Source organism: Pyricularia oryzae, chromosome 3, assembly GCF_000002495.2.
Source record: "Pyricularia oryzae 70-15 chromosome 3, whole genome shotgun sequence".
NCBI lineage: Eukaryota > Fungi > Ascomycota > Sordariomycetes > Magnaporthales > Pyriculariaceae > Pyricularia > Pyricularia oryzae.
The window spans coordinates 1,670,716-2,663,172 of NC_017849.1; the positions used below are offsets into that span (position 1 = coordinate 1,670,716).

Consider the following 992,457-nt stretch of genomic DNA (forward strand, 5'->3'; position numbering starts at 1 on the left):
TTTTGCGCGTTATAATTAACTTTTTAAAGGCGCCGATTTTTCGGTAATTCGTAATATAACCCCGAATATTAACAAAATTGGTATAAAGCCGTTTAAATTTACGATATCGTTTACCGTTTTTACCGCCGCCTGTAATACCGCCGGCGGTATTATATTTTTGCATTCGATTTTAATAATTTCGTACGTTTTCCGTAACGGTTTATAATAACGCTTAATTTTGCCCAATAACCAATATTTTTTAATCGGTATTTGGTTTTACATTATACCGAAAAAATATATTTTTGTTTTAAAGTTTAAAATACCAAAATTGATATTTAAATTGTAAATTATAACATTTGGTAATCCCAAATACGTGTTTATTTAATATTTTTTTAATACCTCCTATATTTTTCTGGCCAATATATTATTTAAAAAACGCGTTATTAAAAATGCAATATTCGCGTCGATTATATGCAGAACCGGTTTGGAATTTAAATATATAATATCGATAATAATTTCGTAATTAAAATTTATATCGTTTTTTAAAATAAATCTAAAACGGTATAAAATATTCCTTTTAATTTGGCAATAATGGTAAAAACGGTTTATTAATTCCAATATATTCCGGTTTATTTTATAATTTGTTTTTTGCAATATTTTCCATAAATATTTTATTAATGGGTGGCCGAATTTACAATGCACCGTTCGTAATTTTTTTTCCATTAAACAAATTATTTTTATATTTGCGTTTTTTATAAAATACGTCACGGTTTTTTTTGGTTCCGTTCCAGGTAAATAAAGCTATAAATGTCCCTATTTGCGTAAAATTGGTATTTTAATACCATCGGTTCTTATAAATTCGTTGCTCGTATTATTTAAATATATACCGAATTTATTTAAATTTTAAATATATAATAAAAATAATATATTTATTAATATTACGTGGAATGTAATTTCGCCGACCTGGGTATTTAGCGTTATTTTTCCCATTACCGTAATATTTTTTTTATTCCAAAACGCACCGTAGTTTTATTTGGGTTTGTTTTGCTAATATAAATATTCGGTTTTCGGCGTTGCAATATTTTAATTTACCTTATACCGGCCGTGGAAATTATAATTACCCTTATATTAAAAATAATCCCATATTAAATTTTATTTATATCCCGTTAGTGCAAAATCTGGTATATATTTTTCTTCGTTTATTTGTTTATAATTTGGAATATCTTTTAAATCTATTTTAATTGGTACCGGAATAATTCGTCGATTAAAAATTCGGCCGTTTCGTAATTTATAAAATACGTAAACAAATATCCATTTTTAAAAAAAAAATTATTTTTTCCGCATTTGTAATATTATTAAAATTATTATCCTGCTTTTTAACGTTTCTTTTATTTTCGCCGGTTATTACGAATTGGTTATTTCCGCGTTTGTTTTTTTTTCCTAACAATTCCGGATTTGTCGCTCGCGGAAACGTTGTTTTTTTTCGGTATAGTTAAAAAACCTGCATCCTGGTTTCCCGTATATATAATATTTTTTATTTGTAGAAATTGTCACAGACCTGAAGGACAGCCACTGGGCTGTCGCTTAGTTATGACCCCTGTCACGTGAAGGCGCGAGGGCCGAGCGCCTCGCGCGCGTATATCTACGCGAAATCTCTGCAGTCTCCGATATGTAGCTCCTCGAGCTACGTCTTCGTCAACAACCACCTGCTACCCTGTACCTGGAAGACTAGATAGCCAATATACTCTGTCCTGTTACCTGATCGCCCGCACCTACCTGTCCGCCCTGCCTGCCCGTGACATTACGTAGCTCCTTCATTAGGTGCCCGCGATGCCTGCGTCACTGCAACCCCCGATTTTAACCGATTCGACCGAGGAACTGATCGAACACCTACAAGGACACCCTGAACAATGGGTGTCTTACATCTCCGATTCCTACCAAAAGCTGCAACTATTGCACGATAGCAACGTCCGCCTGAACTCCTGCCTAGAAATGCAGGAAGCCGAGACCCAACGCGCCCGCGCCGAGACCCAAGGCGCCCGCGCCGAAACGGACCGTGTCCGCGACAAGGCGCAGGCCGACATTCTGGCCATGGCCATGGAAAAGGCCTCCGCCATAACCTCCCGGGATGCCGCTTTCGCCGAATTAGAGAAAACACGGTCCGAACTGAAGGAAGTTCGGACCGTAACGCTACCCACGGTACACATAACCACCCCCGCCCCAACTACCAACACGCCTGTTGAACCCCTTATGGTTACTCCTATGGGAACGACTCCGCCGCCTGCTTCCGAACATCCCGCCTCCGCCCGCCTTTCTGAACGACTTCCAGACCCCGATAAATTTACGGGCGCCCGCTCCGACCTCCGCCGCTTCGCCACCCAAATCCGGGGGAAGATGACCTCAAACAAAAACCGCTTCCCCAACCCCGAATCACGCCTGATTTATGTAGCCGGTCGACTGTCCGGTAAAGCGTATAACCTGATCCTGCCCAAAATGGTCGGAGGCACACCCCAATTCGGAGATTATACGGATCTCCTCCAATACCTAGAGGAGGCATTCGGGGACCCCGACCACGTCCAAAACGCACAAAACAAACTATATGCCCTGAAGCAGCGGAACGTAGATTTCGCCGAGTATCTGTCGGAGTTCCAACGCCTGTCTTTGGAAGGAGAAATGCCGGAGGATGCCCTCCCCCCTCTTTTATTCCAGGGAATATCGGAAGAGCTCCAGGACATGCTCCTCCACAACCCCGCCCCATCTCGCCAATACCACGAATTCACCCGACACCTGCAAAGTTTGGATAACCGCTACCGCCAGCACCAGCAGTATAAAAATAGACAGACACGTACCCCTCGGGCCGCAGCGCCCCCCGCGCGCGCGGCTCCCCGAACCCAACCCGACATACCGCGGGCCGCCCCCAAGCCAAACGCGGAGCTCCCGCTTAACGACCCTATGGACCTGAGCAGCCAACGCCGCCACAACCGCAAGGAAAACATGCTATGTTACCGTTGTGGATCCCAAGAACATTTCGTTGCCAAATGCCCGGAACCGGATACCCGCCGCACGCGGCTGCACCAGGCCGGAATCGAACGATCCAGGTCCAGGTCCAGGTCCCCGCGCCAAATACAAACCAAACTCCCTAAAAACCCCCGCCGCGGCTCGGACGCCAGCCGCTCCAGCAGCCGAAGTTCGAAAAACGGAGCCCGCCTGGGATAAGTCGCCCCCAGGCCGCCAAGGCCGCGCATAGACCGCCGGCGATCCGCATCTCTGCCGCCGCCGTTCACGGGTTCCCCGTTGAAGAGGAATATAACCAACGATCCGACCTGATGATCCTGCCTGCCGAACTGACAGTGGGGGGCCAAAACCTCCCAACCTATGCCCTCACCGATTGCGGTGCGGAAGGAAAATGCTTCCTCGACCAAGGATGGGCCGAAGAACGCCAACTACAAATGTATCCGCTGCGAAACCCATTCGACATCGAAGTATTCGACGGAAGGACCGCCGAAAGTGGGAAGTGCACCCATTATGTCCGAGGACAATTGAGAATCAAGGACCACATCCAGAAAAACGCGCTGTTCTTCGTCACACAGCTAGCCCACTACCCCATTGTGCTAGGAATGCCTTGGCTAAAGCAGCACGATCCAACGATTGGATTCGCGTCACACGTTATTACGTTTGACAGCGACTATTGCCGCCGACACTGCAATATGCCCGACAAACCGGAGAAGGTTAAAGCTTTACACGCCGTACCAAAAAAAAGCCGCCCCCAGTACCAGGCTGACCGACCGCCGTCCCTCCGCGAAATGGATATCGCCCCTATCTCCCTGCAAGCCGCGAGCATGTACGCCCGCCGCCGATCCTGCCGACTGTACGCCGTAACCTTGAAACAGATTGATGAGGTTCTAGCCGCCGACCCCCAAAATAGGAACGGGCCGACCCTGCCCGAAACAATCCGGGAATTCGCGGACGTATTTTCCCCGCAAGAAGCCGAGAAGCTGCCCCCACACCGACCGTCCGACCACCATATCCCGCTTATAGAAGGAAAAACGCCGCCGTTCGGCCCCCTGTACGCCATGTCCCGCGAAGAGCTGATAGCCCTTAAGGAATGGCTGACCGCAGAGTTGAAAAAAGGGTTTATCAGACCCAGTTCGTCATCCGTCGCCTCGCCCGTTTTGTTCGTGAAGAAGCAGGGAGGAGGGTTGAGGTTTTGCGTGGATTACCGCGCGCTGAATAACATTACCGTAAAAGACCGTTACCCGCTGCCGCTAGTCCGAGAGACCCTGAACAACCTGGCCGGCATGAAATTCTTCTCGAAAATCGATATCGTTTCCGCTTTTAACAATATTCGGATTAAAAAGGGGGAAGAATACCTGACGGCATTCCGCACGAGATTCGGCTTATACGAGAGCCTAGTCATGCCTTTCGGGCTAACGGGAGCCCCCGCGACGTTCCAGAGATATATAAACGACTCCCTGCGCGAATACTTAGACGTATTTTGTACAGCCTACCTGGACGACATTTTGATTTATAGCCGCACCCGAACAGAACACGAAGAACATTTGAAACTCGTACTGGAAGCCCTGAGGAAAGCCGGGCTATACGCCAACGCCGCGAAGTGCGAATTCTTCGTGACGGAAACCAAGTTCCTGGGCCTGCTGGTCGGCGTCGAAGGCGTAAAAATGGACCCTGAAAAAATCACCGCTGTCCTGGACTGGCAAACACCCAAAAAGCTTACTGACGTACAAGCATTTTTGGGGTTTGGCAACTTTTACCGGCGCTTTATCCGAGATTTCTCAAAGATCGTAGCCCCTTTGACGAGATTGACCAAGAAAGACGTCGCATTCGAATGGAATAGCGCCTGCGAAACCGCCTTCCGACTGCTGAAGAGAAAGTTTACCGAAGCCCCCGTACTGGCGCACTTCGATTGGGAAAAGGATGTGATCCTGGAGACCGACGCTTCCGGTTATGTTTCTGCGGGAATATTGTCACAATACGGCGACGACGGAATACTCCGCCCCGTCGCGTTCTTTTCGAAAAAACACACAGCTACCGAATGCAATTACGAGATTTACGACAAAGAATTGCTAGCCATTATCCGCTGTTTTGAAGAATGGCGCCCGGAACTCGAAGGGACGTCGTCCCCGGTCCAAGTAATTACGGACCACCGCAACCTGGAATATTTCACGACGACGAAAATGCTCAACCGCCGACAAGCCCGATGGGCCGAATTCCTGTCAAGATTTAATTTCCGTATCACCTACCGACCCGGGAAACAAGGAGCGAAGCCCGACGCACTAACCAGGAGGTCAGAGGATATGCCTGAGGAGGGGGATGAACGACTTAAGCACCAAACACAAGTCGTACTGAAAGAACACAATTTACCTGCCCGCCCCACCCGGTTACAACCCATAATCCGCCAAAACAAACCCCTATTGCCAAAACACCTGATAGAGCTACTAGACGCCGGATACGAATCCGACCCGATAACGCAATCTGCCCTAGAAGCGTTGAGGACAGGCGCCGACCGCCACCCCAAGCTGCAATTGGCCGAATGCGAAGAACGATCCGGCTATTTGTATTACCGCAATAGACTGTACGTACCCGATTCGAATAATCTGAAAGCCGAGATCCTGCGCCGCTGCCACGACTCCCCCGTCGCCGGTCACCCCGGCAAAGCAAAAACCTACGACCTGCTGTCCCGAGAATATTACTGGCCCGGAATGCTACATTACGTATTATTATGGGTAAAGAAATGCCAGACCTGCCGCCGAATCAACCCGTCCCGCGAAGGCCACCAGGGCCTCCTGCGACCCCTGCCCACTCCTGAACGCTCATGGCAACACCTGTCGATGGATTTTATCACACATTTGCCGCAAAGCAACGGCCACGACGCCATCCTAGTGGTCGTAGACCGCCTGACTAAGATGAGACACTTCGTCCCTTGTAAAGGGACCTGCAATGCCGAGGACACCGCCAACCTGTACCTACACCACGTATGGAAACTACACGGGTTGCCCCTGACGATAGTTTCGGATAGAGGCACCCAATTCGTGTCGAAGTTTTGGAAACACCTGACAACCCGTTTGAAAATCGACAGCCTGCTATCCACTGCTCACCACCCCGAGACTGACGGACAGACCGAGCGTTTTAACGCGTCCCTGGAACAATATTTGAGAGCTTATGTGGCCTACCTGCAAGATGATTGGGAAAGTTGGCTTCCCCTCGCCGAATTCACAGCCAACTCCCACAAGTCCGAGACCACCGGAACCTCCCCGTTTTACGCGACTTACGGATTCCATCCCCGCATGGGATTCGAGCCGGTACCCCTGAACCAGCCTTTGCCCGCCCAGCGGGATGCCGAAAAGCTAGCCGCCCGAATGGAAGCCATTCTGGAACAAGCCCGCGCCGAAATGACCGCCGCCCAAGCCCGTTACGAAGAACAGGCGAACCGACACCGTACCCCGGCCCGCCGGCTTACCGTCGGCCAATATGTATGGTTAGACGCACGGAACATCCAGACCGCCCGCCCGCAGAAGAAACTGGATTGGAAGAACTTGGGACCCTTCCGAATTTCTGAAGTGATTAGCCCGTACGCCTACCGTTTGGACCTGCCGTCGTCTATGAGAGTACACCCTGTTTTTAATATAAACCGACTAAAACCTGCTGACGTTGAGCCCCTGCCGGGCCAACAACCTGCACCGCCACCCCATTTGGAAGTGGAAGGTGAGAGAGAATACGAAGTCGAAGAGATCCTCGACTCCTTTTGGGAAACCCGCGGCCGAGGAGGCCGCCGGCTGAAATATATCGTCCGTTGGGCTGGATATAGCGAACCCACGACTGAACCTGCCGATTACCTGGAAAACGCTGCTCAATTGGTAAAGAATTTCCACCGTCGATACCCCCATAAGCCCGGGCCCCGGCCGTGACGGAGCTCGGCCTGGAAGGGGGGAATACTGTCACAGACCTGAAGGACAGCCACTGGGCTGTCGCTTAGTCATGACCCCTGTCACGTGAAGGCGCGAGGGCCGAGCGCCTCGCGCGCGTATATCTACGCGAAATCTCTGCAGTCTCCGATATGTAGCTCCTCGAGCTACGTCTTCGTCAACAACCACCTGCTACCCTGTACCTGGAAGACTAGATAGCCAATATACTCTGTCCTGTTACCTGATCGCCCGCACCTACCTGTCCGCCCTGCCTGCCCGTGACAGAAATACGCTATCCCTTATTATCGTTTTTTTACGCGGGTAACGGTTTTTGTTACGGTTTCCCTTTTTTTTTTATAATTCGTATTTTCGGTTAATAAAAAACGTATAATAAATTGCGTAACGTTTTTCCAATTTTATTATAATTGTAATTTGGTTCGATAATCTTGTAAAAATATTCGCTAAATTTGCAACGACCGTTTTGAATTTTCGGACGTTTTTAATAATTTTTAAAATTACCGCAATTGGGTATTATTTATATATAAATTTGGATTTCAATATTCCTTGGTATTTTTGTAATTCTTTTAATATAATTATTAAAATTTCGGAATCCCGTTTATTTTATTAATCGAATTTTGTTTTAACGGTTTTAAAACTAATAAAATTCCAATTTTTATAATATATTTATCGTATATATATATTTTTAAATTGTTTTTTAAATTTTATATATATTTTCCGGAACGTTATATAAATTTTTATATTTATTATAAAAAACGTTTCAGCGTTTTTTATTAAGATTTGTGGAAATAATATATATATTTGGGATAATTTTATTTATGATATTTCGCATATAATTATAAATTCCCTAATTATATCGTCGAAAATATTATATAATTTTTTTAAATAATTGTTAAGTTTGTTCCAAACGTTTAAAAAAAAATTTATTATATATAATTCCATTTTCTTATTCGGAATTTAAAATAGAAACAAATAATTGTAAATATTTTTTATATAATATTATTTTAATTTATTTATTATACCAATTGGATTTATTGTAAAGTTTTTTATATTTGTTTTTGGAATTTCCGGAATTTTGTTTTCGTCGGAATTTTATTTTGGTATAAATGCCGAAAAACCCCTAAACCCCTAATTTATAAAAAAAATAATTCCAATTACCCCCGTTTTTATATTTTGGTCTAATTTATTTTATTATTTGTTTTTCGCAATAATATTTATTAATTGTTTTATTATTTTTAAAATAATATTTTAATATTCCGTTCGTTTGGTATTGGAGTTACGTTTAACGTTTTTTGGGGTATAAATAAATTTTCGTATTTTAATTTTAATATTTTTACAAACCATTTATTTCGTTTCCCGTTTGTTTTATTTAATAATATAATACCGTTCGTTTCCAAATAAATTTTCAATATTTTTTGGATCAATATATTGCATAATTCGAAATATTTTTGGTTCCAACCAACAAAATCTTTTTAATATTTGTAAAAAAAAATTTCCCGTTTTCGTTATATCGGTTAATAGTTTTTAATACTTATATTTTTTTCGAATTATTATTATTTTTTCCGGACTTTTAAGGAACCCGTAAAAATTATTATAAAAAGAATTTGCTTTCATATTTTTTTTTAAAAAACGCCGGTAATTTTAGTATTAATATAGTTGTATTAAAATAAATTCGTTTTATATTTTAACGTTCGTCGTCCTTTTTAAAACCCGATTCTGCGTGTATTATATCGTATTTTATCCTTTTTAAAACGTTATTATTTCGTTTAAATTTATTATTAATTATAAAATAATCGACCTAAATAATAAAATCCAAAAACCCCTAATTGGTTATAACGGATATTATTTTTATATTCTTTACGTAACGTTTGGATAAACGTTATACGTTTAATATAAGAATTCTAATATATGATAACGGTTTTTTCAAAATTGCCCGTAAAATATCCTATTGGTTTTAAACATTTGTAAAATAACGGTATTATCGTTTTATCCTTTTATTTTGCTTTTTTATATTATTTAAATAATATTAATTAATATAAATAGGTTTTTCGTAAATCGATCGATTAATAAAACGTTATTATTGGGTAAAAGGTAATATTTTTTTATTTAACGATTAATTTGTTTACGTTCGAGCTTTTAACCGTTTTTTCCTTTTTATACCCGTGACCGAGTATTAGATGAATTACGTGTGGGTTTGCACGTAAATCATCAATTAAATTGATAACTTGAACGTTATCCCTTCTAACGTTGGGCTCCACATCTCCGACCCCCCTAAAGTCCGGCCCCTAAAAATATCTACTCAGCCACATCAACCCTTTGTTTTATTTTATAAATATCTAGACGAATTTTTCACTTTAGAACTTGATTTTTGAAGATTCTTGCTCCAAACCTTCCAATGAAACAGTACACTGAAAATCAGCTTCTTGCTGCCATTTCTGACATAAGAAATGGCAAATCAGTTCACAAAACCTCGCAAAAATGGGGTATTCCTCGGAGTACCCTTCACGATCGTTTAAAGGGGGCCCAGTCAATTCAACAAGCGAAAAGATTTTGTCAAAGGCTTTCACAGGAGCAGGAAACCTATTTGGCAGATTGGGTACTTGCGCAGGCCGCGTTAGGCCTTCCGCCAACGCATCAAGAACTACGCTATTTTGCGGAACGAATTCTTCAGGCCGCCGGAGAAAGAAAAAGCCTTGGGAAACATTGGGTTAGCCGTTTTATAGCCCGATATCCAATTTTGAAAACCCAAAGGCCCCGGCGAATAGAAAATGCCCGGGTTAATGGGGCTACAACCGAGGTAATTAAATCTTGGTGGCTTTATATTACGAACCCGGTTATTAACGCTATTAAACCGGAAAACCGTTGGAATATGGACGAAACCGGTATAATGGAAGGCAAAGGATCTAATGGCCTAGTATTAGGGCTTAACGGGATCCGGCCGTTGCAACGAAAAGAGCCCGGAACGCGTGGTTGGACGAGCATAATCGAATGTGTATCAGCTACGGGGGCTGTTATACCTCCCCTCGTTATATTTAAGGGGAAAAACGTACAGCAACAATGGTTTCCAGCTGATTTAAGTCCTTTCGATACCTGGCAATTTCATGCAACCGAAAACGGGTGGACAAATAATGAAACAGGTATCGAATGGTTAAAAAAGGTGTTTATTCCGTATACCCAACCTTTAACCCCTGAAAAGCGGTTATTAGTTCTGGATGGCCATGGATCACATATAACGGACGAATTTATGCTTCTTTGCTTGCAAAACAATATTCAACTCCTATATTTACCCCCTCATTCGTCACACGTTCTTCAACCGTTGGATTTATCGGTTTTTGGGCCGTTAAAGGAAGCTTATCGACGTCACCTGGGATTTGTAAACCAGTTTTGCTGTTCAACGGTTGTTGGGAAACGAAACTTTCTACTTTGCTATCGAAAAGCCAGATCAAAAGCATTTATAGCAAAAACCATTCAATCTGGTTGGCGTACGACGGGGTTATGGCCGGTGAACTTGGCAAAACCACTTTTAAACCCTTTTTTATTAGAAAATAGCAACGCCAACGTCGAAAAAGGTAAAAATAACGGCTTCCAAAGGGATAAAACACCGGAAAATCCAACCCAAAAAATTAACGACCAGTCTTTACTTATTTGGAAAACCCCTAAAACGACCCGAGATATTCGACTTCAACTACAGGAAATTTCCCGGTCCGAAAAAAGTAACGCCACTTCACGGCTTTTGTTTGCAAAAGTCCAAAAAAGCTTCGAAGCCAAAGATACCCTTTTGGCTAGCGCCCAGCAAAAAATCAGCTTATTGGAAGCACAACTGGAGGCAATACGGCCGGTTAAAAGGAGGAGGGTGGTTCCGGATCCAAACGAGCTTTTGGTTAACAAACAGAACATTATTGGATTGCAGGAAAATGATATAGAAAATTTGGAACCTTTAGCTGATGAAGAAGAGGTTAATGAACCGGAGAAGCGTGAAAACGATTGTATTTTTGTCCGTTGATAATTTTATATTTAAATCAGTTTATAAAAGTAGGCATTTCGTTGTTAGATTTTCAGGGTGCCGAACAAGGGGGGTGCCGAACAGGGGGTACGCAACGTTATTCCAACAAGGATAGTTGTTTTTGAACATTGGGACGAGCAAATGTGTGATGTGCTCGTCATCTCCCTGCACTGCTGGTATTTTTAAAATCTTATCATATTGGTCAATTCTGAGTGGGAGGGGCCATACCTGGAAAACACTGGGCCAAAAAACTAGTTACCCCGCGTTTTCCACAGTTATTTATATTTTTCCAACTGTCCGTGGTTTGACAACAGTGATTTGTATACCGCAACCCGAATCCTTGGGCTCCTTACCATGGTCAGTGTTGAGAAAACGGCAGATATGGCGGCGGCGGAACCACAGGCACTTGCCAGTCCCATTTGGAAAACAGCTCTGGAGCGGTATTTCGCCGAAACCCGGAAAGGTGGGATTAAAAATGCGGTTATCGAAAACCATCTCTGGACTGTACATACACCCGAAAACTTATTTAACGGAATCGAGGTTATCGTACCACCGAACACCGAACCATCCATTTCCTGGGCGAGAGTTTTGAAAAAATTGAAACCAGGCATGTTGGGGCTGAATCTCTTCGCCGCTATTATAATCAGGGCTTTTGGAATGGAAGGAAAAGTGGCCGCACTTCTTTGGGGCTCCATCCGTCTCATTTTAATAATATGTAAAAATTCCCCATTTAATATAACGTTAAACAGAAATTGACAACAGGAAAAACGCACAACCTGTCCTCGTGGAACTAATCGAAATATTGGGCGAGCTGCAGCGAATTCTGCCGCGAATTCAAAAATACGAGAAAGAACTACCAATAATAGACGCGTTAAAAAAGTTTTATTCGATATATATAACGTGGTTCATCAGGACCCCGGACATATCAGGACCCCGGACATTTTTCAACCCAGTTTCATCCTTTATTTTCCACACGTGTTCTTTCCCCCAACAGTAATGGAATCATCAAATTGCGAAGCGCGAATCATTCTTGCTCTAAATGAGCTCCGATCAAGCAAAAAGAAAAGCATACGAAAGGTTGCATTAATATATAATGTCCCAAAATCGACACTACACGACAGAATAAACGGCATCGCTTCTTTGGCCAATCGTCGGCCAGGCAACCAAAAGCTAACGGAAAGGGAAGAGGAAGTAATTGTCCAGTATATACTGGACCTGGATTCCCGAGGGTTTCCAGCCCAGATCGCTGATGTGGCCGCAATGGCCGATCATCTTCTCGCTGCGCGGGACGCGCGACCGGTCGGCAAGCAATGGGCTTATCGCTTCGTACAACGACGCACAGAATTAAAAACGCGTTTTTCTCGCGCTTACGATTTCCAAAGAGCTCTTTGCGAAGATCCTGACGCGTTAAACGCGTGGTTTCAATTGGTGGCCAATATGAGGGCCAAATATGGCATCCAAGACTGCGACATGTACAACTTCGACGAAACCGGCTTTATGATGGGCCAGATTTGCGCTGGAATGGTCGTAACTGGGTCCGAAAGACGCGGAAGAAGGAAAAAAGTACAGCCTGGCAATCGAGAATGGGCGACTGCAATTTGTTGCATCAGTGGCGACGGTTACGATATACCCCCGTATATCATCGTCAAAGGCTTTTACCATTTGTCCAATTGGTATACAGAAGGCGGTCTTCCGGACACGTGGCGCCTCAAACCCACCGTTAATGGATGGACCGACAACGAGACTGGCCTCGACTGGGTTCAGCATTTCGACAACCATACAAAATCGCGGACAAAAGGCGTATATCGGATGTTAGTGCTCGATGGGCACGGCAGTCATCGATCCCCTGAATTCGAGGGCTATTGCAAAGATCACAATATTATTCCACTTTACCTGCCTGCTCATTCATCTCATTTAACCCAGCCACTTGATGTCGGAGTGTTTAACGTCCTTAAGCGGGCGTACGGTCAAAAAATTAACGACTTTATCCGGGCCCACATCACTAACATCAGCAAAGTCGACTTCTTTTTGGCTTTTGCAGCGGCTTACAAAAAGTCAATGACAAAAGAAAATATGGCCGGGGGTTTTCGAGGGGCGGGAATTATCCCCCATAGCCCGGAAATGGTCATATCTAAGCTGGATGTTAGGCTACGGACGCCGTCACCTAAAGAGCTTGATTTTTCCAGCACCGAAACCTGGGTCTCTCAAACACCGCACAACCCGACAGAAGCCGTTAATCAATCTACCCTTGTTAAAAGTCGAATCAACTGTCATCAGGGAAGCTCGCCAACGCCTATTTTTAATGCTGTAAAGCAGCTAGCAAAAGGGTTGGAGTCGATTGCTCATCGAACCACACTTTTGGAAGCGGAGAACCACAGCCTTCGGAAGGCCAACGAAGCGCTTAGCAAGCGGCGCAGGGCTCAAAAAACACGTATCCGCGAAGGAGGGTCATTTACCATACAAGAGGGTCAGAATTTGCTTCAATCAAATGGTGCCGATGGTCTAATATACGAAAAGAAAGATGAAAATGGGGAGGGGAGTAGTGCGCAGCCGGCGACTAAACGACGTTGCGGCAACTGCGGTAAACCTGGACATAATGCACGCACCTGTCAGGAGGATGCAGAAATGTCTGATGTACATATATCCGATTGCATTGAGGTAAATTGAACAACGCTGGCGTTGCAATTGAAATTGGAAGTAGTATTGTGCAGGAAAAGTGTCCGGGGTCCTGATATGTCCGGGGTCCTGATGAACCACGTTATATAAATAAAATTGGTAAAACGGCCGATAATCCAGCCAATATAAGCGGTAAAAAAACCAAAATACCGCTAAGAACCCGAAAATCTGGCTGTATGGCGGGATTTATTTTGCATTTTTACAATATTTATTCGATTTATTATTCGATTTTTCATTCCAATAACGTTGGGCTCCACATCTCCGACCCCCCTAAAGTCCGGCCCCCTTGAAAAATGTAACGACGAAATACCCCTTTTATAAACCGATTTAAATGTAAACCTATCAACGCACAATAATACAATCATTGTCAGGCTCTCCCGGTTCGCTAACCTCTTCTCCATCGTTCAAAGCTTCTAAACAGTCCCTATTATTTTCCTGTGCTTCATAAACGTTTTTTTTGCTGACCAAAAGCTCGTTGGGATCCGGAATCACCCTTTTCCTTTTGACCGGCCGTACCGCCTCCAATTTTGCTTTTAACAAACTGATTTTTTGCTGAGCTTCAGCCAATAAGATATCCTTGGTTTCGAAGCTTTTTTGGACTTTTGCAAACAAAAGCCGTGAAGTGGCGTTACTTTTTTCGGACCGGGAAATTTCCTGTAGTTGAAGTCGAATATCTCGGGTCGTTTTAGGGGTTTTCCAAATAAGTAAAGACTGGTCGTTAATTTTTTGGGTTGGATTTTCCGGTGTTTTATCCCTTTGGAAGCCGTTATTTTTACCTTTTTCGACGTTGGCGTTGCTATTTTCTAATAAAAAAGGGTTTAAAAGTGGTTTTGCCAAGTTCACCGGCCATAACCCCGTCGTACGCCAACCAGATTGAATGGTTTTTGCTATAAATGCTTTTGATCTGGCTTTTCGATAGCAAAGTAGAAAGTTTCGTTTCCCAACAACCGTTGAACAGCAAAACTGGTTTACAAATCCCAGGTGACGTCGATAAGCTTCCTTTAACGGCCCAAAAACCGATAAATCCAACGGTTGAAGAACGTGTGACGAATGAGGGGGTAAATATAGGAGTTGAATATTGTTTTGCAAGCAAAGAAGCATAAATTCGTCCGTTATATGTGATCCATGGCCATCCAGAACTAATAACCGCTTTTCAGGGGTTAAAGGTTGGGTATACGGAATAAACACCTTTTTTAACCATTCGATACCTGTTTCATTATTTGTCCACCCGTTTTCGGTTGCATGAAATTGCCAGGTATCGAAAGGACTTAAATCAGCTGGAAACCATTGTTGCTGTACGTTTTTCCCCTTAAATATAACGAGGGGAGGTATAACAGCCCCCGTAGCTGATACACATTCGATTATGCTCGTCCAACCCCGCGTTCCAGGCTCTTTTCGCTGTAATGGCCGGATTTTATTACGCCCTAACACCAGGCCATTAGATCCTTTGCCTTCCATTATACCTGTTTCGTCCATATTCCAACGGTTGGCCGGTTTTATAGTATCGACAACGGGATTTTTCAAATAGGACCACCAAGATTTAATTACCTCGGTTGTAGCCCCATTAACCCGGGCATTTTCTATTCGCCGGGGTCTTTGGGTTTTCAAAATTGGATATCGGGCTATAAAACGGCTAACCCAATGTTTCCCAAGGCTTTTTCTTTCTCCGGCGGCCTGAAGAATTCGTTCCGCAAAATAGCGTAGTTCTTGATGCGTTGGCGGAAGGCCTAACGCGGCCTGCGCAAGTACCCAATCTGCCAAATAGGTTTCCTGCTCCTGTGAAAGCCTTTGACAAAATCTTTTCGCTTGTTGAATTGACTGGGCCCCCTTTAAACGATCGTGAAGGGTACTCCGAGGAATACCCCATTTTTGCGAGGTTTTGTGAACTGATTTGCCATTTCTTATGTCAGAAATGGCAGCAAGAAGCTGATTTTCAGTGTACTGTTTCATTGGAAGGTTTGGAGCAAGAATCTTCAAAAATCAAGTTCTAAAGTGAAAAATTCGTCTAGATATTTATAAAATAAAACAAAGGGTTGACGTGGCTGAGTAGATATTTTTAGGGGCCGGACTTTAGGGGGGTCGGAGATGTGGAGCTCAACGTTATACAAAATGTACAACAACTTAATCATATAGCCTTTTGCTTGTACGGTACGCGCAAAATGCAAACACTGTGCAGATTTGTCGGTTAACGACGAAAATCGACGAAATATCCTCAAACAAGAACTCGCGCTATCTTTTCCGCCAACGTAATTGGTGGAAAAACCCATGTGGCTGGTAAAGTACATGGAGCGCTCGGTCTACCTTGCGCAGCAAGGGTGGGCTAGTCTAAGCACTGAGACTAGATCCAGGGGACGCAGCAGTGCCAAGCCCTGATTCACCTCCCTGTTATGGAGGGCATCGTTCTTTTGTGCCCTGAATGGGAGATGATATCTATGCATGTAGTGAGCTCTTCGTATTTGTAACGCGCACCGGGCCTACCTCAGCCAAGGGATCCGCCGCCGAGCGAGCTGGACGGTCAGGTATGTTGCACCACCGCTCAGATTTTAATCTCGCCCGAGGCGCTTCTAAAGATTTGCCGAGAAAAGGGTTGCCATCTCCATTAAGACTCATCAGCAGCACTGAGAGAGATTCTCATGGCCAACCTCCATCAGAGGCAGCCGTAGTCGGCGTTTAACCAATATAAGCAGTTTGAAAGGGGTCTCACCGCCACCACTTAGTTTTTCTTGTCATTACTGGTTGTTTGGCAGTTCGGTAGAGGCGGACATCCGCTGCTGTCGTCCTTATCCTGAGTGAAAGGGCATCCAGGTCGATGCGATGTAGTAAACTTTTGACGAGGAGGGCGTAAGCTTGAATTCATGCAAAACTTATATCAACGTAGGAAAAGCCATGTGTGTAACTGGAACCGCTTGTACTCATTATCAAACCAACTCCATCCCTACCTTCAGCCCCTGATTCGAAGCCTGTTATCATCGATAAGAAGCGCACTGCCCCTCACGTCAGCGACTCAAGCCCTACAAGACAACAAGACCAGACGTACCCGACGAACTAGGCCCACAGGAGGCAAATCACCCACTCCTCCTCCTGTATCGAGATCTGCCTTTCCATGCGGCGCAGGGGCTTTCAAGATCTTGATGGGAAACCCTGTGATCAGACCGTTTGGGGAAGGACAAAGATGGAAATCCTGGGCTATTATAGTCGTGGTGGACTTCTGTCCAAAGAGGAAGTCAAAAATGGTTGATCCTACACGTATACGTGGATCCTCGTTGTATATACGAGAAAAAATGAATCTCGTCGTCTAATACTACCTTGTTCGATAATTGTGAGTAATGCAAAGTCGATGAGCATAACTAGCAGCTATTTGCTCCTCCTCACGGAGAATGCCAAACCCTTGAGATGCTCGACTCTCGGTCTATCATGAAGTGACCAGTGCAAGGAAGAATCACTCAGCCAGGCCGAATCATCACCCTCCCAGCCAATATCTTTCAAGTCGAAAAGCTCCACCTCCTCCAGATCCCAAGAGCTATCGCTGGATAAGCCAGGCAATAATCTCAAGTCAAAGCATATGGCACGGAAGCTCCACGTGTCGTGAAGGAACCTCGAGTTTCGCTCCCAGGGAGCCCGGAAAACTCCTGCCTTCCCATCAGGCACCGCAAGCGTGTATCCCACGACCCTGCCGCCGGGCTTGACGAGGTTTGCAGCGGAGGCCAGGACCTCTCGCAGCTGATCCTCCCAGCAGAAATCGGACAGGAGCATGTTGAGCACGACGACGTCGGCCCGGCTCTTCAGCTCTTCTATCAAGTTGCGAGCCGCCGGTGGAAGGTGCGGACGGTACCTGTTCCAGTCGAGGATGTCGGCAGATTCGAACTCAACGCACAATGGCGGGGGGCCAAACAGCCTGTCCCCAACATCAAAGTGTTGCGGGCGCGAGTCCAAGCCGATCAGACGCGGAGAGGGCCCACCGTTGGCAGCAGCAGACGCATCCTCTGCCAGCCGCCTCAGGTCGCCACCCACGCCGCAGCCAACGTCGGCGATGGTCCCGCCATTTGCCGCCACGGAGACGACGAGACGCACGTACCAGGGCATCTTTGCCAGCCCAGGAACGATGAACAACCACCTGCCGACCCAGGGGTCGGGGTTGAGCGCCCACAGCTCGGCGTGGATGGCCTGCAGATGGTCGGCTAGGCGGTCCGCGTCGTCGTCGCTATCGCTCGCGTCGTCGGGCTTGAGCAGTGTCGACGGCGATGTTGGTGGGATGATGAGGTGTGGTGACGAGGCCTGTCGGGCTTTTATCTTGGAGGTTGGAACGTCGGATTGATACCACACGGCGTCGACTCGCCGAGTTTCTGGGGTGGTACGCCGGTCCTGCTTTCCAGGAAATCCAAGAAATCCAAGAAGTGAGCGGGCGCGGCTCGCGATGCGGTCCCCGATTGAGGTTGCCGGTGCGTCAGATTGGCTCGAGCCACAAGTTGGCCCATAGGCGAAATAGGGAATTTGCAAGGACTGAGTGTCAATTGTTCCGGGTTGAGCAGGCATGCTCGTTATGCTATGTCTCACTACTTGACTTCAAATGGGGTTGCCGTGAAAACGGCTTGTTCGAATTGTGCTCGACTTGACAGAGCTGACTGACAGTGGTGAGGTTCTGGGCCGACATGTCACCATAGATTCTTGTCGACGCCTGTGTGTTGACTGGGGCCAAGGTGCCTGCACGTGATTTCGTGCCACTCCTTCTGGGGGAGGGACTAGGAGACGGCCTCCACGCAAGAAACTCTCGCCTTGCCGCTGAAGTTGTTACGTTGTATTCTTGAGACTCAAAATTACCAGATTGTCTATTGTCTCAGATTATCACCTGCAGAGCAAACTCTTTTTTCTATTTCTTTATTTTTATTTTTTCTTTTGGGCGAAGGGGAAATCCCCTGTCTACCCCCAGCACAAAGTTCACTGGTCAGCTGCGAAACAACCTCGGGGACGAAAGGCATGCCCTCCACTATCGCTCGGCTACGGACCCCGTAAGAGACATTATCGCGTTTCTTGGAAACGATCTCTGCCCCAAGTGCCTGGACTGTGCCGACTTTGACTACTGCTCTTTGCGTGTCATCCACGCCAAGGAAACGGCATTCCTATCATGTCTTCAGCACTATGCAGTCCGGCGAGCATCTCCTCGTGGAGGAACAGATCAAGCGGCGGCAGAAGTACAAATAAAAGACCGACTCTAATTTAATCTGCAGGCTCACCATTTCGGCTGCTGAACGTGCCGAGCGTGCCATGAAGAAGATGAGCTTGACCAGTTGAGGATCATGGGCGGCACATACCGCCACGCCCACCTGCCGATTTTCTTCATGACCGAGCAGACTCCGACACTGAACCCCGCAAAGACCTCATTCCAGTGTGCTGTCCCTCGCCCACCCAGCATCCTCACATTGGATCCGCAACAAGACCCTCCGATGACAGTGTATGTGCTCACACCACTCTTGCTGATAAAATAAAATAAGTTCAAGCCCGGCCTTTCGTCTTGCACTTGTCAGCGAGGCTGGGGTTTGCAGAAGCGTTTATCGCCGTGGTTTCTGGAATACGGTAGCTGGCCAATCTGGCGATGCAACGGAAGCCACTGCCCGCGATGGAGGCTGGTACTACGAAGAAGAATCTAGGGGCGTCGTGACGCGGATGTTCTGGCGAAGATCTGCACAACCGCTCTCAGAATTCCCCTCCCTCTCCATGGAATTACATAGTTGTTTCCAACTGAATGACTGGATGGTTCCAGAACCAATTGTTAGGGCGGGAAGGTTGTTGTTATTTATTGAGTTAGTCATTTAACATAAATATGAAAAAGATTAAAGGTTCCCGCACGGCAGCGCATATACTGGAAGCGGGTTTGAGCATTTCTACCGCCCGGAACAAAAAGAAAACAGCTTTCAGAGACCCAGGGATCTCCTCATGCCTTGTTCATCGTCGGTGAGAATAAGAAAGCTCTTACTTTCCAAAGGAAGTTCGCAGACCGAGGACTATACATGTCCGAAAATAGAGACCAAATTGAGAAAAGAGTCAATCGTGGTGTATAGCCCAGAGATAAGCCCCGATTTATTTATTGTCTGTTATGCCTCCGATTCGTCTGCCGTATTGTCTCGCGGGTGCTCCGGCACCATAAACGTGACCATATACGTCGGCGGGACGCACACGGCAAAGGCGGCAAAGGCGACGGCCAGGTTGATCATGGGCGAGATGCGCGCGGCACCAATGCCAAACGCGAGGGCGGCGCCGAGCGACTCGAAGGACCTGACGATGCCGACGCTCAGGGTGACGGTCTCGACGTCGGCGTCAAAGGTGCCCACGATCCAGTAGACAAAGATGTAGTGGCTCTCGTTCATAAACATGAAGAGGCAGTTGACCGCGAAGCCCCTGCCAAAGCCCGGAGACGCCCAGTCCAGGCTCACCGGCACCGGCGAGCTGCCGTACAGCTGCTCGTTGGCGACCTGCCAGCCGAATATGGCAAACATGACCACGCTGAAGACGGTCCAGGTGATCTTGGCGGCCTTGGGACGGGAGAAGCGCTTCTGGTCCAGGAACCAGCCCCAAAACAGGTCTGCAAAGGCCTGCACGATGGCAGAGGTCAGCGACGCGAGGGCTCGGCTCCTCACCGAGAAGTAGCGCGTCAGATAGATGCCCTGGTACGTCCGGTTCCAGTCAAACGTGATCAGGACCGGGATGAGCAGGTAGATGCGCTTCTCCCTGAGCAGCTTCCACAGCTTGCCAAACTCGAGCACCGTGGCCGTCTTTTGCCTCCCCACGCCCCTCCTCCTCGAAACCACCGTGCCGTCGGACCGGACCACCTTGTGCGGCGGCGAGCTGAGCAGCGCCAGGGGCAGGCCCAGGCACTGCAGCGCGATGAGGACGAGGTACGTCGCGTAGCCCATGCGGCCGGTCCGGTCGTTGTCGACGTTGAGGCTGAGGTTGATGGCCCCGCCGATGATCTGGCCGCACTGGCGCAGCCCGAGCCAGACGCCCGTGTACAGCCCCCTCTCGTGCACGAGCGGGTAGCCGACCGCGATGGCGCCCTCGGCCGCCCAGAGCGCCGAGGCCGAGATGCCGCACAGCGCCGCGCCGAGGAGCACGAACCACTCGACGCCGTAGCGGTTGTTCATGTACAGGGACGCGGAGTAGGGCGCGTAGCCCAGCGTGCCGACGATCAGGATGGCCTTGAGGCCGAACTTGTTGGCGAGCGCGCTGAAGACGGCGCAGCCAAACACCATCAGCCCAAACGTCAGGGAGTTGGCGCCGTTGACGAGGTACGGCTCCTGCTGGCCGCCGGCGCCGGTGTCTGGATTTTGTTTCGTCAGATGGATGGGACCTTGTTGACTCCCGAGCCGGGAGAAACTTACTGATCAGGGCGTTCCAGATGCCTGGCTGCGTAAACGAGATCATTCCAGCGACGATGACGTTGAACAGCGTGCTCCTGTACCACCGAGCAAGCTTCGAGCGGGGCTTGGGCGCATAGTCGCTGCTGTTTTGGTCGTCCGGGAGGGCATCCCCCTTGCCAGCCACGGGGGCCTGCGAAGAAGAATTTGCTATCTTGTCAGACATGGCCCCAAGTTTTGTTTCAAACACCAAGCTATTCTGCAGCAGCGATTGGGAACGCATTTTACCTGCGGCAGTGATTTTTATACTTGAGGATTATTCTTATCGCGTCTGTCCTGTCCCGAACGTCGCCGAGCGCTATGCCCAGACACCAAGACCATGGAGGTTTGTGTGGTTGGACCAGATGTTGCTAGACCCCGCAAAAAACCCCGGCTTGCAGCTTTTGTCATGACGAGACGTGACTGCTGTGGGCCATTGCGTGATCAGTGAAAATTCCAATCTGCTTATTAAGGGCTGTAATTCCAATGGCAGTAGACGGCATACCGCGTATTTAATCTGTACATTATGCTCACCTTATACTTGCTTCATGGTAGTGGCTCAAGGCTAGTTCGGTTCCTCTTTTCACCAACATGCAATTCAGACACCAAAGTTTATCAAACCCCACACATTATTTATTAATGATTAGATATCGAAGTGGCGCAAGTCTAAGATGCATTCTTGGCGCGGGCGACGTGGTCAGTGACAAGACATGTCCACTCGTCGGTATCATGGTAGATGGTAAAGGTGTCGTCATGTGTCAGGCCGGTGCTGAGCCGGGTGCCCATCTGCCAGAAGCCGTCACCAGCAATGCCCTTGGTCTCGAGTGCCCACTTTTGCCACTGGCTCTCAACCTCACAATGTCCCTTGGAAGGGGGTACTCCATCTGTAGAGCCCGTCAATAAACATGCAGAGTAGAGTAGAGGAGATGGATCTGAAGACTGAAAATTGGATGGCTTACATTCTTCCATGTAGCAGGGCTTTCCGGCATCGACACACTTGGACCCGTGTGATTTTATCCAGTTGTACGCAAAGCTCACAGGGGCGCCCCCTAAAACCAGATTAGTTTGCAAACCGAGTAGTTAAGCCCAAATAGGGGGCTAGGGGGTTGGTCAACTTACATGTAGTGGGATACATGTGAAAGGTCCCAAAGTCAATGGTCTTGATCTGCAGGTTGCGCCAAAAGTCGGTGCCAAAGACGAGCCAGTACGGGGTCCAGACATCCCCCGTCAAGCCCTGACCCTCGTCACCGATGGAGACGAGATGGTTGGGGTCGAGCGACTTGACCAGCTCGGAGGTCTTGGTGGCCCAGTTGAAGATGTCGTCGGTGCTGCACAGGAAGCAGCGGGGCTCGTTGGCCAGCTGCCAGGAGAAGATGGCGGGCGACGCGGCGTAGCGCGAGACGACGGCCTTGACGTAGGCCTGGTACTGGGCCTGGGCGGGCTCGTGCTTGAACCAGGTCGACGAGCCCCTGCCAAAGGCGGCCTCGTAGGCGGGCACGCCGCCGTAGTCCTGCCAGTTGTTGACAAAGGGGATGATGAGCTTGAGGCCGCGCTTCTCGGCGCCGGCGACGATGTAGTCGAGGCGCTGCAGGCCGTTGGGCCCCTCGTTGATGATGGATCCCGAGGCCGACAGGTACTGGAACCAGACCGTGTTGGGGTCCGTCGGGATGCTGGTCACGTCGTTGAAGCCCCACGTGCGCAGGATCTTGATGCCCGACGCCGCCATCTGGTCCAGGGCGAGGTCCACATCGGCATTGTTGGTGAGGAACGGGAGCCAGTACGCGTTGGTGCCCACCAGGTACTGCGTTTCCCCGTCGATGGTGAATCGGGTGCCGTTGGTCGTGGCGAAGCCAGCCGGCACAGATCGCGCTTGCTGCTGCTGCTGCTGCTGCTGCTGCTGTTGCTGTTGCTGCCGTGACGACTCGGCCGGGGCAGGGCTGCGAGCCTGGGGCAAGGTCAATGCTGACACCCCAGCGCCGACAAGCAAGACGGCCAACAAGTTGGAAAGATTCATCATCGTCCGATGTCTGTCTCGAGGGGGCCTGCGACTGATGCTGGGACGAGAATGTCCCAAGTTCGCAGGAGCCACGTACCTGGGGGTACTACCACGTAAAAATACGAGGTAGAGTCTTTTGCTGGGTGGCTCCGGGAGGAGGGGGACATGATCAGGTCAGGAACGTCAACACTGCCTCCATCACCCAGCAACCTCGGCTATGGGCACCCTACCTGAACGGCTACAGTGCTCTCTTTTCGTACGCGGTACGCAGCACGGAATGTGGGGCGACTTTTACCGAGATTTGCTTTAGCGGCTTTGTCCATGCATTCGTTATGGGGTCTACTTAACATACTTTGTAAACCCACCCGATTGTTCGATTGGCCATACCGATAAGTCCCCGTAACCTCCCCGTAAGGACTTGCCAGATTCCAGGAATGATCCGAACATGAACATTGCGGCCAATCTCCCGCCCCCCGCGAGTGCAACCCTCTGACCGAAACAGGAAGTCGACCGATACAGGCGGCGGAAGTTTTGCTGCATGTTTACCAGACGGCACCAATAAAATGAGACCCCTGCTTTTTTTCTTTTCTTTTGAGCGAGCGGGATGATCCTGATTGCGTAGACAACAAAAACAGCAAGGCATATGCCTGTACATTCAGACGGATCGCCATTATCACATCTCATCGCATCCGTTCTAAACTTTTTTTTTCCGAAATGAAGGGACAAGGTCCTCTTTTTTTATACTTCAGCCAAGTTGAAGTCTGTACCAAGGCAGCATCCGGCGATATAGGCGTAAATAAAAGAAGAAGTAAAAAATAATGTATGATAACCAAAAATCGAACAAGATTAATCCTAATCGTAGATTGGGTACTGCGCATCTTGGACAACTTTTTTTTTTTTTTTTTTTTTACGTTGGCGCCGAGTTTGTTTGGGGCAAATTACTGGATTCGGCGACACAAGCATCACCGGGAAATTTCCCGAAAAAGAAAATGTCGCATCCAACTGTTTGATGCTTCGGGCCAAGCTGTCCGAGCAGAGATGGCTTACTGGGAGTCTGGGACACTGGGTTTCAGTCCCAACTTGTCTTTTCTTTCCCCCCATCTCATAACCTTCTTTTTCGTTCTCTTTTCTTGTTCCTGCATCCTTTTTCTTTTTGCCATCCAGCCATACCCTTGCCCAACCACCCGAGCTACTCGGAATCGGCCGACGCCACGGGGTCTACCCAGCACCACCAGGAAAGGGTGACATGGGACCGATCACAAAACGTAACGGTCCAGAACGCCGGCAGAAATTAGACCCTCTGAAAAATAAAGAAGCCCTTTTTGTTTTCTCGGATTTACACCCCTTACAAAAGTGATCTACCCAATCTAGCTCCGATTCGCTGTTATCTCGTGACGACAGCGGAGATTGTCCAGGATGCTCTGCAATATCCCACTGTCCAGCGACAGCCGGGCTGACTGGGGGCCCCCCTCGTCCCCGACGATGCGACTCTGGACGTCCCCGTAGAGAAAAGTCCGAAGCAGTGCGGGGGCGGCCGGGGCGTTGAGCACGCCACCATCATGGGTCCCCAACCCGGGGTTCTGCAGCGCAGCGCCACCGTCCCAAGATGTGGTGGGGTGGATGCCCAGGGCCGCCTCGATCCTCTGCAGCATCTGGCAGCTGAGGGTGATGAGCATCTCGATCTGGAGGTGCGGGTGGCAGCTCGGGTCGACTCCAGCAATATTGATATCTGGAATGTCCGTCTTGTTCCCTTTTGAGCTTAGCTGGTTTGGGCTTTCCTGCATGCCTCGGTCAGGTTGATTGTTTTGCACAAGGAGTGCGTTATAAATGGCCGCAAAGACGGCCTCGTAACCGCGAAAGAGCCACATGTAGCAGCTTATGATGGTAAAGGTGGTAGGCAGGCTGAAATACTTGTTGAGGTGCGGTGAGAGCATCAACGGTGTCGAAACCCTCTTCCTGTTGGGTTGATGTGGCTCTTGTCGTTTTGATAGATCCTCCATGTCTCTTTGGTCGTCTCTTTCACCATTTTGTATGTATGGCATTGGCAGACCCTCGCATGAGCTTGACATCGTCAACGCTGGCGAGTTTATGAATGAGTAATCCGAGTCCGGGCTTGCACTTGACGAGCGAGAAGTTTGATCGTCTTTTACTTGCGCTTCTAAGCTTTTCAAGCGGTCCAGAGTGTCCAAGAATGACTGAGAGCTTTCTAACAATATCCCAACCGTGTTTCTGCCGGCTTCGGATACGCTGTTGACCTCAGCGGAGCCGGTTTCACTCCTTGGCAAGCAGCCCAGCAGATCTGCGAGCTCGACCGAGGACCCGTCTTCAGTAAAGCTAAAGCACACAATAAGCTGTGAAGTGAGCTTGGCAAGCTGCAGCAGGCATTCTTGCCTGGTTCTGGGTCGCCGAGCTGCGGCTGGGGCTTGCGTTACGTTGGCAATGTTTGGGTTCGGCATGTTTGGTCCGACCACCGGCCCGCCGCAGTCTGACCCGTGGTTGCTCGAATTTACAGCAAAAGCCTCCGAATTGGTCGGGGGGTACTCCTGCCATTGCCTGGAGGAAAACAAGGGTGAGATGCCAAAAGCGTGATCGTTGATGGCGCCGGGCATGCTGTGCCCCGAGTTTGACTGTTCACTTGCAGCGACATTGGCGGATGCTATAGATTGAAAGTTTCCATGGACTGCAGAAAGATCCGGAGTAGAAAGGCCCGTCATTGCCGGCCATTGAAAGCTATTGCTGTGCTCTATCGACCCGTGATCCAGCCCCGCATGTGGTTTGGGGACTGCTGGCACGCTCGCGTAACCTTCTCCTGGTGGTGGTGGCATGGGGGCGCCAAATTGCCATCTCATCCTGCTTTCATTATACAGCTTCCCTGCGGCTTCAGGCCCAAAGGTGGCGTCGAGGGGCAGATTGCAGCCATATGGAAACGTTGCCGAGGCCTTGAAGACCTGTCGCTCGTAGCCGCACCACCACGGAGGAGCCCGCCGCCTGCGGACCGTATAGAGACACTCGGCCCCGGCCTTGACACATCGCTCGCACGCAGGTAGACCCCCGGAACCGCCACAGCTGGTGAAAAATTCGATACTAGGCAATCTTGCGCATCTCAGCTTCCGTGCCCTGCAGCGGTCGCATGCGCTTCTCCTCGAGTTGATGGCGAGCGTGCCTCTCTCCTGGATGTAGTTGTTCTGACCACTGCCATGTGAGATTTGGTCCAGGTGGAGAACGCTAGAGTCCATGGTGCTTCTACTCTGGTAGAGGGAACAAAAACAAAAAAAAAAAACAAGAAAAAAAAAATTGCTATAATTCCGAGTGGTCTAGGCAGGCAAATGAGCTGGTTCTTCGGCGGAATTAAAGCTAAGCTTATAATGATTTCAAGTTTTCAACAAACTGACTTGAAGCCTATTATCGCCAAATCACCTACTCAGCTTGGAATTCTATCGAGTCACCAAACTTGGACAAGCAACTTGACCTTGTTGCTGCATCCTCCAAAAAAAAATGGAGTATATACAAGCTACTCGAGCGCCACATCATGTGCCGAGGGGGGGCCTAGACTGTTAGTTTTAACTTCAAATGACTTGGTTGAGATCCCTTAGCTTGAAGGCTGTGTCCCCTCGTGTGCCAGCCAGACCCCTGTACAGACATGACAGCCCCGAAAGGTTTGGCACGGCCAAGGGGAAAGCCGCTTCTGCATAGTCCAAATCGCATAGCTAGCTGCTAGTCTCGCACCTGTGGGGCGGGGATTGTATTGGGATTTCGATTCAAGGCCCAACTTTGGGCCGGTCGCCCAACTTTAGGCCGGTTCGCAGGCCAGTCATTTGTCACGGCCAGGGTAAGCATAGCACGGAAGCTAGTCTATTGGCGCCTATCGACGAAGATTCTACTCTGAGGAGAGGAAAGGAAACAAACAAAGTTCTGAGCTTGACGCGACGTCGATAAAGGTATCACCCTGGTGGGTCGTTGGTCCAGGGTCAGGGTTAGGGTCTGGTGATCTCATGGTCCAAATGTCACATCATTCACCTGCAGTAAGCATCCCTGGCTGCAGGAACTGTACCAGTCTCGTCCCATCAGACTTCAGAAACAGGTATTCTCCCGTTATAATCCAATAAGGTCTGCCACCAGTGTCATTATGCACGCAGTGATCTGATGTACAAAAAGTACTTGCACACCTATCACGTTCATTCAGGATTCAACCAGTGCTGACCGCTGCGATTATGCCATGACTCATTTCACGCAAATCACAGGCTTACCTGGCACTTGTGTAGCTACTACTGAGCTTCCAATGCCAAGCTGTTCGTTATCATGACTATATTGACGAAACCAAGCGCTGAATCGCGGCATCCGCATATCTCTTTGCCGCTCAAGTATCCTACGGGATACAATGGCTAGGCTGCCTGGAATCGATGATGATTGGTAATGGATGTCACGTAAGTTACGCATCGTGCTGGGATTGATCTACCGAATCGTGGCGGCAATGTTATCAAAGGCGGATTCCAGTCTGCCAAGTCATATTTCCCGAAAACAAAAAAAGAAATAAAAGAAAACTGCCTCTAATACCATTCAGGGAAACTGAAAAAAAGAAAATAGACACTAGGCCAGGTTCAAAAAAAAGTGTAATGGGAGGGGAATCGGAGGATACTTTGGTCAATTTCTGACAAGCCATCAAGCCGCCGCATCGGGCGAGATTCTGAGGTCTATCACCGTCGTCGAGGATTCCTGCGACGGCTTTACGTCGTGAACGTAAAACCTCGAGTCGGCCTGCTGAAATATCTGACGGAACTCGGAGAGCCTTCGCGCCTTGCCGTTGAAGAGCGTCATCATGTCAATGTCATACAGAGCAGACGCGAGAGAAGGCGAGTGGTCTTGCAGAACCTGGTCGCAGATCAAGATGCGGCTATGCGTGGCCATGACGGGGGCAATCTGGCGGAGTATCTCGACGCAGGAATCGTCAGCCCAGTGGTAAAGAGTGTGGCGAAGGAGGTACGCCGCGGCTCCTGGTGGAAAAAAAAGGATGAGTCAGTTTTTATGGAAGCCTGGTACGAGGTTGCACCAACAGAAAACAGGTTTCCCGTTTTTTTTTTTTTTTTTTTTTTTTTTTTCTTTTTGCCTATCATGGACGTACCTCTAATTGGCTGAGGGTCGAAAAAGTCATGCCGCTGTAGGCTAAGAGCTCTTCCGTTGTGCATGCCCTCAGAAGTCACCAGGTGCTTGTCCTGAACAACACAGCAGAGACCTGCATCTGGGAAGGCCTCCAAGATCTTTTCGCTGGCCTGACCCATGCCGCCGCCAAGCTCAACTATGACACCTCCGTCTGCGGCCAAGGTTTCCCACGGGTACAGGTTTGGCGTCTCGCAGAGACTGTTGACGGCAACAGCCCGCATGGCTTGTTCAAAGTTCTCGTCACGCTCCTTGTCGACGTGCTGATTGTAGTCCCAATACGTTCCGCTGTAGCCGAATGCCAGGTTGAACCCGCAGAGGTCGCCAGCCACCGGGTTTCGATAACCAGCCTCGCGGAGAGCCTCGGCTTCCCGGCTGGAGGATTGGAATCCCACGCCAAGACGATGTAGGAGAATGTTTTGTTGGGTTGGGCCCTGCATGGCCCACGAGATGGAGGTGTGGCTGTAGTAGCCTGGCTCCGGTTCGGCGAATATATAATGGGTCACGACGACGCGCATAACACGCGCCAGCAAGCTTTCTTGTATCTTGAGGCTGGTTGCCAGATGCCTTCTCGAGATTCGGCCGTGTTGGGGGATTTCATATCCAACTTTGAGGTCAAGTACAACCTTGAGGCAAGCGCAGAAGTGGACCTGAAAAGAGTATCATGTTAGGGAATCCAAGTTGTACAGCGATAGCTGAAAATCACAGTCCACAGTGAAGCAAAAGAAATGATTCTTGCCTGGAGGGAGCTCTGAAATAGGGTCATTGCGGGATCGAGAGTCGTTGCCATGATCTGCTGTGCGAGCTCTACGATTCGCGCCTTTTCTTGCAGCCCTTTACTGCTCTTCAGGTTTACGTGTGGGGGTCTGCCTGGCGAGAGCGAGGGCTTCGGAAGGCCCTCCCTCTCCAAACTTCTGCTGTATGCCGCCATGCATTGCGCGAGCTCTACTCCAAGCCCTTCGTATAGCCCGGGGACGTAAGCATTGTTTTTCGGAGCTGGCCTCGACATCGGAGAAACGGGAGAAATCTAGCTTGGAAAAGCAGCTATACGACCTTGCCTATTTGTTTTTATGTATAGCGGAACACACGTTTGATAACCGTGAATGTTGTCAAGTAATAATCCACAAGTTCCCGCACCTGTTGCAAATCTTTCCCAGAGGGGCAAGGCCACACGAATCATAAACTGTCTAGAGCTAGCAGCAAAGGACCCTCGCTTGAGGGACGTGAGAAATCCTTACTCACTATAGCCCGACTTATGTATTGGCACATGTTAGTTTGGGGTCCCCAACTTGGTCTGGTGGACCTACATGGGGACGCGGTCAAACTCGGTGAGGCAAAAAGTTTCTTTTCCTCCTGATTGACTACGTGTGAGGGTCGTGGTATTCGTACGTTGTGGGCCGGCCATCGTACCTAAGTACTAAGCAGCTACTTTGTACTTGTACGATCGTAGATTATCAAGATGATCAGCCGGGGAAATCCTGGCAGGGCTATCCCGGGCACAAAACTGCAATCGAACTGCCCCTTTGGATCTCTCAACCCAAAGGGATGAATAAGCTTTTATTGAATGAGTACGTACGCAATTAAGAATACACGGTAAATTCAAAATGTAAGCTTCATGAGCCAAGAGTAATTACAAAGAGAAGGTAAAATCTCGCATGGAGAGCTGGAAGGGCACCATTTGAACAGTTAATTGCTGGTTTGGCTGATCAATGTGCCGACTGCTGGGTAGATTGATAGTGCCATCTCAGGAATGTCAGGTTTATGGTGCTACCAACCTGCAGCCGACCTGCAGCTAACCTGCAGCCTGTCCATCTTTGGTCGGACGACCATCAGACTAACAATCACAAGAGGACACGAATCGCGACTCGGGGTCGGACACGGAAGAACCAAGCCCCATTGGCTTGAAAAGCCAGACCAGGCTATGGGGCTTATATAGTACGCCCACCCCACCCGCTCCAAGACTCCAAGTCTAGTCTGTGACTGTGACTGATTCCAATAAATCAGCCGGAAAGAAATGAAAAAGAATGCGAGTAGTAAACCCACATACGAGCTATTTTGTTCTCTGGCTTTTTCTCATTGCGTAAACTCGTATTGTAGCCCTCGAAACAATTCGACGGTCTCGAAACTAGCTAAGCCCAATAGGTGGGATGTTTTATACGAATTCCATACCTTAATCGGTGTTTTCAAATGCCTTCATCTCCAAGTGTTTGGATTGATTACCCCAACTGATAAGGTTCACTGAGGGAGATGAGAAAATCATCCGTAAACAAGGTTCAATCCCTTCAGATGGTATTACAGAATAAGACGATTCTTTTTTACTTTACCAAGTCTCGCCAGGTTGGACGAACAAGGGTCCATTGACTGTTATCCCTGCATAGGAGGCGTGTAGTTATCTACCCCGTACAAGTCGCTAAATACCTCGTAAATGGATTCTTTACAGTGCTATTATCCAAGATACAGATGTGGCAAACTACAACACGGCAACTTGCTCGACCTATATCACTGGACCGTTTGCAACGCAGAAATGAATGCGCAAGCTTGCTATGAGATGGAAATTTGACTGATTTATTTGGTGTATATATGTATATATGCACTTCCTCATCAAAATATGTGCTCGCACATGCGTTATTTTTGCCTTGCAAATCGCGCAGATGTCGACAGCGTTTGCAGGGTTATGTGGTGCCAGTAGTGAAAAATTTTGCGCCTTGGTGGAGTTTGTCTTTTGGATAGTGGCACTGTAAACATGTTCATCTACGTGCAAGATTTCAAAGATGGGGTACAAGTATAATACACGAATCGTAAAGTCTTCGGCAGTTGGCTTTTTTTTTTCTTCTCCAGCACAGCGCAGATGTCATCCCACATACTCGCTTTTCCCTTTCCATCTGGCCCTGCGTCTGCAATTTTTATCGGCCATTGCCGTTTCATCTGGAGTACTCTAACAATAGGGAAGGGAAATATGCTGAATTCCACTCATTTGCATGTATTTGGCGTTCCAGAAAACGTCGGCTTCGGTTCCACGGTGGTGATCTGGACTTGTCCCCCGAAATGGACCAGAATACGATGGTAGTCTCTTTTACATTATTCGCGAGAGTGCGAACAGCGGTTTCTGCACGAAAAATCGCCGTCATTTGATCAATCAAAGCACAGGGGTTGTACTCCGTACTTTACGTCTGGATTGTCGCGAGACCGGACACCTGACATAGAGCTTCCTCTCCGCTGGCTTCTTGACTCGGGATGTGTCCCTCAAAGAGCCGACCTTGGAGTTATACACTTTGCGTACAGGTGCAAGTTTGTCGTTGGCATGTGGTAGTCTTTTGTTCTCGGCCGGTGAAAGCATGTTCGCGAAGAAAACAAGCAGCTTCAGTTGTCCAAAGACTGTCAATCCAAATGGTAGTGTACGCTGATTGGTTTTGCCCGGTTTATCAAAGACTCAAAGTTACAAAGGGTTGATCGGCTCTTTTCTTTTCATTCTGAACAGCTCCCGAATGTCTGCGCTCATATACCTAGATTGAAATCTCTCAAAATGTCAAGTTCCAAGACCGATCCGCCCTTGCGAGTCTTGACTCCAAGGCTGGCGGAATCGCGTCCAAACATTCCCTCGTCAGTCGACCGCAAAACAGGATCAGCCGAGACGGTTGATACAGTGTCTCATGAAGGCCCACCAAGTCCCCACGGACGTGGAGCGGCCTTTTGGGTTGTCTTTGCCAGCTTATCCCTCATGGCTTTGCTGAGCGCAATGGAAGGCGGCATCATGTCCACGGCCCTCCCATCCATCTCGCGAGCTGTCAATGCCGAAGGCAACTACGTCTTGATTGTCAACGTATACGTTCTCGCTAGGTATGTCTCGCCGTGTTGATGAAAATGCACGTGTAGGGGGGCAGCCAAAGGCTGGTCCGTGATGACATCGACCGCCGCGAGGTATACGTGATCTTGCTGCTAACCCCACGCGAGTTTCCAGCGCGGCTGTCCAGCCTCTGTACGGCCAGGTGGCTGACCTATGGGGCACAAGGTGGCCAATGCTGTCTTCCATCACCATCTTCGCCACCGGATCGGCAATGTGCGGTGCCGCCAACGATATAGCTACTCTTATTGGCGGGCGGACAATTCAAGGTTTCGGCGTCGCCGGCATCAACATTCTCGCAGAGGTTATCCTCTCTGATCTTTTGCCCATGCGCCTGCGGGAACGTGACCAGTTCATGGGCTTCATTTTCCTTTTTACCGTACTCGGGTCCCTGCTTGGACCATTCCTGGGTGGGATCATTATTGGTGGAGCATCCTGGCGGTGGATATTTCTCCTGAACCTGCCGTTTTGTGGATTCTGCCTTGGTCTTCTTTTCATTTCCCTCAAGCCCGCCAAGGCCCGAAGCAACGACGATAGGACACCGCTGCAAAAGGTCAAGAGTATCAAGTACGACGTCGGCATCATCCTCCTGTGCGCATCCGTTACGTCCGTTTTATACGTCATGGCATACGGCGGCAGCGGGGCAGAATACCCGTGGTCGCATCCCATTATCATCACGGCCTTGGTGCTCGGTCTCTTGGGTCACGTCTTATTCATCGCCTTCGAGGTGTCACCCTGGTGCCATAACCCTGTGTTGCCAATGCCCCAAAACAGAACGTCCATCGCCGCCTATGTGCTCGAGGTCCTGCAAACCCTGGTGTCATGTGGCACGCTTTATTTTCTACCACTGTATTTCCAGTCTACACTTGCTGTTTCCCCACAAACCTCTGGAGTCCTACTTCTACCCTTTTCAATTTCGTTTTGCATCTCTCCCGCGTTAGGTGGTGGTCTGGCCAACAACTCGGGAAGGTTCCGATCTTTCCATGTTATCAGTTTCATCCTCATGACCATTACAATGGGCATTTTTACTTTGCTTGGCCACGACACACCCCTAAGTGCAACTGCCATTATTGGAATAATGGCCGGTATCAGTGTGGGCCTTCCCAGCGCCTCCATCCTGGCGGTGATTCGGACCGCTCTGCCCAACTCGCTCGAAACAGCAAACTCCGCATTCGCGTTGATCAGAAGCATCTCGACTGCCTTTGCTTTCTCGATCCCGGCTGCAGTCTTCAACAACCGGTTTGACCAACTACTTGCTGCATCGACTTTGGACAGCAGCGTTAGGGAAAATCTTCAGCTCGGCAAGGCGTATCAGCAAGCCTCGTCAGACATGTTCAATACCCAAGCCGAGGTAGTTGGCATTTACGAGCTGAGCCTAAAGCTTGTCTGGCAGATCCTCATTGGCGTGGCTGCTGTCGGCATTGCTGCGTCTTTGGTGGAGAAAAATCTAGAGTTCCACCCAGATGCGACAACGGATGAAGAGTTTGGGTTGGAGGAGAGTAAGGGCAGGCCATCTAATAAAAGCGAGGTAAGAATGTCTGGCATGAATACCTAGATACGAACCCAAGTCCTGTCATCCATGAGAGATGGGAGAAGAGAAGGTTTCCTACAGCGCGTAGCCTTTTTAGTTAGATAGCAATGCCCATTCAAAACGGTCTTTACATTCTTGTTCTGTGATCGAGTAGTGCTTAATCGCCAGTCAATTTACTCTTTCTAATCTTGAGCTGTTTGATTTGTATCATTTTCTATGTGATTGTCAGCCTTCCACCATGTACGCGCCTGGCCTCCATTTCTTTTATATACCCCCTCCAAATTTGACCCACTCGCAATAACCACAAGACGAGAGGACATTAATTATTCTTCGAAGCCGAAGGAGTCGGACGCGAAGGACAATTTGGGATATGGCCTTTCAAAGCCGAGTTTCCCGCAAAAGGTTCAAAGCAATGCGGGCAATTGACAATCTTGGGCTTCGGTTTGATAATTTCCTTCAAGCCCCGCGCTTTAATTGAGGACAAAATTTGCAACGGGTAGTCCAAGTCTCGGGCCGCGACCTCTGTCGCAACGGGGGCGGCGTTAGCCCCGATGACGACCAGGGCCAGAATTTGAACAAGGCCTAGAGGTTGCATCTTGATAGTATATACTAATAACTAGCGATAAAGATAGAGAGGCGGGATCAAGCTTTCTCAGGGTTGGCTGGGTGATTAGGTGCATTTAGTAAGACAGCTAGCTACCTGGCTTATTTATGGTAACAATCGCAACCTCCAAGCTTTTTATTTATCCTGTGAAATCCAAATAATATCACAATTCGCTCTGCAAGCGTACTGATATTTACTCTCTTACAAAAATAGCACTGACTTTTTTTCTATTTCTATTTTCGGCGATTGGCGCAGTCAACAAATCACTCAGGGCATAAAAAAGCTTTCTCAAATTCATATTTTTTTTCAGTGATGTAGGCAAAAATCATGCAAACGACAAACTAGTTCTAATAGTAGGAATCAAATAAGCGTGCGGGACGGTTTGGACTGGCCGGTGAAAGATACAAATCTACTGATGAAAATCTTGTTGTAACTTTATTAGCTGTACTTCAACCCGGCCTTTTTAAGCTTCGAAAAAAGGCACATCTAACATAACCCGATAAGACGAGCACTGGGCCCAGCAAAGTGCCGCAATGGGGAGCCCAGCTGAACTGGCTCGTAGCATACTGCTGAGTCAGCTGGATTGATAAAGCAAAAACTCAATCACGGCGTGTTGCAAGATTGACTCGCGGGGACGACCCGACGGGTATGCGTGAAGTGGAATTCGCAAGGAATCAGCGTGGAGAAGGTCCATGGTCATCATGACCTTGCAACCGAGCTTGGTCAAATCTTGCACAAATTAGCGAAGGACAAAAGAGAATCAGCCACCCAAGGCAGCTATGGAGCTGCCACAAGGGAGAGAGTTTTTTGTCAAAGTGCAGTTAGAAGAGGCACAGTGGTAAATCACATCTGATGTTGCAACATTCGCAATCGAAACTGTCAAATATTTCACAAGGCTTTGGCGGCAAATCCTAAATCTAGAGAGGATGAACTTTCCTCGGGCGTCTTTACAACCATACCCCTGAATGGAATTGCGGGTACTCACACCCCTCGTGAATTACGCATTACTAATAGGTATCCAGAATTATAAATCTTGGAGAAAGTTGAATTGGACTTCACAATTACATCCTGGTGCAAAGGTTGATTCAAGATTCTGCTTCATTCAAAAAAGTCAGACAAGATGTAGACATCACCAATCGGTACAGTTGCGTGAAGCAGAGAGTATTATAAACACAAACTCACGCCAGTTGTCTGGTGAACAGGGCAATGAAGGTTTGCTGACTGACCACAAGGCAAGGCTCAGATTCACCCGGGTTCCGAAGTGCTTGGCTGATCCGAGCGAGTATTTTGCTTGGCAGGGAGGCGGTCTGACTTGCAGGTCTGGCAAAAGTCATTCCAGGGTCGACCATCACGAATCAAGGTCTAGGGCCCGTGTCAAAACTTGAAGGGCGAATTGGGTTATTTATATCCCAGCTTCCACCAATGCAAGAGTCATAGGGGCGACAAACCAGGGTAGCCACGCCAAATTTCAACTTCTGGACACGTACCTACTCGGCTATTATAGCAGGAGCTGCCCGGACCTTGCAATAAACTACAATGAGCTGCATCAAATTGTACTGGATTGCATTGAACTCTCTCAATGCTAGCGGCGTTATCCATACGAATCAGTAGTACTAATTTTGAACTTTGTACACATACGTTTCTGCGACGCTATTGTCTTTCCTGGGGAAATTTTCGGCGTGTAATTCCCCTACAAGCGTTGGTCAAGCTCGCAACATGTCTGAGATGTCGATACTGCAAAGAAGGTGAGCGTTAATTGTAGATTGACTGACTTCCAGTAGAATATAGCTGCTGTGCAATGGGGGCTTCCCGGTAGATAAAGAGTAATTTAATAACTTACCACGAATCGCTTGGTAAAATCCTGTTGAAGTGAATGTACATAAACCAAGTTGACCACTTTGTTGGTTGTTGCCTTCGAGCTCCTCTTTGTTGACCATTAAGAAATATCCGAAATTCCCAATAACAGGTTTTGTACCGTCACACACTTTTTTTTTAATTGATTGTCTATCAGCTAGTAAAATGCACTCTCATCTTCTCTTCTTCTTAATTCCTGCTGCTGTACTTGGCGAAGTTTTCAGTGCTGGCGTGGCAGCGACCGGTCCACTATGCTGCACCAACGGTATCCCGGACGACAGTCAAACATGCAAAAAATTGGGGTTGAACTCTTACGCGGTAATACCCACCTTTTCTTTCACGTCAGAAACGCCAGAGAAGAATAAAGAACTGACTTTCTTTTCTATGCAGTGCGAATCTGTCAGGAGGAATGACGAAAAGGCTCACCCCGAAGATCCGGGCAGAAAAAATGGGTGTGATAACAAATTACTTGAAGGCCTGTTTCCCTTCGGACGTGACGTCAAAGCAGTTGTCCCGCGCTCTACAAATACAGTCGAGCTTGGGCCGACTTCTAAAGGAAATACCATGTTCGCATTTATTGGATGCGCAGCGTAGCTTCAAACTGTGGGGAAAAAAAAAAGCTGGGTAGAGTGTGGCGGTGTTGAATGTGTCAACCATTGTGGTTCCTGACAGGGAATAGGTGCAGTCGTGACGTGAAGGGAGATAATTGAGACTTGGCTGGGAAAGAAGCCAGGGTTGATGAAATAAAAGAGACAGGCTAGAAATTAGTAAATATAACTCCATCTCTCGTTTGGTGGGTCACTTCAAACGGTGGCGTAGAGGAGACGAGGGTCCGATCTTGTCTCCCTATGTCGACTTCAAGGAGTAGGACACGGTATTCAAGCAAACCGGATACGGCGAGATGGAAACCGCCGTCTCGCATCTCCTGAAGCGGCCTTCCCATTCAACCTTCACAGTTTGTAGATGAAGATTTGAGAAGCGAGAATCGGACAGCGAATTTCAGAATGTCAAATGAGTTTGAAAGAGCGTCAGGGAGTTGGTCAGATTATTGCTTATCATTCATTCATGTACACTAGCGGTTCTAAAGGTCTTCTCAATGGGAATTCTGATGAACCGCGGATACTCTCACAACACTGTCAAGGCCCAAGGAACTTGGCTCGACCAGAGCTCGCTTATGCAGCTTCGACATATCGCTCCGCTAATTTCCCTGTCCGTTTCTAACAGAGGCACGGTCCGTATTGTCTCGAGGAAGCCGCGCAGCCACGAAGGAGTCTATCTCCACCTTCACCGAGAGGCCGCCAGCTAGCCCGAGTGCGAATACACCGCTATTTTTTGGCTGATTCAACTGAGAAGGCTCCAGACCAAAGGCGAGCGGTCAGGAAGAGTCTCATCAACCGCTTGCGCAGGCCGGCGAATGCGACCCGAAGTTCGTCGACAACCGACATCGCCTTTTGCCACCACATCAGGGTGGCGTACTATTGCAATGAAGCATGGCCTGGTGCCGGGGCGGGATGGTTCACGGTGTGGCTTTAACAAGCTGTCTATATCCTCGGTCTCAGCCACGAGGTCATTCCCAATGCCGCGTTCGGCAGATCCATCTTGAAATGGCTGCTGCAAGATATTATCGTGCAGTGGATCATGCCCCGCTGTACGCCTCGCGAACCCGAGGACGATGTGCACCTCATGTCTGCCAAAGCTCGAAAATAGAGACACCCCGGCCCGGCCCACCAGCCCGCGGGATCTGCGCGTGGACCCGGGGTGGCCCACGGGTTTTCTTGGCGGGTTGATGGGGGCCCACGGGCCGCCAAGAAAGCCCGCGCCCAAACCGTGGGCCGGGCCCGGGCCCCTCTCACAAATGTATTAACCCACCACGGGCATCCCGCTCCACCTACTTGGGCCCACGCGGGCCCCCGTGGGTGGGTTTTGGCGTCCCTTATGTGCACCGCAGCAACTTGGTATACCGTCATGTCTGCCAAGTAACCCTTCGACTAAAATCTTCCGTGAGGCGCACGCGGTTATCTAGAATGGCACCGGCACATTCTTTTATAAGTTCGCACACCAACATGAAGCCGACTACCTTTGGAGTACTGCAGATGAATGAGTGGTTGTCAGTTTTATATCGCTACATTAGTGTGGAGAGTTATCATCGGTACATCACATTGCAAAACATCACAACGCCTTCCTCCACTCAATATCCTCAGACACGTCCTTTCCAGTCATGAATGAGATGCTCCGCGCGAGTATGACCTTGAACACCTCCATCTCCTTCTCGTCCCTCGGGCCGTAGATCATGAGGTAGGTGTCGGCCACGCCAAACTTGTTCCTGAACCAGGACGTCTTGGGGACCGACAGCCTGTGACGTTCTCCCCAGTTCTTTTGTATAACCTGGCGCGCGTCGGCTGGAGACAGGTAGAGGTGGATGGAAAGGTCGGTGTGCATGTGCCCAACCTCGCCACGAGCGACCCGCGCGGTTTCCGGGACCGACGACTCCTGGCTTTGCAGCAAGTCTGCAGACACGAAGAGAGCGTCGTGGTGGCGTTCGTACAAGGACTTTTTCATCTCCAATAGCTCCGGGTGCTGCTTGACGGCGTTGTCGAAGAGGTTTTGCATGTACTGGGGCGACCGATGTCAGTTACGACAGGCAACTACCCGATTAACCTTTTTTTTTTTTTTCTTTTTTTTTTTACTTCTCACTTACCACCCGCATTCTCTCGGGAGCATGTTGCGACATTTGTCGGTGAGGCGCGATACCTCCCAGGATGGCGCGCTCTCCGCGACGAACAGGGAGCTGTTTGACAACCTCGGGAGCTCCGTTCTCCGGGTAATCAGCCACAGAGGTTACTCTGGACTTGCTCATGGCAAACGGCCTGATAAACAATGTCACGATGGCCCATCCTTTCAGATTGTACGGGAGGCCACCCGGACCGAGAGCGAGAAAGCTCTGGTAGTCTCGGTAGCACCAGCCCAGGAGTGCCGCCAGCAGACCGGCACCTACTGTCCCCGTTACAAGACCTCGATTCCCGGGGGATTGGATGCTCGCAACCAGGGACATGACGCGTTCTTCAGCGGATGGCATGCTGTCGAGTTTGACGATAAAGCTGGGGGCTAGTCGGATAACCTTGTGTGGAATGCGACAGACGTGACAGTCACAAAATTGTGATGGGAGTGGCTTGAAACTTTACGGTTAATCGAGGGGGCGGATGACAGGGAGGATGGCGTGACAATGACAGTCGTCCGATATTCTCAGGCGGAATTGCCTGTCTGGTCAGGGCGTTGCGTAGTACGGTAGTGCATAACTTAGTGGAGATTGGCGCTGAGCAATGTACCGCCAACAGCTTCGTGGCGTAAATCCGAGCCAATCATATTGGCCCTTGCTGATCTTGGTTCGTCAGGGCCCACCTTTGTCTTTTTCCTCTCGTTTCCCCACCATGTGTCCCCGGACACCGCCTAACTTTCTCGCGGCTCCAGGTACTGACTTGCAGCGATTTTGGCCGTCAAGTACACATCGAGAGCGTCGGCCCAAAAGTGGCTTACCACGCCACACAACCAAATGATGAGAAACACGGTCCCACCACGCCTTGCGGCAGGAGCAATGCGTCATCACAACCCCACACTGCGTCGCGCGGCGGGTTGATCCGTTTCGTTTCCCAAGCCGATGGCAAGACATACTATGGTCTTGCCGACCAACACCTCCGCGAGGCCGAGACTCTATCGGCCGGCCATCCCTTTGGCAGCGATGCAAGACCCACCGGTGTCCGCCAGCCCATCTCCCAGCTGTTGAGTCCCCTCGCCCGCGATGACTGCCGAGGAATTGTCTGCATCGGTCTCAACTACAGGGATCACGCCGAGGAGGCCAAGATGGCAATTCCCACCGTGCCTGTTGTCTTGTAGAGCTTTATCCCGCCCAGTTGGACCCTGCATCGTCGATGACCAAAGTGGTGACCGTATTTGTTTGTCGAGATAGTTACAAGCCCGTGACGGCCCTGGCAGGACCTAATGATGATCTGATCATTCCCCGCGCCTCGTGGGAGAAGGGGGCTTTGGATTATGAGGCAGAGCTGGCAAGTTTTTTGCTGAACCTTCCACCCCTCGGATGGTTCGACCAAACTCAGCTGACATTTCCAACAAAAGGTCATCGTGATCGGCAAGGAAGCCTCCAGGGTCTCCGAGGCACAAGCGCTCGACTATGTCTATGGATACACTGTGCGTTCCCCATCCAGACTCTGGGTGCCTTGACATTCATGCTCACACCTTCTTCAATTACCCACAGGTCGGAAACGACTTTTCCAACCGGACCTGGCAGCTCGACAAGACGCTGAGCGGCGGGCAGTGGTGCTTTTCCAAGAGCTTCGACGCCTCGGCTCCCATCGGGCCTGCCATCGTCTCCAAGGAGGCGCTGGGCGATGCGGCAAATCTGTCCATCCGTGCCAACCTCAACGGGGAGACGATGCAGGACAGCAACACGGGCCAGATGATCTTTGGCGCCGCCAAACTCGTGTCGTTCCTCAGTCAGGCCATGACGCTGCTGCCGGGCACACTGATCTTCACGGGGACTCCGGCGGGTGTCGGACTTGGAAGGTCGCCTCAGGTGGTGGTCAAGGAGGGGGACGTAACGTTGCGTACCCCCTGTTCGGCACCCCCCCTGTTCGGCACCCTGAAAATCTAACAACGAAATGCCTACTTTTATAAACTGATTTAAATATAAAATTATCAACGGACAAAAATACAATCGTTTTCACGCTTCTCCGGTTCATTAACCTCTTCTTCATCAGCTAAAGGTTCCAAATTTTCTATATCATTTTCCTGCAATCCAATAATGTTCTGTTTGTTAACCAAAAGCTCGTTTGGATCCGGAACCACCCTCCTCCTTTTAACCGGCCGTATTGCCTCCAGTTGTGCTTCCAATAAGCTGATTTTTTGCTGGGCGCTAGCCAAAAGGGTATCTTTGGCTTCGAAGCTTTTTTGGACTTTTGCAAATAAAAGACGTGAAGTAGCGTTGGTTTTGTTGGATTGGGAAAGTTTTTGCAGTTGAAGTCGGATATCTCGGGTCGTTTTAGGGGTTTTCCAAATAAGTAAAGACGGGTCGTTAATTTTTTGGGCTGGGCTTTCCGGTGTTTTATCCCTTTGCAAACCGTTGTTTTTATCTTTTATAACGTTGGCGTTGCTATTTTCTAACAAAAAAGGGCTTAAAAGTGGTTTAACCAAGTTTACCGGCCATAACCCCGTTGTACGCCAACCAGATTGAATGGTTTTTGCTATAAATGCTTTTAATCTGGCTTTTCGATAACAAAGTAGGAAATTTCGTTTTCCAATAACTGTTGAACAGCAAAATTGGCTCACAAATCCAAGTTGACGTCGATAAGCTTCTTTTAACGGCCCAAAAACCGATAGATCCAATGGTTGAAGAACGTGTGACGAATGAGGGGGTAAATATAGGAGTTGAATATTATTTTGCAAGCAAAGAAGCATAAATTCGTCCGTTATATGTGATCCATGGCCATCCAAAACTAATAACCGCTTTTCAGGGGTTAAAGGTTGGGTATACGGAATAAACACCTTTTTTAACCATTCGATAGCCGTTTGGTTATTTGTCCACCCGTTTTCGGTTGCATGAAATTGCCAATTATCGAAAGGGCTTAAATCCGTGGGAAACCATTGTTGTTGTACGTTTTTTCCCTTAAATATAACGAGGGGAGGGAGGGCAACGCCCGTAGCCGATATACATTCGATTATAGTCGTCCAACCACGCGTTCCGGGCTCTTTTCGTTGCAACGGCCGGATCCCGTTAAGCCCTAATACTAGGCCATTAGATCCTTTGCCTTCCATTATACCGGTTTCGTCCATATTCCAACGGTTTTCCGGTTTAATAGCGTTAATAACCGGGTTCGTAATATAAAGCCACCAAGATTTAATTACCTCCGTAGTAGCGCCATTAACCCGGGCGTTATCTATTCGACGGGGCCTTTGGGTTTTAAGGATTGGATAACGAGCCAAAAAACGAGTTATCCAACGTTTTCCAAGGCCTTTTGTCTCTCCGGCGGCTTGAAGAATTCGTTCGGCAAAAAAGCGTAATTCTTGATGCGTTGGCGGAAGCCCTAAAGCTGTTTGGGTAAGTACCCAATCAGCCAAATGCTTTTCCTGTTCCGTGGAAAGCCTTTGAAAAGGGCTTTGTGCTTTTTTATAAGGTTGAGAACCTTTAAGTCGACTTTGAAGTGTAGACCTAGGTATTCCCCATTTTCGGGAGGTTTTTGCAATTGGATTGCCATTATTGACGTCGTTAATTGCAGATATAAGCTGTTTTTCAGTATATTGCTTCATTGGAAAATGGAGAATTAAAATCAGAAAAAAGTAAATCCAAAAGTGACAGATTCATCGAGATATTTATAATAGAAGTTGGAGGATAAAAATAAAAGTGTTGTTATTTTTGGGTGCCGAACAGGGGGGGTGCCGAACAGGGGGTACGCAACGTTATCAATCTTCCCTTTTCTTTTCCTTTTTTGGCAATAGAAATTTCATGCCTGCACGCGAAAGTACGTAATTACCTTGACCATCACCCCTGTAAACCTTTGTGGTTTGATTTTCATTTCGCTAGGCGCTTTATATTGTTAAACGAAATCCACTGTTAAAGGTCCAATTTCGAGGTTATTTAGTAGGTTGTGGATGCTATACAAAACGTCTCCTCGAAATACACCACGTTGGTTCTAGCATGCTTGTTTGGCCTGTCTGCCCTCTGCAGTAGCAGTTGTTCGTTGTAAGCCTTGCATCGTTCTAAATGCTCCAAATTCTGGTTTAGCACCCGCCCCTCGAATTCCATCAACATTCCAAGGCTGGAAGAAGAAGAGATTCTGATCAAGTCGATGAATCACAACTTCTATGGACGCCAGTGAACCCGTTGGCCGCGGGCGGCTGGTACACCCACATAACATGTATCGTACATGTACATCGTTTTACTCTCGAGTGACAGCGAAGGGCGTTGTTGTTTTTGTTTCGAGATCTATGATCTGATAGCGTAACTTTTTGGATGAGGCGACATTGCGGGGGTGTTTCTTGACCTGGTATTCAAGAGAACATATCAATTAAAAGATTGCAAACTGAACTACCAATATGCAGACAACTGTGTATAGGTAGCCTTATGCTTCGGCCATACAGGCTGCAAAAGGCTCGACTACATGAGCAACCCGAGGATGGCGATAGGCTTGCTGCGTGACCACAAGGGCTGGACTATCGAGCCGCCAGTTGCAGGTCCACACAGCAGGTATCTGTGCTGAATAAGGTAGGTGCTTTTTTAGTGGAATTTTCGGTCAAGTTGAACACGAGGATGACGACGTGCAAAAAAGCTGGCAAGTAACATTCAAAGAGGTCACTTGATTGGATTCAGATGAAAAGGCTTTAGGTCTCCGGTCGGCGGTCGCCTTTGTTGTGATGTGTGCGTTGCACTTTGTGCGTTATGCTTTGGGGGTTGGGAATAGCTTATTATAACGGCAGGCTAACCGACCTTTGTGCAAAACGTTTCACTTTTCGTTGCAACTTTCGGTCCACAAGTCCAACACTGAGTGAGTTGTATATGGGTGGACTTCGGCTAGGGATAATTTTCAGAACGTATTTGCGCGGTGTCGTTACTGGGTGGGGACAAACATGAGGATAAGTGCCTTATGGAAAGCGAAAAGTCTCGCTTCCATAGTATATCCCCGCCACAACATCATTCTTTGTTCTCTTTGGTGACCTCAACTTTAGACAACTTCTCCTTAAGCGCCTTCGTCTCAGCCTTCTTCAACCTCAAACTCATTTCAGCAGCCAGTTGCGCGTGATGCTCCTTGCTCATGGCCCTATCCCGCTCTGCTTCGGGGGACTGATCAAGGGTGCCGCAACAGCCGATGCAAGAGGAACAGGCTTCAAGACACCGGAGAACACACCCAGATACACCAGGGCGCAGCGGTGCTGGATTGTCTCCATGGGAATCTGCATGTGCATAAACGCAAAAAGACAAAAGGATGCGAGGTTAGAATCTCTATTCCCCAAATGTATGGTATAACAGTCAAAGCCGGTATCCAAAAGACTTACCATCCCCTTTCGAGGGGCGATTATTGGTATTGACCTGGGTATTATGGGCATGGCATAATCCAGCAAATACATTGTGTTACTGTCGCATCTAATTTGCACGCCTCTTCAGCTTTTGTCAAGGCGCGACCATGGCTCGTTTCCACGAATGCGTGAGTTGAGGGAGGTTCAACGGGGAGGATGGTCGTTGTTAAATTCGTTCCCTGGTGTCGGAAGTGCGAGGACAGCCTGTCCGACTGTGGAAATGATACAGAGGAGCTTGAGATACATCGGAGCAAGGGTTTTCTATTGAATTATTCAAAGAAGAGGAAATATAGGATTGTAATTATAGGCTAGAAAGAATAAGCAAAAGATGTACTGACAATGTACTCTAAGCTCATTGTTTAACAGGTGTAAAACACGATAATTAAAACGAGCAAGTTTGGGTGTGAGATTGTGGCATACGTGTGGTATTTCTATTTTAATGTACTAGTCTAGACCCCAGCTATATGTAAGTTATTAGAACTCAATTGTCTCCATAACATATAAAATATAGGTACCTGGGCATGTATGTTCATCCAATATAAAGCGGGATGAGGCTCAACCATAGTTAGGTGCTTGTGTGCAGCTATGCTGACCTGCGTTTTTCATCAATGTCTATTCTCAAGTCCCGGATTAATTAAACCTAGTCATTTAGGAGCACTCACATCTGACTTGACTGATGGGTATTTACTAGTATCCACTGGCAGGTCCACATAGCGATAGTCTGCACTGGGTACTTTTTGGATGCAGTGCTTGGCTAAATCAGACACGAGGTGTGGTAACAAGTAAAAGCGCCATAACAAAATAGCAAAGCAATGGTTACGCAATTGGATGTAACGAAACGACGTAGTGCGTGGTGCGGTGTGCGTTATAAATGTGGAAACTGGAAATAGTTTTATAACGCGTTTGTTTTGTGCAAAATTGGCTTATAGATTTCACACAAAGGGGGACAAATTTGCGTCGCGTTTGGCTGGGGACAAGTCCGAAAACGTGTTTCTGCGATGTTATTACTAGGTGGGTTACGGAATGGATACTAGTAAATGCCCGTCAGTCGGATGTGAGTGCTCGTTAGTGTAGCGCTTAGTTATTTATGATATGTGAGTCGTTCAGTCTGTAAAATTACCAGGTAATGTTAGGCCGACCCACGTTTTCGGCCAAAAAAGAAGGAAAAAAAACATCAAGTATTTGTGTTCTACCTAGTTATAGAGCCCATGGCGGCGCCATTGGTCTTTGTATCACACTTGGTCAATCCTGCGATTAATACTAAATCTGCACCGATTTTACACTTCACCAAGACGGCGACGCCGCTCTTCCACATTTTGGACTCAAATAGTTTCTTTCATACGTCCAGGTAGTTGGCCGTGTGCTCACGGACTTCTCCCAATTTTGAACTGTTTATAAAGTTGCCAGCCATCTGACCAGAGTCAAAGGCTCGACGGAACCCTATCATCTGAAATTTGGAAAACTCTAAGCAAAGCGCTTGGCTTGCGTCTATCTGCCGTGCCAAACATGTAATAAGACTTTCCATCAATTCCAAATGACGGAGGTCATCGCCACGGACATGAAAACTACTGTTGTTTTTCATTAGAGGAATATTTGATTGCGTCTAGACATCCAAATAATACTCTTGGAATCACGCTAGTAGCTGCACTAGAGCAGCTTTATCTCCAAGAGTATAGTTACCGATGCCGAGGTCAATCTCTGCATGTTCAGGAGCCCAAAGGGAACCGGAAGAATAAGGGATCTGGATCTACGGCTGGCGGGGTGTACCGTGTACGGGGCACAGAGAACAGGTCTTAATCCATCAGAAGTATAAATTTGCGTTTGGGAATTTGTCGAGTGACACGGCTTGACTTGTGATTTGGTTGCCGTTGCCTTTGCCTCAAGTGAGAGATGAAGATTAAGAATGAAGGAGCGACCCACATGTATGGAAGACTAAGTATACCACCACCGAGCTTCGTCCGTGGGTGGTTAGTCCTCAAATCGATCATGTCGTTGAAGAGAGTGTTTCCATAACAAGCCGGCAATGTAAACGTCGGTTAAGGGAATTTGGGTCGTCGCTTTAGCGGCATTTCCTTCTTTTTCGAGTCTTCAAGAAAATGGGCGAATGGTACTTGATCATTAAAAATACCGAGTACGGGTCTCCGCCCTGTGGGCTTGCAAGCGGAGCAAAGTGGCGGCGGACGACAGCGTCATCCGGGTCAGGCTCGTGGACGAAGACGTTAACGCCTCCCCCGAGTACCATGCCATCTCGTACGTCTGGGGCCGCTCGTGGCAAACGGCCGAGATCCTCTGCAAGGGCGCCGAGATCCAAGGAGGAGCAGATCAATCTCATGAAGGAAGCTTATGAGCACGCAGCGTCCGTCCTTGTCTGGCTCGGCAAAGACGACACAGGCCTGGATGGGATCGAGACTCCCATCAACGCCGCACATAAGATCATCCCAGAGGCCGTGGATGACCCCGCCCGGAACAGGGAGAGCGCTGCGACTGTGGCCCCCAATCTCAAAACGGCGTTGGAACTCGACTTGGCCCCGCTGTGGTCGCTGCTGCTGTGCCACAATTGGTTGGAGCGCAAGTGGGTCTTCCAGGAGGCCATCCGGGACCTGACCCCGGAGTGGCTCTCTTCCCTTTGGAAGGCCATGACGGGCGAGCGGGCCCGCCTGAGCGACCGCATCGACTTCGACTGGTCGGACCTGTTCAAACCATGGTCACCGGGATTGACACGTGGCTCAACTCGAGGACCCCGACGAGGGAGAGAGAGCGCGGTTGAGCGTCGTGGCCGCAAGCCGGACGATCGAGGGGAATCTCAACGGATTTGCGAGTATGCGCAGGCTCTCCTCCACTGCCGAGGGCAGACTTTGCATGTCACCGAGCGAGGCAAGGGTAGGCGTCGTGATCTGCGTCCTGCTCGTGTCCCAAGTTCTCCTTGTCATTGGACCCAAGAGGCATGGCATGTACGAGCTGACCGGACAGGCGTGCGTCAGTGGTATCATGGATGGCGAGGCTCGCTCTGGCCAGTACGACCAAGTGGACATCATGTTGGAATGATGTAGGGTAACGTACATCAGAGGCCAAACTACCAACTCACTCAAAGACTAGAATATCGTCAGAGACGTTCAGGGACACGGGGGGAATGGCGCAGTGGTTAAGCGCCATGGCTGTTACTTGAGTAACGTAGGTTCGAATCCTGCTCCCTCCACCTCCTCCCCGCTTACCCGTGGCAAGGATAACCCGGCTGGCTATCGACAACAACCACCCGCCTGTGCCGTCGAGCCCACACTTGTTGGGAACTTCGTCTCCATGGCTACAAACGACCGACAGCTCCGCTGTTTGGACACAGGCCCCTCTCGATGAAGAGCCGTCAACTGCCGTCAGACGAATCCTCCGTGCGCCTGAAGGCACGGGGTCGCGTCAGTGAACAAACCTGTAAGCAGGACCGGGCACGAACCCGGTCAGGCTCGATTCGCTTCTATGCCCTTGTTTTCCGCTGTGTAAATAGAGAAAATAGAAAGCGCGCCGAGATACCCCTCGGGAGGTTGCTAACGGCCGGCTAATGAGCCGGGCCGAGCCCGGCGTTAAATAATACTACTACTACTACTACTACTACTACTACGTTCAGGGACACCACGACGCAGATACCTTCCGAGACTTATGCCCTGCCAAACCCCACCCAAACCTGTCCTACCTCGTATTGGATCTGTGGAGGGTGGGCCGATTTCTGCCACCCACCCAAGGGTGGGCCGATTTCTGCCACCCACCCAACAACGGTCGGCTGTTGCATGAAGCTATCCCCAATGCAAACGCATATTATAGGCGGTCGCCGGTCCACAAATAGGGTTTAATTAGTTTAATCAGGCTATATAACCTTCTTCAATACTACTTTGCTTGTACCTTTCTATTTGTCACCACACCTTGTCTGACTTGGCCGAAAACTTGACCAAAAAAAAGCACGCAGTGCAGACACCCGCCATGTGGACCTGAAAATGGAGAGAAATGACCGCTGGGAACCAAAACTAGCCGCTTGATAATATAGCTCTAGTCAAGGCCTTGGAAGAATGCACTTTTATCGCTGTTGAACTTCGGAGATGAGACGGGGAAGTTTGCAAAATATCACATGCCCGAAAGCGCACGTGCCGCAGGCTTTGCCTATCGTATTACCCAGTGCAGACGGGTTGGTGGGACTTTCGATCTCATCCATTAACGTAGCTGATGAAAAATGCTATTTCAAACGGCGTTTCGAGAATCTACTCCCAAAAACGGCGGGAAGACTGAGGCCCGGGCCGAAGGAAAAGGGGCCGTGGCCGAGCGTATATGGTTACCACGGTCATGGAAACCCCCCCTTTCGGTACCCCGACGTGTCATCCAATAAAAGTAGCGTAAGGCACAGTTTGCCTGCCCATCCGCAAGATACAGACAGTCTACAGACTTCCATATGACGTATTCAACCACAACAAGAACAAAATAGATAATACCTTTCACTGGAAATGACGCTGCCAGTGTCATCTCAATTTGTTTCCACTGTTCGAGGTTCTGCTTCCTACATTACCACTGACTCTTAGCTTCCATTGGGTTTCAGAAAATAGGAAGGACATGAAATGACTTTCTATCAGTGATCCGAGAAGCCTTTATGCTCTACCTATGCTGGGGGTAATCCCGAAAGAAACAATGGATTGAAATCTAGAATCCTGCAAGTTGAAGTGTAACCTTTCTTCTGTTGTTAATGGCGCGATCAAGAACATACATAGTACGTAATATGCTGATTCTAGGCAAGTTCCTGCCACTTGGTGCAACCTTGATGCAACCGTGAGGGGCTTAACTGAACCTGCCAGGGGCAGGGTGTCATGCACGTGTAGAAGTCAAGCACGTGTAAAATTCATCTGAATATTTGCGACCATTTTGCATGACTGCACTTCTGCTCGGCAATTGCAGATACTTCCCAGGACAAGTCTTGATAGGCCTTTCGTAGATCGACCGATCAACAAAACGTTGTTACGGGTAAAAGTGGTATGTATTATTGTGCATGTTCTATGAAACCGTTTAAAGTCGAGCGTCTGAACGTCCTTCCGTATTATACCCGTAGGCCGTAGTTTGAGCCAGGTGATTCATCGCTCAATCGATGGATTGAACGCATAAACCTCTATCCACAGCAAAACTGTTTTTTTTTTCCTGAATATCTGCGCAGATATGCTGTCGCTTGCTGAGGTACAATAAAAGGAGAAGGGCGGGGAAAGAAAAAGAAAGCATGGAAAAAAGCTACCACGACAGGCCTCAAATCCTTGCACCATATGCTGTTGGCACAAGCATCGGAGGCGCTGCCAGTGTTGATTATGGCACAAGGATGTACCATCAAAGTTGTTTGGCTTGGTCAACGGTAGAACCCTGTGCCAACTGGACAAACAAGAGCGCAATAACATTTACTGTTTAGTAAGCAATAAACACAGCAAGCATCCATGTCAAAAGAGATTTTGATTGGCCATTAAAATCGTTATCAGGATTTCCGGGCAACCGGTCTCATAGTTGGGGGGTTCCTAAGCCTGACAAACAACAAGTTCGGGTCGGCCGGTCGGGTTCAACTTTCGTTTCGTGCTGCCGTGGCATGTGGGAATTGCGGTCATCACTTCAACGCACGTACCTTCTCAAATTTGCCTGATGCGGCTGCAACTTGAAAGGACAAAATTTTATTTCGATTCTCAAATAGGTTTGCTCCCAATTAGCTGGGAATATTGGTACATTTGATGGAAGCATACTAGTCAGATCGGTTGTCAACCCAATTGGGAACTTCAAGCTAGCCGAAGACAGCGTGACAAACATCAAACAAATTGGTCGTTCGGACGATGCCCGCACTCGATAGATTAATAATAAACGAGAACTGCGATGCTGAAAACTTACACGAGTCAATGCGAGCGTTACAAACGTAAAAGTTCTACTGTACCCTGCTAACTGCACTCTGCTCAATTGAAAGAAACAAAAATAGGAAAAAAAAAGTCAGTCCTGGATCATTTTTATTTTTTTGCCAGAGCCATGATGGTAGTTACACTCTGGGTGCAGGCCCAGAAAAAGCCAAGTAGCGTGAATTTTATACCTAATTAAGCTTATCGGGTAGCCTGTTCCTGAGGGTAAGGGTAATACGTTGAAGCAACTAAGCGTCGGACGGGTGACAGGGGGTCGCAACGGCTGGGATGAAGTTATTATTGGTCTCAAGTAAGCATTGAGGTTAACTAGAGTTTGATTGCTGCCAAAGAATATCCTGGAAGTAGGTAGATCTATTGACTTGGCGATGATCGCGTCCCTCAATATCCCATTGGTCCAAACGTAACCTTTAATCCGTTTTATCTGTATGGTCTGTAATTCTCAACTGATATTCTACAAATCACCGAAATCACTGCTCGGGACACCTTCCGAATGCAAACTTGGGTCCCCGTCGGTAGTGTTTCTCTAGGCGAGTGTCGTCACTGGTCAGTAGGGATGGGGGTCGCGGACCCCACCTGCCATCATCCCTGGCACCGGGCCCCAACCCTCGGATCGTGACAGCGAATTCTGGCAACCCCACAACGTTCGATGTCAAGCAGCAAGGCACTCGCGCAATCGACGAGCCTCCGAGGCGGTAAAGCCGATTGCGCTGAGATATCCATCGATGCCGCCGTACACGCGGCGTATGTGCGTGTCCAGTTCTCCAACGAGGCCCTGAGACGTGGTAGCAAAGCTCTGATCGAGTCCGTGGGCTTCCATGTACTTGCTGGTGTTCTCACGCTGTCCGACCAGGCCCTGGTCGGAAAAGTGATAGTCGTGGGCGATTGCGTCTCGAGGGACGTTCAAGGCCAGCAGGATAAGTATTGTGATCAAGCCCGTCCTGTCTTTACCGTGCACGCAATGTATCAATATTGGCGTCGACGTCGGAGGACCAACCAATGCCCGCAGTGCCTGGTGGTGACAAACGCTAGTTAGTGGATGTCGGGATTTTCTTTTGACATAACCTTGCCGATGGAATTAGAAATAAAAAACAATCCAGTTGTTTACCTCCAAAATCTGGGCTTTGCCATGGTCCAAAATGTCAATCAGAAACCCATTCATCCCGCGGTTTCGCAACAACTCGCGGCTTAGGATGCGTTTGGCTGCCATGTGGTTTCTCAAGACGTAGTAGAGGACAGAGAAGCGCCTACATAAATCACGCGTTAGACGGGTTAGTCAGACGACAAGTATCAACGGAACCGCGGTTGGATACATACAGCCAACTGACCCAGCCAAGCAGGTTGAGCAGATATTTCTTGGTGTCCTTGCCGATCAGGTCAACCATGTTGTAGCGAATGCCTTCGATATGAGAAGAAACATAGACTTTCCCCTCGACAAGTTGCGCCTGCTCCTGCGCAGTGGATCGCTCTGATCTAATCCAGCGACACAGGGGTGGTTTTGTTCAGCATTTGTAATGTGTTTGCTACCAACTGGACAGCGGATGCTCTACTCACTTAAGTCTCAAGTCCAGAATGGTGCGGATACCCAACTTATCCCTCAGAAGCTCGCGGTCGATTTGGGAGGCGTGTTCTGACTTGCTCAGCACATATTCAGCTTCCCCTAAATAGGAACGCTTGACACATACCGATAGCAGCGGAGCGATACAGAACGCCTTCCTTCAAGATCCTGAGTAGAAGCGTGAAAAGGTTAGAAAGACTCTCAGGAGGCTAGATTAGCGCAATTTCCATCTTACTTGCGACCGACCCAGTTGTTCACAGTTACGCCAACATCACGAAAGTTGGGTATATTGGGAACATAACTTGGTCGTTCTGGTCCCTTGGCGGGAAGCTCACGCGGGGTGGTCTGCATTCTGTGCCGGCCAGAAGCGTACAAGACAAGATTCCTTGTCGGTCCAGGAATTTCTCAAGGCTATGAAGGAAGGCTAGATTTTGCGTATTTATATTCCGGAATTGATCGTCGATTTCAGCCGGTGCGCAATACGATTTGAACACGTTCTATTGTCACAAAATGCTGGCACTTGTTTCGAGAGGGGGGTGCGGTTATAGAATTTCAACCACTGGCGCCCAAGGCAGGGTTTAAAGCCCAAAAGCAAGGTTAAAGAAGATGGTTCAAAGCATCAGTGGTTCCAAACCAGTTGTGTAGTGTTTATACTTTTTGAGGACACCGCAAACCAGGGCCTACAGCCCATATACTATATCCATTATAGAGTAGTAATACTCTAGAGGCGGTGAATCTGTGCGCCTGCTATCATTCCACCTTGCCTGGGGGTATGTGACCTGTACTGCTTATTACAAGCTTGGTAAGAAGCCTCGAGAATCCCCCATGCAGCCCCTTTTTTACATCACACATGAAGACCACTCGTAGATGCCGATAGTCGAGCTTACTTCAACAAAGTTCATTATTTATCCATGTCGCTAGTTTTAAAACATGCAGTACGTGGTAATTCTTATCATCGTCGATTTACATAGCATTTCACATGCCCTTGGAGTTGCGGCGGGGATGTAATGTTCGGCTTTTGACCCTCTCGCACGTTGCTGCAATGATGTGATGCACAAACTTTGCCGAAACTTTATTCTTTCCCCTTTTTTTCACCCGTTAGCTGCCAAACTGTTGAGAATGGGTCGATTTTCCTTCGCACGATAAGAAAATCATCGCATGATTCTGGCCAAGCATGACGGGAATAAAATAAAACTGTGTGTCTGCTATCAATGCAATTAGCCGCCGCTATCTACCAACTCTGTCGCTATTGATCAGTAGGGCTGCACTGCAGCGGAAACATTTTCTCGAGGCATCAAAGCTGCACCTCTGTGGTTTCCCTGGTTAATTCTGTCGTCTTCTTGTCTGCAGCTAAACATACCTTTACGACACCCTCAATGCAAGAAGATTCAAACACAATGATTCATTCAACAGTACATCTGGGCACCTATTGCCTTGCAGCAGCCGCCTTTGGGCTCGCATCGCATTGGACCTACTGGGTACACGGACACCGGGTCCGCCACGCCACATGGACCTTCCTATTCCACCTCGCGGCGCTTTTCATCCTTGGTTGGAAGCTCACCAGTGTGCAGGGCAACTTGCTGAGCGGCCTTGGGGCCACGGCTGCCATATTTTTGTCATACCTGGGGACTCTGTTCACCAGCATTGTCGTCTATCGTGTCTTTTTCCACCGGCTCGCCCACTTCCCTGGACCATTCTTCGCAAAGGTCACCAAGCTCTATGGGCTCTACGCCGCCCGGAATTCTCAGGTCAACGATCATCACACGTCCCTGATGCGCCAGTATGGCGACTTTGTCCGCATTGCCCCTAATGAGCTGATGGTCATGGCCCCCGAGGCTCTGTCCAAGGTACAGGGCATGACAAGCAAGTGCTCCAAGAAGAACACGGGAATCTTTGATATTCTGCATTCCAAAGGAGATCGCATGATTGTTGCGCTGCTGGAAAAAGATGAGCACATTGCCCGCCGCAAGATCTGGAATCAAGCGTTGGATACAAAGCGTACGTCCCTGTTGTTTTCATTTTCATCCTCCGAGGACTGCTGTTGATTCAACGGCCCGCTCACATATTAAAACCCCCAAGTGCAGTGCTCCCACAGTACGAGCCCAAGGTCCGCAAAGAGGTCATGCTGTGGCTGGATACGCTTTCCAAGATCCAAGGACCGATAGACATCACCCACTACATGATGCTACTTTCTTTTGACCTCACCGGTGCTGTGGGGTACTCTGCAGACTACCAGACCATAAAGACCGGCAAAGAAAACAGGACGCTCCATCTGCTGGAGGCTAGCTTCAAGCCGTTTGGAAAGCTGGGGTTTCTCGCGTGGCCGGTGCAGATTGCTCTGGAGCTCGGGCTTGCCAAGGAGCAAAAAGAGTTTGAGAAGCTCGCGGTCAAGACGGTCGACGAGCGAGTAGCTGTGAGTTTTCCCATCTATCAGTAGGGCGAAATGCGTCGATATGATTGGGACGAGAACCGGAATATCCTGGTCTTGTTTTTGAATACCAGAAACGACCCACGTAAAAGCCACCTGCTAACAGTCTCTACAGGATGACTCTGAAGAGAAGGTCGACATACTCAAATACTTCCTCCAGGACTTTAGGACCAAGCAGACATCATTCCGTTCAATGAACTCCATATATACAGAATCGCAAGCAATCCTAATCGGAGCAACGTAAGCGACAATGTCAAAAAGACTTGGGAGACATGATAATATTTTCTTACTAACAAGCACGAAAAAGAGATTCCACCTCGGGAACCATGGCATGGATCCTATGCTACCTCATCAAGCACCCCTCGGTGGCGGCGACGCTGCTGCAAGAGCTAGAGCCGGTATTCGGCAAGACCACGCCGGGCGAGTTTTCAGACGCCGACCTGCGCGGCCTGCCCTTCCTCCAAGCCGTCATCGACGAGACCCTGCGGCTGCAGCCACCGGCGGGCAACGGCAGCGCCCGCATGACGCCGCCCGAGGGCATCGAGATCGCCGGCACGCACATCCCCGGCCAGGTGAGCGTCTGGGTGCCGGTCCGCGCGCAGCAGCGCGACGAGAGGTTCTTTGCCCAGCCCGACGATTTCATCCCCGAGCGGTGGACGACGCGGCCCGAGCTGGTTCTGGACCGTCGCGTGTATGCGCCTTTCAATACTGGTGAGTTCTCTGGGGAAGAATCTCTGTTTGAGAACCTTTTTGTCGCGTTTTCTTCTTTTGCTCTTTTCGCAAAGACAACAGGGTGGTCAATGGCAGAACATGTGCTGAATCATAGTCGCGTTTTCCCTTCTAAACAGGTCGATGGAGTTGTGTCGGGAAGCAGTTGTCTTTTATGATTATGCGCATGGTGATTGCTCATACCTTGTGGCACTACGAACCAAGCTTCGCTCCTGGAGAAGATGGCAATGACATTGGTCTAAAACGCCAGGACTTGATTATTGCCAAGCCGGGGAAGCTGGAGCTCAGGTTCACCCCCCGGAAACCTCGCATTTGATGGATTCTGGGATAACGTTGCGTACCCCCTGTTCGGCACCCCCCCTGTTCGGCACCCAAAAATAACAACACTTTTATTTTTATCCTCCAACTTCTATTATAAATATCTCGATGAATCTGTCACTTTTGGATTTACTTTTTTCTGATTTTAATTCTCCATTTTCCAATGAAGCAATATACTGAAAAACAGCTTATATCTGCAATTAACGACGTCAATAATGGCAATCCAATTGCAAAAACCTCCCGAAAATGGGGAATACCTAGGTCTACACTTCAAAGTCGACTTAAAGGTTCTCAACCTTATAAAAAAGCACAAAGCCCTTTTCAAAGGCTTTCCACGGAACAGGAAAAGCATTTGGCTGATTGGGTACTTACCCAAACAGCTTTAGGGCTTCCGCCAACGCATCAAGAATTACGCTTTTTTGCCGAACGAATTCTTCAAGCCGCCGGAGAGACAAAAGGCCTTGGAAAACGTTGGATAACTCGTTTTTTGGCTCGTTATCCAATCCTTAAAACCCAAAGGCCCCGTCGAATAGATAACGCCCGGGTTAATGGCGCTACTACGGAGGTAATTAAATCTTGGTGGCTTTATATTACGAACCCGGTTATTAACGCTATTAAACCGGAAAACCGTTGGAATATGGACGAAACCGGTATAATGGAAGGCAAAGGATCTAATGGCCTAGTATTAGGGCTTAACGGGATCCGGCCGTTGCAACGAAAAGAGCCCGGAACGCGTGGTTGGACGACTATAATCGAATGTATATCGGCTACGGGCGTTGCCCTCCCTCCCCTCGTTATATTTAAGGGAAAAAACGTACAACAACAATGGTTTCCCACGGATTTAAGCCCTTTCGATAATTGGCAATTTCATGCAACCGAAAACGGGTGGACAAATAACCAAACGGCTATCGAATGGTTAAAAAAGGTGTTTATTCCGTATACCCAACCTTTAACCCCTGAAAAGCGGTTATTAGTTTTGGATGGCCATGGATCACATATAACGGACGAATTTATGCTTCTTTGCTTGCAAAATAATATTCAACTCCTATATTTACCCCCTCATTCGTCACACGTTCTTCAACCATTGGATCTATCGGTTTTTGGGCCGTTAAAAGAAGCTTATCGACGTCAACTTGGATTTGTGAGCCAATTTTGCTGTTCAACAGTTATTGGAAAACGAAATTTCCTACTTTGTTATCGAAAAGCCAGATTAAAAGCATTTATAGCAAAAACCATTCAATCTGGTTGGCGTACAACGGGGTTATGGCCGGTAAACTTGGTTAAACCACTTTTAAGCCCTTTTTTGTTAGAAAATAGCAACGCCAACGTTATAAAAGATAAAAACAACGGTTTGCAAAGGGATAAAACACCGGAAAGCCCAGCCCAAAAAATTAACGACCCGTCTTTACTTATTTGGAAAACCCCTAAAACGACCCGAGATATCCGACTTCAACTGCAAAAACTTTCCCAATCCAACAAAACCAACGCTACTTCACGTCTTTTATTTGCAAAAGTCCAAAAAAGCTTCGAAGCCAAAGATACCCTTTTGGCTAGCGCCCAGCAAAAAATCAGCTTATTGGAAGCACAACTGGAGGCAATACGGCCGGTTAAAAGGAGGAGGGTGGTTCCGGATCCAAACGAGCTTTTGGTTAACAAACAGAACATTATTGGATTGCAGGAAAATGATATAGAAAATTTGGAACCTTTAGCTGATGAAGAAGAGGTTAATGAACCGGAGAAGCGTGAAAACGATTGTATTTTTGTCCGTTGATAATTTTATATTTAAATCAGTTTATAAAAGTAGGCATTTCGTTGTTAGATTTTCAGGGTGCCGAACAGGGGGGGGTGCCGAACAGGGGGTACGCAACGTTACGGAGCACAGCAATCTGCACCAGCAAGCAATCGTTGCGAGGGGAAACCCTGGAGTCTCACTTTGGGTTCTTGACTCTTTCGTCGTTCTAATGCTTCGGACCAAGACGTTGTCAGTCATGTCAAGATTGGCCTGGACAAATTCAAATCCGGTCTGGCTACAGCAATTGTCACGACGGCACTGGCCAGCAGAAGTGTTTTGAAACAAACCAACCGAGTCAACATGCGGCAAACCGGAGTCGAGCTGCCCGAGCTTGCCTCATTTATGCTGCTCGGCTTTGATCGACTGCCCCGCGTTTTCTTTTGCTGATTATCTGCTGCGTTGTCATTGGACGGAACCCTTGATTACGGTTTTGGTGAGGCTTGTCAAGCTAGAAGCTGTCAGCTGAGGGACAACCCGGCTTGGCTGTTTTTCTTCTTCTTTTTATCTTGCTTTCGGAGACAACGTCTTAGGCGCAACTCAGCTGGGAGTTTAAGGTTGACCGCGATTCTTGACACGACGTCTTGCTCCTCGGTGGGAAACAAAAAATAAAAGATAAATACCACGCCCACCCGCGGTTGCCGGCCCCGATGTAAACGTTCGGTTCCATTTATTTTGTTTCTTCAATGCGGTGAATTTTAATTTGCGTTACTGGATCCAATCGGGCCGCAATTTGCCCACTTTTGTTCGTGCCTTGGCTACGCGAAAACCCAATTGAAAAATACGAGCCGGGATGTCGGTCGCAAAGTTTACCCAGCACCTTGGAACGGCACCCGAGGGTGCTCCCGTCGGCAGCGAGACGTCGAAGCCAAAATCCAGACGCGTCAAAGCTTACTGGGCGGGAATTGGGCTGGCTTTATTATGGTGGGTGGGTGTCAAGCAGACACATTTTATTCTTTCCGATGCGACAGCGAAGGTCAATCCGGACGATTCGTCTACTAGCCGCCAGCAACACAACATGAGCTTCCAAATTTCTTGGGCAGATGTAAGTCGAATATGCAGCAGACTTTGTAGACGAAACAAGACCACAGTCAGCAGACGCTAACCTTGTCCAAAAACAGATCCAGCCCAGCACGACGTTGCGGTGGCAGGAGTGTTACACGGGGCAGTATGACTGCGCTCGATTGGATGTACGTTCGTCTGGTACCGAGAGGGCCGGTGGGAATTACGCTACCGTCACGTCAATCTGACCGATTATAATCTTGCTTCAAGGTGCCGATGGACTGGCAGAATCCATCCAGCGACCGAGCTGTCATCGCAGTCATCCGACTAAACGCAACAAGCCACACAGACTACCGTGGACCCGTGTTTTTCAATCCAGGGGTCAGTTTTCATCTCCCCTGCGGTCACTCCCTTCGGCCGACTCCTTTTACCATGGGATGTTTGCTGTAGCCAGCCTGAATGCGTCATCTGGTGCGGGTTCGTCCGGTTTCTGTTTTTTGGTTCTCTCCGCTGACGTTGAGCAACATGCTTTTATAGGGACCTGGTGGGTCGGGTGTTTGGTCCATGTTGGATCACGGTCATCTTCTGCAGAAGGTGATAGGAGATAACCATGTAAGTTAAGTTTATTTGTGGAAATCATTGTTGGTATTACAAAGCTGGAGGAATGCTAACCTGACCGTCAAGGACATTATCACTTTCGATCCCCGTGGTGGTAAGTACCGCTCCAGGAATTACGTAGAGAAATACAATCGGATGTTGGAGTACCCGGGCTGATTTACATCGTTCCCCACCAGTCGGCGCCTCGACCCCTCTGATCAACTGCTGGCCGACCGATCAACAACGCACTTTCTGGAGTCTTGGCGAAGTCGGGGTCTCTGATTCGCACCCCGACGTGATTTACGATGAATACTACCGCGCCTACGCCACCTCTCAGGCCTGCGAGGCCAACATGGCCAAGTCAAAGATCCTTGAGCACATCAGCACGGCATCCCACGCTCGAGACATGCTTGAGATACTGCACCAGACCGGTGAGGATAAGCTCAAGTACTGGGGCTTCAGCTACGGAACCATTCTCGGCGGAACCTTTGCAGCCATGTATCCCGACAAGGTAGAGAGGCTTGTTTCTGACGGTAAGCAGCTGATTTTATTGTGTCTTTTTTTTCGACGGGATGTTATCTCCACAGTTCCTGACTAAATAAATTCACCAGGAAACGTCGACCTCCGAGAGTGGTACACGCACGTGCACACAAACTTCCCCCGCGACGCCGACAAGGTGATGCAGGCCTTTTACGACCTCTGCGCAACCGCGGGTCCGTCAAAGTGCGCCTTCCACTCCCCGTCGCCCGCCGAGATCGAGCAGCGTCTCCACGGCCTCCTGGACCGCCTGCGCAAGAACCCCATCATCATCCCGGCCAAGACGGACCAGGCAGCCGACGGGCCCGAGATTCCCCAGATCGTGGACTACTCCAAGCTCCGGCGATACATCGCCTCGGCGCTCTACTCGCCCCTGTACAAGTTCCCCGACTTTGCGCGCGTCCTGGCCGCGCTCGAGAAGGGAGACGGCCAGCCCTACTACAAGGCCACCTCGGCCGGCGTGCCGCCGCTGTCGTCCTTTTGCCAGGCCACGCCCGTCGAGCCGGGGGCGCCGCTGGCCGCAGTGACGGAGAGCACGGCCGATGCGTTCCCCGCCATCTCCTGCTCCGACTCGGAGGAGTGGACGGGCACGGTGGAGGATTTCGTCAAGGTCGGCGACGAGATTCGGAACCTCAGCTGGGCCGTCGGGGCGGTCGACACGACCCTGCGGGCGCAGTGTGTGGGGAGGAAAGTCAGGCCAAAGTTCAGATTTGCTGGTATGTGCTTTCTTTTGACATGGCTGCTTTGAGAGAGTAGCGGTTTTGAAAGCTTTTGATTCGGCTGCTCTACTTGACTCTTTTACTAATCCCTATTGCCCCACGAAAAGGACCGTTCGAGGCCAAGACGCACCATCCCATCCTCTTCATCGCCAACATGGCCGACAACATCACGCCGCTCGTCAGCGCCCGGAACAACTCCCAAGGCTTCGAAGGGTCGGTGATTCTGGTGCAAAAATCATACGGCCACACCAGCCTGTCGTCGCCGTCCACCTGCACCGCCTCGTACGTGCACCAGTACTTCCAGAACGGCACCCTCCCGGAGCCCAACACAGAGTGCGACCCTGATTACCTCCCGTTTGACAACCTTGACACGCCCAAGATTAAAAAGTATGCCAACGGAGGCATCGAAACAAAAGATTATGACCTTTCGGATTCGATAAAGCAGCTTTGTGGCAGGGCTGGTGCGAGACTTGGGTAGCGGCCTTTCTGAGCATTTGCTTATTGGTTATGATCGTTGAGGTTGAGAATTCGTTCATTTGTGCCCGAGGCAAAACCGGTACATTTATTCCGCCTGATAAAGTCACTACACTTATATACGTACATAGAAGGGTCGACTTGTAATAGATCTTAGCACTTGTTCGCAATTCTGTGCCATTGACAAATATTGTGTTGAAGCCCGAGCAGGTTTTTTTTCTATTTTACTATGGCTACGTAAAGATTGACTTTGGTCACGACTTGAGAGAAGAGAATACTGGACAAAAATGGGAAACCAACTCCTAATTCGGTCCTTGCGCAGCTCAATATCCGTTTCAGCGTTTCGGGGAAACTGAAGTGAAAGCATGTCAGCAAAGCGCAAAGCTGCGTGCCTTTAGGTGTCCGGGTTTAATAAATCAAACCTTTGGCTTGCGACTCTACGAAAAGTGTACTGCAAAATCGCCTTTGATATCCAATCCTCCATATGCATGTACGGCCATGTAAGTGGCCATCGTTATAGTCTCCATTCTTTAGCCCCAGCTGTTAGCTTGGTCAGCTTGGGCACATCCAAATCTTTGCATTTCCATTCAGTTTTGAAATAATCGCTGGCGGACCGTCGGCTACGAGCAAGTTATAAGAAACACGAGAAGGTCTAGTTAAGGTGCTAAGTTGGATTTGTTAGCGCCATGTCTGGCAAAGGATCTGCAAACAGAGTTGCAAAGTGCGAACCGGGCCGAGGATCCGATTCGTTAGTGGCCTCCAGGCTCCAGATCTGCGAACGCAGCCGATCTGCGGGGAATCAATAAAGTAAAAGTAAGCGGAGACTTTTCTCCCGTCAGGCGGGAGATTGAAGAATAGTTGGGCGGCCCGTTGCCGCCACCGCGATGCAGTCCAACCGAGACTGAGGACAGCATGGGGTAATGCTGTCCACGCGGCGAAATTCGGCATGCAAATGCCTCTGCGAGTGTGACTCTCGACTCATTCTCTGTTGCGTTATAATGATTACTCTGACGGATCTTACACGGGATTTGGGCGGGTCTTCTTTCGGCAACTACTCAATCCTTCACGTGGGGCTGGAGTATTCGAATGGCGTAGGCGTAGAAAGGGAGAGTGGTGGAGGATATTGTCTTGAAAAAGAAAACAGCATGTAAATAATGACTTTATCGCTCATCTAACCTTGATATCCCGTTTTGGACTCTAGCGGATTGCTAAAGCAACTTAATTTAATAAGTTATCGTTGTTCGTCTTACTTTTCAGTATTTTTTGAGGATCTAAATTTGGTGATAATTTATTTTCGTCGTGTTAACGTTGGGCTCCACATCTCCGACCCCCCTAAAGTCCGGCCCCCTTGAAAAATGTAACGACGAAATACCCCTTTTATAAACCGATTTAAATGTAAACCTATCAACGCACAATAATACAATCATTGTCAGGCTCTCCCGGTTCGCTAACCTCTTCTCCATCGTTCAAAGCTTCTAAACAGTCCCTATTATTTTCCTGTGCTTCATAAACGTTTTTTTTGCTGACCAAAAGCTCGTTGGGATCCGGAATCACCCTTTTCCTTTTGACCGGCCGTACCGCCTCCAATTTTGCTTTTAACAAACTGATTTTTTGCTGAGCTTCAGCCAATAAGATATCCTTGGTTTCGAAGCTTTTTTGGACTTTTGCAAACAAAAGCCGTGAAGTGGCGTTACTTTTTTCGGACCGGGAAATTTCCTGTAGTTGAAGTCGAATATCTCGGGTCGTTTTAGGGGTTTTCCAAATAAGTAAAGACTGGTCGTTAATTTTTTGGGTTGGATTTTCCGGTGTTTTATCCCTTTGGAAGCCGTTATTTTTACCTTTTTCGACGTTGGCGTTGCTATTTTCTAATAAAAAAGGGTTTAAAAGTGGTTTTGCCAAGTTCACCGGCCATAACCCCGTCGTACGCCAACCAGATTGAATGGTTTTTGCTATAAATGCTTTTGATCTGGCTTTTCGATAGCAAAGTAGAAAGTTTCGTTTCCCAACAACCGTTGAACAGCAAAACTGGTTTACAAATCCCAGGTGACGTCGATAAGCTTCCTTTAACGGCCCAAAAACCGATAAATCCAACGGTTGAAGAACGTGTGACGAATGAGGGGGTAAATATAGGAGTTGAATATTGTTTTGCAAGCAAAGAAGCATAAATTCGTCCGTTATATGTGATCCATGGCCATCCAGAACTAATAACCGCTTTTCAGGGGTTAAAGGTTGGGTATACGGAATAAACACCTTTTTTAACCATTCGATACCTGTTTCATTATTTGTCCACCCGTTTTCGGTTGCATGAAATTGCCAGGTATCGAAAGGACTTAAATCAGCTGGAAACCATTGTTGCTGTACGTTTTTCCCCTTAAATATAACGAGGGGAGGTATAACAGCCCCCGTAGCTGATACACATTCGATTATGCTCGTCCAACCCCGCGTTCCAGGCTCTTTTCGCTGTAATGGCCGGATTTTATTACGCCCTAACACCAGGCCATTAGATCCTTTGCCTTCCATTATACCTGTTTCGTCCATATTCCAACGGTTGGCCGGTTTTATAGTATCGACAACGGGATTTTTCAAATAGGACCACCAAGATTTAATTACCTCGGTTGTAGCCCCATTAACCCGGGCATTTTCTATTCGCCGGGGTCTTTGGGTTTTCAAAATTGGATATCGGGCTATAAAACGGCTAACCCAATGTTTCCCAAGGCTTTTTCTTTCTCCGGCGGCCTGAAGAATTCGTTCCGCAAAATAGCGTAGTTCTTGATGCGTTGGCGGAAGGCCTAACGCGGCCTGCGCAAGTACCCAATCTGCCAAATAGGTTTCCTGCTCCTGTGAAAGCCTTTGACAAAATCTTTTCGCTTGTTGAATTGACTGGGCCCCCTTTAAACGATCGTGAAGGGTACTCCGAGGAATACCCCATTTTTGCGAGGTTTTGTGAACTGATTTGCCATTTCTTATGTCAGAAATGGCAGCAAGAAGCTGATTTTCAGTGTACTGTTTCATTGGAAGGTTTGGAGCAAGAATCTTCAAAAATCAAGTTCTAAAGTGAAAAATTCGTCTAGATATTTATAAAATAAAACAAAGGGTTGACGTGGCTGAGTAGATATTTTTAGGGGCCGGACTTTAGGGGGGTCGGAGATGTGGAGCTCAACGTTATTTACCCAAAATACCGCAGTCGTATACCAAGCGCCCAGTCTTACCTACCTAGGCAAGTTACTGCATTTGCAACGTAGGTGCAGGTGATGCACACTCTTATGCAAAGGGAAACACTGCTATTGTTAAAGCCAGGGCAGGTTGTGAGTTGAGCTAGAAGGAAAGCATATTGCACAAGTAAAACAATATTTCTTCGTCCCCTCAATTGCAAAACATTTTTCTTCGCGTTTTGACGCACTTATCATGGAAAACAGCAACCTGAGTGACTGAGGTAGCCAGAGTCACCGGAGCTGACCTTTTGCTTTGCGACTTGATGCAAGAACGTGTTTTTTTTTTTTTTTTTTTTTTTTTTTTTTTTTTTTGTCTTTTCTTTCCCGTCGTCCACACACGCACGCATTCGGTTGACGTTATAATTAGCTACCACTCCCAATCTTTTCAAACATCAAGTCCCACAAATTTATATGCTTACCTCGGAGTCGACATGGCGGTCAGGGTTGGCCTTGTTTCTTTAATCGAATCAAAAGTCGGTTCTCCGGTTAAAACTGGTGGTGGAACAGCAGGGCATGTACCTGGGCTTATTGACTAAGATGTCCAAACCCACTCCCCGGGTTGCAATGTTACACTTGTGTTTTGCACGTCAATCAACCAGACCACATTTAGAAATCAAGACGCGTAGGTAGACAAAGGAAAGACATCGGTTTGACGTCCTTTGCATCTGACCAAAGGTTCAAAACCGATGCAATCGCTCGCACAACATTTGATTTTCTGACGCGTGATTTTCCATCAGACTTGCTTACTTCACGCTGTGCGTATGTTTTAATTCCTTGTCACTATCCTGTTCTTTTTGCCTCGTTTCCCACCACGGTTCATCGTCGACATGCGTTCAATCACGGTTTCCATCGTTCCTCTCTATCTTTTAGCTGGCCTGGCTGCGGCTGTAGCACCCGATTTTCAAGGATCTCAGACAGGAAAGATTTGCTGCGACCGGGGCACACCCCAACCAGACAAGATTTGCAAAAGCTTCAACCAAAATTCCTATTGTGTGAGTTACCCATTTGATCTTTCTTTTCGTTCTTTCTCATTCGACAGGAACCTTCTCAATTATCGGTCGGGCAAAACTAATGATTCCATCTTCTTTCTTGTTAGTGTGGCCACTTCAGGTCGGATACTAAGCGGTCCGGCAAGGGCCAAAGTGGATGCGACCCGTTGCAATCGAGCTTCCCCGTAGGACGCGATGTTACATTTGTTGATCCCATCAACGGTGATTGCACCTCCGGTGGACTACCTGGTTTTGTTGGATGCGCTGCCTAATTATAGTGGAATGGCTTCTATGAACAGGCGTAGATGTCATGATGCAAACGGAATGGGTCAGAGAAAGCTTCGCTGTTACATTTGGTCATGTTTTATACTTGATATTAAATGTGTTTTTTAGTTTTGAATCAGAGCCTGCCAGATGGGAGCACCCGGGGTGCTGGAATAGTCAGGGACCTTAATGCTGCATGCAAGAGCTTTTTTGACAAATTCTGGATTTTTTCTTCGCTGTGACTCTGTGAGATATGCGGTTAATGGAGTGTTCTGTGTGCCGAAGAAGAGAGAGATAAAGGCAGTTGTCTTTGGAAATTGGAGGTCAGGATAACTTCAGTAGACCTTTGCCCACCCAACAGCCCGAGTTGGCTGGCGTTTGAACTGTAATAGACTTGCCAAGAAGCTTCTACAACGGTGGATTCCACTATTGATTCTATTACCCTAATTTTATCGTCTATCCAAAGCTGGCAGTAGTCTGTTCTGAATGCCGCAATTATGCACAACATCCTAATCTTTTATCAGCCTTATCTACTGTGGGTACGGTAACTTATAGGTCACTTTATGTCTTTTGGCCACTGCCTTGACCATCCAAGTTGACCGGCACCAAAGATGGGGAGAATAGGATGTTCAAATATTTCAAATAGCACATGGACTGCTCTCAGTGTAGAAGGTAGTGCCTGAATACTGGTTGTTTGCTCGAGTGTTTCTCATCCCGATCATATTCGGCCCAACTCTTAATAACTCCACTCATGATTGCTTCCTCAACACAAACGTCCCATACCACAACTTCCTATTGCTCCCCCACGTCCCCTTGAGCACGGTCCCATCGCCGCTCAGCCGGCCCTTGTATAGCCACCCCAGCTCCTCATACATTTTAACCCACCAGACAAAGCCGAGGGGGTCGACGAATCCATGGTACTTGAACGGCCCCACCACGTCGCTGCCGTCTCCCGAAAAGGCAAAGCCCTCTGCCGACTTGGCAGGTATCTCGATCGAGGTGGGATCGGTCCTCCCCCTCCGCCAGGTGAGGTAGTCGTACTGACCCTCCCACGACCCAGACAGCATCCTCCGGATGTCCCGGACCGCCGAGGCAGACTGCCCGCCCGCGCCGGCCATGACGGTGGGGCGGCGCCTGATGGCGAGGCCGTGGTTGTCCATGTGCTTCTGGGCTATGCTCAGGGCCCGCGTGCCGTGCCTGACGGCCAGGTCGATGGGCGTCGAGCCGGCGTCGTCCTCGAGCGAGACGTCGGCCCCCGCGTCCACCAGCAGGTCCACGACGGCTGCATGCAGCCTGTTGGCGGCGTAGTGGAGGGCGGTGCGGCCGGTCGCGTCCCGCGCGTTGATGCGGGCCCGTCGTCGCCCGTTCAGGAGCGCTCGCACCGTCTCCAGGTGGCCCATGGCCGAGGCGGCGTGCAGAGCTTCCCCGATTGTGAGCTCGGTGCACCCGGACGCCTCGGCCAGTCGGTACCTGACTCTGTCTGCGTCGCCGCTGTATGCCAGCATGACGAGGTGGTCGTCGTCCCACTTGGTCGCTCTAGCTCTGCCGGTTCCGGGTTCGCCCCTGGGACAGATCTGAAAGACGCCCCCCGCGACCAGCTCGTGCATGACGTCTACGAACCTACGCTGAGCAGCGGTTTCAAACACGGAGCAGAGCGACTCTGTGTTTATAAACTTGAAGGATGCCCCCTGCTCCAGGATCCATTTCAAGACCCCGACGCGGTTGGACCGGACCGCAACCTCGAGGGCTGTGGCGCCCGACCGCATCTTCTTGTTCAGGTCGGCACCGTGCTCCCACAGACATTTCGCAGCGTCGAGGTGGTCACCCATTATGGCCCTTTGGAGCGGGGTCAGCGAGGTATCGCTGAGGATGCCCTCGTCTCCGTCGACCTTGGCCCCCGCTCCGATGACAAGGTTCACAATGTCCACGTTGCCCGTGTGAGCCGCTGCCTCCAGCGGGGTCCATCCTTCTTCGTCCTTCCAGGCTGCGTCTGCGCCCGAGTCGAGCAGCCTGCTGACCATTGCAGCGTCCTTGTTGTAGATGGCTGTGTGCAGCGGGGTGAGGCCGTAGCTTGCGGCGTTGGTGTTTACGTTGGCCCCTCTCTCCAGCAGCAAGGCGACAATTTCACCACATGAATTGTCCACCGCGCAGTGCAGTGCCGTTCGACCTTCAACATTGACCGAGTCGATGTCTTGTCCCTCGCTCATATTGTCCAGCAAAAGCCTTGCAGTTTCAACAGATCTCGTCGTGGTCACATAATGCAACGCAGTCTCGCCGATGTCGTCGACATCATTCGTAGAAGCACCGGCTTGGATCAGCAACTCTGCCATCTTGTGCCGCGAGGTTGCCACGGCGGCTATGAGGGCCGTGCCGCACACTCCGCCCCGCTGCGACACCTGCACACCGGGCGAATTGAGGACGTGTCGAACAGCCTTCTCGCTGCCCCCGACGACAGCGGCCTGCAGTGGGAAGCCAAAGAGGCCGCCTGGTGCAGCAAAGTCGAGACCTTGTCCTTCGAGCCAGCTCAGCATGTCCTCGAGGCCTAGGAGGGCTGCGTAGTAGACTGGGCTGGGGACTTGGCCTGGTGGGCTTGAATCTTTGGGCAACTCGTCCTCTTGGTCGTCGTTGCCGTCTCCACTATCGAGCGTGTGATTCTCCATCGTGTGTGACTCGCCCTCCGTGTCTTCGTCTTCGGCTTCGCCCTCGGTATAGTACGACTCGGATACCGTCTCGTACGTTTCGGGCTCGACGTCTCCTGCCCTGCTTTCCGTAGCGGTCAGGTTGGCCCGCAGAGCGAGGCCGTCTGCCGCGCTGTGAAAGTCGAGGACCGAGTCCATGACGGGTGTCCAAATACCCCAGCTGGGCGTCGACGGATCAAAGATTCTCCTCGCCTTTTGAATGGCATCCTGCGGGGGCGACGACTTGGCCTGGAAGCTGGGGAAATACCAGGCCCAGCCGGCATACGAAAGGAAAGGATACTGTTCCCAATCACAGTCGGTGTCTTTGAAGACTTCAAGGGTGAGATAACGCAGACAGATGCTGGCCAGGCGCCACTCCTCCACAGCCGGTTTGTCAAAGCCAAGCTGGTTCTTGTCGTGTCCTGCTAGGCTGGTGAGGTATTCCTTGACGGAAAAGTGCACAAAATGTACAGTGTGCTCAGCCAAGGGCGTATCGGCTGAGGCTGATTTCACTTGGAGCAAGGACCCGCAAGGGGCTAGAATCATATCCTGCACAAAGCTCTCGTCGACGAAACCATGCTGCCAGCAATCTGGAAGGTCGTCTTCGGGATACTCGTCCAGCTCCTCCTCTCCAGACACCACCAGCGCCTCGGCAAGCTGCTTGACCTGAAGAGGACGAATGGCAAACATGACCCAGCGGAGCAACATGACCGCATGCTTCTTTTCGTCCTCGGGGAGCTTGACTATCCTGTCGAGCTCCCGCGAGTAAGCCTGGCTGATGCCGGATGGCATCTGCGTCACCGTCTTGGCCAGTTGTTTGGCGTTTTGTCCGCCCGAGAGCTTTTGCTCCAGAAGCTTGATCCAGAGGAACATGCCCTCTGACCGTTCGGCCGCCTGTGCCGCGATCTTGTGGCGCAGGTCTGCGTTTCTGTTGAAGAGTTTGGAGTTGATAATGTGCTCCGAAAACGACTTGACGTCTTCGCCCGTGTCCTTGGCCGTGATTTGATATTCGAGCTTCAAGACGCCAGGGGATGCGACGGACTGGGACTCTACCCCTAGGAACCTCCTGATGTCTGGGGTGTCTCTGCTAACGACCAAGACCCGAGACTTTGTCTTTGCCAGGTGAATCATTAGATCCCGTAAGAAGAGCTCTCGAGGTATGTTGTCGCAGTACTGTGCCCCAATGTCGATGTTGATACACTCATCGAACCCGTCAATCACAAAAGTGCAGCCCGGAATGGCAGAGCCGACGGCCACAAACAACTCCCAAAGACCCACATGCGACAGCTTGGCGGACTGACTGCGCGACTCCGACGCACCATTGAGAATGTGCAGGGCCTTGTCGTTGTCGAGCATCTGTGTCAGCCACGATCTGAGAATCTGGTAGGGGTCGCGCGTGAGCTGATTGTCTGCAAGGCAGAAAAAGTAGCAAGGCGGCTGCGTCATGGTCTTTTTCAGATGCTTGATCATCTGCGCTGACATGAACGTCTTTCCGAATCCAGCAGGGCCGTGGACCCAAAGAACTTTTGGGCTCGACTCGTTGGTCGATGCCCAAAGTCGGAACTGGGCGAGTTGCAATGCCCATTGGAAAGTTCCAGGGTGGTGATATTGAATCAAAGCTTCGTATGTACCGCTACTCTCTGGTCCGTTCAACCACGCCGAGAGCTTGGTACGCATGCTGGCGGCTGTCACTTGTACTGCTTTGACGCTTTCCTGTATGCTTGCGAGTATGTCGTCAAGCTTGACCCCAATCAGCCCATTCTGAACAAGCTGAACCAACTTGAAAACTTCTTCTTCGTCGTGCTCGATGCGCAGCAGGGGCTCGTCAACCATTGATTTGGTGCTGTTGACTACACTTTTCAGCGCCCTCTCTGTGAAATACAAGCATCAGCGAGTGTGTGACTTTGATTAGCATTTTATGCCTGAATTCAAACAAGCCCGACGCATGGGGGGGGGCAAAGACAAGGCTCCTCACTCAGGGTGCTTTTCCGGTAATAGCGACAAGTGTTGGCAAGATACTTGAGCACTGAACCGTACAGCTTGACCAAAGCAGACGACAGTTGACTGGTGAGGTCGCAAGTCCGCAAGAGAACCGTCGACTCGAGCTTTGCGTATCGTGTGATCAAGGCTGATATTCGATCGACACCCTCGACCATGGTGCCGAACGTCTGCACATCGCTTACGGCTATCTGCGAAAAGACAAGAAAGAAAAAGAGAGTCAAACGCTGCCGACAAAGGGGCAGAAAGAAAGGGTTGCAAAAACATGTCACATCCTTACCATCAACAGCCCCCTGACCACCGCCCACGGCAGCGCCGCGTGCACGGGATCGAACTGCACGGCCGCGTCGCAGACTTCCTTGAACCGGTTCAGCCAGTTCACCACCGACGACAGCAAATCCCGGACCTTGACCTGGTCCCCCGCCTTGTTCGTGTAGAGGTTCCACTGCTTCTTTACGCACTCGTCCCGTTTTCGCTGAGCTATCCGCGCAATCTCGGACGGATCCATGTGGTTGTCGTCGGACTTGAGGCTTTCCAGCTCCTTCCTGTCGTCGTCGGCCAGTCCGCAAAAGGCTTGGTCCCAGAGACCAGGAGCCGAATCCGCATCCGAGTACTTCGGCGGGTCCCCCCTGATGCTGATGCCAAGTCGCGACATGACCCCAGATTGCGCCAGCTGGACGTGCATGGCCTCTTTGCTCCGTGGTACTCCGTAGCAAGCTACCGATTGCGCAGTCTTCAACAAGACCTTTTTTATTTCGTCTGCGACAGGGCGGGAAGCGACAAGATATCTCCCAAGCCAACAAGCGAAAACTCGAGGCAAAAGGTGGGGGACAGGGAAAGACAGTGGAGTCTAGCCTTGCCAAGGGCCATGTGGTCTCGGTAGGTCAGGCTGGCGCTTCCGTACCACCACCTGATCGCCATAGGCTCCATAGTAAGGGTGTGATCTCCTCGCTGTTGTTTGGTTATTCAACCGTCCCAAAAAGGTAAAAATCGATGGCTTTAACCGTTTTTGGTAACCAAGAAATGCCAAAGCTATACTAGCCGGGTACCTTTGGCAAAAATGGGTTAAAACAAATGTATTTTTTTAAAAATGGGTTAAAATAATGCCAAATTTTCGCTTAAATACCCTTTTTGGGCGAATTGTTAATTTGTATAAAACGCAAAACTAAATTGCGTTTTTCGTCGTTAAAATTTTAAAAGGAGTAGGCGGTTAGCAAAATGCGGCAAAATGGACAAACGTGATTTACAAATCGACTTTTTAATTTTACCCCTGCGTAAAAGGTATTTCCAAAATTATTTCCACTTTTTTTTTTTTTTACAAAGATATAATATTGCCTAATTGGGAAAACAATTAAGCAACAGCGAGGAGATCACACCCTAAGCGGGCTGTGGAAGCTGCAGGTTACACACAGCCACACCCTGAAACGGAAGGATGATGCCAAGGGCGCGATACTGCGGGGAACGTGCTGGCCGTTGGTAAATGCCCGGCTGCCAAAAGCACTGCACCGAGAACACGACAACAGCCTCAGACGATTCACTATATTATATACGGAATATGTCAGATCAACTAATGACACCTGTTAAAGGACGGATGTCAATATGTACACAATTTCCTCATTCGTATGTTGCAAGAATTAAATAATATTGTCATCGTTGGGGCGGTTGTTTCCAGTGACAAATCTTGCTCGTCAACCCCCACAAAAAGTATCTCTTGAGGTATGGAGACACTAACTGTATCAATGGTTCGAGATAGTCTATTGCGCTGTAAACTGTATTATTACTTTATTAGTCAGCTACAAGTGAAAAACAGCGCAAATCAGCGCTTCTTCTCCCTGCCGTTAATACAAGCTCAAATATAGAATGAAAGAGAAAAAAAACTTGATAATATCTTCCCTCTTGGCTTCCTTATGATCTAAGCTCCCAATTTATTGCCGACTGAGGCCAGTGGTAAAAAGAGCTGAGCTGTAGTTAAACACCTCATTTTGTATGAGTTCCGTATGAGAAGTCCTCCTAGCTCGCAACCATCAGCCGCTATCCCAAGATTGCCACCACATGACCGGAGGGGACTGGCATAAAAGCCTGAACACCCGACTGCCAATAGACAAATACGACAGCACGGGGCGCCCGTGACTAGACTAGTCTAGTTTCACAGAATTGACCAAAAATCACCGGATGCACCAGACGAGGAAAATGAAGAATTGAAATTTAAAAGCTTGCCGCCCCAAACGCCAAACAACACCCTATTCAGCACACGCAAACCATTAAGACATGTTTCTCATAGTGTATCCAGTCGAACTTCACTGCTTAGAAGCGATCTGGCAGGAGCCATAGCGACCACGCAAGGCAAAGAAAAGTTCCGACTGGGCTCTGGCCAGTCTCGGACGCTGAGTGCTTGCTGTGTGCCACTTGATCTTTCAGCCAAAATCGCCGCTTAAACGTTGACACCACCCACATGCAATCGTTTGTTACCTTTTCGATCATGCCCCACAAATCCCATTACTAAATGAATCAGCTTGAAAGTATCTGATAGGACCATGTCTACTTGAAAGTTCGACACAAGACTTGGCCTAATTATGGCTCTGCCTCCTCTGTGGCTTTTGGAGTGTCTTTAGGCTTTGGTTCTGGTTCTTTGTCACCACTCTCGGCAGCTTCCTTGTCCTTGTCACCATTGCTTTCTGTCTTGTCGGTAGTTTTGGGGGCTTCTGCTTCTTTGACCGCAGGCTCTGCTTCCTTTCCCCCACTTTCCTCGGCAGCAGGTGCAGAGGTCGCTGCCTCTGCCATCGGCTCGTCTTCGACCTTGTCCTTCTTATCCGCAGTTTCACCCTCTTTTGGCGTTGGCGGTCGCGAGGTTTCTGGCACCTCCTTCTTGATCTCAGCCTCCTTGTCCTTGCTGGAGCCGTCTGAGGCGGGCGAGGGATCCTCAGCTGCCGGAGCCTTTTCGTCCGTGTCCATCATATCCACGTCTTCGGCCTCCTTGGCTGTTTCAGCTTCGGCGTCGCCGTTTGGCTTTTCGCTGGGCTTCTCGGGTGCTTCAACTTGTTCTGGGTCGGCGTCCTCCATAACCGTGTCATCTGCATCCTTTTCAGTTTCCTTGCTTGCGTTTGTCACTGGCTTCCCTGAGTCATCTTCCATGTCTGCATGTGGGTTCTCGTGGTTCATTATCGATGGCCGGGTCCTTGGTACTGCCGCAGCACCGTTTGACCGTGCCATGTCCTCGTCGTCACTATCCTCAAATTCGTCTTGTCTTGCAACGCTCTTTTCCCATTGCCTTTGTGTGATTCGTGCGTCAGGGTTCTGATCTTCGTCCATGTCGTCAAGCATGGCTTCCTCTTCATCTGTCATGCCCATACTCGGGCGAGGTATCTCCTGCATCTGGACCGAGGGCACAGGTGCTGTCTTTCGGAGGTTCTCAATCACGGCAATCTTGATCTTCTCTAGGTACTCGTTCGAGTTTGCGTTTTCCATGTTGGATGATCTAACATCCAGTTCGTAGTCAGGTCCATAGTACTGCAGAATAAACTGTTAGCTTGGATTTTGTTGAATGAGCGAGTGATTCAGCCAACCAACCTCATAATATTCGTTATACGGGAGTGTTCTGTCCATGTCTACGCCCACTAGGCGTCCGGTTTCATATGCCCAAGTGCGAGCAACATTGCGCATAGTGTAACCGCCACCACCCAGGACGAGTGTGGGGAGGCCATATCCGCGTACAAAGTCGACGCAGTTGGCATGACCACGCATGCTCAGGTTGAAGCATCCCAGCCGATCGCCCGACAGACTGTCGCTGCCACATTGCAAAACCACCGCCTCGGGCTGGTAGTACTTCATGACTGCGTCAATGACGGGTTCGAAAATTTTCTTGTAAGAGTTGTCATCGATTCCATCCCTCAGCGGAAAGTTCACCGCGTAGTTCTTGCCAGGGCCGATGCCAATGTCTCGAAGCTCGCCGGTTCCCGGGAAGTACTCGCCGTACTTGTGGAATGAGACGGTCATGACGCGATCTGTGGTGTAAAACGCCTCCTCCACGCCGTCTCCGTGGTGAACGTCGATGTCGATGTACAGAACGCGTTTCTTGAAGCGGAGGAGTTCGATGATGGCGAGAACGATATCTGTACAGGTTTTGCTGTTAGCTGATCGAATTCCGGTACAGGCGAGTGATATCCGAGCGAATAAATACCATTGACATAGCAGAAACCACTGGCTTCGCTCTTCTTGGCGTGGTGAAGACCACCGGCCCAGTTCACCGCGATGTCGCATTTGGACCGGTTGAGTCGGGCGGCACCCTCCATACTTCCACCGGCGCTGATGCCACAAAACTCAAACAGACCGTCGAATACAGGACAGTCGTCTCCCACATTGTATTTACTCTGCTCCTTAACATAAGAGTCCATGTTGTCGGGTGTCACCCTCTGGAGGAACTCTATGTATTCGTCCGTGTGGAACTGCGTCATCTCTGTGAAGACAGCGGGTTTCGCGCGCTAATGAGATTGGAAGCGTTAGTCGCGCATTCAAAGGGCAGTTAAAGGATCACATATCGAACAACAGGAACGGCAGAGAATGCACATACGTAAACCTCGAGAAACTTGTAGATGCCATAGTTCATAACTAGGCTGTGCGCCAATCGGATTCGGTGAGGTTTCATAGGGTGGCCTGTAACATATGCATAGTTGCCAATGTCGGAGTCATAGAAGTAGGCAACGCGCTTCTTATCCGTATTGACGACCTTGTACAGCGGATCAGAGCGGTCCACGCCCGCCTTGTCCGTCATGTTTGCGATGCGCCCAAGGTTCGCGTGGGGTGTCGGGTTGTGGTTGTCTGGGATGGGTTCGATCGGCTACAAACAGCAACGTTTCTGACTATGTCAATTTGAAAGTCATATGGCTTCTCTGAATAAGCTGGGTGGTTGTCGCAAGGAATGCTTTGTGGAGTGAGGCTGAAGTGAGTAGTATATGGAATGAATGACCTCGTTAACGAATTGAAAAGGCGGCGGGATGATGGAATTGGCGGCTGCGCGTGGAGAAGCAGTTGCTATCGGAGCGAGCTTCTGATGCGATACTGCCACGCTAGCTCTGTTTGGGCAGGTGGTGAAGATCCGGCACGTGCTGATTAGAAGCTCGAGCAGATAACAGCCCACCCTTGCTCCAGCTCCCGCCTCGAAGAAGCTCAGGTTGAATTTAGGCTTTGGTCCGTGCTCCACTTCCAGGCTGCGTAGGAGCTGCGTCAACTGGACATTGCCCGCCATCTTGAATGTGCGACCTGACAAACACGATTTCAAACCACCACTTCATCCGCCACTCCCATCGCAAACAGCGCGATCGCAATTATTTACGCCCCCAACCGACAGTCCGATCTAGCGAAGAGTCCGTGAATCCAAACAACAGCTGCGTTGTGCCCTCGCAGCCAAGATGGAACGCTTCCGAAGTATGATGAACGGTATGGGCGGCCAGCTTGGCGCTGCCCCCGGAACGGTGAGTTGATACACTTGATGCTCCTCACGCTGCCCAACCAGCCATCACTAACTTGAACGATTCGCCCGACACCAGGACAACCTCCAGTTGATCGACAACGCCGAGACCGTCTATATTTCTTCCCTTGCCCTCCTAAAGATGCTGCGGCACGGCCGCGCCGGTGTGCCCATGGAAGTCATGGGACTTATGCTGGGCGAGTTTGTCGATGACTTCACAGTACGCGTCGTTGATGTTTTTGCCATGCCACAAAGCGGTACTGGAGTCAGTGTCGAGGCAGTCGACCCGGTGTTCCAGATGAAGATGATGGATATGTTGCGGCAAACAGGAAGGTGAGGCACTCCCTAGCTTAGCTTGGGACAGTTGCCATGTGCGGGGGAATGGCTGAATTTTTGCTGACATGGTTTTCTTTGCTCGCCTACAGGCCCGAGTCCGTCGTGGGCTGGTACCACTCACATCCCGGTTTCGGCTGCTGGTTGTCGTCGGTGGATATCAACACTCAGCAGAGTTTCGAGCAGCTCACACCACGTGCCGTCGCTGTGGTCGTTGACCCGATTCAGTCCGTCAAAGGAAAGGTTGTCATAGACGCTTTCCGTCTCATCAACCCGCAATCTCTCATGCTCGGACAGGAGCCCCGCCAAAGCACATCCAACCTTGGCCACCTCAACAAACCCTCGATTCAAGCATTGATCCACGGTCTGAACCGCCACTACTACTCGATAAACATCAACTACCGCAAGACAGCGCTCGAGGAGAACATGTTGATGAACCTTCACAAGCAAGTATGGACCGAGTCCCTGCAGATGGATGATTTCCGTACCCAAGGACAGAACAACAAGGAGCGCTTGGACCGGCTGGTCAGCTTGTCAGAAGGTTACGAGAAGCGCGTGAAGGAGGAGACGGAGCTTACCAAGGACCAGCTGAAGACGCGCTACGTCGGAAAGCTAGACCCGAAGAAGCATTTGGAGGATGTTGGTCAGCAGCTCATCGAGGACAACATTGTCGCCGTATCAAGGCAGATGATTGACAAGGAGGCTGCGGTGCTGGAGAAGAAGGCGTCTGCTGTTGGAGCAAGCGGCAAGGGGCGTTCAGAGGACGATCAAATGGATGTCGAGGAAGACCTATGAGTTCCCTTGGGATTACCAGCTTCTTTGACAGGCATCAAGACGTTTGCTAGGCAAATTAGAGGCGCACACAAAAGGATGCCAACCATCTCGATATGCGAGCTATCAGGGCCGCCTGAGCGGCAGATACGACGTCCAATTATGACGGCATGTACTAGTAGGGTGGGCGGCGTTTGGTTGGTTTAGACACAGCCTATTAGATAGCGCCAGCATATCGCGATGCGCACCGAACATGTTCCGGTCAGTCCCGGAAACACCTCTTTCACCTTCATGAATCATGCCCTAGGTGCACTGAAATATGCAGTGCCAGTGCTATGTCGGATTCATTGGCTTGGCAGCCACAAAGATTTACAGAAGTTCCGTCTTTGTCTGGATGTTGGCAAGTGACAACACAAAGGCGTAGTATGCGGGTTCTTTGATGACCTCGAGCCAATGTACAAGGCCATTGTCTCATTGTGGGCGGTCAAAGACGAATGGAGCATAAAATAAGGGATTTGGTCCTCTTCGCTTCAACATTTTCCTGATCTAGAGATATTTCGACATTAACAAACTCCGCAACAGCTCGACAAGTCCGGTTTGCTCATACACAAATCGGACAATAGCCGTCAACCTTGCTAATACCAACTAGTCTAGACAAGATTTCGTCAGGAAACACCAAACCGAGAACAAAAACCCGGGATCGTCAAAACATCATACCTCAGTAACCCTTTCCTAAGCACATTGCTAATACGCCGAGATGTCTCCTCAGACGAATATCAAGACGTCCTGGCTTTCCCGCATCAAGCGATACGGGGGCTGTCTGGTACTGGACTGTTGTAGGCCTTCCAAGGCCATCAAGCCATATGAAGGTGAGCTTTGGCCCAACCCCGAAAACTTTCACTGGTCACACAAAGATCGCAGGTTCGACTGCACGCCCATTGAAGCAGGGCCCGTCCAAACGCAACCCCGGCCGAGCTCTAACATGCGTGTACCTAGCCAGCTCAGCGCCCTGCCGGTCAGGGTGATGATTCCAACACACCCACGTCTCTCACAAGATCTGCCCCCTCTCCCGCTACCCGAACCACCCGTCAAGATCCGCTCGAGCATCGAGCCCTCGCAGCTTTTTGCGGAGCGCGACGGCGCCGCTTCCCGTAGCAGCAGCCGTCTGTCCTCCAGCACCGCCGGTTCAAAATCCTCCTCCCGCAGGTCGGCCAACGAGGATGAACGGTTTGAACGTCTCAATAGGAAGTTCCTCGGCGCTTCCATCATCGACGAGGTCCTCGGCATATTCGACAAGGCCAGCAACATGCCATATGCAGTCTGCGGCATGGCGGCCTTGGCGGCTTGGGGATACACTCTGGACAAGCCGCGGCACATCACCATCATGGTCCCTCCGTACTGCCGCGATACCATGACGGGCTGGGCCAAGACCGTGCCCCAGTTCGAGACCTTTGCCTCCCGCCCGGATGTCATCGGCGTCCAGACCAGCGACGGCACGATCGTCCGCATCAACATCACGTACCCGGACGCTGCCGACGGCGTGTGGGAGGACTACTTCAAGACCAACCGAGTGCAGCTCCACGGCATTGGCGCGTTCGCAGAAGTGCTGCGTCTGTCAAAGCTTCTGAACCAGACGGCCGTCAGCTACATGGATGCCCTTGAACTGGAAGATGCCGAGCTGATGGGCTTCATCAGCAGCGATATCCTTTGGATCCTGTGGCGCATTGCTAGAGGTCTCGCTCAGGGTGAGGAGAACGTCAAGCCGCTGAATCCAACCGAGATCCCATCCGTCATGGACAGGACATTTTGGGACTCGTTCGTCGGCACTCACCCCGAAGCATCCGAGAGGTTTGCCGCCGCGGGCTTGCACAGCAGGTTTCAACCGAGTGGCGACGTCCGTCCCTCGATGCATTCTGTGCCCCAGCCCTCTAATCCTTACTGGCAGCCCAGCCCACCCACCGTCGAGACGGTTGACCCGATGACGGGAAGCAGTAGGACCTCGATGCCGACGCGGACCGAATCGGCCAGTACCGTGAGGCTCACCCCTGCGGAGAAACTGAAGCAGAGGTTCCAACAGCCGCGGCGGCAAACTGCCACGAACGGCAATGGACAGCCACACACGAGCCGCGCCTCGTGTCCGGCTAGTCGCAACGGAAGCAACTCGATGGCGCAGGCCTCGGGGCCCTTTCGGCAGTCGTTGTAATTATAATAAATCTTTTTTTTTCTTGTCTGCAACATTATCATTATCTGTCAGGATGTCAAAAAAATGTGTTCATTAATTGTTCGAGCTCTATATGTAAAGCGATCAAAATCTCTTAACAAGTTTAATCAAAAATAGCCCTTGTCTACCCACGGTGGCCCTGCTTGGTCCCTGGGTTTTCTCGCCTGGATAGCGTCTGGGGCGATGAAACCACCCAGCGTCTTTTCCTCTTGTCTTGGACGCGACCTCGCATGATTTGCGGGCATCTCGTGGGGCGGAGTTATCTCATTGTTCGGCAATTCCCTGGGAACGTCGGCGGCGTGCATCTCGTGCGCCGAAGGAGGCAAGGTGGTCACCAAAGGGACTTTCCCACCCTTTCCCAGCTCGTAGGGCGAGGTTGGACTCCAGGCGCCCTCTCCAGCAACAGTCGGGAGCTCTGACGACATTGGAGACACCAGCGTGTTGCTCGAGTCGTCTGGGTCGGTGTTGTGGTTTGACATTGCCTCTTGGGACGACGCCTTGTCTTGTTTGGCTCGGCGGGAGCGTCGGAGGAGGAATATGAAGACGCCGATCGCGATCACGAGGGCCGCTATGCCGCCGAGAATGCTGCCTACCATGACGCCGATTGGGGCGGGCGGCCCGCCTTGTGGGCCGGAGTCGACTGGTTGCTGTCCAGAAGTTGATGAGGCAAACAGAGCTTCGGTATCGGGCTTGTCCCATTTGACGGATGCGCGTCCACTGCAAAATTAAGTCAGCTACAGCTCTCCCCTTGGAGTCTAAGAAAAATTTGTTTTGGCTTTTACTCACCCAGCATCATACCAAGACTTGACATCGGCAGGCGTCTCATAGGGCGGGGCGTCGGGATCGTATGTGTCGGACCACTTGAGCGTCGTCATGTCAAACACCTTGAGCCCGCTCTTCCACGGATCCGAGATGCCGCTGCCGAATTTGTTATTCCAGGACTCGATCCCCCCGACACTGAGCATCTGTCGCCTTCCCTTGCCGACGACGGCACACCCATGCTGGTACCTACCGCCCTCGGCATCGGGGACCTTGAACCATCTGAAACCGGGTACGGTGAGGATGTGCACGTCGGAAGTGGAGTTCCCGTTCCTCCCGCCAAAGACGACGATCTCGTATGACAAGTTGGAAGACGAGCTCGTGGCGACGGCACAAAGCTCGGTCCTCGGAGCGGGCAGGGCGTCCTTGGTGTGCAGCGTCGCGAATTGCGAATGGAACTTTTTCGTGACAATGTCGTAGAAATATACGGCCTCGAACAGCATATCCGAAAAGGTGGCGGGGGCGCGCAGATTGGTGGCCTGCTTGCCGCCGAGAAACACAACGAGCCCGCCGCCGTCGGTGCCAAACGTGGGCAGACACACGGCGGCGCCGCCAAAATGCGTACCGCCGACGATGGGGCCTCCGGGCCCGAAGGCCTCGGCCGACACGTTGTCCCAGCGCCTGGTGCGCATGTCAAAGGTGACGAGCCCCGGGACCGGGGCGAACTGGGCCTCGAACTGGGTAAAGGAGTTGATGGTGCCGGGCGGGCTGAGCTCGGCCGCGGTCAGGGGCGTGACGCCGCCCAGGAGGAAGCCGATGCCGTTGCAGGTGGTCCAGCTGCCGCTCCTCGTGCGCGCAATCTTTTCGCCGTCGCCGCTCCGGGGCACGGCGCTGTCGTTGGACCACCGGTTGCGCAGTTCGCGGAGGTGCGAGTCCTGCGTCAGCTGCGCCGCCTCGCCGACGCTGCCGCCCCAGCTGAACAGCGTCTGGCCGTCTTCCGTGGGCCATAGTGTCGTCTCGGTCACTCGCAGCCCGAACTCGCCGCTGTCGATGACGTGGATTCCCGGGTCTGTGGTGGTCCATTGCTTGTCGAGGGGGATGATGGCGGTTTTGTTTGCTGTGATTTTGGGTCATTGACGTCAGAGACAAACAAACGTACATGTATGTGACTCGAGCCAATTGAGTCGCGTGAATTGAATCATTTCCCCCTTTTCGCAGCAAGCCAACATGTCAAAAAAAAAAAAAAAAAAACATACATATCACAGACTGCTCCGTCTCGTTCCCCTGCCCCGACACGACCTCGCCGCCCTCAATGTACAGATTGCTGCCCGCGACGGCAACCGAGTGTCCGATGCGATATCTGTAGTGGGCTGCGTCGGGTGCGCCCGGTACGCCCGTGTCCTGGCATCGTGCGGGCCGCAGCAGGAACAGGGCGGCGGCGCAGGTCGCCGTCCAGATCGACCCCGTCCTCATTTGACTTTTTTTTTTTTTTTTTTCTATTTCCCTCTGGAGGCCGCTATATTGTGGAGGTTATTTTCCTCCCCGAGGCGCGCGACGCGGTGATGGGCCAGAGGGGCGTGAAGAAAAGAAAAAATGACTCGGAAAGCAACTGGAGGCTCTTTTTTTCTTTCTTTCTTTTTTTTTTGTCTGTTCGGAGATGCAACCAGAAACCTTGCCCAGTGGACGAGGGACTGGGAGGATACCGCGGGCCGCCCTGTCAATGCTAAGTAAAAGAGAGAAAATCCACGCAACCACGGTAGCTGCGCGTGCCTTTTGCCAGGATCATTATCCTTGTCTACTCCAATCTCCCGCCTACGAGGGGGGGGGGCATTTTCCAGGCAGCTCGCCTCCGGGGCTCAGTCCATACCAACCCGTGTGGGGAATATGATCACCAATTACGAACCGTGCTTTCTCCGCAGCTTGCTCTTGTCTTGGTATGACAGGTACGGGCCCTGGTCAACCAAAACTGTAGAGCCTGTGGCTAAGGTGGTGTTTTGAATGCTACCATCGTGAGAGGCAGTCTTGGTGTTTGGTAGGTTCATGAGGCGTGGGAGGCAAAAATAAGCATAATAAAAATTGCTGCTGATCTCGGACGTTGCACCTTGGTGACTGACTGACTGACTGTTTGCTATTTTGTTGTTGATCGCTTCCTTTTCTCTCTCTATCGATCCCCATCTTGCAGCGATCCACCACAGTATGTTGCACATTGTAAGTTTCAATTGACAGCACAAGAACAAATAGAGCCCCTTCAGGAAAAGGTGACTGGCAGTTCGTGCGTTAATATCATGGCTACCATATTAAGCTTCGATATTTCCCATCAAGGGTTTTGACCCTTGACTTTTGGGATGCGTCAAAAATGTCATCCGATGATAAAGCTGCGTCGACTGCACTGTATGTCTACATGACAAAGGAAATAACCCCAACCCACTGGTTTATATTAATGCCTCGAAGTATGCAGAGGCTTGCGCATGCAATTGCTTGTATGGACTAGGCTTTTGACTAAGCCACCCTGTCTCGCCCTCAATAAATTACCTGATTGATACTATGTAGACCCTGCTTCATTTACATACGCGTCCCTTTTAATCCAAAGTCTTTATTATTAAGGGTCCAGGGAAGAACTCGTGCGACCCAGAGGTAAAAATAGTAGCGGAACGACCGAGCGTTAATATATACTATAGTACTCACCGCGCGCGGCCCCGTTCTCCGCCGCGCGCTGCATGTTGGAATACGTTGTGCTCAAGGCCAGCCGTGGGGGTGCAATATATACAACGTAGCACAATTTCCGACCCACCCAGAGCCCTCTGCGTCATGAACCTGGGGGACGGAGAAGGAGCAAAAAAACAAAAAAAAAAAAGGTCACTGCGCCATTATTCCCGTAGATCAGCCAGCCGGACGCCGTCACCCGAAAGAACCAGGATTCACTGGACGGGTAGAGTGGATATCCACAAGCGCAAAATGTGGACTGGCTGGTGTGGGTTGGGGTCCATAGATAGCCACTATCGGTCCATTCCACCCGCCGAAAAATCAAACAGAGATAAATTGGGATGATAAGGGCAAATACCGTAGGTAGGTTGACCTGGTTGATATGGACGGACGGGGTCCGGCACCGCGTCTAGAGGTTCCTTGCTTGCGTTACCTAGGTAGGCAACTTTTCCAACCTCGCCGGAAAACGACACCATGATAACGAGCCGCTTATTTAGTCTGGATGCAAGTTACCAAAACGGCAAAAAATGTGTACTTCAGTCGACTTGATGCCAAGAGCCAGCGGGTCTCTTTTTTCCTGTAGGGCGGGATAGCGAACCATGTGTCGGACGAAAGCCAAGTTTGGTGTCCGACGACGGCGATGCTGAAATCTTGGCGATGTCGGAATCTTTGGTGTCGAGAGCTGCCAGCAACGGCGAGAAGCTTGCAGCTATGATCTGGTTATAAAAGGGGACGTTGTTCGCCTGCTTTTTTTTTCGACATGATAGCTCGACATCTCATCACCAGGCAAGCAAAGACTCCTCAACCGAGACGAGCCAGCAGCCAGCAGCCAGCCTCCGCAAGCTGAAAACGTTGAGCAGCCATGAAGCCTTCTGTCATCTCCCTCTGTCTCGCAGCGGCGGCAAACGCGCTGCTTGAGACTCGCCACCCCCGCGACCTCAGCGGCGGCCAGGGCATGAACACCGTCTCCCGCCGCACTAACAACAACAGCACGGGGAGCGGATCGACCTGCCCAGCCCCCAAGACTGTGCGCACCAAGGCAGCCAAGGCGAACCCCTTCACGGCCCTGAGCCAGGATGAGGTCGACAGCGTGATGCGCTGGGTGTCGAACCCGGCGCTGGGCTTGAACCTCACCAGCCCCACGGCTGAGAACCTCGCCCAGACCGACAACTATGTGTGGCACGTCGAGGTTCTCAAGCCCAACAAGACCGATGTGCTGGCCTACCTCGACGGCGGCGCCTCCTCTGTGCCTCGCCACGCCCGTGTCGTCATCAACGAGGGCGGAAGGGACGTGCCGCGTGTCGCCGAGTACTATGTCGGACCACTGCCCGTCGACAACACCACCACCAAGATCCAGCCCCTGGATTTTATGTACAATGGTGCCAACGGCGCCAGCATCCTGTTTAATGGACGCTTCTACGACACCCCGCGCAGGAAGGCCGTCGATCCGTTCGTGGCCAAGTTCATGGCCGAGATTGCCGACATCACCAACGACCTCGTCGGCTTTGCCTACTACGGCGGGTCTGACAACCGCACCACGGCCGAGACCTTTTACGGCAACCCCTCGTCGACCGACGGTACCACTGGAGTGCTGTGGCTGCCCTTCCGCCGCAAGGGTCTCGCATCGTACGACAAGCCGTCCAACCTGTACGTGAGCATCGACATCAGCGGCACGGACCCGAGCCTCTACAAGATGCGCATGATCGTGTACGACCTGGTCATTTACAAGTCGGTCGACGAGTTCCGCGAGGCCTGGACGGCAGGCAAGATCAAAAAGACCCCCGCCCCGCCGGCCGACGAGAGCTTCCTGCGCAAGGACCGCATCGGTGAGAAGCGCAAGCTCGAGGAGCGCATGGCACCCACCATCGTCGAGCCCGAGGGCAAGCGCTACGCGGTGGACACGGAGAACCGCTACGTCGAGTACCTGGGCTGGAGCTTCTACACGCGGTTCGACCGCGACGTGGGGGTTCAGTTCTACGACATCCGGTTCAAGGGCGAGCGCATCATGTACGAGCTCTCGCTGCAGGACGCCATCGCGCAGTACGCCGGCAACAACCCGTTCCAGGCCGGCACCGCCTACATGGACCGCTACTACGGCATCGGTGCGCAGGTGGGGCGCCTGATCCCCGGCTACGACTGCCCCTACCACGCCACCTACTGGGACAGCGACTTCACCTCTGGCACCGCCGCCACCAGGACCAACAACTCGGTCTGCATCTTCGAGACCGACATTGGCACCCCCATCACCCGCCACACCGACCCGGGCCTCTACATGCAGGCGACCAAGGGCTCCAAGCTGGTGGTGCGACAGATCGCCACCGTCGGCAACTACGACTACCTCTTCGACTACAGCTTCTGGGTCGACGGCACCATCGGCGTCGATGCCCACGCCTCCGGCTACGTGCAGGCCAACTACTACCGTCCCGAGGACAAGGGCAAGTGGGGACCCCGCATCCACGACACCATCACCGGCACGCTGCACACGCACGTCATGAACTTCAAGGCCGACTTTGACCTGGGCGGCACCGCCAACACGCTGGTGCGCACCGACATTGTCGTCGAGAACATCACCCAGCCGTGGTACCCCGAGCGTGGCGAGTTCGAGATGATGCGCTACAACATCTCCGACGTGGCCTCGGAGAAGCAGGCCCTGCTGCCGCTGCCCGCCAACGGCCAGTCCATGTACACCATCGTCAACAAGGACAAGAAGAACAAGTGGGGCGAGGACCGCGGCTACCGCATCGTGCCGGGCCTGAGCAACATCCACCTGGCCTCGCAGCGCTCGCCCTTCTTCCTCAAGTCCGCCCAGTTCGCCAAGCAGTTCCTGGCCGTGTCGCGCCAAAAGGACACCGAGCCCGGCTCCTCGGCCGCCCTCAACCAAAACGTGCCCGAGGCCCCCCTGGTCGAGTTCTGGCGCTTCTTCGACGACGACGAGAGCCTGGCCCAGCAGGACCTGGTCGCCTGGGTCAACCTGGGCATGCACCACTACACCCGCTCCGAGGACATGCCCAACACCCTCATGTCCGAGGCCCACTCGAGCCTCACCTTTGCCCCCCAGAACTGGGGCGACGCCGAGCTGACCACCGACCTGGCCAACGCCATCATCTACAACGCCAAGACGGGCGTCGACCGCGTCGTCCCCGAGACCAACGGCGTCTCCGTGCCCGACTGCTTCCCTCTGTCCGCCCAGGACGAGCTCCTCGGCGTGTTTGAGAACACTGGTGTCCCCTACGCCTATGGCAAGGATGCTTGAGTGTGTGTCCTTTTCGGAGGAAGGGTTGTTCATAGACGAGTGAATATTGGAGTAGGAAGTAGTTGGCCAGTGCGGGGAATAGCATCTGTTGGCTGAGGAACTTAATGCCTCTTGATAGTTTAATGCCGCATTGAATAATGACACTTAATTTCCCCTCATTCTCTGGAACCACTTGGTACGAAGCTCCGAGGTAGTATCGTGCAGGATTACCATGTGTGGAGAAAACGCCCAATTTAATCCCAACCTTTCTTGGCTAATACCGACGGGAACTGTTCAGGCAACCGCGGTGTCGCTTGTCGCGTAGCGATTAGCTAGATCTAAAAGTAAGCTGACGTCAGACCCCGCTGCCGGTGTTGTTCCGAAGATTTCGGCCGAGGTTCGGGGTAACACCTCGGAGTCATGACCCTCACTTGACGGGTTAAGAAATATCAAATATATGATGCCGTTAAATCGTAACAAGACGGATGCCAAAAAAAGGAGCCATATACGATAACATATAGATATAGACGATAACACAGATATCCAACCGAGATACAGCATCATCCGACGTCGCAATGGCCGCCGATCCAAAGAACTTTTACCCTGCCCTCAAGCGGAGCACAACCCCCACGGCCTCCGGCTCCGATGTCGTGGCGTACACGTCCGATGCTGGACCCGGGCGTCCCATCCTCACGCTGATCCACGGCTACCCCCAGTCATCCCTGATGTAAGCAAACATTGAACATCGAATTACGAACAAGACTTTTTGGACCTTGACTGATATTTCGTATAAAATAAAATAAAAAAATACAAAAAAAAAAAGCTGGCGCCACGTGAGTGCATTCACGGACCCCCTACCTGGAGCATAACCCCCACTGACAAGACGACATCAGATCGTTCCGGAGCTCATCGGCAAGGTCTCACTCTTCATCCCCGAGCTGCCAGGCTACGGGATCAGCACCCCGCCAAACAGCCACACCAAGCTCGACGTGGGGCGCGCGCTGCTCGAATCCCTCCGCGCCGCGTTCGCCATCGACAAGTCCAGCAGCCGCGGCCTGATCGTGGGCGGACACGACCGCGGCGCGCGGGTCGCGCACCGCCTCGCCGCGTCCCAGGACGCGCTGTTCCCCGCCGACGGCGGGCTGAGCCTCCTGGGCGCCGTGCTGCTGGACATCGTGCCGACCAAGGTGCAGTGGGAGGCGTTTGCGGACCCGGCCGTGTCGCGCGGCTACTTCCACTGGCCGCTGCTGGCCAACGTCGCGCTCGCCGTGCCCGTGCTGCAGGCGTACGGGGGCGCGCGCTGGTGCCGCGGCTCGCACGCGCTCATCGCCGGCTCCAACGAGGCCGGCCGCGCGAGGATCGCCGCCGACGGCGCCATCGACGTGCACGCGGGCTTCTTCGAGAGCGAGGAGGTGCTGCGCGCGACCTGCGAGGATTACGCGGCCGGGTCCAACGAGGACGTCGTCGAGCAGGTCCGGGACCAAAAGGCCGGCCGCAAGATCACCGTGCCGACCTTGGTCATGTTCTCGGCCGAGAAGCTAGGCGCCAGGTTGGACGTGGCTGAGATTTGGAGGGATTGGATCGCCGAAGGGGTGGATTACACCCCAGTGGCTGTCGGCGATGGGTATGGGCATTATCTGCCAGAGGAGGCCAGTGATGTTGTCGCGCAGAAGATCAACGAGTTCCTGGACAAGTTCTAAGTGCCTTTGGTGGTTGAAGACTCGATGTATAGACAAAGGCCATCTTTTCGCCAAGAGGCGGGGAATGCTTTCTTCACGTCAGTCACTGCTTGCCTAATTTTAGTTAATCAAGACTTGCTCAACATGCATGATCTCTCCACATTCCTGTGCTTTCCCGTCGCCCAGGAACCATGCATCAAATCATCATTCCACCCTTACGCAAGCCAGCGCAGTGTGTGTCCGCCAATTGATGGGGAACAAAGGAGATGGAATGAACAATAGCTCTACGCATGCGTTGAAACTAGGTTCCAGCACCTGCATTCCAGCCAACGCAGTCCATGTTTAAAGTTGAGTCGAATTACAGTATTAGGCCTCGACCGAACGATTCTGCACCTAAACAATCGACCGCGCTACCGGTAACTTCCCTTTCAGGCTTAGCAAGTCGAGCCAAGTTTGTAGAGCCATGTGGGGGGGTTGCAGCGACGAGCTACTGCTGCCTTGTGCGGCTATGATGTCGAGATCGAGGGGCACAGCTGGGAACGGCGCAGAACTTTTGCGCGCGTGCGCGCGCACTAGAAAAAAAAAACAAAAAACAAACAACAACAAACAAAACAAAGCAGCTTGCGGTGTGGCTTACTGGCTTTCGGGGGGTTGCAGTCCAAAAGCGTCGCCGGGACCGGGGAGTAGTAAACGCTAGGCGGCAGCGCCAAGAGTTCAAACTAGGAACGTGTACAGTACGGATAATATTTGGGGACAATAAGCCCGAAAAAAGTCGTTGAACGCATTGTCTGAAGGTCAGGGAGGAGATGAATTGTGAGGAGGAACGCAAGAACAGAAGAAGAGAAGCAACAGAAGAAACCTATTCGGTCATTCTTGCATGGCAAGCATGGATGATAGCTGATCGAAATTCTTTTTGGTTGTTGGCAAGATCAGATGAACTGAATTTGAACTCAATTCAGTGGGAGAAAAATGGGGCAATCAGCCTTTTACCGGCAGCCCGAAGCAAGGGAGCGAGCGCTAAAATGCAGCCACATTCCAAGCACCATGCACACCAAGCGACACTGCCTTGGCTGCCTTGACTGCCCAAGCTGCCTTTTCCTTTGTCAGACCTGAAGTGACCGTTTTTGGTCTTGAAGTTGGTGCTATTGACTTTCAGGGATTCTCCCTGTAGATTGGTCATTTCTACCCTAGCGGCGCAGTCCGAAGAGCTGCTGAAGGACATGTCGCCTTTTGGTCCAAACTTTCAATGGTTGTTAGCTCTAGCACTAGATGAGAATGTGGTCTAGTGAGCCCCTGTAGCTCGCGCCCAGTCCGCAGTACTTTTTTTCTCTATCTTCCATATTCAATGCCCAACATTAATGAGCGCAACGTCTCAATGGGTATGGCTAACTATTTGGGTTCTCGCGGTTCAAAGACAAAATGACAGCATTGATAAATTCGAAGCATCGTGTATCTAAAGATGGTCCACCACAAAAAGTCGCACGCGACAGAAGAGTGACTTGAGATGCGATGCCACATTACCAAGCGCCGCCTTCAAAGTTGCACCTTGATCGGAGGTTAAGTGATGTGAGCTAAATTTAGCAGTGGAGGTATGCTCCGGTCTGTTGCCCAACTCGGATGCGCTGCTGTTGTAACGAGCGCTTGTGCTGCTGCAACCTGACTGCGCCTGGTGGACCTCCAAAATATAGCGGTGAAGCTGATTGGTCCTAGTCGCGACTCGCAACGTTGGACCCTTTCTTGCCGTCACACAGATGGGAAGAAGGGATGGGGCGAGAGATTCAAGGTAAGCTTACCTGCTGTGGATATCATGTGGAATGGAGCTGTTGGCATTAGTGCAGATGTACGGGTTTACCCATTGACAACCTGCCGTGTCTTGCTCCATTGTCAAGATTCGTCAACCTGCGCATACCGGCGTCCGGCTTGAGCACGCTGCAGTAAACGCGCGCAGTAGATAATTTGATCCACTTACATTTCTGTAGACACACGACTTCTTGTCATTTGTCTGCAGAAACCCGGAGACGGTGCACGGTGGGGGCGAAGTGCAGGCTGCCGAGAGTTTTAATGATGGTGAGCTCACCCTGCCCACCAAGCCACCCACTGCTGTGCTCAAATAAATACCTGGGGAAAAATAACCCAGCAAGCAGGGCCCGACAGGTTGCAGGCCTGCGCAAAATTCATCCAATTTCGAGGCAGTGCATCCACAATAAATCGCCCCATAGGTAAGGTTGTTGGGCGGCAGACACTTGGCGCTGATAGCCGCGATGGATTTGGGAATCGGGATGCGACGAGCATGGAATTGCATCTCACCCCCAGCTTGGCGGCCAGAAGATATGAAAAGTATTCGGGCAGCCACCTGCCCGCAACCGGCCAAGGCAAAAAAAAAAAAATCTAACGCGTAAATTCTCTCTGTATTTTTGAGGGTTGCTTCACTCTCGGACAATTCGTCACCAGCTGTTTAGTCTGCAGTCCATTTTCAGCTCTGATACTGATCATCCTTTCGATCGTCATCCGAGTCCATTTTCCAGCCAGACTTGATCTGTACTTACTGTACCGGATCCTCAACTTCCCCACGTCAAACAGCACCCGGATTTTCTCGTCCACCACCCTGTGTGCCTCGATTACTCCACGGTACAACTCAGTTTACCCTTGGGTGCTACTAAAAAGAAACGTTATCGACATTGATATTACCCGAGGAAATCTTTTCCCCTATAACAACCAGAGACAACTCAGCATCTTGTGGCGCGGCGCCATCCTTGGTGGGTTCCACAAGCGGCCCCCAACGACAAACGGCTTGCTTGCTTGTATACCCGTTTGCACCGTGTTCCACGAGATTTCTTGCTCGTTTCTGGCATCTGCTGCAACTTTTTTTCTCTCCTACGTTTTCCCAATTGATCACCATCTCACCTTCTCTGCTGCATCTCTGGCCTTTCACGACGATCACTGGAATATCATTGCCAGTTACCAAGCCCAAAATCGCTCCCCCACCCACTCAGTCACTCTCAACCATGGTCTTAAAACTAGGGCCGTCATGTCCTGTGGACGGCTCATTCTACGTTTGCAATGACTCTCCCATCAAGTTCATCGGCTGCTGTATGACCAACCCATGCGACAATGGCGGCGTCTGTGAAAGCAAAGACCTACGACCAGCTACCTTCAACAGAGGTTCCTACGACAAAGTGCCTCCGCAGAGCTGCTCGACTTCGAATGGAAGCAAGTCATGGTTCACCTGCCAGAACAACAACATTCCATTTCTGGGCTGCTGTTCAGAAAACCCGTGCAGACCGACAGGCTGCCCACAAAACAGTCTAATCCCCGCCCGCCTCAGCGACAACGCAACAGAAGCCTCGGTCTTTATCGAGGACCAGCCGACAGCAGCACCCTTACCACCCCCGGTGTCGCCCTCCATACCAGTACCGCCGGCGCAGAGTAGCGACAAGGGTTTGCACCCGGGCATTATCGCCGGCATCGTCGTCGGTGCGCTCATCCTCATCGCCTTGATCGTTTTGCTGGTCTGCTGGAAGATGGGATGGCGGTTACGAAACAAGGAAAAAGACAGCCGGGTCATCGCAGACTTTCCTGCGACGTACGTCAACAATGCCCTGCCCGACATGGGCGAGGCTGAATCCCAATACCAAAGCAACAACCCCCATCACAGCTTCAGCCCAGACCACTTCTCACCCGAGGCTTACAACATCAAGACCATGCCCGCTCTGGGCCCCAAGACGTCAACACGATCCTCGAGGACGACGCAGACAATCGTTCAAGAAGAAGACGACGGCCGTCAACCCGAGGGAAGGGGAGACCACTACCTGTCCGGCAACACACTCGCCCCCAACATGGTCGCAGGCGGCGGTTTGTCCATGAGATCCGTCTCGCAACCCACGTCGCCAATCACGTCCAACGCCAACGCCAACAGGGTCAGCATGATGAGCGCCATTTCCGACTCGCACGGCCAGTATGCACGCGTCAACAACATGATGGTGGATTCACCCGAGCCGTCTCCGAATTTCGGCCCGATCCCAGAGATGGGAGCCGAGCGACGGGATCTGCGTCAGCAATCACCACCACCACAACCGCGACCTCGGTCCATGTCCCCACAGCCGCAGTACCAACAGCCCTACTACGCGTCGCGTCAGTCATATCAAGCTGTCCCCAGTCTGCCACCGGTAGAACTGCCAGACGCCGAGCCTGTCAACAGACCGGTGCAGGGGTCTCAACAGCAGTGGCAACCCTATCGGCCAAAATGAGAGGCCGATACTGATTGTACTCGGCGATTGTTATCTACAACGTTATAAAATTCTCCTTTCTTTTTTTTTATCATGCGGGTTGATGTGGGCTTTCCCCAAGGCTAGCAATCCGTCTTTCCTATATTCATGAACTTTGAAACTGCATTTTCTGTTATATATCCATCATGCCTCACTGCGTTTACACCCTAAAAAGATTCGTCTCTACTCAAAGGAGATCATCATACTAGTAACGTAATGCTACATTATTCATCTCTAAAAAGACGCGTCAATATCTACTTCTTTTATCTTATCCCTTGGCACCCGTGTTTTCTCGCATCTATAGTGCTCTGGTACGGCAGTGGTACCTATCTCTCTCACATACCCCGCAGACTCTTACTCGTGCTTTTAAATCTCGCCTGGTACACCGGTCAGCACGAGCGATTGCACATGACCTTGCCTCACGCGTAACCACCCTCCCTCTCTCGTATCAACACTTGGGCAATCTAGGTGTCAATCCAGGTCGAAATGTTGGATTATTGGCTGGCTGGGTACGCATCATGGAACCAACTTGGAGGTGCTTACAGGAAAAAGACGAAGCAAAAGAATTCACTCAAAACGAGCTGTTATCATTGGTGGAGCCATGATTCGGGGAGGTGTCCGCACCCCCTCCTTGATGGCTCTGGGGCATAACGGATTTTGACTTAAGACAGCTTACCTCACGAGACCAATACTATTGATGATCCTGAAGAACGACTGAACAGTTTGAGCACCTACATTATAGCCAAGTTGACTGCCTCCTATATAAGCACTCTTATTACACCCTTTCCTTGTCTTGCTACTTTATCTGGGTTGGTCCTTCCATGTTTGAACAACCAAGCACAGCACGATGTGACAACAAACTGATTAGGAAGGCGCTAACGTAAGATGTTGTAGTCACGCCTGCTGCTTTTAAAAATACCTTGAGGATAATCTCGCACCCAGCTGAGGCAGACGAGATTGCAGAAATACGACATGCCTTCTAGGACAGACCTCTGTTGTAGGGTAGCTCTACGTCTGATTCGACTCTTCCCTTTGACGAGTTCGGGATTACTGAGATTTTGCCTATGGAACACTCGCAGAACGAGGCTCGGGCCGGGAAAATAAAGATGACCGTTGTCCGGAGGAACCTCTTGCACTCTCCATCTACAAGGTAGGAGAAAGTCCTACGTTGCTACGGTTTTCTTGGCAGACAGAATTGCGGATGAGCTAACGAAATTTTTCACCAAACACAGTCCCGAGATCAAGTTCACTCCGCCCCATAAAACAGCCACAGGCCTTGTTCAAAACGGGAGAGATCATGGCGGCAAAGACACAGACGAAACCCCTGGAAAAGACGCACCACCATTAGCCAGCGACATGGCCGCGCCAAGGGACGACGGGATCCTTCGGACCTGGCACTATAGCCACCTAAAATATGATCCAACGCCGCCCTCAAACCACTGTGGCACGATACGCAGAGCCGACCACACACTGCACCTGGACGGCATCGTTGATCTAGTGGTGGCCGCGACGCCCGATATCCCCGTCATGACGTTCCGCAACCCCCACCTGGGCAAGAGCGCCGCGCACGCCGCCGCCTACCGAGCCAATACTCGCAAGCGCTACCTGAGCGACCTCCTCCAGAGGTATGTCGAGTCCGGGCACGTGCTCGTGTTTGTGCTCCCAGGCGGCAACCAAGTCGTCGGCTTGGCCGTGTGGTCATACCACAACGCCTCGGTCGATGGTGAGCTGGGCAGTGGAGACATCACAGTCACCAGAGAGGAGCTAGCTGAGTTAAAGGCGGAGGTCAAGAGACAGAAGCGGAACGGCGGCGGGGCCGAGAATGGTGACCACGACGCCGGCGACGCTTTCCGTGACGCGGCTTTTAGGATCTACAACTTGCGGTGCCAAGACAGCCTTGCAAAAGGGGGCAACGAGCCCATGATGCTGTGGCTGCGGATGTTGTGCGTGCACCCGGAGCACCGAGGCAAGGGCATCGGCGCTGCGATGGTGGAGGAGGGGATCAGGCTACAGCGGGGCGATGGGGTGACGAAGTGGGCGGCGCTATACAGCAGCAGTGAGGCGGCGGCGAAGCTGTACAGGCGGCTCGGGTTTCGGGACCACGGCGGGTTTGAGATCAAGTTAGGTGAGCTGGACAACGTGGACGGGGAGGAGAAGCTCAACGTGCGGGTCATGGCCAGGAAGATCCGACAGGGGTCGGAGGTTGAGCTGAGGGACGTCGAACTGATAAACCCATGCAAGGTGCACATTCCTACAGCTGCACAGCTTGAGAAGTGGGGGGTCACTGACTGGAACAATTTGGTGGTTGAAGGATTGCCATGGGATGGTGTTGTCAGTCAAATTGCGTTGCGTCGGTGATGACAGAGGATCTTTGGCCACGGTCAGCGAATATATCACTGAGTTGCAAGAATATTCAGTAGCTAGACTATATGCAGACAAACGAGACAGACACGTATTGAAGTTATCAAGAGTTCCTCCAGTCTCTACGTCTACGCATGTAACAGCCATATCATAAGAGCCTGTTGTAGGTATAATTCATTGTTACTTGCAGGCTTTACGCACTTGTAACTCGTGAGTCTGAATCATTTTACACGAAACTGGTGGCAGACATGAGCAATTTGAGCAATTTTTGCCAGCTCAAATCGCTCAAATCTATCTGGGCATCGAATTCTTTGATTCTGGCCTCCTTTTGATTTATTTTCACTGCCCTGCAATAATTATTTGTGCTCTGATGATAACTTTATGCTATGAGACAACTTTAATTAGGCCTTCTCCCACCTACAAGTTCCATCTACAGCATCTCATTTGCTGGCACATGCCGACAGCTCCACGGAATTTCCATGGAGATAGAAATACCTGGCACAGTATCATAACATGCTATCATCAGAAATGATACCATCAACATGCTCATCAAAATAGCCAGAAACCTCCACGGAAATAAAATGCCAAAGCACCGGTAACCAGGTTCAGTAGAGATGAAGGTCCACCTAAATCGAAACTCTGAAAAATTCTAGAGACTGCCACGTTGGAGGTGCCATATATCGGATAGCAAAAGAGTGAACCAACGGACTTGGGACTTGGGATGAGGGGTAAGCGGCAACCATTCTCATGGCAGCTTGCTTCACGCTTATTTGGAAGGCTGAACCCAGCCCCCGAGTATTAGCGAGGGCTTACCAGAAGAAAAAGCGAGGATCTTGCTTGGCGATGCTTGGATTATGAATGCCTGATGCATAATGGCAATATTCCGCATCAGGCAGCCACTGCGGTTGCTTTTTGCTCTCCTTACATAAGCTTGTTGTAGCTTTTTCTTTCGATAGTTTTTGGCTTTCGGGCCGGTAATCCTTGTTCCCAGGCAAGCCAGGTTGACGTTAATCACAAGGTTCAATGAAGGTTTCTTCCCCCGTACTCGAGCACGTGTGTCGATCCCGAAGGACTCGAATTCTTATCGAGGGAAGCGCAAGTTGAGGCACATCACATGTATTCTTGTAGTGGAAGAAAAAAAATAAAATAAAAAAGAGTTTAAGATTAACCGTAGGTCAAGGCTGACTTGGCAGGCTAATGGGGTATTAAGAAGTATACCTATATATGGACGAAGAAAGGAATTTCGAGTATGAAGCGAACAGTCTTGGGCCCCATCACTCCCAAGACAAGAGAAAAAAATGAAAGAGAGAGAGAGAGAGAGAAAACAAAACGACAAAGGAAACCTTGAACCCAATAAAACAAAAGAAATGTAAATAGAAAGAATGCCTAAAATATGCTTTCATCAAGCTCAGTAGTCATAAGTGTAGCAAAGCGTGTCTCCATATGTATCCATGACATCCTGGACCGTGACGTCGGGTTGGATCCCCCTCATGGTCAAGACGTAGTCGAGGGTGATGCGCTTGTCCCTGTTGTTGACCCTGCCGGCAAGCTCGTAGACCCTGCTGTCGCGGTCCTCGTTTTGCCACCGCCACCAGTTGCGGTCGATAAAGGCGTGGTGCAGGAAGAAGATGGGGTCGCCGGGCGCAGGGCCCACGTCGGACATGACGGCGCCGACGCCGTTGTGGCCATAGGCGTGCGGCCAGCCCTCGATCAGACCGGCGAAGCTCTCAAAGTTGTTTTGGCGGTGCACCTGGTTGATGGTGGCCTGGCTGACCTCGCTGGTCAGGGACTCGTCGACCGCGCGCGACAGGCAGTGCTCCTCAAAGGTGGTGCCGGGCCCGATGTGCACCAGCATGCCGGCAAAGACGCCGTCGGTGATGCAGCCGCCGCGGCCGTCGCGGGTGCGCACGGGGGCGGTGCCAAAGTACTCGGGCGTGAAGACGGGAGCGCCGGCAAAGTTGCCCGCGTCGCGCGTCTCGTCCCACCACGGCATGGGCCCGCGGTAGCCGCACTCGTCGCGCAGCGCCGTCTCGTAGACGTTGACGAAGCGGCGGTGCCAGGGCAGGAACTGCGCAAAGCCGTGCAGCTGGTCCGTCATCTGGTGGTGCACCCACACCAGGTCCTCGTAGCGGTTGTGCGAGCCCTTGAACCTGCCCTCGCTCGGCTTGTCCACCAGGCACTTGGCCGCCTTGACGTAGTCGCGCCGGCCCTGCTCGCTCATGTTGCGCCACTCGGGCCGGACCGCCGGCTGCGTGCAGGGCCCGCCGGCGCTCGTCTTGTCGGCGTTGTGCTCGACCTTGCCCGTCGAGTTTCGTGGCGGCGCTGCTATTGGTACTGGTGCGTCGGCCTTGTCTGCGGCCGGCGCAGGAACCCGGGAGGTGCTGTTGAACTGCGCGAGGAGCTCCGACGGTGACTTGAGCTTGAAGCGGTTCACGTCAAAGGGGGTCAGGTCTATGAGCTTTTCCAGCGAGAATTGTTTCGTCGGGTCCGTGTCCCACCGGATGGGGCCCCATGGCTTTGCGCTGGCCAACGCGGCGCTGCCGATTAAGACGTCCGAAACGCGCATGATTGCTGTGTGTATTTTTTTTGTCTTTTGCTGTGCTGCCTCTTTGCCCGCAACTCCCTTCGGCCCTTTGACTTGAGGTGTGGGTGAGGTGACCTTTTGGGGGGAAAAACCGAAAGATGGGGGCCTGTATAAACGAGAGACAAAAGAGGAAGAGAATGTGTTATGTGTAGTAGGACAACCCAGGCCACCCAGGTACCTATGCAAGGATGGTGTGGAATAAAGACTCGAATGCCGAAGCGCGGTTTTGCAGAACCATGTCCTGTTTACTTTTTTTCTTTTTTCTTTCTCCCTTCTCGGACCCCTGAAAGACCAGAAAGGTGGTGCGCGGCTTCGAGGAAATTTAGTAATAGATCTGGCCGAACCGGGGACCTGGATCTGGCTTCACGATTAGATTAGACACACGGCTTATGGCAATGATTATGGGCTTGGAGGGTCAAGATCTAAGATCAGGGCATTGATATAAGACATGTTTCTTCTCGACATGTTCCCTGGGCCAAGCCGGGGTTACCCTCACCAAGGGGCAATTCTTTCTTCTTTCTTCTTTTTTCCACACCCAGAATAGACATCTCCTAGTATTGGGAAGATCGTCATGGAATTCCGCGCATTCTGCCCTTCCCTCAAGCCATGCTCAGGTTGCTTTTGCTTTTTTTGACCGAATTTTTCTCGTCGGGCAGCCGGGTTGTCCGCAGTTGTGCAAAGGATTCCGGCGCCTCGTCGGGCTCGTCCTGTGTGTGTTGCGGATTGTACGGATTTGTCAATCGATGTTAATGGATCATGGTGTGCACTCCATCAACCAAACTGCTTCACCTCTACGCATTTGATGGGCAGAAAGGTATGGCTTACACACTCGTATTCGTCTCAACTAGGCTTCCCTCCGCAGATGATCCCTGGCTCCCGAGGGCGCCCAAAATTGTGGATGGGATGAAGTTATGATCGTCATCAGCCCTGGTGTTAGTGGCAGCAGCGCTCCCCACTCCACTCCGATGAAGTGAGTGAGACCTCAGACCCAATGCAGTCATTCCCCCTCCCCTTTTTTTTGGCTACGAATACGCCTTGAAAACAAATTCCCATGTGCAAAAAAAGACCGAAAGCCACAACATGGCAAAAAAAGCCGCGAGCCACGACTTGCAAGATGCAGTTCTGGAGCGGAGGTCATGTAACAACAAGGTACGCGCGCCGTTGTATCTACTAAGACAAAGTGACAGCGCCGATCAACCGCCAAAAATAACAAGCAGAATGGCATAATGATCATCGACCGGCAAGCGTTCCGTGAGTCTAGGCCTAGTTCTGGAATCGAACCTGGTCCTATGAAAAGACATAACCAGAAAGAAAGAAAAAGAATAGGGGAAAACGGCACAAAGACGGGAGAGCTAAAGCATTCGAGGACGCGTACTACTCCCAGCCTTCCTTTTTTGTCGCACTACACAATAAATTTCCGGAAAGCAATGCGAAGGAGGCAACAGTGCAAGTCGACCAGCCACACCGAGACTTCGGCACCGCGGAGAATTGAAATCTCCATTGGAGGTCACCGAATATTCCCAAGCCTGTCGTTCTTTTTTTTTTGTCTGTTCCGTTCTCAACACGTGCAAAGGCCAAATGACAAATGACATCTTGATGCCTCCACGAATAGTAATGATCCCGGGGGAAAGAATTTACGCCACAAAACTTCACAGGACGAGGTACGTCTGTGGCAAACGGGTGAATGGATGATTCGCATGTCTTTTTTGGGCGTACTTCTTTTCCTGCACTCCTTTTCTTGCGGCGCCGACACAGCCTTTTTTGGCGCAACGGCAAGGCAGACATGCTGTCTTCAGGAGAGCCCTGCTATTTTAGGAAGCGGGCCGAGATCCAGGCTCCAGGGAGAGGAGGAAGCAATATCCAAAGAAAGCAAAAGAAAGGCCATGCAAAATAAACAAAACAGATCAAGCCGGGTAAAAGCCGGGAACGCTAGACTTGGAGGAGACAAAAACGGCGCACTGACTTCATCACTTTTTGACATTTGAAAGACCGTTTGTCGTCCCATCTACATCCGCCAACGGGGTGTCAAGGCATCGATTTTGACAGCAAGCGAGATGGGACAACTGCTGGCATGGGTGGGCACCCCAAAGCCAATCTCGCATAGAGTTATGGCAGTCATCCAGTGAAAAGTGTTATCGAGATGACACCCATGTTCAGACTTAGAAACAACCCAACTTGCAAAAATATCACAGTGATGTCATAGTATTGCCTGGTAGTACACTGACAGATTTGTAAGTATAGTCCGATACTAGGACACGGCACCCTCATCAAGAGTCATAAAGATAATCATACCAGAAAAAGAATACATGGGAAAAAAAGCGCGCGAGCAACAACAAATGATGACTAAACATACACCCTCGGCTCGTCCCTGCCCACCTGCCTCGGCTTGATCCACCGACTCAGGTCTCCCCGCGGAATGGTGATGGGGAACTCCATCGTGTCCAGCATGGCGGCCAGCAGCAGCCACCACACGGCCATGCTCGCGACAAAGGCGCACACGCCGCCCGCCAGCACAAAGCTGCTCGCCGTCCGGGCCGCCGCCAGCCCCGCCGCCCCGGAGGCCTGCACGACGGTGCCCGTCGCGGCCGAGGTGCGCGACGCGACGGCGGCGACGGCGGCGGCGGCGTTGCGGGAGGCCGCGCTGGCGAGCATAAAGTACGCGCCCGTCAGGCTCGTAAAGGTGCCGACCAGGGCGCCAAAGAGGACCACGAGCACGACGTTGGTTCGGAGCGAGCACACCAGGAAGAGCACGGACAGCACCCCCATCCACAGCGTGAACCAGCCGAAGCCGGCGTTGAAGGCCTGCGTGTCCATGCCGGCGGAGGATGGCGCGCCGTCCGGGGCATATGTGGCAAATGCGGCGAAGGAGGGCGTCAGGGTCGCCGCGAAGGAGAGGAAGAAGGCGCCAAAGGTGGTGAAGAAGATGGAGGGAAACGTGTTCCCGAGGAACCACTCGCCCAGCCCGGCAAGAATCTGGAGAAGACCGCCGAAGAAGTAGTATGAGTCGCTGGCCGGGTGGTCACGTCAGCCCGTGGTTCTTGTGGCGAGTGGCGGGCATTGAAATGTAGTGGTTCTACAAACTACTCTCTATACTTACATGCCTGCTGCGCTTCCACCAGCACCGAGAAGGCCCATCAAATCGCACGACAGTGGCGTGAGGCCAATGACGATACCGATATATCCTCTTTTTTTCGCTCAGTCGTCAGTATCTTATACGCACGAAGGCCACCCGCAAAGATAATCAGGGGCAACTCACATTGGGGTCGGGTCCCCAAATTTTCTTGGTTGGACTCTTTGTTGTTGATGATTATCTTTGAGTCCTGTGTGCCTTGCCTCCCGCAGATAGAGCTTCTCAAACAGCTCGGCCGACATGTTGACCGTATTCGCGCTACGCAGTTTTTGCATCGGGTCTTCATTCTGCTTCTGCGGCGGAAGATACTTTTCCACCGGTGGCTTGGGAGGCACCCCCGGATTCGAGTAGAACTTGGGTGTTAATGTGTAGTTCGACATGATAACTGGCGTCAATTATTCGCTACCTTTGTTGGTACGGATGGTGCCAGAATTTTGTTTCAAGAGTTGACGACAACATCGAGGACCAGCCCGAGATGAGGTTGTATGCAACCGCAAGGGCCAACGCGCGCTTTATCATCTTTCAATCATCTTCAGGCCCCGTTGACGAACTGTCTCTTCTACAACACATTTGTTCCTGAGCCGCAACGTCACGGCTATAGGCGCGGGAAAATCTACTGCACGGTCAATCAGGGGCTCGCGTGCAGTCGCGGTCGGGTTTGAGGTTCCCGCGCAGAGCTGTCAGGGGTTGCACACGGGGTTTTGTTCCCGTTGTTGGGCGCGCACACATGCATATGCAAGGTATGCAACAATTCGAGATCACTCTGCCGTCGCAATCGACTGATCGACTATCTCTACGGATTCGCCCGATTGATAGACGCATGGGCTTAATGTATTTCCCTGGAACACAGAACTCTGGTTGCAAATAAATAGCATAGCCGAAAATGCCGTATTATTTGGGGGCCATGCAAGGAATTGTTTAAGTGCTTGCATGGGCTTTTCCCCGCCACTGCTTCGAATCGTGATCTTGGATGTAGTTGCAGCGATTTGCAACAATGGTCGAGGAGAAGCACTCAGGTGACGCTGCCAACTTGGCCAAGTCGGTCAGTCAATAAGCCGATTGGATTTCCCTCCATCGGTATTTGCATCGGCCAACGAAAAGTCTGCGGTTTCCTGAGATGTGATCAGGACATAAACGAGATGGTGTCTTCGTCTGAAGCTGTGCCGGGTTTCAGACTGGCCAACAAGCATTTTCCCTTGTCTCCCCGCAGCAAGCAGACGGGCAAGCGGGGTAGCTGAGCATCAATCCAAGGGCTGGCTGGGCTTTGGGTAGGTGCAGAGTTGAGAGGCACTAATGAGCGCAATGACACCTGCCAAGCTGGTCCGAGTCCCTGGACCCTTCGAGAAATAGACGCATTGATCATTTCGGATGGTAACCCAAGCACTGAATTTGAAGATCCATTTTAGCCGGTTTGTGAGAATGCACGTTCTGTCCAAGTGATGAGCATGTCGGAAGCTGTCCACAACATACGATAGAAAAACAACAACAATGGGGTAGCAACGGCATTTGGTGTTACGTTGTATGAGAGAGTGGAGAACCCCGACCTGAGAGTACCGGTAGATTGCCGCCAAGAACATGGGTCTCCGGATATAGACTAACAAGACGCGGAGCTTGACACGATGTCCCATTTTGCTCTTGGCGGATTAACACAGCTGAGATATCCTGTTTCCCACGTTTTCCTTTCCTTTAGCTTTGAAAAATAAAGACAAGAGGGAGAATTATCGGTACAAGCTTAGAAATAGTGGTGATGGCTCATTTCAGCCTTGTAACTCATTGGAGCGGGATAAATTACGCGGGTTTAAAGCGCAAAGGAGAGCACATCATACATATGCAGGTACGTGGCTGGAGCTACAGAATTTCTGACATTGATCAATCTTGGCCATCAGCATCAGACGAAAACCTTCAAGATTGTTATACCCTACACAGGAAGATATTATGCCGTCCCTGCCTGTCACATTACTACCATCGAGGGAACTCACGTGATATTCACGTGCCCCATTAGCCCGAGATGCAGCCGGTAAGTGTCCCTAGGCGCAGCGAGCTTGCCCCAATTCGTTTAGCGGGGGAACCTGAGCCGACTCTCGCTCCTTCCGAGCAATTTCGATGTCTTGCAACCGTCCCAAGACTAAAGTAACGCAAAAAGCTCTTGCTGCGGGCCCGACCGCGACCATCCGTAACATCACAAAATCGAGCCGTCAGTACGACAGTCGAAATGGGTACCTTTTGCAGATGGTGTCGGCTCACGCCGGCCTCCCGTCACTTCTTAATTAGCTGGCTGCTCGTCGCTGAACCTTGAAAGAAAAAATCTTCCTCAGACACTCATCATCATCGTTATACTCACCCTTCGTCGCTCCTTCCCTTTTTTCCATTCCTTGCGCTATCCCCTGTGCTGCCTCTATAGGCTTCACTCGGTTCCTGAACCCCGCCCATTTACTTGGCAAAGTTTAGATCGGCGCCCGCCACAGATTGCTAGGCGAGGGGCTCACTTCGAATTAAAAAAAAAGTAAAGACTCGGGGTGAACATTATCGCTTTCCTGAGGTATCGCTCTTCCAGGCACCTTTCTGACCTTCTCTGCCGCTTTGCAGGGACCGTGTGGCTGGCTGTTCGCATTGTCGCAGCGGCCTGAATTCTCAAGGCGGGTCTCAGCACCACCGGCCCGACTGGAACCACTACGGTCTGGTCTCTGGTCCAGTGTCTTGGAAAGCACAAAGAAAAGAAACGTGACATTCAGGTGCCTCGTGCAACTAGGCGCGCCGCCATGGAGCGGGGAAGCGATCATGACACGCCAGATACAAAGGCGGAGGAGGTTCCTCCCGTCAGCTCCGAAGCAGTCCTCCCCGATGCCAGCCACGCCACATTTCGTGCAAAGTTGGCCCATCACAAGTGGGTTATCACTGCAATGGTTTTAGTCCTCACAGCTGCGCTGGTCACCGGCTTGGCCGTCGGGCTGACCAGGGGCCATGGGTACGGGTATGGGTCGGCAAATATGATCGGAACCGCTATGGGCCTTGCCGCTCCAGTGCCTGCTTGGCGCATTCAGTCGACAGCCCAAGCCGGCAATGACCTCTCGGTCTTGTCCAAGTCTGGGGCAGACGTATCTTCGTGGTACCAGATTGACGTGTCGAAATGCACGCTCATGGCTTGTCTCATCCAGGCCGGCGTCTACAATGATACTGACCTGTTTTTCTCCGACAATCTCAAGAAGGTCGACGCAAGTCGCTTTTCCGTGCCCTGGATCTACCGCCAAGAGTTCTCCCTTGATGCTGCAGCCGTCGCGTCAGGCAGCGGTAATCACTTTTTCCTGCAGACAGAAGGCATCACCCCCAAAGGAGATGTTTGGTTCAATGGCAACCAGCTGGCCGACAAGACGGAGCACGCCGGCTCGTATGTTGGGAAGCGATTCGACATTACAAACCTCGTCGGTACCAACAACGTGCTCGCCATCCGGGTGTACCCCACCAACTACAACTACGATTTTGCCCTGGGCTTTGTCGACTGGAATCCTTACCCTGCCGACAACGGCACGGGCGTATGGCGCGATGTAACGGTCCACCAAACACGCGGTGCCTCAGTGACCGACTACCGCGTCGTCACTGGCATGGCTTCACCATCTGGTCAAGGCGGCGGTAATGTCACATTGAAGGCGGTTGTCACAAACCTTGAGAACCAGCGAGCTACCATTGACGTTCAAGGACTCGTGACATGCAACTCCTCCACTAGCAACAAGTACGAAGGTCAACAAAGCCTCGATATCGGCCCTCTCGAGTCGCGCGAATTTTCTTTGACCATTCCCGTTCAAGATGCGCGGATATGGTGGCCCAAGACCTGGGGCGCACAGCCTCTGTATTCGGCCCACCTGAGCGTGTCCGTCAAGGGCGAACTCGCAGATTCATCCGAACGGACATTCGGCTTCCGCACCGTCACCTCGCAGGTCAACAAATTCAACGACACCATCTTTTACGTCAACGGCCAGCCGTTCCAGGTGGTTGGTGGAGGATACAGCGCCGACATGTTCCTGCGCTGGGACCCAGCAAAGTTTGAGGCTCAGGCGCGGTACATGCTCGATCTTGGCCACAATACCGTCCGACTCGAGGGCAAGCAGGAGCACCCAGAGTTGTACGACATTGCCGACCGCCTAGGCCTCATGGTGATGGCAGGCTGGGAGTGCTGCGACAAATGGGAGGCATGGAGCTACAATCAAGACCTTGCAATCCAACCGCCCCCAGTTTATAGCGATGCCGACTACAACATAGCCGCAGCCAGCATGCGTCACGAGGCCATGATGATGCAGAGCCATCCAAGCATGCTAACCTTCTTGGTTGGTAGTGACTACTGGCCTGATGACAGAGCAACCAAACTCTACGTCGATGCTTTCAAGGCGGCAGACTGGCAACTGCCCATCATTGCTTCTGCATCGAAACGTGGATACCCCAAGCTGCTGGGGCCGTCGGGCATGAAGATGGAAGGTCCGTATGATTGGGTTCCACCAAACTACTGGTACGACACGGACGACTCCAAAAACCGTAAGGGCGCTGCTTTTGGCTTCGGCTCAGAGCTTGGAGCCGGTGTCGGCACACCAGAGAAAGGCAGCCTACGCAAGTTTCTGTCTCCAAAGGACATGGACGATCTCTGGAAGCAACCCAAAAAGGGACTCTACCATATGTCCAACGAGGGATCACAATTCTTCACACGCGAAATTTACAACGAGGCCTTGGTCAATAGACAAGGTGGTGGCAGTGGCCAGGGTTCTGCCATGGCCGACTCACTGGACGATTACCTCCTGAAAGCCCAGATGATGGACTACGAGGCGACGCGAGCCGAGTTTGAGGGCTTTGCTGCTCGCTGGAACGCCGAGCGACCAGCTACAGGTCTTATATACTGGATGCTCAACAATGCCTGGCCTAGTTTGCATTGGAACTTGTTCGACTACTACCTCCACCCTGCGGGATCCTACTTTGGCGCCAAGGTCGGAGCGAGAACGGAGCATGTCGCCTACGACTATGTCAAGGGATCCGTATACGTAATCAACAAATCGTTGGACAAGCGCGGAACACGCAATGTCGCGGTTCAAATCATTTCCCTCGATGGCAAGCTGATCTCATCGGCGGGGGGCAAGGTTGACACCGAGCCAAACAAGAGCAAGGTTGTCGCGTCTCTCGCGAGCGCCATCCGAGGAATTAAGGATGTCGTGTTGGTGCGACTAACATTGGCGGATGACAAGAATACGACCTTGAGCCGGAACGTCTACTGGCTTGCCAATGGAACCGATACTCTTGACTGGAGCGACTCCACATGGTATCACACTCCGGTCACCAAGTATGCCGACTTTACCGCGCTGAATAAGATGCAGGAGGCGGAAGTGCAAGTATCTACCAAGGCCTCTGCCAAGGGTAACGGCGCCCGCACTGTTATAGTCGAAAACAAAGCAACTGTGCCTGCAGTATTTGTGAGGCTTAACCTCGTCGACGCCACGGGGGCTGATGTGAACCCGGTAATATGGTCCGACAACTACGTCACCCTCTGGCCGGGGGAGACTCTCGAGTTGGAAGTCACAGAAGGCGCAGATAAGGGGAAGAGTATTGAGGTCAGCGGCAAGAATGTGGCGTCTATAACGGTTGCATTCGATTGATCCGGGTATTACATTGAAGAACACGACGTTCGGATCCGAAAGGGGCCCAGCCCGCTCGGTCCACCAGCGCAAGAGCAACCGGCCATGAAATTCTTTTTTTGGGGCATTGGACATAAAACAGTTCTTGGACACAGACCATAAACTTTAGCGTTTTTTCTTTTTCTATATTTATACCATCTTTTACCGTTCACAGCAACTTCCAGCGCCTGTCCACCACCCTTTTTGAACATTCTCGTGTAGCCGTGGCGCGGGCAACATGGTCTGATCCCCGTGGAATGGCGCCTGCCAAACGGAAATAGCGGGTCACAAATGCCATGCGTGCCGAAGCAGGCGAGCCAGCTGGTACAAAATCACAAGTGAAACGTGTCGACGGTGTGATCTTGACACAGCAGCACGAAGGAACTAAGCCGGCAAGGCAAGCCATATACCGTCGGGTTCGGTTTCTTCTCCTGGCAGGGAATCGCCACGAGTATATGCCGACGGGATGAATAGTTCGTTTCTAAAACTCTTCACACCAGGGGAATTCAGCAGCTAGGTGTTAGCCACTCGCTTACAGATCCTTCGGCCTAAAACAGTAAGCAAAACCGACACCAATGTGCAGCCCTCAAGATTCTCGGCAGTTGTGAACCACTGCCAGTTTGACCAGTTATTGGGGCTACATGATAGGGGTAAGCACTCGTAGCTGAAGATGGCTGAGGTTAGGTCTGGGGTTAGCACTTTGGTGCTGCCAAGTTGGCACTCGAATGCGTACGGCTGGGCTGTCGCGACCTGAGCTGTTTACCTACCTTGCCTAAGGCAGGTTGCGTGTCTTAGGGGTCTTGGAAGCTCAGCTTTGGGTGGTTTAGACCCCCGCTGCCAACTCCACTGGTGTCAAGAAAGAATTACGAGGATACTGGCCTCATGCAGCCTTGTCTACCGTCTGGTAAGCCCTACGAGTAGCCCTACGTGCACAAGGGGATCTGCCACCTCGTGTTCATCCCAAAGTTTGTTTTTCCGCATCTGAACCCACCAGAAGCCTCTGGTAGAAGGAATTGGCATTTGACACCTCCGCACCGAGAAAAAAAAATCCCTCTCCTCTTCTTTGCCCCTAATTTCCGCTTAGACTCATTTTCTGCAGCTTGGGGCAGTTCAAACCACGCGCTAGTCTGAGCGACTAAAGTAGCGAGCATGCATCTGCTAAAATTGTCGCATGGTATACCAGCGTTACGAGGCTAGAGGCTGGATAGCCCCTGACTACCATGGTGCAAGCGCGCTACTTTGGGTTAAACGGCAAAGCTTGGTAACGCCCATCCTTAGCCATTGGGTTTCTGGCAAGCTGGGGATGCTGGTTTCGAATCCATGAGGCAGTAGGAATAAGGCGGATCAGGGGTCTATTACCGTTGACTTGTACATCACGCCATTCCAAGACTGCAGCCTTTTGCCCGCACCCCGCTCGCTGAAGAAGTACCTTGCGGAGATAGTCGACCCTGGCGGCGCCGGTGGGCGACAAGAGCTTTACGCGTCTTTTGTCAGTACGTACCCTGTTTAATCTCCCGCTCGTGGTTGCTCGGATTGCAAGCCGCTCTGCGCAACTCCTCGGCATGTCTCCGGTGCCATCACACGCGCCGCTCCGATCCTATTAAATCTCCCAATAACTCCCTTCTGTTCATCACTGGGTTGTACAGGACACCAGGCTCTTGGCTTCAGCTCCCGGTTCATTAGCGCTCTTTACAATTTTTTTTTAATCTGCCCAGAGAAACGAAACCATCGTCAGGTCCGTTACTCTTGGCATGCCACTCATTTGACAAACGCACGGTAATCTGGCTCTGCGTGAATAGTCACTCGTTTTCTTTTTTTTTTCTAAATCCTTTGTTTATATATAATTTTGAGAGCTCCAACTCTCACCTTGCCCAGTTTTCGCTGTTGATTGATCTCGTGTCGATCTTTCGCCGATCCCAGGGACTGAGGCTTGCTCTCTACACCATGTTGCGCCTGGCTTACCTTCTAACCGCGGCGGCCTCGCTCGCGTCGGCCAACATCAACTTCACTTGGGTGCAGCCCAGCTGCAGCCCTACCGACACCTACAACAAGTGTCTCCGCGGCCAGCACTGCGAGGGTACGAAATGCTACGCCAACATCGAAATGCCGGCCGAGCACAACTGGAACCATGAGGCACTGGAGAAGAGGGAGTACCTTGCGGCCGGCTTCAGGCTGGCACCGGCACAACACGCGCACTTCCGCCTCGGCAAGAGACAAGGCCTTGTCACCACTGACGGTTCTTGCGGAACCCAGCACGGCGGCAAAGTCTGTGGCAACTGGGCCAGTGGTTCCTGTGAGTTGGCAGCCCAGTGGGGACCGTTAGCTCAACTGTTGCAAAAGTATGCCTGGCTAAACAGTATATTAGGCTGCTCCAAGTACGGATACTGCGGAAAGACCAGCGCCTACTGCGGCGATGGCTGCCAGAGCGGCCCCTGCCTGACCGCCCAGGGTGCCAGCTCCAAGTCGACGACCTCTTCTTCGAGCTCTACGGTCCGCGCTTTGTCGTTGACCTCGAGCACCATCAGCTCGGTCTCGGCCGTGCAGACCGGCGTGCCGACAAAGGACGGAAGCTGCGGTAAGCAGAATGGCAACACCATCTGCGGCAGCTGGCCCAGCGGAAACTGCTGCTCCGAGTGGGGCTACTGCGGCAAGACTGATGTCTACTGCGGTACCGGCTGCCAGAGCGGCAACTGCCTGAACGCCCAGTCGGCCTCTTATGCGGGGGCCTCGTCAACTTCGTCGGCATCCACTCTTTCATCTTCGTCGGCCCCGTCCAACTCGGCGGCTGGCGCTTCTTCATCTTCGACTACATCGTCCTCCAGGTCGTCATCCAGCTCCTCGTCGTCAAGCTCGTCTTCCTCTAGCTCGTCGTCTTCCTCTAGCTCGTCGTCTTCCTCTAGCTCGTCGTCTTCCAGCTCTTCATCGCCCAGCTCTTCCTCGTCCAGCTCCTCGTCGCCTGCTGCCACAGGACTCCCGGGAACTCAAAAGGTAACCACTGACGGAAAGTGCGGTGCCGCCAACGGCGGAACTGTCTGTGGCAACTGGGCTCTGGGCAACTGCTGCTCCAGCTACGGATATTGCGGAAACACGGCTGCTCACTGCGGTTCTGGTTGCCAAAGCGGAAACTGCGTCAACCCACCCGCTGGACAGTCTTCTTCCTCCGCCAACGGCGCTGCCGCCACCAGCAGCAGCTCTGCCATTGGCGGCAACACTGCTGTTGTTGCTACTTCTTCCAGCAGCATGGCTTCTTCTAGCAGCATGGCTACTTCTAGCAGCATGGCTACTTCTAGCAGCATGGCTTCTTCCAGCAGTTCCTCTTCCAGCAGCTCTGCCATCGGCGGCAACACTGCTATTGTTGCTACTTCGTCCAGCAGCACGGCTTCTTCCAGCAGCTCCTCTTCTTCCAGCAGCGCCGCCGCTTCTACTCCCAGTGCCAAGTCAACTGTTGATGGCTCTTGTGGCAAGCAGAACGGCAACACTGTTTGCGGCAATTGGCCCAGTGGAAACTGCTGTTCCGCGTACGGATACTGTGGTACTGGAGCAACATACTGTGGCGATGGCTGCCAGAGTGGAAACTGCGCCTACCCCCCTCTGTCGGCTGCTTCTGCTTCTTCTTCTTCTTCTTCTTCCTCTTCATCATCCATGAGCAGCTCTCAGGCTACCACCATGTCTACCGCATCTCGCTCTTCTAGCAGCAGCACCAGCAGCATCGCCTCATCAACCCCCAGCCCCTCTGTCCAGGTCACTAAGGACGGCTCCTGCGGTCAACAGTACGGCGAGACGGTATGTGGAAACTGGGCAGCGGGCAACTGCTGCTCCATGTACGGATATTGCGGCAACGGCGCTGCCCACTGTGGAGATGGCTGCCAGAGCGGTAACTGCACTGGACCTCCCCATCTCCCTGCTCCTGGACCCAAGGCTGCTCCCGCCAACGCCAACCCTGGCTCCTTCAAGATTGTGGGCGAGTCGGGTGTTCCTGCTATGCACTGTGGTCTGCTGCCCAACGGAAAGGTCTTCTTCTTGGACAAGGTCGAGTCGTTCACCCAGCTCAAGCTGCCCAACGGAGATTGGGCCTACTCTTCCGAGTATGATCCCGAGACAAACACGGCCGTACCGCTGTCGTACAAGACCAACTCCTTCTGCTCTGGCGGTGCCCCTCTCGCCAATGGTCGCTTCATGTCGATTGGTGGCAACGCGCCGCTGCCTTGGCTGGCGCCAGACGTTGGTGATGGTTTCGACGGCATCCGCTACCTCACCCGCCCGCTGGACAACTCGTCAATGGATGGCCAAGGCTGGGATGAGCCGGGCAACAAGCTGTCGTCTCCCCGTTGGTACCCCAGCGCCCAGACCCTGCCTGATGGTCGCGTCTTTGTCGCTTCCGGTAGCTTGAACGGTCTCGCCCCCGAGAATGCGTCCAACAACAACCCCACTTACGAGATGCTCGACCGCAACGGAGTCTCGTCTGGTCAGTTCGTCAAGATGGACCTCCTCGAGAGGGCGCAGCCATACTACATGTACCCGTTCATCCATCTCCTCAACGACGGCAACCTGTTCATCTTCGCCGCCCAGATCTCGCAGATCTTCAGCGTCGGCAGCGGCGCCACCACTGGCACCGTTGTCAAGGAGATGCCCGAGCTTCCCGGTGACTACCGCACCTACCCCAACACCGGCGGCTCCGTCATGCTGCCTCTTTCCAAGGCCAACGGCTACACCCCAGACATCCTGATCTGCGGAGGCGGTCCCTACCAGGACGTTACCGCGCCCACCGAGCCTTCCTGCGGCCGCATCAAGCCACTGGACGCGAACCCCAAGTGGGAGATGGACGCCATGCCCGACGGACGCGTCATGACTGAGGGTGTGCTCATGCTGGACGGCACCGTCTTCTTTGTCAACGGCGCCCACCAGGGAGCCCAGGGCTTTGGCGTGGCCGACAAGCCCGCTTTCACCTCGCTCCTCTACGACCCCGCCCAGCCCCTCGGCCAGCGCTTCACCACGGCTGCGACCAGCACCATCCCCCGCATGTACCACTCCGTGTCGATCATGCTCGAGGACGCCACCGTCCTCATCGCCGGCAGCAACCCCGTCCAGCAGCCCATTCTGGAGGTGAGCGCCGACACGCCCTTTGCGACCGAGTTCCGCGTCGAGCGCTACACGCCCCCTTACCTGAGCAACGGCAAGCAGAACCTGCGGCCACTCAACATGACCCTGTCCGGCACCAACATGACCCCCGGCCCCGCCGGCAGCAGCGTCCTCAACGTCCGCTTTGGCCTCCCCAGCGCCACTGTCAAGGACGTCAAGGTCGCGCTGTACTACAACGGCTACGTCACCCACAGCGTGCACATGGGTCACCGCATGGTCTACCTCGAGCACACGGGCTTCGCCGTCGGCAAGACGGCCCAGAACCTCATGGTCCAGCCGCCCCCGAGCAACAACATCACGCCGCCCGGCTACTACATCCTGTTTGTGATTGCTGACGGCATTCCCAGCGTCGGCCAACAGATCATGATCAACTAGGTCTAGGCAATTTTAACGCATGATTGTATGGGAGGGGATAGTTTTTTTTTTTTTTTGTGCTAGGTGGCTTTCTTGGGCTTTATCAAGGGGCGGGGGGGATTTCTTTTTTTCTTCAAAGACTGGAAAGGCAAATTCTTTTTTTTTCCGGAGCTCATCATGCAAAATTGATGGACGATAACTTGTTAATAATTCTTTTCTTTTGTATAACCTTGGTTATATCTAATGCTACTTGCTTTGTCTGCCGATTGTACCAGCGTCAGGCGGGCGGCTGCTAAAAGTTCTCCTGGAAAAAAAAATGGTCAACGAAATAGTTTACAATTTCTTTTTTTTAAAAAAAAGTAGCGATCCATAGATCTCCAACCAAATAATAAAAGACTATAATAATGTCATTCATCGGCAACACGCCAGTCCCTTCCGACCTTGTCGATCCACACAGGATCAGAATCTTCTACAAAAGCCGGATCAACGTCGCGAGCCATCCGCATCCTAACGGCCTTTTTCGTGGTGGGATTCGTGATTATCCTCTTCCTGCCCCAAGCCTCTGGCAACCGAGAGGCGACATCGTATTGAACCCCCTCCTCCTCGGCCTGCACCAACCGCAGGCTGTATTTTCCCTCCCACGTCTCATCGGGCTGCATTTCCCGGAGGAAGCCCTGGATGATCTTGGTCAGCATCTTGAAAACGTAATTAAAGTCTCCGTCCTCTTGGTGCCGGCAGCGCATAAACTCCAGCTTCGTCAGGCCAGAGAGCGCGCGGCCCGTCTCAAACAGGTCGTCCCGGTCGGGCGCGAACTCGAGCCACCGCAGCTCCGGCAGGTTCAGGGCCAGGGTGAGGACCGAAGCCGTCTTGAGCACGGGTATGTAGAACTGGGGGCCTCCCTCCGAGTCCCTCTCCCTGTCGCGGTGGGAAAAGATGAGCTTGCGCAGGCCCTGGTGCCCGACTATGGACGGCAGGGCTCGCGAGAAGTCGAGGGCGGGAGCCTGCGGCGCCCACCGGTCCAGCCTCAGGGACTTGAGCGTGGTGAAGGAGCGGAGCCAGCGGCGCTGCGCGTCAAACATTGCCTGGTCGCTGGTGGCGTTGAGGTCGAGCTCCAACAACCTCAGCGTGGGCTGCTGGACCGCGCCAAACCTGGCTTGCAGGGTCACAAAAAAGGCGGAGAGTTCGTCGGGGGGCTGGTAGATGTGCAGCTCGGCGAGGGACGGGAAGTCGACCACTTGGAGCATGGCCTTGGCCTCTCGGAGGCAGAACCTGCACATGATGAGGAACTCGAGCGCCGTGAGCTGAAAGTCGATGCCGTCCATCTGGACCTCAACTTCTTCGCTGCACTGTTCGTGATAGTGGAACAGCTCCAGGCTGCGCAGGGTCGTGGCTGAACCGCCCAGCATTCTCAAGGTCACGCCGTTGTCCTCTCCAAACCTTGCGCACTCTACATTGTAAATGCAGAGATGCACAAGCCCGGTGACTTGGACCATCTCGACCGGAATCGTGTCGCGGCCATACAAGTTGATCAGAGCTAGTGCATGTAATTGCTTCAAGTTTGCTATTCGGCTTGCGATGTGTCTATAAAAAGAAGAAGAAACCAAAAAATATATTGGCGGTTAGCACAACAAGCATAATTATATGTCAAGTGGTGACTTTTGCCAGGTGGCCAGGGACGAAAGCCAAAGTGGGAAAAGAGGCAAGACAAGACTCACTTATCCAGACAGCAAGTCTCCAAAACCCTGAGATTTTCAAAATTATTGAGCGTGACCCCTACCCATTGTCTGCATGTACGCTCTTCGTACAAAGCTTGATCATCACTGCCGTTGATGATGTACTGACGGACATAGCTGGCGCAGCACGGTATGTCGTCGTTATCAACAAAGTCGTGCTCAGGGTAGGCGCCATTTTCGGTGAGCATCTTCTTTTGCTTGCCGGTCACGCAGGCCTCAAGCCGCCAGATCAACTTTTCCTGGTCGCTCAAGTTTGTGCAGGCGACTTCGACCTTGTGCCAGGTCCGAGACCCCACCAAGTTCTGCAACGTCCTGCTAGTCTGCGTGAGCCTGTCGACGCTGTCGTCATCCAGGTGATCAACTACCATGTCGAGCATCTCTCGGGGGAGGCGCACTAATCTATCCATCGAGTTGATACTGGCCCTGCGGACTGGGGCAAGGTTGGCCCTGGCCCGCATGTTTCTGGTACTAGCCATCTTGTTTTATTCGTTGCCAAGGTTTATAGGTTTCTTTTTTTGGTGTGATTTGAACCGATTTTTGTTTATATATTGTGATACAAACTGAAAATGCCATGATGGCTAGGGAGTCGAGAGAATGGTTTTGTTGACGTGATGTTGGGGACTTAAAAAAATAAATAAAACAAAAGCTCGGAAAGACTGGACCTTGAAAACAACAAAGGGAGGAAGGAATGACGAGTCCCTGGATTGGGACGATAGAGATGCTGTTGCTGTTGCATTCCAATTGGGGTTAGTTGCACCGCAACCGTGTATGCCGGCGATTTTCCTGGCTGCCGAAACAAAGAATTCCAAATGACCCCAGTGTGCCGTGTTCCCGAGGGACAAAAGCGAATCTGCTTGGCCCAGCTCTGGCCAGGCGTTCTGTTGCCGGGACTGGCACGGGAACAAGGAAAGTCTGACCAGATGACATTGAAATGTCGACGAACGGTGGCGTGAAGGGCCAATCGTCTTGGTCGCAAAATTCCACCTCCAAACCCCTAAAAAAAAAAAAAAGAAATCCCTACCCCCAATCTACCATCTTCTCAGTAGACCTAAAAGCTTCTAGTCTCGACATCCAATGCCCTCAGCACTCTATTCCTCCTCTTCAGCACCACCTTGCCCGCTCACGCAATCCCAAACGTGGCCACGCTGAACGCCGCGCTCGCCGCCATGACGGGTATGTACCCGGGCCTGCCGACTTCTTCTCGCGCATCTGGCCGCACACGCTGCCGCATCGACCCAGCATGAGCGAGTTGACGCCGTACGTGCCATTGCAGAAGATGATCATGCCCGCGTACCGGCCCGCCGTGTTCTCCACCGACGTTGCCACGATGAAGCCCGCCACTGCCACCAGCGTGCTGATGGTCATGTGCCAGGTGCGCTCCTTGAGGCGCCCCGAACTCCACGAGACCAGCATGGTGGCTATGCAGGCGAGGCGGTGGGACGGGCAGACGAGGATGTGGCCGACCATCTTGTCGAGCGCTGGTGTGTTGACGACCGAGGGGAGAATTCCACACCATGGGATCCTCGACGGCCTGCTTTAGACCCTCCTGAGTGCTCGTGTTTCCCCTTTTTGGTGATGGAGGCGTCTATCCGATTGTGGGCGAGCTGCCGCTCCTCCGGGGTCAACCATCTTGTCTCGAGCGGGGAGTCTGGCAAGACAAAATAGCTCAAAACAGCCACCGCAAATGCCTCAACTGCCTGAAGCATGACAAAAACCACAGTTGAAAGGCGTTGAGATCAACATACCATGTAACGTCCCGGTCTCACTCTGTTGATATACATGTTCGACAAGACAGTCTCCAGAATTTACCCGACGAACAAAATGCTGACAAGACTGTATGCTCAGGACGAGCGGCTACTTGTGTCTGTCACTCAACCCATGTCCTTTTCAATCTTGTTGATCTTTGCCACGGCGATGGCATTGCGCTCCAAGTAGTTGAGGAAGTACATGGTCCAAAGCATTGGCTGAGCGTACAGTATGGTGTCAGCAAAAGCTAGCCACATCTACTTTTGGCAAGTTGCCTGACAAGCACATACCATTATCCATCTACCGAGCTTTTGGAGTGCTATCTCCTTGGGGTCAGTCTTCTCCTATCCTCCAAATCGTGAAGAGCTTTAGGAATTATACTGTCAAGAGTAGTGCTCGATAGCAGAAGACAGGCATGAGACCACGGCGAAGGTATATAGCTTGATAGGGAGCGTTATGTTCCGATGTGTGCGGTCATACTTTACACATCAAGAATAAGGCAAGCTGGAACGTAGTGAGACGTCGACCCAAGCCATGCAGATGTTTTAGACACACCTTGGCTCACCTGTATATTGATCATGCAGCATTCTCAATTAAAGCAAAGAAACCACAAGTAAGGATAAACCAATCACTTTGTCTGTTTCGACGAGTACGGACCAACCCACCCCAAGGAGGAATGGTTATGTTCTGCCCACAGGTTCGGGTTGGTAGGACCAATTGCCAGTAAATGTTGGGGCGGACGACAGCTCAAATACCCCGCTGCGCCCCACGTGCACAGCGGTTGAAATTCTCCCTCTGCGTCTATCTTTGGTGCCGAAATCAGCTCGGGACATGCAACAAGTACTTTGTGTGCCAAACCAATAAGGGCGAGTAAAACAAAGACAGACAAACATCGAAATTTAAATGCCAGCCTCCACAGTATTACCTTGTTTTTATCTCTTTCTAGTCTAGCTCATGCGCCTTTTTGATGGCCTTGGATTTTCCTGCGTCCAGAACCACTGCTGGGTCATCCTTGGTGCCCTTTCGACTGACTTGATTGCCGTTTTTGGTTGTTATAGACGTGCTGTGTGGGGGAGCGTTTGTCAAATGTCAGCAACCATGAAAACATAAAAAAAAAAAAAAAAAAAAACTAAACCAAAAAAAGAGACGTTCAGAATGACAGAATGGCGAAACTTACTCTTCCTCTTTGACATCCAAAACTTTCCCTTCCGGATGATTGTTGCCCCATTTCCAACTGACCGTGTCTCCCTTGCTGGGTCCGTTTTTGGCGTCGCCCTTGCCGCTAGACTCGTCTTCTGCTTCTTCTTCTTCTTCTTCCTCTGGTTCTTCTTTGTCTTCTTGTTCACCCGCTTCCGTCTCGCCATCCTTGTCGCTGGCCTGCTCTTCTCCACCCTCCTCGTCCTCGTCGCCATCAGCCATCTGTTCGTCCTCTTCTTCATCGCCATCTTCATCATTGTCGACATCCTCGGCCTCGTCTTCGGTCGATTGCTTCTTCCCGCCTGCACCCTTGCTCGTCTGCTGCTTCTTGTGCGCCCCGTTTTGTTCGCCGTCGGCCGCCTTGCGCTTCTGGCCAGACTTGGCAGTGCTTTCATCCTCGTCGCCAGCCTCATCCTCATCCTCCTCCTTGTATTCTTCATCCTCCTCTTCCTCGGCGTTCTCCTTGGACTCTTCCTCTTCCTCCTCATTTGCCTCGGCATCCTTCGCAGCGGACCGAGTCTGGCGTTTTGGGGTTTGAGAGGGTGACTTGGATTTGGACTTGCCGTTGCTGGCTGAACCCTTCTTCTCGTCGCTGGCGTCCTCATTCTCGTCAGTTGAATCCGAGTTGCCATTTGCAGACGATTTTCCTTGCGTAGCCTTGAGGATATCATGGCCCCAGTTCTTGAGCGACGCATATGACTTTGTCTTCTTCAACTCCTCCTCGGACTTTTCACTGTTGCCCTTGGACTCCTGTGCCAAATGTCGCTTGCTGCAGGTTCAATAGTGTTAGCATCCCGACCCACAAAAGCCCTTGCCGCTTGGTATCGAATGCGCAAAACCGGCAGCCAAACAACAACCAGTATATTCATATCCTAGCTACACAGGACGGGCTTACCAATAAGACACGACCTTGCGCATGTGCTCGACCTGCTCATCCGTGTATTCGTCCTCCTTTTTGTCCGGGTTCGCCTCGAGGATCTCCACAATCTTGCGCCCGCTGTCGTGCCCAACGGTCTCGCCATTCTTGTCCTCGCCGCCGTCCTTGGGCCACCCGGCCGAGTTGGAGTCGTCCGACTTGAGCCACGACTCCAGGTCAGAGGCCGTCATGTTGACGAGCGAGTTGAACTCGGTGATGACATCCTTGCGGTCCTTCATTGTTGCTGCGTTGGTTCTTTTGCCAAGTCCAAGTTTTGGGCTGTGATTAGATTACGTTTACAAACGAGAAGAAAAAAAGTAGTTTATTTCAGGACAGGCCGTCAATATTCCAGTGAACGCCGACCGCGGGCTTTTAATGGTGAGCAGTACGATTTGCGCGTTCTGCTCCTACGTCCAGGCTACTACGTTTCTCAAAAGGCCACCCAGCCCTTTGGGAGCTGCTTTGACGTCTCTCATGAGTGGTGTCGTCATTGGCATGTAGCGTTAGTGGGCCTCTCAAATCCCAGGTGTTGACTTCTCTCCTCTTTTGAGACCGTTGCAAAGTGCATTTTATCGCCAAAAGCAACATCCTGCTAGATCGACGACGTAATAATTGGTACTCCGTCAATAGCCCCTTGCATAAGGTTGGCTCTGCGATCTCGGCAAACCTTATCCCGATCGATGGATTCGGCCCTCGATCTCATCTCAGAATTTGTGGACCTAGGTATGGTGTTGGCACTAAATGACGCAGTGTGAACCATGTCAAATTGAACTATGGCGATTGGCGTACAACCTGCTCGTTCAGTTTTTCAAGATTACCAATTTTGAAATGCAGAGCCTTGTTTCCTGAAATTTGCCAATCTGCCTGCAGGATCTCGAAATTGACCACGCATGTTCAACTTTCCAGCAAAGAGTTGGAAAAAAAGATTCAATATAGAAAAATCAACATTGAAAAAGTCTATGGTCATTATGAGGTGTAAAATGGGGAATCGCTTTTTTTTTTGTCATGCATCGCGTAATGGGTCCCGAGACAAATATATCCTGAGCACCATGTATGTAGAGAGATTATGTGCAAAGAAACCAACAAGGCAACCTATACCAATTAGCCGGCATGGGCAAGAGCCAAAACACCTTGGTGTGCCTGGAAAAGATCAGGCTTGGCTTGGTACAATTGCTGCACAATCTTCTGTACAAGAACCCGAGTCTCAGCAGTGAGCTGCTCATTCGGCGGGCTCAGAACCTTTTCGAACACAGGAATGAGCTGTGGCGTCAAGCTCATGACCGTAGGCTCGCTGTGGTCATCTGCGTAGGTAACAAAAATGTTAGCCAGGGTAATTCTGTCTAGTGTCAGGCGAACCAAGGAATGTACTTACAGAGCTTGTAAATGCACTCGTAAATTGGCGCGTTCTCCTCGAAACCATCCTTGTCATCCGTCAGAGGGAGCTTCGAGACCATGTTAGGCAGGAAGTCACCAATCGGAACGCGATCGGGGTGCTTCATCATGAGGCGGGACAAGCAGCCGCACGCATTGTCAAGTATCCTGTTCTCCTGCGACTGGGCGTAAAGCATCGGCTCGACCTTGCTGAGAATCTCCTGCAGACTCGGGAGGTATTTGTCAGAGGCGTTGGACTGCAGGACCAACTGACCAGCGCCGTAGGCTGCGTTGCTCTTGGTCTCGGGGTCCTCATCGCTCAAGCGGTGCACAAGGACCTTGAGGAGGCGCTCGGTGTAGGGGGTGACAGTCGAACCCATGTGGCGGATGCACTCAGCGATAACACCAACGGCAGTAGACCGTTCAGTGGAGTCATTAGAGCTAGCAAACTTCACGATGGGCTTCTCGAAAATCTTCCACAACTCCTGGAAGGCCGGGCCAAGGGACAGGGCGAGGCTGATGACAACGTCAAGCGCAGTATCAATGACGAGCCAGTCGTACTCTGAGCTTTCCTCGACGTTGTTGTCCTCGTCTTCATCTCCAAGGTCCATCTGGCAAGGGTGCGAGCGGGTCATGATCGATGTCAAGGCAGTGATCACCTGAGACAAAGTGTCCTGGCCGACGAGAATGGCAGGGCCGCAGCTCTTGAGGATCATCGCGACCATGCGGTTGATCTCAGTGACAACATCCCTAGACTCACAAGGCATGTTAGCAAAGTTCGAAAAAGCTGACTGTGTCCACGAGTAAACATTTGATGTAGATTGTGATCAGAAAGTAGAAACGCTTTCTCAGCACCCGCAATTTTTGCGTCTGAGTGAGCTGGGTATAACGCATTGTATTCATCACTTCACAGAGGGGGTGGAATAAGGTGGAAATGACTTGCCTGTCGCTCTCTTCGCCCCACAGGCTCAGTGTTGACGTTGCAACAATCTCACCAAGCTTTTGGAGGGTGACGCTAGGAGTCTGCTTGGGAGGGAAGCCAGGCTCCCACTTAACGCCCGTCTCTTCCTCTGTCAGTTGCCAGACACGGCCATATGCTCTCCACAGGGTTGAGACGCTAGCCTTGCGGCAGCCCTCGTATCCGTGCTGGACGAGAGGAGCAATGAGCTCAAGGGCCTTCTCCAGGTGTTTGGAGATCTCGGCTGTGCCGCAGCTGTGGGCGATGATGTCACCCAAAACCTCAATGGCAACCTCCTTCTCCATAGCAGCGGCCGAATCAAGGAAGTCCTCAAACAGGTCTTCATCGTCTGAGTCTTCCATAAGACCGTCATCCTCCTCGGGCGACTTAATCTTGATCCTCTTGCCGGCGGTGATGAGTTCCTTGGCATCGCCGACAATGGCCTGATCCTCCTCAGTTAGATCGAGAGTGACCTCCTCCTCCTCGAGTTCGAGAGCCTCGAGCAGTGCCTTGAAGACACCATCAAGGAAAGGAGCAAAGTCGAGCTCGTAGACCTTAGCAAGCTGCGACCACAGGATGAAGGTGCTTTCGCGAAGTTCGAAGCTGTCAAGGTGAAGGCTCTCTTCGGTAGAGTGCATGAGGTCTTGGACATAAGGCTTCAAGGCTTCGGGGCCGACGGCTGCTGCGATGCGACCGATAGCATCGCTAATTCCGCCCCTAAGGGTGAGATCTTCCTCGGTCTCCTTTGCACTCATGTACGGGCCCAGAGCAGCCATAGTCTTCTGGAAGAATGGCACAAAGTCCTGCTCCATGGCCGTGGCGATGGCTCCAACGGCGCCAGCAGCGGCGACCTTGACACGAGCGTCATCGTGCGAAAGCAACTTGCCGATAGGCTCAAGCAGCTCAGGACCGAACTTCTTCATGACCTCGGGCTTGATGCCATCGCACATGGCGTCAAAGGCGCCACAGACGGAGCGGATAATGTTGGTGTTCTTCTTCTTGGTCGCCTCGTCAGTGCTCGAATTCTCAGCGGCTTCAAGGTTCTTCAGAAGGGCCTGAATCAGGGGCACGTGCTCGGCAGCGACGTCCTCGGACATCTCTTCGGCCAAACGAGTAAGTCCAACCAATGCAGCGTGGCGGACCTCGATGTCGGAGTCGTTGAGCAGGCTGATGACGATGGGGAGAATTTGCTTGAAGTGGCTGTTGACAAAGTCGGGTGCACCCTCGCAGCTGATGCCCAGTGCAATAACACCGGCCTTGCGCTGCGCAGGGTCGGGTGAGGATGAGAGCTTGGCGAACTGCTCGAGAATGGGGAGCATTACCAGACGAGGGGGAAGGTCGCTGGAAAGCTGGGCAATCAAGGTAAGAGACAAGCGAGCCGGTGTGGTGTCGTCATCATCATCATCGTCCAACTCGGTCAGGATCTGCAAGGCCTGCTCAACGAGTCCCTTGACCAAGTCGCCCATTCCCATCAGCTTCATGCGGCGGTAACGAACCGCCTGGGCCAAAAAGGCCAAGGACTGGGTCCGGGCATCTTCGCTCGCCTCCTTGTTCGCAGCAATGGTGGCGGTGAACTCCAACAAGTCCTTGAGGTAGTTGCCCAGCAAGGATGAGTCGTACGCAAGGAAGGACTGCAGGACTTCGAAAGCCTGCTTGATCTTCTCGTCATCGCCAGCCTCGACTGCACTACGGAGCACTCCGGCCATGGCGGGCACAAGCGACTGCACCATCTTGACCTTGTCTGCGTCTTCCTCATCCTCGGTATCAATAAGCATGAGGGCGCTTCCTATGGCCATGAGAGAGTTGACTCGAACTTCGAGGCTCTGTCCATCCTGGATGCACTTCTCCAGGGTCTTGAATAGTTGCGGCAGATGCTCGTTGAAGTGGCGCGGGTCCGACTCCACTGCACTGTAGATAAGGTACGTGCCAACCTCGCGCTGAGCAACATTGTCACTCTCAGAGAGTTGGAAGATTCCGTCAAACAGCTCCTTCCACTCTCCCTTGGCAAAGTCTAGGCTGGCGATGTTTGCAATCAGGCGAGATTCAGAGTGTCTGCACTTGGCGTTCTGCTCCTTCATGACGGCTTGAACCAGGTGCTCGCGCACACTGCCCTTGGCACCGGCATCGACCTTGGGCCAGTGCTTGTTGACAAGGCGGCTAGCCTGCACAGCGGCGAGCTGTCTGATGGCCGCATCTTCGTCGACACAAACGGTCTCGAGAAGGAGAAGAAGGGATTGAGGGTGAGGGTAGTAGTTTTTCTGGAGGTCTGCCGTGGCGGATTTGACCTGTTCAGTGTCGGCTGTGTGTTTTCAGAATGTTTGTTAGCGACGAAAATTTTTATTTGCGAGATCATGTCCAAATTCTTTTTGTGCCAGGACGCCGACTAGGGTCGATGCGCCATGACCTCACTGCGAACAGGGCGCTAGTTGAGGACATAGGGCCTGCATTAAACGATGATCAGCAGAGGATAATCACTCACGAAGTTGACACTGCTTTAGCAGCGCAGCCAGCTTGAGGCGGTCCATCTTGATCCTGTAGAACAACCGTCACGAGAATGGTTGATGGGTTGGGCTGCAGGAGGGGAGCAAACAGGCAAAAAAAAAAAAAAATCCGAAAATTATAAGGCCGCGCCTGTCCATGCACAAAAAAGTGTGGAAAATCTGGGCCAATGCGGGGTGTTTTTTTCTTCTGATAAGATAAGCTCATTAATGCGAGGGTCCACCTGTCGAATTCTTGGAGGGGTAAGTCCTGTCAGTGTTTAGTTGCTGCTGTGGTAACGACAAACAGTCAATTTGATTGTTTGACGCGACTACGCCCTCTTGGGCTGGTCAAACACTTGACGCGTTTTGCTAGAGGGCTGTGACATCACGCTAAGCTGAGAACAGTTATTCAGTTTCAGCTGCCTTTCTCGTTTTCCTCGAACCCTACGAAGAAAGTAGGTACATTCTCCTTCGGTCTCAATAATCTCTTTGATCCTATTCAAATTCGTCCAACCCACTACATTGGTCCCTTGCCCCACCGTTTTGTTCGCGCTTGTCAATCGTCGCCCCTGTCGCCACTCGGATCACGACGGGAGTCCTCAGAAGAGGTAGCATCCTACGGGGAAATAATGGAAACCGCCGCCGTGCTCGGAATAACTGTGTCGCCTTCTATGCTAGGGAGCTCTCAGAATCGACCATCTTTTTTGATCCGAGAAGAACGCACGGCGACTCTCAAAGGGTCGTTATGTGGGGCAGGAGCCTGGATGACGATCGCTCTCATTCAGCAGCTTTCCGTTTGGCCTTCATGGCAGCCCATGTTTCCTTCTTGGCGGCGACATCCTCGCTCCAGCGGTCAAACTCGATTTGCGTCCTGTCACGAACGAGACAGTTTTCTGATCCTGTTGAAATTTGCGTGTGAGCCTTTCCTGCTTGGTCTTGAGCTTTTGGTACTTCTTCAGTGGCTCCCATCCTTTGGGCACCTCGTTTGCCGGAGGATAGCAGCTGAAGTTGGTGAAATTACAGAACGGTATCCCACACCGACTGCCCTGATACCAAATGGTCTTGTATATTGCTTCTGATCTCGACACTCGATGCAACAGCGCGGATGGCACCCAAACTTCCGTACAGCTTCTCAGCCAATGCATATTGACGGAGCAGCTTGTCCTGGGCTAGTTTCATGTTGCTGATCATCTGCACAAGGGTGCCAGAGAAGCGGGTTTGTTTCCCCGTCAGAGCCCAAATCAGCTCGTCTTCGTCGAGTTTTCCCTCTCGATTCATCCGCCAGTCATGTAGCCAGCGGACGACATGGTAGCTCTCCAACCCCTGCGGTGCAGTGCAATCATCCTTGTAACCGGTGAAAGCCCGACCGGCCTCGTCTAACAGCACCAACAATCGCCGCCCCGGTGTCACGAGCCTGCTGCACTCGACAGTCTTTGCTAAGGCATCTTCCGAATATTGCCAAGAGCCTGCTTCCGTTGCTGTCGATACGCGAGGCGGCCGGCAGAGGACTGTTAATTTTGATCAACGGGATTTTGAGGATTTTGAGCAAGCCATTACCCTCGTCATTCTCCTCGTCAGCTGCCTTCTCGGCAGAGTCGCTTGCGGAAGAAGATGTAAGTCAGAGCCATGAACGCAAACTTCAGGGTAATCTTGTTTTCTCTGTACTGCCCTTCCGGTCTGGCCGGGAAAACTCTTGGAAGCGGCATAAAGGTGAGGGCTCTTGCCGTCGCAGACCATTTCGCAGACATCCTGGCAGGCCTGAAACCACAGGTCCAGCATCTCGGCGCTCGCAACAGCTGGTGAAGCCGATGTTGTCCAGTTAGGCCATATTCAGTCGTTGAATTCGATGGAAATCCTGTCGATCGGAGCTTTGCGTTGGTAAGGCTTACTCATCATAACTTGTCTTGAGACTTTCGAGTGGAAGTCACAGCAAGCTATTCCTGTTCATTGTGTAGTTCACCAACACAGGTCAAAACTTAATGTCATTCAACATGTTCAATAGACATGAGCTCTTTACATTTTGTTTCGTACCCTGTTTGCCACATGTTTCTTTGCGTTGGCCAGCCAGCCATGTTTTCGTTTGCCTTTGCAGTACACCAGTCACCTCTTGTATATTGGACTCCTTGATGGTTGGGAAAGCTTCGATTTGGCCTCAGTCCAGCCACGTCAACTCTTTCCTATGCATCTGGCCCGGTTGCAATTCCCGGGCTACCAGGCAACCTACTAGAAATATATTTATGCACATGCCCTTTTTATCTTTAGGGCCGTGGTGCGGACAATATATACTTTTCCGTCTCGCCACCACGATGCCTTTCTCGCTGCAAGCTGCATGTAAGAGCTAGAGATAGCGCAGATCTCCAAGATTTGGAGACATTTGGCAAAAGACGCCGTCCATTGTCACAAACCCATGTTAGTCCCTGGCTTGGTTGACTGACTTGCAAGTGCTCCCCATAGTTACAGCCCTCTGGCTAGGATGAAGTACCTTGATGTATTTTCCTGATTTATGGCAGCTGAAGGAGTCTCGGTTATAATTTTGCGGGTGCATTCACACGTCCCAGCCCGATTGAGCGATTCAAAAAAGAAATCTGTCTTCAGCTTGACATGATTTGTAATTCCATATGCATGTCACAACAAGGAACCGAGGCGGCAGTATCTTATATCTAGCCTAGAAGATGTTCAACGTCGCATCGGCCAGGGAATGGGGGTGGGAGGCGTGCTCTAATTCTCAACCTCGTAAGGAACTAGCCACTATTGACTGTACCCTGTTCTTTTCATCACATCTGAGCAAGTCCGCCTAGAACCATTAGCATCTCTGGGCAGTCATTACCCCGTATGATCTAATCGTTATTCAGTTGGATGGTTATTTGCGAGCCTGACTGGACCTGAAGCGCTGTTGGACGTGATAGCAAAGACTAGAGCTAGACTAGATCTAGTCTAATACGGGCCCCTGAACCCAAACGCCGGCCATTTCGACCAGGAACCTGGACGCACAGCATTAAACTTTTTACGGCTTAGCGCTTCTGCAGCAACCGCTTCGCTTCACACAAATGAGTGATGGGAGCTACAAAGAAGGGTGGATTTGATATTGGTCGGGGCGATAATATCACCCGAGTGCACATCTAGCTCGATCAAACCCCTGCTGCCCATCTAAGCCCCGGATCATGTCACGACGTGGACGTGCTGGTTCTTTTTCGTTGTGGCGGCACTTCGGAAGTAAATGGTTGCTTCTTTGGTATCTCCACACCTCCAGGGCTCCTTTGGGTGTAATGTTTAGCAAGTCGGACCGAAGGGATCAACCAAAGTGCCAACCTTCCGTTCCCGAGATTTCCATCGCCGCGCAAGCGCTCGAGCCAGTTATATGAGGGGCGAAATCGGGTTGGCGTACATCACTCACGATGGCGGATGAAGCGGCCCCCCCTTAGCTTTTGGTTCTTGACGGTTGCCCCCAGAACGTTTATGATGGCTGCCCCGTGCTCTTTCCGCCACACCCTTTTCTACTTGTCATTCTTTCTTAGGTCATTTTTTCAGCTCCAGTCTTTCTACACTCGTTTGTTGGACGGTGGCATCATCTTTGTTGTTTCTTCTTTTTTTTCTTCTTAAGCCTATCACAACGGCGGCTGTATGTTTCTTGTTTGCTTGGTTTGTCCAACATCGTACCCGACCTGGAGCTGGTATCCAAAGACGAGCCATCAACAAACAAAACCAAGCGGCCAGTGAGGGGCTGGGACGCTCCTTCAGGAGCGCGAGGATTTTTTCGAGGCCATCATTTTACTAATATCACATTTGAACGGCATCTCGAAAATGGTTGCATTCACCCGGTTGCTGCTTGCCACCGCGGCGCTGATATGCGGAGCGGCTTCAGTCATAGTCGATCAACAAACATTAATCGACATTGTCACAAAGACACCAGCATGTGCGGTACGTTCTCTGCCGAGGCGATCTTCACACGCCAAACCCCCTGATGTTCTAGTTGTGGTGATGGGCTTGCTGACTTTGTTACTTGCTTCACACATACTGCAGATGCCATGTTTTACCAACGCAGTCATATCAAGAAACTGTAGCCTTGCGAGCGCACAACTAGTTGCAGATTGCATCTGCGTCTCCAATCCGACTCTTTCAGTAGCGGCAACTTGCGTGCAGAAGAGTTGCAAGTGGAAGGAGCAGCTGAGTGAGTATCAGATCGCTCCGGAACTGGGCTGCAAGAAATACTGGACCGCCACTGACTCCCACGATGCATCCATCAGTCGCACGGAACTTGACGTTATTTTCTCTGTGCAAGGGCTACCCCATTGAGAATCGCAGTGCCGACGTCATCAACATTGCCATTATCGGATTCGCTGTCACGGTACCAGTTGTGATCTTAAGGATATTGTCGAGGCTATACAGCTCAGGCCGACTCTGGTGGGACGATTACACATGTCTTGTTGCATCTGTGTTTTTGTTCGGAATGCTTGGAATGCAGTTGGAAAGTGAGCTGCCCCCTAGCAAAGGGTTCATTCGCCTTGTGTTTTCTTTCAGGACACTGACAAATCCCTACAGGCGCGCGACTTGGATTCGGCAAACATATCTGGGTCATCGATGAAATGCCAGGCCTGTCACTACTAAAGGTATTGTTCTTGATTGACATACAAATAAAGATGTGGAGGAAATTAATGCTGACATTTTGACCATTCCTGTCGTACAGTACTTCTGGTTCGGTCAGATGATGTACATTGTGGTCCAGGTCTTTGCCAAAATCTCCATTCTAATTCTTTACATTCGACTGTTTACCACACCATGGTTCCAGATGTTTTGCAAGCTCAGTATGGTTTTTATGGCCTTGCACGGTGTGGGGTACATGGTCCTCGTCATTGTGCAGTGCCTGCCGGTTGCCGCAGTTTACGATCGAAGCATCGAAGGCAAATGCATGGAGTTCAACCCAATCGTCTACTCGGGTGCTGCATTGAGCGTTTTTGAAGATGTGGTCCTGGTGGTGATACCAATCCCCGAGCTCTGGAGTCTGCGGTTGAACTTTAAGAAAAAGATGGGGCTGATGCTAATGTTTGCCATTGGTCTTGTGTAAGTGGTCTCGACAAGTGCAGGCGTGGGTCTTCCGGACAACCCATAAGGATAAAAGGCTAACATGGTCCCCCCAGCGCCACGGTCACGAGCATTGTCCGGATCAACTACCTGGTCAAGATCGGGTTTACATATGATCAGCCGTGTAAGTCACTGGTATCATCATCAGTAGGAATAGGGTAGCCCGAGGCACTTGCTAAAACATCTCTCAGGGGACAACGTGGACCCAATAACGTGGTCCGTAATAGAAGAGTTCTGCGCCATCATCTGCGGCAGCCTCCCTTCATGTCGAGCAATAGTGAACGCGTGGATCCCACGGATATGGTCCTCGATCGATCACTCAGACGTAGGCAACAGCCTGGACGTACAGAGAGACAACGCCTTTGCACGATCCGAAAAGGCCCTCGGAGGTGCCCCGCAAGCGGCCAGACGAAAACGATTCTCGCTCTATCGATTGACGACCGAGATCGATCCATTAGATCTGGACTTTCGCCAGTCGGGCGGAAAGTGGAAGAGCTGCCCGTCCATCAACGAGCGGGATAGCGAGGATGGAATGGGCAATCTAGAAGAGATCACCATCTGCTCGGACACGAAGCGCGCTTCCGAGACGCTGAAGCGGAGGACAGAGATCGGTGCGAGTCCAGACGACCCGGACATGGTGAGCGTGCCGATACACAGCCCGGGCGAGGTGGTTGAGATGTCGCGGCGCGCCAGCACCAGCGTCCTGCACCAATCCGTCGTCGAGAGTCTGGTCCGGTACTCGATGGCGCCGTCGTCGCGTTCGAACCGGTCCTTTTCCGTCATTGGCAACGCGTGGGTAGCCCCTGACGCCACTGTCGAAGGTGGCGCCAGCCACACGGCAGTGGCGTCCGACGTTCCCGACGTTCCCGCCGTGCCAGATTTGCCAATCGACAGGCTTGTGTGGCCGCTGCCGTCGAGGTCGGTGACGTCCATACAGGCTGATGCCGAGTTCAGCGGCCCGATAAGAGACCGTCTCGCCAGCGACGGCAGCATCAACACGGAGCTGGGGATGGAGGCGGAGGAAAAAAGCGGGTTCATGGGCAGTGCACGTAATTCACGTCAAGGACTGCCCGGTGGTCTCATCTAAAAGCCGGACCATGGTTGTATTGAAAGAAAACGCTCGTTGACCGACTCAAAATACAAACATAATATCTATTTTCTTGCTTTCACCCCTTTTCGCCCCCTGAAGAACCCCACCCCTCGATGCTGACTCATGAGGCCAAGTGTGTTTTGGGCTCTTTGCAATCCCAACCATGATCATTTGTCATCAATTCATGGACAGCATCGTGCAGTATCTTAGGTAATATAAGGCTGGTACACGGTCCCCTCCTGGTGCGCCCTCCGGTAGAGCTTCCTATTGGAGCGGGACAGGTAGAACTTGAGCCCCATGGCGCTCGAGCAGGCAATCAGGGCCATGACCATCATCAGGATAAAGGCCATGCGGTAGCGCGGCTCGTCGGCGTCGTCAAAGAAGTAGGGGGCGATCAGGTTGCCGACCTGGCCGAGCACGTTGACAAAGGCGACCGAGATGGCGCGCTTCTCGGGCGTGCGGCCCATGGTGTTGCTGGTCCAGGTGCTGATGAGCGGGTTGGACGTGTACATGCCGCCGACGTAGATGAAGCTGGCGGCATAGCGGGCGTTGGTGTTGGAGGTGGCCAGGCAGATGATGTAGCCGGCGCAGCCAAAGGCGATGGGGCCTGCAAAGTGGTAGCCCCGCTCCTTGGTCTTGTCCGAGTGCCACGCGTTGACGAGGGATCCGATGGCGGCAAAGATGTAGGGCGGGGCGGTCAGCACGAGGGTCAGGGTGTTGTTGTAGCCGAAGCCGCGCACGATGCTGGGGAAGAAGTTGCTGAAGCCGTAGGCGGCGCTGATGCCAATGTTCATGCCCACCAGCATCCACATCTTGTAGTCGAGGACCGACATCTTGAGGCCCTGCCAGACGCCGCTCTTGGCCTCGGACGTGGACACGCGGTCGGCCAGGATGCGGGCGGCGGCCACGCGGCGCATGTCGGTGGTCATGGACCACATGGCGCTGCCCGTCTCCGAGTCGGGGTAGTCGGGGAGGATGAAGTAGCAGATCATGGCCAGGCCGGCGCCCGTGGACGCCAGCACGATGAAGAGCCACTGCCAGCCGGCCAGGCCGTAGGAGCCCTCGAGCGTGCCAAAGACGGCGGCGGCGATGAGGCCCGCCACGCAAAAGGCCAGGGTCTGGCCGGTGTAGAGGATGGCGCAGCGCAGGGCGAGCTCCTTGCGCGTGTACCAGCACGACATGACGTAGATGGCTCCGGGGAACAGGGGCGCCTCGACCACGCCCAGGAAGAAGCGGACGGCGATGAGGCCTTGGTAGTTGCGCACGCCGCAGGTGGCGGCCGAGACCCCGGACCAGATCCAGGCCATGCAGCAGAGGTAGAGGCTCGGGCGGACCTTGCCGATGATCATGTTGCTGGGGATCTGGCCGAGGACGTAGCCCAGGGAAAGGATGGAGACGGCGGTTCCAAACTGGTAGCCCTTTAGGTTCAGGTCTTCATCAAGGGAACTAAGTCGAGCTTGACTGTTTTTTTTTGTTCCGTTGGTGTCAATTAAATTGTGTACTTGGGCTTGGAAGATGGATGGTTTTTGAGGGAGGAGTCACGGCTTACGCAATCGATGCTCGGTCTAGGTAGTTGAACAAGTAGAGAACCCAGAGACACGGGAGCAGCGTCATGTCTAGTCGCTTGACGACTTTCCTCTCAAGCTCGCGCCAGTTGGGGATTCCCAGGGCATCTATTTGCTCCTCTGCGCTGGGAAGGTGCTTCTCCTTGCCATCGATCGCATCGTTTGCCTCCACAAGGCCAGGCTCAACATGGCTGACCTCCTCGCCCTGTTTGTCGTTGGCGGTGGGCTGGAGGGCATTGCCGCCCGACTGCGGCTGAGCAGCCATCCTTTCCTCGAGTACTTTTGATCGCGGGAGGGTCAAAAGTTCTGAAAAGGGACCTTCAGGGCTTCGTGGGGAAATAGGGATGAGGAAGCAGGACGACCACGAGGAATGCTTTGAAGCTGCACTGCCATGTGCAGACATCCTTATATACCCATCTCAGACTGTGGATCTGTTCCCCCAGATTATAGAGTCCGGAGCAGGCGCGGGGAAGCAGACCGACTACGCATGCTCAACCCGGGGTTTCTCCGCCTTCTGCGCCGTCGGTGTGGCAAGCAAGCTGCTCCCCGCCATTTCTTTTCCATTTCTCTGGGTCGCGTTACCACGAGATGGAGCGTCATCACCAACTTCATTTGCCTGATTGGGTCGCTGAGCCAGGTACAAATCCTGTTTCTCCACGCTCCAACATCTAGACTTCCGACATCCGACCTCTGCAAGGACTCAATTTCTTTTCTTCCCCAGAGCTTGGTTGCCTCTCTTATTTCCCCGCCTGATTGTAATCTTTCTGTGAGGGGATGCTAAGACTGATGATGGTGGCCAGTATCCGATATTTTCTCGTCAGTATCCACAGCGTGCGCCTCTGTCGGCTGTCAATCTACACTTATTTCAGGTTGGCCGACGCACCAAGTGTTCTTGGCCTGCTTGCCGACGGCACGCATGGCCTGATAAGAGTGTGTCGTCGATTAGGTAAATCGTCACCAGAACCGGAGCATGAACCTTGAACAAGGCAGGGCTGCTGACAAAAAGCCCTCGTCTCGAGACCCTTCTGCGGCCCGTTCCAGGGCACCATTGGTTCCCATATGCCGTATAGCCGCACCTTGCGGCTCCGAAGGGCGTGGGCGCCGAGCATGCCCAGCCAGCGCCGAGCCCGAATGTCCCCATATCGATACCCCACTATAAGAGCCTGCCCTCGGACAGCACGCCGACGTAGGTATAAGATTAGCCAGAAATCTCTACGAGAGGCAATATTTATAAGTCGGCCCGACCAAAGATTGTGCCTCTGACGCTGGCAGCTCGTTGTGAAGTATCGAGTCGCCCGTAACGTTGCAGCCTGGTGTTGGGCGTGTACAGATTGATTGGCTCACGACAGATTCTTCATCCTTTCAGCGGATGCATGCTCAGCAATACCTATACTGGACGGATGGAAAAGCTTGCTTCAAGCTTCAATATTGGTTGTCCGTGTCGGTAAATTGACAGTCAGCTCTCTTGTTACCTTGAAACTCGCAGGCAATCGATAAAACACTAGCTGGACAGCATTCCCTGTGGCGTCGGCACTTTTGGCAGCAGGAAACGCCTTGTATCATTCTGTGTTCCAACACAAAGTCTGGCTTCTTTTTGACATATCGAAGACGATAAACTGATGCGAATTCCAAGTTGGGCCTGTTCCAGTCAGTCATCTCTTTATCCGCTGGATAACCAAGAAAAGATGGGGGTTAGTATACGCTGTCATGCTAAGCTCACCGAGGTGTAATTGTTTTCGTACACCCACACCGAGGACAGCCTCCGTAAATAGGCGGGGCAGGCAAGTGCAAAGAGGCAACCGATGACCTTTCCGATTGCGGATGAGAGGATATAGCAGCCTTGGCATGATCCATCAACTCATGACGTTGTTGTTTTGTCCCAAGACAAAGATCAAGGCCGATTATCCAAGGTTAACCCAAGACCTTGGCATCGCTCCCTGAATAGCAGCAATTTGGTACAACACCGCTTCAAAACATTTCAAGTCAAGGAGAAACCGAAAGCTCAGTTTGATCACTGATCGTACAACAGACATAACCTGCATCAAATCACAGCTAGGCAAGCGATCTATAGTGTTTGTAGTTGATTTGTTTTAAAAGCGGCCATTAACAGATCCGCTCCTCAAGAGGAGCATAGTCATGCCATGCTAAGCTCGGGGGCTGTATTTGCGAGTAGCAGACATTTAATAGCAAGGCAGACCGAGAATCGACCGTCACGATATTGACGTATTATCACTGACTTAGGGATACCATTTCATGCTCGGCCACATCGTGGACTTGTCGCCCGAAGCTGTCAAGATCTTTTTGACTTTGAACGAGATTGTATTGAGATTTCTATCGACAAAAACATTATGGCCCGGAGATTTAAATCTTCTTGGTTCCGGGGAGAGGCTGCAGCTCACCAGCCGCGGCGCCAGCATCCTCGGTTCCAGGCAGCGGTGCCAGGCCGGGGACGGCATCACCAGCAGGTGCAGCTGCGTCCGGAGCAGGCGCGGCAGCGGGGTCTGCAGCAGGGTCAGCAGCCGGGTCAGCGGCGGGATCCGCAGCCTCGACGGGTGCCGGGGTGGCAGTGGGCAAGGCGCTCTCAACCGGCGCGGGCGTGCCAGCAGCGGGGTCGGCCGACGCAACAGGGCTAGCCGAAGAGACGGGGTCGGCCGAGGCGACAGGTGCGGGGGAAGCAACGGGGCTGGCCGACGCAACAGGGGCAGCCACTGGCGCAGCAGGCGGGGCCGCATCGCCGCCGAAACCGGGCTGGAAGCACAGGTACTTGAGCGGGGAGCTGGCGACCTGGAAGCCGAGGATGCTGCAGCCGCCGAGATCGGCAGGGGCCTGGCTGGGCTGGTTGACGGCGGGAGCGGCGTCGATGGCACCTGCGACGGGAGCCGGGGGAGCAGCGACGGCGCCGGCTGCGGTGGCGACCATCTGGGCGCGCACCACACCGGGAACCGACACGGCTGTGTGGGAGTCGGTGAAGAAGCCGGCAGGGTTGGCCTCGATCTGACGGAGGGTGAAACCCGTGCCGGTGTCCTGGCCGTTGGCTTGGATGCCGGTGGTGAAGGGGCCGGTCAGACAGCCGGACGAGCGCTTGACGACCTCGGGGCCAGAGTCGGCAGGCTCCGGGTTGGGGAAGGAGATGCGGGGTGGGCCGGCGGCACCCTCAGCTGCCTCGTGGATGTGGGTTGCCGTCGTGGCTGGGGACTGGTAAGGACCTGTGACGCCCATCAAGGTGATGTTCTGTAGATAAAAGCTCAGTCAGTAAACGTTGTATTGCAGATCCGGTTCGTAAGCAAGATGTTCACATACGTAGCAGATGATGTCAAGGTCGACGTTGATTCCGTAGTTGTAAAACCCAATAGCACCAGCCTCGCCAGGAGCAACCTGCCCGTCGTTGTTGATGACCTTGTCGGGCGTGGCAACCAGGTTGTATGTCGACGTGAAAGCAAAGGGGCCGTTGGGAAGCGGCTGGCCAACCTGCTCCTGGCGCCTAAGAACGGGACCCGCAGCGGCGAGGCTGCTCAGGGCCATGATTATCGAGATAGACTGCATGTTGTCTGTTTGTATATGTGTTGTATCTGGTCCTTGACCTGATGTTCCTTTCTCCTGCAATTACTGCTTATTTCTGCCAAGTGCCCTGCACAAAACGTACTCAAAGTCGACTGTTTTCTTGAAAATGAACGATATTAGATCAGCACTGCTGAGATTGTAATAAGAAAGGTAAGATAAAACGAATGTGCCACGTCAACGTGGATAGTAACCAAAAACAAACAGGTATGGAGAAGAGGATGGGGGAGAAGAGGAAGGAGAAAACAACAAACTGGAAGCAGTGCGACGAAAGGACGATGAAGACCTTTACATCTAGACATTCTGCGATCAGGCCTCTCAATAGTGGCACCCAGTTAAGGCGTGCCCAGGTGAGATTTGATCCACATCCTCACACGCAACCCTGCACGGGAAGTCTTCAGCTGCACGGCTGCCGACTGGGCGAAACAGCAGCACCCTCGCACGTGCAGCCAGAACCAGCTCTTGAGGTTGTTGCCAATATTCCTGCCCCGACAAGCCCGACTGTCCCCCCCAAGCCCCCCCTAAGAAATCGTACAGCACGAACAAAGGTCAGGGGCGGGCATTGTGGTTGTGGGCACGGATGTATTGGGCCAAGCAAGCCAAGGTGCTCCAGGCTCGACGATCAGGAACCTCCGTGGTGGAAGGGATAGCGGTACGGGTCACAGCTGCTCCGGCCAATGGGATTTCTCGTCGTCCTTGATTTGCGGGGTCGGGAATTTCTTGGCTTGGGATGGCAGCGAGATGAGGATCCAGAATGCCAAGGTCTCGGCCGTTTCTGTTTGGGATCTTTCAACGAGCTCCATCTTGTTTTTGACAAAGAACAAAAGAGCGGCTGCTTGATGAAATGTGGAAAGATTGAGAGAAAAAAAGAGAAAACTTGAAGATCTCAGGGATCAATCGTTTTGCGTGATGAAAGAAATCTCCATTTTTGCTTCAAACTTGACTTTGAATGACGTTTATTTTTCGTGGGTTTTTGTTTGGGGCCTGACCGCCGTCGAGGGCCAAGAGTGAAAGGTAGGATCAAAAATTTGACATTGGCTGGCTCGCGGCTTTCCATCAATCAGCCTCCGGGAGCTAAAAAAGGAGAGCGTGTTTGACGCTACAATCAGGGAGTAAAAATCCAAGGTGTTTTGTGTTAGATGATCACTGAATATGTGTAAATATATAGAAAGTGAAAAAAAAAATATAACGGTCATCCCATGTCAAAGCCTGGCCAAACAATCATCCCATCACAAAGCCATCACCTCAAAAGCTTCGGTCAGACCAAAATGCGAAAAGGTTAAAGGTGAGTTAAGGTTAAAAATGGCCGGTCTATGGATTTCTGGACCGTCTCTTCTGAAAATCCCCTTCTGGTTGCAGTGGACCACCGCCCCCACCCGCCCGCCACCTTATGACATTTGTGGGGCTCGATATTCCTGGCGAAAAGCCAAACATCGACCGAGGTGCCCAAGCTGCACTGCCCTACAGGGGAAATTTTAGAAGAGAAGAAGAAAGAAACAAAGTCAACTTTGACCCACCAATTCCGCCCACATGCTGCTGCAACACTTTGTCTAGCAGTTACTCCTGACGCTGGTAGTAACGCACGACTTGCCATCGGGACCGCTTCCGAGTTTCTTCGGCTCGCTGCCGTTGCTGTTGCCCTCGTCTAAAGGTTTGGTGTTATGATTGTCAGCCAAATTCTATTAGAATACGGCCGTACCGCACAGGGAGTCGACTTACAGCGGTCGCAGTACTTGCTCGAGTTCTGGCAAGTGCTGGTGATCTTGCAGGTGTCGCCATAGTTTGAGTTGATGCCGCACAGCACGCCACCCTTTACAGCCACGGAGTTTTGAATAACGACGTCTACAGAGGTAGGAACAGACCCGCAGAGGTTAGCGAAAAAAAGAATTCCGAGTCAAAATCTTTTTGCATCCTGTCCTGTTGAATCGAGCTCTGAAACAAACACAAACAAAGAAGAAAGGCGCAAAAAGGCAAATGAAACGAAACAAGGGGTAAAAAAGAAGAAGGAAAAAAACTCACTCCTTGGTCCGCCATTGTCCTTGCAGTTGCCACAGCTCCTGACCAGCTTGCCGTAGTCGTTGGCGTAAAAGTTGTCAATGACGATGGTGCCGCGCCCGTTGAACTGGAAGATCTTGTCCGAGGCCTTAAAGGCACCTCCGCCCCGGACGTAGCTCGTCCCGGAGCCCTGCTTGAAGGTCGCCGCGTCCTCGCACACGTCTGCCCACCAGACGTTGTTGAGCGTGCAGGTGCCCTTGCAGTGCACGCCCTCGGCCTGCGACTTGCCGATGATGACGTTGGACAGCGTCGCGCCGTTCTCGAGGATGAACATGGCATCCTTCTCCCCGGTCTCGGTTTGGCCCTGGCAGACGGCGGCTGTGGGATGAGGGGTTTTTTTTGGGAGGTGATTAGTTGAGGGAGTCAAAGGTAGGTTGCCTTTTGGGACTTGGTTTGTAGGCGGTTAGGACTCACGGTTGCGCTCGAAGCGCTTCATGCCGCCATCGAAGCTGCCCTTGACGGGAATCGCCGTCGGCACGGAGCTGGTGCCGGCCGATGCGGGGAGAGTCGTCGTCACGGCGGAGACGCCCGTGAAGGCGGCGAGCAGGAGGTAGGCTGCGTGCATCTTGGACAGGATTTTCGGCGGTGATGGATAAGGACCTAGATCGAAGATGGGGTTCTGGATTGCGAGTCTCAGATGGCCTGGTGAGATGAGGTTTCCTTGGATCAAAGCAATGAGGATACCATTGTCGTTTTATACAAAACCGCCAGAGCGATCGACTAGAACTAGACCCCAAGGGCCGGTTCCCCCTTGCACGGTACAAACTGCCCTCTCCACGGCAAGTCCCAAGACATTTGCTTCTAATCGGCAGTGCATTCTGCAAGATATCGAATTTCCCCACAGGAGGTATCTACTTTCGCCAAATTCATCCGTCAAATCTGCACTGAAACGACCAAATCCTCGTTTCTTAGTGGAGGCAAAATCTTTGCTTTCGTATTTTTTTTCTTGTCCTTGACCTCATGCGGAAAATGCAGGTACGATTAAACTGCTCATTTATTCGGGACAACCAGGTGGGAGGTTTTGGTAGCGAATATGGCTTATCATTCGAGGAAAAACACCAAGACATTCCCCCCCGGACTGGGGTGCAGGTTGGGGGCGATGCTTAAAGCAGTGAGCAGGGGTATCTAGCACAAAACCGTTCCGTCGTCGAGAATGGGAAATGGGAACAAGCTCTTGTGCTTCTAGAAAACATGGTCACATGGAGGACTGCACTTGCAAGAGAAGATTTCTGGGCAAGTCAAGCAATTAGTCAAGCACTTTATTGTCCGTGTATACCAAGGTATGGACTTGGGCCTAGAATATGCGAAGATTTTGCTTTGCGATGGCTCACTGGTGGGTTTTTAGCACTACTGAATGCAGAAGGTAAATGATGACTACACCTTATCTATAGTAGAACTCTCGCCAAGTATCCTTATTGAGGCGAAGCTGCTATGCTGGTCGTTTGGTTTTCCCCATCGTCAGTTGTGACTACCTGCGAGGTTATCGTGGTGTAAAGTCCCCGATTGATGGCTTAATGGGCTTCCGGGGAGAGGAGTGGTTCGCTCGTGGGAGGGTGTATGGTAGAATACCGAATGGGAAAGAGAGCAAACACCAGAAAGCCTGCTATATACATGCATTTTGCAGCAATGAAGAGAGAGCAATGCCAGAAGCAGAGCACCAGATTCAAAATGTTGATAGACAGCGGGGTAGCATGAAATGCGCGCTTGGCAAAATGAACGCGGAGTCGCAATCGGGAGTCGAGTACCGCATCGACCGAGATTCGGGCTACCTTGGTCTGTTCAAGCTAGGCAGTCTTGGTCTACACTAAATCAATTGGGCACAATTCCCCATTCTCAATGTGTTTCATGTATTAGACTACCTAGTCCAGTCTCTACTGGTGGTCACATGATGCTTTTCCTTCAATAGGCATAAAAGTCGAATTCAGGATAGGTCACCATCACAGCAGTTCTTACGTTTTGACAAGTATATTTAAGCCAAGGAAGAGGGTTTGCGGGGTATCCCGAAACCATGTACAAATCCGGTGCGGCTGAAGCGATGACGAGGATTAAATGAGGCAACCCGTGGGTGGCCTAGGACAGGAGTTTGCCTTGTTGCCAGACAGTGATGGACTGAACACAGCGTCAAAATATTCATAATGCAAATGTAGCAATTATATTAGCGTCACTTCAATATAGATACGTAACCTCTCGCCCTCTCAGAACACCACTGTCGGATCTCAAATGCCCCGATCAAATATAGAAATCGGACTACAGCGTGGTGCCAGGGCCTCGTTGCTGCTCTGTGCCGCCAGCAGCTTGACGACCCGGCTGCTGGGGCCATCATGGAAAACCCTCGCTGCGACGACAGTGGCCACGCTATCGGTTGGCTTTGCGCTGTCTAGGCCGCAATGCCGCACCGTGGACTCGATAGCAGCAGCACATGCCCTCTTCGTTTTCCTCGTCACGTCCGTCGTTTTATCCAGATGGGACGCTCTCACCACGCTCTTTGCAATCTTCACCGCGACGCATGTTCTCTTGTCTATAGGAGAGTACTTTCAGGGAAACCAAGTGCTGTCGAGATGGAATCAGGGACTCTTTCGGTACATTGGAGGCTTCATCACCTTTTTCGGCACAAAGTTGAAAAGTGCCAAGCAAGTCCGGCAGTGGTGGCTCAGAACACCCGCAGTGATCCTGGCTGGTGTGCCGTTCTTCATGGCAATTTCTGCCCTGGCGACTTGGAACATGATGCAGGAGTTGCCATACGCGGACTGGCCTTGGTTCCGTGGAGTGGTTCGAGAGCAGCGCTTGCGCGCGAGATCCTGGACAAGCTGGCGTTATAGAGCGCCAGCCTATGTCCACTCACCCATCACAAAAGGGTTTCAAGGGAGGATCAGGCTATTGAAGCTGCGGCCACGCTGGCCACTGGGCGAGATACGATGCGAGCTTGTCGAAGCAGATATGGGCACCACGTCATGTCCAGATTACGAGGCGATTTCGTATCACTGGGGACCAGGCAAACCTACCGAGCCAATTTACATCGACGGTAAAGTTTTCCATGTATCACCCACCGTTCTGGCTGCTCTCTATCAGCTTAGCAGCTACCACCAAACGCGCCATCTCTGGATCGACTCCATCTGCATCAACCAGCGCGACACGGATGAGAAGGGTTCTCAGATCACCCTAATGCGGGACATATATCGCCACGCCCGGGGTGTGACTGTCTGGCTGGATGGGATACCAGAGCCCTGGGAGGCTCGCAAGATGCTTGCCGGTTTGTGGCACGAAATCAAGTTTGGAACGACCCAGAGCGTGACAGCTATGTTGCGCATGTACTCGGAGCAGTGGCGCGACTCAGGCTGGGACCAGCTGTGTGCCGTCTTCTGTCATCCCTGGTTCTTCCGGATCTGGGTGATCCAGGAAGTATCTTCGGCTGTTGACCCGGAGGCCGTCACCATTCTCACATCAACGACGACGCTTAACTGGTCCAATATGGTGTTTGTCGCCGATAGTTTGAACTCTTTGCCTTTGAACATTGCTATGCAGACCACGGTTGTGGCACCCGAGGCTCTGAAGCTCCCGTTGGGGCTGCTGCATGCTGTCTTTATGGGCTACCTCGGGACCGCGGACCCACAAAGCGCCTCGAGGCGGCTCCCGGCTCTGCTGGGCATGGTGGAAAGCTACGGTGCCACGGAGCCGCTGGATTTTGTATATGCCTTGCTGGGGCTCTTGGATCCTGAAGACCCCGTTCACGGCTGGCTGAAGCCAGATTATAGCAAGAGTGTGGAAGACGTATTCGCTACGGTCGCGCGGGGCCTGATTATGACTTTGGACCAAGGCAAGAGCTGCAACGAAGTATTGTCGTACGCCGGAATCGGGTACACGAACAAGCTTGGGGCTGGGTTGCCGAGCTGGGCTCCAGACTTGACAAGCCAGGGCACGCGGGCGGGGACTTGGACGTACCAGCAACACTTTAACCGCCCCTCACATGCATGTCAGTTCAACGCGTCAGGCGGATCGGCTCTTGATGTATTCTTCCCGAGCCCCAAGGTGATGCGCATGCGAGGCATCCGGTTCGACCGCATCGCCCACGTCGGACCAATGCTGAAATATATTGAGCACTACGGCCCAGAGGTAGACGAGGTGACTTCGACAGCCGATATGCTCATAAACCACTTCCGGTGCCGCATCTTGGTACTATCCAAGGCACAAAGGCCGTATCCCACTGGCCAGAATCTGCAAGACGTCTTCTGGCGTTCCTGCGTCGGGGACACGCAGTTTGTGCGTCCCGCGCCGGATTCTCTCGGGACAGCATGCCGGGTTTGGGAGGTGATGATGATGCGCTACTTGTCCACCGAGGCAGCTCAGGGCAACAGGATCGCCGTGGAGGCGCTGGAGAAGCTTCAGGATGTAATGCAGGGATTGCATGGTGACGAAGAGGAGACTGGGGTAGGTGTTGTGCTGCAGCTGCTCGAGCTGATAACTTCAAACATGGCGGTTACGAAGGATGAACTAATGCGGACGGCAATGGAGTGGAATGGGGCGAGGATGATGTGCTGTGCTGGACGGGTATTATGCGTGACTGAGGACGGGTGGGTAACTTTCTGCCCGCCGGAGACGCTTGTCGGCGACGTGGTTTGCGTTTTCCATGGTGTCGGGACGCCTTTCCTGCTGCGACAGAGCTCAGATACCGATTCAGTAACGATGGAGCTGGTGGGCGAAGCGTACGTCCACGGGGCTATGGATGGAGAGGGTGCTTGCCGCAGCGAACCTGAAGTTTTCACTATTGTCTGACCCCGGTCAGAATAGAAAATCGCGCATCTCGTGGGGATTAGAGTTCAGGAACAGTCCAGTTGAGCAGGAGAAAAGAGCGAGTAACTTGAACTGCCGAAAATCCAAACTTGTCTTGCGAAAAAGTCACTGCCTTGGAGCGTGTATATTTGCTGCTCATCTGAATGCCTGCGTGGATTAATTCGAATCAGTATGGGGAGAGTTTTAACGGTTTTCACGGGCGTCAAGCTGTCAAGCCTGTCGGTAGCATGGATTGATTGGGTGAACAGAGCAAGTTTTATCGTGTGCTGAACGCGATTGCCGAATCGCTCCTGTTCCGAGGCCCGCATGTGTCAAACCTCGGACGAAGAAACCAACCGATAAGGGCCGTCCTCCAAGCAAGCGGGGCTCGAGCTGAAAGACCTTAGCTTTGACGCCTACAAAGCCCAAGTCATGTCTCGATTCTGCCTTTGTTTTCCCTTTCATTGTATTTCACTAGGTATGCTTCAAGCAGTCCATTGTTGAGTTTTTTTGTAGAAGACGCCTATGAACCCAGGACCGCATCAACAATGTTGGCGACAACCAGAACCAAAGCCGCCGGTGGCCCAACGTCTGCAAGCGCGACACCCGGGCATTTTCAACCTAGATTGCCGCTTGTAAAACGGATGCTTTGCTGGTTGCAGGCAGCGATTTTCACCGGCTTGATGGGCGCTTTGAAGACCTTGAAGCCGGTCGTTGACAAGATTTTCCCCCAGTCGTTCCACCCGACCTTGATAAAGAACTATAAATCACGGCCAGGGCTTCCGATTCGGTAAGCATTTCCTATGCGGGAAATAGCCTAGAATCCCTCCCATACCTGCGTAATCCTGACTAGGAAGCGCATCTGCCTTGCCTCAAGTACCGACCCAGTCATGGCAGCGGCGCGTTGCTGACACTTGCTTGGGAGGTCCAGGGTCTTCTTCCCCAAGGGTTACGACCACAAAAATCCACAAGGAAACCCCCTGCCATGCCTCTTCTCCATACACGGTGGTGGGTTCGTCGTTGGAATCCCAGACCTCAACGATGATTGGAACCACCACTTCTGCAATACCCACTCGGCTATCGTGATCGCCCTCAACTACCGAAAAGCCCCCAGGCACCCCTTCCCCACCCCGATCCACGACGTCACAGCCCTCATCACCACGGTTCTGGACGACCACAAAGACCTGGCTCGCCACATCGACCCCAACCGCGTCGCCGTCGCCGGCTTCTCCGCCGGCGGCAGTCTCACCCTGGCCGTCGCGCAGCAACCCCAAATCCGATCCAGGATCCAGGCCATTGTGCCCGTATACCCAGCGTGCGACTTTGCAACACCGACGGACGTCAAGGTACGGCTGAGAAGATACAAAGAGGGGCTGAAAGGGTTCAGGGCCCGCAAGAGCGACTTCCTGGTATACATGATGGCCTGCTTCAACTGGAGCTACATCCCCGTCGGCCATGATCTGACAGACCCACTCCTCAGCGGAGAGGTCCTCCCCGCCTCGGCCCTGCCGAAACGTGTGTTTATAATCGCGGCCGAGATGGACCTGCTGGCGCACGGAGCATGGAGGTTGGCGTGCAGACTGGCCGGCAAGCCGGTACCCGGATATGATCAGGAGGTTGGCCGGCCCGAGCTACAGCCACCACACCGGCTCAACCTTGACGACGAGGCATACCACTGGCTACAGAAGACAAAAGACGGACGTGAGGTCAGGTGGTTGCTCGCGCCCGATGCGGTGCATGCTTTCGACATGGAGGCCAAGCTTTTGGCACCTTTCGACAAGGTCATGAAGGCGGATTGTAGGGCGAAGAGAGATGAAGAGATAGAGATAATTGGGAAGTGGCTTTGGGGCTAGTACCCGCTTAGCCTCGACCCTGCATATGCCGTTAGTCTAAGGGGTGCGCTACTGTGGCTTGGCCTTGCACGCGTGAAGCTTGTGTTGAAATTTTGGGAAAACCAACAAGAGACTTCAAGTGTACATTAGAATGCAAATGCAAAATTCTGTCTTTGTAGCTACCTGGAAAAGTGATTATCAATCTTTCTTTTTCGTAAATAAGCACGGGGCCACCGGTTTGGATCCAAATGTTTTCTTGAATTTGCCCACTCTATTGTACATATTTGTTGTTATTCATGGTACACGAAAACGCGCCATTGTCCAAACACCTGGCAAGGTTTGGAAGACAAAGAACAAAGCCTACCCCATTGATGACCATAAAAGTGTGCATTATCTTCCTTGTTTAGCTCTTGAAAGAGTCTGGACTTAAATATTTGATCATCGCCGCCAATATTGATGGTGCGGCGACCAAGATTCACCATGCGAAAATCAAACTCGCCCAGTTTGTCTCGAGCTTCAGACGCCAGAACGCCCCGCCTGCGACCAACACATCCCCCGGAAAGCTCGATAGAACCGCTGGACCTTGCAGTCCTGCCCAAGAAGCCCATAATACAGCCCTTGCACCTGGATTATGGCGAAATTCCAGAATTAGACATTGGCGAGCCCATCATGGACTTGCCAGCTGACACGCCAGGCCGTCTTTCTGCCATCCAGCCAACTGGCAAGTAGAAGTTTCACCATACAGGACACTGGACGTCATGATCCCACGATCTGGGAGTGCGCGAGCCAGCTGTTCCTGCCGACGTTCAGAAGATATCCTAGGAGCGCGGACTGCTAGCTTGCATCACAAGACTACACTACAGGAACTACAAATGAAGACAATGGACCAATCTTGACGGAATGATCATGTCTGCCTGCCTTAAACAGTACGCTCTTTCCATCTGCCGTCATGGATAGGCCTTCACGAGATGTCTCGATGCAAATGTGACTGACTTGACGATCATCAGAATCAGGAAAGAGCTGCAGTATCTCAAGCAGGGGACAGTGTATACAACGTGTGGACTCTTTTGGGGGAGATCCAGTCGAGGGAGTTTGGGAGCAAGGTGGGGCCCAGGCTATGCCCAATGCGTGGGCAGCATGAAGTGAGTTGAGGGTGAGCTGGCCGAGGAGAGATATCCATGGGTGATGGAGACAAGGACATATCATCTGGGTGTACTTGAAGATAATATCGGCCATTATGTTTACCTGTAATGGAGATTAATGGCAAACTTGGAGCTGAGGCGATAGTGAAATAAAGGCAGCCATGCACAGCACTGGTCCCTCCGGCCATCCAGGCTGACCGGTACCTCAGTACCTCAGTTCCTTGCAAGCAAGCAGAGTTCCCATGCAGCGAGTAGCTGCCGTGGTGTCTCTTTGAGCTACCCGACTGGCACAGAATCCGTTTAGGAAGCTACGGAGCGCCTTCCCAAATTGCAAGTCTGGCTCTCTGCCATTATCAAAATCATCAAAATCTGCCACTTCTTCTCCGCCTCGTCCCACCACTTCTGTCTCTTTGTTTTCAAAAAAATCATCCTACAGTTACCACATCTGCACAATCATCACCTATCCAAAGTCCTGTCGTAACCTTCCATCACCACCTATCAGACTGTCATCTAAAGAACTCAAACCCTACAAAGGCAATCATGTGTCGCTCTTTCAGCCTCACAGAGATTGTCATCACCAACGTCTCGGGCAGCGCGAGCTTTAACGAAGAGACTCGTATGGCTGCTCGCAGGGCTCTCGGACAGAACCGAGACCCTCACATCTGCCACCCAACTCCTTATGAGATCCGGCGACGATCTAATCCCTCTCTCCCGGAGCCTTCGGGCACCATCTATCCCCATCCTCTCGTCAATCCCATCAAGGAAGCCCCTCTGATGACCGAGATCCGCGCCTTCTACAGGCTCGAATTCAAGTTTAAGGGCGAGAACCTCGACATAGTGTGGCAGGAGGGCACAAACATCTGCAACAAGGGTCAGGGAAGAATCATGGGAGACATTCTCGTCGACCCCGGAAACTCTATCGAGATCGTCACTCATCTGATCCAGCACTACATCAGCCAAGCTTATGCTCCTCTCGACCCTGTCGGCGAATCCGGCTGCCTTTCCGAGCACTTTGGCGACGTGATGGGCGTGATGGCCAAGATGTGGCAGGACCGCCAAACTGCTCGCGAGGGCGACTGGGGTATCGGTCGCAGATGCTTCATGCCTGGCAACGACGAGATTGTCATCAGAGATGTGAGAACACCGGGGAGTGCATACAATGACCCTCGCTTGGTAAGTTCAGCTCGTCCTTCTTTGGTATTTTGCTCTTTCTCTTTTTCCTCCTGCCCGTGATTTTGTCTTTTATCATGATCTCAGATCCTGATCAGCGCTGACAACCTGACAGGGCAAGGACCCTCAGCCCATGCACATGCGAGACTACATTCACGATAGCACCCCTCCTGGCATCATTGACCATCGCAAGGGCAATCACGTCAATACCGGCATCCCCAACCGTGCCTTTGCCATTGTCGCTCTGGCCTACGGCGGCTATGCATGGGAGAAGGCCGGCCAGATCTGGTGGGCTGCAATGACTTCCAGGGCCGTGCCCGCGAAGTGCTCTCTCTCAAAGTTTGCCCTTGTCACTTGCTCCATTGCCGAGCAGTTCTATGGTCCCACTGATGCCCGAACTGTTCGCTTTGCCTGGCAGGAGGTTGGTGTCCTGAGCGCTTCTCTGTGGGAGCATATGAGTATTTTCACAGTTTTGATGAGAGAAGAGCTCGAGGATGAGTACGTGGCAGAGGCGGCTCTGGCAGCTCAACAACAGACCGATGAGCAGACACAGCAGCAAGTCGAGCAAGAGTCTGAGCAAAGCACTTCTGCATCTTCGCCGGCTAACAATGACACCGGACTCACGACCACGCGTCCTGCCTCCCCTGCGTCTTGGACCACGGATGACGAGAACGCTACGACGGCTCAGGGAACCCCTGCCCCTCCTACTCCCGAGCTTTCTCCCACTTATGATGTTGATGACGATGAGGAGCAGGTGATGTTCACACCCCCTACCACCAGGATGCCATCGCCCGCCGGCCGTGACCCCAGGCTCCATCCCACTCCCATCAATCCTCATGGCTACTCGGAGAATGTGATCAACGGCGCTATTGCCGCTGCCAACTTCATCATGGAGAAGGCGGTTGAAGTGGACCTCAGAAGGCAGCACCGCGAGGCCTGCGAGAGAGAAGCTGCCTTTATGGCGGCTTGCGGACTTTCGCCTTTGGCCGGACCATCTTACACCTTTGAGCAGCGTTCCCGAGGTCGGTCTTCGACTAGAGGCTCGAATGTGGTTGGAAGACTCACCTTTGTTGGCACGTCGTCTTCTGGTGTACAGACGTCCCCTGTTGGAGAGTCGACCTCGACAGCTTCATCCACTGCTAAGGAGCAGTCGACTGTGTCTTCCACTGCCAGTGTGGAGTCCACAAGCATCAACGAGCCCGGCGCCCTTGATATGTCTGCTTTCACTGACGACGATACGCAGGATGTGGTCGACCGTGACCTTGTCATCCGCAATGCTGGTACTGCGGTTGGACGCAGGGCACAGGGTGGTCACGGCAACTGCAAGACTACTTTCTGAAGAAGTTGGCCACAAACCGACACACTTCAGCATTTCATCTTTTCTTTTGTGTTTCCGTGAATTGTAAACGATGAGCATGGTTACTGCGAAGACTTTTGAAGCTGTATTTTCTGACATTGACCAGAGCAATCTCATGGAACGATCGTGTTTGTTCTTTTACATCATATTCACAGGCTGGCTTGCGAAGTCAATTTGATGGAGGATTGCGCATCTTGTTTACAGCCTATTTTCAAGCTGGCTTTGCGATACGGAGATCAAAGTATTCATCTTCTAACTGAGCCCAATCGGCCTACACTGCCCTGATTTGTATGCTTTATCAACATCGAAATGGGCTTGCACTGCCATGATTTGTATTGTTATCAACCACAGAAGGACAAAGGTTCGGATCATCGTTAATTAGCTATTTTAAGAGAACAATCTCCAATCCTACACTGATATTTACATAAAAAAGCCATGATGCATTCATTCAGGGGGAGTGAGCCTGTCCATATTGCTGAGGATGGCATCATGCCAAACGTCAGCCATCTTTGCGAACCCTTCCTCGCTCGGGTGGAGGTTGTCACCGGGGGCCAGGTCGTCGACCGTGATGAAGCCCGTGTTCATGTCGGCCAGCCCCAGCCGTGCGCTCATGGGGTGGGTCTGTACCAGATCCCGAACCACCTCGTTGAAGGTTGTCGTGCAGTTCTGCAGCCCCGCGTCCTGCTCCCGGCGCGGCAGCAGCGTGGACGCGATCAAGAACCGATTCTCCTGCCCCGCGGGCGCAAAGACTGCGTCGATCATGGCAGTGTAGATGCGACGGGCCTCGGTGGCGTTGACGCGCTGCGAGCAGTCATTGGTGCCGACGTTGAGCAGCAGGAGGTTCGGGAGGAACTCCTCCACGACGCCCTTTTCGCGCGTCTGTTTGGCCAGCGGCTCGGTGCGGATGCCTGGGTAGCCTTCGTGTTGCTGTTTGGGGGGCGGGGGAGCGTTGGTTCTTCGTGTTAGCTAGCTGAATGAGAATTTTCTTGTTCTTCTTCTTTGCTTTGTGTTCTCATCGGGGACGAAGAGATGCTTACATTGTCCTCCATGTCGCCATTGCTCCTCGTCCCCACGTAGTCTATGTCCCAGCCGTCGTTGACGAGCAGATCCGCCAGGGGCTTGCGGTAGCCGTTGCTGACGACGCCGCCGCCGGTCTGGCCGGCGGAGATGGAGGCGCCGATGACCATGATGCGCAGCTCAAAGTCGCCCGGCACCACGGTCGCGCGCGTCAGCCATCCCAGGCTGAGCAGGAAGGTGGGAAGAGCGCGTGACCAGTCCGTCCTCATGGTTGCCCCTTTTTTTGATCCTTTTCTGACGTGCGGCCTTGTTTTACTGTCGTTGGCGGGTGTTATCGAGGGAGTGTCGTGGCTGGATTAGGGGGTCTGCAGGAGTAAACGAACGTCGGACGATCTTTTGAATGTTCGGATGAAAGGACGACGATGAACTAGTTCTCAGGTTGCGGGACGAGTATAATAAATATATCGTATAACACCCTCCCCGTGACACATGTTTTTGTAGCCCCTGACCTTGGCTGAGGCTGACATTGGATGGGTTGTTAAAAAAGAAAAGGCTTGTTCCCTGCATCCCGCCATCTCTAGGCGAGATCCCAAATCTGACGGCAACCAAGAAAAAAAACGACGATCCCAAATTATCTGAGAAACGGAGCCGCAAATAAACGCATCCTCACCACCATCCATCCAATGGAGGGCAAAGATGCCGCGCCAGCCGAGAAAGCATATTGTCCGCTGGGGAAAATTAAGAAGTATAGGCGCCGAGTTGATTAGCCCTCTTGGACTGCAATCCAAGCGAGGAACAAAAAAAGAAAAAAGAAAAAAAAGGTTGCGCCGGGTTTTGCATTGGTGCATCTGCCGCCTGCGCGTCCAGAGGAGAATTCTTGCAGGGTGCGTTTCAATTGCTGCCTGGAATTTACAGTCCGAGATTGCGGGGTGTGGTTGTAAGCAAAAACGGGCCGCGGCCTGGTTGGACGGATTCAAGGATGGGATTCCTTGGGGGTTCATGACGTTGGCGGCTTGACACTGCCCAGGGTGACGGCGATTACCTGGAAGAGGTGTGCTAGTGTTATTATTTATTCTGCCTCTACTTTTCTTTACCACAGGTCAGTACTGGCAAGCACTGGCTCAAGGGTTACAGACAGGTCTCCGACTGCCGGCAAGCCGGCAACCTCTCTGGGGGTAGCAGGGGTAAATTGAATGGGCGGTGTCCGCTCGTCAGCACTAGAAGTGAGCAGCCCGACGATCAATCACTCTTTACGCGTTTGCCTGCCCGATGCGTTTTAATTCTCTGCCGTCAGCAGAGGAATCTCCCATCATTCAACGTAGGATTGGCAGGAAGAGGCCCTCCTGCAGGCCAGGCAAATGTCTTGCATTTCACATTCCACACCCCTTTATTGGTATCCTGGTTCTATCAATACTTGTTAATTGAGCTTGGGTTTTCCAAAGTTCAGCATGGAAACTTGTGAATAGTAAAAGGCTTTTTGTATTATATTCCTGAAGGTGCTTCTAATTTTAACCCTAAAACTCCGGTCACAAATGCGAGTGGTGTTGTTCTGTTCCTCCGCTTTATTAAAACCAGTATATTATAACAGTTCGAGGACGCATGAAAAAGTAATCATTAGTGTGAGCGGTGTCTTATGCCTTTATGCCCTGCTCCTCGTCAATCAACTTGGCTTTCTTGAAATATGCGTATAGTGCCGCGTCGCCGCCCTCGGCGTTGGCGTGGCCCTTGCCGACAATCATCAAACTGTCCCTAAAGGCAAACTCGTAGATTGCGGTTCCGAACAAAGTCGCAGGGATGTTGACCAGCATGCCGATGGGTGCGTAGCCGTGGTATGTAAAGGCCTCGCCGCCAAAGAGGATGCCGGCGACGATTCTGGCACCCAGGTCTCTCGCGAGGTTGGTGCTGAGCGTGATGCCTCCAAAGCCCCAAATCATGTCGGCATAGGCTATGCCGATGATGAAGGGAATGGCGGCGGGGTGGATGAATGGGTTGGACGGGTCGAGAGCGGCCCAGACGACAAGGGCGATGAAGGCGTCGGCGACGAACTCGATGGTCAGCACGAAGCCTAGGTTCTGGTCTGGGTGCGGGTAGGAGCAGAATATGGACGCCGGAGTGTGCGAGCCGACCAGCGGCAGGCCTGCAGCCCTACGAGTGGCGGCAAAGTCTTGAATCTGCTCCCAGTACAGGACCATGATGGTCAGCGCGGCGAGAAACGCGCCAAAGATCTGGCTGATGATGTAACGGGGCACTTTGCGCCATGGAAAGTGCTGCCAGATGGCAAGGCAGATGGTGATGGCCGGGTTGAAGTGACCGCCCGAAGTCGGGGCGCAGGTAATAATAGCCAGGGCCACACCCATCCCCATGCCCCAGCCAACCTGGAAGATGGAGCCGATCCCGGCGACGGAGTTCTTGTCGGTAGCATGGTGCAGGGTGAAGGTGGCGATGGAAGCAAGGCCGGCAAAGACGAAGAAGAAGACGCCGGTGGCCTCGGCGATGCACTCCCGCAGCCAGAGAGGTCGGTGACGCTCAAAAGCGAGCCGGCGGGTGGAGATGGTTGGATACGGTGGCAGTTGATTCTCCACGTGGTGGTCCAGGATGGAATGTACCACTTGGTCGACTTGGTGGTGGTCGTGGGGAGATGGATATTTGTGGGCTGCGGTAAAAGACATTGATGGAGAAGGTGTCAGGAAGACGGGGCTGTCTCCATGGAGAGTGTGGGCTTGACTGAGGAGGTGGACAGAGTCATGCGTGGGGTCATGAACAGGGTCATGTAGATGATTTGATGAAGAAAAGTATGCTGCCATGGTATAGTTTGAATGGTAGCAAACTCGATGCTAGCGATGATGAGGTTTGTTTCGTTTGAGTAGGTAGATGCTGTTGTGTCTGATGAGCAGTAGCGAGGCAAAACATCTACCTTGACGTAGGCCAACTCTGAGGGCTTTTATTTAGTTGAGATTCCAGTTAGGCTAAGGCATGGCCTCGGGCAAGCGATCCAGAGGCATGTTGCCAAGTGCAGGTGGTGGTGTGTTGCTGCTTGGCCTCACGGGAGCTACCGTATCGGCGCATCCTGCTTTCATCGTCTAGAACCAACAGCGACAGAGATAGAATGCACACAAGCTTTTTTGACCGCTCATCAATAGCTATTGCTTAGGTTATCATATCATGTTGGCACGGCCTCAGAAAATGCGACGGATCAAAGGTTCAATCACGCATGAAGGGGTGTGAAAGCCTTCCACCGGCGAGGGAAAATCACCTGTTTTGGGCTCGTGTAGGGAAGCGAAAGGAAGAACTTACAGCGGCATCGGGAGAAGTCGCGACCTGCAGGCGCCTGTCCAGTCGCCGCTAGACGCCCCCATTGGTTGTAAAAGCGGGGTGGGCCAGGTCCAGACTGCACTGCGCGGGATGGCATCTGCCCACAATTCGTCACCGTGTGCACACTCATCTCGGACTCGGGTTTAGACAGAGCCAAGGAAAGGCTGTAGGCTTTGTTCAACATCAACATGCAGCCGCTTGTTATGGAATCTTTGCTGCGCCGAATTCCATCTCGACAGATCCAACCGCAGACAACAAAACCGGATTGCAGCAAAAATTATTCGAGGTTCCTTTGAGCAAGTCGAACGAACTTGCGTCGACTGAACATGTTGCAACAAGTGTCAATTGGCAAGTCGCATTTTTATCTTGGTTTTCTCGTTTCTGACCCAAGAACCAACCAACCCTTCGTCATCATCTATTGCTTACTTTTCTATCGAGAAAAGCTACACTTATTATCATAGATTCCGTGACAGCAGCCTGCTTCAGACCAACACAATCTTGTCAATCTCCCCGAGGTCCAACGCTTGGCCATCCATCATCCCGTGGACGTAGGCTGCACCCACCAGCTGCCAAGTTTTATCAAGACCAGGACCTCCCGACCCAGCATCATCCTGTGGTCGCAGGACGTAAAAAGTCGACCCGCCGACAAGCATAGCAATCTTGTCCCCTTCCCTGGTCTCTTTTGGGACCAAACAAAACCACCCGTTGCAAGATTCGGCTAGTCTCGCATATGACAAGAAATCCATCACCACCGCGCCCATCAAGTTGTCTTTACCCAAACACCAAACGTGCCGATCGCCTTGCTTATCCAATAGTGGTGGCTGTTCGATTGGCTCGGAGCTCTGCGGAGTGTCCTCGCCTGTCATGTCCTGACGCTTGCGAACATTTGCCGTCATGGTTGCCGCCCCAGCCTCCCATGCCTTTTCTCCTGTCAAGGGATACTCGAGGTTTTGGTCTGACACTAGCTCGTCGAGCCTTGAGTTGGCAAGCTGATTAATATACGTCGTGTCATTCATTTCTTTGGTATTAGGTTCTAACGAAATATTTTTCGTCAACCGCTGGATGCTATCGATCACAATCCCGGAAAGACTCAGACGTGCCAGCTCCAAATCCACATTCCAAGGGTGCGAAGACAGAGCAAGTCCGCCTGATGCGGTATGTGCGGTTCTGCTAGGGGAACTGGGTATTTTAGTCATAATAGGTATGGGCATTTTCTTGACATCTTTGTCATTGTTCGTCCACAACGCGGGCACCCATGTCGGAATGTGCTCGTTTATCGTACTGTCGCGGAGCAGGCTGAAATTACACCCGGACAGGAGGTGCAAGGAGTCGCTCTCCTTGATCATGCTCGCGAAGGCATCCATAAATATTTGGGCTACCGGCAGGGCGTAGTTTGGGACGATTCCGCCCTCTGAAAAATCGGAGCTGAGCCCAAGGACTCCATAGATCTTGTCCCGCGGGTCAGTTGCAAGCTGCAAGGGCAACTCGAGTAGCATCCCTTCCAGACTTCCAAGAACTTGCAATCCTCGAACGTGGAAGAATAGTTCGAGACCACCCAAGTCATAATCCTGCAGGATACGTCTCCCTCGGTATTCCTCACATCCATCCCACTTCAACATCTTCGTTAACATGTAAAGAGAGCTTAGAGCCCTTCTGTCGTAGAATATCGGGAGATTCTGCTGAAGCTTATCCCAGCCCGATTCGACAATATCATCCACAAACAAGGTGAACACATGGCCCATTGCCGCAGCCCAAAGGTTTCCAACATCAGTCCGCAGAACGCCGCAGACAAAAGTCGCCTGCTGCGCCATGCTGACCTCCTGCAGAACCCATACGCGGCAGAACCAGTCTCGTGTCAGGATGTCGAACATGCCTCTCATCTCTTCCGAATCTGCGCCTCGCATGGCAACGGTCTTCCACTGGCCTGCTACAATCTCAAAGTAGTGCTCATCTGGATTGTCTTGATCCCGCATCCTGTTCATGATACGCAGGCTCTCAAAGTGCATTGTCTCAAAACAAGCAAGAGCAGCCCTTGTGTGCTCGCGCTCGGGACCCAGCCATATGAGCACCTCTTGGGCCGTCGAGTAGATGTCCTTCATCCGCATCACCTGCGCGCTGCGCTCCGCGAGGTCCGCCTGGTTTATGCACACTGCGTCCACCCAGAGGTAATACGGCAGGTCATCTTGGCCCGGCTGGCAGAACTGGCGTAGGCATTCTTCCAGGCTAGCGTTGACCTGCACCTCTTTGCCATCGACCGAGATGGGGCGCGTGACGTTCGCATCCCCCCAGACGTAGGATAGAGCCTTGTACTTTGAATGGACAGATTCTAGAGGTACCTGAACGAGCTTGCACTCGACCAGACCGCTGTCGCCCGGGTCAAGCGGGAATAGTTGTAAAAGGCGAATATCGCTCCCGACGAGGGGCTCATACTGCGGCATTTTAACCTGTTATTGGTATGGATCGGTTTCTTTGAGAGTCCTTTTTTTTACAAAAGAGTGCGGTGGTACTGTAGGCTGGACAAGGTTGATGAAGAAGAAGAAGAAGAAGAAGAAGAAGAAGAAGATTGACGATCTATTGAGGGGCAGCGAAAGCATGTTGCCGCCGTTGGCTGGAACAATTCGTCTCGCCAAGAGATGCAGGTGAGCCACGTGATGTAAGCGGAACCTATCGAGGCCAGCTAACAAAGAATGACAGAAAATGCAACTAACCACTGTCGGTTTAGGACCACAAGTAGTAGTAGTAGTAGTAGTATTAGTTAACGCCGGGCTCGGCCCGGCTTGTTAGCCGGCCGTTAGCAACCTCCCGAGGGGTATCTCGGCGCGCGTTCTATCTTCTTTATTTACACAGGGGGAAAACAAGGAGGGCAGAGGCGGATCGTGCCTGACCGGGTTCGGGCCCGGTCCTGCTTAGGGGGTTAGTTCACTGACGCGACCCCGTGCCTAAGGTGCACGGAGGGTTCGTCTGACGGCTTGTGCCGTGAAGTGTGGGTGAAAAGGCAGTAAGTCTATTCCTCGTCAGAGTTCGAGTCGTTTACGATCGGTGTCCCTAGGCGTAAAGTGCGTTCGTGGCGCGCGGGGCGCTGGCGGGCCGCTCTGGGGCGGGCGCTGAAGTAGTTGGTGGCTATCGAAAACGCCTCAAAGCTTTTCGGTTGCCCGAAGCTTGTCTGGAAGAATTTCCAGCGTTGGGCGCGATTTGGCGGCCCGGCCGGCCGGTCGTTATTAGGCCACGGCCAGTTTCTCCACACCGCCCGCGAATAGCGGCAGTGCACCGGGTGCTCAGGGGAGGTCCGCTTCCAGCACCAGGCACACGAGGTGTTTGCATCCTGGTGGTTGAAACGGTCATGGTAGGCCTTGAAATCGCCGTGGCCGGTCCTCATCGCCAAATAATGGCCCAGTAGGGGTCTTGGCAAACGCAGTTCCTCGGGCTCCTTTCTCGGTATGTATTGGAATTTCCATTCCCTATATGCGGGGGACCGTTCACAGAGTTCTTTACGCCACCAATCCTTCTCTATATTCGAAAGAATGGCTCTGAGGACCGTGCCGGCACCGCTATACGTGGTTTGCTGAGCCCTCGGGTCTGGGTCCGGCGGTCCGGCGGAGCCGGCCTTGGCCAGCTCGTCAGCCCGGTCGTTTCCCGGGATTCCCTGGTGCCCAGGGCACCAACGGACCCGAACCTCGGTACCTTGTTTTCGGAGTAGATCGACAAGGTCATGGAACTCCAGAAAGGCCCATTGGGACGAACGCGGCGCGTCGCCTCTAAGACCCCAAATAACCGAGGTGCTGTCCACACAAATCCAGATCCGGGCGCCTGGCTGGGCCTTGGCTGCCGCCTGTAGCCCTTTTAGGGCGCCAATCGCCTCGGCGTCGAAAACGTGGCTTTCCGGCGTAATAAATGCGGAGCCTGCGGCAAATTCCAGGCCCGCCCTAAAAGCGGCCCATCCGTACCCTATTTGGACGCAGTTGTTTTCGTGTTTTTCCGAACCATCCGTATATACCACGATATCGTCAGGTGATACCATGTCCAGCCATTCGATAAAGCGGCGGGCCGCTTCCTCTTTCGGGACTCCTCCGGTGGGGTCAGTGCGAGAATCCGGGGCATTGCGAGGTGCGCGCAACTCTAGTCTCCGGATCCGCGGGAGAAGTTGTGCAGCCGTTTGCAGGGTCGTGGCCGAATGGCCCGAGTTGCGGGCACGAGGTGTTTCACGCAGGCGGCTGACAAGGGGGTGCCCCTTGTCCGCGAGCCTTAGTCGGGCGCCGTATTTCAGGCGGGTGTAGGCCAGCGCGACGCGGGCCGAGGGTAGTCCTGCGTCCCTGAGAACAGTGGACGAGGGGGTGGTTTTATACGCCGGGAGGATTGCCCGTGCCGCTAAAACCAGCGGTTTGTTCAATGCTTTGAGGAGTCCTCTTTGCTTGTGCGCTGGGTTGTACCATGCCTCGGCTGCGTAGGTGGCCGAGGAACCCACGCATGCCACCGCTGCCTTGCGAAGTGCAGCCGCAGGCGGTCCGTATCTTACTGCCCCAAAGCTCTTGAGGTGGGCAGCGACCGCCATTGCTTTGGCAGCCCTTTCGGCCACGTGGCGGCGCCCGTCTAGCCGTCGGCTAAACCAAAAACCAAGCCAACGCATGCCCGGGTAGCGCTCGGCCCCGGAGGCGCTTTGTCCGCGTCGACCGCCCGGTAGTTGGACCGGGGTAACCGTTCTACCATTAATCCGGATTTCCGGGTTGCGACCGTGCCTTTTCTTAGTAATATGGATCACCTCTGTCTTTTCCGCTGCAAAATGGATCTTCTCTTCCGCCGCAATTTCGTGCATATCCCGGAGTTTATTTTCCAGCCAACGTACGTTTTCCTCCAACGAGGGTGACGATTTCCATGTAAGCACGTCGTCTGCGTATGCCAACCGCCACTTCGTACCGTTTTTGACGAGATACGCCAAATATAACATATATAGGATCGGGGAAAGGGGAGACCCTTGCGGGGTGCCGCACCCAAGCCGCCTAAAGCCCGTGGTCGTACCCTCCAGCCGGACTCGGGCCTGGCGGCCGCTTAAAAAGTTAATCACGAACCTGAGGAGCATTTTACTAAACCCGAGGCTCCGCATTTTCCGTATTAATCGCCTATGGAGGAGGGCGTCGAAGGCGCCTTGGACGTCGCATGCGACAAGGGTGACTTCCTCCCCGCGAGCTAGAGCCTGCTCGATATCGTGGGCGAGGGCACAAACCAGATCCGTCGCCGATCGTTTGGGTAGGGCACCGCCGTGGGTGCAGCTAAGGAGCCCGTTGTCGTGTATGGCCCAAGCTATCCGGCGTGCAACGAGCCTCTCGAGGCCTTTTCCGATGCAGGAGAGGAGGGCTATAGGCCGCCAGGATCGAACGCTGCTCCGGTCTTTCTTCCCCGTTTTCGGTAGCATCGCGACTTCGGCCTTCTTCCAAGGCGCTGGGAAATGTCCGAGTTCCAGGCAACGTTGGTAGAGCCTGCGCACCGGCTCGGCCAACGAAGCCCATCCGGCTTTTAGTAGCCGGACGGTCATTCCGTCGATGCCCGGGGAGGTTTAGGACCACAAAGCAGTGGAGCCGGTAGTATTTGCTCCAAGTTCTCGGCTTGATGGCCATGCTTCTTTCGAGGTAGACAGGCTTGCTGAGAAAAAACACAGGTAACCCTTTTGCACCATCACGATACTGAGAGGCCATGAAATGAAGATGAGGATTATCAAGAGGAACTTCTCAAGTGAGGTGATAACAGCCGGTGAGTAATTCAAGCAAGCGGTGTACAAGACCTTTTCTAAAAACACATTACGAAATATTGAAAATACTGACAGCAGATCAAGTTAAATTGTGCAAAAGTTCTGACCCCTTGCCTGTTACTTGCTCTGGAATAATGGGCAGGATTTCTTTTCATGTTTCCTTTGTTTGGCAATGAAATCTTCAATCTACAGAATATTGATTGGAAAGGTGCGTCAAGCTTCGCCGTTGACACATGTTTGTTGACTGGTATCACAAACAAAGGCTTTGTCACAGACGCATTACATTGAGGGCCTTAACATGGATAACTTCGGTAGCATGATGACAAAATGCTAAGAAAACGCCGCCGGTATGCTCTGCTCTCCATGATATGGACTATCGAACCCATAGTCTAAAGGTACATCAACATTCAACACGCGCCCTGCTCCTTGGGGAATGAAAGGAGGCCAGCTCAGACCGCAGCAGCCACAAATCTCGCCATGTCCTCCACTCGTCCGCCGCCACCCTGGCCTCATGCTCAACCTAACCAAGCAATGCCAGCACCACTGGCCCACGCAAATCGACCCGGACAAGCGCTCCGCATGGCTCGCCCAGCCGACGCACGAGAGCTAATCTTCAAGTTCGGCCTCGAGTTTCTCGAAGCGGGCAGCCCACCATACGAGCACGCCGTTCGCCGCGTCGAGAACGTCCTGCACCACCACGCCGGCCAAATACAAATCGGCGCCGCGGTGCGCCCTCCCGGTATGGATGGAACGACCATCTGGGAGCTACGTCGCACCGCCGGTCCCCCGTCCGTCCACCCCGACGACTTTCTCTGGTTCATCGACCTCGCGCATCACCTGGGCCCGGCACCGCGCACGGGCGGTCCCTGGACTGGCATCAAGGTCACCGGCCGGCTGTGCATAGGCGACAGGGTGTTCAGCGACTACGAGGAGCACTGCCGCCTGGTATTGGAGGCCCTGCGGGGGAGGAGCACCAGCTTGACGGGCAACTTTTCGCCGTTGAGGACGCACGTGCCGAGGAACGCGACGACGTCGTTCTGGGTCGGCCTGAGCATCGGCAGCGACGTGTGGGAGCCGACCGTCTTTCGCCGCCTCTACATGTTGATGTACCTGGTCGAGCCCACCGTGTGCTCCATGTTTGTGCCCTCGTGGCGCAGCCTCCAGAGCAACCCGCGGCTCGTCGGCCTCCGCGGCTACGTGTCCAGCCTCGCCATCCCCACGACGCCCATCGACGGCACGCTGGACAAGTTCCTCGGCACGGCGGCGGCGGGGCGGGACCTGCAGGTGATCAACTGGATGTGGACGTGCGAGTTTGGGCGGCTGCTGGAGGTGATGCGGGCGACGCGGCTGGTCTTGCGCAGCCACCTCGTCGAGCCTGGCCCGTCGTCGACGCCGTCCAGACAGAAGAACATGGTCGAGTTTCGATACCTGCCCGGGACGATGGACATGGCGCTGCTGCGGGGATACGCAGAGACGTGTCTTGCGATTGTCTACTTTGCCAAGACGTCGGACGACTTCAAGTACGCCGCCCTGCTGGATGAAATTTGCGAGTGCTTGGAGGATGGCGGCGGCATGGCGGAGGCGAGGCGCTTGCTACTCCGAGGCTTGGGGTTGGAAAGCGGGGTTGCCGATTGGTGGGAGGCGGTCATGCAGAGGCTCAATAGCAGGTATCAAGGCTGAGTCTAGAGCTGGTGCAGAGGTCTTGGGCAGAGTTGACGAGCTTGACAAGTTGATGATTGATTTTGATTTTGGGTGCTCTACTTGCCCGGGGGCCTCGGTGAACATGGGATGGGGGGTGCTCGTCTAACAGTTTAATCCTTTTCTTCCAGAGAATTCAGGCTGCTGGCTTTCTAATCACAAAGTACACAAAGACTAGGAAACAGGGATGCCAATGGGTGTTTGACGTGGACAAACGCATATATCTAAAATTTGAAAAGCATCAGGGTGCGTATGTCTCCTCCCAGTTGACTGTAGTCCTGGGCAACCAATTGCACTTGCTACGATCTTGTTTGGGAATAGATACAGATGCTCGGGACAAAGACACGAGAAACAAGAAACAAAGAAAGATAGAACAGAGGGAGAAAAGCCCAGGTTGAGCCTTGTAAGAAAGATACGTTTTGACTCATTGAGTGACTTGGAACGTGTGCGATCAAGACTAGAATAGTTAAAAAAGCAAGTTCTAGTCCATTTCAATTCTTTATATAGTTTTATGTCTAGATTCTGACATTCGGGAACCTGGCGATGAACCGTGTCCTTTCAGGATCGCTCATTTCTCTTTCAAACTTCCAGCTCGTGACACGATACTCTGGGGGGGTGTCGCACGTTGGCAGGATCACACACGTGCCGCGGACGGTTTTGCACTTGAAACCGCTGATTTCCGCCGTTTCGCCCGCTGGCACTATGTCGTGGCCGAGTGCCTGGTCAAATACTTGACCGGAAGGATACTCAATGTAAACATCGCACAACAAGGGCCTTCTTAAGTCCTGGATCCGACCATGGTAAGGACGCGACGCCCAGGCAGAGGCTGGGAAAAGCGCCGTGGCGGTGGCCAGGATGGCGAAAAGGTTCTCGGGGTGCATGGTTTTGTGGGTGGGTTGATGTCTCTGCAAAAAGGTTTAGGATGAGTGTTTTGCGGCAAGAGAAAGACGATGCTACAAAAAGAATACCTTGGCCAAGTATCCAAGAGCAAGTATTTAAATTAATAACGTCTGCTTTTATTTACAAGCACCTCACATAATTTCAAAATAGAAATTGGAAAGCAAGGTAACCATTCTTTGTTCACCTACGATTCAAGATGCCACGACCAACATTACAATAGCTCTAGGTTTCGCTTAAAATAGTATCATGCTGCACTAGGCACATCGAGTTCTTTATGCATTAACGGTAAAGCCGTTATTCGCACGGACAGCATGTCAGACAAGGTGGTTGGCCGACTTTGTCTATTCCATTCTCGAGCGCAGAATTGAGTGTAAACATTTGTTTAGCCTTTGATTGATTGCAAGTACTAGTACTAGTACAGCCCAAATTGCGGTCACACTTGGCAATACTGTGTATTTTGCAATTTGGTCGCCCAGTGCCGACTCGAATATCATGCAATCTCATGCTGTATTCTCGTGACATACAGAATACCTATCCACCCACAAAGTGCCCCCAACCAAGCTGTCTAGAGTCCAGCATAAATAGAGGCTCGGTACGCGTGGAGCCTTGTGCTTTTCAAAGGTTGCAGGTGTAGATTGCCAGTATCTATGTCACGCTAGGTAGGTAAGTATATAATTTGCATATTCAAGCCATGTTCTGTATACTTTATATAAAAGTTGGTGGAGACTCGGGAATCTCAATCCCCCAGAATCCTATGATGCTGTCTGTCGCCCTGGAATCCCCGGGTCCGGAATAACTCAATGTGTACGGGGTTATTTCTACAAGCCCCATAGGGTTTCCCCTTAATAACCCTTCCGTCTCCTGCCCACGACCGTCCAGCCTGTGGGGAAATCTCCCGACATGTCACAACCCTCATCGCTGGTTACCGGTATTTCGCCCTTGAGCCCAACGTTCATCCTTATCGTATGGCCGCTGTACATTTCTCCAGCTTCTCTCATGATCCATTGCTTTGGCCCCGTAGGCTTTTTCTTACCACTCCTGAACCATCCGCCCGATGACTTCGTTGTCGGCTGTGCATATTCGAACCAAAACCAAACGCATTCGCGGACGCGTTGGTTAAGATACGGGGAGATTGGGGGGTCTGGATAGTCTTCAGACCTGGTACCTGGAGGCCACCGGCTGCTGCTCGATTCGGTTCGGCGCTCACTAGTGCTTTCAACCTCTGGCGTACGATGGCCACCGCCGCCACCGCCGCCTCCATAGCTCGTGCTATGTCCATGGCTGCCGTCGTCGTAACCGCCCCCGCCACCTGCATAGCTCGGGCTATGTTCATAGCTGCCGTCGTCGTAACCGCCTCCGCCACCTCCGTAGCTCGGGCTATGTCCATAGCCGCCGTCGTCATAACCGCCACCGCCGCCATAACCGCTCGCGCTGTAGCCACCGTAGCCACCGCGTGGTGGACAAGAACCGCCTGGGCAATTACCGTAGCCGCCTCCGTAGCCGCCTCCATAGCCTGCATAGCCTCCTCCGTAGCCTCCTCCGTAGCCACCACGTGGTGGACAAGAGCCACCTGGGCAATTACCGTAGCCGCCTCCGTAGCCGCCGTTATACATGCGACGTTGAATAACTGGGCCCCCATCTGTTGCGCCAACGGTGGCACTATTCCCCAAAAGGGCAATAGCGAGAGCTGTCAAAGTTGTAATGCGCATCGTGTTTCATAAAAGATTAGTAGTAGTAGTAGTAGTATTAGTTAACGCCGGGCTCGGCCCGGCTTGTTAGCCGGCCGTTAGCAACCTCCCGAGGGGTATCTCGGCGCGCGTTCTATCTTCTTTATTTACACAGGGGGAAAACAAGGAGGGCAGAGGCGGATCGTGCCTGACCGGGTTCGGGCCCGGTCCTGCTTAGGGGGTTAGTTCACTGACGCGACCCCGTGCCTAAGGTGCACGGAGGGTTCGTCTGACGGCTTGTACCGTGAAGTGTGGGTGAAAAGGCAGTAAGTCTATTCCTCGTCAGAGTTCGAGTCGTTTACGATCGGTGTCCCTAGGCGTAAAGTGCGTTCGTGGCGCGCGGGGCGCTGGCGGGCCGCTCTGGGGCGGGCGCTGAAGTAGTTGGTGGCTATCGAAAACGCCTCAAAGCTTTTCGGTTGCCCGAAGCTTGTCTGGAAGAATTTCCAGCGTTGGGCGCGATTTGGCGGCCCGGCCGGCCGGTCGTTATTAGGCCACGGCCAGTTTCTCCACACCGCCCGCGAATAGCGGCAGTGCACCGGGTGCTCAGGGGAGGTCCGCTTCCAGCACCAGGCACACGAGGTGTTTGCATCCTGGTGGTTGAAACGGTCATGGTAGGCCTTGAAATCGCCGTGGCCGGTCCTCATGGCCAAATAATGGCCCAGTAAGGGTCTTGGCAAACGCAGTTCCTCGGGCTCCTTTCTCGGTGTGTATTGGAATTTCCATTCCCTATATGCGGGGGACCGTTCACAGAGTTCTTTACGCCACCAGTCCTTCTCTATATTCGAAAGAATGGCTCTGAGGACCGTGCCGGCACCGCTATACGTGGTTTGCTGAGCCCTCGGGTCTGGGTCCGGCGGTCCGGCGGAGCCGGCCTTGGCCAGCTCGTCAGCCCGGTCGTTTCCCGGGATTCCCTGGTGCCCAGGGCACCAACGGACCCGAACCTCGGTACCTTGTTTTCGGAGTAGATCGACAAGGTCATGGAACTCCAGAAAGGCCCATTGGGACGAACGCGGCGCGTCGCCTCTAAGACCCCAAATAACCGAGGTGCTGTCCACACAAATCCAGATCCGGGCGCCTGGCTGGGCCTTGGCTGCCGCCTGTAGCCCTTTTAGGGCGCCAATCGCCTCGGCGTCGAAAACGTGGTTTTCCGGCGTAATAGATGCGGAGCCTGCGGCAAATTCCAGGCCCGCCCTAAAAGCGGCCCATCCGTACCCTATTTGGACGCAGTTGTTTTCGTGTTTTTCCGAACCATCCGTATATACCACGATATCGTCAGGTGATACCATGTCCAGCCATTCGATAAAGCGGCGGGCCGCTTCCTCTTTCGGGACTCCTCCGGTGGGGTCAGTGCGAGAATCCGGGGCATTGCGAGGTGCGCGCAACTCTAGTCTCCGGATCCGCGGGAGAAGTTGTGCAGCCGTTTGCAGGGTCGTGGCCGAATGGCCCGAGTTGCGGGCACGAGGTGTTTCACGCAGGCGGCTGACAAGGGGGTGCCCCTTGTCCGCGAGCCTTAGTCGGGCGCCGTATTTCAGGCGGGTGTAGGCCAGCGCGACGCGGGCCGAGGGTAGTCCTGCGTCCCTGAGAACAGTGGACGAGGGGGTGGTTTTATACGCCGGGAGGATTGCCCGTGCCGCTAAAACCAGCGGTTTGTTCAATGCTTTGAGGAGTCCTCTTTGCTTGTGCGCTGGGTTGTACCATGCCTCGGCTGCGTAGGTGGCCGAGGAACCCACGCATGCCACCGCTGCCTTGCGAAGTGCAGCCGCAGGCGGTCCGTATCTTACTGCCCCAAAGCTCTTGAGGTGGGCAGCGACCGCCATTGCTTTGGCAGCCCTTTCTTCATAAAAGATTAAGAGAATGCCGAGGTTTCAACAAAACTGTTACAGCGACTGAAGCTTATTGAACAAATGCTTGTTTTACAGAAACAATCTTTGCCTTTGCTTCTCGAGACTCTGCACGTCTTTATATATAATTCGAGTGCGGTCTTTGTAGTACAGCGACTCCGACAAGCATGCATTCACAACCTCAAAAGTCCGAGTAATGGATCAAAGCTCCAGGGTTCAAACTTTTACTTTGGAATTACCGAGCAATGCGCCGCTAACATGAGCACAACTGCAGACTACATACATCTCTTTATGATAAAGGTCTAATTTTATTCGTGGTACAATATAAAATTATGCCAACACTGAAGTATTATTGCAAACTACGTACGGGTGCAACAACAACAGCCTAAAGTTAATGCCATGGTTAAGTAATGATTCATATGCCATTCTTTATGGCAACGAGGAAGCATGGCAATGGTCGTACGGTTCCTGGTTGCGCATTTATTGCTGCCTGCGCAGGGTTCAAGCCGGCACAACGACTGACACACCATCTATCGATCTGATTAGGTGGTGGTAAAGCCTTTTTTTGCCGCTTGTAGCTTGGCCTGGTAAAAACAAAGTATCACTGTCAGCTTCTTTTAATAACCCTTGCAAGAGACATGGGCAAGTGTGCCAAAGGCAGCGGCGGAATTTGCCGGGATAGGCTTTACAAAAAGTGAGAAAACTATCGGGCAGAAGTCCATCAATTCACAGGTGCTTGCTTGGGACTCGTGCGATCGAGTTTGGTACCTACCTACGTACTAGGCCTCAACTTCGAGCTCTCTTTGTAAAAGAGAGAAACAGAGGCATGCATCCCTATATTATGTCCCAGGGAGGCTATACAATAGTGAATCTATGGGGCACAGTTGCCCTACTCAAATCTGATAGTTAAAACCCATAATACGGCTTTTTCACACCTTTTAGAATTTCGGTGTTCGAGTCATACTTTGGTAGATTTCGACTTTAGAAAGCAATACAAGTTATTCATAGTGTGAAAGTGAATTATTTACAAGTCCAAAATAGTGTTTTACTACGCGGCTTTACCCGTACACGCGAGGGCTAAAATCGACCTGCAACCTTTAAACTTTGGTAAATTTAGCGAGCGAGGGTTAGCGATCTGTAATTCCACGTGCGATTTGTGAATAATGGGGGCTACATGATATTAGTAGGGAATACCATACAAATTATATGTAATCCTTACTTTTGGCATAATTTCTTCAAAAAGTAAGCGCAATGGGCCCTATCCTTTCTAACGAGGGCTTCCAGTGGGCCCAAACCAAAAACATCTCTTTGGATCAGGTCTGAGGACAATTTGTCGACTTCCGTCGTTCACGGAAGTAATTTTAACAATTTTGGAGTTTGGCTTGTTTATAATAAGTTAAATACAAATCGCGAAAGTCAACGGATTGGACGATGAATATAGGAATCAACGAAATATTCAACAACAATTTAATTTATATTCTTAATATTCGAATCGGCCGAATTGTGTGAGGCCGGTTTTAATTCATTTAGAAAGGTTGGGTTTTGCTAAAGAATTCTAGTTTTTCGATTTTATTTAATTATTATCTTATCGTTGAATTAAACCCCAAAATATCTATATATGGGGGTAATATTTGCTATTATTATATATTTGGAAATTTTGGTATTAATATTATCTAACACATCATATTAAATAACCGAGTAGTTAAGATACATGTAAAATTTGTAAAATAAAAATCGAAACAGATTTCTATTTTTACCACTCTGAGGGATACCAGATCCGAAGTTCTAAGGATCGGGTTATATATATATATATAAAGTCATCACTCAATAGATGAATTGAACGGATAAATCCCTATTCCAAAAGACTACGTAATGTTTAGGTTTGGCATGAATGAATGTTTTCACTCCGATCACCATTGACACTATGTGCAGTTTTCAACCCCATTGAGTGCCTAGTTTTGACTCTAGCAGCATATCCTCGTAGTGATTAGACAAGATTGATAGTCCACAGGAGATCAGACACATACCTTCCCAAACTTAACATAGCGGGCAAGGCACAGAGGATGGGTTTCAATTGGGGCAGGCTTTGGTCATGGCCAAAGGATGGTCGCATCGTTCCCCAATGGGATATTCTGTGATTTCTTTCTTGTGTTTGGGATCATGAGTGCATTTTGAGTAGATGGTCGTCTGAGTGTAGTAGCCGCACGTCTTTACAATCCAAAATGCTGGTACGGTGTGGACTTTTGTATGCTGGTTATCAGAGCGCTTGACTGCCTATGGGAGTCGATGTGGGCGTGTAAAAGAGCCCTGTAGGCAAGCTTTTCTTCTTTGGATTCTTGGCCCCTATACGCCTCATATCAGCAAAAATGCTGCTTCGAGATGATACCTAGCGTTTGTTACAGGTCGTTGAGCTTGTCTACTGCTGTTCTCAACTTCCCCGCTGTGTTGGAGTTCGTGACTGCGTGTCGATATGATGTGCGTAGTAGAGAGGATATACGCTATCACATCCTCATGCGGCACAAGGCGTAGACAATAGCTGCGGGTTAAAAACAACAATCTACAGCAGAGTAATATGGACAGGTACCAAAGGTACACAGGGAAGAAAAGCCCACCGTGTATCTTTGCAACAATATCTTAAATGTTTACTCCAACTCTCTCCCGTACACAAAATTTTCAGTATGGGCGCACGGACCATGCTGTTAACGTTTGCGCGGGACTTCCGCCTGTAGCCCTAACAGGCGCGCACACACGAAAAACTCTTCAACCTGTCGCCCTAAGCACCGTCACTACACGGAACGCCTTTCCTCGCAACACCCATGTATAATCGACAGATCTCCCCTTTGACGAGTTTTCCACTGATCGCGGTGAAGGAAGAGTCCGATCGGCGGTTCGGCGCGCCACCCGCATAGAGGCGCACAAGACAAGGCCCAATCTCGCGATGCGAGCCAGCGTGGCACAAAAAAAAAAAAACTTTGCCAGCCGGAAAGGCAGGCGTCCTTCCCCGGAAGGCTAGACAATACGGTTTAAAAGAAAGGGAAATTAGGCTGAGAACCACCCGACGGTTCTTCGAATCGACAGGGCACCCTCTCACCCCCTCACACCTTCTGGGATTGCCTGCAGCGAGGAGGTAGTGCCGTTACGGGGGTTGGTTAGTTGTACGTGGACCGGAAGCACTGTGCCGGCGCGGCAGTCTCCAAAGGGTCCCGACAGCAAGACGTGGTCGGCCCATTGCTGGAGACGGCTTTGGGTAACGGGAAGCAAGAAACGTGGGCACGGCCTTGGTTCGCACCCTTGGTACACCCCGTGGACGGTGGGCCGTGGTGGAATAGTGTGACTGAGGCGCCCCATGCTTCTCACTCGCACTGGGAATCTGCGCCGGGTCTGGAGGACGGGAAGAACTCGATTGCATTCATGTCCACATTGTGGCGCTGGGCTAGCCCAGGAACCAACGGGGGACTAAGCTGTGGATGGACATGTACGGGGTGTCGCCGGCTTTTCGAAGCTTTCTACTCGCACTAGGGACGTACACCGGGGCAGATGATGTCGTCGGCATGTTAGGCGGAAGAGACGCTATTTTAGCCGGAGAGGACGGATGCGCGCGTCGGTCTACCAAGAGGCCTTTTTGTGGATGCGGTAGGCTTAAGGTGCAAACCTTGTATTTACGTGGCAGGCTGGGTATCCAGCGACTAGGAGGGCTCTAGCTGGCCTGTCCGTTAGAGGGTCTGGTCCAACCCTGTGACTATAGTTTACTGTAGGAAATGCAAGGCGAGGAACTGCGTTTGCCAAGACCCCTACTGGGCCATTATTTGGCGATGAGGACCGGCCACGGCGATTTCAAGGCCTACCATGACCGTTTCAACCACCAGGATGCAAACACCTCGTGTGCCTGGTGCTGGAAGCGGACCTCCCCTGAGCACCCGGTGCACTGCCGCTATTCGCGGGCGGTGTGGAGAAACTGGCCGTGGCCTAATAACGACCGGCCGGCCGGGCCGCCAAATCGCGCCCAACGCTGGAAATTCTTCCAGACAAGCTTCGGGCAACCGAAAAGCTTTGAGGCGTTTTCGATAGCCACCAACTACTTCAGCGCCCGCCCCAGAGCGGCCCGCCAGCGCCCCGCGCGCCACGAACGCACTTTACGCCTAGGGACACCGATCGTAAACGACTCGAACTCTGACGAGGAATAGACTTACTGCCTTTTCACCCACACTTCACGGCACAAGCCGTCAGACGAACCCTCCGTGCACCTTAGGCACGGGGTCGCGTCAGTGAACTAACCCCCTAAGCAGGACCGGGCCCGAACCCGGTCAGGCACGATCCGCCTCTGCCCTCCTTGTTTTCCCCCTGTGTAAATAAAGAAGATAGAACGCGCGCCGAGATACCCCTCGGGAGGTTGCTAACGGCCGGCTAACAAGCCGGGCCGAGCCCGGCGTTAACTAATACTACTACTACTACTACTTAAATGTTTACTCGCAGCCATGTCCAGGTTGTACCGCTCAGGCTACTCTCCGTCGCCTCGAGGATGAACATGCTTGATGCAATCATTCCTGACTCCTTTCCTTCGGAGTCTAAAGGACAATAAAAGCCCCTACTTCTAGTCGGCATAGCTCTTGTCTAGAAAAGGTTCAAGCCCCTCCAAAAACCTCTCAACAAATATGCGGCAATTCCAAGTCCGGTGGGAAAATCTGCCTCCGCTCAAAGAATTGGCTATCGTTGCGTATCAACTGTTAGAATCGGGGTGTGTTGGTCCTGTAGGGACTTGGTATGAAACAAAAAACTTGCCTATTCCGATGAGAACTGGCGACCCTGGCACGTTTATCTCAGGGTCTACAATCACTCCTTTGAAAATCCATCTTGATTTGGAGTGTACATCCATCGGCTCGGCTTCAACTTGTGTCATGGTGCCGTCGCCGTTTTCACGATGTCTCCAGCTGCTGTCTTTGTACGCCAGCCCGAACATGTACCAGTTGGACCCGCGGCCGATAACCAGGTCGGTGTGTTTGCCGCCTATGTCCTTGGTGAGCTGCCGGAGACCGGCATGTGCAAAGCCCGGCACCTTGTTGAGATCTTTTTCCTGGTACATGTTTGTGTTGATCCGCACCCACACCTGCAACCTCTTGGTGTCGACGCCAGCCGGGGGTTTGGGAGGGTAGGGCGACAGTTTTGCGGGGCGGCTTTTGGGCGCCGCGGATCCTTCATCGTCCTGTAGATAATATTCCGGCCTCCACTTTTTGGAAAATAGCCCCGGTTGCCGCTTGAAGACCAGGGAGGATGCGTGCCGCTCTCCATGTACCAGTGCCTGACGACCGTGTACAGCAGATCCAGGCGCCGCCCACGCCGTGATCGCGTCGTTTTGGATTTCGTCACGACTTTCAAGGTCAGATCCTTGGTGAACGGGATTAATTACAGTACTGCTTGCCAACCCGGCAGCAATGGCGATAAAGAAGAGGAACTTCATGTTGAGGGAGCCTGTTGCGAACAGCTGCAGCTGTCTTTGGTTGGGAGGGTAAAGATGTAAAAGCCCAGGCTAAACCGTGAGAGCTGAACTGTGTACAAAGAAGGTATCACGACGAAAATCGTGATGCATTCCATGGGAGACCTTTCTGCTGTTTCGAAAAAAAAGCTTCTGAGCGAGCTAGCCATGATGATATTCTCTGGGCTGTGGCTCTCCCGCGTTCAAATCACTAAAACTAAAACAACATCAATAATGGGCTTTCGTCTTTCGAAAGAAAAAGAGCAGCTTCCAATTAGACTATAATAAAACACGCTATAGAATCTGTGCTTTTGGCAGTCTTCTAGACTGGCAAGCCAATAATAGTCGCGCTCCCGGGATGGACGCTATGTAATGTTACAATTTGACAGCCGCAAATGGAATTCAGGCCTGTGGCATAATACGGTCTTTCCGATGTTGCTATATATTAGGCGAGCCCCGTAAGACCTGACTAGTCTAGTAAAAACCAATTTACTGGGAAAAACTAAAAAAAAAAAAAAAAAAAAAAAAGACAATACTCGATTTAAACTCTACAGTTGTTTTTAAACTAAAGCTTCCAAGCGGGCTCCATGATTCTACAATAGAGCTGTATACGCGGACTTTTAAATCGTCGAACATTCAAGCCAAGCTCAATTTGCTCCAAGGGCAAACTGCAGCCTAAACCGGCGACCAGGGCGGCAGCGCCACCCAAATCCGGCGGTCATTCTTTCTGCTGTAAATAAAAACAGGTCCCCACTGTCTACCTAAGTACCTAAGGCAGCTACCTAGGTTTTCGGTTCATGTCTGCCTCCTAAGGTTTCTCACAGCACCCAACCCATATTTTTGCCCCTTCTTTTATCCTCGATAAATGAGATGCTAGAGCATGAACACCATATACGACCATACCCACTGGAATATACGGGATCCCGTCCGCTCTCCCCTAGTCAAACCAGTGAGGGCCGAACTAGTACTCAGGTGGGTGACCACTGGGGAATCCTCGGTGTTGTATGTTTTATCTAATTTTCATTTTGGTTTTTTTGGTCGCATTTTTTTTACTGCAACTGGTATCCTGCTGATAGACGCGATAGTTTCGTATATCGAGGCCCTTATGGATAACCTAAACATCTAGCATGACAAAAATGTGTGGCTCTGTCCACAAGGCTTATGCCGTACCACACACAATCACAATATAAGTATGGCTAGGTCGTGGCGATGATAGTTCATGCTCAAGCATCAGCAAGTCAACTTTAAGAGAGCAGCATATTGAATTAGAGTACGTGACCCAACATCAAGCACCCCCTCCTTTTCGAAATCCCCGAATAGTCTTGTACTCTTTGGGCATGCACAAGTACAAGTCCAGCAGTTGCAAGCTTAGTCAGTAAGACTGCTATCTTCAGTCAAGTCGCCTCAATGCTTTCCAAGATAGAATCCTCCAGCAGCAGCAGGGAGGATAGTATCGTGGACATACTTGATTTAGTTCTGGTACTTGCTTCAAGTGTTGAGGCAGCAATAGCAGGGCCTGGCAAACCTCCACTTTCCGCCTTTTAGAGTCTTGCCGTTTCGCACGACTGTGAAGAACCTATGCTAAGCGATTCTTGAAGATCACTTTTGCAATGGCAAACAGTCTTTGAGCCCAATGAGAAGAAAATTGATGTGCTGACCATGTACTATTCTTTCATTTGCATGCTGTCTTTATTACCTTCAAGCCCTTTTAAATCCGAGAACCACACCGAGTGGCTCTTGCCCTGTTCAATTTTGTCTTTGTTGATGGCCTTGATTACTACCCTTCGACTCGCCCGCCGCCCTGCAGATGCGGTGACTTGAGAGCATGGAAGTTGAATCCATGAAGCCCCGTCAGCATCGAGTCGCACACACCATCAGCAGCCCTGTTCCCGTTCTTGTTGAATGCACCCAACACCACGCTTCATCCTGAAAAGTAAACCAAAAGAAAAGACATGACTCATATACCCGCACCAATTTGCAGAAGAGTATTCCAGAAACAGACCCAGAAGAAAAGAAAAAGAAAACCCCAAAAGAAAAGTCTCAAACTTGTTAGCCAAGAGCTCCACATCTAAGGCTCGCCCCAGATCTCGTCGGCAATGTCGCGGACCAGCTTCAGCTTGGCCTTCTCCTCGTCGATGGACAGCGGGTATCCGCTCTCGTGCGTGCTGAATCCGCACTGCGGGCTGACCGAGATGCGCTTGAGGGCCTCCTCGCGCGTCTGGCCGCTGCCCTCGGCGACAAAGTCGGCGGCCTGGTGGATGCGGCGCTTGACCTCGTCCTTGTCCTCGAGCCCGGGGAGCTTGGTGGAGATGACCCCCACGACGACGTTCTTGTCCTTGGGCAGGTACTTGAGCGGCTCGAAGCCGCCGGCGCGCTGCGTGTCGTACTCGAGGTAAAAGGTGTTTACGTGAAGGTTCTGGAACAGCTTCTTGGCGATGATGTCGTACGACCCCTCGGAGAAGTGCCGGCCGCCGATGAAGTTGCCGCGGCACAGGTGCACGCCCGTGTGCATGTCCGAGGGGAGCTTGGCGATCGAGTCGTTGTACAGCTTGATGTAGGCGTCCAGGAGGTCGTCCACCTCGCCGATGTTGTCCTTGTCCTCGGCCCAGCCCTCCCGGAACTTTTGGGAGCAAAAGTCTGGTGGGGAGAATATGTGTGAGTTTTGGTCATGCCAGTAATGGAAGGGTTCAAAGGGGTTCAAACTCACAAGCCAAGCCGGGGTCGTCAAACTGGACGTTACGCAGACCGGCGTCGTACAGCTGCTGCAGCTCGTCCTGGTACACCTTGGCGACATCTGCAAAGTACTCGGCGTCGTTGGCGTACGCCTCGGGTGTGTAGGCACGGCCCTGCTTGTATCTCATGTGGAACCAGGCTGGGGTGATCTATCGTGACCGCAAAGGTCAGTAAAAACATGCGACTCTCCTGACGTTACTGCAGCTCCCTCGCCAGCAAAGCATCTGCCTTGGCATCGTCAGAATCCTCACCATGGTCAGCTTGATGTTGCCCCACTCCTCCTTGGGCGTGTTCTCCTGGACCAGCTTCAGCTCGTGCAGGTTGCTCTTGCACTTGTCCTTGCTGTGGGACAGCTTGGCGCCGGCGATGACGCTGTCTCCGGGCATGACCTTGCGGTCCTGCTCGATCAGCGACACGACGTCCGGGTGGTAGAGCCTAAACATGGACGCCTCGGCGTCCTGCAGGCGCTTGGTGCCCTCGAACTCGTCCCACATGAGGCCCCAGAAGCGCGTGCGCACGTACTCGCCGCTCGTCACGGGCTTGAAGCCGAGCGACCGCTGCAGGTCCACGACCTCCTTGACGGCCGCCTTCTCGACGCCTGCCAGCTTGGAGTCGTCGCCGCCGGCGGCGATGGACGCGCGCACGTCGAGGAGGTCCTGCGGGCGCAGCAGGGAGCCTACGTGCTCGGCGCGGAAGGGAGGGGCCATGATGCGCGGTTGTTTTTTTTTTTTTTTTGTACGTGTCTAGTGTTTTTGGAGGGTGTTGAGCTGAGGCTCTTGATGTTGATTGGCTGAAGGTGTTGTCGTCGGGCTATTCCTTTCTCCTCGGCACGTCGGTAGATCTTAAAAGAGTGATGGTGAGGGAGCAACTCTAAATAAATACAAGTCAACAAAGAGAGGGACACGAAGAAAGTTCCGCACGTGCAGCTCTACCGTCGCGGCACATCACCAAGGGAAATACGGCATTTAGGATATGCGGGGCAACAAAACATCTCTGCGACCCTTGCCCCGCTTCGTCGTCGTGTTGGAGGAGGCGACTTTGCTCTTGTAGCGGAGACGACATGGAGGGGCACGGCCGGCGAACGGCTCCATCAGACCGAGATGCGGCCGTAATCTTTCTGTGAGTTTATGTTGTCAAAATTAATTACAAAGATGCCCAGTGGACCGGGCCCGGATGAATGACTTAGGTTAGCATCAGGAACGTCCAATGTTTGGCCGAAGAGCAGCAAGCGGCAGAGCATTCGACCTTGTAACTTTGTTGACTGTTGGCCATCTGCTACAGGGCCAAAATAGTTAGGTAGACAGACCGTTGAACCAATCAGATTCGCATTGGGATACGGCAAAAGCAATCCAATCCAGCTTCTTAATCTCCGAGCCCGCTGCGATCTGCCATTGCCATTACTATAAGCAGGAAAAGATCGGGATACTTTGCACTGCTGGGCAGAAGCAACATGCAACCTTTCCAGGGTTATCCAGGTCAAATTGTATAAAGCAAACAGTAGTTCACGCGCAGCAGCAGAAACACCCCGCTCTTCGCCAAGATTGATATGCGGAGAAAGCTCTCCCGCTTTTGATTGGACAGTACGAATCAAATTGCGAGTTGATTGTCATCTTGAAGCCTTGATCATGGTAAGCTGAATTAAATGAATTATCTACCTAGTCAAGCTTCCAAGAATATGTATCAATGAGTTTTGTGGTAAATGACTGAGCTCGAAAGCAGCAAGAACCACAAGCTCAAACTACCTTGCATCTACCTAAACCACCGAAGCGTTAGGCCGGATTTGTCAATGCTGACTGACATGAACATCCTGCGGAGAACGCCACTATCTTGACCCACCCTAGAGCGGTTTAGGAACCTAGACAGTGGAACGCTTAGACGGACAACATCTTGTCGTTGTTGGCATTGAGTGTGTTGAGAACTGTGTGAGTGTCTCGCTTCTCCAAACTCTTCTTGACAGGGTTGGGAGCCTGGAAGACCTCCTCGAGCTCCTCGAGGGTGCGGTCCTTGGTCTCGGGCCAGAAGCTGCGCGGAGAAAACTAAATGTTAGCAATTGTACAAGTTGCATACCCCAAATTAACAAGCGACGCAGACGTCTCTTACAAGTATATAATGACACCCTCGAACAGGTCCCAAAAGACAAACACAATGTAGTAGTAGTAGCTGATGCTCTCGAAAGCAGGTCCTGCAGAGTACTGAAGAACTGTCGATGCACAGGCCGAAGCAAGGCTGCCAATCGCGGTACCCTTGGCACGGGTCTCGGTCGGAAGAGTCTCGGCGATGTACATGCTTTGCAGGGGCGTCCAACCAAAGGAGAAGACGACGCCAAAGATGAAGATGAAGGCTACGGTGGCGTTGCCAGCTGCCGTGTTGGATGGGTCCTCAGTGGCCAGCTTGGTAGTGCCAGTGATGATGGCAAAACACACCGAGGCAAACACAATTGTGGACAGCAGCAGCGGGCGACGTCCGACGACGTCGGTCATACGGGCACCAAGGACGGCACCAATGAACGAGACCATTGGGTTGGTGGCGTTGAAGGCAAGGACGCGGCCCTGCTCCGTGATGCCAGCGGTTTTCAGCATGGCCGCCATGTAGTACGAGGATAGGGAGTTGCCAGAAGCCTGGCCGAACACTCCCATGCCAAGAACACAAATCATGCGACGACGGTGGGCCCGAGTGTTGAATAGAGCGCTGTAGTCCCACCAACGCTTGTCGGAACCATCCTGGGTGATCTGCATCGTCATCTCTTTGAGCTGGAGAAGCACGAGAGGGTGTTCGGGATTTCCCTCGCCATGGTACTTGGCCAGAACCCGTTGAGCCTCCTCGTACCTATCGTTGGCCATGAGCCAGCGGGGCGACTCGGGCAGGAAAAGGGCAAAGATGAGGACGAAGCCCGAGGTGACGAGCTGGCACCAAACCGGGATTCTCCAGGCGTCCAGACTTCCTTTCATGGTCTCTGCGACGGCGTAGGTGACCCAGCTGGCGAGAATGGCACCAATGTACCAAGTGCAGTTGTAAAGTCCAGTCAATGTTCCTCTCCATACCGGATGCGCGATCTCGCTGACGTAGCATGGGGCAGACACGCAGCAGAAGGAAACGCCGAATCCAAGGACAAAACGACCTGCGAGGAATCTTTGTCCAGTCTCGGCGGGTGCCTGAACACCGGTACCAATGATGATCTGAAAGAGACAACCTCCATGTTAGCTGCGTTAAGCCAAGATCACGTGGAGATATAGTAGAGGAGTGGATAGAGACTTACAATAGCTGCGCCAATCCACATGCCCCAGCGGCGGCCAAACCAGTCGTTGACAGGCCCAGTGAAGGCAGTAGCGGCGATGCCACCGATGTTGTACATTGCAAAAGTGAGACCGGTGCTGCTCCCGTCAACTTGTGTACCAAAATAGTCCCGGTAGGAGTCCATGCCGTTCAGGCCACCCATGAGTGAGCCATCGTAGCCGTTCTGTGTTCTCAGTCAGTACAAGCAGACGATGGTGTCAGCAACATGACATGATGGCTTTGGTATCTTACCAGACATCCACAGAGGTAGGCGCAGGCCAAAACAGCATAGAGGCGCCACATCGAAGCAGTCCAGGGAGAGTATTGGGCGGCAGCGACATCTTCGGCGAGAGCGGTAGCTTGGCCCGCATCGTTGTGGTTCTCGGGCATAGAGTCTGCCTGCACTTGCTTTTGCTTCTCGTCGCCCAATGGGGTCGCCATCTTGTCGTCACCGGATGATGCCATGTTATGCTGCTTCTCTATCGCAAGAGGTAAGCTGCTAAGAGGCTGGGAATGCAGGAAGAACAAAGTGATCGGCGACGGCGACCTCCTTCTCCTTATATGCGCCAACCATCACCTTGCAGTGCAACGAAACTCGCATATTGCCTACCAAACAAGGGAAAGGCTAGACCTGATCTTCGGGTCGGGTCAAAGAAAAAAAAGAGAAATAATGGCATCAGCAGGGGATGGTGGTAGGTATCCTCCTCTGCGTCGTCCAATCGAAGACGAGATGAAGGCCCTGGGGTTTGGGGTTGGAGGCCACATCCCCCAGTTTCTCATGGTTCCCCCGCATCCATGGTGACTATGCCAAGCAACGTATCGCGTGTGTAAAATTGAACGTCGACCTCGAGGTCGGGCTGGATTGGGTGCGGCACGGTACTGAATGTTGCCGTGTTATTCGTAAATAATCGATTGCTACCGGATATCTTGCTGTGCCGTGGTTGATGATGACGGCGAAGTACCGATCGATAATATCCGACGGCAAAGAGCTTCGTACTAGTTCTAGCACTAGTCACCTACCCAAGACAGTTAGATGTAGGCAAATGTGAAAAGTTGGTGTGTTACCCAATGGCTCGGTCCGTTTTGATAACAAAAGTCGACACTACTTCGTAAAAAGTCCGGGGATGAAAACTACATGGGGTTTGTTGGTCAAGTAGAGTCGAGGCGAAGCTCTTTCTTGTCAACTTGGCTGGATGCGCTGGGCTCACATGCAATGCATGTCCAAAATCTCCAACTGCAAAAGCCCCACAGTTTACAAAATGTCTAGACCGACCCCTGTTTGACCAGCTTGACCTGGCAGGTGTGCCTCGCTAAATCGAATGCCATTTGCGCCGGCTCCGACACCCCCGAGCATCCGAAAATGAGGGGCAGCACCACCAACTAGCTGCCAAATTTTCCACTAGCAATTGTTGCCAGGGCGGAAAAAAGACCACGATCACGAAATTCGACTCCTTTCCCTGCCATAATCGGCCAACGACCCACCAGTTGAGGCACTAGGATCATCTTTTCTCGTCACGTTGAGACTCGAGTGGAGTCTCCCAGATGCTTGGAAAGGAGAGGGGGAAATGCAAACGGATAACAAAAATCAAGAAAGTTACTGGGAAACATGTGCAATGAACAAAAATCGGCAGCTTACTATACATCGAGGCGGTAAATCCTTCAAACCAATTGAGCGGATGCCCATCCTAAATTGTTCATTCCGCCGTTGTCCCCTAGTGGTTCACAGTGTCTGGGTCGGAAGTCGGTGACTGCTTCCCCCAATTGGCGCTTTCGGGGTAGTTCCCACCGGAGAACCACCACGTGCCTGTGAATTAAAATCAATCCCAACCCATCCCTGCCACTCATCTCATCCAATGTCATGCCACCAAAAGTCAAAAGGAACCAATTGCTGAGCTGGCATCCATCGCCTTGGATTGAAATCGAGAAAAAGTCGACCAGACAAGAAAGGCATCCGAAGCTTTCACGGAGGCGATAGGAAAACAGTTGGTCCCTGTAGCGACAATCCCGAAGGGGTTCTTTCTTGAATTTTATTTTACCACGTACTCCCTCCCACAACGGCAACAAGTGTCCCGTTCAGATGCATACTACGCAGAGGCTAACCCCGCCAACTGTGACGTTCCCACAAAGCTACTACGTCACACAAGGTACCTCCTGCCTACGGAATCCTAAACAACAGCCAAGGTAGCCAGTAGCTTGCTGCTCTTGACACATGCTGCGGAGCAACCAAACTTTGGCCCCGCGGGGCACCGCATCAACAGATGGAGGAGCTTGGGGCTGAGAGGCTGTCTGGGTTGGAGAAGCGGGACCTCCCCAAACGTATGCGTGATTGAAATTACCCTGAGATTATAAGAACTAGCTGTTCCAAGACAATTCCAGCGGACCGCAGAGCCTCTTTTGTCTATTCATCTCCGTCCTGTTTCTCCAATTCGCCCTTACCCACACCTTCCCTTTCTACTCGACATCGGTGAACCTCAGACATCATGGCTCCGTCGTCAATCCCCCTCCAAGAGTCGAAGGACCAGCCTGACTACAACAACGAGGCAGTCTTCCGCCGCAACTGTCTTCCCCACAGGACCTACCACATCCCCGAGACGTCACTCTGCCTCAATGGCGTCTGGGACTTCAACTACGTCTCCACGCCGCTCGAGGCTCCCGAGCCCAAGGACGAGGCCGAATGGGCCCCCATCAACGTCCCCGGCCACTGGCAGCTGCAGGGCTACGGCCGCCCTCACTACACCAACGTGCAGTACCCAATCCCCGTCTGCCCGCCGCACGTGCCTACAGAGAACCCTACGGGAAGCTACCGTCGGCAGTTCCAAGTCCCACCCTCGTGGGATGCCAGCCAGCAGCTAGTCCTGCGGTTCGAGGGTGTCGACAGCTCCTACCACGTCTTTGTCAACGGGATCCTGGTGGGCTACGCGCAGGGCGCGAGGAACGCTGCCGAGTACGACGTGACTGATCACGTCAACCGTGACGGGCCCAACGAGGTTTTCGTCAGGGTTTACCAGTGGTCTGATGGCTCTTACATTGAGGACCAGGACCAGTGGTGGCTTTCAGGTTTGTGCCCTACACCAATCTTTCGGGAAAACTAGCTGGCATCAAGCTCAGATATTCGACAGCTTGCTAACACTGACCACTACATTATAGGAATCTTCCGAGATGTACACCTGATTGCCTTCCCCACAGACTGCCGTATCCGCGACTGGTTCATCAGGACCGATCTTGATGACGAGTACAAGAACGCCAAGTTGCTGGCGAACGCAGAGGTTATCAGCAAATCCAAGGGAACGCTGAAGCTTACGTTGCAGGAGCTGGCCAAGAATGGTGGCGCAGTCATTGGCGAGACCGAGGTAGAGGTTGAATCAGATGGCAACAGCCCTGAGCTCGTTATACCTGTCTCAGACCCGAAGAAGTGGACGGCTGAGACGCCAAACCTATACCGCATCTCCCTCACACTGAGCTCGGGCTCGGCCAAACCCTACACAGTCACCCAGAACATCGGCTTCCGCAAAGTCGAGCTCAAGAAGGGCCTTATGTGCGTCAATGGCAAGCCCGTCAAGCTGCGGGGTGCCAACCGCCACGACCACCACCCGAGGCTTGGACGTGCCGTTCCCCACGAGTACCTGCGCCGCGACCTCCTCCTCATGAAAACCCACAACATCAACGCACTCCGCTGCAGCCACTACCCGCCGCACCCCAAGCTCTTCGATCTTGCCAACGAACTCGGTCTGTGGGTTATGGATGAGGCAGATCTCGAGTGCCACGGTTTCTACGACGCCATTGCCCGGCCTCAGGATATCCCCGAGGAGCAGGATTACGAAGAGCGCAAGGCGTTGGTGTTCCCCAAGGCCGCCAAGTACACCTCTGACAAAGAGTCCTGGAAGGCAGCGTACGTCGACCGCATGGAGAGCATGGTCATTCGCGACCGCAATCACCCTAGTATCATCATGTGGTCCCTTGGCAACGAGGCCTTCTACGGCCAGAACCACGTCGCCATGTACGAGTACGCCAAGAAGGTCGACCCTGGCCGCCTGGTGCACTACGAGGGTGACATTCATGCCAAGTCGGCAGACATGTACTCATACATGTACCCGGCTGTGGACAGGCTTATCGAGCTGGCCAAGACTGAGGGTGTGGACAAGGACGGCAACTTTGAGAAGCCCATTGTGCTGTGCGAGTACGCCCACGCCATGGGCAACGGCCCCGGTTGGCTAGAGGAGTACGAGGACGCCTTCAGGACGTACCCACGCCTTCAGGGAGGTTTCATCTGGGAGTGGGCCAACCATGGTATCTGGAAGGAGGAGACTGGCCAGGACGGCAAGAAGAAGGCCTTCTACGGATACGGCGGTGACTTTGATGACTTCCCCAACGATGGCAACTTCGTCATGGACGGTCTCTGCTTTTCGGACCACACCCCGACGCCTGGTCTGACGGAACTGAAGAAGGTCATCCAGCCCGTCAAGTTCAGCTTCAAGGATGGCAAGTTGGGCGTCCAGAACCTTTACAACTTTGTGGACCTGAGCCATCTGGTGGCCCATTACAAGGTTGAGGAGATTAGCAACGAGTGAGTATCCCGGTCGTGCGTACAAGGTTTTGTCACTTTTGCTAACACATTATTATCAGGACAACCCTGGTCGAGGCTGGCGAGTTCGATATCCCGGCCACTGGACCTGGCGAGACCACTGAGGTTACCCTGCCTGAGGCAGTCAAGCACAAGGGCCAAGGCGAGACTGTCCTGACGGTCACGCTTCGTCTGCGGACCAGCACACAATGGGCCGAGGCCGGCCACGAGATTGCATGGCACCAGGAGGTGCTCTCGCAGTCCAAGACCGAAGCATCTACTGCCAGCTACCAACTGGCTTCCAAGATCGACGTCAAGACTTCGGGTGCTAAGCTCACGCTTTCGGGTGCTGACTGGTCTTTTGAGTTCGACAGGGCGCGTGGTTACCTCAAGAGCTGGGTCTCGGGTACAACCACCCTGCTGTCTGCAGAGTCAAAGAGCAGTGCAGCATTGATCCCAGGCTTTTGGCGTCCGCCCACCGACAACGATCGCCCGGCCTCGTTCCCTTACTGGAAGCGTTTTGGCGTGGACGACCTGACATCGCAGCTCCGGGGCTTCGAGGTGGCCGATGGTGACAACGGTAGCGTGCGCATTACCAGCAAGACCTTCCTTTCCCCACCTGTCCTCGCTTGGGGCTGGGAGTCGACAATTACCTACGTCATCTCGGCAATCGGCAACCTCGGAGTCGATGTCAAGCTGGTGCCTACGGGCTTCTTCCCCAAGCACGTGCCGCGCGTCGGACTGGACCTGAACGCCTCGCGTGCATTCGACGATGTCCGCTGGTTTGGCCTGGGCCCCGGCGAGAGCTACCCGGACAAGCAGGCGTCGCAGCGCGTGGGTATCTGGCACCACGCGGACGACGGTGTCGCGGCCCTCCACACCGAGTACGAGCGGCCGCAAGAGGGTGGAAACCGCATGGGAACTCGCTGGCTCGAGCTGCTCCTCAAGGACGGCCAGGGCCGCGGCATCCGCGCACGCTCAACCGCCGACGCGCACTTCAGCTTTGCGGCTCGTCGCTACACTGACCACAACGTCGAGGATGCCAAGCACCCGTGCGACCTCGTCGAGGTCGACGCAACGTTGCTGCGCCTCGATTCAAAGGTTGCGGGCGTCGGTACCGCCGCTTGCGGCCCCGGCGTGCGTGAGGACCTCCTCGTCAAGACTGAGGAGGTGTCGTTTGGCTTTGAGATTGAGAGGGTGGGGGCATAATTGACGTTGCGTGGCGTTTATCTGGGTTCGAGGTAGTTACTTGTCATTTCGGGGAAAGCTTCTGGAGCGAGTTTGGAAGGAAGAAAAGTCTCGGGGTTGGCTTATCATGGGTGACTATGTGGGATTATTGGATCTTGGTCTTGGAAGGACTTCGGAGGGTTGTCCCAAATGCATCTCTGTCAATGCCAAAATTCATTCGTGCCTATGTATTTGTTGCCTGTTAGGCAGGTAGTGTGAGACGAGTCAATATGGCATGATGCCGACTCGGCCAGAAGCGACCTTTGGAGGATTTCGATTTGTTTGGTTTGAAATCATTTGCCACGAAATTGGTTTTTACAAGGGATTGTTCGTTCTTCTTGTCTGTAAACATCAAATCTCCTGAAAAAACCGCCCCCAAAAAAACCGAGTCGTTACGCATAACAGAACGGCGGACCTACTCCGGGAAATCTTGCAGAGGTGGCCTGCCAAAAGCGGACAGGGAGCCGAAATGAAACCACTGCCGAAGAAAAATCGATTGCCTGCCCAATGCATTCTGACCCGCCCTTGTCGAATTTGGCGATGCAAATCTGTTTCCCCCGCATTTAAGCCGACCTGTATCCTTGACAATTGTGAGGAATGATGCTTCCATTCCAGAGTCCCGCCGTCGCTTTTTGAACTTTTCTATCTTTCGTTGCTCTGTTTTTTCGTACTCTAAACATAAACCAAAAGTTCTGCTCTTCGTTCTCCGCCTCGGTCCGGTTCGGAACGAAATAATTTGTTTGCGACCGTGTGCGTGTGGTACCCTTTGCTTGATTGCGAGGAGACCAGTCGTGCCAATCATCCGATAAGCCTCGCATAGCTGAGTTACCACCCCAAAAGTAGCCGAACCAGCGGCAAAGGCACTTCAGCTTTACAAAAGTACCTCGCCTTGGCGCCTTGAACCGCACACAATACGACGCTTGGGTTCCCCCGGGCAACTAAGCAGTACGCCATATATACTTATCACGACCAGATTATACCATTCCAGTCCCCTCTGACAAGCCCGTCCAGCAGGTAGCCATGGCTGCGCTGCCGTCCATCGGCACCATGATGGACCGCGGGGGCGGCGGCGGTGAGGGGAGCAGCAGTGTGGAGCCGAGTCGGAAGCGGCTGCGGGTGTCTCATGCGGTACGTCTTTTCCGGGATATGCGGAGCTTTGGGAGAGGGTGGGGAGGTTGGTGGGGGTTGTATATCCTTCCGTTTCGGGTAGACAGTTTTCGAGAAGGCGGCTTGCGTGGGGCCTCGGGAAAAGATCACTTATACGGAGGAGCAATACGTGATACAGGCCTACACATACACACTCTCTACCCCCGATGCAACACACTTGCACACACTCACACACATGCCCTTGACGGACTCCCCCTCCCCGAACCAATCAGCACCACCCAGAACTGACATCTCGCATAAATCTGACAGTGCGACGTATGCAGAGCCCGCAAGATCCGATGTGACGGCAACACACCATGCGCGGCCTGCGCCGCGGCCGACTGCGACTGCACATATGGCTCCGAGGCGAACTCGTGCGTAGACTCCCCCCTGCTGACGAGGAATCAAGATGCGAATGTGACATGTGCCATGTCTTGCTCTCTGGTGACGTTATTTGATACTAACCCGGTTTTCTGTTTTCCTTAAAGGAGAGGCAAGAGCGATCTCATCTTGGAGGGTGTCCTCAGGCTTGAGCGGATGCTGCAGGAGATGAATCTCGGATTGGTCAGTCAAGCGTGTCTAGAAGAGTGCATGAATGTGCAGATAAGCACATGGGATATATTAGACCCAATAACGAGAAAGGTCTGGCTAACACAAACCCGCAAAGTCATCATCCCCAATCTCCCAGCACGCCACAGCCCAGCAGCTCCCTTTCTCCAGCCATCGCGCCGGCTCGATAGGAGGCAGCAGCAGCTTCTCGGGCTCTCCGCTCGCTGAGGTACACCTCAGCCCCTTTTTACACCATGCCGCTCCGCACTCGGCATCATCACAGCATCACCAACCCCAGCAGCAGCAACAGCAACCACCATACCACTCGACTCCACCTCATCAACGCCAGCAGCAACAGCCACAGCAGCAACAGCCCACGCCGACCGGCAGCAGCAGCACAGCCGCGGAGCCGCAAAGCATCGGAAACGGCGGCAGCAACAACAGCAACAGCCTCGAGAACGCCGTGCTGGACTCGATGCACACTTCGACGACCGAGAGCATCCTACAGTGGCCGCACTTTGACGTCTTTCCGAGCCTGCGGCGCGACTACGTCTCCATCTTCACCCTGGAGCGCGGGAGGAGGCCGCCCAGGGCCAGGTGGAGTTCGTCACAGCCGCCGCCGCCGCGCGTAGCGCCCAAGGAAGTCGACCGCATCCTCGACTCCTTCCAGAGTGCCGTCAACTTCTGGTACCCGACCGCTTCGGTCGTGCAGCTGGAGCGGTGCAGGGCCGTTGCCGTTGCCGAGGGCGTCGGGAGTCGGGAGTCGGGCTTGGGGCATGGGCATGGGGAGGAGGATGACGACGACGGAGACGATCAGCACGCCATCGACAGGTGTCTCGCGTACTTATTCATGGCGCTCGGCTGCGCCAGCCAGGTCGTTGCCGGGTTGGTGGACGGACACGTTCTGTCGGAGGAGGAGATGCGCTTCCGACGGGCGCGGAGGAGTCTGGCGGACTTGTACTTTGATCAAGTGCTGAGGGGCATCCATGTGGTGCATACGGCTGTCGGTTCGGCGGCAACGCATTGCTTGTTTCTTGTTGGGTATGTTTTCAGCAACCCCACTCCTTCAAAGTCCTGAGATCTGTTTTGCTGATCCGTGCTGGTTATGTCTCGGCGTGGGCTTCAGCTTGTACTTTGCCTTCTTGCGCAGGCCGCTGCAAGCATGGGAGTACATCAACGCGGCGTCGGCGCGCTGTCTCCTGCTGCTCTCTTACCAGGCAGAAAACGACGAGGACTACGAGGACCAAGAGCGAATACGGCGGATATTCTGGTCTTGCTACATTCTGGAGAGGCAGGTCTTCTACATCTTCACCAACCAACCCCAAGATTGTTCCAAAAAGTGATTCTAACAAGAAAGAATGCGTGAAACAGCGACTACTTGGCCGAGCTCTCGGGCCTCCCGCAGTCCGGGATCGCCCGCATCGAGTCGTCCATCCCGCTCCCCGGCAAGACCCCCTACAAAAGCCACCGCACCCCAGTCGCGGCGGAGCAGTCGTCGCTCTACTTCCTCGCCTGCATCTCGATGCGCCGGCTTCTCAACCGCGTCCACCAGCTCCTGTACGCCCGGGGCACCGGCGCCTCTCTCGACACCAACCGCTTCCCCTACGTCGTGGCCGAGCTAGACCACCAGCTCGAGGACTGGCGCGACGTGCTCCCTGCCGCCTTCGCCTTCACCCTGGACGCACGGCCCTGCAGCACCGAGCACGGTGGCTTCCTCCGCCAGCGCTACCTGACCTGCCGCAGCGTCATCTACCGGCCCTATCTCATGTGGACGCTCAGTGGCGCGCAGATCGATGATCCGTCGCTGGACGCGGGCGCCACCGCCCGCTGTCTCGACGCTTGTCTCCTACACATGCTCAACCTACGAGGGTTTGGACACACAGTCCTTGTCGACACTTGGATCTGCGCCTTGAGCATGGCTGGCGCCATGTGCCTGCTGCTAGCAGCGTGTCGCACCCCAGCGCTGCGCGACATGCTGGCGGCCAGGGACGTCCTGGCATGTGGCCGTCACCTGGGTCGGCTGTTTGAGTCTTGGACGGCGGCGATGGGCGGGCAGAGAAGTCCGAGTATCGAGCAGAGCGTTAGGATCATCGCTGAGGCAGACCGTTTTATAAGAGAGTTGTACGGTTCTGATATGAGAGTACCTGAAGGCGGCTGGAGCGCTGATCATGGGCGAAGAGATGACCTGGCACGAGGCTGAGTTAGAGGTCTTGGTTGGGTTATCCTAGTCATGCGCGAGAAAGCGGAGACTTACAAGGAATGCTATAGCTGTTGGCTAGGTACCTACACCAGACTTGGGATATAAATAGTCTGGAGCGAATTGATCCATAAACGAAACACTGATTCAGTCGAACCCGTGCCAAGTCATGAAGCCGCAAGTGCAGGTACATGGTCATTTCTCAGTGTCGCTTGTGTAGTCGTTGGTTGAACGTTTATCGTAGTGTAGGAGTTTCCGGTCGTCCTATTCAGGAGCCATATCAAGATCGATAGGCATCGGCGGCACGGGCCTAGGTTGGATCTCCTTTTCCTCTGGACCAGACGCGCTGTAGAACCACTCGATGAAGCAATGAGTATCCGGAACACGGCGCTCCTTGAGATCAAACAGGCGGGGTTTGACGGTGCTCCAGAAGAGATCCGGCCGCAGGAGCATAAAGTCGCGAGCCCAACGGATGGTGGCGAAGCGCACCGTCTGGAGCGGGACGCGCGGGTGAGCGCCTCCCTCGTCCAGCGGGACACCCTTTGTGCTGATGAGGATGGCCGAGTTGGCGGCGTCGACCATCTCGTACACGGTGACCAGGTCCGCCACGTCGAGCCGGAAGCGGAACCACTTGCGTATGGCCTCCTCCTCGCTGGCGCTGAGCAGCGAAGCATTGTCGCCCGTCACGGCGGTCCACCCGCCCTTTTCGCTGTCGAGGTGTCGCTCCCTCACGCGCCGCATGGCCGAGCTGCTCGGTATCGGCGTCGCGAGGCGCGGGTTGAGCAGCTCGCACAGCTGCTCCACGGGCGTGGCCGTCTGCTGGGGTAGCGCCCTCGGGGCAGTCGTCTGGATGACTTCCGATGCGCCGGATAGATATGACAGCACCTCGGGTCCCGGGGAGGAAGACGGCAGCATGGGTTGCCTCGCCGTCGACGACAAGGAGGTGCCCGCGCCAGGGACATGATCATCGGCCGGGCGCCTGATGCGCCGATGGTCCTCTCGTCGCAGCGCCCGGCAGAGCACCGAGTATTCGACGTTCCACTTCATGCTCAGCTCCCGACGCGTAGCCATTGTTTTCCTGCCCGTGCGGATCAATTCGTCCCATTCTTTCTTGGCGAGCGCACACCGGACGCTGAGCTTGCTAAGCTCGGGCGGCTGCTGCTGGCCAGTCCCAGATGAGACATTCGACATGGTTGGCTTCTGTGTATACTCCTGAAGGTATCGTTGTGTTGTAATGTTTTGGCCAATATTTTTTATGAGCAGCTTTTGTTTTATGGTTGTTTCTTTTTTGTTCCAAGCCAAAATTGGCGGGGGGACCACAAAAGGATTCTGAATTTTACAGCCAAATTGGCAGCAAAGCATCACGTGATGGTTCCCTCACCTGAATTACTCGCGTTTCTGGGACGCATTTAGCAATTTCCACGCTGCGGTAGGGTAGGTAGGCAGGCGCACCCCGACATTGGCTTGAGCAGGGTGATTGAAACACAAAAATAGTCAAAGTTTAATGCTAAGATTAAGTATCAATTGTTTGTACGACTCATTTCTCAATACAAACGAAATTTGTAAACAAAGCCATAGTCGCTTAGCGCTCAGGAAAAACTCATCGCACAACACTCATCGCTCTCGTGACAAAAATTAAGTCGGCTTGATCTAGCACCTCCTCCTGCCGCCCATCATCGAGCCCATCATGCCACCACCTCCGCGTCGGCCGCCCATGCCTCCGTGCATACCACCTCCGTGCATTCCACCTCCGTGCATGCCGCCTCCGTGACGGCGTCCGCCCATCATGCCGCCGCCTCCCATCATACCGCCACCACCGTGGTGGTGGTGCCGGGTCTCTTGGACAACAACAGGGCGCGCGCCGTAGCCACCGCCTCCAGTGCGTCTTCTGCTTCCGAAGCACATTGTGGTTGGTAGGTTGGTTTTATTTGAATAATCTGTTTTTTTGTGGCTTCGATTTGGGTCACTAGTTGTGACGCTTCGTTTGGCAAAAGGTGGTTGTCTTGGTTTGAAGTTGTGGGTTTTGACCTTGTAGTTTGGCGGTCAGATATTTTGATATTTGAAAAGGCTGGGCCTGTTTGAATGTTTTGTTAATGTGATTGATGTGAGATGCTTTCATTCATTTCAGGGCGATGGAGTGAAGAAATCAGGAGCACTTATAGATCTCCGTGAGCAGTGAATCCTTTCTCCAGGACGCCGCAATGACGCCAACCTCCACAGCTAGATCACTGGGCATACGTTTTCTCAAAGAAATGCCATGTCGCAAAATCGGCCGGGCCAGACCCTCGACGTCATGATGCCGTGGGGCCGGCTTGGCTTAGACCCGGCGGAAGCTGAGTGACTGAACAAAAAGCTACCAACGACTTTCGAAATCTAAGGTGTACGGTGGAATAGACAAAAGATTGCAAGCCGGCGCAAAGTAACCGGCGGCAGTTCGGTATCTGACTGCCCGATAAGACCCTTGAATGATCGTCACTTTTGGTTAGTTGCGCAAAGTAAGGGACCAGGTCCACAATGCCGTCAGTCAAGACCTGCCAAGAACGAATGCCGCGCGGTCCAGTCGCCTCACGCCGTGGATGACGCCCACGCACGACACCTTTGGTTCATTTGTGAGGATCATTTTGCATACTATTATTAGCAACACATTTCCGTGCGATTGAAGTGATTGTGGCAACCTGACGCCACAACGAGCCACTTTCTGCCTTCGCCTCCATTTCGTAACCTGCTCTGATACGGAGCACTTCCCCGCAAATTCACTTGTACCGTTGGGAAACGAGGGATCAGGTAACACGTGCCTTGGGGCACGTCAAGTACCGTACATGGTAATGGTACTTCTGAGCGAGCATCACTCATAACATTCAATGGAAACAAAAAAGAAAAAAAAAAAAAAAAAAGGGGGGGGGGGGGGGGGGGAACAAAGATACACAACACCGAGGATTCCCCAGTGGTCGCCCACCTATTAAATACTAATTCGGCCCTCACTAGTAGTAGTAGTAGTAGTATTAGTTAACGCCGGGCTCGGCCCGGCTTGTTAGCCGGCCGTTAGCAACCTCCCGAGGGGTATCTCGGCGCGCGTTCTATCTTCTTTATTTACACAGGGGGAAAACAAGGAGGGCAGAGGCGGATCGTGCCTGACCGGGTTCGGGCCCGGTCCTGCTTAGGGGGTTAGTTCACTGACGCGACCCCGTGCCTAAGGTGCACGGAGGGTTCGTCTGACGGCTTGTGCCGTGAAGTGTGGGTGAAAAGGCAGTAAGTCTATTCCTCGTCAGAGTTCGAGTCGTTTACGATCGGTGTCCCTAGGCGTAAAGTGCGTTCGTGGCGCGCGGGGCGCTGGCGGGCCGCTCTGGGGCGGGCGCTGAAGTAGTTGGTGGCTATCGAAAACGCCTCAAAGCTTTTCGGTTGCCCGAAGCTTGTCTGGAAGAATTTCCAGCGTTGGGCGCGATTTGGCGGCCCGGCCGGCCGGTCGTTATTAGGCCACGGCCAGTTTCTCCACACCGCCCGCGAATAGCGGCAGTGCACCGGGTGCTCAGGGGAGGTCCGCTTCCAGCACCAGGCACACGAGGTGTTTGCATCCTGGTGGTTGAAACGGTCATGGTAGGCCTTGAAATCGCCGTGGCCGGTCCTCATGGCCAAATAATGGCCCAGTAGGGGTCTTGGCAAACGCAGTTCCTCGGGCTCCTTTCTCGGTGTGTATTGGAATTTCCATTCCCTATATGCGGGGGACCGTTCACAGAGTTCTTTACGCCACCAGTCCTTCTCTATATTCGAAAGAATGGCTCTGAGGACCGTGCCGGCACCGCTATACGTGGTTTGCTGAGCCCTCGGGTCTGGGTCCGGCGGTCCGGCGGAGCCGGCCTTGGCCAGCTCGTCAGCCCGGTCGTTTCCCGGGATTCCCTGGTGCCCAGGGCACCAACGGACCCGAACCTCGGTACCTTGTTTTCGGAGTAGATCGACAAGGTCATGGAACTCCAGAAAGGCCCATTGGGACGAACGCGGCGCGTCGCCTCTAAGACCCCAAATAACCGAGGTGCTGTCCACACAAATCCAGATCCGGGCGCCTGGCTGGGCCTTGGCTGCCGCCTGTAGCCCTTTTAGGGCGCCAATCGCCTCGGCGTCGAAAACGTGGTTTTCCGGCGTAATAGATGCGGAGCCTGCGGCAAATTCCAGGCCCGCCCTAAAAGCGGCCCATCCGTACCCTATTTGGACGCAGTTGTTTTCGTGTTTTTCCGAACCATCCGTATATACCACGATATCGTCAGGTGATACCATGTCCAGCCATTCGATAAAGCGGCGGGCCGCTTCCTCTTTCGGGACTCCTCCGGTGGGGTCAGTGCGAGAATCCGGGGCATTGCGAGGTGCGCGCAACTCTAGTCTCCGGATCCGCGGGAGAAGTTGTGCAGCCGTTTGCAGGGTCGTGGCCGAATGGCCCGAGTTGCGGGCACGAGGTGTTTCACGCAGGCGGCTGACAAGGGGGTGCCCCTTGTCCGCGAGCCTTAGTCGGGCGCCGTATTTCAGGCGGGTGTAGGCCAGCGCGACGCGGGCCGAGGGTAGTCCTGCGTCCCTGAGAACAGTGGACGAGGGGGTGGTTTTATACGCCGGGAGGATTGCCCGTGCCGCTAAAACCAGCGGTTTGTTCAATGCTTTGAGGAGTCCTCTTTGCTTGTGCGCTGGGTTGTACCATGCCTCGGCTGCGTAGGTGGCCGAGGAACCCACGCATGCCACCGCTGCCTTGCGAAGTGCAGCCGCAGGCGGTCCGTATCTTACTGCCCCAAAGCTCTTGAGGTGGGCAGCGACCGCCATTGCTTTGGCAGCCCTTTCGGCCACGTGGCGGCGCCCGTCTAGCCGTCGGCTAAACCAAAAACCAAGCCAACGCATGCCCGGGTAGCGCTCGGCCCCGGAGGCGCTTTGTCCGCGTCGACCGCCCGGTAGTTGGACCGGGGTAACCGTTCTACCATTAATCCGGATTTCCGGGTTGCGACCGTGCCTTTTCTTAGTAATATGGATCACCTCTGTCTTTTCCGCTGCAAAATGGATCTTCTCTTCCGCCGCAATTTCGTGCATATCCCGGAGTTTATTTTCCAGCCAACGTACGTTTTCCTCCAACGAGGGTGACGATTTCCATGTAAGCACGTCGTCTGCGTATGCCAACCGCCACTTCGTACCGTTTTTGACGAGATACGCCAAATATAACATATATAGGATCGGGGAAAGGGGAGACCCTTGCGGGGTGCCGCACCCAAGCCGCCTAAAGCCCGTGGTCGTACCCTCCAGCCGGACTCGGGCCTGGCGGCCGCTTAAAAAGTTAATCACGAACCTGAGGAGCATTTTACTAAACCCGAGGCTCCGCATTTTCCGTATTAATCGCCTATGGAGGAGGGCGTCGAAGGCGCCTTGGACGTCGCATGCGACAAGGGTGACTTCCTCCCCGCGAGCTAGAGCCTGCTCGATATCGTGGGCGAGGGCACAAACCAGATCCGTCGCCGATCGTTTGGGTAGGGCACCGCCGTGGGTGCAGCTAAGGAGCCCGTTGTCGTGTATGGCCCAAGCTATCCGGCGTGCAACGAGCCTCTCGAGGCCTTTTCCGATGCAGGAGAGGAGGGCTATAGGCCGCCAGGATCGAACGCTGCTCCGGTCTTTCTTCCCCGTTTTCGGTAGCATCGCGACTTCGGCCTTCTTCCAAGGCGCTGGGAAATGTCCGAGTTCCAGGCAACGTTGGTAGAGCCTGCGCACCGGCTCGGCCAACGAAGCCCATCCGGCTTTTAGTAGCCGGACGGTCATTCCGTCGATGCCCGGGGACGTGCTCGTAACCCCAATGCAGGAGCGCTCCGCCTCTTCCGCACTAACCTGGGTGTCCCAAGGGATTTTAGCCTCGTCCGGCGACCAGGCCTCCAAGGGGTCTCCCTGCAGGTCATCCTCCGCCGAAAATCGGCCAAGCACCTCCCGTTGCAGTGCTTCCGCTTTTGCTAAAGGCTCGCTCACTTGCTCGCCGTTAATAACCAGCGGCGGGGACCGGAGGCGTGGTCCGGCTCCCAGCCAGCCCACCATGTTCCACAAATCCTTATCGTCGCGCAGTTGGTCGATCCGGTGCCTCCAGTACTCCCGCTTCGCGGCCCGCACCCCTTTCGTATAGGCTTTTTCCTCGGCAGAGGCGTCTGCCCTATTTACAGCGCTCCGTTTAACCCGCTGGAATTCGGACCAGAGCCGCTGGCAGTTTTCGGTCCACCAGGGAGCCGAGCTGTCCCTTTTTCCCGCCGGCGTACCCACGACCCACGTCACTTGCTCCCATAAAGTTGTAAATTCAGCTACCCACGCGTCCAATGCGTAGCCATCGGCCGCGGATCCCGGGTCCGGCATATCTTGCATGCCAAAAGCAAGTAGCTCCGCGAACTTTGGTAACCGGTCGTCCCTAACCGAAACGTTAATCGCCTCCGGGCGGGGGGCGCCGCGCGTCCGCAGCGTGGTATAAAGGGATTCGTGGTCGGAGCCTGTGTAAAGACTGCTGTCAACCACAGTTATTGTGCTGGGGAGGTTGGAAAAGACCATATCCAGTAAACCCCCGTCGCGGTGGGTGGGCACGCCGATATTTCCTGTAAAACTCATCCCCTGGGCTTGCGCCCATGCCGTCAGTTGGTCCCCTCCGCGTGCGTTTGCGCGGCCCGGCTGGTATGCAGCAGCCGCTACGTTAAAATCGCCGCCTAGCACCGTGGGTCCATTTGGCACGGTATTGCATACCATTTCCAGCGCGGCTTCAGTGCCCGGAGCCCTATATACGTTAACAAACAATATTCCGTTAATTTCGAGCCAGAGTATGTCCCGCGTATTTTGGCCCTGCGGTAGCCGTCGTTGTGCGGCCCTTAGGGCTGCCCCCTTCTTAACGTAGGTGAGCACCCGGGGCCGGAGCCCAGTCATGGCTTCGTAAGTGTTGGCGTGCCATTCGTCCACTGGCGCAAAAACATCATAGCCCGGGTGCGTTTGTGTAGTTGTATTTAGCCCGCACCATGGCTCTTGAACGTTAACCAGGTCCACCTTTCTCTGGTGGCACAACTCCAATAGGCTCAGATGCACACCCATCCTTTTACCTACGTTGGCCCAAACTACGTCGAGGTATTCCCGCTGCATATTGCCGAGCGAGTATTTCGTTATATTAATCGACGGGTTGCTTCCAAGTCTATCCCATCAGCGGGGCAAGGTGCGGCAGCCGCTGCGTCCTCCTCCATTTCGGCTGCCCAAACGATTTCGTCGTGCACGCGTTCCTGTTCAACCTGCAGGAAGTTACGGATGTCCGCCCCTACCGCCTCGCATGGCCGCGCTCTTTTGTTTGAAATGCTCGATCGGGAGCTCGAGGTTTGCGAATGCTGCGATGAGGTGCTTAGGACCGGGATTGCAGGTGCTGGCTCTCGGCGGGCCGTTTCGGCCCGGTCGTTGATAATCGCGGCACGGTTGGCACGTCCGATTCTGCGAATCCCCTTAAGTTTACGCTGTGAAGGTCGTTCAAACTTCCCATTTACCACCAAAGGTCGGGCAGGGCAATTCTCATGTCCGGATGGGAAATGGCCGTGGCAATTAACGCATTTGGGGGCTGCCTTGCACGGCTCTTCCTCTGTCGCATGTTTTGCTTCACCACATATGCCGCAACGCGCTTGCCGTACGCAGCGACGTATTTCGCAATATCCCTGGCAACCGTCGTGGCGGTGTGTAATTTTGCGTGATTTTTCAACCTTCCGCGCACGTCTCGACACTCCAAAAAGCTGAAAGGGCTTTACGGGTTGAAGGAAGGACACTATCCACGTGCCCTCAGCCGTATGTGGGTCGTAACTATGTTTGGAAATATGCCAGTTGACTGGCTGCTGGCCTGCTGCCACGGTAATCTCCTCCTGGATTACCTCATGTACGTCCTTTCTTCCGTCCAGGCAATTGAGCGTTCGGGGCACTCCAGAAACGGCGTATGTGTGCCAGGTTGTCGGGACAGTGACTTCCCGCGCGTCCAATGCGTCCATAATGGCCTTGACCGCGCTGGGGTTGAGGAGTTTTTGCCGTGTTTCCTCAGAGGCCACCGTAACACCCCAGCCCGTGGGGGTACGCTTGGCGTTTGGGATTTCACTGTGTGGCACCGAGACCAATTCGGCCAGTTTGGTCGTTACCGCGTATGGCTCCTTCGTCACCATCCGCAATTTGTCATTTACGCGGATCAGGATGCGGTTGGACGGCTGTTCTGTCAAACGTTTCGGGGCTTGGGAGCGGTCCCGGCCCGATTGGGAGGGAGTTGCGGAGCTGTCAGGTGCATTGCCGGGCGTCGTACGTATCGGGTACGAGCGCGTGGCCGGGGTTAAAATTCGCGTTGGGGCCGCCGCTGGTGGCGTGGCGGCTCGCTCGGCCCATGTGACCGATTTGTTAGTGGGCGTGCCTCTGCCTTTAGAGGCCGACGACGCCGTGCCCGTCCTCGTAATTAAAATGCTGCGCCTTTCGCTGGAACTGGTCGGCGAACGCGACGGGGAGCGCGAACGCTCTTTTTCAGGGAGGGTGCGACTGAGGAACCAGCCGCTGATCACGTCGTCAAGTTCAAGAACAATTCTCCTAAGCGCGGCGTCCTCCGGGGCCTGTAAACTTTCGAGCTTGGCTGCAAAGACCTCTTCGAGCCAGCTGCCGACTGTTTCCACGTTTTCCAACTCCTGCTGCAGTGTTTTGATGGCCAGGGCCGGGAGGCTGGAGTACCTTCCGCGGCCAGCCGGCTCAGGCGCGTTAGCGGTGCGCGTGTCGAGAGATACGTGTCCCGACTCGGCCTGGCCCTGCGGCAAAGCCTGCGGCGTGCTCTGCGGGCGCGCGCGGCGGTTTGAGACCTCTGGTGAGGCCATGACGACCGGCGCCCGGAGGGCGAAAATTCTTCAGCTGTTAAGCTTATTGGTGTGTTTGGGTGTGAATCGCTAACAAAGGTGGGTCTGACCCATGAATGGTGGAGGATGCTTGTTCGGCCCTCACTAAATTGGTACGAGGAGAAAAAACAACGGATTTTGGGATCCGAGGCGTCGTTCCCCTTTGCTCCCGCCAAACCTACGCCCGCCTTTTTTTAACGTTTTCCTTCAACAGACTCACGTAATTTTGACGAAATTAACAATCCATACCAGGCAGGTATGTTTCAATCGCCCGATTGCGGTTTATTTATGGCAGTATATCGGTAAGCGAACAAACAACAAATAAACCCTAGCGGCTTAACTGGCAAGTGTAGCCGTTGATAAGCTCATTTACCAGAAATGTCAAATGACAATCATCTTCGTCAGTTTTAACCTTCACCGAACCATACTTCGGACTGTGCCATTCCACGACCTTTCCGGCTTTAACCCAGGCAAACGTCTCCACCCACGTATCGAGTGGATGACGGATTTGTGCGGGTTTAACAATAACAACATGGCATAGTGCCGGTTCTTTGCGGTTGTCTAGCTTGACTTTGGTCGAGGTGCTAGCGGAAAGTGCGATCCCGATATAAGGCAGGAAACCGGTGGCGAGCTTCATTTGGGCTATGAATTTCAAACGGAAGTGTTAGGCTGAAAGTAACGCAAATGGAATAAAGAGTAAAATTAGACACACCTGGTGAAAAGAAGAACTTTTAGAGAGCGCAATATATTTCAAAGCCTGAAAGCTAATTAGTTAGTGTTGTACTGGGGCGATGTGGGCGTAAGAATTTGTCTTCGTTTATATTCTTCTACAACGAGATATGATGGTTACTGTTTCAGTTTTATAGATTTTCTGATATTTTTAAACATGGGTTACAATTAGTATTATTATTTTCCTCAGGAAACAGTATATTTAAAGTTTAAAGTCCCTAACATTTAATGGATTTATTTTTAAATTTAATTACTATGAATATGCGTCTTTTATAAAAATAGTACATTTTAATAAACATACCTGGTTTTTTTTAATTTAGAAAGTATAAACTAACTATAAATATATTAACCTATAAGCAATAATAACTTTGAAAAATGTAAATAAATAAACCCTTATATAATATTATATTTGGTACTTATAAGATTTATGTTACGATCAAGGTATCGGGGTAACCTGTTCTTAGGGTAAAGTACAGTGGGTTGAAGCAACTGAGCGTCTGACTGGGTAACTGGGGTTCTCAATGACTGGGGGTGAAGTTATGATCGTTCTCAAGTAAATATTGAGGTTAACTAGAGTTTGATTGCTGCTAAGCAATCCTAGAATCGAATCTATCTACATGGTAATAAGCGTGCCTTATATAGACTATGTTCCGAATGTGATCTCCTTGATCTCACTGGATCAGTGAGATCACTTCTGTTGATCTGTTGTGATCCCTCAATGATCACTGAGATCACTCTCTTGGCAATCACGTGAGGTCACGTGATTCCTTCTTATGTAATCCTCTTTCTGCCGGTCGGTGATTTCTCTGGGCGGGTGTCGTCAGGAGGGGTGTGACCCCACCTGGCCTCCCTGGTACCGGCCCAACTGTCTGGTCGTAACAATTTAGTATTAGAGGAATGAAAGTGACGTTAAATATGTTACAGCCGGCGACGGATACGGGCTAGGCATACGTTAACCAGCAAAATACAGGGCAATATAATAGCGTATAATAATCCACTACAGCACTATAACAATACTATATAGTATTCGGACTAGAGACTGATCTTTAAGGATTCAGGATGAACCTGCAACCCTTTGGATCTAGGAGCCCCTATTTATAGGCGGCGTTCCTACAGCGTTTACGTAGCGCGAATCTAATGGTTCAGCAGAACCCAGAACCCAGGGCTGTATGCTAATATTAGGTACTGTCAAATCTGCACGTGACAAAATATTAATTGCAAATATATGTTCCTAGGTTACGTGCGCGCGACAAAACCTTGTAATTGGGACCGACGAGGTATTTGCTAAGTGCAGGTACTGCAGGATCTTTTGTACCATTGGCCTATCTGTTTCATCGTCGGGCAGATATGTGACAAAATATTTTACTATAAATACTCCTAGTCTCAAGGCTCACCCCTAGTCGCGCGATCCATAATTAAGCCGTGGTTGAATTGTGGCTTTGCTTGTACCCTCTGGGTCAAAACCAAAGAATTCGCGCAACGTGCATTGTCCTCAGTCTAGAACGAGCGCTTTCTTTTTGCACGATTTAATTGACCAAAAGTCCATGTGGCTGGTAACGTATATGGAGCGCTCGTCTCCGTTCGCGCAGCAAGGGGGTCTAGTCTGAGCACTGAGACTAGTCCACCTTGCGAAGCAAAGGTACCTACCTAGTTTAGTTTAAGCACTAAGACTACGTCATAACATTAATTATCCCCTATCCTAATCTGACTGTGATTCCATCTATTCTGACTGTGCATCAGCCACACTAGCCACAAACAGCCACCAGCAGCACAATCAAATTGCCTATCGCAGCAAAAGGCCCACCAAACCCACCAAGCACCACCAGAATCATCATATTTTTCCACGTGCACGCGCGACCATGCATTAAAACCACTGCATTTTTGCATACACGCTCGCGATTACCACGCATTAAGACCGCTGCTCTGTATATAAATACGCTTCTGGAATTATTGGAGCTGTTATACTCGTATATAAATTTAAAATAAAAATGCAGCGCTTTTAATGCATGGTCGCGCGTGCACGTGGAAAGGTATGGTAACCTTGGTGGTGGCTTGCGCAGGTTATGTGGGGTGGGGTTGTGGCTACTGGTGCACAGTCAGAATAGGTAGATGTGATCACAGTTAGATTAGGATAGGGGTGACATCATCGCATCATGTCCCCAACCACACGACAGCTCTGCGCAGCTACCGGTACATGTTTCGCCCCAATATTCTCCAACGCACATACCACGTATTCAGCGTCGTCTGATTTACATATCGATCAGGTTGGATCTAAATTTGTGCAGCTTGGCTTTTTTTTTTGCGCATACGGTTACGGGTCCAGATCTCTTCCCATACAAGCTCCATAGGCCTGGCCATATTACCAAAAGTAGATACACCCAACGTCTGGCAAACAATCCAGCAACACTCCATCAAAGATTACTACCTAGCTATCTCTCAACCTCCTTTCGAGAAATTCCCCAAGAAGTCCCAAGAGTTACCAAGAATTCCACAAAACCAACCAAGTAGTTCCACACAAAGGGCCAGATCTGGAACGTCCACAAACCCCTCTCCCGGAAAAATAAAATGGGCTTCCCTACAGTCATCCTGTCCATCATGACGGGCGCCGTGTCCGCGGCGGCACTCTTCATTTCGGGATCCTCAATCCCTAGACTGCGCAAGTACGAAGACAAGGCCGAAAAGGCCGCCGAGTGGAGCAACATTGCCGAGGAGCGGCTTTGGAACACGCGGTATACTGTCGGCGCCGGCATCGCGGCTGTGAGTACTTTTTTTCCCCCTTATGATCGCCCCCTCCCAATCCTGGGCATCTATCTCTTCTTGGTGTGTTTGTGTCCGTTCATCTTGGAAAGTTGGCAAGAAATTGGTCTTTTACTAAGAGCTAAAGCAAATACAAAAAGGCATTCATCTCCCTCCTTTCGGCCCTCAACCTGATCTTCCTCGCCAAGGCAGGATGGTCCGTCGGCCAGCCCATCTGGGCAGTGCTCTTGGCGGTCGGGATCAGATACACTGCCGTCTACATGCACGACTTTTGGGCCAGCAAACACAAGATACCAATGATGGGCGCATACAACGATGCCATATCGGAGCAGAAGAACGTTAGCGGGATGCTGGACATGGTCGCCGCCGGCTGGCTTACTATCGCACTGGTGAGGCTGTTGACACTTTGAACGCCGGGGACACAACGAGCGCAAATGGGATTCATATCTGAAAGATGTTGACGCAAAGTTTGCAATTGAGACAACTAAATGCCAGCTTAACAAAGACGTCACCCCTGCGAGGTGCGTATAAGAGACTAAGAAAGAAGATACATCTGAAAAGGGATATGTGTAAAGAATGTTGAGAAGTAAAATGTTGGGAGGGGGAAATATTTTTTCCCCCACCTCCTTGTGCCATGTTCAAATTCCAGAATGCGAATGTTGAATCCGCTCCCAACTTCTGTCCCGGAACCAAAAGCCCCCTATCACGGGCCTGGATAGCTCCAGTGTTGCGACTGCAGCTATAACCTGCAACTATTTACTCGTTTGGCAGACTCATTAGACCTGAGCCTCGGCGGTCTGCAAAGGTGGTGCAGCGTTGGTTCTCTTTTGCAAGCCAAGGCCAAGCTTGCGCTTGATGGCTTTCCAAATCTCGACCAGGCCGATGTAGACAGTCAAGCATGCAAACACAACGCCCCACTCCCATCCGATAGAATCGTGCTTGAAGATCAGACGGTTGACGTAGGGAATGTAGATGACTGGGAACATGATGACAAAACCAGCCATGACCGACCAGAAGAGGAAGCGGTTGTGCCAAACCGTCTTGAAAACGGCCGTAGGACCGTGCCATCCGCGCTCCGGGTTCATGTTGAAGAGCGATCGGGTGAAGTGCTTCACTTCCCAAGAGGTGACAAGCAACAGGATAGTCAGGGTAGCATACGTGGTTGAGCGTGCGCGGAAAACCACACCACAGGTCTCATTGAAGCCGTCGTTGCACCCGTGTCCCAGACCGTGCTCACCCGGCATGCCGTAGGCGACCGAGGTGAAAGCGGCCAGACAGAGACCGCCCATAAGAACACCGTATATCATCTTGTCGCGGATCAAATCCCACGTGAAGACACCGACACGAAGATCATGGGGCGGTCTAGTCAAGATATCGGGCTGCTTCTCTTCAATACCCAGACCCAGGGCCAAAAACGATGAAGTAATGAGGTTGACCCAGAGAATCTCAATGGGTGATAGAGGAAAGATGGAAACACCGGATGCATCCTTGAAGGACAAGCCGATGAGCAGAAGGATGACCTGAGAGATGTTGGAAATGAGAAGATGTAGGATAAACTAGAGACCATGTTAGTTTTGCTGATTGCAAATTGGTACATATGTGAACATGACTTACCTTCTGAATATTGTCAAACAGCCTTCTACCTTCCTCGATTGCAGTAACAATGGAAGCAAAGTTGTCGTCGGTAAGGACCATGTCAGCTGCTTCCTTGGCAACGTCGCTACCGCGCTCACCCATGGCGATACCGACGTCTGCAATTTTGAGAGCGGGCGAGTCGTTGACACCGTCACCCGTCATGACGCAGAAAGCCTTGCGGCGATGCATGGCCTCCAACATACGAACTTTGGTGGTGGGGCTACAGCGGGCGAGAACAAGCGGGAGTTTGGTCAATTGGTCAACCTCTGCATCGGACAAGGCGTCAAAGTTGGCAGCAGCCATAACAGCATGGCTGGGAAGCGGGTCCATGTCGTGAGACAGAATGCCGACTTCGTACGCGATGGCGGTGGCAGTCTTAATGTGATCGCCAGTGACCATGTGAACCGAAATGCCGGCTTCGCGACACTTCTGTACCGCGCCCAGAGTCTCGACACGGGGCGGATCGTACAGTCCGGCGAGACCAAGGAAGTGCAGATTGCATTCGGCCTGAGGTCGCTCGGAAAGTTGCACATCGGGTCCAACAGCCTTGCTAGCGACGCAGAGAACACGCAGACCCTGTGATGCAAGTTCGTCGGCCTTGGCAATGATTTGCTGCTTCACGTCGTCCGAGTCCTGGAGAAGAGGCAAGAGAGTCTCAACGGCACCCTTGGTGTAAACCGAGCGAAGATTAGACTTCTTCGTCTCGTAGACGACACTCATGAGCTTGCATGAAGAGTCAAACGGGAACTCAGCTACCATCCGGCGCTGGTCCTGTTGCATGAGATCGGCCTTGCCCTTACCGAAGCGCATTGCAAAGACTTGCAGCGCGATTTCGGTGGGTTCACCAACGGCAGTCCAGTTGCCGGGGGAAGAAAGGGTAGCAGTAGCAGTTGTGACGGAACCATTGTCCGTCTCGTTAGCTTTGCCGTCTGAGACGGTAGAGTTGTTGCACAGAGCTATTGACTCGCAAAAGTGAGTAAAGGCCGAAGACTGGATTGCTTCGGCAGCCTTCTCTTGGTCGATCGTCTCCCTGACCTTGACACTGCCGCTAGTAGGATCGTGAGAGTCCGTAGTGCCCTCGACGGATGCCGTGGTTCCGTTCGGTAGCCAGATCTTACGAGTGATCATACGGCCTTGGGTCAACGTTCCAGTCTTGTCAGAGCAAATGTTGGTGACACCTCCTACGGCCTCCAGGGCAGACATCTTGCGAACAATGACGTTGCCACTAGCCATGGCCTTGGTGCCGACCGCCATTGTAATGGTCAACACCGCAATGAGCGATTCAGGAATAACGGCCACTCCAACGCAGATACCGTAGATGAGTACCTGCTCACCAACCTCCCATTTGCTGGCCGAGAAGACGATGACGACGAGCAAGAGAGCAAGACCGAAAAGCAGCAGAGCAAACTTGCTCAGCTTTACTTGTAGAGGTGTTCCTTCGAAGCCTAGAAGGCGACGAACGCCGCGCTTGAGGCGAATCAGGGTACGAGCGAAGAAAGCCTTGTCATTAGCCGTGTCCTTCTTGTTCCGCAACATGTCGGCAATTTTGCCCACTTCAGTGAACATGCCAGTGGCGACAACGATTCCGGTACCGCGACCACGTGTCACTGTGGCCGCAGAGTATACCATGTTCAAACGATCGCCCAGGGGCACGTCGGCATCGTCGAGGACAGCCTCGGGGTGCTTGCTGATCGGAACGGACTCGCCAGTGAGAAGGGCCTCGTCGGTAGATAGGTTGATACCGCTGACCAAGCGAAGGTCGGCAGGAATAACATCACCGACACTGATCATGACCAGATCGCCCTTGACGAGCATCTCGGCCTTGATCGTTTCAATCTGTCCATTACGAACCACCTTACAGGTTGGGGCAGACAGGGCATACAAAGACTGAATTGTCTGTTCCGCTTTGTAGTCTTGAACAAGTCTGCAATTAAAAAGGGGTCAGTGACTGTGAAGTACCATGGACTTGGAATGAGCAAATGTGGCTTGTGTGGCAGAATACGCTTGCGGCGTTTACTCTTGCTTGTCAACCAATGATAGCTAGGGTGCTAAGCACATGGTAAAGTCATGCTCTGCCGTTGGCGCCCAACGGCCGAACCGGAAGAGCTAGTTTCAAGGACAGAAGAAAAGTTGGGATAAAAAGGTGGGATGGAGCAGTCTACTGCGCGCATGGATTGATACGCGACTCCAACAAATGCGACAAACTTACCCTACGACAATGTTCAGCACAATGACAGCTGTGATAACACCTCCTTCGATGTAGTCGTCAATGGCGAACGAGAGGATCATGACGATAAAGAGTACAATGGTCAAGCTGTTGGAGATCTGCCTTAGGAATATCTCCCAAAGGGATACTCCCTTAGCTCCCTCGATCTTGTTGGCGCCATCTCTGTCGAAACGAAGCGCAGCCTCGGCGGCGCTGAGACCATCTTCAATGTCTGTCTGGTAGAGTTCGGTGAGCTGCGAGATGGGCACGCAGTGCGCAGCAGTCCCGTGGCTGGAGAGGGCAACGACATCGTTGCCGAGTTGGGTCGTCTCAACAGTGCCAGCGGCGGTCGCGGATGAGCGCGAGGTCGTTGCAGTGAGGGGCACGAAGGAAGACGATGCGGTTGCGGCAAGGTCGGGGCGAGAGGCTTTGGCGGCAGTCTGAGGCTGCTGGAGCTTCTCTATTGCTTTTGATGGTTGATTTGAGGGCACATTTAAACCACTACTACCATTAGGCGGCTCGTCCTGCTCGGCGACGGTCTCCGCGGAATCGAGATTTGCACCATTCCTAACAGAATCGGATTTTCCCATCGATTCTCAAGCGGCTTTCAACTGCGACGGCGACGCGGGGGAAAGAAGAGCACTTTGTTTTTAGCAAAATGCCTAGGTTGTTTTGGTTTGGTGAGTGGTGAAGAGTGGGAGACTGCGACTTGGTGAGATGGAAGGAAGTAAAGGGTTTTTTTGATTTACTGAGCTTGGCTCTGGGGAATGTGTACTGCTTTAAATCAAGACAAACTGCACCTCGAGAGGGCTGTGGCGTGGGTAGGTCTTTCCAGAAACGGGGAGGAAATCGGTAAGAGACCGGCCGGGCTTCAAGGCAGTCTCTTATACCAAAATCGCAAACACAGCGGGCCCCCGCATGTCCCGGAGACCGGAGCGTTGCGATCCATCTCAGGAACCCTTACAACGCAAGACAACTTGGTCCCGTGCTCATCCAGGGAAAGCAACAATTAACCTAGACTGGACTGCGGATTGGTGAGCCAAGACCGCCGTTTACAATGAAAGCCTGGATATGGTTTAGCGCCATGCCGGGGCACAGTACCGGACATCTCACCGAGTTGCAGCCCAATGGAGGTCGGTCTGGACTGTTTGGAGAGAGGTACTGCCAATCTGGCCCTCTCTTGAAATGCTTACAGTACTGGCTGGCTTGGACCAACCATATACCTTCCCTTGGCAAACGGAGAGGAGGAAACAGTGCGACGTTTCTTTTTGTGCCAGCCAAGACCTCCTCCACTGCGTCATCGCCTGGTACGGAGATCAACTTACTAGGAGTCAAGAACGCTTGCTACCAATAAAGTTGTCGATTCATTCGCCAAGAGCCACGCTGGTGGGGCATAAAAGTGGCGGTGCATCAGTTTGTCACTTGGCGGTGCTTGGCTGGCAAACACTGGTTGCAGGCTACCGTTTAAATCGAGTCTATGACACTGTGGCCAACAATCAGCCAGGCTCTTTATGGTACAGAGCACCGTCCCTCCGTCGCCTGTGCCCTTGGTCGCCTTGTGACATTCCTTCCCGTCAATGTCGCCCCAAGTCGCCCTAGCTAACTCAATTGATGCGCGCGCGGGTAATTTGCGCCGTGACGCGTCCGATTCTACCAATCGCCATCTCCGTTCCCGAACTTTTTATCGAGTAGACATCCATTGTCTGCTGGCGCAAGATGGTCTCTTCTCATTGTTTGAATGCATGTTAAAATCCTTACGGCTATACTGTGTACTGATTAGCATTGTCCCCATTCTTTGATCTTCCTTGCCAAGCTACTACTATACTTGGTAGTGCTTATCTCCTCAGGTTTATGAGGAAACTTCTCTCTTAATTGGCTTCTGCAGCGATGCCCAGCTTTGAGTGTTCGTTCCAATTTGGTGGGTCTCAGAAGTCGATTGTGGCCGACTTGCATGCTGTTCTAATGTACGGCGTACGAAATAGGTGTTCTAGACTTGGGTACGCCGTAGTAGGCATTGTAGGTACCTAACTACGAAATTACAATACTGGGGTACTTTGACCACATTCACAGTGGCGCACCTGCCTATCTTGCCCATCTGCTTTGGTGTCAGGTGGCAAGGCGAGCAAGGCTAGGTAAACACGTGGCGAAAACTGTCGCCTTTCCACGATGATATGATTAGCAGGGCGATATTTACGGTGTCAAGTGTCAAGGTGTTTACTGGGCAAGCTGGCGTACACACCCCAGGCTCAGCCTTCTGTGGGGAGCAAAGGGAGGTAACCGACCAACCAAAATTACAGATATTCGTGCTACGCGCTGGAGCCGCTCATTGGTCTTTTAGCTTTGCATTTCCCTCCAAGCTGCGGCCTCAGTATCATTGTTCATCCTCGCTGTTAAATAGGTAAGTACACAATATTTACTTTCATCCCAACACAGCTAGCTATATTTCCTTGGCTTCCTGGCAAACTACCACGTACCTTGTCCAACCAGTTCGGATGACATGGCCGCCATCTGACGTCTACCCGCAGGAACAAGACATGTTTCCTTGAATCGTCGAATTGACACGGTGAAGTTTTGTCCAAACGTATGATAGTGCTGCATCTTCCCCTCCCAGCCAAGTGTTTTCCCCTCATCGCACTTGATTCTGTCCCACGGGGAAATCGTGCGGACAAACTGCCAAGCGGTTGCCCACAACCAATCACCTCGTCCCGGATGTGCCACCGGCCCCGTCGGTGGATGCATCGGCGTCTATCGGAGGTCCAGACCGGGGGATCTTTTTTTTTAGACACGCCTTGTCCGATTATTGCGGGACGGGTTTCGCGGGGTCGCGGGGTTCGACCTTGGCGACGAAGGGGCCAGTCGGTAATCGAACGGAGTAGCGCTCGATCTCCGACCACAAATGTTTTCTTTTGGATTTTGGAATCCAAACATTTCGCCCGCCAAGATGGTGCCAACGTGTCGCCAGATGAGAGCGTTTCCCACGTGGACTGTGGTGGGGAGCGTGTTGTTCTAGCCTAGGTAAATCTGCTGAATCTTAGCGGCAAAGACACACCAAACCGTTTTGCTAGCCCAAAATTTCTGCATCCGTAATATAGCTCCGTTACGTTCCTTCAGTCATCAACTAGGCTGACTGCTGCTCAGCCTCTTTCTTTGCCACAACCTCGATAAGAGCCATGCCTGATGCTACCTCTCGGTCATGAATTGTTACAAAACTTGGAGGCGAATGAGGGCCTTATTAGTCAGGTTGACTCTTTCAGTGGGGCGGGGTCGCTAGAGGCATGCCAGGCGCCAGGACCCTATTACAGTGAAGAGACATCCGGTATAGGTACCTACCTAGGTAAGATAGAGCTAGATCGATTGGGAAATGTGTGGCCTATGATAGCAAAAACCTCCCCTTCAGTGATCGAACCACGGGTGAAAAGAATCTGGCTGCAGAGATGCATTGGCCCTATCTACAGTCACACGTATTAGGTGCTAAGCTTTTGTTGGCATTTTGACTTTTAGCTTCTTGGTTAGCGACAGCGCGCAATCGCGGGGGAGGGGGCTTCTGGAGCCAGGCTGGCGCTAGTGTATGGGGGAGGCAGAGGAACCGAGCGTGGGTTCATAGGATTTCGGAATACAACGTTGTTGGCTATCGACTATACTAGCCTGGACTACATGTACACTGCTTGAACAACAGGTGAGCTCCTTGAAGCCTTGCCATCAAGCCTATGATGAAAGGAGAGGTACTGCTGGCGCTGGCCAATAAAAGCAGTCGCCATCTTCACCACTGGCATCTGTTTCCTGGATCTCTGGACCTGCATATTGGTGTGGTGTGGCCAAAAGGTCGTGTGATGATCAATTTGACGGCAGCTGAACATGTTTCGATATAAAGAGAGGGTGTCCTGGTTGTAGTCAAAGCTGGGGGAAGTCACGCGACCACCAAAAAACAACAACCCAACGCACAACGGGTCGCCGAAAATGTGAGAATCTTGCTCAAAATCTTGCTACAGGGTTGCAATTAAGAATCCACTGCCGAAGCGATATGTGAGCCGCGTCTGGGTCGCGTGGACGGTGAGGCCATGGGATAATTACCGCTGATCCCTAGACGAAAGCCGCTGTGGGCCTGATGTGTACAAAAATCCAGGCCTCGCCCACAAGAAGAAAGTGATTTACAACGGTGAATGTGCGTGATCCGGGGAGCTAGCTCTACCGAGTCATCCAGCTTAAAACTTTGTTGCAGCTTTTGCTCTATTCCATGTTGACAAGGCAGCCCTGGCAGCCCAACTCAATTGGTGTCAAGAAGGTGACAAAATCCCACGAACCCTTCCCCTTTAAAATTTTGGTTTAACAAAAAAAGGGGTGAAGGGGGGCTAATCCCTGATGATCCGTCGAAGCACTTCCGCTCAGATGTGGGGTGACCTCAGCCAAGATTTTGCTTGTACCTGAATCAAAGGCCAGACTACCAGCTTGAGCTTCCCTGTACCGATCATATTTTTGACTCACAGATTTGATCTGCACGAGAGCTTGGCGAGTGGTTGGGCAGGGAGGGAGAAAAAGAATAAAAAATAAATAAAAAAATACACTTAAGGACAAGGCTGACGCTGACTTTGGCAAATATTGCAAACAGCGTATAGTCCGAGGAGAAGCTCGCATTCGGGCACTTGAATTGACGTGTTCAACCCGCGTGCCGAAGCTGTCCGCGCCAAACAAGGACGCACGGTCGGGCGCATGGATGTCAAGCAAGCAGTGCAAATCAACGGGTTTTGCAGGCTGACAGGCAGGGTCAATCCTAGATCGCTAAAACCAAAAACGTTCTAAAGCAGCCCTCCACTGCCCGAATCGAGGAACTTCAGACAAAGACCGGGGCCGCGCATGCTGCTGCACGAAAATCGAAGAAGAAACAAAAAAGCAGGAGAGTACAATTAGAGCCAGGTGGCCGGCTTTTTTTAAGTCAATTATATACACGTTTCAATCAGTTGGTATACTACAAAAAAGCAGCGTCCTTGACTGTTTCCTGGTTGGCTTGGTCCCTCGGTTGTTGTCCACGATTGATGACCTGCCTTAATTCAGGGCTGCTTCCCCGGACGCTCATTGGGACTATCTGTCAGGGGTAGGCGAGCAGTGACGTGTGGCATCTCTGGTGGACCGTGACAGCGGATTTTTTTTGGCACGGTTGGATTTGGGCAATGACAGCGCGATTTGCGCAATCCCCATTTCTGCCCGCCATTTGACAGTGGTCAGAGCCAAAGGGGAAAGAAAAAAAGTTGCTTGCACTGGCACTCACCGACTCTGCAACAACAACTTCACCGTTTAAACGCCTCAGAGACGCCTACCACAAACAGCAAACACAAGCCAGCATCTTTTGCTTTCGAAAATAGCGCGCGCCGGCGAATTGATTTATTTAGACCACCTTTGCCCCGGCTTGCCGGTCGCATTCCCATCGCTTGAACGCCTCACCACCAAAGTCGCCCAAACCGCATCAACCTCTCCAAACTGTCACCATGGTCTTACTGGAGGCGACAGCGCCCGCAATCAAGGGCCCAGCCCTTTTCGGGATGCCGATGAAGCAGGTGTCGCTAATCACGGTGAGCAACGCAGCGACTTCTGGGCCATTGGCCTTGCTCGTTTCTTGTGGCTAACCTGGTGTCTTTGCTCGAACATGCAGCTCACATTTCAAAACTCGGCCTTGATCCTCGTACGCGCTACCCCTTCCTCATGCGCTCCCAGACCGGATGTCTCTGTTCTCTTGCGATCGTCGAGAAGCTGACCGAGGCGCATCATGGCTATATAGATACTGCACTACTCGCGAATCATGCCACCAGACGGTGACCATCGCTACTTCACCTCGACCGCAGTCTTTCTCAATGAGATTATAAAACTTGCCATAAGCCTGACCTTTGCTCTCCTCGAGCACTCGCGCAGCTTGGCACCTCAGACCCCAGCTACAGTGCTGTTCGAACAGTTGTACAACTCGGTGTTTTCGGGGGATGGGTGGAAGCTCATTATCCCAGCGGCGCTGTACACGCTGCAAAACACTCTGGTCTACGTGGCTGTGGGAAACTTGGACCCGATACATTTCCAAATTCTGTACCAGCTAAAGGTACGTAAAGTATCCGGTTTACAATCCCATGAGGCCACAATTTGTTCGGGGCTTCAAGTCCGGCGCGCCTGGCTAAGGCAACGCGGCTTTCAATGCCGAGGCGGATGTCGATGCCGATGCTGACATGTTCTTGGCAGATTCTTACGACCGCCTTCTTCACGGTTGTTATGCTGGGCCGATCTTTGTCTGCAAAGAAGTGGGTCTCGTTGGTTATATTGACCATCGGCGTCTCGATCGTGTCTCTGCCGTCGTCGAGCTCCGAGGACTCGAGACTCATAATCCATGACTTTAGCGACCACTTTTTCCCTCGCTCAGTCCACGAGCTTGGCCAGATCGCCAACGGCGCGGCCGAGGTCGCGAGAGAGCTCACCAAGCGCGCCTTGGACGATTTCAACGAGGATGGTGTCATTGGTACCATTGTGAAGCGATCGGCCACGTACCAGGGAATTAAGGAGGACCTGGACACGACGCCCATCATGAACTACTCAATTGGGCTCGGCGCAGTGCTGGTCGCCGCGGCCGTGTCCGGCTTGACTGGCGTTTACTTTGAGAAGGTTCTGAAGGATTCGGCCACGCCCGTCTCGGTGTGGACTCGCAACGTGCAGCTGTCCTTCTATTCGCTTTTCCCGGCTCTGCTGCTGGTCGTTGTCAAGGATGGCGCTGACATTATCAAGCACGGCCCTCTCGACGGCTATAACTGGGTCGTGTGGACGGCCGTTGTCCTGCAGGCTGTCGGAGGCGTGCTGGCTAGTCTGTGCATCAACTATGCCGACAACATTGCTAAGAATTTTGCGACTAGTATTAGCATCGTGATCAGCTTCCTTTTCAGCGTCTGGTTCTTCAACGTCAATGTCAATCTGGCGGTAAGGCTTTATTTCACTTTTTTCAACCACCGAACTTATGCGTCAAACAAAGAGCATTCGCCTTCGACCCATTGTTCTTTTGTTGCTCCCCATCCCCGGAAAAGAGGTCACTCACTTTCAATCATCTATATATAGGATTCTAATGAGCTTCTACAGTTCTTGCTAGGGACTTTCTTCGTCATCCTGGCGACGTACCTCTACAGCGGCCCCGACCGCAAGCGTAGCCGCCCGCCACCTATCAGCATCGTCAGCTTTGAGAAGACGACTATTGATATGACGCCTCAGCCGACTTCGATCGACGAAAAGCGTCTGGACCCGCTAGATGCTGTCAAGGCCATGGGCCTGTCGACATCGCGTCCTGCTTCGCCCTTGCGGCACCATAACAGGGTTCCCTCTGCCCGAGGCAAGAACCGCGACGAATGATGAAAATGAAAAGTTTCTTTTTTCTGCATCCTGCATGCGGTGGTTTTTGTTTTCTCTTTTATTATACATCAACATCCTTCGTATATGGCGACGCGACCATCTCCATAGGATATATCGGCACATTTGGGGGGAATGATTGGCGATTCAGGCGGCAGGCGTTTAAAAACATTGGAAGTGACAAACAAAGGCTTTTTTATTTCATTAGGACGACTCTTGCTTGAGATACAACCCGGTTGTGAGTTTCTCGGGTCATTCGGCCTTGGGGGCGCAGTGTCGAGGTGGATTCATGACGAGGGCGAGGGCTTGGCCAAGACTAGACCCGATAATGGGAACGGTAGCATGGTCGTTCGTTTAGACTCAGTGGCCAATTAAGCTGTGGCCCTTAACAGACCAGCTATGCGATGGGAGGAGATACAGCTAGAAGGAGTTAGGATGCTGCATGACAGCAAGATATTTGTAGGTCTACAGGCCTGACTCTTGAGCCTAGGTTGGTAGCATCTACAGAACATCGGGCGTCTATAAACACAGAAGCTCCTCGAGCTCATTATGACTGTGAGATGGCCTAATAACGTCAAGACATCCCTCCCAATGAAAATAGATCAAGGCAAATATCAAGCTTGATGTTAGCAGAAATGAGCCAATGTGCAGGCCAAGGCGAGGAATCCGTATTTGAACAACCACAAGGCTAGAGCTACTCAACGCTTTTCTATTTAAAAAACATATTACTGTGCTATGGGAGTCCTCCTGCATGTCTATCGAGAACCAATTAGTTCCTCTGATGCCTGGAGTGGTACTAATATCCAAGGTGCCTGTCGGGATATTGGATCACGTGGTGAGCTCCTGTTTGCTCTGAGCATATACATGGCAGACACCCTTCTTCCGGAAGGAACGTTTGCCAGCCCGCACAACCACGCAAGGAAGGTACGGAAATTACGGCTGCTATCGACCGCACTGCCTAGGGCGATGCGTGCCTAAGGTAAAATACGGGATCCCCGCGTTCTTCTTTTCCGCCACCTGCCTCAACTTCCTTCTCCGACAACACCCCACCATCCACCAAGTTCGCGCCCGTCGACCACGACAACGCGGATATTTCATCAAAAATAACGCGCTCCTAGTCAATCCCTTTTCTTATCTAGTGACCAAGTCCACGTCCTGTCCCTTTACTTATGATTTTCCTCTTGTGTTGAGGCCTCTTAGCCCTCCCCCCTTCTGTACTCTTTTCTATTTAGCAAAGTTACCCCGACAATGAGTACAGGTCGGGACCGCTCAATCAACCCTTTCTCCGAGCAGGTGGGTGCTCATGACGACGCAGACCCAGAAAGAATCCATTTCTTTCCGCAGAGTCTCGCCTACGCACGAGGTATGGCTCCAACTTCCTACCACGGTGGGATTCCTCAGCACCCATCAAGGAATCATCACACACCCTACTCGGGCCCAACACACCAGCCACCGCCGATTTTCAACATCTATCAAGCACAATCAGCCCGAATGGGCCTTGATGCTTTTGGTGAGGCTTTGTGTTGGCTGAGGTAGATTCCTGGGGGGGAGTGTCATGAGATGGACAGCGGCTTACCATTTTATTCGTTACTCTAGATCTACAACTTCATAATCCCTCTCCGCCTCTTCTCGGCCGATCATCCCTGCAAGGAAACACAGTTCCACCTACCATCGAGGTGCCGGCTTCGAGTTCGAGATATCAGCTACTCAACATCTCCAACGACCGCCCCTCCCCTGATCCCAGCTCTCTGTCCAGGCATCCGAGTTTCGGTCATTCTCATCCAGAGCAACCTTTGGCTCCTCCTGCCAGCGGTCACGAATATCAAGTCACACTGTTCAATAGGCAGCTACCTACGCCGGAGACTTCGAGCTCTGGGTTGCACTTTCAGTCACTCCGACAGCGGGTACTGCAACCTCACGGCCTCAACGAGCAGCACTCCCACGCGACGTCTGTTCCACACTTTGGTAAGTCTCATCTCATCGTGTCTAATGCTATCAATACATCAATCTGACGCATTCCTTTCAAGAAAACCAATATGCGTTAAATAGCTCATCAAGCCCCGCCGTATCTAGCCCTACAACAAGGCTAAGTAAGCGCCCACACGGCCACCCTGTGATGAGTGTACATACATCCCAAGAAGTCGCCAGGCCTGCACAGCCTTCTACGCCACCCTCGCAGACGGAGCAAACCGTACGTCATCTCGACCTGGGACACGCTCCTCCAATCGCCAACGGCGTCCACCTTATCAGCCCTAGGGACGTCTTACCCGATAGACTCAGAGTTGTTTTCCCTTTCGAACTTTTCAATGCCGTACAATCCAAGTCGTTTGCATCTGTCTACAAAACAAATGATAACGTCGTCGTCTCTGCCCCTACCGGAAGTGGCAAGACAGCTATCTTCGAGCTAGCCATTTGCAAACTGCTTTCTCAGAATACCGATCAAAACTTCAAGGTTATTTACGTTGCTCCCACAAAAGCGCTATGCTCAGAGAGGGCGCGTGATTGGGAGAGCAAGTTTAGGCACTTGAACTTGACCTCTGCCGAACTCACGGGGGACACCTTCAGCACTGATATGTCTCGTGTGAGAGCGGCCCAGATAATCGTCACGACTCCGGAAAAGCTAGACTCAATCACAAGAAGATGGGAGGACTATCGCAAGCTCCTGGACCTCGTTCAGCTGGTTTTGATCGACGAGGTACACTTCCTCAAGGACACCCGCGGAGCTACTCTCGAAGTCTTGATATGCCGCATGAAGACCCAGGTATCCAACATCCGCGTTGTTGCTCTGAGCGCGACTGTGCCCAACAGTGAGGACGTCGCGAAGTGGTTGGGTCGCGGGAATACCGACAACCACCAGCCGGCCAGACTCGAGACTTTTGGTGAGGAATTCCGCCCTGTCAGGCTACAAAAGCATGTTTATGGTCTGCATTGTTCAGGAAATGCCTTTCAGTTCGAGCCTCAGCTAGATACGAAGCTGTGTGAGGTGATAACCACACACAGCCAGAAGAAACCCATCATTGTCTTTTGTTTCACGCGAAAGTCGTGCGAGCTGACCGCCAAGAAGTTGAGTCAATTGTGGATTTCTATGGCAGACGACAAGAAACCCTGGCCTGGACCTGGACAGAATATGAAAGTCACCAATGATGGCCTCCAACAAGTCATGCAGCAGGGGGTTGCTTTCCATCACGCCGGTCTGGAGCAACAAGATCGATTGGCCGTGGAAAAGGCATATCTCGAAGGAAAACTCCACGTCATTTGTTGTACTTCAACTTTGTCTGTGGGGGTCAACCTGCCCTGCCACACAGTGATCCTCAAAGGGACTATGGGGTTCCAAGATGGAAAACTGCTCGAGTATTCCGACTTGGAGGTGGTGCAGATGCTTGGGCGAGCTGGTCGACCGCAATTCGACAACAGTGCCGTGGCCATCATCCTGACCAGGTCTGAGACCAAAGCAAGATATGAGGCCATGGCGTCAGGTACACAAGTCCTCGAGAGCACTTTACATCACAACCTGATCCATCATCTGAACTCGGAGATATGTCTTGGCACCATCAGAAGCCTCGATTCGGCCAAAGAATGGCTCAAGAGCACCTTTCTCGGTGTTCGACTCCACGCCAACCCATCGCATTACAAGATTGACTCGCAGTCTCCCAATGGGGAGAAACTGCATGTTGGAAGATCCATCGACGACATGTGCGAGAGAGAAATCAATCTGTTGCAGGAGGCAAAATTGATCAGATTCGATAATAATGTTCTTGAATGCACAACTGCTGGGCGGTCAATGTCGGAATACATGATTCGCTTCGAAACAATGAAGATGATCCTCGACATGCCAACTGGAACAAAGATTCATGACATTGTAAGTCACCAACGTACCTCGCTACTAGCAGAGATGGCACAAACTGACACCCTCGTGCATCATAGCTCATGACGTTGGCGAAAGCTGAAGAGTTCAAAGATTTGCGTATCAAGTCCAACGAAAGAGCTCTTTACCGCACACTGAACGAATCGCCCTTCATACGCTACCAAGTCAGGGCGAAAGATATCACTGAGGCTTGGCACAAAGTCTTTATCATCGTCCAGCTCGATCTTGGTGGTGGTGATTTTCCGTCCCCCAAATCAGACACCAGCAGTAGTGTTTCGAAGAATCACTTCAACATCACAAAGCGGCAGGTATCCGATCGGATGAAGTGGCTTTTACGGTGCGTTATCGATTGCAAAGGTGCCGAGAGAGATTCTGAGACTGTCAATAATGCGCTGGAGCTCCTACGGTCAATCAATGCAGGCGGTTGGGAAGGTTTGCCATCGCAGCTACTCCAAGTCCCTGGCATAGGACCAGTCTCCATGCGCAAGCTTACCACCCATGGCATCACAAACATGGCATCACTGCGCGAAGCAGACTACATGGCGATTGAGAATATCCTAACCCGGAAGCCACCCTTTGGCAAGAATCTTATGGACACCATGAAGACCTTCCCCAAACTGGGCCTTGAACTGAGTCTCTCTGAAGCATCCAACTCCAGCCACGCCAGCGAAGACGACCTTTCAGTGGTTAAACTTGAAGCAAAACTGACATTCGAGGGTCTGGATAGTGGCAACCCCTCACCAGGTGGCAAGGTTGAGTATCTTACTTTCCTAGCCGAGACCTCAGAAAAGCGCCTGGTCTACTTTTGGCGTGGAAGAGACTGGAAAGGCAGAGCTGACAGAGCCAAATTGATCTTTTCGGCGACATTGAGCAGCGGAGAAACTGAAATCTCTTGCCACTTCCACTATGAAGGTTTGGTTGGGCTCGGCGTCTCGAAGACTGCCCATCGTACCGTTCCGAAACCCGCCTCTGCCAAGAGGGCGTCACAAAAGTCGCTGCAGCGTATGTCATCTGTGACAAAACCGGTCAAAAACAAGAATTCTGGCAACGATCCCACCTCGCCCATCGAGATTGACGAGGACGGCTTGGAAGATGAGGATCTCATTGAGATGTTGGAACAAGTACAGCGCACACCAGCATCTCGCCCTTCTAAAAGGACTGGTGGAGACGATGCCAGTGAGGACGACGATGATGATGAATTCCCTTCTGTCGAACACATCGCAAGATCGACCAAGACAACCTCTCCAGAGCGGACAACCCACGTGCCGGTGCAGCTCCCCAACGGAAGGTGGAAATGTAACCATACTTGTGCTGAGTTTGCTCGCACCAAGACTGGACAGCCCTGCAAACATAATTGCTGCCATGAGGGACTCGAGAAGAAGCCCAAACCAAAGACAAGGGCGAAGATCGAAGGCAACAGTAAAAAGAGAGGGTTGGAAGTTGAGGAACAAGTCATTTCCGGTGCTAGGAGTCCTGTGTCATCGACAACAAAGAGCGCGCCGATCACCTCCATGCCTCCACCGAAGAAACCGAAGATTTCCAAGGCGGTCGAGTCGCAGAGTCTGCAGAGAAACCCGACCACTGCTACTTCAGGCAAACGAGTCCAGAAGTATATGGCGCCAACTTCATATCAGATACAAAGGGCACCCGTTATTGACTTGTCTCAAGAGGAAAACGCAACCTCAGCGAACGAGGCCAAGGGAAATGATAATGGCGATGGCCCCGGAGTAGTGCCCTTGCAGTATCTACCAGGCTGGCGAGACCGTAGTCTTGAGGATTGGGGCCAGCCCGTGCATTTTGACTTTGACAATTTCGAGTATCCGGACCCCAGGAAAGCTGCCCAGGCTGCACCATCCCCTTTCAGGGAAGGCGGAATGGATGTCACCTTGACACCCGAGCCTATGCTAGGGATCACAGCCTCTGGCGGCATCTCGGAGGAAGATCAAAAGAAGCTCCTGGAGGCGTCACGGATTCTAGGTTTGCGCTCTTCTCCGGATATTGTTCGCACTGATACATCCGAGGAATCAAGCTTGCCTGGAAGTTCATACAAGGTGACTGACGAGCCTGAGAGTGAGATCTACAAGCTGGGATCCGAGCTTGATTTGGGTCAGAACTCAATTCCCACCCCTGATGGGCATTTCGAAGATGAGAATATGGAGGACACAATTGTGGTTGCCAACACTACCAATGTGACAGAGCCAGAATGGGTCAACGAGATGGACTCTGACATTATGGATTTCTTCCGGGACAGCAACATCACGTTCGTCTAGTGGCAGGTCGAAGCACCAGTCTTGGCAACGTCATGGATGGCACTGTTTTGAGGATAATCTTGTACAGCCGGTTTGTCGGCCTTTTTTTGCAAAGCAGTTGTGCGTTGGACGGCAATGACTACTTCGGCTGTCAAAAACCTCATTTGTCTATGTCGATTGGTGATTTGTAAAACTTTTTGTACTTTGGAGGTTTGCATGGCTGTATGAAGATCTGATTCTTGGGAAGAACGGGGTGTTGAAGTTGTAATTTATGAAAGTTGCTTCACAGGCTTCTGGCCCGTCTGCTTGTCAAAGTTGTTGGCGTTGCGGTTTTCTAGGTACTCTCGCCAAATGTAGATCGCTCAGATAGCATAGAAATGAGGTCGAATTCGACAAATATCTACCTGTCATTCTCGTCGCATAGCAATCGTATCTATTTCCCCACCTACTTACCTGCCTACGTGCCTGGATTTGGAGGCAATTTTTGAGTGTGCACACTCTTATGCTATATTGAAGAGAAGAGAAGATCACTACTAGTCTAGAACTAGAAATAGAAGTAGTTGTCTTCGACTGCACTACTCCCCTTGTATACAGTACTACAAGGTCGCCAAGCTTAGTCCTTCTATGTCTGCTAAATCGTGGGCCAGCCCACAGCGAACAGCGGGGCTGTGGCTCTCAACCGCCAGGCACTCAGTGGTGGGAAGAGAAAGAGACAGTGAATTCGGGTAACACAGCCACATGGATGGAGGAAGCCGTGGTTTTTGTTGTACTGCACTATACAAGGCCAAGCCCCCAGCCACGTGGTGCCTAGTGCGCCGCAATCTTGACGGTCAGCTTACCTGCTTCGCATGTACCTAGGTAGGTAGTTGCTAGGTATGCAGATCAGCGGCTGAACACATCAAGCTTTCCAGTAGGTATTTATTTGTATTGGTCATGAAAATGGGGTAGGTGGTGGGCGGTGCAATGAGAACCGCCTGCCACTGGTTCGTTTGCTGGCTCGGGCGGGCTTGTATGGCACTCGCTTGTCGCCGCCTCAATTGATCCTTTGGTTGATCCTTTTGGTTCCACACCGATTGGCGGCCACTACACGAGTACGCGTATTTCTCATTTATTTTTTCATAAGACCTGGGTGGGCGCCCTTTCGTTATTACTCATTATAGTCACAAAAATATGCGACTCACACCTGTCAATTGTTGAATTAAAAAGAAGTAACGAAATTAGAGCAGGCGGAAACTACCTACCTACGTCTGCACTGGTTAACCTACGACAAGATCAGACAACATCACTTTTTTTGGCACTCAAGCGCAGAGAGGACCCAGCATGGCCGACGAAAAAAAGTCCAGACATTCGTGGAATCCCTTCTCCAGCCACGGGCGCACAAGTCCTCAACCGCCACGACCTCTGTCGCAGGGAGAGCCATCTTCACAAGGATCCGCAGCACCAGCTTCGTCATCGTCCGACCCCACCAAGGGACCATGGCAGCCCGAGCAGCACCTACAACCGCCGCCATCGTTCCAAGAATCACAGGCGTATGCCGCACCACCACCACCGCCGACGGCCGCCGCCGCGGGGTCTTCGTCCGCGGCGCCGGTTTTCCGCTCGCAGTTCGCCTGCGTCACCCTAAACATGTTTGACCGCATCCGGCTCATCAACTTTCCGCCGGACGAGGTCAACGCGGTGCGCGACGTGGTGACCCGCGTGTGGCCAGAGGGCATCAAGGACGTGCGCCCCTACGGCGGCGCGACCGAGATCAAGTGCCGGGGGTGGCCGTTTTCGTCGGGACAGTTCAACGGAGACGACAACTCGCGGCGCATGATCCTGCGCATCGTCAATGTGCTCTTCGACATGGGGTGGGTTTTGCAGACGACGTTGGATATGAGCAACAAGGAATATGACAAAGGTCAGTCACGGGGCCTTGTATTTTATTTGCATGCTTTAACTCTATTTTTCTCTCCTAATCAAGCCACAAAAGCTACTCTCCCATACTAACTTTCAAGGGTTAAAAAACCCCCAATGCAGACGCTCTGTTCTTCAGAAGGCAATCACCGCCACCGCCACCCTGCGACTGGATAATCATGTCGTTTGACACGTACAGCAAAACCAAGGTGATTGGAGACCTGCCGCCGGAGCTGGCCTCGGGGCTGATGCAGGTCTTTCAAGCCACGGGCAACCTCAAGCGTCACGAGTTCGCGGGCGACAGGCTAAAGATACACCTCCACGGCTACCCTTGGGCGGCCGACGGCCAGGCCACCGTCGCGACGCGCATGACGATCATCAGGGTCCTCGAGTGCATGGAGGCGTTTGGGTTCAGCGTCTACACGAGCTTGGACATGACGTGCGGCCAGGAGGGGAGGGAGACGGACGTCATGATCTGCTGTCGGCAGAAGGGGTGGGTGCAAGGGCAGCCGGTCTGGCATCGGTAGAGGCGGTTCGCGTAGTAGTGATTTTCTGGTCGTGGTCACGATAGCAAAGCCCAATGTACATGTGATTGCTACCTACCCTATGCGCCAAGTTGAGATGGAGGCCTGCGTACCTACAAAGGTCCTGTCGATCGGAAGCCCTACACCCATTGTCGATACCTGACTGTCGCGCGCGGCGCTGCTGACGTTCAAACCGGCATTAAGGCTTCCAGAGTCTCTTCCCGCTATAATTATAAAACACGCCGTTTTGCTACCCATAGGTATGCTTCGAATGCTTTTAATCTGGTGTCATCCACTAAAGAGCAAGCTAAAAAGAAAACACTGACAAAAAGAGACAGATAGGTCGAGAACAAACACATGCACATACACCCACACACTCACACATCTTGGCTCAGATGGCCCTTTTTCGAGAATTTGCTGGTGGCGGTGGTGGACGGGCTTCCGGTCCTGTTCGTCTGGTCCTTCATCGGGATCATGATGGACGAGAAACAAGGGTCGATAACGGTGTTTCGCAACACCAAGGAGATCTTGACGGGGGTTTCGGCCCCTTGCGGCGATCCTTGCGGAGAGCTTAGGTTTCCTGCCAAAGGGCTTTGCAACATCATGGGGAAGCGGTCTTGGATCTATTTGAGTTTTGCTAGCGTTATGCAGCAGCAGAACAAGCTGAGATGCTTTCACAGATTCAATCAACTCAAGGTTCCGGCCCTGTTCCACGATATCGTGTATTCATTTGTTTTATCGCTTGAGACGGATCCATGGTGACCGCTGCAGGGAGAATTGTCTGTCTCGGTATTGTAGCCTATTTGTTTTTAGATTCTTTATCGACCTTGTTTCCTTGAAAGTTGAAACTGTTTGTTTCTGACCTGTCCTGGCCTATCATTTTGCCTCTTGATCATCAATATCACCCAGTTGCGCTTTAAGCCGAGGGCATCATCAAGACCCTGATTTCAAGATACAACGCGACTTGTTACATATCATCATCACGATGCTGAAAGGCCATCACATGCTCATCTAGAACAGCCATGATCTTGCATCCAAGCAGAGTTTATCTTTGGGGCATTCTCATCATCTGCCGGTGTCCATAGTCGCAGTCGTCTTTACTATGCACAGTCCGCATCCGCAAGGAGTACTTTGTAGCCGTGAAAGAGGTAGATTTGAACACGCAGTGTATGAATAGGTAGGTTGGTATACCCACACGGACATGGGTTTCCGGGTAAATAAACAGGCAGATGGGTAGGTAGATCGGCAAATGCGTAGATTGGTATGATGTCAAAATAAAAGCGCAATATCGGCGAGAGCATTAAAATGCATTACACTGCCCTGAGGATACCCTAAAGCGCATTAATAGCAATAATTATGAACAAGATGGGTTTCAAGGAAAAGCGCATATTACCGAGGTGCGCATTGTTGAGATCTGAGCTATATCTTGCGTTCTAATTATAGCATCTAAACTTCGCACCCACTTATAATAAATATGCAGGGTTAATTAATTATTAAAATAGTCTACTTTATTAAATTAAAGTGTAAGCAACAGCTACCAAGAGGAAATTGAACGCTTATACCACCCTGTATTATAGGCTTAAATGCTGCAAAATATAACCTTAGGCAAATATTAAGCTTATCGAATATCTTAATATTTCCATAATATATAAACCCGACCAAAGTGTTACGATCAAGGTATCGGGGTAACCTGTTCTTAGGGTAAAGTACAGTGGGTTGAAGCAACTGAGCGTCTGACTGGGTAACTGGGGTTCTCAATGACTGGGGGTGAAGTTATGATCGTTCTCAAGTAAGTATTGAGGTTAACTAGAGTTTGATTGCTGCTAAGCAATCCTAGAATCGAATCTATCTACATGGTAATAAGCGTGCCTTATATAGACTATGTTCCGAATGTGATCTCCTTGATCTCACTGGATCAGTGAGATCACTTCTGTTGATCTGTTGTGATCCCAAAAGATCACTGAGATCACTCTCTTGGCAGTCACGTGAGGTCACGTGATTTCTTCTTACGTAATCCTTGTTCTGCCGGTCGGTGATTTTCCTGGGCGGGTGTCGTCAGGAGGGGTGTGACCCCACCTGGCCTCCCTGGTACTGGCCCAACTGTCTGGTCGTAACACAAAGTCCCAAACTGTCAATCATTATCTGCCTACTAGACTATTATAAATATTCCAACTTTTCTTTCACCATTCTTACCCTTCCGTTACATATATTACAGCAACCTTTCTACTTGGATCCTCATCCCTATACTCTGCGCCATCATTTTCATTCATTCGAAAATATGCAGTTAAACGTCAAGAACATCCTTTTTGCTGCCATTTTGGCTGTCGGAATTACCCCTTCAGCTGCCAGGTGGACTAAATGCTATGAGAAGGAGCCTGACGTACCCTGCCCAAAAGGTTATACGGAGTTTCAGACGAGGTCGTCAAGTTTTGTGCTCTGCTGCTACTAAAGCGTCCTACGAGGACTCGAAAGGGCGCAGAGAAAACAAAATGAGGAACTTTATTATGGATCAGGGTGCCTTGGCGTTTGCCAACCGTGGCTAATTTGCCCACCTCGCGTGCAAAACTAGTTGGGGATTCGCTTGTTTTGGGTACTCAAGTTCTTGGAGGGGAAAGGATTGCCACGATATATCCTTCATCTTTGACGCTTTAGCTTGAGATTTTCAAACAAATTTGCCCCTACGTTTTGTGCTTTTTTGGGAACGTGTTCGTACTAGCTTGTGATAGTCATAATGATATTCATTAAGAGTCGGCTAGGCCGGTTCTTTGCACATGAGGCCGCACGTGGGATATCACGGCGCGTTATTTAAATTTGTTCAAGTTTGTTTAATGGATCGACCGGTACAAGCCGGGACCGGAACGATATGGGGGTGTATATTTACTGCGCCCCTGCAACTTGTGTTACTCTGAAAGTAATAATATATTGGTCAAGTTATATGCGTGCGTTATAGTAACCGAACTTAGCATATTAACATACCACAGCCTGCTTTGATGGGCTGGATCCACTTGGGAATAAAGGTCAAGCACAAGAATTAGATGCCCTTTTGGTTGAGCTTATTCTCGTTGTGGATCATGATAGTACAGGTGAAGCAAATGCCATGGATTTGTGGTTAACGTCTGTGTAAAGTCACCACCTCCGCCCTCATTTGAACAGTGCCAGGCCGCGGCAGCGACAGCAGCACGAGAAACCCCTTCAGATTCCAACTTTGGCTCCCTGGCCTTCGACTCGGTACTTGTAGAGATGCCTTCTGCCAGCCCATCGGTTCCTAGGGAGACAAAAGATCTACGTATACCGCCCAAGTATTAGTCAAAGCAGGAAATGGGTAGCATCCTGTTCGTGGCACTTTGGTGCATGAAGTTAGCGAACAATGATTAGGCTGTTTTGGAATGGGACGAGCTTGAGATTCGAGAATTCTTTCGGCTCCTCTCGGCTGAACCATGTCAGACACGTCTACGCAACTAAACAGCCACAGGAGCATCTGCATCGATTCCAAGCCAACGAGTTCATCAGGATGACACTGCACAGAGGTGTGAGAAGTCAGGGTTACCAGACAGCTGAAGGTCACTCTCAACTAGTTCTAGTCTATTCTAATAACTAGTAGTCACTTTTAGAACTTTTGGGCACCTTACTCCTCAGAAGCATCTGTCCCGCCGCGTTGTATTCACGTCCACCTACGGACGGCAAGATGTCCGGGTTCTCCTGTTTCAAAGCCGGGCAAAGTGGGGGCCGGCAAGATCTAGGCCGACGAGGTCTTCGGGCCAATATCGCATATCGTTATTGACGCAGTCCGAGTATCGTTCACGGCGTGGAAGCTCGGGTCAAGTTGCCAAGGCTCAAAGCAATGTCCTTTCCCCCGCACAATGCAAGCTTCGCGCCAACGGCAACATTAACCTGCTGCCGGTAGGATGTTCGCCATGAGTAAGGAAGCTCAGGTTTCATCTCATCCCTGCGCAGAACTCAACAAGCATTTTGCCTACAAAGGTTATTTCCTATCTTCAGACGGATTGGATTGGATGGAGGTCTTGGCGACTGCATGGCAAAGCTCTAATGGATGAATACTGGCGCCTTGACATTGGATTAAACCCCCATCATCCCTCAAGCCCCCCAAGGCAGAAACCAGACTCATGCCCTCTCTTGACGCAAACTTTCATCCCAAGCCAAAGACAAGCAAAGCAAGCTGTTCAAGGATTCCGCAAGATGGCAGACCTGGAATCCCTCTCGCAGTCGGCCGACGCCCTCGACGAGCTGGCCGCCAAGCTGAGCGCCCGGGCCGGTGAGCTCCGGGCGGCCGTCGAGGCCCGCGACGAAGCAGCCGCGCGCACGCGCCGGTACGAGGCGCTGGACGCCGCGCAGGACGTGGTGTCGCTGCTCAAGAACCCGTCGGAGCAGTGGGCCGACACGCTGCAGAACGTCGCGCTGACGGGCGTGGTGCGCCAGTTTCAGCAGTGGAAGGTCTTTGACGCCATCCCCGCGGCGCCGGGGAGCAGCATATCCTACGAGGAGCTGGCGGGAAGGACTGGGGTGCAACTGCAACTGCTGCGTGAGTTTCTTTTTTTTTTTGAGGCTAGAGGGTAGCACTAGCAACTGAAGATGCGCTGGGTGTTGGGATGGCGAGATTCAAGGCTAACAAAGCGAGCTTGTTTTCGGCTGGGGTGTAGGCAGAATGTCATGGTTGCTGGTGTCTGTAGGGATGGTCAAGCAGGAGGGCGTTGATCGCATCTCCCACACCCCGAGGTCACTAAACTACCTGGAGGGTACACATGGAGCAGACTTTCACAACACAATGTAAGCCAGCCAGGTCACCCTTTTGTCCGGAGATATATCTCACTCCAGGGGAATTAGTTGCCCTTCAGCTGACAATGAAACTTAACTTGCGTTACTTGCCCCAACGACAGGTACAGCTTGGCCGTCAAGGCTTTTGCCATGCTGGTCGAGTACTTTGACAAATACGGGCCGCGCGAGCCCGAGGAGCAGAACCACATCCCCGTCACCTTTGCCATGGGGACGCCGGAGCTCACATTTTGGGGCCACCTGGAGCGCCACCCGGAGCTCATCGCCCCCTTTATGCACAGCAGCGCACCGTCGGCGGCCAGGATGCCCGTGACGGGCGTCTACGACTTTGGCTGGGTGGCCGAGGAGGCCAAAAAGGACCCGGGAGGCGATCGCGTGCTGTTCAACGACGTCGGCGGCGGCACCGGCCACTGCATCGTCGCCATCCAGGCCGAGAACCCGGCCATACCAATGGAGAGGTTCATGCTGCAGGACCAGCCACACATTATCGATCAGCTGAAGAGGGATGCTACAGAGTCTCTCAGGGGGGTCAAGATGGCGAGCCTGGACTTCAACAAGGAGGCGCCTGAAAAAGGTAAAATATGTTTTGCTTTTTTTTCTTGCCTTTTCTTTCGCCACCAATATTTTTGAGACAAAACCCACCGTTCTCCTCCCCGCCTCCCGCATTTCTCTTCTTCTTTGTCTAGCACTATGCTTGTGGCCACAAGCACTTTGTTTACGCTTGACATGAACTAAACTAAAACTAAAACTAAAAAAAAATAACTCTCACACCCCACAAACAGGCGCCCTAATCTACTATCTCCGGCGCATCGTGCACGACTACTCGGACAAGCTGGCGGTAAACATACTCCGGAACACGGTGGCGGCCATGGCTCCCGACAGCAGGATCCTCATCGCCGAGGACGTGGCGACCAACCCGCCGCACCCCCTCACGGCCATGATGGACATGCTGATGCTGGCCGTCGGCGGCAAGGAGCGGACCCTGGAGGATTTCGAGGCCGTCATCAAGGAGGCCGGCCTGAGGATCACCAGCGTCGCGAGGAGTGCAGACTCGCCCATGGCCGTCATTGAGTGCGTCAAGGCTTGAAGAAAGAACGTTTTATTTTTCTGTGAGGTGACGAGGGGGAATAGCAAGGATATACCAAGCAAAGTTCAGCAACGAAGAATATGCCGGACATGGCTGGGAACAAGCTTGTTCGGAATTCATTCTGTATCTCTCTCTCTCTCTCTCTCTCTCTCTCTCTCTCTCTCTCTCTCTTTTTCCCCCGTCCTTGGGCGCCATGACAGGGGGCTGTCTTCCGAACGCCTGGTGAATATGCTTTCAGTCGGACAGGATGCGGGCAAGCTTTAGAGGGACGGGCCATCATGTCTCACCCGTAGAGGCAAGCCACTAGGCGGATTTCATCGGCTGCGACACCCGATTGCGCAGCTCCGAGACAAGGAAAGCTTGGAACTGTCTTGCCTTGTCACCAACGAACAACCAAGGAACGGGTGGCTGGTCTCTTTTTTCTCGCCCATGGGGTGGAAATGCCCATCGAGTGAACCCGCCTCGGACACCAAAATAGCTACAACGCTAGTTGCACAAACCTTCCTGATCCGATATGCGTTTTTTTTTTCTCCAGAGAGATGCAAGTATGCCTCCATACAGTACATACACCAGACAACTTCACTAGGTCCATGTTACGTTGCTCAAAAAACCCACACCTTTGCGGGGTTTGCCGTTTGTTAATGTATGCGTGTGTGTGTGTGTGTGTGTGTGTGTTTTGCATGTTTTGTGATCAAGAGGAGCCTTGAGCTGGCGTTTTTGTTGCAATCTCGAGGGGTGATTTGCGCCCACCCGTCCGCCTGCCGCACGTCCCCGCTTTCTTATTCCGAGACGCAATGCAGCGGGCAGATTTTCCAAGTTTATCGGAGAAAAAAAAAAAAAAAAAAAAAAAATCCAACTCCCGGGCAAGGCAGGCACCATATGTTGCATGCATGATTTCTAGGACAAAAGATCACAAGAAAGCAAAAAGAGAACCAACAAAAAAACCGCGCAGTCCGAAACAATCTCGGGCTGACCACCAAAAGTTTTGTTTGGTTTTCATAGCAAGGCACGGTCCGATCAAAAAATACCCCTCATCTCGTGATGCGTTCGTTGTCTTTTGCTGCCCCCCCCCCTCGTCGTATTTGCGCGGGGGGCGAGATTGCAGAGCAGACAAACAACATGAGAGGCACAAAGCGAGGCAAGGACCCTGCTCAAGCGAGGTAAGGCTTTCCTGGCTCAACGGGGAGGTTGGGGATGGGAACGGGGTCAAGCTTGAACTGGGCCTGACTTGTTTGCCGTTTCATCACGATTTTTTTGCGATGGAGACTTGGGTTGGTGTGGCTGGGGTTGAGAGGGAGAGATATGGGGAAAAAGAAAGGTCGACGACTCTTTGACAACACTTTCGTGTCAATCCGGGGCGGTAGGCGTTCTAAAAAAAACAAGGAACTAGTTCCCTCTGAACGAAAGCGGGAGGACTTGCGACGACGTGATTGCCATCCTTGGGAGGTGACGGTTGTAGTTTACTTCAAACGCTTACACCGAACCAAACCCCCATCCTACGGTGATACCAACACTAGATGTGTAACATTTCGTCACCACTTCACATCGCTTTGTGGTGTGTGTCTTTTTGTGCTATTCTCTTTCCTCTCCTGTAATATTCCTGCAAGGGACGCGGCAGAGATCAAGAAGCAAAATCGCCGCCGTCCAATGCCAATTGCTCGCGCAAAGGAGGTTTGTGCGCTTGCAGCTTTGTGTAGTATTCAACACTTGGCGGCGGGGTTTGGTGCTACACCACCCGAGTTGAGGTGCAGGGGTGTATCGTTTTTTTTTTTTTGCTTGTTCAGGGGGGTCGTCGTCGATTCTGCTCGCGCATCATGAGTGGGGTGCGAACCCATCAACCCATCGTCAGCTTCTCATCGCAACAAAGTACTATTAGGTACCTTGGATATGTAGATCGGTCCTTTGCGATGTGTACTACGCACGTCCTTGTTCGGTTAAAGAAACCTCCTCCACTGATCTGTTCGTCCATTGCTACAGTACATGACTTGGGGAGGTTCCCAGGATAGAGCGGATTTTCTTTTCGTTGACTGGATCTGGGCCAGACATGAGACGATCTTGGACTGGTCGCCGAATTGGGCGGAGGCTTGCAAAGACTCCTTATCTCGAGTAGGTGCTCATAGCACATGATATCCCTTGATATTACCGTATATGAGTCGCAAAGCAATGAACCTTCCCGGGACTATTGCGTGCCGGGACTGGGTATGAGGCTGCATCATTCGCATGAAACGATAAAAGCCCATGGTAAATGCATGGAGCTAGAAAGCCAAAAAGGAAAGAAAAGAAAAGAAAACGACACTCTCGGCAACATCACCTACGGAGTCATGATGCATTCCGTCGTTGTATCGCTACCACCCACTTTTATTAAGTAGTATATGCAGGACAAATTGCTGCATGATACTCTCTTTTGCTGCCCACATGTGTGCAGCAAATTTTGACGCACGCCGGCGGAGTTGGAGATGGGGTCGAAACCCGCGCTTTCTCCTACCGGCAAAATATTGATGCCGGGCGGTGGGCAGAGAGATTCAGCACGACGACGCTATAATTTCGCCTAGCCTGCAGACTGCATTCAAAGCCAGAAAAAAAAAAGACGAAGATCAAAGTGAGCAGGAAAAAAAGATTAGAGAAAGAGGATAAGAAAGCAATCCACTATGAGGACCAGCTGGCATGAATACCGGTAGGTGCATGATGGGTCTTTTTGTTGTGCTTCTTTTGTGGTCCGTCGTTGATCTTTGGGCAGGAATTGAGAGAATATACTGTATAATACTGGGATTCTTTTTTTGGTGGCTTTTGATGGGGTTTCTTCTTCGTCACAGCACCATTCGGGGTCCCCGACGATGTGGTCATTTCGGAAAAGAGTTCTCCAGTCATAAGGACCAGCCGCGCGTGGGCGGCGCGTAGTTGCTTCTTGGACTCTGGGATAGAGATCGATTATCGGCCTTATCCAGATTCTCGGTACGTGAACTGATTGGGGGCGGCACCGATCTAGCTAGCCTGAAAGGAATTCATTCACTGAGCAGTAATTAGGTAGGTAACCAGGTAGGTAGTAGGCACACCTGTACCAATTGAATGCAGTAATTACCAAGTCGCCTTTGATCGTACAGCAAAGTGTTAATTTCCAGCAATTTCATGGAAGCACCGAGAATGGCCTTGAGATCGCAGTCTGCAGGCCTAGCCCCTCCCTTGTCACGTTCCGAAAAAGTGCTGACAAAACAGAGGTGTTGGTATTTTCGATTTTCGACCAACCACCTTATCCACAAAATAATTATGACCACAAATGAGCAACAGAGTGAGTACCAAAGAGATAGACGGACACTATTGGCAAAACTATCTTGGAATCGACCTGACTAGGCCATATGCCCATTTGTGACTCGGTCAAAAGGCCTTTTTGCTATCCGGTCCGGTTATCGCACATCATTTCTGTATCTTCTTGAAGGAAAGCAAAGGAGTGGTAAAAGGAAACAACCAAAAGATTATCACACCGTTTACCAAACCCTTGTGGCCCCGTATGATAATACAGCAAATAATACGTGGCTCGTGTTCACCGGGGATTTTGCGGTAGCAACAAATATCCTTAAAAAAAAAAAAAGGAACACCTCCTTGACCGAATGCGAGCTAGTGGCAGGGCAGGCGGCCCGAGGGTTTTTACTTTATTACTTGCCGAACCAATATTCATCTACGGCCCGAGAGGTAAAGAATACTTTTGTAGGAAGGTGGCTGACTGTCTGCTCGTCTTTTTCTCTCTCTTTCGTCTTTTTGGCCCCGGGCTCCCACCCCCTGGAATGGTCAGTGTCCCATCAAAAAAGGACATTGACCTGAACCGACCCCACCGATGAAAATGGGGGTTCAAGGGTTGAATTTCTCACTGGGGGGTACGGATCAGACGGCACCTTGCTTCTTTTGTCCAGTTGACAGGCAGGCGGTGGAGAGAGGCGGACTGCTCGAGCCACCAGGTTGCTCGAGCGAACACGTTTGACAGCCCCAGGATGAGGTGATTTTGATCCCCAAAAAAAATCCGCTGCCTTTTTTTTTCTCGTCAAGAAACGCAAAGCATGACCTGCTCGCTTGTCGCCGCATGCAAAATGAACTCACATTGATTGAACGACTGTAACGGGAAACACGTTCATCCCTTCGGTTGCGAGAACGGATCTGGATCGATCGACAACCCTCTGTTGCAGACCCATCGGTACAGATGACAGAGTGCGAGAAAAAAAAAAGACGTGGTACGTGGTTGCGTGGTAACGAAAAAGAACACCGCACCTTGCACACATCAACAGGCTTCATCCTGGTTCTTTGGGATTTTGAAATTTTGAAATTTTGTCGACTTATCAGCGCATCCATATTTGGAATCATGGTATTATTACTCTACTGTTAAAAGGAGAGGGTTTTTCATAGGCAGGACATTGGTGTTTTCTAACGTACTGTGAAGTACTCCGTGCCAGCTTGTGTTAATCAAGGGTTCTTTTGTTTGTCTTCTTGCGAGTCAGGATTCCTTTCCAGGTTTGATTACGTGCAGAAAAATATCGACATGGCGACACAAGGTGGACCGGGAAAGACATGTCGGGGGGCAGGGGTGTCAACCATTAATACTGGGGCTATAATCTTTTTTGTTGTAGTTGATTTTTTGATTTTTTTTTAACCTACATGTGCACACAACAACAAACCCTGAGGGTAGTCTGCTGCTTTTGCTTCATGCAGTCCAGCTCATATGTTTATTTTCCACCACACACTCCTGTCTTTGGGATGAAGAAAAGCAAATTACGGAGTACGGCATCCAGCTTTGCAACTGCGGCTGCAGCGCTTCCCGCAAATGGCGTCTGCAGGGCTGGCCTTCCGGGAATGCCGTGCAGGGTTGACAAATACTGTAATATCTTGAATGCCGCCAGCCGTTCGGTTGTCCATGCCGATGAACGTGGCAATTGGTGGGAATGGGAAATGGCTCTCACCTCGTCTCTGACCTGAGCTGTTTCGAAATGACCTTGCGGCTCTTTTGTTTTCTTCACATCTTCCTTTCTTCCTTCTCCCACAAACAACTAATCCCCATGTCCCCCTTTGCACAGCCCCTCCGCTACCGAGAAATCATCACCAAACCAAAAAAAAAAAAAAAAAAAAAAGGCCACTCTGGCAAAATACACCGCGTCTAGACCGTGTCTCTAGCTCTTGCAGCTTCTAGCTCCGAGGTCAAGGGTTGATGGGTTTGACAGGCGGACACCACCGCGCCCGCCCGAATGACACTAGGGTGGACGCCGGTGTGAAAATTTACCGACCGGCTTTCGCGCTTGTGAAAACATAATTTCCTACCGCAAATGACCGCATGCTTTATTCAGGGGCATTAATGTGCGCACGCCGGGAGTGGCACTAATTTATGCAGTTCCAGTCACAGTGGCTCGCCGAAGTTCATTGGGGCTGGACCATTTCAATTCGAGATTGAAAATATAGCAAGCAATTAAGGGAAGGACATTTGTTTGTTGCCTACCAACCCTCAAAGTCCGATTTTTTTTTTCTCTCTTCTCCTCCTAATATCTACCTTACTCAGATTGGAAAGTGTGCTTCATACCATATTTCGCCAGTCCCTTAGCCCTCCTGGGTCGCGGCCCTGGTTGCGACAGCACGTGGCAGGTAACGCTCGGCAGCTGAGAGTTTCACGATGCGAACCTCCGCACAATGGAACAGCAACGAGCCCACCTTTGTATCGGAATCGCAGGGAAGAACAAGAAAACCCTAGGAGCATGAGGATAGGTTTCATGGCCTCCCTTGTATTTTGATTTCGTCCTGCTTCGCAAGGCGTATTTTGTTTTTGTTCGTCTCAATCTTATCACTGAATATATAATATAGCTAGGCAGAGCACCACAGTCAACGTGGAGAGCAATCGGGAAACCTGACCTTCCTGGCCTAGCCTGCGAGCAGTTTAGCCAGCCAGCCAGCCCCCTTTTCTGCGCCGACCCTGTCGCCGTCAAAATCCCCAGGTCGTGATTTCTCCAAACTACACCGAACCCGTTGGTGCCGCCGGGGTGTTAGATACAAAGAAACCTCTTTCCCAATAGACAGAGGAACCACCGGTGAGGTGGCTTGCCTGAGCGTCCAATTTTTGGAGGCGCTTACCGATGTTTTGAAATTACAATGATCACCCGGCCAGTTACCCAAACCGGGCTGGATTTTCGTTGATGATATCGTTTGGTTTTATTTTACTTTGCTCATTAACGACTCAACGTACTGCTTGCTGTAGAACATCAATAATAACCAAAAGGAAAGCCTGCTTGCGAGACCAAAAACCCGCGTGGACGAGATCCGAGGGGCGCGAGGCGCATTTTCCTTTGCTGGCGTTTGGATGACTGTAGTTTGGGACCAAGTCCAGAACTTTGCCAAGTCGATTCTTTCGAACCTTTTCGCGCTCAAGCAAACCTTCAGCTAGCCGTAGTAAAATTCATAGTGGAGGTTTTAGGGCGACAAGGCTCTTCTTAGCAGGGGCTTGCAGCGCTGGTCCTAGTAATGATCGGTGGAGCACACACCTGGACATGGGCAGAGTAGAGTACCTAGTACTGTACAGCAGAATTTACTATAGTAGCAAATTTGTACCCTGTATGACGTGGGGCAGTCCTGTGCAGTAACCCACCTGTCAAGCCGCGAAGTTCCTTCCCATCGCGTGCTGTGGCAGGGAACAGCGGCAAGGGTACCGCAGGCCGTCCTAGCTGTATGTAGACTAGCCGACACTCTATGCTACCTGCAGTTCGTTGTGCTTGCTAGCCACCTCAAAGTCGAAAGCCCGCGAGATATTGTTGTACCTGTACGAAGGACGATGATTTGCACGATAGGAAGGAGCAAAAGGAAGAGAGAGAGAAAAAAAAAGGAAGAAAAAGGAAAAGCCCCCAGCCAAACAGACACAATCGTGTCGGGCTATCCTTGCTAAGGGTCTCCGCCCACTGGTTGCGCTCATCGCACTTGCTTCTACCGGGTTATGACATCCTGATCATCGGCTGAAAACAAGAATAAAGACGAGGATGAAAAACAAAGTCAAATAAGCCATGGATGTGACTTATCAAACAAAGTGATTTGGCAGACAACAACGACACGACAACCAACGCCTTTACCAAAACTTTGGATCAAGATCGTCCAACCTTCGGATCATGGAGCAAACAACCAAGCTTGCACGTATTACTTGGTAGCACCAAATTAAGCATCCCGCGGCCTCCCCAAACAAGCTCCACATGGAAAAGTGAACAGTGCTTTATTCACCAGAGTCATTCGTGCCGTCGACATCCACTTTGAATGAATCCCACCCCTCGTGCTCCGCGAATTCGCAACGCAGACGACCCCTTTAGTTCCGAAGGAGGGTCGACGCCATAACGCACACTACTGTACGGTAAAAAGAGTCGTCGCTGCTTGCAAGCGAATCGAAGACAGACGACATGGGGAGCTTTCTCTCCAGTACTGTGCCTACCTTACCTTACACACCCCCACCCCCTCGCAGCGTGTTCCCACCACTGACCTGCACCCCACCAGAGAAAATATAGCCAAGCGTATAGGTAGTCCCACCGCTCCGTCCACCACCCAAGCCAAATAGGGAGGTACTTACGATGCAACCGAGCACGCCGCGCTCCAGGCACAACGTGCTCGGCAGAGTCCCAGCAGGCATGGAGCCGGGTTGCGCCACGGATTTGAGGGGGTGCCCAAACTACATATGATGGTTAGGTTTTCCTGCTTTCCTATTTCCCACTTCGTATTAAATAAAAGTGCCACGCCGTTTTTTATCGCCAGGGGAAGGCCCAGCTGACCAGGGGGGAAAAAACAGATAGGTTTTCCACTTTCTTCTTGGACCACCTTGTTCGTCACAAGCCAAAAGTTACCTGTCCTTCCCGGGTTCACCAAGGAACAAAAAGGAAAGCAAAGAAGGAAGAAAAAAAGAAAGCAACAAGTTGGAGCTTGGCGCCATTTTTCTACCAGCCCCAACAGCCGTCGCCGATCTCACTTCGCAGATGCCGTCTTGGACACACCGCTACATCATTAAACATTGCCCGCCGCCTGCAGCAAACTTTCCCCAGACGCCCAGGGGACCTCCCGTCTTGTTCTCTGCAACAGTTACCTGCCGCCTTGTCTTGGACCACGCACACCCTGCATTGGACAAGTCATCATAAGAAAGGATCCTCACCGTTGTTGAACCACGCAGCATTGCTGCTGCTCTCCGACCACTTTATATTCAGCCCGTTGTCGCAAAAAAACGCTTTGTTTTATTACTTAATTCTCGGTTTTGGTTCTCGTTGCTGTTCTCCAACCGTTGGAGCCTCGGAAGAAGAGAAAGATTAAGGGAATAATACGTCACTCGGGTTTTGTAGGTAGGAATTAGACGGGGGTGAGCGGCACTCGAGCAACATTCACGATATAACAACGCCGATCCCATCCATCCATGTTGGGCGCGTGTCGCATCTCGCCTGAACTGGAGTTCGTCCCAACGCGACGGTAGCCGGGTTCGCCCGTCATGCCTCGATTCACCTTTCCCATACCGGGTCGGCGCCAGAAACAACAACCAGTGCCTATTGCATCGCCGCAACAAGTCGGCGGCAACGGTGGCCCCGGTCTGACCAAGGCGCAAAGGATTCTGGGGCTTACCGATATCAGTGTGGATGCTCACAGCGGGGCAAATTGGGATGCACAGTCGAACACGGGCATTGGCACAAATGCCAGTGCAAGCGAGACACCCTACGCCGAAACCAGGTCGATTGGCGTGGGTGAGCACAATTGTCAGAACCCCGAGGTGGAGGTGGGAACGATAGAGGTTGAGCTGGACCTGGACGAGGAAGAGTCTGGTATTATGCCCATGGCCCTGGACCGGAAGCTTTCCAACGCTCGACACCAGAGCATTGCCGACTTTCACGACGCCGTCTCGGATGCCTCGAGTGTCCGCCGCCGACAATCGAGCTCGACCATTAACTCGTTTTATGACAAGTCCAAACAACCTCTCCGAATCTCGCAGCAGACCTCATCGTCGGCTATGGCCATGGGTCTGTTAAACAAACAACCACACGGTGTTCTTTTCAACGTGACAGATGCCAGCTCGCCGACTTCATCTAGGGACGATGCTTCAACGCGCAAGAAGAAGCCCGCGAGACTGGACCTCTCGCATCTGCTGCCCAAGGTCACACGCCAGTCTATGCTAACCCCCTCGCGGCCGACAGTGCTTGGGTCAGACATGATGACGAAATCACCATCACTCCTGTCCGAACCTGGCGACAGCTTGCAGTCACCACAACAACCGGACCGCCAACGCAGTTTTCGCAAGAACCTCAGGTCCCTTTCCTCGAGGAAAACAAAGGAGAACCTGCGCATGGAGTCGATTGAGCGACGCCGCTCTGACACCATCCACAGCCTTTACGATCACTATGAACAACAATCCTTGTACAAGGATTCTCTAGCTGAGGTGCAGGAGGAGGAAGTGGAGGTTCCCCTCGTCCTCAGCCCCGAAATTCAAGACACAGCCACATCACCATCGGCCCATAGTCTGCACACACCATACTCGACGTCAACTGGAATGTCAGGGGCGCACAGCAAAACCTCTTCGGCGTACACCCGAAACGAGAGCATGCCGGCCACCCCGCTGACTGCCGTGATGACACCGGATCTCCATGCGCCCGTGCCCAAGTTTGCAGGCGCGGACTGCGCCGAGAGCATTTCCAGTCGTCACACGCGCACCTCCAAAGCCTCGAGGCGAACCACGCACAGTGGATTTGACATGGATCTCAAGAAAATTAGTGTTCTGTCGCTTTCTTCTGATTCAGAGGAGGATCCTCTCGAGGACGATACTAGGAAAACTTCGGCCAACTCGTCTGTGTTTAACATAGACGACGGCCCAGGTACTCCTCCCAAGACGAAACTACCCCCAGTCCCCACCCGTGCTCGACGATCAGAAAGTACAATCCTGCAGACTGCGAAGATGGTTGAGGTGCTTGGGCAGGTAAAGCCTCGCAAAGAAACAAGGCCTTATACCGCCAGTCTTTTCCCCAAGGTCCCGCAGCAGTCAGCGCCACCAATGCAGACGAGACGCTCTAGTGAATCAGCTCCCCAGACCTTCTCCAGGGCTCCAGTCATCAACTCTCGGTCGAGCTCACTTCATCCGGGAACGGCCAAGAGGAAGCCGGCTCGTACAAACCTGCGACAGCCCTCTATGCCTAACCACACGATCGATAGTGTTGCCAGCGGAACAAGTCAAGTGGGAGAGCATATCCCGTGGACTCGGGATCAGCTTGAAGGATACAGCTCTCGGCCTGGAAGCCAAACCAAGGCCATGGTACATGCGACAGGCAGCAGCGGTAGCGGTAGCAGCAGCAATGATGTGCGCACTTCTAGCGTTGCGACAGTGAGTGGGTTCACGGTTTACGAGTCCAAGTCAACGAGACCAGTGCCTGCGGAGATGGACGCACTGGCACCGGCTCGGATGTTCCGGCCGACCCAGGAGGTGGGCTCGACAACGCACCTCTCGATATCGGTCGCATCGGTATCGGACCAGCCGACCCCACCTGTATCGCCAGCATCATCCGAGTTCAACACGCAGTCGCCCACCAGATCCACGCTCAAGGAGTCTACCGACGGGTCTTCGGTTGAAGTGACACCTATACGTGCTAGCGAGAGGGATGCTGCTTCCTCGTGCAATGGATCGTCACCACTCAGCAAATACACCACGCCGTCGCCGAATTCTACGTCGTCGCGCTTCATGGCTGTGACCCGCCAGGAGGAGATGCTTCTGGCTGCGCTCCGCCTCAAACGCGCGAGAATGCGCGAGTCCATCATTGCCGAGTTCGAAACTGAGGAGCGCGATCGTGTGATTGACGCGTTCCCAGTGCCTGGCGGCATGGAAACAACCGAGACATCGAGCCTGAACAGGCAGCAGCTCGATAAAGCACCATCTCACCGTCGCCAGCACTCGAGCATCAGCACACTGTCGGGGTTTGAGGCTTCATTGGCACCCCGGCCCCAGCCCAAGGCTGGCACACGCCACGCAGCCGGTCGGAGCTCGTCTGTCCAATCGCAACGAGTACCCAAGGCCCGCAGCGTCTCTGGGTCTCACCGCAGAGACGTCTCGCCGATGTTTTCGGCACAGGGCGGCTCGGAACTTGCACTCGATTCATTCCCGATCCCGGAGCGATCATCGATGCTGGCGCCGCAATACCACCAGGCCACCAAGCAGTGGTCTTTCGAGAGCGGCTTCACCGCCGCCTCCAGCCAGTCCCGTCTTACCGACACCCACGACGGCTCACCACCTACCGCGGGGCTGATGCCGCCGAGTCGCCAGGATAAGCCGCTGCGCGGAGAGTCATCTTACAGAGAGATGCGCGGGCGACAGCTTGCGAGATCCCAGTCAGCCATGGGCAGTTATCCCACCAACATCGCCAGCCCCTCGACTTTCATGGCGGACCCGCGCAAGAAGGCCGCGAGGATCAGTGCCGTCGGAGGACCCCCCGGCCGCGTCGGTGTCGAGATGGGCCTCTGGGGCGATGACGGTTGAGCATCACATGCCATGGCCTTTTTTTCCCTATGTTCTCACCTTTACTTATTCCTGTCCATTTGTTCTACTTCCCCATTGCCTAGCAGCCTTTTTTCATCGAGCATGCATGCTTTGTTGATTTGTCGCTGGCGGGATTTTCCCACTCACGAATAACTGTCACGAAACCCTACGATACTCAAATCTGGCGGAATATCCATCATCTATACCCCACATATCCTCGCAAAGAGGCTATTTTCTCTTCTGGAAGTGGTTTGGCGCAAATTAAAAAAAGCACACAATTACTGGACAACTCATCTCGGAAGTGGTTTCAAACCGACTTTGTTCGAGGAAGACATGTGTGATCTATGTATCACTCAACAGCAAAAAAAGGCTTGGATGGATATATGGCATCCCCAAAGTCACTTCTTTTCTCCTTCTTTGGATGTTCCCGGGTGTTTCTCTATACTACTTCTAATAACGAGGCAATCTGGATGATTTAAAGCGCGGGAGGGGAGGTTCAATATACCACATTTCTTTTTGTCACATGTTTTAATGGCTTGAGCAACGGGAGACTAGAACTAGTTATTTCCTCTATAATATGAAGCGAGCCTTTTTTTTCGAATGAGTGATCGGGCAAGATCTGGGCAACCGACTTCTGACTACTGAGTATAGACCATGTGACGTGTCGTCGTGACTAGGGCAGCGTGGTCGCTTGGTGACGCTGGATTAGTGTGGCATCGATTGTTGGGATTTGTATCTTGACACACCTTGATAGCCAGTATATACAGTGCATGTTCATGGTATGTAATGCATTAGCCAATACGACCATCAAGGTTCTTGGCGTGTCTTATGCAGGTTTTGTACGTAATATGTCCGCCCTACGGAACACAAAGACCCTGGTTTCGCTTGTCCTTGCTCGCTTGTTCAAAAATTATGGTATACGGGTTGTATTCAAGAGTAACATTGTCTGGGGAAAGGGAAACTCGGCAGACCGTTGCAACAGCAAGTTCATCCACGGCGACAAGGGTGGGCCACCGGGGGGGGGGGGACTTTTTTTTCTTGTTCTTTGGCGGGGGAGGAGAAGGGTTCGGAAGAGACCGGGCCTGGGCGGAGGCCCCGCTCCGTGGCGCAGGGCACATCAAACCAGGCCAAGGTGACTGGCTGCGAACCTTGGGGGCTGGGCGAGAATTCTCGGCTCTTTTTTTTTTTTTTTTTTTTTTTGGGGTAGGGGAAGCACAGGGATGGATGGAAAATCAATCATTAACTGGCTCTTTTTTTTCCCGCTGGACATGTGTAAACTTTGTGAGCTTGCATTTTGCATTTTGAATTTTGCACCTTTGCATTTTGCATTTTAATAAAACTTTAAGGCATTTTTCGGTGCTTTGATTGATGATCGTGTTGCTCCGACAACTTTTGCACCGTGCTTTTCCCAGCTATAAAGTTTTCTCTTTTGGTAACTCTCACTCACTGACCCTCTTTTTTGGGTCCTGATTTAATTTGAGTCAGGAACAAGGTCAAAAAGGGTACAAGAAGAAGAATTTTAAATTTCTACCGAACCAGATCGAAAAAAAAAGTCTACAAAAAGAGCAGAGTTGGCACAAAATCTAACCTGTGCGAGGCTTGCTAAAGAAGAAGAGAAGAAGAAACCACGGATACAGTATCTTGAGGATTGGACGACACAAGGCGGAAAAGTCCGACCAAAAGTCGTTCCAGAGGTTGCCATTTGAACATTTTTCGACCGATATCCCGAAAAAAAAAGTCCATCCCAACAATGAACTGCCCGTCCCGTACCGACGAGCCGCCATTGACGGACCATCCGACCTGGAATCAGAACCCGCCCTTCCTGTCGGGTGACCTGACGACCTGCCAGGACCTCAACGGCATCGCCAACGCGCGCGAGCACCGCGACGGGTCCGGAGGCGCCGCCGTGACCGACGACGAACGCGGTGGAAACGGGATGCAGAGGGACGGCTGGGCCGTGGCCGATCGAATGCCGGTCGAGGCCGAGGGGCGGAAGGGGTTGGCTTGGGGATGGGGTTCTTTTGATGGTATGGAATTTTTTTTCCTTCTTCTTCTTTCTGTTACCGCTGGAGGACATCTCGTCTCCTTTCCTCCTTTCCGAACTTTCAAATTTCACTCCCATCAAAAACGAGGGAGGCGGTGCCAAGCATCTTGGATTTTTGTCCTACGTCATGCCAAAAAAGGCAGTCCTGTGCTCAGGATGTGGGTTTGACGGCATTTGCGAGTCAATGATCGTCAGACATTTGGAAAAGCCCCGACACCCTTTCGACAACGACTGAATCGTTTACATTCACTCTGAATCGGGATTTCATCTCGCTGACATTAGATGCTACTATCAGCATCCCATTCCCAAGCCAAGGGAGTGACTGGCGGTGAAGGCCATTCACTCTCGACCGCGGCAGGCGGCGGCGGCTTCGGTGCCGTCGCTGCTGCCACTGCAGCGCCCCCTGCACCATGCTCTCTTTTCGGCTGGTTCTCCTGGGTGGCCTCGGTCCTCGTCTGCGCAGCCATCATGTCGGCCTCTCGGCTGCCAGAGTCCCTAACGGGACGTCTGTTTGGCGCCCCGCAACCTGGTTTAGCTTGTAAGACATTTGATCATTTTTTCTTTTGTTACTTTCTCTTTTCCCCCCTCCCTCTTAGCTGTATCGCACCTCAAGTCGTTACACGTTCGACGTTGCGTGTGCCACGGCAGTGGCTGCATGTCATACCCACACATTGCCGTTGGATCGCCGGCCCCACCCGATTGGACTGCACTGGCTGAAGGTGGTGTGGTGGCATAAATCGACGCTCGCTACCTCATGTACAAGTCGGGCAATTAAACATGGAAAATAAGCAACGATGACTGACTGCAACGAAACCACCATTTTCCTCTAGCAGCTCCAAACACGTCCACCATCGCCACCAACTCCCGCGACGCCGATGTTATCCCGCTCGGCAAGCGGTCGACCTGCGCGACGGGCGGCTTCCTCTCCGAGGAGGAGTACAACACGCCGCTGCACGTCGGCGCGCTGCTCATCATCCTGGGCGTGTCGTTTGGGGCATGCGCATTTCCGATTGTGGCCTCGCGCATCCCGCGCCTGCGGCTCCCCGCCCGCTTCTTCTTCGCCGTGCGCCACTTTGGCACCGGCGTCCTGCTGGCCACGGCGTTTGTGCACCTGCTGCCGACCGCCTTTACGCTGCTGGGGAACCCCTGCCTGTCGAGCTTCTGGGTCAGTGAGTACCCGGCCATGCCGGGCGCCATCGCCCTCGCCGCCGTCTTTTTTGTGACTGTCATCGAGATGGTTCTGCAGCCTGCGAGGCACATGACCGAGGCTGCCGGGTCATCTACGGGTGGCGGCTGCATGAGCGCCGCTGCCGTGTTGCAACAGCAGCAGGAGCGACCGCGGAGGACCGCGGAGCCGGCTCAGGACACCTCTTCTGAGGATGGAAACGGCGCCATGGCCGGGCGACCGATGTCACTGGAGATGCGGCCGGCAGGTGGCAACGCCAACTCTTTGGGCCGACAGCTCTCCAACCTCGGACGGACCGATGACCAGAACGCGAGCGTCGGGGCGCCATCCTCCGATGGGCAAGCCGGTGAAAGGCTTAGCGACAAGTCGGTGGTCGTCGACGAGGAGAACCGTCTCGCCGGCGGGCATCTCCAGCTCACGGCGCAGCAGCAGCACCAGAAGGACGTGCTTCAGTGCATGATGCTCGAGGTCGGCATTTTGTTCCACAGCGTCTTCATCGGTATGACGCTCAGCGTTTCGATTGGGCACGAGTTTGTCATTCTGCTCATCGCCATTGCTTTTCACCGTACGTATTCGACTTGTGCCGTTCTCTCCATATTACTCGGAGAGTTGTTGCTTGTGCCTAGGTGGACTGATGACTGACTGACAACGTCTCGCAGAAACCTTTGAAGGATTGGCCCTTGGCTCGAGGATCGCAAACATCAAGTGGGAGAAAGGTTCATGGCAGCCTTGGATGATGTCGATGGCATACGGGTGCACGTAAGTCAAATCTAGCAATCTCATCTCCTTGACCGTCAGTAATTGCTAACGTTTATCGGCCCTCGCTTTCCAGAACGCCGCTCGGCCAGGCGATCGGAATCGCTACTCACAGGCTCTACAACCCAGAGTCTGAGTTTGGTCTCGTCCTCGTCGGCACCATGAACGCCATCTCGTCTGGTCTACTGGTGTTTGCGTCGCTCGTGGAGCTGCTGTCCGAGGACTTCCTCAGCGACGAGAGCTGGCGCATCCTCCGTGGCAGGCGCAGGGTTTACGCCTGCTTCCTGGTGCTGTCTGGCGCCATCGGCATGAGTCTTGTCGGGGCCTGGGCTTAAGAGAAGCACACTGGCAGGTGAACCTGAAGTGGAGGAGACGCGGGGCGTTTAGCTTGGATCTTGCGTTGAGGCCCAGACTAAGCACTGGGGAACGAGTTTAAGGCTCGCCAATGAAGCTTTTGGCAGGCCGTTGTTTGCTGTTTTCGAGTGAGATGCTTTCTTACGACATGTTTGAGCCGTGTTTTGATGGACCCTGACTAGAGCATTGCTATTTCTTGAGCTTTGATGGGGAGGTTTGCCGAAGAAGATTGGTATTTTTGTATATGAGGTGAGCCCATCGCTAGATGCACCTTTGGTGTCAGTCAAGTCAATAAAAAGATGGTGTATCTAGGGTGGGGCCGCGCATCCTGTGTTGGTGCCTCGCGTAATAGATTGCAAGGATGAATGGACAGCTCCATGAGCAGCGCTCCTAATTGCAACTGACCGGGTCAATGCCACTCTGGCCAGGGTCAGCACGCGGAGTTGGTGAATATCAAGTCAAATCGAACGTAACCCCCAGGATCTATGATTTGTTCCATGGAACAACAGACGGTTCGGAGCATGTGAGCGTGGAGGGTAGATGCGCTTCTGTAAGGGAGAGTGAGGCCAGGGCTGGATCGAGTCTTGGGTATTTCTCCTTCTCGCACGTGGAAAAGGGGCAATACGGGCGATGTTGTCATCATATCTGCCGATAGAGGAAGCAGGTAGCTTTGCCTCTGCTTTTGGTGACACTGGTCGGAAGAAAACAAAGGTCAAACACACCTATGCGAGATGAAGCTGAGAGGTTGAAGTAAACGATCTGACTTTTTTTCCAGGGTGAGCGCTAACTCGGAAACGAACTGCCCTACAAGTGGAGAAGCGTCTGGTTTCCACGCATTTCCGTGCGTTCGTCGATCTATTGAGTTGAGGGCGATGGAGCACGTTGGCACCGTCGCATCGCTAGGGATTCTGCCCAGTCCACTGTAACTCACCTAATCTCTGTACCTGGGTCCTCCCCGCAATCCAGGCAGGCAACACAGCAAATCGGTCTACGGATGGCAGCGGAGAGTCTCATTTGAGCGGGCCGCGTTCCCCACAACGAACAACGACAGCTCAGCACCACGACCAGTATGGTTTGTTTTGTCGCCATCCCTTGTTTGTTGGTGTGAGGATGAGATGTCAATGGCACCTCACCGGGATATTTGTAAACTTTTCTTGAATTTTTTTTCCCATCCCTGCCAACTAGTCTGCTTGCTATCCTCAGACGGTATTCAATGCTGGCTTTGAACGGTAAATCAAGACAAATTGGCATAACGGCATCCAGGGACGGGAGCTCCCATGTGCTTCATCTCAGCTTGGCATGCTTTCTCATCTACCCAAGTTGGGGAATTCAACCTTGAAAATCTGTCCAGGGAACGGACCAGACTAATTTGTCACAGGAGCCGACAAGCTGAATTGGGTTCTAGTCTCGATGGCAAGTGCATGTCATCCTTCAACAGCGCACGATAATCATGCTTCCTATCAGCCTGGCCCGCTGTTGAGAGCGCAACCCGGGTTGGTGATTCCCCGGAATCCTGTCGCGTCGCGAAAATTTCCTTGACCGACTTGCATGTCCTTCGTTCCCAATGTCGATCTCTTGCGGCCCGCCCCTTTTTTTGCCCTTTTTTTCTATGTTGTTCATTTTTTTTTATCTTTGTCAAAATGCCGCCGAACCTCCTGACGTTTCCCGACCGTGAACAATACCCAGGAGACTAGTCTTACCTGGGACAGCGGGAAAGAACTCATATTCGTCGCCTTTATCAACCTGGCGCCGCACAGGCAGCCAATAACAGATACTGGGATCGATTGAGATGTCGCCACCAAGGACAGGTATAGGAAACCCCACGGGCCAGGAGGTTCTTGTAAGTAAACCCTCTACCAATATCGCAACATCAATGTTTAGCGTTTTCCCACCACATGCCCAACTTGAATCAGATGGTTTCATTGGCCTCTAGTTGACACTAACGAAACTTGTCGGCTAGGTGACAACATGGCTCCTCGCCAGTATCATCACGTTCATGATATCAGCGCGGCTGTATCTCCGCTTGAAGATTAAGCGCCTCCGTTTGCAACCTGCAGACATATCCATCTGTATGCCATACATCATGTGCTTGCTCAATACCTCTGCAGACATGGTCGTGTATAGCTCCAGCGCCATGAAAACCGGATATCACCCTGAGCATGTCAAACTTGGACGTGCCCTTGTCGGCATTCGAGCATCCTGCAAAGGTGCCGTCTTCCCTTGTAGTAACCATGTCTCTCAAACAAGCTCAAATACTGACTGGGTGTTGCCAAAAAAATAGGCCTATTCCCCCTCTTCTTGACGAAACTTTGCGCCCCCGTATGGGTCATCATCGCCTTCTGCATAGCATATGTTGTGGTCGTGATATCGCTCGTCCTGTTCCTGTGGTTCCCCACCCCGCTCCACTGGACTCTGGACAGGAGGGAGACGTACTCGCCGCGGCAGCAGCGAAGCACCTTCCATGTCAACTGTGCGCTGCACCTGCTTGGCGAGCTCTTCATATCCTCCCTGCCTTTTCTCATGCTCAGGCACGTCAGGCTGAAGACCGAGGTCAAGGCCGGCGTATACGCGACTTTTGCTGCCGGCCTGGCCACCATCGGCTTCGGCATCACCAGGGAAGTCTTGATCTTGAAGTCGCCAGGGATCTCGGGCCAGGACAATGCTAGGTCTCTAACCCAATTCAGCAAGAATCTTTGTTATTTTATTTTGCATTACCTATTGGCTCGCCCCCGGCACTGCGAACGCCGCAAGACTGATTCCACTCTTTTTATCTCATCGCCGTAGCCTGCATGCCATCGCTCCGTCTCTACCTGGGCCATATTCTCTCGCAAGATCGCTTCAATGCGCTCAGAGCCGGGCCCCAGCCAGTTCAACGAGAGCGGCCCAGTAACCAGCAACGTCACGTCATCACCTCCCTGGACTCCACAACTTTGATCCGTTTGGACACCGAGACGCGCCGAGACCGCCGCCGGACGCAGCCATGAATGGAACGAGGGACAACAGCGAGACGACAGTCGAGGTCTGGGACGGCAGGAGCATGGTAAGGGGCCAGGAGAGCGATATTAAGCTTGCGAGAACGAATTGGGGGGCGATGACGGCAATCGAACACCTCCACTGGTTATTTCTTTTTTCATTTGCACGACGTAATGACAGGAGGGATTAGCGTGGATGAAAACGAGCTTTGGGATACAGGCGATGTAATGTTTTTTGAAGGTCGTAACAGGTTGCGACCTGAGGACTTTGGACTGGCATGTGAAACCAGCTCCGCGGCTCTAGTTAGGGGTCTTGTCAGGCCCGAAGCTTAAAGACCGAAAAGGCTGCGAAATCCCACCAAACAAAGATGACGAGGATGGCATATATTTGGAAGAGATTTACTTTACGAATAAGATGTTGCGGGGAAAGCAAACCCGTCTGTCAAACACGCCAACTACTCTGCTAGGTTGCATCCGGCGTCTCGGGCCACGACTCGGGCGCCGGATCATCAGAAGTGCCGGTGCGTCCCATCCGATCGGGCGAAACTATTCCTAGAGCTATGTTGTCATATTGCAAGGAATGCGAGGAGGGGGTAAAAGGGAAGAAGAAGAAATGGGTGCGCAACAAAAAAAAAAGGAAGAAAAAAAAAAGCGACTTGTCTATATTCTATTAGGCATGCCACAGAGCAGACGATTCCTATTCACATGGGCATTAATCCCCGGTGTTGGGAGATTGCTGTCACTGACCTCTCAAATCTCGGACCTCGACCGTGACACGCTAGACGACAGATGGCGGCTTTGCGGGGAGAGTTCCGCCGGTGATTGGATGCCTCCAAAGTACCCACCGTGCATGTTCGTCGTAAAGACTAAAGAAGAAGAAAATAGGCTGAGCTGCCGCTTGGAAAGCCGTCGAGGCGCGGCAAAACAGCAGCTAGCTATCCTTACTACCAAGTCTAATATTTGTTTCAGGTTTCGTCCAAAAAGGAAACCCTGGGGAGGGGGGATTTTCCCAACGGCGAATGTGAATATCAGATTATATAAAATCCAATCAAGGTCGTACTCGTTTTCGTCGTTTGTTTTTGTATTTTATTTTATTTTTTCTGCTGGCACATGTCGAATCTATTTTCGCACCACCGTATTCTGGTGTGTCGATTTGACGTCGTATCGATTGACACTGTCTTGCTGAATCGTCTGCCATGGTAAAGATTGGAGATTTTTCGGTGGTGATAATCACACTTACATCCTTATAAGTAGATGCTTTGTACCCACGAAGACAAAGGAAGGGGTTTCTCTCCCAACATCAACAATCCAAAGCTTCTCAATAAAAAAAGCCATCTATCTACCTTTGCACCTTTGCTCCATTCCGGTCGAATAACCGACACCCTTGGCTCAAAATGGGTTGTAAGTTTAGTTTTGTATCTGGAAGCGACCTAACAAATACCCGACCTAGTCTATAGATGGACACGGGAGGAACGCCACCGCTAACTTGTGATCCCAAGTCTTGGAGACGTCGTTCCCCCTTAGCCACAAGCACGCCATCCCCGCGGGAGTGGACAAGGCGACGGCCATTGCGAAGCTGCACGACCACATCTACATCATCGACTGCGGACCCTACGTGACGTCTCGCACCCCACAGCCATCCCCGGCATGGGACTCGTACGACAAGCCCAAGGGCGTCACGTTCGCGTCGGAAAAGGTCGATGTCCACGAGGTCAGGAACAAGTACGAGAACCCCATCATGGGCTCCGACATCAAGAGCACCTACTACTTCATCGATACCACCGAGGGCGTCTTCATCCGCGTCCACAGCCCCATGGGCACGGTCATTGAGAGCATCTTCACGGTGAAGGAGAAGAGCGACGGCAGTCTGGAGCTCTGCCATGAGCTTCAGGGAAGGTGCAACAAGGCCCTGGCCGGTATCTGCAAGAAGGATGCGGACAAGAACTATGAAATGCTTGTCGGCATAATTGCGCAGAAAATGGTGGCTTGAGAAGTATAACAATGGGAAAGCGAGCTTGTGCATGAAAGTCGAATCGCTGTCTGTCAACATTGGGGGTTGTCAGGTAGTAGTATCTTCAATTATTTAGCACCGCTAGAAATTGTGCAGAGAGTATTCAAGTTGGGATTTATCTAAATTGTGCAAAACATCATGAACTGCATACCTACCCTGCCTAGCTACCTGACCGGATGACTGGTTTTGTAAATCCTTGTTCGTGTCTATTTACATGCCAGACTATTCTATCTCGTTTGCATCTTGACCTTATCTGCTTTTGACATCTATAATCTCCGTATCTGATTTCCACACCAGATTGGCACTCGAACTGAAGGCCTTGGCCTAACAGTGTGTCCGCAGCAAAAAGAAAAATAAAAGAAATATATAGAAAAAAAAGAGAGAAACTTTGCTGGTATTACACTATATAGGGCTTGGAGGGTCAAGGATCAGAATGGAAGAATAAAGTCAATGGCTATATGATTACGTCACATTGGTCACGGCAAGGTGAGGTGTGAACCTGTTGAAAGCTGCTATGATTGATAATCGCACCACAAATGAGATGACAGCAAGCCACGGACCACTACCTAGAATATTAAAGTTTCAAGCCGCCGACTGGATCGCAAGGTAAAAGTCTTGGTTGGTTATAGAGAGTTTTGAGATGCATACGGGCCTCCACATGAAAGAACTAAACGGGCACGATAGCATGGCAGCAAGTGCCGGAAGCACGGGACTGCTATTTTTGATATCCTATTCTTCATCATCATCAGATCATCTTCACAAGGAAAAGAAATGAGCAAAGTTTGATGGATGACCTCTCGGGTTCTTTATCAACTCCGCACTACCACTATCATCTTTTGAGGTGCTCCAGCCCATTGTTAAAATTCAATCATGGGTATGGACCTTTGAAGAGTTCGGCTGAAACGCTGTTTAGCCCAGGCAGAGCTCAGGGCGGAGCATGTCTTCCAAGAAATCGTCCGTTGGGAAGGAGCGGACAACCGGTGAGTAACAAGAGTGCGACGACAGTCTCTCGCTAAATATTTAGGGGAGGACGCCTGTACTGCAGTTCGGTAGCTTCAGTCAAGCACGGCAGCACCAGCAAGAAAGCAAGAAAGCAAGAAAGCAAGAAAGCAAGCAAGCCAGCAAGCCAGCAAATATTACCCTGACACTTCAACTCAAGCACAACAGCGGACCAAAATGTTCAACTTAATTTCCAGTCTCAAAGTTGGAGCGGCCCTCGTTGCAGCCGTCTGGATATGGCAGCGAATCATGCTGTACAACCACCGGCGCAAAATCAAACGGGATTCCGGATGTCTTCCTGCTGCCAAATTTCCAGACTGGGACCCGCTTTTCGGCATTGGATTCACTTACCACATGGTGACAGAGGATATATTAGACTTCCAAATCATGAAAAACACGGCAGACTGCCTTGAAAAATACGGCAATACCTTTACGTCAAAGGCCATGGGGTTCAACTTTATTTGGACTTGCGAACCCGAAAACATCAAAGCTGTCCTTTCCACTCAGTTTGACCAGTTTAACAACCAGGGCCGCTCCGTGGGCGCCGAGGACTTTTTGGGCAAGGGGATTTTCGTGTCGGACGGCGAGCATTGGCAAAAATCACGGGCTTTGGTTCGGCCGAACTTTGCTCGGGACCAAATCACCGACCTTGTATCTGTGGAGGAGCGCTTCCAAACGCTGATTTCGCTGCTCCCAAAGGATGGATCGACCGTCGACCTTCTTCCCTTCATGTTCGACTTTACCATGGACACCTCGACCCACTTTTTGTTTGGGGACTCGGTGAAATCCCTCGAGGCCAACGCCCACGAGAGGTCCATAGGTCACCACGGCCAAGAGAACCTGGATGAGTTCTCCGCCGCCTGGGACTATGCGCAAAACGACATGCTGTCCCGCTTCGTCCTCGGCCCGCTTCGGTACGTCTACAAGGAGAAGAAGGCCGCACGCTGCATCAAGCTGGTGCAGGATCACGTCGAGAAATACGTCGACGAGGCGATACGGTACAACAGCCAGGTGCGCGCTGCGGGCGGCGACGAGAAGAAGGAGCCAGAAGAGCGCTACATCTTTCTCCGCGCGCTGGCGAAGCAGACCCAGGACCGACGGATGCTGCGGGACGAGCTGCTCAACATCCTCGTGGCCGGTCGAGACACCACGGCCTCGCTGCTGAGTAATATGCTGCATACGATGGCCAATCGACCGGATATATGGACCAAGCTGAAAAACGAGGTCGCCTTTCTTCAAGGCAGGATACCTACCTACGAGGACATTCGCAATATGAAGTATATGCGGTGGTGCATCAACGAATGTAAGACTTGACCGTGCAATGAGCCATGATCTCATCCGATACCAAAAAAAGGAAAGACAAAAAAGCTAACACCAACCCGTGTCAAAAGCCCTGCGCCTCCACACCGTGCTCGCCCTGGTGGGAAAAGAAGCATCCATAGACACGACGCTGCCCCGCGGCGGCGGCCCGGACCACAAGGCGCCCATATTCGTGGCCAAGGGGACGTTTATCGCGTACAGCTTCCTCGCGCTGCACCGGCGCAAGGACCTGTTTGGAGAAGACGCCCACGAGTTCAAGCCCGAGAGGTGGGAGACGCTGCGCCCGGGCTGGAACTACCTGCCCTTCAACGGCGGGCCGAGGATCTGCGTCGGCCAGCAGTACGCCCTGACCGAGGCCCAGTACGTCTTGATCCGCTTCCTGCAGACCTTTTCCGCCATCGAGAGCCGCGACCCCGAGCCCTGGAGCATCGGGAATCGCATGACGACGTGCCCGAAGAATGGAGTGCAGGTTTCTCTCCGGTGCTAAGAAAGGGGGGTACTTTCGCCTGGGGCGGGGGACAGGGCTTGGTATGTGTGAACTTCTGAATCTGGGCTGGATGCGACTGCTTTTACTATGCGGAGCAGCTGAGCCTACGTTGATTGCACTGGGTTCACATCTGCTTGTCAAGGTGTGCACTTTGGACAGGATCACCGTAGTCTCGGGTGGAGTTGGAAGTTTCGATAACTCCCAATGCAGGACAATTTTGTGCCGCATCCACCAGCTTTAGTCCAGCTTCTACCTTTCAGCAGGCGACAGCCAAGTGGGGCGGATAGATACTTGGAAGGGAGCCTTTGTGATGTACTGTTAATATGCCACTAATGAGATTCCTGAATAAACACCGAGTATCATCGGTCATGTCATAAAAAGTCCCTATCATCTTGACCCTAGCACTGCATCACTCCATACGCCTCCATGTCCTTACTCCCCACCGCCACCACCTCCGCCGCCGCCGCCATCACCACCACTACACCCACCACCGCCACCAGAATCACCCCCTCCGGAGCCACAAGAGCTCCCACCGCCATAGTCGATGCTCGGCCCGAAAAAGAACCCTCCACCGCCGCCGTCACCGCCACCGCCTCGGCTCCGACCGCCGCCCGAGGAGCCACGGCCTCCCTTGTGCGGCCTCTGCGCCGTGGCGGCGGCGTACCTGCGGCGCGACTCGGCCGCCGCGCGCTTCTGCTCCTCCTCGCGGCGCTTCCTGCGCTCCTCGACCTGCGCCCGCAGCCCTTGCTCGTGCTGCGTGAGGCCCGCGTAGTCGGCGGGCTGGACGGAGGAGCTTGGGAATGTGATGGGGGACGTTGTTCCGGGGCTGGTCGACGCTGCCGCGGCGGTGGTGGCGTCGCGGGTGTAGGCGGGTGGCTGCTGGGACCACCGCTTCTCGACGTAGGTCGCGGTCGAGCCGCTGGATATGGTGTCGGCGGTGGCTGGCGGGTTCTGGGCTGTAGCAGCGGGTCTCTTGACGAGAGATCGCTGGCCGGTTTGTTTCTGTTTGGTTTTTTGGGTCGTAGGGGGGTCAGTTGATGGGCGATGTGAATAGGGGGTAAACTCGGGGTTAGGGTCGGTGTTATTGGTAACCCCAACCCTGGGCTGATTTGGGCTAAACTCATACCGATGTCATGCAACCCATTGCGGCAACTTTTACTGCAATTTTGGTTTGTTCTTGGGTCGAAATTTGAGATAGGATTAAGCTGACTTTCTAGTCCTGCTGGCTCATGTTGTTCTTTTCTTTCATTTTTTACAGCAATCGTCCCGAAAGCATCAGCTTGTATTTATATCAAAAAGTTGTAAATGACGTCGGTGAGCAAACTCATCTTTGGGCCCTGACGTGCGGCTGAACGAACAAACCCATAGCCAGGGGTCACGCGTTGACCTGAGTGGAAGCACTGCCACCGAACATGCTGGGGAAAGACAAACAAAACCAACAACACGTTCTTGGGAGCGGTTAGGCGTCAGCAAGAAAAACCAGCCGACTTTTCCAAACCGAGCGACCGATGGAATGCATTCTGAATGCGGGGCCGAACGAACCAACCATCCACGCTAATTTTGAGGCACAGTTTGGAGGTGATTCAACGGCCGCAGCCTTCGGCGACCCTGGAGTCATTTATCTAGGTACCTAGTTTCAACCGTCAATTGGCGTACGGTAGATCTGCACCAACTGCCATCTCGGTCAGAACTGCAGCTCAAACTACAGCCGAGGCAGAATCCAGCGATCCACTCCGCGCGTCGGCTGCTCTTTTTTTGGTATCAACTCCAACCTAGCAATACTTTGTCCCAACCTTCTCTATTCTTTCACCGAGATAACAAATATTTGGATACCCTGCCACCAAACTCGGGTCCGTCGGCATCATTTCAATAATGGATAAGCTGTACTGAACACAATTACTGCCAAACTTGATGTGTTTTCTTTTCTTGACCTAGTCTAGTCTAGTCTAGTGTAAAACGATTGGTCTTTCTTTGAAATGCCACTTTTCGAGACCATGCAGTCACAATACCTACTCTGCAAGCGACGCAACCATGTATGCCGTTGCCACAAAGAATACCGTTAATGATGTCTTTTGAACTTTCGACAAGTCAGCGCAAAAAAAGGTGCCACAGTACTCAAGCGGCCGCCTCTTCCACATCCCTCTCGAGGCGGAACATTTCCACCGAGTTCCTCCAAGCCGCCTCGGCAACCTCGTCCACACCGATGCCCTTGAGCCCCGCAACGACGTACGCCACGCGATCTATGCAGCAGCTCTCGTTGCGCCCCTTGACCATCTTGCCCATCTCGAACTTGTCCCTCTTCTTGCTCTGGACCTCGGGCGGCGGCACGTTGGCCAGGTACCTCGCGACGACCGCGTTCGTGGTCGGCAAGACCTCTCCCCAGGGCGCGTCCGTTTCGAGCTGCAGCCTCTCGAGCGGCACGTGCCGGACCATGTCCAGACACTCGTCGTCCTTGAAGCTGAACCCGTTGACGCTGACGTCGAGCCCCATCCGCCCCGTCAGCACCTCCATCTCCTCCCTGCTCCCGACGAACGAGTGCACCAGCCCCCTGCGCGGCAGCCGGGGGAGGTACGGGGTCAACACGTCGACAAAGTCCGCAAACGCGGCGCGGCAGTGCAGGAACAGCGGCAGGTCGAAGGCCTCGCGCGCGACCACGTCCAGCTGCGCCCTGAACGTGCGCAGCTGCTCGTCCCTGCCGCAGACGTCGAGGCGGTCGTAGTCCAGGCCCAGCTCGCCAAACGCGGCCAGCACGCCGGGGCTGCCGGTCTGCACCTCTCTGATGGTCGCGGCGAGCCGGTCGAAATACAACCCCGAGGAGGCGGCGGCGGCATCGGCCCATGGTTCGGCGGCGTGGTACGGGTGGATGCCGATGGTGACAAAGGTGGTGCCGGGCGGGCGGCGCCGCGCCACGTCCAGGTTGAAGGACACGTCGGACGGCGACATGCCCGTCAGCATCACCTTGGCCACGCCGGCGGACGAGGCGCGGTGCAGGACCGCGTCCACGTCGGGCGCGTGCTGCTGCTTGCCGCGGTAGATGCCGGCGAACTCCTTTGCCGTTGCCGTGACGGCCACCTGACAGGAGTGGGGAGTGATGGGGTTAGTCTCTTGGTCATGACATATGGTGGTGTGCTGGGGGAAGACAATGAGCGGGGCTTACATCGGCAAAGCGGAGCTTGCGCGACGGGCGCAGAGGTGCTTCGGCTGGGAAGTCGAACTTTTGCGCCATGCTGTCACTGGTTGTATGAAAGCATGTCTGCCTCGGTCTTGGGAACTGACTGCGACCGGTTCATGGTGGATGTGACCACATATTCCGGCACCGGAGCGATGACGGTGTTTTCGGGTTGTAAGGGAAGGCGGACCCACGTGGAGATGTGACGCGGGATGGTGTGGATGCACTGCACGCTGTGCTGCGCTCAGTGTGGCCCACCCGTTATGATCTGTGCGAGTGGACGAGTTCCCACGTGACAAAGCACATCCGCCCTTATGGCTCAGTGGTAGAGCGCATCACTAGTAATGATGAGGTCCTAGGTTCGATCCCTGGTGAGGGCAGTATCATCTGTTTCCGTTTTCTTTTGCTTTTTGGATATAGACGATTCTTGCCTGTCTTGTCAATTTTTTAAGAATTTGACCCAGTTTAATTAAGTTGTGGTGCATCAAAAGAACTTTGGGCAGAAACAATGTGGCAATGTTGCTAGATTATATGTTCGAAATGTCCAAAATAGCATACATTGTGATCCCCAATTGAGCTTTTTATAAATTCTTTGCGTTTATTGAAAAGTCGACCATAGTCCCACCGGTACAAAGATGTTTTGTTATCACTCTGCCAGTCCTCCAAAACAAAAGGAAAAAAAATGAAAACCTTATTTTCTCGTCATCACTGTCGCGAATGCGCAATCCGCAGTGTCTACCAGTGATGCTCGACTCTCATCGCCTCTAGTCTCTGTCTCAAGTTTCCAGCACCTACTCCATGGTGATGGTGGTAGGCTCAGCCGCAGCCTCGGTGGTGGCCTCGACGGTGGGGGCGGCGGTCATGATGCTGGCCTCCTGGGTGGCGGCAGCAGCATCCTGGGACGCAGCGACGACGGTGGTGGCAAAGGTGGAGGCGGCGTCCTGGGCGGAGGCGGAGGCCGGGGCGGTCAGGCAGTCGCCCGACTGGCAGCCGGGACCGCAGTGGAGCTCGCTCTTGCCGCACCAGCCATAAGAGCTGCAGCAGGATCCGGACTCCCAGGGCCCACAGAGGGCGGTGGCGTTGCAGAAGCCGTCGATGGCCCAGATCTTGCCGGCGGGGGCGGGGGTGTTCTCGCGGGTCGGGACGACGGCGGCGGCGGCGGTGTTGGCGGGCGTGGTGGCGTTGGTGGCGTCGTTGACGGGCTCGACGATCAGGGTGGGCGCCGGGGCGGTGGCGGTGGTGGGCGGCTCGACGACCGGGGCGGCGGCGTCGGGGGCGGTGGTGTTGGCAAAGGGAGGCAGGGCGCTGGCCGACTCGACGGGGGCGGTGGGGGTGGCCTCGACCACGGTGGAGATGGTGGTCTCGGTCACGGCGGCGGCGGCGCTGGCGGCGGCAGCCTCGTCGGCGGGGGCCGTGGTGTTGGCGAAGGGAGGGATGACGCTGGGGGCGGGAGCCTGGTCCTGGACGCCGGTGCTCAGGGGGCCAGCGGGAGCGGCATCGGCGACGCCGGTGCTGAGAGGGGCGGCGGACGTGGCACTGGCGCCGTCGGGGGCGTTGGTGCCCAGGCACTTGCCGTGGATGCAGCCGACGCCGCAGTAGTCGGCGGTCTTGCCACACCAGCCGGCGGCGGAGCAGCAGTCTCCGTCCTCCCAGTCGCCGCAGAGGACGGTGGCGCCGCAGGAGCCGTCCATGGTGTAGGTGAAGCCGGTCGGGGCGACCTGGGGCTTGTTGGTGCAGTCGCCGGACTGGCAGCCGAAGCCGCAGTAGGCCGTCGTCTTGCCGCAGTAGCCGTACATGGAGCAGCAGTTGCCGTCGACAAAGTCGCCACAGACGGTGCCGCCGTTCTGGCGACCGCAGGTGCCGTCGACCGTGACGGCGCCGGCGGTGACCGTCATGGTGGAGTTGTCACCCAGCTGGGCCAGGGCGAGGGCCGGGGCCAGGAACTGGAGGTAGATTGTGGAGCGCATTTTTGCGGGTTATAAAAAGATTGTGTGTGTGAGAGAGAGTGTGTGTGTATATATGCTAATGCTTAAGCGAAGGTGGGTAGCCTGTTTTGCTGTATCAGAGTCCTGATGAACGAATGTGGTTTTCTTTTTCTTTTTCTTTTCTTTTTGCAGGCTTAAAAAGACAAGCGAATGTTAGAGACAAAAGTCGTAGAGCGAAAGAGTCGAGTGAGTGACTGAAAGAGTGACTGAGCTGTTTGATACTGAGAGAACAGAAACAAGACGCTCTACTGGAACTTGATCCCATCTCCTCTTATAGAGATTCTCGATTCTATTCTACTCTACATCTTCAACAAAAAGGATACGGGCATGATTCCACCCTAGACGCTGTTGGCTCGTTCTACTCCATGACGGTTGGCGCACCAGAGGACCGGCTTGATCCGGCATGCTAGGCAACGCTCTGGTTGTGAGCATTCAAATTTGACTTCAGGGGCTCAGACTCTCTGCTAAAGTCTGGGCATTCCCATCCAATCCGTCTCTCGAATTACCTACCCGCACTTGATCAAAAAGTGCACCACTTTTACACCATTAGCCAGGGGTGGATTTGCAAATCAGTCGCGGATCTAGCTCCATCTGGCGTCGAGGCCGCCAAAGCCACCATGTGCCTTCGAAGGACGGCTTCTGTTGACCTAGGCGACCCTTAGCTCCGCCAGAGCGTCACCTTTGTTTTTGCACCGTCTCGCCGTCAATTCGGGAAATTTGTCAACAACAAAAAAATGGAACTTCAGTGCAGAAACTTACAGGGGACTGCACATGTCGAGGTCGCCGGAGCTAAGCTTCAAGGATGAGCCACCATAGGCTTGGCAGGAGGAGCTTCCTACCGACACAGTATAATGACCTGTATCAAGGACAATGCTAACTTGCAATCGGTCGGCCCCTAACCCATTTGTCCATTCCATTGCTGCTTAAGCTGACGAAATCGGTTTTTGGTGTTTTTTTTTCTGGTCAGCATCTGGAAGCGTCAATCACCCCGGCTGCCATCTCAACCAAAACAAAATCTCATCCACAGGAGATCGACGAATGACGTACAAAGCGAATGACCTGATACGTTGTTCATGATGGCGGTCAAGGGGACAGGGTCTAGTCACAGCAAAAATGGCCAGTGCGAACCTGCTATCTTTTTGACAAGCAGGGTCTATCGAAAGATTTCACGGTTGCACTGACGAAACAACATGTCAGCCCATATATTGATACGAGCAAAATGCACAGCTCTTCGCGTTCCCGTCCCGTTGCACGGATGAAGATATCTGTGCAGATAGTAAAAGCCGACATGGACAAAGCAATGCGGCTGAACCCAATTGGCACGGCACCCAAAAGTGGCGTGAGGGGTTGACTCTCGACTAGAAAGTACAGTAGATAGAAACTAGGCTAATACCTTGTGCAGAACCCATCTTTATTTTTTTTTGTGCAAATGACTGTGCCGACCGCGTACAAGCCATATTGTCATCATCATGTCGCTGGAATCGATCAAACAGAAAGCCGACGAGGTTTCGATGACGAAAAAAGAAGCGGAAGGCGAATTGGCAACTTCCGCACCTTAATCAGCCTTTAAGCGCCTGGAGCCGCTCCATGCGTCAGGTACAACCCAACGGGCGGCACGCAAGCCACCCAGGGCGGTTTGCTCCGCTGGCGTCGGCAAACAGCAAAACCCCGATCCAGTGCAGCTCCAAAGGGGGGGAGTGCGCATGTCTAGTGTAAGCAAATTTCCACAAAGCACTGCACTGCACTGGGACTGAGTAGAACGTTTGTCTATTGTTCTTGGCAAACCCCTACAGCTGCATCTTTGGAGGCAATTTTTTTTAATAATCGACATGAATCATGACGTTCCCGTCATTCTGCATTCAGGGGCTCAGCAGTAACTTTGCCAAGATTTTCCGTTGCGCTTCATTCGATGACATGTCGTGCCAGTCTGGAAGCTGCGTGGGAGCTAGCCGTCAGCTGCCTTTTGCATATCGAGACTCGTCCATTGTTGTTTTCAGCTGGATTTAAAGAAGCCTTTGTTGCTCGAATTCTGGGTTGCTACTCGCAGGGTCCGCGGTTATTTTGATCAATAACGGTGGCAGAAGGCGAGGAAGGGAAGCAACAGAAAGACAAAAACGAGCTCGGTCATCTTACAAGGTTGTACTTTGTGATGGAGTTATAGAGAATATGGGTTAAAGAACACAAGATAGAGCGTGCAGGAGGTGAAGGACATTCGGGTAATCTTTGTTTTGCAAGACGCATCACGTAGAAAGCCGTCAGGATAAGCATGGAATTAAACTGTTAGGACAGAGATTGTCCTTGCCGATAGGTGTCAACAATGAGATACAGGACAATCCTTTGGAGGAGAAAGTTGGTGGATCATACACAGCTTCCATACTGATGTCGCTTTGTTCTCTGCCTTTTATGCGATTGTTCTCTTTTAATTTGAAACAAAGCCATTATCTGATGATCAAATGCGCCCCAGGCTGCCTCATGATATCCGCCTGACAAAGGATTTCTTTGTCTAGTCATTATCCTGTAGTCCCCCAGGCCTCTGCAAAGTCGACTACTTAATAAACATGATCTCATGGAAAACTCCCCGGAATATCGTATTGTATCCCATCCAGCCATCCACATCATCACTAAACATCTACCAATCCACTTCAACACAACCCATCGAGACAAACTCACTGCACTCTACAAAATCCGAAACAATCATGGGTAGCAACCAGTTCAACGAGAAGCCTCAGCAATCCGGCCAAGATGGCGGAGAGGTCTCTGATCAGAGCAGCGAGCAGAGCTGCGACGAGTTTCACGATGCCAAAACCTACCAGGACGAGGACTTTGAGGAGTTTGACCTTTTATGCACCGACATACGGGGTGAGCTGGCCAGGATGGTCGGCCGGATCGAAAAGGACGAGGCTTCTGCCATATATGTCCCGATTAGGCGACCTGCAAACCTCGAGAAACAAAAAAGTGGGAAGCCGACTTTGGAACCGGAGACGTCAAAGAAGCTATAGTGTACTCTGGCTGTTTTGACACGTTTGGATGCGGCATTCGTCAATCATGGTCTGGATCATGCTGGGCATCTCGTGGATGCAAAGAGTCTTTAATATTTACTGCTCAGGGATGGGTTTGACAGTGATCATGCAACGCTGGGCGTTCGGTACGAGTAATAGACGTGCATAACATTACCTTTTCTCAATTGCTTTTATCAAGTCTTTCATTCTGTGCCTTTGGAAACGATCACTTTAAAACAGGGCTACATAACCGAAAGCCATGTAAATGTGGGATTCTTGATGCTTTCTCCAAGGCATACAGTGACATAGCAACCACGTAGACGTCGTAGACAGTGCCAATTCTCCACCTCTACCTGTCAGCTATCAATACTTTTGCCCGACTGTTGCTTCTGCCATCCATCTCAAATCTGCCTAATCCCGACGCCAAGCATACGACATTCCATCTTGCCCTGCCGGGGTCCCACGCGACTCCTCATCTTGGCGCGCGGAGATAATATTTCGGGGCTCATCCCGATCGTCGGAGGTTCATCAACACACCCTGTTCTCTCGGTCAATCTCCAGCATGGAGAATGTTGTCGCCATCCGAAAGCAGCAGCCTATTTCGGTCTAGCTGTATCTGTCGGACCAGAGGCCCCAGGTGCAATTGTTCAGTCGTTAGTACAACCCAAGCCACCCCAATGACGTCCCTTATCATATATCCACCAACTCTCCACATTGATAGTTGATGGAGCCCCAAGACAAAACGGCTCCTATCCCGGGAAAAGGCATATAAGCTACAAATGCCACAGCCGACTCCTCGTCCTCGACTTCCATCTCCGGTACCAACCACATCCCGACTTGCTCCAAAACCCAGACGCCCCCTCAAACACACAGGTCAACATGGTCCGCGCCCACTTCACCAGCAGAGCGCTGCTCGCCCTGCTCGTAACCGCCATCCCCATCTCGGCATGCGGCGAGGAGGAGCACTTTTCGACCCTCCCCCGCCGCCAATCCGCCGGCAACAGCACGGGCGTCGTCGGCGGGCCCACGACGTCTTCGCCTCACCTGGCCACCGTCTCGGAGCACATCGACTCCCTGGCCGAGGAGCTCTGGCCCATCAGCACCGAGATCCACGAGAACCCGGAGCTCGGGTACGAGGAGGTGCGCGCCCACGACCTGCTGACCACGTACGTGGCGTCCAAGCCCGGCTGGGAGGTGACGCGGTCGGCCTTTGGCCTCGACACGTCCTTCGTCGCCGTGTTTGACGGCGGGCACGGCGCCGGGCCCGTCGTGTCCTTCAACGCCGAGTACGACGCGCTGCAGGGGCTGGGCCACGGCTGCGGCCACAACCTGATCGCCACCGCGTCGGTCGCCGGCGCCCTGGCCGCCGCCGAGGTCATGCGCCGCGAGTCCCTGCCCGGCAAGGTCGTGCTCTTCGGCACGCCGGCCGAGGAGTCGCTGGGCGGCAAGGTGCGCATGCTCGAGGCCGGCGCCTTTGCCGAGCACGCCATCGACATCAGCATCATGGCGCACCCGGGCCCCGGCGGCGACGCCGGCGACGCCGCCTACACCTTTGCCATGGCGACGGACCGCTTCGACGTCGAGTACCACGGCCAGCCCGCGCACGCCGCCGCGTCGCCCTGGCTGGGCGTCAACGCGCAGGACGCCATCGCGCTGGCCTACGCGGCGCTGGGCCTGATGCGCCAGCAGAGCCGGCCGGCGGACCGCGTGCACGGCCGCATCGCCACGGCGCCCGGCGCCGTCAACATCATCCCGGACTCGGCGGGCGCCGTGTTCCAGATCCGCTCCGACACCACCGAGAACCTGGCGCCGCTGATTGAGCGCTTCGAAAAGGCCATGGAGGCCGGCGCCCTGGGCACCGGCGCCACCATGAACCTGACCATGCGCCCGTACGGGTACAGCGACATGCTCAACAACGACGTCCTCGCCCGGCACTACAGGGAGTGGTTCGACGGCGCCATCCCCACCGCCGACGAGGAGAAGCTCAGCGGTCCCGGCGGGTCGACCGACCAGGGCAACGTCAGCCACGACTTCCCCGCCCTGCACGCCTTCTTTGGCATCTTTGGCGACGACGGCGCGCCCGCCACCGCCAGCGTCCACAGCGAGGGTTTCAGGGAGGCGGCCAGGACGAGGAAGAGCTTCGACAAGGCCCTCAAGGCCGCCAAGGCCCTGGCCGGCACCGCCGTCGACGTGCTCACCGTCGAGGGGCTGTTGGACGAGGTCAAGGAGGACTTTGAGCAGAACAACAAAAAGGACGTCGCTCAGAGGCTTGCGAGGTTGAGGAGAAGAATGATTAAGAAATAGAGAATTACTTTGTACTTGCTTACACACTCTGTAAACTTGTCAACACGGAAGCGCAAAACCAGCAAAAGGTTTGTCAGAGACACAGAGAAAGAGAGAGATAAAAAAAAGCAAAAGAGCAATAGTCTATTAGAACCCAAAAATAACTAAAAGAATGTAATGGTAATACCAGCCGGCAGTCCCCAAAATCTCACAATGGATTACACCGTCAGATACAGGAACCCGCCGTACCCCTGGTGCCGATGCCGGGTATCTATCGATCATGACAAATTACCTCCTTTGCAAAAAAAGAAAGCCCATCTGGGATTCCTCCCCAAACTGGGTCTCTTTTCTGCATTCATTACGCCTTTTTGCAAAAAAAATCTTTTTGCCTCGTCTCTACCCCTTAAAAGAGCAGAGCAGCCATGAAGCCGGCGGCGACAAAGGTCGCGGCACCGACGCCAGTGGCAACGGAGACGGCACCGGCAGTGACGGGGGCCGGCTTGGGGGTGGTGGCGTTGTAAGCCGGGGCGGGGGCGGCCGGGGCAGCGGGGGCCGGGGCGGGAGCGGCCATGTAGGCAGACTGGGTGGGCTTGGCGGCGCCGGGCACCTTGATCATGCTGGTGGGCTTCATGTCGGCGATGAGCGACGTGATGTCGTTGAGGATGCTGGGCTTGGAGAGCGCGGCGGGCATGGTGACGGACGGCACGCTGATGACGAGCGTCTTCTCCATGGCCGGCTTGGCGGTGGGGGTGCTGCTGCTGCTCTGGGCCGCGGGGGCCACATCCGAGTTGGGCACCTTCTTGGCCGAGGGCGGAGCCGCCGCGCTGGGCGTGGCCATGGGGGCGGGGACGGGCTTGGTTTCGCAGTCCTCGTCGTCAGACTTCTTGGCCGCGCCAGAGGGCTCGCCGGCCACGGGCTTGACAGCCGAGGCCGGCGCAGGGGAGGAAACAGCTGGGGCGGGGGCAGGTACAGTGTCATCGTTGCCGTATCCGCCAGCAACGTTGCTTCCGGCAGCGGCGAGAGCGCCGAAGCTCAGGAGGATCATGGAAGTGGCCTTCATTTTGATGGTGGGTTTTGGTCTTGTTTGTTGCTTGTTGTGTTTTGGTATTAGTGGCAGCGAGGCAGCACAGCTACTTGTCGGCAAAAAAGAAAGTCAAGTAAAGACGTGAATGAATGTCTGGTCTGTCTAAATGAGTGTCTTGATGTCGTCGAGACGGAAAGAATAGTTGGTAAACCGTGAAGGAATGTGGGTTGTTGTGTTAACTTGTTGGTGGATGATGTCAAGCCAGATGAAATGAACAAGACCTGGCAGGAGGCATGGGCCATTTATAAAGAAAAAAAAATCAGTCCCCTTGCTGTAAGGGTCGAGCCAAGGAAGCCGGTCCATCTTTTCGACTAGACATCTGACCGTTGCCCATTCTACGGTACCGCCATCCTTCACTCCCTCAGTCACTCAGTCACTCAGGCAGACAGATGACCGTCTTGGACAGCACGTTTCGGCTTCGGAACAGTCCCCCAGGCTCGAGGACCGTTCGAAATTACAACACCACCTAGCCTGTTTCAATCACCCAAGCCGTCGTCCCATAGTCGCACACTAACCGTCCTGATCTTCATGACCGTTGAGTGACAATGGCTTTCTAGCGCCTAGCGCACGGTGAAATCCAGATCTCTGGGCCTTTTGCTCTAGCGCCTCTCGGTAATGGCGTCTACACACGCTAGACCCCGATTCCGAACGCTTGTTTTGTTGGCTGGAAAAAAAAAGAAAAGATCTCTGTTTTTTTCTGGTTTTTTTCTTGCATTCCTCCAGAGCGCATGGCCCGCAAACGGCGATTTCCACCGACCTCAAAAAAAAGTAACGCATTGCGGCAGCGGTAAGATGCAGCAATGACGGCCGAAAAAACAAAACATCATGGTAAAGTGCGACGATGATAGCCACCGTGTGCCTCGATACGAATGAGGCTTGACGTAATCTCGAAGATCCAGCAAGAGATCGGCGTCAAGCCATCCGGTATCTCGAGGCCTCTTGAAGCTCGGAGATTTGAGAGACTTGATTCTCTGCCACATGCCTTGTAATTTCTTGGCCCCGTACTGTGACTGCTTGCAACCCACGGGCGCTAGTGGCATTGCACATGAAGAAACTCGATGAAGCCCGTCAAAGTTTGCGACTGAAGAATTTTTTTGTGTACACGAGGCGCCGCCACCGAAGCTTAAACAGTACCACTCTGCAGCCTACCTCGCTGTGACTGCGTTGGACAGTGACTGCGAGCATCAATGTGAGTAAAAATTCATTCCTCAAGGCCACAAAGTCCACACAATTAGTCGAAAATATGCCGACACCTCGCCACATGGGTAAAAGTCGTACAATGCAACATCGCCTCTGGTCGTTTGAGTGCGGCCAATGAACGCCGTAGTCAAACCTTGAAGCAGTGTCCATGTGCCAGTTTGGCCGATAGAAAAAAGGCAGAATGAATGGTACAAGTGCAGCGGGCATTCCATAAAGTCGATTTCTGGGCGTAGCTTCTCTGTCGTTCTTGCTTGACTGTTTGCGTATTTTTTTCGCCATCAAAACTTGCAGAAACACGAGCAACTCCAAAAAAAAATGCATCTCCTTTCCCTCTTACCCATCTCACTCTTGTCATTTCTCGCAACAGCGCAGGGTTATGGCCAGTGTTCCCGCCCAATCACCCGGCGCGAATGGCGGACTCTTTCGTCCGGCGAGCAGCAAGACTACATCGAGGCTGTGCAGTGCCTGATGGAAAAGCCCCCGCGATCTTCCATCCCGGCCGCCATCAGCCGGTACGACGATTTCGTCGGAACGCACATAGTGCAGGCCGACGAGACGCACTTTGTCGGCATCTTTTATCCCTTTCACCGCCTCCTCGTGGCCTCCTTTGAGCAGACCCTGCGTCGCGACTGTGGCTACGCCGGCGCCCAGCCCTACTGGGATTGGACCTTGGATCTCGACGACCTGGAGGGCAGCCCCATCTTCGACCCGGACACGGGCTTCGGCGGTAACGGCGACTGGGTTGATGGGACCTTGGACAATCCAGAGTGGGGAGTTCCTGTGGTCGCGCACCAGGATTTCGACGACAGATCAGGAGGCGGCTGTATCCCCAACGGGCCGTTCCAGGGCATAGTTACCAGCATGGGGCCGAACAGAAATATTGAGCGGCAGCGGGCTCGCTGTATCAGGAGGGATTTTGCTCCCGAGACTTTCCGGGACAGGTGCAATGTCGAGGAGAGCATGGACCAGGACTTCTTTGTTGGTTTCCACAGAGCCAGTGAATCCATGGCGCATGCCAGCGGCCATTACGGTATTGGGGGTTTGTATGGTGCCATGACGGATAAATGGGCAAGTCGTAAGTGATGGCTCCCTCGCTCGTGTTTTGCGGCGGTTGCGAAGCAAAGGCTGACAACCAGGCTCCTGCCAATCAACAGCCGCCGACCCGATATTCTGGCTGCACCACAGCAATGTCGACAGGTTGTGGTGGTCGTGGCAGATGCGCGACATTCAAAATCGCCTCACTGACATCTCTGGCCCTCTTGTGGCCCATGATTGGACGAACTGGAAGGGCGGCAACATCTCTTTGGAGTATCGAGTCAAGCTTTCGGCGATTGGAGACGAGGCACCCATCTTCGATCTGATGGATATACAGGGATCGTATCTCTGCTATGACTTTGACGAGCTTTATGAATGACGCGACGAACTGTGACGTCAACTAATTCCTCACAATATCTCAGATCACTGAGCCAAGCACGAACAAAAGGCTGTGTCATGTCAGACCTAGATTGGGACACATCATCTCGTTAGTCACAAATTAGGCAATAACGAACCTCACCCAACAAATTACACCGGGGCAGGATCGATTCAAGTATTTCGAGGGCGCAAGAGGAAAAAAACGTTCCATCAATTCGGTGTCAATTAAACAAGTTGGGCGCCCTGGCAAAAGGGCTGGCAGGGGGGAGCCTAGTACTCTCAAAGTACCTATCTCGGGTAATTACTCGTAGTGCACCTCGTTTATTAAAGTTCCTGAAACGGCGTGTCAGATGGCAAAACTTCGGGGGGCACGAACTGGGAAAAAGAAATTCTCACCAATCTTGTCAATGTAGACACGCATATCATCGCCATCCTTGAGGCAAACCTTGGGGTTCCGCATAGCTCCGACACCCGGCGGCGTGCCCAGCATGATGACGGTTCCGCGCTCGAGAGTGGTGCCCTGCGACAGGAAGGCAAGCGTCTTGGGGATGGAGAAGATCATCTCGCTTGAAATGGGACATGGCCATTTGTTAGTCTTTTGAAGCGACCTGCTAGAAACCCGAAACAGGAACCCAGCGTGTGTGTGTGTGTGTGTGGATTGCGGAGATTGGCTTCGCAGGGCGACTACCTTGCTACTTACCGTGTGTGGGAATCCTGGACGGTCATGTCTCCAAGGGTGGCCTTGATGGCCAGGTCCTGGGGATCCTTGATGACGGAGGGTGAAACAATTACAGGCCCGATGGGGGCGGAATTGTCAAGACCTAGACAACAAAAGCCACGAAATAGTCAGCCATGAGCACAGCGGGTTCAATTAAATGCAGAGACCGAACCCCCCTCCCCGGAACCCCCACCTTTGGAGAAGCACCACTGGCTGTTCCTGAACTGCTCCGTCCTCGCGCTGACGTCGTTGCCGACCGTGTAGCCCAGCACGTAGTCCATGGCCTTGCTCTCCTGGATGTCGCGCCCATCCTTTGCCACGACGAGCGTCAGCTCGGCCTCGTAGTCGCTGCTCCCGTCCTGGACGAACTTCGGGATCGAAATCTTGGCGGGGTGCGGGCCGGCCAGGGCGGTGCGCGGCTTGATGAACAGCACCGGGTGTTCGGGCACCGGCATGTTGGCCTCCTTGGCGTGGTCGTGGTAGTTGAGCCCCAGGCACCGGATGAGGGGCACCTCGGACCGGTCGAGAGGGCACAGCAGACGCGCCACCGTCAGCGTCTTGTCCGTGACGACGCCGTCGAACGCGCTGCCCGTGATGAGCTTTGCTTGGATCTTTTGCCCGGCGTGGTGGGCTAGTCCGACGTCGGCGTCGCCGATCACCTCGCCCAGGTGCGTGAGGCCATCTTCCTCGGCGATGAAGCGAATCAATCGGGTCCAGCTGGGTGCCATTTTTGTTTGTTTGTGATTAGTGGTTGAAATGTTTTATATTTGTTTGGTTTTATTTTTATTTTGATGTAATTTTTTTTCTTTTTTTTTTCTGGATTTGGCGACGCACTGATTACCATTCAAAAGGTTAAGATGGGCCCCAGTTGGAGGGGTGGTGTCTTTTGAATGCCGATTGTTGACGCCATGCTTTGACCCCACGGAACCCCGGGAATTGTGGCATGCCATGGCCAAACGGCAGTTCGTCCCAAACGCTACGTGCCAAGCTTTGTAATTGATTACATTACACTGCGGGCTTTTGACCAAATCAAGAAGGCTTAAATTCGTAATGTCTCGATCAATACGTATTACGTGTAGGCGTTGCAATGCCGACTACCGTGGAATTGGAACAAAGATCCCCCGTTTATAAATCCCCGATATCGCCACCAAGGCGGGGTACTCTGGCGACCATTGCGCTTAAATAAGCCTAAATCAAGTTTGACGATGCAAGTTCAGGTAGGTGCCTGTACAGCACTGCAAGTTCTCGACGAGAAACGAACCACTTCTGATGTGCGTTCAGGTTAGGGTCATCAGCGTTCCTTGGTTGCATTGCCTCGAGTACCTCGACCTAGCTACCTAGGTAGCTGCAATCAATTTAAGCATAACGTTGCGTACCCCCTGTTCGGCACCCTGAAAATCTAACAACGAAATGCCTACTTTTATAAACTGATTTAAATATAAAATTATCAACGGACAAAAATACAATCGTTTTCACGCTTCTCCGGTTCATTAACCTCTTCTTCATCAGCTAAAGGTTCCAAATTTTCTATATCATTTTCCTGCAATCCAATAATGTTCTGTTTGTTAACCAAAAGCTCGTTTGGATCCGGAACCACCCTCCTCCTTTTAACCGGCCGTATTGCCTCCAGTTGTGCTTCCAATAAGCTGATTTTTTGCTGGGCGCTAGCCAAAAGGGTATCTTTGGCTTCGAAGCTTTTTTGGACTTTTGCAAATAAAAGACGTGAAGTAGCGTTGGTTTTGTTGGATTGGGAAAGTTTTTGCAGTTGAAGTCGGATATCTCGGGTCGTTTTAGGGGTTTTCCAAATAAGTAAAGACGGGTCGTTAATTTTTTGGGCTGGGCTTTCCGGTGTTTTATCCCTTTGCAAACCGTTGTTTTTATCTTTTATAACGTTGGCGTTGCTATTTTCTAACAAAAAAGGGCTTAAAAGTGGTTTAACCAAGTTTACCGGCCATAACCCCGTTGTACGCCAACCAGATTGAATGGTTTTTGCTATAAATGCTTTTAATCTGGCCTTTCGATAACAAAGTAGGAAATTTCGTTTTCCAATAACTGTTGAACAGCAAAATTGGCTAACAAATCCAAGTTGACGTCGATAAGCTTCTTTTAACGGCCCAAAAACCGATAGATCCAATGGTTGAAGAACGTGTGACGAATGAGGGGGTAAATATAGGAGTTGAATATTATTTTGCAAGCAAAGAAGCATAAATTCGTCCGTTATATGTGATCCATGGCCATCCAAAACTAATAACCGCTTTTCAGGGGTTAAAGGTTGGGTATACGGAATAAACACCTTTTTTAACCATTCGATAGCCGTTTGGTTATTTGTCCACCCGTTTTCGGTTGCATGAAATTGCCAATTATCGAAAGGGCTTAAATCCGTGGGAAACCATTGTTGTTGTACGTTTTTTCCCTTAAATATAACGAGGGGAGGGAGGGCAACGCCCTTAGCCGATATACATTCGATTATAGTCGTCCAACCACGCGTTCCGGGCTCTTTTCGTTGCAACGGCCGGATCCCGTTAAGCCCTAATACTAGGCCATTAGATCCTTTGCCTTCCATTATACCGGTTTCGTCCATATTCCAACGGTTTTCCGGTTTAATAGCGTTAATAACCGGGTTCGTAATATAAAGCCACCAAGATTTAATTACCTCCGTAGTAGCGCCATTAACCCGGGCGTTATCTATTCGACGGGGCCTTTGGGTTTTAAGGATTGGATAACGAGCCAAAAAACGAGTTATCCAACGTTTTCCAAGGCCTTTTGTCTCTCCGGCGGCTTGAAGAATTCGTTCGGCAAAAAAGCGTAATTCTTGATGCGTTGGCGGAAGCCCTAAAGCTGTTTGGGTAAGTACCCAATCAGCCAAATGCTTTTCCTGTTCCGTGGAAAGCCTTTGAAAAGGGCTTTGTGCTTTTTTATAAGGTTGAGAACCTTTAAGTCGACTTTGAAGTGTAGTAGTAGTAGTAGTAGTAGTATTAGTTAACGCCGGGCTCGGCCCGGCTTGTTAGCCGGCCGTTAGCAACCTCCCGAGGGGTATCTCGGCGCGCGTTCTATCTTCTTTATTTACACAGGGGGAAAACAAGGAGGGCAGAGGCGGATCGTGCCTGACCGGGTTCGGGCCCGGTCCTGCTTAGGGGGTTAGTTCACTGACGCGACCCCGTGCCTAAGGTGCACGGAGGGTTCGTCTGACGGCTTGTGCCGTGAAGTGTGGGTGAAAAGGCAGTAAGTCTATTCCTCGTCAGAGTTCGAGTCGTTTACGATCGGTGTCCCTAGGCGTAAAGTGCGTTCGTGGCGCGCGGGGCGCTGGCGGGCCGCTCTGGGGCGGGCGCTGAAGTAGTTGGTGGCTATCGAAAACGCCTGAAAGCTTGTCGGTTGCCCGAGGCTTGTCTGGAAGAATTTGCGGCGTTGGGCGCGGTCTGGCGGCCCGACCGGCCGGTCGTTGTCAGGCCACGGCCAGTTTCTCCACACCGCCCGCGAAAAGCGGCAGTGCACCGGGTGTTCAGGGGAGGTCCGCTTCCAGCACCAGGCACACGAGGTGTTTGCATCCTGGTGGTTGAAACGGTCATGGTAGGCTTTGAAATCGCCGTGGCCGGTCCTCATGGCCAAATAATGGCCCAGTAGGGGTCTTGGCAAACGCAGTTCCTCGGGCTCCTTTCTCGGTGTGTATTGGAATTTCCATTCCCTATATGCGGGGGACCGTTCACAGAGTTCTTTACGCCACCAGTCCTTCTCTATATTCGAAAGAATGGCTCTGAGGACCGTGCCGGCACCGCTATACGTGGTTTGCTGAGCCCTCGGGTCTGGGTCCGGCGGTCCGGCGGAGCCGGCCTTGGCCAGCTCGTCAGCCCGGTCGTTTCCCGGGATTCCCTGGTGCCCAGGGCACCAACGGACCCGAACCTCGGTACCTTGTTTTCGGAGTAGATCGACAAGGTTATGGAACTCCAGAAAGGCCCATTGGGACGAACGCGGCGCGTCGCCTCTAAGACCCCAAATAACCGAGGTGCTGTCCACACAAATCCAGATCCGGGCGCCTGGCTGGGCCTTGGCTGCCGCCTGTAGCCCTTTTAGGGCGCCAATCGCCTCGGCGTCGAAAACGTGGCTTTCCGGCGTAATAGATGCGGAGCCTGCGGCAAATTCCAGGCCCGCCCTAAAAGCGGCCCATCCGTACCCTATTTGGACGCAGTTGTTTTCGTGTTTTTCCGAACCATCCGTATATACCACGATATCGTCAGGTGATACCATGTCCAGCCATTCGATAAAGCGGCGGGCCGCTTCCTCTTTCGGGACTCCTCCGGTGGGGTCAGTGCGAGAATCCGGGGCATTGCGAGGTGCGCGCAACTCTAGTCTCCGGATCCGCGGGAGAAGTTGTGCAGCCGTTTGCAGGGTCGTGGCCGAATGGCCCGAGTTGCGGGCACGAGGTGTTTCACGCAGGCGGCTGACAAGGGGGTGCCCCTTGTCCGCGAGCCTTAGTCGGGCGCCGTATTTCAGGCGGGTGTAGGCCAGCGCGACGCGGGCCGAGGGTAGTCCTGCGTCCCTGAGAACAGTGGACGAGGGGGTGGTTTTATACGCCGGGAGGATTGCCCGTGCCGCTAAAACCAGCGGTTTGTTCAATGCTTTGAGGAGTCCTCTTTGCTTGCGCGCTGGGTTGTACCATGCCTCGGCTGCGTAGGTGGCCGAGGAACCCACGCATGCCACCGCTGCCTTGCGAAGTGCAGCCGCAGGCGGTCCGTATCTTACTGCCCCAAAGCTCTTGAGGTGGGCAGCGACCGCCATTGCTTTGGCAGCCCTTTCGGCCACGTGGCGGCGCCCGTCTAGCCGTCGGCTGAACCAAAAACCAAGCCAACGCATGCCCGGGTAGCGCTCGGCCCCGGACCTTGCATTTCCTACAGTAAACTATAGTCACAGGGTTGGACCAGACCCTCTAACGGACAGGCCAGCTAGAGCCCTCCTAGTCGCTGGATACCCAGCCTGCCACGTAAATACAAGGTTTGCACCTTAAGCCTACCGCATCCACAAAAAGGCCTCTTGGTAGACCGACGCGCGCATCCGTCCTCTCCGGCTAAAATAGCGTCTCTTCCGCCTAACATGCCGACGACATCATCTGCCCCGGTGTACGTCCCTAGTGCGAGTAGAAAGCTTCGAAAAGCCGGCGACACCCCGTACATGTCCATCCACAGCTTAGTCCCCCGTTGGTTCCTGGGCTAGCCCAGCGCCACAATGTGGACATGAATGCAATCGAGTTCTTCCCGTCCTCCAGACCCGGCGCAGATTCCCAGTGCGAGTGAGAAGCATGGGGCGCCTCAGTCACACTATTCCACCACGGCCCACCGTCCACGGGGTGTACCAAGGGTGCGAACCAAGGCCGTGCCCACGTTTCTTGCTTCCCGTTACCCAAAGCCGTCTCCAGCAATGGGCCGACCACGTCTTGCTGTCGGGACCCTTTGGAGACTGCCGCGCCGGCACAGTGCTTCCGGTCCACGTACAACTAACCAACCCCCGTAACGGCACTACCTCCTCGCTGCAGGCAATCCCAGAAGGTGTGAGGGGGTGAGAGGGTGCCCTGTCGATTCGAAGAACCGTCGGGTGGTTCTCAGCCTAATTTCCCTTTCTTTTAAACCGTATTGTCTAGCCTTCCGGGGAAGGACGCCTGCCTTTCCGGCTGGCAAAGTTTTTTGTGCCACGCTGGCTCGCATCGCGAGATTGGGCCTTGTCTTGTGCGCCTCTATGCGGGTGGCGCGCCGAGCCGCCGATCGGACTCTTCCTTCACCGCGATCAGTGGAAAACTCGTCAAAGGGGAGATCTGTCGATTATACATGGGTGTTGCGAGGAAAGGCGTTCCGTGTAGTGACGGTGCTTAGGGCGACAGGTTGAAAAGTTTTTCGTGTGTGCGCGCCTGTTAGGGCTACAGGCGGAAGTCCCGCGCAAACGTTAACAGCATGGTCCGTGCGCCCATACTGAAAATTTTGTGTACGGGAGAGAGTTGGACTTTGAAGTGTAGACCTAGGTATTCCCCATTTTCGGGAGGTTTTTGCAATTGGATTGCCATTATTGACGTCGTTAATTGCAGATATAAGCTGTTTTTCAGTATATTGCTTCATTGGAAAATGGAGAATTAAAATCAGAAAAAAGTAAATCCAAAAGTGACATGTTACGATCAAGGTATCGGGGTAACCTGTTCTTAGGGTAAAGTACAGTGGGTTGAAGCAACTGAGCGTCTGACTGGGTAACTGGGGTTCTCAATGACTGGGGGTGAAGTTATGATCGTTCTCAAGTAAGTATTGAGGTTAACTAGAGTTTGATTGCTGCTAAGCAATCCTAGAATCGAATCTATCTACACGGTAATGAGCGTGCTTTATATAGTCCGTTGTCCCTGGTAGTGATATGTTTGCTATGTCGGATATGTTGGTGAGCGGTCATATCACTCCTATCACTTGCTATGGGTGCTATGTGATTCTTGGCACCTATCAGTCATAGCACCCTCCTCTGGTCACGTGCGGTCACGTGACCCTTTCCATATGTAATCCTCTTTCTGTCGGTCGGTACCATCCTTGGTTGATTGTCGTCAGGAGGGGTGTGACCCCACCTGGCCTTTCTGGTACCGGCCCAACTGTCTGGTCGTAACATGACAGATTCATCGAGATATTTATAATAGAAGTTGGAGGATAAAAATAAAAGTGTTGTTATTTTTGGGTGCCGAACAGGGGGGGTGCCGAACAGGGGGTACGCAACGTTAACATTTTGACAATTGCACACAGTACATGACCAATTTCTTCAACGAGGTAATTATTGTTTTTCGCTTGACGGTTATATTGATCTATGCTCTAATGCCTGCAGAGAAAGATGCATTATCCACCGGACTGCCTCCAACCGATAGCAGTCGAATTGTCAAGTTTTTTTTTTTTTTTCTTTTGTTCGAATTGGCCGGTTGATCATTCTGTGCTGTCGTCTCATGTTAGCACAGCACTAAATCCCAAGTCATAATCATCCCAACCAGGCACATACCGTCAAGATCTTTTATTTGCAGCATCCGTCAAGATCGCACTCCTCGTTCTTCCTGCCAGAGCAAAAGTTCAATCTTGCGCAGGCGCCACAGTCGACGCCACGACGACCGGGCTTGTGCAGCGCAGGAGAGACGTTGGTGTCGAGCGCGACAGCAGAGACTGAGGCGGCGAAAAGAAGGGCGACGGCGAAGAACTTCATTTTGATACAGAGGTAGTAGGGACTTTGACCAGAAAGTCTGAGTTGAATATAGTACAGATGGTAATTGATGAGGAGATGAGATTATAAGTCGAGATGATGGATGGAGATGGAGAGCTACAACAACCAAGGTGCGGATGTGACCTCGATATTTATACTCCTTTTTGTTTCGATTGACGACTCCATTCTCCATCACCCCCGCGCTTGATGTTGCTGGCTCTCGGCTTCATGGCGTTTGTTTTCTTGGTCTATGGGACCATCTACACAGGGTCTCTTCGCGATGGCGCGGCAGTATACGCCACCAGCATGAGTCGTACCAACACTTATTCGCCCAAAAGGCGAGGTCTGAATAGGAATGTGGTAGTAGAGCATATAATCCAGCATATCAAGGGTCGTCTCAAAACGAGTGTCAGTCTGTTTGAGGCCAATTTTGGCGCCAAATGTGGGTGCATAAACTTGAACATGGCCAAGCACCTGACTTGGGCGATCATATAGTAAGTAGTATGCTATGTGGGCCTGACTGCTTGTTTTTTTTGATCGCGGACCCCGACACTCGGCGATCTGAATGATTCCTTCCAGAAAGAAACAGTAGACTAGACTAGTTCTAGCTGCTCCCCTTGCCATTCGCGTGTCAGGTCTGGTTCCGACGATGAGTCGCGACATGCGAACGTTGGTATTGGGTTCCAAACCTCCGGTAGATCTCGTTTGTGGATCGGATCCCTGGCCAAGTGCGTCAATGACATACGCAACCTCGCACCACACCAACCGTCGGTCCTCAGTTTGTTTCGTGGAAGATTGCCAATCCCGAGGACGGTGGTATGTCGTCCACTTAAGCGGTAATAGAATGGAGCTGATAGGAGTCATGTCCTTTTTTTTTTCTTGGGCCCCTAACTGAACAAGAGATTAGCTGTGGGTTATGGGCCGATAGCTTGAGGGTCCAGACCCGTGGGTCAGTATGAAACTTGGTCGACCTCGACCACCATGAATGAGTCGTTGCAGGCTGTTGAGGGGAGGTCACGAGGCCAATCTTGAGTCCGAAAGGGGGGAAGAGAAAGAAGAAAGAGAAAAGAAGAAGAACTGATGTAGCAGATAAAAATGGGGATATGAACAAACATTAAGACTAGTTCTAGCGGTACCTACAGCGTGGTAACAGCCTGCTTTTGGATTAGCCATCACCTTCCATCATCTCAAGATCAGACCATTAGTACGATACCGAGAAAGTTCCCTAAAATGTATTAGTCTAGTTAAATATCGTGATCACGGAAACCAACGAATGTTGGGCAAACAAGCACCGGAGTTACTAAAAAGTATGTAGCGATACACTTTTTTTTTCTTTTTTTCTTTTTGCTTTCTTTGTTTTTTGTACATACCAAAGGCCAGGGTGCCACGTCATGACTCACTTTGTATTTGCTTGGAACTCTCCTTGCACCCCAGGTCATTTGCTTTGGTTATGCCACGCGTCTCCGTCTGCTCCCGAGGACCACTGATCCCGGCCTCTTCGTCCCGCGGCTGCTGTTCCTGCTTTTGCTCCTTGTGCTCCTCGTGGTGCTCCTCCTGGCGCTGCTCCCTACCCGCCATGAGGATTTGCTCGCCGCTGTCGCGTGTGCTCCTCGTGGTGCTCCTCCTGGCGCTGCTCCCTACCCGCCATGAGGATTTGCTCGCCGCTGTCGCGGCCTGCGCGATCCCGATGGAGGCTGCTTGCCCCGATGGCGTGGTTGTCGAACGCCTCGACGTTGCCAAAACCAAACTCTAGATTCCAGAGGCTCGCCCCGGCGCCGGAGCCGCGCACCCTGGCTTCCCGCCTCATCACCCCCGACATCCTCTCGCTCCGGGCGTAGTATTTGCTCCACCATCCACAGGCGCTACCGGACCCGCCGCGCAGGCGAGGAAAGATGTTCCGGCTGAAGGGTCGCAGGGTGGGGAAGTTGCCGCCGATGATGGAAAAGTTGAGCTCCAGGACGCACAGTAGCAGGGCGGGTTTTGTATCTCCTGCTTTGCGGGGTCTGGGCGATTAGCAAACTGATGTTCGGGGTTGGGGTTGTCTGGCTTGACCCCTTTTTTGGCTGCCTCTCTTTTTACCATGTCCCAAAAAAAATAAAATAAAATAAACAACAATGAATATCAAATTGTGAAAGAAATTCGAGAGAGAAAAGGAGAAGAAAGAAAAAATTAAATGGTGACAACTCACGAGTTAGGTTATCATCGTCAGCGAGGTCAAATAGCGTCTTGAACCTGACGATGCTAATAATGCAGACAAAGGCCCCGACGGTCAGGACGAGCCCGGCGCCGACTTTTTGCCTCATGGGGAGGCGGAGGGTCTTCAACATGGGCAACGGCGTCACCACGGTCGCGATATCTGTCAAGATTCCCAACGCTGCCTGCGTGTAGTAAAAATGGCCCCTGTTGATGCATCTCGCCGTCGTGGCGTATTCGATCCGCCAACTGGCCTCGACCGGATCGCACGAAAAGACGTTGACAATGGCCGAGGCCACCGAGTACCCAACGGTGAAGCCAAACAAGATCCAGACGATATATCTCATCTTGCGCGTTGGGAATATTCGCAAGTAGAAGAGTAGAATGGATCCTTTGGCGAAACCCGTGGCCAGACAAAAGGCGACCGACGATATGAGCCGACACAGCAGAAAAGCAGGGAAGATGTTTGGTTCCAAGGGTACGTCCCAGATATCCTTTCCCATGCCCCATCTTGCATCTGATGGAGGACCATGTCAATACCCAGTGTTGGATGCGTAAAAAACGGTGAATTGGTACATGGCCTCCCAAGGTCGCCCATGCAGGCACTTTTGGTGCGCATCCAACTCGTACTTACTGTTCAATGCAGCGATCATGAACACAGTCGTCCAAGCCACCGCAACTGCCATCACATCTAACAAGGAGTTTTGTTAATAGTCGGCCTCACCAAAAGAAATTCCTATTTCTATTTCGATCGGGAAGGTCCTTACAATCATCCATTGACAATGCCCTGGTCAAACAGGCCCGAGTGTATATTCGAATAGCAAAAGTTATCACCACCAAAGCAAAAGTTGCCAAGGAGGGGACGACCAGATCGTCTAGATTGACTGTCTTGTTGGGATCCGGCCGGACGCCGGGTGGCGGGGCCGCCGCGAAGACGATCCCGGTGTCATTGTCCAACGACATTACGGCGCATCGGGAAAAAAAGGGGGGATTTTCTTTTTTGTCGCTCCAAGATTTTGGTCAATTGTTTGCTAACATGGCGACTTTCAGAGGTGGCAAGCTGCTGGTGGATCGTATTGATAAAACCCACATCTCGGACTTGGACGTGTACATGTGCAATCATCGGACGATGTGCACATGGGAGAATCGAGATTGTCGCTTCCGGGTTTCAATTTCTGGCAAAAAAAGTAGTGCAGAAATTCAATCCTTCGTTTTGTCTTTTTTGTGCTTCTTTTCCTTTTCTTTTTGGGCAAGCACATCTCCGAAAACTACCTACATGGGAGAAAAGGTTGGGATACAAGATGATCAAGAGTGATCAATAATTTAACCTCAAATCTCCCAAACGAGGACGTGCTTCCAAAGATCTTACTCACTGGGGAAAAGGGAAACTTGGCTGCTTCTAGTGTGGTGGAAAAAAACTTTCTGCATTCTTTCAGTGTCTAGAATTAAGGATTCCCATGTGGTCCATTGGGGTTGATGCTATGGCATTGCACTCATAAAATCATCTGGTCCTCTGTGGTGAATTGACTTGCGTGGAAGTCAATGCATGCTGATACTACGGTAGGTCATACCTTAGTCCTGGTAAATCTTCGAGTGTTAAAAGATCGGCCTGCTTGAGGGGGGCAAGCTCTGGATCATATTCACATTTCCTCGTCCGTTCTCTGGCGAGTCGCCCCCGCAATCTTGTCACAGGTCTGTAGCTAGCCCACTATAGCTACCACTAGCCTACTGTGGTAAGCAGCAGTGTTCTTTTCCGCGGATGATGAGCCTAAACCATCTGTTGTTTACCCAGATATATGTTACGTTCCTGCCGCTTACGACGTACGAAATAAAAATATAATCAGCTTCATCCCTATCCGTCAAACCTCATACGACAGAAGTTCATCCAACCAACCACCGACCGGTCTGCCTATACAACCGTGCTTTCTGTCCAGGGAAAGTACAGCGGTACTTCTTACTATGGAGTCGAGGTAGACTTTGGAGGGATAAATGCCGATTACAAGGACCATGCCGGGATTTTGGAATCGAGCGCTTCTTACATCGCTGACAGAAAAAGGTCGAATCATATATGCAAGGTATACATAGCTGATGCGAGCCGATAAAGTTCCTGATAGTCAGTGTGGGGCAAAACCCTATTGGTCTAACTGCTTGCCCACGAAGTACTTACGCAACATGCCATTAAATACTCACTCGACGAATGATTGGCCATATAATGGAATCGAATTGCTTTTATTGATGCTCAGTCGCCAAGTGAGCTGCCTGCAATTCTGTCTCGACGGCAAGCTCCACCTGAATGGCAAAGATACCCCTGATCAGGATTTGACCAACCAAGCAGCTGGAATGACAGTAGAGCACAGTCGTAAGTCCGCGGGGGGTTTTGTGCGTCTGCATCCTCTGGGGGAAGTACATGTCGGTGAAATTACTTGACAATCATGGAACCCTCCCATGAAATCCTCCCTGCATCTGCGCATGGGCAGGTAGAAAGAATGCAGCTGTTCGAGGTCTACCGAGTGGTTACTCTGGCATTTTTTTATATCTGTGTTAGCGTCCAAGTATTGCACTATCCCTACCTTGCTCGGATAAAGTGTGGCTTCAGCCTGTTCTCTGGTCTGCGTCGACCTTCTAAGGTGCCCAGGTTCTTCAATGGCCACGGAAAGCAGTGCATGGGCACTAGTTCGTGAATTTCTGCCTAGGAGAGTGAACTTTGGGTGCCACTTACGATGACGAGTAGGTTTTGGATTTATAGAGCTTGGTGTACGACATCCGCGGCATTGATCACATCCGGAATTTTACCCTTTTGTTCGGTCTTGTCCTCGACAATATTTAGTTACACACCAAACCAACCCAGAATCGTCTTCCTTGTAAAACAATTTAAGTTCCCCTTTTGACAAATCACCCTCCACAACCATGAATATAAAGACCATTGTCGCCATCGCCTGTGTCAGGCACGGCGCCATTGCTGCTCCTTCAAAGAAGCCGCCGCCCAGCGACCTTTACGTCGAGGGAAGACCCGAGAACGTCCAGGCTATCAAAACGAAACCTAGCTCAACATACGATACCGACAAGTTTTGCTAAAGTGCATCGAAAATTCGGCAGAGTGGAGGTACACCCGATAGGGCCAAGCAACAGTAGTCCAGCCCTCCCCGCGGAATTCTTTGGACGAAAACATGACCGATTGTCAGTTTAGAATTACGTTGCATTTGCGTATGCATTTGTTATCGATAGTCAACAGGGGGTAGGTCCTATACTATGAAGGGCCTCCTACTGGCCTGTTATCAGGGGCTATGGGCACCCCTGTTGCTATCAACTAGACCCCCGTTGCAAAGTGGACCAGCCACATGGCTTTTTGGCCAATCAAATCGGCCAAAAAGAAAGCGGCTCGCTCTAGTCTAGCACTTTTCGTCGCTTTTCGTCGTTTGCCGGTCTCGCCTAATTCAACTGTATCTAGCCACAAAAACCACAACCCCACACAGCCTGCGCAAACCACCACCAAAATCACCATACCTTTCTACGCACGCGCGGCCATGCATTAAAATTAAAACTGCTGCATTCCTCATTTTGAAATTTATATTCGAACTCAACAACTCCAATAACTGCGAGCGCGTATTTATATTAGACGCAGCAGTTTTAGTACGTTGACATCGCGTACGTATATGCAGAAATACAACGGCTGTAGTATATGGTCACGCGTGCGTGTGGAAAAATATGGTGATTTTGGTGGGTGGTGGTGGGCCTTTTACCACAATAGGCAAATGGTTGTGGCTGCTGGTGGCTGTTTGTGGCTAATATGGCTGGTGCACAGTCAGAATGGATGGAATCACAGTCCAAATCTGTACAATGTTTGCACTGTTTGCGCACTATATAGGCAAAATGCTATATAGCTTAGTCTCAGTGCTCAGCCTAGACCGCGGCTGCGCAGGGGCCCGTGCGCTCCATATACCTTACCAGCCACATGGGCTTTTCCGCCAATTATATCGGCGGAAAAGATAGCGCGCGTTCTAGAACTAGCGGTCCGGAAGTGGGCAGGGCCCTGAAGTGGTCATTTCTTTTTGCTCTTTTAACCTTTATAACAATCCAACCAAATACCCAACATAAGCCAAATTTTGTACGTATATAAAACCAGACAGTCGCTTTTTAATGGTATGATATATATATTTATAGCGCTAAAATCAGTCGAGATATTAAAGATAAAATATATTTGTTATTTTTATTATTTAAAATTCGAATTAAAATGCAATAAATATAGGGTAAAGCCTATTAAACAAATTGAGCTTCAAATAATTTTTAGGTTTTAAAGCTGGGTCTGTGGTATATTTGATTAACTTTCTACGATTTTTTAAAATAAAAACCTTAAAAACGCATATTAAATTGAAATTTAATTTATAATATTTCTGGTTAATAAATAAAAAAATAAAAGAATCGTGCAAATAGTAAAAAATAAAAACAAATTTACGAATTTTGTTGGACTTATATTTAAATTTGTATATATTTAAATATTTTTTTAAAAAGTTTCCATAGTAAAATTTTATTAGTAAAATTTTGTTACGTATTTGCCCGACAATATAACAAATACGACAAATGGATTAAAAGATCCTGCAATACCTGCACTTAGCAAATACCTCGTCGGTCCCAATTATAAGGTTTTGTTACACAAACGTGTTAATTATATGCATTATTTTGCATGTAATAAGCCCACTTTTATTTGTATATAGCCAATTTTATTTAGTGCCGAAGTGGAGTGGGGAATGGTAGAATTCCGTTACTTTGTTAATGCAGGAATGCAATTTAAAGGTCAGCGAGTGGGGTTAGCTACCCTGTACCGGGTTTAATACCCACCCTGTACCGGGTTGAAAATTTCACCAAGTTAACGTTTAAATGCAAACCCAGAGATGGTTTGTATGCAAATGAGGGTGTTTTTTCAAAAACCCATACAAATTAGTTTTTCGGAAATTCATTCGCGGCACCGGAACCTTTTCTGGCGTGCGGACCCCCACTTCGATGTCGGAGAGTATGTAAGGGAAATAAAGCAAAATCTCCCCCAACCAATTATTTATCAGTACCAAAATTATAGTGCATTTCTACCTATTATTCAGCGCTTTTAGCACTGGTTATTTACCACGCCGCACCTAGGGTTTACCCCTATATCCCCTGTTAGCACCATTGTTATTAACACATATAAATAAAATTTAGCCTAAAATTGCTTAGCAGCAATTAATTTATTACCTACCCAGGAATCGATTATAATTTTACCCCATGTCACAGACCTGAAGGACAGCCACTGGGCTGTCGCTTAGTCATGACCCCTGTCACGTGAAGGCGCGAGGGCCGAGCGCCTCGCGCGCGTATATCTACGCGAAATCTCTGCAGTCTCCGATATGTAGCTCCTCGAGCTACGTCTTCGTCAACAACCACCTGCTACCCTGTACCTGGAAGACTAGATAGCCAATATACTCTGTCCTGTTACCTGATCGCCCGCACCTACCTGTCCGCCCTGCCTGCCCGTGACATTACGTAGCTCCTTCATTAGGTGCCCGCGATGCCTGCGTCACTGCAACCCCCGATCTTAACCGATTCGACCGAGGAACTGATCGAACACCTACAAGGACACCCTGAACAATGGGTGTCTTACATCTCCGATTCCTACCAAAAGCTGCAACTATTGCACGATAGCAACGTCCGCCTGAACTCCTGCCTAGAAATGCAGGAAGCCGAGACCCAACGCGCCCGCGCCGAAACGGACCGTGTCCGCGACAAGGCGCAGGCCGACATTCTGGCCATGGCCATGGAAAAGGCCTCCGCCATAACCTCCCGGGATGCCGCTTTCGCCGAATTAGAGAAAACACGGTCCGAACTGAAGGAAGTTCGGACCGTAACGCTACCCACGGTACACATAACCACCCCCGCCCCAACTACCAACACGCCTGTTGAACCCCTTATGGTTACTCCTATGGGAACGACTCCGCCGCCTGCTTCCGAACATCCCGCCTCCGCCCGCCTTTCTGAACGACTTCCAGACCCCGATAAATTTACGGGCGCCCGCTCCGACCTCCGCCGCTTCGCCACCCAAATCCGGGGGAAGATGACCTCAAACAAAGACCGCTTCCCCAACCCCGAATCACGCCTGATTTATGTAGCCGGTCGACTGTCCGGTAAAGCGTACAACCTGATCCTGCCCAAAATGGTCGGAGGCACACCCCAATTCGGAGATTATACGGATCTCCTCCAATACCTAGAGGAGGCATTCGGGGACCCCGACCACGTCCAAAACGCACAAAACAAACTATATGCCCTGAAGCAGCGGAACGTAGATTTCGCCGAGTATCTGTCGGAGTTCCAACGCCTGTCTTTGGAAGGAGAAATGCCGGAGGATGCCCTCCCCCCTCTTTTATTCCAGGGAATATCGGAAGAGCTCCAGGACATGCTCCTCCACAACCCCGCCCCATCTCGCCAATACCACGAATTCACCCGACACCTGCAAAGCTTGGATAACCGCTACCGCCAGCACCAGCAGTATAAAAATAGACAGACACGTACCCCTCGGGCCGCAGCGCCCCCCGCGCGCGCGGCTCCCCGAACCCAACCCGACATACCGCGGGCCGCCCCCAAGCCAAACGCGGAGCTCCCGCTTAACGACCCTATGGACCTGAGCAGCCAACGCCGCCACAACCGCAAGGAAAACATGCTATGTTACCGTTGTGGATCCCAAGAACATTTCGTTGCCAAATGCCCGGAACCGGATACCCGCCGCACGCGGCTGCACCAGGCCGGGATCGAACGATCCAGGTCCAGGTCCAGGTCCCCGCGCCAGATACAAACCAAACTCCCTAAAAACCCCCGCCGCGGCTCGGACGCCAGCCGCTCCAGCAGCCGAAGTTCGAAAAACGGAGCCCGCCTGGGATAAGTCGCCCCCAGGCCGCCAAGGCCGCGCATAGACCGCCGGCGATCCGCATTTCTGCCGCCGCCGTTCACGGGTTCCCCGTTGAAGAGGAATATAACCAACGATCCGACCTGATGATCCTGCCTGCCGAACTGACAGTGGGGGGCCAAAACCTCCCAACCTATGCCCTCACCGATTGCGGTGCGGAAGGAAAATGCTTCCTCGACCAAGGATGGGCCGAAGAACGCCAACTACAAATGTATCCGCTGCGAAACCCATTCGACATCGAAGTATTCGACGGAAGGACCGCCGAAAGTGGGAAGTGCACCCATTATGTCCGAGGACAATTGAGAATCAAGGACCACATCCAGAAAAACGCGCTGTTCTTCGTCACACAGCTAGCCCACTACCCCATTGTGCTAGGAATGCCTTGGCTAAAGCAGCACGATCCAACGATTGGATTCGCGTCACACGTTATTACGTTTGACAGCGACTATTGCCGCCGACACTGCAATATGCCCGACAAACCGGAGAAGGTTAAAGCTTTACACGCCGTACCAAAAAAAAGCCGCCCCCAGTACCAGGCTGACCGACCGCCGTCCCTCCGCGAAATGGATATCGCCCCTATCTCCCTGCAAGCCGCGAGCATGTACGCCCGCCGCCGATCCTGCCGACTGTACGCCGTAACCTTGAAACAGATTGATGAGGTCCTAGCCGCCGACCCCCAAAATAGGAACGGGCCGACCCTGCCCGAAACAATCCGGGAATTCGCGGACGTATTTTCCCCGCAAGAAGCCGAGAAGCTGCCCCCACACCGACCGTCCGACCACCATATCCCGCTTATAGAAGGAAAAACGCCGCCGTTCGGCCCCCTGTACGCCATGTCCCGCGAAGAGCTGATAGCCCTTAAGGAATGGCTGACCGCAGAGTTGAAAAAAGGGTTTATCAGACCCAGTTCGTCATCCGTCGCCTCGCCCGTTTTGTTCGTGAAGAAGCAGGGAGGAGGGTTGAGGTTTTGCGTGGATTACCGCGCGCTGAATAACATTACCGTAAAAGACCGTTACCCGCTGCCGCTAGTCCGAGAGACCCTGAACAACCTGGCCGGCATGAAATTCTTCTCGAAAATCGATATCGTTTCCGCTTTTAACAATATTCGGATTAAAAAGGGGGAAGAATACCTGACGGCATTCCGCACGAGATTCGGCTTATACGAGAGCCTAGTCATGCCTTTCGGGCTAACGGGAGCCCCCGCGACGTTCCAGAGATATATAAACGACTCCCTGCGCGAATACTTAGACGTATTTTGTACAGCCTACCTGGACGACATTTTAATTTATAGCCGCACTGTCACAGACCTGAAGGACAGCCACTGGGCTGTCGCTTAGTCATGACCCCTGTCACGTGAAGGCGCGAGGGCCGAGCGCCTCGCGCGCGTATATCTACGCGAAATCTCTGCAGTCTCCGATATGTAGCTCCTCGAGCTACGTCTTCGTCAACAACCACCTGCTACCCTGTACCTGGAAGACTAGATAGCCAATATACTCTGTCCTGTTACCTGATCGCCCGCACCTACCTGTCCGCCCTGCCTGCCCGTGACATTACGTAGCTCCTTCATTAGGTGCCCGCGATGCCTGCGTCACTGCAACCCCCGATCTTAACCGATTCGACCGAGGAACTGATCGAACACCTACAAGGACACCCTGAACAATGGGTGTCTTACATCTCCGATTCCTACCAAAAGCTGCAACTATTGCACGATAGCAACGTCCGCCTGAACTCCTGCCTAGAAATGCAGGAAGCCGAGACCCAACGCGCCCGCGCCGAAACGGACCGTGTCCGCGACAAGGCGCAGGCCGACATTCTGGCCATGGCCATGGAAAAGGCCTCCGCCATAACCTCCCGGGATGCCGCTTTCGCCGAATTAGAGAAAACACGGTCCGAACTGAAGGAAGTTCGGACCGTAACGCTACCCACGGCACACATAACCACCCCCGCCCCAACTACCAACACGCCTGTTAAACCCCTTATGGTTACTCCTATGGGAACGACTCCGCCGCCTGCTTCCGAACATCCCGCCTCCGCCCGCCTTTCTGAACGACTTCCAAACCCCGATAAATTTACGGGCGCCCGCTCCGACCTCCGCCGCTTCGCCACCCAAATCCGGGGGAAGATGACCTCAAACAAAGACCGCTTCCCCAACCCCGAATCACGCCTGATTTATGTAGCCGGTCGACTGTCCGGTAAAGCGTACAACCTGATCCTGCCCAAAATGGTCGGAGGCACACCCCAATTCGGAGATTATACGGATCTCCTCCAATACCTAGAGGAGGCATTTGGGGACCCCGACCACGTCCAAAACGCACAAAACAAACTATATGCCCTGAAGCAGCGGAACGTAGATTTCGCCGAGTATCTGTCGGAGTTCCAACGCCTGTCTTTGGAAGGAGAAATGCCGGAGGATGCCCTCCCCCCTCTTTTATTCCAGGGAATATCGGAAGAGCTCCAGGACATGCTCCTCCACAACCCCGCCCCATCTCGCCAATACCACGAATTCACCCGACACCTGCAAAGTTTGGATAACCGCTACCGCCAGCACCAGCAGTATAAAAATAGACAGACACGTACCCCTCGGGCCGCAGCGCCCCCCGCGCGCGCGGCTCCCCGAACCCAACCCGACATACCGCGGGCCGCCCCCAAGCCAAACGCGGAGCTCCCGCTTAACGACCCTATGGACCTGAGCAGCCAACGCCGCCACAACCGCAAGGAAAACATGCTATGTTACCGTTGTGGATCCCAAGAACATTTCGTTGCCAAATGCCCGGAACCGGATACCCGCCGCACGCGGCTGCACCAGGCCGGGATCGAACGATCCAGGTCCAGGTCCAGGTCCCCGCGCCAGATACAAACCAAACTCCCTAAAAACCCCCGCCGCGGCTCGGACGCCAGCCGCTCCAGCAGCCGAAGTTCGAAAAACGGAGCCCGCCTGGGATAAGTCGCCCCCAGGCCGCCAAGGCCGCGCATAGACCGCCGGCGATCCGCATCTCTGCCGCCGCCGTTCACGGGTTCCCCGTTGAAGAGGAATATAACCAACGATCCGACCTGATGATCCTGCCTGCCGAACTGACAGTGGGGGGCCAAAACCTCCCAACCTATGTGTTAATTATATGCATTATTTTGCATGTAATAAGCCCACTTTTATTTGTATATAGCCAATTTTATTTAGTGCCGAAGTGGAGTGGGGAATGGTGGAATTCCGTTACTTTGTTAATGCAGGAATGCAATTTAAAGGTCAGCGAGTGGGGTTAGCTACCCTGTACCGGGTTTAATACCCACCCTGCACCTGCGAGTCAGCTACCCTGTACCGGGTTGAAAATTTCACCAAGTCAACGTTTAAATGCAAACCCAGAGATGGTTTGTATGCAAATGAGGGTGTTTTTTCAAAAACCCATACAAATTAGTTTTTCGGAAATTCATTCGCGGCACCGGAACCTTTTCTGGCGTGCGGACCCCCACTTCGATGTCGGAGAGTATGTAAGGGAAATAAAGCAAAATCTCCCCCAACCAATTATTTATCAGTACCAAAATTATAGTGCATTTCTACCTATTATTCAGCGCTTTTAGCACTGGTTATTTACCACGCCGCACCTAGGGTTTACCCCTATATCCCCTGTTAGCACCATTTTTATTAACAGGTTATGAGCCCGGAAAGGTTCTAGCTAGTGCACTAAAGCGCACTTTGCATTATTGGAAAGCCCTGTTTTCAGGCTTTAATTTGGTTATTGTCGCATATCCGCAGCACGTATATTGACGAAGATATTGCTGTTTTTGTGCAAATTGTTGGTTATAGGTGCTACGTTAGCACCTATCCCCCCTGTAATTACAGTGAGGGGTCGCTATATTAGCGTTTGACTCAGGCCCAATTTTCAGGCACTGCAGCGCTCGCTCGATTGCAAATCCCAAAATTTTTGGTGTGGTTTTTATGGGTTGTGCATCGCTATTGCGATTGGTTCAAATTTTTAGTGCGTTAATTAGGGTTTGCGCTAACGAGTCAGGGCCAAAACCCCTGTATTCGCCCGCTAATAGCCCAGTGATCCACTAACCGAACGCTGCAAATTACCCTGCAGGTTACCCTGCACCCACCTAGCGAATTGAACTTTCGATCGCTAGTGCACCTGGATCGGTACAAATAATACCAGGGCACCCATTAATTGTGGATTTAGGGATTCCAACCCTGTATTTTCAGTGGATTCGATCATTGAAAATAGCAATAAGCCCTATATTTGGCAAGTATAGGCCTGTAACCGTTAGAAGGCAAACGGCTATAGAAAATCCTAGATTGGGGTATTTACCCTTAGGCGACTAGGTTAGTTTTTAACTATAATTCAGGCCACCCTACAATGGAAGACAGCCCTATGTCGGGCCTCCCAGGCCCAATTCCACCGGATAGGGGCCCTGAATCCAGCCCGAATGAAGTTCTAACCGCTAAATTACAGGCGCAAGACCTGCAATTAAAAGCGTTAACTACGCAATTGGATCAACTTCAGCACACAATTCAACAGTTAACATCTCTGTTGACGCTGAAAAATGGTGAACCCACTAGTTTTAGTGGTATTGCGGGTATTAATACCCCCAATAGCGGTAATCTGGAGGCCAACCCACAGATTTTTAGCGCTAATACCGCTACCGCACCACCTAATCCACCCGGTAACCTAATTCTAGGTGACGGGATAGGTAAAGAACTATCAAAACGGGTATTTTCCTTCCCCGAAAATTGCAAATTAGTAGGGGCTAGCAATTACGACCTGTGGAAACAGGCACTTATAGTACAATTCAGGGCTATAAAAGCTGCGGAATTTATTTCCAACCCTGAAATTGGCTATAGCCTACCGGAACATGAGCAATCAGTCCTATTATTGCTTATTAAAGACAGCCTAACCAAGGAACCTTTAGAATCCATTGCATGGCATTCCAGCCCTGTAACGGCCTATAAGACCCTGGAAGATAGCTATTCCGTTGCACCCGAAATTAGCAGAGACTCGCTATATCGGGAATTTCACGCCCTAAATTTTTCGAAATTTAGAGGGTCAATACCAGAATTTAACAGCCGTTTTAATTCCCTGGTAGCTAGATTAGCGAATGCCAACGTGCAAATTAGCCCTATCGATGTACGAAATCAATACCTACGGGCCCTGGAGGGGACGTTCCCTACCTGGACCGAACGCCAACGCAGTACCCAACGGGCCCTGCAGGCTATAGGCCAAAATTCGGATCGATTAAATTTGCAATACCTTATGGCGGACCTTATATCCGAAAATTCGATTTCAGGCTCTACAACTGCCAAAGCCACTAATTACAGGGCTGAAGGTCGAAAATCAGGGAAAAAAGGCGCTAAAAAGGACGCTAAAAAGGAAAATAATGGGCAGGACGGCACCTCCAAATCACGAAAAAAGGGCAAATCAACCCCTAATTCGGATTCGGCTATTGCAAAAGATAATAAATCCTCCAATTCCAGCGAATCGAACGCTGGAACTTCCATGATTTCAATGGATTTCGAGTTATTTACGGGCTCGATTCCAGGTGACGTTAGCGTTTGCGCAGCGTATAACGCCCTGGAACAGGCAGGCGATTCGGGCGGTAATTTACCGTACCGGGCACTGCAACAGGAGGTTAATTCCGCTATTAGCGGGGTTATAGAATTATGTTCGGAATCGGATTCGGAACCCGATTATACCGGTAAAACGCTAAAACCACAGGTATTAGCAACTAATTCTAAGGCTAAGACGAAGCCTGGAAGCGGCGTAAATAGGGACCCTAAGCCCCGACGGCTAGGCTACCCGGTCCTGTACGATACAGGTAGCACGCACCATATCTTTGCAAATAAGCAATTTTTTACCGATTATACCCCCGGCTCAACAGTCGAAATCGGTACCGGAGGTGGCCCTGTTAGGCCTATTGGCACTGGAACTGTTAAAATACAGGTCCGGTATGGCTCCAAAATTGACGAATTTAGAGAGGTTACGTTAAATAACGTGCTATATATCCCCTCGTTTGGAATAAATATCGTTAGTGGGCTAATACACTACAATACAGGGGGCGTATTATTAAAAAATACCCTGTACGATCGGGATCGCAAGGCGTGGGGACGCCTAAATACCGCCAAAAATTCGTTCTGTTTGGAGGTAAAAGGGTGCGATATCCTTATTCGAAATACTACATCTACGGTTTCGAATTACGCCTGTGTAATTGGTGAATATAGCACCGCCTCTAGCCTAACCTTACAGGGGGTTACAAAGGGCTACGCAGCCCCGTTGGAGGTAAAACTAAATAATATAGTCCCTGAAGACCAAGACGACTATAAAATCTACACCGATTCGGAACCGGGAGAAAATACGGTAACGGAAGTGTTAAATCCCAAACAAAATAAGGATATAACCGTAGATTTACCTGTAATGCAGAAATTTAGTGCAAAAACCCCTGAAAATCCACGTGAGATTGGGCCCCGTAGGCCCGGTAAGCCGCTAGATGACCCTTTTAAGCAGCCTAATACAAAAGGGGCTAATACCGAAAAAGAGGGGGTTTCCCACACAAGAAATCCGTTGTTAGAACCTCCTTTAGTACCGGAATTAGTGCAGGCCCCTGTAAATTACCTCCCTTTAAGCCTAAATCGAACTACCGATGGTTGGGTAACAGCTGAAGGAGACGGAATTACAGGCGATTGTGACGAAATCCAGGCCCAAAAAGCCCTGTTATGGCACAGGCGCTTAGGGCATATAGGGTTGTTATTGCTTAAAAAGACCGCTAAAAACGCAGACGGTCTACCTAATTTCGACAAAATTAGGGCTATTACCTGCATTACTTGCATTAAAGCCACCTCTGTTAGGCGTACAAATAAAGGGGCACTCCCTACACCCCCTAATATCCTCGATTCCATAGAGGGTGATACAGTAACCCTTAAACCTAACCCTCACAATAAAAAACCCGTATTTTTGTTATTAGTGGATCGAAAATCACGTTTTCGGTGGTCGATCTCACTACGGAATAAAGCCGGACCTACGGTTTTAGTGGCTATTAAAGGCTTTTTTAAGGTTTTAAAAGCTACGTACGGGCGCTACCCCACTAAATTTCATTTTGATGGGGGGCACGAGGTAAATACAGAGCTTCAAGATTGGTTTGCAAGTAAAGGTGTTAATTTTAGCACCTCCAACCCCTACAACCATGGCCAAAACGGGCTAACGGAACGGTCCGTTAGGGTTATTTTGGATAGGCTAAGGTCTACCATTTTAGCGGCAGGTCTACCACTATATTTATGGTGTTATTTACTGTCAGCCGTGGTTGATTTAGTTAACCGTACAGCGGTAACTAACAGGGAGTTAACACCCTACGAGGAATTTTATTCCGAATTTCAACCTGGATTACCACACAGGCCTAATTTAGGCCATTATCGGGTTATTGGTACCGTATGCCAGGCTATTATACCGCTGGAAAAACGCCAAAAATCCAACAAATTGGCTCCCCGAACGGAAACAGTAAGGCTTTTAGCCCATTTATCCAATTCTACAGCGTTGGTTTACGCCCCCGCCAGACGGGCCGTATATAAAACCTCTACCGTAAAAATTTTAGAGGGTATACCCGCTGAAAATTTGGCTATTCCAGGGGAAACGCTACAGATTTCAGAGGGGGAAAATCCAGATTTAGAGGGGGATTCTAATTCTGAACCTGAAGACGAAATCTACAGCGCCAAAACTTTGGATCCAGTGGATAATAATCCCCTACCTCCCGCAATTACAGTTCCTCCCTGGCCTGTACAGTCTACTGTTCGCCCCCCAGAGCTTATAACGGTAGCGGTGCCTAATTCAGCACCTAAAATAACGGAAGTTCCGGTGTTTTCGGCACCTAAAATACAGAATATGGAGTTAAATTCGCAGTTCGAAAACCCAGATCCTATGGATATCGATTACGTGCATTATCTTTGTTATCAAACCCAAAAGAAAACAAAGAAAAAGCCCACTAAAGACGGCGAACCAAATAGCTACCAACAGGCCCTAAAAAGCCCTGAAAGTGCTAAATGGTTAGCAGCTTTAGCGTCTGAATTCGACCAGATCGTTACTGCAAAAACCTTCCGTTTTATCCCTAAAATTAAAATGCATACAGGCCGTAGACTAATCTCTACCCGGCCGGTGTTTAAATTAAAAAAGGATGAAAATAATAAGCCTATAAAGTATAAAGCCAGGCTTGTTGTTAGGGGGTTTTTACAGGTCGAAGGCCTAGATTATATCGAGACTTTTGCTAGCACTAGTATACCGCCCACCTGGCGTATATTATTGGCTATAGCTAATGCACAAAATTGGGAAATAGAACAAATCGATTTTATCGGTGCGTTTTTAAATAGTGACCTTACCGACGTAGATATTTATTTGCAAATTCCAGAGGGTTTTAGCGATTGGGCTAGATCTTGCAGCCCTACTACCGCTAAAATTTTAGTGCAAATGGGCTATAATCCAAAGGAAATGCAAGTTATACTGTTGGAAAAGGCGCTATACGGTCTGAAACAGGGCCCAAGAGAATGGCAAACAAAGCTAAAAAGCCTACTTTTTACAGAAGGTTTTAAGCCGCTAATCTCTGATCCAGCTGTCTTTTATAATGCTAAATCCAAGCATTTCATTGTTACTTTTGTTGACGATTGCCTGCTAATAGGTCCTAAATTGCAATATATTCAGGATTTAAAAGCCCGTTTTAACAAAATATACGCATTGGAAGACAGGGGCCCTGCAGCCTATTTTCTAGGCGTTCAGATTATAAGGGACAGGCCTAACCGCCTGCTTTGGCTCCATCAAAGTCAGTATATAGAGGAAGCATTAGCAACGTTCGGATTAGCTGATTGCAAACCTATTTCTGTTCCCTTACAGCCGGGTGTGCTAAAATATAGTGGGGGCAAACCCGTAAATGCGCTAGAAATCAAATTGTTACAGCGTATTATCGGCACCCTAATGTATTTAATGCTATTAACGCGCCCGGACATCGGTTTTGCGGTTCAATGGTTATCTCGTTTTTTAACGAAAGCCACTACAATCCACTTAACGGCAGCTAAAAACCTACTTCGCTACTTAGCAGGTACTAAATCCCTAGCAATCTGCTACGGAAATAGGGTAATTAAAGCTAATTTACCACCTAACTCTTTGATTGGGGGTTTTAAAGGCCTAAAATTACTTGGTTTTAGTGACAGCGATTTTGCCGGGGCTAGGGAAGATTCAAAATCCACTTACGGATATTTGTATACCCTATCTGGGGGCCCTATAACGTGGAAGTGCAAAAAGGCTAGTACTATAGCTTTAAGCACCCCAGAAGCCGAAACCGACGCCTTAGCGGAAGCCCTGCGTGAAGCACAGTGGCTTAAAAGCCTATTTACAGAGATTGGACTACCTGTAAAAGGCCCTATTGCAATATTTGGAGATAATACAGGCTCTATAGCTAACGCACACAACCCTACGCACCACCAACGTACTAAACATACGTTATTAAAATTTCACTACGTAAGGGAGTTAGTTACAGAAGGATTAGTGACCCTAAAATACCTGGAATCCAAACAAATGCCCGCTGACGGCCTTACAAAGCCCCTAACGCTTCCAATTCACAAGGTTTTTTTAGAGCTTATAGGGTTAAAACCCCTGTAAACTTAGTTTTTACCTATTGAATTGTAGGGCACCTAGTTAGTTCGTTAGCTAACTACCACCATTTTTCTCCTTTGTTTGCAATTATTGGATTTTTGTTAGCCCGACACCAACCGATCTACCCAAACCTACCCTGCTCAGGTTGATTATTAAGCAACTTATACCGACCTTATACCCGAAGTCGAATCCGAATTTAATTAGCTCGCGTTTTGGGCGACCTAGCGATTTTTAATCTACCCTATATATTAAACTTTTCTGGGATCCACAACAACGAACAGCCAGATTAGCTACCTGGCTTAGTAGTAAGTTCCGTTGGTTATGATCTGTAGGTCGTGGGTTCGAATCCGGGGGTTGTTACAATTCTGGGGGTCTTTTTCAATTCGGGGGTTCAGTCAATCGGGGGTTTGGTACAAAGGGCTTATTCATCCAGGGGGTTCGCACCGGGGGTTCGAGTTGGGTTGGGACACAAGGGGGAATTTCTTTTGTTTTTTTGTTTTGGGGGTTTTATTTTACGTACTTTTCTTTTCCGACTTTATTTTTGGATTAAGTAGCAAAAGAGAGGGGGTGTTAATTATATGCATTATTTTGCATGTAATAAGCCCACTTTTATTTGTATATAGCCAATTTTATTTAGTGCCGAAGTGGAGTGGGGAATGGTGGAATTCCGTTACTTTGTTAATGCAGGAATGCAATTTAAAGGTCAGCGAGTGGGGTTAGCTACCCTGTACCGGGTTTAATACCCACCCTGCACCTGCGAGTCAGCTACCCTGTACCGGGTTGAAAATTTCACCAAGTCAACGTTTAAATGCAAACCCAGAGATGGTTTGTATGCAAATGAGGGTGTTTTTTCAAAAACCCATACAAATTAGTTTTTCGGAAATTCATTCGCGGCACCGGAACCTTTTCTGGCGTGCGGACCCCCACTTCGATGTCGGAGAGTATGTAAGGGAAATAAAGCAAAATCTCCCCCAACCAATTATTTATCAGTACCAAAATTATAGTGCATTTCTACCTATTATTCAGCGCTTTTAGCACTGGTTATTTACCACGCCGCACCTAGGGTTTACCCCTATATCCCCTGTTAGCACCATTTTTATTAACACTATGCCCTCACCGATTGCGGTGCGGAAGGAAAATGCTTCCTCGACCAAGGATGGGCCGAAGAACGCCAACTACAAATGTATCCGCTGCGAAACCCATTCGACATCGAAGTATTCGACGGAAGGACCGCCGAAAGTGGGAAGTGCACCCATTATGTCCGAGGACAATTGAGAATCAAGGACCACATCCAGAAAAACGCGCTGTTCTTCGTCACACAGCTAGCCCACTACCCCATTGTGCTAGGAATGCCTTGGCTAAAGCAGCACGATCCAACGATTGGATTCGCGTCACACGTTATTACGTTTGACAGCGACTATTGCCGCCGACACTGCAATATGCCCGACAAACCGGAGAAGGTTAAAGCTTTACACGCCGTACCAAAAAAAAGCCGCCCCCAGTACCAGGCTGACCGACCGCCGTCCCTCCGCGAAATGGATATCGCCCCTATCTCCCTGCAAGCCGCGAGCATGTACGCCCGCCGCCGATCCTGCCGACTGTACGCCGTAACCTTGAAACAGATTGATGAGGTTCTAGCCGCCGACCCCCAAAATAGGAACGGGCCGACCCTGCCCGAAACAATCCGGGAATTCGCGGACGTATTTTCCCCGCAAGAAGCCGAGAAGCTGCCCCCACACCGACCGTCCGACCACCATATCCCGCTTATAGAAGGAAAAACGCCGCCGTTCGGCCCCCTGTACGCCATGTCCCGCGAAGAGCTGATAGCCCTTAAGGAATGGCTGACCGCAGAGTTGAAAAAAGGGTTTATCAGACCCAGTTCGTCATCCGTCGCCTCGCCCGTTTTGTTCGTGAAGAAGCAGGGAGGAGGGTTGAGGTTTTGCGTGGATTACCGCGCGCTGAATAATATTACCGTAAAAGACCGTTACCCGCTGCCGCTAGTCCGAGAGACCCTGAACAACCTGGCCGGCATGAAATTCTTCTCGAAAATCGATATCGTTTCCGCTTTTAACAATATTCGGATTAAAAAGGGGGAAGAATACCTGACGGCATTCCGCACGAGATTCGGCTTATACGAGAGCCTAGTCATGCCTTTCGGGCTAACGGGAGCCCCCGCGACGTTCCAGAGATATATAAACGACTCCCTGCGCGAATACTTAGACGTATTTTGTACAGCCTACCTGGACGACATTTTGATTTATAGCCGCACCCGAACAGAACACGAAGAACATTTGAAACTCGTACTGGAAGCCCTGAGGAAAGCCGGGCTATACGCCAACGCCGCGAAGTGCGAATTCTTCGTGACGGAAACCAAGTTCCTGGGCCTGCTGGTCGGCGTCGAAGGCGTAAAAATGGACCCTGAAAAAATCACCGCTGTCCTGGACTGGCAAACACCCAAAAAGCTTACTGACGTACAAGCATTTTTGGGGTTTGGCAACTTTTACCGGCGCTTTATCCGAGATTTCTCAAAGATCGTAGCCCCTTTGACGAGATTGACCAAGAAAGACGTCGCATTCGAATGGAATAGCGCCTGCGAAACCGCCTTCCGACTGCTGAAGAGAAAGTTTACCGAAGCCCCCGTACTGGCGCACTTCGATTGGGAAAAGGATGTGATCCTGGAGACCGACGCTTCCGATTATGTTTCTGCGGGAATATTGTCACAATACGGCGACGACGGAATACTCCGCCCCGTCGCGTTCTTTTCGAAAAAACACACAGCTACCGAATGCAATTACGAGATTTACGACAAAGAATTGCTAGCCATTATCCGCTGTTTTGAAGAATGGCGCCCGGAACTCGAAGGGACGTCGTCCCCGGTCCAAGTAATTACGGACCACCGCAACCTGGAATATTTCACGACGACGAAAATGCTCAACCGCCGACAAGCCCGATGGGCCGAATTCCTGTCAAGATTTAATTTCCGTATCACCTACCGACCCGGGAAACAAGGAGCGAAGCCCGACGCACTAACCAGGAGGTCAGAGGATATGCCTGAGGAGGGGGATGAACGACTTAAGCACCAAACACAAGTCGTACTGAAAGAACACAATTTACCTGCCCGCCCCACCCGGTTACAACCCATAATCCGCCAAAACAAACCCCTATTGCCAAGACACCTGATAGAGCTACTAGACGCCGGATACGAATCCGACCCGATAACGCAATCTGCCCTAGAAGCGTTGAGGACAGGCGCCGACCGCCACCCCAAGCTGCAATTGGCCGAATGCGAAGAACGATCCGGCTATTTGTATTACCGCAATAGACTGTACGTACCCGATTCGAATAATCTGAAAGCCGAGATCCTGCGCCGCTGCCACGACTCCCCCGTCGCCGGTCACCCCGGCAAAGCAAAAACCTACGACCTGCTGTCCCGAGAATATTACTGGCCCGGAATGCTACATTACGTATCATTATGGGTAAAGAAATGCCAGACCTGCCGCCGAATTAACCCGTCCCGCGAAGGCCACCAGGGCCTCCTGCGACCCCTGCCCACTCCTGAACGCTCATGGCAACACCTGTCGATGGATTTTATCACACATTTGCCGCAAAGCAACGGCCACGACGCCATCCTAGTGGTCGTAGACCGCCTGACTAAGATGAGACACTTCGTCCCTTGTAAAGGGACCTGCAATGCCGAGGACACCGCCAACCTGTACCTACACCACGTATGGAAACTACACGGGTTGCCCCTGACGATAGTTTCGGATAGAGGCACCCAATTCGTGTCGAAGTTTTGGAAACACCTGACAACCCGTTTGAAAATCGACAGCCTGCTATCCACTGCTCACCACCCCGAGACTGACGGACAGACCGAGCGTTTTAACGCGTCCCTGGAACAATATTTGAGAGCTTATGTGGCCTACCTGCAAGATGATTGGGAAAGTTGGCTTCCCCTCGCCGAATTCACAGCCAACTCCCACAAGTCCGAGACCACCGGAACCTCCCCGTTTTACGCGACTTACGGATTCCATCCCCGCATGGGATTCGAGCCGGTACCCCTGAACCAGCCTTTGCCCGCCCAGCGGGATGCCGAAAAGCTAGCCGCCCGAATGGAAGCCATTCTGGAACAAGCCCGCGCCGAAATGACCGCCGCCCAAGCCCGTTACGAAGAACAGGCGAACCGACACCGTACCCCGGCCCGCCGGCTTACCGTCGGCCAATATGTATGGTTAGACGCACGGAACATCCAGACCGCCCGCCCGCAGAAGAAACTGGATTGGAAGAACTTGGGACCCTTCCGAATTTCTGAAGTGATTAGCCCGTACGCCTACCGTTTGGACCTGCCGTCGTCTATGAGAGTACACCCTGTTTTCAATATAAACCGACTAAAACCTGCTGACGTTGAGCCCCTGCCGGGCCAACAACCTGCACCGCCACCCCATTTGGAAGTGGAAGGTGAGAGAGAATACGAAGTCGAAGAGATCCTCGACTCCTTTTGGGAAACCCGCGGCCGAGGAGGCCGCCGGCTGAAATATATCGTCCGTTGGGCTGGATATAGCGAACCCACGACTGAACCTGCCGATTACCTGGAAAACGCTGCTCAATTGGTAAAGAATTTCCACCGTCGATACCCCCATAAGCCCGGGCCCCGGCCGTGACGGAGCTCGGCCTGGAAGGGGGGAATACTGTCACAGACCTGAAGGACAGCCACTGGGCTGTCGCTTAGTCATGACCCCTGTCACGTGAAGGCGCGAGGGCCGAGCGCCTCGCGCGCGTATATCTACGCGAAATCTCTGCAGTCTCCGATATGTAGCTCCTCGAGCTACGTCTTCGTCAACAACCACCTGCTACCCTGTACCTGGAAGACTAGATAGCCAATATACTCTGTCCTGTTACCTGATCGCCCGCACCTACCTGTCCGCCCTGCCTGCCCGTGACACGCACCCGAACAGAACACGAAGAACATTTGAAACTCGTACTGGAAGCCCTGAGGAAAGCCGGGCTATACGCCAACGCCGCGAAGTGCGAATTCTTCGTGACGGAAACCAAGTTCCTGGGCCTGCTGGTCGGCGTCGAAGGCGTAAAAATGGACCCTGAAAAAATCACCGCTGTCCTGGACTGGCAAACACCCAAAAAGCTTACTGACGTACAAGCATTTTTGGGGTTTGGCAACTTTTACCGGCGCTTTATCCGAGATTTCTCAAAGATCGTAGCCCCTTTGACGAGATTGACCAAGAAAGACGTCGCATTCGAATGGAATAGCGCCTGCGAAACCGCCTTCCGACTGCTGAAGAGAAAGTTTACCGAAGCCCCCGTACTGGCGCACTTCGATTGGGAAAAGGATGTGATCCTGGAGACCGACGCTTCCGATTATGTTTCTGCGGGAATATTGTCACAATACGGCGACGACGGAATACTCCGCCCCGTCGCGTTCTTTTCGAAAAAACACACAGCTACCGAATGCAATTACGAGATTTACGACAAAGAATTGCTAGCCATTATCCGCTGTTTTGAAGAATGGCGCCCGGAACTCGAAGGGACGTCGTCCCCGGTCCAAGTAATTACGGACCACCGCAACCTGGAATATTTCACGACGACGAAAATGCTCAACCGCCGACAAGCCCGATGGGCCGAATTCCTGTCAAGATTTAATTTCCGTATCACCTACCGACCCGGGAAACAAGGAGCGAAACCCGACGCACTAACCAGGAGGTCAGAGGATATGCCTGAGGAGGGGGATGAACGACTTAAGCACCAAACACAAGTCGTACTGAAAGAACACAATTTACCTGCCCGCCCCACCCGGTTACAACCCATAATCCGCCAAAACAAACCCCTATTGCCAAGACACCTGATAGAGCTACTAGACGCCGGATACGAATCCGACCCGATAACGCAATCTGCCCTAGAAGCGTTGAGGACAGGCGCCGACCGCCACCCCAAGCTGCAATTGGCCGAATGCGAAGAACGATCCGGCTATTTGTATTACCGCAATAGACTGTACGTACCCGATTCGAATAATCTGAAAGCCGAGATCCTGCGCCGCTGCCACGACTCCCCCGTCGCCGGTCACCCCGGCAAAGCAAAAACCTACGACCTGCTGTCCCGAGAATATTACTGGCCCGGAATGCTACATTACGTATCATTATGGGTAAAGAAATGCCAGACCTGCCGCCGAATCAACCCGTCCCGCGAAGGCCACCAGGGCCTCCTGCGACCCCTGCCCACTCCTGAACGCTCATGGCAACACCTGTCGATGGATTTTATCACACATTTGCCGCAAAGCAACGGCCACGACGCCATCCTAGTGGTCGTAGACCGCCTGACTAAGATGAGACACTTCGTCCCTTGTAAAGGGACCTGCAATGCCGAGGACACCGCCAACCTGTACCTACACCACGTATGGAAACTACACGGGTTGCCCCTGACGATAGTTTCGGATAGAGGCACCCAATTCGTGTCGAAGTTTTGGAAACACCTGACAACCCGTTTGAAAATCGACAGCCTGCTATCCACTGCTCACCACCCCGAGACTGACGGACAGACCGAGCGTTTTAACGCGTCCCTGGAACAATATTTGAGAGCTTATGTGGCCTACCTGCAAGATGATTGGGAAAGTTGGCTTCCCCTCGCCGAATTCACAGCCAACTCCCACAAGTCCGAGACCACCGGAACCTCCCCGTTTTACGCGACTTACGGATTCCATCCCCGCATGGGATTCGAGCCGGTACCCCTGAACCAGCCTTTGCCCGCCCAGCGGGATGCCGAAAAGCTAGCCGCCCGAATGGAAGCCATTCTGGAACAAGCCCGCGCCGAAATGACCGCCGCCCAAGCCCGTTACGAAGAACAGGCGAACCGACACCGTACCCCGGCCCGCCGGCTTACCGTCGGCCAATATGTGTGGTTAGACGCACGGAACATCCAGACCGCCCGCCCGCAGAAGAAACTGGATTGGAAGAACTTGGGACCCTTCCGAATTTCTGAAGTGATTAGCCCGTACGCCTACCGTTTGGACCTGCCGTCGTCTATGAGAGTACACCCTGTTTTCAATATAAACCGACTAAAACCTGCTGACGTTGAGCCCCTGCCGGGCCAACAACCTGCACCGCCACCCCATTTGGAAGTGGAAGGTGAGAGAGAATACGAAGTCGAAGAGATCCTCGACTCCTTTTGGGAAACCCGCGGCCGAGGAGGCCGCCGGCTGAAATATATCGTCCGTTGGGCTGGATATAGCGAACCCACGACTGAACCTGCCGATTACCTGGAAAACGCTGCTCAATTGGTAAAGAATTTCCACCGTCGATACCCCCATAAGCCCGGGCCCCGGCCGTGACGGAGCTCGGCCTGGAAGGGGGGAATACTGTCACAGACCTGAAGGACAGCCACTGGGCTGTCGCTTAGTCATGACCCCTGTCACGTGAAGGCGCGAGGGCCGAGCGCCTCGCGCGCGTATATCTACGCGAAATCTCTGCAGTCTCCGATATGTAGCTCCTCGAGCTACGTCTTCGTCAACAACCACCTGCTACCCTGTACCTGGAAGACTAGATAGCCAATATACTCTGTCCTGTTACCTGATCGCCCGCACCTACCTGTCCGCCCTGCCTGCCCGTGACACCCCAGTTATTAAAAATTCCCAGTTACCCAGTCAGACGTTTAATTGCTTCAACCCACTGTATTTTACCATAAGAACAGGTTACCCGATACCTTGATCGTAACAACTATGGGTATAAGACGGAAGGACGTTCAGAAGCTCAACTCTAGACAGTTTTATAGAACATGCAAAATATAACACTTTTACCCGCAACAATGTTTTGTTGATCGATCGATTTACGAAAGGCCTATCAATACAGCCTAGTCGAGACTCAAACCAGTGAGGGCCGAACTAGTACTCAAGTGGCTGACCACTGGGGGAATCCTCGGTGTTGTATGTTTCTGTTGTTTCCTCTTTTTTAGTTTGCCTTGAATATTATGAGTGATCCGCTCAGATAGTACCGTTCGTGCCGCCTGAAAGCCAACCAGTGGAAAGCCACGTACGAAAGCTTGCACAGAGCAGCCACGATTACAAAGCATGAGCGCTCTGAGGATAATGCCGAGCTTGTCGAGAAAACCAGACAATAGCTGCCTACGCACTACGATGAAGAGATTGAACGTCGGGCCGGGAACGAGCAACGGCAAGCACAGCAGGTTATAGAACAAGCCTCGGATTTACATTTGAGTGTTTTTTTTTTTTTTTTTTTTTTTTTTTTTTTAGAAAGAGGTAAAAGGTTTTGACGATAATACGGTGAACATGTTACTAATTCGACGTAATTTGACTATGCCCACAAGGTTTGTTTACCTCAATGCGTAACAGCGATACGATTATATTTCGGCAAATATACCCCATAAAAAGGCAATTGCTATTTTAGTCGATTATTTTACTTCGAGCGAATGCTAGAGGAATGGGTCCGTGAAAAAAAAGAGTTTGGCACGTTAAAACCCTCGCAAAACGGATTTTAAAGCCGGATTCCACCAGCAGCCAACGCGCCAATTGAACCATATTTCCATCCCGACGTATGCGGGGTGAAATATCGGCAGGTTCCTTGCCAGGGTGACGAGATTGTGCTGCTTTTCCCAACCCCTGAACAATATCGGGACCTGAAAGAAAGGAATGGTAGCCCTTTGCTTTTCACTGTCGCCGAGAAACTCGGAGGCTGCCGCATCGAGATGGGCCAGAGTCTCTTGGAAACCGGCCACTGTACCGTAGTCCTCGACCCAAGATCATGGTTTTTTTTTTCGAAAACAAGTAGCCCTCTCCATAGAAGAGGGGCCGGAGTGTAACGGGGTCCAAAACTCCAGCGCTTTAACGGCACCTCCAAAATCATCGGCCTGCATGCAATTTAGAGCCCGTCGGATGGCGATTTGGCCAATTGCCGAATACAGTCTTCCCTCGGCACAGTCCAGTCGCTTGTTTGGCGCATATTCAAGGCGGGATCGGGCTTGCTGCAGATTCCGGGTGATCCTGTCGACAAGAGCTTGAGACACCGCAGTTTGGAGGTGTAAATGCTCACTTGTGAGGTCTCTTGAGAGAATCTATGCCTGACTAATAGCAAAGCGCTTCCAGTCTATTTTTGGGAAACGAACTCCTTCGAGCAGCGTGAGAGCAATGTCCAGCCTGGTAGATGCTGGTAAATCTTCGACTATGTCACTACTGGCATTTATAACGAATCGGATGTGAGGGACAAATGTTGCAACGTTATGCCTGCAATCTTGTTAAAAGCGAGCTTCCCAAGGACTCGGTGAAACTTACACAGGTTCAAGAAATTTCCAGGTTATCGATCTGTGCGCAACAATAAGCGCCTGAGTTTTCCAAAAGCGATGCAGCTCCGCAGGCAACGAATTGACAGTTTCGGTCACGAATGAGATTTGGGCTGCCCGATGGCAGAATGAAGGGTTCGCGCTGTGGACGCCATTGCTGCGTGCAAGGGGAAGGCCAGCAAAGGAATCGTGTTGACGAATGAAAGAGTTCCTAGGGAAGAATTAGACAATCAAAAACCGCAAGCCCAACAGGTACGAAAAGGCATGTACCTACAGCAAGGTTATTTCGGACTACAGACCTAGGGCGAACCACAATATGGGTAGCAGGTAGCAGTAATGATATTATAGAAAGACCCGTCTCTGGTTCGCTGCCCATACTGTAGCAACTTATCAGAGTTGAAATCAGCGCCAGGCCTTCTCCGAACCTTTCTCACGTCGCTGAGTACTCTAAAATCAGTGTACGATCATGCCGGTGGCGGTGACCATGATGACAGCGACGAATATGGTTTGTTTGCCCTTCAGTAGACAGAAGCAGAGAAACTCAAACGACCTTTCGACAAAGATTATCTCAACACTCGCGCTAAGCCCTCCGACCCCTCCTTTCACACTCAACAACTGGCTGGACCCTGAGTTGTTCTATTTGATTGCCACTGTCGTTGATTATGGTGTTTCAATAAGGCCAAGGAGGGAGGAAAGGTGTCCTTTCTTACCTGCCGGGGTACCAGCAAGACCTTTAGCAGGACTTGACTTTGCCAAATGGGTACGAAAATGTGATTTATTGCGCGAGGTCCAGATAATTCCAACGGGCAAAACTGGCAAGAATCCGCTTTTATCCACTCCATCCAAGGTACTCGCCGACAATGTCATTTGCCGTTTCAAAGGCTTTACGGGTGACCCTAAAGCAGCGTTTTGAAGAGCTTGATAGGTATCGCAAAAATATCCATTGGGTTGGCGACCGGCGGAATCCCATGTGACTTGCGCATTTGTCGGCTTCGCGGTCTGGTGTGCGATAACTCTTCAAAACACTGGCGCATTGTCGGAATGCTACTAGGTCTAGTTTATATTGAGCCCAAGATCTCTCCTGCACCCAGCACTGACGAATGTGGCTAGGTCAGTCAGCGCGGAAATTCGACGACGTTGGTCCCAAGAGCTGGTATACATTGGGGGGATGCGAAACCGAATAACATCCTGGATGATGGGAATGACAAAATATGGCTGATTGATTTTGGGGGCGACCATACTCCCTCCTGGTCAGTCCCGAAAACTGTGGGTCGACGGATGGTGACCTTGAGGACTTGTTGAACATCCAGCGCTGGCTTAATACCATATAATTGGGCAGACCCCAACATATATTTTTTGAAGAAGGATAGTCCTTGCTGATGCAAAGGGGCATGCCCTACACCCATGCCACCATCCAAGGTTGAATGACGATTTCTTCCTCTGGCTATAGCTTGATCATATATACCAAATTCCCAAAATGACATCAGGGTGCGGAGGAGCTTCCTAAAGTCGCGCTGCTGGATTTTGTCGGTACCCCAGGAGAGCTCAGCAGAGTGCCTCTTCTGGGCATCCTCGGCCCAGTAAAGCCTCCTGTTTAAATTAGTGTAGCAACGAATTCTGTTAAGCCGCATCTTGGCCCGCTTTGGAATTTCGCCAACGCCGTCCCAAAACGACGAATTTAAACGAACAATGCCCTTTTTAAGCTCAGACGGTACCAAGAGTTCCAGGTTGACAAACTTTTTCCGTAAACGTTGTTTGTGGTGCGCAGCGTTGGTCGTTTCGCATTGGGTCTAAATATATCCGTAGGCGATATATTCGAACCAGGTTGTAAAAACATTTTGCATTATAGGATCTTGGGTCGGATGGAATTTTGCGATAAAATAGGTTTGGAGGTTAAATGGAATTAAGGCGTTTGTACGCACAAATTCGATATAGGAGGCCAGGCTGCGGTCGCCGGCGCGAATATTTTGGATAAATTTGACGGCGGCCTAAAACGTTTTGGTTCTACTTGGGGGCTGTTCGTTGTGGGCCCCCTCAAAGAGGGGGTTACAAAACCTTGATTTTCGAAAAAACCGTGGGCCAGCAAATTTGTTAGCAGATCGCTAACAAAGTAGCTCATGAAAGTTCGATTCACGTTCGTAAACACTACACCCACGAAAAAGGTTAGAATTTGCAGATAAATTGAAGCCGTGAATTGCGCTGTAGATATCTATTTCTGGAGTTTTGGCTCAATCGCCCTTTTCCGGTCGCTCAAGCGGTCACAAGGCGACCCGGGTACTTCCAACTCATCCTTTCTACCACCCGGTATTGGCGGCGAGGAACGGTCTTCAAGCGGTCTCGTATCCTGAAGTTGACGGGGAGAGGGTGTAGCCAATGGTATATACCGTGGGAACGGTTTGGAAGGCCTGTTTGGGGCGGGAGGTGAGGCTGATTGCGAGGATCGTGATACGCATATGCTGATAGAACAGGCAGAGTCGGTATCCACGGTAATATTGATCTGGGTACTTGTATTTCCAGCTGAAATTGGCCCTTTATCGACGAACCATGACTGTGAGGGCTGTGAATCGGTCTTCTTCCTTTTTCCAGGGCGTTCCCTGACCGCCGGAACGTTCTCCGGCGTGAAGCCGAGGTCCTCCAGATATCTCTTCTGTTGTATCTTAATCCCGTTGGGCATGCCCTCTGTTTCTCGCCAGCGTTGAATAGCCTGATTCTTATCCCTATACCACGCATCTCTGACGAACTTTTCTTGTTGGTATAGGGCTGTTTCCTCGATCAACGCCTGTTTGGCTTCGTGAGCGACCCGCATATCTTCTAACGTATTAGCGGTCTGGAACTGCTTGTCTTTTGACTTCAACGTCATTTTGACTTTGTAACGTGAAGCGCGTTGAAGGCGTTTTTGCTTATTCGTCTGCTCTTGGGCAACGCGTTGCTGTAGGATGATCGCCTCGTTGGCAACGGCTTGTAAATCCGAGATAGCATCAACGGTATCTGAACTAAAGTGGTGCGCCTTGGCCGCCATACGGCTTGCCGCATATTTGGCCCGTGAAAATCGTTCAGCGGTAGGAAGGGAGTCCGGATATCGCGGTGTATTCGCTGCCGTGGCGTGGCCACGCAGTTTGGCGAGCACTTTGGTGCCGTCGACAGGAAACAAGCCTGTATCTTGGAAACCGCTTATTACGTGGCCAGTTGTGAAAGCCGTTTGCCAGCAGCGCTAAGTTAAGGGAAGATATATCAGTTTACCGCTAAATTAACCTGTAGATCGAAAACGACTTACTCGAATCGCAGCAACGAAATCTGAGCGGGTGAACACCGGAATACCGGTGTTTATATGCTCATGCAGGACCGCCTGCAACTCGTTTTTCAGGTGAGTGAACACGGATACGTCCATGGGCTGCATATAATGCGTTGAATGAGGCGGTAAAATAACGATCTCGATATTAAATCTGAGGTAATAATCAAGTATCTCCATGCCAAAGTGGCCGGTAAAGCCGTCGAGAAAAAGCCACCTCCAAATACGTGTTTTGGCCCGCTGTGAATTTGGATCGATTTTGGCCGCAGTGCGGTTCACAAAGTCGAATCTGACGTCAAAGTCATGACCAAACCACTCTTTCAACGTGGGAGATCCGATCGATTGCACGGCAGCAACTTCTGGCCACGAATACCGGTTGAAATGCTGTATCCAGGTGAGCTGGATATCTCCGTTGGAAAACCCCGTTTCTGACCGCGTAAAAACGATACCCTCAGGCAGATCCAGATCAAGCCAATCGCTCGTTGGCCACTTTGTGAAGATACAGAAGGGCGGTAGCGACTGCCCAACAGCGTTGCCACCGCCTATCAACGTACAACTCTCACGGTTAGCCGGATCCGCGGTGCGTGGCTTTTCATGCCTCTTTTTCGTCACGACCAATACCGGTATCCGGCCATCTCTCACACCGATTCTAGTACCACATTCGTCAGCGTTCCAGGCCGCTGAAGCCGTGATCCCAAGCTCTACCGCATGAGCCGCCGTGCGGCGATACCAGGCCTCCACAAGATCGATCTGTTGCTCCCAACTAAGGCGAGTAATCTCGACGGGTTGTTGTTTGGTAAGTCGCAGTTCCGGGTGTTTTTTACGCCAACGGCCGTACCAGTTCATTTGAATTGGACCACAGGGCGGTATACGTGACTGACGCATCAGATTGGCCGCAGATATTACGTGTTGTGAGTCGGGATATGCACCAAGTTTATCAAGCTGCATGATATACGCAACGAGAGCTTGATCTTCAGCATCAGTCAACAATGAAGGCCGCCCGCTGCGCTTTATCGATATCTTAGGAATGCCATTGATCAGGAGATTACGAGCATGCCGCTGAGTACTCGAATACGGGTAACCGTTCCTTTTACAGAACGATCGTAGCGATTCTGGCTTGGATCTGCCCTCCCGCGCGGTATCCGCCCTACTGCGGTGAGTTTCGACATATTGGGCATACATGCGGGCTCCTAAGATAGCTTGAGATTCTGGGGACGTCATGATATAGGTATATTTGCGGTAAGTGCAATTGTGTTGTTATGGAACGGGATTACACTCGGCATAAGTTAAATTGTTAACGATTTTCTAGGTAAAAAACTGATGCGGGGTGGCCCACGGTTTTTTCGAAAATCAAGGTTTTGTAACCCCCTCTTTGAGGGGGCCCACAACGAACAGCCCCCAAGTATATATCCGGCCGGTCCAAATATCCTTTTGCCAGGTTTGTATAAATCCCATTTTGATTTTTGCCAGGGAAAAATAGTAGGGTTTTCCCATTCGTATTCCAAAAAACAAAAAAGTAAAAAAATATCGCTGTATATCCGAGGATTTTCCCAGATTTGGTTAAGAAGTTGGATCGGGTAGGCAGGTCGTCCTCCAATACCGACCAAATCGCGGTGGTTTAAAACCTTTCCATTTTCCATATCGTCCAGGATTTCCGTAATTCGGTCCAACGACGCCGGAGAGGCTTCCCTCGGCCGTTTTTTATGTTCCGTAGCTAGCAGTTTGGTATTAACGCCGTTAAGGTCGACGACGGCGGAATGGGGTATATTATGCGAACGGACCATTTCCTTTAATTTTTCCAAAAAATTTTCGGATATATTTTCGGGATTTTGAACTATACCGCACCGCGAATTTTCCCATAAATGTTTGGCGATTTCGGCGTTATTAAAGGCCTCGATTTGCCGCGCGTTGGGGAGGTGTTCCGCCGCCTCGTCCTGGGCCTATTGCGTTGGCACCGCGTGCCCCGAACGACCAGTTTCCATTTTGCGACGACCTATCCGTAATTATTAAATTGGGCGACCGTGCGAATGGTGATTTTCTGCAAAGATAAAATCGTTGGTAATTACAAAAATCGACATGGCTTCTCCTGTACGGTATGAAGCAGACCACCACAGCAAAAGGACCTAATAAAATAATTACGTGCGCCGATGGTTTTGTGTGCTGGTTCGTGGCAAAAGGTGTGCTGCTCAACCGGCTTGCCAAGGCGACAATTGATTGGACAAGACACAACTGTGGTGGCGGATAGAATTGCCCCAAGTCGTACGACAGCACTCTGCAGGGCACGCCCAACAGCGCCTGCGCCGCAACAACTGGGATTTGTTTGTTTTCACCATCTTTAAAGCCAGCCCAAATGCACAGTACATCACCTCTACTCATGCTGTTTGATTGGTGTTCACGCACGCGTCGACAGAACATGGCTGCAAGCCCCTTTGTGTGGGCTGTGGTGTGTGGTTCCTGCACACCTCATCGCTTACGTATCGTGCGCTGATAACCAAACACTCGTAAAAAGGCTGATATGCGAATACAATGGAATCGTGGAAAACGGCGAAGAAGAGAGTATCGTCGCGATAGCCGCGAAACGACTGCTTTGTTGCGCTGTGATGAGGTCTCTCAGTCCCTTGTCTCGATGGAGCTCAAATTCAGCCGTGGTCCCAAAGCCGAGCATGGCTTCGTGTTCCATGCTTCGTGTTTGGCGCCTCTCCGAACTGCAACTTTGTCCTGAACGCTGGCAAGGGCGGATTACAAAACAGCAACCACCTGAACCGTGTCGATTTCCGTAGGTCCAACGCCCCTGAGCAGTCCTTTGAACAAAGCTCAGACCAGAGCGTACCGCTATCTGCTGTGGTGAACTGCCAGCAGCAGCCGTCCGAGGACGAATACCAGCAGGACCAAGGCCGACATAACTCCACGGACGCCGCTTATACAGTTAAACAACCAACCCTTGGGTTGAACCACAGCCCTGGCCAACATCATGAATACAACGCCAGATCTCCGGCTTCCTGGACTTCGCAGTGCTTATCCTCCCTGTGTTCTGATATTGACCCCGACATGGTCCAGGGCGGCTGGGGTATGCAAGGCAGTGGTATGTAGGGCAAATTGTTGAAAGTAGTAGTGCGTCGCAGGACTCGTCTTCCTATCACCATCCAAGAGGAACACTGCCCTTGTGAGCAAGCGGCAAAGAACCAAAGTGAACTTTGTTCGGACCCACAGGTACAAACAAAGCTACGAATTTAGCCACGGCAACGCGGCTCAATTGTGGGGTTTCGGGCTTCAGGGATGAGCCCTGAGACTAATGTCGGAAGAAATACAGCATGCATGTATTGTTAGACAGGCTGAGTAGGTGAGGTGTCAGCGTATGTAGGCATATATCACACGCGTCGGCAGGTAGGCACATACCCATTCGCCTAGTGGATATACTTTGTTGGCTTGTTCCTCCCGGGACAAAGCAACGGCAGATTGAAGTCGGCCAAGCATGCAAAGTCACCAACTACCTAATTCGAGGAGGGGCCCAGGGACCCACCGCACGCACAAAACAGGCCACATCCCAGTTTCGACCATAATTGTAATGTTGTAATGAGTACAGTAGGGGACAAACAACAACCAAACTCAGGGGAAAATGTCGGGGGCCATGGTCAAAAACAAGATTCGATATTAGTCACTATATTGTGTCCTGGCTGCCCTCGTGTGCTCCCTTGGCGATGCAGACAAGCAAACAAAAGTACCTAGCAGCTAGCTGGATACCACCTTGCGTATCTCGTCAATTAAACACCCTGCCTGATCCGTTTGGTCTACCAGCCTTGCCAACCAGGGTTCACAAAGCTAACTTGGCTAAATTTCATCGACCAAGGGCTCCGCGATAGTGCCCAGGCTCGGCTCAATATCATGGGTAGGGTAGAGCTGCGTCGCACGCGAAAGGGATACTGCTTTTGGAACTCATCTTTTTGGCCCCCGGAAATTTCAAGATCCAAAGAATGGCAAACCGTGGATAAGAAAAAAAAAAGGGTATGACTTTGAACCATATCGGTACATCACAAAGTGGACATCGTGGATATGCCTTGATGCGTATAGCGACGCACCTACCAATAGCTACCAACGCCCGTCATGGTTCCACCAAGCCCTATGTACCAAGCAGCCAAGGTAGAAATGTACTGGCAGAGCGGTCGAGGGGGCTCCACAGCCTGAATCATCAACATGGCGTTGGTGGCCATGGTACGACTCCCGAAGCGGGTCGATGGCGATATGTGAACCTGATATGGCTAATCGTCGGTACTCTTTGGTCTTATCGCCATCAGGGTCTAGTGAGATGTTTTTCCGGGTCCCCGGCCGGCATGGGTAGCCGCTGGTGGAAATAGAAAAAAAAGAAAAAGCCCATTGCCGAGTTTTGACTTCTTTCGCTCCTCCTATAACCTTTCTCCCCGACTACGACCAAAAGTCAAGCCTAGGGAAGCCATACAATCGGTTTGTTTCGGTTGTTTGTGAACGGTTCGCCATTTGACAACCCGACACGACAAAAAGCAAAAGAGAGACAAAAGAAAAATGCTCGGCTCACAAACCCTGCCCACCGTGGCGGCCGTCCTGGCGGCCGTGGTATCGGCCTCCCCCGTCTCGGGTCGCGAGGTCGCCACAGTGCCCGACGACTTGACCGGCGAGCTCGGCTGCGAGGCCCTGAAGCTCGTCTACGGCTCCGGAAGCGTCTTCCTGCCCGGGGATGCAGAGTACGCCGAGGAGGCGGCGGCGTTTTGGTCCAACACGCAGCTCATGTCGCCGACGTGCATCTTCCGCCCGACCTCGGCGGAGCAGGTGGCGTCGGCGGTGGTGGGCAACAGCGGCACGGGCACGCAGTGGGCAGTCCGCGGCGGCGGGCACATGGGCATCCGCGGCGCCAACAACATCGACAAGGGCATGCTCATCGTCATGTCGGGCATCAAGACGCTCCGCATCTCGGAGGACCGCACGGCCGTCCACGTCGGGCCCGGCAACAAGTGGGGCGACGTGTACGACTACCTGGCGCAGTTTGACGTCGCCGTCGCGGGCGGTCGGCTCGGCCCCGTCGGCGTCCCCGGTCTGCTGCTCGGCGGCGGCGTCAGCTTCTACGGCCACCAGGCCGGCTGGTCCGCCGACAACGTGCTCGAGTACGAGGTCGTGCTGGCCGACGGCCGCACCGTCGCGGCGTCGGCCGACGAGAACCAGGACCTGTTCTGGGCCCTCAAGGGCGGCAGCGCCAACTTTGGCATCGTCACCGACTTCAAGCTGCGGACTTTTCCCTCCAAAAAGGTCTGGGCCGGCGTCTACACCGTCTCGGGCGAGCACATGGCCGCGTTCGAGGAGGCCGTCGCCAGGTACTCGTCGGAGCCGCAGGATCCCCTCTCCCACGCCGTGCCCATGGTCATCCCCATGGCGGGCGGCGTGACGGTGGCGTCGGTGATCCTCTTTTACGACTCGGAGACGGTCTCGGAGCCCGAGTGCTTCAGGGACTTTTTGGCCATCCCGCCCATCTCGCCACCGACGACGGCCTTCAAGACGGTGGCCGAGTTCGCCAAGGAGAACGGTGCGCTCGTGGTGCCCGGGGTCAACGACGTCTTCCTGGCCGGCACGACGGTGGGCAAGACGCAGGCCGAGCTGCTCGAGGGCGTGCAGATCACCAACAAGGTCTTCCTCGACGCGGTGCCGGCCCTGCACGCGGCCATCGGTGGGGCCGACAAGATGGTGCTTAACAGCATCAACTGGCAGCCCATCGGCGCGGCGTGGCAGGCGGCCTCGGAGAAGATGAACCCGGCCGGCAACGCGCTCGGCATCGACACGGCGGCCAAGGGCACGTACCTCGCCTGGGCGCTGGCCATCGAGTGGGTCGACGGGCCCGGCCACGACGAGATTGTCGACAAGTGGGTCAGGGAGACCATCGCCGCCATGGAGGAGGCCACCAAGGCCGCCGGGCTCTACGATGCCTTCAACTACATGGGGGACGCCGCCGGGTTCCAAGAGGTTTATGCTGGATACGGCGAGGAGAACCAGAAGAAGCTGTTGGAGATTTCGAGAAAGTACGACCCCGAGAGGGTCACGCAGAAGCTGTGGCCTGGCGGTTTCAAGGTCGGCGTCTAATGGTGTTGGGGCGTATGACTCGTCCAAGCATAAAAGGGTTTCTGTGATGCGCAGTCGCTGTCCAACCCAGTTAATAATAATTGTAATATTTTTCTCGGTATACTTGCGTCGAATTGCGTTTACAGCAATCACACTCTATACGTTTATGCTCCGGCCGGTCATTTTTTAAACCACGTTCGGCAAAACCACGGTGCAAGGCCCGTCGTGGGAGGTGATTATTGTAGGTGAGTTGTGTCGCAGACTGCTTGTTTAGCCCAAGGGAAAGGCTGGGTTGTTTGGCACAAGGGTTTGGTTGCTAAGCACAGCCTGGGAAGGCGTCACATACTTGACTAACATTTTGGGTCATTGTACTGTTGCCACGCGGCAGTAGCTTGGCTTTTGTCGGTTGTGAATGGATCCAGCCGTGTATTGTCGACATCGCTGATCATCAGTCTTTGGAAACAAAGCATTGGCCACAATAGGAGACGGACTAAAGCAACTCTTGTGATGGAAGTCTGAATGACATGGCAGCAAAAACATGATGCAATCCTGCATGCCCAGAAACGAACAAGTAAGTACCACAGCTGCTCTGACACAGACTTTACTCCGCAACTTGGTATTACTCTCGACACAAAGTTTACGCTCCCTGCCAAGAAACTCTTTTGAAACACAAATTTCCACGAACAAAAAGTCCCGTTGACCCTTTCTTTCTTGTATCTTTGAACGCACACCAAAAAAAATGCTGCAGCAACGCATACACACTATGTACAAAGAGAATTGAACCAAACTCCCCACCTCCCCGATATTTCCCCCCAAAAAAATGTACGCTTATATAACCATGAGACTAGCGTTCAAGAGACCATGCATTTTTCTTTTCGTAGACTATTTGGGAGCAGGTGCGGGAGCTGGAGCTGGAGCAGCTTCGGGTGCCGGGGCGGGAGCAGGAGCAGGAGCAGGGTTAGCGGCGCCCTCGGCCGGAGGAGCAGCAGGTGCCGCCGCGGCCGGGGGAGCAGCCGGTGCAGCAGCTGGGGGAGTGGCTGCGGGAGGAGCGGCCGGGGTTGCTGCAGGGGGAGCCGCCGCCGGAGGAGCTGCTGCCCCGTCGCCCTTGCCCTTGCCGCCGGTCGCCTTGCCACCCTTTCCTTTGCCGGCATCGCCCTTGCCCTTGCCGCCGTCCTCGGGTGGCGCCGGGACGAATGCCGCGAGGCCGAGAGGGATCTGTCCGACGCTGCCGCCGTTGACCTTGAGGCCGTCGACGTTCTTGGTCGCCAGGGCCGAGATCTTGTTGTAGTTGACCAGCTGCTGGGTGTTTGATCTGTTTGGTTGGGCGAAGAGAGCCCTTTGTGTAAGTTTTTTGGTGTTTATGAAATGGAAATAATGGCATCAATGCCGTGGAACCACAAGAGAGAGAGAGAGAGACGGAAAAACGTACGGGTTGATGACCATGATCTGGCCCAGCTGGCAGTGAGGACCAGTGGCGCAGTAGAGGAACATGGGATCCGTCTTGGTGACGACCATGTTGAAGGTTCCAACCATCTGCTGACCGTCCTTGAAGGGGATGTGGCCACTGTGAACCGCGTTGGGGTCCGTCATCTGCAGCGGCGTGCAGGCCTGGCCCTCGGCCGACTGCGTGACGGTGTGGTTGCCGTTGCTGAACTGGAACTGGACCACGTCTCCCACCGCCGCGAGGACCATGTTGGGAACAAACGTCACCTGCGGCCCGCCGACCACGACGGGGATCAGCTGGTTTGCCCGCTTCTTGATGGGCACTGGTCGGAGACGCTCTGACCTGACTGTTTGTTTTTTTTTGTCGATATCGTTAGCCATGATGAGTTCTGATTCCCCCCGATGTTGTACGTGTTGTACAAGATTGGTCAGGACATACTCTCAAACTTCTTGCCATTCACTGCCTCCTTTGCCCTGGCCGTGACGCCATTGCCTCCAGGCTGTGGAAGGGCTGCCGCGAGGCCGGCGAGTATTAAAACGAGTCCGTTGGTTGTCCTCATCTTGAACTTGTTTGGTATGTTTGCTCTGAGATGCCAGTATGTAGAAGAAAAAAAAAGGAAAAATAAAAAAAGGAATATGACTTAAAAATGAATGAGTGTCGCCGGCGACCTGAGCTGCCAAGACCTTTTGCAAGTACTAAGCTAAAATAAAAGGTAAAATAATAACTTTCCTCTGGGGAAAAACGATAAAGAATGAGATGAATCGAAAATAGGGGCCGGTCTACGGCGGGAAAGCTCACGGGATACGCTCGACAAAAAGACAGGAAAACAAGTCACCAAATGTGAGAACCGGGAAGAGCAGACAAATCCAAAAGAGAAAGGGAGCGGGCTCGAGGAGGAAAAGGGAACTGGGAGAATCTAAAATAAGGGGCAGAAAAGGGTCGCGCGGTCGACGAGGGGGGGTGTGTGCGTGTACATGGAATAAAGATACACCCTTGGCGAGTGTGTGAGAGGTTTTGTATTTGGGTTGTCAAATATTATGCTTGTCAACCCTCTTTTTTTTCTTTCTTTTTTTTTTCTTCTCGCCTGCTGCCCTCTCCGGCGAGCCTAGACAACGCATCAAAAGCCCAGCTTCACTCTCGTACATCTGCCGAAGCTTAACTTGTGCTCCGTCAGGGTGCCTTGGCTTTCTCAGTGGTCGGCAGGTGTGCCGAGAATATGGACCTGAAGCAACGGAGCCACCCCCATCCAGCAAAACGAAATCTTTCATTGGATGCTGTGGTCCTTGGTGGTCTCTTTGCACGGATTCGGCCTCGGCACCTTGTCACCGGATCTACAGAGTCGAGACGGCGTTGGAGGGGAGGAAAATATTTTTCCCTCTTTTGTCAGCAAGGCTTTTACTAGTACACCCGTGTGCCTGGCAGCAGCAGCCCTATTACTGGAGTATTATTAAAAGGGTCTATGGGTCGCGGCCGGCGGCGGGAGGGGGCGGTGATTGGCAGGTGTCGGGGCAAAAGGAGGAAACAACAGGTGAGTCGCGCGTTTGAGGTGTCGCTCTTTTGGCAGATTCGAGGTCCAGGGATCGTGTCCTGTTGCGTATCAAGTAATTAATACTGAGTAAAACTTGGAAGAATACCGCACGCAGTACTGTGTCCCCAAGGCTGGGCAGGTTTTGGGCAGCCAATCTTGCGTCGTCTCGTGGACCCCCCTTGTTGTGAATCTTTGACCAGATTTGGCAATTCGTCATGTTTCGGATCGCCCAGTACCACAGCAATAACAAACCCACCCGCCCATCAGATCGACTGATCTGCACAATCCCGCCTTGCCCACCCGTTGGCCCTCTCCTTTGGCTGGGTGGTAACGAGAACAACGTGGCTCCGACCCGGCTACAATTGCCCGACTCTTGCTATTTCCAGGCATGCAGACGTGGCGTCGACGTTGTTTGCCGGGGTCGAGAACCGTCTTTGGCACGACCCAGGGTCGGGCTTGGAGATTTTTCGGCGTTTTGTCAAGCACATTGCATAACTCAGTGTTCGTCATTTGCATCAAAAGTCGACGATCCTTCTGTTTTGTTTCGCTCGCGCTGTATTTTCACATCTCGCTGCGCGAACTTTGGGTCTGTGTCAATCGCGGACGTTATAAAGAAGCCAGGCCCTTGTCCTGACTCTTCGTCGACGTCTTTTCTTGTCCACCCAACTATATGTACCTAGGTAGGTGAGTCGATGTCTGTTTCCACCGGGATGTGGGAGGCAATTCGCTTGCGTCAAAAAGGGCCGAGATGCTTGCCGTGATACCGGTACACTGCCAAGACTACCTTTGATATCTCTCTTTGGGTCTTTGAATTTAATTAGATTTTAATCGTAAAAGTCGACAGACGCCAATCCTCTCTGGCTTTGGCCCGATATGAAATTCTTGGCTACGGCTTGGTAAAGCTCGAGATTGTGTCTTGGGAGGTTTTGCAGCGGGTTTCGGTGGCCGACAAGAACTTGGTTGGCGTCTTCCTTGGTATCAACTCCTGTCCTGTGTTTTCTTTTCTTGAAACAAACTCGAAGTTTATGTGGATCCCGACATGTTTGCCTCTCATGCCAGAAATATCGTCATATTTGCAGTGTCAGGTAATTATTAGTGATTGATTCGTGACAGGGACCATGGTTGTGTTTGTTTGTTCTTGTGGTTTTCTTGGACGTGGGAATTCTCTTTGGGGTTTTGTAACGTTTTTCATGAGTTTTTGTCTTCTTTTTGGAACAATTCACCTCAAGACTGGCAAGGCAAGACTTGATGGTAAGAGTGAAAAATTTCGAGGGTACAGCTGTCAACTGATTGTCCGCCGAGCTACCCGAAATTTATCAGGACCGGCCGTTAACAAATGGGGTCCCGCGCATCTCACTTACGGGACCGTCTCCACCAGCCTCACAGGGGCGGTCGCCGCGGAGCCGTTTTCCCTGTTCCCTTTGCACATCACCACAAGGGGAAGAGTCTTGGCTGGTCAGGTACTGTACTCTATACACCCCCCCTCCAGCCATCTTGATCCACTACCTGTACCTGTAGCTTCTACAAAATGTAACCTCTTGCCTCGGACTGTACAACATTCAGCCCCGTGCGGCGGAAGTCGCGAAAGAATTCATGCCTTTCATTAAAGTTTGGTAGTAGAGCTGATGATGATGGGGGAAAAAAAATACAAAGCAAAAACAATGACTGTTACAACAACCTCGATTAACAATTAAAGCTGCGGCCATACCCCGCCCGCAAGCCACAATCTAAAGTCATACAAAAAAGGGGGTTAAAGAGGAGACGGCGCGGACGGCACGCATCACCTCCTCGAAGCCAGGGCATGCTCCTCGACGGCCAGCGGCAGGTACCCCTTGCCCCTGTCGCGCGTCCTCCGCCTCCTGACGCACCACAGACAGAACCAAGCCACCAGTCCCGAGGCCAGGGCGGCGGCGCCGGCCAGCTCGGGGAGGTGGTCCCCGATCCAGGGGAAGATGTCGCTGTCCCAGTTGGACCAGGTGCCGCCGCGGACCTGGGTGAAGTAGACCCACGGATCGGCGCCGTCCCGCATGTCCATGAGCACGTGGTGGAGGGGCCGCCAGCCGCGCCCGAGCGACTCGAGCCCCGCCACGGAGCCGCCGGCGGATCCGGGCGTCAGCTGCAGCAGCCGGTGGTACCGCTCCCACATGGCCGTCACGTACCACTGCCCGCTGCAGTAGCTGATGATGACGTACGGCAGCAGCCAGTTCCAGTCCCACGCCGCCAGGTTCTCCGTCAGCAGGTGGAAGTAAGGGTGGCCCGACTGTCCGCCCATGATGTTGTTGCTCAGCGCCCCGCGGCCCCCGTCGGTCGTGAAGGCGGGGTAGTAGGTCAGGGGATCTAGGCTCGCCGCGCAGCCCTGTTTTTGGGGACATGGTTAGCAAAATGGCGACCTTTGTCAGCGGTCTGGGTTGGGTTGAACCTGTTTGTCTTTTGCTTGGTTTCGGCTGACAGTAACGCAACCCCCGCCCCCAGATGGGATTGAATGATACAGGGTAATAAAGGTGGAGGGTGCGTTGGTGCTTACATTATCTAGATCGAGGTAGATGCCCCCATAGTGACGCAGCAGAAAGTACCGGAGCACGTCTATCCTCTGGATGGGGAATTTGTAACCATCATATGTCGGTAGGAACCATGGGTAGTTATCCCGTAAAAACTCCCGCGAGTTGTCCGTATACCAGATCTGCAATGCGAAGAAAATTACCAAAAGCGTGTCAGTCTAGCGTCGTGATGGATGCCCAGAAATTCAATTTGGAGGGGGGCGAGCCTTGGCAAAGGAGAAAAAAAAAAGAGAGAAGACCAATCAATCTTTTCTCCCTCCCTCCCTCAACAACCCCCCCACTCACACACATTACACACAAACACATCAAAGGGCGCCACTAAATTTCCACAATTGATTCTTTTTTTTTTATTATCGCATCGTACCTTGTGTTCCCAGTCCGGGTTGTGCAATCGACAACTCTCGCGGGCGTGCGCCCAGTGGCCGGGCAAGGTGTCGTTCCCGGGGTGCTTCCAGGCGTGGAAGATTTGGTGGGTTATCCGGGGCACGACGGGCCGGTCGCTGGGGTCCCGGCCTCGGTTGTGGGCGAGCTCAATCTCTCCCTGCGTGATCCGGATTCCCGAGTGCGGTTGGAGCACCCCAAAGATGTGCAGGAACCCGACCAGCCGCGTGACGAAGAAGCCGGCCACGAGCACGGCGAGGACCCAGGGCAGCGCAGTGACCAGCCTCCAAGGGCGGACTTGGAAGAGCATTTGGCCTTTGCGAAAGGCTTTGTTTTTTTTTTGGGGTTTGTTTTTTTGCCACCCGTTTCCTTTCCCCGTATTTCGTGGATCCTTCGGCTGTTTGTCGCTGTTTAGGTTGGGGGATCGCGGATGCTTCGGTAACTATGTTGTGGCCCTCCTCAAGGTCATTCCGCGTATTGGTTGTGATATCGGGCTGCAGCACCGAGAAAAAAAAACCAAAAAAAGACTGAGTCGGGGTTTCTGTATTTCCCGCCACGAAAACAAAAAAAAAATCTCGTGCTCGTTCGGTCGTTCGATCTCGTTGGTCGTGCTCGTCGTCGTGATCGTCGCAGTTCGGTTGCCGCGGGGGGTGAATGTCCTTTGAGAAAGACCAAACAAAAAGCCCTTCCTGGAAAAGAGCAAATCTCTAGAGCGGAAAATTTACCCAGGCAAATTCCGCAGCATCCGATGGGGGGGTCTTGTTTGTATTGGAGGCGCCTCTCCCTGACCAAGATCAAATTCCCTTTGAGCTAAACTCTCTTGCCGGGGCAGGCCTGGTTCAAAACGAAACAGGGCTCGCCCGGTCGTAAAAATAAAAAATTAAAACAGAAAGGTGTCGACCTTTTCACCCACGGTAACAGACGCTATCCTGCGTTTGGAAGAACTTGGGACTACTAGTGAACTGCTGCAGGGGCCGCAGTAAGCACGGCGTCATTTTGCGCTCAAGAAAAAAAAAAGAAAAAAAAAATAAAGGGTTGAAATGCTACAGAGCTGCGAGGTAACAATGCTGTTTGCAGGGTAGAGGGCGGGCTTGCGCGTACCTCTCTGATTCATCCAAACGGCGGACTGCAGCTAGTAAAGGATCCCCCGGTGCTCGGGGTCTTGGAATTGTGCGCCAGTCCACTGGTATACTTTTAGCACAAACAGGTACACCAACCAACTGATTGCATGGTAGATAATTATAGAAAAGAGCACGACGAATGTAAAGGGAATGCTACGGTATGCCATCATTCTCGGCATCCTGTAATTTCTAACGTGGTATCTAATAAATGACATCGAGTCGCTCGTACGCAAACAAAAGCATGGATCCATGTACCTACCGATGATACTGTACCACGCTTTCAATCAAGCAAGTCCCAAAGTACAACTAGTTAACTTCCAATTACCACCTCAGCTGCGTACGTACCTTACATCAGCTCCTCCCAAGCGACCCTATCTTATTTATTAGTGCAGCTCGGCCGGAACCTTGGATTTAGGTTTCAGCAGAAAAGGTTCGTCGATACTCGACTCCCAATCCCCAATGAGACCCCACCGGCTTCAAATACATCTGCCAAGACGTCCAAGATCAACTTGCGGTGGCTTCAAGCCATTTTTGGTTGCTGCCTGCTGGTCCACAAAACTTTATTCCCGACTCGTGTGCGTGCGTGCGGTTTGAGTACCTACCGACAAGACAAAGCACTAATTAATTACCTAGGTACAGTGTGTCAATTGGACGGATGATTGATTGCAGTCCAACTTCTTTAGGATACAGAATCGATCTTGCTGTTCTCAAGTCTCTTCTTTTCGTCCCTCGTCTATCGCCCGCACTTTGCAAGGGTTTCTTTCGGCAGTTCAGAGTCAGCGCATGCAAGCTGAATCTGGATGCCAAGGGCTCGGTTTGCTTGTTTTGCAAATCTCTTGGCACTTTTCGCTGGAAACAGTAATTTTTGTTGCATCGACGATCGATCCTTACTGCAGTGGATCCCCTCGGTGGAGTCTCAGTGATGGGGGAAATCGTGGGTAGGACCCGTAGGACCCGTTGCTGCAGCAGCCTGCAGCGCAACCCCATCATCTTGTTTTTGTTCGTTGACATTCTTTACTATTCCAAATTTCCAATCGACCTTTTGCGATCGACTTTTTCCAAAAAGTTCCCACTCGCCTAGTGATCGTCCCAGGACGAAGCTGCCAAGCATGTGATAAGCGCAAGTCTTGATTTGGAAATGGACGCCAGCCCAGCTTGGCAAGGCCACTTTTTTGGTGGTCGAGCTGGGCTGGGTCTGACACGTGCAGATCGCCTGTAGCTGGTTGCATACCGTAGGCGCGTCGCGCGCCCCCGACTGCAGGTACGTGATGGAAGGAATTTGTTTGTGATGGACGGGGATTTGGTGCGGCATTGTTGGTCCTTTTTCAGTGTCCACTTGGCCGCCAACGTCGCTTACTACAATGACGAAATCTCGGTCATCACAACAAACACCGCCGCTTGATTTCAGGAAACTATGTTATGCAATTGGAAAACGAACTCCGACCGGCCGTTGAAGATTGAACTGCACTGCCGTTGTTTACAATGGATATAAAGAAGGGTTGCCGAGCCGTGGAGGGCCGGATATGGAATGGTTTGAGTCTCGCATCTTCATTACGGCATTCGTATTCTCTGCAGCCCTCTCTTGAGTATTTGGTTTCGCTCTGAACTGGACTGGAAACCAGCATTAGCATCAGCAAACAAATCGCACATCGAACATCAACAAGCTTTTATAACCCATTTTTTTTCCTCCCCACATCACAACTGCCGGCACAAATGCAAAGATGAAGCTCAACTCTGCCTTCTGCGTAACTGTTTTTACCATCTCGGTAGCCCGTGCCATCCCAGTGTCCATGCCCGCATTGACGGCAAGGGGGGACGCCGGGGTCGGAGCTGGGGCCGGAGCGGGAGCCACGACCGGGGAACTCAAACCTGCAGGACCTGAAGGCAAGTGTGGTGCGGGCTTTACCTGCAAGGGGTTTGCAAAGGGCACCTGCTGCAGTCAGTTTGGCTTTTGCGGAAGCTCGGAAGCACACTGCGGCACGGGTTGCAACCCGAAATTTGGGACATGTGGTACTTCAAGTGGGGGTGCCAACCCGTCAGCCGACGGCAAGGAGACGACGCCAACCACTCCCCCGGCAGCCGGTACTGCCCCATCGACCCCGCCAACCACCAGCGACCCCAGCACAGCCACGAAGGATAAGCCAGTCGACGGCAGCAGCCCTCCAGCCACTCCTGAGCCTGCCACTCCAAAGCCCGATGGTGCTGGGACAGGGGCCGCTGGGACGGCGAACCCCGCCCCCGGAGCGGCTGGCTCTGAGCCAGCCCGGAGCCCCGGGACGACGCCTCCCGCACCTCCTCCCACTGTGGAGCCTCCGACGAAACAAAACAACGGCACTGCCACTGCGGGTGCGGCCCAGCCGGGTCCACCCGCCACCTCTACCATCACCACCACCACCACCACCACCAACCCAGCCCCCGTCGCCCCCGTCGCCCCCGCCGCCCCTGCTGCTAACGGTACCCTGCCATCGGCGGCATCTACCGCTGGCCAGGGCAGTCTAGATTCTGGCAAAGCTGCCCCCGCCGACCCTGTCACGACCGCGGGTTTGCCGACGGATGGGAAACAAAACTAGGCCGAATGAAGCTTCTGCTCCAGGCACCGCTTCTATACGACTGACTCTGCAGGCACAGGTTCCGAATAAATCGTCCGACGGAGCAAGGTTTGCAGCTCCGATCCCGGACATGTTGACGAATGAGCTTGACACGCATTTTGGCATACCTTACTAACACATTATCTTTGCTGGGTTCTTGTTATCTTGCAGGGGGGGAACAGCTGCTTGGGGCTGCAGCGTGTTGGTTAGAGGAGGCACTTTTTACACGATTGCATTCACCCCCTTTCTATGGGGTTTCTCAGGCTCTAGGTCTGGGTATACACTTGTCCTATTTCCATGTACGTATTGTTTTCTTGTTTTTTTTCTTGTTTCTGTCTGCATCTCAAGGCGTTGAGTCATCTGTTTATCAGGGTCATGTTTTTCACGTCCACGTTTCTATAGTCTTGAGGAAAAACAAACATCCTCTCTTATTAGATGTACCAGTTCGAGTTTACAATTTGCAGCCTTTTGTTCCTTTGCCACCCCTCCTTTCCAGAAACATATCGTCATTCCTGCCTTGTCCAGTTTTTGCCCATGTCGCGCTTAACCTTGGGGTACCGTCTAGTTTATGGTTGTTTGTTCTGTTTGGGGGCTGCAGTTCTCTTTCAGAATTGTCCCAGCATGTCCAAGATACAGCGTCAAATCTGCCGTCAAAACAACGGATCGCGCTAGGAACAACTATTACATAGCCCGTGTCATTGGTGTGCCACTCGACGAGGCTCGACTCGTGCAGCTGCGAGAAACTTGATACAGATGACGTTGAGATGGTTCTCCGGCATTTATGCCTTAGTTCGCCCAAGATAACGTCGTCTTTTATCTCGATCATTTGGTTTTGGGTGGGAATGCATCTTGATAGTCAAAAGAAACATCATGGTTGTTGCTACTATGTATTATTCCCCTGAAACCCTCAAAAAGCAGACAAACATGGCGATGCACCAGACATAGAAGCCGGTCCCGACCGGGCTTCCTGGACAAAGCATCTACGACTCATTATATGGGCGTAGTAGCCACAGCAATCCCTGCGATTTCTATTTATGTAACAGTCGCTACTCTTAGTGCGCGCGTGGAATCCTTACATGTGTCTGTCAAAACAAGTGCTGAGAACAAATGTCATTCATTTTTCACCCATCCGTACTTTGGACGACAGCGAGCTCCTGTCCCATTACCTGATGGACGACTCAAAGTCTATTACAGATATAGCACTGGAGACCATAGACGGGTGAAATCTCTGCGAAATATATCCGATAAATAGACTTGGTTGTATCAAGCTTCTGCCATCGATACAGGTACAAAATTCCAGGTAACCCCTCCATTACGTAGCCTACAAGCCACGATCTTATGACTAAAGCTAAGCTAGCTAAGGTATCTCACCTACCTTATATGAGACATAGCTTTCCTTTTTTCAGTATCACGGAATTACTCTCCACTGTAGTCCGATCCAGTCGCATCTCAGTTAGATGCCCACCACGGTACTTTGACACGATGGGAATATTTGTTTTTCTCTTCTTGAACAATTCCCTAGGCACCCTCGGCTAATTCCGATGCTGCGCCTACCACATGGAAGCGGTTGGGGAGGGAAAAAAACATGTGTTCCCTAGGAATGAACGGACGTGGTCACGGACGTCTCTATCACAGTGTTTCTCTTGGATTAGACCCTGGTCGTCCAACATAGGACGTCTGGTATCTCCAAGTCATACGATGCTTCGACAGCGCTTCGTCCAATGTCAGAATTGCATTAATGGCCAAAGGCTGTTTCACTCTAGGGATGTTTATTTCCCAGCTGCTTCCCCCCCGCACCATGGAGATAGACACTTTACACGCCCACACCCACAACCACAACGACAAAGCTGGGCCCGCCCCCTAAACATGGTCCACCCACCCAGGACTCATCTTGTTCCGCGCCGGCTTCTGCTATACTGATTTTTCCCCCCTGACATCGTCGTCATGCATAGTGACTAGAGTTAGTTGGCAGTCAAAAGTACTTGACAAGAGAAGAGAGACAGCGGGACAATAGCAAAGTCAAGATCCTAGCCTCCCGGCCGGGTAGACACACCAAGAAAAGAAGACTTCTACTGACAGTTATAGTCAGTCGGCCAAGACTCTATTCATACTGTCGGGCAACCTTAAGAAGGCCCTCACAACCCACCACCACCGGAACTTCAGTCAGCGGGCTGCGTGCTCGCTAGCAGCCTTCATGTCAACCCTCCAAGGTAGTTTAGTGAAGGTGGACGCCACAATGACTGTCTCTTCAGCATCGCTCCCAGTCCCACATTTAGGAAATGCAGCGGACAGGCCGACGAGGACAATAGGTGAGTGGGAGAAGATGAAAGCAGGGCTTTTTTTTTCCTTTTTTTTTCTTGAAGTTTTCGTACCTGCCTCCATAATCTTGTGACGAAATTATAAAAGAAAAAGAAAACCTCGATGGATACTTTACTGACATGATGCGTTGTGTTTCTACAACCCAAGATACAAGTGCATGTCTTTTATGTCAAGCCAGACGGATAAAGGTAAGACTTGAACCCAGCATTATGCCACCTCTTCCTCATGTGAGCAGAAGAAAAAGAAGAAGAAAAAAAAGAGACAGAAACAAGGAGAGAAAAGAAGGAAATACCAACACGCAAACTTGACAGTGCGACCAAGCAAAACCGGCATGTCTACGCTGCCAACGGGTAAAGATATCATGCCCGGGCTACCCAGAAACGTCAAGACCATCGACAACGCGGCACGCCCGCCACCGCAGCATGGGCAAGGACGTCTGCAGCGCGACGACGGCGGGCAAGAAGCGGGCCAACGAGGTGGACTTTGGCTGGTGGCGCGACAGCGTGTCGTTTTACATGTACGCGGACACGACCATCAAGAAGTGGGACGCGTTCGCGACGGGCCTGATGACGATGCCGGTGGGGCCGTCGCTGCTCCAGGACTCGAGCTTCACCTTTATAGTGCCGACGCCCAACGGGGCCATCCCGGCAAAGATCGACATGCCGGTCGAGGAGCAGGCCGAGCGCTACTTTATGGAGCACTACGTCACCGTGCCGTGCAACCCGGCCGACAGGGGGAGCAACTCGTTCGTGCCCCGCTTCCTCAAGCTGCCCGAGGACGAGCAGATGCTCTGCTTCAGGAGCGCCTTCAAGGCCGCCAGCCTGGCCGCCCTGGCCACCAGGCCGTCCGCCAGGAGCCTGCGGGCGCGCGCCCAGTCGGAATACGTCAAGGCCATCAGGGCTGTCGGGGAGGCGGTTCAGGGCCTCTCCAAGGGTGTCGGGAGTAGCACGCAGACGCTGGGGTCCATCTTGTTGTTGACTTTGTACGAGGCAGGTATTCACCAGAGGGTGGGAAGGTAGATTTTTGGGGACCAGCGTTGTCCTTTGGCGTCTAACCTTTACTGACTTTTTTTTTCTTTTTTGCTTCTTTTGGATTCTAGACATTGGCATGCCCTAGCCAACATCTGGGTGCCTTCGAGGCCCACGTCAAGGGTGCAGTGCAGCTGATTATGCTGCTTGGAATGGACGAGTTGCAGTCTCAGGACAGCAAAGAAATGGTGATTATGGCACGAGGGCGAATGGTGAGTCTTGTCGCTTGTCGCCTTTTTGGAGACGTATAAAAGAAAACTAAACCAAACCCCAAAAAAAGCTCATGCTCAAAAGCCTCCCCGGCTACGAAACCACCCACACAAGCTCACTCGCCAACTCCCTCATCTCCGTCTCGTACCGCGACTCCCTGGGTCGGCTAGGGGTATGGCTGGCCTCGCTGTGTTGGCGACGCGATGAGATTGTAAACATCATCAAGTCGGGCCAGAGGAGTCCAGAAATAACGGCCAAGATCAGGCACCTCAAGGACGAGACTAGCCAGGTGGCCCGGAGATTCTACGAGGCGGCGCAGGACATTGAGCACGGCTACCACCTCGACCAGATCTTTGTCAAGTACAGCCCCCTGCTGCAGGACCTGGTGCGCCGAACCGAGACGCTCGGGACGCCGACTGCCTCGCCGCCCAACAACAACAACAGCAACGATTCCCCCTCCGGCGTGGGCAGCGGGCTCAACAGCCCCGACGACGCGGCGTCGACGCCGAGCGAGGCGGCCTCGGACGGCTCGACCATCGACGTGGAGCGCGAGTTCCCGCCGCGGCACATGAACTTTCGCGACCACCGCGAGGCGTCCTTTTACATGTCCAGCATGGTGGCGGCGCTCGTCATCCAAAACACCGTCATCCGCTGCATCGCGTGGCTGCACCTGGACGACGAGGACGAGGCCGACCCCAACGCCTACGAGCGCTCGCCCGAGTACGTCGACGCCGCCCTGCTCGCCTCGCGGGCCGTCGGCGGCATCGTGAGCACCATGAGCTACTACAAGCTCTCGCTGCTCGAGCACGACATCACCGACTCGGGTCGCGGCGTCGGCGCCCCCTACGCAAACGTCATCACCATGCTGAGCGCCTTTTACGGCGCCCTGGTTTCGCAGTTTGCCACCGAGGCCCAGAAGAGGTATCTGAGGCAGGAGCTGCTGATAATGGCGAATGAGGGTGGCATAGCCCAGATCTCGGCGTTTTTAGAGGTGAGTTGCTCTGTGTTTGTCGCTCTTTGGAAACCCCTGAACTCTCAAAAAAAAAAAAAAAAAAAAAAAAAAAGCGCTGGTTAGACGAAGAAAAAGGCGGGGGTTGGTTTTGCAAGACATAAACTAACGCCTCATCTGCAGAACCAAACGGTTGTCGTTCCCAGAGACGACATTATTCGGGATAGGGAACACTATCGATCCCTGTCGAGAAATTCGAATTCATGTACCGAAAGCATCGTGCAAGATCATTGAAATTAATAATCATGAAAGCTCCTGGTGAGCCTTGTCATACCCAGTGTCGGCGTGGAATGTAGATATTTTTTATGGACTTTTTTTTTTCTCAGCTGTACCGCTACATTTGTCACACAAGACACAATCAAGAATACACACAAAGACATCTCATCGAGTTTTGGGCTGTAAATGCAAAAAAGTAATGACATTAAAGCCGACCAAGAGAGGCATCATGTCAAAAGTAGAACGCCCCCCGCCACCCTTTTCTTCCCCCCGACAGGCTAAAGAGATGAAGTGTACAAAAGTGAAGTGTTACAAGAGGGGTGGAATCTACCAACGCCAAAAGAAGAAAGAAATAGGAAGAAAAAAAGAAACCCCACTCCCAAAGAGAACACCGTCTGAACGCCCCCAGTCGCTAATTAGAAAACCCAAAAAAACAAACAAACAAAAGAAATTCAGAAATCAGGGGACCAATTAGACTAGCCAGCCCATGACAAAATTGTGGCAAAAAAGAAAAAAGCCCAACCGATCAAAGCCTAAGCCCCCCTCAACGACTCTACGCTTGCCTCTTGCACCCTGGCCCTGCCAAAAAAGCTCCAGAATCCACCGCCGCTCCTTCGATTACTGGTACTGCTGCTCTGCGGTTCGGCCTCGCGATCAAACGTCTTTTCCGCCTTGGTGGCCGGGCTGGGGTTGCTGCTGCCGCCGCCGCTGCTGCTCGCCCCGGCGGTGCTGCTGCTCCCGCTGCTCGAAACGGTGCTGCTCCGCTTCCTCGCCTGGTCCGCCAGTGATGCATAGTCCCACGCGTTGGAGTAGTCCCTGTCCCACTCGAGGTGGCTCACAGGCGGCGGCGGCTGTGGTGCTGCTGCTGCTGCTGCTGCTGCGTCGTCCTCCCCCCGCTCGTCGTCGAGGCTGAAGCGCGAGGGCGGGGGCGTCCTCTTTCCGCTTCGGCAGTCGTCCCACTCGCAGCCGTCATATAAAAAGTCGTCCTCGAGGGTGTGGTAGCCGTTGCTGTTGACCACGTCGGACGGCTCGCCCTGGCAGATGGCCTCGTAGCCTTTTGGGGCCATGAGGTCTTGGCTAAGGTTCCAGGTTCCCGATAGTTGCTGCATCTTGTCTCGTCTTGGGATGAGTTATGACTAAAAGGCTGTAAGCAAAAGTGAGAACAGAGAGTGAAAAAAATACAATTCAAGTGTGGTTATTTGGCCCCTCTAATATGTAGGCTTTTTAGGGGTCGGGGACGGGATAGGGCGATGATCAAAGCCGAAGCTCCGTTGTGCCTTGTTTCTAATTTTATTTTTGGAAGATTTGGTTTTGGTCTTGGTTAGTCAGGATGGCTTGGGAAAGTTTCTCAACTGTATACGCATAAGGTATACTATGCAATAAGCTCCACGTTGAAGGAGGTTTGATCGGCTGGCGCGGAGATGACGTGGTTAGCTAAATGGAAAGGATATGATCGCCGCGCAACAAATTTGGTTACAAAATACTGTGACTAGAAACAAAACAACCCAGCAATTTCTATTCAGAGAGGTTCGAACTGAGTATTATAAGCAAATTTAGCTACTTGTATTGCTCTCTATATTTTCTTCTTCTTTTTCTTCTTTTTTTTTTTCTGCCTCTTAGTAAACTCGGACTTTTTGTTGGCAATGTTTACAATACCCAAGGCACTTCAGCAGTCGCCTGGTCCCTTGGGAACAGTAAAACAGTAAAATAGTGGGGTTCAGTGGTTGACGGTTCGTATCGGGGCTTTTCCATTGGGGGCTCCAAGTGGGAGGCGTCGGACCCCACCCCCATAGCATCTTACTGTGACCTGCAGCACTAGTAATCCTGCAGGGCAGAAGCTTCACCCTGCTTGCATTGCCCCTCTTGTGCAACCTCAAACGCGTCTGTCTATTTGCAGTTGTCGCAAAGACTCATTCTTGCTACTGTACGAAGCGTGAAATGATGCTCTCCCAATGCAACTAATTCACAATATTCGGATGCCTTGGCTGACATTTGCCATGGAATGCCAATAGGTTTGAACATGACACCTTAGCGCCGTTGCCATCTATTCACCTCCACCAACCACCTCAACGTACAGACAATACTTGGTGAGGTTGGGATCGCAAATGGAAATGGGATTTTCCAGCTGTCAACACTGAGCTGGTCATGTCCCAGATTGATTGATTGACCATCAGTCATTCATGCCGAAATCATGTGACCTATCCTAGTTCACCCCACATTTGGGGGCTTTTTCCGCTGTCAAGCTTTGAACAACTGCAAATCTTGCACCTTATGTTGTCGATTGTGATGCGGCGGGTCCGTCAAAGCCACATGATTTCGATGGAATTAATCACCATGAAACAATCAGCCGCATTTTTTGTACAGATCGCGTCTTGCGCGTCTCACAGTATCCGTGTCGCCCACACCACACTGCCTCTCGGCGCTTCCGACTGTATACGTGGTAAGTAGTAATTTGCCCCCCCAATTCGGCCGGGATACCTTGGGCCCAAGCTTTGCTCGGTACGGAGTAGTCTTCTGCCGCTGAGGCAAAAGAAAATATAAAAAGGCCTGCGATGGGCTGAGGATTGACGACTGTGGAGGGACGATGCTTGCGTTGGCGTTAGCCGATGACGAAGAACCGTCATCTTGGCAGCATTTCCGGGAGACGCCACCCTGCCACATTCCTAGCTGCTGACTGTTGGACTCATTACGGCGGCTGATGTACGGCAAAAGACCGGGCCGCTGGATTTCGGCTGGTCGGGTTCCCATTTTTTTCCAGCTCTTTAATCATGTCAATCGACAATCGCGACCACGAAAATGTGTCGCACGAGTCGAGCTGCGTTTTTTCTTCACTGCAGGAAACGAAGTCGAGCTGCTTATGTAAACAGCTTCACGATGGCTTCAATTCACGATGAGTCTTTGCCCCTTGATCCACAGGGATCCACCATGTGCACAAATGACTGGCTTTTGGGAAAATTTGTGATATTGGCCAGAACTCGAGGGGGGACAATCTCTCCTTCTGTTTTGGGCCTGATAAGCCTCGATTTCCATCCCTATCGAGCATCTAATTAGACGTAATCAGAGTCTAGATCTAGCCTCTGTTCACCGCCTGTCAGCGCCGTAGTGTCACAAGTGACAGAAAGGTCTCCTGGTGACAAAAAAAAAAAAAAAAAAAAAAAAAAAAAAACCCACAGGCTCTTGAGGCCACATCAACCACCGAGGCCACAGTCTTTCCTCGTCATGTCTCGTCGCCACCGCCCATGACACTCACTACTGTCCAGCTGGCCCCGACGGGTCTCCTCCCACCATTGCGGGGTCTGCACGACATCTCGGAGGATGTCATAGTCGCTGCTCTTGAGGGTCTCCGCTTGATATATTGCCCGATAGTCCCACCTGCCGCGGCCTTTCAGCGGCGACCGTCCAAGTCGAATGTCCCTCCACCCCAAGCCGATTCGGGCTACGTCTCGGGTGACGACGAGGACAACTGCTCGGGCGATGACCGTGGGGAGGGCGCACTGGATACCCTCCGAGCCGACTCCTTTGAGCGCGACTTTGCGTTTCGTTGGTTGACGTCCCTCATCCTCAGGGCGGATGAGCTGCAACTCACCTCGGACGATGCCCGGGAGCAGCTGGTCGAGGACGCCTCCGCCCTGCTGGCATCTCTGACGGTGCCGACGGCCCCGGGCGTCACTGAGGAGGCCCCAGAGGAGGACCAGGACTGCGGCATCACCCGCGAGTTCAGCTTTGATGTGGCCGCGACGACTGGATGCCCAGGCTCGCCCGCCCCACCCGTGACGGTGCGGCTGTTCGACGCAGACCTCGCGGCGTCGGACCACACGGGCGTCGGGCTGCAGAGCTGGGGCGCATCCATCATCTTCTCGGACCTCATCTGCAAAGACCCCGCCCGGCTGGGCCTCACCGAGTCGGCGCTGGGGTCTCGCTCCCCTCGCATCGTCGAGCTCGGCGCCGGCACCGGCCTGGTGAGCCTCGTGCTCTCGCAGCTGCTTCCCCGGATCGGCGTGGCGAGCCCCGACATCGTCGCCACGGACTACCACCCCGACGTGCTGGCCAACCTGCGCGCCAACATCGCGGCCAACGAGCAGGCCGGCGAGGTTCAGGTCGCCCCTCTGGACTGGTCCGACCCCGTGCTCGCGGCGCCGCTCGACGCGCCGGCGGACGTCCTGGTGGCCACCGACGTCGTCTACGCCCCCGAGCACGCCCGCTGGCTCCGCGACTGCGCCTCCAGGCTCCTCTCGCGCGGGGGCGTCTTTTGGCTGGTGGCGACCGTGCGGCCGGCCGGCAGGTTCGAGGGCATCAGCAGCACGGTGGAGGATGCGTTTGGTATTGTGGACGATGGCGCGGGTGCCGGCGAGGGCCTGCGGATCCTCGAGACGGCCATGCTGGACAAGAAAAGAGGCGTTGGAAGGGGCGACGAGGTTGGGTATCGGCTTTTCAAGATTGGTTGGGCGTCGTGGTAGGGGTGATGATTGGAACGATGAATGACTTTTTTTTACCCATGCATTATAAAGAGACGGTTGATGGTAGAAATGAAAGAACACCTAGACTAGACTAGACTAGACTAGAAGTAGGAATAGACCTAGACCTAGATAATTCTCACGATAGACTTTAGAAGACAGACTTGATACGCATCATTTGCAAGGGGTAAACGCGCCTATAATTGCTTTGCGTAGATGCCATGTGACACGCATATAGATAACACACATTACAGACTTGTAGAACACTATAGAAGGCATATACTTTTCTGGTCTAAACTAACACCCTCCGATGTGAGACATTTCCGAGCGCCGATTTTATCAATCCAATCCTCATCTTTCACTCTAAGCACTAGCCTCGCCCTGGGCGGCAGGATGCACAATCTCCTTGACAGACTCGTCGCCAAGAACCTCCTTCATCTGGTGGAACATGGCCATGGGATCGAACCAGATGTCGACCTTTTTGATCTGCAGCTTGTCGTTGAGCGTGGCCACAGCGATGCCCTCAATGTCGATGGTTCCGCCGTGTGCTTTCATGGTGACCTTTTCCCCCTTGCTTTGGGTGGGAAAGCGACGTTTACGTGTTAGCAAACAGACATGAACAAACACGACGTGAGACGAAAACCAGGCCATGTCAAGGAAAAGAAGAGCAGCAAAGAAGAAGAAGAAGAAGAAGAAAAAAAAGCATCAACACACCCGTTCACCCCCTTGTAATTCTCCTTGAAGGTGCCCCAGTGCCGCCACCGAAACGCCGCGACGGGCGGGCCGCTGTAGACCTCGAGCACCTCCCAGGCAAAGGTGGGCATCATGCGCTTGAAGGTCTTGTGGCTGTCCTCAAAGGTGCTGTGGGCGGGGCAGTAGAACTCGTTGGACTGGATCAGCGCGTTGTAGGTGCCGACCTCGAGCATGTGCTGGCCCGTCTGCGGCGGCCCGCCGTTGACCGAGAAGCAGTACGTCTCGCGGTCCACGGTGCGCCAGTCGGCCAGGTCCACCTTGAACGACGCCTCGACCTCCCAGTTCTTGACCAGCTTCTCGATCAGGTCGGGCAGCGAACCGGCTGTGTGGTTTGACTTTTTGCCTGTTGGATTTTTTAGTTTATTTTTTTTTCATCAATTGTTGGTTTCTCGTGTGTTTTTGTGATGAGTCTTGATGGGACTGGTGGCATAGCCGGGGGAGGGTTTTTTTCTTGTCACGCACTCTCGGCCCAGATCTTGCGCGTCTTGCTATAGTCTGGGGCTCTACCGTATCTCCATTTTGCTTTATCCTTGGTCACGGCATTCTCGTCCGTCACATAGTCTGGCAGTGCCGGAGTAGCTTCCTCTGTGGATGCCATTGTGCAAAAAGGTAAAGCTTGCGATTTGAGGTCTGATATAAAAAGGCAAACACTGGACTTGAGCACTATAAACCAGCTAGGCTTTAGAGCTAGCTGCAAGTCAGAATAAAAAGGTCGACAATGCGAAAATAAAAGTCGAGAAAGTCGGTATAAACTCCACCCCCTCAGCATGAGCCCTGACCTGCCTTTTTGTAGCCGTCATCATCACTATCAATGAAACGCTATCATTGCTCACAAGCAAACAACCCCCACAGATTGGTGGCTGACCTGGGCTGGATGGATTGCTTCTCCCTTGACGCAATGGTACGCACTGGCCGGGAAGCTCGCCAAGACGTTTCGACCAGCGCCATGCTACACAGCGCCGACAATCCTCCCCCAGGTTCGCTCAACCACCCCCACAAGACCTGCAAAAGTACTTGTTTTCTTTCTTTTTGTCGTTGTTATCTTTTTGTCTATGAATAGCCTAGACGGTAAGCAAGAGGGTTGTGTACGATATGGTCCCGAGAACCCTCTGGCACTCACTAGGCCAAAACCCAAAATCAACTGTACAGTAGTTCGTGGGTCGCGTGGCAAACCGTCCGGCGTTGGCGTGCGGCAAACGAGTGCCGAATCTTCAGGGCTGACCATGCCTCCCTTGGGTCTGGACCAATCATGGATATGAGAAAGGTTTCTTGACGAGGGCGGCCTACCGTAACCCGTGTCGGCACCCACATCTATGCATCCCCGGGCCCCGGAAGGAATGTAGAGGACTTGGGCATGCCGACCGACTTTCTCTCAGCTCTTATCCTTAAAAAGCACCGATCCCCTGCGCCTACTGTCGAGCTGGAATTAGCTTCCCGGTTATCGAGATACCCAATGGAATCCAAGTTGATGTCGCCTAAACATATACCTGTTCCTTTGACAAAATATGATGATCAGTTCTCGGGAGAGGCTGCTGAGTTCAGCTTCACCCACGTGGGTCATGTCTTTTTTTTTCCTTCCCGGGCCAAAGTGAGATCTGAGGGGAAACCAAGACCAGGCCAGGCCCAGGAACTAGGTCTAGACTAGAACTGGATTTGGACAAACGACGGTACTATGACGACTGCACCTTTTGCCCAATACCACGCTTTTGTTCTTGTTGATCGGCGACCGCAACAGAAAAAAAAGCGGGCGCGTCGTCAAAATAAACATGGAGATTATATTTTCCTTGGTTACTCGCGTTCCGATTTCAGGATGCGACGTTGCCCAGGACCGAGGGAGGCAACTGACTGATTGGTCCTCCGTCTCGTGGCGAGCCGCGCCGTATGCCATCCAGCCACTATCTCCGTAAAGCGGCCATCTGGGCATGGAGACTTGCATGATGCGTGTCGCTTTGTGTGTGGATATTGGCGGGAAGCCGCAACGGCGAGAGATCGGCGAAGATTTGGTGCAAGGGCGAACAAGTTGGTTGTGCGGTTTGAGAACTATAAAGAAATAAAAAAAATAAAAAAGCAGATGATCATTTATAGTGTTTTCTGGGGTTAAATATTGGACCGCCGCAAATTCAAGCTGAGGACAGGGCAACAAATTGAACAAAAGACAGCAAAGAGCGGGATGAGACCAGCATGAACGAGGCATCCATCATACACCCGCACCCTTGCAGGCCTTTTTCCTTTATTTCCTCCCAAAGTCATATATTACAGCGCCACAAGCCTCGGGGATCCGGGACGGTGGGAAAGCTGACCGCCAGTTTTCCAGCCCGTGTACAACCTTACGGGCGTATCTCGCGATGAACAGCAAATGATGGCACCACAGCAGTGACTGCACAAGCTTCGGACAATATGCCCCCGCAGCCAAGGTAGAACAGAGAGCGGGAGAAATAAGAAAAAAAGAGAAAAAAAAGCCGTCACTCAATATGTTGGCATATCAAGGTTCAGGTGTGGTTACTCGCAGGCAATACTTTGATGCCTTGGAAAGGAGAGGTCTTGCTCGTCTGATATCGGACCGGAATTGTTCGCATGGGGTGACACCAGAGATAGTGAAAATGCGTGAACACAAGAGATATGCCCGAAGGGTGGCCTGCTCACCAACATGGATAAGCACGTGAGGGTGGGGAGAATTAGTATAAACGTCGGGGCTGGCCGTGAGTCCTGTACGTGATGAGATCATGTATGCCAGCGACTACAACTTGGACTCTAAAATGGTAGAGGCAAGACCAAAAGACGACGACAGAGCGTCGACTCGCAAAAGCACAACTTTCACACCCCCTGATCATGTCACCGCTGCCGCACTCGCCCGCGGCGGCTCTACAGAGCCGACGAGGCACCCGCAGCCTTTCAACCCCACGGACAAACGTGTGCTCATGCACAAAAGGCTGATACGGCCGCTCGGCTTCACCAGCGGCTATAGCTTTGCCTGCTTCGTCGTCTTTGCCGGCACCCTCATGGGCTTCACGCTGGCCCGCGCCCAGTTCATCGACATACAAGGCGTCATGTGCAGTCCCTCCACGGCAGGCGGTCCCCTGCGTCACGCGGCCCCCGGGGAGTGCTTCTACTTTGTCTCCGGGGCGACGCACGAGAGGTTCGGCATCGTCCTGCACCTCGCGACCGTCCTGCCGGCGTCGTTCCTGGCTTGCTTCCAGCTCCTTCCCGTCCTCAGGGCCCGAGCCCCAGCGTTCCACCGGGCGAACGGGTACATGGTGATACTGCTGAGCCTGCTCGGGGTCGCGGGCGGGCTCATGATAACCGGAAACGCCTTCTCAGGTGCTCTGGTCACGCAGATGGGGTTTGGGTTTGGAGCTGCTGCATTTCTGGTGGCGCTGGGCATGGGCTGGCTGAGCATGAGGCGCATGCGGGTCGATCAGCACAGGGCTTGGATGCTGCGTGCCTGGTTTTATGTGAGCCTTATCTGCTGCCTTGACCTCCCCCCATCTTTGTTCTTCTCATGAGAGCTTGTGTTGACCGCCGTGATCTGGCCAGGTTGGAGCCATCGTGACAACACGAATACTGATGAGCCTCGGTGCTCACCTTGTGACAGTCATTGGAGGCTATTACATGCCAGAACCATGCGACAAGATACAGAGCATGCTGGGCCGCGACCGAACATTGTCAAAATACCCAACATGCAAGACGTTCTTCGATGGCGAGGTTCCCAGCCAGCACACGCTTGTAGTGGCAAATATGGCTGGGGAGGTGGACAACATCAGCGCAGCACTTGATGCAGCCGCCGGGGCGGCCCTATGGGTTGCGTTCGTCCTTCATGCAGCTGGGGTAGAGATATATGTGAGTCCGCAGTAACCAACGTGACAAGGCTGAACTCTTTTGCTGACAAAGTATTCCAAGCTGCATCTGACACCGGAAAAGTCGGAGAGGCTGCGCGAGACATGGTCACGTCGACGACGTAGAGTAGTTGGACATGATTTGGCGGAGCGACTTGTGGATTTTAGGAACCGATCCGCGGAAACGCGCGGTCAATCAGCCATCATGTATGGCGTGTCCTAGAAAAGGGAGCAAGAGGGTCTGAAGTGAGGATGAATAGCTCCAGTTGGAGATTAAGCACACGGAAAGTTTGAGGGTTGCCCAATCCAGGCCATGCAGTCGGACCACAAGATGAACTTGGGCGAATACGGGATTCGCAATTGCTGAATTGGTGCGTCTGTATGGTGGGCTTCCGACCGAGTATCAACACCACAGATGATATGCTGACATTAATGGGAAGGACGTCGGCAGCGATACAGTCACCACATGTATGGTGAGCAAGGCTCGCAAGGAGTATACGGATTAAGGAGCATGTATTTTCGTTTGTTTTCCAACAAGGTAATATACGTTTTTTGTAGCAATCGGCTTTTATCCATGTGAGAGTCTGTCTAAGTGACGACGCTTCGTAACATGCAGTCACTCCACGGCGCATTTGGAGAAGTAAAAATTAGGGAGAGCGAATCTCACTGGCACAGAATAAGCCACAAGTGCCGCGCGCGGGGTTCGATTTCCCCGATTCAGCAGGGATTGGCGGCCCGACAACGATCTTAACTCCGCCAACCCCGACACCTTTTCCAGGTTCAGCAGTCGCGAACAGCTCTTTTGGCAGGGCTGGAACTATCCAGATTAATCTTAGCTCCGCCGTCAATTGCTCCGCTCCATCTTCTGCCCGCCGTCACAACCAATCCAGCCTACATACATGATGGATCTGAATCTAGTCACTCGACGACACCTTTGCATCATGTTACGCCTGCACCCGCGCCATGTTAGCACACCACCCGGCCGCATTTATATTCTTTCCTAGGAGCCCGAGCCCGGGAGGATGGCAACCTGCTTAGCTTCTCGACTTTCGAGACCGATTGTCCGCAACATTCGTCACCATTCCGAGTTGAAGCTTTTGCTGCTCCCCAGGAATCTACAAACATCAAGCAGAATGTCTACTGCATACACAGCAACTGTTGCGAAGGCCAGCACAGGTGCCGTCCCTGACGATGCAGCTGCAAAATCACACCACGTCATGGATAAGCGTGGGAATCGCATCAAGTTCAGAAACCCACATCCTTCTGCCGGCGAAGAACATAGCGTCGTTGACGTCTTTAGGCGGATGGGAAAGTAAGCTCCGACTTCGCAACTTTGCAACTTTGCAAAATCTGCTTTTCTTTATTTTTCACCCAAGTCGCATCCAGCTAACCATCCACTTCCCTAATAGAGCACGCAGGAATGGCGAAATGGAAATACCATCAACAGCCAACCACAAGATCCGTGTCATCGAGCCGACCTTTCTCCCCTCGCGAACAGCCTCGGACCGCCTACGCGCGACGTGGCTGGGCCACGCCTGCTACTACATGGAATACCCCTCTGGCATCCGCGTGCTCTTCGACCCGGTCTTTGAGACGCACTGCTCGCCGCTGCCAGAGTTCCTCAGCTCGGCGTACCGCCGCTTCACCCCTGCGCCCTGCCAGGTGGCCGAGATACCCATCATCGACGCCGTCGTGATATCCCACTCGCACTACGACCACCTGTCCCACCCGACCGTCAAGCAGATCGCCGCGCGGCACCCGCAGGCCCACTTCTTTGTCGGCCTGGGCCTGGCCCGCTGGTTCAGGAGCAGCGGCATCGCCAACGTGACGGAGCTGGACTGGTGGGAGGACGCCGAGCTGCGCCTCAAGGCTGCCGACGGCTCCCCCGACGCCACGGCGACCATCTCGTGCCTCCCGTCGCAGCACGCTTCAGGCCGCGGTCCGTTGGACAAGGACACGACCTTGTGGGCGTCGTGGGCCGTCTCGTCGGGCGGCAGGTCCGTGTGGTTCGCCGGCGACACGGGCTATCGCAAAGTGCCGGAGCTGCCGGCGGGCGAGGACGACTACGGGCCCCAGCACGCCTCCCTGCCGCGCAACCCGGACTTTGCCAAGATCGGCGCGCTCCGCGGGCCCTTTGACCTCGGCCTGATCCCCGTCGGCGCCTACAAGCCGCGCTGGCTGTGGTCGCAGGTCCACGCGGACCCGTTCGACGCCGTCGAGATCTTCAAGGACGCCAGGTGCACAAGAGCTCTCGGAAAGCACTGGGGAACCTGGCACTTGACCAGCGAAGACGTGGACGAGCCGCCGAAGCTGTTGAGGGAGGCGCTAAAGAGGTCGGGCATCGCCGAGGAGGGTGTGTTTGACGTCTGCAGCATAGGCGAGTCGCGGGAGTTTTAAGCTTGGGGGGTATTGTATCATTATAATCGGCCGAGGTGGCTTTTTTTTATTCTGTTTGTTCCTGGGAGTGGAACGTAAATCTTGGTGGAATTTGCCACTTTTATAGATTTCAAGGGCGCTCTCTGCATGAAAGACCTAGATGACGATAGATATAGAATTCAACAATGGCTATAACATTGCGATTGTTACAGAATGCCACGAAAAAAAAGAGGGAGGCAAAAGCAAGATCAAAGACTCGCAAATATTGTTACATATACTCATCCACCGCAGACACTGCTTGAGCGTCCGAATCAGGCACACGGTAAGATTGGCGTACGCATCCACGTACTCGGGGGTCCCGCTCAGCTCCGGGCTGGTGGCTGTCGATCTCGTCGTCGGACAGGTGTCGGAGCTCCCCCAGGTACCTGAGCGGCAGAATGACCTATTTTTTTTCGCCGTCGGCCGTAGTCATGCGGTGCACGACGTTGTAGAACTTTTGGTACGCCTGCAGGTATATGATCTCGGAGTTGGTCCAGTACACCTTATCTCGGGACAGGTGACTTCCGTGTTCGCCGCCGTGGATCGGGAATCTTGACAGCATCCGCCTGCGCTGCAGACGAGGCATGACCCAGAATGCCAGCAGGATCATTGAGAGCCAAGTGTGATGAGTGGCGTCCTGTCTATCGCGGCTAGCAAAATTGAGTCCATCGTCATGTTATTTCCGCTGTTTTTGCTCGGAGAAGCTCATAAACTACTAAACACTTTTGACGTGGACTGCCATGACTTCATGGATGTGAATCATGCAACAGTTCATCGCTCGCGCCTTTTCTTCATTGTCGAATCATATAGTGTTTGTTTTGGTTCGGCTTATACAATGCGCTAAACTCGGTTGGCCAAAGACGGGCAGCTAACCAGTGCTGTGACAAGGATATTCCACACAGGAGCACAGGGCGACATTGCAGGTAAAGCCTGATGAAATTTGTCTTCAGCGGGCCGGAAGGCAACGATGACTTTTGTTGCCTTGGCTACAGTACAGAACATGGGATTAAACTTAAAAAATATCGGGTGAACTGGTGAGATTGCAATTTCTGGGGCACTTTGCTCTGAAGACTATTCGTCGAACCGTAATTTATCAGATGCTTGTATTTGGGGTTTAATGTGATCCTACACAGACACTTTGGGTATATGTGTGCGTGGATACCTAAATTCAAGCTCTGCGACTGGAGAAATATAAGATACGGTGTCATTTAGCGCATCGCATTCGCTGGCGACAAGGTAAGCTAATACGTGGATTTGGAAACAATTGACTTGGCATGGATACATTTCCGGAAACAGGCCGCGGGGACCTACAATTGGGCTGTTTGGAAGTTATAGCGCTGTTTTTTGTGAGTCGAGCCCACTCGTTACCACTGAAACCGGCAAGCTCCTGTAGAGGCAAGTTGGTACCTATCTAGTAGGTAGGTAGTCACCTAGATACCTACAGTCTTTGGCACATAAAAGTCTGGCCTGGAAGTGGAGTACGTAGAAGCATCAACAAATATACCCATCGATCCATCTTGGTTTGTTGCTGTTAGGATTTCTATTTTTCATACCATAGTAATGATTTGGGACCATTGGGTCTCAGTGGGCTGAAATGAGCGCACCATGACGGAATTCCAGGACAAGGATAAGCTTACTGTACTGTGCTCTATGCTACGTGGTAAACCCGATTGGACATGGATCAAACTATGCTATTCCACCTGACATTAGGCTGCCGATAACGTGGCAAGTCTTGCAGTGTTTTTTTTTTTTTTTTTTTTGTTTACCACGTATGAAGCTCTAGTAGCATTTCCCCTGTATCCCACTAAGCCAAAATGCCAACACCATCTTAAATCTCACATGAGATGAAAGTAAATCGTATACGCCGGATTGCCGAGGTTTCTCTATCAATCTCACCTCAGCTTTGATACCTACCTGCCTAGGTATCCAATATGATCCCCAAGGATTTCCATGCAAGATCAGTCCAGGTACCCGTTAGAGCCCCACAGCTGGACAACTTTGGGTAACCTGACCCCGCATGATGCGGAAACATTGAACAGCCCGACTGTCATGGACGTAATTAGGTCTTCGTTACGTGGTAGCAGGCTTGAGCCTGGTGGTGGTGCAGGGTGCCGTAAATGAAGCACGCACCTAACCTTATATAAAACAGCTACCTTGTCTATTTCTTTTTTTTTTATTTCGTTTTATTTTATTTTTGCTTCGTCCAATATTCAGACCATCAAAGCACCAAACCCATCCTCCCCCAACCCGGGTGCTAAGCAGCCATGCCGTGGCCCTTTGGAAAACCCTACCCTCAACGCACCGGCGCCGAGGTCCACGGCCAGACATATGATTATGTCATTGTCGGCGCCGGAACGGCCGGCTGCGTGCTCGCGTCGCGGCTGAGCGAGCCGGATCCCGTGACGGGCCACCGGGCGAGCGTCCTGGTGCTCGAGAAAGGCCGGGCGAGCGACTGGATCCTGACTCGGATCCCGCTCATGTCGCAAAACATGTTTATGGACTTTATGCAGGCCGTACGCGACTCCTTCGCCGCCCCGCTGGACATTGCCTACGGCAAGCGCCTCAGGCTGTGGGCTGCCGAGGGCATCGGCGGCTCGTCGCGCGTCAACGCGATGCTGCACACCAGGGGCAGCCCGGGCGCTTATGTGGAATGGGCGGACGGCATGGGCCTGTCTGATTGGAACTGGGACAAGGTGCAGCCGTACTTTAACAAGATGGAGACTGTCATCGACCGTCCTGATGATCCGTCAAGAGGGCATACTGGTCCCATCCCGCTTCGTCAGATGGAGCATAATTTCCGATTCTATCCCTAGTGAGTAGGGCCTTTTGAGTTGCTGATATTTAATTTGCTCTTTTTTCTTCTGTTTCTTTTAATAATGGGCTGGCTAACCAAGTTTCGTCCGGCTGGTCCTGTAGCCTCGAAAAAGTCTTCAACGGCCTGGGCCTTCCCACAACACATGATCCAAACTCACCCAAGGCACCGGCACAATGCTACAAGCACATGGAGGTGGCCATCGACCCCAAGAGCAGACGGACCACCGCGTTCCAGGGCTACCTGAACAAGTCCATCGCGCTGGAGCGCCAGGAGAACCTGACCATCTGCACGGGCGTGAGTGCGTCCAGGCTCGACCTCGACGCCGAAGCAGGACAGGTCAAGGGTGTTTACTTCCGCCCGGCCAACAAGGCGAAACCCGGCAGCGCTCAAGACCAGCAGCAGAAGACGACGGCCAAGACGGAATTCTACGTCAAGGCCCGTCGGGAAGTCATCGTGTGCAACGGAACCCTCAGGACCCCTCAGCTCCTGCTGCTCAGCGGCATCGGACCAAAAGCCCACCTGGAAAAGTTCGGGATCCCCGTGGCAAAAGACCTCCCGGCCGTCGGCCAGAACCTAGCAGACCACATCTGCTTCCCCGTGCAGGCCAAGGTGGCCATGACCGAGTCGCTGCGCCAGGCGGAGCACTGGTTCTGGGCCCTGTGGGGCATCGTGATGTACTTCTTCTTCAACCGTGGCATATTCTCAACCTCGAGCACCAACTACGCCGCCTTCCTCCGCACCACCACGGTCGACAGGGAGACCATGACGGTCAAGACCAGCCCGGAGAACATGGACGCCATGGACCCGGCCAACATCCCGGACCTCGAGCTCATGATCAACGCCATCAACAGCCTCGAGAACCCCATGCCGGGCTACCCGCCCATGCTGGCGATGCACACGGCGCTCCTCCAGCCGCACTCGCAGGGCTCTCTCGAGCTGGCATCCACGGACCCGGACGCGCACCCCAGCATAACCTACCCCTTCCTCGACGACCCGCGCGACGTCACGACGGCCCGGACCGCGATCCGCTTCTCCATGCGCGTGCTGCACGGGCTCGCCACGAGCGGCTACCCGCTGCCCTGCCCGCTGGTCATCGCGCCGGGCGTGAACACGGAGCTGATCCAGCCGTCGCCGGGCCACACCATGTCGACGGACGGCAGCCGGCGGCTGGTGTTCAACGCCGTGTTCCGCGAGCCCGTGCCGCAGTTTGTGCGCGACTGCGACCGCGAGCACGGCCACGTCGAGCTGCGCGACGCCCGCGACGGCTGGCGCTCCGTCACCGACGCCGACGTCGACGAGTTTGCCCGCCTCGTCGGCTCCTCGGGCGCCCACCTCACCTCCACCTGTCGCATGGACAACGACCCGGCCAGCGGCGTCGTGGACCAGCAGCTGCGCGTCCACGGCTTTGCGAACCTGCGCCTCGCCGACGCCAGCGTCTTCCCCAAGATCCCGGCCTGCCACACCATGGCGCCGGTGCTGATGGTCGGGGAGCGCTGTGCTGATTTTGTCAAGGATGCTTGGAGGGATAGGAAGGAGAGGTGATGTTTTGTGAATGGCTTGTGCGAAAGGGGTTGGAATGGCGGGAGAGGGACGTGTTTTGGACTTTTGTACATGAGATAAAGTGCTGACGTTGGATAAATGTAGATATTTGTTGGTAGGCATCTGCTTGTTAACGCTTGTATATGGCAGTTAGACATGATTGCTGCAGAACGAGATTGCATTTAGGTCTAGTTCTAGACATTCTTTCTTGCATACTCTCTTGAACTCTTTTATTATTTCAATTCCAGCCAGATGCCGTCTCCAAGTGTCTGATCTGGACTGACCGTTCCAGGACCAAACAGTGTGCAAGTAGAGTAAACCAATAACATTGACTGACGTACAGGACTTACCCCATAACCACCAGGCTTTTTACCTCGTTGGTTATCCATTTTGAGTCCTGAGTTAATCTGATACTGTATCACCGGAACATCGGCCTCACTTCGGGCCCGAAACAAAAAAAGGAGTCGGAGCAAAATCTCGGGGCCGGTTCTCTATAGACAAACACAAAGGGGGTAAGTACCCCGTCTCGGCTAAACACACATGATATGCATACACAATGTGGGGGCATATATTTGTGCATCATACTATTCTCGTATGTAGGACGGACGGGCAGCCCCTGCGTCTAGCTTTTGAGGTGGTGTCGTCGTATATGTGATCATGCACCTCTCATTAAATTTTTAGGGGGGGGGGGGGGGGGGCTTGGCAACCACATTCGTTTCACGGACAAACACAAGCATTCAACCTTCATGTTCAAAATCCACATAGAGTGTGAGAATAATAATAATTTGTTATTAGATAGAAGGCAAGATTTTTCATAACGATCGTGGCTTGATATTGATGCCCGCCTCGTAGGCCCCAGACTGCACCCCAGCTCAACCGAGACACAAGTACAAAAATGACCCCTGTTGCGACAAGACCAGTCCAGAGCTCAAGTCACAAAGTGAGACTATCAACAGGTCGACAAGGCCACCTCTTTCCGATTAAAAAAAGAGGTGGCAATTTTTTGCCGATAGCAAAAGACAAAAGCCTCGTTTGGTATCACATAGGGGGGCTGTTAGCCCCTTTATTTCGTTCAAAAGGCTTGCAAGACAGAAACAAAAAAAGATGACGATACCGGCGCGTACGGACACGCCAGTGACATGGAAGCAAGAGAGAACTGAACGCAGTCGACAGGCTTGAGTAATGAAGAGGCGACCAGCTCTAGTTGGCGGCCTTCCTCGACTCGGCCCGCACGAGCTCGTCCTCGTGCTCGGCTGTGTGCATCTCCTTCTCGATCTGGTGCAGGTCGGTGTGGGGGATTGCTTGGTCGCCGTCGAAGATCTTGGCGATCTCCTCGAGGGTCGGGCCCCGGGTCTCGACGTAGAAGAACCACACAAAGACGAGCTCCACCGTGTCCCAGAGGGTGTAGAACAACATGAAGTTCCAGTGGTTGGGCATGTTGTTCCAGGCGAGCTTGTTGGTTTGGCTGTTGTGAAAAAAAAAAGAAACTTGTTAGCACTAATCTGCGTAATCTCTCTCGGTTGGCGTTCAAGACATCAAAAAGGGACAAAACATACTTTCCAAGAGCCAGGATAGCCTGCACGGTAATGTTCATGATCATCATACCCTTGGCACGAAGGTGGAAGGGGAGGACCTCAAGAGCGTAGGCGACCAGGAGACCAGAGAAACCAATGCCGTAGAAGGCACCAAAGATCCAGATGAAGACGATCTGTGCGTAACCAGCGCCGGCGTTGGTCTCGCCCGAGTTCTCGTAGACGGCTCCGGTGACGGTCCAGCAAGCAAAAGAGCCGACCATACCGAACACGGAAACGAGGAACAACGGGCGACGTCCAAACCTGTCAACGTTCAAGGCGGCGGTGATGGTGACAATCAGATCAAAGACGGTCTTTCCGCAAGAGATGGCCAGCTTGGTGTTCTGGTCCTTGATACCGGCACCTTCGTAGACGATGTCGACGTAGTTGGACAGGATGGCGTTGCCAGAGTATTGGGAGATGACACCGAGAGAGATGATGATTGCCAATCGCCAGCGGTTGCCCTTGGTGCGGAAAAAGTCCATGTATGTGGTGGCCTTGTCGGCGTTCTTCTCGGCGTTGATGACATCTCGGATCTCGCGGTACTCGAACTGGACGGTGGCGTTGTTGGTGTCGCCGCCAGCGTGCCACTTGGCGAGGACGTTCAAGGCCTCTTCGTTACGGTCCTTGTTGACCAGGTAACGGGGCGACTCGGGGATCCACCAGATGCCGAGAAGCTGGATGACCGAAGGCGCAATCTGGAGGAAGGTGATTGATCGCCACGACCAGTCGCCAGAGATTTGGGCGGTTCCGGCACCAATGGTGGCGACCAGGAGAGCTCCCAGGTTCCAGAGACAGTTGTAGATGGCAGTGACGGGGCCTCGGTGCTGCGGGTGGCAGATCTCGGTGAGAAGCAGGGGCGACGACATCTGGGCGAGGGAGTTACCGAAACCGAGGATGAAACGACCACCGAGGTACATCTCGTATCCGTTGGCAAAGGCAGTGACGCAACCGCCAGCAACCATGAGGGCGCAGCCGGAGGCGATGGCGGTCCTACGGCCGTAGGTATCGGCGACGTACGGGGTGATGAAGAAGGAGATGATGGAACCAATGTTGAACATGTTGATCAGGATACCAAGCTTGTTGTCATCCTTGATGGCAACGTCGAAGAACTCCTTCCACTCATCGATCTGCTGCGAGACGTTGAGCAAACTTCCGTCGTAGCCAGTCGTGGCCGAGGCAACCATGAGAACAGCTGCGCACAAGTACAGCTTGCGCAAATGCGGCTCCTTGTACCAGACGACATGCTCGAACCTGGGTGCCTCAGCCTGAGCTACCTCGAGCTCGGCGGTGCGAGTGCTGATGCCGATGTTGGGAGCCATGACGACGTCAAGGCCCGAGGGAGGCTATCACTATTGGAGGATGTGTGTTGGTTGTTGGTTCAAAAAAAGATTGAACAGGTAAAGAGACCGACTGATCCTAAGCAGCACGGATACAAGGAAGGAACCTTACTACCTCGCAAGGACGAGAGAAGAAGAACGAGACGAAAGAGAAAACTCAGACAGGCGACTGGGGAAATCGTGAGCCGGGATCGCGTCTCCTTATACACGAGACGCCGAGAAGGGCAAGGGTTTCTGGAGGACAACTCCGAGAGGACATGACTGGAAAAGAAAAAGAAAAAGAAAAAGAAAAGAAAAGGAGGGGCGTGTCTGTGGGAAACATTCATTCTCCAAAGGTAGAAGCAGGGACCAGGGACAGGGGTCTGAATGGTCTTGGACGGATGTCTTTGATAGACTCCGGGGCATAACCACAACATGACTGTATCCCCAACCCCAAGTTGGGGTTGTGGAGTTGAGGGTGTGGGGTTGGTTGTCCATATTGGGGAAATGGCGGGAAAAAGTGGACGGCCATGATTAACTTCCTTCCGCTGCTGCACAGAGTGATTACAAGACCACCACCACACCAAGTAAGCTGAGAGCGGGCCGGGCAGGTGCAACAAAGGGTGGCATTTGTGGGAAAAGGGAGAGACCAGGGTACGGATAAAGGGGAGCCCCGGTGAAGTGAACAATGTACAGTACCGTACTGTACTGGGGTCCACCGAAGGAAAGCCAGTTGGTTTATGGAAATATAGTACCTACACTCCATAACCAGGCGTCCAGACTGAACTGGCCTGACTAGGCAAGGCCAGAGGCGATTTAAAATTGGCCGAAGACGCCTCTATAGGCTGCCTGATCTCGCTTGGGTTGTGTGTTGCATTTGTCGGTTGTACACCTGATGCAGACAGTGGCAACAAACTGATTACTTGCTGCCGTGACTTTACGCGGTTTGAGAACCCAAAGGATGCGATCAGCCCAATCATACGCTTTCCCGTCTTTTGGAATTTTTGATGTTCGGTGGCGACCCCTTGTATCGGGACCGTTGGCATTCGACACCGCAAAAGAAAGATGGTAATGGCTTGGATCAGAAACAGAGATCGTACTACCCGTATTGCCGGTAATATCAGAAGGATCGAAGCCAAAGTGAGATTGGGAGGTCAAGTATTTGCCCCATGTCCCAAAGCAATTTTAGCCGTTTACGGGAACTATAGAGGAACAAAAACCCATAAAATCAATACTTCGACTGAGCCATAGACAGCCAGGGGAGTTGGAATATTCGCATCATAGACTAGACTCACCTGCTTCACCTACTTTTACACCGACAACCTCCAGGATCCTTGCCACCGCGGAGTTGTTTGGACAAGTTCAGCTCGTCATAGAAACCAACAGGAGCAACAGCCCGTCGTTCCGTGAGATTTCATCTTCAGCCCAACCACGAGGCTTTTTGGTTGCTTGCAAACGAGGACGCCCAGACTCAATGAAAATAGATTAGAACAAGAGGGAGGGAGGGGGGAGGGAACAAAAAGCCAGCCGAAGGTCATTGCCGCTTCTCCAAGTATGCCATGGCCAGTTAAGCTCACCAAGAAGGGCTTGATTCTGTCAAGAGATGCGCAGAGCCAAGGTCGTTAAAGCGTACATATGTGGAGATGGAAAATCATCCATTTTGCATGTTGGTTCCTTGGCGACCCCCTGAATAACATTTTGCAGGGGGGAGACTGGGCATGGATCGGAATTCATCCTGGTCTACGGATTGTTGTTGGCCTCTAAAAAATATAAAAAATAAGAGAGCTGAAAGTAAAGAGTATAATAGGCACTCCGGGATAAGGAGAAGAGGAAGAGAGAGAAAAGAAAAAAAAAACGGACCAGCCCTGTCATTCTGGACGGAGCAACCGGGATAATATTCCGCAAAATGCCTCCAATAGAACAGGGTACCGAACTGGAGGTGGCTGACTGGTTCGTTGTCGCTACTGGCGGGAGTGGGGGCGGCGGTTTGACCTGGGGAAGAACAAGGGAAGCTTCGAGGTAGAACCGATCAACGGTCAAATTTGGACGTTCTGCTCCGAGTACGAGGCTTGGACAATATTCCGTCTTGTACGGTGCTGCCGATTGGGTACCTGCTGTTGGGAATTGCAAAATCGTCTTGATTTATTTTCCGAGGTGGAATTTGTTTGTTTTCTCGCATGGCGGATGTCTACTGTATTCTGTTTTGGATTGTGAGTAGGCAGAGTCTGAGGCATGTGCTTCGACAAAAGACGATCTACGATCAGCGATTTCGGTGGGTACCTTCTTTGTTTGAGGATCCATCTTGGACACAACGTCTACAGCCCAACCAGAATGAGGATTGGGCCTTGATGCCCTCCACTGAAGCTCGTCACAAGGCAACCAAGTTGGGCGAGTTCATGGCTCAGTTTTCTCCTGGTAAAAACCTACCTACAGAAGAAAGCATGTTCGGTCCGTTCATTTCCCAGAAAAATACGGATCCCAAGTTTTGCTTGCAGCTGGGCAGGTATGCAACTACTGTCCCGATCTCGCTTCTTTCTGCCACAAACGTACGACGCGACGAATGATCTCCTGCATCACAGCTTAGCCGCCCTTGCACCGTAAACACTAGTTCTAGACGCAACAAACCATCGTTTAATCTCTCTTCCCCAACAATACATCCCAGGCAAAAAGGTCTACCACCTCGTCGGGATTCGGCAGACAGTAAGCTGAAGACAAGGGACATGAAGAACGAACGAACTTTTTTTTTCTGACTAATTAAACTTTGCGACACTGCAACGACGGGATGAACGGCGCAGCAAATAATGTCTTGTAGCAGTCTGGTGAACAGGTAAAAAAAGTCATCCCTCACAACTGTTCCATTCAATGCGGCCCCCTGCACCCTGAACCCTGTTGCCCTGCTACCGCTACCATCCGAACTCCAACGACCTCCCCCAACCCATGGGCAGGCGGCCGCAGGGTGCGCGGGCAAAAAAGGACATTGGCTCCAAGAGCGGTTTCCAAATATTTCCTGCGTTGTGCTCCCATTACCTAGGTGTATTAGTCGCTCTACGTACCTCAAGGCATGGACTCAAAATTACAAAATCACGACTCGCTTCCATTTAGGAGCTTAAAATCTACAATAACCAGTCGTGCGGTTTCCCGTCGAGCTGAAATCGCGTTGCATGAGGTGGAGATCTAGAACTGGAGGACTGTGCCGCCAGATGGAAATCTACCCTGTGAGGAGGGGTGGGATTTCGTCGGCAACAAGGGAAGGATTCCGAAAGATGTTGGTCAGCTACCCCCCAAAGTGAGGGAGCATTCGGGCCCGACTTGCCTTGCACCACATTCATCAATCGAGGCTCCTGGAGTCCGAGGTCCTGGTTTTCACCATAGAGTTGGGTCCATGTGCTCTTGTTCCTTTGTTTTTTTTCCTTCTCATCCTTTTTTTGTCACAATCCTTATTCTCTATTGTTCCTCTAGCTCCTTTTATCCATCCCCACGGGGAAACGTTCCAAGACCAACAACATGACCACCAATTCTGCCGAAAAGTTTCAACGCGTCCCGCGTTTAATTGGATCAAAATGGAATGGAACAAAACCATAGGTCCGGATTCATTCCTCATTCATGCCCTACGCGCCAAGCCGCCACCAGATCAACCCCCCAAGCCCACCCCCCAGTCAGAGTTCAGGCACTTTAGGCTAAAAGCGCATCTCGCTTGGCATTTACCCGGGACTAGCCTTTTGCCTTGGACCTATCTCCTTTTGGCATTTGTTGCTCCAATTGGTTTTTTTTTTCCTTCTTCTCGCTGGTGTCTCTTTCTTGGCCTTTAACCTACCGCTTCCCTCGCAAATGACCAATCGCTTTGTCAAGAGTAGAAAGTTTTGACAGGCACAAGATCAATATCTCCAGACACGCCTTGTTCTTACTTTCATAGTCTAGAACCTAGAGCGGCTTATTAGACGTATTGGAAAGGCCCACCCAAGATGACCACGCGACTTTGGTAACTCTCCCCTTCTAGCGCTCACCGTAGTTCGCTAAAGCACCTTTTCTTTTGCTCTCCCCCAGTATCAGACCTTTTAATTTTCCCGTAGCTCGGCAGCACGTAGCCGAGGGGCGGCTGTAAGCTTGCATGCCAGCTGTATGTACTATCAAATGGCCAAAAGGACAAGTAAGAAAATTCTCGAGGTTCAACCAAGGCTACAACCAACATAAACCTGAGCTTGTTCGTTGTGGACCCCGTTAGAGGAAGCATTACGTGCTATCACTGTGTTGGTGAAGTCAACCTCATCCATCGTGCCGGATATCCGAAAGCTAAATGGCTATGTCGTCTGTGCCGCCGGGCGAAGAATGTTGGGAGCTCGTGATGACCTGCCCATGAGCCTCTACCTCTTGGTTTTGAGGAAAGTCTGGAACATTGGGGTTCCTGGAGACTTGAGGAAAAGAAATTGACTACAGGAGACACCGCCACCTCGGGTACAGCCCTACCAAGCCGTCTGGCTCGGACTTGGATTCTGGGGTTTCGACCATTCTAGACTCGAAAGTTCCAAGACTTTTGACGGCAGGAGGTTTTACTCGCTTGGCGTGTTGCTTGGTTCACCAGTTGACCAGAGAATAAGCCCGACTGGTTATGATACGGTACGTTGGCTTGTCGCCCGCTTTCACCCATTTCCACGGCCTATACGTCGAAGCTTGGTCGTCCTGGACCGTCCCCCTGATACCCCACGATATCGTTTTAGTTTCCGAATCAAAGTGTTCACTTGCCAAGCTAAGCAGCCCTTGGCGTACCAGTAGCCAAGATGAGATCATAGGATAGAAAGATACATTTATCATTATTCACATAAAATGGAAATAAGTACAGGTAGATGGACAAGAAGCTATATACAAATAAACAAAAACAAAACAAAAAATGGCTCAAAAGCGTAAGCCACCTGGTCCTATGATCCAAACCCAGGCCACACAAGATTGTCAAAATCTAGCAGACGCCAGCGGGGATGGTCTTGCTCTCGACGCTCCTCTTGCTTGCGGCGTACTTGGCGCCGCTGCCCAGACCCCTCTTGGCAAAGGCGGTCCAGAGCTCGCACTTGTTGGCGCCGCCGGTCAGGGCCTGGTCGGCGTCGATGATGGCGTCGCGGGCCTGGACAAAGTTGGGGTTGCAGGGCTGGAGGGCCATGCCGTCGAGGACGAGCTTCTGGGCGAGGAAGTTGCCCGAGGTGGGGACGCCGCTGGCGTCAAAGGTCGGGAAGGTGGACACCTGGAGGCCGTGCTTGCCGACCAGGGCCCAGAGGACCTCGTACAGGACGGTGGCCCAGACGTTGCCGATGGGGTGCACCGTGCTGAGGGTGTTGGTGGTGGCATAGGTCTGGGGGTTGCGCGTGAGCGAGGTGCTGTAGGGGTAGGCGCGGATGCCCTTGGGGTTGGCGGCCACCCACTCGCCCATGGGGTAGTCCGTGTCGGCCGTGTCGTTTTGCTTGATGCGCGCGGCGGTGGCGAAGAAGTCGGACCAGCCCTCGCCCATGCCGCCCGCCTCGAGGGCGCTGAGGCAGCCACTGTTGGACGGCCCGCCGGTCAGGCGGTTGGACAGACCGTGGGTGTACTCGTGGATGACCACGCCGGCCTCGAGCGAGGAGTCGCGCTGGGGCGTGGTGTAGGTCCAGATATACATCCTCATGCGGCCGTTCTGTCCATCGGGAGGAGTGGCAAAGTTGGCATTGTTGGTGCCGGAGCCGTCCTGGGTGTTGAGGATGACCTGGTCGTTGCCGAGCCCGCCCTTGCCGTTGTTGTTGACCTGGAAGTTGCCCGCCGCCTCGGTGAAGCCGAGCTTGTACAGCAGGTCGTGGAACACGTTGGCCGTGTAAAAGAGCTGCGTGGCCGAGAAGTCGACGAACGAGCTGGGCGGCGACATGGCAGGGGTCCACGGGTAGCTGAAGATGGAGTTCGCGTTGGTAGGGCGGTAGTTGTTCAGGTAGGCGGTGCCACCGCTAGGGTTGGACTGGGCGATGGCATTGTTTCCTCGCGTGGTGGTGTAGGTGCTTGTTCCATCACTGAGCCAGCCGAAAGGCGAGGAGGCCTTGTCCCAGGGGTCCGTCAGAGTGACGCGGGCCGCGCCGGCCTCGAGGGGGTCGTTGGTGCCCCATGGGTAGACCTGGAAAGAGGCGTGCGAGACGTAGTCGACAACACCGTGGACCTGCTCCTTGTTGTTGGCGTCCACATATGACAGCAGCCAGTTGTCCTCAATATCCGTCTCAACCCTCCATGTCAGGGCGAGGCTGTCGTCCCTGACAAGGTAGACAAGGCGAGCCTCGGGGTCCGAGACAGCACCAGATGTGCCCTTGAGCGTGTAAGTCTCGGTGCCCTCCTTGGCCTCAGCCTTGGCCTCGCCGCTGATGGGAAGCTGAAGGACGGTGGTAGCACCAGTAAGGGCGACAGTGGGGTCACTGAAGTCCCTCTTCTTCAGGGGGCTCTCCTCGGGAATCTTTCCGGTGAAGAAGCTGTTGCCGTAGCTGAAGACCTTGCCATCACGAACCTGGAAGAAAAATATACAAGTTAGCCATCAGAATTGTTATAGTCCAGTATTTCTCCTTTTTTTCTTCTTTTTTTCGTGTCATACTTACGTTGACGTTAAAGTCAGCGTTGTCAATGTCGATGCCGTGAGCGGTCTGCTTGAAGTTGACATGGGCTACGCCGTTGGTACCGACGTAGTGGTCACCCACAACACGGAACTCGATACCGGGTGCAACGCTCTTTACGAGGTCGGTGGCCACATCGACATAGTTGTCGTTGGAGATGAAAGCCAGGCTGGACTGGTCGGGAACCTCCTCCTTGGGGACGTACTCGGCCGTGGGCTGGAGGCGGAAAGCGTCCAGGTCAATGGCACGCCGCTCAACTCCATGCCTGCCCGGTGTGTGAGGGTGTGCGACGACGGTGACGGCCGCGACGCCCAACAGGGCAAGCGAAAGTGAATACCTCATGGCTGCGGTCGAAAGGTCGTAGCGCAAGTAACAGCGAAAGAGCTAGAGCTGGGCTGAGGCTGTGAGAGGTAATGAGCAGGAAGGGTCCAACCTTGAAGCTTGACGATGGAGGCTTGTGGGAGGATGAGGGTGAAAAAAGGTGAAGTTAGATATCAGAAGAACGGATCACGAGCATCTTATACACGAATAGATAGATGGGTCCATCTCGAAAGGTTTCCTTCGCATACGGGGAACGTAAAGACCCCTGTCGACTGTTTACAACTTCCTCTTCTGACAACATGTGTTGCACACCATGGAGGAAATGGCTTTGTCCGTAACCACATGGTCCCACGATCCCCTGGCAGGCCCCTTGGGTGTTGTGAGCTACTCCACGGCGGCCGTCAGATTCTCGAAGTAGAAGGAGGAGTCAGAAGCAAAGACCGACTAGATAAATCGATCCCCTGAAGCAACCATAATGAGCCGAGTATCCAGGCTTCATGAAATGCCATGGGTTGGAGAGGGTGGGCACAGGTCTTGGCAATGCTTGATGCCCATATGCCCAAGATTCAACAGGGAGGGTTACTTTTGCATAGGTGTCGTGTGATAGGCTCTAGCTCGGGGCCTTGTGAGGACACCTGAGTGGTAGAAACAGAATCATGGTACGCTAATTGGTCCGGTATGCATGTCGTCCTCCCTGACAAAATTAGGGGCAGGACTTGCTAATTTGCACCATTGTCAAGTAACCTTACGAGGCAACAAGCAGCTAAGAAAAGGAGGATATGCCATCGAGTCAGGCATACTGTGAGCTTGTATTTGCTCCAGTTGTTGTTACCTCTTGGCGGTTGAATGTGGCAAGTAGAACAAGATAAGGGTCCATCTAAAAGCGGAGAATGGAGTACTCCGAGTGCTGTGCACTTGAGGGAGGAAGCAATGTTACGGTGGAAAAGACCACAGCAAAGGATGCTGCTGTTCCAAAGGTACAGAGTATAGACTCTACAGTCATCCATAGACTGCAAGCTTATCTGGCAGCTGCAGAAGAGTTGCAATCGAGGTATATTGAAAATGCAGTCATCAATAATGTCTTGCACGTAGGCAGTTGGCTGTACGAATGAATCTCTGGCCAAGAATGATGTCTTAAGGCGTGCAAGCAACCATCTTGGCTGCAATGGCAAGATACGAGGGCCTTTGCTGGTTGATATTGCAAGCATCTAATTATCAACCCCCCCCGGATTACCTCGGGTCGGGTGATGGTGATTGCGGCACTTGCTCACCTTCATAAGAGCACATTCCCAATAGGGACGTGGGGTAGTAGACTCCCAAGGCCCTAGTACTGCGTAGTATTACCGTGACATCAAGTGCAGGGCGAAAAGACCTTCCCAAAGCAGCCCTACAGTCCGATGATGCCATTCGCTGAGTGGGCTTTGCGCAAGCCGGTAGGTGGATAAGCGTTATCTTGGCAATGGGGGAACGATGGTAATATGCCAAAGCGGCAATTATTACGCCTCCTTGGTCGAAGCGATGGGGCAAAAGAGACAATAAAAAGAGACAATAGAATAAGCAAATTAGGGCCATGTACCGGTAAGGAGATGCCAGTCAAAAGCTTCCATGTTGAGCTCAGGCAGAGATGACTTTGTTATTTGATAACCCCGGTTCAGTTAAACGGCAAGGAGCGGGAGAATCATCAATCCCCAGGGGATTGCGGGGCCGTGTGGGAACCAAGACGGCATTTGGAAGGCGAAGGACGGGATAGCATGAATTCACTATCAATTAATTCAACTATGGCGATACTGTCTTCAACAAAATGAGAATGGGTTCGTATGAAAAAAATGCGGCGGAAAAAAAAACAGGCGCGCACGCGTGCGTCGCTAAGAAACTTTCTCAATTGAGAAGGTGGAAGGGATCCAATGTGGCTTGACACCACCTGCACACATGGGCGAACAGTAATCATCCAAAGACAAGCAACCATCCAAGAGAAAGGCGTTCGGATGGCGGATGGCGAGGCACACCGATCGCTAGTCACGAGACCAACCACGTGGAATCGGAGCATCCCACTCTTGCCTTTCAGCTGACGGCAGCCACGGCCAAACCACTACCTCCCATAATATGTAGCCGCCCAAGGACGGGCCTTTTTGCGGGGACAACAGGGGTTAGGACACGCTAGGAAGGTGCCGTCTTGCCGTGCAAGCTCAGCTCTGTCAAGTTGGTCAAGCTAGGCAGGAGCTTGAGAGAGAGCATGCTTCTGCCATTTTGACTTGTGCAATTCAAGTGGCTTCAGCGCTTAGCACTTTGCCCTTGCTTCTTGTTCCCCTCGTGAATGTTTTACTGTTATAATTCGCAAATCTCCATCCAACCAAGTACCTTCAGTTTCCTCTCACAGTTATCGCAAAAACGGCCACTAATGTTTTGACCACCATTCCTCGCGCTGCGCCCCCCGGTCCCGGCAGCGTCGGCCAGGGTCTTGTTGATTTACCGGTTCATCAGTGGCTCATTTGGCGCTTTAGGATGCAGCTGAAAGCATGCCTGCATCGGAACGCCACAACGTCGCGCCTTGCGATGGAGCCTCCTGAGGCCGTTGAAGATGCCCTCGGGGATGCCCAGGACAGCATACCAGTCTTGCCAGTATCTTTCCGATAAAGTGAGCCGAGCCTTTCAATGATTCACTAGCAATTCTGTTTTTTTTTTCTTCTTTTTCTAATCGATCTGGAAGTTGAAAGAATAGATCCCGTTCCCTTTTTCATCGCCCAGGTGGTATTGAGCCAGAGCCTTACCGAGCTTGTCTCCACTGGCCGACGACGTCTCGAGTTAAAACCAAGATTACATTTTGGCCTGAACGACTCGACGAAATCCTCACCGTATGATGCGAACCACAACTCCTTATCGATCCCTTTGATTTCGAAACTGCGACTCCCGCAACCCGTCGCCGAATAACGCTCCAATCGCAAATCATGGCCGACGCTGAAGCGAACGCCGCTACCGGCGGCGATGCGCCCGATCCAGAACTCTATGTGGCCATAGTCTCATTGGTAATCGCTCTGGTTGCTCTCTTGGGCACTGTTCTGCAAGTCCTTCAGCAGTATTATGCATCAGCAACGGGCTTCTCGAACTGCGACGAGCGCGTAATGGGCAAATGGTCAAATAGCAAAAAAAGAGTCTTCAGATTGAAAGAACTTCGCTTCGAGGTCCAATTCGAGACGCCAGTCATCTTTGTATGCCGTGCGATGAATCAGAACGGTCCTATAAAAGAGAAGCCAATAGAACACATCTCGGGAACTGAGGAGAGCCAACAGAGGACCAGGACGAATCCGCCGGAGCCACCCACGGGCGAGACCCGGTCTGGGCTTGGAGCCACTTCTGCTTCATTGGTGCAGATACCATCTTTGGGGTATCTGGACGAGAGAGTCAGGAACTCAACAAGGACTAACACTAACCTAAGTGTATCAGCCAAACCCGAGTCGGCAAAGCGCATCCACACAGCAGACAATGAGAAAGCAACATGGGTTCATCTGTTGACCGAGTTCCAGCGCATGGAGCTCGACTCGAGTAAATGGATACAAGCGGAACACAAATGGCATGCAGAAAAAAACCAGCTCGGCGAGCGTCAAGAACCACCCTTCCACCAGCGCGAGTTAGTCGTTGCACTGCAGGCCAAACCGCGCAGCTGGGATACCATGCCATCAAACATCAAGAAGCCATACGCAACCAGCACAATGTGTCATATCGTCGAGATTTCATCAATGTTGGGTCTTCACTGGAAAGAGTTTGACCGCTCCAAGGACAAGTATCGCGCCGAGGGCAATGGCTACCTGCTCACAGGAAGTCAAGTTCCCGATCTGGGCATCATGTTCATTTTTCAGATCTACGGGAAACATAGCTTCCGTGACAGCCGCATTGTTCCTTCGGAGCTGGTGAAGGTCTTTTCATTCGGCATTGTTCCTACGATATACTGCAAAGCGAAGCGGATGCCTGTAGATTTTGTCACGGAAGAGCCCGAGGACCTTGAATATCTCCTTCTAGGCAGCCTCAACGAGTTCGCCGAGACTGTGGCTTCCTTCGGCTGTAACACTCGTACCGCTGACATTCTGAGGGATGACAAGAAAAAACACGGCCACTTGTTTCCTAGTAAGCAAATTCCCCATGTTTTGTTTGCTCACGGTTGTCCCTCTTCGACATAATTACTCACATGGGGAAAAACATCCGCAGTCGCTTTTGAGATCATGGGTATGCTGTCCAAGACTCCGCACATCTCGGGTCTGCCGTTTCGAGTGGTTCCAAACCCTACGGTGTATACTTGGGATAAGAGGTTTTTTGACCTGCGGAGGCTGTTAAACGAGTTCCATCGTTCGATCGATAAAGAGGACCAGATGTCGATGGGCAGCTCGCCAGTATCTGCCCATATCAGAGAGCTACGGAAATACACGGAAAGAGTCACTGAAAGCCTCAAAACCCAGTGGGAAGATTGGAAAAAGGAAAAGGATGAAGGTCGCAAGCCGGATCGCAATGAGCACCACCTCACGTTCGATTCATGCGACGAGTTGCAGGCAGCTATTCAATGGTGCGACGACTTCCTGGGGATGCCCCACAATCGAGAGTGCGTCAAGGTTGTTCTGCGAGAACATATTCAAGAAGTGCTGCGGATCGTCAATGACGAGGAAAAGGTGGCAGTCTCAGAAAAAGAAGCCTTCGTAGAATACGAGGCCAAGCAAGCAAGCATGCACGCCCACAACGGCGGTGGCAGGACGCACTCGGGCGTCGTGCAGCTCAGCGCTGCTTCTCCAGAACAGAGACACAAGGTATTCATGAAGATCTACTTTCGCGAAGTTCTTCCTCGCGTGGTTCAAAGGGCCAGGTTAGGCCTGAAAAGAACCGAAACTTTGCTTCACATAAGAACCGACTCTATAAACGAGGCGAGCCCAGTATCCCCAATACCCCCAACTACGCGAAATCTGATGGAATCCCCCTTTCAACAGCAATCTGCGGAGACGCTTGATCCCAGATCAGTATCTGAGATTCGCTCATCCGACGTCTGGTGCACTTTGGTGTTCCGCATGCTTTGTTGGCTGCGGCTTCACGATTTCCACAAGGATGACCGTCAAATTTCCAGCAAGAGTGAACTTTGTGGGAGTCGATTGCCCGTTTACATTGGTTAGAGGCTGATGTGCATGGGCTTTTCGGCCGCTCTGTTATTTGTTGCCGAAGGTGACAGGGCTATGACGTTACCTAGATAACTATCTAGCCTGTTGTATATGACGATTTATGATGACGATCTTACTGTTTCCATACATTGACGTGGGATAAATATCGTGACTACCCACCCCCTTTGATTGAGAGTTGCAAACAGTTCATTATAGAGGAAGACCAAAGCAGAAACAAAACTACAATCACGCTGCGCTAAGTTGAGAGAGAAGGGGAAAAACAAAAGCAGAATGCTAGGTCATCTTACCTAAGCGCCTAATCGAGACGCTGGGAATTATACTGCCGCAACATGGCATCCAACTGTCTCAGCCTGACGATGCCGTCCTGTATCCTGGGCCAGTCGTCGTCCTCGGCCACCCTCAAGGCTTGACCATTGCCGACGCCGCCAACACCAACAACACTACTGAAGCCGTTGGTACTTTTCAAGACAGCGTCCTCCCGCCGCCTCATCTTCTCCCACCACCTACCAAACCTCTCGTACAGGTGCGCGACGTTGCGCGCCCGCACCGGCAGCGCCAGCTGCCAGTCCTCCCAGTCCCAGTGGACGTTGATGACCTGGTCGTTGAGGAAGTCGTGCACCCGGATGGTGACCTGCTCCGACTCGCCGTCGCCCGCGTACGAGTCCGAGTGCAGGTACGGCCCGCTGGGGCTCGTGATCATGATCTCGCCCCGCTCGCAGTTGATGGTCCACGTCAGCCCCGGCTGGCCCTTGAACGGCGGCCCGGCCCGGTACGTGACGGACAGCGTGGCGTCGGGCGCGGCGTTGTGGAAGCCCGCCAGCTGCCCGTGGAGGACGACGAGGTCCGGCACGTCGGGCACCTCGTCGTCGTCGTCGCCGCCCCGCGCGCCGACGCTCGGCCGCTGGACCTGCATGCGGCACCTCATGGTCCCGGCCTCGAACTCGCCCAGCACCTCGTGCACGTAGTCGAGCGTGTGGGCCAGCGACGAGCCGACGACGTCGCCAACTGCACGACCCTCCCCGCGCGACGACGACGACGACGACGATGACGACGGTGCCGTCCTCGTCCTCGTCGGTTCGCGTGGATGCAGGGTGCCAAAGGCGCGCACCTCGCTGCTCAGCACGCGGCCGACCCTTCCCGAGTCGAGCATGTCCTTGACCTTGCGCACGACGGGGCTCAGGCGGCCCTGGAGGCCGACGATGCTGTTGTTGCTGGCGGCGCCCGGGAACGAAGGGCTGGAGCAGTCGCTCCCGGCGACGCTGCCGCCACCGACGCTGCTGACGCTACCGGCCGACGAGGCGCCGTCGCCGGCGTACTCTGCCGCCAGCTGCACGGCGGCGGCCAGGCTCTCGGCGACGGGCCACTCGACGTAGACGGCCTTGCCGGCGCGGAGGGCGGGAGCGGCCGTCTTGGCGTTGCCGTCGTCTGGGTCTTGCTCGTCGCCGCAGTCGGCAGCCGCTGCGACGCCGGTGCAGCAGACGACGAGGTCGACGGCGCGGTCGGCGGCCAGCTGGCTGGGGTCGCCGTAGGTCTTGACCGTGTCGGGCAGGCTGTGGCGGGCCCGTGCGGCCTCGGCCGACGCGACCGTCGGGTTGCAGAGCGCGACCAGCTCGTAGCGTGCCCTGCCAAGCGGTGAGAGCAGGTAAGGGAGGTGGGCGTCTTGGGCCCACGACGTCTTGGCGGTCGGTGACAGGCCTACAAGGGCCACTTTGATGTGGCCAGCCGCCATGAGTTGTCTTTTTTTTTTATCTAGTCGGCTTATTCCCGTTGGTTTGTTTCAACTGGAATTCCTTATTTTCTTTGTTGTTTTGGACCTGTACAAGGCGACTTTGTCTCAGGTAATCAAACAAGTTTGTAGCACTAGGCCCGAGATGATTTTGCCCCTATGGGAAAAAAAAAAAAAGAGCCAGAATAGGGGGCCAGCGGATGTTGATGCTTTGCCAGTCTTGTCTAATGCTTAATTTCTTTGGATCGCTTTTTTTTCTCTTGGTTAATCCTCCCTCCTCTGGTCGTCGGAAGATGGTCAGATCCTGTTGGAAAATCTTGGATTGGTGCGGTGGCGAGTTGCTGCTCAATCGAGGGGGGCCCGGGTGCAGATCACTAGTGACGCTATGTGCGGCGCCGGCCCCAAACGAACAATATATTATCTAATTAGGTAACACACCAGCTCCCCCTAACGGAGAGAAGAAGAAAGTCGAGAACGTTGTGCATCGGGACTTTTTCTTCTTTTCAATGCTAAAGAACCCCAAAAGACTCTCTACCCGACCAAAGCAATAAAAAAAAACGGTCATGAACTAATGCGTTCAAAGACCAGTGGTTGCAATGGAATTTCCTTAATCTTATTTTGATCATATGGCCTACATACTTACATTAGGTAAATTTAGGAACTGGGAAGCCGTGGTTTGCACAACCGCTTGTCCCCTGTCTTATTATCATAGTGCTACTATGACGTACAGATCAGCCGCATAGGCAAAAGATCTCCAAGTCACCCATCAAGAAATAGACAAGACAGAGAGGCCTGGCTTCGTCCTTGCGTCCTCAACTATCGTATCTGTTCGTAGCCTTGCCTCGCCAAGGCAGCGAGCAGCTGCCATCGCGCCTCAACAAAGCATGGCTGGTACACACTTACAGGTACAGCTCACCCGTTCGCAGCCACAAGCGTGATGGGCCGGCTCGAAGTGCACGCCAAAAAAAATAACACGAACTAGCCAAGGAGTGATGTACAGGTCACGGTCCGACACAATTCAAGACTACCCAGACGACCGATGAACCGCCCGCACCTGTGCTATTTTCTTTTTGTGGGCAAGCTGCAACACTGGCTTGCATGCGCGCAACTTTGTCCGCTCGACTGCCAGCATTCGGGGTCTACGATATCTATCCCCTTTTGGCTTTCGAGAGATTTGTCCCATTCCTGCATGCACATGTTAGTGCTAGCAAGCAATTTCATAGGAATATTCACCGCTGCAGCTGGGGGATATTAAGCCGAAGACTGGAAATTCCCGAACCTTCCACCTTTTGCCAGCAGCTAGATTCCTTTGCCTCCTAGCGGGGGAATGATATTACACTTTAACGTAGGTATTAGTTCAATAGCCAGTCAGTCTGCCATGAAGCCTGAATGCCTGTGCTCCGAGCATTTTGCAGCCCAACCCAGAGCACGAGCCGACCTCAGCCCTCAGCCTCGTGTTCTGGAAGTTATGGCATGGCCGGACGCGCGCACGGAACGTATCCCGAGCCCGTCTTTCCTTTGCCAGCAAAGGTCAAGTTCAGGCTAATCTGGGGGAGGCCCTCATAACTTCTGGACCTGTGCGTAGACTAGCTACTAAATCCTTCCAAAACCCGTCTTCTAGACCGCCACTTACATCTAGGCCGTGATTAACGCAGTTACAAGCTATTGCTGAAGATTGCCTGTTAGGGGAATCTTATGATTGGAAAGCCAGGCTTGTGGTTTAGCTGCCGTTCTTCCCATGCCTGAAACCAGTAGACGAGCATTGGCCATGGCGCTACTCGATCTGATGAGAGTAATTACGCTCGCTCCGTAGGTTGTCAAAGTCATGACGGTGCAGGGACTCTAAGGCCGCCAGGCTGAGTGAGTGAGCCCTTTGTCAAAATTGGTCGGCTGTTGATGATATCGGCTCTGGGCGTCCTGAGCATGCCAAGGCCGAGTTATTTAATGGCTTCAACATCTCCCTTCTCAGAGTCAATTCTCTTCTCTCATTCCCCATCCACACATCCCAAACACAGCTGGGACAACACTCTCTTCTCTTTGACTTACTTCACTCTTTTCAACCTGTTCAACAACACGTTTGCTGGCACTACAGCACTCATTCTATCTCTCAATATGAAGAACTTCTTCGCCGCGGCCGCCCTCATCGGCGGCCTCATCAGCGGGGTCACGGCTGCTCCCGCCAGCACCCTCGAGGCCCGCACCTTCTTCCGCTTCCCAACCAAGGTCGCTGCAGCCTCGCCGAGCTGCAATGTGGCCGACGCCATGTCCCAGGTCCAGGCTTCCCTGAGCACTGCCCGTAAGTTCCCCACTCTTTTTGGGTGGTCTTGTGTGCCTTCTTTTGTAACAAGACAGTGGCTGACATGCACAACCACATCCAGTCGGTGTCTGCCAGGGCGCCAACCTGGCCGCCGGTGCGTCTTTCGCCGCCCGCAATGCCATCGCCGTCAAGATCGGTGCCGACCTTGGCGCCGCGGCCGGGGTCCTGGGCTCGTTCAGCAACGCGCTGGATGCCGCCTCGGCCAGCGTCGTTCTCGGTGCCAATGCCGGCTGCGACTATGACTGCATTGGCGGAGCCATGGTCAGCCACACGACTGCCATCTCCGCCAGCATCAGCTCCATCGTTGGTATTCTCGGCACTGGTAAGTCTCTTCACGCAATGATTCCATCTTGATAATGTCTTTTTTGATTCGGGGGGGCTGACTTTAGCACAATAGACTGTGTCGGCTCGCTCGTCACCCCCATCATTGGTAACCTCGCCACCTGTGCCACCGCCTTGGAGCCCATCGCCGTCGGCGTCGCTGGCAAGTGTGGAGCCGCCGTGTCCGCCACTCTTGGCGCCGATATGTGCGCCAACCTTGGCTTGAACATTGGTTCCATCTTCGGCGTCGCTGCTGGCCTTGGCGGTGGTGCCGGCCTCTCAGGTGCCCTTGGCGGCGGCCTCGGCGGCGGACTCGCTGGCGGCCTCGGCTCTGCGATTGCCGGTATGATGAAGGGCGGCCTCGGACTCGGTGCCGGTGTCGGTACCAAGGTCGGCTTCGGTGCTGGTGCTGGTCTTGGAGGCAAGGGCCTGAACGTCGGTGCTGGAGCTGATGTCGGTGCTGGTGTTGGCCTTGGTCTTGGAGGCAGCAAGGGTCTGAACGTCGGTGCCGGTACCAATGTTGGTGCTGGTGTCGGTCTTGGTCTTGGAGGCGACAAGGGTCTGAACGTCGGTGCTGGAGCTGATGTCGGTGCTGGTGCTGGTGTTGGCCTCGGCGGCCCGGGTGGTCTGGGAGCCGGTGCGGGTGTCGATGCTGGTTTCGGTGCTGGTGTTGGTCTTGGCGGCCAGGGTGGTCTGGGAGCCGGTGCGGGTGTTGATGCTGGCGTTGGTGCCGGTGTTGGCGTTGGAGGCGGCGCTGGTGGTGCCGGCGGCGATGATTCCGACGACTCTTCTCCTACTCCCAACGATGGCGGCGATGACAGCTCTTCTCCTACCCCCACTCCCACTGACGGTGGCGATGACAGCACCCCCACCGACTCCGACGAGCCCGCATGGACTTCTCCCACTGCCGATGATGGTAGCGACGACGGATCTGACGATGGTTCCGATGGCTCTGATGGCTCCGATGGCTCCGACGGCTCCGATGATGATTCGTCCGACGACTCCGACCCTACGACTGGTGGCAACGGCGGCATGGGCGGCGGCATTGGCGGCGGTCTTGGTGTTAATGCTGGCGTTGGTGCCAATGTTGGAGGTGGTCTTGGCGGAGCCGGTGGCATCCTCGGTGGCCTCCTCGGTGGCCTTGGTGGCGGTGCTGGTGCCGGTCTTGGTGTTAACGCCGGTGTTGATGCTGGCGTTGGCGGCGGTGCTGGTGCCGGTGGTGCTGGTGTCGGTGGCGGTGCTGGTGCCGGTCTCGGTGTTAACGCTGGTGTCGGTGCTGGCGTTGGCGGTGGTGCCGGTGCCGGTGGTGCTGGCGTCGGTGGCGGTGCTGGTGTCAATGCCGATGTTGGTGCCGGAGTTGGTGCCGGAGCTGGTGCCGGTGGTGCTGGCGTCGGTGGCGGTGCCGGTGCCGGTTGGTAAATTGCCTCGTCGCCCATCCGGGAGGCGGAGCAATCTTCCCTACCACACTCGACATCCCAAGCCCATTTTCTTTTGTCTCATTAGATTTTCGGCCTTGCACTTGCATGATTCACCATCCATAGACTGAGTATGCCTAGAGCTCGCATATTTGAGAATAGATAAAAAGGAGCAAGAACTCGTTTTTGACACCTTTTGTCCTCCTCATGATTCTGTCCGACATCAGTGAAAACAATGGCAACCTTCAGCTCGAAAGGCTTTGAAAAGTGATAGAAACCAGACTGACATTATCCCAGGTAAAAGTGTGGCACTCGAGACCTAATGGCCTCAATGAGTTCGATTGTGTGATGAATTGGATGTAAAAAAATTGAACGTCGAGGCAAGTGCAATACGCAAAGTACCTCACGTAGGGTAGGTATCTATGCACTTGCACCTACCTATTTAGGATACGATGGCGTTCTGCAATGACCTCAGCAATTGTCAACCTGCAAGGTCCTCGATAATCAATGGTGCCTTCCCATCCTGTTCTATTGGCCACTACCGCCGCCGAGTCTGCACCTGGCTCGGTCCGAGTCGTCTGGGTCGCGTCTTCGGTCGCCGAGCTCGCGGCCCCGCCGGGCGGCGTCCTGCTCGACAAGCTTGACGACCTCGCTTCCAAAGATGCCATCTCGCCACACATCAAGTACAGCATCAGTAAAGCCTGCAATTACCTCCAGGGGACCGAGTACGCCCGCCGCTTCGGCAACAAAGGCATTCGTCAGCCTCGCACTCAACCCGGGCAACCTGAGCTCCGACCTGGCGAGGCACCAATCCTATATGGAACAGGTGTTTTTTTTTCAAATACACGCTCTAGCACCCGACCGTCAACGGCGCCTACACGCAGCTCTTGCCGGGTTGAGTCCTGAGGTTGGTTTGGAGAAGAATGGGGCGTGGAGTAAGTCACTGTTTTTTGTTTGTGTTTGAGTTGCACTATTTGGGCGGGCTTACAGCTGACCCGTAACTTTGTTTTTCGTTCAACCCTGGGGCCGTTTTGAGCCAATCAGGGATGACCTCGAGAAAGCGACCAAGCCAGAATCGGAAGGCGGTTCTGGCATCGCCCAAGAGTTTTGGGCGTGGAATGAGAAACAGGTACAGCAGTATTCGTAATTCTGTTCTATTGATCAAATTGTATGTCAACTGATACAAGGCATTGGCGAAGTACTGTCCTATGCTCAATTGTCTACGAACAAGTATCGATGGAACCCCGGGCTAATAATTTCAATGGTGATATGGGCGATATTCTTGATTTTGTCTCTAAATATGTCTAAATTCGTCCCGAACATCCCATTCAAGACCTGACATGATGTCGGAAAGCTCCGTTCTAATTTATTCCAAAATGCCACCTAGAAATGCAGTCTAATAGAGTCATTGGAGACCAAAAGCCAAACCGTTGCGCAAGCGTCATACTGTATACAACAGTGTCATCTGCACAATCGCGATTCTCGATACAAGTGAAGAATAGCTCGTAATCCAACCGTTTGTGCCTTTACACCACTCTACCAACCCATCCACAGTAACCGATGGTCACTCACTCCCTCCACTTCACCCTCACGACTCGTACCCCGAGGACCTTGCTCAGAAGCAGTGCTGTTCGGTAATCGGTGCCCGGCACGCTCCGTGTCGCTGCCCGATGAGCTCAGGCCCTCGTCCACGAGTCAACTGGTAAACATGTTGTCTGCTTCCCGCGTCGTCTCGGGCTCTTGGCACAATCGAGCCTGCTCAAGGACCTTTGGCGCAGAACCATCCTTCGGCTTGCCCTCAGCCGCTGGATCCAAGATATTACCATGGTCCGAGGGCAGCGAGTCTGCGTCAGATGCCGAGTCGATAAGGGTATCCTCGGCTGGCGAAGACGGGATTTCGGTTCGGGCAAATGCTGATTTCCCCAAAGATGTCTTTCGGACCGCCTCCATAAACCGCGGGCTGTGCGAGCTTGTCGTCGACGTGGGCGAGTTCAGGTCTCCAGGGGTCCCAGATCGTGAGGTTGACAAGCCCATGGTGACCACATCCAGATCGTCCAGATCGTCCAGATCTTTGGTCAGAGGGTTGGCCATTGGCGTCGATAGTCGTGCCAGCGCCTTGAAATGGAGCGCCTGGTGGCTGCGGGCCGCACGCCGCAGCACAGGCTTGCGTGGGCGGTCCTCGGAGTTTTGAGCCGCGCTCGCGCCGGATGAGGTTTTTCGACGTCGTGGGCGGGCGTCCACCTTTAGCATCACACCGCCGTCTTCGTCCTCGTCATCGGATTCCGACGTGCTCTCGAGGCGCCATTCGTTTTCGCTAAGCAGCTGCTCCAGCTCCAGATTATTTTGGCGCTGTCTCATTATCATATGTATATTACTGTCCGACGGCCGACGCTCTCGGTGGTGCAGTCGGTTGATCGGTTGTCCAACATCGCCAGAGTGAAGGCCCAAAGAACGGCGCAGGTTGACTTGACTGGGGCTAAAGGCGGCCAGCGTCATCAATTCCGTTATCGCCCTGTCGAGACACAGCTCGATTGCACAGTGGTCACGGATGCGTCGCAGCTTCGGCCATGTTCCTCTTTCGCCGATGAGACAGGACTTGAGCATAAAATCGCTCGTAGGGTTAGTAACCAGATGAGCCATGTCGCTCCATTCTATCTTGGGGATTATTGTTATGTCTCCCGAGTATTGTTGGCTCAGAATGCTGCACACTTTGGTCAGGATATTCGACATGGGTCCAGTATTTTCCGCAACCACGGTCAATCTATACAATAGCTCCTCTGTGGCCATGCTGGTGATCTCTGAGAATAGATTCTTGATGAGTAATGAGGGCTTGAAGCTTGTTGAAAGAGCCGAGTCTCGTTCCTCGGGCTCAAGTATGACGTCGTCCCGCTCAAGGAAGGGAACTACATGGGGATTAACTTGAGAGACTATAAAGTGGTTAACGGCGAACATCTCGGCCAGCCTAGTTGTGGGCAGGTCGTTGTCGATAGAGCCATCTATCCATCTCTGCGGCGATGGGAACCATCGAGACTGCTCCCCCGTCTTGGGGTCTTTGATCATGAGGCTCGAGGCTTTGAAGAGACCCGGGACAGAACACGAGACGGCGACGGCGGACCAGATCATGACATCGGGCGATGTGCGGTAGTTCAACAGTCGAGGAAGCTCGATGTTGTTGGCTATTGATACCGTAATGTTGCATATCCTGCGCGTACGGTTGTATGCCTCGCGGAACGTAACATCGCCAATCATGTTGCGCATGACCCTGACGAGGTGCGTTTCATCGTACCAGTACCATTCCGTCAACAGCTTCCAAAGCCTCTTGGCTATGCTCACTTGACGACCTTGCTCCTCAAACACGTCGAGCTCTCCGTACGGGAACTCTTTGATGATCCGTGGCAGGTCCTCGTCGGTGTGCGTGCACAGCACCGCGCAAACGATAGAGCCGGCAGATGCGCCCGAGACTATGCGCGGCAACAAATTTTGCTCAAACAGAGCCTTGATCACGCCAATGTGCGTCATACCATAGGTGGCGCCGCCGCTAAGCATCAGGGCACTACGGCCGAAATGCCTTCTCGTATGCTCCAGCTCCTGCAGCACTTTGGGTAATCCCATGCCTCCCCTCGATGTGGCAGAACCCGCCAGCTCCACCATTGTTTCGATTGCCCTGGTGGCCGACTGGACATATCGTTGGATGATGGTCTTGGTACCCGTATGAGAATGCCTATACAAGGCAGAGCTCCCCATGCCTCCGAGGTCTCGCGAAAGTGTCGTTCTTATCAGGAAAAGTAGCTCGCAGAAGTTGCGCTTTTTCGTAGCCTCGTCTAGCCTCTGCATGTTCTCGAGGAGCTCCACAACGCAGTATTCACCAGAACCAAGCTTGTCTTTCCACAGGTCATTGCCCATGAACTTGTCGAGGGCTCGAGCAGCAGTTTCCCATTCCTCATAGGAATTAGCCTGTACCGCCGGGTGCAAGATTCTATATCAGCACTATGCGCAAACATGCAGAGGGGAGGGCATCTATCACGGGCCCCCAAGTAATATGGCGATCCGACGTACATTGTTCATCAGAGCCTCCAACTCGCGCCTCCGCTTCTTAAACGCCGCCGTCTCGGTTCGTAAAGAGGAGCAGACAACATCTCGACAATCTAGAGCGAGCTTGGCTGCTCTGTCTAGCACGGTAACGACATTGTTTGGTCTAGACCGTTGAGGCCTGTCGTAGTGCGTTTGTTGTGGTTTTGCCGATGTCGGCTCGGACGCGGAGGGCTTTTGGGGCCGTGTGGAGTCGGGATGTTGTTTTGCGGCAGAGGAACTATTGGCATTGGACCTGGTCGATGTTAGGTGAAGAATATCGAGCATCTTGGCTTATTTGGAGCCGCAACGGCTCGGCTCGTTGGAGACCCTCGGTCCAGCTGGCGGGTTGGGGTTGTGAAGTTGGGCCTGGGGCTTGGTTCGGATTCGGGGCGGTGTCGATCAAATTGATTTGGTTTGGTCTTGCAAGGCTGACTCTCTTTGGAATTCAAGCTGTGGAAATTACAAAAAAAAAAAAAAAAAAAGTCAAAGCGTCTAGACTAGGTAGGTAATTGTATGCATACAAAGGAATGATTAAAGCAGTCAAGACTGCTTTGCTTCTATTGAATAAACAAACGGTGAAAGAAAACAAAGCTGGCAGCCGGTGCAGATGACACTGTTTATGGATGGACTCGAGAAAAGTAGCAACAACAAAACAACCAAACCACAAGGGGGAGGCGTGGGGGTTAGAAATGCGCAGACGAGACGTAATTAATCTGGCATGTGTGCCCGGGATAGATTGACGAAAGGGGAAAAAGGACGATCGGACGTCGGGTAAAACCTAGAACAGACCAAGGCTGCTCGCCATGTATTGCAAAAACAAAGGTCTGGATGATTGTCGAAGACACTGGTACCTTGAAGTAGGTCAGCTATGACGAAACGAGAGGACACGGAACTTTGGCGAGTCGAACTGAGTGCGGCCCGAATTGGGGGTAACCTAGCGCGCTGACCGAGTCGCGTGCCCACCCTTTGGGCAAGCCCACGGGCAGCTGTCAATGCTGCATCAAGATCCGGTCTACTGTAGACTCTCAGCGCAATCGTAATGGATGGGTGGTAAGCAAACGAACCACAAACTGCTTTGCTACTTGTTTGCTAACAAGAACCGAACGATTTTTTTGTTACTTCTTCAGGTGTCAACGCAAAGGTAGTTAGGCACCCATGTAACATACTATAGTAAAGAGCCACCCACACGTGGAGCTCAAGAAAGTTATATCTTGCATGACATGCAACGTGGAATGGCTGGCGAAAAGAGCGCCGATCACCTGCTAAGCTTGCTAAGCATATCCGCACAGCCGTGACCGCAAAAGTAAAGTAACAGAAAATAAAAATATAACAAAGAATACGGAGTACACGGTACGGAGAACCGGAATGCATGTCACGAGGCCCAAACAAAATAAAATAAAAAACCGGAGCGTCTGGCACACCTGGCCAGTCACAGTGGTTTTGGTCAGGTGCAAACCATGATTCACAACAGAAACAAGACCACCACACACTGCGAATCGACGATTCTGTAGAAAAGAACGATCCGATTTGCGGCAAAAATGAAGAACTGCGGAGCAAACAAAGAACCAAGCCCCCCTCCCCCCAGCTGACTTGAGTCTTCTCGTCAAGCTCGTCTGTTTTCCCCAGGTTAAAGAAAGCTGGAGAGCAGCAAACGTGCAGAAAGCTGGGCGGTCTTTCTTTGGCGGGGCTGACCCTCGCTAATTGGCTGGGTGATGCGGATGGATCACCCATTTAGCGCGTGGGGGGTTAGAGGGAAGCCCCTGCGTCCGGGGGGGTCTGGGCAGCAGGGCAAGAGCTTCCAGCGGCGGCACACGCCAAGATCAAGAATGGCGGTCATATGGGAAAAGCCTGGGAGCGGGGCGCGGACATCTTGTTCTCCGTCTGGTCTCGACCGCAACATTATGTAGCGGTGCAGTAGGTCAAGTATACAGTACGAGATCAGGGGCTATTCAATCGTCTCTTTTCGTTTCTTTCCCATGTGTTTACACATCATATGTAGGTACAATCACTGCCACGTCTTCTACAAGTCCACAGCATTGCTTTCCGAGTGAAGCCGCCAAAGTCTTTTTTACGGAGAGTTTTGTCCGTCGTCTTAATGCAGGCCCCCCCAAAAAAAACAGGCGGTCTGAACTTACCTATCAACCCCGAAATATTCGGAATTAAATCACAAAGAGCCTCTGCTTGCGAGCTGTATCTATTAGACGACTCAACAATAGTCGAGCCAGCCGAGGTTCTTGTGATCTGCTGCCCCAACTCGTCTGTAGTATCTACCCGTCATCCCAAAATACTCGGTTGCCGATTGTAACCTGCAGCTGTCACCAGATCATCATCCAGACAACCTCGAACCCTCTACAAGGTGGGACAGTGCTTACGTTTGACTTTTTTTTCTTTCAGATTAAAAAATGCATCAATGTCTGAAACGACGAACGTGGTAATAAATCTAAAGTAAACATATATCCCTTGTACCTTACGTGAACGCTAAAAATACTAACTAAACCGTTAAAGACATACTTCGTGCTATCCAAATACATTAACGTGACGTGACGTGACGCATCCAAACCCCACAGACGAACCGATAGGGCCATACAAACACAAACCGCATGATACTTTGTATCAAGCTAAGCCTGAACGGCAACCCGTTCCCTCTCCTCCTCCTTGTCCTTCTTCTTCTTGAACAATGACTTCAGCATGCTGTTCTTCTTCGGCCTGAGGACCGCATCGAGCGTGTTGTCCTCGTCCTTGTTGTACTCGATGGCTTTAACCTCGGACTTGGCCTCATGCCTCTTGGATCGCGACGACCTGTGGCTGCCGCTGCTCCGGTGACTGCCCGCATCGCTCTGGTCATCCCGGTCCTTGTCTCGGTGGTGATGCCTGTGGCTGCGGTGGCTCCCTGCCTCGCTGGCCTCGTCGCCGTCCCGGTGTTTGTGGTGCCTCCTGCTCCGACCCGACTCCGACGCGTCGTCGTCCTTGTCCTTGTCCTTGCTTCGACTGCTCTTCCTCTCCGGCACGTCCTCGTCGCGGTGCTTGCGGCTCTTGTGGCTCTTGTGGGTCCTGACCGTCCGCCGGGACATGGCGTCGTCGTCTACCTTTAGGGTGGACCGCATCGCCTCGGGGCTGATGAGCTCCAAGTCGACGCTCTCGTCGTCACCGTACGCCGAGATGCCTCGTCGCCACGTCTCGATGGTACTGAGCTCCTCCTCCAGCACGAGGGCCTCGTCCATGCTCCCCGTCACCGTGCCGCCCTCGGGGCCACGCTGCGCATACATACCGCCGCTGCCGTAGTAGTATCCAGGGCCACCGCCGGCGCCGCTCATCATTTGCGGGTCGGCCGGGTTGTACGGGTGCCCAGGGTAGGGGGCATGTTGCTGGGGGTGAGCCTGCATCTCCGGGCCGGGAACGCCCTGCATCTCGATCGGGGCCTCCAGCGCCGGCGCCGCGGGCTGCTGCATGCGTTTGATGATCTTCCACCCGCCAAACATGACGATCGTGACTCCGACAGCTGCACCCGCAGCAATCAAGAATTGCGGGCTGGCCAGGAGCGCCCAGATCGCGGGCGCGCCACCCTGCACCACACCGAGGAACGCCGGGCTCATCTTGGAGAGCAGAGCACTCAACTCGGCCAGCGTCAGGGCGACTGCCGCAGCCGCCTCGGGATTGCTCTGCAGTTTGGCGATGATGGTCGTCGCCGAGGACTGCAGGCACTGTGCCTCCACCAACATGGCCTCGATCCGCTGCATGAGCGACTTGGCCTCGGCTTCCTTGTCCTTGGACATGTGCTTGTCCAGGTCCGTCCTCGACTCCAGATCCGGCGGGATGTTGCCGTAGGCGAGGTTCATATCGATCGACTTCTTCTTCTTCACCTTGAGGTCCGTTTCCGAGGCGGGCCGCGGCAGCGACGGGGGCGCGGATGGTGGCTGTGCGGCCATGGCATAGTACTCGGCCGCTTCGCCGACCGGCATCGTGTTCGCATGAGCCAGGTTCGGCCGCGAGACCATGGCCGTCTCAGCATAAGGTTGGCGGTAGGCCTTGGGTGTGACGGTGGGTGCCGTCGACGACACCTCTGAAAGAGTGCGTAGATTGGAGGCCGTCAGCGGTGGGCGGGCCGACCTAGTGCCCTCGTGCCTGCTGGTACGACTGCTCCGATGTGTCCGGTGTGACCGATGTGACGAGGTACGGCTTGCCGTGTCGTCTAGTGATCTCCGTCGGCCCTCTGTGCCTTCCACCGCCTCAATATGGCGGCGCTGATGTGGAGGCGGCGGCGCATGGTGTTGCGGATACTCATAGATAGTTTGTGCCTCGTAGACGTGGTCGTCATACTGAGGATGTCCGTGATAGTAGCCCGGCCCTGGCCCAACTGCCATAGCCGGGTTGCCGGCTACGCCAGCCGGCGGTCCTCGTGAGACGACATCGATGGTTTGCGCCCGTTTGATCCCCGGCACGGGCGCCTGTGGCTTAAGTGCAGCCTTTTTCTCCTGATAGGCAACCTTGGCGTCCTTGAAAAGCCCAAACAGTTGCTTACCCTGCCCATAGTACTAAGTGTTAGTAAGTCATTCTGTGATAAAAATTCTATACATTTTGGACGATAACTCAGAAGCGAAGCGATCGAAGCTGTCATCGCATCCCCATCCGTACTTTTGTTTTAAGCTTCTGCGGAGTGGTAGATCATTTGGACCTGGTTCCCCACCATTTCTGTCATCGAAATTTGGGAGGAGCTCTGGGTAGGACAGACGAGAAGAGGGGGGGGAAGCGATAACAAAATAACCTACCGTGCTGATGATCTTCCCCGAATTGTTGATGATTGTAACAGTCTCCGTAACCGGCATATTGAACTGGGTTGCAGTGATTTAGGACCTCTTGAGTTCCAAGGACGATTCCGGCTCGTCTGGATACTTTAAAAGAAAAAATGGCGACGCAGTCAAAGTTTGGGGCGGCCTCTCTTTTTTTGCACTGTCCAGAGTCGGTGAGGGAGCCCACGTCAAGGCTGGTAGGGGACCCCGCTGTGTCGCAAGCACATGCAAAATTTGGCTGCAGGGGTTTTCCGATTTCAATCTGGATCTGGCCCTGCTGCTGCTTTCCTTGTGCACTAGCAGAAGCACAACGTGGATGATAGCGTGGTACAGTTCAAGATGGGCTAAAATAGATAGAGTAGTAGTGTGTACTCTGTGAGGTGGTCAGGTAGGTACGAAGTACCGTAGGAAAGGATAGTTCTAGTGTGGAAAGCAACCGGGCTTGCCAAACCCGCAAAACGAAACTGTCAAAGATTCAAGCACGACGAAGGAAAAAAGGGGAGATACAGCAGAAAAGGGGTGGGCGATGACAACAAAGAGGAAGATTCCCCTGCTTTCCCAATCCAATCAATTTAACAATCAAGGTCGAGCATCCAGTGTCGGCAACTTTCACGGGGCGGCTGGCAATGATTGGTTCTCGGATTTGCCATTCGTTAGGCGTCCTTGCAGAACACTGCTAATGTCCGCGCAATGTGGGTGGGCTTGCCCAGACACCCGGGACCCGCCTCCCGTTGCCTGACTTGGTACCAACCACCTCCAAAGCCTCGAAAAAAAAAAAGAGAGCGCTCCTCACCGCATCGAGCCCACCTTGACGTGTGCAATTAGGTACCTACGTACCAGTAGTACTACCGGTGATACGTACATAGTATAGTTTTCTCCATCGGCAGCCATTCCGGTCACAAGGTGGAGCTCCACCTTGCTGCAGTAATAAGGAGACGAATTCGGCAAAGTCGGAACATTCTGGTACTCCGTAACGTAGAGCTGGGAGAGAACCTCAACTGTCTGGCCTATCAAGTTTCTCTCCACCGCAGAGTTGCCGTCTTTCATGCAGCGGAAAAGCAACAAAATCGTATTGGAATACCGAGTACATTTCATCATCAACCTTGTCGCTGTGGCTTGATGCAGAGGTTGGGATTCTGCCAAGGTTGTCAAAACCAGGACCCTTGGATTCAAACGGCTCCTGGGGTGCCACGATAGCAATTCTGACATCTTACGCTGGGGTGTTGCTCGAGACCTTCCTTAATAAGCGGAAAATCCATATTGAAACTCCGTGTTATAGGCCTGATTGCCGTTTACAAACTGCAAGCACTTCGTCATTGGGTGTTAACGTTTTGCTCGTCATAAGCACCGCAGCCCAAACGAAGCCCAACTTTGACACGAACAGAAACAATGCAAAAGATCTCATGTCGGGGTGACAAACAAACTGCTGAAGCTCTTTTGTCGATTTTTCCATCTACCTATCATTTCTCACCCATGTTGCTAGGAGTAATCTGTAATTTTGACAAACTGGTCTCATGAAGATCATGCAAGTCTGTCGGTAGCTATCCGGTCACTCTCATGCCTAATTAATGACCCCCCAAAAATGGTACTCGACAAATTCCCGTGAATTTTGGTATCTTTATGCGTTTCGCCGGTATTTTTGGTCGGCTTTTACATGATCACCTCGTTGGCCACATCCTAAAAAGAATGTCACTGTCAGCAAAAAAAGAAACAATTGCAGCTCAGAGGTCCATCGTAGAAAACTCACCCTCTTCAAATCCTTGAACGGCAGGCACACGCAGTTCTGCACGCGAACCTCGTCACTGACTCCGCACTCCTTGCCCAGGATAGTGATAGCCTGGACCTTGACGCCCTGCTTGACAATGCTTGTGGTGTGGCTTGTGGAAGGCGTAGGAGTGCCCTCAACACGAGCCCAGGCACCAACCCGGCTGCCCCAACCGATGATTGAGTACAGCACGCAAGCGTCGTGCTTGATTTCGGCGTCCTCAAGCACGATCGACTCCTTGACACGGGCACCGGGGCCGACGGTTGCGCGAGGGCCGATCGACACGTTGGGTCCCAGCTTGGCGGTGGGGTCGACGGTTGCCGAGGGGTGGATGAAGACTGGGGGGATGATGTTGGCGCTGGGAGCAGCAAGCTCCTTGGAGCCGCCCTGCCATGCCTGCTGCAAGTACAGAGCATTGGCGGGGACGGCGGAGCCGGCCGTCTTGATCTGGCGCCAGAAGTCCTGGGTCTCATACACAAAGAACTGCTTGGTATCGGCCATGTCGGAGAGGATATCCTGCTCCAGGCGGATGACCTCGTTCTTGGATCCCTCATCGTCGTCTGCGTACTCGATGAAGCTAGCCTCAAGGTTCTCGGATGATCGGTACGAGGAGAGACGCGGCCTGTCGGTGCGGCGCTTGATCGCGGAACGGATCGAGGGGAAGATGGCCTCGGTGCTGAAAAGGTAGACACCACAGTTGATCAGGTTGGAGATTTGAGACTCGGGCTTCTCGACGTAGTGGAGCACACGGCGGCTGTGGTTGTCGCTAACAATGCAGCCGAAGTTGGTTGCAGCCTCCTCGCCGACCCGCGTACCTAGAATAACCGCCTCGGCATCCTTCTCGGTGAACATCTTAAGCATCTCGTTGAGAGGGAAGGAGCAGCAGACGTCCGAGTTGAGCACAAAGAGGCGCTCAGGGCGGCCCTTGAGGATGGCATCGCGGAAGTGGTACAGGCCACCGGCGGTGCCCAGCGCCTGGTACTCTCGCAGGTACTTGATGGAAAGGTTGGGGAACTCGGTCGACGAATCCTTGATAAAGTCACGGAAGACGGACTCGTCGTAGTAGCCAATCAGGTAGACCTCGTGGATCGAAGGGACGGTGCTGATGGCAGTCAGGCAGTGCCAGATGATGGGGTGGCCGGCGACATCGAAGAGGGGCTGCGAGATAACGGCTGGTTAGTGGGGACGCAACGTCGTCAATTGTATCCGGGCAAGTGAAAACCAACCTTCGGGACATCCAGCGATAGAGGTCGGAATCGAGTACCTCTTGACGATCCTCCTACCTGCGCAGTGAATAGATAGTTAGAGGCTTGATATCTTTCCAGGGCCAGACGCGCAGAGTGGCGCCAAGAAACGTCACCGCCGATTCGACAGAGGGGGTAAGCTAACCAAGATGACAGCCTTGGTAACGGCCTGCACGCCGTTGCTCCGGATGGGGACCTGCAGAGACATTGTGGCTACTGAATATCGAACAAAAAAGACGCGAATGGGGGTATCGAGGAATGAAAAAAAGACAGATTCGAGGACGTAAGCCTTGGGCACCACCTTTCCACCTGTTTGCTGTTCGTGTACCAGAAATTTCGGGGGCGCTTGGGTTTGTTGCCGCCCCTGAGAACTATAGCGTACCAAAATGCGACAGGCTGGCAAGGGTCTTGTTGGATTTTGGGCCAATCAGACTCTGTGTATAAACCGCATGTGCCACCTTGCTACCCTCAACCCCACCTAAATAGGTAACAGAATGCAGCCTGCGGGGGAGTTCGTGCCTTCTCCCGTTGTGTAAATGTAAACGGCTGGTGGGGTACAGCTGAAGAAGGCCAGACGCTTCAGACGATCGATGGCTCTGCTTAACATCTTATCGGGTTGTAATCTGCAAACTACATACAGCTCGGTACGTACCTTGCCCAACCCCTTTCATCTGCCGCTGCAGATTCAGCCGCAGCATCGATATAGACATTCATTCACCAATATCAATACTGTCTTGGGGTATATCTGTGTAGTGGATGTATCCGCATCTCCAACGGTTCAAATTTACTACTACTAGTACTACCGCCTTTCATTGTCATTCTCCGGCTATGACGTATGACAGGCGCATTACAGTTAAATGGGCGACCTAGTTGCTTTTTGCTTTTGTCGAAACGAGCAACCAACTGCTCTCTATCCAGAAGATGCAGTCGAATGAACACAGCAAAGACAGTTAACCGCGTTCTCAAACCGATGACCCACAATTTCCTTCTGAAGCTGCGAAAAGCGGGGCTGCTGAATCCCTGTCATTACCCTTTGCTGCCTGTTCTCGGGATGTCGTTCATAAGTGTTAAGGATTGTTAGGGATTTGGCTGTGAATCTTAACAGAGCTGAACCTGAGCTGGGTCCCTTTCGAGATATCGTTTTCCAACCGTAGTGTGAGTGTGAGCAAACTGAGTTCAATTCTTCAATGCACCTTTGGTCTAATTTTTCTCACTTTTGGCTTGCTTGACCTTTCACAACCTCCTACAGCCGTTGTCCATGCCCGTGGTATCAACCGCCCGAGACTAGTACAGCTTCAACACGGCTTCCTTGACCGGGGAGTAAATGCTTATAACTGCCTATCTTCACTTCTTCACCTGTACGCCTGCTTTGTGATCGCCTTTCTGATTGAATTTTCCATCACTATTTTCATCAAATCCATGGTGTTTGTTCTGTGTTACTTTTCTATGTACTTTACCTAGCCACTTACTTATAAGGTAAATACCGTCATTCTACCCCATCTCCACCTGTCTATCTCAGATCTGCCTTACTTTCTATCGCACTTGGCAACAAACCTGATACTTCTTGACACATTTTTTGAAGATTTGCAACCCAGCTCCCGTTGGCTAATTTTTCATTATCTATTCGCAGATGCCTAGAGTCATCAAGCAAGAACCTCAGAGGAGTCGAGAGACTCCGGCATCACCATGTGCCGGTCGGACTCCTGCCAGAGTGAACCGAACGCCCACCATGACATCGCGGGCCTCAGAGGATGTGAATCTGAATACAACTGCACGTCGTAACGCCCGGTCACTAGCCCGTAAGCTCTATATTCATTTTCTATTCCATTAACCTTATTCCATGGTCTCCGCAGTGCTTTCTAACTTCCCCAAAGCTAGCGCGGACACGCGACAGGCGCAGGCCATGGCGGCGCTCCAGGACGACTCGGATTCCGATCCTGATCTTGTCGTAATTAGGGAAATGCGTCAAGTTGTCAAGCCTGACCCAGATCGTCATCGGGCCGTTCCAGGCAGAGGCCTAGGTGTCAACGTCGATAGTGATTCTTTGCTAAACCGCAATTTTGAGCGTATCGCAAAGAACCTGAAGGCGCTTGGAGAGACTCTGGGTGAACTTCAAACCCTCGGCATCCAGCATGTGGACTTGCCATCTCTGGTCCTGGTTGGCGATCAGAGTTCTGGCAAATCGACCCTGATGTCCGGAATCGCTGGAATCTCCCTTCCGCGTAAGTCAACATCCCACGTGTGATTTTCTCAATTTTGCGTCACATCGGAGGCGGTTTGAAAGACCCAGAATAAAAGTTAGCATCTTATATGAAGCTTGACGCCAATTTTATCAAGCTAACCATTGTCTCCTATTTAGACCGAGAAGGCATGTGTACCCGGTGCCCGGTGCACATCCGTTTGTCAAAAAGTGATTCATGGGCTCTACAAATCTCTCTCCAGCAGGACTACACCTATGTTGGGACAAACTCAGTGACAAGTGATGACTTTGGCCCGTGGTCTCCCCAGCCGAGGGTTGTCAAAGAGTTCTGGTCCTGTCGAGAGAAAGACGATGACCGAATCCGAAATGCGATTCGCTGGGCACAGGTTGCAATCTTGAACCATCATAAACCTCACAGGCTTTATGTGCCACGGGCTCAGCAACCAGATGACGAGGCGAGGTTGCAGGAGGAGGAAAAGAGCGCTGAAACTGATTTCAGCCCAAATGTCGTGGCTTTGCAGATTAGTGGTCCCAATCTTCCTGATATCTCTTTCTACGACCTTCCAGGATTGATCAAAGCCACCAGGCGAGAGGAAGATCAGTGAGTATTCTTTTTTCTGGTAAATTCATTTTGTTCGAATGCTCCACGAGACTAATCCAGACTGCTTTGTTTCACAGTTACCTGGTCAAAGTCGTAGAAAACATGGCCCGCAAGTACATTGCCGATCCCAACGCCATCATCATGTGGGCTGTGCCTATGAACAGCGACCCGGAGAATTCTTCTACGCTCGCGATAATCCGCAAAGAGGCGGCTCAAAATCGGACTGTGGGCGTATTGACCAAAGCTGATCTTTTGCCACCGGGAAATCACGAACAGTGGCTCGGTATGCTGGCTGGTACACAACACAGTGTTGGTTATAAGTTTTTCATAACGGCGCGACAGCCAACGGATCCAGAGAGTCAAAACAGCTTCGAGGAAGCCTTTTTCAACGGGCAAGCTCCTGACGGCGTGAACCCTTGGTCTGACCGCTTCCAGCAACACGGGGATCGATGCGGTCTTAACCAGCTTGTTGTATTCCTTTCGGATACGCTGAACCGAGCCTTTTACCAAAGCTTGCCTGGCATTCTTGAAACAATTTCTGACCGCTTGCGATATGTTAATGGGGAATTGGCAAAGCTGCCAGATACTCCGGACCACCCTTATGCCGAACTGCGCGAGGCTTTGATTGGGTTTGTGAACGGCGTGAGGAACGGCTTGGGGTTGACTGTGACTGGCGACTTCGACGCTGATTGCAAGTCTCTCCTGGACGCTTTTGAGCGCAAGATTCTGGAACTGAAGCCGCGGTACATTGTCAAAAGCCCTGCTCCGTCGAGGAGGCCCATGACCCCTCAAGCTCGACGAATTGGCCCTGCGCCCACTCCCACGCCGAGTCGCACAGCGACCAGCAAGAGCTCGATCGATCTGACTCTTGACGACGATACACCCGTCCCGCCCAGCCGCCGTCGCAGGCTTGATACCTTTCTGGAAGGACAGCAGCCTACTAATGGAACACCCAAGCGATCACGCCCGACTGTCAAGCAGGAGGAAAGCTTTCGTGTTGCCGTTGCGACGCCGCCTGTGTCTCCGGTTAAGAACGACTTGGCGACTGTACGGAGGCGTTGTCAGGCCCGAGCCCGGGATGGAGAACCAGACGTCACGCCGCCTGAGATCTATCCCGAACTCTCGCTGGAAGCCATTTCGCGCTGGGCCCGTCCTCTGGACGATTGCGTCGACTCATTTATTCAGTTGCTGAGCCGCAAGCTCGATCAAGTTTTGGAAATGTCGTTCGAAAAGCTCAGGACCAAAGCAGCGTTCCGGGAGGCCAAAAACCACCTTGCTGCATATGTCCAGCAGCAAAAAGAAGAACTTTCACAGTCCTTGTCGACGCTGTTTTCTCGCGAGAGCAAGCGTCTCTACACTCGCAACACCGAAGCTTTTGAACGCCACAAGCAGGCAGAGCGAGAAATTCTTCTTCACCGACGCTACGAGGTAAGGAAAAGTCATTTTTTCTTGGCGCTGAAGAAGACGAGCTAACAAGAACGTGTTTCAGTGCCGCTGGAGGGAGCACCAAGAGAGTCTGGGAAAGGACGCCCCTCCCATTAAAGACCATGACAAACTGACGGCACAGGAAAAGAAGGACAAGGCTAACAACCTGCAGCTTCTTGGTCCGGACGAATACGCTCGTGAGCTCGAGATTTGCGCCCACGTTAGGGGCTACTATTTGACGGCTGCAAAGCGGTTCATTGATTGCGTCGGACAGGCGATTGTGTCGGATTTGATCCCAAGTATGGTTACGACCTTGTCGAGAAGCCATCTGGACGAAAAGCTTGGGCTCGCGGGACCTCAAGGTAAGCCGCAGTCAAACTGGACGCACGCACCCCTTTACCTCCACTGCTGGGATCAACACATTGCTAACTTTCTCATCACATCAAAAGCCATCTCCCCGGAGCGAATCGATGCTCTGATGGCGGAGGAGCACCACGTTGCAGCCCAGCGGAAAAAGCACCAGGACGAACAGCAGAAGCTGCAAAAGGCCATGGAGTCCATCACCAAGCTGGAATCGGCCGGCGACGGCGAAGACGACCATTCTGCTGATGCTTCTAGCGAGGCCACCAACGCGGCTACCTCGTTCGCCAGCCGGAACAACAACGGGCTCGGAGCCTCGCAGTCCGCACCTCGTTATCAGCCTTATGCCGATGACGGTATGGATGTCGATCATAGTGGTGGTGTTGCTTAGGAAAGCATCAAATTGCCACGAAGCCCTTGATGATCCCTCTCGTCAGAACAGATGCCTTGTGGTCATATGCTTTGCGTTGATTTGCAGGTCTGAAGGTTGTTGTGCAACGCAGTAACAGTCTCTTTGCCAGAAGGCCTACCAGTAATGTTTGGAGGCGGCCGTCTCAAAGGTTCAACACTGGTACATATTTTCTACTTTTCGTCTCTTTGACACCTGCGAAGCTCATTACTTTCTTTTCTCTTTGACGGCAAACATGTTTGAGACGATCCGTTGTCATTGTATTGCGTTATGATTTTCTCTTTTCTTCTATTTTCTTCTCTTTTCTCCCTTGATGGATGCCACCGGTACTGATTTGTTAGCCAAAGGGTTTACCGCAGGGCGTATGTACTGCTAGTAGTGTCAGTAGTGTGGCCTGGGTTTTGTTTGGGGAAAATTGTTATACCTACTGCGGCCTGAGACTTTGATTTGATTTTTTTTTTTACCTCGGATTATGTGTGTTTCGAGGTCCTGCGAGATTGAGTACAAATATCCCACCTGCTTGGGTGAATCAGGCAAGCATTGTGGTAAAGAACCACTTTACAACATCAAAAGAAAGACCGGCGTCGCGAAGTGTTTTTAATCCATCCTGTATTTTCACAACTAGGAACTAACCCCTAGACACAAATACGCACATCACTTGCGGATGGCTCCTTGATAATGGTTTACATTTCGTGATTCATTACTCTGACACAACAAACTAGCATACTCCCCCCTCATCTCCCAACACATATATCCACAGCTCCTACTCTCCCCCTTGATCACCTACCGGTCGGCATCGACCCCTCCGTAGACCTCAACGTCTCCTCCATAAAGCCCAAGCCTAGATCCAGCTCCTCCTCGGATATGGTAATGGGCGGCGCGATGCGAAAAGCGCCCCCAAAAGACGCCAGAGTAGCCAAGTTGGCAGAAACCCCCAGCTCCATCATCCTCTTGCCCAGCCTGTCTGCCAGTTCCATGCCGGGCGCCTTGGTCTCGCGGTCCGAGACGATCTCCACGCCCGCCATGAGCCCCCTACCGCGGACGTCGCCGATACACGCGTACCGCTCCTGCAGCCTCCGGAGCCCGGCGTGCAGCCTCTCGCCCAGCCGCCGCGACCGCTGCACCAGGCCGTCCCGCTGCACGATCTGCAGGACCTTGAGCCCGACGGCAGCGGGCAGCGGGTCGTTGACGTGCGTGGTGAAGAACAGGAAGCCCTCGCCCCTGGCGCGCGCGGCGATGGCATCGCTGGTCACGACGGCGCTGAGCGGCAGCCCGTTGCCCAGCGTCTTGCTCAGCGTCAGCACGTCGGGGACCACGCCGCCGTTGCTCGGGTGCTGAAAGGCAAACATGTCGCCCGCGCGGCCGATGGCGGTCTGCGCCTCGTCCAGGATGAGCAGCATGCCGCGGCGCTCGCAGTGCGCCTTCATGGCGGCGAGGTAGCCGTCGGGCAGGGCGTGCATGCCGGCGCTGGAGAGGATGGGCTCGAGGATGACGGCGGCCAGGGACCCCGAGGACGCGGCGTCCACCATGGCCCAGCCGTGGTCGAGCTCCGTCTCCCAGTCGTAGGTGCCGTCGGCGTGGCGGAAGATGGAGCGGTAGGTGTTGGGGGCGGGGAGCATGAGGTTGCCAGGGATCATGGGCCCGATTCCCCGTCGGCCCGAGTGGTACTGCGCGCCGGCGGCGCCGCCCGTCATGCCGTGCCAGCTCGCGCTGAGCCCGACGATCTCCCACCTGCCCGTGACGCACTTGGCCATCCTGATGGCGGCCTCGTTGCTCTCTCCGCCCGTCGACAGGAACATGCTGCGCTCCAGCCCCGGCGGCAGCAGCTTCTTCAGCTCGGCGGCGAGGTTGATGACGGGTGGCGAGAGCATGCCGCTGAAGAGGTGGTCGAGACTAGTGGCATGTTGGTGAATGACGCTGACCACTTCTGGGTTGCCGTGCCCGATCAGGCACGACATTTGACCCGAGGTCCAGTCCAGAATGCGACGGCCGGCGACCGTGTAAATAAAGACACCCTCAGCTCGGGCTATTATCTCATTGTGGAAAGATGGGCCGTAAGAAAGCAGAGAGCTATCAGCTGCCTCCTGGAGCTTGGCAGCATCTAAAGCATTGTAGGGGTGAGGCGGCTCAGTCATGACGGCCGGGGCGTGTTTGGGTATCAAAAATATATTCAGAGGGAGACAGATGGTGGGCGGGGTGAAGGGAAGCGAATTAGAAAGACAGCTCGAGACGGAGCTCAGAGATCGTACTTTCACCAATCATTACCATTAAGTACTGGGCAAGGCCGCCCACGCCTAGTCACGGGCCACTAGGACTATCTAGTCGAGGTGTAGATATGCGCTGATAGGATGATGTTTTCCGTCGGAAATCCATACCCCCCACGCTACCTCTGATACGCATTTGGAGGGTTGCCCGTCTCAATTTATGACACTTCCATCGGCGTTGAACATGTCCCACAAGTCCGCCCATGGATATCCCAACGGGTCTATAGTGTTGTAGTTGTTCTGATGTGGAAATACGCCCACCTGGCCGCCCATCACGTCGCCTTGGAACATAATCTCCCCGTCTGCGTCTGGGATCGGGAGCACAGTCGAGGGGGGCAGCTCGATCCCCATGACGCTCCCGCCCACTGCCTCTGTGCCGGTGTGGCTGGCGGTGACGACTTTTGTTACAGACTCCTCGGACTGAGCAAGACAGATGTCGCCGAGATCCCAACCGGATTGTTCACGGGCTTCGTAGAGGCGAGCGCGAAGCCGTTCAACGTATGATCGACACGATGCGGAAGCACCTGGGTCGGTAGACTCGATCGCACATCGTAAGAGGAGAAATGTAACTGATGAGAGGTGATAAGCCGTGTCTAGAGTGTTGTGATAGCGTTAGCTTTTGGATTGCCATCAATGCAGTGGGAAAAACGGTTGTTGAGAAGTGCAAAGCTTCAGATTGGAAAATTAAGATCACGCTTCCGCAATGGAAGTCATTCTCTTCCTATCATGTTGTTTTCTTTATAAAGATCATCACAAGCTTTCGAGCGCAAGGGGGCAGCGGGGGGAAGTGAAAAAAGAAGAAGAAAAAAAAACCTACATGGCCACCAAAACTCCGACAGTAGGTTTTCCTCACTTAGAGAGCAGACAAAGTCCACAGTTGCTTCAGCAACTCTTCTTAGTTTGGAAAGATGATAGTCCTTCTCTTCCGACTCGATCGACTGGCTCGACCGCGATGCTTCCTGTTTTTGAGCAAGAGGTTGGGTGTCAATTAGCATTCTCCACGATAGTCATGCGTTGAAAATAAATAGACAGAAACTTCACCTACTCGAAGGTTGATTCGACACAGCAGCATCTTGACCGCCAGGTAACCCAGCCATAAGCTGCTCGAGCCCGAAACAGGCGACCTTCCGTTCCCACCAGCCTTCTTCCCTCCCTCTTTCAGGAACTCGGGGAGATTTGATTCCCACTCCTCGAGATCGCTCTCGAGGTCTCTCCTCCTCCGTGACGTATTTACAGTCTTCCGTCGTAAATCATGCAGCAGCGGTAATATGTCACCAAGGATCTCGGTAAGGCCGCAGAGGGCTATGAATCCTTCGGCCGCCCGATCGCGCTCCCTGTCTGGGCCGACACCTGGTGTGGACAAGACAGCCTTATCAGGCAATGGTACATCGTACTGGCTTTGAGCAATGCTGGGAGGTACACCATAGGCAAAGGACGACCACCTGTCGTGGATGAGAACGCCCCACCAAAGCCTGGCGCGTAGCTTCTTGTCTTGGTCGCTGAGATCCCAGCGTTCAGGGTCGCGGTTCAAACCCAGGAGATGGGCCATGGCGACGACTCTCCCGTTGAGCATTGTGTTGTAGGTTACTGCGGTGGTTGGCCTACCGTTCAGATCTAGCAGCGCAGCATACACGGTGGAAAGGCTGGCAGCATGGAAATCCTCCTGCAGAGCGGAAACAGATTGGTTCAGGGCGTAGGTGATATCGGGCCGGGGATGCTTCCGTAATATTGGAGACGATCGCCAGAAGATGAGGGATGTGGCATATACGTAGCATAGTAACGTGGGCGAGATCATCTGCATGCTATCACGCTCTTTTGCAGCCAGGAACGCGGTTTCATCCAGGATCGGGAAGGCTGGGTGGTTTTTACGAAAATATCTGCAAAGTAGCGTTAGCAGCGGTAATCTGATCCATGGAAGACCCACCAGGACTGATCACAAACATACACTTCAATGAGCTCATCTTTCAACGGCCCCAGGATCTGCTCGAGAATCTCTAGCTGCGTCTTACCAGGCACCCGCGCAACGACATAGCCGGCGCGATAACGAGGCACATTGAGCGACACGACAGGATTGCTCGGGTCACTCGACACGAGATTGAACAGCCTCTTGCGGTTGCCCGTAGCCTCGCCGTTGGACGGCTCGCCCGGGGTGCCGCTGCCGGATCCCGTCGCCGTCCTCTGCTGCACCGAAATGTACTGTTCGATGACGTGCAGATCCTCGGCCGACTCTGGACCGACCATGGCAAACGGCCGGTCGTGCGGCGCCGTGTCGTCTACGGGACTGTCATGCCGGGTGCCCGGGGCCGAGGAGCGCCTGTGGTGGTAGGCATGGTCATCGGCGTTGGCGCGACGGCGCTTGGGCGACCTGGAGCCGCTTCTCCGTCGGGTCCCAGAGTTGGCGGCAATGCTGTGGCCTGTCGCGCTCTTGCCATAGTTGAACTGCTGCTGCTGTCCGGGACCGTCACCCGCAGCCCCCACGGACTGCTGAAGGGCCGAAGGTCCACGACGAACGCACTCGGCGCTGTGAAGGCGACACAGCAGACAGGGCTTGTCTTTGATGTCAACCGTGCAGCGAAGCTTCCTAGCCCGACATCGGTCACACGCTGGCACCTTGTGCGAACGATATGGTCGGACGGGTACGGCCGTCGCGGCATCGTGTGTGGTAGCCTGATGCTCACTGTGGCCGTCCGTGGGCGAAACTTCTTCCATGGCAAACAGAAGATCGTCCTTAATAAAAAAATAATTTCTTCTTGGTATCCATCAAGCCATTCATTCAGTGACATGTACACAGTATTTTTCTGGTGTTTCCCGACGGGTATTTTTAGGTGGAAAAAAGCGGTGGGGTTTGGCGCATTAAGTGCCTTGGCTTGCTCCGGTCCCGGTCAACCCCCTTGTACCCCACGATGGATCTCGATCTCCAGGATCAAGCGACCACCTGAGCGTATCTTCGCAGTGTTTATCGCTGTCCATGTTGTGTCTTGGAAAACAGTCTCTGGAGAAGGATGCTAGGATTAATAGGTGGAGATATTGTTTATGGACAGAGAGGGAAGCGATGGAGAAGTTTAGTTGAAATCCGGTTGGAAAAATAGTCAATGCTGTCCAAACAACCGTGCAGGGATGATGGATGGATGTAAATAAGGAGAATCAAATAAAAAAATTCAGACCAAAAATCCAGTAGCGACTGCGTCCATTGGGGGATTGGAAGTAGCAAAAGAGAATGCCTTGCGGTTTATGTGGATCGAACACATGACCTTCAGATGTAGGGCTGAAGTGGACTTCAGTCTGACGCTCTCCCAACTGAGCTAAACCCGCTTGACGATAATTTGCCGCATTGGCAGTAATATAATGGCAAACTACCAACTCCAGCCAACTGAACACAAGTCTTCAGCACAAGACCTTCTTCTTCTTGACGTGGAATTGACATATGTTTCGTCCGGTTTACACCCCTCAGTGCCGAAATCGTCCGGCAACCCAGTTAGGTAGGTAAGATTGGTAAGGTAAGGTATTCAAATCATTAAAAATCAACAGTAATTATTCAGCTACCAAGCAACTCGTTACGCCAATCGCATCAATGGTATTTTGTGATGCTTTTACTTTGTACATCTCAAAGGATTTGCTACTTCGCTAGTCCGGACTTTAGCTCCTGTGGATCGTGGCAAACTAGCGCCGCTATCTCCGCCGCGTTAAGTCCTCCATCGCTGGCAAGCCTGCAGGCTGGTGCTGCGGGTAAGCTCGCTTGACCTTGACAATTATTACAAAGCGCATGCTGATTAATTTTGCAGAGAGGGGGAGCGCACGCATATCCTTGTCTGCAATGTCGTCGATAATGATTCTAGACCGAGAGGTAAACTCCGTGTACGGTATTCTGCCGATGGCCCAACGTCAACAGGAACCCCTCTGAAGTCTTGGAACCTAAATCCGGGAACCGTGGAGTGCGATCATCGGGAAATGCAGGCCGTACATTGGGTGACCAATTCAATGCTATCAGGAAACAACCAATCCATCGAGGTGCCTTAGGTGGTGCTTCACCAATGCAGGTCTACTATGTAGTGACTGCACGCTTGTCGAAAAGGAATATTTAAAGCGGCTATCCCGCCCACGTCGCATAATGTAGCCTCCATTCACAACATCATCAAAAAGCCATTTCTACTCCAAGACATCTTGAATACTCTAGAAATCTCTCTCAGTTACTTTAGCTTTCTTTCCGATTAAAAAAAAAGTCGCCCAAAATGTCTCCTTCGACCATCATCCTGATCACTGGTAAGTTGATGTCATACTCCACCACACCGACGACATATCGCTAACCTCAACCCCCCTCCAACCTCTAGGTGCCAACCAGGGCATCGGCTACGCATCAACCAAGGTGATCGCCTCCAGCTCAGACAAGTACCACGTCATCGTCACGGGGCGCACGCTCGAGAAGGCGGAAAAGGCCGTGGAGCAGCTCAAGGCCGAGGGCGGCCTCAAGGGCAGCATCTCGGCGCTGCAGCTCGACCAGACCGACGTGGCATCGGTGGAGCGGGCGGCGGCGGCGGTCGACAAGGAGTTTGGCCGGCTGGACGTGCTGGTCAACAACGGCGCCATGGGGTGGCAGTGGCACGGCGACATCCAGAGCCAGATGTACGAGTACTTTGTCGACATCATGGCCACCAACGTGGCCGGCCCCTTTAGCGTGTCGCGCACCTTTCGCCCGCTGCTCAAGAAGTCGTCGGACCCGCGCTCAATCTACGTCAGCAGCGGCATGGGCTCGCACGAGTTCATCCAACAGAACCCCATGGCGGCCAAGAGCTACGGCGAGAGCGGCATCCCGTACCCCGTCACCAAGGCCGCGCTGAACATGGTCGCCGAGCTCGAGGCCATCGTGCACGGCGACGAGGTCAAGACAAAGGTGTTTTTGTTCTGCCCGGGCTTGGTGGTTTCCAACCTGAGGGGTCCGTCGGAGGAGATGAGGCAGATGGGAGGCAATGCCGGTGACCCAGCAGTCTCTGGGCAGACGCTCCTGACCATTATTGAGGGCAAGAGGGACGCTGACCTTGGACGGGGCACAGTCCACAAGGACGGTGTTTACGCGTGGTAGAGAGCTGCGTGTCGTTGGCTGACACAAAGCAGGGTTATAATAGGGAGGCGACGTAATACCAGGCGAATAGATGAAATATAATAGACGCATCATTCTTTTACGAAACTGGTCAAGAGACAAGACGCAGGTAAATAGGTGAATATTTCTTGGCTTAGTCTAGTAGTAATAGGGAAGTCGGGGATCCACTATCACTTGTTGATCTCTGCATCCAATCCATACGCCTCGGTCAACATGGCCCGCCATTTGACACTTGAGCCATGAACTCCAGTAGCATCCATCTTGCATCAGACCTCAATATTCGGTAGGTTTTGCCCCGTCGCTTACATGCGACCCTGCACACTTTTGGCACCTTGATATCCCTGCTCACCACCACCTCTTGTACACTTTCAGCTATCCATTGACCATGGACCCAGACTACCGGAAAGGTATAATCCTGACCAACAACAGATACACCCACTCGTCCGGGCTCATCCAAATGTCCAGATGGCTGCAACGGACACCTAGACTCGGCCATCACCAAGACGCCAAAAAAGGAACCTTTGGATTGTCTTACCCCAACTTCCCCAATCCCAACCACCCAGTCTCACCTTGTGAACAAACGACATCCAATGCAACGCATATTTCCATCCTTTACACATCCTGCAGAGCTCGACTGCCACAAAGAATTTCCCACCAATCGAGACACCACTACCCCACTCGTGAGAAGGCAACCGGCGCCATTATCCGGAGCGAAACCCCAGATATTTCCTGGGGTTGAATTTAACCAGAAGCTTGATCGATCCCGTTGGGACCAGTCGGAATGCTCCTAGGCCTTGCAGTTCCCGTTTGGACGTCTTGAGTGCTGCCAACCTGACCCCAGATTACAACGCTGCATGACCTCTTTGTGCTGGCGCTTCTTCCCGCAAAGCGCCTGGGGAAGAGACAAGGAAAAAAAAAAAAAGTTGGCTCTCCGTGGGTCATGACCGATGAGGGGGGGGGGGGGGGTTTCTCGGCGCTCGACCGGTCCCTGTCCTTATAAACCCAGTCCGTTTTGCTTGCATCAGACTCGGCGAGTCCGTCTGGCTCGACCATCACCACCAGCGTCCGACCTGATCGGTCCAAACAACACTCTAAAAAGGTCACGGGACGAGAAGCAACGCCAACAAAAGAAAAAAAAAAGATGTCCAACGACAACATCCGGGCGGCCGCCCAAGGCGCACCGCAGGATGCGGACCAGATCCAGACGGAAAAGGGGCCTGGGGCGAGCCACCTCTCGCAGCTGCACGAGGCCAAGATCGACGACAAGGTGCTGCGGTCGCAGGCGGCCGAGGCCACGGAGCAGGAGCACAGCATCGGGCTGGTGCAGGGGTTCAAGACGTACAAGCGGGCGGCGTTTTGGTCCGTGGTCATCTCGTCGACCGTCATCATGGAGGGCTACGACGTGACGCTGATCGGCAACTTCTTTGGGTACCCCGAGTTTCGGAAAAAGTACGGCGAGTACCTCAACGAGAGGTCGGGCTACCAGATCTCGTCGCAGTGGCAGCAGGCCTTCAACATCAGCTCGGCGTTTGCCAACATCCTGGGCGCGCTGCTCAACGGCTACTTTACGTCGAGGTACGGCCACCGCATGGTCTTGATCGTTTCGCTCGCGTCCCTCGCCTGCTTCGTCTTCATCTCCTTCTTCGCGCCCAACGTCCAGGCCCAGCTGGCGGGACAGATCCTCTGCAACATCCCCTGGGGGGTGTTCGCCACCACCGGGCCGGCCTACGCCGCCGAGGTGACGCCGCTCGCCATCAGGGGCTACCTGACGGCGTACGTGAACCTGTGCTGGGTGATTGGGCAGTTCATATCGACGGCGGTGCTGGCGGGGCTGGTCAACCGCCGCGACGAGTGGGGGTACCGCATCCCCTTTGCCCTGCAGTGGATCTGGCCCATCCCGCTGATGCTGGCCGCCTGGTTCGCCCCCGAGTCGCCCTGGCACCTGGTCAGGACGGGCCAGCTCGACAGGGCCAAGAGGTCGCTGGCCAGGCTGTCGGAGCCGCACCAGACCGTCGACCTCGACGCCACCGTCGCCATGATGGTGCACACCAACAAGCTCGAGATGGAGGAGCGCAAGGGCACCACCTACTGGGACGCCTTCCGGGGCACGAACCGCCGCCGCACCGAGATCGCCTGCATGAGCTTCCTGTCGCAAATCACAAACGGGGGTGCGCTCTGCTACTCGGGCAGCTTCTTCTTCCAGCAGGCCGGCGTCGCCGACGACGTTTCCTACTACATCGGCGTCGGGGGCATAGGTGTGGCTTTCATCGGCACGGTGCTGTCGTGGGGTCTGATCTACAGGTTCGGTAGACGCACCATCTGGATCGCCGGCTTCACCGGCATCGTCATGATCCTCTGGACCATTGGGTTCCTCGCCATCCCGCCCAACCAGACGCTCGCCTTGTCGTACGCGCAGTCCTTCATGTCTGTCGTCTGGCTGGGCCTGTACAGTTTGACCGTCGGCCCCATAGTCTACACCATCGTCTCCGAGATTGGTTCGACGAGGTTGCGCACCCAGACGGTCGTGTTGGCTCGCACCACGTATTACCTGGGCAACGTGATCGGAGGGGGTACCCTGCAGCCAAAGATGCTGGCACCTGGGGACTGGAACCTAAAGGGCAAGACTGTGAGTTGTTCTCTTTTTTTTTCGTTTCCTTTGCATTGAGCATGCGATCCCTGATCAGAGAGCCCTTTCCCAAAGTTTCATGCTAAATTTTCCTCTACAAAACAAACAGGCTTTCTTCTGGGCAAGCCTCGCAACGTTGACGTGGATCTGGGGCTACTTCCGCATGTTCGAGACCAAGGGCCGCACCTTTGGCGAGATGGACGTCATGTTCCAGCGTGGCATCTCTGCGCGCAAGTCTGCCAAGTACGAGCTCACCAGCGACGACATGTTTCTGGCGCAGGAGCAAGACAACAGACGGGGAGGGGAGAATGTCAAGAACTGAGGAGCAGAGTATTTCTTCTTCTTTTTTTTTTGGCTTTTGTTGTCATCATCGAAATGCCATGGTTTTGGGCCGGATTCGGCCGCCATGCCACAGATTGTTTGTATTTTGTTAGTGCGCGTGGGTGTATAACGATTCTACAATCGAATGTCGAGTGAAGAATTGATGAGAATCAAGGGTCGCTCGTAGATCGACATGAAAAGAAATTGTCTCACTTGACTGGCCAACCTATCTTTCCTTGGGTAGCGAACATGCCCCGGCAAGGTCGGATCCGAGACTGTAAGCGCTAGGAAGGTCTAAGGGATGCAGCCACCAAGGTTACAAGCGAGGGCTAAAATTGCCCTGCAAACTTCGACTTTTGCTAACTTACTCGCGTGTGCCTACTGTACCGTTCGCGGCAGGTCGCTCACTGGTCGCCAGTCATCTCGGAATCACCGGATAGGATTGGACGCTAGATGCTAGAAATAGACTTTGTCAACAACGGCTTTGACGGCTTTTTTTTTCGAGCAAATGCATGAACAACGCATTGGGACAACAGTCTCGTCATCATTTCCCCCTCTCATTGCACCTGTTCAATCACACATATATTGAAGGGGAAATGAGAATCACTCAAAAGACGCCCATCTCGTAGAAATAACAAACTCGCAGCTCTTAGTATAGGTCGACGACGTCATGGAGAAATTAAAAGTTGCTGTGATTGGGACAGGTGAGCGACAAAATCAACAATGAAAGGCTCCTGTAAATCGAAAAAAAAGCCACTTTTCAGCCCCTGACTGACCGCATTTACATCTTGGCGCACAGGTCCGACCGGCCTGTCGATGCTCAAAGTCCTCCGCGATGATGGCTTCCGCGTCACGGCGTTTGAGCGCCGGTCCCGAGTCGCCGGTCTGTGGTCCTACTCGGACAACACAACCTACACGACCGCGCTGTCGACCACAGAGGCCAACATTAGCAAATACCCATGCGGCTTTGCCGACTTTCCCATACATGACAGTAAGTGCTCGATACCAAGGAACCTTTTTGTTATTCATCCGCTCTTGCATCTTAAAAAAAACAGATTCTAACCAAAACCTACAGAGTATCCCCCGTACATGAAAGCAGCCCACTTTCAAGAGTTTATGGAGGATTACGCCAAGCACTTTGACCTGTTGAAAGACATCGTCTTCGACACGACCGTCAGGCGCGTGGCGAGAAATGAAGCAGACACGAAATGGCTGGTCCAAGTTGAGAAGCAGGGAGGGGCTGTAGAAGAGCTCGAGTTCGACAAGGTCGCTCTCTGCCATGGCTATCAGACCTTGGCCAAGATGCCCACATACCCCGGCCAAGATAAGTTTGAGGGAGTACTGATACATGGCCAGGCATTCCGAAAGTAAGTAGCAAGTAGCAACCCCCTTTCCATTCTCTCCATCCTGTCATCAACTACACACAAGAGAACTACTCGGTCTGACTTGTCAACACTTGACTAACCCCCCCTTCCCCCCAAAACAGCGGAGAAGCATTCAAAGACAAAACAGTCATCGTGGCAGGCGCGTCAGCATCATCCGGCGACGTGATACCGTCTCTGATTCCCCACGCGCGCAAGGTCTACCTCTCGCACCGCTCCGGCGGCCTTCCGATCCGGCGCTGGGTCAAGGGCAAACCCGTCGACCTCAACATCACCTGGCGCCGGCGGCAGGTCGGCTTCTTCCTGCAGCGCTACCTCCCCACGCTGCACAAATTCCTCAGCGACGTCGGGCTCAGCCTCGTCGCCCGGCTGACCAACGGGCCGCTGGACCCGGCCTGGCGCCTGCAGCCGTACCCGTCGCTGACGCTCAAGCTGACGGGCATCTGGGAGAGCGTGATGGATGGGCTGAGGGCGGGGACCGTCACCAGCTTGCACGGCATCAAGAGGTTCACGGGTCCGAGGAGCGTCGAGATGGACGACGGGACGGTGCTGGACGATGTCGATGCCGTGATTTGCTGCACAGGTTACCAGGCAGACTGGGGAATCGCGCCGTTTGTGCAGACGAGCATGCCGTCCGAGTACGGGTACGCCGGAACGCCGCTGTACAGGCTCTACATGAACCTGTTTCCGCCAGAGTATGCCGACAGCTGCGCGCTGCTGTGCTACAGCGCCTTTGGGAAGAGTAACGGCTTCACGTTTGCGGATCTGAGCGCCCAGGCCATTAGTAATGTGTAAGTTCTCTGCCGCCCCCTTTGTTCATAAAAAGACCAATTTAGTACTACATGCCATACATGCATCTAACAAAGTCGCCTTTCCATCAGCTGGCGAGGCGTCGAGCCGCTACCGTCCAAGGCCGCCATGGACAAGCACATCGACGCGCACCAGGCCTGGGTCGCGTCGCGGTGGAAGCAAGATCCCTCGATAGATACGAGCTGCGTCAAGACGTGGGAGTTTCAGGGCTGGCTGCACCGCGCGGCCGGGACCGGCATGGAGAACATCGGCTGGGGCTGGAAGGGCTGGAAGTTTTGGTGGAAGGACCCCGAGATGTACAGGCTGATGAACCACGGCGTCGAGACGGCGCATGCGTTTCGGTACTTTGAGACAGGCAAGCGCAAGGCCTGGAGCGGGGCGCGCGAGGCCATCATCGAGGTCAACAAGCGGGCTAGTATCTTTCCGCTCAAGAAAGAGGCTCTGGAAGATGCAAAGAAGCGATAGGTGGTGGTGGCTTGGAAGATGGAGTGGACGCAAACTCTTGTTTTACTGAAGGAATAGCAAAGAGGGGTGCTTTAATTAAAGATATGATAGCCATTAGCATATATCCAACGATACCGTTATTTTCTTGACCATTTCCTTGGCTATACATTTAAAAAGGCGAAAATGGATGGAAACAATGCTCGCGGGTCGGGCCAGCGGCGGGGAGCTACCAATGGGAATCGAATGCATTGAAGCAATTGGGGAACAATAGCAAGATCCACGGGAGAGGTCTTGTTGGCATCTCTGTTTCCAAGCAAAGGACCAGCCAACAGAAAGTCCCGCCGATGGCTTAAAGTAATGGAAGGGTTTAGTGCTAAGACGTACCAGCAACAAATAGAAGCACTACAGACGTTATGGTTCAGGACGCATGGAGTAGACTTGCCTGTATTTCGAAGCATCATTCACCGGTTCTTTCAATGCAAAGGAGTCAAAAGTTGCTCTACAAAGTCTTGTGACAGAAGCGGTGTCAGTGTGGCACTCGATAGGTCAATCACAACATCCCTTTCTTGGCGTGATAGATGCATATCTCAACTAGAAATCGGCGGTAGAATAGGTAGGTAGGTACCCAGGCAAGTAGGTACTTGCCTATCGTAGTTATTGTTTGACCCAAAAGAGTAATGTGCACAAATCGTCAACGTTAGGGATTCTGGAGTTCTATTTACAAATCCGGTTCATAATGAGGACACCATCAGGCGGGTAAAGCAATCGTCGCTTGGGTGTAAAACGACGTGCAAGTTGCTCAGGAGCAGCCCACCAAAACAAAAGTAAAAAGTAAGGGATAGCTTGAGCGAGGTATTTGGTCTAGAGTAGCAGTCCCTTATCCTGTCCTTGCCTCCAACCGTGACCTCTGTTTGCTGAGTGGAGCCCAGCAGGTTGATGCCTTCCGTCGGTGGTTGAGCAAGCGGTCGAGGTGAGCAGCATCTGACCTCAAGGTCAGGAAAAAAAAAGAGCAGGAGCAGAAAAGCAGTGCACAAACACGTACCGTGTCAAATCACTTCTTCTTGTCCCGCCGCAATCACTCTCTCCGTTTGCAGCTATTTAAACCCTTCCACTGACGCTCTTGTCATCTCTCTGCTCTCGACTCACGACACTCTTTTCCGAATCCAACCTTCGCCTTCACCACAAGCAAATCCTTCCAAATATCATCAAGATCTTTTTATCCAGTCTTCTTCAGTCATAGACCATCATCACAATCATCATCGAGACTATCTCAAGCTCCCCAAGATGCAGCTCACCAAGGTCTTCACCCTGCTCACCGGCCTGGCCGCCACGGTCTATGCCTTTGTGATCCCCGCCGACAACCTCGCGATCGCACCCACTCCTTGCGTCTCGTCGACCGACACCAACCAGTGCACCCTGTCAATCTTCACCGACCGCCTGATGGGCCGTCGTCTCATGGGACTCTGGAACAGTAAGTACTTACACTATCCATCTTCTGGCTTGCTCACGCCCAAGTCAGAGGGCTGACACGCAACTCGATGGCAGACAAGTGCGAGCACATTGGCCGTGTCGGCACCGAGGAGGACTGGGCTTCTTTCTACGGCCAGTGGAGCATCGGCGGCCGCGGCCTCAAGTGGACTGCCGAGCTCACCATCGACGGCGACAAGTATGGCCAGCCTCTGGGCGTAAGTTTCAACCCTTGATTATTTCTTTCAAGACGCTCCTTTTGTGATGTCAATCTACTGGCTGCTTTTTGACTTACGCTGACACTTTAACAAATACGATAGGGCATTTGGTACGCTGGTCGCTACACCAACCTTGACTCGGTAAGTACAGAGATAGTCCAAGTCAGTTTTTCCAAATGTGCCTCTCTCAGACACTAACCATGGTTTCCATTGATATCTGCAGGGCGTTCGCTACAACTGCAACGACGACAACAAGGACTCCGAGTGCACTCGGGTCCCTTTCAACTGCAGCTGAGCATTTAGAGCCACCGCACGTTCACAAACAAACACAAGCTCACTCGTTCCACTTGTCTCGTCATCTACCTTATCAAGTAACGAGAGTGGAATGGATTATTTGGGCTATGGATGGGGATATGTAATGGTGGTAGTTTTCTGAGCCTCATTGGCAGCATCGGGACCTTTTCTCTTAGTTAAGCCTAGGAAAATACAAAGATTCCACCTAGACAACATTCAAAATGTGACAGAAGAGTGACGAAAACCATGTTCATGATTTTCTTTCAGGTTAGGCTGCTGAATGGTCTGCATGTTAACCTTGACATAGATGTCGGGAATTGCACATCATCGCTTGATAAACGACACGTATGAGGACCTTTGCACCAAGTCCCCATCGAGGCCGCATTGGATTTCTCCTTGTTCTCGACGAGATCGTGATCCAGCATAGCTATTTGAGTGAAGATAGCTAATGTAGGTACCTACCTAGGTAGGTAGGCTTGTGTACACTATCAAAAAGATGTTTTCGCTCCTTTGTACCTACAGGTTCTGATCATGATCCGTCGATCCTCAAAGATTGTAGACCACCACCTCCTCCTCACTGTCACTTCCATGAACTTGGATCACTTCCTCCTCTAGCTCTTCTGCCTCAGTCTTCTCAAGCTTCTTGTTCTCATGAGCGACGGCGATGACCCGATCTAGTTGGTCCTGGATCCCCCAGGCCTCGGAGTTCGCGATGCTGACTTCCTGCTTTGCTTCCTCTTTGTCCTCTTTCAGTCTCTGAATGATGGCCATCATCTTGCGCAAGTCTTCTTCCATCAGGTGGTAGGTAGCTGGGACACTTGAGGAGTGACAGGTATACACACAGGATAGCTGGTAACAAAAGGTGACCATGCCTGGTTTCCCATTCCCAAGCGAGCCTAGAACATCCAAGCTGTGACATCTCCACTTGTGGTCCCATCGAAAACACCAAAATGGCTGTCCGTCTCTGTTGCCTCTTCTGAGCCCCCAGCAGGTGCCAAGAGGCCTAACATCCTCCGATATGAACTTCCCAAGCGTTTTTATTTACCGAGTTGGCAGTAAGGACTGGCTTTCTTTGACAAATTCTTTCAGCCTGGTACGGGAGTATCGCGAAGGAAGTTCCGACTTGAGATGAACTGGCAAGAAGGAAGGTAGGTCGCATTACAAAACGCCTGCACGATCCGCCCTTGAGCCACCTACTCATCCTATTCACACATCAAACAATCCGGACCTTCGACACCAGGTCAAGCTGACGTGTCAAACCGAAAGCCCTTGCTCCACGAACCAGGAAATCGATGGGTTTCCTCGTACGACTAGCGACAAAACAATCAATAAATGGTATGTTACCCCCATACGTGGACTCCCTGATTGTCTACGCAGGCTAACACTAGTTTACACGTAGGCGCCTTTGCGAAGCACCTCCCCACCGCTTTGGCTGCCGCGGGCCCGCGGCCACCTGCCCAGAAGCGGATGGAAGTGATGAAAAGTGGTGTATAACTTGCTCCAAGCTGGTCCAGAATACCAGGAGTCTTCCAGGGGCTGACAGTTGAGACGTCTTTGAACAGACTCGCCAACCTCAATCACAGATTGGATGAGGCTTAGGAAGACACCAATTCAACCGCGATTAAGTCGCAGCCAGGTTAGTCTACCCTTCTACAGTCATCACTTACAGGTTCTAACTTCTATTCCAGCCGTCACAAATGTCTGGCAAGACGTGCGCACGGCGAAATTCATCACGTCAATGTCAGTTTGCGCCCTTTGCGCTCACTGTCCTCGGGCCCCCCAGCCTGGGGAGGGAGACCCAGGGGAGGGCCAGATCTAGATGCACTTTCTGGCCTTCGCAGGCGTGTCGCCGGAGTTCTGGCTGCACTTTCTGGCCTTCGCAGGCCTGTCGCCGGGGTTCTGGGTGCCGCAAGCTTTCTGCCTTTCGGCTGTCCTTGACGGCCTGGTCACCTCTCTGCAAGTTGGATGGCAAACTACACTGCGGTTGGGTCTGGGTTGATAGAATCCAGGGGTTGATGTTGTGTGTGAAGAAAGCTTGGTTGGAATTGGGGATTACAATGTGACACCAAGAGTGGCTGGTCTCATGATTGTTCTGTTGTTACTGGCAGAACCAATTCTACTCGTTTGATCACTACTGTTTGTGACCGGTCAATTCTGAAGACGCAGACAAGTAACATATTCGTGGTTGCAGCTTCTACCAAGTCAAGATTTGGCATTCCAGCTTCTGCGATGCGATGGATTTTAGTGCCTGGGTTTTGACTTACGTAAACATCGAGTTCGGCCCCACTTCACGCGTCGCGGATCGAAGAAACTTGAAGCTCCAATCATCAAAGGCTCCAGCTTGTGACGCCAAAACCAAGCGAGCCTCAAAGCGGAGGAAGAAGCTACGGAAACGGTGCCTTTGGTACGGACTCACTGTCACCTGAATTGATCCAATTGCCAATCGTGAAACTCGCAACCCAACGATTCGACAAAAGAGAATCCTGCACTTAGCTCGTCGTCCCCTCACACAATGCGTTGACCCCCAATCGGCTCAAGCCACCAGCACACCCAGCAATGCCCGGTCCGAGAGCTTCGCTGCCGAGCCTCAGCGCCGTCGACAATGTGTGCTGGCGGTGTTGCAGCAGCAGCAGCGGCCGGCCGGTGCCCGGGCAGAGATTGAGAGGGTTCGCAATCGCAAACCAGGCCCGGCCCCTGTCGACCTCGCCCGTCCGTCCGCTCCGTTTCGGCGCCACAACAACCGTTAGGGCAGCAGCATCTCAGTCGCCGAGGCCGAATGGAGCATACTTTTTATCAAATGTGCTACTGGAGAGGTTCGGTGGCTTCCAGTTCAGCCCTCGATCTAGAGCCATAGCCGGCACATCCGGGTCAAACATATCAAATACAAAGAGAAATGCCACCGTCGCCGCCGCCGACATACCGCCCTCTACGTCGACGCCACGCCCGCAAGTCGATGAAGAGCTCCCTCCCCACCGACGACGACAAGCTGCGCGTCGCACTGCCGAGCAGGCGGCTTCTGCTTCTTCGAATGCACCCTCAGAGGCTGCACAAACTACCCCAGTAACACCACCGCCTGCTGCGCCGTCAGGCGAGATCCCTCCGGATGCATCCAGTATCCTCTCCAACGCAGCGGCTGCCCAGCCCGCACAGTCTCTCCGCCGCCGCCTGACGACACTCCTCGCGCTGTCGAAGCCCCGACTCACGATGCTTGTTGTCCTCTCGGCGATGGTTCCCTACGCCCTGTACCCGGTGCCGGACTTTTTGACCCCCGGAGTGTCGGCACCGTCCCTCTCGCCCCTGACGCTGCTCTTCCTGACGACCGGAACAACCCTCTGCTCCGCTGCCGCCAACGCGCTCAACATGATCTACGAGCCCAAGACGGACGCCCTGATGAGCAGGACGAGGACGAGGCCGCTGGTCAGGAACCTGGTGACGACGCGCGCCGCCGTCTGCTTCGCCCTCTTTTGCGCGACGACGGGCATCCTCGCCCTGCAATTTGGCGTCAACCCGACCGTCGCCTTCCTGGGCGCCGCCAACATCGTCCTCTACGCGGGCATCTACACGCCGCTCAAGCGCGTCTCGGCCCTGAACACGTGGGTCGGCGCCGTGGTGGGCGGCATCCCGCCCCTGATGGGCTGGGCCGCCGCGGCGGGCGAGTCGGCCGTGGGCGACGGGTCGTGGCGCGAGCTGCTCCTCGCCCCCGACGGCAGCAGCGCCGGCGGCTGGCTGTTCGCCGCGCTGCTCTTCACCTGGCAGTTCCCGCACTTCATGGCGCTGTCGTGGGGCGTCCGCGACGAGTACCGCGCCGCCGGCCTGCGCATGCTCGCCTGGACCAACCCGGCCCGCAACGCGCGCGTCGCCCTCCGCTACGGCCTCGTCTTCGTCCCGCTGTGCGTCGGCCTCTGCGCCGTCGGCGTCACCGAGTGGTCCTTTGCCGTCACCTCGCTGCCCGTCAACCTCTGGCTCGCCCGCGAGAGCATCCGCTTCTGGCAGACGCAGGGCGCCGCCGGCTCCGCCCGCGGTCTCTTTTGGGCCAGCGTCTGGCACCTGCCCGTCGTCATGGTCCTCGCCCTGCTGCAGAAGAAGGGCATGTGGGGCCGCGTCTGGAGGAGCGTCTTTGGCGAACCTGACCTCGACGACGACCTTGCCAGCGACGACGGCTGGGAGTACCTCGATGAGAGTGAGGAGCCCCCGGCTGTGACAACACGGTCGTGAGGGTTCCTATCTGCTGGATCGAGATGCCTTATTTTGCGTGTACTTGTCCCACGGAGTAACAAGACTCGGAACAAGGAATGAATCACACAGTGGCCATCTAACGAAAGAACAAAACCGCTGGGTGTGTGTGTGTGTGTGTGTGTGTGTGTGTGTGTGTGTGTGTTCGGGGAGATAGGAGGAAGGAAGCGCAAAGGGGCACACGAGGTGGCGTCTCTTGCATTGGTTTGCTACACGCATCCGATAAAGGTCATGGTGCCACCATATTATTGGGGTTCAAGAGGCCGATCTGTGGATCAGGAGAGAGCTATTTGCTTTGTTCCCTTGTCACTTTGTTGTATTTTTTTCAAGCATATAGAGTGTAAAATTGTACAACACAATATCCCTCGTTGTTTCTTTTTTTAAATCATTTCTGCAGATGTTTAACCAGCCAGCCAGATACCTACCGTCCTGCCCCTCGTTTCGGTCGAGCAGATCACGCACTATCAGACACATATTGCATCGCTTGCCGCCGCAAGGGACAGTCTAACAATGCCCAGCGTCTAGGTCGAACCGCGTCGTTTTCATGTGTCATATGCTCCGGAAAGGCTGGGTAGCGCCTGTTCTCATGAGCGGAAATACCGCACGAGTAGCAGCGCACCAGAGGATACAGATCTGATATATAAGTACCAAAGAGAAGCCAAATCAGATTTCCACCAACTTCTAGTCTAGGCTCTATTTTTCATCGCGGTGAAAATATCAAAGCTATCGTTGCACGTTTTTCTTTCATGCCAATTTGCCACCAATTGTTACGGGCGCAGTCCTTATATGCCCAAATTTCCATGCCTTGATCCTGCCAGTCCGTGGGGGGTATCTCGAATATGCAAAAGTTCCCGCTGTCCTCATGCCGACAAATGAAAGGGGTTTCACGAGAAAGTGTCGTTTTTGAAAAGAAAATAAGAGAAGACACCCATGCTAAGAAAGAAAGGAGAAAACAGGTCGAAAGTCGTTAGCATATCAAAGTCATGAACGCCGGTCTTATGCAATGATGACAGACTTGGAGAGTCAGAAACAGACGAGATGAGATGCAATGAGATCAGAAAGAAAAATGGAATGAAGAGAGAAAAAAAAAGTTGAACAATTATAAGAGATAGAGCCACCGTAAAGTGTACTCTAGACTGCAGAGAGCGGAAGAAGAGAAACCAAGAAAAACTAGAGTAAAAAACATGAGCGTAAAGAAAATCTCAAGAGTTAACCCCCAGATACCAATATACATAAGGAGTGAGGCCAATGTAAAACCCCAAGCCGCCACCAGAAACGCCATACCACCAGAGTGAACGTGAGAAATAAAGATGTAAAAAGTGCCCGGCCTGTTACCAGTAAAATGTTGCTGGTAACCATCAAGCGAAAGAGAAAGAGGGGCTGCGCCCATCTTTCAAAAGGAGAGTAGGAAGAGGAATTAAAGAAGAAAAAAAGAAACCATAAAAGCTAAAAGAAGCGAGGCGTTAAAAAAATAAGGTGGGGATATCATGTGAAAGAAAAAGGAATGTCGTCTGGATGCGCCAAAGTGGGTGGTCATCCAAGAGTAAAAAGGGTAAGAATAAAAATCAAGAAACAAAAGTAGAAAGAGATTTGAGACAATAAGGAATTCAGGAGCCAAAAGACTCTCTCACACTTCCGTGTTGTTTCGGGTCAGGTGCGGGCCAGTAAAAGTGGCCGACTTAGACGCCGTGGTGTCCAGATCCGGAGCCCCGATGAATCAGGGAGCCAATCCCCATCTCCACACTGGGTAACCTCTGCCCATGCCCCAAATACGGGCTAGGGCTATGACTATCCTCTGCAGGGTTCTGGGTATAACCTGCAGTGTGTGTACTTGATACAGAGTTGCTGTATCCATGATGGTGTTGGTGCTGGTGTTGGTTGTGGCTAACGTAGTAGCCATTATGGTTTGCGTATGCAGTTGTGTTGGGATGATGCATGGCCGCCGTCACGGCACCGTATGCACTACCTCCAGTGCTGCCACCAGCACTGATACCTGCAGACGACGGTGAGGAATATTGGAGTTCCTGATCATCCAGGGGGGTCATTCCTGAAACTCCGCTATCGTCATCGTAAACTGCGCTCGAGTGGCCGGCGTCGGCACGCTCACGTCGAGCCGCATGGCGAGCAGCCGACTGCAGGTTTTTGATGCCGTTGGCCATGATCTGTGCGAGGTGTCATGCCTTTCATTAGTGTCAATGGCCCTCTGATGTTTTGAACCAGATATTTCTTGCGTACCTTTTGCTCAACCACATTCCACTTTTCGCCAGTGATGCGTGCCAGTGGCTGCCAAATCTCCTTGCGAACCTTCATGTACTCCTGGGCCAGGCGCTCCAACTTGCGCGCATCCCAATCATCGGCACCCCTGCGCTCCATCAGACGCTCATGGCGTTTGCGGCACGCGTTGGAGGTCTTGGAGGGAAAGTGAGTGGACTGGATGCTGGACCAGTTCAACCCCTGTGCGCGAGCGGCAAGGAGAGTCTGGTCCTCCTCAGCGCTCCATGCTCCGGAAGAGGCTCTGTGTGGGTGAGAAGGGGTTGGTAGTCCATGGCTGAAGTTGTTCCCAGGGATACTGATGGGCGGTGGTGGCGGCGGTGCAACAGCGTATGGGTCGAAAGAAGGCAGCGTCATGGGAGGCTGCGTGTGGGTTGCCGGCAATGGCTCGTAATATGAAGCAGCCGCAGCCATATTACTGTTACTCCTCCCGTTGTAGTATGCCATTTGTGAGGTGGTGGTGGATATGCTGGCCGGCATTGCGAGAGGATTGGCTGTGTATCGGAGGTGGTTATGCGATTGTCGCGTGATTTTGGGCATGCTAAGTAGGATTCCGTGGTTTGGCACTCTCGTCTTAACGAGTGTGACCCAGCAGGGAGAGATGCGACATATGATTTGGAGGTGTCAGACCCGAATACGAGTGAACGGTAGATAAAGAACTATGAGTGAGCGTCTTGACGGGTGTGGGTTGAGGAAAAGTCGACCGTGAATGAAACGAGGAACGGTCAGGCCAGGCTCGATTTATGGCTCTGATGGGTTAGGTGTTGGAGATATCGAATGTCTCTTGGACGGTTTGTTTTAAGAGAGAAAGTGGAACGAAAAGAAAGTTATAAACAAACCACGAGGCACATATAGAGTTTGATATATCAGTTTGTCAAGTTCATCTGGATGTCACAAGGTGAGACGGCTGGAGAAGTGATCACGGCGATGCAGTGACTTATAAGTGAGATTGGGTGACAGGGAGGAAAATCCAAAAGTAGAAACGGCATCGATCTGGCTTGTGGATCCCCCCGGCTGCAGGCACAACTGTGTAGGGCCAGAGCAAGGTGAAGACGCCGTGTAGTTGATCTGAAACAAGGATACATCTAAGCTGGGCTTGTCTGCTGAAACCCGGTAGGTGTGTCTAAACAAAGAGATTGAACGGCTTTGAGCCGCGCACATTGGCTGACGGCTTGTGTGGGCGTCTGTTGTCCAAGCCGGGCGGCTAGCAAGATGCCCAGCAGTGGGTCTGCCGAGAACGCGGAGCGGTAGGGCGGCTAGCATTCTGCAAGTTGATGATCCTCGAGGGGGTTACCTTACCCTTGTCCTTGTGCTCATCTCAAATTCAGACGAACCATCAAGCTTTCTCAGACATTGGATGGCATTGCATTGTGCTAGGACCTCAGTATATTGATTAGCTGGATGTTTGCGATAACTCGTCATGTCGCAAACAACCAAAAACCCCAACGTAAACAAACGAAAAAAAAACAAAAAAAAAAACAAAAAAAAAAAAAACAATCAAGAGTAAAAGAGAAAAGAAACAATCAAAAATACTCGAAACCACAAGCCGCATCGTGAATAGAAATTTGAGATTACAGCTTACTGCACTGCAATCAGCCACTCGGCACATCAAAACAAAAGAGAGAAAAAGGGGCAATAGAATCGGGGTGCAGGCGTAGACGCACGGCAAATGCAGGTACACACGACACCCAACGCTACAGGGTCAAAAATAGAGGCGGACAGGGGGGTGTGTGCTGGTTGGTGAGGGGGAGGGGAAATAGCCGCCAGTTACTGGCGCCGGGCAACCGCCAGCCTTGTACAGTGATGCCCACCCACCATGGATGGGCCAAGACCAAGCCTTGTTTGTTGTCATACCATACTCACTCTCTGAGGAACGGTTACATAATGTTCCGTCTTCTTTCCGGGCTAAATCAGGAGCACGATCTGAAAGCCAAGATAAGCAGACCGCAGCAAAAATAATAAGAACTTTATTGAGCTTGGTACCAATGTACCTACCTTTTTGTTTCTGTGTATTATTTCTTAGACGCAGGGTCATTCGGGTACCTATGACGGAATCTTTTAGTTCTAAATAAAACAAGTGCCCGCCCTGAGCCTCCAAGTACCTTGGGCTGCCAAAGTACCGTCTTCAAGTCGAGGTCAACACAACCCCAATGCAAATAAGCTCGTCAGGAAGCGGCGAAGGAGCTCGTCTCTGTCATGAAACAAAAGACAAAGTGCTCAGCCACTCAGATGCACTCGGTTCGGGAGTTGATGGTGGTTGTTGGCCTCGTAGGGAGACGGTAACCAAAAGAGAAAATTCGAATCTTCATTCCACGCCAAGCTCCCGACACATTGGGACTGGATTGCAGAAGCGCCATGATGGGGAAAAGAACCCACTGGTCGGCGTCTATCAAGCGCGAACTGACAAACGTAGGTAGTAAACGTACCAAAGAAACATGGCATGTCAAATCGGCAACAAACCAACAACATTCTAAACGCCGCGGTTAAAGAGCCGAGGCACGCGCGAGGCCGGGTTGTTGCGGGCGCTAGAGGGACATCACAAAGTGGATGTGGCATCATCACATCAAAGCCGGAGATGCATCGCAACATTACCGGCCTGGGGCTTTGTGGGTTCACACTGTCGCAGTACCCGCTTCAAGAGACAAAGGGACGATGAATGAAAAAGACTAAACAAGACTGGCTGCTTTGAATGGGGGCCGCTGGAAAAGTTGCTCCCGAAGCGAGGGGGCTCACAATCGATGAAGCACAAGTTAAGGAAAGGGAGGCTATGGTACGTACCTTGCCTTACTGTTGTGATGAACTTTGAAAGTGCTCCGCAACGTGGGGGCTGCTGAAAGTCAAAAAAGATGCATGCGATCAGAAGGTCTAGTGCTTTCCAGTTGTGGTGATGGCACAATCGTGTAGAAGGTAAACATGAAACGCTCCGACGGGCGCTTTCCCAAATCAAGCACTGCGTAAACATGACTCCAACGGAAAGTCCTCCCCGAACAGTGTAAAAAAATGAACAAAAAAAGATTCATTATAGGAAAGAGGTACCTAGGTAGGTAAGGTGACGGGATTTCCATAGTTGACAGGCGCGCGCAGGTCCCCTACGATTCAGCGCTTCCAAAAAGCGCACGTCAATGATTCAAAAATAATGAAGCAAGCGCTAGGGGAGAAGAAAGAGCCGCCGGTGAATGTGACGGGCGCGTGTTTTCTGCGGGCAAAGGTACGAGCCAGGTTCTGGACGCCCAAACAGGTTAAGCTTGACGCCCCTATTTTTGGCTGGTCTGTTCACGTGGAAGCGACCGTGGTGATTGGTGGGAGCTTGGGGGGCGGCGATCCACCATAGGCGATCTGGAGTTCTCATCATATTCCACGGAGCGGAGAGCAAAGACACCGAGCATCCTTGCCGATAACCTACAACCTGCTTGTTCGGCTGAGCTGCACAATGTCTTTCCTCGCTTTGGCGTACACAGTTCAGCTGCCACTTGCGCAGCTCTACGATCAGAAAAAGAAGACTTGAGAACGCGTGCAATAACCTTTGTCCCTGTTCGGTATATTGGAGCGAATGTCCAGTTCTCCCGAGCTCGACATAAGGGCCTCGGCAATGTCACACTGCTGTCAGCATCCCGTTTCCCGTACCAGGGGCCAACACCAAAGCCACAAGCTTCGACTTCGAGGACGATTGAATTTGTTGATACAACTCTTGACACAGGTATGCTTCAATTACATCTTGCGAGCGATTACAAAGACTGGCAAGTCATCTTGTCAACCCATTCACTGCTTGGAACCTCATGGTTGTTAAGTCTTGAGTTACTGTTTGTTGACGTTACCAATTGTTGGTTGGGTCACTGTAACCATGAGGAGCCTTGCCACTTCGAGCTGTTGCCGGGTTCACGCGCACCTCGAATATAACATGAACCGAACCTAGTGACAAGTCTCCTGCCGATGACAGCAGTGAACTGGATTCCTGGAATCTCAATATTCAGTATGTGCGATACTAGCATAGTAAACCTAGACTAAACCTAGTACGAAGGAAGAAAAGCCCTCGAGCCGTGGACTTTGAGCACACCTCACGTAAGCTCCGCCAGTGCCTCACTTTTACTCACCAAGTTGATTCCGTTGGGTCACTTCACAGTGGTTGGAATGTGCACAAAATCAAAGTGTTATGAATTTGGTCCTGCGAGCATTAAATTTGAGCATCAGAGCCTTGATAGTCATGAACGGTGCCAGCCGTATGCACAATTTGCGGTAGCCGGCAATTCGGATATACCGTATAGATCGTAACCCTCCCCCTTGTTCTTCAAACCCCATGACTTCAATTCCAATTGCTTTTGCCTTGCTGCTTGAATCGCCAAATACTAGCGCGATGAATAATACTCTCACTGCATTGGTGAGCCGAAGGCTTCATCTGCATACGGTAGGTAGACAATATAAGATCCATTTTGCGAGATGTATGATGTGTAGACGATGATCCGGTTGGTGTGCTTGTGGTTCTCCTGCTCGTCCAACGAATGTGGGGTTGCAAATGAGGTGGGCAATTAGGCTAAATAACGGCAAGCCATCACCCTTGCAACCGCCCGTTGCAACCCTGGGACCCTGCCGTTATACCCAGCGATTCATTTGTCCATCTGCTTCTTCCCCATACTTTTTTTTTTCTTGTACAAGCAGCTTTCTTGTCCGGCACTCACTCGGCGGCACAACCTACCGAGGCCGCGAGCTAAGAAACTAAGCTCAGCTTTGCTCGGCAGCATCGGATTTACAACCGTTGTTATTCCCTTGGGCATTTGCACCTATCGTAGAGCTGCGATCTGGATTTGATATAGGTGATGTTCGCTCATAATAATGAGCTTTTCGGCCCGAACTGTAGTCACAAACGTATTGTTGATGCGGAGAAAGGTGAGGGAGGCGAAGGTATTTAGATACCTGGTAGGTAGGTAGGTAAGGTAGGTACCTCTTTGAGCGATGTTGGTTTAGTCTCGAGTTTGTCCACAGCAGGCAAGAATTTCCCGCGTCTCCATCCCGCGTTTAATGTCATGTTCATTGCTACTGACGCGGCCTAGCCTGCTCGACCGCTCTTCCGTCCCAACAGGAGAAAAAAAAACATTAATCATCTTCTAGACTCCGGTCCACGAACCGTGGCAACAATACTCCAATACCACCTCACATCACTCTTGCATCCCAATTTACCCCTCACCCCGGGCAAAAAGGATGAGGATACGAACCACAAAGACTTCCCTGTCGGCGCCTCTCCCCCGCATGATGATCCAAGGATCGTGTGTAGCAATTATATCTGATTCGCACGGCTGATTTGGAGGTGTGTGCTACCCGCACCTCGGAGCTGGGATGAACAACCAAATCAACCCAAGGGTGCGGAGAGCTGTTCGGCGTAATTCCAGATGAGCTGCATGCAGCTGCTGGTTGTCCGATGGTCGGTAAGATGACGAGAACTTCTGGAGGATTTTTTTTTATTTCTATTTCTTCAAGAGTGGCGCCTTCTCCGGAATTCATAAACAAAAGTAGATCCTTTTCCACGGTTCAGTCTTTCCATCTGCCGTCACGCTAGTTGAAGTACAAGCTTCTGCCCTTGCTGCCTTCCCAAGAGAACCCGTTACTGTGCGCAATCTGTGCACGAGATCAAAACCAATCTCAACTTTGATTGGGACCCCAGGCTGCTTACCTCTTTGAGTTGTTTAGTTCTTGGCTTCTATCTTCGCTCAGTCTAGGATTGTCATCATCACCAACGCAAAGGGTTTATATATCGACATTTGATTCTCTAGCATATCATCATAACCGTATTTTCGGCATCTGATACGACTCGATTCTTTGCGACGACACCGCCTGAATCGACCAGGTCTCGACCCTCTTGGTGACCAGGCCACTATATATACACCCTCCGAACACTTTTTTTCGAGAGTATCAGTACACCACCTACGAGACCACTTCATCTCTCTGCCAACATGCCAGCCGCCGCCGGTGATTCTGGCGGGTACGGCCTTGCGCTGGAGAGGCGTGAGGCCATGATGGGCGCCAGTGGCCCCAGGGCCATCCTCAAGAACTTCAAGGTTTTCAGAGTTGCCCTCTTCGCCTGTATTGGAGGTATACTGTACGGATACAATCAGGGAATGTTCTCTGGCGTGCTTGCCATGCCTTCATTTCAGAGACGTAAGTCGGGGTCCATTCTTTGTTGCTATTGTTAAGTCTGTCGAGCAGAGGCATTTGTCTTGGCTGGCGACCTTTGGTGCTCCGGGCATCATGGATTGACTGACGTCGTACCTTGTTTGCAGACATGGGCGAATGGGCTCCTTTAGACCCAGAGGCGGATCAGGCAAAGAAAGGTTGGCTTACTGCCATCCTAGAGCTTGGCGCATGGATCGGAACCCTTCTATCGAGTTTTATTGCCGAGATTTTGTCTCGCAAGTACGGAATCCTGGTTGCTTGCGCAGTATTTATGATCGGAGTAGTCATTCAGGCTTGTGCCGTTACTATCGACGTCGACCTAGCCCACAATGCCATCCTTGCCGGTCGCTTCATCACGTAAGTTCTCGGGCACTCGGGAGGCAACACAATATTCAAGGTTGTAAAGGGCTATTCTAACACTCTTACTTGCCCAGCGGAATGGGTGTAGGATCCTTGGCGATGATTATCCCCATATACAACTCGGAAGTTGCTCCTCCTGAAGTCCGTGGCGCTTTGGTTGCTTTGCAGCAGCTGTCTATTTGCTTTGGCATTATGATTAGCTTTTGGATTGACTAGTAAGACTCGTACCAAATTCCTTGTCTCGTGGAGCAGCAGAGATATCTAACGCTTGATGTTCTTTTACTATAGCGGAACAAACTTCATTGGTGGCACGACCGTCGAGACACAGCTAGATGCGGCCTGGCTCACACCGACAACTCTGCAACTCTTCCCTGCGCTGGTCCTCTTTATTGGAATGATATTCATGCCTTTCAGCCCCCGTTGGCTCATTCACCATGACCGCGAGGAGGATGGCATCCGAGTTTTGGCAAACCTTCGTGGGCTTCCCTCTGACAATGAGCTGATCCAGCTGGAGTTCCTTGAGATCAAGGCGCAGTCATTGTTTGAGAAGCGAAGCGTCGCCGAGCAGTTCCCCCAGCTCTCGAACCCGACCGCGTGGAACACTTTCAAGCTTCAGTTTGTTGCGATTGGCAGGCTCTTTCAAACACGATCGATGTGGAAGCGCATTATCGTTGCAACCGTCACCATGTTCTTCCAGCAGTGGACAGGCATCAACGCAGTTCTCTACTACGCGCCAAGTATTTTCAAGCAGTTGGGTCTTAGTAACAACGAAATTTCACTGCTGGCCACTGGCGTCGTCGGCGTGGTCATGGTAAGATGCCGATGCCATGTTCCCCTGTTCTTTTTTGTTACGATGATGCTAACATGTGATTTGGTACCTTAGTTCATTGCAACCATCCCTGCCGTTCTTTGGATCGACAGGGCCGGAAGAAAGCCCGTTCTCACGATCGGTGCCCTTGGAATGTCCTTCTGCCACTTTGTGTAAGTGACCACTGCAGAAGTCGCCCGCTACTACACTTTGCTCCATGCTGACAGTTGTGCTTACGTGATGCAGCATTGCTATTATCTTGGCCAAGAACATCGACAGATTTGATGAGCAGAAGGCTGCCGGTTGGGCTGCATGTGCCATGGTCTGGCTGTTTGTGATTCACTTTGGTTACTCTTGGGGCCCATGCGCCTGGATCATCATCGCCGAGATTTGGCCCATGAGCGTCCGCCCGTACGGTGTAGCTCTCGGTGCTTCCAGCAACTGGATGTGAGTCAACCTCGATAACCCTAAATCATCATGACCATCGGGTAGTATCATATCTGACGTGCTTCCCAACAGGAACAACTTCATTGTCGGCCAAGTCACACCGATAATGTTGCAGAAGATTACATACGGAACTTACCTGCTGTTCGCCATTCTGACCCTCATGGGCGCCTGCTTCATCTACTTCTTTGTCCCTGAGACGAAGAGGCTGACCTTGGAAGAGATGGTAAGTCGATACAGGCCTCAGCTGGACGTTCCATTCGGTGACAAGCAGATGCTAATGTTTATATTTTTTTTTCTGTTCTTTAGGACCTTGTCTTTGGCTCGAGCGGAACGACTCAGGCAGACCTTGAGCGCCAGAGAGAAATCAACATCGAGGTTGGTCTTGACCGGGCTGCTGGGGCTCTAGGCACTTCAGAGAGGCCTCACAGTCTGAGTGACGAGAAGGAAAAGCAAAAGACCGACGCTGTGGTCTGAAGGATTTCAAAATGGGAAACGTTCTCTTCGTCTATGCTATTTCTTGCTTGACAGGCTAGAGCTAAATGAGTTTCGACGTCTACTTTTGGTTTGATTAGTCCCACCGAAGCCAAAAAGAAAACTTGACGATTATTCTTTTTCACTTCAAAGTATTAGACCACTGTTTTTGTGGTATTCTTTTTTTCTTGCTACTGTTTTGCCCCTGTTGAGCCTACCAATACCCCTTACTTCTTTTCTATCGAATTCTTGATTCCTTTCTTGTCTTCCGTTATTTTGACGGCTACATTGGCGATCGCTCCATGGGAAATGTCACCTATTGGGGCCAAAAGTGTTAGATGATTTTAACTTGGAACAATATCACAAGTTCTGGTCTTTCTAGTTTTTTTGATGATGCTGAACATGTTCAATAGGGTGTCATAAATCCATATTGACTAGTTTTTGACTTGTAGGCCTCATGTGCATGGCTGGAAATAGCAGGTTTTCTCCCAGTTGTTTGTTTGAGTTGGCCCTCGACCGGTATGAAGTGCGATTGCGTGGGTCAGATGAGGGAGAAAAACTGTGGGAGCTCCTGTCAGGGTAAGCGAGCAAGCAGCGACCTATCGGAATCGGAACAAAGGCTAGCAAAGACGACGAATGCTGAGCTTGACGAACACGGCTTCGCGTCTTGGGGTAACACGATAAATGATGCACTGGAATGCAACCCGCCGACCAACCCTAGCAACGTGGAGAGAAAGAAGTCGTCACCTCCCTTGCGTCAATTTGCATCTTTGTCTGTGAGGTTCACATCCGGTTTTAGATGGAATCTGTGGCTTAGTGGTGGGCAATCCGGGAGTGGTGATCGAGCTCCGAGTAACATTCCAGTCTGTTGACCTCCCTAACCCTGACTGTCTATCCTGATGCTCTTTGTCGCCGATTTTTGAGGGTTCACACTACTATTCTAGCCTTTGCGACATTGAGTCGTCTCTGATATGGGCATTCTCAATATTCAATTTGTGCAAGATTGCCTTCTTCCCTGGTTTTGATGGAGCTGCGCTTGATGGAATCTTTTATTCGTTCGCACTGGTGAGTCAATTCCTCGATTCAACTGCACCTTGCTACTAGAACTAGAGCAGCACGACAACTTGTCTTGGACGAAGAGTACCTACCTAGGCAAGGTAGGTATTCAAGGCAGGTGTTGTATTATTCTCCACCCCTCCTCAGCATCGCGATCATCTGCCACCCAATTTTGGTCGTTGCTACCAACATGCTGATACTCAAAATAGAAGTTTAGCTGTCAACGACGGACTTGCCCGGGCCTCTCCCTTTCGACCCTAACAAGGACCAAAAACCGTCAACCCTTGCCTCGCTGCAATCGAGCAGCCCGTCTGGAAACAATTGGATTTGTTCCCTTTTTCATGGTCACTCCATCCCTAGGCTTACATTGTCATCATCATTTTCATTGAACGTAGTAGGATAGTCGAACCTTGCCAGTACTGCATCCCCGTAGCAAGACAGGAAATCATCTGCCGGATGCAAACCATTGTCCGGGGGCGCAGCATATACTGCGAGGCTATGTAGAGCCAAGTGAATTTTTACTCCCAGGAATGCGGTCATTTCATGCTCCAGAACGAGAATGTGATCCCTAATTGAAAGTCTCTCTTTGTTGGCCGTCATTCCCACCAAAATCATTGTTTTTTTATTAGCCCCAATGCCAGCCGAGGCAGTTGCGCATCTTTGTTTTTTTTTCTCTGTTTTCTTGATCTCTCCTAAACTTCTTTTCCACATGACAAGCTTCTTTGCCCCTTTTCTTTTTTTTCCCCTTTCTCCTGTTCTCTTCAACACTTTGCTTCAAGCGACCTTGTTGATACCAACCAAGGCAAGCAGCAGTACCATCTCTTCATTGTGAGAGTTGCGACCAAACAAGACCAACTCCGCCTTGCGTGGCGGTTTCGTGCTTAGCGACAATGCTTGCAAGCTTCCTAAGCCCTGCTGCTCGAGGCGCTGCGAAGAAGCCCAACCAGGACAAGCAAGACAAGCAGGACAAACAGGAGAAGACGAAAAAAAGCCCTCCAAAGCAGCTTGACATTGGCAAAAAGGCCACCCCAGATCGCTGGCGCCCCATGATTGGCGCCGGTGACAGCGAGTTCAAGCAGGTATGGGACATGTTCGACAAGATTCGCCACCAGGGCGACAATAGGATGGGGCTGGACGACATACTCGAAAAGTACTTTACGCCGCATGAGGCCTCGCTTTTCATCCCGGCCGACAGAGAAAGGAGCCCGGGCATCGCCTACATACAGCGCCAGGCCAGCCGTCGGTACCACAAGCTTGTCAAGACGGAGCGGTTTGCCGGCCTCAAGCAGGCTAGCTCTGCCGAGGTCTTGATCTCCAAGCTTACCATGCTCTACTTCGGGTTGCCCGTCGCTCCCTACACATTCGTCTCATTCGATGACAAGGTGCCCGGGAATGAGGACGATGATGGCATCGTCTATGACGAAGTTGAGCTGGTACACCCGGAACACCGGCCGCTCAAGTTTCTGAACAAGTACACGGAAAGGTCTTATGGCAAAGACATTAGTAGACGTAAGTGATGATCCAGAGTATTCTTGCCGGCCCCTTTCCCCTGATAAAATATGAGATACACAAATACTGATTGAGACGTTTATAACTTCAGGCCCCGATCCTTTGTATGTGATGTTCTACAGCGGCCTAAGCGAGCTGCAGTGGGCTGGACACATTCCATACGAGATCCCTTCCTTCGGCCAACTTTTGAACATGGCATCTACAGGCGGCCCGGTCTCAACAACCAAAAATCCGGGACTCCGCGGTGGAGCTGGAAGCCAAGCTGAGCTTCGTGGAGGCAAACTGCCGAGGACTCCATCTGAGGACGGCTACACCTGGCGCATGTACGGCTATCAAGGCCAAATTGTCATTGGCGAAAGGCTGGTAGAGTTCCAAAGCGCCGTCGATCGCCTGCTCGGCTTCACCGTACGCGGAGAATGCATGGCAACCCTGCACCACTTCAACAAAAAGACGGGGAAGCCCGAGCTGTCCTTTGATTTCAAGACGGGATCTAAAAATGAGAGAGCGGCATTTGAGTTCATTCAGAAGACGCCGGATCCAGACGAGAAAAAATGTGCCTTCTTCTTGACGAGGCCGCATGAGCAGGCCCCAGAAATCAACAACTTGTTTCCTGGCAAGGACAACAAGCACATCGTCAAGGTCAGGGCAGCGGGCAAGGCTCAACTGAACTGCGCGTACATCTATCTGCCTCACTTCGACAGGGACCATATTGGCGCCAACGACTATGACAGCATCTTTGTCGCTGCCGCCCGCATCCTGTTTGCTCCGTTGAACGAGACCGAGAACCCTCCTGCGATCCTACCCTCAGTTGTCGGCTTCACCTTTGGAGGGGATCATGAGACCCCCTACAAACTCAGCTTCGGCGGCTTGAACATTTCGCACTTTCTCGTGACGGCCCTCCGCAAGCGAGCCAAGGAGGGCAACAACAGGGACCTCATCATGACCAGAGGCCCTTCTCTATTCGATGGGGAAATGGGACTCTTCATGCCGGGTCTCACCTATGATGACAGCCCAGCCAAAGACAGCACAGCCAAGGGTGTGGAAACCTCGGCGGAATGGAAGCTTAGTGCATACAACAGCATAAGTCCCGATGGCGAACCGGCCGCCCAGGTGTTGAGGAACCACATGTGGACCAGGTTCTCGCCGCGCGAGCTCAAGGACATCCATCACGTCGAGATCTGGACTCCCGGCGAGGCCATCATGGACCCCAAGGTCTTCCCCAAGAGCCTCATGATCAACGTCCTGCATGGCGCCGACAAGGTGGCGGATACTGCTCTGAACCAGCTCCTGAAGCATGTCGTCGAGGAGAGCCGCGGCGACCAGGTCTTCTTCTCTGCCAAGCCTGCCTACCAGTCGGGCCACAAGGTCATCCTGCTGAACAAAGATGGAAAGTGGACCCGGCCCGAGGCCACTGGAAGCTACGAGCACCCACAGTGCTTTTCCCTCCAGGGCGACATGGACGTCGAGACGTTTCGGCAAAACGTCACGCGGTCGATTGTCTCTGACTTTGACAACAAGTACAAAGACGGTGCAATCTACATCCAGCAGAGTGAAAAGGTCTGGGACAAGTACGACGACATGCCCGCGGACGAACAGAAATTCATACGGCAAGGCGCAAAAGTCGCCGGTCTCAGCAAAGCAGCGTTTATGGCACAGCTGAGAGCCATGATGGAGGCCGGACGAAACAACTACGTCGTGCACCCCCACACCACCGAAGGCCAGTGGGAGGTCATCAAGCGCTTCATAGTCTCCCGAGAGATATATGTCCACATGATACCTCGCTGGTCTGTCCCTGAAAGTCAGCCCACCGAGCTGTTTCGCTGCTTCATGCCGCTCAACGAAGAAGCCCAGAAGGAGGCTGCAGTCCACATCCTCGGCCAAGGCAATGGGAAAGCCAACGACCCCAGCGACGCCCAAACCTCCGACTCTGATGACTTGATGGAGATCAGTTCTACCGGGCCCCTTAATGAATCCGGCTTGGATCCGAATCGTGCTCCTGGTGCTCAACAGTATCCGAAAAGTCAAAAGCCCGCATCAGGTCCCGAGGAAATCTTGTTTGGGAGGAGTGCCAGTCAGAACACCAGCCAGAGCATCGTGCAGAGCAACACGCAGTACAACACCCAGAAGCGTCTCGCAAAGACGACTGCCAAGGGCGCTGCACTCGGTGGCAAAGTCGTCCCCTTTGGGCCACCCGCAATCCAGGGAAAGTGGCCACTCACAGATGCCGAAAGGGTCAAGTTCCTCCGCGAGCAAACCTACGGCAATCCCATCTCCATCTATGATGGCGGTCGGCCGCACGTGCCGATCAACGCGCCGCCGATCGAAACTTTCCTCCGCGGCGGCGCCGGTCTCCCATCTGTCAGCATCGCCATGATGACGCTCACCGAGCAGCGGCACCTCCAAGAGCAGTACCTGCAGATGCGCAACCTGGCGCTCGAGCGGACGATGCCCTGTCCGTACAGGTCATGCGGGTACTCCTTCAGCGTGGACAAGCTCGACGACATGCGTGCTCACATTGAGGCGTCGCATCTTTGGGACAGCTGCAACTTTTGCGAGGAGCGTCTCTACAAGTACTGGGGCAGGGAGAAGCGGCTACACCACTACAACACGAAACACAGCAATATGCTGTCGTCGACGGACGCGGGCGCGTCCCTTGCCCTGACGCTAGGAGAGAAGCAGCCAGCCCAGCACGATAAAGGCAAGAAGGCAGTAAGCTTCGAAGCGCCCAAGAATCCTACCATCACGGTCACGAAGCCTACTAAGGCCCCGGCCACCAAGCCCAAGCCAACACGAGGTCCAGGCGCAACACCGAAGAAGCTGGCTGTCCCAGGCAAGGTGCAGCGTCAGACGGGCCAGTCCCTCGAGCCCACTACAAAGACTGTCATTTCTTCAGGCAGCAAACGCAAGGGCACCGGCGCCCCCAAGAATAAGGGCGATGGCGAGTCCGTTGATGATGGCATCGTGGATGACGGCTATGACGAGGAGCGTGACGAGGAGTATGAAGACGAGGAGGATGAGGAGTCTGAAGAAGAGTATGAGGAGGACGATGACGAGGACTATACTGAAAAGCCGAGGACGCCCAAGCCGGGGCGTAACAATGCTAGTCGTACAGCGGGTCAAGACACTACACCGACATCTTCAGCCAAGAGAAAGAGAGCCAAGACCAAGCAAAAGACTGGCGAGAAGGATTCGAAATACCGCGACAGTGGTGACATGGACGATGGCGACGACGACCTCGTAGTACAGTCGGGCACCCAACAACCTGGATCGTCTCGTGGCAAGAAGCAAAAGGTGTCACACCATAATCCCGGACCCAAAGACGCCGAATGGATAGACAGCGGCAACTCGGACGACAACTCCGACAACTCCATCCCATCTGAAGACGACGAGCCCGGCCGCTTGGGCGCGGCCAAGCGGCGCGAGGACTACCGCCTCCGTGCGGAAAACGACCCCAGTTGGAGGCCGCGCAAGGGATCCCACGCCAATGACGACGACGACCCGGAGCTGGAGGCGTCGGCGGTGCCCGAGGGCGAGGACTCCGTCCTGGCCGACATCCAGGGCCAACCCGAAGCCGGGTCCTCGGCGAAGAAACGCAGCCCTCTTGCCGATCCGTCCTACCGGCTCCCCAAGGGCGCGCTCGGCGAGGATGACGACCCGGCGCTGATCAGGTCTGCAGTGCCCGAGCCGGGCCTGCCTGGGATTCTGCTGGAAACCCCGGGCTCGAAGCGCAAGCTGCCCGCGGCCGGCGCCAGGAGCGCGGGTGCTTTCCCGGGTGGCGCAAATATTGAGATTGGTTTGCAGGACACGACTGGCAAGGAGGCCGAGCCAGCGCGCAAGAAGGCGCGCAAGACGCCGGCTCCCAAAAAGACGGCCGCCTCGCCCAAGAAAACGCCGGCACCAGCAAAGGCCGCACCCGCAGCCAAGACTACTGCAAACAAAACTGCCGCGGAGGATGCTGCCACGAGACAGTCGGCTCTCTTCTCGACAAGCCTATTCACAATACCCGCTGCCAAATCACCTGCTGCCAAATCACCTGCTGCCAAATCACCTGCTGCCAAAACACCCACTGCTCGACCCAAGCCTACCCCAGCCAAGCGCAAGCCTGTTGCCCAGGGTGAGCCTGTGAGAAGGTCAACTCGTACTGTTAGCAAGGAGCTCCAGTGAGGCACCTGTTTTTTTCTTTTGTCTGTCTTGATTATTGAAGCTGTCATTTCTTTCCTTTTGTTGCTGGTTCTATTTTGTTTATTTGCTTTGTGTACTGTTAGTCTGCTTTTGCATTTTAATGCGCCTCCCGCACGCAGTTTTGCTCGACAACAATGAGCCCAATGATGCCAGCGTCATCAAACCTGGCCTGTTTCCTTTGTCTTGTCAATGTCTTTTTAGCAGTAGTTACGTAATTTCCGGCCTCGAGCCGTTGTTTAGGGCTATTTCAAAGCTTGCGCAGTGGCCAAGACTCCAAAAGCTGTTCTCGTATAATCTGGGAATAGACGTTGTGAAGGTAAACATCGCCGTGGCTTCGTGTCTTGAGATGAAAAATCTCGGGCCAGACACTATTTCTAGACCATCAATTTGAGCCTTGATTGATCCGGAGAATTTTGCACATGTCCGTTTGTATTTTGAATGCTTGACTTGCTCCCGATGTTCCGGGCTGGCGGTAACTTCAAGAGAAGTTAGGCTCAGTGTCTGTTGTTAACCTCAAGCCAAGAATGAGGGGAAACCATCAGCACCGATGATTCCTTATGAGTAGACCAGGAATAGACTCATGCCACATGTTTCCGTAAATTATCATTCCACTTATCCAGATGAATGCCAACAATGCCAACTTGCTTTACGGGTGGCCCGATATGCCTGCTGATGACGCAAGTTGCACTGGAAGCTAGCTTTCTTGGTACGGGCCCGGGCGTCAAGAACACACGAGTTTTTGCAAGATCCAAGGCTTCGTTTTAAAGCTACCTACCGTTCTGCTCAACCTTGGGGGGAGCTTCGGTAGAGTGATTATTAAATCCACGGAATTTAGACCATGTTTAACGGGACGGCGGTTGACGATTTGCGGTCGCCGGCCTTAGTGTCTTACAAAGTGTAAAACAGCACGCCATACGGTCCAGCTGGCAGGCACTCGCTGCCTGCCGGGCGAACCGGGTCGCCACGGATGGGACTGGCGGCAACCCAATTTTAAGGACCCCCCCCCCCCCCCCCCCCCCCGAGCATCCGAGTAGCATAATGCGATTGAGGCAATGATGAGTAGCCCTGCATTCTAATACGATTAATAATAATAACCTTTATTTTTGGGGTCGAAACCGAAGGTAACGTACAAAGTAAAGTTACAAGGTAAAGTTTGACATAGGAACACCCCAAAACAACATTTGATCGATCGGACAAGCCACATGCTGAACTGCCTGCAACAAACAGATGGCGGGCATTGGCGACACTCAAAGTGGGCCGGGCCCCCCACCCGCCTTGCTCTCAACTCCAATCCCTGGCTACTGATTGGCCAATCCGGAGTAGATAGACGCGCACTCGAATTCAATTCTCACATGCGGGGAGCCGCTTTGCAGGGTGTTTTTAGCCCACTAGCCCCCGCCTTTTCAGGGGCGGACTTCACCGCTTTCGTGGTTGCGAAAAAAAAAAAAAAAAAAAAAACGTCTTTCTGAGCTGCATGCGCCTTGCATCGTAAGGAATGCAAGTCAATGAGTCGAGCGTGCCATTGTGCCTGGGAAGAGCTGGTCTTGTAGTGGGCAACTGACTTTCAGCGACAACTAAAAAAAGGAAAACTCTCTTTTTCAGGGTCTTTCAGGGTCCTGATAAAGCTTTTTGTCATATCAAAGCTTCTGGAAAAGGCCTCAGTTCCTACCCCTCTCCGGTATAGGTGGGGAAAGCGCGACTGAGTGGGCATACTATAGTAATACTTGGGTCGGAGACCCCCTCATTGACTCTCTCGCGTTCATATTAGAGATTGCCTTGGATGCTTGGAAGTGTATCACTGGATAAGGACTTGGTAACGTGCTCGGCCCGTCTTTTCCCAGCGGTGGAATTGCCGTTTGGAGCTACGCCTAGCATTTTCCAGCCGCACCTCGTCTCCGTCACATTTTGCTGAGACTGCATTGTCCCATCTGCAAAACGCGGATCCCAGACCATAGCGGGTTAGGACAGCGTCAGGCAACGCACAAACTTTTCCAGTATCTGGCGTTATCATGTACTCCGTACACCCAAGGCTCTATCTGGCCTGCTGCCCATGACCCCGTCGAGGCCTAATCCCATCTAATGTACAACAAGTAGCTGAATTTTTTTTTCTTTTTTTCGTCTGGTCCCGCAGGTGACGAGAAAGTGACAGGATCAACTGCGGGCCTTGTGGAGGCAACTGGCTCCGTTCCTATACGTCGCCTCCTCCATGTTCAATGGATGCTGCACGTCTTTGCGGGCGATTCGGTCTAGTCCAAGCAAAGCATGCAGAGACCTTGCCTCCTTCCCTTCCCTGTTGTTAAGACGGAATTTAAGGCTGCGGAGAAGGCGAGGACTGAGAAAAAAAAATCTTTTAAGCCCTACAAAAACAACCCCTCATCGCTCGTTCCTTCCCACATTTTCTTCACCGCTCTCACACAGTCTTCACTTGGATTTTTGAAGCCGAGACAACACTTTCGACTTCTCTCCCGACTTGGATTTCATCTAAACATACATCTCGATACAACCGAATACAGTTCGACTGAATTCACTCCCACCCACCTGATCATCCTGCGGCGTTGACAACGTTGCCTTCTAGCAAATTCGTCGGTACGTTGTTGTCTGCTCATCAATACCCCACCCGCATCAAAAACAAACATTCTACACCCCCACCTGTCTTCCTGCCGTTTTCGCTCGCACAAGGCCAATTTCCAACGGTCACGAACGGCTTCAACGACCACTTGTCTTGCCGGCTTTGCAAAGATAGATACGGTCCTTGACGAAGCTCGGTCGACCTAAAGCCATACTTGTTTTTGTCTTCTTGTCACCACCGTTCAACCTCACCTTATCCACCCCACGCCATCATCAGTCGCGTGCTCCTTGACACCAGCGCCAAGTCAAAGAAACAGTCATTGACAGTGTTCCTTGCCTTCTACAGAATCAAACTCCTACCAACTAGCAATGGATTTCGGAGGTGCTCAGAGCGGCGGTGCCGGTGGCCGCACCTGCTACACATGTAAGTAGTCTCACCTTGACGTCCGTCTTGCGATGGAGTCCAAGATGAAGAAATTACGTTGGCTTGCGTTTTCGCCCTTTTTTTGCCCATTTCGACGTTTACCATGCGCGACTCGTGTCCTGCGGTCAAAAAACAAAACAAAAACTTTGGCATCACCAAACGTTCCCGTTTGGGCGCTTCACCCAACCCCTGTTACCCACTTCCAGTCACCACGTTGAACTCTTGACCCTTCGAGTTCGGCTTTTTGTTATTTGGTGCTATTTGCTGTACTGCTTTCTTCAAAACTTTCACCTGCTGCGACACCCTTGCGACCTTGTTCAGTTTGCGAACTATCAGCCGGGACCATGATGTGTTTGCGGAGACGAATTTGTTTTTGAGCACGGTTCTAAACGAGCTGCAAATCCTTAGGCCTCTTCGCCTCGCATTCTTGTCACGTCTCCTGAGTTGTCGTTGTTGAGGGGAGAAGTCTGACAGAGTGAACGATTTAGGCGGGCAACCCAACCACCAGGTATGAAGACCATTGGGGCCCGAAACGGTGTCTAGTGGCCGGGAGCGAGACAGAGAGAAGATGTCGTTTGACCCTCTCGGAATGCTAACATAATTTTTCAGGCTCGCGACTGCCCTAACCGTGGCGCTGCCAAGTGGTGAGTTTTATCTCCCCGCCAATGCAACAAACAACAGCCAACTAACTGGCTCTCAACACTCTCAGCTACAACTGCGGTGGTGAGGGACACATCAGCCGTGCCTGCCCTGAGGAGCCTAAGGACCAGAAGATCTGCTACCGATGCAGTCAGCCTGGCCACATCTCCCGTGACTGCCCCTCCGGCGGTGCTGGTGGCGGCGGCGGCGGCGGTGGCGGCCAGTCCTCTGGTGCTGAGTGCTACAAGGCAAGTCTTGCTTCTTTCGCCGCTGCATCATCAACTCTTACTAGGCTTCTCAACTAACATTGACACAGTGTGGTGAGGTCGGTCACATCGCTCGCAACTGCTCGAAGGGCGGATACGGCGGCGGTGGCGGCGGCGGCTACAGCGGTGGTGGTGGCGGCTACGGCGGCGGCTACGGCGGCGGTGCCGGTGGCAAGACCTGCTACTCTTGCGGTGGTGTTGGCCACATGTCGCGTAAGTTTTTGTTTTGTCCCTGAGATGCCAGCGCTCATCCGCCCACTGCGCTTTTCGGACCATGGCTAATGCACCATTCATCCAGGCGACTGCGTGAACGGCAGCAAGTGCTACAACTGTGGCGAGACCGGCCACTTCTCGCGCGACTGCTCCAAGCGCTCGACCACTGGCGAGAAGATGTGCTACAAGTGCCAGCAGCCCGGACACGTCCAGGCTGAGTGCCCCAACAACTAAACCTCTTTTACCTCGAAAATGGCCGATGATGTAAACGCACGTACCCTGTGCGACCCGTCTTCTCATGACGAGCGAAGAGGATGGCCGGCTGCCTGGGGGCAGCCTGTCTGTTGAGAGTGCGGAGGAGAGAGTGAGGAAACGAAAACTCCTTTCTTGTGGGTGGCCACAGAGTGTGGCTCCACGTGGGTCGCGTTGGGTTGCTTGTTATTTGCACCATCTGGATACCCCCCAAAAATGATATGGGATTTTGCTGCGGTTTATTTATCATTTGTCCTTTGCTCTACCTTTCTACCTCGGCTCATGTTCTGCCATCTTTTACTACTGGATGGTTCTGACCATTCGACAAGGGGCGATGACAATAATTACGCGATGATTTATACGATGAAAACAGGGAATCAGGGAAGACGCAGTGTTACGATTGATTAAGGACGTCGAGAGCGGACTTGGCTTTTTGTCTCAGCAAAGTATTTTTTCATATGGTCTTGACGCGTGGATTTGCGATCAGGGAGTTCATGGACCGGCCGGCCTTTGAAAAACAAACTGGGTTTCTACAAAAGTCTTTGCGTCTTGTTTTGCCTCGCAGTCATTATTTGTTGCCATTTGGCTGTTGTAGCCGATGTCTTTTGATCTCGTGGTCTTTTTAAAAAGTGTTGATGTGTCGATGGACTGATGGAAACAACGTCGGGTCATGTACAAACTTGTTTCGGGCCATCTCCAAGGTACTTGCGGCATCCGCCCGGTATGATATTGTGTCGCAGGATGAGTTCAAGTGGAGATGCTTATGTCGTCGCGGCCAACCTTAAAAAGGCATACCTTCTACCTACGGACATGTCAAGAAAGATTTTTTAAAAAAAAACCTTGATATTTTCATCACATCTAGCATCAGTTTCTATATATTACAGACGAAATCAACACCAACTCATAGCTTATAACATGGCCTTGGGCATGTTCTTCATTGCCTGCCGCACACCAAGATCTCCAAGGACCTCCTCTGCACCACCCTGTAAATGAAAAGGTAAGAGTTAGTACGGATCCTTGTCACATAATTGGTACAGGAGAAATAAAAAGCAAACGTACCAGGATGGCATCAAACTTGTAGGTCCTGTTAAAGTTCTCGATGATGTAACCCATTCCGGTCTGGGTAAGACCCCTTCCGCCCCAAATCTGTACAGACTCGTCGGCGATCTCATGCGCCATGCGGGTGGCGCTCATCTTAAGCAAGCCAATCGGGCCACCAAGGTGCTTGGACTGCTCCGAGTAAGGCATGTGGCACATCTGGTATGTGATCGTCTCGAGCCAGCTCTGGTGGGACTCGACGAGGGCGATCATCTTGGCAAGTTTAAGCCTGATGACGGGCTGGTCGATCAGGCGCTTGCCAAAGACGAGACGCTGGTGAGCCCACTTCAGGCACTCCTCGACGATGGTCCTGCAGTAGCGTACTGTTCCGCAAGTCATGGTCCAGCGCTCGTGGTTGAAGTTGGACAGAATGACGTATATGCCCTTGTTCTCCTCGCCGAGGAGGTGTCCGACAGGGACCTTGACGTTGTCAAAGGTGACATAGGTTGTACCCGCGGTGCGCGAGTAGCTGGTCTTCATCTGTTGAGTCTCGACGCCCTCACCGCGCTCGATGATTAGCACCGACAGACCCTTGTCGGTCTGGACACCGGCGACAAAGTAGTCACAGAAGACACCTATAAAGACAGATTTAGGTTAGTCTTCCGGTTCAAAGGCAGTTTGCTTGATACAAGTTTTTAAATAGGCGGTACATACCGTTGGTGATCCACTTCTTGGTACCGTTCACAATGTAGTGCTTGCCATCGGCGGTTTTCTTGGCGGTGGTGCGCAGATTGGCGACGTCGGAGCCGGCAAAAGCCTCGGTGATGGCCAGGCAAATCTTCTTCTTGCCCGAAAAGACCTCGTCGGTGATCCTCTTCTTCAAGGGCTCGTCCTTGCAGAAGTTGAGCACGGCAGTCAAACCAATAACCATACCGGCCAGGTTGCCATCCTGGAAACCGCGGGCTGAGGGACGGGTCTGCTCCTGAACACAAATCAGGTCGTGGAAGTAGTCGAACTCCTTGCCGTCGACCGCACCGTCCAGCAGGTTCTGGCCGTGAAGGTGCTTGCCGGGGCCCATTCGCATGTGCAGGATGCCTGCCTTGCTCATGCGGTCAACAAGCTCCTGAGAAACATATTCGCCATCCTTCTCCCTGGCTTGGGCCTCTGGAGTGGTGTATATGTCGGTGAACTCGCGCATAGCGCGACGCAGGCGGTGGTGAGACTCCTTGTAGTAGGGCGACTTGAACTGAGGCGTGAGCCAGAGGGGCTCGGCGTAGGGGACCAGGGAAAGGTCGCCGGGCTTTGGGGTTATGACTGAGGGCTTCTCATTGACGATGGTGCCAATGGCAAGGTCCTTGTACTTCGTGAGGCTATTCAGGAGCAAAAAAATAGATCGTAAAGTCAGCTTGAGATCGTGAGACCAGGTTTAAAGAGCAGGATATCGCAGCTAACATACACTTCATGGCGATGCAGATTGTAGAAGTCGGTCGTCGCATCCGTACCGGCAGCCTGGCGCAGGACGGCCTCACCACCCGGGTGGGCGTCTAGGAAGTCAGAAACATCGTATACGACCGAATCAATGATGAACCAAACATCGTCCTCGGTGTTGTGCTTCTTGACCTCCTCGCGGGTGAAGGTCTTTGCGGAGGCCATTGCTGCGGCGCGGCTTAGGTTATAGCCGACGGTAGGGTAAAGGCGGTTTTAAATGTGCAGAAAGTATCTATACACAGATGCTAGACGGAACAATGTATGTGATGAATTGATCTGGCCTAATCAGATGAACCGTTGATGATGGTACAGGCTGAAATGAGGTTCGAACGTTGAAGACGGGAACACCAGCTTTCGGTCAAAGGAGTACCTTTAGTGTCGTCCAGCCGACCATCTGTATGCACAGGGTCTCGTCGGCTCATGATGTCAAGTACTAGTGGACGCAGTGCTAAAGCCGAGGTAGTAATCTAACGACGATGATTGGAGGACGGGAGCTGGGGGAGGGGTTATTCCAGGGGGCTTTCAGTTCAGCGCTGGCATGTGCCGAGGCCCTGGGTGGGGCAAACCTGGCGAGCCTGGACCTCTGGCATCCATCCGCCATGTTTTGGCCGTTCAACTGAAGCGACGTGCCGGTGTACATTCGCTCGAAATACCATATTGGGACACCACCTTGGTCCAAACGTGATTCTGGTTCTAGTTCTAGGTCTAGACTATACTATGATAATTGTGTGCGTCGATTGATCTGGTCTTTTGTATGCGTGATCTTATGCATCCTGGTTTTACTTCTAGAAAGTTGGTTCGTCAACCAAGTCTACTACTGGCATGGTGCACTCGTTGTAGCATTGGCATTGGCTTTCTGACATCTCAAAGTGCACCAGCCACCAGTAACGTTCGATCTCAAACATTTGACTGTCTTAAGTAACGGCGCTCAGATACCGCGCGGTTGGGAAGCCATAATGGCGACTCGAAAAGGGATCGAAAAGCAGTGTCAAGAATGACAGCGCACGTGGTTACACACGTCTGCGAGTAAGGTACTCCAAATACTATTACTATGCAAACCCAAAGGTGGGGTTTGGTGGGGAGTCGCGGATCGGAAATATCCTCCGCGCAAAGGAAATACCTACCTTAGCCTGCTTAGCTACAAACACAACCTATGTACTGTAGGAGTCCGCCTCATTTTGTTTGCCTCGTTGCCTCGTACGAGACAGGCGAGGAACTGGGGAAGAGCCTGCTCGAACATGCTCCCCTGATCCGAAAGATCCGATAGACCAGCAGACCGGGCTGTTTTCGCACTGAATCATTGGCTGTTGTTAATATTAGACACACTGCGAATTTACGTGGTATTTATTAGTACCTTATTGGCAAGCCTTATACGCAAATTTGTGCGATCTGGAGTTTTTTCCATGATCAAGACCATCCATACAATTTCTCTGCGACTTTCTCGAAACCGCAATCCTCCATACTTTGCCAGTCCAGGCCACTACCTAGGTAAGCACCTTTAAATCCATCGGACCACCAACGTGTCGTGGGCGGTAGTGCCAACCGAAAAAAACGCCTCAAGCGCCCCGCTAGTTACGGTGTAACCTCACAGTGGCACAGGGCTGGCTCTGCATCATCAACTATGGGCAATCCCTGATGGCCTTTGATCGGGTACTTTTAAACAAACGCGGGCTGGCTAGTGCCAATCTTCCGCTAACCAACACAACCTTGCCACAAACCGCCGAGCAGGTGCCACTGCATAAGATGCTTATCACCGTCCCCTCATTCAATTCTCTTGTTATATTTTGACAGGAGTCATTCCATTCCTTTCACAGCCACAAAAAATATTTTCACTCGTATCCACCACATAGTGCTTTTGGCTACACAGTTGTCATGTCACTGGGAATGTGAAGACAAAAACAACTACCTCCATCCATGGGCATAGCTCCCAGTTATAGGACATACTGCGCCCGCACGCCAATCACGATGTGGTTGTGAAACAAATTCCTGCCTTCCCGGCAAATTCCTGCCTTTCCGGGCCCCTTTTTATGCAATTTTTTTTTTCTCTCAAATGAACCGGGCCAGACTCACAGAAATGTTTTTTATATCATTTTGAATCCGGGACGCTGCCGAGTTGTCACCAAGAGAAGGCGTTGCTGCCCAAATTAAACCTTTCACAATGGATGCATTCTCAATTTCGTATTCAAGCGATGCCGAAAAACAAGCCTCTTATATGTATCAGGATTTGCACAGTCTATACTCACACAATGCGATAGAGAAAACAACTTTCAAAACCCTGCCTGCGATGCGGCAACTATCAGACACAAATGCTCAACACCAAAGAAATTTCGATCCCGGACTGTCACCTCACATTGGCATCGTCGGAGCCGGGCTTGCCGGGCTGAGATGCGCTGATATTCTACTCGAGAGAGGATTCAGAGTTACCATCCTCGAGGGTAGAAATCGTATCGGGGGAAGATGTCATCAAGAAACGCTGCCCAACGGTCGCATGGTTGATTTGGGTCCAAACTGGTTCCACGGCACCAAGCAGAATCCTCTCCTTGAATTGGCAAAGCAGACCGGTACCGAGATTGGAGATTGGAACTCCAAGACTTGTGTCTATGATGAGGATGGCCAGCTCTTATCCAAGGAGGAGGCCGAGAAGTTTTCGACTTTGATGTGGGATATCATTGAGGATGCGTTCAAATACTCCAACCGTTATCACAAAGACAGCATTGACTCCTCAAAGAGTCTAGTGGACTACTTCAAGGAGAATGTTGTCAAGAAGATCCCGGATACGGAGCCAGATTATGAGAGGCAAAGATCTATGGTGCTCAAGATGTCTGACCTGTGGGGCGCATTCGTCGGCTCTCACACCTCTACACAGAGCCTCAAATTCTTTTGGCTAGAGGAGTGCATCGAAGGAGGTACGTTTGATGTGTTGCTTGATCGATTTCCAGGCTCCGCCGGCTAACCTGAATATTTAGAAAATCTCTTCTGTGCCGGTACTTACCACAAAATCCTTGCAGAGGTTTCCAGGCCAGCTCTACAGAAAGCCACCATCGAATACGAAACCGTGGCTACCAAGATCTACAGCAAAGATACGAGCACTGGAACCATCAAGGTTTCCACGTCCAAAGGCAGAGACTATGAGTTTGACGAGGTTGTCCTCACTGCACCTCTGGGCTGGGTAAAAAAGAACCTTGACGCTTTTGAGCCACGTCTCCCTTTAAGACTAGAGAAAGCGATCAAGAACATCGGCTATGGGGCACTGGAAAAGGTAGAGCCACTTGCAGAATTTTTTCGATCATGGCGGGCTATTACTGACACTAAATTACTGCAAGTAGGTATACCTGAGTTTTCCAAAAGCATTTTGGCTTGAACCCAACGCGAACGGCCAAGTTGTGGACGGGTTTTGTCAATGGCTGCGCCCAAACTACGCGCAAGACACAAACCCTGCGCGATGGACGCAGGAAATAGTCGAGCTTGCCTCCTTACCAGAGCCCACATCACACCCGACACTGCTCTTTTACACCTCGGGTGACGAGTCTAGGCACATCACTAGCACGCTCGCTTCACTTTCTGGTTCAAGGGAGAAACAGCAGGAGTTTATCTTCAACTTTTTCCACCCGTACGTGTCTCTGCTGCCACACTACGATGCCCAATCCCCAGACTGTCAGCCGACTGGATACCTGGCGACATCGTGGCTCCAGGACGAGCTGGCTGGGAACGGAAGCTACAGTAACTTCCAGGTAGGATTGGAGAACGGAGCTGAAGATATTCGTGTGATGAGAGAGGGCGTGCCGGACAGGGGATTGTGGATCGCAGGGGAACACACGGCGTCGTTTCTCGAGCTTGCGACTGCGCCTGGTGCATACTCGAGCGGTGAGTGGACCGCGTATAGGATTGCAAAGGCGTATTCCCGAGGCGAGCTTCCCTCCGTGGGGCGGGAATAACTGGGGATTATGGACTTGTCTATCTGTTATTGGACCTCAGCTCATTTTTTTTTTCTTTCTTTGTGTGGAAACTTTCGTTACGATATAAAGCCTACTTTGAAGGCGCAAAGAGACTGTTTAATGTCTTGAAAGCCATTGTACTGGAACTATAATGCGTTTGTGTACCAGTCACTGATTTAAGCTTGATATTTTACCATGCGAGTGTTAGAAATATAGGTATATAGTCATACAGTATAAACATGACCGGTTTAAAGTAGAAACTTCTACTGCAAAATAGTCAAAGCTAGCAATATAGAGCAATTGTTGCAATTTACCTTTTTACCTTGATAGCTCCATAACTTAGACAAATATTAGGATGCATTCCACCACGATATTTATGGAAGTGGAAAGGTAGGATTGCATGTGGGTAAAAAAAAACCGAGAAAGCAAGCGAGTGACCTAGGTCAGTAAATACCTAGGATATTTGTAATATTCTTGCGGTGAGAGTCCAGAATACACGAGTATGAGATATTGCTAGTATATATGATCGGGGTTAGGGTTCTGCTGCCAGGGCTTCTCTGCCCCACCATGAAGTTATGACGAACTTTGAGGAGGGCTTGCAGACGAAAGCTCAAGCTTCACGATTGACTCACAAGTCGATTCAACCTCCCCACCAAATTCAGTGTACCTACCTCTACCTTTATCGCCAGTGTCTCAATAGGCAGGACACATCGTACCTTGGTTCTGTCAATTTGCTCAATCAGCAGCCATATTCGACCATTAAACCATCTAATTCGCGGCCTGCTATCCACCCCGCCGAACCAATGGCGCCCGCTCAAGCGAATTTCGCGCCAAGCTTGGAAAAGCTGCGCAAGTCACTCAAGTCACAACCTCTCGAGACTTCCATTGAGGCCTTGATATCGTACGCAAGCCGTATAACCTTCCCCAGAAGCACAGTGGTACTGATTGACTGACCAATTCCCAAACGCCCAGACAACTCAAACGTCGTCAAATCACCGGCCCGCAACAATGCGCCGTTGCCACCGCCCACATCCTCCTCCAAGTCGTCGCCCGCGGCAGGTGGAAGGATGTCGATCAGCTGCTCGACAACGTCCAGCAGACCGGCCGTAGGATCGGAAGTGCGCGCCCGAACGAGCTCGTCATTGGCAACATTACAAAACGCGTCATGGGCCTGATCCGCGACGAAGCGATGGAGGACCGCAACGCAGAGATCGACGACAGCGCCGCCCCCAGCCCAGCAAAGGGTGCCTCCTCTCCTGCAATCAAGGGGACTGCCTCGTCCACACCCCCGGCTATTCAGAGCACGCCCAGGCTTCTGACCCGCCAGTCGACATTTGCACAGGCATCGCCGCATGTCACGGCACAGTCGATTTTTAGCACGCTGCTGTCCGAGTCGACAGATCCTAGCGTGGCCAGCGGCTCCCCGTTCAGGTATTCTGGAGCATCAACGCCCCGGGGTGGTGGTGCAGGTTTGGCAATCGGTGGCGCCGTGGCCAACATTGCGTCTCTGCGCAACGAGGTTATCGAGGGTATCGAGGAGATTCTGGACGAGATATCGCAGGCAGACGATCAGATAGCTGCGCTTGGCGACACATACATCAACCCGGACGACTACGTGATGGTCTATAAACCGTCTTCGACGGTTGAGAAGTTTCTCGCGCGGGCAGCTAGAGAGAGGAAGTTCACGGTGCTGATCGCAGGCGTGGAAGAGTCGGAGCTCTCGTCGGGCTCTTCGACCGAAGCAACCGACCCGTACGCCGCGTTGCGGAAGAAACTAGCAAGCCACAAGATTCCCGTCATCAACCTTGTCGGCCCGGGAGCGATGGCATATTTCCCCTTGACTACCAAGGTTCTCCTCGACGTCAAATCCATCACGGCGAGTGGTGGCGTCCTGGTCGATGCCGGAGCCGGGCTGGTAGTGCGGGCTGCGTGCCAGTTCAAAAGGCCGGTATATGCACTTGCAGGTGTCTACAAGCTTTCGCCAGATGATCTCGAGGACCCGAAGCCAGTGCTCGAGTGGGGAAACCCCTCACCGCACGCAAATTTTGCCGACGGCGCCCTCCTGGATGGCATCGACATTCGGACGCCTCTTATTGAATATTTGGGCCCTGAAATGATCAGCGCCTATATCAGCAATCTGTAAGTGATGTGCCCTTTCAAGACAAGCGGCTGCCCAGTTTCTGGTCTGGCCTGTATGCTAACCATAGCTATCATACAGTGGAACAACCTCAAGGCACAATCTCTCAAGCATCATCAGGGACCATTACAAACAAGATGACATAGCTGTGTTCATTCAATAAGTCCATCCCCGGCGGATAAAAACGCGGCGCCGCGGCCATAAAATTTCCGCCGTCTCCAGAAATCGGATTCATGCCGATATCAAATCAGTCCGTTGAAATCCTTTATCAGCCAGCCTCATGATCGCTTGAGCCCGATTAGATTCGCTTGCAAGGTTTGCCCACCTTGAACGAAAATAGGAAAGAGATGGGACGACGTCCTTTGTCTTACGCCACGGCATATGCTTTTTCCTGTTTGGAGGGGCGGGAAAGACTGCTGTTGGTCTGATCTGACTTGCAGAACTTCCAATCATTAGTGCAGGCTGTGCTCGCTTTCGGATTTCGCGTTTCGATACCAAATGTGGAAATACACCACTGTATAGTGCAAGGTGGGGCCACGTCAGCGTGCGCTCTGATTGAGTCACAGCCCACTAGAAAAATCTCGGTCTGGCGATTGACATACGATGGCGTTTCGCGGCAGAGGCCAGGCTGTGTGTATGGGTGGACGGCGACGGCGGCGTGACCAATTGCCACCCACGCTGTGTTATCCCTTTGCATGCTACCACAGGGAAGGAATCGAGTCGGGAGTGAAAGGCTCACTTTACAGGGTCAATGTCAATAGATGCTCCGTCAGTGAGGGCATTGCAGCCTGTGGCCAGGGGCTGTTTGGTTCGTCTTACAGCCCCACTACTTGCTCGAGCTCCCGGGGTGACCCTGCATATTCTAGCTCGGTTGATGGCTGCCAGAGCTTTCTGACGAAACAGCGGGCAGGGCAGCCTACATACCGGCCCAGTGTTCATGTGGTGCAATGTTTGAAGGGAAGGGAGGGCTCCTGTACCTCAAGTCGGATAGGATGAATATTGCACTAGATAGACAATGGACAGATTAGGTTCAGCACAGCCTCGGTTCGGCGGTTCCTGTGTTCTTGCGGGAAGCTGTGTTATGCTGCCGCATTTTTAAACAGAGGCCCCGCCTCTGGGTGGTTTATCTGATGAGCCGACCCAGCTTCATACTTGAATCTTGGCCTACTTTTCTTCAACATTTTGAGGTGTAAGTAACAACCTGGCAAGGCTAATAAGTCACGTTGCAGGCCGCTTGCAGATTTTTCTTTACACACAAAGAAATCGGATACAATTCCCTTACCCAAGTAGTCCATAAGCATTGCTTAAGGTGAATCGACGACATAATGTCGTACGTAAGGGTCAACAGCCCGGGGAGCCGCCAGAGGGCCAGCTTGGACGACAGCCCTCCTCCTCCTTACTCGGAAACCGACGTTTTTTCAACGTCGGGACCTCGGACACCGCTCACATCAGAATTTCCCGGTTCGGTGGTGGGCTCGGTGCAAGACGCGCAGTCCACCACGGGCGGCTCTACCTCTACCGAATCCCGCGAGGTGGTATACACACCGCCGCTGACACCGACGAGCCCGTCGATCCACCAGTCGAGCACCGGCAGCGATGCCATGAGCTTCAGCTCGAGCCTGCTGTCCGCGGCTGCCTACTTCGAGTCCCGGCCAGCCACCGTCGTGTCCCCCGGGCCGGGCAGCCAGGTCCTGCACACGGTCACGGTTGCGCCCGACGCTACGCCGGACGACATGCCCTATCCGCCTTCGCTGGCGGGCCGCGACGTCTCGGCCGAGGACTGGCACACCTTTGTGAATTTCTTGCTGCCGGACCACTCGGTCCGGGCGAACGAGGCCGTCGCCGACCGGAAGCTGAGGGCCGAGGGTGGAGGGAGGAGCGTCGGCTACGGCGGCAGCTCTTCGTCCTCGACCAGTACCGCCCACGCCGAGGCGCAGCTGGAACAGATACTCACGCCGGGGACCAGCGTGTGCGACGGTGGGGTCAGGAGGGATCAGGCGGAGAGGACGGTGCGGGAGTGGAACGAGGGCTTCTTCGCGCCCAGGGGCGTGGCCATCGTGCCGCAGTTCTCGCACGACGACCACCTCAGCCCCTGGGAGTCGGCCAGCGCCAGCCGCAGCAGCAGAGGAAGGGCCGCGCAGGAAGCCCGCGACGCGAGGGGCAGCAGCCGCCAGACGGACACCCCGGACACGGAGACGCCGGCGAGCACCCCGCACCGCCGCGGCCACCACGACCACCAGGCGCGCGAGGAACAACCAGACATCGGCGGCCTGGGCCTGCGCTTCGGCACCCTCAACCTCGGGGCGCTCCAGGTCGACAGCTCCGGCATCAGGTTCGACGGCCGACCGCTCCTGCCGGGCCTGACGGCCCTGAACGCGAGGGGCCGCGGGGCCCGGCATGGCTTCGGCCGCGGACGTGGCGGCGGTCGCGGGAACGGCTTGTCGCGCGGCGCCTTCTTCCCGCTCCCGCCACCACCTCCGCTGTCCCTGCCCAGGTGGCAGCACAACGCCGGCGGCAGCAGCAGCAGCAGCAGCGAATCGACCCTGACGCCCACGGGCACGCCCTTGTGGAGTCCCGGAGCAGCGGCGGTGGCGCCCGTGATGCTTCCGAGGGGCTTCTACGAGCCCGCGCCTCCGCACAAGCTCGCAGACGAGGAGCACCACGAGGGCGGCGGTGGTCAGCGCGGGAGGAGGCACGGCGGCCACGACGACAAGGCGGCAGCAGCAGCGCACGGCTCCGGGTCCAGATCGCGAAGCTCGTCGGTGGCCAGCGCGTCGTCGGCGTCGTCGGCCGATTCGATCGAGAGCCTGCCGCCGTACGAGGACCTCGCGGACGAGCAGATCCCCGTCGCGAGGGATCTGCTCAGGCGCTGGCTCGACAGCCCCGGACAGGCCATCACGCGCGAGAGCGCCCGGGTCATGAACGAGGAGATCCGCTCAGCGGGTTCAAGGTCCGTCCCCGTGGAGTGCAGACGGGCCCGCGGTCGACAGCAGGGGGTGGGCGAGGAGGCGCAGCAGACGACGCAGGACCGCCAGCCGCGGCAGCAGCAAGGTCGGCGCGTCTGCGGCGGCATGTCCGGCTGGGGCAGAGCGCTCCCGTCGGCCGAAGAGCTCGCGGTGTTGCGCCGCGAGGTCCAGGAGATGAGCACGCAGTGGAAGGCGGCCAAGCACGCGCAGCGGAGGTCCTGGAGGGAAGAGAGGCGGGAGAGGCGCCGAGACAGGAGGGCAGAGTGGCGGGAACGCAGGGAGGCCAAGAGGGAGGTCAGATCGGCGAAACGTGCGCTCAAGAGGGAGGCCAGGGACCTGAGGTGGGGGAGACGCCGGGAGGGTGGTCCTTTGGGCGGCGGCGGCGGTGGTGGTGGTGGTGGCGGGCTCTTTGGCTTTGGACGGCTGGTGATGCCCATACTGCAGCCGCCGCATCTGCAACATGTGCCGCCGACGCCGTTTTCGCACTGCTGTGGGCATGAGAAGAGGACAATTGAGCTGTGAGGGTTCGCGGTCTGGGTTGTCTTGTATTGGTCTTTGATGTTGAATCCTGGGTGTTATTTGTGGGCTTCTTTCTGGTATCACAATGAAAAATAATCAGCGTTGTAATAATAAAAAAAGCTCTAGCCATAATCATGCAAAGTTGGTACTTGTCGGTATTAGCAAATTGTAAAGGTTGTGCTCTGTTCTGGGACTAGATATGTCTTGTTATTATCAACGCAACAAGAAGTATATTTAGTTGAGCAACGCTTCCACAATTCCGTTGGCGATATCAGAGCTCTTTTGCGAACCAGTTGTTAGAAAAAACAACGCACACCTGCTTGAGGCAGGCTACCAGGTAAAAATTAGACCCTTTCGTCAAGAGCGCCCTCTGTTGACTCTTGTCGCTGTGTGTCATATTCCCATCGCCCCAAACATTATCGCGTCTCCTCGCCACAGGCTGGACAGTAGACATCTTGGGCAGCAGCAGCCGCTACCCTGATCAGATCGCTCCGCCAAAGGGTCCAAAAGGCTCCCTGCGTGGCCGCCGAGTTACATATTGCGCGCAGCCAAGGGGGCAGTCGCAGTCGGAGACGGTTTTCATCTGTATGCAGCAGGCGCTGAAAGCGCTCAGTCTCTCGCCGATGGAGCTGGCGGCGCAGTCGCCGTTGGAGTAGCGGCCTCGTGCTTCTCGACAGCAGAGAACCGTCCAGGCGACGCCTTTCTGGCATTTGCACGCGTCGCTTGGGCCGATGAGCGCGGCGAGGAAGAGGAGACTGTTGAGCTTCATTGTTGGTCGTTTTCGAGGTCGATGGTATCCGCAGCTGGGGTCTAAAAAGGGTCTAACGCTCTCTGCTGTTAGCATGGGGCTGTCTGAAATCGTTCGTTTGGGGAAGGTTGGGCCGGTTTCTTGGTACCTTCCTTGTTTGACTGCTCGTTTCTTTGGAAGGACAGAACGGTGACCGCAGGGTGAAGGAAGTGGTTTACGATACGTTCGGTAGGGATTTGACGGCGAAAGGGCCTGGTTTGGTCTTGTAATGGCGTTCAAAAATAAAGCTACAGTGGACGAAGGAGAAATCAAAGAAGTGGGAGGCGAAGAGGAAGAGGAAGAGAGAGAGATAAAAAGGCAGCTTGTCATTAATTCCGCACCTTCATCAATCAAACCACCACCGCCAGTAGTCGTAGAAAGACAAAGTCTGGCGCAGACTGGCGCAGACTGACGTTTTTGTCCCTTGATTAAAACTATTTTACAAATGTGTCATGAGGGTCTCGATGTAAAAGTGAAGAAAAGAAAACATCAAGTACCCAGGAAGACTCCATACAAGAAACATTGTCAACTCGTGACGGACGCATGCTTGGTGGATAGAAACCACCCCCCAGCAGAAACAACATTACCTGGGCTTCATGCTCCTCCAGATGTCTCTCAGCCCAAGCTCAGGCTCTCCAAATCCGAGATCATCTCAACGCTCTCGAAAACGGCGAGCACAGGATTCATATCCGTAACGTCCATGAAGAAGCTGTCCACCTCTGTGAAGCCATCAATCTCCTGGTCGAAAGCCATGCCGATGTGCCTCTCGATCTCAGCCACAGCCTCCTAGTCTACAGGGTGTTGATGCAGAAAGGCCTCGGGATTTCTGATTCGGATCGGCAGCACGGGCTCCCGGCCGCTCTGCCGCAGTCCGTTTCTTTGCAGACGATGGACCTCCTTCTTGAGCTCATCCAGGAGGTGCGACCAGCTAGCCTCAGGGCTCCCTCGGCGTGGTAAAAGTCCAGGCCCAGCGTGTCGAGCTCGAGGTGGCTCAGCCGGGGCAGGTCCCGGACGAGGTTGAGCAGCGTGCTGCCGCTCTCCAGCCGGCCGTTGACTATGTGAAGACTCTCGAGGTTCGGCCACGAGGCCGACGCAAACACGGCCTCAAAGTAGTGGATCTCTGTGTCGCTGGCCGAGCCATAGTCAAGACACAGACAATCCAAGTGCAGCCGCCGCATGTGGATTGACATGCACATCTGCTCCATGATCTTGCTGAGCCGCGACAGCGTGTCGTCAAACATGTACAGGAAGGTCTGGACCTCGTCCTTGACCACCAGCTCCGTCTGGGGGTCATACTGAAAGACCTGGAGTTGCGAGCAGGCTTCTGCCAGGTCGCTGGCGGTGGACAGCTGGATTTCGTTGGTCAAGTCCAGCGCGGCGGCATTGGTCGGGTGCCGCTCCCATCCGTACGGATCGATCGCGTCCCACGCTGGCACCTCGTCGGGGATCGGCATGCCCAGTATGCGCAGCTCCGTCAACACGACGCCCGCCCGGTGCATCGCCACAGGGATGTCGATGATCAGGTCGAAAGGGGGTGTGAACTCGCAGAGGCATCTTTCCTCCTTCAGCCTGGCGCTGTCGGTCCAGCTCAGAGAGAGCGGCAGCGTGCTGAGGTCGACCGCCGAGTTCAGCGTCGAGGGCAGCGTAGGGCCGAGGTGAGCATGTGCCTGCCGAGCGTCCTGCAGGATGAGACTGGTCGCCGCTGGCATGCGAGCCATGGCCTCTCCGGCGCGGCGGATGGCGCTGCCGCCTTTGCGCAGGTTCTGCTGGACCATGTAGCGGCGGCGGTACTCGGCCTGTATCTTGAGGAGCGCTGGCAAGAGCCTCTCGCGGTCCCGGCGGTTGCCATTCTGCGACAGGTAGATCCACTCCTCCAGGGTGCGCCTCATGGCCACCTCTTCCGTCGTCTCGTCTACTTCCCAGCCCGCCTTGTCTCCAGGCGCAGGCTGTTTAAAGTCCTCCCATGCCCACAGGAGATATTTCGCGAGGCCCTCGAGATCCTGCGCCAGGATGGGGTCGTAAAAGCCCAGCTTGAAGTGAACGGTCTTGACATGTTCAGAGAGATGGGGATACCGGGAAATGTGCTCCAGCCTCTTGAGCGATGAGTGATCGAGTATTGAGCAAGATACTGCAGTAAAGAGTGGACGCGTGGTAAGCCGGCACAACTTGCGACACGTCAAGCGGAGGCTTTTGGTATTGGCAATTTTTTCTGCTTGATTGTAGAGGCCGAGACGAGGTAGGCCGTTGGAGGTGTCTGCCGTGGTGAGATAAACATACTCGACAATTTCCAGGAGGATTTCCTCGGGGACGTGATTGATCGTTGCCATATTCAGCTTGCAATAGAGGCCAGGCATAGAAATGCCATGGCCTTTGAGGGTGGTCGTGATGCTATGTTGCGAAGGAATGGAGTGGGCAGAGATGGAAAAGCATGAGTGTTGGTTGAGAGGTGATCAAGAGAAGGAGGAGAAAAGAGAAAGTGAAAAGTGAAAAGTGAAAAGAGAAAGAGTAGAAGAGATGACCCCTCACAGTTTAATGAGGAAAAAACTCAAGGGCTGACCTAGCTTTCCATGCAGTTCTGGGACTGACATCATCATAATTCATCCTCAGGCTGCAACAAACGACGGCATTAAAGAGGAATATTGGTTAGCCCTAGTTGAGCCGTGTGTGCGTGTGTGCGTGTGTGTGTGTGTGTATACAGAGATACGCCAACTCGGCTCCAGCGGTTCAGCTTCACCTCATCTACCGCCTTGACGAACAACCAGACGTGTCCCTTTTTATCCCCCTTGACTAGTAGCCTCTTGCTGATATGGACCACAACTTGCTTGGTGGTCAAGATTTTATTCTAATTCTAGGCACAGTCCATGCTAGACTGATTCTATCATCACCCAGGCCAAAGTCAGCCTGACGGCGACGAGAGCAGCTATAATCTGATACATGACCAATACACGAGGCTCTGACCCCAGATAAACGCTCCGACTGACAGCTTGTAGGACTCGCTACATCCATGACGCAATACGCGAGAAATCTGCTCCTCCCGTCCCAATAGAGAAGACCGCGTGAGCCGTAACTGAGCAAACACAAGCAAGACATACTGTCACGCAACGGTAGGCTACCTGGCCCAGTGCAGTCACAGATGATGTGCCCTATTTGGGCATCATGTAGCTAGAGGGACCCACAAGCAACGCAGTCCCTCGTCTCTTTTTAGTTTTCTCAAGACATCACCACAACCTTCTCGCATCCTCAGCCCCTTTTCCCAATAGCTGCCAAGTCTCGGCTTGCTTTGGGCCAAAATATACATTGCCTCTTCCTCTGTATTTCTCTGTCTGCCTTTCCGACGTCACGAAAGAGCCCCCTGATTACACATTAGTTACGAGGCAGCGCCACTGTTCCAAAAACCCGCGTGCCAGTCAAGCCATTCTACCGTAGTAATACAACGTTGCAATGTTCCCCTTGACGGTTCAAGCCTGAGGCACACAGCTAGAAAAGTTGGTTACCTCAACTCGGCGCAATCGTAGACAGAGCCTGTTTAGGTCCCACACGGACCCTGTTGCTGGATCCTGGATCTGCACCAAATATCATACCAATCAGGCTTACATAAAGGGTACAGATCATCTGTAGCCTACTTTGTGGTCTGGGACAGTTATCTGAAGCAACGGTGAAAATCAAGGGGTTCAAATTTAGGCAAAGGCACCGCAAAGAAAATACCTGTAGAGACTATGGCTGCCAGCAAGTCATGGAAGCGAAGAATGTCCACTATCTCTCAAATAAAGATTCCAACGCGGTAAGCAAATGGATTCTCGACCCTGAGATTGTATGGCGCAACGGGAACGGCACGATTAGCAAGTCAAGTCTAAGTCTGCACCGGCCGACAACGGCAGCCGCGACTGCAGGCAGCTGAAAAGGGCATCGGCCATCCCAAGAGCGCCCATGCTTCAGACATTACTGCTACAGACAAAACCCCAAGAAAGAAAACACATTCAACGTTCTAGAACCTCTCCTATAAGAGGCATGAACCCCCGTCACCTCTACAAACGCTATAGAGGACAACAATGTTTACAAAGAGTGGGGGTATTTTCGAGGCCCGATAGATACCTAATCACGGAGAGGCCATTTGGTCTGGGGCCTGGCTCTCGTTGCGACGTATTTGGTATAACAAGGGCTGTTACTTTAGGGTTTACTTTTCGGGGTCGTTCTTGGCTTTGGTTGTTTCTCCGACTCGCGGCAGGGCTGAAAATCGGTCAGCGGAGGAACAAATGGGAAGAGAAACAAGTTCATGCCAGCGTCTGAACAATTAAAATCAATCAGAGGTTTCAGGGTGTACCCCCCTTTGTCCTTGTATTCTTGCTCATGCTGAGTCCGAAAAAAAATAACAATAACAAAAAAAAACTTAGCTGTACTTGTAGTTCCCTGGTCTCAAACATCCAATGGTTGCTCGAGCCAGGGAAAGAAAAGCACGTTGTGCTGACTTTTTTTGGGGGGCTAATTCCACAATAGGCAATAACACGCCCAAGAATTTGAGCATGTTTGTCGGGTTTGCGCAAGTTTGAGGGGGTTTGCCGTTTGTGACCAAGGTGACGCCAAGACCGTCGCTCTGGACCTCCGCAACTAACGCGCTCAGCGTTTTATGGTTCCCCCGGTGCAGTGATGAACCTAGAAACTAGTAATCCAGTGGGAAGACGACAAAAAAAAAGACAAAGTAGCTCTTCGAACGGGGTACGGTGAGCAGATATTCGGAGTTCTTTATGTTTTGCACACACAACACGAGATGGGCATTGTCGTTTTTGTGGTTGGGTCGTTCAAGCTGGCGACAACACTCGACAGTGCCACAACAGTGCTTTTCGTTCTAAGGGTGGTCTTAAGGAATGCATATATTCCAACGTTGGCATCGTCGCCTAGCCGGATCGACCTGATTCCCTACCTTTAATGCCATCTTTAATTTACGCAGCCGATCGATTTATTGTATACAGATCTGAAGCTACAACTTGGCAATCCCATCCCATCCTATACATCACAACGCATTCACGACAGTCTTTTGACCGATAAACAACACAATGAGCCTCTCACCAGTCACAGTATCCCGGCCTCCACACTCGGGACGATGGCCTCGCACTGCAAGGCTGGTCTGGCGGGAAAGGGAGGAGACCTCTGATGACGGCGAGGCATTGCTAGTATGGGTAAGTCGACGCCGACCAAGTTTTCGTTTTCCACCGTCAAAAAAAAAGAAGAAAAAAAAACTTGACCTAACACAAAGCTACCGTCCACCAAAAACAGGACGAGGTCTGGACGAGACCAAGCCGCAAGTTTGGCCGCTCCAAGGAAGGTCGCCTGCGGCAGGTGGCCGAGATCCCGGCGCTGGCGCCGCACTTCCCGCGCCTGCTCAAGGCGAACCGCATAAACGGCGTGCTGACGCTGGCCCGGCCCGCCTACCGGCGACGGGCGCTGCTGTCGGAGCTCGACGCCGCGACGCTCCGGCGCCTCAAGGCCGACCTCAAGGCCGTCTTTAGCGCGCTCTACGACCACGCCATCGCCTACGTCTTTACCCCCGACGGCTTCGAGGTCGTGTCTCGCTGTCGGCCGTGGGAGCGGAGGCCGTCGTCGTCGTCCGAGTCGGAGTCGGGGGAGTCGACGTGTACAGAGGCGTCGGGCGAGACCGAGGATGGTACTGCTGCTGCTGCTGCTGCTGCTGTTGCGCCGGCGGAGTGGTCAATCTATATTGATGGGTGGAACCATGCCACCCGCCACAAGGTGCGGGATCCCGGGTCCAAGAAGACGGCGTATTTCTCAGAGATGGAGGCAGAGCAGCTGCAGCGGATAGACGAGTACTTTGCTCCTTTTGAGGTATGTTTCTTCCCGTCGCTTCCCCGGTTTATGCTTTGTTGTTTTTGCATCCTTTGAAAACAGCAGTGGCTTGGCAACGACGAAGACGACGACGACCACTAACTCCCTGCATAGACCCGTGCAAAGACTAGCATCTTCGCCTTGCTCAACCACGACTGAGGCTGTCACAATAGTCCGTCCGCAAAGCATGCTTGCATTTTCAACACTTTAAAGCGATGCAATCGCCATTGTGACTGCTAGTCTCGGCGTGAGCGTGGCCAAGACGTGCACATTGGTCAACAGAGGGCCTAAAAGCAAGAGACACCATGGCGTTTCTCCCAAAATCAATAACAGTGACTGGGTACGCCAAGTCCAGGATGCCTCCCTGGATACCTACCTCGGCATTATAGTACAGGCAAGGCTCAAGATGCCGGGGTCCTTCATGATGTCAGATGGCAAGGGCAGGCGGTTGGGATACGAAAGACGCCAATTTCGCGACAACCTTCAACCACACCGCACATGACCATCACCAACATCCCCAGCCCGCCTCTTGTCAAAATTAAACCAAGCTTCGCCGAGATCGAATTGTCGACCCTAGGCCGTGTACAGGGCCATTGGTTCGTCGGCGACATACCCCGCAGAGGTCGTGTGGAGAATGCTGCAGCGCGACTTGCTGGAAGCGATGCTTGGCTCGCTTGGCTCTCTCCATACAAAGTCGGGGAATTGCATTTGTTTGGTTTGTTGACGTCTTCCCCCAAAGACGCGCCTTGAACCTTGTCCTGTGCAGCCCGGCTCCTGTCGGGTCTTGGAATGCAGATGGGTGGAGGCGTACGTCGGCTGATATAACACCGAAGAGTTGCTTCGTATGCGCCCGTCGTTGCATCTATTCCTTGACTCGCTTCTCGGGGGCCAGCTGTTCCTGCCTTTGCCAACCTTTTGCCAGCCTTTTCCGCATCGTCTCTCAGTCAGAGTCGGTGACATCTCTCAGCGGCAAGACAAGACAAAAAACATACGACCATGGGCTCCACGGTCCTGCTGCTCGCCCTCGCGGCCCTTGCAGCCGCACAACGGCACGGCAACACAGTCTCCATCCCAACAGACCTCGCCACGCGCCCGCTGTACCGCGATGTGTACGGCTACTCGATTGAGCCGGTCTGGGTCAACGACTTTCTCAGCAACGACATGACGTCGACGCTGCTCCGATCCATCACGCAGGTGATCGGCAAGCCTCCGCCCATCCGCATCGGCGGCAACACGGCCGACATGGCATCCTACGTCGACAGGCTCAACACCACCGCGGTCGCCATCCCCGCGCCCAACGGGGCCCAGCGCTTCAACATCAGCCGCGGCTGGATCGAGGAGTGGGGCCGGTACTTTGAGCAGGGCACCAACCTGACCTTTACGCTCAACATGAGGGACAACTCGAGCGAGTGGGCCACCGCCCGCGTCCAGGCCGAGGTCGCCTGGGGCGTGCTGGGCTCCAAGCTGTCCCGCTTCGAGATCGGCAACGAGGTCGACCACTACATGGCCAAGGGGTGGCGCAACGACTCCTGGGGCGTCGACGCCTACGCGCAGCAGTTCCGCCAGCTCGCGGACCTCATCCGCAACGACGCCTGGTACCGGGACGCCGGCGACAAGGCGCCCGCCTTCGCCGCGGGCTCCTTTGCCGACCCGCCGTGGGTCCCCGACCAGCACGACCAGCTCGACGACATGGACATCCTGAACCTGACCACGCGGGCCGGGCTCAAGAACGAAAAGGACAGCGGCGGCGTCCACATCGACAGCTTCGTCGTGCACATGTACCCGGGCTCGACGTGCGACGCCGGCCGGTGGCGCCGCATGCGCCTGGACCTCGTGTCGAACCACTCGTCCATCTGGCAAAACGTGTCGCAGTACGTGCCGCAGGTCGAGGCGGCGGAGCGCGACGGCCGCGCGTCGCTCGTCATGGGCGAGACCAACTCCATCTCGTGCGGCGGCCGCAGCGGCATCAGCGACACCTTTGGCGGCGCCCTGTGGAACGTCGACTACACCCTCTCGCTGGCCGCCATCGGCGTCGGCCACAGCTACTTCCACCTCGGCGGCCAGAACGAGTACAGCTCGTGGCAGCCCAAGGGGTACCAGTACAAGGGCGAGAACATCACGGCCGGCATAAGGCCATCGTGGTACGCGCACTACTTTGTCGCCCACGTGGTCCGCCGCAGCGGTGGTGGCGGCGGCGACGGCGACGACGACGATGATGATTCAGCAGAGGTGCCGTACGGGATCGCGGCGCTGCCCGGGGCCAACTCGAGCGACTTTAGCGGGTTTGGGGTGTTTGAGGACAAGGAGCTCAGGAAGCTGGTGTTTTTGGACATGGGCGTCTGGAACGGCACCCAGGGCCTCAGCAACCCGTCGACCATCTCGGCGGCGGACAACACCGACGCGGCGTTCCACAGCCAGGGCGACAGGCCCACGAGCGAGATGAGCGTGTCGACCCCCTGGTGCAAGGACGGCGAGGTCAAGATCTTGAGGCTCACCGGGCCGGGAACCAACGCCAAGTCCGAGGTCAAGGTGTCCGGGGTCACCTTTGACAAGGACGGGAAGCGCTCTGGTCAGCCGGACGAGGAGACCGTCAAGGTCGGAGATGACGGAGAGGTCAAGTTCAACCTGAGCATGGCAGAGGCCGTCTTGCTGGAGCTTGGCGACGGATGTGGCGGTTCGGAAGCCGGGTCTGCAGCTGCCCGCGTTGGGGCTGCGGCGGGGGGAACGATGACATGGGTTGTTACTGTGGCATTTGGTGTTGGGCTGTTGGTGGGTTTATAAGCCAGTTTTAGTTTAATTAGGTCGGACTGCGTAGTTTGGACACTGAATGTCTATCGTTTGGGTATCCGACCAAGCAGGTCAAGAATCACAAGTTTCTTGAAAACATCCATGCTTTCTTTCCTATATGCCATATTGCTTGGTTTCTCATATCTGAAGTCAAGTTCCACAACCTGAAATAATATCAGATGCATCTCTACACTAGGTGCATGAATCTTTACCCGAATTCCCTGGCAGATCATCATGCCCCACTCCTCCAACTCGAGTTTTTCTGCACCCACCCGCCCAGACCTCCGCAGATAATCCCACCTCGAACTATTGTCTACAACAAGCACAGGTCCGGTGGCTCAATGGTAGAGCGTCTGACTACGATTCCATCTGGTTATCAGGAGGTTGCAGGTTCGAGACCTGCCCGGATCGAGCGAGCGAGATTCACATTTGGTGATCTTCATTTTTGGTGATTTTGTTCGGGGTGAGCATCGTCCTATTGCAAAGCCAGCCCAATACTCTTTTTGTCCCGCTGGCAGGGCAAATTACTAACCCACGTGCCGCCTGTGTAAGTCTTTGCAACCCTGTGGGCGCCAGGCAAGAGCTGGTAGGTTCCTTCTTATTTTTATTTATTCAAAATTGCCAAGCAAAAAGTTCATCCGTTGAAGATCCAGAATTAGGGACTGGATTCCAGGGTCATAGCTAGTCTTCTCAGTGGGGCTTCCAGAACTAGATGCCTGCCATAAAGCATCGGTTTACACACGTCTCTACCGTCCTTGACTTTGCCTGTGTTGCCCTTTAGGTGAACTAAAGAATCTCAAGTGAGCTGGACTTGCTGCATTAGTTCCTACGACAGCTCGGGCTTTTATATGCCCCATTTTGGCTTTCCAAGCCCCCGACTCAAAGTTATAATCAACTTCCTGGATAATTCTGCAAAAGAGCCAAGATCCGAGCCAGATATGTCACAGCATTTGTTATTTGCATATATTCTCAACCACCCACAATCAGTGCAGGGAGCTTGGAGATGGGAAGCTGAAGTGAAATTTCTTATATCCACGCGCGCATCGCTTGGTTATCCGTACCGGTTAACGTGAAATGTCTCAATGTTTAAAATATAATTACCAGGCTGTGGCTATAATAAAATGTTTACCCTCAAAAAAAAACAAGACTAGTGATTACTCCACCGCAAATTCGCTGTTCATTATCCCCTCCTTCCAGTTCAGATCCTCGATCCATTGTTTCCGCTCCTTGTCGACGTCCGGCTGGAATAACTACTTTGACCCGTGTAGCTGCTTCCGGCCGGGCGAGTGGTCGGCAGTCCCAGAGGGACACGCTCAAAGTTTTGATCTTGGCTCAGGTAATGCGTGAGGTTTGATGTGAATGGCAGGTTCGCAGTGGCTCCTGCGGTAAGGGAGCCGTATGCCCCGGTTTGAGTCTGCTGCCTATAGGCATATATGTGATTTAGTTTCTGGTGTCATCACCAATATTAATGCAGGCTATCCTTTTTTTCGTTACCTGTTGGAGCTCATCTTGATGGTTGTTGAGGCCGAGCCCCTCTCAGAGTGATTTTCGAGTGTATATGCGTCCAAGATACTGACTGCGAGCTGAATGTTGATGGGGGCTGTGTTGTGATGCGGCCTAACCCTGATCACCTTTGGCCTGAGAACTTGGGAACCTCCTTCTTGATATACTTGCACGTTTAGGGAACACCCTCCCCCAGCGTGACATTGTAGGTCCGCCTTGGACATGCTCCAACATACGAGCACCAGTCAAATGACTCCCCGGATAGGGAATCGCCAGTTTCCTCCATCTAGGATTCTGAAACAATACCCTCCGCGAACGTGACCAACCATGTCGTCAGAAGCGGCCCCCTTTTTGTTCCTTTTCTTTCTTTCTTTTTTTTTTTTTTGATAACAAAAAGGTCCAACAACTAAAAAGGCTACCAAGTGGCGACTAGAGACTCGGCCCTCTCGCAGCAACAAGAGCACCGCGGCGCGTTCCAAAACTTTGAGATGTCACGGCAAGGCTACGGTCTTGGGGAGGCGGTGCCAATACCCCCCAACGGTGGCAAAGTTTCAAGATATAGCCGGCTCACCAGCCACATGTTACCGGAGGCCTGGTTCCGTCAGAGTGCGCGAGCCTTCTTTCTCTGCAATATACACTCGGGCTTCCCGGGTAGCCCTCCCGCCCTCCTCGCTCTCCGAGTCCCCTTCCTGCAAAGGGTTTTGTGATCCCTTCACTGAAAAAGAAACTGGTAGCCTGTGAGTCGGTGGACGCACACGCCTCGTACTTGGATGTTGAGCTCGCACGCACGCACGCCCTGAATCTTTCACCAGAGGAAACTCGCTTATTGCCTGACACACCCCCAAAGAGGTCATGCAACTGAGGGGAAACCTAGCATTATTGCACCCACTGGCAACGGAAAGGCTATTACTAGTATTCTATCCAAGGTGGGTACCTGCATAGGTAAGCAAAAAAAACAGCAAGCACATCATAAGCCGAGCCGTGTGGTCGGAACTAGCCGATTACAAATATAGATTCAGAGGTGAAGCTGGGGTGCACAGAGTGGTACAGGCCTTAAGTCAACGTCATCATGAGGGGTCCGCCAAGGGGTCAGCAAGGAATACGAGACCAAAAAAGTCGTATTAGTCGTACAATTAGTAGCTAGGAAAAGCCAATTGCTACCCTCTCCAAGAGAAACCAGCTCGAAATAGCTATTGGCTGAAGGAAGGCAAGATTAAGGAAATAGGATATATAGGTAGGGAAAAAGGGAAATATAAAAGAGAGAAAAAAAAAGATTAGTCCAGAGGAAAGTATCGCAGTGAGAGGTGCATGGAAAAGGAGACATGGATAGTAGCGTAGATGAGTTATGAGTCTCCATACCGAGACAGCACACGACACTGCATCTCTGGATACAGTGTCGTCCCAAACTACCTCCTCGGGGACTTGGACACTCTCAGAGTGTCGATTCTGCCCAGACCGTCCTGCCCAGCAGCTGCGATCCGCGGGCTCCGGCGGTACTGCGACGACATGCGCAACGTGCCATATCCCCTCGTCTCCTCGATGTTGTGCTTCTCGCGCCTGTGCTTCTTGAGGTTGTCGGAGCGGGTGTAAGCGCTCGGGCACTGGTCGCATTCGTACCTCGCCCTCCTGTGGGTTTCCCTGTGCTTGTGCAGGTACTTGCGGTAGTTGTGAAGTTTGGTGCCGCTGGGTCGAAAGTCGCAGTTTTCATGCCCGCACGTGAGGTCGCCATCCTCTTCGGCCTCGCCCGTGCCTTCGGCGGCCGGCGCTAATCGACCCGTCACCGGCGCCGATTCCATCTCTGGCATCTCGTACCACTGGTGGCGGCGTCCGAGATCAAAGTGACAGGATTCTTGGTTTTTGGGGGCAGAGCCGTCGAAATCCTGTAGAGCTCGAATGACCGCCCGGTGGCCCTCGTTCTGCGGATCAAAGGTAGAGAAGATCGGATCGCCGTTCGGGGCCCAGTCTCCCATACCAACACACTCGAATGACTCGACTGAGCTTCCTGAGCTAGAGTTTGTGCGCAAGGAATCCACTCTCACACCCGGGGATGGGGCACTAGCGAACGACCAACCGGTGGAATCATAGGATCCCGTGTGACTGGATGAGACCTCCTTCCTGGATAACTCATTGACGGGACCGCTCTGGTCAACATCAAGGCCTACGGGCGACTCGCTCAGGTTGGGGCCAAAATACGGTGCCATTGTAGTTTGTAGTAGCCCCATGGAGACGTCGCCGCTGCTGTGGCTGTCGGTGCTGCTGTGTTGGATATTGCGGTGCGCTGTGTGTTGAGCAAGTTGTCCTTCCAAAGAAGTCCATGTGCCACTCCCCAAGGCATATGCGTAAGAAGGAGCGCCCATGGGCCAAAACGCTTGTCCTTCATAACGCGATGCCGAGTCCTGCGCTTTGTAAGACGCAGTTGTAGTACTGGATGGCGGATTGTCTGGAAGTTCACTGCGAATTCCAGTGTCCCAAAGCTCAACACGGCTAATGGCACAAAGCTCCTGAGGTTGCTGGAAATCTTGGGGCCGCTGAATCTGAACGACTGGTAGATGATGTTGCGCCTGGCCACCTGTGTTACCCGTGGAAACCTGCAGCGGCTTCCCAGGGGACGGCATCACCGTGGGCCAGGCGTCTGCATCATAACGCCATGGGACTTCGGACTCCTTTGGGCCGACAGTTGCGAAAGGACTTCCTGCAGAGAACTCCGAGCTCGGCGTCGAAGAGGCTTTGGACTGCGCCGATGGCGAAACACACGAATCCGAGCTGCTTCTCAAGGATCGAGTACTGCCGTATTTGGGCGAAGACCGCACCATCACTTTGAGTTTGTCGGTGAAGCTGCTTCGCTTCTTCTTCTCGACCGTCTTCTCCCAGCCAGAGAATTCAAGCCAGCCTCTTTCTGTTGTAGGAAATCTATGCCAAGTCTCGCACTTTCTGCATTCAAACTCGCCTTTGGAGAGTTCTGGGCAGTTGATGAGATGCTTGACAAATTCCAGAGGCTCTGTAAACTGCTTCATGCACTTGGCCACTGGGCAGTCAAATTGATCCAGTGTCGTTGTCGTGTTGACGTTTGCAATATTCATAAAATACTGCAACATCATGACAGCGAACCGCGAGGCAGTAGGGTCTGTGATGACGCATGTCTCGTATCTATCAAGCAGATAAAACAACGCTGGTCAGTTATTGGGCGCCTGCACAAGCGAGAAGAAGCGAGCCTGAACTGTGAGTTTTGAGTGGTGCTTACGGGCAAGTCGGGCGGCCAGACGTTACTGGCTGATGTTGCTGCTGCGGCACCGAACCAATGTAGCCTGCCTGGCCTTCCGCTGAATGATAAACATTCTTTGAGTGAGACATCTTTAGCTTGAAGAGCAAAGACCTGCTTATGTGCGCAAACTATGTCTTGAATAAGAGCGCTCAGCGCTTTTCCCCTCAGTGCCCTAGTAAGTCGAAAACTGGCTTGCTGAGCTGTCACGCAAAAAAAAAGAAGAGCTACTGATAAAAGTAGAGACTTGTGCATGCGCAGCCTCGCTGCCTTATGTCATTTGAGACTCATGCTGTGGCCAGCAAGCTACCTCAAGGCGACAAAAGCGCCCTGGTCGTAGTAGGTGCGGTCTCTCCTTGGCGATCTTAATTTTTCTATTTGCCTCGGTCGCAAGGCGTCCATCTCGGTGTGTATGTGGTCCCTTGAAGGCTCCCATCATGAGCAAATGAGGACACGTACTCACAGGTCGGGCGAGCCATTTCCGGGCCGCGCAATCCCTTCAAGTATACTAAGTCCACATCTTCAAATCCTCTTTGCTCCCAATTGGACTGTGACCAGAGGTTGTGAGTAGGATTCTCCTTCCGCATTGCCGTATGCCACGTTAAGGGAACGCCCTCTTGATCAAAATCCCTTCCAAGGGACTCTCCCTCTGCGCACGTTGATTTGATGAGTGTCGACGCCACGTAGATAGTTGTCCGGCTTGAAGGCTGCCTCACTTCGGGTTGCAAGAAGTAGGCATCCAGAGGTGCCCCCACTGTGACATCGCAGACTAGTCCGCACACCGAGGATCAAGACTGGAAGCGACCGATCTCGCATGGACCGATTGCGGCCTGTAGACGGGTGCATGCGGGGTCAGCCAGTGGCCGCGCCTCTTGGTAAATGTACTCGGAAGGGTGGTGTGGGTATTCGGCGGACAGCTAGGCATACCGGCAGGGGAATACGGGCCGCAACCACCATCAATGGCACACCCATATACGGCACCCGCGATGAAACGAGTCCCTTTGATGAAAAGCTTTTCAACCAAGTTTTTTTTTTGGTTTGGCTGGACTTTGAAGGAGTCGCAAATCCGGTGACTGAATGTTTTCCTTCTTGTAGTGAGGAATTGTAGGGGGAAAAAGGGGCATAATTGCGTCGTTCGACCTCGATGGTTGATGCACCCTGGATTGGTGGATCGAAAACTTGAAGTCCAGACAAGACATAAGCGTCAAAACATCAAGAAGCCTTCTCAAGTCGCAAAAATGACAACAAGACAGGAACTTTTGAAATATGCTATTTGACTTCGTGGATGACCAGAGGAGCCTTGATACTTATCGAGAATCCAATGTCCCAAAATAGCAGCGTGGCGAGGCCTGACTTACTACGCAGTAAAACTTAGACTGGTTCTAGTGGTTGAATGCTTCCGTGGCTATGTCGGATTGTACCGCCCAATCATTCCGGAAATAAGAGGAAACACTTATCGCAGGTGGTATCTCTTGACCAGTCCACGGGAAGCAACACTCTTGGTTAACATCACTGCGGGCCGTACACGGGAGGCGCCACACTACTGTCGAGTGGCAGTGAGCGATCGACTGGCACAATTGGCCATGGTTGGTACTGCCTTGGCCATAAATAGTAACCATTCCTTCATCTTAGGCGGGGCCCAACATTGCATAGAGACTCTTAAACTCAATATCGCCGACTGTTGTACTTTTGTTGATTTCAAATGTTGGCAGTGCCGTGGCAGTGCTCTTCATCTATTTTGTCTTTCCAGTTGGAATGTTGAAGAAGACAATTCGCTTGCCCTTCTCACCCTCCTCTCCATCCTTCCAGTCACCAAGACCTTTGTCAACCCTGTAATATCCTCTACGCTCCAGTTGAACCACATCATCCTTCTTCAAAGTCTCGGCATCGGCTCCGCACCACGCTGGCTCCATAAACTCAGTTACAGGCGTCAGGAACTTCTCGAGGTCGTCATCCTCCTCAAGCTTGTCTTTGGTGATGAGATAGTCAAAGTCCCAAAGCTCCGCAGGGATGAGCTTTTGGCCCTGGTTTGACAACCAAGTAACCTTCTTCTCTGTGGTCTTCACGTCACCTGCGAGATTGAGCTCCACGGTCATGGTAGGTATCGGTGTGCCAGTGCTGATATCCTTGACAATAGCATTTCCCCACGCCATCAGTGTGATTTCCTCGCCCGGCTTCATAAGGGCAACATCCTCCTGCTCAAGGAGGATCTCGTCGGAAAATGCAACCTGCTTCACGCCGACGTCCTTGTTCTTAGGATGCTTGGGCTTCTCAACAGAGTGAGGAGACGCCGGAGCATCTTTGCCAGTAATCTTAACCTTCACAGGGCTCTTCTGGCTGAGAGCAGTGTGGCGTGCTGCCACGGGATCGATCTCCTTCTTGTTGGCGGCCCAGAACACGGTCCAGTCCATGCTGGTAACGTTTCGGCTTGGGCCTTGCTTGATGATGAAGTCCCTCAGAGCGGGGACAGTCATACCACGACGACGCACACCGCGGATAGTAGGCATACGCGGGTCGTCCCATCCCCAGACACGACCCGTGTCAACAAGCTTGGCAAGCTTGCGCTTCGACAAGAAGGTCCTGATGAAGTTCATGCGAGCAAAGTCCCACATGTGCACCTGGCGCAGCTTCAGTGTGTCGAGGAACCACTGGTATTGAGGGTTGCGGTCGGTATACTCGGTGGACCTCAAGGCGTGCGTGACACCCTCGTAGCTGTCGACCACGGGGCAGGCGAAATCGTACATGGGGTACATCTTCCAGGTTGTGCCTGTCCGGTGGTGCGGCTCATCGTTGCAGCGGTAAATGACTGGGTCGCGCAAGGCCTTGTTCGGGTTGTCGACGGATAGCTTGGCACGAATGCAGTAACGCTTGCCCTCATCTGAACCCTTTTTCATCTCCTCAAAAACACGAAGGGTCTCCTCGATAGACATATCTCTGTGCTTCGAGGCGATTCCATCCCACCTCTCCTTTTTCATGGTCTCCTGGTCGGTGTCGTCGGCATATGCGTTACCCTCCTTGATGAGTCTTATGCACATCTCATACAGGTATTGGAAGTAATCGGATGTGTAGGAAAACTTGTCAGCCTTGATCCCCATAAGAGCAAGGTCCTCAATAATAGCATCCTGGTACTCCTCCTTCTCCTTGGAAGGGTTGGTGTCATCAAGACGAAGCCTCAGAGTGCCATTGTAAGCTTGGTGCGCAAAGTAGTCGCTGAGCAACGCTGCTTTGGCGTGACCAATGTGGAGGTAGCCTCTGTAAAGCATTCATTAGCCATATGGTTCAGCTGCTGTAATGTTCATCATGATAGTGACCTACGATGGCTCCGGCAGAAACCTAGTAACAACACCCTTGTCCGCATCTTGAAGTGCAAGGTTGAAGTTGCCACCAGCTCGACTTGCCGCTGCTACCTTGGCCTTTTGTGCTGCCGCTGCCTTCTTAACCTCGCCTTGGATCTCGGGGTGGTTCTGCTCTACAAAGATGAACCACCGGGTCAGGTTGGCAAGCACACCCCTCCTGATGAAGGCAATGGCAGCGCGGTTGGTAGCAAGCGAGGTCCAGATCTTGGAGTCGATGTCACCAAGCTGGGTGCCGTTGAGATATGTTCGCAGGGTCAAATGCTTGTCCAAGTTTGTGAGATGGCCCTCAATGGACCGGAAGTCACCCGACAAAGCGGGGGCTATGGTCTCGAGCTCCTCAGCCTTCATGGTTGCAGTTCATAAAAAGAAAATCTTGATCTCCTCGCTATGACTTCTTTGCTGTAGTATACAAAGAGTGACTGACGCCTGCTCTTAAAGATCTTGGTGGGGTTGACTGGGAAATTCAGTCATGGCGGGGTGTTAGTCGAAAACGCGACAAGGGTGTCGTCGCTGATAAGATAAGAGCTCCCCTGTCTAATGACTAAGCCGACAAGCATTCGTCGTCCCAAGCTTACCCCTGGCTGCATGAGCGGACTTTTTCGCGATCAATTGAGCGCCTGTCGAACGAACCTTCGGCGACGACGTTGGTGAACCAGTGAAGCCACACATCACCAACAGCAAGTCAGTAATGGCTTCCACACAACAGTGTCTTGCCTCTTTGGCAAGACTAAGCATCAGACCGGCAACGAGGCCCTTGGCCACATCCGTTCCTCGATTCCTCGTGCCATCCGTTGCTCAACCGCGATTTGCCTCGGTGAACAAGGACCCTAAGAAAAAGGAGAAGAAGAAGAAGGAGCTCAAGCAATACAGGGTGCACAGAAAAGACACGCTCTTGACTTTCTCCTTGTGTGATGCGATAAGGTAAAGATATATTCCGGTCCTGCATGTGCAAATGAATAACGGACTTGGCCAACTGAGATGATATCTGTGCAGATATATTCGCGCTTTCGAGGTCGGAAAGCCACCGGGCTCGGTCAAGTACGAACTTGCCGTCAAGCTCACCACAAACAAACGTTCCGCCATCGTCCGAAGCCGTGTTCGTCTTCCCCACTCTGTTCGCTCCGACATTCGCGTGGCCGTCATCTGCAGAGAGGGCAGCCTGGTCGCGACCGAGGCACGTATGGCCGGTGCAGTGGCCACCGGCGAGGAGACACTCTTCCAGCAGATCAAAGATGGCAACATCGACTTCAACAGGCTCATCTGTCACTCGGACTCGCTGGGTGCGTTAAACAAGGCCAACCTGGGCCGCATTCTTGGTCCCAAGGGTCTGATGCCAAGCGACAAGACCAAGACTGTCACCAAGGACGTCAAAGGTCTGCTGCGTGACTTGAGCGGCGCAGAGGATTACAGGGAGAGGGATGGTGTCGTCAGGATGCCCATTGGTCAGCTCACTTTCACGCCAGAGCAGTTGTCCGACAACATCAAGGCCTTTGTGGACGCGTTGAAGAAGGATATCGCAAAGTTGGAGAGCCAGGTGGTCAAGACCATCGATGAGATTGTCCTGAGCACAACACACGCTCCTGGTTTCAGTCTCAACGGAGGTTTCAGATCTACTGATGAGAACTTGACAACGGCTCAGCTCACTGGCCCCATGTAATCACATGCTGTTTCAGCTATTGTATGATAAAAGGGTGGCTGCGGGTGCTATTGGACTCGCTGTCATGTATGTATAGATTTGGGTATCAGAGTTACCATTAGAGGCATACCTATGTTGTTTGTCTGCCTGTCGTCTTTTTATTTCTCGTCTGTAGCTCATCATTATCGCTTTTTGAAGACAGCGACTGCCTCTGCCTCTGCCCCCAATAGTCGATAAATGGCAAGGAACTTCAAAATCCTAACCTGACCTCGGGGACCTGCGCTCCTCGCCTCTTTACTTGCCGTATTCAAGTCTAGCAGGAGCGTGTTCCGGCATCTTTGAATTCTCTCCTCCATCTGCCGCGCGAAAGGGGTATCCCTACCAACAATATCTGCCACCTGGTTGACGAGCATGTACTCTCTCGACAGAGAAAGCAGCCTCTTCGGGCTGCTCCCGACGAACGTTTTGTCCACTGTGCTATCTTCGTGATCCAGATCGTCGTCCTCATCATCATCCTCATCACTAAGGTCGTCAAATATATCATCCACAGAGCCCCTGGGTAGACTGTCGACCGCCAGCCTGGCCTCCAGCGCCCCTATCCTCTCATCCAACTCCAGCATGCGTCGCGCCTTTTCGATGCCATGCCTTACGGCACCCAGCTCATCGCAGGCATCGGAAACATCGTATTTTCTTCTTGCGATCTGACTTTTGATATCCTCCACGGCGCGACGGAATCCTAGCAGCGCAACGCGCACATCCTCGACCCTATCCTCGCCGCCCTTGAGCTCGTCGCCTAAGCTGAGGAACGAAGTATAGTTTGCGTTGACGAGCTCGAGAAGCTCCGCAGAGATGGTAGCGCTCCGTTCCCTCAGGTCCGACCGCAGATCTTCCAGAGTCTGGTGCCGGTGTGCAGACGTCGTGTCAACGTCTGACGGGAATAACGATGACAGGTAGGCGGCGGCATCGAAGTCGGGTGCGAGAAAGTCTTTTCTGGCGAGAGCGGTCGGGAAAGGTAAGGCGCCGTCGTCAGAATCCGAGTCGTTCGATGCTTGCGAGGAGCCCGAGGATGGGAGCTGGAAGCCGGAGTAGGATGTGGTCTGCCGCGGCGAAAGGGGCGACTTCGGGGGCTGTTGCAGCCCCAGACCTACCCCTCCACTCATCACGCGGCGAAATTACTTGCAAATGTTCAAAATGCTGGGTGTTGCTCAATATTTTAGTCTTCTGAAGCTTTACATATAGGAATTTCTGTTTAATATATCTTGTTTCGGGGGAAAAAATCGAATCGATGCGTTCCTGGGTATTTGTGTAATGTGTGTCGTGCAGCTGCCGTATCAACATTGGATGTTAGGAAATCTGGACAGTGTTTCTGACAGTGCGTGTATGCTCATCCACGTTAGGAGCTACCCAACACCGTAGGTGCCTCATTTACCTACCCTGTATGCTCAACCCCATTGTCCATTTTAACTGTACCGGTATTATGTTTCCATGAGGACCTCATCTCGTAGCATAAGGTACTTTACCTTACGCTAAGGCTTGATTGTGCATTGCCTGCAATACTTATCAAGGTCACCTATAGACATTTTCAATCCGGGCCATGTCGTGCTGTGTATTCACGGCCATTGAGTTGACCCTCGCAGATTTAATAATCTGTTCGTTGGATTGATGGTACTCAGCGCAACCGCAATTGATATCATTGTGCATTAAACTTGCATGTTTGTGCCGACATATATTTCCACATGCGCCCAAGAATTGACCAGTACACTATTCGTCTAATTATGGTATCGTTGGACAGTTGGGTGGATGCAAAACTTCCCAACAAACATCAGCAACTCCTTTCCCCCCAGCTCAGCTTGCATTCCTTGCTGGTGACTGTTTTATTCTCCTTGGCAACAACAGTGCCAAAACTAGCTCGGGGTCGGAAGCATCGGCAACTATAGTTTCATCTCCGATATCGCAATGTAGTCACCAAACTTACCTAAATACCGGTACAAGGTGACTTGGCTTACAGCTCGGTGAGGGAATTACCAGCGCTCGTAGATCTTTCCAGCTCCGAGCGTGTTATTGGTGTTATTGTACCGGGTTGATCGGATCTGATAATTCACTGGTTCGGCTCAAATTTGCATGTCTCCTGGGTCCTTCCTGCCCAAACGAACATAAGGTGGCGCCATGCGCATTTACCGCTAAGCCTAATTTGGCCGACACTGCACAATAATCTTATCAATCGAATCAGTTGTGGATCGGGGCTTGTCAGGTCTCGAGATCATCGTGACCTAAGGTAATTACCTAGCGTACCGAATGCTCCGTGGGCCTGTTAAAGAAGTATAGGGTTTTCATCAAGGGATTTAGAGCAGCTCCAAGACTAGACTAGAGAAATGTCTTTGAAAAAAGCTTCAGGTTTCGGTTCATTTGCAATGATGACTGTTGATAAAAAGCTTGAGCCCCCTAGACAACAAATCCATCTGATAAGAAAGGAGCCTTTGGCCGCATTAATGAACAACAACGTTGAAAACGTTATTCCTCCACAAGCAACCTGACAATCAAGGTTTTGTGGCTATGAATGGAGTCCACTGCGGAGGACGAAAAATCTCAGAAACCCCTAGTCAATGCAACTTGATGCTCTGCTCCGAAGTAGGACCTGCTTGTCATGACACATCTGGCAGTCACCGGTCCGGATTCAATTTCTGTAGCTACTGTAAATAACAGGTGAAGAGAGCCTTTTTACTTTCATAAAATCATGATTTTCATTCTCTACACAAGGCAGAGAGATGGGAGGCGAATACCATTCAGGCCCAGGCAATTGACGGAGATTCGAATGACAGCCACTGTCCCGGGCTTTGCCGATCGACCCATACATCATCGATCAAGAAAGGTGAGCACGTTTATATGAGCGGCAAAATATCGGTTACCTAACATTGCCGACGACCACAACCACAGTAACTTGCGTCAATAATATTGTTACGCCCTATCCAACTTTCAATTATCTATCTACCTGCCGAAAAGAAGAAAAAAAAATCACATTTTCGATTGTCGAGCCACCGATGACGGGCTCCCGAACAAGCAGCTTAGCGGAATCGCGCTTGGCTGTCGGCTCACCAAACTCAGACTTGGCGCCGAGCCCCACTTCGACAAAGCACATGGCCCCTCATGATCAGGCAGTTTCCACTGCATCAAAACCTTGCTCCGAATCTCGACACACTTCCTCTTCCACATTTTCCTCCCCCCGCACGACGGCTGTTCATCGTCTACAAAAGTCTCAGGCAATCGCCCTGGACGTGGAGAGTCTTAAAGCAGCCGCTGACAACAACCTGACCATGGCGTCGGTTGTTTCGCCAGCAGCATCACTGGCCCCAGCAGGGCCACCAAAGTCAGTCACGAGTAAGGAGTGGGTTATTCCACCAAGGCCGAAGCCAGGTCGCAAGCCCGCTACGGACACGCCACCTACCAAACGCAAGGCTCAAAATCGGGCTGCGCAGAGGGCTTTCCGTGAAAGGAGAGCCGCGAGGGTTGGCGAATTGGAGGAACAGCTCGAGGAGCAGACAGAAGAGCATCAACGTGAGCAACAGTTATTAAAGGACCGCATCCACTCTCTCGAGCTCGAGGCACAGACACTCAAAACAAGATGTCAGGTCTTGGAAAACATGCTCGAGAGAGAGCGGTTTGAACGCAGGAAGTGGAGCGAGGATACTTCGCGGAATTCAATCTCCAGACGTGGAAGCGTCACACTTTTGCCGGCACATAATCCGTCACTTACGGGGCCTCTGTTTCCCAGCGCCGGAGCCAGTCAGTATCACGGCCGAAGCTATGAAGAGCAAGGACACCATATGGCAACCTCGCCAGTGTCCGGACCGAGGAGCCAAAACCACTCGTTCTCCATCTCACAAATTATCTCGCCGCCAGAGGAGGCTGTATCCATTGCGCCGGCATCACTGTCGTGCGGCTCATGCGGCCCCACGGGGTCATGCGCATGTGCAGAGGAGGTTCTCGCTGCTACTGTAGGATGCGGCAACTGCTCACTAGGCACAAAGTGCGAGTGTCTCGAGGCAACTGTAGAGATGGCAATGGGATCTTCGGATCTTAAAAGGCCTCATCGCCCAGACTCGCCATCATCCACTGGCCCGGAGCCAGAGGAGAAGCGGCAGCGATCTGATACGGTTATGGAGACCGACTTTACTTCCTATTTTACCAACAAAAAGTCGAATACTGAGCCCAATCCAGCGCCGCGTTCCTTCCTCCCTCCACCAGTTCAATCCATCCCGCCGAGGGACTCTTGTGGCTTTTGTACCGAGGGGACCTACTGTGTCTGCGCTGATGCGATGAATCCCATCGTGTCTACCACACCAAACCTCACTGCTCCAATTCCTGCATCCAACCCAACGCGGCAGATTCAGACGCCGCCACCATCTGAAACAGACGTCATGCCACCGCCAATGGAAGTGACTGCAACTGGTGCTATCAAGCTTCCCAGCTTCGAGTCCATCCGCTATGCCAAGGCGGCGGCGGCAAAGTCGTCATCATCATCGTCATCATCATGCGGACCGGGGGGTCCAGGAACCTGTGCGCAGTGTATCGCTGACCCCAAGTCCGGATTATTCTGTCGCTCTTTGGCCGCCAGCCTGGAAAAAAGCGGCCAGTCGTCGTCGGGTGGATGCTGCGGCGGTGGTGGACCTGGCGGCTGCTGCAAGCAACAGCCAGCCAAGACCAGCAAGCCAAATGGCGAGCGCATTGGCCTAAGCCTTTCATGTGCTGACACATACAAGACGCTTTCTAGCCACAAGGCTTTCGGTCAGGCAACCGATGACCTCGCTACATGGCTCCCTCTCTTGAAAGCCGCACCAAAACCCCAACCCATGGAGCCTGGGAACAGCGCTACGGCGCCGAGACCTGCCATGGACGTTGAGGCCGCCAGCATTATGAGCGTACTCAAAGGGTTTGATGTCAGGTTTGGATCTGGCAATTGAAGTCTGAGTCTGTCTGGGCTCGACGACCGAAAAGCAAAGCTCTTTGAAAAAAGGGCACATTGCCTGCTATGAAACTGTCTCCTATGGAGCTGACAGGATCAATGCCGACAAAAGGGCTATGCGGCCCACCGCAGCGACCTGGAACAATTGTTACATTGGTCCTCGGCCATCGGTCAAGCACAACAGCGACTTGTGCGGACCGCTTGATCGGAAGCAACTAGTTCTAGTCAAAATCCTGAAGCCACTGATGTGGCGGCCGAGAAGGCCAATCAATATCTGCAGCTTTGGCTGCGCACGCCTCCACGTCATAGAAGGCGAATGAATATGGGAAATATGTGTGTTGGAATGTTTCATTGCATTGGGACCTGGAGACATTGTTAGGTGCTTCACGTTCAACAAAGCAAGAAATAAAAGTAGTGTTGCTGTAAATAGACACTGCATTTGGGGAGGATCGGTCGCACGCATAGATGTACAGAGCGTGTTTTTGTAAAGTGCATCATTGCAGCTTGGCTGCTGCTGGTCACGAGAAGGCGTTTGGTGTTTGGCAGTACAGTTTATACTACGAAAGAAAGAAAAAGAGGATTGGTTGGATGATTAACCGTATTCTCTTTGCAGATGTGCATCGTAGGTTGTGTTGCTTGCATTTGATTTTAATATATTTGTCCACGTTCTGCAGGTTTGAGGCCAACGTTGGAATTTCTCCAGCCTCTTCCTTGACCGCGTTATTGGCCATTATTGCGTACCTTGGATACTACAGTACTCAAGCATGATGCGTTGTCAGTCAACCACGGATACGTAAAAGTGCCTCGTGCCAGGGGTCCGGGCCTATCATATGTACGACAAGATAGGTAGACAGAATAGAACACGGCGAGCATCACACAGCAGGTGTCGAAGCTGGATTCCCTACCTACCCTACCCAGAAAAAAAAACCAAAAAAAAAAAAAAAACCAGGTAGCTTCGTTGTTCTGTCGAACTGCGATCAAATATTGCTTTTGCAGTCTTTGTACTACACAATCCTTCCCTGCCGAATCGGTCGAGGTGCAGCGGGAGAAACCTCGAGGTCGCTCTGAGCTGTCCACGGAGGGACAGGCGGGGGACCACGCACTTTGTCCAGGGTGTTGCCTGCCGGACTTTCCCACAAAGAATATTTTGTAAGGATATTTCTTGTTACAATGGTTCGTTCCCTTTTTGTCATAAAAAAAGGTCGGGACTTGGACAGACCGCCCTATTTGTGTGGCGGTGAAGAGCATGTTGCAGCACCTCATCAATTGCCCGCAATTCAAGGGTCGGCCTCCGACTCTGCCCTGGCACAACGTTGCAATTGCTACATACCAATGCTTTTCTTTTTTTTTATTTCCAGCGGTCGGAATCGCGGGAGAGATCAAGGGTTGCTGAATCTTAGATGGACTTGCCGCCCGGTGTGGTTTCTTTGCAAGCTTGCTGTCGCGTCTATCTCACCACACCCACCTCCAGAACGGAACGGGAGCATGACCGCTGTGTTGTTTTTCTGCATGTACAGTACCGCACCGGGCTGTCACACGACGAATGAGAGAAAAACCGCTTCGGTATTCCATTGGAGGGAAGTACCGGTCAGACCCTCAGATTAGGAGAACACGAATAATTAAAAAGAGCAAATACAACCAAAGTTGTAATGACAATTACAGTGGATGTGACGATTTCATAGACGCTGCCCGACGAATAATTGATGCGCTTCCAGCCAAGACCAAGGCTCCCTACGTCTTTACCTGTTATGCTATTACAATAACGAAGCATCTCATTTGTTTCCACCATCAATGAGAACAAGGCCCTAGAATGGCTTGCAGGGAATGATGCGCCCGTTTGGGGTTTGCGAAAGGGTGCAAGAATGATTTGTGGTTACGTGAGGCGAAAAAAAGGGGAGTGGAGAGAGGGTCCCGTCGTTGCGTTGGCAACTGGAGTAGCGTGGACGAAGCGCATTGGTCTGTCAAGTGAAAATGCGCAAGGGAGAAGGAGGGCAGGTGAGCGGGCAAGAGGGGGGTCGGAAAGGGGGATGCAAATGCAAGCCAGCTCATACAGGTGGCGACACTGGCGAGGTATCGTGGGCCTGACCTCGTTGTTGTACCCTAAAGGATATGAATAGCTTGGGTTTCTTATTTTTTTTTCTTTCTGCTTCTTCACGTCGTATCTTTTTGTTTATGTGCAGTGGTGTGTCTGGATGTGGTAATTAATAGCTCAAATTGAGTGGCTTTGAGCTGGCTGGCTGCAGACCTGGTTAATTCATAGGGCCAACTGGAGACATTGGAGGCATTGGCATGCAGAAACGCATTCGATTGTTGCAAATTACCAAATTGATATGGTATCGCAGGCGATGCGTTGTCCGCAGCTTCTCTGACAGATTCTGCCGTGGTCATGTCAGCCCAGGGGGGGGGGGGGGGGGCATGCCCTCAAGCACAAAGTGGGTGTATGATGGATTTCAGACATTGACAGCACAAAAAAGCCGGGTTTGCCCTCAAAAGGCGGTTGGAGAGGCAATCCAGTCCAGTCGACCTGAGTTAGCAAGGATGTAATTATGGAGTACAGCAACCACGAGGTGTCTGCATACTGGTTGGTACCTTGCCTGCTGTAAGTGCTTATTAAAGGTACATTAGGCCTGGGTAAAAGCAAGATAAGGTTGGCTCGCCTTTTCATTCCCATTACCGTCGGCGTGGCAGTTGCACAGTGGCTCCCGCCCGCCTTGCCGCCCCGAGCGGAGGGACAGGGCAGGGCACCTCGTGCTGGTGGGACCCCTACTGGAGCAACATGCCCGCTTGGCATTTGGCCTTGGGAAATACCCCAGTCAAAAGCCCAGCAAGCAAGCGGGAGCCCATTTTGGGCCTCGACAGGGATCAGTCCAGTCCAGTCTTGGGCCTTGCCGTCAACCCCACGAAAGTGCAGATGCTCGTCTTGAACAAGCATTTGAATTGAATGTTCACCAATTCCCTCATCCACTTATTACCTTACAAAGCTCCTAATCTGGAGCCCACCTGGACTCGACATTTCCTTGTGCATATCGTGCGTTTTTAGATCGATTTTTCTCTGGGTGATTTGGACAGCGTCTAGGCCCTGTACGGCACGCCTCTCTTTCGTCCCATTTGGTTACTCGGCCTTGTCAACGCGACTTTTTGGTCTGATGTTGTATTAGACCAAGCCCGACTCTGCGCGACACTCCTGCGTGACGATCGACCTAACTTTCCAGATTTCCTACCCGCACACCTAACCTACCTACGCTGCTGCTTGCTACCTGCCTAGCTACCTTGTAACCAACCCTGTCGTCGATCTCAAGTGTGCACCCTTCCCGGAGCTTCAGCGACGTGCTTGCGACCTGATTTGATTTCAAAGAGGTACCTACCTAACCTAACTTAGCTACTTAAAGTACCCTTACGTACCTACCTACCTACCTACCTACCTACCTTCCCGCCTCCGCTGCGTAACGGTTTCGGAGCTGCCTTACCTACCTACTCTGCATCCTCGTTCTCGTATACCCGGCCTGCCTGCTTGTGTAAGGTATTCACTTGAGCAAACAGAGAAACACGAAACGATTATTCCTACCTCGCACGCAGAGCAGTATCCACACCTTCAAGGTCAGCAGCCGTCGAGTCGAGGCTACCCAAACAAGTCCCTTCCTCGGGCTACACCAGCACGGGCGTGACGGCGCTGGTCGAGCCTGAGCCCGCCCGATGGTATTATTATTATGATTGCTATGCAGCGGTCTTTTTCGTCGCCCACATGCACTCAATCTGATCCTCGTAAGCTACCTGCTCTGCATCATTAGAATGCACAACGGACAGGAATAATCAGAAGATTTTATTCTCTCTTACCATGGCCCGCACCCGACGCGTTTGTTGCTTGCTAACGCATCCTCGCTCGCATCAAGAATCAAGCCCTTCCGAAGTTCGCTCCAGTTCACCGACCCCTTCATCCCCCGAGAATCATGTCGACCGCCCCGCCAAAGTGCGCAGCTTCAACGACCGAAGCCCTACGCGCACCTCTGGAAAGGCAAACATGTCGGCCAGGCGCAGCGAGGAGGTTGCTCGGTGGGCGCCCAAGTTGGAGCAGAGACCAGCACCCTGCGCAGCCCTGAAGCCTCTTGTGACGCAGGAAACCATTGCTTTACCGCAGCCTCTCGGCGAGGACGCGCTCCCGAGCAGTAGCAGTCCGCTCCAAGGCCACATCGACTTGGACGAGGACCACACCCAGAGTCGCGAATCGCCACCTTCCCGCACACGGGTTCCGCAGCTTTTCCTCCGCGATGTCGAGGAGTATACGAACCCGCACCTGGTTCCGGACAGCAACCACCTGACCCTGGAAGAGTTGGCACATCTCGTCCGCCTGAGCAAATATCAGGAGCGCAAGCGCGCTACTACACGAGTCCGGCTGCAACGTAGCCTCGTGTCTACAGCACTTTCCGCCAGACTGACAAGGTGCGGGGAGTCGGCCCACCGCAACCTGGTAAGCCTTTTTCGGACCCAGGACAAGAAGGCCTTTGCCAGCCTCTACAAGGCGGTGCATGATGTTCGCCTCAGTTGTATGGAGACGAGGAAATATGCCATGCTCGAGCCAGACATGGAGTCTCTGTCTCTGCAGTCCCCGGGTCTGGCCTCCTCCGAAGCTCTCGGTGCCATGCCGGGTTCCACGGCGTCTCTGGTCGGATCCAGTGCCCCCTTTTTTAATGACATCTCTCCAGCGTCCAAGGAGTCCTTGTTAGATTTCATTGCTCAGCTCCGGAACAACCCGGACTATCTGGCCACACGGCTTTGCTCTCTCAATGCCACGGAGCTCTCGGCCCTGAAAACCTTTGACCAAAATCACGAACCAATAGAGTCCGTCTTGCCATCGTCGGCCTCGGCCTCATCAAGGCTGCCCGCTTCCAACCCGAGAGAAAGGACTTCCATATTAAGGAGTGTTTCCCAGAGGCATACGCCCCCCTCGGCAAGCCACGTTGAGCAGTTGTTGTCTTTCCAAAGGCACGATCCGCTGGCTGCGCTTATTCACACCTGCTTTGCAAACTCGGCGGGCCCAGACAGTGCCGAAGACCGGCGCAGGACAGATGTATGGGCCACTGCTCTGGCGCGGCTGATCTCTGAGAGGCGGACTGGAAACGATTCTATTTTATTCTCGGTCCTCAACGCCTGGTCTACGATGCGCGACTGGTCCGGTCGCTCGAACATGGAGTGGTACCTGATGAAGATCCTGGAGGACGGTGCATTCATCCTCGACAAGGCCGAGGACCAGAACGGTACGCGGTTCAACCTGACCGCTTGGACTCGAGAGGACTCGCATAAATCGGAACGGTTTTATGAGCGGGCTGTGGAGAAGCTGTTTGAGATTCTGGACGATGAGGACAACACCGGCATCCCCGAAGGCCTTGTTGAGCTTGGAAATGAAATCCTAAGGAAACTCGACCAGCAGTTTGTAGAGGGTGCAAGGCGAGGCCTGGTTGTCAACTGGCTGTTCCATGTCTGGCTTCTGGAAGTCATGATCCACCCGGAAACTCGCGGTATGATGGCCGAATACCACATTACTGACTACGGCCGCCAAAAGATACTCAAGAACGTTGCCTTGAAAGCGGCAGGCTTGGTCAACGAGACCATGTCGGGAAGGCAGGTAAAGCCGGAGATCGCCAAACATATCGACAACATCCTGGCTCGATTTGGACCATCACATGTGTCAAAGCCCAAGACACGATTACTACCCGCAAGATCACTGACTTCATTGAGGGAGACGGTAGAGGTCCACCCATACCTCCTCATATCGCCTGCTGACCTCGTAACTATGGTCAACGCGCTTTTCCCTGAAAAGCGGCCGCAGTCAGCACAGTCGAGCAAATTCCGCTCTCGCACCACGTCTTTGTTCGACTTTGCAGCTCCTTCGCAGCCGATGAAAACGATGGGAACCCGAAACAACAACACGGCACACGACGGCGCTTCCATCATAAGCACAAGTCTCTCATCCGTGTTTAGCGATGCTGTCACATCAGATGATCCGCTTTTGGAAGAGCAACACACGGGGAATTCCGGTAGTCGTTATTCACCGCCTCCTCTTTCTCTGCCCAAACGCGTCAATACATATGAAGAGGATGGCTTTCGTCTACGGGAGGCTATTCACGACATGACTCACTGCTTGGGTCAGGAAGTCGTCCAGGGGACATGTCATCCTTGCACTGAGCGCTGGGCGGTCTTGTTCATCTCGCCCGACGGCAACTCGTTGTCAACGCAGATGATATACGACCCCGACGAAGATGAGAACGAGGACGATGAGCGATCACCATCGAGCGACACTGATGAAGAAGACGCCGAGGAGGGCAGTTTGGATCTTGACAAGGACTACCACCAGCTCCGAGACTCGATACTCAAGCTGGTTGAGGACTTTGAGATACCGCAAGAAAAGCCAGCATCGGGCAAAAATACAAAAACATTCAGCAACAGAACATACTCTACCTTGAAGCGGTATAAATCAAGAAACCGAATATTCATAACTGAGCACAGGAGAGAAAACCGAGAACGTCAAGACGGAGCAGCATTCTCCATATCCGATATGAACGGTGGTGAAACCCACATTGACGGGACCGAATCGAGCAACGACGCGGCAAACGAAGGCCAAAATACTGGATCCGGCGCCATGGACCCTGAAGGTGCCGAAGGGGAATCGGTACTCGTCGCCATGCTAAAGGCTGCATCGGCACAAGCACGCGCACAATCTGACTTTGTAGCGGCCCACGACTACTGGCGTACGCTCCAGAGACTCAATTCGCTCAACTCGCCCTCCCTTCGCTCAAACGGGTTCGCCGTTCTTCTCAACATTTTCTCTCGCGGGCCTCGCGGCTCCATCAGACGATCCGACTCGGCCATTGAGGAATATGATGCGTGGCTCGTATGGCTCAAGCAGTCCCAGGAGCGTACCGACACCGCCATCGAATCCATGATGAAGCGTCTTGCAGCACTAAGAGACAAGTCCTGGTACGTCATGGATGTGCTGAACTCGAACCCATACGACCACAGCTCCAAGATTGCCACTGCCCTCAAGGCAATGGGCTCTCAACCGAGCACGCGACCGCCGGTCAATCAGAAGAGCGCGAAGCTTGCGTTCTTATATACTACAGAGTCTCAAATGACGGACATGTTGAGCGGCGGGAAAGAATATGGCTTTTGGAACAAACTCTCGGATGACCACTCGGAAAAGACGACAAAATGGCTGCGACACCTCAACATTGAGAACTTCTGCAAAGGAGAGGAACGTATTCACAGACTCGGGCTCGAGGTGGATATCTGCATCAACAAGCTCGTGGGCGATGGTGTGACGCCGGCACCAGAGCTTTGGACAAACGACCTGTACGCGGTCGACCGGGGAAGTTTAGACCGAAACACTCCCAAAGAACGGGATTGGGATGACGCCTCGAGCATTGTGAGTGATATCGACAGGCGCTTCCCAAGTCGGTTTGGCTCTGGCCTCAGAGACCTTCGCAGCGTCTCTTCTTTCAACATGAGCCAGCATTCGTTCGACTCGGGCCGCTTCAGCTTCTCGAGGGCTTCGGGTGCTGCAATGAGCGAGGCGCTAGACTCGCAGAGCTACTTTGGGGCCTCGTCACCCGTACATACCATAGACTCGACAGTCACATACTGGTCGCAGTTCCAGTCGGCCATTTCCACCCAAGGCAGCAGCGTCCCACGACCACAGTCACCTACCACGAGCTTTACGAGCCTCTCGGGTTCGATGGCTGCGCCGCAAACTTACAAAACGCTACGCTCTCAACATTCGACTGCTTCGTTGAGGCCAGGAACTTCGGCCTCGTCGAACGAGACGGTGCTCATGCAGAGGCTTTCTGAGGAGAAGACACGCTTCCTTGCTCGGCTAAGACAAACCCTCACGAGTCTGTTGCTGTCTGACCTTGGAAACCTGGTGTTCGCCAGGGGCTCCGAATCAGACCTTTGGTTTCGAGACCTTGGGCAGCGTTGCATCAAGCACCGGGACAGTATAAATCGCCAGCAACAGGCCCCTGTCACAGTAGAGAAGAGAAGGTCCAAGGAGATGGGTGGTTCGCGCCGAGCTATCGAGAAGAAGAGGAGCTTTGAAAACCTCCGCAAGGCTGGCGAGGATTCATCATCCGTGACTATGGACGATGGTGGTGTCAAGCTGACGGTCCCGGCTACCAGCCCAGGAATCGCAACCGAGGGCAATGCAAACACATTGCAGAGTAATACTACCGCTACGGATAGCACACCGACAAGCGCTACTCTGGTGGCACCTTTGAAGCTGAGACGGAGACCCAAGAACTCGGAGTTCCCGTTTACAAAGGCATACCAACGTCTGCTGCGGATGTTTTGTGTTCATCCCAACCCTATGGTCAAGCTCGACGCGCTTTACGAGCTTGAACAGCTTATTATAGCGTCATTGACTTCAAGCTCCCGCAAGCGGCCAGGCTTGTCTCAGCGAGGCAGCAGCGGGTCCGGCCAGCCACCTGTGGGCGGAAGTGTATCGCCGGCTACGCCCTCTCTTGCCAAGCCTCTGGAGAAGACTATTGACAATGTCAAGGAGCGAAGGTCGCACACCATGAGTCTGAGATCGCATCTGCCCCCTTCGGTCCAGGGCAATACGGATGCGATTGTCAACGTACTATGTACGCTGTTCCGAGACGCTGCAGTTCGACCAAAAACCCTTTTCCGTGACCTGCAGTTCATTGCGTCTTTCGTGCCTGGATCTGTACTTGATCAGACGGAGAAGGGCATGGCTTTTTGGAATGTTGGCCTGGCTGCTCTGCTTCTCAAGCAAGAGGTTTGCGGCACGATTGTCGAGATGGCGGACGAGATCCTCAAGACAGCCAGCGCCAGCAACACGGGCATGGGCATGTCAAGCGTGCCTTCTAGCAGCAGCTTTTCGGGCACTGGATCAACGTCGTCAGGTGCTTCTGGGGCATCAGCGCCAGTCCCGTCGCCGTTTGTCGAAGCACCCACCAAGAAAGACGCCGAACGCATGTGGATCATCACAGCCAAGGAGGGCCACCCAACGGCGCAGCGTGAACTGGCGCTCTTCTACCTCATCGAGGACCCGTCAGAGTTTGATGTCGAGAAGGCGACGCTCCCGCTCTCCAAGATCAGCGGGGTGCTTAGGCAGCAGGTGCTGGACAACTACGCGACTTCTCGCAAGGGCGGCGAGTCGGGCACCAAGGATCCAGTACGCATGTGTCTGGCCATCCACTGGGCGGCGGCTGCAGCAGAAGGCGGTGATGGGATCGCGAGGGATTTTATCAAGCAGCAGGATGATCAGTTGGGGCTGGCCAAGTAGGACTTGTTGTATTGTTGTTTTTGCTGCAAAAAGAAGGAAGGACCTGTTCTGGGTGTAAAACATGGATGAACAGTTGGGCTGAATTAGCTTGGTTTTGTTTATCCTTTTCGTTTTTTTTTTTTTTTTTTTCTTTTTTTTTTGGGAAGCGGTCTCCTTGGATTGCGGGGCAATATTGAGGCAGGCTTTTGGGTCTTTCATGGGTGCTTTTTTTTTTGGCGTTGGTGTTTTATATACAGTGATACAGTGACGGATATACCACGCAGCAACGGTCTGTTAGTTTTTATTGAAAGTAATTCTTTAGACTGCGGTCTTGGTTTTTGGTTTTACTTGTACTCTAGTGCTAGCCGTCTGCCGATGATGGCATAAACAACTCGCAGGGCTGTCAAAGCTACTAGGTCTAGTCTAGGTCTAATGGGATAGTTACCAGCTCACTTGGTTGGAAAACATCATTATTCGTGGAGGCTGTGAATACATAAGATGACGCAGTCTACTCTCCGCCGAGGTGATGCACATGGGTATCAGGGTCCGGCGGAAATTCGTTTATTTTTCTACGCCGTTAGGCCCTCGAGGAATGTGGGATGCCTTTATCCTGTCTTTACAAAAGGGGAAACTGTGCCCGCGATCGGGGGCCGGCTCCGGGGCCGATCCTTTTCCGGGTCAGGTGGAAACACCCTTGGCCTAGGGAGTGTGTGCGGCTCGTCAAAGTGTATTCTGTATACAGGGCTGAAACCGCGGTCCTGCAGAGTCCACGAACAAAGAAAACAAAGAAAAGGGGGGCCAGGAATAGAGCAGGCAGTGCTATTTCTACCCTTCATTGAGGACAAACAAAAATCGGCCCCCGGCTTCTCCGGATCAGGGGGGACTCAAAGAAAAATCTTTATTCTTCAAGGATCCGGCGCCGGCGAGGTCACCCCGATGCAGTGAAGTTTGCTTTGGAGAAAGAAAATGAGTCGCAGTGCACAATGGCGGTTGTGTGTGACAGAGGTTGCAGGATTCGTTTCCCAGCGTTTGTTCGCCACGAGCAACGGAGGATGGGCAAAGTGAGAGGGAAGTGACTTTGAGGGCAGTGAGTAACTGCGCATCCTGGGTTTCGGGTTCAATATAAAATGAGCTCTCGGGGAGAGAGGTTCCTGCTTCTGTCCTGTTGTCAACAACCACAACGCAAAGTCCAATCATCAAAACAAGATATCCTTACAACTCGAATCGCAAACCCGACACAAGAGCACCTATCTACTCTCGGTCAGTTATATATCTTCTTCTCTACCTCGTCAACATGAGTACCCTCTTCCAGGATGTGTATCAGACACTGACATTAGCTCGCGCCAGAAATACAATCACCAAGAAACATGTCTTCAGGCGGCAACAAGAACACCCAGAGCTACCCGCTTCACCCCTCGCAATACGGCGCGGAGGGCCTGCCCGGTCCAAACTTTGAAGGCAGCATCTTTGGCACCAGCAGCCACGTGAGCTTCAAGATGTGGTCTTTCTTTTTTTGGTTTGAGAGTTGCTAACCTGCCCCTGTACAGCATTATGACAAGCTTCACGGCAAAGATAACAAAAGCAGTGGAAGCGCCAACAGCGGCACTACCAACAACGGCAGCACCAATAGCGGCAGCAACAACAGCGGCGACAAGAAGTCAAGCTCTTCGTAAGGTCTATTTCTAGTCCTGCTGCTGGCCTAGCTTTTCGTGTGCCTTGACAAGAGTGTGATGGAGGATATGGCGGATGACTTTTGATGCTGGCGTAAATGCCGGGTCTTCTATTTTTCTTTCTCTAGACTAGCTGCATGTCAGATGCTTACGAAGTGCTGAAGACCAGCTTGCCGCCTTGGCCCTCGAGGCATATGTTCATACGTTGATCTCTTCAGCCTGTCTTTTTGTAGCGAGGAACAGATATGATTAAATACATTGCGCTAAGCACGATTACAATGCACCAGATAACTCTTGAGAATTGGCTGGGACTTGTCAACCGATTTGTGGACTGACTGACTATACCTGCTGTGTTTCTACCGCTTGATCTCGATCACTTGATATCGAGCTTCTCTGGCAAAATTCGGATCAAGTAGAAGACTCAAAACACTTCCATCAATCACGCAATGGAAAAGAGGCGTCATGTGCACATGTTTTGCTTATATTCGATCCGAGATAACGACAGGATGACCTCATACAAAGGCCACAACGAGAGACAACACAATCTTGAACCACCCTTCATTTCAAATATCTCCCTCCACTAATTCTCCCTTTGGTTTTGATATTTCTCCTCTCTCAAGTACACCAAATAATTGCACACGTGGCCGGGGCAGCGCACACCCCAGCCGGGATCGAGGGGTGACAGCCCTGGGCGGCGCACTCGAGGTACTTGTCGAGGTTCTTGCAGGGAGCAGCAGCGGCCCTCGCGTCTGCCCGGTGCAGATAACAAGATAAATCAGTAACTGCCAGACTAAAAATCCCAAAAAGACACATCCAAGAGTCTAGCTGCCTGTCAACTTACAAACAGGAGCTGCCGCAGGAGCTGCCACTGGAGAAGCAGAGGCCGCAGCGAGGAGCGTGGCGAGAGTCAGGATGAATTGCATGTTTGCTGCTGTATCTGGCTCGTTGGCAGGTCTTTTTGAAGTTTTGAGCTCTGTGCTTGCTCGTGTAGATCGTGTTGCTTGTGCTGATAAACAAGAAACGGTATGATTGAGGGGATGAGCTCTCCTTTTATAAGTTCTCTTTCCACTCGACTCTGCTTGCAAGACAGCCACAAACGAAAAAAAGGAAACAACTGATTCTGATATTGTGACGATCAACATATCTGCGTTCTACGCCGTGCATATGCACCACACCCATGAGGTCATCCACGCCGTTTTGAGAATCCTCTCGGATATATTCAGCTCCAGCTCTTGCTGCAGCTCATTCTTGGACTGTTACTGATGTATGCACTTCAACTCCCATCAGCCTTGGCGTCTAAAGCATTGACTCTACCCCGTCCGCTGCGCCGCTTCCCTCCTAGTGCGCGGCAGGCAGACGCATATCGGAGTCGAACGACGAGTCAAATGAAATGACGCCAAAATAAATGGGCATAATGAGCAGCGGACCAAGAATCCATAACAAAAATAGCAGGGGGTCCACCACAAAAGAGAAAAAAAATTACCAAAAAAAAAACATACAACACCGAGGATTCCCCAGTGGTCACCCACCTGAGTACTAGTTCGGCCCTCACTGGTTTGACTAGGGGAGAGCGGACGGGATCCCGTATGTTCCAGTGGGTATGGTCGTATGTATTAGTCGGAGATTCAGAAACAAGTCAAGTTTCCTCAAACATGCGATGTGTGGTCAACAGAGTTGGGGCAAACAGTAGCTGAACTTCAGGGGTGGTTCTGGGTCTTGGTTGGATCTTGGCTTAAAATACTCCAACTGCCACATCGGTCCCGAGGGTTGGCCCACTGTTAAATTCATTTTCATCTTCTTTTAACCTTGTATTCAGCGCGGCGGGCTACAGAATGTTGGGTAGACCAGAGCAAAACCCTAGACTATCAACCGCCATGTGGCGTCAACGGCCCCGAAAACTGGCTACATAATACCTACCTCCATAGAACCAACACACATATCCGTCCGAACCGCTTGCAGTGCAGGTTCGACATGTCAATCATGCAGGATATATCCTATGCAGCGAGTCTCTCAAATTCAGTCAAATATCACGCGCCTGGTTGTTGGATCGACCCGACCCTCGGGACCGGGCATCTGCACCCCGCCTTTACCCCTGGCCCCGGCATCACCATCCACGTCCTTGCCCGCCCAGGCGACTGGCCTATCGTTTTCGCTTCTGCCGGTGCTTTTGAACCCGTTCAGACTGACGTCCTTCCAACCGAGCTCCCTGCAGCTCAGAGTGCCCTTGAACCTGCGGCAGTCGTTGGTCGTAAAGACGACGTAGCCGAGGCCCTCCTGGTACGCGCTCGACTTGAACGAAAACGCATTCGATGATTTCCTCGTCACGACCGGCGAGGACGGAGGTGCATTCTCCCTCGCCTTGGAGTCTACCACACCATTCCACGCCAGCCAGAACTTGGGCGAACGGAACGAGTTCTTCTCAAAGGTGTCGAATCGATCCAGCGAAGCGTCATCGTCATCATCATCTTCTTCATCGTGGTCGTCACTGTTGCCATCCTCGTCCTCATCGTCCTCTTGATCCCCCGCCACGTCGCCCGAGAGCCGGTCCGTGATGATCTGCAGCCGCTTCCTGCTGGCGGCGAGCACGACGGTGGCGACAACAGCGCCCGGCAGCTTGAGCTGGCCCAGGATGCCCTGCCCGTCGTCGGTCAGGCGAAGCAACTCCAGCTGCGGCTCGTCCAGGTCGTCCTGGTCTTGGGACCCGATGGAGCTCTTCAGGACCCTGTCATATGCGGTGCATTTCACCTCGTAGTCGCCAAAGGTCTTGCGGACGTCAAAAACGGCCGTCTTCTTCTTGTCCTTGGAGTCGCGCCGCGAGTTGCGGTTGTGCATGTGGCGCGTCGAAAGCGCATGGTCCTGCCAGTCATCTGCCATTGTTTTGATCGAAGAAGAGACGATAAAAGAGCTCAAGTCAAGTCAAGAAAACCCATGAGCTCAGGGCAGGGTGGCTCAGTGAGTAAGTTCAGGTGAGCTTGTGTGTAGGTTAGTCGAGCTGTGTGTGGAGGTGCGGTGCAATAGCTTGCTTTCATCGCACCATGAGATTGACATCTGGGCCGATGATGAAAAAGCCCTCAACATCAGGCGGTAGGAAGTGGTTTGAATTGTGGTATCGTGTCAAGATGCGGAGCAATTAACTTGGGGGAAAATTGGCCAAAAAGTCCAAGGTAGCCCCGACGTTCGTCTGTGAGGAGTTCCATGTACTTAACTCTTTGTCGCGTGCCGCCTGTAGTGAGGGGTTACGTCATGTAGCCGACACTTGGATGAAAGGTGAGAGCATGACACCATTAAATAGCTATGATACGATGGATGAATGCATGAATTTCTTCGGCATTTTCAGAGAACCACGAAAACATTGAGTACTAATGTTCATCTTTGGGCTTCTGGTATGTCGACCAATGTTTTTCTTCAACCTAGATGATGGCACTGGCAATGAGCTCGTTATTTTGACGTAGTATAAATTGGTAACGCGACTTTGTCAATTTTTGTTCTTGAGCTAGATCCAGGCTCTCTAGATGGACCAGACCGAGGTTAGCAAACTACTGAGCGTGCATACTGACTTTCCTCCAGTGGGTGGAATCCAGAAATTCACAAAAGACTATGCGCACAGAGCCTCAGTAGTGACGCTTGTTGGCCCGATGCCTTGAGAACAGAAAAAAACGAGGAAGATTAATAATGATACCGTTGTATGGAAGGTTGAATGTACCGAATGCAATTACTGCCGGTCATCTAATCCCGGTAGACGGCGTCGTCGGTCGATGTCCCCAGATTTGATCAACAAAGAAAGACAAAGATGGCGCAATCAAGTAAACAAAAGTCGGTACCACATAGTTGAGACTCATAATCGCAGCTCAAGACCCACCGGCCCGGCCCGCAACCCAATCTGATTAATCGGCTTTGTAGCCAGAGAAAACAAAAGGTTTGTTGTGAGAAACTTTGAGTCCTTTGTGCAAATAAGACGAAAAAGCCGACCTTGAAGGCAGATACCAAGAAACCCAGATCAAGATCAAGATCGAGATCGGATCAGATCAGTACATCACTACAACCAAGTCAAATACCTCCCCCACCAAGAACAAACCGCCACTATGCCCATCGCCAAAGGATTTAAACTGCCAGCCACCGCCGGCCAGCTCACCATCCCCGACAGCGGCAAGGTCTTTGTCGTCTTTGTCGCCTCCAACCTTCCGGAGACGGGCCAGTCGTGGTGTCCCGACGTGCGAGCCGCCATGCCGGTCCTCGAGGCGGAGTTTGCAGGCGATGACAAGCCCGAATTGAAGCTCGTTGAGGTCGGACAGGTGCCAGAGTAGGTTCTCTCCCCACACTCACCCACGCCCCTCCATTAAAAAAAAAAAAAAAAAAAGGCTCCCTATGTACCTTGACGCGGTTTGTTGACGCTGGATACCCTACGTGCGTAATTGCGTTTCTTGCAGGTGGAGGAAGCCCGACAACGTCTACAGGACCAAGTGGAGCATCAACAGCGTCCCCACGCTCGTCCGCTTTGAGCAGGTGGACGGTGACATCAAGGAGACTGGAAGGCTGGTCGAGGGCGAGTTGTTGGACAGCAAGGCTTTCAAGAAGTTTGTGTCTTGAATGGGCCCCCGATGGAATTTCAACTTTTTACGGACCAGGTTGTGATACATTCATGAAGACAATCGCCCAGAAAATGGTAGCTATGGAGAAATGGACGGCTTGATGAGAAAATATGAGTGCCTAGGTGATCTCCTTGTACTGTGCCGCCACCAAAAAAAACATCAACAGTCTTTTCATCTGTTTCCATGCTTCCTTGCCAAGCATACTTGCTTTTGAGAAGTCTGGTAGGTTGGCAAGATGTTGGAGATCCTGACTGCACTTTTGTTCTGGGCAGGTCAACCAACGATTGATTAGGGTAGTTCAGTATGACGAGTGGAAGTATGTGATTGGGTATACTGTGGCCGAAATCAGACAGGACCAGCATGATTGGGTCCAGCAATTGATTAAATAATGCTTTTATACCAATTAAACATTATGTTAAAAGAAAATTAAATTTTGCGCAGTAGTCGACGGACAAAAAATAGTTACAGAAATAAAGAGCAAAAGGGACGAGCAGGTAATTACTCGATTGCCAACTTCCTGAACGTGCAGGGTAGGGAGAGTAGCCCCGCAATATGCAGCCGGCGAGCTTATCGCTCTGCCATTCTTCACCGCCAAAAAATTCCTGGATCGCCGGGCTTTACTGCTAACGTCGGCCCCCTCGTTTGCATGTCGACGATTCCCCAGCAACATCAGCCATTCTCAGACCACACTCAACCCAACGATTTTTAAACCATCTCCCCAAGACCAATCAAAATGGCGGGTGGTTACATAGCAAAAAAGAGGTCAAGAGACGAGGCAAACAGGCAATTCAAAGGCAGGCCGCGCAAGAAGCCCAGAAAGGGCCGCGAGTTTCACAGCGACTCGGAGGATGGAGACGATGGCGGCGCCGACGGTCAATCGTTTGCGCCCGTGAACCTACTCGACTCGGACGAGGAGGACATACACAACCTCGCGGCGGACGATGGACAGTCCTCGGGAGCGGACGATTCTTCAGACGACGAGGCGTCGACTTCAAGGCAAACAAGGAGGAAACCGACGGCAAAACCAACAAAGACGAAGCAAAAGGAAAAGAGCAAAAAGGAGGCACAAGACAGCTCCGATGATGATGATGAAGACGAAGACGACGACAGCTCCGACGACGACGACGACGACGCAATCGACGGCCAGCGGCAGAGGAAGCAATCAAAGCGCAACGACCCGACCGCCTTTGCGACCTCCATGTCCAAGATCCTGTCCACGAAGCTGAGCACGTCGCGCCGGGCCGACCCGGTGCTGTCCCGCAGCGCCGCGGCGCACGAGGCGGCCCGGCTGGCGGTCGACACGGCGCTCGAGGCCAAGGCGCACCGCAAGATGGCCGAGCAGAGGCGCGCGGCGCTGGAGAAGGGCCGCGTCAAGGACGTCCTCGTGTCCCAGGAGGGCCAGACGGCCGAGATGCAGGCGGGCGAGAAGAGGCTGCGCAAGACGGCGCAGAGGGGTGTCATCAAGCTGTTCAACGCGATCAGGGCCGCGCAGGTCAAGGCCGCCGACGCGGAGCGGGCGGTCAGGAGCGAGGGCGTCATCGGCATGGGCAAGAGGGAGCAAAAGGTCGCAGAGATGAGCAAAAAGGGCTTCTTGGACCTGATTGCCGGTGGCGGCGGTGGATTGAACAAGGCCCCGCTCGAGGAGGCCTGAGCTATTTGAATTTGTACAAGGAGCCTGTGGACTTTTTGGGGGTTTATCAAGCTAATAAGCAAATGTTTGGCGTCACAGTCTGCTGCTTTTGTGATTTGTACAGGTCATTGAAGATGGGATGTGTTTATATGGTACAAAGCTCGTCCGCAAGCGTGTACACTTGCAATGCGATGGTCTATAATTACAGCTCTGAATGCCGAAGAGATCCCAAATCCTGGTATCATGGTATACATATGTGAACCTCGGTTCACATCTCATTAAATTTCTTTCCCTTTTTCTCTCCTCTATTTGAAATCGCTCGCCTGAAGATTCCTCGTCATCGATGGCAACTTGACCTTCATTCCGTCCAGCGCCTTGGTCATGGTAACCTGGCAACCCAACCTGCTCGTCTCGGTAAGACCAAAAGCCAAATCAAGCATGTCGTTCTCGTCGTCCTCAGGTTCCGGCATCGCATCGTAGTACTTGTCATCCAGAACTATGACATGACATGTCGAGCAGGCACAAGAGCCTCCGCAAGCTCCTGATTTTTTTTTGTAACAAGACACGGTCAGTATCTGAGCGCCATCTGCCGTCGATGTAGCTACCAGAACGTCATCTTTAAGGCTTACCCTCCATCTCAAGGTCGTGCGCTTGGGCAATGTCGAGGAGATTATCGCCGGCGGAAACTGCTAGCTTGTGCTCCATGTCATCCTTGTCTATAAAGGTAATGTAGAGCCTGCGCAAGGCTTTGTCAGCTTTCCACGACCGTGCAGCATGGTCATTGATATACACGGGAACTTGGAGCATACTCTTCACCAGGCTTTGGTGGAGTTACATGGCCATGCATCCTGGTTGCTGTCGTAGAGAGAGATCTCTTTGCTAGGCTGAATGTCGTTGGCTGCCTGGAGACTCGCGCGGGCCGTGCAGTCGCCAAGAAGCTGCCGGAGGTGCGAGGAGCGGGTACACGAGCTGCAGTTTGCCTGGCGGCGACTCTGCAAGCTCGTAGTGAGCTGGCGAAGACGTTGGATGCAGACATGGCGGGTATGCAGGGACTTGGTGGTCTAAGGGCCGATCGGGTTTCTGTCGGTAACAGGACGTCGGGGATGTGAGGCAGTTTTTTTTTTTTTTTTTTACAGCCCCGGGCCCATGCAGCTGCAGGTTAACGAGTCTAACTGTTGAATAAGGCGCGGAACATTGAGCTCGTCGCTAGGGTCCTGTTGAAATGCAGCTTAGTCGGTTGAAGCGTTGAAAATAATTCGCATTGACATCACTGGCTGCAGCATCTCCAAGAGTGGAGCGGTCGCGCTGTAAATCCCTAGTCATTGTGCATCGCCGGCCGAAAATTTCAAGCCTTATCGCCCTTATCTCCGCCTGTAGCTGTTCGTCATCAACACCCAAACTGGTAAACAACGGCCCGTTATTTTCGAACGCTTTCCCCCAAAAACACCATCCCAAAAAAGTTGAAGGAATCGTCACGATACCTTGACAAAACAAAGTCTCCTTTGTGCCCCGACTTACTGTCGGGTTAATAATGACACGATGAGCAGCCACAGGGAAGGAACAGTCAACCCTTACAGGCCGTACTACATCCCCCCGTCGATCGGTGAGCCGTCCGACGGCCCAGTCTCTGGGCTCGGGCCTAATCCCTTTCGCGGCGGCGGCAGCAATGCGACAGTGGCGGGCGCGCCCAAGTACGCGTCCAAGGCGCACGCCTTATTCTCCGACATCGACTACAAGGAGTACATCTCGGAACCTTCACCGTCTGCCGTGCAAACAATCAAAGATCTCCTGGACGAGTCGCTATGGAAGTACCTGTCTGTGTTGATGGCCCAGCCGTTTGAGGTGTCCAAGACCATTTTGCAAGTCAAGGTACAGGATGGCTCGGCGGCGACGCCCGCGCAGACGCCAGTCGAGGACGCGAAGCTCAAGAGAGCGCCCAGCATCTACGATCCGGTGCGTTCAGTCTTTATTCCCTTGTGACAAGGATGATTATGAGGCGGTGAGGCGGTGCCTCTAACATGCAGAACTCCCCCAAGTATAGCTTCCAGATTCCGACTCCGAAGGTGATGAGCCCTCGTACTTTACGTCTAATGTGCCCAGCACACCAACCCCACGCCCTTACCGCCAGCGGGCAACGCCGCCCCTCGATTCACCGCAAAAAGGACCCTCGAGGACACCATCTTCACTCTCTGCGACGGTGGGGACCACACAGCTCATGATACGAAAGCCGGACTCGATCCTCGAGGTCATGTCACAGCTTTGGCAAAAGGAAGGGACGTGGGGCGTGTGGAAAGCATCAAACATAACCTTTGTCTATGCGGCGCTGCAGTCGCTGCTGGAGAACTGGTCCCGGAGTTTGCTGAGTGCCCTGTTCAACGTCCCGGATCTTGGCGTTAGGGACGATGTTGAAAGGCTGATTGACATCGCATCGCCGTACCCGTGGGCCTCCTTCCTCGTTGCTGCGGGTGCAGCTGTTGCTACCGGGCTGATCCTAGCGCCGGTGGACTTGGTTAGGACTAGGTACGTCTGCGAAACCTCCATAGCCCATTCATGGCATGCGCGGTCGCTTACTGTTGTATTTGCGTTCAGGTTAATCCTCACCTCAGTTTCGCGCCAGCCGCGCCGCTCCATTTCCATGCTTCGCAGCCTCCCTTCATACATCTGCCCCTCGCCCCTAATAATTCCCACCATCCTCCACTCCCTCGTTCACCCCGTGCTTACTCTATCAACACCATTGATGCTCCGCACGCGTTTCGGCATCGACCGTGAGGTGTCACCCACGTCGTTCAGCCTAAGCAAGTTCTGCGCATCAACAGTCGCTCTTTTCGTCAAACTCCCCCTCGAGACGGTGCTGAGAAGGGGCCAGGCATCAGTCCTCAGCAGCCCAGAGTATATCCAGGCCATCGAGCCCACAAAGGCAAAGGGTATCATCGGCACGTCTTCGGCAGGACTTGAGAGCATAATCCCATGCGGCAAGTACGATGGCGTGCTGGGGACTATGAGGCACATCGTGTACCACGAGGGCACCCGACCCGTCCCGATGGCAGCGCCGCCCCCCAAATCCAAGGCGTCCTCTAAGAAGGGCAAGACGCCCAAATTGGTGGAGACGACGTTTGTCAAGGGTCAAGGGATGGAGGGACTCTGGAGGGGCTGGAAGGTCAGCTGGTGGGGTCTCGTAGGGCTCTGGACGGCTGGCGTAGTGGGCGGCGGTGGCGATGGCGAGTTCTGATATGTGTGTTACTATTCTCCACTCTTCTGTTTGATACCAGTGTTTTTCCTTGTTTACTCGGGACGGGTGGCATCATGAGCGGGCTGCGCTACCTTTCTCTCTATGACGGTATGATATTCCCCCCTTTCAAGCTCGTATGAGTGTGTGTATTGGAGCCAAGCTCTTTTGTTATAATAGATTGTAACATTTATGTGCCTAGTATTTGGCTTGGCATACTCGATTTGCTTTCATCTCGTCGCTGAGACGACGACAGATTTGTAATATCACTTGAGCGTTGTGCTGTGTTTTTTTGTCGTGCGAGGTTGCACGGGGGTGAATGATAAGCTCAGCCACGACAAACAAGGCTAGTTTGAGCCCTGGTATATTGTTAAAGCAAAGCATACCTATGGACGCCAAAGCCTCAGTGAGTCAGATTCGGCCAGTGTCTCAAAAGAATAACAACCAGAAGCAGCGCTGATCAGGTGCAAACTGGTTTTCTTTTTTTTTTCTTTTTGAATGAAGCCTCAAGAGTTGCCGATGTGCGGGTGACGATTATGAGCATATGCGGGTTGAATTGTGCCGAGGTTCGATGTTACTCGAAAAGCAAACGAACTCGCTCCGCCAATCGCTTATAACCACCTCGTATCTATGTAGGTATCCATTGGATTTCTACTGCCGTGTTGCGCAAATCGATTTTCAAACCTTCAACAGTCAAATTGGAAGCAGATCAAAGCTGGACGACTGCTTTTTACTGCCGGACAGGGTAATGAGCTGTTAAAAAACAACAATCATAATTGCAGAGAAGGGAAGCTGCAGTCGGTCGCCATGTCACAACAAGCTCCGGTCGAACCTCTGGTGTCTGTGGTCCCGGCACCGGAAGTCGGCCTCAACGTGTTTACCAACGAGATGTAGGTAACCCTCAATCAACTCCCTTGTGATTTTTTTTTTTTTTTTTTACCAACTCACTGTACTGACATCTTCCACCTCCCACCCACCCAGCCCGCCATGGACCCCCGGCAAAGGCGTCCGCGGCATCTTTGGCGGCTTCCTGATCGCGCAGGCGGTGCGGGCCGCGCAGCTCAGCACGGCGCCGACGTTTGCCGTGCACGCGCTGCAGTCCGTGTTTCTAAAGCCGGGCAAGGCGACGTCCCAGATCTACTACCACGTGGACCGTCTCGCCGACGGGCGCAGCTTTGCCACGCGCCTCGTGCGGACCGTGCAGGACGGGGCGGTCATATTCGTCGCGACCGTGGGGCTGCAGCGCCAAGACCCGGCCGGGGGCACGCTGCCGTTCAGGAACCTCGAGCACGCCGTCCCGCCGCCGCACATGGACGGCAAGGGGCCCGACGACGTGGCCGAGGCGAGCACGGACCGCCTGCTCTTCATGGTGGGGTTCAAGACTTCGACGTCCGAGGGCTTCATCGAGGACCCCTTTGAGTGGCGGCACCTGCTCGACCGGCCCGAGGGGGAGCAGCAGCAGCAGCAGCAGCAGCCGGCCGCACCGCACAGCTTCCGGCTGCGGTCGTACGTGCGGTCGTCGCCCCTGTCGGCGGCGGCCGGCCCCGCCGAGCACCTGGCGAGTCTGGCGTTCCTGACGGACGAGTGGCTGATCGCGCTGGTGAACCTGGCGCACCCCGAGATGCTGTCGCGGCGGGCGCGCGAGCCGCTGACCATCGAGACGGCGGAGCAGGTCAATACGGTGCGCGCCCCCACCATCGCCGTCCAGGCCAGCATGCACCACAACGTCTTGTTCCACGACGCGGGCGCCAGGGCCGACGGGTGGCTCATCTCGGAGCGCAGGACCAGCTGGGCCGGCGAGGGCAGGGTCCTCGTCGAGCAGAGGTTCTGGAGCCTGGAGACTGGGAGGCTGGTGCTCAGCTGTTGGCAGGAGGGGCTTGTGAGGTTGAAGGATGATTCGAAGCTCTAGACTATTCTAGTTCTTTTTGTTTGGTTTTCTGAGCTGGTGGGTCTATGATCAGTTGGCTGTGCAAGCTTTTGTGTTTTGGGTTTACGGCCTCATTTTACAGACTTGTGTGTGTTTTTTCTTTTTTTTGGCCATCAAGGGGAACCAGTCCTTGTGGCCATGTTGAGATGATAAGGGGTCCAATGGCAGTTTTTCTTTTTTTTTCTTTTTCTTTTCTTCTAACGCCAAACTCATCCATATTGAGCTTTTCGTGGACTGCATATACTGTTTCTCAATGCACATGACTATAAATCCCAGAAATATTCCTTACAAAGGGTATTGGAAACATAATACACTGATCCTGCAAGATCGTACTCAAATTCCCACGAGGCACATGTCACAGTCCTGATATATGTCACTCAAGAAAACAAACGTACTGAGAAAATGCCATGACATAAAGACAATAGAAGCAATTTTAGTAATTACATAAGCTTAGTGAACAAGGAAGCATTACTACGCAAAATATGCACTCCATCCTTCAAGCCAGTCTACTTGAGTTTAACATCGCCCGCATGAGTCCATAGGCCAGGGTCTTCCTTGTCGATATCAAATATCTGTATAGACTCGCAATTATCGGGAACGACGTAGACCTTCATATCCATGGACAGGGAGACAGCAGAGGTCCCAGAGTCGAGGCTGACACCTGCGACTGCTCTTGTAGACCTCGGATCTGTAGGTATCCACTGTTTGTCATCCCAATAAGTTAGGGTGAGGCGGCCATTGTCCGGGTACCTCTGGACGACGGCGAGATATATAAGCCCCATGCCGGGTTTCTCGAACGATGTCGCGTATGTCAGCGGTGGCTTGTCGAGCGAAATAGGTTTAGGAAGAATCTGCGGGGCTGTTTTCGAGGAAAGCGGCATTTTGTTAGCAAACCTTTGTTTTGTATTTTTGTCGTTTTTGTTTTTTCCTTGGGAAGGCATAATTGTCGTTATTCAACGCAACTGAACTCACTATAAATCTGATAGGTCCAGTCTATTTTACGAGTAGCCTCGCTCAACAAGTTGGTGGCTTGGTGATACACTTTCATGCTGGCGGCCTCGTTGCTTGCGTTTGTGAATGCAAATGCCGTCAGTGCGATGCCACTACCAGTCGTAATGCCGGCAGCAAAGTCACGGTGTTTTTGGCTGTTGATTTCCACGACATGTGGATAATAAAGGCGGATCTGCTTGTTCACGTTCTCGTACGCCACAATCAGCGTGTCGGTACACATGCTGTTCGGGCAGACGTCCCATCGAGCGGCGAGCTGGGTGCGAGGTCCGGCTTTTATCGTATAAGTTATCTTTTCCCAGCTAGTGCCCTTAACGTCCGTCGTTGTCAACTCATGGACAGACCCGGATGGGCCATTATATACAACGGACAATGTGAAGCTTCCGCCGCCGTTTTGGGCATCACCGGGCCGTACAGCAGTCGCAATGGCCGTCCCTGGTGTGGCTTCAATGTTTGCAGAGCCCTTTAGTCTGCTTTTGAGGTCAATTACCTCCCAGTTACGGCCTTTGGAGTCCCAGGCCGAGTATTTGATTTCGCCGGGGCTGTTCTGGGGCTGCCAAAACAGCATCTTGTAGTCGGTCCCATCGACCGTGTAGCTGACCGCGCTGATGCCAGATTCCTCCATAACAATTGCGTTTGGGTTTTTGGGCGGTGCTATGGTGTTGTTACCACCACCCCCGCTGACGCCGCCCCCATTGCTGTCGCCGTTGCCATTATTGCCGCCGCCTCCAAGATTACCACCACCGTTGTTGTCACCACCCGTACCCGTCCCTCCTGACTGTGCCTCGTTCTTGCGCGAGGCCATCACCCCTCCCACGGCACCACCAACAATGGCGCCAACGACCACTATGGCGAGGACGATGGCTAGGATGATGCATGTTCTCCTCTTGATTACTACGTTGCCCTTCTCATGCTTCTCCGCCGGGAATTCGCGGTCTGTTCCCAGCTCTGGAGCCGAGGGCGGCGGGTAGTACAACACTGAATGTTGTGGTCCCGGCGACGTGGAGTATGGACTTGTGGCACCGTGTTGCTGTTGATGAAAGGCTTCAGGATAGTCCTGCTTGACGATCTGGGGACTAAACGTCTGTGGAACAGCCTCTGGAGAGCCTTTGTTGTAATAGTGGTTGCCAACAGGCGCAACCTCGGGCGCATCATGTGTACTCGTATAAGCTTGAGGCGCATCGTGCCTAGTAACCTCGGGAAGGTTACTGTACGCCATTGGAGAGGCCGCCGTGTGAGGATAAGGGGGCAACTGTGGTTGTGCCATGATCAAAGATCCGCTGATGCGTTGGAGTGCCGGATCTCATATAAACAATGGTTCACCATCTGTTAGGTGAGACGCCCACAACCCTCCAAGCGTGGGGGCTGAAGGGGGATGATGAAATATAAAGGTGTAACCATGAACGGCTGGCTGGCGAGACTGACGAGATATGAAATACGGGCTAGGGCTAGCAGGGGGTTGTACACGACCTTTGCCGCCAATGCCACGCAGCCTTGCCATACTTGGAGTAGGCGCAAGACCCCGTGCAGGGTGAGCATGTTGATCCCGCTGTGCCTCCCCCGGGCAGCATGGCATGTATAAACACCACTAATAAGATTTGGTTGTCTTTTCTGCCTTGTTAGATTCGTAGAAAGTACTGTGCATCATGGTGACCAAAAGGTTTATCATCCAGTTGAAGTCCTGATAACAAGTTGTAGATATATGCGCATGAGCCCTGGTCATGTATATTGGGAAAGTTAGTGCTCGGGTCAAACACCTAGTCCACGTAGGTATTGAGAGGCTGTACCTACTGCAGTTAGCTACCTAGGTAGATAGGTACCTTACCTACCTGCAATCAAGGCGCCCTATCAACCCAAGGTATGTACAGGAAAGGGAAGCAAACAACCCCAGGCATTTCTTTCGGGTATCACGATAGGTCATCGTGATTGTCCCTGGCGGGAGAGTCCGTGACAGCATAGAAGCTCAAGCCTAGAAACGCCCCTGCCTAGCTGCTTACCGGCATGGTGCTTGTGGGGAGTTGGCCTTTTTCATTGGATGGTATTTGAAGTGGTTTTGGGGCCGAAAAGATGACAATATGAGGGGAACAAAATCAAATTTGGAAAAGGCTTAATCGAAATTGCTTGTACATGCTGCATGGTACTTTCCTTTGAATCACTTCGGTCGACCATCTGCAATACAGCAAGGCCAAGTGTACATGCACCAATAGACGGGCCCTCAACACTACTGTATATATGGGATCGAAATCAGGCTAGCTTGTTGTATTTTCTCGCTCGGCAGAGAAGAGGTTTATGCTCAGGGCAAAGCAGCGAAAAGACCTACGGTTGACAGAATTTACCGTTCGCAGGAAACACTTGAAAGGAACAAGCAAAGGTTCAAGCCTTTCTTGGTCAAATTCTTGCCAAGGAAAACTCAATCGACAGGGATATCGATCCTACCCTCCACAGCTTGCAACGGTTGCAACCCCGCTTGTACCGTAGCGATGCTGACATTGACAAAAACGGCAACAGCCCGGAGATCAGCGTCCTAAGGTGTGAGGGGGGAAATAAAACTCCACTTCAGGCTCCGAGTCTCGACTCTCGAACCACCACATCCACTGTGACCTGAAGACTTGGCAACCAAAAATAACATGCACCAAAGAGGAGGGTTCGGCTCAAAGAGGTAAGCTGCATTGATTGTGAAGGTAGGCACCTGCGAAGTAAGCCACCGGCACAAAATAAACACTACCCAGTTTCGCTTGACCTCACATCCGATTAGGCCCTCAAACCCCTTTGACCAAGTCCCAATGCATTCACAACTTCCTATGCCCAGTACACAGCCAATCAAGGAAGACACTGCGAGTACCACTCGTTGGTGGCCCTGCAGCTCCCAGAGGTACAGCATGTTGCTCCGGCCCAGCCATTGCCGCCACACTGGCCATACAAGCTGGCACAGTTGCCGCCTCCGTTGCCTGGAGGGGTTGTCGGTTGAGGGTTGGTCGGCGGAGGAGGCTGGGATGGAGGCGGGCTTGGAGGGTTGGGCTGGTTGCCGCCGCCGGGGGTGAAAGGCGCGCTGGTGGCCGTCGCAACCATCTTGAACTGGGAGACGGTGGTGGGCACGCCGGCCATCATTGGCGGTCCGGGAACCCGGTAGCTGATGGGCGCCTGGTACAGCTGGAACAGGATGCCCGGGTCGTTTGCGGTGTACAGGCTCGTGCCCGCGACTCCGGCCGGCTGCGTCGACCCGGACCCCGTGATCTCGAGGTTGAAGCACTGGGGGTAGGCCTGGGCGCCGTTGGCGTTGGGGGCGCCGTGCAGGGCGATGATCTCGTGGCGCAGCACGTAGTTGCCCGGCGCGATGCTGGCGGGGATCTGCACCACCCACGAGAAGCCGTTCTTGATCAGCTCGTCGGACGCCCAGTATCCCGGCGGCGACCCGGAGATGTAGGTGCCCGCCCCGATCTTGAAGAATCGGAGCGAGGTCTTGTCGACCGTCTCGCAGTTGCCCGAGCACCGCGCGAGGTAGTCGATGACGGGTCCGTGGTGCGACTCTGGCCATGTGTCCCACTGCAGCAGGATCCTGTCGCCAGCCTTGACCCGCGCGTGGCCCTTTGCGGGCTGTGCCCCGCGGTGGCAGATGATGTCTGGTGAGCCAAAGTTGTTGGGCTCGACGAAGCCGTTGTCGGTGTTGGTGGCCGACCAGCCGACAACGGTTGGCTGCTGGGACTGCCATGGGTATTTGGTTACGTCGTAGCCTGGGTACTGTACGCCCTCGACGATGATGTAGTCAACGTGGCCGTGGGCCAATACGGTCCCGGCTGAGCCGAGCGCGGCTAGGAGGGCTGCGGATTTCATGATGGCTTTTTGGTGTTCAGCCTCGAGGTTTATCTTGAAAGAAATATACAAGATCCTTGAACGTGGCTTGAGTGGCCGGGGCAGGTGAGTGAGAAATTGTCCCGAGAGCTACAGGCTGAGCCGAAAGACCTTTCTCTCGATGTGACAACCAGGGCATAACGACTGGATTTATAGTCCTTTTTCTTCACCCCCTGAGGAGCAAACACTACCACTTCGGAACCACGGGAGGTACGCTGCAACTTCATTGAGCTATTGGCTTGGTAGTACCAAGTTCTGTGAGATTCTATTAGTGTGTTGTGGCCAACGGTTGCCAGATGGCATGCCTACTTTGTCGAGTCAAGGACTTGGCCGGCGGCAACAAGCCCGACATCTGAGAGCACCACAGCAGTAGCCGTTGTGTCTACCGAGACCATCTCACAAAGCAAGGAGTTATCTTGCAGGTGGAGGTCCAAAAGCTCTGCACAGGGCCCAAACGAACTTGAGCTTACCATGGTTCACGAGGTTGATTTGTCTGGTGGATGGAAAGCTCGCTCCCGGCTCCGGCTCGGCAGTGTGCGACACGTGAAGGTCAATAAAAGAAACCAAGACAGCCAATGCAGCCAATGCCAGATGTCCAACAGCCATGAATTTCTCCGATTCTGTCGACAATACCGTTCGATTTGTTGCGGGGTGCAGGTGCTGGGGTGCATGAGGTCGCATCTGGACTCTGTTGAAAGAGGAAACTTCGGTACCTGAACCCCCGAGAAAGGCAAGTCTTGGGTGGCATCACGGCTAGGGGATATGCCTTCACAAGCCGGATAACCCAGCGCTTGCTCCGGTTCTCGGTGGCTTGGATCTCTGGGCAACCGATAGGTTTTTCTGCTCGCTTGACAGACATTTCCTATTCGTATCCAACACTTGATCAAGATTTTCGTCACTCTGAAATTAATGGGTGGCTGCGTGATTTTGCTCTTTTTTCTTTGGTTGAGCTTGGGTCAGTGTGACGCTAACAAGATGACATTAGACCCTTGGCGGAATCAATTGGCGGAAGTTTTTGGTATGCCCTGACGATTGCAGAAGAGCCTCCAATGAGCAATCTATTATACCCGTGACAGGGCTGCAATGCAATATATTTCAACCCCCAGGTTCAGCAATCCCACGGCAACCTCCCACGACTACGTCAACAAGATGGCGTCTCGACTGGTAGCGAACTCTCGTGTAAGCACTTCGCGTCGAGGCCGGCACTTTTTTGTTTTCCAACTTTCTTTGACTTGTTGCAGACGCGAAACGATCTCGTTTGTTTCCCTCGCATCTCGGTCCATGTGCCATGATTGCCGAGCCCATATTTAGAGTGCTTGCATATTAATGTCGTTCCTCGGCCTTGTTGTTCAAGACCTGGGTGGCCCAAAGACGCTGCTTTATTCCCGCCAAGGCGACGGCCTCCTCGCTAAAAGCCTATCAATACCCAGCCCCAGAGGTGATTTTGAGGCCTCTCGATGCTTCTCATCCAGCCGTGTTCGGATCTTGACACTTGTTGGTGATATTTCGGCCTGTACCTTGTAAATCGCATCTGACGATTTGAGGATTGGAAAGAATATCTGAAATGTGTCTTACTGCGAGGTCGTAAACTTCTCTAGCTCTTTTTATTTTCTCTGGGCTTCCGGGCTCTCAGGTTTGCCTTTCTGAGCGTGATGATTGGAGGGCGCTATCAACTTGACATGTGCCTTCGTGACTGAGCGCCATATATGAGGAGTCTTTGGACAATGTAGAGCTCGTTTGAGTGATGTAAAAATGGGGGTTTAGAAATGCCACCAGTTACCGCAGATGTACGCTTCGTAGCTTATGTCGACTTTGATATTCTCATTGCTGTTTTATATATATATATATATATATATATATAATTTTCTCTGTCCTTTCTTTCCTGCATAGAAAAATCAAACGGTGGTCAATCAGCCACTGCCACTAACATTGGTAATTTCCTCAAGAATGGCAGGCTTTTCGCCAAGCAACAATTGCAATCCTGGAACCTCTGCGCACCTCGCCACAATGTGCGGTGATTGGGTGACCATCTGCCTTTTCGGCGCTAAAAACTTTTTGACAAACTAACAAATTCCGATAAGGCTATGCTTGCACCCCATGGAAGAGGCTATATGAGGGAACTTTCACTAGAAACCGAGTCGAGTCGTGACGAGCTTATTAAAAGTGTTCCGGCTTTTCTTTTTTTTTTTTTTTTTTTTTTTACTGTTAGATACTCACAGACTAGAATATTCTAGAACTAGCATATAGTGTCCATTGATTGACTGGTTGCTTAGGCAGTAGAGATCCTAAGTGTGGAGGATAATTTACGGTAGTATCCCCTTGTCTCTAAAAACTGGCCTGCTCTACTGCGAGCATAGCCGCTTGCTTCATTTTGACTTTGTTTTGGAATCCTACAGAGACTTGGCAGTGGAGAGGTATCGGCGCCGCTTGAATGTATTTGGCTGCCTACGCTTGGCGGCTTCGTGCACAATTTTGCGCGATGGATTCACTGGTCGCGGTTAACACCGAAATGCAGCGAGAACTCGGCCGAAATCAGCTTCTTGGAGCGGATAGCCAAGATTTAGGATTGCCACCGGCTTCCTTTGCACAGGATGCTTTATAAGCAAACACGTCGGATCGACCACTTGTTTCCCTTGTACAAAAGGGCAAAGTGGAATTCTCGAGACACTGCCAAGCAGAGTAGAAGGGCAGAGAAGCCAAATTAATAATGTCTGCAGGACATCGCGGCTTACGGTCCCCGCATGCCAAGTACCTTAGGTAAGCGTATGATGCGATATATCCGGATAAGGAATATTTATACATGTATATATATCGTGTAACAAGTGACTTGAACCTCGTGATTGTGGTAGACGCATGAAAAAGCAAACCAGATCAACTATCTAAATCTAGAAAAACAAGATCAGACCCTGCTGCTATCACTCACTAGCTCGAACGCAGCGCACACTCTCAAATCCCATATATCCGTCATGTCTTCTCCCAAGTTCTTCACCTACTCGGGTTTCGGCCAAAAGCTCAGCGATGACGCAAACTATTCGCAGTCAGTTCGTCTCGGAAACGAAATCAAGACTTCTGGACAGGGTAAGAAGCATGCCAGAACTATAGTCTATATCCCAGCCCGAACTTGAAAGCACCAACAGAAAAACTAACGTCTCTTCAACTTTCAGGCGGCTGGGACACCCAGACCGGCAAGATCAGTGAAAAGTACGAGGAGGAGCTTGACCAGGCCTTTGACAACCTGGACGTGGCCCTCAAAGACGCCGGCGGCAAGGGGCTGGAGCAGGTCTACAAGGTCAACATGTACCTGACGATCGAGATGACGGAAGAGGTCTTTGGGCAGACCGCGGCCGTCCTAAAGAAACGCTTCCCAAACCACAGGCCGCTTCTGACCGTGGTTGGGGTCACGACGCTGGCGTTCCCGGAGATGCATGTCGAGATTGAAGTCTCTGCCTATGATCCTAAATAGGAAGTTGAAGCTAAATGGTCGCTTATCGAGTGCTCGTGGGAGGTTGTGAGGTGTCGGGAATAAATAAAACATGGTTTTGGACCACAGCTAGGTCATATCCGCCGGTATGCAAAGGCATAAAAGAAAAGTCAGAGAGTTGATGCGTTTTGATGAAAAGAGATTAATAACAGACAGCCACTCCAGGAATCCAGGGGAATGTTGGAATGTGGGTCCAGGTGGTGATCACGATGGATTGGTCCCCAAACAGTCCCGCCCTTGTACACTTCGACGCGTGGAAGTCAACGGCAACCTGCGCAGAGCATATTGAGCTCGGCCGACGAGGTGGTGTGTAGTACCGTCTTTCAATTATTTGTTTATGCTGAACGTCGAGCAGTTTGATAGTCTCTTTCCAGCCCGGGATGGCCACCAACGTCAAATGAGGAATACCCCGGATAATAGGGGTTGGACAAGAAACAAAGAAAGGACCTTGACCAACGAGCCGCGTTCTCTTTCTCACTCTGGTTTCCGTCACGGGGAATAAAGTGTGATTTACCAACCATCAACTGTGGATCTAGAGCAGATCCTGAAGTTACCATCTTCAAGTCTTGCCCTGCCCGTTTCGATACAAGGATGATAGTTTGAAACCTATCGAGTGTACATGATCGGCTCGGCACATACACATAGCTCTAATCCCCACGCTCAAACTCCACCACGGTGGTCCTCCGGGGCGGGTCAAGCAGCTACAAGACCGTCTCCGTCATCTTAAGCCCCGGACCCTAGCGAGACCCACATCGGAGCACAAAAAACTCCTTCACCTCCAAGCGTGTGTGGTTTAATGGTAAAATCCATCGTTGCCATCCTCAGGATAACTACTCGATGGGCTCCCGGTTCGATTCCGGGCACACGCAGGGCAAGCGCAGGCTGTTCGGCAAAGCCTTTTTGCTCATTGTTTTGTGAGCCGTCTGGTTCACGGACCTGCCCGCTGTGACTTTATTTATGTGCACTCGGTTGGGCTTTGGGGTTGGTGTGGTTGGAATAAGGGAGGTCACGTGAAACTCTGAAAGCTCAGGTCGTCTATCAATAGCCGCTGGGTCAACCATGTGCGTTGTTGCTCATAAATAAGGTACAGTCCAATACTAGGTTCCTATTGCAAATGTGTTAGCTGGGCTTAGTCAGACGCGGTACAATGCTTTCAAGTAGTCTTTACATCCGGAGCTCTTGTGGGGCACAACCATACCTGAGGTACCCACGGTAGCTTGAGCTTGAATCATCAACTCTGTTCTCTACATGGCGTTAACGCTCGTAATACAGCATATTACTATTGTGACTCGGTAGTTGCCAGCTCAAAAATGACAATGTAGAGGCAGGGTTCATCAGAACATCCACAAAAGTGATGCCCCGGTTTTGTTCGGGAATATGCACACAAGAAACGTAACAGGGCTTTTACGTCAGCCGGAGGTGCTCAATACTCGTTGTTAACATAGCCAAGTCGCAATCCAGAAGCGTCGCGGTTATGCTGGCTTTGGCTTTTTCCGGATGAGACCTGCTCCGAGCACATTGATCTCAGGTTGACTGGTGGGAATGTCAAGAACACTCGTTGGTGGTTCATTGTCCTTGTTCTTTTTTTCTGACCAGGCCAGCCCCAAGAAAATTGACCTTGGGCCCCTGCTCTGTGGGTTTGTCGGCCGTATCCGCTGGCGGTCTCTTCCTCTTAATCAGACCCGAGATGTTGGTGACAGCAGGTTGACTCGCCGAGTTTGAGGACGACAATGGCAGGGGCCGCGTGCCCACCACGTCAAGACCCCAAGCCATCCCAAGACCAACCTCATTAATCCACCGCCTGGTGCTGCCCGTAGCGAGCTCCAGATTGGCAAAATCTAGGCGGAGCAGAAGCTCAAGCGAGCTCTTGTAGCCGTCCTCTCGTACAAGACGCCTTCCTCTGCCTTCGGGTGGCCAGTAGTAATAAGGGGTTGCGACGGGCCGGTCCGCGAGATAGTTACGCTGAGCGGTTTTGATACGTGGTTCACGTGCGATGATGGGCCCCGTCAGTTTCTTTTTCTTGTTCTTCTTCTTCTTTGCTTTTTCCTTTGTCGCTGAGGAGGCACCCGGCACCTTGGGAGTCCCAAAAAGCTTTTGAGGGCTCTTCTGAGGCGTTCTTAATGCTAGGGTCTGATTGTTCGTTTTCCGCAGCGGCGTGGAAGGCTCTGCTGGGAATGATGAAGTATCGAAAGATGCTGCCGGCGTGATCATTGCCGAGCTTTCTTGTTGAGAACAGGGTGTAGAGACGCTTTGACGTTTGTTTGGTTCATGAGGGTCCATGACCAGCCAGATGAATCCCGTGAGTGCGCCCATAGAGCACTCTTGTCGGAACGCCATCAGCTCCCAAAATTGATCGAGGCTGTGCACGCTTTTCCACTGGCCGTTGCGACCCTTGCCGTCATCCGCTTCGAGGTCCAGCTCATCGCGGAAACGAGATTTTGGATCGTCAGGGTAATGTGCGATGAGGCATCGCGGTGGAACCCAGTCGTACTCGTAGGTGTAGTGTGAAATCTTTTCTAATGGGTGACCAAGCACCCAATTCGGGTTTACTGCATTTCCAGATCCTGTTTTGGGGATGAATGCCCGCGTTTCGTATTGGTCCAGACCCGGCACGAGGAGGTAGCCCTTGACAGCCTTCCAAGAATCCAACATGGTGTCATTGGCATCCAGGAGCGGCGTGAGCACCTTGCACCACCATTTGACGAGACCACGATCGGTCAAGACATGTTTCCCTTTGTACTCAACACTGCCTGGGAAAAGATATTGACCTTGTGCGCGTGCGAATAAGCTCACAATGGACTGTATCCCCTTTCGCCTGCGCTGGCGCACTAGGTATGTAATGAAAGCCGAGCTGACCTCGCGGATTGGGGATGGTGTTCCCTTTGGCAGGTTCAGGAGATGCAAGTACCCGGTCGAATCGGCCTTGGACACAAAAAAAGTACTTGTGTATGCAGTAGTGTAGATGAGGATCTCCAGCGCCAGGACCAGGACTTCCCTGTCTGCTGCTGCTTCCTTGTCGGCAGGTTTCGAGCAATCATCACTTGACGCACTGGGTGGAACAAGGATCGAAATGGCGAGAAAGTGATTTTCGCAATACGTTCTATCTGGCCGAGTGTCTGGGGGTGGAGCGAAGAGGGCTTCGGTTCGGGTTGGTGGTGTTGATAGGTGATACGCTCGAAATTTGTGTCCTTCTGGAAGCACTGTAGAAAGACTTTCAAGCAGCTTTGCACTGCTTTGATGAGACTCGGAGCCCGCCCCACTCGTCTTGGCTGGTGTTGAAGCCATGGTAGCCATAGTTGTTGTCATTAGCAGCGTCAAGGAGCAAAGTTGCGGCAGATATTGACCAAGAAAGTATCCAAGACGGATCTAGGTGGGCCTTTAACAGAGAACAAACATGTTCACTCAGCTCCAAGCAAGGAATATGAAATCAAGTCCATCTATGTGTGACGGTGTTAAGTTATATGCGAACTCATGCCATTGATTTCTGCAGAGTTATGTTAGGTTTGTATCGAGAGTAAGCTAAACCTGCAGCTATGGAAGTTCAGTCCTCAACAAACACCGCGACAACTGCAAGTCGGACGCGTGCAGCACCATCCCTGCATCCTGCGAACGGGCCGCGGGGTAGCTGCAGATCATTTTGATTGGCCAGTCAGTGCGTGGCGTGGGCATTGTGAAAACACGTGACTTGGCGATTCAACGCTGGGCAGTCGTTGGCTCTCCCTTGCTTGGGCCGACCGCGAAAAAAAGTTTGGAACTGCAGGTACTTTGTTCGCAAGCTACCGTGACAGCATCGCCCGGCACCAAGATCATCCGCCGGCCTTTGCCTCAATCAACCTTCAACGATGGCCTTCAACTCAGCCAGGTGTGGGCTCTCGACCTCGACTCGAGTGCTACGACGATGCAGCGCACCTTTATTGTCTCGGCCCTTCTCCCAGTCGCTGGCTCGACAGGTCACCACAGCTGCAGAAGTCGCCGATGAGCAGCCCGTCAATTCCAACCTCCCGAGATGGGCCAAGACCCCGGAGAGGATGAAGTCCACGGTCCCACTAGGAGAGATGAGGAACCCTTCCAACCGTCAATTCTACCAGGTCAACGAGTCTCAGGCGAGGCTTGATCAGTTCTACAATAGCTTCCTGGGAAGGGACGGCGAAATGATGCTTGGCGATGAAGCAAAGTGGTTGTCTGTTACACACAAGAGCTATGATCAAGGAAGGAGAGGCTTCAACTCAAGGCTTGCATTACATGGTATGCGCTAAGGAGCTGCACATCTAGGCGCTTCGATGACTAGTGCTAACCATCGGGATTATTCACGTCGTACAGGAAAGCAAGTTCTCAGGCTTGAGATAACACAAATGATACTTGCGACCCCTTCAGTTCAAAGAGCTGAACCAAGCACGGAAGATGTCGTCGAGACCCGCCAACCCTTTGAGCACCCAGCCCTTGCTCGAGTCAACAACTTGGCACACGTCAACTATCGGGATATCGTAGATCAGGTCAAGCTTGCGCGGCTGGGTATGGAATATGGCCTCCACGAGGTAGTGAGGTGGCAGCCCAGAGCGGTAAGACAACGTCGCATGACAACAATGTCTCTGAGCAAGTGACGACACCAAGTGCTAATGAGCATCAACAATAGATTTCAAGCATCAACTCCTCCGGTATGCAAAAAGTCATGAAGGACTGCATATACGCGATAATAGGCGCCATTTCTATGCAACACGGTGCCGAGGTGGCCCGCCGAGTATGCAGGGAGAGGGTTATCAAGAAGGTTAGGGGAGATTAGGCTGCAGTCTGTCGCAGCAACAACTGTATAACGTGTACAAATAGGGCGGCCATCGGAATATTAGACCATATACATCAATACCCATCACTGCGGAGGACTGTTTTCGTGAGACAGCGAACTCGTGGTTTTTGTGGTTAGGGGAGGAACATGAGATCCATGATGCGAATCTCCCTACCCTTGGAGCCAACAGCCACCCATCTGCCTCGAGGGATCGTTAGTAATACGTCTCTTGTGACGTGTAGGGATCGCTAACAAGCGCAAATGGCAGTTGTAGGATTACTAACCTGTTGTCGGCCCCCTTCAGCTGATTTCCAGCCCCCATTTCCCACGCACGAAAGAAGTCTTTATCGGAACAATCCTCCAGGTTACAGCGCCCTCCAGGCCAATCCTCAGGCGGCATGTTTTCCGAGTACATGAACAAGACCAGCTCGTGAAGGTGCCGGAAAACAGTCATCGCATACATGGCGAGGCAGGACACGCCGCCGCGGTGAACAAAACAGGACGCGCTCATGCCGAGCCGCTTGAGCCCCCGCGGATCCTCGTGCCTGATGCCGTCGAGAAGCTCCTTCAAGAGCTTGAGATCCAGTCCACCGAGCAGCGCCACTGTGTCGCGCGCCGGATCCAGGTACAGCACGTGACGGTGGCTGTCGACCGAGTCCCCCGGGATCCAGGCCTGGGGGATGCGAAAGCTGTCCTGGGGGGTCTCGTGCCTGCGCGGCGGGACGGCCAGCGGCAGCGCGACCGTGTACCGTTCCAGGGCGACCTCGCGCGACTCGACGCACACGGACAGCGCGGCCGGGTTGGTGCACTGCGAGTGCCACTTTAGGTGGCCGCCGTGCCGAAAGTCGTCGGCGTAGTGCCCGCGGCGCGTGTGCAGCTCCACGACGCGCGGCTCGAGCGACTGCTGCCAGATTTTTACCCGGAGCTCGGCCGGGAGCTTGGCGAACAGGTGGAACGTGGGCTCGTTGTCACGGGCGGTACCAATGGGCGTGGCGGTGGATGGGACTGCCGGTTCGGCTTTGGCCTCTGCATTCGCGTCTTCAGGGAATATCAAGGCGAGCCGGAGTCTTTCCAGCTCCTTGTTCAATTCCCGCAGGCGCTCCAGTTCTGGCTCCAGTGACAAAGAGTCTGTCGAATTGCGGTTTTCCATTCGCGCTGCTGCCCAACGTATCATACGGTCGGAGCTATCCCAAATGTTAGGTTTTGGCCAGCATTTCAGGGGGGCTTGTGATTTATATTTTTTCCAGGCTCTCGTCGCCTTGTTTTAGACATGTCGGTGCCGTTCTTAGACAAGGGCGTCAAAAGGGCGTGATGGATGCCTTGGACTTTGTCTTACCTGGAGGTGGCTACCTTGGAGATCTGCGACCCCGCTCTTCCGCGCTTACAAAAAGTCGGTGCGACCTCTTCACTGGTATTGCCAAGCGAACGGATTGCCATCCAGTTTTCTCGATAAGGAGGCGAGCATGAGGGTTCTTCAGTTCATGATCTGGTCTGGTTATCACCAGCAAATAGCGACCCATAAGATACATGTATTATCTGCATTCGCCAAAATCCAGTTCATCAACCCGGCCCGGAGCTCGCTTATCCTCTTCCTCCAGAACTGCCACCTTTCAAACCCGAACGTCTTGATCCCGGGGCAGACCGATCTGCCTCTGAAGGTGTGGTGGGTGTACTCAAGGCCCTTGTCAGTCCAACGGTTAGACTCTTCTACGCCCCTGTCCCTTAAGAAATTAGAATAGAGCATCGACGGAACGCTTGATGTATTCGGGTGTAACGGCCCTGCGATTCCGGGACAACCTTCTGGGAAGGGCTCTTCAAGCGCGATGACCATGTGCTTCATGGCAAAATCGGGGAAGGAGCATGCACCATTTCGGTAACGCATGCAAAAATCATTTGCATTTCCATCCATTGCCAAATCGTTTCAGCGCTTGGTGGCTTGTCTCCCGTCTTGAAATCCCAGGCAGGTCAGATGAATTCACCATTGGTCAATTTTCGGATTGCGATACAAGGAGGTGGGTGAGTGACACTCACCCGTCCAAAAATCACAAACTGGTATATGGAGATCTGGAAAGTTGTCCCTGGCTTCAGAGCCATCCTCTCGATGCTCGTCGAGCACAGGACCGCCGTGCTCTGAGAAGTTGAGCATGATCTTGGCGAGAATTTCGTGGATCTCATGGACTGGGGGCAGGGGCAATAATAGCCCAAAGACAACCGTCCAGATGCGACACGGCAGTTCCTCAGCTATTCCACCTGGTGCATTGGATACGAACAGCCGTAGGTGCTCTGCGATTTGAGAAGCCCCTCTTGAGGGATCGTAAGTGGACTGAAGCGATGCCCTGAAGATGCCGCGAATTTCCGCGGAGTAGTCGTTGCAGATAGGATTTTCCAGTCCAGCGAGCCATTTTCATCCGTCTCAGCCATGATGGCGCAAGTGGGAGTTGGTCCGGACGCAAGCATGTCGACTTTATGTAAGTGCAGGTGATTCTGATGCGAAACCAATGGGGTAATATCCAACTGGTGATATTTGGGAACAAAGAAAATTTGAGAAATCAAAGGCTGCGAGTAAGCATAATGGTGGCTTTTTTCAGGTTTATATAAAAATGGTGCCAAACGGACGAGGAGAACGGTTGATAACAAGGCTGAGTCAAAGGTGTTGTTGCACTTGTTGCTCCTTTTGCACATTTAATACTGCCTTGTGTTGGCTACTGTATTTCGCTGCAAGCATTCTTCAATGCAGCCGCCTTTGGTCACAGACCTTGCACCAACAACAATCAGCCTTGTTTTAACACCAGGCCTCCTCGCAGTTCGGCGGCTACTACACCTTGTCGTGGTCACAACTGGTCCCTTGATTAAAGTGCTCTTCATGGCACATAAACCGGCCAACCAAAATCTCACCCAGAGCTTAAAACACTCCCTCTGTCTTTGGGCGCAGCGACAACAATCTGTGCCCAGGAATATTCAGGCCGTGAAATTTGGTCTTTTTGCTGGGTCTATTCAGCCGATGCACATTTAGTAACCGCCGTTTGGAGAGATGGGAAGAGCAAGCTGAGACCTATTGTGAGCGGGAAACAAGTGAAGCAGTGGCATTTGACCGCTCTACCATGAGTCCACTGGGTTGGAGCTTAACGATGGCGGTCGAGTCTTGGGGGAGTTGTACTGATCAGGGAAACGAGGTCTGGGCCTGCTCTTCAGGTTCATTTCATAATATATGTACTGGTAAAGACTTGCCCACATGTCAGAACATGAAGACCAAATGAATGTTTTTTTTTCATGGAATCTGTAGCGCGCAGCATCTGGAGACTGCGGTCACAGATTTCCATGATGTAGCCTCAGGTGTTAACGTTTGCTGGCGAACTTGACTGTTCAAGCGGGCAAGGCAAGTTGGTGCTCCCCGGACTGACATAGCATATACTCCCAACACACCCCGGAATCATTTGAGCTGTTCAATTATGGGCCCCTCGGCCGTGATTACCAGGGTCAATCTGTTGACAGTATTGTTTCTTTTGGTTGACGAGATCAACGTCCATCCTGCGGAGTGACAGCTGCAGACCTAGAAACAACTGCTTACATGCAAAGTAATTGATAAAATCCGACGAGCAACAAACACTAATAGTAGATGATGAGCCGACCTTGCTTGGAAGAAATCTAAAGCCAAAAGCCAAAGTGAATTAGTTGATTGTATGTGTGCACAAGTACCTGGTAGGTAGGAGCAGCCCCCGACTTTCACTTGGGGCAGGAACCAAAACAAACGCCAGCAAGCGGTAGAATAGGAAGTCCCCTGCAGCATTGGAGCCCGTTTTCCATCTCTCTCACCTTAGCAGACTGAACTGGTCTGGAAAGATTCGTGATCCCGTTCCCGCCTCTTTTACTTGAAAATGATTCCCGACTCGACTTAGCCACTGCGCTTCTTCAGATCCACTTCACCTTTCACTCCCGTAAAGCTCACATATCATTCTCTCAAAGTTGACGTAGTCGCTGAACCACAATATCGAGAACTAGTATTTCTCATAATCGGGAAGTCAGCATCCCCGTACCGGTCAACATAGTTCACCCACAAAGCCATCGCCCCATCCACCGCGATGGACGAGTTCCCTTTCTACGGCACAACCTCGGACGGTCGCGACCGCGTAGGCGACTGGAGCATGTTCCTGGTCCCAGAGCACGAGCGACAGATTGCCCACCGCGAAAAGCTGCGGATCCCAGACCAGCAGGACTTTGAGCGCCGGTTCCAGCAAGATAACCAGCGCATCACGTACGGACACGTCGACTACAAGGGCTACTTCATCTCGGTGGAGCGGACCGTCCGCGACCCCGCGGCCAAGACGATGCCGACTGGCAAGTACGACCTCATCGTCGAGCGTCGGACCGAGGACGGCATCATCGGCAAGAAGGTGTCGATCTGCGCCATGGTCGACCTCTGGGCGGCCGCCGGCGTGCCCATGTGGCACATCAACCAGCTGATGCGCGGCGAGGCGGTCACCGACTTTGGTGAGCCGACGAACCGTGCTCCCTTTGGACCGCCCCCGACCCAAGATGCTCCCCAGGGCGAGGCCTCTAAGAAGAGGCCCATGACAAACTTGGCCGAGCTCGGTCGGCCGATCATGATTCGGTCCCTGCTTCTTCGAGCCAGGGCGAACAGAGCCAACTCCAACAAGCCTTCGACGATCCCGCCCAAGGAGGATGTGGAAACGCTCATCTCGACTTTTATCCCTGATGGAGGCCCGATGGCGCGACGTGTAACCAGAAGACGCTCAAACTGAAGATGAGAAAGGGATATGCCTTTATCTTGAGTTCTGATTGGACGGCATAGCTGCTTTGTGGCTGCCTCTGTTCTGAGCGAAACAGAGTTCAAGACTTATAACGACGGGTGAGCCCCGTCTCAGCACCTAGGCACAGACCTTGTCTAACCTTTGATACCTGGTAGCCGCCGCAGCCTTGTCTGTAAGCGTGTGATTTGAATCATCCTTGCAATGAAAACAATAAGATACTGTCGTCGTCAAACAAGACTTTCGCGGTAAGAAATACCGAAGCATTACCCACATGTTATAAATCCAGACTCAACGTCTTGAGCCCCCTACTAACGTGCTGTACATAGATTTAGGTCCAGATTGAAATACGCAGGTCCGGCAGTGACTTTTGCAAGGGCAGCGTTTTGTGCAATAAACCTTTGGGATTACTCTTGATATTGAACAGCGCTTGGGGCAGCTTTTTCTGCTCATATGTATGCTCGATGGGTATTTACACAACATCAAGAAAGGAACACTGTTTTCAGGGCGCAACTCTTCTGATCAAGGTTAATGAGAGACCCGATGGTCTTTAGTAGACCACTTAAACGTACAAAACCCAAAAACAAGTCGACCAAAGCATCCATGTTCGTACCTGTTCGACTCCAACTCGCACTGCCCTACATCCGATTACAGGCCCCAGTACCTTCAATGCTAAACGAAGTTGCCCCGAAATACGTCTGATGCGTGCCAGTGCCATCCGTCACCACAGGAAAGTCCGCAGCCGGCATCAGTCTCGATCCGCCCCTCGAACATGCCACCACATGGACGTCGGTCATGACGAGGCGGTAGCTGCCCAGTGCCGGGATGCTCTGGAACTGGAAGAGAACCGCCGGATCGCTGCAGGGGAATGGGGGAGTTGTCGCCGGGAAGGTGGTGCCGCTTGGGACGGTGCCGGTGCAGGTGATTGCGGCCGCGTTGGGGAACTCGACGACCTTGAAGGTCCAGCTGTTTTCCGCGTTGGAGGCATTATTATCAGCCCAAGTGTTCTTCCTCCCTCACCATCGCCAAAGAGGAGACTATCCCGTCACGCAGATGATTGCAGACAACATACCTGCAGCCTCCACCGGCCCGACAGTTGGCAGTGAAGCCGCCAACGTCGAAGCGTTGCACGGGCTGGACTTGGCGCTTCTCCAGGGGAGAGGCCGTGGCCGTGGAGGCGAGGGCAAATACAAGGGCGGAGAAACACTTCATCTTGAATGGGATGGATGGGGCTGAACTAGCTCGCTTGTCACACATGCCAACATGGCGAAGACCTACTCATCTTCTTGGGCAAGGTCTGTTTGTTATAGCTCGTCAACACGCCAACTCATTCGTCCTGCCTTTCTCAGCTGTATGCTGTTGAAAGGCGTTTTGATTAAGCCCTGTTCTGAAAAGGGGCATAATACATGACGACTATCAGCGCCTTCTTGAGGCACAGCTCAGCATTGACTGGTCTGGACTTGAACGCCGTGCTACCGGTTTCTCCCTGATATGCCTGCTTTTCGCACAAGAGCACCTGTGTGCTGGCCCGGTGAGCACGCACTTCACCGAGATGACAGTAGCCCTCAGCCTGTGCCACCGGGAGTTCGGGTATGCCACCTTGAAACTTGATGGAGCCATGGAATAGTACCCAAATCTCGATACAAGGCAGCACAAATCTGTTGAATATGACAAATACTAGGCAGTTCCTCATTACTACGGATACTTTTGGTGTCAGGCCACTATCAATCACACGTTTGCATGTCATAAAACGGCTTACAGTAACTCCAACCTTGGCATTCAGGAACAAACTAATCGAGACAGAAATATACAAGGGAACATCAAAAAGTTCAGAGGTAGTCAACATCAACAGAAAAGCACCTCTTAATCATCCCACCTTATCTTCATGTTCATGGGCGTCTGCGAAAAGGCGCTCTCGTCGGCGTTGACATAGGTCCTGAGCCCCGACCACTGCGGCTTCTCCCCCGCCACCCTGCCGGCCTGGCCGTTCCACTGGCTCGCGGGCAGCGACTTGAACACGCCCCGGCCCCCCTCGGCCCTCCGCAGCCCATCCAGCTGCAGCAGCACCTTGAAGACGGCGGTCATGGTGATGCGCACGACCTTATCGCCGGCGCACCTGTGCGGGCCCAGGCCGAAAAAGGTGTACGAGTCCAGGTCGCGGTCGAGCCTGACCTTTTCAGGATCCGGGAATGCGGTCGCATCGTGCGCGGCCACCGTCAGGTCCACCAGCACCATCGAGCCCCTGGACAGCTTGACGGTCCTGGTGGTCTCTGCCTGCTGGGGGTTCGGGATGGGGCGGAGGAACGTCGAGTCCTTGGGGTCTGGCAAGCAGGGGATGTTGTCCTCGACTGTTTGGTCCGTAGCTACAAGTCGGGGGACGGCGGTTGTGTTGCGGATGCGTGCGCCTTCAAAGAGACTATGATGATAGATGATGTCAGTTTTGGCAACCTCCAGGGGGGAATTTCATCAGGAAAACTTACTACTTCATCAACGTGTTGAAGGCTTCAGGAGTTTCCAGACTCGCGAGACGCTTCATCTCAGGGAGGTGCTCAGCGCCGTCGTCAGACATGTAATAGTCCAGACACTGCGCCATGATCTGTGTTTGGTTGGCAGTACCGGCAGCGATGGAGGGCATGATCTGACCATAGACGGCCTCTTTGACCGATTTCCCCTCTCCATACGCTTCGATCATTCTGCGCAGCATGAGGTCGCCGTAGCTCCTCAGCATCGACGGCGCTGCACCACCGTTCTGATGTATACCGTTGCCGTTGGTGTGACCATTCGCATTCCCGTTCGCATGTCCGTTTGCACCTCCATTAGCAAGCCCGTTCGTCTTGTCACTGACAGCTGAATGAGAGTGCTTGAAACTGTGGAACAGCGAGCCCATCTCCACAATGTGCTTCTCAACAAGAGCACCAAGCTTCTGCGTCGCGGCACGGGCGTCTCGGCGGAGCTTGAACGACTTGCTCACGTCGTTGTCCCAAAAGATGGCCGAGAAGATCAGCATCAACGAGCGGTACATTTCGTGGTCGCTGTAGACGCCATCGTCTCCATTCTCCGTCTTGAGAGGAAGCGAGTACACAGCGGCAAAGAAACGTGCGTTGGCAAGACTGATGACGTCGCGAATCACATCAATCTCGTGCGTGTGCACCTTTAGATGCGGTCCCTTGTCCTGCACCTTGGCCGAGTAGCGCCGCAGCAGATCCCACGTCGTAGCCTCGCAGAACTGCCTCACCTCGTCCTCCCACGCCTTGGGCGAGAAGATGCACTTCATCAACTGGTCCCTGCTCTGCTGGTTGGCAGGTGCGTCGCCGGCAAGCGCAAAACCCAAACCCGGGTTCTCTCCGGTCGGGAACTTGGTCAGGAACCCTATGCTCTCGCCCCAGACGACTTTGAAGTCCTTTTGGTTGTTGAGTATCTTGACGGCGGCCGCGTGCGAGCGGATCATCTGCGTCGCTGGCTTGCGCTGCGGCGGCTGCCACGAGTACTTGTCGGCTAGACCCAGACTCTCCATAATCTTCTTGTTCTCCGAGGGTATCACAAAGGGGAAGTGGGCGTAGATGCTGTTCTGGGCGTAGTGGTTAGGGAAAGCGCGGAAGAAAAGCTTGTAAATGACGTTGCCATTGTCGACGCTCTTATCGGTGGCGGCCTCTTGGTAGCCAAAGTTGGTGAGGTTCCTGGGGGTGTAGTCAACTGTGAAGAAGCGGTCGCCGCGGACCAGAGTCACGGCGTCGGACAGGATTGCCCTTCCCGTCGTCGATGGTGGACACAAGCCACTCCCAGGGACGATCACAGGCTTTGGCGCTTCAGCATTGATACCAGGGTATAGCTCGACGGCGTCGGGAGAACCGTAGAACTCGGCCAGCAGGTTGGCAACCTTGGGGTCCGGGTTGATATCTTCAAATGTGTCGTAGCGCTTTAGTCCGATAAACTCGCGGAACTCGTTCAGCGTGGCGACGTTCCAAGAGCGGGCCTGGTTCATGCCGAGAATCTCAATGGCACGCATGCAGGCCGGGACATGGTTTGGTCCAAAGGCGCCGGCAACCTCCTCGATCGACTCTTGCATGATCTTGATCAGGCCCTCGTCCTCAAAAGAACCGTCCTCCTGTCGCTTCAGACCAGCCAGGGTGCGCTTCTCCGGCTCGTTTGGAAACGAAGACTCGAACCTGCCGAGCGCGCCAAAGAATTCTGGCAGTGTAGCTGTGGCCGGGTCCTTGCCGCCGAGCGCCTCGGTCAACATATCAGTGGTCCACTTGTCGTCACGCTGTGACATGCCGCAGTGCCAGCGGTAGATGAGGTTGAACTCTACCGAGACCTGGTTTCCTACCGCCTCGGGGGTTGGTTTGCTCAGCAGACTCTTACCCTCCTCGGTGCGCGGGTCGAGGATCCAGCTGCTGTCTACCCGGTTCAGGTTGAGAATCGTGCGGACGTAGTCAACCAGAACGATGTTGACGTACAGACCGCAGGTGATGAGCCGCCCGGTCTGGAACAAGTCGTTGTCGTACTTTTCCCATGCGGCAGTGTCGTCTCCCACGGGCTTCTTGAAACGGTTGCCTTCGTTGATCCTGCGTCCAGAAATGTGTTAGAACTAACTGGTCATCGGCTATCAAATCGTAAGAAAATATTTTTGAAAGGCTTGCTTACTTGGCGAGTGAAGTAACAACGTAGTTGTGGAACCGATTGAACATGATCAAAAGGACTCCAACGCCGGGAGGAAACCCGTGAACTCGCTTGGAACAAAAGGTGTCGGGCTTTAGCAGTCCGTCCTTCATTGCCCTCACCGACAGTTGCTCCTCGAGATTCCGACCATAGAGTGGAGAGAGATCAAGGTAAGATGAGGTCAAGTTTATGGAAGGATCTCTCGATGACTAGAACAGGGACAAAAGTCAGCAATTACATGAGGAATAAATAAAATAAATAATTGGCTTGAATGGATACCTACAGTCTGGAAAATGTCATGGGTAATGATTGTGGCAAAGTAAAAGAGAACGCTGGAGATCTGGTTCGGATGTGGCCTGAACTTGGCCGGATCTCTCGCCATCAACGTATCGAAGATGGTTTCGGGCGCCGGTGGGTTGGGGTTTTGGTAGACCATGGGCTTGGCAGACCTAGCATAGTGGCTACCTGCAACTCCCAGAGTTGGGTTATGGATATTGTTGTTTGAGCCATCGGCCTCGCGGAATCTAGCAGTTGGCAGAAAGGGTCAGATGCAAGTCGTCCAGAGTACATCTACAGTCAATACAATCAACCCTAACAACACATACCGGTATTTCTCTCCGAGGCTCGACACGGGTGGATGATCCAGACTTTCCCACAGTCCCGTGATGAGCCCGTCTGTGACCTTCTTGCCGTTGGTGGAGGTTGGAGGTAGCTTAGACAGCAGCTGGATTAATCGCTCCAGGAGCAACTGCTTGTCATCGTTGACGCCCTTCACTGAAGAATTGAGGTAGAGAAGAAGCGTTTCCACATCCTTGAAGCCAAGCTTCTGAATATCCTCGGTGATGTCTGTCTGCTCTTCCCGGGCGCTGTTGCCAGGTGCATGAGGATAGTCAGGCCGCGGGGGTTGGGGCTTGCTGAACAAGCCAAGAAATGCCCCGAGCTTTTGGAAGAATGAGGAAGGAGGGTCAGACGGGCTGCTGCTTCTGGTGCTGCTGCCGCTGCTGCTGCTGGACGCCATCTTGTAAATGCTTCCAGAGATATGTTTTTAAAAGATCAATGCATGCAAGGGAGGAAATTGAGATGTGCTGAGTGACTACACCTGACCAGCAAGATATATATATGCTCACATGGAGGAATTGGCCAAAAGAAAAAGAAACCGTCGGAGGCAAGGAGGCGTCAGAGTTTAGTAAAATTCAGGGCAGCATCGAGGTATCCAATCCATCCAAAAAAGAAACAAGGCACTCAAGGTAGTCACGGTCCCTTGAGCACCTCGGTTAAAAAAGGCATTCTTGCTCTTCTCAGCCACGATTCTGCCGCAGGCTGTGTGAGTGATCTGATGACAATCCACACCAGGATGCCACCATACACTTCCTATTTTGTATATGGAAAGTCACTATGAGTTTTCCCTTGACCAACCAACGAGTACTATAGGTCAGCAAAACCAGCAAGGACTCCATCGGCTTTGGCCGATCAAGTCACCCTTTCTGTCATGGATCCTAGCCGTTAGCCTATGATGGCCCGAGGTTTCTGCGACCAGAAAAGTGACCTACTGCTGCCTTGCACCGGTGTGCCTCCAGTGGAGTTCGAAAACCGTTACATTTGCCATTTTTTTCCGAGTTAGCTGAGAGCCGCAGTGCATAGGCAGCACAGCACAGCTCAGTCTCGGTGGTTCCGAAGGACAAGGAAGGCGCGGAATATTTGCATGTGGGAAGGTTTCTAGCTGGAGAACAAAAAAAAACGTCATATCATAGGTGGACAAGCAAGCAAGGGTTCCTCATGTGAAGGAGATTCATTAAATGAGGTCGAGGCCAGTTGGAAGCACACCGGCGCGTCCCGAGTGGATGGTAACCGGTAGGGCAGAAAACAGCATGGATATGATGCACTGGAGCAGCAGGGATAGAGTTGCATTGTACTGTACCTCCGGTTTCTTGAAACAAAAATTTAGCCCCCAAATGCCCATGTTGCCCAAAAGCAAAACTTATACGAGATCGACTAGTTCTAGACTAGGGACTATTGTTGGACGGAAATCGTGTGTTACTAACACAGAGTGGAGACAAGACGAGAGCCGCACAAGCCGCAGTCAAGGCTTGTGTGTTGATACCTCTTTATAGGTATTATTTGGCTGAGATCCTATTGGCCACCATACGAAAATGCCCGGTGACCTTTCATCGAATCGTCATGTCGTGGCATGGAATGTTGTGGAGAGCCAAGGATATGTTGGTGCACGTTGTTAGTGTCTGTAATTATAGCCGTCATGTTGTGCTCATACTACAGTAGCATTCTCAGCCGGGCTGGACTTTCCTGTGATGTGACTCTAAGCTGACTATGCAGGAATCTTTCATGGATGGCGCTTATTTTGTTTCTTGAGACATTTTCTTCAGGCTAGAAGAATTTGACGAGATTTCCTCACAGGGGTTGAAGGAGATGTAGCTACTTTGCTGCCTGTGCCGGCTTGCCAGGGTAGTCAGGCTGGCTGCTGCAGTACTACAAACAACCATTAGTCTAGAACTAATATCAGCTACGTAGTACATCGTGTCAATGCTGACACTTTAAACCGACTCAAATCGCAATTGACATGTCTACCTAGCTACATAGATATACATAATATGCTCTATGTCGCCTGATATATTGTTTTTCGATATGTGACGTGTTTTGATTCATCAGCTGCACGTCTGCCACACGCCAAGCTGATGTTGGTTGTATATACCTAAGGTACCTACAAAAGCTAGAAACCAAGGGGGCCGCCTCTTCCGATTGAAATCATGTAGGCCAAGAAAATAAGCCGGTAACCCTCATTTGGACCGGGAGCGTCCGCACGCACACCAATCATAGTGTCATCCTCCAAGGTAAGGTTAAAATCACACCAAAGCATAGCCACCGTCGATGAGGTGCTAAAACGTACGACTGCGGCACAATAATGGCATTGGAAAGAATTGCTCCCCGTTGCAAAAAAAAAAAGCAGCTGTGCGCCAACTGCCAAGCTGCATCTTTTTTTTCTTCTTCTTTTAGGTCTAGAACTAAGCCACCATCTGCTTGGGGTCCATACCCTTGCCCGCAGTCAACACCCCCGCCTTCTGCAAGATGTTGACGCACTTGTCGACCGTCTCCGCCTTGACGCCATCCGTCTTGGCAGGGAACTTGACCGTGTCCAACCAGGCGCGCGCGTCCGCCTCCGAGTAGTCGAGGGAGGTGCTGATGTACTTGACGGCCTCCTCCTTGTTCTCGTTGAAGTACTTTATGCCCTGGTCCAGCTTGCCCAGCAGGTCCGTCACCCTGGCGTCGCGCTGGCCGCCCGCGAGGAGCTTGGTCGACGCGACAATCTTCCAGCTGCTCCAGGGCGTGTAGATCTCGCCCACCCGGCGAATCTCCCCACTGTCGTAGTACTTTTTGGACGTAAAGTGCTCCCACATGAAGAAGTCCGCATCGCCCTTGTTGACGGCGTTGCGCAGGTTCTCAAACGTGTTGAGCACCACCGTCTGCGAGTAGGGGCTCACCTCGGGCTGGAGCCATCCCTCGCGGTCAGCCAGCACGAAGCCCATGACGTAGCTGCCGGACCCGATGCGGGATACTCCGATTTTGCCGCCCTTGAGTGAGCTGACGGATGTTATCTCCTTGCGGTCGCTTCCCGTCGAGATTGCCCAGCCTGGACGTGTTTTTATCGGCTGCAGTCAGCATTCGGCCTTTTGATTGCTTACTAGTATTTTGTCTCTCCTTTTTTTTTCCCTGGGTTCACTCCGCCAGTTATGCCCGCCCGCTTAAACTTACAAAGAGGTGTCTCGACATATGTGCCCACAAGACGATAGCCGCCATCATCCTTGACATCATCCTTTCCCAGAGCAGCAATCCATCCCTCCGTCAGGCCGATACCGACATCGATCTCTGCAGCCCGTATGGCGGTGACCATGTGTCCTGTGCCCGACGGGAAAGGGATCAGCTCGGCCTGTAAGCCAAAGTGTTGTTGGGCAAAGTGGAGCGGCGTAGAGAAGTGCTCCGGCACAAAGCCGATGCGCAGTGGTGCAATTGCCATTTTGAGAAGGTGGATGAGGAGGTGGATGGAGAAGCAAGTGTCGCCGTGAATGGAGTGCAACTGCCTGCCTGCCCGATTAAGTGATTGAATGATGTGGAAACGACTTTGGAAGGAGTCGGTCGCGCCGTTGAGTTCAGTGGACTTGGAGGGGCTTATAACGTCCACGCCACTGTAAATATTCCACCATCAGTGCGGGGTGCATAGAAAGAATCTTATGAAACTGTTGCGTCTTGAAGAGTGAAGTAATTTGCTGCTGAAGTTTAACCCTAAAAGATGATAATTGCCCGAGACAACTCACCCAATCGAACAAGGTTTTTCTCTCTTTTTTTTTTTTTTTTCTGTGTTTATATTACGATTTGTTTCCGAACTTCCCGGTCCACTGTTTCCTCAAAGTTGTAAAGTTTCAACTGACTCTGCATATCATTAACTTTGTCCCGGTATTGGCTCCCATCCCGCAGCACTTCCAAGATTGAATTGGCTACCTGCTCCGCTGTCGGTCTGGCGGTCTTGAGATCCAAGCCGATGCCAGACCAAGCAACCCGTCGTGCGTTTTCCGCCTTGTCCTGCCCCTCCCCCGCCACGATCATGGGCACGCCCTCCGCGATTCCCTGCGAGACCGCCCCGTAGCCTCCATTGTGCACCCAGACGTCGGCGTAGGGGAGGACCGCACCGTAGCGCAGGTAGTCGACCACGCCGACGTTTGGAGGCACTGTGCACACCGAGGGAGGCAGGCTGGCGTTTCTCACCCCAAGTATTACCACGAGGAAGAGTTTCAGGCTTTCCTCTTGGGCTAGTCGAGTCGCCGCCTGCAGAGTTGGGACGATCAGCTCGGTCGCGTCCGCCTCGACAGTCCCCTGAGTCACGATAACCACCTTGCTACGAGTCGGATCTCGCCCCGGCAGCTCTGCGTTGGCGACAAACCCCTCCCACCATGGTACATCCCTGACCTCGGCCTCGCTGACACCCCTGCGACCCTTTGGCGGAGGCAGACCGATGAAGTGGAATCGCCCTGCTGGCCAGTCATCGCGGGGATACTCGAAGCTCTCCAGTCCAAACTGCAGGATGGAGTCGTGACAGGTATAATTCACACCCTCCAAGAACAGCTGCTTCGTCCTTCGTGTCCCGCCCGCCCGCATGACCTTGACGTCGAGGTACGACTCCATCTCGGCCCCGACACCCCCGCCCCACTCCTCCCACAGCTCCGCAGCCCTGGCCTCCCCGGCCGGCGAGGGGTCGTACGGCAGCGCGGAGTAGAATGGCGGCTGCAGCCTCGTCCGGATCATTGGCGGCGTCACCGAGACGCAGATGGTCTTGGGCTCAGGGATGCCCGGTGGGAGCGCTGCGCCGTATTTCAGGGGCAGGATGCCGTGCACAAACGCCTCGCAAATCACCAGCACCTGCCTGTCGGCGTCGCGGGCGTGCAGCGCGGACAGGACCTCCTTGATGCAGTCCCACTGGTCCGGGATCGTATCGTAGCACTGCACCCGCGTGTCGGAAAGGATCCTTCGCATGTGGGGTGGAAGATGGCCATCGACGCCATCGCCGAGGGCGGCCGGGGTTCCTAGCGAATCGTCAATGTCTGCCTTGCCTCTGAGTGAGAAAAACTCGCAGCCCGCGGAGCCGATCTTGGCCCGGTGTGTCGTCGGACCCAGGAATCCAACGTCCCAGCCTCGTGAAAGGAGAGCGCCTGCCACGCTGAGCATGGGCGTTATGTGGCCCGTCAGCGCATGGCTGAGGATCAGTATGTACGGATCCCTTTTGCTAGTCATGGTGACTTTCCCTGACAGAGACCCCTTTTGTCTCTTTAGTCTCAAGCCCCAAGTGAGTTTAGCTGGTTGAACCTAGTTCTAGACATACTATTGTAAATAAGCACATTCAGAAAAGGCCACATCTTGCCTACAGCAGAGTTGGTGCCGTGAAGCCCTAACCCTGGAGTAACAGGCGTACCGGTAGGTGTAAGTGGCTTGAAACCTTGGCAATCAACTTTCTTCAACGAGCTTAATAGGAACCCAATTCCAAACCACAAACACTATTCAGCAAATTTCCAAGTGTATCAAACAGCCAGCAGGCGCAACAAGGACTGCGGACCACGGGACCTGGAAACGGCAGGACGTACAAGAATCGCCCCCGTTCCGTAAAAGACACAGAGTTGCTAAAAGCTTTTGACATAGGCGGGATGCATAATGAAGAAGCCCATGATGAGAGACCTCCTTTGGCACTACGACACAAGCTTGATAAGTAAGATTACAGTACGAAGTACCTAGTTTCTTGTCGCCCAAGCCCTCTGATGCATCGGAGTGGACCGGTTTACGCACTATCGCCCGGTTAGGCAGAGAATGACATGAGATGCTTAGCGTTGTCGAGCAACCACACGCACGACTGTTTGTTCGAACCTGTTATAGTCTAATGGAGCCTGCGAAAAGTCTGCGGGGGAACACGCAGACTTTGAAACGACGATAAAGACTTACTATAAGCGTTATGGCTGTCAGCATCGCAGGTCGGCCAATTAACATTGACAAATAAATGGTTCAAAACGCCCAGCCTTATCGACCAGGATTGTCTTTGCATCTGTATCATCTGCGGAGGCCTCACCAACTTGACCACGTTTACATAGAACTTGCTATGAACGTATTTATGGCCGTCGGCAGCGGACGGTCGGCTAATTTTGTGTCCACGTTGACAAATCCACCTCACTAGTGATGTGAGCACCCCCACTCTTGTATAAAAAGTCCGTTGGTTTTTAGTTCAGTTCAGTCATTTTGATCTAGAACTAGAAAACGCCTCCCTTCTCGTTGCATTTGCTGTAAACGCGAATCAGAAGAAACCATGTCTTACGAGTTCCCTCAAAAGTACGCCAAAGCGGTCGAAGAAGGTCTCCTTCCTGGCTTCGCACTGCTTGCCGCCAAGAATGACGAGACCATATACTCCCACGCCGCCGGTGTCCGGTCCCAGTTGCAACCTGGGAACCCGGCATTCGATATGGACACGGTAGTCTCGATAGCATCCTGCACCAAGCTCATGACGGCGGTGTTGGCCTTGCAGGTCGTCCAAGACGGACTCATCAACCTAGATGATGCCGAGCCTGTTGCCCGGCTGCTTCCCAAGCTGAGCAGTAAGGGCATCCTCGAAGGCTTCGATGAAAATACCGACGAGCCCATTATCAAGCCTGTTGAGGTGCCCGTCACTTTGAGAATGCTCCTGGCACACACATCGGGTGCCGAGTACGATGTCATGAGCCCGATGCTTGCCAAGTGGCGCATGCAACGCGGCGAGCAGCCTTGGATGGGCACGACTGTCGAAGACAAGACGTCCATCCCTTTAACGTATCAACCCGGCTCGGGCTGGAGATATAGTTCCAGCTCGGACACGGCCGGACTGCTGATCGAGAGACTGACGGGACGGACGCTCGACGAATTGTTGATCGAGCGCATCCTCAAGCCTCTCGGCATACCCGAAGGCGAATTCACATTCTCTCCGGACAAGTACCCCGGTCCCAAGGCTCGCAAGACTGACATGAGCACGCTGGACGAGAACACCATGGCCCCGCCGGCCAAACACCTTCCGGATTTCGATCCAGTGTTTGGTGCAACGGTCTGCCTCGGTGGTGGCGGCTCGTGGGCTACCCCGGAGGCGTACTTTACATTCCTCAAGGCCGTTGCGCGGCGGGACGGCAAGCTGCTGAACGAGGCTTCGTGGGACGAAATGTTCCGCCCGCAGTTGGACCAACGATGCGAAGATTCCATGAACTCCTGGATCGAGTCGTCGCCCTTCATTTCGCGGACGGTGGGCACCGGCTTGCCGGATGACTTGCGCAAGTCGTGGAGCTTTGCTGGCATGGTGTGCATCGAGGGGCGCGAGGGCGTCGTCAACACTGGGACGATCATGTGGGGTGGCATGCCGAGCATACTGTGGTTTATCGATCCCAAGGCTGAGACCTGTGGTATCTGTTTCGTTCAGATCATGCCCCCTATGGTGCCGGCTGTCATGGCTCTTCATCAGGGGTTCCTCCAGGAGGTTTGTGGCTTGATGACCACTGCAGGGTAGGTAAGGTAGGTACATACTCGAGGTGATGGGCCCAGGCTAGATTTTAATAGTGGAGGATGGGTCCCTAGACTGGGAAACCTGTCTTGTCATCTTCCTCTTCGTCAAAACTCCAGAGGCTCTCTCAACTGCTCCCAGTGCTCTAGACAAACGCGCCTTGAATTCTGAGCAAAAGTCCAATGAACTCCCAGTCCGATTTGCCTGCAATCTTTTAAATATCCCAGAAATGCCGGTCTGGCGTCAAGCAAGCATAGGAGACATTCCTCATCTCCTTCATGTCAGCAATGTGGTGCATCCATCACTGCCAGAGAGTGACTTGGTCTACAAAGAGCGTGTCCAGCTCTTTCCCGGTGGCTGTTTGGTATTGATCGACGTCGAAAAGAATAAAGTTTGCGGCTATGCCATTTCACACCCCATCCTTGAGAGCAGGCCACCTGCACTCGACAGCCTGCTGGGTCAGATAGCACACGATGCAGACCAATACTACATCCACGACGTTGCGATTCTACCAGAGTTTCGCGGGGAGGGACTAGCATCCGAATGCATTGAGAGGTTGCTTGCTGTTGGAAACCAGTATAGCAGTACGTCTTTGGTTTCTGTGTATGGCACGCAGCATTTCTGGGCTCGTTTTGGATTTGTGCGTGGTGCGACTGACGAGCTTATGGTGGAAAAGCTGCGCGGTTATGGTGAAGACGCAATCTACCTCACGCGAGAAAATGGCGATTGATAGCGAATAGATGTCTGTCAACAAGCAGCCAATGCCTAGGTACTCTCGATGTCAATTATATCATTCGCTGCAGTTGTTGGCTGTAATTGGCGTCAGCGTCCCTCGATGCAACTCCAAGAACCAACTTAACATTGTTGACAGGAGGCCTGCTCTTCCCATCCTCTCATCCGCCAAGCCGCATTCGACATGGCTCTCAGAACCCCGAAGCACCGATATTTGACCCACACAGTATATATACTGTTGAGCGCTTACCACCAGTTTGAAGTCAATCCGTCCACATGGTGGATGCTGGACGAAAGGCGCGAAGAAGGCTGTGTCGCTATCACTACTGAGCGCAAGTATTTCAGGGGAGAGCGGACGGGATCCCGTATATTACAGTGGGTATGGTCGTATGTGATGGTCGGTCAAGACCCTGACTTTTGTTATGGTGAAAAGAAGAAATGCCAACCGCAGTTACCGCACGGGTGCAAGTGGCAAAAAATGGATCGTCACGGGTTAGGGTGACTTGAAGCTGTGGGCTAAACGCGGGGCCCAGGAACAACAGCCTGAAGCGACGCCTGCCCCACCAGTCTACAGCGCCTGAAGTCACGGCCGACAGTGACCAACATCGCAAACCATCAATACGCATAAGTCGTCGCCAAATTTTCCCCCAAATATTGCGACGGCGACGCAGTCGCTTCCAACAACATGGTTCTTCAAGATCTTGGGCGGCGCATCAATGCCGCCGTGTCAGACCTGACGCGGGCCCCGAACCTCGATGAGAAGGCAAGTCGACGACCCAGCACACCCGCCTTCCTCTTCATCAAGCCATATTGAGAAATCCTATGCATGGTAAATGGCGACTAACATACCATCATCTGACCACAGGCTTTCGATGGCATGCTCAAAGAGATTTGCGCCGCGCTTCTCGAAGCCGATGTCAACGTGCGCCTCGTCGGCCAGCTGCGCAAATCGATAAAATCAACCGTCAACTTCAAGGAACTCCCGCCCGCAGTCAACAAGAAGCGGTTGATCCAAAAGGCCGTCTTCGACGAGCTTGTTAGCCTCGTCGATCCCCACGCCGAGCCCTTCAAGCCGAAGAAGGGCAAGTCCAACGTCATCATGTTTGTCGGTCTGCAGGGTGCCGGAAAGACGACGACATGTACAAAGCTGGCGCGGCACTACCAGAGCAGGGGTTTCAAGGCCTGTCTGGTGTGTGCCGACACCTTTCGAGCCGGTGCGTTCGACCAGTTGAAGCAGAACGCGACCAAGGCCAAGATACCATACTACGGCTCCCTGACCGAGACGGATCCGGCGGTCGTGGCGAGGGAGGGTGTGGACAAGTTCAAGAAGGAGCGGTTCGAGGTCATTATTGTCGATACCTCGGGAAGGCACAGGCAAGAGTCGGCGCTGTTCCAGGAGATGATGGATATTCAGAAGGCGGTCAAGCCAGACGAAACGATCATGGTTTTGGATGCGAGCATTGGACAACAAGCCGAGGCGCAGGCAAAGGCGTTCAAGGAGGCGGCTGATTTTGGAGCTATTATAATCACAAAGACGGACGGCCACGCAAGTGGTGGTGGTGCGATATCAGCGGTTGCAGCAACACACACCCCTATCGTATTTATCGGTACCGGTGAGCACATGCTGGATCTAGAGCGTTTCGCGCCGCAGCAGTTCATCTCGAAATTACTGGGGATGGGAGATATGGCAGGGCTTGTGGAGCACGTGCAGTCTCTCAAACTAGACCAAAAGGATACCATAAAACACATCACGGAAGGAATATTCACTATAAGAGATCTGCGCGACCAGCTCCAGAACATAATGAAGATGGGCCCGCTGTCCAAGATGGCGGGTATGATCCCCGGCATGAGCAACATGATGCAGGGGATGGACGACGAGGAAGGAACCGGCAAGCTGAAGCGCATGATCTACATCTGCGATTCGATGACAGACAAGGAGCTCGACAGCGACGGCAAGATCTTCACGGAGCAGCCGACGCGGATGACGAGGGTAGCGCGGGGGTCAGGAACTCACGTGCGCGAGGTGGAGGATTTGCTGACGCAGCAGAGGATGATGGCCGGCATGGCCAAGAAGATGGGAGGCAACATGAAGAACATGCAAAGGGCACAGCAGGCCATGGGCGGCGGCAACAAGCAGCAGCAGCTCGCGGCTATGCAGAAGAGGTTGCAGAGCATGGGTGGTGCTGGCGGTGCCGGCGGCATGCCGGACATGGGAAGCCTGATGAAGATGCTGGGCGGTGCCGGTGGTGGCATGCCCGGCGGCATGGACATGGCGGCCATGATGAAGCAGATGGGTGGAATGATGGGAGGAGGGGCCCAAGGGCGTGGCAGGAGGTGAAGCCTTTGCAGCCGTTCTTTCGAGCTCTATCTTTGAATCCGTTGGCCTTATCAAAAAAATCGGGTTGGTTGCTTTGACCTCAGCTTGAAGTGATGATAGGAATTTCGATTGGGAGGAATGCATTGCGTTGGAGTTCAGGAAACACGGGCATCGAGGTAGCAGATTGAGATGCTGTAACCCCTCAGAGTCTAGCCTGCGCTACTTTGGTTGAGTGCCGGGTTCAAGGATTTCATGGGCGGCTTGACGTGAGAGGCTTAAAGGCCAATTGCCTATTGGGCAATCTGAGCTCACTCACTTCGTGCCCCTCGGCACCCAATCACCAACAAAAAAAAGAGGCCCAACCTCATACAGAGTAACCGGCATGTTTGTCTTGTGTATTGACATTGAGAAAGAAGGGCGACCTCGACTCGAATTCTTTTAGACTATTAAAGTACGAACACGCTACCAAACAATGATAAGTACTATTTTGTATATTCTGCTTTTGCAAGCAGTCGCCCAGGTTCAGGGTGTCCCTCTGAACGTCACCGCTCTCTCATCACGCGATGGCATCTCGGTGATACAATGCTGGCAGCTCGCTGCAATTCCTGAAGAGGCCCGCTCCGCCATGAACTACGACCTGGGCGAAATGGAAAAGGCGTCATGGTCCATCATCCAGCCGCGCACAACCGTCGGCGAGGCTTGGGCTCCTAGGTTTCAGTAGGTTCTGCTGGCATTTGACCAAGCTGCCCGCTTTTTGCAACCTTTCCGTTCTGCCGATTAACAAAGCATGGCTCTGTTAGACTTACAATGGTCCTCAACGGCCTGATACGGGTCACCTCTCCAGCCCCTGTTCCCAACGGGTCGTCATCTACCCCGAGCCCAGCGGCAGGTTCGATGGCAGCCGGCGGGCCGGAGGTGACGCACACGGCTTACCTGATGCCGGGGACGGTGGTGTCTTCGATGGTCATTGCAGCGGACACCAAGGCTGTGAGCACGATTAGAGGACACTTCACCGAGTTTCCGAGTGACGAACCGACGGTCCTGGTGCAAATCCCATTCCAAGGGGACAGGGCTCCGGAGCACAAGGTACTCTATGATGGGCAATGCCGCTCGGTGTAGGGGGTTCACACTGTGTGACATTGAGGAGATGGATGATTTTGGATACATTGATCTTGGGTATGATACAATGATTCCCAGATCATTCACTTTTGTCGCCTAAAAGAAAAATGCTTAGCCATTCGAGCGTCTCCTCGAGGTAATATTTTGTGGCAATAGCCAGGCCAATGACACAGCCACCTCCAAAAGGGGTTTCGATTTGGATAGAGGTGGTTTTCCCGTTTTTGAAAAGAGCTACGATATTGACTTTTTGACCTACTATATTCCATATCTCGACTGAGTCTTTCCAGAAGTTTGCCTAAGTCCATTGCTCTGGGTTTTTTTTTTTTTTGGTTTTTTTGTTTTTTTTTGTTGTCTTGATGGTATAGCCCATCAGATGCGATTTGGGAGCCAGAATTGCCTTGGACAGAGGATACGATTTTATTACTTCATGTTAGCAGCATTGAAACCCTGACTTTGTCATTTTTGTAAGCGTCCTCGGAGAAAGTCCGAATACCGGCGCAAACGGCGAGCGATAAAGAATGATATAGAATAAAAGCCAGTTCATCCCTCAATTTTCTCATGGTATTGTCGGGTCACACTTGCCATTTCAGAGGGTCTTCAGTGGATAACATTTTGACCGGCAGGCAATTCCAGTGGGGCTCTTGATCCTCCGGCAGGCAATCTCTGTGAACCCCCAGCGGAACCGACGATTCCTCCCGTTGCACAATATTTTTCCACCTCCACCACTGTTCTCTTGGTTCCTTTAACTTTTCCCCGAATAGATCGAGTCACAGGAAAAAAGCTTGGCTACGAGGCTTATATCAATGTCGCCCCAAGCTCCGTCCCCGGAGTTGGACGAGTCCACTCCGCTCCTCAATCCTGATCCTTATCGAGGATCCCCCACGAAGCAGCGTTGGTCAATATGGAGTCCCGCCAGCCGCGTCCTCGTGGCAGGTTTCCTGATCACTCTTTCTTTCTCCTTTACCCAAGTCCCGTGCGTTTTCCATTTTATTTGAATGATAAGAACTAGATTCTGTGTTTTTTTTTCTTTCTTAATATTATTTTTCTCAGCTCTCTGTTCCCACTCAAAGGATACAGCATGAGCCAACCTTCGTTCCACTTTACCCAAGTCAGCTCGGCAGGCTAACCAATATCCGCACAAAATGGCGATGCTGGACGACGCAGGATAATCTACATCTTCCGCCAGATGGTTTGCGATGTGTACTATGACGAAGAACACCATGATCCATATCAGGGCACTGATGGAAAAAGAGACCGGTGCGACCGCAACGAGATCGCCGCGCGCACCGCCGCCCAGCTAGCCATCCTAGCGGTGAGCACGACCCTATGCGGGACATGCAACCTTTTCATCTCGGCATGGCAGGCCAAGACGCTGGGGCCGCGAGCTGCCCTTATGATCCAGGTCTTCATTCCTGCCATTAGGGTGGCTGCCCAGATCTTTGGCGTTCTCCTCGGTGGGCAGAAGGGCATCATTACGTTCCAGGCCACCCAGGTCATCACTACATTTGGGGGGCCGGCGGGCTATATGTAAGTATTCAAATCCGAAATCTCAAGAGCGAGTTCATATGTGTCCCTTTCTTCTGCGGTAGCTGACCATGGTGAACCAGACTTATTGTGAATACCATCGCTAGCGAGGTGGTCGAGCCCAAGCAGCGGACAGCCGTCTTTGGTAAATTGCAGGGCTGTCTTATGCTTGGTCAAGCAATCGGCTTTCTAGGTAGGCTCTGCGGCTCCGATTCGCACTCTGGATCTTTCTCTGACACGATGATATTTCGTCACTGTTTTAGCCGGCGGGATGCTAGGCGATTCATTTGGCATCAGGCGGCCTTTCGAGACAGCATTCGTGTGCTTCCTCATAGCCACGGTTTATGTTCGCCTTGCTATCCCTTATCTACCCCCAAGCGCCGTTGCAGCAGGCAATAAAGCTCCAAGAGGTGTAAAAGGGTTCTTCGCGCCACTGAAAGTCTTGAAACCACAAAAGGTACGCCTTGCCAACGGTCAGGTCAAGAAACACTACGGCGTTTTTTTCTTGTGCTCTGGGGTGTTTATGGGGGTGGTAAGTCTTTTCTGCAAGCTTAGATGGTACTTTTTTGAGAACCCATGGAACCGTTTGTTGACATTCAAGCTGGACACAGCTGGCTACTGGTTATGTCACAACCCTTGTGCAACTATACACATCTAATACGTTTGGCTTCACTCAAGCCGACAACGGACGATTGATCTCGGGGAATGCACTCATGAGGGCTGGCTTCCTGACCTTCATGTTCCCCAAAATCATTGACTGGGGTAGGACATGGTTCATCAAGGCCTCGCATACTCAGCCATCAGAGGTCGAGACCCCACCTCTTGAGATGCCGACAGACCCGAGACTTTTCAATGCACCAACAGGGGTTCAAGGAGAGGATCAGCCGCTGGAACCCATGGCGCCTGCGCCTGTCGAAGAAACGGCTGGACGCGGTTTTGACCTGTATTTCCTTCGCTCGAGCTTGCTTGTCGACGCTGCTGTCACATCTGTCGCAGCGTATGCGACTGAGGGTTGGCACATGTACATCGGTAAGAGAATCGAGTACATCATCTTACAGGTCTTCTTACTGACAGTTAACTACTGGGCCAATAGCGGCTTTTCTCCTACCATTTGCGTCAGGGACGGCGCCCGCTGCCAAAGGTGTCATCACGGAAATGTGCCCGCCTTCTCAACGTACAGACGCTCTGGGAGCCATCACACTCGTCGAGAATATTGCCAACCTTTCAACACTCAGTCTTTTCGGCTTTGTGTTCTCCACTCTAGCTGAGATTGGTCAGGCACATCTCACCTTCTTCCTCAATGCGGTACGTCTACTCCTAGCTATGGCCATATTGTTTGCCTGGTCTGGATTCTCACTTTTTTTTTAATTTCTTTTTTTTTCACAGGCCGTCGCTGTTCTCGCGATGATCGTACTACTCTTCTCTCATTTTCCTCCAGCGAATAGTGAGCTTGTCGAAGATGAAGTGGACGATGTCATTGGGCGCGACTAAAGATGGACAATGCTGTGCGACATGGACACAAACAGAGACTGGACAGCACGGATGGTTTCGTGAGGCTATATTTTGAAGCCTATTGATTTACTTTTACACGCATTCTAGCTCCATAATCGATGCACCCCTTGGCCTAGACCTGGGTTGACCCATTACCATCCCCGAACCGCCAGCTTCTCCGACTGCTGCATGCTATCGCAGTTTATCCCGACCATGGCCTCTCCCAGTCCGCTGCTATACTCTGCAAGCATCTTTGCATCACGGAAGTGTGTGGTGGCCTGAACTATGGCCTTTGCGCGCTTGGCAGGGTCACCCGACTTGAAGATTCCGCTACCGACGAAAACACCATCGCAGCCGAGCTGCATCATCAACGCTGCATCAGCCGGCGTGGCGATTCCACCTGCCGCAAAGTTAACTACCGGCAGGCGTCCCAAGTCGACTGTTTGCTTCAACAGGGCAGGGTCGCACTCGAGCTCTCGTGCGATGGCCCGCAGCGCCGGCATGCCACCCTCGTTCAGCGCAGCCTTGGCCCTTGCAATGTCGGCCTTGAGCGTGCGCATGTGAGTCACGGCCTGGACGACATCTCCCGTGCCGGCCTCTCCCTTGGTGCGGATCATGGCGGCACCCTCGGCGATCCTCCTCAATGCCTCGCCGAGGTTTCGGCAGCCGCACACGAAGGGGACTGCGAAGTCGGACTTCTCAATATGGTATTTCTCATCTGCAGGCGTCAGGACCTCGCTCTCGTCGACGTAGTCGACCTCGAGGGACTCGAGAATCTGGGCTTCGACAAAGTGGCCAATACGCGCCTTGGCCATGACGGGGATGGTGACAGCGGCCTTGATCTCGCGGATCATTGCAGGGTCGGACATGCGGGCGACGCCACCATCACGGCGAATATCAGCAGGCACACGCTCGAGGGCCATGACGGCGCAAGCTCCGGCCTCCTCGGCGATGCGGGCTTGCTCTGCGTTGGTCACATCCATGATGACACCACCCTTGAGCATCTGGGCCAGGCCGGCCTTGACGGCGAAGCTGGGGATGTTGGAGGTGCCGTTGCTGCCATTGGTGGCGGATGCGGGGTGGCCGTTGCCATTGGAAGTTGTCGAGGCCATCTTTGATATTCGAATGAGGTATGTGTTCTGACGAAGATGCAATATCTTTTGTTTGTATGAAGCTCTAACACAAAATGTTGCTTGCTACAGATCAAGTGGAATGAGGAGAAAAGAAGCAGGAAAAAAATCAGAGACGCTTGCAGACGAATATTATTGCGGCAATAAGTTCTTGGGAAACTAAAGAGTCATAGGCAGAAAAAATATCATCCCGCTATGATCAATGAACCCTGCATCGATCGTGGCTGCCGGGGCCCCGCTCTAAGTATACGGCAGAAAATGCACCGGAGCGTATTACGCAGAAAGTAAGTTGAGGCATCCTGCCCGAGTTACACGCTGTGGGGTCATGGAACTGTTCTTGTCGCGCTGCTAGCTTACTACCTAGAGCTTACCATGTACTGAGGGGAAATTTCGCTAGGCAAGAGAAGAGAGAAAAAAAAAAAAAAAAGTCTAAAACCCAACGCGGGACGAAGTGGCGGAAATGGGCACCCATCATCGGATGCACATCAGGGATTGGTGTGTTAGGCTACTTGGCTTGGGAAATCCAGAGGCCCGATTCCCGCCAGTCGGCGTCTGCTCTCATGTCAATGAAACCTGGGAGTCATATCGATTCCTATGTAAAGAGAAATATTTTCTCGATCGGGGATGGGTCTAGAATCATCTTTTTTCACGGGTTGCTAGTCCACCAACCACGATCGACGGCTCGGCATTCTTACGCACAACGGTTGACGAATTCTTTCAGAAAAAAAAAGCCCTTACGGAATACGGTCGTCGGAATACGGGACAAGAGCCCGTCCAATACAGTTGCACACCGTACGGTGAAGACGATGGTCCATCTAGGGGCCGCCGGTCTCGCACGCACCAGGAGGATGCCGAAGCCGGATTTCTAATCACGACTCGTAAAATTCATTACCCGACTCTGCGTTCTACATGGCACGGGCTGCTGTGCATGATCAAAATTGCTCAGTTGTCCCTTGATGGCGGGGCGATGTGGTGATTTGAGTGCAGCATCTTGTATCGGTAACGGCTCTATTTTCCATGTGCTTGGTTGGCGTGTTTTTATTCTTCTTTTTTTATTGCCCCCCTCGCTATGTACCCTCCTCGGGTTGGTTGTTATCACAGATCGACCTGGATGGTTTTTAGCGGCCACACTTGACTCATTTTTGTTCCTTTTGCCGGTACAAGCCGCCAAGGGTCAGTGTTTGGCCACCCTTACACCCTCCTCTTATGCAGCATTTTCGTAGCGCATCTGCCTGTTGTCATCCAAAGGGCGCTTTGCATGGTCGAACAACCACCTGGCCAAGACATTCTAAGAAGCCATCCTTTTTGTCGGCAGGGCGTAGCGCATTTTCGCCTCTCGGCTCTTGGTTTCTTTATTGATAACATCTCCGCCGTGCATCATCCGGGCTGTCCGATCCCGCTCAGAATTGACTAGCAAAGACAACTGCAGTTCTTTAATCACAATTTTTTTTATCTGCATTGGCCACGAGCCACACCCCTGAATTTTACCCACTTGTAGCGGTCTTTTTTTTTATTTTTATTTTTTTTTATTATCATTCTTTGCAATAATGACCATGACAGAGGTAAAAGTAACGGTCGGCGTCCTGGCCCTCCAGGGCGCCTTTGAAGAGCACCTGAAGCTGCTGCAAAGGGCGTCGACCTTGTTCGGAAGCCGTCATGTCGCCGCCAAGCGAGTGCCCGAATTTGAGTTTCTCGAAGTCAGGACGCCGGACCAGCTGGCCCGGTGCGACGGCCTCGTCATCCCGGGTGGTGAAAGCACGACGCTAGCGTTTGTGGCCAGGCAGACCAACCTAATGGAGCCCCTGAGGGATTTTGTCAAGTATGTTTTTCCACAATTGTTTTTCTTTCTTTTTTTTTCTCTCTCTCTCTCTCTCTCTGTCTCTTATTTTCTTCCCATCTGTATTGCCTTTATCATTCCAGACAGAAGCTAACATGGAGGGGGAAAAAAAGGGTTGACCGCAAATCAACCTGGGGAACCTGCGCAGGCTTGATCCTCCTCGCAGACGAGGCCACGGGCGCCAAAAAGGGCGGCCAGGAGCTCGTCGGCGGCCTGCACGTGCGGGCGCACCGCAACCACTTTGGTCGGCAGGTGCACAGCTTCCAAGCCGACCTGGAGCTGCCTTTCCTTGGCGATAAGGCTGGATCAGGGGGCGAGGGTGATGATTCGACGGCGACGCGACCTTTTCCGGGCGTCTTCATCAGGGCACCGGTCGTCGAGACCATATTGTCGGGCGATGCCGCCGGCGATGGGGATCGCGTCGAGGTGTTGGGGACCGTGGCGCGGGGCGATGAGAAGGACATCATTGCTGTCAGGCAGGGTAATGTCTTTGCCACGAGCTTCCACCCGGAGCTGACGGATGATGCGCGGATACATTTGTGGTGGCTGGGGCAGGTGGTTGATAGGATGCAGGGGAGGTGACATGTCTTTATAAGTTGCTGCTTTTTCTGGGCTGAGCGAGGGAAATCATGACTTGCTTTTGTAAGCATACATGGGCATAGCTTTACTTGCATATAGAGATTTTGTTTTACAGTGTGCTTGTTCTCGCATGTTGTCAAGATGATTTGAAGGAATGCGGGTCGTCATCTAGCCTGTTCTATGACCCCTCTATATACATGCAGCCTGAAAAGCAATGATTGATGTCACGAAGCTTCCCAAGGCTTGACGGAGGTCTTTTGCTCCTGGGCTCACACCAGATCCCAAATGGCGTTGCGGGTGGGGTATATCGTAACAAGAAAAAGAAAAAAATGGAAAATAATTGGCGCACGAACTGTGCATGAAGCGAAAGAGAGAGAAGAAGAAGAAAAAAAAGAAAAAAAAGAGCGTTTCTGTCATCCAACCCTGCAAGCGTGCCATCCCCTTCACGCGTCCTCGCCCGCCTTTACCGGACACGGTAGCACTTGAAGGACTGGGCCTTGTTGCCCCAGCCAATCTCTGGGTCGTCGAGGTCGGTGTACACGCCGCTGCATTGGAGACGGTCACCCCAGTCCCTGTCCTCACCGGGCCTTATGTTGCAGTTTGGATTGCTGGGGGAACGCGAAAGAAAGAGGCTGTTAGTGACTGCGAAGGGTGTTCGTGTGTGCTGAATATATTCCCCCCGGGCATCTTTAGAGAGTAATAAGAAACCTACTTGTAAATTGTGCACTCGGTCACTCCTTGGTCGCCAATGTTCATTGTGGACAGGCCGTCACCGGTCCCGGGTGGGAAGTCGGCGCGAATGTCATCTGTTGTGCATGAGCATGTGGCAAGTCAGCAAAGGGCGGAGGCAGCTAGCTACTGTGTGATGTTCAGGCCGGGGGAGATCAACACGTACGGCACACATCCCATTGAACCTCGTAGCGCTTCTTGTAGCCTGTAAACGATTTCCCAGACCAGCCCTCAAACCAAGCATCAAAGGCCGCCGCGGACCTGGTTGTGCTCTCGACCGGTGCGGCGGTCACGGTGCTTGAAAAAGCGGCAGCAGTGGCCATAATTATAGTGAAAAGCTTCATTGTTGAAGGATGGTATGGTTTTGTATTATGTCAAGGTGGTGATGATAAAGGTCGGGAGGAGTGTTTCTTGGTCTGACCCGATATCAGGCTTGGGGAGTACCACATCCAGGCTGCGAGATATGAAGTCTTTTTTTTTCTGGCACTCCTGGTTAGGAGTCCGGGAAGGCTTTTTATAGAAGAAGGAGGCTTTGAATAACATGCGGGAATTGCTCAACTATTTGTTCACCTTGAAAGGAAAGACGGTCAACCAACCCCCAATGAGACTCCTACTCCGGCCCGGCCCACTCACCGCTCGCAAGCAAGAAGCATGATCATCAAAGGTAAGTGAAAATGAACTCTTTTTTCATCACAAAAAAAAAGTGATGTGTGAAGCCCAACTGATTCGACGTGCACACAAAGTGTTGACCCTGCAGGGGTGCGCTCACTGGCAGTGGATAGGTCGCCGTGTGATGTGACCTGGGGATTGACCTTGGCTTTTTGATCTGCAGTTGGGCTGTAAGTGGTCGTGACACCGTCACCTCATTGGCTACCACACGCATGGATCGCACCGGCGGCTATGTACCTCGAGCACTTACATCACGGCCCCCTCTCTCTTTGGCTTTTGCTGCCTTGGCTTGTGATTCTCTTTTCCCCCAATGTGCAAACGGCAGCCGGAATGAGCTTGATCACGTACAAAATCGGCCTGTCGTTGATGGGCCCGGGTCCCATTTCGAACCCCCCCAGAAAAAAAAAAAAAAAAAAAAAAAAAAAGGCAAGTGACGTTGGTCGAAGGGGGGGCGCCATCAGGCCACTTTCCAAGAAAGCGGAGGAATGCAAATCTGATTTCATCCGGTGAATAACCAACCAATATATATCTGCATCTGCATCAACACACTCGAGTTGCCTTTGTATTGTCAAATGCTGCTTCCTCCGGGAAGAGACCTTTGATGGCCACCAATTAATCTTTTGCTCGGCTTTTCACTTGTTGTGCCACCCGTCGACACAAGGCATACACATTGCAAGACTTGCAGAACTAATTGATTAATTACCCACCTAGGAAAGATCCAAGGCAGGCTAGGAAACCAAAAAATGTAACCTAGGTTCAAGCATGCAACCATCCGACTTTCACAGTACCCATTTACAGTGGATGTGCGGGACGTATTCTTTTGCCAGGCGATGCAAGTGCCGAACAGTGGGCACCCCCTTGCTGTGCCCGTGCTGACGCATTTTCTTTCTTTTTTCTTTCCTTCCACTCCTGGCACTTTTTTTTTGGTTGACGAATTGAACTCGTAGGTGAGATATTTACCTCATGTTTCAATACAAACAAAAAAATCCAGGAACCTCGTTTTAACTGGCCAGGCGATTCTGTGGAGTTGAGCTAGCGTCTGATTTATACTTGATCACGGGATGCAGGCCGACAGCAAGTAATGGTTCACGGAACAAGGGTTGTAGCTGAAGTTATATCCCCATAGGCCTGGTTGGGCGATTGCTGTTGGTCGGTGAGTGATCAATGTTGCCTAAAGCCTACTCAGGGATCAGACACCCGCGTGATGTCAATTGATTGATCACAGTGATCAAATTTTGGATTTTTGTTTTGCAGAATGGGGAAAGCACTCCATTCAATTTTATCTTGTTTGACTTTTTTTTGCTTTTGACAAACCAATAAACTCCAAGTCCAGCTCACAAATCCGTAGATGATTTGCAACTTTGACATAATAGAGGCCCTGATCACTAACATCAGCACACACAGGATCAGCGGGGTATAATCAAAAGCTCACCGGACAGAAAACCCCTGTTTTTGAACTAGCAGCAAGGAAAAAAAGCCTTCTTCTTGTTATGAAGACGACCCACAGAATAGTTACTACGCAAGGGAGGGGAAGTGACTTTGCAGGTTCTACCAGGTTGCAGTTTTGTCGGCCACTTGCTTCATCCCGCCTTGTAAAAAGGAAAAAAAAAAGGCCAAGGGGTCGTTTGGGGTCCGAAAGAGGATCGACGGCCCGCAAGCGATCACCGTTGGGGCCGCAGGCTCGTCAAAGGGACGACATCCTCCGCAACAACAATCAAGTCTGCAGGGAAAATATGGATCCCTTGGTTCTTTCAAAAATATCACGGCCGCCTCATAGACTACAGAAAGTGTCACCTCGTATCTGCAGACTGCACTCGGCGTTGATGCACTGGGCCAATCATCCGTACCGAGGTCACTCGACTTAACATTGTGGACTCGCACTCATTTAGTTGACATTGTCTGTTCTCTGTGATTTAGATTCCTCAAGTCGAAAACATTACTCTGGCCTCTGGCCATATGTAACAACTCTACAGCGTACTCGTCAGCAACTCATCCAAGTCCCTAGACAGACCAGATCAAATCACACTTCTGGTGACACGACATCAAAAAAAGGACTCTCGACTTACATTCTCCAGTACGCATGGACATTCCGGTTCTTCAGGTCCCTCCTCACGTCGACCAGGAACACCTCGAGCTCCTCGGCAGTCCAGTGGAGCGCCCTCGTGAAGAGAGCCAAGCTGAGCGCCTGGAGCCCTTGCATAATGTTCTCTTGGCTGTAGAGCCCAATTTTCTTGTGCTTGGAGTCTGCCGCCCAGTCGTTGATGGGCCACTTGTACGTGACCTGGCGCACGTTGCTGAAGCCCCTGTCCAAGAGCATCTGCTTGTACGTGAGGCCCGAGTCGAGCGAACTGCCAAGCTTCGTCGCCGCCTCGTTGAGGAGGAACGACCACTTGTACAGCGCTCCGTCCTTGGGGAAAGTTCCGTCGTCGCAGTCCATAGGGTAGATGGGGTCTAGGAACTCGATCCAGCCGCCGGGTGTCAGGTTGTTGTATGCCTGATCGATCAGCTTGGGCCAGTCGGCGATGGAGGCCGAGAGCATGCGCATGTAGATGAAGTCGAAGGGCTGGCTGAAGGTCCATTCCGCCTCGATATCGTCAACGTAAAACGTCACATTTGGCGGTACGCTTCCGGCAAGGAACCACGTTAGCTCCTGTCTAGACCGCGATCTCCAGAAAAGTCTCAGCTAGCCCTCAGTCAAGCCTACGCTAACTTACAAGGACGGTTGGATCGGGCTCAGGTCAACGCCAATGACCTGTCTTGCTGTTAATCCGGGGGCTAGATATACGTCGTGGAACAGCCAAAGCATTATATTCCAACCATACCTCGGATTCCGGATGCTCATCGGCTGCGCGAATCGCATTCCCCGGTTAGCTCTCAAGAACGGTTGATTGATTCCTGTGGCTCTTGAGAGGTGTCATTCTCACTTACCAAAGTCCAAAGCCCAACATCCAGTTCCACAGCCAGCATCTAGCACCCTGCCAATCTGTTTGCCATCCCTTCCGGCTGGGCTGATGTACAATTGATCATCCAGAGTCAGAAAACAAAGGAAATGCTGCAGGTCTGCATTCGACACGGTGGTAATCAGCTAACATGCTCTCCTGTGGATCGTTTATAGACGACGGTAGCAGGAAAATAGGAGAACACCAACCCAAACGCTCATTTTCTGCCTGCAAGAACAACGGGTTTTGTTTGTCAGCAGACGCGCGTCACGCCTGAAATTCCAAAATCGGAATACTTGCATCATCGTTTGGCAGGACGTATGCTGGTCAGGGCAAATGTCAGCAACCACCACTCAAAAAATACAATAGGGACACTCACACCCTGCTTTGTACGCATGGTACGTTCGCCCATTTTCGACACGGTATTTCAAGATGCTCGATGCAAGAGAAGCGCTCTCTCCTCCAAAAGAAGCCTTGCAATTTGTGTTATTAGTATTATTCCACAGCTCGAAGTCGGCAAATTGAAATGAAAATAAAAACACAAAGCTGTGGCAATTTCTTTCTGCACAAGCTCACTACTCACCACATCAAGGGCTGAATCATCATCGCGCACAACATCCTGCAAGTAAGCAACCAAGTCAGTAAAACTTTGGAACTTCGGTAAGACACTGCACCATCCCTCGGCCAGTCGGCCTTGTTCCCTACACGAAAAGAAAAAAAAGAAAAAAAAGAAAAAAACAAAAGAAAAGAAGATCCCCAGGGCCTGCTCACATCAGCCTCGAGCACATCTCCTTGGTCCACATTGTCCTCCGCAGCCGTGAGGGGCGCCGTCGACTCTGGTGCTGGCTGCGGTGCTGCAACAGCTCTGGATTCTGGACCAGCGGCCGTGTCAGTGGTTCCTGGCGCAGACGCTGTTTCTTGCTGGGGAGCCGGGACATCCCTGACTTGGCCGCTAGTGCTGGTTTGCTCAGGCACAGGGTCCGACGATGACGGCGCCGCCGCCGCCGTCGTGGGGTTCGATGCGGAGCCGAGGGTCCCCGCAGCCTTTCCTTGCGGCTGTGGCTCGCTAGGTGTCGTCTCTTTAGAGGTCATGATAAATGCTATAGCGGGATTTCAGGGGTTGTTTGTTGGCCAAAGCTTTCCAGGGGCGTCCGGGTTGACCTATCAGAGGTTCATTGATCGCTCAAAACCTTTGTTTCTTCAAGATGCAAAAGAAACAAGCTCCCGTGGGATGATACGCAGTACTATGTAAAAAGAAAAGAAAGATCCAAGAGAGGGGCAGGGGGAGGGATCATCTGTCTTCTCTTTTTTTTTCGTGGCTTAAGTGCCCGACTCCGATGGCCCACCCCATATACGTGGTACTATGGTATGCCACCAAAAAGGGCATGGGGGACCCTCGTTGGCTCCTTCTACTTCATTCACACACAATAGCTTGGTGCTTTGAAGTTCTAGAGTAATATGGACTACCACCAATTTTGCATGGACCGGTGGACAGAGATGATGTGGGGTAACACCACCTATTTATTGTTCCTTCCCTTTTGGAAAATTAGATGAGCTTTGCAAGCCCCTAATACTAAAAAGCAAAGCAGCTGGAAACGAGAGGTTGACACAGAAAAAAAGAATTAAAAAAAAAAAAGAGAGAAAAGAGCGCACCACCTTGCTAATCGTTAGCGGTGAAAGCTCGAACAGAAATCAGCGACTTCCAGGTAAAGATGCTTGTTGATAATTGGCGGGGAGTCGGTGCGTTGTGGGCATGCAGGGCCAAGCTGCCAGTCGGCATTGGCAAAGCACCCAGCTTGTCGAGATCTATCGTGTTTTTTTTTTTCTTCTTTTTTTTTTCGCGTGGGCCAATACTGCTAGGTAGGTAGTTACGCCAGGCGAAAGAGTCAGTGACGTGTGGGGTCCATGATGGGTGGGTAAACCAGCAAATAGAGAGAGATAGGAGGGAGGAGTGGGGAACGAGCTCTCTTCAACGGTCTAATTCCCCTGCCTGCCGGTCAGGTGTGCATGAATATCTTTGATTCTGGTTGGATACCAACCTGGCTGATCTACCAGAGCTAGAACCAAGATGGACGGCTGCAGCGTGAGTACTGCACAAGTAACGTTATCAGGAGACGCGGGGGGCGTTTGTAAATTGGACGGACATTTGGGGCTTTGTTGGCTGACAAGGCAGTACATACATAGTGGACTAGAACTAGTCTAGACAAAAATACCGGTATTAGGGTGAGTATTAAATTTACTAGACTAGTCTAGGTAGCTAATTAAGCTACTTTTCAAATCGCCAATCGCCTGATCAACCTTGCAACCTAAAAAGATTGTCGGCCGAACGACCTTGGTCGGGAATGAGCCTATTTGGCAGTTGGCTGACGTTCGAGCATGCGACTAGCTCGTCATGCCCGTCTCATATATATGGACTGATCTTTCCCCCCCCCCCCCCCCCTCTGATCAGAGCCAAGCTTTGACCTATGTCGTAAACTCCGAAGAGTCAAGTTTGTGATTTGCAATTGTGCAAATCGTCTGAGCTTTCTTTTACATCTCTGTCTTTACAGTGGCTCCCATGGCGCCCATCGTGGCGTACCAGAGCTTCGTCTCGCCCATGATGACCATCCGCTTGCCGGCAAAGGCGAAGTTTGCGGCCCCGCCACCAATGTGGATCTTGCCAATAAGCTTACCAGACGGGTTCCAAACGTTGATGCCATCGCCGCATCCGGCGTAGACGTTACCCTGGGCGTCACAGTGAACACCTGTAGATTGTTGAGCACGCGCTAGTCAGTCACAGAGAGCACAGCTGGGTTTTGCTTCGTGTAGGAGATAGTTTCTGGCTTCCTTACCATCGGGAACTCCACTGTTGATGTAGGCAAACGTCTTGCGGTTCTCCCACGTGCCGTCCTCCTTGACGTCGAATCGGTAGCTGCGGGTTTCTTGTTAGTCTGCTGTCGTCCAACGAGTAAGACCAGAAACTTTTATTATGGATAAAAAGCTTACATGGAAGAAGGTGCTGAGAAGTTGTAGCCAAAGAATCCATGGTTAATGCCGCTGTCGGTGACGTAGGCGAACCTTCCATCAGGAGAAAACGTGATTCCTTTACATCACAGTTAGTTTCTTTCTTCTCTGCAAGAATAAAATCAACACCAATTTGGGGGGGATGATCCTACCGTTGGGACTGTCGAAGCCATCTGCGACAATGGTAAGAGCCCCAGTCACGTCATTGTACCGGTATACTTGGTTGCGCAAGCCAGGAGCGGGCCGGAAGTCCTGGTAGTAACCGTAGAGGACATCGGTAAAGTACAAATCCTTGTTTTGGGGGTGAACCGCAGCATCGTTGAGCGAGCTGAACTGGCGACCAAAAAAGTTGTTGACGAGGACTAGAATCCCAGCTGATCAGCTACAATGGCCTTGTGTAATTCTCTTTTTTTTTGTGTGTGTGTGTGTGTCTCCTCCATTCAGCCACATCAACTTACCAGTAGTGTTGTACGGGGCCTTGGGGTTCATCAGATACAGGGTCGAGGTGATGTCGGCACCTTGACCCTCGCCGCAATACACAAACTGACCACGGTAGTTGGTGGCTCCGTTGGGGTTGATGACTTGCGGGTTGGAGTCAACCTTGGAAATCTTGACCTTTCCCACGGCATTGGTCAAGTTGGACACGAGGTCTGCCTCGGACAGGGAAATCTTTTGGATGATGGCCGACTTGTTAAGTCCAGTGCTGGCGGCTTTCGCTCCTGCATTCTGAACAAAGAATACCTCATCTGTCGGAGGGTGCCTGTTTGATACTCAAAAAGTTAATTCGGCACTTGCTAGTCCCAACAAGGGGAACTGTTGATTCTATGCCAGGGCCAGCAAGGCTATTGATGACCTACCAGACGACAGCCTCGTGGAACACAGGATCGGACTCGGTCTCTCCCAAAAGAGTCAACGTGGGATTGATACCCAGTATGTTGATAAACTCCTCGTCGTACACGTGGAAAGGTTTGACTTGCATAGACTCTGCGGTCTGACCAGGCGGGATGAATATCTTTTAAGGATCGGACGAAAGAGTTGTGTGGTGGAGTCAGCAACCAATAGGAACCAGACATAAGCTGAGAAAGGGGCAGTCGATCAAATCGTAGCTTGAACGAGGGGGAACGGTTCTACTCACCCCCGTGGCATTGAACACCGTCACCGGCGGGACAGACGGCAAGGCATTGAACTCCTTTTGGTTGATGAACTGGCTGTTGGGCGGCAGGTTCTGGGCATGCACGCTGCTGCCGGACTGACCCAGCAGGACAGCGGCAGCAGCCGCGACGATGACAGGTGCCGAGTACATGATGAGCTTGGCGAGGAGGCCGTTGGTAGGGTCCAAATCAGCAAGGTCGCCTGGAGCCTCCTCCTGGACCTGCCTCGGGGGAGGGCTGGCTTTTTGAGGAGACCGGTCCTCTGCTGCTGCTGCTCGCTCCTGCATTTCTTTTGGAGAAGGCAACGGGTCCATCGCTCAGCGACGGTATCCGCACGCACTAGGTACTTCGTAGTCCAAACAATCTGCAAGCCCCCTCCCCTCTGGGGTCGTCGGTTGACTGTTCACTCGATCGCAAGCGCTAATTGGTCCTCCTCCCACTTTTTCTCTCTGAGCCAAGACAATTTGAAATTATACGTCGATGCGGTCTGGACATCTCGATACTAATTACCGTCCATGCCATATGCGTGAGTAGGCTTGGCAATTGGGTAGTCGTCCGAGTTTGGAACAAAATGGAATACACAACATGGGTGACCTGATTCGTGCGGCGTGACCGATCCGCACATGGCCAAACTGCCTTATCCCTAGAATGATTTCCCTGATCCACATCCCACCACCCAAATTAGCCGCGCACCCTGTAATGACAAAAAAAAACCCACGGAAGCCATGCCACGCACCCGCGCCTATGTATAACGGGCCGGCTAAGGTACGCACCACCACTATTATCAACAACTATCGCCTATACATTAATACCTCAACAGCAACAGCAAATAAAAAAAAAACCCCTATTGGTAACCAACGATCTGAGGGGCAATCATATAATACAGTTAACGGTTTAGGGGTCCTGTTTTACCACCTATCGGGGTACCCCCTGGTTAAGAACTAACCAGCCTACGGTGCGTGGGAATTAGTGGCAACCACCATAACACAGATAAACAGATAGATAATATACGCAGTGAATCGCTTCAATTGTTGCATTTCCTACTTGGCGGTAAATAACGCATAACTTTCGTGGTTTTCTTGTCATTATAGGGCGCAAGGCTAACTTGGGTTGTGGGGGTGTGGATCAGTGGATCAGGGAAGTCATTCTACTATGTACTAGTTCTAGGTAGGGATAAGGCCAAACTGAGGTTGTCCTCATACGGGGAAGATGTGTATTTTGGGGTGGGCCCCTCACTATAATTCTGGGGGCCGTTCCTCCATTCTGCCCCTCATGAATGACTTGATAACCATGACTACCGAAAGCATCGACGTCACCCCTTGACATTGAGACATTGTGATTAACATGCCATGTACCCGATTGGGCTTGAGATTCTGGAAGAAAACTCAGCCGCAGGTTAGAATTGCCCATTTTGAGGTCGTTTCGGCATATAAATCATAACCCTGCATCGATCCTAATTGCTTTATAGCACGTGAAATTTAGAAACTCGGGAAGATTTAAAAATATTCTATAATATGCATAAATCATATTTTTAGCAATTTTATGGTATCGGGCGAAAAATCCCTTAATTTTTTACCGTACGTTTGTTTATACGTGGGCCTTCACCATTTTAATTGTTCGCGGAAAGTTTCAAGTATATGAATTTTTTTTTTTCGCAGAAAACTACTACAAAACCGGAAACACCCACAAGGCGCACGCCATTGAGCAACTGTGTTATGGGATGGGTTTTTACCCCTACCGCCATAGTACAATGCGTCCAAATAGGTTGTATGCCGTCAATACCGAGAAAAAATAAGGAGATATACGCTGTGCATTGGGTAAACCCTCGCCCATTTGGACTGGATTTTCAACATCTGAATTTCTTTAATAAAATCAATTTTGCGACCTTCGAGTTGTACATCCAGTTCACAACTGTTTGGCTCCAGTCTTGAATACCTATTATCTACCATATGGCCGCCTACTTTTACAGTTCTCTGCACAGGTTGTCAATTGTATTGTAAAAACTGGTCTTGTGTTGTTTTCGCCAAAACGTAAAGAACCGGAAATGTATCAACGAAGCAAAGTCAACGCAGCAAAAAACATATAACAACCACAGTATGCCTTGTTTTGATCTTACGCCGTAGTCCGCAACCGAGACTTCCCTTCCGCATCAGATGAGCACCAGCTCCCGCAATTCCAATTCTTTCATCTCCAAAACCTCCTCGTTCATCATGCCGTGGATGTAGCATTCGCCCAAGAAGTGAAAGCGATATGAATCTGCCACCCCCTGGCCGCTGCCCTCATGCCCTACCCGACGAATGACATAAGGTACGTCACACCCGTTGAGCATGCATACCTCGTCCCCCTGCTTTGTCCAGTATGGCACCAGCCCAAAGTACCCTTTCTTCGTGACGGCGAAGCGCCTGTTCCTGAGAGCTCGCCGCAGTGCTGTTTTGAGCTCCTGAAACGCAGCGCCGGGTCGTCTGCTTGAAAGGTTGGAAAGCTCCAACCGGCCCTTGCCTGGGGGTTGAAGCTGCCTTTTCGAATACTTCTGTCCCGAGAGTGACGGGTGTTGACCAGTAGACTCGTCCAGAAGGAGGCTGAATATCTCTTCAAAGGAAGATGGCGCACGCTGCCTGTTATCTGCGTCTTTGTTCACGACGAGGGTTCGCCAGAACGCTTCGAAGATACTCACGGAGCTTTCCCCAGGATATGATGTGCTTTTTGCCGCTACCTCAGCGCACCTGACGAGGACTTCTTTGTTTGAGGTCTGAGGGTCATTGTAACTGATGTCTGGCTTGCGCATCACTTCAGTCATTTCGACCACGGTATCAAAGAGTCTTCCCTTGACATGAAGCTCATCCTCATGGATGGATATTTGTCTCTGAAGGATAGAGTTACTCCCAACAGCTTTCGGGTTTCCATAGACGCCCGTCCGATCTGACAACGGTGCCGTTTGTCTAGGTTGGCTCCAGTCGGCGACCCAAGAAGGTAAAACTCCTCTTGCAAAATGCTCGCAATCTGTCACCGGCCTCAAGGTCTCGTTATAGTCGTGATCAACCGATTGCAAAGCACTGGCAAGAATAAGCTCGTGTCTCTGCAATGCTTGTGCGGCAACGTCGCGATATAACCTCCCGACCGTGTAGGTCCTGTTGTAGTCGACTCTCACCCACGAAGCCCTGATGATGCCGAGAAGCCCATAGACCTTGTCGCGTTGATCCCAGCAGTTGCTTTCGCGTGCCCTGTTCAACAGATTCATGCTCTGCTCTTGGCCAAACGTGCCTAGCTTCACGACCCTTTGGCAATGGTCCGTGGATCCTTCCTTGGGAGCCTTCTCTTGTAACCACTGTGAGACTCCTGCAGCGCTCAGGTTTGCACAGGCCGTCTCGAGCATAGACCAAGACATCGAGTGACCTCCACAAACCACCCAAGCGTTCCTGGAAAGTGCTACTTCCTGGATGATCCAAAGTCTGGAGAACCAAGGCCTATCTAGAAGGTCCCATAGGTCGTCCCAGATTTTGTCATTTGCGGAAGGAAAGCCCCTCTGCTGCAGACCATCCGGGATCTGAAGCTGGGAAAAGTCAAGTATCAGCTCCGTTGCAGCATGGTTCAGGAGGCCGAAAAGCTGACCAGTGACCGCGTCCGAAGTTCCCAGCCACACCAAAGTGTTGATGGCGTGTTGGTACACTCGACCCATGAGTGGAATCTGGCGACTCTTTTCGTCCTTGTCCTCCTGGTTTATGCAGATTTGGTCGATCCACATCACGATCGAGTGAGTTGAGTTGCGAAAATGGTTCAAGGCGTCAAAAAGAGGCACGGTTATTTCCATTTCATATCCATCCACGGTAATGTGCCTGACTGGCTGCGGATCACCCCATCTGTAGCTCAGGGCCGTATACCATGTAGGTTTGGTCAGATTGTCGGTGGAAAGGGCGAACTGCGTATAGGTGGTGCCCGTGTGTTCAAACTCGATGGTACAATGGTGGAGCTTGCACTTTAGGTGGTCTTTGGGGGAGCCTGGCTCTAGCTCCAGAACTCGAATCTCGTACGGGTTTGTCAGGGGTTTATACTGATTCCGGGTGGTAGCTTGGGAGACATCCGGCTTCTTGTATTGATCGGCTTTCAGTTTTGCCCAAGCAGAGACCTGAGCTTGATCCAGCATCCTGCCCATGCTGGCCTCATCAGTGTTGGCGGCAGCAAGGGTGAGACCACTCGCCCTTGCTATTTCGAACTGTTGAAGCAGCAGTGAATCCACATATCTGTGAGGGACAACAAATCCTTCCAAGTTGTCTTCGTGTTCCTCCATCTTTGTCACTGTGATTGCAATGCAAAAGCTTTGTCGCAGGTGCAGCCAACAAATGTCGATAAACGCTTGTGCCGCGTCCTTGCCTATAGGTACTTTTTAAAGTCCTTGAGGGAAATACCTAGATCCTTCAATCCCCAAAGATCATGCCTCATATTGGCGGCAAGGCTGTCTGCAGACAGGCAGTGAAGGTTGTTGGCTTGCAGGGAGACCCCGCTTTGTTTAACAACTCATCAGTATCCTCGATGACTGACTGACTGACTGTGCTCGAGTGCAGGGGGAATCTGACCACTGACAAAGGCTGCCGTGACATTTCTTGACTTGGATTTTTACCCATTGCGCCGGCGAATCACATGTGATATCAGAAATCTACCGCGGGAGACTTGCTAATATTCGAGTTCTCTTCAATACAAAATTTGGCAGCATAATTTAGCCCGTCTTGTCGCGAAGAAGCCCATCCACAATTCAAGTGTTCTTGCTTGCCCTTTCGCTACATCTCCAAGGAACGCCCCACCTGTACCCCACTAGTCTAGAACCAGCGCAAGAGAAACGGGCAATTACTTGGGGGCTGTTCGTTGTGGGCCCCCTCAAAGAGGGGGTTACAAAACCTTGATTTTCGAAAAAACCGTGGGCCACCCCGCATCAGTTTTTTACCTAGAAAATCGTTAACAATTTAACTTATGCCGAGTGTAATCCCGTTCCATAACAACACAATTGCACTTACCGCAAATATACCTATATCATGACGTCCCCAGAATCTCCAGCTATCTTAGGAGCCCGCATGTATGCCCAATATGTCGAAACTCACCGCAGTAGGGCGGATACCGCGCGGGAGGGCAGATCCAAGCCAGAATCGCTACGATCGTTCTGTAAAAGGAACGGTTACCCGTATTCGAGTACTCAGCGGCATGCTCGTAATCTCCTGATCAATGGCATTCCTAAGATATCGATAAAGCGCAGCGGGCGGCCTTCATTGTTGACTGATGCTGAAGATCAAGCTCTCGTTGCGTATATCATGCAGCTTGATAAACTTGGTGCATATCCCGACTCACAACACGTAATATCTGCGGCCAATCTGATGCGTCAGTCACGTATACCGCCCTGTGATCCAATTCAAATGAACTGGTACGGCCGTTGGCGTAAAAAACACCCGGAACTGCGACTTACCAAACAACAACCCGTCGAGATTACTCGCCTTAGTTGGGAGCAACAGATCGATCTTGTGGAGGCCTGGTATCGCCGCACGGCGGCTCATGCGGTAGAGCTTGGGATCACGGCTTCAGCGGCCTGGAACGCTGACGAATGTGGTACTAGAATCGGTGTGAGAGATGGCCGGATACCGGTATTGGTCGTGACGAAAAAGAGGCATGAAAAGCCACGCACCGCGGATCCGGCTAACCGTGAGAGTTGTACGTTGATAGGCGGTGGCAACGCTGTTGGGCAGTCGCTACCGCCCTTCTGTATCTTCACAAAGTGGCCAACGAGCGATTGGCTTGATCTGGATCTGCCTGAGGGTATCGTTTTTACGCGGTCAGAAACGGGGTTTTCCAACGGAGATATCCAGCTCACCTGGATACAGCATTTCAACCGGTATTCGTGGCCAGAAGTTGCTGCCGTGCAATCGATCGGATCTCCCACGTTGAAAGAGTGGTTTGGTCATGACTTTGACGTCAGATTCGACTTTGTGAACCGCACTGCGGCCAAAATCGATCCAAATTCACAGCGGGCCAAAACACGTATTTGGAGGTGGCTTTTTCTCGACGGCTTTACCGGCCACTTTGGCATGGAGATACTTGATTATTGCCTCAGATTTGATATCGAGATCGTTATTTTACCGCCTCATTCAACGCATTATATGCAGCCCATGGACGTATCCGTGTTCACTCACCTGAAAAACGAGTTGCAGGCGGTCCTGCATGAGCATATAAACACCGGTATTCCGGTGTTCACCCGCTCAGATTTCGTTGCTGCGATTCGAGTAAGTCGTTTTCGATCTACAGGTTAATTTAGCGGTAAACTGATATATCTTCCCTTAACTTAGCGCTGCTGGCAAACGGCTTTCACAACTGGCCACGTAATAAGCGGTTTCCAAGATACAGGCTTGTTTCCTGTCGACGGCACCAAAGTGCTCGCCAAACTGCGTGGCCACGCCACGGCAGCGAATACACCGCGATATCCGGACTCCCTTCCTACCGCTGAACGATTTTCACGGGCCAAATATGCGGCAAGCCGTATGGCGGCCAAGGCGCACCACTTTAGTTCAGATACCGTTGATGCTATCTCGGATTTACAAGCCGTTGCCAACGAGGCGATCATCCTACAGCAACGCGTTGCCCAAGAGCAGACGAATAAGCAAAAACGCCTTCAACGCGCTTCACGTTACAAAGTCAAAATGACGTTGAAGTCAAAAGACAAGCAGTTCCAGACCGCTAATACGTTAGAAGATATGCGGGTCGCTCACGAAGCCAAACAGGCGTTGATCGAGGAAACAGCCCTATACCAACAAGAAAAGTTCGTCAGAGATGCGTGGTATAGGGATAAGAATCAGGCTATTCAACGCTGGCGAGAAACAGAGGGCATGCCCAACGGGATTAAGATACAACAGAAGAGATATCTGGAGGACCTCGGCTTCACGCCGGAGAACGTTCCGGCGGTCAGGGAACGCCCTGGAAAAAGGAAGAAGACCGATTCACAGCCCTCACAGTCATGGTTCGTCGATAAAGGGCCAATTTCAGCTGGAAATACAAGTACCCAGATCAATATTACCGTGGATACCGACTTTGCCTGTTCTATCAGCATATGCGTATCACGATCCTCGCAATCAGCCTCACCTCCCGCCCCAAACAGGCCTTCCAAACCGTTCCCACGGTATATACCATTGGCTACACCCTCTCCCCGTCAACTTCAGGATACGAGACCGCTTGAAGACCGTTCCTCGCCGCCAATACCGGGTGGTAGAAAGGATGAGTTGGAAGTACCCGGGTCGCCTTGTGACCGCTTGAGCGACCGGAAAAGGGCGATTGAGCCAAAACTCCAGAAATAGATATCTACAGCGCAATTCACGGCTTCAATTTATCTGCAAATTCTAACCTTTTTCGTGGGTGTAGTGTTTACGAACGTGAATCGAACTTTCATGAGCTACTTTGTTAGCGATCTGCTAACAAATTTGCTGGCCCACGGTTTTTTCGAAAATCAAGGTTTTGTAACCCCCTCTTTGAGGGGGCCCACAACGAACAGCCCCCAAGTAACCGTGATTACAGTACCCCAAACCGCGTGCACCTATTCACCAAAAAAAAAAGCTCCAATTTGAGATTCTTACAGTACAGTAACGTGCCCACAATCAGTGCCCCATTCAATCCGACTTCAGTTACATACGAAATAACAAGACCGTCAAAGCAAGAACAAAAATCCAACCATCCAACTCATCATGAAGTCTGACACTTATTTCAACGTTTGCCTCGAGCAGGCCGCGCTGTCGCCCCTTCGCTATCGCCACGGCAGCATCGTCGTCAAGGGTGGCAAGGTCATTGGCAAGGGTTTCAACGACTTTCGCCCGGGCTACGACGGCGGCCATATTAATTCCTGTCAGACTCCTGCCAACGCCACTTTGTTGGACCGCAGCCGTCTTGAGCAGGCGCTTCCAGGTGCCAATGTCGCTATGAGCATGCATGCGGAGATGGCTGCCATCCATGCGATTGTTTCCAAGCGTGGTTCGGTTCCCATGTCGTCCACTGGCAAACCGCGCTTCAAGCTACCGGGTAATCCTTTGAAGCGGACCGAAGACGTCGACCGCGCTATGGCCAAGGTCGGCGAGCGCATGCGACGCGACCAACTAAAGCAGCAGCGCACCGCCGCCCTTCGGGCCGCCGAGTGGCGTTTTGAAGTGTGCAAGTCCCAAGCCGGCTCGGTGGTATCAGTATATGAATGCGTATCGAGGACAAGAGCAGCAGCAAGGGCAAGTTCAGCAGCAGCGGCAGCAGCAGCAGCAGGTCCCGATGTTCAACAACCGCAACAACAAACTGCAGCACAGCAATTCTAAATTTCAGCGCTTAGTTGAGCGTGAGCTTAGATATGGGTACCTGGATCGCCCGGTTCCCAGTCAGGACGTTCCAATGAGCAGACGCGTCCAGGGACCCCTCGGCGCTGAATCGTCAGTTCGTGGCAAGAAGTGTGATATAGAAGTATCAGTAGTAAGTTTTTTCCAACATCCAATTTTATTGGAGCAAAGACTAATGAGCTCAAACACACAAAGCCAAATCGCCTGGGAAAAGAACGTTGCAATTCGCCGGGAAAACGCAGTCCTGCCCGGCACGGTCAGACGTCGAAGTCGAACCCAGGCCTGGGAGCCCGGATGAAGTTGCCTAAGGTCGCAGGAGCAGACCTTTACGTAATACGTCTCACTGGCAAACCTCCTAAATCTGTACCAACCCTTTCAGCTCAAAATAGCGATGGAGGCATCGAGTCTCTAGACGACTGCTGTTCTTCAACCTCGTCAACGTCCGCACTTCTAACAGCGACCGAGTCACGGCCCTGCTATCGATGCGTCTCTTATATGCATTCGGTTGGTATTAAACGTGTATTTTGGTCAAATTGCGAGGGCAAGTGGGAGAGTGCCAAACTGCGCGATCTAGTCGATGGCCCTTATTGTAACTCAGTTGGTGGTAAGACCATGCAACCAGTGTGTTAGTGAGGGATCGTGAGGAAGAGGTGCTTGAACGACTTCGGGGTCTAGTCGTATAGTTTCTTCAGATTACACTCCACTAGGTATGGGGCCGAAATCGTCTGGCTTGTCCACCACTTTGCGTTGGTTACCCACGTCCTCAGCGCCATCACGATTATATTTGTGGACTTCACCTCTCCTTGTAGCCAATAACCTGTGTGGTCCGTCAAAGTGTTTGTCGAATGGTTGTTAATGAGAGTTTAGCCAAGGAGTCATTTAGTGGTGTATTGCACCAAGGACCAAGATACAGCTAAGATGGCTAAGCTTCCTTCGAACCTTTGAGGGAACAAGCAATTCATTTGACGCTTGTTTGCAAATTTGCCTGGGCATATAATAGCCCAAATTCAATTTAAATAAAGATATACCAACTTTTGATCATCGTATGCCTAGTTCAGACCAACCACTTTTTTCTTGATTTTTAACAGCAGATCGGAGGCAATTGGCAACTTGCCCATCGCCAAAACATCATCGGATGTTACGCATGTAATTGCCGAATGTCTTATGTCATTGAAGATGAGAGGTCTAGAATTGCTGGGGTATGTTGCACGAGATTGGATTATGACGATGCAACGTGGGCCTGCCAAGCTTTTGCCGTCCCGGATGCCAATTCCAGATCGCCCAAAACGTCTACCTAGCCACTTGACGCAGCTTAGCAGCCACCACAAAAAACATTCTGGATGGAGCGGTACTTCCGCTTTATTCCCCGCCTATAGAGGTGCTATACCTTGGCTGTTGATTGATTGTGATGGAAAAATCAAACCGAATAAAAAACATAAAACAATCCCTGGGGGATCTTCGCCTTGTGGTAGATCCCATACCATTTAGAATTGCATACGACACGTAAGATAAGCTGGCGTTCATCCCACCCATCATATAATAGGTCACTCGGCAATTTCGTTGCCGTGTGGAGCCCCGAACCGCTGCAAGTTCTCTGTCACTCTATCTCACGGTCCCACGAGGGACTACCCATTACATATGGACCCAATCGTGCAAAAGGGTTTTTTCTTCCAGAATTCAGCTCCATGACGTCAATCCAAACTGATTCGCGACTTCCCCCAGTAAGGCAACCTTACCGCACGTTCACACTACCAAAGCGGCAGGCAAGAGTTAGAGATTGGATGACAAGCGGATACCACGGTGTAGTACAGAATGCAGATGAACTGGGCTAGCAGGAGTGACGGGACGGGATGACTGAGGTGCCTGGTTCTCTTCCTTCCTCCTATAAAGAACAATGTTTGCGCCCGTCCTACCTTGATTGTGTGCTCCATGCAGTCCCTTAGATCTTAAACCAGACATTGGTCTTCTGTTCAAAAGCAGACATATTTCCTGTTGTTGGCGTAAGGCACTTGTAGCCTTTCGCCTTTGAGTTTTTTTCTATTTTTTTTTTATCTGGTCAACATCCTCACCCACCACTCAGCATCGCGTCAAATCATCAACATGCCTCTCTTTGGAAAGCGCCGCGCCGCTAAGGAGGAGGGCTCTCTCCCTTCTACCGAGGCAGATGGTCACCGTCACCATAAGCGCTCTCCGGCCGAGTCCTACTCCATGTCTAAGCGGCCTAGCTTCGGCCAGTGGGTAAAGCACACTTGGCTGGACATTGTAACGATGGCCATCATGGGAGCTCTGGGTCTAGGCGTATGTTGATCAGCTTCTAGAAACCCATGTGTCGTATCGACATATCGTTCCTGATCTCAACTAACAAAACACCACCAATCTAGATTTACTTCGCCGAGCCTCGCCCGGCCCGCTCATTTGCGGTAACCTTTTCCGACGGTCAGGTAGTCTACCCTCAGTTCGCCTACCCTCTCCGCGATGAGGTGGTCCCCATCTGGCTGGCTGCATTCCTGGCCTCCATGGTCCCAATCACCATCATGGCCATCATGCAGATCCGTGTGCGATCCTTCTGGGAGTTCAACAACGCCGTCATCGGAATTCTGTACTCGCTCATCACGGCCGCATTGTTCCAGGTCTGGGTGAAGTGGCTAATCGGTGGTCTCCGCCCTCACTTCCTCGACGTTTGTGATCCGGACCCGGCCAAGATGGGCAACAACAATGGCGAGGGGTTCCAGAGGCTCTACTTCCGCCCCGATATCTGCCGAGGCGAGAAGAAGCTCATCAACGACGCACTCGAGTCCTTTCCCTCGGGTCATACGACAGCCGCATTTGCTGGTTTTGGCTATCTATACCTCTACCTTAATGCAAAGCTCAAGGTCTTCAGCAACTACCACCCCTCGCTCTGGAAGCTCGCTCTGACCTACTCCCCGATCCTGGCCGCCGTCCTGATTGGCGGCGCCCTGACCATCGACGAGTACCACAACTGGTATGATATTTTTGCCGGTGCCGCTGTTGGCATCACCATGGCTTTCAGCTCGTACCGCATGACCTTTGCCGCCATCTGGGACTGGCGCTTCAACCACATTCCGCTGAACCGGACAGCCCCCTTCAATTACGACAGCTATATGAATGCCGAGCTGCTCCATGCCGTTGCGACTCGCAAAGCCGGCTGGGGCGGAGATGGCCTTGGTCACGGACACGGACACGGACACCACGACAAGCATGCTGCCGGTATGGGTGCTGGTCATGTTGGTCACCACGACGGCATGGGACACCACAATGGCGTGGGACACCATAACGGGTTGGGCCACCAGGACGGTGCCCACTCCGCCGTCGGCGGCCACGCTAACGGTGTGCCAGCCAACGACGGCTTCACACAGCATAGGAGGCCTGTGGGAGGCCATGGTGGTGACCACATGGTTTAATGCAGTTTCACTTTGACGGAGCTGGGGAGTAAAGACCAAAGATATAACTTATAATGATGCGGGGGACAGTCGAGGTCTTGGTAGTAAAATTGCAGCCTTTTCAGTATGTTAGCATTCACATTGAGTAGTTTTGCGCTGGAGTTGGAATTGGGACTTGAAAAACACGATACCAGAACACGATACCAGAGTCATGATAATTAGTAATTCTGATAGTTTTATACCTGTGGCCTGGGGTGCATCACCCAGTCAACCTGAGTGAATTGTCTTTATTTCACAATCACGATAGTGGCCATGCGTTTACTAGATTTAAGGAATATGTTCTGTTGCTGTTATGATACAAAAAGGCTATACCAGGTAATAATTGTTCTATAAAGCTACCGGTTCAATCAACTCATTATACTCATAACTCAGGAGAAGTGGAACTTGGCCTTCTCAGTAGACCTCTTGCGGCTCCACTGGTGCGCCAATCCCTGGCCCTCACGCTGCTTCTCAGTGAAAAGAGCCCCGACGATGGTCTTGTCCCTGAACAGACCGGCGTTGTTGTAGACGAGGCTGTGGTCGCTGTCGGTGTGCGCCTGCCAGTGGAGCTTCTGGGGCGGGACGCGCTCGCCGACCAGGAGGTCGATCATGGCGGCCGTGTTCTGGTAGTGGACGTTGTCGTCGCCAGTGCCGTGGATGACGTACGATGCGCCGGCAATGTTCTTGAAGCCGGCGCTGTTGCGGACGGCCGTGGTGTTGTAGCCGGCCTGGTTGCCCTGGGCCGTCTTCATGTAGCGCTCCGTGTACATGGTGTCATAGAAGCGCCAGTCGGTGACGGGGGCGCCGATGATGCCCAGGCTGAAGACGCCCGAGTCGAGCTCGACCACCTTGGCCGACAGGTATCCACCGTACGACCAGCCCATGATTCCAATGTGCTCGCGGTCGACGAAGGAGAAGCGCTCCGAGATCTGCTCCGCGGCCCACGTCTGGTCTTCGGCCTCGAGCTTGCCGAGCTGTGCAGTCACAGTCGAGCGGAACTTACGGCCCTTGAAGCCGGTGCCGCGGTTGTCGACCGTGTAGGTGATGTACTCGAGTTCAGGGTCCGAGGCGATGTAGGGCTTCCAGCCGTTGAGGGATGCGAAGCGCTTGTGGACCTCCTGAGCGTTGGGGCCACCATAGGGGATGAACAGGGTCGGGTACTTCTTGGTGGCATCAAAGTTGGCCGGGAGACGCTGCATGACGTTCAGGGTGAAGCCGGACGGGTGCTCGAGCTCGAAGTAGGTGATGTTGGGCAGGTTGTACTCCTGGATGCGGTCCCAAAGGGCCTTGTTGCTGGTGATGACGCTCAGAGGCTCGGTCGAGTTGACCGAGTAGAGCTCCTGGTACGGGACGTCGGGACCCTGGTAGCTCAGGATGTAGTAGGTCGCGTTGGACGAGAACGATGCGGTCCAGTAAGCGGCAACCGAGTCGTCGACAAGAGCCTTCTTCTCGCCCGTGGCGTAAGAGACCGAGTAGATGTGGCGCTCGGTGCTGTGGTGCTCTGTGGACTGGTAGTAGATGAGCTGGCGGGCCGTGTCGATCTTGAGAACGGCAGTGACCTCGTACTCGCCCGAGGTCAGCGCCTTGGGCTCGCCACCCTTGACGGGGTACAGGTAAAGGTGCATCCAGCCGGACTCGTCAGACAGATCAACATAGTATGTCTGGTTGCAGGACCCACGAAGGCCGCCGACGTATTGCACGGCGTGCATGGGCTCCAGCCAGCCATCGGTACCGTCGCGCTCACGGATGACTGAGGAGTCGCCAGAGGGCACGTTGACGACCACGAGCTTCTCCAGATCCTGAACGCGGTTGTAGGCGCGGTACATGACGCTGGCGTGCTTGCTGGTCAGCCAGACAACCTCACCGATGATGAGGTCATCGGCGGGGAAAGCATCGACGGGGATGGTCTTGGTTGTACCATCGGCAACACTCAGGAGGGTGAACTCGACAGTGGGGTTCTTGGTACCGACTTTGGGGTAGCGAAGCTCTAGCTCCTTAGGGTAGACAGGGGCGTACTTCTGGCCATCCATGTAGTAAGGGATGGTGAAGGTCTCAACTCCAGTCTCGTCGAAGCTCAGGTAGGCAACGTACTCGCCGTCCGGCGAGAACCAAAGGGTCTTGCGGTCGCCGTAAATCTCCTCCTCGTAGACCCAGTCAGGAACTCCGTGGAACTTATCGGGGCCACCGTCAGTGGTGATCTGTGAAATGGTTCCGTTCTTGTTGAGAAAGAGGTTGTTGCCGCGGACAAAGGCAATGGCGTTGCCGGCAGGAGCAATCTCGGCATACTGAATGTCACCGGCTTGGTCCGGGACAACAGGTGAGAGCTCACCCGAGGCGACATCGAGGACGAAGTAGTTGGCAAAGTACGAGTGACGGTACTGCTTGACGAAATCGGCCGCAAACAGAACCTTGGTCAAGTCGGAGCTGACAGAGTAGTCGTAGGTGTTGGGCGGGAACTTGTCCGCAGCAACAAAGGTCTCGCTGCTGCCGGTGGCGATGCTCTCAAAAACCAGGCCGGCATCAGTGTTCGTGATGTACTGGCCATCCTCGCCGGTGGCAATCCACTGCACGGATCTTGAGCTAGAACCGAATTTGGGAGACAGAACCGTGTCGTTGAATGTGAGAAGCTTGTCGCCGTTGCCAAGGGGCTGCCGGGGCTGACGTGGAGGGTCAATGGCCGAGGCCGAAAAGGCCAAGGCGGCCACAAGCAACACAGAGCCGAACATGTTGGTTTGTTCTGTGTGGCGTCGTGGTTCGTTTCCGTTCGTCCAAGAAGAAAAATCAGAGACCAGACCCTGGAATGTTGGTCTTTCGACTGGGGTCAAAAAGACACACGGTCGAACTCTGCAGATAGCTTCAAGGGCTAAGCAGGCGACGACACCGGGCAGAGCGAGCGCGGGGGGTGGCAGGCACACAGGATGTTGGGAAGACGGGTAACGGACGAGAGTGCCATCTTATGTATTTCGGCTCAGGGGATGCACGCCTTGGCGGTACAATCGGGCCTCTCTCTTTTTTCTTCTACTCACTGTCTGTCTCGCGTCATACAGCCAGCAATAACGCCTTGGCTGCTCCAATTCCTGCACGACCGGACATTGGGTCTGCGTACTGCGGGGCGGTCACCCAGAGCAGCTTCCTCTTCTCCTCTTGCCCAGCCGACAGAAGCGTGCGGGTTGGTGATTGCAATTTGGGGTTTGTCTTGGCGCGTCCAACCACTTGTGACCCGATTGGCCAAGCAGCCAATTCCCACCGCTATGGACCTGGGTCGAATGTTCATATCAACATGCTCTAGTGCTCAATTCGGAAGGTCGCAATTGGGGTTTTGGGGATCGCTTACAGTAGTAGTACAGCCTGCAGGCATCATCAAAATTGCTGTGTGTGTGGTACTATGCGAATTCAATTCCGATCTCAGGGGGCAACGTGCGTGCCAGAGATGGAGGGGGAGGTGGCAAACAGAATAAAAGAGAAGTTTCCAGGCAGTGGTCTTTTTTGAACCGTTCTCAGACAGCAGACCGGCCGCCTTTCTGGTGCCTGTTTGTATATCCCTACTATCTATTTCTAGACCAGTTGTATCTCTGGGCAAAATTCCCTCAGCAGCGCGGATGTTTCTGGGCCTTTTTTGATTTTGTTTATTTGCCATAATAGCCCCAGCATCTATTTTGGCCAAGACCGAGAGCACTACGGTTTGGGAAGGTCGTCACTTGGCCAAGTCGGGCTTTTACAAGTTATCTCGGAATTTGGCTAGAAAACCTTTCCAGGATAAGCTTTGCAGCCAAGGGCTGGCGTGATCCTTTCAAATTCTTGTCTACACACTCATCAGATGGCAATGGATTGCGAACAAATCACGCTTGATGAATATAGCATTATAATGATTATACGCTTCCGCTCAATCAGCCAGATTCCTGTAGCACCTCGTGAGATCCATCCAGCCGTCGAGGAGGCGTCTTCACCGGCTAACTGCGCACCTTGTGATCAAGAGCATCAAACACCAACATGCGCCAACAGCTGTATGTTGCTGTAGAAGCCTTCTATGAGAGGTATATAGTCATGTCGAGCTCCCTTCATCATCAATTGGCCCTGTTGCAACACTCGGTCGCCAGAGAGCTCCACTTCGAGCTCGTGCTCTTTCCGCTGTTCAACATGTCAGTCATGGTCAAACTTTTGAGTGATACGGAATGGATCACAGCCAACTTACCATACCGCCGCCTGCGGCTTCCTGCGTGACCTGTGTCAGATCAATCTGATAGGGACCTTGAGTGTAGCTCAAGCGATCCTTGCTCCGGTCAGGTGATCTCCTGTCTTTAATCCCAAACCGTTCTAGCTCTTCGATTGAGCCTTCCCAGGGCATTTCAAGGTTGATGCTGATGCGACAGTCGTGAGCGGCGCGTGGAAAATGAATGCTTAGGTCGGCAAGTCGCGCCTTTACTATCTGGCGAAGAGGCACCAGGTCTGGCCCTTCACGCATATAGGTTGCTCGCACTTTGACCCGGTGTCTGCTGTAACGCCGAACGATATCTGGTAGACGAGCTTCAAGTTCTTGCGGCAGCTCAAAGAACCTGTCTATTTCCCTCGTATGCTTGTAAATGACCGGTACCCGTCCCTGTGCATCCGGGTTGCGATGAAATGTCTCGGCGACTATGCCGTTGAGATACTCGTTGTAACCTTTATGTTGTTGCTAGAAGATTGCAAGGCCGAGTTAGCATTTGCAGAAGTTTGCAGGCGTTGGTTAGAACGCGACGCGGCTGTATAGCAACATCTATCGTAAGTGAAAAGAACATACCTCAGTCATACTACTCCTAAACGCATTATCTATCCTATCTCCATCAAGGACAATCTCATCCAGCCCAGGTATACCGAGTCGTTGATCAGTATGCTTGTCAATCACCCATCCTAACTTTGCTTCGATTTCGAATTGGATTTTCCGAGACAATATTTGCTCCATGTCCTCATTCTTGATGACGTTCTGGACGACGAAGTCTGCGATAGTCTTCACAGTTGGATCGGTCGGGCGGAATCCCTTGATGGAAGGCTCCCAATCTCGTATCGTTGTCACCTCTGGAGCAGCAGAGGTAGCAGGCGGTGCGGACGCCGGCGCAGGTCCAGGACGGGAACCATTCGCACGAGAGATCTCTGGAGATGTGTGTCTGCTAGCAGGCCTCTCGGCCGTCTTCTCACGTTGGTGCCTCTCTTCTGGGTACACGAGTTTCCTCAGATCAATGTTGTAGCTCTTGAGTTCAAACTCTTCTCCACGTGCCCTCGCTTCGTTCTTGCATTCGTCCAGACTGCGCGCCCAAGCAGGCTTTTCGGTGTATCGGCGTGGCATCTTGCGTCGGGCCGAGGGTGGAGGCCGCTGAGGTTGGTGGTCCGCCTCAAACTTGCGTTTGGCTGGTGTTTCCATCGGGGGCGATTGTGAAGGATTGCTGCCGGGGGTGTTGAACTGTGGAGCGATGTTGCGAGGAAATGATAGTTGCCGGGCCGGCCGTGGCTGGGCAGCCGGGGGCATCGGTGGCTGCGAAAGATACGGAGACTGCGGTTGTGCAAACATTTGGGTGCCACCGGGTGTTTGGGCGACAGACTGTTGAGTCATATACGGCGATTGAGGATGTGCGTAACCAGGTGTTCCCCCCGGTGTCTGCGCTTGGGGGCGTGGGTGTGAAAAGTATCCCGTGTCCGGCGACATGTGCATATTTGGTACGGCTGTCGAAGGTGTGGTCTGGTTGTAGTCGCGGTAGGGAGGTTGCGCAGCGGTTTGAATTGGGGTTAATGGCTGTCGCACGGTCTGGTGTTGAGGTTGAGGTTGAGATTGCTGTTGATGCTGGGGCCGCGGCGGCGGCGCCGCGTCGTTATTGAGCATCTTTGTCAAATCCATGATGGGGCGGCGGGTACGGATGCACTGAGAACTTTTGAGCGACGATGAGGATGAATTGCAACCTTAATGGCAGCCAAAGAGTCGAGCAAGGCTTTGCGCTGGCGGGAAAGATTAAACATGGATGAGGTGTGCTACAGGCTTCGATAGCTTCAAGACGCGCGCGAGGCCACAAATTAGGTCCTTTCGCGCCTTCACACTGCAGCAGCTGCTTGCTGGGGACAGGGCTACTCCAGCCCGTGGGTCTCTACTCTGATTGGTGGTACGAGCTCCCTTGTTGTGAATGTCCTATAGCGCAACGAACCGGCATTTAAGGTACCTGAGATAAGGCAAGGTTGCGAGTCTAGGTGTCTGGTAGAGAACCTTGTGTCGCGTGCTAATCGCGACTGCTTTATGGATAGGACAGCGTTCACGTGAATCTGAGCAGGCTTGTTTCCGAGAATATATGAGCCCGTCAAACTTTTGCAGCTGATACTGCAGCATATGTCAATTTCACTCTTAAAAAAAAAAAAAATCTACGAATCCCTATCTTCCGCTGTTGGTCCAACATTCATCCCTCAACTACGGGCTGGTGTGTCGCGGTTTCAATTTCGTGGCCTTGCTGGAACTTGAGTGAACTTTGGTGCATGGAAGCCTAGCGCACTTGCTTCCCTCCCTCATTGGTTTAGATTTTAACACGTCCCCACCAGCTGCTCGTCCGAGTGGATACTTGGTATCGATCCGTGCGCACCTTGCAGTGCACAGCTTTCCACCAGCTGGGGCTTGCGAGTTGCAACGCAAGACGAAGCTGCCTGCTTGTGTCATTTCAACGTGGGAACCGTGAGCGAGCATCTAGGTATCTATCTTGTTTGGCCATCATCAACTGCCACCTTTCTCGACAACAAACCAAGCCGCATCTCAGACCAATAAATCTGCCTTTCCTAGATCTGAGATATCGTCTGTTTCTTTTTTTGCGCTTCGATACGAACCCCAACAAAGTACTCTGTACTCTACAATGCCTGGCCTCGTCACGGCAACGGGAGTTCTTGGCTTCCTCGCCGACGAGGAGCCCGAACTGAAGGTTTTCGCTCTTCAGACTCTCAATGATGACCTCGATACCGTCTGGACGGAGGTAGCTGGAGCTTTGAGTCAAATGTGCGTATCGACGGTCGATGCCGCCGATGACGTATTCGAGCGATTTCCGTTGTGATTGGTATACTAACCCTTCTCTGTAGTGAGGCTCTGTACGAGGATGAATCCTTCCCCGAACGGCAACTTGCAGCCTTGGTGCTGGCCAAGGTTTACTACCATCTTCAGGCTTACAATGAGAGTATGACTTTTGCCCTGGCGGCGGGCGACTTGTTCAAGCTCGATGCGCCTGGCGAGTTCGAGGAGACCATTATCTCCAAATGCATAGATCAATACATCGCCGTTTCATCTATGCACCACTCGCCTGCGAAGCCATCCAAGTCCGATACCTCCCTGCCGACTCTGGAGACGACTTTCGCTGCCGGTGTGACCGATCCATCCGCTCTCATGTCTCCGACGACCCCATTCTCTCAGTCTACGCTCCCATCCAAATCCCTCCTGTCCCGCGATTCGACAGACAACACCATCCTGGATCCGACGTTCCAGCCCGCCACCAAAAAGGGACGTTCAGGTTCGATTGTACAGCTGCCCGACCAGCAAACTCAGAAGGCGCTGCAACGGGTTATTGAGCGCCTGTTTGAGAACTGCTTGAAGGCCGGCCGCTACCGACAGGTCGTGGGCATCGCCGTGGAGGCCAAGAACCTAGATGTTCTGCGCGGGGTTATTAAGAGGGCAAGCGACGATGAGAAGCGAACCAAGGGCAAATCTCAAGAATCCATTCAGAGCCCAGGCGACGAGCTGATGGAGTACGCCCTGGGCATCTGCATGGATATCGTCCAGGAGCGCAGCTTGCGGACAGAGATTCTCAGGCTGATTTTAAGCCTGCTCAACGACATACCCAACCCTGACTACTTTGCTATCGCCAGGTGTGTCGTGTATCTCAATGCCGATGAGCAAGCGTCGACAATGCTTCGCAAGCTTGTGGACAACGGCGACGTCAACTCGATAGCAAGCGCATATCAGATTGCGTTTGATCTTTACGACAATGGCACGCAAGAATTTCTGGGCAAGGTGATTAAGTCACTACCTTCGGGGGAGCCGCCGAAGAAGCCCGAGGCCGAAAAGCCAGAAGGAGCGGAGCCTACCGAGGATGCGCCGCTTTTGGAGGATGCCGAAGAATCGACTCCCGATGATGCCGAGGAAGAGTTACCTGAGGAAGTCGCCAAAGTCTTTAGGAACATCCGCACCATCTTGGATGGCAGCAAGACCATCAAGTTGAACCTGGAGTTCCTTTACCGAAACAACCACACAGATCTCAGCATCCTCAACAAGGTCCGAGAGAGCTTGGAGGGCCGCAACTCAATCTTCCACACCGCGGTGACTTTCTGCAATGCTTTCATGAACGCTGGCACTACCCACGACAAGTTCTTCAGGGACAACCTTGAATGGCTAGGCAAGGCTGTCAACTGGTCCAAGTTCACAGCCACGGCTGCGCTTGGAGTCATCCACCGCGGCAACCTTACACAGTCACGCAAGCTTCTTGAGCCCTACCTTCCGAAATCAGGAGGCCTAAGCAGCGGCTCAACCTTTAGCCAGGGAGGAGCTCTGTACGCTTACGGTCTCATTCACGCCAACCATGGTGCTGACGCTCTTGATTACTTGAGGTCTATGTTCACTGGCCACGACGACGAGGTTATTCGCCACGGCGGTGCTCTCGGCTTGGGAATTGCAGGCATGGCTACTGGCGACGAAGAAATGTTCGAGGAGCTCAAGAATGTGCTGTGGCAAGACTCTGCGCTCAATGGCGAGGCCGTCGGTCTGGCTATGGGTCTCGTTATGCTTGGTACTGGAAACGCCAACGCGCTGAAGACCATGTTCCAGTACGCCCACGACACAACGCACGAAAAGATTGTTCGTGGTTGCGCCTTGGGCATGGCCCTGATCATGTTTGGGCGCCAGGAGGGTGCCGACGTCATCATCGAGGCTCTCCTTGCTGACCCTGACCCAACTCTCAGGTATGGTGGTATCCTCACAATCGCCATGGCTTACTGCGGAACTGGAAGCAACAAGGCCATCCGAAAGCTCCTTCACACCGCGGTTAGCGACGTCAACGATGATGTCCGTCGTATCGCCGTGATGAGCTTGGGCTTTATCCTCTTCCGCAAGCCCGGTAGCGTTCCTCGTATGGTGGAGCTTCTCTCTGAGTCTTACAACCCCCACGTTCGGTATGGTTCTGCCATGGCTCTTGGTATCTCATGTGCCGGTACTGGTCTTGACGAGGCTATCGACCTCCTGGAGCCGATGATGAAGGACCCCACAGATTTCGTCCGTCAAGGTGCTCTGATTTCGCTCGCCATGATCATGGTCCAGCAGAACGAGGCGATGAACCCTAAGGTTGCCTCAATCCGCAAGACGTTGAAGAAGGTTGTCGGTGATCGTCATGAGGATGCCATGACCAAGTTTGGTGCCTCGCTTGCGCTGGGCATCATCGACGCCGGAGGCCGCAACTGCACCATCGGCCTGCAAACCCAGACCGGCAACCTTAACATGCCGGGCATTGTTGGCATGGCCATCTTCACCCAATACTGGTACTGGTTCCCATTCACTCACTTCCTGTCATTGAGTTTCAGCCCAACGTCTATCATTGGACTGGACCATGACCTCGAGATCCCCAACTTCAAATTCCACTGCGCCGCGCGCCCCAGTCTGTTCGATTACCCACCAGAGCAGGAGGTCAAGACTGAGGAGGGCCCTGCTCTTATTGCCACGGCTGTTCTTTCCACCACTGCCCAGGCCAAACGCCGTGCCCAGAAGAAGGCAAGCGCGCAACGACGCGAAAGCATGGACATCGATTCGCCTGCCGTTTCCAAGCCGGTCGTTGCCGAAGCAGGAGACAAAATGGATGTCGATGACGACAAGAAGGCCAAGTCAGATGACTCTAAGGATAAGAAGGATGGAGAGTCTGCCGTTGAGAAAGAGGGCTCCGCGGCGCCTGAGACCAAGAAGAAGGCAGAGAGGGAAAAGGTCGGTTACGAAATTGAGAACATCTCTCGAGTGTTGCCTGGCCAGCTGAAGTTCATCAGCTTCCCTGCCGGTCGTTACAAGCCTGTCAAGAAGCCCACCGGTGGTCCCCTTCTTCTGCAAGATACACAGCCCGACGAGCCCAAGTCTTTGATCGAGGAGAAGCTCAAGAAGGTTACTGTGGAGAAGGCGCCCGTTGCTGGCGCCCAGGCTGGCTCATCGGCTCGCGATGGTGGACGCATGGGTGGTCTCATGACTGACCAGCAAGCGCTTATCCGTGCTGCCCAACAAATTGCCTCGGGCGTCGGTGCTGGCGGCGATGACAACTGGCGAGAGGCGCTCGGCCGTGGAGGTCGCGCTGGCGAGAGCGAGCTTTTCCGACAGCTCCTGGGAGGTCGTTCCCAGTCTGGTGCCGCTGGCGTGTCTGGCGGAGACCAGCGCACAGGCGCCGCCGCTGCCGCCGGCGTTTTGACTGCGGTGGATGAGGATGGCGAGGATGACGAGGAGGCCTCTGTTCCTCGTGACTTCGAGTACTTCACCGATAACGAAGATGAGGAGTTGTGAGCGGAGATCATCCAATGAAATGAGGACCTAGTCAGGTGCTTAAGAGATTTTGCCAAACTTGGAAGTTCAGGGGTGGATGGGATGCGTTCCTCTGTAAAACAGTACTTGTATTACTTGCCTAGGGTAACTCGGGAAGCATACACAGTCTAGACTTGGCTTAATTACTTTTCTTCCAACAATCTCCTTTGCCTTCTCAGGCAATGAAGGACTTTACCTTTCACTGCCACATGCAATACATGATCACGCAAGCTTTCCATACAATTACTGTTCATCACATTGCTACCCCCTGTGGGAATACGCGTGTTCTTTGGCAAAATTCTGCCATGATAGGATTCATCATTGCTACCATGTTGGAGGTTGGTAAGATTAAGTGACTAAGAATGGATATCTCGAAACGTTGAATGACAAAGGAAACAAGATCGGAAAGAAACGCAACGGCCCCTAACCCCCCTCCCCAGCCCAAGCGATTGTCTAAATTACACAAAGTATACAGAGCTCGCAAACCCCAAAAGTGCAAACCAATTGTTTGATTACATGAGCCCATTAGACCCGAAGTTGATGGCGGATACCACAGAATGGGCTGAGAAGTCGCTAAATGTATACTTGTGCTCACGTCTTGTTGGCGGTCGCCTCCGGCTTGCAGAAGCCAGAACCATAGACAGCGTTTCCGGCGCACCAGGTTGTCTTTCCGTCGGGCCTTTTGACGGATGACGGACATACGAGAAGCCGGTGCCAAGCCGTAGCTAAATTTCCACGGACATTATATATACCTGTGTGCTGTTCCGGCTGAGTGTTGTAGGCCAAGTCGGTGGCCTTGACCAAAACAGTTGTACATCCTTTGTCGCCCCGTGTTTCAGCGAGCTCGGGCAGACTCCCAAAATACCGCCAGCGTCTCCAAGCCCAGTATTTTGAGCCTCTGCAGTTTTTGCCTTCAGGTCCACAGTCGTCAAGGAGCTCAGCTTGAGCCCATGTGTTGCCTCCATCGACGCTGACATCAACTCGGATGATATGTTTCCCGCCTCCAGAATAAGCATATCCCATCAATGCCATGGGTACGTCACCCTCGGTACTATCCATCTTGAGAGCATATTTGGGGTCTTTCGAGTTGAGGTGCTCACGTTGCCAGGCAGGGAGATCCCGCACTCCAGGCGCGGCACGTGCTTCATCTGTCCGCCGCAACATCCACTCAGTGCCCGACTTTGCTGCTGCCGCTGCTGCCCGGACACAATCGCCAACCCAAACACCTGTGGTAGCGCTAGTGATGGGCATCTCTTGGATCGCAGGATACCGATCCCAGTCGGGTTTTGCGCCTTCGTTGGGGCCAAAGCATTTGTAGTCGCGACGCTGCCACTGGCTTGGAGATTCTTCGTCGCTGACAACAATTTTGTTGAGCCACTTGACGGAACGGGCAGCTACATGGCCAGGAACAATGGTTCTCAGTGGGTATCCATGATCACGAGGCAGTGGCTTCCCGTTCATTCCGAAAGCAAGGAGGACATCTGCTCGTGGGTCGAGGGCCGTGGAAAGTGGGATTGATGCGCCGTAGGCCTCGAGGGCGGAAAATTGCACGTGCATTTCGCCGCTGTCTGCGTCACCCTGGCTGTCCTTCGCCACCGCGGTTGACGCGAACTGTGCCGGCTTCAGTCCCGCATCCAAAAGAACATCAGCCAGTCTTACGCCCTCCCAGTTGGCGTTGGAGATGGCTCCCACGCCCCACTGCAAGCCATTGGTGGCGGCGGTTGAGGAAGTCATGTCGCTCCGCCTGTTCCCACTACACTGAAGGGCAGCGGTAACACGGTGGAGGCGGAATCGAGACCGCAACTCCGCCAGAGTGTACACACGCTCTTCTCCATCTGGAAGCTCTATAGTCAAGGCATGATCATCCGCTTGATCCTCCTTCACCACGGGTACCCACATGTGGTTGCGCACATAGAAAAGCTCGGGTGGAGTGATAAACTCTTTTCCGAGTTCCTCTGGCGGCGGCTCCGCATTGCAAGGCTTAGCTGTGTGTTTGATCAAACGCTGGTCTCGGGCAGGGTCTGTTGAAAACGGATCTTCTATGGTCTCCGCCGCTGGCCGGCCGGTCCTCTGGTCCAGGTCCTCGATGGCGATGTAGCCTATCATGTACTGGTCCAGAATCTCACGCACATGAGTGGCTTTGTGTATTGTAAATATGTCCCAGTAGGGCTCAATTGCGCCACCTGCGGCCCGTAGTATCACATCGCCGCCTGGATGTGCGCCAACCCAGTCTGTGATATCGTACACCTTGTCCTCAAACGTCACCCAGGGGTTCTTCGACCCAGGTCCATGTTGATCCCGGATGTCGGAGAGGCGGTGTCGTGGTCGAGAAGGGTCGCGACCATCTACGGGCGAGGCGCGTAGTCGATCTGCGCCAGTGGCTTGAGCCTCATCTTCGGACTCGTGGTTGGATACGGCGACACCAAGTACAACCAGACTTGCGCCCGACGCTCCGGCCAAAAGGACGTTTTGGCTTTTCTGGTGTCCGCCACGAGAGTTGTCTGGTTGATCGGTCTCCTTGGTCTGTGGTTGTTTACGACGGCTGGAATGTTCAGGCTCGCGTGGTTTGTTCGTTGAGTGGAAGGGTCTTCTTGTGGATATCGCTCGAGTGCGGGATGTAAAAGCTGATGTGACCCTGGGTTGTACAAGTCGAACCTGCTTGGCTAAGCTGGTAGCCCGTAAGCAGCAGGATGGAGCCGACATGATGCTGCAAAATCAAGGGTTTTGAGATGAGACTGAGAAGCCATAGTAGAGTTGAGTTAGTGGGTTCTCTTCAAGATTGGATGGCAGACGGGTGAAAATCGTCAGAGACCAAAGTGGGTGGTAATTCGAGTCAGACTTACTAAGAGGAACCTCTACGGTTGGCGACTGAATGATACCCAAGGTATAGTCTAATTATCGGGGCAGCTCCACTCAGAGAATCCAAGCATAGCAAAGCGTGTTATCTTTCGTTGCAATGCTTTCGAACAACTGATGCCTTGGAATATAGTGTCGGGCAAGAGAAAACTGTCGACAGTTCACCTGAAAGTAAAATCAGTTGACGGAATCTGGGTTGAGCAAAAGATCCATTATCATGGCCTGCTAGGTCACAAGCCCAACACTCAATTAAGTTCAGTCACAGGTGGAAGAGTCAGCGAGAATAGGCAGTGGAGCTTCCTTCAAAGTGTTTCCGCCGGATTGGTTACCGCCTGGGGTTGACAAGCTCGGGTGCACTGCCGATGGAGAGGTCGCCGAGGTACAGTAGGTAGGTACCTTGGGAATTTTGGTGAGGCCGACGCTGGCCGCATCCCCGTGCGATACGAGCTTGCTTGCTGCAGAAATGCATTAAAGGATAAGGGCCGAGCATTGTGGTTTCTTTTTCGTTCGGTTCGATAACATAACGCAAAAGCCTCCAATTGGCCAGTTACGTCGCACCGTTGGGACGAGCTTGCCAAAGCGAAAGAGCAAGATTCAAGACAGGGTCACAAGACACGCACGAGATTGCACAGCACCGGGGTCTAAAATCACAAGGGGATCCTAAGATGGAGTTTTTATTTTTATTTTATTTTTTTATTTTTTTTCTACTGGTAGTCTCTCACTTGCGCCACGTTCCTACCAAAGTCCGAGATTGGCCCATTTATTAATTATAGTAGAACTAAACTAGTCTAGACTAGACTAAGGTACTCCGTACGGACAAAGTCAACCTACGTCTAGAACTACCGGTAGACTACCAAGGTCCATATCTAAGGTACCTTACCCACCTCGTAGTTCGTACCTACCTCGGTGGGTAGTAGGTGTTAATTAATTATTTCGTAAAGTAAGATGCGTCGCATGGGATGACGTCACCTGAGTCACGTGATATGGCGGCCTCCACTGCTACCGGCTGGCAGTCGCGTTCAGGGTCTCAAGGTGACGCGCTAGACATCCATGCCAAGCACCAAAGGCTCCCTTCGACCAGCCGAACCCCTCGGTTGTGAAGTCATCATTTTACACCACATGTCGTCGCACAGGCGAACAAGTCGCGACGCTGACAAGCTCCAACACTCTCAAGTTCACAGACATGTCCGAAGATGACTCTTTAGTAGACCTGATTGACAGAGAGGCTGTCTTCAACGCGTTGAACAAGGCGTTTGACAAGATTGATCGAAGCTTCGCTACCAGTATATATTGCCCTGCTGCCAGCCCGTGTTTTCATTTGTCGCATGCAGCCAACTGACATGAGTTCAGAGCTACAAACTAGGGACAGGAAGCAGCATCTCTTTCTCGACAGGGAGAATAAGAGATTAGAAGCTGAAGTGCTAGCCCTGCAGCAAGAGACCTCGGCTTTGCGGGAAAAAGTCCAGGAACTCTCAGCAGCCAATAATGCAAATAAGCAGCATCATGAGTCTACTATCAACCCTCGGCAGGTTCAGCTCGCAGGACAGCGTGCTCACGCTTCAAACGAAGATGATGGTGTCTACAGAGCACCAACCGCCCAACAGTTGGCTACCAATTATGCTCGACATTCGTCGCTCGATCCAAGACCGGACGAAGCCACGGATTACGAACGCCTGAAGGAACGCTATACACTTTTGAGAGCAGCTAATAAACTGCTCAAGAAGGAAGTAAGGGAGGCGCAGGATAAAGAGGAGAAGTGGTGGCACTATGCCGAGGTTCTCGAAAAGGAACTTGGAATACTTGGCAACAAAGAGCAGACTGAACGGCGGTTTGAAATCGCAGCTGAGGTTATGAAAAGGTCTCGCGCGGAAAGACGGACTCGAAAAGCTGCTGCTATATCGGATCGACCCACTGGTACACCCTTAGATATACGCCCTGAGTGTGCCGCTGCCGGACCCAGCGCAAATTCCAGCTTCAACTCAGATACGGAGCGAGTCGCTCCACAAGCACCGAGTGGTGACAATGCAATCTCAAGGTCATTTCAAGTGAACACAGCTCAACCATTGACGACAAGGCAACCTTCTCCAAGATCTGAAGCGCCGACGGAGGAGGGATCAGACCACGACGAGGAGCCCAGTCTACCAGCACATGCAAATGACGAAACCCCCAAGGCCCACAATACCGCTAATATAAAACAAGAGCCATCGTCGGATCCTCCCGTCTTCCTTTCGGCTCGACCAGTCAAGAAGCGAAGGCTTGCTGGAGACGATTTGAACAGGATAAGCACGCCCTCGCGCCGCGCAGTCAAAGATGAGGTCGACCAAGAAGATCCTGCTATGTATCTTAAAACAATGGCCACGTTACGAAAGTCTCCTCAGGAAAGTTTTGACCTTGATGATGGAATCACGGAGATGCCAACACCCAAAAAATGCAGGTTTTATAAGTCAGCTGGTGAGAACCATGTTTCCGCCAGATCAGCTGCCCCTACGGTTGAATCAGAACAAAACGAAGCTCCATACCTCCCGCTTTCTGACCGCACGCCAAGGCAACCAGTTATTCATGACGATATGTCGTCCTCTGATGATGCTGAAAAGGGACGCGACAGCTCACCCTTTGGATTTCAGCCCCTCGGTGCGCTCCTCAACACCCCAGCAGAACAGAGAGCCAAGACGAATACACTAATCCTCAACCCTTTTGCTCGCCGAGAATTCGAGGGTCGAGATAGTCGCGGAACTGCGAAGGAAATGGGCCGAGGCAGCAAGCGGAAAGCGGATGGCGACACTGAGATATATCAATCACCTAAGCCCGCGCCAAGCTTCCTCCCACCGTCGGCTCAAACACCTAAACAGCGTCCGTCCCCGGGGGTCCTTAGTCCTAGGAAACCCAAAACCAAAGCAGCTGGTCAGTCTCCGGCTCCCCACACCACAGCTCGGAAGCCATTAGTGGATCGCTCGACCAATATCCAGCCTAGAAGCCGAGGGCCTCCTCTTCGCTCTTTGCCTGTCGACTCGCTGCTGCTCACCGACTTCAGGATCAATCCAGCGACAAACGACAACAAAGATTTTGCATTCGATGAAGTTGTTCGACACAAGGACGACCGAGCCAAGATGACTGGCTGTACGGATCCGCGATGTCCCAGGACAAAAGACATGCACGCTATGGTACTCGCCGAGGTTGCTCACCTAACCAAGGAGCATGGAGAGAGGTTTTATCAAACGCCAGAGGGCGTCACTCTAGTTGAGAAGTATCTGGGGGATGACGCTGGTCGAATACCTCACATGGATGTTTCTGAACGCAGGACGCTCTGGACGCAGGCGCGACTTCAGCAACAGGCCAATATTTACGGCAGATGCAGGCACCGTTATGATCGTGGAAACACCCCAGAGCAGTATTGGGACACCGGCTTTCCCAACACGCAAGAGCAGGAGAGAGACAGAGAGGAGGGTCGTATGATGGACAGGAGGATGGTGGCAGTGAGACGTCGTGAGGCGTTGAAAAAGGGGGGCAGGTGGTTGTTCAAGGATGAGTATCCATCCGAAGCCAACAAAAGGCATCGTGTGTAATTGGGATCACAGTACATTACATATGTGCACACGGGGCATGGCGACAACTCTGTCTTTTTTTCTGACTGGGGACTTTTAAAGTATAAGAGACGCGCGGAGTAGCTTTTGACAGTGGACAGGGCGAATGGTGTTGGCTGGTTTACATACAAAACTTAGGCTGCCAGTTGCCAACCTGAGCGGTCATATCAAGACTTTGCTCCGCAATGGCTCGATGTGCGCCTTGAGTTATTACTATTTTTGGAGGCTACTAGCACTGTCGACACTAATTCCAAAGCTCTCGATGCATGCGCGCCCTTAGATTAGTTCTTGGATGGCGGCGCATTTTACAACTCAGGTATGTACCTAGGTACTTACCCACTCGTCACCATAATACATTCCATGCAGCCCATATAGAAGACTGTCACAAAAAAACCCAGCGAACGTTTCGAGTTGTTTGCCCTTGCTTTCTCTTGGTGTTTGGAATGCAGAACAACATCAAAGCCCTCATCGGCTTGCATCTTATTCCCAACTACTGAAAGCTTCCCAGGTCGATTTGTGCGTCCGTCTCCACTGCAGAAACATATCCTTAACGCCCTCCGACGTCGCAGACCCTTTGCTGCCGCCGCTTCTCCATTGCTCCATGACGCGGTGCATACGTTTCGCGAGTTCTTGCGCCTCGTTCATCTTCGGCCCGCTACCTGATTTTCCAGCAGGTTTCGGCTTGCGGATGTTTCGCTCTGCCTGGACGTCCACCTCGGCAAGCTTCAGCGCAATCTTGACTTTGACAAAGTCTGTGGGGATTGAATGTGTTTGAGTAGCGCTGCGCTCGAGATCGCCAATGTGTACGGCATGCCGTAGGCGCGTGGCTGCGCTGCTGTACATCTTCAAGAGCACGGAGCAGACGTCCCGAGCCAGATTGTCCCAGAGGAGCACGTTACCCTCGTCACTCTCGAGGTAGGAGGAGATGCACAAGTCCAGCTTGTCGCTGAAAATGCGGTAGTCTGCGTCCTGCCCCATCTTGGGGAACGGACATGGGTAAGGAAGGGACCAGAGACGCAGAGCAAACGTCCCGGGTAGACAGCAATTGTCTGGGCTTTCATCCGCGGTCTTCTTGCGTACGAGATCGACTAGGCTTTGTGCAAGATGACCAGTCACCTCGCACCGGTATGGCCAGTCTTTCTCTTTTTCCTTATCGTTTGAATAGGTTCTCGAGAATCCAACAAATGTGGGATCCAGCAATGTTTCGACGAGGCGTGCCCAATCGTCAATGCATTCTTCGTAATCGTCGAGTAGCAAGGACGCCTGGCTGACTATAGCATTAACTAGGTCGGCCGTCGGACACTCTCTAGGGCCTGATAACATTAACAACGAAAATAGGTACTCGCTTTCATATCTCCAGACCAACGGGGAATCTTCTTGCCCAAAGATGGATTGCCAATGCAGCATGCTTGCATCGTTGCGCAAGCTGGCATCCTGGTGCAGCCTGTGATTTAACTCCTGGAGCTCCCGTGGGGGGCGCATCCTGAACAGGACTTGTTCGTTGTATTCAGCAACGAACGACGGTGGCACGAGGTCACCATATCTGGCCACTATCCTGCGCCACATACAATTGGTGACGGGCATGGCCGGCAGGGCATCGGCGCTCAGCTGTGAGCCATGTTTTGCAAGGAAGACGGACAACCACTTGCTGTGTTGTATTTGTGAGCTCTTCAAGACAGGCAGCACAAGACGTGCGAACAACTCCGGTCGAAACGGTGCGAGGTTCGGGTATTTCTCCGTGTCTGTGCTTTGACAAAGAGCAGCGAATAATGCCGGCACGCCTTGGTCGTTGAATGCAGAAACGGTGGGGAGCCACAGCTTTTGTTTGCTTTCTACCCAGTCGGCTTCGCTCATGGAGAGACGCTCGTCAACGTTGCCTGCGAAGGGAATTGACAATTCGAGCGTGGTCATGATCCTCTCAAACACCGGATCCAATCTCGGGTTCTCACCGATCTCAGCCACAATGGTGTTGAACGTGCTGAGCAGGCTGCTCAAAGTGGCGATGCGCACATCGATGTGCGTGCCTGCCCTGGACAAGTCGAGCAGTACTTGCAATGCAGCATCTGGCGAGATGAAGTCGGCCTTTTTGACGACTTGAGCGAGGTACTTGACGGTCGAGACCTTGACAATGGAGCGAGGAGGGGCGCTCTTGGGCGCTTCCTGCTCGCCCACCTTGATGTACGACTGCTCCTCGAGCTTCTCTCCGATGGCGGCCGCGAAATCAAAGAGCAGACTCTCGGCTTCCTTGGCCGGCAGATTCCTGAAAAGACCAATAGATAGGAATTGCCTGTGCCAGGTGCTGGCCTCCGGGTTGCTCATGACTTCCTCCAAGATCAAGCCACACGTGTAACTGGATATATCTCTGCGCGCAAGCGCCGCTAAGGATTGGTGGGCCAGCGATCTCAAGTGAATTCCAACGCTCTCGTGGTCTTTGCTGTCATTTTTTTCCACCTTCCAGTCGGCGGCAGCTTGACGCAACGTCTGCGTGGCAGAATGGAGACTGGGGCCGTGAAGCGTGTTGATCAAGCCCGTAATGAGGCTTGCAACTCGGACAAGAAAGTCGTAACCGATGCTGTGTGTCAAATCGACAACCCCTTCCCATATGACATGGAACAAATCTGGCTCCACACCACGAAACCGGGCCTTGACTCCATTCGCCCGAGAAATGCGCACGCTGTAGACCTGCTGGTAGAGCTCAGTCGAGGCTTCCCAGCTCAACTGCCTGTTCTTCGGCTCCCCTTTGCTTATCTTGGCCGATTCGTTCAACGTCTTGAGTATACCGTTCGCCATTGCGAGCCGCTGTCTAATTTCGCTCCAGCTCACGTCCTCGGGTAGCAGAGACGGGATACCAGACAACAGATCGACTCCCTCCGGAGTAAGGAGGGCATCGTTTGAGAAGACAGACCTCGCGGCAAAGTAGTCGCGGATGAAGCGCTGCTGCCACTGGATCGTCTCGCCATACAGCTCCATATCACCGCTCGCTATTGCGTAGTGGGAGGCGGCCTTTGCGTACAGGGCGCGGTCCTCTGGCTCCCGCGAGGTGGCTGCCGTCTTCCGAAGGCGGTCGACCTGTTCAGAAGCTTCCTGCAGGGCTTCGGGGCCTCCCCGCCGGTATGCGGCGAGGAGAAGCTCGACATTGAAGTTGCGCCGTGGCCCGAGGTTCTGCAAACAATAGATACTACGCCCACGGTACTTGGTCAAGAAGTCAAAATCGGGGTTGATTTCGTACAGTCGTTGCAGAAAGGCGACAGATTTCTCCTTGGCTAACCCTTCAAAGACGTCGAGGGGCCATTGCTGGTTTGCCAGCGGCTTGAAGTCGGATGATGCTTCGATATCGACACCCCAGCGTGGAACGTGCAGACAATACAGGCGCAACAACCGCCATCTTAGCTTGGGATTAGCTTCTTTGGTCGAAAAATGTTGGCAGGCATTCAGGTAGTTAAGGCTAATCTCTTTCTCCGTCCCAGCAAATCCTTTACCAAGTGCGCATGTTAATAGCCCTTCGTAGTAATCCGGATCCGCACTCCACCGATAGGCAATCACTGATATCGGGGGGTGGCGTCCTTTGGTGCTCAATCCCTTGGATCTGGCTTCTTTGGAGAGTCCGAGACGCATGGCTTCATCCAAGAGGTTGTCGTACCGACGGGGATACCTCTCCCAGATGGTGAGTATGGCAGACATAAACTCTTTTGCGTGCTTTGTTTTCTTGAGGTCGGGGTTGGCTCTTATCAGTCGGAACCCCATCTCGACTAGGAAAGTTTTGTCCCCGCCCCTGCATCTTTTGTTGTGCCGACGGAAGACGGACATGAGAAGTTCTAGCTCGGGCACCTCGCGCGGCCAGCGTTGGACGGTACAGTCATTTACAAGACGCTCTCCCAGCAGCTTCCAGGCGAACTCCATGGATGCCGACATGTGCGGTCCGTCTCCAGGTATCTGGGGCTGAGAGAAGACGAACTGCTTGAAAAAAATGTTCAACTCGGTCTGTGAGATCTGAGCAGCGCTGCGCGTCAGGTATTCGGTAAGGCGCCGCTTCAACATTTCGTCATGGGTAGATACGATGTCGTTGAACCCCTTTGCGTCGAGTCCCTGGTAGAGGGGGTGCGACTCGTCCTGGGCTTGGAGAATTCCTTCGACAAAGTCTGATGGGCAAGCTACCAGCATGCGGGCGTATATGGGCTGCAGCGGGCGCTTGTCTTGACTTCGCAGCATCGAGGAGGGATAGTGTTGCGGGAGAAGGGCGGTCAGCAGCTGCTGGACGGCGCTCTGTCTCTCCCTCGACCTGTCGAAGCGACCTTTGCAGTTCCTGATGCTCTCGCAAAAGGCCGTCACCTCTCTGGCCGAGGCCAGTGACAGAAGCTCAACGAGGCCGGCCGTGCCTCCGGCTTTGTCCCAGCATTGCTTCCACTGGTCTGGTTTCTTCATAGCCTTGCCAAAGTCACCAATGGCGCCCATGCGCCGATCAATGTCGTAGTCTTCTCTCCATATTTTGGCCCAGTCAGCCAGCTCAGAGGGCGCCATGGTGAAAGCTCGATCTAAATTGGTTGGGTTTGCCCCAGCGCCAGCCACGAGAATTTCGAGGCGGAATATGTGCTCAGGTACAGTTGCTCAGTTTGGCACGTGGAAGAAAGATTGAGATTGAGTAATCTATAAAAAAATATATATACATATAAAAAAATTAGATGGGGGTTTCTTTGCATTTTAATCACCATCCATCGTCGCGTCACAATAGGTAGGTGAGGCTAGGCGCGTGGGTGTAGAGAGCTGAATGGGAGCAGTGTTTTTGTGGGCCAATCAACAGTCAATACCTTCCAACTTGGGTAACACGCCGGGGCGGTTACACACTAGTTCTAGAACTAGAACTAGGCAGCTTCGGTGTGCGGAATAAAACCCCGGCGTGACTTTGCTGACTGCATACGATAACGTATTCCATAGTTATTGGTGTAAAAAATTTCTCAATAGCCTCGCTTTCTTCTAAATATCTTCATACACTGCTCCCAACTGTAGTAATGTTTGGGGTCTCCGTCCTCTTGTCCAGTGGGAGTCATCGATGTAATTCTATAACGAATGAGTATTTCTGTAGCCATCGCCGTAATTAGGGCAGCGATAATAATAAGGTCAGCTGTTCTCCAGTATTGGAACCAGGGGGTTGGTAACGTCAAGCCATGCGGATCCGTCCGAATCAATATGGTGCCTAATATCCTTTGAAGCAACTGCATCTTTAGGGCTCAATCTCTAAATCTTGTCACTCTGAAATCGAACCAGACTGCCACTCTAAAGTTGAACCGGAGAGTTTGTCGTCGGGGGCGAGCTGACAACTGCGCCAATTGCGAATGAAGCCAGAATTGAAAAGACGGCGCTACATTGCATTTTCAACCTGCCGTTTTCGAACAAACGGGTAAGATGTAAATCAAAACTATTTTGAAGTAAGTCCAGCGGCGAATCTGGAGACTTCTTGTTGTGAAAATGAAAGGAAATTTGTTTAATGTGGTGGAACAACACGGTCACTTCCGTTTATCAAGATGTGGGTACCTGCCTACCTTCCTACCTTCCTACCTTCCTACCTTCCTACCTTCCTACCTTCCTACCTTCCTACCTTACCTACCTTACCTACCTGATATATATATCGGTAATTATGAGAGAAAAGAGCTATCAGGCGCTTGGGTGGATATGCTTCCCGTGTGACACATCGCGCGCGCGATTGTGGCATGTAACAGTGTCGAGTATGCGTCGACAGTATTTTCTATTTAACCATCGTACTAATGACATTTGCTTCCGCCCTTGCTTTCCCAGCATTGCTTCCGATCATCGTCGAATACGGAGGGTAGACCAAGGACTGCATAGAAGTCCGGCCCAAGTTAGTTAGCATCTGTAGAATGTGAATGCTGCTGAAAAGAAATAGCAATCTACAATCGCCAAGAGGAGACAGAACGTATTCTGTAAAGGACTAGCTTTCAACACCGCCCGGCCTAGGAATGCGTTCTGCCTGGGAGACAAATCAGATAAACAATACCGCTTCGTAACCCTGGATATTGGCGAACTGGCTAGGCACTGACCTGATAAAACCTGAATGGACCGGGACGTCGCTCAGATAGTTGAGCATGCCGGCCTCAGCCTAGTCCGTCTCGAATCTTTTGTCTCGTCTCCAGTATCATGGGTGGGGGATGGTTCCTATGTATCTTCTTTTCCCTAGCTCTGCTCAAACCTTGCCATGGCCTTGGTTCAAAAGTTCGACAAAAGCACATGGCTGAAGTACTTCGTCATTTTCGCCAGTCTTCTCGACTGGGACGAGGTGTTCAATGAACCTTATGGGCTTGCCTTCTATTTCGTAGAGGCCATCTTCACGACCATGTGGATTTTCAGGTCTCACAGGCTGTGACCAGGGAGCGTCAGCTCAACCCTTCGGCTCAATATCCTGGCCTAAGTAGAACGACTGAGCAGTCCTGGAAACTCGACAATGACGCGCAGAATCCAGACCTGTCATATATTCGAGGCTATGGCTGTTAACAAGGACTTTGAGCAAGTCGAGCTGAGCGTTTTCGAATGGATCGACCAGGCGCCACTCATAAAAGGACGATGTTCGTGATGTTTTAAACAATGCTGTCAACCAGCATCGAAGTCTGCGCAGAACCCCCCCTCGCTGTTCCCCTCCAAGCTCCGGCCCTTAGTTTTTTGGGCCACCCGATGGAGGAAGCGGCGAACAACAGAGCATGTTCAGGCAAGATGATAGCTGACATTATGGAGGGGGTCCAGGATGATTTTACGGGCAAAAGCTGCACAATGTGACAGGAGCCTAACTGGAACTTGCGTGAAAATCCAACAAGGTAAGATATGTCGGATGGGCGTCCAATAACAACTGTTTGATGTGATTCAACAAAGCAAGGTCTTGGGACGCGATGATGGGCCTTGGCATCCTTGAGGGATGTGATCATATTGCACTAAAAACACCGTCAAAAACGAGAGCTCCCGTCAATGACTAATGCCAGCGACTTCGGTAAATATAGCCTGCAACAGATCGCGCCCTTCATCCGGTCAAGCTCGTGGACAGCGACTCTGTACTTTGGCCACAGTCCCCTTTGGGATAATCCTTCATAATTTCGTCTATCGTTGGGGGGAACGAAGGAAGACTCTGAAATATCAGAGACTAACGCCTATGATTGTGCTGGGGAAATCGTACTTGGTTTGGCCGTGGAACTTTACGGAATTACCAATCCGAGCCTTGAAGGTTCAGAGGTATCACCTTGCGATGTGACTATATCGTCTTTGGCAGATACAGCCTTTGGGCACAGAGGAGAGGTCGATGATGTGACTTTATCGTAGACATGAGTAGGAGTCGGGGTACCAGCCTCAGGACCTAGCTAGGTACGTCCTATAAAAAGCTGACAGTGCTTGGTTTCACGTGTATACTGCTTAGTAGCGGCTGGGCTGACGCACGGGCCATAGAAAATTCACAAGCGCAGATTCGTTTCTGGTATTGACTGACCCACCGCCAGCTGTCATCTTGGCACCAAACACTCGCCCTTAGTCATACTCCTCTCAGACAATAAGATCCCATGCTACATTGTGGATGGAGAAGAGTGACTCAGCTGCAAACTTTCCAGTGCACTGACCATCAAGACTGGTCTATAAAAAGGCCCCGAACCTCTCACCCTTTGTGCTTGTTTTCCCCTTCCTTTCTTCCCCAGCTCTCTTTGCCTTTTGGCTTAGATCAAGTGTAGTATCTGTTCTTTTCAGTTTAATCTCTGAAACTGGTCTATTTGACCAGAATCAAATGATTATACTTATTTTTGTCACTAGGAGGGTTTCCGCTGGGCTTGCCCATGATTCCCTCCACTGTGTCCCTCCTATCACACTGCCTGGAGGCGACGCGAACCTTTTTTTTCATTGCTGATGGGGCTTGCCCCGGCTGCGAAGAGGAAAATTTTAGCATGCAATTGTGGTTTCTGGATGTCCATTGAGAATGTCCGGCTGGGGGCATTCAATATCTGCGCCTCCCAAGGAGGGAATAGTCACGTGTCACGTACAACCTCAATGGTTTTAAATGAGTCCCAAGTTGATCACAAGCCAGGGGCTCGTCGTGTATACTATGGAGTAGTAATGGTAGACGGCAGCGTTTATGCGTCTGCGTTTGTGGGCTTGTGTTTGCTAGAAATTTTGCACAAAATCTTGTGAACCCAGTTGTTGCAGTCGGTTGGTGGATAGCATAGCTTGACCAAACTCAAAATTATCTGAACAAAAACTCACTTTGTATGATCAATGTCAAAATAGAGTCGATGGAGATGCTGTTTGGTTCAGCCCTAGATAAATACAAAACAGAAAATATAAAGTCGCATTGAGGAAGAATTTCCCAATCCAAGAAGTGAGCAGGTAGTCAGGAACAGCAGGTGCAAAAACCCAGTCTCCTGGCTCCAGTTGCTCAATTTGTTCCCTGTCATCATTCCCAAATTCCTCCCTCAGCAACCCAAGTGAGCAACCAGCACCAGATCAAAATGGCTCAAATGATACCTCAGGCGGTCTTGGACCAGCTCAAGGCCCAGATCGATCAAGATTCCAAAACCAAGGAGGCACTCGGCGACATTACCGAGAAGCTCGAACGAGAGGTCGCATACTCCCAGGGCGTCATCTCGCGGGTCCATGCCACAAGGGTTGCCGACTATGCTGCAGCTCTGCTGCCGCAATTAGAGGCTGCAATCAAGGACATGATTGCCACCACAAAAGCCCTCGAGGAAGAGGCTTCAAAGCATCCGTACTACAAGTGAGCCTGAAGATCATGTTTTTTTCGATTTTTTTTTCAGTGATCAGCCCGCTGACTTATTTTACTACAGATACAACTTTAAATGGACCCGTCATGTGCGGGGGGCCATATTCACTATCGTGCTGTGCGCATTCTTGGGCGGCCTCGGGAACGAGACCAAGCCTGGAGAGCTGGGTAGACTATTGAGTTTAGAGGAGGTCGGTGCTGTACTCCAAGGTAAGCTGAAGATATCATTAGGCTCAAAGCCCTCAAAAAGAAAAGCAGAAGAAAAACGTGCCAGAGGCCCTTGCAAATTAAGCTGACCTCAACCCGCTTCGGTTCACAGTCCCTGTCAACATTCAAGACCGCGATGTCTTCCACATCACCATCGAGGAATACCTGCTCTCGCTGACCGACCTGACCAACGAGCTGAGCCGTTTGACAACCAACACGGTGACGTTGGGCGACTTTGAGATGGCGGTCCGCATCAGCTCTTTTGTGCGGGACCTACACGCTGGCTTCCAGCTTCTGAACCTCAAGAACGACATCTTGAGGAAGCGTGTCGACAGCGTCAAGTACGACGTCAAGAAAGTCGAGGACGTGGTCTACGATCTGTCACTGAGGAACTTGATCCCGGCGAGGCAGAGTGCAGGTGCAGCACAGTAGTCGGACACAAAGTCATGGCACCAGATATGCATGCCACAAAAGGGCCGCTCACAGAAGCCGGAAAAGATGGCGGCCTCTACGGAATCAGGGAGGAAACAGTAGCATATCTGCAATTGTTTGGTAGTAATTGACGCGCTTACTGGTCCAGTGAACTCTGGGATGATATTGCATTGATTAGTTGACAATTGATACCATCAAAGTTTTCCAGAGATTTTGATGCTTGATCCCATATATTCTGGCTAGTTTACAATGGAGTCAATTAATGGCGCAAAATGGTATATGAATTTGTGGTGTGTGAGGATAATTTAAGCGCATCTCACACGTCAACGTGATGATTTCAAATCGCCAAGCCGTTCGCTCCCACCCAAAAAAAAAAAAAAAAAAAATCAGAGAAGCTTTGTCCAGAAGAAAGCCAGAATGAAGCTCCAATGATAGTCAGTGATTGGTAGCACCTACCATTAGAGGGCTCGAGCTTCACCCACTGGCCCCACACGAGTTCAAAAGTAGCAAACCAGCAAGTCTAGCCCATGCACCAAATGCTGTGCGGCCGGCCAGGCGACCACTCACAGGCCAGCCCCAGGGCGTTCGCTAGGTACGAGAAAAATCCCGACCCAAATTTCGTCGCGCAGGTTGCTTGCTGCGAGGCAGTCAGTCAGTGGGTGGTTCGCCGAACTTCACCCAACTTCCACCCTGCTAACGACCCTCCCATCTTGGTCTGCCAGTCTCTCTGCTTTGTTCGCGGTATGCAGTTATTCTTTCCGCTCCTTCTGATTGTCTGTTTGCAGAACTAGGCATTTGCCTGTTTTTTTTTTGTTTTTTTTTGTTTACTTCGGTGTGGGTTTTGTTCTCCGTGTTTCTATTGGACTCTCCTTTGGTTCTGCTGCGGTCTTAGGCGAAACTCTGACGACTGGAACAAGCCAACAACCTCCCTCGCCTCCCTTGACGCACATCAACCTCAAACCTAAATTACTTCCCCCGATAATCTTGCGATTCGCCTAGCAGCCGCGCGTCATCAATAACGCGATCACCTTCTTCCGTATACCGCCAACGCGACCTGGAAACAAGTCAGGCACTCCATATTCGACTACACGTGGCCGACTGCGGTCCCGTCTGGAAACTCAAAAAAAACCCACGCTCTTGCCACTCCGACGCACCCGATCGCCGCCGACCTGACCGTGCCGGATTCCCCCAAGCATTGGATAGACTTGCAGTGGCAGCCTCCGCATCGGTGAGCCGCCATTGCGCTCCAACGAACCCTAAGCCGGCAGGATGAGCAATCGTCATCTGCCGGCTGGGCAGGCCATGGAAGGCGCGGGGAGCGCGGGCGTCGCCATGAGCCCTTCACACGGTGGTCCCGGCCCGAGCCCGGGCCCGCGCAGAGGTGGTCGTCCGCCGGCCTATCATCAGTCGCATTCCGCCTATAGCGCCACTCATCACCAGCAATTCCAACCGCACGTCCAACACCCCGGTGTCTACAGCGGCTACATGGGCCATCCTTATGCCAACTATGGCTACCCCCATACTGCTCCGATGCCGCCGCCCTACCAAAACGGCGCCCAGTACTATGTACCCAACATGCCTGGCCAGCCGTACATGCCTTACCCTGCGCAATACGCTCGTTCGCCTCCAAGCATGCATCAGTACGTTCACACAATGGGAACTGGCGCGATACCGCCCCAGCCTGTACCGCAGCCACAAGCATACCAACGCAACCAACAGTCGCCTATTGTCGTCTCATCTCCGTACCCGAATCCTCCACCTCCTCCTCGATCCGCATCCCACAATCATGCCATGGTCGTGCCCCCTCAACCGATACACAGTACTCCTCAGCAAGCTGCTGGGCAATATGTTCCTCAGTCCGTCCCGCAAACCGCTCCTCGGGCGCAGAGCGATGCTGCGGCCCACACGGCCGCTCCTGTTGCTCCTGTTGAATCCGAAGCACCCCCGACACCTTCATCAAGCAGCTCCGCACAGGCACAGGCACCAGCTTTGCCTATGACGCCTCCGACACCACAGACTGTTGAGACTTCGGTTGAGCTGTCTGCGAGCCCGAAGGCCCAGGCTCAAGTCAACCTCTCGCCTCCTCAAACAACCTTTACGCCACCTGTAAGTAAAAGTCATCGGGCCCTGAGACAGTGCTTTGCTAACAGCAGTCCAGCTTCCGTGGTCTACCCATCCCGACGAGTCATGGCCAAAGCGAGCCAACAAGATCAAGAGGTGTCACAAAGCGCTGGACAACCAGGTCCAAGCGCTTTCCCTTCCTGCAATGGAGGAATCAGGCCCTGGTGCGACTGCTGATAGATCTGTGGGGGCTACCGAGGGATCTGCGGCGCCCATTTCAAAACCTGCTGAGGCGACAGCTGCTCACGGAGCGGGAACATCGGCTGCTGGCGAAAACGACCCGTTCCATGCTAAATGGGAGGCGCCTGTACAAGCCGACCCAGTCACCCACTCTCCATCTTCACAAGACCAGCCATCCGGTGCATCCACATCCCCTACAACGCCTGCTTCTATCAACGCCACCCCGTCCGCCACATCAGCCACCCCAACTCCTGGAAAATCCAAGGGTACCAGTCGCCCTGCAGCCCCAGCCGTACCCATAATACCAGCTGTACCCAAGGGCTCGCCGAAGGAGGCCAGGCTTTCTCAAACAGACAAAGTATCGGTTGAGCAGAAGGTTGACAGTGCTGCATCGGATGCTGATAACACCGCTTCCACTTCCACTCTGTCTGCTGGGCCAAGCGCTACCGAGTCTCCATCGTCTGGGCCCCCGCCTGCCTCTGCGCCCGCTGCTCCCAAGCTATGGACTGGACTGTTTTCCAAAGCTGCTGCTGCTGCTGTCAGCGCTACTCCCGGTGAATCCACTCCCGGGCAGACTGGCACCAATGGGACGGCTGCTACGAACTCTGCTGCTGGGAATACTGCCACGGGTACATCTGGCTTTGTTCAATCCAAAAACAACTCGCTTGCCGAAGCCCTGAGGGCATACCGGGTTGGGAACGGAGACAAGCTAGCATTTATTGAACCGAGAGGCTTGATCAACACCGGAAACATGTGCTACATGAATTCTGTAAGTTGCTACAATTGGGAGGCTTTTTTTCGAATATGTTCCAGCGCTGACATTGACTTCAGGTCCTTCAAGTGCTTCTTTTCTGCACGCCTTTCTACGACTTTCTCGAGCAGGCAGGGAAAAAGGTTACTCATAGCTTCAACAGCGAAACTCCTCTTATCGATGCCATGTTAGTTTCCAACCACACCCAGTCTGTTTCTCAACAAAGTTGATTTCGATTTTTTTTCGGCTGACAAACCTGTGCAGGATTGAGTTCATGCGCGACTTCAAGATCATCGACTCAGCCATTTCAGTTGACCAGCTGCGTCGCAGGCTCAAGAGCGAAGAGCTTGAGCAGTACGGAGAGCCATTTACGCCCGAGTTTATTTATGAGGCTATCAGGAAGCTCCCTCGCTTCTCAAGCATGAGGGTATGTCGTCCTAACGACCACAAACAGATTACTCGAAAGAATAATTGCTGACCTCGATATTTCGTGTAGCGCGGTCATCAACAAGATGCTGAAGAGTTCCTCGGCTTTTTCCTCGAGTCACTTCATGATGAGTGCTCGCACGTGATGCGCGCAGCTGGGCAACAATCAATCACATCCACAGCCCCTCAATCATCCGCTCAAACACCTACGACATCAGCGCCCTCTGTCGACAACGACTGGCTCGAGGTCGGGCCCCGACAGCGGGCTGCCATCACCCGCTCGAGTGGCCACTCAGACATGTCATCACCTGTCACAAAGATCTTTGGAGGAGAACTTAGATCCGAACTGCGGGTTCCTGGCCTCAAAGACTCGGTTACGCTTGAGCCCTACCAACCCTTGCAGCTGGACATTGGCGCTCCCCAAGTGCGAAATATTGTTGACGCTCTGCGTCACCTGACCAATCCCGAGAGCCTTCGTGGTGATTTCAACTCTCCTCGGGGCAAGGATGTTTCGGCCACCAAGCAGGTCTTCATCGAGTCGCTGCCCCCTGTGCTAATCCTCCACCTCAAGCGATTTCAGTTTGACGCCGAGGGCAATGGCACTGTGAAGATCTGGAAGAAGGTCGGCTACCCACTCGAGCTGGAGATTCCCCGTGAGGTCCTCTCCCGCGCCAAGCGCACGGCAGGCAGCTTGCCCAAGTACAAGCTGATTGCGGCGGTCTACCACCATGGCAAGAACGCCAGCGGAGGCCACTACACGGCCGACGTCCGCCGCCAGGACGGGACCGAGTGGATCAGACTGGACGATACCGTTATTCGACGCGTCCGAAGCGAGGATGTCGCCGAGGGCGGTGCAGAGGAGGATGTGGTGAAGGGTGACAACGCGTCTCGCAAGGACGGCGGTGGCTATGCCTCGGCTGCCGCCAACCGCTTCGCGGGCATGGGCGAGGAGGATGTGACCGACGACGACGGATGGAAGCAGGTCAGCACACCGGCGAGCGGAGGCAAGAAGTGGAGCAGCCTTGTCAACGGTGCCTCACCAACGGCCGCAAACAAGGGCAAGCAGATTAAGGACAACATCAAAGACAACAAGGTGGCCTACTTGCTCTTCTACCAGCGCATCTAGGACGGCAATCGCGAGGGGCAAGCTGGGCAGTTTGTCCTGAATATCAAGGGTGCTGTAGGGCACAAATTCAGCTGGATGCCGCCCGTTGGAGATCGGAAAGGTGGCTGATACACATCCTACAATTGGCTTCCTCTATATACTTCGGCGTTGCGGCGTTCTGGTGCTGGCTGGGCCGGGTGGGTTTTGGGTGGGTTTGCATTGAGGCTCTTCCCATGTCCAACATGTGCGCGGGCAATGGCGCCCAGGAGGGGGGGAACCCCAGGCGCAAAAGAATCTTTGATTTGTCTTCGCAACCGGGGCAAAGATTATACATGATTGGCCACCTTGCGTCGGGTGTGTTATTTTTCTCTTCTCTCCACATTTTGCCCATCTTTTTGCATGATGTAAATCGGAGCGTGGAGCATTTTATCTGGCGGATTTTAGGGGGGAAAAAAAGGTCGAAAAGAAAAAAGGGTGAATGTCGCCTGTTGCTTGACGCCAGGTACCATCTCAACATAGTAAAGTAATGCGTGGAGAGGGGATGGATTTATGGATTTTTGGGGTGTCCGGATGGTTGATGGTGGTGGTGGTGGTGGTGACGTGTGAGACTTTGCGCAGGACGGAAGAATCAGAGGAGATGGTGAGCTGTACCAACCCAACCGGACCTCTGATAGAACGCGGACTGGCCTGCGGATGATGGGTGTTTATAACCAGAGCAGGACGATCCACCAGTGGGTTGAGGTGAGGTCCTCTTTCTTCTTGTCTTGGAAGTGGGAGGGCATGATATGGTTGAAGAGGTTCATGTGCTGCAGGTGAAAACAAAAATATGCATTAGTATCACGGCTGAGAGAGATATCACACTCCTGGAAGAATTGTGGGGAGTTGTCGCAGATGAGATGTTGCACAATCAAAAAAATTCAGAAAATTCATTTTATTCACGAATGCGTTTTACCAAGTGCCGCCCCTTGAAGATTCCAGCACAGGTCGAGGGGTAGATTGACCTGAGGGTATTCAGCAAGCTGTGTGTCCGTACTTCCGAGTTTCCCTTTGCTCCGCTTAACAGCAACATTGCCCGATAATACATGGCCCATCAGGGAGTCCATGTGCGCTAGGGTTTCTACGGTTTAATATTCATTCGCACCCAGTTTCGAAAGTTTTCAAGATGGTTCAGCTAGCGGTCGCACGCATCGGTATTCTTTTTTTTTTTTTTTTTTTTCTAAATCTTATTCCTGGAACCTCCCTTGAGCCGGGCACTATTCGCGCGCGGCCGGGACTTTCCTCCCGAATTTTCGCCATAAACGCCTCTTTGAGCGTTTGGACGTGCTCTCATCTCCTGTTCAAAAGAGCCAACACGACCTCGCGGTGAGGCATTGTGTTTCTCCTCCCTTTACACCAAAAATAACATCTTGGCTCCCTCCCCCGGGGTCTCTAGGGCACATTGGTCCTGGCTCATCATGCTCTTTTGGATGATATATACATATATATACTACCGAGTAAAGAAAGACGTTGGATCAGACCAACGGAGAGCATTCCCGCATGTTTCATAGTGTTTGGGTTGAGCCAAGGACAGAGGAACGTCACTTTGGCATCGCTTGATACAGTTGTGCCTGTCTTTGTTTCGTCGGTAATCCGTCCGTAGGCTTGGTCAAAAATAACAAGGCAACTTTGTGTTAAACAACTATCTCATCAATTTATCGAGATACCTAGGTTGTGTCACCATCAGGTAATAAAAAAAAGTAGCCGACACACAAAACATTTAAACATGCCCGCCGGCTGTCTTGGAAAGAAAACAAAACAAAGAGAAAAGCAAATAGAAGCCAACCAACAGCCCAAGTATTAAAGACGAAAAACATGCAAACCCCAAGGCAAAGTATTCAACAATAGCGCAACCTGAGGCAAAATATTTCAGGCGGACAGGCAATCGAGAGCTTAGCCCGTGTGCCCGACAATGCAGGAACACCACACAGCGCCTCATAGCCTATCTCACCTGTCCCATCCGTACCAAGATTGAAGTCAAAAGGTCCAAAGGATCACAGTAAGCAGAGACTCCCACTAGACAAAACCAAGGAATCATGCTCCAAAAGCACTCAACATCTTGACACCCCTAAGAAAAAACCCAATTGTATTCATCCCATAGTTGAGCTCTCGGTTCTCGAGAAAGACTTGACACCTGCGTCAGGTCAAATAGAGCAGGTTGTACGACACCACCTCAGTCGACCTGCATGGCTTCCGAAATCTTGATGTGGGTATCCCTCTTGGGGGCCCTGGGCACATTCTTCTTGACGTAGCGGTGGCGCATTGTCTTCTTGGCGATTTCCATGAGCAGTGCATCTGTTGAGGGCTCCTTCCATTGGATCCACGGGAACAAGTCCAGCTCCACGTCAAAAAAGTCCGGGTGCGCGCCCATCATCTCGAGGAAGCAGTGCATGTGCGCCCGTCCCTCCGGGTCTGTGTTCCAGCGCATCGTGTCGCGTGTGGCGGCTGCTGCCAGCACCTCATTGTCCTTGGCCTCGGTGTTGGTCATGACCTCCTCCGGCTCGGCCGGGTTCATGCGGCGCTCACTGAGGACCACCTCGACCATCTCAAAGCAGATCGTGGTATAGAGGGTGCTGATGAAGAAGAAGGGCATGGCGTTGCGGTCCTCAAACACAGCGTCCCAGTCGGCGAGATCCTCGAACATGTCAAAGTGTTGAAGCCAGAGTTCCTTGGTGAATGTGTCCAGCAGGAACTGCTCTGTGTGAATGAGGTTCTCGGCGGTGCGCTCCCAAACTTCGGGGTCAAGGCGGAAGTCGCCCGTCACAGCATGGCCATGACGGTCCAGCATGTTGTTGACCAGTTGCTGTCCACACACACACGAGGTTAGTTGAACAAATTCTGACTAGTCACGATGTTCTTATTCAGAATTTCAAGAGCAACAAATCATAAAATCGCGAGAACTTACGTAGCTACCTTCCCAGAGAAACTCGTCCTCGTACTTGCTGAAAAGAGCGTACGCCTCGTTTCGTACCTGATTGAACAAGGCAGAGTCGACCTCCAGCGGCAGCATGTCCCGAAGCGCCTGGGTGAGGAGACGGTTCGAGTTGAAGACGAGAAGATGCGAGAGGACGATGAGCTTGACTAGCTGTCTGCAAACGTGCATTTGGCGCTTCGAAGCAAAAGTCGCAGTACCGTCGCTCTTGATCTCCACCCAACCATGATCCCATGCGTCGGGCGGCTGGTCGGCCAGAAACGTCTTGAGCTGAGCACGACAGACTTCTCCCTCAAAGAACTCGGGATAGCGTCCGGCAATTCCTCTTGACTCGGACGACTTTTTCGCCAAAGAAACCCGAGAACCGCCGGCATGGCCCGCAAAACTCTCCATGAACATTTGGAAGGGGTCGTTCAAGGGGCCACTAAGCCTAGAGTTGCCGTTGACAGAGACAGACGACTTGCTCCGACTTCTGCTCCTCGGAGATGGGGTAGGTCCTCCCATGGTCGGTGCCTGTTCAGAGTTGTGATTTTTTTCTGCGATGGCGTCCTCGGTTGGTGTTGCAGGTATGTAATAAGATTGTCCACTCATCTTGTAGCTTGTATTGGCACCTTGTCCAGGTAAATAAGGCATTTATGCTGTCAAATGAAGACAGACATCTGGTATGGACCGCTTGAAAGTAGGTATTCCAAGGAAGGTGCAAGAGGGAAGAATGGGAAGAAATGCAGGAAAACCTCGAAAGCAAGAGAGAGCGAGAGAGAGAGGGGGGGAGCGGCTCGTATTTATAAGGCGAAAGCACTACCGTGCCACTCAGCTTGCTAGGTACCTTAGGTATAAGCTAGGAAGGGCATACCTAGGTGGGAAGCTTAAACACTGACGATAGTGCTCGTTATGTGCTTCCCAGCCTTTGGATATTGTCAAAGTAGGGGTCCGTTGTGGTTTAAAATGCGCCTATTGTGGTTGCCACCGACAAGCTTGCATGTTAAAGAACTGCCACGGCGTTGCACACAAGTCTATAGGCACCTAGATGGTATTTGGTAAACAATCGTCAAACCTTGAAGAATACTAGAGCAATGATTTGTTCTTCTATGTTAGCAATCTGCATCTCGTACAAAATCAGAACTAGATATGCCCTGTACTCCTACCCGCCCAGGAAGGTGATGACGCCGGATATAATGCGAAAACAAAACATGTACAAAATATAGCAAGCAACCCGCCGATATAATCCGTAGAACGCCTTATGCGTGTCGCTTAGGTAAGAAAAAGCAGTCCGAAAGAATGGTACCTTCCATAAGGTTCTGATCATCACTGATCTCTCCGATATAAGAATCCTCCCCTTAGTAGACCCTTAGTAGGGCTCCACGTGAGAAAAAAAACAAACAAATAAAAAGGACATCACATGCTGGCACATCCAAGCCTTTCACATTCTCCAGCTTGCCCGCTAGGATTTAGGGTCCGGTTTGTATTTCTGCCGAACCAAAGTCAGTACTTCCGCTAAAAAAAAAAAAAAAAAAAACCCAAGAAAACAGGGGTTCGTCAGACTCACATTGTCCATGCGCCGAAGGTTTTGCGGATCTAGACTGTTTGTCGCCCCCAGAAGCGTTTGACCGATAGCCTTCGTAGCCCCTATTGCGGGTCTGAAGATGAAAATCGGCGCCTTTTCGAGAACGGCCTTGGCCGCACCTGTTGCACTTGAGCTCTCCCTCACTTCACCTGGCACCGCAATGATGGCCTGCCGCGCGATGCTAATGTCGCGGCTAAGACTTCTGTACCCATGACGCAGCCCTTGGATGACACCCGTGGGCTGGTTTGCATACAGTGAGATTTGGTGGCGGATATCCTCTTCCGAGTCGTCGATCTCCTCCCATTCACCTGGTCTTTGCACCGTGGATGGCCCCGCAACTCCATACCTATTGTGCTCTGGGGTTTCGACGAGAAGGCCCTCGGCACCCTGGAGCATGTTTTGTGTTCCAATCGCCACCTTGGCCCCTAGTTTAATCAACTCAGTGCCAGTAGTGCGGGCAAATGCCGCCGCGCCTTTGCCAATCGAACGGACAACCCGACCATTTCGTTTGTACTCGCGGATGGGAATCTCGTAAAGGTGGCGGAAACCACTGCCAACATCAACAAGCGACCGTACCGGTGCTAGACCGGCAAGAACACCAGGCAGCTGGTGACGCTTGATCTCGGGCATCCAAACGTCGTTGAGCATCTCACCGAACCGCTCAAAACCCAGTGCTCCATAAATGATCGCATGCCGCATCACCATGCTGGCGTTGTCAAGAATGATGAAGTTCATGAACTCAGTCGTGCGTCCGGACCGAATACCTGCGTAGTCGACGCGCTTGGGTTTAAAATCGAGCTTGACCGGTATGTCGTAAATCTCGGCGCGCTGGATGAAGGGCACGTCGCTAGGAGAGCTTGTCGTTTTGATTGTGTCATCCTTGAACCCGAAAAAGCGCGTGATGAAGTCCAAAGCGTCTTGGTCGACATGCAGTCGTAGCGGAAGAACATTCACAAACATCACTATTTCCTCGGCAGTGACGTCGAGCACAGGCCTGACGATGCGGACCTTGAGGTCGACCATTGGGACTCCCATCTCGCGCGGGCCATGGTCTTCATCGTACATTGCAAACCTCTTCCATGTAGACGTAGGGACGTGGTCGTACACATCGAGATCGCGGATGTGCACTCTTATCAGGCTTTGCGTCTCTTCAGAACCCGGCTCTAGCAGGCGCACTACTGCGTTGACTCCACTGAGCTCAAAGGTGATCTTGTGGTGCTTGCTCCTGGTGAGCTTCAGCCTTTTCCCTTTTGGTCTAGATGGTCCACCCATGCGGCTGGTGGTAGTGGTGAATGCTGTCGTTGCGACCGATTCCGTGTCGGAAGGGTTGATGCCGTACAACTCTTGATTGATGTTCTGCGATAGTTCCCGAGGGTCCTGATGTGATGGAATGCCGATGTAGATCGAGTTGAACAAGAAGTCACTCACAGCTTCCTCCTCAAGCCCGTCTTCTTCATGATAACCCATTCGCCTGTCCATCCGTGCTCTTCGTTCATATGCTTTTGCCTGAATCTCCTCCACAGTCTTGCCGATAGTCTCCCTTGTCCGCTGCCAGTCGTACCCGTCGAACAAGTTCCAAATGAGGTGCATGTCCCTGATCTTTATTTTCAGGGGATACTTCTTTATTGTCGCCTCCTTGGGCACAACTTCTCGCATCTTTGCTGACTTCCATTCGGGCTGTGGGGTTTCGCTGGCAGGGACGGATGCAAAGAAGGCATTCTCGACAGACATATCGGGACTGTTGGCGTGGCTGGGGTTCTCGCTGAAACCGCTGAATATGACTTCGTCATTGGCGTATTGCGTCGTCGTGCGATCCGACATTATCGAAGATGAAGTAGCGTCGAATAGTAGCTGTCGTGTGTTCTGTCCATCATCTTGCGACCCCAAGGCACCCATAATATCCAAGTCTTCATCAAGGTCATCCTCAGTCCAATCGGATTCCTCAGGTTCTCCAAAATCATCGTCAAAGTTGTAGTCGCCTTCGGCTTTCCCGAATGCGTCCTGAGAAATGGATGCCAGCATGTCCTCAATAGGAACGATCTCTGTTTTGAACTTGTTCTCCTTGCTGGGTGGTGTTGGTGGTTTCAAGGCGTTGCCTAGACCGATCAGAGTTTGAGTGGAATCGGCGCATGTCTCGAGAACGAGGAAATTGTCTTGAACCTCCACGTCAATGAGACGCTGTCCATCCTCGTCCTGTATGGCTTTGACCCGTATGATGGCAGCGCGGATCTGGCTAATGCTAACGAATCCTTGAGCACACAATACAGAGTCCATGTCCCAGATCTTGGCGCTGACGGGATCTGATGGTCGATGTACATGTCGTTTGACGTTTTGCTTGCCTTCAGGGTCAAGGAGAGCGACATCGTCGATCAAAAGTATTGATGCCTGCTTGATGTGCCAGGTTGCTTTGGCGTCGCCTTTCTCCTCTAGCCAAACCTTGAGGCAACTATCTGAGAGGACAATGCCCATCTTGGAAGTCATGCCGAGAGGATTGAGACCAACCACACAATCAAGAAAATATAGTTCAACAACAGGTAGCTTTTGGCGGTCCTGCCCGATAGTTCTCGAGTCTGCTGTTATAGCAGATGTACCCGAGATAGCAACGTGAGCCTGTTCTCCAAATTGAGCAACAGAGGCGGCGAGGCCGGCTTCGAAATCCTGCGGTGTCGCATCCTCGCCAAGATTCAGGAGGTCGATAATCGTAGGAACCCTGTACTCGACGTTGAGCCCGCGGAGCTTTACTGTTATGGTAGGCTCGACAGTACCACCGATTAGACGTATCACTAGAACAGGCGTCTCCTCGTCGCCATGTGATGCCAAAAGAGAAGACCCTACCAGCTCTTCTATCTGGTTGCGGTTAACCTCGAGAGATCTGGCTGCTACCGCCAACAGCGACGGTACACTGACGTGGGCCACATCGAAATGAGCCATTGAAGCCGAAATGACACCAAATCTCCCGCCGACGTCAACAGAAACGTGGGCATTTCGCACAAGAATCAGTGACATGAGACCCGGCCGGTCGTCCTCAGGAAGATACTTGGCAACAGTCCCTAATCGAGCGAGATCTTCACCAAGTGATGGCAAGCAACCAAGATGTGGAATATTCGAAATGTCAGCAGCAACATTGTCGAACTTAAGTCGCAGGACCGAGCCCTTTCTTCTCTGCCGAAGGAGGGTGTCAACCATGATCTCATCATCATCCGGGGTGTCTCTGAGCTTCGACGGAGATATTAGCTCCAAAAGACGCTCCAAGTCAGCCTCCTTAGGAGTCATCGAATACTCAATCCGCGAGCCGGTGATGGTAACCGAAATGGGTGGATGTGGGCCACTTTCGTTGGAGTACGGTCCATGGACTTGAATTTTGCGCAGGGCGATGCCGATACCCTCATCTCGGCTCACAAGCTTGAATGCACTGGTCTCCAAAATAACGTTGCAATCCTTGCCGATCAAATCCAGTCGCACCGTGTTGATACGCATATTGATCTTGTTGTCAGATGTGGCAGACCGATCGTCTGGATTTATGGGAGTGTCAAACTTGACACCTCGGGAGGCCGGACGTGCTGGTGGCTTTGCGGGCTGGGAGTTGCCGATGCCATTGATGGAGGCGATGGATGAGCCCATATTAAGGAAGCTACTCAAACCGCCAAACCAGCTAAAAGTCTCGTCGAGGCGGCGAAGATCGAGGCATATCTGAAGTGGCAACGTTGCAATGTCAATTTTGGAAGACGGCCCCCCCTTCTTGAGCTTTATGGAAACTTCCGAGCCTGGTGATGGTACAGCATCTTTGACGGAGGCCATCATCTCTTTGCTCCTGTCAAATGAGATGATGTGGTTATCGTCCCCAGCATATCCAAACGTGAAGCCTTCGGCATCGATCACCGTTTCGTCTGATGACAACAAACACTGAACATTTCGCAGCTGCGCTTGCAGAAGTATATCTTCATCGAATTTTGAAGTGCGTACACCAAAGATGCTGTCTGGAGCTTCGGAAACACCACCAAGTCGCTCCAAGAACAGTATAGAAACGGCCTGCAAAGTCACTTTGACGGCTTGATGATCCGTTGCTTGGTTCGTTGCGCTCGGGTTGTCCTTCGCTGTCTGTTGGGCTGGTTCCTCCTTGCTAGGACTGATAGCTCCAAGCAGTCTTGAGACCACCATCGCCAGAATAAAGCCAATAGAGGCATCAAACTGGATGCTAATGGGAGATAAGATTGCTTCAAGGATACCGTCATTGGGCTCTTGGTTATCCAGTTCAATAGACGTAGGACTTATCGGAGGGGGGCTAGGAGGCAATGAGGTACTCGCACCGAACGCACCGGGGACATGAGGGAATACTGAACTGGCAAGGCTAGGACTCAGGGGTTGAGGTTCACCAGGCGACGATTGGCCGTCGAGTGGGACAACGTGCACACTCTTTTGTGACGAGGGCAGGTAAAGAGAAAGCGTGTCGAGGGCCAACACCTTCTTGGCAAGCCGGGTTGGCTCGCGGGGGGTTAGACACTCGTTCGGTGATTGAGATTTCCTATCATGCCGCTCTCCTTGGATTGACGACTCTGGCCCTGCCTCGGTATTTCCATCCGACGAAGGAGGAATGATTGGGGCAGGACTGGAATCACTTTGTTCCGATATGGTGGATGCATCCAGCCCCGGCGACGTCTTCAGCCCTTGAAACCCAATTGTTGAGGAAGCTTGGGAGTCTTCGAGACCGTACGTTGCGCCCAGCGATGAACTTGGTTCGTCTCTGGTTCCTTGTGGCGAGGATACCCCTACGCTTGACTCACTTGGATCTATGTATAACTCATTCGGCACCACACTTTGCGGGGTGGGTTCATGTTGGGAAAAGGCGCTCATATACATGCTTTCTGCGTCTTCATGCGTGTAAAGATGTGATTCTGTGAGGTCTTCGGTGGGTTCTTGGCCTGAGCTTCCACTGCTGGAATTTGAGAGTACCGAGTTGGACAGCGATATTTGATTGTGTGTTGATAGATCATGTGCAGGTTGTGGTGACATTTCGTCCATCTGATCTGCATCAAGATGTATGCCCGGTGTCGCTGCCGTATATGGCGTAAAACCTTGCAGGAAAGAGGACGATTCGTCTTGATGTGCCAAGTGGTCATGGAGGATTGAGGCCCTTGGTGTAGACATTGATGACGCTGCTGTCTTGTTCCCGGGTTCCTGGTCATCTTCATCACTCAGGTCATAGGGTATGTTGAGTGCGGCCTCACTGTCCCCCAGATTATCTTCAAAACTAGGAAGCTGCGTCGACCGCCCCTCGACTTCTTGCTCCTGGAAAGGCATGGATGTAGATTCTCGTGATACCGGACTTCTCAGGGCCGACGCAGCTGAAGATTGTGGGCTGAGTGAAGGTGGAACAGACGTGGTCCTCTCAAAAGTCGAGAATACATTCGCTTCGGAGATGAGGAATGCGGTGATATCCTGCAGAGATACAAGACGCTTTCCCTCTTTATGAACAAACTTGGGGCGGTCCTGTTCATCTGATCCAAGGCTTGTGGTGACCCCTTCAACATCGATCTGACCGAGTGCAAGCTTCACAGTGACAACATCCGGGGCATTCAAGTTGGGTTCCAAAGGAACACTGACATCGAGCTGAAAGGTAACTCCTCGGATCTGTATCTGAGTGCGATCCACAATGCCCTGGAGAAAGTTGGCAAGGAAGGCAGGCAATGAGAGGGCCTGGCCTGTTCCATAGCTACCCTCGTCTTGCTCATCCTCGTCCTCGCCGAGAACAAGGGAACCCCCAACGTCTTGCGTCTCTGCGGAAAGGGCTGCTTCCAACTCCTCCTTCTCTTTCGGTGACTGCTGTTCCAAGAAAGACTGGGCCAAATCAACGGTGTTGGGCACCACATCCGTAGGCCCTCGTATTGTAGTCCGGGACCTTCCATCGATATCATCCTTGGAATCCACCTTGAGCTGAACATCGACCCGGTCTACCTCGATTTTCAGAGAGCTGCTGTAGATGTCCATTGGGATCGTGACGCGGAGCAGGATAACCTTGGCTTTTAGTAGGGTGAATGTAGGTGGCAGGCCGAGGAGTTTAGCCAGTTTCTGCAAGGTGAGATTATGTGATTAGTATGATGCAGACAAGAAGGGCAAAACCATGGTGATTTCAACCGTAGACGCACTGGAAGCTTGATGCCAACATCACGAAATTCCAACACGGTATTCCGGCCGATGGCGAGATCTAGATTGTCCAGGTCAAGTGCGTCCGAGTCGAGCAGGTCGAGACGTGCAAGGGCGTAGCGAAGCAGTCGCTTGGGCATGGCCGAGCCCCGGAAGGACTGGAAGAGAGTCGCCATCTCGTCGTGCTGGCTGCCAGGCCGCCGGGGGCCTCGCGAGTGTTTGCTAAGCGATTATGTGCTGAGGCGTTTGGAGTTTCCAGAAAAGAGAGAGAAAAAAGGCCGTAGCCGTGGTCAACCCACAGGCTGGACGCGATAGACTGCAGCCTCAGGTGATGGGAGGTCTGGGTGTTGAGTTGCGGGGCTTGTCATGTTCGGTTCGTTCACAGCATGGACGCGTGCGATGACGTGACGGCGACTGCGTTTGTTCGGATAACGATCATAGATACAGGTAGGCTGGGAGCTTGTGTTATTAATACGTAGGTAGGCACCTAAGATAGCTCAATAGGCAAAGGGGAGTGGCGCCTGAAAGACGTCGGGAAGAGAGTAGCAGCTGTAAAAGGATGATGCAAAGGAAAGAAATGGTTGGGATCAGTGAGTTTGGGTACCTGACCCCTAAAGTGGGAGGGTCATAAAACTGGGCGTGCACGAGTTTGTTGATGATTAGGAGAGACACAAGTGTAGTCACGAGAGATGCAGGGTCCAGCATCCTGTCCATTTGTTAGTACGAATAGGCAGTATACTCACTCACCTCCACTGTGACGAAGAGGCTACTTACTCTCCAAGTCCCGCCGGGGACTATGGGTGGTTCAAACCACTGACTGACTTCCGCTTGGATCCATGGGAGACTCGTGACGCTGTACTAAACGGCGGTCCCCACTAACCGTCATGGGATCCCCGCCCCGCCTCGCTGCTATCATTTGATCCCTGCAATCATGGCAACGCCGGCTTATCGAGAACCAGTGTCCGACCCAACCACATTCCCCACCCCCAGCTTCAGGGCCCAATACCTTACCAAAGTTCCAAACTCACTTGTCTTATAATACGTAGTAGGGTAATTACAAGCAAATGGGCAGATGATGCAAGTAAAACGGCGAGCGATGTGGGTGTGTTACCGGCCTAGAGCCGCTGAGATTTGGGACGAAGTCAGGCCTAATGCCCCGAACATGAATGCCTCAAACCTTGGTGTGGTGTAGCAGTCCATCGTTGTATGAAGTGTAAGTCATATATCGATATCCCGTGGTAGTCATGCAATGTGTGCACTCTCTCATGCTGAGCTTATGAATTGAATATTTGGCGGCCAAGTAGTCCTGGTGCTTGTATTTATCTCCCAGTGTTGAAGTATTGACATCGATGAAGGGACCCAGCCCCTCATCCGCTCGACCTGAATCACTTACTACAGCAGTCTTTACTGTGTCTGTGTCCATCCGAATCGTACGAAGGGATAACTTCTAGAATATACCTATCCTTTTGGAGTATGAGGTGGAAACAAATACAACTTGGTCAGAGTACAGTAAACGGACGGTGTGCAGCACTGTCTCAATTCGGAGTTGCCTGTCTGTGGGGAATTGGTGTGGGATCAAAATTTTACCGAACAAAAAAAAAGTTCGCAGACACCAACGCGACTAGCTCGAAAAAGTTCAGGATAAGCTCGCCGGCGCAACAAAGAGGCTTGTATTTTTTTTTTTTCAACCGGCCTTCAATAATACCCGTATCCGCATAAGCCGCTGATCTCGGGGCTTGTGGTATTTTGCGAGAACCGCGAACTTTCAAGAAGCAAAATAAACCCCAGAACTCACACCCCAAAACGACAATGGGCTCAGACAAGAAGAAGGATGTAGCCGGCGACGAGGCGGCCAGGCTGAAGAAGGAAAAGAAGGAGAAGAAGCGCAGCGAGAAGGACGGCGTCTCCAAGTCTTCAAAGAAGGACAAGAAGGACAAGAAGAGCAAGGAGCGTCTCGCGAGCGCAATCGACGAGCACCTGCAATCGTCGTCCGCCAGCTCGGCAGTCAAGGCTGCCCCCGTCGACGATGCCGAATCTGACGAGGAGATGGACGAGGCCAAGGCTATTGTTGCCAAGGGCGAGCTGCCCAAGGGTGCTCTCGTGTCGTTTGCGCTGCCCCTGGCCGACGACAAGATCCAGAAGAAGGTCCTGAAGGCGATAAAGAAGGGTAAGGCGGAGCCTGCTGTTCATGTTTGGCCACGAAGAGAAGTACCAGGGAATTAATCGTTGCTAATTATTTTCCTACATCCAACAGCTACCAAGAAGCATGCTCTCCTCCGCGGTGTAAAAGAGGTCAACAAGGCCCTCCGGAAAGCGCCCACCAAAACTGCCACCACCACCGAAGTCCCGGGCGTCGTCATAATTGCTGGAGACATTTCACCTGCCGAGGTCATCATGCACCTGCCCGTCTACTGCGAGGAGCGCAATGTCCCTTACCTGTTTGTTTCCTCACGTGCCGAGCTTGGTGCCGCGGCCAAGACGAAGCGTCCCACGTCGGTGGTGATGCTCCTTGCTCAGGGCAGGAAGCGAGAGGCGGATAAGAAGAAGAAGGACGTAATTGAGGAGGACGGTGAGGAGGATGACTATCCCAAGGCGTACAAGGAGCTGGTCAGCACGGCACAGAAAGAGTTTGCTAAGCAACTGAAGGGCCTCCTATGAGTATCAATTTGTGATGGGGGAGTTAGATAGCCGAATTGGCTTGTCAGCACAAAAACTGGGAATGGTGTTTATGATTTACATTTTGGGCGTTCAGGTGGGTTCACATTCGGTTGTTCAACTGCTGGCTAAGGTTTGCAAAGCAATCAATCATTTCGTCTCATTGAGCTGGGCAAAGACTCGGTTGCAAACATGCTTGTGACATGCATACAAGTCAACCATGTCCATCATGGCCAATCGTTCAATTGGTATCTGGTTTGTTTCGGTATTGATTATTTGTGAACTACGGTAAGAGAAAACGAAACAAAACGCGTGGTTGCAATTAACACAATTGACGACTCTAGCCAGCCTTGACGCCTTTATTGCGCCTTCATATTCATCCACCTCATATCAAACTGTGCGACTAAAATAGCTTATTCGAAGGGGTTGGTGCGAGTTCCCCACCAGGTCAGGACGCAGGCGAGGCCAACAGTCTCCATGACCTTAGCGACGACGCTGACACCGACGGTCTCAAGCGGGCGCTTCTCCAAGAAGACTTGCGAGATGTACTGTGAATTTTATATTAGTATAATTCATTTGGTGATGGCTTGAGGGAGATCGGGACTGAACTTACGCCAGGGGCAGAGGTAGCCATAAAGATCAGAGCACCGAGGTATGCCGAACCCTTGTAGCTGAGGGTGGCAGTGGCGTTGATGAGGGCACCGACACCATACGACTGAAGAGCAGAGCCGACCAGCGAGGTTCCCCAAGCAATTCCAGCAGAGGAGGCCTCCTTTGAGCGAAGGAACTCCTCCTTAGTGTTGGCAGCCTTGGCGCGGTTGTAGGTAGCGCCAAAGATGGGGGTGAGGACTGCCATTGGGTACCGGATACGTCAGTACAATGCCAAATGATGGGTTGATTCCTGATGGTTGATGAGACTTACCGGCAAGCTCAGCAGTCTGGCAAAAGACGGTACCGAGGGCAATGGCCGAAGGCTTAACGGGAGGGAGGTCTGGAACAGAGAACGGAATGGTTAGCCGCTATCAATTCTCTCGATTGCAGATACTAGCCTGTGAATTGATCAATTCAAAAAGCCACAGAGATGGAAGCTCTCAATTGAGTTTTCGTGGAATGGTCCGATTGCTTCCAGTCAAGTTTGGTTTGACTCCTCGAAATCGCAACGTGCCGAGAACACTCCAGACGGGAAGTCGAATAGTTATGAGTTGAGAAAGCTTACAGTGAAGAGACATTTTGGATGTATTTGTGGTTTGAAAGTTGGTGAAATTTGTTGGCAACGTTGGCGAAGTCAAGTCGACTTGTTTGTTTGCTTCTGGTGTGATGAAGGTAAGGAAGAGAATGGATCGAGAATCTGGGCAAGCAGCTGGGTTTTATGTTTGTCAAAGTACGTCCGCTCACTCCCGCAACACGGCACAGGCAGGCTAGACGCGGGAGTGAACTGGTACCTGAGGACGAGACAACAACCAAAGGCATTGAAAACCCTTGCTACAAGCCTTGTTTAGTTCGTGCCATTACAGGTCGATGAGGTCAAAGGAGGCAGGCGCATCATCTGTCCCATGATGTCATGACCTTATGAGCTGTGGGGCCAGCGGCTGTGCGTTTGGCGGAGAGCTGTCGACAGGGATAAGCTCCCGAGCTTTTCAATGTGTGCTAAGACCTGCAAATGCGTCTCTCCCCTCGCAAAGAAACCGAGCTTCTTCAGGTGCTTGCACACTGGTCTTGATTACGTACAGTCAAGATGCACTAATCTCATGTAGAACACTTCAACTCAGCTGGGCAGGAAAAAAGGTTCAACGGCTTCCCTCCCTGTTGTGTGGCTCTGAGAATGTCAAGCAGTTGGCGGGGCACACGCCGAGGATCTCGATCTCATTCGACCCACTTAGCTCTTGAGAATTGGATCACCTCTAGGGCCTGGATGTTTCAACGACAAGCAACTTGAATTCATTCCAACCGAGGACTTGTTGTAATTAACATTCAGAGACTCGGTCTTGCCAGTAGAATTCATGCCACAGGATTTGGTAAACACATAATTACGGTATATCGATACCTTTGAGTACAGTAGTAGATGATGATCTAAACAAGTTTACCTATTCACCCACCCAACCTTACTTGTGTATGGCTGTACTATGTCTGAGCCGGTCCACTGATGACTGTTTAGGAAGAAAGATCGTTAATCCGTCTCGTACTGGCGTCCGGTATCCTCTTCTATGAGACTACGTTACCTTGGCAGGGACCTTGGTTTAAACAGTAAATCCTGGATGGTACAAGCGGCTAACTCTGTGAACCGCCAGCCTCTTTCACTGCTAGCTTGGTGTCACAGTAATTTGTCGACACAAAAGAGTTTTTGCAAGCACCAACGATTTATGAGGAAGAAACGTAGCAATGGAATTTCTTTTGCACAGAAGAAAAATTACATATAAACCCCAAGCCAAAACCACCCACGATCACGTGCATGCCATAATCAGATCGTCTACCTCGACTGACCCTCATGCCATATGTTGGCCGTCCTCCCCACCTCGCAATGCAAGAAGTGCTCGGACGTCGGAAACATACTGCAAACCCTCCAGGAAGGGAACAAGATTCAACAGGTCATTGTCAGTCGGATCGTTGATCCAGCCTTGTATTGGGATAGCGTTGTCTGTGCAAGGAGGTATTTGTCAGTCTACAAGTCTTCGAGTCGGCTTCTGGTGGATGCGCAATTACCTTGATGAAAAAGATAGCTCAACGGGCTATTGTCCAAGATAACCACCTTGCTCAGATCGGGCTCGACTGAGCTGAGATCCTTGATAAAGGCTCCATGCCTAAAGGTGCAATGCTGTCGGTAATACCTGGCCGAGAAGAACTTCCTCTCTGACTCAAGCCAGTCAATGACTGGATCCGCGTACTCCTGTACCGATGCAGTGAAGACTACAAGATTAAACCATTTGTAAACCTAGAGCGCAGAGTGTCAGATGACGTGAAAAAGACCGGTATCCGAGTAGCTCATGGTTTGTGCTCTTCATTTCTTACCCTTCTGAGGAAATGATCACAGTGCGGCCTCTTGTGAACGTAGTAAAGGATGGGGTGCTGTGGACCGATAGACGCCTGGCCACCCATGCCTACATAAGTCGTATTCAGCCGTACTTCCACCATGTGTCCCGAACTCATCCTCCCACCCTTGGACATGCTGTGTATCAGAGTTTCGTCAAGATCCAGAATCAGCGTCTTCAGGTGCTTCCTGTCGGACATCTCGGGGATATTGATATAGGATGGCTGTCGCCTCGGAACCAATGGTCTAGGGGGTGCTGGTGTCTTAGGGTACCGGGTCAGGGCTCCTGCAGGCGACGTAGGGGATTTGAGCTGGGCGGAAATGTCGTTGGAGCGGGCGCCTCCGGGGGAACCCCCGGACGTAGATGGGCTGTTGGTGGACTGGGTCTTTCGGTGCTTCCGTTGCCTCATAGCATCCTCGGTGTGCAGCTTGATTCTTATTGAGCGGCGCGCTGGCGCAATCTCTTCAGATGGTGAAAGCGACTTTGACCGGTTGTGTCTGCTGCTGGTGTGTGACTTCTCACTCCGTGCCGGTGTTCGATCGAAATCCGATTCAGACTCTGAAGATATCCCCGATGATGATGAGCCCGATGGGAACCGGCGCCCTTCAGGAGCCAGTCCACCATTGCCGCTCTTCTCGTCCAAATCGTTTGTGCCGTCGACAAGGTAATCCAATGACTGTTTCCGTGCGCTTCCTGCGGATCCTCCAAACAGTCTCCTGAGCTGTAACAGCGGATCAAAGTTTCCATTATCATCATAGAGCCAAGCTATAAGGTAGTAGCTTGGTGTCGAGACAAAGGTCGTAAGAATCCACCGCAAGGAGTCAACGACGGAGTTGACCACGCGTCGCGGAATGCGATGCCATGTAGAAGATCGTGCGCCCATTTCTTTCTCTGTGCTGGCAGGACCACTCGATAATAGCGGCGTTGATTCGCTTGGGTCGTCGTTGCGCTCTTTGGTCTTGGTAGCACCGTTGCGCCGTTGGTCAGGCTTCGAAAGGATAAAGGGGTCAGAGTTAATATTGGATGTTAACGGCTCCGAATTCTCCGGGGCAAGCGCCCGAGCATCTCCCAAGTCAGAATCAGCAGGTTCTTTGTCGTCACCGTCGGCGGACGTCACTGTAAAGCTTATGGTGCTGATTGAATTGGACCGCGTGGGCGCTGGGCTTGCTGGTGGAGAGATTCTTGCAGATATGGCGTTCAGCGAGTTCATCTTTCCGTTCGACCGGTCTAGGGCCTTTGGCCAGCCATGAAAGCCTCCGTCGCAAGCCGGCCAGCGTCCAGGAGATGCCGGCAATCGTTTAAAATCCAGTTATGGATGGTGAATCTCGGTGGCTCGGTCGTGTTTGAGGCAGGGGGACAAGCAAGGGGTTCCCTCTCTTTTTTTTCCCTCGGTCTCTCTGTGCCCGTTCGCTTTGTTGTTTCTGTGGCTTGGGCCAGCCGCAATCTGTGGACGAGTAAATCGCGGTCGCGCTAACGTTGGTTGGACTGATCAGCTACGTCGTCGAAACCCGTTGCGATCGATTAGGTAGACCCTACAGCTTAGATTCAAAGTGGCCACCGAAGTCAGCCTACTCGGAACGCTACACACAGTGGACCCTTCAAAATGAACCGAACAATCCGGTAGGTACTGTACTGTAGCTGAGTCGTCGATTCTTTCTTGCGCAGGCAAGGAGTAGTGACCGGTTGTCCCGAGAATCTGGGAGTACGGGTTGGGGTCAAGCTGTAGAAAGACTCAGACTCCAGAGTGAGACCTCTCGGCTGTAATCTGGTTGGGGTCCTCAGAAGGGTGTTGTTGGGGGAGATCTCTCAATGCTGCTCAATCGGGAATATGACGGTTGCGTTGTCTTGATGGGCCACCCCCGGTCGATTCTTTTGCGTGGAGACAAATGCCACACTGCAACCACAAGACTACTGCAGCCTCTACTGACGTCCTTTTTTCTTCTTAGCACGAGGTGTACTGTATGGCGCTCTTGCTCCTGCATCTATTGGCAGCTGCACGCTATTTCCACTGCCTTTGGAACGGTTTCTCCTGTAATTCTAGAACGCCCAGCAAAGGTTCCGACAAACAGGTACAAGGGAAAAAATAACTTGTCGCCAAGTCGCCTCTGTGCTCGGTACTCTCTTCTGCGCTTCCGCGACTTGCCTCTACTGTAAGCTTTCACGCCCCTTAAACCCCGATCTAAAATTAATAGGCTATTTATTAGGTACCTTAGGTACAAAGTACTTGGTCTGTAAATCCGGACGGACTATCCCCTCAAACAAAGTAATTTCCACCTTTGTCCCACTGACTTTTGGTCACGTTACAAGAGGAAGAACCCCAAAACGCTCGTATCGTGGTCCTGGAGAGCTTCACGTGGCACATGCGGTTTCCGTGCGCCCCTCAACACCTCGCAGCCCATGCATTTGCATTTCAGGCCGAACGCCAAGGAATTTACTCTGCAAGACACCCCATACCTTGTCGGCCCACTAAAAACTCAATGCACGACACATGAAGGACTGCCATCAAACGATGGCGGCTGCCAATTGGCCGCGCGAGCATTGTACTATCGAATGAGTATCTTGCAACTAATCATCTTTGTTTATGCCATACACGAATGCAAACAAATCAAACTGCCACATAATATCTTCTTAAACTTGTGCTTTTCAATCGCTTTGTCCCAAGGGCCTGAGAGGCACAGAGGCGCATGGTGGGAAAGACCTTCAGACCAAAGCGGCAGAAACGCCCAAGCAGTCGACGCCTGAACCTGCACTGCCGTACCTGCACTGATATCTGTGCGCCATGATCAACCTTGGACTGGCCCGCATTGTCAGGCTGGTCGAGAGAGGGGATGCATTTCCATGGAGAGCCGTCCATGTTGCAGGGACCAATGGAAAGGGGTCCATATGTGCATATATCTCAGCCTTGCTCACACAGGTTGGCGGCTACTCCGTCGGGCGATTCAACTCCCCGCACATGATTGACAGATGGGATTGCATCACCCTCAATGAGAGAACTGTTCACTCAAGCACCTTCGCCGCAGCCGAAAAGGACGTGCTTCGGCGGAACGACCAGCTCAATATTGGCGCCAGCGAGTTCGAGCTCTTGAGCGCCACCGCATTTGATCTTTTTCGGTCCTCTGGAGTGGATTTTGGCGTCGTCGAGGTCGGCTTGGGTGGAAGAGACGATGCAACGAATGTGCTGGAGAATAAAGCCGTGACTGTCATCTCCAAGATTGGCCTGGACCATCAGTCTTTCTTGGGCAACACTCTTGCTGATATTTCGCTGCACAAAGCTGGAATTATGAGACAGGGCGTCCCCTGCGTCGTCGATGCTAGCAACCCGCCTACGGTCCTGGATGCCATACACAGCCATGCAAAGAGTGTTGGAACCGACATTATCCTCGCCTCGCCGTCTTCAGACACCCGAACGCAGCTTTCGCGACAAGGATTTGCACCTCACCAGGTCCAGAATCTGTCGTGCGCTCTCGAGGCTTTTCGGGTAGCTTGTCCGGCTAAAAAGTCCACTCCCTTATCGGAGTTGTTGCCAGTCCTAGAGAGAATCTCATGGCCCGGGAGGCTACAGACCATCGACATCGGCAAAATAGTCGATAGTAGTAAATCAGCATTGTTGGACGGCGCACATAACGTCCAATCGGCAGAAGTTCTGGCTCAGTATGTCAATGCCCATGTTAGGAATGGAAATGAGCCGGTCACGTGGGTTCTGGCTGCTTCTGCTGGAAAGGATGTGGCAGGAATATTTGAGCTTTTGGTAAAGCCACAGGACCGTGTGGCAGCAGTCCGATTTGGGCCTGTAGAGGGCATGCCGTGGGTTACCCCTGAGGATCCGGATTTGATTCTCAAGTTGGCGTCTGACCTGGGAGTAGATAGGTCAAGCCTTTTTAATGCCGACGCAGACCTGAGGCAAGCTTTGAAATGGGCCGCTTCGACAGGTCGTGGCCAGCCTGTTGTAATTGCCGGAAGTCTGTATTTAGCTGGTGATATTCTGAGACTTTTGAGATAGTCATCAAAACGAACCGCCATCTGCTGGATGATCAGTCCAAAGAACCTCTTGTGCTCACGGATTCGATGTTCCTATTGTTGGTCAGCTGAAATATGACTACATGCTCGGCCAATAAGTCCCAGGGCTAACGACATAGCAAGGCTTGCTGACTACATACACTGTAGGATTCTGGCAAGTGGCCCCATGATATGGAAGTGTTCATTTCTCAGAGGAAGCGAGCACAGAGAAACAAGATATAGCAGCGTCCTAATTAGCCGCCATAAAATGTGATCCAATGGAAGAAAAATTCAAAGGTTTCCGGGGGCTCCAGTAACAAACAATGTATACCTCCCAAGTATTTCACAACAGAGAGGCCCTCTCTCTGGAACCAGAAGATGATTATCAGATCATACCAGCACGCAGTCGTTGACACAACAAGATGAGAATCAAAAAAAGGCTTCTTCTGTTCCAGTCTACCCCAGTCTAGTAGGAAATGATATACAAGTCTTGTCGGCAATAGACGGATCCCACGAGCGTCCTTCGCATCCAGGGCCCATCAAGTGCTCCGATTCCGTTTCCAATACAGTTGATCACCCTCTATTTCGCTGCCTCGGCCTCCCTGGCAGCGGTCAAGGCACGGCCGGGCTTTGAGTTGAGGAAGTGGTTCCTGGAAGGCATTCAGTCAGCAATTGGCCGAGAGCATATGGTCACAAAACAGCTATGCCCTAAAGCACTGCCGAGAGTGATGACGTACTCGTGTGTGGCCCAGTCCATGATGTAGTAGGCCGCAACGAACGGCGGAACAATGTAAAGGACCTGTCCCTTGAAACGGCGCCAGGTGTTGAAGACGGCGGCATGGCCTGCGCCGGCGAACGGCCTCTGTCGGTTAGGGGTGACGTTGTAGGTGATGATTCCCTTCTGCTTCTGTTGGGGAGTGCCTGGTTCGGTGTGTTAGTCTCGATGTTTCGATTCAATAGTAGCGGCGTCGCTGGAACAAAATATTTGTCGCTGTGCTGTCGATCCACCACTCGATGCGGTGTCGTCATGTCGCCAGTGAACGGTCGTTAAAACTCACCAAATCCACCCCAGCCACCGAGGTACCTGCAGAAATAGCGTTGTCAGTAAAGGACACACCCGAGCCGGCAACAATTCGCCGCGTACGAGACAAGAACGCTTGCTCATCGTCGTGGGAAAAACTGGACGGCTCAGCTGGCATGCTCAATTGAGACCGGCCGTGGGCGCAAAACATACTTGTTGTACTTTCCGATGGGGCCATCGCCACCGCCACCGCGCATAATCTGTGTAGGACGCATCTTGAACTATGGGTTGTCGTCGTCGACGTGTGGGTTGAAGGTATCGAGTTGCTTCGGGGGTCTTTGGTGTCGCGCGGCTTAACGAGAACTTGGATGTTCGAAAATACCCGGAAGTGATGTTCTTAGAAATCAACCGAGATACTACCGTATGTGGCCTAGCGTGCAAATTAACAACTCATTTACTGGCCAATCATCAGCTCTGAATTGTCAGTGCGAAGATTCCCAAAATGGGCCAATAAGTGGATACTGCAAGCTGTGAAAAGCATTGACATCCGATCCCGACCTTGCCGGCCTTGCCAAAGTACTCCGGGTCGAAACAGCTCCGCGCCGACGTCTGAGACGACAAGTAAGAACGTCCATAATATCCACGACCACACATCTGACTTGCCGGTTAGTCAAGTCTTGAGACCTTACGAGCTGATATCACTGTCAGTTGGTTTCAACCTATTTTCCAGCAAACATTAAAGCAGCTTGCGTCATACGATGGCTGCATCCCAGTTCCGCCTCCCCTTCCTCGCAGGCGCGGGTGCCCTGGCCTTTGCAACGGCCCAGGCCTCGCTCTACGACGTCAAGGGTGGCACGAGGGCGGTCATCTTCGACCGTCTGTCCGGAGTCAAGGACACAGTCGTTAACGAGGGTACGCACTTTCTCATTCCATGGCTGCACCGCGCAATCATCTTCGACGTCCGCACCAAGCCACGGATGATCGCCACCACGACGGGAAGCAAGGATTTGCAAATGGTCAGCCTGACGCTGAGGGTACTCCACCGGCCTGAGGTGAAGGCTCTGCCCAAGATATACCAGGTACGTACATCAGATGTCCTCTCTCATTACGTCGCACGCTTTTTTTTTCTCTCCTCAAACTAACAGTCCCGTCTTGTCAAACAGAACCTCGGCACCGACTACGACGAGCGTGTCCTTCCCTCTATCGGCAACGAAGTCCTCAAGTCCATTGTGGCCCAGTTCGACGCCGCCGAGCTCATCACGCAGCGTGAGGCCGTCTCGCAGCGCATCCGCACCGACTTGATGAAGCGCGCATCCGAGTTCAACATTGCGCTCGAGGACGTCTCCATCACCCACATGACCTTTGGCAAGGAGTTCACCAAGGCTGTCGAGCAGAAGCAGATTGCCCAGCAGGATGCCGAGCGTGCCCGCTTTATCGTCGAGAAGGCTGAGCAGGAGCGCCAGGCCAACGTCATTAGGGCTGAGGGTGAAGCCGAGAGCGCAGAGACCATCTCCCGCGCCATCGCCAAGAGCGGCGACGGGCTGGTGCAGATCAGGAAGATCGAGGCGAGCAGAGAGATTGCACAGACGCTCGCGTCAAACCCCAATGTCGCTTATCTCCCAGGTGGCAAGCAGGGCACAAACATTCTGTTGAATGCCGGCAGGGCATAGACATGGATGGACTGGTTGAAGAAAGAAAAAATCTCATAAGGAGTTTTCCGTGTATTACTAGTCTTTGCGTTGCGGGAAAAGCATGTACCTTCTCCCCTTCAGCCGTGATAATATTACCAGCCATAGCGGCATTTTATGCACCGCATGCCCCATGTACTATAATGTGATGGCCTCATAGTACGTGAATATAGCTATGGCAGCCATGAATTACTCAGGAGATTCACCGACTACGTAGACAGGCCAAGGCAGCCTCCATATATGACCCGTGGTCTAGGCTTCTAGAATCGAGGGCATCGTGGTCTTTGCGGGCGAGACAAACTGCCCGTCTACCAACGTCCACCCCTCACGCTTCATCTTTAACCATTCCTTCCTCGTCTTCCACCTCACGAGATCACCAGCAGCCCTCGCATCCTCCGCGCTGTCATGGCCCGCCAGCTGGCCCTCGGCCGGTTCAACCTGGATCCTCGTATTGAGTATTGTCTGCATCAGCATCCGCAGGCCGTTGCGAATAGGCAGGCCCCTATTGTGGGGGTACAGCAAAACAGTGTCCACGATGACTGGGTGGACCACACGCATGCAGTTGAGATCGTTCTCCAGTCCATGTCCCATCAACGGGGTGTCGCGCGAGATGAGGGAGAAGAGGAGATCCCGCGCGACTTCGGGTGACGACACCATTTGCAGCCGCTTGCGCTCGCCCGCCTTCTGCGGCGGTAGCGGCTTGTCCGACGCGAGTGCGAATGGGCGTGCGTTGGCCAAGTCTTCGGGCCAGACGCCCGAGTACTGCGAGTTCAGGTCGAGGACTTCTCCAAAAGGTCGGACCAGCACGTCCATTAGTTCTTCGCCGCTGGGCCATGACGTCGCCGTGAAGCGTATCATCTCGAAGCCCTTGACAGTGTATCCCATCTCGCAATCAAAGCAAACGCCCCTGTCTTTGGGGGCGTTGGGATTCTCCGGCGTCTCGGCAAAGTTCCAGAGCGTGGCGAGCTGTTTGGGGTCGGAGTGCCTGAACACATGCGTATCCTTGACGGTACAGCCTACGGACTGGCCGACCGTCTCGCCGCAGCACCTGTACTGCCTTTCGGGTATGGACCGATCGGCGGACTGCCTGTTGGGCATGTACAGCTTTCCAGGATGGTGGGTACATTTGCCGCCCGAGGCAAGAGCTCCGTCTTCCTCTCGTCGGCCGGGGAAGACTTGGAAGCGCTTAGTACACCGGTCGCAAACCTCCCAGCCTTGTGAAACGCTTTGAGCTTGCTTGGCCTTAGCGATTTCTTCCTCGGCAGGGACAGTAGGAACATAGCCATACTTGGCCAGGTCGTCAATAGGGGTCAGGAGTCTGGCTTTGACAAGTTGAACCTCCTGAGTCGCAGTCAAGCCGGTCTCGATGACGACTGGTTCGCTGGATTTTGGAGCTGCGGCACTCTCATCCTTGAAAAGAGCAGCTTCTTGCTTCCTCAGTAACTCAATACGTTCTTCTTTCCATTTCTCCACTGTGAACTTTTTGCAGGACGTGATTCTGCTCTTGAGTTGATTTGAGTACCCATTAGTTTTTGCAGCGTTCTCCTCTTCATCCAAAGCCATCCAGATGATTTCCTGGTCGGTGAGCAACAGCCGTTTCGTGGCATCATCCTGGGCAATCTTCTCCAAGCCTTGGTTCAGGCGGGTATACTGGTCGTAAAGCATTTTGACCAGCTTCCACCGGACCTGAAATGTTGCTGGCTGGTTCCTGAGATGCCTTGGGTTCAGACCCTCTGCTTTTCTGGCTGGTGCCGGTGTGGGTTCAGGCTTAGGCAAAGGGGCGACCGTGGGCTCGGGAGCCGGTGTTGTGCTAACTGGTGAGTGTTTTCGTGTGCTAAAGGGGTTATTATTGGCTTGCTGCTGTGATTTGGGCGTTGAATATGATGAGCTGAAAGGATTGTTGTGGGAATGCCTTTGCGTCGTTGGAGTCACGGACTGTGTATTGTCTTCTCCTGGCGACGCCTCCAGGTGCTTCCTTTTCAACACTGGAACGGGGTCACTGGGAACAGTCGCAGCGAGAACAGGAGATTTTGACAAAGGCTCTGCGCTGTCAGGGAATATATCTCCGTCATCCGGGAGCGTGTCCTCGTCTAGAAAAGGCACAACAGGTGCAGTAGGATCATATTCTTCCTTGCCCGTCTTTAAACGCTTAGATGAAGGACCCTCGGGTGATGGTGCAGCCGGGGCCACAGCACCTGAAGCACCATCATTGGCACCGTCACCCTTTGAGACACTATTGGCATTTGTCTCGACGCCCACACTCGCGTCGCCAGCATGACGGAACAGACACCTAACTGAAGTGCATTTGGCGCCGGCAGGGCAGTCGATGTGTTTGAAAATTTGCAGGCCGGAATCCATGATCGCAAAGGCAGATCAGATCAACCTGTCTGTGTATGTTTTTACACTCCCAAATGGAATTGCAGTGGCGAGTGTAAAATAGTCACGCATGTGGGTGGCCCAGATTGAGATGAAGCAATTCTGCAGGCAGGCTGTGGTCGGAATTGCCTGATCTGGGTGATTAACCCATAAGGCAGCTTAATTAGCTGCTCGAGTGGCTAGGTGGTTGCGCTGGCTTTTGGTGGTCGCTGGACACTCTGCTTCATTTGATGTGTTGAGCCCTGCTTCTACTTTTCCCTTTGGAATTTTTGGGCCCCGAGCAGCGTAGTGATTTTCAAGTCTTTCGACCTGATGGGAGGTCTACAATGTGAATTCGGGATGGGTTCAGTTGCTGGTTGCTAGTGAATGCCAATGCGCATTCAGTCAATAAAAAGGATGAAGCAGACAAGGTGGTTGGTTTCAGTAGTCATGTGTCTTAGTCATCATGTTGATGATCTAGTTCTAGGTTGCTAGGCAAATTACCTAGGCTAAGGTCCCCCCAAGATAAGGTAGTTCCAAGCCGCAACTGGCTGCCCGGTTGGCTGGGATGTGTATCAGATTCGATTCAATTTGGATGGCAGCCAAGAAAGCTCCGTCTGAATGTGCGTTGGGACAGATTTTGCATGTGGGAAAGACCTGCAAAGCCAAAATTTGGCGAAGACCCTCTATACTGTGCTGTAAATTGTACGGCAGGATCCGATCCGCAGAAGCTTGTCGTCCTCTTCAAGATCACCAAGATATTTTGTACCACGTGTCATCTGGGCTTCAACCAGGGCTGAAGTCTGCGGACAAGAAAATATTCTGAATGGCTCTTGTGCTCCATTACTGCGTTCAGGTTTGCTTGTATATTTGCTTTTTTGATATTGCAGTGTTTTGCCGCCGTATGAAGAATGACGACCTTGATTCTTATGTATCAACAGAAATCCCGCGGGTTTGAACTGGGCTTGATCAATCGGTGTAACGCAGTTTCCGATGGCCGCGCGTTTGCTTCGCATTCGCACTCGGTGGGGGTCTTTGGCCCACTAATCAGGGGCGCTTAACTGTTCACTCCAGGGGGAGTGCAAACTAAAACATTAAATGCAGCTGAGCCATAGCACTGAAAGGGAAACATCAGTGGAGATAAGGCTGTCCGAATACGCCGCAAACACCGGGCAACGGAATTCTGCCTCCCGCAACGTCATTAAAAGCCATGGGATTCCGACAGATTACATATCTACAAAGGAACGGGCGTTTGCCTCCTTGAAATGAGTTTTTAACGAGTGATTAACTGCTTTGCATCTATCCCATCCAATCTTGATATAAGCCTATTTCCATACCAACTCGCTGCGTCTTGTTGTTTTCTGCCCCACGTACCGATACGTTGCCTACCGACCTACTGCAATCTATCTACGCACATTAAAACCACGATACAATGGAAACGGTGTTGGCCTCTAGCGGCGGTACTGCCCGCGCCGATCACCTCTGTGTGCTGGTTCATGGGGTAAGCTCCAAAACCCCCCAACGCCATCCAGATCCACCTAGCCATTGTCACTCTTCTCGTTGCCCGTCTTACATGGAATACTGACGTATATCGTCGCACTGCAGCTCTGGGGCAACCCGGCACACATGGCACAGGTTGCCAAAGCCCTCAGAGATCGATACTCGCGCGACCAGCTCTACATAATTGTCGCGAAACGCAATAGCGGCTCATTTACGTACGATGGCATCGAACTCGGAGGCCAGCGAGTATGCCGAGAGATTGAAGAGGAGTTGGAGAAGATCAAGAAGACCGGGGGCAAGATCACCAAGATCAGCTTCATTGGCTACTCCATGGGTGGTCTTGTTGCGCGGTATGCCATCGGCTTGCTGGAGGCAAAGGGTGTTCTCGAGAAGCTGCAATGCATAGTCAGTAACATTCCTACCAGCATGGCGCCTTGCACGGGACAAGGAACGAGCTAACATCAATCATGCCGCTGCAGAACTTTACTGCATTTGCTAGTCCCTTCCTAGGATGTCGCACGCCACTCAAAGGCTGGAACAACCACCTGTTCAACGTGCTGGGCGCGAGAACCCTCTCACTTTCAGGAAGGCAGTTGTTCGGCATCGACAAGTTCCGAGACACCGGGCGGCCCTTGATAGCTGTCATGACGGACCAAGAATCCATATTTATGTCTGGTCTCCGCAGATTCAAGCGCCACACGCTGTACAGCAACATCGTCAACGATCGAGCCGCAGTCTACTACACAACCAGCATATCCAAGACAGATCCATTTGTCGACCTAGACAAGGTTAAGCTGAACTTTGTCGAGGGTTACGAAAATGTCATCCTGGACCCGGACTGTCCAGTAAGGCCGAAGGAACGGGTGGCGCCGACGGCGTTCAAGGCGCTCAAGAATGCGCCCTTCTTCCTCGCGATGGCCGTCCTGCTGCCCATCGGCATCACCGCCTTCCTCCTCAACGCGGGAGTGCAGACCGCCCGCTCCTCGAAGCGTCTCCGCGCCCACCGGCAATCCCACGACAGTAAAAACTACAGCAAGCTACCGCTGTGGGTCAAGGAGGTTCGGGGCGCGCTCGAGGACGCCTACGAGAACCTCAACAGCTCGCAGAGGCAAGAGTTCCTGGCCAGCGAGACGCCGTCGGAGGACGAGGGTGCTGGGGGTGCGGCAGACGACAGGGCCAGCACCATGGGCGTCGAGAAGGCCGAGGACGACTCGAGGCTCGCGCTGGAGCGAAAGCAGAGTCACGCGGCAATGCCAACCCTGGCCCTGGCGCCGTACCAGTTTTCCATGATTGATTCTCTGGACTCGTTGGGGTGGCGCAAGTACCGCGTTTGGATCCAGAAGAATAACCACAGTCATGCCGCTATCATCGTCAGGATTGTCAGGGACAGCTATTCCGAGGGGTACCAGGTTCTCAAGCACTGGCTGGATAATGAGTTTATCATTTGACTAGATTCCTGAGCCGACGACAACTGTATGCTCCTGGCCTAGTGGCTGAGCTTGTTACTCTTGTATCCCTTTTTACTTTGTCTCTATTGGTCGAATTTTCTCATGGTTATTTTCTGCGTGTCCGAGCCTGCTTGTTGCTCTGGGTAGATTTGTGAGCGAGGCGCTAAGTTGGCTTTAAAATATATCGGCTAGGTTTCCCTGACCTTACCAAATTCTAATATTTCAAGAATTTGTTTCTACCAACCCATTGAGTTTGTTGTCATAGCCCGCGGTTTGCCTACCTCATCTGTACAACTTCATACGGAATCATAAGGACTAGACTAGACTAGTTCTAGTACCTATAGGTCAAGCCCTCGCCTCCGTGGGGGCTACTTTGTTGAAAGTCATTGGTCAGCCGCAGCTACTAATCGTATCAGTGCCAGAGTATGGGACTGGCCACATAGTGCTATGTGTTGGTCTGGCCGTTGCCAATTGTTTGGCTCTTGGATTTAATCAGGCATATTCAAGATGTTTGAGTCTCTCGACTTCTTTGAATGGCTGCTTTCAGGCTGCATATCGCTTGGAAATTTATCAAAGCCCCTGTTGGTATGGACGCACTTTTTGGGCAGCGGCTGTTCTTCAGGATGATGTCAAATTTGCGAATAGAGCCTGGGCAGCCTATATGCTTCTACAAACATATTTCCTATGAGCCGAAAAGTGCCATTTACGTCTGCCGCCGGGCCATATAAGCGACATTGGTTGGCACTTTGCGAGGTGTAATGCCATTCTGGTGGCTAGGCTTGGTGCAAGAAGATGGAATTGGTTGTTGAAAAGAAAACCCGGCTTTGAAACCTAACCAGCATCTTCATCAGAGTATTGGTATGCTCCCAAAGCTTATTCATGTCTAGTTGGCTAATGAAGCCAGATGCCATATTCCAAGATAAATGTAAGTTCCGTCCCCAAAGCAAAGCTAGATGCATATCTATTCCGTGCGAAGCCGCTTCCGATCAGGCGTGGACTGGTCCTCGAACTATCAAATATCAGAACATGTTAGGAGGCTTGGTAAATCCTTGCCAAGGCCAGGATCACTTTGATGGTTAGAAGATGGACAAGAGGGAAGTTTTGCTTACCTTGAGCAAGGCCTGGACTGGCGAGGCAGAGACGCCAGCAGACCTGTAGCGTCTGCGATTGTCACCCTGTGGATGGTAAAAAAGCACCGCTAATATTAGCTTCCATTTGTCCTACGCCAACTGTGATGAGAATGTTCCCTCCTCTGGCTTGAGTGGAAGAGATGTACACGTAAATGCATACGAGTTACTTACAACAGGAACCGAGATGAGGCGGATGTAGGCGCCAACCTGGGCTTTAATGATGCGAACCATCCATTCCTTGGCCACGAGACACAAGCCCAAAATCACAGCATGATCCGCAGCCGTCCAGCGATAGTCCAGGCCTGGGACGTGGGTCCGGCAACAGTTGGCCGAGATGTACATGACCAAGGCCGCGTCGTTTTCGAGGTCAATGCTCCTACCGAGGTGGAAGAGCGTCGTTATCGTAGCTTTGTCCGTCTCATCGTTGACAATCCCAATGGTCTGGTGTGCGAGCTGCGGGCGCTCCCGGAACGTGGCATCCACCGACGCTACGCTGGAGAGGATGTTCTGGAATATTCTTTGTTTCACCCGCTCGGGGAGACGTCGCAAAAGATTCGACGGCGGCTTGGTGTTGGTGCGCGCCGTCAACCCTCCCGCCATCTGGGGCTCCGATGCCTCCAGACTCCGACTCAGCTCCTTTTTTGACATGCGCTCCAACGAAGCGCGCTCGATCGCGGCTTCGGCGGCCAGTATAGTCGCCTTGCTGTTGCGCAGCTCCTCGATCAGCTTGTCTCGCGTGGCGGACGCGGCTAGCTGCGCCGCCTGCAGGTTCTCATTCTCCAAACGCAGCTTCCCAACTTCCTCGGCGAGCTTACCACAACGATGATCCAACTCCCCCCTCTTGATGCGCAGCTCCCTGGCGTCCTTGATCATGTCCATTATTACGACCTCTGCACCACCCTGCGGCGGCGGGAGCCCCTTGTCCCTCCTTTCCTTTTCCAAGGTGACGAGCGTCCAGCCGCACTTTGCAGCCCAGCTCATGGCCTCGCTGCGGGACTCGCACTCGGACGCCTGCCGGAGGTGCGTGACGGTGGCGGCGGTGGCCTTTTCCAGATCCTCCTTGAGGTCCTTGACCTCCTTGACGGCCTCGGCGTAGCTCAGGGCGCCCTCGACGACAGTGCGGTAGGCGTTGCGCATGCGGTCGGGTATGGGGCTGCCGCTGAGCCGGAGCTGGACCATCTCGGCGGCGAAGCGCTGCGCCGTGCGGAAGAGCGGCCGCGTCTCGTTGACGCGCATTCGCAGGCAGTAGATGCCCTTTTCCGCGCAGCTGTCGCACCTCGCGTGGCCGGGCTGAAAGACGCACAGCCGCTCCGGGTGTTCTTGGTATCCTTTGAGGCATTCATGGCATAATGGGCGGTCTTGTTTCCACAGTTCGTTCTGTGGTTTTGGTTTGGGGAGGGAGAGAAGAGGTCAGCTGTGCTTGCTCAAGCTGGGTAGGCTTTTTTTTTGCGGGATAAGTATTGGGAGGGTGTTCTTACAAGTAGCGAGTCTTTTTCTGCCTGAGTGAGCAGCTCAATGTTTTTTTGCCGCTCGAGCTGGCGACTTCGGTAGGTAGCTGCCATGGCTGGCATTGATGTGAGTGAAATCTGAGGCTGGGGTCGGTTTCTTTCCTAGCGATGGTGCCAAAAATGATCATCAACCGCCTGAAACTTTCGGGATTCACAGATTGCTCCCAGGTTGCTTTATTCCGTGCTAGCAAAGGCGAAGGTGAGAGCGTATTATTTGTGTCTGGTTTGTAGATGTGGGCGAGCGAGAAATCTAGACTCATTGGAGAAGCTCCGAGAGAGTGCCCACAGCCTCTTTCGATCAACAGGGAAGAGCGTGCTACTGGCTCAGAATGGAAGCCGTCAATGCCGTAGGGTGAGCTTGGTAAGACATTACAACGTCTTCACAGCCACGGACAGTTTTTTTCTTCTTTTTTAGAGGTATTAGAGGTCGGGTGCCGATGCGTGGTAGAGGTGTCAAAGTTTGGCAGATGAACTGGGAAAGCAAGAATGAAATGAATAATAATTGTTTGAGCCTGCGCTTGGAGTCACGACGGGTAGTAAACAAACAGGCCAACCAGACTAGTGCGCGCCTACAATCTGCACTCGAGGAACCAAGATTCTGAGGGCATTCAAGTAGGAAGTAAATTTCACCAGATTTCATGAATTCTTAGCTTTTACACCTTTGACCTTTCCGGTAGTAGACCTGCTATAGAACATGTAATTTCGATAAACTTTGGAGCCCCATACGGTTGAGTATCTTAGGCCAAGGTGGCTGCTGTATAACTTACTCAAAGGCACGCTTCATCGTCTGGCACTATATCACTCACTGTTGGGTATTCTCCCGGACTTTAGAATTGATTGGCGAGGGTCGACTGACCGACATCGACGGTCAATACTCGAGTAAGCAAGCACCTTTCTCTCAGGAAGAGGGAGCTTTTCGAGATACATTCATTTAGGCAGCCCCTGGCAAGGGGGCTCAAGGTATTACAATAAATTAGCTGCAGAAATATCGAGAGATGTCGATACCATTGCAGCAATATGGATAATAAATAATTGTCATTGCCGGGCCTGACCATAACTCCTCGGCCACAAGGTTTTTTTTTTTTTTTTTTTTTTTTTTTTGCCGTTCCGCGTCAGCACAACCAACGAGTCCCAAAAGATATGGCGACCAAGTTCAGCACTTGGTTTAAGGTACTGTTCTAGCTGGCATTGGTCCCTCTCAAAATCTGTGCACAGGAGCAAATAGGCTCAGCGAGCAATATCTACAAGGAGCTCCTGGCACTAACAGATGTAGCCTGAAGAGCTACGAGGTCAGTGCCCAGATAGGAGAGTTTATTCCAGCCGCTGGGACTACTGGAAGAAAGCGAGCTAGGCTAATAATACCTTACTTGCAGCACAACCCTTTGTTTTAAGGGGAGCGCCCACAAACGCAAGAAAAGTTTTATATTTCAAGGGGCTTTTAAATGCACAGAGCCATGCAAATGAAGAGCCGACAGGTCCCAGTCTTTGGACGAGTCAAAGTATAGCCCGAAAAGAGGCGATCTTCCAGAGTGTCAAGGTTTCTTACAGCAAAGTGCTCGTGCTCTTGAATTTTTAGATTAGTCGGACTGTAGGACGATGCTCTGCGATGGAAATTTCTATCAGCAATTCAGTGACATGTCTTACATACATCACTTCCGATACGTCAAACTCGTACGAAATAGGGAACAGACACCCAAACATTGGAGCTTTTGACGCTGACATCCTGCGCCGTGGCTCAGACTACCCTTAATACTTTGGTTTCGTTCCGATTCTACCATTGGAAAAAAAAGGACTCCAAATTAGACAGCCGCTTTGAAGCTTTGCACAAAATAATCGAAGGAGACCTGTGCTATTAAGCTTGGGGTATGTACATATCTAGACCTAGCAGAAGTAAGCTCACGTTTCCCAGATTAGATAGATTGCAAGCCAAATTAAGGAAAAGGATATTCTACTTGACCCACGTCAATTTACTACACCTATGCAGTTATTCTGGTATCTTTCTTTTCGCAGCGATAAACAGCATGCCCGGACCCCATGTGATACATATGTGACCTTTCAACAATCTAGTAAGGGCTGACGCTGACGGGCGGCAGCTTTCTAACGGTAACGGCCAGAACAGGTTAGGCATCAGGAGGATAGTTTCCGCCATCCGGAGTGAACCGAACGGCCGTGTCACCAGAAAGCACGGCTGGGGGAAACCATCAAGTGCGCTACGCCATCCCACGTGTCCGGAACTGAGATACCATCGTTGGTGCAGACATAAAAGTCCAGACGACGGAACGCTTGACATCGGCCCCCTAACGATTTCGCAATACCTGCAGGAGGCAGAGCTGTTGTGGCTCAAGGGACAACGGCGGAAGGAGGTAGGAGGTAGGATGGTTCAAGTCTCGTTAAAGTCCTATTATTGTACTTGGTCTGTTCTTAACCTTCTTTTAACTTTGCCCTTGTACCTGCACGCACTGCAAGTTAGCAAGTCCAAGCTCTCGTAGGTGGCAAGGCTGGCCAGATCGTTGACAGGGAGCTCAGAGCAGGGCTTGGACCTCTATTCCGTCCCAGAACAAACCGTCTTGAGCGGAGCGGTCCGTAACGTCATGTACTTGCTCATCAGATGGTGTTTCTTTGTATGAAGCGCCAAGCACTGATAATGCCACAAGAATGTTTTCGCTTTCGTTACTTTGGTAGTGAAATGTTGCTCGCACGTCCCCTATTATCCAGGTCAATACTCGTTACACAAGCCTGCACTAACCAGTATATATCTGCCTGCCAGGCTACCACAAGAAACCATGTTGCAGCCTCGATTCAGCTCATCCCTGCCTACTCTGCAAAGTCTTTACCACACAGCTCCTACAGCATACCTACCCTTACCTTAATAATGGAGCTTTCCCGTCTACTAGCCCTCCTGCTGGCGGTTCGATCCGCGACCGCGATCCCGGCACTCTCGGAGCTGAACCGCAGGCAGACAAGGGCCGTCCAGGATGCCATGTCAAGCATCATCGACTCGCTAAAGCAATACGACACGATCATCCTGGCCTTGAGGAACACAGACGCGTCGGCGGCACCGGTGCTGAGGGCCACCGAAGATGTCGTGTCCACCATCAGCTCCTCGATAAGAACCGTGGAGGAGGCCAGGAAGGCAAACGTCTTTACCAGCGTGGCGCTTATACAAGTGAGCAACAACATGGTGGACCAGGTGCAGACCACGATCCGAGATTTGCGGGATAAAAAGGCCGTGATGGACCGCATCGGCACCAGCAAGGTCACGCTCGACACCTTGCAGAAGCTGAGGCCACAGGCCAGAGAGCTGGCGGATGCGATCGCGGACAAGGTTCCGGATCTTGGAAGGGATATAGTCGACAAGGTCAAATCCGACATTCTCGACGCCTTGAACCAGGGCATCACCACATATAGCCAGCCCGACGCTGCGCCAGCTGCGCCCGTGCCACCACCAGCAGCGTCTCCATCTCCAGCCCCTGGTCCAAACCCAGTGGCTCCTCCTCCCGCTCCTCCCGCAGTGGTGACGGTGACGACGGTAGTACCACCTCCCACTGTGGTCACCGTGACTGCAGTTGCGCCTCCACCGCCGTCTGTGGTTACTGTCACGGCAACAGCCGCACCAACGCCTGTATTTTTGGACGGGTGAGCCGCGAGGGTGTTATACCGGAGGCCTAGACTTGTGGTCGGATGGATACCAAAAGGGTGGGTGGAGGGGAACAAAGGAGCATCTGCGGGGATTTGCTGCGATGGTTGCGGAACCTGCCGCAGCCGAGCCTGGTTTTGATGTTGTTTGGATGAACTACCTAAAACATGTGTCGTTCGTCACTGGACTGGGCCTGTGATAAGATAAAAAAAAAAAAAAAAAAAAAAAACCGATCTCCTTGAAGATCATGCAACCAATTGATGAAGAATATCCAGAGCGTGCATACGTCCGAACAAGCGCATGCATACCGGACGTAATTAAAAATGCTTGATTTGATTACTTGGGATGCCATAAAAAGAAAATAAGCTTGGCGACATGATTGGTATTGATTTTATAAGGTTAAGAGATAGACCCTCCTCAACTAACTATTCTAGGTACAGTTGTAGCCCAGTCTCCCTAGAACTAGTAGAAAAGGTACCTAGGTAGGTACCTTACCGACCTAAGTCACATGCTGCAGCGTGGAGGCGGGCCACTAAATCTCCACTTCAGAGGAGCCGCCCACCCACGCATAATTCCACCCGAACTAGGTCGGTTTCCGTCAAACAAAGCCCGTCTTCACCTCCCAGCTTGCATCATCGTGGTAAAAAGCCTTGCTGTCGAAATCGTTGGCCCCGCCGTGGCTCGCGGCATACGCGACGTCGTCCCACAGCCGGATGTACTTGGTCGGATGAGCCCATGAGCGGATCGAATGGTGGTTGGTACTCCGGCGTCCCAGCCCTTCCTGTGTGCAAAACGTGGCGCCCTCGCGGAATTCCTTGGAGCCGTCGTCGCGCGCGAGGAGCAGCCGCGAGTCCGAGTGCAGCACGTAGCTGCCCGGCGCATCGACCGACTCAAATGACAGGCAGCCCTCGTGGCCCAGGCCCGTCCGCACGGTCCAGCTGGCCTGCTGCTTGTGCTCGTCGCTGCTGTCCGGGGAGACGTCGCGGGCCACGATGGTGGTGCCGTCGTGCGACAGGTAGGCCTCCGACTCGGCAGCCCGCAGGGAGATGGAAGAGCCGACCTCGAGCTTTGCGCCGCTGGTCAGCGACGTCGTCGAGTACTTGGCGGCCACAATGTTGGCCTGCACCGCGTTCTCGGTGGCGTCGGATGGGTATCCTGTCGTCATGACGCCTTCGTAGAAGGTACCCTGGGCCCTGATGCTGTTGTCGCCGCCGATGCCGAGGATTATGGCGCCCTCCTTGCTCATTGGATTGTAGCCGCTCGCGTTGGGCCGCTGTCCACTGTAGAAGGTGCCCAGCGAACCCGACGCCGCGTCGCCGCCGCGGATGGCCCACTCGTTGGGTTGTCCTTTTACGATGGCGGTCACAAAGCGGTGCGAGATGGTTGGGTCATTGGGGTTGTTCTTTGGGCTGACGCCTGAGAAGAGCCCATTCTCGAGATCCGCCATGATCCACGGTCCATCGCCCGCCCCTGTTCCCCAACCCCTACTGTTACCAAAGTATATGGCCTCCATGTGGCCGTTGCCCGTGTCCGTACTGCTCGTCTCTGCGTTGCCATAGTCGAAACAGCAGTCATCGTTGAAGCGCGTCCCGTCAAACACCGCGTACATGCCCTGCGCCTGGTCTCCCTTGGCGGTACCCACGGCTTTGTTGTTGCGGTAGCCCATTCCGGGCGAGATGAACACGCCGTACGCCTTTTGGCCATTCAGCGTGACCGGTGCGCCCGTCGCGCTCGCTAGGTTGTCGAACCCGCCGGCCGCCGGGCCCTGGAAGGCACCGCCCGGAGCCTGTGTCAGGTGGTTCTTCTTGCCCGACTGGTCGTAGATGATGCTGATGAGGCAGGTCGTTCCGGAGCAGAAATTGTCCTGGGCTGCTGCGTTGGCTACACCCCCAGCCTTGAGCGGAGCAATGTCGGTCGTCTTGCCGTCCGAGTTGCGCTTCACCTGATACAAAGAACCGGTGTAGGCGCTGTAGAGAGCCCGGGTGGTGCTGTGGGCAGCGATACAGGGCGTCCCGCCGGACGCGTAGATGTCGCATGGCCCCGCAGACACGAGCGTGCCTGTAGCGATGAGGCCTACCAGAGCGGAACGAGTGAGAGGCATGATGGGCATTAAAGATGTGGACAAACGCGCTAATGTAGGCTCATGGCTGCCAAGAGTAGCCAAGCGGAGCCAAGAAAAGCTTGGCGATTGCCGGCTTTTATATTCATCTCCATACTCTTGGTATCATCTACGACAAACGCTGCGCCTCGGCAACTCCCTATAAGTGACAAAGCCTGTGTGGCACATTACTGGTGGGTAATTTATATGAAGTGGGCTGTAGCCCATGGTAACTGACTAAACGACTTTGAGGTAATGTTGCAATATTGCATTGTTAGCATTACGCGTTCGTCCATCCCCCTCAACTATTCCCATCATAATATGATGTTTTTCACATCGTCGTGAGCCTGATTTTGGTTGTCATAGGTGGAACGGCCTCGCAGGGGCGGCCGTCACGAGGTTGTTGTTGTGGTGGACCTCCGCGACTCCGCGCCCTGAAGAGGAAGCTGGATTGACGACCTTGTCGCATCAGCTGTAACCTCCGCACATGTTTATTCATATCCGCGGCTTTAGCGAGTGATCATTCCTGGCGGCGGCAAGTGGGCGCAGGAATTGGGGGGAAAAAACAAGCTTCTTGAGACGGCAACAAGGCATGGCAGAGTAGCATCGCATCATGTCGGCAATGGCACATTTCTCTGGACTTTTTCTCCAGACATTTTGTCCCTCGCCGCACAATGTGGCTCGCATCGCCCGGCTTTCACTTCAGCTTGACATCAGAGTTCGAGTCTATCATTGACATTATGTGCATTTTGGTCCAATTTAAGCTTGACTTTTCGTGGGCAATGGCTGATGGGTTTACAGGACGCGCACTAAGTCTAGAATACATCTTCTGTATCCTCATCTGCCCGAGAGAAAAAATTGATAAATTGGAAGCTAAATAAACAGAAAGGAAAAAAAAAGAAGGGCGAAAGCAGCTGGCAAGCTATAAGCAGGGTGGGTGAACATATAGCATAATGTGGTGCAAACATGGGTAATCTGACTGTCTGATTAATATTTTAAGGTACACAGGATTGCCATGACTGGAAAACGACGTTGGCGCAATGGGATTTCTGTTCAATGCTCTGAATGCCACAGTATGGAAAGTACCTGCCTACCTATGTAGGTACCTACCTGGTAGGTACTTAGAATTTTCTGAACAAAGATTGTGGCTCTTGCCATGTCCGAAATATTACGCTGAAATAGCCCCTGCCTCAAGCTCGGTGAGGAACGCTTGGTGTTCACAAGCTGCCATAAGGTGTGGACTGTAGCATGAAGGTGAGATGCCTTTCTGGTTACCAATGTCTTTTTCTCGCCATTTTCTGCCCATCTGCTGCAGGTTCTCGAATTGTATACCTAAATATTAGTACTACTACCTGACTTGATTTGATTCCGCGGATAAGGTATATATATTTACTACAAACTTACATAAAACCTGTTGCATAGCCTCTCAGTAATAGATGGAGATGCGTTTCTTCGTGATCAGATTTGGAATACTTGTACCTAACTCACTCAGGTTGAATGCTCAAAAGGGAACGGATGGATTTTGGACTAAAAAGTATGCCAACTGCAAAGATCCCTGCAATAGACGCCTCTAGCTGTCTTTTTACTCGAGCCAATCACCGCAACCGTCCAGCGCTTCCCTCCATTCCTGTCCATCGCCTCTGACAAACTTCCTACTATCAACAACCTCTTCGGCACCAAAATTCCCGTACAAATGCGGACACCCAGGCGTATCCCAGTTTATGTCCTTCTCGAATTTGGCGAGGTTCAACTTGAGGATCCAGAGCTCGCTAAAGTCTTTGAACCAGATTCCCGCGGTTATAGGGATCTGCACAAGTTATCAGATGCTGTTAGTTCAAAAGAGATGCAAGTGCTCGACACATAATAAATGTCTTCTTTTCCTTATTTCTATACAAGCTTCGATTCCCAAGGGAGGGCCTAGTTTACCTGCGAGGCAGTGCTCAAGTGAACAAAGCCATCCTTCTTGTCCAGATCCGATAGTGGGTACGGACTCGGCAATGGCGCCGGGGGAGCCGTCGGTAGGATTTTGTACACGTGCATGGGAAGCGGGGGAGGGGCAGCGCCGACGGGAGACATTTTGTGTCTCGGGAGGCGGGGGGGCTCTTGTGCAAGAAAAAAAGAAGCAGCCTGATATCTTCAAGATACGATGATTGTACCGGTATTGGTTTAACCGTTGCTTGATCTTCTGTGTTACAACAGTAGTACGAGAGTGAGTGAATGGGAGTTTGGAGATTGTGGATTATCCTTTTTCCCAACAGTGGTACCAGCCTGTGGATACAAATGCATTTATCAAAGCTACCATGGCCGAGGTGCATAGGTACCTTGCCCAAGGTACACTACAATTACAGACAGTCGGGCGAAGCTATTCACAACGAAACAATACCGTAGTTATCACAGCTGCAGGATCTTGCCTCAAAACGCAGGGACTTGGCAGGTGTTCGATCAAAGGTTCTGGACCGGAAGGGATGCAACTATCGACGGGGATGCAAAGCTAGGGTCCTTGTATCCCGCCGGCATATTGTCCCGGATGCCGTGACCGATGTCGGCACTTGCCAGTGTTTTACGTGGTAATGCGATAGTATACTGGCAGATAGTAAGCAAGAAGCGATTATCACTTGTAGACCACTTGCCGAAACTTTGATTGCAATGTCATGTTTGGTAATACGAATTTAGAGAAAGCCAAGCGAAACCCCGCGATATCGCCGAACAAACAGCCGTGACATCACTGGCAATCACTGCACCCCACTTTCGATTCTCTGCTTCGGGATAGTTTGGCTGCCCGCGGTCCTGCAGAGAACGCCGGGTCTCGGGCCATAGCTGAGCTTTATTGAGGGGTGATTTGAGGCGGACGGCGGGGTCATTGCCTTTGAAACCGGTTCATCTGTTCGTATATTTGTACCGTAATTGTCCTCAATAACGAACTCAAAGGACTTTTTTTTTCTTTTTAATAACTCTTCTATTCTTGACAGGAGCAAGTTGTGTTCATTTGATTGTATTCAAACCAATCGTTCTAGCAGAGGGACCCAAAGGAAGTGTTACACCACGGGATATCCGACCATGTCTACAGTCGGAAAGGTAAGCAAAGCAAACACCCGCATGGTTTGGTTACAAAAAGCACTCACAGTGACAAACATCAATTGGTTCTGCACAAGTTGAAAATCCACGGCAGCACTGACGCTAGCAACAGACCATCACCTGCAAGGCCGCCGTCGCCTGGGAGGCGGGCAAGGACCTGAGCATTGAGGACATCGAGGTTGCACCCCCAAAGGCGCACGAGGTCCGTATCGAGATCTACCACACCGGTGTGTGCCACACAGATGCGTACACGCTGTCCGGCAAGGACCCCGAGGGTGCCTTCCCCATCGTCCTGGGGCACGAGGGAGCTGGTATCGTCGAGTCGGTTGGTGAGGGCGTGACCAACGTCAAGGTTGGCGACCATGTCGTTGCTCTTTAGTAAGTTTGAGCCTGCAGAACCGCATATTATGATCTGAGAATGCCACATGAATACTGACGCCGAACATAAAACAGCACCCCCGAGTGCAAAGAGTGCAAGTTCTGCAAGTCCGGCAAGACCAACCTCTGCGGCAAGATCCGCGCCACCCAGGGCAAGGGTCTCATGCCCGACGGCACCTCAAGGTTCAAGTGCAAGGGCAAGGACCTGCTGCACTTCATGGGCACCTCAACCTTCTCCCAGTTCACTGTCGTAGCCGACATCTCGGTCGTCGCCGTGCAGCCAGAGGCCCCGATGGACCGCACCTGTCTGCTGGGCTGCGGTATCACCACCGGCTACGGCGCCGCCCGCGTGACGGCCAACGTCGAGGAGGGATCCAGCCTTGCCGTCTTCGGCGCAGGCTGCGTGGGTCTGTCGGTCGTGCAGGGTGCCGTGATCAACAAGGCCGGCAAGATCATCGTCGTTGACGTGAACCCCGCAAAGGAGGAGTGGGCTCGCAAGTTCGGCGCTACAGACTTTGTCAACCCGACCAAGCTGCCCGAGGGCAAGACAGTGGTGGACGCCCTTGTCGAGCTGACCGATGGCGGCTGCGACTACACTTTCGACTGCACAGGCAACGTCCAGGTGATGAGGGCCGCGCTCGAGGCTTGCCACAAGGGCTGGGGTGAAAGCATCATTATCGGTGTGGCGGCCGCTGGTCAGGAGATCAGCACCAGGCCATTCCAGCTCGTCACTGGCCGTGTCTGGAAGGGATGCGCGTTTGGTGGCATCAAGGGTCGGTCGCAACTGCCGGGCCTGGTTGACGACTATCTCCAGGGCAGGCTCAAGGTCGACGAGTTCATCACCCACCGCAAGAAGCTGGTTGAGATCAACAATGCGTTCGAGACTATGAAGCAGGGAGACTGTATCCGTGCAGTTGTCGACATGAGGGCCGTCTAAGGTGTTAAGATCGACTGCAACATAATATAATATGAAGTCTTGACAAGTAATCGCTGTTTTCCCGCTTGCACGTGTCGTAAATGCCTATTTGTGTTTTGTTTTGTATAGTAGTAGTTTGTGCGATTAAGGGTGTACCAAAAACAACAAGTCAGGGCTCACATGCAATATAAAGACAAAAAACAAAACAACCTGGGAAACACAGACTCTGTCAGGACTGCATGTATGCTTTATGTATATCTAGTCAAAAATGACGTTGCAACCATCGTGCCATAAAGGTGCCCAAAGTGATGACTGCAGATGGCAGTTAGAGCAGGATTACGGGTCAATCGCAGACGCGTGCATGACAGGGGTGTTGCTGGTCAGATTTTGACGATACTGGCAAGACTGGATAATTACTGGACTGTACGTACAATGGATACGGTACAGTGCATTGTGCCGTACTGTAGAATACTGCTGGTAGGTAGGTAATTAGCAAGGGAATCAAATCCGGATCCGCACTCGGCAAAGCCGGATTTGGAATTCCGTACAAACCGCTTGGTATCAGATAATAATCCGTTCGGCGAGCACATCTCCCTGAGTCAGTGATGGGTAAATGACCGCGACTGACAAAGAGCAGAGTCGCGTGGGCATGTTTGGGATGCCAGTCTAGACTAGCTTACGGGAGTACAAGACTTGCCAAAGAGGGAAAAGAAAAAAGAAGAAAAAAAGAATCAGACTAAAATCTAGCGAGACTACCTTACCAAGCTTACCTAGAACAATAATAGGTGGCAAGACACGGGGGTAGGTACAGATACCCCGGCAAAAAGCCTGGGGAATTCCCATGGCGGTGTGCAATCGACACGCCGCCACCACCACGACGGGCACCAACACCCCTGGTAGGCAATTCCTTCAAGCCGATTCTGCGGCTGCCGCGTGCAAGTAGGTTAGAGGCGGAGGGCGGAGAGAGGCCCAAAAAAAAAAAAAAAAAAAAAAAAAAAGAGGTACACTTAAAAATCAATGCAGGCTTTTGGGAGCCGGTTGTGCCGGATGCACCAAAATTTCATCGGTCCGGATGCGTTTGGCCGGCAGGAGGAGAAATTGGCCCCCCAGGCATGGTTCCCTTCTGTTAATCTTGTTGTCGGTCGGGGGGGGAATGGCGCAGTGGTTAAGCGCCATGGCTGTTACTTGAGTAACGTAGGTTCGAATCCTGCTCCCTCCACCTCCTCCCCGCTTACCCGTGGCAAGGATAACCCGGCTGGCTATCGACAACAACCACCCGCCTGTGCCGTCGAGCCCACACTTGTTGGGAACTTCGTCTCCATGGCTACAAACGACCGACAGCTCCGCTGTTTGGACACAGGCCCCTCTCGATGAAGAGCCGTCAACTGCCGTCAGACGAATCCTCCGTGCGCCTGAAGGCACGGGGTCGCGTCAGTGAACAAACCTGTAAGCAGGACCGGGCACGAACCCGGTCAGGCTCGATTCGCTTCTATGCCCTTGTTTTCCGCTGTGTAAATAGAGAAAATAGAAAGCGCGCCGAGATACCCCTCGGGAGGTTGCTAACGGCCGGCTAATGAGCCGGGCCGAGCCCGGCGTTAAATAATACTACTACTACTACTACTACTACTACTACTTGTTGTCGGTCGGGTTGTCTCCAATTTGTTGTGGCACCACAAACCACGCACTGCACGATACGATACCGTGGATCTTTCGGCTGGACGCATCCGTTGACAACAAACCATTATTCTACCAGGTTCGTGCCTTGGACAATGAGGAGCCTGGGCCAAGCAACTTTTATGTAGGTACATACCATACCTAGCATGTTGAATACGGTAAGACAAAAAAAAAGCACAAAGTTGATTTCAAATAACTTTTGGGCAGGCTACTCGTATGTTCAGGAGCATAATGTTTTCTTTTTTCGGCCAGATGCAGCGAACAGCTAAGAATATTCTGACACAAGGTATATATAATTCAAAAAGCAAAGATGCTGCCGTACTACTTACGCCGGACATGCGTACTTCATGTCGCCAGGGTTTGCCAGTCCACGATAGGGGTAGTTTGTTTTGAGATATGGGGGTGAACAAGAAAAAAGCATGGTCGCTCAGCCACTTTCCAGAAGAAACACCGCCATTTGAACCACAAGGGTCCCTTAGCCACAAGGCGATGGATGCCATTCGACCATCTAACTGGTCATCTTACTGGTTATTCTAGGTACTCGTAAAACTCCAACCTACTCCTTACGGAGTACATAATAATCATAGCATGAAAAAAACCGGCCAATATTAATATGTATCTTGGACATCATACTTGTCCAATTATGACAGGCATTCCTCTCCGCAGGGACAAAGATAGAAATCGACGCACGGACAAAGGGAAAACATGGTGTAAGGGTAAATTACTCGCATCTCCGGATGCATTCGACTTTGTTTGTACTCATCCTATGCCGATCGCTCTGTAATATTGGAGCAGGTGGGATATGAGGAAACGATGTCCGTCTTGCCGTACATTACAGATCTTTACGATGAAGACGCTAGTGTATCATCGCAGGTGCTCGGGGAGAGCAGGGAATGCGATAGGGCGAAATAGGAAACTCGTGAAGATGCGCCCCATGCATGCCGTGTGGCCCGTCCGTTCGACCACCTAGAATGGCGGCCGTCAAAAAGATTTTAGCGTCGGCCAGCTGGCCTAAAGTAATGCAGCGCTGTGTTTGCGAGGTGGTAGTCAGACCTCAATGCATTTCTACTAAACTAATGGGCGACCAGTCAATCCTATTTCAGAGCTGCCGAGACGGCGATCAGGTAGTGCATACCTGTCCAACCATTCCCTGAGCTTGTATCGATTGCAAATCAGACACAAAAGAAAATCGGAGACGACGGGGGCCCAGGCCTTGAGCCAAGGTGTGTTTCCTTTTGTTGAATTCCCTAATTCGGCACGCACGATATTTGTGCCACCACCCAAACAGTTGCCACCATATCGCTGCTCTGTCGTGTCTACTTCTGTTTTGGGGTTTTTGCATTTGGGCTGGCAGCGGTAGCCTATCTACATCTACCGTATGTGCTAATCTCTACCTGAATGTTGGCCAATTTTCGGCGCAATGGCTTGGATTGAAGGCAAAACAAAGTCGATGTTTTACCTCTATGACGCGGAGGCTGACACGGAATGAATACCTAACCAGACTTAATAATACAACTCTTTTTTTTGTCTGTTTGACTCCTAGCTCATTTCTTTTCACTCTCCATTCTATCCACTTCATACGTGGCGGTTTCTGCACTGCAAAGCTCCGGATAATGCAAAGCCACCCGATGGCTGCATCGGGCTACTTTCTGGACGAGTGCATTTTGTACGGAGTAGGTAAACCAACCAGCCAACCCAAAAGGAGGCCGTTGGGATTGGCGGCGTCTTGTGCAATCCTCCCACATATCTTACCTAGCTGGGCAATCCATGCAATTCAATCCACGAGAAGCGACCAGATAGCCCTTGGTGCCATGTGGCTGGTGGACTCAGTGTTGCAAGAACAGCCCAACTCAAGATGTAGTCCATCCGATCCAAATCCGTGCGTGCTTGCGAGCTCATCTTTCATCATTGCTGTGCCTTGAAGTTGATACTTGTATGCTCTTTTTTTTTCTTTCTTTTTTTTCTCGTCAGCATGCTCTGGCCTCGCTGAGCATTGGCTCTGCTACTGTATAACATGTCCGATCGATATGCGTTCCCGTCTGTAAAGCTACTTACTGATGGGAAAAGAATCAGAGAGACGCAAGACACGTACAGAAAAAAAAACCTGTGATTCCCGCTCATCCCGCATCAATAGTCTCGCACGCCGACGAAACCTGAAGGCTTGGCTTGAACAAAAAAGTAATCAGTACGCTGGACTCTAGTCCCAATTTCCACAACCACCCTCGGCAGTCTGTCTGGTCAGGGTCTCCACTTTATCTCCAGCTGCAAGCGCCTTGTCCGCTGTTCCGCCCCGCCGTTTCGCTCGCATTTCAAAAAGCTGGGAGTGTGGTATGAAAGCGGATTAATTTTAGTGGCGCCTTGCCCCCAGTCTGCCTCCCCTTATCGAGCGGAGGTACCTCAGCACATGCAGTAATGTACCGTAGACGCCAGTGATTAGTGCACAAATACAGAATGTACCTCCCTTACCTACTACTGTACGGTTACAGTACAGCAAAACAATTAAAATGCCCAGCAAAGCCAGAGTTGGTCCCCTTCCCCGAAAGCGGAGCCTCGTCATCCACAAGGGTTCCCATGCCCGGAGACTTGATGACCATTCAATTCATGGAGCCCAGGCCAGCCCAGGTTGGCCATTCTGACCACCCGCAGCAAGCACGGCTTCCACCTAGTCCGGGTCCTTGTCGTTGCCAAACCGGCCGGGCCGCCTTTTTTCTGTTGGCCCTTGCACCCCCATAGCATAGGTACGTGGTAAGGTGGTAGGCAGGTAATAGCCAGCCAACCAACCAGCCCGGGTGACCTGACCTCGCTCTAATTCCCTGCTTTCCAGCACCTTCCCTTGCAACGACCATCCTCGCCCGTTGTGACGACTGACCTGACTCCGCGTAAGGGCGTCTTCCATAAATTGTCATCACCGCCCAGCTGACGATCTCTCCGCCTCTTTCACCTCTTTTTCCCACCTTTGTAATCATCACATCGTCCGATTTTGTCTGCTTTCTTTGGCGGCAACGCATACCACGCACATACACACCCACAAGCATTTATTAGCTTGCATTTCTCTCTTCCTATCCCTTTGCCACATCCTCTTTCACTCCCGTCGTTGACCGCAGCGAAGTAACCGAAGGGATCCCGCGCAACCACAGTACCTAAACTTACGATTCTGCGCATCGTCGACGACAACGCGGCACACAGTCTCTTCTTACTACAACCACAAATAATACAACACAACAATCACAATGGCCAAGCCTAGGTGCGATCTCGCCAACTGCAAGAGCCCCGCCCACATGGCCGGCGACTGCGGTTTCTGCAACAAGCACTTTTGCGGCAAGCACCGCCTCCTCGAGGACCACAAGTGCGAGGGTCTGGAAGACGTACGTGTACCCGACGACAAGTGGTGGCTAGTCGGCTTGTCCGACGTGCTGACCGACTTTATCGGAGATGAGTGCCTTGTGCTAACATGAGTCTTGTTGGACGAAACAGTGCAAGAAGGAGGCGCACGCTCAGAACGCAGCCCAGCTCGAATCCGAGCGCACCCAGGTCATCCGCGGCGTGTAAATGTCAACTCGAATAGACTTGACAAAGTGGCACTACGGACCATCATGCGCCCGAAAAGCTCTACACTCGAGCGAAAGATTTTCGATTACGGAATGTCGACGGGGACGATCTGTCGGCATTAACAGCTTGATGGAGTCGAAAGTCGACATCTGGCTGTCCGATCGACTACACTGTGCTCGAGATGCCCGCCGTTACACCCCCGCCATCCGCAACGTTTTGCGGACATGCGTTCAAAATGCATCGGCGATGCTCTATATTACTTGAACCAACTCTACAACACATACACATACGCAAGTCTTTGGTCTGATCGGGTGCAGAACCAGACTTGGACACGCTTGCCCTGCACTGGCTATGTGCACTGGCTCCATGACCGAGGGAACATACCGTTCTCCCTGTCCAGCAATATCGTTATCTCCCAAATCTGACTATTATGCAAGGCGTTTTGGGCAGGAATCTATGGACTGTTGATTAATCTTTTGTAACTCTGATTTCCAACTTTTTTTTTTTTTTTTTTTTTTTGCCGCTTCCATTTTAGTTATCTCATAGAGAAGCCATTGTCTTGATTCCCGGATCGGTTCTAGTTCTAGTACTTTCGGCATGGCGTCTGGCTCTGGACCTCGAAGAACGGGTCAAGACTGGACATAATTTGCAGCACATCCTTTTTTAACGTTTACGCCTTTTTGATAAATTTCCCGTGCCAATTTAGGACATGTCAGGGGCTTTGCATTTCATCCAGACACTCTTCGTGCCCCTGACAGCGAAGATATTGTTGGCCTCTTGTTTCTCCCTTGTTCAAGACGTCACTTTTGTTGTTGCGACTCCATCTGAGTTAATGACTTAGTCAGTCATCCACCCATTGCGCCAAGTACCCAGAATTTCAGGTCGGTATCCCGAAGGCAGCAGAGGGCCACGCATTGCGCAAAGTGTATGACTCTATCGTCATACTTGTTACTCCACTTTTTCCCCCATATTGCCACAGACCTGGTCTCGCGGCAAGCGACCAGTGCTACGTACTCTATTTGCATAAGGTAGCAAGGGTAGGTGGTTTTTAATAAATAATACGGGATAAAACCACCTGGGACTCTCTCCAATCTTGGGTGGAGTTTGGATCTCCGATATCGCCACAACTTCTCTGTGCGGCTACGCGGTATGGAGTACCACCGTATGTAGTAGTTTTGGCTTTGAAGCTGTGATTTAGGATGATAAGCCGCCCCTTTTCTTTCAAAAGATAGCTCGTTCTTGAGCTTGGTTCCAACCTTGATGGGATCACAGTTTCACGCTATAAAAAAGTTTTCGACTTGTGACTTCATTTATTTATTGGTTTACGCTATAACCTCCTTGCCCGCCGTTGTGTTCTTGCTGGTAGTGGTTGAAAACCCGTGACAGGAGGCACTTCATCAACAATCTCCTCCTTGACTGTGAGCTCCACCTTGACGGTCTCGACCTTGATCGGGGCCACATTTTCTTCGTCCTCACGTTTGAGGAGCACCTCTTGCTTCTCCACCACCAGCTCTTCTTCTTTTTCCTCCTTGACGTCTTCCCTCCGCCTGAGCCTTTCGTTGACCTTTTTCCGATCCGCTGCCCGGCAGAGACCCCTGAGGCCGAGCTCGCAGTCGCCGCACTTCCTGCCGACGGGCAGGCACACCGTCTGACCCAGCCCGACGAGCAGCCAGTTGATCTCGCGCCAGCGGTCCCTGGGCAGCCATGACTCGAGCGCGGCGCGCGTTGCCTCGGGGTTGTTGGTCTTGTTCCAGCCCCACAGGTTCGTGATGCGGTGGACGTGCACGTCAACGCCGATGCCCTCGACGCGGTTCCAGCCATTCGGAGCGGACATGCACAGGTGTGCCATTTTTGGCCCCACGCCCGGGAGAGAGGTGAGACCTGCGATCGTGTCGGGAATGTCCGAGTTATACTTGTCGCGGAGTATCACGGCTGCTTGCTTGATGTATCTGTGACAGTGTGTATCTCAATTAGCTTGTGTGCATGGGACGAGGTGGACAGTAGACAAAAAGAGTAAAGTAAAGCTATAGTAGAAAGTCCTGGAAGCCTCGAGGTCCACATACTTTGTCTTGTTGTTGTGAAAGCCGACCTGCCAGATCAACTCGTTAAGAAGCGCCGGCTCCACGGCCAACACGTTTTCCAGGTTCAGGCCGGGCGGTGCACCCTCCTCGAACGGGGGGAGCTCCTTCTTCAGCCTGGCCATGGCCACCGCGTTGACCGTGTCCTTGGTCTGCGAGCTCAGCATGAGGGCGACCAAGGTGTGGAACCGCCTATCGCGCGGCGAGGCGTCTTCAGACGCCAGCCTCTCGCAGCCCATCGTGTCGACGGCCGCGTTTGCGGCCGGTCCCGAAATGCGCATCTCCTTGACGAGCCCGTACATCTCCTCCCAGTCTGACGGGGGCTCCATGATCGTGGTGCCGGTGGAGAGGTCCGTCTTGGCGCGGGCTGGTTTGCGCTCGCGGCGGGGTTTCGTATCTTGCTCCTCTTCCGGGTCGGCCTTGACTTTTGTGGTCGTCGTCGCTCCCGGACTGGTCGGCTCCCGTTTTCGCTTCCGCGGCGCCTGGGCCGTAGCCCGGCGCGGTCGGTTGGTGTTTGTGGTGGTCGTTATGGCATCTTCAATGTCGGAGCCGAGTATTAAATCTGTGGGCTCATCTTTGACACTGTTGGGTGGTGAATCCGCGTCTTCTTGGTATGCGAACCGCGCGAGGGAAGCTCGGGTTGAGCGGCGCGTCGCGGTCGCGGTTGCGGCAAAGTATTTTGACGTCTCCTTGGAAACGCGGCGCGAGGTCATGGTTCGGATTGTGTGTGTTGGTTGGTCGATTGATTCGACTGCGTTGACCCGGTTCGATCCCCGATTTGTGGCTTGACCTTTCCAGCTTTCCCAGTACAAAAATCGATCTGATCTTTACCGTACAACGGTGATATCGGTGAACCCCGAATTACCCTTCCCTGTATTGATGGCCTTTGATCCCTGAACTTTTTTTTGGAGGTCCGGGGGTGGGTCAATCTGCAAGGACCCGGGATTCTTCTCTTTTCGGTACTACGAAACTACGGATTAAGAAGTCGGCTTAGACTTGGCCCATTCTGGCCATTCCCTCGACGTCACTGAGCCCGAATTTATCCACCCGATAATCATTACCTAAATTGCAGCCCTGGATCTTCCATCTCCAAAGTTACTTCCAACTTTCTGTTCTCGACATCAGCATCCGATATGTAGACGGAAAGACGGATACGCTCTCACAACAAGAAAATGTAAACCTTGTAACACTGCTTACTTCTTATATTACAATTATGGTATACTATTCAGTTTCTATCTCTTCTAAGTCTTGCGTCTCTTCTTTCGGATGTTGCATGACAAGATCTGGTCCTTTTGGGTTGTAAAGTTGAGTGAAGTTTAACATGTCGTCAATCCAAGGATAGTTTCAAGCTGACTCCCTGAGCCATCAATCATGTCAGTTATACCCTGGTACGAAATGAATGGCTATCCCGTTATGGCTTCTGCCGAGACTTTATTGGAGTGAAGTACATTAAGAAGTGCGAACCCGATGCCCGGTTATACTTACAGTAGGTATCTGCTTGCTTACCTACCTTAGGTAGATAGGTAGGTAGGTAAGGTAAGCAGGCATGCAGGTAATAATATTACCTAGTATGTAGATAAGAGTCTCTGGAAAGAACGGGGGTATACCAGCCAGTGGTCGCCGCATTGTGTGTCCCGTATCTTGGAGGTAAAAGATCATGTGAATTACATGCACTCCAAAAGCCTAAAGAATCCGACCCCAAGACCCAAGTAACACCACTCATCTTGCGAGTATCGATAGTCAGCATTCCATACTAGCGAGCGATGCGCCGTGTCAAGCAGCTTCTTTCTACTCGCATAACTACCTATCACCAAGACTCTTCATACCCGACACACTAGCAAAAATTAGACTTTTTGAGCCCACCCTTCAAACCTGAAGAAGACAAGGCCTCATGAGGAAGGTTTTTTCATAGTGTTCACTACTCAGCGTCCCCAATCACGTCGCGCAGCTCTCACCCTTCCCCTGGTAGCGTTTTCATGTCCTGTTCGCATCCTGCCCAAGCACCAAAAACCAAAGCCTATGACCGAGACGATCACGAAGATGGACACTAGAATGGCAGTTGTCTCGGCCGCCCATCCCTCTACCTCACGGCGGAAGAGCTTTTTCGTTGATATCTCGGGAAGGTACATTGGTTGTCTCGGTCGCATCAAAACAACCATCCGTGGCTCGTTATGTATAGTTGTTGGGCCGCTCCGTGGCCAGGAGCAGGTGACTGTTCTACCTAGTTTTCTTTTTCTTCTTCTTTTTTTTCTTTCAGGATGTTTGGTTTACTTTCAAGTATAGGTCATTCCCTCAGGATATAGTTTGGGAATGGATCTGGCTTAAAGATGGGCCCGCTCCTCTTTTTGTAACGACCACCCATGGGAATCACCATCCAGAACACAGCAAGACAGCAAGACAGCAACTGTTCTCTGCCGATCAACGCCTCTTGGATTCTGGACCACAGCAAACAGGTAAGGTATGCAAGCAGCATCACAAATAGTCTTGCTTATCCTCACTTGCGGTGGTTGTTCACCTGATAACACACCATAAAGGATTCGCCTCGAACATTGTCATTTCTCGGTTTTTTTTTTTTTTTTTTTTGAGTCTAAGGCATAGCCGCCCGGAAGCGCCGCTTGCGGATATTAAGAGCTTTCTGGTTAGACTAGATCGAGGCAGGGTACAGAGATTCAGGTGCCCTTTGCTGCCTTTTTTTTTCTTTTTTTTTAGTAATTATTCTCTTTTCAATCGTCGGTGTCGGCAAAGCCGCGATTGCTCGAGTTAAACAGTAAACATCTTACTGGCAAAGCCTAGCTAAAAGCAGAAGCAGTAAAGTAAAATGTTGTCCAAATACAGCTTAGCTACTCTTTTGCATAAAGAAGTTTTTAGATAGACCACTTTCTTATTTGTAGCATTATACTAGAAATAGCAGTACAAAATCCCCAAGAATAAACACCTACTTACTTTATTCAAAAGAAAAAAAGAAAAGAAAGAAAAGACCAAACCAGAACCTCGTATATAAGCAAATTGTCCCTCTCTCCAGCTCAGGAGAGCTACACTCTTTTCCTTTTCTGCTATCGCACAGATCTATCTTTTTTTCACACTATTACACTTTTTCATTACCAGTCATTCGTTTGAATTTACACAGACTCGTTTTTTAAAATGCTTCCTTCTTTTTTCATTCTTAGTTCTCTTTTTGTGTTGCCGGGTTTAGGTGCCAGCGTCTCCAACACCAAGACCAACAGCAACGCCGCCACCCAGAATGCCAACGGACTTAGAACCCATACGTTTTATGGCTCCTCCGTACGTCTACCGTTCGGTACTGCTGCTGATCCAGAATTAATCAAGGAGTACGGGGGTTTTACTATCGAACTTGCCGAAAGACTAAAAAGTGAAGGTCGGGATCGAGTCGGATTGGGCGCCCATTCTTCCAACGTCCTTATTGGCAACAGAAAATATTTTCCAAGGGAGAATGTGTATGTTTACGAATTCGACAGCGGAAATGACCGGCTTTTCCGTGCCTATGATGCTCACCTTACCAACATTCGCACCGACTATGGGAGGATCACACAGCCGTCTGAGCAGGTGAATCCTTTAAATCTGAATCATAACGCAGTGGAGATGGCAAAAACGTTCCAAATACCCATTGAAGAAATTTTAGGAGCATGGTATATTGGGCCGGAACGTGGTATGTTTTGGTGGCAGAACATGGAATATGGTTCACAACCGGACCTCTGCGATGGGATACTGCCTCAACAAGAAAAGCCAAAAAAAAGTCACGATTCGGCAGAGTTGGTGCCCTCTTTGGTAAAAAGAAGTCCGGATCTGGCGATCCAAGCAACCCAGCTCGGCGCCAGTAATGCTGATGCTAGCACTGGGGCTTGGTCCCGAGGTGAAAAGATATCGTTTGAGAGCGTTTCATCGGCCAGCCTGCAGCAAAGCTTTTTTTTTTTTTTTTTTTTTTCTTTTTTTCTGTGTCATAAACCAGGAGGTCTTTGGGCTGTCAGGTTCCAGAAAACATCGTAACATAGGTGGAAAAGGCCGAGTATCATGTCCTGGATAGAATTTTAGGGATGCTGAAGGGGTCGGCACGCTGTCCTGCAAAATCAATCACTTATACTCGACTCAGTAAATGGCACTGGATGGCGTCGCGTCACCTATCGTCTCAGTCAAGTCAAGGGTAAAACAAAACAACAGACACGCTTCAACTGCCAGTGAATATGCCACTCGTGCACTTGATTCATGTTCTAGAACCCTCTCCTCTATTAAATAAAGTTCGTGTCACGCAAAAGCCGTTGCCACATACAGAATATCGACGAGAAACCAGCTTAGTACACGTACATCAACGACGACCCCCGTTTCCATTCCTTTCTTAGGTATCGTATCGTCTTCTTCCTTTACATGAAACCGCTGTCAGCTTCCTCAACCCATAATCTTGCCAAGTCCCTGGCGACACCCAGCCTCAGCCTCTTCAGCAAATCATCTGCCCTGCTGTTCGCGTTAAAACCACTCCTCCAGTCCCATCCCTTATTGCTGATAGCCGCCTTGTTCGCCAGCGACGATGATGACATGCTACGACTCAGCTGGCTCGCAATGAGGGAGCTGCCGCCCAGCACGTACGAGCTGCTTGTGCTTCCATCCCCACCGACCGTGCTCTTCCGCATAAGATCCATCGGGTTGGAGCCCTTCAGGCCTGGCATCGATGCCAGTGTCAGCTTGAAAAACTCGTCGCAGGTTGTGTAAACTGAAGTTGACTTGATCGCAGCCAAATCCTCAGCAGCTTTTAGCAGCGTGTCGATGTGGTCCAATGTGATGGCCGTCTTGGCACCTGGTTCGATGACTGGACCCTTTCCGGCACTGGTATCTACCAGCGCGGTAGCCTCACCAAGTAGCGTCAACAGGAAGTCCTCGCTGACAAGTCCGTCACGCGATGGATCATATAACCCGCCCCGAATGTTGTCGTCAGAAGCTGCTATGACTGCCATGAGCGCGTCTGCCGCCGCCGCACGGCGGCGGTGAAGTGGCACCGCGGTAGTGTCATCGTCGCGTATCTCGTAGAACCTCCTCAACGTCGCATAACCACTAAGCATCTTGCCCAGAAGTTCGGCGGCTTCAAGGTCCTGCTTGGCAAACTCGGCAAGGGTCTCGTTACGATCGTGTACCAGTTGTCGCAAGTGCTCATCAAGTTCGGACTCGGGCGGGAAAACCGTAGACTGAAGGAGAGAGTATGATATGAGGAGGTTCATCACCTCGCGGACCTTGTTTGGTCGATGGGCCAATGAGTAGTACCACATGGCTTGGCCATAGCTGTGAGATTCGCGCGCAAGTGCGTCACCAAAGTGCTGCAATATAAGCTGTTAGCCACCTCTCAAAACGTTTCACTCGACAAAATAGGCTCGAAAACTCACCTCTGCTGTCTCCTCAGCAAACTCGATCATGCCAAGGTTGTTAAGCAGTCGCCAGACCTTGTCCACGACGGGACCAGCATTGGCATCTACGTCGGCCAAAAGAGTCTTCACCAGCTCTCCTATTGTGTCCTCAGAGCGCTCCGATGAATCCATACGGCCCAGAACATGTATGGCGAGCTCCCAGCCATCCATGGTCGTTCCTGACTTTGTCGAAATCAGTGACAGCTGGTCCAAGTTGACCAAAGCCTGAGCATATTGAACCAAGGTGTTATCTTTCATTCCATCCAGCTCATCTGGTCCCCTAGGGTCCAAGCCGAGGACCTCGAGATCGTTAATGTCAAGGTCAAGGGCGCCGAACACAGAGACGGGCTGGTGTGCCGGCAGCCAACCACCTAACGTTGCAATCTCAGCCACGGCAGCCGCCACAGGGAGCGACCATGACCTCAGAATACCAATGAGACCTTTGGGGTTGTCCTCGAAAACGCACGCCATGCCGACCTCGAGGGCGCTGTTGGAGTTTACCTCGAGGCCAGAACTAACAGCACCCTGAAATGAACGGGCGAGGCGATCGAGGTAGTCCTCCGAATTCGCAATGCGTGGTGCTGCGGGCACCAACATGCGCGATCGAGACAGTGACAACGACTGTGACATGCGCATGTCATTCTTGCTATTCAGGTCGCGACCTTCATCCCACCATCCAAACATGGCGACTGTTGCCTCACACCAATCCTGGGAGACCTGAACAATCCTCTCTTGTGAGCCGAGGATTATGTCAAAGATTATGTTGATGTTTTCGTAAATATCCCAGGGGACTTGCGACTCTGCCTTGCGAGCCATGCCCGCCATCGATCCGCGCCCAGAGTCTGAAAAGTCAGATGCGCCCAACGACTTTTCCTTGCCTTCGGCGAACCGTCTGAGCGCATCCAAAGCACCCTTGGCTCGAACGCGAAATAGAGTCCAGTCACTGTTCCACAGATCCCAGTCATTGTCTATGCCCGGGCATGCCTCGAGGATGACACAGGTCTCGTGGATGGCCCGAAGCACATTTGACAAGGCCTGACCCGTGTAGGCAAAGCCGCTTCCTTTCTTCACTTGGTCGAAACCTCCGTTCCGGAGCAAATTCAGGGCATCTGCTACACGACCCTGGAGGATGTTCATAAAAACAGTCTGCCAGAATAGCGTGTGACATGCCGGTGAAGGCCTGTAGGTCGATATGTCCTTTGTCTGGTCAGGATAGAGGTTGTGGTTCTCACCAAGCCATTGGAAAAGGACCTCGGGGAGAGGGATGGGTTGTGACTCGTCAGACTCCAGAGATCGAGTATGGTGGACCTGCAAGGCCAACCCTGCGAGGTATGCAGCATTCTCGAATGATGCTGCATTAGGACCTGGTCCAATGCCTGCAATATGTTCCTGCTCGTTCTGGGGCAGACCGGCAACGTACTCTGACCACAGCGAGACCAGGTGGCTAGAGGTACGGGCGAGAGCGGCATCCAGCTTTTCCACGTCATCTTCGGAGCCGACTCCCTCGGTGTACAGCTGACTGACCAAGCCATCCGTTTCCAGAACGAGTAATGGCGGCTCTGTCAGCTCGGCATAGCCCATCTGCTCTGCCAAGCTCTTGGCTACTGGCGCAAAGTTGAGCTCTCTTGCGGCGCGCCCATTAGAACGCATGGCAGAGGCACGGAAGATGCCTTCGGCCTCTCGTCGCACACGGTCATTGATTGCGGGTGTCATCAACTCCATCAGGTCGGACTCGTCACCAATGCCGGCATGTTGCGGGGTGCCATTTTGCCCCATGCTCATCCACATGTCGTCTCTGGCACTATCGCGGACGGCTGTATCGTTGCCTCGCCCCTGGAATTGATTCATCCTCGCATAATGCCGGTCTACGTAGTCTGTGTCGTCTCCCTCAGCATGCTCACCTTCGTCGTCGTCGTCCTCTTCTTCGTCTTCATCATCATCGCTGTACTCCAGCCCAAAGCTGCGAGCGGTTGGGAGCTGCTGTGTATCCTCCCCCTCGTAGTCTTCTTCGTCCTCTTCGTCCTCATCTTCCTCGTCCTCGTCTTCATAGTCATCCATGGCCACCTGTCGACTAAGCCTAGAAGGTTGTCTCTCCTTGGTGCTAGTGACCGATCGTCCCAGCGGCGAACGTGTGCCCCGAGTGAGAAGGTTCTTCTTAGGTATCCCTCCAGAGCTGCGATTGCCAAATTTGATGGGATTGACAGGCTTCTGACCCGTGACGCCTCGCATGATAGAACTGCCTAGATAGGACGCCGATGGGGCGCCAGCAGGTGTATAGCTTGCAGCTGACGAGGGCGGCGGTCCAGCGGGCGTGGTTGAGGGATTGCTGAAGTTGAAAAAGTTTGATGTCCCGTGCCGATCGGGAGTGGAGGGCGGCAAGTTCTCGTCATCGTGAAAGCCGGGCATCGTGAAGTCGTCGGAACAAACGAGGATATTGGCGATGAGCAAGTTGTTTTTTTTTTTGGTTTTATGTCGAGATACTATGCCACAGCCGATTGCTATCTAAGAAACATCCCTATGTCATGGCGACCGCAGTGATGCATGGGGTTGTTTCGGTTTGCGGCAGAATGTGAGCAGGATGTGATGCTACAAAGTACCAATGCTTGTAGTTGGTTGCCGGTTTCGATCGCAGTTGAAGGAGACGCGACTTTTTTCCCAAGCTCAGATTGAGCTTGTCGCGCCGACGCAATCCCTGCAGCAGGGCACTTCTTGACGGTAGGACCCATAAATACTACCCCACCAAGTTCCAGCGGCCGTCGCGACAGTGACGATTTACTTCTACTAGCTTACCTAATTACAATTTAGTTCCACCTTGATGAACAAAGGAAAAGCATCGTGGTTCAAGCAGATTATGGATGGAACCCTGCGATATACATCAATTCTTGGAAGCAAACGATGCCACTGGTAGATCCTGTCACAATGTCGACGCCATCGACGCCCGCGAAGGCTATGGGCAAATCGCTCCCAAACACAGTCAAAGATCCTTCACCACCACCAAAAGCTGGCAGCCACACCCGCAGCCCCGTCGAGAGCCCCAGCAATAGCTACTACATAGCTGCTTCGATACCTGCGCTGCAGCTGCAGATATTCGTTCTCCTCTGGAAGCGTTTGGTCGATGACCCGGTCGCAACCATGAGCCGTTTGATCTTGCCTGTGATGGCATTGATTCAGGTCTTCTACGCCGTTGTCCTTCTCCCCGTTGCAGGCTCAGGCAAACAGTGGCGCAAACCGAGGCCAGGCGAGAAGAAGAAGGCCCAAGGCGGGGAACCTAATATTGCGTTGGTATGCTTGGATGTTTTTCTTCTTCTCCTTTTCCCCTCATGAGTTATGAACACTAGCTAATTGCTTTGCTCAATTACAACTAAAGGCCACCCTGCTCTCCCTTCTTCTCACTCTCATCGCGACTCCGCCTATTCATGCACTAATGGTTCTATTCGGCGCGCCGTTCCTCACACACGCGCCTCACACTTTCTTGTGTGCGCTGAATCTCTCACTGCTGACCCTGTTTCCACTATTTTATACCCGCGGTGCCGAGGCCAGCGCCTGGCGCGCACTGGCTGGATTCACTGCACCCATCGACGAGAGTGTGGGAGGCCTTGTTGGAGCATGCTTTGGTGCGTGGCTGGGAGCCGTTCCCATCCCTCTCGATTGGGACAGGGACTGGCAGCGTTGGCCTGTGACTGTGCTGACGGGTATATACGTGGGCTACGCGATTGGGTCCTATGGTGGCAGGACTCTGCTTAGGATTAGGGGCTACAGCGCCAAGAGGTCTTGAGGGCGAACTCGAGTGCAAGTGGCTCGCTGTTCCCCGTTGCATTCTGCATGCATGGGCTATGTAGGGGCTGTCCAAATTATTATGAGATGCAATCACTCGGCCGTTTGAATTCGCTTAGAAGTTGGCTTGAGACAAATCTCCCTACCAAAAAAAAAAAAAAAAAAAGATATGTATATCATTTGGTTTTTAAAAAAAAGTTCTTTGGGGCAGCATTGTACAAAATCAAGACTGAGGTGGGAACTGCAAAATATAGCCAATAATCCAGGCAGGGTCCATGTATAACATTACTAGTATGACATGAAAACGGTTGGCTTGATACAAGCTAGTTCCTTCCATTTCTACTACGCAGTTTGCTGGGTATTTTGGATACGCATCATCCTGCGTAAGCCAATACACGTATTGCTTTGTGTACTAGGCCAGCTGCCCGGCTCCTCCTGCTTCACCCCTTTGCCTCTTGATCCACATATCAAGTCTTCGTTCAAGCATGAACACTGCCTTAGCAAGTCCGCTTGGAGCAAGCCCTGACAACTCAGCTGCAAATAAACTGTTAGTCTGCGTACTGGACTTTTGATTCAAGAAGTTCATTAACATACCAGCTTTGCTATAAAATGCCCTAGCGGTTGGCGGGAGATCGTCAATATTGCGCCAAACCCAGTGCCTAGCTCCAAAAATTGTCGTCACAGAGTCCTCATTTGCAAAATCCTCAGGAAGCTGTAGAGTCATTTTGCTATGAATTTCTAGCAACCTACTGTCCAAAGCCGCCTCATCGGGGTTCACGGGTCTGGTTTCTCTTTGTTGCTCCTGAAGGGGGAAAAGACCGGCAAATCGCCCCAGTTGGCTGGACCTTTGCGGGTCGATCTTGACCTGCTGAAACCAAGAAAGATAATCATCTGCTTTGGCTGGACTTATAGTCCAGGCATCTTCAGAGGTCAGCATTTCAATATCCCATCGAGAAAGCGACTCTTTTGGCGCCACGTCGAACTCCTCTCTCCATTGCTGCCAGTCAATCTTCAGCAAAGGTAATGAAAAGTTAATCTCGCTAGTGCCTCGACGAACGTCGTCAAAGGGACAGATCAGCTTGGTGACCATGACTATGCATGATATCAAGAAGACATCGGGGTGATCGAGTAGTTGCACTCTTCGTTGCCCGACCGGAAAAGTAAAATCCACATTAAGGAAGTCGACCATCTCTTGAGTAAAGGTGTATATCTCGGCTGTTAGGGCCAAGGGTTAGAATTTTGGTCCGCATATACTCATTCATTTCGCTAGGAATCCAAGCTTACGCGGCAGTGCTAGCTCTTTAATGTATTTTAAGGTAAGCAGCTGTCTATTAAGAGGCGGAAATGTCATTCTGTAGAATTTGTGAAAGGACAAAACCAGCCCGAGGACTGTTTCGTGAAGCTCTCCACCCGAAAATGGAGCAGATCGGGCCGTAAGTGCCTTTTGATATTGTCCAGGCAGACGAGCCCGCATCTCGCGAGGAATTTCATGGATCTACAAAAAACTCAGTTAGTCAGGGCGAAGGACAGCAAATGACACGAAAGCCACATGAAAAAACTCACCGCATCAAGATAAATGATATGATTGTTCTTGCTCCAACCAAACAAGTCTCCGACCCTGACGGGCAGCCGCATCAGCAAGCAGCCCAGGTAACAGAGCCCCAGTGTATCAATCAGCCTGGGGAGAGACCTCTTGACTCCAATCTCCGAAGTCCAGCTCCGCGCCCTTGAGCTACCCCTCGTGCCCGTACCCGACCGGTCCGTCCGCCTGGCTTCCGACTCCCCGCCGCTGCTAAACATCTTCGTCTCGCTGCCGTCGGTCTCGCTCCTCTCCCCACCCGGCTGGAGGTCCTCATCCCGCTCCGCCTCAGAAACGGTCTTGAGCCCCTCAATGTTGCGCGTCCTCAGGGTCCAGAGGTCCCGCACCACCGTCTCCAGCTTGGGCGGCAGACCCCGGTCGTGCACGAGCCAAAAAAGCTGCTTGCGGAGAACGAGCTGCAGGCACTGGAGGTACAGCTCACGCGACGCGTTTCCCGAGAGCATGCGCGAGGCCTTCTCGCGGACCTCCTTCTCCTTGCGAGCCACTGCGCCCTTCTGCCCGAACCCATCTTCGTCTTCAAAGTCATGTTCCACGAAGCCCTAAGAGGAGTGTGGTACCGACAGAGGTTGGTTGGTGAATATCAGGTTTTATGTGGAGCGTGACCATCGTGATGAAAGATGAATTTGGGACCCGCGTTACCTCTATCTCATGTCCGCGATCGCAATATCGGCGACCGTCTTCCGAATACCATCTCTTTGATGGGCACTGCTCGCATGTCTGGCCCTTGGGGAATCTGTGATAACTGCGCCGTCCCGACATTGTTTCTTGCCAGTTACAAGGTGCGGCGGCGCATTGACAGATGGGTCGTCCAAAATGTTGTCAGTGGCGAATGAGATGGAGAAGTGAGATTCTGTAGTCGAACAGTCAACCAGTCTTCTTCTTTTCTGAGTCGGGTCAACACAAAAGGCATGAATAGGTAGGTGGGTCGAAGCCTATCTTTTACCCACAGTCCGTCACGGCAGTGTTCTACTAGACTAGACCTAGAAATGGAATTTTGGATCTAATTAGATCCAGTTTACTGCCGCTTGTCCACAAGGAAAATAAAATTTTCAACGACATGGAAAACTCTTCAGAACTGGGGATAGTTGACAACCTCGGCGGTAATTACTCATTGTTTTTTTTTCTCCCCTGCAGAAGTCACGTTCTCAAGATCATTATACACAATACATTCAAATCAATCCACGGAATAATGCATACATTGGCTAGTAGTCCCACCAACCTATCTTTTAAGTTCTTCAAAGAATTTTTTTTAGTCAGGGGCTGAGCCTGTTAAACTGACTAGGACCTATATTACCCATGTTTGCGTCGGACAGATCACAATGGATAACACAAGGGACGCAATTGTGAACTTGTGCGTAACATGTCCCGTCGCAGTGATTTCTTTTCCTTTATCGTCGCTTCGTAGAATGACAAAGAACACGCCAGTGTCGTAGTAAAATTTCCTTCCCATTGGTACCAGCCTCAGCAACCCAGTTGAGTCACTCAAAGTTTGAGCTGGACGGCGTGGCCACTCGAAAATATCATGACAGGGAATCCGCGGATGCGCTGCTCAATTACTTGGCCTGGGTAGGAACCTCCTCACCCATAGCCTTGGTGACGACGATAACTGCGCACACATGTTATCAGTATCTGAATCAAATGAGTGGGCTGCGCTAGGTTGGATAAGTAACCTACAGACTTCCTTGTTCTCGTCTTGCTGCTTAAGTTCGTGAAGGCGGCGAATCTCCTTGGCAACCTCCTCGGCCTTGTCAGATCCCTCGGGGAGCTTAATGTCCTCCCTCATCTCTCCGTTCGAGTCCATGAGCTGGAGGAAACCGTCACCCTCAATGTCGATCTACGCAAGAAACAAGTTTGTCAGTTAGTAAGCCCAGCAATATCATCCCTGAATTTCCAGACATCTGTTCCTTACAAGCTCAAAGGTCTCGTTGGTGACGTTGGGAACGTCCATGTTGTGGGTGGACGGGGAGAGATCTTCCAGCTTCTTGTTGGTGAAGATGTCGATGGCGACCAAGTGGACCTTGGCGTGACCGTGCTTGCCGGTCTTCGAGGTCGACATGTCGACGATCTTGCAAGGACGGCCCTTGATGACGACGTGACCACCCTTCCTCAGTGCAGAACACTGCATGGGGTAGGTCGTCGACGCGCCGGCGTCGGTCGAGTCGAAGGTGTGCTCATGCTGAAGATTCGAGATAAGAAAGAGTTAGTCACTCCGTTATAAAAAGGCAATGCGCCACCACCAGTGCTTCGAACGCGGAACAGGTGAACCATGATGAGGCGCTGGAGCCCGCCGTGTCGTCCCAGGTGAGGTCAAGCGCGGTGTCGCACACACTGAGAGGGCAGGCGGTGTTGTTGTGTTGTGCCCCAGTCACCTCGGAACAAGTAGAGCCGCGCACAACAGAACAAGCAAATCATCGAGTGACGAGAGGGGCGGCACCAAAACCATGACCGTTTTTACTAACCTGCTCGTCAGACATCTTGAAAAATCGGCTAGGTAATGCTTCGTCGAGAGAGTGAGAGAGAGACGAAGGGCGAGATGCAAACGGCTGCGACAACGAGACGAGGACGCCCGGATGATAGAAAGGATGAAGAAAATGTGGAAATAGTCGGGGGGGAGGAAGTTTGAGAAATCAAGAAGGGTTTTAAGCAAATTTTGGAAAATTACTAGGAGGGAGGCAAAAGACAGAAGCGGGCGGGGAGGGGTCGAGCGACTCCTGTCGGGTGCGTTGCGTGCCAAAAAGCAGTGGGGAAAGATGTGGGGTCGAGGGGTTACCAATCTGATGGAGATCTTTGGCTGCGGCGATTGGTTGTTTGCGATTCACTCCAAGGGCGCCGTGAACAATTGACTGCTGGCCTGTAAGAGAGCAGCAGTAGAAAACAATTGACGGGTGTCATTCAACTTGATTGTTCTATTCAATTGGGCGGTACAATTGGAGCCGGCCGTTGGCAATTTTCTCCAGGCTGCACTTTCTTTCGTAGCTGCAGGGTTTGAGAGAGCTTCCCCAGCTCCCGTGCCGCCGTCCAAAACATGGGAAAACACTCGCAACACAGACTGGTAGGTATCGGCGAATATCAGCTTGACCGAGCGAAAATTCCGCTTGCCATCAAGGCACCTAGGTATATGTTGATCCTTCTGCCAAAAGATACCGAGCACGAGTTGAACATTTCAGTGCTATATGGTCAGTATGAGGACATAGTTCGTGCGCTCCCTCGCAACGTCGAAGTCCCTTAGATCCCTAGGTAAGACATGCCCCACCATGGGCTTTTTTTTTCTAAATGATAAATTTACGCGACGCGCCTGCTTGCTGTGCCACCCTTGGAGTCGCTGGATAATACCCTGTTTGCTAACGCTCTTTTAGCATGGGTTTTAATAGTTGCCTTGTCCATTGTAGAGCAAACGTCAAACCTCCTTGGTATTGTTACTAAGGTACCTACCTAGTTTGTGGAAGCCTAAGGTGTCTAACTTTTCTGCAAGTTCTTGCCCGGACAAAAAAAAAAAAAAAAAAAAAAAAAACCCCAGCAAAGTCTTTAATTAGGTCCTGGTGTATAAGTCATGTAATTAGATGTACCTTACCTAGCAAGGTTGGTATTTTAGAATACCCATGGTCTCCTGTTATTTGAATCAATCGTAGCGCCAGGTTGGGGATTTGCTGTGCTACTCGAAAGTCAGTGACAAAATTGAGGAGGCTATCCCTATTAGAGATTCTTCAAAGTTCGATAATAACACCAGAGGCTGCTTTTGTTCTCTTATCACAAAGCATCTAATTGCAACATACAAACCACTGTGCCATAGGCGAGATATTTTCTCTGTACAAGATAATTGTTTAGAGCGCCAAGATAGCGTGGTCGCTAGGGTACTTGCTTTCAATTGAGCTTCCATTTTCCCACTTACGGAGTACGCTTTAATTACAAGGTTCCTCGATCTATCTGATCCACTCTGCCTACTGGGACAAGCCAGCCAATCGAAGGACCCTGCTCTAGTAGGCATTCTGACTACCACATCATACGTAGCCGGACAACAAGGACAGTAAGAACAAAACCACGCTAGAAGCCAATGAACCGACTGTGCAAGATTTATAGTGAATCGCCAAACATCAAAGGAAAAGGCGGCCTCCAAAACTATCGCGTTGGTAGCTTTTAACAGTTCATGAAAGACTTAGCTTTATAGCAAAAACCCATGAGGCCTGCGCTGCGCTCCCAAGGGCTATGATTGCCATCTCAAGATCCTAAACCTTTGCCGCCCACTTGGCCTGGCCGCCCGACATGTGGCTAGACAGACTTGCCGTTCAGCCCTTTCCTGGGCCTTCATCGTCCCAATCGACCAGTCGCGCTGCCTCCCCCTTGCCACGACGCACCTCCAGCATCCGCGGACCTTACACAACATCCTCGCGCTCAGCACGCAGCTCATCCCTATCGCTGGCCTCCAGCAACTCGAGCACATCGCTACTCGCCTCCGCCCGAAGAACAAATGGCTCTGCATTGAAGCAGACGACAACCGTCGACGATGGAAGTCATGCGGCGGAAGTTCTACAGAAGCTCTTGGGAGAAGGCTTAACCCTGGAGGAAAAGCTTCCGACTCCTATGACAGAAGAGGACCTCGAACTGGACTTTGATTTTGGTGGCCATTCGCTTCGTGAGCTGGTTAGCGCACCGGTCGAAACAGGAGACGACGACTTATACAGACCACAAACTATTGAAGAGTGTGCGTTGACCAAGCTATCCTGCCGCTCCTTTTGGTTCTGTGCTAAAACTTAGCTTGCAGATGAAAGAGACAAAACCAAGTTCGAAGAGCTCTCAAAGTCAATACGCGCTTGCGACGATGTTCTCAGTTCCGTCGAGACCAACCTTACCAGCTTTCGAAATGATCTTGCCAACGTTTCGGCCGACATCGAAAGCTTGCAGGCCAGATCTACGGCCCTCAATGTCAGACTTGACAACCGCAAGGCTGTCGAGAAGGGACTGGCTCCAATAGTTGAGGAAGTCAGCGTGTCGCCAGTCATTGTTGCCAAGATATCGGAAGGACATATCGACGAAGAATGGGTCCAGGCACTCAAACAAGTGGAAAAGCGTGCACTCGCGCACAAGAACAGTGCAAATCAAGGGAAAAGCAAGGCGCTTGCGGACTTAGGACCTCTACTTGAAAGATTGGTACTAAAGGTATGCCTAAGTCGTATCCGCGATCCGTGTGCTCGTTTCGACGCGATATAAACGTCCCCTTTCTGACAACTGTTCCTGCAGGCCATCGAGCGTATAAGAGACTTTTTGGTCGCTCAAATCAAGGCTTTGAGATCTCCCAACATCAATGCTCAAATAATCCAACAGCACAACTTTCTCAGATTCAAAGAATTGTTTGTCTTTTTACACAAGCACCATGCTATCCTGGCAGAGGAGATATGTCAGGCATACAAAAACACCATGAAGTGGTACTACCTGACACAGTTTACACGGTACCAAAAAGCTCTTGAAAAGCTCAAGCTTCATGTTCTTGACAAGAACGATGTTTTGGGACACGATGATTCCTCCAGGAAAACAGTTCTTTCCAGTGCCAAGATTTCTGGTCCACCACATGACGCTTTTAACCTCGGCCGACGGCTTGACATCTTGAAGACTGGTAATCAACAGGCCTTGTCGTCATACTTGGCAGAAGAAGATCAGACAACGCACTATCTCGAGGTCCCTTTCAGAAATTTCAATCTGGCACTTGTGGACAATGCTTCGGCGGAGTACACATTCCTGACACAGTTCTTCACGCCCGCACTCCCTGTGTCTTCGATATCACGACACTTTAGCGAGATCTTCGAGTCAACATTTGCCCTGGGTCGGACGCTATCCAAGTCATTGATTGACAATTCCTACGATTGTCTGGGCCTGGTCATTTGCATCCGATTGAACCAGCGGCTGGCCTTCGAGTTGCAAAGGCGGCGTATTCCCGCTGCTGACGGCTATATCAACGGAACATCCATGCTTCTCTGGCCACGGCTGCAAATGGTCATGAGCCACCACTGTGATTCTGTCCGGACGCTCACCAGCGCCTTGCCCACTCGCCAACCAGCCGCTTCAGCTGTTGCGCAACAGTCGGCAGCGCCTCATGTCGTCACGCAGCGCTTCGGTCAGCTTCTCCACGGGCTCTTGGTCCTGAGCACCGACGCCGGCGACGACGAGCCGCTCATGGCAAGTCTTGGGAGACTTCGGTCCGAGACGGAGGTCTTTTTGACAAAGTTTAGCCAGGCATGGTTTGGCAAAGATAAGAGGAAACGAGAAAGATTTCTGTACAACAATTATTCGCTAATTTCGACCATCATTGGGGATTCGGAAGGAAAGCTTGCTGATGAGCAAAAGGAGCACTTTGAAAACCTGAAGAAGGCTTTCCAGGAGGGCGCGTAATTCTTGGTATAGCTAAGCAGTAGACATGAGAAATGAAGCTTGATTGGCTGCCGCCGCTGCTACGGTCTGGGACCAGCCTTCGTGGTGAATTGTCTCAAAAATATGGAGAGCCGAGCTGGTAACAGAGTACAAGCAATCAGTCCCTCAGCCATCGATTTGACATGGAAGCAATATACGTAAGCGGTCCTGGTGAGCGCCGCAACCAAAACGCCAAGATCCCAAAAGCAACAGCGAACCCAATGGTCCTTGCGGGCTTCCTGTAAGCCCAAAGCACAGCCATTGCCTTCTCCCGCTTCTCATCCCACTCAAGCTCCCGGACCTGGCGCTCAAAGAACTGCCTGCCTTGATCCAGAGTCTGCTTTGCGCACACAGCCGAGTCGCGCGCCGTCTTCAGCACGCTGTTGGGCGAGATGCCGCGCCTCCAGTTCGGCAACGTCTCTGGAGGGTGGTCCTCGGCCAGCAACACGGCGCGCGCGAGCAGGTCATCGAGATCCAGAGGTTGCGGCAGCTTGGAGAGGATCGAGTGCAGCATCTCGGGCTCGTCGGGCGGCGTGTCGAAGAGCTCCGCCCTCCGGCTCATGACTATCGCGGCGAAGACGTACACGCTGAACACGGGCTCCATCGCCAACAATGCGTCGAAGAGCCTGGCAATCTCTCCCAGCGTCTGCACGTCGTGGGCGTACATGGTCAGGGTCCCGGATAGGGCGAAGAAAGGCTCGGTCTGAGAGAGGTGGTGACACAAGGACGGGTCAGCGGCTTGAAGAATGTCGGGTAACAGGCGGAGTTGGGCGATTGCAGGTGTGAGGTTGGGTAGCATAAAGTCCCGGATCCGCAGGACCGAGAGACGTGCGACTATTGCGGCTCGTTGAGAAGGAGAAAGAACAAGGAGAAAGACTTGACATATATCATGATAGCCTTGAAAGTAACAGAGGTAAGGGTTGGTGCGGAGAACCTCGACAATTAACATGGATAGCTCTGCCTTTTGATGCTCCATGTCGATTGGATCTTCGACTGTATATAAGAAACCGGAAGTGATGGTCAGTAAGGCTTCAAAACACATATTATGAATATTTTGGGCGTGATATCAACATACTGTTGGGGTAGTATATAAATGCCCTGTTTACGTCAAGTTGAACTTGGTCTTCGTCTCGGTGCCGAGGCATTTCCTTCCACAAACCATCATCATCAACCGGGGAGGAAGACACATTTCTATCCACCACGACCTCATCGCTTTCGGGTTCTAGACCAAGCAGGACCGGCCCTTTGTGATAATGTAAGTAAAGATTCCTCACCATACTCAGATTACAGACGACACAGGCCAGACTCAGACTTACATGCCTGTCGCCTCAAGCGATCCGACAAAAAGCCTCCTCTGGATACTGCCAGTTCTTTGAGTCGGTTGATCTTGCGAAACTTGCACGCTTCGGAGATGGCATCCGCTTTTGCCATATCCTGCTCGAGGATTTGTTCATCATCTCCGTTTATGGGTAGTCGAAAGCTACTGTTCTTGCTTGAAATCGACCTCCTTGATTTGACCGACGATTCACGCGATCCGGAAGCTGTCAGGGAAGCCGCCGATGACCTGGACCCATTCTCCATTTCTGGCCAGGGTCAACGATCAAAGGGAAAACCTGCGCGATTATCACCAACAAGAAAGGGTTGTTATTGTAAGGTGTAAGATCCTGGGGTGATTGCTTCCACAACAGATGGCTTAATCCTTGTACTGTAGAGTCAGGGAAGAAACTTTGGGATGACACCCGCCCACTTCACCATTTATTGTGTGATGAAGGGTCAAGTTGATGCCTGCAACGGTATGAGGAGGCACGGAGTGATGTTGGAGGTTGCCGGGGCACGTCCCAAATAGAAAAGATGTACGTAGTAAACTCAAACTACCAACCAAGATTAGGTGTTATCTGAGATTGGGATATTGGTTACCAGTTGATACAAAGGGAACTGGCTCAAGTGGAGAGAGCGACAAACAGAGTGAAATTCAGCCTTTTTTTCGGTTGGAGCTTGTCAAACTATATTTCGATGGTGATTATTGAATCCACTGGATAAATCGCTTGATTAATGTGAGAACGAAAAAAAAAAAAAAAACTAGACAAGCAAGTTTGCAAACCAAGCTGAGAACGCGAACGATGTACGTGGATGCATTAGGACAAGCGCGCCGAGCCGCGCTGTGGCCATCCAGGTACGTACTTGTATCCGTAGGTAAGGCAGTTTAGGTCATGTTTCAACAGTGTCGATATTCATTCAATACTACTGTGCAATGGCCTGCAGGTTGGCCCGGTTGGGAGCGACCAGGCAGGGGTTGAGTTTGGTTTGTGACATGTCAGAAAAGGAACTTTTCGAGTCCTATCTGGATCTACTTTGCAGTAGCCTCGCAAGCCTCGTTTTCAGTTGTGTTGGATGAACAAGTACGATATTCAGGTCAGATTAGACTCCAGCTTGAGTATTGTCTTGTTTCGCCCAAAATACGCGACTTGGGAATCGACAATGAACATGTCGCTGTTTTATTCTTCGAGCGTGAGAGGTCCCAAGAACCAAGTGGCTTTCGAATCTGATTTGCATCATGTGGACGCATGCTGATTCTGATTCCTAATTACTCCCGTTACTGTAGCATACCATACATAATACAAATACAGATGCCATTATGCATCCAGTGCTTGCGACGCACGTCATCACGCGGGCTCCAACCGCAACCAAGGAGTACATTACATACCATAAACCTTTGGTCCATGTTCACAGCACAAAGTGATAGCAAATGCCCTCGCTTAAGTACCTACATCGAGGCTAATAGGTTCCAGTACGGTTGATTTGTGGATGAGGGTTCCGCTGCCTATGACATGGCCTCTAAACAGGCAGGTCTCTGCAGCTCGGCCATCGGCGGCACTGATGAGCCCCACCATTCCGCGCACAATGTATCCTCCACTGGCGGGCCGCGCAAAGGAGTTGCGCCTTCCCTGGTGGGGTTTTGCGAATGTGCTTCTTCTATTCTGTAGGACTGGGCCTGTCTATTGCCCGCATGGAAAATAAAAAGGTTCAAAATACCTGCCTTACTTACCTTGTCAGACAGTCTGGACATATTCTTTCAGGAATGGAATGTTAACTCGTACAAATTCCCGCTGTCGACCAAAGAAGCAAACCTTAGTTGACGACTTTCAAGCTTCCCGCTAGCTTGGGTCCCCCAAATCAATCCCCACTGGTTTGCCGCCCGCTTCGATACCTCGCCACAGTGCCCACTGTATGCGGCCGACCTTTACGCAGTGCTCAGCATCCCGCCTGCATCTACTCAACCAGAGTCGCCATCAATCCAGGAAAACGGCCGTTCAGGCGTAAGGTAGTTTGCAGTTTTCTGCGCCATCCTGGTAAGCCCACCGTTTGACCCGCATCCCGAATGCCCGACTGGGTTGGTTGGGCGAATAGAGCCAAAAGCCACCTTTATTAAGGTCATCATCATCGGTGTGCCGTCTGTCTGGTGGCTAACCGTGATCCTCTCGAGGAATAGCATAACCTTTTGATTCACAGACGACTAGGGCTTCTTGCACTCTGGACACAACCGGGCTTTTGATCTGCAAACTATCCCGAACCAGTGGCTCATGGTTCCCAACATTTAGCCATCCACTCTCTTTTCCTGATTGAAGCACATTTCGCTTTGGAAATTGTGAGGATGCAAGCCTGTCGCAGAACTTCATGACAAGCGTCACTCTCCCCCCCCTCCCCCCAAAAAAAGCACAGACACTCAATAGTCCAGCCCTCCTTGGTTTCTGAGTGGCTCACGCTCGAGGGTTGTTGCTCCTGTCACACCAAAGTTGGAGCTCCCAACCCGGCTTAAACAGGACAGCGGGAAATCTTTTTTTTTTCCGCTGGGACACGCTGGCTATCCGTGGCAGATTCGGAGGCACGAACCCTAGACCGACAGCCCCCGTGCCAACTTCCCGGATAGAGTTCCTCGGCGCGTCCCGCCGGTTCCACTCCCGGCCGAGACAACCCTGCAATATTTCAACATACTCAGCTTTGAGTATTTCTTTCAGCATGTCTTTCCAGACGAACGTCCTTCAAGACGGACAATGGGTTACACAGACTGTTGACCTGAACGCTGTTCTCAAAGCCTCAAATTCCAAGGCTGTGGACAAGGCGCCCAGGATTCCTGTAGCCAAGGCTCCAAGATGCGGCATCTTCACCAGGACGGTTGTTGAATCCCCCGTGGTCAGACATGTCCTCCCTTGCCGTCTGCGATGCGCTGATCAGGCCGATATTGCTTTTGTCGGGGTATGTTCTTTTTTTCACTGAAGAACCGTTTCAATTCCTTGATTCACCCACTTGCGTCGCCGTCAGCGCGCGGAGACACAGACAACATCGCATACGATGACACTTTGAGAACTGGAGCACCATGGTACTTTTTATGTTTCTTACGTTTTATAGAAGGGTTGTCTAACGTAGATGTATGCAACTTAGGACTATTTTGTCGAGATCCGCGAGTACCGTATGGAAGATGGTCAGCTCCATGATGTGATTCGCAGAGATGACTTCGATGAACGCATCAGAAAAGCGGCCGTCATTGGCAATCTCCCCGACAGTCTTGGGCTTCCAGCCAACAAAAGGGCGGCCGAAGAGGATATAGACATGCTCAACTCAAGCTCTCAATCACCTCAAACCGACAGTCGAAAAGAGTTGCTAGCACCTCAGATGCTTCTCGTACTCCTGGAGAACTGTAAATGCATTTTCATGGTGCTTCGCACAAATTCGTATGGCAGCTTTGAATTCGTCACATCAGAGTGCAGCATACTCCCAGAAGCCTCCAACTCGTCATTTGGTCACCAACTCGCTGTGGATCCCAGCTCGCGCTATATTGCTTTGAGTTCTTCGGACTCAACTTTTACAGTCTGCGAACTTGAGTCCAGGCAGGTTCTCGAAAGTCGTTACCGGAACCAGGTTGACCTCAACCCAATCAAAAACTTCCATCCTCGAACCTACAACGGAGTTTTGCAAATGATGGAGTTTCTTTTCCCCAAAAAGGGCAACGAGGGCGAGGTCATACTTCTGATGTTCATTGTCAGAGGCGGTCACACCCGAATGGTGTTGTATGACTGGGAAGCGGGCGAACCCCTTCGAGGTGCTCTATCTCAGGAGGCTAATGGCCATCGTTTGTCCGCGCAGAACCAATTACCACTTTTTCTTATCCCATTGAGGGTGGGCACATCCTTCATTGCCGTCTACAGAGATACTTTCTGCATCGTCAAGGACGCTCAGCTTGCTCCCCCTGAGTTCAGCGAGCTAATCGTTGAATCTAAACCCCCATCGGAATATTATACCGGCAACGCAACACCGTTGTGGGCCTCATGGGCCCGACCCTTCCGCCTGTCTCAATACGGTTCTGATTGCGTATATATTGCGAGAGAAGACGGCTGTGTCGAAATGCTTTTCGTCAATGATGATGTCGACGTAGAGGCGTCTTCAGTGGGTCGTATGCGATGCAGTATCTCAACTGCATTTGGAGTGCTGTTTGACGACACCCCTAGCGACATTCTCGTGGCGGCTGGAGATGCAGGGCCGGGTGTTGTTTGGAAGGCAAGTTGATATTTCAGTTTGTCAACAATGGAGGAGACCGGATGATGCTAACACCCTTTTGCTATTGGAACCAGGTGAAAGCGAGAGCTGCCCCAGAGTATCTTATGCACCTCCCTAATTGGGCTCCTGCCCTTGATATGGTCAATACGCACGATTCCCATACCGTCCATGAAGTTGATAGTCGTGGGAGAAGTGTGAGTGGCACGAGGACGATTGGATTTCAACAAAGTCCTGATCGATTGTTCGCAACCTCGGGGAAAGCCGCGAGTGGCGCCGTTATAGAGTATCGCCATGGCTTTCAAGCTGATATCGGGGTTCAGCTTGACTGCGACCCCACGACCACCAAGGCATGGCTGCTACCCGCCACCACGACGGCCTCAGGATCCGGCCATTATTTGATTCTGACAACCCCGGACCGGTCGACCCTACTGCACCTTTCCGATGACCTGTCCGAGCTTAGCTGCCCTGAAGAGGATGCTGGGTTTGATCTCCTTTCACAGACCTATGTTGCTCATGCTATATCCAAGCGTGTCATCTTACAGGTCACTGAAACTCACTTAGCCTGTGTGGCTGCACCGCCTGAAAGCTATCAATGGCCTTCTAGCCAAGTTGAGCAAAATCATCCACGGGGCGATGAAGACCTCCTTCAAACGCCCCTATCCAGTGTGCGAGTGCGACTTCGGGACCTGTTCACTCACAATACACCTGGAGAGGATATGGTGTTTACACACGCAGCTGCGTTGGACGAATTTGTCTTGCTCTCGGCGACGACAAACCATAGCACGCACATCCACCTGTGCCGTATTGAGCCCGACTTGTCACCATCCGTGGTCAGAAGCTTCCCGGTTCAGGGTGAGGTAACTTGCTTGGCCTCTGGCACATTCCGTGGTGTCAGGCATGTTTTTGCCGGTCTATGGCTTGACAACGTGCCAAGCTTGGCACGCTTGTCGCTTGACGGGCTGGATGCAGGCAGACTTGAAATTGTCCCCATCGCTCCAGGTAGGATATGCATGCTCTCCTGTCCTGAAGTTTCCTCCCTTTTGACAACCTTACTTATTCTGGGTGCAGATCCGGCTAGTTCTCTCCCGCTACCTAGCTTCGACTCAAGCAGTATACCGCATACCACCATCGGCGGATACGTTAGTATCTCTACCGCCGAGATAGATGAATATTCTGTTCTAGTTCTTGGTACCCGCGAAGGTTCAGTTATTACTTTTGCTTCACGTGGGGAAGAATCAGTCGTTTGTACCGAAAAATTCGGTTTAACTCCTGTGACCACAAGTGACTTCGGATTCGGCGACAGGAGGGATATGGTCACTGTCTGTTGCGACTCGAAACTGTGGATTCTTACCGGCTTTGACAGCAAAAGAACAAAAAATTTCAGAGAGAAGTATCGCGTTTGGCCAGTCGACACCCAAGAGCTGAAGCCGACCGAAGGCCCAAAGTCAACGCCGGCCCCTTCCACTATTCCCATTGTATCAGCTACTGCCCTGGATGCCCAGCTGGCACGAACCCCTCAACATCTTCCGTTAATGCTTACAACGGGTAACCAGATCGTTCTCGCCGAGGTACTCCTGAAACCCCGGCAAGTCCCGTGGACGATATCCTTGGGTGTGACGCCAACCACTGCCATATACTCCCACGTATTGAATTGTCTCGTGGTTGGAGTGATTGACAAAGCAAGCAAGACCACGCTAAAGTTCATCGACTTGGAGACTGGGGAGGACATTGCTTACCCGGTCAAACAAGACGATGAGTCATCTCAGTATGTTGCCGGGCTTGGGGTTAAGGGGGATACCATATTGAGCCTGTCAGAGTGGATCTATCAGAAATCCAAGCATAAATTCGCATTCATCCTGGTTGGCTCGCGATCTGCCGGCATACAAGTGATCACGGCAACGAACATGGCGGATAGCAGGACAGGGGGAAAGAGAAAGATCAAGTACTACACCCGATTCAAGCGAAGGGCTACGGGGCCTGTGCACTGCATTATTGGCCACCAGGATGGTATAATATACTGCCAGGGCTCGACACTAAAATGGGAGATACTCGACAACATTCAGAAGAAGCTTGTAGTTTGGAAGACTTTTGACCTTCAATCTCCCGCCAAGGCCCTATCGGTTTGGGATGGCGGCAGGGCTGAGAATGAACAAGACCAACCACCGGGCTGGAATCGTGATGGTGCCAGGCTGGCCATGAGAAGTGGAAAGACAGGTAAAGGAAAGCAAAAGGCAGCCGACGGTGACTTGTCAGAGCCGGAGGAAGAGGCGAGCAAAGAATCGGATGCACAGAGCCTGGAACGTAGGTTGGCAAGCCATGTCATTGTGACAACGATGCACCACTCGGTCATTGTTCTCTCTCACCGAGATGATAGAGCCACGGAGATGACGCATTCACATTCGGACCCCTTTGAGCGTCAAGGCCTGCATTCGATCGGGCAGGGCAACATGGAAGGGAGCTCGATATACCTCACAACAGATATGACGCGCGCCCTGACCGGGCTGTGGGTGCCGTGGAGACAGCCAGGCTGCAACTGCGAGGTGTTGTTCGAAGCGGAACTGCCTTCCTCGGTCAGGAAGATGGTAGCAGCGCGCACCAGGCCCGGCTGGGCTGCGGCACAGCGGACGGCCGGCTACGGAATAATGAAGTGCGACGGGATGGAAACGCTGGGAATATCGGTCGACGGACGCCTGCAGCACTTTCAGATCATTGGCGTCGAGGCCTGGGGCGTCTTGAGGCTGGTGGTCAACCTAGCCATGGGGACCCCCGAGATCTGCCCCTTCATCTGGCGTTATGCAGAGGATTGGCAGGAAGAGCCCGAGCCCGTGTACGATGGCGGGTTTATGCTGCAGATAGACGGCAACATTGTGCAGAGGGTGCTGGACAAGAGGGCGCTGGAAGGGCTGTTTAGAAACGAAAAGCATTTCAAGAGCCTTGTTCAGAAGCTCAAGGATCTGGACACAGCCGAGGCGGAGGATGGTGGCATTTGGCGCATGGCTGGCCTTTTGCCACCGCCGGATGATGCCGTAATGAAGCACAAGGAGGTCTTTTTCGAGCTGGTGTACGCCATCATGGAGTATTACCTTTCGCCCATAATTTGAGGCAGAAAGGTTGATTTATGAAGTCAAGTTGACTGCACTCTCTTTGCCATTCAACTGTCAGTTATGATCTATGTTCTAGTTCTAGTGCTAGACTGGTTCTGGTCCCCTGTTGTTTGTGTGTAGTCCCTGGTCACAACAGAATCGCATCTTCTTATTTGTATCGTTGGGAAGTCGATAAGCCCCTGAAAATACAGGGTGTCAGTGCCAGTAGTGTAGAATGGTGCAGGCGGGTAGATACTAGGCAAACAAAGGTACTCAAAGCTCTCTTGTTGACATTTTTATTCTAAAATTATAAGAGTGGCATAGGTAGGTACATGTAACCGTAACCATAAAAATCCAGCGCCGTTTTCCTGAATTCAAAGTTTAGGCTAATTACAAGTTTATACTCGAGATCAATGCGTTGGCTTCAAGGGACAAGCATAGCCAATTACTAGGGTATCATTATTATTGAATGAGGTTGAGCCGTTGGACTCATAGTCTGTGTCACGATGCCGATTCATAAATAGAATACGGCACCTAGAATTGCAGCAAAAGCAGCTGCAAAGGAGCCTGCGTTGACGGCAGCACCAAGACCGGGCACACCAGTCTCTGACTGTGTCTGCGTAGCGGTGGGGTCGCGGCTGGAAGAGACAGGAGATGCGGTCGACCCTGACGTAATGGCAGATGTTGGCTCAGGAGTAGCAGTGTTGGTAATGGATGTCTCTGTCTGGATTGTAAACCCGATAGAGGAATCGCCATCACTGGCAGCACTTGATGGAGAAGCTTCACCTATGCCAGCTACCGACGTCTGAGTTTGGATTGAGAAGACGTTTGCTTGTTGGCCGGTGGCTCCCAGTGATATTCTGCTGTCTGGATTCAAAGGTGGTTCCACAGCGTCAGAAGCCCCTGGAGACTCAGTCCCTGGCGAGGAGCCAGATGAGCGTGCTGTATCAGCAGCCTTGTTGCAGGACAGGTCGTATAGTTGCTTGCCGCTTGAGTCGAGAATGCCAAAAGATGGATTCGGGGTATTGGGAGCTGCATCCTGCAAAGTGTACCAATACACGTTCATGCTGCCAACAATAGCGCAGCCGACCTGTTGCCAGTACTTCCTGGCGTTCTCGACGCTAGGTAGGGCGCTACCGCTCGTCTTTCCACTAACAGGGAAGCCGGTCTCGGTAATCCAAACGGCTTTACCGGCCGCAACATTCCTTGTTGACTGAAGCGAGCTGTCAAAGAGGGCTTTGTTCTGATCGATGGAGTTGCCTTGAGCTGCGGTTGTTTCGAAATAAGGATATCCGTCAAATCCGAGCCAGTCGACAGCGTTGATGACGGCCTGATTTCTGCCCACGTTGACCCACTCTGTCCAGGTATCAACATGACCGATCTGTAAGATTGTTGTTAGTGAGCGTCAGTCAAGTGTTATACGCAGGTCTAAACATACGGGAACTCCGTCAAGAACAGTGCCTTTGATGACAGCGCGGGTCTGCGCGATATAATCGACGATAGTTCCGGGGTCGGCCCCGGCATTCTCTTTGTTGGCTTTACCAGTCGGGGAATTCCGATACAGGTCCTCGGAGCCTACCGAAATTCCCAAAACAACTCCTTTGAGCCGATCACCATAAGTGCTAATAGATTTCCTCAGTGACTCCAATTCGTTTGCGAATGCTGGGGCACCAGCCGACGCCCATAGTCCCAGTAGCAGCGACGTCTTTGTCTCAATGGCTGCAGGAATCGCAGATATAGGGTCATTGGGCGTGCCATCTTGGATATTGGTATACAAGCGAGCACTTGTCTAATCAAGTGTCAGCAGATGTAATACAACCCCAACAAGATGAACTATCAAGGAATGGGGGACTTTACAAAGCCTTGTGGGGCTCCCGATAAGCTGGCAGCACTCCTGAACTCCTTTGCGAAGTCTGCTTGCGTTTTTGCAGCTCCAGTTGTGAAGGTGCTGCCGTAGTTAAATCCCGTGTGATATTGTTGACATGTCGCCAGCTGTGCCGTGGCCAAAACCACTAGGATCGAAAGGAAACGCATACTCGAAGCGGGTAACCCGAGGCAGATGTGCGCTACAGGGTTGGTGAGCCTTAGTTATATCTATGGGCCGTGGAGAATACTAGAACTAGGTTGATTTACGTTGAGGCAGAGAGGCTCGAATGAAGATGTCAAAGGTCAAGTAAGGGTAGGTCGGCATGGAAGTATACAGATTTTTCTAGACTCTAGGACACGAAGGGTGGGCTGCCAAGGGTTGTCAGGCGTTGTCAGGCGAGTTGGATAAGGGCTGAAAATAACAATGCGACGACAGGTACATAGAAAGAATGCGAGTATTGAAATGCCCGAAAGCTCGTATTCATTCAACTTTATGATCGATGGCTCCAATCAACGATGCGTCGACCACCTAGAAACGAGATGCCAAGAAGGGCAAAAGAGGTAAGCTAAACCCCTCCCCTTCCATTTTCGTCAACATCAACAACATGGAATGGAAGCCATGACGTTACCGTACGTTGCAATTGCCTAAAGGTTGCATGCAAGGGATGGGCACCCTGGACTAAAGCGGCAGGTACCGCCGGTCGGGGGCCTGCAACCTGCCTTGCTGCCCTGCTGCCCGCAATCGATGCATCGCTAGTCGCCTTGTCGCTAAAGGCACTACTATGGTAAAGGCGTGATAGCCATGGATGGAAACAAGGACAATCATCAGCCAACGGATCAATGCTTGTTGCCATCCATCAATACCCCGCCCACCTTCTCATGGCTTCCCATAGAACTAGATAGGTACCTACCTACCTAGCGAGGGCACCATGCTTTCGGCCAAACAGTGCCAGCGATACAGAGTTCAAACCGCCCACAAATGACAAACGACTACTGTAGGCTTTGTAAATCGCAACAAATGCCACCAAGGGGGCGGAAGCTCGGATCGCTCTTGAAGATGATAAATGATTGACAGATAGATACCTTGTGATTTATGCACTTCCCGAACGCTATCCCGATACACCTTGGTGGAACGGATGAACGAATCCTTTGTGCTTCTTCGAGTTGCAACTGTCTGTATTTAACTTGATTGACAGTGAGGGGTTTGAGACATCTATCAGTGGATGGATGACAACAGATCCCAAGCCCCGCTCGAAGAAAAAAGAAAAAGAAAAAGTATACTGCGCTGGGAACCCCACTATAGCTCCCCATCAATTGCCGTCCCTTGTTTGTTGGCTGGCCTGGCAACAAGCGAAACATCACACTTGCGAGCGATAAAGAACCACTTTCACATTCCTACTTCGTATGAAACCGACCTATGTGTAGGTAGGTATTTACCTATGAACAAACTCGAATCTCAGTTTGACAGCCAGTATGCATGTATTGGGTATTGCACAAGTACATGCGATATGCATCTTTATCATATTGTATCCTCACTCACTGGATACAGGCATATCTTGGTTGTACTATGGAATGCATCCTCCCTCGTTGGCCCTTGCCTCACTATACCGTCTCTTTGTGCCTATCAATGTTGCTGCCTTGACCTTTCTTTTCATGAGAGGACCCCAAGATATCGTGACCTCAAGTATCAGGCCAGATCAAAGACTCAATACGTACCAAGTACTTTTTTTTCTCTCTCTTTCTCAGCGAAACTTTCTTATCACCTCAATCTCGCCTACCTCCATTTGCTGATGGCATTTGTGATTGCAAATCAACTCTTTCCCGAATTCGCGTTTCAAAAAAAAAAAAAAAAAAAAAAAAACTTGCCAACACTGCATGGGTTCAGCGGCAATCAATCCACGACGCTCATCCCACTTTAAAACTAATAGCGTTAACTGCATACAGCGACCAGGCGTTTGAAGACGCTCGTACAAGGCAGCGGAAGTCGTGATTGTGAATCATCCCGAGGGTATGACGTCCAATATGCAAACAAGGGTAGTTGAGTGGCTTTGGTGACCTTTGATAAGCTTGTGAGAGCCTTCCAGATCCCAAAAACAAAGATTTGTTCAGGGGTGTCTTGACGGCAATGCGCTCTTTGGCCATAACTGATTAAACTTACATCAAACCAGCATCGATTAGACCACGTGGACCGTCAGTACATGGTTAGCAACCGAGAGCAGAATTCCTTGGTCACTTTACGGCTCTGGCTCGATGCTATCATGCTTTCGCCAAAAGGCCATCCTGGATTCTTTTTACTGATATTTGATCGACTATTCTTCCCTGTCGAGAATGGAAAATGCTGGAGCGGAGAAGACTGGGATTCTGAAAGGCTCAAGACTGAACTCGATCTGCTAAAAAATATCTTTCGACAACAGCTTGCGCCCTCCCATTTCTCTGCGCGCAACTATGGAAGAGGCTCGTATCTCTCTTCCTGTACAAAAGCTGTCCCGAATTTCCACCCTCACGCGCAACCAAATCAATGACGCTTTGACATTACTGCCAAGGTGAGTCTGGAAACCTCGCTATACCTCAAGCGCTTAGCAACAGCACTGATAATCAGGTGTCTTTCTGCATTAGTGGGAAAGGAATTCCATGGATCGCTAATGTCGCAGGATTGTCGTCCAGTGCTCCTGTTCAGCTGGGCCTGGCGGGCCTAGGCCTTCTGTCCTTGCTGATGACACTGTGGACCGGGCGCTCGAGTGACATCTCCAAGGAAACATATTCAACTCTGAACGGCGTCGACGACAGAAGATTTCACCTACAAGCAAACTTATTAGATTCAGTCTCCCTCATCGCTCGTCTTATGGCATTCTCGCTCATGATCTTTAACGCTTACGAGAACAGCGTAAGAGATTATGCAATATCTATCATCATGATTATCTGTCTCTGCGGAATAGGACAGTTTGTGACCAGTACTAAGCCGCGGCATCGGAAAATATACCTGGTCCATGGAGTCGGGCTACTTTGCGGACTTCTCGTTCTTCTAACTGCCCAAGAGCTGCTTCCTTGGCTCGACAACGCTTCAGACCATAAACAGAATCGTGTATTGGATTACGCCATGACTTCTCTCGCGATAGCTTTGCTGGCCACTGCGCTGACACCGCTTGAGCGGCCTCTCCCAGTGGCGCTTCTGAGGCTCACAGAAGTCGGTATGGAAGAAGAGGATAGCACATTACCGAGTACACAAGAATCAACGTCCTGGCTGAACGGCTTCTTCTGGTATGGGTGGCTGTATGGTATAGTCCACAAAGCTTGGCACAAAGACGGCTGCATCAACTTGGAAGACCTACCGATGCTTTCCAGATCAGATCGCCCTGTTCTGCTTCTCGAGGAGATTCGAAATGCAAGGTTCTCAAGCCCACTGCCCTGGTATGTGAGGCCAAGCTGGTTCGCCAACGGATTTGGCTTTCTTCCGTTTCTGTCCCACAGATACTGGCCGTCGCTCTTCTGGTTCCCTTCTCCTGGCCCGGAGTTTTTGCAGGCGACTATTCCCACGAGAACAACTGCTTGGACTACCGTCGTCTTCCTCTTGCCTCAACTGACTCGTATGATATTGTGGACCTCGCTTGCTGCCGTCTTTGCACTCCTGTCGCCGTTTGCAATGAAGCATTTGCTTTCATCTGTCGAAAGTAGGGAGCAGCCAAGCCTCAACCCATGGATCTAGGTTATCCTGGGCGGGCTGGGATACTTTATGCGAGCAGTTTTCGTTCAGCAGTACTACGCGATTTCTACTCAGCTTTGCGTGCGTTTCAAGTCCTCAATGACCCAGGAGCTTTACCACACAGCAATGGAAAGCTTGGAAATTGACGACTGCGTCGTGACTGCGCTGCTCGAGAGTGCAGGTAGCAAGGCAAAGGCCAAGAAGAAGTCGAAAGGGGCTAAGGCTACAGCGGCTGGGAAGCTGGTAAATCTCATGTCCTCTGATATTGATGAAGTCTATAAAGCAAGGGACTTTATTATCACCGCCTTCAACATTCCGCTAGGACTTATGCTGGCAACTTGGATGCTTTGGGATCTACTGGGTTGGCGGGCTGTCCCCGGGCTTATCGTTGTTCTTGCTGGTCTTCGTCTGGCAAAGCTCGCCGCTACCAGGATAGCTAAGGCCAAGAAGGCTGTCAAGAAAGCCCAAGATCGTCGAGTGTCGCTTCTACACGAGTACACTACCTCAATCCAGTGCCTGAAGCAGCTTTCTTGGGAAGACTTGGCCGCGGTGGCTATTGGCAAGGTCCGCGCTGAAGAGCTGGCACATCTCTGGACCTACAACCTTTGGTATGCCATCTCCAGTCAAGTCATTGAGGCCATACCCGTTTCCATGGTTCTGGCAATGTTCATTCCCTTTGCATGGGGAAATCACCCACTGTCGGCATCTCTGGCATTTACAACAGTATCACTCTGCGGTTCGCTTCGTGCAGGCCTTACTACTGTCAACGCCACGGTTCGAAAGTACGAATCGGCCTTGATATCGCTCAACAGGCTAGACAAGTATTTCAAAAGTGTGACGCCGTTGACAACTTATCCTACAGGCAGCCTAAGTATACATAACGCATCATTTTATAGGCGCCGGAGTGACACCATGTTAGCACTCAAAAACATCAATCTAGACGTGCACGATTTGGTCGAAGGGCAACTCAATGTTCTCACGGGTAAGAGCGGGAGTGGGAAGACAATGCTCTTAAGATCAATTCTCGGCGAGACTCTGATGGATGGTGGAGATGCCTTCATGACGCGGCCTAGGGACATTGTCTATGCATCTCAGACACCTTGGCTGATGAACCAAAGCATAAAGCTAAACATCATTCTTGGAAAAGGTTTCGATGAGCAGAGATACCACAGGGTTGTTCAGGCGTGCTCGCTCAACCCTGACCTTGCATTGTTACCCCATGGCGATGAGACTGCCGTAGGACCCAATGGCTCGAGCCTATCAGGTAAGGCGCAAAACCGATGTGATGCCATTGGGTACATGAACAGAATGCGACGTATACAAGAAGAATGGCGCCCTAGCTAACGCTCAATGCAACAAACAGGTGGTCAACGGAGCCGCATCGCCCTGGCTCGAACTCTATATGCAGCTGACACGGCATCTCTTGTCTTGCTTGATGATGTGTTTGCGGCGCTCGACACCCGTACCATAGCCAAAGTGTGGCAAGAATGCTTCTGTGGAGAAGGTTCTCTTTTGGACAACAAGACAGTTCTTCTTGTGACTCAGTTGGCCTCAATCAGGGGGCAAGCTGCAGCTGTGATAAAGATGCGTAATGGTGAAGTTGTACGCACTTATCATCCGGCTCGAATATCTCCGAGACATGACCTCGGGGCCGTGGCAACATCCAATGACAATATCACCGCTACTCCTGAGACCCAAAAGCTCTCGGTAGCTTCCAAGCCCAACAGCAGACCGACTGGCCTCTTGGCGTTGAGCAAATACCAGACGAGCGAGGATGTCAATAAAGGTGCTGCCAAGGGCCAAAGGGATCAAGCGCTATGTATGAAGCTTTACAAACCATTGTCATGGCTTCATGTTTGATGTTCAGCGTACAAATATCACCGTACTAACTTCTCTTCAAATTAGTCATCGCTATATGGCAGTACTTACAAAGGTTTGGCGGTTCTAGGTACTGGGCCGTTTGCTGTCTCGTCACGTTAGCGGCCAGCCTTGTACCCCTTCTGCCGCCATGGGCTCTGTCAAAGTGGGCTCAAAGCTCGGATGTAGACCACGGCAAATATTTCTCGGGTCCCAAAGGTCATCTGGTTATATTCTTTGGGCTTTCCCTTGTCGAGGCTGGCCTCACCATGGGTATGCACATCATGTTTGCCCGCGGTGCCTGGCAGGCGGCCAACCGGCTCAACAACGAGGCAGTCCTGGCAATCATGGAGGCATCCCCAAAGTGGCACTCGCAAGAGATCCCGGGAAGCATCGTCACCTGCCTCACCAAGGACCTAGATTCGCTCGACACCGACCTCGGGCGGAGCTTGCTGAACGTCATTCGGCTGGTGCTGCAGACCATCTCGCGCATCGTGGTCACGGCGTCAATCATAACTGATTTTATCTGGCCGGCCCTGACCTGCTGCGTCCTCGCCGCTGTAGTCGGCCGCGCTTACAGCAAAACTACAAGGCCCGTCAAGAATCTCGTTCAGGCAGCCCGGAGCCCCGTGTTTACTCTATACTCGGAGACTCTCGGGGGTCTGGCTATCTTGCGGGCCGCGAGGGATCCTGGACCGACTGCCATGAGAGTCGTGTTTGGGAAGATGTTGGCGCACAAGCTCCTTGTCTACTCGCGAGCCCTAGCTACACAGCTCAATCTCGGCCGATGGCTAGCCATTCACGTTGAGGCCCTGGCCATGCTACTCTCTGTGGCAGCAGGGGCCATTGCGCTCTTGAGGAAGGATTCTCTGTTGAGCAACGGTACACCAGCGGCCAGTTTGGCTTTGTCGATACACCATGCTGTTGCTCTAGGGGATGTCAGCCTGAAGTTGATAAAGGCCTGGAGTGATCTCGATATGGAAATAAATGCCGTAAGTTGAAAACCGGGAAGATCGGACAGTCTATGATTCCCTGGATGATCACGCACCTGTTAACTGAAGCCCCCGCGACCACCAACAGCTCACCCGGATTCTGCATCTTGCTGAGGCCGAGCCAGAAGATATAGACGACAGTGAGCACACAATATATAACATGGAGGATGGAGTCTGGCCGAGATGCGGAAGTATCAGGTTTACGAACGTAACGGCCAAGTATGACCAAAGCGACAAATTGGTTCTTAAGGACGTTACTCTGGAGATCAAGCCAGGCGAGAGGGTCGCGATAGTCGGCCGGACAGGGGCAGGAAAGTCTTCCATCATCCAGACTCTTCTCCGTCGCACGCAAGTTGTATCAGGCAGCGTCGAGATCGACGGAGTTGACATCAGGGCTGTGTCGCGTAAAAGGTTGCGTGGAAGCGTTGCGTATATCCCTCAAGACGCCGTACTATTCAACGGTTCGATTCGTGACAACCTAACACTTGGTGAGAGCATTGAGGACAAGTTACTCTACAAGACGCTGAAAGACTGTGCCAAAGCGGCTGGTTGGAATGTCGAGGCGCTCAGCGATACGGAAACGCCCAGCCAGGACGATGCTGCCGTGACTATTCTACATATTCCCTCCACCGAAGAGACATCGGAGCATAGCCCACTGCTGCCACGGCATCTTGCAGGTGCTGCACCGTCTCCAGTTACCGGTTGGCCATGGAGTGTCTACAGCAAGGCAGTCAATGCCGCAGCTAGACTTTACAGTTGGACACGCAATTTGCCTACAGAAAGACGACCCAGAGATATCAATTTCGCAGGCCTTCGAATCTCCCGTTTGGAATCGGAAATAGATACCCAGAATGAAGGCCACTGTGCCATCAGAACTGAGGAAACCGGCCCCAGCAGCGCCTACCTCAATGATGGGATGCTTGTCAATCACCGAGGCACTACTATACGTCTTTCCACGCAGGTCGGGGCGGGCGGGCAGAACTTCTCCCATGGTGAGCGGCAGGTCCTCTCGCTCGCTCGGGCTCTGGTGCGCGGCCGGGCGAACAACGGTAGAGCGGGCAAGGTGTTCCTCATGGATGAGGCCACATCGTCCATGGATCCTAAAATGGACAGGGCAATCCAAGCGGTTATCCGGCGCGAGGTCGGCCTACCGTCCGAAGCTGGCCGCGGCGGAAACAGCAGCAATAGCGACATGGATGAAGGCGGGAGTTTGTCGACACAGCGTGGTGCAGCCCAGTCAAGACCGAGCATACAGACAACCTACGAGCAGGATGCTGCTCCAAAGGGCCGTACCCTCGTCACCATCGCGCACAGGCTGCAGACCATCCGGGACTATGACAAGATTGTCGTGATGGACGAGGGGAGGATCGTCCAGGTGGGCTGCTGGGAGACTCTGATCAGGGATTCCAATGGGCTGTTTGCAAAGATGGTGGAGGCCACGGGCGAAGACGGCCTTGTAGCGGCAGACGGTCAGCCAGGGCCTTCGGTTGCGAGAGGGTCAAATCTCAGCGTCTCTTGATATCTAAGACGGCCGTGAAATTCACGGTATGAGTTTGTGACATGCTGCAGAAGCTGTGTGGTGAAATACGTGGGAAGCTTGCCCCAGCGTGCACCCATATGTGGAGTGGAGTTTAACATAGCGAAGAAGCTTTGTAGCTTACACTAAACCAAGCGTTTATTAATCTTACTCACCATGGCTGTGAAATTTACTGTTTCCTTCTTTCGGGCTCGGGTTCCTGAAACGTATCAGTATGTACCATGAAGGCAATTCTTGCATGGCTTGAGATGTGTCTTTGGTAAACAATCTACACTGGATTGATGGTCTCGTGCAGACTGGAGCAAAAAAAAATCCAGATTCAAAACAAAGTACAACACGACACGATGCTCTGGTATTTTCTGGCCACGCACTGTCTCCATTTCTTTTGGCACAAAATCTCTATGGGCAGAAACAAAAACAGATATCGTACACGGCTTAATCCGCCGGCATGTTAAATCGTACCCGCCATCCTTCTCATCAAAGTCCCAGCTGGAGGGTATAGACCACCGCCAACCAATAACAACACTTTTGGTGCGGCTATGACGGGTAGCTGATGAAGCAGAGACATCCCAGTCCCAGGTAAAAGACGAACAATGGATAGACAGCAAGGCCGACTCTGTTATTGACGACGCCGCTGCCACCGAGGATGCTGACGCCGGCCGCCATAGCCCAGCCGATGAGCACCAGATAGACGGGGATCCGGGCAATCCAGTAGAGGTTGAATGCCGAAAGGAGAGAGGCGATGACGAGCGGGAACAACGTGTAGCCAATGATGCATACGCTTTGTGCAAATGAGCTGTATTATGGATGAGTCTGGTTAGCCACGTACCACTAAATAAACAGGAGGGGGACGCCAGGGGTGGTACGAATGAGACAATCAAAGAAAGCCGCGGATTTACTGACATATTGCCTCCCAAAAGTTTGATCTGCAACGTAACGACAGCCTCCCCGATCCAGACCATGGCAAACACGCCACTGAACACCAGGTCCTTCTGACTCGCGCTGGCATTGAAGCTCAGCAACAAACTCAGGAGCAGACAAAATATCAGAGGTCCCCAGAGGTCCCAGTCCCTCAGGCCGGGAGTCATGTTGCTCTGGTTGAGCAGGTTCTCGGGGTCCATGACGCGACCGGCCAGGCCGGCCAGCTCCTCGCGGGTGCCCGAGATGCCGGCGGAGCGCATGTTGGCGTAGGCGCCGCGGATGCCCTCGGAGGACTCGAACATGGTGCCGCCAAAGAGGTAGCGCGGGTACAGGACCTCGCGCATCTTGCTCCAGACCGCGAGCAGGTCCCGGCGCAGCGTGTCCCACACGGTCTCGTCGATGGTGTTTTGGGCTGCCGCCCTGTCCTCGCCGCCGATGCGGGAGGTGAGGTAGTTTTCGTTGAGAGGGCGGCGCGAACTCGATGACGACGCTGCAGCACCGCCGCTTGTTGTGCTGCTGCCGATGTTGCCGGTCAGCGGAGCGCGGGAGGATGTGGCTTGGTTGTTGAGTGGGTCGTCGAAGTCGTTCAGCTCGGCTGTGGAAAGATGGAAAAGGTAATGAATGGGTCAGCATTGATTCATTGGAATAGCTGTTGTAGATCTAGGTAGAAAGCGGCTAGAAGAAGAGTTTCTTCTAGGAACAGGATTCTCACCATCATCGGGATCTATGAGATCATCATCATCCTCGTCAATGCTCGCTGCCGGAGGGTATGGCTTATTGGCAGATGAGGCCATGATTCTAGTTCAGCTGTCTGTCACAACCAACTCAGTCGATTGGAATCTAAATTCAAGAGAAGAGACGAATGGACTCTATTGTATTCCTGATCTGTCTCGCTGAGAGAAAATGAGCGATTGAATGGATGTCGGCTTGTGTTCACTGGCGTTTGAAGTTTGTGGTTGTGGTGATGATACCTTGCCTACCTACATGTCCCTACGGTACACTGGCTTATTTGGGGCAGTGAATCCACTTCGACACGTGGAGCGTGACGCAGCTGCAAATGGAAACGAACTCTGAACTTGAGTCTTGGCGAGAGTTGTCGGGAGTGGTCCAAGCTCCCAGGGACGTATGACCAGGGTTAGGGCTCAGTCTGGCTACTATTGACTTTGATATGCGATCTTGTACTTAGGTAGTCTTAACAAGCTCGGCCAAGTAGTAAATAAAAACTTCATTTGTAATCATATTTTATATTTTATGTATATTCAGTTTGTTAGGTACTTTTACTCTTTTTCCTTTGCGGCCTCTCTTCTTATCTGATCATAAGACATTACGATATATATTATTCCATATGTACACCATTGCCACCCATCCCAGCAAACAGGTTTCTCAGTGCCACCTGAATTCGTTTTGCGTAGAATATCCCGAGTCTCCCGTCTCCGTCGTCGGCAGTCCGCTGCTCGTTGATGAGCCGTTCTGTGGCACCGATGATGGCGTACGTGTATCTCCTTGCCCATGTTGAACTTGCTGCCACGCGTCTTCCGCCGCGCCGTCTCTCACGTAATTGTGTGGCGACCATAGGCCGCGAGGGGCTTGCTGTGTTTGCGAATATTGCAAAGGTTGCTGTTGGTGATGATACTGCTCTTCGTGTTGATGCTGCTGCTGATGCTGATGTTGATATTGATGCGGATGCAACTGCGGGGGTGGTGGTGCTGGTGGTTGTTGTTGCTGCTGCTGTTGGTCAAAAGTGTAGGGTGATGCTGAGTACTGAGGCAAGTGTTGGATGGAGTGCGTATACGTATGTCTCTCAACGTAGCCTTGAGGCTGATGGGACTGATGATACATGCTCGGAGCCCCTCCAAACTGCGAATCAGGGGCGTAGCCGCCGTAGGGTATATCCGAACCCATGGGTGTCTGTGCGGCCTTACCAAGCCTTGTCCATCTCAGAGCGGCCTGATTTTCGGGTCCCTGATACTCCATGTCACCGCCGGCTGGATCCCAGACAGGGAAGCCATCTGGAGGCTGTGCTTCGCCTTGAGGAACACCCTTACAATGCTTGGCGAAATTTCCATTTATGCCAACCAGTGCCCATGCAAAGACTGCTACATCTTTGATGGCCATCATGAACTGTTCGTCCGGCGGACCGCTCACAGGCTTGGCAGGCTCCCTAAGAGGCATGTACTCAGGCCGCAGTGGAGCACGGAACTGATGTACCTGATCCAGTGGCACATGCGGCCGGATGATCTCACGGCCCCAGGGAGCAGCAAAGAATCCTTGGTTTTGGCTGTAGGTTGCCGCCGGCTGCTGTGGCTGCTGGAGGGAAGGAATGAGAGGCCGGGCTTTTCTGATAATCACCACGAGGCCGTCGGACGCACAGGACACCACAGCCTCAACTTCAATGCCCTGCGGTTGTTCCTCTGCGGCGGCATTGCCTGGGCCTGAATCATTGTGCGCCGCTGTTATCTGCTGGTCGTTGCCATGCTCATTGCGATTTTGCTGTGATCCGTTGACTTGCGGCCGACCGTCAACGTCAACAGACGACAGTCGCACCCCGCCGTTGTCCGAATCCGGATCGCTATCTTCTTCGTCGTTCATCGCGACGTCTGGGCCCTGAGCGGGAGCCCTTGCGCCTTTCACCCAGAACCTCAAATATGCGATCGAGTCGTTCGACTTGGCACTCTCGAGGCACCTTTCCGCTTCGGGAATGCAGTCGTCCTCAATGTAGTCATAGAAACTTGAGCCCCGAATTTCTTCCAGAGAGCGCCCGCCCAGGATGGAATCAACAGCAAAGGTTGCGTGCATGATGGTGAGATTTCGGCTGAAGCGGTTAAGGATCAAAGCCCCGCGTGGCTCCCTCTCCACGGGTACCGATGTGAACTTGGGAGAAAGATACTCCAGCATGTGGTACCGTGGGTCACGAGGCGAGCAAGAGAAGATCCTCCGGATAAGGGGGGCATCCTTTGCTCTCTCTAAATTCACATGTTAGCTTGAGTCGGTTGAATTTGATGTAATTGACCTCGCACGTACGCTCGCTTCTAGTGCCTCGTCGATACAGACTGATACAAGCGACTAAGACATTGTAGACGACGGTGAAGCAGCATTCACAGCCAATCCACCGACCGTCCTTCCCCCTAAGACGGGCATAGTGGAGAACGGCAGCCTTGTCAAGTCGCAGGCCGCGACTATGAACACGGCGTGCAAATGGGACTTCTTCCGGGTGAAAGAAGTCAAAGGACGATCTCATGTAGACCTCCTCAGGCCGGTAGCCTAGAATCTGCTCGACGGAAGCAGATGCGAAAGTGATCCTCGCATCAGGGGAAGTATCTGCCGGACATTTCAAATAGAATAAGCACGCCGTCCTGATAAAACCTACTGTGTGGTTCGCTCTGATTCTTTTATCTTTCTCTCTCTTTCGTCTGAAGGAACTCACCGTGGACGGTTATGAAGGTGTGCTCCATGAAGGGCAACGGCACCAGATCTTGGCGGCACGAGGTGGAAAACAATCAATGATAAATCACAAACGTGAAACGATAGGATCTGAACGTAGGTTTAGCCGAAAACCTTTCGTCTGAAATATGCGGGATTCGTTGCACTTGTAAGTGGCGGCAGCCTTGCAACGGCGAAGCTCGTGATGATGAGGAGTTCCTCTGAGTTGGGGGTATCGGGAAGTCCGATGCCTGTGGCGTACGTGCGTCGTGCGTATATTGCCGGCAAATATCTTTTACCGGCACAACAACAACCAATGCTTTCCGGGTCGTGACACAATGGAAACACTCCTTGTGTAGCGTGTTGCTTTTGATCTGACGCGTTTCTTGGTCAATCGTCCTGCTCTCCGTTGAGTGCCCTATGGACTGCTTTGTAAAGTCACAGGAGCAACTTAATGTTGGCGCTGTCTGCACCAAAAAAAAAAAAAAAAAAAAAAGAATCTCAAAATATTTATGGGGTCTCTATCGAGACCACCCGCGGGACAGTTGAGAATGCGATCTGGGATGTAGGTCGGTACTGCACCGTCGGGTGGACAGTGGCACGCCGTAGATGATTGATTTATTTCGCCACAACGGCACACCGAGCTGGGGTAAAAAGAAAAGAATTATATATAATAATGATAATAATAAAAAATAAAGAACTGCTAAGCCCCAAAAGCGCCCTAAAAGACGACAAGGGGCGGCTGTTCTTTGTGTAAAAGACCGCTCTAGGCTCGCTGAGGGCTGAGTGAAAGCCCTGAGCTTGGAGGGAGGGAGGGATATATGTGGTTGGGGGGAGGGGGGGGGGGGGGGGGGGGTCGCGCTCAGAAGGCGGGGGTTATTATTTTGGGCTGGTTGGCGACAGTGCAGTACAGTAGCGACGGCCTGAATTCGGGGCGAATATTTGCAGGCGGCAAGGATGGGGCAAGGTGCTAAAGAGGTAGCAGAGGAGTGAGGTTCGAGGACGAAAAAAAAAGTAAAAACTAATATCAGCCGAAATTTTTGAGATGGGCTCGAACAGTGGTGACGAGCAGAATAAATGCTGTACTGTAAAACCTCACGGCAAAATAAAGAGATCAGATCAGATCAGATCAGATCAGATCATAGATCGTAGACAACCGTTGACCAGTGCGCGATTGGCGGTTGAATGGTAAGCTCGGACCGGACCGTGACAGGTACTATAGTTCGTTGGTACGTCGTAGATAGATGCGTTGAAAGGCTATGTGTTTCGTTTTGTTTGTTGATCGCGACACAGAGAGGACAAGCAAGTAGGAATCCCTTGGGAAGAAGGTTTTTGCGACGGGGCATATTGCGAGCGAGCCCTCGTCTTTTATTTGCGTGATCAGGCCTACCTTGCCAAACCCCGGGGAACTGAAGGGTACCCCGTTTATTTCCCAAGTAGGACGGGAACAACGTTGACCGGCAAGTTCCATGTCCATGGCTGGGTTTGTACCCTAGAGGCGGTGATACAACCTCACCTCAAGACTGATTGGGGTTTTCTCCCCAGGGCGGGCTGCCTGTCGTGTGTGGTTTGTGATTCAAGGCCAGCCTGGGTTAGGTTGAGACAGGGATGGGTCACCTACTTTACCAGGAGGTGAGGAGCTCTGCTTGGTACGGACTACGGAGTAGGTAGAAATCAACCTTACGAAGTATGTAATTCGTGAGTGATCGCTCCCCCGTGGACCCGTGGGTTCTGGATTTTGGTTGGTAGGAATCCAAGCCAGAACCCCATCTGCACGGTTGCAGATTGCTACTGGCAGGGTTTTGCGGTACCTTTTTTTTACCCTTGTTCTGCATACCTTTTTTCTTTCATTTCTTCTTCCTTTCTACAGCATTAAAATACTCCGGACTCTGCACATCTATCAATCTAGGTAGGTACCAGGTATCTGGAGGTAAACAGCAAGGATAAAAGTAGGGTAGGTTTACGAAGTACGAAGTAGGTACATACCCGTACTTGACTGGTACGTGGGGTTGGGTAGGAGGGAAGCACCACCTAAAAGGCACGTATAAATTAGTGGCAACCCATGCCAGGCCATAAACAGGGAATTTTTACAGCTTCTGCATTACCGGGACTTGGTTCCGTTCCCTCTAGCGCGTTCCCCGTACCAAGAGATGGGGGGTCCTCTGTGTCCAGGTTGTGTTGGGCATTCCATACAGTACTTACTTCGTACCTACAGCGACGACAACTCTCGGTACACTAAGCCCTTTGATTGTGATTTTGCTCATTGCTTTGAGGTAATTAACTCGCGACAGTATTTCACCGCTCGTCACTTTGTAGTACCAGAGCTCACCGCAGTTCCGTTACGAAGTAGATTGCGGCTGATTATTGGTCCAGGTCTGCCCTCCAGCACACATCGCCAAGCCCTACTTGCTCTGGCGGAGCGTTCTAATCAACGCCCGCAATGCCAATGTTTCGCATGGAAATTTTTTAAACAAACAGGCTCGTCTGGTATCAAGAGAAGCAAAAAAAGGACCCCGAAACTTTTTACCGTACCTCACCTACCTAGGCGAAGCTTGGCAAGGTACCCGGGAATATTCCCGGCGACAATCGCAGGTTATGACCGCCTGCGTGAAAACCATCCCACAAACATCAACACCACGTGCGGATGAACTCCAGGAAGAGACGGATCTTTGTACCTGTTCTGGAGAAGTTTGCGAGGGAGCCCAGCCTTGATAACGGTTCAGGAAGGCTGCTCCGACGTTGTGCAGCTTTCCCAGGGTCTTTTTGGAAGAGCCGATTGGCCCAAGTCGGATAATATCAAAATTACCATACCACTGATGATATGCGACACGCAGGAAAAAAAGAGTCCATGACGGATGGTAGCGTGCTGTCAAAAAGACTCCATCTTGCCCCCATGCAGCAGATATCAACATCCCAGACTGCTCGTAGAAGCGAGCGAGACCACACCTTGATGCAACTTAGCAGGACCGGGACAGCAGCCGGGCGCCCAATAAGGATAAGAACCCTGGCAAGTGCGCCTGCGACAGCTGCATGCTCCTGCAGGAGTGTCCCAAGAAGGACTGGCTGGACTGCCACAGCGGCCCATCAACTCCACTAGTCTAGTCATGGCCATGGGCAAACAAAGCGCAATTACCATCCCGCCCTTGCCCGCCAAATAATGCCTCTTCCGGATTCCCAACGAGATGCCTCGAACGCTTAGTTACAACCTGTACCCCTGCCTGTTTGTCGCCACCGCTCATGTCTTGCCCATTGCGATGAGTTCCGACCATTTCTCCGCTAGCCCCTTCAGAATTGTATATTGTCCAGACAAAGCCATCTGTAACATCCATTTATTTCGGACTTCGGCACAGTCAGAAGTGTATTTCTAGTCACGTCTGATCGAGATTTCAAGAAAGACTGAGTATACGAATTAGTTTTTTTCTTCTTCTTTTTTCTCTCTCTCAATCCTTGTGGTGCTATCCTTTGCAGCGTGCAGCATCCCCGGGTGATAAATGCACGAAGAGGTAGAAACCTGCTTGACCTCCCACAAGTACATACCCGTCGGCAAATCTGGTTGTGTGGGTATCCTACACCTGGAGTGTGGTCGTGCGACTCTCTTGGCTTACGCAGCGGCAGGGTGCATGTTTTCGGAACGAGTGCCAGGCTTTTGTGTTCTACAACATGCCGTCGAGAGCAGACTAGGCGACCAATGTGCGCCTCTCGTTCGTACACAAGAAGATGTAGGAAGCATTTATCAGGGTCATTTCGCGCGCGCAAGCATCCTCAAACTAGGATGCCTTGGGTAACTTTGATGGGTACGGAGTACCTTACTTACCTCGGTGCCTACACAGTAACTCAGATCTGGTACCATAGTAGTCATGAACGGAACGACGGGACCACTGAACCGAATTATACTAGGTAAGGTAGGTAGTCGTCGGGTGCTACTATTCGTGGTATGCCGGTAAAGTACCTCAACACGTGCTTGACAACACTGTTTGACGTGGTCGCCCCTACCCATCTAATAAACATCAACGCCGGGCGAGTGCCGGGCCAAGCTCCGCCTTCTCAAGTGGAGTCCCGGCCTTTTGGACATTCTTCAGAGCCTTTGCCCCACCTTTGTACCGCCGGATCCTGGGCAAAGGGAACGATTGCTGTTTCCGAATCAAACGAAACCCCAACATGATCAAGAAAATAGCGACGACCTGAAGCCAAATGCCAAGAGCCGCAAAATAATAATTGTTTTCCAATGGCGTAAAAGCTGAGATTCTTCAATTCTATCTGAGAGATGTTCCAAGACTTTTTTTAGAAATATAAAAGAAAAAGTTTAAAAAGAAATTGGTTTGAAGTCTTTTCGTGGATCGGACCGCGTTGCCAAGACTAAACGCGATGGCCGGTGGCGACGCGTCGGGAGAATGGGAGCTACCAAGAGTTCGGTCATCTCTCTTCTTCGAGGTGAGTTTCCAGTTACCGCTTAATTGAGTATCGATAGTAAGGGTAACTTATTAATAGCCTCCGGCAGGATGACTTCAAGCACATTACCGACGATGTAGGCGGGGACACAGGTACTTCAAGCCCCGTCTTCGTATGCTTATAGTATGAACTACAGGACTGAGTGGGCTTGTTTTTAACTCGTCTTTTTCTGCTACTCTTTCACCACACAGAATTCTTTGATGTCAAATTCTACCCTTGGAACCCCCAAGGTTCACCCGAGATTTTTGCGGCTGCTAGCAAGAAGCATGTAAGTCCCATCTCATAGTGCCATCTCAGATTAGATTCGTCGATCGATACAGGCAGACTCTTATACTCACGTTTGATGACTCCTGACAGGTTCTCATTTGTCGTCTCCAACATACAGCTCAGCCGAACAAGAATCCATGTGAGATTATCAGGGTCATCAGGGACGACGATGTGAGACCTCTCATGGCAATGTAGCCGTACAGGTATATCTATCTATTTGCTGACAAAACATGCCTCCAGCACGATGCTCTAGACTACTCTTGTACGTGGAGTCGGGATGCCAAAACAGAAGCCCCTTTGCTTTGCATTGGAGGCAGAGGCAACAACGTCAAGGTCTACGATGTGATCAAGGGGACGCTAGCTCTTGTAAGTGGTTTTGGAGCGTCGAGTGGCTGTTCCATAAAACTGGGCTCACATACTAACAGATTTGGCATTTTGTATACAGACCCTTGCTGGACATGGTGATGTAGGTTTCCTTGACATAGAGAAGTGGCGTCTGCTCTACTTGATATGTATCGCCAAACGCTCATATCACTAACCCCAAGTGACGTAGGGGATTATCGATTTGATAACCTCGCCAGCGAATCCATTGATCATTGCATCAGCCTCCGACGACACTACTGCGCGCATCTGGAGCTTGGACCCGATTCATTCTGAGCAGCCCTGTGTGGGCATTCTAGGTGGAGAGAACCATTCGTGGTACTTGCTCAGTATTGTATGGCACTCACTCACACGCAACAAAAGTGATGATCGGCCTGCTAATTGGTTCTTTTTTCTCTCTCTCTCTCTCTCTCCAGGCCTTCCACCAAACAGGCAGGTATATTCTATCTGCGGGCCACGACAGAGTCATCAGCATGGTAAATAGCAAACATGACCATGACCTCTTGAGGTCCTGTGGACCTATTTTTCTGGTTGCTGCTAATCGTGAGCACCTCTTAGTGGACTTTACCCGATTTTCCCAACCAACACATGGAACGACCCATCGTCGTATACTACCCGCACTTTTTGACCAACGAAATACACCCTAACCTAATAGACTGGTATGTGCCTTGTATCTTCCCTAAGCCGAGCTCCTCACTCACAATGTATCTGCTCCAGCGTCTCCTTCTACGGCGACAATGTCCTCTCGCGAGCCTGCCACGAGGACTGTATAGTCATGTGGCGGATTGAGGGCTTCAGTTCACACGACCCGCCACCGGCGGCCCTGGACGCACCTACGAATTACGACCCGAGCCAGCTGACACGGTCGTCCTTTGTCCGCCAGACCGACACCAAATCTTGCCCTCGTCCTTACACCCGCCTCATGACCTTCCATACCAAAGGCTGCGGGGTACAGTTCTACATGCGCTTCAGCATGCTCCAGCGCAAGGGCATGCACCCGGTCCTGGCGTTCGGTAATGCCGGCTCCAAGATCATGTTCTGGGATATGGCAAGGTTCACGGCGTATGCGGACTACATACAGGAGCTCGATAAGTCGGAAAAGGAGGGCAGCGAGGAACCCAAACGACCTAGCTGGCTGGAGCCCCGACGACAGCAGCGTAAGAAGCCCACCGTCGGAGTCGTAGAACGCCCCGTCAGCAAGTTGAGGACCGAGACCTCGAGCAGCGGGCGCGAGCTGAGACGCGAGCCGACAACTAGCAGGGCCGCATCGAGCGCTCGCTCGACGCCCGTCGAGACGGCGCCTTCAGTCACTTCGTCCAGGGAGCTTGCCACCAGGGAGCCCACCGGACCCGAGGCGAGAACCAGCTGGGAAGAGAAATACGGCATTTCGGATCCCAACGAGCCGATCAAGCCACACAAGGTTGAGTCGTTTAGCGCATCGGCCGTTTTGGCGAGGCAGGTGGCGTGGAGCATGGACGGTGCTTGGTGTGTTGTCGCCGGGAGTAAGAACTCGGTTGTCATTTTGGAGCGCTGGAACCCGCACAAGAAGGATACGACACCAGTTCCAAAGGGTAGTCATAGATAGATCCGGGGTGTGTTTTTTGGCTGCGCATCGGTCTTGCTTCATTCCAGGGGTTCCGTCTTGTACAATCGTCAAGTACTAATAATCATCAAATGACCTTCTTGTGTTCTTTTCGAGCTCATCGGCCTCTAATGGGTAGCGAAGAAAAGAATGGAAGGTCGATATTACTGCTCCTGTCATCCTCGTCTTCCCCATCCCCATCATCCGTCCTGCGTGAGACAAAGTCCCCAACCCAACGCTCGACCTCGCCTCCGTCGTCAATGATCTTTCGGAAGCGGTGTCGCGCCCTGTCCATTTCGGTGCCGCGCTGAACCTTTGCCTCGTACTCTTCGCCCTCCGTCCTAGGCCTGGGAGGCACCACCAAGTCGGCCATGTACAGGGCGATCATGCCCCTCAGCCTCAGCAGCTCGTGGCTCGTCGAAAAAGGTGGCGCGATCATCAAGTCATCCATTGACCGTGCCACGTCGCGCATTTGACGGAGCGCCTCGAGGCGGATGGCATCGCGACCTTCGCGCTTTCTCCGCTCTAGCTTAAAGTGCGCCAAATCGACACCGCTGCCGTCATGGTCCCCCTCCTCGTTGGTATCGTCGACAAGGCTCCAGTCCTCAGCCTCGATATCGAGCCGCTTCAGCGCGCGGACCTGCTCGATCCAGGTGTTGTACAGCTCGCAGCCCAGAAGGGCGGGCCAGAAACTCAGCGCAGACATGGACCGCGGGTGGAACCTGTTCCAGGGGTACTGACTGATCAGGGAGCGGAAGTAGTCCCTGACGGCCGGCATGTTAGACGCGCGACCCCAGCGGCAGGGGATCGTCTCCTCCCTGTCGGCTACGCCGTCGTCCGACCGCATCACCTCGTCCTCGTTCTCACCAGCCGCCTCACCCCCGGACAACGACGGTGGATTCTCACCCTCGCGCATCAGAATTTCGGCGCCCAGCGCCCAGTATCCGTTCTTCCTCAGATCCACGCTGGCACCCCAGATCTCGGAGCGGACGAGCAGGCCAAAGGCGCGTTTTGCGCGGGCAATATCGCCCTCCTCCAGCGAGCGATGGATCAGCGCCGTCAGGACGCCAAGGTGTCGCTCGGTCACGCGGTGCGCGTGCTCCGCGTTCTGCCGTCGCTTCGCATCCTTTCCTCGGTCCTCCTCCTCGTCGTTCGTCTCGGGGGGCGAAGACGACTGGCCCCGTGAGAGTTTCTCGCGCGGCAGCGGCCGGTGCGGAAAGTCCGGGACCGCCGACGACGGCAGCAGGTCCGCGTCGCTGTGGCCAGCCAGGTGCAGCTGGCCGAGCACCGTGGGCGTATAAGACAGCGGGTTGATGACGTCTGATGGCCCCGGGCCGGGGCTGGATGATAAGAAGCCGGCGCTGCTGTTGGGCCGACTGGACACTGAGCGGGTGCGTTTGCGCTTGAGAGGCTCGCGATAATGAGCGAATGAGGGTGGTCTTATTTCTGACATTTTCTTTTCTCCTTCCTTTTTGTCTTTTTTTCGGCGCTTGACGGAGAAGTGAGCTTCAGGACGAATTTCTCAAGGTTCCGTGATCGATTCAGGTCGCCGCCCACTGAACCAGGTTGATCTTGATTCCTCCCTTTCTGAAAGCGGATTTATCGTGAAGAGGTTTGGTCGAAATCAATTTGCGATTTGAGGGAGAAATAATAATAGGGATAAAAAAGTAAACATATTCTTTTCTTTCTATCGCTGTGTGAACCGTGACTGGTAGAAAGGTGGTATGACCAGAAAGATCGATGTTTTTTTTTTTTTTTTTTTTTTTTTTTCAAACAGGACAAAATTTCTCTGGATTACGACAGATACATCTTTCGCATTAGGCAGCCAAGGTCCGAGAATTTGCAAATAGACTGGTGCAGCATCTGCAAGCAATCTAACATGCTAGAAAACCTTATAAATGGCCGGCTGATCGATTATGCGTCTGAAAAATACCTGAGCATCGTGCAGCTCTTGACAAACAGAAGTTGGAATCACTATCCATCACAATACTTCACATATCCCGTCCAATTCTATGTATTTACACACCGAGCTGGTCTATACTCTACACTGCTCGGCCTTTCCATCATACCCCGTTGACTACCTTCTTGCTGAACTCCGATGTCGCTGTCGTCTCGACCGAGTTCGACTGTTTACGCAGCTTTCCTCTCAAAGTACTTCCACTGGCCTTCGGCCGGCTGCTCTTCCAGGCTCTCCCATCTGCGGACAAAAATTGTTAGCTGGTGAATAAAGATCATAGACGATCACAATGGCACAAAGACAGGAGAGAAAAAAGAAAAAAAAAACACAACTTACACCTTGCCCTCAATCATAGTCTTGACTAGCCTCAACTCGCCCTCAGCCACCTGCACAACCTCCTCGATGAGTCCCGCGCCGAGCTTGTTCTCGATCTCCTCGACTCTGTTATTGGACAAGAACTCAAAGTCAGCTTAAGTCTCTTAGCGTATCTGGCCTCCAATAGACATCCTGGAAGTACTTACTGTTCGGCAGTCAGCTGGGGTTCGGGCTCCCAGTCCACCCGCGAAGAGTAATCATGAGACTTCCTTAGCATCTTCTTCGCCTGCCTGGAGCGCTCCTCGTCGGACCTGGCCCCCTCCAACTCCGGGCCCTCGTTGGGCTCGCCGTCCCACTCCTCATCGCGCATGTCCCTCTGCTGCTGGTTCTTACGGACCAAGAAAGTTTCGCCTTCCCTGTCGACTCGCGTGATGCTCGTGCCGCCGACCGGTCCCTCGGCGGCGGAGTGGAAAAAGTCCGGGTTGGCCTCGATCTTCTTGCTGGCCTTGGCAGCCCACTCGGCGTGTCCCGGCGGGACGACGGACTGCAGAATGGACATGCGGTGCTTGGTAAGGGCCTCGACGGATTGGCGGTAGACGGAGTGCTCGGGCACGGCCTTGAGCTGCTCCAGGGTGCTCGAGTAGAGGTACAGCAGGGTCGATCGGGGAGAGCCGTGGGTGCGCAGGCCTGCGAGCCCAGTGGCGGTGCCGGGCTCGAGGTAGCGTTGCGGCTTAACGCTCGCGAGTCTCTGTATCGACCTTCGCATGTTGTATGAAGGGTCAATGGCACGTTTTCGTGGATGTGAGGTTTGAAGCAATTGGCTTCGGAGCGATGATTGCAGGCAGATTCGATGATATGTTGATTGGTTCTAGGCGAGTGGGGATTGGTCCGGGACAAGCTCCCCCAAGCTTTGTTTGTATGGATCACGTGATATGAGGCATGAGTGGCCGGGCCGAAACTCAGCAAAATAGCACCTCTGCTAGCTCTGGGTTGTTTAGCACTTTGCGCCTGCCCGTTTGTGTTTGCTTCCATACCTAGGTACGCGATTTGTGACTGCTGCCCGAGTACTTGCACACGGTGCCACTTCTTTGTAGGTCTTGTGTGTATCGTTTACTTTTGATAAATAGGTAGGTATTTACACCGTTTTTTCCTTGAATTTGAAGCCCAACCCTTCCAGTGCAAATGCGTATCAATGCGGCTTCCTTTGGAGCTTCCCCAGTCCTGCAAGGGCCTCACTCCTGATGGAAAGTACGCACAAGGTATCATCTTGGAATGTTTTGGAAATTATTCTCAAGTACCACAACGGGTCTTTTCAGGGAAAAGCTGATGTAGCATCAATCGTCTGCCACTGGTGTTGGTGTCGAAGTCTTGTTGTTTTCTGAATATAGAATCCAAGCAACTGACAACAAGATCCGGGCACTTAAGTATCTTTTCCTGATCAATATTAGCATCGTCTTTTCTTGAAAGCACAGTTTGTTTAAGATCAGAAGTTACAGCCTGGTATATTCTCCCGCCATCAGTCATAACACAGCTTTTACAACTATCAAACAGCCCAGTTGAAGGTGACCTCGACCGAATTCAATTGTTGCTACGCCTAGTTACTCGTCGCCACAATGCTCAGCGGCTCGCTTCCACACATCTCCGTTCATCGGCGACCAGTTTCGCCCTCCATCTTCAACGGAAGCCAGACTGTTCGAGGCGAGCGACCATCGGCATGTGACATAACCATTCAAGCTGGACAGGAGCGTGCAATCTCGTCGCGAGAGCTCATCGGTCATTAGGAGAACGTTGGCTCGCAAATCCATAAGCCATCCAAGGCTGGTAGTGCTGATGAGAATGTTGAGCCAAGGCCCGAGGCCCTGAGACGTGTTTCGGCATCCAATCTGCAGCCGGCTTTTCTTGCGGCGGAACCTGACAGCAACGATAACGTCGTGTCGTGTCAGCTACCACCGAACCACTCGACCAAAGAGAAGAGGATCAGTCTGAAGCTTCGCAATCAGATAAGATCTCCTCCCACGTCGACCCCGCTACGTCAAGTACAGCACAGCTCCAATGGCCAAGAGGAAGGACTGCCAAATCCTTTGCAATGGAGCACCGCCAGAAACGTATCTAGATCCAGCAACGGATCGCCGCGCCCATACAGGTTTCTACTAGAAAACCCATTCCCGTCCCTCGAGTCTCTTACCCTGAGCGGTGGCAATGTCGAGAACCTTCTGAGCAGCGAGGTTCCCTGGACTGTCGGGCGGTCCTTCAGACATGGATCACTCGAGTTGGACTATGCCAGTCAAGATGCCACCTGCACCGCGCTCAGAAGCACCTCATCCTCATATCCAACTGAGGGACAACGTTCCTCCGGCGAAACCGCCAGCCATCTGCGCGGCTCATTACGTGATCGGTGGTTCGTGTCTCTGGGCCGGTTCAGCAAGCCCTATGGTCGGCTTTCGTTGCTCTTCAGAACATCGTCTTCATCTGGGCATGGGCAAAAGGCACACGAAACATCTGACGAGGACAATCAATCTAGACAGGATACAGTCACGACATTAGATAGCTCCGACGATGTTTCTACAACTTCAGTTGAAGAACCCAAAGACAACGCTGCCTCCCGGGTAGATGAGCCGACAACTGCTGACAATATCATATCGGGTCGCCACGTCCCCGAGATACAAGAGATTATTTCTCCCACCCTGGATCTTTATAAACCTTTCCCCAAGGTTGAGCCTCCAATGAGAAATATGGAACTGATGACTCCTCGGAAACTACAGAGAAGCAGCCTACATGGTAGTCTTTTTGAGGGCCTTGACAAAGTCGGCCTCGGAGCAAATGCTTTTTCAAGAAAACCGCTGTTCGAGGCTTCTCCCCGATCTATGGACTGCATATCACACCCAGACAGTAGATCAGCCGCTGAGAGTGCTGCCACTATCCAAAAGAGTGATGGGAAGGTCGTCATAATGAACCCCTCTGAATCCAGTCTGAAATGCGAAACCCAAAGTCGCTCTGACAGTCGACGCCTGCGCGGCGGCGGCGGGCTAAAGGAGCTCAAGCTCAAGCTGGAAAATAGCAGGTTGGGCAGATACTACCGCCACAAAATGAGAAGATGTACTTCGCATGACCCCGATATATGTGACGACCAGAAACGGAGATGCACGACACGCAAAGAAAGAATACACTGGTATCAGCCATGGCGTCGAGTAAAATGGTTTAAGGGGGCGCAGTACCGCAAGGGACGCAGGGCAACCCACGGTACTCCAAGGCCCCAGAGCTCCGGTGGCAGGGTCTTTGGATACGCAATCATGCACTCGAGTGAAGAGTCGAGAGGTGGGCAGACAATGCCCCAGAGACAGGGCTCCCGATTTCGAACAGAATTCGATGAAAACACAGGGCTCATGATAAACCAAGAGCCAAATGAACGCGTGCTACATCGTGCGAACTTTCGGACAGCCATGGGCGTTCATCTTGAGCAGATTATTGAGGTTGCTTCTGAGTTTGAGCGAAGCATACAAGAAGAAGCAGTTGCTACTACTACTACTACAACTGAGGCCGCCCCTCATGCGCAGAAACCATCTCACCATCTTGCACGGGGCTCGGAAATACTGAACCCTGAGAACACAAGAGTGGATAAGCCACTGGTTTCAAAGGTCTCACACGAGCAACCAGACTCAGAAGCCGAGAATTCGTTGGTTCCGGGTTTGACCAGTGCCGATACACTTGTTTCTGGATTGCAAGGGCCTACAACACCGAGCCGGTCTGCTTCTCGAGCCGCTACTGTTGCAAGCACGGGAATCGATAGCCTAACAAATGAGGACAACTTCGACGACGATGCTGACTTCTTGCTTTCAACTGATTCCATCAACTCAGCCATGATTCCCGTGTCGGAGCCCATTCGTGAGCACAATCATGTCGTTTTGGGTTCATCTTTGACGGTGTGAAATCGACCGCTTCATTGAATACACTGTTAGATCCGAAAACCATCCGAGAACGTTGCACCATATAAGTGACGCATCTGCAGAGGGTACCCATTGGGGACCCTGGCTTGTTCTTTTTTTTTCGGCAACTGTCTTGAAAGGCAGACAGCCTTATGTAGCTGCTACCTCTGGGTGTGGCTGGCTGCGCAAACATACATATCTTACATATCCACGTTGGCTTCGCGCAATCACTTGGTGAGGTTGTGTTTGACAATGCAAGTGTGGTCATACCTTGTGCGTGTTAGGGATTAATTACATAGATAATGAGTTCTCGGACTAGAAATGAACAACAACTTAGTTGGACGCTCGTGGAGAACATGCATTGATAATCTGTATCTCTAGGCTACACTACACTTTGCGTACCTAGGTAATTATGTGGGTATGATCCCGCTCAGCCAAAGGCTGGACCTTCGATACAATCTCGACCTATTCGAGAGAAGACCCTGGCTGCTCAGATGTGCAACCACACCTGGGGCTTTGTGTCGGAATAGCTGCCGGGCTTTGGGCTGGATGCGGATCTAGACTTTTTGTGTCGCCGGACGAAAACGGATATACGCATGTCAGACATCTGGCCGTTGCAGCAGCATGCCAAGTCTTACAGAGAAGGAATTTCGCGTGAGACCAAAGAATATCAAGAAGACCCAGAAGACAAGACATCCATCCCTGCGTACGGGTCGTGTATTTTTTTGTGTACCCGAGACAAGGGTAACACCAGCACGTCTATTCTGACCAAGGTTTACCTTGGGTTTTCGTGGGGAACAAGATCAATAAAACCCGAGGAACCTTTTTTCTATCTGTCAAGGTACTAAAAGTGTTGTTCTAGACCATGAAGCGGAAGCCTGCATCGGCACCGGGGACGTCCCCGCCACGACCGCCATGGTCCCTGTAGCCGCGACGGGCATCCAAGGCGCGGTTCCTCCGCACGAGAACCCAACGCTGCAAGAGGGCGAGCGCGGCGACCCCAAGCATGGCCGTGGCGCAGACAGCCATGCCCTGCGTGTAAAACGGGGACTGGGACCTGGGGTACAGGCGCGCGCCAAGCAGGGGGCCGCACTGACCGAAAATCTGCATCATGGCAAAGCCGGCGCCACGTCGTGACCGGCTGGGCTGGTTGTTGACGTTCCAGACAACGATTAGCACGGCGACGCAGAAGAAGCCGGCGGCGGCCGGGTAGACGGCCAGGTAGCGCAGGGCGCTGGCGGGCTCGAGCCGGAGGACGTGCTCCGAGAGGGCGAGGGTCGCGTAGCCGAGGGCAGACGCCAACGCAAAGGGGACCAGAAAGGCACTGCGCGATCGCATCGAGTCGGATAGTTTCGCCGTGGCGAGGACGAAGAAGAAGGACACGAGGTAGGGAGGGGCCGAGAGGGCCTGGGCGCGTAGTCTATCGTGACCCATCGACTCCTCGAGTATGGTGGGCAGGAACACGGGGAGAGACGAGTATGCCATGTTGGTGAGGAAGAACATTATGGCCGGGATGATGGCGATCGGGTCGGTGCAGACGGCAAGGACTTCTCTGATTTTCAGCCAGTGCCCTGTGACTGTGCTTGAGTGAGATTGGTGCTGGGTCGTGAGACGGAGCCTGGCGATTCTCTTCTCGTGTGATGTGAGGTATGATGCCGTGTGTGGTGAGTCTGGAACGATGCGCCAGGCGATGACGGCGACAATGACGGATGGAAAGCCTTCGACGAGAAAGAGGAGGCGCCATGGAGTGATGGGGCTGGCCTCTCCGACCTTGAGGATGAGCCAGGCGAGAGTGGAGGCGAATGAGGTGGCCAGCGGAGCAGCTTTTTATTTTGTTAGTGAGCCAGAAGAAAATCCTTTGCACGACATAAAGACAGAGCTCCCCATTCCCATCGCTCAAAGGGGTGTGGTTCAGGGAACGATGAATATGACACGACATACCCGACACAAAGATGGCCGTTCTGAATGCAAGCTCATCTCTCTTGAAGAACATGCAAAGATAGAGCGGGATGCCAGTGAACCCAGCCTCGCCGGCACCGAGCAATGCTCTCAAGACGATCAAGAAAGGGTACGAAGGGGCCACCGCCTGCAGCGAGGCGACGACGCCCCAGGAGAGTACGAGCATAGATGCGTAAATGTGAGGCGGGATTACGTGCCAGAGGAGCGACATCCACTCAAAGCCGATATAGGACACGTAGAAGGCCTGTATTGCCCAGGTGTACCAATCGTCTCGCGGCGGGGACGTTTGGAGGTCGACGTCCATGCCGGCGATGCGCGCGTTGCCGATATCTGGAGCAGTGTCAGCATCATATACGTGGTTTGCAGCATGGCTTTTCAAAGTCAAGGTGGAATGATCCTGTGCTGGAGAATATTGACGAGGGAGCATGCCCTCAAAAAGCCGGTATCATATGCATAACACATAGACAACAAGTTCATTTGGGGGTGAGATGGAGGGAGTAAGCATCAGACGAAAATGACTTGGGTACGATAAAGCCAAGTAGGCAAGATGGTGGCTGCGGCAATGCTAGAGACAAGAATGATAAAATAGACAGATGAGAAACCTGGCATACTCGACCGATCCAGAAACGCCAGCAAGTACATTAAAGCTATAAGAAGGACCAAATGACGATCGAATTTGCGCACGATGGCCTTTTCCTCATGGACCGTGTATAATGCCTTAGGGCTGCTGAGACTGCTGGTGCAATCGTGAGCCCCATCATTGTCGTCATCATCGTTTTCATCATCACGTCGGCGATTAAGGGCTTCGAGTTCAATGGCATCATCCTTCTCTCGACCGTGATAAAACCCGTCATCATCCCATTTCTCCTCGCTGTCTATCGATATTGAACTCGAGCTGTTGGCAATGAGGTGATGGCGGTCGTAGGGCCTATTGTGACCATCACGCAGTGAGCTGGGTGAAGATTCTGCTCGGTGGCTGGACGACGCCATTGTCTTTTTTTTTTTCCGGCTGCCTCAAAGGTTCCCCACAGGCTGGCTACTTATGGATGAGCTGATGCTGCCCGCCCTTACCGTTGATGGACGGAGAAAGCCACGTCTGCGGGCGATTAAAACTGAACCTGCCGTGAAGATTATTATTAGCTTATGTGGAAAGTAAGTACTTTTTGGGCAAAGCTTCGATGGATACCTAGGTACTCCGTAAGTAGCTGAGGTATCGTGGCTGAGGTATCGTGGCTGAGATAAAACTTTACTTTTACCCATTGAATAATGTAATGGTCCGGAATTTGAATGACATCAGCCCAGATGCGCCGCAGGAAACAAGCCACCAAAAACAAAACACCGACCGCATGGATGCACGTGTATGCAGAGGTTTGTAATTAGAAACAACACCTCGATGACCGGATTCCCTAGTCTAGGTCTAGCTATAAATCAGGAACATGACACGAGCAATCCTCATTTTTGGACCTCCCTTTGTCTGACCCATCGCGCAGATACCTGGGCAGACCTGTAACTCATTACTGGTTAACCCTGGTTATTCCCTCGGACACTTGAAGACGAATTGGGTCATAGCACCGGCCAATTATCAAGGCTGAGGGCTGAAGGCTTACACCGTAGTATGCATTGGGCATATCCTTGATGCTGAATCTGTAGGAATGCAAGGGAACCTACGCTACGGAGTAGAGCAGTTGGTGATACAGATGCTTCGTGAAGCGCTTGATCCATGCATGGCCTTCACAGCTCAGCTACCAAGGGATAACGTTGACAAAAAGACAAGGGAAAATCGCTCGGAAAGAAATCAAGATGTTTTTCTTTTCTTTGCTTTTTTTTTTAAAAAAAAATTGATTTTTGTTTGGGCAGACTGGCGAGATCAGTCGCTTGACATCTCGATCACGTTATTTACAAAGGCAGTGTTTTATCTGAGAAACCCTCCCATTTTTTTTTGTTCTCCGTCCAAGGGTAGGAAAAATATATAAACGAGGAAAAGAGAGTCGAAATGACTAGAAAGGAAGCAAACAATAATCCCACCAGTCCCTTGGAGTATGTGGATTTTGGATTTTGATCTGCTGGACAGAAAGGGGGAAGGGACGGCTTTGACGCGTTGCTTCGTACATGCCAGTCCCCTCGCTAAGGTACCTTTCGCTTTCCGCGTCTCGCTGACATGTCTTGATATCCAACACACAATACACATATAATCTTGGCCAAATAGCTCGTTCGCTCTGTTCCGCCACAAATCCTGAGGTAGATCGTCCAACACACCTACACACTGCCAGCCGACCAATCAAGAGACCAAGTACAAGAAGAAAACAATAGAGATTAAAAAGGGCGTCCAAGCCAAAAGTCACCTTGTACCCGCGTATAGGAAGAGTACAATAGGGTTGCAGGGCTGTAGCTTCCTGGGTCCAATCGCGAACCGGCGAGGAATCTTATAAATAAAAAAGAGAGCCATTCCGCTAGAAGACAAAACGGTTCGGTGAAGATCTTGAAGAGAAAATTGGAAGCATCCAAAAACAGAAGATGGCGACAGATCAGCACACAGATGTCCATAAGCCAAAAACCGGCGCAGTTCCACTGAAAAGCAGCACTGAAACACAAGGCTGGTCGTATGCAATAATCCAAAACAATGACCTCCCGAGGGGTATCGAAGTTGAAAAAAAGTCAAGAGACAAAATAAAAGGTGCGTGGGCAGTGGATGTGGGTATGGCGAGTAGCGTAAACCGTAGTCGGAAACGGCGTAATGATTTCATATGCAAGTGCGCTTGATAACAATGGCATTGCGATCAGTTCCAGCCGAGTGAGTTCTCCTGTGCAACGGGCGCCGAGATGCCAGCAGTTCGAGCAGAGTTGCCCGCGCTCCTGCCACTACCATTGCTGCCGTGGCTCTCACGCCCACCAGCTGGCCCCATGACCCCACCGTAATGAGTAAAGTCGCGGCTGAGAAGTGCACCACCCATCAAGGCAGGGCTGCCGGACTGCCGCATCTCGGAGGGTGTAGCAACGGAGCTTGAGCGACGGTGTGCCTGTCTCTTCTTCTTGTACCGACGCGCAACAATGAACATGGCAGCGCCGTACGCGGCCGCGAGCGAAACAGCACCAAATGCAATACCAGCTACAGTTCCGCGCTGAGTGGCTGACTGGTTGGTGCTGTTGTTGTCGTTGTTGAAGACATCGTTGGGACCGTTCGAACCGTTACCTCCGGTACCGGAACCTGCACCAGCAGGCTTCCCGTCAAGAGTAGCTCCAGGGAGGATGTCGATAGCCGGGTTCACCAACATCGTCAGATTGTGGGCAAGCATGCCGTTGCTAGTGTTCTGGTAAAATTGCGAAAAGGGCGTCTTCACGTCCAGACGCAGCTGAGGGAAAAAAGCCTTGGGCCAGGTGGCGATGGCAACAGAAGTGACGTATCCGAGCTGCTGCTCCGTGTTGAGGGGAACAACTCGGAGAACTTGAAGCCTCTTCTTTTGCTCCTCGGTCAATCCCTCCATGTACTTTAGCGACTTGGGAAGATACTCAAAGATCTGAGCTCCGGCATTGGGATTCTCGTTGGTAATGAACCTGTAGTTCAGCGCGAACTTGAAAGCAACCTGAATCTCCATCATATCAGGACCCAGTGGCTCCGTGATGTCGTCAGATGGGTTGATTATCTTAGGCAGATCAGATGGCAGTACAGTGGGGGCAGATGACGGAGCGTTCGTTGAGGAGCCCGTTGTGGACGGAAGAGGCGCCTGTACGATGATGGTGGTCGGGAGCCAGTCGTCATTGGAGTTGGCGCTGCTCGTCGCCGAGGTGGGTGCCACAGAGGGAGTAGTAGCGGGAGTAGTGAGAGCAGGGCTAGTGGTAGTGGTTGGCAACTGAGTGAGCGTAGGAGCCTGAGTAGGTGGCAGCTGCGTCGTCGTGTTGCTCGGAACAGTGTTGTTCGGGCTGGGTGGCAGAACTGTGGGAGTAATGGTCGGCTCGGTAACAGGAGGCTGCGTAGTCGGGATCGTGGTGGGGACCGTAGTAGGAACCTGTGTGCTGTTCGCCGTAACACCCGGGCTTGTGACAATAGTGTCCGAGGAAAGCCCGGGGGTTGTCGTCGGCAAGACAGTTGTCTGCGAATCTACGGGTGGGGAAGTAACAGTTCCATTCGCGGTGGGGGTGGACACGGGGGGCAGGGTTTGAACTGAAGTTACTGGCCCTGTGGTAGAGACAACCGCAGTGGTCGGGCTAAGGGTATCAGAGGCGGTGGTCGAAGCAATGTCAACGGGGGTTGTAGCAACGTCAACGGATGTATTAGGGGTGGTCGTGACAGGAGCGGTGCCATTGGGCTGCAAGACCGTCGAAACCGAGGAAACGATGCTACTGATTAATGTGCCAATGCCATCAAACACAGGGTCCTCGGTCGAGCTCGAGCTTGTCGGGGTCACGACACCGGTGGGAGCGATGAGAATACCAGACGAGCTAGCAGAGGAAGTGATGCTGGGAGTGACAGCCGATTCCGCAGTGCTCAGACTTGCGGTGGTTGGAAGGATGGTGGTCTCCGGGATCAAACCAGTGTTCGAAGTAGCCGTTGTTGGGAGGATGGTGGTCTCCGGGATCAACCCGGTGTTCGAGGTAGCGGTGGAAGCCCGAGATGTTGCTACCGCGCTCGTGAAATCGGATGCCGAGGAAGACTCCGGTGTACCAGCCGGGCCCGAGGTGGAACCGGGCGATGTGACGGATTCTGATGTGGCAGCTGAGGTCGAGTTCTGGGAGGTCGTAAGGGCTGACACTGAACCGGGCTTGACAGCCGTCGAAGGAGGTGAAGCAGAGCTTGGGACGATGATCGGGGTCACGTCTCCAGTTGCAGAGCTTCTTCCTGCCCCCGATGTTGCGGGCCTTTGGCTGAAGGGGGTCGAGTCGGTAGTCAATGCATCACTCAGAGTGCTGAAGAACTCATCTATGCTGGTAGGCTGCCTCGAGGCTGTCAATTCCTGGGCCGAAGACGACGAGGCCGAGGATGAGAATGATGAGGTCTCCGGCACGGGGATCGGGGGCGGCCTTGAGGTTGAAGACGAGGCTTCGCTAGCAGGAGTCGTCGTGTTGGCAAACTGTCTCTTGATATGCCTCGGAAAGTATATGATGGGCCTCTCGACCTTGGCCTTAGTCTCGGGTTCTGCGCTTGCGAAAGAGGCAGCCGCGACAAATGCCACGGCCAATTTCGAGAAGTTGTGCATGCTGTTTTCGGTTGTTCTGATGACCAATAGCCTAGAATGACATGCGAGTTGTTCGGTCGTGGGTGGCAAAGACGATTGGCAAGTTTGCTCTGGTGGTGAAGAACCTTTGTCAACCAAGTTCAACTGCAGCAAGACCAGCCAGACTCACATTGTGGTGATTTATTGAAAACGAATGTGGTTGACAAGATGTCACTGAACGAGTGTAAGTGAGCTGGACAAAGACCACCGGTTGTTAGCCATTGCCCATGGAACCCCCCTCTGTAGTGTGCAATGCATCGTCCGCTGCATGGCAAAATCTCCGCGGATCGACTTCAAGATGCGGATGTTGGCACTCGGTAACCCAGAAGCCGCCCATATCTTTGCCTGCCCCTTACTGAGCCTGCTCATGCAGCGGTGAAAGCACAATTCAAGCCCCGCCTGACAGATGCGGCTTCCTCCGCCTCACACTCCTATATATCGTCCTCCCTCGTCGTCGGCTGATGGGCAACTCACTGGACGTATGAGCACCAGGGCTTAATCGTGTATCTAGGTGGTTTTTTAAAAGAGCGTATCGACGAAAATTCGTCTGCGAGAGGGTTCGGAATGGTCCTTCAGATCCGTCGTCGCGTCTGGGGTCTCATGAGGGAACTGAGCTTGGCATGGAGGCTCCCGTGAGCTCGCGATGACTTTCCCAAGGGTCCTTCCAGGTTCGCGTTCGAGAGAAGAAATCCAACCGGCCAAAAAACCAGCTGGAAATGCTCTCTCAAAATCACAAACACGAAGGGCACGGCACTGGAAGAGTCTTTGTCGCCGAACAGTCGAATGCTCGCTTGTGGAGGAAGGCGATGACGAGGATAGGGTAGCGAAGGAAAGGAAGTGAAGAAAACAAGAGGAGAAAGAAGTGGGAGGGATCGCTGGGTGATAGGCCGCGCTGGAAATCGACAGGGGAGGGGCCACAAGCGAGAAAGGCGAGGGATGGATGGAATAAGATGGGGCGACAGGGGATCCATCCATCCACATTCCCTCTTCAAGGAAGGTTGCAAGGCATGCAAGGGTACCTAGCACGTTCTTTTCGAGTGGACGGATGGAAACGACAGGCCAGGGCTCAAGGATGTACCGTTGGGCGTGCGCTAACAGATCACCGTTGGACGCAGGGACGAGAGCTGTTAGTGCCAGCCGGTGCATTGGCGTTTGGGCCCAGTCGCCAAAAGGGTACGGAGCACGTAGGAAGAACGGACGCCATATGCAGCCAAGCTTTCCCAATCTAGTTGTTAACGTGGATACCCAATGTTCCTCCCTGGTAGCGACTGAGATTGTGTATTTTTATGTGGTAGTAGTCAATCATTTTCTCCTCATTAAGGTATCATTCTGTAATATTGCATCGATTGCCTTTGCCACGTAATATTAGGGTCTGTGTACCTGAACCATAATCTTTATCAAGAAAAAGCAGGTAGCTTGAGCAGTGAAACAGCTGAGACGATTGAGACCATTTCTTGCCTTGTCGCCTAGTAAGTACCCAAGTCTCGCCTTGCTGATGTTTTTTTTTTTTTTTGTGTCTTCCATTTCTTTTCCAAGAGGCGCGGTGGTTGATGGGTGGTGTGTGGATTGACGGACGGATAGACACAGTGGGGGCCCAAATCGATCAAACGAGCCAGTCAATCGTCTGCATTTTCGTAAAGGAGGGTAAGGCGCCGAAATTGCGTCCCCTCTTCAAAGGGGTAAGGTGGTTAAACCCAGGATAATAGTGGCGTACCGGCGGGGGGCTGGATCCGCTCATTCTTTTTATTTTCTGATTAAAGAGGGAACAAAAGATTAGCATGATACCTGCGCCTCCTCCTACGAGGTACCTCGGATCACGCGTTCGCTTGCTGCGGCGTAAGGGTATCGCCTGGAGAAATGACATGTTCTTCTAACAAGACAACCAAGCAATTACCTGCTCACAGAGTACGACTTAGTCAGGGGTGGTTATTAGACGGTGCATGAGCGACATACACATCCTTGACATCGTCGTTCTCCCTTTAGCGACACCGTCAATTCCCAAATTTGCAGCTCCTAAAACTTGGTACTGTTCTCCTTTGCCAGCATGCCGTCATGATGGAGATGAGATGTAGCCAACATTCCCAACGGTGCAACGACAACTCACACTTTTCTCCTGCTCAATATTAATGATTAAAGTCCAGAATTTCGCTTTTTCCTTGCGTGGCTTTGGGCTTTGCTGGATTCGTACCACGCAACCACCTAACTGCCAAGGTGCCTCTCGTAATATCGCGCTATTCTAGACTGAGCCTGTGTATCCTATGCGACGCTTCAGGTGCATCACCACCACCTACTTCGTGTTTATCTAGCTCCGCAATGTTGGTGACACTGTGCTTTTGGGTTGGCACACTGCAAACCTGACACGGTGTTGTTGTTTGTCGAGCATGGAAACATTGAGCCACCGCAAACTGGGGAACAAATCCCCGAGCAATCGGTCCCCTGAAGCATAGCCGCGCACCCCCACCGGCCTGAATTCCAGCGCTTGGCAGGTTGTTTTGCTCATCAATGACAGAAGACTCAATGTGAAACGAAAGCTCCGCAAGACATGAATTCCCTCATCATGGCTGTTTGTTTTTTTTTGCCTTCCCAATCCTTCTCATAAGCAGTTAGGCGTCCTGACGTAAAAGCATCTTGCCGCTTCCTGGGCGATTCGATGGGACGTCTGTTTTGACTGTGCCGCCCGCCAACCTTTCCTTGCCTGCCTTCAAGCTTCTGTCAGTCTCCCACTGGGAAGCAACGGAACTAAGGAACGAAATGCCCCATTCAGTTCAAACCCCTCACGGGACGTGTGGAAGCCAAGTAAAATGAACATCGCTTAATCCGCATCACTGCCGATCTCCAAGATCAAATAAATTACTTCAACTCAGTTGCGTTCACCATTTGGAATGTGATTTGGTGTATTTTTTTTTCTCATTCATCAGATAAACTACGTGCGTCCCGAGTCAAGTTGAGTTTGGAAGAAGGGCAATAAGATGGGCTAAACCGCGAGTAAAGACTTACTTCGTACAATCCAAGGACTGGAGACGCCATCTGAATTATTGCCACCTCTGCATATGCCGTCTGATTTAGCAGCGTTGGCCCAAGTACTAATATCGGACCCCCCGAATTCGGGTCAAGACAAATGCAGATACTGTATGTACCTAAGAGCAAGGCCAGTATTATTGGGAGTCTCTGCTCGTAAAGAAGACCCTAATTGCGCATCTACCTACCTACCCTACGTACCTTGTCTACGTGTCTAGGTGCTTACCTTCGTATATTTGGCACGGCACCACTTCCGTAAACTAACCAATTTGTCTACTATGTAGAATACGATGGATGGTGAAAGATATAATTAAGTTTTCCTTGACCTTCGGGTGAGCAAAAAATATTGATCGCAATTCGTATTGTGCAGTGGATGCAGGGAAAGTCCGCACGATTTCATATCCCTTTTGCTGGTACGCAAGTCGCCGGACACAGATGGCGTTGATCGACCATTCTCTAGCACTTCTAATTCTAGTTCTTTAGCACTTCGTGTCACATTTATCAGACGATACTGTAGTTCTAGATTCTTGTTCCAGAACATGGTACCGATAACGGGAAAAATGAGTGAAGATCCCTTTCCTAAACCCAAAAATGGCGAAGTAGGTACAGTAGACGTTACTCTTCAGCCCAGACGTTCCATCTCTTGTTTCTCCTTGTCCAAATTACTGCTGCACTCGACCTGCATGACCAAGGGAGGGCTAATTGTGATGAACTCTGCAGCTTTGGAAATGATGCCGAGAAACGTTGTACTGTCTGGTCGGCAAGCAGTAAGATGATTAGGTAATTACCTGGGACCAATATCCCATCCCACTTACCGGTTTCTCCTGGCTGGTAACCGAATTGGCCATATTCTGTACCTTTAAATGACAATAAAAACCTGTAGAGGGTCTGTAGGTATCCATGCAAGTCATGTTAGGTAGCAACGGCGTCGCTCAACCTACTGCAAGCCGATTTTTAGCTCCAGGGGCTGGCGGGATGGCTGCAAAGCCCAAATGCCTCGTACGCATTGACGCGTCCTCTGATCTGCCACGTTTTGGCTAACGGTGGCTACAGCAATGGCATCCGGAGTCATCGTCGCAACGAAAATGTAGCCTCTTCAACACGAAGAAAAAAAAAAAAAAAAAAAAAAAAAACTCGACCTTACTGTAGATTGTACCATCGGAACTACCACCATGACATCGGAAACATAGGACTCTCGGCCAGCTCCAGTTCCAGCACCATTTGACTCGTGGCATCCGGCGAGCCCCGCCTGTTCGGCTTATCTTCCCTTTTTTTTTCCCTCGCCATCTGCGCTTAAAGCTAAATGCCGGGCTGACTAGATTGCAGAATATTTTCAAGACCCTTGAGATGGAGAACGCCACCCAATCAAGAACGGACGGCAGGTCAAACCTTTCATCAGCTTACTACTTTTGATCTAGATCACGGTTATGGTCACGGCTGTTACTGCGGCACGGCTTGATATATTATTATCGATTGAATTTTGTTCCAGCCTTTCCCATCAGCTTTAATACTGGGGCTATTTCTATTTATTTTCTTGGAGGGGAGAAAACCCCCGCTCGATGGAAATTTCACAGGTCGTTGCTTGAATTGGTCCAAGAAAAGAACTGTACCGCAGCCGCTGACTGCGCCACCCTATCTATTCCTTGCCCATGAGCCAACACAGTAGAGACTGTTTGGTCGGTCCGTGTTTATTCTCTCATCCGAACTTGTCCCTGACACAGTCACGGCAATTTGCACTTGATGACGGAGAAACACCGGAATGTACAAAGTCAGTATTTTAAACTTTTTTTTTTCTCGCATACCTTGCGCAATAAAGCGCGCAATCTTGCAATCTTGACAAACTTTCTTTATAGTAGGTACATGAGGTACAAGGGCTGGACAAACGTGAACCTGTGATTTCTACGTAGATTGATCCCCACCGCAGGCAAGAATTTCCAAGGCAAATCAAGGCAAGTTCCGTAGGGAATTTGTAGATCCATGGACATAATTGGAGGCTCGCCTCCGTGGCTGAGGTGGGCTTTCTTCTTTTTCGCCATCGACCGGTCTAGGCTTGCAGATGAGCGGACAAGCGGGCAAGTAGGGCTGGCAAAGGGCGATCTTTTATTATGTGATTGATGCTTCCAGGGACTTTTGTTTCTTAGGTTGCCCGAGGCCAAAACCTCCATGGGACCGACCCCGTAAACGTTGTCCCGGAGTAGGAAATTCATCCATTCTTCCGTCAATCAAACAAGCCCTCTGCCGGCCCGCCTCAAGCCGCTTTCGGCCAGAGGCTGGACAGCTCGGCCCCTAGGTTCGCAAAAGCACATTGGAGGTGTCCCGTGGCTGCCACTGCATGCATGCGAAACGTTTTGGTTCGATGACATTGCTTGCACGAGATTTCCGCCGCTGACACAAGATACAGAGAGAAAGAGGGAGAGAGACAGATGCTGCAAAACCGCAATTCCCCAAACACCTTTCTTTCTGCAGGTTGCTTTTCACACCCACTTTCTTGAGGTAAGGTGGAAAAAAGCAACAGATATGTGATTTGATTCAAAACATGGTCGGGTGTCGTCATTACACTGTATTGTATAACTGTAACAGACTAATATAGGCCATCTAGGGAAGCTCGCAAGAACCAGCATCACTTAGTATCTGGTTGTGTGGCTTCATTGTTGGTTTGGTTGTGTCCGCGTTCCTCTCTCATTCTCTCTGTCTCTCTTCGAGCGAATTCCACCTATCTCAACCTACCACCAACGGGGTTCTTTGCGTATCTTGTCATTGCTCGGGCAAGCACGCAACAATGGACAACGAATCCCATGTGTTGGTATCGGCGGCCGGCCCAAAAGAAATCGCCCGCTTGATTCAAGTGTGGATAGGTACTGAATTACTGATGGTCCACGTAATACGTAGCTACCTTGGGTCCTTGGGTGACCAAACTCGCAAAGCCCATAGGTCCCCGGGCTTACTGAACCAAAGAAGCAGGTGGGGAACGCGACACCGTGGACTTGAACTTTTGTTTGTCTTTGCAACACCTACCATAGTAGGTAGTGGTAGGTACCTGGCAGTAGCTGGTGCTGTTTGATTTGATAATTGCTCGCGTTTGCCAATCCATTGAGTACCCAGCTTGCTTTTTTGAGTCCCGTAAATACAGACATCGACATTTGATAGAGGAATAGTATGCAATCCGAGCCAAGTTACCATCGAATAATTGAAAACGTGCGCCAATAAGATTCGTCGATATGGCAGATTGGTACAAGTGGTCAGTAGGTAACCAAGGTAGCTAAGTCTCCATGGCCAACAGCTTCCCCGATCAACAACACATTGGAGAGCAGCCTGGAGAGCTTCGGATTACCCCTCCCCCTCACTGACGACATACCACGGTAGAACCCCACCGAAGCTCAGTGTGAGCCCCACTGTCCCTGAAGAATCTCACCTATAACGTGGCGCGTAGCTTTTTAAAGATTCAAGCATAACTGTTTACTCTGTCTTTTGGTAAAAGTTCACTTTTTTTTCCTTTTCCATTCATCTCGACGTTCTTCAAAGCCACTTATACCACAAATCTCAGAAAAACGAGCCAAAATGGGTGTTACAAAGACCACAACACAGCAGGGCACTGGTCCCAGCCCCCAGGTGGGCCAGACCGTCGTCATCGAGTACACTGGCTTCCTTAAGGACACCAGCAAGCCTGACAACAAGGGCGCCCAGTAAGTCTTGATTGACTTCGACCCCGCTCTCGGTATCTCGGATTGCAGATAATTGACTTGTTTCTTTCTTCTTCAGGTTCGACTCTTCCGTGGGCAGGGGCGACTTCGAGACGGCTATCGGTGTTCAGCGTGTCATCAAGGGTATGTCTCCCGCAGTCTAGTCCGACCCGGGATGGGCCGATCTGCCGTTACTGGCTTCAATTAACTAACATACTACCAATTGCATAGGCTGGGACGAGGGTGTCGTTTCCATGAAAGTTGGCGAGAAGGCCACTCTGGACATTACTGCGTATGTACTTTCCTGCACGGCAATGGTAACTCTTTAAATCTCGGTCTCGATGTAAGCTGCTGACATTGATGCGACTGGTAGTGACTACGGCTACGGAGCCCGTGGCTTCCCCGGTGCCATCCCGCCCAACTCGGACCTCATCTTGTAAGCGAACTCGGAAGCCACTACTATAAACACCCGCTCGTTGTATTTTTGTTTCTTGTACTAATCAGGAAACTCTCACCAGCGATGTCTACCTGAAGGGAATCAAATAGTGGATTAATCTATGACGGGATGTGAAATGCTTCGACAAGGGACATAGGTATAGAGGACGGGCAACCATGTTGATTTCTGGTAGTGAATCCGATGACCTTATGCTTTGTGGGGAGGACGTAGGACGAGAGCAGAGTTCTTGAGTTGCTGGAACGGAACCCTTGAGTGATAGGATAAAAAACTGGAATAAACGAAACTTAAAACCCATGTTTTCTTTTTACCAGACTTTGTCGGTCGGCGTCGATGATGCGCCGTGCATAACTGCGGGCCGCATCTGTACGGCGTGTCTCTTTACTTCTGTATAGTCTTGACCCTTCAATCAAGCCTTGTGCCGATCGATGCTTGTCAATATCTCAGTGTTGAGAAAACCTGCATTTAAAACCGCCCAGTTTTCACGCCACATAGGCGCCACTTGGCCAAACCCATTGTACGCCGCCGACTTTGGCGACAATACGAGATAAAGTGATTGGGATAGACAAGTGCGAATTGCTTGACATTAGATGGTTGAATGGAGCGATTCCCTTGCATCACATGTGGAGCAGCTGCCCGCGTCACAAAAATAAGAGTGAGCAAATACATGCAGACATGTAGCGCAATCTGACTTTGTACTCTATTTCGCATCATTCACTGTCTTGGACAAACAAATACAGCAGACCCTCCTTCAAACAGAGAGCATGACTGGTCCGACAGCTGTATGATGGACGCCTGTGCAGTGCTTACAGGTACCGACAGCCTCATCAGCCAAATAAAGAGTCGAGAACCTTGTTGTATAGCCCCCTGATACAGCACGGCGCGTTTGTTAGTGCTCGGCAATATGACTACAAGACTATGCATGGGGTACCACTTACTTGGAAGGCTGAGGGATATAGTTTCTCTCGTACTCCTCAATCTCGTCGATATGTTTCCTCAAATCAACTTCCTCGGGCTTGAGAAATTTGGTCTTGTTGAAGAACTTCCAACCCACAAACAAGGCCGGTGTGACGATGATCATCGTGTACGAGAACAAAAAGTCGGGCGTCTTCCACTTGCCGGGCAGGAAGACGGTATACCCGCCCACGAACGCCATGGTCGTGCACGCAATCACCCCCATCCACGCGGGGATCGGCTGAAACCATCCTCTGTACGGCAGAGTACGGCGGTCGATGCCCTGTGCGGCGAGGGCCTTGTGGAACCGTGTGTAGGTGAAGCAGATGGCGGCAAAGTTGAGAAGCTGGGAAGCAGTCACGAGAGAGACGAACCACGACAGGACGACTGCGGCGTTGTTTGAAACCTGCAGAAAGGAAAGGAGCGAGATTGCCAAGACGACAAGAACCGAGTACAGCGGCACGCCGTTTCTGGTGCATTTGGTGAGGAACCTTGGTGCCTTGCCCTCGAGTGCGAGACCGTAGAGTGAGCGCGAGGCACAGTAGACATAACTGTTGCCTGCGGAGAAGGCGGCTGTCAGGACCATGGCGTTGACAATGTGTGGCAGCACACCGATCTGTAGTCGGTTCATGGCAACGACATAAGGACTGGCGGCTGCACCTGGGGCGCCGCTGTTGAAGGCGTTGACGAGATCTTGATCGTTGGATGGCACAAGGATACCAACGGCCAGGGCGCCGAGAATGAAGAAGGCCGTCAAGCGATACTGAAATTGAGAATTAGCTTCAATTTTGAGACAAGAAAAAAAAGAGCAATCCGAAAGCATACGCACAAAGACGGCGTTGAAAGCTCTGGGCATGACATTGCGAGGATTCTCGGCTTCGCCTGCAGCCATGGCGACGTAATCGGGGCTAATCAACTCTTCCTGGTAAGCAAAACAGCACCAAGTAGACAAAAAAAATCACTGCGGCGACTGGAGCAAGTCAGGAGTTGTAAGCTTACCCTGCGATAGTGAAGGATGCCTGAATGAGGCACTGCAGGAAGCCCAAGAAACGGCCCAGATCACCTGAATAATGCAGCTCGGCAAATGCGCCAGGATCCTGCCAATGCCTTTGAATACACATTGTTAATTGACTCTATAAAATAGAAGTACGGGGGCAAGTTTTTTTTCTTTTTCTTTCTTTTTTTTTCTAAAAAAATAAATAAATAAAAAAAAGAAGAAGAATTAGCTTACCTGAACCCAAAGCGATCGCCGAGGGGATTGCCACCAAGCATTACTATAAAGGTGAACAGCAGCAAGGCAACGGTGAGGATGACCTTGCCCAGAGCGGCCCAGAACTCGGTTTCGCCATACCACTGAACCGCCATCACATTGATTAGCCTGTTTGACAAGGTTGTTTGTTTAGCTTGAAGATACGGGCGGTTGCATCAGATACGTATAGAATTCCCCTCCTCTGGCTTACCCGTATAGGATGATTATTATGGCAATGATACCACCAGCTGGGACTCTATACAATAGAATTTCAGCATCAAAACTCGCCCAAGCACAAAATGCGAAGATGCAGATTAGAGTAGAGTGTGTACTTACGCGTCAGACCAAAAGTGTATTATCAAATTGCAGGCTGTGATTTCGAAAGGCACAAGAGCAGCCTCAAACACGAAAAAATTCCAACCGGCTGCGAAGCCAAAGGCCTGGTCGACATAGTTTCCTGCGAATCGAATAAAGGGCGAAGAGATGGGGAGGTAGGTGACCATCTCAGCCATGCCTTTTTTTTCCCCCACACAAACCGTGACAACATATGTCAGCACATGCGATTTATCCAGACCAACACACGAGGCATGATTTCTCACATAGTGTGACGGCCAGTATGAAGACACACCTGTGATAATCACATCATTAGCACTCCCGGACCAAACCTCGCACACCAAGCGAATACAATCAAATCAATATATTTTGAACAAGGAAGCATACCATATACTGAAGGCTATGAACAAGCTCGCCGGACCTCCTGCGATCAAGCCACGGCCGATCTGGACGTAAAGGGCAGTGCCAATGGTGCCGCCAATACCTGCAGCCAAGAGCTCCCCCCCAAGAAGTTGTCAGCCCCCCCTAGACAAGCTTTGATGGACCTGCATTACCCGAGTCGCATATTTTTGTTTTTTTTTCTACTGACCTATCAGCTGGATGTGTCGAGACTTGAGCTTCCGTTGAGTGCGGTCGCCTTTGCCGTCTGTCGTTATGGACCCGACCTCATGAGGGCTTTCAACATCGTCCAACGGCCTGGAGCGCTTTTCCTCCAGTGACCGCCCCTTGGTGCGCGCAGAGGCTGTCCGGCCGATGACGTTTCCTGGGTCGGCCATGGCGGGCTATTTAGGACGCAGGGGAAAAAAAAGGGGGGGGGATATTACCCAGGAAGGTAACAACGGGGATGCAAGTCTCGGGGAGAGTACCTGGTGCTAATAGTAGCGCAAAATTGTTTGAGGACGAGAGGGAAGGGACCGTATTTTCAACGGATGGCCTTGAGCAAAAGAGAGAAGAACTCCAGCACGAATTCCATCAGGGTGTCTTTATCACGCAGTTGTGGTTTATTTCTCAGGCTGATGCAGTTAGGAACAGACGGAGCAAAGGAGAAAAGAGAAAAAAAAAGAAAGAGAAAATAAATCGAGTTGGTAAGGAAAGAGGTTGGGACATGGAGAAATTGAGGGAGGGACATAACGAGAGGTTAGGTTACATGGTGCATCATTTTGCCTCGTGGGGGAATAGCAGCGCGCTTAGGTAGGTACCTATCCTCGAATGAATGAGTGGATATATGGATCATCGTGGGGTACCAACCATGCATCGACTGGTCGAATCCAAGCAAGCTAATCCTTGACGTTGACGAGGCTTTTTCAAGATGCTAATCGAGACCGGGCGGGCAGACATGAACCCAAAATCAGGTCAAGTCAAGACACTGCTGGAGTCCGTTGATAAGTACCTACCTCCTTGCCTAGGTAGGTAGGTATGTATGTAGTAGACGAAGCACAAGCCGAGCCATTCCTGGGCTGCTGATTAAACGGCGCTGGTAACCTTGGCGCGTTTAACAATCTTGCACGTCAAAAAATGGGCATGAAAACTTTATTAAATTGTAATTCAGCGAGGAGTCGACGTTGATTCGACTAATATAAACAATCGAGCCCAGGTGTCATTTTTTGCTCGACCGCCGCTGGTGATAAGACAGATTAAAGTAGGCTTAGACAGTCAAGGTCACAAATTGTGGATTACTACGTACCTATGTGGCTATCGTTATATCCATTCCTCTTTAAAGAATTCCAGCGGTTCGGGACAACCCCGATTTTGTACATTTAGTTACAGGTTTAGAGGCCGGAGGCTAGTGCGATCAGCGAGTCACGGCAAAGACGGATCCGGCTTCACCGCATAACACTCATGTGCTTAGGGGAAGGAAATTGCCGGTGATAGCAATCGCGGGACCTAAATCCGGCATCTCCCATTTGCGGTATAAAGTCGGTCTGTAGTGCGACTATGATTACTGTTCCAAGACGAGTTAGGATAATTCAATAATACTAACATTGTCGACGATGCTGTTGATGATCTCATCCCACATGTCGTACAGGCTGCGGACGAAGCCGCCAATTCCCAATAGCACACACTTCAACGTGAAAGAAAACTGTTGTTGAGAGTAGGCGATAGCGCGGTTTCCTCTTCTCCTAGGCGTGGTCAGGGTACTAAGCAACTTGAAGTGCGTGCTAGCACTTTTGCTGTTTTTTTTTTTTTTTCTTTCTTTCTTTCTGTTCTCTGCGGTCACAAGCTCTAATTAGCATCTATCTCGTCCTGGAAGCAGAATGATTGGACATCTAATCTGCTCATAACCATCAATGGTCTCGGGCAAGGGGCAGAGTGTCTCAAGTTTACGTACGGCATGGATAGACTTGTGAGTAGACTAAGTCTAGACTAGATTGAAGTGATGGTATGGTTCCTATTGGGAGCCACCCAGCGCGAAAAAAAGACAAACAGACAAGAAACTATGGAATAGACCAGGAAATGATCAAAACACGCTGCGCTATCGCCTGCTTTGTATACTTGATTAGCCGGAAGAAGTTGACAAAAAAAAAAAAACTAGGAGCCAGACACGACCTTGGTTTGTGAGTTGGTGATATATAATCCATAACTCACCTCCCGGCACCCTTACTTAAGGGGGGAAAAGTGAAAAATCGCATAGTCAACACAATCTTACAACGCTCTCAAACCAATGTTATCTTTTGTGTGTCCAGGATCCCGGCATTCAGGTCATCCACAAAAGCCTTGTGCGCCTCGGCCTCCTCCGGGGTGAAGTGAATGTACACCCCGTTGAGCAGGATATGGTCCGACTGCTGTGCGGGCGGCAGCTGCCTGATGGCAAATAGCGAGTCCTCGCTGGCGCCCTTGAGAGAAACGACAGCGTCCCCCGGCTGGATGCGGGTGACTCGCTCGGCCACGCCCACGACTCCGCCGTCTGTGAGGAAGTACTGGGCCTCGTGCAGCCACTTGAGGAGCTTGGCGTCGTACTGGCACCAGATAGCCTTTTCCTCGTCGGACAGCTGGTCCGTCGTCCTCGTGACGACGTGTTCGTACCACGAACCGAACTGCGCGCGGGTGAAGAGCACACTCTGACCCCCGGTGAAGCCTTCAAAGAGCGAGTCGACAAACTCGATGCGCCGGTCGGCCTTTGTCTGGCCTGACCGCGGGGTATAGGTCACGAGATACTCGGTCTGGATGAGGCTCGTGGCCAGCGCGGCGTAGACCTCGGCGTCGCTGATGGAGTTGGTCGGCTCCTCGGGGATCGTGCTCGGCTCTTGGACCATGGTCACGACGAAGCGGCGCACGCTCTTGACCGTCAACCGACGCAGGTCCTCGGAGAAGGCCACGTCGTCGGATCCGGGCACCACGCGACCCTCCTTGGGCGGCCATCCCTGGAATTTGAGCGACCGGATCTGCCAGGACCCGGCCCAGATGTGCGTCCAGTTGGGCGACCACGACGGCAGGTCCTCGTCGCGACTCAGATGGTCGGCAAGCCGGAGGAAGTCGAGGTCGAGGGAGCGCGTGATGGTGGCCGCCGAAACCTCGCGGAACAGAACGAGCACGGGCTTGCGGTAGTCGACGTCGACGGGCATGCTCTTGGGCCCGCAGATTCCAAGCAGGGAGTAGATCATGTCGCGTGGGTCGCTGAGCTCGCGGCCGCGGCATGTCCGCAGGAGGTCGATGAGGTCGTTGGCGAACACGCCGCTCTCCGTCTTTTCGCGGCAGAACTCCATGGCGCGCACGCCAAACAGGTCGAATATGCGGTTCGAGCCCGGGAAGAGCAGCGACGCGCGTTGGTCGCGGCCGAACTTGGCAACGCCCTCGGCCGACGCGGCCAGGGCCGACCAGGGGAGGAGGTACTTGGCGACCTGGATGCTGACGCTCTCGGAGAGGCAAACCTCTTGAATGACCCACTGACGGCGGAAGTAGGAGCGATCCATCAGCTTGATGAGGGTGCTGTAGGCGACGGGGGGGAAGCGATCGACAACTTCGGGATACTTTCCCCAGTCTTCTGTCTTCTCAATTTCGCGCGCGAGGTCGAACGCCGCAGGAATGTCCATGGTTTCGCCGTCCTTCAGGTCATCCTCGTCCTCCACCTCGAGGCCAGCCCAGCAGACCACCCCCTTGGACCGCGCGTAGATCCTGTTCATGAGGCGAACCTGGTGGTTCTTCTCAATCACATTGCGCTGGTCGATGCAGATGGAGTCGAGCCAGAGGGTCCTGGGCTTGTCCTCGTAGCGCAGATGCGTGAGCGCCTTTTCGACATTTTCGGTGACCAGGAACTCGGCATTGTTGATCTCGACCGGCCGGGTGAAGACGGCAGCTTTCCAGGTGTACGAGAGGGCTATTGCGCGTTAGTTGATAACGGTCCACATACTTCAGAGGCGAGCGGCGCAACTTGCCTTCGTAAGGGGGGCAGTCGTCGATAAAGTGGCGGCTCAAGGTGCCGACCAGTGGGTCCTGCGGGGCGCCGGGGTGGAGGGTCAGCAGTCGGATGGCATTCAGGCCGGTGATTTTGGGCAGAGCTTCGAGGGTCTCGACGTAGTTGTTAACGTGGTAACCATCGAGAAGGGGCTTGTGGCTGAATCTGCGCAGCAAAGTCATGGTGGTGTTGATGGCAAAGGGCGGCAGTCGTAAGGACATATGGGGAAGACAAGACGTGGAGCGGGTCTTAGGTCTGGAGTATGTGCGACGCGGGCCATGGCATTCTTAAGCATCATCGACATCCGTTTCCCGTGCAGCCTGACCTAGGCTGGGCTAGGTGGCCCTCGATCCGGGCAGGCCGGGACCGTGTCCACCGAGTAGATTAGATAGATGTGTGCGAGCTGCGGGCGGGTGGTGAGCAGGGGCTCGCAAGGGCTACCTCCTTGAGCGTGTGGGTGGTGCACTTTGGCAATCCTTTCGCCTGCGCGGGGTTGGCCATGGGCCAATTGCACCTTTTGCCCGGACACCATCTACAGTAAAACGAGCGCCCTGGGCTTTCTCTACTACCAAAGTGGAAAAGGAAGCTGCCTCCTGCCTCCTGCCTTCAGCCGGCTGACCTGACTGAACCCTCGATCATGTAGACTGCCAAAGCTCGTTCGAACGGCATCTACCTGAAGAAGCACAAGTAGAGTGGAGGCCTCACCGGCTGGGACTGGACGACTGCCTAATTTACGCTCTTGTTCTAGGCAGACTGTCGGGAGTATTGCTGGGTAAGCAATAAAGAAATGTAGAGGCGACGACGGCCACTTCAATGCCCGCTGAGATCTTTTGCGAGCCGCTCAAACGAGCTACGTGAAGAAGCATCGGAAGTTCCGTTGTCGAACAGTGAGTGTGAAGCTCGTCACTGAAAATGTAGACAGGGGTTCGTTGAACAAACATGCCTACCCCTCGCGAATCCTGGAACGGATAAGATAGCCAGGAAACAAAACGGTCTGCAATAGGTTGCAAAGAAAAGTAGGGACTCGATACAATCCATCCCCCATGCAAAAAGGAGGAAAAAAAAGAAGAATTTGGTGAAATAGAAAATCTTTGATAAGACTGCCAGGTTGCACGTCATTACCCCCATGCTCAAGCCGTTTTTACAAGCTAATTGATTACGTGCTTGTTCCGGGTACGCACCTATTGTGGCATCCAAACAAAGGCCGGGGATTTTACTTTTTTTCTTTTTCTTTCTTTCACCATCACTGTCCCTTCCGCTGAATTCACCGAGCTCATCAGGTCAAGGGGCTTCTTAGGAAACCGACAACGCCTCCGCAGTAGCCAACAAGGTTATCCAATCTCTCCTTTTCCTTCTCTTCTTGTACCTTCCATTGTCGTAGCGCCTCGATGAGCACATCGTCTAGGACGACTTGGTCACAATGAAGCCGAAGGAAGACTGTCATCCAGGCTTGCATCAACTCGTAATCACGACGAGCAACTAAACGAGCCGTCAGCGCCTTGATGAAGTGGAGCAATTCGTTAAAATCGCCATCGCTGCTGGAAAGTGATCGCAGTTCCAAGTCCGCTGTGGAGGGCGAAAGCGATTTGAGATGCTCAATAAACCCATCGTCTAGTGTTTACGAGGTCAGCTGTGATCACTAGTATTTTGTAGGATGATTGATAGCACACTTACAGTTCCCCGATGCAGCACCAGCACGTAGCTTAGCTGTGAAAGCTTCTTGGGATCGGCTCATATCCAAAGCAGTAATTCTAGATTGAGAATCGCTGGTCTTGTCCGTCTTGGCGACAGCATCGATACTATTCTGCTCCCCCACAGGCGGAAGAAAGAAGGGTGCCTTTTCGGGCACCTTTGGCGCTTCCTTTGGCTTGTTTCTATTTTTGATCAGGTCAAGATGCAAAAGCGTCTGCCATTTGCTCTTGGGAACCAGACTCAAAGTCATTAGATCTGCGCTCAGCTGATCCAGGCTTGGCGCAGTGATGATATCGTTATCTTCTGGTGCATCGTCCTCGAAAGCAGCGTCGACAATTCCGAAGCCACCTTCTCCAGAAGTTGTAGGCGCGGATATATGGGCAATTTCCTTCTCTGAAATTTGTTTGGTTGCAACATGTTTGAAGAGTGTCCTGTTGGTCCAGAGATGAACTCCAAGCTCCCCCTCTGTGGCTGTCGCGAGGAACTCGCCAGTAGATGAGAAGGAAACAGCCTTGCACGGTTGCTCGAGGCGCACTGCATCGATTAGGTGACTTGTTGGCAAATCCCACACTCGTAGAGTCGAGTCTTGGGAAGCCGCCACAATCCACCGCCCATCGGGAGAGAAACAAAAGTCGTTGATGGTGGACTGGCAACCCCAGAATTCACGAATAGTCCTCTTGGTTTCCATGTCCACCACTCTAATAGAGTTGTCGTCGCAAGAGAAGGCAAGCAGGTTACTGCCAGAATGGTACCTGCATCCAATGATAGACGTCATCGGCGCCCAGTCTATCTGGTCAAGCAAAGCTCCTGTGAGAAAGTCCCAGAACTTCACTGTACCATCCAGAGAACACGTTATGACATGCTTGAGCATGGAATCGACGACAATACCGGTCACGGCCTTCTTGTGTCGTCCGGATCCAGGCAAAAAGGTGGATTTAGAGTTGTATTCGAGCTGCATGAGCTCACTGTTTGCTTGCCTCAGCTGCTGTACCTTTAGTTGTCGGGCCTGAGCGGGGGTAAGCTTCGAGGGGAAACGCTGGCGGTGTTGGCCAGACTGAAGGTTGTACATGTCGACACCACCCTCCATGGAACCCACAAGCGCAAAAGTGCCACAGGGACTTATAGCGACAGTGGAGACATAAGAGCCATCACCAGTCGGGAAAGCCCACCGACCTGCTTTTTTGCGCCCCCAGAACCATGTTCTTGCCTTGGGGTCATTTCTGTGAGCCGTGATGACGCTTTCCCAACCAGTCATTCCGCTGACTTCAGCATCAACATTTTTGCCTTGTTGGTTGGCCCATATGCGCTGCTTGCCTGGAAGTGCACCAATTCCTCCATCTCGGTTCAAGGAAGAGGCAATGCAGGTAATTTCTGGAGCCTTCAGGTCATCCAAGGTGGTGGTAGGCCCGTTGCTCAGGGCACTGTTTGTCAAGATGCCTTGTTTCTTTGCCTTTTTACGGATGGAACCTTGACTGAGCTCTGTGCTCTGACCATCCCTACGCAAGCTCCAGCCCCAGAGACTGCGATCCAAGCCACCACTGAGAAGCCACTTGTTTCCTGCTTCGGCACCATCAAAGTCAGAGGGAAGAAACTGCAGGCATGTGACAGGAGCGGCGTGTCCACTCCGAGAGTGAAGGACGCGAGGCACAGGTGACAGCGCAGCTTCATCAAATATCCAGGATTTGAGCGAGTTGTCCAGACCGCTTGTGAGGATAACGTGTTGGCCCGGCAAGAATTCAACCTTGCCAATCCCACCACGTACAGTCCTTCCATCATTCAAAGGAGGATTGTGGGCACCTCGGAGAACACTCATGATCCGCCCGCCCTTGTTGAGGTCCCAGAAAGTGATATCGCCGCTACCGGTAGTTGCAGTAGCCATGACACCGTCTTTGTCCTGAGCCTGGCCCGCTCCTTTGCCGTCTGTTCGGAAGGTGATGGTGCTAACTGGCGCATCTTCCGTCCCAGCTTTCACAGCAAGCACGGGCTTGTCGGTCAGAATGTTTTGGATCATGAGGAGCCCAGAGGAGTACGCAATCGCCATTGTCGACAAGGCCGGCGTCGGCTCCATGCAGGTCACCGCTCCAGCTTTTGGCGATGGAGGTAATATCGTGTATATAAGTTTTCCTGTGCTGACGTTCCAGATTTCAACCCAGCCGTCCTTTCGGCCAACAAAGATCTTGTTGAGATAGGTTGGCATGTTGCGGATGCCGCCAGTGATCTCATTGCCGCCGTGGGCCGCTGCCATAGTGTAGATGGTCGTATAGTGCTCGAGGGTACCCGTTTTCCAGACCTCAATCCTGGTCTGGGCACAGCCTATGATCCATGAGCCAAACACTAAAATCTGATGAATCGGCTGGTTCAGGTTGGCAGGCAGCTCAAGCTCGGCAACTTTCTTGCCCCTCTGAAAGACCCAAATGCCCTGTGCCACCTTTGCTCCCTTGCGAGGCGAGCCCCACGCAGAATACACCTGATCGCCATGTGCAAAAGTTGCTGTGATATCTTCTGGAGTTTGTGGTCGGGTGACGAACAGTAGGTTGAGGCCGCGTTTCAAGTCGTATGTATGTAGACAGCGACCGACGCAGGTTGTAATCTGGAATGTGGTTTTGCCGCGAGGGATTGTAGTGAACGGTACTCGAGTAGAATTCACGAGGCCAATTGTCTATTAGGGGTTGTCGAGCGCATGTTAGATACATTTGCTGCCAGAGTAGGTAGATACGAGCAGGATCCATCAACAAGCAGCACTTACGCGGAAGGGTGAAAAGATGAGAGAGCCATGCGCCGGTTGCTTGGGTTGTTGTTGTGCGACAGATGCATTGCGCTTCTGACGCTTAACCAGCGGGCCTTCATTTTGTGAGTGCGGCATCTTGTTATTCGAGCTTGTGCTCAATATGTAATTTAGGCACGGCCTCTGAGACTCGCGATGTGAATCCGCCTCGCAATAGACCCTGAATGCGAGTGGGCAATAATTTTTTTTTTCTTCCTCAGCCTTGCGATCCAGCAAAAAAAGTCAACCAATCATCGTCTCATTGTGTGGGGTAAAAAGTGCGTAGCTGTGTGGGGGTCGACCTCAGCCTTCCAATGATGTCAGGGCAATAGAGCACGCGACCAAATGTAAGGGTGGAGTCCAAGTCACGGTCGTCATCTTGTGCATATCACCACGGACCTACATCTCGATTCCGTTGTTTGGACTCTGCTCTCTCTCGATGATGATAATGATGGGCTTTCGGCTGTGTGGAAAAAAAGGGGTTTGTCCCTGGTTGGCATCTGTTTATCCCGCCTATAAATATCTCCAAGCAAATCAGCAAACCGTTTGTGGAGACGACAATGCCTTTATTTGTGTACAGTACTGATGGGCTTGCCTAGACCGGGTGCGCAAGTAATTGATTGTAAAGTATGGCATGTAAAGATGAGGCGGGCTAGCATCACGTTCATGATGTCTTTGAGATGAGATGGAAACAGCAAGAACATACATATGCAAATTATCTTACCTAGTCCCCAGGCTTCGTATATGCTAGTGATTAGAGCCAAGCATGTTTTCTGCCATGCTGCCCAAGTTCAAGAGTCGAACTGACAGGACATGAAGAATGCTGGAGCCAAGGCGGTAATCGAGCATCTAATTACTGTTCAGTGCAGAATCTACCTAACAACAGGCCACAGGGGGCATTCTTTAACTTTTGCGTGGCCCCACCTTGCAAGTAGCGAACGCAGCGAGTACTGGGCGCTAGCAAGTACCGTCGGCAGTACGTTCACCGTCAATGAAAGGGAGGGAGTACTTGCTGTGTACCTCCATCCTCTAAGATAGTGCTTGGCGTCCTGAGTTCACGGCTTGACGTAACGCCAAATTAGACCAATCCAGATGCAAACAAAAGAGCCTCACAATTTTTTCTGTCCCTTAACTGGCTAACGTCTGCGCTTGCAGCATGGTGGTGTTGTCATGATAAAGCAACCATGAACTCTTCGCCGACAGGTTAATCCATCGAGCCTGCGGTGATTTTTTCTTCTTTTTCTTCAAAGCCAAACTCTGTCTTTCAGACTGAGGTGACTTTCCCTGAAGGGGTTCGGTTCGCCTCTCCACTGTCAAGATGGACCCCCGCAAGCAAGGTCGCCCCAGCTTGAATACAGTCGCAGGTGGTGGGTCGCGCTACTCGCCTGCAGGCGCATCTTCTTCACCTGTTATTGCCCACGAAAATTCGAGCCCAAACCAAGCAACAGACAATTCCACCTCCCCCAGTTTGCTGCCTTGTCGCAACCGTAGTCTTTCTTCTTCATCACCAACAACATCCACTAGCTTATTTGACACGGCACGGTGGCGTAGGCACACGGAAACTGTCAATGCTCGTCCCGAGCGTGCAAGCAGCTTTTCTTCGCCGCCTCCCCTGTCGCGCCCTCTGAAAAGTCTTAGGGCATCATTTTCCTTCAGTCGAAGGGAATCGGGTATTTCCGAGACGCGGAACGAGTCCCCACAAGCACCAGGCCAGCCTCCCCGTACTCACAGGAGCACAAGTGAGGATATATCACGCCTGCAAACTGTGGCTCCTCAGGACTCGTCATTTGCCAGCTTCCGCTATCTGACAGATCCTTCAATGCCATCTTCACGCTCTTCTCTTTCAGAAGAGCATAAACGGACGAGCCTGTCGTCTATGCACTCACTGGCTTCTGCCATGGCCAACACTGGTTCGGCAGTCTCGGTGGCTGGTTCAGATACCAGTGCTACGCCATCTCAGACCCCCGCCGCAAGTCGTAGTGTTTCCGGTACCATGATATCGTCTTCGATAGGAAAGGGTCAGTCCGCAGAGGCAGGTGGAGCCCCTCAATCCGAGGCATCAACTACGCAGGGCTCTGGCAACGGCTCAAAGGATGCTCGAACCTCGAACCCAGGGGCTATGCAGCCACCTCCACGGCCATTGCAAACTAACCGCGACCGCAGTCGAGCCAAGAGGCGATTCAGTGGAAGCACTGCCAATAGCAGCCACAGCCCCAGCAGTGACCGGGCTGTCGTGAAACGGGAGAAGGAGGAGATTCGTCCTGCTCCACTGGGCAAGATCGGTGTCTGCGCCCTGGATGTGAAGGCTCGGAGCAAGCCCAGCCGGAACATTCTCAACCGCTTGATAGCCAACAAGGAGTTTGATGTATCTGTCTTTGGTGACAAGACCATTCTAGACGAGGAGGTTGAGAATTGGCCAGTATGGTACGTCTCAGCGTCCTCCAGCTGGTTAGGGAATCCCTTATCTTGCCCGAGACCTTGCTGACAAGAAAGCGCAGCGACTACCTGATATGTTTCTATTCAGATGGCTTTCCATTGGATAAGGCTATTGCATATGTCAAAGCCAGGAAGCCCTTTTGTGTCAATGATGTACCAATGCAACAGGTTCTCTGGGATCGTCGCATATGCTTGCATTTGCTCAACAGACTGGGAGTGCGCACCCCACAGAGGATTGAGGTCAGTCGAGATGGCGGCCCCAAGATCCTTACTCCGGACATGCTGGAGCACATCAAAAGGGTCAGCGGGCTTGCACTAGAGCCATCTGAGCTACTCAACTTGCCGAAACCCAAGGTTGTTGAGCTCTTGGATGACGGCGACGTTCTGAGTGTGGACGGAATGTTGCTTAAGAAGCCATTTGTCGAGAAGCCAACGAGCGGTGAAGATCACAACATCATCATTTACTTCCCCAACTCTGCCGGCGGAGGGGCACGCAAGTTGTTCCGCAAGATCGGCAACAAGAGCTCTGAGTACGTCGAGGACTTGTGTGTTCCTCGGGCGATCACAAATCCTGAGGAGAGTTACGTCTACGAAAAGTTTATGAAAGTAGACAACGCTGAGGACGTGAAGGCTTACACGGTGGGACCGAACTACTGCCACGCAGAGACACGCAAGTCCCCAGTAGTTGATGGCATTGTACGACGCAACACTCATGGCAAGGAAATTCGCTACGTAACTGCACTCAGCACCGAGGAGAAGGACATTGCCAGCAAGATATCGCAAACTTTTGGACAGCGTGTTTGTGGCTTTGATCTCCTGCGAGCAGGGGGTAAAAGTTATGTCATTGACGTCAACGGATGGAGTTTTGTCAAGGATAATGATGACTATTATGAGCGCTGTGCAAGTATTCTCAAGGAGATGTTCATCAAGGAAAGAGCGCGCAGAGGAGGTGTGACGCCACCGCTGCCATCGCCTCCGGTATCGACCGAAGGGGACCCTATTGCTCAACGAGCCGTCGCGGCGGCCGCCGCCGCTGCCACAGCAGCAGCAGCAGCCGCATCAAATCGAACACGCACCTCAGTCCCCCAAACACCGCGCTTACCTGCCGCAGGTTCTACAACCCATAATGATAAGGACTTGCAGGATCCCCACGCAACAGGTTCATCTGCGCTTAGCTCCAGTCTCACCTCGGATGGCGGAAGCACTGCAACACCTGATTTATCGGCAGTCTCCTCTATGCTTGACACCAACGACCTCCTAAGGCAGCCATCCAACACGGCCCCGGCAACTGTCAGCACCACGCCTACGCAGCTACAGGATCTGGCGGACCAATGTCAAGAGGAGACACAGCCTCCGCCCCCGCCACCCAAACACTCCTGGAAACTGAAGGGAATTGTGTCTGTCATCAGACACGCCGATCGGACGCCGAAACAGAAGTACAAGTTCACATTCCATACTGAGCCTTTTATTCAGCTCCTCAGAGGTCACCAGGAGGAGGTCCTGCTGATCGGCGAGGCTGCGCTTGCGAGCGTTGCCAATGCTGTAGATCAAGCTATGGACGCCGGCATTGAAGATGCTACAAAACTCCGGCAGCTCCGCAATGTGTTGATCAAGAAGGGCTCGTGGCCGGGCACCAAGGTTCAGATCAAACCCATGTTCCGCAAGCAGAAGTCAGACGCTTCTGCAGCGGATGTCACCGAGGCTGCCGGTCCGTTATCACCTTTGTCCAAGTCTGCCCTCGAAGTAGGTGGCGCAGATGCTACTACATCTGGGGCACAACGGCAAACACCTAAGAGGAACGACTCGTTGTCTGAGGTCACCATGTCCAAGTTTACTGCCGCTGAGAACAGCCTTGTGCTGGACAAGATGCAACTTATTGTGAAATGGGGCGGAGAGCCGACGCACTCTGCAAGGTATCAGGCTCAAGAACTTGGCGAAATCATTCGGAATGATCTATTGCTTCTCAATCGCGATATCCTGGATGAGGTGCATGTCTACAGCAGCTCAGAGAGGCGCGTAACAACAAGCGCTCAGATCTGGGCGGCCAATTTCCTCAATCAGAAGGATCTTCCCGAGGACTTCATCACAATTCGCAAAGATCTGCTGGACGACTCGAACGCTGCCAAGGATGAAATGGACAAGGTGAAGAAAAAGCTCAAGGGCTTGCTGCGGAAGGGCAACGAACGGCCCCCGCAGTTTGCTTGGCCTGACAACATGCCAGAGCCCTCGGAAGTTCAGACGCGAGTTGTACAGCTGATGAACTTTCACCGCAAAGTAATGGAGCACAACTACGCAAAACTCATGAATGGAAATGGCATCAGCTCCTCAGGCTCGAGTACAGACAAGATTGTGAATACAGACGACGGGTCGACAACGTCGATGTCATCTTCGCTTCACCAGGCCAATACGGTCAACAGCATACAGTCTCGCTGGTGCTCTGGAGAAGACCCTGAGCTGTTCCGGGAGCGCTGGGAGAAGCTCTTTGCCGAGTTTTGCGATGGAGACAAGGTCGATCCTAGCAAGATATCCGAGCTGTACGACACCATGAAGTTTGATGCTCTACACAATAGGCAATTTCTTGAGTGGGTGTTCACGCCTACAAAGCAGATGATGGAAGAAGAGTATGGGAGTATGGCCGGCGCTAAGGAGAGCAAGCAGGCCTCGCAACCAAAGGAGACTAAGGATTCTGAGGAGCTGCCCTCCAAATCATCGGAAGAGCACAGAAATGGGAGAAGCCATGCTTTGCCGGATGATAAGAGCGACAAGTCGGAGTCTGGCAAATCCGTAAAACGTATCTTCCGAAGAAGGTCATGGATGAACGGGCTTAGGCATCACGGCGACTCGCAGCCTCCCGAGCAGTACTTTCACCTCTACAAGGGTACCAACCCCAAGGCCAAGATAGAGTCATTTTTCGAGCCTCTCCGTGAGCTTTACCAACTTGCAAAGGTTCTCTTCGATTTCATTTGCCCGCAAGAGTACGGCATCTCCGACACGGAGAAGCTTGAAATTGGTCTTTTGACTTCTTTGCCCCTTCTCAAGGAGATTGTTCAGGACCTCGAGGAGATGCAGGCCTCAGACGAAGCAAAGGGTTTCTTTTACTTCACAAAGGAGTCGCACATCTACACGTTGCTCAACTGCATTCTGGAGGGTGGTATCGAGACTAAGATTCAGCGGAGCACCATTCCAGAGCTCGACTATCTTTCCCAGATATGCTTCGAGCTGTACGAGAGCGAGGTCAAGTCTCCAATCGGGGAATCCGCGGGCGCGGCTGGCGGGCAGGCCGACGTCCCGACTTTCCAGTACAGCATCCGTATCGCAATCAGTCCCGGCTGCCACGTTTACGACCCCTTGGATGTGCAGCTCGACAGCCGACACTGCATTAGTTGTGCACCAAGGCGTAGTTTGACAGCTCACGGCGACTGGAAGAAGGTCATCGAGACTCTCAGGGCCCGTTTTCACCAGTAAGTTATGCATCAAGTAGCTGCACTCCATGTTGCTTTCCTATCTGTCGAGAACCTGGCTAACGTTTTGGCTACAGGGTGAAATTGCCAAAGTCTTTTGTTGCCGTCAACCTCTCAGATGCTTTTACGTTCCAGGAAAAGCAAGCAAATGATTCGGAGCAGGCTGATGAGGCTGGAGGCGGTGACGTTCTCGAGATGAAGAAGATTGCGCATACTGCGTCAGCATCGCACACTTCAGTAGACACGACAAGTACCGACACAACAGACAAGACCGTGACGGAGGCCTAGTCCTGTAACGCTGCATGATATAAAGTTCGGGGCAATCAGGAATAGAAAAGGGATACACGAGTGCCTGAGCATTTGAGAGCAAAGTTTTGGGGGTTCAGAAGCACTAAATGCATGCATTGTTCAGGGTACACAAATACATAACATTGCAACACCACGTAGCTGTTCATCTACAATCCCCCAAGTTGAGTCTTGCACCTTGTTCTCGCCATTTTGCATTGGCACAAGAATTAGTCGATCGTGACGCGCGGCATGTCTTTCTATAGCTTTAGGTCTAGTTCTATGCCAGGAATGTGAAGAAATTCATGTCCTATGAGGAGGAGCGCTGACTTCCCATCAGGATGTCTTGGACGCCGTTGTTGGGAGTCTCAGGGAGCCGCGAAACTCTGTAAACGACACACCCTTCTCCACAAGCTCTGATCCCTCTTTAGCTCGGTCATACGTCCAGACCTCGTTCACGCCGAGCGACTCGAGGTAGTCCAGGGCTCGCACATAGTTTGTGGCAACCTGCGCGATGCCGTGGCTGTCGTCAGACATTGTGAACTTACCGCCCAGCCTTACCCATTCCTCCGCGATGGGCCGGCACGGGTACGGTTCGGCGAGCCCCTTGCGGAGCGCACTCGAGTTGCACTCGAGCCAGCCGCCGTAGCTCGCAACGAACGCGAGGTTCCGCTTGATGAGCGGCCAGACGCGGTTCGGGGACCAGGCGCTCGGATTGCGCCCAGGCTCCTCGCTCATCAGGCGGATCAGATCAAAGTGGCCGACGATGGGTGGCCTCAGGGCCTGGAGCATCTCAAACTGCTGGTCGTAGTAGTGCACAAATAGATCCTCCTCGCCATTGGGGCCGGCGGCCTCAACGGAGCGTAGGTAGGTGGCGCGGTCAAAGTCGATGGGGATGCCGCCGGCGCCGTGGTGCAGCGAGCCGATGAAATAGTCGACCTTGCCGGCGTCGGTGACAAGCTTGCTGTCGCCGTTCTGGAAGTAGGAAGGGTCGCCGTTGCCGTCGGCCAGCGAGCGCACCAGTGTCCCGTACTCGGACCGGATGAACTCGCCCTCGAAGCCGATGAGGAGGGTGATGCGATCGGCGTACTTCTTTTGCAGCCGACGCGCCTCGGTCATGTAGGCAGCGTGGCGCGGCATCAGCTCCGCGAGGGAGGCGTGCGGGTCAGGCACAAGCTAAGGCGGGGGGGACAACTTGTTGTCAGCTTGGCCTAGGTCGTGGGCGGGGGAAAGTTGCCCGAGGTCCACTAGATGAAATAAACACCAACTTCTTCTGGATATAGATCGCACAGTTGGGTCCGTGGCATGTGCTCACTGAGACCCATGGTCTTGTATCCTATGCTGATGGCATGGAGGATGACGTCTTCCAACTGGTCTTTTGCGTGGCCCGGGCAGAATTGCCCGGAGTGCGAGTGCATTGTGAAGGCCATGACTGTGTGTTTGCTTTTGCGATGGAAAAAAAATGCAATTGAGTTGTTGACTCTAAGGTTGTCAGATGATACCTGATGATGACGAAGAGAGGAGTGGAAACGGAGGGATGCCGGCTATTAAAACTTCAACCATTCAAGGCAGATAGGGAGGGCGTCTGTCTGTCTGTATCTGGATTTAGGGTAACTGAGGCCAAACTTGCTTTTACTCTTTGTAATGCTATACGGCGTACATGGAAATGTACGAAGAAAAATCAATCAATGTTTGCTAGCCAATCAAATCCGTTAAATTCCTAGAGAGATTGACTCTTAGCATTCATTACCCAGGTGTCTGGTACCTGCCTCAGCTAAGATGGATGCCAGGCATTGGATGGGAGGCACGCAGGAACAACTTTTTTTAAAGTGTAACCCCACCAAAGATAGGCTCAAGCAATGCCTGAAAGCGCGCGTATTTCGGGGCGCGAGGGCGGCTGCTGGGTCCTCGGAGGCTTGAATACGTTTTACTTGCTCCATTAATGTTGGCAGCTTGCTAGGATATCCTTCCTGATCCGGTAAATGAAATCAGGTGGCCACACCAGTATTGAAAACTTGTTGATGCAAGCCCCGCCTTCGGTGCAGTCTATGATTCCCGTTTGCACACACAAATTCCAGGATACCCAAAGCAGCTTACTCTAGGCAGTCACCACTGGAGCTTGTTGTGGAAAACGTGCTTGTTTGGCTGGTTGTCTGCAAACCTTGGACGGGAATGAAAGGTACCTACCTTACTTTACCCAACCCTTCAATCTCTTCTTTTTTTTTTTTCCTCTGTCAAACATATCGATCGCAAATGTTCCTGCAAGCCCCAAGACTCTAAAACTACCTACATAGTACCGCCTACCTGATGTACCTACCATACCTTACCTGACGGTAGAGAGCCTGCATTAGCCCAACGCAAACTCCTCCTCATATCCCCTCTATCTTTCTTAGGTCTTTGCTACTATATGTCTGACTGAACGACATCCATTGCAGTTCTTCATACCTCGTGCATACTTTCCCCCATTTAATCATGAGCTTGGCCATGTTGCACTGGGGACTTCCCTGGGCGGTGGGACCTTTTTTTTACGTACAGTTGTATGGAGAGAAGCCGAGCGCTACTTCATTTACAATGTCTGATGCAATGGTCAAGCGATGATTGAGCTTGGGACAGTGCTGGAGACATATAATTGGTGGCATCGACGGAGCGGACTGCGGGGAGCCGGTTGAAGTCATTTCTCCAATTTACGACTCGGTTCGCTCCTTGTTCTCCCGAGGACTTACAAGCATCATCACAGGCTTCAAGGTTTTAAGTTCCGCGAGTTCCTAATCATGTGTATCCTTCGTATAGAGGACCGCTCGCCTTCATTTGGGACAATCCTCTTCGGGATCCTGGTGGTTGTCTGAATTTCATATAGCTTGGTTCGATATTCATGGCAGCAAGATGCAGCTCATCAGAATCCTGGCCGCCTTTTCAGGCATCACTTTGCGAATGGTAAATGCCAAACTCGACGCCCGCGAACAGGGTGGAAAGTATGTGCTGGCCAACGACCGGCTTTATACCGAGATTGACAAGACAAATGGCGTTATGACATCCGTACAGCTGGATGGGATGGACATGCTCGGAAGGCCATCGGGGTCCACCGGTCAAGGGCCGTACTTGGACTGCTACTGTACACCATCGGGCTTCTGGACGCCTGGAACACATCGATCAGAGTACGCCTTCTGGAGCGACAATGCCACCTGGGCCGGCGTCAGAATGCGAGACACGCATCGAGACACAGGCCAGATCATGGAGCAGTACTGGTTCATCCGCGATGGCGAAACTGGCTTGCATACTTTCTCAAGAGTGGCGTACTACAACGAGACGCACCCTTTCCTGAGAAATTTACAGGAGTTGAGGACGCTCTTTAGGCCCAGCACGGACATATACACCCATCTTGTCACGAATGAACGTCAATTTGCTCCACTTCCTGGAGTAGAGGCTGTCAAGAACCAGGTTGTCGTTCAGGATGCTACCTGGTGGCTTGGGAATACTACTAACGATGCTTATGTCCAGAAGGAGTCTGACTACTTTACCAAGTACACCTTTATGGATGTTTGGAAGGATCATAAAGCTCATGGGATGTGCGTGCTCACTGGGAGGATCCCAATATGGAATTTCGCACAACCTGCTCATACTCTAACAGTTCGTGGCTAGGTTCGCTGACGGCACAAAAACACCTGATAACACCACCTACGGTGCCTTTCTCGTCCATAATACGGTTGACACCTACTTTGGAGGGCCACTGCACTCCGATCTGGTGGTCGATGGGATTGTGTACAACTACATGGGTAGGCTAAGCCGCCTGATATAAGCAATCATGGGCTGTGTGCTAAAAAGGGTGTAATATACAGTCTCAAACCATCATGGCGAACAAACTGTGAGCAACGCCAGTGTGGCGTTCTTGAGCGATATATCAAAGACTAACATTTAAATTAGCCAAACATTACCAATGGCTTTGATCGTACTTTTGGCCCAGTGAGTTCTTTCTAGCCTACGTGACGGGGAGTAGGCTAACGATCCTTTGTAGTCCTTCTTTTACTTCAATCATGGCCCAGCCGGGGCATCCATACACGACTTGCGACAGGACGCCGAACAGTACGCTGACCCGACTTGGAATGCCGAGTTCTACGATGTCATTGCTCCTTTCGTCACCAATTACGTCCCGACTTCCAGCCGCTCGACCTTTCGACTGCATGTAGATCTTCCTCAAAGTGCTCAGAATCCCGTGGCAGTCAGTAACCAAACCTCCTGTGTTCTGTAAACTGGACTGCACGATGTTTCTGACGCGTCTTTCTGATGTATAAATGACAGATTCTCACCGAGAACCATCACTACCATCAAGACAATGTCTACGACACAAAGGCGCTGCAATACTGGACTCGAATATCACCCAACGGCGATGCCGCCATCCCCCGAGTTGCGCACGGTAGCTATCGACTAACCATAATAGCTGACGGTATCTTCGGTGACTATGTCAAGGACGACGTTGTCGTTTCGGTTTCACCCACTACTCCACGTACACATGCCCGCTGGCGTGAGGAGTCAGCCGGCACCGAGATATTTCGCATCGGAACGCCGGATAAGAGTAGCGGCGAGTTCAAGCATGGCTACGAGCCGGACCAGACCAAGCCCCTGCAGCCAGAGCAGTATCGGATCTATTGGGGCGCCTATGACTTCGTGGAGGATTTCCCCAACGGGGTCACATTCAAGGTGGGGGAGAGCAAGGAGGTCGATGACATGAACTACATTCATTGGAGCGTATTTGGAGGCCGTGGGAATCATCGTCGGCCCGAACCATACTGTGAGTTGTGTTATTCAAGGGGTATGTCTAGTCAAGTCAAAGCTCATTATACTGACGACTTCGAACCAAAAGTTGGAAATGGAGACGTCAACAACTGGACCATCAAATTCGACGTCAACGAGGAAAACATACAGAAGAAGAGGGAGGCTACCTTTACGGTGCAACTGGCAGGGGCAAAAACGGCAGCGGGCAACACAGATGTTTTCAACGCCAGCGAACCGCACGCCAACCTGGCGTACACCGTGAACGTGAACGGCGCCGATCTTGCCCCCTGGATCATCCCGTGAGTGAACTTGCTCCTTCATGCTTTATGCCGGCGTGCTGGCCCTGTTCTGATTGCCGGTGACTACCTAGATATTACCATTCGAGCTCATGTGGTGTAAGGTCGGCAGTCATCTGCTTCAACCTAGCTCACAAGTTCACCTTTGACCCGACCCTTCTTAAGCCGGGGGAGAACAAGATCGTGTTGAGCCTGCCATATGCCGCGCAGAACTACGAGTCTGCACTACTGACAAGCTCGGTTTACGTACAATATGACGCGTTGAGGCTGGAGATCCGATAAAAACGACAATAATACGGCCTCATTTACTGCTCCTTTTTTGGGTTTTTGATACAAGAAAGTAACCCAAGCTGCGTGGCATTCATTACTTGGTCTTTGGAAAGCGCTTTAATTGTTTAGCCGATCACACATGTTCAAGCTACATTGGTTGCTGCTGTTGTGCACGCATTTACAGCAGTAACAGCAACTTTGAACAAATAAAAGGTCCCATGACTCAAAGCTTGGACGCGGTTGTCCTACTGGACATTGAACAACACTCTCCTGAGGCCTCGTCAGCTGTGAGACTGGAGTAACCAACGGACATAAGGGTGAGGGGGTGCGTTGCTTTCGTTTCCATGCTTCCCCCTCGGCACTATTACTTTTATCCGCTTCCACGACTGCCATCTCCGTTGGAGAAAAAGGGGGACTTGTTGTGCTTGGAATTCATGTCCACGAAGGGCTGAGTTATATGTCAACTTTCTTCCAGCCCCGATTTGCGTGGCAGTCTAAGATTAGCCATTACTACGGGTTAGACGAAGATTTCGCCAGCTTTTGCCAATCGGCTTGAAACACTCGTTTCGGAGACGAGGACTTTTACCCATTCCAGCGTTGTCTGTTTCGCTAGTGCATCCATGACAACGGGCGCAACAAAAGAGAGAGAGAGACGGAAAAGAAGAAAGACGAAAGAAACCCTGGGAAACCCACTTATCCCTCACAAGCGAGCCAAGGTACCGGATCTGACTTCTAGAACTAGAAGCGCTAAAGGACCACTTCTCGGCTGCTCTGTCCATATAGTGACATCCCGGGGCTTATGTACCGGGTCCAATCCGACCTCCCAAACTGCCAAAAAAAAAACCCCTTTAGTCCCGGCTCGCAGCATGAACCCAAATTTCTCGTACCCTCGCTCGCCTCCGACGCTTTTCTACATGACACGACCCCCCAGGAGCCTATTTCGGGCTGCGTTGCCCATAACAGAGTACCTGAGTTAAGAGCTGAAAGCGACACGCACAGGCACAGGCAGTTTGAACTTTGCCGACAGAAATTGCCGACAAGGATGGAAAAATACAAAAGAAACAGAAGAAAGAAATATAGAAACCATCCCCTAGCTGCTTCTGGTCTAGTTGGCGTTGTGGACATGTCGCCAATGGGAGAGCATCCTGCCAGATAGCTGGACGACTACCGACATTGGGTACCTACCTACCTACCTAGGTACCTCGGTACCCTCAGGGTAAAAAGTAACTTTTTCTTTTCTTTTCGTGAGAGACCAAAAAAAAAGGGAGTATAGTGCTTCCCATATCACGAATCAGATAATGACCCGTTCCCGTCGTCCCGGCCCAAATTTTGCGAGTCGAGTCGCACATGGAAAGCGACCACGAGGCGAGTATATTTGGGGCCCCTTTTATTGTTGTTTATTGTGACATGCCGAAGAGGGAAAAAAAGATACCTCAGTTCCGCGCGTGATACCTCCACCCATTCAGTAAACAAACACAGGGTTACACCTGAACGAATGCAGATTCATGACGACTTTGCGGCAACCTGCATGTGTGTCGTCAAATTTCTACGGCAGATAAATGGACCTTGGAAATCCCATGTGTTGCCTCACCGCTCGTCTGTGCCTGGTTCCCAGCGATCGGGGTCGCTGTGACATTGTGTTACCACCCCATCTATATAATCCCACCTTGTTTGTTGATATTCCGATCAAGTATCACACCAAATGCCGACTACACTGCGGAGATTTTCAACCTTGGCAGAGAATTGGACAGAAGCAAAGGGCGACTAGTCAGATATGGGAATTCCCAGTGAGGCTGATTGCTAAAAGAAATATCTCTTGATTCAACTGTAATATTCCACAGAACGCAGACTGCCGTCACCAATCTCGACCAAACACAAAAGAATCAAGGTCGAAAAAGCGACAGGGGTATCTGAGTCCAATAGAAGCAACAACAAGCCGAAAAGGCGGCCTATCAAAATCAGCGCCAAGTAAAAAACCAGAATGGTGGTAAAAGTGAAAAGAAATCAGGGAGCAAGTAGAAGACTGGGCTTTTCTTTTTGCCAAACCGCAACCCACAAAGCCGATGATACTCCATGAAGGAAAACAGAGCCAATGGGGGTTAAAAGACAACCTAAAATAAAATAGAAGAATAAAACAAGAAGCACAAGAGAAGGAAAAGTATGTCATGAGCACATTTGCGAAATGAGGCCAGAGAAGGAGAAGGGGAGTCAGTCATCTAGATCGAGGGCTCGTTACACCTGCACTCGACTGTGATACTCGCACCAGCCATCTCTCGCCGCATATAGGAACGGGTAACCACAGTTCCTGTCGGGCGTCAAGATCGGCTACTCCAGCCTAGCATCCGAACATGTCGCTGGTATTCGAACAGCAAGAGTCGGACACCGGAAGTCGCCGAGAGAAGGAAAAAAAAAAAAGAAAGACTTTTCCGGACTGTAGAGAATATCAGAGCTGTTGCTTCGGTTGCTGTTTCCTGTTGGCGAGGTGTCGTATTGTCCCTCCTTGACACAGACCTAAAAATGTCGTATACGGGATTAGCTCCGATTCTAACCTCCATGCAAAGATATTTTTGGCGTACCTGGGGGGGTTGCTAGTCTTGCCACAAACCCCAGCTTTCCCCTAAAGTCCAGCCTCCTCTTGCTTTACTGGCCTCAGCCGGCAAAGCTCACCGGCAACCGTCATAATAGCAGCCGCTGCACCTTTTGGTCTTGCACCACCTGCACTCCCAGACTAGCTGGAGAGGACCTGCTTGGCAGGCTGCGCAGACCCATTGGAGTAATGACGTGGGCGACTTGAGCATCTGGAAGTCATGAGGGCACTGCGAAACCGCCATCTTTGTTTCGTTTCTGTCTCGATGCACAGATATTCGGTGTTCTGTATGGGGCTGGACTGTTGAAAATTTGGTCGAGCTTCTTGGGTGGTAAAGGCTAGACTTTTAGATAATGTCAGCTGTGGAAGACCAAGGTCGGTATCGAGGCGGGCTATATCAGCTTACAGGGCTAGTGCGTAGGTAGCGTGTTGGTGTCCTAAGACAGTGTTGGTGTAGTATGATAGCGACAAGTAGGCTAATAACGAGTATGGGCGTGGTAGCTTTCGTTGGGTCCTGCGTTGTTCTTGGTGTTGGAGTAGTTCCAGAATCCGAGAAGCTGGATCTTGGTACGATTATATAGAATACAAGCTATACGTGGGAAAGTGACCTTAGGTGCTTCTTGTGATAAGAACCAACCAGTGGGTGTATTGTGACAGTTCACAAACTTGTGACGGTTATACTGCCGGGGCACAGGGTACGTTTCGGTGGACCCTTGTACCAGGCGCTTGCCGACGGACTTCACCGCTTGAGTAGAGTGAAAAAAGCGACGCTTCAAGCAGTGTTCTCACTTCGTAGCGAATCCTCAAGCTGCCGTGAAGCGGTCGCGGTCTGGACGCACCAGCCCTGTCGGGACGAGAGGTCAGGACCTGCCCGGGTTGGGTTCAGAAAGTGGTTCGGTGAAGGTCCCACTCTCCCGTGATCTAAGCCACTTGTCTTGACGAGATGGTGGTAAAGTGACGCAGTAGCCGCTGCAATCTGAAGTGATATGCGATCCGAGATCGCGATGTGTAACGGACAGCGAACAGACAATCGCGTGTAACAGCACCTCGCGTGCTATGTACCGATTCTTTGGTGCCGGACTTGATCCTTCCCCCTTTTCATCTATTTGCTTCGTGGCAGCCTGCGACGGACAAAGTGTCTGCCAACTCCAGGCACAGCAGACACGGCAGTGGATCGGTTGAGAGATAGGTATAGGTGTGCGGTCGATTGCGTCAACGGCTTACCGGTGTACGGTGAAGCATCGCCAGCGTCTTAGGGAACATGGAATCCATAGTACTGTATCTATGCGATGAAACAGCGAGCCGGGGGGTCCGTTGGGTTTGATAAGTATACCAGGGCTTTGCACCAAGGACAGCAACCTGGCTGCCAAAGTAACTGGGCTACTGAGCTAAGTTGTAATAATACCAAGAAGTAAAGATAATATGTGATCAAGTTTCTTGTCCAGGTAGGTACTCCGTATATATGGAGCGATGGGACGTGAGCAAGGGAGGTTAAAAATGCCAAGGTGAAGCAGGGTTAACAGGGGTTACGGACGAATGGCCACCTGGATACCTTATGTATGAGAATGGGAAAAAAAGCAATGGCGTGGATCCGGCATCGTTCGTCCGAAAGAGGCTCTTGAACGAGGTGGTATTGACTTGTTGTGGGTGGCAAGATGGGATGGAAGACAAATGTTTGGCATGTCCTTTGGAGTAGCATTCATCTGATGTGAGGAGCCAAAAAGGTTGAGCCTAGGTCATCCACCTCATCCTCTGGTGTGCAACGCATAGGTGTAGTTATGGGCAGATTTTTGCTTCAAAGGGTGGATATGTCATAAATGAACAGTTTTGTTTTGGAAAACGAAAGGTTTATTTATGGTACTGGTACTGTATCTAGGTATCTACCTACCTACTGTAGGTACGGCCAGGTACCGTAAGCAAGTGCCTGCCCACAACACAGTCGTCACTTAATAACAGACAAAGCTAGCCTCAGAAAGGTAGCGATGACTGTTGCCAGCCCACTCAGGAAAGAAAAATTCCAGAAAGAGGAGTCGATTTTGATTGACTATTCGCGCACCGCCCCTGCCTCAAGTTGTTCGTTGCCCTTCCATAAGAACTTCCGATCCGGGATGCCGTCCGTTTTGAGCAGGGGCCATCCCATCCATCAAAAGACAAGGGCACCCAGGTTAGAGTCCAAGGTGTGTTTCAAGGCTACACCTAAAATAGGCCCAGAACACAACCTGGAAGAGCTTCCTTGGATCCTATTTCGTACTGTCGGTATTACGTTGATACTGGAGTTTACTGTAATAGCTTGCCTGCCACGCGGTACCGGGTTACCCAGCTACAGTATTCGTGCTTCTGTACGTGGTATGGACTATTTCAATAAATTTCCCACCTACCAAGGAAGGCTAGCCTACAATTGCTTCTTTTCCCTCCTAGTCACCAACTCTTTTTTTTTTTTTTTTTTTTTTTTCTTTTTTTCAGATCCTCAAGGAACATAGCCAACATACCAGGTAGTTAATTACCATACACGCAATATGACGGCTCAAAAAAAACTGTAGGACTTCAGACCATCTCGCCGATGCGAAGTAACCTTGCGATGGCATGTCGGGGAGGAATCATCCAACCTATAAGGTACCTTGGCTACCTTAGCTACCCAACGCAGGCAGGTAAAGGCAAGCGAGCCGTCTTGAGTTGTAGCTTTTTGCCCAAAATGGAAGAGCCTGCATGAAATGCCTTGACCAATCCCAAATCGTATAGCCTTCTCACCCAGGACATCCATACAGAGTACCTACAAGAACCCCACCCAAAGCCTCTACCACCTCCTTGCAAACAACGGCGTCGGTGGGAACTTTGCTGTAAAGAAATTGCGTTTGATGTCCAATTTCGTTAATTACTGCTTGACTAAGACAGGATTGGAAAATCGCGGGAGGGGACGCGGAGGAGGCGTTGCCGCCCGGTTGCTTCCTGGGACCGGTGCAGGAGAATTTATGGTTACCGTACATGGATGCGATTTGCTCGATGAGGAGAGACCAAGCAACCACTGGCAGCATCGTACCGCACCAAGCTTTCATTACCACGTACATAACAGGTACAACAAAAAGTACGTGACAAAGTGCCTATTTACTACGTACATGAGCATACTTTGATAAGGTCCGGCCGTCGTAATTCTCAATGTAACTAAATGTTTACATCATCGCCCAGAGGCACTCATCTTCCCTCTCCCTGAAAACCTAAGGTACCTACACCTCAGAGGTAGGTATCTACCTCAGTCGACTGGACAACTACCTAGGCAAGAAAAAAGCAATTGGTCTCCACCTTAGGTAAGCGATGATATTCAGGTTGCAAACTTGACAAAATCACAAAGTACCCTCAATGTCACGGTGCCCCACCAGAGAACAGACCAGACTAGAACGACTCTGGACAGGCTTGCGCACCAGGTGCCCCGACCATGTACGAAAGCCTCTTTCTCTTTTTTTCTTTTTTCTCTCTCCAGCGGGCGACCTTTGGACCTGGATTTCTCATTTCAATCGGCCACTTTCTTCCGCTCCCTTACCGGACCGCTGCCGATTGGCGATGAAGCCGAGGGTCCCCTGGCGCGGACGTTGCTTGACAAGGATTACCCTTACCAGTAGTACACCCTTCTCCTTCTCCCTGCGGGACTTGCCCATGGATTGATTTCATCTCCAAACCAGCAGCAACGCCGTCTGGTGTCGTGTATTGACTGACCTAAGACTGACCTACGAAGCTACGGAGTATTATTACAGTACAGTCAGTACCAGTGAAGCCCGCGCGGCCGTCCGTTAATCCGCATTTTGCCCCGTACCGGGCAGAAGGGCGCAACAGTTCCATGGATCTATCATCACGGACGAAATATACGTACGATGTGGCGGGGTAATTGTCTGCTGAACTTCGGACATTATCGGAGGTCGCCTCCTGTTTTCTTGCGTAGTGCTGCTTACTGAGTTGAGTTCACCCGTAGGCGACCTACCAGAGGCTCAAAACTCAAACTCAAAGCTATATGCAATGTTTCTACTTTATGTCCACGGCGTTTGTTTGCTTGCTAGCTTTGTCAAGGACGTCAATCACTGATCAAATTCATGGTTGCCCAGCCCCAGTGCCGTCCGCTAATGTAATGTACATACATACCTTACATATGTGTGTGTACTGTATGTCCTTCTTCCTATTCTCCGCGCCAATGGACCATTCCCAAAACCCCCTTCCGGCTGACCTGACGAATATGTGACATCCCCTGCCGTTTTATCTTGACATTTCGCAAGCCCCTACTATCCCCTTGCTCCCCACTTTGACAACGGTTTTTCGCTACTGCATCAAGGAACCGACTACCACCTAGGTACATGATGCAATGATCCAGATCAATGTTAGCGTCACACAAGGAAGGGTCTGCACAGCCAAGACATGGAGCTACGTGCGGCTTTGACTAAGTCAACTACTGCAGTTTTTCCATCCAATATTAGACGTTGAAATTGACAGCTGATGTCACTGCTTGCTTCTTATGAAAGTCGCGGGAAAAGAATAACCCCAAAACCATAGGGAGTATCTAACCCAAGACACGGCTGGCATCTTACATACAATCCCATATACTTTAACCCTTGGTTTCGTTGATTGTTAAAATAATACCTACCGAACCGTACAGTACAGTACCTACCTAGGTTGGCACTCAAGTTCTTTTAGTGGCCCCCGACTCACCGCCATAATGACAGACCAGTATTAAATAACTGATAGGTCATTCAAAGATAGCCTTTCTTGCCTCTCGCCATGATCACCTTGTGGGGGCCCTTGGGGCTGTATCAACCTTTTCCCTTTCTCTTACACCCTAGCAAGATCAATAAAACAAGGCTTGAAGTGCCGTCCCTTGCTTACTTATAGTACGTAGTACAATCTCCCTTGACCGGGGCCCCGGAGTATCCTGTCTGAAAACGACTTAATTTTTGGTTACTGATCATAAGGTAGAAGAAGTAAAGACAATAATTATATCGCGCAATAAGTTCAACCCCGCTTTTCTCTTCTGTATGTGTTTCTTTCCCCGCCATCCACAATAACCGTTTTATCATCTTGCATTTCCATACCCATATCCATACAGTCACAAGAGCCGGATATTTTCTTCTCAGGCTGGCATAGGGACAAACACGGTGGGGAGCTCAAAATTTCCCATCTCAAGCAATACTATCCATCATGCCATCTAGATGTCTTACTTACGTCTCCACTGCAAATGCGAGAGGCCACTATCATCGCGCTGGTTGGATCTGGCACCCCTGATATCCACGATGGAGGCAACGTGCAGAAGAAACTTTGCTTCCAACAGCAAGCCGCAAAACCCGGATCGGAAATTTGCGTATTCTTTCCTGCTACGCGAAAGCCAAGGGGGAAGATTCAAATCCCTCATGCTTTTACGAAGTTACTAGGCTAACTATAAAATTCATGACCCTCCCCGGTGCCAAGACCGGCATCACATCCATTTTTGCATACCATATCGTAGAACTATCCGTTCCCTCGCTACTACATAATTACATTATGTACAGTCCCAGTTTATGCACCCATCACGAATGGCATTCTTTTTTTGTCCGGGGGAAACACGAATGGCCGCAGAATCTAGATGTGACTGTAAATCTTGGCTCAATCTCCTCCCACCTTCAGAAGCCCGGGGACCGGATCCGTTTATCACGTATAGCTCGAAGGAAAAGAAGAAGAAAAAAAAAGCTCTTGGGAGGGGGAGGGACTTGGCACTATCAATACACACCCACCCACAAGGACGGGCTTTTCCAAACGCGGGCGCACACCCACGCAGAAAAAGAAAAAAGAAAAAAAATCAAAGCCACCCCAATTGTGACCCGCCAGTTTTCCCGCTCACCGAGTTGGGTGTGAAAGGTCTTAGCTTAGCAACTATTACCGCTTCCGGCCGCCTGCGTTGCAACCCATAGGCGAACCCTCCAGATTTGTCGTGGTTTGCTGTCCATATGACGACGGGAAATTCCATACTTCTTCTTACCCTCTTATTCCTTTTTTTCTCTCTCTCTCTCTCTCTCTCTCTCTCTCTCTCTCTCTCTCTCTCTCTCTCTCTCTCTCTCTCTCTCTCTCTCTCTCCTTGGGTTGTCCTCGGAGAGATCTGAAAAAAAAAACAGGCATAGAGAAGCGGGAAACAAAGAACAAATCCGACATCAATAAGGTTTATACTTCTGGGCTGCAGCATGAGTTTCACACCGGTCGCTGTCTGTCTGGTAACCACACTTCGTTTTTATCCGCCCGCCGGCCCCTAACCAAACTTCAAGATATTCTGAATGACGGATTTTGTTGTTCGCTTCTAATATTAAATGCCAGGCAAACTCGACGCGAGCAAGCCCCACCAATTAGAGTAAAATTCCAGTTTATGGTCTTGATGGGCCGCCTCTGGACGACGGCCATCCTTGGGCTAGGTAGGACGTTCCAGACAGTCCTGTTGTCCGAAAGGCAAGCCAACCCAGTGTGAAATAAAAGTCCCAGCTACGAAGATCTTTTGCAAATACCCATATGCTTCAGTTCATCAAGGTGTCTGACGTATGCCGGGATGGTAGCCAAGGATATTTGCTCGATATTTATATTACTTCGGGCAGGAAGCTAGATTAAAGGGGTATCTCTGTACCACGGACTCGTTGGTTCAGCAAAGCTTTGCAACATACTACCGTGCAAATAAAACTGAAACAACTCTGGGATGAAAGATTATAATCAGGTGAGGAAATATAAACGGTAAACTTTGTCCATGTTTTGTACAACAACATGCCGTGTCCAAATAGTAACAACATCAAGGCACAAAAAAGGACAAGATCCAGGGGTTGCTGCGTCAAGAATAACATCCACTACTTCTGTGGCGTCTCCGGAACTTCCCACATTGACCTGACTTGTTGAACACGCGACTTAGGAATAGGTGTTGAAACTCCGCTGCTGGTCTTGTCAGGAGCATCAGTGCCGCCACGCAAAGGAGACGATGGTTTACCCGTCGCACTTGCAAAAGGGATCGTTCCAGTAGCTGAAAATACCGGTAAATCTTGTCGCTTCACGGGAGACGGCGTTCCAACATTGGGCGGGAGCCATTGGAGCTGCTGCTGCTGGTTACTTTGAGGATGTGGCTCCGGGACCGGACCTTCCGGCTGGAATGGTATGAACATGTCGGGCGTCGAGGGAGCGGCTGGATAGCCCGAAGATGAGTCGACCGAACTAACGTTCAGGGGAGGCTTGGAAGCGATGCTTCGTCCTGATTGCATCCGCTCCGGCGCGCTTCCCGGTACGAGAACAATCGGTGACCGCTCCTCTGTAGGTGTGACTACTTGATTGCCGTTTGTGGGCATAGCTGCCTTCTGCTCGCGAGCTTCCTTTTGCGCCTTTGTGAGCAGAGTGATCTTGACTTTTTTCATGTTGGTAGTGAGACTATCCATCTCATCATTGCTTTCTTTTGGCTGAGTTAGCATAGATGATGTAGAAGCCGGTACTCGCGAAGCAACGGGACTCGGGCCTTCATCTTCCTTCTCCGTCTTGATTTGAGGGATGCTCGGAGGCGCAGCTTTCTTTGCACCGCGGGGGGCCTTCGGGACTACATCCTTCTTCATGGGAGCTACACGCGTCTTTTTGATAGGTAGGGATCCACCAGTGGTCATCGTGCTGCGGACGCTCATTGACGACTCTGGCCTGATACTCAATGATGTGCTGGGTCTTACAACCGCACCATTCATTGGAGGGGGCAGGAATCCATCAGGAACTTCGGACACAACTGTCGATGCAGCACTAAGACGTCTCGGGGTTTGCTTAGACCTCCCGGCGGCCGCAGGAAAACCCCTTGCTGCAGCCTGGATTTGTTTTGTGGGTTAGCATATAAACTACAGTCAAAAACGTGGACCAGAGTAATCATACCTTGTCTGTTGCAATAACAGATGGCCCCGCCACAGTCTTTCTGCGATCGCCCTTGGCAAAGTCGTCCTTATTCGACTCTGAATATGACTTCGGGGCCTTCCGTTCGCGCAGTGACATTCTCGTGGAAGAGCGAGGGGGCTCGTCAACCTCAATGGACTCAACTATTGTAGGAGATGGCAACGATGACGCTGCAGCCGCCAGTGCTATAGACTGGCGATCCCGCCTTTGCCGTGTCGCCTCTGCGTTGAGGTCTTCTGGCTTGCAGCTACCTGTTTGACGATCGCTGGGGATCAAAAGTTTGCTAAGCTCATGGGCTGCGACGGTCCATGGAACATCAGGTGGTGGTGGTGTTGGTGCTCGTGGTACGGGCATGGGTGAGCTCCTCCCGTCGGTCGTGGATGGCAAACTCCGACGGATTTTGCTGGGATTGTACACCACCTTGGCTTGAGATGACTGCGTGGGAGATGAATATGTCGGGGGCGTACAGTTACGGGGCTTCCTGGGCTCAGGAGCCTCCATCGGGGCAGCCATGACCGTCTCAAGCCGCTCGAGTTCTGAAGCATGCCACCACTCTGCTTCGTACGGGTGGAGGGGGAATGTGTTCTTGAGGCTGAAAGATTCTCTCCGAGCATGAGTGAGGCTTGCTCCACTTAGCCTTTTATTGACTTCTCCGCGAAGGCCCTTCAAAGGAGCGAAGTCTACGGGATCGTCACCCGCCAGGCCGCTTACATGACTCAAAATACCCGAACAAAGTGCACGATCGCTATAGCCACCCTCGAGGACGCTAATTACTCTGCCCTCGACGCTGGTCTCCTCTTCCGCCGCGATCTTGACGACATCCCGCGTGAGACGAGCATAGAATTCTGTTGGAACGTTGACTTTATGTCGTTGCATACCTGCACCCTCCCACTCACTGGCATCAAATCCAGCAGAGAGAAAGATGGCACCCTTGGCAACATTGCTCTGGCCAGCATTTCGGAAGCGTTCTGTTTGAGCCCTGAGAAACTCTCTCGTCTTGTCCAGTAGTACCTTGTATTTGGACTCATACAGCCGCCAGAAGTCCTCTTCTGTCTTCCATGGTAGCAGGTGGACGTTCCAAATATTCTGGCCATGCGCATTTTCAATGCACAAGCTTGCGTTTTTGACCTTCTCTTCGTCGCCCATTTCGCATGGATAAGAGTTGATGTCGTGCAGACTAAAATATCCAATCGACGGCTTCTTCCACCAGGCGGCATTCGTCGACAGTCCAATACCGCGTGTATTGTGCTGCCAAGCAATGGCCTGCGAGCCGTCACCATGGTGCAAGTCAAAGTCAATAATGGCCGCATGGGTCAGTCCATGGCTAAGAATTCCGTGCATGATTCCAACATGCACATTATTGACCCAGCAGAATCCTGAGGGGAACGAAGCAGAGCAGTGATGACCCGGTGGCCGAATTGCGACAAAAGCACGCTTTGCAGGGTTTTCTGGAGTGAAGACAGCATCCACGGCCTCGCATACACCTCCCAGGGAACCCTCTAGAGCATCCAGCGACTCGGAGCAGAGATACAAGTCTCCTTCGTGGAACTTTGGCGGCGGCCCGTTTTGTTCCGGGCCCCTGGGCATGTCCGGCCGCTGCAGTTCCTTTCCGTTCATCGCCAGCTTTGTTTCCGCAGAGTCACACATCATTTTCAGCTCCTCCATCCACTTGGTGCCGTGTACGTTCGTAACCGCCTGCGACATCAGCGGCAACCGACGTGTGGTCTTTTGTATCCGGAACGGTATCGAGGGTATTGCCGCAGGATCAAGACTTGGATCAATGGGATGTATTCCATCAGAATGTCGCTCTCCCAGACGTACATAGGCAGCAGCTACACCAAGTGCGCTCGCCTTGATCCTTTCCGGTCGCTCGACTATCGTGCTCAAGGCAGCCCGGGAGGTGCGAGGGCGGGAAAATCGATGTCCGTAGCAGCTGTCGTGCATAATTACAACAGTCTCGGAGGTGGGGTCTGGTTGCTCACCATGCCGGACTGCCAGCTCAAGCTTGAAGTAATCACGGGCAACAGAGGCAGCCGTCTGAGCTGGCTTCCGCTCCGGCGGCGAGGTGCTGTGGCGAGGCGACCGTGAAGCCGAAGGGGATGAGATATTGACGGAGCTTGCCCGGCGTGGCGGCGCGACACCGTTCACAGAGTGTAGGGAGTTCATTGAAGCCTTGCGCAGTAGGCCTGGGGTGCCAGCGCGAGACGCTGGACGGCCGCCCTCAGCCAGGGGACTTCGCGGGGCGGCGCCTCGGACGCTTAAAGAGCTTGGAGACCTCGAGATGCTCATGGAGCTTGGAGAACGCTGAGTGCCATTTTGTGGAGATCTCGCCGAAAGAGAGAGGTGTCGGAGCGATTGCGCCAACTCATCGTTATCGTCTGTAGGCTGGCGATTTGGCCCTCTCGAGGGCGAACGGTAGGCCATGGCTACCTGCGACGCCAGCCTGGGGCAGGGATGTTGTTCCCGTGTTTGAATCAATTATAGATAAAGTTTTTGTCGATTTTGTCGATTTTGGTTTTTCTTTTCGCCCGTTGCAGAAAGTTCGCGGGATATTAATGTCGACTTTTATTGATGTTAATGCCGTATCACAAGGTGGGATGGGAGACTTGCACAGCACTCAAGGCCATACTTAGTAAATAAAACGTGCACGCGCGCCAACCACAGTGGCTCAAGGAGCAACCGCGTCGTGCGCCTGGCGTCATCTCACATGCAGCTCACACAGTTGGATGGGGCTGCAACAGTGGACAACAATGCGCCCATGGCTGGCTGCGGGGTCGGCCCCCGTAGCGATTCAAGGGGCATGAACAATTGGGTCTCAGAAACCGTCTAACCGTCTAATTCAAAGTGCACATTAATTCCCGTAACAACGCCGTCGCTTTGTCGTCTTACCTCCGAAGGTATGTGTTGTCTGCCTCGTATCAATAGTAAGAAGTCTGAGAGGTACTGCAAATGGTTTGTTCTCACGCACTGGCCCAAGTGTCAGTGATTATTGAAACACCTCGATGTTGATCAAATTGGATGAGACAACAATGGCTGCTGAGCAAGGTTGCGAATACGCCTGGACTCTATCGTATCCTGCAAACACTCACTCAATCAGAGAGTGGCCTTGAGTGTGTCCATAAAATAAACAGCACATTCTGTCCACAGCCTACCTACCAGGCGATTTCAGGTTAAATCAGCGCACATAAAGGGATATGATGAAGAAAACCATGAATATCGAAATACACCCACCCGCCTAAACGTGAACAAATTCCCGCGAATCTTGACAACAGTAGAGAGCTTGACTAGACAATGTTACAAAACCTACTAGGTCTAGGACCAGTAACCTGGATCCTGTCATCTCTGAGTCGATGAAATGTTGATTCTTTTTGGACTGAAATGAACGTTGTTTAGGCCTCGACTCCAGATGGAATGGAAGTAAGTGACCAAACAGAACTCAAGTTGATGGTATACAGTATGTCAATGTTAACTCTCGCTGATTTTAGAAACGGGAACCATGTAATAACAGCCTCACCAAGAAAGGCGAGTGAGTTTGATGGTTGAAAATTGGGGTACACGTGACTTCGATCCACTTTAACGCGGAGCCCTGGAGACGTGGGGTGATTTCACGCTCGCACCAAAATTGGTGGTTGTTTCTGTTTGACCTTCAACTCCGACATCACCAAACCAAAGAACTTTACGAAAGCCGCCAAGAGTAAGTCACAACGCCTAATTGACCCTGATATTTGCTGTTCATGAGCTGACAAGACTGCGGAAATAGTGCAGATGTAAGTTTCATCGACTCCCGATGTGCGAAGCGATCGAGCCCCGACCGACGAACGACGACTAATCCGAACGACTTGCAGCTTCGTGAAGACTCTGACTGGCAAGACCATCACCTTGGAGGTCGAGTCCTCGGACACGATCGACAATGTGAAGTCCAAGATTCAGGACAAGGAGGGAATTCCCCCTGACCAACAGCGTCTTATCTTTGCTGGCAAGCAGTTGGAGGACGGCCGTACTCTCTCCGACTACAACATCCAGAAGGTTCGTTGGAGCCAGCGATCGTGCGATGAATGGATCGGATTCTGACTGAGCCTTTTTCGCACAATAGGAGTCGACCCTCCACTTGGTCCTCCGCCTGCGTGGTGGTATCATCGAGCCCAGCTTGAAGGCTCTGGCCAGGTACGTCTCAACATGACTGCTTAGTTGTTGAGCTTGACTGACTTGGGACCCTTTTTTTTTTACCGATCTACAGCAAGTTCAACTGCGACAAGCAGATTTGCCGCAAGTGCTACGCTCGTCTCCCACCCCGTGGTATGTTCAAGTCCCCTCCAATAAACTACCGCCGCATCAGTATCACTGACCTGATATCGAATTCGCCAAACAGCCACAAACTGCAGGAAGAGAAAGTGTGGACACTCGAACCAGCTTCGCCCCAAGAAGAAGCTCAAATAAACGATTTCACCCTCATCACGGTCTTTGGCGTCACGGTTTTTCGGTTCGCGATCATCGAGAGTACAGGGAGGGGTTATTTCGGAAAAGCTTTGGCGCACAGGGAAGCCAGGGACATCTGACAAGTCAAGGACTTTGTCGCTGCCATACATCCAAAGAGCCTCAGAACATGATTCCATGAATTTTTTCATCAAAATACCTGATACCTTGCCTACTGTTCTACCGTGCCGCACGTGATTGTTAATTACAGTATGATAGTGAATTTCGTAAACTTAGAAAGGAGTTGGTGGAGACTTATCCATAGCCGGTAAAGTGCAAGCAGACGGGGTGAATGTGATGACTAAGCTGCACGATGCCGTTACGTGTTGCCAAGCCGGTCGCGAGCGTTCCCTGGCCCCATTCCGACCTTATCTCCCTAAGGGACCTAACCATCCTCGCCCAATGCTACTTCTCAAAGATACACATCCCAAGAGATCAATCGAAACACGTGCCGTGAATAGAAAATATAAGTTTTGGTGTTTCTGAGAACTCGTACTTGCAATTCACAATGTCTGGCCCTGGATACGACGCCGTCGTTGACATTGACGACGAGGTAGCCTACCCGCATTAAAGCCTCTCGCAGCATCTCTGCGTGAGATGGAGCCTCTTACTAACCCGAAATTTGATCACAGGGCGACCTAGGTCATACGGATCTCCAAGACGACCTCGAATTTCATAACTCAACCTTTTCAGAAACGACACCAGGTGCGCGGAAGCCAGGTGCGGTAGGCGGTGCCGGGTCCTCTGGTCTGCCATTACCAGCGACAGCGTCGACAGTCTCGGGCAAGAGATATCTCTGGACCGTTTCCTACTATGCGCAATTCTTCGACGTCGACACATCGGCCGTGCTGAGTCGCTGTTGGGCGGCACTGTACCCGCGTGCCAACTTTCTTGATGTGCTCGAGGGGAACCCGGACTTGTACGGGCCCTTCTGGATCGCCACGACGGTCATCTTCATCCTTTTCATCGGTGGCACCATAAGTCAATACCTCGCCACGAGGGGAACGACGGAGGCTTTCGTATACGACTTTACGTTGCTCAGTGGTAAGTGTGCAGCCTTGCTTTATGCTTTCCTCAAGCATTTGCTTACACGTTTTCTTCATCCCAGGTGCTGCTGGTCTGATTTACGGCTACACACTCTTCCTCCCGGTCGTTCTTTTCCTTGCACTGCGCTACTTTGGATCCGAGTCAGCCAACCTGCTCGAATGCTGGGCTCTTTACGGATATGCAAACCTGATCTGGATCCCCGTGGCCCTCATAAGCTGGTCGCAGATTGACATATTAAACTTTGTGTTTGTGGCTGTGGGCTTTGGCTACTCTGTTGCCTTCTTGCTCCGAAACCTTTACCCGGTCCTGAGCGCCACAGACCGCCAGACCAGCAAGATTCTGCTGATTGTGGTCGTGGCATTGCACTTTGCGCTAGCTGTCACGATCAAGATCTTATTCTTTGCGCATCACAGTCCTGTGGCGAAGGGAGATGGAAAGGCGCAAACTTGATGAACTTGGCATTGAAGAGCTCGCCGGAAAGTACCGGCGGCGGAAGGTTGTACTGTGTTGTACTTGTATCTTATTTAGAGCCAACAAACCTATCGCATTGCATTTCAGCTTTGACACAAGACAACCATCAAGGTTTGACTATCCAGACGCACCAGCAAAATTCCTTCTAAATACGCACTAAACTAAAGCGTCAAGCTCGGCTGGGTGTTGTTCAACGTCATATTATATTGATAATTATACAATCGATGGACCCGTTTAGGTATAAAGATATGGCTGGTAGCCTCTTATCTGCCATCATTTCTGAATATCGTCTGTGTTCTTGGCCCAGTCCAGCCAGCTTCCCGGATAGTCATGGACATGCTCGAACCCAGCATCAAGGGCCATGGCCTTGGCAGCCCGACTTCTGACACCGGCCTTGCAGTACACAATCAGCTTTTTGTCGAGAGCGGGGCGGTCGAAGCCGAACCTGAGCCGGAACTCGTCTGCAGGTATGTGGAAGCTGTCCGGGTGTGACGTAATTGGTATGTTGACAGCAGAGGGAATGCGTCCCGTCGTCTTGAGTTCGTGGGGTTCCCTAACGTCTGAGGAAAAGGTTGCACGGCCTTCAGTGTTAGCTACAGCATATTCCATGCAACCAGAATGCTGTGAGACGACGTCCTCAAGGACTTTCTCACCAATTATGACCGTGTTCGTATCAGCGCCTTCGTTTATATCTAGGACGTGTCTTTCGACCTGAAATAATGGGCGCAAAGCGGTGGTTAGCAGCTGCCTCCCCGAGCTCCGATTCAGGTGGGCGGGGGATCTGACCACCCACTGACCTGGTCAAAGGTAAGGGACGATGTCTTCGGCTCGACCGGTTTCGATTGTTTTGAATAAGTCCGACATTGGTGGAAGATTTGGCATTGAGGCTTTTGCTGTCTAGGCGCCTGCAATTGCCGACCGAAGGGCCTGGTGGAAGCGCTGAGAGAACGGTGAACCGATCTTGCGCATACTGGTCGCGCGGCTGTTCCTCTGACGGCCGGCGCCGACGTACGGAGGAGGGCTGGTACCAGTTGCCGAGTGCTCGTCATTATGGCTTCAATTCCGCTGTGCACCTTTGACAGGTTGCAAACTACTGTAGTAATGTCGGATTATTTATTTGGTATGAAACCCCATTCAACCAAGCGTCGTTTCCGATGCGAAGAAACGTAGATTCTGCGTGGAAGCTCAATTCTAGGTGAATGTGATCAAAGAGCTCGCAGCTCTCGAAGCTGTAGTTGACGTTTCGCGGGGAGGGTGGTGCGCTGACGTGAAAGCATGCTCATTAGGTTCAGGGGAGAGTCTCCACTGATATAATACCGTCATCAACCGCCTGGAAAACAGTTTCAGGACCCGCAGCTTTCATTCGAACTAGAAGTCACGGAAAACGGCAAACTTCGAATTTCATTTTGCACATCTGAAAACCCCCAAGGGGTCCTGGCTCGTCCAAACGGTCGTCTGTAATGGTCATATTAGTGATTATCGGATGGAAAGTCTATGTACAGTTATAAATTTCAAAAAATTCCAAAAGCCACGGGTCGGATGCCTCTGCACAATCAAAGCTTTTCGAGGCCGACATAAGGGGTATTAGTTCGGCCCATTAATTCATATCCATAAAAAGCTGCCACTGTATCGTTAGAACCAATATTCTGTCTCAACCATGGCACTGGTTTGGGACTGGTGCCCTTGCATGGTTGTACAGCTTGAATTTAGTTCCATTTCCTCCAGTCAAAAGTCAAGGGGCAGTGGTCCTAGAAAATAAACAAAACTTGGTTAGAACAACGCGACAGCTGATTGAGAAAATCTGTAAAAGAAGTCAAAACTTACCTTGGGGAAAATGGTGGCAAAAACTTGAATCTCTTCTGACAAGGGGGTCGCGTGGTGCTTCCAGTCCAGCTGAAGTGAGGCCATGCCGACGAACAAAGCCAAGTTCAGCTGAGCGTAATGCTGGCCGAGACAATAGTGAGGTCCTGTACCGAACACAAGAAAGTTCTTCTGACCCTTTTCCTCGGCGTCACCAGTGTAGTACCTCTCCGGGTCAAACTCGTCTGGCCTGTCGTACACCTCCGGATCACGCAGAGCCATGTAAGTGGTAGGAATGAGCATGGAACCTATGGACAATTGGGGTCAGCAAGTTTTGTCCTCCAACATTTCAAAACGTGCTGGAGTCTCTCCTTACCCTTGGGAGCGGTGTATTCAGGAGTAATAGGGAAAGCCTTCTTGGTGACGTAAGGTACCATGATGACTGGGGGACGGTAACGCAGAAGCTCCTTGACCACGGCACGTGTGTACTTCATCGACTCGAGCTGTTCCAGGCTCACACGAGCGTTTATATCACCGTTGCGGACATTGTAGTTCTCCTCGCGAACACGGTCAAGAACCTCGGGGTGCTGCGCCATGATCTGGAACATGTAAGTAGCAGCGCTGCTGGTAGCGTCCTGGGAAGCGAAGAGGAAGGTGAACAAAGTCTGGGCGATCTCGTAATCGGTAAAGTCGCGAAGAAGGGGGTTCGGCTTCTCCATGTCATCGGTGATGGTTCCGGCAGCCTCAGCATCGCGCCAGCGCTGGGACAAAACCATCTGCTGAATCCAGGCATCCATGATACAGGTAACCTCTCCATCTGCGTTCATGCGGGCCTTGCTCTTAGCCGCGCACTTGGAGAACTCGGCCAGGACCATGTCGGCCGCCTTCTTTCCATACCACGTCTTGGTGAAAGGGAGAATGATGGGGAAGTTGACAAGCTCCAGAGCCTCGGTAATGTAGAAGTAGTCGACGGCAATCCTGCGAACCGTCTCGTCGGACATGTAGTGACCGACGAAGGTACGGCAAGAAACGGCGGTGATGATCTCGCGGAATTCGACCATGAAAGGAACCGGCTTTCCGCCAGCATCCTTGGTGATCTGAACCATCTTCTTGAAGTAGCGGTTGTAAACATCCTCCTGTCCGGGCAGGTAGCACTCAAGCGCCTTGCGCGTGAACAGACCATTTAGGCCCTTGCGGAAGTCAACATGCGCCTTGCCATCGAGAAACACCCAGTTATCGTGCCCCAGCAATTTGGGAGCCACGTCGACGACGCATGGCTTAACATATCCGGGCGAGTTGAAAATCTTGCGTGCAAGATCACGGGTTGACGCAATGACTACGAACCTGAGTAGAGACCAATGATTGTCAGTATACATACCATGTTCAGCAGCTCGGTCACTGTCTTGGAATGTGGGAAAGTGTATGCATACTTGTGAAAGACGGAGACACAGCTAAGAGGGCCGCTTGTCCACTTGCCGTAGTACTCCTCCCACTTAGGGTTCATTGACTGCAGGAACGGGCCGATGAAAGGCTCTTTGAACCTTGGGCCAACAATGTTACCCTTGCTTCGCTGGTAGCTGACTGTTGTCGCCACAGACATTAGTCTCTTGCTGTACTAGTGGTATGTCACAGTGTATATAGTTCTACACTACAACCCCGGTGCTGAGACTCACATTGGTCGTAGATGGCCAACATGAGCACAACAGTGCCCAAGATTGTCCAAAATCCGGCATTGGAAACCGTCTCGATAACGTTGCCAAGCACGTATTCCAACTGGGGTGGTAGGGCTACATTGCTGGGCACATAGCTGGCGAGCGGCGAGGTGAACGCAGCAGTGGCGTTGGCAACGCCAACGGCAACGGAGGCCATGTCGTTAGGTAGGAGAGCCGCTGCGAGACGGGCTGTCAAATCTGGTGCGGTAAGGTGATCTTGGAGTGTGGGATCCCTTAGCAACCCACAATGCGCCCGCAGTTGTATGGCGTTTCGTCTCAGACCAAGGGGCAAACACAAAGGATCAAACTTAAAGAACAGAGAGAGAGAAATATCACGCGACGTGACAGGACAGCCAGACAGCTATTTAGCAATCAGTTGGGTATACCGAGAAGGGGGGAAACAAACACCCTGTCAAAATCTAGTTCTAGTTCTGTTATTACTTTAAAAGGAGAAGAAAATTAAGTTGCGTGTGAGAGAAAGTTCGAACCCTTCCAATGCAACATCAGGTTAAATTGCCTTAAGCCAGTTGTGCTCCATTCCTGTTGTGACCTGTTACCGGCCACTTTACAATCCCTGTTTTCCTTTCTCGGCAACGCGGGCAAGCTGGGCAATCACTTGTCCCATCGAGCTCGGCTAGGGAAAATTTTTGTCGGTGTCGGGGTTTGTTGGTTCTCCTTGACCCCGCCCTTACGATTCTCTTCCAGCTCTTCATAATTACAGGCAAGATTGGGCTGACATGGGGGGTCTAGGTCCATATAACGGGTCTACGTATTATGCCCACACCGTAAGAGGTGAAGGTTGAATTGTAGACTGCAATTGGTTGGTCGCGTTTGTTTGCTGCAAGGTACGCTTGGTGATTCGTTGATGTAGTTGATTTATCTCATGACGCAGGCCGGTTGTTTTTTTTTTTTTTGTCCAATGTAAGTGTATCAAGCGTGGTGTATGCTTATGCTTACAAACCTTCTGATGGTTAAATTGTTGAGAAACCTCCATCCCTCCTATCTTCAGCCGAGTCACGGGATGACTGGAATTAACGCACGCCACAGTTCATCTGGTTGGGTGCTGGACTGCCTTCCGTTCCTCCCGAGATCATCGTATGCCAAGCTTTTTATCACGTACCAATCGGACTCATGTACCCACCGACCACACCTACCGGTAGGTTGAGAGTCAGGTCACGACGAATCAAGCGAGTATTCCGAGTCCCGTCCGGCGCCAGAGGAACAGGTATTACTCGCAAGGTAAACAAGTCCATGACAGGAGGTGTTTTGCATGACCAATTCATGAAACAAGAACAGGGCCTACAAGGCTCTGGCTCTGGTAAATGCATGCATTCAATATTACGTATGGCTGCTTTGCTACATGCCTTGAGAAGCTGTCTACACGATCATGTAGGTAGGTACCTAGGTCCCTAATGCCGAAGGTTACACCACCTATGCATATGTAGTGACTAGTTCTAGACCTAGATTGCGCACTGCGAACTTGACTTTTGATGGCACACGACCTAGCATCTCTATGTGCGCAACACTATAACAGATATGGTAAGCCGCAACGTCCAGTTGTACTGGACTTGCTGGTTGCCCCTGGATAACGAATATATCTATCATCCCCGCAAAATCGCAGTCGGTCGTACTCATGCTCGCCATTTTTAATCACAATATTTTATGCACTAAAATGCACCGCTAAAACCGGCTGCCCCGTCCCGGTTCATCATTAGACTAGTGACTGACTGGGTAACGGATCCTGCAAGGCTACAGCAGAACCGTATGGGGAGGGGTGAGAGGAATGAAGAGAAACCGCTTGGTAGGGCCCAACTTCTTCACATGATCGCGGTTGCAACCGAAAATAGTACGTTGTATATAGGTACCGACCTAGGTAGCTTACCTACCTCCCTATCGTAAGCCCTATAACCGGTCAACGTTACCATGTCATGGTCGAGCAGTATTACATTAACAACGTTGACTCGTGGTTTGCGCAGTTCCTGCCCTCGACTCGTGGGTTGGGCGGTTCCTGTCATACACGGGAACTAGGTAGGGACTAGCAAACATCACGGCGGACGTTGTAGCACAGCAGCATCTCGCAGCTAGTCAGGCACTGCCCCGTGCTACGCCGAGTCCGAAAAAAAAATGCGCATGGGATTTTATTGGGCGAGAGCCTGCCTTTCGATCGGAAAATACCCCTATATTCAGTGACGATATGTTGGTACACTTGTAAACGCCGCTTGATACTTTCAAGCCTTGGTCTTCCTCTTCTTTGTCTGGGTGCCTGGCTCTTCCGGTGGCACAAAATCCTTCTCTCGCTCCCGTTTCCTTTCCTCCTTTTTGACCTTTGCCTGTTCTTGCCTTTCTGTCTCTGCCGCTCGCTTCTTGGCCTCCTTGCCGAGGAAGTACTCTCCACTCTCGATTTGTAGATCGACCTTGCTCTTCTCCGGAGCCGGGGGAAATGCCGTGTACGTCTTCTTGCTCTTGTCGTTGACCTTGTGCGGGACCCTGCGATGGCTCAAGCTGCGCTTCTTGAAGTTGGGCAGGAAGCGATCCCAAGACTCATTTGCGAGCGCGGGATCTTTTGCCAACTCCCTCTTGACCATCAGCTCTTTGATCAGATAGATAGGATGCACGTTGTTCATGCAATCCTCCACAACCCTTCGAACCTCCTTTAATCCCTTGTAAGGACCCATCGCTGAGACCGTGTTACCGTGCACAAGAATATATGTTGAAGTGAGCAGCTCCAGTGCTTTGAGGGTGCTGCCGTTGGGACCCAGGATCCTCTGTCGCCTCTTGATAAATCGTTCCTTGTTCCGGACGAGATTTCGAATTTTGATGATATCGCATGCGACCCCATCCTCCAATATTTTGATGGCTTGTGGCGCCGGTACACTCCGTGCCAGGAGCTTGATTAGATCTCGTGCGTTTAAGATAGCGGCGGGATCGAATGTCTTCCGGGTCGTCTTGACGGTCATTGAACCTTCGACCAAATCCAAGGTTGTGGCAATACCATACTTCTCGAGGGCCTTTGTGACCAAAGGCCAAGATTGCCGCAGGTAGACTTCTCGGTATTTGGGGAAGAGCGTCATGAAGGACGACTCTTCAGCGAACGTGCCTCCAGCATTGTCAGATGGCGTAAATGGGTCGACCTTCCACTTGTCAATGTCCTCCGTATCCCACGGCTTGTCAACGTTGTGTGTGGAAGGCATCTTTGATACCTCGACCGCTGCGCGCGTGTTGTTTTCTCCTTAGCGAACCAGCATGCAATCAGGCTATCTTGGAGAGCTTTCACCGTCGCGAACTTTTTAATGGAGACAATGCGAAGGTTTTGGCGGGGAAAAAGCTTTATCGGCCTATCTTTTTTCTTTGCTTTCATTGGACCAATCGTTGATAATGTGGATGGCCCACATGCCCCACATCCTTCATGTCGAGAGGCAAAGGAGGCAGGTCTTAACAATTGTGCTGGCCCACTTAAGCGACAAGGGCTCCTAATCTCCAGAGATAAGAATTTTCCCCGTCGCGTCCCCAATCATCACGACATTCACTGCGATAATCCATCAATCCGCCGAGACGTCCTCAGTTGGTATTTACCCATCAACCTCCTCCAATGGCTTGCTCTGTTTGTCAATTGCTGATAAGTCTGTTGTGCTTTTTGTCGCAGATTTAATCCGTGGCTTGGAGAGCAGATCAATGAAAGAAGCGTCTACTCGAGAATTATACAACAACCAGGACCTGCGTTATCGTTATCGATTGAGCTGTGCTGCCTCGATAACAACCCCAGGGGCAAGGAAGGTCACCTATCTCCCGCTCCTCGTAAAGCGATCATCGAGACAGCCAAGTGCCTATTGGGCTCTTGGGATCTTTTTGAGAGATTGAGGCGACTCCCGCGACTCTCACGACCGACAATCGACACTCCTGCGACCAACTGCGCATACCTAGCTCTTCGCGATTGGTCAACATATTCAGGATCGCGCGCCACCCAGGATCGCATCAACGATTCCTTGCGCTACATTTGATTCCACTCCTGTTTTGCAATCTGTACGGCCAGGCTACCCAGATAGCCTCAATAGGCGCCCAGATGGAGCTGGCAATGGAGTTCAAGGAGGAAGAGAGGGTGCCCGAGGTGCCCACGACCGAGGAAGGCTTGGATGCAAGTCAGGAGGGTCCCTCATTGGAGACCCCAGCACCGCCTCCTGTTGAGCCTATTTCAAGGCCAGAATCGCCTGGAATACAGAGCTGTGGTGCCCAGCTGGCCGAGCTCGCGTCTTTGGCAACCAATGTTGCTGCGTCTGAACAATTACAAAGGTATGTGAATGTGGGGCTCCTTTACGTGCGTGGCTATCTCGCCTTGCATGTATGGCACAAAAGCAAAGAGCTTCTGTCTCGGTCGAGACCCAAGCTGTGGCCTTGGTAATCGATGGGATAAGAATGCGACGCTTCGAAAATGCTGCTTCAGATTATCGCCATCTATCAAATTTGATGCTATTATACTGGGTGCCGGATATATGTCTACGCAACCCCACTCAGGGGCTCGCAACAACTAACATGTTTTTTTTTTACCAGAGCTTCGGCTGAAGTGAACAACTCACCTTCCCCATCGGCCTTTCCTGATGCTACATCTACGCAGCCAGCACCGACAGACCCTGTTTTGTCTACTGACCTTGACCCGGCGGCCCAACTGTCTGCACCAGAGACAGTTGCGCCAGATCAAGCGGTTGCGCAACCAGAGATGGCGGTACCTCAGCCACAAATAATGCTTGCGGCTCATCAGCCAGGGCTATCAACAGAAACTGCGCAGCCTGTTCCAACCCCTAATATGCAACCACCGCCCCAACATCAGCCTACGTCTTATGCTGCTTCGTCTCCAGCCTCATTGCCGGGAATATTGGTGTGTAAAATTTATTTACCCTTATTTTTTTTCTTGTTTGCCGGTATCATGAGCCCGCACTAACCAAACTACACGTTGTACAGCCGACTTGCCAGAACTGCGGGACATCCACAACGCCGCTCTGGCGACGGGACGAACATGGCGCTGTTCTATGCAATGCTTGCGGTTTATTCCTGAAGCTCCACGGCAGGCCAAGGCCAATCTCGCTGAAGACAGATGTTATCAAGAGTAGAAACAGGGTCAAATCGATTCGACCGGACCTCGCTCTGAAGAAAAAGGTAAGTTTTAACCGAGTTTGGCATGAGAAAACAGGCGGTTTTAAGAGCATTGTACTAACCCATCTTCGGATCAGCAACAACAACAGCAGCAGCAAATGCAGGCTCTTGCTGGTGCCAATGGCGCACTCGATGCGCAAACCCAAGCAAGCATCGCGGGGGCGGCATTAGGTGCACGCAGGGCGGCTCAGAAGTCCACAAATGGCCACATAGAAGGTTCGCTCCCATCTAGTTCTGCCTCTGGCACAACAGACATGTTCAATCCTCACATGCTCTCAGGTTTTGAGGACGGGCAATATCCTGCCAACGTTCTTCCAGGGTTCGGACTGCCGGGTTCATCCGACCAAAGTGCACTTCTCAACGGCGAGATGCCTCAGACCCCTGAACAGCTGCTCGCTGCTATATCCAGTTTCAAGACGCGTGTATCGGAGCTCGAGGTCATCAATGACTTTCTCGAACGCCGTTTGCTCACATATGATAGTTATGGCGCACAACCACAGGATGGGCAAGAGGGTGGTGTCGGCCAGGGCGATGCGCAATTGAGGTCACAGGTCGAGAGTCTCACTCAGTCAGAGTCGCAGTTGAGAACTGAACTCGAACAGGCTAGAGCTGAGACTGAGCAGCTGCGATTCAAGGCTGGTGAAGCAGACCAACTGAGGGCTGAAGCCGAGCAGCTCCGCGCTGAACTTGAAGAGAGTCATCGGAGGGAGAACATGATGAAAAGGCGTCTCGAAGATGTCGAGCTTGAAAACAAGCTACTCATGAACAACGTTCCCGAGGTGGAAGAGGATGGGCGACCATCCAAACGGCCACGCATTGAGGAGGCCGCGCCAGTGGCGGAAGAACTTACTCCTCCGTCTATTGCTTAGCGTTTGCTCGTCATGGCTTATTCGAATTTCTAATGATACCACTAAAAGTAACAAATCTGTTGGGATTGGTCACGCCCATGTATACTACTATTTGACGTTTATCGCCTTTCAATACCCCAACCTGGCTCTCATGACTTTGCATCACCTTGGCTCCAGTTCTTGGTCTTGTTGAAGATCGCCCGCCTCTGCTTTTAGGTCTAGGGTGAGGCCAGAATGGCATTAAACACATACTCGCATTGGGGTATATAATTTTGGCCAGGCCAGTTCACTCTTCTTGTCTCTCAGTAAGTGCCAGAACATCTGTATTTTCAATCGGCAGTTTCATGATGAAACTAGTCGAGTTAGTTGCTTTCTGAAAGATATCCATAACTTGACGATGCCATGTGGAAATAAGAGGCCAGATATCGGATTTTGCCCGGGGAGGTATGGAAGAGTTATTCAAACGATGCGTTTATACCAACTCAAACAACCCACAGTACCCGAGTTTGCAAACTAATCAATACCTGGGTATCCAACTAGCTGCTGTAACCAATACTTACAGCAACATGACTTCATACTCCCCGGGATTGTTGGAAAGGGGGGAATAAGATACATTACTCTGTGGCCTTCGGATAGAGTTTCAATTCAAACCAGATTGGCTATTCGTGGCGCCCAAGAAAACCCCTAGATTACTAGCACTCAGCCTCTACGCCTGGCATCTCACATGGAATTGATCGAGCGCTAACGCAGCTCGGGCTAGAACACACCGTCTACGAAATGCACCGTCCACAGAATGCAATACAATGTCAATAGAGCCCGGGCGAGCAAGCGTGGGGCTGAACACGGCGGAGAAACTTTCCAGGCAAGTAAACATACGCACACAGACTTAGCCTATCATCAAACGAGCATACACATGCTTGACATGCTATGCATGTGGTCTCTTCAGAACGTGGCATGTTTAATTTGCTGTACCTCCCCGGGCGATGAGCCTGACTAAGAAAACTATAGACTTGGCGGCGCTCATATTTTCCCCTCACTAACCCTTGCCATAGCTAATGTGGACTCGGTGTTGGTTGCTTGAATATCTTGTGTGACTAAATCTGTTTGACTTTGAGTCGCGTTTAGGCAAAAAGCGGTCGCCGCGCAAACGAAGACATGAGTTTTGGCGCAGACATTGGTAAGTCTCGTGCGCTCGCGCGACAGCCAAGTGCATTTTCGCACCAGAAGCAAGCTGTGACGCGAGACATTTCTCTCTTATCCTCGAGAAAAAAAAGACATGCGCGGTCAGTGTACCCCCGACAAAGGTGCAGATTCCGGTGCAGATTCCAGAACGGGGGCAGGGCGGACCGGATGTCGCTGCGAGAAAGTCAAGGTTCCAGACACCGTGACTAGAATAAGCCCTTGTCAGAGGAACCATTCCTAAAAAAACTACCGTGCCTTCGCTTTGTCCCATCAGCCCTGCTTGGGACCCCGACCGGCGCTCCCGGCGAGCGCCTGCGCACACTGAGGATCCCTACGTTCAATTACGTTGGTCGCCTAGGCATCTCTTAGCTCTTAAAGCTCTTCCACAGGAGCCACCATTGTCTGATCCAAGCGAGGCCGTTTGGCGCCTGGCGTTTTCACTGTTTATTTGGGACATTAGGAAATCCACATCGAGGCAGGGACGAAAGAAAGACTGTCCCTCCCCCATCTTCCCTGGGGTACGGCGTTTTCTTATTTTATTTGAACCACATTCCAATCTATTTCCAGCTGGAACCCCGTGTCACACCTCCCTCCAAGCTCACACATATCTTGCAGCAGGGCTTACTACAGGTGGCCGAGCAAAGGAAAACAAAGAAAAAGGAAGGAGGGACAAGAAGAAATATCCTCTGACACCTCCGGATGTCCCCAAACCATTATATGTCAGTTGCAGAAGCTCGCAATAACCACTTTGTCATCCCCGCCCGGCCGCCCGCTGCAGAATCCTAGAACGACCATCTGCAGCTCTCCTCATCTTGGGTGAACGATCGATCCTACAAGTATACTTAGCGACAAGATCCACACACATTTGTAGGTCAGATTTAGATCAGGACCTATTTTCTTTTCCTCTTGCGCTCCAATGGCTCTCGCACGCCTCATCACCAAGAGCAAGGACGATGACTACTCTCCAGTAGTCTCGTCGCCTCTCAACCCTGAGAGCTGCTACCAGTCACAAATGTGCCAGCAGTATAAGCCTCAAAGAAAAATCACCTTAGCCGGGCGCCCAACTTCAAAGCAGAGGAGCCCTACCCAGCTTCTGATGAGAAACAAGGCCGCCCTCGCTTTCCACCACCACGCTATCGCAGTTAGCCAATCGAGAGGGTATCATGACCTGTGGGCAGACAGCGGCGATATCGGGTTCGGGAGGAGAAGATTGTCATCTCGATTGGTGCACCTCGGCTCAGAAGGGAGAACGCTCCGCTCTCCAACCAAGATTGCTGGCAGAAACACCAGCAGAAGCACGGTGACACCGTCACCGCCAAAACAAGCAATATTCCCCGCGCCCGTGGGTGTCTCCTTCGACAGCATCATCAACAGCTCCGGCTACGACGACGATGATGATTTCGAGACAGAGGAAGAGGACAAGGTGCATCTTCTGACGCTGCAGGTGAACGGCGACGACTTCAGGGTCGACTTTTCTGGCGTCACCATCGACCGCATGACGACGACGACAACGACGACGACAACGATGCCAATGCTCATGCCAAGGCCGCGAACCATCTGGGATTTGTGGGCGACCCCCGGGAGAATGCTGTGCGGCCTTGTCGTCGTCTGCTGCTTATTATTACTTTTCTTTGTCAAAGTTCAAGCGCTGTTTAGCAGCTGGTTTATGCGGTGAGGCATGCATTTATCGCTGCCCACCCTCTCATTTGTCTGTCTTTTGAATACCCGAGGTAAATCTCTGGACCCACGAGAAAGGCTGGGACATATTCAGAGAACCGGGAAGGGAACTTGGCGCTGGGCGTTTGTTTTGAGAAATCAGGCGTTTGCGGTATCTATTGGACCGAGAAAGCCCCCGAGTGGTGTCTGTTGCTTCTGTCCCTATCTTCTCCAGAAACCGGCTATAGATCCCCTGATCTAAAAGCCATGCTTGTACGCCTGCCAGTAGGAAGCACGAATATTGTACAGTACATCGTCATCTAGTATCGTCAAAAAAAGTCAATATTGTACAACCAAAGCAAACCCAGCCACGAAGAAGACGCAAGACAGAAGTGGGAGGCGACAGAGTGCTCAAAACTCCTGACGCCTTCTCTCATTGCTTCTTGTCATGTTCGGTGACACTGGCTGGCGGTGGCGAAGGAGCGCCACCCTCAGGCTGTGGTTCTGAAGCCTTCCCATCCTTCTCGCTATTCTGCGCCGCTATAGCAGTCTCAACCTGCCATATGGCCCTCTCAATTTCGACCTCCAGCTGGGGGAGACCCAGCAGCCGGGTAATGCGTTGGGCATTCTCCTGAGAAAGAAGCAAAGTCTCTCCTCCTGGGTAGTTTGGTGCCTCTTCTGGGCTCGGGTGCTCGATTATTATGGGAGACTCTGGTAGGTTTGCCGACGTCTTGGTCGTTGTTGGTTCTGCGGTAGATGGAAGTGGGTGATCCTGATCTGCATAGACCTGGTCGAGCACGGGCGACGAAACTGGCGTTATGAGCTTGTTTTGGAGCAGGAACTGTATGTGACGCCCGCCTGCGAGCGCTCTCCAGTGGGACCAAGCTCTGTAGACCAGATAAAAGAAAGGGATGTTGGGTACGCTGATCTGTTGTTAGCACGCCTTTCAGGCAATATAGCGCCCTGCCAAGGTACACACCAAGACACTTACATCGGGATAATAGCCACTGGTATGGTCAGAGGCATGCCCAAAAAGCACAGAACAAGGCGCTTCTTGTGTAGAGATTCGCGCCCTGTGCTTAATGTGTGCAGGATACTCGTTACCCTCTCGGCCTTCACCAGGCTCTTGGGATAGACAACCTCGACCTTGACCTTTCCTGCCTGCTCGTCCTCCTTACGGGCGGTTGAAAGCGGCGGGACAGACTTGAGCCCCCACTCCTCATATGGTATCCTCCTGAGGGCCTGATTTCCGTATCCGACCACCAGCTTCTGCCATCCGCCCGGCTTCTTCTCCCAATCGGCCCATGTCCGCGCCGCTTTTGATTGTACCCGTTCCGATATGGTCTGCTTCTTTGGGATAGCTGGTGCCCGTTGGCAGTAGAGTAGCGTCCGGCGCGTCGAAACGGGGAGGAGAAAGAATCGCATCGTATGATTGAGAAGTTTATGCACCGGATGGACTGATGTTGTCGCACTCGGGAGTCAAGTGCTGGTCAGAAGACCTGTGGCGGAGCTATGGTGTGTAATCAGACAGCACTTCTACCGGCAGCGACTTGCGATGACTGGCGAAAAGGTCTACAGAGGAGGGGCAAAAAGATATCTTGGGAACAAAGGTAGCTTCAGCTGTATCGTGCGGTGGGTGCGCGTTTCATCAACGCGCGTTCATCCCGGCAACTGCCACTGGTGAGCTTAAATTTTGGGTTTATTTTTTTTTTGGTGGGTGGTTCAGGGATGGTGGAAATTGTCACTTTTGAAACTACCTTACCACCGTAGACCTAGAAACTGGAGACTTTGGAGCTTTTCCATCTAATGCCAAAAAGCCGATCGCATAAGCCTTCGTCCTAATCGAAAATAAGCAATTGGGAAACGCTAAATAAAGATGCGATGGCAAATCTATAGTTGATCACAGCCCCATTCAACAGCTAAAGTAGAAAATCGTAGGATAAAAAGTCTCGCCTCCAACAGTCAGGCGTCACAATCGGCTCACTGACCCAACGTCGGATGAATGGATTACCGCAGAGGCGCAAGAGACAATAAATGATGACGACATCAGATTGATGCGGGCGTCGGTTGAGAATCCAGGCTCCAGCAGCTGCAGGATGACGGGGCCGCATGGGAAAATCCTTGTAAAACAAGAGGTTGCAGTGCATTTTGGCCTTGCTGGCAAAGGGCCCCACCACTCGCGTGCCAAAAGTTCTAAGGGATTCATGTTAATTACCTGGAGTAAGCCTCAATAACATGTAAGGGCCAGTCAGTGTCAAAGCTTGATCCCCGCCACCAAAATTCCCATCCCAGACCTGAGGCCCAGCTACGGAGTAGTCCCACGCTGTGGCAGGGAAGCCAGTCAAGGTTAAGATAGAGTAGCAGTAGCACTAGGCGCCTAACCCTCCGCTGGATTTCCGTCACACCATCGACACCAGCGCCAAACTATCGTCGATCGCAACCTGATTTCAATCTCTTTTTGGAATTAATTGCCTTTACATATTCATGGTCGGAATGACCGCACACTTTCGAATTTTCGCCAAAACCTTTCCTGCCATGATACTGTCAAGATTGAGCGGGTAGCTTCTCTTTCGAGCAAGCACAACAAACAGCGAGTCGAAAAATAAACGGCGAGCCGCAACGTCGAGTAATCGCTTCCCCCAACAAATCGTCTTGCGAACTGGTTCGTCCCGCCAATCCCGCGCGCGGCGCCTGCGGTCAACCTCACCACGCAAAGCAAGGCAACCAACGCCACGCGGGTTGGAAGGATGCCCGACGTGAAGCAAGTACGGACTTTACCACGTAAGTTTGAATTTTACGGGTGGCGTTCTGCATTCACGTTATTCTCGGCTTCACATCTCGCTGACACGCACTCGGCGCGCTTCGCCATATACATGATATGTAGCATGGATTGAATCTTATAACTCTCGACTCGGTGCACCTTCTGAGGAGCACATCAGTCCGCTCGAACCTCAATTGCCACTGCCAACCATACTGCCGCAGCACAACAGTCAACCGAACGAACCGCAGAGGGTGACGACGCATAGCAGTGGGAGCAGTAGCCAGAAGGCCCGGTCAAATAATCGCCAACAGCAGTCGCCTGACGGGTATTTGGACTCATCGACCGAGAAGCTTCCGCTGAAGAATCGTCGACCGCGAAACTTATCCCAGTTTATTACGGGCAAGGGGCCGAGCAAGTGGGATCATCTGCGGTCGGCGGATCCGGTAATTGTCCCCAACCGAGCACCGCAGCTGCAGCAGACATGGCGCGACTTTGTAACCTCGTCCAGTTACGCTGCTCACAGACCGAACGAGCACTCGGAAATCGTTGACGACGCGGACCTGGAAAAACTACAGCCCGGGCTTAACGATCCAATCTGTCTGCCTAGCTCGGCTGGTGGTGACACGGCGCACAAGTCTTCTACCAGGACCAAGGCACGGCGGGCAACCCCATTTCTGGAGCGATTGATACTCGTGCCGGTGCGCCACCCCCTGGGACCATTGTTCTGCCGCCTTATGGTGCTTTCAACCTCGGTGATCGCTTTGGCACTGGCTGCCACGATTCAAAGGAGAATATCAGAAGATTCCGGGGACCCGAACGTCGGTCAGGAGGAGCGCGGTCAGGCCATCTTTGCCATTGCTGTTGATACAGTCGCAATCCCTTATATCGGCTATATCACGTGGGACGACAACATGGGCAGACCGCTCGGCTTGCGTCCACCCAAAGAGCGTGTCAAGCTGATCCTTATGGACCTTTTCTTTATCATGTTCAAGGCCGCCAGCACCGGCCTGGCGTTTGAGACGCTCATCTTTAGCAAGGTGTCTTGGACGATCTCTCTCATTCGGGCATTGGCGGCGTTTGAACTGATCGGTCTTGTATCGTGGGGCATGACGCTGATTGCAAACGTTTTCAGGGTCGTGGAGCGACTTGGTGGATGATGGAATCGTGTCCTAGGAGGGTGCTCCCTCGTCCCCTGGGATGAGCCGCGTTCAGAGTTGGATCGTGGCCCGAGAACGAGATCCATCGTTCCCTTGAAACAAGATGAGTGTATTGGACTGACTCATCACAAAAGACGAGGACTCGGCCCTTTGACAAGCCCCACCCCAATATATACGATGATCACCAGCCCTCCCCCCCCCCCCCCCTTTTTTTTTGTATCTCTGTGTTTGTATTATTTAACGACTTCCTGGAGCGACTTTCGTATTTGGGCATCGGCGAGGCGTTACAAGGGAAAGGACAGGCGGAATTTTAGTTCGTCGAAATATTTGGTCACAAACAACCAAGCCAATGTAAGGGTAACAGTCCTTACTATGTATTAAATAGTATACCTAAGCCGGCATTGAATTGATACACATTATATCCAGACTGCTGCCGTCTTCAAAGCTTGGAAGCCTTACTGTTCATATCCTGGGGGGCGATTTCTACAACGAGTTTCCCAAACTGCTTGCCGGCTATCAGATCATCGAAAAGGCCCTCTATGCCCTCAAGATTGTCCAGTCCCTTGACGACACGGCTTACAACAGGCTTGATCTCCTTTTTGCGAACAAACTCAATCATGTCACGATAGTCCTTACGGCTTCCCATGGTGGTACCGCGTATCTCGATGTGCTTGAGCACAGCCTGCATTACCCAGTCCATCTTGGGGCCAGTGGTCATGCCGTAACTTGAAATGATCCCACCGGACTTGAGCACCCGCAGCGACCGCTTTACGATGTCACCTCCTGCCCCATCAATGATCGCATCGAGGAACGGCCTGACCTTGGGCAGCATCTGGGCGAGCTGATTATCCCAGTCAGCATCGCGATAGTTCACGCCGCCCTCGGCGCCAAGCTGCTTTGCACGCTCAATCTTATCTGCTGTCCCGCTCGTCACCCACACGCGGCAGTTCATGTTCACGGCGAATTGGAGCGCCGCCAGGGCGACTCCGCCGCCGATCCCAGTGATGAGGACGTTCTTGCGCGGGTCCAACGGGTTCACCGTTGGTGAGATGCCGGCCTTGACAACCACGGCACGCCAGGCCGTGAGCCCCACAAGCGGCAGCGCGGCGCCCTCAATAGGGCTCAGATGCTCCGGCGCCAGCTCGACCTCGTCGGCGTCGATGGCGGCGTACTCGCGCGCAGTGCCGGCATCCTCGTACGTGATGGCGCTGCCACACACCGCAAACTTGGAGAGATCCTCTGGGCCGTCCTGGTCCGCCCGCCAGCCGCGCGAAGGGGTGGGCAGGACGGCCTTGCCGATCAGGTGGGCGGGCCCCGACACGACAGTGGCATAGCCATCCGCCAGCATCGGGGCGTCGAAGGATATGCCCGGGTACAGGTGCTGGCGGATGAAGAGGTCCCGGTGGTTCAGCGCGGCCGCGTGGTAGCGGATCAGAAGCTGCTTGGGGCCAGGGGTTGGCTTGGGCACCTCCTTGAGCTCCAGGCTACACGGGCAATGTTGTTTAGCTGAGTTCTTCCCATTGAAGCAAACCCGCCATTTCATCACTTGGGTTTATTTTTGTGGGTGTCACGTACGGGTAATAAACCTTGCCTGGCTTTCCTCCCTCTGTTTTTTTCACATTGAGTTGAAGAGGCATAATGGAAGCGGACGTATAGCTGGTGAAAGCTACTGTCGGTGTAAGCGATTCAAGGTTGATTGTATTGTGGGCGACCTTGTTATTGAGCAACAATGGCTGCCTAATATGATATAACTCAAAGAATCATACTCTTACACTGTGATAATGAATGTAATTCATAACCAAACTTCTCGACAATTGGAAAAAGAATAATACAATCTTATATCAAAAAGTCGAGCCGGGCCGACGGAGACTGGTGATATAGGTCCGTCCCCGCATTCCCCAGAAAAACCTCGGCTCGCTGTTTAACTCCAAAGGTTGCCAATGTTCACTGGTTGATTGGGTACCATGAAAGGGTCGGACTAGCTCTAGTCTAGAGCTAAGCCAAAGTGGTTGACAAAACTAAACCCACACCAAATTTGGCTGGCAGTCCATCTTGACATTTGGAGCAACATGCCGAGTTCAGAAGAGGTTACAATTTATTGTGCAATTAAAGCAGCGAATGATAAGTCACAAAGATGAGGTATAATAAAAGCGAAGTTTCTTTATACTCTTCTTCCTTTTTCATTTCGTATGTTTTAATGTTTTGAGTATAGGAAAGGGTTTGGCGTACCGTACATTTAATTCTGGCAACCGCTTTGCTAGGCCTTTAGTCGCACTCTAATGATGGCTGTTAGCATTAAAAGTAGACGAAGGGATGGCGGGTGACCTACCCTGCACTGATTATCCTGGCCGTTCCAACTGGGCCCACTCGGAGCCAAAAATTGGATGCGCGGCAAGCCAATTCGACATCGCGCCAGAGACGCGACGAGAACCGAGCTCTGTTGGCGATCCAAGCTTCATCTGCTCTAGTGAACCCCCCACCCTTTCGGAGCGACTTGGAGCACAGAACAGGAGCATTCATCACGATTGAATATATCTTTTCTCCGTAAACCTACGATAAATCGAAGATTTCAAAGCACTTCTCAACCACCAGCCAAGATGTCTGGCGCATCTGGCAAATGGCGTGAGGACCAGGTCCTAGTCATCTGCCCTGGCAGCAAGACCACAATGGCCCAGATGGGCTGCGCTGAACTAACCCCTCCAGCGCACCGGATCCCTACGCGCATGTTCAAGGACGAAGAAGGCGAAGGCTACAGGCCGTATCACATCGAGAAGCGCAAAAAGACGCCAGTGCAGCCTGTCAATGGCGCGGCGCCGCTGTTGGAAGAGGACGAGTGGGAGTACATTGAAGACCCCGATGCGACAGAGGGCGCCATATATCCCATCAAAGGTATGTGTCCCTATGGACGACTCTGAGATGTACTACATAAGCAATCATTCTTGTGCGGCCTGATGATGATTGACCTTCACCCTCCTAGGCGGTCGCATCGTCGACATGCATGCCTTCCTGGCCTTTTTGGACCACGTCCACAGTCTTCTCACGACGACTTATCACAACACACCAATAATGCTGATGGCATCCCCCCAGTGGACGCGGCCAGACTGCGAAGCTATCGCGCGCTACATATTTGAAAAGACGAAAACCCCTGCACTCTGCCTGATCCACAGCGCTGTCGCGACCCAGTACGGCCTCAAGTGGCCGAGCATGACCGTGGTCGACGTGGGCTTTGAGAAGGTGGACGTCACGTGCTTATACGACAGCAGGGTTGTCAATCACCAAGAGGTTGGCAATCCGGTCGACGAGAACTTTGGAGAGGCCATCTCGGGTGGTGAGGTTTTCACACGGAAGCTTCAGAGCTTGCTCAAGGACAAAGAATTCACGTATGAAATGGCCGAGCAATTGAAGAAGAGCCCTGTATGCGAAGTGCTCCCATATGCTGCCGAAAACCCGCTGCTCATGGAGCTGCCGAAAGAGAACGCCTCGGCTGGACCAGTACCAGCTCCGGCCGCCGTGCTTCAGGCGGCCCAGGAAGCACCGGCCACCGTGGAGCCGGCGCGACCGCCGGTCACTACTGCTGATGCAGAGGAAGATGATGAGGCTGGGGACGACAAGGCTGCCAATGGCGATGATGGCGTTTTGGATGTTGCCAGCATTGTTACCAGCGGTCAAACGAAGGAATTCCTGGCTAAAAAGGAAAAGGAGAAGGCAGAGAAGCAAAAAGGAAAGAAGGGGACCAAGGGTCAAGAAGGCGATGCAGCTGCCGCAAAGAACGCAAGGCTACCCAATTCGAAGAGGATGAAGGCTACATTCCACTACGAGGAGGTGGTGCGAGAGGAAGCTCCATTACCCGCAGATGTCGAGCCGAAGCCTGTCGAGACGACTAACCCTCCTGCGAGTGGACAAGAAGCCGCAGCGGAGGCCAGTGGTGCTCCCGCAGGGGAAAGTAGCGAAGTAAAGCCTTCAGATGGCAGCGCAGCACCAGCCGTGTCCAATGGTGAGACGAAAGAGTCTGAAGCAAAGCCAGCAGACGCACCACTATCCTTCTTCCCATCTGCTGAAGCACCAGCAGCCCCGGCGCCCTCCGGCACAGAGCGTGCAGTGAAGCGGATAAGGCGGGACATTGAGGTAGGGTTGGAGAGGTTCAGCTTTGCAGACCGTGCCGAGATCGACCGCATCGTGACTGCCATTTACAAGGCAGTACAGGGGATCGAGGACATGTATATGCGCCCGGCTTGCTGGGAGCACCTGGTCTTCGTCGGCAACGGTGCTCGCGTGCGCGGCCTCAAGGAGAACATATTGCAGACACTGAACTCCAGATACCTGGTTTCCCCAAGCACTGCGACCATGTTCACTTCGGAGCTGCCATCAAACCTGGCCACCCCCACAGGGACCGGATCGCAGACACCCACAGGGAGCTTTACGGGACCGCCTCACCAGCTTCCTGCCCCGACGAGTGGTGTCAACCCGCTGCTGCGTGATGCGGTGACAGCGGCATCTATGGGGCACGCCGGGACCCCAGGAGGTCCAATGGGGGCCAATGCGCCTGGAAGCAACGCCGGCGATGGCGGCGCGGTATCATCTCATTTCCACAGCCAGACACCTACAAGTATTAAGCTTGCTGCTTTACCGACCTATCTGGGCGAGTGGACCAAAAATGGTTATGAGGAGGCCATGTTCTTGGGCGCGCAGGTTGCGGCGAGGCTTGCTTTCTGTATGCACAATCTGAGTGCCGCCGAAGCAGAGAGCCAAAGGTTAATGAGCCTAAACAGAATTGAGTTCAAGTAAGCACTTCTCCCGTTTTTCTCGAAGCTAGGGGTTTGATAAGCACCTAGATACTAACATTATTTTCACAGTGAGCTTGGTCCCAAAGCTATCCGAACCCACTCTATGCTTGGCCAATAGTCGCTTTGTGATGTACAGTCAATAACAAAAACAGTTCACATCCTGCCAAGTTGACAAGTCTTTTCTTGGGCGGACTGCAGCTATTCTGACTTGAAACTGACTGACTTGTCTTAAAATTGATTCATGTCCCCTAGCACGTCGTAACTAATTTATAACAACAAGATAAAGCGATTTTCTAGAGTTTGGAATTTTTTTGGTGTTTTGTGATGCCGTCTGCCAGCCAATACTTAGAGGGACTTACAAGTGTATTTGATTGTGTGACTCACTGCACGTCTGATTCAACTCAGCATCTCATAGAAACAAGGAGAAAGTATATCTGCACTCAAGTCAAAGAAACCTGAGCACGACACACATAGCCGTTGCCCATAGTCGTGCGTCACTTATACTTCCATTCGAATATTGCACCATTTAATATATACCCGAAAAGCAAACCAACAATGGCCGAGCGCCGCCTCATCAGCTCCGGCTCGAAATTCGAGTCGCAGATCGGCTACTCCCGCGCCGTCGTCAGCGGCGACTGGGTCTTTGTGTCGGGCTGCACGGGCTACGACTACAGCACCGGCGAGATCGCAGCCGGCGACGTCGCCGCGCAGGCGGAGCAGACTTTCCGCAACATTGCGTCTGCCCTGGGCGAGGCCGGCGCCGGCATGCGCGATGTTGTTCGCGTGCGCTACATCCTGCCCAACCGCACCGACTTCCCCAAGATCTGGGACGTCACGAAGCGCTGGTTGGGCGACGTCCGGCCCGCGGCCACCATGGTGCAGGCTGGCCTCATGGAGGAGGCCATGTTGGTCGAGATTGAGGTCACCGCTAGGATTGGGGGTGCCGCGGAGCCGGTGTTTGGCCTTTAGGTGGGAGTGTCTTGTGGGCAAGGTTGAAAGGGGGGCTTGGTTTATGGTGTGGCTGTGGTGTTGGCTCGGCGATGAGTGGGCTACGATTGTTGTTTTCGTTCTGGGAGCCTGCATGACAGCCCGGTTAAGTGGATTCAGCACAAGTCAGTCGCGAATCTAAACTGCTATCAACTTTGGCGGGCAGGAGTTGATTTGGTATCAAAAAGGTTCACTAATCTGGTTGGCTAGGCAGTTTCAAGAGTGGCATGTTTTAAGTGTGTCGGTTGTCAACGCTTCATGCAGTAGCCTAGTGAGTGGCCTGCCGTGGAGACTTTGGAACCCATGTTCGTCTCCAAACTTGCGAGTAGGGGCCATCCACTGACCGAATTCGTCTGTTAGAGAAGCATGTTAATAGTTTCCGACTCTTCGCCTCGAGGTCCAGAGCGAACCTCAAGCTTTTGACAAGACAACCTCCCAGCGGTCTTCCCAGCCGACTACTGCGGCAGGTTGCCACGGTCTGGCATCTTGTCCGACATGTCGTAGAAATTGCAGAGGAGAAAGTACGCGCCGGGAATGGTGGTGTAAGAGTCCCAGCTCATAGGCTTGGTGACGAAATCGGGCGCGGCCTGATGCGCTGTGCACAATGATGCATACTAGCCCTCGACAGCTGCTTTACAGTTCTTCCAGGCAAAGACCTTGATGTAAGAAGCACTTGCTGGTCCCATCAAACAAGGTGGCATCAATTCTCTTGTTCCCGAAAGTGATTCCTTCAACGAGGGTAGGAGCTTCCAGAGCACACAAAATGTCTTTCTGGATCTCACAAGCGGGGTAATAGAATCTAAAACAGATAATCAACACCGGCGCTTAGACACTTTTAGTTCACGCATCTTCACCCCGCAAGTATTGGTAGATATTTGTTCAAAGCGAAGAGTGCATTATCAGATCCAGCTGCATGTCCACAAGTCTCCTCATTCTTTCCAACCCAAGTTCAAGCTGGTACACTTCCCTACTAGTCTAGAACTAGCCTAAACCCGACAGCGGACATTGGAACGCATCAGTCCTTCAACAAAATGGAGACACCGGCATCCGCTACACGCCACACTCCAGGGAACCATGAGGAATTTATGAAGCTCGCAATCGAGGAGGCACGCAGATCCCGTCCGGACCCAGGAAAGTTCTGCGTGGGTGCGGTGCTCGTCAATGAGGACACGGGCGACGTGCTGTCACGGGGCTACTACCTCGAATATCCAGAAGTACGTAAAAGCCCGTCTCTACCTCACTCTCTAGGGACCAGCCCTAGAACAATCCGCAACAACTGACATCAACGCGGGATACGTGAAAGGATTACAATGGCAGTAATGGTAGCGTTCACGCGGAGCGTGTCTGCCTCATCAAGGCCGCCGAGCTGTACGGCGTGTCTGAGACTGAGCTTGGTGCAGCCCTGCCCCCTAACTGCGCCATATATACAACCATGGAGCCGTGCAATGCGCGTCCGAGTATGGATAAGCCGTGCGTCGAGCGGTTGCTGGAGGTGAAGCAGGCGGTGAGGACCGTGTACGTAGGCATCCGCATGCCGGGCACATCTACTGACGCGGAAGAGCCTGGAAGGCGGAAGCTGGAGGAGTCAGGGGGTATCAGGGTTTTGTATCCCCTCCCCGAGTGGGAAACTGAGCTTATAAAGGTCGCCAAGGGCGAAGAGTGAAGACGGCAAAGCAAATGCTTGGTCATCCTCGTACACAGCAATTCGTTGTACAGATTTATGGGTTTCGCAGAGGCTGGATCGTTGGCGCATTATTTTATTAGTTACAAATGATTTTATGCTCTCGTAAGTACCACACGGCGCCATTTTGACAACATGACGTGGTCATGGAGGCTAAGAGGCGGGGGTATATTTAGTTTGACACAGACTGCAGCTTGCCCAACTCGGACTCAAAAAGACAACGCTTTGGTGACCACAATACCAGAGATAAACATCGAAGCGACCGTTATTATGCTCGACACCGACATGAGAGACATGCCGCTGATACCATGGCCCGCCGTGCAGCCGCCCGCGACCCTGGACCCGATGGCCATGGCGAAGCCGCCCAGCGCGGCCCTGGTGGCCGACACATCGCTGAATCCCGTGCCAGCTAGAGCCGTGGGAAACGCCCGCGCCAGGGTGGCAGATCCAAGAATGATGCCAGTGACGAAAGCCAGCGCACTCATCGACTTGGGCCTCTGCCCACCGGAAACAGCCCACCAGAAAAGCTCGCCGAGCTCGTCAAAGACGGTCGAGGTGCCCACCATGGACCTGCGAATGAGCAGCGAGACGAGCTGCGCACCGGCGATCAGCAACCCGCCCACTACCGGTTCGATATGCCGGGTGCCGTTGGCGCTCAGAGTCTTGACGTTCAGTGCCGCCCCTATGGCGGCAGCGGCCAGCGCCTCAAAGACGACCAGCCCGACCCGTGGGCTGACCCCGACGCACTCGTGGACCGTCAGGCACGGCTTCTTGCCGGCCGTCTTGGCGCCCTCCTGGGCGTTGCGACGGGCCATCCACGGCCGCACGAACCCCGTCCAGACGATGCCGCCCGCCACACCGCCCACGAACGTCCAGTATCCCGACGGTATGCCTAGCCCGATCTGCGCCGCCACCGTTCCTGGGCAGGAACCGGCCAGGGCCATGCCGCCTCCGAGAAGGGCGCCGCCGACGAAATTGGCGTCTGCCGAGCCGAGGAGGTTGAACGAGGAGAAGCTGCGGGGGCTGAGCTTCACGTACCCCAGGCCCTGGAGCAGGGATGCAAGTACACTGATCAGTATGTTTGTTAGTATGTTTGTTATCTTTTTTTTTCAGCAAAGTCTCAAGGTAAATATAGGGTGTTCGGATGAAGAACAGGGGATAGGGGGTGGCACTAAGAACCTACGCACTCCCAGCCGTGGCCGTAAGCAAGGTTTGCAACATGTGAAAGTCTTCCAGCTCAAGCTGTCCCATGATGACAGACGGCTGATATACTCCTGCACCCGTCAAGGATGCACCAAATGCGGCACCTGAGAGCAGGCCGGGGAGTATCGAGGCCGCCATCGTTTGTCGACAAAGTCCCCGGTAGGTAAGAGGGTTGGGTAAGTAAAGACGGGACGCCCACGGTTCTGACAAGGTTATAAGTCTTTATGAGATCGGCGCAACCAGTAATTTGATGTATACCCGAGGTAGGGAGAGAGTCTGAGAAAGAAAACAAAATCGAAAATTTGTATAAGATATATACGGGTTCTCGAGGCAAGTAAAAAAAAAAAAAAAAAAAGATTTCACCAAGAGATGATGAACTTTGGTTTTCTTCCACAAAGCGGCTGCTTCCGAGGTCCAAATACTGTTCAGAAAAAGGTCGAGCTTCAAGGTTATGATGACGCCGGTGGATTTACGACTCATGCGATGGTCCCCGAAATTCGACTTCGCCGTTGGCACGAACACTACATGAATGAGCGTGCAAGGTGTATGGGTATGCTTTTTGGGAATGGAACGACACCTCGATCCCTTTGCCACGGTGCCAACATTTTCGTCACCTTGCTCCCGCTCACTGATAACTAGATGATTCGTGCATAACTAGATTCGAATTTTGACTTGAAAAAGAATTACCAGTTCGATGCCGTACTCGGCGGGGTTGATTATCTTGGCTGCTAACGGAATCCGAGGAATGTCTGACGTGCTCAATGAATGTTGTGGAGAACAAAGCGGGCTTCCCTTTTTTCTCCAAGGCAAGGGAGCAAATCTTGAGGGCCCTGGGCAACGGAACAGAAAAAAAAAAAAAAAAAAAGAAGGCTAGGATCTAGCCTCCGGGCATCCCCCGCGCTTTGCCCCTCCACGTCGGCGTCCCATTTTACAAAGTGATGTACCGTACTAGTTACGCCAACGGGGGCCAAGGCAGCCAACCGGGCATCCTTCCTGTTTGTTCCCTCGCTCTGGGTTCGGCTTGCCCAGAGATGGGTCGTACCACCCGCGGCAGCGCCCTGAAAAATACAATTAAATATAAGATAAAACTATATTCTTGATTCGAAGACTCGGCATTGTTTGTCCGACTCAAACCTCCATATCTGTTCGGCGACCTCGTCTGTATACTTTCGGAATGGCCCCAAGAGGCCCACTCTTGTCGCGGTTTACTATTGATACCATGATGTAACCTCTGTTTCCTTCCCGGGCTAGACTGCATGCTGGGCAGTAGTAGAATTGTGTGGCGTGGCTGAACCGGATTACTGGCATTGAAACTCTAAGAATAAACAGCTTTCGCAGATTATCCCAATAGGATTTGTTGTTCTTTACCATTGGTTGTCTTTGGAGTTTTGCAATGTCTCCTGTAACTTTTGGGAACAAAGCTGGTACCTACCTACCTAGGTAGGTACCTTGGTCAACGCAGCAGAGAAAAAGAAAATCAAGTGTAGTATACTGTCAGATGAATATTCAGACAAGGTGTCTCGGAAGCGAGTTATACTATTCATTTGCGCCTTGCCAAACTATAAAATGACAAAATACCCTTTTCGCCAATGAAACAAGAAATAGTATGAAAGAAAACCATCCATTATCTTCAAAAGTAGCTCTCATGTACACTCATTCCCCAGTCGCTACAATAAAGACAGCGGGTGTGCGTATGGTGTATTAGACAATACATGCCCACCACTCTCATAGAGAGGCGCAGATATGTCAAGCATCGTGATGCTCTAGGAGAAGCCATGCCGTGTATGTTCAGTGTACCATATGTTTTCGGTCTTTGTTCGTCCATGTCGTTGTTTTTTTCTTCTTTACTTTCTCATTTGTTCGCCCGCCCGGCAAAATCTAATACCCACTCAAACAAGAGTGATCTCTTCTTAGTCCACCTTGATGGCTCTGTTATTGGGGCAAAGGAGTGAGTTAGCGTCGGTCAAATCTAATTCACCGCACAGAATTTTCGAGAACCAACTTACCCGTATATCCGCCTGATAAATGCATAAGCGCTCAAGAATCCAATGGTTCCCGTCAAAAGTCCGTAGACGCAGCACGCCATGAAGCTATAGCTGAAGAACAACATGCTGCTGACGAAGCCGGTGATATGAAGCTTGGCAAAGTAGTACCACACGCAGTACAGGAAGATCCAAACTGCACTGCCACCGCCCTGGAAAAAGGCTTGCCACCACCAGTTGTGATTCTCAAAGCAGAGCTGCACGTAAATGGTCACAACCGTCACCTCGGCCACGGTCACAACCAGGATGAGCGAGACCATGGCAAGGAATCCAAATACGTAATAATAACCGCTCTTATCCTGCCAAACAGACTGGAACACGAACAAAAGTTCGATAAAGATGACGGCAAAAGGAATCAAGCCGGCAAATAGAATAGAGGGTAACCCCTGGATGTACCAAGGCCGGCGAGGCACCTGCCGGGGTATGGCCACAACCGTCTTGGTAGGATGCTCCCAAGCTCCCGCGCGAACGTAGCCATACCACGATCCGACATAGACCAGGGGGAGTTGGATGCAAAGCCACAGGAACAGCAGAGCAAGGAGGGTGCCAAACGGGATGGCTGTGCTGGAAGCTTGAGCCCAGACGAAGAGGTTCACGGCAAAGATAGCTCCAAACAGGAGGCCGGGAATTAAAAGTGCCGTGAGGAGCGAGTTGCGGCGCCAGTCCTTGCCTTCAAAGGTGCGGAACACGCGAGCCGAGAAGTATCCGGCAAAGATCCCAGCGAAAACAAAAAGACCGACACCAAAGCTTACGAAACCTCCGCGGAAGCTAGGGTTGAGCACACCGAAAGCACTGAGGGCCACCAGTCCAACAGCCATGAATAGAAGCTGCATTCCGGATCCGACCAGGGGCGCGAGAAGGAAGCCGAACGTAGGCGAGCGGAAAACGTCGCCTTGAAGTAGCTTCCATCCAGTAATGTCCTCGATCGCCTCGTCATCAGACAAGACGTCGGCATCTACTGCAGTCTCCTGTTCAAGCAAGCCGCCAGTCTTCTCGCCGGCCTTGGGCGAGCGGGGAGGGCTGCGTAGCTTTTCCGAGACCTTGCGAAGCAGCCGCGATTTGCCCTCCTCGGCCAAGTCCCTGTAACCCTTGATATCGGTTCGGATGGTCTTGGCAAGGATCATCATGGTCACGGCCGTCAAGAGACCGCAGATGATGAGGGAGTTCACAATGGCGAGCCAATGGATCCGCGAGCCCTCTTCCTGGTTGACAAAGTACAAATCCCACCGCTTGTTCCACTCGATCGAGTTGTCTTCGCGAAAGTAGACCGAGTAAGTGTAGGGGATGGACATCTTGTCCTCGTCAAGAGCCTCCTCCTCGGCCGGGCGGTATGACTTTTGCTCAAGATCGCCGCCGATGCTCGCAGTGTGGTTCGGGTGCATGTAAAGCTCAAAGTTCTGGTCGACCTTGTGCATGTCGGCTGGGCAGCCGCTCTCATCCCTAGGCACATTCGGGCCAATGCTCTTGGGGTACACCTCAAAAGCAACAATGACCTTGCCGCCGCGCTCGCCTGCCTTCCCAGGGGCATTGCGGTAGCGGATCACGATGGTGTGGTGGTTGTTGATAAAGTAATGAGGTCTCCCGGTAGACTGATCCGTGAAACCCAGCTTGAAGCCCGAGGCGTAGTACTTGCGAGACTTGTCGACGGTTACGAATGATGTTGCGCCGGGGAGGTTGTCTAACACATGTGATGATGATGATGATCAGCGCAAGGCTCGTCAAGGTGTATCTCCGCCTATCTCGGCCCGCAGTCCATCTGTACACTTACCAACAATCCATTCCACCACATAGCCATCGCGCACCATCTCCACGGCCCTTCCAAGGTCTTTCTTGCTGACTTCTGCGTTGCAAAGGAAGTTGCAGGGGCGGTCCCGCATCATGTCGAGTTGCATATCCGAATAGGCGATGCGATCGCCGCGGAGGACCTCACCGAGGTTGAGGGAGATGGTCTGGCCGCTGAGAAGGCCGCCGTGACGGGCTCCCGTGGGAGGGCACACGAATGGGAGGTCATAGTAGGCGAATTGCAATTGTGTGTGATCTGAATAGACCTTGTTGACTAGTAATGGTATACTTTCTTCGTTCTTGTAGCTTTTTATCGACCATCCTGAGAGGCGCAGAGAAGTAAAGAGTCAGCTAATCAGATCTCGAGCTGCATCAAGACAGCAAAAGAGGGCCATGTGAATGGAGACCATACCTGGTATGTAGAAAGCCTGGGCTTGTAGTACAAACACCAAGAAGAGAAATAAAAGACCCCTAAGGCTATGCCGCGCTGGAGACGCTTCCATTGTTACTCAACAAGGGCTGCAGCCTACTTAATGAGACAAGATCTAGACAAAAAAAGGGGGGTGAGATAAGACCGAGATGCCCTAAGACAGAATCTGGGAATTCCTCAAGCGAACATCAACCTTTGGCAGCCGGCCCGCCGGGGTTTGCCTCGACGACGTTAAAAGGCAGCGTGTGCAAGATACTGCTTGCTAGTATAACCCTAGACCAAAACTAAAGCTCGGGCTCGAGATGCGGCGGTCGATTGAGGATTCGTCGCGTATTTCTAGCGCAGCTTCTTCGTGCGTTTCGTGGCTTTCGACTAGGCAGATAAAAGGATGGGTTTAATCGATCTTTTTCGGATCTAAGCGCTGCACAGGGCAGCACAAGAACCTAGTGTAAGTTCCCCTTGACAGAAAAAAAAACGAGTGTAATCGGTACAAAGTACCAGATGATCGGAACAGGATATCAAAGAGCCTGTAATCTCAGTGCTTTTGTAGATTGTTGCAAATACTAAATACTACTTAGCACAGTGAGAAAGAGAGGTTAAGGGGGGGGAGGAAGAGTGAGAGATTGGACGGTAGAGTGTGGTGGCGAAGGTTCTGGCAAAACGCGCCTGGCGATAATGGGACACACGAGGGTGCCATGGATTGGAGTTTGGCTACGGTACTCTCAAGTTTATCTGTCCAGGCCTGGCCACTGCTGGGGATCCCGATTGGCGACGGCGGTTTAATGGTCTCTAGCGGCCCCGCAATGTCCCGGGGCCCCTGATTCTCCCTCCCAGTAAAGCTTGGCGGTAGGATGGAAGTGGGATCAATCGACTTGCTTCCGTGTGGGGGGTGATAGACGAACACGGACTCGCAAACCACAAAAACTGCGCCCCGCGAGAGTACGTAATGAGAAGTAAATCACCAACTTTCCAACTACCTTATGCACTTCTGCCATTGGATATTTATTGAAGCTGCGCTGTTTTCTTTTTATACGTCAGTCCTATCGAAAGTGATGGCGGATGCTTGTTTTGTCGTGGCGCGCGCGCCATACACATTGGGGCTTTACCGATGGTTTGCTTACACAGTGGGTCCTCAAGCCCCTTTTTCCCTTTGTAATGCATGCATTGCATGGAGAAATCATTTCATTAGAACAGTTTTTTTGTTCGTATTAATCAAGCATCATAATTAATGCTTACCTGCTTACAGTATGAATACTTGTTCGTAACTTGCCCACATACCTGGTACCTACCTTAGTTTTTTTCCTCCTTTCCCAATATTGAGTCTCCCATGGCTAAGCCGCCCAGGATGGTTATATGCCGCGAACAACAGTGCCGCAGAGGTACGCTGTGCTTTCATATGTTGGGCTGTCACCTCACCCAAAAACGGACATGATCGCAGGGTGGTACGACTGAAAAAAAAAAGCAGAGAGCGAGAGAGAGCGCGCGCTGAATTTATCCGTTCTGACGTGATAAAAGTCGGAACGGGGCTCACCGAATGGATGGTGTTCCTTGTATCACAACATGCTCAAGCTAACAAGCGGCAATCTATTAAGCTACTGCTACTGTCCCAACAGCCGGAATCTTCGCAGTCATGGCAATGCAACCTGAACACGAGAACACGGCAATGTGGGATATGAAAGTAGTAGACCTTACTTATCTGGATGTACTGATAGGAATCAGTCAATGGTACGGTTTGTCTTTCTGATGGTTGAAAAAATCGCCGATTAGACGTCCGAAGCCAACACCGGGACGAAAATCCCCGACGGAAATCTCGGAACCAATAAGACCCAGCCGGTCCGCCAATTGGCTCCGGGATACGCTGGGCATCAAGGAGCGCCTGCCAAACATTGAGAACATCTTCCCCTTCAGTCATGTACAAACAGGCGCAGCAAAACTATGGCTACCACTGCTGAGGGCGATTTCCTCTGGGGAGCCACAATGCAGGCGCGAGCCCGCAAGCTCCTCCTGGAGTACCAGGAGCGGTACGTTGCCGCAAATCCCAAGTCGGCGGATTCGTTCGGTCGCGCCTCGGTCTCTCTTGCGGGAGGCAACACGCGATCCGTTCTACACTACGATCCCTTCCCCATGGTTCTGGTCTCGGGAAGGGACTGTTTTGTATCTTCGGAAGACGGCCGGGAGTATGTCGACTTCGTGTCCGAGTACTCTGCCTGCATGCTGGGTCACTCACATCCGGCGGTGGCAGAAGCGGTTCAGGCAGTCATGAGCAGGGGAATCAACCTCGGCGGCGCGAGCAAGGAGGAGCAGGTTCTGGCCGCACTCTTGACGGAGCGCATTCCCTCCATGGCGCGGGTGCGCTTTTGCAATTCAGGCACCGAGGCAAACACCATGGCGCTCACTCTTGCCCGACACCACACCGGTCGTCGAAAGATCCTCGCTTTCGAGAACGGATACCACGGCGGCTTTATCGGCTTCGACAGCGGCGTGCTTCCTACGACGGTGCCCTTCGAGTTTGTGCTGGCACGGTATGACGACGCTACCCACGTCCGTGAGCTGGTCGACGACTCATTCGCCGCCATCATCGTCGAGCCCATGCAGGGCGTCGGTGGCATGATACCCGCCTCCCGCAGATTCCTACAAACGCTGCGCGAGGTTGCTGATGCGACCAGCGCTGTGCTAATCTTTGACGAGGTGGTTACCTCCCGCCTGAACTACAACGCTCTCCAGTCCCACCACGGCGTTTTCCCCGACCTCACAACTATTGGGAAGTTCTGGGGGGGGGGGGGGGGCGGCTTCTCGTTCGGCGCTTTTGGAGGCAAAGCCGACATCATGGCGGCCATGGATCCTCCGGCGCTCGGCGGATCCACCAGCAGCGCTCAGCAGCAGCGCCTGAGCCACTCGGGGACGTTCAACAACAACGCCTTCAGCATGACGGCCGGGGCGGTTGCGTGCCGACTCATCACGCGCGAGGCTATTGCAAGGGCCAATGCGCTGGGCGACCGGCTACGGGAGGGCATCACGGCCGCAGGCAGGAACGCAGAAGCATCACCCTGGATGTGGGCCAGCGGTTTCGGAAGCATGCTGAATGTGCACTTTGGGGGATTTGCCGCGGCGGAGCTCCGAGATCTTTTCTTCTTCTTCATGCTAGATCGGGGTTTCTACGTGTCCCGCCGCGGGCTGATTGCGCTCAACTTGATGCATACGGACCACCACGTGAGCCAGATGCTCGGTGCAGTGCGCGCTTTTGTCGAAGAACTCGTTCGGGCAGTTCCATAGATTCGCGGTCCTCGCTCAAGTTCTGGCCCCAAGGCCACAGTTATGGCCTCTTATCGCCACTCAGCAAACACTTACGGCAGTGAAAGATGCTCTTCTTTTTTTCTTCTTTTTCTTCTTCAAAAGTAGAATTCGAGATCCTCCAGTAGGCATTCCAGCCTGGTTTACAAGATTGAGGTCCTCTACCTGATGCAGTTCTTCGCCATCACCATGTTTCGCAACCAGAAGGTTTGTGCTCGGTATTATCTGACATCCAGTCGCCACCCGAATACGGGTGCGGCTCTGCTAGGATGAGAGACGGTTGATACTGAAAACCCAACTCAGCTGGCACCTTGGTTCATGTTATAGCTGGTAAGTCTTATTTCGGCTCCTCCGTCTACAGTATGGCGATAGGCATGCACGCAGTATACACTTCAAGACCAATAGTCAACCTATCGGGTGAATGCTGGTCTTTTGTTCTTACTTAATAATATCAACAGATACTCGTCTCATATTCCTAGCCACAAGATGTATTAGATTGGATGTATTGTGGGTAGAATATCACAGGCCCATTGTAACACTTGGTTGCTGCTGCTAATAAACATCATTTTAGCTAGCTATCTAGGCACATATTCACTGGCAGTGACCAGATGATAGTCTATACATACAGCAAGATGCTTCGTCATATGCATTTTCCTGATGTACAAATGAAGAAATCCCGAAAGCAAAAGGCAGAAAACAAAAAAAAGCTGAAATAAGAAAACAAAAGGGTATCATGTCAAACAATCTCGACCCCTTTCACGTAGGGAAGAAAACAGGCTAGAAAATCAAAGTAACCGAAAAAAATAACAAGAAAGCATCTCATCTGTCGTGTCATCTCGTTTTGGACTCATCCAATTCAGGCATATCCGGGAAGCTCACTGTTCCCAGAATACCTTAGATCTGGGAGCGTCATCGCTCGCGGCCTCAACATCGACTCGACTTCAGCATCCTCCATGGCCGTCTCAAAGTCCGGCAGCACCTCAGGTCTCGGAGACTCGACGCCAGCAATGGCCGCGATCTGCAGCGGGAGAGACAAGGCCAGCGTCGTTGACCCCGAGTTGGATCCGCCGACAGTCAAGGAGATTTGGAGAGAGTAGGTGCGCGAGGTGATGCAGCTCGCAAACGACGGAATGAAGGTCTTGCCACCGCCCCTGGCACTCCCTGCGCTAGGTAGCCGGATGGGCACAGGGACCTCGCTAGAGTGGTAAATGGGTGACGCAAACCTCTCCTGCGCTTTGGAGTCTTGCAGGTCAGAGGATGAGTAGCCAGAGTCTCGCCTCTCTGTGTTCCTCAACTGCGCAGTCCATGATGTCTTGAACTGCGTTCGGTCAGAGAAGAGCGGTACGGTGGCCGTGTAGCTGAGCTGCCTGTTCGTCAAGAACCTCCTCGAGAGCTCGGGGATGCGGTCTGGCAGGTTCGTCATGGCTCCTGAGCTATAAAATGTGTGCGCCAGGATCTTGCCCGAAACCCCGGTGACCTGAGGTGGAATCGCATCAGCTGTTGCAGGCTCAAATACCAGCTTCACATTGACCACTGTCTCAGTCGTTCCTAGCGCGTCGGGGTAGAGGAATATGGCATTGGGCTGTTTTGCCGAGGCTGTGATACTGCCGATCTTGTGCGACAGTAGGTTCTTGCGAAGCGTCTTTGACTTTGAGAGTCGGTAAAAGTTTGCCAAATGCTCAGCGTTCAACGGGGGCTGCTCCAGAAAAGTCGGCAGGATCTTGATTTGCTCCCTGGCCACCAAGGCCCTGATGTTATCGTCAACATCAGCATGGCGCAGCACCCTGGCCTTGATCAAGTATTCAACCTGAGCCATATCTGGAGAAAGGTCATCCCTCTCCCAGAAACCCATGGTCGGCGGCAACGCCAGATGGTACTCTCGCACATGATTGGCTTCCACCCTGTGCTCGCAGGCGTTCAATGTCAGGTGGCTGGGGACGACAAAGTTGAAGGGAATCTTATAGGTGCGACCAGCCTCCAAGATCCTTGGCGTGGGGTAAGTCGACTCTGGGACCGGCATCTCCAGCCTGAGGAGGGTGTTTGTCGTAACGTGCGGGGAGCCAACATCCTCAAATTTCGTCCTGGTCAGCCCAAGGAGGAGGATTTGCACGCTGTCGAACGGTGTATCCCGCTGCGTCTTGATCACCAGCTCGCCTTGGATTGGAGATCCCGTGTTGTAGACCATGGACCGGAAGTGGTTATGGAGATGAATCTCGATATGAGACTTTGCAAATGCCATTTTCTTGGTCGGCCCAGCAAACACGCTGGTGTTGCCATCGCCAAATGACGACCGCATTGTGAAGGTGGACTACCCGTTATCTTTTTTCTTATGGACGGCAGTTGACTAGAGGAAGAAATTTGTACGGATGCAGAATGCTGCCTGGAACAGGCTCTTAAATCCACGCTTGCCTCAGACAGCGATTGGTGTGACTGCGCAAAATAGCGACGTGATAATGACCGGCCTGCCTGTGTTGAGAATGGCAAAGATCTTCAATTGAGATAGTGGTCTGGAGGTGGTATTGGGCTGGATGTGGGCAGGTTGGCTTGGTGATGCGGAGAAGCTACCCTCTCGAGGAAAGCACGGCTGTACCTTGTGGTAGGAAGTATGGTAGGAAAGCGCAAGTAGGTACCACCTACCTTAGGTAGGTAGGTAAGGTAGGTAGGTAGGTCTGTTATTGGTGTGGGGGATTTGGCAAAGATTCAAACCAGGAAAAAAGCTGCAAGGCTTGTGAACCCTATTGCTCTCGTCGTCCAAGACTGCAACCATCTATTGTACGTTGTATCAAAATGGGTAGGACATGTCCAGTATATAAGCGAGGAGACGGTTGAACTACAGTAAGTAGGTAGGCACGTAGTAACGGATCTCCAATGACAAGAATGAGACAATGACACCCGCGCCCTTGGCGTGGTTGACTCGTGCCGATATAGGATCAGTATCATGGATCTACAGAGTCTACGATCGACTAGTCCAGTCTAATATTGGTGATCTAGTCCTAGGAATTGAATTTTCGTTCGTTGGCGAAAGTTCCTTGCGTATACCGCCATAGGTGGTTGCGCCCAACCTTCCTGGGAATCAACCGGTAATAACCAGCTGGGGTCAAAGGGTCTGGCCAGCTGCGGAGACGACCATCCACCCACTACTACGGGCTCTCCACTAAATGTTGCGCCCTTCACTTGTCAACGTACCTACCGGTACGTTGGTTACGTTAGGTAAAAAGGAGAAGAAGAAAAAGAAGTCCAAACCCCTAGCAGCCCCGTGGAGTGTGAATCATTTTACGAATACCTAGCTCAAGAGGCATGATGCAATTGGACATTAGCACGATGTTTTCAGGTACTTCGTACTGTACGGTGGCATCCCTGTTTTCCTGTTCTTTCCAGACCCCTGCCCCTTAGGAGCTTGGGGATATCTTCTTTCTCCCTCTCTCTTGTTTTTTCCTTGAATTCTTTCCGATAGAAAAGAGCAAAGCCGCCTTTTTCACATCATAAACGGCAAGTCTGTCATCTATAGCGCATCAAGCAGCCGGTAAATCAAACAATACAGGTGTAGCATCGACTAACTGGCACGGGCACCGGGTCAATTGGACAAGTGCTGATTATTCTGCTCTGCAAACCCCCAGCTCCGATACCGGTTAAAAGAAACCTCCAGCCTTATGTCATGATGGTTGCCCGAAGCCGGCGCCCTGCCTTACACATGCTGAAAGTATACAGTGATTATAAATGCGGAACGCGGCATGCCCGTTGCGTGCTGAGTTGCTGAGTGTGTGTCACATTCTCGCTAATTTCTACATGTGCCTTCAGCCTTTTGTTTTTCCGACGGAATTGCGCAGAGCACCATCCGCCAGGCACTCTAGGCGTGTCTAGGGTCTACGGGTAGCGCAAGTCCATTACTAACCAAGTTGTGCTTTCTTACGTAGGAGGCATTTATTTTTTCCCCCGATCCTGAATTTCAAATCAGCGGCCACGCAATTCCAGGGTAGTATCCGCGGAAGGGAAAAAAGTCGATATGATGCATAAATATTAGTTAAAAATGCTTTTCTTCCGTATGACCAATGAGGATTCGTAACTTTTATTAAATGCAGCTTACCCAGGTATTTACCTAGCTTCAAGCCTTCAACAATGATTCAAGTAGTAGTACGTACTGTATGGAGCATCTCCCATACGTGGTAGTTTTGAAGAGATCGCATCGGAAGAGCCTCTTCTAACGACCCCCACTCAGTCTCCATAGTAAACTACCTACCTCAATATTCAACGTTGAGAAGCTGTTTGTTCAAGCCCTGGCGAAACCTGAATACCCATTACGTATTAGTTAAGAAGTGGAAGAACCTATGCCTTGCCTTGCCTTGATTCCGCATGGTTTAAATATGGAGATGTTAGTATGACCACAGCATTTTCGTGAAAAGCACTCCTGGGAAATTACCTCTTCTCGAACGTTTTGCGGCAGCACTAGACCTAGTTCCAGAGTATCACGTAGTATTGACATCCAACATGGCCCACCACGCCCTACCGAATGGGCAGGGTATGGTACGGGTACTAATTATAATTTAGTAGTATGAAGAGTCGAGGCAATCGGTCCACCCACCTCTGTGGGGAGCCACTTTGAACATTTCAAAGCTGTTCTTAAACCGCTTCTGGCCGAGTATTCTGGTGGATCTCAGCACGCTCTACTGTATACGAGCTGTTCGATATGGATGCGCTTTGACTCTTTTCTTGAAATCAGCATCCACTGGGAAGAGTCAGTCAGTCTATTTGTTCCGAAGGACGGAGGCAATTTTGAGGTGCAAAGCAGAGAGCGGTCAATGTCCATTGAATATGCCAGATAGCAATACTCTCAGCATCATACCACATTTGATCAAAGGTAAGGGGAGATAATCGAGCACAAGACCATGAATAAAAATCGATTTGCGTACCTGCATGATGGTTTTCATGGTATCTCTCGCGTCTAGTCCCCTTTTATGATGCAAATATGCTCCGTCTATCCTGTTGACGCACGATACATGCAACGTCCCGCGCGCCCACAATGTTCCTTGACTCGTTTATAGCCTTTGGTTGTTTCCAGTTCCCAATATCCGTCCAGAAACTTCCTTAGTGCCAGGAAATGTAGAGCATAATGCCAGCGCCGAGTGCCACAGCAACAAACTGAACAAAAGTCTTCTTCACCTCCCTCACCTTGTCGCCAGCCTCCGTCTCCAGTAGTTCGGGAACGGCGGCCACAGTGCCGACGTACAGGAAGGTGCCGGCAGTGAAGGGCAGCAACATGTCACCCCACGTCAAGCTGGTACCCCAGAGACCGGCCCCCATGAGAACAGGTTCTCCGCCGCTCCCGCCGAACTCCTGGACCGCGATACCGATCAGGGTTCCCAGCAGGGCGCCCAGGGCCGTCACGAACTGGAGACCGATGGCAGACCACTTGCTGAAGCCGGACTGGATGAGAAGAGCAAAGTCTCCAACTTGGTGGGGGCACTCGTGAAGAGCAACTAGATTCATGTGTCAACTGGGGTTCTCAAGCCAGTATGCACCGCTTGACTCGAGATAAACCTTACCTGCTAGTGCTGTAGTTGCGCCAATGGTTGGTGATGCGTAAAAGGAGGCAGACATGGCCAGGCCGTCGGTAATGTTATGCGTAAAGTCCGCACTAATGCATCAAGTCAAGAGTCAGTCAAAGTCCTCACACGCCCGAGCGACGCCCCCAAAAGCTAGTCTGAGCGCTTACATCAGATTCAGCAAGCCGCTCGAGTTGACCTGCTGCGTGGGCTCCTTGACAGTTGCAACCTCTTTGGAGCCGTTGGCGGCGGCCTTGTCGGGACCGGCACTCTTTCGCGACCTCGCACCCTTGCCGGTGTCCACAGATGTAGCAGAGACGACCTCGACAGTTGCGTCGTGCGCGTGTGCTCCGTGTGAATGGCCGTGGCTGTGATCGTGACCGCCAGCCCCGCCGGTGGCTATACGGAGCCCTTTGTCCATGGCTACAAACGTCATGAAGCCCACGAGGATGCCGACGCCAAGGAGGAGGTTACGATTCGGTTCGACGAGGACGAAGCGGGCTTGATCGGGCTCGTCCTCACCCAGGAAGATCTCGGGGAGGAGGTGGAAGAGGGTGTCTCCCATTAGGCCGCCGACGGCAAAGGCGACCATGGTTGAAAGGGACGAGGGGTCGATGTTTTTCGGGCATAGTGCCAGTAGGAAAGTCGGAGGGCCGGAGATGTAGCTGTATAGGAAGGCCAAAGCCCGTCAGCGGTATTCCATTTGAAGGGGTAATACCGGATCTGGAAGAGGAGAGTAAGCCCAGTAGCTAGCAACTGAGGTGACGTACAAGGTTGCGAGAATGGCATTGACGGCGGGGCCTCCGGGAAATAGCATGTCCAGCAGCGCAGACATGGACGACGCGGAAGTCTGGGCAAAATGAGCAGCCTTCTCGGCGCTCATTTCCTTGACAACGTCACATTGCTGGAGCTTCTCATCAAGGTCCTCCAAGCTCATGGACACAGTGATTCCTGGCGCGGTGCCGGCTAAAGTGCAGGCAACCCCGACCCCGAGAATGAGGGCGAGAAAATGATTGAATCGCATTGGAGGCATGGTTAGTCCAATCTTGTTATAATTGACCGGCGTCAGTCTTTGGTTGCAAACGATTTGGACGGCAGCTCCTCGTTTTTTTTTTCTTGTTTTTTTTTTCTTTTGCGTCCTGAAAACTGTCGTCGCGTGTCAACTTGGCACCTTGCCTTATCTCCAAGACTGACGTGCTCTAGATTTAGCACCAGGCTTACACCTGGGGCAAGGTTAGCCCCTGAGTAGCGCCGCCCACTCCAAATCGGGGGCAACAAGGGGTAGGGGTCGGCCAGTGATTAGCTGAGATGCTCGCTGAATCCATCAAAACCCAGTGGATCTTGAGGCTATTCGATGCTTGGTAGCGGCCTGTGGAGGCTGATGCAAGCTATCATTAGACCTAGAGAGTCATGGTCATACAATACCGACCGGTACAGCACGGGAGACATCTACAACAATGCTTGCATACATCTACATGTACACCGATTCTTCACCATCTTACAGTTACCCTCTGAACGTTAGTTTCGGTAATTAATTACCATGTGCCTGGGAGCGGAGGTAAGGCGTACCTGCCTAGGTACCTAATATACCTACCTAAGGTAGGTACCTAGGTAAATAGTGGGCCCGATCAAACATCTCCCACTTGTTGGTGTCTTGGATCGAATCGAATCACAACCCAGAAATCTGCGTCATACATGGAAGGATTTATATGAACAGAAGGCAGCGCAAACGCTGCGATTGACCAGGGCTGTTGATAAACAACATCTCAATTGCCACCTTCTGCTTTATTCTGGGGTACCCTTTCTCTTTTCACAATTCAATCCGTCAAAATGAATTGCCTGGGGTCCAGTGGTCGCAAAATGATGTGCTACAGCTACTCGCTCGCGCAGCATCGCAATCGCGTCATGTTGACGGCCTTTCGCCGTCCATCATCAGCCTTCAGCACAGCCACCACTGTTATGCAACGGGTCCCTTCAAGATCGCAAGCCCGGCTGCGACCGCCGCAGAAGCCGCTCGCGTCCGGCGCACCCGTTCAAGAGACACGGCAGCTTGTAATGGCAAACATCGTACCAAACCAACCTCGCGGTTACATTCGCCCCAGCCGCTTCACGTATAGACTCATACTATGGGGAGTATTTGTCGGGCCATGCTTGGTAGTGTTCTACTGGTGGGCATCAGCCACGGTCAAGGCAAGCAAGAATGATGATATTTCTCAGTTGAAGTGGATGCTCGAGAACTTTACGCTCTCGCGCAAAAATATAGAGGAGGGCCGCTGGTGGACGCTTATCACCTCTGCGTTCTCACACAAGGACCCGTTTCATCTGCTGTGTACGTGATCCATTTTCAAGCCTGCCTTCTTTTTCTGTCATCGCTAACGCGGAGCTGTGCCGCCTCGATGACCAACAGTTAACATGTTAAGTTTGCGCTTTGGCGTCGAGGCGGCTCTTCACACCGGGCTGGGCCCCTTGCGGGTGCTTTTGCTCGCCACGGGGGCTGCTCTGAGCTCAAGCTACGCCAGCCTGTGGGACGGGGCTACGCGAAAGCATGGTGCCGATCGTGCTGGCCTTGGCGCAAGTGGCAGTATGTGCACTCTTTTCTTTTCTTTTTTTTTCATCTCTCTCTTTCTTTTGTACAAATTTGGGGGGGGGGGGGGGGGTTCCTTGACCGTGGCCAGCTAAACTAACCAAACCTCGTTGAATCCAGTTGTCCAGGGTTTCCTGGCGGCAATGGCGCTGACCCGCCCCTGGATGCAAGTATCGTTGATGTTCATACCCATTCCAGTCTCACTCCCGATAGTTTGGGGACTTTTCACTGCCTGGGATTTCTACAATCTACATATCGCCCGCCAAAACGGCGACAGTCCTTCCGCTTCCGGGTCGGTCGTAGGATACGCGGCGCACCTGGGCGGCTCTGCCTTCGGAGCGCTCTACTGGTTTGTTCGTCTCAGGCCTGTGTTTGGAGGCATGACCCTGGAATACATACGACTTGTGATTTTCAAGCGATGAACAGCTGTGGCCCGACTCGGCAGAATTGAGGAGTAAAAAATAGCTCAATAAAATGAAACAATCCAACCAAATATATCCTCATGCAGCCAACTTTAACTGTTTTTTGTTTGAGGTAAATCGTAAACTAGAAAATGCAGGTTGACTTTGCTATGGAGACTGTCTCATGTGCCAACCTACCTTGCCCCCGGTACTACACCCCACCGATTTACAGCCCTACCGCCGGCGCCCAACCCCCCATAACCCCCGCAGTAGATTCGCTGATGCACTACATTCAGTACATGGTCCGCTGATGATCGCACCGATGACGACCATACCTCCATCCCTTGCCAACCATTCGTCTTCCTCCCATTGCATGTCCGGGCACACTCTGTCGCTAGACATCTCATAGGCTGGACCGTTGGACTTGGCAGGCACTTAGAATATCCCGTATGTTCCGCCACCATTTTAACCCAACAGCCTGTTCATCTAAACACTACTACAACCTCATTCATTAATCCATCGGATAACCCATATATCATCGAATTCTGACTTGGGAATTTGATTGTTAGTGACGCCTGGGGGCAGTGAACGGAATAATCGCACCATCACAAAGCGCATAAATGGCAACTACAGGAATGAACGAACTAGACATTGAGAAGGAAATTAAATCTCTCGACATTCAACTACATTTTTCAGATTATCAAACAGCCCCAGTCATCGCCAATGGGTCACCCAAGCGATTGTGTGTCCCCCGCAGGACCTGTCGCTCTCTGGAGGTTTCCCGGGCCCAGGGGGCACATCAACAACAACGAATACTACTGCACGGAGATGGGTCATCTGTACAGCCCGTGTCACACTCGCAACTCTATAATGTCCATCATTCCAGTGAACGTTCAAGGAAAACCCATTGGGAACCCAACACGTGGATGGATCGCATACCAGACGACAGACCAGTCAACCAACTCAGCATTCCCGGCACCCACGACTCGTGCGCCCGGTCCCAAGTCATCTACGTCCAGACGCAGACACAGACCGTGTCGGAGCAGCTGTTCTCGGGCGTGCGCGCTCTCGACCTGCGGCTGCGCCGCCGGAGCAATGGCCAACTTTTTTGCTACCACGGCGGCGTGCCCCTCGGCTCGTTTGGCAGGCCGCTGGCCCTCTCCACCGTCATGACCGAGGTCTGGGCCTTTATGATCCAGACCGGCTTCACCGAGACAGTGCTCGTATCCATCGACAACGACGACCCCGCGGATCGCGAATCGGCTGAAGGTCGTCATGCCTTTTACGAGGCCGTCGACGACTTTATCAGGCAGACTCCGCGCTGGGGAAAGGGGGAGGGCGGTAGGGCCGGGCCGGATGGCGGAGAAGGGTCCTCGCGCTGGTACTTGGCCCCTCAGACGCCGATGTTGGGGCAGGTCCGTGGCAAGGCCATCTTGCTGCGTCGTTTTGCTGCCGAAGGAGGACATTGCACATCTCCGCGTGCTGCCCACGGCAATAGCAGCAGCGAGGACAGCAAGACTACCGATGGCATGGGATTCGACCTCTCGGCTTGGGTTAACAACAGCCCCGACTTTACGATCCAGACACCACATGCCCAGTTCCGGATACAGGATAGGTGGAAATACTCGGAAAGGATTCGGCTCGGCGACCTGGTCGAATCAAAAAGCGATCTTGTCAAGAACCTGATGGACCAGGCCATCCAACAAGACCGAGAGCGGGGGCTCCTGGACGTAACCCAACACCACGATTTGTGGTTCATTCACTTCACCTCCGCCGTAGGCGAACCCTTCAAGCACGGCGAGATCGCAACAGCCAGGTCCATCGCCGTTGGGGATTTTGTCGGATGGGGCAAGTGGCAGCCCGGCGTCAACATCGCCATCGCTCAGTTCATCAAGCAGTACGCACCGTCTGGGCGCAGGCAGAGGCTTGGCGTGGTCTTTATGGACTTTGCGGTCCTGCCTGAAGACGCCGGACTGCTAGACTCCATTATCGCGACAAACTTCAACAGCATTGGTGAGGATGCCGTGGTGATGCGGCCGTGACTGGAGTTGGTGTGATGATATAGACTTGGCTTTTAAACTGAAACTTATTTTGTGCGGGCGATTTTAAGGTACCGGACATGGAAATGGCTGTAACGACTAGACATGTTGCATAGCGGGCATATACTATCCTTGGGCTTTTACCACTATAGAGGGCACTTGGTCCTCGGAGTTTGGTGTTGATTCTTGTCCAAGGGCCAGGCAGGCAGGCAATCTTTTACTCCCACGCTAGTAGTGCGCAACCAACAGATGGTAGATCGACTGATATTTCCAAATGACTTGCATTATATATGTTGAACTGTATATACTTTTCAAGAGACGTTGTTTCAACTCTAGGCTTGTTCTGAATGGTTACCCTAACACCAAACTCCCAGCTTGATTCATCCAAGTATGCTGCTAATGGACGTTTATATATACAAACAATTACTTCAGAAAAACAACAAATCATCATCCTTCCAGCCCAACTCTTGTGTGAGAATCTGTTTCACGCTTTTCTCCATGCTCTCCGGCCCGCAGATCAGTACCATGTCTTGGCTGTTGCTACCGGAGACACCCAATTCCTTCTCAAACAAGGCACGATCCATCCTGCCCTTGGCGCCCGTCCAGCTCTCGGAAGGCTTGCTGAGGCTGTAGACAAGCCGACACCTGTCCTCGTTGCCGACCGCCAGCTTGTCGAGTTCGTCCTTGCAGAGGATGTCTTCCTCTGTTCGGTTGCCATCCAGCACAAGACACCTTGTCTGATCCTCCTTGTCCTGCATGACAGCTCGGAACACCTGGAAGATGGGCGTCACGCCCGATCCACCACAGATCATGATGAATCGGCGCACGCTTCTCTCCTTGCCGGACACCCGACATTTGCCCTTTCCGAGGTACTCGAACCGTCCCACAGGCCCCTTGAAGTCGACCCAGTGCCCGACAGGGAGATGGTCAAGCGCCTGTGTCATCTTTCCGCCCTCCATCCCGGCCGACTTGTAGTAAATCTTGACCAAAACCCTCAAGAGGCCCTTCTCGACTACGCAGTCCGAGAGCGGTGTGTAGGCACGAATGATTGCTTCCCTCGTCGCCGGGTCGCGCAGTCTCATCATCAGGTGCTGGCCGACGGGAAGCCCGATGGCCTGCTCTGCGTGGTCGAGCTTGAAGCTGAATATTTTGGAGTCGCCACTAACGCTTATCTTTTCCTGCAATAGTGCCTTGGACCACGTTCTTGACTGCAAAAAGACAGGACGCGGTTCTGTGGATTCGGGTTGGGTTGACTCTGGCTCGGCTAGTAGGCTTCTTGACTTCTCATCAAGCGAGCCGATGTGGTATTCTGGCATCATGGCCTTTGCATTTTCCGAGTCTATGCAGAAGATCACCAACAATGTCAGTACAGGTCCATGGCGCCCAGAGAGAAGCCGTTCGATTGGGTCGAAACTCACGAATTGTCAGGAACTCCTCGCTGCAATCCTGACCTGCTGCCCCGATGATTGAGGCTGCACCACCCGGGTGCCCTTCAAGAAACTTGATACCATCGTAGACTTGCCCATCGACAACGAACCACGGCTGGGACTCGCTGTCATGCGCTTTGAGCTCATCCAGAGTGATGGTCTTGTTCACCGATGGGTTTGTCATGCAAATCTCGTTGGCAGGCTCCTCGGCGACGGCAGCGGATTCTTCCTCGTCGCCCGCCACTCTCTCGCCCCAGAAGCCATTGGATAGGTCGCCGCCCGCCTTCTTCACACGCTCCATCCAGCCGCCTGGAATCAATGCCGGTTGTGTGGGGTGTTCGAAGCGCAGGTCGTGGCCCTCCTTGTGGATCATCACCCGATACCATGGGTTGTTCATCATTCCCAGGACACTCCAGTACATGTCGCGCGGCTGGACCATCATGGAGTCGTCCATCGCCCTGATCATAACATCATCCGCGGCGACTAGGTCTGTCGTGGGAATATCGAGCTCCCAAAAGCACCAGCAGAAGGAAGCCTCGCGCCAGCTCAGATCAACCTTGCCGCCGTACAGCGTGTCGTCTACCGATGCCAATCTGTAGTCGTCCTCGGGATATATCATTTTGGCCAACCTCCAACTCTTGCCCTTGTCGAGGGTCACTTCCATTCTTGTCACCCTCTTACCACCTCCGGCATAGGCGTAGCCCCTGAATTTGTAAACACCGGCGCCTGCGGTTATCGGGACCTTCTCGTCGTGTGCGGGGTAGCAGGTGGCGCTGTTGGTGTTGAGGTCGTAGATGGCGTAGCGTTCGTCCTTCCAGGTATCGGGCAGGTCGGCACTGGCCTCGGGTGTCACCATAGTCGGCAGGACTCGGTTGTCGTAGATGTGGTACCAGTTGTCGCTCGGCTCAGAGGTCACGACGATCCTCTTTAGCCACTTGACACTCCTACCACCAATCTGTCCGGGAATGACGATCCTCAAGGGTTTGCCGTGATCAGGGTGCAGCGCTTCGCCATTCATGCGGTGAGCCACCATGATGCCCCGGTTAGGATCGACGACCCAGTTGAGCTTGATCGAAGTACCGTAGTAACCGTTGGGTAGCTTGTCTGCGCCCTCAAAGTAGACGTACCGGGCGCCTCGTTTGGGCATCGCCCTGGCTAGGAGATCACCAAGAGGGACGCCGGTCCACAACGCCGTGGAGAGACCCGCGGCACCCCATGAGAAGCCCTTGGTCTTGCGCACTACGTTTTGCTCCTTACGACGGTTGCCTGCGCAAACAAGGGTGACCGGGTATGTGGCCTGCGCGAAATCCTTCATCAGGGTTCGAAGCGTCAATTTCATTGGCGATTCGACCATTCCTTCCACGGTGAACTCCCAATCCATCATGTCGGCATCCTCCACGCGTGGCACCGCTCCGTGGTTTCGGACATAGTGCAGGTCTTTCGAGTTGATGAAACCCTCGTCAAAGAGATCGCTCAATGGTGCTTCTGTGTTGAAGGGGTGTATACCAGTGAGCCTTATCAGACGAGGGTCCCTCTCAACGTGGCTGTCTGGGGTCTTGAGATCCTGGGGAAGAACATTGTTCTGTCTTGTTGGAGGTGGCAAAGGGTATGGCCGAGATGCCTCATCATTCACCACTGCGCAATCGACATCTTCAACTAATCCGGTGCCAACACTTATACTCGAGCGGCGTGAGTGTTGTCGTGACTCCTTGGCGGTGTCTGGCGGACTAGGCGGAAATATATCCAGTTTCTTGACGGTGGTATAAGATGGAGGTGCCTCTGTGGGGATAGGGGGTAGCCCAACAATGGTCCCCATGGTTGGAATATGTGTAGGAAACCAGCGATGATTTGAAGTAGCTATGGAAAAAGATGTATGTAGCGGAAGTGTTGCGAGGTCTATAACAAGGTGGAGTGAGAAGTGTAAGCAGTTAAGATAGGAGTGAGTATGACGTCTTCAGTATATGACAAGAGATTACAAGAAGACGCAGGTATTGCTCACTAGGCAAAGCTAGCTTGGAGGTATCTATTCATTTGTCATTGGTCTCGGTAGTCAATGATATTTATGCTGGCATACCCTTGAAAGTGGTGTGGTTACTCGGGTTTTAAGCACACTTGGATATACCTGAAGGAGAGCCGATTGGGTAATAAATGTTAAGTGAGGTGTTTTATGGGTTGCGAGGGATTTGCTGTGTGGGAGAAGGACATAAGGAGACAAAGGCTTGGCGGATGTCTATACCGTATGGTGGAAACCTGGAGATATTTCTCTGGGTGTGGCCATCTGCAGCCAGTGAACGTGCACCAAACTGCTAACTACCTTAGACAGCGACTTGACCTGACAACTACGACATGAGCCCAAGCCATAGGCTCTCCATCGCAAGTGCCGGGCATGGGGGCGAGTTGACCTCACTCAGGCTGTCGACCAATACGGTAAAAAACTAGCCCTAGAATTTCGGCGCGTACCGGTCAATGTCACTCTACTACATAGCAGCGCATGTCTTCTGTCGGAAGATGAAAGACGGGAGATGGTGCGTGGGAGTCTTGGGCGAATTATCCATCTCCGGGGGGCAAAGATAGTAGATTTTTATAGGACAATTCCGCGGACGTGCGTGCTAGCCAAATGCTTGGTCTTGTGATGCAGGCAGGCAGGCAGCCAGCCAGCCCTATGCATTGGAGCGGTCTTATCAGTAAACAATCTTGCTTGGCTGCAACTTAATTACGATGCTGGCCACTTGGATCGGCCGTTATCTTTGAGGTAGCGAAACTGGAATCAGACATGTTGTTGATAAGACGACCCGCTCCCAGGGGATTGGACGACCAAAGATAGGCGGTGCTGGCTGATCCCCCGTCTGCTGCCCACACCACTTGAGCTACCTAGAACCATTCCTGGTTGGGCTCGATTGCGTACTGATTAAGGTACCCGGGTATTCGTGGCAGTCTTGGATGACCTCGTCATGATCTGCTTGGTACGAAAGTTGGTTACTATAATTTGTGGTGGATTGAAACTTCTTCAGCGGCAGTCCGACCACACCCATGCCGCGGGTTAGAGATAAGAGGATTTAGAGACCGGTCAGTCATTCATCAGCTGAAGTGGAGGGAAATAAGTTTCCCCATCCCCAGAATCCGAGCACGATCGCTGTCGCGATCGGTTCAGGAGTTTCTCCGCGATTGAATGGCTTTTTGTTCTAAAAACGAAAATCCGGGGGGTTATGATTGATCGACATATCCGCCATCAGTAAAAGAGGTAATCATATGACCATTGAGATCAATTGTTGCTCGAGAGATCTTTCTTCTCATTTTATTTGTTTCTTTTTCGCCTTTTGATCGCAAAGGCACCAACAAAATTAGTGGAGCCAGTCAGTTGGGCAAGGTACCTACCACACGTACCTACCTACTGTGGTGGTGCCACCACTTACTTCATCTTGCCTTACCTAATCGGTTCCGGACCTGTCGGGTATTCCCCACCGTTGGATTGGAGATGGCAGCTTCCAATAATTATTGCCTCTCACCGAAAGGTCGTACAGTACGAAGTATGCAAGCACGAATGGCACTTTAGTAGGCAACCGGTGCTTGGGCTAAATAAGGAGATTCCCGGATCTCATCGCGGCTTCGGCAATAGACTCCCGGATCGACGCAATGTCGCATCAAACAAGTTACGTAGGCGTTGAAAATTGAGAATATATGCTCTGTTTCACTGTCAGCGGACACTGTACAATAAATCTTCGAACAAATGAGTCCTTCTGAGTACGGGGTGCATTTTCCGGCTATGAATCAATAATTATTGGACATATGCCTCTTTGGAGCCATCAAAGCAAGTGGTTAAATACAGGCCCGTGTTGTCGCCTAGTCTCCTGCCGCGACTTTTGATATTGCTCATAGGTCCTGATGCCCTTGCTTAAACAGAATATGTTGTGCACACCTGCAAATGCCTAATACTGGCTTACCTTGCCTCATCTTCCTCAAGATACCTAGGTACATACCTACCTTACCCAGGCACTTACCTAAGGTACCTAGGAAGGGGTGACTTGAGCAGGGAGGTTTGGGAAGGTATCGTTTGACACAAGACGTCACCAAGGGGTAATCGGGGTTGAGGTAGGGACCAAGCGGCTGGCAACCATAAATCACCTGCAAGTCACAGCTTCCGAGAAAATCGATGCTCCTGATGCCGCTGCAAGTTGAAATCGGGTGTCTACCAAGGTAAGGTAGATAGAGCTACAGGTACTTGAATGTTGAATGTGACAAAAAAAAAAGAGTTATTCTATTTCTGAAATGGGAAATGTCATGTCGCAACAAAGCCAATCAATCAATCAGGCCAACGCGTGCAAACTGCGCTCGTTTCGCGCAGGCTTTAGGAACAAGCTCCTGTCACAGTCATCATCAACGCGAACCCCCGCCCAAGAAATTTGCTCTACTCGCACCGCCCATGTTAATGAGCGACCACACAGCGACACATCTCCAACCACAAACGTTCCGATGAGGGACGATCGCTGGCATTCGAATTTGCGCGTTTCCTGGCACATAGCCTGACTGCGCACCAACCATGGATCGCGCAAGGAAGCGTGAGTTGCTTTGAAAAGTGACATCGTGCTTAGCCCCACGCATCGAGACCGCCAACTGACATCTGTAACCCACTGCCGCAGGCGAACTGCGCGCCCTGAACGATCGAGCTTGGACTGGCGAGAAAAGTAAGTGATGCCCATGCAATTGACAGCCAACCATGATCTTCTGACATTTTCTTGCTAGGCCTCATCGCCATCAACTCGTCCCTCGACTCGTCGCTGCGCAAAAACACGTCGTTCATGAAGCGTTTGCGAACCGCCATATCCGCCGCGAACCTCAACACGTTTATCCAAGAGATCAAGACGCTTAGCTTGCACAAGTACCTGTCCGAGATCATATCGGCTTGCTACGAAGGTCTCTGTCGTCTCAAGACGCCGTCCGAAATTGAAGCCGGAGTCGAAATTTTGAGCGCTCTCCACCAACGTTTCGGACCTGATGAGTTCACACAACACCTGGGGTGGTTGCTCGGCAGGGGAATGGCAACGCCGGAAAAGAGTTATTTGAAAACATTGCCGCCTGAGACTAGAGAGAAGGAGGAGCGGGAACGGCTGGTGCGCCAGCGCGTGCTCATAAGGGTGGTTACAGAGCTCTGGCTTGTCGGCGTCCTACGGACCCTCGATGACACAACCCGGCCTGACGACGGTACAAAGGGTGTTCCCGGAAAACCCCAAGAAACCAAGGCCCGCACCAGCATCAAGGGAGGTGGTGCTGAGCCGTTCCCTCTTGAAGTTTTGAAAGACCTCCTTGGACATGACCGAGAGCACGTCAACCTGCCCCTGCTGGTTACCTTTGTCAAATCTTTCAGCTGGGATGTGTTCGGCATTAAGGCTGCAGGCGCAGATGGTCGGAAGACGGTGGAGGAAGATGGGGCTACTAAGACGGCGAACGGCGGCACCGATCTGGATCACCAGGAGCTGCATGACCATGGCGGGACTGGCGATGATGAACCCCTTACGCCCGCGGAGCTGCAGGAGCGCTTCAGAAATGTGTTGAAAAGATACTTTGACGATGTCAAGGCACATTTGGAACGCGACCAAAAGGCAATCTCTAACCAGTCTCGCAGGAACGCAGAAGCCTATGTCAAATCCGGCGAGGTCTTTGAAGACCGCCAAGCCAACTTTGACAAGCAAGTCAAAGCGCAGGAGAGGCTTGTGTCAAATGCTCAGGTGCTTGCCGATATGCTAGGAGCTGAAATGCCAGATTTGAAGGATGACACTGATCCAATGGCCAACGCCAACGCCTCTATTGGTTTGGTGAGGACTGGCGAATATCTCCGTGGCCAAGGAGAAGGTGCAGGGATCTGGGAAGACGAGGAGGAGCGACGCTTCTACGAAAACCTGGTAGATCTGAAAGGCAAGGTACCTGCCATCCTTCTTGAGGATGCCAAAAAGAAGAAGGCCGAGACCGATGAACAGGTGGGCAAACGAGTTGATACACCTGAAACTACCGATATCGCCAAGGCTGCCGAATCTGCAGATGATCAATCTACTGCTATCGCAAACAAAACCACTGGAGCTCAGGTTGATGCCATCCTGTTGCGGCTTCCAGACATGATTACAAAGGACAACGTCGACCAAACGGCAATAGACTTTTGCTTCCTAAACTCCAAGGCATCCCGCAACCGGCTGGTCAAAGCCCTCACCGATGTCCCCAAGGGCCGCAGCGATCTGCTTCCTTTTTGGGCCAGGTTGGTGGCCACTCTGGGGCAGCACATGCCAGATATACCCAAGGGTGTTGTCGAGTATCTCGATGCGGAGTTTCGCAGCCTGCAGCGTCGCAAGGACAAAGACTTCTTGAGCCAGGTTCGGCTGAGCAATATTCGCTACTTGGCCGAGCTTACAAAATTCAACATAGTGCCTGAACATGTTGTGTTTCACTGCCTGAAGGTTAGCTTGGAGGACTTCTCCAAGATGAACATCGAGGTCATCTGTAACCTGTTGGAAAACTGTGGTCGCTACCTTCTTAGAAATCCCGAGACCTCACCCCGTATGATGTCGTTTCTGGACACCCTACAACGCAAGAAGTCGGTCCAACACATAGGACAGGCCGAGAAAATGCTCATAGAGAACGCCGTATACTACGTCAACCCCCCGGAGCGACCTGCTATTGAGCAGAAGGAGCGAACACCCATGGAGTTGTTCGTCAGGAAGCTCGTCTATGTGGACCTTTCGAAACGCAACTACAGCAAGGTCCTGAAGCAGATTCGAAGACTTCACTGGGAGGAGAAAGAAGTCGTGGCCATACTGACAAAAGTGTTCACCAAACCTGGTAGGGTGAAATACGGAAACATTTACCTCCTTGCCATTCTGCTAGGGGCCATTTGCAAGTATCACGTCGTCTTTACAGTCACGGTTATTGACACCCTCGTCGAGTCTATCACCTTTGGGTTGGAACAAAACGAGTTCAAATTCAATCAGCGTCGAATCGCCGAGGCCAAGTACCTGGGAGAGCTGTACAACTACCGAATGTTTGATCATTCCGTCATCTTTGACACCATGTACAAGATCCTTACATTTGGTCACGGCGGGCCGCCGGTTCCGGGACGCATCAACCCTTTTGATCTCTCGGATGATTTCTTCAGAATTCGGCTGATTGCAACAATCCTCGAAACGTGTGGCATGTTCTTCAACAAGGGTGTCCAGGGGAAGAAGCTCGATTATTTCCTCTCGTTTTTCCAAGTAAGTTCGCACCGACAAGCACGGGTAAAGCAAAAACGACTGGATACTAATGGCTTTGTAGTATTACATCTTCACAAAAGAACCTTTGCCCATGGACATTGAATTCATCGTACAAGACACATATGCTCTTACACGTCCTCAATGGAAGTTGGCCACCAACCTGGAAGAGGCTTCAAGGGCATTTCAAATGGCCATCGCCCAGGACCAGAAGAACTCTGGTCTCGACAAGGTTCTTGAGCAAGACGACGGCACTAGTGGTCCGTCTTCAGACGATGGAGAGGGTGATGGCGATGATCTCAACATCGCCGATGTCGACGACGACGAAGATGTGGAATCTGACGAGGACGATGACCACGACGGATCGCACGTGGACAGTGACTCGGAGGATGAGGCAATTGTCGTCACAAGGGAGGAAGAGGAAGTCAATCCGGAGGACGAGGCTGAGTTTGAGCGCGAATACGCCAAGATGATGGCTGAGAGCCTGGATTCGAGAAAGTTTGATAGGAAACCCCTGTTCGACGTCCCGCTCCCGATGCGCACTAAGAACCAGGTCGGCGAAGGTCCTGTTACCAATGCGCCAGGAACTATGGCATTCTCGCTTCTGACCAAGAGAGGCAACAGACAGCAGGTAAGTATCAAAAAAAAGGGAAAAAAAGTCCGTGATCCGCTTTGCTGACTGTTGTGGTTCAGACTCGGACCGTGGAGCTCCCGTCCGACTCGAACTTTGCCATCGCCATGAAAAACCAGCAGGCAGCGGAGCGAGAAGAGCAGCAGCGTATCAAAAACCTGGTGCTGAACCTGGACCTAGGAGAAAACGAGACAGAAGATGGTGAGCGCAGGCTGTCTGGAAAAAAAAAAACAATCCTCCCCTTGCACCAGCAAAATACTCACAACTGAACTTCCACAGGAAACGACAACAAGCCCACGTCATATCATCACAATCATGGCAACAGACAGGGCCGGGACCGCAATGCACAACGCGGCCGTAAACTCCAACTGAGTGACGTTGATTGGTAAGTTGAGATATTCCAGTCCTGACAGAAATTCGCGGCATATCAAAGCTCGCTACGCATTGGGCGTTTGCTGCTACTGTGGAGGTTTTCCGCTCCGCTAGTTAGCAAAGGCGACTGTCCTCAAATTGTGCACCGGTAGGGAGAAAGATGATCGAAACAGACGCTAACATTACGGCATGGTACTCGAACAGGACTTAACGACTCAGCGACCTGGTACAGACCAGACGTAGTGAATCTTCTCATCATTTCAAATATATTCGCGGCCATCTTCAGCAAGGCGGTTCATCGAGTAAAGCCACACCGCAGGTGCGCGCAACAAACTCGACTTCCAGCTGAAGACGGCAGCCCGGTACGATGGCAACCGCATCAAGAAATATAGGCGACACAAGCCTTGTCGAATAGGCTCGTGGTAGCTAGCACGCACGCGCGGGAGACACCTCGTGGATAGAAGTGAATTTCCTTCACCGAGCGAGCAAATGCTACCTACGTGCAGCTTCCCATGTCCATTCATGATTGGCAGACCATGCAGCTAGCGAGAAGTCCTCCATCATAGGGTATGCTACCCAGGTTTATGAGACATCTGTGGTGCCTCGGGTGCTTACCTAGGTTACCTAGCTAGGTAGGGTGGATACCTAGGTAAGTCCGCGCAAGGAAACTCTGTGGGTTGGATGGACGATGCGGTGATGGTTGTGGCGGATGGACGATCTGTCGGCCCCTCACTCTGGGGCGAAAACTGTGGCTGCACACTTCTGCTCTGCGACTAAGAGTTTCATGGCGATTTGTCGTCCTGGCTCTTGCGGCCCTAGCCTCAGCCTCAGCTCGGACAACAGATTGTGAACAGAGTGCTTAAATTATGAATTCGTTAGTAATTGGTTTTCATACCTGACCGAGAATCGCTTAACCCCACACGGGAGGCCAGCCTGATTGTAAAAGATTCCCTCGGTTAACTGCAAGGTGCCTTGGAGAGCACACCTACCTACCTACCTGGCCAAAAAAAAAACAGAAAAAAAAACCAGTAAAACGTGGCTCAGGAAGTCTGGAATATCGTTGTAAGCTGCTAATAGTCGATTCGGTGACAGGTTTAGGTACCGCACTTGGATTGCACTTGGGAATCGACATGCATCCAGGCCAGGGGCATATGAATCTGATATGTCTTACAAACAGTTGAGCCACATACGGCAGTAAGTTTTGCCACACAAACCATCCTGCCGTCCCTTGTTTATTTCGTGCGGCTAAAAGAAGCGCCATACACCAGTTTTGACGGATCGTCTTGGCTGCCTCACTAAGTCGAGCACGGCGGGGCATTTGGTTTAACACAACTGGCACAGACACATGTTAATCTCGCTTTGTAACTGAGCAACAGCCCTAGCATCGCGACGTATGCAAACTAACAAAAGAGAAAGAGATGGTTTGCGCGGTCTATCTTGATTGACCTGACAAGTGCCAAGCGTGACAAAGGCAGTCAATGCAAACAGAGTGCTGACCGGCAGGAGATGTCACAGCAGGGCGGTGCATGGAAAGCCAGAATTAAGAACGCGCAGGTGAAGTTTTTCGGATTTGAGCGAGCTCTTAATTGGCCCCAGTTTCGATAGCCCTTTTTGTGGCATAACGCAATAATCATCGGAAGACCGCAACCTCATGCCGTATACGGGATGGTGTGGCGTCACCCAAGCAGCGCGGATCCGGCCCGAGCAGTGTTGGACATTCATTGGCTCGCTGTGGACGCCGTCCCAAACTCCGGCGTTCAACGTAAACAAAGCGTTGCTGCTAAATTCAGGGGAAAAAGTGTTTGGCTCAACTCCTCGGTAAAGCGACCAACACAAAGGCATGTAGTGTAGAATAGTCGTTCTGTGAGGAACCCACCCCTTGCACCTGCGCAAGTTCAGAAAAGTCCCCCCATGCAAGGTACCAAGCAGGGAACAGTAGGCTACTCATCTGTTCCCCGGAGGCGCGATATGAGATGGATGAAGTTTTATCAGCTGGAAACTCGGCCATCTACGGTACCTAGTTAGTGTTGATGCCAGACTGTGTAGCTATTCAAGGGACCAAGCAATCCATTTATTGTGTCTTGTGTTTGCCCAGTCTGTAAAATTTATTCTGCCCCAATAACATTGTCTGTCTGCCCCATACTATTATTGATGCGACCAAAGAGTCATACACACAGGACTACTGCCAACTAAACCTGATTGCTTGACTGCTTGCTGAAGGACGTTGACGGGCGAGAAGTAAGATCTGACGGCTAGGGCCGAAAACAAGACCTGGGGCCTTTTGCGTAGCGGCTCTTCGACCAAGCCTCTCCCTTTTACACGAGGTACTTGATGGACCCAGGCTAGTGGGAGCACCTTCCATCGTTGGCGCATGGGCAATCGCTAGTGAAGCTGCTCCAACTGGGCCTGGGAAAGCCAAGATGCAATCTTGTCTTTTGTTCCATGGCTACCACGCCAGTCAATGTCGCCAGTGGCTATGCGCGACTCTGGGCCATAGCGCCATCTCCAAGTCCGATTTAGTATGGCGTCTTCAAAGGGTTTGTGGGAAGTCTAGACAAGCACGCCGGCGCACCCGCCTTGTCCACAGCTCGAGAAGCTACAAGCGTCTTAGCCTCCTGAGGCAAACTCCTTTTTTTATCCCCGGAACCGTCGCTCCTCTATGAAGTCAGGGACGGCCTCCTTTTTACTTCGCCGATCTGCCCAACTTAGTCGGACACACTCTCCTTTCCCTCTCGTTCTTCTTCTCATTCTAGTTTGCAAATCATTCCCTTTCAGATCTTGCTGAGATTTCTCTTCACATTGCTCTCTCCTTGGCTTCAGCGGAAACCGGAATATACCTCTGCAGAAACACCTGGTTAGCTGCACCACCTCTATCGAACCACGCAGCCTTTGCCCTACCAATCCAGATCACCCGGAAGGTCTGGTGTGGAAGAGATTGGCAGTGCTGTTGCTGTCCTTATCGCAAACGCCTGTTTGCTGCCGAACAACAAACCTTGAAGGCTGACGGAAGCCGACATACATCTTCACACGGCTACCCGGGACATTTCCTTTGTTCTTGACAATTAGCATATCCCACAAACACATACCGCTTCCTTAGGGGGACACCAGAAGTGCAATAACTTAGAACCACTGGGCTCTCAACACCACCGACGTTGCTTGGTGCCAGAGCAATTGTCAAGATGGGCAATCCCTTTGAAGGATGGCCGGTACACGATGTACGTTTATTTACCTGGGATTGGCCGAGGTTGAAGAAGTGAAACAACAGAAGATAAAAGAGGTGGGATAATGGGCATTAGAGGCAGGTATTCTTGTGAAAAAGACTTACTGACAAACCTCAACCAAAACAGATCGTTTACACGGTAATCGTCGGCCTGGTCATGTTGGCTGCCGTCCTGGAGTGGTTCCTCTGGGTGGCGGCCTTCATGTATTGTCTTGTTAAGGTGTTTATAAAGGCGGAGCATTGGACGATTCGGGCTCTCGCGGTTGTGGTTGCCATCCTTTTCGTCGGATTCAGGTATGTTGATATAACCATTTTTCAGTCTGGCTTCACTTTCCGATGGCATAGTTACTTACGGTAGGCAAATCTTGCTACAACAGAGCGGTCTTCTTGCCAATCATGGTAGTGACACTGCCCTTACCAAGCGCTATTGTGAAACTCTGGCCGGAAGACATGGTTGTGGGACTACAGTGGTTTGCCTTCTGGGCGTTCGCCGGTCTCCTGACGATCCCATGGCTTTTCTGTGTCTACCATTTCGTCACCAACCAGCTAGGCCGAGAGAAGCGTGTCAAGCAGGTGCTGGATGAGGTCTCGGCCCCAAAGGTTGTCATCGTCATGCCTTGCTACAAGGAAGACCCAGAGGTTTTACTCGTGGCCATGAACTCAATCGTCGACTGCGACTACCCGCCATCTTGTATCCACGTGTTCCTGTCCTTTGACGGAGACCAAGTGGACGAGCTTTATCTCAACACAATCGAAACGTTCGGCGTGCCGCTCACCTTGGACTCGTACCCTAAGAGCATCGACGTCACTTACAAGGCTGCCCGTATCACCATCTCCCGCTTCCCCCACGGCGGTAAGCGTCACTGCCAAAAGGCAACGTTCAAGCTCATCGACAAGGTCTACAAGGAATACCTCGAGCGCAACGACAATCTCTTCATTCTGTTCATCGACAGTGACTGCATTCTGGACCGTGTGTGCCTCCAGAACTTCATCTACGACATGGAGCTGAGCCCTGGAAACTCGAGGGACATGTTGGCCATGACTGGAGTCATTACTTCCACGACCAAAAAGCACAGTCTTATTACCGTCCTTCAAGACTTGGAATACATCCACGGTCAGCTTTTCGAGCGTACGGTCGAGTCTGGATGTGGTGCTGTCACCTGTCTGCCCGGAGCTCTCACCATGCTGCGTTTCTCTGCGTTCAGGAGGATGGCCAAGTACTACTTTGCTGACAAGGCCGAGCAGTGTGAGGATCTCTTCGATTTTGCCAAGTGCCATTTAGGCGAGGACCGCTGGTTGACGCACTTGTTCATGATCGGTGCCAAGAAGCGATACCAGATCCAAATGTGTACCTCAGCCTTCTGCAAGACCGAAGCCGTGCAGACCATGCAGTCTCTGGTCAAGCAGCGCCGTCGTTGGTTCTTGGGGTTTATCACCAACGAAGTTTGCATGTTGACTGACTGGCGTCTATGGACGCGTTACCCGCTCTTGGTGTTGATCCGCTTCATGCAGAACACCATTCGTACCACCGCTCTTCTCTTCTTCATCATGGTTTTGGCTATCCTTACCACCTCGAAGCGGGTCAGTGACCTGCCTGTCGGTTTCATCGCCATCTCGCTCGGTCTCAATTGGCTCATGATGATCTACTTTGGCGCCAAGCTCCGCCGCTTCAAGATCTGGCTGTACCCCCTGATGTTCGTACTCAATCCCTTCTTCAACTGGTGGTACATGGTCTACGGTATTTTCACGGCCGGTCAGCGCACCTGGGGTGGACCTCGTGCCGACGCCGCCGCCGCCGACGGAGACACCACCGCCCAACAGGCCATCGAGGCGGCCGAGAAGGCCGGCGATGACCTCAATATCGTGCCCGAGACCTTCATCCCGGCGGCGCAGATCAAGCGCAAGGAGAGCGGCAGGCGGCGCATCGTGGCCGGTGGCAACATCCAGCCCTCGGCCAAGATCGACGGCATGTTTGCCATCCCCGAGCGTGGCGCCAACGGTTGGTACCAGCACGACAACATCTCGCTATTCACGGTTGCCCACGGCCACACTGGCCGCGTTCCTCTGCACCCTCGTGACTCATTCGACAGTTTCTTGTCTGCGCAGACGGCCCTGAACTCGGTCTACATCCCGCGCCGTGTCGAGAGTATAATGGGTGACGAGGATCGGCGCAAGTACGAGCTCGCCCAGGCCAGCCAGTTTAACCAGTTCCTCTCCAACCAGCGCCGCTCGACCAACGGCGAGCCGCCGCAGGGCCAGGTGTACGAGTATAGTGACGTCGACCTGCAAAAGGCCGGGTACACTGACAACCCGCTGCCGCCCACGCCTGGAGAGACTGCCTCTGCTGTTCCTGCCGCCCTCAATCTGCACCACAAGGTTGGCAGCACCGACAGCCTCGTTAGTCTTGGGTCTTCAGCGTCCAACAGCAACCAACGGGACCGCGGAAGGCAGCGCACCCTGATGCCACCAACCTCCTCACAGGCCCGGACCGGTAGGAGTCCACTCGGCCGGGCGAGCTTCTTGCGCACGTCGACGATTGAGGACATTGAGCTGGAGATTGGCACAAGCCATGGAAGCAGCGCAAACAGACCTGCACTGAGCAGGCAAGCGTCGAACAACGACCCCAACAACAGCAACAGCGGCGGCCATCAGCAACGGTAGTACCGCCCTGATGTCGGCGTCAGCGCTGGCGTTGGTGTCGGCGGTAGGAGGCCGTCGTCCTGTATCGTCCAGTATGGGGGCTATGGTAAGGGGTATGTGTGTGTTTCCAGGGGACGGGGGCACCGGTGCTGTCACTCTGATGCGGGACCGTGACCATAATCATCACATCACACAGGAGTTATGGGTGACTATACTCGTAATGTGTTCTCTTATCAAAGTTTTGTCACATTGTCAATTTCTGGGAGTTTCTGGGTTGCTGAAGACCAAATGTTTTTCTTTGGCTCTTAGTTTCTTGTTTCCATAATATTGTGTCATTTTCTTCTTTTTTTGTTGCCCAGGGTGGTGTTATGATCTAACAAGGTCGATGCGCTGTCCAAATATTGCATAGAGTGGGTTAGGGAGGGAGTTTTTCTATGTGTTAGTAAAATCAGAAAGTATAAAAAGTCTGGTATCTTCAAGAAGCTTTAAATGAATTCGTTGGTTTATTGCCTGTGGAAGCATCTCGCCAAGTCGCAGAAAGATATGCCACGTGCGAAGTCAACTCGTACCATGTACGTAAAGATATCTCTATCATGACCACAAGCTCGTTCATGAAAGCCAGCTTGCGCGTGTGGTAACTTGCCCACCCGTAGCAAATGGCCTCGGCAATAAGGTAATGGTTACTTGATCATTGGAATTTACTGCCATCACTGGAACCGCTGCCAAGGTAATCCCTAAAAGCCAAGGCGAATTGCTGTGTTGACGACATGCGGTGGATCCGCACTGGGATACCTACCTTTCGAAGGCGGTGAGGGGCCAAACAGGGCCTGCCCAGCAACGCGTTTGTAAAGGCAGTCGCAACCTGACTGACGTTGGCGGAGCGATAAGACTTTTTTTTTCTCTTATCGTATTGATTCAAGGATGAGGGGCAAAAGTGTTGTTGGGTGTTGCGAAGAGGACAGAATGTACCATATAGCCAGAAAAGTCTGGTTGTTTCTTTTTACTTGCTGAACGCTCCAAAAATGAATTGACCACATCCGAATTTCATCTGGTACAAAATGTTAAAGAAAACCTCTGCCTGCAGTGGCTGTAATATGAATTATCAATTCCTCCATGCCGTCGAAAATTCTGCAAGCTTCTAGAGGGTACTACCGTTGTAAGACGGGGAGTGGGGTGGGCTGTAGAGCACAGTTCGCGCACCCCTGCCATCTTGCCTTCCCCCTCTAGAATGAGGGGCAGAGCTGCCGGCCAGTACAGTGACTTTGTCCGAACAGCATTCAAGCAGATTTTTTTCTTCCACCCGTTGGACTGCCTTGATATTGAATTATCTTGCTGATCCCCTTTTTATGTGCCTGGTGTGTTACGATCTAAAATTGACCACCATTTTCCGCTCGGAGTATTGACAACTTAACTCACCATTTTCTTTCCATTTTGTTTGTTTGGACCAGATTCCTACTGCTCTAAATTTCCAGCAACTGGACGATCACGAAACAAGAAAAGAAATAAAGATCCAACGACTTGTAAATTCCTACCCGATCTGAAGAAAATAAACACCTCTCCAAGCTTTTCGCATTGCACTCTGTTTACACCACCCACGACTTGATAGATACCCTGGAGAGACGAAGACGAACAACATATACATAATTACCAGGATCGCAACATACAGCCACCATGTCTGTAGTTGGTATGTATCCTCGAGATCCCTTAAGACCTGTACTGCGGCGTCTCTCTTTGCGCCCACGCGAGGTGCGCCAGGCTTGGCAATGCAAGCCCAATACTCAAATGCTGACAATACTGCTTGCGCAGGCGTTGATTTTGGTTCGATGAACACCGTCATCGCGGTTGCCCGTAACCGCGGTGTCGATGTGGTATGTATCTTGCGCACCCCTTCTCACAAACATCATTTGTGGATGCCGCCGCCCATATTTCCAAACGACCAACAGACTAACTTGCAACAACGTAGATCACGAACGAGGTTTCCAACAGGGCCACACCGTACGTACTTTTAGAACTTACCCGTTATCTTGCTGTGCCAGGACCTTGTACTGACCAACATGTTTTCTCCTTTCAGATCTCTGGTTGGCTTTGGCCCCAAGAACCGCTACCTCGGAGAGGCCGCCAAGACACAAGAAATCTCCAACCTTAAGAACACAGTCGGCTCCCTGAAGCGCCTCGCCGGCCGCCGACTCAACGAACCAGATGTCCAGCTCGAGCAACAGTACATCTCGGCGCCCCTGGTCGACGTCAACGGCCAGGTTGGTGTTGAGGTGACATATCTGGGCAAGAAAGAGAAGTTCACCGCCACTCAACTTGTTGCCATGTACCTCGCCAAGATCAAGCAGACGACGGCGACAGAGACTAAACTGGCAGTGTCAGACCTGGTCATGAGCGTACCGGCATGGTTCACAGACGTTCAGCGCCGCGCGCTGATAGATGCCGCTGAGATCGCTGGCCTCAAGCTGCTCCGTCTTATCAACGACACGACCGCCGCCGCTCTCGGCTACGGTATCACCAAGCTCGACCTGCCTTCTGCCGAGGAGAAGCCGCGCCGGGTTGCATTTGTCGATGTCGGTTACAGCGACTACGCCGTGTCGATCGTCGAGTTCAAGAAGGGCGAGCTTGCCGTCAAGTCGACGGCTTTTGACCGTCACTTCGGTGGCAGGAACTTCGACAAGGCTCTCGTCGACCACCTGCAAAAGGAGTTCCTCGGCAAGTACAAGATCGACATCTTCTCGAACCCCCGCGCCACCTCGCGTGTCTTTGCCGCTGCCGAGAAGCTCAAGAAGATCCTGTCCGCCAACCAGCAGGCGCCGCTCAACATCGAGTCGCTGATGAACGACATCGACGTGTCTGCTATGATCACTCGTCAAGAGTTCGAGGCCATGATTGAGCCCATTCTGCCCCGCGTTGAGGAGGTTCTTCAGCAGGCTCTTGCCGAGGCCAAGCTGACTGTCGATGACATTGACGTCGTCGAGCTTGTCGGAGGTGGTTCTCGTGTGCCTGCCATCAAGGAGCGCGTTGGTGCTTTCTTCAACAAGCCCCTGTCTTTCACTCTTAACCAGGACGAGGCTATCGCCAGGGGTTGTGCTTTCAGCTGTGCTATCCTGTCCCCCATCTTCAAGGTCCGCGACTTTGCCGTCCAGGACGTCATTAGCTACCCGATCGAGTTTGCCTGGGAGAAGGCCCCCGATATCCCGGATGAGGACACGAGCCTCGTTGTCTTTAACAAGGGCAACCTCATGCCTTCCACCAAGATTCTCACCTTCTACCGGAAGCAGCCCTTCGACCTCGAGGCCAGGTACGCTAAGCCTGATGAGCTGCCCCAGACCGTGAACCCCTGGATTGGCCGCTTCTCAGTCAAGGGTGTCCAGGCCAACGGAGGACAGGATGATTTCATGATCTGCAAGCTCAAGGCGCGTGTAAACATTCACGGGATCCTGAACGTGGAGAGCGGTTACTACGTGGAGGACCAGGAGGTTGAGGAGCCGATTCCTGAGGAGGGTGACAAGGATCCGAATGTGAGTACAAGCGCTTGCCATGGTGACGCGACCGTAGCCCCCGTCCCTGATCAGGGGAGCAGCGGCCCAGCCCTCGATGGGGTTGCGAGCCCGTCCCTACAAACACCACAGAAAAGACGCCGCAATTCTTCCAGCTCCCCAATTTCAAAAGACATGCCCACACACTCGAGCAAGAAGCTGACAGAGCACCCCAAGGCGATGGAGACGGACGGTGCCAAGGACGGAGACGCCAAGCCCAAGATGCGCAAGGTCAAGAAGCAGGTTAGGAAGGGTGAGCTGCCAATCGTTGCCGCCACTCAGTCGCTCGACCCCAACGCCAAGAACACGCTCCTCGAGCGCGAGGCCGCCATGGCTTCGGAGGACAAGCTTGTCTTCGACACCGAAGAGAAGAAGAACGAGCTCGAGACGTACATCTACGACATCCGCAACAAGTTGGATGACCAGTACGCCGAATTTGCGAGCGAAGAGGAGAAGGACAAGATCCGTGCTCGGTTGAGCGAGACTGAGGTAAGTTCCGACTCACTCGTTCGTCCATGGCAGGGTATCAAATATCTAACTATTTTCTTTCTACAGGACTGGCTGTACGATGAGGGTGATGACACCACCAAGGCTGTATACATTGCAAAGATGGACGAGATTAGGGCCATGACTGGCCCCATCGTTCAGCGTCACTTCGACAAGGTTGAGCAGGAGAGGCAGGAGTTGCAGGCACGTCTCGACGCCGAGGCAGCAGCTAAGAAGGCCGCCGAGGATGAGCGCAAGGCCGCTGAGGCACAAAAGGCCGACGCTCCCGAGACGAAGGATGAGGACATGACGGATGCGGATGCTAAAGCTAATGGCGCATAAAAAAGCAGACAGAAGTTTGTAGAGTCGGAATGAAGTTATGACTTTGGGAACATACTGCGGGGGGGCTGGGCTTTTTTCTCTTTATCGGTTCTTTTTCTTTTTATCCTCTAACCCACGGGGAGAATAACTTCCGTGTATCATTTTCTTTTTCAGAACCCAACGAACGACCACACATCCCGGAAGACAAGTACGAAACTTAGATAGAAAAGAGATGGTTTTTTATGGACTTTTGTGCTGCCTTTTTCTGACTGGCAACTATTTGTGACGTTTAAACAGGCGAAAGAATGATATTGAATCTTTTTGTTATCGTTGTCCTACTGGCTGTATTCGTGGGATTGGCATCAAAACATTTGTAGCCAGACCTAGATGACACCTAGAGGCAGGTCTATGCTTTGTCTCGTTATCTTGTGAATCATTCGCAGGCAATATGGATCTCGAAAAATACGTCAAATAATCGAGGGTCTTCTGAAGGGTTGTGGTGGAATTATATACACTTTTCTTCATAACGCCCTTTTTGGTTCCCATTAACGAACAAGGCAGATCCAGCAAGAAAAGAAAGCCAGCCGCAGGAAAATGCTGAGATATAGACCAAGGTAAGTAACATGACAATCTTGCAGTGAGCTCGTTTTGCGTTTTGAAATATGTCACCAAACTTTTCCTAGCCTCTGAAAAATTTTCACCGCCACAAAATGCCGCTCGGAGTGACCCCTTGGAACAGAATAATGTTGCATCGTCATACTCTAATGAATGTCAAAGAGCGGCTTGAGCTTCTTGATAAGCATCCACTCGTCGTTTGACACATCCTTTCGGTAAAAGTCCTTCAGACAGTCGATACTGGCACGGGAGATCAGACTGTAGAGTACGTCCTTCTCCTCTAGCTGGCGACCGTATGTAGGCTGATGACCACCCATCTCAATCTTGACGGCCACCGAGGGCTGTCCCTTCTTGCAAACTGGCATGGCCTTGTGATCACGCTCGATCGATGACCTGCAAAGGGTTGGGTTGGTCAGGTCAGCATCAACTTCGAATCCATGTCCAGAATGGGATAAAAACTTACACTCGGCCCATGCTGATGATTTCCTTGGCGCCAGTAACGGGGTTAGTCTTGACAGCTGCTATGGGCGTATCAACCCGGAGTTGACCCTCGACAACGTCGACACCGACGACGATCGGTCCAGTCTTGTTGAACACGGCAACAGGGTTGAGGACACAAGGGAAGACGGCCAAAAGCTTGGCCTCCTCCTTCTTCTTCTCCAACTGCTCCTCTTGGTGCTTGGTGAAAGCGTCAAAGAGGTGGTAAATGATGTCAGCCGTGAAAATCTTGATGCCCTGCTCCTCAGCGTATTGAGCGGCCTCCTTGTCAACCTTGACGTCGAAGCAGAGCATGACAGCATAATCCGGTGCCTTCTCGAGCATGATACCACATTGCATGACATCACGCTTGTACACTGGGCCGATGCCAACGTTGGCCACGGGAATCTTGCATTCCTTCAAGAAGTCCAGCAAGGCCTCAAGCGAACCAAGAGTCGAGGCTTGGACACTGACACCGCGACCAGACTTGGCGACACGGCTGAATAAATGAGCCAGATCCGACTCGACCTCCTCTTCCAAGTCAGATTCGTCATCGTCCGGTCCGACAACAAGCATTCGTGAACCAGCGATGGCACCTTCCAGGCCAGGACCACTGATCTTGACACCTAACGCGGCCTTGACCTCCTTGTTGTGCACGTAGGCTGACTTAAGACGCAGCTCCTTCATGGGTGCTGGTGTTAACAGTGCTCTGATGTTGGTCTTGATGACTCCTTCTGTACCACAGAGCACGATACGATCACCCTCACGAAGGATACCGTTGCTCAAGATAACATCAATGGTCATGCCGAAACCCTCGATGGCCTTGACTTCCAAAACTGTCGCCTGGACCTCGGACAGATACATCAGCGAGCCAACCATGCGCTCCTGGGTAAGCTGCAGAATCAGCTTGAGCATGTCGGGAATACCCTCACCCGTGTGAGCGGATGTGGGCACCAGAGACACAAACTTGGCCATCGATTTGTTCTCGTAGAAGAGCTCAGCGTTGAATCCCTGCTCGGCAAAGGCAAGTTTGGTCTGCTCGAGACGGTTCTTGAACTCGTTCTGCACACTCTTGGGCTGCAGTGCCAGTGACTCCTGGAAACCGTTGTTGTCGATCTTCTTCCATCCGTACAGCCTATCAATCTTGTTAAGAGCCACGATGAAGGGCGTTTTGCGCTCACGAAGCATGCGCATCGACTCTAGTGTCTGGGGCTCCAGTCCGTGCATGATATCAACAACCAAGATGGCGATGTTGCAAAGCGAGGATCCACGAGACCGCAAGTTCGAGAAAGACTCGTGACCGGGTGTGTCGATAATAAGGAGACCAGGTACCTTGAGCTCGAAGCTTCCATCCTTGTTGACAACAGCTGTCTTTGCTTTGATGGCATCGGCAGGGAAGTAAGTTGCACCGATTTGCTGTGTGATACCACCGGCTTCGCCCTCCTGGACGTTTGTTTGACGGATCTTGTCAAGCAGCTTCGTCTTTCCAGTATCGACGTGACCCAGAATACAGCAAATAGGTGACCGCAGGTTGTCCTTGGATCTTGCTGCCAAAGCCGCCTGGTGAGCCTTTTCTCGCCTCTCTGCTGCCTCCCGTTTACGCTGGCTCTCAGCGGCCTGGGCGGCCGTTTCCCTTTCGTCTTCAGAATCGTCCGAGTCGTCTTCCGAGTCCTCGGTCTCCTCGTCAGCATCTGAGCCATCCTCATCCGCCTTGGCACCTGCCTTCTCATCAGACTTCTTCTTCTTGGCAGCTTCCTCGTCAGAGTCAGCATCCCAGCTGTCTTTGACATCATCATCTTCCTCTGCCGCTGCGGCCTCCCAGTCATCCTCGAGGTCGCTATCGACCTTGCTAGCTGCCTCCTTCTCGGCCTTTTCCTTGGCCAAGCGAGCCTTCTCCTCGGCTGCCTTGAGCTCAGCCTCGGCCTGCTGCCTGGCGCGTTCAGCAGCCTCGGCAAGAATTTTATCCTCGTCGACCTACAGTACAAAATGTCAGACAACGACCGACCCAGCAAGTATTACGAGGGGCCATGCTTACCTTTTCTGCCTTCTTCTTGTTCTTCTTGTTATCGGTTTTCTTTTCCTTCTTTTCAGAAGCCTCACCGCTCTCGTCCAGAGCGCCGACTTTGATGCCCGCAGCAATCATTTGTTGCAGCTTGGCTTCGTTGCGTGCCCTGGCCTCCTTCTGTGCTTTGGTCAAGAACTTGCCCTCTTTCTTGAGCTGCTCGATCCTCTCCTTTTCCTTCTGCTTCTTCAACGCCTTCATCTCCTCCCTGCGTTTGGCCTCCTCAGCCTCCCTGCGCTCCTCCTCCTCTATCCTCGCCTTCTCCTCTGCGGCAAGTCTCTCAGCCTCCTCTTGGCGTCTCCTGAGCTCCTCTTGCTGCTTCTGGATAGCCAGCAGGTGGGCGGGTATCTTCTTCTTCTTGCCACCAGCGTCGGCAGCGGGCGCGGCTGCCGGCGTAGGGGCTGCTTCCTTCTTTTCCGGGGCAGCAGCCTTGGCCGGCTCAGCCTTCGCAGGACCGGTAGCCTTCTTCTTGGCGGCCTGTGACGAGAGAACATGGCAGATCAGTATCAAGCCCACATGCTTCCGGGTGAATCGCAGATAATTCAAGTGGTGGAAAGCACACTGACCTGTTCCTTCTTTCGCTGCTTCTCGCGTTCCTTCTTTTCCCTCTCCTTCTCGGCCTTTGTCTTGACCCTACCACCTCCATCCTCGTCACCGCCTGCATCAGCAGCTGGGGCGGGAGCAGCCTTATCCTTCCCGCCCTTGCCCTTCTTTACCGGCTCCGCAAACTCGTCATCCATGGTAGCCTCTTGAGGCGCCTGGGCCGTTCCTGACGGATCTTCGCCCTCAACAAAGTCCTCGGACAGACCCTGCTTCTTCCTCTTATCCTTCTTCTTGCGCATCAGACCCATGAGACCACCACCGCCGCCGGTCTCCTCCTCCTCTTCCACTGGAGCATCGCCATTCTCGGCGGGCGGGGCGGCACCGTTGGCCTCGGGTGCGGGGGCGACTTGCTCGCCGAGCTCGGCCTCCCAATCATCGTTGGCCTTCTTGTTGCCCTTCTTCTTGGGCGGCATTGTGTCTGTCTAGTCGTACAAGGCTATGCTTAAGAAACTTTTGAATGCCGATAGAGAGCGTACTACGTGGTAAAAAGGGTTAGAAATGGACCGATTTGTGCTTGGTAGGTGAAAACGGATATCCTAGGTCTGCCCAGGGTTGTGATGGTAGTCTTGCAGGGAATCGGCAAACTAATAGCCAGCAACTGCTTGTTGTACGAGTTGTGGAAATAGAAGCAGCGAAAATTATGCAGCCCGAAATAACAAAAGTTTTCAACCACTGTTTGGGGCTGGGGATGCACGGTGGCAATACAACGGCAATCCTCTCGTAATTTTTTTTTTCTCCTCGTTTTTTTCCTCCTCTTCTATTCCGAGCGACGGCGCCCCGAGTGTCGTCGGCGGATGGGGAATTGCTACAGCGGGGTAAAATCCAAAAAAAAACATGACGCAGGACATAGACCAGATCGCATGTATGGGTTTTGGCTCACCTGAATGGAATTATCCCTCCTTGTCACAGACAGAGAAAGGAACGTTTTCACACCCACGGTCGAGAGAAGGTTTGCCGTAATCGCGCAGGATCACGAGCAGTCGACATGTCTTTGTACCAAAGATACCCGTCGAACAAAGGTTGTGGAGTTTGCTGACGCTACTGGGTACAGGTGGTAGGTGGTAGTTTACCAACTACTGCGGGGCAGATGTACTCACTGACTGGTAGGCACGTACTATCGCTGCAAAAGATCTCGGTTGGGCATAGGCAGACAGGGCGACCGACCCACCTATGGACACATTTCGCAAAGCACACCTGAATTTCGTACAAAAGCATCAAGGCAGCCCGTTTAGAACCCCACTTTCTACATCACCACGTGGGGGACCTTTTCTATCCTACCCTATACCACTTATTGACCACCTCGATTGTGCAGCTTCGCTGTCGAAGTGAACAAACAAACAAGCAACAATAGAGGAAAAGTTGGAAACATAATGCACCAAAATCACGCCGGCGAGTCGACAAGAACCAAGGAAAATTCAGGAAATTAACAACAGCGGAAACGTCAAGAGAAGTATCGCATGAAATTGCTATGCCGCTGGCAGAAATGTATCTTTCATTCTATCTCATTATGAACCATCATTGCCCGATTCGCAACCAACACCGACCCGCAAATATCATCTCTGAAATGACGTCTCAGTGCGCCCCTGTGCTGCCGCCAGAAAGATGAGCTGGATTCGGGTAATGATACGCCGCTGCCGCGATGGCTATGTAAACGATAACGCAGAGAGATCCCTCGAGGTAGTTGGTCTTGCCGTCTCTGAGAAAGCCACCCACAGTGATGATGGCCAGCAACAACACGGCAATATCAAAGATGTGAAAATCCAGCGCCATCGGCTTGTTCAGGATCCAGCCGACGATCACCACCAAAGGCCCGTTGAACAGCGCGGTCTGCAAAGTCGCGCCCAGAACGTGGGACAGGGCAAAGTTCATCTGGTTGTCCCAAGCCTCGTCGATGGCCGTGAGGTGCTCGGCCGCCTTCTCCACGAGCGGGACGAGAATCAGGCCCATGAAAGCTTCCGAAATGCCGCGTTCCAGCACCATGAAGTCGATTTCCTCGACGAGGGTGATGGCGATAATTGTCACCAGCGCAAGGGAAACGGCAAGGGCAAGGGCGCATTCGAGCAAGGTCAGTTTTTCCTTGGACATATCACGCCGCCGGTCCGTATCTCGTTGATCGTCCTGCTCAAATATGGCATCGTATATTCCGTGGTGGGTCTTGGCCTGGAACCAGACAAACACAACGTACGCAAGGATCAACAAGATGGCTGTGGCGCGCGACAAACTCAAGGTTCGCTCGGAAAGCTCTTGGGATGTCAAGAGATCCGATCCTTTCAGGGCCTTTTGGAATATTGCTGGGATAGCAAGGCCGACCCCTCTGTTTGAGATCGAATCGATATTAGCATGTCTGCAGTATAACACCCAAGTGGTCCGATCTGTTAGTTACTTACGCCGTCAACAAGAGTCCACTACCTGCTTCGCTGATAGCTTCGTTATGCTCCGTCTCTTCTCGCCTAATACCACCAGCTATGAAGCACAGGCCTAGACATAGCAGCATCGTGGCGAGAACGGAGCCCAGGATGGCAGCCTGAATGACGGGCGTCAAGCTGCCGTTCACCAACAGGACGATGAACAGGATGATCTCGACAATGGAGCCGAAGCTACATGGTCTCTGGTTTTAGAATCTGAATTTCTCGCTGGTCTGAATTTAAGTCTCCAGAAAATAAAGGGGTACTCACGTGGTTTCGACCAAGACACCATAAACATGCGCAACTTTCCTCGCCAGCTCTTGCCCAGCAAACCCGACCAAGTTGGCACAAGGCACCATCGCTATGTACGATAGCGCAAATATTGTCAAGTGCCAGTCTGGTTGTGAATAGCGAACCACGAGAGCTGCGGGCACAACGGGCCACAGCACGTTGACGGCACACGAGACTGCGCTGGACGACCGAAAGCAGATGCGGAGGAAGTGCAGCGGCGAGAAACCATTCCGCCCGCTTTCGCCCTCGGGGCGGATGAACGGCGGAAGGGTGCGACTGCGTTTCAAGTTGTGACGCTGTTGGTCCTGTAGTTCTTGCTGTTGCTGCTGCCGATGTTGTGCCGCTCTGCGCGGAACATGTCGCTGTTGTGGCCTGGGCTGTGGATGGATTCGACATCGCCGTTGTGTAGTGGGAGAGTCGCTTCGGCCGTGGTTGTTGGGATTTCCTTCCTCTCCTCCTGGGTGCGATATGACGGGGCTACTGATCTCGGCAGTGGGGGTTGAGGCGTGGGCGAGGTTGGGGTTGCCGCCATCACGATTTAAACCCAGAGCTGCCCGAATTAATTAACCAGATGTAGATCCTTACTGTACGGAATCTTGATGTTTTGCTAAGTTTCCGTAGGGCTGGTCTACTTTTAGTTTTCTTTAAAAACTAGCTTCGGCGGCGTTTGCTTGGCTTCGGGATATTGACAGACAAATCCAACAGTTGTAAAGTGCAGCATATGAACCATCAACTCATTGAGGGAAAAAGAAAATGATTGAATTTAACCACGAGAAATTGATTCCAAGAAAATCAAAGTAGGGAGGATCTAGCCCCCACAGCAAATACCGGAATGTGCGGCCAACGAAACGCGGAAATGAAGCCAGCTTAACAAGCCCTTGTAAGCGCGGAGAGGCTGAGCGTAGCGACGGGGAATAGCAGCAGTAAGCAAGCGCCCCGGTGGGATTAGCACTTGGGCAGGGTATCTTTGCGGGATTGGCAAGAAGCTTATTTGATTCTTGGAAGGCAGGCATGAATAAGGAGAGAAAAAAAAAAGAAAAGAAAAAAAAAGAGTGCGGGAGTTTGTGTGGTTTATTGAGGTACAGTACACCTCTCCAGTCAAGATTACGTGTAGGTAAGGCTGGACTTTTGGACTGGGTTTACATGAAATGTGTGATACACGATCTGCATTGCTCTTGGAACAGGCATTAGTCCGTACAGAGAGTAGCTGCTGGCAGACTGTGTAAAGACGATTCGGCCTCTGATGTCACAAAAGTGATAAAGTCTTCCAATCATAAGCCAAGCCTACCATACCCCTGCCCAGCTCTATGCGAAATGGGTACTGCTGTATCATGGCATCCCGCTCACCCCCTTTTATAGCATACTTTCAATATTTCCGGAAGGGGAAAAGAAGCACAGACCTATATATGACAGTATGATATGCATCTTTCAACGAGGTTCAAGCCAGGAAATGCAAACGAAATGCAGACAAATAACTTCGATGCAGTTTGATAAAAAAACGGGGTCACTTGTTTCTCCATTTTAGTTTGTTGCGGGGAGATGGGTATTGTTTTATGCTGACTTGCTGACTCTGGACCCTCCTGGTTTGCGACCGTGAGCATGATTAGGTATCCATCTGACATGTGAATGTGCATCTTTGAGCATTCGTCTACAGCCTCTATACATAAATACGAAGTACATTACTATTTCCCGAAAATTTTGGCCCTACCTGATCAATGTGGGATAGCCTCCATCTCGTGCCACCCTGAGTTGTCGCATATGGCAGGAAGGAAAACAAAAAAGAAAAAGAATAGGGGCTGTGACTCGATAATAAGATCAGTATAAGTTTCAAATACAGACGGGAGTGCTCAACAAATGACTATTCAAGCCTATTTCGGGTACACAGTCCTGTGCATCAATGTCGAGGCCTCCACCATTTGCATAATCTCAGGTGTCCACTCTTCGACTGTTCAACTACTGTATTCATCAATACATTCAAGTCAGATATCACCATGCGAGGTAGGACCGAGCTCGCCATCGACGATACCTCCCTCATGCGCCTCGTCTTCATCGTCACTAAGGCTCCCGTAATCCTTCCATAGCCGTACGTCCTTTGGCGGCACCGGCTTCGCGAGCACAATCGTCTCCACGCCCGCAGGGCTATTATCCTCAGGCCCCATCGGCAGCCGATCCACGTCAATCTCGAGCCCAAGTAGCGATTTGAGGACAACCTCGGCCCCAGCCTTGCTCATTACGGCATTGTGCTGTTTGCACGTCTCGCTTGCCACGCACTCCAGGCACCCGCCCATGCAACCGCAGCCGGCGACCCTCGCCACCGCCTGCTGCAGCAGCATGTCGACGTGCTCAAAAGCCTTAATGTTGATTCCGGACCCGCCAGCGCCGCCTTTTGCGTCGTAGAAGGTCAGCCGCGCCGGCCGCTTGCGGCTCGTCTCCTTGCGCGCAAACTCCTTCAGGCTGTTCTTGCATTCGGTGCGCACGTCACCAGGCATGCTGATAACAAAGTTGGGCACCAAGCTCATTACGCAGTGCTCAGCCGCGTGGATCGCCGCCGCCGCGTTCAGTCGCCGGGAGTCAAGGATCTCGAGTGCGCGCCGGGGAATGTCCAGCCAGGTGCCCTTGCTGAAACGCACAACCGGCGGGTTGTCCACATGCACGGCGTCCAGTACGCGGTTGCGCTTGTCCACTTTGAAATAACCGAAAACCACCTGCTTGATCCGGATGGTTCCATGATATGCTCGGCAAGGTGATCCCTCGATGCGCTTGATGGCCTCTGTCTCAATCGGGTCGATGTCTGTAAAATCTCGCTGCTCCGTCGTCCAATCCACCTTGACCTTCTCGACCCTCGCCATATGCTTCTCTGGGTCGAAATCGCGCACCAGGTAGGTGGTACCCTGGTGGAGGAAGATGGCGCCATCGTAAAGTGTGAAAGTAGCCCTGGAGGCCTCTAGCTCCTCCAGCACAACGTTTCGCCCATATGATATGTCGATAATAGCAAAGTGCTCGTCTTCTGTATCACGTATCGTCACAAACTTGGACGGCATAGGCCGGAACCTGTCATGACAGTGGTAGTATCCAAGCTCATCGGGTACCAGTCTTTCTATGCATATTTTATGAATATCTGCGCCAAAGTACTGAGCATCCTCGTCCGGCCGGATTGGCATTTCGTAAGCCGCACATTGTATATGGCCTTCGCGGACCAACATATTTTCTAGGTCGACTTGCAACGCACAGTTTGGTTGCGTAAAGATCTCGTCCGGATTCTGCATGTAGTGTTGATCTGTCGGGAATGAGTCTCCGACCAAGATCGAGAGCGAATCCAGGTTCCGCCGTCCAGCACGTCCACTCTGCTGCCTGAGATTGGCAATCGTATAGGGAAACCCCCAAGTAAGCACACAGTCTAGCGAGCCAATGTCAACGCCCAGTTCCAGGGCCGTCGTGGCTACGATTCCCACAAGCTTGCCCTCAAACATCTCTGCCTCAATCTTTCGTCGGTCCTGGGGTGTATATCCGCCGCGATAACCCATCACACGAGCGATACACTCGGGTCGACCCAGCCTTTCGAGCTCGGCCTTGACAGCTCCAACAAGCTTCTCGCACTGCTCCCTGACCCGACAGAACGCAATGACGCGAACTCCTCGTAGGACGAGCTGGCAGAAAAGCCGCGCGCATTCGTACTTGGCATCGCCTCGCCCACTTGAGGGATCTCCAGGGACGCGGTAGGGCGTATTCCAGCAAAGGAACTCCTTACGGCCAGATGGAGAGCCGTCAAAATCCACCAGCCGCACATCGCTGATCCCAAATATTGTCTTGAAGTGCTCCCTGGGGTTTGCCACGGTAGCGGAGCATGATACAAACTTCACATGTCGGTTGCCAACAGCAGCGCAGATTCGGCGTAGGCGGCGCATGATGAGCGCGACATGAGAGCCCATCAGACCATTGTAATAGTGAAGCTCGTCCACCACCACGTACCGAAGATTTTTGAGAAAAGTCCGCCACCGCTCCTCTTGCGGGAGAATAGTAATATGCAGCATGTCTGGGTTCGTAAAGATGATGCGCGCCTCATCACGGATCAGGTTTCTCGCCGTCATTGGTGTGTCGCCATCAAAGGTGTCCACGATCAGGTGCTCCAGACCCGGCATGTATGCCAACATCTCCTTGAGGCTCCGCTTTTGATCCTGAGCCAGCGCTTTTGTAGGGAAGATATACATTGCCCTGGTCTCGTGGTCCTTTTCCAGCGCATGCAATACGGGAAGTTGGTAGATGAGCGACTTGCCCGAACTCGTCGAGGTGGCCACAACAACATGATGGCCATCTATCAACCCGTTGATTGCCTCTGTCTGGTGTGCATAGAACTGCGTTATCCCTTTTGCGTTGTACAGGGCATTGACGAGATCTTGGCTGAGCAGGAAATTGAGGTCTCCAAACACGGGCTCCTGCGGTTCAAAGACACGGTGGCCATCCGGAACAATTTGTCCGGTATAGAAAGGGCTCTCCTTGAGCTCCTGAACTATCTCTGGGATTGACTTGCGTTCGTTGGGTATGCTTTCTGGTATTGTACTGGTTTCCGGCGGGGGCGATGGTTGCGTGGCCGCGGTTGGCACCGGGATAAATCTCTCAGACTCACTCTTGAGCGCCATGACAGGATCGGTCGATTCTGTCACGCATCTATTTATGAAAGAATTGACGGCACTCGTGAAACGCTGGTTACGCTTCTCGATCAGGTTCGCCATCTGCTTCTGACTGTACACCGGCATCTTCAGCTCTTCGTCCCGCAGCTTCCGGGTCGGTCTTGTAGGTTCTCCCGTCTTCTTGCACTGAACCTCCCGCTTGAGGTCTCCGTCCAGAAACTCAACATACAAAACCTCCTTTCCTGTCAGGTCCACGTCGCCATTCTCAATTTGGCCGCGGGTCTGCAGCCCCTCGCGGCCGGTGAAGCCACCGACAGACGAATCTGGTGGACGACTCTGCGAAGTCAGGAAATTCCTCGAAGACCTGAATGTATCATCCCTCTCTGCGCCGCGCGCGTCCAGCTGCAGCATGACCTCGTCGACATATGCGAACCGCATGCCGTCAGGGCGGAGGGTTGCAATGGCCGCTACGTCCTCTATCAGCAGCTGCCGGCTGATGTGCGACTCCACCGTAGACTTTATGGTGTCGAAAGTGGTGGCGAGATGCTTGCGCGTGCAGCAAAATGTGACGACCAGATTGAGGGCCCTGTACGTCTTGTCCAGTATCTTGAACCAGTCGGGCCACTCGATCACGCACTCCTCCTGGACACTTGCAGGATCTGGCTGTTGAGCATTGCTTGCTTTGCTCGTCGATTTGGCTGTCCGCCGAGCCTTGCCGGCTGCTGGTTTCTCAGGTGTGTCAATACCATGGTTGCATTCGCCAGGTGCTAATGCGTCTGCGATTTGAGATCGTTTACGCTTCCCAGACTTGTTGACTGGTTGTTTGTTAGTTTTCCCAACAGCGTCCATGTCATTCAGTCGATATCGCCAACAGAAAAGTTCAGCGGTTGGAGCGCATGCATGATGCAGATTACATGTGAAAAAAAAAAAAAAAAAAAAAAAAAAAAAAACAGAAAGAAAACTACCTAGGTACGTAAATTCAAGTGTGTTTTGTTAATGCCCGGAAAAGAAAGAAGAAGCGGCAATTCAATTAGATTCGTTTGGTGGCAACTTGCGTCCTAGTCGGACCCAGTCACGCCAAAATGTCTCGAATTCACGTGACGACATACAAATAAGGGGCTACAACACTTTGTTCAAACCTGGAAACCAACATAAGTCATTGCTGGATGGATTCCTTTAGACAGTAATATGGAGAATTTAAATATTCTGCTAGCTACGCTAACCTACAATAAGCGAGCAGATGGGATTTCGGTCTCAACTTCACAATTATTCTGGACAAGTAGGCCAAACCACCACCAACGTCTATAAGATAGGTAGCAGTGTACGCTGAAGTGAAGTAGGCCGCACCGTAAAAGCCCATATGTACCTAGCTGCCGAGTGACTTCCCTGATACCTGAAAGTTTACACCCCAACGCCTGCTTTCCATCTTCATCCCGCAAGCCAATAATCAAGTTTGAAGAGATGCTCATCGGTCATGTGTCATTACTTAGAATGGCCCAGCCCTTTTGCTGGCTCAGGGCCTGCTGTCGGTTGTCAAAGACAGATATGTGACTGTAAAATTTGCATTTGCGAACTGTGAAACCCTCGGCCTAGCTCGAAGACTTGAGTTCTTTTTGAATAAGGTCGATGGTTTGTTGAAATATCTCGGCGTTCGCCGCAGACATCTAAAGTAGAAAATGTGAGCAAGTGCCTGCTTGGCGTTAACAGAGCTGAATACAGCACATACCTTGACTTGTAATGTGACCGGACGAGCATCTGGTCCCTCCAGGGCCGTGAACAGAAAGCCAACAGCTTTCATCATTTCTCTCCTCACAAACTCCGTCCCGGCTAACACTGCCGTGTTGATGACCACTCTAAGGGTGTGATCCTGACGCATAATCAGGCGTACGACCTTGGGCGTCTTGCTATCGCTGTCACCAGCGTCGAGCATTGAGGCATCGAAAGAAGCCGTGAGAGCAGCACCACTTTGATCGAAGTCTATGGTTGCCTCTGGGACGTTCACTTTGAGAATACCAGCACCGCGTTCCTTCCAAGCCCCTGACTCTTTATCCAGGTGATAAACTTTGGCCCTAGCCAAGAAGATGGTAGCCTCGCCGGCCTCTCCATCGTCCACGACGACTTGTTAAAGTTAGCAAACACGTGAAAACTCGAAGTTCAGCACAAGGTTTTCATCTCACCTTTTTGAAGCTTCGTCGCCTTCTTTTTGTCTTCCACGCTTACAGGCTTGGTCTGGTCTGCTTCTCCGTCTTCGTCCTTGGCCTTCTCCTCGGACTCAGACTCTTCCTGAGCCACGCCGTCTTCGCCAGTCTCTGTATCGCTTTCCCCATTTTCGGATGCTTCATTATCAGTTTCTGGGGCACCAAAGGGCCGAGCTGGCTTATCATCCTTGAGCACTCCACCAGGCTTTGCAAAGCTCGTCAGCTTGGACGCACCCAGGCCACCACCGAACCCACTGCCAAAGGCGCTTCCAAACGGTTTGGAGGCGCCGCCGTTGAGTGAAGCAAATGGAGAGGCCGAGCTCGAGCCATCGCTCGGGGGTCCAAAGGTCAACTTTGGTGGTGCTGGAATGGTACCGGAACTTGCGCCCAAAGCGCCGAATGGCGAGGGCGAGGCTGAAGAAGACAAGGCGCCGAACCCCGATGCGGTGTTGCTGGAGGATCCTAATGAACCAAATGGAGATGCACCACCAGTAGCCCCCAAAGTACCAAAGGGAGATGCGGTACCGCTCAGCTTTGCGAACCCAGACTTTGCAAAGGCGGAGGCCGAGGTAGTAGTCGGCGCAGCATCGTCCTTGCCGGCAGCGGGCTTTTGTAAGCGGGCAGATAATGAGGGGTCCTTGGGCTCGTTGGTATCGGTAGGTTCAGTGGTCTTCTTGCTGGACTCGGTTGTGGAAGCCTGTGTAAGTCGGGTTAGATGCCGAATATCATTTGTAGGCTTGAAAACCATCAAGAGCTGCGGCTTACCCCAGATTCATCTTCAGCCTCTGCCTCGACCAGCTCATCACGGGCTCTCTTCTTCTCCGGTTCCAGTCTGTCGGTCCTGTTAGTGCCGTCCTTGGGAGAGAGGCTGCCTGCCGATTCGGAAGAGCTGGGCTCGTGGTTCTCGTCCAACTGGTCGTGCGCCCTCTTCTTCTTCGGTGACGAAACTTGCTCCTTCAATGCGTCGTCGGTGGGCTTGGTGGTGTCGACGGCGCTCAGCTTCGGTGCCTTGGCCATTTGTCCTTCCTGTTCCGCCGCAGCTGGTTTTTCGGAAATTGCAGTCTGTTTGAGCTCTTCCCTGGTCGCCTTGGTCTCTGCGTCCTCCTTGGGGCTACCGGCCTGAGAGAGGGCACGGGAGGTGAGCGGAGTGTCATCCGCCATCGTGTCTGTCTTTTTATGTTGCGAGTGAAAGACAGACAGATATGCGGGAGCGAACAAAACAGATCAAAGGCCCTGCGAGCCTTGACGGAGTGTAGCTTCGTTTGTCCGACTGAGGGTACGGGGACCGAAAACGGCAATTGTCGAGATGCGGATATCGCCGGTCGGCGGGGCACAGGAATGTGTTTGTTGTCTCAGCAAAAGGATATTTGATCCCACGGAGAATGGACGCGACCAGAAGTGCTGAAAGCGGTCTGAATCGGAGCGGCTGGATAAAAAGCGACCTTCGATCGGATTGGGGCACGTCGCGGTCTGGTCCTTGCACCCCCAAGCTTTTTTTGCCGACTTTTGTAGCGACGAAATTGGCGATGATGCGGTCCCTCTCTACAAGCACGTCGCCCAGGTGGGCAAGGTGGGTGGGCGGACTACAGTTCTGACTTCCTATTTGACGCTTGGGTTCAATGGGATGGCTTCGCTTGACAGGCGGGGCGGGGTTCCACCCAAGGACCTGAGCAGTAGCTTCGATTGGGCTGAGATACAGTACAGCGTAGGCGGACAATCTATCTGTGAGCACACAGTGCACGCAAGTGGGTTCCGTTTGGTTTAATAAATAATGTTTGGGTTCGATTCGAGTGGCACATGAGTTTTATTAGATGATCGAGGCAAACGAGTTCCGAGATTCCTGATTATATTTGCTCCATTGGCACAAAAGGCTTACAAAAGAAACCGAAATACAGTACAACATCCATGACCCGTCACTTCCACTGTACGGTACGGTACAACCTAGGCCTAGTTCTAGTGGACTAGGCGTCCTGTCGCCATCACGTCATTCCGCTCCCGCTCGGTGCATCTTTGCAGCCGCTGGTCGTGGTCATCTCCAACTTCTTCAGGGAGTCCCTGTCAGACTTATCCACGAGCGTGTCAGAGGTTGCTGCATCTGAGAGTATGTCATCAGCAGCAACAGCAGCTCTATATGGCGGCAATACCTCGGCTTCAGCTGGCGACTCTGTAAAGTCGGAAAGCTCAATGCTCATTCCAGCCGGGCCATCTTCAAGGTCAGAAAAGTCGCTATAGTAATCTGATGCGCGACTTTGGCTTGACTGCCGACTCCCCAACATCGCTTCCTTCTCCTCGTCATCCTCGTCATCGGTACCCCTTCCAAACAAACGGGCCAGGAAGCGCCCCATGTCCTTTCTTCGCTTTGCTCGGCGCCGACGATTGGCCTCTCGGCGGCGCGAGCGACGTTGAGAACGACCCGCGTTTGTATCCCGACGGTCGTCCTGACGACGACAGCACAGGAGATGCATCATGCCAACCACAAGCCCAAGTATGGCAATGCATAGCACGATTCCAACAACAAGCAGCAATACGCTTTCCGAGGCATCTGGCCGCGGTGAATGGTGTTTTGGTCGATGGTCTTCGGGCGAATTCGGCGCACCTGGTGGTGGGTGAGGTCGACGGTGTGGCCTGTCTGATGGATGGTGAGGGTGAAACGGATGACCATCAGGGGCAAATCCCGGCGGCGGCCAGTGCGGAGGTCGATGCCTATGATGAGGCCGCTCCCACGGCGGTGGAAATCTCCATCCATCGTGCGACGAACTGTTACCTTCGTGTCCGTGAGGGTGTCTCCAATGAGGCCTGTGCCGGTGACGATGACGCCAACGATCATGTCTGTGCCTTCCCCTGCCTACGAACAAGTCGGCGAAATCGTCCCAGAACCATGACTTCGCGACGCTGCCAATGGTGCTCAGGAAAGTCTTGATCATGCATTTGAAGTCATCACAATCGCCGATACTTTTTTCATCTTCCTCCTCCCAGCGGTGCCGCCTGGCGAGATGCATTTCCTTGCGTCTGATGAGACGATGTAAGTGTACCACATCGCGTCGCAGTCTTCGCAACTCGTCGACCTTGGACATAAAGTCCTCGGGGGTTCCCTCGTCCAAAGATGTTTGGTACGTCTCTTGGGAGACCTCCATTGAGGCCGGGCCTTGGAGGTCAAATATATCCCCCGGGGAATCTTGTTTGAACTGAAGTGAAAATCCCAGAGGTTGCTCCCTTGCAACGCCCGAAACGGACTCAACTGCAAAGGAGAAGAGCTGCGCCGCAGGCAACCCATTGGCTTCGACGCAGGTTATGTTCCATGTTGCGGTGAAGGGTATGTCATCGATTAGGGACGCGAAGTTGCCATTGCTGCTCTCCAAAGGCTTGTGGTTAAGAAGTACATGTGCAGGAGCGCATGGTTCTTTCTTTTGAAGAACCCCAAGTTGGATATCCTGCTCGAGATGGTGTCAATATGCTATATACAAACAAGCATTTGGGCATATGTCTGCTACCTATATTGGCCCAGCTAGCAGCTAATTAGGCTTGTATTTGCCAGTCAGCACTTACCAGATAGTGTACTGGGCTGCTCTCAGCCAAATCCAAGGTTATATAAGCCGACGTATAAAGTTCTGGAGAATGTCAGCTGCAAAGTTCTCGAAGGTCGACGATGAGATGGCAGCTCCTAAGTTCAAATTCTCTACTTCTGGTTACAGTAAACATATCAGGATTTGCCTACCGTTGGATAAACCCTGGGCTGCATCAGTATCTGCCAGCGCTAGCAAAGGTGCCAACAGAGTGACCCAGGCCCAAGCCCGAGACCTGTCGAGGCTGCGCATAATTAAAAGGACGCTCTTGTGATGGTGAGGGGAAGCCTCTCGAAGCAACGCTGGCCGGCGGCTACACCATACCGCTGACGGGGTAGGCGGCGAGGAATTGCCTTGTGCACACTGTTGTCCCCTTGCAATAGAGGCTGCACCCTTGGAATTTCGACTATACGGTACTTGGGGCTGCGCGCCAAGTGACGGCTGGTTGAGTATTGAAAGATTGAACTTCAACGCCGGGGGGGGGGGGGGGGGGGGGGGGGTTTTTGGCCAGCAAGACTGAGTTTCTCCGAGGTGATTTTGGCTCGACTTTGAAGAGCCCAGAAATTGTGAATGGGCAAAAACCACTACAAAAGGGTAGGTATGTTATCAAAGGGATAAACGCCGCCGCCCACCACTCATTTTAATCAATGGCGCGCCTTGACAGTTTCATGCGTGCAAACTGCCACCCACGTTACCGTCCCGTCTTACGTTCGGGTGTTAACATCCAGTCGTTAGCTCCGTCTAGCGTCGGAACTTTCAGCATCAGCCGTACGTACAATGATTCCCCCCAAGCCCCCGTCCTTGGAGCCAGCGGGATGTGGGAGACCGAGCTCTGATCATCAGGAAAGTGGCCTCCCAATTACATTGTGGCATTATGGGTCAGGGGTGGCTCGTCCCACCCAATGAGTGGCCGTTCGCAACTCTGGGTGCTACTGTAAATAGGGCTAGGCCAATGGCATGCACCCTCGAAGCTGACGACGCCCGGCGCTGCAGCGTGGGTGGTTTTTTGTTGCAACCTCCGACGCGAGTCGGACCTTACCTTCTTTCTGTGGCAACCGCTTTCTTTATCCCCAATGAGATTGCGAATTTATGCAGTATGTCGTAAGCAGGGTTTACCGAAGGTTCTAACTTTCGTACAAATTGGGATATGTTCTCAAGTAGGCAGTAAAGTATTGTGTCATCCCAGCTTTCCAGCATCTCCGTGGAGTTCTATTTGGTCAAGTTGAAGATGAATGAAATGTTGGGTTTCACAAGGGCAGGAAGAGCAACGTACGTTGACGGTGCGTCGAGAAGTGGATTGGTTTTTCTTCTTCGCTCTCAATCTGCGTTGTCTTTGGACTGGCAATCTAGATCAGGGGAGATCTAATTACTCCGTAGATAGATCTAGTCAACCAGAACGAGAAATAAGCAATGTTGCGGAATTGACCATGTAGGACGTGCTTGTTCAACCATCTTGCGCCAGAATTCATACCCAGCTTTCGTTCAAAGCCACAATCTCTGACGCAATCGTCGAAAACCGCCACCAGCCAACTTGTAAGGAATTTAAATCTTGTGTCGCAATCTTCTGTTTACACATACCTTAGTTATTGCAAAGATCTGAGACCGGAATGTGAAATGTCTTCAAATTGTCTCTATTTATGTACAAGAAAATAAATTGTCTACACTGGCCTTGACATGGCAAAAGTGATGACACTTTGTATGGATATGCGCTGTAAGAAACAAAGAAACAAAAGAGAATGACATAAAGAGGAGATGTCACATTTCACGCCAAAAGCGAGCGGCAGGCGTGAATGCCTCCTCAAAATACGAAAACATGGCTCGTGCAAGGCCCTCCAAAGTTGGGCCATCATACTCCCCCTCCTTCGCATCTATCCAAGAGTGGAAACTCACCTAGAAGAGCCCACCAGTCAGCTGGTCAAGCACTTTCCTGACGGCAGTCTGTTGGAACTGGCTGCCAGTCCCCTGGTTCGCGCTCGCCTCAGTGGTGGGGGCCGAAGCACCGTTCACGGAGGGGGCGACTGCGCCTCCATCGTTGCCCTTGCAGACGCCATAGCTTGCCTGGCATCCTCGCGTGCTGGAGCTACCGGCTCCGCAGTGGAAACGGCTTGAACCGCAGCGGCCGGACTTTGAGCAGCACTCGCCAAAGACGCTGCCCTTGCACGTCATACCAGACGAGGCGCCGCACTGGCCCGTCGTAGAGACCTTCACATTGCCCTGGGGCGCGCCTTGGGACTCGGACTGAAACGGGTGGACAGCCTTTGACTTGCTACTTGGCTTGGTCTTGCCTTGAGACTTGGCTACACCCTCGGGCTTGGTGCTCTTGACTTGCTCAGGTGTCGTCTGGGGCGAGTTGGTAGCTGCTGGGACAGGCGAATCCTCGAAGACCGTCGTGTAAACCGTCACCATTGTCGTGACGACTGGCGCAGGCACGGCAGCAACGGGCTTGACCGCCTGCTGCACGGGCTGCATGACCTTGGCTGGTTGTGCCGGGGCTGCCGGGGCGGGAGAAGGAGAGGGAGCAGCAGAGGGAGCAGGAGTACCAGAAGGGGCAGGAGTTCCGGCCGGGGCGGCACCACCAGTAGCCGGTAGCACGGATGCGACAGCGGTGTCAACGACATCCTCGGCACTGGGAATGGGACCGGGCAGCTGGCGATCAGGGCTCTGGAGCTTGGCACCGGCGTTTGGCGGGCCACTGGGGTTGCCAGACGCGCAGTTGGCTTGGATTCCTTTGCACTTGGCCTCCCAGAGCTTGCAACCAGCCGAGCCAGTCGGCCCGGCGCCCGAGTAGCACGCCGTGAGCTGGTTGTCACAGATCGTTGCAGAGGCATAGCAATCATTTTCGTTGCTATATGAGGGAACCTCGGTGCCGCACCAGTTATCGACTTTGAGTAGGCAGTTATCCGGCACGGCGCCGACCTCGGCCTTGTTGTACGAGGCAGCCTTGGGCGCGGCGCCGTTCGGGGCCATGGGGTTGAACACCTTGGGTCCAGGAATAGGGTATGGAAGGTCCAGCGGGTTTTGCCAGACGTTGAAGCTCACCGACTTCTGGCCCATCTGGACGTACCCAGGGATGGAGACCGAGTCCTCGGCCGGGACGTTGAGGGTCCCCGATGGTCCATCGATAAATATCTGAGCACAGCCGACGTAGAACTGAGGATCGCCCTTATCGGCCTCGTGCAGGGCCAACAGCTCCGGGCGGACGAGGTAGTAGCCGCCGGGGAGGCCAGTAGGAAGCTGAACCGACATTAAGCCGTTGTTGGCAATGAGCTTCTCCGTGCACCACTGGCCTGCCTTTTCATCGTACCCATCGTCCCAGATCTTGAACCAACCGGGGCCAACGGCGGGGCTCGACTTAATATCTGTCACCTGCTTCAGGTAAACGGCACAGGGTCCTTTGTGAGACTTGTCGATGCTACCAGGAGCCGAGTAGTCGGGGTTAAGACGCCATTCAAAGGTCATCTTGCTACCAGCAGATGCCGGGCATGTAAATGCAACCGCGGTCTCTCCATCCTTGCCGCAGGCCATATCGTTACTGGTGATGCCCGCGATGGGGTCAGTTGCGGTGCCAGGATCATTAGGCATGCGGACGCAAGTTCCGTCGCCCTGATCGACATTGTCGATCAACAAGGTGGTGAAAACACTGTGTGCGTTGATAACGCTCGCGAAGGCGGTCGCGAGGCCGAGCGTAGCAAAGGACTTCATTGTTATGGTTGGAAATTGGTGAAAAGAAGAGGCTAAGAAGAAGGGAAAGTGCAAGCTCAGCTTGGTGAGAAAGAAAAAAAAGAAGAAGAAAAGGTGTGTAAAGAGAGTGTAAGCGGCGATGCTGCTAAGGAGAGTGATGGCCGAGATGCTTGGGTCTGTCCAGCTCCAGCAATCAGGGCAGAGAGAGGGACGGGCTTTTCTAGTATCCGAGCCTTTTAGCTGAAGAAGCTAGAAGAGAAAGCTGGATGGTATATCGCAAATGAGTGGCTCCTGAGTTGCCGAGGGGCACCTAAGGTGGAAATGAACGCGGAGTACTAGTCTAGGAGGGCGGATGGCGGCACTGCCTCGGGTTGGAAGTAAGGAACGATATTGATTCTCGTAAAGAGGATTGAAGGATTGAGAAATAAGAATTTAATGAGTGTGATCAATAGGCAGGGAGCGAATAAGATGAGTACACCGTCACAGAAACCAGTACTGTTTGATGGTGGCAGAGGAGCCTCTTTTTTACCTTCTCAGGGAACAGGCACGTTTCTCATAACAGGATTGTAGGGTCCTCCTGATATATTTCGCCTTGTTGGCATCTATCCCTGCGCCAGATGACTCCAGTACAACATGAGTATACAGTATGTGCCCGGGGCGCATAATGACGTTTCCGTGAAGGCTCTGCATGGCAAGTGAGGCAATGCCAAGTCTCAGATGCTCCTCCAAGACGAGCTCACATCCGAGTAACATGGTCAAGCCCATGGTAGGCCTCATGCTCAGCCGACGCTAGGCCCAGTAGAAAATCAATAAATCTTCAACCAGCTAGGCGACGGAGACACTAAGTTCCTGAATCAAGAAGCTATTAGCTCTTCACTGGTGCAGATTTAGCTCAGGTCCAGGCTTGCTTGGCCCCTGAACAATTGCTACCGCTAAAGCCTTTGTTCCTATATCTGCAGCCAGATCATTTCCGTTGCTTACCACAAGCTCAGACGCTAAAACGGTGGGCTCATTAAAGTGATTCCTAGGACAATTCAAGGGCACGAAATACCTAAGGTAATTAGCTGTTGCCTCCCTGATCACCCATCAAGTACCTACCTATTACAGACTCATGGGAGAGCTGACGGTTAGTGCGTCATTGACAACATCGGAGTGGCGACATCCAACCTTATCAGTGTTATGTCGTTGAGCGCCACTGAATATATCGGAAGCAATCGTATCTGATCGTGGCTTGGCATCCCCTGATCGACAGTAACGGATGCAATTTTGAAGTCGATTCCATCTTGGGAGAGCTTTGCGCCAAAGAGTTCTTATGGAAACAATAATGATCGAAAACACTTGTCTTTTTTAAATTTTTTTTTATGTCCAACAATGTTTCCGATGGATTCAGTGGCCCAGGTAGTTAGTTGGATACGCAAGAATATGACTCTCGGGGCCAACATTCAATCTGATATGGCACTGGCTGCAAGATGAATACATCACCTATTACCGGCACATTGAGGTGGACTGAACAAGTGACTGGTGTAATCATCAGATGGAGGGGATATCGCCAGTATTTTCTTTTGGTACAGTGTATAGAGCTTGTGTACAGAGTATGGTACAGAGTTTGTGATCGTCACTTCATGGGTATCTGATGTTCGATGGTGATCCAAGTTTACTCGTTGATCTTGGCCAGGATCCTAGGGTGGTGGCAACGGAGTTAGAATTTTATCCAAAGCTAGGTGAACGGGTATAGAAGGCTCTTATGTTAATGGGGTAGGCAGTTTTGCACGTACTCGCTATCACGGAAGAGGTGGTACTCCTGCTCGCCAACCTTAACAGGGGAGCCACCGTACTAAACAGATGTCAGTGATGAATCCTTCGTGACCAAAAACAGAAAAAGAAAAAAAAACCCCTTCAATAACAAGGGCTGACAAAATGCTGCGAACATACTTGAGGGATCAAAACACGGTCGCCGATGGCAACGCCCATGGGGGTACGCTTGCCGTCCTTGTCAAGTCCGCCGGGGCCAACAGCGAGGACCTTGGCCTCGTTCAGCTCCTTAACGCTGGACTCGGGCAGGAAGATGCCGCTTGCCGTCTTGGCTTCGGCCTTGATACGCTGCACGAGCACGCGGTCCAGGAGCGGCACCAGCGACTTGATCGAGCGGAGAGAAGTAGACTGTGAAAGCCAAGTGTGTTAGTCAAAAGCTCGAGCTACCAGACCGAGGCGAATAGGAAAACACAAGGGCATCGATCTCGCCGGCAGCGTCTTGAAAAGCTGCCCGAGTAGGTAGGCAGATAGCTAGCTACCTCGATCAAATGCACCTGCTGCATATGAAACAGGGCTGATATCGTTACGAAGGGAAAGGGTAGATGTTGGAGGTGCGCTTACCATTGCAATTGAGGTATTATGTGCTTAGCAAGCTTAGCAAGTAAACGGGTATTAGGAATGTGGTTGGAGAACGTTGTTGAGCTAAATTTGAAGTTTGCAGTTTACGAGATGCAGAGAAAAAAAGTAAACGGAACAGCTTTGACCTTTAGTTCGCGTTGGGAAGCTTCCAGAAAACGCGATGGGGAACTTTTTTTTGCCGAGATAAACCGCTCGGGGGCTGGGCAGCTAGAGAGACCCTAACCCTGGCTGTCAAGGTTCCAGACACAGGTATCACCTGAACAAAACGCACTGGGATCTAGACTGTCAATGGACTGTCTAGTCTAGGACCAGAACTAATTACTCGGGGGCTGTTCGCTGTGTGTCAAAGGGGGCCCACAACGAACAGCCCCCGAGTAATTAGATTGCAGGTCTAGATATTAAGTATATCTGATTGAAGCCCTACCACTAGATACGACTTTAAATTTTTACGGCTTCAGACAGCTCAAAAGACTTGCCTTAGTGAAGCTGAAATCATTTTACATTTATTTCAACCCTGACACCGAAATCGTACTATTTGAGGTCAATGAGGTCAATTACATATGCCTTTGATGTTTTTTTTTAATGGTCGAATAACTCTTCAATTGGTCGAGAGTGCTGTCTCGTAAACTATATTTCCATATCGGAAGTCCAAGGGAGAATCCAAGAATCCCTTCGTATATTTCCCGAGTCCCCATTCTAGTGCTCAATGAGCTGGTCTAATGCAACCCTTTATGCAAGCCCGGCCCCTAGAATGCTACATGCAAATGTACCCCAGAATCCCCAGTAACAAAAAAAAAAGAGAACAACAATATACACAATCACTCATTCCCGTCTCTACGCGATCGATATAATCCAGGTCGTCTGTGATTTTGCGCAGGACTTGAGAAGCGCTAGATATTAGCAGTGTGATGGTAATGAATTTCCGCGTGGGCAGAAGAAAAAATAGCCTTCACCTGCAACAGTCGCTATTTGGCAGGTGCCGCAGCAGGTGTGCTTGAGGGGGCCGCCGGGGGCTCCAAGATGTGAGTGTGGTCCTCTGCTTGGAAAACCTGGCCGGGGGCTTCTTGTCGACAGATGACGGTGTTTGCAACCCAAGGATCCTCAATGATCTCCTCCATCTTGGCCCTCTCCTTAGGATTTATCATCAACATACGGCTGATAACATGTCGACTCTCGCGCGGCAACAGTCGGAGGATCCGCCAAGGCCCCCGAATAACCTCACGCTTCTCAGGCGCCGAGCTGTTACCAATATTGGAACCCCCCGTGTTGGTCTCAGTGCCGGTGCTTGTTGGTCCTTCCACCTTCTGTGGCTGTGGGTTGTTGTTCTGCTCGACAGTTGACTTGTTCTCGTCGCTCTGGACAAAGATGTCTCGCGCCGGTATCTCAGTGAGTGCCGATGAGGACTGGTGGGACGGCAAAACCAGCTTCTTTGGGTCGTGACCTGGTGTTGGCTCGGAAGCAAATAGTTTAAACGAGTTATCGGTCATGCGGGGGACCTTCCAGGGGAAGCGGCGCAATGTCATGCAACAGTAGATGATCGCCAGTGACCATATATCGACTGCTGCAGGGTCATATCTCCGTTCATCATACACCTCGGGTGCTAGATATGGATCGGATCCCACAATCCCTAACCAAGTCGTTAGTCTCATACAGTCGCTCTTATATCAGATGAAGCAGGTGACCTACCTTTTGCTAGGTTAATTCCGTTCTCGAAAGGATATTTGAAGACATGAGCGCTTCCAAAATCGATTATCTTCATTATGCCGTGTTCGCTGACCACAACGTTGTCCAATTTCAAATCTCGGTGCGCAAGACCCATGCCATGCAGATACGTGACTCCACTAAGAATCTGGAGGAAGCAGCACGTCACCTCTTCGCGCGACTGTTTTCCTGTCATGACAATGGCGAAAAGATCATATGGAGCGTACTCCATAACCTCATACCACTTGCCCTTTTCTTGCACAATGTCAAGAGTCTCGATGATGTTACCGTGATGTAGTGACGAGCCGATACAATACTCGGCTGTCAACTTCTTGACGTACTCCTTCTCCGTTTCGTACGTATGCCTTGGTCGGAACTCCTTCACCGCGAAAACTGTGTTGTCTTCTGCCCGCTTCATTAACCTAACCGATCCACCGGCCCCTGAGCCGAGAACTTTGCCCAGTTTCCCATACTTGGAAGATAGACCATGATCACTACCAAAGGGAATCTGGGCCTGGCTTTTGGAACTTGTCGAGACCTGGGTCGATTTGACAGACGGAGATGGGGATGAGGCGCGCTTCTTGTGAGGCCCGACCTTGAAAAATCGCTTCAAGTCCGCCATCGAGTTAGGCCTACTATTAATTGTCGGAGTGGAACTGGTCTCCCGGTTGAGATCAGAGCCCCTGAGGAACAAAGCAGATCCGCGCTTGTCCGGGGAAGCTTTCCCCAGGCTATTGGAAGATGATGCGGGCGAATGCTTTCTCCTGCCTAGAGAGAAATGAAAACGTGGCTCGATGGCTTTTTGCTGCGGTCGCTTGTGCGCTGCATATGGATCGTTCGCATCGCCGTCCGGAGTGAAGGGTCTCGTGTACAGTTGCGAGGCAGCCAGGCGGGTCGGGCTTGAGTCTCGCGAGGACGGCAGACTCCCAGGTCCTGTCGAAAACATGCCTTTGCGGTGCCCGCCTACTTTTGAGGATCCATCACTATCATTGTGCGTCGAACGAGGACGCCTGGGAACGTCGTCGGCCGAGGAGAAACCATCTGGCCGCAAGCTTGGCCTAGAAGATCGAGGGGGTGAATCCGTCGAGTCTTGGGGAGTGATGATGTCACTTCGGTGGCCCGCTGTGGAATTGGCCTGGCGTTTTGAGTCGACGTCGGCAAGGCCAGTGGCCGCGGGGGTCAGAGGTGGACTATGCATTGGCGCAACCCGCGGGCTCGACAATGGTGATTGCCCAGCGGTACTGCGGGTATTTTGACGAGTAGGGTTTTTTGAAGAATCGTCTTCATGGGAAGGGGTCTGTTTTGGAGGGGCGTGGAGACCAGGTCAGCAGAGGCGCAATTGAAGGATTGCGCATGGGTTAACGACGACATAGCAGAGATGACGCACTCTGGAGGCAGGAAGCGATACTGGCTGGAATGAGAATATGTTCATCCGGCGCTCCTGCAAATGAGATCCTTGCAGCGACTTGGCCAACGCACTCAGCTGGGCTGGTGTGACCTCACCGAGTTCATGGGCGTCGACGGGAGCAGGGACTTCTGGAGACGATCCCGATTGCACCACCTCCGGGCCGATCTCTTCAACGACGGACCGAAAGCGCACGGAGGGTGCTGTTGGCTGTGAATTTGGCGTTGGCGCTGGCGTTTGTGTTGGAGATGTCGGTGCTGGTGCTACTACTACTGCTGGAGGCTCGGCTGGCGCCTGTGGTTCGGAAGTGCCGGCATGGACATCTGTGGGCGCTGCTTTGCGTGGAGGATATCATCAGCAACTGAATACCCAAGGTGTAGGTAGGTACCTGCTAGGCGGCAGATTGAGCAAAGGGTACATGGAATTGAACCACATCTTGGGCAGAACAGGATAAAATCACAAAGGGGGAGATTTTGTTTCTGCGTTAGTTGCGAACAAAGGTAGTAGACACTGCAGCAGGGCTGGAAAGTGCGACTACCACCAGCTGAACTGTCTGTCACCTCACGTACCCCTGGGCTCGGATTGGCCCCCCGCGGGGGAGGTTGCCATTGCGAAGATTGGAACCGCCGAATATAGAAGAGCGCCAACGCGATGGACAGGCCCTATATTCCTGGCATGGATGACTCCCAGGGGAGATAGCCAGGATAAATTTGGCAGATATCAAATGGCGGGAGGCAAGATTGGCGACAAAAAATGGCGAAAGATAGAATAAGCAAAGGGGCAAGGCTTGGGGTGGTGCTTTGGTAACGATAAGCCAGAAAAAATGGCAACAAGCGTGACGACAACCAGTACCCGATTTGGGCTGGTCTACCAAGCCGCCCCGGTTGGATGGACGCTTTGGAGAACACTCACGGTTACGGAAGTCTCCGTGGTGGGGCACTTGACTTGAGCCAAAGTCACCGAATTTCAGATAAAGTATTTAAGGCAGGTCGGATGTATATCTGTGTGCGCGCGGATGTTTTGACTGTTAAGATTGATCTTGATTAGACTGAGTGATATTCTTTTTCTTCTCATTTCCTTCACTGATTGAGGAGATGACAAGATACATAAGTTAGGTACGGTAGCTAGTCAAGCTCAATCGGTTTTCCTCGGCTCGATTCGCGGATACGGGGAATTGATGCACCGCGACATGCGCTCGTGTCTGACTCAGAGACCAAGATCTGGACTAGACTACACTATAGCTCTACGTGGTAATTCTTGACTGAATAAGAGGAAAATAGGAAGGCCCTGGGTTACATCGGAGAATAGTCCGTCCCTTACGTACGTAACTAAAGTACCTACCTACCTAAGAAAAGACCGGACTTCATCGTTAAATAAGGACTGCCGTGACGTATAGGACCATCCCAGCTACGAAGCTATCATCCATCATGGGCATATTTAGTCAAACCAACCTGGAATAGATACCGATACCCGAAACCTAACTCCCTGGAGGTACCCTATTATGCCATTGTTGGATGCGCACTCTAAACCCTGTTGGTGATAAATGCTTTGCCGGCGCCTGGAGTGGATTTAAACTTGGCCAAAGTCAATCAAGATTTAGACTAGGTCTAGGGTTAATATGCGTCAAAAGGAGATTATACATGATATGTTTGCTTTCATCACATGATCTGCCGGGCAACACTAGATAAACTAGTTCTAGAACTAGGTCTAGATCCAATATGTCTTGACGCTGACCCTTTCCCAATTTGCATCACGTTCATTTGATATTAAGAAGCCGCACCAAGCTTATATCAAGCTGATGTCAACCAACAATGATTCTCGTACAACCTGGAGACAAGGATTTTTTTTTTTTTTTTTTTACATAAATAAAATACAGTATATAAAAAAACCTTTCCGTCAACAGCTACCGCCTTGATGGCGTCCATACCGTCTCACTGACTAGAGTACCTTAAATACATGGTTTCCAACGATCCGAATTCAGAACAAATTGTACACATGATACAATGGAGCCCAGAAGAGAACCATGTGTGAAATGGAATAATGGTGACAATTAGCCAAATTGTTACAATATAATACAAAATTGGCCCAGCAAAATAGCTATCCTGTCAAGCCGCATAAAAGCGCCAGATCTCAAGGCTTAACCTCTACGCCAATAGACTTGCACTGATATATGATGGACTTGCAAAGGCCTTCTAGCGAATGGCCTGATAACCTCATCTCCGTCTGCTTGATTTTGGCAATCTCATAGATGTGTTTGAGGCTGACTGTGCCTACAGTCTCTTTCCCTGCCAAACCGGTTCCCTTCCTCTTGCCCTTGCGCCCCATTGGAGCATCAGCGGCGTTGAGCAGCAACCATGAGGTCTGAGGTGTCCGGATATCAAAAGAAAAGGTTCGGTCTGGTCGGACGACGACGCGCACAGGCGTTGGGGTGCCCGTGATGATATGTGCCGTCCTGGCGTTGAATTCCTGTTTCGCAAAAAGAGGCGTTAGTATCACATCGCCCACGACTCGGAGGGGCTGCAAGACAGGAACCAACCTTGCAAAAGTCCATTGATTTGACACCTTTGCTTCCCAGTGCTGGACCGACGGGAGGACTGGGGCTCGCCTGGCCGGCTCCGACGAGGAGCTTAACGATTTGGTCTGCGCCTCCGGCGGCGGCGCGTGCCTTGGACATTGTAACGCGTCTCTGCCTGGGCGGATAATTCGCCCAAAAGTGGGTTTGTAGTGCCGATGTAGCCTTTTGAGAGATACTTGTCTCTAAGGACTCGTCGTGAACAGGTGGGGTTCGAGTTTCGTTCTTATGAAGTGTTCGGAAATCGGCTCGCTTGTTGAAGATTCGGCATTCATCAGCCCATCAATTCTCATGAAGCCAAAAAAATTCGGCCAAGCATTGGAATCCATGAGCTTCAGCCACAAGTCCAGAGCCTGTGCCGTGTCGCTCAATTGAATGGGGCCCACTCTGAACGTGACTCTAGTGTGCTGTGTTTCCAGGGTCCCCTTCCCGCCTCTTGACTCTTGGCCGCAATGGGTAAAGACAACCGTACAGTGACGCCACACCAACTGTCGGTCGGTTGACGTACATTTGGCCCCGCATCAGGCGCGCTTGTCCCTCCATAAATTTGCCGATGGCTACGACCCGGGCATTCCTCAGACCGAGATAGGATTGAAAAAACGAGCGGTGAGGTGACTCGATAATCTTGAACAATCTTGCTGAAAGAGATTTTGCTATAAAGAAACGTTTCCGAGTGTGCTACTTGTTCTTCATCCTAGCGGATCTGCTGTACAAAAGGTATTATACTGGCCACCCACCATTGACTGTACGATCAAAAACGCGAAAACAATTTCAGACCCAGTATCAAACATACCATATCTGACAAAAGTTTCTTGATTTCGACCCTAGGTTTACGATTGGAAGCTGTTAAAGCAGCTGAAAACACCGCAGCAATGTTCAACTGGGCTAAACAACAGTAAGTCAACCGGGGTCGCATAGGTCAAAGTATAGGTTAGTCCGCAAGTCTGACCACGCTCTACATGTGCGATAAAGGCTGGCCAATGTTGCCGGCACCCAGGAGCCGATCTATGGCCCGACCGCCATCAAGTCAGTTGCCCAGGAGACATCAAATATCTCGCATACGGAGCTTACCCGCGATGACCTGAAGTGGCGGGCGATGACATCCACCTGTGTCGAGACGCAGACATTCTATATGACCACTGACAGTGGTCACCTTGCCTTCGTGCAGGTCATTTACAGCAATGTTGCGTATGTTACTGCACTGCTTCGCTCGACTCTCTGGTAATGACCGTTGCTGACCCGCAAAATCCAGCGGCATCCGAACAACATGCCAGTTCAACACCAAGGTCTTCAACCTCAAAGACGACGGCAAGCCGCACCTGTGGTGCACAACACCCTTGAGCAACCACTCCTTCAGTGACGATATGACCGCTTTCTATGCCGACGACTGCGCCGTCGAGCTTTCCGAGGACGGCACATCATACACTATCAAGTCCATGACCGACGAGCGAGCCATCGTCAACATCAAGGTCACCAGGACCACCCCAGGGTTCCATGCAGGCAAGACGGGCACCACCTTGTTTGGAACAGATCTGTCGGATCCCTGGGGAACAATGCGCCATGCCTTCTGGCCAAGGTGTCAGACGGAAGGCACAATCACGACTCCCGACGGACCGGTCGACGTCAAGGGACGCTGCCTGTTTGTCCATGCGCTGCAGGGCATGAAGCCCCACCACGCCGCCGCCAGCTGGAATTTTATCAACTTTCAAGGCCCTACACACTCGGCCGTCTTGATGGAGTACATAACACCACCGTCGTATGGGTCTACGACTGTCAGTGTCGGTGCGATCGCCAAGGATGGTGAAATTGTTGTTGCTGGCTGCTCAAACCATGTTGAGCATGTCGAAATTCGAAAGGACTCGGAAAACGACTGGAAGGAGCCGACGAAAGTCAAGCTGACTTGGTCCGGTGCGACAAAAGATGGCAAGAAGGTCGATGCCGGCATTGTGAGCGAGTACGAGACACGCCTGGACCGTATCGACGTTATGGCCGAGGTTCCCGGCTTCGTGAAGAAGTTTGCCGCAGCTACCGCAGGAACCAAACCTTATATTTACCAGGTGGGTCATGAGACTTTCTCCATGAGTGCTAAGATATTTTTGTCCTGCTGACACGGCCAAACAGTACATGCCCCGCAAAGCCAGTCCAACACTGAAGCTCAAGATCGGAGATGAGCCTGAGATTACCGAGACCGGCGCCATGTTCTGCGAGGCGACCTTTATCACCGATTCCACCACTGGGGAACAGTGAGGGGCTGCTCTGATAAGTTTGTAAGTCATGTTGGGGTGAATGAGAACAGTTCATTTTCAGGAAACCCAATTATACAATTTCGGGTCTTGCTTGCGGTTTCACAAGCAATATATGCGAATAGAGGTTGTTATAGGTAGAAGCGCTTGTATCACAAGACGCAGGGCTTAATGGATATTGGACAGATCAATAGGGACTTTGAATTTTAATGAAGATTATCAAGTATTTGGACCAGGTTTTGGTGGGTAATATTCGCACCCAAGCCCCAGGAGGGAGACATCCTGTCAGCTTACATCTCAAGTATGGGAATGTTTTATCATGTCAAGTCAGAGAAATTCCGAATGCACTTGTCATAATTCATATACCTAGGTCGAGTACTATAAAATCTCGGTAAGTCTAGCCAAACACGAAATCTTCATAGTTCCTGGCTATCCTCTCCATGCCCTCCTTGAGTCCCCAGCCTTTTACGTGGCACACATGGCGGTAAATCTTCTCCAGCATTGAATCCATCTCGTCGCCGGCAAGATGCAGATCGGTCTCTACAAGTATCCTATCATCTGGACAGGCTCGTATTATCTCGGGCAATTTCTCCTCGACAGAGGCGGTACCCATGTTTATCGCAACTGAGAAGGAAAAGAATATTTTGGAGGGTATCCGCGGGTCCGTGTACTGCTTTAACACTTCGGCCGAACCAGAGAAGGAGTGCAGGCATATCCGCGGAGGAAACGGCTTCGCGCCGACCTCTGTCTGCTGCGGCTCATCCTCCTCGTCCGAGTCATACTCCTCCCAGGCCTGGGCGTTCTGAGCCACCAGCCTCTGCTTCCGCCGGCTGACGACCTCCCTCTCGTGGCCCTTCCACGTCTTGGAGAGCGCATCCAGCAGCAGACCTGAGCACTGCACCCCGTGCACGCTCACGGGCCGCCCGAGCTCCCCAGCCAGGGCGACCTGAGCCAAGAAGACGCGCTCCTGGTGCGGCAGGTTGACTCGGTACTTGCTCAGCATGCGGCCGTACCGCCCGCCGGGAACCATGTCGCGCTCGTCCTCAGCGGGTGGGTCGATCTCGCCGTCCGGCCCCGGTTCGCGAGGCTGCGGGAGCCGAAACGCCTTGTCGAGACCTACCTCGCCGACCATTCCGGTCGGGTAGCGGAGCAACCTCTCTTTTGTCGCAGCGACGACGGACGAGAGAGGTTCCGGGTCAAGCAGGCTGGCGAGGAAGTCCGGGTCCGAGGCCGGAGATGGCTTCAGGACCGAGGCGAAGTGGGCGGCCTTGTCGAGCTCTGCGCACGCCGAGTCGTCATAGATCAGGTGCGAGAACCAAGGATGGTAGCCAAAAGCAGGGACAACCCTGCCGACCGGAGCGCTGGGATCCAACGACCGCGACTGCAGTTCAGAGCGACTGGGGACACCGTGGTCGTCTGCAGCGGTGGCCGAGAGAGCCTGGTCCTGGGCGCGAGAGGCCATGACGGTCATGGCCCGGGTCCGCATTGTGGGAATGTGGGCGATGGAGGCGGGAGTGGTAGTGGGGTGGCAGTGTGAATCATAAGCTCCGATCTCCCAGGGAAAAGGTTCGGAGTCGCCGGGTCCGGTGTTACTCGGACTGCCGGCCGAGACCGGGGCATTACCCGGAGCATGCCCGTGGCCTGGACACATTTTTTTCGCGATCGGCTCCGCGGGCCTTTTTTTGGTGGGTTGGTGTTTATTACTAGAAAAAGACTTTTTTTAGCTTATTTAGCTTTGGGGGTTAGCTCAAGCGATAAGATCCGAGTCACCAAAAACTTCTGCACATGCACGGGATTGAATGTAAATGGATGCGAAGAGAGTTCGGACAAAGAATCTGAGGGGGCGGGTGGGGGGTGGGGTTTGCGGATTGACTTATCACGTATTGATGTCACCACGGCAGTCAACAACAGGCTAAGAAGGTCCCTACCTAGTAGTTCAGGCGAATTACTCAGATTACCGTGCTACTGTACGGTACAGTAGCAAAGTGGCAAGTCGCGGATGGGTTGCGGCTCCCCAGCAGCTGAAATCCATCCATCCACATGCAGGGTCTCCGCCAAAACCCACTGGGTATGGCAAGACGGGGATTGCTTGCTACGCACTTGGCAGTACCGTGGTTGGACTGCGTATGCTACATAGTACTATGGTAGGCTCTACCACGTACATAGTAGGTTTTACCATAGTAAATTGATACCGTATATCATTCCATCATTTGCTCGTTTCTTCCCTGTTTGGGGGTTGTTACTGTCTAATGTTGGCCAGAAAACTATCAGATTGATGTGGCCATTATCAACCAATTGGCAAACCCCCCCTTCCCCCTTCCCCCCCCCCCCCCCCCCCCCCCACCGTTCCCTCTTCCCCATGGCCCCACACCGAGAGAGGTTGAACCAATTCTTCAAAAGTCCCTTACTAGACCACCCTCCTCGATTTAGTCCAGTTCCATCCAACCCGAATGAATGTGCTGCAAGTCCAGCGCATCCTGTAAGCAGCCCAGGCAATAAGAAGGACATCTTACCTACTGTAAGCGGCAATCTCTTGCGATCCCCCTCAGGAACAAGTACGCAGTAAGACCGTACATCAGCCTACATGTGCATGTCGACCCGTTTCCGGCGTCACTATCCGGCCCGGGGCTTCTTTGGAGCAGCTCCCGGTTTCTTCTTTTTTCCTTCTTTTGTCCCTTCATCTCATCTCACCGCTGCAAGAAAAAAAAAGACGACTCTCCCTGCATTACCCCAGCCTGTTTTCAAGAAAGAAAGAGGAAAAAAGGGTGTCTAGCCTAGTGGCGCTCTGGGGTAGCTAAAGCATACACCGTCATCGTCCCACGTCGATCTAGGCTTCTAGGCTCCCTAGCATCTGAAAACAACGACCAACCCTCGTGGAGAATGGCAGCAATGGGGTTTTGCGGGGGTTTCTCGTCGGCTAGATGCATTGCATGGTGCAAAAATTCGAGCGAAGTGGTTGGGCGCTCGCTCGCTCGGGGTCGCTTTGACTTTCAACTGTCGCAATCGTTCATTAGACTAATTACATACATGTCTGGGCCGATGGTCTATTATGCCAGGCTAAGGAACTTGGGCTGGTCAGTAAAATGAAAAGGTACTTTTTTGTAGGTAATTATCGATATCAAGCGCCCACGCGCCTCGTGTGTTTTAAGAATTAATTGTCTTGCCACCTCATTAGTCCCTGACCTCGAGAAATGGCACGCACAGGACTTTGCTGCGTCTCGCCCCATCATTTTCTTTTCCATGTGAGAATGTCTGGTCTGTCGTCCGTTGTCCCGCCAAGCGAGCGCAACACGAACCAACAACCCTCATCAACCGGAAAGCTTGTACGGTATCTCGTAAGTAGCACTCTTCCTCTTCACATGGTACGAAGTACGCACCGAAACAACAATACTGTACAGTACAATTAGGCTCTCTGCCTACGAAGTATTGCACACAAACACACACAAACACACACACACACAGACACACACACACACACACACACACACACACACACACACACACACACACACACAATACTCACTGGACCTGGACCCCGGGTTTCATCCTGCAACCTTAAATACCCTAACAAACGTTGACAAGGTATGCCATTGTACGAGCGAGAGGGATTAGGCTTGCCGAAAGCCACATCGACAGAGGCTAAAACATGACAAGTTTCTATGAGGATCGCAAAGCACTGACTCGCCAAACTTAGCTACAGTAGTAGGTATCCCTAGGTAGCCGTTCTGTCTACCTTGCCTATCTGCTTGAAGCATCAACCAAGTGATTACCTACAGTTGGGTAAGTACCTCCCTACCTAGGTACTTACTGTAAAGGTACGAACGGATAGGCAATCAATCAGTCGGCTGTTGGCGTTCACTTTCGATTGCCTTCGACTACCCAACACCTTCAGCCAACCTTTTTGCCTCACTGCCTTCATTCATCAGCAGAGTTTTACATGTCATCTATGATAGAAACAGTGTGCCTGCGCCGTGATTATCAAGCCTATTCAACCCCATCTCTGATGGATTTTACAAAGTTTGCTTGTTAGACAGGAAAGCCGCTTGTCCCGGATTGATGCTTGCCTCATTAGGCTTGCACTGAATTTGGCGAAAAAGAGGGACACCCGAAGCGAAGAGAAAAGAGACGATACATACTACTTACACACACCCTCGCCGTCGGATTACATACCTGGCTTGTTCTCTATCTTCAGCAACGTGCCGTGTCTAGTTTTGTGTGTGTCGACGCCGCTCCCGATTCATCTTTAGCGATTGAAATCGCGCCACGACTATCCGTCGAGTGCTATTTGGTTCTTGACGTCCTTGATAAGCTGCCGAGGCAAAAGAAACGCCAAACACAGGTATAACAGAACCGAGTAACAGCGCACCAGATTTAAAGACACCAACAAACAATCAAAAAGGCAAACATACGACTATAGAGAGGCAGAGAATTTTAGGAATAAAGAGGGTCAGAAAGAAAGACAACAACCCAAAAAAAAGAAAAAAAAGAGAAGAAAACAAAAGGCCGGTCATGTCGAAACTCGGCAACGTCGTGCTGGTCGGCACCATCGTCGTCCTCTCCGGCCCGCTCGCCCTCGCCGCGATATCAACCACCTTTGTCGCCGCGACGCTACTCCTTCTCTTCGCCGGGGCCGTATTCGTCCACGCCGTGCTCAAGTCTCTCTACCAGGTAACTACATGGCCTTTCTCCGCCGGCCCGGCGACCTTGACGACGACGGCGGTGCCCAACTCGCCAAGAAGCGCCTCTTTGAAGCCCGCCGCAAAGGGACAGAAAGTAACCGCCCCGCAGCAGCCACCCTCGCTCGCCATCAAGACGGGCCGGTGGACATCATCAACTGTGTCCAAAGCAGGTAGCTGTAGTCCCGAGAGCAGTGGCTCCGTGACCTCCAGCTACAGCAGGAGCTCTTCTAGCAGTAGTAATGGCGGCGGTAGCAACAGCAGCAGCAGCAGCAGCAGCACGACCAGCGACGGGGCCATCGAGCAGGCACATATAATCAACGGGATCAGTCAAGCCGTTGGCAACGCCTCTGCGATGGAAGGCAGTCTCCGTGGCGGGTTCAGCCGGAGGAGGCGACCCGCCGCGAGCCTCCTCGACTTTTACGACGACGAATTCGACGACGCCAACTTTGTAGATGAGGTTTACTTTCCAGAAGACGAAGACATGGACATGGACGGGCCGTGGCCCGGCCTGGGGGCGGAGATGTCGCGCCATCATCACCGCAGCTATGACCGCACCTACGATCGTACCTACGACCACACCTACGACCACACCTTGCTGCGTCGGCATCGGTCGGCCAGCGTCGCGGGCTTCACGCTTCCGGTGGCTTCAAACAGCTCGAGGCGGAGGGCGTCCATCGCGGAGCTGCCATCGGTTTTGCAGTCGGCGACCATGTCGTCAATCAGCTATAGGAGATCATCTACCCCTGGGAGGCGAAGAGTACGTTTGTCGGATTATGGATTGTAGATAATATTGAATGTTTTTTTCGAGTTATGTTTTTTTTTGTTGTTTTTTTTTTTCAAAAAAAAAGAAAAGCACTGTTGGCATGAAAATAATATCAGAGTCTACTTACTTTGTCTGCTCCATAACATGAAAAACTGATAAGACGCTACTCTGCAAGTGACTAAATAGGGATGTAGCAAAAAAAAAAAAAAAAAAAAAAACCGTTCCAAGGCCGTAACCAAGACGATGTTCAATTAAAAAGTAGTTTTAACCATAGCCTGAAAACTAAACATACTTTTGATGCGTAACGGCGCGACCAAAAAAAAAAAAAAACAGGCTTTGTCTTTCCAACCGAGCCGGGCTGGACCAGAATCTCCCTCCAAGGTCAAGTATAGTAACTGCCAAGAAAAACGGAGACTTTTTTTTCTGTACATCATACACAAAATAACTTTTTTTCCAGCGACAAACTACTGCTCCACCAAAATTGGGACAGGTTCCTGTACAACGAAGCAAATATAGGTATGCAGAGGCGCAGCCTAGTTCTTGATGTCGCGGACAAGTCTCGCACCAGCCCAGGCGTAGGGGTAGTTTCGCTGGTACCAGTTGACGCTGTTAAGTCCAGTGTTAGTAGATTTATTTTCAGACGCCATAGAAATCCCGCGATGAAAGTGACGCATATACAAGGGAGTGTCATTTTTGCCTGTCAAGCGAATGTAGTGAAGAAATCGAGGGGGAGAAAAAAAAAGAGATGTGTGGGTGTAAACTCACAAGGACTTCCGGCCCGCGATGCGAGGGTGTGTAGCCCAAGAACCACCCAGGATTATGTTGTGCTTCTCGTCAAAGAAGTCGGCTAAATAGGCACAAAGTGGCAGCACACCAACGTCAGCATCCCCGGACCTCAGACGACAGAGGGACAAATTAAGCGAGCTAAGGTTTCCACGTACCTGTGTAGTTGGGGTACAAGGACATCGGTTCAAAGCCTTCATGCCGCCGCAATGGCGAGCTGGTCCACTCCCAGACGCCTCCCATTTGCGACTGTCCAGCGAGCCTCCCACCGTCGGCTGTCACCGCAGTTGGATGCCAGTTCTGGAACCCAACGTTGGAACCGCCAAGGTCGATAAATAGGTTCTCGTCTGCCTGTGTGGATGGAATTGCTCCATCCTCACTGGCAGGCTTGTCTCCTCGTGATGGTGGTGTCTCTTCAACGCCGTTGTTGGACAGATGGCTAGAATTGACTTGTTAGTCCAGGGGATTTGATCTGAACAAAGGTTCCGGAAGAGAGGGTTCATTTCAGTACACACCCATTGACAGCCGGCACTGTTCCAGACAAAATGTTCTGCGCCTGCTTCTTGCGCATGACCTCGGCGTATGCATAGATGCTCTTGGTTTCCTCAAACGTCGGAATCCTGCCTCCCATCCAGGAAGCACAGCCAGCAAGCTCGTCGTATGAAGCAAATACGGGCCAGTCCAGTGCATTTTCAAGCGGTACGAGTCCGAAGACGGTTCTCACCGCCTTGCCTGCGAGGAAGTATTTCGGAGGAGCTTCAACGTGGTCCTCATTGCTATCGCTGCCGTGGTCGTTGCTGTGGCCATTGCTGTGGCCGTTGGCATGTCCGTTTGACTTTCCATTGGTACAAGTCCCATTGCCGCCGCTGTGACCATTTACATTTGAAACAGAATGGCCATTGACGCCGTTCGTTCCGTTGACTGTAACTTTCGAATCCATCATCGACCACGAGGCAGGAATCTTTTCGACATTTCTCTCGTACATGTACGAGGCATACTTTTAAACCATACACTATTAGTAGCTGCGCTCTCTGCATAATTTAAATATCGTATTGCTGTCTCACCTCTTGATTGGTGATTGGTCTAGCCTTTGCCTGGAATGCCCCTACTGTTGCCTTTCTTTGGGGTTTTTCGTTGTCCCTGGAATCATTAGCAAACAAAAATAAGTATTTCCCATAAAAGCAACCCTTAAAACACTTACCAGCCGAAATGTCCGTTAGGATCTGTGCTGTCCTCTGGGTCATCAAGTCCGACGATGATCTCGGTTGCCGGAATCTCGAACCATTCATTTGGAACCCTGTTAGCCCTGGCCCGGATCGCCATCTTCTCGAAGTTGGGAGTGACGACCCCAGGAGGGGGTAGTGTTCGATCACTCTGCAGCAACATGTACAGCAACGTCTCCAAGTGCATGACCTCATGCTCAAAGCCAACCCAGATAGCTCTAGCCACGTTGCGGGGGATGTTGTCAGCGCCGCGGGAGTAGATGCTGCGGACCCTAGATCGAACTCGTTCTTGATATTCGGCAATCTCCGAGGCTGGAGGCCACTCGTCCGGTATTTCCGAATGCGAGTGACAGAGCTCCGGGTTGTCAACATCTGGATCGACGCCTCTCTCAAAGATGTGAGCATAATCCTCTGGTCGCGTGGCCGGTTCCTTGGTGGTCTTGGTGAGCTGAATATCCAAAAAGGTCGGGATGTGGCCAAGGTAAAATATGCAGGCGTTGCGCAGCCTGATGGGCTTCTCGAGAAGCTCCTTCTTGGGGAGCATCCCGCGGGTGACCGCGTCCCATTTCGCCCAAAGCTCACTCCAGTCCTCCATGGTTGGCATGGTTGTGCTCGCATATTCATTCGGAGTCAGGGCAAAGGGTGTCGTAGGCTTTGTTAGCACATGGACTCCTGTTTTTGCGATGGCGCGTTAGCATTCGGTTGCTGGTATCTGTGCAGTACAGGCAATCGAGGCCAAAAGCTTTCGGCTAGCTTTGATACCCATAGCGACCAATCGTGAGAGACGAGATAACCGAAACCACACTCACCGTATTCTTCGCCGACAGACCACTTGCCAGCCTCGACCATCCCTGCGGCTTCCCAGAGTTTTCGAGTCTCAGACTTGCTGTACTTTACGCTTCGTTCGACAAATACCCGCTCGCCCGCTGGTATGTGCTGGCCTAGAGCCCATGTATCACGGACTGGCGAGTACCAGGCTTGGTGTCGACCCCCTTCTGCGTCATAAACGTATTCGCCAATAACTTGCCAATCATCTAGTTTGAACACCTGCTGTTCGAGGATTCTGTTTGCATGAACAAGACCGTTGAGGACGAATCTGTAAACTCAGCGTCAGTCGGCCAGTCACACGTATCCAAGGCGAGCGTGGTCAATATTAGACGTACTGATGTGTGATGCCTTTCGAGTCTGAAGAGCATTCAAAAAGACCATGTTAGTGACGTTCGTAAACAAGAAATTCCCCAGCATTATCCACTGTCCTCCGGTACTTGCCGTTGTATGCGTGACTAAGACAACGTTAGCAGTTGAACTAGAACGAGGGGCCCATCTTGTCTCGGATGAATAGGGTCATCTCACTAAACCTTGGCGGGATCGGAACAGGCATCAACCCCAATTATCATGGAATCTCCGGGACGCAGCACCTCGGAAAAGCCCCGCAGGAAGTCTGAAGCTTCGTCGCGGCGGAAATTGCCTGTAGTAGCAGTGAAGGCGTGAGTATGGATGATCTGCTCCGTGGCATACATAGGCTTCACTTTTCTGACTGACCAATGCTTGAGCCAAGCGACATGACGCATTTCTGTCGACCGAGGCTGGCGGGTTCTTTCAACCATTCGCGGCCATCGTCATATGTTCCCAGGAGACCATGGCAGTGCACATGTTTGTACTGAGGCACTTGGGCCAGTGTACGCTTTAGCTCCTCCTTGGAAAGGTCCAATGCGTAATAATCAACACTTTTGCCGGCATTGTCGATGGCTTGAAGGAGAAGATTGACCTTCCGTAGGTTACTGTGCGAAGCAATTAGTTGGCTGGCGAAGAAAGTTCGTGGAATAAAATTCCAGAGCGAGGCCCCAAGGTCTAATCATACCCACTCCCCAGCTCAACCACCATAGATCCGTCCGGAATCGCGCGAGCTATCTCAGAGGCCGAGGACTCCAAGACTGATATCTCATCATTGGTCAAGTAGTACTCTTCGAGATATGTAATCTGGCAACATTTGTTAGCTCGCTCCCACTCCGAGTCTGTGCGGTGAAGATGGGCATCATCAATATATGCTCTATGCCTGACTTGCTTAGATGCGCGAACATCTACAAGCCTGGCGACTGCATTGATAGCATAACAAGAAAGTGGAGGGGAAAAAACACCAACCTCTTCGAAAATTTGCAACCCACGCTGGTCGTATAGAAGAATGGTGGGCATAGCCCGCTGGCCCGGCGTAGAGAGAAAAGACGACAGGATCTCTTCCTTGAGATCGCTCTCAACTGCAACACCGCGAATATCGATTATGTCAGGTGGCTGGGGAGCGTAGCCGCTGACACTTTTATTTCCGAAGCTGCCGTTGATACCGTTATGTTTTCCATGGCTCAGATCCCAACCGTTGAGAGCCTTCTGCTTAGGTAGAGGATTTTCATTGCCGTAAAATCCTCCTACAAAGCTCTTCAACGGGTGTCCCACACCCCCGGCCATGAGCACTGCAGATTCCGCAGCGGGCATTGCGAAACAGGGTCCTTTCTGGGGTTAAGATGACAAAAAGAGTAGTTTTGTAGATAGATACAGGTGAAAAAAAAAAGAAAAGAGGGAAAAAAAAGAGAAATTGTGCGTAAGAAAATTGCTCAAGGAGGCGATGAGTGGTATGTCTTAAAAGCCGAGAGTTTATTGTTTGGAGATGGATGCTTATAAAATAGGAACTTCAAATTGTAAGAAACAGGTAAAAAGAAACTTTTTGACAAGGGGGTCGACTTTGTATAAAATGTAAAGAAGATACACAAATAAATGGATGGCCTCATCTACTTCGGATGGAATACAAACGTGGTTTCGTTCAAGTTGTTATGCTTACCAGCAGTAGAAAGAAAAGGAATGGGTACATAAAGTCTAAGCCTTATAAATGCAACAATACTGCTACTAATAATAATAATAATAATAATAATAATAATAAAACTCACCACACGAGAAACTGGGCGTCATTCTTGCGTTGCGGAACCAGCGGAGAGCGCCCCCCGTCACAGGAACGAATGCATCCAGAGAAAGCAACCTCTTACAGAAGAAGCACCAACCTTGTCCGCGGCTGTTGGGGCCCCAAGTTACTCGTGGTCACACCTTCCAGCCTGGAGGAACCCAGCCCGGTGAAGGCCCCGGCCATGGAAATACAGTAGCAACTTTTTTTCCCCCATGGATCTGCACTGAATATGAACCTATCAAGCCGCCTGCATGCCGGGGTAGTATTTATACCTTGGTGATGTTTATCAATCAATATGTACGTAGCATCCGTAGGTAAGGTATTTGATTACTTCGTAGTGTCAAAGGGCTAGACGGTGGGTTGCATGCCCGTTCATGTCTGATGTGGTGGCTTTCTCGTGTGGATATTTCACTTGACCCCAACCAAGTAAGTACCACTTGGTAATTACACCTTGGGTTGGTTTGGTTTGATGTGTGGGTTGATGGATTTCTGTGATCAAGAGGCAAGGTACAGTAAAGGGGACCTACATAAGGTGGTGGTATCCAGCAACTTGCAGCAGTGGAAAAGTTGCGGCGCTTCGTTTCATTTGTTGCCTGCCGGGGGGTTTTTGGTGGATATGCTAACCCGATCCATGATGGTTCCGATCTTAGGTATTGTGGTACAAAAACTACCTGGTTAGGTCGCCAAGAAGCATCTAGAAGTACTTGGCTCCAGCCGTCAGGAAGGCAAGGTACGTACATACCTAACAGACCTACGGTACTGATTGATTTACCTTTTTGCTGACAGTACACTAGTTGAATAGGTATATTACATACATACCTACTCGCGTCTGACGTCGACGGAATGGACACGCGAGCGAGAAAGAGCCTGCCTAGCCTGGCCTGGCTGGCATCGGGTGATTCTCTCCAACGAACCCCAAACACTGGCTGCCCTCGAAACAATCGGTCCAGATGAACGCTGCTTAATTGCCAGTCATCGGAATTTTGGCTGGTTGCTTGCGCCTCGCGAGGTCAACTTGTCATGAAAAACAAAAACAAGATGTACTGTGCTCATTGCCAGGGTGTAGTTGTACTACCCAGTATTATGTAGCGAATGTTTAGGTTTCATGGTCGGACGAAAAATCAACGGACGGGGAGCGCGGCCGAGGGAAAGGAAGTTGGAGCAAATCGCATGTTCGGTTTCCCAGCGGGGTGGGTTTTCAGACAGGCCTAGCTTGCCTAAGCTCCACCGAACACCTTGGCAAGGAAACAAAAACCCCTCCGGCCCACTAGGCCAGAGACCAATCGCTGTGATGACAAGGCGCCAAAAAGCTCAGGTAACCCCATTTCCCACAGCTGCTTTTCCATCACAGCCCCTCCTTTCGCAGCTCCTGCCCCCACAGAAAACGAAATAAGAACTCGTACAAGTTTTGACATTGATTTTGATGAAGTCCGCACCACACTGTTTGCCACGCTCGTCCATCCGGTACAGAGCCGTTTTGCCCAACATTCAGCGTTTATTCTCTCGCTCTCTCTCCCGTCTCTCTGCACACCGGCTACGGGCTGACTGCAGCTATAGACGACACTAGCGCTCCGTTCAATGAATGGACTCTTTTATAAACTTTGGAGCCTGACGCATGCACTGGCTGGCTGGCGAAATTATAGTGTGCCGAGACTCCGCGCGGCGTCTTTCCCATTGTCGAAGGTGGTGCGGAGGTCATCAGCTGTACCCGTAGCAGCGTCATCGACCCCGTCATCTACACCAAAGAACGGGGCACATTACGGGGTAGCTGTTCCGAGGGAGCATCGTACCATGTCTTGGCAGTCACTCGAAGATCCCAGCCAAGCTCCGACCTTTTGGACTTCACCTTAGAGGTCAAGCAGGTCAAGTAATTATTGTAGGAACAAAAAAGAAACAACCTACTCCAAGCCACTCATCACATCCTTGGCCTTGCCGACCCTGTCTCGAGGTGAAGATTACCTGGCTCTTGGGACACATGGCTGAGCCGTCCTGCTGGGTCCCAGCCGTTGACACAAATAACCGGCATATTTATCCATGATCTTCAAGATCTTAAGTTGTTGCTAGTTCAGACATCAAATTTGGCTCTGATCTGGAGTGGGATGGTCTCCCAGATCGGAAGAAGCTAAAACAAATTCAAAAAATCAACAACCGTGGGAACACAACTGAACAACTTCTTCTTCTCTTGGTCCCCCACACACTCCTAATTATTTTTGCTTTGCTGCTGCTCCTACTTGCTGCTGCATCACGTACTGTAAAGTTTCTACGTACTGTATGTATAGTAGTACTGCTGTAACACCCCCTCAACCCCGCTATTTCGTCTGCATGGCCGCCGCACAAGTTACTGTGTTGCAGTCCTGGAAGCAGCGCCCAGTCAGCACAACAATGGAGCTAGGATGACACCAAAAAGGCCAGGCCCTGCAGCTTGCGAGCTCAGGTGCCTGGTCGCGCGGGATGTCTTACCATTAATATGGCTAACGGTGGATCGGGCGTGGGGTGTCGCCTCGAAATGCAAGCTGGGTAGTACAAGGTACTGTACTACAGTATACCTAGTTGCTAGGTCTTATTTCTCGGTTGCAAAGACGGTCAACCGGTCCAGGATCCTAGACCACCTTGACCACCTCACCTTGTACCTACATTCCGGTACAAGGGAGCAGTGGCGAGCGGACTCGGGCAACCCTGGAGCATCAAAGAAGCAACTCACACCCAATCACACGTTTACGAGTTACGGGGCACATTCTGTACCTCTTTCGTATGCGCCAACACATGGCGACAACTGTCAGGCAAACGGACCTTCCGGTGGGACTAACAACCCTCGCTGCTGTACAACTCCGGAAAGAAACCTGTCAGCCCCATGCCAGAAAAGTCACGCGGGCCCCGGGAGGCTGCATCGTGATCGAAGTAGGTACGTACGCAGGCATGGAAAAGTTCCAGGCTCGGTTTGGTGGCAATGGCGTCGGATTACCTTGCTTTGGACATGGCTTCACGTATGAGCTGACACTCGCCTGACGCTTTTATTACCTGTCACTGCACGATGCACAATAATCCACCCGTCGGGTCACAATGCATAACACCATCTTTCCCATCCACTAAGTTGGCGATTGCGGGGGAACCTCTCCGTCGTGAAAAGATGGCAGATGCCCACGTGCCACTTTCCCAAAGGCTTTGCTGGACACAAAAGCAATACCAAGATGGTGTTGTTGAAGGTTTTTGTGCCACGGAGTACTGCCGAGCCCGAGTCCCGGTCGGTGTCCCAACATAGACAACTCTCCATCAGGTTCCCCGAGTCCAGACCTCACGCCATTCAATATCATCACTCCGCCGGTTCTTTTTCGGGGGGATCCACTCAAAAACTTTGTTACATGAAGTATGTATGCATCAAGCCTGTCCGATCGATTACTGAGGGACAGGCAAACTTTGGGCAAGTTACACCTTCTCCGAATAACCGGAAACCAAACTCCAGCCGTGAAACCAGGTTGACGGGGATAAGACAAAGTTGTATTTGCGGCGTCCGAAAGAAACAAACCAGTTGATATCGGCGGCTTCTTACCAACTCCAGAATGCCAATCTTTGTCGTGGTTGCTGATCATCGTAGTCATGCCAAAAGCTCATATACCTTGATGGTGTACACACCATAACACTCTGCATATGTCAGAAGAAGATCGGTCATTTTTTGACAGGATTGCACCATCCGAGTTTTGAAGACAAGGCCATACGTATCACTTGCCTGAAGTGTGGAGCTATCAGTATAGCATCAGAACTATTCTTGAACCCTGGACTTGGCAAAAGCCTTCAGAAAGTTGTTCGGGTAGACCTTCCATATTCTCTCTTGTGATTTTATCAAAGACCTACTACGACGGGGCCAGTGCATGCTTGAGCAGTTTGCGAGCAATGCCGATTGCAAGAAAAAAATCATCTCTTTACTCTCTCCTTGCTCTTGTTTTCCATGGCGCCACCATCTCACCGTGCAGGCAGCTTCTGGAATAAAATCAGAGTACATGGGTTCAGCAACTTACGTAGTATCACCCGCCGAGGCTAACGCCCGCCTTCTCTGGGCAGAGAGGCTGAAATGATGAACCCCTGAGCGCGGATCACGGGCCAAAGTCCCCGGGCCCGGTCGCCAAGGCCAGAACCTCTTTCTAGAGTCTTTAATGTCAGGGTCAGGACTCTGCTATTTTTTTTAATATTCGGAGCGGGTTAAGTGCAGTACATTCCCTAAGCCACCCTCCGGAATCCCCTTTGCCCGGCAGAAAGGCGGTCGTTCGGGAACAAGCCGGAATGTTTCTTTTTTGGTTATACCTGCAAGCAAGAACAGAGATCTGCACGTAGTCACGTTGTCCACGTAGAAGCTCTGGGAATCAAGCCCTTGGAATTTATATGGTATGCGGCTTACGACCACACTCAAAACATCACGGCTCTGTTGTTACACACTTCATCACTTCCCTATTCAAAGTTGGACAAAGCCCCTGAACCTCGTCGTAACTGAAAGGAGATACAATGACCTAGCATGTCGTATTCCCACAACAACCGAGCCACCCACCTGGTCACATCACCTGATCTATCGATTTCTAACGTATATAGCATGACGAGCATTTCTTTTACAGCCAGAAATCTCAATAATTAAAATGTCTGAGCCTCTTGGCGGGATGCGGAATGAGTGCCCAACCTGGACTTTGGGCGTCACTCACAGCCTATCCTTTTGATACCGTGCATGCCAAACCATGATTAAGCAAGAGTCCACAATCCATTCACGTCTATTTCTTATTGGCACTCACCAGGGATCTCTTAGGCCGTGACTGCAGACCAAGCTCAATATGCCCATAGTATCACTTGCCTATCAAATAATTTGAGTTGTGACTATTTTCTTGATCACAAAACCGCCAAACCTAAATCGCAAGCCTCAGAGTAGCACCAGAGGAACACGATCAACTGAATCGTAATTTGGTGATACATATTAAGGTGTAGTGAGTAGTGTGCACCGTCTTCGCTCGCTGCGTACACCCAACTTGCATCGCTCCCGTCCATACGTAGAAAACAAAAAGCCTCACAATCCTCGAGGGGGGTTAGCAACGTTATGCCCCGACAAAAAAAAATCAGAAACTACCTCTTCCTGCCCATGTTCCTGATAAGTATTCCACCGACGACGCTGGCAGCAACTGCAACGCCACCAATGATGGCAGCACCCAACAGTCCCTCCTTGGCGACCTTGTCGTCGATCAGAGACCGCAGGTTTGTCGCCTGGAGGTTCGTCGGCTCCTTGCCGAGCAGCAAGTCATTGTACCGTCTCGCCTCTGCGTAGTTTCCGAGTTTGTAGTTGCCCAGGGCGAGGTAGTACAGGCATTCACGGCGGCGTTCGGGGGATGTGCGGAATATTTCGGAGAGGAGCATGACCCCCAGCTGCTGGTCGGATCGCGTACTGGATTTGACGAGGCCCTGTGGATGCGGTGTTCAGCGTCCACACTCGAGTAAAATTTTTTTGAAATCATTGCCAGAGTACCTACCCAAGCATAGTTGAACTTGGTCTGCACACCAACCATGTCGCCCTCCTTGTCGTATTGCGCCCGCAGAACAGCGAGCTCTGCCGGCTGAAGAGGCCTGCACGAACACCAACGTCAGCTTTTTCGAGTGGCAGGTACAGGTCATTTTTCATCTTTTCTCTCGTCGCTCTTCTACTCTCGAGGGGTTTCGTACGTTTCCGCATCGATAGCATCTGTTGATCTCATCATTAGTCTTGAGAACAAGTCGTGACATGAACACGGCAAATCTGCCCTGACTCCAACTCACAGGGAAGATTAGTCCCCATTTTTGATGATATGCCTGATGTCTAGAATATAAATAAAGTCTTAGGGAGAAAGGCTGAGATTTGGCGTGTATCCTTGGAAACCGTATGCTGTTGTATTCTCAGCTAGGGTAGCTAGGGTAGGCTTGTTATTCACGATTTACGAGTTTGACGTTCCGATATTGGACCACCTGCGGTTGAAGGCCGCGGCATGACCTGTGACCCTGGTTATGACGATGACGATGGATGGCCAGTTCGACTGGGTTGATAGATAAGATAAGAAACGCGTGCCCAGACCCCGCTTATGTCGCGTTGTGGTCAGCACCAGGCAAGAAAACACTCTGCCGTTTCGGGTAAATTGTTTACGTCCAGGTGGGTAAAGGCGTATTTACCTTGGGAAACTGTCCCGACCAACAACAACGCTATAAGCATCGACCAAAAGTTTGCACCTGTTACAACGCTGGTTGCATAGTTCGGAATACCACAATCAACGAATACTGTACCTTGCAGATCTTATCAAAATAAAAACCAACCAAACAAAACTCTGAAGATCCAAAACACCACTCGGTCGCAATGTTACTCGAAGAAGATCCTGCGACGCTCATCCGAGCAACCGTACAAAACTTCGCCGTCACGCCCGACAAGGCCGCACTCAAGCGCCTCCAGGACTCGACAGCGGTACTGAACCAGGCGCGAGAGCTGCGCTTCCGAGAAGCCGAGTCATCACTCAAGAGTTAGTATACCACCCTCTGCGCTGCCTTCTCTCTCAACTCGTTCCAAGCAGCTGACGCGACGAAATATAGAACTCTCACGGCAGCTCAACACTGTCCAATCGCAGTACGAGGAGCTCACATCTCAACACTCGTCTGCCGCGCACGCCTCGGAGATGGCGCGCCTCGACACGCAAAAGTTCCGCACCGCCAAGGCCGCCTCCGACCTCGAGGTCGAGACGGAGAGGCTCTCTTCCCAAGCGGCAGACCTCGCGGCGCGCCTACAGGAGCTAGAGCTGCAGGGCGTCGAGGGTGAGCCGAGCGCAGCCGATCCGGTCGAGGACGAGGTCCTCCTGAGACTCAAGGTGTACAGAAGTCTCGGCATAGAACTGGAACGCGAGGGTGAGGAGTGGAGTCGCGCCGTTATTCGGAACGACCGTAAGGGTGACGTCCATGTGGTCAACATGGACAAGAAGTTCTCAAGGTTCTTCTACGCCAACTACTTTTGGAGTACTCTATGAACCACAAGGGATAACGGCACCCTTCTTAAATGGTTCATGACATATGTGGGATGAATGATGCAAAGGGATACGGCGTCTTGGCGTTTGGGATATACAGAACACATGATACCTCCGTCTAATTAATTGATTTGCAGCTTTAATCGTGAATGAAAGGCCATGACCCAACATAGCGTGCGATTCCTGAACGTTTCGTGGTTCGTGTGATTTCAGGTCCAATCTTAGAGGGCCACCAACGACTTGTTTTGTTCTCTGTTCCCCAAACGCTCATCTTATTCTACTTAATGAGCGGCGCCATGTATTGCGACCTTCTTGGAGTCCTTGCATGATACTCATCAAATGCCAAATCTTTCCGCACATAGCCATACTTCGCCATGCTAGTGCGTTGGCACCAGCGACCATGAGCCTTCAATTCTGAAACAGTTAGATTACACATGTCTCATAGCCAAAGCAGCTCTTCCATCCCTATGGCAGCTTGTGCGATGATGTAAGCCCTTCTCTGATACTTTGCACTCAAAGCTTTGCATGGGCGAGGAAGCTTGGAAGACGGGCCAAGCCCTGAGTCTACACCAGCGATACTACGCAGTTGTCTTCTTGGGGCGTGACGTCAAATATGCGCCATCTGCAGCCTTGACGGAAGCTATTTGCTGCTCAAGAATATATGTCTAGCAACATTTCGTAGATTCCACTGGGGGTTTTTGTGCCATATTCTGTAATGACCTTTGTGATCATCTTTGGCGGCTGTGTTTCGTGAGTAGAATCAGCATATGGATCTATAAAGGGGCTCAGAAGTTGAACTACTTACAGTATAATCAATTGGATCCTCATTAGCTGCGCTCGTCTGCTTTGGCGGCTCATTTGAAGTAGTGAAATTTGCGACCTGCTGCTGCACTCCACAGCGCGGCAGGTCCAATTGGCTCAAAGGATAAACACGGGCAATCTTGTGGCTTTCGGCAGCAAAGTAGACCGGCTTTTTGTAAGCAGCAACGAGTTCAACAATATTGTAAGTCCCTATCCGCGACAGGACACCCCCGCTTTGGCAAAGTACCTCAGCTCCGAGCAGGGCAAAGTCGACACCAGTGGTGCGCAGGACGTGCGCGATATCGCGCTCGCTGACCTCGGCCACGGGCACACCGCGCGACCTGAGATTCTCGACGACGTTGCTGGGGAAGCGCAGGTCGACGACGTAGACGACCTTGAACCGCGGGCTCCCAAACTCGGCGCTGTGCACCTCGGCAGCGCGCAGCAGCACGGCAGCAATAGTGCGACTGCCACCTCCGGTCAGCACACACGAGCCCTCGCCGATGATCCTCGCGCCGCGCTCAGCGATCTCGGCCCTGGCCTGCTTGGCGCGGCTGGCGAAGACTCTGCTGTTGCGGATCAGGTACTGTCTCGTCTCCTCAAAGCCGGCGTGGGCATCGTTTGTGTCCTGCTTCTTAAGCGACCGGAGGAGGTACTGCTGGAAAAGATCCGTGCCTGCAGCAAGAGGCACGGGGTTGGGGACTGAGGTCCTGAGGCGATCGGCAGCCGTGCGGATGATGTCAAGCGTCTCCATCACGGTTGACGATGTGGTCTGGCCGAGAACATTGATGAGAGCCTCGATAGCAGCGACGGGCATGGTCAGTTCCGGATCGGAAGCGAGGATGCGCTCATATGTCTCGACGATACTGTGGAGCTTCTTAGCACGGAATATCTAAATATATACGAATATACAGCAGACGCGAGGGAGGCTGATGGAGAGCACATCGAGGTGGGTAGTGAAAAAGGCGGGGTGAGAAGGCGTACTCTGTGTTGGTTTGCGCATCGACGGCCTGTGAAGAGGCCTCCATCTCGGGAACTACTATATTCGACATTCTGGTCGTGGATTACTTGATTCCTATGGTAAGAATATCGGCTGGTTTTTCTTTTTTTCCTTTTTTGAGGTTCATAGAGCCAAACATGCAGGTGGTCAGGGCTAGTATTTTGCGAATTGGCTGCGAGACTATGACGAGCAATTGAATGACTCAACCAGGGTTCTGTCGCTCGATAGCGGGATAGCTGCATTGAAAGTGGGGTACTATGAGCTTGAACGCTTATCACAGAGACCCTACTACCGGTAAACACCAACTTCACCTAGGGCTAGATTGCCATACCTACCCCGCGGCAAGAGGACGGACCCCTGTATCGGCTCCAGGTACGTGGTATGTATCAACTTACCGTACTCCTTCCTCCCGTTAAATAAAAGTTTCAACTTTGTATCGACAGCAAACTTGATTGACCGTAACTAAGATTACCTACCTTTACACATGCGCATTGACACTTTCTTTTCACCACGCACAGGCATAATCTTGTAATCTTTTTCTTCCAATCATAAAAGATGCAGACGTTTGATCCCGCAACAGGCGAGCAGCTGCCGTCAGAGGCCATTCAGCGTGTGCTCTTCATCGCGCCGGCCGTGCATGTCTACAACATTCCGCCTTTGGCCTCAAACAAGGGCTACATGGCCGCAACCTGGACTGAGGATCCCAAACGCCACATTTTCACCGCCAGACTGCGTGCCATTGAGACGGCCGTTCCCCAGGCGGGCGGCGAGGACAAGGTCAAGACGGACATTGTGCTGGAGGACTCGTCCACGGGCCAATTATTTGCCGCCGCACCGTACACCTCGGCTGCCGTCGTGGAGCCCACGCTGGACAGCTCCAGGTTTTTTGCTGTTAGGGTGCAGGATCCGGCGGGTAGGAAGGCTATTCTGGGCGTCGGCTTCGAGGAGAGGAGCGAATCTTTCGACTTTGGAGTGGCCTTGCAGGAAGCGAGAAAAGCATTAGGACTGGACCAGGACGCGGCCGGCGGGCCTCACGGAAAGCCCGTCCCTGCCGAGACGAGGCCCGAGATCAAGCGGGACTGGAGTTTAAAAGAAGGCGAGACCATCACAGTCAATCTCAAAGGCTCAAAATTCGGATCCAGGCCAAGAGATGCCGAAACAAAAGACTCTGAAAACGCACCATTATCCTCGTTTTCACTGGCGCCACCTCCATCTGCTCCATCATCATCTTCTTCAAACTCATTGAGCAGCGGCGGCGGTTTTTCTCTACCGCCGCCGCCTAGTGCTCCTCCTCGGTCACATGCGAGGTCACCAAGCCATAGCGAGCAGCAGAAAAGGGCTGCTGCGGATCTAGGCTTTGACGATGGGCAGAATGGTGAATTTGCCTAATGCAGCGGCTGTACGGCCTGTATAGAACCTGTCAAAAATCTTGCTAGTTTATTGTTTGTTTTCCTTGATCTACATTTAAGCCCATGCCCGTCGATGTGCTTCCTACTTTCACCCTTGTACTCGACATATGGGTTGTCCTTTTGCCATCTTCCCTCGTTGTGTCCGGTATTCTGCACAGCCAGCCACAGTCAGCTGCCTATGGCCAGATTGATCTCAGCGATGGCATGCTCATGCGTTTGTCTTGTGGCCAGGGCGCGTAGCCGAGGCTGATCTGATTCAGAGAAATGCTGCAATGGCTGACCGAATTTCGACTGTCTGCGCCTCGGACAACACCAGCATCCTTCTCTCTGGTCTTGGAATAGCTGGCCTCTATGCTTTCCAGACAAGGAACAGTGGACCAGTACAAACCACCAACGCCAGACACGTCGGTAGGCGAGAAGTGGTCAATCATTCTGACCTCGGCTGTTGTTTCGTCAATTTGAGACTTATTATCCCAAGAGAAACTGTTGGAGAACATAACGCCCGGGATGAAAGGTGGGGAGAGTGGACTCAGCGCCGAAGGGCCGAGAAGCGAAGACTGGGGCAAGATTGTCTGAATCGGTGGAAGAACTTGTGTGGCCGGTTCTTGGTGACGCATCTGCCATTGATGGTCCGAAGCTGATGCCGGGAAGAACATCAAGCTTGTCTGCGGAGCAAAATGGCCTTGTACATGCTCTTGCCCCTGATTTTTTATTCCAAAGTCATTGAGGCGCAGTAGTGCAAGATGCTCCTGTTTTTCTGCTTCGAGAATTCTACCCTTCAGCAGGCTGGCCTCCTTTCTTAGCTTTCTGCGCTCATTGCCATTTGTGCTACCATCAACTATAGTGGTATTAGAGCAAGGGGAGGCCTCCATATCACCGAGTTCGACGGCCACCCTAGCAAGTCGTTCCTCGATGCGGCGAAAGTTGTCTCTGAGCCGCCTGACTCGCTGACTTTGGCGCTGCATGCTGTCAATCAGATAGACGCGCTCAGTGTCCATAATTTGTGGTGCAGAACCAGCCAAGTCCGAGAAAGGTCCCTGATGGTTGTTATTGAACCCCATGTAGGGCATGCAGCTCGCAATGATGCCGGCGTGACCGAAACATGGGTTTGGTGTAGTGTTGACCTGACGGGACCACGAAGTCTTGTGGTCTCCTAAGGAGGCTGGCATCTTGAATTTGGGCTAGTCTGCTGCAAGTATAGATAAATAGGCTTTGTAAATATGAGTAGAGCAGATATATATGTCAAATGGTATATGATTGAATACGAGCTGGGAGGACTAGGCTGTATAGTAATGTTCAGGCAGTGACGGATACTACAGCTATTAATGTTACAAAAGGCGATCGAATTCGTATTTTGGGCTGTTGCGCAGACAGTTTAGTAAGGAGTCCAAACAAAGGCATGACGAAGTCAATATTTCAAGACAAATTTCTGGTCCTAACCACGCGCCTGCGCAAACTCGGCACCGAACTGCCCAGGACGGCAAGAGTTTCTTTCAGCATACCGGAATGGGAAAAGTGCAAAATGTCAACAAAAAGGACAATTTTACTAACACTCGCAACACAATGCCGGACCTGACCAACCACAAAAAAAAGCGACAAAGGAAAGATGAGCGTGATGCAGGGAGGCTGCTTTCGGTGCATGATGGAAAAAGGGATGAATGTACATAGTACTGTAAATCTGGTAGGTTACAGTCAGGGGGGAAAGAGAGTAAGTGGGGGCGGGCCCCTTGCCGATGCATGAGAATAATCGACAAAAATATAACTGGAATCCTGTGTGCCCTCACCAGGGATCGAACCTAGGACCTCATCATTACTAGTGATGCGCTCTACCACTGAGCCATAAGGGCTTGATTTCCTGATATAGTAGTCCCGGATCATGGTAGACCTATACCCCAAGCTCCACACAGACTATCTCTGAATTGACAATGACGCCACATCGCGTGCAGTATACAGTGTGAGGTTTTCCAGAGTATCTCTCTCTCAGTCTCACTAATCACTCCATGAACCCCGACCTCGACCAGAGTTAAACAAGGCATTTGAAATTCGTTCTCACTAGATCTAAAACTAATTCTAGTCTAGACCTTAGCTCGAAGAAAATCTCTTTTGTTACCCCATCCCTTTCAATGAGATGGCATGGTCGCCGAATCGAGCCCTCTCAAACCTGCTGAAGCGGCCTTCCCCATGCGTGACGAGGACAAAGCAGCCCGGATCGTTGGCCAACAGGCGAGCTCCCCTGCACCTGGCACCACCGTTCCTCCTTGATGGCCCTTATACTCCACGCTATCTGCAGCTCTCCTCGGTCGATGCGGCCCTCAAACGGTCGAGAGCATATGCCCACCTGCGAGAGTGCAATCTGTGCCCCCGGCTCTGCGGCGTGAACCGCTACGAGACACTGGGCATGTGCATGATCGGGGAGAAGGTCAAGGTCAATGTAGTAGCCCCCCATTTCGGTGAAGGTAAGTTGGTGTTTCAGCTTGAAAGCGGGATTGGGTCGATTCAGGTGGACGAGTTTGCCTAGTTGCTGGGTCAAGTAGACATGTATAGGTATGCTAATCTGCTTCGCAGAGGCGTGTATACAGGGCCATAATGGTAGTGGCTCCGTCTTTTTTAGGTAGGTTTCTGGACTTATGACAAGCCGTTGCTTAAACAGGAAATTGTAATTTGTGTCTCATGCCTTCAGAGCCAAGAAAAGAAAAACCAGCCTGAACAATATCTACCTTAAACAAATTATCTTGATGACCCTCCGTCGTTGCCATAGAAAAAGGAGCATAATTATAATTACCGATATGCTGACAACACCGCTCAAACTGCAGCATGTGCAACCTCCGCTGTACATTCTGCCAAAACCACGAGATCAGCCACGTTCGCAACGGCGAAGATCTCACCCCCGAGGATCTGGCCGAGTGGTACATCAAGCTCCAAAACCTCGGTGGCGTCCACAACATCAACCTGGTGACGCCAGAGCACGTAGTCCCGCAGGTGGTGCTGTCGATCCTGGCCGCCGCCGAGATGGGGCTCCGGATCCCGATCGTGTACAACACCTCGGCCTACGACAGCCTCGAGTCGCTCAAGCTCCTCGACGGGCTGGTCGACATCTACCTGCCAGACTTTAAGCTGTGGAGCTCGGCAGAGAGCAAGAGGCTCTTGAAGGCTGAGGATTATCCTGATGCGGCAAAGGAGAGCATCAAGGAGATGCACAGACAGGTGGGCGATTTGTGCTTTTCGCCTGACGGGATTGCCCGGAGGGGGTTGTTGGTTAGGCATCTCATCATGCCGGGCCTGACGGGCGAGTCTGAGGAGATTGTGAGGTGGCTGTCGACCGAAGTGTCCAAGGATGCCTTTGTGAACCTAATGGATCGTAAGTCGACGGTCTGTAACCGTGCGCAAGATTCTGAGAGCCATATTGACAGGGGAAGTTTGTTTCCTTTAGAATATCGCCCAGCAGCCAACGTAGGAAAAGCTAAGAAGGCAAGGCTCTCCAAAGATAGCCACGCCTCCAAGGACAAGGAGCTATCATCTACCCAAAGAAAAGAAGGGGTGCGCTATGCGGATATTAACCGTGCCATCACCAATGATGAGCTCTCCACGGTTCGCAAAACTGCAGAAGATGCTGGCCTGTGGCGTTTTTGTGATCCTCCTAAACATGGTGGATTTCACATTTGAATGAACAGGAGTATATCAGGAGTCAACCAGGTACGATAGAACGTGATAAACATGGCGCCTGTCAGCGACGAGTATGCCTTGAAGGCTTCAGAGTTCGTAAAATATTTCCCAATTAACTCCGCAAATGAGGTTTTAGAATACACCAAGATGCCCAATATCGTGACCAGCATGGCTTCCTTGCTCGTTCTGCTCTAAATGAACCGAGATCCCTCCAGCCTTGGACCAGATCAAGCATTACTGGACTCGGCCTTGATTGGCTCTTCGGCTGTCTCGAGTTTGGCGCCACCCTCCTCAGTGTCCTGAGCCTCTTCTTTAGATTCTTCCTCAACATCAGCCACGACAGACTCCTCCTTAACCTCGCTGTTCTCATCATTCGTGGCTGCGTCTCCCTCTTCCTCCTTGCCTGCTTCGGCCTTGTCTTTCGAAAGACCAAGGTTCAGCAAGACTGCGGTCTCGTTGAAGATCCTCAACAACATCGCAGAGCGGTCCTCCTTGGGAAGCATCAGGTTTACCGAGTGGAAGCTCTTCCACAGCGGCAAGGCCATCCGCTCCATGTCCTGATCCTCGGGGCCCGGCTCGATTCGAAGCACACAGCAACCCAGACCAATCTTCAACGCTGCTTCTCCAACCTCGCCGAGGCTCTTCCAGCCGCCATCAGCCAGCTTGGGGAACATTTCGATCAAGAGCTTACGCAAGGTTTCCTTCTTGTTCAAGTAGATGATCCTCTCGGGCCCAACGTAGCCGTGTAGGATACGCATACCCTCTGACTGAATGCGCCATCCGCAAACCTCAGCTGAGGGAGCATCCTGCTTCATGAACATCTTGACACCACCGTGTACAAAACGAACACCTCGCCCCTCGTTGGCAACCAGAATGTCCCGGACTAGCTCTGACGTGTAGTATATGGCCTTTGCTGGCTCGCCCATGGCATTGCGAACCATGAAACGGTCTAGCGGGAAACGGTCCGAGAACTTGTAAAAATCTTTAACGGATTTGATCACCGAGTGGTCCGCAGGGAGATACTTGAAAGGCTCCTCGTAAGGGCCCTCCTTCTTCTTCTTGCCTTGGTTGACTGGGGTATTTTGGTTTGGAACAGGTTTCGACACCTGCGACTCTGAAGAGGTGGCAGTTTCCTTGGCTTCAGGCTCTTCCTGCTGTACCGTTTCTGCAACGTTGGTTTCCGCGGGAGCAGTGCTTTCTTCCTTCGGCTGGTCGATCATGTTGACATCCTCAGACGCTGCGGGCTGCTCACTGGCCTCGGTCTTTGGTTTCTTGGAGGCTGCCTGCCCTTCAATATCCTCATCTTCCCTCGGGCGCTTACCCTCTGTGACGTTGGGTGTTGAGGCTGTAGTCTCACCATTCGCAGGAGTCGTGCCAGCAAGATCGGTTTCGGGCTTTGCCTTGAACTCGGCCTTTTTCTGTAATACCACAATGAAAAAACCGCCCGTGTCTTGCAGGTGAGGATATATCCTCATGCAACGCTCAAGCGGGAGGTCGGTACCGGAAGGAAACATGGTCTTGGAGAGCTTGCCAGTCAGGGATTTGCCATCCTTGACCTCCAGCTGACCCTCAACCTCCTCCCAGTTGTTCCAGACCCGTCCCGATTTGTCCATCACCTTCCAGGTCTTCATACCAGGCCTCCGCTTGAGCCCGGGGAGCTTGTCACTGCTGTCAAGGATATCAACGTTGTTGAGTCCGCCACAGCGATCAATGGCTGCGTTGATGACCGACTCATTCTCAACAGGATTCATACTGCAAGTCGAGTACACCATCTTGCCGCCAACCTTGAGCATCTGCAAGGCACGAACAAGAATTCTCGTTTGCGTCAGATGCAGACCCAGGGCGCTGCCAGGAACCCACTCCCTCCACAAATTGACGTTCTTCCGGAGGGTACCGTCGCCGGAGCAAGGAACATCGGCCAGGATTCGATCGAACTTGAGGTACGCGTTGGTGTTGGGGTCGCTGCTGGGGATACGAATCGAGGGGTAAAGTGTAGCGTCATGATTTGTGACAATTAGGTTAGGCGAAGAGAGGCGCTTGAGCTGATGTACCAGCATGTGGCACCGCTTGTACTCGGCGTCGTTGGCAATGAGCATGCCAGTCGCACGGCCATCGTCTCCTGCGTCAACTTCCAGGTCTGCTCCATCCTCGACAGTCGGAGCAGTGTCGGCGGATTGGTCGCCGGAGAAGTTCTTCATAAAGTTGGATATCCTGGCCTCCTCGCCGACGTGAATCATCTCGAGCAGCTGCGATGCCTTGCTTCCAGGAGCAGCGCACATATCAAGCACAGTCATTCCAGGCTTGACATCCAGCACCAGCGGTGGAATCATACTGACAACCTCTTGGCGACTGATGTTTCCGACGCTCGTCTCAGAGACGAGGAATTTCTGGAACTTGGCGAATGGCGGGAACTTGCGCACCACATTCTTGGGCGTGGTCATCCACCAAGCCAAAAGATCAGGGTACCACGGGACGGCCTTGGGCGGGTCGACAGGTTGTCCCTCGTAGGCAATCTCTGTGATTTCGGGTATGTATCTCGTCTCCATGAGCTTCATGACTTCGGAGGCATGGCCCTTGGAGCCACAAAAGCGGAAGCTGTTGGGGAGCTCCCGCTGATAAGCGGTCCAGAACTCGGCCCGCTCCTCCTCGGGGAGCTGGAGAAGCTCATCGTAGAACTTTTGGAGCTTCTCGTTCTCCTTGGGCAGGTTGGCATAGTTGTATCGGTTGTTGGTGGCCGTATCGTGACGGCGCCTGCCATCGAAGTGGCCATTGGGGCCACCCCCACGCTTCTAGTTGTAGAGAGCAAATGGATCAGTTTGGTTGTCTCAATTAATAAAAAAGGTATGACAAGGTTATCCTACATTTTTGCGGTTACTTCTACCCATTGCGAGCGCGTTGTGAGGCAAAAAAGGAACCCTAATTGCGCCAGTTGCAGATATTTCAAAGGCGCATCCAGGGACCTTATACAGAGCTTGACGGAGTAGCCAGAACGAGTCAAATTCAATTGTTTGCGACAAGAAAAAAAAAAAAGACGAGGTCGATAGCTGCAAGATGCCCCGCACGGGTTGATCCATTGAGGGACATGAGTGGGCTGAGGGTTGCTCACACTGTACGCGCCGCCAAGCCTCAAAGCCCCACCGTCTCCACCAAATCTCCGCGTCTTAGGTGCACATACTAATTAATATATGTTAGTTAGCTTCAAAGAGTTCACCCAAAAAGATGCAGTATCGATGGATGATGTTGTCTGCTATTGCTCAATTGTCTACAGACCTCCAGATAACATGTTCGGATCAATGCTGTCCTCATTTGTGTGGTTCAAACAAATGATCGTACTATTCGAATAACTAACTCACAAACATTCTCACAAGTTCCCACAATACCAGAAAAACAACTAATTCACACACTTCACGTGAAGATGCGCCCTCGGCGCCATCCTCTCCAACCATGCCACCGGCCTAAATCTTCCACGGGACGTCCTTGTAGTCGATATCGCGGTTCGGCCAAGCCGTGATCTTGCAGCTGAAGCCAACCAGCGACTCCTCGTCGCCGCTGACGTTTCCCCAGTGCTCGTGTGCAAAAGCGTGCATGAGATCCAGGCCGTTGAGCAGCGCGCCACTCGTCCACATCTTGCCGTCCCGGACCCATCTCTTCTCCAGCCACTCGGTCGCGGGTGCCTGCTGGCGAAACATGTCGAGCAGGAACCGCGGCCCGGTCGCCTTCTTGCCGTCGAGCAGGCCGGCCATCAGCGGGACCTGGACGCCACCGCAGATGGCGATGAAGGCACTGCAGGTCTCGTAGGTCCTGCGCACAAACGCCAGCTCGGTGGCCGTGGGCACGTAGCCGGCCAGGTGGGCACCCATGACGACAATGTCCAGGTGGGGGCAGTCCTCGAAGGAGTCGGTTGGCACGAGCGTGATGCCGCAGTTGAGCCGGCTCGGGGTCGCAGGCCCGGCCTCTGAGACCCAGTGGAATACGACGTCGATGGCTTGAGCTCGGAGTTCCTCAGGTACTCCTGGAATTGTCTTGATGAATTGTTTATCGAGTCCGCTTATCATATCGATGACCGCGACATCGAGAAGCTCGGTCACCCTGGGCGGGAAATTGGGCTTGTTAGTATTTTTGAGTCAATCATTACAGTCTTGGGATAATGGACACGTACCCGCCCATGAGGACCACGCCCACATGAAGGGACCTGTCCAGGTCTGCAAAGCGGGTGACAGTCGACATCTTTGTAATGTGAATGTGTTATTGTTTTGGAAGTTTTAGTCAAGATCGAAGAGATAATCTGCTCTGTAGGTTGTTGACGGCAACTTTTGTCTACGTTCAAAAGGCAGAACCTTTACATATTTATATTCGCCTGGCAGCATTATTTTTCCTCGATTGTCAAATTGGTTCGGAGACTAAGTACGCGGTCAAAATGTTGTATGATTTGCGCGAGACTCAAAACTCCGAGAGTTCTCGGAAGTTGTGAAGATACTGGCGTTGGCAACATAAGCTGGCCGCTAACACCCACAATTTTTGGTTTCAGCGGTCCGAAAATTTACCTAGAGTAACAAGCTGACGTAGTACGGCCGTAACGCCCCAAGCCCAAAAGCCAAATTACCTTATATTCCGATCCAGCTCGGGGCAACCTGACGCTTTGACTAAACAAGTCAGGCAAAGACATCGCAATCATCGTGCGAGTCACATTGAACTGAACTAATCCAGATAGCCCTTGAATACACATATTCTAGTAGTTATACACAATCTATCAATACCATACACATATCTAAACACTTTTACTCGTCCAATAATCCTACAGTCCAGTGGATGACCCGGTCAACACCCTGGCCCTTGATTGCGCTGACCGGTATGGCCGCACAGTCGTCTATCCAAGCTCCTGCTATGCCACTGGGGTGTGACTCCTCTCCTGCTGTAATCTTGGCCAGGTAACCTCTTAGCTCATCGAAATTTTCCTTGGTTGAAGGCAAGTCGGCCTTGGTGGCGACCACAAACCAGGGCTTTGACGCAATGTGTAGCCCAGATACGGCTTCAGGTGCGGGAGGACTGTCAGCCGAGAGAGGCGACCCATAGCCGCTAATATTGCTGACATCCTTGGGCTCGCCATCATCGCTCCATTCGATCCTGGCATCACGCTCGCGGTCTTTCTCCTCATCCTCCTTCATTTGTGCGTACTGCCCGACCTCATGCCAAAGAGCCTTGAGTGCCTTGACCGCATTACCGGCGCTCAGATCAAGGACGAAGGCCAGCACTCCGGCACGCTCGACGTGGCGTAGGAACGCCATACCAAGACCTTTGTCGAGATGGGCTCCTTCTATCAGACCAGGAATATCAGCAACGGTAAACCGGGTCCGCGGGACAACCTCAGTGTCGTCCTCGCCAGCGGCCCCGTACGGCATGTCTTCGCTGTGGCGTGGCACACGGCGAACGCTTCGGACGAGCGGCTTTCCTTTGTTGTTGTCCAACACGACCGTTCCGATGTTTGGCTTCAACGTCGTAAAGGCCCAGGCACCAACTCGAGCTCTGCTGTTGGAAAGAGCACGCACCAAGGTACTCTTTCCAGCGTTGGGTAGCCCTACCAACCCCACGTCGGCCAGAAGTTTGAGTTCCAGCTCCAGCTTCATCGACATGGGCCGTTCTCCCTTGGTTGCAAACATCGGCTTCGGCCGTTCCCTGGATAGAAAGTGCGGGTTTCCCAGACCCCCTATTCCGCCTGCAGCCAGAAGGATCGGCCTACGAGTTGGTTGCGACAGGTCGAGAAGAACCGGGGCTGCAGGTTGCGAGTAGTACCTTGTCCTCTTAGGTAGGCGCAGCGGAAGATCAAGGTTCTTCCGCTCTGTAGTATTCATGCCTGGGTAGAGTAACCATTTGTGGCGGAAAGGGTCCAATGGCGCTTCCTCCTCGGCCAATTCTTCCCCGGCAGCGTCCTCTACGGAAGCCTCCGCTACGGGCGCTACAGGCGCTGCAGGCCTTCGTCTCCGTCCGTATAGTGCCTTTTCTAGCATGCGATCTTCCGTCTCAGGGTCGAGACGCGAAATCTCCCTGACGATGGTGCCGACGGGGACCTGAATTACCACATCGTCTCCCTTTTGGCCCGTCTTGGAGCTTCCTTGCCCGTGCTTCCCTGGAGCTGCCCTTATCGACCGTTTTCTGGCCAGCTTATGCAAAGAAGTCTGTCCGTGTACAGCCTGGATGTAAACGTTGCCGCCATGGCCGCCGTCTCCGCCGTTGGGGGGACCTTCCTCGACGTATGCCTCTCTCAGAAAAGATATACAACCATTACCACCAGCGCCGGCAGTAATGGTAATTTTTGCCTTGTCTGAGAAGTGAGGTGCTGAGTAGTCGTCAGGATCTGGGTTGAGCCTCGAGGATATGTCGGCAGCTGGCGTCTCGGTGATGTAGTAACGGTATTGCCGGAGTGGCGAAGCTGCCCTCGGAGTTTGTGCCGTGCTGGCTCGGAGCAAAAAAGGATAAAGAAAAGGGAGTGCCAGCTGTGGGGGCTTGGCACATATAGGAGACATCTCTGGTTACTATGTCTTCCGGCCCACGGCGCGGGTGAGGCTCCTTTTGATAGAATAACGGCGCGGCTCACTCACATCAAGGTCGACATCCATTGGTGATCAAAAAGTCGGAACTCCAAGCTTTGGTACGTATCCCTGCAGCTAGCTTCCCGATAATAAAGATAAGAAGACATTTTGTAGGTGGATCCCAGCTTGTGGAGCGATGAACTACTGTGAGTGGTTTAGCTGAGGTTAGCTAACCCTTGTCTCAATCCTGCATCTCACAATTTAGCCCATCCCATCGCAATTCGCAACTGTGAAGAAGGCCGTCCTCAACGACGTCAAAACCATCTTATGGCATTGAATTGCAACATGTTACCTACAAGACTATATGTACTTTGCTGTGAAAAACACGATTGTTAACCTCAGAGTTCATTTCAGAGCGACCCACGCGGCTCATGAGGTCAGGCTAAAATGATCAAACAGTTGCGGCGGCACCTTTCAATGTCTCTGGAACAGCAACAGAGAGCTGATTCCGTCAAATATGCGCAATGTTGATTGGGTGGGCGGACCAATGCATTATAATGGCGATGCATAATGATGACCCGTTCCCGTTCGATTAAGGAATCGAGTGAATTTTTGTTCATTCTACTGGACCGACCAACTGACCATCAGCGTGATGCCAGGTGTTCGTCGGGCAGTCATGCACCGCAGCCCCAGTGCTCCGTATATATACATGGACGGATGCAGCTTTTACTGGTACAATATATTGGTCTACGCCCGTAGTGGGTTCCGTAAGTAATTACCTGCCTTCTCTGTTTGTCTATACATACCTTCGGGCGTGCTTGGTCAAGGACGGCACTTATGCATACCTACCTACCTACCTAGGTACTTATGTTGTATCCCTTAATTTACCCCGATTTTGGTTTGAGTTTGGATTCCATTTTCTCCTCAGTTGGAGTTGCGGTGTAAACCGGAAAGCTTCCTCGGCCCTGAGACCCTCCTTGCCTCCCTCCCTTGTGGGCCTACCTAGTCTCATTTTGATTCTGTCGATGAGATGTAGCGGTGTTGGATTTCTTTTCCCTTCGTCTTTTCTTTTTCGTTGAGCGTACGGTGTGGTCTTCTCGCCTTCCATTTGCACATTCTGTTTTTAGGTTTATTGGATTACGGAATGCCGTCTTCTATCCGTAGTTACGGTCAAAGTACATTTTGTGGGAAGCAACCCAACACCGCCAGGTCTCGCCGCTGCAGCGCAACCCAACTTGTTATCACAAATCGCGCGTTAGCGTCTCCATCTGCTCCCCACAGACAAGACTTGGTCTCAAAATTGGTCGGGTACCGTCTCGTTTAGCCGCATATCCTCTTGTTTTTACTTCACCACTTATGATCATAGGGCTGCGGTGTGGCTGTCAAACCTGTCGCCTGCCTCCTTTTTTTATTTTTATTTTTTATTATAAACTTGCCCAGTCTTGGGTCACCGAAACTTTTGCAGATACGGAGTAGTCGGAGCCGATGACACGTCTATTTCTGTGCGACTTGCCTCAACACTAATAAGCTCGATATAGCGAGGGAAATTCTACCTCCAACTTCCCCCCTCCCCCCTTTTGGTTACCTACTTACTCCGTAGTTACTCAAGTCGCATTACGGAGTAAAACACAAAGACATTGCATCGTCGATCCCTGCTCTGTCATCACGTCGGGCAGAACTGCTTGACAACCAGCCAGTTGAGGCGTCCTGAGCCCGGATCACGGCCACGGACGGGCCAAGGTACAATAACGGCGATTGGGCCCGGGGGCTTGCTGCATGCTGCATGCCCACGAGCCTCCGCATTCGAGCCACGACAGCGACCCAGTCAGACTAGACTGAAAGTGTATAACCCACATTATCTGGCATCCGCTGGCCCATAACCTGCCGACTCCTTTTTTTTTGTTATTTTTTGTTGTTGCTCAAGGGTCCTCGCGAGAGAGAGTGATTGTCTGGTTGGGCCTCTCTTGTTTGCACTGCACTGCACTGCACTCTATAACCAAAACCAAACTTCGCCACTGAGAGACAGCAGAAGAAAAACGAGGATCAACCAAATCTTTTTTGGGGATTGTTTTATTATTGTTTGCTTCTGTTCCCCGTCAATCCCCACGGAGTACATACCTCGATACACCGTCACTGGAATCCCGAGCTTCCGACAGGCAGTTGGTTGCTGTTGGGATCCATGCAGACGAACCTCATCTTGCCCAGCATCCATCCGCAAGTAGCCAGCAGCAGTTGCAGGTGCAGCGACAACAACAACACTACTGTATCAGCTCACTCCCTGCATACTCACTCAAGACTGCCTGCCCACATTTTGCCTACTTGACTTGCTGCCGGCTGTCTACCGTTGCATTGCTTTTGCGGCTCTAATCCCAGTAAGTCCAAGTATCTCATACATTTATTATCTACCTACCCCTTGTGTACCGAGTAGGTATGCTTCATCGTCTCTTCCCATCACCGGTGCTTCTCTCACCACACATACACACACATTTCACAAACACACACCCAATCACAGTCTCTCACCCGTTCTCCTCTTCTACTTCATTCTCTTCCAGCACATGTTCTGTAAGCTCCTTGTCCCTGGTTGGACCAGAGGGCTTCCTATGGAAGCAAGATACTCACTTCCAATTACGATTCAAATTTCTTATACTTAATCACTACCTACAAACCACACAATAAAGCGTTCCCCGAAATCTCTACTCGTTTCTTACTCCTTGACCATTTCCTGTTGAGAGCTTTCAGCTGAAACGATGGGTAGCAGCAAGAACGCAGGACGACGGAGGTCTGTCTCCAAAATGGACCCCGATTGTGCGATATGCCGGAGGCCAGCCACTGTACGATGTGATTGTGAAGCCAAAGGTCTGGAGGAGGCCGTCAGACAAGCCGAGGTGAAGTTGATGTCGAGGGTGTACGAAGATATACGGTATGTGAACACTTTGAAGTCTTCGCATCCTTCCGCAATATATGGCTGACAGCTATCACAGAGAATGGGTGCGCGGTCGGGCTCAAGACTACGTCTTGTCAGTCTACCACAAGCAAGCCGAAAGGCGAAAGCAGGACCACGCAAAGCACATTGAGCGTATCACGGCACACTCCTACCACCATTTTCATCGTCCACCACATCCGAACGAGATCGTGGCTGCTCAGGCCACCCTCAAGAGGGGCATCGATGGTGACTGGCAGGCCGCCGTCTATAGATATCCCGAAGTTCTCGAGTACTTTTATGGACTCGTCAACATCACACTCCCTCGCGACAGCGATCCCGAAGTACGGCATCCACCCCTTGACTCTCCTCCGAGCCACAAGAGGGTCGGCCGTAGAGGCAGCGGTGGCGGGCCCGGGACTGTGGCAAGTGTCAGCTTTGCCCCGCCGCCTCCGCCCCTAGAGGAAGAAAGGAGAACCCCGGGGCCACCATCACGGCGACATTCCTACAGGCCACCTCCAGGACCACCACCAGGACCCCCATCCCCTTACCACACGCAGTACTATTAAGGAGCCCGCCCTTCGCAGGAAACCATCTGGAACAAATGGCTTTCGCCCCTTATGATATGAGGCTGAGGATTTGTTACATAAGGTTGTTTATTTTTGTTTGTTTTCTGTTTCTTGTCACAAGAATTTGCCCCACGACACTTTTACTTCACGAAGAACACGACTATAATGAGGACAAGGACTTTATTTTTCATGAGAGCCCAAATCACAGGCGGCATACTGGAGACGACGACATCCCATGGATTTTTATTTTCTTGCATAGCAGCTGGAGAACAGGTATCTTTTCTCGTCTAATTTTGTCATTCGTCATCTGTTTCCAACGTGCTTCGCGCAATCACATGAACGACGACTTGTTGGCTCGTCGCTGGACTTTTGCTGTCCCCGACCGTGTTCATTCTTATTAGCCGCTTCTCAGTACATTCGAATCGCACAGCTCTCCCAAAATATATAAAGGAGGGAAACCCATGTCACCTGGTTGAGGACTGACTGTCATACGGGTGGAAATATCCACCATCCACATATACCTGGCCTCACATTCTTGGATCCTGCAGTTAATTAGTTCCTTGAGCTGGCAAAGGACAGTGACAATAACGAGCTGGCATTGGCACTGCCTAAGAAAAAGTCATGTCGACTTGTTTCTCGAACATGCACATCAAAAAGCATGACAACGAGGCCCAGGTCAAACTACCAGAGCTCACTCTACTGTTAGCTTCCCTCCGAATTGAATAATAATAATAGAGGTACTTAAAAAACACACGCTATATAGCACAAAATTATCGAAAGCCATTTTGATACTCCCAGGTGCGAAATTATGAAGGGAAATAGCCAGTGCAGCGTGAATGTCATACGACCTTTTTGAGCCATCATGACACGGGGTCAGTTTAGTTTTTCGGTTCTGCAGTTTGCGTCATCTGAGAAGCAGGACAGTTATGCCTTGGTCTCCTCATCTTTCTTGTCCTCAATTGCAGTCTCTTTGAGGTCAGAGGTCACGCCTGCGACAGCCTTGTCCTCTTTGCTGTCACCGTTGGCATCATGGCCAGCAGCCTCTTCAGCCTCTATCTTCTCAATCTCCTTCTTTGCCTTGTCAATGTTCTATTTCGTGCACTGTTAGCATGTACTCTAATGGTAAAGTACCAACCTAGCCATTCAAGGGGGGAAAACTAACCTTCTGAGTCTGAGCAGCTTGGTCAGACTTCCAGTGCTCGAGCTTCGCCTTGGCTTTCTCAAGGACAGCAGGAACATCGGCAGCGCTCATGGGTGGTTCGATACCCATGAAAGCGCAGTCTTCCATGACGGATGGCGGGCAGCTGAACTTTCCAGAGGCAGCGGCATCCGGAGCAGCGTTGGTCTTCTTTCCCTTCTTGCCCTTCTTGACGGCCGGGGCGTACTCATCATCGCGGTCCTTCTTGCTCATCAGGCGAGTTCCCTTGAGGCCAGAGTCGTCAACCTTGCGCGTAGCCTCGGCGGAAAGACCACTGCTGGCCAGGAGCGGTGCCCTGGTCTCCCCCTGGTGCGAAGGGTCGAAGAAACGGATCAAGCTGTTGGCGCGGCGAATCTCCTCGAGGTAAGCAGGGTCACTGGCCTCGGCAAGCATCTTCTTGGCGCGCTCCATCTTGAACTCCTGAGCCCTCTTTGCGTCCTCGGCCTTCCTCCGCTCCCTGGCCTTTTGCTTGGCCTCCCACTCGAAGTTGGAGTAGGCCTTCTTTTGCGCGTAGTACTCGTCCTTGATCTTGCGGATGGCCTCAAACTTCTCGCGCTGCTCGTTCTGGAGCTTGGTGCGCTCGTCGCGGAGGCTGGAAAGACCCTTGTATGCTTCGTCCTGCTCGGCCTTGATGACGTCTATCTCGGCCTGAATCTTGTTGTACTGTTCGCTGAGTGCCTTCTGCTCTGGGTTGTCCATGCTGTCCTTAACCTCCTTGATCTTGTTGCGAAGGTCGTCAATCTCCTTTTGCTGGTTGTCGAACTGAGCAAAGTTCTTGCGGAGCTTCCTGAGGTTGGACATCTCGTCGAGTGCCTTCTTCTCGTCCACAATCCTCATGGTGCCGCCCTCGATCTGCTTCTCGAGGCGGGAGATCTCGCGGTCCACCTCCTCGACGCTCTTGAAGTTGACCTTTCCACGAGCATTCTTCTGCTCAGCGATGCGGCTACGGAGCTGCTCGTCAAGGCGCTTGATCTGGTCCTGCTTGGTCTGGCGTGCATTCTTGCCTCCGGCCTGCTTCTGACGGATCTCGTTGGCTTGTGCAATCAGTTCTTGGCGGCGCTTCTGCGTGGGGTTCGGGGCGTCCTTGTTCTTGTTGGGCTGAGCGATGTCGATTTTGGCCTTGATGGCATTCTATAACGGGTTGTAAGGTTAGATCTGGACGTAACAGGCCATCTTATTGACAAGCAACAAGACAAAATAAGAGGTGGAGAGTAGAAGCTCACGTATTTGGTCATGACATCCGAGTGTTCCTTCTCGGCCTGAGCCAGCTTCTCCTTGTAAGCGGCCTCATCAGGCTTTGTAGGCCTGACCGCCGGAGCAGCTGTGTTGGTGGCAGCCTCTGCCATGGTGAGTGATATTGGGATGAATCGCAACTTCGGTTTTGTTGGAGCAGGATTACAACCCTACGCACAAATCGCTCCCAGCAACTTAAGCAAGTAGGAGCTTTGTGGCAGTACAGGATCTTGAGGGAGACCAGTGCTAAAAAATGAAGACGTTGTTGGGGTATGAAAGGCCAACTCAGAAGAAAGAGATTCGGAAAGTGACTCTTTTTTTTCACCCGAACCCCCTTTCGCATTTAGCTTTCACCAAAAACTGGCCGATGGGAAATTCGTTGAACCCTTGCATTTCAGCGCACTCACTCCACCCACGGTTCGTTTACATGGAGACACGAAGACAACTTACGGGACCCCACCTTGAAGCTTCATTCTCCAATCATGTGCCGTCTAGCGGGGCAGGGCCACATTTGATAAGCCACGATAAAGCCTGTGGAGCGTCGAATTTGTATCCGGCCCAACCACGCAGCGCGCCCTCCAAAATCTTCGCGGTGACTTTTTGCTTCAAGCTCGGCATCACGACCTTGAAAAACATAGACCATCAATCGCATTTGGATCACCTGCACGAAAGCTCGGCCTTGAACACGCACAAAACATCCAAAAGCTCCGCTCACCAATCGACAAGCGATACTGTCTTGAAACCGCATTTTCTTTTCTGGAAACCATCAGCAACGATGGACAGCAACGCGAGGCTTGCTGGGGCGCGCAAGCTATGGAGGGCTTGGAGGACGATACATCAGATGCTCTCAGACAGGGTACGGCGTTATTCTAAGGATGCTGAGATACGCTCAGTCGGGAAATCTCCGGGTCTCTGCACTTGGATGATATAATTTCAGCTTTGGGCACTATTGGATTGTCCGGGTACTAATCACTACCTTCTTCCATGGCAGGGCTATGAGCTGTCCGAAGAAGAATGCAACATCTCTATAGAACGTTTCCTCGCCGACTTCACCGATGGTAACGGCAATGTAGAGTAAGTCGACGCGCCTATGTGTTGGGGAACCCCACAAACAAACAGCACCAGAGATATCTAACGCCATCTTTTCTGACCATGCTCAGTCAATCTAAACTTACCTTCTCGGCGCGGCCTTCGGATGCCATGTTAAAACTGCACGCTCGCATCCCCACACCCACCGATCCAGACCCAGCTCCTGACTGCGGCTCCATTTGGGTCGAGTTCATCAACGAGGAGAAGATCGGTGTTGGCCGGACCAAGCAGTTCGTCGAAGTGCTCCTCCAGTCCGGCTTCCGCGATGGCATTCTTGTCACGCAAGGTGCGCTGTCTTCGGGTGCCCGTCGCGCCCTCAGCGCAACCGGATCCGGTGACAACAAGGTAGAGGCTTTTATGCTGGAGGATCTGCTGGTCAACATTACGCACCACGAACTGGTTCCGAAGCACGTCATGCTTAGCAGGGTCGAGAAGAAAGCCCTGCTCGAGCGTTACAGGCTGAAGGAGACCCAGCTGCCGCGAATTCAGACGAAGGATCCGGTTGCGAGGTACTTGGGGCTGCAAAGGGGCAACGTGGTCAAGATTATACGGCACAGTGAGACTGCTGGTCGATATGCCAGTTACCGTCTTACGGTATGAGGTATGGTGACCAGTCTTGAAATTTCTTGGTCACCTCGTTTTATTTCTTGTATTTTTCTCTTCAACTACAGGGAAGCAGGCGTTAATTAGGGGTGGAACTGGCTTATACTCATTTTGTGGGCGGCGTGTTCATCAAAAGGTCGCTTGTTAGTGCCGGTAGGAATTGACGACAGCTTCTTTCTCGGGATATGCTAAATGTCAGATGAAAAACAAAAATTAATCATTTCTTTAGAAGAAGACGGATGAACCCAAGACGCGAAGACGGACGCGGTTTCCACCTTCACATTCAAGCACCGTGTTCAAGTTACCAGGGTGTCTGGTCTGGCCTTTAATTACGCTACTTCTCAGGAACATGATTTTATTGGACTCGTCGTCCTTTTTTGGACAATGGTTGGTCGTCTAGGCCGTTTGACAAACCCGCCAAGTATACCAGAGAATGCAGAGTAATCTGACAGCCTACTTACAATCTAGTCTAGCCATCTGTTCTGATACTGCAAGTGGCAATAAGTTCCGAGAAGCGCACACCCCCGTGGCTTCAAGGAGGGCAGCAGTCAGTGCGCTCCTTGTGAAAGGCAGGGAAAAAAGGAAAGCAAAATATCTGACCTAATCAACCAACCAACCAACCAACCAACAAACCCAGCCACAAACTTCAACCGCTTCCCCGCCCGCCTCACCCATTGCGCTGGGAATTTTGCTCGCCAAGCTCGCATGGCCTGGCTAGCTTTGCGGGGAGAGGAAACATTTTGGCACGAGCCGCTTTCTGTCTGGGCGTGTTTTGCGAAAGAAATAAATCCCGCTGCCTTGTCAAGAAAGTTTATTGGATTGCTTTTCCTTAATACTAACCCGCTGAAAGGTCTGTGCTGGTATATGCTTTTTATTCTCTTTTCTGTTCAATTTGAATAACCAATATGGCGTACACTCTACAATCTCATCGTTTTACCTTGGATTTTTTGAATGGCATTCCCTTTGCAAACCATTCTCGTGTGTGATGGGGCACGAAAACGTCCTGCAATCTTCCTCGGGAAAGGTGGCCGGTGAGCTCAAGCGAAAGCGAATCCGGTTTAGCAGGCTGCAGCAATTTCATGCAAGCAAGAACGGGAATTGCTTAGCGGGTGCAGAGGTGAGAATAAAGAGACTTGTACCAGGTAGAAAACAGAGTAAGCTATCAGTCATCCCAACCACCACGAATCCAGACCCGCCACTAGGTCGCCCGTTCTAGCAATCCATTACCCATGCAGCAGCCATTGCGTGTATCTTCAAGGCTGTTGTCGCCTGCAGGAGGCGGCCTGGGCGACAAATTACTCCGTACCTTGTTTTTCTTGTGTTGGCAATTGATGTAAACACTTAATCACGCCATCCGAATCCGAGGTTGGTATCTGATGCAAGGCACGGCGTGCTGGCCAATATGAGATTCGGTTAGAGACCTCATACGATCATAATCAGCTAGTAAACCAACTTCATTCATCATGAGGACAGCCCGGATGATTTCGAGGGCTAGTCTTGTAGTAATTCCGTAGTACACATGGTGGCGATGGTGTGATTTTGGGGAATCCTTGTCGGCGGGGATTTTGAGAGGGTCGATTCGGCGTTGTTTCTTGGTTGGGCTGAACTCGTGAAAGTTGGAGTGGATTTCCGCATTTCCCCTATGTCAGGTGTACAGAAGATCTGCAATCCCAAGGAAATCGAGTCAACTACTTATTAGCGGATCTCGATTGCGGTATTCTAGATCCAGGTCGAGTCCGAGTTAGACTCCATCAAAAGTTTTGAAGTATTTCACTTGTGTTCGAGTAGAGGCCATTATGCAGTCTTGAGCGAGTCGGAGACATGTTTGAAAAGAAGAGAAAAAATATGTTGATTTGGTCACACCTACCGCAAAGTGGTGGAGTCGTGGTGTGCTAGAAGGCAGAGCGCCCAGGGCCCCCGTTCGTCCGCTGATAGCGGCCGAAACGAGCCGAGAGTGAGCAGGACCCTTCGTCCTGCAAGGGCAACAAAATGCGTGCGTGAGGGGTATATGGCGTGAAAAAAAAAACAACCGACAAAAGGCAACAAAGTAAGAAAAGCAGAAGAATCAGAAGAAGCAGACGAAGAAAACAACTGAAACGTTAAGGCATGGCTCGCCGCCTCGCCAAACAGAAATAGGAAAGTGAATAAAGAAAAAGTACCGAGCCTGTCATCCCCCACGTGTACACATACCGTACTTCGTACGTTTCCTGCTCCGAGGCCCAGAAAAGAAAGTCCTCCGAAATTCACAAAAAACCCCCCAGGTCACCAAAACGCCGCGCCTGCTACTATAGTGGAAATTAAAATAATAAAATGTTTCAAAAACCCCCGGCCATTGATTCCCCCAATTCCTGTCGTCCCATCATGAAAATTATACAGTTTTGCGACCTTGGTCGTTGATAAGGTTTGAGTTGAAGCAAGGACCCTGGCCGCCAGTAACGTAAAGTGCGACCAGCCTTATTCGGTGTCCTTCTTATCAGGCAAGTGCTCTGATATAGTGGAATCGTCGAGATCCGAGCTGTCCCTTTGCGTAGTCCTGCCTTCGTTGGGATGAGACGATTCGAAGCGAGGCTCCTGTGGTATTGATTCCAGTTCCGTCATTCCAGGACTTGAATGATGTAAACCTGGGCTCCTGATTTTGGCTCCGTTTCGAGTTGCAAGTCCGCTTACGGTGCTGTTGTTGCCGGCACCTAGAGAGCCAAACAGACCTCCCATGTCCTGCAAAAGTGCCGTCGAGCCCCTGCGTGAGCCTAGGGAGCTAGCTTTCACCGTGGGTGAAGGAGGGCCGCCGCGAGGGATCGTTGCAAGCGGGTCGACACCGGATTGGTAGCTGATGGCGCTGATACGACTATCCCTACGCGCATTTGATCGCTCCTCATCGTCCGAGAGCAGACCACCAACATCAAAGAAGGAAACCTTCCGCGGCGTTGTGGTCGAGTTGCTACGCGATGAATATACCAACTGCTCCCGGTTGTTAAGCAGAGACGAGTCGCTCATTGTTTCGCTCCTGCCTCCCCCACTGGCTCTCCTATCCGAAGGGAATTGCCAGCTCTCAATATCCCCAAGCCGCGCCATGGGGGCTGGGTGGTGGAAATAAGAATGGTGAGCCAATCCAGGTGACTCGGGCCTGTCTCGAAGATCGGGCTGGACTCCTAAGCCGAGGCCGCGGACCAAGTCCTCGTCGCTTCCCCAGTGCCTGACCACGGTAGGGCGACGCGAGCGAGAACTTGTCCGATCAAGCGAGTCGGCCGCAATGGAGCCGTATTTAAACCTCCTCTTCTTGACGCCGCGATCCCTCACAAACGTGCCCAACACCAGCGCATTCGAGGCTGCTGTGGCGAACAGGAGCTCGATGGATGCTAGCAAGGACCTTATTTGCTGACTTCCCCGGTGTGATATGACTGTTGGCACGCGGTACAGGGTAACAGCCACCACTGACAGACTGAGCGAGAACAGCAAGACAAGCTGGAACTTGCGCTTGACGGTCATAGCGCTGCGGATGATGATGGGCGCCGGGAAAAGAACTAGGATGAGGTCGGTCATGACGTTGCAGACGGACATTGTGAGCAGATGCGCATAACCCTGGCGGCACTGGCCGCCGGGATCCGGAAGGACCTGCCAGTAATGGTCAAATGGACGACATTCGCCCAGAGCACTAGCCACAACTGCCAGGAAGGTCAGACCCAGTAAGCATCGGATAATTATAAGTGCGACATCATATGACTTTTGCCATGAGACGCCGGTGAGCCGTTTGAAGAATTCGAGAATGGCAGCTTTGAGGACCCAGAGCCTGTATGTGCATTGTCAGCTTGATGTTTCGGGGGAAATGTAGGTGCCAGGGTCTTGACGAGTACTTGCGAACTTTACATACGTTGCGACGTGCAAGATGCGACTCAGGAGCACCAGCCTGCTAGCCATCTCCTTCAAGTGCACCTGCTCTTGGGAAAGCTCAACGCCTCTGAAATCGGCATTGTTTGTGCCCCATAGCAAAATGACATGAACACAGCCCATGCGAGCAAAGAGTGGCAACATAGCCAGAGCTGCAATCTTGTCCTCGGTGAACAAAGTCTCGCTCCTCACGAACCGGCCTCCTATCCTTAGTAGAATGATGGTGGCGCAGAATATGGTGGCCCACCAGCATACCAGCAGTGTCGGCTTGTCTGATAGGAAGTCACGGTACGGGGGCGGGCTCGAGTATAGTGACATGGTGCAAGCTGATTGAGGACAAAGGGAGCGTGGAGTCCACGCTCGTCAACCTCCGCAGAGGGGGACGAGCGGGGGGGCGAGGGATGCGTTAGTCGGCCCCCCCCCCAATCCTTCGTCTTCCGTCTCTGTAGATTTCTCGTCAGGGCGGTGTTTATATGTTTTATCGTTCTGGAAGTTTGGCGGCGAATGGTTAATGACGTCGTTTTGATCGTGTAACAGGTTCTTCGTTAGGGTCGTCGCAAAATAAATATAGTCTCCTTCGTCTTTCAAAATTTCGGCCGGAAACTAGCGCGTGGTCGCTGTATAACGTTGGGCTTGGAGATGGGTCCGTCGCAACGCAAGGGCGGATGGTGACAGTTATGGTGGGCGGGTGCTGGCGTGCTTGGCGGGAATTACCGTTTCTGGCGTATATTTAGTCGTTTCGGGAAGATAATGTGCCTAGGTATGTATGTGAGAGGTACTTGATGTGCGCAACCAAAATTGGACGAGTGCTGGCGCGGTAGATATTGCTTTTTTTTGTCCGTACCGAGCGTGCGACCTGATATTCATCCGAATATAACCAGGAAAGGGTTGTCGAAGCTGAACTTCGCAGGTCGGTGTGGAAGACAAGGCGGAAGAGTGAATGGTAATATGCCTCCACAAGTGAGTCCTGGGGCGTATGCTGTGCAGGGCCAAGGGTACCAAAGATATGGCGGCAAGGAGGGGGGTGGGGGGCGTCGGTTAAGTGGGCTGGGGGTGGCTGTTGAACGTGTGCTGAACATGTTGTAGACGAAGCCAAGGTTGGTGACCAGGGGGTGAGTGGGATGCCTCGCCGAAGTGGGTGGATTGCCTGTCTGGTTGGGATGGACGGGGCAGTGGGGGGGTTGGTTGAAAGTGATAACGAATTGATCCATGATTGCTGTTCGGTTAACCGCTGGGCAAATTTAATTCGATTTTAGTGCAAGATAGTGATGTGAAAATTGCGGTGACGAGAGGAAGACACAGATAGCATTGAATGAAAAGTGGTGCGAACCTTTCTTTCCAATTCACGCAACAGGGGTATGCACCTGCTAAAAAGCTGGAATACATCGTAAGGTACCTTATGTATCTTATTCAGGAGCTCTACCTCTACCAGCTAAGCTGTCCTTTTTCTTTCTCTCTTTTCTTTTCTCATAATCTTTTCTTTGTATGCTCGGTTCATGCTCATATCGTGACTTAACAGATGAGACAAAGTCGGGCGGGAGGAAGCGGGTTGACTACTATACTCCGCAGTGAGCGTTTTTGTGACCGACTCCGATTGTCGGTCAATCACATTTGGAGCTGCATAAGGCCACATCAGGATCCTACTTGATCTTCTCAGCTCCTTTATTACCACGCATAGAAAGTACCAAGCATGGTAAGTGCGGTACTACCTTTGGCCCACGTTCATGCAGGTGAGAGCCGCTGTGCCACTCTGGCCACCCGCCCCGAGTTTTCTCTCTGCGGTGGTCCAAGAAACCGGCAGGTAGTAGGATTCGGGTGCAGCGGTACCGCACCGGTCACCAACAAACAACATTCAGGTGGACCACGATATAGGAGAGCCTCCGATAAGCGTTGGAGCTTGGCACTCGTTGTTTCAAGGTCATCGACATGGTGGCGGCGAGCGTGCCTGCTGTTATCAGGCACGACCACGACAACGTACCTAACCTCTGGGTTGGCGGGGGTCTGCTTGCTGTGAGAGCGTTGAGCTAATCCTTCCACTCATAATCGGGGGTCAATCCAATCAGTCAATCATTAATAGTGGGGCCGACTACGCACCCAGCCTTGCAAGCATTCAAGGGTCCTCGAGTCTACCTAGCTAGGTAGGTGTCTACCACGAGGGACGCAGTTAAAGTACGGACAAAGACATTGATCGGATGGTGAGTTGGGCGTACCAGTTTTCATTTTTGATGGTGGCGACAGTTGACGCCCATAATTCTTTTTTTTTTTTTACACTCTCAAGTTTCAGCCTCCCAATGCATATCGGCAACAACATAAGAGGAACTTGAGAGAGAGAAAAGTTACCATGCTGGGTAAGTAGTTACTCGATGCGACTTTGGACTTTTGGAGGACCCCGGCTCACCGTTTGTGGGGTAGTTAAGCCAAGTACTCTCAGACAGCAAAGCTGGCGCCGAACCAGAAAGCCGGAACAATTTGCAAATGTTAGGCCGACCTAATTAGCCCAAGAGATGCACCGTACCTACAGTAGCATGTTGCTCCTAGCCGAAAAAACACCGCCGGCGAGAATAAGGTACCGAGTAGACTGAGCAATCCTGTTTTCTCAGTAATATACTTCGCGACAACGAGGAAATTAATACATACTGTGTGTCAAAAAAGGAAACTGTGCAAAAAAAAAAAAAAAAAAAAAAAAAAGCCGACACGATGCCAACTGGAGATTGCGCGGGCGAGCGGATAGCCTACACTGGCGGCGCACAGCTTACGGGCCCATCATTTCCTCGTCATACGAAAAGTTTAATTCAGGCTGGGGACATGGGGACAACCACTTTCTTGGAAACTCCATTCATCTCCAGGTGTCCAGTACCAGTCCATCGCGACGCTAGACATGCCAGGAATTAAATTCGCCGGTACTGCTACGTATGTACATGCCGTTTGGTACGCGCTCGCACATTATTTTATCCCAAAACGACCTGCGCATGCAACTATAAAACTCTGTTTTTGCATTTTAACTTTCCAATCATACTTCAACTCGAACTGGTATAGCAAGAAATTGTCGACGGCTAACTAAAAACTGCAGGACACGTACACGAACAAAACCCCGTTGGAACTGTGGTCCAACCGACTGTGTTTTGCCTTGTGGGAAGATCCACAAATCTCCCCAGACTCCTACCGAGATTGCCCTTCAAGGTTGATTTAATACCAGTCAGGCCGGTTCTATTCTTGAGTAAGTAGGCAGGTAAGCCAACCGAGGTACCTGATGTGAGTTTGTTTGGCGCCGTTGCTATTCAGGCATTGCAAACAGCCCCGCCCGGGTCCAATGATGCACCGGTTTTCTGGTTGATTTAGGGCGCATGCGGCACGTTGGGCAACACAACTGTCTGATGTTTCCTCTTAGCTAATGTTGGAGAGATTTGCGACAGGATCATTATGAGATGATCACCAAGTTTGGACGCGTTCTCGGACTCTTCTTGATTTTCGTAGTCTGGGATACTCCCTGGAATAATCCTGATGGTACGCTCGGTATGTACTGAAGTAGACTGGTGGTCCAGCAGGATCAGGTGCCGCTACTCCGTCCGGCCTTGATTACCGAGTCAATTCGAACGGGCCCTCCAAAGATCTGCTGTCCTGCTGTTTACGCAGTAATTCATATGACGCCAATTGTTTCCCTGGAGAACGGATAGAGTCAAGTAAACAACGTTTAATCAGCATGCAGCACGAGTTCCAGCTAGATGCTCTCGTTTCTATTCTCTTCCCATTCTGTCCAATGACACGACACATAATCAAAAGGAGGCCTGATTCAAGGCCATAGCTCAACCATCTCCCAGTCCCCATCTACCTTCCCGCTCCGACCTTCCTGGTTCTTCTGCCCATCACCAATGTAACGATATACGAACCTTTGAGGATCCTCTTTTGTCAGGATCACCCTGTCGACCTCGTCCGGCACGATAACGCAGACCAAAAAGTTCCTCCGAGCTACGTCGTCCTCCAGATCCTCCACCTTCTGCCCCATACCCAACCCCGTCCCTTCGCCGGGCTCCACCGCCCGCGGCGTCCCGGGCGCCGGGTTCTTGAACGTGCCCCTCATCATCGGGCTCAGATTCCCAAAGTGACCCGTGACCTCCCTCTCCCAACTCCACCCCTGCTGCTGCTGTTGCTGTCCCGTCAGATCCCTCATCCTCCTCTCCAGGGCTGCCCTGGCCTCGTCGCCGACTTGCCGGCCGAGCTGCCACACGACCCCGCGCATCCGCCACTGCGTCTGCGTCTCCTCGACCCACCACACCGCCTCGGCGCGCCGGTCCGCCTCGAGCTGGCCCGTCTTTTGCATGCGCGCATCCGTCGTGAACACGGGCATATCGCTCTCGTAGACACCCCCCGGGTTGCGCTCCGCTGGGTTGCGGTCATTGGAAGGCATCGTGCCCCACATGCCGCGGAAGATGCACGTCCGCGCCCGCGGCCCGCCGCCGTCCGCGTCGAGCGTGCTCAGGACGAAGGACGCCTGCGGCATCTTGGAGATGTGAGACGTGAAGTCGGCGCGCCACGGCGCCGCGGTCGCCTTGGTCGTCGTCGGCGAGGCCATGGTGGTCAGGTGCTGTGCGGTCGCCCGGAGCCGGTTGATCATGTGTGTGTGGGTCCCCGGGGTTGATGTCTTTGCCTCAAATGAATGTTTTGTATGTCAATATTAGAGAGTTGGAACGATTTGTATACAAAAAAGGGAGTTTTGGAAGTAGGTAAGTCTTAACAGAGGTTGCACGGACTAATTCGACCCTGTTTTTTTGGTTTTTTTTTTCACCCAGAGTTTATACTGGTAAAATGATCAGATGTCATATGCACCATCAACTCGTGGCGTCATTGGTTAGAAATGAGGATCGAGTTTAGATCTTGTCCGATCCGATCTTGAATGAAAGCTTGGACCTTTGCCCTAGATTCAACCCCTTGCGAGGGAATACATATACCTAATGTACCTAACTACACAACGCATACAGGGTAGGTGGGTAGTAGCACATGGCACTTTGTTAGAGGCTTTGCGGTATAATGTCGTCATCATCAACCAGTACATCTTTCAGATGTAATTTTATGTGCGTTCTAACCTGGAGATAAAAATCTCCTTCCATAACTAAGCTGAACCCCTCTGTGGTATCTATTCAAAATCCCAAAACGCCACGCCAAACGCTGATCAACCCAAGTCCCATGCTATAGATATTCGCTCAGGACCTGAATCCTTGTCCTGGCAACCTCTGAGCCATTCTCACCATCGCCCATAATCTTCATAATTTCAATCATTCGATCTGTTGTCGCGTCAGTTCTGGTCTTGCCAGCGACCCAAGGTCCAATTCAGAACAGAATTGAGGGGCAAAGAAATGGCAAGAATAAAACATAGGATAAACTCACTAATATCATCTTTGGCCCTTGTGTAAATCGGATCCTTGATGCTCCCATTGTTCGTCCTCCCATCTTCTTGCTCGCCAGTCTCAATGTTTCGTTCCGCGTCCCGTAGAATCCCTCCAATGCACAGCGCCTCGAGGAAAGCTCGGTGGTTAAACACCCACCACACTCTGGCGTCGAGCTCAAAGACCTGAAAGAGGATGAAAAATGCCGATATTGCCTGGTGTGCAGCATCCAGTGCGCCCTTGGCATTGATGGGCACGTCGGGGCTCTCTGAGGCGTGCACCAGCATCAGGTTGTGGAAGTAGTTGCTGTTGAGAAACAGAGCTTGTCGCACTACACGCTGGGGCCCATTGACGGCCCCTTGTGCCATTTGAGATAGGACGTCCGCATCAAGGCTGCGGAAGGTGTCTGGAAAAGATCGGTACACAGCCTTGAAGTCCGCGACGAGCTTGCTCTTGTGTCGCGCCGTGGCGCAGATCGGAATGTCGAGCGAACGCGGACTGCAAATGGCCTCTTGCACCAAATTGGCCAGCGACCAAGAACTTCTGATGTATGCGTTGTCGAGTGGATTCGACGACGCAATCGAAGAATCATCCTCTAAAAAGTCTTCCACGTTGACATCCGTATGGGTGGCTGTCGGTGGCAGTGACAGAAGGACGGTGAGAAATGTGTCCTGCAGCAGCACGGCCTGCCAAACCTTCCTCCTCTGCTGCTTTTCAAAAACGGTGGACTCTGGTGCCACCAAGTTGGGGTCGCGGTGAAGCCCCATCGCATATGCTTGGCGCATCAGCACACCAGCAAAGGCCCATCCGTCAGACGCATGGTTGTCGTTGATGAGAAAATAAGTTATCAGAACCATGGCTTGAACGGATCTTATTGACGCCCTGCTGAGGTAGCTGCCGACCCTGAGCGCCTGATTACTAGCCGACGCGAGGTATTCTGCCGAGTTCTTCCTCTCAGCCGGCGAGAACAGATCAGGCAGGAACTGGTTAGCCAACGCCAGCATGACGCACATAAGGGCAACAAAGTCCGCGTCAGTCTTGTCTCTCTCTTCCTTGCTGAGCGAGAAGAAATGTTCATAATCGGCATAAAAGGTTTGCCGGTGGATCATAGGATACACGGGATCCACGCGGTCAAAGTAGGTCGTCAACAATATGTCACACTGAATCTTATCCGGTATACAGAAGATGACTTCTGGAAGGCCACCGTGATAGCTCCACGTGTTCTCGAACGGATGCCTAGTTCCGACTCCAAAAATGTTGGAAGCAGTCGGGTGAGAGTGCGGAATATGGGAAAGTAGACCAGTCGACAGCGCAACTGATCCGTGCAGTGGGCTTTGACCGGTTGCTGCAAGACGCAAGTCCGATTTTGCAGCCACGGGTGATACCAGGGGCTCTGGCTTCTTCTTCCGAGGGGCCTTCAACATGCGAAGTCCATTGCTGCTACTTCGCGTCTCTCTGTCATGGAGATAGTAAGTCAACGTGCACAAAGTTTGGTATGTGCTTGCACGAGAGGGGCGCAATGGTGGGCTCGCTTACTCTATCAAGTTGGCAACATAGGCATACTGGCAATCAGTCTGTCGTTTGATGCCTGTCGGGTAATTAGCGCCATGAAGATTCTAGGAGAATGATCTTACTTTCGTTGACGACAAGGCGAGCATGGATGCTTGCATATGACTGGCAACAAAGGTGCAACTTACATGCCAAACAAGGTCTGCCTCTGTCGCACTGCAATCAGGCGTCAGCAGTCATGTGACTTTTTCTCCCCTACTCCAGCAAGTCGACAACTATGACGCACCTTTGTTTTCCTCTCGACGCATTGTGAGCACGACAAGGTTGGCTTGTTCCGTTTCTGTTTCTTCCTGAGCGGCTCCCCAAGCGCCACAGAGCTGTCACTGCTCACCGGGTCCGGCTTGGCATCGTCGACCGAAACCGGGATGCCAGAACCGACGACAGGCAAGCCATAGGCGGCAATGCTAGAGCCCGAAACGTCCGGGAGGCCAATGCGCTGCGGCAGGCTTGGCGATGGAGACGCGTACACGGTCCCCGAGCCGGAGCTTGGCGTGCCTACAAACAGGGCTGCTGGCCCAGGAGCAGGCTGATGCTGGAGTGGATGGTTGGTCTGATGTTGATGCTGATGCTGGTGCTGGAGCTGCTGTTGTGGCCGGACCGACATTGTCACGTTGGAAGTAACAGCAGCCGAGAGCAAGGAGTCCAGGTAGAAACACAAGCTTTTGGTTTGCTCAGCACGAGCTTCCCCGGTCCAGTATCGACTGACTAGGGAGGTAGGCAGGTAGGTACAACGCCCAGCCCAGCAATGGATGTATAAATCAATCAATCAATCAATCAAGACAATCAACGAATCGGCGCAACCTGGGCCCAAACAGCACGCACCCCTGCGCTGTTAGCCGCGCGGCTCTGGAGGGCCAGCAGCTTGGGATGCGACGAAAGAAGAAATGAGTGACAAACGAAAAATAAAAATTACTTTTAATATTAGTGCGACTCGCAATCGAAAGGTAACCTCGTAGGCGGTTGTGGTGTCTCGGGAATAACGAGGATTGTTTTTGGCGGCAATTGGCGATGGGAATAACGGATGATCCCACAGTTGTTGCCATTTCCTGGGCATGGGGAAAACCAAGAAATTCGGGGTTTATGGTCGGGAAATAGGAAAAAGGGGGGTAAAAAAGCAAGGAAAGAAGAAAAAAGGGCCAAACTGGCTGGTCCAAGGTTATGGGTCTAGAACATCGGCCAGACCGGGATTGATCGAGGTACTCCAGGTGCTGCAACGGTAGGCAACCGAGGATTGAACTAAGGAAAGCACATTTACCCCCAAGAATTAGGTAGGCAGGTAACCGCCTCTAGCTTGGAAACATTTGTCTGATTGAAATGTATACATTACCCGATGAACTAGCTAGGCAGGTAGGCATCAGTACAGGCGGACCCACAGTAAACAAACCCCAGCTGACCGGTTTTTTCCATCACATCACGTCTCTAAACTGTTGACCAAAAGTCTCGTGGCTTCAACCGGTTCGATTGCCGCTGTCAGGACTTATGGGCTAGGAATCGGGGGCATCTCACTAGGTTGGCGCTTTCTTTTTTTTCGAACCAACCTAAAACCAGAGCTGGGTCGGGCCGTCCAATCCCTGGCCAACAATGACAACCCTGCTAGTCGTACTAGCGCTTGGTGACTTCAGAATACCTATTAACAAGCGACATTCCCACCATTTGATCGGCAAATCGAAGCTGGCTGGGCCCTTTTCTCCCCCTTTTTTTTTTTTTTTTTTTCCCCCCTCGTTAGGTATACTGTAAATTGCCTCCCACTTTCTGGATGCCTTTACCGGTAGACGGGGAGTTCAGGCTTGGGGCTGGTGGTAGAATTGCCGGTAGACATGCAAGACATGGATATCGAATATTCGCTCTGAACCCTGCTAAGTCATGGTTATACACAACAACCATCAACAAAATTACATATAGCCTCATGTTCATTCAGAACAGCTGCAACAGTCTTCACTATGACTTATACGGGCTACATTTATGACTTGCATTTCTTTGCTCCGATGTGGTAGCTTGAGCGCAATCTGTCCGGTACCTATGGTCAAAAAGAACAATCCTATCGTGGCAACTTACCATCATTTGGTCGAGAAATCAGCGAAACTCGGCTCGTCTTCGTGTGAAACTGAGGTCAAAGAGAAAAACGAGAAAAGAAATGGAAAAGGAGAAGAATGAAAAGGAAGAAAACTGGCTAGCAAACACGTATAAACTGGTATCCTCTTTAACCTTAATCTATACAGATAAATCAGGTATTCGACAATCCTAAAAACTCATTTACATCCCTCGCCATGATTTCCAACCGTCGTATCGAAATTCCTTGTAGTACTTTACCAAGGAACAGCGAGAAATATTGACGTTAAAACCAACAGGTGCAACGTGTGACTGCGTCCACTCTGTTGACGGACCTTTAGCGGGCCTTGGACTTATGAAGCGAACATTTGCGCGTGGGATCTTAGGATTTTCCTTCAGCATGGTGATCAACCCCGCCGATGGCTGTCTCCTGACGAGTTGCCACCTCCAGGAAGCCTATCTCTTATCCAGCTGAATGGGTCGAATGTACTTCCGCTGCTTGTCTGATTGGGGTCACCACGCCGGCTCCCGTTGTCATCATTACGTTCCTGATCTCGCTGTTCGCGGCTGGGCGGTTGGCTCGATTCGTATGTCTGTTGTCGGTAGCGCTCGCGGTCCCTGTGACCCTCCTGATCACGGTTTGTGCTAGTGAACCGAGAGCTGCTCTGCGAATTGCTCCGATCGCCGTCTCGTTCCCGAGTCCGATCCCTAGAAGCACTGGTAAAATCGTGGACAGGGTCGTAGGACAAATTCCAGGGGGCTTGCATGCTTGGGCTAGGTGGAGACAGAGAATTGCGCCGCCGACCTGCAAATGGTGGCGTCGTGGGGCGATCAGAGCCTCCATGGCGGTCGCTGTTTGCAAGGTCTCTAATCGCCCGGAGGCGCTCCTCGTTTGTCGATGGACTGCGCAAAAGCTCGCGGCGGTGACTGGTATGGCCACTGTCGTTTTGCTGAATGTCTATAGGCGACTGTTGAGAGCTCTGGCTTGGACGTTGTGACGAGCTATTCACGAAGGAGCCTGTGCCGCTTCCGGATGGCTGGAAAGCCCAGGGAAAGATGCCCCGTGGGGGCTCGGGCCTTGCGGCACGAGGCCCTGAAGAAGATTGGTTTTGTGGTGCTTGAGTTCTTTCGGCTGAGCTCCTCTGCTCCATCGGGGTTCGGCATATGGGGCACGTGTTGTGCTCCTTGAGCCAGATTGTCACGCATTCCCCATGGAAAAAGTGCTTGCAGGGCAGGACAGTGGCTTCATCCCCTAAGCTCAGGTCATCCATGCAAATAGTGCACTCAACCGTCTCGTCAGTGCCCAACATCTTCTCGTCCAGCTTCTTGCGTTCCAGTTTCTCTATGGCAGCCTCTGAAGCTGGTGGCGCCGCATTTGACATTGGGTTTGCTTCCATCATTTGAGAGATTATTCTGTCAAACTCCTCCTGTGAAGTCACCACGTCACCCCAGTTACGAGTACCTCCGTATCCCGTCATCAAGGCACCAAGAAGCTGTTGAAAAGCAATTGGAAAGCCGTGGGGAGGAAGACCGCTGGCCTCGTCGTTGCTGCTTGTTTCGCCGCCTCTGTGAGGAGTGTTGCCAACTGGATTGGTGATATTGCCCATAATGGTACTCAAGATGCTAGCATTACTGTCAGCGCCTCTCGAGTCAAGCATCACTATCACGATGCGGCGCCTGGTCCGCGGATGGGGGTCTGCGTACGCGTCGAACTCGCCTATTGGCGGATTATTTCCGTCCCTCTGCAATGGGGCGGTTGTGATGGTGAAGCTTGTAGACCCCCCTGGAAACATCGTGGTGCGAGTGGTATAGTGGCGTGTGCCACTATTCTCGCTGGCTCCTTGTCCGGTTGCAGACCTCGTCCCGTCCGAGTTGGAAGCACCGGGAGCGGCCGATGATCCCATATCACGATTCATCATTTCATAAAACCGCTCCATGACGGCGTTGCCATCAGAGGGGTGTACATGTGGTGATTCTGTGCCTGCCCCGTGATTTACAGGCATTCGAAAAACTCTAGAGGTAAAATATATTCCCCCAGGAGCGCGGTGGCTGTGCTCTTCAATGTCCTCTTCCTCCGGGTCAGAATCATCGTACCGGTCTCGATGACCCTGCGGCTCTGTGCGGCTATCGTGTGTGTTGACAGGGCGAGGGTCGTTTTCCGGCGTCACCTATGATCAAGTTAGCACCGGCAGTGTAAACATCGCCTTCAGCTCGAGCTTACTATCTCGGTAGCCTCAGAATGGCATTGCGGGCAGACCAGGCCGTTCTGGTCCTGGAACCACTCATTTTCACACGCATGGCAATAGACAACATCACGGCCAGCAGAGGCATCCAGAGGTTGCCTGGATCCAGTACCCGACATTGTTCTCGCTGAGGACCTGCGCCGGTCTTGGCTACTCTGCGAATCGAGGGCAGCGAGGGCGGCAAGCCCCAGGCCTGCGAGGAGGCCGGCGGTACGGATCGCTCGGAACGCCAGAGTGTTAGGCCTTGGCGGTTTGCGGTGATAGCAGTTGGTCACACTTTAAGCTCCCTGCCCAAAGTGGATGCGGAGGAACAACAGATAGCTTTGAGTATGATCGTAGCGTGGTTCGGTCGGTCGATGGTCGGTTATACGCAAAATTAGGTGGTATATCCGGTGTCTCTGGCCGGTCCTTGAGTAAGCTGCTAGGCGGAGGTCTTCCGGCCGTATTGAGCGATGAAAGGCGACCAGAATTTCCGGGATGCTTACATATGTTGAGGAGAGTTGGGTTGCGGCAAGGAAGGAAAGAATAACAATCACTTTGGCTATTCCAGGCTGAAAATATTGGGTCTCAAAAGGGAGGTTTTTGGTAGTAGCAAGGTGGTTGATAAGCAAGGTACCCCAAGGGAGGGTAGCTAGGTAGGTAGGCAAGGTGTGAAACGAATGTTGAAAGCGGCCTGCCCCAGGAAAAAGAGCGATGCCGATTTAGGTGGTTTGTCTCTGGAAACAATCTTTAGAAACGATATGAAGTGACGCGTGCTAGGTCAGACGCGAATTTGAAAAGATCATGTGAAAGATGAGTTTGATGGCATCCCTACTCATTGCCAGAGCATGCTAAGCATGGATCGTTTTTCGATGCCTCCGCTTGTACGTGAGGTGACGCCTTGGGGGCAAGTTGGGTGCAAGACCAAAGACAGACAATAAGTTCTTGCGTCACAGGTTTATCGACGGTGGTGCCTTAGTGTTGCGTAAAGGAGCGAGGATCTGAGATGCTAGCCAGCTGATCCCTGTGCCGAGCCCCGCTGTTGAAGTTGGGGCGGGGCGTGCTGTGCTGCTGAATTGGCAAGATTGGCACGTGCACCAGCGTGACAGACGATTTACTGTACCAGTACTGTACAGACAGTACGTGTACTTACTGTATGACCTTGATGCGTTCTCCTCAATAGGATGCGGGATAATCAAATCGCTTCTTCAACATATCCGTTTTGTGGGCTGGACGCCACTCAAAGTCATGATTTGTATTGTGGCTTGGGGTGGTAAGTATATCTGCAAGGCAGTTATGACGGCGATCGATGTTGGATGTCGAGACCGAAATCTAGTCTAACGGTACTGGCAAGCTGGCTAGTAAGTCTCAGACTTGCAAAGTGTCAAACTACCTTCTCGATCCTTCCAGATCAATCTTTTGGTTTCTTTTCTTGCGCAGCCCGCAGCCCGTTCTCAATAATTCATGGGGCCCCAGGCAATAACTTTTCCCCCTTTGATAAGAAATGGCGTCTCTGGCTGTCAGCACCAAATATTTAAGGTACCTATTGACTTATTGGTTAGTGGCTTATTGCGAACCTCTAATCAAAGAAATGTTTACGTCATAAGTTTTTAGGTACCTGGTACGGTAATATACCTCCTGGCAAGCTCGTATTGTTCTACAACCCTGGCCGAATAGAGCAATTCATCGCTTCAATTGAACCACAAAAGCAGAAATCCAAGTTTGGTCGGGACATGAACAACTATCCCATAGAACACAAGAAAATGATACGGCTGTTAAACCCAGTGATAAGGCCGGGCCAACATGTACTTACCTACCTAGGTAGGAGGTGCTTACCTAAGTTGCTAGGTGGTAGTTAAGGTTTTGGTATGGAGATTTCCACAAGACAAGGCTGCACACTTCGTCATTTTTTCTAATACCTACCTACCTACCTGCCCTGTATATTCCTAAATAGGAAGGAATGAGACACACCGAGAAGCACACACATTTTTGCGTGCGGACATGACAACCCCTCAACTTCAATTGGCATGGATTGTACCTCATTCTTAGCTCACTTCCCTCAACCTTGCTGTAATTCTGCATCCGAGATTATGTCTCCGCGCGGCTAACGGCGCCGTTGTCAGCATTCCCCACATGCAAGCTGCCGCCCTTGGCGTTGATGGCATGTTACTCACAGGGCGTGCTGTTCACTATTGTATCTGTTTGTCTTATCCCCAAGGGAAAAGGAGGCTGCCGATTGGCACAACAAAATTCTGAAGTCTCCCCAGGCCGTCACCGTGCAGATTTTGGTACGCCGACATCCGAGCCGAGCGGAGGATAAATAGATCCGTAGTGATCTGGATATTTCGTGTAAAGGTCTCTTTTGTTATTTCTGACATCCTATTTTGACAGACAGGCCACACTCGCATTCTCACATTGCGACTCCAACTTGCCTCACACTCTACTCAGCATCAAAATCATGACCGAGGAGAAAGAGACGTACAGGGGCAACTGCCGCTGTGCTGCTTTCGTCTTTGAGGTGACGATTCCAAAGATCAAGGAGGTCGAGATTTGTAAATGCAGCATCTGCTACAAGAAGAACTATGCCTTTCTATTTGTTGACAAGAAGGACCTTCGTGTCGTCAAGGGTAGCATGGAGGACTTCACAACCTACACCTTTGGTGAAGGCATCATGAAGCACATGTTTTGCCCAAAGTGTTCGATGATGACAGTCTGCACCCATGGCAAGTTTCCCGACCAATATGTCGTCAATGTAAGCTATATTCACCCCTCCAGCGTGACAATATCTAGAATTGCTGATCTAGAGACCGTGCGATGAATAGGCCCGATCCCTTCAAGGACCGGTTGATATTTGGAACATGCCGAAGACGGTGTACGTAATACATCTGCTTGATCATTTTGCAGAAAAAATGACTTTGGTACTCAACTGTTGATCGTGTTTTTTTTTATATTTATTAACACTCTGAAAAAACAGTGACCCAGGCAAGGAACACAAGCCTGACTACGTCCCACCTGACGACTCGGACCTGCCAGAGCCCAAGGCGGAGATAGAGGGCGAAAGCAAAATCTACCATGGCAGCTGCCACTGCGGCGACATCCGGGTCAAGCTCAAGATGGAGCCGGTCGAGAAGTTCAAAGGCATGATCGGCGAGTGCAACTGCTCCTTGTGTCACCGCAGTGGCGTCACCTGGATCTACTCGAATCGACCGCAGGTCACCATCAGCCCAGACTGGTCGAGCGACAAGTTCTCGATGTACGGAGAGGCCGGGGCGAAGCTTGGAGAGCAGTACTTTTGCAAGCGCTGCGGCGTTTACGTGGCTAACAGGGTCAGAGCCGTCGAATCGGACGAGGAGTTTGCGAAGCTGCCTGCAGAGATACAGTCATTCCTGGCTGACAAGAGGCAGTGGCAGCCACTCAACCTGAGGATTTTTGATGGCATTGACGTCGATAGCGACCAGGTCGAGGTCAAGAGGGTGGACGGGTACAACCTGATCAAGCCAGAATATGTCAACCCTTGAAAAAGGGCTGGAGATTGCCGCTCTTACACGGGGAAACGAGTAACAGAGAGCTTAGTAGCTCTGGGGTGATGGTGATTAGCATCAGTCAATTTTTCAATGTGACCAAGTTCTGGGGAAACGCGGCATGTTTGATTCGATTTTTTCTTCACATGATGCATCTATCTTCCCCTGATTGGGGACCGGGGCTTTTGGTACCATAATCTCTCGCAGCTTCCTCTCGCTCACCAGCTACTTCCGGCTATTGCCCCTCCAACTCATCTCTCCATGGAATAGAATCCTGTGCACCCTTCCTCTCCACCGTCTTGGCAGCCGCTTTGTTAGCCGTCCTAACCGCAGCCTCTGCATCGAAATCGACGCCCGCCTTGGACGCCGCAACGGCAGCTAGCGCATACATGCCAACAAACGTGTCGCCCGCCGCGGTGGTGTCAACAACGGTCGCCTTGAGCGCCGGCACCAGAGCCGCCTTGCCCGTCCACCCCTGGAGGAAGTAAACCCCCCTGCCGCCGAGGGTGATGACGACGTTGCGCACGCCCGCCTTCACGAACCCGTCCGCCACCGACCGCAGTCCTTCCTCCGTGTCCAGGACCGACTCGGCCACGCGGCCAAGCACCGACGCCTCCGTCTCGTTAACGATGAGATGCTCGAGGCCCTCGAACGCCGAGGCGGGCAGCTCGACCGCGGGGGCCGGGTTCAGCAGCACAGGGACGCTGGCGGTGCGCGCGGCCTGCATCGCCTCCAAGACGACGGGGATGGGGACCTCGAGTTGCATGATGAGCAGGTCGGGCTTGTCCTTGAGTCCGGCCTCGATGGCTACAGCCTTGTCCAGGTCGTGGTTGCTCTCGGGGCTGAGGATGATGCGGTTCTGGCCCGTCGGCTCGTCGACCACGATGATGGCCAGGCCCGTCTTTGCCGGGTCCGCGCGCACCGCCACACCCGAGACGTCGACGCCGTGGCCCTCGAGATTGCTGCGCAGCAAGCTGCCGTATGAGTCGGCGCCAACCGCGCCCACCATGCGCACGTTGGCCGTCGCCGCCGTCTTGTCGCTCTGCGGCCTCGAGAGCTTGGCACAGGCGATGGCTTGGTTGGCTCCCTTCCCGCCCGGGGAGACGGCGAAGGAGTTTGCCGTGAGGGTCTCTCCCGGTAGGGGATGGTGGGGCACATACGACACCAGGTCGATGTTCAGGGAGCCCAAGACGGTGATTAGTGGCGTTTGGGCCATTGTTAATGAGGGATGGTTGGTTGTTTACGTTTGTTTGTTTGTCTGTTAATTTCTTGTTGGGCGGGGTATGCTCGCTCAATGCTGAGTCTAGTAGCCAACCGCTGGGTGTTGGTGGGAAATCAAATGGTTGCGAGAAGTGACGATTCCGCTTGACGGCAACCTAGGTGACTTTAGTGCAGCAAATAAATGATACTTAACTTGGATGATGTTCTATACGAACTATTTTGGTCAGGTGTGACGAAGAATTTGTCTGATTCCATAACATCCTCTATTTGCCCCACATGGGCTGATTCCCCCCTATCCAGATGCTCAAGTCAAGACTCAGGACAACATCATTCATCCACTGTCGGACTGGCTAGTTTGTCTCTGGCTACAAGCTGTGACGCAGAATAGCAATGATTATATCATAAGTTGCGGTTGGTGGCCTGGTAATAAATACCTGACAGTCTGAATGTTGATAGAAAGTCAATACACATATACACAATGCTGCTTTTTGATAGTCGTGTCAAGAGTTCAATTATTGTCTTCATTTTGATCTTGATATTCAGCATATTTAATCTTTAAGCTGCTTGATCGATACATTTCTCGTTGCAATACACCCCAGGGTATCTTTTGTAATGACAAAGAATATATGTCCACCATGTTCCTATCCACCAACTCACGCCTGCGTGAAACCCTTGAAATCCTGCAATGTGCGTATGCGCGAAGGCTGCCGCCTAGACCTTGATTTACTCAGACATCTTTTTTCTCTTACTTGGCCTGCGGTTTGGCTCTTCACCCTCGACAAAGTGTCCCTTTTCGATCTGGTGCTGTCTCAAGTTGTCTGGTCGATTCTTGTATGCGCTGTTGCAGCCAGGATACGGGCACTTGTATATCTTAGGGGGCTGCGCCGAATGTTGAAGCTTCATATGCTTGGCCATGCTCCCTTTGAACCATTGTGGATCACCTTTGGGCCTGTATCCGCAAAGTTCGCAACAGCTGTTGGCCTCCGTTTTGCCCTGCGTTGTGGTGCCTCCAGAAGTCGATGTCGATGAAGAAGGTGTTGTGGAGCTAGAATATGATCCGCTAGGCTGAACTGACAATGGCCCCGAGGTCAATGTAAGAGATTTGTCAAAACCAACTGGGCATACGACGACCACGTCTGAGGCCTCCCCTGTTGAACTGCCATAGGGTGACCCAAGTTCGAGCTTTGAGCTATCCGCAACCATCATTTCTGGGTTGAGCTGCATTGCAATGCTCTCATCCGCCATCGTTCCCATCAAAGATGGTGTCATGGCGTTTATGAAGTCATCAAACAAGGCGTCGCCTTCATTATCAGCACCCAGTGGCGATGTGGGCAGAGCAGTCTTCGTACTATCAGTCCCACCTCTGTTGAGCCCCTCGACTGTCATCTCCAGGAAACCAAGATCTAAACCGTGGTAGACAGTCCTGTTTGCACTGCTTCCGATGAATTGATGGTACATTTGGTCGCATGCTTGTCCTGTTGCGTTGGTATACTTTCCAAAATAAGCTCTCATAGGTAAACAGTTCTTTCCGGTGTATAGGAGCTCGATTTCAAGCCTCCGAATGCTCAAGATCGAGCCAGAGCTGAGTCGTTTGTGTATATCCTGAAGTCCTAGTAAGAGATCTCCATGGCCGGTAAAATTCTTTGCTAGTTGAACAATTACTGTGCGAGCGACTGTCACAAATGATGTGCTTGATGTCCCTTGGAAGTCAAGCCCTATCTGCTTAGAATAAAGAGTCGAGGTCAGGAGGTGAGATGGCTTGGGTGATGGCCTGAGGATTGCCGAGCATTCAAGTTCTATATACTTGATGATTAGTACACGCATAGGAAGAGGAGGGGTCCAACATGACAACTGAACTTACCATCCAAAAAGTCCCTCGCAGTACATAGAAGCGGGTCTTGGTTGTAGGCGACATGGGACTTGAGGTCAATAGTTGACTCCTTGCCCTTGTGGCTGGGACTTCTATGCAAGGACTTGTATTTCCTGCGAAGGCCTTGACTGATTTCAGAAACGGATAATTTGACTGGCTGCCAGATAGCCGTCATAAGCGCTTCCAATTTTATGTCTCCTATCATACGAGCGTAGACAAGAGACTCAACATATAGCTCCCGAGAGCGCTGTGAAAGATGGTCGTCACCGTAGACAACTAGGGAGAGAGCGTAGACCACGTGAACAAGACAGAGAATCTTGATTGGGCTTGTTGGTGGACAGCCGTCAAGAAGGCTTCTGAGTGCACTGAACCCATCCCTTGCGATAGTCATCGAGGCCAACGAGCGAAGCTTGTCAGCCCAGGGGTTGTCGTTGATGTCTTGAACCTTGAGCTTCGAGCTTGCAATGTGCTCCAGCAATGTGTCCCATGTCGAGCCTACAAGCGCTTCTGTGGCTGACTGGGGCGTCTTGACGTCTGCCTCAACGGACGCAGGGCTCTGAGTTTTGGAATGTGAAGCAATTTCTAGGGATGAGTCGAAGTTGGCATCTTGCGTTAAAAGCAAGTCGCTGGCACAAGTCGCAGCCACAGGGTAGGCGGTCGTATCAAAGTCAAACAGGAGGGAGTTCGTCGGCAGGTTGGTTGGATCCACCTTTGGTGGAGGGAAATCGGCGGGTAGTTCCGTGAACATTCCGTGAAGTAGCTCTGCCGGCGGGCAGATCGAATCGAATATTGATGTCGGTACATCATGTTGATCAAATTGGCGCTGGTCCAGCAGCAGGTCATCCTGCCCCATTAGCACGTCCTCGGGAGATACCAGGTGCTTCGCAAATTCGCCATCAGCCAAAGAGGAGTGGCTAAACGCCGATATTGGCGACACCAGGGAGCTGACATTGCTTGTAGCACTTGTGCTACTCGTATGGCTGACGTCGCTGGCAGTACTGGTAGTGCTGTTTGTGGATCGAACAGAAGAGCTGGGTGAGAGGTCCTTGCTTCTACTTGCCGGCACCGGATTAGGTCTGGGTTTGGGCCGGAACCTGATTGACTGAAGATATTGCTCGATACCAAAGGTGTTGACCTGTAGTGGCGGGCGCTCCTCAGGAGACGGAACCGGCTCGGCAAAAATCGACTGAGGGGCACATGCAATGTCATGTCGCCACTGCATCAATGGGTTGGGGGCGACCAACATCCTAGTGTCAACCTCTGGAAGTAAAAGGACTTGGGGGTCGACGACGGCAGGAGTTGGCGGGGATGGCGCAACCGGGGGTGCCACCTCGGTCGAGTCGATCTCGACAATGGCGTTTCCTGAGAGCTCGTAGCCATAGGTCTGGCCAACTTCCAACATGTTGTATCTTAGGGAAGCCACTGGGAACATGAGGGACTCGTCGTCGTCGTCGCCAAAATCAGTGGGAAGACCAGTCGCACCGTTCTTCCTTCCCTTGTGGCCAAGCGATGAAAAGAAGTTCTTAGCCCTGCATAGCATGCGGCGACGTTTGGACTTTTGAGTCAAACACCGCTGGCACTTCTTGTCGTCAAATCTCTCGACACGCATGTGACTGTAGCACCAATATTCGCAAGTCCCAAGCTGATCACATCCTGCGAGATGCCTGAGCATTTCCTCGTGACTTTCGCATCGCCGACGACATCGCAGCAGCGGACACTCAAGTTTTTCGCTCGGTGTCATGCCCTGACATGCATTACGTTTGACGGCCGCCCAGGCGATGAACCTGTATCTGCCACAATCTCCGTCTGAAGTATCACGGGATCTGTCGAATGTGTTCAGCAGCTATCCCGTAGCATATCATGTCACAAAATTTGTCCGGGCGGTGTGGATTCCTTCTGGTAGCTAATAGGAAGAAGGGGGGAGCACATATAAAAGCTCCAGAAGCAACTCAAGAGATGTTGCAAAAAGGGATTCTTACACGCATGAGTTCTCTGGGCTCAAGCTGGTATCCTTTGGGCCACATGTCGAGGCACAAGTGCTCGACGCCACCGAAGAAGACGACAAGGAAGAGGGTGAGAGTGAAACCCGGCGTAAGCTGAAGCGGCCACTAGGAGCCGGCGACAGAGCCCGAGCGGCGCCGCCCGAGACCTGACGATGATCGTACCCCGGGTCGCCCAGCAGCGACGGGACGAAGCGTTTTTTGCCGTCCATGGTCTGAAGCTTGTTATTAGGAGCAAAGACAATAAGAAGGTTTCGTAACGTGTCTTGTCTCTCGTAGATTGGTTGCAGGTGACGAATGCACGCGGCAAACGATTAGGCTAGTCTAAACAACGGGAAGGAGCGGCGAAAGTCGAATGCACTCCATCATCGTTTATCGCGTATAGTAGCCATTTAGGAACAAGATATGGTTTTGATTTTATTTTTTTAATCACATGGATCAAGTCCTGGAGGATTAGCGACAAATCGATCGCCGCCAGGAACAGTGGGTAGGCGGGTAGGTAAGTGGCTGTGGTCCCTTTGGTCCAGTGCCTATGAGGTAGTTCAGGTAGGTTGTAGGCTGCAATGAGGCTCAGCTCAAGAAATGGACAAAATGTCAGCACGCGATTAACCTCGCCCTCACCCTGCCCCGAATGTCAGCCCCGAGCACTGTAGGACTTTGGAGCTCAAGGTTTGTGTGTGGTAGGACTTTGAGCAAAGCGCGAGTTGATAGGTTGGTTGGCTGCCTCTTGCGAAAAGTGGCTGGGCGCGGGCTACTTCCTGCGCAACACTTCGAATGGAGTACGTAAGACCAGGGTTTGCATTCAAACCCCAGAAGCCTCCACAACCAACAAGTCCACCCTGTATGCCTATGGTGCCTCTAATTTTTCAAAGCTCTTTCTTTAAAGTGTGCACTTAGGTCGCGACGAGGTTTGATAAACAGAGGTGTAAGAGCTATAGAATTGAGCAACCAATTCAACACCTACGTGTTTATTCACATATATTCCCTCGTCCTTGATTGGAAAAATTACGTGCCGTCATTCCTGCAGGGATCTCTTGAGTGAGAGGCGTCCGAAGGGATTTGTTCTCACCTAGATCTCCCCATAATCCTTAGGTCAGCCGACCAACCCCGCGCCAAGTGCCGACGAGCAAATCCGGGTCCGGTAGGGGCAAAAGTGTCCTTGGTCAAAGACCAGAAAGTCCTGTACCCGAATTTTCGGAAACACTGCCACCAATCGAAACGGCTCGGAGCCAACGGTTATCTTTAAATCTCCAATCTGTGTGATTACCACCCACCTTTCAACTCCAGCCCTACAGTGGCAAGAGTATCTAGGTAGAAACCTAAGGTACCTAGGTGGGCAGGTAACCAGCTTATCTCTAAGGCCGCAGGTAAAAGACAACAAAAATGTCGGAAGCCCAGGAAGAGCCAAGGCAAGTCAGGACGATAATTGTTCTAGGCCCGCGGACCGGTTCGACTATTTCTACCTACCTTTGTAAAAAGTACATAGGTACCTCACTACCGGTAAGGTATACCAATCATCTTGTTGCATGTCGTTTCTCCAAACATGAAACTACCCTAGTGGATCGTCTACTTTTTTTATGGGCTGAGCATGGCCAGTTGCGGATGATAAACAACTTTCAAGGGGCCAACGACCGACGATCGATGGAATTGAATCATGAGATGCCTTGGAGCTTGCATCTGTGACCAGCAGAAGTGCAAGTAGTGGTGCATGCAATCCTCCAAGCTGTTTCGCAAACGCTTACCATTGCGCACATCTTTCAATGTGCATAGATCTCAGGTCGACATGTACAATGCACTGTGGTTTTTATGAATACGGATAAAACAGACACGTTGATCGCCAAGTCGCCAGGTCAAGTCGGGATCGCCTATCCCAAAGGCTTTACTGCAGTAGTACAACGGCCCCCTGTCGCTTTGGTGGTAAGTGCGAACATCCCATCATCACCTCGCCGTTGCTTTGAATAAACCTTGGCATGACTTACTTGGTCCACGCGACTTCATGCCTGCGACTGAAGATAAGGTAATGAAGCGAATTTCCATGACGATTCTTGTCAATCGATAGTATGCACCAGTCATTGTGCAATTTAGGCGCTTGTACAGCTGGGGACCGTGTTCGGCTACATACCTACCTTACCGACCTATACCTAGATAGGTATACATGGTATCCATATTATTTGTACAGTAGTAAGTAACACATACAGTAAGTACCTACCTACCTACCTATCTAACGACTCCGTAAGCTGCCTGCAGGATTCACATGTTTCAGGATTCCTCTTCCTGGCGACCAGACTCTCCTTCTTTCAGTCCGATACCCCCACCCCCATATTCCGAAATCGTTTCTTCTGATGTCGTGCCGTCCCAAAACAGCCTTTATGCGTCTTACGGACGGGTCCAGATGCGGACTATTGTAGATCAGCATAACATGTTGTCCGAACTAACAGAATCGCTAAAAAAAAAAAAAAGATAAAACCAAAACAATACACGTCTTTGTTCTTTGTTCTTTGTTGAGGGAAGATGACGTTAACAGTCTCGTGAACACCCCCTTTCTCGTACATGGAACATACTGTTATCAGGTTTAGAACTTTGCCTTGCATCCATCCCGTCTATCCTTTAGATAGTTTCGTTCATTCGAGCTGGTTTAGGATGTAGTTTGGTACGTCAGGCGTGGTAGGTAGTACAGTATGTAGATGTGATGATACCGGCAGTCTATCGAACCCCGCGAACCACACACTGATCAGCTGGTGCTGTCTTATCTTTGGCAGGTTCTTGGCTTCGTTCAACCCTTTTCTAGCCGTTCAATGTCGTTCATTCGTTGGTGGCTGGCTCACTTGCATCTTTTCAAACAATGGGGGCAAAGGTTGAAAATCCTAAACAACCAATCCCAGATTTCCATGGACGCCGGCCCCACACAACCTACCCTACGGAGTAAATACCGTTGCAGTAAGTAATACCCTGCCAGCAAAACGCAGAATCTGAAATCACCAACAACAACCGTGCGCATTTACTGATACCTAACCCCCCCTGATTAACGGCCCATGGTTGGTTCTCCTTGCACGGTAGGCGTGTGGGTGGTCCCTTTAACAGTCCATTTCAACCGTTCAAACGAAAACTTTTTTTCTGATTGGGGGCTTGACACGCGGGATGATGGACAGTCAGCTCTGTCGTAGGTGATCAGTCTAGATCCAATGGTACTACTGGTAGATATTTTTTTTCTGTCCCTACACCCCCTCCGTCCTGTTTGCACGTCAGATAGAGTGCCAGGCCATCCATGTCACACATGCGAGCTGGCAACCCAAGTATAAACACAAAACCTACCGGAACCTTGAAAATGTGCTCACGGCTCACCTGTGTTTTCTATTCTGTTCTTGACACGGGAAATATTTCATGGAAACCCCTTCTTGTCATTCCCCGTATTGCCACTTGTCAGTTTTTATTCCGAGTTTCTTCTCTTTCCCTTCCATTACTTTTCCGAGTGTGTTGCTGCCTTGGTTGTCCAGGATACCACCACTTACTTCCATCCCGTGGTGGGGATTCCCTTCCACGTCAAGCAGTGTCTCCATAGGATCGGTCATTATTACTGTACTACGGTTCGCACCCCCTAGACCCTGGGCCAATATCATAAGAAAAATCAACCCTTTGTGCGCCTCTCCTGGGGAACGAAAACTTTTCCCAGAGTTTTTCTTGCCTTTTATATCATCTTTTATGTCTGCCCACAGGATTCTGCTGCCTGTGTGAAGCATACTTGGGGAAAAGAGCCACACACTGTCTGAACAGAAAAAAAAAAAAACCCTTTTTTTCTCGTCCTGGCACACACAAGCATTGGACACCACCAAAAAAAAGCTTGGGACCGGCAAATTTTGTACAAGTCCGCAGCAGGTGCATAAGCCGTTCACAACCCCACGTCGCCTGCGACCACCGAATATGGCAACAGTGACTTTCACAGTCACCGAATTCGACTTGTCCAACTGTCGCCCAAAGCCCATAGCTGACAGAATCAATGATGTCCCGGGCCTCAAGACCAGCACTGGTAAGATCCCAATTTATCTATTTATCTTTGGAAAAAAAAAGAAGAAAAAAAAACTAGGTTTCTACCGACCCAACGGCCTGGGTTCTGTCCTGCAAAAGTGTCTGGTGTCAGTCGCGAGTCAATCAGCGCGACCAAATGAGCCTACTCGACTACTCCACGCAAATTTCGAAATCCTTTACTTCAAAGCCAGTTGGAGCGCAAAACGTCCAGCGGAAAGTGACATGCGCATTTGTATCGCCCACAACTAACACATACTTTCCATCCGGCAGCCTTCTTTTCCTTCCTCCGCGCGAACCTCGTGCAGACACCTTCGACCATGTCATCCGTGAACACACCACTCGTTGAGCCGACGGACACGGCACCAGTGCCGCACAACCTGCGCCGCAACGGCGCCGCAGCCGTTTCCCCGGCGTGCCTGGACGACGACGACGCCATCCCGCCCCTGTCCCTCGAGCTGCTGACGGAGCGTGCCGACCGCGTCCAGGCCCTGAAGCTCGTCGCCGACAGCGTCGCCCAGCAGCGCCAGCGTGCCGCCTACTCGCTCATCTTCCACCCGCTGCCGCTCGCCCTGCTGGCCGCAGGCCTAGCCCTCGCCTACAAGCAGGCCAGCCACGACCTCGGCACGCTTCTGGCCCTGTCGTCCGGCGTCGTCATGACGTACCTCTTGGCTATTCGGTACGTTACGGCGCCGTACATCCGCCACGCCGAGGCGATGGGCTGGCCGTTCTTGTCGCGCCTCGGCGATTCCGAGGCGGACGGCACCGACCTCGCAACGGAGGACATGGTTATCGGGACAAAGTTTGGCGACGAGCTCATCGGCGCATTGGTCCTGCGCCTGGAGCCGCCCAGCCGCCCCGGTTCGTCCGAGGGCGGCAGGCGGCGCAACCGCACGCTGAGCCTCAAGGGTGGCAGGGGAGTCATCCGCGCGTGGACCACCAAGCTGCGGTTCAGGTCAAAGGGCGTGGGCGGAGACATGCTTCACGAGGCCGTGCGCCTCACACGGGAAAGGTGCGGACGCGACGCCGAAGTGGGCTTTGCGCTGGAACATGCCAACAGCCTGCGCGTCCTGCCCGACTTGTTCAACGGTCCGTTCAGGAGGGACGAGGTGAGGGCTGCAAAGGCCCTCAAGGCCGTGCTTGGAGAGTGGGAGGGTGGTCGACGCAAGAGGTGATGGTGCTTGAGAGCACATTGGCATCTGTCATTTTTGGGTTTTACAGGGGTTTTTTTTTCAGGATCACCAGTTTTTAGATAGAAAGAGGGCTTAGGTTTGCCAAGTGTTTTACGGGAAGTTCGGATGGGAAAAAAATAATGATACCAAGATACCATTCTTTTATTACAGTATTTTCACAATTTCAAGCCGTATTCAATTCGGGGCGGTGTGGTTGCATTATTGATCGTATATTAATTGTTTCCCGTCCCCATTTTCTTGACCGTCATGGCTTACCTGCTCAATAGACAACCGTCTCATACAAAATCCTGGCTCTCATCGCGAAGCTTAACAAGTGAAAAAGATAAAGCAAAAGGGCAATCGATCCCTACAGTGACGTCTCGAAAGTTGGGCAAGTACAAGTAATAAATGCCAAACTCAGCAAATGGTCGGGAAAAAAGACACTGTAAACTCCAAACGCCTTCGCAACCTTAAAACCCAAGCACATCAGTCGTGACAGATTAGAGGAACTTGGACGTGACCGTATCATTCCGACCGAATGATAATTAAGAGTCGGCCACCGGCGCCTTCTTTGACGCGGGAAGTAGAGAATCAAATCCATAGATTGGCCTGCCGATTCTTTTGAGAGCATGGAGGACCTGAACGAGTCCGGCAGGTTAGCACAGCCGCACAAGCATAGTCAAGGGCTCACCGTAGCCGCCAAGCGTAGAAGACACTAGGGAAGATTCATCTTACATCGTGGACGGTCACTGTCTTGGCGCGACGATAATCGCAATATGCTACGCAGTCCCTGAGGATCTATAGTAGAGTTAGTTTTCAGTCTGATGGCTTTCCCCAGAGACGGTGGAGTCTGGCAAAATCGCTCACCCTTTCCAGATATTGCTTCATTGCACCTCGTGTTTCATCATATATCATCCCCGACAGGCGCTTCACTCCGCCACGACGGGCCAGACGTCTTTTTAAAATGAAGCATCAGCTAAGCAGGTCTGCAGGTCTGTTTATGATGGGAAAAACTCACCTGATGTCACCTTTTGCTGCGGGTCATAATTGCAACCGCGTTAGACCGTTTTGCTCGTACACGAATCCATGAAGATTTCAAGCAGCAAAGAGGGGTTGGGAGGTGATCATACTTATGCCACTGATTGTGTCTCTCTGGATTTTGCTATCGACGGACGACACGCTTATTAGTATTAATGATTCCTCATTGAAGTGAAGCTAAAGTGAGCCAAAACTGATGATATATAAAGCCAAGGACTTACCGATGACGCTTTCCACCTGCACCATGCAGTAGCTTCTTACCACTGACTTTTCCCGAGGTTCCAATGCGAGGGCCCATGTTGGCAGTAGGAGCGGAACCACCCATTGACGACCGCGGGCCGCCGCGTGCTGGCTGCGTTGGCATTTTCGCGACTGGCTGATAGGTTGAATTTGAGATAACTATTGGCTGTGGATAAATTGATCTCCCGAATCAAAAATCGAAAGATTCGGGTCAATTTCGTGCTGGCATATGAGGGTAGATAGTACAAAGAAGAGAACAAAACAAAAATTAACAAGCAACCGGTGGTTACGCTTCCACAATCGGGAAGTTGTGAGAAGAGAGTTGCGGGGGTGCTAAGATCAACCCAGCCAGGCCGCTTTACCGCATCTCAACGCCGGGTCACGTGCCGGCGCGTAACTTGAATTGTTTACGGAGTACATACAACCTGTAACACAAGGTGTAGGGTTCAGATGACGGAGAAAGATCTGGAACTAGACTAAAAGTCAGAATATACTACATACAGGGAAACAAAAAGGAAAAGCAACGTCCGTGAAAGTCACTGCAGTACAAATGCGTAGGCTCTGGCAGCCAGTTTGAACTCCTTGACCTTTAATCCTCGCAACCAGAAATTTGAAGCAATCACCGCAGTCACTACCAAACTCAGCTTCTTGTAGTAAAGCGCAAACGCGCACCACTGGGAAGGTCCCAAGTTCGTGCGCTTTGCAAGTCGCAGAAACACCCGGGGCTCGCAATCATCTCAATACATGACAGCTGTCTACCAGCGAATCTGTTACCATGGGTCCTGTTGGAAAACGGTCCCATGCGGCCATTATAGATTTGACCGGCGACGACGACTCGACAACGCCAAGTAAACACCCGCGTCATGGCTCATCCTCAAGCGCAAGAAAGTCTCGTCCTGGCCAACCATCATCACCAAAGCCATTGGCCGCGTCCAGCCAAGCGCCTTCATCAACTCAATTCTATGGGGTTGATGACCCAAACTCACGAGCGCTGAATCAATCCGATAACTCTCCCCAGCTGGAGTTGTATGGCACACTTGGTAAGTCAGGTGCCTTCAATCGTGTGATGAAGTATCAGAGTATTTGTAAAGGCCGCAAACGCTAACCGGCAAATCTTGGGTCGTAAGACGTCAAAATCGTCGGCTGTAGATACTACAACGGCATAGTGTCGCCTGGTGAGCTTACTATTTGCCGTCGGGAACCGACCAATCCGGTATTTCAATCCACTATGCCCAAGAGCTACGGGCAAATACATCCCGGGCAAACATCTAACAACTCGCAAGTACGATGTAAACGCTATCCGAGTGGACAACGTTCAAGGGGCCCAGATTGGCCATTTCCCCCGGAAGATTGTAGAGAAGTTAGCTCCTTATATTGTAAGTTTCTAGGCATTGGCATCACCCCGGAAATAACGTGGCTCGCAGCGTTCTATTCAGGACTGCCTTAATACCACTGACATTGCTATCAGGACGCCAATGACATTGCTATTGAAGCCAAAATTATGGGCGAGAAACAGACTTTCGATTGCCCTGCAAAGATGTTCATTTTCGGGACCAGTGACCCGCTGGCCAGGGCGCAACTTGAAAACAGACTCAAGAACGACAAGCTTTTAAAGGCTACGCAGCTCAAGCAGACCAAGCGCGAGTCTGAGCTTCGTCGTCTTCCCTTGGAGATCACCGGCACTTCAACGCAGTCACTCAAGAACATGCGACCGGGACAGAAAAATCCCCTTGTAGCCATGGAAAGCCTTATCGAACAGAGTCAAGTCGTAAAGGCAAGATCCACCGACGATCTTGTGAAAAGCCTCGCAATGGACGAGGAGGCACTGTCCGCTTTGCCTTGTGCAGATCAACCGCAAGAGCTCAAGTCCCAACTTCTGCCTTATCAGCTGCAAGGTCTTGCTTGGTTGGTTAAGAAAGAGAACCCTGAATTTCCCGTTACTGGCTCGGACGAAAATACGCAACTTTGGAAGGTTGATGCCAAAGGTCGTTATAGGAACCTTGCCACTGAATTCACAACTGCTGATGCCCCCAAGCTCCTAAGCGGCGGCATACTCGCAGACGACATGGGACTTGGCAAAACGCTACAGATCATTGGTCTTATTCTGACAGGAGGACCCGGCCCGACCCTTATTGGTAAGATACCGTTGCTTGAATCAGAATAATCGCGGCGCATCAGGCTTACTCATAGTTTGATAATCATTAGTTGCACCCATGACGGTGATGTCGAATTGGAGCCAGCAAATCGAGAACCATGTGTACGAAGATGAACGACCAAGCGTCTATATTCACCACGGTCCCTCCCGACTCAGGGACTCGGAGGAGGTGGAAAGTTATGGTGTGGTCATCACAACGTACGGCACAATGACCAGTGAGGGTTCCAAAGGCCCTCTGTCCAAAATCCAATGGCGAAGAGTAGTACTGGATGAAGGTCACACAATCCGCAATTCCGATACATTAACTGCGCTAGCTGCTTGCGAGCTGAAAGCCACGTCCAGATGGGTCCTCTCCGGTACGCCTATTGTCAACAATATCCGCGACCTTTATTCATTACTCAAATTCTTGAAAATCACCGGTGGCTTGGAGTCATTGGAAGTCTTTCGTTCCGTCATTGAGAGGGGGCTTTCATACGGCGACTCTCGGGCAGAGAGCCTTCTTCAAGCTTTGATGGGAGATCTGTGCCTAAGGCGCAACAAGAGTATGAAGTTTGTGGATCTCAAACTGCCACCAAAGACTCACTATGTGCATCGCATCGCTTTCACAGAGGCCGAGCAAAAAAAGTACGATGCCCTCCTGTGTGAGGCCAAGGGTGTACTGAACGACATCCGCAAGAACCCAAAGACGATTCAGCATGGCGGATTTACCAGTGTCCTTGAACGACTTCTTCGACTGAGGCAAATGTGTTGCCACTGGACCCTGTGCAAAGAGCGTGTCAAAGCGGTCTTGTCAATTCTCGAGGGACAAAAAGTGGTTGAACTTACACCAGAGAATCGTCAGATTCTTGAAGAAGCCCTCCGTCTACTCGTGGAGAGCCAAGATGATTGTGCAGTATGCCTAGATACGCTTGATGATCCAGTCATCACGCACTGTAAACACGCGTTTTGCAGAAAATGCATTATGCAAGTCGTCGAGGTTCAGCACAGGTGCCCACTGTGCAGAACAGAGCTCAGCGAAGACAAGCTCGTCGAGCCAGCCAAGGAAGATAACGGCAGGTCTGTCCAGGTGGATGATATGGACGAGTCTGCCGGCTCCTCGAAGACAGATGCACTACTCAAGATTCTTGATGGCACGCTACTCAAAAATTCTTCATCGAAAGTAATCATCTTTTCACAATGGACTTCTTTCCTGAACGTCATACAGCGACAGCTGGAGGAGCATACCACATATGGATATACCCGAATCGATGGCACAATGAAGCCAGTGGCCCGCGATGATGCCATGAGGAAGCTGGAGACAGATCCGGACACTCGTATCCTACTTGCAAGCTTGGGAGTGTGCAGTGTCGGGCTAAACCTCGTGACAGCAGACACGGTTATTCTAGCAGACTCTTGGTGGGCTCCCGCTATCGAGGACCAGGCTATCGATCGAGTCCACAGGCTAGGGCAGACTCGACCCACGACGGTATGGCGACTCGTCATGGAGGATACCGTGGAGGAGCGCGTGCTCGATGTCCAGAGTGAGAAGCGAGACCTCGTCAGCAAGGCCTTTCAGGAGAAAGGGAAGAAAACAAAGGCCAAGGAAACACGCATGGCCGACATCATGAAGCTTCTAGGCTGAGTGACGGCGTAATACCATGTAGGCAATAAATAGTCCATGGTTTTGACTAGTATTGTGTGTTGACTCATTCGTCCAGTGGACATACGAAGTATTTCAAGGTTTTTCAGATGTTGACATGTTAGCTTTCACACGTTCCATATACTTTTGGGCCGCATGTGCTCAAATCTGCGTGGGCACGAACCAACAACCCACGCAAGGTCTGCCTTAAAAAGAGAGTGGGATGGAGAAATGTATACTTGCGCAATGTATGGATTGGAGCTCACACGGCGATTTGGTGTTTGTTGCTCTTGCTTGAATTGATAGGGATGACTCCGGAGCCATATGAAACAAACCATGTCTGCAAATTTACTGACACTACATTAGGCAAGCTAACGTACTAATATGAGCCTCTGAGGCTTGCGTTTAGATGTGAACACCACGCCAGCCGATGTGTAGGTGCTGGGAGAGATCGAACAAATATGTACCAGGATCTAGGTCCCGTGGGCCTCGAAACCTGTGGATGGTATTTTCGTGGGGATGCGGAGGTACCGCATCAAAAGATTGAGGGGAAATTTCAAAATTAGATGTAGTCTCATCAGGAATGGAAAGGTGCCTCGAGGCTATTGTCTGTATCTGCAGGCTTGATCGAGTATGCGCAACAGATGGCCGTACTCGATATGGGACGAAGGATGATACGGGATAAGCTCCGTATACCACGTAGAACATACGCTTTTGGGGCTAGGCATTCTAGAACAGGCTTAGTGATTTCTCGTGTGGAACAAAGACATCCGACGGATACACGTGTGGAAGTTCGGGAGCTTTGGCATCTGGGCAGCCTTTTTGGAACCAGGCCCTCATGGCCTATCAGGTGAAATATGCGGCAAGAGGCTCATTAGCTCTCGATGCGAGTCAACGGCAAAGCAAGTTAGGACGACATAGCTACGGTCTGCTTACCCAAAGCTACCCACCCGACTGGGTCAATGTGTTTCTTTAATCACCCTCCCTGACGACGCCCATGGAGACTCCATGTGTCTGAGAGAATTCAAGGGCTGTGTAGCGACGATATGCAATGGATTCAGAGCAGAGGAAGCAGCTCGTGGTAATCGACTACGCATTTCTTGGCATCGTGTGGGTTGTCGTGCCCTTGCGACTATTCGTTCGACGATGTATAATCCACAACGTGGGGAAGGATGACTAGCTTATGGCAGTTTTACTTGTGAGCCCCGAGTATACGTGTCCAACCTGGCTTGAGAGCCTTTCTTCTTGGAGAGCCAATACAGGAATCTTGTTGCTGACAGACAGTCGCGCAGATACTATACTCGGGCTATATAATCAACACGCAAATCGACATAGTGCTCGGGATCGGAGTCCATCGAGCCGAGCTGACCGACTGGCAATGGCATAACGCCTTGAAGGTGGGTTGCAGGCTCTCGGATCCCAACAGCAAACATATGGGATGAGCCGAGCTGGAATCGACCCTAGAATTAAAGAATCTGCTGACGCGGCGAACCGAACCTCAGTCTTGGTATGCCGGCGAGCTCTTCTACCTTGTTTGCACGTGCCTGGTGAAGATATCGTTTGGCTATTTCCTCCTGCGCATCACCACAGAGCCAAGAATCATACTGCTTGTTAACATGATCATGATGGGCACCGTCATCTTCACCTCCATCTACTTCCTCATGACTGTCTTTCAGTGTCACCCGGTCGACGCGTGGTGGGAGGATAATCCACGCTCTGAGGGACGCTGCTTGCCACCGGACGTCGTCGTAAACGTAACCTTCTTCGCCTCAGCTGTCAACTGCCTTGCGGATTTTACTTTTGCGTTTTTACCCGTTCTAATCGTCTTGCCATTGTCGATGAGCATGACGAGAAAAGTCCTGGTCGTAATATTGATGGGGATGGGTGCCGTGTAAGTGGGATTGTGTTCATGTGGGGGGGGGGGGGGGGGGGGGGGGGCTGGAAAACAAAATCAGATCCTTGTGGCAGACGGGGAATTCGCGGATCGTTCTGACAGTTGTTTTTACTGTGGAGGGCAGTGGGAGTTCGGTGACCATTGTGCGTGCGACCAAGGTGCGTGGTCTTTTGGACGGCGAAGACTTTCTCTGTAAGAAACTCGTCCCCACCCGCCCATTACCACTACCGTCCTGACATTGATACCGAGACACAAACCTGGACTTTGCAACATGGAGCACCGTTGAAGTGGGCACGGGGATGACGGCCACTTCCTTGGCATGCCTCCGGCCGCTCTTCCAAAACTTGCGATACATGTGGGGTGGCGGCGGTCAAGGACCGTCTAGTCGCTGGTGGCAGTTGCGAGCCAACCGCCGCCGCCAGCGCACCGGCCGGGACGAACGGAATGCTGCTCAGGATGGTGCTGAAAGTGGCCCGTGGGTATGGGGCAACAACGACAACTCTGCGATTAACTCGGCGTCCGCAGACTCCTCGGGAGTCAGAGGCAGAGACGCGCGAGGCAACGCTAGTGGGCGTCATGGTGGCGGAGAATCATCGTGGTTCCAGAAGCTGCTGCAAATTTCGGTGATAACCACGTCGTCTATCGCGACGCTTACACGCCGCGGCAGAGAGGGGCAGAATGAAGGCATGGATAACACGTCGTTGGCGGAAAACGGGATTGCTACCAGTGCCGGTATCGAGGAGGATGCTCGTGGCGTCCTGGATGAACACCACGAGGTCCAGACATTGCCTCGCATATACCAGCAAGACTCTGCTGTCCAAATCCCAGCAGAAGATTCGGTGAGCCTGTCTTTGTGTTTTTTTCAGGGCCTTTGGCAATCAAGACAACAACAACAGGAAAAAAAAAGCGCTGCAAAGAAAGCTGACCCGATGGTTTGCATGCATTACATAGGGATTGTACGAGCGTGCCGAAAGAAGGCCGTCTAAACCGAGATCCATATCTTCGGCCCCGGCAAGGGCCAGCACAAGGGAAGCGACGAGTGGTCATTTGCCAGTCATGGACCCGAGAGCATTGATAAATGTCTGGCAAAGTGAATGGCAATGGTGGTGGTGCTTGCTTTTGCCCAGCTTGGGACAGAGAGATGGCAATGCGGTTGCGTTCAGAACAAGAGAGACATAGCCCGGCTCGAGGCAGCAAATTGTTGATATTGATTGACTAATATCACGGAATGCTTTCGACGTAAGAGATCTTTTTGCTCAGATGATATAGGCAGTGAAGTGAGGGGCTTTGTGTGCGTGTGGATGTTAACTCATGACTACTATGGGGTAGGTGAGTGTTAGTATTTGATAAAAACGAACTGGGTCAGATCCAAATTGGATAGCAAAAAAAAAAAAAAAAAAAAGAACAGAAGAATTTGAATCCGAATTCGATCCTGCAATTCACGAATTCAATTGTAGCTGGGTGGAGTAAGTTAAGGTGCCAAGGGTGCCTATAGCTGAATGTCACATATCGTAGTAGGGTGCTCGGTTGATTGCAACATCACAACCCATAGGCGCGGCTGTCGGGGCCGACACCCATACACGTGCAATCACGCAATGGCACCAGAAGCAATGGCTTCATTATTAGACATGAAACTCCTCTCCGTGGGGACAACTTTGACTACCCTTCATCTTTTCAGTGTCAGTAAGATATTCAGAGACGACGAATTTCTTTGATCAAAACCGATTTGCGCTACCTATGGTTGTGTCGAAGCCCGATGGCCCTTCCGAAATACACGCTCTGGGTATCAGGACTCTCTTTCACCAGGCAGCATACATCTACCCTATATACAACTATACACCAATTTCATGACGGTCATTTCCTACACCCAGCCTTCAGGGCCTGTTCCATTCCACCAACCCCAAGTCCAGGCTCGCGACACCGACCCGAATGCTTTTGGTCATTCACTCCAACCCAGATACCTACTCAAGGCGTTTACCATACTCGGAAAAGTTTGGGCATTTCTTGATATGGCTACTCTTGCCCGTGGACTCGGTGAAGATGTTGCAGCCGCCTTTGGCGACGTTGGGTGGCGTGTACACTATCTCGACAGTCAAGATCAGAGCCGCAAAGACGCCCCTCAAGAGAAGGTTCAATCGCCTACGAAATCAACAAACAGCCAACACTTACGGTGCAAGGACACAGCGAAGTCGCTACCCTTATTCCAGACACGGTGGACGCCAAGCTCGTCTGCCATGTACGCCACCGCGTTCTCTTTATATGTCTTTTCGGATATGACCTTCATCGGCTGCTCGATATTGGGTTTCGGGAAGTCGTATCGGGTCTCGGTTAATTCGCCCCGGAGGATCTTCATCAGGCAATGAGCATTGCCGTGGTCGTGGATCGGGCTTCCTTTGCCAGGACTCCAGACAAGAACGAGCTGTTCAATTAAGAAGGCTCGTCAGCTCTGGGGCGCCACTACATGAGGGAAGACTTGCAAACCCAACTTACCAAGTTGCTCTTCCCATTGCCTTCATCGACGAGGTTACGAGTGTAGCCTCTGGTATTATCTCCCATCGCAAATTTTTGCCAGCCACACTCGTCGGCCTTGTATTCTTCCATCAGCCACTTCAGGTAGTTGACATCGACATCATCAGAAGTCAAGCCCGAGGAAGGTCCAAGACCATCTTTCAGGTCTAATACGAGATCACCGAAAGTCTTGGGTGGGCTGAGAGGTGGGCTGAGTATTTGACCCGACAATCCCGTGATGGCAGGAGCGTGGATAGTTTGGACAGCAGACATTTTGTTTGTTATTCTCGAGTGAGAAACCAGGTGGGATAGGCTTGCTATGGATTCAAAAAGGTAACCAAGATTGGTCGAAGGTGCACAAGACGGTTGTTATGGATAGAACTTGAGAGGATTGTTGAAAAGAAGATAGGACCGACTGTTTCGTTTCTACTGACAATTGGCAATCAGCTCTGTACAGATATGCTGGAGCAAAGTTGCGGTGTCTCGACTGGACTCGCATGACCTTCGATCGGCTCGTATTTGACAAGTGCAGTGCGAACACGGAACCAGTTTTGGCGGTGGGGCAGGTCCCGTGCAGAGAGTAACAGGGCCTCCCTCATACGACAGACATCTTTTCGACGACACATCCTTGCGACCCAACAAAGGCAGTTTGGCAGCCAAATTGCAACGCAAAAAGAGATGCACTCACTCTGGTTTCCCTTCAAATATCCCAGACCATGGGCGTCAATTTTCTCGAGTTGAGCCTCATTTGCCAGTCCATTGAAGGAGCTGACAACATGCACATTTTCCTATGGGGAACCAGTGACAAAAGTCATCACAAAAGCAACATGACGGAAGCTGCGACAAAGTTTCAAATGACAAAAATGGCAGCATGTAAGAGGCTATCATCGGCTGCTTGCGGTTCCAGACTGCCGCACCCCTACGTCTCCCCAGATGTGTCACCGAATATGCAAATCGCCAGGATCAGTGCAAGTGCAACTTGAGTCGCTGTGCGCCATGCATATTTTTTTAAAGAGACTTTTCGGCTCAGCAGTTCTATTCATGGAGGTTATTTGCATAATTGTCCATAGCCTGTACCTGTCAGGTATCTTTTCCCTGGCTACAGCGACATCCCTGATAAAAGTCAGCACCCACTGGTCATAATCCTGCACGCGTTGCGCATTCGTCAAAAGCGATAACCTGATAGGCACTTCCTGGAAAACTTGCGCGATAACCGGTCATTCCGAGGGCACGATTGCCAGGACCACGATGCGTTGATTTAGCGGCAAGCCGTACCTTGGAGCATCACAGATCACATCACAAGCCATTACCTAATATAAATGAGGTCCGAGGGCGTCTTTTACCGAGATATTTTGGCGCTGAATGTGTACGTAAGGCAGCAAATGGGAGGGGGGGGGGCCACCTGAGGGGTTATAGAGGTTCTCGCAATCTTCTTTGGCTTGGAGCGGTGCTGGGCTCTGACAAATAGGTCGAGTCAGTGCACAATATAATATTCTATCTAGCCCATAACTTCACTAAACTGTCATGCTCAGGAAGCCGTAGAGGTGGATAACGTCTCAAGCAAACAGTCCCCTCAGTCGTATCGTTTCGTGAAAGTTGCATTTGATTAGCCGAGCTTGAGGATTCAAAGCACCAGCCTAGACCCACGCAAATATATTATTCAAGGCATCACAATCGTACAGTGAATCAATCCGGATTAACCACCTCTACTTTACGGACTACGGATTAACTCTCCTCTCAGCTAGAACTATAGTATCAATGTGACCACAGTTGAAACCCAATCGCAGTACTGGTCCCCTGATCCCCCTCTGTGGATCCCTCTGCGCGGCGCAAAAGCTTACCTACCTATAGTACCACGTACTACGGTATAAAATTGCGCGCGCGACCTAGTGCGGGGTCGGTGAGTACCAAGCTCCAACCGGAGCTAAGAAAAAAAAAAGAAAAAGAAAAGAAAAACCTTACATTTTTAGTCGCATTGGTACAGATAGCTGCCTTGGTTTTGCCCATCCTCGTATTATAACCATTATCTCGAGAGGATTGCGGTGCAAGAGGAAATCACGCAGTCAAACCTTACTGCGAGATTTTGGCCCCGCCCATTATGTCGCATCCATTGGGGACGACGAGCTCGCTCGGGAATCTGCCGTCCCGTAAGTGCTATAGGAAACCTCTGACCCCAGGGTATTCCTCATATTGCTAACCAAACAAACATTTTGAATGTGGGTGTATTCGCGCAAGAATAGTTGCCGTTGAGATATGGCATACTTACAGGATCCAAGTCATACTCTCAGTGGTAGCGGCATTGATCCTCCTTCGTTTCTATCTCGAGCATACGCAGGGTCGAGACAAAAGCTCGGTGGCATTTGCGAATAAGTTTGGGGAAGAAAACGTCAAGGACGGGCCCTCCCCTCCGCCGGTCGAAACCCAAAAGAAATCTACGAGCCTCGAAAAAACCAAGCCTAGCGGACCGCGACGGATCAAAGGCGATGTCAACAAGACCGGCAAGAATGGTGGCGCGCAAGCAGATATAACCGCGACTGGACGAGAGATTCTGCCGCTTGTCTTCTTTTCCTGCGTCACAGGTAGGACCGACAAGGTTGCCCGCGAGTATGCAGCAAGACTAGACGAGTCTCTCCGCGCCTTGCCTGCTGTGGCAGGATGTTCGTTCCGCGAGTCCAGGATTCTAGATCTGTCCGAGATTGACTACGACGAGTATTTCATCTCGGTTCCCAAGATCGAGGCTCAGAAGGAAGGCTCTCGTGTGGAGCTGCTTTACCTCCTGCTTCTGCCCAGCTTCAACATCGACACCATCAACGATACTTTCCTCGAACATCTCCAGGAGACACACCATGACTTCAGGATAGACACCGCGCCCCTGGCCGCGATCCTGGGCTACTCCGTATTTGGGTTTGGGGATCGAGAGGGTTGGCCAACCGAGGAGGAAGGGTTCTGCTTCCAGGCCAAGGAGGTTGACAGATGGATGGCAAAGTTGACAGCGCGCAAGCGGGCGTGCCCTCTTGGTATGGGAGACTCCAAGACTGACGCACCGGAGCGGTTGTCAGAGTGGCACGATGGTGTTGTTGATGTGCTGAGCCTTCTTGCAAGAACTGGGTCGCTGGGTGAAGGTGTGCCCGGCTCTGGGGATGCGGTTGAGAGTGAGGATGAAGGCGGCTCCAACGAGGATGATGACGAGGTGCTCATCGAGGAGAACGGATGGACAGAGAAAAAACCCAAGAAGTCGAAATCGAAGGCACTTGACGATGTGGAAGATATTGGGCGGATGCTGGATACATCTCGCGCGAATGGTACGGCACCGCCGGTTGCTGTAGATTTTACGACATATGATAAGCCCAAGGGTGGCAGTAGGAAACAGCCCGCCGTCCAGACCGTCAAACAGATGGTGCCGAAAAGCTCTCCAACATATACGGCGCTCACCAAACAAGGCTATGCCATCGTCGGCTCACATTCAGGTGTCAAGATTTGCCGTTGGACAAAGTCGGCCCTAAGAGGACGAGGCAGCTGCTACAAATACTCATTCTACGGAATCAACTCTCACCAGTGCATGGAAGCAACACCTTCGCTTTCATGTTCCAACAAATGCGTTTTCTGCTGGCGTCACGGAACCAACCCCGTCGGCACGACCTGGCGCTGGGTCGCTGATCCACCCGACATGATATTCGACGGGATCAGGTCAGGGCACTACCAAAAGATCAAGATGATGCGAGGAGTGCCCGGAGTAAGGGCAGAGCGGTTTGCCGAGGCGATGCGCATTCGCCACTGTGCTCTTTCGCTCGTAGGCGAGCCCATCTTTTACCCACACATAAACGAGTTCCTTCAACTTCTGCACGCCGAACATATCTCGTCCTTCCTGGTCTGCAATGCGCAGCATCCTGACCAGCTTGCTGCCCTTGGACACGTGACGCAGCTCTATGTGTCCATCGACGCCTCGAACAAGGATTCGCTGCGCCGCATCGACAGGCCGCTACATCGCGACTTTTGGGAGCGCCTGCAGCGTTGCTTGGATATCCTACGGGAGAAGAGGTTCCGACAACGTACCGTGTTCAGACTGACTCTCGTCAAGGGTTTCAACGTCGAGGACGAGGTTGAGGGCTATGCCGACATGGTTGAAAAGGCTATGCCGTGCTTTGTGGAGGTCAAGGGCGTCACTTACTGTGGTACATCGACGTCTGCCGGCGCTGGTTTGAGCATGTCAAACGTACCCTTTTACCACGAAGTGACGGAATTTGTCACTGCGCTAGAAAAGTCGCTGCGCAAGAGGGGTCTGGCGTATGGGCTCGCGGCAGAGCATGCGCACAGCTGCTGTGTGTTGCTGGCTAGCGAGCGTTTCCTGGTGGATGGGAAATGGCACACCCGCATTGATTATGAAAAGTTTTTCCAACTCCTGGAGCAGAAGGGACCGCATGGAGACTTCAGCCCCGAGGACTACATGGGACCCGAGACGCCCGAATGGGCTACATGGGGTAACGGAGGTTTCGATCCCCGTGACCAGAGGGTGGATAGAAAAGGAAGGCCTATAGAAGCCTAGTGTATACGACTCTTGAGTTCTAGAACTAGGTAGTCTAAAACCCCTGGACACCTGGGCTTGTCACAAAGTGCAACAAAAAACAGAGCAATTAGCATCATGCCGTTGATCATTAGAAAATTCTGCGCAGTATCGCCCCTGATCGCCCAGAGCGATGATGTCTACAGTATATACAAAGTGTTCTACAGAATATTGGAGGGTCACCCCAGGCTAAACGACCACCCTTTTTTCGGGGCTCCCCTGTATTGGTACAAAAATTTCCAACCCGATCGAGAAACGACCGAGTACATAAATGGGTGGCACTATATGTGCCTTTTGCTTTTTTTTTGCTGTTCGTAACATGCGGTGCTGGATGAATGTCGAATCGAGGTTTCATGAATTGTTGGCGGGATCGAGAAGTGCAGATATCATTTCGGATCGTGGAGTCTGGATAGGGTACCGGGTGCTATTTGCGGGGATCTCTCGAGTTTGTATCGACAGTCGGGCTTTATAGCTCTAGTCAAGACCGGCAGCGGGAGGCATGTCATCCACATCGACATCGACGACGTCGTCTAACGGTCCAGACTTGCCGGCGGCAGCGGCCGGTCCCGAGGCGGCCGTCAACTTAAGGTCCTTGTCGTATGCAATCATCTCAGCCAGGACATCGAGAGTGGGCTGTAAGGATCTGTTGTTAGTACTGAAAAGCAAAAGAGGCTTGCAGGGGCCAACGGTCAGCAGCAAAATGGTGGCTCCGGCTTACCTTGGCCACAATGCTGTTGTAAATGGGAATCAGGTCTCCCGGGCTCGGATAGACCTTGAGGGCGCAGTAGAAGTGTAGTGCACACTCGATGGTTTTTGTGGCTATTTCCCAGGTTATGCAGAGTTAGCTTCCAGCAGAGACAAAAGAAGGACAAGAAAAAGACGGAGGCTTGTGCAGGGCCACACTTACGATCGTTGGCGAGGGCCTCGCCGATGGTGACCTGCTCGTTGAAAAACTGCTCCTTCTCCTCGACACCGGTAGGAAAGCCGGCCAGCTTAATGTCGTCGACGGCTTGCCTGATCAGCTCGAGGCGTTGACCTTCGGCAGCTTCGGCGCCGTCCTTCTCGACGCGCGCCTGCTTGCGCTCGTTGCGGCGCAGCTGACGACGGAACTCGGAGGATGTGCGGCGCTGGTGGTCAAAGTACACAGCGTATGCTTAAGGTACGGGAGCGAGCTGGAAGTCAGTTTATGCAGGGACGACCAGGTGTGCTGGAGATCGGAGCTCACCCAAAAGACCAGTCGCGAGCGCTGCCGCCGAGGCTGTCCATATCATGGTGTTTTGCTGCATGTCGAAAGGGAAATGAGAAGACTGCTGCAAAGTACTGCTGGTGGCTGGGCAAAATAAGAAAAAGAACCAGATAATCGCGTGAGTACGCTGAATCTGGTAGTCGAGCTGATATTGTACTTGCAGATGAATAGGCTGGTATGGATGGATGCAACGGCTGTGTTTGCTTTCAGTCGTTTTTGGTAATCTCCAACTTTGACCTGGTACGCAGGCCAAATTTTTACAATCTTATCAGCTAGTTCGCGGTACAAGGTACCTTATGAATTGGGGGCCACATAGTAAGGTAGCTACCCTTCCAGCTATTGGTAGCTCCTCGCCCAGCCCCAAGCTTTTGTACTGCAGGTGGAGTACATGGTTGCAGTCAAGGCCCCACCTGGTCGTGTCAAGCTCCATCGAATGGGGGACGGGTTACCGTTAGGTCGCTACACGATTTGGCATCATCCGAACATCGTTAAACTCCTTTGTCACGCAGCAATCAAGCCACCGCCTAGAAGGCGGTTTCGAACGAATTAGTATTTTGTTGTACTTTTTCTGCACTTTTCCGTGGCCTCTCGTTTTGTACCCAAGTAATTTTTCTCTCGAAATGAGCGATGAACGGGGGCTGAAGTCCCTCCGGGCAGGGGCTAAGAGGAAAACTGTCCGACCGACCATCAGCAACCCCCGACCCGTCAATGAGCCCAACAAGAATGTTGATATCCCCAGAGGCAGGGCCGGTCCCCCGGACGGACCTTTGGTGGTTCGTCAGCGTCCACCTTTGGCAAGCGGAAAAGTAAGTGCCGTTAGCCATTGGCCATTACATGACGATTGACGTGGTTGTCCTCATCTTGGCCGATACTGACGCGGGTTCCCGATAGACCTCGGATCTCGTAAAACGCCGTTTTTCTACTCGTTTCAATGACCTACCTACCGACGGCTTTGCGCCGCCCATGCCGGCTCTTCCATCATTTGATTCATACGAAGCAGCCAGTAGCAGAGATAGGGAGATGAGAGGTGCACCACCCTCACGGGGTGCCGGTGCTCCCCTTTCCGTCGACCGCAGGGTTTTGGGCGACCCGAACCTCAGTGCCGAACAGTACGTGGCCAAGATCTTGAGTGACGCCACCGAAGATGAAATCCGTGAGTTCGAAGAGTCGCTGCGAGGGCTGAAGGACGGTACATCTCAACGTCTTCAGGCCAATGTGCTCCAGAACCGGACTCAGTTTATCAAGATCAGCAAGGAGGCCGAAAAGCTCAAGGGAGAGATGCGCGCGCTGAAGAATCTGATGTCGGAGCTCAAGGCTAATACAACTGCGCTCCGGGCCGCTTCTTCGGGCAATGGACCCAACGGCGACTCTTCGGACCCCAGTGGTGGTTTCTCTACTGGCCTGAGCAAGCGTGACAAGAGAAGCTCCGTGGCGGACCGTACGGCCCTCTGGAACTCGCAGATGCAGGCATTGTACAAGAATGTTGAGGGTTCGCAGAAGTTCTTGCCACACTCACCCACCCGACATGTGTTGCAGAACGCCGGACCATGGATTGAGCTCGACAATGCGACTTACAAGTCCAGGCGGTCCATTCAGATCTTTCTCCTAAACGATCACCTTCTGATTGCATCCAGAAAGAAGCGCAAGGCCGACGTGTCTGGCGATTTCAGGGGCCCTGAGATGAAGCTCGTTGCGGATAGGTGCTGGCCGCTGCTTGATATTGAAGTTGTGGATATGTCTGGGTCGGGTGAGACCTCGAGCGGCCGTAACAAGCTTGCCGAGGCAATCATGGTCAGGGGCGTAGGGCAAGAGACTCTTATCTACCGTACCGAAAAGCCAGATGGACCCGAGAAGGCATCACTGCTCATGAACATTCGAAAAGCAGTCGAGGAATTGCGAAGGGGGCTTCAATCGGAAATGGACGCCAACAATAAGGCCAAGGATACCATCAACTACTTTGCTTCGCGAGATCCTGGGCTTCTCCAGAAGACTGCACTTCTCGAGACGTTGTCTGACATCAAAGACATGCTCATCGAGGTGGATGGCAAGCAGCAGAACTTGCGCTGGGTTGAGAGTCAGATGGACGAGCTCGACATCGACGTAGCACTGCAACGTTTCGACCCAGCCGTGCAGCGTGTGGAGAAGCTCAAGGGCCTTGCTCGAGGGTTGAAGAACAACGCAATCGCACAAGACTTTATTGAGTTCAAGGTTGAGGAAAGGACGGCAAAGCTGGCAGCTATAATTTCGCGGGAGCTGGTTGACTCGCACGACAGCCCGCGCAAGACCAAGCGCAATGTTGCTTGGCTAACGAAACTGGGGTTCGAAGACCGCGCCCGCGAAGCTTACTTGGAGGCGCGAAGCAATATCATCCAAAAACGATCAAGGTGAGTTCAGCGAATCCCTTTCTTGATATATACCACTCGTACCAAGTTCCAGAGACTGATCCGTCGTGATATTTCCTATTACGCGCAGGCAATGCATATTCCAAGGTGATCTATGGGTTTACATTTGGGAGATATCTTTTGTCTACTTCACTGTTATCAAGAACACGGTGGCCTGCTTCCAGAGCTGCTTTCCGCCCCCGATGATGAGTGTGTGCGTCAAGTGGGCTAAGGAAGAGGTGGATGCCTTCAACGCAATCCTCGCACGTCAGCTCAGCAGCACGGAGCGAGACGGCGAGATATGGAGGAAGTGCGTGGACCAGGCCAAGACTCATGCTGACATGTTGTCTGAAGTCGGACTTGACTTTCGAAATCTGGTGGGACGCGTACCAGAACCAGGGGCGGCCAAGAAGGCAGCGTCGCAGGCGCCGGCGCTTGGCCTCGGCCTCTCTTAGGATGAAGGAAAAGAGGATATCGTGTTACCCATGAATTGTTGCGCATTTTGGGAAAGAAAATGAAGACAAGGAAAGCATTCGCCGTAAGAAGTTAGAGGCAAATGGGAGGAGCAGCATAAGATTAAAGAGACAAAAATGTACGTTGATGTGGCTCTCTATTCTTCTGGAAGTACTGTAAACCGCAATATGGTGAGACCTGAGGCGGTGGGATCTGCCATTTTATAACAACTAATTTACAGCAACTGTTCATGGGAGATTATCGTCAACACCAGAGATTATAGTGATGATGGGGCAAGGCACGTGCTTGAAGCAAGAGATACTTAGCAGCCAATTCATGAATGACAAGGAGGGAGCGCGAAGCGGGGCGGCTCATTCCCGACTGACTGAATTCTGCCCCTCTTAAGCAAGTGCTCCAGAGGTACGTACCTACAGTAGTAAGTGGCATTGGCTGACCGCCTCAGGGAGCAAAGTTGTCAAAGACAGACTGCCTAACGAGTACCGAGAAGGGTAGGTGAATAATGCACACGTGCCTAATGTTTTTAAGCCAGCCAGTCCCCGGATTGATAAGAGGCTACCCAGCCCGTTGTAGCTACTTGCCCATTTGTAGCAGGTTCGGTGGTAAAGACGTCCATCTACCGTATCTCTTAACCTTGAGTACCTACCTCTTTAGGCGGGTAACTTGACTTCAAAGCAACACCCACTATCGCCTTTTTGTTATTCATGCATTGCATTGTGCCGGAGCTTTGAAAAGTGCCGATTCGTGCTATTGAAAAATGAGAAAAGAAAACAATCTGGTTCTGGTTGAATTGGATGTAGTATCATTGTACACACCCAATTATCATTAAAATTTACGAAACATGACAATCCATTCCATCCACCCTAAAGCCGGGTCAGGTCCCCTTTTGGGTCCTCCACCCAAACCCGCTTAATTGCAGCGCGCACGCACCACCTTGTCAGACAAAGACTAGCCTACAGTAGGTAGAAATCGACCCTAGCTTATAACATAGACCCCGCAGCAACTGAGAGCAACAACTGCAGGAGCAGGCAAACAGCTAATCTAGCTCAAAGAACGACTCGCCTCCAGCTGTGTGAGTGTGAGTGAGGTGCCTCCCGCCTCCGACCTGCCAACCAACAAAGTGCCGCCACCCCCCGTTTCGCGCGACGCAAAAACCGCCCGCCCACACTTGACGCAACAAGCAAAAGCAGGCAAGGCTTTCAGTCCAAACCCGACGTCACATTGATTTTGCCCGCCCGTAAACGACGACATTGATTGAGCCACCAAACCTCATCTACCACGACGCCTTCCCACCGCCCTTGGCTTATTTAATTTGACAAAATAGCCCTGCTGCTCCAAATATCGCCAACAGGAGACCCAACTCAACCGGTAAAATAGGAATCTCGATCGAGCACCCGACCCTCACCGCCGCAGAGCTAGCCTCTGATAAACCATTCCCAGCGCCAGACGACGACCATCGCACCAACATGGACACCAACATGGAGGACGTCGGGCGCGTGCCCTCAGAGCTTGCCCCGCAACCCTCCTCTGAGCCCACTACGATTCCAACATTGGATGGATGGATTGAGAGCTTGATGGCATGCAAGCAGCTGGTCGAGGCCGATGTCCAGAGGTTGTGCGAGAAGGTCCGTCGACGCGTTTGATTCAGCATGCCCCCGGGATGGCAACCACCTCCCTGGCGCTCATGTGCACGCTTATCCCCCGGCCATGACAAAAGATAAAGCGTACAAAGAGATGATGACTGACGCGCTTCATTTGAACCCATCCCACAGGCGCGCGAAGTCTTGCAGGATGAGTCCAACGTCCAGCCAGTTGTATGTTCTCTTGATCCTTGTCCCCAACCCCCTCCTGGTGGATGCAGCTGCGTGCATTTGCATACGGTGGTAGAGACTTACGCTCGCCATGTAGAAATGCCCTGTCACAGTCTGCGGTGACATACATGGGCAGTTCCACGACCTCATGGAGCTTTTCAAGATTGGTGGACCAAACCCCGACACAAACTATCTTTTCATGGGTATGTTTCCTCGCCGCTGGCTTGCCCGATGAATCAAATTCACTGAGTTGCCTGTCGCCATACGGCCCGGCCACACGAGAGGCTTGACCTACATTTGTCTGGTTGGAATGCTCCCACGCGCATACCACCACATTGCTGACCAGTGACTTCGCACAACAGGCGACTATGTAGACAGAGGTTACTACTCGGTAGAGACGGTCACTCTTCTTGTCGCGCTCAAGATCCGTTACCCGCAACGTATCACCATCCTCCGTGGAAACCACGAGTCTCGCCAGATCACACAGGTGTACGGCTTCTACGACGAGTGCCTTCGCAAATACGGCAACGCCAATGTTTGGAAGTACTTTACCGACTTGTTCGACTACCTGCCTCTTACAGCGCTTATCGACAACCAGATCTTTTGTCTGCATGGAGGTCTGTCGCCCAGCATCGACACACTCGACAACATTCGTGCTCTCGACAGGATCCAGGAGGTTCCCCACGAGGGACCCATGTGCGATCTGCTCTGGTCGGACCCCGACGATCGCTGCGGTTGGGGAATCTCGCCCCGTGGTGCCGGCTACACGTTTGGCCAGGACATCTCTGAGGCGTTCAACCACAACAATGGCCTGACGCTGATTGCCAGGGCTCATCAGCTGGTAATGGAGGGATACAACTGGTCGCAGGACCGTAACGTGGTAACGATCTTTTCAGGTAAGAGCTCTGACAATGAACGTGACCCTGTCTGCACTTTTCGAGTCACTAACTTGGGAAATTGTAGCCCCGAATTACTGCTACCGCTGTGGTAACCAAGCTGCCATCATGGAGATTGACGAGCACCTCAAATACACCTTGTGAGTTGAACGTCCACTATTCCTTCCAACGGCTTTGAACTTGGCCGTCTTGTAGCTGAACCTTTCAAGACTAACAACACCAAAAACAGCCTTCAATTCGACCCCTGCCCACGTGCCGGCGAGCCCCTGGTTTCGAGAAGTAAGTGGCGCCGCGAGACATTTAGTTGCACTTTTTTCCACTGTTCTAACATTTCCCCAGGGACACCCGACTACTTCCTATAATGAACTCGCCAGCAAAAAATCAAAGCCTCGTAATCTCGATTTTAGCAGGACGGGTTCATGCCCTGCCTTTACGCCGGGTTGGTCTCGTCTCCTACCATCAGCATGTTTTATATCATTGCTTGAGAGCCAGGGAGTCCATTTGACCGACATGTCCAAGGTTGAAACACGAGATGAGAAACGGGAGGAACCTATTGCAGTCTCTACCAACGTTATCCTTTGTAGGACTTTAATGCCCTTTTTCTGTCTGCGATTATTGGGTTAGAGCAGCAGGTTTCCCCCACGTAGAGGCCGGCAAAAAGCTTCAGTAACTCTAGATGCCGGGTTGATATGGACCCTTTGACGTCAAAAACAGTAGACCTTGTCTAGTTAAACGCTCTAGAGTGAACACGCGGAATCAAAGAATAGAAACCGATGTTTTGATGACAAATATGCGTGTTGGATACAAGGCCTTATCTTTTCGGAACTGACTCGTGTTGATGTGACCATCTCGACTTATAAAATCCTCATGCTATCCATCTATCCACACCAAACCGTCCGTCCATTATTCTCCTGCTAGTAAAACCCCAAGCTTCAGGCACGTAACGCTATCACACACGTAGTTTCCGACGAGTGTTACTGGAATACAAAAACAACTCCCATCCGGTCCACGGACACAGTCATTGTGTACGGACTCTCGATGACAGCAACGTCGAGAACGGCATCCAGATGGCTTCTCAGTAGTTGTTGTTGCTGAATGGAAACGACGGTCGACCGCGCAGTCTTGGCCCGACCCTTGCCCTTGCCATCGTCGCCGGCAGCACCGACGCTTTGCCGTGGCAGCCGCTCGGTGTTGAGCGTCAACGCCGTAGTCGGATGGCTGGCCGTGAAGCTCGGCCGTGGCTCCTCGGGCCCAATGCCGCTGAACACAGTGCTGTTCTCGATGCGCGACAAGTCCCAGAACCGGAGTTTCTTGTCGGAGCCGGCCGTGAGGATGTAGGCATATCGTATGTCACGGCCGCCGCCGCCGCCGCCATTGTCGACCTCGACGCTAGCACTGCTGCTTCCGACTACCATGGCGCGCACCCCGCGGTCTGAGCCGCCCGTGACATGGGGCGCCTCCCCAGTCTCAATGTCGGTCGCGAACCGGCCCAGCATGCCCTCGGGTTTGTCCTCATCCACCTCCCAGGCGCTGTAGTCACGTGGGGCCTCCTTGTTCCCGCCTACTCGATAGACCTCGCGGCACGTTGTCTTCTCCAAGTCCCAAACGGTCACCTCGCCCTGCCCGGTGCCCCCAGCGACACACACCCATCTCCCGCGGCCCTTGGTAGGGTGCACTGCGAGACGGTAGACGGCGCCCTTTCCAGGAACACCCCACGCCTTGAGGCGGACTTTGAAGCGCAGATCCCAGAGGTCGAGCACGCCATGCGAGGTTCCGAGACATAGCCAGTTGCGCTTGCGGTCCAGGCAGAAACACGTTGGCGTTCCATGGTGCACAGGGTTCTCGAGCGCCCAGATGAGCGTTGTGTTGCGCAGATCAATGGCTTCGACTCGTGACATGTTGGTTGCCAGGATCAGCGTCGAGGTCGTTGAGTTGAATCCTGTCGAGCCACCCTCGGTGCTACCTGGCGAGCCGTTCCCTTGCTGCTTGTAGTGCTCGCACCACACAGCAAATTCACCAGGCCGGTTTAGTTGATACCGACGTATCATTCGCGGCTGTTTGTTGTACCGTGTCACATCTCCAGACATGGAACACTCAACCTTGACTATATGTACACTTCCATCACTTCCGCAACTGACGAAGCAGTGGGTGTCCTGGATAAAACACAACGATAGCACTCTGACACCTGGTGCGTGAGAGTAGACTGCTCTTGAACGATGCGCAATGTTGCGCTCCAGCCGTGCGGTATCCCAAACTCTGACGGTCCCGTCATCACCACCCGTGATGAAGAAGACGTGATCCGGCGATGGCACTACTCTGTTGATGGCTCCAGTATGTTCTGAGAAGGTGGCCACCAGCTTGCCTGCCGGCCTCCATCCTTGCTCGGAACCATCAGCCGTAGCAGGTCTGCTGACTCTTCGTCGAGCGATTGGCGCCACCAGTGGTCCGAACTCAGCGACATCGTGTGGGTAGTTATCCACGTACATCGAGTCTAGCATCCGAAGGATGTTGGGGTCGTTACCCTCATAACTGTGGTTAGCTCTCGGCCTGTTCTTCGCCAGAGGATCCTCAGCAGCATCGGCCGCCAGAGGCTTGTTCTTGGAAGCCTGCGAGGATGGACCTCCGACCTGACCAAAAGCGTTTGCTTCAGTCATTCCGGTCTCTGCTCCAGACTTGGCGTTGTCCTTGCGGTTAAGGAGGCTAAGCGCACTCGATTGGTGACGCAAAGTCCGCTTTGGACCTTGGCCATTGGATCTGTGCTTTTCACCGTCACCAGGCGGTGAGAGGAGGCCTGGCGAGGTACTCGAAGGGGCACCTGCCATCTCATCATCCAGCGACATGCGCCCTTCGATGGACATGGGTGACAAGCTATTCCGGCTGTTCAGACGGGTTCTGTGGCTGTTGAGTGCTGCACGCCGGCGCCTCGCCACCGGGTCGTCAATACTCATGGACGCGTCCCGCAGTGCATCCGTGATGGTGCGTGGAGCGCCGTCCAGCTCGCCGCCTCCCTGAGACAAGCCCTTCGGCTCCTCGTCGAAAAATACCATTTGTGGCGTCACTCCAAGAGTGCGAAGGAGGATGATGTTGTTGAGCTGCTTCGAGGTTTTGTCCTCGTCCCTGGCAGATGCCGAGTCCCGCGTCTTCATCTGACTCAATCTCCAGATAAACTCTCTCAAGCTCAGAAGCTTGTGTTCATCTTCCTGCGACAAGCCCAGATTGCGCAGTCTTGATAACCACTGCTCATCCTCTTCGTTGCGTGCGACCTTGCCCAGAGTGCCTGGGTTGTGCTCACTCGAGCCACGGCCATTTCCCGTTGCAGCAGGAGAATTTCCGAGCATCAGCGCCCGTGCTTTTTGAAGAGGTTTCCAAAACAACCCTCGGTCTGATTTGAGAGCCCACAACAGTGCCTGGTCAAACACTGGTCTTGTGAGCGGTCTCCTGAGCGTGCCAAGTAACGCCAGCTCGGAGAAATTCGGGGTGATGCCAGGCTTCAGGTACGGGGTTACTATTGGATATACCATGCACCTGATGTCGGCCGCGGTTAGATATTTGGTGGCCATCGCGATGAACTCGGTCGCGGACTCGCGAATCCAGATATTCGGGTGCATGGTAAAGCGCGCTACAACTTCAACGAGCTCGCACACCCTCGACTTGGACAATAACCCAAGCTCGGCCAGCTCGGCTAGCGAGTGAAGTGCACCTTGCACCACGTTTTCTTCCGTGTCCATTAGAGCCTGCACCATGAGTGGTAGTATGAACTCGTCTAGACTTGTACTCCCGATGAAGGCAGCGATGCCAACGATAGTGTCGAAAAGAGCACACTTGAGGGTCCAGTCACGGTCGTTGAGATATGTATTGAGGTGTGCAAGTATGATGTCGTTTGAATCTGCTGTTCCAAAGAACATGCAGAGCTCTGGGACTGAGCTGAGGAAAGCTCTCCGGACAAAGGGATCCGGGTCTTCGATCAACAGCTTGACATGTAACTCGAATTGGATTACCAGCTCATGTCGTGTATGCTCGAACATGCCATCAAAAGCAGTGGTGCTCCCTGGCTCGACCTCAGGGTCGGCAACTGTGATTGCCCCCTCAGCCCTCAGAGCACCTGCTATGTCCAGATATCGGCCAGCAGTAGTGGCCAGTGTGCCGAGACAAGATGCGTACGTCATTCTCACGAGCGGGCTGGGATTCGCCTGCGCGCTAGTCAGGGCTACCTGCATCCGTGGCAGAATGTACTCGAGGAAGATGGGCGAGTTCACAGGTGTTACAACCTTGACGAGGGCTAGAACCTGCGTGATTGTCCTAATTGCGGTGATCACAACCATGTCGGCTTTGTCGTTTAGCAGTGTCATGAGGTACGGCACAACCCGGTCCAGCTTTGCCTCATCCGTTATTCTCTCCGAGAAGGCAAGAAGAATATCACAAGCTCGAATCTTTGATGCTGCCCTTGCAGTATTACGTATGGACGAGCATATCAAAGCCAGAAAAATCAGAGAACCATCGTCTGATGGCGGTTGCCCCTGGCTCGATACATAGTGCTCGTGGTTTGGTATATTAAGCCTTATGGGGAAGTGCCCCAGGCCCAGACGAGGAGGCTTCGGCACAAGGGCGCCGTTCCCTGAGCTCGCATTATGTTGATATCCCAGAGAGTAGGAGATCTTGTCGAAATCATAAAATACTCTGTCGATCCGTTCATCAGCCTCACCAAGGTTACGTGTTGCCCCTGATATGGGATACTGTCCCGATGACGGATCTGTGATTACCTCCATGTACTGGTGGAGAAAGTCGTAGAAGTAGTCTGGGAAGACAGTCTTGCGCCAGAAACGCAGGTAATCCTCAGCCGAATATCTCTTTTGAGGATCCAACTGTATCATGTGAATTATCATTTCGCGCAGGTCCTTGTCGGGGATGTGGGATAGGTGGGAGATGGCAGGGTCGTATTTCCCACTGCGATAGTTGTACAGTTGACTGAGACTGAATATGGGCGCCTCTGTGAACAGCTCTGCAATGACACAGCCGGCGCTGAAAATATCCATAGCCCAGTTGAGCTTGATGGGAGAATTCAGAGCGTCCCCGGCGGGTTGGAAGCGTTCGGGCGCAATATAGCAGGTCCTCCGCCCGGAGGTATCAAAAAAGTAAGAGAAGTCGGCCGGGTTGTCATCTGGCAGGATGACGGGCTTGAAGGAGGAGGAAAAGTCCGACAAATACAGCCAGTTCCATGAGGTCACCAGGGTGTTCTCCGTCTTGATGTCGCCGTGATATATGTCCCTGCTGTGGCAGTCGCGCAGTGCGCAGAGCAGCTGGAAAGCAAGCCATTTCTTCTCAATATCCTCCAAGAATGGCCGGGTGCTAAATCGATCGTAGAGAGAGTTATAGAGGTACTGTCGCACAAGGTATCCGTTGGTGTCGGTCTCGATGACCCTCTGGTAGGCCAAGGCGTTCGGTACGTCGGCCAGGGCCTTGCTTTCACCTACAAGTTCAAAGAGAAAATCATCGTCAAAAGCTGTTCCTGGCTTGGATTGCGCATGCACGACAGGGATGGAGCAGCATCTTACGAATTATCTCTTGCCTATAGTCGTCCAGAGGCATGGGGGTATACGGCTTGGTGAGAACCTTGACCAGAACGACGCCATCGTGATGTCTAGCGCGGATGCACTTGAGAAATCGCGCCGTGCCGACCGACTTTTCGTACACAAGATCGCCCAGTTCTGGTATGTCGATACCAGCAGAGCCAGCTGGCGGCGACGTGAGAGAGAGTCCCTGGCCCATGGTGGAAACTGTAACACGAGGGTGTTTCCTCTAGATGGGAGCTACCGCGGTCCTTAACCAGCTCTACCCGTTAATCATGTTGAAGACATCAATCAAGGCGATGACAAACAACACTCGGAGAAAGCCGCTCGATATCGACTTGAATTCAATTAGTGTAAGGATATATGGTGATCGCGGCTCGTTATGCTACACTTATCGTGGTATTGTGTTGTATAATTTTTCCCCCTTCACCATGTGATGGTATCTGTGTGCGGGAAGAGCATGTCCCGACCGAGTGAACATTCGTGTGAAGCATGCATGCATGGACGTCCAGAATGACGAGGCATGTGGAGCTCTGACCAAGCAGGCCAAGATAGCTGCCCCGCCACAGCTGCCAGTGGTGCCGGGGGGTTGTGCTGGCCCCGCAGTAAATGTATACCCCAGATTGTAAGATAAGATAAATCACAGGCACCTCAGCAACTCAGCTTGCTCAGGCGACGACCCTGGTATTGTTCACCTGGCCACCCATTATAAACCAAAACCGCTTTGCGAACGGCGAGGGGCGCTTGATTCTCCTCCCCCCTCCTCAATTCTTTAATGAGAAGCGAGGCAATAACAGAACAAAGACCCGAATCTAGACTTATCAGCCCTGGAAACACATTCGATCTGCCTCCCCACCGTACTACTGTGTACGCATTCGGCGATCTTCGTTCCCAGAAATCACATCACGTACAATCCATCCCATTTCCCGATTTGCAGCACATTAGACTAGACTAGATCCATCTCACAAAGTCTCCGTGCGTGGGCGGTGATCACCTGAAACAGCCACACCCGACGGCGGCCCGGACGACAAGGCTGTTTTTGTAACACCAGAGCTCAGCTGATTTGCTTCTATACTGTTCGTCGACAAGCAAACAAGGTGGTAATTTATTTTGATGGTGTTAGCAGCTTGTCAACTTGATGACAGGTTGGCTTTCGAACAGTCCAAAAGCAGTACCGAAATAGACTAGACCAGACTAGAACTAGTCTAGAATCTAGCTACCATTGGACTTGGTCTGTCTACTGTCGTCACCCTAGCTGCGCGGTGCGCCTTCGCTATAACCTGTACTATCTATCCCACTACTCGTTGAAGCCCACTCCAAAAGATTGTTGGCTCAACTTTAACGGACAAGATTTGATTCGTATCCACACGATCTAGAAATAGACTAGTTCTAGAACTTAACCTAGCCTTATCTACATCTTGCCGCCCTAAAAAGGACATTCAAAATTTGATCATACCTTGGAGCGAAGCGGCCAAACTTACTGTGAGAAAAATCACACGTAGTACATGTGACACAGTTGACTGCCGTATATTAACAAAAGTGAAGGTAATATGCTGACGATGACAAGGTGATCGAGATAAGGGTACGCAAGATTTGGTTTTCATAGCATTGTCAAATCCAACCCGTCACGACTGCACAAGATCTATCTGGCTCGAAAAGTCGGGCTTCTCTCATCCATTAGTCTAGACTATACCCTCTCCAACCATTCACACTAAAGCATAGTAGAAATAAAAGAGAAGAAAAAAAACCACCGATGGTCTGAAGACCGGGTATAAGTAAGCATCAACAACCGAAACGAAAGGGGAGTGTTTGTGCACAGGGTTCTGGTGTTTGTTTATTATATTGCGCAATGCCTCCCATTAAGTGTGAATGTCTGTAGTAGGCGGACCAAACCGATCCCCATGGTCGAACGCAAGAACAATGAGGCTAAACAGGCAAGTTGGATGAAAAGAAGGTCTATAACTGTAACTGAGACCATTAAGCGTAACGTCGCAAAATAAATATGCATCAGATGATGTCTATGTGCAGGAAGACGTATGAGACGATGAAGCTGTTGAACACGGTGGTTGAATGCTGAAAATGTCAAATCTTGCAGGGTATCTGCAGATGCTTTTGAGGAAAAAGTCGCCAAACTCCGGAAATCGAGGAATGATGGGCATAAGAATTCGTAATATCAGACGTTTCGAACGTGTCCTGTTCAAACCGGGTAGCCACTGGAGCCTGCTTCCGTCGAGCCGTCGCTATCGATCGTCTTCCTCCAGTGCTCAGGCAGGCACACGCAGACAAGAGGGAATGCCTTTATCTCGCCACTGGCCGGTGGTGATGATACGTCTCGTGCCGGTCCCGAGGTGTGGGACACACCACTGTCGCGCTGCTTGTGTCTTCGTGCCTCCCATTCTTCGGCGCGATCATCCAGAAGAACACCCGTAGCCCAACCATCATCCCAGATACCGACGATCTTAAGCATGTCACCTCTATCCAATGTGAACTCGTCGGCAGCGCGAGGCTGGTAAGCCCAGAGAACAGAAACTCTGTCGCCGGGGTGAATGTCGTCTTGGGAGTAGTAATCCTTGAAGAAGGGCAATTGCTCCGACTGCTGGCTGGCCATACCTGGTGGGGATGAAGACATGCCGCCTGCACTACCTGGAGAATTAGGATCACCCAGAACGGAGCCACTTGACAGCGAGCCGTGCCTCCGAAGAGCTGCAGGCGGCGGTCGCAGTACGCCAACTCGGGATTCCGGTTCGGGGCTTTCGGCAAAATCATCAGAGGAGCTTTGATTGTCCCCTCCCCTGCTTCTGCCCGCGCCATAGCCGGCTGCAGCGCCAACGGCGGCAGCTCCAAGCGGCAGACCCCGGCCATCATGGCCGCCGTACCCATGGCGAGATGGCGAGTCTCCAGTATGGCCCTCGAGTGCCGACATCCTCGCTATCCTACCGCCTGGCAAGACTTCGTAGCCCTGCGGATTCGCTACTGGAGGTACGTTGTGCACCTGCGAGGTGGAAGTGCCTCCTCTGCGAGCAGGAGATGGCTGGTTGAAGATGCTCCCACTTTGGCTGCCGCGTCGTCGTCTCCGGAGAAGTATGCAAACGAAAATGAGAGCTGCAATGAGAGCAAAGCCAATGATGGATCCAATGACAATTCCGGCTATAGCGCCCCCTGAAAGACCGTTTCGTTCGGTCGAAGGAGCCGGCGTACCCGTGCTCGTGGGTACCACAGTCGGAAGTGACATGCTGGGGATGACAGTCGGGAGAACGACGCCAGCGCATCTACTCTGGGCGTTGGATGTGTAGCAGCACGTGTCGGTCGAATTAATACCGCCTGATGCGCAGTACGAGCACAGGCCGATTGTGCTGGTGCCATAGCCACAATTGTTGGGCTCGTTGGCGATGCCTTGAATACAAGTTTGCGAAGATAGAGAATTGGCTGGCAGGGCGCAGTTGGTGAAGTCGGCCCTTATCTGCCTCTGAGCATTGCTCCCAGGATTCGCACATAACCTGCTATCGGAGGCGATCAATGCCTCGCTCTGGGCAAATTGGGCCTGTGATCGTTTGTCAGCATTCGCGTCCAACATGGCTGGTCTTCAAGTCATCAGCTAGATCGTCAAAAGGACCTACGCAAGTCTCGGCGCAGACAGGACGGGATTGCTCTGTCCCGAGGCTGCACCTGTCAATCGAGTTTTGCACCAGTGCGTTGCATATCGTTGTCGTAGTAAATCGTGCATATTGCTCAGTGGTGTTTGCAAGATTAATCCCGCCACAACCAATTAATGTTTGATACCTATCGGGCTATCGTTAGCTAGTTGATCGTCGATATAGATCTACTATATTGTGGCGCGTACTTTTCTTGAACGTAGCTCGTACGGACGTATTCTTTTAAACGGTCATCAAAATTTTGTGTATTTGAAACAAACCGCATGAAGGAGCTAAAAGACTCGGGTTAGAAAAGCAGGTCAACTATTACCTACAACTTCGGGTCAAAGTTTACTCACAAAAGCCCGACAATGAAGTCGTCATTTGAGACAGAGGCTGACTGGAATGCTGGACAAGCAGTAGACCCTTGCATCGAAATACACGCAGCCATTGTCACAGACGCCGAAGACACAAACGTGGAGAGCACCAGGCTTCGTATGCTGACGACAGGCCGTCCTCTATTCCGCCGTATCCTGCACTGGCTAGACGGCTCGGCCATGATGTTCTGCCGGATCGCGTGCCGGGCGCGTACCGACCAGGTCGTCTGGTGGAAGGGCTTGAGTAACTGCGCAAGTCGCTAAACTAAATTCCTGATTACTGCTGCGTCATAATCTTCTGGTTACGCGATGAGTTTGTATGCGTCTTCAAAGAACCGGTCGCAAGGTGTGACTGATGTGACTGATGCTACTCGATTATGTTGCCAATACCCAAAAGAAAGATACCGAGCTAAACGACTGGATACTCGGGGTTTCGTAATGAGTGAGAGGAGTCTGGAGATTATGGTCGGTGCCGAGTAGACCAAGGATGGTGGTGTGTTTGCCGATGGGTGGCTAGGAGCTGCGTGACTTCGGTCCGCCGAGGGTTGTGTTAAGAAATGACAGACAACAGTTGGAGTGAAGGCACGACGACGACAGCTGCGGCAGGAACGTTGCGATATGCCGACAATCCAATTCAGCTCGTTATCCCGAAGGTGGAAGCTGCTTGCGGTGCTTTACGTCGTTCCTGGGATTGATGGAAAACGAATGTGTGTGGAACAGATGTACGCAGATCACTGCAGGCTGTGTGAGAATCAACCTTCTGCGCGCTGTTTTAGTGCGGCGCGGGTCAATGCAAAACCACTTCGGCGCGGCAGAGCTGCTTTTTCTGAACCAGAAGGGACCGAGGAAAAAAGGGAATAAGAAACGAATGTGTGGCAGGCCTTGTGAGACTCCGCAAAAAAAGGGCAGATAAATCAAAACAAATAAATAGATAAAAAAAAAAGAAGAAGAAGACAAACAAGTTAGATGATGAAGACAACTATTGGGGGTCAGATGGTAAAGGTGATTAAAGCACAACGAATGAAACACAAAAGAGAGGACGAGATGGATTGTTGCAAAATCTCGTGGGGACCAGACTGGATCGGCAGCGTACGCTAAATGATACCTTGAGCAAGCTTTAGGTACCTATCTAGGTGATTGACTGACTGGCTGCACAGAGAGGTCTTTCGCGCGAGTGCGATGCCTTTGCCAATGTGGCGAGCAGAGGTTGTGATAATGTTTCTTCACCCAAGAGACGAGAGATTGTGAGAGCAACTGACTGCGAGGACGACGTCCAGCCATTCAGCTGGGTGGAGCGGCCGGCCAGGCAGGTCGAAAAAACAGAAACTGGGCACAAATTCTGTGGCCGGCACGAACAAGCGCCAGGGACCAGTGGGTGGAGTCCAAGACCCAGTCGCGATACAGCAACGGGCGGGGCTCAAATCAAAACGTTGCGGATTTCTCCCGCTTGCTCCCCTTTGCTATGCTTGTTGCGTGGAGCAGTCAAACTGGGATTGAAGGGGGTATACCCAGCTCTTGCAGGGGTTGCGCCGAGGCCTTGACCCAGAAGTGCAACGGGTAATTTCATTTATTAGCAAGGGTCTCGCTGCAGTTTCCGTGCCCAGGAAATTTCCCCCCTCGAGCTCGGACCAGAGAGACAAACAAAAACGATTAGAGAAGAAAAAAAAAAAAAAAAGGGTGGCATTGGTGCAGGAGCCAGGCCGAGCGCATTGATGGACAGCTTGCGAATCATCAGGAAGCGAGCGAAGGCGCGCCTCTCTTCAGCGCCGGTGCCCCTGGCGAAATCAAGGTTAGGCATAGGGTGCATGGCTGAGACGACAATTAGATCACCCGCTTCCTCAATCACCACAGCCTTATGCGATGGATCGTGGCTTTGATTTGCATATCAAAAGGGGCGCAGCAAGCAGTTGCAGTACCGATAAATCTGCAAGACAGTTGCCGTATGCTGTTCCAGACTCGAAAACAACGTCCCAGAAGCAAAGGGGTCCACGGGAGAATGAAATGTTATCAAATCATCAAACAAAGTACTTCGAACTTTGCTTGGTATTAGACGACAGGACGGACAGGTTCATCCAATTAGACTAGTCTCGGTGTAAGTGGGGATTTTTCTTGACATTCTGTCAGATTATTGGTGCCGGGTCAACAAGACAGCGCCTGACAACAGGCGACAGACCTGACCGTTTGAAGTTCGTCTGTTCTTTCTATTCATTTGTACCTAGCCGGAGGGCTGGCTCACCCACAGTCCCGTCTCCACCTAAGACGCAGCCTAAGTAAGACGCAGCTTTTAAAATCCTTAACCTTCAACTTGAATTGCGCCGCAGGGGTGCAAGCACATGGTACTACTGTCGGTCTCGCCCTTGCGTCAGGTAGTTGTCTGCACATACGAAGTACATAGGTATATGAAGGCTAGCCAGGTGCCTGTCTTGCTAGGCTCATACCAAACGGTAGTTTTCTTTTACTTAGATTCTTTCAATAAATTACATCTAGACCGATTTTGCAAAAGGAAACCCCAGATGAAAGAAAGAAACTATGTACTTTTAGGGTATGGGGTGTGCATCAGACTAACCTGGTCATGTCGCGTGTATGCAACGCCAAGGTTCAGGGTGTTCTGAGAACGCATGTGCTCCAAATGGAAGTACATTTTCAGCAACTTCCATTGTCCATACTATTATTACCAAATACGAATGAGTTTGCCTGTTTCTTGTTATTACTAGGTAGGCAGGTAGGTAGGTAGGTAGTTAGGTAATTACCTTCTGTCGACCATCAAGCCAGACACGACCACCTGTACCTGTCACTGTCAGCCCAGCTCGGTCACCCAGGCGGCCAGGAAGCCCGAGCACCGCTATTGTCGTCGTCTTCCGTTGCGTTGCATAGCTGCGAGGTTAACAGGCTTGGGGCTTGGCAACAAACAAATGCCCTTCTGTTTGTCTGCTTCGCATCGGTCGCACAACCACACCGGTAAAGACGTCGCGGCAAGGCGACGTAGTGCTAATACATACTTGGTACATTAGTTACGCTACCTGATGCACACGGCTCCTGCGGCATTCATGGCTCGAAACGAATTGTTACTTGAGCCCCTGCTACATTGGGTCTCCGGTGGTGCATGTACGGCAGTTATCATTAATTAATTACCCACGATCTTAATGGGGAGAGCAGGGCTTTTAAAAGTTCCCGACTAACTTTATGCCGCATGATATCTCATCTTCATTGGCTCCGTGTTTGGGATTATGAAGTTACAATGTGGTAGTGTGGTTACCTATGGGGTGGCCGAAAAGGAAGTATTGCTTATTGAAAGCCCAGTCTGAAACGGGAAAGCCTCCATATACGATTTACTTGCCAAAGACAGCACGTTAAACTGTCACCAAAGGGTCTCGTGAGTTTAGGTTAGGTACCAGCGTTTTATATGACTAAGGTGCCTACCTAGACACTTGATTAACGTTGCGTACCCCCTGTTCGGCACCCCCCCTGTTCGGCACCCAAAAATAACAACACTTTTATTTTTATCCTCCAACTTCTATTATAAATATCTCGATGAATCTGTCACTTTTGGAATTACTTTTTTCTGATTTTAATTCTCCATTTTCCAATGAAGCAATATACTGAAAAACAGCTTATATCTGCAATTAACGACGTCAATAATGGCAATCCAATTGCAAAAACCTCCCGAAAATGGGGAATACCTAGGTCTACACTTCAAAGTCGACTTAAAGGTTCTCAACCTTATAAAAAAGCACAAATGTCACGGGCAGGCAGGGCGGACAGGTAGGTGCGGGCGATCAGGTAACAGGACAGAGTATATTGGCTATCTAGTCTTCCAGGCACAGGGTAGCAGGTGGTTGTTGACGAAGACGTAGCTCGAGGAGCTACATATCGGAGACTGCAGAGATTTCGCGTAGATATACGCGCGCGAGGCGCTCGGCCCTCGCGCCTTCACGTGACAGGGGTCATGACTAAGCGACAGCCCAGTGGCTGTCCTTCAGGTCTGTGACAGTATTCCCCCCTTCCAGGCCGAGCTCCGTCACGGCCGGGGCCCGGGCTTATGGGGGTATCGACGGTGGAAATTCTTTACCAATTGAGCAGCGTTTTCCAGGTAATCGGCAGGTTCAGTCGTGGGTTCGCTATATCCAGCCCAACGGACGATATATTTCAGCCGGCGGCCTCCTCGGCCGCGGGTTTCCCAAAAGGAGTCGAGGATCTCTTCGACTTCGTATTCTCTCTCACCTTCCACTTCCAAATGGGGTGGCGGTGCAGGTTGTTGGCCCGGCAGGGGCTTAACGTCAGCAGGTTTTAGTCGGTTTATATTAAAAACAGGGTGTACTCTCATAGACGACGGCAGGTCCAAACGGTAGGCGTACGGGCTAATCACTTCAGAAATTCGGAAGGGTCCCAAGTTCTTCCAATCCAGTTTCTTCTGCGGGCGGGCGGTCTGGATGTTCCGTGCGTCTAACCATACATATTGGCCGACGGTAAGCCGGCGGGCCGGGGTACGGTGTCGGTTCGCCTGTTCTTCGTAACGGGCTTGGGCGGCGGTCATTTCGGCGCGGGCTTGTTCCAGAATGGCTTCCATTCGGGCGGCTAGCTTTTCGGCATCCCGCTGGGCGGGCAAAGGCTGGTTCAGGGGTACCGGCTCGAATCCCATGCGGGGATGGAATCCGTAAGTCGCGTAAAACGGGGAGGTTCCGGTGGTCTCGGACTTGTGGGAGTTGGCTGTGAATTCGGCGAGGGGAAGCCAACTTTCCCAATCATCTTGCAGGTAGGCCACATAAGCTCTCAAATATTGTTCCAGGGACGCGTTAAAACGCTCGGTCTGTCCGTCAGTCTCGGGGTGGTGAGCAGTGGATAGCAGGCTGTCGATTTTCAAACGGGTTGTCAGGTGTTTCCAAAACTTCGACACGAACTGGGTGCCTCTATCCGAAACTATCGTCAGGGGCAACCCGTGTAGTTTCCATACGTGGTGTAGGTACAGGTTGGCGGTGTCCTCGGCATTGCAGGTCCCTTTACAAGGGACGAAGTGTCTCATCTTAGTCAGGCGGTCTACGACCACTAGGATGGCGTCGTGGCCGTTGCTTTGCGGCAAATGTGTGATAAAATCCATCGACAGGTGTTGCCATGAGCGTTCAGGAGTGGGCAGGGGTCGCAGGAGGCCCTGGTGGCCTTCGCGGGACGGGTTGATTCGGCGGCAGGTCTGGCATTTCTTTACCCATAATGATACGTAATGTAGCATTCCGGGCCAGTAATATTCTCGGGACAGCAGGTCGTAGGTTTTTGCTTTGCCGGGGTGACCGGCGACGGGGGAGTCGTGGCAGCGGCGCAGGATCTCGGCTTTCAGATTATTCGAATCGGGTACGTACAGTCTATTGCGGTAATACAAATAGCCGGATCGTTCTTCGCATTCGGCCAATTGCAGCTTGGGGTGGCGGTCGGCGCCTGTCCTTAACGCTTCTAGGGCAGATTGCGTTATCGGGTCGGATTCGTATCCGGCGTCTAGTAGCTCTATTAGGTGTTTTGGCAATAGGGGTTTGTTTTGGCGGATTATGGGTTGTAACCGGGTGGGGCGGGCAGGTAAATTGTGTTCTTTCAGTACGACTTGTGTTTGGTGCTTAAGTCGTTCATCCCCCTCCTCAGGCATATCCTCTGACCTCCTGGTTAGTGCGTCGGGCTTCGCTCCTTGTTTCCCGGGTCGGTAGGTGATACGGAAATTAAATCTTGACAGGAATTCGGCCCATCGGGCTTGTCGGCGGTTGAGCATTTTCGTCGTCGTGAAATATTCCAGGTTGCGGTGGTCCGTAATTACTTGGACCGGGGACGACGTCCCTTCGAGTTCCGGGCGCCATTCTTCAAAACAGCGGATAATGGCTAGCAATTCTTTGTCGTAAATCTCGTAATTGCATTCGGTAGCTGTGTGTTTTTTCGAAAAGAACGCGACGGGGCGGAGTATTCCGTCGTCGCCGTATTGTGACAATATTCCCGCAGAAATATAATCGGAAGCGTCGGTCTCCAGGATCACATCCTTTTCCCAATCGAAGTGCGCCAGTACGGGGGCTTCGGTAAACTTTCTCTTCAGCAGTCGGAAGGCGGTTTCGCAGGCGCTATTCCATTCGAATGCGACGTCTTTCTTGGTCAATCTCGTCAAAGGGGCTACGATCTTTGAGAAATCTCGGATAAAGCGCCGGTAAAAGTTGCCAAACCCCAAAAATGCTTGTACGTCAGTAAGCTTTTTGGGTGTTTGCCAGTCCAGGACAGCGGTGATTTTTTCAGGGTCCATTTTTACGCCTTCGACGCCGACCAGCAGGCCCAGGAACTTGGTTTCCGTCACGAAGAATTCGCACTTCGCGGCGTTGGCGTATAGCCCGGCTTTCCTCAGGGCTTCCAGTACGAGTTTCAAATGTTCTTCGTGTTCTGTTCGGGTGCGGCTATAAATTAAAATGTCGTCCAGGTAGGCTGTACAAAATACGTCTAAGTATTCGCGCAGGGAGTTGTTTATATATCTCTGGAACGTCGCGGGGGCTCCCGTTAGCCCGAAAGGCATAACTAGGCTCTCGTATAAGCCGAATCTCGTGCGGAATGCCGTCAGGTATTCTTCCCCCTTTTTAATCCGAATATTGTTAAAAGCGGAAACGATATCGATTTTCGAGAAGAATTTCATGCCGGCCAGGTTGTTCAGGGTCTCTCGGACTAGCGGCAGCGGGTAACGGTCTTTTACGGTAATGTTATTCAGCGCGCGGTAATCCACGCAAAACCTCAACCCTCCTCCCTGCTTCTTCACGAACAAAACGGGCGAGGCGACGGATGACGAACTGGGTCTGATAAACCCTTTTTTCAACTCTGCGGTCAGCCATTCCTTAAGGGCTATCAGCTCTTCGCGGGACATGGCGTACAGGGGGCCGAACGGCGGCGTTTTTCCTTCTATAAGCGGGATATGGTGGTCGGACGGTCGGTGTGGGGGCAGCTTCTCGGCTTCTTGCGGGGAAAATACGTCCGCGAATTCCCGGATTGTTTCGGGCAGGGTCGGCCCGTTCCTATTTTGGGGGTCGGCGGCTAGGACCTCATTAATCTGTTTTAAGGTTACGGCGTACAGTCGGCAGGATCGGCGGCGGGCGTACATGCTCGCGGCTTGCAGGGAGATAGGGGCGATATCCATTTCGCGGAGGGACGGCGGTCGGTCAGCCTGGTACTGGGGGCGGCTTTTTTTTGGTACGGCGTGTAAAGTTTTAACCTTCTCCGGTTTGTCGGGCATATTGCAGTGTCGGCGGCAATAGTCGCTGTCAAACGTAATAACGTGTGACGCGAATCCAATCGTTGGATCGTGCTGCTTTAGCCAAGGCATTCCTAGCACAATGGGGTAGTGGGCTAGCTGTGTGACGAAGAACAGCGCGTTTTTCTGGATGTGGTCCTTGATTCTCAATTGTCCTCGGACATAATGGGTGCACTTCCCACTTTCGGCGGTCCTTCCGTCGAATACTTCGATGTCGAATGGGTTTCGCAGCGGATACATTTGTAGTTGGCGTTTTTCGGCCCATCCTTGGTCGAGGAAGCATTTTCCTTCCGCACCGCAATCGGTGAGGGCATAGGTTGGGAGGTTTTGGCCCCCCACTGTCAGTTCGGCAGGCAGGATCATCAGGTCGGATCGTTGGTTATATTCCTCTTCAACGGGGAACCCGTGAACGGCGGCGGCAGAGATGCGGATCGCCGGCGGTCTATGCGCGGCCTTGGCGGCCTGGGGGCGACTTATCCCAGGCGGGCTCCGTTTTTCGAACTTCGGCTGCTGGAGCGGCTGGCGTCCGAGCCGCGGCGGGGGTTTTTAGGGAGTTTGGTTTGTATTTGGCGCGGGGACCTGGACCTGGACCTGGATCGTTCGATTCCGGCCTGGTGCAGCCGCGTGCGGCGGGTATCCGGTTCCGGGCATTTGGCAACGAAATGTTCTTGGGATCCACAACGGTAACATAGCATGTTTTCCTTGCGGTTGTGGCGGCGTTGGCTGCTTAGGTCCATAGGGTCGTTAAGCGGGAGCTCCGCGTTTGGCTTGGGGGCGGCCCGCGGTATGTCGGGTTGGGTTCGGGGAGCCGCGCGCGCAGGGGGCGCTGCGGCCCGAGGGGTACGTGTCTATCTATTTTTATACTGCTGGTGCTGGCGGTAGCGGTTATCCAAGCTTTGCAGGTGTCGGGTGAATTCGTGGTATTGGCGAGATGGGGCGGGGTTGTGGAGGAGCATGTCCTGGAGCTCTTCCGATATTCCCTGGAATAAAAGAGGGGGGAGGGCATCCTCCGGCATTTCTCCTTCCAAAGACAGGCGTTGGAACTCCGACAGATACTCGGCGAAATTTACGTTCCGCTGCTTCAGGGCATATAGTTTGTTTTGTGCGTTTTGGACGTGGTCGGGGTCCCCGAATGCCTCCTCTAGGTATTGGAGGAAATCCGTATAATCTCCGAATTGGGGTGTGCCTCCGACCATTTTGGGCAGGATCAGGTTGTACGCTTTACCTGACAGTCGACCGGCTATATAAATCAGGCGTAATTCGGGGTTTGGGAAGCGGTCTTTGTTTGAGGTCATTTTCCCCCGGATTTGGGTGGCGAAGCGGCGGAGGTCGGAGCGGGCGCCCGTAAATTTATCGGGGTCTGGAAGTCGTTCAGAAAGGCGGGCGGAGGCGGGATGTTCGGAAGCAGGCGGCGGAGTCGTTCCCATAGGAGTAACCATAAGGGGTTCAACAGGCGTGTTGGTAGTTGGGGCGGGGGTGGTTATATGTACCGTGGGTAGCGTTACGGTCCGAACTTCCTTCAGTTCGGACCGTGTTTTCTCTAATTCGGCGAAAGCGGCATCCCGGGAGGTTATGGCGGAGGCCTTTTCCATGGCCATGGCCAGAATGTCGGCCTGCGCCTTGTCGCGGACACGGTCCGTTTCGGCGCGGGCGCCTTGGGTCTCGGCGCGGGCGCGTTGGGTCTCGGCTTCCTGCATTTCTAGGCAGGAGTTCAGGCGGACGTTGCTATCGTGCAATAGTTGCAGCTTTTGGTAGGAATCGGAGATGTAAGACACCCATTGTTCAGGGTGTCCTTGTAGGTGTTCGATCAGTTCCTCGGTCGAATCGGTTAAGATCGGGGGTTGCAGTGACGCAGGCATCGCGGGCACCTAATGAAGGAGCTACGTAATGTCACGGGCAGGCAGGGCGGACAGGTAGGTGCGGGCGATCAGGTAACAGGACAGAGTATATTGGCTATCTAGTCTTCCAGGTACAGGGTAGCAGGTGGTTGTTGACGAAGACGTAGCTCGAGGAGCTACATATCGGAGACTGCAGAGATTTCGCGTAAATATACGCGCGCGAGGCGCTCGGCCCTCGCGCCTTCACGTGACAGGGGTCATGACTAAGCGACAGCCCAGTGGCTGTCCTTCAGGTCTGTGACATTAAACCACTTTTAAGCCCTTTTTTGTTAGAAAATAGCAACGCCAACGTTATAAAAGATAAAAACAACGGTTTGCAAAGGGATAAAACACCGGAAAGCCCAGCCCAAAAAATTAACGACCCGTCTTTACTTATTTGGAAAACCCCTAAAACGACCCGAGATATCCGACTTCAACTGCAAAAACTTTCCCAATCCAACAAAACCAACGCTACTTCACGTCTTTTATTTGCAAAAGTCCAAAAAAGCTTCGAAGCCAAAGATACCCTTTTGGCTAGCGCCCAGCAAAAAATCAGCTTATTGGAAGCACAACTGGAGGCAATACGGCCGGTTAAAAGGAGGAGGGTGGTTCCGGATCCAAACGAGCTTTTGGTTAACAAACAGAACATTATTGGATTGCAGGAAAAGGATATAGAAAATTTGGAACCTTTAGCTGATGAAGAAGAGGTTAATGAACCGGAGAAGCGTGAAAACGATTGTATTTTTGTCCGTTGATAATTTTATATTTAAATCAGTTTATAAAAGTAGGCATTTCGTTGTTAGATTTTCAGGGTGCCGAACAGGGGGTACGCAACGTTATATTATTATATAGGTATTTCGAAATGATATAAAATATTCAACGCATGTCCGAAAAGTTTGCACTAAACATGCACCAAAACGTGCATTAAAACACTGAGGTACATAGGTACCTAGGTAACCAAATCAATTACTTTACCTAAGTAGGCAAGGTACCGAACCACAATCGTCGTGAACTGGTTGACGGCATATGACCTAACCAATAACTGCAGTGCGGAAAGTTAACCAAGACCTTGCGGGTTCCTGCCGAGCCGTATCACACTGCAGGTGGGGAGTAGAGAGTAGAAAACATTTACTTGCAGATTCGGTGCCACCATAGGGCCCGATAGGGGAGGTTAGGGGCCAAGCGAATCGCACAGTGTTTTTCTTGGACCATTTCTACATGTCGTTTATGTATGTATGTCAGCAAGGTAAGGCAGGTGGTCATTCGGTCTTCGCTGCGTTACCTGCACTACGGAGTACAACCTGCAAACAAAGGATGACAGTTAAAGCGCTCGGATGTGCACGTGGTCAGACCGCCGGAAAACTCAATTCAAAAATAAAACGAAAAAATAAAAATAAAAAACCACGACTGCGTCCTCCTGGGTCGATTCTGGTTGTCGGCGGCTTCCGTGCTCACTTCCAATCGGAAGTAAAATCGGCCTGTCCGAATATCTCAAGCACATACCTTACCAAGTTTACCTAGGCACCTTATCTGTCTAAAGTACTCCTGTCCGTCCCTGCGGAGCATCTACGGAGTCCCCAGATGCTGTGAGTCTGCACAAAATGTACGGAGTCGGGATTTTCCCGTCCGGAAAATCAGGCCACTTGCTCAAGGCGGGCTGTTCCTTACTTTTGGTCCTTGGTGCTTTGCATTTCTTTGGACAAGGATGTACACAAAAGGCTTCAAGCTTCTGGCTCTGAAGCTGCGTCGTAAAATTGACGTACTCTGTAGGTATAGAGCAAGAAAGTTTTCTACTTTGATGCTGCTCCAACGTTCAATTTCCGGCCATCGATTGCATGATAAGTTATGTCTCTATTTGTTTGGTGTTTGTTTCTTGGGCATGCCACCAGCGAGTCTGCTTGAAGCCATCTTACCTACCTGACCCAAGGCCCCTTATGCGTTGATACAGGCCACGCCCGTCTACAAAGTCGAACCGATCCGGCGAGTCGCTACGATTCCCCGCCATGCGAAACATTAAAACATGAGTTCTGCGCTGTTCAATCAACAACCTTACCTAGGTACCAACCTATCTACCAGCCTATTCCAATAACCGGGTTGCCTTACTTGGGGTCTCCGCCCTTGAATCGGACACTCGCAGCATTGTGCAGCAGGTACATATCCCCTGGGATTTGTTCCCGTTTGCCCTCGTTGACTGACTATGGTGTAAATCACATCTATTATGTACGCTCTCTCAAGATGTGCCTTGCGAGATTGAACGCAAAAAAAAAAAAAAAAAAAAAAAAAAAAAAAAAAAAAAAAACTTATTGGTACAGTACACCGCCTCGCCAAACACGGCATTTCCCTTGGTAGTCATTTCACGAATACCTTGCCAAGCTTGCTTCCCTACTTTGCCCACTCCCCTTACATCCGGGACTGAGTGCCGCCGATCGACAAGCGATTTGACTCAGCCGCACACTCCCTGCTGATGGCAGAAAAGCAATAACACTTCGGAGAGCACTTTGCATGGTGTCTTTGCAATTTCCACAGGAATCTGGCCAAAGATCCTACATACACCGCAAGTGAACAGAGGTACCTGCAGATCTCGCCGATTTGCCGCCTGCCTTTCGGCTGTTACTAAAATTGGTTCAAGACATCAACCGGAGTATTCACGGCGACTCGGGCTACCTTGTTGCGATGTTGGCATCATGACATCGGGTGTTGGCACCGTGAAGACGGACGACATGAAGGCAAATTCTCCGTACAGTACCTTTCATGGCCCGTTTGCCCGTATTCCTTCGTACCTCGTACCTGAAGCGGTCGGTACCGTGGCAAGCTTGGACAATTCCTTCTAGCCAAAAGTAAGTTCCCCGGCAGGCAAGCTTCGACATACGACCGACCAACCCGTGGTTGGTATGGTAACCATCATAATCATCACATCACCTTGTCATCCCAACCACAATCATCCATTCTCATTCGCGGGTTCGTCGTTTGATTAACTAACATGGCTTCAAAGCATGAAGGCAATAATTCCCTGCATATACAAGCTCGAGCAGCTCGAACTGTGGGTTGTCTCAAGCTGCACGGTTTCTGACCAGGCAAACAAGTATCGGTTTTGTTTGTTTCTAATCCATACCTCCTCATGTCGTCATCGAAAAACACATCCGTGGAGAAAAGGAGAAATTAATTTGGTAACCTCTGCGTCTATGCAGAACTAGTAGGACCAGCAAAACCTACACATGCCGTTGCCCACCTATCGGCGTTTCTAAGTGCGATCTCTCCGATGCTTGCTCCGGACGTCCGGTTATCAGACGCTAGCGCACACACATGTATGTCCATACAGATATGGGTACGCGAAGTCTCTGTCCGTGCGTAACGCAACCCAGTTATACGGATAAGCCCAACATCGGGACGGGCGACGGGTACTCAGTGCCTTGCATGTCATGTCGGACCAAAGTTTGTGTGGCGCATTCGTCAAAAGCCTGCGCTGTTCACCGTGTCCAGGCCATCAGGCGCAGAAAGCAGCCACACAGACATGTTGTGGTCAAAGAAGAAAGAAGAACGTGAGAAAAAATAGAATCCAGCCTGGCATCAAACTTCAGCTGGCAACGTCCGAATGCGTTCGAGACCATCAACAAGTGAAATGACGGCAATTCACTGGAACGGCTCAACATGTTGACGAGCCGCGGGGAGCGCATTTGATATTACCAAAAAAAACCGTCCTCAACGGCAGGTGAGATCTCGGCCCTCTTTAACTCGCCGCTATTGTGTACATACCTTTGCTTCTCTGCCGTCCCTGGTAGCAAAAGCGCTTAGAGTATGGGGTTCCGACGATCGTTCTCGAATCTTATGTCTCATCCGACTGATTATGTCCACCATCTGTGCTCGACTGTCGTCCTTTATTTTACGTCCTTCCCTGCGCTCCTTGACTTTGCAGTTTAATACCTCGGACCGCCGCTGTCTTATGCTGTCAGATTCCCTCGGGCTCGTTCGCTAAAGTCACGGCTACTTTCGTGGCCAGCCTCTCTTTATTTTCGGTTGTGCTGTGCCCTCGTACCAGAATACGGCAACGGCTAAGAGGGTGGACGCGAGTGCGTTTTCTGCTATTAGGGTTTCATTTTCCTTCCCTCCCACTTTCACTCTTTTCTTTGTTTCATTAATCGCCTCTACCACTGCGATATCAGTGAGGTCTACGTCGCGAAAGATATCGACAAAATGTCAGACTCACCACCGTCAGGAGGCCCTGGTGGCCCAGGAGGCCCTGGACCCGGCGGTCCACAGGTATGCCCATCTCATGCCACCGAAGGACTGTCTGCGAGTAGCGAACAGAAATATCAGTTTCTTGGATCAAGAAACCGACAGCAGTTACCAAGTTCGTGGACATACGGGGGAGTTCAGGATACTAACCTAGATTCGTGACACAGCAACCTTCATCACCGCCGTACCTGCCATCATACGCTATCCTGGGCGGTAACCCTACAGTTCCTCTGGATGTGCCTATCTCAACAGTCTTCATGGCAATATTCATTGCCGCAGGAGCTGTTCATATGGGTGTTTTCCGCGCAAATATCAAACGCGACCACAAATTCGTCTTTTCAGCCCTTCTCTTCGTATTCTGTCTCGCCAGGGTTTTCGCCCTCATCACTCGCATTGTTTGGGCCGCACATCCCGACAACTTGAGCGTTGCCGTGGCATCCAACGTACTTGTGGCAGCCGGCGTCGTCCTCTTGTTCTTGGTGAACCTCATCTTCACCCAGCGAATCGTCCGATCGTATCATCCGCAGTTCGGCTGGCATAAGATTACTAACGGAGCCTTCATCGCCACTTTTGCTCTGGTAATTGCGCTGCTTATAATGCTCATCACGGCGACAGTTCATTCATTCTTCACCCTCGATCCCGAAGTTCGAGCCAAAGACCGCGACGTGCAACTGGTAGGCGCGACACTGCTGGCCCTCCTGGCATTCTTGCCTTTCCCCATCGTGGTCCTGGCCATCATGTGGCCGTACCGGCAGTCGGGTCCTGAGAAATTCGGCTACGGCAGCCTTCGAGCACAGGTCTTCCTCGTGATGACCACCTCGTTGTTGTTGACGGTCGGCGCTGGCTTCCGCACGGGCGTAGCCTACGACCCACGCCCATTAAGGGAGTCGGCATGGTTTCTCACCAAACCGTGCTTCTATATATTCAACTTTGGCATCGAAGTTATCGTCGTCATCATCTATGCCGCGGCCCGTGTTGATCGCCGCTTCTGGGTAGGAGACGGCAGCAAGGCGCCAGGTGACTACATCGCCTCGCGTCGCGCCAGTATGCTTCCGGTCTACAGGGAGCAGAACCGTCGCGAAAGCATGCTTCCTGGGATGTTACAGCCGCCACCGGGCATTTCATCGGGACGGGCCTCTCGTGCACGGTCTACATTCGCCGACAACATCCAGGAGCTCGAGGGAGTGGCATCTGGGTCGGATGCACCATTTACCTCAGCTTCGGACGGGCCGTCTGTCCGCTCGCGTGAGATTGAGGTATGTTCATGGTGGCAACGTGAATACCCGCACCCGCACCCGGTGAATCCTTCAATGCCATGTCCGGATCGCGATGGGATTGGTGACGTTGGGGGTAACTGTGGAGTGATTGGGCAATCGAACAAGAAAAACTGACACTTTGCGGTATTTTTAGTGGGAGAAACGTGCTCAGCATGAGCTGGAGAAGCGCATCAGTGATGGAGACGTCCAAGTCCCCAGCGCACTCAACACAGGCGACACTGATGGCGCCGTTCCGGAGCACTTGCTGTCGAAGGTACCACGGGATGAGTAGAATGACGCATCTCAGCACGTCCGGCTAAAGAGCACTAGGAATCCTTGACGTTCACCTTGCACTTGGCTGAGCTGAGGTAACTCTGCAAGTGGTAAACCTATTTCTGGGCTTTTTTGTTTTTCCTTTTGTACCTTTTTTCCTTTTTACTTTTTTCCTTTGTTGCATAAAAAAAGCATAGCGTTGCTTCACAGGGCGAGCGTCGGGGAAACTCAGGTAGTGGACGCTCGACTTCTCCCTACTACTTTTTTTGTAATAGAAGTCCAGACGCCTGGCTGAAACAGGGAAGGAACAGATGTGTCTTGTTGTATCCCTCTCAGCTCTGGCCTGCTTCGTTTCCGCTGTGTCGTGGACTCAGAAATAGCTCATAACTAGCCACCAGTCTCTTGTTAATTCTTTTGTGATCTACTTGTTGTCATTGCACTATCCAAAATCATCACTTGAGCCATGATACCGGAAGCCGTTAGTAATTCCTACCAGCGGAAGCTTGTAGCACATACTACACAATTGAAGGTTATGAAAAACAACCGCTGCATTCATTGTAACCTCATGACCTGACCGGTCCGAAAAACTAATATCTGCTTATGCCTGAACCTGCCATGGCGCCCGTGCATGTAAATGTGTGTTGCCTGAGGCCTGTAAGCTTGATTTGGTATTTTAGGCAGATGCATGCAAGTTTCGTCCAATCATCTACCTATATTCCATCTCAACACCTCCCGCCTCGTCTCCCATCTCATCCTCAGTCCCCTCAAGAATCTGGCCAGTAGAGCCCCTGGAATTTCCGCTATTTCCAGCGCGGTGGCCAGTCCTGCTCACCCGGCTTGTTTCATCAAAACTACCGTTCAAGCTTATGCGCCCTCCGGAAGCAAGCGATACCTTGTCTCCCAACCACCACGCAGCGCGCTGTAGGAAGGCCCAGATTTTCTCCTGGACTTCATCATCATCATCGGCACGAGATGACGACCCATTCTCTGCCGCCTCAGCCTTGAACTGATACTTGAGACAGTCCTTGACGGTCACAAGGCCGAGGAGTCTGCCGCGGTGCTCAATCAGAATCACCCGTGGTCCGATCTTGCGGAACAACTCCATGACCGTCTCGAGAGGCAAGCGTGGATGCACCGTGACTGGTGTTGAGTCCACGAATCTGCTAAAGTCGACAGTATAGGCGTCACCCAGAAAACTGGCCCTCCTAGAATTCCCTGCAGGCGTAATTGGCGTCACTGCGTTGACGTCGGTTGGCATAAAGTTGCATTTTGCAGAAGGGCTTATTTGTCGCTCGCGCCGCGCTCGGTCGACGGCGTAACGCAACTCCGTCCTCCCAATGAATCCCACTAGGTTGCGACCGCGGCGAGCGTTGTTACTGCTCTCCGCTGCGTTGTTGTTCTCCTCAACAATTGGGAAGCCCTGATAGTTATCCTTGGCTAGTAATCGCTCGACCGACTCCATGGTCATGCCCGCGATGGGTATGGTATCCAGGTCAGAGGTCATGGCAGCCGATACAGGCAGGCCAAGGTTGTGCTCCTCCTTGTTGTCCAAGTAAGGGAAGCCGTTGAACCAGATCATACGGTCGGCAATGCCTCCATGGCCAAGTCGGTCGCTCACCATCTTGGTGATCCCCACAACAATCATTGTAGGCAATATGTAATCCAGAGCTCCCGTTAGCTCAAACATGATTACCACGACCGAAACAGTTATGTGCATGATACCACTGAGCGCAGCGGCGGCGCCGAGAAATGCGTATGTTCCCGGGGTGATGCATGGTACGTCGGGTGCACAGCTCGAGAAGAACGAACTGCTCGGAAAGGATTCCTGAAGTGCCTGCACCACGATACCAATGGTGCGGCCAAACAACGCACCAATGGCCATGGATGGCACGAAGATACCAGCGGGCACCTTGCAGCCATATGAAATGATGACCAGACCGGTGCGTAATATCAAGGCGATCAACAGTGACATAATATTCCAAGCTCTGTTCTTTGCCTCGCAAAGGCCATGGTAGTCCTCGCCGCCTTCACACTCGAGAAACAAGATTTCCATGCTCTCCGTCATCTCTATCCGAAGAAAGACATTTGGGAAACACAGTATGGCCGTGATGAACGCCAACAAGGATGCCTCGACGATTGGATACTCCTTGAGATACTTCTTGCGAAACGCAGCCACCTTGAGGTTCCACTTGATGACAAAGGCGCCATACAAGCCACCAAAGATACCAAGGATGGCAAAGAAGGCAATCTCAAAGAAGTGCCATGTACGATCGTAATGGACCTGGAACATGACCAACTGCCCAGTGCGGAACGGGTTCATGGCAGCCAACACTGAAGTGGCTACGAGGGCACAGAAATAGCTGCGCCACAACGTCTTCAAAGGGAAATAGCTCGACATCTCCTCTAGGGAGAAGAGCACCCCGCCGATAGGACTTCCAAAAGCAACAGCCACTCCGGCTGCTGCACAAGCGCTGAGGATCTCCCGCGTCTTGGATGCGTTGCTCCTATATTTGGCGAAAAGCCGCGATATAACGTTGCCTGTACACACAGCATAGTGCACGCTGGGTCCTTCCTTACCGACCGAAAGCCCAGACCCGATAGTCAGGGGCAAGCCGACAGACTTGATCAGAAGTGTCCATGAGCCTAGGAATCCCTTCATGACAAAGCCAGCAATGATGCATTTGATTTCTGAGATTCCAGAACCGGCGGCATACGGCGCGTAGGATTTGACCAGCGTCGCTGCTGTGCAAGCAAAAATGGTCTAGCGCGTAGGACAAACTCGTGATTAGTACATGACAGCGCAAGCAGCTGCTTGCCGGCTTCAGGTAGCATGACATGCTGCTGCCCCGTAACAGAACGGTAGAAGCGGCACATACCGCAAATATAATATAAATGATGTAGTTGATGGGACCGAAGTTTGTCCACGGTTGCCAATCATTGCATCCTGCGTAGCTAAGAATCAGCACCGTCACTCGTGATAGAAGCCTGTGCGACTAGATCCAGCAGAACCTACCGTTGTCCTCTCCCCAACAGCAAAAGTTCTCATTCAAGTAGAATGCAGTCTTGCAATGACCCAGCTTTATGTCGGACAGCCATTCGGAGACGATGTTGAGGAAAGCGGCATTCAACCCAATAGCAATGCCAATAATTGTCACAACAATCCAGCCCTGGGCAGCCTCATACGATTCAGCCGCCCAACTCCTCCAACCCACGTAGCTGTTGTCATAGACACTGGATTGCCGACGCTTCCGTCGTGCCTTTCGCCGTAACCGCTCCTGAGCGGCATCCTGGACCCAATCTAGCAGTCACGCAGTGGTCAGTGACATTAATCGATACGGCAATTCATACTGGCCAGTAAGGTACCTATTGTTGTGAAGTCCTGGGGTAGAAAAGTCAGTTGGCCGAACTCGGGACATTGGGGGACAGGGGTCGCAGGTTGGATAAGCCGCACCTCATATCTCTTGATCTCGGCGATCTCCTGCTCAATTTGGCTCTCAACAGCAGCGCCTTGTACATCTGCATCTTCGACTTGATCTGCGCTTGACAAAGACGTCGATAATGTGGCGTTTAGGGTAGGACGGCGCGAAGGTTGGCGAGGCACTTGGGACGAGTAAGAGGACGTTCTCGAGGTCATGTTTGCTGCGATATCGTGGGCATGGCAGCCGCAAGCCTGCCCTCGGCCTTTTAATCGAGGTGAATCGCGAAAGAATGGGCGATGTTATCGCATAAGCGCACTCAGAAGCACAGGCCGGTATTCCTTGCCGCTGGAGGGTAGGTATTGATGTTGATCAGAATGGATGGAAGATGCGACTCGATTGAGACCGCTGATGCAACCCCGGAATGTTGCGAGCCAACCGGGTGTCACACTCGCTCTACGTGTCGTTGAAAGCGATAATGGGGTTAGGGTTGTCACCGGCTAGCTCCTCCCGGTCAACGATACAGCGCCTTAAAAGGATCAGGTCTAATTCGAAGCTCCAAATAATACTGCAGTTGGGTTTCAAATAAAAGCACCGGAAATGATAACTATTGTAGCATCCGGGATTGCATTGGTTCGATCCACAGATCAAGCTTATCTGGACTCGATGCCACCCTCGCGGATATGTGGTGTTTGATCAGGGAGGTTGGGGAATACCGTTTTTACCTGAGGACATATGCAAGTTGACTGGTGGGGCTGATGGGTTACCAATAGTCGCGTCGAGCGCGTTGTTTCTGGGCTGCGGGTACTGTAATTACTGACGTCCACATCGACCTCTATCCATCCCCACTTGACCACTCGAGAGACTCCTCCCTCGTTTTGACAAATAATAGAACCCAAGCCGAAGCTAAACCATTACCAAGAGCATCAATCGTCTCAATATCTGAACCGGATTTCTCAATCACTACCAATCTTGCCTTGATAAGTGTTGCCCATATTCAAACTAGTTGTCCTGTTTGACACGGCACCAGTCCTTGTCCTAGTCGTAAGCCTGATTTACGAACAAGAGTGATCAAACTCTTTGGAAATGCCTTATAACACAACGGCGATACCCCCTCGGCGGGACCCGACCGGCCAAACTCAGCTGCCCTGTAAGCTTGTACCAAGACTCACCTCAGAAACTTCTGAGGCATCGCAACCCATTTTCTTTACTGACCACGTGATTATCCAGTGACGAGGGTGAAGAAGATCATAGCGCAGGACCAGGACGTACAGATGTGCTCGAATAATGCAGCTTTCATCATCACACTTGCTGCGGTTTGTCCTGCCCTACCCCGATAGGTATTACAGGGCTACGCTTGCTAAACGACTTATGTAGGAATTATTCGTCCAGCATATCGCCACTGAGGCTCACAACATGGCCAAGATGGACCGCAAGCCCAGGCGGAATATCCAGTACAAGGATTTTGGTAAGTCGGAAGGATTTGGAACCCCCTGCGTCTTTTGACAGTCTGCTAAAACGTCAAACACCAACACCAGCCAACGCAGTGGCGCATCAAGAAAGCCTCGAGTTCTTGACAGACGTTGTGCCCAAGACGATCGCGTTCAAGGACATTAAGGAGCGCGCATCTAACACGCAGGCGCGTCTCAGAGGCGAGAAGCCAGCCGCTGATGCTGAGCCGCCTGCGCTGATGCCCAATGGCAAGCGGCAAAAATCGCTACTGAACGGGGATGAATCAGTCATCAGTAACGGGTTCAGTCACGGAAGGCACAGCATCCTATCCGAAGATGACCCAAGCAGGCAGTTGGAGCTGGAGATGAGGCAGGCTGGCGGTAAGGATCAAGACCAGGACGTCGACATGACTGGATAGTGGCAAGTCCGGAGATGACTTCCGGAACGGGCCACTCGTAATGTTCACAAGCACAATGATGGCGGAGTTGCGCAGAGACGGACCTCCAGCCAATGCTCTACTGTAATGCAGTCAACAAGATGATGTACTTGAATACTTGTCTTGGTATAAGACCTTCTAGTCAAACCCCACAGCAAAACTTTTGGAAACCGAATGTGAAAGACAAACATAGCATTGGCAAGATGGGCCAGTAACTCCTTGTCGATACGCCAACCCTTGGGTAATATGCACGTTTCTTCGCAAATATAAATCGGGTTAATTCCATAGCCAAAGTTTATTCCTCCATCATGTCGCTCGCATGGATGCCAGCCGGTAACCTCCCTTCGTTCAGCTCCTTCTCCAACCTCAAGATCTCGTCCAAACTCTTTGCATTCTTGATGCGCTCCTGCAGCCTCTGGCGCTCTTCGTCGGTGAGCTTGATGCGGGAGAGCTTTGAGCCGGCTGTTGACGGCGCATTGGCCGACTTTGCAGCCTTGTCCAAGGAACTGGCTTTGGTCCCAATGATCTTGAGAAACGAAACTCGTTAAACCGTGACTTGTGGCCATGAAGGTCATGCAAGACCCAGAAGCTAAATCTTTGCTTACCTTAAGAGCAAGCTCTGTAGGCTCCGCCTCGGTGCCAAAGATTTCTGTAGCGTGTTCCCGCTCCGCCTGCTTGACTTTTTGGAAGTCGAGAAACCTGACACTTGGGCACCTCCAAAGAACCCAGTAGCGATAGTTCTATCGCGACAGCAACAGTTAGAAAACACATGAAGACATCCCCAGAAAAAAGCAGAGCACAACTCAAGGCGATAACAAACCTCCTTCTTCGCCACAGGGTTGTCCATCAGCACCAAGTGCGTCAGCTTCTTGAAACCCTTGAGCGGATCCAGGTCCGCCAGCTCGCTCAGGTTGTTCGACGCCAGCTGCAGGTTCGTCAGGTTCGGTATCGCATTGGCCAGCGCGGGCTGTATGCTGACGATACGGTTCCTGGCGAGGAGCAGCGTCCGTATGCGGGGCGACAGTGGGAAGTTGCCAAGGGTCAGGATGTCGTTGTCGGTAAAGTCGATGGCATCTTGCGGACCGGCGACACCCAGGTTCTCAATGGCTGGTATTCGATGTCCTAAAGGTTCGGCAGCGGCGCGGAAAGAGAGAAAGAGGCCGAGATATCAATTCTGCCCTCGCACTCGTCAAAGTGTAGCATCTGCTCTTTTCGGGACGCACATACCTCGAAGGTCGAGCTCTCGCTCCTTCAGAGGGTTAAGGTAGGAGAGGGAGTGGTTAATGAGGTCTGCATTGAGCCTCATGATGGGCGGTTTACTTTTCCGGTCTTTACCTGGATGGAAAGACTTGGATAGGATGCCTCTTTGGTATCTTTACAGAAAAGGTATTTTTTGCCGTTGCCGCCGATGACGCATGGGTTGTCATGTCCTGGTATCTTTAGCATGTCGCGGTGTAATGCGCCGGGCGGTTTGAATGGCGGCGGGATGAAAGCTCCTGTCCCGCTCGCAAGCCCTGGAGGTAGCGTGGAGAAAATTGTGGGCGATAAGACCGCTAGGCGCACGATAAGCCATGCGCTATAATAAGTCCAGGGTACCTTGGAAAGCTAGAAGCATGACTCGGCATGGTTTAATCCAGGAGAGCGACGGTTGGTGATGCAGGGTAAGATGACTATCCAATTAATTTCAAGTGGAAGATGCGGCGGAGTTCGGATTGGGTTTCACAATATATAAATATATGAAGTCTTAGTCTACATCTTTTGAACAGTCGCTTTTTTATGGCATTAATGCTTTGGGCTAAGAGATTAACACTGTAGCCTCTTCCCCTTCCAATAGACAACTCGTGTCCAAGGCGTCCTACCTAGCTTCTTCTCTCGGGCTAAGGTTACCAAGCTCTGGGATGTCTTCGTCGTCTTTATCCTCCGCTGGAAGCACCCCGTCGGCCTGCGGGACTGCTTCGTACCCAGACCCGGCACTTGACGCCGCAGCTTCAGTCGGGCAACTCTCGTCCTTGCGTCCAATGATGACATTGCCAGCAACCAGCATTGAAGCGCCAAGCCACCAGAGAGGCGGGAGCGATTCGGAAAAGATGACCAAACCCAGCAATGCAGTCAAAACAAAGTTGGAGGAGGTGTTCATGATGGACACCTGGGTCGTTGAATTTCCTTTGGCAAGTGCCTGGGTGAAGAGTGTCCACATCTGTCATGACACAGAAATGTCAGCAGCTTGTTGGTCGATGCCAAGTGTGATCTCGCATGCCCTAGAGCTCTAGAGGGGGAGGTCGGCACGCTGTTTGCCGGATGAGCTGCGAACCTTCTTGTTCCAGCACTATCAAGTCCGAGAGGAAGCTCGAACCTATAGCAGATATATGAAAAGACCAAGGTAACTTACAACACCGTTAAAGAGCAGATTCAGACCAAAGAACCCCTGAACAAGAGGTCAGCGTAAGCGGACACGCCCATCGATCGTTCCCATTCTGGAACAAAGTTGAGAACCTACCGCTCGTACAACAGCTTCAACTGTGCCTTCAATTGCGGACATGCCAAGCACTCGTGCTATACTTTGTGAGAAGCTCGAAGTGAGTTCGGTGGTAGTTCTGGTCATCAATGTGAGTAAAGCATGCCGCGTGGGTATTTGCATATAGATTAAAGCTGGTGATAATAGATAGCTGGCATAACGAGTGCATTTTATACGGCGAGATCCACAGCAACCGGTGCTTGCTCCCTTGCCACAGCCCGCTACGTATACAGATCCATTCAGCAAGGGCAAAAGCATGTACTTACAACTTGGCCATGACTCCGTTCAGCGCAGCGCAAGCGCCGCTCGCGACGGCATAGACAATCCATTTGTTTCGGTGGCTCCAGGTCATGTTGGTCGGATGCTGCTCGCCGGATGCGTTGGACTCTGGTCCGTCGCCCGCGAGGAGCGCGCTTTGTTCCGTAGCAGCAGGTTCCATCGCTCTTTTATGGGCGTCGCGAGGATCTGCAGCGGCTGTCGTCACAGCCTGTTGGCGACGACGGAGCATGGGGCTTAGCTATGTTGCACGCGGCAAAGGTCCCAATGAGCAGTCAGACTCTGCCAACGTGCCCCAGCGAATGCGGCTATGCTTGGTTGAGGTTTGAGCAAGGCGTCACCCACAGGCTGAGTGGAGAAAAAAGTCAGGCCCCTGTAACAGCGTCCTGAGAGCTTATAAACAGGCAGGAAAAATAAAACGCGCTACAAACTTGGGTAGGAGGTAGGTAGCCACGATAGATATCTTGGTTGGTTTGTTGTTTTGCATGACCTGCCTTCCACGGTATATGTTTCGGAGCAAGCTCGCCCTGGAAATCGTGCAAGATCCGCCTAGTGTACGGAATCCCCACTGGGCTGAATGACAAGGATAAGCGCGTGTCATTTCAAAGGTTCCCGGCATTCCACGGCACGAAAAGACGTCACCGCTCCAGCTACCTAATATTGGTATTCAACGGACATCGCTTTCACAATATCAACAGTGATAAAGGCTCTATGAACACTATACAAAGGCCTGTGCTGAAACAATGAGTGGGTAGGCCTCCCATAGTGTTGCAAATGCATCGAAACTGGTTCGTCCCAACTGCGCAGTAACTCAGCAGGCAATAGGAAAATGAATTCGAGACATTGGGAGTACTTGCAAAGCTGTTCTATGGGTTATGACTGGCCCAAAACTGGCAACCCAGCCTGTTCATTCTGTAAGTAGGTGAGTGTGCAAACATCAAGTCCCTAAGAGAGAAGAAAAAAAAAAGAAACGTCTGCCCAAGTAACGCCATCCTACCGAGCACCTTCAAAGTGCATGATCCAGAACGCCGTTAGACTCCCTCAGCGGGAATCGCAAAATAATGAGCAAAGAAGACAAGCAAACAGTTACAGAAACTGCAGACACTCTGTCTGGAAAAGCAGCCAGTTCCTTTTGATCTCCTCCAATCTCTGTGTATGCCATGGGCGACATGGTCATTCACTCGCCACTAGCCGTCATCCTCGTCTTTGACATCGGGCGAATCCTCACGCTTCAAGTGAGCATTGGCATACAGCGTCGGCGCTGCAGAATAAGGGCTACGTTCAGTCTTGAACTCAGGCTCCTCCTTCTTGACCTTTGCGCTACTCTTCGACTGCGATCCCCTCTTCGCTCTCGACTCTCGTCTACGTGGCGATTTGACTTGCGGAACAGGTGTGTCCTAAGCATCTGTTCCAGGACGTTTGGCATTGCAGCTAACAATCTTGACTTTGTCGGCTTGGATGGTCTGATTGCCACCATCCAGCTTAAAGTTAATGTTCTTGATCACAAAGGTCCATACGTCGTCGCAAAAGCGGTAGTTGTCGAGAGCTCCCTGTGATTTGAGAAAGGGTGGGTGAGTTAACGTGGACATTGAGGCCGGTGCAGCGCGTAACAGATTTGCGTATATGGGATGAACTGACCTTGAACTGAAGTCTGGCTTTGACTTTCTCTTGCAAAGTCTCAGCCACAACACGATCAAAATTCGCCAGAATCTTCATGGCGAGTTGAGGGTTGATACGATCGTTCGTGATGAGATCGTCCAGAGCATCTGTGAGACATATGCCCAGACTGTATTCGGAAATGGTGAGGTTAGCAGGCTTCCTCAATGTATAGCATACCCATGGCTGGTATTTTCAGCAGATCACTTGTCAAATGTACCTAGTACGGCGGTAGAGCTCATAGAAGGTTTCTTCTTTCTTGGTAGCCATGATTGCTGCTATAATCTCAACCGCCGCCGATGTGTTGAGTGGATTTGATAATGGTGATGGTTGTGAGGCCAACGGTATTTATAGGAATTACGAGGCGAAGCTCGCACGTCACAGCAGGCAGACGTGACGGATGTTGATGCCTGAGGCGCCAAGAGTGCGATAAGCCTTATCTGAATACCTTAGTTTCGGAGGGTGTGATTACAGCATCAGGTATCCACCCTGCCAAACGAGGTGCCTCGAGCCCCAGCCTGGACAAGCGACCGAATCCCGAGATGCAAGCGATGACGGCGTCGCCTTGTTCATACAACAGACTAGCAACGCGAACAACAAAACCGTCAAAATGAGCTTAACTTATGGACTCGGGGGCACTGGGTCTGCCCTCGCAGTGGTAGGAGCATGTGAGTGGATAATTTTCGCCAGGTCTCTGCGTTTGTGTTGATGTGCACATTTGGCTGACAGTTTCTCACCTGAGCTTCTAGACATGCTCTTTACTGGCAGTGGTGAATCCTTTGACGTACGCGACACCGAGTCGACCCTTCCATTCTACACGACGTAACAGACGCTTACTTTGCACGAAACAAAAACAGATCGGGGCTACCATTGAAGAGATATCACCTTTCGCGTGGGCCAGCTTGGGCATTGCGCTATGCATTGGATTGTCCGTTGTTGGAGCTGCTTGGTACGTAGCCACTGGTGCTCTTGAGACGGTCATTCTTTCAAGCTCTGCTTTCTTTAAGAGGATCCATCCGAGAGCTTCGTGCCTCGATCTGTCCAGAGTCACAGATCGCGTTTAAAGCTTCCAAACACTAGCTAACAATAGCTGCATCGCCACAGGGGCATCTTCATCACAGGTTCCTCCATCCTTGGAGGTGGTGTTAAGGCTCCTCGAATCCGGACCAAGAACTTGATCTCAATTATCTTTTGTGAGGTCGTCGCCATCTATGGAGTCATCATGGCCATCGTCTTCCAGGCCAAAATCAACACCCTCGACCGCACCGGCTACTACTCTGCCAACGCGTACTTTACAGGTTATGCTCTCTTCTGGTCAGGCCTGACCGTTGGCGCGTGTAACCTCATATGCGGCGTTGCTGTTGGAATCAATGGCAGTGGTGCTGCATTGGCCGATGCTGCGGACCCGACCTTGTATGCACACCCTTCCTGCAGACTTCGCAACCAGCAGGAACACTTGACTAACCATTGATATTTTAACCATTAGGTTCGTCAAGATTCTCGTCATTGAGATTTTCAGCTCTATTCTCGGCCTCTTTGGACTCATTATTGGTCTCCTCACGTCGGGCAAGGCCAATGACTTTGGATCCAGTGGATGAAAAACACGGGTATTAGTCGTACTACTCGTTGGACCCGCCGTGTCGCTTCGGCAATCTCAAAGGCGGGTTTGTCGCAGAGGTATGTGACACATGTGCGTTTATACAACTAGTATCTGCCTCCATGTAAAATAGCAGAATATCATCACATCGAGCGAGCCGCATAATTGTCGGCTTTGCCTTCAAAGCGGCGCAGGAGGGAAATTGGGTTTTTGCATCAGGATACCTTGCCGGCATAGGAAACACATGGAAAGACACGTTAAAAGTAGACACGATACAGTCTGCGCCTGTACAAAATGACGTTATCTATTGGCCGGGCTCCCAGTCATTGCAGGTGAAGAATCAGTTGTTTCCGTGAATGGCGCCCATTAATAAAGCAACTGCCTGCTCACCCTTCTTCATCGGCCCAGCCCCGTTGGGGAGACATAGGAGCGCGTTGGCACCCTTCAAGCTTCCGACCTTGGAACTCCTTTGCCCGCCAGTACTATTCGCCGAGAGCAAGCCATCAGCCCCAACAGAGACGACAGCACGGTGGTACTCTGGCCGTGTTTTGTCCAGCGGGAAATCATGCGCCAACGTCACGGGGATCTTGGGCAGCCCAACTGCTTGTAGCCCAGAGAGACGGTGCAGTGATGGCAGGACAAATATATGAAAAGTCACAAGAGCCGAGGCAGGGTTCCCCGGAAGCGAAAAGATGACCTTTTGGGCCCGCTCGCCCGAGTTGTCCTTGACAGGGACTGTGGCGAAGGTGGTTGGTTTCCCAGGCTTCATAGAGACGCGGCCGAAATGGATGGTACCGCCGAGAGAACGCTCAATAGTCGGCTTGAGCAGATCGAGCTCACCCATAGATACACCGCCCGTGGTAATGACGACATCGGCTTGTCTCAGGGCGCTCCTCAACGTCTCCTCGAGACGTCCGGGCTTGTCCGTTTCGATGCCCATGTCAATGACCTCGTAGCCCCAATGTCTGGCGGCCGCGATAAGGGTCGGTCGGTTCGTGTCGCGAACTTCGCCCAACCGTAGCTCTCCTGGCCGGTCATGTTGAACAATCTCATCACCAGTCGACAAGACGGCAATGGTTGGACGGCGAAATACTTGCACCTCGTCGACTCCAACGGCAGCGAGCGAGCCTATCTCTCCTCCAGCAGCCGAAACTTGCTCGTACTTGCGTAGCACGACAGTGCCTCGTTCTATGTCGCTCCCCACCTCCCTGATATTTTCACCATCATTGACGCCCTCTGCTAGAACTTCTACCTCCTTCTCCTCGTTGCCATCGTCTGTTTTAGTCTTCAGGAGAGTGTCCTCGACCATGATCACTGCGGTCGCTCCTGGCGGAAGAGGCGCTCCGGTCGTGATCCTGGCGATTTCACCCTCCTTCAGAGGAGGGACTTCTCCTGGAGAGGCATGCGAGACCGAGACCACAGGGAAAACGCCACGCATGTTGCCATCCTTGGGCACGACGACAGCATACCCGTCCACAATGCTGGCTCTGAAAGCCGGCACATTCTCCTTTGCTTTCACGTCCTCGGCTAGCACTGCACCCACGAGGCCACTGTTGACCTTGCGCGTCTCAATGGTGGGGGTTGGGGTCTGCGTTTTAATGGCGTTTAGGGCTTCGTCGACCGAAAGCATTGGATATGGTGATTCGCGATGTCGACGAGTTGGTCCCAGGTTGGGATCATTCGACATTGGGCTAGAGTCTGGTTTTGTGTGCCGAACTAGGTTGTCGTGTCCATGATGGTGGTGGTGATGATGATGATGATGGTACGAGGAGCCTCTTGACTGGCTTTCAGCGGCCAAAACTCCAGCCTCTTGCTCCAACTTTTCCACTCCTCCAGAGTGCAGTTGACGCGAGTTGGCCCCGGATGCTTGAACACAAGCATGTGGCAGGAGTTTAATAACGGCTTGAAGATTCTCTTTGGCCCCCTTTGGAGAGCCTGGAAGTGTCACGATGATGGTCCCATTTCGAACTCCGGCCACAGGCCTGGACATCATTGCAACTTCAAGCTGTCAGCAACAGGATGATTAAAGGCCAAGTGCTAAAAGTAGCAAGCTTACAGGGAGTAACGTTTAGTGACGCTGCGATCATGCCATGGACAAGTCCAGGAGCTTGCTTGTGCAACAGCGGACCGACGGCCTGTGGATGGCAGGATAAAAAGTCACTAAATTGGCCGTGTGATATTTACCTATAAGCCAAAAACTTCAAATCTCATATGAGGTAAAATGCCATCCTCAGGGCTGCATACCTCGGGAGTATGATCCTCTACAGCAAAGCCAGTCCCTCCAGTTGTGAGAATCAGGTTAACAGCGTCGGCTGTGTCGGTCCATGACATCACTTGTCGTTGAATGTCAGAAATAGAGTCGGTAACGATGCCTGCCTGAACGACAGTCCATTGCCCGGCCCCATCTTTGTCAAAAACATCCTGGAGTATAGCAGTGGTTGCGTCGGTTGAAGGATTGTGAGCTGCCGTTGTTGAGACAACCAAGATGGCTGCTTTGAGGGGCTGTTTGGACATTATGACTTGGTCGAAATGCGGCAGCTAGTTTGAGGTATAAATGAAATGACCAACAGACTGCCCATCCAAGTACCTAAATTACCGGTTCGAACTGTGGCGGAGATGCGATTGTAGCAAGTTTTTATTACTTCAGTGGACAGTCTGCCCAACCGGGTGAGGTACTGTAAGAGACGTCAACTTGAGCGGGCCAGGTACCTGGAGATAATAGAAACCTCCGTAATGGAACAGTAATAAGGCTATGAGGGGAAGCTGCTCCCCAAGTGAGGGTAGCTCCAGCATGAATCGTAACCCTAACCCAGCATGAAAATCCCTACCTCGACCCCCATAATCAATTGCGACGCGCAACTCAACAGCCAAAACCAGTAAATATTCAAGTCCATGAACATTTAAACTGTCAAAAAAAGTCACCGCACTAAAGCCAAAATCACGACATGGTTCGTATCAAGGAGCGGTATCTACTAGTGAATATCCTCTACCCCGACGCGCTCAAGGACGTCAAACCAAACGAACCGGACCTCGCCGTCCTTCACAAGCCAACGACAAACGACTTGACACCCCAGGCCATCCTGAGAGCAATTAGGGAACAAGTCAGAATATTGTTTGGAGACTACGGGTCTGGTCTTATTGAGCGAAACCTCTTGGGTAAGTTGGCATTATTTCGGGCTCCGTGACCCGTAGCGGTTTCCACGTGGGTTTCCTTCATCTGACATAATTTATAGTCAAATATTTGTCCAATGCCACTTCAACATTTATCCTTCGTGTCCATCGGGAGCAATATCGCCTCGTATGGGCGGCCCTGACTTTTATGGATGACCTCCCCATCAAGAACGGGCAAACCTGCACCTTTCGTGTTGTCCACGTCGGGGGCACGATGCGGAAGGTTGAGACAGCTGCGATAAGGCGGCACAAGGCGCTGAAGCTCGCTGTCGAAAAGCAAATGGCTGGCAAAGAGTCTGACGTGCTGGACACGCTTTTTGGCTCAAGTGGTTCTGTCCAGCGCATGCAGGGTGTGGTTCTTGACGCTGATGATGACGATGAAAGCGCCGGCGAGGGGGACGAGGAAGAGGACGAGGATGACGGCTGATCTTCGTCCAAACCTACAACTGATCCCAGGGTTGCCATCTCAGCCTTCACTTCTTTGTTCGAGTCACTGTAATGCCGCTGTCTGGGAACCGAGCACCTGGGCCTCCCATCAAGTCATCGTCGCCCTCTTCAGCAGCTGCTGCATCGGCTTCGGCCATGGCTTCTTGTGCCTTGACCTGTTCCTCCCATTCACGCTGCTCCATCTCGTCATAAGCCTCTTTGTTATCGATCCAGCGCTCCTGGATATCTTGGACCCCCATCAGGGAGCCCTCGTTGCGCATGGCTACTTGCCAAACGGTGTCGTTGGCTCCCTCGGCCCCACCAAAAACGTACCCGTTGGCACGATCGAGGACCCGGAGCAAATGCATCATACTTTTCTTATTCTCGACAGCCAAGACTTCGAACCGGACGAGCCCAAAGTCTTCAATCAAGTTTGCGACGGCTCGGTTTAGCTTGGCGAACTTTTCGCTGCGTAGCGACGGATTCTCGGCTTCGAGCTCGGGGAGGAGGTACGAAAGATCGTGGACCTCGGTATAAAAGTCGAGGTTGAAGGCTAGTCTGTCATATGAAGACACCTTGTCGATTTTGGTGAGGACATTGACATGGGAAAGATCCATCTGGAGCATGGCGCGCAAAGCGAGGAGGAGATTCGAGATGTACAACGATGGTTGAGTGAGGCAAATGCTGTCCGAGAGGTGAACAACCACAAGCTATAGCGAGACAATTTCATCTGTCAGCCGCTGTCTTCACGGGATGTCATGCCATCCTCATCCCCCGGGGCGGATCTTTGGTGGACAAATCACGTACTCTGTAGCCGAGCTTTTGTAACTTGAAGAAGATATTGCGCAATGAATTGTGATGTGTGTACAGCTCGACCTGGCCCGGGCAGTCGAATAGTATGTAGTCGTCCCCAAGCTCTTTCAGACCATCTTCCAACCACTCAAAGTTATGCTCCAGCTCTTCAATAGCGTAGAGGATGCCACCGTTTGGCCCCAAATTGTCGTCTCCCATGATTTCCTCCAGCGTGACAAGATTTCGTATGTCGAGGGCACATGGATAGCTCGTATGGTCATTGGCCGGGTCAAGGTTTACTACGGAACATGCTCTCCCTATTGCGCCTAGAAACTGATGCACTTTTAGGTTGACGCGGTCAGTCTCGATTTTGATCAGCTAGCTTGTATCAGTGCTGCGAGTGATGGGTGAACCAGACTTACTCCCATCACAGTAGGTGCTCTTCCCGGCGCCGGGAGATCCCACTACTAGCTGTCCAAAAGGCATAGTTACAAATGTATAGTTTTGGGAGTTACTAAAATCTCATGCAGTTGAGAACTTCTTATGCAGTTGGCCTGGTCTATCAAACACGATTTTCAACGCGGGGCGTTATTCGATCGCTTTCCAACGGGAACCCTGGAGAAGTTGCGTCAGAGGCGGGCCCACTCAAGCTTTGCCTACCTTACCTTGGTAAGTCAGGTAGGGAACCTTCCTACCCTGCAGATGCAACGGCAATGGCACCGGGGCAACGGGTCCGTTATCACCATGTGACACTCACACCAAACGAAGGTGATAACGGCAGCTCAAGCTCCATCTCCATTGAGCTCCCACGGGCCAACGACGCGGTCTGCAGCATCAGAACAAACGTGACTGGAGTAACTCATCTAATCTCAAGCAACAAAACACTACTCCCCCATACCATTTCACTTTCTTTTATTGAAGAAAACTGTGGATCTTGACGCAAATTCGGTATTTGCTTTCGGCAGCCCGTCCATCTTTGCTGCAGAGAATAAAAACAAATTGAAAATGTTCGAGGCTGAGCCGGCGCCGGGCGACTGCCCAACCGCCATGAAGTTTGCGCCTGGCTCTCGCAAACTATTGGTATCATCTATGGACGGCAACATTTACATGTATGAGCTGCAGGGCGAAGGGGAGGATGCCAGTGCGCCGCTCGTACGACAAATATCAATTGGCTGCCCGGTCTTGGATGTCACGTTTGGAAGCGACGACAAGGAAGGGTTCTGCACGGGGGCGGATTCCGCCATCAAGAGGTACGGAACGCGAGCTGGCAGCAAGGGCTCGGTTGCTGCACTGATGCTAACACTTCCTTTAGGGTTGACCTCGAGTCGGGGGATGTTACAGTTGTTGGAAAGCATGAGAAGCCAGCGAGGTGTATAATATACAGCCCCGAGTATTGTGAGTAGCGTATTGATGCATTAACAACTGTTGTGCACTGGAGCCCTAGCACTGACACCATGCAGCAATACTGGCCTCCGGCTCCTGGGACTGCACGCTGCAAATATGGAATGCAAAGGACTTGTCCAAAGACCCCATCATCGTGCAACTGCCAGTCAAGGTGCACGCCATGGCTGCAAGTAAAACAAAGCTTGTCGTTGGCATGCACAACCGCATGGTGCAAATTTTCGACCTCCCCGCCATAGCCCAGCTTCTCGAGTCCGGAGCAAGCGGCAGCGAGAGCGGCCTGAAGCCGTGGCAGCAGCGCGAGTCGTCCCTCAAGTTTATGACGAGAGCCATTGCATGTATGCCCAATGATGCCGGCTACGCGACCAGCAGTACGGAGGGCCGCGTTGCCGTCGAGTTCTTCGAGGATTCGGCAGAGGTCCAGGCTCGCAAGTACGCCTTCAAATGCCACCGTGGGCCTGATCCCAAGGACCCCGACACCGAGCTCATTTACCCGGTAGATTCGCTGGCTTTCCACCCAGAGTACCTGACCTTTGTCTCGGGTGGCGGTGATGGTCAGGTGGCGTTATGGGATTCCGAGGCCAAGAGACGTATGAAGATTTACCCGATGAACGGAGGGTTGGCAGCGCGCACGCTAGCCTTCTCGGCCGACGGAAGGTTTTTGGCCATCGGCACATGCCCAGGCTTCGAGGATACCATGGAGAACTACAGTGGCAAGGGACAATCACATGTTCTGATCCGCGAGCTCAGTGAGAAGGAGGTCAAGCCCAAGCCGAAGAAGTCAAAATGAGCCTTTACAGGTGGGCTCTATCGGGAGGCCGAGGACTCTAAAAGCTTGCAATCTGTTTGATGTACACATAGCGGAGAAAGGCTACTTATTGGGATGCTGTGAATAATACCCCTGAGTCGAGCTGGTCTCTTGTGTGCCGGTCTGGTGGAGCGCGACATATCCTGGAGAGGCCGTGACCGTGACCTTGTGCCGGGCATCCAAAATTCCGGGCTCTGTTCATCTCAAGCTTGATCAACATGCTTCCCTTGAGTTAGAAATCAAACCGACAGGCGCTACTCTACGGCGCATCTCAGGAAGACATATTCGTTGTTTGCAGTAGCTCCAGTTTGTTTGCGAGCAGAGCACGTTTCATGGTGACAAACCGATGGGCTATGTCATGCACAATGTCTTGGTGGCATTACGACGATCGCCACTACGGACCGACTCTACGTTGCAGCCTAGACTGTGCACCGCAGCGGAAACCCGTATACCCCAAACTTGATGATCATCCCCAATCAACCCGCATACCGGCAAGACCGGTAGAGAGTGCCCGTGGAAGATGCCCAGCCCAGTGTCAACAGATCTATATGGAATGTGGGGGTGGATCACTTTGACAAGAATACCCCAGTTCGCCGAGCCTCATGCCAGCCCGGAAAGAGGGGGTTTCTTAACCGCAAATTCCCTTCCCCTCATTCCACTTGCACGGTTCGGCAGATGTAAACCCATATTTTTTTTCCCCCACAGGGGAGACATTCAAGCTGTTCAGGGTCTCGGTTCGGCTTGGCCAAATCTCTTACACTACTGTAAGTGGTAATCAAGCTGGACTGATTTGCGGTCGATCCCGAGTTCATTTGCCATCGTTGCTTGGTCCGTCTGTTCAACCACGTTTGTTTGACTAGGAACACCATTGTACACTGAAACGCCCATCATCCTCGCTAGCCTGGAGGTGACCAATTCCTGCTAGCTGCCATGTTGAATCCTACCCTGTTGGTACTTTACAATGCGGCCTGGTTTAGGTCAATATGGCGCATCTTCACTTGTACTAGTCGGGCACTTGGCAGCAGCTTGCGGGAGGGGAGGGGAACGGATCATGTCATGCTCAAGAATTGCAGTTTCACATTAAAGCTAATCTTCTCTAAGCATATGGTTACAGCTATGAGAAGGGAACAACAGGAATAATAAGTGAGCTTGGGTGTTCAGCGCCAAGATATACTCGGTGCTCTCCCCTGTTGAGCTCATGCTCCGGGCGAGGACCAGAAAATGAGTTGTATTCGGCGATGCTGGGGTACTGCCCACCGATCTGTGGTCGAATGAGTTTTAGTTTGAGATTCAAAACAAAACATATGAACAAGGCCTGGATTCGCTAGAAAATTCGGGAAATAACTTACCCTCACGCTGACCTGCTCGCCGGCGTCAAAGTCGGTACCCATGGCCCAGATGCCAATCTCGAGCTTGACGACGTTGCCAGGGGTGATCTTCTCCTGCTTCTCGTGCGGGTGGAAGGGGAACTGCGGATGTATGCTCTTGGAGCTGTCGATGGCGCGTTGTGACGCCCTGAGGATGCCCATGGGGCCAAGGTGCAGGTTCAAACTGGCCATGTCCTTTTCGGGAATGTCCTCTATCCGCTCCACGGGCGTGGCCTTGAAGGGCATGTTGAGGTGCATGAGCGGCTTTCCATCCTTGTCCTTTTTTCGGATGATGGCAAAGACGGTAAAGTCGTCACGGGTGTCGCAAGAGACGTAAACAACGGCCTTGGGCAGACCGATCAGGCGAGACTTCTCGGGAAAGACGTAGCTGAACTCTGCAAAGCTCTTGTGGTCCTCTGAGTTGTAGGAGACACTGGCAGCCGAGGGTGTGGTGGTCGTCGCCAGACCGCCGTTGGGCTGGAAGAACAGCTCCCTGTACTCTGTGTTGGGCACCGGGAAATCCGGGATCACAATGTCGTCGATGGCTTCCCTGTTTCCGAACTGCAGTGCCGACCACCGAACCTTGGGCGTCTTTTCTTCCCATTTGTTGTCGATAGCTCTGAGGTAGCGGTCGAAAAATTCCCGCAGTTCCTCGTGAGCATGTTCCTCGCAGTAGAGCTCGTACCACTCTTGCTTGCTGCTCCAATGAATCCACTTTTGGTTTCCTGGGATCTCCATCCACGCCCTGATGCAGCCCATGGTGTGGATGGAGCTGACATCTGAGCCACGGATGTAGGCTGGACACTTGATCTTGGTCATGTCGACCCGCTTGTCCTTCCAGTACTTGTTTTGCGTCGGCGACCGGCGGTACATTTCGGAAAAGTCCTCAAGGCCCGAGTTGGGCTGTCCACGCACGATGGCCTTGGCAATAAGGTCAAAGTTGCTCATGGAGAACCAGCCACCTCTGCAGAATTGCTCGCGGTACATATCAGCCATGCCCTCCCAAGGCGCAATGGCCTTGAGGGACGGGGGTTGCTGAGCGGCGATGAACCACTGCGCAATCGCCAATGCCGAGTTGCCAGCCATGCCTACGTTTCCGTTGCACCATGGCAATTTGGCAACGGCCTCCACCACGTCGTAACCGTCTTCGGCATCCTGGCTGCCCATGACACAGATCTGGCCATCACTGTTGCCAGTGCCGCGAGTGTCAACGCTCACGATGGCGTAGCCCTTGGGGCACCACCAGGCCGGGTCCAGACCCTCGAACTTCTCGAGTCCGCTGAGCCTGTCCTTGGGAACACAGCAGTGCCATGTGGTGATGGGAAGCATATCAAGGGCCGAGTACTTCTTGCCGTAGAAGGACCAGCTGAGAACAGCCGGGACCTTTTCTGTGGTGCCTGCGGGACGGTACACATCTATGTAGAGACGAACCCCATCGCGGACAACGACCTCGACGTCGTGCTCAAGGATGATGTCGCTGTCGAGAGCCTTGGCGCCTTGCGACTCGAAAGGTTTTGAGCCGGCCTTTAAGGTCTCAACTTTGCCTGGATGGAAGCCTGTGTAGCCGTTCTCGCCAACCTTGGGCTCGCCGATTCGCCTTGTGGCGACCTGAACGGGAGCAGGCATATTAGTTTCTGGGCTTGTGTGCAATGAGATATTAGAGGAGGGGTGAGGTGGGAGAGAGAAGTAAGTATGCGTGCAATGTCTGGATGGCAATCGTAGGCTGGAACAGTCTCAACGAGCGCAGGGTGGTCTTGACAGTGTGGGAGTAAAGGAAACGAGCATGAACAGTCAGTCACTTTGGTTGGGGGAGACACCATCCCACATTATACTACAGCTTCTTTCTGTAAGCCCGGGCGGAGAAGTGGATGCATCTTGTTTGGCATCGTGCTTTCCGTGTTCGGGTAGTAAATCTCCCTCGGCATCATGATGAACCGACCCGGACGCAGGACGGGTACTCCGAGTGCGCGGGCTTACATTCCGAAGGGTTCTCGAAGGAGTATGTATACGTTGGGACTTTTGCTTAAGAGTTTTACATGTGGCTGGGTCCAAGCGGTTGAAAGATGAACCGAATGTCGGAGAACGAAGTACAAAGCCCATGGTTGTCGTTCGGTCATTGAACAAGCGGCCGGAGACATACCCAGACAGGATACCGAGTAGATTTACCACGGGCGAACCGGTTGAGGTCCTGTGATTTTAGGGGGTGGGTGCGGGGTTTTGCGGGGCCCCAGACTACCTTGCTGCGTGATATACTGCGTACAGTAGTGAGTGGCTCGGTCCCCTCCAATCTCGACCGACCCAACCGACGTGGTATCTATCCCGTCAATCTAGAGTCCCCGAGACTGTATAAGTGCTGGTCCCGTCGGCTCGGCTCGGAATCTTCCAATGACATGCCCGTGACCACCGGCGTGGTCCTCCATGATGTCCGGGGCGGCCACCCATCCTTGAGCTGGAGTATCTGCCGGGGGGACGTCGCTGTAAATATCTCATCTGTCTATTTATTGCAATCGGTTTACCTCCTTTCTTTCATGTTGGGAAAAGGCCATAACAGTATTCTCTTCAAACCACTGATAGCCCCCACCCCGCCCACCTCTAGCAGTTGTCCACTACTTGACCATGTCCACTACTACGACAACCACCACCACCGCTTTTGCCGTTGACAAAGAGGCAAAAGAGCGGCAGGTGGCCACCAAGTTTGAGACAAAGGACCTGGTGACTTTTGATGAAAACACCGTATATGGTGACTGGAGAGACGAGTTCCATAAGAACGGCTGTGTCTTGATCAAGGGGGTCATTACCCCTGAGAAGGCCAAATACTATGCCGACAAGCAAATTCAATGGCTGAAAAACTTTGAGCTTGGCTTTGACGAGAACGACCCCAGCACATGGACTGCCGAGCACCTGCCCGTCAGCTTCAAGGGCGGCATGTACTTTGCATACGGCTCCACCCACGAGAAGATGGCATGGGAGGCCCGCAGCGAGCCGGCCATTATTGACATATTCACCAAGCTCTGGGGCACCAATGAGCTTATCACCTCGTTTGACGGCATGAACATCTCTCTTCCAGACCGCAAAGACCTCAACTGGAGCCCATGGCCTCACTGCGACCAAAACCCTCGCCGCAAGGGGTAGGTTTTGACAGCCACCACCACCCTCTGTAATGATGCCCCTGCTGACCCCCTTCTCACTGTAGCATGCAAGCCGTCCAGGGTCTGCTCAACTACTCCCCCAACGGCCCCAAGGACGGAGGTCTCATGCTCATGAAGGGCTCTGCCAAGCTCTTCAATGAGTTCTTCTCACACAAGCGTGAGTCGGCCGACCACGAGGACGCCCCGCCTCCCGAGCTCGAGTACATGGATCTCTTCCTCTTTAGCGAAAAGGACCTCGAGTGGTTCAAGGAGCGCGGCTGCGAGATGTTCAAGGTCGACATGGAGCCCGGCGACTTTGTGCTCTGGGACTCGAGGACCATCCACTACGCCCGCCTCCCCGAAGGCAATCAGATCCGCAACGTTCAGTACATCTGCATGACGCCGCGAAAGTTTGCCGAGCCTGATGCCCTCGAGGCCAAGAAGTACTGCTTTGAGAACTTTATCGGCACCACCCACTGGCCGCACTGCAACATCAGGGTCGTGACCGACAAGCCCATGAGGAATGACGAGGTGTGCCCCAAGTACAGGACGGAACCGTTTGAGAAGCCAGAGGTGAACGACACTATTTTGAAGCTGGCTGGTGTTAAGCCATACAACTAAATTGATGTTGGTCCTCTTTTGTTTTGATCTGAGTCTTGAAGCCTGTACATTTGCAATGATATTTAGATGTTTGCCTGTAGACGTTTGTGCCTTTGCTCGCAAATCAAATAGCCAAAAAGTTCTTAATCACTTGAGGTATCATGGCAATTATTTTTCCATTCACTTCGGTGGCCTGAAAGTGGTCTTGATATTCGCTCACTTACAAATATATAACTTATTGGCCTCTTGCCTTGACGCAGCTACGTTTCACCTCTGACGAATTTTAGTCGTTCCAGATATTGAGACTGCACTCGCCAGCGACCGTTTCCAATAGTTGATGATAATACCGGAGTGGCTTTATACAGTAATCATGCCCCAGAACCGAGGTACTTCTCCAAGTCGACGTTGCTATAAAGTTGCTGGCGCAGACGCTCGGTCTTCTTCCGGTCCTCCTCCGCTTTTTTGCGAACTTTGCCGGCATCAAGCCGCCTCGGCTTCGGCTCGGGTTTCTTCTCCTTCTTACCGTCTTCAGGCTTTGTATCTATTCCCAGGCCTGCGTTGTCTTCCCGAACAGTCCCCTTGAGGGGGTAGACGATGCCCTGAGCATCGGCGCCTAGGCCTTTACGAGAATCCGGGTCCCACCCGTAAGTTCTGAGGTAGGTCAGGCCCATACGAGATCTATCCAGGGCCGAGGGTGGATGTGAGTGCTGGAGGCTGAGCTGGTGCGCCATTGTCGTCTGGTGCTGCCGATGATCTTGCTCTGTGGTGCCTACAGAAACCCTGCATGTCTCGCAGAATATTTGCGGCGGACCATCGGATGCATCCCCGTCTTTGATCTCGGACGGGGGCTTTGTCTTGGCTTTCGCCATGACAATACTGAGGTATGCATCCGCAGCGGACTGGCCGGCCTGGGTCGATACCGAAGATGGCTCTGTTGCGACGGACTGCAGATCTGATGATGCGGGAACAAACTTGACCGGCTCCATGCGGATGCCGCTGCCAAATGGCCGCTTGCGGTGGAGGGGTACATCGTCTTCGTCCTCCTTGTTTTCTTCAGCTGGTGCATCCCGGCGCGTTTGACTCATGGCGCGCGTTGTTCTGTCTAGGCTTGCGAAGGGGAACACTCCTTCAGGAAGACCACCATGGTGGAGACTGGAAGCGATATGGATCAAGGAAGATTGATCACGATTTGGAGGCGCTAACCTTGTGTCACTATAGGTTTTCGGGGACTCACTCGCCAGTCGCCGGAGTCTTTCGCATGGTGGGAGAACACGAGGAAGCAGTGGAGCAGAAGCCCACTTTGTTCGAGAAGCCTACTTGGTAGTTGGTACTATTTCGGGTACCGCCTTATCGTTATCGCCCACTGATCTACTAAACTGACAAATAAAGAAGCACAAACATGGTTACTTTGTACAATTCTAGTTAAAATCCCAATGCGAACCAGTGGGAAAATAGGGAATATCCTGACGCTCCATTAATCCTGAGCAAGATAATCTGATGGAGTCTAAATTGGAGCTGATCTATTCCAGAAATACACGATGAGGAAAGGGGAAAAAAAAAAAAGTCCAACGCATGGTTTGGACTGGAATAGATTGTATGGATCGACAAGACAAATTTTTCTTGCGCGAGACCCTTCAGACATTGGTCTCAGGGCGGCCTGTAATTACTACACCATAATGGCTAGGTGTCTTTTGCGTGTCAGCCACGTGCACTGCGTTTTACCATTTCTTCTTCTTCTTCTGCTTCTGCTTCTGCGTGAGTCGAGTGCTACAATATAACGCTTAGTTGGCTTGTGGCACCAACACAAGGGGCCATCGAAGTGACACACCTGTATGAGGATTCACTTGCTGATCAGGAGCTGAAGCAACGCTCGGTTCCCTTTGGTGGAGAAGATGTCGGGATGCGACCCCCATAGACATACGAAGTACGTACGTACAGTAGACAGACGGTGAACAAACTGCTACATGCTGCATCGCGTCTGTACTGCCAATCACCGGACCTTTCAAGCATGAAAATATGGGGGAGGGAGCTAAATAAGGGGATCCTGTGTGGGGGACTGGGGAGAGCACCCCATCCGGAATCTTGTACTATGTACAACCAAGCACCGCTGTGACGCTTGCAATGTAGGATAATAGTCGGGACTGGAAGTGCAACGCTGATCCCATACGAACAAAGAAAGGAAAACTGCTTTCACACGTCAGCGACCGAGTCCTGACTGACCGACCGACCGACTGACTGACTGGAATGGTGCACGGTTGCATGAAGGTTGGAGATGGAGGCCATTCCCAGTACTGCTGTACTGTAGGTTCACGCGTCATGAGGAGTTGCATTGTACACCACAAATCTATTTCCAGTGTTTCCTACTTGGGGTACTTGAGGAACTTAAATGTTCAAGTAAGCAAGTAATTGATTGACTTGGACGCTGGATTGAACGGGCTTTGTGGACCTTTTGTCTTTTTTTGCATTTGATCTTATCCTGCATGCTAACTACAACGAAATACCTTGCAGGCGGCAATGCAACCAAGATCAACAATATTTTGCACGACACGTTAGTAAATCTCACGTTGTACACGTAGTAAGTATTTTAACGGTACAAGTAGACACTATCTAGTCTAGACACGGGCTTCCGGAAACCCGCAGGGGAGTTTGGCCCACATCTGATCATGGACATTTTGCAGGCAAAGCCTTGCTGGAATTGTCATTTCATATTCGGATCACAAACTGCTTATCATCTGGCTGAAATCTCGAACCTTGACAGATAAAATGAAATGAAATATCGGACATCTCGCCTGTGAGTCGTGCGTTTGTCGGAAAGGGGTGGCCTCATAGCGATTCCAGTCTGAGGCCCGCCTGGGTTTGGGTTTGGGTTTGGGTTTGGGATGCCGAGAAAATTTGGACGTTTCCGCTTCTTCATCCGTGCTATTGATTGCAACTCTGCACCAGTCAGGACAAGCCACTTTCTTGACTTGATGGGCGGGTCACGTCCATACCCCCGTGTGAATGCCGCACACGACAACTGCGGAGATTTATTATGCCACCTTAAAGCCACAAGAATCCGACGCGTACCCTTCGGAGAGTTATATCTTTGGGCAAGTGCGCCTGTTGGCTCGATTGAGCGGGCTGTCGTCATAACAGAGGCCGTGTCGAGGACGCGTGACGGCAGCCGGCCCAGCCACTGCCCCAGGTGCTTAGATTGCTTCTACGGTCGCTAACGTGGTTGTTCTAGCGCTAGTTTCAGACTAGTCTAGTAGTAGCTCCAGTTTTTAGCCCCCGCCGTGCCAAGTAGTGCGCCTGTGGGTAACATTCATCGCGCCTAACAAATCTCACACCCTCGCTTCCCGGCGGCAGCTAGTGCACAGACAACGTTCTCTTGGCGAGCGACGCCACCCTGCACAGCCGTCCCACCTTGAATTCTGAACGCCTGCCATTGGCTGAACAGGATACATTGGTCGGCTGTGAAGTCAATCGAGTTAATTTTGGCAGTTCCAAAGTGGGAAAAGTGTAGAGGCAAAGCAAGTCGACGCCTCGAACTGCTTGGTTGCTTACTTCGTAGCTACATACACCTAGACAAGCCAGGTAGGTTCCACGTAAAGGTAATCTGTATCTACTGCAAGGTAGCCGGTAACGTAACGTACTGTAGGTACGATCCGGTACTGTACAGTAGTGTTGCGCAGGTCCGCTTTCTTTCTTTTCCTTGTCCCCTCTTTGCGTTGGATCCGTCTCCGATTTTGGCACGCCGCAAGCTGCATGCAGGTGGTCATTTTGTTCGATTGTTGTCGGTCTAAACTCGCATGGTGGGTTTGTCCTTCGGGAGTTTGGGCCATCAATCGGAGGGTCTGAGATTGTCAGATTTGTCCATGGTAATTTCGTGTCGTCTTACCCTCATCTCACCCGCTCACTCCAGCTCCCTAACCCAACCGCAGTATTCTCATCCCGTGTTGCACTCGTCTGCCATACATAAACTTTTCGTCTTTTCTTTTTTCATCTTCGTCGTCATTTCCCACCATTTTGGTCCGTGTGCTGTTCAGATCTTCTGGTCTAGTTCTACCACGGAGTTGTACTTTACCTACTTGTACCGTAGGCATCCTTCAATCCATCAACCATCCATTTCCGGTCTTGGTATCGTATCCCAAATCTGTCACAAAAAAAGACCCGACCAGGGTCCTTCTCGAGTCTGGGCGGTCCTGGATAAGCCAAGATCCGGGCTGGGCAGGCAGCATCAATCAGCGAGTCCGGTCTCTCGGGGCTTGCAGGCCCGCCTCCACCCACACCCTCCTTTGCCAGGAACCCTTGCGTGCACTGCACCTCGCCCCCCCTGGCAGACTAGCTCATGGGCAGTGATCAGCCCTGCCGCCTTCCCTGCTGCTTGGGGCCGCGTGCAATTTAACATATCCACTGCTGCTCACCCTCGCTTCCTTCAACATCGTTGCTCTTCCTTTTCTTGATTTCTCCCCTCAGTTCTGTTTCATTCATACAATTAATTAATTTTCCAAACAAGCCCCGACGAGATATTCTCCTACAGTCGATCATATCATCGACGATAGGAAACTAGTTTTGTTTGTAATACAAAAAAACCAAACACTAAACACCAACAACATCATCATCGTCACAAGCATAGTCCGTTTATATACAAACCTCTACAAACATGAGGCGGGACTTCTTCCGGCGCCTGCCGCCGGCGACAGCCCTCCTCATCGTTTCGTCACTGCAGGTTCGTGCTATAGCCATGCTACCGAGAGCCACACAAACACTGCCATATCACGTTCTGGACGTCGTGGCATGGCCGCCGTTGCCAACAGCTCCCGCTGTTTCCAATGCCGATTTCCACGAATTGCGCCGCAGACAAGATTCTCAGACTGTATGCGGTTACATAAATGGGGACTCAAACTTGGCGGCTACATGCAGTGCCGGCTCTCATTGCGTCCTGGATCAGCAACACAATGTTGTCGGCTGCTGCGCAAACGGTCAGGCCGAGTGCACAGCTGGTGTATACACTGGCTGTGTTGACTACAACAGCGGCCCCCAAACCGTTGTCAATCCGTACGTCTTTACGTGCGCAGGAAGCGACGTCTGCTACAAGAACCAGTTTGGCGGCGGCGCATCACAGTATGGATGCGGTACTGCGAGCGACCTGGCCGCCACCGTCGACGCAACAGCTTCGGGCATCACAGCCTCCGTATCCATGTCCAACGTTGATGTCAGCCTCACCGCGGAGCCCACGACCGTCTCAACCCCAATTACTATCGATCCAAGCACTGGCACGAGGCCTTTTACCAGCTCTTCATCCTCTTCGTCGTCATCATCAACCTCGTCCACCTCAACCTCGGCCAGTTCATCGACGACATCTACCAGCCAACCCACGACCACCCCTCCCACAACCACTGGAACAAACTCGCCCAGCGAGACCGGTGCAGCTCCCGCTGCAGGCGCCTCTTCTGTGGATAGGACAGGCGCTATCGTAGGTGGGACCATCTCAGGCGTCGCCGTTTTGGTTGCTCTGATAGCCGTCGCGGTCTTCCTAATGCGTCGGAAAAAGAAGAACGTGCGCAAGGGACCCCCAGGACCTGGGGGAGACACCCAATACATTTCTCCAATGTCAGGCACCCAGGGCTTTCAGCGTTTGCACGACAGTAATGCTGGCTTTGAAACTGGCCTGCCACCGGGCGCCATGGCAGCGGCTGCAATTCCGGCGGGTGCCGCTGCGGGTCAGCCCCAACAGTGGCCACAGCAGTGGCAGCAGCAGTCTCAACAATGGGCCACGGATGGTAACCCTCAGGTTGGGTATGTGGACAATACCGGGACGGTGAGATATGTTGAGAACAACCCTACGGTGCCTCAAGCCGGTTACGTGGATGTGGCATCGCCAGAAGCAGCGCGCACGGGCTTTGTGAGCAACGAGGCCATGATGGCTGCAGGTGCCGCTCAATATGGTGGTATTGCTGGTGCCCAGCCCGCAAGTTACGGCACACATGGTTCCATGGGCAACCCGGGCGATATTACCAGCCCCGGACGCAACAGTTCCATCATGCCAACTCCCATACAAGGTTATCACTACCCTGGGCAGTTTCCCGCCGCCTATGCCGCAGCCGCTCTCCCCACAGGGTCTGGAGCTCACAAGCGAAACTCAAGTCAGGGTGGCGTCAGCAGCTATTACAACAGCGTCGTGGGTCCTTCATCAACAGTTGCTGGTCCCACAATGAACATGAGGGGAGGGGGTGGCGGGAGTTTCAGGAGTAGTCACCCAATTGCTTCTCAGTTCACATATGAGAGCTGGACCACGCAACAGCCACAACCGCCGCCGCCGGCACGTGAGAATCCGGAACTGGTCGATTTCTCTCGCGGATACAACGATGCACTCCAGCAAATTGGAGAAGAAGAGCCCCTGAAAACCAGCGGCAACATGAACCAGCCGCACCTCGCCAACCAGGCCGGGTCCACCGATGAAAACCTGGCTCCCCGAGACACCGTCACCTCACGGTCTAGCGCCCACAGTGTTGCGTCGAGCAATGGCGGGCGGCCGTTGTGGCACCAGAATCGGACACAGCCGAACAGGAATCAATTGTGGATGTAATATTGCATTGGAGACTAGCCACTTAATGATTTGTTTTTTTCAGGCGTTCGCACAAAAGGATACACCGGTAGATACCATTATATACGCATGAAGCACAGGCGCTTTGTAGTTTAGCGAGATAGTAATAGCATTTGCATCCTTTGCTCAACATCCAGCCGAATCCAAGGTTACGAGTAGTTTGTCTACCCAAGTCATGACCTGTCTTGTCGAGACACTTGCTGCGTTGGAACTGAAAACGATGGAAACATCATTAACCATTGTCGGTCAGTCCATCGATCAGGTTACCAGACACTTAACAACATCACCCGACCCCGCCGGGTTGTGCTAATTGGTGGCTTCCAGAACGTAGAGAAGGATTTCGTGTTGGCCCCATGAAATTTGTGCCCTTATTGGGTAGGTACCTTTAAGCTGTGACATTTAGATATACACAAGGAAGGAAGGAAGGTAGGCACAAATGGTTCCAAGAATTCTAACTAAGCGAGGCTATTATTAACCCTTATTACAATGATCCGGCCGCGTTCTTCCTTTGAAAAATGTTTTTTTTTTCGCCCTTTAGTTATATTTACAAATTCTGCCTTGCGATTAGCTTGTTGTTGACGTTATCTGCCGGGGATATCACGTAACTTTGATACGTAAGGGACGAACATTCGGTTTAACTGATCGATTTCGGCAGCCGAAGAGTATCAGCGGTCTCATCTCATCATATAATGGAAGGCTCCCGTCTGCTGTTCTGGTAGTAGAAGCAATCTTTCCGGCACCCCATGGAAGGACGAAGCCCTAGTCACCAGAAACAACCACCATCATTATTTGGTGGCGAGCTTATGTTGCCGCCTTCGCGGCACCGGGGCAGGGCCAGGGCTTTTCTTCCGCTTTTTCAAGTGGCTGGTTTTCTAGGATATAATCAAGTATGCCCAGGCCAGCCAGACGAGCCAGAACACAGATTGTATTTGCCTTGTCGCTACTAACGGTGGACAAAGACTGGGGCGATGAGAAACGCCTCAAGCACATCGGTTAAAGGGCCCTAGAGCATTTTGGACCGGTGATGACTGGACAATCTGCTCCACAGCATTCAAAAGCTGTGGGAACTTTGCACCGGCTGGCAGCATGGTGGAGGTGCCGCGGAGAGGAGTGAAGATGGCATGGAGGAAAGAAGAATGGTTTCCAATGTAAACCAAAAAGGGCAATCTCCCATAAAATTCTATCACGAGAAGAGAGAGAAGAGGCGAGAGGCGAGAGGAAGAGAGGAAGAGATATGAAATAAGAACGAAAAAATGATTTACCATGTTCCCGCAGTTGTGCGACCATATTAGCCCACGCCCAAAAGAGCCAAAGGTATTCTTGCCATAATTATTTGGGTCACAAAAGGCGCTCCTTCCATATGGGGAGAGCAAAGTCCATTTTTTTGCATGTGAGCTCAATCTCTCCCTAAGCGTGGCTGAACTTTTGGCATTTTCCCATACCGTACTAAAGGATAGAGCATCCCTCTGGGGAAACAGACATTGCATGGTATATTCCGTGTGTAATACTTTAAATATATAGGTACTGTTGAGGGGCTGCTCCATTTGAGTACTCTCGACGATACCCTTCTCTTATGTTCTAATGCTATTCCCGAACTCACGCATCCTAACCAAAGGAACATTCTCGTGTGCCGTAGCACAAACAGCGATGGGCGGTGCACATAAGCTCCCTCATCGAATTTAGTGACTTGCTGAGAGGGGGGGTTCTGGTAAAGTCACCAAATTGGAATCTGTCTTGATGAGCAAATCCTTTAAGTAAATGTTAGCTATCTTATAAGGGAGGCAGCATACGCAGAGAATAATCATTGCATAAATATATCTCTGTGTTTTTGGGCTTAGAAAATAAGGAAAGGGACAATAACAATTACGTAAAACAGTGATAAATACCCAGGGAAAATGGAAGGTACATACGAGTGGAACGTCCCATAGGTCGATAAAAGACACGACAGAAAATCAAGACTACCTACGCAGAAAAATAGATATTGTGGGATAACATACGGTAATTAAGCTCATAAAGAAGCATATAAAAAACAACAAGGTAAAATAGAGACTAGCAGCTACGTAGGAGGGAAAGGTAGACAACGTATGTCGGAGAGTAGCAGCCATGTAGGAAGACAACAGGGCATGTATAAATGTAGTTAATATTATATAGTCGCGCATATATAGTTATTGAAGCACTGCGTAGAGAAATAGGAAATGCAAACAGGTTCAACCCAAGAACAAGATTTTGTAATAGTAATCAAGAAACTTTTGACGTATCTTGGACTGATCCCTGCCTGTGCTGAACTTTTACCGCACAGATGTCAGCGAGAAGTCGACAGTGGTATTCGACTGTGCCTTTGGAAGGATAAATCCAAGCGTAATAGAGGATTTCAATGTTTTGCACCCACTTAGAGCATCTCCCTCCTTGAAGTCTCTGATGAAGACGCATACCTGTTACTGTTGGTCAGAAAATTCACAGACCGCACCACCGGAGCTGAAGACAAAGTGGCAATATTGCAGGCGTCACTGGACAATTCCTATTTAGCAGTGATCTTTACTCCGAATTTATGTATAGATATACAGTTGATGAGAGCTTTGGATGGAGGGAAAGTACAGTGGGAAAGTATAGAGGGCAGGGCGACAGTAATAGCACACTTTTAAAGGCAACGAGCTGACCCGCACGGTATTCGCACAGGTTATGAACAAACTTTGATCATTGACCGAAACATAAGTAAAAAACTAGCAGCATTCAATGTGAAGGTTTGCTACTAGAATAGCTGCTCTGGGCGAGTTCTGTTTGCCAGTCTTATAGGCGAATGGAAGGGTACACATGAGTGAGTGATTGTATTTTTAGATAGCCATTGTATTGTGATTGCGCTTGTCAATCATCTGATACTGAGTCTGAAGATACTAAGACCCAAGCTGACGTATACAAAGGACTCCGCGAGAGATTTTTCACATCTCCCCCTTACAAGACTTGCAGGCTAATTAGGACCATGGTGTATGTTCCTCTCTTTGAGTAACATCGTATGAAGCGAGTAAGGAATACATGATATGACTGCCAACTGTTTGCTTGAAACCTGATCAAGAAACATAACCCAGGTTTGATACCCCGTATACGTGGTCGTTAGTCATTGGCACGATATACTTTGGGCCCAGGTCCACCACCAAATACAGGTCCCTCATATTAGAACTAGGCCAGGAAAGAGGCAGCACGTGCTTTGACAGTGAGGGAATAATATGTTTGTGTCTTGGCGCTCAAGAGCTATGGGGGCGAGGTAATACCTTCGATATCGCTTCACTCATCAACCCAAAGGAAATTCTTTATTTTTTCACTTTTACCCAAGCAACTCACCTTTCTAAGAAAAAAATATACAAGATAAAATAAAGCCGTTAAATATGTTATTGTAGAGAAACAAGCCGCAGCAAACAATGTTTAACCTTTTGTTTATTATATTTTCTTTGTTTTCTTCATTTTTAATCACAAAAAAAAAAGTTTTGAAAAAGAAAATGCGGCAAAAGAGAATGCTCACTACCGGGGTCGAACCGGTGACCTTCGCATTTCACCATATTTACAGTTTGTTAAGCTGTAATATAAGAACGACGTGATAATCCACTACACCAAGCGAGCATTTGAATTGTGACGGGGTTCAGTGACGCCAGAGCTATGATGTTACGTGTGGCCTGCAACTAGCGCAAAAATCCAATTACTTCGATAATTTTTTGAATAACTTTTCTTTCATTAAAACATTCAAATTCAATTATAGAAATGCTCATGCTGAAAGATTTTTATTTTCTTGTGAACCAAGTATTATCTCCTCGATGTATTTTTTGACCCCCTAATGGAAGGAGCCTCTTGCCTCCAAGGGAAGCTACCAGCAGCGTGCTCCTTCCACAAAGGCTGTCAAAAAGTTAAAATCTGCAACAAGAAAAAAAAAATAACAATAATCGGTTTACTTCTAATATTTACATATTTACTTCTAATATTATTCGGGGTACTCACCTTTGGATATACGGACTGCTCCTTCCTAAAGCGTGAGAAGGTATTTAGCTCACTCAATACCCGGGGTAATACGTTATTTATACTCGTGAAAGAAAATTCAAATTCTAACAAGTTGCATTATTAAATTAATTTTTTTTCACATCCTAAGCTCAATCGATCTGGGCTGTTTGTTTCCAGTGTATATAAACCCCGCCATTGTAATCTTGTCAAATGGGCTTGGGGGTCTATATAGCGAGTAAGCGAACCGACGTAGCACGTATACCTTACGGGTAGACTTGCTCCTCAATTTATCAACTGATTGGAATAGGCCACAAAATAAATAGGGTGGGAGGGAAGCCTCATACAAGGGCCCAATCAGCTGGTAAAAACGTATATCCGACAAGTTCGGAGATTGGTTCATAACTGCGGAGGAGAAGAACAAGCAATTGCTCCCTTGGTGTCGTGGATTATCACGTCGTTCTTATATTACAATGTAAGCAACTGTAAATATGGTGAACTGCGAAGACTGCCCTGCCTGGCAGTGTCGTGCCTGCCTTCGCGTGCTTTGCCTTCGGCAGGCACGTCTTGCTTTAGCCGGATGATGGATAAGAAAACCAGCGCCCTGCCATCAATACTCGTAAGCACGAGCCATTAAGAACACCTCAAACTAAACGATGTGCAGAGTTTGAAACCTGGCAGACAGACAAGTTAGCCAACGGCAAACGAGTCTTGTCAACATTGGACGCTCATTTGCCTGAAAAAACAGACTAATCTTCCATCCAACGGTACAAAAGCGGCTGCTGTTTGCCCATGGGGATAAGTTCAGATTCGCAATGCAGATCTAAGCAGCTATGGACTTCTGGCTGTTCCCTTCAGTCGCTGTTGAACACCGGCTAATTCCTGGAGAAAAAAAAGTCCTCGAGATTCAGGAAAGATATGGCCGAGTTATTCAAGATGCTTAAGATACCCTAGCTAAGCGCTCTAGGGTCCAGCGAGCAGTGTCGCTTGTATTGCGAACATAGGATGGTCTATGCCAAGACGAAATGTTCTCCTCCTGGACGGTGAACAAAGATCAAATGGCCTTTATAAGGTGAGGCACATGCAGGGGAACCTACCTAGGTACATATGACTGGACGGATTGAACGACCCACCAACTACAATGCAACGTAAACAAACATCGCTGCTTCTCAAAGACACCAGAGGGAAACGATTGCATGGGCGGGAAACTGCATTGATGAGGCGCTCAAAGCGTGTCCGTTGAAGCTCAACTCGATTGTTTGTTCTAAGCAATGAGAGCCTGTAGATCAACACAACATCAGATCCCTGAGCCAAGGCTAGTCCAAAATAGGCCGTAGACAAATGCTGGCTCTATTCTTGGCGATCCATGCTGGCCTGTGCTGTCTTTCCACAAGTTGCACTGCGTCCTGCTGAGCAAGGTTGTGGGGGCGATGTAAGCGCCCAAGAGCCCCCACCGCTGGAGCAAGTCCCGCGGTCCCCTGTGGAAATCCCCAAATGATCTCCCACAGCAGCGAGCGCGTGTCAGTTGCCGCCACTATTTTGCTCATGGAACCCCCGACCAATGCATTGTGCCGCCACAAACGAATGCAGGAAGGACGGCTGGCTCAGACTCAACAAGTTGTCAGCCCTGACTTTGATTCAATTTGGCGACCGTGAACCGTACATTCGACCTATCGAACCGAACAAAAGACATCCACTACCGTACATCCGCATCCGCATCCGCACCCGTATTATACGAATCGATTTAAAAGCAAAGTGCCTGTTGCTTTTCTCTTGAGATTCCGTGGCGGCGACGGCGACGACGACGACGAGCGGCTCCGCGCCCCGATCGACCGCCAATTCCTTCGCGTCCGCTCGTCACTTCAGCCTCAGGACCCGACAAGCCTCGCCGCCAGTCCGTCTGTTCAATGTGCAACTCGGAACACACACAATCGTATCTCGTCGAGCAACCGCCCGGCATGCAAGGCAACCCACCACGGGTCGCTTCACAGGCGACAGAAAGGCGCCTTTCGTTTCTCGACCTACCCCAGGAAGTGCAAAAGGACATCGTTGCACAGGTATGCGTGCGACCGCTTTACGATGTCATCATCTACGTTAACGAAGCCTCTTGCCTCACTAACCGACTTTTGAATCTCAAAGTGCTGTCAGAGCGACCTCATCTGCTTATCGCTCGTCTCGAAACACTTTCGCGAGTTGGCGGCTGCGCAACTTTACCGGAACTTCCACATCGTCTTTCCGGACGAGGATGACCCCGCCTACGATTCCCCTATCGACGGCCTCGCCGGCGGCCTCGACACCTTTGTTACTAGTGACTATGACTACGGCAAGCACCTCCGCGACTTGTCTCTGGATACACTCAGCGCCGGCGACAAGGCAGAAACGGCATACAAGCCATACTTGTACAGCGTTAGCTGCGGAAAGTTTATGAACACCCTCTTGCAGCTGACACTGCGCAAGGCCAAGTCACTTGAGGCCTTCACGTAAGTTGCAAAGACGGCTTGCGCCTAATTAACCTCGAACTCTGCTAACATGTGGAGCGCACAGATGGAACATTCGAGTTGAGCTCAGCCGTCCAGTGTACAAGACTCTCCACTCGATTCCCACACTGAAGGACGTTCATATCCGTCTACAACTCGGCCCTTCACTTTACGACATACCCCCACCGCTTCCTTTATCCTCCTCTCAGATATCGGGCTCACCACCGACTTATGGCCACGCGGGCATGGATGGCATGGGACTACAACCGTTGCCCCCGCAGGTGTCAATATTTGGCGGTGGTCCGCCACCTCCACCGCCGCAACCGGTGTACTACATGAACTCGGTGCCAATGCAAGTCGTTACTGCGTCCGTGCCGCAGTCGCATAAGCCTCTTTCTCTTAGGTCCAAGGCAAAGAAGCAGTCTCTAGCCAAGGAACCGCCCACGTTTTCGGGATTTAAAAAGCTACGGAGTTTAGCCGTCCTGGACATGGACACTCTTGAGGCCGTTTCAGAGATCAGGACCTGCATTCGCAACTCATCTTCGACATTAACCAAGCTCAAATTGTCGTTCTCGGATCACCTCGCCGCGCAAGCCCGCAAGCCCTCTGCAGACTCGGAGCTTGACGATTCGGACCAAGAGGACGAGTTTCAGGTCATGCCGGGACATTCGCAACCTCCACCACCTGCTCATTATGCTGACAGCAGCCTGAGCATACCTGCACGAGCGTTCAGGGCAGCAGAGGAGCGCAAGAGCCAGGAGGCCGTTCTTGGGAGGATATTTGATGTAGAGCCATATCTGGCTCGGAAATCGTTGAAGCGAGCATCACCCAAGACCACCGGAAGCGAAGCGGAAAACAGCCAGGAAGCCATTGTAGATGCGGGTCTAACTCCCGCTGAGGCTTTTGTAAATTCTTTAAAACTTGCATCGACCAGATTGCATAACAACATCAACAGGTCATCGGGACAACGGGCAGAGCTGACCGTTGCCCAGCAGGAAATCGTTGATCTCATCGGAGCTGCGGCTAGGAAATATGTGGCCGAGGTATCGACGGAACCAAAAGACGAAGACCAACAAGCAGTTGAGTCTAGCTCAGGCGCGGCTACGCCCAAAACTGAGGAATCGACAGCGGCGTCGGCGCCAGCGCCAGCGCCGGCGTTGGGAGAGCCCGGAAGCTCCACAGAGAACCTGGAGCCATTCAAAAGGAGTGTGACTGCCGCCAAGGAAACCAGGCCTGAGGACATCAACATTGAGGAGCCCGAAGGCCAGCTGAATCTTGACGGCCAAGACACCCCGATCGCTTTGACAGGCTCGGGCACTGACACACCGGTGGACTCATCCAGCCAGCAGGTATCCAAGTGTACAACTGCTTCAACGGGTGAAGTAGGGGGTATCACGAAAGAGCCCAGAGCAGAAGTGGCCATCCCAGTGGAAGAGGAAAAGGCAACAATTCCTGGGCAACACGAAGAGACTCTGAAAAAGGCGTTGGGCAAGCTGGTAGCCCCCGAGGACCAAGACAGGTGCATTAGCGAGTACATTCGTTCGACCCGGGGTTTGAGGTTGCAGCAGCTCAGCATCTACCTTATCCCCGTCAAGGCTTCGGTCATTTCCAAGGCAATCGACGTACACGTGTTGAGAAAGATCACTTTGCTCAACGTAGGACCACAACAGTCAATCTGGACTTTGTTCGCCAAGGAAAACAAGTCACGACCGCTGCCCCTGCGCAAAATATTCACCGATAATGTATCACCGGCGCTACTCAACTTCGTCTCGCAACTCGAGGAGCTGCATGAATTCTTCATCCTAGAACGGGACCACAAGTACAAGCCCGAGAGCTTTGCGGCCAAAACAGTGACGACCATTGAGCAGATCCGGAAGCTAGTGCTGCGGAAGCATCTACCGACGCTAAAGAGGTTGATGATTAAGAATATGGACAGTCAAGATTGGGATATCGACGAGCAGACAATGAAGCTGATTTGCCGCAAGGGCAAGCTTCTGGAGGAGCTGGCCGTCAGCATGAATATTCGTGCAATTGTAAGTATTTCCAGTGGCTTGCGCACACACACACATACATACACACCAAAATGGCGTTTATTGAAGCTGACTTTTATTTAGCACACATTCATGCAAAACATGGGTGGCCTGGTCAATCTGATTGCGCTGCTCATTATCAGGCTCCGGAACGAAGATACTTGCGTTTGGGTGATGCGAGAGACCAAAAAGTTCTTCCTCGACAACCTCTCGCACCACCCAGAGATGAAGCTCGAGTGGCTATCGATCGACGACGAAGACCAGCTGGAGAAGCTCGTGCGCATCACTCACGATTCCAAGAAGGGCAAGAAGTCCAAGAGCAAGGGCAAAGAGCCGGCCCACGTCTTTCACAGCCACAACGACGACTTGTTCCCGCATCTTTCAGTAGACTCGTGGGACGGCAAGAGTGACAGCTGCAGCGAGGAAGACAGTGACGATGACGACGACGACGACGACAACGGTAGACCCAAGGTCAAGTTGGAGACGATCGATGGTGTTCATTTTTATGATGTCTGGGGCATCAAGATCTTCCAAAAGGAGATCGTTTCCGGACGTCTGTGATTGCAGCGATTTCCATGGGTATGGTAGGGGATTCGATGACTTCAGCGGGGGTTTGTTTTTTCTTTTCTTTTTTGAATTTACAGTCACCAGCCGTGACCGCCAATGACCAGCGAGGAGGCTCACATGTACTATATAACTCTTTATCTTTCTTTGACACGGACTGACTACGACGGTTCTCCCATTCTTTTATTTCCGGATTTTTTTTTTTGTCATCTTGGAAGGTTAAGGCAAAATACCCCAAACGGTCCCTCTTGACACGAGGGTGGCCTGCGTCATCACAGAATATGGTTTCGGGTTCTATCGGGTATTTTCTGGGGGTTATTCACATTGTAAATATATTCATCAAATGGAAAGTCTGAATAAATGGACCTGAGTCCTAGTAACCGACAGACTTTTCGTATTCAATTCCATATCGATTTACTTCACTCGGATTCTAGCTGGATATCACCCCATAACATTCATCAAAACATAACTTGTCAGTTGTAAAGCACTTTTTCGGACTACAGGCCGTCCGTTCACAAGTTGCAAAACACATAACAGCCACCATCCGTACAACATCGAGAGGACATCAAGATCGGTCACACAGAAACCTGAGTGGTCTGTTGGGTCTGCAGGGCTTGTTGGTTCTGCATGGCGAGAACCAGATCGGTGAGCCTATCAATCTTGTTGGAGAGCTCGCTGATTCGGACCTCGACGTCAGTAGGGCCAGCCATACCCGTGTCCTCAACCATGTCGACCCGACTCTGGGATGCCGACTGGAGGACCTGCTGCCTGTTAGAATAGTCGGCACCGCTGGTGGTTCTAGGGGCCTGGCGTTGCCACGGGGACGGGTCGTTGAGCGAGCTGCCCGAGCGCTGGCCCTGCAGAGCGGGTCGCTTCTGCATCTTCCTGGGCGAGGCCCCCGCGCTCAGCGAGTCTGGAACCGGGCCCCTGAACTTGTCAGTCGGCCTGAACTTGCCGCGGATGAGTTCGTAGAGCTGAATGACGCCGACGATTGGCCAGTGGGTCGCCTTGAGGAGGGCGATGCGGGCCGCGCGGAACTTGTGGTCCGACGGCAGGAAGAGCCGCAGGGGACGGAAGATTACCAGGGCTATGAGGTTGAAGGGCGGGTAAAAGTGCGTGAGGCGGTTGCTTGTGGACGCCTCCAGAACGTATACCGAGTAGACGTAGAGGTACTCCTCGCGGGCGTGGCTGATGACGCGAGAGAAGCTGTTGCTAAGCATACCTGTCAGGGAGCCCATCAGTAGGATAGAGCTCAGCGTGATGAATGTAAGCATCAGAGGCGGCCCAAAGACGGGATCGATATCACGCATAATGTCGAAGCCGACGTAGCTGCTGCCGAAGAAAATCTTGGTCAGGAACATGGTCATGTTGGCCAGCCCAAAGCGGTGACGTGCGAGCTGGGAAAACGTGGTGAGGAAACCGAGGTAGACGATGACGACGAGAACCATGAATTTGACAAAGTCCTTTCCCATCTCCTTGAGGCACGGGATCAATGTTCCCCAGTAGGGACTGAGACTCAACACTGAACAGATGCGTGGCACCATGAACAGGGCTTCGAGGGAGAGTATGTCAAAGGCGGTTTCCGTCAGGTGCTGGTCTCCACGATACAGGCCTACGACCCTGAGCGACACAAAGGCGATCCCGATGAGTAGCATTACCATGTCAAAAAGATTCCAGACGTCGGTGGCATAGAATATGGAGCCGGCGTCTGCCCATTCGCTCAACTCGTCGTAGAAGAAAGCGGCAAACCAGACGTAGAGGACCGCCTCCAAAGTCGTGATGCGCGAGCTGTCGTCACGATTGTTCAAGACGGCGTAGTACAGACACAAGAATGACAAGAAGAAGAGCACCTCGAACGATTTGAGGTACTTGGGGACCCTCAACCGGGAAAAGGGGTCTGCGGTGTGTGGCTTGTAGAACTTGGGCCGCTTGACCGAGTGGATGGTGAGGTCCTCCCAGAAGACAATATCCCCCTCCCAGATGCCAGTGATGATCTTCTGAACAATGGTCTGACTGAGGAATCGTTTGGCATCGGCAACGGCGGCGATCTCGAGTCCATTCAAGGTCTTGAAGGGTGCCGTGGGATCTTGCTCATCGTCATCGTCGTCGTCTTGCTTGATGCTCATAGTGAGACTGGAGAGTGACTGGAGAAGCTGGTACCTTTTCCGGCTGGCCGGACGCTCGGGGATGATGCGTCCGGAGCCGATAAACCCGTTTCCTGACCATCCGTGTGGCAGGAGAGCCGTGTTCTCGTCAATATGGCGATGGCCATTCTCCTCGTCACCGCCATTTTCGGCCTCACCATTGCTGTCTACATCATCGGGGTCTGGAATCTCATAAAGGCAGTATTCCACTGCCTCTCGTTCAGAGAGATGGGTCAAAAACCTCCAGGCAACAATCTCGCAGGCGTTTGCTCGAGCCTCGGCAATACCCTTGTCTTCGGTGGAGACACCATAATGCCACTTGAGAGCACTAAGCAGACCAGTTAGTGACAAAACACCCTTGCAGGCCAGCTGAAGCGCTCACTCACAGCAGTGAATTTACTATTGCCGGATTTTTGCAACAGGTGCTCAGATGCTGGACCAGCACAATCAATGCCTCTCCGGCGGCAGTGGTCCGCAGCTGCTCAAAGGTATACGGCAATCGAATCACAGCGGCGATGTAGACCGAAAGCTTCTTGGTCAGCTCCCTAAAGCTGTCGCCGTCTTCAATGTCGGGCAACTTGGAGTCGAGATGCCTCCCGATCGGCGACGGACTACGCACACGCGAATTGGCCTGCTGTGCCGCTGGTTTTGACTTGACCCTGAGCGGCATATTTTTTTAAGGGACCAACTGTTTTGGTGGCGTGTTTGGTCGTATGCTGAGGCCCTCAGCTTATAACTTTTCTCGCTTCTCAATTCGCGATTGCGATTGGTGAGCGAGAGCTGGCTTGCTGATTGACAATAGCCAGGGGATTGAGTGAGATAGAGAGAAAGAAAAGAGATGGCAAGTTCCCGATGGCATTCTTTATGGACTTGGGTTTGACTTTTGTGTCAATCATGGTCACGTCGTAGCATCGTCCATAAATAGCGCCAAATATCCGGCAGTCGCACCAGGGCGCCAACTTGACTTGACATTGGGCGGTGCAGTTTCGGCTAGAGCAAAAAAGCAGGGCCGCTGGATCAGCAATCGCCTGTGCTCCAGGCATGTCCATGTTCTAGTCCTTAATGCATGCAGGGGGTTGAGGGTTGGGCAAGCGATCTGTGCCACAGTTGGTTAGGTTGGGGTAGCAGCGCCTGCGGGGGCGTCAACCTGGGCTGCCGGATCCCCTCCAAGCTTTGATGTTGATAGCTCCTAAGCGACATTTATCTTTGTTTCTTGACCACCAATCAGTTCTAGCTTCTTTGATGCTTGGTCTTTTACGAAGTACTGTGTCCACTCGATTAAGCAATGTCCAACCGTCTTGTTTGATGGCGTTGGCAGGTCCTGCAAACGTATACTGATGACATTGCTCCATGTTCGTGCATAGTAGAGACGAATACGAGTGAGTGGCAATATACCTGGCGCAGAAGATGCTATAGATGTTGCTATAGGCGCATTTCGGAGCTCGGCTTCTCAATAATCTCTACATGTATTCTAATCCAGCTCTATCAGGTGATCAAATGTCATTTCGATAAATGGTCAACCAACCCAAAATGTTGTATCAAGAACTGGTATCGTATTTGCTTGCTGATACGGACATGAGCAATTTTCAGAGATGACATGTTTACACACAAAAGGTAGTTAAGATACACAACTGTGGTTCAGAGACCAATACTTTCTATATAAACAATATTTTACAATCCTCACTGAACAATAATACAATGGTGGGCATTTGCCGGACATCACATGGGCACCGGCCCAACAGAAACCACTTCACGCAGTTTGCGCTCAGCTTCCTTCTCAGAACCTAGCTTACGTTTTTCCTGACGGCGACGTTCTGCCCCTATCTCGGCGAACCGTCCACGTGCGCCATGTTTGATTTTGGTGATCATGTCGGTCGCTGCACCCTTGGTGATATCGGTTTCTGTCAAGGGTTCTTGGTTCTGCCCCCTAATCTTGTTGATGAATTCGACCTGACCTGCCGTGGCAGGACCATTGCGCCATCTTTGCTTCCTTGAGATGAAAATGTGAGGGAAATTCTCGGACGCGTATTTGTCACAACCGTGGACCGCATCCGCAAACGTCGTTGCCTTGAGGATCTCGCGGGGTGCTGCAAACGGCGATTTGGACAGCCCGACGGGAAGCGCCCTAACCTCGACGGCACGGAATTTGGGGAATCCCTCTGCCTCGGCGGCCAACTTTTCGATTCGGAGAAACGTCCCCCCGGGACCGGATAAAACATAACGATCACGTCCTATTTCAACCCAGCAATACTCGCTCAGTGAGCGAATGTGCTTCTCTCCCGAGGTGTCTGATATCAGATCGAGCACAGACTCGTATTCTGTGAAAGCCAACGACGATATGTTGACGCTTTTCGGTTTCTTGTGTGCAGGGCCTAAATCATTCGCCGTGCCTGTCTTTGTTCCCTCGGCGGCCTTTTGTTCTTGCAGGTCGCGAAGCTGATCAACCGTTGCGTTGTTCACGAGCTCTCCAGGGTCCAAGCCAAACAAAGTTGGGGTGGTGACAATGCCAGTCTCCAAGCTTGACACCATGTCAATTATCTGACAGTTCTTCTTGCCAGGGTGTAGTCGCATTCCTCTTCCGATCATCTGGACGAGAAGATTCCTTGACTTTGTGGGCCGAGCCAGCACCACGCAGTCGATATTGGGAATGTCGGTCCCCTCAGTGAAGACGCCGCAGTTGACAAGCACTGGAAATTTCCCTGCCCTGAACTCTTCTAGGCGCTCGCTTCTTTCCACCTTGTGCGTGTCTCCCGTGACAAATCGAGCGTCTATCCCAAATTCTCGAAACTTTTGTGTCAGACCGTTTACGTGGGCAAGGTCTACACAAAAGACGAGAGTTGACTTTCGGCCTGGTGCTTTTGCCATCCAGCTCCTAACTGTGATCTCGTTCACCTCGTTCGTGTTGACCGCGCGCGAAAGCTCAGACGGCAAGAAATCCGCGTTGGCTCCCGTCCTCGCTCTAGATATGTCTGCAGAGGATTCCACCGTCGTGAACAAGACGTCCGAGAGCCACTTGTCGCCAATCATGTCTACATAGTCCTTGTGGTAAACGATTTCATCAATGGCAGCGCCGAGTCTGAGGCCGTCAAACCTAGAAAATGTCGCAGACACCCCGACCAGGTGCGGAGAGGTCTGCTGCTTGCTAGCGAGGCCGAAATGGGCAAGGGTCTTGAGATACCCGGGAGCCACGATGTGGTGAGCCTCATCAACCAGGACAAGCTTGAATCGTGAAGCATCGAATTTGGCCATGCGATCTCCAGAGATGATACTCTGCACACTAGCGACAGTGATGTCGGCAAGACCAGACGAATGGGTCGAGCCCATTTCTATTTCGACGGTCTTGTCTGGATACGCATTGGTACAGTGTCGGGCAGCCTGCTCCACGAGTTCCCGCCTATGCGCGAGGATCAATGTTTGTGTGGCAGTCTTTGATATAGGGGGCACCCTATCTATAAGTTGTGTGAAGATAACCTTGAGTCGGTCTGGTCAGCAGGGTGCAATAGATCTGGCAGCTCTCAACTTTGTTTGGTCTCTAAAACTAGGAGTGGGTAGCTGGCACGTACAGTCTTTCCACTGCCTGTCGCTAGCGATACACCAATACGCTTGTGTCCATTCTCCAGGGATGAAAGGACAGCCTGTATGCACTCCTCCTGATAGGAGCGCAGGCTAATTCTGGGTGACGCCTCGGCGAGTCTGCGTGACGTGACACGATACAGATTCTGGCTACAAGCCGAAAAGTCGCGTCTGGGTTGCACCCACCGCCGGCCGCCTACCAACCGTGCTACGTATTTGAGCATTTTACCAATCTCACATCGCAGCCAAACAAAAATTTGCAATGCGGGTTGCCGGTGGAGGTGTACTGGAGGATAAAAGGGCACCAAATGCTGTTTTGTTCGTACGAGCTCAAGATCAAAGCATTGTTAGCAACTGCAAGAAATGTACCGTATCCACTGGGAGTGGAACGCATTCGATCGACGAATCACACAAAAACAAATGCCAGATCTGGGTCCACCTTGGGCAATTGGAAACTTCTCACTCAATCAGCAAATCATTCACGCCTGGATTCATTGACATCAATCATCAAATTTCACTTTGCCAAGGCAATTTAAAAGTCTCAGCCAACCCCGAATATACTTGACGCATAATTATTCGAGGTCGTCAAGCGTGCTTGATCTTGATCACCCTTGTACCGGAGAAGATGCTACTTCATCGACATTTGTTTAGTCCGTACTATTTACCAGCGCAAAATCGCCCATCTTCCCATTCACAAAGCTGCGTGTTCCCGCCCTCATAATCACAGTACGGCGACCATATGTAGCTACATAAAACCAGAACCATGGCATCAAGATGGAATCTTCGCGCCCGCACCCCCAGACAACAATTCCGCAGTCCATCAGGGCAGGGTTCAGATATGCATGATGTTTTTCTCTCAGAGCCCGAGTCCGCCAACGACCAGAATGCCTTGTCGTCTGGGGACGAGCATGTGCAGGGAGGCTCGGGTGCTAGCGAGCAAGAACAGTACGACGAGGAGCAATTTGCTCAACGGGTACCGTCGCATAACCCCGAGGAAGAGTTCTCGTCGCCCCCTGGCTCGGAATTCTCGCCGGAGCCTGATGGCTCCCAGGATGGCTCAGATCTGTCTGGTGCTGAAGAAGCACTGGATCAGCTTGACTTGAAAAATTTACCGGAGAAATCACTCAATCGCTCAGGACTCAAGAGGTCTCGGTCCGAGGCTGTTCACTCCGTTGACCAGCTCGACATTGCTCCCCGCCCTTTCAAACGTGTCAAGGGTGCCATCAACCACCAGTACATTGGCATGTTGAATGCAGACATTCAGGACGCCTGCGATTCTCATGTGCCGCACCTTTGGCCAGCACTTCCCCCATCACAGATTGGACTTACCTTCTGGGACCCGGATGAGAAGCATTTCTTCTTCGAAGCTCTCGGGCGCCTCGGCAAGCATCGGCCCCATCTCATAGCCCGGCGTGTCGGTACCAAGAGTGAGATGGAGGTGCGTCAGTACATTGAACTCTTGGAACAAGGCAAGATTCAGCGCAAGAAGGCCGGTCAGCTGGAAGTATTGGCGGCACACGAAATTCCTGCTGCGGTGGAACTAAGTCAGGAATGTGTAGCAGCGTTGGAACATGCTGCAGACGCTGTATCGCTTCGACAGGAAGCACATGAAGAGACATCGCAGTATCGGCGTCGTCCTAACAGACCGTTTTTACTTAGTAGTGAAAACTGTATAGACCTGGTCGAGGAGGCCAAGATGGAGGCCGACGAAGCTGATCCCCTCCATTTTTTCAAAGTCAGAAATTGGCTTGACTTATCAGCGTGCCTCTTCATGAATGCAGCTTACGAGGAGGGTAACTGGCAGAGCATTTCTCACGAGCCACCATCGATCCGCCTGGATACTCTAGGCGATTTTTACTCTCTCGCCAGGGCCATCACACGAAAACTTGTGGCCGAGGCCATCTTCAATGCCAAAGCAAGCAATCGCGGTCGCGCCCGACGAGCCGGACGACTGACTGTGCGGCCCTCACATATTCCAGCTCCGGGTCAGGTTGAAGTTAAGAAACAGCTTGCAGGCCGCGAGCTCTTTTTCGCCGGATGTGCGCGACGGTTGAGACTGGTGGTTGTGGACGACGACGACGACGCAGATATTGAACAGGATGAAGCGGACCTCGAGGCCATGTCTAACGATGAAGTGGAGCGCAGACTTTCGAGCAGATTAAGGGTTAAACATGAGGCAGAGGAAGAAGATGGCGAAACAATAACGGATACCGATAGTTCTGATGAAGAACTCCCGGATTCGGAGGTCAACGAAGAAGACGTACCTCAAGAACCCAAAGTTGCCGATGAAGGCTCTTCGCCTGTTGCGGGCCATGCCAATGAGGACCAGTGGGATGAATCTGGCAACTCCATTTCCTCTGTGGATATGGAAGACTCGGATGTGGAGGTGGAAATCGAGGCGGATGAAGTTCTGATCCACTCGGCGCTGGGATTGCCCGCAGACACCAGGTCCAAGAATGCTTTGCGCCTTCGAGTTCGCGCGGAGCTGGAGCGTGAGGAGCTGGCTAATGCAGTGGATCGCCGAGCCGGTTATATCGAGGAGCGTCGTATCTGGGACGAGGTCCTGGGTCGCAAGCCCACCGTTGCTTTGCAAAAGGTTCCTGAAGTTATCCTCAGACCCAAGACTGCTGCTGCTACTCAGCGTAGGAGGCTTGCAGTTGAGGATCTCCTACCCTTGTGATTGTTTCATATCGGTTGGAAATTTTTCACCTCTGAGGTGTATACATGTACGCAACAACCCAATACCCGATCCCGTTGGATCACGCAGAAGAAATCTATTCATTAAAGGCAATGTCATCTAGCCGCTGCCAAACAGCAGGTCCGTGCGTGTCCGTCTCTCCCATACCACCATGCCATCGTTCTTCCGTTTGAAGTACAGGATACGATGCTGCGGGATGAACTCCTCGTCAGTCTGTTCGCCCTTCCAAGCGTCCAACGCCTTCTCCATGGCGCCTTTGAATCTATCCTCGTATCCCACCAGATAATCGCTGCTATCCAACGCAGGGTCCCATCGCAGTCGACTGATGACATCCGCCGCAGTCCGGAATCTGCCGCACGATTTTGCGATGGAGACCGCCTGGCCTTGCTCCTTGGCACCCCTGCCCTTCTTTCCCTTCTTCTGCTTCTGGGGACGTTGTCCCGACTCTTGGATGTCGCTGGCGCTGTCCTCTTCCTCCTCTTCCTCGTCCTCATCCTCATCGCCGGCTGTGTAGTTTCCCCAACTTCGCTCATCAAGCGTCAATTCACCCAAGTCCGCCTCTTGAATCACGGACGTGCTCAACCACTGACTCTTGGCATCAAAGTACTTCTCGTCGCCGCGAATCATGTCTTCAAAGCGCTGCAGAATCGTCTGCATGGTACCGGCCGCGAGCTTCCTGTCTTCGTCTGTGGCGTCGCTGTCCTCTTCGAGTCCTATGAGGTAGAAGCCTTGATATTCGCGCGTTTCGCCTTGGTCGTCTCCGTCATTGCTAGCCTCGGGCTCTCCCGCATCTACCTGCTCGACAAACCGCTGCGGCCAGATGCGAAAGTTCAGCTGTGGTAGCCGGCGCGACATGTCGACCAGAAGTAGCGGGCATCGCGATTCCAACCACCCGATGAATTGCGAGCCCTTGGAAAGCGAAATGCCCCAGTATTGTAGCTCAATCTTTACAAAAGACTTGTATGAGCTCAAAAAATCAGCTGCACCGCGGGCTAAGCTATGCGTCTTGTCTCCCCCTGCTGAAGAAGCCCCGAAGAAGGTATCCCATGTCATACCGTCCTCATTGAGTAGCTCGTTTGCTTGCGAGAGCTCTCGGGCAATAGCCTTCATTGACGGGACCGTCGCAGCCAGGGTGGTGTTGAGCGCCGGAGGGAAAAAGCCGAGAATGGCGAGGGGCTCGCGAGCTGAACGCAAGTAATTGAGTTTTTTGTGGAAAAAGGGGTCGAAGGCGATCTTGTTCCTCCAGTCGAAAGATGCGTAATGGGAAAAGAAAGAAGACAGAATGTCCGGGACCGAAACCTCTTGGCCGTAATCGCGAGCCAGGAGCTTGCAAACCCGTGCCAGTAGGATGGAGACCTGGATGCCGCCCAGATAGCCAAACTTGGCCGAGTAGATGCCCCTAGATTGCGCCCAGGTCTTGATGGCTCGGTGAGCAAGACGGAATTTGGACAGGTCAGGGATAGTCTCGCGGAGATAGTCTAGGTCACGTAAGGCCTTGAGCTTTCCCAGGGTCTGAGCAGGAAGTGCAAAAATCGGGTCGTTGGGTGGTAGCTTCAGGACAGCTGGCCACTGTTCTGCAACCGCTGTTGCAGCGCAGTATTGCAAGTCCACCCTGACACTCATGACTTCTAGCTCCAGCATGACGCCAGAATTAGCACGCACCCTGCGCAATAGCTTGATCTCGAGTCCCGACTCCACGGACGCCTTCTTAATCCTCTGTGTCGTCAGCGCAAAGAAGGTGCTGGAGCTCAAGGGACCGATGCAGAGACAGTCGATATCAGATGACAAGGTGGAAACGCCGAGGCCCCAGGAGCCTACTGGTACCATGATTATTGATGACCTCAGACGATCATATTCTGAAGCATCGCTGACTCCTTCGACAAGATTACCTGTCACAACATGCCTAAGTGCGTCGAAGGCGGCTTGACGACGAGGGTTCTCCTCTGCCGCCGGAATGGCCCCCATACTCTCGAGCATGCCTTTCAGCACCTGAGGGTCTCGCATTGACTCGGGTGCCCTCGCCAGATCAACTGGGACAATCAAGGGGCTAACATCCGTGGATATTGTTGCTGCGTCGGTTGCTGCGTCCGAAAGCTGTAGCAAGGCTCTGACGCCCCAGTGATCACTACCGTAGGAAGTCTCGTGGGTCGCTGCGTTTTCTGTGGGAAAACCGAACCTGTTGAAACCCGAGCTCTCGAGGGTTCCTTCACCCTTGAGCAGAATCTTGTCATATCTCTGTGGTCGACCTCCAGGACCGGTGTCACTGATTTTGAAGGCAAGCATGTTGTTCAGGGGGTCATACGTCGCGCCATCCTCGCCAGTGCACATTGACTCTGAAGAGATCTCATTACCAGATGTTTTTGCCTCATGAGAAGCCCAGGTGTCGACAAGATCCTCCTGTTCCAACAAATCGTCGAACCTTGGGATTTCTTTTACCGACTGTTGCGATATGTACCCACCCTTGAGAGCCTCCTTGATAGTCAAGGGGGATGTCGTGGTGTTAAAATCTCCAGCAACTATCCAAGGATGGCCTTGATAGTTCTGAACCAAGTGACTTAGCAGCCTTTCAACTTCTGCCGTTCTTGTCGATACGGCCTGGTCGCTCAGGCCATGCGTCAGGTGTACCGATGCAACGACCAGAGGCACAGACTGTGCATCCTCCCAGCGGCCGAGGTCTCGGAATCTGGCCACCACGGATCCCTTATGATCTCGAGGAAATTGTACCCATTCCCAATCAAAAACCACCCTGCTCAGGAAGACAATGTTTAGATGGCTAGGAAGAGGCTCGATGTTGTCTTGATTGGGCGGTGCGTGCGATACGTAACGGTACGAAGCATGGACATCCTCGTTGGCCAGCAGATAACAGAGAAAGTCGTCCGTCACCTCCTGCAAGATGAGAACATCTGCAAGCGCATCCTGAGACAAAATGGTGTTGACCAAAACAGGGTACCGTTCTTGTGATGGTGGAAAGTCAAACTCGGCCAGGACGTTGTAGCTAGCTACTCGGAGCTTTTTCTGCATAAACTTTCGGGAAGACGATGTCTTTGGCAGCGGAGTCCAGCGCTTGGTGTATTCGTCAAAGGTGTGACAGGGCATGACCTCGTTCCGAGGATATGAGGTCTTGTAGGCCACATCTTCCGGCTGGGTCACAAACATGGAATCTTCGTAGAATCCCATCAAGTGATCGCACCTAGAGAGCGAGCCGGTGCTTAGATCGATGGTTCCCCAGGACTTCATGACGGTGCCTTGGATGCCCTGAACCCTCACCAAGACGTGCAATTTGTCTACCTGCCACTCGGACGTTGGCAAAAGATCTACTTTGCCAAGTCTCGACTTGTGCTGGGAGTCCTTTGCATCCGTTGACTGCGCAACTGTGAGGTGTGGCCTGTATTCGCCGTCACTTGGGCTCTGGTGGCCAAGGGCACTCGACACTACCTTCCTCAGATCTCTCAACCTCTCCACCCGCGTCTCGTCTCCATCTCTGCGGTAGATGGTGTTGTGCTTTCTGTGGGAGAAGACGCCAGACGAGTCCAGTCTGACAGCCGGGTTGCATTCGTCATAATGCTGCCTTCTTAGCTTTGCCTCGAGCTCGGATGCGATTGCAGCAACTGCATGGTCAAGGCTTGCCACCTGGACAAAAGGATAGACTAGGTTTATATGAGGTGGCCATTTCCCAAATGCGTCGTCGTATAGGGATCTGAGCCGATCGATTGTGGGCCATAGTTGCCTAGGGGGCACGATGCAGAGAGCTGTGTCGTGCGACGTGGTGGGGATAGCGTGTGAAGCCACTCGGGCTTGGATTTGAGATCCCTCCATGAGGTTGTATCTTGTTGAGGATCTCTGCCTGCTTGGCGACCGGAAATTGTGAACAGATATAATACAATGGTTTTAATAATCACACCTTCGTTGAAGAGGATGATCTGGATATGGAGATGCAATTGCGTGCTTGGTGCTTTTCCAGAGTATGCTGGTGTTTGAGCTCAAAGACATGCCGTGCCCGACCTTTTTATAAGCAGAGGCACCCGTCGCTCATTTTAGCTTGTATGTGCACTCACTCACTCGTACGCCGTGTGTCGATGTCTTGTGGATTCAAGCTTAGAATCTCAATGCACGGCCCATATTAAATTTGTAGGTAGCGATGGTTTTGCAGTGGCGCGACAGGCTTGACTATCCGGTTTGGGAAATAAATCATTCTGAATGAAGTGAGAATGAGTCAGTTTTTGCATTGAGGCAGCCGGCGCTTTGCACAGCCCACAGCCAGCTCCAGCTACCTCATGAACTCGCTGCAACGATGCTAACCTCCCATCCACTTTGCTGATATGGTCCAAAATGAAGAAGAGAAAAAATTGTCAATACATTGAATTTCAAGCAATGAGGGTATTGAGGTATATATACTGCAAAAAAGTGCGATTAAATCCAATGGGTAGTTGCTTGTAGTGCGTAGGTACTATTACTATTCTAGTCTAGACCTAGATAGTTCTAGTTCTAGAAGTAGACCTAATACTGTCTCGATACATAGAACCAGGAAAAGTAAGCGTGGGCTAACGTTCGTTGCGTATTTTACTATATAATAGCAACATTCGTTGCCAAACGACAACCTCATCTAACGGCAAGATGGCCGAGTTGGTTATGGCGTAGGATTAAGGTGTTTAATCCATGTTTCCTATGGAGAAATCCGCGTGGGTTCAAGTCCCACTCTTGTCATGAAGTAATTTTTTGCTCCCTCTCCATCTCAAGAAGAGGATCAATGTTTTTGCTATTCCAGATGTTCTTCTTACTTTGAAAGTGCGCAACCGATGTTGGATGCCGTTCTTTAGCCGGCCCTGAATTTGCAGGGTCTATGGGGGCCGGAGCTAAAAAGCCTTGAGGAGTGCTTGCTTCGGAAAGGAGAAACCCACACCATGGTCTGCGTTGGGAATTTGCTCTGCCTTCCGCTTCTGGCCTCGATCCGCGAGGGCTCAGGATACTTCGTTTGCCGTAAGCTTGTATTTCCCTGGCGACCTTCCAGTAAACCAAATGGATATGGGTTGGCCATTTTCAACCTTGAAGTAGATGGCCCCCCCGTCAACAATGGTATGAGTGGCGCGGTGCTCCACCGAGTTCCAACGTATAGTTGCCTTCTCCCCTTCGTCACATAACACCGTACCAAGTGGGTGTTTCCCAGGTTCGCCGTAGAAAACCTTGTATTTCTTAGACTCGCCGGCCTGGGTCGCAGGTGAGGGGGGCCAAGTCGCGCTGGCTGGGAGCGCAAGTGAGATGACCAACAGGGCAGCGGTTTTGAAAATCATTGTGGCATATGCGTTGGATTAAAAATATTCTAGGAAACACGTTCAGCCTAAAATATGCCAGAGTGTCCTGGGTTTTCTATAGTGTTGTATTTTAATTGGACTGCTTTACTTTATATGCGATTTTACATATATCAATGCAGTCACAAACTGATTCAAGGGTTAACCTCCTGACATGATAAATTCACTTGATAGCTTTCTGATCTAATCATCTATAATTGAGCTTTTGACTTTTGCTGTTATAGTCGGCGCAGATCCTAGGCATTTGGACCTTCCACCCATCCGGAGTTAGCCGCGTGCGTTCAGCTTCGTGGTGGTCTGCCTAGTTATTATTAGAAAGAAAATAAATCTAATCCAGCATCATATAAGCATTGCGACTAGTTTGAATGGCAGCCTGCTATCAAATTACGTTGATCCCACAACACGTATTAGTTTTCATGGCGATAAAATTCTCAGCAACGGTGCTCTTTGTGCGCAATTTTGTCCAGATGAACTGACCAAAGTTAAGGTTCCGCAAATGGACGGACGCATTGCGAGAGACCCTTGCTTCCATCGATGAGGTCAAGGTTCAGTATGCAAAATGGCTATAATATGGTGACCGCAGTTCTGGAGCAGTGAGGGACGTCTTTTTTTTTTCTTTCTTTTTTTTTGTTTGCCATTGCTACCAAAGGATATGAAGCCATAAAAGTACTGGCGCACATATTTGTACTTCACCGTCAAGCAGAGAATTAGACGGACCAAGAACTGACAGAGACGCTAAAAACAAAAATTTCGGCCAGGGATGCATGCAAAGATGATAGATGGGCTTGAATCGTAACAGGGCAAAAATATTAAAATAAGATCATAGACAGAACGCCAGCAATCTATGCGTTGATGGAATTACCTGTCATAATTATCGTCGGCGAAGCCGTTTTTCAGGCGAATAATTCTATATTATGCGCATCGGGGCTTTTTGACCATGACGAATTTGGCGGAATACTATAGTATAAAATATATGGTTTGCCGATCCTCTTTCGTATTTTTAAAGATCCAGCATCACGACAGACAACTCAACATAGTCACCGATATAATTACACTTTTTTCCACAAAAAAAATGAAGTTCTCGGCCATTATTGTTATCTTTGCAACGGTCATTGCGGCTACCCCTGTCGACATAGATATTTATCAAAAGGGCTCCCTTGTTGTCGCCAGGGCACCTCCCCCGGAACCGAGTTACCAGCAGCCCTTACCCTATAGAGAGTACTGAAGTCCGCCGTATGGAGGAGAAGGAGTGTGAGAGAAAGAGGCTACAGAAATCCGCCCTATGGATAGACCCCCCCCCCCCCCCCCCCCAATAACGACCCACGCTATGGACCACCGCAGAGCAAATTCACCAGAATTGCGCGGACAGGTGCGTAAGGCTTGTCAGTGCCAGAGCACAAGGGAAATCTGGATAGGGTCGACGTCGCCATGTGACCAGCAATGCCGGCCGTGATACGGCGATGCCCATCGGTCGGAAACAACACCTGGCCGCCGCTTGAATGTAACGAACAGTAGAGAGGCTAGTGGCTATGTCATGATCCAGATTCAGTCATTGTCAGGGGTGCGTGCACGGAGAGAGATAGATACTGGGCTTGATTCGTGGTTAGCTTTCTACGAGGTAAAAAATACATGGGCAGATTATTACTGGGATTTGTGCTCACGGCCAAGCCGACAGACACCTCGTTGCAATTTATAGCTACATGCACCTACCTAGCTATGTAGCCATTTTTGGCATGAGTTTTCGCCGGGACAATCTGAGCGTTAAACATACACCTAACCAACCAATGCATCTATATTTACCGTTTATGGTCTTGTATAAAAAACCCAACTTCCCACAAACAACATAATGTTTACCCGTATGAACTGATTACCTTTTCTCAAACAGACCAAGTCATGCTTTTTTTTCTTTTCTTTTCTCCTTGTAGCTTTCCTTTAAAAAAAGAACAATCATAATAATGAAGACTTCCACCATTTTCGCCGTATTCGCAACGGCCAGCGTCGCCGCCGCCGGCCCCGTCGGCCTTACCACCGACCAAGAGGGCGCCATCATCGCCATCAGAGCGCCTCCTTCGCAGCCGGGCACGATTCAGGAAGAAAGTAAAGATAAGCATCCTAATTACCCTCCGTGGGTACACACGTCCGGTGGACCTTCGCCCCTGCCCGGTCACTCCCATCCCTCTACATACTCGCCCTATGGCGGCTCGCCACAACCACCCTTGCCCGCTTACGCAGCCTATGAAATCAATAAGCCCCCGCGCCGAGAGACCATGCCGCCCATGACCCCGTGGGACGAGTCGGAAAGGGCGAGTTGGAAAAAGCGCGTCCGTCAACTCTTGCCTGGACGCAAGTCCAGTGGTGACTCGGCCCTCCAACGACGGGGATCCGCAATGTCTGCAATGTCTTCGGTCTATTCACACTACTACCCACCGCAAGGCACGAGCGCAGCAGGCTACCAGCAACTTGCGAAGCTGCCGCCCCCTCCGGAAGAACCTGAAGACAAGCACCCCAGAGTCCCGCGCCTCATAGGCCTGCCCGAAGAGATAGACGAAATGGATAAAGACAAAGTCTTTAAATGGTGTTTTGAGGCGTGCATGGAGAGTATTCCTAAACAGCTTGGAGCCGATGCTCATGTGTGCCCTGATGTTGTCAAAGAGCAAGGTGAGAAGGACTGCAACAAGCTGTGCCGCTTGCAAGTAGACATACAACACGAACAACTCCGCAAGCAGGCAGAGCGCGACGCGCGCCATGCAGCTGATATCGCCGCTCGTAAGGCTGCCTATGAGAAAGCCCTCAAGAAAGCCTACGGCCACACATAACTCACCCGACAAACCGGCTTATGGTGACTACGGCGGGCGGGTGGGGTTCGTCGGTGTACGGTGCAAGCATTTCTGTAATGCGTACTTAGGTGACGGGATTGGTGTGCAGACGCGTTTGTTGGGGGTTTGACTTGCAGTTTATCTTTTTGCTGTTGATTGTAGATATCCATAGCGAATCGACCAAAATCAACGTTATATAACTACTTCTTGCTTATGCCATCAACACTAGGCAGGGCCGGCACATGTATGCTAGTACGGTACTCCAACCCCAAATAAGCGTCGCTGACAACAATCACATCCAGTTTCCTGCCTTCCCTCCCAGCAATACTCTGGGGATCCGGGTCAGGAAGCCTGATGACGGCTTTCGCAGTAGGCCTCGCCCCCACACCTGTTCCCGGAGACCCTGCCCCCTTACCTCCTGCCCCCTGACCCCCTGACCAACCGACACGCTTAACGGCGACGACATCATCGGTTGCAATATCGCCAACTAGAACCAGCCAGCCCTCAGTCTGTGGCTTGGGATACTTTGGCGCATATACTCTTGCTTCACGGTCCACCAGAGGATTGGCTCGCCGCAGAACCACTGATAAAGATGCAGCCGTGATATCCTCGACTTTAACGGAAAGGTCTGGAAGCATTGATACAGCCTTCTGAAACTTATTCTGCTGGCTAGCTGGAACGCCCAATTCCTTGATAGCACTGCCCAATTGTTTGTTTGGCAAGCTTGCCAGCTTTCCCAGCGTCACACTCCCCTTGTTACCTTTTGTGGCAAGCGATTCGGGTTCAAGCCCAGGCAGGATCGCCAAGGGGGAATCGGTGGGCCAACGAGCAGACTTGATGCACTGAAGTAGCTTGATCATCTCGAGGCAACTTGAAAGGTGCCCCAGCTCCGTCAGAACGTCAATCGAGGCCTGGATAATTCGGATTGCTTGGTCGAGAACACTGGTTTGATCGCCCACGTAATCCGTGATTGGGAGAGGAATTCGGGACATGTGCGCCTGAAGCAGAAGAAAAGCCTTTACATGCGGGTCCCACATGGGCAGACTCCCAAAGAGATCGGTAGCAATAGGGAGTGCCTTGGAAAGCTCGATGTTTATGAGGTCTTCGTTGTGTCTGACAGGAAGCTCGTCATACTCGATAGCTCGGCACATCCACGAGAGGACGTCGGCAAATGTAGCACCAGCTTTGGCATTTTTCACGAGGCTACGGATGGTTTTGTGGGAGAGGTAATAATAACTCATGATCTTGCCGAGTGGTGTAGGATCGACGTCCCCGTTGGGGTAGACCTCGACACACTTGGAGGTGGCAAGCTCGTCGAGGGAACTATCAATCATAGAGATGATATAGTCGTTGGCAGCCTGTTGTGCTGCTATGCTAGTTTGCTCCTCGACGGGTATCTCCAGGCCGTAGTAGGACGGGTTCTTGTGCAGTCGGCGGAAGAAGAAGGTCCAAGTAAGGTAGTCAAGCGCATCTTGCTTCGTGATTATGGTCTCGGCAGAGATTTCGGCGCACAAGTGATTGTCCAAAACGGTGTGCAATGAGCTCTCGACAGGGAATCCAGTGTGCAGGAAGTGCTTATAGAAGTCCTTCTTGGAGTCCTGTGTGAAGATTCGGGCCACGCCAGAGTTATCAAACTGCGGCCGGCCGGCTCGTCCGAGCATCTGGAGGACATCGGTCAAGTCCATGTCCTTGTAGCCTTCGATCTTGGCATCGTAAAATTGCGTGCCCTTGACTACAACGAGGTGTGCCGGGAGATTGACTCCCCACGCCAATGTACTCGTGGCTACGAGAATCTGTATCTTGTTGTTGAGGAATAGCTCCTCGGCTAGCTGCCTATCCGACTCCACAAGACCCGCATGGTGCAGTCCGATGCCGAAGCTAATGGCCTCCTTCAGGGCGTCATCCTTGACGCGCGTCAGGTTCAGCTGCAAGTCATCCTCATCCATGTTGAGAAAGCGCCTCGGGTTGTCCTCCATGCCGCACATGTTGATGAGGTCCTTTGCGGTGAGGCGAGTCTGACGACGAGACGGCACAAAGACGATGACCGGCTTGGTCGGGCTGTGATTTTTAACCGCAAGAAACGTGGGCCGGTTCATAGACTGCATCAGAGGACAGAAGCCTCGGACCTCGGGGAAGCCGTCAATATAGAGCTCCAGTGGCACTGGTCGTACCGAATGCCTAAAGTTGAAGAGTCCTTCCTTGACTCCCAGCCAGTTGCCAAGGTCTGTCGCGTTTGCACAGGCCGTCGACATTCCAAGCAGACGGACCGAGTTCTTGGTCGACGCGGCAATGTAGTTCATACGCGAGACGATGATCTCGAGAATAGGGCCACGATCACCAGCCAGCAGATGGATCTCGTCAATGATGACCAAGCTGACTTGGCGGACGTAGCCTCTAGTCTGCCAGCTACGCGAGATTCCGTCCCACTTCTCCGGAGTTGTTATGATCACATCTGCATCCTTGATGGTCCGCGTATCAGGAGTGTTGTCTCCTGTCAACTCGACGAGCTTGAGACCCATCGGCTGGGCCAGACGAGCACCCCAGTCTTTGACTCGTTCGCGGACGAGCGCCTTCATGGGTGCGATGTAGACTACCTTGGAACCGGGACGTTCCCGAAAGGCCCACCACATGGCCAATTCAGCAGCTACTGTCTTGCCGCTGCCGGTTGGTGAACCCAGGAGAACATTTGCTGGGGTGTGGTATAGCGTGTGGAATATCTGAGTCTGCATCGGGTTGAAATACTGGAAGCGTTGAGCATAGACATGCTCCAAAATTGGATTCTTCAGAGCACCAATAGGAAGTGGCTGAAGGTTGAGCAGATCCGTATAAACGCTCTCGGTGTCGGGTCTAATGAGGTGCTGAAACGAGACCGGAGTTACCGTCTCAGCACCCAGCCACCTGTCGGAAACTGCGCGTACGTAGATTTGGGTTGGAAGAGGGTCGGATAGTGGTATTGTAAAGTTCAACTCATGATCGTCGTACAGCTTCCTACGGCTGAGGATGAAGAACTCGTGGTGATAGATCTCGGAAGTTTCCGAGTTATCGACCCAAATGTAATAAGACTCGGAAGTGCCGTGCAACCGATCGTTCCACCGGAAATCGGGCGTGATGAAGAGACGGATACGTAGCACATCTCTGTTCAGAGGTGCGATTTCGGCTTCGACGCTCACTGTCGGAAAGTTGCTGATCATGTTGGCCAACTTGGTTCCCGCACCATGGTTGTGGACCAAGGCGCCTATTTCTGCCGCCTCCATATCTCTCATGGCCTCGACACTGAGCGAGTCCTTGGCATCGAGTTGATTGAGAATAGGCTTTGGCAGCTCGAACTGGTGAAGAGGGTGTTGGAAAGGCCAGACCCGTTTCTCTATGGACTTTGCCAGGGTCAGGAGTACCAGACACTGGTGACCCCAGCGACGGTTGAGGGCGATCATGAAGATGGCCCTGCAAATTCGTCCGGCTTGCTGAGCCACGTAGTTGAGATCGTTGCCGAGGGCAAAATCTTCGGGCTGAACCTTGGAAATGTAGGCCTGTAGAAGGATGTTAGTCTTGGCCTGAGGCGTGTCGATACCTCCTGCCACGTCGCAAGGCACAGCCGCCCGGCTGTCTTTCATCCTCGTCAACTCCTTGGCCTCGCTGTCTCTAGACTGAATGTTGTCAAACTCTCCACTCATAGCAATCATCTTGAGCACGTCGGCCTCGGTGGCGTACGGACTCATCATGGTGTTGAATACTTGGATACTAGTGTGCAGAATGTAATATTGGCTGGCGATACGGCCAATATCCTTGCTTCTTAGTTCTTCGGTCGTCTCGTTGAAAATCACCATCTGACACTCCTGCAAAGTCCTGGCAGCTTGGATGGCGAGTGTTCTTCTTCTCTGCACAAGTTCCGGGTCTTCTTCAAACTCGGCCCAGCTAATGCCGTACGCCATTGGATTCTTTCTCATTCGCACGTAGAGGTAAGAATAGCCGATCCATTGAACCGCCTCCGGGATCGAAGTGACGGTTCCCAGGGCAATCTCGGCGTTGAGATTATCGACAAGCTTGGACGAAAAGCGCGATTCGATCGGTAGCTGGTCCGTAACGGCTGTGAGATAGTGAGAAAGCTTGTCGGCTGTCGTGCAAATCATTCCGATACCGGTATCCTCAAACTGAGGTCGACCGGCACGCCCAAAGATCTGCAAGACGTCCAGGATTCCGAGATCGACAAACTTGCCCTCCTGTGCGCTGTATACTTGGGTTCCTTTGATGACAACTGCCGCCGCAGGCAAGTTTACACCCCAGGCGAGTGTGGCCGTACAGCAAAGAACTTTGAGGACACCCTCCGCAAAGAGTCTCTCCATCAGGTTGCGGTCCGATCGCGTCATACCAGCATGGTGAATTCCCATTCCTTTTGGCACCAAATCTCGAAGCTCTCTGGCCTTGCAGGTCTTCATGTCGCGAATGGCGGCGTCGTACTTGGGGTGCATACTCGGATCAAACAGATCAAGACAAGCTTGGTCGACGGCCCTTTCGTGTAGCATCTTGGCGGTTTGCAGCGTATCTCTTCTTGAGTGCACAAATACCATGACCTGGTGATCCTTTTCTAGCATTTCCCTTACTTTGTCGAATGCAACTTCGTCGAGGTTTTCCCTGGATTGTTTTGTTCCGGCCTTTCCCTTCACCCCAATAAAATGCTGCTCCAAAGGAACCGGGCGGAAGGACGCGTCGAAATAAAAAAGCCCCTGCATACGGTTGACTTTGAGAAAGTCGGCAACGTCGATAAAGTTGGGAAGTGTAGCGCTCAACCCAACAATGCGGATGAGGGACTGTGTGCTTTCAACTTGCCTTTCCGTCCGGGCCACCAAGGACTCTAGGACGGCACCTCGCTCGTCGTGAAGCATATGTACCTCATCAATAATCAGTAGCCTGACCTTTTGAACGAGCTCCGTGTCCCCTGTCCCCTTTCTGGTTACGACGTCCCATTTCTCGGGTGTGGTAACGATGATTTGTGTTTGAACAATCTCGGTCTTGGTGAGGTGCATATCACCAGTGTACTCCCGACAGCGAATTCCAAGCCAGGCGAGTCGTTTGCCTAGCTTCTCGGTAATCTCGGCGGCCAAGGCCTTCATGGGTGCTACATATACAATCTTGAAGTCCTCCGTGTGGACCGCAAAGTCCGTTGCGGTAGTATTCTGAAGAGGGTTTGGTGTAACGTATTGGCCAATTGCATGCAATATTGTGAGCATGGCAGCATCGGTTTTACCCTATATTCGTCAGCAAATGAGGTCGAGACGCTCCAGCAAGGGGGCACTTACCGCTCCGGTGGGAGCGCAAACAAGCATGTTCTCGTTTGTCTTGTAGGCGATCGGATACACAAGACTCTGCATGCGGTTGAGTGTTTGGTAACCCTTGAAAGTGCGCCTGCATAGACCATCAAGGTCTGATATCTTTACCAAAGTCTGTCCCGGCCAAAGGCCCCCGGGTTTGCCTGCTGGGATAAAGTACTCCTCATACTTGGGGAACTCCAATCTCTGGCTCCCAACAGGTAGAGCATACCGCTTTCCAGCGTGGTTCAAGGAGTTGCCTGCACTAAAGGCTCTGTACACATGTGGGTACTGGGGCTCTTTGGATACGCCGGCTGCTAGGGCCCCGTTTTTGTGTCTAAAGTCCTGCTGGCGTAAAACATCCTCTCTTTGTGATTTATTGAGCAGCCGGGTGCCGCCAGGCCCTACGAAGGTTGCGTCTGCTGATTTTGAGGCGGCAGCGGCACCAGAGACCTCCTTGCGGTGGGATATGAGATCTATGACAAAATCCAAGTCATCAAAACCAATCAAGTCGGTCAATGATGACTGCAGCTCGTCTTCGGATCTGCTCGAGTCCAGAAACGTCGAGATCTGGTCCTGCAAATGATTTGAAGAGAGCCCGCTCTTTCTAGAGGCAACCTCATCGCACTTTTTTGTCAGCCACCTAAGACCGTACGGTGTATCTGGGAGCCCATCGCCGTTTGGGGCGCCATCTAAATAATCGTTGTCGTCAAAGTCGATTTCATCAAGTTCCTCGTCGGAGATGAAGTCCCAAACATCGTGGCCATCCATGCCAGAGCTCATTGGAGAGGAAAGGTTGTCCTGGTCATCCTCGCCATCACCATTCGCCAAGACACTCGTGGTTTTCCTGGCGTTGTCTTGCAGACCCAGGGCCGCAATAGCAGCCTTCATGGCGTCGACCTGGTCCCGCCATTGTGTAATTTTATCGCTGATGTGGTCCGGCATGCTGATGGGAAATAATATGTTATACCGCGACAGTTACGCCTGAGATGTGTCACAAATGTAGCTGGAGTTGTTTTGACTAATTTGCTAGGATTTGGATTCTCAATGAACAGTGAAAACTGAGTGTGAAAAAGAACCAACGTCAGAGGCCTGGCGTTTTATGGGGGTTAAAGACCCTAGGTTTGATTGATGTTCGATGAATCAACTTGAGTCACCCCGTGGCTGCAGTTGAATAGCCTCGAAGCATCCACGTCGGCGACGCTTACGGCTCAGTTGCCTCCAAATATGATGGATGCAAATTTCAGACTTCTGTCATCGTACTTTGGTTTATGAAGTTTCTTAGACTCGGTCCTCAAAGCAAAACCATGCTCGAGACCCTCCAATTTTCGCTGGTATCATACAGCTTCAACGCTGACCCCTCCAGAATTGAGTGGAGCCACTTCCAACGGCGGCGGCAGGGGCGTCGCGCTTCCCCAACCGCCTTTGGAAGCCCAGTGTCCGCCCCCACCACCACTGTAACGATTAGGACCAGTGAATCCATGTGACGCCACCTCGAAAAGGCGATCGCGTTGCGGACTTTGATCACACCCGATTATCCACTGAACCCCTTTTGCATCCCGAGTCTCCAGCCTGCGACCTCCTTCGAATCCCCAGTCTCGTTTCGATTCATAACCACTTTTGCTTTCCGAAAAAGTCTAGCCTCGAACTTTGTTCACCACTTCCAAGCTACACTAGCTTGAACGACATCATCCCGCCAAATCTCCGTTGACCGACTCTTCTCACATCGATACCGGCACCATGAAGTTGCACTACATCGGAGTACGTTGATTTGCATTGTTCGGGAGTCTGGACATCGAATGCGAGCAAGGCTTCCAAATCCGTTTGGAAGTGGGTAGAAGAGGCCGCCTACGGTACCCGAGACTAACGAGGCTGTCTCCGGATAGATCTTTCGCAATGACAGCAAGCCAGCTCACGAGATTGTAGCCGAGAAGGAGCTGAGCGCATATTCACGCTTCACCCGGTCCAAGTATGTGCAATAAATCCGGCGCGGTGTACTTGGTCTGTGCATCGGGAGTTACAGAAGCGAAACGCTGACAAAGATATCCGCGCGCTAGCTATGCCGAGTTTATGACATTTACTTCCAAGACCGTCGCCGAGCGGACCAAGGCGAGTGTGACTATACCGAGACCAGAGCCTCGAACGGATGCTGACAGCCTTGTTTCTACAGCCGGGACAACGCCAGGATGTAGAGGAGAATGGTAATGGCCTAAATTGCTTGCCGCCCTGGCATGTAGAAACACTATGACCTCGCAATGGACAGCTGACGTCAGAGATAAGAGTATACCTTTCACGCATACGGACGGACCGAAGGGATCTGCGGCATCATCATCTCAGACCACGCCTACCCGGCCCTCGTTGCGCATCAGCTACTTTTCAAAGTGGTCGACGAGTTCCTGGCCAAGCACCCGCGCTCCGCCTGGGCGACCGGCAGCCCGAGTCTACCCTTCCCCGAGCTCAAGGAGTACATCACTACGTATCAAGACCCGCACGCTGCCGACAGCATTCTCAAGATCCAAAAGGAGCTCGACGAGACCAAGATCGTGTTGCACAAGACCATCGAGTCGGTGCTACAGCGTGGAGAGAAGATTGACGACCTTGTTGCCAAGAGTGACGGGTTGAGTGCTCAGAGCAAAATGTTTTACAGTTAGTTGCGCCCAATCTTATGTGACTATGGCATAGCGGCTGACATATTTTCCCATCACCTTTTAGCGCAAGCAAAGAAGCAGAATTCGTGCTGCATTGTCATGTGAACGGTTATGGGTACCAGCAATTGTTTAGCTTAATGAGAGACGTGCGTCGGCACGTAGTCGGACATGTCCTTGCATTCTTTTCGCAGCGTTTTCGTCTCAAGGTGGCTCAATCGTGTGTTTTTTTTTTGTTTTTTTTTCTGCCCTGGATCTACGTTGTAGGACAATCTATCCCTTAATCGTTGCGTGCAAAACCCTACCGTAGAAGCTGTGCACAAATATCATCAGCGATTGGTCTGATGCATCGACGAATATCCTTTGTCTGTATGCTAGTCAGCAATGACATTGCACAATAGACTGCAGGACCACAAGCATCTCGTGAGTATCCTCGGATGATAAAAAAAAACGCTATTTGTCTGCAGGTGCTCTGGCCCGAAATTGACCTTGCATTGCATTCAAAGAAAAACCACCCCAACGCCAACGGGCAGATTACAGGATTCCAGGCACACTGCGACTACCACCGTACCGCCTTTGATGGGCGAGAAGATTGGCAAGGTTGAAAGTCAGGTAAAAATAGAGGGACTGGGCTTTTCTGGGGCGGGTTGAACTCGGCCACATTTCATCTCGAAGGTACCGGGCCATCGTTGCCAGGGTCCATCAGCGTCCTCCTTGGCATCCCGTCGTTGCAGAAGTGAATGATGAGCCAAGAGTGCTCTGCAAATCCCCCGCCATTCTTTGGCACCCACTTTGAGATTGTATCCGAATATAGAAAGACAGGGTTGGCGAGTGTCCTCAATATAGCAGCCCCCAAAGTTGTGCCTAACCTTGCTCGCCCAAGGCGAACCAAATCATTTTTTGTACTGGGCTTCCCTTGTCTCGTTGCCACCTAACTCATCCGAACACGCGATGTCAAGGGATATAGTAAGTCAACTACATCTTATGGTTGTTGTAGATCTTGAGATGTTGTCGTCTGAGTGTGAGTAGTGATCTCTTGGTGCAGTCATCCCACCTAGGCCACAATCTAGTTCTAGTTTGAATCCTGTTTATATACGTCAGACCCAACTTGGACAACAGCTCGCCAGACGCAGCGGGAACATGTAAACCCGCTTCAATCAAACCAGGTACGTACGAAGTAGGTATGTTTGGCTATTGCCAGCCCGTCCAGCTGGACTGTTTATTAAAATATGTACTATGCGGCCAGCCCTTCCACCCAAGACGTGGCTAAGGGAGCATTATTTAGTATTTACGAACAAGCGATGAGAAGAAACAGAGATAGGTCGTTCCAAAAACAAAACAAAAAAGAGGTCGCTTCCCTGAGCGACTTTATAACGCAAAAAAAAGAAAAAAAAGAACCCCCCCCCCCCCCCCAAAAAAAAAAAATACCAATGCATCCAACGCGTGTTCATTGCCAGCATGTAAACAGCCCGGGCAAATTGAACCAGAATATCCAACCAGAACCTTGAGGCCAGCCGTGGTCAAAGGAATGTTTTTGTGCCCATTAATCCCAAGCGCCCCTTATAAGCCCATCAAACAAAAATCAACGCCAAAAAAAAATCGCTCCCGTTCCAAAGAAGAAAAAAGAAAAAGAAACAAAAAAGAAATCTGTATCGTTCAACCCGAGTCGGGACCAGATATCCAAAGGCGGGGGTATAGTAGAAGAGGTGCCAAAGGAGTGAAAGAAGTAAGAAGATTATCCGCCCTACGGGGCAGGATTACAAGGTCTAGGCAGCCTCCAAAATGACCTGCTCACTCTTCCGGTGCATCATCAACTGCTCGGCCGATAGATGCTGCCTGGGTGGATGAATGAGGGTCGGTGTGGACGACTTGGTCTCCTGCAGACGTTCATTCTTACCCAGCTTGACTGGGCTCACTTTTGCGGGCGAAGGCACTGGCCTGCCAGCCCTGGCGCCGGTAGCCGTCATCCCATTCCGGTCCCGCACGACGCTGGTCTGCAGAGGCCTCAGCATTTGCCGCTGCTGGCGCGAGATACTGATTTGTCTCGCGATTGAGATCTCCACCGCAGCCTTGAGCGCATTGTCGGACTCGTCATCGACAGAAGGCCTCGTAACGTTGGTGGCTACGGAGGATGTGGATGATGGAGATCGCTTGCGGGTGCTGCTTGCGGTACTCGAAGAGGTGGCGGCCGAGCTTGGCGGAGTAACCAACTGCCAGTGCGGCTCTGCTATCGTCGGCTTCAGTTGCTGCACGGTTGTTCGCTGGTCACGCTCATAGTCGGAGACCGGACTGGTGGGGGATTCCAAGTAAAGGCTGGACTGGCCCTGTCCAAAGTGCACGGCCTTGTCCCTAGCGCTCGGGTGCAGGTACCTGGACGATCCTGCCGAATGGCTGGTTTTGTGTGATGCCTGGCCTCTGCTGTGTGCCGCATTCTCAGCATCAGAGCCAGAGCCAAAACGCGGTCTTGCGGGTGAAGATACCGCCGCAGGTGACGTGTTCGAGCGGTTCCTAGGCGACGACGGGGATCGAGAAGATTCGAATCGAGAGTCAGGAGTAGGTGGGAAGAGAGTAAAGGCGGGCGACTTTGTCGGAATCGGCTGGGGGGATGTGGCGGCGCGTTGTGGTGCTGGTCTCATCCTCTCTTCCTCCTCCTTGATGATACAGTCGTTTATGCTCTTGAGTCGGTCAAGAGTTGCCTGTCGCCTTGCGAGGAGAGATGACGAGCTCTGAGGATTCAACAGACCACTAAACATTACGCTATATCTCTCCATCTTGACATCCGGAATCTCCACGTTCAAAAACGGGCCGCCTGTGTTAGTAATGGGGATAGGTGGTGGCGGGTTCACAGGCCTCGAAATTTCTGGCCTTGAAATCTCTGGCCGCAGAACCTCTTGCCTCGGAACCTGTGCCATAGTATGGGGCTGGTAAGGATGCTCTGTATCGATCGAGTTGGCGATTGGGATGGGATTGCTGATTTTTCGTCGTGGGCTCCTGGGGGTGGAATTCATGGGCTCGGTATTGGTCCTGGCGATGAGGGGCTTGTATTTTGAGGCGTTGGAACCAGCCGATGTGTTACTCCTCATTGGAGTGGACGGTGACCGCTGACTCTGCAAAGAAGAGGCAGACCTAATGTCCGAATAGGAGGAATTTTGCGAGGGCAGAGGGATCGTAGGCTCCTCTACATGCTTTCTTCCGAATAGCCCGAATAGTCTTCGCCTTCCTGTCTTGGTTCGCTTGACCGGCGCCGGTTCCGGCTCCGGCTCAGGTTGCGGTGGTGGCAGCCTCGGCTCCGGCTCTGGTCGGACAACCTCCTGCACCTGAGGTACCTGTGGCCGCCAGCTGTTGACAAAGTTGGGCGGCGAGTGTCCCTGCGTCGGGCTTCCTATAGCCATGCCTATGGGCATGCCTATGCCTATCGGGATCTCGGCGGATCGCAACGATTCTGGTGTCTCCCGTCGACGAAAAGGGGGCGCAAAGCTTGGTGGCGAGGCGCCCCTCGAGCTTATGTCTGGTGTCAACTGGCCCCTATTTGGAATGTGAAAACCTGGCCTCCAGGCACTCTGCTGGCGGCCGACCAAATATGAGTCGTCCCTAGATATCCTCCTGGGGTCGATAGCAGCCCTTCCCGTCGCGGGCCTCAAGAACATGTCGTCCCTTGATATCCTCGAGTCCATGGTCGCAAAGTCTGGGCGGAGTGTGGTGGTGGTGGTGGTGGTGGTGGTGGTGGCGCTGGCCTTGCCTGAAGAAATACTCGATAGAGGAGGCATTACAGAGAGCTTGACTCTTGGTGGTGGGTGAGGGAGTGGACGACTGGCGTAGGCGTGGCGTCCGTCCGAAGGGACAGCGGGGAAGGGCTCATTATGAACAAGACCAAGAATCGTCTTGTCCAGGGGAGGACCCGGTTCTACAGCGGAGGGGGGGAGACCGTGCGTGGACATGGGTGGCGCCGAGGTGTAGAGGCCCCTGGTCCCGTTACCACCCCTATCCTTGGAACGGTTGACGATTCTCAGCATGACAGGCAGTTTGCAGCCTTTTGCCGGCGATCCCGATGCAGTGCTGATGACCGACCCTTTCTTTGTGCAAAGTGAGGTAAAGCGACAGCGGAAAACAAGGTTCGTGTGTGGCAGCAGCAGCAGTTATAATCGGTCGGGTCGTGCGCTACTGCAGTGACTTATTTTCTGTCCGCAGGTTGGGTTGCTCAATGCACTGCGCCGTGGCCTCTGTTTTTCTTCCGAACGTGAACCTGCGTCTGCTGATGGGACGCTTATCGTCGCCGTTGCGTGCAGAAGCAGCAACCCAGTGTTCGGACAGAACAAACAGACTGACTGGAAGGATGGATAGCTGGTGCGTGGAGCGAGAGTTTCTGCAGATTGGGGGTAGGGATGCTCTCGCTCTCGTCGTTTCAAAAGGACCCGGGGACTTGCACCACCAAATACAACTTACTTTGTCCAAGTGAGAAGAATAATAAATAATACAGTACGGCAAGGTATTTCTTTCAAAGCTGACGAGAACATAGGATAATTCCAGTCCAGGGATATAGCCAATCAAACCGTACGAGAAAAGAAACAAGACAAGATTTATATACTCGTATAGTGTCGCAATACATACCACGAACGAGTTTATTCGGTGGTAAGATGCCGGGGCTTGGGCGGCGAGATCTTACGTTACATACCATTAATTCATCCTCTGGGCCTTTGGTCCATCCGAGCTGTATGTAGTAAACAAGCCACTAGCCGCGTGTGCGAGACGTTTTTTTTTTTCTTTTTTTTTTTTTTTGCCCGCCCGGGCCGAGATGATGCTGAATCTGCACACAAGCAATTATAGCCTCTTTTCGCCATCCAGTCCATCGGATTTTGAGCGGGGCGGTAGTGATTAATTGACCATACTGCTCGGAGGGGGAAAAAATAAAAATAAAACGTAAAACCCCCTCCAAAATAAAAATAAGAAACAGCAAAACACGCAAAGCGCAAAGCCGCGTTTCTCACACGTAATGCTGTCTAATGCGGATCATTCCAGAGTTGGGTAATCTTCAGGGACACGCACACCGATTTTGCCAGTCTTGTTTGTTTGAGATTCGTGGATGGTTATTTTGAGCAGACTGATCAGCATGCCGTATGGATCTGGGGTTCTCTAGTCTCGACTTTCGCCGGGGTTACCACCAAGGGTTGCAAGGAGCCCTGCCACTGATGGTCGGGGTGACAATTGAAGTGGTGTCCAACCAAGGATAATCATCAGTCCTTGTTGTCCGGGGTACCTGTACTGGCGTGCTACTCAATGGGTTGTGGGACTGGAAACTGGGAGAAATCAACTCTCGAGATGTGGGATGATGAAGAGGGGCTTTCTAGTCCCACCCGAAGGGTCAAAAAAAAAGAAAAAGAAAAAAAAAAGAAACATTCGGCAACTACCCTTAGTCCTGACAAGCCCGTGGAGAACGTCTTACCACCATGGATGAGGAACGGTTTCGGATTTTCACTTCCCAGCTAACATAGAGATGAGCGCCGAGCTACATGTGCGAATTATTAGTCTGCAATTTAAAAACGACTCAATTTTGCCAATCGATTCAATCACTTTTGAGGCGCTGCAACTCTCGGAGCCAGAAATCTGCCTAATCTTTAAATCCAATATTATACCTTACTTTCATGTATTCAGCCAAGTTAGGAACCTTGCATGAGGCACATGCGAATACCTAGTACATCAGGTAACATGCAAGATGCATACCTGCAGTACGTACATATCTACAGTAGCAAGAGTAGGTATGTTTAAGGTACCTGGCATGGAATATACACTATTACGTGGTATAGTGTCCTGACAGTGTTTTCAAAGCTAGTCCGGAAGTAGCAACAT

The 992,457-nt window shown here is 52.1% G+C and overlaps 327 protein-coding genes, 9 non-coding genes and 2 pseudogenes across 344 annotated transcripts in view; 156 read left to right on the top strand and 182 right to left on the bottom strand.

The window, feature by feature from the left end:
* Window positions 1–11,277: 11,277 nt before the first annotated feature.
* Window positions 11,278–11,717, top strand: MGG_16700 (uncharacterized protein; the record flags this gene model as incomplete). The annotated part of the gene is made up of 2 exons (XM_003711614.1): window positions 11,278–11,508; window positions 11,673–11,717. 2 exons carry the CDS (start codon window positions 11,278–11,280, stop codon window positions 11,715–11,717), a joined length of 276 nt encoding a protein of 91 aa, XP_003711662.1.
* Window positions 11,718–16,517: 4,800 nt separating this feature from the next.
* MGG_05841 (uncharacterized protein) lies at window positions 16,518–18,228 on the bottom strand (the record flags this gene model as incomplete). Its single annotated transcript, XM_003711615.1, has 3 exons — window positions 16,972–18,228; window positions 16,637–16,807; window positions 16,518–16,559 (listed from the first exon to the last, which is right to left on the bottom strand). The coding sequence occupies exons 1-3, from the start codon at window positions 18,130–18,132 to the stop codon at window positions 16,518–16,520; spliced, it is 1,374 nt and encodes a 457-aa protein (XP_003711663.1). The 5' UTR covers window positions 18,133–18,228.
* Window positions 18,229–18,893: 665 nt separating this feature from the next.
* MGG_16701 (uncharacterized protein) lies at window positions 18,894–19,410 on the top strand (the record flags this gene model as incomplete). The annotated part of the gene is made up of 2 exons (XM_003711616.1): window positions 18,894–19,048; window positions 19,122–19,410. 2 exons carry the CDS (start codon window positions 18,894–18,896, stop codon window positions 19,408–19,410), a joined length of 444 nt encoding a protein of 147 aa, XP_003711664.1.
* A 117-nt stretch (window positions 19,411–19,527) lies between these two features.
* On the bottom strand, window positions 19,528–21,359 carry MGG_05843 (uncharacterized protein). The gene is made up of 3 exons (XM_003711617.1): window positions 21,237–21,359; window positions 20,973–21,141; window positions 19,528–20,911 (listed from the first exon to the last, which is right to left on the bottom strand). Exons 2-3 carry the CDS (start codon window positions 21,013–21,015, stop codon window positions 19,689–19,691), a joined length of 1,266 nt encoding a protein of 421 aa, XP_003711665.1. The 5' UTR covers window positions 21,016–21,141; window positions 21,237–21,359; the 3' UTR covers window positions 19,528–19,688.
* Window positions 21,360–21,447: 88 nt separating this feature from the next.
* Window positions 21,448–23,282, bottom strand: MGG_05844 (mannan endo-1,4-beta-mannosidase 1). The gene is made up of 3 exons (XM_003711618.1): window positions 22,107–23,282; window positions 21,947–22,036; window positions 21,448–21,871 (listed from the first exon to the last, which is right to left on the bottom strand). Exons 1-3 carry the CDS (start codon window positions 23,002–23,004, stop codon window positions 21,654–21,656), a joined length of 1,206 nt encoding a protein of 401 aa, XP_003711666.1. The 5' UTR covers window positions 23,005–23,282; the 3' UTR covers window positions 21,448–21,653.
* Window positions 23,283–24,350: 1,068 nt separating this feature from the next.
* MGG_05845 (uncharacterized protein) lies at window positions 24,351–26,219 on the bottom strand (the record flags this gene model as incomplete). The annotated part of the gene is made up of 1 exon (XM_003711619.1): window positions 24,351–26,219. The coding sequence occupies one exon, from the start codon at window positions 26,217–26,219 to the stop codon at window positions 24,351–24,353; it is 1,869 nt and encodes a 622-aa protein (XP_003711667.1).
* Window positions 26,220–27,642: 1,423 nt separating this feature from the next.
* MGG_05846 (O-methyltransferase) lies at window positions 27,643–28,577 on the bottom strand (the record flags this gene model as incomplete). Its single annotated transcript, XM_003711620.1, has 2 exons — window positions 27,643–27,974; window positions 28,103–28,577. The coding sequence occupies 2 exons, from the start codon at window positions 28,575–28,577 to the stop codon at window positions 27,643–27,645; spliced, it is 807 nt and encodes a 268-aa protein (XP_003711668.1).
* A 3,083-nt stretch (window positions 28,578–31,660) lies between these two features.
* On the top strand, window positions 31,661–33,533 carry MGG_05847 (uncharacterized protein; the record flags this gene model as incomplete). The annotated part of the gene is made up of 2 exons (XM_003711621.1): window positions 31,661–31,974; window positions 32,096–33,533. 2 exons carry the CDS (start codon window positions 31,661–31,663, stop codon window positions 33,531–33,533), a joined length of 1,752 nt encoding a protein of 583 aa, XP_003711669.1.
* A 1,641-nt stretch (window positions 33,534–35,174) lies between these two features.
* On the bottom strand, window positions 35,175–35,462 carry MGG_16702 (uncharacterized protein; the record flags this gene model as incomplete). Its single annotated transcript, XM_003711622.1, has 2 exons — window positions 35,175–35,181; window positions 35,296–35,462. 2 exons carry the CDS (start codon window positions 35,460–35,462, stop codon window positions 35,175–35,177), a joined length of 174 nt encoding a protein of 57 aa, XP_003711670.1.
* A 670-nt stretch (window positions 35,463–36,132) lies between these two features.
* Window positions 36,133–36,561, top strand: MGG_16703 (uncharacterized protein; the record flags this gene model as incomplete). The annotated part of the gene is made up of 2 exons (XM_003711623.1): window positions 36,133–36,285; window positions 36,358–36,561. 2 exons carry the CDS (start codon window positions 36,133–36,135, stop codon window positions 36,559–36,561), a joined length of 357 nt encoding a protein of 118 aa, XP_003711671.1.
* A 747-nt stretch (window positions 36,562–37,308) lies between these two features.
* Window positions 37,309–37,934, bottom strand: MGG_16704 (uncharacterized protein; the record flags this gene model as incomplete). The annotated part of the gene is made up of 2 exons (XM_003711624.1): window positions 37,309–37,565; window positions 37,631–37,934. 2 exons carry the CDS (start codon window positions 37,932–37,934, stop codon window positions 37,309–37,311), a joined length of 561 nt encoding a protein of 186 aa, XP_003711672.1.
* A 202-nt stretch (window positions 37,935–38,136) lies between these two features.
* On the bottom strand, window positions 38,137–39,043 carry MGG_05849 (uncharacterized protein; the record flags this gene model as incomplete). Its single annotated transcript, XM_003711625.1, has 2 exons — window positions 38,137–38,580; window positions 38,666–39,043. The coding sequence occupies 2 exons, from the start codon at window positions 39,041–39,043 to the stop codon at window positions 38,137–38,139; spliced, it is 822 nt and encodes a 273-aa protein (XP_003711673.1).
* Window positions 39,044–39,444: 401 nt separating this feature from the next.
* MGG_05850 (fumarylacetoacetate hydrolase) lies at window positions 39,445–41,250 on the top strand. The gene is made up of 3 exons (XM_003711626.1): window positions 39,445–40,028; window positions 40,099–40,170; window positions 40,238–41,250. Exons 1-3 carry the CDS (start codon window positions 39,894–39,896, stop codon window positions 40,631–40,633), a joined length of 603 nt encoding a protein of 200 aa, XP_003711674.1. The 5' UTR covers window positions 39,445–39,893; the 3' UTR covers window positions 40,634–41,250.
* A 2,416-nt stretch (window positions 41,251–43,666) lies between these two features.
* Window positions 43,667–44,100, bottom strand: MGG_16705 (uncharacterized protein; the record flags this gene model as incomplete). The annotated part of the gene is made up of 2 exons (XM_003711627.1): window positions 43,667–43,816; window positions 44,029–44,100. 2 exons carry the CDS (start codon window positions 44,098–44,100, stop codon window positions 43,667–43,669), a joined length of 222 nt encoding a protein of 73 aa, XP_003711675.1.
* Window positions 44,101–46,145: 2,045 nt separating this feature from the next.
* MGG_05852 (uncharacterized protein) lies at window positions 46,146–47,400 on the top strand (the record flags this gene model as incomplete). The annotated part of the gene is made up of 2 exons (XM_003711628.1): window positions 46,146–46,929; window positions 47,225–47,400. 2 exons carry the CDS (start codon window positions 46,146–46,148, stop codon window positions 47,398–47,400), a joined length of 960 nt encoding a protein of 319 aa, XP_003711676.1.
* On the top strand, window positions 47,174–47,245 carry MGG_20132 (annotated as a pseudogene). Its single transcript has one exon. The product of its transcript is annotated as a tRNA-OTHER (tRNA).
* Window positions 47,401–50,607: 3,207 nt separating the features above from the next.
* MGG_05853 (uncharacterized protein) lies at window positions 50,608–51,864 on the bottom strand (the record flags this gene model as incomplete). The annotated part of the gene is made up of 6 exons (XM_003711629.1): window positions 50,608–50,967; window positions 51,064–51,202; window positions 51,273–51,428; window positions 51,510–51,585; window positions 51,641–51,681; window positions 51,749–51,864. The coding sequence occupies 6 exons, from the start codon at window positions 51,862–51,864 to the stop codon at window positions 50,608–50,610; spliced, it is 888 nt and encodes a 295-aa protein (XP_003711677.1).
* A 1,046-nt stretch (window positions 51,865–52,910) lies between these two features.
* Window positions 52,911–54,986, top strand: MGG_05854 (cytochrome P450 3A24; the record flags this gene model as incomplete). Its single annotated transcript, XM_003711630.1, has 5 exons — window positions 52,911–53,511; window positions 53,598–53,926; window positions 54,057–54,181; window positions 54,249–54,652; window positions 54,790–54,986. The coding sequence occupies 5 exons, from the start codon at window positions 52,911–52,913 to the stop codon at window positions 54,984–54,986; spliced, it is 1,656 nt and encodes a 551-aa protein (XP_003711678.1).
* Window positions 54,987–57,254: 2,268 nt separating this feature from the next.
* On the top strand, window positions 57,255–60,276 carry MGG_05855 (uncharacterized protein). Its single transcript, XM_003711631.1, has 8 exons — window positions 57,255–57,822; window positions 57,899–57,967; window positions 58,050–58,160; window positions 58,317–58,391; window positions 58,464–58,491; window positions 58,574–58,909; window positions 58,988–59,629; window positions 59,740–60,276. The coding sequence occupies exons 1-8, from the start codon at window positions 57,571–57,573 to the stop codon at window positions 60,108–60,110; spliced, it is 1,884 nt and encodes a 627-aa protein (XP_003711679.1). The 5' UTR covers window positions 57,255–57,570; the 3' UTR covers window positions 60,111–60,276.
* Window positions 60,277–64,979: 4,703 nt separating this feature from the next.
* On the bottom strand, window positions 64,980–70,092 carry MGG_05856 (ankyrin repeat and SOCS box protein 7). Its single transcript, XM_003711632.1, has 3 exons — window positions 69,528–70,092; window positions 69,225–69,438; window positions 64,980–69,120 (listed from the first exon to the last, which is right to left on the bottom strand). The coding sequence occupies exons 1-3, from the start codon at window positions 69,930–69,932 to the stop codon at window positions 65,321–65,323; spliced, it is 4,419 nt and encodes a 1,472-aa protein (XP_003711680.1). The 5' UTR covers window positions 69,933–70,092; the 3' UTR covers window positions 64,980–65,320.
* A 1,337-nt stretch (window positions 70,093–71,429) lies between these two features.
* On the bottom strand, window positions 71,430–74,238 carry MGG_05857 (histone deacetylase RPD3). Its single transcript, XM_003711633.1, has 4 exons — window positions 73,815–74,238; window positions 73,425–73,725; window positions 72,815–73,356; window positions 71,430–72,754 (listed from the first exon to the last, which is right to left on the bottom strand). Exons 1-4 carry the CDS (start codon window positions 74,013–74,015, stop codon window positions 71,819–71,821), a joined length of 1,980 nt encoding a protein of 659 aa, XP_003711681.1. The 5' UTR covers window positions 74,016–74,238; the 3' UTR covers window positions 71,430–71,818.
* Window positions 74,239–74,443: 205 nt separating this feature from the next.
* On the top strand, window positions 74,444–76,176 carry MGG_16706 (26S proteasome regulatory subunit rpn11). The gene is made up of 3 exons (XM_003711634.1): window positions 74,444–74,715; window positions 74,791–75,044; window positions 75,137–76,176. Exons 1-3 carry the CDS (start codon window positions 74,653–74,655, stop codon window positions 75,837–75,839), a joined length of 1,020 nt encoding a protein of 339 aa, XP_003711682.1. The 5' UTR covers window positions 74,444–74,652; the 3' UTR covers window positions 75,840–76,176.
* On the top strand, window positions 76,107–78,029 carry MGG_16707 (the record flags this gene model as incomplete). 2 transcript variants are annotated; one of them, XM_003711635.1, is made up of 2 exons in its annotated part: window positions 76,107–76,684; window positions 76,812–78,018. In XM_003711635.1, the coding sequence occupies one exon, from the start codon at window positions 76,840–76,842 to the stop codon at window positions 78,016–78,018; it is 1,179 nt and encodes a 392-aa protein (XP_003711683.1). The 2 variants fall into 2 exon arrangements, with proteins under 2 accessions (XP_003711683.1, XP_003711684.1); XM_003711636.1 differs by having other exon boundaries at window positions 76,573–78,029.
* Window positions 78,028–80,597, bottom strand: MGG_13292 (uncharacterized protein). The gene is made up of 3 exons (XM_003711637.1): window positions 80,052–80,597; window positions 78,823–79,912; window positions 78,028–78,753 (listed from the first exon to the last, which is right to left on the bottom strand). The coding sequence occupies exons 1-3, from the start codon at window positions 80,266–80,268 to the stop codon at window positions 78,144–78,146; spliced, it is 1,917 nt and encodes a 638-aa protein (XP_003711685.1). The 5' UTR covers window positions 80,269–80,597; the 3' UTR covers window positions 78,028–78,143.
* Window positions 80,598–81,826: 1,229 nt separating this feature from the next.
* MGG_13291 (copper amine oxidase) lies at window positions 81,827–84,906 on the top strand. Its single transcript, XM_003711638.1, has one exon. It carries the CDS (start codon window positions 82,361–82,363, stop codon window positions 84,749–84,751), a length of 2,391 nt encoding a protein of 796 aa, XP_003711686.1. The 5' UTR covers window positions 81,827–82,360; the 3' UTR covers window positions 84,752–84,906.
* A 283-nt stretch (window positions 84,907–85,189) lies between these two features.
* On the top strand, window positions 85,190–86,616 carry MGG_13290 (alpha/beta hydrolase). The gene is made up of 3 exons (XM_003711639.1): window positions 85,190–85,457; window positions 85,554–85,563; window positions 85,624–86,616. The coding sequence occupies exons 1-3, from the start codon at window positions 85,306–85,308 to the stop codon at window positions 86,428–86,430; spliced, it is 969 nt and encodes a 322-aa protein (XP_003711687.1). The 5' UTR covers window positions 85,190–85,305; the 3' UTR covers window positions 86,431–86,616.
* Window positions 86,617–87,629: 1,013 nt separating this feature from the next.
* MGG_13289 (uncharacterized protein) lies at window positions 87,630–88,523 on the top strand (the record flags this gene model as incomplete). Its single annotated transcript, XM_003711640.1, has 3 exons — window positions 87,630–87,661; window positions 88,120–88,192; window positions 88,389–88,523. 3 exons carry the CDS (start codon window positions 87,630–87,632, stop codon window positions 88,521–88,523), a joined length of 240 nt encoding a protein of 79 aa, XP_003711688.1.
* A 260-nt stretch (window positions 88,524–88,783) lies between these two features.
* On the top strand, window positions 88,784–91,053 carry MGG_05860 (uncharacterized protein). The gene has a single exon (XM_003711641.1). It carries the CDS (start codon window positions 89,415–89,417, stop codon window positions 90,654–90,656), a length of 1,242 nt encoding a protein of 413 aa, XP_003711689.1. The 5' UTR covers window positions 88,784–89,414; the 3' UTR covers window positions 90,657–91,053.
* Window positions 91,054–91,267: 214 nt separating this feature from the next.
* MGG_05861 (uncharacterized protein) lies at window positions 91,268–93,154 on the top strand. Its single transcript, XM_003711642.1, has 4 exons — window positions 91,268–91,483; window positions 91,569–91,676; window positions 91,754–91,824; window positions 91,907–93,154. Exons 2-4 carry the CDS (start codon window positions 91,647–91,649, stop codon window positions 93,030–93,032), a joined length of 1,227 nt encoding a protein of 408 aa, XP_003711690.1. The 5' UTR covers window positions 91,268–91,483; window positions 91,569–91,646; the 3' UTR covers window positions 93,033–93,154.
* A 1,289-nt stretch (window positions 93,155–94,443) lies between these two features.
* On the bottom strand, window positions 94,444–95,601 carry MGG_05862 (tyrosinase; the record flags this gene model as incomplete). The annotated part of the gene is made up of 1 exon (XM_003711643.1): window positions 94,444–95,601. The coding sequence occupies one exon, from the start codon at window positions 95,599–95,601 to the stop codon at window positions 94,444–94,446; it is 1,158 nt and encodes a 385-aa protein (XP_003711691.1).
* Window positions 95,602–97,962: 2,361 nt separating this feature from the next.
* MGG_05863 (uncharacterized protein) lies at window positions 97,963–99,186 on the bottom strand (the record flags this gene model as incomplete). The annotated part of the gene is made up of 3 exons (XM_003711644.1): window positions 98,876–99,186; window positions 98,717–98,803; window positions 97,963–98,626 (listed from the first exon to the last, which is right to left on the bottom strand). Exons 1-3 carry the CDS (start codon window positions 99,127–99,129, stop codon window positions 97,963–97,965), a joined length of 1,005 nt encoding a protein of 334 aa, XP_003711692.1. The 5' UTR covers window positions 99,130–99,186.
* A 1,571-nt stretch (window positions 99,187–100,757) lies between these two features.
* MGG_16708 (uncharacterized protein) lies at window positions 100,758–101,020 on the top strand (the record flags this gene model as incomplete). The annotated part of the gene is made up of 2 exons (XM_003711645.1): window positions 100,758–100,766; window positions 100,874–101,020. The coding sequence occupies 2 exons, from the start codon at window positions 100,758–100,760 to the stop codon at window positions 101,018–101,020; spliced, it is 156 nt and encodes a 51-aa protein (XP_003711693.1).
* Window positions 101,021–101,508: 488 nt separating this feature from the next.
* MGG_05864 (exo-beta-D-glucosaminidase) lies at window positions 101,509–104,379 on the top strand (the record flags this gene model as incomplete). Its single annotated transcript, XM_003711646.1, has 1 exon — window positions 101,509–104,379. One exon carries the CDS (start codon window positions 101,509–101,511, stop codon window positions 104,377–104,379), a length of 2,871 nt encoding a protein of 956 aa, XP_003711694.1.
* A 1,841-nt stretch (window positions 104,380–106,220) lies between these two features.
* MGG_05865 (glyoxal oxidase) lies at window positions 106,221–110,208 on the top strand. The gene is made up of 2 exons (XM_003711647.1): window positions 106,221–106,690; window positions 106,763–110,208. Exons 1-2 carry the CDS (start codon window positions 106,342–106,344, stop codon window positions 109,909–109,911), a joined length of 3,498 nt encoding a protein of 1,165 aa, XP_003711695.1. The 5' UTR covers window positions 106,221–106,341; the 3' UTR covers window positions 109,912–110,208.
* Window positions 110,209–110,297: 89 nt separating this feature from the next.
* Window positions 110,298–113,090, bottom strand: MGG_16709 (uncharacterized protein; the record flags this gene model as incomplete). The annotated part of the gene is made up of 3 exons (XM_003711648.1): window positions 110,298–111,424; window positions 111,685–112,070; window positions 112,795–113,090. 3 exons carry the CDS (start codon window positions 113,088–113,090, stop codon window positions 110,298–110,300), a joined length of 1,809 nt encoding a protein of 602 aa, XP_003711696.1.
* Window positions 113,091–114,220: 1,130 nt separating this feature from the next.
* Window positions 114,221–116,443, bottom strand: MGG_16710 (uncharacterized protein). The gene is made up of 3 exons (XM_003711649.1): window positions 115,462–116,443; window positions 114,547–115,335; window positions 114,221–114,432 (listed from the first exon to the last, which is right to left on the bottom strand). The coding sequence occupies exons 1-3, from the start codon at window positions 115,719–115,721 to the stop codon at window positions 114,312–114,314; spliced, it is 1,170 nt and encodes a 389-aa protein (XP_003711697.1). The 5' UTR covers window positions 115,722–116,443; the 3' UTR covers window positions 114,221–114,311.
* MGG_16711 (uncharacterized protein) lies at window positions 116,370–120,443 on the bottom strand. Its single transcript, XM_003711650.1, has 4 exons — window positions 120,291–120,443; window positions 117,797–120,110; window positions 116,855–117,603; window positions 116,370–116,783 (listed from the first exon to the last, which is right to left on the bottom strand). The coding sequence occupies exons 1-4, from the start codon at window positions 120,334–120,336 to the stop codon at window positions 116,584–116,586; spliced, it is 3,309 nt and encodes a 1,102-aa protein (XP_003711698.1). The 5' UTR covers window positions 120,337–120,443; the 3' UTR covers window positions 116,370–116,583.
* A 625-nt stretch (window positions 120,444–121,068) lies between these two features.
* Window positions 121,069–122,363, bottom strand: MGG_05870 (uncharacterized protein; the record flags this gene model as incomplete). The annotated part of the gene is made up of 4 exons (XM_003711651.1): window positions 121,069–121,293; window positions 121,345–121,799; window positions 121,849–121,889; window positions 122,323–122,363. The coding sequence occupies 4 exons, from the start codon at window positions 122,361–122,363 to the stop codon at window positions 121,069–121,071; spliced, it is 762 nt and encodes a 253-aa protein (XP_003711699.1).
* A 1,729-nt stretch (window positions 122,364–124,092) lies between these two features.
* On the top strand, window positions 124,093–126,457 carry MGG_05871 (uncharacterized protein; the record flags this gene model as incomplete). The annotated part of the gene is made up of 7 exons (XM_003711652.1): window positions 124,093–124,209; window positions 124,312–124,459; window positions 124,536–124,760; window positions 124,831–124,898; window positions 124,976–125,349; window positions 125,427–125,494; window positions 125,562–126,457. 7 exons carry the CDS (start codon window positions 124,093–124,095, stop codon window positions 126,455–126,457), a joined length of 1,896 nt encoding a protein of 631 aa, XP_003711700.1.
* Window positions 126,458–126,666: 209 nt separating this feature from the next.
* On the bottom strand, window positions 126,667–128,290 carry MGG_13286 (uncharacterized protein; the record flags this gene model as incomplete). The annotated part of the gene is made up of 2 exons (XM_003711653.1): window positions 126,667–127,921; window positions 128,010–128,290. The coding sequence occupies 2 exons, from the start codon at window positions 128,288–128,290 to the stop codon at window positions 126,667–126,669; spliced, it is 1,536 nt and encodes a 511-aa protein (XP_003711701.1).
* A 2,036-nt stretch (window positions 128,291–130,326) lies between these two features.
* On the bottom strand, window positions 130,327–132,852 carry MGG_05874 (uncharacterized protein). The gene is made up of 2 exons (XM_003711654.1): window positions 131,326–132,852; window positions 130,327–131,256 (listed from the first exon to the last, which is right to left on the bottom strand). The coding sequence occupies exons 1-2, from the start codon at window positions 131,566–131,568 to the stop codon at window positions 130,387–130,389; spliced, it is 1,113 nt and encodes a 370-aa protein (XP_003711702.1). The 5' UTR covers window positions 131,569–132,852; the 3' UTR covers window positions 130,327–130,386.
* Window positions 132,853–133,133: 281 nt separating this feature from the next.
* Window positions 133,134–134,203, bottom strand: MGG_05875 (pectate lyase; the record flags this gene model as incomplete). The annotated part of the gene is made up of 4 exons (XM_003711655.1): window positions 133,134–133,228; window positions 133,303–133,425; window positions 133,603–133,956; window positions 134,053–134,203. 4 exons carry the CDS (start codon window positions 134,201–134,203, stop codon window positions 133,134–133,136), a joined length of 723 nt encoding a protein of 240 aa, XP_003711703.1.
* Window positions 134,204–135,746: 1,543 nt separating this feature from the next.
* Window positions 135,747–138,527, top strand: MGG_15242 (uncharacterized protein). Its single transcript, XM_003711656.1, has one exon. The coding sequence runs from the start codon at window positions 135,859–135,861 to the stop codon at window positions 138,406–138,408; it is 2,550 nt and encodes an 849-aa protein (XP_003711704.1). The 5' UTR covers window positions 135,747–135,858; the 3' UTR covers window positions 138,409–138,527.
* Window positions 138,528–138,794: 267 nt separating this feature from the next.
* Window positions 138,795–140,463, top strand: MGG_15241 (alpha/beta hydrolase fold protein). The gene is made up of 2 exons (XM_003711657.1): window positions 138,795–139,195; window positions 139,337–140,463. Exons 1-2 carry the CDS (start codon window positions 138,954–138,956, stop codon window positions 140,256–140,258), a joined length of 1,164 nt encoding a protein of 387 aa, XP_003711705.1. The 5' UTR covers window positions 138,795–138,953; the 3' UTR covers window positions 140,259–140,463.
* Window positions 140,464–141,919: 1,456 nt separating this feature from the next.
* Window positions 141,920–143,888, top strand: MGG_05878 (extracellular metalloprotease; the record flags this gene model as incomplete). Its single annotated transcript, XM_003711658.1, has 2 exons — window positions 141,920–142,552; window positions 142,665–143,888. The coding sequence occupies 2 exons, from the start codon at window positions 141,920–141,922 to the stop codon at window positions 143,886–143,888; spliced, it is 1,857 nt and encodes a 618-aa protein (XP_003711706.1).
* A 372-nt stretch (window positions 143,889–144,260) lies between these two features.
* On the bottom strand, window positions 144,261–145,842 carry MGG_05879 (uncharacterized protein). Its single transcript, XM_003711659.1, has 2 exons — window positions 144,944–145,842; window positions 144,261–144,833 (listed from the first exon to the last, which is right to left on the bottom strand). Exons 1-2 carry the CDS (start codon window positions 145,190–145,192, stop codon window positions 144,351–144,353), a joined length of 732 nt encoding a protein of 243 aa, XP_003711707.1. The 5' UTR covers window positions 145,193–145,842; the 3' UTR covers window positions 144,261–144,350.
* Window positions 145,843–146,554: 712 nt separating this feature from the next.
* On the bottom strand, window positions 146,555–147,989 carry MGG_05880 (uncharacterized protein; the record flags this gene model as incomplete). The annotated part of the gene is made up of 2 exons (XM_003711660.1): window positions 146,555–147,576; window positions 147,968–147,989. The coding sequence occupies 2 exons, from the start codon at window positions 147,987–147,989 to the stop codon at window positions 146,555–146,557; spliced, it is 1,044 nt and encodes a 347-aa protein (XP_003711708.1).
* A 471-nt stretch (window positions 147,990–148,460) lies between these two features.
* Window positions 148,461–150,785, bottom strand: MGG_05881 (uncharacterized protein). The gene has a single exon (XM_003711661.1). It carries the CDS (start codon window positions 150,671–150,673, stop codon window positions 148,718–148,720), a length of 1,956 nt encoding a protein of 651 aa, XP_003711709.1. The 5' UTR covers window positions 150,674–150,785; the 3' UTR covers window positions 148,461–148,717.
* Window positions 150,786–152,056: 1,271 nt separating this feature from the next.
* Window positions 152,057–156,819, top strand: MGG_05883. 2 transcript variants are annotated; one of them, XM_003711662.1, is made up of 3 exons: window positions 152,057–153,106; window positions 153,184–153,977; window positions 154,060–156,819. In XM_003711662.1, the coding sequence occupies exon 3, from the start codon at window positions 154,453–154,455 to the stop codon at window positions 155,653–155,655; it is 1,203 nt and encodes a 400-aa protein (XP_003711710.1). In that variant the 5' UTR covers window positions 152,057–153,106; window positions 153,184–153,977; window positions 154,060–154,452; the 3' UTR covers window positions 155,656–156,819. The 2 variants fall into 2 exon arrangements, with proteins under 2 accessions (XP_003711710.1, XP_003711711.1); XM_003711663.1 differs by having other exon boundaries at window positions 152,057–153,977.
* A 596-nt stretch (window positions 156,820–157,415) lies between these two features.
* Window positions 157,416–158,282, bottom strand: MGG_13283 (uncharacterized protein; the record flags this gene model as incomplete). The annotated part of the gene is made up of 1 exon (XM_003711664.1): window positions 157,416–158,282. One exon carries the CDS (start codon window positions 158,280–158,282, stop codon window positions 157,416–157,418), a length of 867 nt encoding a protein of 288 aa, XP_003711712.1.
* Window positions 158,283–164,596: 6,314 nt separating this feature from the next.
* Window positions 164,597–165,596, bottom strand: MGG_05887 (uncharacterized protein; the record flags this gene model as incomplete). Its single annotated transcript, XM_003711665.1, has 2 exons — window positions 164,597–164,752; window positions 165,009–165,596. 2 exons carry the CDS (start codon window positions 165,594–165,596, stop codon window positions 164,597–164,599), a joined length of 744 nt encoding a protein of 247 aa, XP_003711713.1.
* A 908-nt stretch (window positions 165,597–166,504) lies between these two features.
* Window positions 166,505–166,620, top strand: MGG_20335. The gene has a single exon (XR_001729790.1). It is a non-coding gene; the product is annotated as a 5S ribosomal RNA (ribosomal RNA).
* Window positions 166,621–167,146: 526 nt separating this feature from the next.
* MGG_05888 (uncharacterized protein) lies at window positions 167,147–169,307 on the bottom strand. The gene is made up of 3 exons (XM_003711666.1): window positions 168,596–169,307; window positions 168,319–168,493; window positions 167,147–168,248 (listed from the first exon to the last, which is right to left on the bottom strand). The coding sequence occupies exons 1-3, from the start codon at window positions 169,049–169,051 to the stop codon at window positions 167,680–167,682; spliced, it is 1,200 nt and encodes a 399-aa protein (XP_003711714.1). The 5' UTR covers window positions 169,052–169,307; the 3' UTR covers window positions 167,147–167,679.
* Window positions 169,308–169,938: 631 nt separating this feature from the next.
* On the bottom strand, window positions 169,939–172,826 carry MGG_05889 (lactose permease). Its single transcript, XM_003711667.1, has 4 exons — window positions 171,870–172,826; window positions 171,601–171,801; window positions 170,445–171,520; window positions 169,939–170,366 (listed from the first exon to the last, which is right to left on the bottom strand). Exons 1-4 carry the CDS (start codon window positions 172,080–172,082, stop codon window positions 170,216–170,218), a joined length of 1,641 nt encoding a protein of 546 aa, XP_003711715.1. The 5' UTR covers window positions 172,083–172,826; the 3' UTR covers window positions 169,939–170,215.
* Window positions 172,827–173,487: 661 nt separating this feature from the next.
* Window positions 173,488–177,907, top strand: MGG_05890 (beta-galactosidase). The gene is made up of 3 exons (XM_003711668.1): window positions 173,488–174,674; window positions 174,765–176,181; window positions 176,241–177,907. The coding sequence occupies exons 1-3, from the start codon at window positions 174,098–174,100 to the stop codon at window positions 177,385–177,387; spliced, it is 3,141 nt and encodes a 1,046-aa protein (XP_003711716.1). The 5' UTR covers window positions 173,488–174,097; the 3' UTR covers window positions 177,388–177,907.
* Window positions 177,908–177,977: 70 nt separating this feature from the next.
* Window positions 177,978–181,457, top strand: MGG_05891 (the record flags this gene model as incomplete). 2 transcript variants are annotated; one of them, XM_003711669.1, is made up of 7 exons in its annotated part: window positions 178,327–178,350; window positions 178,417–178,533; window positions 178,822–178,925; window positions 179,040–179,115; window positions 179,219–180,141; window positions 180,227–180,395; window positions 180,488–181,300. In XM_003711669.1, exons 2-7 carry the CDS (start codon window positions 178,426–178,428, stop codon window positions 181,298–181,300), a joined length of 2,193 nt encoding a protein of 730 aa, XP_003711717.1. In that variant the 5' UTR covers window positions 178,327–178,350; window positions 178,417–178,425. The 2 variants fall into 2 exon arrangements, with proteins under 2 accessions (XP_003711718.1, XP_003711717.1); XM_003711670.1 differs by having other exon boundaries at window positions 177,978–178,533; window positions 180,227–180,391; window positions 180,472–181,457.
* On the bottom strand, window positions 179,925–182,590 carry MGG_05892 (uncharacterized protein). Its single transcript, XM_003711671.1, has 2 exons — window positions 181,355–182,590; window positions 179,925–181,285 (listed from the first exon to the last, which is right to left on the bottom strand). Exon 1 carries the CDS (start codon window positions 182,486–182,488, stop codon window positions 181,562–181,564), a length of 927 nt encoding a protein of 308 aa, XP_003711719.1. The 5' UTR covers window positions 182,489–182,590; the 3' UTR covers window positions 179,925–181,285; window positions 181,355–181,561.
* Window positions 182,591–182,738: 148 nt separating this feature from the next.
* Window positions 182,739–183,525, bottom strand: MGG_05893 (uncharacterized protein). Its single transcript, XM_003711672.1, has one exon. It carries the CDS (start codon window positions 183,200–183,202, stop codon window positions 182,948–182,950), a length of 255 nt encoding a protein of 84 aa, XP_003711720.1. The 5' UTR covers window positions 183,203–183,525; the 3' UTR covers window positions 182,739–182,947.
* A 6,970-nt stretch (window positions 183,526–190,495) lies between these two features.
* Window positions 190,496–190,804, bottom strand: MGG_05896 (uncharacterized protein; the record flags this gene model as incomplete). The annotated part of the gene is made up of 1 exon (XM_003711673.1): window positions 190,496–190,804. The coding sequence occupies one exon, from the start codon at window positions 190,802–190,804 to the stop codon at window positions 190,496–190,498; it is 309 nt and encodes a 102-aa protein (XP_003711721.1).
* Window positions 190,805–193,064: 2,260 nt separating this feature from the next.
* MGG_05897 (uncharacterized protein) lies at window positions 193,065–194,301 on the top strand. Its single transcript, XM_003711674.1, has 2 exons — window positions 193,065–193,653; window positions 193,794–194,301. The coding sequence occupies exons 1-2, from the start codon at window positions 193,462–193,464 to the stop codon at window positions 194,061–194,063; spliced, it is 462 nt and encodes a 153-aa protein (XP_003711722.1). The 5' UTR covers window positions 193,065–193,461; the 3' UTR covers window positions 194,064–194,301.
* On the bottom strand, window positions 193,746–198,496 carry MGG_13279 (potassium/sodium efflux P-type ATPase). Its single transcript, XM_003711675.1, has 3 exons — window positions 197,498–198,496; window positions 195,268–197,212; window positions 193,746–195,209 (listed from the first exon to the last, which is right to left on the bottom strand). The coding sequence occupies exons 1-3, from the start codon at window positions 198,082–198,084 to the stop codon at window positions 194,430–194,432; spliced, it is 3,312 nt and encodes a 1,103-aa protein (XP_003711723.1). The 5' UTR covers window positions 198,085–198,496; the 3' UTR covers window positions 193,746–194,429.
* A 1,332-nt stretch (window positions 198,497–199,828) lies between these two features.
* MGG_15240 (uncharacterized protein) lies at window positions 199,829–200,233 on the bottom strand (the record flags this gene model as incomplete). The annotated part of the gene is made up of 2 exons (XM_003711676.1): window positions 199,829–199,881; window positions 199,969–200,233. 2 exons carry the CDS (start codon window positions 200,231–200,233, stop codon window positions 199,829–199,831), a joined length of 318 nt encoding a protein of 105 aa, XP_003711724.1.
* A 1,433-nt stretch (window positions 200,234–201,666) lies between these two features.
* On the top strand, window positions 201,667–205,589 carry MGG_05899 (UDP-galactose transporter). The gene is made up of 6 exons (XM_003711677.1): window positions 201,667–201,776; window positions 201,839–203,058; window positions 203,139–203,168; window positions 203,265–203,573; window positions 203,711–204,436; window positions 204,593–205,589. Exons 2-6 carry the CDS (start codon window positions 202,975–202,977, stop codon window positions 204,857–204,859), a joined length of 1,416 nt encoding a protein of 471 aa, XP_003711725.1. The 5' UTR covers window positions 201,667–201,776; window positions 201,839–202,974; the 3' UTR covers window positions 204,860–205,589.
* A 515-nt stretch (window positions 205,590–206,104) lies between these two features.
* MGG_05900 (uncharacterized protein) lies at window positions 206,105–210,991 on the top strand (the record flags this gene model as incomplete). The annotated part of the gene is made up of 4 exons (XM_003711678.1): window positions 206,105–206,219; window positions 206,453–206,821; window positions 206,884–208,715; window positions 208,781–210,991. 4 exons carry the CDS (start codon window positions 206,105–206,107, stop codon window positions 210,989–210,991), a joined length of 4,527 nt encoding a protein of 1,508 aa, XP_003711726.1.
* A 1,096-nt stretch (window positions 210,992–212,087) lies between these two features.
* MGG_05901 (uncharacterized protein) lies at window positions 212,088–214,229 on the top strand. Its single transcript, XM_003711679.1, has 3 exons — window positions 212,088–212,870; window positions 212,990–213,650; window positions 213,729–214,229. The coding sequence occupies exons 1-2, from the start codon at window positions 212,291–212,293 to the stop codon at window positions 213,391–213,393; spliced, it is 984 nt and encodes a 327-aa protein (XP_003711727.1). The 5' UTR covers window positions 212,088–212,290; the 3' UTR covers window positions 213,394–213,650; window positions 213,729–214,229.
* A 3,358-nt stretch (window positions 214,230–217,587) lies between these two features.
* MGG_05902 (uncharacterized protein) lies at window positions 217,588–219,268 on the top strand (the record flags this gene model as incomplete). Its single annotated transcript, XM_003711680.1, has 4 exons — window positions 217,588–217,930; window positions 218,079–218,175; window positions 218,286–218,755; window positions 218,964–219,268. The coding sequence occupies 4 exons, from the start codon at window positions 217,588–217,590 to the stop codon at window positions 219,266–219,268; spliced, it is 1,215 nt and encodes a 404-aa protein (XP_003711728.1).
* A 5,889-nt stretch (window positions 219,269–225,157) lies between these two features.
* Window positions 225,158–227,195, bottom strand: MGG_16712 (uncharacterized protein; the record flags this gene model as incomplete). The annotated part of the gene is made up of 7 exons (XM_003711681.1): window positions 225,158–225,415; window positions 225,480–225,667; window positions 225,775–225,804; window positions 225,879–225,954; window positions 226,709–226,751; window positions 226,839–226,937; window positions 227,110–227,195. The coding sequence occupies 7 exons, from the start codon at window positions 227,193–227,195 to the stop codon at window positions 225,158–225,160; spliced, it is 780 nt and encodes a 259-aa protein (XP_003711729.1).
* On the top strand, window positions 226,989–231,348 carry MGG_05904 (uncharacterized protein). Its single transcript, XM_003711682.1, has one exon. The coding sequence runs from the start codon at window positions 227,739–227,741 to the stop codon at window positions 230,757–230,759; it is 3,021 nt and encodes a 1,006-aa protein (XP_003711730.1). The 5' UTR covers window positions 226,989–227,738; the 3' UTR covers window positions 230,760–231,348.
* Window positions 231,349–231,974: 626 nt separating this feature from the next.
* Window positions 231,975–235,507, top strand: MGG_05905 (Fe(2+) transporter 3). Its single transcript, XM_003711683.1, has 5 exons — window positions 231,975–232,786; window positions 233,099–233,341; window positions 233,634–234,554; window positions 234,649–234,748; window positions 234,822–235,507. The coding sequence occupies exons 1-5, from the start codon at window positions 232,510–232,512 to the stop codon at window positions 235,078–235,080; spliced, it is 1,800 nt and encodes a 599-aa protein (XP_003711731.1). The 5' UTR covers window positions 231,975–232,509; the 3' UTR covers window positions 235,081–235,507.
* Window positions 235,508–236,842: 1,335 nt separating this feature from the next.
* On the top strand, window positions 236,843–237,894 carry MGG_13277 (uncharacterized protein). Its single transcript, XM_003711684.1, has 3 exons — window positions 236,843–236,939; window positions 237,060–237,306; window positions 237,381–237,894. The coding sequence occupies exons 1-3, from the start codon at window positions 236,889–236,891 to the stop codon at window positions 237,881–237,883; spliced, it is 801 nt and encodes a 266-aa protein (XP_003711732.1). The 5' UTR covers window positions 236,843–236,888; the 3' UTR covers window positions 237,884–237,894.
* Window positions 237,895–239,465: 1,571 nt separating this feature from the next.
* Window positions 239,466–240,061, top strand: MGG_05907 (uncharacterized protein; the record flags this gene model as incomplete). Its single annotated transcript, XM_003711685.1, has 2 exons — window positions 239,466–239,472; window positions 239,571–240,061. 2 exons carry the CDS (start codon window positions 239,466–239,468, stop codon window positions 240,059–240,061), a joined length of 498 nt encoding a protein of 165 aa, XP_003711733.1.
* Window positions 240,062–241,195: 1,134 nt separating this feature from the next.
* Window positions 241,196–242,964, top strand: MGG_05908 (cytochrome P450 52A11). Its single transcript, XM_003711686.1, has 2 exons — window positions 241,196–242,384; window positions 242,473–242,964. Exons 1-2 carry the CDS (start codon window positions 241,259–241,261, stop codon window positions 242,886–242,888), a joined length of 1,542 nt encoding a protein of 513 aa, XP_003711734.1. The 5' UTR covers window positions 241,196–241,258; the 3' UTR covers window positions 242,889–242,964.
* Window positions 242,965–243,137: 173 nt separating this feature from the next.
* Window positions 243,138–244,337, bottom strand: MGG_13276 (uncharacterized protein). Its single transcript, XM_003711687.1, has 2 exons — window positions 244,015–244,337; window positions 243,138–243,890 (listed from the first exon to the last, which is right to left on the bottom strand). The coding sequence occupies exons 1-2, from the start codon at window positions 244,030–244,032 to the stop codon at window positions 243,321–243,323; spliced, it is 588 nt and encodes a 195-aa protein (XP_003711735.1). The 5' UTR covers window positions 244,033–244,337; the 3' UTR covers window positions 243,138–243,320.
* A 447-nt stretch (window positions 244,338–244,784) lies between these two features.
* On the bottom strand, window positions 244,785–246,232 carry MGG_05910 (deoxyribonuclease tatD). The gene is made up of 2 exons (XM_003711688.1): window positions 246,046–246,232; window positions 244,785–245,960 (listed from the first exon to the last, which is right to left on the bottom strand). Exons 1-2 carry the CDS (start codon window positions 246,112–246,114, stop codon window positions 245,004–245,006), a joined length of 1,026 nt encoding a protein of 341 aa, XP_003711736.1. The 5' UTR covers window positions 246,115–246,232; the 3' UTR covers window positions 244,785–245,003.
* A 133-nt stretch (window positions 246,233–246,365) lies between these two features.
* On the top strand, window positions 246,366–246,437 carry MGG_20133. Its single transcript has one exon. It is a non-coding gene; the product is annotated as a tRNA-Thr (tRNA).
* A 186-nt stretch (window positions 246,438–246,623) lies between these two features.
* On the bottom strand, window positions 246,624–248,024 carry MGG_13275 (uncharacterized protein; the record flags this gene model as incomplete). Its single annotated transcript, XM_003711689.1, has 1 exon — window positions 246,624–248,024. The coding sequence occupies one exon, from the start codon at window positions 248,022–248,024 to the stop codon at window positions 246,849–246,851; it is 1,176 nt and encodes a 391-aa protein (XP_003711737.1). The 3' UTR covers window positions 246,624–246,848.
* A 312-nt stretch (window positions 248,025–248,336) lies between these two features.
* Window positions 248,337–248,896, bottom strand: MGG_16713 (uncharacterized protein; the record flags this gene model as incomplete). Its single annotated transcript, XM_003711690.1, has 2 exons — window positions 248,337–248,460; window positions 248,802–248,896. Coding segments are annotated over 2 exons (219 nt in total), but the record flags the coding sequence as incomplete, so codon positions are not given.
* Window positions 248,897–250,600: 1,704 nt separating this feature from the next.
* MGG_05911 (uncharacterized protein) lies at window positions 250,601–251,041 on the top strand (the record flags this gene model as incomplete). Its single annotated transcript, XM_003711691.1, has 1 exon — window positions 250,601–251,041. One exon carries the CDS (start codon window positions 250,601–250,603, stop codon window positions 251,039–251,041), a length of 441 nt encoding a protein of 146 aa, XP_003711739.1.
* A 731-nt stretch (window positions 251,042–251,772) lies between these two features.
* Window positions 251,773–253,513, top strand: MGG_05912 (N-acyl-L-amino acid amidohydrolase). Its single transcript, XM_003711692.1, has one exon. It carries the CDS (start codon window positions 251,921–251,923, stop codon window positions 253,343–253,345), a length of 1,425 nt encoding a protein of 474 aa, XP_003711740.1. The 5' UTR covers window positions 251,773–251,920; the 3' UTR covers window positions 253,346–253,513.
* A 214-nt stretch (window positions 253,514–253,727) lies between these two features.
* On the bottom strand, window positions 253,728–254,384 carry MGG_05913 (uncharacterized protein; the record flags this gene model as incomplete). Its single annotated transcript, XM_003711693.1, has 1 exon — window positions 253,728–254,384. The coding sequence occupies one exon, from the start codon at window positions 254,382–254,384 to the stop codon at window positions 253,728–253,730; it is 657 nt and encodes a 218-aa protein (XP_003711741.1).
* A 1,488-nt stretch (window positions 254,385–255,872) lies between these two features.
* MGG_05914 (uncharacterized protein) lies at window positions 255,873–257,022 on the top strand (the record flags this gene model as incomplete). Its single annotated transcript, XM_003711694.1, has 2 exons — window positions 255,873–256,683; window positions 256,763–257,022. The coding sequence occupies exons 1-2, from the start codon at window positions 255,924–255,926 to the stop codon at window positions 257,020–257,022; spliced, it is 1,020 nt and encodes a 339-aa protein (XP_003711742.1). The 5' UTR covers window positions 255,873–255,923.
* Window positions 257,023–257,322: 300 nt separating this feature from the next.
* On the bottom strand, window positions 257,323–258,467 carry MGG_05915 (fumarylacetoacetate hydrolase domain-containing protein 2A; the record flags this gene model as incomplete). Its single annotated transcript, XM_003711695.1, has 4 exons — window positions 257,323–257,354; window positions 257,418–257,587; window positions 257,722–257,842; window positions 257,933–258,467. The coding sequence occupies 4 exons, from the start codon at window positions 258,465–258,467 to the stop codon at window positions 257,323–257,325; spliced, it is 858 nt and encodes a 285-aa protein (XP_003711743.1).
* A 6,047-nt stretch (window positions 258,468–264,514) lies between these two features.
* On the bottom strand, window positions 264,515–265,118 carry MGG_16714 (uncharacterized protein). The gene is made up of 2 exons (XM_003711696.1): window positions 264,742–265,118; window positions 264,515–264,678 (listed from the first exon to the last, which is right to left on the bottom strand). Exon 1 carries the CDS (start codon window positions 264,937–264,939, stop codon window positions 264,754–264,756), a length of 186 nt encoding a protein of 61 aa, XP_003711744.1. The 5' UTR covers window positions 264,940–265,118; the 3' UTR covers window positions 264,515–264,678; window positions 264,742–264,753.
* A 280-nt stretch (window positions 265,119–265,398) lies between these two features.
* On the top strand, window positions 265,399–265,864 carry MGG_16715 (uncharacterized protein; the record flags this gene model as incomplete). Its single annotated transcript, XM_003711697.1, has 3 exons — window positions 265,399–265,430; window positions 265,545–265,752; window positions 265,844–265,864. 3 exons carry the CDS (start codon window positions 265,399–265,401, stop codon window positions 265,862–265,864), a joined length of 261 nt encoding a protein of 86 aa, XP_003711745.1.
* A 310-nt stretch (window positions 265,865–266,174) lies between these two features.
* Window positions 266,175–268,161, bottom strand: MGG_13269 (uncharacterized protein). Its single transcript, XM_003711698.1, has 4 exons — window positions 267,897–268,161; window positions 267,764–267,820; window positions 267,125–267,646; window positions 266,175–266,925 (listed from the first exon to the last, which is right to left on the bottom strand). The coding sequence occupies exons 1-4, from the start codon at window positions 268,090–268,092 to the stop codon at window positions 266,504–266,506; spliced, it is 1,197 nt and encodes a 398-aa protein (XP_003711746.1). The 5' UTR covers window positions 268,093–268,161; the 3' UTR covers window positions 266,175–266,503.
* A 30,506-nt stretch (window positions 268,162–298,667) lies between these two features.
* MGG_11030 (uncharacterized protein) lies at window positions 298,668–299,500 on the top strand (the record flags this gene model as incomplete). Its single annotated transcript, XM_003711699.1, has 2 exons — window positions 298,668–298,697; window positions 298,898–299,500. 2 exons carry the CDS (start codon window positions 298,668–298,670, stop codon window positions 299,342–299,344), a joined length of 477 nt encoding a protein of 158 aa, XP_003711747.1. The 3' UTR covers window positions 299,345–299,500.
* A 1,142-nt stretch (window positions 299,501–300,642) lies between these two features.
* On the top strand, window positions 300,643–303,434 carry MGG_13262 (FAD binding domain-containing protein). Its single transcript, XM_003711700.1, has 2 exons — window positions 300,643–302,577; window positions 302,721–303,434. Exon 1 carries the CDS (start codon window positions 300,791–300,793, stop codon window positions 302,351–302,353), a length of 1,563 nt encoding a protein of 520 aa, XP_003711748.1. The 5' UTR covers window positions 300,643–300,790; the 3' UTR covers window positions 302,354–302,577; window positions 302,721–303,434.
* Window positions 302,805–304,856, bottom strand: MGG_13261 (uncharacterized protein). The gene is made up of 3 exons (XM_003711701.1): window positions 304,215–304,856; window positions 303,762–304,122; window positions 302,805–303,644 (listed from the first exon to the last, which is right to left on the bottom strand). Exons 1-3 carry the CDS (start codon window positions 304,333–304,335, stop codon window positions 303,215–303,217), a joined length of 912 nt encoding a protein of 303 aa, XP_003711749.1. The 5' UTR covers window positions 304,336–304,856; the 3' UTR covers window positions 302,805–303,214.
* Window positions 304,857–306,901: 2,045 nt separating this feature from the next.
* Window positions 306,902–308,753, bottom strand: MGG_15239 (uncharacterized protein). Its single transcript, XM_003711702.1, has 3 exons — window positions 308,227–308,753; window positions 307,829–307,984; window positions 306,902–307,660 (listed from the first exon to the last, which is right to left on the bottom strand). The coding sequence occupies exons 1-3, from the start codon at window positions 308,551–308,553 to the stop codon at window positions 307,085–307,087; spliced, it is 1,059 nt and encodes a 352-aa protein (XP_003711750.1). The 5' UTR covers window positions 308,554–308,753; the 3' UTR covers window positions 306,902–307,084.
* A 1,527-nt stretch (window positions 308,754–310,280) lies between these two features.
* On the bottom strand, window positions 310,281–310,676 carry MGG_16716 (uncharacterized protein; the record flags this gene model as incomplete). Its single annotated transcript, XM_003711703.1, has 1 exon — window positions 310,281–310,676. One exon carries the CDS (start codon window positions 310,674–310,676, stop codon window positions 310,281–310,283), a length of 396 nt encoding a protein of 131 aa, XP_003711751.1.
* Window positions 310,677–310,946: 270 nt separating this feature from the next.
* Window positions 310,947–311,934, top strand: MGG_13256 (uncharacterized protein; the record flags this gene model as incomplete). Its single annotated transcript, XM_003711704.1, has 1 exon — window positions 310,947–311,934. Exon 1 carries the CDS (start codon window positions 311,086–311,088, stop codon window positions 311,932–311,934), a length of 849 nt encoding a protein of 282 aa, XP_003711752.1. The 5' UTR covers window positions 310,947–311,085.
* Window positions 311,935–314,693: 2,759 nt separating this feature from the next.
* Window positions 314,694–316,752, top strand: MGG_05924 (uncharacterized protein; the record flags this gene model as incomplete). Its single annotated transcript, XM_003711705.1, has 4 exons — window positions 314,694–315,286; window positions 315,388–315,511; window positions 315,580–316,500; window positions 316,642–316,752. 4 exons carry the CDS (start codon window positions 314,694–314,696, stop codon window positions 316,750–316,752), a joined length of 1,749 nt encoding a protein of 582 aa, XP_003711753.1.
* On the bottom strand, window positions 316,736–318,395 carry MGG_05925 (uncharacterized protein). The gene has a single exon (XM_003711706.1). It carries the CDS (start codon window positions 317,841–317,843, stop codon window positions 317,268–317,270), a length of 576 nt encoding a protein of 191 aa, XP_003711754.1. The 5' UTR covers window positions 317,844–318,395; the 3' UTR covers window positions 316,736–317,267.
* Window positions 318,396–319,235: 840 nt separating this feature from the next.
* MGG_05926 (uncharacterized protein) lies at window positions 319,236–321,374 on the top strand. The gene has a single exon (XM_003711707.1). The coding sequence runs from the start codon at window positions 319,974–319,976 to the stop codon at window positions 321,189–321,191; it is 1,218 nt and encodes a 405-aa protein (XP_003711755.1). The 5' UTR covers window positions 319,236–319,973; the 3' UTR covers window positions 321,192–321,374.
* A 64-nt stretch (window positions 321,375–321,438) lies between these two features.
* MGG_05927 (uncharacterized protein) lies at window positions 321,439–322,778 on the bottom strand. Its single transcript, XM_003711708.1, has 3 exons — window positions 322,404–322,778; window positions 321,903–322,284; window positions 321,439–321,762 (listed from the first exon to the last, which is right to left on the bottom strand). The coding sequence occupies exons 1-3, from the start codon at window positions 322,708–322,710 to the stop codon at window positions 321,552–321,554; spliced, it is 900 nt and encodes a 299-aa protein (XP_003711756.1). The 5' UTR covers window positions 322,711–322,778; the 3' UTR covers window positions 321,439–321,551.
* Window positions 322,779–324,588: 1,810 nt separating this feature from the next.
* MGG_13255 (uncharacterized protein) lies at window positions 324,589–326,280 on the top strand (the record flags this gene model as incomplete). Its single annotated transcript, XM_003711709.1, has 4 exons — window positions 324,589–324,640; window positions 324,705–325,393; window positions 325,578–325,778; window positions 326,215–326,280. The coding sequence occupies 4 exons, from the start codon at window positions 324,589–324,591 to the stop codon at window positions 326,278–326,280; spliced, it is 1,008 nt and encodes a 335-aa protein (XP_003711757.1).
* A 343-nt stretch (window positions 326,281–326,623) lies between these two features.
* MGG_13254 (NAPE-hydrolyzing phospholipase D) lies at window positions 326,624–328,462 on the top strand. Its single transcript, XM_003711710.1, has 2 exons — window positions 326,624–327,086; window positions 327,184–328,462. The coding sequence occupies exons 1-2, from the start codon at window positions 326,797–326,799 to the stop codon at window positions 328,169–328,171; spliced, it is 1,278 nt and encodes a 425-aa protein (XP_003711758.1). The 5' UTR covers window positions 326,624–326,796; the 3' UTR covers window positions 328,172–328,462.
* Window positions 328,463–328,557: 95 nt separating this feature from the next.
* On the bottom strand, window positions 328,558–328,955 carry MGG_16717 (uncharacterized protein). Its single transcript, XM_003711711.1, has one exon. It carries the CDS (start codon window positions 328,797–328,799, stop codon window positions 328,593–328,595), a length of 207 nt encoding a protein of 68 aa, XP_003711759.1. The 5' UTR covers window positions 328,800–328,955; the 3' UTR covers window positions 328,558–328,592.
* Window positions 328,956–330,344: 1,389 nt separating this feature from the next.
* MGG_13253 (uncharacterized protein) lies at window positions 330,345–332,807 on the top strand. The gene is made up of 2 exons (XM_003711712.1): window positions 330,345–331,001; window positions 331,106–332,807. The coding sequence occupies exons 1-2, from the start codon at window positions 330,454–330,456 to the stop codon at window positions 332,544–332,546; spliced, it is 1,989 nt and encodes a 662-aa protein (XP_003711760.1). The 5' UTR covers window positions 330,345–330,453; the 3' UTR covers window positions 332,547–332,807.
* Window positions 332,808–333,310: 503 nt separating this feature from the next.
* Window positions 333,311–336,068, bottom strand: MGG_05929 (hexose transporter). Its single transcript, XM_003711713.1, has 2 exons — window positions 334,100–336,068; window positions 333,311–334,008 (listed from the first exon to the last, which is right to left on the bottom strand). Exons 1-2 carry the CDS (start codon window positions 335,434–335,436, stop codon window positions 333,744–333,746), a joined length of 1,602 nt encoding a protein of 533 aa, XP_003711761.1. The 5' UTR covers window positions 335,437–336,068; the 3' UTR covers window positions 333,311–333,743.
* A 4,316-nt stretch (window positions 336,069–340,384) lies between these two features.
* MGG_13252 (extracellular elastinolytic metalloproteinase) lies at window positions 340,385–342,380 on the bottom strand (the record flags this gene model as incomplete). Its single annotated transcript, XM_003711714.1, has 2 exons — window positions 340,385–341,935; window positions 342,024–342,380. The coding sequence occupies 2 exons, from the start codon at window positions 342,378–342,380 to the stop codon at window positions 340,385–340,387; spliced, it is 1,908 nt and encodes a 635-aa protein (XP_003711762.1).
* A 2,602-nt stretch (window positions 342,381–344,982) lies between these two features.
* MGG_15238 (modin) lies at window positions 344,983–347,622 on the top strand. The gene is made up of 2 exons (XM_003711715.1): window positions 344,983–346,478; window positions 346,560–347,622. Exons 1-2 carry the CDS (start codon window positions 345,305–345,307, stop codon window positions 347,504–347,506), a joined length of 2,121 nt encoding a protein of 706 aa, XP_003711763.1. The 5' UTR covers window positions 344,983–345,304; the 3' UTR covers window positions 347,507–347,622.
* On the bottom strand, window positions 347,476–349,559 carry MGG_05931 (NAD-binding Rossmann fold oxidoreductase). Its single transcript, XM_003711716.1, has one exon. The coding sequence runs from the start codon at window positions 349,239–349,241 to the stop codon at window positions 347,808–347,810; it is 1,434 nt and encodes a 477-aa protein (XP_003711764.1). The 5' UTR covers window positions 349,242–349,559; the 3' UTR covers window positions 347,476–347,807.
* Window positions 349,560–351,223: 1,664 nt separating this feature from the next.
* MGG_16718 (uncharacterized protein) lies at window positions 351,224–353,295 on the top strand (the record flags this gene model as incomplete). The annotated part of the gene is made up of 3 exons (XM_003711717.1): window positions 351,224–351,534; window positions 351,617–351,877; window positions 351,953–353,295. The coding sequence occupies exons 1-3, from the start codon at window positions 351,351–351,353 to the stop codon at window positions 353,293–353,295; spliced, it is 1,788 nt and encodes a 595-aa protein (XP_003711765.1). The 5' UTR covers window positions 351,224–351,350.
* A 503-nt stretch (window positions 353,296–353,798) lies between these two features.
* On the top strand, window positions 353,799–354,438 carry MGG_15236 (uncharacterized protein; the record flags this gene model as incomplete). The annotated part of the gene is made up of 3 exons (XM_003711718.1): window positions 353,799–354,048; window positions 354,146–354,226; window positions 354,353–354,438. The coding sequence occupies 3 exons, from the start codon at window positions 353,799–353,801 to the stop codon at window positions 354,436–354,438; spliced, it is 417 nt and encodes a 138-aa protein (XP_003711766.1).
* A 123-nt stretch (window positions 354,439–354,561) lies between these two features.
* MGG_05933 (patatin family phospholipase) lies at window positions 354,562–358,678 on the bottom strand. The gene is made up of 2 exons (XM_003711719.1): window positions 357,348–358,678; window positions 354,562–357,245 (listed from the first exon to the last, which is right to left on the bottom strand). Exons 1-2 carry the CDS (start codon window positions 357,645–357,647, stop codon window positions 354,987–354,989), a joined length of 2,559 nt encoding a protein of 852 aa, XP_003711767.1. The 5' UTR covers window positions 357,648–358,678; the 3' UTR covers window positions 354,562–354,986.
* A 1,087-nt stretch (window positions 358,679–359,765) lies between these two features.
* MGG_05934 (uncharacterized protein) lies at window positions 359,766–362,728 on the bottom strand. Its single transcript, XM_003711720.1, has 2 exons — window positions 362,129–362,728; window positions 359,766–361,882 (listed from the first exon to the last, which is right to left on the bottom strand). The coding sequence occupies exons 1-2, from the start codon at window positions 362,183–362,185 to the stop codon at window positions 359,981–359,983; spliced, it is 1,959 nt and encodes a 652-aa protein (XP_003711768.1). The 5' UTR covers window positions 362,186–362,728; the 3' UTR covers window positions 359,766–359,980.
* Window positions 362,729–362,802: 74 nt separating this feature from the next.
* On the bottom strand, window positions 362,803–363,581 carry MGG_15235 (uncharacterized protein; the record flags this gene model as incomplete). The annotated part of the gene is made up of 3 exons (XM_003711721.1): window positions 363,364–363,581; window positions 363,012–363,130; window positions 362,803–362,956 (listed from the first exon to the last, which is right to left on the bottom strand). Exons 1-3 carry the CDS (start codon window positions 363,406–363,408, stop codon window positions 362,803–362,805), a joined length of 318 nt encoding a protein of 105 aa, XP_003711769.1. The 5' UTR covers window positions 363,409–363,581.
* A 218-nt stretch (window positions 363,582–363,799) lies between these two features.
* Window positions 363,800–365,366, bottom strand: MGG_05936 (uncharacterized protein; the record flags this gene model as incomplete). Its single annotated transcript, XM_003711722.1, has 4 exons — window positions 363,800–363,826; window positions 363,897–365,072; window positions 365,141–365,197; window positions 365,304–365,366. The coding sequence occupies 4 exons, from the start codon at window positions 365,364–365,366 to the stop codon at window positions 363,800–363,802; spliced, it is 1,323 nt and encodes a 440-aa protein (XP_003711770.1).
* An 867-nt stretch (window positions 365,367–366,233) lies between these two features.
* On the top strand, window positions 366,234–370,821 carry MGG_05937 (dynamin family protein). Its single transcript, XM_003711723.1, has 7 exons — window positions 366,234–366,634; window positions 366,789–366,957; window positions 367,033–367,380; window positions 367,518–367,959; window positions 368,037–369,387; window positions 369,449–369,746; window positions 369,834–370,821. Exons 2-7 carry the CDS (start codon window positions 366,789–366,791, stop codon window positions 370,133–370,135), a joined length of 2,910 nt encoding a protein of 969 aa, XP_003711771.1. The 5' UTR covers window positions 366,234–366,634; the 3' UTR covers window positions 370,136–370,821.
* Window positions 370,822–370,832: 11 nt separating this feature from the next.
* On the bottom strand, window positions 370,833–372,288 carry MGG_05938 (2,2-dialkylglycine decarboxylase; the record flags this gene model as incomplete). Its single annotated transcript, XM_003711724.1, has 1 exon — window positions 370,833–372,288. One exon carries the CDS (start codon window positions 372,286–372,288, stop codon window positions 370,933–370,935), a length of 1,356 nt encoding a protein of 451 aa, XP_003711772.1. The 3' UTR covers window positions 370,833–370,932.
* A 282-nt stretch (window positions 372,289–372,570) lies between these two features.
* MGG_05939 (uncharacterized protein) lies at window positions 372,571–375,126 on the bottom strand (the record flags this gene model as incomplete). Its single annotated transcript, XM_003711725.1, has 4 exons — window positions 372,571–373,010; window positions 373,235–373,376; window positions 373,463–374,294; window positions 374,363–375,126. 4 exons carry the CDS (start codon window positions 375,124–375,126, stop codon window positions 372,571–372,573), a joined length of 2,178 nt encoding a protein of 725 aa, XP_003711773.1.
* A 514-nt stretch (window positions 375,127–375,640) lies between these two features.
* MGG_20134 lies at window positions 375,641–375,729 on the bottom strand. Its single transcript has one exon. It is a non-coding gene; the product is annotated as a tRNA-Phe (tRNA).
* Window positions 375,730–376,281: 552 nt separating this feature from the next.
* On the top strand, window positions 376,282–377,778 carry MGG_05940 (short chain dehydrogenase). The gene is made up of 2 exons (XM_003711726.1): window positions 376,282–376,677; window positions 376,746–377,778. Exons 1-2 carry the CDS (start codon window positions 376,647–376,649, stop codon window positions 377,492–377,494), a joined length of 780 nt encoding a protein of 259 aa, XP_003711774.1. The 5' UTR covers window positions 376,282–376,646; the 3' UTR covers window positions 377,495–377,778.
* Window positions 377,779–378,555: 777 nt separating this feature from the next.
* MGG_05941 (maltose permease MAL31) lies at window positions 378,556–380,460 on the top strand (the record flags this gene model as incomplete). Its single annotated transcript, XM_003711727.1, has 2 exons — window positions 378,556–380,138; window positions 380,248–380,460. Exons 1-2 carry the CDS (start codon window positions 378,654–378,656, stop codon window positions 380,458–380,460), a joined length of 1,698 nt encoding a protein of 565 aa, XP_003711775.1. The 5' UTR covers window positions 378,556–378,653.
* Window positions 380,461–380,823: 363 nt separating this feature from the next.
* MGG_05942 (flavin containing monooxygenase 9) lies at window positions 380,824–383,247 on the top strand. The gene is made up of 5 exons (XM_003711728.1): window positions 380,824–381,163; window positions 381,259–381,450; window positions 381,535–381,826; window positions 381,946–382,632; window positions 382,723–383,247. The coding sequence occupies exons 1-5, from the start codon at window positions 381,130–381,132 to the stop codon at window positions 383,114–383,116; spliced, it is 1,599 nt and encodes a 532-aa protein (XP_003711776.1). The 5' UTR covers window positions 380,824–381,129; the 3' UTR covers window positions 383,117–383,247.
* Window positions 383,248–384,379: 1,132 nt separating this feature from the next.
* MGG_05943 (uncharacterized protein) lies at window positions 384,380–385,075 on the top strand (the record flags this gene model as incomplete). The annotated part of the gene is made up of 4 exons (XM_003711729.1): window positions 384,380–384,566; window positions 384,641–384,780; window positions 384,883–384,921; window positions 385,004–385,075. 4 exons carry the CDS (start codon window positions 384,380–384,382, stop codon window positions 385,073–385,075), a joined length of 438 nt encoding a protein of 145 aa, XP_003711777.1.
* Window positions 385,076–385,620: 545 nt separating this feature from the next.
* Window positions 385,621–386,084, bottom strand: MGG_13248 (uncharacterized protein; the record flags this gene model as incomplete). The annotated part of the gene is made up of 2 exons (XM_003711730.1): window positions 385,621–385,891; window positions 385,978–386,084. 2 exons carry the CDS (start codon window positions 386,082–386,084, stop codon window positions 385,621–385,623), a joined length of 378 nt encoding a protein of 125 aa, XP_003711778.1.
* A 1,328-nt stretch (window positions 386,085–387,412) lies between these two features.
* Window positions 387,413–389,675, top strand: MGG_05944 (protoheme IX farnesyltransferase). Its single transcript, XM_003711731.1, has one exon. The coding sequence runs from the start codon at window positions 387,631–387,633 to the stop codon at window positions 389,287–389,289; it is 1,659 nt and encodes a 552-aa protein (XP_003711779.1). The 5' UTR covers window positions 387,413–387,630; the 3' UTR covers window positions 389,290–389,675.
* Window positions 389,676–390,986: 1,311 nt separating this feature from the next.
* Window positions 390,987–392,421, bottom strand: MGG_05945 (uncharacterized protein; the record flags this gene model as incomplete). Its single annotated transcript, XM_003711732.1, has 2 exons — window positions 391,543–392,421; window positions 390,987–391,469 (listed from the first exon to the last, which is right to left on the bottom strand). Exons 1-2 carry the CDS (start codon window positions 392,116–392,118, stop codon window positions 390,987–390,989), a joined length of 1,059 nt encoding a protein of 352 aa, XP_003711780.1. The 5' UTR covers window positions 392,119–392,421.
* A 4,136-nt stretch (window positions 392,422–396,557) lies between these two features.
* On the top strand, window positions 396,558–400,124 carry MGG_05946 (high-affinity glucose transporter). Its single transcript, XM_003711733.1, has 8 exons — window positions 396,558–397,725; window positions 397,848–398,097; window positions 398,175–398,315; window positions 398,389–398,911; window positions 398,984–399,081; window positions 399,155–399,355; window positions 399,428–399,578; window positions 399,662–400,124. Exons 1-8 carry the CDS (start codon window positions 397,521–397,523, stop codon window positions 399,827–399,829), a joined length of 1,737 nt encoding a protein of 578 aa, XP_003711781.1. The 5' UTR covers window positions 396,558–397,520; the 3' UTR covers window positions 399,830–400,124.
* A 1,648-nt stretch (window positions 400,125–401,772) lies between these two features.
* Window positions 401,773–406,717, top strand: MGG_15234 (uncharacterized protein; the record flags this gene model as incomplete). The annotated part of the gene is made up of 2 exons (XM_003711734.1): window positions 401,773–402,391; window positions 402,483–406,717. 2 exons carry the CDS (start codon window positions 401,773–401,775, stop codon window positions 406,553–406,555), a joined length of 4,692 nt encoding a protein of 1,563 aa, XP_003711782.1. The 3' UTR covers window positions 406,556–406,717.
* A 2,296-nt stretch (window positions 406,718–409,013) lies between these two features.
* MGG_05948 (zinc knuckle domain-containing protein) lies at window positions 409,014–411,854 on the top strand. The gene is made up of 7 exons (XM_003711735.1): window positions 409,014–409,159; window positions 409,488–409,565; window positions 410,054–410,073; window positions 410,175–410,209; window positions 410,275–410,452; window positions 410,521–410,683; window positions 410,769–411,854. Exons 2-7 carry the CDS (start codon window positions 409,511–409,513, stop codon window positions 410,915–410,917), a joined length of 600 nt encoding a protein of 199 aa, XP_003711783.1. The 5' UTR covers window positions 409,014–409,159; window positions 409,488–409,510; the 3' UTR covers window positions 410,918–411,854.
* Window positions 411,844–413,626, bottom strand: MGG_05949 (acyl-CoA dehydrogenase; the record flags this gene model as incomplete). Its single annotated transcript, XM_003711736.1, has 4 exons — window positions 411,844–411,918; window positions 411,995–412,608; window positions 412,688–413,343; window positions 413,430–413,626. The coding sequence occupies 4 exons, from the start codon at window positions 413,624–413,626 to the stop codon at window positions 411,844–411,846; spliced, it is 1,542 nt and encodes a 513-aa protein (XP_003711784.1).
* Window positions 413,627–415,091: 1,465 nt separating this feature from the next.
* MGG_13246 (amine oxidase) lies at window positions 415,092–417,693 on the top strand. The gene is made up of 3 exons (XM_003711737.1): window positions 415,092–416,367; window positions 416,428–416,720; window positions 416,788–417,693. The coding sequence occupies exons 1-3, from the start codon at window positions 415,620–415,622 to the stop codon at window positions 417,394–417,396; spliced, it is 1,650 nt and encodes a 549-aa protein (XP_003711785.1). The 5' UTR covers window positions 415,092–415,619; the 3' UTR covers window positions 417,397–417,693.
* A 506-nt stretch (window positions 417,694–418,199) lies between these two features.
* On the top strand, window positions 418,200–419,696 carry MGG_13245 (translation regulator GCD7; the record flags this gene model as incomplete). The annotated part of the gene is made up of 3 exons (XM_003711738.1): window positions 418,200–418,297; window positions 418,369–419,535; window positions 419,615–419,696. The coding sequence occupies 3 exons, from the start codon at window positions 418,200–418,202 to the stop codon at window positions 419,694–419,696; spliced, it is 1,347 nt and encodes a 448-aa protein (XP_003711786.1).
* A 1,162-nt stretch (window positions 419,697–420,858) lies between these two features.
* Window positions 420,859–423,021, top strand: MGG_05951 (uncharacterized protein; the record flags this gene model as incomplete). Its single annotated transcript, XM_003711739.1, has 1 exon — window positions 420,859–423,021. The coding sequence occupies one exon, from the start codon at window positions 420,859–420,861 to the stop codon at window positions 423,019–423,021; it is 2,163 nt and encodes a 720-aa protein (XP_003711787.1).
* Window positions 423,022–423,252: 231 nt separating this feature from the next.
* MGG_16719 (uncharacterized protein) lies at window positions 423,253–423,787 on the bottom strand (the record flags this gene model as incomplete). Its single annotated transcript, XM_003711740.1, has 2 exons — window positions 423,253–423,297; window positions 423,554–423,787. The coding sequence occupies 2 exons, from the start codon at window positions 423,785–423,787 to the stop codon at window positions 423,253–423,255; spliced, it is 279 nt and encodes a 92-aa protein (XP_003711788.1).
* Window positions 423,788–424,596: 809 nt separating this feature from the next.
* On the bottom strand, window positions 424,597–426,132 carry MGG_05952 (uncharacterized protein; the record flags this gene model as incomplete). Its single annotated transcript, XM_003711741.1, has 1 exon — window positions 424,597–426,132. The coding sequence occupies one exon, from the start codon at window positions 426,130–426,132 to the stop codon at window positions 424,597–424,599; it is 1,536 nt and encodes a 511-aa protein (XP_003711789.1).
* Window positions 426,133–428,484: 2,352 nt separating this feature from the next.
* Window positions 428,485–429,839, top strand: MGG_16720 (uncharacterized protein). Its single transcript, XM_003711742.1, has 3 exons — window positions 428,485–428,979; window positions 429,077–429,643; window positions 429,758–429,839. Exons 1-3 carry the CDS (start codon window positions 428,857–428,859, stop codon window positions 429,800–429,802), a joined length of 735 nt encoding a protein of 244 aa, XP_003711790.1. The 5' UTR covers window positions 428,485–428,856; the 3' UTR covers window positions 429,803–429,839.
* On the top strand, window positions 429,803–432,577 carry MGG_16721 (uncharacterized protein). The gene has a single exon (XM_003711743.1). It carries the CDS (start codon window positions 430,640–430,642, stop codon window positions 432,422–432,424), a length of 1,785 nt encoding a protein of 594 aa, XP_003711791.1. The 5' UTR covers window positions 429,803–430,639; the 3' UTR covers window positions 432,425–432,577.
* A 180-nt stretch (window positions 432,578–432,757) lies between these two features.
* On the top strand, window positions 432,758–432,841 carry MGG_20135. The gene has a single exon. It is a non-coding gene; the product is annotated as a tRNA-Arg (tRNA).
* A 787-nt stretch (window positions 432,842–433,628) lies between these two features.
* MGG_16722 (uncharacterized protein) lies at window positions 433,629–434,219 on the bottom strand (the record flags this gene model as incomplete). The annotated part of the gene is made up of 2 exons (XM_003711744.1): window positions 433,629–433,851; window positions 434,170–434,219. The coding sequence occupies 2 exons, from the start codon at window positions 434,217–434,219 to the stop codon at window positions 433,629–433,631; spliced, it is 273 nt and encodes a 90-aa protein (XP_003711792.1).
* Window positions 434,220–434,949: 730 nt separating this feature from the next.
* On the bottom strand, window positions 434,950–437,992 carry MGG_05955 (uncharacterized protein). Its single transcript, XM_003711745.1, has 2 exons — window positions 437,175–437,992; window positions 434,950–437,080 (listed from the first exon to the last, which is right to left on the bottom strand). The coding sequence occupies exons 1-2, from the start codon at window positions 437,282–437,284 to the stop codon at window positions 435,340–435,342; spliced, it is 1,851 nt and encodes a 616-aa protein (XP_003711793.1). The 5' UTR covers window positions 437,285–437,992; the 3' UTR covers window positions 434,950–435,339.
* Window positions 437,993–438,782: 790 nt separating this feature from the next.
* Window positions 438,783–441,005, bottom strand: MGG_05956 (glutamyl-tRNA synthetase). The gene is made up of 2 exons (XM_003711746.1): window positions 440,508–441,005; window positions 438,783–440,444 (listed from the first exon to the last, which is right to left on the bottom strand). The coding sequence occupies exons 1-2, from the start codon at window positions 440,894–440,896 to the stop codon at window positions 438,926–438,928; spliced, it is 1,908 nt and encodes a 635-aa protein (XP_003711794.1). The 5' UTR covers window positions 440,897–441,005; the 3' UTR covers window positions 438,783–438,925.
* Window positions 441,006–441,144: 139 nt separating this feature from the next.
* Window positions 441,145–442,463, top strand: MGG_05957 (50S ribosomal protein L1). Its single transcript, XM_003711747.1, has 2 exons — window positions 441,145–441,469; window positions 441,542–442,463. The coding sequence occupies exons 1-2, from the start codon at window positions 441,237–441,239 to the stop codon at window positions 442,203–442,205; spliced, it is 897 nt and encodes a 298-aa protein (XP_003711795.1). The 5' UTR covers window positions 441,145–441,236; the 3' UTR covers window positions 442,206–442,463.
* MGG_05958 (uncharacterized protein) lies at window positions 442,195–443,683 on the bottom strand. The gene is made up of 2 exons (XM_003711748.1): window positions 443,618–443,683; window positions 442,195–443,507 (listed from the first exon to the last, which is right to left on the bottom strand). The coding sequence occupies exon 2, from the start codon at window positions 443,342–443,344 to the stop codon at window positions 442,367–442,369; it is 978 nt and encodes a 325-aa protein (XP_003711796.1). The 5' UTR covers window positions 443,345–443,507; window positions 443,618–443,683; the 3' UTR covers window positions 442,195–442,366.
* A 1,192-nt stretch (window positions 443,684–444,875) lies between these two features.
* On the top strand, window positions 444,876–447,872 carry MGG_05959 (bZIP transcription factor HapX). Its single transcript, XM_003711749.1, has 2 exons — window positions 444,876–445,053; window positions 445,119–447,872. The coding sequence occupies exon 2, from the start codon at window positions 445,223–445,225 to the stop codon at window positions 447,140–447,142; it is 1,920 nt and encodes a 639-aa protein (XP_003711797.1). The 5' UTR covers window positions 444,876–445,053; window positions 445,119–445,222; the 3' UTR covers window positions 447,143–447,872.
* A 2,665-nt stretch (window positions 447,873–450,537) lies between these two features.
* Window positions 450,538–456,867, top strand: MGG_05960 (uncharacterized protein). The gene is made up of 2 exons (XM_003711750.1): window positions 450,538–450,906; window positions 451,035–456,867. Exons 1-2 carry the CDS (start codon window positions 450,852–450,854, stop codon window positions 456,437–456,439), a joined length of 5,460 nt encoding a protein of 1,819 aa, XP_003711798.1. The 5' UTR covers window positions 450,538–450,851; the 3' UTR covers window positions 456,440–456,867.
* Window positions 456,868–457,785: 918 nt separating this feature from the next.
* Window positions 457,786–458,091, top strand: MGG_16723 (uncharacterized protein; the record flags this gene model as incomplete). Its single annotated transcript, XM_003711751.1, has 2 exons — window positions 457,786–457,902; window positions 457,966–458,091. 2 exons carry the CDS (start codon window positions 457,786–457,788, stop codon window positions 458,089–458,091), a joined length of 243 nt encoding a protein of 80 aa, XP_003711799.1.
* A 460-nt stretch (window positions 458,092–458,551) lies between these two features.
* Window positions 458,552–459,539, bottom strand: MGG_16724 (uncharacterized protein). Its single transcript, XM_003711752.1, has 2 exons — window positions 458,930–459,539; window positions 458,552–458,837 (listed from the first exon to the last, which is right to left on the bottom strand). The coding sequence occupies exons 1-2, from the start codon at window positions 459,228–459,230 to the stop codon at window positions 458,704–458,706; spliced, it is 435 nt and encodes a 144-aa protein (XP_003711800.1). The 5' UTR covers window positions 459,231–459,539; the 3' UTR covers window positions 458,552–458,703.
* A 41-nt stretch (window positions 459,540–459,580) lies between these two features.
* Window positions 459,581–459,696, bottom strand: MGG_20336. The gene has a single exon (XR_001729791.1). It is a non-coding gene; the product is annotated as a 5S ribosomal RNA (ribosomal RNA).
* Window positions 459,697–459,811: 115 nt separating this feature from the next.
* On the bottom strand, window positions 459,812–461,858 carry MGG_05961 (uncharacterized protein). The gene has a single exon (XM_003711753.1). The coding sequence runs from the start codon at window positions 460,960–460,962 to the stop codon at window positions 460,105–460,107; it is 858 nt and encodes a 285-aa protein (XP_003711801.1). The 5' UTR covers window positions 460,963–461,858; the 3' UTR covers window positions 459,812–460,104.
* Window positions 461,859–461,975: 117 nt separating this feature from the next.
* Window positions 461,976–463,099, top strand: MGG_05962 (uncharacterized protein). The gene is made up of 2 exons (XM_003711754.1): window positions 461,976–462,388; window positions 462,516–463,099. The coding sequence occupies exons 1-2, from the start codon at window positions 462,171–462,173 to the stop codon at window positions 462,673–462,675; spliced, it is 378 nt and encodes a 125-aa protein (XP_003711802.1). The 5' UTR covers window positions 461,976–462,170; the 3' UTR covers window positions 462,676–463,099.
* A 30-nt stretch (window positions 463,100–463,129) lies between these two features.
* MGG_05963 (uncharacterized protein) lies at window positions 463,130–464,617 on the top strand. The gene has a single exon (XM_003711755.1). It carries the CDS (start codon window positions 463,411–463,413, stop codon window positions 464,326–464,328), a length of 918 nt encoding a protein of 305 aa, XP_003711803.1. The 5' UTR covers window positions 463,130–463,410; the 3' UTR covers window positions 464,329–464,617.
* MGG_05964 (2Fe-2S iron-sulfur cluster binding domain-containing protein) lies at window positions 464,395–465,625 on the bottom strand. Its single transcript, XM_003711756.1, has 3 exons — window positions 465,117–465,625; window positions 464,937–465,043; window positions 464,395–464,848 (listed from the first exon to the last, which is right to left on the bottom strand). The coding sequence occupies exons 1-3, from the start codon at window positions 465,341–465,343 to the stop codon at window positions 464,613–464,615; spliced, it is 570 nt and encodes a 189-aa protein (XP_003711804.1). The 5' UTR covers window positions 465,344–465,625; the 3' UTR covers window positions 464,395–464,612.
* A 75-nt stretch (window positions 465,626–465,700) lies between these two features.
* Window positions 465,701–468,279, top strand: MGG_16725 (uncharacterized protein). The gene is made up of 3 exons (XM_003711757.1): window positions 465,701–466,260; window positions 466,349–466,827; window positions 466,897–468,279. Exons 1-3 carry the CDS (start codon window positions 465,847–465,849, stop codon window positions 467,534–467,536), a joined length of 1,533 nt encoding a protein of 510 aa, XP_003711805.1. The 5' UTR covers window positions 465,701–465,846; the 3' UTR covers window positions 467,537–468,279.
* On the top strand, window positions 468,205–469,787 carry MGG_16726 (uncharacterized protein). Its single transcript, XM_003711758.1, has 2 exons — window positions 468,205–468,423; window positions 468,515–469,787. The coding sequence occupies exons 1-2, from the start codon at window positions 468,341–468,343 to the stop codon at window positions 469,440–469,442; spliced, it is 1,011 nt and encodes a 336-aa protein (XP_003711806.1). The 5' UTR covers window positions 468,205–468,340; the 3' UTR covers window positions 469,443–469,787.
* A 76-nt stretch (window positions 469,788–469,863) lies between these two features.
* Window positions 469,864–472,627, bottom strand: MGG_05967 (uncharacterized protein). The gene is made up of 3 exons (XM_003711759.1): window positions 472,260–472,627; window positions 470,433–472,183; window positions 469,864–470,319 (listed from the first exon to the last, which is right to left on the bottom strand). The coding sequence occupies exons 2-3, from the start codon at window positions 471,733–471,735 to the stop codon at window positions 469,967–469,969; spliced, it is 1,656 nt and encodes a 551-aa protein (XP_003711807.1). The 5' UTR covers window positions 471,736–472,183; window positions 472,260–472,627; the 3' UTR covers window positions 469,864–469,966.
* A 661-nt stretch (window positions 472,628–473,288) lies between these two features.
* MGG_13241 (endoglucanase IV) lies at window positions 473,289–474,460 on the bottom strand (the record flags this gene model as incomplete). The annotated part of the gene is made up of 1 exon (XM_003711760.1): window positions 473,289–474,460. The coding sequence occupies exon 1, from the start codon at window positions 474,297–474,299 to the stop codon at window positions 473,289–473,291; it is 1,011 nt and encodes a 336-aa protein (XP_003711808.1). The 5' UTR covers window positions 474,300–474,460.
* A 2,685-nt stretch (window positions 474,461–477,145) lies between these two features.
* Window positions 477,146–478,941, top strand: MGG_05968 (endoribonuclease L-PSP). The gene is made up of 2 exons (XM_003711761.1): window positions 477,146–477,395; window positions 477,482–478,941. The coding sequence occupies exons 1-2, from the start codon at window positions 477,284–477,286 to the stop codon at window positions 477,778–477,780; spliced, it is 411 nt and encodes a 136-aa protein (XP_003711809.1). The 5' UTR covers window positions 477,146–477,283; the 3' UTR covers window positions 477,781–478,941.
* Window positions 477,467–481,315, bottom strand: MGG_05969 (uncharacterized protein). The gene is made up of 2 exons (XM_003711762.1): window positions 478,997–481,315; window positions 477,467–478,903 (listed from the first exon to the last, which is right to left on the bottom strand). Exon 1 carries the CDS (start codon window positions 481,102–481,104, stop codon window positions 479,365–479,367), a length of 1,740 nt encoding a protein of 579 aa, XP_003711810.1. The 5' UTR covers window positions 481,105–481,315; the 3' UTR covers window positions 477,467–478,903; window positions 478,997–479,364.
* Window positions 478,581–478,667, top strand: MGG_20136. Its single transcript has one exon. It is a non-coding gene; the product is annotated as a tRNA-Gly (tRNA).
* Window positions 481,316–481,538: 223 nt separating the features above from the next.
* Window positions 481,539–482,736, top strand: MGG_05970 (uncharacterized protein). Its single transcript, XM_003711763.1, has 3 exons — window positions 481,539–482,043; window positions 482,119–482,357; window positions 482,432–482,736. Exons 1-3 carry the CDS (start codon window positions 481,641–481,643, stop codon window positions 482,576–482,578), a joined length of 789 nt encoding a protein of 262 aa, XP_003711811.1. The 5' UTR covers window positions 481,539–481,640; the 3' UTR covers window positions 482,579–482,736.
* Window positions 482,399–483,897, bottom strand: MGG_15233 (uncharacterized protein). Its single transcript, XM_003711764.1, has 2 exons — window positions 482,863–483,897; window positions 482,399–482,776 (listed from the first exon to the last, which is right to left on the bottom strand). Exons 1-2 carry the CDS (start codon window positions 483,750–483,752, stop codon window positions 482,713–482,715), a joined length of 954 nt encoding a protein of 317 aa, XP_003711812.1. The 5' UTR covers window positions 483,753–483,897; the 3' UTR covers window positions 482,399–482,712.
* Window positions 483,898–484,499: 602 nt separating this feature from the next.
* MGG_15232 (uncharacterized protein) lies at window positions 484,500–484,999 on the bottom strand (the record flags this gene model as incomplete). The annotated part of the gene is made up of 3 exons (XM_003711765.1): window positions 484,500–484,525; window positions 484,610–484,756; window positions 484,849–484,999. 3 exons carry the CDS (start codon window positions 484,997–484,999, stop codon window positions 484,500–484,502), a joined length of 324 nt encoding a protein of 107 aa, XP_003711813.1.
* A 1,658-nt stretch (window positions 485,000–486,657) lies between these two features.
* Window positions 486,658–487,338, top strand: MGG_05972 (uncharacterized protein; the record flags this gene model as incomplete). The annotated part of the gene is made up of 1 exon (XM_003711766.1): window positions 486,658–487,338. The coding sequence occupies one exon, from the start codon at window positions 486,658–486,660 to the stop codon at window positions 487,336–487,338; it is 681 nt and encodes a 226-aa protein (XP_003711814.1).
* A 644-nt stretch (window positions 487,339–487,982) lies between these two features.
* On the bottom strand, window positions 487,983–488,556 carry MGG_13240 (uncharacterized protein; the record flags this gene model as incomplete). Its single annotated transcript, XM_003711767.1, has 2 exons — window positions 487,983–488,310; window positions 488,417–488,556. 2 exons carry the CDS (start codon window positions 488,554–488,556, stop codon window positions 487,983–487,985), a joined length of 468 nt encoding a protein of 155 aa, XP_003711815.1.
* A 163-nt stretch (window positions 488,557–488,719) lies between these two features.
* Window positions 488,720–489,037, bottom strand: MGG_16727 (uncharacterized protein; the record flags this gene model as incomplete). The annotated part of the gene is made up of 1 exon (XM_003711768.1): window positions 488,720–489,037. The coding sequence occupies one exon, from the start codon at window positions 489,035–489,037 to the stop codon at window positions 488,720–488,722; it is 318 nt and encodes a 105-aa protein (XP_003711816.1).
* Window positions 489,038–489,124: 87 nt separating this feature from the next.
* On the bottom strand, window positions 489,125–493,981 carry MGG_13239 (linoleate diol synthase). The gene is made up of 6 exons (XM_003711769.1): window positions 493,554–493,981; window positions 492,609–493,487; window positions 492,287–492,527; window positions 491,989–492,212; window positions 489,825–491,909; window positions 489,125–489,760 (listed from the first exon to the last, which is right to left on the bottom strand). Exons 2-6 carry the CDS (start codon window positions 493,019–493,021, stop codon window positions 489,208–489,210), a joined length of 3,516 nt encoding a protein of 1,171 aa, XP_003711817.1. The 5' UTR covers window positions 493,022–493,487; window positions 493,554–493,981; the 3' UTR covers window positions 489,125–489,207.
* Window positions 493,982–494,610: 629 nt separating this feature from the next.
* MGG_16728 (uncharacterized protein) lies at window positions 494,611–496,258 on the bottom strand. The gene is made up of 2 exons (XM_003711770.1): window positions 495,769–496,258; window positions 494,611–495,646 (listed from the first exon to the last, which is right to left on the bottom strand). Exons 1-2 carry the CDS (start codon window positions 496,028–496,030, stop codon window positions 495,021–495,023), a joined length of 888 nt encoding a protein of 295 aa, XP_003711818.1. The 5' UTR covers window positions 496,031–496,258; the 3' UTR covers window positions 494,611–495,020.
* MGG_16729 (uncharacterized protein) lies at window positions 496,190–497,922 on the bottom strand. Its single transcript, XM_003711771.1, has one exon. The coding sequence runs from the start codon at window positions 497,797–497,799 to the stop codon at window positions 496,375–496,377; it is 1,425 nt and encodes a 474-aa protein (XP_003711819.1). The 5' UTR covers window positions 497,800–497,922; the 3' UTR covers window positions 496,190–496,374.
* Window positions 497,923–498,856: 934 nt separating this feature from the next.
* Window positions 498,857–500,074, top strand: MGG_05976 (beta-lactamase; the record flags this gene model as incomplete). Its single annotated transcript, XM_003711772.1, has 1 exon — window positions 498,857–500,074. The coding sequence occupies one exon, from the start codon at window positions 498,857–498,859 to the stop codon at window positions 500,072–500,074; it is 1,218 nt and encodes a 405-aa protein (XP_003711820.1).
* Window positions 500,075–500,282: 208 nt separating this feature from the next.
* Window positions 500,283–500,798, top strand: MGG_16730 (uncharacterized protein; the record flags this gene model as incomplete). The annotated part of the gene is made up of 1 exon (XM_003711773.1): window positions 500,283–500,798. A coding segment is annotated over one exon (516 nt), but the record flags the coding sequence as incomplete, so codon positions are not given.
* A 687-nt stretch (window positions 500,799–501,485) lies between these two features.
* MGG_05977 (signal recognition particle protein) lies at window positions 501,486–503,138 on the top strand (the record flags this gene model as incomplete). The annotated part of the gene is made up of 2 exons (XM_003711774.1): window positions 501,486–501,567; window positions 501,688–503,138. The coding sequence occupies 2 exons, from the start codon at window positions 501,486–501,488 to the stop codon at window positions 503,136–503,138; spliced, it is 1,533 nt and encodes a 510-aa protein (XP_003711822.1).
* Window positions 503,139–503,568: 430 nt separating this feature from the next.
* MGG_05978 (uncharacterized protein) lies at window positions 503,569–504,803 on the top strand. Its single transcript, XM_003711775.1, has 2 exons — window positions 503,569–503,834; window positions 503,918–504,803. The coding sequence occupies exons 1-2, from the start codon at window positions 503,590–503,592 to the stop codon at window positions 504,234–504,236; spliced, it is 564 nt and encodes a 187-aa protein (XP_003711823.1). The 5' UTR covers window positions 503,569–503,589; the 3' UTR covers window positions 504,237–504,803.
* Window positions 504,804–505,039: 236 nt separating this feature from the next.
* On the top strand, window positions 505,040–507,251 carry MGG_05979 (uncharacterized protein; the record flags this gene model as incomplete). Its single annotated transcript, XM_003711776.1, has 7 exons — window positions 505,040–505,209; window positions 505,401–505,763; window positions 505,844–505,953; window positions 506,024–506,292; window positions 506,372–506,789; window positions 506,854–507,065; window positions 507,147–507,251. 7 exons carry the CDS (start codon window positions 505,040–505,042, stop codon window positions 507,249–507,251), a joined length of 1,647 nt encoding a protein of 548 aa, XP_003711824.1.
* Window positions 507,252–507,325: 74 nt separating this feature from the next.
* Window positions 507,326–508,763, bottom strand: MGG_05980 (pyridoxine biosynthesis protein PDX1). Its single transcript, XM_003711777.1, has one exon. The coding sequence runs from the start codon at window positions 508,361–508,363 to the stop codon at window positions 507,404–507,406; it is 960 nt and encodes a 319-aa protein (XP_003711825.1). The 5' UTR covers window positions 508,364–508,763; the 3' UTR covers window positions 507,326–507,403.
* Window positions 508,764–509,928: 1,165 nt separating this feature from the next.
* On the top strand, window positions 509,929–510,800 carry MGG_05981 (glutamine amidotransferase subunit pdxT; the record flags this gene model as incomplete). Its single annotated transcript, XM_003711778.1, has 2 exons — window positions 509,929–510,200; window positions 510,332–510,800. 2 exons carry the CDS (start codon window positions 509,929–509,931, stop codon window positions 510,798–510,800), a joined length of 741 nt encoding a protein of 246 aa, XP_003711826.1.
* Window positions 510,801–510,911: 111 nt separating this feature from the next.
* MGG_05982 (uncharacterized protein) lies at window positions 510,912–512,655 on the bottom strand. The gene is made up of 4 exons (XM_003711779.1): window positions 512,446–512,655; window positions 511,693–512,352; window positions 511,510–511,603; window positions 510,912–511,405 (listed from the first exon to the last, which is right to left on the bottom strand). Exons 2-4 carry the CDS (start codon window positions 511,868–511,870, stop codon window positions 511,261–511,263), a joined length of 417 nt encoding a protein of 138 aa, XP_003711827.1. The 5' UTR covers window positions 511,871–512,352; window positions 512,446–512,655; the 3' UTR covers window positions 510,912–511,260.
* Window positions 512,656–513,936: 1,281 nt separating this feature from the next.
* On the bottom strand, window positions 513,937–517,030 carry MGG_05983 (uncharacterized protein). The gene is made up of 10 exons (XM_003711780.1): window positions 515,906–517,030; window positions 515,718–515,753; window positions 515,514–515,607; window positions 515,435–515,457; window positions 515,344–515,362; window positions 515,124–515,255; window positions 515,018–515,040; window positions 514,910–514,947; window positions 514,262–514,819; window positions 513,937–514,162 (listed from the first exon to the last, which is right to left on the bottom strand). Exons 1-10 carry the CDS (start codon window positions 516,224–516,226, stop codon window positions 514,132–514,134), a joined length of 1,275 nt encoding a protein of 424 aa, XP_003711828.1. The 5' UTR covers window positions 516,227–517,030; the 3' UTR covers window positions 513,937–514,131.
* A 484-nt stretch (window positions 517,031–517,514) lies between these two features.
* MGG_05984 (levo-lactonase) lies at window positions 517,515–519,925 on the bottom strand. The gene is made up of 7 exons (XM_003711781.1): window positions 519,273–519,925; window positions 518,995–519,149; window positions 518,596–518,897; window positions 518,290–518,499; window positions 518,120–518,216; window positions 517,966–518,045; window positions 517,515–517,878 (listed from the first exon to the last, which is right to left on the bottom strand). The coding sequence occupies exons 1-7, from the start codon at window positions 519,600–519,602 to the stop codon at window positions 517,664–517,666; spliced, it is 1,389 nt and encodes a 462-aa protein (XP_003711829.1). The 5' UTR covers window positions 519,603–519,925; the 3' UTR covers window positions 517,515–517,663.
* Window positions 519,926–521,110: 1,185 nt separating this feature from the next.
* Window positions 521,111–524,022, bottom strand: MGG_05985 (uncharacterized protein). Its single transcript, XM_003711782.1, has one exon. It carries the CDS (start codon window positions 523,571–523,573, stop codon window positions 521,438–521,440), a length of 2,136 nt encoding a protein of 711 aa, XP_003711830.1. The 5' UTR covers window positions 523,574–524,022; the 3' UTR covers window positions 521,111–521,437.
* A 2,975-nt stretch (window positions 524,023–526,997) lies between these two features.
* MGG_05987 (uncharacterized protein) lies at window positions 526,998–527,609 on the top strand (the record flags this gene model as incomplete). The annotated part of the gene is made up of 1 exon (XM_003711783.1): window positions 526,998–527,609. One exon carries the CDS (start codon window positions 526,998–527,000, stop codon window positions 527,607–527,609), a length of 612 nt encoding a protein of 203 aa, XP_003711831.1.
* Window positions 527,610–529,498: 1,889 nt separating this feature from the next.
* On the top strand, window positions 529,499–531,445 carry MGG_05988 (lipid phosphate phosphatase 2). Its single transcript, XM_003711784.1, has 2 exons — window positions 529,499–529,925; window positions 530,009–531,445. Exons 1-2 carry the CDS (start codon window positions 529,728–529,730, stop codon window positions 531,047–531,049), a joined length of 1,239 nt encoding a protein of 412 aa, XP_003711832.1. The 5' UTR covers window positions 529,499–529,727; the 3' UTR covers window positions 531,050–531,445.
* An 11-nt stretch (window positions 531,446–531,456) lies between these two features.
* On the bottom strand, window positions 531,457–533,793 carry MGG_05989 (seprase; the record flags this gene model as incomplete). Its single annotated transcript, XM_003711785.1, has 1 exon — window positions 531,457–533,793. The coding sequence occupies one exon, from the start codon at window positions 533,791–533,793 to the stop codon at window positions 531,457–531,459; it is 2,337 nt and encodes a 778-aa protein (XP_003711833.1).
* Window positions 533,794–534,106: 313 nt separating this feature from the next.
* Window positions 534,107–534,425, bottom strand: MGG_16731 (uncharacterized protein; the record flags this gene model as incomplete). The annotated part of the gene is made up of 2 exons (XM_003711786.1): window positions 534,107–534,316; window positions 534,402–534,425. The coding sequence occupies 2 exons, from the start codon at window positions 534,423–534,425 to the stop codon at window positions 534,107–534,109; spliced, it is 234 nt and encodes a 77-aa protein (XP_003711834.1).
* A 418-nt stretch (window positions 534,426–534,843) lies between these two features.
* Window positions 534,844–537,161, bottom strand: MGG_05990 (uncharacterized protein). Its single transcript, XM_003711787.1, has 3 exons — window positions 535,845–537,161; window positions 535,260–535,739; window positions 534,844–535,195 (listed from the first exon to the last, which is right to left on the bottom strand). Exons 1-3 carry the CDS (start codon window positions 536,931–536,933, stop codon window positions 535,046–535,048), a joined length of 1,719 nt encoding a protein of 572 aa, XP_003711835.1. The 5' UTR covers window positions 536,934–537,161; the 3' UTR covers window positions 534,844–535,045.
* A 543-nt stretch (window positions 537,162–537,704) lies between these two features.
* Window positions 537,705–541,893, top strand: MGG_05991 (26S proteasome regulatory subunit rpn2). Its single transcript, XM_003711788.1, has 2 exons — window positions 537,705–538,064; window positions 538,145–541,893. Exons 1-2 carry the CDS (start codon window positions 537,925–537,927, stop codon window positions 541,581–541,583), a joined length of 3,579 nt encoding a protein of 1,192 aa, XP_003711836.1. The 5' UTR covers window positions 537,705–537,924; the 3' UTR covers window positions 541,584–541,893.
* A 299-nt stretch (window positions 541,894–542,192) lies between these two features.
* MGG_05992 (sulfite oxidase) lies at window positions 542,193–544,304 on the bottom strand (the record flags this gene model as incomplete). The annotated part of the gene is made up of 2 exons (XM_003711789.1): window positions 542,193–544,124; window positions 544,257–544,304. The coding sequence occupies 2 exons, from the start codon at window positions 544,302–544,304 to the stop codon at window positions 542,193–542,195; spliced, it is 1,980 nt and encodes a 659-aa protein (XP_003711837.1).
* A 1,181-nt stretch (window positions 544,305–545,485) lies between these two features.
* On the top strand, window positions 545,486–548,473 carry MGG_05993 (uncharacterized protein). The gene is made up of 2 exons (XM_003711790.1): window positions 545,486–545,740; window positions 545,808–548,473. Exons 1-2 carry the CDS (start codon window positions 545,641–545,643, stop codon window positions 548,018–548,020), a joined length of 2,313 nt encoding a protein of 770 aa, XP_003711838.1. The 5' UTR covers window positions 545,486–545,640; the 3' UTR covers window positions 548,021–548,473.
* Window positions 548,059–552,758, bottom strand: MGG_05994 (uncharacterized protein). Its single transcript, XM_003711791.1, has one exon. It carries the CDS (start codon window positions 552,554–552,556, stop codon window positions 548,519–548,521), a length of 4,038 nt encoding a protein of 1,345 aa, XP_003711839.1. The 5' UTR covers window positions 552,557–552,758; the 3' UTR covers window positions 548,059–548,518.
* Window positions 552,759–554,246: 1,488 nt separating this feature from the next.
* MGG_16732 (uncharacterized protein) lies at window positions 554,247–554,414 on the top strand (the record flags this gene model as incomplete). Its single annotated transcript, XM_003711792.1, has 1 exon — window positions 554,247–554,414. The coding sequence occupies one exon, from the start codon at window positions 554,247–554,249 to the stop codon at window positions 554,412–554,414; it is 168 nt and encodes a 55-aa protein (XP_003711840.1).
* Window positions 554,415–556,448: 2,034 nt separating this feature from the next.
* On the top strand, window positions 556,449–557,675 carry MGG_05995 (uncharacterized protein). Its single transcript, XM_003711793.1, has 3 exons — window positions 556,449–556,790; window positions 556,861–557,006; window positions 557,116–557,675. The coding sequence occupies exons 1-3, from the start codon at window positions 556,525–556,527 to the stop codon at window positions 557,433–557,435; spliced, it is 732 nt and encodes a 243-aa protein (XP_003711841.1). The 5' UTR covers window positions 556,449–556,524; the 3' UTR covers window positions 557,436–557,675.
* A 456-nt stretch (window positions 557,676–558,131) lies between these two features.
* MGG_05996 (ubiquitin C-terminal hydrolase) lies at window positions 558,132–562,960 on the top strand. The gene is made up of 5 exons (XM_003711794.1): window positions 558,132–559,541; window positions 559,594–560,505; window positions 560,568–560,674; window positions 560,752–560,914; window positions 560,984–562,960. The coding sequence occupies exons 1-5, from the start codon at window positions 558,705–558,707 to the stop codon at window positions 562,037–562,039; spliced, it is 3,075 nt and encodes a 1,024-aa protein (XP_003711842.1). The 5' UTR covers window positions 558,132–558,704; the 3' UTR covers window positions 562,040–562,960.
* Window positions 562,961–563,662: 702 nt separating this feature from the next.
* MGG_16733 (uncharacterized protein) lies at window positions 563,663–566,120 on the bottom strand. The gene is made up of 2 exons (XM_003711795.1): window positions 564,960–566,120; window positions 563,663–564,857 (listed from the first exon to the last, which is right to left on the bottom strand). Exons 1-2 carry the CDS (start codon window positions 565,617–565,619, stop codon window positions 564,228–564,230), a joined length of 1,290 nt encoding a protein of 429 aa, XP_003711843.1. The 5' UTR covers window positions 565,620–566,120; the 3' UTR covers window positions 563,663–564,227.
* On the bottom strand, window positions 566,050–573,518 carry MGG_16734 (autophagy-like protein 2). Its single transcript, XM_003711796.1, has 3 exons — window positions 572,694–573,518; window positions 566,533–572,616; window positions 566,050–566,454 (listed from the first exon to the last, which is right to left on the bottom strand). The coding sequence occupies exons 1-3, from the start codon at window positions 572,865–572,867 to the stop codon at window positions 566,428–566,430; spliced, it is 6,285 nt and encodes a 2,094-aa protein (XP_003711844.1). The 5' UTR covers window positions 572,868–573,518; the 3' UTR covers window positions 566,050–566,427.
* A 982-nt stretch (window positions 573,519–574,500) lies between these two features.
* On the top strand, window positions 574,501–575,349 carry MGG_05999 (H/ACA ribonucleoprotein complex subunit 2; the record flags this gene model as incomplete). Its single annotated transcript, XM_003711797.1, has 2 exons — window positions 574,501–574,858; window positions 574,946–575,349. 2 exons carry the CDS (start codon window positions 574,501–574,503, stop codon window positions 575,347–575,349), a joined length of 762 nt encoding a protein of 253 aa, XP_003711845.1.
* A 170-nt stretch (window positions 575,350–575,519) lies between these two features.
* MGG_06000 (uncharacterized protein) lies at window positions 575,520–576,782 on the bottom strand. Its single transcript, XM_003711798.1, has 4 exons — window positions 576,563–576,782; window positions 576,269–576,337; window positions 575,960–576,195; window positions 575,520–575,894 (listed from the first exon to the last, which is right to left on the bottom strand). Exons 1-4 carry the CDS (start codon window positions 576,573–576,575, stop codon window positions 575,760–575,762), a joined length of 453 nt encoding a protein of 150 aa, XP_003711846.1. The 5' UTR covers window positions 576,576–576,782; the 3' UTR covers window positions 575,520–575,759.
* Window positions 576,783–577,703: 921 nt separating this feature from the next.
* MGG_06001 (nuclear envelope morphology protein 1) lies at window positions 577,704–580,247 on the bottom strand. Its single transcript, XM_003711799.1, has 4 exons — window positions 579,909–580,247; window positions 578,353–579,842; window positions 578,047–578,275; window positions 577,704–577,981 (listed from the first exon to the last, which is right to left on the bottom strand). Exons 2-4 carry the CDS (start codon window positions 579,580–579,582, stop codon window positions 577,830–577,832), a joined length of 1,611 nt encoding a protein of 536 aa, XP_003711847.1. The 5' UTR covers window positions 579,583–579,842; window positions 579,909–580,247; the 3' UTR covers window positions 577,704–577,829.
* Window positions 580,248–580,320: 73 nt separating this feature from the next.
* MGG_06002 (folylpolyglutamate synthase) lies at window positions 580,321–582,400 on the top strand. Its single transcript, XM_003711800.1, has 3 exons — window positions 580,321–580,522; window positions 580,577–580,599; window positions 580,680–582,400. The coding sequence occupies exon 3, from the start codon at window positions 581,152–581,154 to the stop codon at window positions 582,370–582,372; it is 1,221 nt and encodes a 406-aa protein (XP_003711848.1). The 5' UTR covers window positions 580,321–580,522; window positions 580,577–580,599; window positions 580,680–581,151; the 3' UTR covers window positions 582,373–582,400.
* A 391-nt stretch (window positions 582,401–582,791) lies between these two features.
* MGG_06003 (uncharacterized protein) lies at window positions 582,792–583,799 on the bottom strand. Its single transcript, XM_003711801.1, has 4 exons — window positions 583,603–583,799; window positions 583,427–583,452; window positions 583,106–583,289; window positions 582,792–583,018 (listed from the first exon to the last, which is right to left on the bottom strand). Exons 1-4 carry the CDS (start codon window positions 583,662–583,664, stop codon window positions 582,949–582,951), a joined length of 342 nt encoding a protein of 113 aa, XP_003711849.1. The 5' UTR covers window positions 583,665–583,799; the 3' UTR covers window positions 582,792–582,948.
* Window positions 583,800–583,963: 164 nt separating this feature from the next.
* On the top strand, window positions 583,964–585,317 carry MGG_06004 (prohibitin-1). The gene is made up of 2 exons (XM_003711802.1): window positions 583,964–584,468; window positions 584,553–585,317. The coding sequence occupies exons 1-2, from the start codon at window positions 584,148–584,150 to the stop codon at window positions 585,057–585,059; spliced, it is 828 nt and encodes a 275-aa protein (XP_003711850.1). The 5' UTR covers window positions 583,964–584,147; the 3' UTR covers window positions 585,060–585,317.
* On the bottom strand, window positions 585,054–587,898 carry MGG_06005 (RNA exonuclease 3). Its single transcript, XM_003711803.1, has one exon. It carries the CDS (start codon window positions 587,433–587,435, stop codon window positions 585,330–585,332), a length of 2,106 nt encoding a protein of 701 aa, XP_003711851.1. The 5' UTR covers window positions 587,436–587,898; the 3' UTR covers window positions 585,054–585,329.
* Window positions 587,899–588,549: 651 nt separating this feature from the next.
* MGG_06006 (uncharacterized protein) lies at window positions 588,550–590,802 on the top strand. The gene is made up of 3 exons (XM_003711804.1): window positions 588,550–588,933; window positions 589,038–589,337; window positions 589,412–590,802. Exons 1-3 carry the CDS (start codon window positions 588,865–588,867, stop codon window positions 590,378–590,380), a joined length of 1,338 nt encoding a protein of 445 aa, XP_003711852.1. The 5' UTR covers window positions 588,550–588,864; the 3' UTR covers window positions 590,381–590,802.
* Window positions 590,803–591,341: 539 nt separating this feature from the next.
* MGG_06007 (uncharacterized protein) lies at window positions 591,342–593,237 on the bottom strand (the record flags this gene model as incomplete). The annotated part of the gene is made up of 4 exons (XM_003711805.1): window positions 592,989–593,237; window positions 591,682–592,887; window positions 591,490–591,555; window positions 591,342–591,389 (listed from the first exon to the last, which is right to left on the bottom strand). The coding sequence occupies exons 1-4, from the start codon at window positions 593,079–593,081 to the stop codon at window positions 591,342–591,344; spliced, it is 1,413 nt and encodes a 470-aa protein (XP_003711853.1). The 5' UTR covers window positions 593,082–593,237.
* A 1,759-nt stretch (window positions 593,238–594,996) lies between these two features.
* On the top strand, window positions 594,997–595,507 carry MGG_16735 (uncharacterized protein; the record flags this gene model as incomplete). Its single annotated transcript, XM_003711806.1, has 2 exons — window positions 594,997–595,084; window positions 595,143–595,507. 2 exons carry the CDS (start codon window positions 594,997–594,999, stop codon window positions 595,505–595,507), a joined length of 453 nt encoding a protein of 150 aa, XP_003711854.1.
* A 383-nt stretch (window positions 595,508–595,890) lies between these two features.
* On the top strand, window positions 595,891–596,658 carry MGG_06008 (uncharacterized protein; the record flags this gene model as incomplete). The annotated part of the gene is made up of 1 exon (XM_003711807.1): window positions 595,891–596,658. The coding sequence occupies one exon, from the start codon at window positions 595,891–595,893 to the stop codon at window positions 596,656–596,658; it is 768 nt and encodes a 255-aa protein (XP_003711855.1).
* A 595-nt stretch (window positions 596,659–597,253) lies between these two features.
* On the bottom strand, window positions 597,254–598,756 carry MGG_06009 (alpha-N-arabinofuranosidase B; the record flags this gene model as incomplete). The annotated part of the gene is made up of 1 exon (XM_003711808.1): window positions 597,254–598,756. One exon carries the CDS (start codon window positions 598,754–598,756, stop codon window positions 597,254–597,256), a length of 1,503 nt encoding a protein of 500 aa, XP_003711856.1.
* A 1,463-nt stretch (window positions 598,757–600,219) lies between these two features.
* MGG_06010 (uncharacterized protein) lies at window positions 600,220–600,941 on the bottom strand. Its single transcript, XM_003711809.1, has 2 exons — window positions 600,680–600,941; window positions 600,220–600,560 (listed from the first exon to the last, which is right to left on the bottom strand). The coding sequence occupies exons 1-2, from the start codon at window positions 600,827–600,829 to the stop codon at window positions 600,336–600,338; spliced, it is 375 nt and encodes a 124-aa protein (XP_003711857.1). The 5' UTR covers window positions 600,830–600,941; the 3' UTR covers window positions 600,220–600,335.
* Window positions 600,942–601,635: 694 nt separating this feature from the next.
* On the top strand, window positions 601,636–603,207 carry MGG_06011 (S-(hydroxymethyl)glutathione dehydrogenase). Its single transcript, XM_003711810.1, has 3 exons — window positions 601,636–601,828; window positions 601,941–602,206; window positions 602,282–603,207. Exons 1-3 carry the CDS (start codon window positions 601,811–601,813, stop codon window positions 603,141–603,143), a joined length of 1,146 nt encoding a protein of 381 aa, XP_003711858.1. The 5' UTR covers window positions 601,636–601,810; the 3' UTR covers window positions 603,144–603,207.
* A 756-nt stretch (window positions 603,208–603,963) lies between these two features.
* On the top strand, window positions 603,964–604,496 carry MGG_16736 (uncharacterized protein; the record flags this gene model as incomplete). The annotated part of the gene is made up of 3 exons (XM_003711811.1): window positions 603,964–604,061; window positions 604,146–604,237; window positions 604,321–604,496. 3 exons carry the CDS (start codon window positions 603,964–603,966, stop codon window positions 604,494–604,496), a joined length of 366 nt encoding a protein of 121 aa, XP_003711859.1.
* MGG_20137 lies at window positions 604,270–604,341 on the top strand (annotated as a pseudogene). The gene has a single exon. The product of its transcript is annotated as a tRNA-OTHER (tRNA).
* A 3,530-nt stretch (window positions 604,497–608,026) lies between the features above and the next one.
* On the top strand, window positions 608,027–608,345 carry MGG_13236 (uncharacterized protein; the record flags this gene model as incomplete). The annotated part of the gene is made up of 2 exons (XM_003711812.1): window positions 608,027–608,161; window positions 608,271–608,345. The coding sequence occupies 2 exons, from the start codon at window positions 608,027–608,029 to the stop codon at window positions 608,343–608,345; spliced, it is 210 nt and encodes a 69-aa protein (XP_003711860.1).
* A 1,292-nt stretch (window positions 608,346–609,637) lies between these two features.
* Window positions 609,638–611,374, bottom strand: MGG_06014 (DNA repair protein Ntg1). Its single transcript, XM_003711813.1, has 2 exons — window positions 610,409–611,374; window positions 609,638–610,294 (listed from the first exon to the last, which is right to left on the bottom strand). The coding sequence occupies exons 1-2, from the start codon at window positions 611,134–611,136 to the stop codon at window positions 609,673–609,675; spliced, it is 1,350 nt and encodes a 449-aa protein (XP_003711861.1). The 5' UTR covers window positions 611,137–611,374; the 3' UTR covers window positions 609,638–609,672.
* Window positions 611,375–613,564: 2,190 nt separating this feature from the next.
* On the top strand, window positions 613,565–614,428 carry MGG_16737 (uncharacterized protein; the record flags this gene model as incomplete). Its single annotated transcript, XM_003711814.1, has 2 exons — window positions 613,565–614,090; window positions 614,391–614,428. The coding sequence occupies 2 exons, from the start codon at window positions 613,565–613,567 to the stop codon at window positions 614,426–614,428; spliced, it is 564 nt and encodes a 187-aa protein (XP_003711862.1).
* A 183-nt stretch (window positions 614,429–614,611) lies between these two features.
* MGG_06016 (uncharacterized protein) lies at window positions 614,612–618,496 on the bottom strand. The gene is made up of 2 exons (XM_003711815.1): window positions 615,811–618,496; window positions 614,612–615,744 (listed from the first exon to the last, which is right to left on the bottom strand). Exons 1-2 carry the CDS (start codon window positions 618,235–618,237, stop codon window positions 614,800–614,802), a joined length of 3,372 nt encoding a protein of 1,123 aa, XP_003711863.1. The 5' UTR covers window positions 618,238–618,496; the 3' UTR covers window positions 614,612–614,799.
* Window positions 618,497–618,626: 130 nt separating this feature from the next.
* On the top strand, window positions 618,627–619,940 carry MGG_06017 (glycosylphosphatidylinositol anchor biosynthesis protein 11). The gene is made up of 2 exons (XM_003711816.1): window positions 618,627–619,113; window positions 619,199–619,940. The coding sequence occupies exons 1-2, from the start codon at window positions 618,727–618,729 to the stop codon at window positions 619,604–619,606; spliced, it is 795 nt and encodes a 264-aa protein (XP_003711864.1). The 5' UTR covers window positions 618,627–618,726; the 3' UTR covers window positions 619,607–619,940.
* On the bottom strand, window positions 619,709–622,388 carry MGG_16738 (uncharacterized protein). Its single transcript, XM_003711817.1, has 5 exons — window positions 621,845–622,388; window positions 621,169–621,744; window positions 620,890–621,100; window positions 620,200–620,820; window positions 619,709–620,139 (listed from the first exon to the last, which is right to left on the bottom strand). The coding sequence occupies exons 1-5, from the start codon at window positions 621,962–621,964 to the stop codon at window positions 620,018–620,020; spliced, it is 1,650 nt and encodes a 549-aa protein (XP_003711865.1). The 5' UTR covers window positions 621,965–622,388; the 3' UTR covers window positions 619,709–620,017.
* MGG_16739 (eukaryotic translation initiation factor 5A) lies at window positions 622,319–623,886 on the bottom strand. The gene is made up of 4 exons (XM_003711818.1): window positions 623,665–623,886; window positions 623,115–623,381; window positions 622,880–623,039; window positions 622,319–622,811 (listed from the first exon to the last, which is right to left on the bottom strand). Exons 1-4 carry the CDS (start codon window positions 623,677–623,679, stop codon window positions 622,759–622,761), a joined length of 495 nt encoding a protein of 164 aa, XP_003711866.1. The 5' UTR covers window positions 623,680–623,886; the 3' UTR covers window positions 622,319–622,758.
* A 1,354-nt stretch (window positions 623,887–625,240) lies between these two features.
* MGG_06020 (Vps52/Sac2 family protein) lies at window positions 625,241–627,639 on the top strand. The gene is made up of 3 exons (XM_003711819.1): window positions 625,241–625,904; window positions 625,965–626,359; window positions 626,441–627,639. Exons 1-3 carry the CDS (start codon window positions 625,466–625,468, stop codon window positions 627,584–627,586), a joined length of 1,980 nt encoding a protein of 659 aa, XP_003711867.1. The 5' UTR covers window positions 625,241–625,465; the 3' UTR covers window positions 627,587–627,639.
* MGG_06021 (uncharacterized protein) lies at window positions 626,519–629,718 on the bottom strand. Its single transcript, XM_003711820.1, has 3 exons — window positions 628,921–629,718; window positions 628,680–628,847; window positions 626,519–628,597 (listed from the first exon to the last, which is right to left on the bottom strand). The coding sequence occupies exons 1-3, from the start codon at window positions 629,183–629,185 to the stop codon at window positions 627,723–627,725; spliced, it is 1,308 nt and encodes a 435-aa protein (XP_003711868.1). The 5' UTR covers window positions 629,186–629,718; the 3' UTR covers window positions 626,519–627,722.
* Window positions 629,719–630,156: 438 nt separating this feature from the next.
* MGG_16740 (uncharacterized protein) lies at window positions 630,157–630,671 on the bottom strand (the record flags this gene model as incomplete). The annotated part of the gene is made up of 4 exons (XM_003711821.1): window positions 630,157–630,200; window positions 630,309–630,315; window positions 630,373–630,549; window positions 630,651–630,671. The coding sequence occupies 4 exons, from the start codon at window positions 630,669–630,671 to the stop codon at window positions 630,157–630,159; spliced, it is 249 nt and encodes an 82-aa protein (XP_003711869.1).
* On the top strand, window positions 630,620–636,609 carry MGG_06022 (uncharacterized protein). The gene is made up of 5 exons (XM_003711822.1): window positions 630,620–630,954; window positions 631,095–631,858; window positions 632,045–633,157; window positions 633,232–634,156; window positions 634,226–636,609. Exons 2-5 carry the CDS (start codon window positions 631,622–631,624, stop codon window positions 636,256–636,258), a joined length of 4,308 nt encoding a protein of 1,435 aa, XP_003711870.1. The 5' UTR covers window positions 630,620–630,954; window positions 631,095–631,621; the 3' UTR covers window positions 636,259–636,609.
* A 145-nt stretch (window positions 636,610–636,754) lies between these two features.
* MGG_06023 (GPI-anchored cell wall beta-1,3-endoglucanase EglC) lies at window positions 636,755–638,274 on the bottom strand (the record flags this gene model as incomplete). Its single annotated transcript, XM_003711823.1, has 3 exons — window positions 636,755–637,621; window positions 637,679–638,029; window positions 638,098–638,274. 3 exons carry the CDS (start codon window positions 638,272–638,274, stop codon window positions 636,755–636,757), a joined length of 1,395 nt encoding a protein of 464 aa, XP_003711871.1.
* Window positions 638,275–638,597: 323 nt separating this feature from the next.
* Window positions 638,598–638,960, bottom strand: MGG_15231 (uncharacterized protein; the record flags this gene model as incomplete). Its single annotated transcript, XM_003711824.1, has 2 exons — window positions 638,598–638,635; window positions 638,741–638,960. 2 exons carry the CDS (start codon window positions 638,958–638,960, stop codon window positions 638,598–638,600), a joined length of 258 nt encoding a protein of 85 aa, XP_003711872.1.
* A 510-nt stretch (window positions 638,961–639,470) lies between these two features.
* On the top strand, window positions 639,471–646,355 carry MGG_06024 (ABC transporter). Its single transcript, XM_003711825.1, has 6 exons — window positions 639,471–640,175; window positions 640,275–640,649; window positions 640,723–643,070; window positions 643,170–643,625; window positions 643,712–644,655; window positions 644,744–646,355. The coding sequence occupies exons 3-6, from the start codon at window positions 641,837–641,839 to the stop codon at window positions 646,172–646,174; spliced, it is 4,065 nt and encodes a 1,354-aa protein (XP_003711873.1). The 5' UTR covers window positions 639,471–640,175; window positions 640,275–640,649; window positions 640,723–641,836; the 3' UTR covers window positions 646,175–646,355.
* Window positions 646,356–646,494: 139 nt separating this feature from the next.
* On the bottom strand, window positions 646,495–648,141 carry MGG_06025 (Yip1 domain-containing protein). The gene is made up of 3 exons (XM_003711826.1): window positions 647,826–648,141; window positions 647,096–647,708; window positions 646,495–646,988 (listed from the first exon to the last, which is right to left on the bottom strand). Exons 1-3 carry the CDS (start codon window positions 647,905–647,907, stop codon window positions 646,730–646,732), a joined length of 954 nt encoding a protein of 317 aa, XP_003711874.1. The 5' UTR covers window positions 647,908–648,141; the 3' UTR covers window positions 646,495–646,729.
* Window positions 648,142–648,337: 196 nt separating this feature from the next.
* Window positions 648,338–651,298, bottom strand: MGG_06026 (uncharacterized protein). The gene is made up of 3 exons (XM_003711827.1): window positions 650,538–651,298; window positions 650,135–650,431; window positions 648,338–650,076 (listed from the first exon to the last, which is right to left on the bottom strand). Exons 1-3 carry the CDS (start codon window positions 650,563–650,565, stop codon window positions 648,497–648,499), a joined length of 1,905 nt encoding a protein of 634 aa, XP_003711875.1. The 5' UTR covers window positions 650,566–651,298; the 3' UTR covers window positions 648,338–648,496.
* Window positions 651,299–651,377: 79 nt separating this feature from the next.
* Window positions 651,378–652,797, bottom strand: MGG_16741 (uncharacterized protein; the record flags this gene model as incomplete). The annotated part of the gene is made up of 4 exons (XM_003711828.1): window positions 651,378–652,088; window positions 652,155–652,344; window positions 652,520–652,564; window positions 652,736–652,797. 4 exons carry the CDS (start codon window positions 652,795–652,797, stop codon window positions 652,026–652,028), a joined length of 360 nt encoding a protein of 119 aa, XP_003711876.1. The 3' UTR covers window positions 651,378–652,025.
* A 1,899-nt stretch (window positions 652,798–654,696) lies between these two features.
* Window positions 654,697–657,391, top strand: MGG_06028 (uncharacterized protein). Its single transcript, XM_003711829.1, has 10 exons — window positions 654,697–654,964; window positions 655,032–655,074; window positions 655,174–655,250; window positions 655,340–655,420; window positions 655,490–655,615; window positions 655,695–655,715; window positions 655,803–655,964; window positions 656,047–656,106; window positions 656,189–656,289; window positions 656,348–657,391. The coding sequence occupies exons 1-10, from the start codon at window positions 654,899–654,901 to the stop codon at window positions 657,213–657,215; spliced, it is 1,605 nt and encodes a 534-aa protein (XP_003711877.1). The 5' UTR covers window positions 654,697–654,898; the 3' UTR covers window positions 657,216–657,391.
* On the bottom strand, window positions 656,000–658,977 carry MGG_06029 (uncharacterized protein). The gene has a single exon (XM_003711830.1). It carries the CDS (start codon window positions 658,663–658,665, stop codon window positions 657,331–657,333), a length of 1,335 nt encoding a protein of 444 aa, XP_003711878.1. The 5' UTR covers window positions 658,666–658,977; the 3' UTR covers window positions 656,000–657,330.
* A 152-nt stretch (window positions 658,978–659,129) lies between these two features.
* Window positions 659,130–660,348, bottom strand: MGG_06030 (uncharacterized protein). Its single transcript, XM_003711831.1, has 3 exons — window positions 659,691–660,348; window positions 659,506–659,610; window positions 659,130–659,409 (listed from the first exon to the last, which is right to left on the bottom strand). Exons 1-3 carry the CDS (start codon window positions 660,248–660,250, stop codon window positions 659,343–659,345), a joined length of 732 nt encoding a protein of 243 aa, XP_003711879.1. The 5' UTR covers window positions 660,251–660,348; the 3' UTR covers window positions 659,130–659,342.
* A 1,425-nt stretch (window positions 660,349–661,773) lies between these two features.
* On the top strand, window positions 661,774–663,410 carry MGG_06031 (uncharacterized protein; the record flags this gene model as incomplete). Its single annotated transcript, XM_003711832.1, has 2 exons — window positions 661,774–661,882; window positions 662,029–663,410. The coding sequence occupies 2 exons, from the start codon at window positions 661,774–661,776 to the stop codon at window positions 663,408–663,410; spliced, it is 1,491 nt and encodes a 496-aa protein (XP_003711880.1).
* A 333-nt stretch (window positions 663,411–663,743) lies between these two features.
* On the bottom strand, window positions 663,744–666,506 carry MGG_06032 (uncharacterized protein). Its single transcript, XM_003711833.1, has 3 exons — window positions 665,978–666,506; window positions 665,349–665,696; window positions 663,744–665,230 (listed from the first exon to the last, which is right to left on the bottom strand). The coding sequence occupies exons 1-3, from the start codon at window positions 666,354–666,356 to the stop codon at window positions 664,266–664,268; spliced, it is 1,692 nt and encodes a 563-aa protein (XP_003711881.1). The 5' UTR covers window positions 666,357–666,506; the 3' UTR covers window positions 663,744–664,265.
* A 617-nt stretch (window positions 666,507–667,123) lies between these two features.
* Window positions 667,124–671,412, bottom strand: MGG_06033 (uncharacterized protein). The gene is made up of 3 exons (XM_003711834.1): window positions 671,051–671,412; window positions 670,707–670,769; window positions 667,124–670,647 (listed from the first exon to the last, which is right to left on the bottom strand). The coding sequence occupies exon 3, from the start codon at window positions 670,556–670,558 to the stop codon at window positions 668,144–668,146; it is 2,415 nt and encodes an 804-aa protein (XP_003711882.1). The 5' UTR covers window positions 670,559–670,647; window positions 670,707–670,769; window positions 671,051–671,412; the 3' UTR covers window positions 667,124–668,143.
* A 2,636-nt stretch (window positions 671,413–674,048) lies between these two features.
* Window positions 674,049–674,740, bottom strand: MGG_16742 (uncharacterized protein). The gene is made up of 3 exons (XM_003711835.1): window positions 674,536–674,740; window positions 674,410–674,471; window positions 674,049–674,347 (listed from the first exon to the last, which is right to left on the bottom strand). The coding sequence occupies exons 1-3, from the start codon at window positions 674,664–674,666 to the stop codon at window positions 674,217–674,219; spliced, it is 324 nt and encodes a 107-aa protein (XP_003711883.1). The 5' UTR covers window positions 674,667–674,740; the 3' UTR covers window positions 674,049–674,216.
* Window positions 674,741–677,042: 2,302 nt separating this feature from the next.
* Window positions 677,043–678,025, top strand: MGG_06035 (FK506-binding protein 1B). The gene is made up of 5 exons (XM_003711836.1): window positions 677,043–677,277; window positions 677,354–677,418; window positions 677,506–677,566; window positions 677,648–677,710; window positions 677,793–678,025. The coding sequence occupies exons 1-5, from the start codon at window positions 677,153–677,155 to the stop codon at window positions 677,818–677,820; spliced, it is 342 nt and encodes a 113-aa protein (XP_003711884.1). The 5' UTR covers window positions 677,043–677,152; the 3' UTR covers window positions 677,821–678,025.
* Window positions 678,026–678,555: 530 nt separating this feature from the next.
* On the bottom strand, window positions 678,556–681,153 carry MGG_06036 (general amino acid permease; the record flags this gene model as incomplete). The annotated part of the gene is made up of 10 exons (XM_003711837.1): window positions 680,854–681,153; window positions 680,652–680,748; window positions 680,531–680,559; window positions 680,268–680,445; window positions 680,143–680,187; window positions 679,914–680,060; window positions 679,682–679,789; window positions 679,512–679,590; window positions 678,667–679,445; window positions 678,556–678,595 (listed from the first exon to the last, which is right to left on the bottom strand). The coding sequence occupies exons 1-10, from the start codon at window positions 681,038–681,040 to the stop codon at window positions 678,556–678,558; spliced, it is 1,689 nt and encodes a 562-aa protein (XP_003711885.1). The 5' UTR covers window positions 681,041–681,153.
* A 768-nt stretch (window positions 681,154–681,921) lies between these two features.
* On the bottom strand, window positions 681,922–685,732 carry MGG_16743 (uncharacterized protein). The gene is made up of 3 exons (XM_003711838.1): window positions 684,638–685,732; window positions 682,594–684,579; window positions 681,922–682,472 (listed from the first exon to the last, which is right to left on the bottom strand). The coding sequence occupies exons 1-2, from the start codon at window positions 684,876–684,878 to the stop codon at window positions 682,919–682,921; spliced, it is 1,902 nt and encodes a 633-aa protein (XP_003711886.1). The 5' UTR covers window positions 684,879–685,732; the 3' UTR covers window positions 681,922–682,472; window positions 682,594–682,918.
* MGG_16744 (uncharacterized protein) lies at window positions 685,660–689,338 on the bottom strand. Its single transcript, XM_003711839.1, has 3 exons — window positions 689,096–689,338; window positions 686,332–689,008; window positions 685,660–686,268 (listed from the first exon to the last, which is right to left on the bottom strand). Exons 1-3 carry the CDS (start codon window positions 689,210–689,212, stop codon window positions 685,934–685,936), a joined length of 3,129 nt encoding a protein of 1,042 aa, XP_003711887.1. The 5' UTR covers window positions 689,213–689,338; the 3' UTR covers window positions 685,660–685,933.
* An 868-nt stretch (window positions 689,339–690,206) lies between these two features.
* Window positions 690,207–695,606, top strand: MGG_06039 (cortical actin cytoskeleton protein asp1). The gene is made up of 3 exons (XM_003711840.1): window positions 690,207–691,537; window positions 691,612–695,010; window positions 695,088–695,606. Exons 1-3 carry the CDS (start codon window positions 690,432–690,434, stop codon window positions 695,296–695,298), a joined length of 4,716 nt encoding a protein of 1,571 aa, XP_003711888.1. The 5' UTR covers window positions 690,207–690,431; the 3' UTR covers window positions 695,299–695,606.
* On the bottom strand, window positions 695,311–697,049 carry MGG_06040 (histidinol-phosphatase). The gene is made up of 2 exons (XM_003711841.1): window positions 696,564–697,049; window positions 695,311–696,471 (listed from the first exon to the last, which is right to left on the bottom strand). The coding sequence occupies exons 1-2, from the start codon at window positions 696,723–696,725 to the stop codon at window positions 695,632–695,634; spliced, it is 1,002 nt and encodes a 333-aa protein (XP_003711889.1). The 5' UTR covers window positions 696,726–697,049; the 3' UTR covers window positions 695,311–695,631.
* Window positions 697,050–697,377: 328 nt separating this feature from the next.
* On the top strand, window positions 697,378–701,878 carry MGG_06041 (rhamnogalacturonan lyase). Its single transcript, XM_003711842.1, has 9 exons — window positions 697,378–697,474; window positions 697,731–698,861; window positions 698,935–699,068; window positions 699,132–699,157; window positions 699,217–699,255; window positions 699,308–699,511; window positions 699,592–700,081; window positions 700,154–700,364; window positions 700,436–701,878. The coding sequence occupies exons 2-9, from the start codon at window positions 698,179–698,181 to the stop codon at window positions 700,641–700,643; spliced, it is 1,995 nt and encodes a 664-aa protein (XP_003711890.1). The 5' UTR covers window positions 697,378–697,474; window positions 697,731–698,178; the 3' UTR covers window positions 700,644–701,878.
* Window positions 701,879–703,571: 1,693 nt separating this feature from the next.
* Window positions 703,572–703,968, top strand: MGG_16745 (uncharacterized protein; the record flags this gene model as incomplete). The annotated part of the gene is made up of 3 exons (XM_003711843.1): window positions 703,572–703,635; window positions 703,720–703,785; window positions 703,913–703,968. 3 exons carry the CDS (start codon window positions 703,572–703,574, stop codon window positions 703,966–703,968), a joined length of 186 nt encoding a protein of 61 aa, XP_003711891.1.
* A 1,232-nt stretch (window positions 703,969–705,200) lies between these two features.
* On the top strand, window positions 705,201–706,426 carry MGG_16746 (uncharacterized protein; the record flags this gene model as incomplete). Its single annotated transcript, XM_003711844.1, has 3 exons — window positions 705,201–705,395; window positions 706,111–706,300; window positions 706,404–706,426. 3 exons carry the CDS (start codon window positions 705,201–705,203, stop codon window positions 706,424–706,426), a joined length of 408 nt encoding a protein of 135 aa, XP_003711892.1.
* Window positions 706,427–706,718: 292 nt separating this feature from the next.
* On the bottom strand, window positions 706,719–708,604 carry MGG_16747 (uncharacterized protein; the record flags this gene model as incomplete). Its single annotated transcript, XM_003711845.1, has 8 exons — window positions 706,719–706,859; window positions 706,942–706,945; window positions 707,081–707,133; window positions 707,189–707,214; window positions 707,343–707,428; window positions 707,791–707,838; window positions 708,082–708,127; window positions 708,418–708,604. 8 exons carry the CDS (start codon window positions 708,602–708,604, stop codon window positions 706,719–706,721), a joined length of 591 nt encoding a protein of 196 aa, XP_003711893.1.
* Window positions 708,605–709,747: 1,143 nt separating this feature from the next.
* Window positions 709,748–714,593, bottom strand: MGG_06043 (histone deacetylase HOS3). Its single transcript, XM_003711846.1, has 4 exons — window positions 714,349–714,593; window positions 713,747–714,265; window positions 711,100–713,679; window positions 709,748–711,035 (listed from the first exon to the last, which is right to left on the bottom strand). The coding sequence occupies exons 3-4, from the start codon at window positions 713,539–713,541 to the stop codon at window positions 710,052–710,054; spliced, it is 3,426 nt and encodes a 1,141-aa protein (XP_003711894.1). The 5' UTR covers window positions 713,542–713,679; window positions 713,747–714,265; window positions 714,349–714,593; the 3' UTR covers window positions 709,748–710,051.
* Window positions 714,594–714,713: 120 nt separating this feature from the next.
* Window positions 714,714–715,878, top strand: MGG_06044 (ubiquitin-60S ribosomal protein L40). The gene is made up of 6 exons (XM_003711847.1): window positions 714,714–714,811; window positions 714,878–714,884; window positions 714,963–715,143; window positions 715,211–715,281; window positions 715,355–715,413; window positions 715,487–715,878. Coding segments are annotated over exons 1-6 (387 nt in total). The 5' UTR covers window positions 714,714–714,810; the 3' UTR covers window positions 715,555–715,878.
* Window positions 715,879–715,977: 99 nt separating this feature from the next.
* On the top strand, window positions 715,978–717,348 carry MGG_06045 (uncharacterized protein). The gene is made up of 3 exons (XM_003711848.1): window positions 715,978–716,143; window positions 716,223–716,634; window positions 716,699–717,348. Exons 1-3 carry the CDS (start codon window positions 716,099–716,101, stop codon window positions 717,085–717,087), a joined length of 846 nt encoding a protein of 281 aa, XP_003711896.1. The 5' UTR covers window positions 715,978–716,098; the 3' UTR covers window positions 717,088–717,348.
* Window positions 717,260–718,473, bottom strand: MGG_06046 (uncharacterized protein). Its single transcript, XM_003711849.1, has 3 exons — window positions 717,906–718,473; window positions 717,762–717,819; window positions 717,260–717,668 (listed from the first exon to the last, which is right to left on the bottom strand). The coding sequence occupies exons 1-3, from the start codon at window positions 718,155–718,157 to the stop codon at window positions 717,382–717,384; spliced, it is 597 nt and encodes a 198-aa protein (XP_003711897.1). The 5' UTR covers window positions 718,158–718,473; the 3' UTR covers window positions 717,260–717,381.
* A 73-nt stretch (window positions 718,474–718,546) lies between these two features.
* On the bottom strand, window positions 718,547–721,125 carry MGG_06047 (cytochrome P450 61). The gene is made up of 5 exons (XM_003711850.1): window positions 720,582–721,125; window positions 720,339–720,489; window positions 719,285–720,252; window positions 718,933–719,216; window positions 718,547–718,856 (listed from the first exon to the last, which is right to left on the bottom strand). The coding sequence occupies exons 1-5, from the start codon at window positions 720,775–720,777 to the stop codon at window positions 718,815–718,817; spliced, it is 1,641 nt and encodes a 546-aa protein (XP_003711898.1). The 5' UTR covers window positions 720,778–721,125; the 3' UTR covers window positions 718,547–718,814.
* A 626-nt stretch (window positions 721,126–721,751) lies between these two features.
* MGG_16748 (uncharacterized protein) lies at window positions 721,752–722,652 on the top strand (the record flags this gene model as incomplete). The annotated part of the gene is made up of 3 exons (XM_003711851.1): window positions 721,752–722,017; window positions 722,369–722,466; window positions 722,597–722,652. The coding sequence occupies 3 exons, from the start codon at window positions 721,752–721,754 to the stop codon at window positions 722,650–722,652; spliced, it is 420 nt and encodes a 139-aa protein (XP_003711899.1).
* A 93-nt stretch (window positions 722,653–722,745) lies between these two features.
* Window positions 722,746–724,013, bottom strand: MGG_06049 (ribosomal RNA assembly protein KRR1). The gene has a single exon (XM_003711852.1). It carries the CDS (start codon window positions 723,809–723,811, stop codon window positions 722,849–722,851), a length of 963 nt encoding a protein of 320 aa, XP_003711900.1. The 5' UTR covers window positions 723,812–724,013; the 3' UTR covers window positions 722,746–722,848.
* Window positions 724,014–724,117: 104 nt separating this feature from the next.
* On the top strand, window positions 724,118–726,898 carry MGG_06050 (GATA type zinc finger protein Asd4). The gene is made up of 5 exons (XM_003711853.1): window positions 724,118–724,185; window positions 724,264–724,907; window positions 725,166–725,490; window positions 725,574–725,768; window positions 725,843–726,898. The coding sequence occupies exons 2-5, from the start codon at window positions 724,681–724,683 to the stop codon at window positions 726,632–726,634; spliced, it is 1,539 nt and encodes a 512-aa protein (XP_003711901.1). The 5' UTR covers window positions 724,118–724,185; window positions 724,264–724,680; the 3' UTR covers window positions 726,635–726,898.
* Window positions 726,899–727,508: 610 nt separating this feature from the next.
* On the bottom strand, window positions 727,509–731,416 carry MGG_06052 (uncharacterized protein). The gene is made up of 2 exons (XM_003711854.1): window positions 730,443–731,416; window positions 727,509–730,374 (listed from the first exon to the last, which is right to left on the bottom strand). The coding sequence occupies exons 1-2, from the start codon at window positions 730,874–730,876 to the stop codon at window positions 729,885–729,887; spliced, it is 924 nt and encodes a 307-aa protein (XP_003711902.1). The 5' UTR covers window positions 730,877–731,416; the 3' UTR covers window positions 727,509–729,884.
* Window positions 731,417–731,639: 223 nt separating this feature from the next.
* Window positions 731,640–733,601, top strand: MGG_06053 (uncharacterized protein). The gene is made up of 2 exons (XM_003711855.1): window positions 731,640–732,232; window positions 732,336–733,601. Exons 1-2 carry the CDS (start codon window positions 732,199–732,201, stop codon window positions 733,367–733,369), a joined length of 1,068 nt encoding a protein of 355 aa, XP_003711903.1. The 5' UTR covers window positions 731,640–732,198; the 3' UTR covers window positions 733,370–733,601.
* Window positions 733,602–733,681: 80 nt separating this feature from the next.
* MGG_13230 (oxidoreductase) lies at window positions 733,682–735,309 on the bottom strand. Its single transcript, XM_003711856.1, has 2 exons — window positions 734,945–735,309; window positions 733,682–734,853 (listed from the first exon to the last, which is right to left on the bottom strand). The coding sequence occupies exons 1-2, from the start codon at window positions 735,004–735,006 to the stop codon at window positions 733,809–733,811; spliced, it is 1,107 nt and encodes a 368-aa protein (XP_003711904.1). The 5' UTR covers window positions 735,007–735,309; the 3' UTR covers window positions 733,682–733,808.
* A 501-nt stretch (window positions 735,310–735,810) lies between these two features.
* Window positions 735,811–738,592, top strand: MGG_16749 (uncharacterized protein). The gene is made up of 3 exons (XM_003711857.1): window positions 735,811–736,258; window positions 736,347–738,150; window positions 738,223–738,592. Exons 1-3 carry the CDS (start codon window positions 735,967–735,969, stop codon window positions 738,269–738,271), a joined length of 2,145 nt encoding a protein of 714 aa, XP_003711905.1. The 5' UTR covers window positions 735,811–735,966; the 3' UTR covers window positions 738,272–738,592.
* Window positions 738,547–740,075, top strand: MGG_16750 (uncharacterized protein). Its single transcript, XM_003711858.1, has 2 exons — window positions 738,547–739,411; window positions 739,501–740,075. The coding sequence occupies exon 1, from the start codon at window positions 738,709–738,711 to the stop codon at window positions 739,120–739,122; it is 414 nt and encodes a 137-aa protein (XP_003711906.1). The 5' UTR covers window positions 738,547–738,708; the 3' UTR covers window positions 739,123–739,411; window positions 739,501–740,075.
* MGG_16751 (uncharacterized protein) lies at window positions 740,006–741,222 on the top strand. Its single transcript, XM_003711859.1, has 2 exons — window positions 740,006–740,354; window positions 740,444–741,222. The coding sequence occupies exons 1-2, from the start codon at window positions 740,172–740,174 to the stop codon at window positions 740,801–740,803; spliced, it is 543 nt and encodes a 180-aa protein (XP_003711907.1). The 5' UTR covers window positions 740,006–740,171; the 3' UTR covers window positions 740,804–741,222.
* On the bottom strand, window positions 740,845–742,416 carry MGG_06056 (YeeE/YedE family protein). Its single transcript, XM_003711860.1, has 2 exons — window positions 742,005–742,416; window positions 740,845–741,889 (listed from the first exon to the last, which is right to left on the bottom strand). Exons 1-2 carry the CDS (start codon window positions 742,160–742,162, stop codon window positions 741,031–741,033), a joined length of 1,017 nt encoding a protein of 338 aa, XP_003711908.1. The 5' UTR covers window positions 742,163–742,416; the 3' UTR covers window positions 740,845–741,030.
* A 1,086-nt stretch (window positions 742,417–743,502) lies between these two features.
* MGG_06057 (multispanning membrane protein) lies at window positions 743,503–746,964 on the bottom strand. Its single transcript, XM_003711861.1, has 4 exons — window positions 746,261–746,964; window positions 745,835–746,170; window positions 744,031–745,744; window positions 743,503–743,953 (listed from the first exon to the last, which is right to left on the bottom strand). Exons 1-4 carry the CDS (start codon window positions 746,349–746,351, stop codon window positions 743,935–743,937), a joined length of 2,160 nt encoding a protein of 719 aa, XP_003711909.1. The 5' UTR covers window positions 746,352–746,964; the 3' UTR covers window positions 743,503–743,934.
* A 489-nt stretch (window positions 746,965–747,453) lies between these two features.
* Window positions 747,454–750,798, top strand: MGG_06058 (glutamate-1-semialdehyde 2,1-aminomutase). The gene is made up of 3 exons (XM_003711862.1): window positions 747,454–749,899; window positions 750,028–750,076; window positions 750,141–750,798. Exon 1 carries the CDS (start codon window positions 748,214–748,216, stop codon window positions 749,549–749,551), a length of 1,338 nt encoding a protein of 445 aa, XP_003711910.1. The 5' UTR covers window positions 747,454–748,213; the 3' UTR covers window positions 749,552–749,899; window positions 750,028–750,076; window positions 750,141–750,798.
* Window positions 750,040–752,233, bottom strand: MGG_06059 (arrestin). The gene has a single exon (XM_003711863.1). The coding sequence runs from the start codon at window positions 751,863–751,865 to the stop codon at window positions 750,426–750,428; it is 1,440 nt and encodes a 479-aa protein (XP_003711911.1). The 5' UTR covers window positions 751,866–752,233; the 3' UTR covers window positions 750,040–750,425.
* Window positions 752,234–754,309: 2,076 nt separating this feature from the next.
* MGG_06060 (zinc transporter YKE4) lies at window positions 754,310–756,361 on the bottom strand. The gene is made up of 4 exons (XM_003711864.1): window positions 755,880–756,361; window positions 755,280–755,774; window positions 755,110–755,201; window positions 754,310–755,043 (listed from the first exon to the last, which is right to left on the bottom strand). Exons 1-4 carry the CDS (start codon window positions 756,140–756,142, stop codon window positions 754,652–754,654), a joined length of 1,242 nt encoding a protein of 413 aa, XP_003711912.1. The 5' UTR covers window positions 756,143–756,361; the 3' UTR covers window positions 754,310–754,651.
* Window positions 756,362–756,721: 360 nt separating this feature from the next.
* Window positions 756,722–758,205, top strand: MGG_13226 (uncharacterized protein). The gene is made up of 3 exons (XM_003711865.1): window positions 756,722–757,438; window positions 757,517–757,690; window positions 757,814–758,205. Exons 1-3 carry the CDS (start codon window positions 756,940–756,942, stop codon window positions 758,113–758,115), a joined length of 975 nt encoding a protein of 324 aa, XP_003711913.1. The 5' UTR covers window positions 756,722–756,939; the 3' UTR covers window positions 758,116–758,205.
* A 223-nt stretch (window positions 758,206–758,428) lies between these two features.
* Window positions 758,429–760,485, top strand: MGG_13225 (phosphatidylinositol phospholipase C). Its single transcript, XM_003711866.1, has one exon. The coding sequence runs from the start codon at window positions 758,715–758,717 to the stop codon at window positions 760,134–760,136; it is 1,422 nt and encodes a 473-aa protein (XP_003711914.1). The 5' UTR covers window positions 758,429–758,714; the 3' UTR covers window positions 760,137–760,485.
* MGG_06062 (nitrate reductase) lies at window positions 760,392–764,878 on the bottom strand. Its single transcript, XM_003711867.1, has 2 exons — window positions 761,552–764,878; window positions 760,392–761,472 (listed from the first exon to the last, which is right to left on the bottom strand). The coding sequence occupies exons 1-2, from the start codon at window positions 763,374–763,376 to the stop codon at window positions 760,562–760,564; spliced, it is 2,736 nt and encodes a 911-aa protein (XP_003711915.1). The 5' UTR covers window positions 763,377–764,878; the 3' UTR covers window positions 760,392–760,561.
* A 1,106-nt stretch (window positions 764,879–765,984) lies between these two features.
* Window positions 765,985–772,014, top strand: MGG_06063 (nonsense-mediated mRNA decay factor). The gene is made up of 8 exons (XM_003711868.1): window positions 765,985–766,116; window positions 766,198–766,242; window positions 766,301–768,795; window positions 768,857–769,423; window positions 769,486–769,624; window positions 769,703–769,808; window positions 770,000–770,989; window positions 771,064–772,014. Exons 1-7 carry the CDS (start codon window positions 766,098–766,100, stop codon window positions 770,004–770,006), a joined length of 3,378 nt encoding a protein of 1,125 aa, XP_003711916.1. The 5' UTR covers window positions 765,985–766,097; the 3' UTR covers window positions 770,007–770,989; window positions 771,064–772,014.
* MGG_16752 (uncharacterized protein) lies at window positions 770,155–771,370 on the bottom strand. The gene is made up of 2 exons (XM_003711869.1): window positions 770,789–771,370; window positions 770,155–770,653 (listed from the first exon to the last, which is right to left on the bottom strand). Exons 1-2 carry the CDS (start codon window positions 771,111–771,113, stop codon window positions 770,424–770,426), a joined length of 555 nt encoding a protein of 184 aa, XP_003711917.1. The 5' UTR covers window positions 771,114–771,370; the 3' UTR covers window positions 770,155–770,423.
* A 960-nt stretch (window positions 772,015–772,974) lies between the features above and the next one.
* MGG_06064 (chitin synthase D) lies at window positions 772,975–775,676 on the top strand (the record flags this gene model as incomplete). The annotated part of the gene is made up of 3 exons (XM_003711870.1): window positions 772,975–773,010; window positions 773,143–773,309; window positions 773,393–775,676. The coding sequence occupies 3 exons, from the start codon at window positions 772,975–772,977 to the stop codon at window positions 775,674–775,676; spliced, it is 2,487 nt and encodes an 828-aa protein (XP_003711918.1).
* A 1,297-nt stretch (window positions 775,677–776,973) lies between these two features.
* On the top strand, window positions 776,974–780,245 carry MGG_06065 (hsp88-like protein). Its single transcript, XM_003711871.1, has 7 exons — window positions 776,974–777,175; window positions 777,262–777,339; window positions 777,462–777,523; window positions 777,619–777,650; window positions 777,727–779,173; window positions 779,369–779,680; window positions 779,747–780,245. Exons 2-7 carry the CDS (start codon window positions 777,327–777,329, stop codon window positions 780,017–780,019), a joined length of 2,139 nt encoding a protein of 712 aa, XP_003711919.1. The 5' UTR covers window positions 776,974–777,175; window positions 777,262–777,326; the 3' UTR covers window positions 780,020–780,245.
* A 200-nt stretch (window positions 780,246–780,445) lies between these two features.
* MGG_06066 (eukaryotic translation initiation factor 5B) lies at window positions 780,446–784,914 on the bottom strand. The gene is made up of 5 exons (XM_003711872.1): window positions 784,636–784,914; window positions 783,719–784,230; window positions 783,126–783,629; window positions 781,077–783,064; window positions 780,446–781,006 (listed from the first exon to the last, which is right to left on the bottom strand). Exons 2-5 carry the CDS (start codon window positions 784,166–784,168, stop codon window positions 780,760–780,762), a joined length of 3,189 nt encoding a protein of 1,062 aa, XP_003711920.1. The 5' UTR covers window positions 784,169–784,230; window positions 784,636–784,914; the 3' UTR covers window positions 780,446–780,759.
* Window positions 784,915–785,087: 173 nt separating this feature from the next.
* Window positions 785,088–787,303, bottom strand: MGG_13224 (Ca2+/H+ antiporter). Its single transcript, XM_003711873.1, has 3 exons — window positions 786,431–787,303; window positions 786,143–786,352; window positions 785,088–786,069 (listed from the first exon to the last, which is right to left on the bottom strand). Exons 1-3 carry the CDS (start codon window positions 786,517–786,519, stop codon window positions 785,328–785,330), a joined length of 1,041 nt encoding a protein of 346 aa, XP_003711921.1. The 5' UTR covers window positions 786,520–787,303; the 3' UTR covers window positions 785,088–785,327.
* A 763-nt stretch (window positions 787,304–788,066) lies between these two features.
* Window positions 788,067–792,095, bottom strand: MGG_13223 (uncharacterized protein). Its single transcript, XM_003711874.1, has one exon. It carries the CDS (start codon window positions 791,926–791,928, stop codon window positions 788,431–788,433), a length of 3,498 nt encoding a protein of 1,165 aa, XP_003711922.1. The 5' UTR covers window positions 791,929–792,095; the 3' UTR covers window positions 788,067–788,430.
* An 81-nt stretch (window positions 792,096–792,176) lies between these two features.
* MGG_13222 (uncharacterized protein) lies at window positions 792,177–794,890 on the bottom strand. The gene is made up of 4 exons (XM_003711875.1): window positions 794,043–794,890; window positions 793,257–793,974; window positions 792,806–793,197; window positions 792,177–792,743 (listed from the first exon to the last, which is right to left on the bottom strand). Exons 1-4 carry the CDS (start codon window positions 794,436–794,438, stop codon window positions 792,669–792,671), a joined length of 1,581 nt encoding a protein of 526 aa, XP_003711923.1. The 5' UTR covers window positions 794,439–794,890; the 3' UTR covers window positions 792,177–792,668.
* Window positions 794,891–795,256: 366 nt separating this feature from the next.
* On the bottom strand, window positions 795,257–797,092 carry MGG_06068 (uncharacterized protein; the record flags this gene model as incomplete). The annotated part of the gene is made up of 5 exons (XM_003711876.1): window positions 795,257–795,715; window positions 795,874–796,122; window positions 796,310–796,708; window positions 796,824–796,885; window positions 796,993–797,092. 5 exons carry the CDS (start codon window positions 797,090–797,092, stop codon window positions 795,257–795,259), a joined length of 1,269 nt encoding a protein of 422 aa, XP_003711924.1.
* Window positions 797,093–798,442: 1,350 nt separating this feature from the next.
* Window positions 798,443–800,542, bottom strand: MGG_06069 (endoglucanase; the record flags this gene model as incomplete). The annotated part of the gene is made up of 1 exon (XM_003711877.1): window positions 798,443–800,542. One exon carries the CDS (start codon window positions 800,540–800,542, stop codon window positions 798,731–798,733), a length of 1,812 nt encoding a protein of 603 aa, XP_003711925.1. The 3' UTR covers window positions 798,443–798,730.
* Window positions 800,543–802,175: 1,633 nt separating this feature from the next.
* MGG_13221 (hsp10-like protein) lies at window positions 802,176–802,897 on the bottom strand (the record flags this gene model as incomplete). Its single annotated transcript, XM_003711878.1, has 4 exons — window positions 802,176–802,200; window positions 802,297–802,355; window positions 802,454–802,681; window positions 802,895–802,897. The coding sequence occupies 4 exons, from the start codon at window positions 802,895–802,897 to the stop codon at window positions 802,176–802,178; spliced, it is 315 nt and encodes a 104-aa protein (XP_003711926.1).
* Window positions 802,898–803,451: 554 nt separating this feature from the next.
* On the bottom strand, window positions 803,452–807,088 carry MGG_06070 (HAL protein kinase). Its single transcript, XM_003711879.1, has 3 exons — window positions 806,001–807,088; window positions 804,599–805,910; window positions 803,452–804,539 (listed from the first exon to the last, which is right to left on the bottom strand). Exons 1-3 carry the CDS (start codon window positions 806,043–806,045, stop codon window positions 803,878–803,880), a joined length of 2,019 nt encoding a protein of 672 aa, XP_003711927.1. The 5' UTR covers window positions 806,046–807,088; the 3' UTR covers window positions 803,452–803,877.
* A 747-nt stretch (window positions 807,089–807,835) lies between these two features.
* On the bottom strand, window positions 807,836–808,898 carry MGG_06071 (50S ribosomal protein L11). Its single transcript, XM_003711880.1, has 2 exons — window positions 808,555–808,898; window positions 807,836–808,484 (listed from the first exon to the last, which is right to left on the bottom strand). The coding sequence occupies exons 1-2, from the start codon at window positions 808,690–808,692 to the stop codon at window positions 808,149–808,151; spliced, it is 474 nt and encodes a 157-aa protein (XP_003711928.1). The 5' UTR covers window positions 808,693–808,898; the 3' UTR covers window positions 807,836–808,148.
* Window positions 808,899–809,114: 216 nt separating this feature from the next.
* On the top strand, window positions 809,115–811,176 carry MGG_06072 (survival factor 1). Its single transcript, XM_003711881.1, has 5 exons — window positions 809,115–809,307; window positions 809,419–809,485; window positions 809,563–809,778; window positions 809,843–810,647; window positions 810,712–811,176. Exons 2-5 carry the CDS (start codon window positions 809,463–809,465, stop codon window positions 810,835–810,837), a joined length of 1,170 nt encoding a protein of 389 aa, XP_003711929.1. The 5' UTR covers window positions 809,115–809,307; window positions 809,419–809,462; the 3' UTR covers window positions 810,838–811,176.
* Window positions 811,170–812,659, bottom strand: MGG_06073 (Cut9-interacting protein scn1). Its single transcript, XM_003711882.1, has one exon. The coding sequence runs from the start codon at window positions 812,482–812,484 to the stop codon at window positions 811,231–811,233; it is 1,254 nt and encodes a 417-aa protein (XP_003711930.1). The 5' UTR covers window positions 812,485–812,659; the 3' UTR covers window positions 811,170–811,230.
* A 583-nt stretch (window positions 812,660–813,242) lies between these two features.
* On the top strand, window positions 813,243–816,439 carry MGG_13220. Of its 2 annotated transcripts, none has more exons than XM_003711884.1 (2): window positions 813,243–814,168; window positions 814,416–816,439. In XM_003711884.1, exon 2 carries the CDS (start codon window positions 815,343–815,345, stop codon window positions 816,294–816,296), a length of 954 nt encoding a protein of 317 aa, XP_003711932.1. In that variant the 5' UTR covers window positions 813,243–814,168; window positions 814,416–815,342; the 3' UTR covers window positions 816,297–816,439. The 2 variants fall into 2 exon arrangements, with proteins under 2 accessions (XP_003711932.1, XP_003711931.1); XM_003711883.1 differs by lacking the exon at window positions 813,243–814,168 and adding an exon at window positions 814,326–814,415 and having other exon boundaries at window positions 814,528–816,439.
* A 103-nt stretch (window positions 816,440–816,542) lies between these two features.
* Window positions 816,543–821,168, bottom strand: MGG_13219 (uncharacterized protein). Its single transcript, XM_003711885.1, has 13 exons — window positions 820,424–821,168; window positions 820,143–820,261; window positions 819,824–820,062; window positions 819,635–819,749; window positions 819,551–819,564; window positions 819,445–819,466; window positions 819,091–819,377; window positions 818,260–818,953; window positions 818,123–818,198; window positions 817,574–818,055; window positions 817,217–817,497; window positions 817,041–817,122; window positions 816,543–816,881 (listed from the first exon to the last, which is right to left on the bottom strand). Exons 1-13 carry the CDS (start codon window positions 820,766–820,768, stop codon window positions 816,809–816,811), a joined length of 2,829 nt encoding a protein of 942 aa, XP_003711933.1. The 5' UTR covers window positions 820,769–821,168; the 3' UTR covers window positions 816,543–816,808.
* Window positions 821,169–821,526: 358 nt separating this feature from the next.
* On the top strand, window positions 821,527–822,255 carry MGG_16753 (uncharacterized protein; the record flags this gene model as incomplete). Its single annotated transcript, XM_003711886.1, has 3 exons — window positions 821,527–821,541; window positions 821,911–821,961; window positions 822,034–822,255. 3 exons carry the CDS (start codon window positions 821,527–821,529, stop codon window positions 822,253–822,255), a joined length of 288 nt encoding a protein of 95 aa, XP_003711934.1.
* A 676-nt stretch (window positions 822,256–822,931) lies between these two features.
* On the bottom strand, window positions 822,932–824,207 carry MGG_16754 (uncharacterized protein; the record flags this gene model as incomplete). The annotated part of the gene is made up of 6 exons (XM_003711887.1): window positions 822,932–823,077; window positions 823,134–823,220; window positions 823,482–823,498; window positions 823,692–823,744; window positions 823,866–823,907; window positions 824,194–824,207. The coding sequence occupies 6 exons, from the start codon at window positions 824,205–824,207 to the stop codon at window positions 822,967–822,969; spliced, it is 324 nt and encodes a 107-aa protein (XP_003711935.1). The 3' UTR covers window positions 822,932–822,966.
* Window positions 824,208–825,869: 1,662 nt separating this feature from the next.
* On the bottom strand, window positions 825,870–827,224 carry MGG_06075. 2 transcript variants are annotated; one of them, XM_003711889.1, is made up of 4 exons: window positions 827,013–827,224; window positions 826,920–826,938; window positions 826,730–826,823; window positions 825,870–826,661 (listed from the first exon to the last, which is right to left on the bottom strand). In XM_003711889.1, the coding sequence occupies exons 1-4, from the start codon at window positions 827,029–827,031 to the stop codon at window positions 826,329–826,331; spliced, it is 465 nt and encodes a 154-aa protein (XP_003711937.1). In that variant the 5' UTR covers window positions 827,032–827,224; the 3' UTR covers window positions 825,870–826,328. The 2 variants fall into 2 exon arrangements, with proteins under 2 accessions (XP_003711937.1, XP_003711936.1); XM_003711888.1 differs by having other exon boundaries at window positions 826,920–827,224.
* A 124-nt stretch (window positions 827,225–827,348) lies between these two features.
* MGG_06076 (kinetochore protein SPC24) lies at window positions 827,349–828,408 on the top strand. Its single transcript, XM_003711890.1, has 2 exons — window positions 827,349–827,740; window positions 827,811–828,408. The coding sequence occupies exons 1-2, from the start codon at window positions 827,581–827,583 to the stop codon at window positions 828,236–828,238; spliced, it is 588 nt and encodes a 195-aa protein (XP_003711938.1). The 5' UTR covers window positions 827,349–827,580; the 3' UTR covers window positions 828,239–828,408.
* MGG_06077 (translation initiation factor eIF-2B subunit alpha) lies at window positions 828,333–830,248 on the bottom strand. Its single transcript, XM_003711891.1, has 3 exons — window positions 830,021–830,248; window positions 829,041–829,902; window positions 828,333–828,976 (listed from the first exon to the last, which is right to left on the bottom strand). The coding sequence occupies exons 1-3, from the start codon at window positions 830,086–830,088 to the stop codon at window positions 828,887–828,889; spliced, it is 1,020 nt and encodes a 339-aa protein (XP_003711939.1). The 5' UTR covers window positions 830,089–830,248; the 3' UTR covers window positions 828,333–828,886.
* Window positions 830,249–830,425: 177 nt separating this feature from the next.
* Window positions 830,426–832,797, top strand: MGG_06078 (adaptin ear-binding coat-associated protein 2). The gene has a single exon (XM_003711892.1). It carries the CDS (start codon window positions 830,592–830,594, stop codon window positions 831,423–831,425), a length of 834 nt encoding a protein of 277 aa, XP_003711940.1. The 5' UTR covers window positions 830,426–830,591; the 3' UTR covers window positions 831,426–832,797.
* A 423-nt stretch (window positions 832,798–833,220) lies between these two features.
* Window positions 833,221–833,292, bottom strand: MGG_20138. Its single transcript has one exon. It is a non-coding gene; the product is annotated as a tRNA-Thr (tRNA).
* A 155-nt stretch (window positions 833,293–833,447) lies between these two features.
* MGG_13218 (pyruvate formate lyase activating enzyme) lies at window positions 833,448–836,327 on the top strand. Its single transcript, XM_003711893.1, has 4 exons — window positions 833,448–833,901; window positions 834,011–834,056; window positions 834,259–834,803; window positions 834,876–836,327. Exons 1-4 carry the CDS (start codon window positions 833,574–833,576, stop codon window positions 835,106–835,108), a joined length of 1,152 nt encoding a protein of 383 aa, XP_003711941.1. The 5' UTR covers window positions 833,448–833,573; the 3' UTR covers window positions 835,109–836,327.
* MGG_13217 (tRNA (cytosine-5-)-methyltransferase NCL1) lies at window positions 835,135–838,136 on the bottom strand. The gene is made up of 2 exons (XM_003711894.1): window positions 837,970–838,136; window positions 835,135–837,897 (listed from the first exon to the last, which is right to left on the bottom strand). The coding sequence occupies exons 1-2, from the start codon at window positions 837,991–837,993 to the stop codon at window positions 835,336–835,338; spliced, it is 2,586 nt and encodes an 861-aa protein (XP_003711942.1). The 5' UTR covers window positions 837,994–838,136; the 3' UTR covers window positions 835,135–835,335.
* A 426-nt stretch (window positions 838,137–838,562) lies between these two features.
* MGG_13216 (uncharacterized protein) lies at window positions 838,563–839,595 on the bottom strand. The gene is made up of 2 exons (XM_003711895.1): window positions 839,268–839,595; window positions 838,563–839,197 (listed from the first exon to the last, which is right to left on the bottom strand). The coding sequence occupies exons 1-2, from the start codon at window positions 839,333–839,335 to the stop codon at window positions 838,564–838,566; spliced, it is 702 nt and encodes a 233-aa protein (XP_003711943.1). The 5' UTR covers window positions 839,336–839,595; the 3' UTR covers window position 838,563.
* Window positions 839,596–839,761: 166 nt separating this feature from the next.
* MGG_06080 (GTPase MTG2) lies at window positions 839,762–841,807 on the bottom strand. The gene has a single exon (XM_003711896.1). The coding sequence runs from the start codon at window positions 841,627–841,629 to the stop codon at window positions 839,887–839,889; it is 1,743 nt and encodes a 580-aa protein (XP_003711944.1). The 5' UTR covers window positions 841,630–841,807; the 3' UTR covers window positions 839,762–839,886.
* Window positions 841,808–841,917: 110 nt separating this feature from the next.
* Window positions 841,918–845,941, top strand: MGG_06081. Of its 2 annotated transcripts, XM_003711897.1 has the most exons (3): window positions 841,918–844,007; window positions 844,391–844,555; window positions 844,617–845,941. In XM_003711897.1, exons 2-3 carry the CDS (start codon window positions 844,428–844,430, stop codon window positions 845,122–845,124), a joined length of 636 nt encoding a protein of 211 aa, XP_003711945.1. In that variant the 5' UTR covers window positions 841,918–844,007; window positions 844,391–844,427; the 3' UTR covers window positions 845,125–845,941. The 2 variants fall into 2 exon arrangements, with proteins under 2 accessions (XP_003711945.1, XP_003711946.1); XM_003711898.1 differs by lacking the exon at window positions 841,918–844,007 and having other exon boundaries at window positions 844,020–844,555.
* On the bottom strand, window positions 845,835–847,961 carry MGG_06082 (uncharacterized protein). Its single transcript, XM_003711899.1, has 3 exons — window positions 847,546–847,961; window positions 846,287–847,453; window positions 845,835–846,213 (listed from the first exon to the last, which is right to left on the bottom strand). The coding sequence occupies exons 1-3, from the start codon at window positions 847,666–847,668 to the stop codon at window positions 846,049–846,051; spliced, it is 1,455 nt and encodes a 484-aa protein (XP_003711947.1). The 5' UTR covers window positions 847,669–847,961; the 3' UTR covers window positions 845,835–846,048.
* Window positions 847,962–848,156: 195 nt separating this feature from the next.
* On the top strand, window positions 848,157–849,546 carry MGG_06083 (DNA-directed RNA polymerase I). Its single transcript, XM_003711900.1, has 3 exons — window positions 848,157–848,411; window positions 848,547–848,629; window positions 848,716–849,546. Exons 1-3 carry the CDS (start codon window positions 848,331–848,333, stop codon window positions 849,242–849,244), a joined length of 693 nt encoding a protein of 230 aa, XP_003711948.1. The 5' UTR covers window positions 848,157–848,330; the 3' UTR covers window positions 849,245–849,546.
* A 1,509-nt stretch (window positions 849,547–851,055) lies between these two features.
* Window positions 851,056–854,135, bottom strand: MGG_06084 (uncharacterized protein). Its single transcript, XM_003711901.1, has 2 exons — window positions 853,116–854,135; window positions 851,056–853,034 (listed from the first exon to the last, which is right to left on the bottom strand). The coding sequence occupies exons 1-2, from the start codon at window positions 853,448–853,450 to the stop codon at window positions 851,702–851,704; spliced, it is 1,668 nt and encodes a 555-aa protein (XP_003711949.1). The 5' UTR covers window positions 853,451–854,135; the 3' UTR covers window positions 851,056–851,701.
* A 2,607-nt stretch (window positions 854,136–856,742) lies between these two features.
* Window positions 856,743–858,032, bottom strand: MGG_16755 (uncharacterized protein). Its single transcript, XM_003711902.1, has one exon. The coding sequence runs from the start codon at window positions 857,742–857,744 to the stop codon at window positions 856,923–856,925; it is 822 nt and encodes a 273-aa protein (XP_003711950.1). The 5' UTR covers window positions 857,745–858,032; the 3' UTR covers window positions 856,743–856,922.
* On the bottom strand, window positions 858,003–861,372 carry MGG_16756 (uncharacterized protein). The gene is made up of 5 exons (XM_003711903.1): window positions 860,309–861,372; window positions 860,211–860,238; window positions 860,050–860,101; window positions 858,515–859,968; window positions 858,003–858,411 (listed from the first exon to the last, which is right to left on the bottom strand). The coding sequence occupies exons 1-5, from the start codon at window positions 860,684–860,686 to the stop codon at window positions 858,317–858,319; spliced, it is 2,007 nt and encodes a 668-aa protein (XP_003711951.1). The 5' UTR covers window positions 860,687–861,372; the 3' UTR covers window positions 858,003–858,316.
* A 427-nt stretch (window positions 861,373–861,799) lies between these two features.
* MGG_06087 (uncharacterized protein) lies at window positions 861,800–865,347 on the bottom strand. Its single transcript, XM_003711904.1, has 3 exons — window positions 864,353–865,347; window positions 863,836–864,299; window positions 861,800–863,754 (listed from the first exon to the last, which is right to left on the bottom strand). The coding sequence occupies exons 1-3, from the start codon at window positions 864,491–864,493 to the stop codon at window positions 862,539–862,541; spliced, it is 1,821 nt and encodes a 606-aa protein (XP_003711952.1). The 5' UTR covers window positions 864,494–865,347; the 3' UTR covers window positions 861,800–862,538.
* A 1,312-nt stretch (window positions 865,348–866,659) lies between these two features.
* MGG_06088 (uncharacterized protein) lies at window positions 866,660–868,049 on the top strand. The gene is made up of 3 exons (XM_003711905.1): window positions 866,660–867,105; window positions 867,176–867,225; window positions 867,328–868,049. The coding sequence occupies exons 1-3, from the start codon at window positions 866,812–866,814 to the stop codon at window positions 867,869–867,871; spliced, it is 888 nt and encodes a 295-aa protein (XP_003711953.1). The 5' UTR covers window positions 866,660–866,811; the 3' UTR covers window positions 867,872–868,049.
* On the bottom strand, window positions 867,979–869,324 carry MGG_06089 (ribokinase). Its single transcript, XM_003711906.1, has one exon. It carries the CDS (start codon window positions 869,088–869,090, stop codon window positions 868,110–868,112), a length of 981 nt encoding a protein of 326 aa, XP_003711954.1. The 5' UTR covers window positions 869,091–869,324; the 3' UTR covers window positions 867,979–868,109.
* Window positions 869,325–869,589: 265 nt separating this feature from the next.
* MGG_06090 (uncharacterized protein) lies at window positions 869,590–873,878 on the bottom strand. Its single transcript, XM_003711907.1, has 3 exons — window positions 872,945–873,878; window positions 870,957–872,788; window positions 869,590–870,891 (listed from the first exon to the last, which is right to left on the bottom strand). Exons 1-3 carry the CDS (start codon window positions 873,175–873,177, stop codon window positions 869,819–869,821), a joined length of 3,138 nt encoding a protein of 1,045 aa, XP_003711955.1. The 5' UTR covers window positions 873,178–873,878; the 3' UTR covers window positions 869,590–869,818.
* A 662-nt stretch (window positions 873,879–874,540) lies between these two features.
* MGG_16757 (uncharacterized protein) lies at window positions 874,541–876,534 on the bottom strand (the record flags this gene model as incomplete). Its single annotated transcript, XM_003711908.1, has 8 exons — window positions 874,541–874,688; window positions 874,945–874,965; window positions 875,092–875,106; window positions 875,346–875,364; window positions 875,527–875,570; window positions 875,880–875,914; window positions 876,278–876,307; window positions 876,475–876,534. The coding sequence occupies 8 exons, from the start codon at window positions 876,532–876,534 to the stop codon at window positions 874,541–874,543; spliced, it is 372 nt and encodes a 123-aa protein (XP_003711956.1).
* MGG_06092 (acetyltransferase) lies at window positions 876,202–878,429 on the top strand. Its single transcript, XM_003711909.1, has 2 exons — window positions 876,202–876,989; window positions 877,259–878,429. Exons 1-2 carry the CDS (start codon window positions 876,884–876,886, stop codon window positions 878,158–878,160), a joined length of 1,008 nt encoding a protein of 335 aa, XP_003711957.1. The 5' UTR covers window positions 876,202–876,883; the 3' UTR covers window positions 878,161–878,429.
* On the bottom strand, window positions 878,332–879,748 carry MGG_06093 (uncharacterized protein). The gene is made up of 6 exons (XM_003711910.1): window positions 879,417–879,748; window positions 879,288–879,319; window positions 879,176–879,191; window positions 879,025–879,112; window positions 878,893–878,955; window positions 878,332–878,795 (listed from the first exon to the last, which is right to left on the bottom strand). Exons 1-6 carry the CDS (start codon window positions 879,557–879,559, stop codon window positions 878,703–878,705), a joined length of 435 nt encoding a protein of 144 aa, XP_003711958.1. The 5' UTR covers window positions 879,560–879,748; the 3' UTR covers window positions 878,332–878,702.
* Window positions 879,749–879,894: 146 nt separating this feature from the next.
* Window positions 879,895–883,625, top strand: MGG_06094 (DNA repair protein RAD5). Its single transcript, XM_003711911.1, has 5 exons — window positions 879,895–880,475; window positions 880,563–880,648; window positions 880,719–880,811; window positions 880,904–881,570; window positions 881,641–883,625. The coding sequence occupies exons 1-5, from the start codon at window positions 880,211–880,213 to the stop codon at window positions 883,209–883,211; spliced, it is 2,682 nt and encodes an 893-aa protein (XP_003711959.1). The 5' UTR covers window positions 879,895–880,210; the 3' UTR covers window positions 883,212–883,625.
* A 634-nt stretch (window positions 883,626–884,259) lies between these two features.
* On the top strand, window positions 884,260–886,394 carry MGG_13215 (uncharacterized protein; the record flags this gene model as incomplete). The annotated part of the gene is made up of 6 exons (XM_003711912.1): window positions 884,260–884,346; window positions 884,501–884,605; window positions 884,711–885,099; window positions 885,164–885,294; window positions 885,352–885,941; window positions 886,054–886,394. 6 exons carry the CDS (start codon window positions 884,260–884,262, stop codon window positions 886,279–886,281), a joined length of 1,530 nt encoding a protein of 509 aa, XP_003711960.1. The 3' UTR covers window positions 886,282–886,394.
* Window positions 886,395–886,766: 372 nt separating this feature from the next.
* MGG_06095 (cysteine dioxygenase) lies at window positions 886,767–888,156 on the bottom strand. The gene is made up of 3 exons (XM_003711913.1): window positions 887,593–888,156; window positions 887,272–887,521; window positions 886,767–887,182 (listed from the first exon to the last, which is right to left on the bottom strand). The coding sequence occupies exons 1-3, from the start codon at window positions 887,881–887,883 to the stop codon at window positions 887,064–887,066; spliced, it is 660 nt and encodes a 219-aa protein (XP_003711961.1). The 5' UTR covers window positions 887,884–888,156; the 3' UTR covers window positions 886,767–887,063.
* A 1,406-nt stretch (window positions 888,157–889,562) lies between these two features.
* On the top strand, window positions 889,563–892,338 carry MGG_06096 (tRNA wybutosine-synthesizing protein 1). The gene is made up of 2 exons (XM_003711914.1): window positions 889,563–889,757; window positions 889,851–892,338. The coding sequence occupies exons 1-2, from the start codon at window positions 889,709–889,711 to the stop codon at window positions 892,151–892,153; spliced, it is 2,352 nt and encodes a 783-aa protein (XP_003711962.1). The 5' UTR covers window positions 889,563–889,708; the 3' UTR covers window positions 892,154–892,338.
* MGG_06097 (mitochondrial import receptor subunit tom-20) lies at window positions 892,126–893,717 on the bottom strand. Its single transcript, XM_003711915.1, has 4 exons — window positions 893,397–893,717; window positions 893,079–893,324; window positions 892,890–892,990; window positions 892,126–892,804 (listed from the first exon to the last, which is right to left on the bottom strand). The coding sequence occupies exons 1-4, from the start codon at window positions 893,455–893,457 to the stop codon at window positions 892,646–892,648; spliced, it is 567 nt and encodes a 188-aa protein (XP_003711963.1). The 5' UTR covers window positions 893,458–893,717; the 3' UTR covers window positions 892,126–892,645.
* Window positions 893,718–893,809: 92 nt separating this feature from the next.
* Window positions 893,810–896,618, top strand: MGG_06098 (exocyst complex component EXO84). Its single transcript, XM_003711916.1, has 3 exons — window positions 893,810–894,223; window positions 894,309–895,801; window positions 895,890–896,618. The coding sequence occupies exons 1-3, from the start codon at window positions 894,038–894,040 to the stop codon at window positions 896,251–896,253; spliced, it is 2,043 nt and encodes a 680-aa protein (XP_003711964.1). The 5' UTR covers window positions 893,810–894,037; the 3' UTR covers window positions 896,254–896,618.
* A 653-nt stretch (window positions 896,619–897,271) lies between these two features.
* On the top strand, window positions 897,272–899,851 carry MGG_06099 (serine/threonine-protein phosphatase PP2A catalytic subunit). The gene is made up of 7 exons (XM_003711917.1): window positions 897,272–897,894; window positions 898,042–898,083; window positions 898,178–898,283; window positions 898,443–898,976; window positions 899,044–899,116; window positions 899,206–899,255; window positions 899,316–899,851. The coding sequence occupies exons 1-7, from the start codon at window positions 897,736–897,738 to the stop codon at window positions 899,336–899,338; spliced, it is 987 nt and encodes a 328-aa protein (XP_003711965.1). The 5' UTR covers window positions 897,272–897,735; the 3' UTR covers window positions 899,339–899,851.
* MGG_06100 (VPS15 protein kinase) lies at window positions 899,422–905,032 on the bottom strand. The gene is made up of 2 exons (XM_003711918.1): window positions 904,529–905,032; window positions 899,422–904,443 (listed from the first exon to the last, which is right to left on the bottom strand). The coding sequence occupies exons 1-2, from the start codon at window positions 904,740–904,742 to the stop codon at window positions 899,951–899,953; spliced, it is 4,707 nt and encodes a 1,568-aa protein (XP_003711966.1). The 5' UTR covers window positions 904,743–905,032; the 3' UTR covers window positions 899,422–899,950.
* Window positions 905,033–905,999: 967 nt separating this feature from the next.
* On the bottom strand, window positions 906,000–909,879 carry MGG_06101 (SH3 domain-containing protein). The gene is made up of 4 exons (XM_003711919.1): window positions 908,535–909,879; window positions 908,385–908,468; window positions 908,161–908,323; window positions 906,000–908,084 (listed from the first exon to the last, which is right to left on the bottom strand). The coding sequence occupies exons 1-4, from the start codon at window positions 908,732–908,734 to the stop codon at window positions 906,741–906,743; spliced, it is 1,791 nt and encodes a 596-aa protein (XP_003711967.1). The 5' UTR covers window positions 908,735–909,879; the 3' UTR covers window positions 906,000–906,740.
* Window positions 909,880–919,375: 9,496 nt separating this feature from the next.
* Window positions 919,376–923,954, top strand: MGG_06103 (uncharacterized protein). Its single transcript, XM_003711920.1, has 6 exons — window positions 919,376–919,834; window positions 919,920–920,252; window positions 920,314–920,521; window positions 920,684–921,941; window positions 922,085–923,173; window positions 923,328–923,954. The coding sequence occupies exons 4-6, from the start codon at window positions 921,876–921,878 to the stop codon at window positions 923,463–923,465; spliced, it is 1,293 nt and encodes a 430-aa protein (XP_003711968.1). The 5' UTR covers window positions 919,376–919,834; window positions 919,920–920,252; window positions 920,314–920,521; window positions 920,684–921,875; the 3' UTR covers window positions 923,466–923,954.
* On the bottom strand, window positions 923,827–927,535 carry MGG_06104 (chloride channel protein 3). Its single transcript, XM_003711921.1, has 5 exons — window positions 926,898–927,535; window positions 926,810–926,825; window positions 926,460–926,744; window positions 926,323–926,390; window positions 923,827–926,207 (listed from the first exon to the last, which is right to left on the bottom strand). Exons 1-5 carry the CDS (start codon window positions 927,078–927,080, stop codon window positions 924,153–924,155), a joined length of 2,607 nt encoding a protein of 868 aa, XP_003711969.1. The 5' UTR covers window positions 927,081–927,535; the 3' UTR covers window positions 923,827–924,152.
* A 143-nt stretch (window positions 927,536–927,678) lies between these two features.
* On the top strand, window positions 927,679–929,056 carry MGG_06105 (uncharacterized protein). Its single transcript, XM_003711922.1, has 4 exons — window positions 927,679–928,012; window positions 928,093–928,178; window positions 928,240–928,330; window positions 928,401–929,056. Exons 1-4 carry the CDS (start codon window positions 927,949–927,951, stop codon window positions 928,730–928,732), a joined length of 573 nt encoding a protein of 190 aa, XP_003711970.1. The 5' UTR covers window positions 927,679–927,948; the 3' UTR covers window positions 928,733–929,056.
* On the bottom strand, window positions 928,817–930,259 carry MGG_13209 (U2 small nuclear ribonucleoprotein A). The gene is made up of 4 exons (XM_003711923.1): window positions 929,978–930,259; window positions 929,571–929,872; window positions 929,356–929,490; window positions 928,817–929,276 (listed from the first exon to the last, which is right to left on the bottom strand). Exons 1-4 carry the CDS (start codon window positions 930,054–930,056, stop codon window positions 929,046–929,048), a joined length of 747 nt encoding a protein of 248 aa, XP_003711971.1. The 5' UTR covers window positions 930,057–930,259; the 3' UTR covers window positions 928,817–929,045.
* Window positions 930,260–930,438: 179 nt separating this feature from the next.
* MGG_13208 (uncharacterized protein) lies at window positions 930,439–932,091 on the bottom strand. Its single transcript, XM_003711924.1, has 4 exons — window positions 931,532–932,091; window positions 931,248–931,344; window positions 931,140–931,175; window positions 930,439–930,947 (listed from the first exon to the last, which is right to left on the bottom strand). The coding sequence occupies exons 1-4, from the start codon at window positions 931,771–931,773 to the stop codon at window positions 930,606–930,608; spliced, it is 717 nt and encodes a 238-aa protein (XP_003711972.1). The 5' UTR covers window positions 931,774–932,091; the 3' UTR covers window positions 930,439–930,605.
* Window positions 932,092–932,187: 96 nt separating this feature from the next.
* MGG_06107 (transcription initiation factor IIA gamma chain) lies at window positions 932,188–933,573 on the bottom strand. Its single transcript, XM_003711925.1, has 3 exons — window positions 933,418–933,573; window positions 933,180–933,327; window positions 932,188–933,091 (listed from the first exon to the last, which is right to left on the bottom strand). Exons 1-3 carry the CDS (start codon window positions 933,465–933,467, stop codon window positions 932,939–932,941), a joined length of 351 nt encoding a protein of 116 aa, XP_003711973.1. The 5' UTR covers window positions 933,468–933,573; the 3' UTR covers window positions 932,188–932,938.
* Window positions 933,574–933,717: 144 nt separating this feature from the next.
* Window positions 933,718–935,235, top strand: MGG_06108 (vacuolar ATP synthase proteolipid subunit). The gene is made up of 5 exons (XM_003711926.1): window positions 933,718–933,865; window positions 933,947–933,981; window positions 934,055–934,146; window positions 934,302–934,610; window positions 934,684–935,235. Exons 1-5 carry the CDS (start codon window positions 933,808–933,810, stop codon window positions 934,793–934,795), a joined length of 606 nt encoding a protein of 201 aa, XP_003711974.1. The 5' UTR covers window positions 933,718–933,807; the 3' UTR covers window positions 934,796–935,235.
* On the bottom strand, window positions 934,992–937,537 carry MGG_06109 (gephyrin). The gene is made up of 3 exons (XM_003711927.1): window positions 937,039–937,537; window positions 936,851–936,929; window positions 934,992–936,792 (listed from the first exon to the last, which is right to left on the bottom strand). Exons 1-3 carry the CDS (start codon window positions 937,306–937,308, stop codon window positions 935,135–935,137), a joined length of 2,007 nt encoding a protein of 668 aa, XP_003711975.1. The 5' UTR covers window positions 937,309–937,537; the 3' UTR covers window positions 934,992–935,134.
* A 110-nt stretch (window positions 937,538–937,647) lies between these two features.
* Window positions 937,648–939,347, top strand: MGG_15229 (Rpp14 family protein). Its single transcript, XM_003711928.1, has 2 exons — window positions 937,648–937,950; window positions 938,028–939,347. The coding sequence occupies exons 1-2, from the start codon at window positions 937,740–937,742 to the stop codon at window positions 938,390–938,392; spliced, it is 576 nt and encodes a 191-aa protein (XP_003711976.1). The 5' UTR covers window positions 937,648–937,739; the 3' UTR covers window positions 938,393–939,347.
* On the bottom strand, window positions 937,714–939,781 carry MGG_06110 (ATP-binding domain 1 family member B). Its single transcript, XM_003711929.1, has 3 exons — window positions 939,606–939,781; window positions 939,199–939,524; window positions 937,714–939,101 (listed from the first exon to the last, which is right to left on the bottom strand). The coding sequence occupies exons 1-3, from the start codon at window positions 939,667–939,669 to the stop codon at window positions 938,439–938,441; spliced, it is 1,053 nt and encodes a 350-aa protein (XP_003711977.1). The 5' UTR covers window positions 939,670–939,781; the 3' UTR covers window positions 937,714–938,438.
* Window positions 939,782–939,968: 187 nt separating this feature from the next.
* Window positions 939,969–943,232, top strand: MGG_06111 (mitotic checkpoint protein BUB3). Its single transcript, XM_003711930.1, has 3 exons — window positions 939,969–940,433; window positions 940,496–940,578; window positions 940,644–943,232. The coding sequence occupies exons 1-3, from the start codon at window positions 940,189–940,191 to the stop codon at window positions 941,372–941,374; spliced, it is 1,059 nt and encodes a 352-aa protein (XP_003711978.1). The 5' UTR covers window positions 939,969–940,188; the 3' UTR covers window positions 941,375–943,232.
* On the bottom strand, window positions 942,450–944,682 carry MGG_06112 (hydrolase). Its single transcript, XM_003711931.1, has 2 exons — window positions 942,742–944,682; window positions 942,450–942,653 (listed from the first exon to the last, which is right to left on the bottom strand). Exons 1-2 carry the CDS (start codon window positions 944,383–944,385, stop codon window positions 942,507–942,509), a joined length of 1,791 nt encoding a protein of 596 aa, XP_003711979.1. The 5' UTR covers window positions 944,386–944,682; the 3' UTR covers window positions 942,450–942,506.
* Window positions 944,683–945,299: 617 nt separating this feature from the next.
* On the top strand, window positions 945,300–946,664 carry MGG_06113 (uncharacterized protein). Its single transcript, XM_003711932.1, has 2 exons — window positions 945,300–945,887; window positions 945,953–946,664. Exons 1-2 carry the CDS (start codon window positions 945,376–945,378, stop codon window positions 946,506–946,508), a joined length of 1,068 nt encoding a protein of 355 aa, XP_003711980.1. The 5' UTR covers window positions 945,300–945,375; the 3' UTR covers window positions 946,509–946,664.
* Window positions 946,665–946,855: 191 nt separating this feature from the next.
* MGG_06114 (uncharacterized protein) lies at window positions 946,856–947,747 on the bottom strand (the record flags this gene model as incomplete). The annotated part of the gene is made up of 2 exons (XM_003711933.1): window positions 946,856–947,639; window positions 947,722–947,747. 2 exons carry the CDS (start codon window positions 947,745–947,747, stop codon window positions 946,856–946,858), a joined length of 810 nt encoding a protein of 269 aa, XP_003711981.1.
* A 2,088-nt stretch (window positions 947,748–949,835) lies between these two features.
* On the bottom strand, window positions 949,836–950,266 carry MGG_16758 (uncharacterized protein; the record flags this gene model as incomplete). The annotated part of the gene is made up of 2 exons (XM_003711934.1): window positions 950,123–950,266; window positions 949,836–949,940 (listed from the first exon to the last, which is right to left on the bottom strand). Exons 1-2 carry the CDS (start codon window positions 950,246–950,248, stop codon window positions 949,836–949,838), a joined length of 231 nt encoding a protein of 76 aa, XP_003711982.1. The 5' UTR covers window positions 950,249–950,266.
* Window positions 950,267–950,954: 688 nt separating this feature from the next.
* On the top strand, window positions 950,955–953,218 carry MGG_06116 (uncharacterized protein). The gene has a single exon (XM_003711935.1). It carries the CDS (start codon window positions 951,133–951,135, stop codon window positions 953,056–953,058), a length of 1,926 nt encoding a protein of 641 aa, XP_003711983.1. The 5' UTR covers window positions 950,955–951,132; the 3' UTR covers window positions 953,059–953,218.
* Window positions 953,219–956,583: 3,365 nt separating this feature from the next.
* MGG_20139 lies at window positions 956,584–956,688 on the bottom strand. Its single transcript has one exon. It is a non-coding gene; the product is annotated as a tRNA-Ile (tRNA).
* Window positions 956,689–958,577: 1,889 nt separating this feature from the next.
* Window positions 958,578–962,564, top strand: MGG_06117 (uncharacterized protein). Its single transcript, XM_003711936.1, has 4 exons — window positions 958,578–959,114; window positions 959,197–959,537; window positions 959,602–961,567; window positions 961,649–962,564. Exons 1-4 carry the CDS (start codon window positions 958,965–958,967, stop codon window positions 962,123–962,125), a joined length of 2,934 nt encoding a protein of 977 aa, XP_003711984.1. The 5' UTR covers window positions 958,578–958,964; the 3' UTR covers window positions 962,126–962,564.
* On the bottom strand, window positions 962,420–965,506 carry MGG_06118 (uncharacterized protein). The gene is made up of 2 exons (XM_003711937.1): window positions 964,659–965,506; window positions 962,420–964,600 (listed from the first exon to the last, which is right to left on the bottom strand). Exons 1-2 carry the CDS (start codon window positions 964,940–964,942, stop codon window positions 962,704–962,706), a joined length of 2,181 nt encoding a protein of 726 aa, XP_003711985.1. The 5' UTR covers window positions 964,943–965,506; the 3' UTR covers window positions 962,420–962,703.
* Window positions 965,507–965,754: 248 nt separating this feature from the next.
* MGG_06120 (uncharacterized protein) lies at window positions 965,755–974,465 on the top strand. The gene has a single exon (XM_003711938.1). The coding sequence runs from the start codon at window positions 968,609–968,611 to the stop codon at window positions 970,523–970,525; it is 1,917 nt and encodes a 638-aa protein (XP_003711986.1). The 5' UTR covers window positions 965,755–968,608; the 3' UTR covers window positions 970,526–974,465.
* On the bottom strand, window positions 965,812–968,187 carry MGG_06119 (uncharacterized protein). Its single transcript, XM_003711939.1, has 2 exons — window positions 967,836–968,187; window positions 965,812–967,743 (listed from the first exon to the last, which is right to left on the bottom strand). Exons 1-2 carry the CDS (start codon window positions 968,067–968,069, stop codon window positions 965,992–965,994), a joined length of 1,986 nt encoding a protein of 661 aa, XP_003711987.1. The 5' UTR covers window positions 968,070–968,187; the 3' UTR covers window positions 965,812–965,991.
* MGG_06121 (uncharacterized protein) lies at window positions 970,577–974,650 on the bottom strand. The gene has a single exon (XM_003711940.1). The coding sequence runs from the start codon at window positions 974,357–974,359 to the stop codon at window positions 970,643–970,645; it is 3,717 nt and encodes a 1,238-aa protein (XP_003711988.1). The 5' UTR covers window positions 974,360–974,650; the 3' UTR covers window positions 970,577–970,642.
* Window positions 974,651–975,151: 501 nt separating this feature from the next.
* On the top strand, window positions 975,152–975,247 carry MGG_20140. The gene has a single exon. It is a non-coding gene; the product is annotated as a tRNA-Leu (tRNA).
* Window positions 975,248–975,501: 254 nt separating this feature from the next.
* Window positions 975,502–975,831, bottom strand: MGG_16759 (uncharacterized protein; the record flags this gene model as incomplete). The annotated part of the gene is made up of 1 exon (XM_003711941.1): window positions 975,502–975,831. One exon carries the CDS (start codon window positions 975,829–975,831, stop codon window positions 975,502–975,504), a length of 330 nt encoding a protein of 109 aa, XP_003711989.1.
* A 1,973-nt stretch (window positions 975,832–977,804) lies between these two features.
* MGG_06123 (uncharacterized protein) lies at window positions 977,805–978,665 on the top strand (the record flags this gene model as incomplete). The annotated part of the gene is made up of 1 exon (XM_003711942.1): window positions 977,805–978,665. One exon carries the CDS (start codon window positions 977,805–977,807, stop codon window positions 978,663–978,665), a length of 861 nt encoding a protein of 286 aa, XP_003711990.1.
* A 93-nt stretch (window positions 978,666–978,758) lies between these two features.
* MGG_06124 (activating signal cointegrator 1 complex subunit 3) lies at window positions 978,759–985,292 on the bottom strand. Its single transcript, XM_003711943.1, has 2 exons — window positions 983,960–985,292; window positions 978,759–983,908 (listed from the first exon to the last, which is right to left on the bottom strand). Exons 1-2 carry the CDS (start codon window positions 984,911–984,913, stop codon window positions 978,866–978,868), a joined length of 5,997 nt encoding a protein of 1,998 aa, XP_003711991.1. The 5' UTR covers window positions 984,914–985,292; the 3' UTR covers window positions 978,759–978,865.
* Window positions 985,126–987,013, top strand: MGG_06125 (SNARE Ykt6). Its single transcript, XM_003711944.1, has 6 exons — window positions 985,126–985,729; window positions 985,855–985,937; window positions 986,026–986,077; window positions 986,139–986,169; window positions 986,249–986,614; window positions 986,681–987,013. Exons 1-6 carry the CDS (start codon window positions 985,709–985,711, stop codon window positions 986,719–986,721), a joined length of 594 nt encoding a protein of 197 aa, XP_003711992.1. The 5' UTR covers window positions 985,126–985,708; the 3' UTR covers window positions 986,722–987,013.
* Window positions 987,014–988,257: 1,244 nt separating this feature from the next.
* On the bottom strand, window positions 988,258–990,869 carry MGG_06126 (uncharacterized protein). The gene has a single exon (XM_003711945.1). It carries the CDS (start codon window positions 990,624–990,626, stop codon window positions 988,380–988,382), a length of 2,247 nt encoding a protein of 748 aa, XP_003711993.1. The 5' UTR covers window positions 990,627–990,869; the 3' UTR covers window positions 988,258–988,379.
* Window positions 990,870–991,732: 863 nt separating this feature from the next.
* MGG_16760 (uncharacterized protein) overlaps window positions 991,733–992,457 on the bottom strand; it is a gene marked incomplete at its 5' end in the record, with an annotated part of 2,121 nt that continues 1,396 nt past the window's right edge. Inside the window, 2 exons of the mRNA XM_003711946.1 lie at window positions 991,733–991,954; window positions 992,054–992,116. Of these exons, the coding sequence (XP_003711994.1) occupies window positions 991,766–991,954; window positions 992,054–992,116 (252 nt within the window). The 3' untranslated portion in view covers window positions 991,733–991,765. The remainder of the gene's footprint in view (window positions 991,955–992,053; window positions 992,117–992,457) is intronic.

What these genes read in the sequence shown, in the direction of transcription:
- MGG_06029 (XM_003711830.1), bottom strand. Translation starts at nt 658,665, where the DNA reads ATGTCAGAAATAAGACCACCCTCATTCGCTCATTATCGCGAGCCTCTC.
- MGG_16751 (XM_003711859.1), top strand. Translation starts at nt 740,172, where the DNA reads ATGGAGACACCGGCATCCGCTACACGCCACACTCCAGGGAACCATGAG. An exon ending in ACTACCTCGAATATCCAGAA is followed by an intron (nt 740,355 to 740,443) that starts GTACGTAAAAGC and finishes GATACGTGAAAG; the next exon opens with GATTACAATGGCAGTAATGG.
- MGG_06100 (XM_003711918.1), bottom strand. Translation starts at nt 904,742, where the DNA reads ATGGGCCAGGGACTCTCTCTCACGTCGCCGCCAGCTGGCTCTGCTGGT. An exon ending in CTATAGGCAAGAGATAATTC is followed by an intron (nt 904,444 to 904,528) that starts GTAAGATGCTGC and finishes TTGAACTTGTAG; the next exon opens with GTGAAAGCAAGGCCCTGGCC.
- MGG_05968 (XM_003711761.1), top strand. Translation starts at nt 477,284, where the DNA reads ATGTCTTCTCCCAAGTTCTTCACCTACTCGGGTTTCGGCCAAAAGCTC. An exon ending in AATCAAGACTTCTGGACAGG is followed by an intron (nt 477,396 to 477,481) that starts GTAAGAAGCATG and finishes TTCAACTTTCAG; the next exon opens with GCGGCTGGGACACCCAGACC.
- MGG_06087 (XM_003711904.1), bottom strand. Translation starts at nt 864,493, where the DNA reads ATGTCGGGTACTGGATCCAGGCAACCTCTGGATGCCTCTGCTGGCCGT. An exon ending in ATTCTGAGGCTACCGAGATA is followed by an intron (nt 864,300 to 864,352) that starts GTAAGCTCGAGC and finishes ACTTGATCATAG; the next exon opens with GTGACGCCGGAAAACGACCC. An exon ending in CCAATAGGCGAGTTCGACGC is followed by an intron (nt 863,755 to 863,835) that starts GTACGCAGACCC and finishes CAGTAATGCTAG; the next exon opens with CATCTTGAGTACCATTATGG.
- MGG_05982 (XM_003711779.1), bottom strand. Translation starts at nt 511,870, where the DNA reads ATGAAGCTTTTCACTATAATTATGGCCACTGCTGCCGCTTTTTCAAGC. An exon ending in GGTTCAATGGGATGTGTGCC is followed by an intron (nt 511,604 to 511,692) that starts GTACGTGTTGAT and finishes CATGCACAACAG; the next exon opens with ATGACATTCGCGCCGACTTC. An exon ending in ACCGAGTGCACAATTTACAA is followed by an intron (nt 511,406 to 511,509) that starts GTAGGTTTCTTA and finishes GCGTTCCCCCAG; the next exon opens with CAATCCAAACTGCAACATAA.
- MGG_06109 (XM_003711927.1), bottom strand. Translation starts at nt 937,308, where the DNA reads ATGTCCAAACAGCCCCTCAAAGCAGCCATCTTGGTTGTCTCAACAACG. An exon ending in TAGAGGATCATACTCCCGAG is followed by an intron (nt 936,930 to 937,038) that starts GTATGCAGCCCT and finishes TGCCATCCACAG; the next exon opens with GCCGTCGGTCCGCTGTTGCA. An exon ending in GTCACTAAACGTTACTCCCT is followed by an intron (nt 936,793 to 936,850) that starts GTAAGCTTGCTA and finishes GACAGCTTGAAG; the next exon opens with TTGCAATGATGTCCAGGCCT.
- MGG_06090 (XM_003711907.1), bottom strand. Translation starts at nt 873,177, where the DNA reads ATGGACGGCAAAAAACGCTTCGTCCCGTCGCTGCTGGGCGACCCGGGG. An exon ending in AGCCCAGAGAACTCATGCGT is followed by an intron (nt 872,789 to 872,944) that starts GTAAGAATCCCT and finishes CACATTCGACAG; the next exon opens with ATCCCGTGATACTTCAGACG. An exon ending in TGCGAGGGACTTTTTGGATG is followed by an intron (nt 870,892 to 870,956) that starts GTAAGTTCAGTT and finishes TCAAGTATATAG; the next exon opens with AACTTGAATGCTCGGCAATC.
- MGG_06053 (XM_003711855.1), top strand. Translation starts at nt 732,199, where the DNA reads ATGCCCGACGTGAAGCAAGTACGGACTTTACCAC. An exon ending in GCAAGTACGGACTTTACCAC is followed by an intron (nt 732,233 to 732,335) that starts GTAAGTTTGAAT and finishes CATGATATGTAG; the next exon opens with CATGGATTGAATCTTATAAC.
- MGG_06083 (XM_003711900.1), top strand. Translation starts at nt 848,331, where the DNA reads ATGGACAGCAACGCGAGGCTTGCTGGGGCGCGCAAGCTATGGAGGGCT. An exon ending in ATCAGATGCTCTCAGACAGG is followed by an intron (nt 848,412 to 848,546) that starts GTACGGCGTTAT and finishes CTTCCATGGCAG; the next exon opens with GGCTATGAGCTGTCCGAAGA. An exon ending in GATGGTAACGGCAATGTAGA is followed by an intron (nt 848,630 to 848,715) that starts GTAAGTCGACGC and finishes GACCATGCTCAG; the next exon opens with TCAATCTAAACTTACCTTCT.
- MGG_13209 (XM_003711923.1), bottom strand. Translation starts at nt 930,056, where the DNA reads ATGAGGCTCAATGCAGACCTCATTAACCACTCCCTCTCCTACCTTAAC. An exon ending in GCGAGAGCTCGACCTTCGAG is followed by an intron (nt 929,873 to 929,977) that starts GTATGTGCGTCC and finishes CCGAACCTTTAG; the next exon opens with GACATCGAATACCAGCCATT. An exon ending in ACCCTGTGGCGAAGAAGGAG is followed by an intron (nt 929,491 to 929,570) that starts GTTTGTTATCGC and finishes CTGTCGCGATAG; the next exon opens with AACTATCGCTACTGGGTTCT.
- MGG_06041 (XM_003711842.1), top strand. Translation starts at nt 698,179, where the DNA reads ATGCAGCTCATCAGAATCCTGGCCGCCTTTTCAGGCATCACTTTGCGA. An exon ending in GATCATAAAGCTCATGGGAT is followed by an intron (nt 698,862 to 698,934) that starts GTGCGTGCTCAC and finishes GTTCGTGGCTAG; the next exon opens with GTTCGCTGACGGCACAAAAA. An exon ending in CTTGCCCCCTGGATCATCCC is followed by an intron (nt 700,365 to 700,435) that starts GTGAGTGAACTT and finishes GTGACTACCTAG; the next exon opens with ATATTACCATTCGAGCTCAT.
- MGG_16714 (XM_003711696.1), bottom strand. Translation starts at nt 264,939, where the DNA reads ATGAAGTTCTTCGCCGTCGCCCTTCTTTTCGCCGCCTCAGTCTCTGCT.
- MGG_05925 (XM_003711706.1), bottom strand. Translation starts at nt 317,843, where the DNA reads ATGCAGCAACTATCGGGAACCTGGAACCTTAGCCAAGACCTCATGGCC.
- MGG_06101 (XM_003711919.1), bottom strand. Translation starts at nt 908,734, where the DNA reads ATGGCCGAGCCGTCTAGCCAGTGCAGGATACGGCGGAATAGAGGACGG. An exon ending in ACGAGCTACGTTCAAGAAAA is followed by an intron (nt 908,324 to 908,384) that starts GTACGCGCCACA and finishes ATAGCCCGATAG; the next exon opens with GTATCAAACATTAATTGGTT. An exon ending in CTGTCTGCGCCGAGACTTGC is followed by an intron (nt 908,085 to 908,160) that starts GTAGGTCCTTTT and finishes AAACGATCACAG; the next exon opens with GCCCAATTTGCCCAGAGCGA.
- MGG_05937 (XM_003711723.1), top strand. Translation starts at nt 366,789, where the DNA reads ATGCCTAGAGTCATCAAGCAAGAACCTCAGAGGAGTCGAGAGACTCCG. An exon ending in TAACGCCCGGTCACTAGCCC is followed by an intron (nt 366,958 to 367,032) that starts GTAAGCTCTATA and finishes ACTTCCCCAAAG; the next exon opens with CTAGCGCGGACACGCGACAG. An exon ending in TTCTTCACCGACGCTACGAG is followed by an intron (nt 369,388 to 369,448) that starts GTAAGGAAAAGT and finishes AACGTGTTTCAG; the next exon opens with TGCCGCTGGAGGGAGCACCA.
- MGG_06010 (XM_003711809.1), bottom strand. Translation starts at nt 600,829, where the DNA reads ATGTCTCCCGTCGGCGCTGCCCCTCCCCCGCTTCCCATGCACGTGTAC. An exon ending in ACTTGAGCACTGCCTCGCAG is followed by an intron (nt 600,561 to 600,679) that starts GTAAACTAGGCC and finishes TAACTTGTGCAG; the next exon opens with ATCCCTATAACCGCGGGAAT.
- MGG_13246 (XM_003711737.1), top strand. Translation starts at nt 415,620, where the DNA reads ATGGATGCATTCTCAATTTCGTATTCAAGCGATGCCGAAAAACAAGCC. An exon ending in AGAGGAGTGCATCGAAGGAG is followed by an intron (nt 416,368 to 416,427) that starts GTACGTTTGATG and finishes CTGAATATTTAG; the next exon opens with AAAATCTCTTCTGTGCCGGT. An exon ending in GCTATGGGGCACTGGAAAAG is followed by an intron (nt 416,721 to 416,787) that starts GTAGAGCCACTT and finishes TACTGCAAGTAG; the next exon opens with GTATACCTGAGTTTTCCAAA.
- MGG_05955 (XM_003711745.1), bottom strand. Translation starts at nt 437,284, where the DNA reads ATGTCTCACTCAAAGAATGTTTATCATTCAGCGGAAGGCCAGGCAGGC. An exon ending in TCTGGCCGCCCGACTTGCCC is followed by an intron (nt 437,081 to 437,174) that starts GTAAGCACCACT and finishes TCTGCTTGATAG; the next exon opens with ATACGAGACATGCGTCATCA.
- MGG_13230 (XM_003711856.1), bottom strand. Translation starts at nt 735,006, where the DNA reads ATGCCTCTTCAACTCAATGTGAAAAAAACAGAGGGAGGAAAGCCAGGC. An exon ending in CCAGGCAAGGTTTATTACCC is followed by an intron (nt 734,854 to 734,944) that starts GTACGTGACACC and finishes TTGCCCGTGTAG; the next exon opens with CCTGGAGCTCAAGGAGGTGC.
- MGG_05908 (XM_003711686.1), top strand. Translation starts at nt 241,259, where the DNA reads ATGTTCAACTTAATTTCCAGTCTCAAAGTTGGAGCGGCCCTCGTTGCA. An exon ending in GCGGTGGTGCATCAACGAAT is followed by an intron (nt 242,385 to 242,472) that starts GTAAGACTTGAC and finishes CCGTGTCAAAAG; the next exon opens with CCCTGCGCCTCCACACCGTG.
- MGG_05961 (XM_003711753.1), bottom strand. Translation starts at nt 460,962, where the DNA reads ATGGCAGATGACTGGCAGGACCATGCGCTTTCGACGCGCCACATGCAC.
- MGG_05888 (XM_003711666.1), bottom strand. Translation starts at nt 169,051, where the DNA reads ATGGCCCCTCCCTTCCGCGCCGAGCACGTAGGCTCCCTGCTGCGCCCG. An exon ending in GCAACATCAAGCTGACCATG is followed by an intron (nt 168,494 to 168,595) that starts GTGAGGATTCTG and finishes CGGTCACGATAG; the next exon opens with ATCACCCCAGCCTGGTTCCA. An exon ending in TGACGACCCCGGCTTGGCTT is followed by an intron (nt 168,249 to 168,318) that starts GTGAGTTTGAAC and finishes TCTCCCCACCAG; the next exon opens with ACTTTTGCTCCCAAAAGTTC.
- MGG_13269 (XM_003711698.1), bottom strand. Translation starts at nt 268,092, where the DNA reads ATGTCGTTGGACAATGACACCGGGATCGTCTTCGCGGCGGCCCCGCCA. An exon ending in GGCATTGTCAATGGATGATT is followed by an intron (nt 267,821 to 267,896) that starts GTAAGGACCTTC and finishes ACTCCTTGTTAG; the next exon opens with ATGTGATGGCAGTTGCGGTG. An exon ending in TGACGATGATAACCTAACTC is followed by an intron (nt 266,926 to 267,124) that starts GTGAGTTGTCAC and finishes CCCGCAAAGCAG; the next exon opens with GAGATACAAAACCCGCCCTG.
- MGG_05958 (XM_003711748.1), bottom strand. Translation starts at nt 443,344, where the DNA reads ATGAGTGGAGGGGTAGGTCTGGGGCTGCAACAGCCCCCGAAGTCGCCC.
- MGG_05995 (XM_003711793.1), top strand. Translation starts at nt 556,525, where the DNA reads ATGGCTCAAATGATACCTCAGGCGGTCTTGGACCAGCTCAAGGCCCAG. An exon ending in TCAAAGCATCCGTACTACAA is followed by an intron (nt 556,791 to 556,860) that starts GTGAGCCTGAAG and finishes ATTTTACTACAG; the next exon opens with ATACAACTTTAAATGGACCC. An exon ending in GGTCGGTGCTGTACTCCAAG is followed by an intron (nt 557,007 to 557,115) that starts GTAAGCTGAAGA and finishes TTCGGTTCACAG; the next exon opens with TCCCTGTCAACATTCAAGAC.
- MGG_06026 (XM_003711827.1), bottom strand. Translation starts at nt 650,565, where the DNA reads ATGGAGCACACCTTCATAACCGTCCACG. An exon ending in CACCTTCATAACCGTCCACG is followed by an intron (nt 650,432 to 650,537) that starts GTGAGTTCCTTC and finishes AATGTCCGGCAG; the next exon opens with ATACTTCCCCTGATGCGAGG. An exon ending in ACGAGGCACTAGAAGCGAGC is followed by an intron (nt 650,077 to 650,134) that starts GTACGTGCGAGG and finishes ATGTGAATTTAG; the next exon opens with AGAGAGCAAAGGATGCCCCC.
- MGG_05970 (XM_003711763.1), top strand. Translation starts at nt 481,641, where the DNA reads ATGGCCTTCAACTCAGCCAGGTGTGGGCTCTCGACCTCGACTCGAGTG. An exon ending in CTCAAGGCTTGCATTACATG is followed by an intron (nt 482,044 to 482,118) that starts GTATGCGCTAAG and finishes CACGTCGTACAG; the next exon opens with GAAAGCAAGTTCTCAGGCTT. An exon ending in TGAGGTGGCAGCCCAGAGCG is followed by an intron (nt 482,358 to 482,431) that starts GTAAGACAACGT and finishes CATCAACAATAG; the next exon opens with ATTTCAAGCATCAACTCCTC.
- MGG_06006 (XM_003711804.1), top strand. Translation starts at nt 588,865, where the DNA reads ATGGAAACGGTGTTGGCCTCTAGCGGCGGTACTGCCCGCGCCGATCAC. An exon ending in TCTGTGTGCTGGTTCATGGG is followed by an intron (nt 588,934 to 589,037) that starts GTAAGCTCCAAA and finishes GTCGCACTGCAG; the next exon opens with CTCTGGGGCAACCCGGCACA. An exon ending in TCGAGAAGCTGCAATGCATA is followed by an intron (nt 589,338 to 589,411) that starts GTCAGTAACATT and finishes ATGCCGCTGCAG; the next exon opens with AACTTTACTGCATTTGCTAG.
- MGG_16744 (XM_003711839.1), bottom strand. Translation starts at nt 689,212, where the DNA reads ATGCCGCACTCACAAAATGAAGGCCCGCTGGTTAAGCGTCAGAAGCGC. An exon ending in TCATCTTTTCACCCTTCCGC is followed by an intron (nt 689,009 to 689,095) that starts GTAAGTGCTGCT and finishes AACCCCTAATAG; the next exon opens with ACAATTGGCCTCGTGAATTC. An exon ending in TGGTGCTGCATCGGGGAACT is followed by an intron (nt 686,269 to 686,331) that starts GTAAGTGTGCTA and finishes CGTAAACACTAG; the next exon opens with ACGATGGGTTTATTGAGCAT.
- MGG_05964 (XM_003711756.1), bottom strand. Translation starts at nt 465,343, where the DNA reads ATGTCTGCATCCAACGTCTTCGCCAGCTCACTACGAGCTTGCAGAGTC. An exon ending in CCACCAAAGCCTGGTGAAGA is followed by an intron (nt 465,044 to 465,116) that starts GTATGCTCCAAG and finishes AGCCTTGCGCAG; the next exon opens with GCTCTACATTACCTTTATAG. An exon ending in GCACGACCTTGAGATGGAGG is followed by an intron (nt 464,849 to 464,936) that starts GTAAGCCTTAAA and finishes AAAAAAAATCAG; the next exon opens with GAGCTTGCGGAGGCTCTTGT.
- MGG_05865 (XM_003711647.1), top strand. Translation starts at nt 106,342, where the DNA reads ATGTTGCGCCTGGCTTACCTTCTAACCGCGGCGGCCTCGCTCGCGTCG. An exon ending in CAACTGGGCCAGTGGTTCCT is followed by an intron (nt 106,691 to 106,762) that starts GTGAGTTGGCAG and finishes ACAGTATATTAG; the next exon opens with GCTGCTCCAAGTACGGATAC.
- MGG_06070 (XM_003711879.1), bottom strand. Translation starts at nt 806,045, where the DNA reads ATGAACATATTCTCATTCCAGCCAGTATCGCTTCCTGCCTCCAGA. An exon ending in TATCGCTTCCTGCCTCCAGA is followed by an intron (nt 805,911 to 806,000) that starts GTGCGTCATCTC and finishes CCTCCAAAACAG; the next exon opens with ACCCCTTCCCATGAAGACGA. An exon ending in CGGAATTAACCTAGCAAAAG is followed by an intron (nt 804,540 to 804,598) that starts GTAGGTCACCTG and finishes CGACTTGGTTAG; the next exon opens with GGATTGTGGGATCCGATCCA.
- MGG_16717 (XM_003711711.1), bottom strand. Translation starts at nt 328,799, where the DNA reads ATGATCCTGCTGGCATTCTGGGTCATGCCTCGTCTGCAGCGCAGGCGG.
- MGG_06000 (XM_003711798.1), bottom strand. An exon ending in CCAGACTGCTGAGCTTGCCG is followed by an intron (nt 576,196 to 576,268) that starts GTAAGTCTCATC and finishes ACCCAATGGCAG; the next exon opens with TCCTCACCCCCATCTTTGGC. An exon ending in TGGCTACCTCTGCCCCTGGC is followed by an intron (nt 575,895 to 575,959) that starts GTAAGTTCAGTC and finishes TAAAATTCACAG; the next exon opens with TACATCTCGCAAGTCTTCTT.
- MGG_06045 (XM_003711848.1), top strand. Translation starts at nt 716,099, where the DNA reads ATGTCTGGCCCTGGATACGACGCCGTCGTTGACATTGACGACGAG. An exon ending in TCGTTGACATTGACGACGAG is followed by an intron (nt 716,144 to 716,222) that starts GTAGCCTACCCG and finishes ATTTGATCACAG; the next exon opens with GGCGACCTAGGTCATACGGA. An exon ending in CGACTTTACGTTGCTCAGTG is followed by an intron (nt 716,635 to 716,698) that starts GTAAGTGTGCAG and finishes TCTTCATCCCAG; the next exon opens with GTGCTGCTGGTCTGATTTAC.
- MGG_05912 (XM_003711692.1), top strand. Translation starts at nt 251,921, where the DNA reads ATGGTCCGCGCCCACTTCACCAGCAGAGCGCTGCTCGCCCTGCTCGTA.
- MGG_05946 (XM_003711733.1), top strand. Translation starts at nt 397,521, where the DNA reads ATGCCAGCCGCCGCCGGTGATTCTGGCGGGTACGGCCTTGCGCTGGAG. An exon ending in ATGTCCTTCTGCCACTTTGT is followed by an intron (nt 399,082 to 399,154) that starts GTAAGTGACCAC and finishes TACGTGATGCAG; the next exon opens with CATTGCTATTATCTTGGCCA. An exon ending in GGTGCTTCCAGCAACTGGAT is followed by an intron (nt 399,356 to 399,427) that starts GTGAGTCAACCT and finishes GCTTCCCAACAG; the next exon opens with GAACAACTTCATTGTCGGCC.
- MGG_05889 (XM_003711667.1), bottom strand. Translation starts at nt 172,082, where the DNA reads ATGGCATCATCCGGTGACGACAAGATGGCGACCCCATTGGGCGACGAG. An exon ending in CCTACCTCTGTGGATGTCTG is followed by an intron (nt 171,802 to 171,869) that starts GTAAGATACCAA and finishes CTGAGAACACAG; the next exon opens with AACGGCTACGATGGCTCACT. An exon ending in GAGGGTGTCATTATATACTT is followed by an intron (nt 170,367 to 170,444) that starts GTAAGAGACGTC and finishes TTCTCCGCGCAG; the next exon opens with CTTCTGGCCCGAGACCAAGG.
- MGG_05931 (XM_003711716.1), bottom strand. Translation starts at nt 349,241, where the DNA reads ATGGCGGCTGGCCACATCAAAGTGGCCCTTGTAGGCCTGTCACCGACC.
- MGG_05927 (XM_003711708.1), bottom strand. Translation starts at nt 322,710, where the DNA reads ATGCTGAGGGGGTGGAGTTTATACCGACTTTCTCGACTTTTATTTTCG. An exon ending in GCGCAAGATCTGGGCCGAGA is followed by an intron (nt 322,285 to 322,403) that starts GTGCGTGACAAG and finishes AAAATCCAACAG; the next exon opens with GCAAAAAGTCAAACCACACA. An exon ending in AATTACAAGGGGGTGAACGG is followed by an intron (nt 321,763 to 321,902) that starts GTGTGTTGATGC and finishes TCCCACCCAAAG; the next exon opens with CAAGGGGGAAAAGGTCACCA.
- MGG_05967 (XM_003711759.1), bottom strand. Translation starts at nt 471,735, where the DNA reads ATGGCACAACCACAGTTGCCCCCTTATCCTCACACGGCGGCCTCTCCA. An exon ending in CTGGACCTATCAGATTTATA is followed by an intron (nt 470,320 to 470,432) that starts GTGAGTTCAGTT and finishes CCTCGAAAACAG; the next exon opens with CCCCGCAGATTCTTCCTAAA.
- MGG_05892 (XM_003711671.1), bottom strand. Translation starts at nt 182,488, where the DNA reads ATGTCGAATGTCTCATCTGGGACTGGCCAGCAGCAGCCGCCCGAGCTT.
- MGG_05994 (XM_003711791.1), bottom strand. Translation starts at nt 552,556, where the DNA reads ATGGCGCCCTCTGAGCTGGCTGACTGGGCCAAAATATGGAGAGAAGAC.
- MGG_06104 (XM_003711921.1), bottom strand. Translation starts at nt 927,080, where the DNA reads ATGACCTCGAGAACGTCCTCTTACTCGTCCCAAGTGCCTCGCCAACCT. An exon ending in CTGTTGGGGAGAGGACAACG is followed by an intron (nt 926,391 to 926,459) that starts GTAGGTTCTGCT and finishes TTAGCTACGCAG; the next exon opens with GATGCAATGATTGGCAACCG. An exon ending in TCATTTATATTATATTTGCG is followed by an intron (nt 926,208 to 926,322) that starts GTATGTGCCGCT and finishes CCTACGCGCTAG; the next exon opens with ACCATTTTTGCTTGCACAGC.
- MGG_05962 (XM_003711754.1), top strand. Translation starts at nt 462,171, where the DNA reads ATGCCCATCGCCAAAGGATTTAAACTGCCAGCCACCGCCGGCCAGCTC. An exon ending in GAGGTCGGACAGGTGCCAGA is followed by an intron (nt 462,389 to 462,515) that starts GTAGGTTCTCTC and finishes CGTTTCTTGCAG; the next exon opens with GTGGAGGAAGCCCGACAACG.
- MGG_06088 (XM_003711905.1), top strand. Translation starts at nt 866,812, where the DNA reads ATGACCGAGGAGAAAGAGACGTACAGGGGCAACTGCCGCTGTGCTGCT. An exon ending in CCGACCAATATGTCGTCAAT is followed by an intron (nt 867,106 to 867,175) that starts GTAAGCTATATT and finishes TGCGATGAATAG; the next exon opens with GCCCGATCCCTTCAAGGACC. An exon ending in TGGAACATGCCGAAGACGGT is followed by an intron (nt 867,226 to 867,327) that starts GTACGTAATACA and finishes CTGAAAAAACAG; the next exon opens with TGACCCAGGCAAGGAACACA.
- MGG_06022 (XM_003711822.1), top strand. Translation starts at nt 631,622, where the DNA reads ATGTCTTTCCAGACGAACGTCCTTCAAGACGGACAATGGGTTACACAG. An exon ending in CCGATATTGCTTTTGTCGGG is followed by an intron (nt 631,859 to 632,044) that starts GTATGTTCTTTT and finishes TATGCAACTTAG; the next exon opens with GACTATTTTGTCGAGATCCG. An exon ending in GGCCGGGTGTTGTTTGGAAG is followed by an intron (nt 633,158 to 633,231) that starts GCAAGTTGATAT and finishes TATTGGAACCAG; the next exon opens with GTGAAAGCGAGAGCTGCCCC.
- MGG_06003 (XM_003711801.1), bottom strand. Translation starts at nt 583,664, where the DNA reads ATGCGTCCTACACAGATTATGCGCGGTGGCGGTGGCGATGGCCCCATC. An exon ending in CGGTGGCTGGGGTGGATTTG is followed by an intron (nt 583,290 to 583,426) that starts GTGAGTTTTAAC and finishes ACACCGAACCAG; the next exon opens with GCACTCCCCAACAGAAGCAG. An exon ending in ATGGACTGGGCCACACACGA is followed by an intron (nt 583,019 to 583,105) that starts GTACGTCATCAC and finishes AATGCCTTCCAG; the next exon opens with GAACCACTTCCTCAACTCAA.
- MGG_06046 (XM_003711849.1), bottom strand. Translation starts at nt 718,157, where the DNA reads ATGACGAGCACTCGGCAACTGGTACCAGCCCTCCTCCGTACGTCGGCG. An exon ending in CGTCCCTTACCTTTGACCAG is followed by an intron (nt 717,820 to 717,905) that starts GTCAGTGGGTGG and finishes CCATTATTTCAG; the next exon opens with GTCGAAAGACACGTCCTAGA. An exon ending in TACGAACACGGTCATAATTG is followed by an intron (nt 717,669 to 717,761) that starts GTGAGAAAGTCC and finishes CCTTTTCCTCAG; the next exon opens with ACGTTAGGGAACCCCACGAA.
- MGG_06052 (XM_003711854.1), bottom strand. Translation starts at nt 730,876, where the DNA reads ATGCGATTCTTTCTCCTCCCCGTTTCGACGCGCCGGACGCTACTCTAC. An exon ending in CCAGTGGCTATTATCCCGAT is followed by an intron (nt 730,375 to 730,442) that starts GTAAGTGTCTTG and finishes ACAACAGATCAG; the next exon opens with CGTACCCAACATCCCTTTCT.
- MGG_06108 (XM_003711926.1), top strand. Translation starts at nt 933,808, where the DNA reads ATGAGCTTAACTTATGGACTCGGGGGCACTGGGTCTGCCCTCGCAGTG. An exon ending in CCTCGCAGTGGTAGGAGCAT is followed by an intron (nt 933,866 to 933,946) that starts GTGAGTGGATAA and finishes CTGAGCTTCTAG; the next exon opens with ACATGCTCTTTACTGGCAGT. An exon ending in GCAGTGGTGAATCCTTTGAC is followed by an intron (nt 933,982 to 934,054) that starts GTACGCGACACC and finishes AAACAAAAACAG; the next exon opens with ATCGGGGCTACCATTGAAGA.
- MGG_06001 (XM_003711799.1), bottom strand. Translation starts at nt 579,582, where the DNA reads ATGAACTCGCTGAACGCCATATCTGCAAGAATCTCTCCACCAGCAAGC. An exon ending in GTGATCATTTCCTCAGAAGG is followed by an intron (nt 578,276 to 578,352) that starts GTAAGAAATGAA and finishes TCTGCGCTCTAG; the next exon opens with GTTTACAAATGGTTTAATCT. An exon ending in GAGCTATCTTTTTCATCAAG is followed by an intron (nt 577,982 to 578,046) that starts GTAATTGCGCAT and finishes CTCCTTGCACAG; the next exon opens with ACAACGCTATCCCAATACAA.
- MGG_13223 (XM_003711874.1), bottom strand. Translation starts at nt 791,928, where the DNA reads ATGGACGCTGTTGGGAAAACTAACAAACAACCAGTCAACAAGTCTGGG.
- MGG_05996 (XM_003711794.1), top strand. Translation starts at nt 558,705, where the DNA reads ATGAGCAATCGTCATCTGCCGGCTGGGCAGGCCATGGAAGGCGCGGGG. An exon ending in ACATGTGCTACATGAATTCT is followed by an intron (nt 560,506 to 560,567) that starts GTAAGTTGCTAC and finishes CATTGACTTCAG; the next exon opens with GTCCTTCAAGTGCTTCTTTT. An exon ending in CTCGCTTCTCAAGCATGAGG is followed by an intron (nt 560,915 to 560,983) that starts GTATGTCGTCCT and finishes TATTTCGTGTAG; the next exon opens with CGCGGTCATCAACAAGATGC.
- MGG_06119 (XM_003711939.1), bottom strand. Translation starts at nt 968,069, where the DNA reads ATGCTCAAATACGTAGCACGGTTGGTAGGCGGCCGGCGGTGGGTGCAA. An exon ending in CGACAGGCAGTGGAAAGACT is followed by an intron (nt 967,744 to 967,835) that starts GTACGTGCCAGC and finishes GACCGACTCAAG; the next exon opens with GTTATCTTCACACAACTTAT.
- MGG_06105 (XM_003711922.1), top strand. Translation starts at nt 927,949, where the DNA reads ATGCCTTATAACACAACGGCGATACCCCCTCGGCGGGACCCGACCGGC. An exon ending in CGGCCAAACTCAGCTGCCCT is followed by an intron (nt 928,013 to 928,092) that starts GTAAGCTTGTAC and finishes GTGATTATCCAG; the next exon opens with TGACGAGGGTGAAGAAGATC. An exon ending in TATCCAGTACAAGGATTTTG is followed by an intron (nt 928,331 to 928,400) that starts GTAAGTCGGAAG and finishes CACCAACACCAG; the next exon opens with CCAACGCAGTGGCGCATCAA.
- MGG_06089 (XM_003711906.1), bottom strand. Translation starts at nt 869,090, where the DNA reads ATGGCCCAAACGCCACTAATCACCGTCTTGGGCTCCCTGAACATCGAC.
- MGG_05983 (XM_003711780.1), bottom strand. Translation starts at nt 516,226, where the DNA reads ATGACCTCTAAAGAGACGACACCTAGCGAGCCACAGCCGCAAGGAAAG. An exon ending in GAGATGTGCTCGAGGCTGAT is followed by an intron (nt 515,754 to 515,905) that starts GTGAGCAGGCCC and finishes GCTTACTTGCAG; the next exon opens with GATGTTGTGCGCGATGATGA. An exon ending in GTCCATGCGTACTGGAGAAT is followed by an intron (nt 514,163 to 514,261) that starts GTAAGTCGAGAG and finishes AGTACGCTGTAG; the next exon opens with AGTTGTTACATATGGCCAGA.
- MGG_06050 (XM_003711853.1), top strand. Translation starts at nt 724,681, where the DNA reads ATGGAGCTGGCAATGGAGTTCAAGGAGGAAGAGAGGGTGCCCGAGGTG. An exon ending in GCGTCTGAACAATTACAAAG is followed by an intron (nt 724,908 to 725,165) that starts GTATGTGAATGT and finishes TTTTTTTACCAG; the next exon opens with AGCTTCGGCTGAAGTGAACA. An exon ending in ACCTCGCTCTGAAGAAAAAG is followed by an intron (nt 725,769 to 725,842) that starts GTAAGTTTTAAC and finishes TCTTCGGATCAG; the next exon opens with CAACAACAACAGCAGCAGCA.
- MGG_06002 (XM_003711800.1), top strand. Translation starts at nt 581,152, where the DNA reads ATGATCAACCTTGGACTGGCCCGCATTGTCAGGCTGGTCGAGAGAGGG.
- MGG_13261 (XM_003711701.1), bottom strand. Translation starts at nt 304,335, where the DNA reads ATGAGGACAACCAACGGACTCGTTTTAATACTCGCCGGCCTCGCGGCA. An exon ending in GAATGGCAAGAAGTTTGAGA is followed by an intron (nt 304,123 to 304,214) that starts GTATGTCCTGAC and finishes AAAAACAAACAG; the next exon opens with TCAGGTCAGAGCGTCTCCGA. An exon ending in CAGATCATGGTCATCAACCC is followed by an intron (nt 303,645 to 303,761) that starts GTACGTTTTTCC and finishes CCAACCAAACAG; the next exon opens with ATCAAACACCCAGCAGCTGG.
- MGG_05948 (XM_003711735.1), top strand. Translation starts at nt 409,511, where the DNA reads ATGGATTTCGGAGGTGCTCAGAGCGGCGGTGCCGGTGGCCGCACCTGC. An exon ending in TGGCCGCACCTGCTACACAT is followed by an intron (nt 409,566 to 410,053) that starts GTAAGTAGTCTC and finishes TGAACGATTTAG; the next exon opens with GCGGGCAACCCAACCACCAG. An exon ending in CTGGTGCTGAGTGCTACAAG is followed by an intron (nt 410,453 to 410,520) that starts GCAAGTCTTGCT and finishes ACATTGACACAG; the next exon opens with TGTGGTGAGGTCGGTCACAT.
- MGG_05910 (XM_003711688.1), bottom strand. Translation starts at nt 246,114, where the DNA reads ATGGCGCAAAAGTTCGACTTCCCAGCCGAAGCACCTCTGCGCCCGTCG. An exon ending in GCAAGCTCCGCTTTGCCGAT is followed by an intron (nt 245,961 to 246,045) that starts GTAAGCCCCGCT and finishes CACTCCTGTCAG; the next exon opens with GTGGCCGTCACGGCAACGGC.
- MGG_06092 (XM_003711909.1), top strand. Translation starts at nt 876,884, where the DNA reads ATGGCAACAGTGACTTTCACAGTCACCGAATTCGACTTGTCCAACTGT. An exon ending in GGGCCTCAAGACCAGCACTG is followed by an intron (nt 876,990 to 877,258) that starts GTAAGATCCCAA and finishes TCCATCCGGCAG; the next exon opens with CCTTCTTTTCCTTCCTCCGC.
- MGG_16729 (XM_003711771.1), bottom strand. Translation starts at nt 497,799, where the DNA reads ATGACTAGCAAAAGGGATCCGTACATACTGATCCTCAGCCATGCGCTG.
- MGG_06081 (XM_003711898.1), top strand. Translation starts at nt 844,383, where the DNA reads ATGGGTAGCAGCAAGAACGCAGGACGACGGAGGTCTGTCTCCAAAATG. An exon ending in AGGGTGTACGAAGATATACG is followed by an intron (nt 844,556 to 844,616) that starts GTATGTGAACAC and finishes CAGCTATCACAG; the next exon opens with AGAATGGGTGCGCGGTCGGG.
- MGG_06020 (XM_003711819.1), top strand. Translation starts at nt 625,466, where the DNA reads ATGTGGCTAGACAGACTTGCCGTTCAGCCCTTTCCTGGGCCTTCATCG. An exon ending in ACCACAAACTATTGAAGAGT is followed by an intron (nt 625,905 to 625,964) that starts GTGCGTTGACCA and finishes CTTAGCTTGCAG; the next exon opens with ATGAAAGAGACAAAACCAAG. An exon ending in TTGAAAGATTGGTACTAAAG is followed by an intron (nt 626,360 to 626,440) that starts GTATGCCTAAGT and finishes CTGTTCCTGCAG; the next exon opens with GCCATCGAGCGTATAAGAGA.
- MGG_05969 (XM_003711762.1), bottom strand. Translation starts at nt 481,104, where the DNA reads ATGACAACAACTATGGCTACCATGGCTTCAACACCAGCCAAGACGAGT.
- MGG_05988 (XM_003711784.1), top strand. Translation starts at nt 529,728, where the DNA reads ATGCCTCTCTTTGGAAAGCGCCGCGCCGCTAAGGAGGAGGGCTCTCTC. An exon ending in TGGGAGCTCTGGGTCTAGGC is followed by an intron (nt 529,926 to 530,008) that starts GTATGTTGATCA and finishes CCACCAATCTAG; the next exon opens with ATTTACTTCGCCGAGCCTCG.
- MGG_05890 (XM_003711668.1), top strand. Translation starts at nt 174,098, where the DNA reads ATGGCTCCGTCGTCAATCCCCCTCCAAGAGTCGAAGGACCAGCCTGAC. An exon ending in GGACCAGTGGTGGCTTTCAG is followed by an intron (nt 174,675 to 174,764) that starts GTTTGTGCCCTA and finishes ACTACATTATAG; the next exon opens with GAATCTTCCGAGATGTACAC. An exon ending in GTTGAGGAGATTAGCAACGA is followed by an intron (nt 176,182 to 176,240) that starts GTGAGTATCCCG and finishes CATTATTATCAG; the next exon opens with GACAACCCTGGTCGAGGCTG.
- MGG_13222 (XM_003711875.1), bottom strand. Translation starts at nt 794,438, where the DNA reads ATGGCGGATGACACTCCGCTCACCTCCCGTGCCCTCTCTCAGGCCGGT. An exon ending in AGGCTGAAGATGAATCTGGG is followed by an intron (nt 793,975 to 794,042) that starts GTAAGCCGCAGC and finishes CGACTTACACAG; the next exon opens with GCTTCCACAACCGAGTCCAG. An exon ending in CGGTCACATTACAAGTCAAG is followed by an intron (nt 792,744 to 792,805) that starts GTATGTGCTGTA and finishes TTTCTACTTTAG; the next exon opens with ATGTCTGCGGCGAACGCCGA.
- MGG_05899 (XM_003711677.1), top strand. Translation starts at nt 202,975, where the DNA reads ATGGTCTTACTGGAGGCGACAGCGCCCGCAATCAAGGGCCCAGCCCTT. An exon ending in AAAACTCGGCCTTGATCCTC is followed by an intron (nt 203,169 to 203,264) that starts GTACGCGCTACC and finishes ATGGCTATATAG; the next exon opens with ATACTGCACTACTCGCGAAT. An exon ending in AAATTCTGTACCAGCTAAAG is followed by an intron (nt 203,574 to 203,710) that starts GTACGTAAAGTA and finishes TGTTCTTGGCAG; the next exon opens with ATTCTTACGACCGCCTTCTT.
- MGG_06066 (XM_003711872.1), bottom strand. Translation starts at nt 784,168, where the DNA reads ATGCCGCCCAAGAAGAAGGGCAACAAGAAGGCCAACGATGATTGGGAG. An exon ending in AGCAGCGAAAGAAGGAACAG is followed by an intron (nt 783,630 to 783,718) that starts GTCAGTGTGCTT and finishes CTCTCGTCACAG; the next exon opens with GCCGCCAAGAAGAAGGCTAC. An exon ending in ATCATCAGCATGGGCCGAGT is followed by an intron (nt 781,007 to 781,076) that starts GTAAGTTTTTAT and finishes AACCCTTTGCAG; the next exon opens with GTCATCGATCGAGCGTGATC.
- MGG_05990 (XM_003711787.1), bottom strand. Translation starts at nt 536,933, where the DNA reads ATGGATTTGACAAAGATGCTCAATAACGACGCGGCGCCGCCGCCGCGG. An exon ending in TTAGGAGTAGTATGACTGAG is followed by an intron (nt 535,740 to 535,844) that starts GTATGTTCTTTT and finishes GCAATCTTCTAG; the next exon opens with CAACAACATAAAGGTTACAA. An exon ending in AAGCCGCAGGCGGCGGTATG is followed by an intron (nt 535,196 to 535,259) that starts GTAAGTTGGCTG and finishes CATGTTGAACAG; the next exon opens with CGGAAAGAGCACGAGCTCGA.
- MGG_15229 (XM_003711928.1), top strand. Translation starts at nt 937,740, where the DNA reads ATGGTTCGTATCAAGGAGCGGTATCTACTAGTGAATATCCTCTACCCC. An exon ending in TATTGAGCGAAACCTCTTGG is followed by an intron (nt 937,951 to 938,027) that starts GTAAGTTGGCAT and finishes CATAATTTATAG; the next exon opens with TCAAATATTTGTCCAATGCC.
- MGG_05844 (XM_003711618.1), bottom strand. Translation starts at nt 23,004, where the DNA reads ATGATGAATCTTTCCAACTTGTTGGCCGTCTTGCTTGTCGGCGCTGGG. An exon ending in TCACATGTATCCCACTACAT is followed by an intron (nt 22,037 to 22,106) that starts GTAAGTTGACCA and finishes ATCTGGTTTTAG; the next exon opens with GGGGCGCCCCTGTGAGCTTT. An exon ending in GCCCTGCTACATGGAAGAAT is followed by an intron (nt 21,872 to 21,946) that starts GTAAGCCATCCA and finishes CGGGCTCTACAG; the next exon opens with ATGGAGTACCCCCTTCCAAG.
- MGG_06073 (XM_003711882.1), bottom strand. Translation starts at nt 812,484, where the DNA reads ATGTGTCCAGGCCACGGGCATGCTCCGGGTAATGCCCCGGTCTCGGCC.
- MGG_06082 (XM_003711899.1), bottom strand. Translation starts at nt 847,668, where the DNA reads ATGGCAGAGGCTGCCACCAACACAGCTGCTCCGGCGGTCAGGCCTACA. An exon ending in CGGATGTCATGACCAAATAC is followed by an intron (nt 847,454 to 847,545) that starts GTGAGCTTCTAC and finishes AACCCGTTATAG; the next exon opens with AATGCCATCAAGGCCAAAAT. An exon ending in AAGCTGCTCAGACTCAGAAG is followed by an intron (nt 846,214 to 846,286) that starts GTTAGTTTTCCC and finishes TGCACGAAATAG; the next exon opens with AACATTGACAAGGCAAAGAA.
- MGG_16755 (XM_003711902.1), bottom strand. Translation starts at nt 857,744, where the DNA reads ATGATCAACCGGCTCCGGGCGACCGCACAGCACCTGACCACCATGGCC.
- MGG_13225 (XM_003711866.1), top strand. Translation starts at nt 758,715, where the DNA reads ATGGCAACTACAGGAATGAACGAACTAGACATTGAGAAGGAAATTAAA.
- MGG_16711 (XM_003711650.1), bottom strand. Translation starts at nt 120,336, where the DNA reads ATGGACCGCCTCAAGCTGGCTGCGCTGCTAAAGCAGTGTCAACTTC. An exon ending in GCTAAAGCAGTGTCAACTTC is followed by an intron (nt 120,111 to 120,290) that starts GTGAGTGATTAT and finishes GAAAACACACAG; the next exon opens with CCGACACTGAACAGGTCAAA. An exon ending in CGAGTGCATTTACAAGCTCT is followed by an intron (nt 116,784 to 116,854) that starts GTAAGTACATTC and finishes TTACCTACGCAG; the next exon opens with ATGACCACAGCGAGCCTACG.
- MGG_06030 (XM_003711831.1), bottom strand. Translation starts at nt 660,250, where the DNA reads ATGCGAAGGTCGATACAGAGACTCGCGAGCGTTAAGCCGCAACGCTAC. An exon ending in CCCCAGCTGACTGCCGAACA is followed by an intron (nt 659,611 to 659,690) that starts GTAAGTACTTCC and finishes GTCCAATAACAG; the next exon opens with AGTCGAGGAGATCGAGAACA. An exon ending in ACTATGATTGAGGGCAAGGT is followed by an intron (nt 659,410 to 659,505) that starts GTAAGTTGTGTT and finishes TTTTGTCCGCAG; the next exon opens with ATGGGAGAGCCTGGAAGAGC.
- MGG_06060 (XM_003711864.1), bottom strand. Translation starts at nt 756,142, where the DNA reads ATGCCTCCAATGCGATTCAATCATTTTCTCGCCCTCATTCTCGGGGTC. An exon ending in AATGCCATTCTCGCAACCTT is followed by an intron (nt 755,775 to 755,879) that starts GTACGTCACCTC and finishes CTTCCTATACAG; the next exon opens with CTACATCTCCGGCCCTCCGA. An exon ending in AGCGGCTTGCTGAATCTGAT is followed by an intron (nt 755,202 to 755,279) that starts GTAAGCGCTCAG and finishes TTGATGCATTAG; the next exon opens with TGCGGACTTTACGCATAACA.
- MGG_05926 (XM_003711707.1), top strand. Translation starts at nt 319,974, where the DNA reads ATGACACTCACTACTGTCCAGCTGGCCCCGACGGGTCTCCTCCCACCA.
- MGG_05985 (XM_003711782.1), bottom strand. Translation starts at nt 523,573, where the DNA reads ATGGAGGAACACGAAGACAACTTGGAAGGATTTGTTGTCCCTCACAGA.
- MGG_06111 (XM_003711930.1), top strand. Translation starts at nt 940,189, where the DNA reads ATGTTCGAGGCTGAGCCGGCGCCGGGCGACTGCCCAACCGCCATGAAG. An exon ending in GCGGATTCCGCCATCAAGAG is followed by an intron (nt 940,434 to 940,495) that starts GTACGGAACGCG and finishes CACTTCCTTTAG; the next exon opens with GGTTGACCTCGAGTCGGGGG. An exon ending in AATATACAGCCCCGAGTATT is followed by an intron (nt 940,579 to 940,643) that starts GTGAGTAGCGTA and finishes GACACCATGCAG; the next exon opens with CAATACTGGCCTCCGGCTCC.
- MGG_06039 (XM_003711840.1), top strand. Translation starts at nt 690,432, where the DNA reads ATGGACCCCCGCAAGCAAGGTCGCCCCAGCTTGAATACAGTCGCAGGT. An exon ending in GTTGAGAATTGGCCAGTATG is followed by an intron (nt 691,538 to 691,611) that starts GTACGTCTCAGC and finishes AAGAAAGCGCAG; the next exon opens with CGACTACCTGATATGTTTCT. An exon ending in CTCAGGGCCCGTTTTCACCA is followed by an intron (nt 695,011 to 695,087) that starts GTAAGTTATGCA and finishes TTTTGGCTACAG; the next exon opens with GGTGAAATTGCCAAAGTCTT.
- MGG_13208 (XM_003711924.1), bottom strand. Translation starts at nt 931,773, where the DNA reads ATGCTCCGTCGTCGCCAACAGGCTGTGACGACAGCCGCTGCAGATCCT. An exon ending in AACGGAGTCATGGCCAAGTT is followed by an intron (nt 931,345 to 931,531) that starts GTAAGTACATGC and finishes ATTGATGACCAG; the next exon opens with AACTACCACCGAACTCACTT. An exon ending in TTGAAGCTGTTGTACGAGCG is followed by an intron (nt 931,176 to 931,247) that starts GTAGGTTCTCAA and finishes CCTCTTGTTCAG; the next exon opens with GGGTTCTTTGGTCTGAATCT.
- MGG_06095 (XM_003711913.1), bottom strand. Translation starts at nt 887,883, where the DNA reads ATGTCTGCTGTCCAAACTATCCACGCTCCTGCCATCACGGGATTGTCG. An exon ending in GCAATGGGAAGAGCAACTTG is followed by an intron (nt 887,522 to 887,592) that starts GTAAGTTGGGTT and finishes TTAATTGAACAG; the next exon opens with CTCGTTCTTGTCTGGAGTCC. An exon ending in CTTCGCTGTGTCCTTGCACC is followed by an intron (nt 887,183 to 887,271) that starts GTAAGTGTTGGC and finishes CTGTCGAGATAG; the next exon opens with TGTACACGCCACCCAACGTC.
- MGG_13216 (XM_003711895.1), bottom strand. Translation starts at nt 839,335, where the DNA reads ATGTCGACTGTCACCCGCTTTGCAGACCTGGACAGGTCCCTTCATGTG. An exon ending in GGCGTGGTCCTCATGGGCGG is followed by an intron (nt 839,198 to 839,267) that starts GTACGTGTCCAT and finishes TTTCCCGCCCAG; the next exon opens with GGTGACCGAGCTTCTCGATG.
- MGG_06028 (XM_003711829.1), top strand. Translation starts at nt 654,899, where the DNA reads ATGGCCGGTGGCGACGCGTCGGGAGAATGGGAGCTACCAAGAGTTCGG. An exon ending in TCAAGGGGACGCTAGCTCTT is followed by an intron (nt 655,616 to 655,694) that starts GTAAGTGGTTTT and finishes TTTTGTATACAG; the next exon opens with ACCCTTGCTGGACATGGTGA. An exon ending in CGTGGTACTTGCTCAGTATT is followed by an intron (nt 655,965 to 656,046) that starts GTATGGCACTCA and finishes CTCTCTCTCCAG; the next exon opens with GCCTTCCACCAAACAGGCAG.
- MGG_05855 (XM_003711631.1), top strand. Translation starts at nt 57,571, where the DNA reads ATGTCGGTCGCAAAGTTTACCCAGCACCTTGGAACGGCACCCGAGGGT. An exon ending in ATGACTGCGCTCGATTGGAT is followed by an intron (nt 57,968 to 58,049) that starts GTACGTTCGTCT and finishes TCTTGCTTCAAG; the next exon opens with GTGCCGATGGACTGGCAGAA. An exon ending in CCGTGTTTTTCAATCCAGGG is followed by an intron (nt 58,161 to 58,316) that starts GTCAGTTTTCAT and finishes ATGCTTTTATAG; the next exon opens with GGACCTGGTGGGTCGGGTGT.
- MGG_13253 (XM_003711712.1), top strand. Translation starts at nt 330,454, where the DNA reads ATGCCGTGGCCCTTTGGAAAACCCTACCCTCAACGCACCGGCGCCGAG. An exon ending in AATTTCCGATTCTATCCCTA is followed by an intron (nt 331,002 to 331,105) that starts GTGAGTAGGGCC and finishes CTGGTCCTGTAG; the next exon opens with CCTCGAAAAAGTCTTCAACG.
- MGG_06024 (XM_003711825.1), top strand. Translation starts at nt 641,837, where the DNA reads ATGCGAGCAGTTTTCGTTCAGCAGTACTACGCGATTTCTACTCAGCTT. An exon ending in CCAAAGGGATCAAGCGCTAT is followed by an intron (nt 643,626 to 643,711) that starts GTATGAAGCTTT and finishes TCTTCAAATTAG; the next exon opens with TCATCGCTATATGGCAGTAC. An exon ending in TCGATATGGAAATAAATGCC is followed by an intron (nt 644,656 to 644,743) that starts GTAAGTTGAAAA and finishes GACCACCAACAG; the next exon opens with CTCACCCGGATTCTGCATCT.
- MGG_05897 (XM_003711674.1), top strand. Translation starts at nt 193,462, where the DNA reads ATGGGCTTCCCTACAGTCATCCTGTCCATCATGACGGGCGCCGTGTCC. An exon ending in TCGGCGCCGGCATCGCGGCT is followed by an intron (nt 193,654 to 193,793) that starts GTGAGTACTTTT and finishes AAATACAAAAAG; the next exon opens with GCATTCATCTCCCTCCTTTC.
- MGG_05959 (XM_003711749.1), top strand. Translation starts at nt 445,223, where the DNA reads ATGACGGGCTCCCGAACAAGCAGCTTAGCGGAATCGCGCTTGGCTGTC.
- MGG_06125 (XM_003711944.1), top strand. Translation starts at nt 985,709, where the DNA reads ATGAAGTTGCACTACATCGGA. An exon ending in TGAAGTTGCACTACATCGGA is followed by an intron (nt 985,730 to 985,854) that starts GTACGTTGATTT and finishes GTCTCCGGATAG; the next exon opens with ATCTTTCGCAATGACAGCAA. An exon ending in TCACGCTTCACCCGGTCCAA is followed by an intron (nt 985,938 to 986,025) that starts GTATGTGCAATA and finishes TCCGCGCGCTAG; the next exon opens with CTATGCCGAGTTTATGACAT.
- MGG_06113 (XM_003711932.1), top strand. Translation starts at nt 945,376, where the DNA reads ATGTCCACTACTACGACAACCACCACCACCGCTTTTGCCGTTGACAAA. An exon ending in CAAAACCCTCGCCGCAAGGG is followed by an intron (nt 945,888 to 945,952) that starts GTAGGTTTTGAC and finishes TTCTCACTGTAG; the next exon opens with CATGCAAGCCGTCCAGGGTC.
- MGG_06098 (XM_003711916.1), top strand. Translation starts at nt 894,038, where the DNA reads ATGAGCGATGAACGGGGGCTGAAGTCCCTCCGGGCAGGGGCTAAGAGG. An exon ending in CACCTTTGGCAAGCGGAAAA is followed by an intron (nt 894,224 to 894,308) that starts GTAAGTGCCGTT and finishes GGTTCCCGATAG; the next exon opens with ACCTCGGATCTCGTAAAACG. An exon ending in ATCATCCAAAAACGATCAAG is followed by an intron (nt 895,802 to 895,889) that starts GTGAGTTCAGCG and finishes TATTACGCGCAG; the next exon opens with GCAATGCATATTCCAAGGTG.
- MGG_13220 (XM_003711884.1), top strand. Translation starts at nt 815,343, where the DNA reads ATGTCGAAACTCGGCAACGTCGTGCTGGTCGGCACCATCGTCGTCCTC.
- MGG_06097 (XM_003711915.1), bottom strand. Translation starts at nt 893,457, where the DNA reads ATGCAGCAAAACACCATGATATGGACAGCCTCGGCGGCAGCGCTCGCG. An exon ending in GCTCGCGACTGGTCTTTTGG is followed by an intron (nt 893,325 to 893,396) that starts GTGAGCTCCGAT and finishes CCGTACCTTAAG; the next exon opens with CATACGCTGTGTACTTTGAC. An exon ending in ACAACAGCATTGTGGCCAAG is followed by an intron (nt 892,805 to 892,889) that starts GTAAGCCGGAGC and finishes AGATCCTTACAG; the next exon opens with CCCACTCTCGATGTCCTGGC.
- MGG_13224 (XM_003711873.1), bottom strand. Translation starts at nt 786,519, where the DNA reads ATGGTGCCTTGTGCCAACTTGGTCGGGTTTGCTGGGCAAGAGCTGGCG. An exon ending in GGTGTCTTGGTCGAAACCAC is followed by an intron (nt 786,353 to 786,430) that starts GTGAGTACCCCT and finishes GAGACCATGTAG; the next exon opens with CTTCGGCTCCATTGTCGAGA. An exon ending in AGTGGACTCTTGTTGACGGC is followed by an intron (nt 786,070 to 786,142) that starts GTAAGTAACTAA and finishes GATCTCAAACAG; the next exon opens with AGGGGTCGGCCTTGCTATCC.
- MGG_06021 (XM_003711820.1), bottom strand. Translation starts at nt 629,185, where the DNA reads ATGGAGAATGGGTCCAGGTCATCGGCGGCTTCCCTGACAGCTTCCGGA. An exon ending in TCGCTTGAGGCGACAGGCAT is followed by an intron (nt 628,848 to 628,920) that starts GTAAGTCTGAGT and finishes ATTATCACAAAG; the next exon opens with GGCCGGTCCTGCTTGGTCTA. An exon ending in ATTTATATACTACCCCAACA is followed by an intron (nt 628,598 to 628,679) that starts GTATGTTGATAT and finishes TCTTATATACAG; the next exon opens with TCGAAGATCCAATCGACATG.
- MGG_06110 (XM_003711929.1), bottom strand. Translation starts at nt 939,669, where the DNA reads ATGCCTTTTGGACAGCTAGTAGTGGGATCTCCCGGCGCCGGGAAGAGC. An exon ending in GAGCACCTACTGTGATGGGA is followed by an intron (nt 939,525 to 939,605) that starts GTAAGTCTGGTT and finishes TCAACCTAAAAG; the next exon opens with TGCATCAGTTTCTAGGCGCA. An exon ending in TACAAAAGCTCGGCTACAGA is followed by an intron (nt 939,102 to 939,198) that starts GTACGTGATTTG and finishes GTCTCGCTATAG; the next exon opens with CTTGTGGTTGTTCACCTCTC.
- MGG_05980 (XM_003711777.1), bottom strand. Translation starts at nt 508,363, where the DNA reads ATGGCCTCGACAACTTCCAATGGCAACGGCCACCCCGCATCCGCCACC.
- MGG_16721 (XM_003711743.1), top strand. Translation starts at nt 430,640, where the DNA reads ATGGGCTCCACGGTCCTGCTGCTCGCCCTCGCGGCCCTTGCAGCCGCA.
- MGG_16733 (XM_003711795.1), bottom strand. Translation starts at nt 565,619, where the DNA reads ATGCCTTATTTACCTGGACAAGGTGCCAATACAAGCTACAAGATGAGT. An exon ending in TTCTCTGGGAAGGTAGCTAC is followed by an intron (nt 564,858 to 564,959) that starts GTAAGTTCTCGC and finishes GTGTGTGGACAG; the next exon opens with CAACTGGTCAACAACATGCT.
- MGG_13262 (XM_003711700.1), top strand. Translation starts at nt 300,791, where the DNA reads ATGCTCGGCTCACAAACCCTGCCCACCGTGGCGGCCGTCCTGGCGGCC.
- MGG_06040 (XM_003711841.1), bottom strand. Translation starts at nt 696,725, where the DNA reads ATGGCCTTCACAATGCACTCGCACTCCGGGCAATTCTGCCCGGGCCAC. An exon ending in GCGATCTATATCCAGAAGAA is followed by an intron (nt 696,472 to 696,563) that starts GTTGGTGTTTAT and finishes CCCCCGCCTTAG; the next exon opens with CTTGTGCCTGACCCGCACGC.
- MGG_16706 (XM_003711634.1), top strand. Translation starts at nt 74,653, where the DNA reads ATGGAACGCTTCCGAAGTATGATGAACGGTATGGGCGGCCAGCTTGGC. An exon ending in TTGGCGCTGCCCCCGGAACG is followed by an intron (nt 74,716 to 74,790) that starts GTGAGTTGATAC and finishes GCCCGACACCAG; the next exon opens with GACAACCTCCAGTTGATCGA. An exon ending in ATGTTGCGGCAAACAGGAAG is followed by an intron (nt 75,045 to 75,136) that starts GTGAGGCACTCC and finishes GCTCGCCTACAG; the next exon opens with GCCCGAGTCCGTCGTGGGCT.
- MGG_13219 (XM_003711885.1), bottom strand. Translation starts at nt 820,768, where the DNA reads ATGCCCGCTGCGGAATCTGCAGTGCTCATGGCCGGGGGTGTGGGACAC. An exon ending in GTCGCTTGGCTCAAGCATTG is followed by an intron (nt 819,750 to 819,823) that starts GTCAGTCAGAAA and finishes CTGCTACTACAG; the next exon opens with GCAATTTCCGCCGCGACGAA. An exon ending in CTTGTACCCCAACTACACAG is followed by an intron (nt 817,123 to 817,216) that starts GTACGTGGAAAC and finishes GTGCCTATTTAG; the next exon opens with CCGACTTCTTTGACGAGAAG.
- MGG_05960 (XM_003711750.1), top strand. Translation starts at nt 450,852, where the DNA reads ATGATTGCTATGCAGCGGTCTTTTTCGTCGCCCACATGCACTCAATCT. An exon ending in ATGCACTCAATCTGATCCTC is followed by an intron (nt 450,907 to 451,034) that starts GTAAGCTACCTG and finishes GCTCGCATCAAG; the next exon opens with AATCAAGCCCTTCCGAAGTT.
- MGG_16725 (XM_003711757.1), top strand. Translation starts at nt 465,847, where the DNA reads ATGAGCAGCCACAGGGAAGGAACAGTCAACCCTTACAGGCCGTACTAC. An exon ending in CGCCCAGCATCTACGATCCG is followed by an intron (nt 466,261 to 466,348) that starts GTGCGTTCAGTC and finishes CCCCAAGTATAG; the next exon opens with CTTCCAGATTCCGACTCCGA. An exon ending in GTGGACTTGGTTAGGACTAG is followed by an intron (nt 466,828 to 466,896) that starts GTACGTCTGCGA and finishes ATTTGCGTTCAG; the next exon opens with GTTAATCCTCACCTCAGTTT.
- MGG_06112 (XM_003711931.1), bottom strand. Translation starts at nt 944,385, where the DNA reads ATGCCTGCTCCCGTTCAGGTCGCCACAAGGCGAATCGGCGAGCCCAAG. An exon ending in GCGAGCAGGTCAGCGTGAGG is followed by an intron (nt 942,654 to 942,741) that starts GTAAGTTATTTC and finishes ATTCGACCACAG; the next exon opens with ATCGGTGGGCAGTACCCCAG.
- MGG_05933 (XM_003711719.1), bottom strand. Translation starts at nt 357,647, where the DNA reads ATGCTCGATATTCTTCACCTAACATCGACCAGGTCCAATGCCAATAGT. An exon ending in TGGAGGCTCTGATGAACAAT is followed by an intron (nt 357,246 to 357,347) that starts GTACGTCGGATC and finishes CCGGCGGTACAG; the next exon opens with GCTAATTCCTATGAGGAATG.
- MGG_06075 (XM_003711889.1), bottom strand. An exon ending in CCAAGTTCAACTATGCTTGG is followed by an intron (nt 826,662 to 826,729) that starts GTAGGTACTCTG and finishes CCGCATCCACAG; the next exon opens with GGCCTCGTCAAATCCAGTAC.
- MGG_05893 (XM_003711672.1), bottom strand. Translation starts at nt 183,202, where the DNA reads ATGTGCTTCGGAAGCAGAAGACGCACTGGAGGCGGTGGCTACGGCGCG.
- MGG_05993 (XM_003711790.1), top strand. Translation starts at nt 545,641, where the DNA reads ATGTCCGAAGATGACTCTTTAGTAGACCTGATTGACAGAGAGGCTGTC. An exon ending in TGATCGAAGCTTCGCTACCA is followed by an intron (nt 545,741 to 545,807) that starts GTATATATTGCC and finishes ACATGAGTTCAG; the next exon opens with AGCTACAAACTAGGGACAGG.
- MGG_16743 (XM_003711838.1), bottom strand. Translation starts at nt 684,878, where the DNA reads ATGTCCTTACGACTGCCGCCCTTTGCCATCAACACCACCATGACTTTG. An exon ending in CGACTGCCCCCCTTACGAAG is followed by an intron (nt 684,580 to 684,637) that starts GCAAGTTGCGCC and finishes AACGCGCAATAG; the next exon opens with CCCTCTCGTACACCTGGAAA.
- MGG_06059 (XM_003711863.1), bottom strand. Translation starts at nt 751,865, where the DNA reads ATGCGGTCGTCATTTGGCGATGGCAACACCAGCGTGTTTGCTGGGCCG.
- MGG_06118 (XM_003711937.1), bottom strand. Translation starts at nt 964,942, where the DNA reads ATGCCGCTCAGGGTCAAGTCAAAACCAGCGGCACAGCAGGCCAATTCG. An exon ending in GCAATAGTAAATTCACTGCT is followed by an intron (nt 964,601 to 964,658) that starts GTGAGTGAGCGC and finishes TGGTCTGCTTAG; the next exon opens with TGCTCTCAAGTGGCATTATG.
- MGG_05984 (XM_003711781.1), bottom strand. Translation starts at nt 519,602, where the DNA reads ATGGACCCGTTGCCTTCTCCAAAAGAAATGCAGGAGCGAGCAGCAGCA. An exon ending in TGGCTTCGACAGTCCCAACG is followed by an intron (nt 518,217 to 518,289) that starts GTAGGATCATCC and finishes TGTGATGTAAAG; the next exon opens with GAATCACGTTTTCTCCTGAT. An exon ending in TTCTCAGCACCTTCTTCCAT is followed by an intron (nt 518,046 to 518,119) that starts GTAAGCTTTTTA and finishes AGAAACCCGCAG; the next exon opens with CTACCGATTCGACGTCAAGG.
- MGG_06096 (XM_003711914.1), top strand. Translation starts at nt 889,709, where the DNA reads ATGTCGCATCCATTGGGGACGACGAGCTCGCTCGGGAATCTGCCGTCC. An exon ending in GCTCGGGAATCTGCCGTCCC is followed by an intron (nt 889,758 to 889,850) that starts GTAAGTGCTATA and finishes GCGCAAGAATAG; the next exon opens with TTGCCGTTGAGATATGGCAT.
- MGG_13254 (XM_003711710.1), top strand. Translation starts at nt 326,797, where the DNA reads ATGGCAACCTGCTTAGCTTCTCGACTTTCGAGACCGATTGTCCGCAAC. An exon ending in GTCTTTAGGCGGATGGGAAA is followed by an intron (nt 327,087 to 327,183) that starts GTAAGCTCCGAC and finishes CTTCCCTAATAG; the next exon opens with AGCACGCAGGAATGGCGAAA.
- MGG_06099 (XM_003711917.1), top strand. Translation starts at nt 897,736, where the DNA reads ATGGACACCAACATGGAGGACGTCGGGCGCGTGCCCTCAGAGCTTGCC. An exon ending in CGTGGTAACGATCTTTTCAG is followed by an intron (nt 898,977 to 899,043) that starts GTAAGAGCTCTG and finishes GGGAAATTGTAG; the next exon opens with CCCCGAATTACTGCTACCGC. An exon ending in CGAGCCCCTGGTTTCGAGAA is followed by an intron (nt 899,256 to 899,315) that starts GTAAGTGGCGCC and finishes ACATTTCCCCAG; the next exon opens with GGACACCCGACTACTTCCTA.
- MGG_05850 (XM_003711626.1), top strand. Translation starts at nt 39,894, where the DNA reads ATGACCAAAGTGGTGACCGTATTTGTTTGTCGAGATAGTTACAAGCCC. An exon ending in TGGATTATGAGGCAGAGCTG is followed by an intron (nt 40,029 to 40,098) that starts GCAAGTTTTTTG and finishes TTCCAACAAAAG; the next exon opens with GTCATCGTGATCGGCAAGGA. An exon ending in ACTATGTCTATGGATACACT is followed by an intron (nt 40,171 to 40,237) that starts GTGCGTTCCCCA and finishes AATTACCCACAG; the next exon opens with GTCGGAAACGACTTTTCCAA.
- MGG_06072 (XM_003711881.1), top strand. Translation starts at nt 809,463, where the DNA reads ATGTTCAACTGGGCTAAACAACA. An exon ending in GTCATTTACAGCAATGTTGC is followed by an intron (nt 809,779 to 809,842) that starts GTATGTTACTGC and finishes CGCAAAATCCAG; the next exon opens with CGGCATCCGAACAACATGCC. An exon ending in CCAAACCTTATATTTACCAG is followed by an intron (nt 810,648 to 810,711) that starts GTGGGTCATGAG and finishes ACGGCCAAACAG; the next exon opens with TACATGCCCCGCAAAGCCAG.
- MGG_05874 (XM_003711654.1), bottom strand. Translation starts at nt 131,568, where the DNA reads ATGCAGTCTATCTCGATAATCATGGCCCTGAGCAGCCTCGCCGCTGCG. An exon ending in ACCTTGACATCATCTGCTAC is followed by an intron (nt 131,257 to 131,325) that starts GTATGTGAACAT and finishes TTTTATCTACAG; the next exon opens with AACATCACCTTGATGGGCGT.
- MGG_13239 (XM_003711769.1), bottom strand. Translation starts at nt 493,021, where the DNA reads ATGGCGTCCAGCAGCAGCAGCGGCAGCAGCACCAGAAGCAGCAGCCCG. An exon ending in GTTGTTACTTCACTCGCCAA is followed by an intron (nt 491,910 to 491,988) that starts GTAAGCAAGCCT and finishes TTCTGGACGCAG; the next exon opens with GATCAACGAAGGCAACCGTT. An exon ending in TTCAACACGTTGATGAAGTA is followed by an intron (nt 489,761 to 489,824) that starts GTAAGTTTTCCT and finishes CTATCATCATAG; the next exon opens with TCTCTTTGAAGGCGCACGCA.
- MGG_06093 (XM_003711910.1), bottom strand. Translation starts at nt 879,559, where the DNA reads ATGCCAACGCAGCCAGCACGCGGCGGCCCGCGGTCGTCAATGGGTGGT. An exon ending in TGAAGCAATATCTGGAAAGG is followed by an intron (nt 878,956 to 879,024) that starts GTGAGCGATTTT and finishes ACTCTACTATAG; the next exon opens with ATCCTCAGGGACTGCGTAGC. An exon ending in AGACAGTGACCGTCCACGAT is followed by an intron (nt 878,796 to 878,892) that starts GTAAGATGAATC and finishes GGACTCGTTCAG; the next exon opens with GTCCTCCATGCTCTCAAAAG.
- MGG_13290 (XM_003711639.1), top strand. Translation starts at nt 85,306, where the DNA reads ATGGCCGCCGATCCAAAGAACTTTTACCCTGCCCTCAAGCGGAGCACA.
- MGG_15239 (XM_003711702.1), bottom strand. Translation starts at nt 308,553, where the DNA reads ATGCTCTTCCAAGTCCGCCCTTGGAGGCTGGTCACTGCGCTGCCCTGG. An exon ending in ACCCGGACTGGGAACACAAG is followed by an intron (nt 307,985 to 308,226) that starts GTACGATGCGAT and finishes TTCGCATTGCAG; the next exon opens with ATCTGGTATACGGACAACTC. An exon ending in TCTACCTCGATCTAGATAAT is followed by an intron (nt 307,661 to 307,828) that starts GTAAGCACCAAC and finishes CCCCAAAAACAG; the next exon opens with GGCTGCGCGGCGAGCCTAGA.
- MGG_06124 (XM_003711943.1), bottom strand. Translation starts at nt 984,913, where the DNA reads ATGCCGGACCACATCAGCGATAAAATTACACAATGGCGGGACCAGGTC. An exon ending in TTTGCGCTCCCACCGGAGCG is followed by an intron (nt 983,909 to 983,959) that starts GTAAGTGCCCCC and finishes TGACGAATATAG; the next exon opens with GGTAAAACCGATGCTGCCAT.
- MGG_06025 (XM_003711826.1), bottom strand. Translation starts at nt 647,907, where the DNA reads ATGGCCTCATCTGCCAATAAGCCATACCCTCCGGCAGCGAGCATTGAC. An exon ending in TCTCATAGATCCCGATGATG is followed by an intron (nt 647,709 to 647,825) that starts GTGAGAATCCTG and finishes ATCTTTCCACAG; the next exon opens with CCGAGCTGAACGACTTCGAC. An exon ending in AAACTTTTGGGAGGCAATAT is followed by an intron (nt 646,989 to 647,095) that starts GTCAGTAAATCC and finishes TCCATAATACAG; the next exon opens with CTCATTTGCACAAAGCGTAT.
- MGG_06116 (XM_003711935.1), top strand. Translation starts at nt 951,133, where the DNA reads ATGAGGCGGGACTTCTTCCGGCGCCTGCCGCCGGCGACAGCCCTCCTC.
- MGG_16756 (XM_003711903.1), bottom strand. Translation starts at nt 860,686, where the DNA reads ATGTCGGTCCGGCCACAACAGCAGCTCCAGCACCAGCATCAGCATCAA. An exon ending in AGGCAGACCTTGTTTGGCAT is followed by an intron (nt 860,102 to 860,210) that starts GTAAGTTGCACC and finishes ATTACCCGACAG; the next exon opens with GCATCAAACGACAGACTGAT. An exon ending in AAGGGCCAAAGATGATATTA is followed by an intron (nt 858,412 to 858,514) that starts GTGAGTTTATCC and finishes ACGCGACAACAG; the next exon opens with ATCGAATGATTGAAATTATG.
- MGG_06107 (XM_003711925.1), bottom strand. Translation starts at nt 933,467, where the DNA reads ATGGCTACCAAGAAAGAAGAAACCTTCTATGAGCTCTACCGCCGTACT. An exon ending in GAGCTCTACCGCCGTACTAG is followed by an intron (nt 933,328 to 933,417) that starts GTACATTTGACA and finishes TTCCGAATACAG; the next exon opens with TCTGGGCATATGTCTCACAG. An exon ending in AAGCCAGACTTCAGTTCAAG is followed by an intron (nt 933,092 to 933,179) that starts GTCAGTTCATCC and finishes CTCAAATCACAG; the next exon opens with GGAGCTCTCGACAACTACCG.
- MGG_16710 (XM_003711649.1), bottom strand. Translation starts at nt 115,721, where the DNA reads ATGAAGGACCGCAAGGATGTCATCACCGAGTTCAACTCGCTCGTCAAC. An exon ending in CGCAAGGTCGTGTCTTATTG is followed by an intron (nt 115,336 to 115,461) that starts GTAAGCCCGTCC and finishes TTGAACCTGCAG; the next exon opens with CAAGCGACATTTGGCACAGG. An exon ending in TTGGATGTCAAAGAGGAAGA is followed by an intron (nt 114,433 to 114,546) that starts GTAAGTTTCGCC and finishes TCCCCCACACAG; the next exon opens with CACGTCTATAACAACCAAAA.
- MGG_06056 (XM_003711860.1), bottom strand. Translation starts at nt 742,162, where the DNA reads ATGGCGGCCTCGATACTCCCCGGCCTGCTCTCAGGTGCCGCATTTGGT. An exon ending in ACGGCCACGGCTGGGAGTGC is followed by an intron (nt 741,890 to 742,004) that starts GTAGGTTCTTAG and finishes CATACTGATCAG; the next exon opens with TGTACTTGCATCCCTGCTCC.
- MGG_16752 (XM_003711869.1), bottom strand. Translation starts at nt 771,113, where the DNA reads ATGCCCCGCCGTGCTCGACTTAGTGAGGCAGCCAAGACGATCCGTCAA. An exon ending in TTTTTTTTTTGGCCAGGTAG is followed by an intron (nt 770,654 to 770,788) that starts GTAGGTAGGTGT and finishes TCATAATTTAAG; the next exon opens with CACTCTGTTCACAATCTGTT.
- MGG_06017 (XM_003711816.1), top strand. Translation starts at nt 618,727, where the DNA reads ATGCCACTGGTAGATCCTGTCACAATGTCGACGCCATCGACGCCCGCG. An exon ending in GGGAACCTAATATTGCGTTG is followed by an intron (nt 619,114 to 619,198) that starts GTATGCTTGGAT and finishes TTACAACTAAAG; the next exon opens with GCCACCCTGCTCTCCCTTCT.
- MGG_06062 (XM_003711867.1), bottom strand. Translation starts at nt 763,376, where the DNA reads ATGGGGACCATTGTTGGGCTACCCCCTATCCCCACAGAGGCACCTCCA. An exon ending in CGAGGAGTTCCTGACAATTC is followed by an intron (nt 761,473 to 761,551) that starts GTGAGTTTCGAC and finishes TCTTCTGCATAG; the next exon opens with ACTCGGAAAATGCAAAGGCC.
- MGG_13217 (XM_003711894.1), bottom strand. Translation starts at nt 837,993, where the DNA reads ATGGGTAGAAGTAACCGCAAAAAT. An exon ending in GTAGAAGTAACCGCAAAAAT is followed by an intron (nt 837,898 to 837,969) that starts GTAGGATAACCT and finishes CTCTACAACTAG; the next exon opens with AAGCGTGGGGGTGGCCCCAA.
- MGG_16724 (XM_003711752.1), bottom strand. Translation starts at nt 459,230, where the DNA reads ATGTTGATCGTCACAATATCAGAATCAGTTGTTTCCTTTTTTTCGTTT. An exon ending in TCCTGCGGCAGCTCCTGTTT is followed by an intron (nt 458,838 to 458,929) that starts GTAAGTTGACAG and finishes TGCACCGGGCAG; the next exon opens with ACGCGAGGGCCGCTGCTGCT.
- MGG_16728 (XM_003711770.1), bottom strand. Translation starts at nt 496,030, where the DNA reads ATGGCAATTGCACCACTGCGCATCGGCTTTGTGCCGGAGCACTTCTCT. An exon ending in ATATGTCGAGACACCTCTTT is followed by an intron (nt 495,647 to 495,768) that starts GTAAGTTTAAGC and finishes AAACACGTCCAG; the next exon opens with GCTGGGCAATCTCGACGGGA.
- MGG_05934 (XM_003711720.1), bottom strand. Translation starts at nt 362,185, where the DNA reads ATGCCGGTTACGGAGACTGTTACAATCATCAACAATTCGGGGAAGATC. An exon ending in CGGGGAAGATCATCAGCACG is followed by an intron (nt 361,883 to 362,128) that starts GTAGGTTATTTT and finishes TACTATGGGCAG; the next exon opens with GGTAAGCAACTGTTTGGGCT.
- MGG_13291 (XM_003711638.1), top strand. Translation starts at nt 82,361, where the DNA reads ATGAAGCCTTCTGTCATCTCCCTCTGTCTCGCAGCGGCGGCAAACGCG.
- MGG_16738 (XM_003711817.1), bottom strand. Translation starts at nt 621,964, where the DNA reads ATGTCGGGACGGCGCAGTTATCACAGATTCCCCAAGGGCCAGACATGC. An exon ending in TAAAGAGCTAGCACTGCCGC is followed by an intron (nt 620,821 to 620,889) that starts GTAAGCTTGGAT and finishes TGGCCCTAACAG; the next exon opens with CCGAGATATACACCTTTACT. An exon ending in GGCATTTTATAGCAAAGCTG is followed by an intron (nt 620,140 to 620,199) that starts GTATGTTAATGA and finishes GTTTATTTGCAG; the next exon opens with CTGAGTTGTCAGGGCTTGCT.
- MGG_16720 (XM_003711742.1), top strand. Translation starts at nt 428,857, where the DNA reads ATGAGCCTCTCACCAGTCACAGTATCCCGGCCTCCACACTCGGGACGA. An exon ending in GCGAGGCATTGCTAGTATGG is followed by an intron (nt 428,980 to 429,076) that starts GTAAGTCGACGC and finishes CACCAAAAACAG; the next exon opens with GACGAGGTCTGGACGAGACC. An exon ending in AGTACTTTGCTCCTTTTGAG is followed by an intron (nt 429,644 to 429,757) that starts GTATGTTTCTTC and finishes CTCCCTGCATAG; the next exon opens with ACCCGTGCAAAGACTAGCAT.
- MGG_06049 (XM_003711852.1), bottom strand. Translation starts at nt 723,811, where the DNA reads ATGCCTTCCACACACAACGTTGACAAGCCGTGGGATACGGAGGACATT.
- MGG_05901 (XM_003711679.1), top strand. Translation starts at nt 212,291, where the DNA reads ATGGCCGACGAAAAAAAGTCCAGACATTCGTGGAATCCCTTCTCCAGC. An exon ending in CAACAAGGAATATGACAAAG is followed by an intron (nt 212,871 to 212,989) that starts GTCAGTCACGGG and finishes CCCCCAATGCAG; the next exon opens with ACGCTCTGTTCTTCAGAAGG.
- MGG_06126 (XM_003711945.1), bottom strand. Translation starts at nt 990,626, where the DNA reads ATGCTGAGAATCGTCAACCGTTCCAAGGATAGGGGTGGTAACGGGACC.
- MGG_06058 (XM_003711862.1), top strand. Translation starts at nt 748,214, where the DNA reads ATGGCTACCACTGCTGAGGGCGATTTCCTCTGGGGAGCCACAATGCAG.
- MGG_16749 (XM_003711857.1), top strand. Translation starts at nt 735,967, where the DNA reads ATGTCTGGCGCATCTGGCAAATGGCGTGAGGACCAGGTCCTAGTCATC. An exon ending in CGCCATATATCCCATCAAAG is followed by an intron (nt 736,259 to 736,346) that starts GTATGTGTCCCT and finishes TCACCCTCCTAG; the next exon opens with GCGGTCGCATCGTCGACATG. An exon ending in CTAAACAGAATTGAGTTCAA is followed by an intron (nt 738,151 to 738,222) that starts GTAAGCACTTCT and finishes TTATTTTCACAG; the next exon opens with TGAGCTTGGTCCCAAAGCTA.
- MGG_06035 (XM_003711836.1), top strand. Translation starts at nt 677,153, where the DNA reads ATGGGTGTTACAAAGACCACAACACAGCAGGGCACTGGTCCCAGCCCC. An exon ending in CCTGACAACAAGGGCGCCCA is followed by an intron (nt 677,278 to 677,353) that starts GTAAGTCTTGAT and finishes TTTCTTCTTCAG; the next exon opens with GTTCGACTCTTCCGTGGGCA. An exon ending in CCCAACTCGGACCTCATCTT is followed by an intron (nt 677,711 to 677,792) that starts GTAAGCGAACTC and finishes AACTCTCACCAG; the next exon opens with CGATGTCTACCTGAAGGGAA.
- MGG_06121 (XM_003711940.1), bottom strand. Translation starts at nt 974,359, where the DNA reads ATGGAGGGATCTCAAATCCAAGCCCGAGTGGCTTCACACGCTATCCCC.
- MGG_05957 (XM_003711747.1), top strand. Translation starts at nt 441,237, where the DNA reads ATGGCTTCCACACAACAGTGTCTTGCCTCTTTGGCAAGACTAAGCATC. An exon ending in TCCTTGTGTGATGCGATAAG is followed by an intron (nt 441,470 to 441,541) that starts GTAAAGATATAT and finishes ATATCTGTGCAG; the next exon opens with ATATATTCGCGCTTTCGAGG.
- MGG_06077 (XM_003711891.1), bottom strand. Translation starts at nt 830,088, where the DNA reads ATGTCGAATATAGTAGTTCCCGAGATGGAGGCCTCTTCACAGGCCGTC. An exon ending in GATGCGCAAACCAACACAGA is followed by an intron (nt 829,903 to 830,020) that starts GTACGCCTTCTC and finishes GAAGCTCCACAG; the next exon opens with TATCGTCGAGACATATGAGC. An exon ending in AGGATCCAATTGATTATACT is followed by an intron (nt 828,977 to 829,040) that starts GTAAGTAGTTCA and finishes CACGAAACACAG; the next exon opens with CCGCCAAAGATGATCACAAA.
- MGG_05940 (XM_003711726.1), top strand. Translation starts at nt 376,647, where the DNA reads ATGTCTCCTTCGACCATCATCCTGATCACTG. An exon ending in GACCATCATCCTGATCACTG is followed by an intron (nt 376,678 to 376,745) that starts GTAAGTTGATGT and finishes TCCAACCTCTAG; the next exon opens with GTGCCAACCAGGGCATCGGC.
- MGG_13292 (XM_003711637.1), bottom strand. Translation starts at nt 80,268, where the DNA reads ATGAGGACGGGGTCGATCTGGACGGCGACCTGCGCCGCCGCCCTGTTC. An exon ending in GACGGAGCAGTCTGTGATAT is followed by an intron (nt 79,913 to 80,051) that starts GTATGTTTTTTT and finishes CCAAAATCACAG; the next exon opens with CAAACAAAACCGCCATCATC. An exon ending in AAGTCTTGGTATGATGCTGG is followed by an intron (nt 78,754 to 78,822) that starts GTGAGTAAAAGC and finishes TTAATTTTGCAG; the next exon opens with TGGACGCGCATCCGTCAAAT.
- MGG_13218 (XM_003711893.1), top strand. Translation starts at nt 833,574, where the DNA reads ATGGCATGGTCGCCGAATCGAGCCCTCTCAAACCTGCTGAAGCGGCCT. An exon ending in AGCCCCCCATTTCGGTGAAG is followed by an intron (nt 833,902 to 834,010) that starts GTAAGTTGGTGT and finishes TCTGCTTCGCAG; the next exon opens with AGGCGTGTATACAGGGCCAT. An exon ending in AGTGGCTCCGTCTTTTTTAG is followed by an intron (nt 834,057 to 834,258) that starts GTAGGTTTCTGG and finishes CTCAAACTGCAG; the next exon opens with CATGTGCAACCTCCGCTGTA.
- MGG_05860 (XM_003711641.1), top strand. Translation starts at nt 89,415, where the DNA reads ATGGTCTTAAAACTAGGGCCGTCATGTCCTGTGGACGGCTCATTCTAC.
- MGG_06120 (XM_003711938.1), top strand. Translation starts at nt 968,609, where the DNA reads ATGGCATCAAGATGGAATCTTCGCGCCCGCACCCCCAGACAACAATTC.
- MGG_06016 (XM_003711815.1), bottom strand. Translation starts at nt 618,237, where the DNA reads ATGCCCGGCTTTCACGATGACGAGAACTTGCCGCCCTCCACTCCCGAT. An exon ending in TTGCTGAGGAGACAGCAGAG is followed by an intron (nt 615,745 to 615,810) that starts GTGAGTTTTCGA and finishes CTTATATTGCAG; the next exon opens with CACTTTGGTGACGCACTTGC.
- MGG_05883 (XM_003711663.1), top strand. Translation starts at nt 154,453, where the DNA reads ATGTCCTCCACTCGTCCGCCGCCACCCTGGCCTCATGCTCAACCTAAC.
- MGG_06033 (XM_003711834.1), bottom strand. Translation starts at nt 670,558, where the DNA reads ATGCACAACTTCTCGAAATTGGCCGTGGCATTTGTCGCGGCTGCCTCT.
- MGG_15238 (XM_003711715.1), top strand. Translation starts at nt 345,305, where the DNA reads ATGGCCGACGCTGAAGCGAACGCCGCTACCGGCGGCGATGCGCCCGAT. An exon ending in ACACGGCCACTTGTTTCCTA is followed by an intron (nt 346,479 to 346,559) that starts GTAAGCAAATTC and finishes AAACATCCGCAG; the next exon opens with TCGCTTTTGAGATCATGGGT.
- MGG_06078 (XM_003711892.1), top strand. Translation starts at nt 830,592, where the DNA reads ATGCAGACGTTTGATCCCGCAACAGGCGAGCAGCTGCCGTCAGAGGCC.
- MGG_06014 (XM_003711813.1), bottom strand. Translation starts at nt 611,136, where the DNA reads ATGACCTCGCGCCGCGTTTCCAAGGAGACGTCAAAATACTTTGCCGCA. An exon ending in TTTCACAACAACAAGACAAA is followed by an intron (nt 610,295 to 610,408) that starts GTATGTGGACCT and finishes ACACTGTCACAG; the next exon opens with ATACATCAAGCAAGCAGCCG.
- MGG_05956 (XM_003711746.1), bottom strand. Translation starts at nt 440,896, where the DNA reads ATGAAGGCTGAGGAGCTCGAGACCATAGCCCCCGCTTTGTCGGGTGAC. An exon ending in AGGTTTCTGCCGGAGCCATC is followed by an intron (nt 440,445 to 440,507) that starts GTAGGTCACTAT and finishes AATGCTTTACAG; the next exon opens with AGGCTACCTCCACATTGGTC.
- MGG_05942 (XM_003711728.1), top strand. Translation starts at nt 381,130, where the DNA reads ATGGAGAAATTAAAAGTTGCTGTGATTGGGACAG. An exon ending in CATGGCCAGGCATTCCGAAA is followed by an intron (nt 381,827 to 381,945) that starts GTAAGTAGCAAG and finishes CCCCCAAAACAG; the next exon opens with CGGAGAAGCATTCAAAGACA. An exon ending in GCCCAGGCCATTAGTAATGT is followed by an intron (nt 382,633 to 382,722) that starts GTAAGTTCTCTG and finishes CCTTTCCATCAG; the next exon opens with CTGGCGAGGCGTCGAGCCGC.
- MGG_05963 (XM_003711755.1), top strand. Translation starts at nt 463,411, where the DNA reads ATGGCGGGTGGTTACATAGCAAAAAAGAGGTCAAGAGACGAGGCAAAC.
- MGG_13226 (XM_003711865.1), top strand. Translation starts at nt 756,940, where the DNA reads ATGAATTGCCTGGGGTCCAGTGGTCGCAAAATGATGTGCTACAGCTAC. An exon ending in GGACCCGTTTCATCTGCTGT is followed by an intron (nt 757,439 to 757,516) that starts GTACGTGATCCA and finishes GATGACCAACAG; the next exon opens with TTAACATGTTAAGTTTGCGC. An exon ending in TGGCCTTGGCGCAAGTGGCA is followed by an intron (nt 757,691 to 757,813) that starts GTATGTGCACTC and finishes CGTTGAATCCAG; the next exon opens with TTGTCCAGGGTTTCCTGGCG.
- MGG_05857 (XM_003711633.1), bottom strand. Translation starts at nt 74,015, where the DNA reads ATGACGGACAAGGCGGGCGTGGACCGCTCTGATCCGCTGTACAAGGTC. An exon ending in ACAAGTTTCTCGAGGTTTAC is followed by an intron (nt 73,726 to 73,814) that starts GTATGTGCATTC and finishes CAATCTCATTAG; the next exon opens with CGCGCGAAACCCGCTGTCTT. An exon ending in CGTATAACGAATATTATGAG is followed by an intron (nt 72,755 to 72,814) that starts GTTGGTTGGCTG and finishes TTTATTCTGCAG; the next exon opens with TACTATGGACCTGACTACGA.
- MGG_05904 (XM_003711682.1), top strand. Translation starts at nt 227,739, where the DNA reads ATGCCTCGATTCACCTTTCCCATACCGGGTCGGCGCCAGAAACAACAA.
- MGG_06005 (XM_003711803.1), bottom strand. Translation starts at nt 587,435, where the DNA reads ATGGATTCCGGCCTGCAAATTTTCAAACACATCGACTGCCCTGCCGGC.
- MGG_15242 (XM_003711656.1), top strand. Translation starts at nt 135,859, where the DNA reads ATGCCCCGATCAAATATAGAAATCGGACTACAGCGTGGTGCCAGGGCC.
- MGG_05991 (XM_003711788.1), top strand. Translation starts at nt 537,925, where the DNA reads ATGCCTGGCCTCGTCACGGCAACGGGAGTTCTTGGCTTCCTCGCCGAC. An exon ending in GCTGGAGCTTTGAGTCAAAT is followed by an intron (nt 538,065 to 538,144) that starts GTGCGTATCGAC and finishes CCTTCTCTGTAG; the next exon opens with TGAGGCTCTGTACGAGGATG.
- MGG_06117 (XM_003711936.1), top strand. Translation starts at nt 958,965, where the DNA reads ATGTGCAACTCGGAACACACACAATCGTATCTCGTCGAGCAACCGCCC. An exon ending in AAGTCACTTGAGGCCTTCAC is followed by an intron (nt 959,538 to 959,601) that starts GTAAGTTGCAAA and finishes TGGAGCGCACAG; the next exon opens with ATGGAACATTCGAGTTGAGC. An exon ending in GCATGAATATTCGTGCAATT is followed by an intron (nt 961,568 to 961,648) that starts GTAAGTATTTCC and finishes ACTTTTATTTAG; the next exon opens with CACACATTCATGCAAAACAT.
- MGG_06011 (XM_003711810.1), top strand. An exon ending in GACCATGTCGTTGCTCTTTA is followed by an intron (nt 602,207 to 602,281) that starts GTAAGTTTGAGC and finishes AACATAAAACAG; the next exon opens with CACCCCCGAGTGCAAAGAGT.
- MGG_05879 (XM_003711659.1), bottom strand. Translation starts at nt 145,192, where the DNA reads ATGAGGACGGACTGGTCACGCGCTCTTCCCACCTTCCTGCTCAGCCTG. An exon ending in ATGGCGACATGGAGGACAAT is followed by an intron (nt 144,834 to 144,943) that starts GTAAGCATCTCT and finishes CCCCCCAAACAG; the next exon opens with CAACACGAAGGCTACCCAGG.
- MGG_15241 (XM_003711657.1), top strand. Translation starts at nt 138,954, where the DNA reads ATGTTGGCGACAACCAGAACCAAAGCCGCCGGTGGCCCAACGTCTGCA. An exon ending in CGGCCAGGGCTTCCGATTCG is followed by an intron (nt 139,196 to 139,336) that starts GTAAGCATTTCC and finishes TGGGAGGTCCAG; the next exon opens with GGTCTTCTTCCCCAAGGGTT.
- MGG_06080 (XM_003711896.1), bottom strand. Translation starts at nt 841,629, where the DNA reads ATGTCTCCTATATGTGCCAAGCCCCCACAGCTGGCACTCCCTTTTCTT.
- MGG_06004 (XM_003711802.1), top strand. Translation starts at nt 584,148, where the DNA reads ATGGCTGCATCCCAGTTCCGCCTCCCCTTCCTCGCAGGCGCGGGTGCC. An exon ending in CTCTGCCCAAGATATACCAG is followed by an intron (nt 584,469 to 584,552) that starts GTACGTACATCA and finishes CTTGTCAAACAG; the next exon opens with AACCTCGGCACCGACTACGA.
- MGG_06084 (XM_003711901.1), bottom strand. Translation starts at nt 853,450, where the DNA reads ATGTCACTATACTCGAGCCCGCCCCCGTACCGTGACTTCCTATCAGAC. An exon ending in CGCATCTTGCACGTCGCAAC is followed by an intron (nt 853,035 to 853,115) that starts GTATGTAAAGTT and finishes ATGCACATACAG; the next exon opens with GCTCTGGGTCCTCAAAGCTG.
- MGG_06043 (XM_003711846.1), bottom strand. Translation starts at nt 713,541, where the DNA reads ATGGCCTACCGTTCGCCCTCGAGAGGGCCAAATCGCCAGCCTACAGAC. An exon ending in CTGTTATTGCAACAGACAAG is followed by an intron (nt 711,036 to 711,099) that starts GTATGATTACTC and finishes AAACAAATCCAG; the next exon opens with GCTGCAGCAAGGGGTTTTCC.
- MGG_05856 (XM_003711632.1), bottom strand. Translation starts at nt 69,932, where the DNA reads ATGCACGTCCAGCTGGCGCAATCTGGGGTCATGTCGCGACTTGGCATC. An exon ending in TGGTCAGGGGGCTGTTGATG is followed by an intron (nt 69,439 to 69,527) that starts GTAAGGATGTGA and finishes GTCTTTTCGCAG; the next exon opens with ATAGCCGTAAGCGATGTGCA. An exon ending in TTACCGGAAAAGCACCCTGA is followed by an intron (nt 69,121 to 69,224) that starts GTGAGGAGCCTT and finishes TGTATTTCACAG; the next exon opens with AGAGGGCGCTGAAAAGTGTA.
- MGG_05929 (XM_003711713.1), bottom strand. Translation starts at nt 335,436, where the DNA reads ATGGCTCCCAACATCGGCATCAGCACTCGCACCGCCGAGCTCGAGGTA. An exon ending in GCTATCCTGGCTCTTGGAAA is followed by an intron (nt 334,009 to 334,099) that starts GTATGTTTTGTC and finishes TTTTCACAACAG; the next exon opens with CCAAACCAACAAGCTCGCCT.
- MGG_06071 (XM_003711880.1), bottom strand. Translation starts at nt 808,692, where the DNA reads ATGTCCAAGGCACGCGCCGCCGCCGGAGGCGCAGACCAAATCGTTAAG. An exon ending in AATCAATGGACTTTTGCAAG is followed by an intron (nt 808,485 to 808,554) that starts GTTGGTTCCTGT and finishes TTTGCGAAACAG; the next exon opens with GAATTCAACGCCAGGACGGC.
- MGG_06032 (XM_003711833.1), bottom strand. Translation starts at nt 666,356, where the DNA reads ATGGCGTCGTCCAGCCACCGAGCAGAATCTTCACCCAGCTCACTGCGT. An exon ending in GGCGTTTCTGGATCGGTCGA is followed by an intron (nt 665,697 to 665,977) that starts GTATGCCAGGTT and finishes ACACTGCTCCAG; the next exon opens with ATATCGGCAACGCGCGCATC. An exon ending in AACGGCCATCTTTGTGTCGG is followed by an intron (nt 665,231 to 665,348) that starts GTATGTCGTGTC and finishes CAAAATAAAAAG; the next exon opens with CTGCTCCGCTGGCCACCTCA.
- MGG_06094 (XM_003711911.1), top strand. Translation starts at nt 880,211, where the DNA reads ATGGGTCCTGTTGGAAAACGGTCCCATGCGGCCATTATAGATTTGACC. An exon ending in GTCGGGAACCGACCAATCCG is followed by an intron (nt 880,649 to 880,718) that starts GTATTTCAATCC and finishes ACAACTCGCAAG; the next exon opens with TACGATGTAAACGCTATCCG. An exon ending in ACCCGGCCCGACCCTTATTG is followed by an intron (nt 881,571 to 881,640) that starts GTAAGATACCGT and finishes GATAATCATTAG; the next exon opens with TTGCACCCATGACGGTGATG.
- MGG_16742 (XM_003711835.1), bottom strand. Translation starts at nt 674,666, where the DNA reads ATGACTCCGGATGCCATTGCTGTAGCCACCGTTAGCCAAAACGTGGCA. An exon ending in GAGCTAAAAATCGGCTTGCA is followed by an intron (nt 674,472 to 674,535) that starts GTAGGTTGAGCG and finishes GACCCTCTACAG; the next exon opens with GTTTTTATTGTCATTTAAAG. An exon ending in TTACCAGCCAGGAGAAACCG is followed by an intron (nt 674,348 to 674,409) that starts GTAAGTGGGATG and finishes CTTGCCGACCAG; the next exon opens with ACAGTACAACGTTTCTCGGC.
- MGG_06103 (XM_003711920.1), top strand. Translation starts at nt 921,876, where the DNA reads ATGTCAGACTCACCACCGTCAGGAGGCCCTGGTGGCCCAGGAGGCCCT. An exon ending in CTGGACCCGGCGGTCCACAG is followed by an intron (nt 921,942 to 922,084) that starts GTATGCCCATCT and finishes TTCGTGACACAG; the next exon opens with CAACCTTCATCACCGCCGTA. An exon ending in TCCGCTCGCGTGAGATTGAG is followed by an intron (nt 923,174 to 923,327) that starts GTATGTTCATGG and finishes CGGTATTTTTAG; the next exon opens with TGGGAGAAACGTGCTCAGCA.
- MGG_06057 (XM_003711861.1), bottom strand. Translation starts at nt 746,351, where the DNA reads ATGGAAGCGTCTCCAGCGCGGCATAGCCTTAGGGGTCTTTTATTTCTC. An exon ending in CCAGGCTTTCTACATACCAG is followed by an intron (nt 746,171 to 746,260) that starts GTATGGTCTCCA and finishes TGCGCCTCTCAG; the next exon opens with GATGGTCGATAAAAAGCTAC. An exon ending in TGTGGTGGAATGGATTGTTG is followed by an intron (nt 745,745 to 745,834) that starts GTAAGTGTACAG and finishes CACATGTGTTAG; the next exon opens with ACAACCTCCCCGGCGCAACA.
- MGG_06076 (XM_003711890.1), top strand. Translation starts at nt 827,581, where the DNA reads ATGTTACTCGAAGAAGATCCTGCGACGCTCATCCGAGCAACCGTACAA. An exon ending in AGCCGAGTCATCACTCAAGA is followed by an intron (nt 827,741 to 827,810) that starts GTTAGTATACCA and finishes GACGAAATATAG; the next exon opens with AACTCTCACGGCAGCTCAAC.
- MGG_05978 (XM_003711775.1), top strand. Translation starts at nt 503,590, where the DNA reads ATGATAAGTACTATTTTGTATATTCTGCTTTTGCAAGCAGTCGCCCAG. An exon ending in GCTTGGGCTCCTAGGTTTCA is followed by an intron (nt 503,835 to 503,917) that starts GTAGGTTCTGCT and finishes TGGCTCTGTTAG; the next exon opens with ACTTACAATGGTCCTCAACG.
- MGG_15233 (XM_003711764.1), bottom strand. Translation starts at nt 483,752, where the DNA reads ATGATACGTTGGGCAGCAGCGCGAATGGAAAACCGCAATTCGACAGAC. An exon ending in CTGAAGGGGGCCGACAACAG is followed by an intron (nt 482,777 to 482,862) that starts GTTAGTAATCCT and finishes CCCTCGAGGCAG; the next exon opens with ATGGGTGGCTGTTGGCTCCA.
- MGG_16739 (XM_003711818.1), bottom strand. An exon ending in CCAACGAGACCTTTGAGCTT is followed by an intron (nt 623,040 to 623,114) that starts GTAAGGAACAGA and finishes TTTCTTGCGTAG; the next exon opens with ATCGACATTGAGGGTGACGG. An exon ending in AGACGAGAACAAGGAAGTCT is followed by an intron (nt 622,812 to 622,879) that starts GTAGGTTACTTA and finishes ATGTGTGCGCAG; the next exon opens with TTATCGTCGTCACCAAGGCT.
- MGG_05905 (XM_003711683.1), top strand. Translation starts at nt 232,510, where the DNA reads ATGAACTGCCCGTCCCGTACCGACGAGCCGCCATTGACGGACCATCCG. An exon ending in CATCGCCATTGCTTTTCACC is followed by an intron (nt 234,555 to 234,648) that starts GTACGTATTCGA and finishes AACGTCTCGCAG; the next exon opens with AAACCTTTGAAGGATTGGCC. An exon ending in TCGATGGCATACGGGTGCAC is followed by an intron (nt 234,749 to 234,821) that starts GTAAGTCAAATC and finishes CTCGCTTTCCAG; the next exon opens with AACGCCGCTCGGCCAGGCGA.
- MGG_13277 (XM_003711684.1), top strand. Translation starts at nt 236,889, where the DNA reads ATGTCGCCACCAAGGACAGGTATAGGAAACCCCACGGGCCAGGAGGTT. An exon ending in CCACGGGCCAGGAGGTTCTT is followed by an intron (nt 236,940 to 237,059) that starts GTAAGTAAACCC and finishes CTTGTCGGCTAG; the next exon opens with GTGACAACATGGCTCCTCGC. An exon ending in CATTCGAGCATCCTGCAAAG is followed by an intron (nt 237,307 to 237,380) that starts GTGCCGTCTTCC and finishes CCAAAAAAATAG; the next exon opens with GCCTATTCCCCCTCTTCTTG.
- MGG_13279 (XM_003711675.1), bottom strand. Translation starts at nt 198,084, where the DNA reads ATGGGAAAATCCGATTCTGTTAGGAATGGTGCAAATCTCGATTCCGCG. An exon ending in GTGCTGAACATTGTCGTAGG is followed by an intron (nt 197,213 to 197,497) that starts GTAAGTTTGTCG and finishes TTTTAATTGCAG; the next exon opens with ACTTGTTCAAGACTACAAAG. An exon ending in TGTTTGACAATATTCAGAAG is followed by an intron (nt 195,210 to 195,267) that starts GTAAGTCATGTT and finishes CATGGTCTCTAG; the next exon opens with TTTATCCTACATCTTCTCAT.
- MGG_06065 (XM_003711871.1), top strand. An exon ending in GTAACCGCGGTGTCGATGTG is followed by an intron (nt 777,524 to 777,618) that starts GTATGTATCTTG and finishes GCAACAACGTAG; the next exon opens with ATCACGAACGAGGTTTCCAA. An exon ending in CTCGGTTGAGCGAGACTGAG is followed by an intron (nt 779,681 to 779,746) that starts GTAAGTTCCGAC and finishes TTCTTTCTACAG; the next exon opens with GACTGGCTGTACGATGAGGG.
- MGG_05861 (XM_003711642.1), top strand. Translation starts at nt 91,647, where the DNA reads ATGCCTTCTAGGACAGACCTCTGTTGTAGG. An exon ending in GGACAGACCTCTGTTGTAGG is followed by an intron (nt 91,677 to 91,753) that starts GTAGCTCTACGT and finishes GAACACTCGCAG; the next exon opens with AACGAGGCTCGGGCCGGGAA. An exon ending in TTGCACTCTCCATCTACAAG is followed by an intron (nt 91,825 to 91,906) that starts GTAGGAGAAAGT and finishes CACCAAACACAG; the next exon opens with TCCCGAGATCAAGTTCACTC.
- MGG_06063 (XM_003711868.1), top strand. An exon ending in AGCTTGGACTGGCGAGAAAA is followed by an intron (nt 766,243 to 766,300) that starts GTAAGTGATGCC and finishes TTTTCTTGCTAG; the next exon opens with GCCTCATCGCCATCAACTCG. An exon ending in AGAAAACGAGACAGAAGATG is followed by an intron (nt 769,625 to 769,702) that starts GTGAGCGCAGGC and finishes GAACTTCCACAG; the next exon opens with GAAACGACAACAAGCCCACG.
- MGG_05944 (XM_003711731.1), top strand. Translation starts at nt 387,631, where the DNA reads ATGCCCGGTCCGAGAGCTTCGCTGCCGAGCCTCAGCGCCGTCGACAAT.
- MGG_16726 (XM_003711758.1), top strand. Translation starts at nt 468,341, where the DNA reads ATGTCACAACAAGCTCCGGTCGAACCTCTGGTGTCTGTGGTCCCGGCA. An exon ending in AACGTGTTTACCAACGAGAT is followed by an intron (nt 468,424 to 468,514) that starts GTAGGTAACCCT and finishes CCACCCACCCAG; the next exon opens with CCCGCCATGGACCCCCGGCA.
- MGG_06047 (XM_003711850.1), bottom strand. Translation starts at nt 720,777, where the DNA reads ATGGCCTCCGTTGCCGTTGGCGTTGCCAACGCCACTGCTGCGTTCACC. An exon ending in GTTGGCCATCTACGACCAAT is followed by an intron (nt 720,490 to 720,581) that starts GTGAGTCTCAGC and finishes TGGCGACAACAG; the next exon opens with TCAGCTACCAGCGAAGCAAG. An exon ending in TGTGTCTCCGTCTTTCACAA is followed by an intron (nt 720,253 to 720,338) that starts GTATGCATACAC and finishes GTCTCTACTCAG; the next exon opens with GTTCGTAGTCATTGCGTCAA.
- MGG_05881 (XM_003711661.1), bottom strand. Translation starts at nt 150,673, where the DNA reads ATGCCGCAGTATGAGCCCCTCGTCGGGAGCGATATTCGCCTTTTACAA.
- MGG_16750 (XM_003711858.1), top strand. Translation starts at nt 738,709, where the DNA reads ATGGCCGAGCGCCGCCTCATCAGCTCCGGCTCGAAATTCGAGTCGCAG.
- MGG_05843 (XM_003711617.1), bottom strand. Translation starts at nt 21,015, where the DNA reads ATGATCTCGTTTACGCAGCCAGGCATCTGGAACGCCCTGATCA. An exon ending in CATCTGGAACGCCCTGATCA is followed by an intron (nt 20,912 to 20,972) that starts GTAAGTTTCTCC and finishes AACAAAATCCAG; the next exon opens with ACACCGGCGCCGGCGGCCAG.
- MGG_16734 (XM_003711796.1), bottom strand. Translation starts at nt 572,867, where the DNA reads ATGGCGACTCTCTTCCAGTCCTTCCGGGGCTCGGCCATGCCCAAGCGA. An exon ending in ATGTTGGCATCAAGCTTCCA is followed by an intron (nt 572,617 to 572,693) that starts GTGCGTCTACGG and finishes CTCACCTTGCAG; the next exon opens with AAACTGGCTAAACTCCTCGG. An exon ending in ACCTTCGGCGCATGGACAAT is followed by an intron (nt 566,455 to 566,532) that starts GTGAGTCTGACG and finishes TTGGTTCGGCAG; the next exon opens with AAATACAAACCGGACCCTAA.
- MGG_06044 (XM_003711847.1), top strand. An exon ending in AGCTTGAAGGCTCTGGCCAG is followed by an intron (nt 715,282 to 715,354) that starts GTACGTCTCAAC and finishes ACCGATCTACAG; the next exon opens with CAAGTTCAACTGCGACAAGC. An exon ending in CGCTCGTCTCCCACCCCGTG is followed by an intron (nt 715,414 to 715,486) that starts GTATGTTCAAGT and finishes TTCGCCAAACAG; the next exon opens with CCACAAACTGCAGGAAGAGA.